Source organism: Microtus oregoni, unplaced genomic scaffold, assembly GCF_018167655.1.
Source record: "Microtus oregoni isolate MIOR12 unplaced genomic scaffold, Mior012 000007F_ref0000211, whole genome shotgun sequence".
NCBI classification, from domain to species: domain Eukaryota; kingdom Metazoa; phylum Chordata; class Mammalia; order Rodentia; family Cricetidae; genus Microtus; species Microtus oregoni.
In genome coordinates, this window is record NW_024543066.1 from 30,423,209 (window position 1) to 31,575,940 (window position 1,152,732).

Below are 1,152,732 nucleotides of genomic sequence, written 5' to 3' on the forward strand. Positions count from 1 at the left end.
TATCCACAATTCTTATTATTACCGCAACTATAATTCATGGTGATAGCTGATCTTGCTTGTGATTGTAACCTTTGTTTGCAATTGTTTGCTCTATCCCATCCTAGACCATTTCTCTGTCTTTTTCTATGTAGCTCACTGATTTCTTTATCTAAAAGCCAACATTTAATGAAACCAATTTCTCCTCTGTCATTATCATCAGTGTACTGTACTATGTTGTTAGTGAATCCACAACGAATATCAGAATATTTAAGAAGCTATAAAATGTGAGTCATTTTATCAGACTATTCCAGCCTAGAATTTTATCTTAAAGAAGAGATCAGTATTGTGCAATGACATTCGTGTATAAAGATGTCAGTTGTAGCATTATTTTAAAAGTCACAATGTTCTGAACTAAAACAAGAAAAATATAGTCTATATATAAACACAGTAACATATTAACAGTAAAGAGTATCTTAAAGGAATATTTTATTGCAGCACAAATGGAAGCAGCATATGTTAAATGAATGCTTTATGTATTCATCTATTCAAGCATATTTATTAGCACATGTAATTTGTCACACATAATTCAAGGCATGGTTTCACCAGACATAAACAAAGATGATACCCTTGCAAGGTTTATGTTTTCATGGAGAAAACATAATAAAATGACAAGCAAATAAATATGAAATACTAGATATTAATGATAAAAATAGAGGGATATGATTCAGGTGATATTTTTCAAGGATGAGCAGAGACACTAGAATCAGTCAACTGAGTATATGGGAAAATACACTTTAGATGAAGCAAATATTAAAGGCTGGATATTGAAAACTGCTCAGCCCTAAATGTTAGTTGGCATTTAAAATGAACAAATGAACGAAAGAATGAATTATTCAATTCCCCAAACCATGATCTTAGCCGTGTATATGTTTTATTGATTAGCTCTATAGAGTTATATCCTACTTTATAACTGAGTTCTGATCATTAACCAGGTAAAACATTAAGAATTCATAAAACAAAGAAAAATTCTGCTATTATGCCTCCACTTTTACATGAGAACCAAGAGCCAAGAAGATGGACTATGTTCTAAAGTCAAACACTCCAGGAATTAAACACAACCAAAAGGGCATTCCACATCCAATCTCAAGGAGCTTCCTGACTTTATATCACCAAAGATGAATGAGATGAGCATGGGTGGGTGGCAGCAGGAGTTAGACAGATTCACTGATAGGCAGACATGCAGACAATCGTGCAGTGGGTCGGTAGGTAAGAATTATGGTGAACTTTGACAGTGGCTTGATTCATCTTCCTCATTCTCCTGACCTGAGACAACAACCTAACACCTTTAGTGGACGACACTGTAGACTTTTTCTCTTAGCATTTCTGCTCACTGCTGATGTACTGGCTCTATGAATTCAAAGACATGTTTAAAAACAGCAGTTGTGGACAATTCAGCTATCCTTTCCTCAAAGGGAACAATGCTAAATTAGATGAAATAATTTAAAAACCTCCAACCCTCAAGGAAAGGTCTGGCCTAGGCTTGAACAATGCCATGCTGATTCTGTGTGCTTCATAAAGGGCCTTTGACTGTGTGTGTGTTTCCTCGTCCTAGCAAAAGCCTTCATCATGCACTTATTCTGATTACTTCTGTTTGCTTTGTTGGAGAGTTTCCCCACTGCTGCCTGTCAAGCTTGAGACTTTTCTTTAACTTGCAGAAAGAAAAATGAAACAGAGGAGGACCCCCAGATAGTAACACTTCTATTACAAAGAAATCAAAAGTATGATAGACACACACTACTCCTAGACAAAAATGGAATTTAAATACGTTTTATAAGTATATGTGTACATATACTTATCTGTTAACATAGGTCAGAGTTTAATATTCATAATTTAACAAAGGACTATAACATCAGATTTGATTTTAACCAAAATAACTACAATTTATATTGCAAGAAATCCCAGCAGCAGTTACTACTTACATTTAACTAGAACGTCCTTCAAAGAAAAATTACTCCAATTTTCCTGTCACTCCTTTGATTTAATCAGGGTTTAAAACAATATTTCTAAAGTTCACGTTTAGCCCCAAAATTTACCTGAAACTTCTCATTATTTGATGATAATTCTTTTTAATGCTAATCAGTCTACCTGAAAATTGCCAAGTTTTGTAGGGCTACATCAAGAGGAAACTCCCCAGGTTCTCAGGTAAGGCAGGAAGCTCGCCTGATTCACATTAGATGCTGGAAGCACACCAGATTCTCTGTGGATGCTGGTAGTTCACCTGATTGTCACCTGGTAGGACACTGTGTCAAGCAGAGCAGCGTCTGAAGTTACCATTCATTGCGTCCACTGTCTACTAAATTCTCCCCTACTCTTTGATCAAATTCTATGTTTTGCATTGAAATGACTCATTTTACTTGACAAAGTTTGACATTACTATGCAAGAAAAGAAGAAACATTTTTTTTAAATTTATTTATTTATTAAGGATTTCTGCCTCGTCCCCACAACCGCTTCCCATTTCCCTCCCCCTCCCCCCGATCAAGTCCCCCTCCCTCATCTGCTCGAAGAGCAATCAGGGTTCCCTGACCTGTGGGAAGCCCAAGGACTGCCCACCTCTATCCAGGTCTCGTAAGGTGAGCATCCAAACTGCCTAGGCTCCCACAAAGCCAGTACGTGCAGTAGGATCAAAAACCCACTGCAATTGTTCTTGAATTCTCAGTATTCCTCATTGTCCGCTATGTTCAGCTAGTCCGGATTTATCCCATGCTTTTTCAGACCTAGGCCAGCTGGCCTTGGTGAGATCCCAATAGAACATCCCCATTGTCTTAGTGTGTTGGTGCACCCCTTGTGGTCCTGAGTTCCAAGAAGAAACATTTTTAGTTAGAAATTAGTAAAGATAAAAAGACAGTTTCTGACCTGATCACTTTCAATTCATAGATGCTAAATTAAAAGAATCACAATATATGCCACATAAAGTTGTATAAGGATGCATATTCTTGAATGAAGAAACACTCTTAAGAAAGCATTTGTCTCACAGTCAATAAAAAGACATAGTGATTATCACACTTCCAGAGACCTAGTCTCATTTTGATTATTCATAAAGATTCTAGCCACTTTTTGTTAAAGTTATGCAAATCAATGAAGAAGTTAAGATTTAGTCACTAAGAATTTAGTCATGAATTTATATTTTTGAACACTTCTGTTCTTTTGTATATATGAACAAACATCAATGAAAGTTTCTATTCTAATTGAAGTGTTTGACATCATAATCATAACATGAAGTATTCATAAAGATGTGGTAACAGTGCAATTACCATTAAAAAGACCCCTTTCTTCAATTTAAATCCTAGAAGCTTAAGTGCTTTCTAATGTTACTATGTGCCCTGCATCAATCTCTATGAACCTACCGCACTGCCATTATTTTACTTTATTATTTTATGTATATGAATATTTTACCTTCATATATGTGTCCCTGCCCAGATATGGTAGATGTGTAGGTTCCAGGGAGGCCAGAAGAAGGTATCAAATCTTCAGGAAATGGAATTACAGATAGTTGTGAGCCACCATGTGGATGCTGGAAATTGAATCCAGGACCTTTGGGAGATCAGTCAGTGCTCTTAACCGCTGAGCCACCTCTTGTTATTTCTTAATTGAGGTAAACATATGAACATGCCTGACTAGTAACACTAACCAGTTGTACTGAAGAAAGCAAAACACCCCCTCACATGCATGCATGTTTATAATGTAGAAGATGTTAACATGGACAACAAAGACTTTAGTCAATTATTAAACTAAAGAAGTAAATAAAGAGAATAAAACAGGCTTAACCATGCAGGAAAAGAAAAGGAACAAATCTTAAAATAAGACATAATGCTGCACAAAACATCAGAATAAATTTAAAAAATATAAAAGACCACTTGGCTCAATGTTAATTCATGAAACTTGTGTTAAATATAAATGAAAGACACTAATAGCATGTAGTTTTATCAAGTCTTGAGGAATATAGACATTAATCCATTACTGTGGTGAATGTAGTCATATAACATTCATGGGAAAAGTTTGACCATCTCCTAAATGTTATAATTCACATGCATTTAGGCCAACAAATTCTGGGAGTAAAATACTTGTACATGAAGACTTAGGTTAATCAATACTGACCATCATATCAAGAGAACCAATTATATTATGCTAAAATACATTTGCTATACAAATGAAATGATACTGAGTACTATGAAATGGTATGTGACATGTAGTATTTAGTAAAAAGTCACATTGGAAAGCAAAAATGAAGTCAGTATTTACTGACAGAAAAATTAATGAGATTGTATGTCTTTGCATATAGATGTATATGCAGTTGTACTAACTTTCTAGATTTCTTCTAGAAAGATACCCAAGAAATCCATAACAGGGGTTATCATGCTGAAAAGTCATCAGGCAACAGAATGGCAGCTTGAAAAGTGACTCATACTGAAGAAGACACCAGAAAGTGGAAAGATCTCCCATGCTCTTGGGTAGGTAGAATTAATATAGTAAAAATAGCAATCATACCAAAAGCAATCTACAGATTCAATGCAATGCCCATCAAAATCGCAGCAAAATTTTTCACGAAGAATGGTACTCAACTCAAATGGAAAAGCAAAAAACCCAGGAGAACCAAATCAATCTTGTACAATAAAAGAATTTCTGGAGGCATCACAATCCCTGACTTCAAACTCTACTACAGAGCTACATACAGTACTGGAAACAGCCTGGTATTGTCATAAAAACAGATGGAAGCAAAAAAAAAAACCGGGCTATTAATCCGCACACTTTTGAACACCTGATTTTTGACAAAGAAGCAAAAAATATCAAATGGAAAAAAGAAAACATATTTAAACAAATGGTGCTGGCATAACTGGATATCAACATGTAGAAGAATGAAAATAGATCCATATCTATCACCATTCATGATACTTAAGTCCAAATGGATCAAAGACCTCAACATAAAGCCAGCCACAATGAACCTCATAGAAGAGAAAGTGGGAAGTATACTTGAACACATTGGCACCGGAGACCACTTTGTAAATATAAACTCAGTCGCACAAACACTGAGAGAAACAATTAAAAGTGGGACCTCCTGAAACTGAAAAACTTCTGTAAAGCAAAGGACATGATCAACAAGACAAAATGACAGCCTACAGAACGGGAAAAGATCTTCACCAACCCAACATCAAACAGAGGTCTGATCTCCAAAATATACAAAGAACTCAAGAAATTGGTCATCAAAAGAACAAATAATCCAATAAAAAAAAATCCAGTACAGACCTAAACAGAGAATTCTCAACAGAGGAATTTAAAATGGCTGAAAGACACTTAAGGAAACGCTCAAAATCTTTAGTCGTTAGAGAAATGCAAATCAAAAAACAACTCTGAGATTCCATCTTGCACCTGTAAGAATGGCCAAGATCAAAAATACTGATGACAACTTATGCTGGAGAGGTTGTGGGGTAAAGGGAACACTCCTGCATTGCTAGTGGGAGTGTAAGCTGGTATAGCCCCTTTGGATATCAGTGTGGCGATTTCTCAGAAAATTAAGAAACAACCTTCGTCAAGACCCAGTACTACTAATTTTGGGTATGTATCCAAAGGATGCTCAATTGTGCCACAAGGACATGTGCTCAACTATGTTCATAGCAGCACTGTTTATCATAGACAGAACTTGGAAACAACCTAAATGCCCCTCGACCAAAGAATGGATGAGAAAAATGTGTACTTCACCCTTGCCCTAAACTCTCCAGTCCAGGGCTGTGTTTCCCTTCTGCCAGCTTTCCAACTTCTCTGATTCCAGTACAACCCAGACGTCTTAGCTATACCAGTCTTGGTCTCTTGGTCTCTTGGTCTCTTGGCTCCAGGCTGGCTCCTCTCTTAGATATCTCTTGGTTCATTTTCTCCCCCTGTCTTCCTTTCTTGTTCTCTCCACAACCCTCCTCTCATAAACAGTTCAGTCTGGGCCCTTCCAGATGCTTCTGGCTGTGTGTTCAATGATATCTATAAACCGTCTCTTCCACCACCTTGGAGTAGTCATGTCCTTTTCTTTAAATTCAATTATACCTGGCTAGGAGTTGGATCTCAGTTAAATTGGAGAAAGATGTCTATAAACATTATACAAATGCAGCCGAAGAAGGCCACAAGAGTCCCCAACTCGATGAATGAATTAGTCCCTGGCATGAGGCAAATTGCTAGGGGCTGAAGCTCTGGCTGAGATGCTGATGGCATGGGCATACGCCGAATCACTGACATCAGGGAAGAGCAATTGTTCTCACGTCTCCCTCTCCCAGATCTGTGGAGATTATTTTAGGACTGGATATAGGAATTGATTTCAGGTTTTGAAAGTGACGTTGGACTTTTGAAGAACCTTTCCTAGCACATAAGTCTTTCTGTTTGACCTCTATCTTAAGTCCTTTTCTCTGTATTAACAATTGATGTACCCTTCAACTTTTTGTAGAATTATTTTTCAAACCCAAGGGCTAAAATGAAATCTCTTTTACGCAAAAGGAAAGAAAATCTTCTGTATAGAAAGTTTTCTTCCTCTCTATTTCTCTTCTAATATTCAGAATTTCCGGTTGTGTATATATGTTTCTACAGCTCTTTTGTAACTTTAGTTAGCCTTGTGACAGTGGTAACACCCACCTCTTCTAGAACATATGGCTTGCTACTTTTCCTGCACCTGCTTGCTGCATCCCTCAGTGAGGCTACAGCAGTGGGATGTGTCCTCCACTCTGTCACCTTGACACTCTGGTTGCTTTGGTTGAAAAACAAGAGTAGAAGCAGGGTTGGGAGAAAGGGTTTAGTGATTAAGAGCACTGGTTGTTCTTCCAAAAGACATCCCAGAACTCACATGGGAGTTTATCACTATTGCAGCTTTAGCAACAGGAGATACAATGACCCTTTCGGGTATCTACCTGCACTAGGGGCAAGTGGTACATAGATATAGATGCTGAAATGCACACATAAACACACACACACACATACACACACATACATACATACACATACACACACATACATACACACATATACACATACACACACATACATACATACACATACACACATAAACACACATATACACACACATACACACACATGCACACACTTATACATATATACACACATACACACCCATAATTTTTTATTTAAAAAATTTTTCCTGCTATGGTTCGTTGTCTGGGCTTAGTGGTTCAGTCTCTGAAGTTTAGATTATTAAATCCCAGGTTTATCATATCTAAGAAATTAAGCCTCAAGATTTCCTTTTTCAGGATAATCTACAATCCTGTCATTGTTTTTCTTGTTTGGCCTCTACATGAGTTCTCCATTGTCGAGACTTTAATACTCCCTTTTCAGTGATTACTGATGCTTTGTACTTTGTGGCATCCATGCCGCCGTTATTTACTCTCTAGCCAGCATGTTCAGCTCCTTCTTGTCTCCTTTCAAATCTTCTATTACTATGTCTCTATGGGCTTTTGAGTTCTCTGTTTCTAAGCGTATTAAAAACTTCTGGGAATAAAATATGTTGCCTAGCACTAAAGTATCTTAGTTACTGCCCACTCTTGTACCACCTTACCATGTAAAAGCCTACTTCTCAGGACTGTGAGGGTTTCAGCAGCTATTTCTCTTGATCTCAAAGCTATTTAAAAGGGTTGAGCATTTGTGAATGTTACTGACTTGTTTATCTCGATGCATTTGGATTTCTATAACAAAATGTCATCAGCCCAGTAGCTTACAACAGATATTTAGTTCTCTCAATAGGAAGGGATACAGAGTCAAAGATCAAAGGCACCTGTATATTTCCTATTTGAGAGGAATCAATTTTTTTGTTGTTTAAGATTGGCCTTTCTAACTATACTCATATAGATAGCATAAGGAGCAAAATAGCTTTTTGGAACACTAATCTCATGTATGAGAACCTTGACCTCATAACAAATGTACTAACTTAGCAAAGGCTCAGACTCTTACCATCACTTGATTAGTGACTAGTATCAGGATAGACATTTGTAGAATGGTAATGTTTTATCCCCAAACACGCAGATGGTTCAAGTAATGAATATCTGCTTATCTCCGTTATTTTAACAAATTGTAAAATTATTATATTCATGTACTCTACACTCTCAGTTCCCTATTTAATGATATAGGCCATTCTCTTGCTTTATCTTCTGATAATTAATTCAATTATAAAGTTTCTCAGCTGTATTTTCAATTTAAAATATATTCAGTTATAAAGTAATTTAATTACATATTGTTAAAAATATTCTCAAAACTCACTGTGCTAGGAAATGCCTGAGGAACTTGCCTACTTCAGGTACTGTTTTGTACTAGGTCTGGAACACAGCTTAACACTTAAACTTCCCATGCCGTTGTTGACCTTCTGGGTCACTGACCACACTAATGCTGTCATAAAACACAATTTTAATTGTTCATTATTTTTTCTGGAAGTGTCTCAGAAAGACAATAGTACATGGCTGCCAAAAAATAGGAGCAAGATATGAGAATTGGGACCCCTGTTCTAGTCTCCTAAAGATCTATTAACAACTAGAAGATTCTTCCAAGGAAATTTTTACTTCTGTACTCCTGTTCAAACTGCCCCTGACTGCTGATAGTGTGCGTGTGTATAGGGATGATCACTTGGGGAAAGCTGCAGACAATTAATGGCTTCTTAGGGATTTTTCCAGGGATATTCCACTTAGAGGTTGTACAATACAAAGTGGAACACACCTTCTAAAATTTTTGATACCTCCCTGAAACCTGTATGAAACCAAGTACTCAGTATGTGAAAAGATAGAACATATTTTCATGCAAATGACCAGAAATACGATGGTAATGTATTATATACTGAATAGAGGAAAGAACTAATGAAAGAAGAAGGGAGTGGTACACAATTATCAAAGGACCATAAGCATAATTCTTCCAGACTCTTACAGAATAAAAGAAAAATTGCTAAGCAAGTGAGACAATTCATTAGAACTTGAAATGGATAGTTATAAGGATGAGAACACAGTCTTGCAGAAGAGCACGGTGAAAATTCATATGGGAAATTATTATAGCTTTACTAGAGCTATGACATCAATACTGAAGAGAATACTGAAACTGTTTTAAATGAAAGAGTCAAATGAATACTAATTGCTAGAGAAAATTTTAGTATTTATTTCAGGTAAGAAATTTATTCATTCTATTTCCAGTCTCAGGAATTAGTCATGATTTCAGAAAGATTCTCTTACTTCTCCCTATATATAACATAATTATGAAAAAGTAATTTTACATACATTCCTTTTTCCTACTTCTTAAAATTCAACAAATCTAAAAAGCTCCCAAATTTTTTGCAAATTCTTAAATGTAATTAAAAAATAACATCATGTTGTGACTGATATGATCTCCTTTTACTACAAATTAATAATAATTATTGTGTTTATAACTAATTTATGTAGTTCATTTTAATAGGCTCCAGGTAAATTTCTGAGTGTTGTGAATAATATAGCAATAAACAAATAAATCTAAATATCTCTTTGGTCCACACTCTCAGTTTCATTTAGAAATATACCCAAGTAGTAGGTTAACTGAACTAGGTATAAAAGAAAGTATTTCATGATTTCATACATGGAGAACTTAAAATCATTGACCACATAAACTTGGAAATATAATTATGGTTGAGGGAGAGGACGAATATATCAATATGTGATTAAAAGAATACAATATGGGAGAATAATAGCTCTCTAGTGATATATGGCAGAGCAAAAAAATACGTGTGTGTGTACAAGTGCATGGTATGTGAAAGATATAGAAAGATATATGTATATATATTTTCTTCAACAATGTAAATATGGTAGATGATAATCCATGATTAAATAATAATTATATGAGGCAGAATAGTAGTACTCTGTGAGTTCCTCTGAGTCAGGGAGATTTAATCATTCCACAAGTATAATATATATATGTATATATATATATACATATATATTCAGTACACTGTGTTACATAAGATATAAAAACAGAAATATCTGTTCATTTTTATAAAAAATTCAAAATGTTAATAAATGCAATTCTATGCAGACATGGATACTAAGGCTTGAGAGGTGGGTCAATGGATTTTGGATTATTTTATTCTATATATTTAGTTTAAACATAACTACATAATTGCCACATCCCTCTACTCTGTCCAATCCTTCCCATGGACCCTCTTCTTTCTCTATCCTGAATTCATGGTGTATTTTTCTTAAGTTGTTATTGTTAAATGTGTGAAGTGTGTGTGTGTGTGTGTGTGTGTGTGTGTGTGTGTGTGGTTATAGGCATAAATTCAGCCTACTCAGACTGTCTAGTGCTATTTATATGTAGACGTTTTCAGAGCTAACCACTGGTATTTGATAACAACGAACGGTCACATCACCAGGCAGACTATTTCTCGCTTTCTCGATATTAACTACTTGCCTGTTGTGATGACTCTACGGTTTTCAATTTGAACAATCTATAATTAATTACAATTCAAGTGTCTGGGTATACTTTTGATGGATTTTCCTTTGTTAATATTTATTTACTTATTTTACATCCTGACAGAAGTTTCCCCTCTCCTGTCTCTCACAGGTCCTGCCCCCCACTTTCCATCTGATCCCCCACCCAATCCACTCCTCCTCTATTTCTATCCAGAAAAGGCAGATTTGCAATGAATATCAAGAAAACATGGCATATCAAGTTTCAGTAAGATTAAGCACCTCCCCTTGTTTTAAGGCTGGGCAGACAATGGCGTATGAGGAGTAGGGTCTGGAAAAAACAGCAAGAGTCAGAGATAGCCCGTCTCTCACTGTTAGGAGTCCCACAAGAAGACCACGCTACTACACTTGTGTAAAATATATGCAGAGTGCTTAGGTCAGTCCCATAAGGCTCTCTCGCTGTAGATTTTGACTCTGTGAGTTCCTCTGAGCCCAATTTAGTTGTTTCTCTGGGTTTTCTTGTGGTGGTGTTGACATTCCTTGTTTCCTACAATCCTCTGTCCCTCTCTTCAGTAGGATTCCCCAAAGTTGGTCTGACGTTTGGTTGTGGGTCTCTGCATCTGTCTTCATTAGTTTTTGGATGAAGTTGCTCTGATAACAAGTGGGCTAGGCACCAATCTCAGTGTATCCCGTAGGCAGGACAGACTGTAGATTGAAGATTATGTGGCTGGCTTGGTTTCCCAATCCTTCCACTGAAGTCTTAGGAGATGAGTGTTCAGACTTGTATCCTGTATTGCTAGGTGTTGGGAGCAGTGAGACCCCAGATCCTGAATTTCTTGCAATCCCGTCATCTGAGTGCCTACAGCTGCTCTGAGCATGAGACCTTCAGGAGTTCCTGACGGCAGGAGGGTGATTTCTGGTGGGTTTGGCTGGGGCGTGACTATCTCTATATAATCTGCCCCTGAACACAATAAAGGGGGCATTCTTGGGGAATTCAAGGATGACCCATGACGCTGTCACTCTCTCTGTGTGCGTCTGTGTATAGCCCCCTTCCCCTAAGCTCGCGAACTGGGTGCCAGCACACAGAGTGCAGACACCAGGGCGCGGTGCTCCGTAGCTAGGAGTCTGAGCTGGGTTGTTCTTATAGATTCCTGAGAGTTTCCATTACCTTTCAGGTTTCTACCTGACCCTGAAATGCTCCGCCTTTCCTGTCATCTCTTTCCATAATTCTCTCCTTTCCCCCATCTGAGCAGATGTTCCTGTCCTCGCCTGTCCCCAGTCCACCCACAAATATTTTTTTTCTATTTCTCCTTACCAGGAAGATCCAGTGCCCCCCTCCTTGAGTCCTCCTTGTTATCTACCTAAAGATCCAGCTATACCCCTCTTGGGTATATGTATATACCCAAAGCACACTTGCTCAGCTATGTTTATAGCAGCTTTATTCATAATAACAAAACCTGGTAACAACCTTGGTGTCCCTCATCTGAAGAATGGATAAAGAAAATGTGACACATTTACACAATGGAGTATTACATGGCTGTTAAAAACATTGACATCAAAAATTTGCAAGCAAATGAATGGAACTAGAAAAAAATCATCCTGAGTGAGGTAACCCAGACCCAGAAAGACAAACATGGTAAGTATTCACTTATAAGTGGGTATTAGATGTAAAGTAAAGGATAAGCATGCTAGAAATCCACAGAACATAGAGAGGGATTTTCTTTTTAATTAAAAAAAAAAAACCACCTCTACTCTGGGTCCATCTCTTGGTGGCAGTCTATATATGAGGCATGGAAGAAGGGAGTTCTTTGTTCTTTATTTGCTGGCTCTAGCACTTGCTGCCAAGTGCAGCCCTTCATTGGCAATAGAGCCTGTGTTTTCATCACTCTAGAAAGTACTAGAGACCAGCTGAGTCATTCCGCCTTGTGATCTGAACAACTAACTACTGGATTCTTGGACTTTACCTAGTTGGAGTCATAGTTATACTAGCTGGACTATAGTCTGAAAGACACTAGAACAAATAAATTCCACATTTATATGAGATATATATTATATTAATTATATATAATGAAAAGGAGCAAGCTGAGCAAAGAAAAATACAAAATGTACAGTTAAAGGAGAAAAAGTGTAATTTTTTTTGTTATTTGAAAGTCTGCCACCCAGCTCCGAAATGAATACAAGGAGACTTATTCTTACTTATGAATACCCAATTTTACCTTGGATGGTTTTTAGTCATTTTTTTCTTAATTTAAATTATCGCATCTATTTCTGTCTCTGAGCTTTTCCTTTATTCTAATATTCCTTTCTTTGCTTCTTACTCTGTGGCTGGGTGGCTAAGTGGTTAGGTGGCTGAGTGGCTGGGTGGCTAAGTGGTTAGGTGGCTGAGTGGCTGGGTGGCTCAGTGGCTAGACCCTGGAATCCTCTTTTCCTTTTCTTGCTCCCCTCTCTTCTTTTTATTCTTCTATTTATTTTCTCTGCCTGGAAGCCCCACCTATGCCTCTCCTGCCTAGCTATTAGCCATTTGTCTCTTTATTAGACCAGTTAGGTGTTTTAAACTGACAAAGTAATACAACTTCATAGAGTTAAAGAAATATGATATAAAAGAAAGCAACATATCTTTACATCATCAAACAAATATTCCACAGCATAAATGAAAGTAACACTTCAACTAATACTCCACAACAAGAAAATTGACACCAGGAAGAACAAAGGAGCTAAATCTTATGTTCAAGGAGATAAACAGAATAAAGGAAAGCCTGTCAGACATTAAAAGGAATAAAGGGAGTGGTGAGCTCAGGGCAATGTCCCTCTCAGCTAATCTTATCACTTGTGGTACATACCTTTGATTCCAGCGCGACAAGCCCTTGATTTGTAGCTAACTTCAAGGCCAGCCTGGTTTACTGAGAGAGTTCCAGGATAAAACTGTTTGAGCACTGAAGGAAACTATCAAAAATAGAATGCTGGTGAAGATAAAATTGAATGTGGTGGTCATGTTCCAGCCCAGCAAGAAGCAGAACTTGGCAGCTTGTCATGTGGTCCCGGCTGTAGATTCATGGGTTGACAGAATAAAAGCTGCTGAGGCAAGGTGTGTGGCAAGAGTTTCCCTGCATGGAGGCCCAGGAAGGCCATTGTGTGAAGCTGTACAGGTAAAGTCTGGATTGCCTTGGAAACACCAAGATGTTAGTGATGCCAGAGCCATGGGTTACTTGCCAAGGAAAACTGCTAACAGAGAGTGGAACCAGCCCAAGAGAAAGAAGTGTTGCAGTCAACAGTGTTGAAAGGAGTTGGCGATCAGGAGTGTTTTTTAAATTGATTTTATTGAGCTATACATTTTTCTCTGCTCCCCTCTCTGCCCCTCCCCTTCAACCCTCTCCAATAGTCCCCATGCTCCCAATTTACTCAGGAGATCTTGTCTTTTTCTACTTCCCATGTAAATTTAGATCCATGTTTGTCTCCCATAGAGTTCTCATTGTTGTCTAAGTTCTCTGGGATTGTGATTTTTGGGCTGGTTTTCTTAGCTTTATGTTTAAAAACCACTTATGAGTGAGTACTTATGATAATTGTTTTTCTGGGTATGGGTTACCTCACTCAATATTATGTTTTCTAGCCCCATTCATGTGCCTGCAAATTTCAAATGTGTCATTTTACGATGCTTTTCCTTTAGATTTTACAAGATATTCCAATTAAAGGATGCCCATGAATTTCAGGAGAGACTTTAGACTTTGGGCATTCGGAGAGGGTTGAGACTATAGTAGACTATGGGGACTTTTAAAGTTAGACTTAGCGCAGTCTTGCATTATGTTATGGTTATAGTCTGTGGGGCCAGAGATTTAAACGTGGTTTAAAGAAAACATAACCACTAAGTTCACAGGGAGTGGCACCATTAGAAAGTATAGCCTAGTTGAAGTAGGTGTGGCTTTGTTGTAAATGCGTGACTACAAAGTGGGCTTTGAGGTCTCTGATATTCCAGTCAGGCCCTTGTGGCAGTCTCTCCCTGTTGCCTATGAATCCAGATGTAGAAAACTCAGCTACCTCTTCCAGCATCAGGCATGACACTATGCATCCCATCATGATAATAATGGACTAAACCTCTAAACTTTATGAAAGCCCCAATTAAATGTTTTTCTTTATAAGAGTTGTCATGATCATGGTGTTTCTTCACAGCAATAGAAACCTTAACTACGACAATATTTCATTGCTAATTATCTTAACATTGATCATTTGATAAAAATAATGTTCTAGATTTCCTCATTTTAAACCTCTCATATATATGCATATGTGTGTGTGTGTGTGTGTGTGTATGTTTGAGCATACTCCTTATTCCTTATCAAACTTGGATCATTACTTTTATTTATCCATCAATAAGTCTTATGCAATAGTTATTCTAACATGTTCACTAAATAGTGATTTAATTCTTCCTAATTGAACAGATGACATTCAAATATAAGAAAGAATTTAGAGAGTTTCTTTTTAGTATTTTTATCACATTAGAAGAATATATTTCCATTTTTGATAGTCTATAGTCATTTCTACAATACAAACATTAAGTATAAATTGTCCTGTATTCAGCTAGTAAGGGTCATGTTAAACTTCTCACATGTCTTTTATTTAGACACAAATCTTTCCTTGCTCATTATTCTATTTTTTAGATGAATTAGGTTTCATTGTCTTATGTCTTTTTATAACTAACACATACACTAAAATTATATAATCTTCTCACCTTCCTAAATAGTCGCTAGATAAACACCATAGATATATCTATCATTTTAACCAAACTATTCCTTATAATAAAGTGCAAATATACATGTTTATGAGGCCGTATATGTTCTGTTGAGGAGGGCCACTCTTGTTCTGTGTAGGTAGGTGTTTTATGCCCGTAATAATAAATATGAATAGGTGATTTGAGATCTTCATTTATGTCTACATGATTATATATTCATGTTCTAATTCAATGCATGGCGATGAAAAATAATTATTCCCTTTTTATAGACCTAAAATTGGTTTTAATGTGTTCCTGTGTGAAGAAACAAAATCATGTTCCCATATCCTTAATAAGTAAAATCAGAGTTCCCATTGAGAATATTAGGAAGCCAGAGAGATTAATTTTGCTATATTTATTAAGAATGTATATTCTGCACATTTTAAACAGAATGGAGGGGATATTGAATTTAATAGAAAATATAATGGTTGGAGATATGAAGCAGAATAAAATAATGTAAAGTGACTGGGACATTAGATATTATAAGGACTATAGGAAATTATGAGGAAAATAGATATTATAATAAGCTAAGCTTATTGTACTCTGGTCTAATTTTAACCTTTTCAAAAGTCTGTATTTAAACACTTAAGGTAGAAATTTACCATGTATATAATATTTGTGCTACAATAGTCAAAACTGAACACATTCTTCAGCTCAAATTTTCAAACTATGCAACATTGTTTCTTAACTAGATATTTGCATTTTTTTAACCAAGGTTTAATTCATTAATCTAATGGACTGAGTTTTTTTCCCTCTCTCTCTCAGGCATATTGAATATAAATCTTAATATATGGCTGCTATTGTTATAAATCCAGATAAAATATTTAATTGATGCTTTATTAAAAATATTTATGAAAAATATGATTACTTAACTTTATATGAAATATTAATGCTTGTATTGAACTCTAAGATAATGCTGGTAAGATTCTGGCTTAGCACACATAATGTTAGTTTCAATCTCTAGCATGACAAAAAAAGGAAGGAAAAAAGATTATTCATTTGTTAAGCTCTTTCTCCTTGAAATTTTACAAGTTTTTTTTTTTTGCCAGCTCTTGGCAGAGTTTAGAATTTAGTCAATCAGTGCAAAAATTCTTCTGAGTTCTTGCAGAAATTCTGTTGTTTATTAACACAAGACCCATATGCTTTAAATACTAAATGTGAGAAGGGAAAATTATATCTCTCGATAATGTAAAAGTTGTCCTTGAGTCTCATTGGGGGGAATGCAGGACATAGTATTGAGTTTATTGACAATAGTACCATTTAAATGTAGTTTATATTATTATAAAGCTTTGATTCAGTAAAAATTTTGATTCATTATTTATGGACTTACAAGCTATTTATAAATAGATATAAAAGATTCAAAATTAAGAAACAAGTGACATGTATCCCATGCTATTTCATAGATGAAAGTAGAAGACTAGTGAAAAGAAGAAGATAAGCCAAAGTGGGGACTAGGGGGCCGGAGAGAGAATCTGAGGTGAAGTGAGAATAAAGTATAACAGAATACATGTCTGAAAATCTCACTGTAAAAAGAAGTTACTTGTATTTCAACAAAAAGTCATAACAGTTTTAGAAACCAAAGACTTGAAAAGAGTATTTAATAAAATGGAAATTTAGCCAGCCATTTATGATCTGAACAGTTCTAATCTTACCAGGCTTGCTGGGTATTTTTTCTGCAGTGTTAGAGTCATATGGTGACTATATATTAAAAAGACTGTCTTGCATGTCTTTGACTTCTTATTGAGTTCCTTAAGTGTGGAATGCTGCCTGTGAGCAAAAGGACCTACTCACGTTGTGCTCAATGCTTACATCGTTCTAATAAATTACATCTACAATTGAAATTTTAAAGAGTAATTTCTCCAGGCAGAAATGGCCTATATGGTCAGAACTGTTTTATATGTAAAATTAATGTCTGCTGGGTATCACAAGAAATAAAATATTATAAGATTGTTAGATGAAAAATAAAATAATAAACTAAACATTTGATCATGTCAAATTTGTAGACAGTGTGTGCTAACTTAGTATTAAAAATTGATATATTAGGCTGAGGAGGTGAGAGCATTAGAAGTTTTCTATGCCTTCTATGTTCCATCTGGAGATGGGTATTTCACACTTCTGTGCACTTTTTAAAAAGTATTATGTCATATTTTTTCAAGATACGGTGATGATGTTACACTCACCAATCCACACCAATATGGTTGCCTGAACCAAACCAACAAAGTGGATAACTGTCGATATTCCAGCACAGACGATAGAAAAGCTCGGAAGGCGTCACCCCTGGCTGATGAGCTATCACAGTCTATGACTTCCATGGGAGGGAGAATTGGTTTTCTTTATGGAGGTGCTACAGCAGGACTGAGCTCCCTTGTGCAATTGAGATGGTGGGCTACTTTTGGCACTGTGCCATGGTTGCATGAGTTTCCAGAGTTATATGAGTCACCCTGTTCCTTTCAAGCAGAAATGCTTCAAGTCAGGGGAACTAGTCACACAACATCATCTGATTAAAACAAACAGGCTTGGAGGTAGTCAGAGATCCATTCTGAGCATGGGAGTGAAAGAGTTCAAAGTATACTCTGTGATGTCATTGTGCTTTTTTTTTTTCTTGATAAGGTAGGTCTAGAGGTTCCAACTGCAAGCCCTGTCTGGGGTCAGTAGGTTTATTTCTGCCCGGTTCCAAGATTTTTCTGTGATGGTAGCTTGGAGCAGTGGCAGTTGGAGCAAGGGTGGGTTTGGCTCATGTCCTATGCAGTTTCAGAAATTTGTTCTCATGTACAGACATGGATTCATGTCTCAGTCCAGCAGCAGAACTCTAATGTGGCTGTTTCTTTGGATGCTGCCCCTTGCACCTTCTCTTACTTTTATTCTTCTGCTCTTCCAAATTTAATAAAGAAACTCTCCAACTAGATCGTTAGGATGGTTATGGCCAAATATGTGATCTTCCTGTACTTACAGAATAGATTGTGTCTAGTGGCTTTTGTCATTCCCCATTCTTGTCTTCAGTTCTATGGTAAATAACTTTCACTTTGTTGTCAACTAACAAAAAAACATATGAATTAGCTTGCAGAAAAAGATAGACCTATTGAAAACAGAAGTGCAGAGACTAGAGGCCTAGATACAGCTCCATGTTTCAGGAAAAAAAGCAGATGACAGACATACTGGGTTTTATTTTGAGGATTCTGAATTTAGGTTACAGAGTCACTTCCAGCTCCCTCCCTACAAGTATCCAAGGCTTGATCTCTCCTCTCAAGAAGGTAAAGGCCTAGCTGGAACTTTGGAACATTGGTTTATGCACCAAACACTCTGCTTTTTAGTCTCATTTTTTTTTATTAGTTCGGTGTGTGTATTCTAAATGGTTTATGAGTGAGGTAGGTATAAGAAAGATGTTGGCTTTGTTAATTTTCCTTCACTTCCAGAAGTCTTAAAAGAGGAATTTCTTTCTTTTGTCACATTCATTATACTACTGAAAGGGGAAGCTATCCTTTAGAATTTTAAAGCATTTACATTAGAATTAGTTGCTAGCCTACTCCATTCACAGACTTATGTCTTCCTGGTCTGGTTTTAAAGTTTCTGTTGCTTCCTTAGACAACATCCCATTGTATCATTTATTGTTATCATTATTGCTATTGTTATTATTAATTTTAACATAGCTGCATGGTGTATCAGTTGAGATATCTTAAGACCACATTCTCTTGAGAAAAGTCTTTTTTTAAATTTTCTTTTTATTTATTGAGAAAAGGAAAAAAACAAGTTTCTGCCTCCTCCCAGCCTTCCATTGCCCTCCCCCTCCTCCCACCCTTCTACCCTTCCCCTACTCCTCTCCCTCTCCAGTCCAAAGAGCAGTCAGGGTTCCCTGCCCTGTGGAAAGTCCATGGTCCTCCCCCCTCCGTCCATATCTAGGAAGGTGAACATCCAAACTGGCTAGGCTCCCACAAAGCCAGAACATTAAGTAGGATCAAAACCCATGCCATTGTCCTTGGCTTCTCATCAGCCCTCATTGTTCGCCATGTTCAGAGTCCGGTTTTATCCCATGCTTTTTCAGTCACAGTCCAGCTGGCCTTGGTGAGCTCCCAGTAGATCAGCCCAACTGTCTCAGTGGGTGGGTGCACCCCTAGTGGTCCTGACTTCCTTGCTCATCTTCTCCCTCCTTCTGCTCCTCATTGGGACCTTGGGAGCTCAGTCCAGTGCTCCAGTGTGGGTCTCTGTCTCTATCTCCATCCATTACCAGATGAAGGTTCTATATGCAAGATATTCGTCAGTATTGCTATAGGATAGGGTCATTTCAGGTTCCCTATCCTCAGCTGTCCAAGGAACTAACTGGGGACATCTCCTTGGGCTCCTGGGAGCCACTCTAGGTTCAGGTCTTTTGCCAACTCTAAGGTGGCTCCCTTAACTAAGAATTGTGCTTCCGCGCTCCCCTCTCCAACCTTCCCATGGGATGTACTCACTCATAATTGGTTTCTAGCCATAAATAAGGGTCACAGAGTCTACAATTGGTGAACCTAAAGAAGCTAAATAAGAAGGTGAACCCAAGGAAAAACATACAGTTATCCTCTTGGCTATGGGAAGTAGACAAAATTGCCGGGGAGAAAATTGGGGTCTTTGGGGTGGGGTGGGATGGGGGTAAGGGGAGATGGGGAGAGAAAAGGGAGAAGGGGAGGATGGGGGAACTTGGGGAAAAAGGAAGGTTGAGAAAAGCCTTTATCGTGAAAGGGGTACTTCATTTTTAGGAACTGTGGCTTCAGATAAAGAGATTCAACACCACCAACAAGGAATGGGCTTTAACAAGTCACCCCGAGTTTTACAATTATGCTAGAGAGACAGAATGTTTTAAATAACAATTAGTATTTTAGGCTTCCTTGCCTCAGCATAGCATGTTTTACTGGCTGTCATCTGATGTATCACTTCCTTTGTCATGACATGTTATAGGCAATATGTAAAGAACGAAAATAATAATATTCTGATGACTGATAGAATGGTAAACGATTGCAGAGGGGATAACAATATTTCATCAATTATGTTTTATAATGTCAAATTTGAAAATTATTTTAAATTAGAAAATATAATACTTGGATAATGACTGAAGGCTATCACTACAATCAAGTTTAAGAACGGTTAAAGAGAGATGCCATATGCACTTACATAATAACCCACCAATATTGTAGTTAAATCTTTCTTTTCATAGTTATTCTACTATGGGTTCTAGTTGGATGATAAATCAGCAAAGCTTAAAATTTATACTTGCTTTGAAAACAGTTTAATACTTACATTTGCTACTGAGAGTCTTCAAAGATGACCCTTTCAAAGGTAAAGAAGAACAAAATATATATTTAATAATTCTTTAAACTTCTCTATTCCCTTAACCTCTGGCCTACAATTTCACAACTAAAAAGTTAGTATGATGAAAAGACAAATCATCTCAGTGCAGTTAAGTAGGTCAGACTGAACCTATTATATAAAACATGGTGTGGCTGACATTTTCACAGCATCGTAGTACCCATGTCAAGGGATTTGGCTCTAGCGCTAAGCTTCAAAAGGGAAGAAAATTAATTTCCACTGGTATTGCTCTCAATCCAGGTATGCTCACATGGAAGAGAGAAGAGATTATGTAAAGAAGATGTAGAAATCAAGGGAAATAGAAAAAAATATTAGCTAATTGTCAGGATTCTTTTCAAGACTTTCTCATCCTAAATATGATGTTATCAAATGTATTTTAAAGGAAGCAAGAGAAGTGAAAACCAAAATGTTTATTTTTAAAATTAAGAGGAAATTATCATTAATAATATGGCTAAGGGGCGGGAGAGGTGGCTCAGCAGTTTAGAATACAGGTTGGTCTTTCAGATGACATGGGATTTGATTCCTAGCATATACTGATGGCGCACATCATCTGTAGCTCAAGTCCCAGGAAATCTGATACCCTCTTTGAGTCTCTACAGCCATTATAAACATAGTACACACATCCCTGTAATCAAAACGCCCTTATACATAAAGAAGATAATAAAGCTTTAAAGCTTAAAAATACTATAAAGATAACCTTAATATAGTTATGAAATCATAAATATTTTGTGAGTTTTTATACCCTGATCTTTGTCGAAACTGTGTTTCCTATTTGTGATGGTTATTCTTGGTTGTCCACTTGAAGTACATTTGGAATTATCTGAACTCAAGTGATTGGATACACCTTTGAGGAACTTTTTTCTTAATTAAGTCATTTGATATGAAAAGATCTACTTTTAATCTGGATCTTTTGAGGTGGAAAAAATCTACCTTTAATCTGGGTCACACCTTCTGCTTACAGTCAATATGAAGGGCATGGAAGACGAAGCTTGCTTGCTCTCTTTGCCTGTTTGATCTTGCTCTTTCTGGCACGCCCATTCAAAAACTGGCATTAGAGCATACTTTGGGATTTTGGCTTATACTGAAAAACAGTTGATAAACCCCACCTCATGAACTGAACTGGATTCTTGGACTTTCCAATGGTAGACAACCATTATTTGATTAGCTGGACCACAGTCTCTAAGTCATTTTAATAAACTCTCTCTGTGAATGTATTCATTCTACTAGTTCTGTCCCTCTAGAGAATCCTACTAATACACTAGTCTATTCAAAATTATATTACTTCCCTTTTTCATATTCAGAAAAAGAAAAAATATAGCATTATTTTAAAGGGTATTCATGGCTACTATTTTAATTATTTGACATTAATTTTAGTTTGACAGTACCTATATTATAAAATACAATATATGCTCATTTTTATTAGTACCTACATTATAATATACACTATATGATCATTTTATTAAGGAAAATAAACAGCAGCCAGTATGTTTTAACATAGTAGTAATCCTAATCCTTTAAATAAAAATCTAGAAAAATTAATGAATTCAAGATTAGCTTTGACCACAAGTGAATACCTGTTAAAAACTCATACACATGTATATGTGTATATACATATATATATATTATAAAATTATAGAACCATAAATATGAAAAGTTATATAAACTAATAAAAGTAAAATAAAGCTTATCCATACAATCAACTCTAAGAAGTTTTCAGAAATGTATGGATTTATCTAATAAACCACAAAACTATAGTTTAATAAAATAAAATATCATCAAGAGTTTTACAAAGAAATACAGAGAAATTATTCAATGTGCTCATATTAACCTTGCAATCTTGAACTATTTATTCTCCCCCTAAGACAAGGGGACAGTAGCACTATGTCTACCTAGAGACCTTTGAAATAATAGTAGGTATTTAAACAGGTTTTAACAAGTTAGAGATTGTTTTGTTAAAAGAAAACATCTATGCAGAAAACTTATGTAGTATAAACATGAACACAACAGTTCTGGCTTATTACACCCAGTTCCACATCCCTGAATAACATAGAGTAAGTTAGACCTTGTAGTTGGATATTGACCATGTCTCTTGAAAGTTCTAGAAGATTAAAAACTAAATGAGTTATTAACACTTCAATTTGATACTGAAAAATGATAATATTGATTTTTAAAAAATAAAATTGTAATGTATTTTTGATTTTTGAGACATTTCTATTGAAAATTTTCAGTTATGCTCCAACAGAGATTTTGAATAAATTTAGTATAATTAAACATTTAAACAAATTTGTATTTTGTGAAAAATTACTTATTACATAACAGTGAGAACATAAATATGTTTCACAACTTTGAAGATTTCACATATTCATTATTTTGTTTTTTTTTTTTTTTTGATCTTTCGAGACAGGGTTTCTCCGTAGCTTTTGGTTCCTGTCCTGGAACTAGCTCTTGTAGACCAGGCTGGCCTCGAACTCACAGAGATCCGCCTGCCTCTGCCTCCCGAGTGCTGGGATTAAAGGCGTGCGCCACCACCGCCCGGCTCACATATTCATTATTTTGTATATTTTGAAGGAAAATATTAAGCTATAATTCTAGGTGTACTTTTGGGAATGGTGAAGTAAACAAGTTTGATGTCAAAAAATGCAATAAACTTGTAATTCAGACGATTGATAACACACCTAATAAGCTTATGCAATGGGTTCATAAACATCATTAGTATCAGATAACAGCCAACAATAGTTTATAACTATTGTTGATATTTTTGATCTTAGTAATATAACGCCTTGGAATAAGAAACTTATAAGAATCCATATACGTAAAAGCAAAGGAGTGGGATCTATAAACAGAAAGGATAAAACAGAACTTGTGAACTTAGATGCATTCATATTCACTTGCTTCAAACATTAAAATTAAAAGTAGGAAACCATCTTAGTTTATCTCTTTAACATTATTCTGAGTAAACGTTTTACTTAATGTGTGAAAAATCACACTGAATTCTCAATATTTAAGTCAAAGGGTATAGGTTATTAAGAAAATGGTTGATCACACGAGGTTATGGATCTCATTGTATGAAACGATTAGCTCTACATAAAAACATCAGCATTAACAACAACTAAGTTGTTCTACCAATATAAATCACACCATTAAGTGCAGTCAACCATCAGCTACACAAGGTAATAGTCCCGACGGGATGGGTGCGACATATTTTTCTCTCCTGGAAGAATAATTAAATGCACATTTTCAGCTGCTTGAAGTTCCACTGTGGCATCTTAATTTAGGAAAACATCTTTGAAACAGGATAACTAAGGAAAAATATCTCTACAGTAAAACCAAAAGATCATAAATGAAAAATAGAAGGTCAAAATCATATACCACTTAAAAACCAGAGCTGTGTGATTACCTTACCTTCACACTAATTCTGGTAGTTTGTTGACTTGCATTAGGCATCCTTCACAAGTTCAACTGGCTCAGTGTGGTCTGGATACTATGAAAATGTCAAGTAAAGATCTAGGAGTTCCTATGTTTATATTTGTAACCAGAAGATGTACTAAGCTACGTGGACATGTAGCCTCTCATTAATTACCAGATTTTCTACTCGATCTTATATCTCAGGTTCCTCTTCTATGAAGTTTCCTTTTGCTTATGACATAGGAGCATATGAGGTAAGGAAGCATAGTCCAGAGGTCAGGAGATTTATTTGTCAAGGTTCCTGTCCCTCTCTTTGTGCCATGAGCCATAAAATGTGTATGAATAACAGACAAACCTAAAGACCTTTAGTAACCGTTTTTCCTGAGCAGAGATCAGACCTTGAACTTTATTAAGTTGTTCAGTTTGCATTCTTCCTTACTATGTCCGTCTAATACTGGGCTCTCTGTCCTCCAGAATTTGTTTCCAGACAAAGAAGTTTGTTCACGCCATCCTTTTTCTTCTTGAAATGATTATTTTTAAACTCATTCTAGAATTATTTCATTAAAGAGGAACTCATATATGAAACCTTGCATGAATAACAAGTGTTCAACTTGATGGTGTCCCACAAGTTGACCAAGGGAACCAACATCCAAAACAAAGCATCTCATTACCTAGCATCCCAGGGATTCCTTGTACCACAGCCTGTCTCTGTTTTCAAGGCTTAAAGTTCTCTTGCCTTCTAATGCCAAAGTTCCACTTTTTAAAATAAAATTTATTTATTATATATACAATATTCTGTCTGTGTGTATGTCTGCAGGCAAGAAGAGGGCACCAGACCTCATTAGAGATGGTTGTGAGCCACCATGTGGTTGCCGGGAATTGAACTCAGGACCTTTGGAAGAGCTGGCAATGCTCTTAACCACTGAGCCATCTCTCCCAAAAGTTCCACTGTTATTTTAGTTGAATTAAATGGAACCAAAGAGTGTATACTTTGTTAACTTTGACTCACTGTTGGCCCGAGGAAACCTTTTCTTATTCGTTCATCCCTTTTTTTTTTGCATAGTATTTCGTTATCCTTCCAATATATGTAAAAAGAAAAGATGATTCACTAGAAATCTAGAATTACTTCCGTTCTTTTGTTGATTGACAGTCACATACTTAGCAAACTCTTTGTTACTAAACAATTTCTTTCAAAATAACTTCTGCTGTCTATAGATCCAGATACTCATTCTGCTGACTGTACTAGGTATCACTTGGAGCAAGCTTCCCCTGAGCTGTAAACCCCATTTGCCCTATTTCATCATTGTCTCGTTTCCATGGGGTTGTTTTAAAATTTCCTCCCTGAAGCAAGTATTTATAGTCTCTACTTCTCACTTGAGTTAACTCAAAAATAGTTAAGTAGTAGGCGGAATCCATCATAGATTGGACCACCTCATTTATTACTTGATGCAGACTCTATATCCAGATTCCAATATAAGTGTCTTTGTCCTCCAATCAGCTTACTTATGCAACACCTCTCTTCTTTTGAAACACAGTTCAGTTTTTGTTTAAGGCACCGTAACCTACAATATGTGATCCGCTCTCCAATTTTTGCTTCCCTGATAACTACTGCAAAAAAAAAAATATTGTGGAGTTTATCACTTTAGTAAAGCAATTATTTTGAATATTTATTAAACTATCAAATTATAATTATAACCATCAAATTATAATCATAAGTACTTATGAGATATTTAATAGTCTTTCAGTGTTACTATTTAGACTTTCCCTTATTTTTTAACACTTCCTTTTTTATTTCCCCAAGTATTTACATCACACCTATGTCTTCTTATGTCTTTCCTCTTATCCACATATTTGTTCTATCTTTATCCATCTCCTGACTTCTCCCACAGTCTTCTAGATGGCAATGATTTTGTTATAAGTGCCTTCAAAGTCATTTCCTTCCAATGTGTGTCTCTGAAACCAGAGATTAACTTTCTAACTTTCTAACTGTTGGACTCCTCAGAAGGTGAAGAGTCACAGTCTCTTCTTTGCTAATTTTGCCTTCCCTGATTTTTATGGTGTAGCTTACTTGTTTTCCTAAAGAAGTTCCTGACTTTGTAAACAATCTAACCAAGAGAAGAAAAAAACCATATGTGGGAATAAAAGTGATATCTTGTCCCATCAACACACATAAGATCAGATAAAATTCTTTAACATTTTAAACTTATTGAACAATCATAAGGCCCTACATAGCAACAGTTCAGGAAAGTTAAGGGAATCTCTACCTAATGTATAGATCTGTCTTGCTTACTTTTCTATTGTTATGACCATGACCGAGACAACTTAGACAGAGACCCACATGGGAGCACCAGACAGAAATCTCAAGGTCCAAATCAGGAGCAGAAGGAGACGGAGCACGATCAAGGAACTCAGGACCACGAGGGGTGCACCCACACACTAAGACAATGGGGATGTTCTATTGGGATCTCACCAAGGCCAGCTGGCCTAGGTCTGAAAAAGCATGGGATAAATCCGGACTAGCTGAACATAGCGGACAATGAGGAATACTGAGAATTCAAGAACAATTGCAGTGGGTTTTTGATCCTACTGCACGTACTGGCTTTGTGGGAGCCTAGGCAGTTTGGATGCTCACCTTACGAGACCTGGATAGAGGTGGGCAGTCCTTGGGCTTCCCACAGGTCAGGGAACCCTGATTGCTCTTGGAGCAGATGAGGGAGGGGGACTTGATCGGGGGAGGGGGAGGGAAATGGGAAGCGGTTGTGGGGACAAGGCAGAAATCCTTAATAAATAAATAAATTTAAAAAAAATGTTTAACTTGGAACTTAAAATTTCATTGGGTTTGAGCCCACAATTGTATAGCAAATGCATGGTAGCTGGAATAGCTGAGAGATTATATTTTGACATACAAGAATGAGACAGATAGATAAAGAGACAACACCACTGGGGGTGACAAGCCTTTTGAAAACTCAAAGACCCCCACCTCCCCAGTGACACACCTTCAAATAAGGTCCCACTTCCTAGTCCTTTCTGAACAATCCCACTAACTGGGAATAAAGTATGCCAAGTGTAATGATTGTTGTGTCTCTTTAAGAGACAAGCCATCCCCCATCTGCTGAGGCAGGCTGATCTTCAGCTTCCTGCCTGAGCTCTCTCTCTTTCCCGTCTTTCTCTCTGAGAGGCAGCTTTGCTTCTGCCTCTCTCCCCACTTCTCCGCTTCCCTCCCTTCTCTCTCTCTCTCTCTCTCTCTCTCTCTCTCTCTCTCCCCCACCTCCCTTCTCCCTTTTTGCCTTCCCCCATAGCTCCCTGAATAAATATTTAACCTCATTTCTACGTGTTGTGTCTATCCATATCCCTGTCTTCTGCCCTCCCACATGTGTCTCCCTGCCTGGGACCAACCACTGCTCAGGGACAGGCAGCCATCTCTGCCTGGTACTGGCTGCTCCCAGGGCCTGCTGCCTGCCGCCACATGACCCACTACCACCATTTGTGGACCTACAGCATTTCTGCTGCCTACTGCCACTAGGGATCTTGCAGTATTTTTAAAAAATTATAACACCAAGTATATAAATATATGTATGAGCTTGTGGGAACATTCTCATTCAAACTATCACAGCATCATGCCAATCTGAAAAGTCATCTATGAAATAACAGATGATAAGACCAGAAGTTTTTACTGCTCTAGATGCAGCGAGACCTGGGAGAATTGAGCCAAAGAATGAGGCAGACTGGTCTCATGCAACAGCCAACTTTATTCAGAGCATCAGACAGTTTATTCTCTGAAGGTGAAGAAGGATTCACAAGAGTAAAGTGCACAACCAAAAGGGCAAGGTGCATATTATATATTTGTGCTACTAAAATATGTTCATTTGTGTTTTATTATAGACATATTATCATAATTAATATATGCATGACTTAATTTCACATGTGCCAGCCTTTGGAATCCCGTCTTCTCATTCACGAAATTTAGAGTTCCTGAACTTTTCTAAGTTCTTGAAGTAAAAACAGGCAGTTCTTAATTGATGGGAAGTACCTATTTGCCACTTTACAAATAGCTGTAATTTTTTAATTTATTTATTTAACATTTCTACCTTCTCCTATCCTCCCTGTCCTTCCCACTTCCCCAACTCTCTCTTCCCCCACTCCCACTTCCCCCCTCCCCCTCACTCTCCAGTCCTAAGAGAGTCAGGGTGCCCTGCCTTGTGGGAAATCCAAGCCACCCCCTCCATCCAGGTCTAGGAAGCTATGTACACCTTCCAGTACATGCAGTAGAATAAAATTCCAGTGTCATTATCATTGGTTTCTCAGTCCAGCTTCAAAGTCAGCAACATTCAGAGAGTCCAGTTTGATCACATGCTCGTTCAGTCCCAGTCCAGGTGGCCTTGGTGAGCTCCCATTATATCCGTCCCACCGTCTCTTAGGGTGGAAGCACCCCTCGTGGTCCTGACTTCCTTGCTCATGTTCTCCCTCCTTCTTCTCTTCATCTGGGCTTTGGGAGCTCAGTCCAGTGCTCCAATGTGGGTCTCTGTCTCAAAAAAAAAAAAAAAAGAGAGAGAGAGAAAGAGAGAAAGGACTCTCACAAACTATCCTCTGATCACCATATGCAGTAGCATGCTTGTGGATATGCACGTAAACACACACACACAATACATGTCTTCTAAAAGTTCTAAGATTCTCTAAGCCTTCTATCCCTTTGGTTATCATAAAAGCTTCCTGTAGACTATTAGTTTGCAGCTAAAAACCTAAAATATCACAGATGTCTTCATTTTAAACATAAAAATGAATGTGGTACAAAAATAAAAGGTCATTGTTGGATGTGCAAAATAAAAAGAAATCCTTTTAATTGGGGTTAACTTTCATTCAGAGTTTTATTCCATAACCGTAATGGCAGGAAGCATGGAAGCATATAGGCAGACACAGTGATGGAGAAGTAGCTGAGATCAGCAGGACGGAGGGAGGGAGGGAGGGAGAGAGGGAGGGAGAGAGAGAGAGAGAGAGAGAGAGAGAGAGAGAGAGAGAGAATGGGGAGGCTGGCTTGAACTTCTGAAACCTTAAAACCCACCCAAGTAACACACTTCCTCCAATAAGACCACATCTACTCCAAAAAGACACACCTCCTAATAGAGCCACTCCCTATGAGCCTATGGAGGCCATTACCATCCAAACCACCATGAAATGTATTTCACATTAGCCTTTCTTCCGCCGTCTACCTCAATTAAGTTTTTTCTCTCCTTTTTCATGGTCCTACGTTTATCTCTCTCACACACATACATGCATATGCATGCACATATACACAAACACACATTGGTAGATATTTAAATCTATATTCCACATACAATATAAAACACATATTTGTATCTCTTAGACTGGCTTATTTTACTGAACAAAAGTAGCTTCAGTTGCATCTATTTTTCTATAAATATCTAATTTTATTTTTGGCTCCAGCTGAAAAATTCCACTGTGCACAGGTACGATATTGTTTCTCTAGTCATCTATTAGTAGGCAATTAGGCAGGTTCAGAAAAAGGACCATTGTGAATCACGTGTCAATACAATAAACATGGATGCATTTGTACTTCTGTGGTGGTATGTCTTGGTGTCCTGAGGTACATAAATATATTAAAAGGTTAATTTTCACGTTAATGATTCAGGGTTCAAATATGTATGTAAATAAAAGATAGAATATATTTATTTGTATGTATTTTTTCTCTGTCTAGCATCCTTTTCTTTTCAAAATCATTTTGCAAAATGAGTATTTTAGAACTTCAAAAGGTTATTCAAAGACAGCTTGAAGATTGCTGGTGGAAGCTCAGGAAAAACTGACAGTTTTCTGTTTAAATGTGAGATCTTTGAAAGTATTGGAGTGAACTACTTTCTACCTCAATAAAGCTGTTGGAAATCCAACAAGCAGCAAACTAAAAGAATAAATTCAGGCTTCTAATTTACTTGGACAAATGGCAACAGGGAAAAATAAAATCATGGATTGCTCTAAATTTTGTTAGGCAAGTTAGCATTCTCATTAGCTAGGAACCTCCGTTTGAACCCCATTAGTACGTTCAAGCATCTGGCCGCGTCTTTATTTTTCAGAGTACTTACAGGGGGCAAAAACAAATTAAAATTCCATTGCTTTGAAGATAAAGGGCATTGAGAACTGAAATAGTTTATGTATATCTTGGTCCTATTTTTCCCACCCACATTCCTTCCAGACTCTTTCCACCTCCCTATCTACCCAACTTCACTTTCTAGCTCCCTTCCACATTCTCTCTACCTCCTTCAATCTCTCTTCCTTCTTTTCCCTCCCCACTCTGCATGACACGACAAAACAAAGAAACAAAAACCTGGTGGGAAAATATAAAAATAGAACAAAAAATGGGGGGAAAAGCCCATACAAACAAAACACAGAATCCATCTGGTTTGGGGCAACTACTCCCACGCATGGGACTTGCCCTAGATTGTGGTTGATATACTCATTGACACTCCACTGAAGAAAACTGACTTTCATTTTCCAGAGTATACTTGCTAATAACCTATTGCTCCAAGGTGGAATTTGTGTACACTTCCCTTTCTTTGTGCTGGGATTTTGTCTGGTTTGAATATGTGCAAGTTTTGAGAATATTGTAACAATCTTTAAATTCATATGTGCATGAGCCTCGCTGTGCCTGTAAGATGCTATTTCCATGGAGACAACCAATATGTCTGGTTCTTATCATTTTTCTACCTCCTCATCTTTATTGATCACCGAGCCTTGTAGAAAGTACAAGGTTTTATAAGATACTAAATTTAGGACTGAGTGCTCCAAAGTCTCTCACTCTTTGCATAATTTCCAGTTGTGTCTGTGTTAATTATTATTTAAAAAGCTTCTCTGATGAGGATTTATTGATGCACCCATCTATGTGTTTAGCAATATTTATTAGGAGTCATTTATGTTCCTTTAGCAGAACAACAGTAATAAGTTTTCACTTAGGACCCATGACCTATCTATGCAGTCTTAGGGTCTTAGCCACTATAGTACTACTAAGTATGTGTTTGTTCATAGAGTGAATGAAAATGAAAAACAACAGCAATAAAAAAGTGGTTGGTTACTTCCATAATATAGGTGTAACTACTGAACTAATATATCTTATAATCACTATTGAACTAATGTATCTTGCGGCTAGGTTTCTGGCATAGGTCACAGTTTTGAGATAGTATTGATGATTACTTTTTTTTCTGTAGCATTCAGAGTACTTTTCACCACTACAAAGACTAGTCAAAGGTGTGACTCTTCAGTTGGACACCAGCTCTACTTCTCCATGTCCAATGACATAATTAAGTTGTATCACTAACAATAGGTCTTTATCATCAGTTTCTGAAGAGTAAACATCAACCTTCCCAGTGGGCTCTGATGTTTAGGAGGTCCCTTATTCCAATGACTCAATATTAAGCAATAATATGCAGGTTGTCAGAGGTAGTTAGTAAAAAGCCAGAAAAATAAGCCAAACAGCTTACAATTAATATAAGCCTTTGTGTGTTTATTTGAGACTGAATGGCTGTGAGACTGGGGAGGAAAGAAACTTCTTCTATCTGCACAAGTTCAGATGTCATAGGCAAATGTCTCACTTAAGACAGATACCTGATTAATTCTAGCACACACTTGTGACTGGCCTTCTGTCACTGAATTTTAATAAACAGTCTTCTGCAAGTGACCAAGGAAGACAGTCATCTCAAGTACAATTTGATTTTCAGATTTGTACTAATAATAAAATAGCAGAAAATACTTGTCCAATATAATTAAATATCAACCTCGAGTCCAGTGATCTCAGATGTTAAATGTTTACTGTAGTCTTTATTGTATAAACCGAACATCTTAACTTACAATGCATTTGGAAATATAAAGGATCCAGAAAGGTCACAACAAAATTAAACAAGAATAAAAAAGAGGATTTAAAATTTCTAATTTCAATATTTATAATGGGAAATTGTATTTAAAGCAATGTTACATAGATGAATAATATTACATAGATAAATAAATTAAATTTTAAAGAAAATGACATTTTAAAAGAAGTTCATGACAGCTCAATCAGATATACTTGTATTCTTCAGAAAATGGTGGTAGGAAAAGTATATCTCTGCAAGCAAAAGAGTGTCACCAAATATCCTCTTCGTAAAATATGAAGTAGTTTCAGAGTATCCCAGAAACCTAAATGTCTGAAATCCTAAAACCCGAGATAGCATCATCAGTTACAAGTGATGTAAAAAAAAAAATGTGTAAATTGAACTTCATCAAACTTAAATCACTTGCATTTCAAATGACGTTTTCAAGTAAAAAGTCAATCAATAAAATATAGAAAATATTGCAAATCATAAAATAATACTATCTATATTAAGTGAACTGTTAAAATTCAATCACAAAAATAAAATTTAATTTAATTTATTTTTATTTATATTGTGTATATGAATGTTGCCACAAAATTGCAGGTTTTTGTGTGGGAATTACAAGTGTTTATAGGCTATCCAACTCATGTGCTCTGTCTTGAGCTCTGGTCGTCTGGCAAACAAGTGTTTTGAACTTCTATATCTCCAGATATATAATTCAGTTATTTTTTTAAAGCATGGAAACTTAAATAAGTAAGAAGTATAAGCATGTTAGGAAAGTATTTAAGATTTTAAATTTGTTATAATTAGTAATAAAGAAAATAACCTATGACATATCTGGAAAAATCAGCAGATGAGAAGTGTGAAATGGAGGAAAAGCTGCGAATGTCCAGAAAGGAGACAAGCATGACACTAAGGACTCACTCTTTTTACTGGACAAGATACAAAGACGTGGATAAGGACAGTGAATCAGAACAGGAGACAAACTGCTCAGTGAAACTGAAAAGTGACTGAATGTTTTGTGTGAAACCAGTAAGAATGTCTGTAGATTCAGAAAAAAAAAAAAACAAGATTGCAAGAAAATGATACAGCAATTTTATTCAAAACAAGACTTATCATATAATTATCTGTACTTATGTTACCTAATAATATAGCTTATGAAAAGTTAGCCTATGAACAGTTACAAATGACATTAAATCTTCAATTCTTTATTCTTCACTTGTTAAGATAAGATACAATTGTTAAAATAAGATGAAAAACTTTTCAATTGCTATGACTTCCATGGAAAGCAGGAATGCACATGGTGCATACTTGCAGGCAAGCACTCATATATTCAACATAAATATAAACCAGTCTTTTAAACAGTTAGCACTTATTAATATATAACTGATTTATCATTTATGAGTCTAAAAGTGTATTTTGATTTTTTGTTTTGTTTTTACAGTAGAAATCCCCAATACTGACTTTCATAGAAAGGAAAATTAATTGAAATTCTTACTGATTGGACCGTTTATCTGACTTGCCTCTGGGTGATTTATTTAAATATTTGGGAATCTGCCATTCTGTGATAGTTAGTAAGAGACAGAATTAACCTCTGGCATCAATAATCTAAAAGCAAACATTTGCTCATGTCAAATTTTGGTAACCTGCATGCACAGTACATCCTGAGATGGGCTATCAGCCTCTCACCTGGGTCTTAAATTTAGAATGAGCCAAAGAAATGGAAAGTGGAAAATTTGCTCTTAATGCGACATAAGTCAGCTCAGGTGATTGGGGTGTTAGCAATTATATCAAATATCTAGATGCATCTTCAAACTGATTCTGTAGTTTTACTATGCTTATTTTGATGTCTGTTGCATTTCAATCCTGGTTTTCCCAAAACAAAAGAACAAGAATATTGCTGCATTTTAAGTACTTAAAAGTCTTACTCCCTCTTGGCTCTGGTCTCTGATGCGGACTCAGTCAGTGGCAGGAGATGCAGTTTCAGTGTTCATACCACATAATTTCAGGTTTGTTTCTAGAATTATTTCAGAGAGCTTTGTTTAATTTACAACCATAAAACTGGTGGAGGATTGCTTTAGATCTTCAGGAAGTCCATTCCTTGTTAATAAGCTGTAGATATAAAGACAAGGCAATAAACCTGACCTATTAATATATCACATTAGGAGCTAAATCCTAGACATTGAGAACAAGATCAAAAATACAGATTCTTTCTATAGGAAAGATAATTATAAAAGAACAAATAGTTAGGTTGGTAAAATATATACTTCCTTCAAGACAGAAATAGTTGATTTTCTAAAAGAGAAATGAAAATCAAACCAGAAGTTAGAAATTTCACTGGAAATTATGAGAGATGGTAGAGGGAAGACACCGACATGTTGAAATATTAAATCACACATAGGGAAAAACACTACATATTTTACCAGAAATTTATACATTCCATATACCTTTGGAATATTCTATGGTGACAACATATCCAATACAAGATAGAGAAAGAAACAAATGAAATACTGTTTGAAAGAAGTATCGTTGAGAGTTCATATATGAGGAACTACAATTAAATAAAATCAATAAGATCAGAAAAAAGGATAAATTAAAACATTATTTTGAAAAAGTTAACCAATAAGATGTGATGACTAATCGATCCAAGTTGATGAAGGTGGTAATAATGTTCACATCAACATTAGTTTTAATATTTTAAAAACCTCAAAGAGAAGCAGGCAATTCTTCCAAGTATATGTTTGGGAGGTCCCAGTGATAGAGGCTGGAAGAAAATTTTTAAACGCTAATGCATCTCTTAATTGTTTCTATTATGAAAATACAAAGTTTTTCCTTGCATTCTCTCGTAGTCACTCAATTTTCCTAATGTTCATTAATAGACTATCAGTAAAAGAATAAGTGTGTGTTTCTATTTTACTAATGCACTTGCTTTCTTAGCAAATACCAGGTGCCTGTAACTCATAATTTGAGAATTGCTGCCTAATGCAATACAAATTCCTTTGAAATAGAGTAAGCAAGCTGCCACCTGAAAGCAAGTTAGACACCTTTCCACCTGGAACCAAACAATAATTTTAAAGCAAGGGAATAAAGTAACGCTTCTGATACTAAATGTATTAACACATTCTGTAGGAATTGATTCAACTTTCATAAGTTCCTGACACTTAGGAAATGTTATATTTGTTGTAAAAATCAAGTTCTTGTCATTCTCTGGGCTTTTGACCTGTTATTCAACACTAACTTCTTCAAGTCCTTGTTAGAATTACTTTGAATTCAGAAGCATCCAGGGGAAACTTTTCATATTTCCTTTGAATCTTCTCATATTTACACAAGATATTTTAATTTTGTAATGGTCTAGAACTATATATGACATTACCCCAGATAAGAATTCAAGTAAATTTGTCTTATTACATATTATCTTTATAATTATCAACTTATAGAATAACACAATGCAGGAAAATTGGTCACATTTGCAATGCCTCCAGTAAGTTAGATTTAATTAGTAAACTCCAAGGAACAGAGTACAGACAAAATATGTAATTATACAAGTTGAGAAAAACTGAATACTGAAAACTGTATACACCCATTAACATGCTTGGACATTAGCTCATTATACTGATAATTTTCACAGTTCAATACAATATTTCAGTTCAATAACATTTTCATAAGATTCATAATTCCAGTGTAGTCATGAGAAACAACTAAACTTGATTGGGGTCAGGCCTACCAAATATTTAGGCAACTACCCTTAAAAGTTTTTAGAGACACTTGAAGCAAGAAAAAAAACTCAAAACTTCAAAGAAAGCAAAACTAAAGGGATTTGATGATAAATGCAGCATAGTGATCTGGATAGAAACAAAAAAAATGTTATTAGTGGAAAAACTTGTAAAATAGGGACGTCTACAATTATTAATACTTTGCCAATGTTTGTGTCAGTTACCCTTTTTCATTGTGACATGTTATCTAAGAGAACACTTAAGGAAAATGAGACTTATTTTGCCCCATGTTTCTTTATATTTCAGTTTACGTTTGGCTGGTTCTATTGCTCTTATGCCCATGGTAAATCAGAAACATTATAGGAGAAGGGCATTGGAAAAAACAGATGCTCCTATTGTGGCATCCAGGTCACAGGGTGTCAAGAAAGAGGAAGAAGATTAAAACCTTCGAAAGTACATTTTTTTACCTTCTCCAACAGCCGAACCCCTTAATGCCCATTCAGTACATAGTCATCAATGAACTAAGACATTGGTGAAGTTTAATCTAATCAACTCACCATAATACCTCATGTGTAGAGAGAGATTTTAACACATGAGGCTTTTGATGGCACCTTGATATTAAATCATAGCATTCTACCCTTAACCTCTCTAAGATTCTTTTCCATCTTATAAAGGTGTTCAGTCCATCTTCAAGAGCACCCATAGACTTAACAATTATATAATTTCTCAAATTTTCAATTTTAAAGTGTCCTCTAAGACTAAAGTCAGGCTCTAAACTATTAGTCCCTATGGGAGAAGAGGAAATCACAGAATCCTAAAATTCAGTGGTGGTATATAACCCACATTCCCATTCTAAAAGAGGAAAACAGCAAGGAGGATATAGATCAAAGCAATACTTAACATCCAGCGAAGCAAATATTAATCATATAGGTCAATGTCTACCATCTGAATCATATGGTAGTATAATGTGATTTCTGAGATGTGCTGTGACATTGAAAATTGTAGTTCATGTGATCTCTCTTTTGGAACAGCACTGCTTGCCGGCCTGTGCATTCCTTGGCAAAAGCTGTATATTTCAAGAATCTTTTACTTCCTATGGTTTCCACATCAGCTTCATTTGCCATGATTTTATGCATTCGTCTTTTAGGAGATCCTCAAAGATTATGACACTATCACACATTGCTTTGAAACCTTGGTGAAAGCTTTGAAAGTAAGATGTCCATATCACTGTAGCAAGGAAACAGCCCAAGTAATGTGAAAAGATCCCAGAAAGAGTCTATCCCTCAAAGGTCTGTACTCAACGTGACCTATCTATCTAGTTAAGCTCTAATAAGTCACTCAGTATGAATTAATCAATAAATAAATTTATCGAAGAGAGTAGCATCCTCATGATAATCACATTAATCAGGAAATGAGGAAAATACATAGAAGAATCACAACCTAGACTAACGGGCAATAGGAGAAACAGAATCAGATCCCACTTCCTAGTTTTTGCTTGCAAAAAAAAGGCATGTTTGCTTTTGTGTTACTTAACAAATTATTAAACTGGTGAATATAATTCCATTTGATTATATTTGTCTACATCTAGCATGTTCTTTAAAACTCCCAAATGTAAAGTGTACAGGGTAAACAGTGTACTCTGTACACAACACTTTTTAGAGGCTCTGATGGGTGTCCAGAGACTATTGGAATTTAAGTTTTGTGTAGTATAAATAATAAAACCCAGACACAGATATTGGGGTTCAGGCTGAATCAGAAAAGCAAAGTAACCAAGCCACTGGAGAGTTCTTACCTCTACCAAACTCAGATAAAAAAAAGGGGGGGGGGGAGATCTTACTCAGGGTGACCATAGATTGCAATGCTCTCCACCAAACTTCAGACTGCAATGAACTCTTGTCTCCTCCTGCTTTATATACCTCTCACTCCACCCAGCCATATCACTCCTGTCTCCACCTCCCTAGTGCTAGGATTAAAGGTCTTTGACTCCCAAGTGTTGGGAATACATTTGTGTGAGTTCTGTTTCTCTTTGTAAAGAGATTGCATCCTTGAGTCCTGGGATTAAAGGTTTGTGCCAAATCATTAATAAAAGATAAAAACAAATATTCCTGTATGGAAATTGAATTATTTAGAAAGCACTAATATTTTCATTTCTAAGCAAATTAAAAAAATTGTATAATCATTTATATTGTTAGCAGAATTTGTACATGCTATTCTTCGTGATTTTAAACTAATTTCTACATTTGTGTGGTTTTATATCTTAATTTTTTCCTTTGTTGAAAATAGATTCTTTTCTCATACAATATATCCTGATTACATTTCCCCATCTTTACTCCTCCCAGTTCCTCTTCACCTTCCTTCCCCTCCAGATCCACTTCCTTTCCGTTTCTCACTAAGAACAGCTTTCTAACAGATAACAACTGAACATTACCATATTTTTATATTCTTCATTTTAAATCTGACAAATTGATACTTTCAATTATAGTCTGTTTTGAAAAGTATACGCTTTAGTGACAATTAAACGTCAGTTTGGTGAAGAAATTGATAAAAAATTTAACTTTATCAGTACACATCTACACTTGTACACTTGCCATTATACACATATAAGCAAGTTTTCTGAATCCTATGTTATTCTTCACACATGTTCATTTTCTTCTCATAGACAGAAATTACCACTGTGAGGATGAGTACAATTCTTCAGGAAAGAGCCACAGGTAGCAAAATGTGTCATATTACTTTGGATCTGTAGAATCACTTTCCTTAATAAGCAAAAACTGTAGTGACAACTTAAAAATTAAAAGCCTACAATGCCATCAAACTTAATGGAAGCTGGTGACAAATGTCGAGATGATACATATCAGATCAATACCAGTGAATCAGTGTTGAACATATGTTTGCATAAAGAACCAGTAACTTAGGATAAAACACTGTGGTAGCATGATGGATAGTTGGGACTGGGGATGTGTTGGAGGAGGTTGCTTGTTGGTTCCCAGCTGCTCAGCCCCCAAATAAACACACAGAAACTATATTAATTAAATTACTGCTTGGCTCACTGGCTCTAACTTCTTATTGGCTACCTCTTACAAATTAATTTATCCATTTCTAGCAATCTGTGTATCACCAAGTGGCTGTGGCTTACTGGCAAGATTCCAACCAGCGTCTGTCTCTGGTGGGGCTATATGACTTTTCTCTGACTCCACCTCCTTTCTTCCAGTATTCAGTTTAGGTTTTCCCACCTCCCTAAGTTCTACCTTGCTATAGACCAAGCCAGTTTCTTTGCTAATCAGTGATATTCACAGCATACAGAGGGGAATCCCACATTAAATCCCCTTTTATGTTTAAATGAAAAGGAATGCTTTTTCTTCAATATATTTAATTACATATAACAAAAGAGGTATCAAGTAAGAATTACAGTTACAATATTTATATCTATTCTATCTTTTATTATAACTAAGGAAAACTATAAATGTCCATTTTTCAACTCCATCAGACTCAGAAGGATAAAATATTACCTAATTAAACAGGAAGTGCATTATAAGCAACTTCCAAAACTCTAGAATTGACAGACACATCTCGCTGCCTGGATAGTTGCCCAATGTTCTTCTGTACCATTGGGGCATCCATCTTCAGCCTACAGGCCCATAGTATCCAGCAGACCTTTCCATGAAGCAGAAAATTTCAAAGTCAGTTCCACCTATATTGGCAGTTTGTCAATAACATTGTTCTGTATCCTGTAGAATGTCTATCAGGGTCTTTCATGAAGCAGGAACCCTGAAGGACGGTCTCACCTTTAGGTAAGTTCAGCAGTCATTTCCATGAGGGTCCTCCATGTCCAGTTCAGCAGTCTAGGCAAGAGCAGTTTCTTGCCCAAATGGCTAGCAAACTCCATAAGGAGCCTCTTCGATGCCCATTTTCTTCTTGAAGTAACTGGTCCTGCCATGAGCAGACATGTCTCTGTCATGAAAAGTCCCAACTTCCTAAAACATTTTAAATGCCATATTCTATAGTCTTTGAGAGATTTGAAGAATACTTACCTATCTGAAATAAATCTCTGTACATCTAGAAAATCTAACTAACCTGATTATAACCTTTACTATTATAGATGATTATCATTAGCCTATATTTCTTAATTATACATTACATTTTAAGTGAGCTGTACAAGCACAATATCTTAATCAAGATCAGAAATATACATATAACAAAATTGACCTTAAATTTGTATCAGTAAACCAAGATCCACACCAATGCAAAGTATCCATCTTTATAGCAAGGATGTATATGGGAAGATGCTAAGTATCAGATGGGAATGTAGAATGAAAAAGTCTACATATGTAGAAATAACTGTTCTCTCAATAGAGTGCAATGGGATGCAGGAGAAGAGCCTAAGTATACATGAGAAAGTTACAGCAAAGACCTAAATATGTGCATAAACAAGCACCATCCCAAACACCTTCTACAAACCTGGACTGTGAAAATGATTTTGTCATGGAACTTTTACTTTGAAAAATAGAATCTTGTCTTTCTTCTTTCATATGCATTTCTGAGAAAAATCAAATATCAAGGACCAGCTACTGCCATTTTATTCCAACCTCCATGAACCATGCAGTAAATTATTATAAGTCACAATCTTTGTTTGCAGAATCAATCTAATGATGAAGACAATGAATAGCAAAGAAAACAGATATTGGGGGCTAAACATATGCCTGAGAAAATAACAGACACTTACTAAATGCAATCTAGGCATAAGTTGCCATTTTGAATGTATCCCTTCCGTGCTAAGTTTGTTTCTTTCCAACATCCTTCTTCTGTGCACCTCCATAGGCTTAATTCCTTATATGAAGTGTCTCACTTCATTCTTTACATATTATAGCTCCCTTAAGTAACTACACACAAACCACACTAACTAGTTCTAAGGAATCTTTTTCAGACAACTTAATTTACCTTTTCTACCATGAACAAGCTTAACTAATGCTCTGTACTCTGAACTTTGTACAGACATCTTTGATGTCTGTTGGATGTTCCTGGGAAGTGGAAGTGTATACAATGCTGGTACATGTAGGGAAAGGGAAAATCAGTTTTCTCCAGTGGAATTTCACTGTAGATATCAACCACATGCCAGGGCAGGCCACATGCTCAGAAATAGTTGGTCAACACAAAACAGATTCCGTGTGGATACTGGGGTTGTTTTTTTGTCTCATTTTCTTTTGGTCTTTCTTTCTTTCTTTTCTTTCTTTCCTTCTGTCTTATTTGTTTGGTTGTTTGTTTTAATTTTTATTTTTGTATGTTTTGAGATGACAAAGAACATAAATTTGGATAAGTAGCATGAAGGGAAGTAACTGGGCAGAGTTATGAGAGAGAAAAACATGATCAAAATATACTATGTAAAAATTTTTAATATATTTAAAGATATAAAAATTAGAAAAGATACTCTTACAGGACTTCTTTGGGTTATCCTTGTAGGTTTATCATTATTAATTTTTTAATTCTGTAATTCACAAGTAGATCTGAGGTATGCACAACAGAAGCCCCCCCCCCCAAATCCCACATTAGTTAGACTTGTTCACAACTTAAAAAATATTTAAATCAAAAACAAACAAACAAGCAAACAAAAACTTAAGGTTCTGTAACAGACTCCTTGGAAGTAGTTAGTTTGATCTGTGTGTAGTTACTTAAGGGATCTATAATATGCAAAGATTAACTTCTTAGCTAGGGCTCATATCTCATATCCACTTCACCCTCTCAGTACTGGGAGCCTCTCTGGCTTACACCTACATAGGTTTTGTGCAATTTGCCACAACCTGTGAACTCTGTGAGTTCATCAGTCTTGGCGAGCCTAAAAGACACTGTTTCCATGAAGTCATTCTTCCCCTCTTGTGCTTTAACCGTTCTGGCTTCCCTTTCACGTAGATTCCTGAGCCTTGAGAGAAGAAGTTAGATGAAAACATCTCACTTAATACTGAGTGTCCCAAAGTCTCTCAAATATCTCTGTACTTTGTCTAGTTGCAACATTATCTTAATTACGACTTTTTCTACTTCATAAACATCTAATTAATTTTCTTGCTTACATATTCCAACATCCCACTATTTGGGCACATTAAATAAGTAATAAATTTATATAAGCATCACACACCTGTAGTATGTTTTTAATCAAACTTTGCTTCTTAGGGCAAGACATGAGAACCTTATTCAAGTAATTATCCAGTAGCCCCCTTCTAAAATCGACTTTAGTTGATGAGAAACTAGTGCCACCTTGCACTTCAATACAAAGATTAATGCCATTGTTGAAAATATCTTACTTATTGTCAGTTACAAGGTTTCATTAAAAATAGCCTTTTCGGTTTATAATAAAATTATGTGTTCTTCATTCTTCTTTGGATACAAATTGTTGCTTGTAAGCTTGTTTGTCGATTTATTTTTAACAGATTACTAGGGGAAGTTATAATAATTATTAAATTATTTAAGATCTGTGCTTTTCTAATTCTTATAACTAGTATCTTCATTAACATCTTTTTATTAATTTATTTTTTAAAAAAGAAAACAAATTATCTTCTTTCATTTTACATAACTATCCCATTCCCTCTTCCTATTCTCTCACCCTATCCCCCACTCAGAGAGGATAAGGGACATTGCTTTGGGGAGGGTTCAAAGCCCTCCCTACTATATCTGTAGTCAGATGGATGAATATCTTAAATGTCACCATAGAACCTTTATCCAGCAACTGATGGAAACAGAAGCAGAGACCAGCATTGGAGCACTGGACTGAGTTCCCAAAGTCCAGTTGAAGAGTGAGAGGAGTGAGAATATGAACAAAGAGGTTAAGACCATGATGGGGGCACTCACGGATACAGTTTACCTGAGCTGATGGGAGCTCACCAACTCCAGTCGGACAGGGAAGGAAACAGCACAGGTTCAAAGTAGTCCCTCTAATTGTGAGAGACAGTTGCATGGCAGTGGCACCAGTACTTATCCCTACTGCTTGTATGGACATTTAGGGAATCTATTCATTAACATCTTAAAGGGAATCCAGAATGAACTCAGTGTCCTCTAAATTGCTTTGCTTATTTCCTTTGAAAAACAAAGGCAGTCTATGCTTTTATAGCTTTACACTGAACCTATTGGCCTTATTTATTGGTTGTATAAATTTTCTATTAGAATATCTATTCTAATATTTTTTTTTAAAATCTGTTAGCCTTCTTTGTGTGTACTCATGGGTAAAAGAGTTACAAAAACACATTACTACATACATATTTCTTTTCTAATTAAAGCTCAAAATGAATTTTAAAACAAATGTGTGTGTGTGTGTATTACAGATTGCTTTAATTTTTATCTCTAAGAAAGCTCAATTTTACACATAAAACATTTGAAGGTTAGCAAATTTGTTTTGGGTCTATAAACATTTGTCAATAAGTGGTGTTAATTTCATCATGCATTTTCTCAAAACAATAATAGTATGTTTGAGTTTCAGAATACTAAACTATCTTTATGGGCATAAAAAAGAGTGTGTACAAAATGTTTTGACATTTAAAAATCCATGTGATAGCCTGAGTTAATTTATAAACTCTTGTTTAATAACAGAACTAAATAGTTTGCGTCTTCAGGATATAGAATTAGCAAAATATTTTCCTAGGTCACTTAGATGCTATGAAAATAAAAACTTCAATTTCTTCTAATTGCATGCACTTTATATTGCTTCCATGAATTTTAAAGCAGACTGGTTAACATATAATTATTTAAGTTATTCATTTTTAATACTATGGCAAAGTATGTAAGTCAGAAATAAAAGGAATCAGACAGTTCCATCTGGTCAAAAAATAACAATATAATTCTTGTGGTACTCATGACAGTGAGAGTTGGGTCTGTCTCTGACTTTTGTCGGCTTTGGAACCCTTTTGCTTTTACTGCGTTGCCTCATTCAGCCTTACTATGAGGGTAGATGCCCAGTCTTATAGAAACTTGTATACCATATTTGGTAGATATCCTTGGGAGGCCTGCCTCTTCTGAAGAGATAGGAGAAGGTACGGATGGAGTGCACTGGGTTGGGAGAAGGGAGGAGAAACTACAGTTGGGATGTGGTATATGAGAAAAGAATAAATTTACTAAAAATTAATTAAGAATGACAATATAAAAATAGAGGCCTTTGTTTCTGTGGCCTGCCTGCACCAAGCGGGGTAGGCGCTTTGTCTGCGGGCTGCCCAACCAGCACGGAGGCCTGATCTTTCGGCGCCAGGAGACCCAGCATTGGGGTGAGTTTCTGGCCCACGGCGCCAGCCTGGGACGGGGAGCTCGGGGGTTTCTTGGCCCCCTGTCCTGCTTGGGCTCTCTGCTGCCTCTTTCTTCCTGGCCCACCCAGCTTCCGTCCAGACCCCTCCACACTTCGCCCCCACTGCCCTCTTTTGGCGCGTAGCATCGCTCAGCGCAGCCTAACTGGGCGCTGGGTCCGAGTACCCGGGGCTCCCGGGCGGGCAGCAGTTCCTTTGTTTCTGTGGCCTGCCTGCACCAAGCGGGGTAGGCGCTTTGTCTGCGGGCTGCCCAACCAGCACGGAGGCCTGATCTTTCGGCGCCAGGAGACCCAGCATTGGGGTGAGTTTCTGGCCCACGGCGCCAGCCTGGGACGGGGAGCTCGGGGGTTTCTTGGCCCCCTGTCCTGCTTGGGCTCTCTGCAGGGCCTCTACTCCCCGGGTGCTGCCTCTTTCTTCCTGGCCCACCCAGCTTCCGTCCAGAGCCCTCCCCACTTCGCCCCCACTGCCCTCTTTTGGCGCGTGGCATCGCCCAGCCCAGCCTATCTGGGCGCTGAGTCCGAGTAGCCGGGGCTCCCGGGGGGCAGCAGTTCCTTTGTTTCTGTGGCCTGCCTGCACCAAGCGGGGTAGGCGCTTTGTCTGCGAGCTGCCCAACCAGCACGGAGGCCTGATCTTTCGGCGCCAGGAGACCCAGCATTGGGGAGTCCCAGCATTGGGAGAGCCAACATTGGGGAGAGACAGCGTTTGGTAGGCAAGGAGACCTAATCCGGTAAAAGAAGATCCATAGGGAGCATTTGGAAGAAGAGATGGGCCGACGTCAAGGCAAGAATTCGCCCAACAAGCTGAAAAGCAACATGAAGCTACCAGAAACAAGCGACCTCACAACGGGAGGACAAGAACCCCTTAATCAAGAGGAAGGAGAAAAGATTGACTTCATGAAAGTGATTGACACCCTTAAACAGCATGTAAAAAACGCCCTTATAGAAATGGATGAGAAATATAACAGAAAGTTTGAAGAATTGAATAAATCAGTGAATGATACCCTAGAAAACCAAGGAAAAACAATCAAACAGATAATGGAAACAGTTCAAGACCTGAAAACTGAAATGGAGGCAAAGAAGAAAACACAAACAGAGGGCCGTCTGGACATGGAAAATCTAGGTAAACGAATAGAGACTACAGAAACAAGCATAACCAGCAGAATACAAGAGATAGAAGAAAGACTCTCGGATTCTGAAGATACCATAGAGAAAATAAACACACTGATCAAAGAAAACAGCAAGTCCAACAAACTCTCATCACAAAACATTCAGGAAATATGGGACACAATAAAAAGACCAAACCTAAGAATAATAGGAGTAGAAGAAGGAGAAGAAGGGCAGCTCAATGGTCCAGAAAATCTATTTAATAAAATTATAGAAGAAAACTTTCCCAACCTAAGGAAAGATTTTCCTATGAAGGTGCAAGAAGCATACAGAACACCGAATAGGCTGGATCAAAAAAAAACATCCCCTCGCCATATAATTATCAAAACACAAAGCATACAAAATAAGGAAAGAATATTAAGAGCTGCAAAGGAAAAAGGCCAAATTACTTATAAAGGTAAACCTATCAGACTTACACCTGACTTCTCCATGGAAACCATGAAAGCCAGAAGGTCCTGGTTAGATGTACTGCAGAAACTGAGAGACCATGGGTGCAAGCCCAGATTACTATACCCAGCCAAGCTTTCATTCACTATAAATGGAGAAAATAAAATTTTCCAGGATAAAAACAAATTTAAACAATACGCAGCCACAAATCCAGCCTTACAGAAAGTAATTGAAGGAAAATCACTAACCAAGGAGTCCAACAATGACCACAATACCTCAGACATCTAGAGACCCTTCACCAACACAAAACAAAGAAGGGAAACTCACAAACTCTACGACAAAAAAAAAAAAAAAATGACCGGAGGTAACAACCACTGGTCATTAATATCACTTAATGTCAATGGACTCAACTCACCTATAAAAAGGCACAGGCTAAGAGATTGGATAAGAAAACAGGATCCAACATTCTGCTGTTTACAAGAAACACACCTCAACCACAAAGACAGGCACCTACTCAGAGTAAAGGGCTGGGAAAAGGCCTATCAAGCAAATGGTCCTAAGAAACAGGCAGGTGTGGCCATACTAATCTCTAACAAAGTTGACTTTAAACTTAAATCAATCAGAAGAGATGGAGAGGGGCATTTTATACTCATAACAGGAACAGTTCATCAGGATGAAGTCTCAATCCTGAACATCTATGCCCCTAATATAAAAGCACCCACGTATATAAAAGAAACATTGCTAAAATTCAAGGCAGCCATCAAACCGCACACACTAATAGTAGGAGACTTCAACACTCCTCTCTCACCAATGGACAGGTCAATCAGACAGGAACCTAACAGAGAAATAAGAGAATTAGTGGAGGTAATGAATCAAATGGACTTAACAGACATCTATAGAACATTCCATCCAAATAGGAAAGAATATACCTTCTTCTCTGCAGCTCATGGAACCTTCTCGAAAATCGACCACATAGTCGGTAACAAAGCAAACATCCACAGTTACAAAAAAATATTAGTAACCACCTGTGTCTTATCAGATCACCATGGATTAAAGTTAGAATTCAACAATAATGCTACCCCCAGAAAGCATACAAAGTCATGGAAACTGAACAGTCAACTATTGAACCATAGCTGGATTAAGGAAGAAATAAAGAAAGAAATTAAAGTCTTCCTGGAATTCAATGAAAATAAAGAAACAACATACTCAAACTTATGGGACACTATGAAAGCAGTCCTGAGAGGAAAGTTCATAGCACTAAGTGCCCACTTAAAGAAAACAGAGAAAGCTCACATTGGAGACTTAACAGCCCACCTGAAAGCTCTAGAAAAAAAAGAAGCAGACTCACCTAGGAGGAGTAGAAGACTGGAAATAATCAAAATGAGGGCTGAAATCAACAAAATAGAAACACAGAAAACAATACAAAAAATCAATGAAACAAAAAGCTGGTTCCTGGAGAAAATCAACAAGATTGACAAACCACTATCCAAGCTAATCAAACGGCAGAGAGAGAATTTGCAAATTAATAAGATCAGAAATGAAAAGGGGGACATAACCACAGACACAGAGGAAATTCAGAGAATCATTAGATCTTACTACAAAAGCCTATATGCCACAAAATTGGAAAATGTAAAGGAAATGGATACTTTTTTAGATAAATATCATATACCAAAGTTAAATCACGACCTGGTGAACAATCTAAATAGACCTGTTAGTCGCGAAGAATTAGAAGAGGTTATCAAAAACCTCCCTACCAAAAAAAGCCCAGGACCAGATGGTTTCAATGCGGAATTCTACCAGATCTTCCAAGAAGATCTAATACCTATACTCCTTAATGTATTCCACAAGATAGAAACAGAAGGGTCATTACCAAACTCCTTTTATGAAGCCACAATTACTCTGATACCAAAACCACTCAAAGACTCAACCAGGAAAGAGAACTACAGGCCAATCTCACTCATGAATATCGACGCAAAAATCCTCAACAAAATACTGGCAAATCGAATCCAAGAACACATCCGAAAAATTATCCATTATGATCAAGTAGGCTTCATTCCTGAGATGCAGGGCTGGTTCAACATACGAAAATCTATCAATGTAATCCAGCATATAAATAAACTGAAAGAAAAAAACCATATGATCATTTCATTAGATGCTGAAAAAGCATTTGACAAAATTCAACATCCATTTATGTTAAAAGTCTTGGAGAGATTAGGGATACAAGGGTCATACCTAAATATAATAAAAGCTATATACAGCAAGCCGACAGCTAACATCAAATTAAACGGAGAGAAACTCAAAGCCATCCCACTTAACTCAGGAACACGACAAGGCTGTCCACTCTCCCCATACCTCTTCAATATAGTGCTTGAAGTTCTAGCAATAGCAATAAGACAACATAATGGAATCAAGGGGATTCGAATTGGAAAGGAAGAAGTTAAACTTTCGTTATTTGCAGATGATATGATAGTGTACATAAGCGACCCCAAAAACTCCACCAAAGAACTCCTACAGCTGATAAACAGCTTTAGTAATGTGGCAGGATACAAGATCAACTCCAAAAAATCAGTCGCCCTCTTATACACAAAGGATATGGAAGCAGAGAGGGAAATCAGAGAAGCTTCACCATTCACAATAGCCAAAAACAGCATAAAATATCTTGGGGTACATCTAACCAAGGAAGTGAAAGATCTATTTGACAAGAACTTTAAGGCATTGAAGAAAGAAATAGAAGAGGATACCAAAAAATGGATGGACCTCCCTTGCTCTTGGATTGGGAGGATCAACATAGTAAAAATGGCAATTCTACCAAAGGCTATTTATAGATTCAATGCAATCCCCATCAAGATCCCATCAAAATTCTTCACAGATCTGGAGAGGACAATAATCAACTTTATATGGAAAAACAAAAAACCCAGGATAGCCAAAACAATCCTATACAATAAAGGATCTTCTGGAGGCATTACCATCCCTGACTTCAAACTCTATTACAGAGCTACAGTAATGAAAACAGTGTGGTACTGGCATAAAAACAGAGAAGTCGACCAATGGAATCGTATAGAAGACCCGAATTTTATCCCACAAACCTATGAACACCTGATTTTCGATAAAGGAGCTAAAAGTATAAAATGGAAGAAAGAAAGCATCTTCAACAAATGGTGCTGGCACAACTGGATGTCATCTTGTAGAAGAATGAAAATAGACCCTTATCTATCACCGTGCACAAAACTCAAGTCCAAATGGATTAAAGACCTCAATATCAGCCCGAACACACTGAACCTGATAGAAGAGAAAGTGGGAAGTACCCTACAGGAGCTGGGCACAGGAGATCGCTTCCTATGTATAACCCCAGAAGCACAGACATTAAGGGCAACATTGAATAAATGGGACCTACTTAAACTGAGAAGCTTCTGTAAAGCAAAGGACATAGTCAATAAGACACAAAGGCAACCTACTGATTGGGAGAAGATCTTCACCAACCCCACAACAGACAAAGGTCTGATCTCCAAAATATATAGAGAACTCAAGAAACTAGACTTTAAAATGCTAATTAACCCAATTAAAAAATGGGGCACTGAACTGAACAGAGAATTCTCAGCAGAGGAAGTTCAAATGGCCAAAAGACACTTAAAGTCGTGCTCAACTTCCTTAGCAATCAGGGAAATGCAAATCAAAACAACTTTGAGATATCATCTTACACCTGTCAGAATGGCTAAAGTCAAAAACACCAAGGATAACCTTTGCTGGAGAGGCTGTGGAGGAACGGGTACCCTCATCCATTGCTGGTGGGAATGCCATCTTGTGCAACCACTGTGGAAGTCAGTGTTTCGGTTTCTCAGGAAATTCGGGATCAACTTACCCCTGGACCCAGCAATACCACTCCTGGGAATATACCCAAGAGATGCTCTATCATATGACAAAAGCATTTGTTCAACTATGTTCATAGCAGTATTATTTGTAATAGCCAGAACCTGGAAACAACCTAGATGCCCTTCAATGGAAGAATGGATGAAGAAAGTATGGAATATATACACGCTAGAGTACTACGCTGCGGTAAAAAACAATGACTTCTCGAATTTTGCAGGCAAATGGATGGAAATAGAAAACACTATCCTGAGTGAGGTGTCCCAGACCCAAAAAGATGAACATGGGATGTACTCGCTCATAATTGGTTTCTAGCCATAAATTAGGGCCACGGAGTCTACAATAGGTGAACCTAAAGAAGCTAAGTAAGAAGGTGAACCCAAGGAAAAACATATAGTTATCCTCTTGGCTAAGGGAAGTAGACCCAATTGCCGGGGAGAAAATTAGGATTTTGGGGGTGGGGTGGGATGGGGGTAAGGGGAGATGGGGAGAGAAAAGGTAGAAGGGAAGGAGGGGGGACTTGGGGAATCAGGAGAATTGGGATAAAGGAAAGGTGGATAGGGGAGCACGGAACCACAATTCTTAGTTAAGGGAACCACTTTAGGGTGAGCAAGAGATTTGACCCTAGAGGGGCTCCCAAGTGCCCAACATGAGGTTCCCAGTTAGTTCCTTGGGTAGCTGAGGATTGGGAACCTGAAATGACCCTATCCGAGAGCAATACTGACGAATATCTTGCATATCATCATAGAACCTTCATCTGGTGATGGATGGAGACAGAGACAGAGACCCACACTGGAGCACTGGACTGAGCTCCCAAGGTCCCAATGAGGAGCAGAAGGAGGGAGAACATGAGCAAAGAAGTCGGGACCACGAGGCGTGCACCCACCCACTGAGACAGTGGAGCTGATCTACTGGGAGCTCACCAAGGCCAGCTGGACTGTGACTGAAAAAGTATGGGATAAAGCCAGACTCTCTGAACACGGCGAACAATGAGGGCTGATGAGACGCCAAGGACAATGGCACGGTGTTTTGATCCTACTTAATGTGCTGGCTTTGTGGAAGCCTAGCCAGTTTGGATGTTCACCTTCCTAGATATGGACGGAGGGGGGAGGACCTAGGACTTGCCACAGGGCAGGGAACCTGGACTGCTCTGTGGACTGGAGAGGGAGGGGGAGAGGAGTGGGGGGAGGGGTAGAAGGGTGGGAGGAGGGGGAGAAGGGTGGGAGGAGGGGGAGGGAGATGGGAGGCTGGGAGGAGGTGGAAACTTGTTTTTTGTTTATGTTTTTTTTTCTTCTTTTCTTAATAAAAAAATTATTAAAAAAAAAAAATATAAAAATAGAGTCTACAGATAACCAGTAAAATAAATCTCACAGTCTATTTGAATATTTTTTCTTCATTTTTTAAAATTTTTATAAATCAGTTTTCCCTTAATATGTACAACTACTTAAACAAGGACATCAAACAGAATTAATTTACAACATTGATTTCCAACACATCTCAGTAGCGTTCTAATCTAGCAAGAGAAATCTGTCAATATTTCTAAGTAATCTTTGGTAGACTGTAATAAGAGAAGCTACAAAAGTGGCTTTCAATATGATTTCATCTATATACATGAATTATAAATTAAAGTATATTCTATTTTATTTTAATGAAAATGCTAATATGTCATAAATAAATTATAAATGTATCTTTCATAATTTTATAATGCAAGTGTAATTTAGTTGTAGGCTTTCACTAAATATAAGAAAAAGTGAAACTAAGTAATAAAACAATAGAAAATTTTACATTGTTTGAAACTCTTCAAATGCTAAAATGCTTAAAATGCTAAGTAAGCACCAAAATTTAGTCATTCTTCTTCTCTTACTTCTACCAAAATTAAAACAATACTAGTAAGATAAGAATAATTTCCTATTCCTTCAGAATGACTAACAGATTGAAAGGGGAGGCATGTGCAATGGATATGAAGGATATAATGTCCATAGTACAAGAACTGTAGCTCAAGAGCGCATGACCACAATTACCAGGAGGATAGAAGCTCAGTCTGTGAGCAGCCCTTGGGGATCGAATTAATAGGCCTATTGCTGTTAGAAAGATTGGGTGCTAGAAGAGATCCCAAGCAATCTGGCTGTTTACATGATTGGAACAGTTTTTTAAAAACCCCAGAAATCAGAAGTGCTACATCTCCTGTGTAAATAAACAGATGAAATATCTAAACATTAAGCTTTATAGTTGAATGAATACACTGTAATTATAAGATAATTAAGCATTAAACCAAAGTCAATGTGATGTAAACCTACAGAAAGTAAATATTTCCGTAAGAATTCAAAGGTTTAGGTTATTCTCCTGACTGTACTAAAATCCTCAAGACTCCCTTATTAATTTATAGTCTCCAACACAAACAATGCCTGAATCCTTGTGGGGAAATATTTTTAATGAAGATAATGGTGACTAAAATATGTGTGAACATGTGAAGTAAAAGGTTGGCTAGTCATTGCCTGACATAGACCATTTCTTCTCCTGACTTTTATTCCAGCCATAACAATATGTCTAAGAAAACTTTCACACTAAAATTTAAAATCATTTAATGTATATCATAATAGATTCTCTCCTATGGATATATTATCAATATATTTTCCGTTTATATTAATGAAAAATGTTATATTTATCTGTACTATTGCTTGAAAGAGATTATCTCAAGGCTTCTCAGCTTAAAAGAAAAAGAATATGATTTTTGTACAAATCTTTGCTTATATTATACAGCATAGATACGCTCCTAACTTGAAATTTAAAAACATTCATTAGCATTTTCCTAAGCCAATAGAAGAACAACAAAATGCTCAGGTCTCTTAAATTTAACATGAAACAGTCAAGAGGAAAATAAAGTGATTCAAACTTATTTGGTCATTTTTAAATTAGACATTATAATGGGAATTTAGAGATGATCGAAGTTAGTTTATAATATGGAAAAATATTTAAAGCAATCGTTTAGAAGAAAATTGTATATTTTCTGTAAAATACAGACAGTATGGAAAGCATATGTGTATCCATAGACACATATAAACACCCAGACTCACAAACATATCCATGTACTGGCATACATATGCACATACAAATGCACAATACACAGATAAACTGATATGTCTTTGAGATGAATGAGATGTATCAAGATGCTTATGCATCCACAAGTAGGAAATGATCAGATATTAAAAAAAAATGAGAAAGAGCCAAGAATGAAAAGAGAATTCCTTTCAAAGATCATCACAAATTATTATTAATATTATAATAATAATTTGATATCTATTGAAAGCATTTAATATTTATAATTATATACATATATGGAACATAGAGTTACATAAATATAAATTCAAATAGATAAATTATTTATTATAATTATAATTATATAAGTTTAAATATCTATTTAATATTAAATATATGAATTGTGATTATTAACTTATAAATTAATACCATTTAAAACTTACAGTTTTAAATGATAGCATGATACAACTAATACAAGAAATGGTATCATTTAAAGGTGTAAGATTTTTTATACTAGTACACTTCATTTTCGTAAAGAGAGATCCCTGGTCCCTCATGAAGCATTGATTATTGGCCTACTGCTTGAATAATTATGTCATGTCAAGAATTTTAAAGCAGAATTAATAATACTAACACTGGGGATGTAATTGTGTATGAATTCAAAATTACACACACAATTGTACTTATTGATCAAATAGTAATTATTATTAATGGCATTAATTATGCTTTATAATGCTCCTCTTCCTTTCCTGAGTACTCCTATGGAATTTGTGACAGAGTAACAGATGTTTGTGTACACTGCGGTAACTCAGGAGACCAGGTTAAAAAGGTTAAAATTAGCTAGGCTGCTTTGGAAACCTGGTTATTGGGGTAAGAGGCAGTGTTTTGGTTGTGAACTCACCGAAGAATTTTAAAATAGACGAAATAAACAACAATGAGGAAAAGGTAAAATTTCTAGCAGTGAAAGCATTGGGATGAGAGCTTAAATAAATCATACTGGCTGGATAAACCGCATATTGACATTAGGAAATGAAGAGACTGAATTAGAACGGTAAAGGTAACCACGAATCGAGAGACAAAATGTCAGGCTGTTGCTGCATGGAAAAACAAATCTGACATCAACTGTTTGTAATCTCTAATTACTGGAGGACAGGGTGGCTGACAGTACAAACAGGTATTGCGCTGCAGGATTTCAGTGATGGGTGCTGAGAGACAACACCTGCAGACAACCTGAAAGCTTGAGCGGCACTGGGCCTTGAATGGTCAAAAAGAACTCCCCTGTCTCTGTCATGGCTTTGAGATAAAATTAATAAATGAAATTAGGCTCAACAGAACAACTGAGATTCTCGAATATATGCAAAGTTACAAAATTAAAGAATTTTAACAACAGTGTTAAGCATGAAATGATGGCAGCACCTGTCTTCATAATTCAGATTAAGCACAGCGTCTCTAGTAATTCTCATCAAGGCTTCAAACACTGAAGAGAAGAAAGCAAGCACATTTTCTGGTTGATATTTTTTTAGGAGTAATTTTTGTGACCACTTTTCATGTACATGGATAAAGTAAAGGTTTTACAATGACTTTTATAAAATATCCGCATGATATTTACGGTTTGGGCTTCCAGAATGACTTCATTTGATGTTAAAAGTAAAAAGAAATTAGTTCTAATGTGTAATACATCAAATTATAGAAATATGGAGCTGCCACTCTTGAAGTGTTTCATTAAGTATGTTCTTGCAATTGAAAAGTATATGCAGACAATAAGAATTCTAACACAGACATCCATGCCTATGCTAAATAAAGACAGATTTCTGTTTGCCTAAAAAAAGCTATGTATAATTGTGTCATATTTCAGTAAATATATTGCAGAAACTTTATTTTTCATGACTTTAGACTATAGTTTATATTTTGTATTTGGCCATTTGTTTCATGAGACAATTACACATAGTCCAGGTTGCCCTGGAACCATCCTTGAGTCTGAGAGTGACCTTGAATTCCTGATCCTCTTACAATGCCTCTCAAGTGTCGTGCTAACAGTACCATCATACTGGTTCTGTGCTTTGTAAAACATTATGATAATGTGGAAATAGGGGTCTCAAGGAACTACATTAAAGGTCAAAACCTGGGCTGGCAGATAATGTCAGTAGGTAAAGGTACTTAATGCCAAGTACAACAAACTAGATAGTAGATGAAGAAAATTAATGCCTAGAAGCTGTCCCTAACCTCTGGACACTTGTTTTGGTCTGTTCATACACACACGTATAAGCACACAACATAGATATGCGCACACATGCAGAGAGGGAGGAAGTGAGAGAGAGAGAGAGAGAGAGAGAGAGAGAGAGAGAGCAATTTTTTTTCTCTATACAGACATTTATATCTCTGTGGACATCTACACATACTGTGGACTGAAAGGCAATGGGAAAAAGTATTAGTGAAAACTTTTCTCCTCTTCAACTTTTAATAATTTTATTTTAATGTGAAAGTTCCAAAAATGGTAGAGACAGGAAGTTGCTGCACATACCCTACAGATAGTATGTAGTAGCTATGGCAATGAAGTATGGCTTATAAATAATTGATCATTAAATTTTAGTAACACAGCCCATCCAGGAAAGATAAGCTGAGATAACATTATGACAAGAAGTTTGTACTTTTGCTCTTACCAACATCAGTCTTCCCCTGCAGGCTTCTTTCCTCCTTCCCTTTAAGTCCCAAAGGAAGACAGCAAAGCAGCACCGGAGAGCAAACTTGACTTCATAACAGTTTTAAAAAGGGACTGAAAGTCACCAGCCCGCAAGCACCAAGAGAGTCCAATTAATCATTAGACAATTGGAATATTCTACTGCCTTCCATAATAGCCTCTCAATAGAGTAGCTCATTTGACAAAGCATCTTTCACTGACTCACTTAGACAGGCCTCCATTGAAGCACTAAGGATACCATGGAAGCTAATATACAACACCTACAATAGTACGGGCTAGTAGTGTAGCAAGACATATGTTTAATATACTGAGCCACGTAGTTTCAGAGAATAATAAAGTATCAAAAGCACAAGTTAAAGGAGTAGAAGAATGTTCATACTTCATGCCTCAGTGAGGAGATTAAGATAAAAATAAATTCCTGAGTGGAGCTCATGTTCTTAAACTTCTTAGAAGTATGGCAACATGTCTCCGGCGTGGTGAGGTAATGGCAGAGGGTACTAAATCAAAGAAAAAGGGGCAAGACTAGAAGATGTCTTTAGGGCTCAAAATAACCTTTAGTATTTTAAGTACCTGTTAAGATTCTGTTAGTGTTTGAGGGTTTCTATTACTGTGATAAAACATAATGACAACTAAGGAAGGAAATCATTTTTTTTTTCATCTTATACTTTGAGCGCCAGTCTATCACTAACGGGAAGCACTACTTACTATCTTGCCCCTGAATGGTTTGCTCAGCTTGCTCTCTTTACCATCAAATTACTAAGCCATCCCACATCAATCATTAATCAAGAAAATGTAATGAAGACTTGCCTACAGGCAACCTGATGGAGATATTTTCTCAGTTAAGATTCTCTCTTCCCAAATATGTTTAGGTTTTTGCTGATTGAACCAACCAGCACAGTTGCTCTTATTGTCCCCAAGGCCAGATACATGACACAAAATCAACTTATGAAAGGAAAGGTTTATTTTGTCTCACAGTTCAGAGGAATTCAGTCCATCAAGAGAAATCCTGGCCTTGGCATGAGCAGCTGATCCCACCAGGTTCTCATTTGGGAGGCAGAGATAGGAAAGGCTAGGATTCTGTTCAATTTCTCTAATTCAGTTTTTTATACAGTCTGTGTCCCAAGCCTGTGTGTTTGTGCTACTCAAATCTGAGAATGTCTTCCCTCCTTAGATAATGCTTTTGGGGATGAGAGATTCTCGTGTGTGTGTGTGTGTGTGTGTGTGTGTGTGTGTGTTTGTGTGTGTGTGTGTATGTGTGTATGTGTGTGTAAAATTGTGGCTCTCATAGACACTTAAACCTCAGGCCACTACACCAATTTTAGAGTTCTTTCTTTCAATGTCTCTTCAATAAAACTAAATAGTCATGTTCCATCAAGAGGAGCTTCCTTTAAATACACCAAAAAGTCCAAGTTGAGCTGGCAACTCGCCATCAGATAATATGCCAGCTGCCAAGCCTATACACCTGAGGTCAGTCTTTGCAACTCAGATGGTGGAAGGAAAAAACTAACTCCTACAAGTTGTTCTTTCATCCATTTCTACATGTGTCCAACATACTCACCCCCACACACACATATACCATGCACAAAAATAAATAACCCTGGAATCCCATCAGGACGGGTGAGTGTGTGCTACCCAGGGGCGGGCGGACTGTCCCGGAAGAGAGCACAAACCCCCTCCCCCAGCTCCTTCTTCAGGGCTGTCTTTCTTTAGCACGACCCAGCACCCCCAGCACCCCTCCCCAACCCTGCCCTGCTGTATGCTAGGACCAGTGCTCAACTACAGACTTAAGCTCCTAAACTAAGGCGACCCACCCAGAGCGGTGAGTGCCTGCCAGCCGGGCAGGCCTCAGGGTCCCCTGTAAGGGAGCCGGGCACCTTCAGCTCAGGCGCCAGGCTTCCTGCGCGCTCCTGGATACCACCACCCCCCCTGCTCCATTCATCCTGTTGGCCCTGGATCATTGGGCTACCGGCGGCCCTGTTTAGTTGCTGAGGAATCCCATCAGGACGGTTGCAGAGGAATCCCATCTGGACGGGAACGGTTCCTGCTTCTACACTGAAGAGATATACCCTGAGAGTCAATCACAGCAAAGTCTGGACCAAGAGACCAGGCCTCTCCTGGCTCCATTTGAAGGAAGAGATGGGAAGGCGCCAATACAAGAATTCCTCCAACAATCTGAAAGGCAACATGACACCACCAGAAACCAGGGATCCTGAAATAAGAAGAATGGTACACCCTACTCCTGAAGAAATAGAAGAAATCGACTCAAAAGTGAACTATATGAAAATAATAGAGGACCTTAAGCAGGAGGTGAAAAACTGCCATAAACAATTAGAGATTACAAACAAAAAGGTAGAGGAAATGAATAAATCGCTCAAAGACACGCAAGAAAACCAAGAGAAACAAGAAAAAGCAATCAAACAGGTTAGGGAAGCGGTTCAAGACATGAAGAATGAAATGGAAGCAATGAAGAAAGCACAAACCGAGGGAAGAATAGAGATGGAAAATCTGGGTAAACGAACAGGAATGACAGAAACAAGTACTAACAACAGATTACAAGAGATAGAAGAGAGAATATCAGACACTGAAGATACCATAGAAAAAATAAACACACTGATCAAAGAAAACAGCAAAACCAACAAATTCTCATCACAAAACATTCAGGAAATTTGGGACACAATAAAAAGACCAAACCTAAGAATAATTGGAGTAGAAGAAGGAGAAGAAGTGCAGCTCAATGGTACAGAAAATATACTTAATAAAATTATAGAAGAAAACTTTCCCAACCTGAAGAAAGAGGTACCTATGAAGGTTCAAGAAGCATACAGAACACCAAATAGGCTGGATCAAAAAAAAACATCCCCTCGCCATATAATAATCAAAACACAAAATACACAGAATAAGGAAAGAATATTAAGAGCCGCAAAGGAAAAAGGCCAAGTTACTTATAAAGGTAAACCTATCAGACTTACACCTGACTTCTCTATGGAAACCATGAAAGCCAGAAGGTACTGGATAGATGTACTGCAAAAACTAAGAGATCATGGATGCAAGCCCAGACTACTATATCCAGCCAAGCTTTCGTTCACTATAAATGGAGAAAACAAAATTTTCCAGGATAAAAACAAATTCAAACAATACGTAGCCACAAATCCAGCCTTACAGAAAATTATAGAAGGAAAATCACTAACCAAGGAGTCCAACAATGCCCACAATAACTCAGTCATCTAGAGACCTTTCACCAGCGCAACTCAAAGAAGGGAAACACACAAACCCTACTACTAAAAAAGTGACCGGAGTTAACAACCACTGGTCATTAATATCACTTAATGTCAATGGGCTCAACTCACCTATAAAAAGGCACAGGCTAAGAGATTGGATACGAAAACAGGATCCAACGTTCTGCTGTCTACAAGAAACACACCTCAACCACAAAGACAGGCACCTACTCAGAGTAAAGGGCTGGGAAAAGGCTTATAAAGCAAATGGTCCTAAGAAACAAGCAGGTGTGGCCATACTAATTTCTAACAAAGTTGACTTCAAACTTAAATCAATCAGAAGAGATGGAGAGGGGCATTTTATACTCATAACAGGAACAATTCATCAGGATGAAGTCTCAATCCTGAATATCTATGCCCCGAATATAAAAGCACCCACGTATGTAAAAAAAACATTACTAAAACTCAAGGCAGCCATCAAACCACACACACTAATAGTAGGAGACTTCAACACTCCTCTCTCACCAATGGACAGGTCAATCATACAGAAACCTAACAGAGAAATTAGAGAATTAATGGAGGTAATGAAGCAAATGGACTTAACAGACATCTATAGATTATTCCACCCGAAGAGGAAAGAATATACCTTCTTCTCTGCAGCTCATGGAACCTTCTCGAAAATTGACCACATACTCGGAAACAAAGCTAACTTACACAGTTACAAAAAAATATTAGTAACCACCTGTGTCTTATCAGATCACCATAGATTAAAGTTAGAATTCAACAACAATGCTACCCCCAGAAAGCCTACAAACTCATGGAAACTGAACAGTCAACTTCTGAACCATACCTGGATTAAGGAAGAAATAAAGAAAGAAATTAAAGTCTTCCTTGAATTCAATGAAAATAAAGAAACAACATACTCGAACTTATGGGACACTATGAAAGCAGTGCTAAGAGGAAAGTTCATCGCACTAAGTGCCCACTTAAAGAAAACAGAGAAAGCACATATTGAAGACTTAACAGCCCACCTGAAAGCTCTAGAAAAAAAAGAAGCAGACTCACCTAGGAGGAGTAGAAGATTGGAAATAATCAAACTGAGGGCTGAAATCAACAAAATAGAAACACAGAAAACAATCCAAAGAATCAATGAAACAAAAAGCTGGTTCCTGGAGAAAATCAACAAGATTGATAAACCCCTATCCAAACTAATCAAACGGCAGAGAGAGAATACGCAAATTAATAAGATCAGAAATGAAAAGGGGGACATAACCACAGACACAGAGGAAATTCAGAGAATCATCAGATCATATTACAAAAGCCTGTATAACACAAAACTGGAAAATGTAAAAGAAGTGGACACTTTTTTAGATAAATACCATATACCAAAGTTACACCAGGACCAGGTGAACAATCTAAACAGACCTGTTGGTCGCGAAGAATTAGAAGCTGTTATCAAAAACCTCCCTACCAAAAAAAGCCCAGGACCAGATGGTTTCAATGCGGAATTCTACCAGAACTTGCAAGAAGAGCTAATACCCATACTCCTTAATGTATTCCACAATATAGAAACAGAAGGGTCATTACCTAATTCCTTTTATGAAGCTACAGTTACTCTGATACCAAAACCACACAAAGACTCAACCAGGAAAGAGAATTACAGGCCAATCTCACTCATGAACATCGATGCAAAAATCCTCAACAAAATACTGGCAAACCGAATCCAAGAACACATTAGGAAAATTATCCATTATGATCAAGTAGGCTTCATTCCTGCGATGCAGGGCTGGTTCAACATACGAAAATCTATCAATGTAATCCAGCATATAAATAAACTGAAGGAACATAACCATATGATCATCTCATTAGATGCTGAAAAAGCATTCGATAAAATTCAACATCCATTTATGTTAAAAGTCTTGGAGAGATTAGGGATACAAGGGTCATACCTAAATATAATAAAAGCTATATACAGCAAGCCGACAGCTAACATCAAATTAAACGGAGAGAAACTCAAAGCCATCCCGCTTAACTCAGGAAGACGACAAGGATGTCCACTCTCTCCATACCTCTTCAATATAGTACTTGAAGTTCTAGCAATAGCAATAAGACAACATAATGGGATCAAGGGAATTCGAATTGGAAAGGAAGAAGTTAAACTTTCGTTATTCGCAGATGATATGATAGTGTACTTAAGCGACCCCCAAAACTCCATCAAAGAACTTTTACAGCTGATAAACAGCTTTAGTAATGTGGCAGGATACAAGATCAACTCCAAAAAATCAGTCGCCCTCTTATACACAAAGGATAGGGAAGCAGAGAGGGAAATCAGAGAAGCTTCACCATTCACGATAGCCACAAACAGCATTAAATATCTTGGGGTAAATCTAACCAAGGAAGTGAAAGATCTATTTGACAAGAACTTTAAGGCATTGAAGAAAGAAATTGAAGAGGATACCAAAAAATGGATGGATCTACCTTGCTCTTGGATTGGGAGGATCAACATAGTAAAAATGGCAATTCTACCTAAGGCAATTTATAGATTCAATGCAATCCCTATCAAGATCCCATCAAAATTCTTCACAGATCTGGAGAGGACAATAATCAACTTTATATGGAAAAACAAAAAACCCAGGATAGCCAAAACAATCCTATACAATAAAGGATCTTCTGGAGGCATTACCATCCCTGACTTCAAACTCTATTACAGAGCTACAGTAATGAAAACAGTGTGGTACTGGCATAAAAACAGAGAAGTCGACCAATGGAATCGTATAGAAGACCCGGATTTTAACCCACAAACCATTGAACACTTCATTTTTGATAAAGGAGCTAAAAGTATACAATGGAAGAAAGAAAGCATCTTCAACAAATGGTGCTGGCACAACTGGATGTCAACCTGTAGAAGAATGAAAATAGACCCACATCTTTCACCGTGCACAAAACTCAAGTCCAAATGGATTAAAGACCTCAATATCAGCCCGAACACACTGAATAGGATAGAAGAGAAAGTGGGAAATACCCTACAACAAATGGGCACAGGAGATCGCTTCCTATGTATAACCCCAGAAGCACAGACATTAAGAGCAACATTGAATAAATGGGACCTACTAAAACTGAGAAGCTTCTGCAAAGCAAAGGACACTGTCACTAAGACACAAAGGCAACCTACTGACTGGGAGAAGATCTTCACCAACCCCGCAACAGACAAAGGTCTGATCTCCAAAATATAGAGAGAACTCAAGAAACTAGACTTTAAAATGCTAATTAACCCAATTAAAAAATGGGGCACTGATCTGAACAGAGAATTCTCAACAGAAGAAGTTCAAATGGCCAAAAGACACTTAAGGTCATGCTCAACTTCCTTAGCAATCAGGGAAATGCAAATCAAAACAACTTTGAGATATCATCTTACACCTGTGAGAATGGCTAAAGTCAAAAACACCAACGATAACCTTTGCTGGAGAGGTTGTGGAGGAACGGGTACCCTCATCCATTGCTGGTGGGAATGCAATCTTGTGCAACCACTATGGAAGTCAGTGTTTCGGTTTCTTAGGAAATTCGGGATCAACCTACCCCTGGACCCAGCAATACCACTCTTGGGAATATACCCAAGAAATGCCCTATCATATGACAAAAGCATATGTTCAACTATGTTCATAGCAGTATTATTTGTAATAGCCAGAACCTGGAAACAACCTAGATGCCCTTCAATGGAAGAATGGATGAAGAAAGTATGGAATATCTACACATTAGAGTACTACTCAGCGGTAAAAAACAATGACTTCTCGAATTTTGCATGCAAATGGATGGAAATAGAAAACACTATCCTGAGTGAGGTATCCCAGACCCAAAAAGGTGAACATGGGATGTACTCACTCATAATTGGTTTCTAGCCATAAATAAGGGTCACGGAGTCTACAATAGGTGAATCTAAAGAAGCTAAGTAAGAAGGGGAACCCAAGGAAAAACATATAGTTATCCTCTTGGCTAAGGGAAGTAGACAAAATTGCCGGGGAGAAAATTGGGATCTTGGGGTGGGGTGGGTTGGGGGTAAGGGGAGATGGGGAGACAAAAGTTAGAAGGGAAGGAGTTCGGGCCTTGGGGAAAGCAGGAGGATTGGGATAAAGGAAGGTTGGACAGGGGAGCACGGAACCACAATTCTTAGTTAAGGGAACCACTTTAGGGTTGGCAAGAGACCTGACCCTAGAAGGGTTCCCAGGTGCCCAAGCTGAGGTCCCCAGTTAGTTCCTTTGGCAGTTGCGAATAGGGAACCTGAAATGACCTTATCCTATAGCAATACTGACGAATATCTTGCATATCATCATAGAACCTTCATCTGGTGATGGATGGAGATAGAGACAGAGACCCACACTGGAGCACTGGACTGAGCTCCCAAAGTTCCAATGAGGAGCAGAAGGAGGGAGAACATGAGCAAAGAAGTAGGGACCACGAGGGATGCACCCACCCACTGAGACAGTGGAGCTGATCTATTGAGAGCTCACCAAGACCAGCTGGACTGTGACTGAAAAAGCATGGGATAAAACTGGACTCTCTGAACATGGCGAACTATGAGGGCTGATGAGACGCAAAGGACAATGGCACGGGGGTTTGATCCTACGTAATGTGATGGCTTTGTGGGAGCCCAGCCAGTTTGGATGTTCACCTTCCTAGATATGGACGGAGGTGGGAGGTCCTAGGTCTTACCACAGGGCAGAAAACCCTGACTGCTCTTTGGACTGGAGAGGGAGGGGGAAAGGAGTGGGGGTAGGGGGAGAAGGGTGGGAGGAGGGGGCGTAGTGGGGGAGGAGGGGGAGGGAAATGGGAGGCTGGGAGGAGGTGGAAACTTGTTTTTTTTTCTCCTTTTCTCAATTAAAAAAAAAGTCACAGAACAAAAAATAAAATAAAATAAATAACCCTAATAAAATCTTATTTTAAATTTTCTAATAAAAAATCAAAGTATCATCACATTGGTTAGGGACATCATAAAGCCATGACAAGCCAAGGTATCATTAACAGGTTCAAGTTTATCACAAAACACAGACTAGGTATGAAAAGAACCAAGTATTTATTATTTAAAGTTTTAGAGGAGGGAAATCTGAGATTAAGGTGCCAGCATGGTCAGGTTCTTCATGATGACCTTCATTCTGGGTACTACCATGGTAGCCTACTCTATATCTTTCCACTTGGAAATTAATCATTTCTGTGTTCTGTCTGTATTCTTTAAGTGCATTAGTTACTATTCTGTAGCTGTGCTTGACTGTGGATCTCTGCAACTGGTTTCATTAGTTACTGGATGAAGCCTCTATGTTGAAAGTTAGGGTAGTCACCAATCTGATTACAGGGGAAGGCCAGTTCAGGCACCCTCTCCATTATTACTAGGAGTCATTATTTGTGGATTCCTGGGAATTTCACCATCACCAGGTTTCTCTATAAACCCCAAATGGCCCTTTCTATCAAGATATCTCTTTCCTGCTTGCCAACTCCTCCAGATGGACCATCTGAGTCCTTCAGGTTCTTATCTCCCATCCCTATCCTTTACCACCCCATCCCATGTTAACCTAGGAGATCTCATATATTTCCTCTTTTAAAGGATATCCATGCTTTCTTCTTAGGTTTTTCCTTCTTATCTAGCTTCCCCGGAACTGTGAATTGTAGTCTGCCTATCATTTGCTTTACATCTAGTATCCACTTATGAGTGAGCACATACTGCATTAGTCTTTCTGAGCCTGAGTTACCTCCCCAGGGTGAAATTTATCTAGGTACATCCATTAACCTGCAAATTTCATAATGTCATTGCTTTTTACAGCTGAGTAATAGTTCATTGCATAAATGTACAACATTTCCTTCATCCATTCATTGGTTGACAGGCATCTAAGTTATTTTCAGGTTCTGACTATTATGAATAATGCTGCTATGAACATAGATAGTTGTGCAAATGTTCTTATGGTGTGATTCAGTGTCATTTAGGTATATGCTCAAGAGTAATATCATTGAGTCTTTAGGCAGATTTTTTTTCACAATTTTTTGAAAAGTCACCATACTGATTTCCAAAGTGACCTTACAAGTTTGCACTCCCGCCAGCAGTGGAGAAGTGTCCCCCTTACTCCACACCCTCTCCAATGAAGCCAAAATTCTACAATGGAAAAAGAGAAAACATCTTCAACATATGGTCCTGGCATAACTAGATGTCAACTTGTAGAAAATTGCACATAGGTTCAGTTCTATCACCATGCACAAAAGTCCAAGTGGATCAAAGACCTTAACATAAATCCAGTGACACTGAACCTGGTAGAAAAGTGAGAAGTAGCCTTGAGTGTATTGACACAGGAGACCACTTCCTAAATATATCACCAGTAGTAGAGATACTGAGAGGAATAATTAATAAATTGGACCTCCTGAAACTGAGATGTTTCTGGAAGGCAAAGGATACAGTCATTAAGACAAAATGCCAGACTACAGAATTCGAAAAGATTTCCAACAACCCCATATCTGACAGAGGACTGAGCTCCAATGTAAATTAAGAACTCAGACAACTACATGACAAAATACCCAATAATCCAATTAAAAAGTATGGATCTAAACAGAGAAATCTCAGCAGAATAAACTCAAATGGCTGAAAGACATTTAAGGAATTCCTCAACATCGTCAGTCATCAGAAAAATGCAAATCAAAGTGACTCTGAGGTACCATCTTATACCTGTCAGAATGGCTAAGATCAAAAGTATTGAGGATGGTTTATTTCTTTTCTAGAAGGCCTGTACTTGATTTCCAGTAGCTATATGAAAGCACACAATTGTTTGTTACTCAAATTTTGGGGTATCTGAAACCTTCTTTTGGCCTCTATTGACACACAGAGTGCACAGACATCCATGAAGTAAAAGCTCAAACATCACATATCATAAAATATAATAATTATTTAAAGAGTAGTCTAAAAACAGAGAATATGACTTTTTGTCATGACTATATTTAGATGTAATAACTATATTAAATCATAGTGTATATAGTGTATATATATGATATATTTGTGTATAATACATAATATACTATTTATGATGTATCATTTATATCATTTTCTGTTTGATGAAAATTATGTACTGAAGGCCAAATATACTCATAAATGTAGAACTTGCATGTGTTTATATAACCATTAATATTAGTATCTTGAATTATTTCAAATATTAAAGTTAGTATTTCCTTTTAATTCTATATTGACAATAATTAATATAAAGGACATAAATACCATAATGAGGTAGCTTTTGTCAAATAAGCAGATACCTTTAAGCATATTCACTGAGTTCAAAAAGGAGGAATTTACAACAGATTCTTAGCAAACAGTTCAGCTAAGAAGGGAAAAAAAACTAGGCCAAATAAAAAAATTATTCTCATTGTTCCTACAACGCAGGATCAAATCTCTGGTGGGATTAAGGGGAAAGCTGAGTGTTTTACATTTTTCTTAGAGAAAAGAAAATGAAGTCATTTAAAATCCTTGGAAATACTGCCTAGTGTCTTAGCTCCCTGGGCATTCATTGGGATTACTTTATTGAGCTACATAAACTCTAAAAAGGAATTGAAAATGGCAGGCCCCACAGACCACCATATTGTAACAAAATACTTGCTCTTAAAATCCATTTTAAACTGAATCAAATAGATGTAGGCAGGTAACTCTGGCAAGATAGCATGACAGCGATTTAAACAACTTTCTTTTTGAATATTTAAATTTTAAATATAGTTAATTGATGGAATTTTTATATTTCACTTTAACAGACATGTTTATCTGGAAAGGAAAATTTCATCAAGGGGCTACATTAGGTAAGTTTAGGAAAGCACTTGTTCTACCTGAGGTGACCCAGTTAGCCATTCCCAGGATGTGCTAACCTAATACTAAAGAGGCTATTCAAAGTGCCAATTTGGAAAACAATTCAGAAGCAAAACATGAAAGAAAACCCGGCCTAGGACAAGAGCTTAGCCCTTTAATAAAGTGCTTAAAAGCAGGAGGACATGCACCTTACTCCCAGAACCCACATGAAAATGCTAGGTATAATGGTTTGTGCTCAGAGTCCCAGGACACAGGATAAGTCAGGCAAATCCACAGGGAAAGAGCCCAGGGCAAAGAGATAAAGGATACTTTTGCCTCAAAAACATGGTGATTGAGTTCTGAAGAATGATACTTGAGAATGATCACAGAGCGTCACGTACATTGCACACACATCTACACATATGTACAACCATTTGAATATGCATGCACATATATATATGCCCACATACAAACATAGACTAACTAAGTTTGAAAAGAAAAAGAAAGAAAGCAAACAAAAGCTTCCTGAAAAATCTTTCTATCATGTGCATTAATGTAATATCTTAGAAAATTTAAAAAAAATGCCAGCGAGCATGTACATACAAAGCAGAATTAGGAATTTAGTGCACCGACATGTTACAGCAGAGACTGCATATGGGAAAAGTCAATGTCAGGTGAAGTGATGTATATCTCACATGACTAGTAATTGCAGCCCTGTGTTTTCTTTAACCACACGAGCACATTTTATAGAGGAGGAGAAGGATGGATGCCTCTGTTCTTTGGAAATGAACAGGAAAGTTAATTCTTTGTGTCGGAGATGGAGAAAGTAGATGAAGATTGAGTTCTACTTTAAGTAATTCTTGCTTGTACTTTCCTTTATCTATACATAATTCCATAAAGCCCTTACACCTTTGAATATAATATGTAACCCAATCTAAGATGAATATCAAAATCCAAAGGGCATTTTGATCACAGCATCATTAACTATAAAAAATGTTGCTATAGGAGGACACATCGTCTAACTTTTATTGAAGTTCTAATGGTACACGATTATTCTACAAGGAATCTCTTGTAGATGGCAGACCTTTATGTTTAAGGTGTAAGAACAGGTGATGTATTTAAACATGGCCTCTCTTGAACTTTTGACCATTAATTTCAAGTTCCAAGTGCAAAGAACTTTAGAGTTGAGTCAAGTTTATTATAATAAAAGCTCCTCAAAGGAGAATCTTACTTAGGTAAGATTTAAGAAAACAGATTTATTAAGGTTTAAAGATCATTCTTTATTTAATAAATAATGTAATTAGTGATTAAGTAATTAATATCTCTGTATGTAATTTATTTCCCAGAATTTCTTTTACATGTAGATAACTAGCATGCAAAAGTGTTATCTTTTAGAAAACAAGGATGAAATGTGGCCAGCCATGACTTTAAGGTGACTTTTCCTGTTAATATTGCAGAGGTCCTAGTGGACTGTTTTCTCCTTCCCATTTATTACTATAATTAATAATAGTTGAAGTCTTCATACAGTATTTCTTCAGGGGAATTCAAAACATGATAGTATTGTTTATGCCTCTTTCAGGAGGCAAAAATATTTCTTCAATAACTTAAAATATTAATCATACACAACCTTGTCTTTTATTCAAGGACATTAGTATTAATCAGTGTAAAAGTCATGACTGTGACCAACTTTACTGCTAATATTGCACAAAATGACACCACATTTGCTAGCTGCATCCTTAGCACCTGAATAGAAATGCAGGGAACTCCAGGTATAGAACTAGTGTCATGATTTTGTGACACTGAAATCATTTTTCCTACTAAAAGGTGTGATTAAATGCTTGTCAAAAGTAATAAAATCTTTATCAAATACAAAAATCAATAAATTAAAACAGCTAGATTACTTTGGGTGATATTTCTGTTTAGCTCATCCATTTGCAATTACTTTTCTTTGATTTGGAATCAGATCCTAACAGAATAGATGATGTAGCTCAAAAGGCGCATTTCTTCTGTGTGTTCTGTTTCTAGGTAAATTAGAAAGAAAATCCTGGCAACACCCAAGGAAGTGTTAAAATAGTGCAGAGATGATGCTCCTTGTTTCCTTTACTATTCAAACTAATACTGACATTGCCTCAGTAGGGACACAATAGATTCAAATAACAACCAGAAAAAATACCATAGAAAAGTGTGGTGCCCACCTTTATGTTGCTAAATCCCAAAAAGTAGTGGGCAACCATAACTAGCACAATAAAAACAGACAAGTCGAAATGACTTTGCCTTCAACAACCTGCAAATGGCCCAACTATCTTTTCATTGCAATTTCTGAAGCTACAGAATTAAATAACAAATCCTTCCAGACAAGTATAGAAGATTAATGCTGCAGTGGCAATATCAAGCAATTTAAAATATTACAAGAGCTCTTCGAAGCAGTTTTAATTAGAGGGACTTAATGTTAACTGACATGGCAACACTATATAAGCAATATAAGTTAAAAATAGATATAGTGATTCAAAATAGGAACTCTTTGTATCTTGAGTACTGACAACAGTATTATTTTAAAAAGCAAATTTTATCCATAAACCCAAGGAAACAGTTATATTTCTGCATTCACCTTAATCTTTAAGATGTAAAATATGAGCATAATAACATATTTTATATAAAAATGGAGAGCCATGAAAGAGCAAAACACACCCCACAAAGCAAATTATAAAACAAGAAATAAATTCTAGTATCTCTCTCATGATCACAAAATTTGTAAAACACAGTATTTTCAAAGTACATTCTCTAGCAGGATAAAATTCTGATTTTTTTTTTTTTTACCACTGTTGTGAGCGATCTCTTGCTTCCCTCCCAGCGTCTTGTTTTGTTTGCAGAGATCAGAATCGTGTGTATTTCACACTGTATGATCAGAATTCAGGTCAACTCTGGTGTTTCATGATTTTCACAAGACAAAGAAAATGTTTCTGATTACATTGCCACAATATAATACAGGCAGCAGATGCACAATGCTGTCTTGTAACTAACATCCCCGTTCTTCGCATCAAGGGAATACGGCATGCACCCCTCCACACTCTTCAGTTTATCAGAAGACTTGTCCCTACAGTGACATTTGCAACTCTTGTAATAAAACTATGTGAAGAAAAATAATTAGGCTTTTTAAGATTTGAGGCATCTTGTAAACCTCATTGTACTTCTGAGATTGAATTTATTATCTTATCAATTTTCCTTATGATCCAAACAATATTGCTAAGGATGTTGAATTAATGGAAGTACATAGTATGTAAGTCTGCAGACTCCTCTCAAAGTAACTAATTATTTTGGAGTCAAACAATAAAGGATGCCAGGTTTATCTTAACTTGGCAATACTTTAAAACTTTTTCAGATGAGCACACTTGAAAATAGTGCTTTCAACTCGATCTTTCTTTTTAACATATAAGATTAAATGTAATTTCTGTCATACATTTCAGATGATAAATTCAACATCTAAAAATAAATGAAATCATTCATAAAAAAATCAAAAACTAAAAGCAATAACATAAGAAGTTGAATTATAAAATTGGGAACTGTACCTGCAGGCATGTTTTTTGTTTTTATACACTTGGAAATACAACTTTATATTTTTATCTCTAGGAAAGTTGCTTTAGAGGACATTCCATCCACTTTTTCCTTTTCTAGAGATAGATATGCGTAGAATTTGGGAGCAGTTTGAGTAGGGTCTAATATCTCACTCCTTATGTGATTAGAAATAATGCTCTTTCCTCTTGATTAAGTTTCTTATGTATTGTGTTCTGGTAGCTAAACTTTTCCCTTAATTTTCCTAGGTAATATTGACTTTCAGGTTGTAATAGTGGGTGATACGTGATACTGACCCCAGCTACCATCACTGGAAATTGTTTTTTTTTTTTTCCCCAGGAAGTATCCCTGGATGGTACTGATTTCAAGTGATCTCAGTTACTAGTCCTGAGTACACATGGTATCACTTGATTCTTTGTGGTATTGATTCCAGGGGGTATTACTGGGTGATGTGTCCTCCCAGATGACATCACTGCTTTCCCTCTCTGTGACATTGTTTGCTTATAGCTCTACACTGAGGGCTGGGGCTGTGTGTGATTCTCCATATCTAATCTAGTTTATCATTCATGTTATACTGTTCAATAGTAGGGACTCCGACCTGGTGCTGTAAACTTATCCAACGACCCATACATAACTGGTGAGGTCACAAAGCCATACTACTTTAACTTCCTTAAGCCAGCATCATTTCTAACTACATTCTAAAGTCTTATTCTTATGTTTATTGTGCTGTTTAGTTATTTAAACTTGACACAAACTAGAGGGGAGAAGGAACCTCAATTGAGGGTTGTGGAGACTCCATGGGTGTAGTTGCAGTGTCATATAGAGAAGATACTGTCTCCAAGAAAATGTCCTGGTTCTATGGCTCTAATAATCTTTTTATTCCTTCTTCCAAGATGTTCCCATGGATTTAGCTGTAGGGGTTGCCACTGTGCATGTACGAATGGGGCCAGGTATTACATAGTATATTGTCCTTTGCACTTTGGGCATTGATGGAGTTCTGTAATAATATCCATCTGCTATAGAAAGAACCAATTTTGATGAAGGGTAAAGGTTACACTTATTTGTGGGTGTTTTAGTTCCTATTTTGTTGCTGTGTAAAACTGACCTGTAAGAATGTCCATGGGACATTTTATTAACTAAAAATTGATTTGAGAGGGTGCACCCCCTATGGGCAACACTACCTCTGGGCAGGTAGGTCTTAGTTGTACAAGAAAATACATTGAACAGTGAAAAGCAAGTAAACAGTGTTCCTGTGTGGTCTCTGCTTTGGTTCTTGGCTATAGGTAACTGCCTTGAGTTCATCAAAGGTACAGATTCCTTTGATGGTCTGTAGACCACAAGTCAAATAGATTTTCTTCCCCAAATTACCTTTTGTCAGTGTTTCATCTCAGCAACAGAAAGCAACTACAACACCCACAAATGAGTGTAACTCTCACCCTTCATCAGAAATAGTTTTCCAACACCTGATAGACACTATTTTTAAAAATCCGTCAATGGTCAAATTGCAAAGAACTATGGAATGCCCAACCCAATTAGTACATGCCAAATGAAACCCCTACACCTAAAAGACAGGGAACAGCTCAGAAGGAATAGAAAGATAATAAGAGCTAAGAGCAAGAGAATCATGGCATCTGCTTGGAGATGGTATCTTCTCTATTGAAACTGAAACTACACCCATGAAATCTCAATAATGTTGTCACCTAAACAAAATTTAAATGATGAAATACTTTTTTTCTAAAATATGTCCTTTTGATTCATAAAATTTCCATAGTAGCTACTATATCATTTCCTTTCCCATCTCTGATTTTATTCCTATAGTTCCTCTATATCTTTTTGTTGTTGTTGTTGTTGTTTATTTGCCTAAAACATTCATCAGTTGTGATTATCTATTCAAATAAAATACTCTTCATTTCATTGATTCTTTGCATTGTTGTTTTGCTATAATTTCTTGTTCCTATTTCATCCCTCATTTTGATTATCTTTTTACCATCAACTCTGAGTTCTATTTGTTTGTTTTCTTCAAAGACTTCGGGTACATTATTAAACTATTAATATGAGAGCTCTAATTTTTTTGAGGTAGGCACTTATTGCTATGAACTATTTTCTTGTGAATACTTTCATTGTACCTCATAGATTTTAGTATGGTGTGTTTTCCTTTTCATTTAATTCTACACATTTTTCCCTTGATCCAATTTCCATTCAGTCATGTATTGCTTAGCTTTCATGTATTTGTGTACTTTCTAAAGTCTCTATTGCTGTTACTACTTAGCTTTATTTCTTTGTGGTCTGAAAGAATACTATTATTCTTTAAGAATAATATCAATAATAATAAATAGTATTAGGATATTATTTCACTTTCCCTAAAATTGTAGAGACATGCTTTGTGTCCTATTATGAATTTTGGAGAAAGTTATATGGTCTTCTGAGATGAAAATGTATTCCTTGCCTGAATGTAATGTTCTGGAAATGTCTGTTAGGTCCATTTGATTTATGACATCATTTAATTCAAGAGTTTATGCGGTTTTTGACAGGATGATCCGTTATATTTTGGAGAGTGGTACACTGAAGTCACCAACCATCATTATACTGAGGTCAATATATGTTTTTAGATCTAAAAGTGTTTGCTTTATAAAATTGGGTGATAGTGTCTTTGGTGAATAAATATCTATAATTATAATATCTTGTTAGTGAATTTTTTCATTAACGAACTTGAAACTATTGCTTCTTAATAGTTTATTTTGAAGTTTATTTTGTCAAAATATTAGAATAGCTATGCCTGCTTATTTCTTAGTTTCATTTGCTCTGGATACCTTTCTCCAACCTTTACCTGAAGAGGTATCTATCATTATCGTTTCGTGTGTTTCTTATAGGCAGTTTTAAGATGAATCGTATTTTCTAATCTATTCTATTCATCTGTTCATTTATCGGTGACTGTTAATAATTAGATTACTACTGAATAATGTTTATTAATTTCTGTTACTGTATTGTGATGTTGGATTATTAGGCCTCTTTAATTAATTGTTATGAAATTATTTATTCCTTGTGCCCTCTTGAGTGAGCACATTCAATCTCCTCTCAAGAGCAGAATATCCCTTCTAGCATTTTCACTAAGGCTGGCTTACTGGTCATAAATTGCTTAAATGTTTTATATCATAGAAAGCTTTTTTCTTCTTTTTTATGACTAATAGTTTTCTGAGTATAATAATCTAGTTTGGCATCTGTAGTCTTTTAGAATGTGTTGAACATCAGACAAAGCCTTCCTACATTTCAAAATCTTCATTTGAATATCAGGTATTATTGGGATGAGCATACCTTGCTTTACTGCATGGCCTTTTTTCTCTTTCTGCTCTCAATAGCCTTTCATGGTTTTGTACATTCAATGGTTTGCTTATTATGTGACATATAGACTTACACTTTTGGTCCTATTAATTTGGTGTTTTGTATTCTTCTTTTACCTTGATAGGTATCTCTTTCTAGATTTGGGGGATTTTCCTCTATGTTTCTGTTGAATACATTTTCTGTGCCTTTAACCTGGGAACATCCAGGGATTAAAAAAAGTAATGAATTATAATTTTTTGTGAGTATCTTGGTGAACCCTAAACAACTACAAAAAAATCAACAAAAAGACTTTTCATACCTGGTGCTGGGATTTTTGTTAGATAGTCTAAAACTCATAATGAAAGCATAGTCAGTCCAGATGGGAAATTTTCATTTTAACTAATATATTAATTAATCAATGTATTAATTACAACTAATATATATATATATGTTAAACATACATATGTATTGAAGGTTATTTGTGATACTTAATAGTATAATTACTTATGACTTTTTCAGACATCTTTCCAATTATCTTACTCCCCTCACCCTTTATAGGAATTTATCTCTTCACTCTGTAATTAAAGTCCTCCATTTTTCACATTTCCCATCCGATCACCTGCACCTTGTATTCCTTTGTCTACTTCCCCACCCCAAACTGTGCACCCATCAATCATCACTTTGTAAATTCCTGGTTTCTGCAGTCACTCCAAGTTATTTAGTCACATCTGAAGATTTACAGTAAAGAAAATCAGACGAGAGAGACCGTGTTAATTTGTCTTCCTGGGTACAGTTTACCTCACTCAAAATGATCTTTTCTAGTTCCATCCATTTACCTACAAATTTCATTTAAAACTAAATAGTTTTCCATAGAGCACGTGTATGGTGTTGTCATTATCCATTACAGAGTCACAGTAATAAAAACAATGTGGTACTGGTTGAAAACAGACATACAAACCATCAGAATAAAATAAAAACCCAAGCATGAGTAAACATAGCTGCAATTTAATATTGAACAAAGAAGCCAGAATCATAGACTGGAAAAAAGAAAGCATTTTCATCAAGACTTTCTGGGAAAACTTAATGTCCATGTGTAGAAGGATGTAGGTGGAGGCTGTTCATTTGCTTCAGGCTGCTCAGACCAGAAATAATTACATAAAAATGTATTAATTAAAACACTCCTTGGCCAATCACTTAAGTGTATGGTTAGCTAGCTCTTACATCTTAAGTAAACCCATTTTATTATTTTATATTTTACCACAAGGCTCATGGTTTACCAGTAAAGTTCTGGGATAAGACTGTTTCCTCTGGTGACTACATAGTGTGCCATTGACTCTGCCTACTCTCTCTCCTCTATCTGCTTGGAACTTCTGCCTTACCCTACTCTGTGCTGAAATAGACCCAAAGCAGCTTCTTTATTAACCAATGGTATTCACAGCATACAAGGGGAATCCTATATCAGAAGAATGAAGTAAGACTTGGATCTATAACTTTGTACCAAGTTTAAATGAATCAAAGAGCTAAATGTTAAACCTAAAACACTGAAACTGCTAGTAGAAAATACAGGCAATATCTACATAATATATACATAAGACAGAACTTTCTGAATAAAATACAAGACAAAGAATTGACTTCTGAGACCTCATAAAACTAAACGGTTTCTGCACACCTAAAAATAAGAAGCTCATAGAACTGAAAAAAAATTATTAGCTACACATCTGACAAAGAATAAATATACAGAATATATAAAAAACTCATAAATTAAAAATTAAAAAAAATCATTCAAAAATGGGCTTAAAATCTGAATAGAGTACTTAAAAGAAGAAATCAAAATGGCTAAGAAATACTCAGAATTGTTCAATGTTTCTAGCAAATAAGGAACTGAAAATTAAAACAACACAAAGATTAATAAATTCTGAGAATCTGCTACACTGCTTTCCAGAGTGGTTGCACAAGTTTGCATTCCCACCAGCAATGGATGAGTGTACCCCTTTCTCTGCAACCTCTCCAGCAAAGGCTATCATTGGTGTTTTTTATTTTAGCCATTCTGACAGGTGTAAGATGGTATCTTAAAGTTGTCTTGATTTGCATTTCCCTGATTGCTAAGGAAGTTGAGCATGACCTTAAGTGTCTTTTGGCCATTTGAACTTCTTCTGTTGAGAATTCTCTGTTCAGCTCAGTGCCCCATTTTATAATTAGGTTGATTAGCCTTTTACGGTCTAGTTTCTTGAGTTCTTTATATATTTTGGAGATCAGACCTTTGTCAGTTGCAGGGTTGGTGAAGATCTTCTCCCAGTATGTGGGTTGCCTTTGTGTCTTAGTGACAGTGTCCTTTGCTTTACAGAAGCTTCTCAGTCTCAGGAGGTCTCATTTATTCAATGAGGCCCTTAATGTCTGTGCTGCTGGGGTTATACGTAGGAAGTGGTCTGAATGTAACATTTGCTTATGGTTAGTGAAATTGCAAACTCTCAAAATCAGTGTGGAGAATTCTCAAACAGCTTAAAATAAATAGGCCATATGAGAGTACCACTGCTCAACATATGCCAAAAGGACTTGATGTCATCTTCTATAGATACTTGCTCAGTCATATTCAATTGCTGTTCTAATCCCAATAGCTAGGAAGTGGAAACAATGTAAAAGCTTTCTTAAAAATAATATAATACGAAAATCCTCTAAAGAAGCAAGAAAAGGAAAAAAAGAGAAAATTTTAAAACTGACAAGGAATTGACAAGCTTCCTCCTAGGTGTCTGCTATTGAAAAATGGCCATAGAATTTAGTTAGTCAGTTCAAGTCGGCTGGCTGAAATAAACATTGCTTGGGTGTCACTGTTCCTAGGGATTATAAATAAATCTCAATTCACCACAGCCAGGAAACCAGCTACAACCAAAGAATAGCTACCACCAAAGACCAACTTGCTAAGTCAGTGAGTTTTATTTGTGTTATTTGCAGGAGTGTGGGTGAAGGGCTACACACTGAAGAAGGAATGACTCACAGACAGCTGCATCACCACCGCCCACCTCAGCATGCGCTTTTTCAGCTCCTGAAAGCTGGACAGGTAAAGCAGACTGCCCATCTTGCAACCCAACAAACTGAGACTGTCTTCTTTCAGCCCACTTGGGAGATCTTAACCTCCTTCCAGTAGATCAGCTGATCTCAACTTCTTCAGGCAACTTCAACTGTTTGCTTCTTCCCAAAGGTTTTACTGTTCTTTAGTTCTGGGGAGCCTGGCAGCTCTGAAACATTTTTAATGAGATTGGATTGGCTGTGAGATTATCTCTCAGCAGTCTTTTCAACTTACATATACTTAGGAAGGGAGGGGTCAGTATTCGGGATTTCCCCGAAATATTTGAGTTGTTTACTTCCTGAACTTAATGAGCTTCCCTGAAGAATAGAATATTTCACAACCCTTTTGAATAGTGGTTCTCAACCTACTGCAACACTCTAAAACAGTTCCCCATGTTGTGAGGAAACCTCCAACCATAAAATTATTTCATTGCTACCTTATAACTACAATTCTGCTACTTCTATGAATTATAATGTAAAGATCAATGTTTTCTTGTAGTCTTTGTGGCTGACACACAGGTTGACAGCCACTTTTTAGAACACCCAGTAGTTTTATCTCCTTTTATGTTTTTAAAAAAATCTGCCTCCCAGTTTCTCATAAAATTGGAAATCAATGTACTTCAAGACTCAGTTATACCACTCTCAAGCATATACCAAAAGGATGCTCAATCACACCACAAGGATACTTGCTCAACTATGTTTATAGCAGCTTTATTCATAATAGCCAGAATCTGGAAATAACCTAGATACTCCTCAACCAAGAGAAGGATGGATAAATAGAATATATTGCAATTACCCAAGAGAGTATTATTTGGCTGTTAAAAATAATGATTTCAGGCAAATGGATGAAACTAGAAAATAAATCATCTTGAGTGAGGTAACCCAGACCCATAAAGACAAACATGGTATGTACTCATTCATAAGTGAATATTAGCTGTAATATAAAGAATGTTGCAATCCACAGACCCAGCCAGGCTAAGTAACAAGGAGGGTCCAAGGATGGGGAGGTACATGACTGTCTCTGGAAAGGAGAAATAGATCTTCTGGGTGGACAGGAGCAGGAGGAGAGGAGAATTTAAGGGAGCAGGTTGGGAGCAGTATAAAGGGCACAGTACTGAAAGAGAAGATTGGAAAGGGGGTTATTTGGGGATCGTGTAGAAACTGGTTGCAAGGGAAACCCCCATGAATTTACAAGGATGACCCAATAAACAACTCCTAGCAATAATGGATACATAACCTGAGCCAACCAAACCCTGTGATCAGATTGGTGACCAGCCCAATTGTTATCAGAGAGACTTCAGCCAATAATTGATTAAAACAGTTGAAAAGACCTATGCCAAAAATTAGCTGAGCTTTAGGAATCCTGATGAAGAAAGGGAGGAAGGACTGTAGGAGACAGAAAGGTCAAAGACATAAAAATAATAAAAGAAAAAAAGAAGAAAAAATGGAAACAACGGACATGGCTCATAGGAATTCTCAGAGTCTGAACATCCGGGGAACCTACGTGGGCCCAACCTAGTCCCTTTACATATATGTGACAGTTGTGTAGCTTGATCTACTTGTGGGATTACTAACAATGGGAGCAGGACCTGTCTCTAATGTTTTGGCTGACTCTTGGGAATCTATTCCCCATATTGGATTGCCTTGCCCAGTCTAATACAGTGGCTTAGTCTTACTGCAGATTGCTTTGCCATGCTTCGTTGGTACCCATAGGAGGTCTTCCACTTTCTGAACAGGAACAGAAAAGAAATGGATTGAGGAGAAGCACATAGGGGAGATGGGGAAGGAAATAAGAGGAGAAGAGAAAGGGGATATTTTGGTCGAGATGTAAAATATATAATAAATAAATTTAACTAATTGATTAACTATATCCCTGGGGCAGGCCAGCTCCACTGCCTGAATTGGGGAGCACCAGGTAGAGTGAGAGACCCTGTATCAATAAAGTGAAAAGCAATGGAGAAAAACACCAAGTATCAACTTCTGTCGTCCACAATATATGAACACAAGCATAGGTGCACATGTATGTTCATATGTGTGTACCTACACACATGCATGAACACAAATACACACACCCACACACATGAAGAAAAAAGCAGTCCTCCAAGGTAGAAGGTGGTCTTCTCAACTGTTACACAGGTGCATTGTTTCTTAATTCTCGGTCCCCAAGTAGCAGCATCTGAAAGTACAGATTTCTTTGCCCAAGATGGCCAGAGGTTTTCACACTCAGAAATAAGAGGACTGACAAAAAGGCGCATAAATGAGGGTCGCTGTTGCTCCAAATTATCCCGTGGAAGCTCTGGCAGTGGGAACTGTAAGTGGTTCTGCTGATCATTTGGCTATGGCTGCTCTGTTGTTCTCTTCCCAGGAGTTGAACTTAGTGCTCAGAGCCATGCAGAACATTTCTCTGTACCACAGTTCTGTTTGTCAATGCTCTTGGATCAGCTGTCCTTCCAAGACTTTCATGAATGACCCATGTGCTTTCCGTTTTCCCCCAAATACTGCTTTGCTCTTATTACCCTGAAACTCTGTTCGGGAATCTGTCACAGAAAAGAGGCTTCTACTCTAACTTTTTGAACCAACTCCAAATATGTATGTTTTAACTCAATATAGCAATTTTTAAATTTTCTTTTAAATATAGTCTGTACAATATTTGGACATGAAAACTCAATATTTTACATCAAGCTATTTATATTTTCCAATTTCCAAATCCTTGTTTTCAGAATTGCTCCATTTTTTTAAAATCTCAAATAGCATTCTTACAATAATATGTTAAATTACAATTTCTCTAGTGCCTCTCCTCAGAGGTAAAAAAGGTTAATTCCCATACAACCAAACACAGAAAAGGGAATTTTGGGGGATAAATTTAAATTTACATATGATCTCTCAATTCTGTCAATAACTGATACCAACTTCAAAAGATGATAGCTAAGTTTTCAGGTTGTAATAATATTTCGGATCTTGCAAATACATTACGCTTCTAATGTGTTTCAAATATCTCAGCTTCTTGAGGAAAGTGATAGTCTGTCAGCAGATTCAAAACTACGTACTCAAAATCAAGGGCCCCATTCCAGTATGCAATAAAACAAATGCCAGATCTCTTTTTCAGTAGTTTTTATTTGAGTTCAGAGACAGGAGGCTGTGGTAGATATGTCAACAAAAGAATTCTATGCAGTACAGTAAAACATAGAAGAAGCAGGTGTTTTAGTCAGAAATAAGTAGCTGAGAATGGAATTATAAATAAAGTGTGGCTTTTATTATCACTATACCTGCAAATTTAAATAAATAGTACCATTACTATCAGCGACATCTAAGAACACCATAGACTGCAATTTACTTGCAGAGAAAAAGGATAGCTTATATCAACACTGAAAGGAAAACACTGAGTTAAAAATGTAATAAAACTTTACTTATCACAATCAAATTAATCTAAAATATTTCTACTATAACAAAATTATAAGCCTGGTCATATATTATTTCTATTAAAAACAGGAGTCCAGTCAGATTGGCTCTGCATGCAATTTGTAATTCAGGTCTCTAAATTGAATCTTTATATTTTGTGATTACTCAAGCAGGTGTGTACTAAAGTGAGCAACAGTGTGCAGACTAATCAGCATCATAGCTTAAACTCATTTTACTGATGACCAAAGAGTTGATGTAATATTATAGTTTCTATAGTAAATTAAATTAACTAAAAGCAATAATTTCTAATATAAACAATTAAATTTAGTATTAAAATCAAGATATATTTTTCAATATTAATCTGCTATATTAGGGAAACAGACAAAATACCAACTCTTGTTAAATAAAAGACAAATCTTAACCATGGAAGTACACACACACACACTCGTACATACATAAAAAATATATAATGTTTTGTATACATGTACATATATGATTGAATATATAATTTAGGTCATGTTTATTTTTTCTATGCTTACAGTCACTTATGGTGAAATACATCAATCTAACATTTACAGAACAGAGAAAAATTTGTTAAAATGTAAAACTGCATACTTTAATTTTCCTAGAATCCTACTGATTAATCTCACAATTAAACCAGAGAAACTCTTCAAAGTACCTGAGGATCTGTAGGTAACCAGCATTTTATCAAATAACTATAGCAATAAAAAGAAATACAATACTAGTTGATTATCAAAGGCAGAGCAAAGACAAAAGAAGCTGATGTCTAAAAGACAATGAGACTATATAATTAAAACAACAAATACCCATTTTAAAAAAGAGCTGGATTTCAATTTCAAATAGGTCTGGTACTCAATATGATTTGGTGAACAATATACATGTAGACATAAAGAAATGTATATGGATTTTTTGACTGGTATGACATCTGGAAAATGGCAGAAATATTTTAGTTCAAAAAATAATGCCAAAAAAACACAGAAATTAAAGTAGACGAATCAGCATCAGAATTTTTGGAAATGTACCCTGAGCTTCACAGTAAACATAGGACTGTTAACTGGTAAACAACTCACTGGATTTTAGTTAAGTCTAACTTAAAGAGTTAAATCTAACTACAGCAGTACTTGTAGTTTTGGTCACTAGCTGGTCACTTCTCACTGTCTAGCATGGTGGCCAGCCCTCCTAATGCAGTTACTGTTCATCTTAGGGTATGTGATTTAACATTCACCTAACTGGATTTCAGAGAGAAAGAACAGTTATTTTTATGGTTGCTGTTTTTCTTCTTAAAATTGATGTTTTAATTAATAAATCTCCCCTGAGTAATGAATGGTATAAAACCCTAATAGTCTGAGCAGAAATGAAGATTCCAAAGTTTGTTACTCTGTATTACTTGTGTTCTCTACTTTAAATTTTATGTTCATTTAGTCTACCAATGCAGGCATCTTTGTACACATGCTTCCATTTGCAACTTGGTTCGCTTTCATGTTTTTAACTACTTTGATTTTAATGACTGCAGAATACATTTATTCACTCCAACCCTCATTCCAAAGCACACCACTAATCCAAAACCTCAGATTTACAATCACTTCAAATTTAACACAATCTATCCATTTGTCAATTGAACAAATAGCTACTTACTTCCTACACAGCAGGCATTATGCCAGGCGCCGAGAAGGTTGCTGATCAGTGTAGTAGAGACAGTTCCTGAAGTCCACAGCTGTTTGTCATCTTCTTTTCAAACTTTCTTCTGCTAAAATCTGTACTCAGGATCTTCATGTAAAATCTGAGAATTATGCTATCTTCTGTTTTTATCATATTTCACTTGCATTTTGGACAGATTGACTTCAGTTTGTTTTTTAAGGATTTCTTCGACTGCCTTGTCCATCTTGTCACTATTCATTCCTTTCCCATTCCTTTTGGTCTTTAACCACTACAGACTACCTCTGCACTTCCACTGCATCTTCTGAATGGATTTTATTACCCTTAATTTATTCTACTGTAAATCTGATTTATATGTTGTAGGACAATTTACTAATTTAACTAAAAGTTCAATCATATTCACATGAAAATTGATACCTTAAGTCCATCTTTTCTTCAGATGCTGAAGCTGGGCAGAGTACTTCAGGATTGACTGTAAACTTGCACTCAAGAAGCTAACAGAGGAAGTGGGCAGTAAACCTATAATCCTGTCAAGGTTCAAGCTGAAGATAAGAATCCTGTGTCTTAGGCCAATCAGGAAGATAAAATTAGTTTCAGGAGAACCTGAGCAACAAAGTAAGACTCATTTTTTTTCAAATAAATACACTAAATTAATTATAAAAATAAATATTTATAATTTTATTAACCTCTTTTAAAATGTTCCCGCACAAATGTGAATTTCTTAATTATATCTTTCCTATCTAAATTTTATAAATATTTTTACCCAGTGTAAATTGTATCCTTGCTCACTTTATCACTTAATATAATTCAAATCAGCTTACTTAATAATAACCAGTTTATCATAATTTGCAACATATTCTCTACTGGTTATGTGTTATGAGTAAATGAATCAATTTTTCTCTTTGATCATTGTTGAATCTCTAAAGTTTATATCAGTAGTTGGTATATGATAAACATTCAATATACATTTTATGAGTGAGTGATGTAAGAAAACTCTAATTAGGTCACAGTATTTTTAAAAATTTTTACGTAGGCTTGTGAGAGAGAAGAAAAAGAATATAAAAAGTAAAGTAAATGGTTTAAAAGAATAAAACAAAGTCTTTAAAGAGACAGTACAGACAGTAATAGATTAAAGGAATAAAGATAAAAATAAATATTAAACTTGTAGAAAAAGTAGTAAGCAAAGATAATAAACCACATATAGATGGACTATACAAAGAGAGTCTAGATTATGTATATATATTATTGTGTTTTCTTTCAATTTTTTGACTGTGAAGGAGCTAAGTTACCAACATATATACTTTAAAGATATATACTTTAAAGGGTTGGCAAGAGACTTGACTCTAGAGGGGTTCCCAGGTGTCCAAGGAGAAGTCCCCAGCTTGTTCCTTGGTCAGCAGAGGAGAGGGTGCCTGAACTGACCTTATCCCATAACCACACTGATGAATATCTTACATATCACCATAGAACCTTCATCTGGCAATGGATGGAGATAGAGACAGAGACCCACATTGGAGCACTGGACTAAGCTCCCAAGGTCCAAATGAGGAGCAGAAGGAGGGAGAACATGAGCAAGGAAGTCAGGACAACAAAGGGGTGCACCCACCCACTGAGACATTGGGGATGATCTAATGGGAGCTCACCAAGGCCAGCTGAACTGGGACTGATGGAGCATGTGATCAAACCGGACTCTGTGAACATGGCGGACAATGAGTGCTGACTGAGAAGCCAAGGAAAATGGCACTGGGTTTTGATCCTACTGCACGTACTGGCTTTGTGGGAGCCTAGTCTGTTTGGATGTTCACCTTCCTAGACTTGGATGAAGGGGGGAGGACCTTGAACTTCCCACAGGGCAGGGAACCTTGACTGCTCTTTGGGCAGGAGAGGGAGGGGGAGGGGAAGGGGAAGAGGAGGGATGGGGAAGGGAAATGGGAGGTGGAGAGGAGGTGGAAATTTTTAATAATAATAATAAGTTAAAAAAAGTAAGATAAACTTGCTTAATGATTGAACTTTACCCAGAACGTTCTATGTTCTGGCATTTCACATATTACACAAATGTGTATTATATAAATCCTATAGGAGAGTACATATCAAATGCCAGTTAGCAAGATAAATAAAATATAGCAAAATAACAAAACTGACAAAACAAATATGTAGAAAATTTTATTAATGTGACTGGTTCTTTTTAAAATATTCTTACGTTTATTTTAATTTTTAAGCTACAAGTCTTTATAAGGGTATATGCATGTGAACGCAGGTATCTATAGAGGCCAGAGATCTCTGACTGATCTAGAACTGTAATTATAGGTGTCTGTGAATCATAGAGTTTGAGTGCTAGGAATCAACCTTGGCTCCTCTGAAAGAACAGGACATGCTCTTGACTGATAAGCTGTCTTTCCAGTCCCAACTTAAAAACTACTACTTAAAAAAAATAATCTGTGAATATAAGTAGTACAACTATTTTGGACCAGATGCTCATAAGTATTAGAAAATCTACTAATTTAAGTTCAGGTTTTTGCTAGGGTAGTTGAAAAGTTTCAAGTTTAGTCTGATCACTCTTTCTTTTATTTTGACTGATTTTTTTTCAGTAGAAGTTCAAGTTTAAAGAACAATGGGATAAATGTCAACCAGAGGTGGAGAAAAGCAGGCTACATTAAAAAAGGGGAAGCTCTCATTGTCCCAAAAATATTATTAAAACCATTACTATAACGACATTCATTTGAGGAGTACTACAATGTAGAAATACAAGAAGGGGAATAAACTATCACTTCTCCACTGGAACCAATACTAATAATGGTCTTTCACTATAGGCACACAAGAATTAGTACATCTTCCTAAATTCTCAGGTTGATAGTCTGTTTATATCAAGATATTGTTAAAAGTGTCCTGCATTTCTCTCAGAGGAAAATATGTTTCTAAAAACACATATATTTGATTATTCCAATGCATCAAAGCATCAGGCATCTACCTACATAGAGTGCTGCAGGCCTAGTTGGCCCAATTTAACAATGGAAAAAACTCCCTCTCTGTGAATACCTTGTTATCAAAATAAGGCATTTTTCCCAGCAACAGAAAAGTAAGGAAAATTAACTCATTGTCTATACCATGTGGTTCAATACATGTCTCAAATAGAAAACAAAGCATAATAACATGCTATAAGACTATTTATTTCTGCCAGGCGGTGGTGGCGCATGCCTTTAATCCCAGCACTCGGGAGGCAGAGGCAGGCGGATCTCTGGGAGTTCGAGGCCAGCCTGGTCTACAAGAGCTAGTTCTGGGACAGGCACCAAAGCTACAGAGAAACCCTGTCTCAAAAAACAAACTAATTAATTAATTAATTAATTAAATTTATTTCTTTCCACAAGACTATGTTTTATGCACAGTAAAAAATGCACTCAAGTTGAAAATACTGAATTTATGTGACAGTTTGTGTATATGTGGAGTTACAGACAAAATTAGCTTGATAATAGAAACGAGGTCTGTTGCTTCATGTTTGTGAGGCATGTGCAGTTCTGAGTTTATTAACCTCTTTAATCTCAATTTCAGTTTTCCTTTCAAATGAGGACAATAAAAGACCCTGACCTAGGGACATGCAGGAGCGTAAGTAAATTGATGAGTATACAATTCTTAGATTAGGCATTTGGCAGCTGACAGCTATTGTGATTATTATATCTTTGTTCTGTTTTTAGCGGGAGAGGTCTTTCCAGTGACCTCAATTACTGAAACTTCATAACCACAAAATAAACTTGCCCTCAAAATATTAGCTTTCCAGATGCTTACAGAAGACAGAGCAAAGTTACCATTTACCTACAACCAAGGAAACATGCAGTTTTAGAAGAAGTTAATAAATGTCCTTACTTTATAAGGTGGCATGCTTTTTACTACTACGATTAAGTTATCAATCAGCCTGCATCTCATGGGTGGTATATACAAACTATTATTTATCTTTGCACGAATGTACAGAGTCACCCTGCATCTGTGTTTCTACGCAAAACGTAGTCAAATGCTGCTTGTCAAATGAGTCTCTCAGGCCAATGCATAGCCTGAAGGACTACAGTTTTGCACACTGCAGTAATTTAGAGTAAGACCCAATGACTTTGACTCAGAAGCTGGATTTAAGCAACACCTTAAGAATAATCTACTGTTTAAGATTGAGAGAACTGATTACCTTAGAACCAGGAGCCATCTAGCTAGGCAGTGGTGGAGCACACCTTTAATCTCAGCACTCGGGAGGCAAAGGTAGGCGGATCTTTGTGAACTCAAGGCCAGTCTGGTCTACAAGAGGATAGGCTCCAAAGTTAAAGAGAAACCTTGTCTCTAAAAACGAAAACAAAACAACAACAACAAAAAGAACCAGGAGCCATCAAAAGTAAGGGATTCTTAACTCAATATGCCATAACTCTCAGGTATGTGGCAGACATGGATAAGGGGATAATTAGATGCTGATTGTCAAGTTGTTCAAGCAACAGAAAGCTCCACTAGGACAGAGATGGGTATGGTGGCTAATGGTTTGAATTTTTATTGTCCTCATAGGACCATATGTTTGAATAATTCATCAGTAGTTATGGAGCTGTTTCAAAAGGTATAGGAAGTGTGGCCTTGTTGGAAGACATGTGCTATGGGGCAGGCTTTGAAATGTCAAAAGTTCATGCTGTTCCCAGTTAGCCAACCCTGACTCCTACTTTCAGATAAGAAAGTAAGTTTTCAGCTAGAGTTCTGGCATAATGCCTGACTGTCTACTGTCGTGTTCTCACCAGCAAAATGATCATAAACTATATCAATCCCAAATCTAGTGACCCAAATGGAGGAGGCTCTTTTATAAGTAGCCTTGGCCACAGTGTGTTATAGCAGTTATAGAAAGGTAACTAACATAGACAGGTACTTGTTTTATTCTCACCTGCTAGGAGCTGAGATCACCACCTGAAGAATACCACAAAGCCAGATAACTGCAGTTCTGAAAGGAACAAAAGATGACAAATTATGTCCATATATAGATTATATGATATTGCATATAAGAGATCAAAAAGTTTCAGCAGAAAGCTTCTAGGAACAGTTGACAGTTTCAGCAAAGTGACATAGTACAAAATCAACTAACCGAAATCAGTAACTTTTCTTACACACTGAGAAAGAGATCAACGACTTACATTTAGAGTATCACTAAAGACAATAAAATATCTTGAAATTAACCTGACCAGGATGGTTAAAGCCTCTACAATGAAAACTTCAATTCTCTGAAAAAGACGCTAGAAAATGGTGTTCACAGATCAGTAATATTACTATTGTGGCAAAAAGCCAGTAAGCTGCCCACAAAAGCCTTGATGTCAGCATGAAGCATAGAATTCCGAGAATAGCGAGAATGCTTAGCATGTGGGCGTCATGGACCTCTGACAGAAACTACTCTGCTAGCCCTGCCTTTCTGCTAGCCCCACCCGCCCAATGTGTGTCCTCTCTGGCAACATGGCTCAGGAACTTTATCCCTGTTGGACTTTGTTGCCTGTCACTTAATGCACACCCTGATACATGATAGGTGTTCCAATTATGGTTGTTGTATCTACAGATACATAAGTAGTGACGTCATTATGTTTCCTCGCCGATTTTTAACTTTTTCTTGTAACGTACAAAAAATAAAAATTTTGCCATAAAAAATGACCATTATACTTAAAGCAATTTACAGACTAAATGCAATGTCATTCAAAATACAAACAGCATTTTTTCCATAAAAATAAAAACATTATAAAAATCTTTATTGAGCTAGAAAGGACCTGGGTTGTTGAAGTCATGTGCCCCCCCCCCAAAAAAAACCACTAGAAGGCTTTCCTCTTCAGACTTCAAAATATATCATAAAGCTAAAGTAATAAAAAACATTGTACTGTCATGAACACAGACATATAGACCCATGAATGAAATATAAAATGCAAACATGAGTACTCATAATTACAGTCATCAGATAGTTAACAACATACACACTAGAGAAAAGAATGTTGTTATCAAATGGCGCTGGGAAAATTAGACCCATATCTATTACCCCATATAAAAATCATGTTCAAGTAGATCAAATACCTCAATTTGAAGATTGAAACACTAAAACTTAGAGAAGAAAACATAAACAGCATGGTACAAGATATAGTTGTATGAAAGGGCTTTTCAGATAGGACTCCATTTGCCAAGGAGTGAAGGCCAACAATTGACAACAAGGACCTCATGAAACTAAAGAGCTTCTATATAGTTTTAAAAAAGAGGGGGGCAGAAGAGAAAAGAAAGAAAAGAACAAACAGCAGTTGAGTGAAAAAGAACCTCTCAAAATAGAAAAGGATGCCAGATAGCACTGACAGAGGATCAATATCCAAAATATACACAAAAAAACTCAAAAACTGATTCAAGTAAACAAATGACCCAATTAAAAAATGTAAAAATGGACTATAGATCTAATCAGAGAGTTCCTAATAGAAAATGCAAAAATAGTTCAGAAATACCTCAAAATATGTTCATAATCCTAACTTTCAGAGTCAATCTTACCCCAGTTAGAATGGCCAGTGTCAGCAAAACAACTAGCTGTCAACTTGAGTCTTGAGGGCATGGGAGGGGGCCAAAGGAGGATAAGTAAGTGGGACTGAAGTAATAAAAGGGAGGACGGTAAAGAAAAAAAGCATGCAAAGTTTAAAAAAATTATTTGCACAAGTCATCTGACATGTGGTACACAATCATATTTCCCACCCACAGGAAGGCGAAGCAGGAAAACCAAGAGTTAAGTGTCATCTTTGGCCATTCCATGAGTTTGAGGCCAATTTGTACTACCTGGGACCTAAGAAACAAGAGAACAGTGAAAACTTGTTTATTTAAGTGCTACGATGTTTTCATGGATATAATTTGTAAATTATAAATTAAGTAAATTACAATGGGTTTCTTCACCCATGGAAAAAAATAAAAAATCAGGGTCTCAGTTTACTTCAGGCTAGTGTGGTACTCACTATGTAGCCCAGGCTACCTCAAATAACGACAACCCTCTTTCCTCAGCCACCTGAATGCCTTTTAAAATGTTAGTCAATAATTCATGATTTATATTTTAAAAGTTCACATATTTTGCTTGTCTTGTAGGTTACATCATATATTATAAATACTTAACACAGCTATGAATTCAATCTGTCTTTTTTAGTATTTTGTAACCTTCTAACTCATTTAGTATTTATACTTGATATATAGATATTTATTTATTTGTTTGTTTTTACTTTAAATATATGTGGGGGAACCTGGCCAGACTATATCCAACAAGCCACTTGAGGCCTGCAGAGAGGCTCTTGATTTATGCAGAAAGGAAGTCGCTCAACTGAGGAAAGCTCTGATCAGTACCTGACACCACTCCAGTACATGCACAGCTGAAATGGCGGGAAAAATGAGTCTCCAGGGTTGACTGATTCCCTCACGTGTCTCCATGTGACAGACACTTATTTTTAAAGGACCTAGAAATCACTCCATATACCTCACCATTTTATAACCCGTTCCCCCTTTTCTTCTACGTTTGGAAGATTGCTTTTGTTTGTCATGGGTTCAGTCAATGCAGAGGCTGGATACACAGAGAAGACTGGATATTTGGCAGAATTCTGTGAGCAGTGACATCTCGCTTCATGTAAAGGCTGTGATTCAGGCAGTATTAACTTGAGGATTAGATCTCCTTATTTCTGCTGACTGTAACCAAATCAGAAAGCATGACATGGACTCCAGGCATAGGCCTGGGTTGACAGCTGATCCTTCAATGGTGCTCTACAAACACAGTAATCCTTATTTGAAACTATCAGACAGTCTTATAAACTAACTTTGTACTCTGTTTTCTCTGGTAATCTTCATAATACTCCAGATTATGAAGATTATGGAGAGTGTAAAGAATGCCTATCAACCTACTTAACAGTTTTAGAAAAGTTTGAAGAAAGTGAACCACATTGAGCCCAGTTCTCTAGCAGTGGGGTCTAGACTGTTCTAGGAATTACTAGGCTCCAATGTGGTTTTTAAGGTGCCCCAGTGCACGGTATTATCCACCAGCAGGGACATTCCTGTGACATGCTCAACTGATGGCTGAAAGACAAGGTGGACAGATTGTCCCTGAAGGCAAGCAGACTCGCAGCCATGAATCTAGGAGTTGAGAGCACTGTGAGATTCAGTTCTTTGATGATAGCAGCACTGTTAGGAACTGGAGTTAGGAAATGGAGGAGAAGATGTGGATCATCTCCTCACCTGCATTGAAAACATGATGCTAGTCCCATCCTGTACATGGCAGTTACAAGAAGAGTTCAAGCTGGAGGGAGAACAGATGGCAGGGCTGTAAAATGATGACCCCAATTTGCCTGGAATCATGTTTGTCTGATATGAATGTGGTAATGATAATTCATGTAGTTTGATTGCAGATACAGAAGTGGGGGAAATCTACTTTGGATTTCTGAAAAAGTTAAATGAACTGGAATTTGACCTTACATCTAAAATGGGCTCAGAGTACAGCAGATTAAAGAGCTTCAATTACATAAATCCTATGCATGTATGTATGTATGATGTAGATATTTCAATGCTTGTAGAGATCACTGGAGTCCCCGTATGGTATATAAAGGAAGCTCAAGGCTTCTAGGAAACATGCCAAAAGTTACTCATAAGAGAATGCAAGTGTATGTTCTACAGATGCAGGCAGAAGAGGAATGGCTTGTGGAGCAGGCAGGTATATGGTAGACTCTGAAGGAGGCTTTATGCTATAGTTTTTCTCTAGTCCAAGCTTCACAAAAGGAAAAATATTTTAACTTAGCATCAGGCTCCCTGGAGTCCACAGAACACAGTATTTCAACAGAATGCAAAGTATGGGAGTAGTATGGCCTCTCACCTCATCAGACACTCACCACAGAGGTCTAGACTGGAAGCCTTTTTAAAATTCCTGAAAGTTTCCAGTGCTATAAGTAAGAACATCTCACTAAATATTGACCTGGTTAGGTAAAAACATCTGTCTAGGAATTCAGAGCACAACAGCCAAAAGGCTACCTGCCTTTTGCAGCAGCCAGTCAGAATTCCCACACCACAGACCATGAAACTGAGGTCAAGCAGAACAAGGTCCGACAGGCTGGGGATGACTACACAGGTAGAAGACCAGAGAATTGAAGATGAAGTTCAATGTTATGTTTGAGATGGTGCTAAGTCTTGTTTGGAGGTAGATAAGGTTGTATTGAAAATGTGAACTAGCTCTTTTGGCGCGTAGCATCGCCCAGCGCAGCCTATCTGGGCGCTGGGTCCGAGTACCCGGGGCTCCCGGGCGGGCAGCAGTTCCTTTGTTTCTGTGGCCTGCCTGCACCAAGCGGGGTAGGCGCTTTGTCTGCGGGCTGCCCAACCAGCACGGAGGCCTGATCTTTCGGCGCCAGGAGACCCAGCATTGGGGTGAGTTTCTGGCCCACGGCGCCAGCCTGGGACGGGGAGCTCGGGGGTTTCTTGGCCCCCTGTCCTGCTTGGGCTCTCTGCTGCCTCTTTCTTCCTGGCCCACCCAGCTTCCGTCCAGACCCCTCCCCACTTCGCCCCCACTGCCCTCTTTTGGCGCTTAGCATCGCCCAGCGCAGCCTATCTGGGCGCTGGGTCCGAGTACCCGGGGCTCCCGGGCGGGCAGCAGTTCCTTTGTTTCTGTGGCCTGCCTGCACCAAGCGGGGTAGGCGCTTTGTCTGCGGGCTGCCCAACCAGCACGGAGGCCTGATCTTTCGGCGCCAGGAGACCCAGCATTGGGGTGAGTTTCTGGCCCACGGCGCCAGCCTGGGACGGGGAGCTCGGGGGTTTCTTGGCCCCCTGTCCTGCTTGGGCTCTCTGCAGGGCCTCTACTCCCCGGGTGCTGCCTCTTTCTTCCTGGCCCACCCAGCTTCCGTCCAGAGCCCTCCCCACTTCGCCCCCACTGCCCTCTTTTGGCGCGTGGCATCGCCCAGCCCAGCCTATCTGGGCGCTGAGTCCGAGTAGCCGGGGCTCCCGGGGGGCAGCAGTTCCTTTGTTTCTGTGGCCTGCCTGCACCAAGCGGGGTAGGCGCTTTGTCTGCGAGCTGCCCAACCAGCACGGAGGCCTGATCTTTCGGCGCCAGGAGACCCAGCATTGGGGAGTCCCAGCATTGGGAGAGCCAACATTGGGGAGAGACAGCGTTTGGTAGGCAAGGAGACCTAATCCGGTAAAAGAAGATCCATAGGGAGCATTTGGAAGAAGAGATGGGCCGACGTCAAGGCAAGAATTCGCCCAACAAGCTGAAAAGCAACATGAAGCTACCAGAAACAAGCGACCTCACAACGGGAGGACAAGAACCCCTTAATCAAGAGGAAGGAGAAAAGATTGACTTCATGAAAGTGATTGACACCCTTAAACAGCATGTAAAAAACGCCCTTATAGAAATGGATGAGAAATATAACAGAAAGTTTGAAGAATTGAATAAATCAGTGAATGATACCCTAGAAAACCAAGGAAAAACAATCAAACAGATAATGGAAACAGTTCAAGACCTGAAAACTGAAATGGAGGCAAAGAAGAAAACACAAACAGAGGGCCGTCTGGACATGGAAAATCTAGGTAAACGAATAGAGACTACAGAAACAAGCATAACCAGCAGAATACAAGAGATAGAAGAAAGACTCTCGGATTCTGAAGATACCATAGAGAAAATAAACACACTGATCAAAGAAAACAGCAAGTCCAACAAACTCTCATCACAAAACATTCAGGAAATATGGGACACAATAAAAAGACCAAACCTAAGAATAATAGGAGTAGAAGAAGGAGAAGAAGGGCAGCTCAATGGTCCAGAAAATCTATTTAATAAAATTATAGAAGAAAACTTTCCCAACCTAAGGAAAGATTTTCCTATGAAGGTGCAAGAAGCATACAGAACACCGAATAGGCTGGATCAAAAAAAAACATCCCCTCGCCATATAATTATCAAAACACAAAGCATACAAAATAAGGAAAGAATATTAAGAGCTGCAAAGGAAAAAGGCCAAATTACTTATAAAGGTAAACCTATCAGACTTACACCTGATTTCTCCATGGAAACCATGAAAGCCAGAAGGTCCTGGTTAGATGTACTGCAGAAACTGAGAGACCATGGGTGCAAGCCCAGATTACTATACCCAGCCAAGCTTTCATTCACTATAAATGGAGAAAATAAAATTTTCCAGGATAAAAACAAATTTAAACAATACACAGCCACAAATCCAGCCTTACAGAAAGTAATTGAAGGAAAATCACTAACCAAGGAGTCCAACAATGACCACAATACCTCAGACATCTAGAGACCCTTCACCAACACAAAACAAAGAAGGGAAACTCACAAACTCTACGACTAAAAAAAAAAAATGACCGGAGTTAACAACCACTGGTCATTAATATCACTTAATGTCAATGGACTCAACTCACCTATAAAAAGGCACAGGCTAAGAGATTGGATAAGAAAACAGGATCCAACATTCTGCTGTTTACAAGAAACACACCTCAACCACAAAGACAGGCACCTACTCAGAGGATGGGCTGGGAAAAGGCCTATCAAGCAAATGGTCCTAAGAAACAGGCAGGTGTGGCCATACTAATCTCTAACAAAGTTGACTTTAAACTTAAATCAATCAGAAGAGATGGAGAGGGGCATTTTATACTCATAACAGGAACAGTTCATCAGGATGAAGTCTCAATCCTGAACATCTATGCCCCTAATATAAAAGCACCCACGTACATAAAAGAAACATTGCTAAAATTCAAGGCAGCCATCAAACCGCACACACTAATAGTAGGAGACTTCAACACTCCTCTCTCACCAATGGACAGGTCAATCAGACAGGAACCAAACAGAGAAATAAGAGAATTAGTGGAGGTAATGAATCAAATGGACTTAACAGACATCTATAGAACATTCCATCCAAATAGGAAAGAATATACCTTCTTCTCTGCAGCTCATGGAACCGTCTCGAAAATCGACCACATAGTCGGTAACAAAGCAAACATCCACAGTTACAAAAAAATATTAGTAACCACCTGTGTCTTATCAGATCACCATGGATTAAAGTTAGAATTCAACAATAATGCTACCCCCAGAAAGCATACAAAGTCATGGAAACTGAACAGTCAACTATTGAACCATAGCTGGATTAAGGAAGAAATAAAGAAAGAAATTAAAGTCTTCCTGGAATTCAATGAAAATAAAGAAACAACATACTCAAACTTATGGGACACTATGAAAGCAGTCCTAAGAGGAAAGTTCATAGCACTAAGTGCCCACTTAAAGAAAACAGAGAAAGCTCACATTGGAGACTTAACAGCCCACCTGAAAGCTCTAGAAAAAAAAGAAGCAGACTCACCTAGGAGGAGTAGAAGACTGGAAATAATCAAAATGAGGGCTGAAATCAACAAAATAGAAACACAGAAAACAATACAAAAAATCAATGAAACAAAAAGCTGGTTCCTGGAGAAAATCAACAAGATTGACAAACCACTATCCAAGCTAATCAAACGGCAGAGAGAGAATTTGCAAATTAATAAGATCAGAAATGAAAAGGGGGACATAACCACAGACACAGAGGAAATTCAGAGAATCATTAGATCTTACTACAAAAGCCTATATGCCACAAAATTGGAAAATGTAAAGGAAATGGATACTTTTTTAGATAAATATCATATACCAAAGTTAAATCACGACCTGGTGAACAATCTAAATAGACCTGTTAGTCGCGAAGAATTAGAAGAGGTTATCAAAAACCTCCCTACCAAAAAAAGCCCAGGACCAGATGGTTTCAATGCGGAATTCTACCAGATCTTCCAAGAAGATCTAATACCTATACTCCTTAATGTATTCCACAAGATAGAAACAGAAGGGTCATTACCAAACTCCTTTTATGAAGCCACAATTACTCTGATACCAAAACCACTCAAAGACTCAACCAGGAAAGAGAACTACAGGCCAATCTCACTCATGAATATCGACGCAAAAATCCTCAACAAAATACTGGCAAATCGAATCCAAGAACACATCCGAAAAATTATCCATTATGATCAAGTAGGCTTCATTCCTGAGATGCAGGGCTGGTTCAACATACGAAAATCTATCAATGTAATCCAGCATATAAATAAACTGAAAGAAAAAAACCATATGATCATTTCATTAGATGCTGAAAAAGCATTTGACAAAATTCAACATCCATTTATGTTAAAAGTCTTGGAGAGATTAGGGATACAAGGGTCATACCTAAATATAATAAAAGCTATATACAGCAAGCCGACAGCTAACATCAAATTAAACGGAGAGAAACTCAAAGCCATCCCACTTAACTCAGGAACACGACAAGGCTGTCCACTCTCCCCATACCTCTTCAATATAGTGCTTGAAGTTCTAGCAATAGCAATAAGACAACATAATGGAATCAAGGGGATTCGAATTGGAAAGGAAGAAGTTAAACTTTCGTTATTTGCAGATGATATGATAGTGTACATAAGCGACCCCAAAAACTCCACCAAAGAACTCCTACAGCTGATAAACAGCTTTAGTAATGTGGCAGGATACAAGATCAACTCCAAAAAATCAGTCGCCCTCTTATACACAAAGGATATGGAAGCAGAGAGGGAAATCAGAGAAGCTTCACCATTCACAATAGCCAAAAACAGCATAAAATATCTTGGGGTACATCTAACCAAGGAAGTGAAAGATCTATTTGACAAGAACTTTAAGGCATTGAAGAAAGAAATTGAAGAGGATACCAAAAAATGGATGGACCTCCCTTGCTCTTGGATTGGGAGGATCAACATAGTAAAAATGGCAATTCTACCAAAGGCTATTTATAGATTCAATGCAATCCCCATCAAGATCCCATCAAAATTCTTCACAGATCTGGAGAGGACAATAATCAACTTTATATGGAAAAACAAAAAACCCAGGATAGCCAAAACAATCCTATACAATAAAGGATCTTCTGGAGGCATTACCATCCCTGACTTCAAACTCTATTACAGAGCTACAGTAATGAAAACAGTGTGGTACTGGCATAAAAACAGAGAAGTCGACCAATGGAATCGTATAGAAGACCCGAATTTTATCCCACAAACCTATGAACACCTGATTTTCGATAAAGGAGCTAAAAGTATAAAATGGAAGAAAGAAAGCATCTTCAACAAATGGTGCTGGCACAACTGGATGTCATCTTGTAGAAGAATGAAAATAGACCCTTATCTATCACCGTGCACAAAACTCAAGTCCAAATGGATTAAAGACCTCAATATCAGCCCGAACACACTGAACCTGATAGAAGAGAAAGTGGGAAGTACCCTACAGGAGCTGGGCACAGGAGATCGCTTCCTATGTATAACCCCAGAAGCACAGACATTAAGGGCAACATTGAATAAATGGGACCTACTTAAACTGAGAAGCTTCTGTAAAGCAAAGGACATAGTCAATAAGACACAAAGGCAACCTACTGATTGGGAGAAGATCTTCACCAACCCCACAACAGACAAAGGTCTGATCTCCAAAATATATAGAGAACTCAAGAAACTAGACTTTAAAATGCTAATTAACCCAATTAAAAAATGGGGCACTGAACTGAACAGAGAATTCTCAGCAGAGGAAGTTCAAATGGCCAAAAGACACTTAAAGTCGTGCTCAACTTCCTTAGCAATCAGGGAAATGCAAATCAAAACAACTTTGAGATATCATCTTACACCTGTCAGAATGGCTAAAGTCAAAAACACCAAGGATAACCTTTGCTGGAGAGGCTGTGGAGGAACGGGTACCCTCATCCATTGCTGGTGGCAATGCCATCTTGTGCAACCACTGTGGAAGTCAGTGTTTCGGTTTCTCAGGAAATTCGGGATCAACTTACCCCTGGACCCATCAATACCACTCCTGGGAATATACCCAAGAGATGCTCTATCATATGACAAAAGCATTTGTTCAACTATGTTCATAGCAGTATTATTTGTAATAGCCAGAACCTGGAAACAACCTAGATGCCCTTCAATGGAAGAATGGATGAAGAAAGTATGGAATATATACACGCTAGAGTACTACGCTGCCGTAAAAAACAATGACTTCTCGAATTTTGCAGGCAAATGGATGGAAATAGAAAACACTATCCTGAGTGAGGTGTCCCAGACCCAAAAAGATGAACATGGGATGTACTCGCTCATAATTGGTTTCTAGCCATAAATTAGGGCCACGGAGTCTACAATAGGTGAACCTAAAGAAGCTAAGTAAGAAGGTGAACCCAAGGAAAAACATATAGTTATCCTCTTGGCTAAGGGAAGTAGACCCAATTGCCGGGGAGAAAATTAGGATTTTGGGGGTGGGGTGGGATGGGGGTAAGGGGAGATGGGGAGAGAAAAGGTAGAAGGGAAGGAGGGGGGACTTGGGGAATCAGGAGAATTGGGATAAAGGAAAGGTGGATAGGGGAGCACGGAACCACAATTCTTAGTTAAGGGAACCACTTTAGGGTGAGCAAGAGATTTGACCCTAGAGGGGCTCCCAAGTGCCCAACATGAGGTTCCCAGTTAGTTCCTTGGGTAGCTGAGGATTGGGAACCTGAAATGACCCTATCCGAGAGCAATACTGACGAATATCTTGCATATCATCATAGAACCTTCATCTGGTGATGGATGGAGACAGAGACAGAGACCCACACTGGAGCACTGGACTGAGCTCCCAAGGTCCCAATGAGGAGCAGAAGGAGGGAGAACATGAGCAAAGAATTCGGGACCACGAGGCGTGCACCCACCCACTGAGACAGTGGAGCTGATCTACTGGGAGCTCACCAAGGCCAGCTGGACTGTGACTGAAAAAGCATGGGATAAAGCCAGACTCTCTGAACATGGCGAACAATGAGGGCTGATGATACGCCAAGGACAATGGCACGGGGTTTTGATCCTACTTAATGTGCTGGCTTTGTGGAAGCCTAGCCAGTTTGGATGTTCACCTTCCTAGATATGGACGGAGGGGGGGAGGACCTAGGACTTGCCACAGGGCAGGGAACCTGGACTGCTCTGTGGACTGGAGAGGGAGGGGGAGAGGAGTGGGGGGAGGGGTAGAAGGGTGGGAGGAGGGGGAGAAGGGTGGGAGGAGGGGGAGGGAGATGGGAGGCTGGGAGGAGGTGGAAACTTGTTTTTTGTTTATGTTTTTTTTCTTCTTTTCTTAATAAAAAAATTATTAAAAAAAAAAAAAAAGAAAATGTGAACTATATACAACAAATAACGTGAGAGAAATTGCAGTTATTTGTGAAGTAGGACTTTTAAACAACTACTTGCCTGAAAATCAGGTTTTCTAGTAGGTCAATCGATTATTTTATGTGTAAGTAGAAAAACAAACAACCTACTTTTTCTAGTCTGGCAAACTGTGAGAATATTATTTCTCTGTGTTACCACAAAGACTTTTTTGTTGAGAGAACACTTGGCTTTCAAGTGCCTGCCACTGGAAACACTTGCTGTCTGTCTTCTGAGCAGAAGCACAGATGATTAGGTTGCACAGAATGACTGCTGGAAAAAGCATCTTATATCAGGACTCCCTTGATTCACCTGTGTATTCAGACTCCCTTCATGGGTATGATGCAGAGTCAAGTCTGGCAGACATATACACTGGTTGAAAACAAGGAATGGGTCTCAGTGAAACTGTGAGTGTCAGAAGCCATCTCCAGTTAAGTTTTACCTGGAGAGTAGGTCAGGCCTGTTTCAGATGGACATGCCAGGGCAACCAACAAGAACTGTCCTTTTCAAAAGTCTTTCCTGCATTTATACACACTTTATAAGCAAATTTAAAAACTTACCTGTAAAAGCAACTGCAAAATTTCTCCATACATCTATGTGTATTATTAAATGGTACAAAAGCTTTTAAACTGGGACCCAAGTACACTGTGCTTGGTGTTTTAAATTGCTGGGGTTATTTTGAATTACATTCCCTTTCCTCCCTCCAAAGTTACTCATATAGCCATCCTTGCTATTTTTCAAACTGATGTTTTTAAAAAAAAAATTGACAACCCTACCGAGTGATAATCCCTATGAACCACAATGACCAGCATGAAGCAATATTTCTAAGGTTGCAATATTGACATACATAACTTGACAGTAACCAACACTTCTCTGATTGGATGTAAGATTAGCCCAACAGAAGGAAATCATGCCAGGTTCAGGAAATCTAGTCAACAGTTCAGGGTTAGTAAAATTATGGATCTTAAAGGAGAACCTACAGCCATGGCTCATTTTGTTATTTATTTGTCTGTTTTTTTTATTTGAAACATTTTTGAAAGATGTCATTAAAGTCGAATGTCATTCTGCTATACAGCACTACTTAGTAAAGGCTGACAAGAACATGCCTGTGACCTGTGACACATCTTTCACTATAGTGACTGTATTTCACTTCAGGCCACACTTGGAAATGAAATTCAGAGAAGCTGCACCTCCCAGGTTGAGAATAAATTTGCAATCCCCACCTGTTTCTATTCCCCAATGCAGGGCATCACGTTTTGTCTTAACATGAAGCCCCTGTGCCTTTACAGTCCCCAAAAGGCAAACAGTGGAAAAATAAGAGGTCCTTGTATTTCATGCTAGCTTTATAGAATGTAGTATTGGAAGCATTAGTTGTTACTACATTAAGCCTGTAATTACATTGATTTGGTGTGACTTTTCAACATTTCTCACTTGTCAAATTTCACTTTCCCTTTTTATGTTATTGCGAGTGATTATTTGGCGCAATGGAGTATTGCAGATAATAAAGAGGAGGAGAAACTGTCCCCTTTAACAAGATTAATTTTTAACTGCCTTTCTGTAGTTGAAATTGTTAAATTGGTTTTCCTACAGCACAGTTTTATCCTTAGGATACTACTTGAATGAAGGATTAAATTGAAAATCTTGAAATTGTCTTTAAAACTGAAAGTCAGCAATATGAATTAATGATAAATGTGGGAAATTAAGACCTCGGAGAGCAACAATAACTGGAAAGGTTAGAAACCAAAAAGTCAACTCATTAAATCAAAACTCTTGTAGAAGTCATCACTAAAAGCCTACATCAAGCCGAAGAATACCAGGAATGAAAATAACGACTATGGAAACACTATGTTGTTGAGATATAAGTAATTTTGAAGATGCCAATCCACAGCATATAGAAACTCTGAGACATAATCTAGGGAGCAGACCCCAGTGAACTATGGGATAGGAGGAGAGAGAGAAAAACTAAAGGCGTGGGAATTCTATTTATGAAATTAGAAACAATCCCAGTTCTGGGCTGCTCAAAGGAGATCTAACTTGAATGGATATTTTGAACCCCAAATAGACATGACCAGAGAATAACTTCCACACTCTGCATGATTATCAAGTTCCCAAAACTAAATACTAAAGAAAAAATATTAGAGTTTAAAGGAAAAAAGCAATAACCTACATACAAAAGAAGACAAACAAGAACAAAAACATCATCATCAAAAAACCCTAAAATTCAGGAAATCATAGAATGATAGATTTCAAACCATGGGTGTAAATAACTGATTGCCAAGATTGCAATGTCATTGCTTAAAATTCCCTGAGAAATAAAATAATTTCAGGAGAAAAACAAACTATATCAATTTATGACCACAAATCTAGTGTTGTAAAAGGTAGTTTTGTAGACTCCTACACATCAAGAAAGGGCAAAGTCTCCATCAAGAAAATCATTGGAAAGAATTAATTTTGTGAGAGAAATAGTTGAATAAAGGTTAACTAGAAAATACTGATAATGTCTATCATAATAAATCAGCAAGTCCACCTCAATAATTACCCCAAATGGCAATGACCTTAATTGTACACGCTAAGAAAGCAGAATGGCTGATTGAGCTAAAAGATAATAAAAAATGCACAAGATGCAAGTATTTCTTGTCTACAATAAATGCACCTTAATGATGAATATACATCCAGGCTGAGTGTGAGCAGCAAGAACTCAAGGATCCAAGCAAATAGAAGCTAGGCCAAGAAAAGGTAGACATACTTATACCTGATAAAGTAAAACTCTAGCCACAGCTACACAATAGAGAGAAAGTCAGTGACCACACATTTCTAAAGGGAGAAAATCCATGAAGATGATATAAATATGGCAAATTAATGCAGAATAGGTCACTGTAGATCTGATATTATAAAAGAAATAGTAGTAGATTAGATTCCATATATAATATAGTAATAGTGGATTATTTCAAAACCCTATTCTCACCAATAAATCATCCACTTGATTCATGACAAAGTTGTCAAAATCAGACATTAGAAACTCCATTGCCTCTTTATCAAATGGTCCTGGGAAACTCAGATGTCTACATGTAAAAGAATCAACTGGATCCCTATCTATCATCCTGTAAAATAATCAATTCAATATTTTATCAAAAATCTCAACACAAGACAAGAAACTGAAATGACTAGAGGAAAATTTATAAGTGAAATACTTCAAGATCTAGACATAGGCAAGAGTGTTTCAAAACAGATCCCAATAACTCAGGAAATGTAATAACTGACAGAAGGTTTGCATTCTATTAAAAAGCTCTGGGCATCAAAGGGAAAAAGTATCAGAGGGAATAGACTGCACGAACAACAACAGAAAATGTTTGTTAACGATACATGTGAAAGGAATTAATATCCATATTCTAATACTGATTTAGAAATTAAATTATTGGTGGTGGTATTATATATTTTTTCTTTTTTAGTTTTTCAAGACAGTGTTTTGCTGTAGTTTTGGAGCCTGTCCTGGAACTAGCTCTTGTAGACCAGACTGGCTTCAAACTCACAGAGATCCACTTGCCTCTGCCTCCCAAGTGCTGGGATTAAAGGTGTGTGCCACCACTGCAAAGCTGGTACTATACTCTTTTGGGCTCTTTTAGGGACTCTGCCATCCAGCTCCCAAATAAATCACACACGGAGGTTTATTCTTAGTTGTGAATTTCTGGTCTTTGCTTGGTTTGTTTGTTTGCCAGTTTTTCTTAAATTATCCCATCTAATTTTGGCCTTGGAGTTTTTATCTTTCTCTGTTTCTGTATACATTTTCTTTCCTTCCTATTCCACGTCTGGCTGAATAGCTAGGTGGCTGAGTGGCTGGACCCTGAAGCCTGCCTCCTCCTCTCTCATTTCCAGCTTTTTTCTCTCCCAGATTTCTCCCCATATTTATCCTCTCTGCCTGCCAGCCCCTACCTTTTTCTTTCTCCTGCCTCAATATTGATCATTCAGCTCTTTATTAGATCATCAGGTGTTTTAGACAGGCACAGCAACACAGCTTCACATAGATAAACAATAGTAACACACCTTAAAGTAATATTCCCCAACATTAAACACCCAAACCAAACACATCATCTAGCTAATCAATAGACAATAAAGATAACCGATAGTTGTCAAAATATGAAGCAAAAATGAATATATATTTTTAAGAGTTCAACATTCTTTTACCATCAGGAAAGTGTGAATGATAACTGCATTTGGATTACATCTCACCCCAATCAGAATGGCTATTATCATGAATAAACAAAAGTAGACAAGCAAAATAAAACACCACATGCAAGAAGATTGGGATTAAAGGAACCCTATACCGTTCTGGTAGTTATGCAATCTGGTATAGCCACTATGCAAATCAGTATTGAGATTATACAAAGAATAAAATAGTCTTGCCATATGATGCAACTGTACCAGTCCCAAAGGAATCTTAGTCAGTGTATCACAGAAGTTCATGTTCCCAATACATCAGAAAGGAAAATGAACTAAATATATATGCACGGATGAATATGTAAAGAAAGTAGAAAATATGGTATATGTGTATTTGGAGTAGAGTGAAATAACTTATTTGAAGTAAAATTGTTGGAAAGGAAGGACTTAATATTAAGCACAATAGTGGAGACTTAGACAAAAACTGCATGGTATCTCTCACAAGTGGAGCTTATATTAAAACATAGGCTGTATATATTTCAAACACAGACAAATGATAGATAAATATAAATAGATGAAAGATAAATAGATGCACACACACACACACATACACACACACATATTGATATGGACAAAAGAGAACCAAATTACAGTGATATACGTGTAAGAAAATAAAAAGGAAAACACTTGTTTTGCAGGCTAATCAAAAGCAACACTTCAAAAGCTTATGTCCATTTTATTACAATTTCCATTTGCAAACTGTCTCAACATGCCATCTTGCAGGAGCCCAAGGGGTAATTTGAGCCAAGAAAAAAATGTTGTTAACAAATGTTGTAAATTCTAAAATGACCTATCAAAATTTTGGATCCCACTATGTTTTTATATTTAGTAAACATTTATTGAGAGACTTTTGTGGAATACAGATCAGTGACACAGTCCTCATGGGAAGCTAAAACATTAGGAAAAACAGAAAACTCTAAAAACAAATAATTTTTCTTTAGTTCTCTAAATTCAGTAAGATATTGAGAATGATGGAAAGTTCTTATGGTGGACTGAAGGAAAATGATCCCCAAAGAGAGTCACACTATTAGAAGGCCTTGTTTGAGTGGGTGGGGCCTTGTTGGAGGAAGTATGTCACTAGGTTGGCAGACCTTGAGGTCTCTTTTTCTCAAGATTCCCTCAGTGTGACAGTTATTCAATTTTCTGTTGCCTCTGATTCATAATGTAGGACTTTCAGCTCCGGCACCACATCTGCCAGTATGTTGTCATGTTCCCCGCCATGATGATATTTGACTGAACCTCTGAAACTGTAAGTGAGCCATCCCAATTAAATGTTTCCTTTATAAGTGTTGCCATAGTCATGGTGTCGCATCACAGCAATAAAAGCCCTAACCAGGACGGTTCTCTTCCACTTCACCAGTATTTTAAACCATGAAAGAAAAACCCTGTCAATTTTTAAAATTTTAGTTTATTTTTATTCCAAACACAATTATATCATTTTCCTGGTACTTCTCCTTCATGTAACCCCTCACATAGCCCTGATCTCTCAAATTCATGTTTTTTTATTTGAATGTTATTCATGTTTGTATTTTATTTATTTATTATAATCTTAGTAGTCCATTTAGTGTTGCTCTTTCCAAACCTAGAACTGATCACTTTAGGACTGAACACTTGGTGATGGATAACCACTTAAGTGGTCTATCACAGAAGAAGACTAATTCTCTCTCACACAGAAGCTATAAGTTGCCTGCAGTTCTTCATTTTAGTGTTTATCTTCGTTAGATTAATTCTACTCACCTTGGCATGTTAACTAGTGTCATTGTTCAGGTCTTTTTAAAGCTACTATATTGATAATACTTCACGGGGCAGCTTCCTGTTTTGTCTAGAAAGTACTATCTAAGACATCCTTGAGCTCTGATATTTCCCCTCTCTCTTCTGTGATGCTCCTTGAGCCTTAGGTGCTGTGATTGTATTGAAGATGTGTCTATTTTGACTGAGCATTCCATAGTCTTTGCATTTTGACCCATTCTAGCTTTTTTTTTTTCTTTTTTGGATTTTCGAGACAGGGTTTCTCCGTAGTTTTTGGTTCCTGTCATGGAACTAGCTCTTGTAGACCAGGCTGGCCTCAAACTCACAGAGATCCTCCTGCCTCTGCCTCCCAAGTGCTGGGATTAAATGTGTGCGCCACCACCGCCCAGCGACCCATTCTAGCTTTATGGAATGGCCCCTGTCTGCTGCAAAGGAAACGTCCTCGAGGAGGTGTAAGAGTTACACCTATCTGTGAGTATAAAGATGAGCAAAGAAACCATATTGAAAGGAAGAGGTTTAAACTGAGTTTAATAACTTAAAGTGATATGATTTAATGCTGTGCTTCATTTTATAATTTAGCAAAACATAGCTCTACCAAAATAAGCAACTGTTTAGCACCATTTTTATTTTCTCTCTCTTTAAGATTTTCATATAAGTAAAGTTTTGTGTTTATATAGCATATTATTCTTTCCTAATATTTAATTGTTACCTTATACTGTCATTTCTTTTCTTTAAAATATGCAATGAACTATGTATGGTGATATACACCCTTAGTCCCAGCACTTTAGTGGCAGAAACAGGTATATTCCCTGTGAGTACAAAGCCAGCCTGGTCTACATAGTAAGTTCCTGGCCAGCCAGAGTTACATAGTAAAATCCTGTGTCAACAATAACTAAACATATAATATGAATTTATGCAGTTTTGTTCATATTTTGAATGATTGAAGTAGATCAAATATGTTCAGGTGGTATACTTGCTATTTATAAAGTTAATCTACGATATTGTTTTATGCACCTTCCAAAAGTGTAGTAAAATTTTGGATCTATCAGCAAATTTGGCTGATTAATTAGATCAGAAAATTTATGACCTTGTTTCCTCTGGAAATGCCCTCATCCAAAGACATGCCTTTTTAATCTCCTAATATTTTTTTAAACCAATAGACATGACAATCTAAATTAATAATCACAAAAACTGCACAAACACAGTTACCTCACTGGGTAGTAGACAATGACTTTACTTACATCAATATATATTTTAAAACATGAGCTTATTTTGAAGGTTCTAATACAAAAACAACTGGCATAATATAATTCCCCATCGCCATTCTTATAACTTTTCTAGCCTGTCCTTGAGAAATCAACTACCTCCTATTATATTCACTTCTTTTATAAATTCTGGACTATTAAAAAACAGTCTCTGAACTGTTGTAACATCTGGAGCACCCACTTGAGTGTGGAACTGACCAGTAGCCTCAACTAATCCGTAATTGCAGTGAGTTTACATTTGCCACAGGTGACTCTCTTTTTTCATTTTTTATTCTTTTATTGAAAATAGATTTTTTCCCATACAATATATTCTGATTATCCTTTCACCTCTAACACCCATTTTTCCCACCTCCCCTCACCTCTGGATCCACTCCCTTTCTATCTCTCATTAGAAACAAAAAAAAAAACAACCCGTAAGAGAAAACAAGCAAACATGACCCCCCCCCCCAAAAAAAGAGGGGATGTATAATAAGATGAAGCAAAAACTGAAGGTTGTGAGAGCCAGAGAGTATGGAGGACTTCGGTGATATTTTGTTTGTGTTCATGCAAATAAAGCTTGTCTGGCGATCACAGTGTAGAGCTCCACACTGGCTAACCATAGAGGCCCGGTGGTGGTAACACCTATTTTAATCCCAGCACTGGGAAACAGAAAATGATAAGGCTAGGTGAAGAGAGGAGGAAGTGATGACACACAGGAGCTTGGCCCCTTCCAGCTGAGAAGTTGGTGAGGCAAGTCTTGCTTCTTTGTCTCTCTGATCTTTCAGCATTTACCTGGATAACTGACTCTTGGTTTTTATTATTAAGACCAATTAGAATTCGAACTATATCTGGTGTCTAACTTTAGGGCATGAATTCAGGGAAAACCCGCTTGTCTGTGGCTTTCCAGCCACCAACACAGACCGGAACTAAACATGGCCAGAGTTACTGCCCCACCCAGTTATGATTTCCTTTCTTCTTTTCACAAAGTCCTCTGAGTAGGTCTGAATTTTTCTGTTGCAGCCTCTCTGCAGCAAATTCCAGAGGAGTTAGCAACTTTTGAACTTTCCTCCTGCAGATGGCTGGCTCTTTGGTTTCTTTTCTCCAAGTGAGTTGGGGGCTTTCCCAAGACCCCTCTCTCAGATTGCTGCCAAACTAGGTAGCTGGGGCTTCTACTCTTCTATGCAACAGCAATAAACTTCGCATTTCACCATCACCTGAATTGTCATCGTTGGCATCGTTGGCAGGTGAGACAAGTGAGGATTCTTAAAGGGAGGAATTAGTTAAAAGCGAGTTTTTTTCCCCACATTAAAAAATGGAAAATGCTACTACGATGGAGAGTTAGGTCTTTGTATAATTACACAATACATGGTTTAAATTTGGTACAATTAAATGAAGGAACAATCAACGTAACTTTGATTGACATAATGTTAATTATTATTTTGATAATCTATTGTTGGTTTGATAATTTAGGGTGTAGGCTTTAAAAAGTTGGTTTATATGAGTGCCAAGATACAGGCCTTATAAAAAATTAATAAAATAGGTCATAGAGATATGCAGATTCAGACAGAGGAATTTAAAGGAGAACAAATCTCAGTATTGTATTATAAGGTTAGAGAGGAACAGCCTAAGGTTTTCAAACAACCAACTTAAATTTTTCCAATAACATTACAAGAATTGCCAATTGATAGGTCTCCCCAAGGCTATATAAGAGCTGAATAGACTCCTCTGGATTGTTAGATTTAAAAAGATTCAAGGAAGCGACAGTTTCAAATGGCACCAATTCACCTTTTGTGAAGCAGATGCTAAGCTCGTTGTCAACTTGTAAAAAATTTATCCCTCAATACTGGAAAGACTTGGTTACATTACTCTTGAAGCCTGGTCCTCAATTACAATGGTCAAAAAATGAGGTTAAGACCATTGAACATTGAAGTAGGGCTAGAGGTATGGAAATTTCCCAAGATGAACTTCTTGGAAAAAGAGATTATGATAATGTACAAAGGCAATCTCTATATAATGACCACACCCTGGCTTTATGCCATGCTACAGCTTTGATGCTTGAAACAGAATTGAAGAAGTAGAAAAAAAATTGAGTCATTTACTAAAGTTATACAGGTTGCATAAGAAGCTTTCACTGATGTCTTACAGAGATTGACTCACCAGTAAATAGAATGACATCAAATTCAGAAGCTAGACAGATAATAATTGAATCTCTGGCTTTTGAAAATGCTAGTGCACAATGCAAAAGTGTAATTCAGCCATTAAAGGCAAGATCAGCACCCTTGGAGAAATGGATACGAGATACAATCAATATTGTATCTCATGACCATAACGATGCTTGGGTATGAGAAGTAATTTCCAGAAGTTTGAAGAAAAATTGAAATGTCAAGTGTTTCAATTGCAATAAAGAAGGTCAGCTAAAAAGGGATTGCAAAGAGGGCATTTCCTAGAAACAATGTTTTTTCTAAGCATATCCAAACAGAATATTTCTACCTTCTGGATTATGCAGAAGATGTGGCAAAGGCAGGCATTGGACTAATGAATGTACATAAACAAGGGACAATCAAGGTAAACTTTTACTGTCAGGAAATGCCTTGAGGGGCTCTCGCAAGCCCCCAAGTCAAATCCAGTAAGTAATTTCCTGTCACCATGATGGAAACTCTTTTCCAGATCAATTTTAAAAACCTAATGCCTATTGTAAGAAACTATACTGCTCTAGATAATAGAACTTCTTTAGAAGATAAAACAAAAATTGAAAGAGAAACCATAAAGCACATATTATAGAGATTAGGACTGAGCAAGAGTGTCTGTTGATTAGAATAGGTGATAGTTCATCAAATAACATGACCATTCAAGCTAAACTAACTTATAAGGCTAATAAATACTTTCATTTGATCAGCTATAACTTGCCAAAAGAGAACCTCCCCAAAGTTAGAGTTGGAGCAGGGTTTTCTTTTTGTCTTTTTAGGAGAATAAAGGTACCCAGCTAAGGAATTTTAAGACCACTAGACAAACGAGACATCTGAAGGAAAAAAATAATCAAGAAAAAAATGTCCCAAGAAAAGTGGTAAATTGACTTATTGGTATATGACATTTCCACCAGGCTAAAATTTTATAAATCTCCACAAATGTTTGTTTCTGCTGTTCTCTACAGACATATAATGCAAATGGTCTTTTTGTAGCCCCAGTCCAATTAATAAGTAAAGCTGTCTTTGGAGTTGCAGTATGACTCTCCCCTTCTTTAAATCCAAGTAAAATTCAAAATCTCTGTCTCATGTCAGAAGAGCCACCTTATACAGCATAGAAGAAAAGACAAAATTAACAGACATTTTTTTTTTGCCACTGATCTCATAATCCTTTGGTTTTATGTTTACTCTTTAACAGCTTTTTTAAGTTATAAATATTATCTCAAAATTTATAATATTAATATATATCTTAAAACTTATTCATTATATTAATGGTCAGTCATATAGAGTGATACTAAGTCTAGAAAAATGTTTTACCTAACTTCCTGTACATGGTTTCAGTTTTGAGTCTATCGGGTTACTAGGAATTACATTTCTATACTCTGGATTTACATAACGAGTATGGTCCTTAAACCTCTTTGAGATCTGCTGCATATAATATTTAAAATGCTTTTGCTTTTGTAAAACAAACAAGCAAAAAAAAGAATAGCTAAAACAATTGTGTACAATAAAGGAACCTCTGGAGGCATCACATCCCTGACTTCAAATTCTACTATAGAGATATAGTACTAAAACCAACTTGGTATTGGCATAAAAATGGAAATATTGACAAATGGTATTGAATCAAAAGGCCCTGATATTAATCCACACACTTAGAAGACATGATCTTTGACAAAGAAGCCAAAATGGTACAATGAAACAGAAAAGTTACTTTAACAAATTGTGTTGGTATTACTGGATGTCAACATGTAGAAGAATTCAAATAGATTCATATATATTGCTATGCCCAAAACTCAAGCCCATGTGGATCAAGAACCTCAACATAATTCCAGTTAAATTGAACCTGTTAAAAAAAAAAAGTGAGAAGTAGCCTTGAAGGCTTTGCCACAGGAGACCACTTTCTAAATATAACACCAGTAGTACAGACAAAATGACAGCCTACAGAGTGGGAAAAGATCTTCAGAGGACTAATCTTGAAACTATATAAAGAACTCAAGAAACTAAACATCAAAATACAAAATAATCCAATTTAAAAATGGGGTAAACAGAATGGGGCAAAAGAATCTCAAATGGCCAAAAATCATTTAAGAAATCATTCAACATCCATAATTATCAGGGAAATTAAATGATGTCTAAAAATATTCTGGTATACATATAGGTCAGTGCCTAACCCAATTGTCTTCAGAGAGATATCATCTAGCAACTTATGGAAGCAGATGAAAAACCCACAACCAAAGAGTAGACAGAGCCAGGGGAATGCTGGTGAAGTTGGAGAGGATTAAAAGAGCCAGAGGACTCAAGGACACATGGAAAACATAGCCTACAGAATCAACTAAGAAGGACTTATAGGGGCTCAACCAGAGTAAAGTAACAGTCATGGACCCTGTATGGATCTGAGCTAAGTCTTCTGCATACACTTTATGGTTGTGTATCTTGGTGTTCTTATGGGACTCCTAGCATTGAGAGTGGGAGGGGGTTATCTCTGACTCTTTGACCTACTCTTGGGACCCTTTTCCTCCTACTTTGTTGCCTTGTATAGCTTTCAATGAGGCTTTGTGCCTACTCTTATTGTAATGTGTTAAGATATGTTTGATTGATATTCCTGAGAGGCCTTCTCTCTGCTTTTTAAGGGAAATAAAGGAAACATGGATGTGAGATAGATTTGGAGTGTCCATGGACTGGAATTTGAGTAAGGGGAACTGCAGCCAGGATACAACATATGAGAGAATAAAAAAAATGAAGAAATAATTTCCCCAAAGTTACAACTTTGGTAGCAAAATGTGAAGACAAATAAAAGGAAATAAGAAAGACACTGGGACTTTAATATAGATAACAACCAAAAGGCCTGGGAAAGAAATCAGAGAAACAACATCCTTCACAATAGCCAAAAATAGCATAAAATATCTCAGAGTAACTCTAACCAAATAAGTGAAAGACTTGTGTGACAAGAATTTTAAATCTTTGAAGAAAGAAATTGAAGAAGACACCAGAAAGTGGAAAGATCTCTCATACTCTTGGGTAAGCAGAATTAACATAGTAAAAATGACAATCTTACCAAAAGCAATCTACAGATTCAATCAATGCCTAGGAAAATCCTAGCAAATTTCTTCACAGACCTCGAAAGAATAGTACTCAACTTCATATGGAAAACAAAAACCCAGGATAGCCAAAACAATCCCGTACAATAAAAAAACTTCTGGAGGCATCACAATCCCTGACTTCAAACTCTACTACATGGTTTCAGTACTGAAAACAGCCTGGTATTGGCATAAGAACAGACAGGAGGACTAATGAAACCAAATAGAAGACCCAGATATTAATCCACACACCTTCAAACACATGATTTTGACAAAGAAGAAAAAAATATCAAATGGAAAAAAGAAAGCATATTTAACAAGTGGTGCTGGCATAACTGGATATCAACATGTAGAAGAATGAAAATAGACCCATATCTATCACCATGCACAAAACTCAAGTCCAAATGGATCAAAGTCCTCAACATAAAGCCAGCCACACTGAAACTTATAGAAGAGAAAGTGCACTTGAACACATTGGCACAGGAGACGACTTCCTAAATCTAACACCAGCAGCATAGACAACTGAGAGAGACAATTAATAAATTGGACCTCCTGAAAATGAAAAGCTTCTGTAAAGGAAAAAACATGGTCAACAAGACAAAACAACAACTTACATAGTGGGAAAATATCTTCACTAACCCCACAACAGACAAAGGTCTAATCTCCAAACTATACAAAGAACTCAAGAAATATCATCAAAAGAACAAATAATCCAATAAAAAATGAATAATAAACAGAGAACTCTCAACAAAGGATCTAAAATGATTGAAAGGCATTTAAGGAAATGTTCAACATCCTTAGTCATCAGAGAAATGCAAATCAAAACAACTGAGATTTCATTGTACACTTGTAAGAATGGTCAAGATCAAAAACACTGATGACAAATTTGCTGGAGAGGTTGCGAAGAAAAGGGAGCACTTCTGCATTGCTGGTGGGAATGCAAGCTGGTACAGCCCCTTTGGATGTCAGTGGGGAGAAAATTCTCAAAAAATTAGAAAACAACCTTCCTCAAGACCCAGTAATACTTTTGGGTATATATCCAAAGGATGCTCAATTGTGCCACAAGGACATGTGCTCAACTATTTCCATAGCATCTTTGTTTGTCATAGCCAGAATTTGGAAATAAGTTAAATGCCCCCCGACTGAAGAATGGATAAGGAAAATGTGGTAAATTTACACAGCAGAAAAAAAATAACGGCATTTTGAATTTTCAGAAAAATTGATGGAGCTAGAAAACATTATTTTGAGTGAGGTAACCCAGACACAGAAAGACAATTATCACATATACTCACTCATAGGTGGATTTTAAACATAAAGCAAAGAAAACCAGCCTACAAACCACAATCCCTGAAAACTTAGACAGCAATGAGGGCACTAAGAGAGACTTACATAGGTCTAATCTACTTGGGATTTAGAAAAAGACAAAATCTCCTTAGTAAATTGGGAACGTGGGGACCTTGGAGGAGATGGTACAAGGTTGAAGGGGGGAGGGGAAAGGCAGGAGGAGCAGAAACAAAATGTAGAGCTCAATAAAAATTAATAAAAAAGAAAAATAGTGTATCATTATAAAAATAGAAAAATGAAAGGAATATAAATGAATCCAGACAAAGGCAAACATGTATAGGCAATTTATTTTAACCAAATTTCAATATTCTTGAAAGAATTCTATATCCACAATCAAAAGTGTTTTTAATAAATAAATTCTGATGCAAAAGTTATATGCTAAAATGAGTTTGGAAAAGATTTTAGAATAACAGACAGCAAAATTCAGAGAACATCATTATTAATTTTGTCTTAAAACTAGTTTATTTCTTTTTGTTTTTGTTTTTGTTTTTTGAGACAGGGTTTCTCTGTAGCTTTGGTGCCTGTCCCGAAACTAACTCTTGTACACCAGGCTGGCCTCAAACTCACAGAGATCCACCTGCCTCTCCCTCCCGAGTGCTGGGATTAAAGGCGTGTGCCACCACCGCCTGGCTAGTTTCTTTCTTAAGGATACCTTGTGTTGAGACTAAAACAACAAGCATCAGATTATAAAAATTATTTTACAATTATATGTCTCATAAAGAACTAACAATGCCCATTGTCACACAGCCAATTATGTTTAAACTCTGTGAGTCATAAGAACAAATTATGTGAACATTTAGTCAAATAAAACCAAACCAAAAATAATAATTTGAAAAAATATAGCTTAAATCATTATTCATTTATAAGTAATATCAGAAGCATTATACACTAACTAGAATGAGAAAAGTGAAGAATTTTTTGGCATAGATACAGGACTATAAGTTTCGTGTATCTTTTTACAAAGATTTACTACTTCAAAAAGTTCATAAACTGATTTTCTGGTTTTCTTTGTTAAATTCTTTGCTTTCAGGGTTATTTTTTTTACTAACATTTATGTAAGTGTGAGGTATGATGTAACATTTTATGCATGAATACATTGAGTTATGATCACCTTGACATAATTACCATATCTGTCTCCTTACATTTATTTACAGTAAATACATTCAAAACTATTTTCTAACATTTAGGAGATCTGTGATGAATAATTGTATTCTTATTCTGCACCACAGCAACCAAATCGTCTTTCTCCCTACTGTTTCTAATATTGTACCCATTAACAACATCCCAGCCTTCTCTTTCCTGTTCTCCAAGGTTCCAAAAATGTAAGGTTTTAATCTATTTTCTAATATTCTACACATAACATTAACTTAATTGAATGTTGTTTATCCCTACAAAGAAACAAGTGTCACAATTCTAACAATTTTATAAAGCAGTAAAAACAATATACTCATGAAATAAGAATATTGTAATGTTCTCTTATTTTCTTTTCTTTATTCCATACCTCAGATACTATTAATGTCACTTTATTCATTCACTTCTATGCCCTCATAATTTTAATAAAGGCTGAATTTTTTATTTTAATTTTAGATTTTGTGTGAATGCACATGTGTGTAGCCTTGAAGATCAGATTTCCACACCATATATCCTTCTCCATTGCTCTCAATCTGTTGTACAAGGAGGGAGACGGCTGGTTCATTTCCGGCTACTCAGACCCGAAATAATCACTCAGAAAACTATATTATTTTCAACACTGTTTCATCAATAGCTTACATGTATTTCTGGGTTACTCTTACATCTTAAATTAGCCCATTTCTATTAGTTTATATTTTACCTTGAGGCTTGTGGTCTACTGGCAAATTTCCAAATGGCAGCTCACGACTTTCCTCTCAGGTGGCTGCATGTTGTCTCAATGACTCCACCTTCTTTCTCCCAGCATTCAGTTTAGTGTCCCCCCACAGAGCTAAATTCTGCCCTGCTCTGCTATAGGCTCAAAGCAGTTTCTTTTTTAACCAATGGTATTCAGAGCATACAGAAGGGAATCCCAAACTATCAATCTTATTAAGTAGGACAGAATCTCTCACCAAAAAAAAAGAGCTCACTAACTCATAAGTGACTGGGCTTGAGCCCCAGGTATCCTCCTGGCTCCACTTCTTTGGTGCTGGGATTACAGTTGCACATCATTATATTTAGCTTTTTCCAATAACTCTGATCACTTGGACTCAGATTGGCATATTTTATAGCAGGAGATTCACTGGCTAAGTCATCTTCCCAGCTCTCTAATCTTTTATGGATGGAAGAAATACTAGCATTATCAATTGTCTTCAGATTTTCAGAACACAATGCAAATTTATTTGTCTCTAAAATGTTTCCACTTTGCTGTTCTATTTAGTAAACTCTACCTTTCTACACTGTATTCCATGAAGACAGTATTAGTTTATGAGTAGTGTATGAAGCTGTATATGTACTTTTAATACAAATCAGTTTAGGCTTTTTATATTGCTTACTAATTATTGAGTGTTCCCATCAATTTTAGTTACAGTGCTAAAGGGTGCAACTTATTTTAAAGTTTAATGCTAAAATGGAGTAAATCTCTGTTAATGTGACTCTCAAATAATGGCTCTTTCGTGATTATACATGTCATCCCTGTATTCATTTTCCAGCTAATCTGAAAGAAAGAGAAAAGCATGTGGGTTCTTTGGATTGCTGCAACTTCTCACAATTAGTTTGTATTTGTTTGATATGAAAGCAGGTATGTAGGGAATAGTATACCAGTATACAGAGAACAAAGAGTGAAAACTCATGTCTCTTGGGATTTCTACTTGCCCTGAGTTTTACAAACATTAATAGAGAAAAAAAGGTAAGAAGCAGGGACTTATGTGAAGAACTAAGTACAAGGCACACAGCTCAAAACTCAATCATGTTTTCTTCAGTTTTTCAATGTGCATATGTATTTATTTGAAAGCAATAATAAAAACACAGCTACTGGAAGTTTAAAAATGTAATTTAAAGATGATTCTGAATTATGCTGGAAAATATAAAAAACAATTTTTTAATTTTTTCCTTTTTATTTATCTGTCTGTTACAGCCACTACCCTACCCTCCCACACACAATGTACACATCCACACACATTCACATAAATATATTTAGTAGATTTACTCTCTTGGCTAACAAGTCTGGAAATCTACATCTGTTTTACTGTCTGAATTAAAATGAAATTTTGATTGATCTAAGCAGCTGGGTGGCTTCATTAGTACTTCAGATAAAATAGTATATTTCATTGAAATATGCCAGGCTATTTTGAGTACTACTACTGATTCTCACAAAAATAACACGCAGATGTGATCAGAGTGATGGACCTGCCACATTGGTGTTCATTTCATGTGAATTTCAAAGCAGAGTACCAAACCACTTTTCATTTCGCATGTCTTATATTTTGGAGGAGCTAATAAACAGAAAACAAGACCAACTAATCATTCTTTTCCATAGTGTTTTATGTCTTCTAGACATCATAGAAAATGAGTTGTTTTATCATGGAAATGTACTGATATGAATAGTAATATATGTTTTATTGAAACCATGGAATCTATATAGCTACTTTATTATTTTAGTTAGACAGTCCCCTTAGGACATAAACACTAAAGAAGTGTGAGGAAAATAAAATTCCTTCTCTTTATTCACTCATGTTCTTTGGCTCCTAATGAATGATATGAGCATATCATGGAGGTCATTTTGCAGTTAAGTCAAGGGAAAATACAAGTATGAAATAAACCGTATACCTCATATATGTCACCTAATTTTGAATGCCTTGAAAAAAATTACATTAAGTATTGAGTGTCTTTTTCTTGCCAATATGAAATAGACACTTAGTGATTTCTGACTATTTAAAAACACCATAACAGAAGTTAGCAGGTAGTTGAATATATATACTTTTCCAATAACTATTTTTGACTGTATTTTTGCTTTAGGTAAATTCATCTTTGATGAATATAGTCAAAAAATAGTTCACAACTATTATAAAAATTAATAAAAAATTAAAAAATGTACCATTGTCTCATCTCTCAATATTCTGACAGTATATAAAGTTGTTGGTATATTAAAGTTATCATTGTTAGTAAAAGAAACATGAGAATGATAATGAGTTTCAAATATGAGAGTTTCATGACTCACACAATCTAAAGAATAGAAAAGAATTGGTACCTGAGCCTCAGGAAGCCAGTACACAGTGCAAAATTCTTTTCATGATCATGGATACATGGGTTATTTTATATATGCAAAACAATATTCAACCTTATAAATGAAGAATATCTTACCATCTGGGACAATATGGATAATTCTATAGGATACTATATTAAGGGGAAATCAGCCACATCATTTTAGTGGAATCACTTTGAGTTTTTCTTCATTTAATTTGATGTTAGTTGTAGGTTTGCTGTGTATTACTTTTATTATATTTAGATATGTTCTGTGTATCCCTATCTCCAAGATCTTTTTCATGAAAGGATGTTGGATTTTGTCAAAGGCTTTTTAATTGTCTAATGAGATGATCATATAATTTTTTTAGTTTATTTATATGGCGGATATTACATTGACAGTTTTTCATATGTTGAATCATCCCTGCATCACTGGGATGAAACCAGCTTGATCACAGTGAATGATTTTCTTTTATGTCTTCTTGAACTCGTTTTGTCAGTATTTTATTGAGTATTTTTGCATCAGTGTTTGGAATGGAGCTTGGTCTGTAATTTTCTTTTTTAGTTAAGTGGTCTGTAATTTTCTTTTTTAGTTAAGTCTTTGAGCAATTTGGCTATCAGGGTAATTTTGTTAGATATTAGGATAGCTGTACCCACTTGTTTCTTGATCCATTTTATTAGGAAACATTTTCCCAACCCTTTACTCTGAAGTAATGTCTGTCTTTGAAGTGGAAGTATGATTACTGTACACAGCAAAAGGATGTATCCTGTTTTCATATCCATTTGGCTAGCCTGTGTCTTCTTATAGGTGAACTGAGCACATTGATATGAAGAGATATTAATGACAAGTAATTGTTAGCTCCTGTTATTTTTCAGTGGTAATGTGTGTGTGTTTCCCTTCTTTGGGGTTTGCTGGTGGAAGTTATCTGATGCCTATGTTTTCGTGGGTACAGTTAACTTCAATGGATTGGAATTTTCCTTCTAGTACTTTCTGTAAGGCTTGCTTTGCAAATAGGTATTGTTTAAATCTGGTTTTATCATGGAATATTTTGCTTTCTCCATCGATGGTGATTGAAATCTTTGCTAGGTATAGTAGTCTTGACTTGCATCCATGGTCTTTTAGTGTCTGCAGCACATCTGCCCAGGACCTTCTGGCTTTCAGTTTCCATTGAGAAGTCAGGTCTAATTCTGATAGGTCTGCTTTTATATGTTATTTGGCCTTTTTCCTTTGCAGCTATTAATGTTCTTTCTTTACTCTTTATGTTTAGTGTTTTGATTATTACATGTCAATGAGACTTTTTGGGGGCCAGTCTATTTGGTGTTCTATAAGTTTCTTGTGCCCTCATAGACATATCCTTCTTTAGGTTGGGAAAGTTTTCTTCCATGATTTTGTTTAATATATTTTCTGCACCTTTGAGCTGGAGTTCTTCTCCTTCTTCTATCCCTATTACTCTTAGGCTTGGTCTTTTCATGGTGACCCAGATTTCCTGGATATTTTGTGTTAAGAATTTGTTGGCTTTAAGATTTTTGTTGACCAATGAATTTATTTTCTTTATTGTATTTCAACTCCTGAGATTCTCTCTTCCATCTCTTGTATTCTTTTGGTTATGCTTACATCTGTAGTTCCTGTTCATTGACCCACATTTTCTATTTCTAGAATTCCCTCAGTTTATGTCTTTTTTTATTGCCTGTATTTCAGACTTCAAGTCTTGAACTGTTTGAATTGTTTGCTTCACCTATTCAGTTGTTTTTTTTTTCTTGGCTTTCTTTAAGAGATTTATTGATTTTTTCCAATATTTTTGCTTGTCTTTTCCTCCATTTCTTTAAAGGAATTTTTTTTTGTTTCTTCTTGAAAGGTCTCTAACATCTTCAAAATGTTCATTTTCTTCTGCTTCTTCTGGGTTATGTTGTTCAGGTATTCCTGTCGTAGGATCAGTAGGTTCTGATGTTGCCATATCGCTTTTTAGGATATTGTTTGTATTCTTGTATTGCTGCCTACCCATCTCTTCCTCCAATTGGTGCAGGCAGTGCCTTAGCCTCTTGATCCAATCTATGCAGTCAGTGTCTGTGTCTCAGGGATATTCTCTTGGACCAATCATTTCTATTGCTGTCTGTGTCTCACGGAGCTGCTCTTGGTTCACTCTGTGCAGTCACTGTCCATGTTTCGGGGAGCCACTGAAGTCTCTATGGATGGGTGGGTTTAGGAGCAAAGTAGTTCTAATGTGGGGTTGTTGTAGCAGTTGGCTGGATAGTACAGCTGAGATGGCTCAGGGAAGGGGCTGGGGTTTTGCCCAGGGACCTATGGTCTAGAAACTGCGTTATCCTACTATGGTAGGTGGTCACTCACCTCATGGTCTGCTTTGTTTAGTCACAGTCTGTGTCTCAGAGAGCTGCTGTTACTGCAGGGGGATGGAATATATGCATTTTTTAAGTAACTGAAATTCACCTCAGAAACTGGTAGGTCATACTGCAATAAAACTGATAAGGGAAAACTAAAAATACTTGTGCTGATAGTCAGTGCAACTTGTTCCAGGATTATAAGTCGTTCCCTTCATGGTTAAAACTTCAGTACTCCATCATGTTGACATTTTCTCAAGTTTCTCAAAACTGGCCATCTCTTTGACCTCAAGCTGTGTGTCAAATAGCCTATTTAACCAAGTACTTTGCTCCTTTGTAATAAAAACTCATAACTCTCAGATCAGCTGACAAAGTACTCACCACCTCCTCTAACTCTGCATCCCTCACATTGACAGTTTTTCTCAAACACAAGTGACAAGTTATTCACTCTGACTTGAAAAGGAAATACATTTGCTCTTATGCCACCAAGAAGTCTGAATAACAGACTGGGCTATCACTAGCATCTAGAATGACCAAGTGCACACACAAGGCAAATCTTCTTATCCTGAAAGACTCTTTCAGCATCATCATACTTTTTAAAGTATTTGCAATTTAATTTAATTTATATTTTTGTGGAAAGACACTCTATGTAGCCAAAGATTGCCTTAAATGCATAATCTTATCACAGCTTTTCAGGCAATGGATTGCAAGATTGCCACCATGTCCAAGATTGCCACCATGTCCAGCTAATCTCATTTTTTTTAGCTTTTAAACATTTTAAAAATATGTTAACTATTATAGTTTTATGAGTGTCTTGCCTGCATGTATATTTTAGTATACCAGGAGACTGTGATACACACAGGGGTCAGAGGAGGGTGTCTGATTTCTTGAAGCTTCAGTAACAGGTGATTATGAGCAATCATATAGGTGCTGGGAATAAAATTCAGGTTTTCTGGAGAAAAAAGCAGAAAGTGTTCTTAACTTCTGGGCTGTCTCACCAGCCCTCTCATAGAAAAGAAAAAAGAACTATTTAAAAGGATTCAGATTAATTTATTTATTTTAGTGTGTATGAGTATTTTGTTTACATCTACACATATGCACAGTGACCTCTCCTGGTCCCTGCAAAAGATAGAACAGGGCTTGGATCCCTTAGGATACCATTATAGATGGTAATAACTACCACATAGATGCTGGAAATTGAACTAAGGTCTTTTGCAAGAATAATAACTCCTCTTTTGTTGCTGAAACAACTCTCCATCATTCAGCCCTTCACTGTTTATATGAAAAGTTTTCAGGGTTTGCTTGGTTGGGTTGGATTGATTGTTATTGTTCACCTCTGCTTCAAACTCTTTCTGCATTCCATGACATGGTTCCTGAATTTGCCAAATCTACATTCTCTGCCTTTACTAACCAGAAAAAGTTCATTTACGTCGTCCTCGGTACTAATTGCAGTTCTTACAGAAGAGCATCCTTGGCCTCAATTAGTTAATGAAGTTCACATAACATTGGATGACTCATTCTTCCATGTGACTCTGCTAATCAGCTTTGTATTCTACAACCTGAAGAACATATAGTGGGCAGTCTCTAGCCTCCCTATCATGAGATTCTATTGACTGTTTGTCCCATCATGCTTCCTTCACATAATTAATGTTATATGATATATGTTTTACCTGACAATATACAGAAAAGGGGTAAAATTTAGTTTATGAAATGATGTGTTCAGTGAAGACAGAAGGATTCTGTATTTTAACTTTCAATATAAAAATAACGTTGAGTCCTGATACCACCATAATTATCCCCTTTATTCTTTTTTCATTTCCCCAGCCATTTCTGTGAAAGATGCTGATACAGAGTATTTTGTGGAGTGATATTGTACAAAATTAAGCTGAAAATAAAATATTAAACTATTAGAATAATTTTACATAATTAAATAAATGCTCCATTACTTATATTAAATGACTATGGTAGTACTAATGTGAATGTACCTTTCTGAAAGTATAAAAATGTGTAATTTGATAGTCTCAACAAGTTTTTCTAAAATCTTGATAATGCTCTGATTTAACATCCTATTAACATAATTAATCTTTCTAAAGATTTGTTATAGATATATTTATGTCAGTTTTGGTGTTTGCGTTATTATTCAATTACTTGGAGGCATCTCTAAAAAAGCATAAAATGTCTAAAGCAAATAAAAAGAAATATATTTTAGCAGCAATGCCCATTTGGTATAACATGTATGTTATTTAATTTGAAATTTTAAATGTACAATATATATATTTCAATCAAAATGTTGTAGATCACACCAAAACTCAGTACTTGTAAGGCTGGTGTAGAGAGATCACCAGTTCAAAGCCAACCTAGGTTTTACAGTGACTTCCAGGTATCCTGAATACACACTGAGATCTAGACTCAAAAAATTTGGAGCTAGGCCGGGCAGTGGTGGCGCACGCCTTTAATCCCAGCACTCGGGAGGCAGAGGCAGGCAGATCTCTGTGAGTTCGAGACCAGCCTGGTCTACAAGAGCTAGTTCCAGGACAGGCTCCAAAACCACAGAGAAACCCTGTCTCGAAAAACCAAAACCAAAAAAAAAAAAAAAAATTGGAGCTGAAGTGATGTTTTTTTTTTCAACTAAATATATGTAAATTCACACTGTGGCTTGATTCCAGTTTAAAAGGAAAAATTTCCCACATCTATTCTTTCTAATTTTGATGTTAGGCTTGTGAACATTGGCATTTATACTCTTAAAATATTTTATTTTTAATAGTGTCTTCATGTGTGTGACTGCAAGTGCCCAGTGTTCTGGATGAGGGAATCAGAACCCTTGAAACTGCATTTGCAGCTCATTGTGAGGTGATGGCATGAAGTCTGTGTACCTAACTTGGGTCCTCTGCAAAAGCAATCTGCATTCTTAGCTACTGAACCATGCCTCCAGCTCCTTCGATTATAGATTCAAAACACACTGTTATCAATACATTCATTATTTTCAAGTCTTCATTCAATTTCATGACTGACCTTAGTATTTGTAAAACATTACATTATATTTAGGTCAATCAAAAACAGATATTTACCCTTGATATCTATTAACATAGTTTCCAATATTAAATATCAGCTTTTGTCCTTCAGATAAATCTTTACTGAACTTTAAAAACAGAATCCCGTCAAGGCTACAGAGAAGTAAGTGGATCTTCAATTATCAATATTCAGTATATAGATGGCAGTTTGCTAATAGATTGATATGACATATCTTGACTTTTCAATGTACATTATCCCATTATTTATTTGACATATATCCGTAAGTTGCTCCTCCCATAACCCATAAAAATTCTAAAATCAGGAGAGCACAACTCCCTTTAAATTGACTGAAAGCAGTGTTTCCAAGAGTGTCATTTGGGACAGACTGCCCAAATGCTCAAAGTTCACTAGTTCCTGTCAAATACAATGTGTAGTGGTATTTCACTTATATTTTAATAAAGTTTGCCTGAGGATCAGAAAAATAAAATAGACACACTGATCAGCCTTACAGTCCAGGAAACAATGACACCCATCTTTAATCCCAGTAGCCACATGATCTTGCCATAGAAACCAGTGGTGCACCCCCTTAAACCCAGAACTATAGAGGATTAAAAATGAAAGGAAATTGCCTTCAGTTTCAGACTCATTCTGAGACTCCTGGAGGCTGGATCATCATTTCAGACTGAGAAAGAGAGAAGAGCCAGTGGCTGACTGTTTTGCTTTTGGAATGAAATAAATTTTCTAAATTTGGTGGTAAATTTTTTTAACATTATCTTTAAGTGTTTATGGATAGTATTTTTGACATTTAGTTTTAAGTGTTATAGTTGCTCGGAGAATAATACTACTTAGAAATGGCAAAGTACGTGAAAATTCATGTACAGAATTAAATGCTGAGTGTTCTACAATACAGAGATTTAAACATAACTCCAGAGTGATTAGCTTTGGTGTTTTAATCAGAGAAAATTATAACTCTTTGATCTTCCAATAAGCATTAATTTGCGAGGAAATTTACATAGTCAAGTTGTGAAAATATTCTTTTGATCTTGGTAATGTAATGTGTGGACAAAATTTTGTTTTCTAATTACAACCAATTAGCTGCAAATAGTGGAAAAAATACAAAAGAACAGTAAGTTATGGGAATAATTTTTTCTCTATTACCTACAAGAAACTTGGAAGCAATGTAGTCTCATGGGGCATCCAAACCACACTTCAGAGCAGGCTCCATGCCCAACACTACATGGTCAGCACAGAATGAACTCAATGGTGTTTTTGGAAAAGGTTTTCTTCTCTACCATTTTGCATGGACAATTTTTACCCTACTGGTCTTTTTCATGTATGATTTCTAGTTTTATAATTTTAAGGGTTTTTTGTTATTAATATTTATATTTATTTATTATTTATGCTTTTTTATTTGCTTGCTCTTCTGTTTTATTCTAGCTTCTTTTTAATTCACCTGCCATTTTTCTAATGAAAGAGGGAAAGTAGGCAGGAAGTTGGAAAGGTGGGCAGCAAGGAAGATCTGAGAGATGATAGAGGGAAACTGTGATCAGAAAGAAAAAAAACCTGTGTTTTCAATTAAATAAAAGAATTTTGGAAGTAGATCTGTAGATGAACTATGGAAAGCTCAACCGAGCCATCAAGGATGAAAATATTTATCTTCGTGCTCTATCATCAAGGCTGATAGGCTTTCTCACTTACCTCATAACACAAGATGGATTCTGTAATTCTAGCATTAGAGGAGGACTTTGTATACCAGGGGAGGAAAAGCAACAACATTGAGCTGAGAGATATATCTTATAAGAGATCTGTCTTAAGAAGCAAGGAAAATGGCTCTTGAGAACTGGTACCCAAGCTTGATCTTCAGCCTCCACACACATGTACATACATGTGTAAAAACAATAGTGCAAACAGAGGCATCTGCATGCGTGTGCACGCACGCACACACACACACACACACGCACACATGTGCAAACAGTGAGATAAAAAAAGAAATTCCTCACAATTAAACTGACTGTGACTACCATTACTGAAAATTTCTTGTGAATTTCTCTTTTAATTCTTGAAAATTTTCGCTGCATCTCTTTCTCTCCTTTTCTCCTTGAAAAGAAAATAGTTTAGGACCCATTTCTTTGTGAGTCTGTGTGTATCACAATTTTAAACTATTAGTTTATTTTTCACTCAATAGTTTTAATAGCAAGAAATTGATCAAGAATCGGTTATATAATTTTGAAAAAACCCTGTAATTGACATATTGTAATAATATATGTATACACACACATACATGTTGAGTACAAGGTGACTTTTTTTCATTTAATTTATTTTTAAAACAGAAAAAGTACCTTTAATTTCATTTTACGCTCCAATCCCTGTTCCCACTTCCTTCCCTCCTCCTATTTCCTCCACCTTCCTCCCAAACCATCCACTCCTCAGAAAGGGTAAGGCACTTTGCTTTGGGGAAGGTCCAAGGCACTCCCTACTATATTTAGATAGTATATATAGATAGATATCTAGCAAGGTATCTACCCAAAGAGAATGGGTTCTCAAAAAGCCAATAGAGCAGCAGGGATAAATACTACTCTCATTACCAATGTCCCTTCAGTCTGCCCCAGCCATACAACTGTCACTCACTGTTATACAACTGTCAGAGGGCCTAGTTAAGCCCTATACTGGTTCCTTCCCTGTCCGACTGGAGTTGGTGAGCTCCCATTAGCTCAGGTAAACTTTTTCAGTGGGTGTCCCCGTCATGGACTTGATCTCTTTGTTCATATTCTCACCCCTCCCACTCTTCAGCTGGACTCTGGGAGCTCAGCCCAGTGCTCCGTTGTGGGTCTTTGCCTCTGTCTCCATCAGTTGCTGGATGAAGGTTCTATGGTGACATAGAAGATATCCATCAATCTGACTACAGATCAAGGCAAGTTCAGGCATCCTCTTCTCTATTGCTTACCTTATTGCTTAGGATCTTAGGTGAGCTCATCCTTGTAAATTTCTGGGAATTTCTCTAAGGTCATGTTTCTTGCTAGCCTAATATTGGTTACCTCAATCAAAATATCTCTTTCCTTGCTCTCATCTATCCTTCCTCCATCTTGATATCCAGTTCCCCCAAGTTCTCGTTCCCCCCTCATTTTCTTTTCTTCTCATCCCCTTCTGCCATCCCTTCTCCCTCCACTTTATGTTCCAAATTGGTCAGGAGATCTTATCTGTTACCCCTTTTCAGGTGGATCTCTATATGTTTTTCTTAGGGTTCACCATGTTACTTACCTAGGATCATGGACTCATTTTCCTTTATTTTACAGCTAGTATTCACTTAAGAGTGAATACATGCCATGTTCATCTTTTTGGGTCTGGGTTAACTCACTCAGGATAGTGTTTTCTACTTCCATCCATTTGCATGCAAATTTCAAGATGTCATTTTTTTTTTTTTTTTTTACCGCTGAATAGTACAGTACTGCATTGTGTAAATGTGCCACATTTTCTTTATCCATTCTTTGGTAGAGGTGCATCTAGGTTGTTTCCAGTTTCTGGCTATCACAAATAATGCTGCTATGAACATTTGCTAAACAAATGTCCTTGTAGTATGATTGAGCATCTTTTGAGCATATGTCCAAGAGTGGTATTGCTGGTTCCTGAGCCAGGTTGATTCCAAATTTTCTGAGAAACCACCATACTGATTTCCAAAGTGGTTGTAAAAGTTTGCATTCCCACCAGCAATGGAGGAGTGTTCCTCTTACTCTACATCCACCCCAGAGTAAGCTATCTTTGGTGATTTTGAACTTAACCATTCTGACAGGTGTAAGATGGTAATTGTTTTTATTTGAATTTTCCTGATGACTAAGGATCTTGAACATTTGCCTAAGTGTTTTGGGCCATTTGAGATTCTTCTATTGAGAATTCTCTGTTTAGTTTTGTACCCCATTTTTAAATTGGGTTATTTGGAATTCTGATGCCTAGTTTCTTTGTATATATATATATATATATATATATATATATATATATATATATATATATTGGAGATCAGTCCTCTGTCTGATGTGGGGTTGGTGAAGATCTTTTCCCATTCAGTAGTCTGTCTTTTTGTCTTAATGGCTGTGTCCTTTGCTTTACAGAAGCTTCTCAGTTTCAGGAGGTTCCATTTATTTATTGTTGCTCTCAGTGTCTGTACTACTGGTGTTATATTTAGGAAATGGTCTAAATATAACTACAAATATAACTCCTAAATATTATTTTCAAATTCCCTTTTCATGTATCATTTGGGAAATCATAATTGTCTCTGCTTAGAATCGTTATATTTTTTCATGTTAATATTAAAAATTAAGAAAATATTTCTGGCCTAGAGAGACATTTACCTATTAAAAGCACATATTGCTCATCCAACGAACCAGAATTCAATTACCAGAATACATGTTGGAGAACTTATAACTGCCTGTAACACATGGGTCATGGAATTTCATACTGTCTTCTGGATTTTTTGAATAATATACTTACGATCACATATACCCCCATATCTACATATTTAAAATAAAAAAAATAAATAATTTAAAAGAATATATAATAATGAACAATGTTTACAGATATGTTTGAATCTCTACTATTCTAAGTTTTCATTATTACTTATTATAATTTAGTGTTTGAAAATCCCACAAATGAATATGAGTTATAGCCCATGTATACCCTATTCCCTGCCCTCCAATTTCTTTCATATCCTTACTACTTTTCCTGTTAACTTCATTCTTTCTTTCTTTTTAAAACCCACTGAGTCAACTTAGTGTTGCCAGAATGAGGAAGGGTTTGCACATGGGTAGCTTATCAAGGACTGTACCTGAAGTAAAATAACTCCGTCTTTCCAGAAGTCATCAGGTGCCAAGTTCTCCTCGTCTAGTATAACATAGTGAACCCTTCTCCCATTCCTGCTGGAATTGAGACTGCCTTCATCTTATACTAATCTTGTGATGTAGTCATAGCCACAGTGATATCATGTGTACAACGGCCACCCCTTGTAGGGAAAACACTGCTTCCCATTAATCCTCAGATTTTACAATCCTCCTCCCTCTCTCTTCTTTAAAATTTCCTGAGATTTGGAGTTGTGCGCACTCCATAGTTTTTTACTCTTTGCGTATTCAATTGTGAATTTCTGTATTAAATATGACCTACTACAAAAGCAAACTAGTTTCACAAAGGTTAACAGTTTCACTAATCAATGAATATAAATTTATATTTATAATTTAAGTATATTTATTGCTATATGGTTATAATATATATTCATTTATTATGTTTTTGAATTTTACTAGTAATTCAAAGATTATCTAGGGACACACATGTATGTACAGTCTATATTTTCAAAGATAAATGGATTCTATGCTTCCTTTCCTAACTTTAAAAGTTTCATATTCATATTTTTTATCAGGGTCCCTAAAAGTCCAGCTTCTAGGGTACTCTTCTCAGGGTTTAATGAAAGGTCTCCACATTAAGCAAAGGGGGGGGGATATCTGAGGGTGAATAAGTCTACTCACAACACACAAACACACAATACACATACAGAGAGAGAGAGAGAGAGAGAGAGAGAGAGAGAGAGAGAGAGATCCATGGCTACAATGGTGGGAGTGACTAGTACACATCCGGTGAACTCCTTAATGTAGAAATGTAGTTAAGAAAAGAGTTAAATCATCAGGGAATTCTAGAAGTGAAGGGTAGTGTGTCGTGCTACATTTTTAGGTGGTGAGTAAGGAATTAAAGAGTTCACTTTTTGTGCACCGCTTTTTACCTCTCCCAGCGTGCATACAATTAGGTAACCAAACAACCTATGTAAACAGTAAGGGAGAAACCATGGCTCTTGATCAAATAGAACTTGTACCAGATGCTGCAATTTCTTTTGGCCTACAGGTCGGTATAGCATTCTTCAGAAGTATATAAGGATGCATATGGGTATGAACATTAAAGAGTTTGCTTGGACACTTTTGCTATTCTGAGTTTTGTCATATGCTTTTGCATCACAAACTAATTCTGAAATCATAAAAATGAGTGTTCTCTCTGATTCTATTTCAGTGAATTTATATATGATTGCTAAACATAAAACAGGCATGATAGCATATGCCTTTAATTCCAGCACTAATGCACGAATCTCTGAGTTCAAAGCAGGCCTGGTCTACACAGAGAGGTCTAAGACAGCTAGGGATACACAAACACACCCTATCTCTAAATTGATGAATGAATAAGTAAGTTGTTATTTTATTATTTTATTCTTAATGTTAAATTCTTTAATAAATTTGGCATAGTTTACCAATGAAACAATATGAAGTTTCTTGGTGAAAATAGTTCAAGTTTTCAATAAATGCAGATTCACAAAAAGTAGTAAAATTAGTAGAGACTCTATGTACCCCTTTTCTGGCTTCTACTAATTAATTAAATGCATAATTTAGTAATTATAAAAAATTAAATGACAAAGATGATATTTGCACAATTGGTGTATACAGTTATCCACTTTCTTATAACATACCTAACTCCATTTTAAACCATTAGAATGATTAAAGAATGAACAATTTTGTTGCCACAAAAATTCACCCATACTTCAATATAATTACATCCACTCATCATCCCTACCCCCTAGTAACCACTAATCTCTCTTCAACGTCTATAATTTTGTCATTTCAAGAATGCTATTATAAATTGAATTGTACCACATATGACCTTTCAAAATTAGCTTTTATTCTCACTCAGTGTAGGGCCTTGAAATGCATCCAAATTCTCGCATGTGTCAGCAATTGATTCAGTTTGTCATTGAGAAATATTGCATAGAATGGACTCAAACAAGGAAAGCCCTGTAATTTCCCCAGCTACATTCTGTAGTTAAATTCCAGGCACATTGTACAGAGTAGCATGTAAAATGAAGCTGGCATCTCATTGAACACTAGGTCCAAATACTGGGATCCAGCAATGCTGAGGCTGGAAGGATTGGAGCAGAGTACATCTGTCAAGCCTTGAATGAGTGATGTGTTCCTGGCTTAAAACTCCCCATGCAGGAAGAAATAAATAGACCCAAGTGACCCCAGGGCTCACATACTCCATAGTTATTCAGATTTGTATAGAACAGAGAGATCTTTTCATACAGGTAATTAAATAATAGTCTGTAACAGATAGTCGCTTAATAGTAAAACTAAATCAGAGCCAGAAAAAAATGGTTGATACAGTCTTGGGTTAGCAAGCAAATATTACTCTCAAACTTCAAAAATGTTGAATTGATTCTCAGACAGCATAAATGTATATCTGAGCAAATCTAAACTTATTTAAAGAAATTTAACAAGGACCATATTTTTTTCCACCAAAAAGTATGAACAATCAATATGTAACAAAGAATTGGGAAAATTTTTATCCACAATTAGAAGGGAAAACTATCAGAGGGACAAAAATAGCAGAAATAAGGTGGAAGAGATATATTTTTAGTCCAATTTTCATTCAACAATTAATGAGTATATAATCAGCATGGAAAATAGTAAGGAAGACTGTAAGAGACATGTGAGGTGTTGAAAACTGAAGGGAAACTGGGAATACAAGAACACTATCTACTCTAGAATCTGATAGCATCCATCAATGGAAGAATGGAAAGGGAAACTTGTATCCCGTCTGTGTAATTAAGACCAGATCCTGCCTTAATTATAAAGGAGCACCTGTAATTTGGCAAACATAGAAGACTAGACCAGAGAACATAAAAGTAAATCAAGAAATCCAGACAAAGGAAAAAAGTATTTGCAAGATCTCACACACACATGTCTCTCTCTCTCTCTCTCTCTCTCTCTCTCTCTCTGTGTGTGTGTGTGTGTGTGTGTGTGTGTGTGTGTGTGTGTGAGTGTGTGTGTGTGTGTGTGTGTGTGTGTGTGTGTGTGTGAAGACCAAATACATTAAGACAAAAAATATAAGTTGGTATCAGGGTCAATAAAAGAGGTATCAGTGGAAGAGACATTGGGGTAATTAATACACAAAGGATTATAAGTAGGTAAAGACTAATGACCTTATATGAGAGTTGTAGTTTCCAATAAACTACATGAATATTTTTTCAATGAATTAAATAGGATAGGATAGGAAAAAAAGAATATGATAGGGAAATAAGCAACTATTCTGAGTGATAGACCCATTAGTTCACTTCACTGCAGGAATTATTTATATGATATATAACCTATAGATATCACTCCTGTTATAACTAACAGGAACAATACTCCAAAATTGCTTATTATTATATAAAATCTAGGCATATTCTAAAATAACTGAATTCCAGCTATTAAAGGATAAACAACATGTTGTAGAAATTGTGTCTCTGTAATGATGGAAGAATAAAAATTGAATATCTGAAAGTGATATTTGACTTCCGATTGATTACACAGTACATGCAGTGAACAAAAGACATAGAAATAGTACTTGTAAAAATGAAGAGAACACAAAAAGGCATGGAACACTATTAAACAATATTACACATGAGTGATTTTAATACCAGAAAAAAAGTAGAGATAAAACACATGTATATAAATGGTGGGCTATAATGTTTCCCCAAATATGTTAACATTTATAAACTCAGGTAAGAACCCATCATGGATTCAATCTGGAAAATGGGAAGAAAATCCACATAGGTAGACTGTGGCAAATGTCTTTTTTTAAATATTTTCATGGTTTATTTAACTTTATTTTATGTGCATTGGTGTGAAGTGTCAGATTCCCTGGAACTGATCCTCAGACAGTTGTGAGCTGCCATGTGGGTGCTGGAAATTGAACCTGGGTCCTCTGGAAGAGCAGTCAGTGCTCTTAACCACTGAGCCATCTCTCCAGCCCCCTGTGGCAAATTTCTAAGGCCCAACTTTAAAGACATAAAAGATTAAAAGCATCAAAGACACTAAAGCATACGCAGAACAGAGGGACAACTCACAACCACCTATAGCTGTTATAGAATAATTTTAAAGTGTGTTGCTTTTGTTTATACTATGGAACATTTGTTTAATGATGTAAAGATGTGCTTGATCAAGTAGAATTCGCCTGCAGTCCAGAGGCTGAGTTATCAGCTAGCAGACAGGAAGTAGTAGGGAGGAGCCGGGTGGAGAAGAATTTATAAAGAGGGGTGAAAGAAAGCATGAGGACTTCTTGGGAGATGTGAAGAAGTGAGTTAGGTGAGCTGCTTGATAAGTCCCTTCTCTGGGAAGCAGGATTCCACCCCAACACTTGAATCTTGAATTCTTTACTAGTAGAGAGATTTAGATAAGTTCTCTCCATAGTTTTGAAATAGTCAAACAATGAAAAAGAAGAGGACAACAATTGGCACCCAATGTGGCATGCCCAAATATTCTGTGATGTTTTACTTTTTTGACTTTTGGGGGGCTGCCACCCAGCTCCCAAATAAATCACACATTGAGTCTTATTCTTAGTTACGTATGCCTGGCCTTAGCTTGACTTGATTTTTGCCAGCTTTTCTTAAATTATCCCAACTACCTTTTGTCTCTAGGCTATTATTGTTCTCTATTTCTGTATACCTTTCTTTGCTTCTCTGTGACTGGCTGAGTGGCTGAGTGGCTGGATGGCTGACCCCTGATACCCTCCTCATCTTGTTCTCTCATTGACTCCTTCTTGCTTGTTTCTCCTTCTATTTACACTCTCCACCTGCTAATTCTGCCCATCCTTGCTCATGCCTCACTATTGGCCATTCATCTCTTGATTAGGATCATCAGGTATTTTAGACTGGCACAGTGGCACAGCTTCACAGAGCTAAGCAAGTGCAACATAAACAAAAGTCACACACCTGAAATTAATATTCCCCAACATATAGCGCTATTTCTAATGGATCTGGCCTCTGTGTGCATCTGCACTCATGTGAACTTATGCACAGATATTCAATCATATACATAACTAAAAATATTAATGTAATAGATTTCTTTGAGAAGCACAATGAAGCCAGGCGGTGGTGGCACACACCTTTAATCCCAGCACTCGGGAGGCAGAGGCAGGTGGATCTCTGTGAGTTCGAGGCCAGCCTGGTCTACAAGAGCTAGTTCCAGGACAGGAACCAGAAAGCTACGGAGAAACCCTGTCTCGAAAATATAAAGAAAAGAAGCACAATGAAACCAAGGATTTTTTAAAATCAGAACATGCTTAGAATATTTATTGGTAGCAGATATAATTTGCGAAAAATTTAAAGTAAACATTTAAATAGAAGAAAATATATATGCAGTTATAGATATGTTAATTGTAGTCTATGGAAAGTAATAAAAATTGAAAATAATAGTAAATATATAGATAATTATGTTTCTTTAATTCAGATATATCTAAGATATAACTAGTTACTTTCAGAAGATAACAAGTCACTGTAAGGCTGTTTCACAAAGTAGACTGTGTGTGTGTGTGTGTGTGTGTGTGTGTGTGTCTTCACATGCACCCACATGCATATGTATGTGACAAATAGAGTATATTATTTAAAGTTCCTAGCAATTTCTATCAAGTGATATAATTTTGTTATTACTTAGAATGATCATAATAAAGAATAATCAAACTTTAAGAATGTAACAATAAATGATGGTTAGTTTTGATATTGTTATGGATGTAGCCTAATGTTAGAGTGTTTATGTAACATGCACAGGGTCCTCTAATACCAAGCTCCATAGGAAAAAAAAATAGTGCAAAACACAAAATCAGTTTAGCCAAAGAAGAAAAAAAAAAGGAAGCAGCAAATAATATCAGACATGGAAAAAATGGTACTTTTAGCTCTAATCATATCTATAATTGCAGTAAATTTAAGTGGTTTTATTAATGCACTTAGTAGATAGTGTGCAGCAAGCACTACACTTCAAATATTTAAATTAAGAGATGTTTCTCAAAGACAGTGAAAGCTCTCCAAGGAACAGTAATCGTAAGAAACCAGACTGGCTCAAGTCAGACTAAAATGCAGATACTCCCGTGCTACAGTAAAGCTTCCTAATGATACAGGATGTGGTTAGTAGAGAAGTCCTAACATTGTAAATGTGAGTGAATGAATTAACAAGGTTCCTCCACTGATAAAATATAAAAAGCACAAAAGAAAAAAATTGAGAACTATAGCATCATAGTAGATTTACTACTCTTCTGCGAGTTATTACTCAGGACATAGGCCTTATTTAAACCTTACCAACCAAAGGGGGAAAAGAAAAACCTATCAACCAGCTCAGCCTAAATGTCATTTAAAGAACACTTATGCTTCTGATGTGCATGCATCATTGGAATAATAAGCAATATTCTGAATAAACCATATGATGTGTTATGTTCTCTAATTGTCATGAGTTAAAAGCAGAAATCAGTACTCAGAATATATGTAGAAAGTGTAGGGGCAGGAAAGATGGCTCGCGGTGAAGAGCCCTGGTTGTTCTTCACAGGACTAGGAGTTGATTCCTAGAACCTGCATGGCAGCTAGCAAGGCTTCTAACCCAGTCCCAGGAAATATGACACCCTATTCATGCCTCTAATGGAAAGGCAGACATGCATACAAGCAAACACACACAAAAAACACACAACACACACACACACACACATATTTATAACAAATAAATCCTTTGTCAAGCAAAGAAAAATATACAAATATTCAGAATTTAAACAAGAAACCTGTAAATCATTCAAGAAATTTTAACACTATTTGACATAGATACAAAATGAAATAATTTGTGACTAAATACAATAGTTCTCAGTAAAACAAGGAAAATTGTAGCCATCAATATTTATATTTAAAAAGAGGTAAATTTTAACTATTTTGTCATTTCCTTGACAACCTAGGAAAAGAAAATCAAATGATACCAAATCTAAATGGGAAGGAAAACATATCAAAAATTGTAGAAGAAGTTAGTGCGATAGAGAAAATCAATCGAGAAAATTCAATGAAGCCAAAATTACCTGCAAGGCTTATCAAAATTAATCAGCTGCAAGACAGCCTTACCAAAATTAGAAAATTGTGTTCTCGGTTTTGTAGCCTAGATGACCAGAGGTCGTATGGAAGGTCATATTATTTTACAGAAATGGACAAGATATCTTAATAAGTCTCATTTTGCATTCAATACAGCACACTTACAAATGTAGTTTTAAAAACTAACTGTAATAAATACAACTTCATGCCATCACCAAGCAAATGGCAGAGGAACTGGAACTCTTAAACATTTTCACAGGGTGAGGCAATGTGTTAAGTGCTCATCTTGTCACTCTGAAAAAATTACTTGCCAAAAGCAACTTAGGGGAGAAATTTATCCAGATTCACAGGTTTAAGTTATGCCATGAAGAGAGAGGCTCATCCATAGGGACAGGAGTTTCTGTCAAGACTTGTTCACAACTTAGCAGATAGTAAAAGAGGTCCCCGACTGGATCCAGAAATGGATATCACCTTCAAATGAGCTGTTCCAAGATCCAGAGCTAGTAGCTAGGATGCAGTCTAAAAACAGCCTTTGAGAACAGACACATAAGCCGGACTGATTATTCAAACGACATAGCCCATCCACACCACAGAAAGCAGAAGCCTATGAAAACTGCTCATTCCGTGTATACGAAGAAAGAAAACTATTACAATTACTGTCTCCACCGGAGAGGCTGCTGAGTCCTCATAGTGCTGGGGGTTTCTTGAAGACTAATGCATCTTTATTACAGCCACCTTTGAGGAAACCCACTCTATAAACGATGAACAAACGTGCCGCTTGTTTCTTTTTCCCAGTGGAGACTTATGAGTTACATAATTTTGTATTGTGCAGTGTTTCTTGCAGATTTTCTATAAAGAGGAACTAAATAACGCCCAACTATTGCAGGAAAGAAAGAAAGGGGGAAGGAAAAGGAAAGAGGGGGTGACAAACATCAGAAAACTGGCAGTGACTCAGTTCTCCTCACAGAATGTTTAAGCACAATCTGGATGACATTTCTTCAGATTTGTCACTGAGGATGTGGAAGGGGACATGGAGGTTGTTTCCATAAACGGATGATTCAAGAGAACTCTGGAGAACATGACTGCCTAAAATCTAACCCCCGTTCTGTAGCTTATTTGGGGCTGTGTATCATCAAAATCTATTGAGACAAGACTTAAAAAAAGAGAAAAAAGAAAGATAAGATTATTTAGAGCAATCGAACATGTTAATGTTATGCATATGAGTCCAATTACAGGTAATAGTTTCTCTTTTACTAATGCATTCATATTTTACAAGAGTATCCATACACACAAAGAATTATTTTTTTTAATTTTCTGATGAAAATTTAAAAGTCCTTCTACAGAATTATAGTTTCCTGCAAAACCATCATCCTGTACCTTTCCCATGACAAAATGCATTTGCAGGTATTTTTTTCCTCTCACAATTTACATAACATTGAAATATTAAGATCTATATGAATTAAACTTTCACTACTGGTTGCATTAGGAGACAAAAGGTTGATTTAGTAAGAATCATGCTTATACACAAATCAAGACCTGAAAAACATTCCCAAAGAAACATATTTAGAATTACATGATATGGCAGCCATGACCAAAATCTGGGTAATTTTAATTATATTACTTTAATTATAGAAATACTAATGTGACTCTATTTCTCAAATGTATCCCATGTATTTTATGCAGTGACAATAAAGAAAGCATTAGATCTATCCTCTTAGCAAAACTTCAAGTGCACAATACAGTATGGCTAACTATGGGCACCCTAACTATAGCAAGCTATAGAATTACACATCTCATAAAACTAGAACTGTATCTAGAAGAGCAGATCCCCTCTGCCCCACATTTTGGCAACCAACATTCTTCACTTTGTTTGTCTTAGCTTGAGGTATTTTGATTAGTCATGAAAGAAAATTATAAAATAATTATCTATCCATGACCTAATCTACTTGGAAATTTTTTCTTCTATTCCATCTATGTTGTTACACATGGAATAATTTGGCATATATTTTAAGATTTATTTTTACTATTTTAAGTGGTGTGTGTGTGTGTGTGTGTGTGTGTGTGTGTGTGTGTGGTCATGTGTGTGTGTGTGAGAGATCATGTGCATGTGTGTGTGTATGCCCACAGAGTCCAGTAGAGGGTGCCAGATCCTGGAGCTGGAGTCATAGGTTGGTTCAAGACCTCTGATATGGATCCTGGGAACTGAACTCAGGTGCTCTGCTAGAGCAATATGAAATCGTAACTGCTGAACCATCTCTACAGTCTGAACCCTCCTCCTTGATTAAAGTCTGAATATCAATCAATACAATGGCAAGACTCCCATCCACATTGAGTTTGCGTCTGTATCTAGGTTGTTGCACCCAGTGATGCAGCACCTGCATCAGCTGAAATTTTTCTAGTCTTATCAACAGTGTAAATTAGCAGAGAGGTCTCTACATTCTCAGAAACATACCACCTTTCTCCCGTTCTCTCTGTCTCTTACACACATACATACACACATATACAAACACACACACACAAACACACACACACACCAATAAAGAAGAGATAGAGATTGGCTATCTTGAGTTTATTTCTGGTGCTGTGATGAACAGTGCTATCAAAAGCAACTTAGGAGAGAAAGGTGCTTTTTTTTCACCTTATATTCCTGGGACATAGTCCATCATTCAAAACCTCAAGCAGAAAGAGAGAAGGGAACACTGATTTACTGGCCTGCTCACTGGCTAAAACTCAGACTTCTTAATACAGCTGAAAGTCATCTGCCTAGGGATAGAGTGACCAACAGTGGCTTGGATCCTCCCATTTGAGTCATCATTCGAGACAGCCTTTCACAGACATGGCTACAGATGAACCTGCTGGGGAGCAATCTTCAGTTGAGGTTCCCTCTTGCCAAGTGTCTCTAAATAGCTTCAACAACAACAACAACGATCTAATCAGGACAGATCTAGATGTAGATAGGTAGATGATATAGCTATGGATAAAGGTGGTACAAGTACAGATATGTATATTAATGAGTATAGAGCCACCCTATCAAGTGTAAGATGATAGCTCATTTTTGTTTTATGTAAGATGTAAAACCATAACACTGGCATAGTAAGAAAATTTTATTACACAGTTACAGGCCCTGAATTATTTCTCAGATGTAACACAAAAGATGCAATCAGCAAAGAAAAATAAAAAATGTTGTACATTAAACTAAAAAGTTTTGCTAGCAGTGGAAACAATCAGCAGAGTGGTAACACAGCAGGCGCGATGGTGAAGGCATTTGCCAGCCACCACAGACGGTGATAAAGATAAATGTGTAAAGAGTGTTTGTCTCTAAAGTGAAAGTGACAGCTTAATTCCAAAATGATCAGAGAACCTGAAGGGTCATTTCTCCAAAAAGGGCATGACATGAGAGGGTTCTCATCATCTCAAAATAAAAAGAGCAACTTTCGAAATCCCCACCATTGAAATTAACTTCTGTAAATTAATTAGTGTTTTGCTGTAATTTTATATTACCTACCCAAAATCCATTACTTCTTCCTTTAAATAATAAGCATATATTCGTTATACAGAAGAGAGAAGTTATAAAACTCATTTTATATCCAATGTAAGGTAAGAAGTTGAAAGTATGTTACCATGAAAAATTATATATATACATATATATATATATATATGTATATATATAAATCTTATATATTATATTCTCAAATACAATATTGTTTCTTAAATATTTCTGGTTAATAAGATGAATATACAAACTTTGTAATGATGAAGTACATTTGGGTGTTTTTGTTTTTTGTCTAGTTGATACAATCTACAGACACCTGAGAAGAAAGAGACCCAATCAAGGCATTGTCCAGAAGATTGATTTGCAGCTAAATGTATAGGGAAATTGTCTTGATCATTGGTTGCTATGGGAGAGCCCACCCCACTGGGTGGTGACACCTCTGGGCAGGTGGTCCTGAATTGTAAAAGAAAGGTAAGTGATCCCATTCCAGGGAGCAAGTCACTTAGCACAGTTCACAGTTGCTATTTGAATTATTGCCTTGATTTCCTTCAGGGATGAACAGTGCCCTGCAGGTGTGAGACAAAATAAACTATTCCTTCCCAAGTTATTTATGATAATGCTATTTATCATAGCATCAAAAGTAATTAAATTAAGTATACCTATATTTGCCAATCATATATAAAATAGTTTTAAATTCATTTCTTAGATGAAACCACTCATAATTCCTTATTTTTGGCTGTTCTGAGATAGTATCCACAGCCTTGAGTACATTAGCAGCCATTCTACTATGGAGCTAGACCCCTAGTCTAAAATCATTTGAGATTTGTGTCCTTGAGCAAACTATTCTAACGTCATTGCCGGTAAAAATGCCTCTCAAGGAGGATAATATCTGGTTATTTTTATATTTTCATTATGTTTTCCTGGGAGGATACTAACAAGGTATTAAATTTATGTTCATTTTTGAAATTTGATTTGATAAAAAAGAGGAGAAAGACATCCATTGGTATAATGTAGTTTTCTATAATTTTGGAAATTACCAAAATGTAAAAGTATTAGAAATATTTCCCCAGTCCAGAGCTTGTCTTTCCCTCTTCGGAAAGTAAATATTAAAGTCAAGTGCTAGAGATCATGAGGGAAGCTTGCCAAATCCATTAAACAGCAATGCTGATAATTTAAAAAAATACTTTACTTTGACCACTAACCAATGATCATTTCCCCCTCCTTTCAGTTTTGTATTAGATGTGAAAATATTCCCATGTGTGGAAATATCTGACTTCCTTCTAATATTTATTTTAGCTGGAAAAGGCTACAGAAGTCGGGATCAAACTCACTCTGAGCTTCAAATGATCTATAAATTATTCTGTGACATAGTCATTTATTAAGTTCTGTCTAACTCTGATCAGTCTAACTGAACACACTGCTCTAACTACAGAAGCACTGGTCTATAACTGCATGAACCAAACACTCTACTTGGGTTATAGGTTTGCTGAAGCAACCGAGATAAGTTAAAAATTCAAGAGGCAGAATCATTTCAACATTGATCAACTTGGATAACAGCATTTTCGTATTTCTTTAGGAGGCACCTATATTTTCTCATACAAAGTAAGTCTGAGAAGTAGGAATATGAGAGATGAGTTATAGTGAGGAATTCACTGTAAGAATACACACTCGGAGTTCAAGATTTCCAGAAGAAACAAGACAGAAATATTATACAAAAGGTTGTCATTTGTGTGTTAAAAGAGGACAAATGGCGTATTAGTGACATTGGTCAATATATCAAACAGTGAAATCTTGAGTGCACCCACTGGAAGGAAAGGAAACTGTTCCATGGAGATATATAGGTCCCAGGCTCCTGTCTTCATTCAAACTTTTTGGCCACAGGTCTTCAAGCCTTTTTGATTCAGCCCATGGTTGAAGCAGCCAAATATTGCCAACAGAACCTCACATAATTAACTATGAAAATGCCACTGGAGTACTGTTACTGTATTCAGAAGAGATGAGAAAGTTTATGACAATATCGAATCATTTACATATTCTGATATTCAGCATCCTGGACATGAAGGGCATCTTGTAGGAATGTAAACCATTGTACAAATCATGCATCTTTTTACTATATAATTCAAGTTATTAGTAGCTTCAGTATTCACCATTGTTGAGCTAAATAATTTATATGTAATTATCACTCAAGCACTCTGAGTCTTCTTTTCTGAAAAACGTAATTTCATATTAAGGACTATTACACACACACACACACACACACACACTCTCTCTCTCTCTCTCGAACGTCACGTTTGAGGGAGTTTCTGTTTGTGAGTTTGGATTCACTGCAGCACCCGAATCATCACTTGGCTTCATTTGTATTTCTCACACTTATTTATCACTGGGTTTTGAATTAAAATCAACAGCAGCTATTGCTTTTATAATGGAGCATTGCTTCACATACCTTTATTTAACTAAATGTGAATTGACCTCAATCCTAAATCACGAAGAAAACGTGTAAGATTCTTGTGGGTGTTTTGGTCTTCCTGCAATCAGTGGTGGAAACTGGCTGTACTCTACTTGCAATATTTAATCAAGTATATAAAATTCTCCAAAATTGTATTTTCTGTTTCTGTAATTTCAGTATATTAAAATTTTCTGGAAAGAAAGTAGAGTATAAGGGCTCCTGTGTCAGGATTTTAGAATTTTCGTCTTTTAGTTATTAACCTTTGACTTGAGAACTTCTACTATGATGCAAATGATGTCAGGAGAAAGATCCCAAAGTGAAGGAAAATCACTTTCCAGTAGGGCCCCAAAAAAGTATCTATTGTGCAAAACTGACAAAAATAATGTTTGTTCAGCAAAAAAAAAAAAAAAAAAATGTCCTGGAGCATCATACATCAGTGGTGTGGAGAGTTCTTTTGTCTATGTGTTGCTTTTATTGGTTAATGAATAAAGAAGCTGCTTATAGCCAATGGCTTAACAGAATATAGCCAGGCTGGAAAAGATATAGAGAGAGTAGGTGAGTCAGGGAGAAGCCATGTAGCAGCCCTCAGGGACACACATGCATCAGAACCTTGCTGGTAAGCCACATAGCAATACACAGATTAATAGAAATGGATTAATTCAAAATGTAAGAGCTAGCCAAAATGAAGCTAGAGTTAATAGGCCAAGCAGTGATTTAATTAATATAGATTTAATTAATATAGTTGCTTTGTGGTTATTTTGGTTCTGGGCAGCCGGGAACAAACAAGCAGCCTCCCCCAGCATACAGGGTCAGACGCACAACCTGGAACTAAGTCCTGTTTGAATTTAGAACAGAGAAGAAGCCTCAAGAGATTGAGTTAAAGTCCTTTTGGATATTTTCCTTCTGTTTTCTTCACTTAAATGGCTTTATTTACCTTGTATTTGTCCATGGTTTAAAATTACCTTAGGAAGAAAAAAGTTTAACACAGAAAAATAATTGAAGTGCATAATATGAGCTAATGTGTAAAAATTCTAAATTATGCAAATATTTAGCTACATAATTGATATCTTCCTGACAAAAGAAATAAGGCTTCTCTATCTGGATAAAATATTTGTTCATCAACAATGTTTCTCTTCCATTTCTCCTTTCCTCTTGCTCCTTTGTTCTCTAGAGCACTAAAATGATATGTCAGAACTTTAGCAATAGTTCTTTTCTTACAAAGGAAAAGCATACATTTCAACTTTGTGAGAACAGCTACATACACCATCAGGAAAGGTAAGTTCTTTGGACATGAACAGATTCCAGCAAGCATATGCTTCCCTCAATAGCATTGCCCAGAAAGTCTGTTTCTGCAGCTAAAACAGGCTTGCCATTTAGAGCAGGTGGATTCAGCTATTGTTTTTAGACTTCCTCCCTTTAACACCTTTCAGGAATAAGAAATTAGATGTTGCCAATCTATCTTCCTTAGACAGTAGTTCCCATTCCTTTTTCAAGACCTCTAACCACATAGAGAAAACCTCTCAAGATGTGGTCATTTGTTAATAAACATCACATTTATTTCAACTCACATATAAGGAATTAAAAGAGCAAATAAAATAAGCAGTTGCTGTTCACAAACAAAAGAGTCTATTTATGGATATGTCATGACTTTCACGGCTACCTTAACATTGAGAAGAAATTTCCTTGAGAAAGATGTAGTGAAAAGATTGCAAAGAGTATAGATGTTGTTTCTTTGTTGATGTTTGGAGTATATAGTATATGTAAGTTTTCCTATCAATGATATTATGAGTAATCCATCCATAAGAGCATGCACCACTGCACTAATTTGAAGTTTTTAATTTCCCTCATAGATGTATAAAATCATTACCTCATCATAAGGACCAGGAATCCTCCCGTAAGGACCACAGCCCCTTCATTCTCTTGTGTAAGTCTCTCAACTCCTTTTCTGCACTGCCTTCATCTTTGACAATCTTCTGTCATTACCAGAAAATAAACTCCCAAAACCCTAGTGCTTGCGAAGTTGGTAATCTTGTTCCAATCTATTTTAAAAACCCATTTATTTGTCAGACTATAGCATACAAGTAAAGTCCATGTCAAAATTGAAGTTTATAAGCTTATTTCTTTAAAACTATATATGGGGTATGAGTGTGAGTATGTATATATGTGTATATTTATGAAGCACTATATCAAATCCTTTGTATGAGGGAAACCAAAAATAATTTCAGTAGGCAGAAAGCTTTTCATTTTTATTGTCTGCTCAAAAGTTAAACTTCAAATGTAGCTTGCTCTCTGGATCTTCAAACAAGCTCTTTGCAGTTTAGAAATGCTGAAATCTAGAGAATATAATAGTCTGTGTATTCTAAAACTTGAGGAAAATAAGTGCTTGGACAGGAATTATTTTTCTGTAAAGGACAAGGAATGTGTGTTCTGGACAAGGAATTTGTATTCTGGTAAGACAGAGATTGTATAACTGGGGTCATGGATTAGGGAGATATAAAGAATGCTAGGAGACTTGCAAAGGACAAGCAAGCCTGTGAGATACTGAAGGGCATGACACCAGGTAAAATGGAATATGGCTGTGATGGCAAAAAGGTCATATTGCTTTTGGAACATTCTAGAAATTGTTAACAAAGATTAAAAAAATAAAAATATAGCAGTGATAAGATCAAATACAGCAAGATTTTATTGACCTACAAAAGTAAAACAATTGCCTTTAAAATCCTGATCTAACTCAATATGAAATCATTATAACTCTACGAATATTATTTACATATGAATTAAGACATAAAATTGATAGAATTGAAAGCATTGTTTTCCATGATATTTTCTTCCCATATCATTTTAAAAGAAATTCTTAAATACTATTTAAGTGAATGAATTATATATAATGGTGCCACAACATTGATTTGTGTCACTGGAGATGCTAGGATACCTGTTCTCTCAGAACTTTGCAGTATAAAGTGGATATACTATATCTTATGGAAAGGGGGAAGGGCTAGATAGACTCAAAAGCTTCAGAGGCATCATGGATTTGCAGTACTCAGAGACCTCTATCATGTGCCAGGAGTCAGCCATGTTTGCATTTCCCTCTGTGTTACCTATTGCCTGTATGAAGCTAACTACAAGATTGGTGTTCAATAAGTATTTATTAAATAATAAGAGGATAAATTTAGTTACCTGAAATATGCTTGAATTTCCTAACATTGAGGATATTTCTCATGAATTTTTGAGGGAATGAGATTTTTTTTTCAAGTAGTTGCCTTCAATAGGTATTACTCAAAACTGTTTATCTCAATTTCAATTCCTATGAGCTTATGAATTAACCCCATTAACACTTTACCCATCTTTTTTCCCAACATTTCTCTTTTATCAAACCTATAAAGGCAAGTAGAGTAAATGACTCCACTCATTAATATCAATGGTTTTTACACACAACTCAGACTCTGTTGAATAAAATGCAGTCTCACTTTTCAATATTTTAATAAATTTTTCAATAAACAGACTCACTGTTGCTTAAATGTAAAATAAAATCTCTTAATATTTGATGACACAGTTATTAGTGTAAGGTCTTCCACACGTCTCTAAGAAATGTAACTCTGCAAATGTGGTTTATTGTACAAGGTTAAATAATATCCACCAAAACTCTCTATCTTTCCTGGAATTTTAGATTGTAAACCCCCTGGAGAAAAGGGGGATTATAGAGTCATTAACATATGGTCTCTCTGAAGAAGGGCGAGCCCTTAATCCATCCAATATGGCTATTATATTCCAAAAAAAGAGAAAAGGAAAGAAGATAAAATATGCATACAAAGAATACATTCATGTGTAAAAGGAAGTATTGGTCATGATTCCCTTATAAGCTAAGGAAGTGTAGGCTTGTCTGCAGCCAGCAGCTAGAAGGAAAGAGAAACAGCTCCTTGCCATTAGTCTTCCATGTTAACATGGCCCTGCAAACATCTGCATTTTGAACTGGTAGATTATAGAGTCAAACAAACAAAAAAATCCTGTAGTTTTTAGTCACCCAGTTGGTAATAGATACTATTTTGTAACCATGTGTTTTACAAAACTCTGACAACCATAATCACTCACTCACTGATAAGAGCATTAACATATGGTTTGTTATTAAATTAATGAAAACCTGGTTATTAAAAATATATGTGAATTTTTGTGACCTTACTAATTATTCAGCAATTCTCCATACAAAAATGTGTTTTCATTTTGAAGTTTGAACCAGACCAACTTTTTCTCATGCAATATAACTTACAAAATTTATTCATTTGAAAATATATAACAAGAATGATCCCAAAAGACCGTAAGTTTGAGAGTCATTCGTGTGACAAAGTAAGAATTGGAGGTAGGGGACATGTGGGGAGTTGAAGGGAGGACAAAGAAGGGGAAAGTGATGCACTTTTATATATGTGTCTGTATGTGTATTATAATTATCTATCTATATTATAGATAGATAATAGATATTATACATATATTACATCCTGACCACCGGTTTTCCTTCCTCTAGCCTTCCCAGTTCTTCCCTGACACCTTTGCTTTCTCTCAGATCTACTCTTTCTCCTTTTTCCTTCAGAAAAGAGCAGACCTCCCAGAGATATCTATCAAACATGGCATAACAAGTTGCAATAAGACTAGGCGCTAATTAAAAATTTCATTAAAAATTATAAGCGCTAGAACTCATAGTTATTTAAATTGATAAATATGAGGGTTTTGTGTTTAGATTACTTTGTTTCATACTTTTTAGGATTACCTTGAGAGCACCTTTCTTTTGTGTTGACAGCATAAATAAATGTCATACGTTGAATGTATATCTAGTACCAAACCACCTTTATCATATCACAATTATCTTTATATTATATTAATTTATATCAACCTATAAAATTTATAATTTTACTTTTTTGATGGCAATAAATATATAAGAAGTACAGGTCATAATATTAAGGTGCAAACACACACTGAATTGTTAAGAAATATCTACCTTGTCTGACAACCACAAAATCTGTCTTTTCTTTCTGGTGCATATTTCTGCTGAACAAAACACACTAATATTATAGCTCACTGTGGCCACTATTTAAGATACCATAAGAAGATTGAGTGTACTACTGGAAATGAAGTAAGAAGGTCTTTATACATTAAAATATTATCTTTTGAAGGAGATTATAGCATTGCCCCTAAAGGATCACCTATATAGGACTTTTGTAAAATATGTGATAAAATGTCTCACAATTAAATAGTTTCCCTTTGCTTGAGTCACCATCTGAGTTACCTCTTCTATAATAGCTATTATCTTTCAGCAGATAGGCTTAAACTCAATAATTTGTTCATTGGAAATAGTGGGAAAAAACGCCATTTAATAATTGTGAAGTGAACTTTTCCAGGTAAAATGTTTATAATTTCAAGAGAAATATATTCCTGTAGATTTGATTTCTAAGAACATTCTCAATGGTGTATGACTGCTTACTTCAACACCGGGGTATTAAGACTTAATTAGAGTATGGTCAGATTCTCTTTGCATTGTAGACTTATTTGATGAAATCCTAAACTTTATCAATATTGCATACTTTAGGAATTAAAGGAGATTTGACCATTTTTAAGAAGTTGGGATTCTTCCGAGGCAAAACTGGTGTTTAGAAGAAGCACATTTTTATACATTAGACTGTACCCAGTAATCTCAGACAGAGCAGACTTGCACAGTTCTCATTAGATTTCCTCCCTACCCCATGGACATTGTGATTCTCAAAGGTTAAACTGAATCACAAGCCCTAGCCTACAGAACTTCATCAGCTTCTGCTTCCTTGCTGTCATAACAGTGTCTCTCCTAACTAATTAGGTCTCTCTTGCGCATCCTATATTTAATTCATGGATAATATGCAGCCTTGACTTGGCAACTTACACTTCTTTCCTATAATCAAAGGAAATTTTCTCTCTCACTTCAGGCAGAGGAATTCTTGCTAGTCACTGAACAAAGGCCCCTGCACTTCTCTGGCCTCTGCATATCAACTTTTCATCTAGGGCTAAACACGTCATTGTTTTAGACTTTCTAAGCATTAGTGTGAATCTCTCACTCTGAACTTATCTCTCATTGGAATAATGGTACCCTTCTCCAATGTCTGGTTGCCAGGCCATCTCCAATGCAGATCCATCATGGGTTCTATTATACCCTAAATAAAAGCTGATGCTAGATTATATTGTGCCTTTACATCTAATTGTTGTTAGTGTTGATCATGTACCAACTCTAATGACCATATTATGAAGATGCTCAAAGAAAGAGGTTATAACAGAATTATTGTTTTGTTTATGACAAGATATTAATCTTGTTTCTAAGAAGGTATACTACAGCACTTCAAATATCTGTTTCATCAAGAACTTCTCAGTAATCTCTTGTTGCCTGGAGAAGGTGTCTGTCAGTATCAGAGTACTAGGAGCTAATGTGACTAAATCAAAGCATAAATCCTTGAATGTGTATACAGATGAAAAGTGCTAAAAATCACATAAAGTTTAAAGTAGATGACTATGTTAGATTTTCTTACTTAGTTTCCATAGATGCAGTGGACATGTGGTAATACAGTAGAAATTTTGAAAAAGAAACTTGAAGTCTAGATTATGGGCAAAATTGATGTCCACTTTTATAACATAGCCAACAAAGACAGTTACATGGAGACACTTTGGTACAAGAAAAGCTTTGACTTAAGATGCAGGTTTTGAGGAAGTTCCATAGGTTGGTGCTTCCTGTGCATTTGTAAGACTTTTGCTAGCTTCTTTGCCTCAGTCAAAATTGGTTTCACAGGAGGTGTGTGGCCATCTCAGTGCTGAAAAGAGAATAGCTAAGGACAAAGGAAACCAGGCAGAGGCTGACAAAATTTATCATTAAATATAGGCAGATATAAAAGAAGCCGCAAGCTCGAGGGCAAGGAATAAAGGTTAGAGCAGGTTATAAAACCGTTATTACTGGTTATGTCGAGTTTTAAATATTACAGGCCTTTCAGGTAAGTGCTGGCAGGCAAGCCCAACCTTTTGGCATTACGACATGATATTGTCATCAACAAAGTTCACACTTGAGAACTGTATTATGGAGTTATAAAAGAAAATTTGCCCAAAAGTCTCCTAAGGTTTTAAGTACATTTATGATTTTTGTGTTGGGTCATTTTAGTAGCTATTCTGGATCTCAGAGGGGCCTGCCGTCAGCAAGTTGCACACAACTGAAGGAAAGAGTGATATCCTGAATGGATTTCTGGAGAACAGAGTGGATTAGTAGCATAGTGTCATCAATACAACAGAGAGGAAGATTTCAGAGGGAAGGGAGAGGCAGCTTTGTCTCACAAATTACAGTGTTTTCATGGCATAAAGCACAAAGGCCAACTGCTGATTGACAAGCAAGAGGTCCCTGGTGGCCTTTCAAGTGCTGTTCATTCAGTATGTTATGGTGAGTCGGAAACCAGCTCTGAAAATCAAGAAAGGGAGAACAAAATCAAATTGACTTAGTCAATACTTAGAAGAAATTTTATATCTTGTGAAAATGTTTAAAGATTTTTAAAATATATGTTTAGGTTTGAGAAACTCAAGAAAATTAATTCTATTTTTCTAGTAATTAAAACATATTTATGAATATGTGTATCCTATCTAAAAGTAACTTAATAATATGGTCTATATGATAAATAGTATTATATTACAGTGCTTCCTAGATTTATTCCTAAATGCATATTCAGATAAGGTCAAAGAGAGACATATAAACATATGTACAAGAATATACTGGAAGTGGACAAATTGGAAACGGCTTTAAGAGCTGTGATACCATCACTGAATTATTTATGTGTGGACTTTAAAAACAAACTCAGAAAAATCGAGAATAGATTTGAGGTTACTGGAAGCAGTGTCACAGGAGAGGATTTTGAGACCTTGTTCAAAGAAACAAATATTGAGTTAGCAGGTTATACCAATTCTGATTATGTAGTCTATGATTATGATATAGTCTAGTGACTATGATTAATAATAAAGTATGTTTCAAAGTTGTTATAAGAATACATTCTATGTTTATACTATCTCCATAAAAACAAGTTTGTTAAAGGATGGACAGATCAATTTAGAATAATCTAATCATTACAGAGGGAGGGAGGAAGGGAGGGAGGGAGGGAGGGAGGGAGGGAGGGAGGAAGGGAAGGAAGGAAAGAGAGAGAACACATTACAATGTACCCAATAATACATACAGTTAAATTTGCCAAGTAGAATTACAAATAATGTTTTAAAAGTTGGAACCAGTTGATTTGGGAAACTATATCTTATGAAAATTAGAATTCCTAATAAGAACTATATGTTTAACCTATAAATGAAAATCAATGTGTATAAATTATGGCAATGGATCAACAACAGAGTGTCAAGTCGGTTAGGTGTGCATCTTTATTTGAAAGGATTAACTTGGATACAGCCTGGATTAAGGTTGGCAGGAAGGATGCATAAGTATGTTTGAGAACAGTTAAGGGGCACCAGCTGCTAGATATTTCCGGGAGGGGAATGCTGGTGGTAACAATAGGGAAGGGAAAACCAGTTTTAAAGCTTTTGAAAGCTAATAGAATTTCATGAAACGATGTAAATGAAATGGAGCTATTAATTATAGTTATTGCTTTGACTCTTAACAATAAAAAAACAATCAGCTAAATGTGATCGCTTACTACAATCATTACAACAAATATTCATACGCTTCCTTCTTTGTGTGTTTCTGCCTTGAATGCATAGACATTTTTACATACATGTGCGTGTGTTTGTGTTGGGGCACGTGCATGTGTGTGGAGGCCAGAGGTCAACATCAGATGTTTCTCCTGTCACTCTCTGCACACTGTGTTTTGGAAACAGTCTTTCACCAGGAATCTGGTTTCTGGTTTGGTTCATTAGGCAGCAAGTCTCAGGGAACTTTCTGGCCCTAAATTCCCAAAGCTGAGCCTCAGGCATTCACATCTGTTCTTGACTTTTTACATGGGTCCTGGATATATGAACTCAGACCGCTTGCTTGAGCACAAGCACTTTACTGGCTGAGTTATCTCCCTAGTCTCTTATACTTCCTTCTTTTTTTATTGATTTTTATTGAGCTCTACATTTTTCTCTACTCCCCTCCCTGGCACTCACCTTCCCTTCAGCCCTCGCCCATGGTCCCCATGCTTCCAATTTACTCAGGATATCTTGTCTTTTTTTACTACCCATGTAGAATAAATCTATGTAAGTCTCTCTTAGTGTCCTCATTTTTGTCCAAATTCTCTGGGATTGTGGTTTGTAGAATGGTTTTCTTTGCTTTATGTTTAAAAACCACTTATGAGTGAGTACATGTCTTTCTGTATCTCGGTTACCTCACTCAAAATAATGTTTCCTAGCTTCATCCATTTTCCTGCAAAATTCAAGATGTCATTATTTTTTTCTATGTAGTACTCCATTGTGTAAATGTACCACATTTTCTTATCCATTCTTCAGTCGAAGGGCATTTAGGTTAAGTATCCAGAAGCACCCTCAAGATTTCTGCAGCATTATTAGTAGCAGTATGATTTTAGGATCTCATCTTTCTTAACTGGTTATTTCTTCCAAACTTCCTTTAGAGACCTTGCCATATTCTCAATATAGCAGTAGCAGTAGTCAGCTTCCACATTCTAAGACCCTAATTGGCACACTCTTTCCGGATCAATACCTTTATAATTTTATACTGTGACCAAAAGTAAAATCATTTTAAAACCCAGATTGCAGCATAGAGCATATGCATGTTTTATATATAATTTAAACTAAAAATATGTAAGATAATGCCTAGCTTAACTGTATTCATATAGTATATGATATTTTGTTTCAATTTGAAAATATAGTTTAGTCCTTTCTGTTTTCTTATGGTTTACAAAGAGGTATTATCCATTATGTGAAATTACAGTTTGAGATGTTCTTACCCACTCCAGCAACTTCAATTTTATGTATATTAAACACATATTTGAATCCTTTGAATCCTTTATAAAAAGTATCTTCTCATGATCAGACACCACGAACTTTCCTATTTTATGGCTATTGTGCTGCAGGGAAGTGAGCCGCTTGTTGGTTCCTGGCTGCTTAGCCCCAAAATAATCATACAGAAACTGTATTAATTAAATCACTGCTTGGTCCATTAGCTCTAGCTTTTTATTGACTAACTCTTATATATTAATTTAACCCATTTCTATTAATCTGTGTATCGCCACCTGGCTGTGGCTTACCAGCAAAGTCTGGCATGCCTGACTCTAGCAGCAGCTCCATGGCATCTCTCTGACTTCGCCTACTTCCTCCCAGCATTCCATTTAGTTTTCCCTGCCTAGCTCTGTTCCTCTATAGCTCTGCTATAGGCCCAAAGCAGTTTTTTTATTCATTAATGGTAATCACAGCATACAGAGGGAAATCCCACATCACTACAGTAGAAGGGAGTACAGATCCTTCAAGTTCAAAATCATTGCATATCTTTCTAAACCTACCCCATTCCTAGGAGTTCCTACCTCAGCAAGTCAGTAGCATCCACACGTTGTGGAGAGAATGGGGAGTTTATATTTGTGGCATCTGACACACCCTTCTTAATATTTCACTGTTTGAATGTCCCATCTATTGTACCTTTTTGATATTTCCTAAATGAGTGCTCATCTTCAAACCTCTATTAATGGTGTCTTTTACCCCATAGCAACTTTTTAGACTACTTCAATGGATTCTTGAGCTTAAACCAAGCCCATGTTTTCATATACTACATCCCCATGAATTTTGAAAAATAAATATTCGAGATAATTTTTCATATTTAAAATACTGAATATGTTCATGAGCCTAGTAATGAAACTTCCTTTATATGAATGCCTTTCATTGTTACACTTAGCTTTTTCTCTCTTGATCAACACATTCCTCCCTGTCCCTTTGCCTTCAGATTCTCCTGTGAATGTGTGGATTCCACAGTGAGACTCATGTAACTACTCTTTCTTCACGATTCTCAAGTAACCATCACTCAGAATTGAGGAAACATATATGAAAACTTAGTCACTCCCATTGTACTAACAGGTTACTGCACAAAATCCAATTTCCAGCCTTCTTCTAACAGAGCTAAATATACTATTTATTGTCCATTATAAAACAACGCTTCTTCAGTGCACATAATCTTTATTGCAAGGGTCTTGTTTATCACAAAAAAACTAGGGCATGGCAGTCAGTGACTTTTACAATAGGAAAATATTCCCTCACATATCACAAAATGAATTATCAAGAAGTACTGAAACAGTGATATTTATGTCTAAGAAGCATATGAAATTAATTTTAACATTTTATTAACATGCTCATGACATATTATGACATATCAGAAGAGGAATCTAATTTTATACACCCCTTGACACAGAGCATGAGACTAATAAAGAAGTATATATGCACTAGCTTGGGAATAAGTACATTCACACACTTATGAATGTAGGAAACGTAGTGTTAAAATTATGCAAGACATGTTTTAAATGAAGCTATGACATAACAAAAAGTTACCATATGAGGTTAATTTGTAAAATGTGAAATGCATGAAAACATAAATAGTGATTATAGTAATCATGGCATGTTTTATCATGTTCTCCCCTTTGTTTAATATAGATTAGTGTGTTTTCTGTTATAGAATTTCTACTTAACTCTTGGTTTCCTATTATCTGCTGAAAAATCTCATTATAGTATATATTTCATTGGACATATTAAGCATTCAGGTCTTTTCTATCAGCTCCATTACCAGAATTCCCCATGGCTCTGTTTCAATTATCCACTCTTTGTTATGGCTTAAAATCACATTGTTATATTTCTTGACATGTCTGGTTAATTTTGATTGAGTGGCGAATATTGTATGAAAAAAAAATGGGGGAAAAACTTCAGACTTGTATAATGTTATTTTCCTCAAAAGAGAATTCACTTGGCATTTGTCTGACTCCTGGGAAACATAATTCTGGAAGAGCTGCGATCCAGCTTAGCTTGCTAAGATGATTTAAGGCTGGGATACAGTCCCTGTTAAGTCATTCCTACTCCTGGATAACCATTATTCTAAGAGAGCTCCCTTTCTATCCCAACACTCAAAGAGAATACTTGTGAGGATATGACATTCAGTAGTTGCTTAACTTCACTATCTTAGCTCTATGTGTTAATTGTTTCAGAATTTTCATTTCCTTCAAAACAGACAAAGTCTTCAGGGTAAAAGTCAGCCCTAGTGACACCTATGCTCCCGATTCTGGGTCTCTGTCTGTCCTATCTTAATCAAGTATTATTCAATTATTATTCTAATACTCTATGTCTTCATGTAAATGTTTCTACTTCGATATCAGGCCAGATCAAGCCCAAATCTGCATTTATTTCACCTTCTCATTTATTGTATGCCAGAAGATTCATCAGGCTGAGTTCAGCATTGCCATAAGCATGAATTTCTTGCGTTAATGTTGAAAAAAGTGATTGATGGGAAATCTACAGGAACTGAGTTGATCTTGTTTCCTCTATGATTCTTTATACTCATAAGGTGCTTTCTGGGAGAGATATATTTTACCTAATTGCCTACTTCTTGCTTTCTAATCTGTACAGGCTTGAAACCCAAACATTTTTTCTAAATTTGAATCTAAACAGAAAGTTGAAAAGCCTCATTCTGCTGGCAGTGAGAAATTAATACCTGGTGTTAGTTCTGTTTTCTCCATTACATTCCGTGGATTTAAGCAAGGCTTTGTTCTTTCTCCCAAGAAGATGTTAAAGATGAAACCTGTTATTATCAGACAAAAACTGGGTAGAATGAATGACCTCACCTTTGTATCAGGCACTCCACCACTCACATTATAGCCCTTTATTTTAACTTTAGACTCAGAATTTCTTTTCCTTGAGCTCTCCAGTGGTCATGATTAAACATTTCATAAAATTTATCCAGGGTTGTCCAATTTTTTATAACAGACACATTCACATTAGTTTACTGAGACATTGGTAGAATTTCGTTTTATTGAAATGTTATCTGAGCACTATTGCTTTTATAACAAAATGTATAGTAATAACTAAAATAAGCAGCTATGAAGATTCATCAAATATTTTGAGTCATGATAGTACTGAAGTTAATGAGTGTGTTCTCAGAAATGTACGAAGTCAAGAACTTGCCTGTGACCAATGTGTCCTTTAACTGAAAATTAGGTTGGGTAGAACATGCTTCATGTTGAATCTATACTGATCTCAGTATTACTGGATACAAACATACAGTGCATCTTGTTAGAGTTACCTGAGTTTAGTTCTTAAGACTGTGACTAGAAACCGTAGGAGCCTTTCTAGAATAGAGAAAGAGTAATCACCCCTTCCTCTGTGAGCACCCTCTGCTCTCTGTCTGCTCTTCTGTTTTGACCACACACTGAACCTGGAACGTCTTAGAGCTGCTTAAACACTTTAAGTGCTTCCTTCACCATAAAGTTAAGGCATCCAGAATTCAGGATTTAAAACCTCTGCAACTGAGTGAGCCTAAAGGGTGTAAGAAGTGCTCATTCTTCTGTACCTGCAATAAACTTCCGGATTAATAGAGACTGAGACTGTCAACTACGGTGTTTTCACAAACTCACTGTAGTAATAATAGAAATAAGAATTGCTTATCACTGCACAGTAATTGTTTTTACCCACAAAGAAAATCAGAATGTGTTGAGTTTTCGGTTTAAAACTGAAAAGTACTCTGATCCCACTCAGCCTAAAGTTATTATACATCAAAGAGGATTTACGTTTTGTCCGTGGACCAAATGTAAAACTCTCCTGCTTAATGGTGAATATATAAGCAACTTCCAGGCAACAGAGAGGAAAAAACATACCCTGAAATATGAAGAGAACTATCTGAAAGAAAATGACACAATTTTAATAAGTATTTTTGTAGGCAATGGGATAAATATTTGGGAAACTTATACTTTATACAGCTATAAGACAAACATATGATATTGTGTTCACTGCAAAACATGATTAAAGAATATTTCAAGATATATAAAAAAGACAGTTCAATGAATACAGAAAAGGAATGAAACAGCTAAAATGAGATTTAAGAATTAAGTTCTGAGCAAGTTTTCATTAAAAAGGAAATTGAAATGAATTAGCGGCGAAATGAGGAGCCTTCTAAGAATCTAAGAAAAAATAAAACTCAAGCAAGTGAAGAATTTTATTGCATAAATAATAAACATTTGTAATTACTTTAAAACCAAAAACCACCTCAGAAACACAAATACAGGGAGGAATATAAGATATGTTATTGAGCAGGGGCATATGGAGGGCTGACAAAGACCAAGCTACACTCTTTACTGCTCTTGAGGAGGTGGGACTGGGAGAATAGAGTCTAAAAATGAGGTGGACTAAAATATCAGACCATGGTCAACTTTATTCAGAGAATCAGACAGTTTATACTCTGAGGGTTAAGAGGAGTCACATGAGTAAAGTGTACAATCACAGCGACAAGCAGCATGAGGCAAAAACCACGTTTTCCCAGAGAGGCAAATAAACAAATAACAATAGACAGAGTAATGAATAATCTGGAACTCACTGCTATCTACTGTCCCTGGAAGGGGTACCAAAGCAACAGTCCAAGAACAATTCCATATTTTTGAATAAACTGAGGTCACAAGACTCTTGTCTGGTGTTTTTGAGTTTTCTAACAAACACCCAGAATTCTCATGTGGATTCATTCTTGAACTGTGTTCCATCACTACACTGTGTATATGCAAGAAATTTTCAAAGCTAAAAAAGTAAAAAAAAAAAAGTACACAAAGAAGAAGAACAAACTATGAATTATAGATTAGATTTTGCTGAGGAATGAGGAATAAATATAGCAAATGTAATAATCATTGGTACAATATAAGTAATATTTACTAATAATATAATAAATTGTTCCTGTCAGGGGGAATTCTTTTTCAGACTGCTCTGGCCACAATATTAAGAGAAATTACACTTAGCCTAGGCTTACATAGAAATAACTTCAGAATTTTTAAAAAACTTAAGCACACACTGCTTCTGTTTTTGAAGTAGATCAGTCAAAAGATCTCCATACTTCAGAAGCAGGAAGAACATACTGCATAGCAAGGGGCAAAGGAAACATTACTAGTTCTGTGTCTATGCACGTATGAGTCTCATTGTTTCCTGAGAACTTCAAGTTTCTCATGGGAATTTAGGAGACCGGGGTTCTCAGTACTCTTGAATACAAGCACATTAAGTGATGCTTGCCTTTATATGGCCATGAAGTGATGAACTCAACATTTTAAAACTAGCCAGATAATGCCGGGAACCGCACCTGAACCAGTGTGAAATAACATCCGAATTTGTTTTTAGATATCATAAAATATCTCAAATAGATGTTATAATCGACATATTAAAAAGGTAAATATTGATTAAAAGAAAAAAAACAAGGTCAATTTCCTCAGATTGAAAATTTAAAATACACCAACATGTATCACGGTTTGTTTGGGTCAGGACTTAAATAGCCTGACGCATACAATGGAAAAAAAAATGTAACATGAGTCACTATTTCCCATATAAAGAGTTCCAGGGCCTGGAGGATGCACTGGAAAATGTGCTTTTCAGTGTCTTAACATTATCTTTCCATGTTGACTTGACTCATTTATAATCCTCAGATGGTGACCAAGACGTGGGAAACTACAGTCGTACATTTTAAAATTCTAAGTCTGGAAGAAGTCACAAAAAATATCACCAATGACTGTATTTCTTTTTCCAAACCAATCGCTAGTCAGGTCTGTGGGATCACAAGTGCCCTCCTGTGGCAAGAAAAAAAAATTAAAATTAAAGTGCCAAACTAATGGCACCTGAAGGTGAAAGTCACATTCCAAAAAGAGAAAGACAAAGAAAAATCAATAAAGGATGTCTCTAATTATTGTTCACACTGGCAAAAAAATTATAAAAAGTCAAAATAAAAAGAAAATAAGCAACAAACATAAAGCATAAGCAAACATTTCAAAACTAACAAACTTTTGAATAAATCCTACCGGCATAATAAAATATTTATACTGGTTGGTGAAGGTTAAATATGTAAGGAAAACATGACGTTAACACATTTGTTAATATAAATTGAAATATTGCTCATGGAAAGCGAAAAGTTGCCATAATGACAATTATAATAAGTGAAGTAATAACACAAGAATTTTCTGTAACAAATCCTGTGAAAATATGAAGATCAGGAGAAAGTACATGAAATTAAAGAAATTTATATGTTTACACTTAATAGCCTAGCCAATAAGTTTCTTTTTAAATCCTTTTTAGTATACTTTCTGAAGTTGGTTATAAACTGAAACATATAGGTAAAGATTACTTTAAATTTCCAGAACATAAATTATAGTGGCTAGAATTACATATTAACAATACATTTTAAGTTAATGAATTCAAAATAGTTGAAAAAAATGCAAATATTTTTAAAATCCCCAACCTTTCATGTCTGTTTCTAGGATTTGCTCAGATGAAAACTAGGAAAATGGATACATTAAGTTAATGAGACCTGTGATATTTCGATTAATTGAAAGAACTTTTTATATTTAAACTTAATGACCAAGTCAATAAACAGGAACATGAAGAGATTATACTGAATTTAATAAAATTTACCTTAATCAACTTAATTGTGTGCTTTTAAGATCCTAATTCAAGTTTCATTCTATACCACATATTCACCACACAAAGTATTTCATCACAGCTCTTCAGAGGAGATTAATCTCACTAGAGGATACCAACCATACCTACCCAATGATACAGACAATAAAATTTGGCTAAAAGCCTGCACCCAATTTGACTTCACGCTAATTAGATTTTATACTAATTATTAAAATGTAGATGATGGGAAATTTTTTCATCTAAAGTCATCTTCAACTTTAACGTATTTCAATTAATCTTTTCTCTTCAATACTAACACTTTTTTTCACCCCTGAGATTCACTGAAAGTTCCTACATACAATTGGTTTTCCAAACGAACTTGGCAGAGCCTGTTACTAGAGGGCAGTGAAGGCTTGCTCTTGGCCAGGAGATCACCATAACAATTAGCCCTTGCAGTGCCATGTGCTTAGCTGCATGACACAACTTTCAGCTGTTTCCTGCCAACCACTGAAGCCTTTCTGCAAAATCAATTTGGTTTTAACATTTGCATTTTAAGCAAAACTCAATCATTTGAATCAGCTCAGTTAATAAATATCAACTAGCAAGACAATCACTGAAATTAGGATAAAAATGGGTTAAAGTGCTCTATTCTTTCCAAAGGATCGCTTCCCACATAAAACTGGCTGCTCAATTTATTTTAAGATTTCCATAAGTGATCTCAAAGAAGTTAAACCATTACCTCATCTAAGATGTCCTGAACATTTACTATAGAATTAGCAAAGGTTTAATATTTAGTTAGCCATTTCAAAGGCTCAATAGAATTATGGTACTCCAATGAATATATGTAAAAAAAAAAAAGAACGTTTTAGTTGCCTAGCAATTCTCAAAAAAAAAAAAAAAATAGATGAGACGCTTTGTATAGTGTTCAGACATTTTCGTTAAAGTATTCCTGCCGTGCAGCATATTAGGCCAGTGAGCCTTGTGAACAGGATTTTAAGAGTCGGGAGATGTGACTGTGTTTAAGATTCCTTTCTCCAGTCACTAGTTCATTGTCGGCAGCAGCTACAGAGCAGCGTGGTGTGTATTCAGAGACCGCCAGAAAGTTAGTTCTGCATGACTGCGTCAGAGCTGCAGCCCAGAGAATGCGGATCGCCTGCTTCCTTTAAGCAACTGTGTATTCTGTGTTGAGACCCCAATATCAGACAGTGTAACTGCTGCAAAATTATTGTCATGGAGAAACTAAGTTACCTGTAAAAAAGTGGCCCAGGCCGTACATACTATGTGAAGTTTCAATGAAATCTCCAAGCGCTTTTCTTCACTTCCTGTTGCCTTCCCAGGAGCTTAAAAGCTGTTGGTGCTTTGTTTAGTGTCGGCAAGTCTTCTCAACTACAGGAGGAGAGAAATACCATGTCAGGATTGCAACTGCAAGGAACGAATATAGCAATACCTAAATTTCAAATAATTATATAAAACCAAATCAAATGCTTTTGTTTCCATGATTTTCAAAAGAAAAAAAAAGTATGTTGTAAAGATTTTCACTAGTCCCAAATTAAATTAACATTTGTTTCATGTACTTAACCACTACCCCTTTGCTGGGCATAATCCATTCTCATCTCCTATACCCTAAACCATTTTTGATCATTTATTTAAAAAATAATAGAAACTCTTCCTATGCTCAACCCTATATATTAAGTATTATTTTGGTTCATGCTCTTGCACATATTTAAGATTGAGAAAAGATAACTTTTCTCATTACCATAACTATAGATAATGCATTCATACATAACCCTGAAACTAGCATCTTAGATATTTTGTATACTTCCTAAAGATAAAATAATGTGTCTATAATTTCAGAATATTTTATTTATATAACTATGCACAGGAACACATAAACTTACCTGAATATATAGGTTTAATTAAAACCTAATAATTTGTAAGTCAGTTCTAGGTATTTTAGGACCAGATTCCTCTTTTCATTTTTCAGGGTGCACCAAGCACACATATGCATGCACATACTCTATTATGTATGTGTGTATACTTGTTTGTATCACACATATCACACAAGTATATACACACATATGTATGCCCATACTTATATGTCTGTGTATACTGCATGCATCATACAAGTATGTAAGAATAAATTGTACTTGAGCATATTCCTGAAATTCCAACAAAATCTTTAGCTGTCAGTTTGAAACCTGGTAAATTAATATGAAAGTATAATCAATAAAGTAGCTCCAATTTTCTGTTCAAAAGAAACTTATTAAGCACATACGCTGTGGAAGAGACAATTGTTAATTCAGTGATGAGCACAGAAGTTGATGACCTTGTTCATATTTTGAAAGTTGTTTCCATAACAACATGAACAATATCAATTTATCTGTCAGTTAAAATATTTTTATCTGAAAAGACGTGGCAAACAAAGCAATTCATAAAAATGCTAGCAGCCTAGAGTACACTAGCATAATTTCTTCATCCTGATAAAATTCAAATTCATAAGAAATGATGAGCTTCCTAATGCAGGAAAATTAGATGTATACTTCTAAGATCCAGCGGCCTTTCGTCACACTGTCATGTTTATCTGTTTGAGTTTTCTAGAGCTAAAGACACTAAAGTAGCATAAGTTACTCAGTTATACTCCTTCTTGTAAATTCTTAGTACACAACTGTCTGATGTGGGAGGTCCTTCTGTCTATGTTTTGCTTTTATTAGTTAATGAATAAAGATACTGTCTTGGCCTATTGACAGGGCAGAACTTAGATAGGCTGTGGGGGGACTAAACTGTATGCTGGGAGAAAGAAGGAAGAAAGGAGAAGTCAGAGAGAAGCCATGTTGTCCCTGCCAGAGACAGATACTGGGAACTTTACTCAGTAAGCCACAGCCATGTGGTGATGCACAGATGAATGAAGAAGGATTAAATTAAGATGTAAGAGTTAGCAAATAAAGAGCTAGAGCTAATGGCTCAAGCAGTGTTTTAAATAATACAGTTTCTATGTGATTATTTGTGGGCTAAGCAGCCGGGAACTAACTAGTGGCCCTATTACAACAATTGTCTGTGCTCATGAAAGTCTTGGCACTTAGTCTCTACAATGTAAATTCATGTGAGTTTTCACTCATTATCCTACTTTGTCTTTGTTAGTAAAATCATGCTCCTGTGATAGGCTTATAACCCTTGAAGGAATTGCTGTAGTCTGGTCCAAAACTGTAGGAAAATACAGAACACATTTTACCTGTTATCTCTCAATGGTTGTAAGTGACACACATTTCCTTATTAAGAATTAACAGGCCTTAGGCTATTCTCGAGTTTTCACTCAGAGAAAGATAAGACTGGGAACTTAGCCCAGTGGTAGAGTGCTTATCTTGTATGTGTAAATTTAATCCCTATACAAGGCAAAAACAATAACAACAAATATTTAAAAACTACAATCTAACAATATAAGAAAATAAGGCCAATAAAACGAATCAGTTGGTAAATGCACTTAACACAAAGCCTAGTGACCCAAGTTGAAGTCCCAGAACCCACAGTAAAAGTTTATCTCTTGTGGTTCTTGCAAGTTGTCCCCTGACTTCCACACAGGTATTATGGCATGCAGTTACCCACAAAGAAAATAAAAAATGTATTAAAAAAATTTAAAAGAAAGTAAAGGTTTTGAAATATTACAGAGTAATAAAAAATAACTTTGTAGCCAAATAAATACTTTGACCATAAAGTTGCTCAAACCTGAATGCTGGATGGTCAAGAACAAATCAATGAATCTTTTATTTCTATGATTAATCACACAGAATATTGTAGCCATGATTGCATATAAAACACAAGAAATTATACTGACTAAACACTATGGAAATTGTTCCGTGTGTCTAAACACCTTCTAATGCATCAGCAAAGTAGTACTGTACTGTTTCTTCACTTAAGATAGCTATAAAATCAGGAAAGGTAAGCACTACTCTGAGTCACACCGCACACTCAGGCTTCATAAGCTACTATGTTCTGAATTATACAAAGACTTCAAGTTAGAGTTTTGGCTTTATTGTTCTTTCTGTTTCACTGAAAGCATGGAATAATCCATCATGAAATAATTGTCATATATTTTATTACCAAATATTTGACCTGTGAATGGTTTGGGAAGTTCTTTTGTGAGCTGTTAACAGAAAAAAAATATGTAAGGTAAATTATGCATTGCATATTTCCTCCATGTCCAGGGAAAATTGGAAGTTTTCTCTGAAGCTCCTCAACTTGGTAACTATAATTTAACCACATGTTCTCCACCAACTGCATTATTTTTAATTTTCTCAAATATTGATATTTTGTTTTTAACTATTTCCTAAAGACTACATAGGGTGTTATTTGTGATCTAAATAAAATTTCACTATCTCCCAAAGTAAATTAGCAAAAAAAAATGTATCTATCTAAAAACCACAGAGTAACAAAGAACAAACAAATTCTATATTTAATGGGCCTATAAGATCCAAAATGAGACCACAAGGCACAAAGTGTATTTGTTCTCAAAGTCATTTTTATTTTTCTTCCACATACTAACTTTCACAGAACTAAAAATTGCTGTGACATTGACTAATTAGAATAAGTGTTTTTTTAGAAGATCAGTAGGTAACAAAAAAAGACCCGAGTGATGAAGCCTAGAGTAGAAGAGGAAAAAAGAAAACAAAAGTTAGTAGTGGTGTCATGAACCATTGAAGAAAATGACCAGAGAATGAGTGAAAGAGAATGATTTAGGACTTTGAAAATGCATAAATTAATAGCAGAAACAACCAGGTTGTTTCTTTATTAGTGTCCCTCAAAAGTGGGAAGGAATCATGGGAACTTAAAGTTGTTTGAGGAACTTTTGTATAAAGTTTATATTTACTATCTGCTAATTATAACACCATCGAGGGAATGAGTAATTGAAATTTTTAGACAGAAATATGTTGAAAGTCAGCTACACAATAGTAATAACATTTTACTATGTGTAATAGTTGGAAAGAATGTGTTTTTAGCAGAGTAATATAGATTGGAATCTTGCTATTTATTTAATTCTTCTCAACCTAGATTTCTAATGTTAAAATTGAAATAATGGTGTTTACTTTGTAATGATGTTGTAGACTAAATGCTTAGAAAATTGCAGCACAGAAGAAAATTGACACTTGACTATAACTATTTCACAACTTTGTCAATAACTTTTCTTGTGCTAAAATTTTCTCTATCAAAACATAGATTCTGACTCATAGACATCTGCCCTGGTAATTTTGTGGGCAATCACCAATAATGGACCTGCACGGGAACAGTAAGGTGGGATGAAAGGAGCGGGGTCAAGTAGAACTCAGCCATTTTTAATCATTAGAAATCCATTCACTATTTCAGGACCAAATATACAGAACGATAGAGGATAATGTGGGGTTAGACAGTAATGGCAAGAAGGAGGATTAAGAAGAAGCTGAGCAAAATGCTGCTAAAAATCTGAGAAACCACAGTTGAATTGTAAAAATATGAAACCAAGTAATACGGTATCTCTAGCATTTGTTATTTTATTAATTATTTATTATTGTTGTTGTTGTTCAGAATTGACTTTTTTAAGATTTGCTTATTTTTGTTTTATGTGTAAAGGTGTTTTGCCTGTATGTGTGTCTGTGCATGATATAAAATGCAGTTCCTTTGGATTCCAGAAGAGGGTTTCAGACTCCCTGGAAATGGAGTTACAAATAATTGTTAACTACCGTACATGTGCTGGGAAACAGAACCAGGTCCTCTGAAAAATCAGTCAGTGCTTTTAGCCCCTTAACCACTGGATCATTTTTCCATCTCCTGTCTCATAGGTTTCATAGTTTCTACTGAGAATTCTGTTTTGCTACTGATACTGCTTTTATAGATGGGTTAGTTTTGTAACTTGCCATATTCAATATATTTTCTTTATTCTGTATATTTAGTAGTCTAATTATAAAAATATAATGGCTAAGGGACATTCCTATTTTAGAGATTCTGAATGTTTCCTTTATCTGTACTAACATCCCTTTACCTAAATTGGGGGACATTTGCTTCTGTGATTGTATTGGAAATGGTCTCACCTCTTTTCCTATCTAGGTACTGTTAGCTCATTCTTCAATAATATGCCAAGAAGTTGAAATACTTAGGTCCATCCCATCACCATTAATAATAACCTGTGGACCAGCCAGAGGGAGATGGCAAATTCTATACTTTCTGGCTATCGAAAAGGTCTCCATTATTCTCTTGTTTTCCTTCCCTTCCCTTCCCTCCCCTCCCCTCCCCTCCCCTCCCCTCCCCTCCCCTCCCCTTCCGTCCCCTCCCCTTCCCTTTCCTTTCGTCTTCAGTTGGATGGCTGACAGAATGGATGATGATACGATGTTACTAGCTTTTTGAAATGTTTGCCTTTACTTCCCCACCACGAGGGGGGCTGTAACTTGCAAGTGTGAACTAAATTATAGAAAACAAGCATGAGTAATCAGACAGCATCCTCCTCACCTTGACTATGCCTGCTTCCCCCAGGACAAAGAACACAGCCACAGAGAAGTAAGATAAAGGAATGCTTCTCTGAGCCAAGGTAAAGTCAGAGAATGTGGCCTACAGATTTGCTATCATCCAAACATTTCTTTCTTAATGACTGGCCCAACTACTGTCCCCTGAACACAGCTTTTCTGCCTTCTCAGCCTCCTCTGTACCGAGTCTCCCTAGATTTTGAAACATCAAACAGCTTTTAGCCTTTAAGCGCAAAAATGTCGTGTTTGGTCACCTTGAAGAACTGTGAACTATGGTTCAAAGTGGTAGCGTGGCATTTGTTAAGGATTATATAAGGCTGACCAACTGATAAGGACATCTGTGGTTGTAGAGAGTTAAAATACTATAGGTTTAAAGCCAAAATTTATTCTGAAATTTTTGACCCTCTAAAATAGCTTTTATTGCATACTTCTGTTTGTGAGCTAACATTCGTATGGTTATTATGTAAATCTTTTTCTGCTGACAAATCTAAAAAGGCCCAATACATTCGAAAAAAAATATCCTCTGAGAAATCAGATGCAATTGACATCCAGACAATATCCTTTTAGCATCAAAGTCCTGGATATTGTCAATAAAACCCCCACTTAGGGACTTCCTGCATCCTCCCTGATTCTCTTGGTTACTCTTGGTCCTCTGGTTCTCAATAGTTTATCTCATCCAACAGATTCATTTATAGGTAATCTTTACCAATAACTACTAACAGAAACAATAAAGAAAAATACTTGAGCCGGGCGGTGATGGCACACACATTTAATCCCAGCATTCGGGAGGCAGAGGCAGGCAGATCTATGTGAGTTCGAGGCCAGCCTGGTTTACAAAGGCTAGTTCCAGGCCATGCTCTAAAACTGCAATGAAACTGTTAAGACATTGTTGGTGGAGCCCCAGGGGACACTACAGCTTAACAACAGACCAATTTTTAAAGATACACTAACGTTTTTTTCCTACGCAGTTCTATGTCCCCACTCAACATGAGGCAATTCCAGGGAGACTGGTCTTCTGTCTTCAACAACCCTAACAAATTAGGGAGAAGAGTCTCTCAGGGGAAGTCAGTACAGGCTTGAATAGGGAATCCTTTAGCCCGCTGGGACTCTACCTGGATTGGGCTATGCACACACTCCTCTTCTAATACTGTACTTTGCAGCCTAAGAGCCTTGCTTGTAATACTGTGCATAAACATATGCATCCTAACAATGCACCTAGCAACCTGTTACTAGACCCCTGTCTGCATTAAGCAGCAAATGCATACCCTTCTCTGAACAACGACTGAATGTCTCCTTCCTTTAATGACCATCAAACTTAGAGTCTATTTAGTTGTACTCCACTTGCGTCCAAATATAAGAACTGGAAAACTAATATAGGCTAAATAGTACTTTGTCTCAAGCACAATAAGGCTAAATTGTTCCCCCATCGTGAACTTTTAAAGACAATCTCCTATTTACTATCCTAGAACATGTATCATGTAGCTTACATAGGATTAAAATCCTATAAATTATAAGAAGGGAAATGTACAATAGAGTAATGTTTATGCAACATAAGTCTGCCAATCAAAAAAGAAAACCAGGCAAACCCGGCCTCTATTAAAAAGGAAAAGTCCATCCTCCTTTTAGACTCCATAAAAGAAAGCCCTGGGGTCTTGTGTGCTTTTGTTCACGTGGCCCATTGTCAATCTTGGCAGTGTATTTATTTCTAAACATTAGCACTTTGCTTTGAATGAAGTTTCCCTGTTACTTTGAAGTTTGTGTGCTTTCTTTCCATCTTTGAACAAGGTGCCAAGAACTTGGGAACACACAACCATGACCAACAGAACAGACTGACAGAGAAAAAGTGGAGAGATAAATGTATATAGAAAAGAAAATAATAGTAATAAAAAGGATATTGTAATAAAAGGATTAGTGTAACTGAAGGGATAACTTCATAGAAAAACAGCTAAGAAAATATAATGAAAAGCCACAGAGCATTCCCAATTTGCAGGAGCTGTAGAGGACAAGACAGCATAACTGAAGAACCTCTGTTCTCTGGGAGAAATGAGTTAAAAAGGGAAATATAATAGGTCGGAGATGGGACAAGAACAGATCAGAATGGAGTTGGCAAGATAACTCAACAAGAATAATTATAAAGGAAAGATAGTTAGGTGGAATTGTAGTGTAGGAATGCCTTCTGACTTGTCTGGTGCGTTGCTTGGCTCCGTCTCAAATTGGAGTCTCCGGGAATGCTTTCCCAAGTACTCAGAAACCTATCTCTCACCTGGAGAATCTTATTCTCTTCTCTAGGCCCTGTTTGGGAGACAGTCTACAGATGCAATGCTTCACAGGTACAGATTCAGTTGCAGATGTTAGTTCTATTTCTGGGTGATCTTTCAAGTGCACGGCTACTGTTGATGGTCCCACCCTTCTGTGATCCTTCCATTCTGAGGACTTCTTGGAATCTGTTTTTATGTTCTCCTTAATGCTGCAGCATCTGTCAAATTTTCACCTCATTAATGACCCACTCAAGGACATTTTTCAGCAAGGCAACAGATTTCTTCCTTGTGAATTCCCATTGTGATCCAGTGTCATGGCTCTGAATTTCTCAAAAATTGAAGTATTTTTTTTCATAGGATGCAATGCCTGGCACCAACTCAACAGGGTTCTTTTCAAAAATTGACACCAATACTTGTTCCAACCAAGTGCCCAGGTGTCTCCTTCTACACTGTCCACTGGCTTTACTTATCTGGATTATCTCTCTTTACAGTCTTTCAAATAGCCCTTGCTGGGAGATGGAGAAACAGCTTAGCAGTTGAGAGCCCATGCTGCTCTTCAGTTGCCAGCCCCACATGCTGGCTCACACCTCCCTGGAACTCTGGTTTGAGGGGACCTGATACCTTCTTCTGACCTCACAGACCCTGCCCACAAGGAGGACACATACACACAAGCAGGAAAGCACTCAAACACATAAAATAAAAATAAATCCTTAACACAGGATATCCCTTACTGAAGTTGTCATACAGACTATCTGAGTCAGTCCCAGGTTCTGGATTTTGAAGTTTCCACTTCTATCTGTGAGCAAGGAGCACACTAAACCAAGCTGACCTCTCCAAAAAACATTGAATTTTCTCCCTTGCTTTGGAAGATGTTTTCATATTGTTATTAAACCTAGAAATATTTGAACAATACCTATCTCGTCTAGAAGCATTTTTTTTTTCTGTTTTTCTCAGATTATTCTTTGGAAATTCTGACAGCCCATGTCTGGTATCATTCACTAACTTTCTTTGACGTCAGAACTTCCGTGTGTTATTTTTTGCTTGTTTACTTATTTCTTTATAAGTTTCCAAATGTCTTGTCGTTCCAGGCTTTTCCTACGTTCCTGAAATTCACCATTCTCTTTGTTTTGACTTTCATAATTCTCCCTCTGTATTTTGTTGGGTTCATAGGTTCTTATGTTTCCAGAATTATTTTTCATTATCTCAGTTTTCTTACTCCATGCCTTTGAATTTCTCTGCTAAGATACTGATTACTTCTTTCACTGTGGTAACTTCTCTGTCCCAGGACTGGATTGATTTCCCTACTTCCTTCATCTGCTTGTTTGAGCTGTTTATGGTCAGTCATTAATCCTTTTTAAATATAGGACTCTAAAATCTTCCTCTGACATTTCATCTTGGTCATTATCTTTGGATTCCAGTTTGACGGAGTTAAAAGCTGGAGAGCTGTTGTAAAGGATTCTTGTTTTATATATGTGGCAGTTTCTTTTGGCATCTATAAAGACATATTTATTCTGATTTATTTCTTCCCCCCATTCTTTCACTCTTTTCCTTTGTTTATTTTCCATATATCCTCCTGAAGAGCTGTCTTCTCTTGGGTTTATGTCCAAACAGCTGCTTAGAGGGACGGTGGTTGAAGGCGGTTGTCTATTTTACCATGTTTTGAACAAAATTTAGGAGTGGCACTTAGGTACTCGGTAGGGGAAATTTAGCTTATCGGTCATTAGGGAGCTAAGATTATCAATGGATATATAATGAATTGAAGAAATAATAAAAACAAGGATGTAGGGATATAAAATTAAAATTAAAGGGGACCTATACATGCTAGGATACAAAAGGTGATGGAAATAAAAAAGTCTATTTCAAGTGTAGAAAAATAATATTTTAAATGAAGAGAATTAAAGTACAGTGCAGAAAAACTTTCTTGGGTATGAAATAAAAGTTTTAACACAACCTGACAAAGTAAAACTTGCAAATAATAACAACAAAACAATAACAACAATAATAAATAAAAACCAAGGAACAACATCAAATAGAAAGTACTATACCCCTGTTACTGGAACAATGTATTTTCTCCCTCCCTTGGGATGTCTTTTGTCTCAATACCCAAAGGTGTTCCTGGGGAGGTTAGTAGTCTCAGTAATTCAAAAGATTTAAGCTAATGCTCCATTCCAAATGAGAATAGTTCTGTGACCAAAGTCCAATTTTTTCCAGAATGTCCTCCTCTGAGGCACCCTCCATGCTCCTTATGGCCTCTTTGCTGTATGGTGAACGTCCTTGCCTAGGACTTTCTGTGACTAAGGATATGTTGAACCACACACACACACACACACCTGGAGTGTCCATATGCTGTATTATCTGGCGATGCCCAGGTTTGGAACACATCTCTATTGATCCCATGGGTTTTCATGTTTTGAATCTTATCCAGAAGTTTCTTTATCTCATTTTCACAAGGTGTGTAAAATCTTAAGTAGATTCATTAAGCCATGCAGAGTTTTAGCTGTTTATCATCATATTTTGAAAGTATTTTACTTACACCATCATATCATTATTGTCCCTTTGTCGAAAACTAATACCCTTTAATTTTTTGGGTACACTTTGAACTTTGTTCTACTCAAATGATGTAGCTGTCAATTATTTTGCCAATATCATACTATATTGAACACTGTAACTTGATATTACATTTCAAGTGAGGTAAAATTACTTCTCCAATTGTTCTTCTTTTTCAATATTGTCTGGTTATTCTGGTACTTTGACTCCTCATAGAAACTATAAAATGAATTCATTGATATCTAAAAATAAGTTGCTGTGGTTATCTGGGGCTCTGTGGTTTATACTTGCTCTATTCATCAAGTTTGAAAGAATGGACATCTCAGCATTACTGAGTCTTCTTATCCATGAAATCTGCTTATTGTTGCTCCACCATTTAGTTAGGCAATAATATTATCATAACTTTTGTTTATATTCTCATAGAGTGCATATAAATATTTTTGTTTTGTTTATAGCTAAGTTGATTTGTTAACATGAATGATACTGGGCTTTTAAGTTCAGCTGTTGCTTGTTTATTTTTGTTATATTAGAAAGTGTTTGACTTTTTGTATATTAAACTCCTATCTTTCTACCATAGCATTCATATATGTGTGTACATGAGTATACTATATATGTAGACATTTATCTATATATCTATTGGGGTTTTCTACAGATATGGTTGTTGTTTGTATACCATCCCAAATTTATATTGTAATATAAACTCAATGCAACAGTGTAAGGAACAGTGTCCTATTGAAGCAATTAGAGTCTTTTTGAAACAGCTGGGAAGGATTTACTTGATTTTTCTAATCTTCCATATCATGGATGATCTGGAGATACTGCAGCATTCGTTTCCTAAACAGGTGGAAGCCACAAGGTAGATGCTTAGAAGTAGAGACTTGGTCCTCACTACATGGCAACTTGCCACCATTTTAGCCTATGATTATCAGCCTCTAGACTCATTCAAAGTCTTTATCTGTTGTTTATAATTTTCTTAACATGGAATAGATTGCTATAACATCAGAAACATTGTATGTCTCAGTCATTGTTCTATTGCTCTGAAGAGATACCATGGCCAAGGCAAATCTTATAGAGGAAAATATTTAATGGGGGAATTATTTACTGTTTCAGAGGGCAGAGAACAGTAGCTAAGAGCTACTACATCCTGATCTGTAGGAAGAGAGAGACTGGGCTTGTCATGGGCTTTTGAAACCTCAAAGTGCACCCTCAGAGACACAGTTCTGCTAACAAGGCCACACTTATCCCAACAACGCCACATCTCCTAATCCTTCTCAAACAGTGTCACTTGCTTATGATTAAGCCTTCAAATATATGAGTATAGGAAGGTTATTATTACTCAAACCTCCACAAGGTATTGTAATATCTGCAAATAATTTCATTTATACATTTTAATCTACATATTTCCATATACATTCCCATAGCTCTTATTTCCTTTGCATTACATATGCCTTCCTGTAGACATTGAAAAGGAGTGATAAAATATAATGTATAATTTTTATTGTTAAACCATATAGGAATATTACAATTATAAGGTTTCTATTAGCGATACTATTTTCTAAGAATAAATATCATTTCCTAAGACATTTATTATAATAGAATATGGTGCTGAGAGAATACCACCACTGAATCAGACTAAAAAATGAGCTTTGTGTTCTAATAAGTTATTGATGCTGGAAATATTAGCATTCATATTTCTGTTTACCAGGCACTAGAGTGCACAAAGTACAAGAAAATGTTAAGATGTTAAATGAACTAAGGTAAGAGAACATATATGATAATGTATAAAAAATACAAGGGAGTCAGGATGTAAATACCTGCTTTAAAATTGAACTGATTACTTGTAAGAATTAGTAACTCATTATTTCTACAATAGCAAGTGTCATAAATAAGCAGATGTTGTTTCCATTCAAAAACAAATTTAAGCCCGGCAGTGGTGGTGCACGCCTTTAATCCCAGCACTGAAGAAGCAGAGGCAGGTGGATCTCTGTGAGTTTGAGATCAGACTGGTATACAAGAGCTAGTTCCAGGACAGGCTCCAAAGTAACACAGAAACCCTGTCTCGAAAAGAAAAAGAAAAAAAACCAAAAAACAAAAACAAAACAACAACAAAAAAAAAATTTAAGATGCTGGAGAGATTGTTCAGTGGGTAAGTGCACTTTGCTGCTCTTCTACAGGACCCAGTTTCAATTTCCAGTGCCCCTCATCCTTGGTGTATCACAAACAAGATGTAACTACTTTTCCAGGTACTCTGATGTCCCTTCTGGACTCTTTTAGCATCAGGCATGTACATGGAACTCACACAGACATGCAGAAAAAATATCCATACACAAAAAAATGAACAAAAATCACTGAGTACTAATACAACTTAAGACCCACCTTTACTCTATCTACTTTAGTGTGGGAAATAGACTCACAATTTCCCCTGATTTTTATTTTAGGTCTTAATCAAATAAGTCACTATATTTTTTTTATTTCTTGCAGTTTTGGACACATGATAAATAAGTACATTACTAAAAACCACCCTGAATGTCATTCTGTTAAGGAACTCTGAATCAAATAGTAAGTATCAGAGTCTATCTTAGGTTAAGTTGTCTATAAGACCCCAGATAGAAGTGGTTACCTTGTGATTTAGTTAAAACATATTATTAGCAGGAACCTCTAGCAGAGTAAGGACGTAGTTTCTAGTGAAGGCTAGACTCATCATGATCCCACAATGCTCCATAGAACTCAAGTGTTTTATAGAGTTTTTCTCAGCAACAGTTGGGCCTCTGCCTGGTGGCTGGTGATGCAGTTCCAGGAAGTCAAGATCGAGTTTAAGAAGAAGTTTAAGTAAATGGAAGCTTTAGAAGCATCCAGAGTTGGTTTCCAAGAGATCATCATAAATCTGGGTAACACAGCAATTGTTGTCAGTTACAAACCTCTGCCATTGGAATTCTTTCCTTGAATATTAAGGTGAAATCGTTGAAGATGCATTAGAAACAAGGAGGTCATGAGAAGCAGAAGCGGCCTCTATCTGTTGCCCCCAAGATTTTTTTCTTCCCAAATCTTATTTCTCACAAATCTAACTTAGCAACTTCTGTTAATCTTTTAATAAGTAAAGAGATAAGATACAATCTGTAGATTTTCTCTCAAATGTGGAGTGCTTTTCAGGTCTCTGCATCCAGCTCTAGATATTATATCTCTAAGAATATGGCTCTTATTCTTGGCTCTCCAAATGTTCCTGAAACAAAACTGGAAGAAGTACTGATCACACTTTATAAATGAGCGAGCCATAATCTAAGAAAAACAGACTAATGCCTATCACATTTTTCCCTTGATATTTTCAAAATTTGGACCCAAATCCAGTTCCTGATCCAGTGTCTTTCCACTCTGCTACAACCTCCAATTAAAAGAACACCTCAACTTTTGAAGCTTTTTCTGCTTAAAATATTCCAGCATATAACATATCAAAAGTACATCCTTCTAAGTACTTTATAAGATGAATTTTAATGACATAAATGAAACACTTAGAATCTGGAATATTTAAGAGCTACACATCACTTACTATGTCACCATGGACATTCCATGCTGATTTTCTCCTTTCTCCCTTGGAAACTGACATGTAATAAAAACACCTTGACTGTGAGGTTATGTGGTTTTATTTGACAGAGATTAAATGTGTACATATGATAAATATTATCAAGTATTTTTATTATTAGCATCTTCACACGGCAAGACAAAATGATACACAGTTGTTCCCAGATGCCCACTATATCTAAGTTTTAAATTTATCACTCAGAAGGTTTTAATATTCACAGATAGTAGGTTTCTAGACATAAATTTATGATTAGGAAATATCTTGTCCATCTTAATGCCTGAAAAAGTTCACTCTCCTTTCATTGCATAGAGTTTAATGTCACTTTGATGTCAGGTGTCCTACAGAGCCTCAAATTGTATGCACACTTCCTGAACGATCTGCCTCCTTTTTAATGGAAGTATGTCATTTACTACCTGAGTACCAAATTTTGTTAGTACTGTGATGCAGTGTTGGAAAAGAAAAATCTCTAAAACCAACTGTTTTCATTTCCCTGTGACCTCAATTAAAACTTTGAATAGAATTCACAAAAGTAGTTTGATCTATAAAATGTGGAAAAATATATGTTTTTCTTTCAAAGGAATAAGGAAAATTACATGGTTTTAAAATAGTATTTTCACAATGTGTGCCTAATGTAAGTTATTTTCACCCTGGACAGTGGTTAATTCGAGGATCTTTCAAGAAGTAGATTACAAAATGAACCAGCTATGTCTCTATAATATGCCTACCAGAAGCTCACGAGATGAGAGTAGTCACTCCAGCATTTGGAACAAGATTAATCATTCCACTATAAACACAGAATTCTCTTTAAACCTAAGCTAATGCCACCATACCTTGAGTTTTTATTTTACCAGACTGTCTTGATTTAAAAATGGTACCTAAAATAAATTACAGTATCTATCTGTGATGCACTTGGTAATAGAGTAAAACATTTCCCTAAACATGTAGTCTTTGGCACTTGAAATATCTGTAATTTTCCTTTTGTTGTTCTATTTATCTGAATTGGATCCAACAAGGAGTGGCTGTGTGGGCAGTAATGATGTAAAGGACAGGTTTATACTAAGTGTCTGCCATGTTAAATGTTTTTGTTTATTATTTAAACTCCAACATTACACATAATTCAAAAGAAAAGGAAATAGAAAAAAAGACAGAAGAGAAAGAAAGAGGAAGGGTATAAGGGGAAGGGAGAAGATGATATTCAGGAGATCTTAGTACCTTCAGCCACATCTTTCTGAAACCTGTAGTGCATATGCCTCCTCTAGAAGAAAATAGAAGAAAAACACTGCCCACACAGAAAGAGTCAAGTCTTTCAGTTTAGTTTGAGAACAGAATAAAAAACACATGCAAGGAGAAAATTTATATGAAATTTAATTTATATTTGAATACTAGTATATTTTCAAAAATTTCACATCAAAGTGTGAAATAGAACACAGTACACTAGGTCAAGCAGAAGATTCTCATTTCCTTCCAATTACTTCAAAATAGGCTCTACCTATAGTCAGAGAATTAGCTAATTATTCTGGTTCTCTAAAATGCCATAACCATGCAACTCTGAGTGCACTGACCTCACTGAAGTCCGAATGGATTCCTAATGAGGCCACTATCCTAGAATAAGTAGCTCCTAAATGTGTTGATTCCTTCACCATGACACACTTTAAGCATTCAAAATCCCGAGTGACCATTTTTAATTAATGTATAGTCCTAAACTATACAGCATTATATACATTAATTATTTCCATAAATCAAATACAAATTTTTCAAATGAGGTGGCAACTATTAAGTGATGATGACATGGAAATTTTTTAATTTAATATTTATAAGCCAAAAACTAAAAGAATATAATAGCATCTGATGTGCAGTTCATAAAACAAAGAGAGAGCCTGTGTGATCCTCTGTTATAAATATCGGCTATTGGCATTGTAAACAAGAAAATCATTAGTCTCCTTTCCTATTCTCTTTTATAAGTCTTCATTTAATGAGGAGGAAACCAGTCTTTTATTTATTAGTAAACATTAGATAGTCCTTTGGCGGCACCCTCTTTGCACAGGTAATAATAATTCCATTCATTCGTGCGTTAAAACGTTAAAGACATTTCACTTTTAGGTTCTCTTCCTACTTATGTAAGCAAACGGAACGTTTGCATTGATTGTATTACATGCTAATCCATACTGTATCATCCCCAAAACTACTGAAGGCCCACATTAGACTGGCCTCAGGTAACCTCTGAGTGGTACATACTCCAGTACATCAATTATGGATAATTACTTTCCATTTGTGATATATTAATTCATTTAAAAGAAGACAACAAACAAAATAACATTTTATTTGTGGTGCTAGAGATAGAACACCTAGGGCATTGTTTTTCCTTCATGTCTTTCGATTTTTACTCCATTTCAACCTCTCTGCATAGGGTACCTCTAGATTTTGACAGCTTGTGGTCTTGTTGAATGCACATTATTCTTTGGATATGTTTGCATTTTAGTTTTGTTAGAGCTAGGCTGGTTATAACTGATACTTTCTGGGAATTTTCTATCAGCTATGTTTAAGATGCAATGATGCCACAAGAACTGTGAGAATTTAATATTCTCATGTCTTGGCCACAAAGGTATTTCTCACTTATTTTGTCTTGTTAACTGTATTGCTAATATCATACAGGTGGGTTTTCAAAGCACCTCCCATCCTCATATGAATGATTCTATCTATCAAAAATAGGCATTCAGCTCTCTGAAAAGAACAGATAGGTGTAAAATGTTGGAAGGTGGCATTATAAAAAGCACAAGCGCAAGGTATAATAACTGAAAAGAGAATTCATTAACAGTGGAGAAAAAGAATTGATGACAATTATTTTTTAACAAAGTCATCTTCGAAAGTAAGCCTATTTTCATATTTTTGCCGATATATTTTCAAATAAACATAAAGGTAAAGACATTTTTCAATGAGTTCTGACAAGTATGAGCAAGTTCTGATTAAGAATTTTCTTGAGGGGAGCACGGAACCACAATTCTTAGTTAGGGAGCCACTTTAGGGTGGGCAAGAGACTTGACCCTAGAGGGGCTCCCAGGTGCCCAAGATGAGGTTCCCAGTTAGTTCCTTGGGCAGCTGAGGATAGGGAACCGGAAATGACCCTAGCCTAGAGCAATACTGACGAATATCTTGCATATCATCATAGAACCTTCATCTGGTGATGGATGGAGATAGAGACAGAGACCCACACTGGAGCACTGGACTGAGCTCCCAAGGTCCCAATGAGGAGCAGAAGGAGGGAGAACATGAGCAAAGAAGTCGGGACCACGAGGGGTGCGTCCACCCACTGAGACAGTGGAGCTGATCTACTGGGAGCTCACCAAGGCCAGCTGAACTGTGACTGAAAAAGCATGGGATAAAACTGGACTCTGAACAAGGCGAACAATGAGGGCTGATGAGACGCCAAAAACAATGGCACGGGGTTTTGATCCTACTCAATGTGCTGGCTTTGTGGGAGCCTAGCCAGTTTGGATGTTCACGTTCCTAGATATGGACGGAGGGGGGAGGACCTAGGACTTACCACAGGGCAGGGAACCCTTACTGCTCTTTGGACTGGAGAGGGAGGGGGAGAAGGGTGGGAGGAGGGGGAGAAGGGTGGGAGGAGGGGGAGGGAAATGGGAGGCTGGGAGGAGGTGGAAACTTGTTTTTTTTTTCTCCTTTTCTCAATAAAAAAAATTTTTTTTATTTTCCCACAGATCTTTTTAATATAAAACAAAGATAAAACACATCTCAATTCTGCAAACTGCCAGCATGTCTTGTTTCTACAAGATGCACACTAGACTGAAGACTACATAGCAAAAAGTCTGTAAGAGCATTTGGTTGGGAAAAATAGAAAAAGCAGATCTCCGGGGTGCCTGGGTGCAGCCGACCACTAGTGCAGTCCTTGTCTTTTCAGATCCTCGTATGTTTTCTTGTTCACAACATTTCCACTGGAGTCTTCATACTCTTCCTCAGTGTCGGGCTGCCATCGTTCTGAAGCCTTCTGCAGCTTCAGCTTGGCCCACAAGGAGACAGCATCCTCAATCTGTGTCACATTCGCGAAGTGGGCAGTGTTGGGGATACCCAAGCACCTCATGCCATGAGCATGACGTCATTCAGCAAAGTGCCGCTGGAAGGCCTTCGGTCCTCGGTAGGTGTAGTTCCCACAAATCTCACAGTTGTAGTTAATGTTCAGGCCATGAAGCTTATACAGCCAGTAGGGGATGGGTTTGCCGTCCCAGCCCAGGGGCAGGTTTTTGGGGTTGTAAATGATCTCATTCTCTTCATCTTCACTTTCACTCTCGCTGATCTGCTCCTCTTCCTCCTCCTCCCGCTCTTCTCCTGTCCTGGCTTGCTTGCGCTGGACATTTTCATGAGTGAGCTGTCGTTGTTCCCCAAGAATCTCCACGTACTCATAGATCGAGCTTCCAGGAAAGCAATGTCTTTGTTCCTCTCAGTGTCTCTTTTCGTGCCCTTTGATTTGGGGTTCTTGGCAAACAGAGAGGTGTCGAGAGCCTCTAGGGACTTCCCTTTGGTGCTGAACAGCCTCTGCGCTCGCTCCTCTAGGGTCCCGCCACATTTTAGGCCTAAAGCCAACAGTGCAGATTTCAATCTGTCCAGACCCAGAGAGGCTAACTCCTCCCAGGAGGAGAATGCAGAGAGATCAAGATGGGCTCCAGCATGGGTCAGGGCACTACTTGTCTCTTTCAGCCTTCCAGGAAAGGTACCATTATCCCACTTCTTCTCAAAGTCAGTCTGAATCATCCCAAAGAGCTCATTCTGGTCCTGAAGGGGCTTCACTCTATCTGTGTAATCTTGGAGGTACTCCAGCAGCATTTCCAGGTATCTCTTATACTCTGCGATCTTTCTTTCTTTAGGAATGTCAAACAATTGGTCAAAGATGGACAGGTATGTGATATAATCCAGCTTCTCAGACGCCTTCAGGTTAATGTACTTAAGGTAGCAGTCATGGAGATCAAGGTAGCGACCATATCCCTCTTCATCTGTGAACTCCACCAAGTTTTGTGCCTCTTCGCTTGGATTCTCTCGGGCCTTCAGGAGCTCCTCAAATTCCACTGACATTGGCACACAGATCTCATTTGGGTGCTTCCGATGAAATTCCTTTATCTGCTTGAGCCTATTATAGAATTCAGCAAACTCATTGGGTCCTGAAATAGCATTGAGTTCTTCTTTTTGCAGTCCATCTTTATCATCATACAAATCCCTCAGGTTCCCACTGACTTCCATGTATCTATCTTGCATGGCCCGAGTGCGGTGATCGGAATTGATCTGGTCCCGGAGCGTGGACTTCTTAGTGAGCATCTCTTTGGCCATGACATCCATGAGCCGTTCCTTCTCCTCCTGATAGCGCCGTTGCTGCTCCAGAATTGTTTCCATTTTCCCCTAGCCACGGCGCTTCAATTCAGACCACCAGCACAGGCAGAAGCCTAAAAAAAAAAATAATAATAATAATTTAAAAAAAAGTTTACAACCAAAACTTTCACAACTAAAAAAAAAGAAAAAAAAATTTTCTTGAAAGTAGGTTCATTATTACAGCGGGTGTGCTCCTTGGTATCAACACAGAATCAAACTCTCTGGGAGTTCTCTACACTAAGCCCCCATCACCATTATTTTCTGGAAAATGAATGTTGAGAAACTAATGATAATTTAGACCTTTCCTACGATAAATTTTTAAAGTGTGTCTCCTAGAACTGAAGGAAGATAAATCCTAAAGAAATACTAAGCATTATGTCTGAGTAATTTACAGGATAAGAAATAAAGTGTAAATATATGCTTACTTTTTAAAAGTAATACAAGACATATTTTGTCATATCAATTGTCAACAAGAAGTTTTAATTGATAATGACGGTAAAAATAAAGAAATAAGAAAGGACTGGTTTGTCTATATATATTCAACCAAAGGAATGAAGTGTGATAAATGAAATAAATGAATTAAAATATTTTTATTAAGGTTTTTTCTTAAAAGTTATTTAACTCTTATAAAACCACCTAATGGAGTGTCAGTGATTGTAACAATCACACTCCAAATAAGGCCCCATTCCCAGGAGTAATGACCCAAGGCAAAATGGACTCCGTGTTTTGTGTGTACTTTCTGTTTTATTCTGGCATTTTTGTCTTATTCATTTTTGTGTTTGTTTTTTTTATTTTTGCTTTTGTTGGTTTCTTTTAAATAGAGAAGGAACACTAAAAAGTTTATGAATAAATAGTAAAACTGGGAGATATGGAAGGAATTGGGAGAGGGGAAAGAATATGATTAAAATATTTTCTTAAATTTTTAACTCCTGACTGAATATGCTACTTTATCATTCACCTCCTATTATTTATCACATGAAAATAAGTCATGATCTTGTTTTTGTATGGCATATGGTTTGCAATTCTCTTAATTATTTTGTATTTCTTTTTCTAAATAAAAGAAATTTTTTCACCAACGAATATGTTACAATGGAATAATTTTGTTTAATTTTTTGTGCATGTGTTTTTGTGCCTGTATTTGTTTTCTTTAATATATTTAAAATTATTTATTAAAACAATCTTTTCTCATTTTACATGCCAATTCCAGTTCTCACTCCCTCCCCCTCTACTACTATTTCCACTTTCTCCCCACCCCAGCCCCTATCTACTCCTCAGAGAGGGTAAGGTGTGCCATGGGAAGTCAACAAAGTCTAGCACATCAATTTGAGGCAGGACCAAGACCCTCTTCACTATATCTAAGCTGAGCAAGATATCTGTCCAAAGAGAAGGGGCTCCAAAAAGCCAGGCCAAGGACTAGGGATGAATCCTAGTCCCTGTACTCGTGACTCTACAAACTGTCCCAGCCTTACAACTGTCACCCACATTCAGAGGGCATAGTTTGATACTATGTTGGTTCCCCTGCTGTCAGTCAGATGTCAGTGAGCTCCCATTAGCTCAGGTAAGCTGTTTCTGTAGGTATCCCCATCATGGCCTTGACCCCTTTGCTCATATGCTCACTCCTCCCTCTTTTGTCTGAACTTTGGGAGCTCAGTCCAGTGTTTCACTGTGAATCTCTGCATCTGCTTCCATCAGTTGCGGGATGAAGGTTCTATGACCACATTTAACGTACACACATAATAATCTATCTGATTATGGGAGAAGGCCAATTAGGCAACTTCTCCACTGTTGTTTAGAGTTTTAGCTGGCATCATCCTTGTGGATTCCTGAGGATTTTCTAGTGCCATCTTTTTTGCTAGCTCCATCATGGCTCCCTCAATCAAGATATCTCTTTCTGAAATTGTATATGTGCGCATCAGTTCAAGTGTCCACAGAGGCGTGAGGGTATTGGATCCCCTGGAGAGGGAGAAATGAGTGTTTCTGAGGTGCCTGACTTTGAGTTCTGGCAATCAAATCCTGGTCCTCTAGAAGCATAGCCCATGTTGTTAGCCTCTAAATCAGCGATTCTCAACTTTGACTTGAGACTCATTTAGGGTCACATATCTGGTATCCTGCTTTTCAGATACATACATTACAATTCTTAGCAGGAGCAAAATTACAGTTATGAAGTAGCAACAAAATATTTTTGTGGTCGGAGGCCACCCCAATATAAGGAACTGTATTAAAAAGGTCTCAGAATTCAGAAGGTTGAGAACCACTGTTGTTATAGTGCCAGACATGAATTCTCTCCTACTGTGTCTGCTTTTCAAGTCTAGTTAGTTATTATCCTTAAGTCTGTTGGTTATTCCTAACATATAAATGGCATTACTGCAGCATCAGGAATATCTTGCCATGTTGGTCATTGTGATTTATAGGCTTCACAGCTAGGTAGGACTATTGGTTTCTCTTCTCTCCTGGCAGTTTATATAGCACTTTCTGATTCTATGAGAATTAGTCTTTACTACTCCCAAACCAGTGGCAATGTATGTGTTGTCTTTAACAACAGGATCTCCCTTTCAAGTGGTTAGAAACAAGGTGAGGAGGGTGAATCAAGAGTGATAGGGGGCATTGATGATATTGTCAAATAATTAATAAAAACAACCTACTAATTGCCTATATTGTTGTGGGAGTGTATTTAGCTCCCTGACCAACAACTCGAAGGGAGGCTTCCCATGACTGAAATGGAGCATTAGATAACCTAGGACTATTGGAGGGAACCTTATCACTCTTATTAAATAATCCCATGATATAAAAAAGATTATAAAATAATGTGTTTAGCCATGCCTTTTCAAAGATCATTAACATCTATGACCATGCCACCCTGAACAAGCCTGACCTCATCAATCATCCTTAATGTTATTTACAACTGTTTCCTTCTTCTTTCTCTGTTTCACTACCCACCCCAGCTAAAGCCCTCCTCCATTGCCTCACAGTCGCTTCATAGCAAATGCATTCTATCATCACTCTCTTTAGTGATTGTTCTCCCAATCCCCATGGTCCCTTTCTAATCTCCTTGCTCCTCTGGTTATTTCAGACTATTTAATCTAATCTAAACATTTGGAACTAAGATCCACAAATGCAGGAGAGCATGCATGTTTGACTTTCGGGCCCTCGGTTACTTCAATTAGTGTAATATTTTCCAGTTCTACCCATTAACCTGAAAATTTCATGCTTTCATTCGTTTCTTTTTTTTTAATTTTTTCAAGTCAGTTTTTTATTTTTTTATTTTTGTTGTTACTTTACTTAATTGATTTCTCTGCTTCCCTTGTTACTGCTTTGTTTATGCTGCTCTTGGGATTAATTTACTTTAAAATTACTTTTTCTAGCTGGGCAGTATGGCGCATGCCTTTAATCCCAGCACAGGGGAGGTAGAGGCAGGCGGGTCTCTGTGAGTTCAAGGCCTGCCTGGTCTACAAGAGCTAGTTCCAGGACAGGCTCCAAAGCTACAGAGAAACCCTATCTTGAAAAACCCCCCCAAAAAAATTTTTTTTAGCTTCTACTTAGGTAGGTATGGAGGGTATGGGAAGATTTGGGGAAGGAGAAAAATTATCAGAATATATTATATGAGCACAAATTTCTTCTAAATGTTTTTCTATGTCTAAAGCTTAGGTAATTAATTTGAGATACTTTTGTATTTTTTAACAAAGTTTATCATAAAGTCTAACTTTTCATCAAGTATGGCTAACCCTAACCCTAACTCTAACCCCATACTTCTGATGCATTATATTTTATCACTCTATTATAAAGAAAGATAATCACTTCACGTGATAATTTCATTCTTCTCTTAATAGCTGAATAGAACTACAGTGTGTATATTACCTCATTCTCATTATACAGTCATTTTCTGCAAGACTTCTTGGTCGTTTCAGTTTTCTAGTATTATAAATAGAGCAATAAATCAACACACATTGCTGAACAACTATCTCTGTAGTAGGATACAGAGTCTTTTGTGTACACTACAAGTAGTAGTATAACAAGGCTGACAACCTGAATTCAATCTCCTGAACTCACATAAAGAAGCTGAGTGTTGTGATATGCATCTGTAATCACGGCAGTTCTACGGAAAGAGAGGAGGCAGAGACAGGAGAACTGCACGAAGCCTAAGAGAACATGCCACAAAAGGAGGTGAAAGGGGAGCACCAACTTCTTAAATGTTCTCCTCTGACCTCCACTTGCCTTCTGTGGCCTGTGTGTACCCATATTTATCCACACTCAATCAATTCAATCAGTTTATCAAACTTCATTGTTTTCTAGAATATTTTGCCCAATTATTTTGCTTCATCAAAAATCTCTTTGCATATTGGTCTCTATAGTCAAAAAACAGCAAATTATTTACGGAGAGTATCTGATTCAGGTGTAGATTTCTGTACCTACTATAGCATAAGAAATGTAACATAAGGCTTCATCTCCAAAATAATGCCAAAATTTCCATAACGGTTCTGTCACTAGTCATTTCTGTTATTCTGTCTAAATTATTTTAATATTTTAATCTATCTAGTGAGATTCATAGTATTTTTGTGTTATCTAGGTCTTTGATAATCAAGAACTTCATGATTTGTAAAGTATCTAATGCCTTAAGTAAGAGTTTATTTTGTGTTTCCTAAATGAATCAACAAATTAGTACATGACATAGTAAAAACAATTAACAAACATCGTTAGACAACCTAATGAAATTATACTCAAAATCAGATGTAAAAAGGGAAATATGATGAGTCAGAAGTGCAAAGGTTTTCTTTTTTACAAAATGAAAAAATAAAAATAAAAAGATACAAAAGAATCAGACTTTCCAGGCTGTGGCGGGGCATGCTTTTTATCCCAGCACTTGAGAGGCAGAAGCAGGTGGGTCTTTGTGAGTTCGAGGCCTTCCTGGTCTACAGGAGCTAGTTCCAGTACAGGCTCCAAAGCTGCAGAGAAACCCTGTCTTGAAAACCAAAACCAAAACCAAACAAGCAAACAAAAATAAAGACAAAAAGAATCAAAAAAATTTATTCTGAGCAATCCCATGCCTACAAATTGAATAAGCTAGGAGTAACTGAAAATTTCTAAACCTAAAATACAATAAAAAAGCATAAGAAAACATAAAATCTTCACAAGCATATAATGAATAAATAGATTAGATTTAACCAGTTATTCAAAAGAAATGAAAGCAGGAAAAGCCTGGAGAATCTGATGGCTTCATTGCTGAGTTCTACCTAGCATTCCAAGAATTATTCATAATACTTACCTTCTAAAATTTTGTTTAAACTGAAGCATAAAGTATGAAACTGACATTGACCTTATATTAAACCAAGAAAGATACAATAAGAGAAAATATTACAGGTCCTAATGACTATAAATAAAAAATACTCAAAATGCATGTTAATAAATCACATTAGAAGATAACATTCACCAGGACCAAGGGGAATTTACCCATGCTTGTAAGGGCAAGTCACTATACAAAGATCAAGGAAAACCATATGACCAATTCAATATATGAAGATAACTCATACGCACACGCACACACACACACACACACACACACACACACACACACACACACATTTCAGTTTAGTTTATTGTTTGTTTGGTTAGGGGATTTTATTTTGGGCAATTATTTTATTTTTTATTTTTACTTTTGCAAAGATTTAGAAGGTAAATATCATGAATAGCTTTTGAATGATCTGTAGAACTCAATGGGGGATGGAGGGGCTGTATCATTGACTCAGCAGTTAAGAGCATTGGCTGCTCTTGCATAGAACCTGAGTTCCACTCCCAGTACCCATGTAGCGGTGGTATGCAACCATCTCTACTCCAGTTCCAGGGAATCCAACACCCTTTTCTGACCTCTGTGGGCACCAGGGACGCACACATAGTACATAAACTCATTCAAACACATACACATAAAAATAAAACATATAAGAAAATATTTTTTAAAAACTGAACAGGAAAGTCATTGGGTCTGTGGGCTTTTCCTTTCTAGATTTTCTTCTTTTTCAATTAGCAATTCAATCTCCTTATTTATAATAGGCCAGTGAAAATGTATTTTTGATGCAATCCTATCCTTTTATTGTAAAACCTCTCAACAAATTAGGTGTAGAAAAAAATGAACCTAACAAAGACCATCAGTAGAGACAGTTAGCATCTTAACTGATGCTGACAATGATGTGTTCTGCCACTTTCATTCAACATAATACCAGAACTTTTAATAAGTGCAAATAGACAAAAGACAGAGGTAAACTATGGTGTAAACTTTTATTGTTCGAGGATGATATTATATCACACACACACACAGACACACACACACAAACACAAATACAAATACACATACACAATAATCTTATGTAAAGAAAAGTTTTCAAGAATTCATGCAAAGAAAATAACCACTAAAATGGGTTCATTTCGTAAAGTAGTAGTGGATGAAATCAGCATAAAATATCAAAAGTGTTTTATACATTAAAAATGAACTATATGAAAAAATAAGAAAATAATATTATTTGTCATAGGTCTAAAAAGAAATTGAAAATAATTGGAGGAAATTTAATCCTGAGAAAAGTTAACAGAAAACAATATTTAAAAGGAAAAAACTGAAAAGAACTTAACAAATGGACAAATAGTCCATGTTCACAGTTTAGAATAGTCATTACTAGCCGGGCCTCAGTGGTGCCCGCCTTTAATCTGAGCACTTGAAAGGCAGAGGCAAGCGGCTTTCTGTGAGTTTGAGGCCAACCAGGTCTACAAGTGCTAGTTCCAGGACAGGATCCAAAACTACAGTAAAACCCTATCTTGAAAAACAAAAAACAACAAAAAAAATAGTCATTACTGTTTATAAGTTAATATTATTTAAGTTGAAATACAGAAATAATTCATTCTTCATCAAAATATCATCATTCACTTAAAGAATAAACATACCTTGAAATTGCATTAGCATGAAAAGTTGCTAATTCCCAGAGAAATATTAAGAAAAAATAGCAAGCTCAGAGGTAGTAGTAGGTACTACAATGCTATAGTAATGAAAATCCATACAAGTCAACACAGACTAGAGAGCCCAGAAATAATTCTGCATTTTTATAAACAGCCAACTATTGATAATGTGTTCTTAAACATACATTAAACAAGAGCAAAATATCTTTTAAAAATGGTACAAGTCAAATTGAATGTATTCATGCAGAAGAACAAAATTCAAATTATCTCATGCTTTATAGGAACCAAAGATAAAAATGATTTAAATATTATATGCAAGACCTGAGAGTATGGAACTACTAAAAGAAAATTTAGGGTACAAACCCTAAAGTCTATGAACATTAAAATGTATAAATAAAATCTATTAGCTCAGACTACTTTTTTGATATGTCAAGAATTAAAAAGCTAAAGCAACAAACAGCGACAATAAAAAAAATTCCTATTTAAATAAAACTCTATTGTGTAAAATAAGACATTAGCAGAATAGGAGAAAAGTTGTATGAGAATATGTGGTGACTTAGGCTTGTAACCATTTTATCAGGAGACTAGCCAAGAGGATTCCTGCAAATGCAAATGTATTTGGACCACAGATTGAAGTTTCATCTCAAAACAAAAATTGAAAACAAAATGAAAAATATTTTAAACAGTACATTTAATAACGGGTTAATATATAAGATATGTAACAGGACAATACAATTCAATTACAAGAAAACAATCATATTGAAAATTAACGCAAGGATTGCATCGACAAGTCTCAAAGGAGACATTTATATGATCAATAAGCATAAGAAAATTATCAATGTCTCAAAGCACCAAAGAAATGCAAATTAGGTCACAGTGGGATGTGAACTCAGACCTATCAAATAGCTACTACAAAAATGTAAAAGGTATTCTGTTGACAGGGGTTTCTGTCCCACCTGGATCCTTTTTCAACAAGGCAGTAACATCTTGCTTGCTCTCTGTCTGGCTTTCTTCGAATCTGGGTGACAACTGCCAACTGAAACTTTCCTCTTCCCATCATTCTCATTGTCACACCTCTACTTCCTGCCTGGTAGCCATAGCCCTACCTATACTTCCTGCCAGGCTACTGGCCAGTCAGCATTTTATTAAAAATAATACAAGTGACAGGATAAAAGACCATTGTCCCACAGCAGTATTCACAGTTGTTGAAGAAACAATAAGGGAACTTGTAAGGACTATTTGTAAGGCTGTAAATTATTAAATTCCTCATGAAAAGCCGTGTAAAAAAAATCCTCAAAGATAAAAAGAGAAAACAAAAATTAAAAGAAGTAGAAAAAATGCTTTATAATCTATCAGGTACACTCACACACATGTACACATATACAAATGAATTGATATTAGCTTTTATACACATACAAATGAGTTGAAATTAGTCTTTTAAAAATAAATTTATTTTTCCATGTTCTTAACAGAATTATTCACAATAGCCAAAATATGGTGCAATCAAAGGATTCCTCTATGGGTAAATCAATAAAATATTTTGGATATAAACATAAATATTATTTGAGCATACAATAAGAAAACTCTTTAATTTGCAACAACATAAAAGAATCTGGAGGGCATTGTGTTATGTGTAATAGGTCAGGCCTAGAAAAATCAATGCTGCAGTAAATTATTTGTATGTGGAATCTCAGCAATGTTGAATTCATACAGACAGATAGTTCAATGGTGGTTAGCAGAGGGTAAAATTGGAATGGTAAGATGGAGAAATTAGAAACAGTGGATAAAGTACTCATAGCTTCAATTGGACATGAGATATAATTGAGGACCTTTTATTCACCTTGATAATTATAAAATTCTACTTTACTATATATTTCAAAATTGCTTTAAAAATGCAAGTAGTAAGGGAAGGACTTGAACATACTGCTATGAACACATACTCTCTCTAGCTTAGAACCCCACAAAATAATGATATTTGAATATCATTATTGTCCTGTGCCAGATTTTAAATACTAAGTACCTATTGCCTGAAAGGGGAATAAGAAACAGATTACTAGAGAACTAAGGAAATCCAGAACTGAACTCTCCAAAGCCAAAGTTAGGGTCTGAAAGATGGCTCAACAAATTCTAGCAGAAGAGCTTCATACAACCACCTGTAAATACAGTTTTGGGAAATCTGACACCCACTTCTGCCTCCGTGGGCATTACACTCTCACGCACAAACCCACACTCAGACACAAACATGCACATAATTTAAAGTAATTTTTTCAGCACAAGTTTTTTTAGCCTAGAATATACAGTTGCTATGCAACAAGTTCTTAACACAAGAAGACAAAAGACAGCTTGAAGGAATTCCTCCTGATGGTCTGTATTTTAGAACACATTGAGAACCAAAAATAGTGACTGTAATGGATTATTATACATTTAGTGTATGCCACAAAGTATGCATACATGGTTATCAAATATGTGTCTATGTGTAACTAAGTTATTAAAGATAACAAAACACAGTGGAATCTGCAAGGAAAATTGTTAAATGTAGAACATAGAGTGAGTAGGGAGTTGGAAAATCCTTTTATTTTATTATTTTTCATACAAGGCATTTTAATCATGTTTTCCCCTCCTCCTACTTCTCCAAAGTCATCCCCACCTCCCTACCTACCCAACTAAAAGAACAACAACAACAAAAAAATACCCACAGCAAAAGAATGAAAATCAAAATAAAATGCCTGAGCATTTGGGACTGGACAACTGATTGGTCTGCTCTTCCCTGAGGAGAGCCACCTCTCCCACTTCCAGTTCTGCTCGTTATCTGTTGTTCTTTGTGTAGAGTTGAGGCTTTGAGTTTTTTTCCCATGTAGTTTGTCATGTTCATTTGTGCTTTTCTTGTTTAACTCATGTTTAGGTGATCATGTTGCTAAAAACAAATCATGGGTATAGCTTCTAATGTTACTAGGAGACACAATCTCACAATAAACTCCCTGAACCTTGGGTGCAGGAGTGTGTTGTAGGGGTGTCACTGAAACTATGCCCCTCAACTCCACATATTGATAGGTTGAGGTTTTCTATAGTGCTTTTCTGTGTATTATAAAGCAAAGTTTCTTTGATGAGTGATAAAAATCTACACTTATCTGTGTGTATAAAGACAGATGTTTTTAGATTTTTATTAGGAATTGTGCTGGTTTAGTAAATTAATGACTGTAGATTGTCCTCCGTTAACCACGATTTCCCTAGAAATGATTAGTACCTACATTTCTAGTACTATGTATGGTATCCCTCTTGTTGATAACCATTGGTTACCACCAAGATATATGTGCCATTACTGCACCCTAAAGGTTATCATGCCATGCAAGTTGTTGATGTGGTGGTTCAAAGGCATCATGACTGAGTAGAACTGTTGGTTGAATTTCTTCTTTGTAAGTTTTTCTGGTGCCCTTTGGTACCATGAAAGAAATCCCTTGCGAAGGAGACATTCAGGTCAGTTTAAGCTCAGAGACCTCTGGGCTTTTTGTCTGAAGTTTATGGTGTCTTCAACAACAGAGACTTACCTTTCACCTCTGGCAGGCAATGATGGGCAATAGCAATGGGCTATATGTGGAAATCTTTCTAACAAGTCAAAAGAGGTATTATCCTGTCTGGTTTGAGGGGGTGGTTGTTAGGTGGTCTTTGGCTTTTAGAGAGAGCACCATTGGCCCTGAGGAGAAAAGTTCATTACAATTCAGATATATATATATATATATATATATATATATATATATTTAATATATAATATTTATTATAGGTAGAATTCTGTGTTTAGCAGTTTTCCCAGTGGGACCCTCTTCTGCTAGATGCAGCCTACTATTCCCTGCACAAATTGTTTCTTACTGAAAACATTTCTGTTTCTTTGGACCTTCCTGTGTTCTTGCATCTTTTTCTTCTAGACTTTTTATCAAAGTACTTTTCTGATTGGGTTAGTCCTATTCAGGATAATCCTTCTTATTATCTTAAATACAGATGATTGTACATAAAATTATGTCTGTTTCTTGCTTTATTACCAAGTCTAATGTATGAGTTGATATCATAATATCTGCAGGTAGTACAACATAGGCTATGGCAATATAAAATATACACGATAGTGAATAAAAATTAAACTTTGAAACTATTAGACGAACATAATGACAAACATTCCCTTTGTCCCAGTGTGAGGATAAATATCAAAAAAGAGGAGATTGCTTTGCTGTGGAAGCACATTCTGCTCCTTCAGCCAATAGCCTTTAAGACACCAGGCCACTAGGGTGTGGTCTCTTCTGCTTTAAAAAACAGCAGTAGCCCTGTGCTCGCTCTCTCTCTTACTTCCAGCTCCTGCTTCTGGCTGCTAGATTCTGTTCCTGGTCGCACCAAGGTTTGTTGTCTAGGACAGTGATATGTAAGTTTTTCGCCTTAAATAAATAACCCTTTTATTAATCATAATTCAAAACTGGTGTGGGATTGTTTTGTGGCTTACACCTTCATAGCTTGAATACAAATATGAAAATCTAGTTCTTACATTCAAAGTCATGCATTTTATTCATTGATCCAGCTCCACAACTCCAAGTACTGTTTTTAACAGCTGTCAGAAAGAGAAAATGGCATTAATACATTGATTTTTAGTTCTATCCTTTTCAACTATACTGCAATAAATTTATATTTTTAATTACCCAGTACTTTTGTTACTGCAGCCTTTTACGTTACTAATTTGCCTATGTTCATAAAAGGAAACATGGTTCATATAGGTCTCAGATTGCATCTTCCATCAACTCTTCCTTTCCCTAAAACTTGTTTGTTTTTCCCAAAACATAGTAAGAATATTTTATTCCAGGCTTTGATAATTAGTTTCCATATATAATGGAAAAAATTTTGTTTCAGATGTACAGCTGACTCAGGCCCTTGATATTTAGCTGCAGGTTTACTGTGCATGACCACACTGGTGTCTGTCTACTGGATTTAATGCAGCAAGACAGGGCATTTATGTGAGGCAAACAGTGTTCAGCTCACAAAGGTGCAGCAATGAACAATGGAAGCCAAGGAGTCATGGAAAGCTGGTTCTTTAATTCCTGGAAAGCTGTCCAGGGGATATTTGATTGCATTGTGTACAGTTTACACTACAACACAGATTTCATACCCCAAACCATTAGATGTTGGAGGTTATACCACAGGGAAACTTAATATGTAGGCATGGATATTTAGTTCTTAGAGCAACAGAAATTGACTAGACTTTACTCTTCCAATTAGTTTTACCTCATCTATAGGTGCTGTTTTTATTGTACAGTTGCTCTGAAAAGTACAAACAATAAGGCAGGGAAGGAAAATTAGGTAATTTAAAACTGCTAGAAAACAATCCCATACTCAGTAAAGAATTTTTTCTTTCATCTCTTCCTTTTTGCCGTCTCTCTGTGTAGGCAACTTTCTGCCTCTCCCTGCCCTTCTCTTTCCCACTCTCTCTTCCCTTCACATCTCTTTTCTTCCCATTCTCTTTATTTCAATAAACTCCACACTCAATGAATTTTTTTCCTTGTTTTCAAAGAATAGGAACTCTTCTTGATCATCTGTCTCACTCTCTTGCTCCATTTACTCCATCCATCCTCATTCCTATGGCTAGGTTCATTTTAAGCCATGAGACCCATCATTACATCAAATAAACACTTGCAGAGAAAGGAATTTTTTCTACATTGCTCAATGTGGTATCTTCAGGTCTGTGAATAATTCTTAGAGTATAGTGGGTGTTGAAATGGTGGTACCAAGTGAGAGAATATATGTTCTAAACAACAATAAAGAGCATGGGATGCTAATTTAGATTTTAAGCTATTTTAATTCTATCCTTCACTCCCAATCTGAAATTTCTGTTTTCAAAAAGTAATTGCATTTCATTTTATTAATGTATCTTTTATAATATATTGTAAATGTATGGTATAAAACAACTTGAAACATTCCTTTACTTTTCATCAGTGTGACAACTATGCCAAGACAATAAATGTACCATTTTTTACTTTATGCTAAATCACAATTTCGTGACAAATTAAGAGTCATATCAATGCTTGAAGGAATTAGAATGTGACAAAGCAAGGGGGTGACTGTAGCAACAATATAGTGTTAACAGCATATTTACTTCACCAAATATAGGTGCTACTTCAATTATCTTAGAAAGGACATTATTATCATTTGCATTTTTCAAAACAGAGAAAAACAGTTCTTTGGCAGATACAACAATGATGTGTTTTGTTCACAGCATAATGAAAATATCTCTAATGGCACTTATGATCTGAGCAGTCAAATAAAAAAAAATGTCAGAAGAGGAAGATTACAAAGTAAATCTTTGTGTTAGAGCTGTGCCACTGCCCACGGCAGGTGGTGAGAGGCTGAGTGATGCAGACATACTTGGGTCTCTTGCTGCATGATGAAGCAGAGACCCCGCATTCTTTCCCACTCTTTCCTCCAGCCCCTTGATTCTCAAGTCTGGGGTTTGAGAAAGCTGCATGTTTCAATAGAGAAAACAGCACAGATTGGCATGTGATATCCTTAGCCTACTGTCTATTCCTTAAAGATTTTTTTTCTTTTTTTTTTTATTGAGAAAAGGAAGAAAAAAAAACACATTTCCACCTCCTCCCAGCCTCCCATTTCCCTCCCCCTCCTCCCACCCTTCTCCCCCTCCTCCCACTCCTCTCCCCCTCCCTCTCTAGTCCAAAGAGCAGTCAGGGTTCCCTACCCTGTGGTAAGTCCTAGGTCCTCCCCCCTCTGTCCATATCTAGGAAGGTGAACATCCAAACTGGCTAGGCTCCCACAAAGCCAGCACATTGCGTAGGATCAAACCTTGTCTCGAAAAACCAAAAAAAAAAAAAAACAAAACAAAACAAAACCCCGTGCCATTGTCCTTGGCTTCTCATCAGCCCTCATTGTTCACCATGTTCAGAGAGTCCAGTTTTAACCCATGCTTTTTCAGTCACAGTCCACCTGGCCTTGGTGAGCTCCCAATAGATCAGCTCCACTGTCTCAGTGGGTGGGTGCACCCCTCGTGGTCCCGACTTCTTTGCTCATGTTCTCCCTCCTTCTGCTCCTCATTGGGACCTTGGGAGCTCAGTCCAGTGCTCCAGTGTGGGTCTCTGTCTCTATCTCCATCCATCACCAGATGAAGGTTCTATGATGATATGCAAGATATTCGTCAGTATTGCTATAGGCTAGGGTCATTTCCGGTTCCCTATCCTCAGCTGCCCAAGGAACTAATTTTGCATGCAAATGGATGGAAATAGAAAACACTATTCTGAGTGAGGTAACCCAGACCCAAAAAGATGAATATGGGATGTACTCACTCATAATTGTTTTCTAGCCATAAATAAGGGTCACGGAGTCTACAATTGATGATCCTAAAGAAGCTAAGTAAGAAGTTGAACCAAAGGAAAAACATATAGTTATCCTCTTGGCCATGGGAAGTAGACAAAATTGCCAGGGAGAAAATTGGGATCTTGGGGGTGGGGTGAGATGGGGGTAAGGGGAGATGGGGAGAGAAAAGGGAGAAGGGGAGGATGGGGGCAACTTGGGGAAAAAGGATGATTGGGATAAAGGAAAGTTGGATAGGGGAGCACGGAAGCACAATTCTTAGTTAAGGGAGCCACCTTAGGGTTGGTAAGAGACTTGAACCTAGAGTGGCTCCCAGGAGCCCAAGCCGAGGTCCCCAGTAAGTTCCTTAAAGATTTTAAGTAATAAAGTAGGTGTACATCTAAATGGACTCTGTAAACTAGTGTCAAATAAAAATATATATCATGAGGCTTTCTATTATTGGTAGGTTTGTTTGCTGATATGACACAGGAAGGAGATAACCTTAGATTTAAGTTCTGAATACTTAGATTTCCGCTTCAGTGATCTCGTATATACAATAGCGCATACGTATAAATTGGAATGTTAACCACACATATACTGCATCTTACATTGTGCATCTTTAAAAGATCTATGTTTTTAATTTTGTGGGCTTGAGTGTTTGCCTGCACGCATGGATGTTAACCATGTGTGTACACTGTCTGCAGAGGCTAAAAATGAAAGTTCCCTGGAATTGGAGTTACAGGTGATTGTGACCTTCTGTGAGGGTCCTGGGAACTGAACCCAGGTCTTCTGGGAGAGCAGCAAACATATCTTTCCAGCCCCATCCTACAGGCATTTCTAGTGAGAGTTGGCAAGGTTTCTGAGATGGATCCTATAGTAAATGTCTAGGACTCTGTGTGTTGTTAGGTCTCTGCCATAGACACAACTATACCTTCAAAGCTCTTTCACAGCTACAAAACATATATGTAAATGGTTGCAGATGCCATCCAATAAAGTTCTATTTATGCAAACAGATCACTGGTTAGATTTTTACCACAAAATCTAGTTTCCAATTCCTGACCTTAGAAAAGGAAGATAGCAATGTCGCTGCTGGCATTTTTACAGAACTGATGAAACTATCACTTACTTAGAAAGGAACACTCACATTATGAACTGCAACACTTTTACATGTTATTAATATTTGTAGAATCTTAGTTCTCACTACATGAGATCCCGTTATGTAAAAACACCATACGATGATCCTTTACTACCACAGAAAATGACTTTGTCTGTGCCCATGAGAACCTGTTTCTAAAGCTGTCCATAATACTGAAATACAGAACGTCAGACAATAAAAGCTGTCTTTAAGTGTCAAACATTAACGGTTGATCTATAAAGAGTATGTGACATAAATGCATCGCTGTATCTGATTTGGTTAATGAAAACTAATGAAAATGCAGGATTAAATCATAAATAGAAATAAGATTTATGGTACAAAATTAAGAATGTGAAATATGACACCCTTTTTCAGTGTGTTACCTTAAGGACATAGAATGTATTGAAATGGATTTACATCAAGAGAAGTAAGGGATGATGCTATCCATTTAAATAGATTTTAATTCATTTTAAATTATACTTGAAATGCAAAGCACATAAGACCACATTAAAGAGTCATTGTTGAGCAAGATGGAGTTAGGAAGCAGTTTCCCTGTCTGCCTTGTAAGGCTGAGCAAAGACAATGGCACTTCTGCTAGGAAACCTGGGAGAGCACGTTTTATGGACATCTCCGAGGAGCAATTAAACTAACTGAATTCAATTAAAAACTGGCCTGCAACAAAGAGGATATGAACTTCGTCAGGAGAATATAGCCATGTATTAAAAAAAAAAACTATACTTGAAAGCAAGACATGGAGATCTCTCTATGCTTCTTTCAGATGCCTTCGTGAGTGAGATCGTGTTATTGCCATAATAGTAAATCATTTTAATAAGCAAGGACCTTCAGAAGTTATCTCCAGGTCACTGCTTCAGAAGCTGAACTACAGAACTGAGTAAAGCTGTAGCCACATTATTTAGCTAGAAATGGCTTTTACACCTTAGTTGGGATTTCTTTTGCCTTGAAGAGATACCTTGACCATGGCAACAGTTTTTCTCTTTTTGGAATTTATTTATTTAACATCCCATGGCAGTTTCCACTCCGTCCTCTCCTCCCAGTCCCTCCCCTTATGCCCCTTTGTTTCCACCCCCTAACACATTCTTCCTCCATTTCTGTTTAGGAAAGGGCAGGTCTCCCATGTGTATCAACAAAATATGGCCTATCCAGTTGTAGTAAGACTAAGCACCTCCCCCTGTGTTATGGCTGAGCAAGGCAACTCCCGGTATGGGGAGTAGGGTTCCAAAAGACAGTAAAAGAATTGGAGACAACCCTTGTTCCCACTTGTTATGGGTCCCACTAGAGGACAAAGTTGCACAACTGTAACATATATGCAGAGGGTCTAGGTCAGTTCCATGTAGGCTCTCTAGTTATCAGCTCAGGTTCTCTGAGCTCCTATGAGGCCAGGTAAGTTAATTCTTTGAGTTTTCCTATGGTGTTCTTGGTCCTCTGGCTTCCACAATCCTTTCTCTCCCTCTTCTGCAGGATTCCCCTTGCTCCACCTAATGTTTGACTGTAGGTCTGCATCTGTTTCCATCAGGTGCTGGATGAAGTCTCTCTGATGACAATTAGGCTAGGCACCAACCTATGAGAATAGGACAATATCGTTAAGCATCATTACATTGACACTTTTATTTCCTCCGATCATGTTTGGTTCTATTCTAGGTCTCTAGATCATCTAGCCTATTGGTCGTGGTGTTCTAGGCAGTGTCAAGAGTTCGCTTACTCTCCTGGCATAGGTTTTAAGCTAGCTGGGTCTTTGCTTGACCACTGATTCAATCTCTAGAACACCCTCACCCCAGCACATTCCATATTCAGGACAGAATGTAGGTTGAAGCTTATGTGGCTGATTTGGCTTCTCACTCCCTCCACTTGAAGTCTTGCCTGGTTAAAGGAAATAACCAGTTCAGGCTTATATGTCTGCTTTTGCTAGGAGTCTTTGCTGAGCTCATCCTTGTGGATTCCTGAGAGATTCCCTTTCACCAGGTCTTTACCTAACCACCACAGCAACTCCTATAAAATAACACATTTAATTGTGATCATTCACATACAGTTCAGAGGTTCAGTCCATTATCATCATGTGGGACATGGAGATATGCAGGCAGGCATGGTACTGGCTACAACATGATATGATATACAGGCAACATGAAGTAGACTGAGTGTCACACTGAGGGAAGCTTGAACAAAAGAGACCTCAAAGCCTACCACAGCTCCTAATAGTGCCACTCCCTATGAGATTATGGAGTACAATTATATTCAAATTACCCTAAAACCACTCAAGTTACTCTTCTTTCTGATTGCCATTTAAGAGATGCTACATATATCTAAATCTTCTTACATGATACATACAAAATTATGTATACTTATTTCAGACATATATTTGAGAGAGAGAGAGAGAGAGAGAGAGAGAGAGAGAGAGAGAGAGAATAGCTAGCATTGGAAATTGAGCCCCAGACTTTAATGTTAGACAAAACCTCTGCTACTGAGTGACATGCTTGACCCATGACTGCTATTTCCTATCTTATTGATCTCTATATTAGCTTTGTCAGATATATTTGTAACATATACTTAATATATGTGTGCTATATAATATGCAACAGTAAGCTATGAAAATCATTCCCAAAGGACTAGCATTCTGTAATATGCACTTTGAACATGCATCATAAATTATCTGATTTGTTCATGAAAAGTTTCATTATTAAATTATAGTGTGAGAATCCAAAATCATGAAACGGAAGAGTCCTTCAAGTTTTTTGTTTATTTGTCTATTAAAGGAGATTAATGTTTTGATTTTAACATGATGAAACAATACTAAGAAGGACTCACTTTTAAAGTGGTTAATTATAAACTGCCTTTTATTTGTTTATAAAATAAGGTTCAAAACTTTCTTAAATAAGGATCATTTATTATAACTAATTCATACGTTTATTAAATAAACATTGCATATAGACAACTTATATTGGATTATTGTTAATTGCAACAGAAATAAGAGGTATTGTTTACTAACACATTACATGAAATCTACTAAACATTTAGAGGTTCCTTTCTTTTTTTTTGTTTTGTATTTGAGACAGGGTTTCTCTGTGTAGCTTTGAATCTTGTCCTGGAACTCATTCTGTAGACAACGCAGAACTCAAACTCACAGAGATCTGCCTGCCTCTGCCTCCTGAGTGCTGGGATTCAAGGCATGCACCACCACTGCCTGACCACTTGGAGTTTCATTTTTTAAATTTAGCATCACAATAACTTCATGGAGCAAATACAATAATTTTTCTATTTTATATTTACAGTATCTAAGTGGCTTTGCTAAAATATGGGCAACCAGCAAGATCAATACTTTTTACAACTAATGTCATAGCAAATATACAAAGACTATATTATTCTTCTAATTTTACTAATGAAGAGACTGAGGCTCAAGACAGGTAAGAAATAAGTGAGAGTACTATCAATTCAAATTAAGCCCAGTATTCTGATCACAAAACTTACTCTATTAGCCAATTCAATAGGCAAAATAGAATTACCAAAATCAATGCTAATGTTCATATAAATCTTGCAATTGAATATTTAAGTAATAATTCATCATAGAAGATGTACTTATATTAACTATACCAGGCACCAAAACATTTCTAAGAGAGGACACTTAGAAACATATATTAAAACAATTTTGAGATGAGGCTTCATAGTAGGGTACAAAAGATGCCCAAAATGCACTGTTGTGTTCATTGTTTATGAAGAGGGAAAGAAACTCAGAAGAGAACATGGAAAATTGAGCTAGCTTTTCAACCGAGGAATGTGACCGGTTCATAAAATAGCTGGTTTGTGAAATAACCACTTCCGGGTATGAAATTGACATCCTAAAGCATTCTTACTAAAGTTTTAGGAGGCAGAAGAGTCCTAGTGTCATAGTATCTACTTAGTCCCCATTTATTTACACAGTCAAGGTTTGGAATCAAACCTCCAACTAGTTTACTTAACAAATTTTCCTTAACATTGTGTGAGGGCCCACAGACGTGAGCCTGTTTCAGCTTGACTGGAAATTAGGAAGTTCGAGTTTATTTTTGCTCTTTCAGAGTTGTTGACAACAGGTGTGGCTATAAACTAGAGGTCCTGACCCAGGCTGTGGTTAATTAGTATTTTGGGTGGATCTGTTCCACCCAGACAAAAAGTCCGTGCATTCAAGTCTATTTCTTTTATCATGTCAATGAAGTCTGTAGTCCCCCTCCTCCACTTTAGGAGTGAAGTATATAAGCATGTGGAAAACAAATACAGATGAATTGAGGATTCAGTATTCACTGAATTTTTCTCCCAGTGTTGTTCTGTGTTTCTGCCTCTTATATCTCTCATATCTCTGTTCCTTTGCTTAATAATTCCAATCCTCATGCTCCTACCCTGGAATGTATAGATTTCATCGAGGCTGTTCTTCGACAACATTATAAAGCATTCTCATCACTAAAGGTTTTATGCATATAGGTTAAGTTTCACACACATAGGTTAAGTTTGAATGATCTTTTAATCTTATCCAACAAGTCCATATCTGATAAAAGTTCATAAGTGAGCAAATTAAAGAAAAGATCAATGTCTCAGTCTTACAAATTTCCAGCAAAAAAAAAAAAAACACCATGAGTTTGCTAATCAGAACCCATGTTAAAATAAAGGCAGACACATCCAGATGTTATGTACTTGTATCCACAATACCGTGGAGGCAGAAACAGGCAGATCCCAGGAGATCACTGGCAAGCCATCCTTACCTACTTGGTAAACTACAGGCCAATGAGAGAATCTGTCTCAAAAACCAAAATAGGGATAGATATGATGTAATCCTTTCGCTTCTACATATATGTGCACACATGTGCATGTGAACGTTCACACAGGAGCAGGCATACCCAAAAGATCAAAGTAAAACATTTCTATACAAATAAATATCACATATTTTTCTTTTATATGTGGAATCTAACTAACTTTGAAAATACATAAATTTGATATGAAAACCAAAGGAGACTGAGAGGAGAGGTACAATGGGAAAGAAAAAGGGAAGACAGGAGAAGGTGAATGGAATATGAACAAACTGCAGTGATATACATGAGGTTCCTTGATTTGTACACTTACCGAAAGATTTTTTTGTGAAGAAAGTAAAAAGTATCAAAAGTGACAATGAGATAACATAATAGTTTTATAGGTTTTATAAACCTTCAATTTTTTAAAATCTAAAACCTGTTTCTAATTTCCCATTCCAACAGGGATGAGTGAAAAGTACAAACTGGCGAGAGACCCTATTAGATTCTTACACTAAATTTGACACAAGATTTGAGTGTCAAATCAGTTATTATTATCTAACAGGGATCTAACTGTGAAATCCTCATTGAATTTCAATGGAATTTCTCAATGACATGAGCTCCTTGATCATTTGGTATAAGAATCTGATCTTTTGCTAAATGCTTATTTAGAGACTGAGAATACAAAAAAAAATGCCAATCTGCACAACGTATTACCTTCAAAATAATAAAAATATCACCCCTATAAAGCTTTGGGGAGATTTGTATAGGAGGGTGTTGAATGATTTTTAAGAATCAAAAGTCATGGAGGATCAGAGCAAAGCAATGTCTTCTGGACATGGTGAGGTCACTGTATGTATAAATTTACAGCACCTCTGAGTTGCCGGCAGAAGATCTGTACAAGATCAATCAGGTCAACGTTCTAACATGGAAAGGGGAGGAAATAAAGATCCTCCAACCATGCAGTGATGGACAGCAGGGGTTTCTGGGGAAGATGGAAACAGGTAATTTAAAGTGTGGACCCTTGTAGATTGACTATGCTCCAATGGAAGGCCTCATACCCATGAGTATATTGGCAAAATAATTGCGTCACTAAAAAAAAAAATGAAGTTGAGAATGTGTCAGGACATGAAGAATGGATCAGAGAGGAGTTAGGAGGGAATTGCAGAGGGAAATAAGATCAAATTGCATTGGGTTAAGTCCTCAAATAATTGATAAAATATTATATTTTAAAGTTCCCTTTGGTTCCTTCTCCTTTTTTTATTAAGGTAATTGATACATTCAACAATTTCCAGAAAATTAGAATGTTGGTGTTGTATTGGATTAGTTCAGTACACCTAGCAATTTCTTGCAAAGAACATAGCAATTTAGAAACTCCTAATAATGACCCCCAAACACCACTAAACACCTTTATACAACTTTAATTCCTAGTGTCATCTAGAGTTTAAACTCAAATTTTAATTCATGCAAACTTAGTTTCGAAGGCATATTACAATCTGCCTTTACTGCAAGCACAGAATAGAAACTTAATTTCCCAATTATTTGTACCTTATAATGGAAGCGCTCAATTTCCCCGACAGGCTCTGCTCTTTGAGGGGCTTTCAGTAGCATTACCTAGGAGATCCTCATCTTAGAATAAAATGTTACATTCAGTGCATCTTTCAATAAAATTTTTAGTCACACCAATAAAAATGTTTTGAAAATTATTTGAGTTAGCTTATATCTTGTATCTATGTTTTGCAAAACTTCTAAAAATTAAAATCAAATAATCAAATATATAAGGTGAACTTTATAGCTGGTCAAAGTTTTGAGAATAAAAAACTGTGAATGTTCAACCCTAAATCGAGCATCTATATGATGCTACAGGGAAGGTGAAAAAAGTAAAGGAGGAGAGAGTGTAGAAGGAAGGGGAGGACCCACTGTGGAACCCTGCCTTCTGGGCATGACATAGATATTGTAGTCATGAACTCACAGCAGCTGTGTTTATCTACATAAGACCGGAAAAGCATTAACCAAGCAAGAATTCTAGACTAGATGAAGGAAACCTAGCCTGAAGAGCCATTGGCAACTGGTAGTTGGTACGGGAGGGAGATTAAACTTTCTGTGGAAGTATGGCCACTCGTGTGTCCATGTTCTAACAGACAACCCCAACCAATGCACATGTGGACAGAACTGAATGTGCTTGGTCGATTATTAAAAAATGAGAGAGGATTTCTGTCCGGTGCTCCCGTGTGGGTCTCTGTCTCTGTCTCCTTTCATCGCCTGATGAAGGTTAATATTCCTGAGGATGCCTATGTGTTTGCCTTTGGATTCACCTTATTTAGCTTCTCTAGGAACATGAATTATAAGCTCAATGTCCTTTATTTATGGCTAGAAACCAAATATGAGTGAGTACATCCCATGTTCCTCTTTTTGGGTCTGGCTTACCTCACTCAGGATAGTGTTTTCTATCTCAAGGTCCAAATCAGGAGCAGAAGGAGACGGAACACGAGCAAGGAACTCAGGACCACGAGGGGTGCACCCACACACTAAGACAATGGGGATGTTCTATTGGGATCTCACCAAGGCCAGCTGGCCTAGGTCTGAAAAAGCATGGGATAAATCCGGACTAGCTGAACATAGCGGACAATGAGGAATACTGAGAATTCAAGAACAATTGCAGTGGGTTTTTGACCCTACTGCACGTACTGGCTTTGTGGGAGCCTAAGCAGTTTGAATGCTCACCTTACGAGACCTGGATAGAGGGGGGCAGTCCTTGGGCTTCCCACAGGTCAGGGAACCCTGATTGCTCTTCGAGCAGATGAGGGAGGGGGACTTGATTGGGGGAGGGGGAGGGAAATGGGAAGCGGTTGTGGGGACGAGGCAGAAATCCTTAATAAATAAATAAATTTAAAAAAAATGAGAGAGGAGGAGAAGAAGGAGAAGAGAAAATGAGATAAAGTTAAAAAGTGAACATGTGTGGAAGACCAGGGAATTGAAGGGTGAATATGGGAGGATTTATTATTGTAGTTTGCTGAATGCACATATGAAATTTCCAAAACTTCACACAGAGAAACACAGACACACGTAGAGGGAGGAAGAGGGTTGAACTATTTTCTTACATATAGAATTTTACATTTAATATGTATTGAATAGTTTATTATTTATGCTATTTTCATAAACAAAAACTAAAATTTAAGGATAACTACTAAAAGTTTTCCTGAATTGAAAACTAATTATTCATTACCTAACTTATTTAATAAGAATATCCAACACAAAGACAAAAAGTCAAATGTTGATTTCAGATGACACAAACAGCTAAACTTTCTATTTATTTATACACATGAATTGATTTATATTTTAGATATGACATAAAAATAACTCAGTTATAATGATACAAATAATATTTTTGAAAAGAGGCTAAATTTATTCATAACCAGTCAGACTCCAGAATTTATGCCACTTACAGTATTATATTAGAGAACCAAGTCAAATCATAAACCACATAGATGTCTGTGATCTGTATTGGGACTGTGTTGATGTCTGTGGTCTATACTTCTGCAAGAGAGCATAATGAGGTCCGTGGTCCCTGATGCCACCAGAGACCAGGTGCAGCGCCAGGGAAACATGTGCATACCCATGATGCTTGCTACCTCTGGCTGTTTTAGGCAAAGAAACATTTGTTGCAGTGTTATTGATGACTTTAGACTCGTAATTGAAAATGAGAGGCATTGAAGGCTTCTGCAATAACCTCTCTCCCACCCTGTAAAAAGAAGAAAATGAAATAGTCTAGACTGGAAGCCATTGAGGAGCGTTCTTAAAATTTGTGATAAAGGTGCTGAGGTGTAGCTCTCCAAAATCGCTGGCTTCTGGCGGTGAGATGAGAAAGGACTCAGTTATCTTTAAGCGTCTGGCCCACTGGGGGTTTGATGATGCAGAAATGAGCATCTGGACAACACACATTCTACTTGGTGTATATCTGAGGGTAGGAGGCAAATGTAGGATAGTGAACATGGAAGATATGGGAAGTGAGTGTGATTCAGATACATTATGTTGGAAGGAGAAAAAGGTAAGAAAAGCATGCATGAAATTCTCAAACAATAAACAAAGAAAGCTATTTAAAAAAAACCCTGCACTTATTTTAATGTTGTGAAGTTCTATTTCTAAACCTTTTCTCCTCCACATAAGTAAACTATTACTGTAATAGCTAAGCATTATTTCCAATGTTCTACTCCTTGTCTACTTTTCTCTAGAGAACAACTCTATGAATTACCACACACACACTATGCAGCATGCTTAGGTAGATCTATAGATACACTGCGGTTTCTCTATTGAACTTTTAGTCTATTAAAATCATCTAATTCTGATTCCAACAACATTGGAGCAAGGACATTTACTCTGTTAAGTATGGAACCTATTTTCTTTTGTCCTACAAAATGATTTGTTGAATATTTTTTCAGTTTTAAAAAGCATTTTCAAATGTTATATATTCTTTACTTTATTTTTAGAAATTCATACATGAATACTGAGCATCATTTCCATATGCCCATTTCCTCTCTGCAACTCACCCAGTATTCTCTCTGCTCTCTCACGAATTCATGACCTCTCCTTTATTTATTATTCTTATATAAATAGGTATACATACACAGACCATACACATACACATGTACAACGTGTATGCTCATATGTACGTATGTTTAGGCTTCGTAACTATAGAACTCATCCCTGTAGGAAATTTGTTTTTACTCAAAAGTCATTGATTGATTTTCTTAGAAATTTTATCTGAGGGTGGGTTTTGTGAGATTTCTCTCATCTCTCTTCCACATTGGCAGTTGGTATTCTCACAATGAAGGTCTTGTTAGTTGTATCCATATTATTCAGATTTCATGGGTATGAATTTACTGTCATGTTTATCTGATAGCAAGTGTCCTGGTCCCCTATTTTTTACAATCTTGGTTTTCATGTGTCTCTTTGTTTTTCCCACCAAACCCACTTACCCATCATTTACTGTTCCCCCATTTTTGTTTTATGTGTCCTTTTGCCATACACCCCTTCCTTAACATGTCTTGTTCATCCCTAATGATCTCTGATCCAGTTTCATAGGCTATATTCTCTTTTGCTTCTTTGCATATATACAAACATTAAAAATTAAAATCCATGTATTAGATAAGATTTGATTTTTATAATCTTTATGAATCTGGATCTCCTAAACTAATACAAATACAGCCTCATGTGTTTCCTGAAAATTTTTTAGTTTAATTTTATTTTCTGTTGAGTAAAATTACAATGAGCATATATACCACATTTTAATTATCCATTCATCTCCTGATGGACATCTAGGCAGATTTCATATCTTTGCCTTGTCCTTCTCTACCTTGCTAACACACACACACACACACACACACACACACACACATATATATATATATGTATATATATACTAGATTACATTTTTTTTTTTTGGATTTTTTCGAGACAGGGTTTCTCCGTAGCTTTTTGGTTCCTGTCCTGGAACTAGCTCTTGTAGACCAGGCTGGCCTCGAACTCACAGAGATCTGCCTGCCTCTGCCTCCCTAGTGCTGGGATTAAAGGCGTGCGCCACCCCTCCCGGCTAGATTACATTCTTAAAGTTTGCCACCAAGTTTATTCTCTTATTTGGCCACTTCCTTCACTTGAGGCTGACTACCAAGATCCAGCAATCAAAGTAGCAAAGTTCAAGCAATAAAAAGCTCCCTCTGGCTTGCTCACCTAATTAACATGCCCAATTAGAATTATACACCTCATCCTAACACTGGTTTCCCCTTGAACCTTTATAAACTGCCAATACCTATGAGTCACATCTGTCTTCTATCGAGAGGCAGTCATTTGTCCCTCTGGGACAAATAATCCCTGCCCCCTTGCCCTTGTTTCCTTCACCTTCTCCTTTGTCCTCTATCTCTTTTCATTGTCTCTTATTCCTGCCATCTTTTACTCTGGGGCAAATAAATTTGCTCTGTGCTGAGAACTTGGTCTTGGAGATCCTAAGACAATACTTTTTCTTTCAGAGAATGTGTTTCTGGAAAAAAAAGTTTAATAAACATTCTTCAAAGGAGACATTAATTTTTCTTTTTGTAGACAGGGATTCTCTGTGTAACAACCCTGGCTGTCCTAGAACTTGCTTGTAGACCAGACTGTCCTCAAACTCATAGAGATAAGCCTACCTCTGCCTCCCAAGTGCTGGGATTAAAGGCATGGACCACCACTGATGGAGGAAGGTCGTTGGCTAATAAAGGAACTGCCCTGGCCCATTTTATTGGTTAGGACATAGGTAGGTGGAGTAAACAGAACAGAACGCTGGGAGGAAGAGGAAGTGAGGTCAGACTCCACAGCTCTGCTCTCCGGAGCAGACGCCTCAGCAGAGATGCCATGCCCCGCTCCCGGGATGAAGCTCCGACCCAGGATGGACTAGGCTAGAATCTCCCCGGTAAGCGCACCTTGGGGTGCTACACACAGATGATTAGAAATGGGCTAAATTAATATGTGAGAATTAGCCTAGAAGAGATTGGGCCAAGCAGTGTTTAAAAGAATACAGTGTCCATGTAATTATTTCGGGGAATAAGCTAGCCGGGCAGGCGGCTGGGGTGTTGGGGACGCAGCCCCACCGCCGCCCTTATTACTTCATATGGCGCCCAATGTGGGGCACGAACCCACGACCCTGAGATTAAGAGTCTCATGCTCTACCGACTGAGCTAGATATGCCGACCATTACTACATATGGTGCCCAACGTGGACAACTGCTTCCACATAAAGCCTGAGACAGCTTGGGAAGTAATTCTAGAACAAAATGAAAGCATTGTGCCTGGTTTCTTGGTAGCAGTAATTTCTCGGTTCTGCTCTGCTTGCTAGAGGCAAGCAAGCGCCTCATATAAGAGAGGCTTCCTGACTCAGCTTTAGCTGCAAAGCCTGCAGCTCATTAAGAGGTCCTGCCACGAAACACTTAAATGGTGTTGACGAAAAGCTGAACGCATGCTTTTTGGTTTTCAGCCGTAGCAGGAAAAAAGCTGCGCCATTTAAAAATGCCGGCTTTCTGGGCTGTCCTGCCAGGGCAAACTCTGACCCTTTTATGCAGGCGGTTTGTGCGGTTTGCAAGCAAAGGCTGCTGAAGCTCGCTTGCTGGCTACAGCCAGTACCTCAGTCATGAGGCTGGAAAGCTAAGGAATGGGCTGGATCCAGCAGGCAAAGCCACGCCTTTATTCCTACTGATATTGCTTGGTAAATTAAAGACTCGTGTGGTCAGAAAAAGAGAGATATACAGTAAAGAGAGATTCAAAGACAAAGAAAATTTCTAAATGGTTTGAAGTGTGTTAAAAATATATGCAGACTAAAATTTAAAGTTCTTAAAGTAAAAAAAAAAAAAAAGGAAGAGAGTTGTTGTGTGTGGTAGCACACGCCTTTAATCCCAGTGCCTAGAAGGCAGGGACAAACAGATCTCTGTGAGTTCAAGGTGTAGTAGTGTACACCTTTAATCCCGAATGCCTGGGAGGCAGAGACGGGCGGATCTCTGAGAGTTCAAAGACAGCCTGATCTACAAAGTTACTTCAGGTCAAAGACACAGAGAACCTATCTCAAAAAGCAAAAAGTTAAAAGTAAAAATAAACAAAATAGAGGTTAAAATAAAACGAACAAAGATGGAAAATACACAGAGAATCTTGATACTGTATGCTATTACGCTCTCTTTGAATCGTTTGAATGCTGAGGAAGGAGCAACAGCTGCTAAAAGATATTTGTTTATAAATGCTGCTGAACTAATCCAACATAGACATTTTGAATTTGGATCTAAGGATATGATACTTTGGAAAGGAGTTTCTTATTTTGTTTTCACAGGGGATGAGACGCTGTTCATTTCTTCTATTCCGATTTGGTATGATGGACCACACCCTCCTGAAGGGTTGCAGTGAACATCTTCAGAAAATTGCTTTGCTCAACTGCCAACTGAGATGAAACTAGCACACAGGTTATACCATGAAAGACCTAATTAACGACGCCCCCATTCAGCAGGAAGCAGTTTGGAGAGAAAAAACTGCGCCCATGTTCCCAAATATGGTTTATAAACATCCTTTTACATTTAAAGGGGGATATGATATAGATATGAATAATTTGCATTAGTATAGATTTTGCTTTATTGATAGAGATTTAAGGTCAATTTTGTTATATATATAAGTGTTTCTGATTTTGATTAAGGTATTGTGATTGTGTAGTTCATTTAAATATGTACTGTATAATTAGGAAATATAGGTTGTTAATGGATAATCATCGATAATAGTAAAGCTTGTAGTCATGTTAGTTAGATTTTCTAGATATATAGAGATATATTTTAGATAGACATTCTTCATGTCTTTCAAAGATTACAGAACAGGACATTTAATGTTTTAATAACTGAGGACTTTTCATGACAATGAGACGCTCTGCTCCTGGCAGCATCAATGTACTTCAAGAAGAAGATGGGCATCGAAGAGGCACCTTATGGAGTTTGATAGCCATTTGGGCAAGAAACTGCTCTTGCCTGGACTATTGCATAAACTGGAAACAGAGAACCTGCAGAGAGAGGACTACTGAACTTGCCTAAAGGTGAGATGATCTTTCGGGGTTCCTGATTCATGAGAGAGTCTGCGAGACATTCTTCAGGACAAGCAGATAATGACTGCCTTTGGAATTTCCTGGTTGATGAAGGTGTCTGCTGGATACTATGGGCCTGAAGGCTGAAGATGGATGCCCCAACAGTACAAAAGAACTTTGGGTGACTGTCCAGGCAGCAAGATGTCTCTGTCATTTCTAGAGTTTTAAAAGTTGCTTTTTTCTTGTTTGCTTAGGTAGTATTGTATCTTTCTGGAGTCTTTGATGGAGTTAAGAATAGTTATAGTTATAGTTTTCCTTAGTTATGATAAAGATTATTGTTAAAGCTTTTTTTTTTTTGTTTAAACCGAAAAAGGGGAAATGATGGAGGAAGGTCATTGGCTAATAAAGGCACTGCCCTGGCCCATTTTATTGGTTAGAGGATAGGTGGGAGGAGAAAACAGGACAGAACGCTGGGAGGAAGAGGAAGTGAGGTCAGAGACTCCACAGCTCTCTTGGGAGCAGATGCCTGAGAGAGACGCCATGCCCCGCTCCCAGCATGAAGCTCTGACCCAGGATGGACATAGGCTAGAATCTCCCCGGTAAGCGCACCTTGGGGTGCTACATACAGATGATTAGAAATGGGCTAAATTAATATGTGAGAATTAGCCTAGAAGAGAATGGGCCAAGCAGTGATTAAAAGAATACAGTGTCTGTGTAATTATTTTGGGTAAAGCTAGCTGTAGGGGCGGCCGGGTGCTGGGGATGCAGCCCCGCCGTCCCTATTACTACACACCACATCCAGGAAACATTAAAATATTTATATTATTTTAATGGATAGCTTGTTTTTTTTTTTCCAGGAAGGTCAACTTTACTTAATGACTTTACTTAATTTCAATTAATGGCATTTCCTCTCTGAGTAGCAGGTTTAACCAATCAGAGCTCTTGGCAGTTACAAGAGGGTTAACCAGTTCTCTGTCTAGGCTCAATTAGCTCAGAGCCACCTGGGTGGCTTCATACCCCATAAAAGATCTACTGTTAGCATTTCTGAGGTAGTGGATATTGGGAAGATAAATAATACCACTGTTTTATCATGTAACAAGATATAATGACTTATGTTTTTGTTGAAGCAATCTAATATACTACAGGGTGATCGTATAAGTTATACCTTAGAATGCAATAGACATAAATATTTGAGGAGAAATTTTTTTGGAAAATCAGGGTAGAGTGAAACGGCCATCTAATTTTGGTTTCTCTTCACTCTACAAACACTTGACTGAGTAAAATTAGAGTAGTCACCACTGGCTTGTATCTCAGCTGCTTTATTTTTCTTTAGATTGATTTATTTTATTTTTTATGTTTCAGTGTTTTACCTAGATGTATATATGTGAAACAAATGAATGCCCGGTGTCCATTAATCTCAAAAGGTTTAGAATTCTCTGAAACTGGAGTTACAGATGGTTGTAAATGACCATGAGGTGCTGGGTAGAACCCAGGTCCTATGCAGGATAAACCAAGGCTCTTAATTATAGAGTTATTTTTCCACCTCCAGTTATTCTGTTTTAAAATTAGGAACTTGAGCCGAGTGGTGGTGGCACATGCCTTTAATCCTAGCACTTGGGAGCAGAGGCAGGTGGATCTCTGTGAGTTCGAGGCCAGCCTGGTCTTCAAGAGCTAGTTCCAGGACAGGCACCAGGGCTACAGAGAAACCCTGTCTCGGAAAAACAAAACAAAAAAAATAAATAAATAAAATTAGGAACTTGAAAGCCAGGCAATGATGGCACATGCCTTTAATCCCAGCACTCTGGAGGCAGAGGCTGGTAGATCTCTGTGAGTTTGAGGCCATCATTGTCTACTGAGTGAGTTCCAGGACAGGCTCCAAAGCAACAGAGAAACCCTTTCTTGTAAAACAAACAAAACAAAGCAAAAACAGAAAACAAACAAACAAACCAAAAGAACTTGAAATGCACTTCTTACCTGAGTTTAAACTCTTGAGAACCACTTGGAATCATGATAAAGGATACATCCAGACAATTAAAAAAAAATCAGAAAATCAATTGAACGTAGGCAGAGAAGAAAAACTAGAACAACTGTGGAACCTGAAGAAGAAAAGGAGCCCTTCAGCCTTTTGTCATCTGAGAAGCTGGAATTGCACAACAATTAGCAACTGTGTGAAGCTTTTCCCCCTTTCCAGGCAGTAAGCCAATCTTTTTCTAGAAATCCCACCAAGAACACCATTTATAGGGAAATACATAGAAAACTTTTCAGTCAGTCAGCTCTCTTGGACCACCAGACCACAAATAATGACACCGAGACTTATTATTAATTATGAAAGGGCAGCTTTATCTTAGGCTCGTTCTAAGTAGTTCTCACAATTTAAATTAAGCCATAAGTTTTAATCAACTTTCTTCCATGAAATCTGTTAACCTCATCTCTGTACTGTCCATCCTGCTTCCTCCACATCTAGCTGGTGATTCTGCCTTCCTTCCTCCCAGAGTTCTCTTTCTGCCCAGAAGCCCTGCCTATAGTCTCCTGCTTAGCTATTGGCCATTCAGCTTTTTATTCTATCAGTCACAACAATCCATCTTTATTCAGTATACAAATATCCTGAAACAGACAGATAATATAGCAAAACACATCTCCAGTTCTAATAGTTTTTAAATTGTATTTCCTCAGGTTATAAATCCACCCAAGGTATTTGTATAGCCATTTTATAATCTTACTTACCAGTAGAGAAAGGAAAAAAAAGGGGGGGGGGGAATTCCTTTGTAAATTTTTGAGATTTAATCAAGAGCCATCAAAATGGAATACAGGAATAATATCAAGACCCTTCATTATAATTCTCTGCTGAGAAATCACCCCTATACTAAGGTGTGTTTCTTAGTGTCTTCCTCTTAACCATAGTTCTCAAACTCTTTGTCAAAATATCTTCAATAAACCTTTATCTTTCATAGTAGCTATTCTTGAAATTCCTTCCTGTATTGAATCCTTGAATCTCAGTTTGTTTTGAGTCAAGATCCCAAAAAGGTGGAAGGCACTACTTTGGGTCCTGAGAATGACATTCTGTGCTGTACCTGTTCCACTCACTGCTTACAGGAGCAATTTAAAGGCTTTTTTTTTCTTTACTTAAAAAAAAAAAAATCTCAGCTTACTTTGCTGATAAATCAAAGTTAGAAAACTCAGGAATAAATCAATGCTTTTAGCTGTGAACATTTAAATTAAAATTTGCAGTTCTGAGACAAAGTATAATGGATAAAATCCAGATGAAATGAATGCTTGATTATAGCTAATATTAGAGCTTAATTTAGATGTTTTTCTAAGTCTATCAACTACATTTTTTAAAAAATTTCTTGAGACAGGGTTTCTCTGTGTAACTGCCATGTCTGTCCTGGAACTCAAAGCGATCTGCCTGCCCCTGCCCCTAAGAATTGGGATTAAAGTCATGAACCATCACTGTTCCATTCAATCAGTTAAATTTTTAAATATGTGTGTGTTGTTTGTTTTTTCTTGTGTTTTATTTGTTTGTTTGTTGTTTTCTGAGACCGGGTTTCTCTGTGTGCAGCCTTGGCTGTCCTAGAATTCACAAAGATCCACCAACCTCTACCTCCACCATCATTTAAGGCATTGGCCACTCTGCCTGACTTTGACTGTATCTCGAATTTACATGTTGTTACTTGCTTCGCTAGTCTGGCTGGCCAGTATCTTTCATAAATCTGCATGGTTTCGTTTGTAATGGGCTTACAAATGTCTGGCTTTCTACATGGGATCTGGGGATCCTAGATTAGGTTTCCATATTTGGATGACTAAGTAAATCTAAGCATTTTATTGAAAGATCCATTAACTATGCCCATTTTTTTTAAATTAAGATACAGTCTTGGTCTCATTTATCACAATCTGTGTTGGTGGAATTTTAAGTCCTTCCAGCCAACTCCCATGTAACTACACAGAGACTTATCATTAATTATAAATGGTCATCAGATAGCTTAGTCTTCTTAATAACTAGCTCTTACAACTTAAATTAGCCCATATTTTAATCTATGTACTACCACATTGTTCAGTACCTTTTTACAACACTACAGGTTCATCTTGCTTCTTTCTGGGTCTCCTGAGACTGCACCTTTCTTCCTCCTAGTGAGCTGTCTCTTTGTTTGCAAGTCCAGCCTAACTTCTTCCTGCTTAGCTATTGGCCATTTAGCTCTTTATTAAACCAATGAGAGCAACACATCTTTACAGTGTACAAAAAGACTGTTATGCATCAAGTCTGGTCTTATACTCAATGGTGTAGTCAAGGATGTTCTGGCAATTTGATCATCCAGCCATTTTTTCCAGTCTTCGTATACCATCATGTTAAATATATATGATGGTAGGAATCATGATGGTAGTATGATCCCTACATCCTCTGAAAGGAGAGAACAAACTTGTGAAAACTGTTCTCTGACCTCCATACATGTGCTGTTCTACACAAAAGCACACACAAGCTCCCCACCCCCACACACAATTAAAAAATGAAAATGTTTTGAATACATATGAGAAATATTACCAAGCAAATTGTCCTACAGTATTCTTGAAACTTCTAATAAAGTAATTTATTGCTTAATCAAAGATTAATGTGAGTGAAATAAATTATTGTGATAGAATTATATATAAATTATTGTCAAATAGACCAAGGCAATTAAAGAGTTGCAGTACTTGGAACATGAAAGGTAGACAAAATATTAAAGATGATAAAAGAAAAAAGCAAGGCTCCAAAAATATGTATTAAATAAAAACAAGAATTTCAAATTAGAACCACAAGAGTCCTGAAAGTTTCCTATTTCCATGGTGCAGAAGGCTTTTCGGTAATAGAAGAAAGAAAGAATGAGTATTACTTCAATTCCTCCTGAATACATGAGGGAATAATTTTTGATATTAAAAATATGAACCAACAATGACTATGAGTGAAATGCTAATCAATAAGTCACAAAAGAATCAAGATTCCCATTATTTACTTCATGTTAATCCTAACATCTATCGTGGCCCTTAAAAATGCATCAAACTTGAAGAGACTGAAAGAACTTGAAGAAATTGAATGTACTTAAGAAACTTTCTAATAATCTGAAAGATTTTCTGAACTAAGTGGGAGAGTATAGATGATAGATATTGTAATAATTTTAAAAGGACATATTTATCAAATCATAATTCAATAAATACAGAATTGGTATCTAAAATTATGGAATAAATATTCAATTGTGATTTGTGAATTTACAAAAAAATGAAATGAAGACTCCCCAAATCCAAAATATTATACTAAAATGCCACACTGTTATCCCCAAGTCACTGCTGTTAATATAGAAAAGAATTCAAGGTACCATGAAGTGAATACACTATTTTTTATTATGAATTTAATGTATTGTTTCATCATTCCGCACAAAAGGAAGTAAACACAAATTAGCTGATTAACAACATTCTGTCACAACTACATGGCTGGCTATTAGTGAACTCAAAGGAAAATGCTTACTGGGAACTGTCCAAAATGATTGGGTATATCAGACAATACTGCTGCCTTCTAGAAATTAGCATTCTAATTGAGAAAATGCCCTACTTTTGTTATTGTCGGAGTAGCAGAGCCTGATGCACTTAATGCTGGCCACTGATATGAGAAGCATATCCGATGTCCAGGCAGCATTGATTATGGCATACTACCACCATGAAATAACAAATCAAGGACTCACCATACCCCATACATTTTAGCCCTCCCTTCCATTGAGAAACATGATTAAATGAAGATGTAGAGGCCTGAAGTTCTTGCCCTTTCCCCAGTACTTGGATTCAAGAAAACTTATCGACTGACAAATAACTTCAAATGTACCAATTCTTAGACACAGCCTTTAAAATACAGACATACCTTTCCCCCTCGGTTTTGAATCCCTAACTGCTGGAAGACAGCCACAATAATGTTAGCAAACCAAGCATCCCCATGGACAGACCCAGATAAAGAAGTCCTAGCACATCTTGTGGTTTGGATCTTATTGATCCTCTAGAGAACAACCAGCACCAAGAGAAAGTTAGACAAGCAGCCATCCAGGACATAAACACCCAGATGTTGCAAGACAAGCCAGTCTATCAGCAAAACACTTCCTAATTTGAATATTTGAAATAAAAACAAAGGGCTGATAGGTTTTTTTTTCTTTTGATTTTGTTTGTTTTTAAGATTTTCTTTAATTTATTTTGTATATAGTATTCTGGCTGCATGTATGCCTACCTGCCAGAAGAAGGCAGCAGATCTCATTATAGATGATTGTGAGCATGGTTGCTTGGAATTAAACTCAGGACCTCTGGAAAAGCAGCCAGTGCTCTTAACCTCTGAGCTATCTCTCCAGACCCACGATTGATGTTTTAAGTCAGGGTATTGTCACACATACACACACACACACACACACACACACACACACACACATGCATGCACACACGCACGCACACATATAAAGAACTCACTTGTCCATGAAAGTAAGTTGATATTTTATGTTTTTATCATTTCAATACGAACCAGCAACAAGCCACAAATAAAAGTTTTGATTTATTGTATTTCTATGAGAAGTATAATTAAAAATTTCATTTGTTTCAAATTCTCCCATTTTCCTCCTTGGATATAACTTATTAGAGGTAAATTTATAAAGAATATTGAACAGTGGGTAAAAGGGCCTAGGCAAAATCTATGTCACTTGAAAGAAATAAAACAATGAAAAGGGAAATAATTAGTAATTAGGTTTGTGTTTGATGTGGCAAAGTTATGCTACCTGACTGCATTTGAGAGGCAACAAGAGAATAGATAGGAAAAAGTCTATAATTTAATTGATGGGGAAAGAGGAGTGGAGGAAGAAAGGTAAAGTGGTTGGGAGGGAAAGGGAGGCTGAGGGAGAGACGATAGATGATAGATAAATAGATGTTAATAGATAGATAGATAGTAGATAGATGATAGATTTTTTTTTTTTTTTTTTTTTTTTTTTGGTTTTTCGAGACAGGGTTTCTCTGTGGCTTTGTGGCCTGTCCTGGAATTAGCTCTGTAGACCAGGCTGGCCTCGAACTCACAGAGATCCGCCTACCTCTGCCTCCCGAGTGCTGGGATTAAAGGCGTGCGCCACCACCGCCCGGCTAGATGATAGATTTTTAAAGAACCAATTATATAAGTAATAATGGAGTATTTTTTGTTTATTTTGATTTCCTGCCTTCAGCATCATGAGTGAATAAACATTATTGAAGACACAATGTGCACAAGGACAATCAATAGCCCAGTGGCCTTTCCCATAGTACTTCGGTCACGGTCTTGTAGGACCAATATTAGGATTAGGGCATGCCTGAGCCCAATGTCCATTTTTACCACATTTGAAACACTGGTCTGGTGGTCCTTGAGCCCAGGAGGGTGAGGGAGCATCATGGGTAGGACAGTCATTCGCCTCAGCCGTTAGATAGCTGTGGTCAGCATTTGACATTTCTGTCTAAGGTTCTTATCATGCCGTCCATGGTACAACTTAAAAGCAAGCTCGAAGACTTCTGCCTTTCTCCAAATACTTAAGTTTAGACCTAATGTCAGGGAAGCTCTCAGAAAAGAAATGGGTCATGAGGAGCCGTTTGCCCTCTGTGGTCTCTGGATCTAAATTAGTATATTGCAAGAGAGCCTTTGTGAGGCGTATTAAGAATGCAGATGGATTTCCATTTGTATCCTGAACAACATCCAAGAGTTTATCAGAGTTCACTGGCTTGAGGGCAGTCTTTATGGAGATCCACCAAGAGGCAAGTTGTAAACCAGTCTCTAGCTAAAATACCACCTGAAGTGTTATAATAGCAGTGTGGATTCTGCTCAGGGACTTCCTCTCCTGCGGCGGACTTCTCGACCTGCGACGAAGATTGACCACCACATCAGGATTCCACTCAGATCAGGATTCCACTCAGATCACGCTTTTACTGGAGTGCCCTTGATTGATGGGGAGCATGGAACAAGAGGGTGGAAGACAAGGGACAGGGAGCGAAGGGGAGAGGCAGCAGGAAGCGAAGGGGCCAGGGGCACTTAGGCAGCCGCTTAAATAGGGAATTGGCACATGGGTCGCCCTGTGATTGGCTGCCACCAACAGCTGACACCAGACCGCATCGGGATAGGCTCAAGGATTCTCATCCACCGCGCAGCTCTCAAAGCCATAGCCAAATATGGAGTTTTTTATAACCAACAAGACAGGATGTCGGCGCCATCTTCTAATGGCGATCCTGTCTGGCTCACTACACTCTCCCCCAATGGTGTGTCCTGCATTAGTCTGGTGAACCTCATCTGCATGTACTCTGACCTGCTCCCAAATTTGCCTGCACTCCTCAGAAAGTAGGTTATTAGTTGGGATCATAAAAATATCATGAAAAGTGAGACTATAAGATTGGGTAATGTACTGGAATTGTTTTATGAAAGAGGTAGGATTAGATGTTTAAGAACCCAGTTTCCCTCTCGATGAGAGAGTTCTGAGAGCAAGAAATGGATGTGTACCTTGACCAGCACAACCATTTGTCACGGTTCAGTTCCTTAGCAACACGCAAGCAAGTGAGATGAGGGGTAAAAGTGGGTGCTAGAATTGGGAAGCTGCTGTGGCATGGCACCAAGAGGAGGAAGGATGGGGGGGAGGGGCTGATGGAGCAGTTGGTGTGGGTGGGGGAAGAACTGGAGAGATAGAAGTAGCTCTCTGTTGAGGTCAGAAAGATGGAGGTTCATTAGCAGGGCATAGAGCAGAAGCATGGTGTTCCTCTGGCTTAGATGGCATAGCCAGGAACATGTGCGTGGGAGAATAGCTCACAAGGACAGAGGGCTTAGAGCTTAGATAGAAAAAGGCTTGGATATAAGGACGCTCTTTCCATCTTCTTGTGTGCTGATAAAAGTTAGAAAGCTCCTGCAGAATATCAGGATCTAAAGTTCTAAAGTGCCGTTAGGCAGCCACTTTAAGTTATTATCTAAAGGATACTTAGGCCATTTCTTAGTACAAAGGCGAATAAGCTTGGGAATTTGTAAGTAAGGCATTAAGCTCTGAGGTTTTAGGGTCTCTAATAGACATCCCAGTGGGGGAGGTTGGACTGATAGTTTTTGAGGGTTTATTTCCTGTGGCTAAGAATGTGAGTAAGGCGAGGACCCAATGGTAATTAACCATGAGCATCTTATGGATAAAGTGAGGGTCGAGGGCTAGGTCAAATCAATTCAAGACCCATCAGTACAGGAACTGAGGACCGAATAAGACTGCTTCAAGCAGACCAAGAGAGGGCAACCGTCCGAGAAACAAGGACAAAATTCTGAGCAGCAAGAAGCCGAATCTTCGTCCTTAGCTGTGGGTAACAACCAGAGATGAATATCAGCCAACGGCTCAAATGTACCCTTGAAGGCCATGGCTGGGGGCATTCCCCCTCCTTCTCGGAACATCGGAGGATTGCCGGGACCTCAATGATCAAGTCCTTGTGTTCGGAGAAATAGTTATGGTGACCAGAAGGGGAAAAAAAAAAAAAACTCACCAATCTAAGTTGTTGGTGTGTGTAAAAGTCGGCGACCAGGTTGTTGTGTAGAAACCCTGTCCAGATCCTGGTCCCAGGAGAGGATGGGCGGGCGAGCTTAGGGAGTCTCAGCACCACTGAAGTTATTTATAAAAGGGTCACCCAAGCCTGGCGCCATGAGCGGTGGGGGTGGGGGTCCCATAAAGGGCAGTAGTGGGCCACCAGAGGCCTTGGAGGGTCCCCTTGGCGGATAGGAGACCCTGGTGGTGGAAAACAGACAGATACTCCATGCAGATAGAGTTAGGTTATAGAGCTTATTTAGTGGGTTACAGAAGGGGAAAAGGAAAAGGAGAAGGGAGGAAGGAGAAGGGAGGAAGGGGAGGGAGGGGGAGAAGAGAGAGAGGCAGAAGCTGCATCGCCAGAAGAAGAACAGACAGAAAGAGAGAAACACACAGGCCTGAGGAAGTTGGTGCAGGAAGACAGTGGAGCTTGCATGTCCAGCTTTTAAAGGCTGCCTAGTGCATGTGCAAGGGACTTATGTAGCTGTGTCATGCACAGATCACATGACCATGCCACATGTACATCATGTAAGGCTCGAGGGTCCTGCCTGGGTGGCTATGTAAGATGTCTGAGAACTTAATGTCACGTGTGTGGCCCTGGAACCTGCAAGTGCCAGAGCTTGGGGTGGCTAGACATTTTGTCAGAGTTCTGGGTGATGGAAATAATAACAATCAGGATTTAAAATTCCTAAGGTGTACTCAGGTTCATTCATAGTAATATTTGTCTAGCTTCCTCTTTGTTCACTTTAAGCTTTAACTATTTGGATAAACAAAGTTATATAAAAAACTGAACTATTTTCTAATGGAGTGTTTGATACCCCAAGAATGTCCTTTTCCCAGGACTAGGCAAAAGTCTCCATTCCTTTGGTTGGTTTAGCAAAGTTTCTACTTGTTAAAAAAAGAGTCATTATCTCTAAAGAGAAACTTGTGGCCCTTCCATTAACATAGGACTAATGCCTAGTCTTAAGGTCAATGCAAGCTTCTTCAACCCCTGATATCAAGCCACACCCTAGCTCACATTTAATCCTATGTACAACTATAGAGGATAAAAGGTGGTATTCTTTCTTCAATAATAGGCAGCCATCACTATTCACCCTCAGATCGGGGCAGTCTCCCTCCCCACCCCACAAACTCCACACATCCTCTTTGGGACTTGACCCTCACCAGAGCTGGATCTGGCAATATACCCAGTGAGATTTCATTGGGGGACAAAAATTCTTTTTTCCTTTGCAAACAGATGTCAATTTCAGATAGCTTGGTTACAGATAAGAGCCTATGTTCTTTTTCCCCTCTCAGCACCATGGCCATATCTGACATGAATCTGTTCAGCCCTGTGCCTGTTGCTGCAGTCACGGTGAGGTCATTTATGCATTGTTCTTGCAGTGTCTAGAATACACAGCTTCAATGGAGTCAGCCATCTTCTGTGACTTCCTACAGTCTCTCCATCTCCTCTTCAGCATAGCTCCCTAATCCCTCAAGGAAGGGATTTGAGAAAGGCATTCCATTAAGGACTGAGTGTTCTGGAATCTCTCTCTCCATCGTCCACTAGTGGGTCTCTATGTTAGTTCTCCTGTACTGCAAAAGGAAGCCACTTTTGTTTTCTGTTTATTTATTCTATGCGTCCTTTACATCATGTATCTTGATCCCATTTATTTCATTTACTCCTTTCAGACCCTCAGGTTCAGCTCTTCCACACCCATACCATTAGGGCCAGCTCTGTGGTGTTGCAGCTGGTGAGGTGAAGGGAAAGCCCTCCTGCTCTTATGACTCCAGCGACAACTCCACCTATCTCAGGTGTTGATGGCCCAGATGAGGATTGGAGAGGGTATCCTTCCTTCACCCACACTACCACATGTCTGATGAATATTGAGGACACTTCTCGTTTGCTCATAACACAGGGGCTAGGTCACCCTTCCCTTACCACCTGACAGTTCTACTGTGCTGCTTAGGTGAGCTACAGGGCCTGTTTCCTGAGTGCTGCAGGTAAGGGCAAGCATCAGAGCTCTCATCTGTTGTACGCAGTAAGGGGCAAGGGAATAAACGGAAGCTTTTTGTTGATGGCTGAGCAAAGCTTTGATGTGAGTTCCAGCCTAGTGTGACCACTCTATCATTTTACTCTTGGGTTGTACTTTTAATTTTGATATCAGAGTAATACTGGCACTGCTGGCAAGGACGAAGACAACTGGGCAAATGTGAACTCTGCTTGTGTTGACGTAAACTAGTTCAGAAACTGTGGATGTCAGTGCAGTGCGCTCTCAAAGTGAAATGACAACGACAGCAACACCCCACATGCACACCAGATACATCACTTCTGAGTATTCACCCAGAGTATTCAGGTCACCACATCACAGGGATTCCTGCACTTCAATGTTTCTCAACAATACTCTTCATATTAGCTAAATTGTGGGACCAACTGTGGTGTCCAATAACAAAGGAGTAGATAGAGAAAAAGGATTGTACATGAATAATGATATTGAGCAGCTATAAAGAAGAAAATACTGCCATTTGTAGGAAAATGGCTGCAACTGGGGATAATCATACTAAGGGAACTAGACCCATTCCAGAAAGACAAATAGATCAAATCATGTGTGCATGTGGGCCATGAGAGTAGAAGTAAACCTGTTAGGGAAATGAAAGTTAGCAGTGGGAGGGGTAGGGGCTTGAAAGTGGAGGCTGGGGTATATTGGAATGGTATGCTGAATATGCATTCTATATTCACACAGCAACATAGACCACAAATACAGTACCATCGACAGTTTCTATAGTTTATCATATGAGTGCACATGTGCGTGTGTGCATGTGCATGCGTGTTCAATCACAAATCATGGTACATATGTAGAGGTGGGTGGGAGGACTACTTTTGGGAGTCAGTTGTTCCCTTTTACTATGCAACTCTAGGGGTGAACTCCAGGCATCAGATTTGAGTGGAAGTGTTTTACCTGCTGAACTGTCTTGTTCATCCTAAAGGGTATCTTTATATTAAAAATTACATTGAATTATGATCAGAGACTGTATACTGACACTTTTATCCTATCAGAATGTGTTGCACGTATGGGCAGTGCATTAATTAGTGTTATAATAAATATATACCTTAAATATAAACTAAGCTAGTTTTCCTTTCACTGTGTTAAGCACATTGTTGGCAGTAGAGAAACATACACACAATCTAGACTACTAGCAATATTCTTCAGTCTCTCCACTTGCTTAGTTCTTGTCTATAATATCTGTGTGATTCTTGAGTGTGATGCTCTTGTAGCAGGAATTCTAATTGTTCTTAATAAAAAATATCTTGGAGACAGATATTAAGGGATGAAAGATGAAAGATCAGAGAAACATAGCAGCCAGCCCCTAGAGGGACCTTTTACCTTTTCTTCTTCCTCTTCCCAGAATTCTCCTCTTCTGGTAGCGCCACCAATACTTCCTTCCTGGCTGCTGGCCAGACAGCATTTAATTAAACCAGTATGAGTAACAATTATTACAGTGTATAAAAGTATTATCCCACAGCTGCGGGGATTAAAGGCATGTGATCATAAATGCTAGGATCACCTTTGTGTGAGCACTGTTTCTCTTTTAGACTGGAGCAATTTTGTGTAGCCCAGGGTGGCCTTCAACGAATATAGATTTATCTGTGTCTGTTTTCCAAGTGCTGGGATTAAGGTGTGTGCAACCACTGCCTGACCTCCAGAGGCTCTGTTTTGTACTCTGATCTTCAGGGAAGCTTCATTTGTTAAAATACAAACAAAATGCCATTACATGTTCTAACTAGTATTCTATAATTTCTTTCAAGGAAGAAAGAAAATTACAGCTTGACAAGATCCCTCCTCCCATGGATAAAAGCAGTAAGCGATTTCAGGGGAGGGGAGAGTTGCACTGGAGACCCCTGAACCCCCAGCACTGGATTACAGACAAGCAGTGTTCTTGAGGTATGCGCTTTGGGGGTAAGGCAGCTCTTTATGAGTTACCTCTTAGTCACACTTCTGTAAATCACTCAGTAACATACATCCACCTATGAGGCTAGACTTGATGGAGACTGCTATTTGTCCCTTCATTGGTGCCTTATCTGGGCAGAACAGCTATTTGTTCATATTCAGAGGTTAGCTTGAATAACAGGCACATTTTTTTACTTAGAAAATAATAGAAAAAATAGTAATCACTTATCCATTTCCTACTATAAGTATAGAAAGGCCACAGCTTCATGTCCCTAACCAGGTAAATAATTAATGTCAACTTCATTGTGAAAGCATCTTACTTCTAAAGACTTGAATTTGTATAGATCAAAGAAAATGTCATAACTGAAAGAACTTTAGGGCAAAGACTCCGTAACTGACAGAGGAATTTTGGGGTGCCTTACTCCACTGACAACTTTTATTCTGAGCTTTTAAAACCCCAAATTTCCAAATTAGTTTGCAAGATATCCATGAGACCACACATGTTTCCTGAATGCAATGAACAAAACTGTAGAAATTGACAGTCAACCACTCCCAAAGACCTAAACTTCTTGCCTATGTCACTATACTGGGGAACACGAATACAAGTGAGAAGTGAGATCAGTGGTCCCCTGGGCTGGTTGAGATGAGATCCAGTCAGACTCAACACTGGACTGCCAAGGCAAACAGGCAAACTTCTCTTGTTGCCTTACTGCCTCCCTCACTCCCTTTACTTTATACTGCTTTGGCCTGTGCTTTCTTTTCAGCAATATCTGAGGAGAAAATAACCGATTTATATTTATGTGGAGACTGAATCCAGTTTGGTTACTAAGATACTTTGATATTTAAGAAAAAATAACGAGGAGGAGAGGGTAAACTTGTCTCTGTGCTAGACATAACAAGTTTTAGCATAGCAATTCAAACATGATATTTTACCACTTTATGACTATTTAAACATTTGTTGATTTAGGTGCATGAGAAAATGATTTGAGTTCTGCCAGTGCCCACAGATATGAGGACTGTTTCACCTTGAGTGAAAGCTGTAGAGTTTGAGCTTATTCTTGCTCCCTCAAAGTTATTGATAACTGGTGTGGCTACAAACAAGAGATCCCAACGCAGGGTGTGGTTAATTAGTATTTTGAGTATAGAGGTGGATCTGCTCCATCTTGACCAAACAGAGAATTCAAGTCCAATCTGGCTCCTTCAAAGATATTGGCATGAGGTCTCAGGGGGTGACTGCCTGCAGAATACTTGATCTATTCCTTATATCATGTTAATAAAGTCTGTTGCCCCCCTCCTCCCCTTTTGGAGTGAAGTATACAAATAAATCCAGGAAAATTCAGTATTCACTGAATTTCCCTGATGTTCTGTGTTGTTGTCTTTCATTTCTCTCTTATCTCTGTTAATAATTCTAATTCTCATTCTCCTACCCTGGAATGTGTGAACACCATTGAGTCTGGACCTCGACAGAGTTCATATCTCAGGAGATTCTAGACAAAAGGAAGGAAACCTAGGAGGAGAAGACAGAGGAAGATGATTCATTTTCAAATCTTGTGTGTACATCAGCAAAGATGTCAATTACTGAAAAAAATAATGCATGGAATGAACAATAAAAAAACTTCCTACAATGTGTGCTTCTTTTAATCTTACTAAAAATGATAAGCGACAAAACTTGGAATGTGGCAATATAGTGTTACCTAAAATGCTATATGAGACATGACAAGGAAAAGCTTTTTGTAAAAATGGGGCTGGAGAGATGACTCAGGGTTAACTGCTTCTGTGAAGGACCCAGGCTTGGTTCCAAGAACCCACTTGGCAGCTGACAAACATCTGTAATTCCAGTTCCAGAGGAGCCAATGCCTCTTCTGACCTCTGAGCGCTCATGCATGCATGTTGTACACAGATATCCATGCAAATGCATATACATGTAAAGAAAAAAAAACACTCGAAAGCATTTTCTGAAATGGATATTCTTCATATTTGATGGGAATTATGCAGATGACACTGAATCATAAGCAATATTCCAGGAAGATAGGGTATTGTCAAATGCAGAAAGTTGAAAGTTAGCTAAGAAAAGGAAGTTTAAAAGTACTATACATAGAAACATTATTTCCCTGGAGTGATTAATAATACTGATCAATAATAGAAGGCACAATTGTGAAGACGTTCAACTTTAGATACCTTGGCCACTTTGAATGATGGTAATGCCATAAAATACCAGTCTAGATTTGGACAAGTTCACACTGATTTCTCAGCATGCCTTGTGAAGATCAACAAGGATATGGATAAAATATAGTTTTACTATTAATTTGATAGTTTTTGTGTAAATTACACTACTTGCCATGGATAAAAATCATAATGTACCCTTCCAAACATGCCAAAGTGAGACACATGTGTACATATCAAATATACATATTTGTACAGATAGACTAGGGAATAACATATGCATATAAAAACATATGCATGAATAGATGTACAAATGTAATGTGAAATATATAAAAAAATAAACATAGGGACACATGTGAACTAAGTAATGATAATCTGGTAATTATCATCTCAGGACACAGAGCCCAGCGTGCACACTGTCTTCCTTTTTACTGGTGAGTCAACGACAGCAAAGCTTTCCCACGGAACTCCATGCAGGCAGGAAACAAAATGATGTCTTCTTGGGCTGGCTTGGATGGTGTTGTCGGGGCCCGGAGGCCAGCTTCTCCTCACATAGTTCCACTTGTTATTCTTGATTATGACCCCCTGAGGACGTCAGATGAGCCCTGGGTTACTGTAGCTGTGTCTTGCTTGGCATATTTATCATCTACAAAATATCTGCTATAAATATACCTCAGCAGGATCATCATCAGGCCAGCTCGGTAGCCGGCAATTTATGAAGGTTATGGGAAAGAGTGTGAAGGGTGAAGCGCCTTATCGAGAGTGGCTTTCCTTTCTGACCCAGCCCTGCATCCTACTTGAATTAAAATGATCCCGGGAACAGTGCTCCTTTCCTTTGAGGATTAAGTCTTTTTAAATTGTCCCCCTAGGCTGTTATTCTTACTCCATGGTGCCATGACTTTGGGGATTTCTAAGAAACATCAAAATCACAGTGCTCAGTGATAAGTGAGAAGACACTGCTGTGTGAGAATTCTAACTAACCCCACATTATTATATGTGTTTATGGACAAACCATGCAAAGTATTTTTATTCTCCATTTTTATTACACACTTATTATGAATTTATTTATTTATTGCTCTGAATAAAATTACAGACTGACCCAAATGTCTTGCAAATATTATGGCTGTTATGCCCAAAGTTGAAATAAATGAAACATTTACCCTCTTTTGTACTGCAGAATAGTCTTTGTTTTTACAAGAAAATGTGTGCATTATACATACTATGTTTTGCATTTGATATATAAGACCCATTTTCTTTTCACATTCCCTTAAATGAATAAAAGCATTGTAATGAACTAAAAATGACACAAAACCAAAATGCCACCCAGGCTGCTCTCCCTGGTGATTTGTTCCTGGGAACATAGTTGAAGCCTGCTGGAGAGTGATTAACTGTTTCCCTTACAGGGTGTTCCTTCAATTCTTGTCCCAAAAGAGAAAGCCTCCAAAAGGGTCATTCTATTAATATGTACTACAATGTAAAGAGCCAAAGAACAAATTTTAATATTTCAAACAATTCTGGTGCATAAACGATCATCAGCACCTTCCCGTGTTCTCATGATAGTCCGCCCTGGAAAACTGTGTTCTTGGCTATGCAGTCGCTCCAGGGGAGAGGAACGAGAAGGAGAATAAAAAATGCAAATGAGAGAGTAGAGAGCAAATGACGGAAAATTGCTTCATTCAACTTCACCTGCCGCTCAGGCAACTCTCTCTGAGGAAGGCTCGCGGCTCAAAAGCATAGCCCATCACGTCTCCTCCCACCACATCACCACACTATCTAAACACTTGTTTTGCAAACCACCAGCCGCGGCTACAAGTAGAGACAAAACTAGAAGGCGAATGACTAGTTGCAGCCTGCTTCTGAAACCTATCAGATACTTCTTCAGACGTCTGTGCAGGAGGCAAAAATAAACAACACGTAAATGAAACGATGAAGGCGTCTAGAAATTTATCCTCTTTCCCCTCTTCTCTATGGACAACAGTAGCTTTTCCTCATTTCTTCCCATCACTTACCCAAACTTGCTACGAGGAGGGGAAACTTGACAAGGAATAAATGCATTAAGAAGGCAGAACGAATCAAAAGTTTAGAACCCGCACTATTGCCCCGTCGCCACGCAGAGAGAAGGGCAGGAAGCCTGACCTCGGTAGCCCGCACAGTGGTCCTGACAAAGACTGTTCCGAGCCTGAACAAATAAGATGCTAATTGCAGTCTGGCTCTGACGGAAAACAAAAACAAAAACACACAGAAAACAAAAGAACAACAAAAACCAACTATTGTCCCAGCCTCTAGCCAGAGACAAGTAGCCGCGGGAGGTGAGAGGTGGCCCCTCAGCTGCTGACTGGATCGAAGCTAAATCCCGGTGGTGACTGACAGCTCCCGCTGCGTCAAGTCCGCACTGAAAGGCCGAAAAAGAAGGACGGTCGAGTCCAGCGTTTACTTCCTACCCCTCCCGGTCGCCTTCTCGTCCTCCGCGCCCCCCCTTGCCTCTCCTCCTGGGGACTTTCTCCTAGAGTTGGTAGCCACCAGCCTCAGCGGTGGGAACTGAGGATGAGAAAACCTCCCAGACGAAGAAAAGACCGCTTTTCCGGACGTGCTCGGCTTTGGAGCAGCGGGGGCGCGGGCACGGCAGCGGCCCGGCAAAGCCCGCTCCCGCCCTCCTCGCTCCCGCGCCTGCTAGTCCTTGGGGAGGCGGGGGAAGGCCGAACTCCAGCCCCCCGCGGGGCAGCGCTCCGCCGGGGACGCGCGCACCCACGAGGACGCGCGTGCGGCGCGAGGGGGGGGGGGGTGTTGGTTGCCGGGGCGGCGGGTGCGCGCCGAGGAGCGCGCGGCCCCCATCGCGCGCGCAGCCCCAGGGAGAGCGAGCGCCGCGCGCCGGCGCGCACGCCCGACACACAGCTTTACTATATCGCGCCCTCGCGCGCCTCCCTCCTTGCCGGGCATTCACACAGCTTCTCGACGTCGCCAGCCCAGGATTTTTTTGCCTCAGCTCGTCAGCCGCGCTCGGTCTATCGGTACCTGGCAGGGAGGAGGGCCAGGGAGGAGGGCGCACCGAGCAGCCGGCTCCAGCTCCAGCCTCGCCACCGGCCGGGAGCACTCCTGTCAGCAGCCCGCCGCCCAGCCCGCAGCCTCAGCCGCCGCCGCCGGCGGCCACTTCTCAGCGCTTTTTTGGCTTCTTGGCCAATCCGTTTGTGGGGGGGAGGTGGGTTTGGGAAAACACATCTGCGCTCTTAATCCACTTCCATTTTTGTTATTTGTTTTTTGTTTTTTTATTTGTTGTTTCTGTCGAGACCCCCTTCTGGGGGCCTCTCCCCGGCTCTCCTTTGGAGGCTTCATTCACTTGGAGAAGGCGCAAGGCTCTGGCCACTGGGTACCCCCTTTTCTTATGTCCCCCCTCATTGCTTCTCGTATGCGTGCATTTTTTCCCCCAATAATAAATCCTGTTATTTGAAGCTGAGCCGGGGGAAAAATGGGCAACGGTGATTGGGACCGAAGGGGAGTCTCTCCGTCACTGTTGTTGGGACCTGTGCCTGTGTTGGTGTCTTAGACCAAAAGCCTCCCGGAGCTTTCGGAGTGGAAGGTAAGGAAGGGGGCTTCGGGGTCACCTCTGTCTTCTGGGGTCGCCCCGGAGAAGCTTGGAATCAGTTTTTGTGGGGAGGGAAGTCAAGGCTGTTGCTGGCGGATGGAGAGATTCTGAGCTTACTTAAACGCCGCAGTTGAAAAGTTAAGAGAAGTCTCTGGTTTTGAAGAGGTGAGCTGGGTGGGAAGGAATAGGGAGAGAGACCCAGAAAATCTAGCAACTCGTGCGTGATTGAGATAATTTTAGCGGTGGGGTGGGGGGTAGGTTAAAAGGAAGTTAGGATCCAGTAGGACTGGGTCTTCTAGTGGGGGAAAAAATCAGTGGAGTGATGGCGCCGTCTATGTTCGGCTAAACTAAAGTGTCACCCAGAAGATCAGTTTTGAAAATAGCTAAACTCAGTGCTGGTTTACCTCTCAGCAAGAGCCAAATAAATACAGCATTCTGGAGACCTCGGTGACCATCCCTTAGCCAACCCCTGGCCCGTTATTTTCCGTAGACAGACATACAGTTGTTTGAACAGGCCCTGCAGTGGGGGTGGGGGGGACAGTTCAATGATTCATATTTATTATTATTTGGAAGAAAATTCAAGACTTCCTCCACCAAGACTGATTAAAAATGAAGAGCTTTCTGTGAAGGGTGCCTGCTCAAGAGGGATGTGAAAGCAGCTCGTTCCCACTCTTTCTCATCACTGATAAGCACAGTATTGCAGACATGCATTGTCAAATAAATGGAAGCAGAAATATCGATTTTATAAGGAAAAGAACTACGACCTCCTTTTGAGTTCCTGATTATAAAATGAAGCCCCCTTTCATGGTTGGAATTCCTAATTTAGACACTTACTGTCACATTGGCTTTCAACGCCTACACTCTATCCTGAAGAACACTGCGCAGACCTGCATTGCCTGCGAAGTGCTACAGCACACACACACACACACACACACACACACACACACACGCTCTTACACACGCGGAGGAGACTGTTTCCAGTTTTTTCCTAAACACACATTTTGATCTCTAAAAGATCATTGCCTTTATTTTTCAACTGGAAAAGGCATTTCTCATTGTGCTGTGCGTTTGGAAGAGAAAACGCTGTTCTGGTAGTCCTGTCAGCTCCTGTGTTATTTTAGACTGCTGCTATATAGAAATTTACAGTTGGGGCTGTTTGGCCTCTGTCAAGACATACTATTTGAATAATGATCTATAAAATGCAGATATGTTCAGGGACTTTGGTCATTGGATTGGGAGTGCATGTGTTGGTGTGTTATGCAATGGCAAAGAAGGTTTTGTGCTTTGGCTCAAAGAGGACCAGACAGAGCAGGCATGGGAACTCTTTAACTGTCTAAATGTCTGTCTGAATAGCTCTTCTTATAGAACAGTGGAAAAGACTTCAGCCTAAAGCCTTTTAAAATTAACTTGACATCACTTTCATCAGTTCAGAGGCTGGGCAAAAAAAAAAAAGCACTGTCATTTATTCTGAGAAATAACTTTGTAAAGGTTAAAGCTGAAAAATATTCAAGTTATTTTGGGATAACAACTTACAGAGATAAATCTAATCGAGGATGCTTTGATAATGGATAAAAACAAACAAAAAAAGAAGAGCTCTGGAGCACTTGTTTGAAAGGCAGAAATCCAGTCATTGAGAGCAATAGGGGGAAAGCTACCAATTTTTATATCTATAATGTGTAAATCCCAATTCACAGGAGATAATGCTAGATAAGACAACCACAATTTAGAGAGAAAATTCAAAGACTGGAGGGAGCTCAGTGAGTGCAGTTCTGGGATCCCCCTCCGCACACACATCGCCTTTGGATACAGATACTAATACACTGATCCACTTTATGTATCCCAGGAGGGCATGCCATATGAAATGACTGCCTCAAATCTTGTCCTCAGTGGCGATGCTGAACATCAGGACTTTCCTGTGTCTGTCCATCTGTGCCCTTCCCAGACGCTGGCTTTACTGTCCTATGAGTCCCCACGAATGCCCATGTTTTTGCACGGGCATTTCTCATCAGTTCACATGGTGCTCCCTGCAAAGGCAAGTAGGGGCATTTGGGAGACAATGCTCCATCTGGAACCCATGATCGTTTGTGCCTTTAAAGCTGTGACTATAATTTATCGTGATTACTTTTCACATTAAAGAGTAAAGAAATGATGCCATGACAGCTGCTCCCGGATTATCAGATTAGATTCTGTGTGGTGGTGTTTACCGCAGGCGGAAGACGGAGGGAGAGGAAAAGGCTGGGGAACTTGAGACCAGTATCTCATCAATTAACATGTAGGTTACTCCAGGAAGCCAGTTGTCCCGCTTCACTTGGTAGATTGATAATGGATGTGCAGGAAACTCTGGTGGATGAATTAAGACATAACTATTAATAATCTATTAAATGTTATTTTTATATTGAAAGTGGAGAATCTGTTCATCGCCAGTAGCCACGTGAGGGCGCTGTTCGCACGGCAACTGGTAATTTCCCGGCGTTATAAAATAAAAATCACCTGCCCTTCTTTTAAAAAGGGCTTTTTACGGAAATCTTGAAAACAGCTGGCTGCAATATTGGATGGGTTTTGTTTTCTCAATGCCTGTGGTCTTCTGCTTGCTTTTCACTTCCGCTGCCATTTTTACAGGCCAAATGACATAGGATGAAGGCTGTTCGTAACCTGCTGATTTATATATTTTCCACCTATCTCCTGGTTATGTTTGGATTTAATGCTGCCCAAGACTTCTGGTGTTCAACTTTGGTGAAGGGAGTCATTTATGGATCCTATTCTGTAAGTGAAATGTTTCCCAAAAACTTTACAAACTGCACTTGGACGCTGGAAAATCCAGATCCAACCAAATATAGCATTTACCTGAAATTTTCCAAAAAAGACCTTAGCTGCTCTAACTTTTCCCTTCTGGCTTATCAGTTTGATCATTTTTCCCATGAAAAAATAAAGGATCTTTTGAGAAAGAACCATTCAATAATGCAACTCTGCAGTTCCAAGAATGCGTTTGTTTTTCTACAGTATGATAAAAATTTTATTCAGATACGTCGAGTATTTCCAACTGATTTTCCAGGATTACAGAAAAAGGGAGAAGAAGATCAGAAATCGTTTTTTGAGTTTTTGGTACTGAACAAGGTGAGCCCAAGCCAGTTTGGCTGCCATGTCTTATGCACTTGGTTGGAGAGTTGCTTAAAATCAGAAAATGGGAGAACAGAGTCTTGTGGAATCATGTACACAAAGTGCACCTGCCCTCAGCATTTGGGAGAGTGGGGAATTGATGACCAGTCGCTGGTTTTGTTGAATAACGTCGTGTTACCCCTGAATGAGCAGACGGAGGGCTGCCTGACTCAGGAGCTGCAAACTACTCAAGTCTGCAATCTGACCAGGGAGGCTAAAAGACCACCCAAAGAAGGTAAGTGCCCAGAGAAAGGGGGAAATGGGTGCTGGGGGTGGAGGGTGGGGAAAACTTTGCATAGAAGTAACCCTTGCTGAATCACTACTTCAGCCTAATTTATTCTGTCAGCTTTGAAGTAATTTGATTTGTGGTCTTCACTGTTGAAGGGTTCTGAAACTAGGTTTAGCCTTCATGACATTAGAGACAAGCGGAGGAGATGGGCAGCTCAGCAGAGTGCTCTGGAAGTCTGGGGAGAATGTTCAGGAGCAGAGAGATACAGAAATGAGCAGCCAGTTGTGTTAAGGGTTAATGAGGAAATATGTGCTTCTGTGCAGGCTAAGAATCCACACATGCTCCTAAGGGTAAATACATATACAAACTTCCTTCTGATCAAGTCCAGCAAATGTCCTCTTCCCTTCCTTTCACCTGTTCCTCACCCTCTCTCCTCTCCCTGTGACTTGAGGAAACACTCAACAGAAAGCCTCTGTGGACTCGGAGACTGCCTGTCTCTGAAGTCAAGAGGGACCATTTTCACCCAGGTCCTTGTTTTGTGGAAAGAATTTTGCACAATACATCCCTATGTGTGGTCTTTGGCCAGGCAAGAGAAACACACTGGAAGCCCCAGCTCCGTGGGTCTCCATCTCTGAAGTCTCCAGCAGAAAGGAGGAGGTGGTGGCAGTGAAGGCACAGACAGATTCTAAACCACCAAGTTGCTTCTTGCAAGTCGTTTCTCAATACTTCCTTGGTCCGTTGTTGATATGGTGATATGGAGAGAGAGAGAGAGAGAGAGAGAGAGAGAGAGAGAGAGAGAGAGAGAGGAATGAGCTAAGTGGTGGAAAACAAAAACAAAATAGTGCAACGGAAATGCAGAGGAAGAATCGCAAGTGTTCCTGTGGCTTGTAATGTTCACCCATCCTCAGTGGGGGAGCTAGCAGAAGCTTTAAGATTGTGGATTATTTTTTTAATAATGTAAGAAAGCATGGCATATCTTGAGAAAATGACTTTTGCTTGGAAGGTTAATGGCTATGCTCCATTCGTTAGAGGACAGAGCCAGTACATATTCTTTCTTGTCCCCCAGCCCTGCAACCAGTGAGTGTGTTGATTTCTTATGCAGGAAATGTTTTCTGATTGCCACAAAGATCCCAGTCTGTGGAAAGGGACAGCCAAGCTCCAGTCCCTCTTTCCTCTCCCTCCCCCAACAGAAGTTGTCTTTGTGGCCAATATAAAATTGACACGTTGTTGGAGAATTTTCTTTAATGGTAGCCAAGGCTTTGTAGGGAAGTGGAGCCAGCAAGGGGAAAGGGGAGGGGTAGAGAAGCCTCGACAGCTTGGTGCTGTTTCTCTGCTGGCTGCAATTTGGGGGATGGGAATTGTGGAAAAGCAAAGGCACAAGGCAGAAAAGCAAGTTAGAAAATGAGTGCAGGCTAATGGCAAGGAGAAAGGGCTGAAGCATTTTCAGATCTCCACAGGTCCGTGTCTCACTGACATCTGTGGCTGAAGAAAACAAAGTAGTTTTAAATTACAGGAGTTCTTTTCTCTAGTAAAAATAAAATCCCAGAGAAGCACTTACAACTGCAGGGATGGTATTTAACACCATTTAAAACTAATTAGTGTCCCCTAGAATAAGAACTACAGTACACACAGAAACTGGGATGCCACAAGCTCACTGAGAAAGCAGTGAGCATCAGAAACCGAGCTTTGTGTGTCTTCTTGGTGTTTAAATGGGAATTATAAATGCAGTTTTTCCGTTGTTCAAATTCGATCATCAACTTCAGCCCTGATCAGATTGAAAGCGGAGAATTTATCCAGGTCTGCAGCCTGTTCTCAAATGAAGGTGGCAAAAGAAAAGTTGGGAGCTCATTATGCATGGTTTTCAGGGCTGCTGCTGTTGGTCAGCATGGGATGTGGGCATTGCTGGGATGTGTAGAAGCCACAGTGCACATTTGATTTGCAGATGAGTGGGTTGGAGGCATTGTATCATAAAGCATGGGTAAAAGACTTATTTCATGTTGCTAATCAGCTGTAAAAATGAGAAGGAAATACTTGCAGAGGCAAATATGTGCTTATCTTGAAATTTTATAATGTGTATGACGCCAAAGTACCAAATTTATATAATAGGGGATTTTTTTAAAAGCTGTATCAATAAAAATTGCCCAACTATATTCTTTGTAGTCTAAATTTATGCTTTCTAATTGTCTGGGTGCCTGGAGTTAAAAATGTGAGGATAAGTAGTTCCCCTGATACATTGTAGTTGGTAATTTATAAATAATTCTTTAAAATATGTATGATAGCCTTCTTATTTCATCCAAAGAAGTTTTTTTTTTTGTTTAGGATGCATTGTAGAAAAAAAATATAAAAATTTAGACTCCTAATTTTTTACCATTTATGCAAAGTACATTAATTCTTAAATATTTTATGTAAGTGACATAAAATACTATGTTAGGAATGATTTATTCAATATTATTTCAAGTAAACCACATAACTGCAGCCAGAGGTTGAGGCTAATAATTACATACTGAACTGCTGCTCTTATTTAACTCAAGGGTTCTTCTAATTTTTAATATGAGGTTTTAAAAATTTCACCCACACATTGTTTGATGATCATGTTTTTTATGGAAGAAAATACTCATCTCTGCTGAAGGTCTTATGAGAATTAATACAGCATTATTCCCACCACAACTGTGGACTTGCAGTTCATTCATTGTATACCTAGTGACTACAGTCAGCCTTAGCAGGTCTACCTAGATTGTATCATACAAGTGGCACAGATTTGTCAGGGATTCTCCAAACAATAGACACAACTCCAGATGGTTTTGGCACAGTAGTGAGGTTCATGACCAAAGTATGACAATGGCTATTGTGATTATGCCCAATTTGGTTATGAGAATGGAGTTAGCACTGAGCAAAGAGTAGGCTCTCCACAGTGGATGTCTGCTGTAAGAAAGGATATTTTTTTTAAAAAAAATAAATATTATTCATCAAGGTGCAGAACTTATTACCCTTTCTTGTGATACCAACAATTGCAGACTACAACACCCAGCAAATTTCCTGCACTGGTGTTTCATTGAACATCTCATCTGAGTACACTCCAGAACATTCTAATTGAAAGTTGTATTTGACATAGTTGGAGGTGACATCTGCTCACAGAAAGTTAGCTATCAGTCACTCCTGCTTTTTTTTTTAAATGAGACTAATTTTAGAAAAGTGACTCTTTTTCAAAACAGTAATTTGACAGTTTAGACAGTATTTGGTTTCTAAGACCCTCTCTCTCTCTCTCTCTCTCTCTCTCTCTCTCTCTCTCTCTCTCTCTCACACACACACACACACACACACACACAACTTAACATTGGTATCCATTGGATTTTTGGATGGAATTCTGGGAAAAGACTGGCAACCATTCAGAAAACCATTTTCACGTTTTTAGTAATATGCTTTATTACAGAAGATGACTCTGAAGTATATAGTTAGGATAGACATTTTGGCATGAGATCGTATGTCAGTACTTTATTTAGAATGGCAATATTAAAACAGTTTGCACAGAAGAAGCCTACACCAGAATATCCAAGTCATATAAGAAGTCTTAAAGGAACCTTTGTGTGCTGCTGACATCAATGGCTCTGCTTATGTGAAGGGAAGCAGGATCCCTGTATAGATTCCAGGAAATCTGCACACACTCACCCATTTGTCTTTCTAGACTGGCTATGCTAATCCTGAATATTCCAGCTCCCAAGGGAAGAGTCACTGTGTGACTGGGTAAACTCTAGACTCTAACCCGTGTGTGTGTGTGTGTGTGTGTGTGTGTGTGTGTGTGTGTGTGTGTGTTTGCCCACATTTATAATTTTGAGGGATTTTTATCTCCAGTGCCTTTAATACTTCTCTTTTCTTATTTGCCTTTACATTACTTTTTCTCCTACTTTTCATCTTCCTTCTTATCCTCCTTGGATCATGAGTCTTTTGTGAATTATTGCTATCGCTGAACCTTCTTCAAAGAATATATAGCGCATCCATCTTTCCTTGAGGAAAAAGACCCTGAAGTTTGCCCCTTCTTTTGCTGAATCCCGCAGCACTTTGCAAATACTGTAGTTTTGTTCTAGCACTTAACTGTCTTGCTATGTGGTTCTTTTACCTATATTTTCTCCTTTGCCAGATTTTTAGTTGAGTAAAAAGACTGGAGTTTTGAAATTGTAGCCCAGTCTTAACATAATCTTTGTGTCTACCGGTTGAAATAAACATTAAGTAAACGAAAGAATAAAGTTCTGAAAAGGGAAGATGTTAATGTATTAATTGCAGTCAAAAATTACTGATGAATAATTTTGGAAAAGCAGTCACCTTTTACTTTCTCTTCTATGAGAAGATGAATACCATTTACAACCTTTCCAATTTCATTAATGCATTGCTGATGTCAGAGACGGATCTCTGAGGTCTTCTAAAAATGCTTTGAAAGAGCAAGTGGAATACCGCACTTAGTAGTATTATTTCACCATATTTGTTTGGACCTGTGAATGATAAGAATAGCTTGTTAAGTTTTACCATCTAGAAAATAGTGATAATAAAATTGGGACATTTCTCTGCGCATGTCTTCTACCCCTGGCACCACCGCTATAGTCATAGCATTTCCCAAACTTCCAAAAACAGTTTGAAGACAACACTTGAATAAAACAGAACGTTGATTTGTATTTTAACTCTAGATTAGGAACTATACATTTTGTAATAGCAGAATATTGCCAAACATGAAAAATGCTAGTCAAAAATTGCTGATTTCCCTGCTTTCAATTTTAGACATTTACCAATTTCGGAAGCGCTTCACATATGCAGTGTTTATGAAAGAAAATGCTTGCAATGTGGTTTTGGAAGCAACTGCTTTATAATATTGAGAGAGTTGGAAATTAAGTGAAGTGTGCCTGCATGTCATGCTTGCACACATAAGGCAAGTGGCTTGTGATTCAATAGGTCTTTGTGTCTGCTGCAGATAAATGTATTAAAATTATGTTTCTTCAAAAATTAAGGTAGGCGTTTTACTTCCCTGATACTTGAGCTCCACGCATCCTTTAATTCACTGCATTTCCCTTAAGGTATTATACTGTTAGTCATCTTTTGAGATTGTTATTTTGTGAAATACAGTTTCCTTTAGAATTAACCTGGTATATATTTCCTATAGAAGTCAACTGGCTCTTAAAGTAAAAATTAGTGTAATTAAAAAAATAAATTTTCCTGGGGTTTAAAGATAGCTCAGTCAGTAAAATATTTGCCACATAGGACCTGAATTAAATCCCAGAAACCGTAATAAAGCTAGGATTTTGGAGGTGTTATAAATCAAGAACTCGGGAAGTGGAGATCTAAGAATTTCTAGCCTTCTTGGTAAGATACATACCAATGAGCGATGCTGTATCAAAATAAATAAGTAAATAAAAAGATGGATAGCTGTCTTGATAACTATCACCTGATGTTGACCTCTGGCCTCCACATGAACATATACACATGTTCTTCCCCCAGTAATCATAATTCTCTCTCTCTCTATATATATATGTATATAAATATGTTTTTAAAAATAGCATGTGTTGGGCTTTCAGATTATGAATCCAAAAGATCATGAAACTATCTTTTGAGCTGTCCTTTGACACAAAAATGGTATCACTAATATATTTTAATTTCTTCTTACATTTGTAATACTTGGTAAATGCTATATTGAGTATAAAAATAAGTAGCGAGATTAATAATTTGATATTTTAGTTTCTATCAATATCCATGAAAAGTTCTCAGTTCAGTTTCCTAATGTAGTCACTTAATGTATTAGAGATTTATTTTCTTTATTTAAGATCTGATATACATTAAGATTCCTAGATGTGTCATTTCATTGAAGTGAAAGCAGTAGTTAGATGTACATGGAGTTGAGTTTGTAGAATGACTCAGGAACCTTTGACAAGTAAGTAAACTTGACTCTTTAATAAGCTGGGAATTACACCTGCGATAATGGAATTGTGTTCAATAAGATTGCTCCTATTGATACTTGGCACATTTGTCACGTTATGCTAGGATATTAACAAGCTTTATTAATTATTTTCTTCCCTCAAACTTCTCCTTTTGGTCGTTCAAAACAGTGTTGTTGTTTTCATTGAATTCCACATAGTGCAGAGATTTATGTTTGTTATAAAGTATTCTTCTAATGTGATTGACATATATTAATGCATTTTTATAATTGTGCGCAGTAATAAACATGATAATTGAGGTTCAACATAAAGGTAATAATAGCCAATGTGAAACTGAATCTTCCTATTGGTCCAGATGTTTTCATTGTTGACGCTGCCTTTTGTCTTTCAATTGTCCACAGAAAAGTCTGGACGACACTTTACTTTTTCTTCTTGGCAGGAGGATGGAGAATACAAACAAAGAAAAGAGACACCTGAGATGTTAGGCAGCCTGCAGCTGAGGCATCAGCTGCCATCTTGTTTTGTGTGTGTGTGTATGTGTGTGTGGGTGTAAAAGAAAATATCATTGTTTATAAACATTCTTTCCTTAATTTATTTATTGATGTGTACATATTTTTTTCAAGACCAGAAGTATACTATTTGGTTGTAATGTGTTGTGTGTGAAATTCTTTCTTTAGTGAATGTAACCCTGTAAGACAAAAACAGAAGCAAACAAACAAACCCGAACAAGCAAGGAACTCTGTTGGAATTTTTAAGAAATGTTTCTGTTATTTCTATGTAAATATGGTTGAAATTCTGAAGCAAAGCACAACTCAAATTAATGGTGTGAATTGCCATGTATCAAGTATAGTAGGGTAGTTACTCTCCTTTATGAAGAATGGTCCATCAACGTGTACAGCATGGAGTCTTTCAAACTTGCATTAGAAGGGAAATAATCTTTCATGGGGACACATTTTTTTATTAAGGTTTAAAAATCTGCCCATGTTAAAATTGGTCCTTATAGCTGCAGTGTTTTTGATTATCGAATAAAAGAGTTCTATTTTATATAACATCAGCATGGGATTATTATTTATCTGGTTGCTTATCCTACCTTTATATTTTTATTGTTATGCATCCATTTAAAAGATCCTCTTTTAATCACTGAGATTTTTGATATCACTTAAAAATCTTATTCTCTACATAAGGAATGGGTAATATTTTAGAATGTGATTTAATTATTTGAACTTGTCTGTGAATTTAATGAAGAACCATTCAACCTCATGAGTTTGTGTACATTTTGAATTATATGAATAAAAGCATCTTTAGATTTTTATACTGATGGAGGCATGACTAATACTTCAAATAGATCAACCCAGTGGTGGATGATTCATCTCAGCCTGGAAAGCTGTCCTTTGGATGTCTTTGCTTATAGGCAAACAAGCTATTTAAGTTAAATTGTTTCCAAGTATTTTAAACTCTGCTGCATTATACAAAATGAAGATTATATTTAGAGGTTTGCCTCACAAAGGAGTTCTCTCCAAATGCCAAAGGATTCACTTTCATATCTGTTTTAAATCACTTAGAAGAAAAGGATGGCTTGGTTGGCATTTCTTTCACTGGAGTATGACAATAGGTATCGAGCCCCCAGCTTCTTACATATTCAGATATTGTTCAGAAAATAAAGTGGATTATTTTGGTGTTCGTTTGAAGATTTTGAAATCTTTCTAAAGTAAAATTATAAAATGTTTTCTCAATAGTTCTGTTGATGGCTCCATTTATGTTGTGATCCAAGAGTTCAATCTTATCAGAGAATAACCCACCTTCCTAGTTATTAAAGACTGCTCATTTATCTTCAGTTAGTAAAGAAAGTTCTCCAAATAGCATGCACATAGAAAATATAACATTTAAAACCAGTGGAACAAATAGGAGTCTTTTCTTAGGACATAAGTGTTACCATTACCCTCCCCTCCCCCCCGCAACTTAGCACAAACTAGAGTCATCTGGAAAGAGGAAAGCACAACCGAGGAAATGTCTCCATCAGGTTGGCCAGTGTGGGCAGGTCTGTGGGTGGCATTTTCTTGGTTAATGATTTATATGTGAGGGCCCAGCCCATTGTGATGTTGCTACCACTGGACAGGTGGCCCTAGGTATGGAAGAAGAAAAGCTGAACAAGTCATAGGCAGCAAGCCCTTAAGAAATGTTCCTTATGGTGGTATGTCCCAGATTCCTGCTCAGGTCCTACCTTGACTTTCTTCAGGGATGAACTATTACCTGGAAGCGTGAGAAGAAATGTGCCCTTTCCTCCTCAAAGTTCCTTCTTCACAGTGTTTTATCACGGCAATATGAAAGAGAAACAGAACACTGTCATTTAGTTTTGTCTTTGAAATTACCTTATAAAACAGGAGGTAAACAGTGTTTGCATTATGAGAAAGGAAAGAACTGACTTGGTGACCTACTTCTAAGATAGAATATTTCCAGACTTCTTCTTAGATTGCAAGTTTCATTGGGAAGTGAAAATTGTTTGAAAAAAAATATAACCAACTTGTGCATAGAAATGACCTTAGAGTTCCAATGGGGCTGGATCACAATGTTTTAAATACATGTAGACATCAATAACAAAACAAAGAAAATTCGGACTCCAGCAGAGAAAAAGCTACAGGGGTGAAAAACCTTTTGAAAATTATTGTGAGTAAATGATAAAAGTGTCACAGAAAAGTTTACCCTTCTGAAATATTTCTCCTGATGATCCTTTTAAGGTGAATTTTTGCAAATAAACTGATAAACTTTGGGTGGGTAAAAATATTAATTTCTATACTTGCATGTCCATAACATAATACTTTAATTTGCATTACCCATTGGGAAGTTTAAATGCTGTTTGTAAAAAAAAAGAGTAAGGTGCATTAACATTTTATGTGTTAAAAGAATAGGGCCAATCCTCCCAATGAAAAAGCATGGCTTGTCGAGCTTTTCTGCAGGCATTGCTTATTTGGGCACTGGCAGTGTGAGGTGCAGCCTACTTAGACCAATATTGTGTGGTCTAAATATCAAACAAACACAACCATAATATAACTGAAAGGTACGAAATGTGTAGTAATTGGTAGTCTTAGTGGTTTCTCACAGTTGTGGAAACACTTGAATCTAAGTTTTGTATTTTCAAAATTAAAAGACTCTTTCACCATTGCCTGATTGAGAAAACCTTCACTTGAAAATATGCAATAGGAAGATTGCTTCAGTTGACCATAATCATTGTCAGAATATGCATCCAGTAACGTCTCTATAACGTGAAAGAGCCTGGTCCTGAAGGACCATTTGACATCCAGTCAGGAAATGAACAGAATAAACCTTCTGATAAGACTGCTGTTCATAATTCAGTGGTTTCATCCATTAGATTGCAGTTCTCTTCCCAAAGCAGATTCTTTATTAACCAATGGCATTCACAGCATACAGAGGGAAATTCCACCTCACTCTCCTCTTGAAGCTGGATAGTCACTGTCTCCTTCTTGGTTCAACTTGTTGCTAGTTATGGCTTTGTCATTGTCTGGCACAATCCTTGTCTTCCTTGATTCTCAAATTAACAGAGGGCAGGTGGTTGCTTCCTGCAGTTCTCCTAAACAGAAGGGGTATATACATAGCTATAAGTTATAAGTGGTTCCTTAGAGCCACTGAGGCTGATGGGAAACCCATGCTGAATTTTCATTTTTCCCTTCAATGTGCAAAAGGATTAATAAAATAATTAACCTTTTCTTTGGCACATTGATCATCCAGAGTGCATAGAGAAGTTGTAAATGTCTTCTAACTGCTGCTTTTTTTGAAAGTACAACTGTATAGTAACAATATGATTATTATTTTAACCTCGACATCTTGTATATATTCTTCTTAATCACTGCCCTTATCTTATGTTCTCTAAAATCTTTCTATATTCATCATCCAGTTTGTTGATTTTCTAGCTGACTATTATAGACATTTAAACATGAGCACTATTTTGTGTGTTTCTGTGGAAATGATGTGTGTGTACATATGAGAGAGGGCACAGCACGCTGTGGTGCATGTGTGGAGGTCAGGGGACAGCTTTCAGGGATTAGTATCCTTCTGCTGGTAATCGGGGTTAGAATGTAGGTAGTTATGCCTGTGCAGCCACAACCTTTTCCTGCTGACCACCTCACCTCAGCCATTAATTCTTTTTCATATGTGAAAAGGGACCTGAAAAGGAAAATAATTGTCTTTGTTTTTCTAAGTTTACCCATACAATTTTATGAGATTTTGTGAACTAGAATATACCAGATATTGGGAAAATATCTTTAAGTTGCCTACTCAAAATAATGGTGATATGGAAAGGAGGGCACCTTGGGAGGGACAAATCTGTTTACTTTATGTAATCTTTCCCTATTAATCTGGCAAGCTTTCAAAAACCTGCTAGCGCCCCACAGACTGAGGGATTTCAGTTTACTTTGGCTCTCCGGAGAGGTCAGCTTTCCTACAGATCCGTCAGCCTGTGGTCAGCCACTTTTGGCTGTCCTCAGTTTTTTGTAATTTCAAAGCCAATGGTTTAAGTAATGAAAAATGCCTAAGAAATGAATACAGTACAGTGTCCCTTTATTTTTTAATAATCTTTTATTTCAAGTATGTAATAAAATAGCTAGGGAGCAGCTTTTAAAACTGTAGCTTATGGTGTGTTAAAAATCTACTCACCTAAAATATGTGACTTTTTTTAATCCCTTTGTGGTTTTCTTGGAATTTTTTAATGACCATATGTTGGTGTTGAATTTCTTGTAAAGGGCATAAATGAATTCTAGGCATAATAAATAGTGCATGTGGTGGCCTCTGGTCTCCGTCATGAGACCACAGAAACCACAAAAACTGAGCAATGATATTATAGAGTAGGAGTTGATTCCGTAAGTGACTAAACTGATGAAGGCATGAGAAAGAAGGCAGATTTTTTGCAAGCATGCTCATCTTTACTCCTTAGCATTGGTAACATTAATTTTCTTTAAAGAAAAGTCGACACCTAAAATATTAAAGAAACAACCAAAAGAAGTTGTTAGTTTAAGCAGTTAGGAGGGCCTAGAGTCTTGCTCATCATCCCCTCCCATCTCCCTGTACTGATCACAGAAGCAAATGCATTTGAAAAGCTGCTGCAGCATCTTAGCCTGCTTATGAGAATTTGGGAAGGCTAGTACTATGTATTTCCTTCTGTAAAACTGTTTCCAATGTTGAATTGCCAAGAAAATGCAAGAACCACATTTTTTTTATTATGCTCAAGATAGGATAGAATCCATAATATTTGTCAAGGATCCTATGACCCACAAATCTGCTCTTAGCTCCCCTCCATATATGTGAGGATTATATATAATGTGTAGCTCCCCACACAATGTGTTACTCAGTTTTGTATGAGACTAGCATCTAGACTTGTGCCATCCTGCATCCCCTACTATATATCAGATGATGTTTAGACCCGCTGGAGAGTATGCCACCAACGTTCTGCCACCTAACCACCAAGTGCCATCTAGCCCAATTGGCCTTTATTGTCTGCTAGCAAGCCGCAGTCCACCAAGACATCTCAAGGTTTGCTTGTCCAAGCATTATGGGATAGAATCCATGGTAGGTTTATGTCAAAGGTGAGGTCACCTTTTACTGCTTCACTTTAGTCAAAGAAATCACCTCTCATCACCTACTTCTTGTATTTACCGTGTGACATTGCCTATAGAGCAGTGATTCCCAATTCATGGGTCGCAACCCTGTGGGCAACTGTCTATCCAGAGCTATTTACATTATGATTTATAATAGTAGTGAAATTATGGTTATGAAGTATCAGCAAAAATAATGTTGTGGTTGGGGTCACCATAACACAAGGAACTGTATTAAAATGTCACAGTAAAGCAGGTTGAGAGCCCCTGCTTTAGCATATGGATCCTGACAGTCTGGATTTGACGTAGGACACCCTGGCTCTCCATTTTTCTAGTTCTCTAGACTTTAGGCCTCTCCCCAGTTGACTTCCATCCATAAGCCCATCTGAAAACTTGCATTAATGTAACCATGTCTCTTGTTCACATATGAGTCTTCTGTGATAAGCTCATCTCAGACACATTTAACTCTCAGATTTAACTCTACTATTTATTATTATTGTTTGTGCATGCACAACCTCAATATGTGGGTGCACAAATATGTGTAAGGTATGCATGTGTAGGCCAGAGGTTGATCTAGGTATCTTCCTCAATTGCTCTTCCCCTTGTATATTGAAGGAATGTCTCTTGTTGCTCTGTTTGTGAGCTCACTAATTTGCATCGACTATTCTGTCATCTTACTCCAGGGAATCCCTGTTTCTGCCTGCAGAGGACTAGGATTGCAGGCACCGTCTGCTGTTCATGTCTGGCATGTACATCACTTCTAGGACGGGAACTCTGAGCTTCATGCTAAGTGTCAAGGATTTGATCAGATGATCTGTCTCCTCACCCATCAATAGTTTATTTAAAATCTATAATTATAAATAGATTACATTGTGGTAGGTACATTCTGATCTTTTCTATTATTTGAATAAAGTTTTAGTTAGTTGTAAATTATCAGTCCATCTGATATTTTTAGTTCTCTGATTACTCACAATGCATATCTCTGATTGAAGATATATTATTAAAGCAAAACCAAGAATGTTATTAATATTGGAATTCCATTGATATAAATGGATGATTGGGGTATCATTATTGTTCTCCTCCTCCCAATAACTCCAGGCATGGGCTGTTTGGGCATGTCATCGGAATCGCATTCATTTATCACTGTTTTTAAGTGGGATTATTTGAATAGCTCTAGCCAATCACTTGTGAGCAAAGGTAACACCACTAATTTCTTTGCTAGATTAAGGCTATGAAGTCTCTTATTTCTGGCATGTAAACTTGCATGTAGTGAAGGGGCTTTCATATCAGCCCAGGCTATTAGTGGGTAAGAAGAGACCTAACTTAGAACCTTGATCAATATGTGATGGCCAAGAAGCATGAGAAGATTGATTTTTGTGGCTTAGTATACAGGGTCTTCATGGAGCTTCAGTTTAACCTGCCCATTCTGATTCAGGTAAGAGCCAGCTGGAAAGGACTGTGCAATAATCATGGTGATTGTTCTCAATGGTGCTTTGACTTATTGTTGATGTGCTAAATAATTCCTGGTAGTTGTGTGATGACTATGATCTTGTACTGTATTTGAGGGGAAGGAATTCACTCCCACATGTATAATATTGTACTCTATTGTGCAGCTTTTATTTTGAAAGTTACTTGAGGTTTTCTGAGTCTTAGGAGTGAAATAAACAGAAGATATTGTTATCATCAGATGAGCCGTTATTGCTGCCTATGCAAGTAAAAACCAGTTATTCTAGGCTTGTAGTTTCAGGTGAACCTTGTCCTGTTCCCCGAACCTTTTCCTTTCTGCAGCTCTCATTTCCTCTACTGTGTTTTTTTCCTTCCTCTCTTTGCTCATTCTCATTTCTTTCCCTCTTTGTTTCCTCATTTTTCAATGAACACACAGTGTAGGACTTACAGATGTTGGTCCATCGATTAACCATTGTGGTAATTTACACAGAATCTTTTATTAATAAATGTTGATGGTTTTTGTAAACAAATATTTTCATAGAGGTTCCCAGGGAGTTTGTAATCACTTAGTAAGCACTGCTTCATTAATCTTAGCAATTTTCTTGTGAGGTTAATTATGTAGCGTTAATTAACCTCCCCTTTGAGTAGGTGGGGTTTTGTCAGGGACATATTCTTACCTCCTCTGAGAAGTGGGAGGGCAGGGGGAGGCTGGGGTGAACTTTAAACAAGCCTCTGGGTTGCTTACTAGGGAGGGAACAGCTCTCACTGTTCCTGGAGTGCTGTCAAACTCTCTTCTAAGGAAGTCCAGTGCTTCCTTTTCCTGGGTTTCAGATTCTCAAAACGTTTGGGTTATGCTATGCTCATTAATTATAAGAGGATCTAACAGGAGCTCACCAAGTCCAGCTGGACTGGGACTGAAAAAGCATGGGATAAAACCGGACTCTCTGAACATGGCGGACAATGAGGGCTGATGAGAAGCCAAGAACAATAGCACTGGGTTTTGATCCTAATGCATGTACTGGCTTTGTGGGAGCCTAGCCTGTTTGGATGCTCACCTTCCTAGACCTGGATGGAGGAGGGAGGACCTTGGACTTCCCACAGGGCAAGGAGCCCTGACTGCTCTTTCAACTGGAAAGGGAGGGGAAGGGGACTGGGGGTTGGGGAGTGGGGGAGGGGAGGGCAAAGGGAGGCAGGGAGGAGGCGGAAATTTTTAATAAAAAAAAAGAAAAAAAATAGAGGATCACTCTAGAGGTCAGAGGAGAGTATATAATCCATTGGACAACTGAGGAATTAAAAAAAAAAAGCAAATACATTCTACTTTCCCCCTTTCTGTTTGCTGAAGAAAATCCAGGAATGGAGCTAATTGCTACAATTTTGACGTGTGAGTGTGGCATGTAACACACACGTTTGCATATATAACTATGTAACATTCAATGATTAAGGCATTATACACATTTGTAGAGTAAGAAAAGCTCAATGTTTTCCAGTAGTTTGAGAATATCCTCTGTGAAATTGTACTTACTGACTTTTACTATAGTCTCCATTGGAGCATCGTGAAGCTACCAGCACACTGCCAGAAATGAAGCTAAAATTTAAAGTAGAAGGCTTAAAATTTTTGAAAATTCCAATAAAGTGAATAAACAATTAGTCTATGGATCTCCGTGATGATCAGAAATGATAGATTTGAGTATGTACTTAAAAATAATCCATTTGTTAAGTAGTTTCCTAAAATCTAAAGACCATTCTTTGTTTGCAATCACAGCAACCTACATGAGTAGTTCAGAAGAAGTCTCATACTATGTATGGAAAATTAGAGATTATCCAATTCCCTTTAACTATTGACTGTTCTGCAGGAAAATTTTATCTTCTAGAGACTGCAAATTCCACATCTTTACTTTCAGTTTTGCACTGCAGATCTTTCTTACCAACATGGGTTTTATTGGTAGAGCAAAATTTCTACAAGAGACATTTCATAGTGTTCAACGTCAAATTGCCCGGAATCAACTCCTGCTTCATCGTTTCTGGCCCTGTGCACTTCAGAATATTTCACATCTCTCTAAATTTCTGGGTGTCTTACTCTCGGTATTCACAGCAGGTAATTTTAGCGTAGAATTCGGGAGATTGAGCAAGGCAGTGCTGGATGCTTGACCATGTCCACATGGGAGTTTCTCAATGCCGGAACAATGCACTACAGGCTCAGTAAATGTTATCATTTGGTGATCCCAAAGCACTTTACTGGGCTAGAGATTTTGCTACACCAAATGAAATTTTGATCCCTAATAAAAAGTAATCCATTTATTTAACAGACCCAAGAGAATTTAAAGTGTTTCCTGGGGTGTTCAGTGTATGGTAATGTGTAGCCTGTATTCTTTATTTCCTCTGCAGCTGAGAAAACACTGAGTTATGTCGACATACCTGTTTTTCATTACTCCTCCTTTTAAAGACAAGCCATTCTCTTTATAGTGTCACTATTATTCTACTTTTAAAATGAATTAGTCAGTGATGTGTAATTAAATTACATTTGGCCATGAAAGCAACTTTATCTTCTGAGTACTTTTTCAGTAAGGGTGTCTGTCCAACTAGAATAGGCCACTCTGATAGTGTTTGATCTTAGTGGATTACCATTTTATTGGTTTGATCAAGTTAGAATCTCAGGACTCCTACATGTCCTAACATGAAGCCAACTGTCACTTCTGTCTCTGCGTTCCATCAATCTTGCTCTTTCTGAAGCGTCAATTTCCCTTGAAACATGTCTTATTTCTGCCTCTTCCTTAAAATTTGTTCCTAGACTTAATTAAGAAAGATAGTAATAAAATGTACCTGTGCATTTGATTTCCCAAGTGATCAACTTGTTTGCTTTCTATATAAAAACAAAACAAAACAAAAACTTAAATTTTGTATGATGTCAGAAGCACGCCAGCCAGAAACACATTTCCAGCTTCTTAATTCTCCTGGTTAGAAGCTGCGAATGAGGTCACACCTGTGACAGGATTGTAAGATAAGGAGACCATAATGCCCATAAAAGTAATTTTTGAAATTTAAATCAGTATCCAAAAATGTTGGTATGATTGTCAACATTGCCGACATAAACCTGTGTATTTAATTTCATATCTTTGGTTCACTGGTGTTCAGATTTTTAATACAATGGCTCTGCATTTTGATAATAAACATAAGTTTTTTATGTTTATTATCAAGTTTTCAATCTACTTGAGCCCCTTCAAAGATTTATGTGTTGTTAGGACAGTTTAGTTTCTTTATATCAATGTCAGGGGGTAAGAATTTTGACTTTAGATGGAAACATTTATGTGTGTGATTTCATCTTTCACTGGCTCTGTCTCTGGAAACCAGGGCAGCATGCTTCATGTTATTGCTGACTTTCTGTCCTTTCAAAACAGGGTCACATCTATGGACTTGCTTTTTCTTTTTGTTTTTAATGTAGTCTGTACAAGAAATAAACACAGTTAATGCATAGGTATTCAGGAGCAGCCAATTCTCCTAATATATTTTTTTAAGCAATGTGAAACTTAAGATTTCGGCTTCTCCCAGTGAGTGTTGCATGATGGCTTTGCTTTCTCATCTGTAGACAAAGATCAGAAAGTCATTTCATAACGAGCTTCCACTCTTACATCAACCAGACAAGTAGCTTAGAAATAAACATGTCTTCTCTTTCTTCTGGATTCCACACAAAACCGAGAGTACGGATTAGAGGACATTGATGACTCATCAAATTTTGTCTTTAGGAGTATAAAATGTGATGTTACAGAGATACATTGTCTAGAAGGCAAAGACTACATAATAAACACTCATCTCCGTGCCATATGAAGCAATTAAAATTATATGTGCCATTATTTAAGGAATGCCAATTATAGTCCAAACTTTATGTTTTGTGGATTTATGATTTAGAAATTAATCCTTAAAAGAGTATATATAAGAATCTGTTCTCTAAAGGACAAAAATGGAAGTATTTTAGAGAACTAATTTAATCTACTCACTCTACTCTTCTGGTTGGCTCACTTAATAAATTTAATAGGTAAACAGAACATCTGCCTAACTCTTCCTACCTTTGGAATGCTCAAGTTTTTAAAGAGTTTTAACAAACCTAATCACATCATAAACACCTTTTTTGAAGCTTGTAGTTTAATGTTTTTGAACACAAGTTGCAATATTAATAGGTGTATTTATATTCACAGTTTTTGAAAGACAAAATTGAAATGAACTATTCTGTTTTTTCTCAACCTACTGAAATCAAGTAATATCAACTTAGCATTTATTTTGGCTAAATAGATAGAAATTGGCGATACAGCTGACCTTTCCTGCAATAAATGTTTCTGTTTACCAGGCAGCAGTTGAGCAGTGGTTAGCACAGTAAATCTGTTAAGAGAAATTTCTTACTTGGGCCGGCTGTTGTTGACTGAGTTTTCTGTCCTGCCCAGTTCCTGCAGTCGTTAAGTCCCAAAGAAATAACACAGAGGTCTACATTAATCATAAACTGATTGGCCCATTAGCTCAGGCTTCTTATTAACCCTTATAACTTGCATTAGCCTATTACTCTTGTCTATCTATGCTAGCCACATGGCTTGGTTCCTTTTTTCAGTGAGGCAATCACATCTTGCTTCTTCTGTGTTGTGGGCTCACAACTGCAGAAAGAGCTTCCTTCTTCCCAAAATACTCCTGTTCTACTTGACCCACCTCTACTTCCTGTCTGGTTGTCCTGCCTAATCTTCCTGCCTGGCTACTGGACAATCAGCATTTATTTAAAACATAATTGACAGAATATAGACAATTGTCCTGCACTATGATGTTGTAAAGGCAATCTAAATGGAACAAAAGCCTAAGCCTGTTTACTTATACATTTTGCAACGTGTCAATGAATTCTTTCCTATGTCTGAGGCCCATGAGATATAATTATTGAGTTAACTTTTACTGTCCACATATGAAAACTGTGACACAGAGAGGGGGCAAAAGTGAATTCAAATATATGTTCTTAGTCCACCATTCTGTTGAGATAAATCCAATCTAGTACTAAGCCCCTGAAATTCTTTGTTGCTATGGGATGTTCAAAAGTGCAAGGAACTTTTATTCTAAGCCTTCTTGAGCGGCTTTGGCTGTCTAATACTTCTTCCAATATTTTTTTTCTTTTCTAATGTGTAGGTTATATTCCTCCTTAGTAATAAGGGTGAAAGTGATTAAATTTTGACCTGCTATTAGCATTTAGAGCTCATGAATAAGTTTTAGCCACTTATATGAATTTTAAAGACTTTATGTTTTTAATTAATGTAAATATCCACTCAGGTATAAATGCAGTCTATTTTTAATATTCTGTTCTAGAAAAACATGAATGTTTTATGTTACAGGAGCAAAGACTTTGCCGTTTAATTGCTTTGAACTTCTCTTAGCACCACATTAACACAACTAGGTGCTTAATCTGTTCTATAATTATAATTATGGAAGATCAAAATAAAATAGAATTACAATTACCTCTTGTATAAAGTAATGATTTTAAGTTGTTAATATGTCATTTATAGTCGACAAAGATATAGTTAAATTCAGCATCTTGTAATGGCAAAAGAAACAGGATATCTATAAAAAGAAACAGAGGTAAAAAGTTCATTCCTTAGCTGAGGGAATAGTTTATTTGATTTTTCTCTTTTAAATAATTTGTTAAGTTCCTTTTAAATTTCTCAGCTTTTGTTTGGCTGCGTGCTGAAATTGAATACTATCTTTTTGGATAGAAGAAGATAATTTTGGGTCATTCTTTATATCAATTTAGGAATGGTCTTAATTATAATAGCACTCAATTATTGGAAACGAATATGATCCAAGCTTTCTACCTTACGGCAATGATTCAGTGTGCTAGGGATATAAACGTTCAAGAGAAAGCAATCAAAATGAAGTTATTTTTCTTTATAGAAAGACAGCTATTTATTTGATTTTAAGATTTTAGAGGCCATTTGTAGATCTGTGTCAGGCAAAAACTAAAATTATTATTTGAAAAGTACATCAGAAAAAGTTTATCTTTTCACTTCATTAATTTTATGTCTTTGAATATATTTTCTATTTACATATGCTAAACACCATATTCTCCCAGAAGTGAAACTTATTTTGGTTGTAATTAAAATTTAATGTACTTTGTATTTTATCTGCATTAAAACACAACCACATATCTATGATAATATTTATTTGTGTATTTCATCATCAAAAACAATTATATTTAAATAAAATGAGAATTCTTATATTGTGCTAATTATATATAAATTTTTTAGGGGAATGATTAAAAATATTTCAACATTTGCAGAATTTAACGGATTAAGAAGAATTTAGAAAACTATTCCAAAGCAATTTGCTTGTTTTGAACATCTGGTTAACAGCTGGAGTAATGAAAGTCAACACAGCAATAACCATCTCTTACACTGATCCCTCACGCACACACAAGCTCTAGGAAGGATTAAATACTATTAAGTCTTGCTTTCTCTTTCCCAAGAGATTTCTTCCACTAAAGAAACGATTTTAGAATTCTTAAGCACATCAGCTAAAATATATGGGGATTATGAATAGTACTGATTAACCTCAGATTTCAGTCTGATATAAGTTCCAGGGAGAATACTGTCGTGGACAGGTGACATTGACATACTATATAATTATGACATACATACATAAGCTATCTCGGTAATTCAGTGAACACACTTAATGCCCAAATAATATTGTATCAATAATTCCCTATGAATGTAGCTGAATCTGTTTACTGAAATATCCAATTGGTAAAGCCTCAGCTCACCCTGCTAAGGTGTTTATTGGTTAGATTATAAATTTTGTGATGGATAAAATGTAAAATTATCTAAATTTTAACAGTTCACATATTTACTGTTTCATGTGAATTTATATTATATTGTCAATTATTGTTTTCATGTAGTGTGCTGATAAATTTGGGGTGCATTCAACTAAAAATGTTTAAGAGCCTTCCTCCTCAGTTTCCACAAAAACGTCTTAATTTGTATGCGCACTTACCCCTTGTATGGAACAGTAAAAACAGCTTATATGAATGAGCCATTTAATTTACTGGTTAGCCAAAGTCACCCAAAGCGGTATTCTTCCCTTTTAAATTGTGTTCCTACTATTGAAATTCTTCCCATTTAAACAGTATTTCTACTATAGAAATCTGTAGGCATTTTGTATGACTAAAAAGCCGTACTGAAAGATAAGCTTGAAATCCTTGTGATATTGACCCATGGTAATCTTTCTACCATGTGCCATCTCCACTGATGACGGAAAACAAGCACAGGCTGTCTTATAATTACACTTCTATACTAATTCCATTTTGTAAGTGTTTTTGAGGAGACAGGAATGAGACTGCAGAAGTTTAGCAGGAAGTTATTTTAGGTCAGAATGAGTCATAGAAGCAGTAGATAGAATATATGAACACAGTTTATGAAGTACAATGTTTGATAAGTAGCTGAAGGATCATGATTCTTGGTGCTTTCTTTCTTCCTAACCTAAGATTATTCTGTAACGAAATATGTATGTCTTCATGTAACAGGGGTACAGTTTTTGTTATGTACACAGTATATGAGTTCACCTTGACCTGGCTGCAGCCACTGTCCATAATATCTGTCATGATTACTCTGGGCTGGTTTTCCTGGAATAGTTTTTTGTTTTTTTAATGCTGTATACAATAAACCAAGAATGGTATATGGAACTTTGTGAGCAGACACTGGAGCTGTCCATATCAGAAATATGCTGCATGCCCTTTTAATATTAGTTTGAAATAAAACAGGTATTTTCTGGCCTGGATGTAGTCACTTTAGTCCTGACTACTATATAAGCTCTTTCCTTCCTGAACTCGCAGGTATGTGCTGGTCTAGCCCCACAGAACCATGTTCTTTCACCGAGTCTCCAATAAACACATTTGAATAGAAGTAGGAAGGAGGAGATGCTAGTTATAGTGAAAAGGGTAGAGGTTGCATGCAATATAAACAAGTTAAAATGTATAGCTCAATAAAATCAATAAAAAACAAATTAAAAGGTCTATGCTAGGTAGTAGGGATTTCAGTAAACACAGCAAACAGAGACTGTTTTCCTTTGTGTAATTTAAAAATTTTATGAGAAAAATGTCAGTCAAGTAAGGAGTTATGATAATAGAAAAATAAATATTTCTTTTTTTAAATGACAGTTTTCTAAGATGAAGAGAAAATTGAGTGAAACTTTGAGAATACTTCAGTGTAACCCTATAAGGTGAAGTCTGGGGTACTGAGAATTAAATAATGTTTGATGAGAAATTAAAAGCTATGGCTCTCAGCACTTCATGGTGATTTAAAACCACCTGTAATTCCAGATCTAGGGATTGAGCTTCTACTTCTAAACTCTACAGGTGTCAGATGTACGCATAGAGGACATGCATGCGTACACTAGGAACACTCATGCACACCCAATAAATAGACCTTAAAATTAATATGGCATTTATTTCTATGTAATTCACAGAGAGCCAAGAATGGCCAAAATATAAATCTATTTGGCCATTCAGTGTTTCATAAGCAATTTTTTCTATATTCATGAAGGTAAATGAAAGTGTTACTATCTCTATGCAGAAATGGCAAGTGTGTATATTTTAAAATGATATCCATAAATAATATTTTACTTAATAAATCCACATATTACAGGAACTCAGACCACAATGGACTGTCTATGAAAATTATCATTTAAAGACTTACTAAACAACTACTTTTCATGTAGACAGATCATCACATAGAATAATGAAAATGTTTTAGACTTTCTGTTATCTTTCCAGAACAGCTATAGGAGAATTGAAAATAGATAAGACCAATTCTTGATGTTTCTAGAAGTGATACTTTTTATATTATAGAAATATGGTTGCAAAGATATTCTGTTGCAAGGAGTTCTACTTGTTTGTTCCTGGCCGCCCGGCTAGCTTACACCCAAAATAACACACAGAAACTGTATTAGTTAAATTACTGATTGGTCCGTTAGCTCTAGCTTATTAATTGCCTAACTCTTACATCTTGATTCAACCCATTTCTAATAATCTGTATGTCACCACGATGCCGTGGATTACTGGGAAAAATTCAGCATGTCTGACCTGGCAGCTTCATGGTGGCGGTGGCTCTCTGCCTGCCTTCTTCCTCCCAGAATTCTGTTCTGTCTACTCTGCCCACCTATGGGCTGCCCTATCAAAAGACCAAGGCAGCTTTTTTATTCAACCAATGAAATCAACACAAATGCAGAAGGACCTCCTACAATGTAATAAGAATTTGTCAAATGGACAGTAACTTTCCTCTCAAGTTGTACTTCATCAACTTTGATGGTAACATTAGAAAAGATATAAAAGATATCATATTTGTCTATTTTTCTTATATTGTTTGCTTTTGCATTTTGGTTTGAGAACAGGATCTTGCTAGGAAGTCTGCCATAGCCTGCAACTCATTCTATAGGCCGTGCTGGCATCACACTTGTGATCATCTTGCCTCAGCCTCCAAAAAATCACCATAGTCTACACAATTCATTTCTCTGAGCGTTCATAAGTAGCTACAAAGAAGGCTAGAGGTTAGGAGTCTTTGAAGGCTCCTTATTTGTGTTTTTATTTTCATAAATTGCCTCATACTGCTAATTCCTTTAGATTTCAGAAATGCCTTTAAAGCAGGGGAAATATAAAGCCCACGGCAATTTGTGGTAGTGTACACTGTACCAAATGATAATGCCTTAAATTTTACCGGGACATCTACCATACAGAAAAGTTGAATTTTACTTTGTAGACAAGTTGTATTTTTATTCATTACTTAAATTTTACTACTGCAATTCATCGGTTCCATTTTTACTACCTTGTAATAGTGTTTCCTGATTTCTGAACGAAGTTTTCTCTGTTCAAAAACTATATGATTTACCAAATGTTCGCACACTAAATTATAAATTATAAATTAAATTATAAATGAGTTCCATTTCAGTACTTGAAATTAGTCCATGTATTTTATTAACTATTTTTGGAATTTTAAATTTGAGGGTAATAATATATAAAGTACTTTTTTACAGATCTGAGAAATCATCTTAGTGACTAATAAACAGTACAACTAAAAGTAATAAGTAAATAAATAAATTCATAAATGAATAAAAAAGTAAAATAAAATGAATTCATAAATTAATAGAAACATAGGTAATAAGTAAATGCATGAATTCATCTAAGTCATACAACTTATATTGTGTCTTTAAAAATGCTCATATTTACTAAAATGTGCCATTAGGATCTTCATTTATTCCACCCATCATGGGTTTGATTTTTAAATTGTTCTTCAGCAGACATTAATAGCTTTGAGTAAAAAGCAGTTTTAAAGAGCAGAAATTTTACACCTATCAATGAATAATTTCCTCTGGTTTCAGAAGTATTTATCAAAGACCGGGCAGACACATCAGCCCTGCACTGTCTCTTCTTTGTCTAGAAACTATTAGAGAAGAGAACCCCAGGAGTTCAAGTATTTTAGTGTAATAGAGACAGTGATCTTAGGGTAAAGTTAGTTAGTCACGTGTATTTGTACAGAGGAAATCATCTGCAGTGTAGTGATTTCCATGCAATTTAATATTCTCTAAAAGCATCTCAGTCAATAGAAAAATCACTATGTCAGCAAAGTTTGATTATGGAAATTCCATTCACAGGATAAAAGGATTAGTTTTAAGTGGAAAGAAATAACACAAGTGAAACTTATCTTTTAAGGGTAAGTGTTCTTTTGTCCTTTTATTTTTCCTAGTGTTCCTTAAAAGTGTAGAAGACAAAGAGTGATTTTAAGCACTGTTTTTGCAGCATCAGCATCACAATTCCTTAAGAGCCATCCCCCCTCAAAAAAAAAAAACATATTTAGGAAAAATAAAAAAAAATTAAGACATTTTTGATATTTGGGTTAAAATATTTATATGATGTGTTTTGTCACACTAGAAATTTACATATTGACATTGAACCCACCTCCACATATACTAAAGACACAGTAGTGCTGTTGAGATGACATAGTAAAGTGCTTGAAAGTCAAGGTGATATTCCTTGCTATTAGTCCCAGCTCTGCAGAGGTAAAGATGGGCAGAGCTCTGGGAGCTCATGGGACAGCTGACCTAGACTGTGACAGAGGACCCTGGACTCACTGGCCAAGCAGTCCTAATCTTCTTGGCTTGCTCTATCCAGTTAATAACACATTTTAAATCATTAATACTGAAGGTGGTAACACCTGAGAAATGATACCCAAGATCATCCTCTGGTCTCTACCTTTATGAACACAAATATGAGCCTCCATCTCTGGAGTAGGCCAATATTTGGGGAATTTTAGAAGGCAATTAGGTTTAGATATAACCCACAATAGTGTGATTAGTTGGCATTATCTTAGCAAGCTAGAGACCAGGGAGCTAACCGATTGTATTTCACTATTTTAAATTCAGTGGCAACCTGGGAGTCCACAGTATAGAAGTGGTCCTTCTCCATTACATGATGCTGCTGGTACCCTGATCTCAAACTCAAAGACCTCAGAACTGTGATAAAAATTTCTGTTCGGTATAAATTAGTCAGACTGTCAAGTCTGTTACAGCTACTTGAATGGACTCCCAAACACATTTATCATTCTCACGTTTACTTGCTGTTCTGGCTTAAATGAGGAAGTTGACAAGGAACTGTGTGTACTCAGGATTCAAAGGGCCTGAGACATGCCTTGAGGCATATAGAATATGTTCCTTTCTCTGTCCTGTTGTATAACTTTTAAATACTTGCTTTTAGTGCACCTCTTAATGTAGTATTAGTGAAATAAGATAACCTCCATAAATTATGCTTAATATTTTGAGTATAGTTGTGCATCATTATATTCATATAAACTAATTTTTATATTCTTTTAAGGTCTGTATATGGTTGTGAATTAATAATTATAATCATCATTGATCTCTAACTTCTCTGTACTCAATTTTAACAATACAATCTGGTCTATTAAAAGTTTATTTGACTTCAAAGGATCAAGGCGTCATGTTTAATACATTGTCATTTATTTTTTCACAAATGTATTTTAGCTAGAGTTTATTTATTTACTCATCTACTCTTGGTCTTAGTTAGGTAAGGCATGTTCTTTTTAGAATCTTAGCTTCTTTACACTGAAGTGTCTCAGAGAAAGGTTTTACACTTTTTACACTAAGGAAAAAATAGGCATGACTCTACCTTGAGAAAAGGAGAGTTTAAAATTCTCAATGTCTTTATTGAATTCCCTTTCTTTGCTACCCATTATAATTAGCTTGTGTGTGGTCACTTTGCATGTTTACATTAGATGTGTGCCTACTGGAGGAGCCCATGGCTTTGGTGTGGGATCTAGCTCCCTAATGTTGCTCCCAGCGCTGAAGTTGTCAGCACTCATGAGACAGTGACTCTTTGGTAGAACTTTTGAAAAAGCCGTTTTTATTAACAGGTCCTAATTCTGTCTCACTTTTAGAAGAATATCAGTAATTGTCATTTTCCTTGTTGTAGAAAAGAAGCTATTTCTGTTTTGTTGCCATCTAAATCAATTATATGTACCAAAGAATAGCATAATTTCACTCATACCCATGATTTTGCGGTGTATAAGGACAGTTTAAGAATCAAATAAATAGGGGTTGGAGAGATGGCTCAGTGGTTAAGAGCATTGCCTGGTCTTCCAAAGGTCCTGAGTTCAATTCCCAGAACCACATGGTGGCTCACAACCATCTGTAAAGAGGTCTGGTGCCCTCTTCTGGCCTGCAGACATGCACACAGACAGAATATTGTATGCATAATAAATAAATATATGTATCAAATAAATATTATTAATTTGATTAATATGAATATTGAAATGTTATCTTATATTTTCAATTATTATATTGGCTAATTTCATTTTAATTAATTTTTAAAAATATCAGTATCAAAATGTAGCATATGTTGAACCTCACAGGCATAATTGGAAGCTTATCTAAAAAATTCAACTTAGTGATGGTGACTTAAATGTTCTTGGAAGTGTGACAGCTAATAATCAACATAGTAATGTCATTTTAGAAAAAAAATCCTATGGAAAAATGTCATACTTATCAGTATGATTGTTTTTAATATTTTAAAATATGACATTGACCTAATACTGCTATTGTTTGGAAAATTGCAGCTACAAATGGGTAACTTTCTTAGATTATTTCATTGTCAAACTGCTCTATATGCAATGACAGGCCTCTACACAGAGCTGGAGCATTGCTTTAACTTTGTGTAGTAAAAGATGTAAAATTAAAATATGGAAAAACTAAATTTAGTTTATAGTTAAAAGCTAAAACCATGAAGTGACTGAGAAAATTTATTACTTAAAGAGAAGACTCTGATGAAGCTTTGAAGTGAGGATTTCCAATGGTGCAATGCAACTGAAGTGGATACATTGTACATTTAAGAAACATATCAAATCTCTGCTTTCATTTTCACAAAATTTAGATTTGAATAAGAATGTGCCAATTTCTGTATCTTCCTCTGCTTGGATGTTATATTCTCTGTTTAACCCAAATCAGCACTCATGAGACAATTTTCAGGGACCCTGGAATCTGAATTTTTATCCATTGAGCTCTGGAAAATAATATACTGCTTAGAATTATCATGTGTTCTAAATAAATATTTAAAATAATCCCATACCACAGTGTAGTAATGAATAGCAGAATCCCGTAATGACCTCTCTGTCATAGCACCGTGTTGCAGTGCTCCAATGAGCATTTGCAGTAACTGCAAGACCTTTTTATGGTCAGAGTCCCAGACGGCCTGTTATGGTGCCATGTCCTATTTGTCAAAATAAGTAATGAGACCAGCTGAGATTTAAGAGTGAAAGAAACAAGACTCTTAATGGAAAGTCCTGTAAAATATTATTGCTGTGTTTTCAATGAGTTATATCATAGATTTTTGTTTTAGCCAATAGTACAATGAACAAAAAAACCCAACATGCAGCTAGGACTGGACTTTTCAAAAAATAAAAGGTCAGAGAAGCCAGCTCCTGTAGTCCCAGTTGTCCTAATTCTGGTTATCCGTTCCTACTACACATGGTCCCAGAAACGTGTCCATCGTGAAAGAACTGTATATAGATAAGAAAAAGCAACTATTCATACCACATAATCTTGAAAAATTATTAGCAAGTATTGTTTTAAGCATGTAGCTCTATTCTAATAAATATGAAACTGTCAGCATCTTTTTATTTTAGAAATTGATATTATTTCTACAAATTTAAAACATATACTTTCAAGAGGCTAGGATAGATCACTCAGGAGTTCAGAATGCTGCTAGCTGCCCTCGCAGAGTGTCTGGCTGCTTTTGTAGTTTTCAGTACCCATCATTCGATTTCAGGGGTTCCAGTGGTTTCTGCAGGCTGCTGACAACACCTGCATCTACACCTGAACACATCTCCATGTCTACACATAGATATGACACACACAGAAAGACACACATGCATGCTGTTAAAAATAAAATCAATCCTTTAAAATGTAATTTTATATGCAAACGTGATAGTTTTAAAATGTAGGAATGATACCATTTTCACATATGGTCTGTTTCTAAGATAAAATTCCCTATAAATTCATTTACTTTGGAGTGTTGAGAGAGTCTCACTCTTTGGTTAGGTCTCATTATTGCCATACTTTAAATTAATACTTCCAAGATCATACATTTGCTTTTCCTTTTTTGATGTGATCTATCTAGCATAACTCTAGAGAATTGGATTTGACTATGGAAGATGGGGAATAAAGAAATAACAGACAGACAGAGAAACAGGAATAGCCAGAGTGTGATTTGCCACTTCTCTGTGGGTATGAGGTTAATGTAGTCCTGGATCCAGCCTTGCTCATGCCAACAGCAAAAGCACACATTCACAGAGATCTGCACTCACACAGGGCTTCCACAATTCTTACTACCATAACCTCTTTTCTTTTTGTCTCTCTGTCCCCACAGTGTAATGAACATTTACTTACTCCTAACTTCCCTTTTTAAATATGCTTTCTGAAGGAGACTATCTCTGAGTTCTCAAATGATCAGGTCTCTTTTTACAGTAAGAAAAGTCAATTATAAAACAAATTTTCTATACTGATTTTTATTTTCTCCTAAGTTCTGGTGAAAGGGGACAGATACATTGATTTTATGAAGGCAATATTTAGCAAAAAGATAGCAGTGAGAAAATATTGCATAAATACAGCTAGCTTAATGAGTAAGACTTTATATCCCCAGCTCTTTTAATATTCCTGTCTACATTTTCCCAGGGACACAAGCACCCTGACAGACAAAAAAGATAAGGGATGTCTGGGTTGAACTTGCCTTGTAATATGATTGGTGCCTGTGTGGTGTTGGTTGTGATGTTTAATATTATGTGTACATTTGGCTTTGCTGTGGGGTCCAAATTTTGGTCAAAGATAGTTTTTAGGTGTGATTGATACTTAGATAAATATTTTATAAAGAGTAGTATTCTTTGTAATCATTTGAAAGCCTTTGAAAAATGACATGTTTCCCAATGAAGTAAGATTTTGTATCTAGACTTCCTTTTTTGAAGATACATCAACTCTTTTCTGCTTGTACAGCTCAGAGGAGTGTTCTGCAGATCTGAAACCTGGCAACTATAGCCTCTTCCCAAAGTAAATTACCTCCCTTCTCCTGCTGGTCTCCATTTCTCTTCTCCAACTCATCCCACTTTTCATGCTACCTGTTGTTATGAACCCTGGCCAACTCAAATACTTACGGACTTAAGCTAACAAGTAAAAAAATCTCTACTTATTAATGTCTTAATTCTGAAATAAATCCAAGAAAGTATGTTTAGTTTTTCCTCATTGACCAGGAGAAACTCAGTCCCTGAGAAGATAAAGGTATAGTTCTGTAGAGTGTGAAACTATGCTGAGAACTCAGGCTTATCACCTACATATACCTGAAGTAACTCATTAGGAACCCATTATAACTGTCACTGGGATTTAATATCAGTGTTTTTGTTTTTGTTTTGTTTTGTTTGTTTGTTTTTGTGTGTATGGGGGGGATGTTTGCTTGTTTGTCTTTATTTCTGCTACTGTTGTGGACTGCAGGATGCTGAGTCTATTCTTAGTTCTGATTGATCTTCAAACCTTTATTTCTTCTTACCCAGCAATGATTTAGAGATTTTTTTTAGAGTTTATTTTCTTTCTTTCAAATTGATTGCCATCTTTTCATGGAGGGGAGAGAAAATCCTTGCTGTTGCATATTTTTATTGGGGCTTGCATTATTGGTTACTTTTCCCATTGCTGAAACAAAACACATGAGAAGAAGCAATTAAAGAGAGGGGTTTATTTTTTTCTCATTAAAGGGTGGGGGCATGATCAGCTGTGTTGGGAGGCGTGTGTCTGTAGTCAGGAAGCAGGGAGAGACTTTTTAGTCCAGGACCTCAGCCCACAGAATGTGTCTATTCACCTTAGTTAAACGTTTCTGGAAATGACCTCACAGATATACCACTGTGTCTTCTAGGTGGTTCCAAGTCCAGTCCACATTGACAAGGAAGACTAATCACCCTAGTTCTCCTAACATCTATTTTGTTCTCAACTCTCAGGCTGCCCAGTCTGCTACATACATATGTCTTTGAGTGGAAAAAAAATGCAAAAGTTGCCTAAACTACATTATCCTTAAGGCATGGAGATTTTTGAATAGTTGGACTCTTTATGTTATAAAAGATTATAAAAATAAGGGATAGCCTTTAATACCTAAAGTAAAGTTATTTCAAAATACCTTTAGTATTTAGAAAGTCCTTAGAAAGAGTTGGAAAGAGTTTCTCTGTTGTGAAAACTTGTGCTAGACAACATTTTCCTTAGTGTTTCTGAGAGTGTCTTACTTAGATAGAGGAAGACTTTCCTGACATTAATAATGTACTTTCTGTAATTGGTTTTGTTTGTAAAACCAATATTCTGTAGAATAGTCTGGGTGGGAATGTGAATTAGTTGGAATATAACATAGTCCTAAAAAGAGCTAAATATCTTTAAAATATAAAAATAAGACAGTAAAAATATTTTTGTTACCACAAATGCATAAAAATAGAAAATATTAAGTATAAAAATATGTTTGTATAAACATGTATAAACAAATACATCTGATTTAATGGGAAACTCACATGGATATTACATTTTTCTTTTAAAGAGACATCATATGGCAGCATAAACGGTTGAAAGAGTTAGAATGTAAATGGAGCTTGCAGGAGCTATGAACGGGAAATTATCTTGCAAAGAGAAAAATGGTTTTCTTAGAAGTTCTCAGAGCCTGAACTTGGAGAGGATGCAGAGCTTCAGAGTTCAGCTCTGATGACACTCTTCTTGAGAGCCGGTGCAGCCAGCAGGAGGGAAGGTGACTGCATTCATTTGATTCTGACATGAAGGAGTAGTTCAGATTATAATTTATTCAGAGCACCATAGCCAGTTAAATAAAAAGGCAAAATTTAAACCAAGTACTTGTGGCGGTAAATCACAAGGAATTTTCTGTGAGTTCATAGATAGGGCTGTGATGAGATATAAGACTGTGTTTAGAGTTAAAGTTGGGAGTATCTTGATTGTAGCTAACTGGTACATAATAGACCCTTCCTCTAATGTGCTTGTGAAGAGTGTTCTTCTCAGCAAAGGAAATTATTAACCAGCAAAGAGAGCTTATAGAACAGCAGAAGTGCAGTGGTAGTTATACATCAGATGGGAGTTCTATCCAGAATATATAAAATAATGACAAGTTACATTTCCAAACAATCTAATAAATCTGTTGGCAAATGAACTGAACAGTTCCCAACATAACATTGAACATTCTTAGTCACCAGTGAACGTAAATCAGAACTACATAGGTATTCTATCATACCCCAGTCATAATGCTGTATCAAGGAAACAACAAACACATACTAGTGAGGATGGGCAGCAGGGTACTTAAAGACTGGGTAGGAATTGAAATTGCTGAGTCATTATCGAAAACAGTGTACAGATTCATCAGGAAACTAACAAGAGAACATTGTGATTTCTAATTTGATTGTCAACTTGACTACATCTGGAATTGTTGAAGGAGCTGCGGGTTGCATTCCTGCCGCCCCAGCTGCTGGTCACCTGACTAGCTTATGCCCCGAAATAACAACACACAAATTGTATTCTTTTAAACACTGCTTGTCCCATTAGCTCTAGCCCTTACTGGCTAATTCTGATATCCCAATCAACCCATCTCTAATAAAAAGTGTAGCACTGGTCTTACTGGGAAAGATTCAGCATGTCTGAACGTTGGCTTGCTTCATCGTGTCTGCCTCAGAGAGCACGGCCTGACATCTGAGCTCACTTCCTCTTCCTCCCAGCATTCTGTTCTGTTTACTCCACCCACCTATGTTCTAACCCATCAGGGCTAAGCAGTTTCTTTATTAGCCAATGACCTTGCTCCATCATGGAATAAACTAAAACCCAAGAAGCTGGGCACACCTCAGAGGACAGTTTCTCAATGGACTCATTGGATGAGAGAAGACCAGCCCTAAATATGGGTAATTGAAGGTCAGAAGAACTATCTGAAATTTGGGCTGAGACTTCTGGTGTCAGCCTACATAAAAGGACATGGAAGACAGAGGCTTCTGCTTTTTCTCTGCTTGTCCTCACCTTTGCTGGCAAGCTCTTTTGTCTGGATGCTGAGGCATTCTTTAATGGTATTAGAAGTGCTTCTTTGGAATTCTAAAGTATAAAGAAAACAAATCTGGGTCTTCCAGCCTCAATATCTGAATAGATATCAGATTTGATGCACTAGCTAGAGCACATCCTATAAGCCACTATTAAATCCAACACATACACACACACACACACACACACACACACACACTACACTCAGTCATTCATTCTATTAGTTCTTATATCATCATATCATCCAGCAATACCATTCCTGGGTATATCTTACAATAACAGGATACTTATAACTATGCCAGCATTCTACTGAGATGCGGGCACATTCATCTTTATTGATGCGGTATCCATAACTGCTAAGACATGGAAAGAGCTTAGATGTTCTCTAACAGATGAGTAAAGGAAAGATGGTGTTTGATGCATGTATGTGTATGTATGAGTGTCTTTGTGTATATGTGTGTGTACACACAATGGAGGTTTGTTTACTCACAAAGAAGAATGAAAGTATACCATCTGCAGACAGATAATGAAATTGGATATCAATGTAAAGTAAAATTAAGCAAGGCACAGACAAGTATGCCATGCTACCTCTGAAATGTGGAGTTTAAATCTCTCTATATATCTGTGTATACCTATATATGTATTTATATGACATGAAGGTAGAACAGGAGCTACTTACGGACAGGGAGGTGGGAATAAAGTTATAGACAGTAGAATGTAATGGGAATTATTATGATGAAAGCCCAATGATAAATATGTATGAAGATGTCACAAATTAACCTATTATTTGGTACCCTAGAAGTACTAAAATACATTTGCAAGTACTGGAAGTTATATGTGAGTCTTAACTTGGATGCTGTTCAGTTGTGTGAAAGTGGTATTGCCAAGGGAAATTATTTCTTCTTTTGTCCCCAAGCTTAGAAAGGAAGAGGGAAGAAGAAATAACAAGTTGAAAGTATGTTCCTTAGCTGATATTGATACTCCTTCTACTCCTTTCTAGCTTTAACCTTGGTGTCCATCAATACACCAAAAGAAAAAAAGCAGGAAATAATAATTAACAATTAACTGCCACAAAATTAAGTTCATTCTTAATCAATTTTTAAATAAAGTGTGATGAAACTATTATGAAAAAGGGTTTTGATAAGTGAGAGACTAAAAGGGAAAGGAAAGAAATGTAACAGTGGAAATTACCATCCAAATACAGTATTTTGGGCTAGGAAGTATTAGGTGAGAAAATCAATTGACATCTTAATGAAGAAGGTAAACCATACATGATGATGAAGAGAAAGAGTTTACAGACAAGGTATGAGAATAATGAAAACACATGCAGGGACATGAACTTTCTGGGTAGTTTTCCTTATGTACCCTTCCTGTGAATGAGTTCCTAAGTGTTTGTGGAAGAAGACAGAAGAGAAGCAGGTTCTATAAGATGCCTGGCATAGAGTTCCCATCCAGTCTTAGCAAGGAAGCTACTCCCAATGTCTTCGTAATTTAGCACAGTCTCCATACTCAGGATAAGTCAAGTGATAGTTGATGAAATTGTACTTGATGGTTGTCCCTCAGGAAAGTCTATTCTCTCTCTCACTCCCTTTTCTTCTCTCTCTCCCTCCTTCCCTCCATTTGCTGAAAGTTTGTTATATTAGGTGGCGGGCTGCGTCCCGCCACCCGGCTAGATTTACACCTGAAATAATTACATGGAAACTGTATTCTTTTAAACACTGTGTGGCCCATTAGTTCCAGCCTCTTATTGGCTAGCTCTTACATATTGATCTAACCCATTTCTAATATCCCTGTAACACCACGAGGTGTCTTACCAGGGAAGATCTTAACCTGCTTCTGTGTCCTGTAGGAGAATCATGGCAACTCCTTGACTCGACTTCTTTCTCCCAGCATTCTGTTCTGTTTACTCCACCTACCTAATTATATGTCCTATTAAAGGGCCAAGGCAGTCTCTTTATTTAACCAATGAAATTAACACAAAACAGAAGATTCTTCCCCATCAAAAGTTGAACCCAGCATGTTAGGCTAACACTTTATTTATTCAAAGTATTTTGGCCTACATGGAGTTCTCCTTCAAAGGAAAGAGCAAATCCTATCACTCAGGAAGCTGAGGCAGAAGGAGGGCAAGTTCACAGCAGCCTGTATCAAGAATAATTAAACAAATACGCATAAAATCATTCTGCAATATTTTGTTTGTTTCTTAAGTGAAACCGTGTCACTGTGTGGAAGCTGTTACATTCCTTGAATGCTAATGCAGTTGAAGCCCCAATAAAGCTAATCCATGGCAAGAGGCTGGTGGTTAAGTATCTACCTATGCTGTGAATCTTTTTCCCGTTACATTTTTATGTACTTGCTTTGGTATACTAATATTTCTAGAGCCTTGTATTCTCAGACTGTAAAATCTGCCAAGACAGGGACAGTATCATATAATTTTTATGACTTGTGCAGCTTTGAGTATAGTGCCAAGTAAAATGTGTTTTTCAATGAATATATGTTGGATTGTTGATCGAGTGCTTGCATCATATAAAGAATCCTGTGGCATTTCCAGGTTATCAAGGCTTTCAAGTTAACCTGCACTTATTGAGAGTATATAGTCTCAATTAAAAAGATGTATGATTTCAGTGCATTGTGATTATTCCTATTTAAATTTGAAGGAAAAAAGGAATGGAAATTCCCTTAGAACCAACATTTTTAGAATGTTGCCATAATTACATTTTCCTACTTGGTTCTAGAAATCATAAACACATTCTCCTTTAAATACATCAATTTTCTTTGCTGGCAGTGTGAACACACTATTCATTAATTTAACAAGACAAGGACACTTAGGCTATTGGCATAGTTTGGTAATTTTATTTCAATGCTCGTTTTTCTTAGAAGACCCACAAAATATCAAAACAATAGAGAAAATACATAACCTTGGAGTCCCTTCTTTATGCTGCTCATTTGTTTCTTTCCTGCCTCATGAAAGATGAACTCTGCTCACTACAGGCACTTCTGATAACTCAGTTTCTGAATAGTGTTGTAGGTTTTTTTCTTCCTGTCAGGAGGAACTTTAGCAAGAGTCTTTTTATTGACATGTCATTACTTTCTTATTGCAGGATTTCTTTTTCCCCTGCAGCCTGAATGTTTCAACAAAACATTCAGAACTTATTGATATAAATAGAATCATAGGAACTTCTAGAACTTTCAGGTATTTGCAGAGGGTCTCTTGGTGGAGAGGATGAACTCTCAGTTAATGAAATCACCCTAGAAAATAGTTTCTCTCCTAATGCCAAAGAAAGTCAAATGAGAAACCAAAGCATCTTTCTTTTATTAAAGTATAAGAAAATAGAATCTATTTTGTGCATATGAACGTTTGCTTGTATGTGTGTTTGTGGATCATGTGCAAGCCTGATGCCTATGGATGTCTGGTCCCCTCACCTGTAGTTCTGATGCTTTTGAGCTGGAAGAACTGAGCCATCTCTCCACCCCCACCAAATGCCTTTCTAAAATTTGATGTCTTCACTTTGTCAACCAAACACATTTAGTTGTTTATAAAAAGGACTATCTTTAGAACAAAGATCATAACTTATATGTAACATTTTGAGTATCTCTCAGGGTTTCAAAATGTGACTAATTTCACAATGAGTTCTAGATTTTATATTGCTGTCAAGAGATTTAGAGTATTCAAAAGCACCAAGACAACAATTTCCCCATGTATTCACCTCCATAGCCCTTCTTATTAGCATTTATGATTGCTTTCATTTGAATTCTTGGTCTGCTCTGGGCCAAGAAGCTCTCATAAGCAGCAAATGAACCTACTTTCATTGGCAAAATGAGTTAAAAAATCATTTTTATAGACAAAACCTCCTGTGTTCCATCACAACTTCTACCTAGCCCTGCTGTGGAACAATGCTCGTGTGCACTGTAAAGGTATTTCACTCATATTGGTTTAATAAAATGCTGATTATGCAGTAGCCAGTCAGAAAGTATAGGTGGGGCAATCAGACTAGGAGATTTCTGGGAAGAGGAAAGACAGAGACGCAGTCACCAGCCAGACACAAAGGAAGAACAAACCATGTGATTAATCATAGATAAGAATTATGGGTTGATTTAAGTTGTAAGAGCTTGTTAGTAATAAGCCTGATCAATATGCCAATCAGTTTATAACCAATATAAACCTCTGTGTGTTTATTTGGAACTGAACAGCTGTGGGACCAGGGAGGACAGTAACTTTCATCTACATAACCCTACGAGTATAACCCATATGCCATTTTGTGGATGTCAGTAAGCCTCTGCCATTGTGATATTTGCTCTGGGACTTACAAAAGACAGATGTGTGAATTAAAAAAAACTAGATTTTAAAGTTGATTTTGTTTATGTTGATAGTGTAATCAGAGCAGCAGGGTGACATAAAAGGTCAAACTGAGGAGTGTGTCTAGGTCTTAGGGATTCCTTTTTGTGTAGGTAGTTTTGCATATGTTCTTTTCATGAGATACACACATTCATCAATTGTGATTGTTGATATGCAAGATTGTAAGTATCATCACCATTATAAAATTGTAACACTTCATTAATTCTGAGAGTCAGAATTAAATCTAGGATTTGCAAGTTAAAACAATAATACTAATGTTACTACTAAATGTCAGAAGAATATCATCATAATAAAACATTTCAGTGGAGTTATTACTTTGAGTTGTCTAATGACTTAACCTCACAGATGTTTTGATATTATGTACATGTATGCAAATATGGCTTTTCTTCATTTCATTTTTAATTGCTTATTTCAATTTAAAGATTTGAAAAGAATTTTACTCTCTACTAGTTCTCATTAAAATATTTATCTTGTGATTAATTTCTAGATGGCATTGCTTTTCTTGCATAAAATTAAATACTTGCTCATTAATATGAAATATAGCACTTTAGACTATGCATAGTGTGTTAGTTTTGGCCACGTTAACTCGTATTACAAGCTTTACAGTTTTAATGATTGAACACAATAGGATTTTACTGTTCATGAAACTAGTTCATTGAAGGTAATCTTGACTAGTGGATAACTTTCCTTTCTGGGATAATAGGATTCATACTCATTCCATGAATATCTTTATTTTTCAGGGCTGTAAGGTTCTGGGAATACACACAGAAAAAGGAGAGATGTATAGAGATGTGAATTTGCGTCTTGTAGACCAGAAATTCTTTGCCCACATTTTCACCTGCAAAATTATGTCACTGTCAACATGTAGACTATTTAGAACCATTGTACCTGGTTAAGAATCTGGTTTCTGGGATGTTATTTTTAAGGAAGGTCACAAATTGCTCAGGCAACATGTTGCTTCTCACAGGCAACCTTGCTTGTGATGCTTAATGCATTCTTCCATTGCAACTCAACTCTGTGCAAAGCAGAGTGACTTTGCTGAGCTTAGAGCATCATAGTTCTTTTCTTTTTTCAAGAGGGAAAGAAATAAACAAAATTCAACTTGAGTCATATGTTCACACGGGAAGCATTTTTCAAAGGAAATAAAGTTATTTCTCCTATAGAGGAAAACGTTTATCATTATAAATAAAACATTTAAAAATAGTACAGTAAGCATATCATGGTATCCTATGTCAGTAATCTTCATATTCAGAATGCTGAAGCAGGAGGGTTATCACATGCCCAAAGCCAGATTGCACTATATGTTAAGTTCTTGTCTTAAAAACACACAAGAAAACCAAAATAAGTAATAAAAGCTAAAACATTCCAGCAAAGTTTGAAAAATATGCTTCATGTATTGTTATTATTTAAATGTATTATTACCTTTATGATTTGAAATTGAAATGAAGGTCATTGAAATTTAACTTCCAAGGTGATGTCCCGAGGATGTAAAACCTCTGAGAATTGATTAGTGTATGGAAATGGGACCTATCAATGGCATTAGTTCCTAAAACAGATGCCATGTCCCTTCTGGTATACTTGGACACAGCTAGGCGGTGCTATCTGTGAACCAGAGGATATTATCGACTCTATATAAGCTGTGTCTTCAGTGTGAATCTTTACCTTAGAAGAGCAAGAAATGAGTTTCTATCATTTCTAAACTAGTCATTTTATTCTGTAGTATATAAAAGGGATACGCAATATCTCAAGTGACTATTAGATGAAGAAATAATTCAACCACAATAAAAAGAATTCCAATAAAATTAAACAGAAAAACAGGAAGCAGGAAGAAGGAAATAGTACAAATAAAGCCGTACAAACTAAATGGGGGAAGAGAACGAAAGAAGTCCACCGCAGACAAGTACAAAAAGGCAAGTTTTGCAGTGTGTACTAGAGGCTGGGTTCCCTTAAGCTCTTTGTCAATGAGCTTTAGAACACTGTGGACTCCTTCTAAAGGGTTGGAGAGCTCGTTAACCTTACAGAGGCTTTTCAACCCCTTTAATCCTAAAGCCTTTCAAGTCTCCTCTGAATAGAATAACTAGAGGAAGCCAACAGGATATGAATTAATTTTTAAACCTTGGGATCAGGAGCCAGGCTGCGTGGAGTCAGTTACAATTGGGTCACAGGTTCCCCCTTACTCTGAGGCGTACAATCAGGTATCAATTTATAATACTTTCCACGAATATTTTAGAATAACTGCAAAGGGAAAGAGGTATTAAGATACTTTTCCATCCTACTCGGTGAGTCGTTGCGGTTCTCCTTGTTTACCTCTAACAGCTAATGAGACGCTTATTAACTTGAAATTCCTACACGTGAATAGCACTTTTTCCATCCCGCTACTTTATTATCCAATAAAGATTAAGCCCTGCATAAGGTTATTGATATATATATATATATATATATATATATATATATATATATATATAGGTTTAGAAGGTAAACTATCTGAGTGACAAGGTTGGAAACATAATTAGGACATTTTCAAAAGTACAAATTACAAAATTAAGAATTCTTTTGATATCATGCATGAGTGTCTACATTATTCCTACCCACCCCATTCCCCACTTATAACTGCTTCCATCATGCTTCTGCAGCTATCTGACACATTCAGGACATGTGTGGATGCGCACGTGCGCACACACACACACACACACACACACACACATGTACACACATATACACATATTATTGAGTTTATTTGTGCTGCTTATTTGGGCATGTGTTTAGAAATGACCACTTGGGACTAGAGAACATATCAGGGGCCTTGTTTCTGGATAGCTTTCATTCTCCTTCTCCATGCACCTGTACATTGTCTGTAGCTCTTTGTGTCTGTCAAATTTCCTCCATTCATAATGACTTGTAGCATATATGGTCAATATGTAGTTTTTGCTTACCATGTTGCTGAGATTTCATAGTTGTGGTAGCCATGCCATGTGTAGGAGGCATTATCTCCCTGGTGTCCTGGGCCACTGGCGCTTTCTCTGAAGTTCCCTGAATCTGAGGTATAGGAATTGGATTGTAGAGGTACAGATTGTTGCTGGGCTCCTTACAGTCATTTATTTCCTGTAGTTTGATCAATTGTGTATTGTAGAGAGCCTACTACTAACATTTTTACCCGGTATGGTCTCTAAGTATATTTTACATACTGATCCTTAGACCACCAATTAAGTGTAGCTTTTACTCCTCACTAAAAGAGCTTCCATTTTACAATTGCTGTTTATTTCCTTTTATTTGAAAGAAAAACTCTCTCCAGTAATTTGCTACTGCTTTCAGCTATAAAAATAGCCTTTCCAATATAAATTAAAATGGAGCAAACTAAATTTAATTTATTTCTGTTAATGAAGCCAGATTTATAGAAACTTCAAACCTTTAGCATCTAGATATTTGGATTGTGGGGTGAAAAAGTTAATGAAGTTATGACAAATGCTGTCACAAAGATTCTTCCACTTATTATTATAAGGCATTTTCAGACTGAGCTTGCTCTAAATTATAACATACTAATAATCTTGTGGTGTTGTAGATTTTTATACGGATAAATGTTCTGAGCTCTACAGCACTCCTATTATCTGAATGTGATGTCATGTCTGATCAGGCCTGTTTAAAGAAAGCTTGAATGCTACAATTTTATATGATATGGTAGACATTAACTAATGTATCTGTAATACTTACAAAGTACTACATTGATCAATATACATTGCTATAACAAAATACCCAAGGCTGGTAATGAAGTGCTTCAATTTCAACGTATTATTAACCTTGCTGTTTTAGAGACCGTACGTCCAAATAACAGGGGACCAACTCTAAGAAGCCCTCCGTCAACATAAACAATGGTGTTGAAGGAGCTGCGGTGGGCTGCGTTCCCACCCAGCTCTGCATGGCTAGCTTTACCCGAAATAATTACACGGAAACTGTATTCTTTTAAACACCGCTTGGCCCATTTCTATCTCGCCTCTTCTAGGCTAGCTCTCGCACCTGGACTAGCCCATTTCTAATAATCTGCTGTAGCCCACGAGCTGGCTTACCAGGAAGATTCTATCCTACGTCCATCCTGGGTCGGAGCTGAATCGCATCTGTCTGGGAGAGCGGAGCATGGCGTCTCTGTCTGAGGCATCTTATCTCACTTCCTCTTCCTCCCAGCATTCTGTTCTGTTTACTCCACCCACCTACGTTCTAAGCTATGAGCCCAAGCAGTTTGTTTATTACTTAACCAATGAAATCAACAGATTGATATATGACACTCCCACATCACAATGGCCCTGCCAAATCTGCAATACATAGACCAGAGCACATGTCAAGGCAGAAAGCTGAACTTTTAGGAAGAGCAGGGTCACTTTTTTTTTTTAATGGCAATCTAGAGAAATGTAGCTAGTCTTCCAAGAGAACAGGGTTTCTACTTCTAAGGTGGGTAATCTAAGCATATCTCCCCAGATCTCACCTTGTATACTCCTTACCACCACTTACATTTCTACATGAAGGACCAAATATCCAACAAATGAAATGCTGGCGAACTAGTCACATCAAAACCACAGCATAGCCTGAAAATTGGGTATGATGCTCGTTAAGTATTTCTAAAGGGAAATCTCAGCTTTATCAAAGGTAACAAGATTTCCAAATTTCTGAGTGGATCTCAAGTTAGAACCAAGAACCCAGTGCACTAAAGATCTTAATTTTTTTATTGTACCTCTGAGACATAACCCCAGAGGAATGGTTATATGGCAAATTAATTAATTGTGGAACAAAAACTATGATAGTTTGAAAATGCTTATTATAAATTATATATTGATGAGTTTCATTGTTTTTGTTTGTTTGTTTGTTTTGTTATGAAGAGACACCATGACCACAGCAGATCTTGCAAAGAAAACATTTAATTAGGATGTCTCACTTACAGTTTTACAGGCTCAGTTAATTATCATCATGGTGGGGAGTATGATGGAGTGCAGGCAGACATGGTACTGAAGTAGTTGAGAATCCTGCACATCTTGCAGGCAACAGGAAGTCACCTGCCTGTCCCAGTGATTGAATGGTGAACAAAGAACTCAGAGCCTGTTCTAATGGGACACACTTCCTCTAATAAGGTCATGTTTCCTCATAGTGCCACTCCCTTTCGGGGCCCTTTTTTCAAACATTTGATTTAAAGCTTACCTTAGGAACATGTGTATTTACTGCATCTGATGTCACAACTGAATTACAGTGTTGTTTTGAGTAGAGAGTAGACACTAATAGGGCAAGTGGAGGCAAAAAAATAAAATACTAAGAAGCCTACGATACTCTGTTGTCATGTATTCATGTACATGAATCTATGATCTAAGAAGAGTTATTGTCCAAGTCAACACTGAGAAGTAAGCCCTTGTCAAAGCTATTGTGTGATAGTATGTTCGTACAAGCATCTAGGAAATTTTTCCAAACATCAATTGAGCTTTGTATGATGAAGTGCTTCAGGTATGTAATTGATACAGTCTCTTTTTATTTGAAGTTATTTTGTCTTAATTTGCTTTCCTCAACATAAGGGTGCATCCTGTTTGAAGGTGAAAAGTAAAGTAAGAAAATGTCACAGTAGTCTGAAAGTAAAAATCAAAAGAAAAAAATTTAATACCTAGAATACTTTAATTAATTTTTGTTTTGATAGATGTTTCTGTCAATCATGTAATTTTTGATATAAGTTAATTATCAGGAAAGAGAGTCAGCTTCATTACTCAGGCTATTATAATATGATTAGATTTCAGAACTGAGAGTTTTTATTTTTTTTTGATGCAATTATGGAGTTCCATAAATTTATCTCACTCTAAAATATAGCAAATATGTATACAGAACACTATAAATTTAATAAATAAATGAGGCCACATAAATAGTTAAATCAGTTGAACAAACACTGTCAAACAGTTGCCCATCCTAGTTAAATGAAGATAATTTGCATACTGCTAGAATCATGTAAGGAATGTTAATTTATTTGCATGTGAATTTTAAAATATTTATTAATAATTTTGTTATGTTCTGTGTATCCCCAAAGACAAACTATAGTATTAATAAAATGTGATGCTACAGCTTATTATATGCTGTTTTTGAAGTCAAATAATGGTAAATTAAATAATAATGTAGCATAAGAGTGATTTTTAGTACTTTTCTGATATTGCAAATTTGTATCATTTTTATATCATATTTTTATAAAGTTGATTTGAAAAATTCTATGAATTTAATTAAGCAAGTAGTTTAGAATGAAATTATATGATGAATGTAATCATTTTACCCCTTTATGTTTTATATGTGGTATGCATTCTACAATATGTATTGATTTGTGTTAAAAAAAAATCCAGACTGCTCCTCAGACTTGAGAGGGAAGGGGAATGGAGTGTGGGGAGGGGAAGAGGAGTGTGGGGAGGGGGAGGGAAATGAGAGGCGGGGAGGAGGCAGAAATTTTTTTCAACAAATAAATAAATAAATAAATAAAAATAAAATAAAATCCTGCTACTAATATCCACTGGGTCAAAGGGCTCAAAATTTAATCTGTGCTATGGAAGTTGGAGTTGTATCAATATTACACTTTGATTTCCCTTTGGTTTGAGATATAGGATCAGTGACGAGTTTGAAGCAAAGAGTGGCATTTCTTGACTTACATTTATACATTCCTGGAATAGATTTTTCATGAAGCCTTTAAGGCAATTCTCATCTGTGCATGTGACTCAACTAGGGGAAAGCAAAGGCAGTGGACTACATAGATTGACAATGGAGATCAACGGAAAAATGTTGAAGAGAGAGCGGGGACCCTTTGTTTGTCCTGGCTGCCTGGCTAGCTTATACCGAAAACAATCACACAGAAATTATATTAATTAAATTACTGCTTGGCCCATAAGTTCTAGCCTCTTATTGGCTAATTTTCACATCTTAATTTAACCCATTTATAATAATCTGTATGTCACCACCAGGTCGTGCCTTACCAGAAAAGATTCAGCATGTCTGACCTGGCAGATCCATGGCGGTTCTCCCTCTCTTCTTTCTTCCCAGCATTCAGTTTAGTCTACTCTGCATACCTAAGTGTTGCCCTATCAAAAGGCCAAGGCAGTTTCTTTATTCAAACAATGACAGCAACACATAGACAGGATAACCTCCTATACCAGGAAAAGGTGTTAGGGTGGACTCCTAGGAATGAGTGCACTTGAGTTATCAGTAAACTGGAGGGCACAGGTGCTGCCCAGGTCCATTGGAAGTGCAGTCAAGTACCCACTGTTCTGATGTGTTATCCCGAAAGTTTAAAGTTACGTTTGTATAGAGATTGTTAATCTGAGACACCATATTTCTCCCTTTGAATGCTGACTTGAAGGCTGCCTTTTTTTCCACCATGCTGTCTGGTAGTATTTGGAATGATCCATAATAATTTAGATATCTGCATATAAGGTTTGTCCTTCAGTTTTCTTTGTCACTCTGGAGTTAATCTATGCTTTCTCGCTGCTTATCTGTGTTGTTTGTTGATGTGTTTTCTAGCCATTTACATCTCAGTCTTTATTCCACTGTATTCTCTGTTAGAAAGTCAGTTAAAACAGGAAAAAAAATAGACACTGATTCATAGATTTTTATAATAATCTTCTTAGCCTAGAAGTAAAAGAGATATTTTTTTTAAATTGTAGGTTTTGGAGCTCTGACACTTATGAAATGCAGAAAATGGTTATTTCTTGAGATTTAATCTCACTTTTTATAATGGGGTCACCGAAATCTGAATAGAGATGTCTGGCCTAGTTTTAATTAGGCCTTCTCTTTTAATATATCCTTTATCAAGGGGACTTGATTTCCACTGGGAAAAAGTTGTGAGCAATATGATATAAATTGCAATTATGAGAAATTCTAAAGTTAATACAAGGGACATTTTCCAAAGAAATTTGAGTGTGGTTTTATGATGTGCTAGTTGCAGTGTGATTTTTTTTTTAATTTTTAATAAAACTGAAGCCAAGATCAGCATAGTAACTGAGCTTATGATAAAAATTCTTCCTTTTTAACTTATCATATATACATATATATCTGATCATTAAGAAGAAGACTATACTGCGGTATACTTAAAATATAGGAAATGTGGAACCAGGTGAATATTTAAACCAGCTCGCTAGAATCACAGGAAGGTAGAGGGACATACTAGAAACTCTTGTAGGATGAAAACACTTGAATTCAAGCTTGTACTTCTCTTTCTTCCTCAACCAATCCTAAACCTTGGCAGCACTCTCCTTCTTGTAATAACTCAGTAGACACTGAATCAAGCCATGCCATATGTAAATGTTTAACATCTTCAGCAGTTATGTTTCAGTAAAACTCATGGACGAAGCTCACCAAGACCTGATGGACAGTTTCCAATAAACTACTTCTGGGCTTTGAAGAAAAACAAGTTAAGGAAAGCCTAATCTTAAAAATTTTAATAAAATAGAAAAAAAGGAAAGACAGATATTCAAGGAATAAAATAATACATCAAAGGCTATAAATTATTATTCCAATTAAAATAAAAGTATGCATTGCATCTCTGAAACAAAAGCTGTTTTGTTTTTTTTCTTGAAGAATCAGGGAGGAAGGAAAATTTATTGGCAAATAAAATATGGGAGTTCAAGGAAAAGTTCAATATATGAAATTAAAGTAAGGGAATATAAAAGCAATGACAAACTCTGCAGTCCAACAGGCAAGGTTAAAAATGCAGTTGCTTTCTGCCTGTCTATCAGCAATCAAGCAGGGACACCTGAAAAATGCAAAGCTGACCACATCAGAGAGTAAATAAGCACCCTTGCAAATCCTGTGCTTTTCTATCTGATGCTCTGAGAGTAGGAGGAATGTGAGATTTGTCAGTAAAGTTAAAAAGGTAGAGATTCTGCTTCCCTGATCTTCTCTGTGGTTGGAAAATGAATCTCAAGGAGCACCTGCTCAGAATGATGTAGCAGTGAAACATTCAGGTGTCATCAAGAACTTGAGCAGGGTATGCTTGGGCTTCACATGGTGGTTTGGTTGACAGCAGGAAAAGTCTGGCTAGCTTCACTGTCGCCCATCAAGTGAATGTCAGTGAATACTACATTTTATGTTAGCAGAAGTTCAAACCCTGAAAAAGCTACAAGATCCAATTTGTAAGAGACTATCAAAAATAGGAAAGTAGAATAATCAGAAAATAGGATACATACCTATAAATAAGGATGGAAGGGCACAAGTAACCAAATGTGTCCTCAGTGCCCACAGAGTAAATTATGTGAGGGAGGAATCTGTGGGGCAGGCATTTCTAATTATTAATTCCTAAGATGTAAGACAGCCAAACAAACAACAACAACAGCAGTAACAACAAAAACACAAAGCTGTTAGCTCATAAACCACAAAACCAGCATAGCTGGGTCATCATTTCCTGCCACACTGTAAGCAAGCACTCAGTGAAACTTAAAATGAGTTTTCACCCAGTATTCTAATTCCATGTAAATAATTAATCTAGCTTGATGGCTGACTGAAGACTCTTTCTGATATAAAAAAAGCACAACAGTTTTTTTTCAAGTAGTTTTTCTCAGGAAGCAGGTAGGTGTTGAACAGGACAATGAAGTAGATATGAAGGAAGAGGAGGATATGAAGTCCAGGAATAAGTAGTCAGAAGAGGGAAGGATTTTGTAAAGTCACACATGGTAATATGTGAGGTGCTCAAACCAAAAATGTGCGGTCCAGAAACTTCTAGAATAATGGATGACTCCAAGAGCAATAAATAAAAAGCAGCATGGCTACCGGTGTGGTAAAGTCCACACTTGCCAAGTGGTATTCTAAATATATGGTTTTTTTTTTTTTCTGATTTTATGTAAGATAGAAACAAATCCAGAACAGCTCTGTCTATTTCTCATGCACCCATTTTCCTGTGGTTATTCCTTATGGATTTTCTTCATAATAGTGGATATCCTTAGGAGCCTGGGTACGTGCCTCCCTCCTCCCTGTCTCTATTTCTGTCACTCTGTCTCCTACTGCATCTCCCTTTCTCTCTATCTTTCTCTATTTGTATATTGTGTAATCTAGTAGACTGTGAGTCATTAGGGGTTAGAGACTTCATTTAAAAATCCATATATCTGCAGTGTCCAGGACATATATTAATTATGCTAGGTGTTAGCACATAACTATATTTTATAAAAATGTATTTTATAATGCCTTTCCATCTTTGATTGACTTTACAAAATATTTGGCTCTGAAACAGTTATAGCTCATTTTATATTCTTGAAGCAAATTATAATTTTAACTACTTAAATTTAGAGAAATTTATGTTACTTTGTTGGTTCAAAGGTGGCACGGTCAGTAGCTTTATGCATCACATGTAGATCACATATTTGAATTTATATATAAAAATTTCAACAGTAAATAGTGTGTTGCTTGAAATTTACTTATTTTTTTAACAATAATGATATTTTGTTTTGCTCAGACTCAATAAGCAAATGAAAAATGACTTTAATCTTTTTATTATATTGCAAATATGATAAGAGATTATGATTTTATCCCACGTTTTTGTTTAATTAGGTTGATTATTGAGCATTCAGTCAAACCTCAACGTCTATACAGAACAGGTAAAGTTATCAGGTGTTTAGTTTGATTTGTGATTTTATCTTTTTCCTCATATTGGAATATCTGTTGAGAAAAAGAGAGAACATGACACTTCCATCCACTCCAGATATCCCTGGCCCAAGGCCATGGTATTTCCTTTCCCTAAAGCCTATATATAATGAGGATTATTCATTTCATTGACTTTTTTGCAGTAATATATTCTAGTATACAACTGTGGAAGTACTCTTCTGAAATTTTTGCTTTGATTTTCAGTGTAGGGTTTGTCTTCACTTTCTCTCATATTATTTTCATTCAAAACAAAACTATAGCCTGAGTGTCACACAGAAATAACATATTACATATATATGTGGCTGTATTTAAATACTGTTAACTTTATTTTTTAGTCTTAAAATTATTTAGTCATTCTTTAGTTTTCAATATTTTGTTATTGACTTACTCACTGTGTATGTATTTATGTATGCATGAGGGAGAGAGGGAAGTACTTTAATTTAGTTGAGTAATCTCTAATTTTATTGTTATCGGGTCTGAGATTTTATTCAATTCTAAAGAGCCTATTAATGGAAGAGTGTCTAAGAATAGCTAAAAGAATGAAAATTTATTCAAGCCGTTAAGGACTGTTCTTTTCTGAAAGGAAACAGAGGAAGAGTGGATCTGAGGAGAGGGGAGGTGGGGGGGGGGGAGGAACTGGGAGGATAGAAGGGAAGGGAAACCACTGTTGGGATGTTGTATATGAGAGAAGAATAAATAAGTAAATAAATAAATAAATAAACAGTAAAGGTAAAATTCATAGTAATACTGGTGTTTATAGTAGTTAGCTTATTTCAGTCTTTAATAAACCTTTCTCCTAGTTTTTAATGCTTTATTCTAAAGAATTGATTTTTTTTTTTTGTTATTTCCCCAAAGAAAAGAGAAAGACAATTTACTTTTTTCCTATAACATGTGTTTTATTACTGCTCACAAGTTTTCTTTTTCCAGGACTCCTGCAGGTTTATGCTTTACAAATCCCAAGGTTCTGGCAAATTCTATTCTTCTAAGAAAAAGTTGGGGAAAGAGTGTGATGTGTTTATGAAGTGTATGTCACTCACTGAAGGAGCAATGACAGCTTTTCTGACCTTTTTTTTTATTTTAAGTTTTAAACTTTTATAAGCCTTGTGATTTTAATTCTCACAGAACTCATTTCTAGTTCGCATAGCTTGAAGTCTTTTTCTCCTCCACTGTTGAGTATGGTGACACATTCTTAGGCTAGACCCTTCATTCCACTATTTCCATGAGTTGATCAATATAAAGATCCCATGAACCTATTCTAATCTGAGAAAAACATGACGGATACACTCATGAATAAGGGCTGTTTATATATGGGGATGGTTTTGACTTCATATTGGACATATAAAATCCACACTGAATAAGTGGGCTCCAACTTTTACATACTATACCTGGCTGTAAAACTATGTCTGGTCTTTGAATTTTCACCCTATATAACTGTGCTGAATAGTTTATATCAATTTGGTATAAACTATTGTCACCTGGGAAGAAGGAACCTCAATTATGGAATTGTCTTCATATGATTGTCATGTGCACAAATCTTTATATAATGATTGATGTGGAAGAGCCCAGCCGACTTTGGGAAGTTCCACCACTGTAAGAATGGTCTTGTGTTGAACACCACTCCTGTGTTATAGGTCTTATAAGGAAACAAGCTGAGCAAGCCTGTAAGCCAGATTCCTCCATGGTCCCTGGTCCATTCCTGCTTTTAGATTCCTGCCTAGAACCTTGAGTTTCTGCTGTAACCTCCATTTTGTGAAGCAGAAGTACAATCAAATTAGCCCTTCCCTCCTCATGTTGCTTTTGGTCTGGTTTTATCACTGCTCAGAGATGATATCTAGGACAACAGTGTAGAGGCAAGGGACAAGTAGCTGATGTATATATGCACATTTTGGTAAAATTGAGTCCATAGTTAAATGTTGCTAGTTCCACAGAGACCTCAAGGACCTTAGAAAGTCCATTCAGGTAAAGCCCTGGGGCAAAGGATCATTGTATTTAGTGAAATGGTTGCCTGACCTCTAAAATTTCAAAGCAAATACATAACTACCATTTTAACTTACCACAAGATCAATTTGGAAGCTATTTTGAAGCCTGAATTTTTCCATTATATGATTTATGGTTGTATAATTGTTCTTTATGTGACAGTATCATGATGAATGGTTTCCCTCCAAGACAAAGTACATAAGGATTCTAACAGGAAGCTAATGATGCTCACACAGTTATCTTTTTAAGTGGAAGGAGGGACCCATTTACCAAGTTTAGGATGAACCATCTAGAGACAAAGTACTGTAGGGATCTCTCAGCTAAAAGAGTGTAGTAGTAGGAGCGACGGGGCTGCGTCCCCAGCACCCCGGCCGCCTGGCTAGCTTATGCCCCAAAATAACAACACACAAATTGTATTCATTTAAACACTGCTTGGCCCAATAGCTCTAGCCCTTACTGGCTAATTCTGATATCCCGATCGACCCATCTCTAATAAACTTATCTTACCGGGAAAGATTCAGCATGTCTGACCTGGAGGCTTGCTTCATCAGCCTCAGAGAGCAGAGCTATCTCGTCTGCCCGGGAAAGGGGAGCATGGCGTTTCTGAGCTCACTTCCTCTTCCTCCCAGCATTCTGTTCTGTTTACTCCACCCACCTATGTTCTAACCTATCAGGGCAAGCAGTTTCTTTATTTAATTAACCAATGACCTTCCTCCATCAAAAGAGCAAGGAGAGAACACTGTGGTATTGGCGCTCAGAGAAAACTAAGCGTTCTTAATGGACAAGAAAATTCAGCAGGGTAGCTATAGTCACAGCACTGAGCAGCCACCAAGTTCAATGGCTGTTCCTCATATTTACATAGGAGTATGGGGCTGTCTGCTGGAGCATGAGAGCTATATCAAGCCACACCCTCAAAAATAATGATAGTTTTCAACTTTAAAGAGTTCACATACACCCATAGCTCCTTGGTAATGAATGAGCTCTTGAGGGTTTCTTCCCTATCTATGGCAGAACTTTGGTTAAGTCTGAGAGTTCATGAATGCTATAACCATGTCATGTCCAGAAGAGAATATTTCCCATCACTTCTTCCTGTCCTCTGACTCTTACAATCTTTCTGTCACCTCTTTGGTGACACGACATTCTTGGTGGGATTGGGAGTATGGGATGTTGAGGTTTGATAAAACATGTCGCAGTTAGAGCTATATTCCATTATATAAATTGATTGAAATTTTGCAGTATTATAATTAAAAAAGAAAAATAGTAGTAACATAAGCTTAAGACCACAGCGTATCTAACTGTCTATTCCTGATGGAAACTTCCAGCTGGCTGTTGCCAGTAGCAAGCTGGGCAAGGGACTCGAGGTGTGGCCCAAGCATCAGAGGAAAGTAGAGCATTGCAGATAGAGGAGCTAGTGTGTGTGTGCTCAGGCAGATGTCACCAGTGCATTCTTTTAGTGGTTCCAAACATGATCTGTGGTGACTGTTGATCATTAGTAAAAAGCCAAGTCCACGTCTATGAATTTCTAAGATTATTTTATCCCCTTGCTCATAGCTAGACATCCATGGATAGAAGAATAAAGAAGCACAGTCATTTTCAAAAGTCCATGAGGTTTTTGCTATGAATATTTCTAGGCATACTGCACTATTGAGCATGCTTTGTGAAGTGTATATTTTATCAAGACTGCAGGAAGGATAGTTAGAGCACCAAATCTCTTATTAGCCAAAGAAAATCAGGAAGTCACTAAATAAATTACTTTTATTACAAATAAAAATTCACTCCCAACATTTGCAACCCTTTCTTGAGCATAGTGTCTTCCTGTTCTCCATATGCTTAGCATTCTCAGCTGTTACAGTTACATCTTCTGTATCAGGGTCATCCTATGAACCACTCTCTTCAGAAATTTAGACTTGTCCCTGACCATTGTGTCCCTGCTCATGGGTTTGAATGGGCGTGAAATGAAACTCTTCTCCAATTCCTTGGCTGATACTCAAGCACTGGCCTCACAGGAAGTGGGTGGGAGACAGCCTCTTCTTGCCTCCCACCTGCCTTTACGGAATGCGGTTTCCCAAGACCTGACTCTTCACAGAAATTACTTAGCAAGCTGCAGGAAGCACACTCCTGGACTCACTGCAACACAGTGTGCATCTGTTCTTGCAAAGTTAGACATATAGAGAACTTTTGTTAGTTTGTGCACTTCTGAATATAGCTCTTCCCAGAAGATTGTCAGCAACAGTACTGATTCTCTTTTGTGTGACATCAATGCTTGGAGAGATGGCTCAGTGGTTAGGAGCGCACACTGCTCTTCCAGAGGACTGGAGTTCAGCTTCCAGTACCCGCATCAGGGTGCTCATGACAGTCTATAACTCCAGCCTCAGAGGGCTCTCACTCATCTGGACCCCGTAGTCATCTGCAGAGTCATCTGCAGTCACATGCACATAAACACATGCACAGACATGTCAATAAACAATGTTAATGACAGTAATCTTCAAAACTAATAAGAAAAGTTTGCACTTCCAATCATTCAACAATTCTCAGTACTCCTGAGGTTGTAGAAAGTACAAACTTTTGACTTACAGCCATGATTTGATTTGGTTTACCAACTCTGTGACATGAGTCTAGTTTCCCTCATCCATGGAATATATTTGGAAGCAGTGCCTCCTATAAGGACTAGATGAAATTCTGTAAGTTTTACTTTTGACATCAAGCATTTGGTTGACAGCAGAAATATAGCAATTCTTTCATACTCTATGTATTTTATCACTTCATTTTATTTATTGCACAGAGAACCACACTAGTTTGAAATTTTCCAAAGGAAAAAGAGAGACCAAACAGTTTTAAGTGCTAATATTAATTTTGTAAATAACCAGAATGTGTTCTCAGATAGCCACATGCTTTAATGACAATGTCACACTCCTTGACACATAAACCACGATAAATGCCTTCTACTGATTTCATTTTGTTTTGACTATAGATTGTACACTAATGCAGGCTAAAATACTTCACCCATTTTAGTCTTCAGGCAGCCAATTGGCTATTTGAATTAATCACAGGAAATCTCAGTGTTCTGCAGAATACATAGCTTTTCCTTCACTGAACTGCAGTAGACATTGTGGTACATTTCTCATCCTGTTTCTTCTCTCCTCAGAAAATAGCCACTGATATTGTAAGAGTGCTTAGTCACACATCCACAGTTATGTAAGAGGCAAGAAACAGGGACCAGGCATTTATTTGGCTGTTAGAATATTCAGTGTCCGGGTTTTATCCCTCATAGGGAGATTTTGAAATTGATGGGGCTGTGTCTAACAGCACTGTGTACCTGATGTCTGGTCGTTTTTAATTCTAGGTATATTAGCCAACTTCTTACTTTGCTGACATGTATTTAAACTTACCAACCATCATGCGACCACCGAAATGTAACATATTTGAATGCATTGCCTCTTTAATTTCCACTCTTTTGCCCATCAGTATTTGAATTGATGGGAATCTTGAAAATACAGACCATTACTTAGTTTACGTTTTCATAACACAAAAGCACATTTTTAGAAAATGACCATCAGACCATAGATTGTTTTACTCTGTAGTAGTAACTACAATGGGTATCAATAGAGACATCTAATTGCTAATATAATAATATTATAATTGATGGTATTATAGTTAGTTTCAAAGTTTCAGTTACTATTTGTTCTCTTTCTAGGGTGAATATACCCTTAAGATTTAACTAAAAGGATCGTCCTAGCATCTATCCACACTTAAATGTGAGTTTAAGTTCAATTAAAAATTGCCATCCTGGTTGATTGTAAATTCCAAATATATATTATGCTTTTTTTTTCCTGGAGAGATCCTAAGGAATTCAATGAAAAACTCTAAATCATGTCTTAAGGAGTCAGCATCTTGCTGTCTTGCCCATTCTGGACCCAGACTACTTGGCACGAGCAGTCTTCTTGCCTCACCCCGCTGAGATGCTCAGGCTGTGAGAGCAGTCCTACTCCTCTGGCTAGAAGCTAAATGTTAATTCACAAAATAGTGCCAGTGCATAAATTATTGACCAGAGCTGCCATATGCATCCAGTGTATGTTATTGTGTAGATACAAATTAAGGTTTATATACAAATACTGTCTTAGATTATGTGCACTATTATACTACGTTATAATTATGAACTTCATATTTGTAACCAAAATTGATGTCAAATATGGTCACTAGAAAGTCTACCGAAGGATAATTTTTTAACATTGAAATAACTATGTCAGATCTTTCATTCTGTTTTGTAGCCCATTAACTTTGATGCCATTTAAAATAAGGTTTACATATGGGATAATACTCTGATTATTCCTAGTTAATTTTGTGTTTGAACAGCAACCATCTCCCTCTTTTGGCACATTGGAATTACACTGGGGATCTGAAATAAAGGGCAGCAGTACAGCAGGCTACTGTGCTGAGCAAACAAGAGCTGTTCACCCCAAAGTATGTCTCAGTTTTCATCTTGAACTCTTGCCATTTTAATTTTTCTTTTGTATTTCAGCATGAGGAAGAAAATTTAAATATTCCATATGTTATGCTCTCTCATATCTCGGTTTGGAAATAAAGTAAAATATCACAGGCTTTCCTAAAGGAATAGTATAGGCACCCCTCTGCCCAGGAAAGACATGATTGGCAGCAGTGCTCCTTACTGAAATGAAAGCAGCCAAGAAGCCTATGGATGCTTCATACTGGGAGTTTGAGACCAACATTGTCTACCAAAGGTTCATTGTCTCTGTTGTGTTCTGTTGCTGTAATTTTGAGATTGATTGAAATTTGAAACTCAATATCACTGTTTTTAAAAAGTTTGCCGTTTGATTCTCATTTCTATTTAGCAAGTTTGGGGAAATGATTTTTTTCCTGCAGCACGGGGGCTGTAAAGAGAAATGGAAGCACTAGCTATTAGTGTGGAGAGAGTTGCATCTCCGAGAAATGCCAACGGTGAAATAATGTGCTCACTAAGGCACATACAACCACATATTTTCTAGCAAAATGAACATATAACACCATCACTGGGACTTTTACCATTGTATTCAGCTTTATAGAAACAACTTAAAGAAACTCAGAAGCTAAATATTTATATTATTTAGTTCCAAAGCAATGATAAATGATTGAAGTGATAGGGGAAGTGATGGGGGAAGTGATTGAAGTCAAATTTTGAAAGAGCCTTCCTTTAGTAGGTTCAGCGTATTCTATTTTCATCTGCAGTCCATGTGATCTCAACTCTGGGTTTTAGACTTTACAAAATTACTTATAAAGCTGGATGTGAATAAACAGTTTAAAAAGCCATCTACCAAGGTGTGCTTTTAAATGAGTTCAGCTGACCTTGCCTTACCCTGACTGTGGTGCTCCTCACGTTTTTTAAAGCCATCACTATAACTTGGCAATTTTCTTAGATAAATCAATGTACTGGAACATGGTACAATACTTTCTTTTTTTTTCATAGCACTAATGGCTTATAAAGGATTTTAGTTACTTAAACTTAAGTATGCAAGATATATTTTATTTTGGACACCTTCTCTGTTATGTATATCAGTCTTGTTTTTCACACATATTTGTATTCGTGAGTTGCCAAAACAAAATTGTCATCCGAACTTATCATATCAGGGACTGGATGTTCTATACTAATTGACAAATTAGATGCACATTAATCACCAGGAACACATGGCGTCTACTCCCAAATTTGGAAAGCACTCAAAAGTGTCATTTGTGAATTGGGGATTGCTGACAAAATGGGCAGTTTTTCTTTGCAAAGGGCTGGATGCCAGGGCACTGGTGAACTGATGTCTTGAACCCTCTTTATAAGAGACAATAAAGATCATGAACGTCACTCCCTTTACCAATGTGGGCAATTAGACAAAGAACCATTTAGGATTAGCATTTCCCAGTGTAACAGAAACCAAGTAAGTTTCTTATATGTCTCCCCTCTCTGCTAAGATTTAGCCTATTTCTAGGGCCTGCGTGGTATCAAGGCATTGGCAGGGAAGTTGTTTGAGGAAATGTGTGAAGGAGACTAATCCATCCTGTTTTGAGGTCCTCTGCCTGCACATACACAGATGTCTGCTGAAATATTCACCATCCCATATGGCCCTGACTTATTTTTTGTATTGGTTGCTTCAGATGCATGCTGTGTTTCCCCATTTCGACCCATAAGGTCTGGTGCTCTTTCCATTTGCAACCTTGGAATTTTTTGTTGTTGTTGTTGTTGGTTTTAGTCCACAATATGCTGAAAAGGTAACGTGAACTTTCTGGAGTCCCTGCAACTGCTCCCATTCCACATTTCTTTATTTTGTCCCTTTCCTACCATCTCCTTGCTCATCGTATTAGAAGTTCATGTCTTTGGAGAAAGCTTCATTTTCTGTAAGTTTCATCTAACCTAAATAATGAAACTATGCCTTGGATTCCTGTTTTTGTCCCTCCATGGTTTCAAATAGTTGGGGAATAAAACATTTTATATTCTATTGTGTGAAGTCCTTCTTTGAAATTTTATAACCCTTATTGTAAAAAAATAACTTGCAAATAAATGAAAACATAGCACACCAAAGTTAACCAGACCCAATGAACGTCTATATAGTTTGAATTGGCATTCAGAATGGAAACTGTGAAGCTTCATGCTAAATTTTACACTGAGTTTTACACTAAAGGACTGAGGAGTCCAGTCTTTTAGTCAAGAAAATTGCCTTTTCCTTTTGTATTGTAGGAGGTCAACTTTAAACAAAGCTGGAAAGTTATAGTTTGCTTTTTTTGTGAGCACTTGCATTAGGAAACATTTGGGAACTCCAGATTTCATTGGTAATTATAGGACTTTTCATTCTCCTGCAAATTGATCCTATTGTGCAAATCTTTTAAAGAATAGGGCTTTCTGCTCTTCAGAGAATTATCACCTGTGCTGTTGAGTCAGATCAGAGAATAGAGAGACTCCAGGGGATCACAGAGAATCCTCAAAGGCTACTGTGAGGAACTGTGTGGGGTGGATCAATCCTGAAATGAAAATGTTCTGTCCTGATTATATGCTAAGAAATGTGACATCCCATATTTTTCCTTGCGAAATTTTATACTACTTTTGGTGACACGTTGTTTCTGCAATATCTTGAAGAGGAATTTCATAAATGACTGCTTTAATGTGTGTGGGCCTGTTTGTTCGTTTTACATTTCAGATGGACCTCTTAAATAAGCGATTTGAAAAGAAAGAGTATGTTTCTTTATGTTATGGATAGCTTGGTTGTGGTCTTTCTTACACATATCCTTGGTTTTCTTCGTCTGAATGGCAGGCAGATGGCTTTTTCTTCTGAGCAGTGTATCTTCTTTGCATTCTCTCTCTTGCTCTCTCTCTGCATGTATGTCTATTAAGACCATTATGACTACCATGAAGTATTGCCCTATACTGTTTGTCTTACAATATCTGTCAGTGTACTGAAATAAGCTTTTAACATGGCCTTGGGAGATGGTGTTCACTCTCTAGAAAGTAGCCTCAGTCTTGAGAACTGCATAGCACTGTTGTAGTGATGTGGAGATTGGGGAAGGAAAACTAAAACAAACAAGCATGGAAACAGACAACAGAATTCAAACAACTAAAAATAAAACAACAAAATAGAGCAAAAAAGTTTAGAGACACTGTAAAAGGCACAATAATCATGTAGGAATATGAAAGTTTTTTTAAAAGAAAACAAAGAGAAAAAACCACAAAGTCTTTTTAAATAATTTAAATCTCTCAGTTAAGAATTCTGTTGAGTTTTTCACATAAAAAGAAGTAATTTATTCATTAATAGGATTTTCTATTGTTCAATTTTATTTTATTTTATTTCTTTGGGTAAGTTACATTTTTCAAACTTTGTAGTTATTTCAGCTTCTATCACTAGATGTCTACCATGTGATTGACACAAATGTGTTTATCTCCTCCAGAGAGGCAGTAAAAACAAATTTAATAAGTTAAAAAGAATATGGCTATTGATAATGAGGCAAAAATACACTTGAAAAAGTGATTTTAGAAAAGCAAGCAAGCAGAAGAAGTCAAAATTTCAAATTATTCCTTGAGGAAGGCCATCTAAGTAAACAGTGATGTGTTTCCTGTAATATAGCCACAGCCTTTATCATAGTTAGAAAGGCACCTAAGGTACTATGTCAGACCTAACCACTTAAGTTTTCCAACAGGTGCATCAAAGCACAGGTATTATTTGAACAATGTTTCTTAGGTGATGCTGACTTAAACCTGCAGCTCATTTTATGTCCACATAGAAACCTCAAGCTCGTTCTAATTGTTCCCCAGAGAAAAATTAAATGATCATTAAGACATTGTTTCAAAAGCAAACAGTTATTTGTAGCAGTGGCATTTTCTTAATGCTCCTTATATTTTGAACATGAACTCTTCAAAGTCTAATTCTACAGAATTAATGAACATATGCATACTTCATAACTGCAATTAGGGAAACTTATTGTGCAAGTAAGCACTTTACAATTTGCAGATATGTCAGACCAGGGAGTCTGACCAGACTGGCATATCTATTTGTGGAAATTACTGTTATTGAGACAGAGAAAAAGACAGCTTTGTAAATGAGGAAAATCTGAAGAAATTAATCCAAAAGCTTTGTCCTAGAATTTTTCAGATATCAATATTTCAAAGAACTTCCATAAAATTAGACGAATTCTTGTGATGTAGTGATTTACTTCAAGTACTACTAAAAGGAGGAGTATGTAGCTTAGGTGACAAGAGTTTTAATATTTGGGAATGTCTTTGTTGAAATTAGAAATATTATCTTGAGTAGCTCATGGTGCTCAATTGACCATGTTCATTTCTGCCTAGACAGTACCATCCTTCAATATCTTAACTATTCCTTTTGAATAAAAAGAACTTTCTTACTGGAGTGCTCAAATCAGATTTGATGGTATTATTTTAACCAAATGAAGGATTGAAACCCCAGAACTATGAGAAATATAAAGAGGCAAAGCAAGTGAAGATGACAGGACTTTAGTGAAAACAGCTGCACAGGTCAATAGGGCATAGATGTCTGTTGTGATTGGCCACTCTATGGCACTCCTGCCCTATACTCAGCTTTAAACACTCTTCTAGGATATGGTGGTGCCCTGGACAAATAGGAGACAATAGAGTCCTCTTCACCGGGAGCTGTGGGGACAGTGATTCCAATAAAGGGTGGTCTTCAGCACTGATAAATGTGTGCTGCCTTCTATTCTCAAAGACATTCTTACCTTCACTGTGTGATTCCAGTTATTTCTTTACCATGGAGGACTGAGGATGTCTATGAACCATTTTTTATGGAACTTAACAAACTTAGGCACACATAAGCAAACAAAACAGGAACTAGAGGAGACAGAGAGGTAAACTAAATACGAAGAGAGCAGTGTTCCCCAGCTTTGTACAGAGTTATTTATCCATACAGTATCAAAAAGTGAATAGAGGTTTGGGGTAGAGGAAGAGAATATGCTACTGAACATGGAGACTGCCAGAAGATTCACGACTTAAGTGCTTGAGTCTCAGGAAGTTTTCATATATTTATTCCATTATAAAATCACCAATTACTTAATTTGTATTCCTTAAAGGCAAATGTTATTCACTATTTTATTTCATCTCTCTACTTACCTGTCTGTCTGTCTATCTCTCACTTATCTCTATCTATGTATCTATGTATGTATGTATCTATCTATCTATATCTATCTATCTATCTATCTATCATCTATCTATGTATCTATCTATGTATCTATTTATGTATCTATCTATCTGTCTATTATCTATGTTATAATCAATCAGAAGATGTGAAAAGTAAAATCTTTTCAATGTTGTAATCAGGAATCAATTTAGTGTTTGATAGTCATTAAGATGGGATTTGGAAATATAAAAGACCTGGTGTCATTCTCAACTCAAACTCCTGTCAGTGAAACAGTTTTAAAAAGTAATAGGCATTGTCTTTTTGTTTCTGTTCACTGTCAAGTAATTTCAGTGTAAGGAAACTACATACAAATACTTTATAAATAAGCTATCGATCTTTTAAGGAAGCTTTGATAACCTCCTTTGTAACTAAGGTATAGAGTTGGTAAAATTTATTCTAGGAACTCTATAAGGCATGTGAAAAGCTTAAATATTTCGGAGAATACTTAAAAGGCCGCTTGTTTGTTCCTGGCTGCTCACCTCTGAAATAACCACATAGAAGCTATATTAATTAAATCACTGCTTGGCCTATTAGCTCTAGCTTCTTATTGTCTAGCTCTTACACCTTAGTCATTTCTATTAATATGTGAATTGTCATGTGGCTGTGGCTTACTAGCAATTTTCCGTCTGATGTCTGTCTCTGGTGGGGCTACATGGCTTCTCCTGACTCTTTACTCTCTTTTTATACATATCTCTTCCAGCCTGGCTATATTTTGTTAAGCCATTAGCTGAAAGCAGCGTCTTTAATAACCAGAAAAAGCAACACCAATACAGAAAGGCTCCCTACACTACATAGGTACTGTGTAGATGAGAATAAGTATAATTCTAATTCTTAAGAACAGTTCAAAACGATTTGAGTAACTAATTCTAGGAAATTGCACCTAGAATCCTGCTATTTACCTTGGCTGCACTACAGTGTTGAAAGACACACGATATAAAAACCAAGTAATCAATTGTATTGCCTTAGTGTTTCACAGCCAGTGACTAAGACTGGTTCAGATAGAGTCTGTGCCTGGGCTCACGAGCAAATATGACTCTCTGCTAGTTGCTTCCACCGTTTCCAATATCAGACATCAGCTAATAGTCTAGCATTCTCCCTATCCGAATGGATAGCCATAGCTGGACTCAATACAGGGCTTCATGCTGTCCTTTCTCATTGATCAAAGTGGACACAGAAGATGAAAGAGCTTCCGCAACACAATAGAATTTAATCAGCCACAGGAAAAACAACAACAACCCTGTCTGTTTGTCCGTCTGCATTTTCTAACTACATGTAATTACTGTTACAGTTTCTCTACAGAACATATTAACAAATGTATTCTTAGTTTTTTTTAAATGTTTTATCATATCTTGGTTCATAAATTGTTTTGATTGACAACTTGAAAAACAATAGGACCAAAGCTGATACATTTTTCTCTGGTGCTTTGAAAGCTGTTTTAATTGGTTCTTCTCACTTCTCTGCCTCAAATTCTGAAATCAGAGTTTCCCCAAGACAAATGCTTCAGCCACGTGGCACCAGAAAACATCTTGTTTGTTGTACTTGTCTGTCATCTAATCGCTCTTTAAAGATAGAAATGGTGTTCATAAACATGTGAAGCTTTATTTTACATTTGTTGATTTTTATTTTGTTAGTTGACTTAGACTAGGAGAAACAAGGGAGGTTGTACAGGCACAACTACAATCTGGTTTGGCAGGACTGATAATTTGTTTCTGAGCCTGCATAATTTAAAGTTAAATAGTTTGGCAGCATTGACTCACATTATAAAACTATTTATGATTTTCTGATCTCATCAACTTCAGTGTTAGCAAGACATCCTGAAGGAGTTGGTCCTTCTGCCTTGGAAAGTGGAGCAAGAAGGGTGGTCAGAAGGGATCAGAGGCTTACACGACAGAGCGAGTGGCATAAAAAGGCCTTCCAAAAAGTAGACATGTCTAATAATCTCATCAATGAAGAGTGTTTGGAAATATGGAGAAAAGGTTAATAAACTAAGAACCAACAGAAAAGAATCAGTATTCATCTCGTGGTAATATATGTATCCAGTGTCTCTCTTTCTATCTATCTATCTATCTATCTATCTATCTATCTATCTATCTATCTACCATCTCTTGTATCTGTCTATCATCTATCAGCTATCTATCTATCTATCTATCTATCTATCTGCCAATCATCTGTCTGTCTATCTATCATCTATCTATCTATCTGTCTATCATCTGTCTATGTAATCTATCATCTATTAATTTCTCTATCATCTTTCTATCTACCTATCTGTTTATCAACTATTAGTCTATCATCTATCTATCTAATCTACCATCTATCAATTTCTCTATCTTTCTATCTACTTACCTGCCTATCATTTATCTGTCTGTCTGTTTATCCATCATCTATTTATTCTATCTATCTATCTATCTATCTATCTATCTATCTATCTATCATCTATCTATCATCATATATGTAGCTATCCAGTGATCATTCAGAATAGTTTGATTTTTTTGGTTGACCATACTTGTCTATAATATAAATGTCTATGTTTGCTGTTATTTCTTAAATATACTTTATGTATGGTTACAAGTTATACACCTTTCATGTTATTCTTCATAATTACAGTGTAGTAAATCTAGATCTATAATGCATTGGGAATACTTTTAATTGAGAATATTTAGAATACTAGAAAGTCATCAATATGAATTTATACAAAAAAGCATTAAAAGGTGGTTGATAACTGGTTTGAATGGTTAACAATGGATAGATATTAGTAAGTGAAAAATAAAATATTAATAGCAGATGAAGTGGATGGTATACCAATTTTCTATAAGACTGTTCTAATTACACTCTGGGTTAGAAGATTGCCATAATAAAATAGAAGGGAGAATATAATTTTTGGAGACCACAAATTAATTTTTATTAATCAAAGCAATAATTTTAAGGTATAAAATATATGTTTGGTAATCTTAAATTCATATTATGTAATAAAAAGTAATTAAAAGCAAACTCAAATATAATTTTAGCATTCTCACATGAAGTGCCATCATGGAAACTGAAGAACTACAACTTTGAAGTTTTGGTATATGATTTTATTCTGTAAAGGCCAGATTGGTACTTGAAATTTTAAAAATTAACACTCTACAGAAATTGATTATTGATTACTAATTTTCTAAATTTATGGCTATATAAGGAAACTTTATGGTTCCAATGTTTTAATTAATGTTTTTATAGAATGCTTGTTAACTAGAGTCACATAATTCATGAAGACTATTATGTTGATAATCATCATTGATTTACTGTACTGTTTATTTTATATTTTGGTTATCTTTAAGTTTTAGATAGGGCCTTTCAGGTAACCCAAGCTGTCCTTGAATTTGCTATTTAGCACAGGCTAACCTCAGATTTTTTTTTTATCTTTCCTCGTAATTGTCCTAAGTGCTATAATTGCAGCACTATCAAGCAAGGAAGATTTATTACTTTTAAGTATGCTAAAGAATAAAGCATATGAATGGAATGTCTTTTATATATAAAAGTCCCCAGTGACTAGTGATGACTCTTTAGTTCTTTGTATTTTACCAATGAATACCATTTTGTCATGAACATACTTGTATGTACATTTATTTTGAAGGTCATCTGACTTTATTATTAAATGTAAAAAAGTCCTGGACTATAGAGGAACGCATGGCATTATTGAAGCACAGAAGTTTGTCAACCATACTTGTTATGTCCCCATTGCTTCAAAAGTTTGGGTCTGTTTTTAGATTTGGGGCACTCAGAGAATAATGCCAACCTGATTATCATTCTCAAGTGAGCTTTCAAGGGTTCATTAAAAGTTGAGAAGGGAACAGCGTGCTCTAGGAAGCAGCTATTTTTAACAGCACCAAATTTGAATCCACCTACTTTAAAGCTTTCCATTGTTTTTAGAAAATATTTCTATAAATAACTTTTATTCTTTAAGTCCCTTGAGGTCACAGTTCACTGTCTCCTGTTGGAAAAAATTGACATTCTACCCTCTTCTTGAATTCATAAGAACCAAACAAGTCTGTTCAAAAGGCAGCACTGATTGAGAAACAGCACATGCAGGTTGGTCATGCAAGCAAATAAACAAAAACTCCAAAATGTTGAGTTCAGTTGGATCCCAGAAGTATGTATAATCTTGCTTTGATTTGATAAATTAGTGCTAAATGTTCATGTCATCAGAAAACACAACTTTAGGGCAAGAGCGTCCTTTTAAAAGAGAATGCTTAAAATCCCATTTAAAAATAAAACACTACCATGAGATGTATATTTTTTTAACTTTAAGTATAAAAGTAGACTTTGAAATACATAAAAATATTGTCAGTAATCAATCTTGTCACAAACAAGTAATATAAGGGTATCTATATAATGTTTCTTTATTTGTATAATGTTTTTTGGTAGTATTAATACACACTGACTATAATCAAAGATTTTTTTTTTAGAAATATTGAAAATATTTTAAGGAGCCAGCATTTAAGAAAAGTTGACACATGAGGATGTTGTTTTTGGAATATTTATTTTATCCCCTTCTTTGCTTCTCTCTGCTTGTCCAGCTATTTTTCACTCTTCAGTAATAGTTTAGTCATCTTATCTTCAAGGTGAACTTCCCAGAACTGGAAGACTGACTCAGATCATCACTTCTAATAGAGCTTTTTGCGGCACTTACTGCGATGTTCACATGTATTTGTTCTCCTGGAGAATTTCAACTAAAATTGTTCAAGGACTGGGATTTGCCTGATGCTTATCATTGCAGATTTTTATCCCTCTCCACAGAAGGTAAACACTGATAAATTAGGACCTTTGGCTTATATTCTGAAGCCTTTCCTTAATGGTCATTTTAGTTCATAGCAACATGTGAGGAATTTGAAAATGAAGTGAAGTTATGTAGGTGTCTCCTGAACTCATGTAGGTGTTGACAAGCTCTGGACATATGCTTCTTCCTAGTACTTTATCTGTCTTTGTAATGCTTTAAGAATCATTTAAGTAAATATTTTCGACACAATAATATTCAAATCATTTATGTGCATTTCGAAGGGATTTCAAATATACATAGTGCATTAGTATGAAAGCTATGCTCAGTGAAAAACAAATGAATTAATTTTCACTTTTGTGCAAATTATTTTCAATGAACATGCTCTGTTACATCATGTAATAAAATTAAGTAGTATCAGTATGTAATTTCTTGTATATCTGAGGGCCATCAAATAGTTAAACTTCTAAATTCTTGATAGATTGTTTACCATTAAATCAAATTCACCAATGCATTATAGCCAAATTAGTATAATTACTTGGTGTGGGGGGTCTCTTCAAACATCAAGACTGGTAGACTAATGATTCATGTGAGACAAGAAGGAAATCTGGTTCAGTACAACTCAGTAGCTGGTATTGGTTCAAACTTCTAGAGTCTGTCACTGGGCACTTTATTTTATGCGCATTCAAGTGCAGTAGTCCCTTTATGTGACACAATCCCGTGTGTATAATAAGGCATGATTGCATCAAAGTCTTTTCAAAGGGTATATCACTTATTCCATGAAGACAGGTTGTACAGATAGTCTACATGTATTGCTTTATGGGTTTAAGGAAGGATTTGGTATGGTTTTGGTCATATGGATAGCATAGATATCACCAGGTTGTTAGCCATATCCATTCCCAGCTTTTTTGGCAGAATACAGGTTCTTCAACTCTTCCTTTGATGAATCAACTTTAAGTGATCAGCATCCATGGTTTCCCTTGTGCTTATTTTCTGTAAGTGCAAGGACCTCTTTTCCCTACATTATAGTACACCATTTTTAATCTGTGGTAGCGTCAGGACTGTTCAGAGATTATTAGCTCTCTGGACTGTACTGGGCTCAGGACTCATGTGTATGTGTATTCATAAGAGATTTAAAATACATACAAAGAATTAGTATGAAAGTGATGCTCATTGAAAAGAAATGTCTTTATTTTCACTCTTTTACTAATTGTTATCATGGAACATGTTCAATGTGCGGTGTCCTAAGGTGAAGGGTTGCTATGCAGAAGGGTAGACAAGGTCATTTGGGTGAGCTTATCAAAGAGTATCACAGACAAATAACCCATGCCAATGAATGAGGAGGTTCTACAGAAGAGCAAACCAGAACCCAAGCACCATTGTATGTTGAGCAGTGCCAAAACAGTTTTAAAAAACCAGAAATGCTCTGATTTCTCTGAGGCACTATGGCAACTTCTGCACTTAGGACCTATGAAGTGGTCATGTAAGGTCTTTGCGTGCTTGTCCAGGAATCAATAAGCCCTTTGTAGGCAATTTTGACTACAAGGTTCCTTTCTCCATTAAAAATAAAACTTGTTTTGCAACAACTACATCATTACAATGAGGAATACAATACTAGATTGCTTTTATTTTCATCCCTTGTTTTTTATCAGAAGTAATCATATTTCCACAGGTTTCTGAATTATTATGCACCCTAGGCTGATACACAGTCTTGGTATGCATGCATTTCTGTTATCTGTGCTCTGGGGAGATGGTATCACTTGGGACAATTCTTAAAGGTTCAACTTGTGGACAGTTAAAAGCTGTAAAATGGACAGATGTCTGGAGTATGGCACAGTGTTAGAGTGACAGAAGAAAGTGTCAAAGTGCATCTACTAAGAGTCACAGCATGTAAAATATCCCCACTCCAAAAACTGTGATCGACACATAAGAACTATTTGGAACTGTTTCAAGTATATACAGCAAGAACAGGCTCAGGTGCAACCCTTGGTGCATATCCAATGTGAAACTTGATTTAATTTTAAAATAGATTAATCTTAGGAAAATTTTAAGGAGTAGTTCACACTAACACATGATATCTTATGAAATTCTCTATGTGTGTTTTTTAGAGGAGCTTTACTAATGTCGATGCCTATTTTAAATTTGTACTTGAGGCCATTAAAATAAAAAATAATAACATTGAAATCAGCAAAAAAAATCACTGTGCAATGTTCATTGGCACATAGACAGGTTCTTATGAAAGGAAATTAATTTTTCATGCACAAACACATTTGTTTAAAATGTAGGTTGCTCTACTTTAAAGCTCAATACTCTGGACATTTTGAACCCTTTGCTTCATTAACTGCATTCATTCTAAAATACCTTTCAATTTGAAACAGGAGATAATTGTAATACCTTGAAGTAAATGAGATGTTATTGCAATAATTAAATCCAAAATGAGATGCAGGTACTTTAGACCTGCCAGTGTTTCGGCTAGTTAATAACAAATAACATTTCCATTGGTCACAGTGATTTCTTTCCAGAACACTTTCTAGTGCAATAGAGAAGTGCATGCTGATCATATTCTAATATGTTTTACAAGAGGTAAAATGTGTCTAATTCTCCATCACACCATTTTAAATTAAGTCTACCAAAGCTTATAATGATTATATGACATGTTGATTTCCTCCCTTACACAAATCTATCAGATTTTAGAAAAAAATTACATAATAATATTACTACTTAAATAATAAGTGCTTGATTTTCAACTGATGAATTTATTATTGGAATTGGGACAGAGGTTCTTATTGGCTTTCCCAGACTTTAGAGTCTTTCAGTATTTAAAATGTGTCTGTGTTTCACAGAAAATATGGAGATATCACTATGCTTAGATGTATAGATGGTGCAGGAAAAGTTACAGAAGAAGGAGGTCTCCCTCCTTCATTTCTTCCTTCCTTTCTCCTAGAAGAAATATAATTTCCATTAAAAACACAGCCCGTATTAAAATGTTAAGATATGTTATTTGTATAAAGTTACATATGCAAAGGGAAGTTTCTGTTTATAGCAATGACCTAAATACAGTATTTCTTTTTTAAAAAAAGAATAAATAGCTTTTTCAATATAAATCATAATGTACTTAGATTTTTGAGAAACTGAAAAACATTGTGTTTTGTGTACCCCTCATTTTAACTGCCTCCCTCCTTTTTGGGATAAGGTTTTATGTTGACCAAACTAGGCAGGCACTTGTTTTACGGCCCTGCTGTCTTGGCATGTAGCATCTTTATGCTTCAGGTGTTGAGTAACTGAAATTCCAATATAGAATAGAACATCTTCTTGAGTCTCTCTTCAACAATAATGATAGTGGTAACTGTCTTGAACAATTATTACTTGGTAATGTGATGACTTGTGTTTTGAAATATAGCCACTCTTAATTCTCCCAGACATACAGAGGCTGCTCTTATTAGCTACATTTTATATATACACAACAAACCAAAATAGAAATACTAGGGGGTAAAATAATGAGTTGAAGATCAGTAGGTAGTCAACAGAATGCTTTTGAACCTAGTTGTCTAGTTCTTTTGCTCATGCAGCTAAACTTTTCAGCATCTGAGCACTGCAAGTTCATCAAGAAGGAGCTAGCACAAGAGGGTAATCAGAGACATCGGCATCGTCTTAGCATCTGGAATATAACCTTTAACTTGAATATTACCAAAAGGTACAGGGGAATCTCACTTCTTACTCTGATTTCTATGCAATGACATTAAATACTCTTTTTGTAGTTCTGTTGCTATATTAGGGCTTCACTTTCCTGCTGTTCCTCTGGCTTTCTGTGTTTCCCATAGACTCTGTTTGAAACTCTCTCTTTGAACTAGTGGTTTCAGTTCTTTTCGTGTTGACCTTGGTGTCTCATGATGACTAGTGTCCTCTTTTATTAGAGTTCATCAGGCTCCTTTCCTGGATGGAGTGTGTTTCGCTGGGCATTAAGAAGAACCTTGTTGATTGTGATTTCTGTCCTGCTCAGTACCGCGTTAGTTCAGTCCCAAATAAACACACAGTGGTCTATATTAATTATAAACAGGTTGGCCTAGTCACTCTGGCTACTTATTAATTTTTACATCTTAACCCATTATTCTTCTCTCTGTTAGCCACATGGCTTGGTACTTTTCATCAGGGAGGCATTCTCAACTTGCTTCCTCTCTTTCTGGTTGATGACTGCAGACAGAGCTTTCCTCTTCCCAGAATTCTGGTCTCCACCTCTACTTCCTGCCTGGTCGCCCCGCTTATACTTCCTGCCTGGATACTGGCCAATCAGCATTTTATTAAAATAATACAAATGACAGGATAAAAGACCATTGTCCTATGGCAGAACAAGCTTTTATTTCACAGATTCCTACTACACTGCTTTTGTCCCATCTCTATTTGAAGGAGACCCTACTGTCAACCTGTTATGGGGCCCTTCCAGGATCAGTTGGAAATGTTATCAATGTACCAGCCTACCGTTATATCCACCTGTACCCTGACCGCTGAAGTCATTCTTTTATAGGAAACACTGGTGACTCACAGGTATCCTAGGTACTACACAAGGTTCAGAATCTTAGAATTGGGTGTAGCTATTAGTTCATCTTTTCACATTATGTCTTTACTTTAGGCTTTACTGGGTGCGATTCAGGAAAAATCAAAGTTCCAGGTTTTTCATTCTCAAACCTGAGTGTATGACTCAGTTGTTTTGTATGCATATATCTACTTCTTCCTGATTTTCTCCCTCCATCTCTGTTTCTCTCTTCTTTTACTCTTCAAATAACACTGTGAAATTAACCCACGTAGGTCTCTTTATGTGTCTGTGTATTTTTTGGTTTTCTACTTAGGGCAGATATTTCCTTGCCAAGTCTCTGCATCGTCCCTCACAGAATGAGGACAATGGACACTATCTTTATCTTTGGGATCCTGCATATGTAACACAAGACCTTATTTCTTTTCTTCTATCAATAGTGTGACCTGCTTGTAGACTTCTTTTCTCTCTTTGACAGCCAACACTTTCTTTTTTCTTTCAGAAATATTCAGCAAATATTTGTAATTTATAATCCTGAATGGCACATTGCCCCTGATAAACATATAATCCTTTTTCAAAATAAGGACTTCTATTTTGTTGATAGGAAAGCAATTAGAATGGACAAAGTCTGCAAGTACTGATTATGAAAGTGCTCACAGTATGCCACTCTTAATTCAAAATGGAATGGAAGTGAGGTGTGCTTTCTAATAGTCCCTGAGACTGCCCTGACCTTAAGTTTCTCCATGCATGTTTCCTTGCCAGCATCTATTTGCTTTGTTTTATTTTTTAATCTGGGGCTTCAGCCAGCCCAGTAAAGCTAATGCCATTGTTTTTAGCCTCTGCAAAAGTGAGTTTGACTTGGCTGCTGGGTCTGGCGTTAGACCCTCTCTGTAGAAGTAATTGTCTATGGCGTTTCTCACTTTTGTAGACATTTTGACTCATTCTTTCAGGCTTAGGACTTCACAACCCGCGAAACTTACATATACAGAGTTGCTCCTCACAGGACACAAAATCCATGCTTCTTCCTTTTTAGTGAGATAAGGCCAACTGTCATAAATGTTTTCTGAGAGTAAAAAAATGTGTCTCTGGAGATATGTAACCTAATGAGATAGGATTGGAACGGGTTCCTTTCAGCAGCAGATATTTTTCTGGGGAGCCACAGTTTTAATATTTCTATATCTTAGAATATTCTCACTGTTCTGGCCTTGAAATATTATGGTGTGGAAACAAAAGATAACTTTAGGATAAATATTCTTAAAAAGTAGGAATTAAAGTTCCAACAATAATGACTTAGGGCAAAAATATTATTAATAAATTTATTGACTTCCAAAGTGCACTAAAATTTTTATGAAGCAGGAAGTTGAGCAGGAGCTTAATTTATGTGTGGAACATCACTTCGCAACTTATCCAAGTTCAACAGAGATAAAACTCCTCTCATAAATAAAGAGGCAGCGATTTGGGGTGACTATGAATGAGAAGGCAAAGGGCACAGCTATATTAGCAATTTTGGTCTTGATCTACACCACAGGCATTTCAATAGCTGCTATTTCAAATTCATTTAAAATCCACGTTTTGCATTTTAATAGCTTTTTTTAACACTAGAATGCAAATGTGAGTTTGCCTCTAGCATGCTCTATTCCTCTCTTGTCAGAATCACTAGAAATCCATATTTTTTCCTCTTTAGATTGCCCTTCCTTTTTCAGAAGTCAGGAGAAAGGGTGTGTGAGTGTGGTGAGAGGAAATGAAAAGGTTCTTGTGAACAGAGGCATGGGTAAGGAAGAGAGGGTAGAATCATGGGATGGGACACAAAAATGAGAGATACTGGTAATGATGGGAAACATGAAGGAAAGATATAGTAAGTTATCTCTTTGTATGTTGAAACCAGCTAAATAAAATTTGATTTTTCTACTTATTTGAATAAGAAATATTTTTATACTTAGAAGAAATTTGACTCCATAGGGAAAGTGTCTGCTATGTAATAACAAAGACGTGAAATAAATCCCCGGTACCCACAAAAAATCTGGGCACAATTGTGTGGACCTGTAATCTCAGCTGTGGGGAGGCAAAGGCACTAGGATCTTTTGGTCTAATGTCCTGCTGGCTGGCAAGTCTAGCCAAATTGATGTCCCTGAGGTTACCATGGGAGGCACATGTACACACATGTCTCTTTGGAGAAAACAGCTTTGCTTTGCCCACAAGGGCCCTAATATGATCTTTTCCCCACCACTTCCCAGACACAAGGAGGAATCTGACCTTGAACTGAAAGCTCAGGATGAATGAGCCAAAGTATATCTTTTTTTTTTTTTTTTTTTTTTTTTGTGATTGAAAGCTGACAAACCTAGGGATCGTCCCTACCTAGCAGTTAAGTAGTTTATCCTTTGGAGTGTGCCATGATTAACTTGGAAGGAAGGTTTCAGCGTCTAAGAAATCTTTTGAAATATTGGCAGCTTTATTGGAGAAGAGAATATTTTTAATAAATTCATTTTGTGATGTTAGAGATTTTGATCATATATCATATGTACTTAAATGCCTCTGTGACATTCAAAGCTGGCAGCAAAGCCTGCTTTCGATTACTAAGGATGACTTGTACCCAAATAGAGAAAGGTTATGCTTTACATCAGCATTTATTTTTGTTTTACATCTCAGCCTTTTGTTTCAAATCAAACTCGGATTTATTGTCTAATTGGGGATAGCATATGGCACGGACAACGATAACAAAATGACACTGGTGAGACAGGGATGCTGTGAGATAAATTGACTAGGCACTTTCCTGCAGCTTCCCACACTTAGGAACCAATCCCTGTGAGGGTTTGATTCCGAGTTTTAGCAATCACAGTCTTTTGCCTCTGGTGATGTGCTCCCAGCAGTCCGTGAACCTCATTGTCTAGAAGTGTCTTACTCTGCAGTTTTTTGTTTTGTGTTATAATTTTGGCTTTCTGGAATTAGTGATTTCTAGTTCTTAAAACAACAAAAGTTGCATGGAAGGGCTAAACTGAGGACTAAAAGGAAAGAAGTGGAGATTGCCTTATACTATTAGGAATCGTTGTTTTGTGTATTGGAAGAGAGGGGAAGGCCTGGCCTGGATACTTGGGGTTGATGAAGTTTCTGTGATCTAGTTGGTAGCAGCTCTCCAGATTGTTTTGCTGATTCCCCAGGTTTTGCCTCCATTATGTGGAAACCAAATAATTCCTGTACTGACCACTGCTACTTTTTTTTTTTTTTTTCGTTTTGTCCACACAGTTTTGGTTTATGAACATTTCTACCTCAGTGGTTTTGGTCAGACAATATACTGCTTTCTGAATGAGTAGGCATCTGACTATTGCCTCCACCTTAGTATCTTTCTTGCTTTGCGAACTGTATTTGCATTTGTTTTACCCTGCTTATTTTTATCGCAATTTTTTTTTCTGTTAACATGCTATCTTCTCTTTAGTTCTTTGTGATAACTTCCCATCTAGCATCTTTTCTTCTTTATCTATGGTTCTGTGTGTGTGCAGGAGCTCTTGCATGTTCAACCACACATCAGGATGCATGTGCATGTAGAGGCAAGAGAAAAATAATGTCAAGTGTCATTTCCTCACAATGACGTCTACTACCCAACTTTTTTCTCTTTTTCTTCCCTCCCTCCCTCCATCGCTCCCTTTCTCCCTCCCTTCCTCTCTCCTTTCTACCCTTTCTTTTCCCTCCCTCTCTCCCTCTCTCCCTCCCTCCCCTCCCTCCTTTCCTCTTTTCCTTCCTTCATCCATTCCTTTCTTTTACTATAAGGCTTCTTACTAGCCCGGAGCTATTTAAATAGACTAGACTGGCAGGCTGGCTAATGAGGATCAGGGATCCTTCTGTCTTTGCCTTGGAGCTTAGATTGCAGACACATTCTTTCACCCCTTGCTTTATATGTGGGTTCTGGAGATTGACTCTGACCCTGATGCTTGCCTAGCATCACTTTATTGACTATGCCATCTCTTCAGCCCCATCATCTTTGGATATGACACCCCAAAGATAAACTTCGGTCCTTTAGTCATTTGTTAACCCATCTTAATATCCAAGTTAATAATCTTTTAATCCTATGAATTTTAAATTAGTGCCTGTTGCCTTGGAATAATTTATCTGACAATTATACTTGTTAATAAATTTTATATGACATAAATATTATATTTATTGTCATATTTATATTATAAGCATTTAACTGCCATGATAACTGGATTACATATTAACACATCCTATAAATTTAAACATACTATTTTTACACTTAAGGAATATTAAATTAATTTTAACTAACTTAAGGTGGGAAAATAACACATTTAAAATATATATTTACTTTAAAATGAATACACTATGTATTCATACTTACAGAATTTAAATTGCTAATTAGTAATTATTGATTTACTTGCAAGTTTTTGTTTGAATTTCAGAATCAGGCTTGGATACAATCTTTTGAATGTTAAAAACATCAACGATGCATTATTTTCAAAATTTTTGTATCTATATAGGTTAATAACATAGGAAAAATTTTAATTCCAGAATGTGAAATCATAGAATGAACATATACAGAAAAACAAGTGAAAGGTTAATCATTCATAAATGTTCAGAAGACTATTGCATAAATAATATTTTTTATTCTGCTCAAATCACAAGTCTCTTCTGCTGGTATTTCCAAGTCTTATCACCATATGGTGACAGTTGGATCGATCAGGTATGCACTCACCACTCCCAGGATCATTTATTTATTTTACCTAATAGCCAACCTGGAAAGTAATTAAAAATACTGAGATAACCGAGAAACATTGATTGACCGAGTTACATGTACCCTACTAAAGTTGGCCCGTTGCAAAATTATGTTGAAGATTCTTTCAACAAAATTATGGACAATGAAAACAAAAAATAAAGGGTAGATTTTTATGACTTATAAGATGACAGATTTGTTAGAGAATAAATTATATAATTGACAATTTCCGGGGCCTGAGTCTTTTCTGAGGCAGGTACATGAACACTTTTATGATCTAAATGTGTCTTCATTTTAAAATAGCACACATTTAATGGATGGACTCTAAAAATCCATCTTTGTTATTTTTTTTTCTGAAAACTGCAGTTTTCCAATCTTTCGACAATAAGTTGTCAGTTAGCTTTTTCTTTTCTATAAAATAAGATTAATATGGTCTCTGTGACATTTGTGGTGTGAGGATAATCAGATGAGTTAATGCCTACCACGTGTTTTAACCAAGAGCTCTACTGTGCATGGGTAGCTATCTTTATCATCATTAAAGTTTGTCATTTAATAATTGCCTTTTATTTATGACAAAGCATAAATGACCTTGAGGCTATTTATTTCATGATAGAGGGCAGCTGGTTGGAATAAAGTATAATCTGATAGTAAAATAATTTGAAACGACTTTAATATAAAAACTGTTACAACTCTATGGGTTGAAATTGGCTCAGAGACATGAATGGATCACTGGGGAGTATAACAGTAGCTTCTATAAGCCTTTGCTTGAAGCTGTGCTGATCCTTCAGCAGACACCTGCTGTTTCTGTCACCCTGCTCCTGTGCCCTCCCCATTACGAGAGCTTATAGGAAGGAAGTATTGATGTTTATGAAGCATCAAGTATTAGGGAGATGTTTTCACTTTTCATTTTGCTCCTCAAAACATGTTTGTTTATTCAGCAGGCTATGTTATATCCTTTGACATAAATGAACACCTAATGATTTTAGAGTAGTAACTTCTATAAAGTCATATGGTATTTTTGTATCAGAGCCAAGGTTTCTACCTGTACAGCCATTCTCCCAGCAATCTACATGCTACTTCCTGTGAGTGCAACCTACATACTAATCATCTTATTTACACTGTCTCATCAATACTGTTCTATGTAAATTAAATACAGGAAGTTCAGGAGGATATGAATTTCTAGGCAATAGAATAGGAAACTAAACACTCAAATGTAAAATTTTTTTTTTTTTTGGTTTTTCGAGACAGGGTTTCTCTGTGGTTTTTAGAGCCTGTCCTGGAACTAACTCTGTAAACCAGGCTGGTCTCGAACTCACAGAGATCCGCCTGCCTCTGCCTCCCGAGTGCTGGGATTAAAGGCGTGCGCCACCACCGCCCGGCTTCAAATATAAAATTTTTTATATATAAAATCTGTACCTTATGTCTTCAGAAAACCTGGAGTTTATATATTCATCTATCTTCTCCCTTTATATGTTTGATTTTTACATAAAAAATTATACAATATATTTGAACATATTTCTCCTTTTCCAATGTCTCTCAGACCTTCCCCACCTCCCTACTTATGCAGCTGTAGTGAAATGGCGAGCAGGCTGCTTTTGGTCCCGCCTGGCTCCTGCACGGCTAGCTTTACACCTGAAATAACAACACACAAATTGTATTCATTTAAACACTGCCTGGCCCATTATATCTAGCCTCTTCTTGGCTAACACCCATATCTTGATTAACCCATTTCCAATAATCTGTGTAGCACCAACAGGTGGTGGCTTACTGGGAAGATTCTAACCTATGTCCATCTTGGGCTGGAGCTTCACGGCGACTGCCTCACTGCCTTCTTCCTCCCAGCATTCTGTTCTGTCTTCCCCGCCTACCTATGTTCTGACCTATCAGGGCAGGCAGTTTTCTTTATTAATTAACCAATGAAAGCAACAGATAGATAGAAGACCCACTTACATCACCCAGCCTTATGTTCTTTCCCTCTGTTAAATAAAATCCTAGAAAAACAAAAATCAAAATAGATAAACAATAAACCAATAAGACAGAAAAATGCAAACACAAAAAACCCACAAACAAAACAACATCAAAAATAAATGAAAAAATTCACACCTACCCAATAAAGCCATGGAGTTATGTTGGCCCTCTGGTCCCAGCCATGGGGCATGCCCTACAGTGTGGCTGATGTTTAGTGACACTCCTTTGGAGAAAACTGGTTTTCCTTTGCTAGCAGGGGTCAGGTACAGGTAACTTCGTGTTTAGGGGTGGGACTCCATGCTCACTTTTCCCTCTGAGTTCTGGGATCTTTCCTGAATTGAACCCATGCAGGAACTGTGTTTAGGGCCACCGTCTCTGTGATGCACACATATCAGTTCTGTTGTGCTGAAAGACACTGTTTCCTTAGAGCCAATTTCTTTCATTTTTTTCTTGTTCATTTATGTGTGCACACTGGTGTGAGTGCAATATATATATATATATGCATATATTGTACATGCATGACTAGATGGAGCATGTTTAATACTTATCGTATTTAGTTCATTTCCATGCCTTTATTAATGAAATAAAGTGGAAGATACAGAAGATCTTTTTCCCAGTCTTTTAGCTTTTACACTGATAGTTGAAAATAACTAATTTTGGAAGTATATACCTCACAGGAATTGGCAAACCATTAAATTGAGAACTGTCCCCTTGCTCCTTTGAATGCCTACCACTGTGCTCAGTAGTTAGAGCGACAACTGCTAAAATTTCTGCATCTGTCAGTCAGTCCTTTTAACTCTGACCAGAAACTTGCAGATGTGGGAGAAGTGTCTCAAGTGTCTGAATATAAGGAAAATAATTTACCACCTGTTCCAAAGAGATAACTGGCTTTGGAAATTATAAAGTCACTAGAGCCTATAACCATAAATATCGGTCACATTTTTTCTTTAGTATGGGAGCTACTAATTTGTTCGTGTCTTTAGCTCAATGAAGAGAACTAATGATAAGGCTAGCTTTCTCGATTTCTCATTAAGTGCTTATTTCTCACATTTATTTGCTTTGTGTTATACTTTGTATTTCCTGGAAAATGATTTAATGTTTATTTTTATGCACATGTATCATCGCATGGTAATGTTTTAAAAGAGTAACTGAGAGGGTCACTTTTGCTCATAACAGACACACAGTGCAAATACCTCCCAGTGTAGCCTCTACCATGAATAACATATGGCATATTCTGTGGTTTTGAATGTTTCCCATGGGTAGTATTTATGAAAGTCCCCATAACAATAGATGTATACAAAATTTAGAACATTCTACAAGTTCAGATTGACATTTTCAATTATAAATGATAACATTTCCAATTCACATTCCAGTCAATAAAACTTTTAACCTTAGCATGGTATTTTGTAGGATTTCATAACAAAGTATACTGTAGCCTAGAGAGTCTTAGATACCCTAACTTACTTTATAAGAAATCTTCTTGAGTATGGAAAATGAAGGGAATTTTACTGTAGATAAGCTTGTTGAGGTTGAAGCAGGCCTATTGGAATGCAGGCTATGTGAGATCTCCCGTACCAAGCTAAAACAGGGAGGCCCTGTTTTTCTTTCTTTCTTTGTTTTTATATTGAATTTGGTATTACAATGATTTGTTGTAATATCTGTATTTAACAAAAATTTAATAGTTAGTCTTAATGTTTCATTCTGACACTGAATTGATAAAGCCTGCTATGGTACATCCTGGATGTGTCGCAAGAAACAATAATGGACACTACACTAGAAAGATGATTTGATCAAAAATATGAGGATGGGAAAATAAATGAGAATAACTAAAGAAAATTCTCTCTTAGTACTGGAAAGCGGAGGGCCAAAAGTTAAAAATAACATCATAACTTTGAATATTATCCTTGGGTTATGATGAACTAGGCTGAGGTCTCTGAGAAAAGCTATCTTTCAAGGAGAAGCAACTGTTGACATTAAACTGTGACTTCCACACCTCTGGGGCTTTTTCCTTGAGGAAGAGTTAACATCAGACCATGCTCTTAACGTAATCCTAATTGTATTCAGCCTGTCTTAAATGGTTAGCCTGTTTTAATAGCTTGAGCTGTTCAGCCTGTCTTAATTTATTAGGGTAATGCAGTAGAGGTGTTTTGACTAACCATGTATGTCAGTGGTCCTCAAAGAAGAGTTAAACTCAGAACTAGGACGATTGCTCAAAATGGAGACTTTTAATTCAACTACAAAAGTATGGAATTGGACTTTCTGCAGATTATGGTACAAGAATCTACTTTAACAAATATCAGAGGTACTGAAGGTTTAGCCACGGATCACCTAGAAAAATACTGTTTTTTTTTTCTGTTTGTACTAAAAAAGACAGCCTAGTCTAAACTTAGAAAGTGTGACTGCCTCCTACTAATACATTTTCTGGTTTCTCTGTCAACTCCAGTTACAGTGATCTACTACCAACTCATTGAACAAGTCCTATGCTGTTAGCCTTTTTGTCTTTTCTTAGGTTGCTCCCTCTTGCTGAAATTCCTTCCCTCTGTGCTTACTGAGGTCATACTCATTTACCAATAGCCATTTCATATCTCACCCCTTCTGGGAAATCTCTGCCAGTTCATTCAGTCAAAAATCTGTCTCTCAACCTGTGTCTCCATAGAGTCTAAACATATTACAGCATTTATCACAGTGTACCTCTGTAGAATTCTTCACCTTGCATGAGAGTGCTTATCTATCAACCTGAGTAGGGATTGGGAAATTGCAGTCTCCAGGCAAAGTTCAGCCCACTGCCTGTTTTGTAAATGATGTCTTATGGGAACACATCCATGTCTATTCCATTACACATCATTTAAGGCAGCTTTTGCACTATGGCAGCAGAGTGAAGTAGTGATGACAGGAATGAATGGTTCACAGAGCATAAAATATTTTCTGTGTGCTTCTTTAGTTTGGCAAACTCTCCATGAAGGTAAAGGATGTTAGGTACCAATTATATATTAACTCTCTCGTGATTTATTTAAATTAATGGTGCGAGAATGAAGAAAGAATGGGGGAAATTTGTGTTTCTGAGATCTTGTTTGTTTTGTATTGCTTTTGTCATAGATGTTCATCCAGTACTCAGTGACTTCTGTGTTAAGGGAAAATGCTCAATGCTAGTACTGTCCAATGAAACATCTGCTTGGCCATGTGGAAACCTGTGACAAATATAGTTAAATAACTAAAGTTTATTTTAATTAATATCATTGATTAAACTATGATAGCTAATGACTGTCATATTGGACATGCAGATTCAGGAAATATAAGTAATTTACACTAGACAGAACAGCTTTGAATTTTGTTATGTCATAAAATATTTCTGATAGATTTCTGATGTTTTTATATTGTAAATAGTTATTCTTTGGGAAAAATTGATCTCTGTTTGTATCTTTGATAAGTGCCCTTAGAATTTACACACTGATTTAAAAGTTGCACTAAAATGTATCTAGCTACCTTTCTTATGTTGATATTATTCATTACTCTTCAGTATATAGGAACCACAAAAACGTAAATGAGATTTTTTGTGATATTTTTTCTAGTAAATTTTCATCCATTCATACACCAGTGAAGCCAGAACACAAGGGAAGGAACACACCTGTAGCCATAAACACTCATCCTGAAGTGGGATGTTCCCTTGAATATAAGACTTTGGATCCTAGATGGAGTACATAGCAAGACCTCACCTGGTGGGGAGGGGAGAGCATTGGAAAATAAAATTGGTAAAAGGTTACTTGAAATAACTAAAGATTCCTAGCATAAATTCTACCTGTGTGTATTTTTAAAGCTGACTGAGCATTGAGTACTAATAAAGACAGCAGTGAAGGGGAGGAGTTTAATTGAGAGGCCTGGTGGTCATATTACCTATGGTGTTTCCTTAATATATTTGTGTAGTTATCGTTGTTGTACCCATGGTCACTGTGTTGTGGCTAAACTCCACAGTATATATGAACATATTTGATAAGGTTATTATGGCTGTAGAAAAATATAAGTTTAAGGAATCAATTGAGAATTGATTGATAAATTGCACTAGCAGATCATTCTACATTTTAGTGTTTCTTCAATATCTAGGATTTGCTATGGTGTTCATGACACAGGACTTTTACTGTTATAGTTTTGTGTTTCAATGGATCATTGTGACTACTATGGGTAGAGTTGCCTTCATGTTATTTCCGTCTCTGATAACATATTATTGATGCTCAGAAAAGGCTCTGATTATTGTATCTGATACCATATTCTGCTATTTTACTAAATTTATGTGTAAATTATAATGTCATAGTAGAATCTTGAGGTTTTTTACATATAGCATACTATCATCTGAAACCAGAGATAATTTGATATTTTCCTTTCCTATTTTTTAGAAATAATCTATTTCCCATGTTTGTGAATTGGAAAAATGCATGTAAACTGTAAAATAATACACAACTTATCTACAAATGAAAGCCCTCTCCCAATAAAATACCAATAACATTATTCACAGAACAAAAAATTCCAAAATTTTAACAGAAAAGACTGAATAGTTAAAGCAATTTTGAAGAAAAGAAGATAGAGGCTGCCATAATTCCTGATTCCAGGGTATAATGTGGGATATAGTGAAGGATATAATGCAGGATATAGTACAGGATATGGTGCATGATATAATGCAGAATATAATACAGGATATAATGCAGAACCATAACTAACAACTACATGATTTTTATTTTCATATGACAGACCTGTACCAATGGAAAATTGTAGAGAATCCAGAAATAAGTCAACACAACTACAACCAACTGATTTCATTATCCAGCTTCTGGCAATGTGTACTATAGAAATGGCATGCTCTTAAAAATATGGTCCTGATAATTTTGCATATATAATTGTTATTTTATTCTTTTTACTCTTATGCTTTTTGGAGGTCTGCTACCTATCTCCCAAATAAATCACAAAGAGACTTATTATTGCTTATAAATGCCCAGCCTTAGTGTTTCTTGTTTCTAGTCAGCTTGTCTTATCTTACATTAACTCATCTACAATTTGCCTCTGGGCTTTTTCCTTCTCTTACCTCTGTATATCTTACTTTCATTCTTACTCCATGACTGACTGGCTGGTCCCTGACATCCTCTTCTCCTTGTTCCTTCCTTGCTCCTCTCTCTCTTCTCTCATTCCCCCTTCTCCAGATTTCTCCTTCTGTTTATACTCTCTGCTCACCAGCCCAGCCTCTCCTTTCTCCTGCTTCATTATTGGCTGTTCAGCTCTTTATTAGACCATCAGGTGTTTTAGACAGGCAAGCATCACAGCTTCATAAAGTTAAACAAATATAATGTAAACAAAAGTAACACATCTTTATATCATTAAACAAATTCTCTAGAGCATAAACAAATGTAACATATCTTAAAATAGTATATATTTTATATGTATGTATATAGTATACATACATACATATTATGGATCTTGACTATGTCTTGCACCCTGTATAGTAATTAATTCGAAATGGATCAAAGTTCTTAATGTAATGTATGAGCAAAACGTTTAAATAAAGGTCCCAAAACAAAAGACAAAGGAAACAAATGACGGAGAGAATATGCTATTAGTTGGAGTATGAATTTGTATACGACTGTTGAAACAGTATAGAATTTTTTTTTCCTAAACTGAAAGAAGTTCCCGCTGGTTCAGCTATAGAACTTCAGAGTAGTTATACATGGAAATGAAATAAACCTACAAAGACAATACCTACCTATTCATGATTATTGAAGCAGTTCTACATAACTAAGCAGTGGAACCAGAGTTGGGGTCCATCACCTAATGAGTGGGTAAAGAAAATATGACATGTATACTATGGAGTATTATTTAGCTGCCAAGAAGAATAATGTCCTGCCCTTTGAGGTAGAATAAGTGGGATTAGAGATGATGACTAGGTTAAGGAAAACAAGGTAGATGGCAGAATAAGTATCACCTGTTCTCTATGATGTGGAAACCAACAAAGAAGGCTTGAAATCGGAAGAGATCTTGCTATAAACTGCAGATTTGCAGAGGATGGAAAGCAATAAAAAGTCAGAAAGGCCAAGAGACCTGGTCAATGTATAATGTGTTCTTGTAGCATCGTACAGTGAATCCTAATAATTTATTAAATTCGTATGTGCTTTTAAAAGGCCTGTAGCCCTCTTGGCTGGCAGAGAAAATGGAGACCTAGATGGCTTATAATAAAATGCATTAGTCATTCTTGAAATTGATTTTTGTGGTTCTTAGGCTGATAAACTGAAATGTGAGAGAGAAGTAGGTCTTTTGGAACGAGATTTAAGGCAGCCCTAAATTCATATGCCAGGGATGAATGCAAAAGCCTCGTGGCCAGCACCAATCCTGTCTGGGGATTCCTTTTAAGATTTTGGGATTTTTTTCCCAAACTAACTGGACTTAAAACATTTCCTTGAATAACAATATTGAAGAATTAGGTGTTCTTTGAGATTTAAACCGGAAACCATTGCATCAGGAAGATTCATATGACCCAGCAAAGTTGCAGTAAGATTAACTGATTATGTCAATAATAATGCAATTTCTCAACTCAAGGCAGGAGGTGAGTGCTAAAAGTTTGAATCTATTAACATGTATAAAACCTGGTACATTTTTATGAAGAATCCAGTCCAAATATCAAATATAAAAGTAAATATGAGAGAGAAAAATACAAATGCCTTTGAGTCTAAGAATCAAACTGAAAGCACAGTAAAGGCTTGTCTATCCATAGTATGCTTATGTAGAGAGTGACACCCACCATACACACATACAGAGAGGAGGCGAAGGTGCTGTTTGCATTGCCTTGAAAGCTATGGTGAGTTTCCATGTAACTTGTAGCCATAGGATAGAGGTCCTTGTCTTTTGACTTACATAATATTTTAATATAATTCTTAGACATTTTCCTCTTCCAAATAGAGAGACATACCCTTAAATTATCATATCAATCAGTCTACAGAATGGGAAATGATCTTCACTAACCCCACATCAAACAGAGGTCTAATCTCCAAAATATACAAATAACTCAAGAAATTGGTCATCAAAAGAACAAATAATTCAATAAAAAAATGGAGTACAGACCTAAACAGAGAACTCTCAACAGAGGAATCTAACATGGCTGAAAGGCACACAAGGAAATGTTCAACATCCTTAGTCATCAGAGAAATGTAAATCAAAACAACTCTGAGATTCCATCTTACACCTATAAGAATAGCCAAGATCAAAAACACTGATGACACCTTATGCTGAAAAGGTTGTGGAGAAGAGCTTTATAGGAGTTTTAGAAATGCCTTACTGTTTAGTAATCCAAGCTATCACTCTCATAGATGGATTTATATGTGTGACTAATCTCTTGAGAGAGAATTGTGTGATCAATATCCTTAGATACGTAGGAATAGTACACATATTGTGAAATGATTGGACAGTCTAAGGTATTTCTGTAACATGAATGCATTATATATTTAAAAAGATATACTGGTGTTCCTCTCCTTGTTTATTGGAGAAGTAGAAGAATGTGGAGGTAAATCTAGACCTTGAAGGATATTAATGGATATACTATGAAACTCAGAACTTATCCTTCATACAACTTAGATTGCTAAATTTAGGGCAGTGACAATGATATGATCTTATTTTTTGCTTCAGAAGGAAAATTTCCAACATTAGTTCATATGATGGATTAGACAGAAGGAAAACTAGCTTGACAGAAATTAATTAAGAGGGTATGGCAATAATACAGATGCCAAAGAAACAAGCCAGATGGAGATGTAGTCAGGCACCACTGTCACCACAAATTGAAAGGATTGATGAACAATTTGATGTCAGAAGTGGGAAAATACAACAGGAACTGTAAGAGCATGTCACAATTTTAATGTGGGTAACATAAAGATTCTGGGGCCTATCAAGGACCTTTGAGAGTGAAGCTGTCTTTTTATTGCCTAACAGCATCTACGTGGAAAATGACCAGATCACTAGGGGGAAATTATAGTAGAAGAGGAGGATCTGAAAATTATTAACAGCAACAGGTGGTACTTCTGACTGGGAAACAGGCTGAGTCAATACTATCGCAAACAGAAAAGTGGGGGTGGTTGACAGAAGGTTAAGGGTAGGGGGTGTCTAGTAAAAGAAGCCAAGAGTTGGAAATTAAGTAATTACAGAATGGGCCCAGAGAATGTTGTTGTCGTACTGAGGACTGAAATGGACAGGTGGGACATAAATAATACTGTCAGATTTTATAGAGTATGTGAGAAAGAAACAGACCAGGAAAGAAAGCTTTAGGAAACAATAGGAAAACATTAATTTTATGTGACTGTTATGCTTTTTCCCCTTATAATTCTTGAGTATATTTAGGCTATCAGATAGTCTGATTTGTTAGTGCTTAAGTGTTGGAGAGTTACTGTTTCTTTTAGATTATAATTTGTAAAAAATTATTTGTCCAATCATTATATGCTGATAATTTTTTCCCTAATCTTTCATTATTGTGATCAGTTGAGTGATTTTTAAATATATATAAAGCTATATACAACTCCATAAAATAGAGGAAAAAGATATTCGAAAGAGCTATGTAGCTTAGCTTCTCAGGCTAGTCAGTTTGGAGTGGAGGAAAGTTGAACAAGAACATTAAATGCCTTACCCAATATGTGCACATAGTCAGTCGTAAAAGCAAAACTGGGTTCAGTCTCCTGGCTCCTGGTCTTGTACATTAAACATTCTGCCATGAGAAAGAACCTAGAGGTTGTTTCTAGGCAGAGAAAAGCGAATGAGCTGTGTCCTGGCAGAGATGTTCTGCATCATTTGCTGCCATCTGTCTTAAAGATCAGTCTGGACTTGAGCAATGGAGACAGTGTGCTGCATTGGGAGTGACCATGTGGAAAGAGCGGGGTTTGGTTACTTTATATGTGGAAAATGGAATACAGAAAGCCTTTATGAAAACGGGAATGTCCCAGAGATATGAAATTTGGGGGGGATTCATTTGATACCCTACTTTGCAAGATGCTGGACTTATATATTTTAGACCAGTTGTATTTAATGGCGTTGGAATATGATGCCAAGCATGGATTTTCAAGGTAAAAGGTTAGAAATTAAAGAGAACTTGGGACTCTATAACTTGAATTCTGACGTGAATTGCAGTACTACTAGTCTTTAGACATGTCATGCTTCAGTTTCCTTATTGATTTAAATCAATGTGTAAAACTGATTACATTTTAAGGACTTGTGAAGAATTCTTGGGCTAATTCCTCACCTATTTTGGATTCTTAATATATGGAGCTAGAAAGACTGAGATTTCTTTAGTCCTCTTATCTTGACTCTACATTGTGGCTTCTACAAGCATTTGGGTTTTTGAATTCTCATGTTTTGTTATTAATTCACTTTAATTATTTTTTTATTTATTCTTCATTAACATTATAGCCATTCGTTTAGTGGGGCTAGGATTGAAAGTGTTCATTGATTTTAAATATAGAAAAGTTCATAAAATTGTCCCAAATAAAAGTCAAGATCTCCTGAGTAAATTGGGAGCATGGGACCTTGGAAGAAGAGTTGAAGTGGGGAGGGGAGAGGCAGGGAGGGAAGCAGAGAAAAATGTAGAGCTCAATAAAAATGAAAAAAGGCACAGACAAATAGGAATTATTTCTAGGCTAATTATTTGTTACACATAAGGACTAGAAATAAAAATTACTGTTTTCTTTCACTTTATGTTTATGTTTATTACTTTAAAGAAACACTATGAGTTTTTTTTACTCACACTTTCTCTACTTAGTTAAGATTTTATTATCTATAGAATATAAAGACTGTACTTCCTACTAATATATGCTTTCCAAATGTCAAACAACAAACTACAAAATTAATTCTGAGAATGGTATGTGTGAATTTATCGAGGTTTCCAATTGACAGTAAGCGTTTCAGGGAGATCAAGTGATTGTCATCACAACTGAATGACATAAAACAGTTATCCCAAATGCATTTAATTCCATTACCAACAATTGCTGATGAATCTTTAATTTTAATAGATTTTGAAAATACATAAGCAATATTTGTTTGTCAGAGATAATGTAAGTTTATTCTGTTTTATTTTATTTAGGTATTTTTATTGGATAATATTTGATTTGATATTTCTGACTCTACTGTAAGAATGACATTTTAGTTGTAAGTTTCATACAAATGACATTTTAATGTTTTAACTCAATAATGAAATTCCAGACAGATTGACTATACTCTAAAAAATAAAATACTGACAAGTACACTTTGTGGGTATTTTAAGATTCATTTTATTTCCTTTGCATCTTACTAATGCATTTGCTGATGTTAGTTATTCACCAACGCCAGACTTTCACTATATATCCAGATGATATTTGACAATGTTATGGTACATATCCTGTATCTAGATTTATGTGTGCAAATAATATTCCTGGCAGTCAGCGAACATCTAGAAGCTCTCATCATTCAGTCTTGCAATATGGGATATGAAAGCAAATGAAACCACACCAAAAAAAAAAAAAACAAAAAACCATGCTTTGTAAATGGCATCATGATGAGTGATGCTTTTCTAGACATAGAGGTGTTCGGTCCTTACAAAGAATCTGTTTTTTTCACTGAATATTATATTTTAGAAATATCACATATTCATACATATAACACATAGTTCCGGGTTCCCAACACACGCACACACACATGCACACACACACACACACACACACATGCACACACACACACACACACACACACACACACTTTGTATTACATACTTATGTTATGGGTGAGGATATAAAACAAATGCAAATATATTGATAAATCTTACTGTTTTCACTTCATTATTTCTAGATAGAATCTTTTTGACAGAGAATATCATTTGCATTGTTTACAAAAATGGACATTGTAAAAACAGATTATGTGATCATCTAAAATTGTGCAGTCATCAATGAAAAGCAGAGCCATGTGTGAACAAAACATCTTGACTTCAGAGTTCTTTAACTTATGAGTAGATGCTATGCCTATTCCCTTTAAATGAGCAACCCACAATTCTGGAATAAGTTGCTTGTTAGGGTTTTTGTTTGCTTGTGTTGCTTTCTTTTGTTTCAGAGAGGTTCGGTATTTTTGCCTAATAACCTAAAATTTTATTAATTTTTAAGAATTTTATCTTTGCACACATTGTATTTTGATTATATTTATTCTATGCTCTTCTGAACTCCTAAGTCTACCTACACCTTCCATCCTCTCCCAACTTTATCCATAAATGTTCTCTCTTTTGCTTTATATACTACTTATTCTAGTTAGTGCTACCCATGTTTTAATGGGAATATGGGATCCAGAGGGCCATGTTTGACTACCAGGAGGACATAGAGAGTGAAAGAAAAGTAAAAAAAGCCGTGGGACAAAACATAGATGAATAGAAACAAGTTAAATTAAGTTAAGAGAGCTAGTGGGATAAACCTAATTAATAATAAATCTCCATGTCTTTATTTGGGAGCTGGTTGGTAGCCCAAAGAAAATTCCAACTACAGTGTTCTGTGCTATCTCATAGGGAGTTAAATACTCTGAAGCAGACAGCCTATGGTTATTGATGAAAGCCTGAGAAAGTTTCCTACATATTAAGTATGTGCAGACTTGGGGCCAAAGGCTCAGTTGTTGTGTGGTGTTGTAATGGTTGTTGCTCGTACAGTGACATTTTCAGAAAAGTTAACAGCAAGTTTGAGCGGAAGGAAGCACAGTAAGATAATGACTTTGTCCTTGGTTTATTGATTCTCCATTTAAAATACAAATTTTTCAATATCCTTACAGTACACATACCATTTCTGGTAGCCAAAAAAAAAAAATCTTATTATGGTAGAGCACTTGTCTCAGATCTAGGGATACAAAGATGAGTAAGAAAACCTACTGCCTTAAAGAACTTACAGCCTCAAAGCAATGGCTAATTGCATTCAAAGCAAATAGTTGCAGGAAATAAGACTGTTTTTTTCCATCTGTTTGCACAGTTATTTAAAATGCTTGAAAATGGGGCTGGTGCCTTATTTATCATTTAATTTCCAGAACATGGGCATATACATCTTTCCAAAAACTGGATCCAGTGATTAAATTCATATGTCTAGTTAAATGTATGATGAATCGAAAATTTAAATTTTAATTGATTCTTATCATTGAACAATTAATAATGTAGCTTCATGAAAGTCGTTTCCATTTTCTGAACTTCTGGCACTCTCATAAGAGCCTGATGAACCGTCACAAGAGGGAACAGAATCAATCCATTAAGAAGAGTAACATTTTATGGGTGTAAAATGTTTATTGATATCTGCAGTGTCAGAGCGAATCTCTCTGCCATAACGTCTCTTTCCTTTAGAAATTAGCATTTTAAACAGAATTATGACCCACATCCCTCAAATGTCCAGGATAGATGATGACACAGACAATATGAGTCAGAACAAATTAGGAATTGTGGGCACATTAATAGTGAAATGACCCACATGCAAGAAATTCGCAGGCAGTTGACTGTGAAACTATTCAATAACTTTAAATTATGTGCTCTTCTGTAATAGTTCCTCCCATTTTAGGTCTTGTTTTTGATCATCACCAGGTTCAGTAAATAAACATTTAGAACAAAAGACCAAAATCCAGAGTCAGGAAGGGGCCTCATTTCTGTCACTTAAGCCCTTGAGTGGTGAAGCTGAAGTGAAAATCTGAGGCTTATCTGAACAATACACATGCATCCACAGAGAGAGAGACACAGAGGCACACTCACGTGTATAAACATGTATATCAAATTATATTAATATATTATATTATATATGGCATACACATGTGCACCCTTTAAAAATGTCTTCTGGGCATCTCTGTTGCTTCTGTTAACACTCTCAGAAGGAAAGATGCTGCAGAAGTTATATCAGATAAACCTGGAACAATTTTTTGAGGTTATTGGTTCTGCCTTAGACTTTCTCACTCAGCAGGAGCAGAGTTTCCATTTTTCTGCACTTCTGGGGAATGCTGGTGATGCTGGTCTGGAGAGTCTTCTTGAGCGGTGTTGCTGGACACCTTCCTTATGAGAGTCCTTTACAAGACAGTCATAGTCACTGGGTGTTTTATTAAATTTCTCAAGAAAAAAATAGTGTTTCATAAGTTAGGGTATAAACACACAGTCTTGAAAGTGGCATCAAATTTATAGAAATATTTTTAAAACAAACTGAAGAGTTTGTGGCTGTTTCTTATGGAACTTTAAAATGAAGCAATGTTTAAGCTACATTGTATCAAAAAGCTGGAGAATAGCTATGAAGGGGACAAAGAGCCATGACATCCCCTTTCAGTCCCTTGGATGACGAATTAAACATCAATTTTCGAGTATTTCTTTCTTTTTGGAAACTACAAATTTTGGGATCCTGTTGTGTCAGCTCTCTGTCCCTAGACAGATGTAGGGATTTACGCTTGAGAATTAAACTCTGGCCCTTTTATCTTAGATAGCATTCATGTGGATGGAAGCACATATTTTTGCCAAACTAAAAGTTTCTTATGCTTTCGTATGGCCACTTCAATGCTTTAGAAACACCAGAGTCATCGACCAGGTCAGAAGGTGAAGAATCAGCATGTGGCACTTGGCAGTTCTTTCTCTTACTGTGATTTCTTTCTAGCATTGCACTTGTTTCGAATGGAAGAATACAAAAGAAACATCAAATCTCTTATTTATCCAGTTGAATGAATGTTTAAGATTAGCATATGAAGTAATGGTTTCATTCTGGTGTTTGCAAACATTGCATGTCCCTTTCAGCTTCCCCCTAGCATTGTCCAGCCAGTCTCACAAGTATTTCCTTAGCTTCCCCAAAAGATTACTTACCTGCTTAACTCTCATTGTCTTTTTATTTATTTTTTTCTTTCATGACTTAAACACACAAATAACACAAGAAACTTTACATCTAGGGTCTACATATGAGAGTAAGTCTACCATTTCTATCCGTGAGTATAGCCTGCTGTTTAGCTATTTAGATTTTACCCAGTGTGATTCCAATCCAGAAGGGAACAGATTATATATGGACTTTAAGAAATTTCCTGAACACTGCAAGCTGATTATAGAAAGAGTAGGGTGTGATTGCCAGATGACAGCCTGGAGCAAGTGAAGAAAGGGTAGCTTGGCTGTCTAATCAGCAGGTTTCAACACACATCAAGAAATGACAGAGAGATTCTGGGCTGTCGTTGCAACAGAACACTTGAAAGAATGGTAAGCTAAAGCTTAAATGTTTTAAGCAATTAGTATGGGGAGAAAAATCCAGATGTTACTCAACTAAAGAGATTAAATCTGCTTAAGATGTCAGAGGTCAATGTTTGAGCCTACTTGAAAGAATTGAGCTTCTGTTAGGAAGCCCAGAATTGAGTAAGTGTGGCTAACTGATATGTATGGATATCACACAGAGCTCATCCATGCTGTGAAAATGACCCATGCTGACATGAAGGTCCACGGAATTTTTAATTTTGTGAAAGTTGTGTCACTGAGTATGCTATTCCTAATTGAAAATCTTTGGGCTCTCATTACAAGTAAACCTTAAAAAGAAAATCTTGTTTCACTATGTTTATCTAGGTAAAAATCTAAATTGTTTGCTATTTTATATCCAGCCTATTAGTTCTCACTCCATCATCTAGACCTTCACCTTATCTCTCATGCCCACAGTCTGCTTTTTCTCTTGAATGGCTGTGCTTACCCCTCAGTCACTCCTCTCTATCTAAATAGATTGCCTGAGGATGTAGACTCACAAATATCCATGTAACCCTCACCACACACATGTGCACTTGTTTAGTAATTTTCTCTTTGTTGCTTACTACCACCAAAAAACAACAGAAACTTACTTAATGCTCTTTGTGGAATGGTAAGTCCATAAAATAAAGTAATATTTAAAATATTACACGAGTAAGTGAATAATTAAGCCAGATTCTAAGGTAAAGTTTAAATAAACTACACAATACAGATAAATGAATCTAAGAAATACTTGCTAAATATGCTTACCTAGTTTCCAAAAGACTGATCAATATCTCAAATAGGTAATATAGTTCACTTTTCTATGATTCAGAACAAAATAAAAATTTGGTGGAAACAGAATGACATTGAATTACAATTACACACTGTCTAAACATGTAATATACAGATGAAAATAGGAAACATCTTATTAAAATTAGAAATAAACATACTAATTTATTGAGAGATATTAGAAAATTTCAAGATCTTATGCTTTTTCCTTTATTAAATGAATTTATAACTATAGAGTTGCCTAATTAAATTAATTATAGACTTTGGAACATTTTAATATGCTTGCTATTTAGATTATACAAAATTATGAGGAAAGGCTTCTGACCTGGGTCACAAAAGGGCTGTCTTGTTACTATGCCTACTATGAACCTGTCATCTTTTTCTTAAGTTATTATATGGAATATAGTTTCTTTTTGAATAGGAACACATTAATATAAAGCTCTATTAGGGAAAAATTCCTGATTCATTTTCATACTAAAATAGGTGACTTTTTAGTTTTAGTGAAACGATTCCACATTAGAATGTCTTTGACTCTTCATGTTACAGCAGCCACTGAATTGTCTTAGAAAATGTTGCATTACCTTTTTTTGTTTTGAAGTTTGCATTATGTATAAAGAGCTATTTGGGTTTAAAAAGCTCATTGAAGTATTAGGATAAAATAGACTTATTTTCGTTAGTCCTTTAAAATTCAGCAGGAACCATTTTTTTGTCCTTTATAAATTGTTTTAATTTTTAAATGTCATATACTGTATTTACATCACTCCCCAATCCCTAAAATCCCTCCCATTCCTTTACTAAGCTCATTAACTCTAGTTAATGATCTTTTTTTAATATTTATAATTTGTACATATATAGAGATAAATATATGAGTGCACCCTGTTGATTCCATTAAATGTTGCTCATATAATCTGTTTTTATAGCGGATCACTGGTCTTGACTAACAAGTTAGGGGGCTCACCCCTGAGGAAGATTAATTCTCTTGTCAGTGGTCTATATTGCCTACAACTCTTTATTTAAGGATGGAGACACTTGAGATTTCCCCCATCCACCTTGGCATATCATCTGGTGCCATTGTTTCGGTTCCTGTTTAAGTTGCAATATTGCTGAAACCTCATGGGTTCACTTTCCTTTCTTGTCTATAAAAAGCAGACATCTTTTAATCTTATAATATTTCCTTTCTCTCTCCTGCGATATTCCTGAACCTTCTGTATTGGGGTTGTATTGTGGTTGTGTGTCTATTGTAACTGAACCCCAACAGTTAGTTGCTTTCTTCATTTTAATGAGTTGTCACTTTTTGTAACTGTGTCTTTCTGTGTGAAAAGTGAGTACTGAGAGTTACTTTTATTTGTGGATATATAGATGAATACTAAAAACAAAATTATTGTTTTTTTATTAGAATATAAAGAAATTAGAAAATTATTTCCCAATATTTATTATGTAAATAATAGTGAATAGTTCCATGAAAACATACATTTTTAAACTAGTAAAGTCGGATTATACTTACCTGAACGTGATGATGTCATTTTAGGGAAATATTTTTGCCATAGATTCACGAACTTACTGATTTAACTTAAATAAGTGTAGATTTCTCATTGTTGGGCCGAAGGGGTGGCGTGACTGAAATGGGAACGCTGAGAAAAGACCTCTCAATGTGTAGGTAAGAGAGAAGGGCTGGAGTCCTTAATAAGATTCCCAAATTGAAAGAGATGCTTTTAAGAATACCTGTGTAATTAGTGATGACCAAAGGCAAAGGAGACTTAATTTTGTGAGAGAATTAGGCTGGATATCAAGTAATAATTCCAGCCCATTAATGTACTACCTTCGAATTTACCTACAAAGCTAAAATAAGCAGGCTAATTAAAAATATTAGTGACATGTTTACAATGATTACATACTTTATGCTCCCTAGAATCTCATGAGGAAATTTACTCTTCTTAAGAATTCTAACAAATAATTGTCCTTCAATTATGAGCCGGTGCTCATCTTTCAGAGGAGTACGCATGTGTAATTTGTTACTTACTGAGGAATAAAAGATACTATTATTGGTTTGATAATTGTGCTATCTTATTTCTAATGGCAGAGTATATTTCATGTTTAGGTCATCTGTACACCTTTTCAATGATATTTGCTATTTCTCATATTAATCTCATTTTAAAATGGGGGAAATCATTACACAGTTCTTGTTCATTGGCTCCCTAGTTCTGGTAAAAGCTGAAATTAGTCCTTCAAGTCTCCAAACGTGGTGTTTCTTGTTCTCTATCCAATATGGGTGTTATTTGCAAGCACTAAATATCTTGCTGAGAGAAATGGATTGCAATTTTTAATATAGAAGTCAGAACATCCTTTCAAGAGAATGAATCCAGATCTATGGCCCAGCAGACTAAAGGAAGTGGGGTACACTGCTGCTCTAGCGAATGACAGCAGACAATACATGCACCTCAAATGTTAGGGAGAATCTGAGGAAATGGAGGAAGGCGTGGGTGGCTCCTGGGAGTGAAAAAAGAAAGAGATGTTAGGTGATGCACCCTGAGGAGTCAGCAGATGGCCAACACTTAATGATCACCCAGGATTCTGACTTTTCCCATAAATGGCATGGGGGATATTTGGAGCATTTCATATGTCCTCTTAGCTATTATGACCAAATATTTTTCAAGAAGCATCCTGAGTCTCTTTTGACTGACAGGTAAGAGGGCACAGTTAATGATTGGGAGGGCATGATGTTAGGGATGTGAGGTAGTAGTCGCAATGAGTTTGTAGTTTACAAGCAGAGAACAGACAGGAAGTGTGGCTGGAATATAAAATCTCGAGGGTCACCTTAGTGAGCAGCAAGGCTGTGTTTCACAGCCTTCTGAAACAGTACCACCAGTTGGAGACCAATGGCTCAAACACAACCGCTGCTGAGAGCAATTTTAAATGCAGACCATGGCATCTGTTTTACATCATGAATGGTTCGTCAATCCAAAATCATGGGGGAAGAGTAGAGATATGGATATATGGGTTAGAAAACAATTTCTGTCATACAAATAAAGTTACAGTGGGACGAGTGAAGTTACAAACTGGTGAGGAGAAGCTAATGGATATCTAGAGAAATTTGTTAGAGTCAGGCTATATTTCGAGAAGAATCACAGAATTTTGTGAATGATTATATATAAATATAATCATATTTTGTAAATGATTATATATAAAATATAATACAGGAAAGATGGATCAACATTGTCCTAAGGCACTACAAAATAAAGTTACTAAGTTGACAAAAACCATGAAAGAGATTTTGCTACAGGAGTTCTATGTTCACATGCATTTTAATAATCATATAAGTTCAAATAGATTAAGTATATCAATTTTGAATTTGGGAGAGACACTTCAATCTTCAATCACATATAAGAATTTGAAAGTCATAAGTAGCTACTTAAAATTATGGTCTTATCAAGACAATGATTATAAATACAAAGAGACTAATACTAGGGTTTTAGACTTCCCAACATAAAAGATGGGGGGTGGTCCAGAAAGATAGTTCAGTTGGTAGAAGTGCTTGCTATGCAAACGAGAGGACCTGTTGGAATCCTTAGAGACAACATAAAAGCTAGTGTATTAGAACAGTTGTTGCATTCCCAGCTATCCAAAATAGATCTGGGAGGAATACACAGAATAATCCTGGAAGCCCACTGTGTAGGTGGCTGTCATATCTGTCATTAAACAAACAAACAAATAATAAATAAATGGAAATGTTCTTCAAAAAAGATGTAGGGTGATGACCAATACTGGATATTGTCCTCTGTCCTTTACACATGTGGTATTCATACCTTCACTGAGTAATAAATGCTCACACATGAAAGCTCCTGATTACACACAGACATGGAAGACATGAAGAAAATACACTTTAGAAGGCATGTCAGATATTTAAAACCTAAGAACACGGTGGTGGCCGTTATGCCATGTATAGGGTAGAAAATGGGCAGAGTGAATAAACATTTACAGTTCTACTGTTGGTCAAGAAAAATGAGGGCAGATCTGTTATTTCTCGCTCATAAACAAAATGTTTACTGTCGAACTTGCCAAGAATGCCTCTGGGGTGGTTTTGAAGAGCAGAATTCTGAGTGACCTAGATAGATAGTAATTAAGGGTAAATAAGACAAGATGCATGAGAAGGAAGGAATGCAGATCGTTCTAGAAACTTGGCTGAAAAAAATGAACTGGATATTGACAAGCTACATATGGCCAAGTGAAATAATTTTTGAGATAAGCTTTAAGAATGCTGGTTGAACCCAGTTTCATGATGTAGCCAATGATAACCTTGAACTCCTGATTCTCCTCTTTCTACCAATGTAATGCTTTGCTTATAGGCTTGTGCCATCATGCCTTGGTTTTGTTCCAGAAAGTTTACCATGCTTTATGTTCTAAATAATTATTTGGAAACAGGTAAATTGAGTATACATTTTATTATTTCAAACAGTTTTTAGCTTTAAATAGATTTTGATCATAGTCTTCCCCTCCCCCAAGTTCTTCAAGATCCAGAGAATTAAGTTTGTTTCGAAGTAGTGGAAGGTAGTTCAGAGACAGTTGGGGAGTTTTCTTAAGAGATGAGTGTCGAGGGAGAATAGAGAAGTCAAGCCTATTGGTTCAGGAAGAATAGTGAATGCATAATATGAAGTTCTTTGACTTCTTTGTAGTTTGAGATAAACTGAAGCTGAGACTGAGTGAATGAAGTGTTGTCTATCTAGAAAAGGAAGATAAGTAAAGGATGAGAAAAATAACTCCTTCCTTAGCTCTTACCTGTTTGTTTTTAATCAATGGCACTAATTGTAAACCAAGGATGTTTGTGCATTTAAATTGTAAGTTAATTATCCATAGCCAACTAGCCATCCATGTAGTTCATTGTAGAGTGAATGCTACCACTAGTCATTTACTTTTATCGTTTCACCTATTTAGTTTAATTAACTTTCTATGATTTTGTTTAACTTTCCAGACTACTGTTGACAAAAGATTATAGCTTGTTAAAGGAGATGCTCATTTACCATTTTCAAGACCAGATTCGCAATTGTAGGTGTCATTGGGATGACAGTCACTAACCACTCAAAAGTTGGAGGTCTGTAAGAACCACCTGACATGTCTGTTGATTATGCTTGATTAAACCTAGGTAGTTTTCTCTGCATCTTCTGCTTCTGTTCATTAAAAAGTCCATCAAATAATAAAATCTCACAGTATATTTTGAGAGTAGAAGTGTGTTTTAGTAATACATATAGTGTGATATGTTTGATGAAGACATTCAGAGGTTTATAGTTTTGCTAATTCACAGTGATAAACAGAAAATGAATATCAATAATAATAGAAACAATTAATTTTGCATGTATTTATTTATTTGTATGAATACTTTGCCCACATGTATGTCTGTATCTCAAGGGTTCCCATGAAAGCCAGAAGAGGATATCAGAGCCTTTGGAACTGAAGTTACAGACCTTTTGTAGAAATGGGGTTGCTGGGACTTTGCATATACATCCAATTAAAAATAAATTTAAAAAAAATTCAGAAGCTTCATATACACATATATGGAACAATTTACCTCTCCTCCCCTAAAAAAATCAAAATCATAACAATATGTTTCCTATAGTAAGAATAGTCATTATCATGTGATTTACTGACTTCAATATCTTTGTAACTGACTTGGAGAAATTTACAAGATAAATTGCTTGTCATATTTCTCCCAGTATTATCGCAAATCATAGCTAATGAGAAGCCTCTTGGAAAATAGTTTTAAATTCTGCATACGTTGTGGATTCTCAAGGTTCTAATTAAGCAGAATGTTTGTATGCTTTATCTCAACATAAAGGATTCTGGATGGAGGTTTTCAACTTACCCAATGACAAGTGCTATACATTTTAAAGAAAGCTTGACACTTTTCCTACTACTTCTGGGACTTGACTCTGACAGAAAGGAGAGAAAAAAATAACAACACCAATTATACCAGTCATTCTGAAAAATAAAGTTCATTCTTTGAAAATTGGGTTGGTATACTTGAAAGTGCACCTGTTCAGAATTGCAAGATTAGAAATTGAGTTCTTGATTGTCTGCCTCACACCTCTACAAACTCGGGGAGCCACTGCATTGTGAATGAGAATAACAAATGCCAGTCGCATAGGTTGTCTATGAGCGTTAAGATAAAGGAGATGCGTCCATTGGTGCACATTACCTAGCAATCAACAAGCAACCACTTCAATTATTAAATATTCATAAAACAGTAATTGATGTTATGGTATACAATAGAGATGAAACAAACTCATGTAGGCGTCTAGTTGTTTATTCCTTTTTCTCAATAAAGAAAACAAAAATTATTGTGGAAATTAAAATGTTTTATGTTACATGACCAAATTGTAGGTGATTCTTTTAAGCCACTTTTACGGTTTCTTTTATTTTTCAAGTTTATATGTGGCAGACATATTGATTGATTGCATCTTATAAGCAGCTGCCTTTGTTCTCTCCTGTTTTCTGTTCTCTCATTTATGCAGAACATTTATGTTGTTATAGCTCAGGCAGTTTACAAGATATGTCTAATTATGTATTTTCCAGTTTAGCTAGTCTGAATTTTGTGAAGCCTCTTTTTTAAAATAAAGAATCATATGTTTTTTTGTTTTTTTTTTTTTTTTTAGTTCAGAAAACACTGCTACTATTAAGTAGCTAACTCTGTTATAGTCTTTCTGCTCCTTCTTTATGTGGAATTCTTGTTTCCTGAGAGTTTGGATGTCTGGAGTTCCCTCTCTCTCATTCCCCTCTCAGTTGTCTTTGAATCTCCTTATGAAGGTCTCAACAAATGACTGCGTTCACTTTCTGTAGCTTCTCTTAAGTCACGCGATATAGATTATCTCCTTGTTCATTTTTGGTAGAGATGCGAAACTATTATAAAGGAATACTGAGACCTATAAGTTAGTTTTTCTCTTATGGCGTACGTTCATGGTTTGAATAGTTTTGTTTAGCTGGTCTTGAAACTTCTAGTGCTGTATCTTCTGTTTTTTGTTGAGTGTCTGGTTTGTGAAAGAGTATGGCACGTGAGTTTATATGGATTCTCTTTTTACATTTATTTTTATTTTTTTTGTTATTAGTTCTTTGAGAATGTGATGCAATGTGTTTTAATGTCTTAACTTCTTTCCCATGTCCTTCTAGATTCACGTCTTCTTTCCTACCTACCATACAGCCATGCCTGGGTACTTGTGTGTGTTTGTGTGTGTGTGTGTCCTTGTACTTCCCATATATTATTGAATGTGTGGTTGATCCAACAGGGGAAGCACTCTTGATGAAAACTGACTTTTCCTCTCTCAGCAGCTCTCACCTTCATTAGCATATCCTTAGTCATGATACTTTGTGTCTAATTCCCCTTTCCATGTTAGAGATTGTGTCTGGTGGGAGGTTTAACAGGGCTTGTGAATGCTTTTACAACTTCTGTGAGTTCATGTATGCAACAGCCATGCTGTGTTCAGAGAACAGGGTCTCCATGTCATCATCCATGGCTTCTTGCCCTTACAATTCATCTGGCTCCCTTCTAAAATGAGCTCTGAGCCTTGTGAGGTGGGAATGTAGTGTAGATAGCCCACTTATGAATGAGCATTCCAGAGTCTCTTATTCCCTATACCTTCACTAGGTGCAGGTCTCAGTGTTAATTCCAATCTATTGCAAATAGAAGTTTCTGTTATGAGGGGTGAAGTATATATGGATCCATAATATAATGACAAATACTTAGGAATTAGTTTAATAGCTTCATACTCTTTTAATTTATTATCATCATCATAATAGCAGTTACTCCCCTGGAACCTGTGACAGAGCCACAGATTCTTAGGTCTGATAATATTACAGAGTATGAATTTTGTTTTATTGGGTGGACTTAAATCAGAAAATGGTTGGTTATTCCTTTGATGTTTTGGCTACTATTATACTGGTAGACATTTCTTACAATGATAGTACTTATTGTATCTCACAAATTTTACATCTGGCTAAGACCAAGGATTACTTTTTTTCTATAGTAGCATGGATAGCAACTTCAAGCACTATGACTGCTAACCAATAGATGATGGAGGAAGGTCATTGGCTAATAAAGGAACTGCCTTGGCCCATTTTATTGGTTGGAAGATAGGTGGGAGGAGTAGGCAGAACAGGACGCTGGGAGGAAGAGGAAGTGAGCTCAGTCTCGACAGCTCTCCTCTCTGGAGCAGATGCCTGAGAGAGACGCCATGCCCCGCTCCAGGCATGAAGCTCCGACCCAGGATGGACTAGGCTAGAATCTTTCCGGTAAGACCGGTTCTCACAGATTATTAGAGATGGGTTGATCGGGATGTGAGAATTAGCCTGTAAGTGCTAGAGCTAAAGGGCCAAGCAGTGCTTAAAAGAATACAGTGTCTGTGTAATTATTTTGGGTAAAGCTAGCCGTGGGGGCGGCCGGGTGCCGGGGACGCAGCCCCGCCGCCCCTAATACTACAAATAGAGATGTAGCTTCCAGGTGAGCAGCAGCTTGATTCTGTGACTCAAATATATGTTATATTCAGCAATAGGTTCTTATCATCAAGTTCTAAAGGGTAACAGATAACATTAGTAATAGCCCATAGTGTTTAAGACCTAGACTTCATTGGCCAACAGCTTTAAAAGTGATAACTCACTCTGGGCATTGAATTTTATATTTGTTAGCCCGTCTTCTCTAGCAGGCACATCTTTTCATTATAGGGTAACCGTATTTTAGCTACTTTATATATTTGTATGTATATATTTTAGGAAGTTTCTTAGCTTTCCATATGACGTTTCTCTTTTTTAAATTGGCTCTGGCAATTTTTGTTACTCTATACATGCTAGAGTATTCTCAAAGGATGGAATTCCTAAGACAATAAACCCTAAAAATCAAAGAAAAGCACAAACATGGAATGTAACTTCATTTAACAATGAATTAAATTATACTTTTTAAAATTTGTTTAATTTAGTAGTGAATTAAATATGCTTTACAAAGACCCTGATGACCAGAACTTTGCTGAAGAAATAGAAAGTAAGATGAGATTGCATTTTATATTAACAAGCTGTCATAAGAAAATCAAGACACGGTCTGCTTACAAATGACAAGTGAAAATAAATATTGAGAAAAATAACACCTTTTACAGGACTGTCTTCGATCATTTGAAATGTAAAGCCCTTCATATAGATATCTGAATGTATATTTGAGGATGATCATATAAACATGGAGAAATGATAGGTGGTTCCCAACTATAGATGGTATTTGCATGGTGAATGGTGTTTTTAAGGTGGCAATAGAAGAAGTGGGGTGGAAGGAGATAGCATAACTAAGTCTGAAGGGAAAGAAAAAACACATTTTATTTTATGTTATAGACTGATATCATTACTTGTTAATACTAAAAGCAGAACATTTGCGCTTCTTAAAAATAGAGAGGCAGGCCAAACAAAGAAGGTAAGGTGCTGGAAGTAGTCCTGCATGGCTCTAGTTCCACCATTCAGCAGGCAGAGAAATGTGGACTGCTATGATTTCAAGGACAGTCCGATCTAAATACACAGACTAGTCAAGTGAGACCATATCTCAAAGAGAAAGAAAGAAACCAACAAACAAAAATGATGCCTCATGCCCACTATTTTCTCTAAAGCCTCTTAGCATCCAAGAGGTGCTAATAATTTACCTGTCCATGAGCAAGTCAGTGAATAAAGGAAATGTGGTAGCCACACAATCTTATGTCGGCCAGCATTTGAAAGGAGGAAGTCTTGTTACTTTTTGCAGTCTCGATGAGCTTTAAGTATACTACACTAAGATAAAATTAATTTCCCAGATTATAAGTACTATATGATTACAGTCATATGAATTATTGTAAGTAGTCAAATGCACAGCAACAGAAAGCTGAATGGTAATCATCAGGGCATGGTATACAGGGAAAAGCAGATTCTGTTTAATGACTATGGAGTTTTCTATCTGTATCATAGAAAAGCTATGGAGATTTAATTCCAAGTAATATGAATATACTTAATATTCCTAATCCATACACTAAAATAAGTAATTTTGAATATATACATAAAGTATGGATATGTATGTTTATATAATTTGAATTTAAATGTACATTTTAGTTGTATCTAAATATATCTACATATCTAAGTATACATGTATCTATTCATGCAGGGTTGATGGATGCTCCCTAAGAGACTGCAACATTTTTGTGCCACGTTTATTCTATTTCCCATTAAATTACAGCATCCCCTTCCATGTCTTTGTACTTCCCATTATAATAATAACTCTTCTTTTTGAAAACACACTATAGAACAGGCTCTGCCATTCAATGAATAGGCATACCACCATTGCAATTAAACAACTATAAATTTTCTCATTCATATTCCTATGAGTAGAATTCTGGATCACAGATATTAATATTTACTTTTCTTCCCATTTTAAAATGTGAATCCTGCCGAATAAACCACCATAGAACTTAAGAATACCCTTTTTGGTACAGTCTGCTAAGTTGCAAAAAGTATCAGTCTCATTAACTTATTGATATACTTACAAATTATTATTGATGTAGTTTTATTTTATCATATTATTGAGATGAAAATATTTTCTTATCTTCACTAGCGACTTCAATTTTAATGTGAATTTTTGAAGATTTTATATGAAGACCAGACCAGTATTTTTTACTAGTAAGATAAGCAATTTATTTATTTTTATTTTATTATTATTGTTATTATTATTAAAAATTTTCACCTCCTCCCTTCCTCCTATTTACCTTCCTTCCCCCCCTCCCCCTTCCCCTCCCTCTCCAGTCATAAGAGCAGTCAGTTTCCCAGGTCCCCCCTCCTTCCCTTCTACCTTTTCTCTCCCCATCTCCCCTTACCCCCATCCCACCCCACCCCCAAGATCCCATTTTCTCCCCGGAAATTTGGTCTACTTCCCTTAGCCAAGAGGACAACTATATGTTTTTCCTTGGGTTCACCTTCTTACTTAGCTTCTTTAGGTTCACCTATTGTAGACTCCGTGGTCCTTATTTATGGCTAGAAACCAATTATGAGTGAGTACATCCCATATTCATCTTTTTGGGTCTGGGACACCTCACTCAGGATAGTGTTTTCTATTTCCATCCATTTGCATGCAAAATTCGAGAAGTCATTGTTTTTTACCGCAGCGTAGTACTCTAGCGTGTATATATTCCATACTTTCTTCATCCATTCTTCCATTGAAGGGCATGTAGGTTGTTTCCAGGTTCTGGCTATTACAAATAATACTGCTATGAACATAGTTGAACAAATGCTTTTGTCATTTGATAGAGCATCTCTTGGGTATATTCCCAAGAGTGGTATTGCTGGGTCCAGGGGTAAGTTGATCCCAAATTTCCTGAGAAACCGAAACACTGACTTCCACAGTGGTTGCACAAGATTGCATTCCCACCAGCAATGGATGAGGGTACCCGTTCCTCCACAGCCTCTCCAGCAAAGGTTATCCTTGGTGTTTTTGACTTTGGTGGATAGGGGAGCACGGAACCACAATTCTTAGTTAAGGGAGCCACTTTAGGGTGGGCAAGAGACTTGACCCTAGAGGGGCTCCCTAGTGCCCAAGATGAGGTTCCCAGTTAGTTCCTTGGGCAGCTGAGGATTGGGAACCTGAAATGACCCTATCCTAGAGCAATACTGACGAATATCTTGCATATCATCATAGAATCTTCATCTGGTGATGGATAGAGATAGAGACAGAGACCCACACAGGAGCACTGGACTGAGCTCCCAAGGTCCCAAGGAGGAGTAGAAGGAGGGAGAACATGAGCAAAGAATTCGGGACCACGAGGCGTGCATCCACCCACTGAGACAGTGGAGCTGATCTACGGGGAGCTCACCAAGGCCAGCTGGACTGTGACCGAAAAAGCATGGGATAAAACCGGACTCTCTGAACATGGCGAACAATGAGGGCTGATGAGACACCAAGGACAATGGCAGGGGGTTTTGATCCTACTTAATGTGCTGGCTTTGTGGGAGCCTAGCCAGTTCGGATGTTCACCTTCCTAGATATGGACGGAGGGGGGAGGACCTAGGACTTAACACAGGGCAGGGAACCAGGACTGCTCTGTGGACTGGAGAGGGAGGGGGAGAGGAATGGGGGGAGGGGGAGAAGGGTGGGAGGAGGGGGAGAAGGGTGGGAGGAGGGGGAGAAGGGTGGGAGGAGGGGAAGGGAAATGGGAGGCCAGGAGGAGGTGGAAACTTGTTTTTTATTTATGTTTTTTTTTTCTTCTTTTCGCAATAAAAAAAAAAAAGAGCAGTCAGGATTCCCTGCCCTTTGAGAAGCCTAAGGTCCTCCCCCCTCTATCCAGGTCTAGGAAGGTGAGCATCCAAACAGACTAGGCTCCCACAAAGCCAGTACATGGAGTAGGATCAAAACCCAGTGCCATTATCCTTGGCTTCTCAGTCAGCACTCATTGTGGTCCTGAACCTTAGAAATCACTCATCCCAACCTTTGCTACTATAAAAACCCAACCCCAAGTGCACTCGGGGCTCTCCGATTACTCAAATATGTTGGACACACTGAGAGTCTGAGTTCAAACTTGAGTAAGAATAAAGGTTCTTTGCTTTTATTATATGAAGACAAGTTTTTACAACCTTTCTGCATAGCCCTGTCTCCTCCTCTCCTACACCTCCCATGTTCTCTCTCAATTTCCTCTCAAATCTTTGACTTCTTTTCATATTAACAGTTTTTTACACACACAAACTTCACTCCACTTAGTGTTGCTTGTGTCTATGTGTTTAGTGCTGACCACTTGAGGTTGGATAACTCATCATGGTGTTCTCTGGCCAGAATACTTATTCTTCACCTCAGCAGCCGTTAACTGTCTGTAGCTCTTCATCTAGAGGTGGGGCATTGTGGTATATTGTAGTATTTCCTCTCTCTGAGGTGGCATGTCAACTGATGTTGTCATTATACAGGTCTTGTCTCTCTAACATATTACTGATAAATCACAGATGAAGCTTCCTTGTCATATAGAAGACACTATAAAGTGGTAGAAGTTTATGTCCTCTGGTTCTTAAAATCATGCTGCCCTCTCTTCTGTAATGTGTTCTACATGTAGATTTTATTCTACAGATATATGATTTGGGTAGGGTGTGACTCTGCTTCTTCCTCGGGTTTAGCTGCAGGTCTGCTAGGTGGAAGAAAGCCAAAGCTGGGAATAGGGTCTGAGGGCTGCGGATATGATGGACATAGTCCTCTGGGCTATGACTTGTGAATTAGCTCAACTTTACTCCAAGGTATCAGAAAAATATAGGATTTAGAAGCCTGGAGACAAACCCCAATTTGCATTAAGTGGAACATTTCCACGTAAGACTGGGTTGTTGGCAGTAGGGTCTTAAAGTAAAGCTCCTATAGTACAAGTCTTGGTTACCATAGGTGGAGCAAAATAAAAACTTCTGGCAAGAAACTGTGCCAAGGTCATGCTAGAGATATATCAAGAATCCAGACTTACAGTCAGCTTTCAGATAAAGGCAGCCTAGAGACATTCTCCAAATAAGAGCTGGTAGAGAGTCGGGAGTTTCCACCGGGAGTCCCTCATTTCGAGCTTTAGAGGGAACTGCCACGCCTTGATAGACTACAGCCTCTGGCCATCAAGGCCGCCAAACAGTCCAACACAAGCAGCCTGTTGTTCCTTTCATTTAGAACAGTTGTGGATTTCTCTAATAGCTTCCCTTTGAGACAAAGGAAGCAGCTTTGTAGAGGGCTGAGAGCTACTCTCGCTGTGGGAAACTCAGTAGTAAATGACTTGGCTTGTTTCTCAGCTTCAGAAAAAGAAATAAGTAGTGAATTCTATTATTCTGAGGGCCTCTTATTTATATCTTTACTAACTCTACTCCGTGTAGGTTTTTGTTGTTGTCCATTAACAATCATTTCTGTAATGTGTTTTAAAATAATTTCATTATATAAATGATATAATTTTTATATAATTAAATAAACTTGAGTTTGAAGTGCATGAGCTACAGTGTCATAGTTAGAATCCTATGTGTGTGTGTGTGTGTGTGTGTGTGTGTGTGTCTTACTAGAGCTTATATCTTTGTGCCCTGTGGCAGGGCAGGGATGTGTCTCAAAGACCCATTGACCTTGACTGTACATAGGTTGCTCTGCTCCATCACTCCCTTTGCTAGTAGAGCATTTTCTTGTTTATAAGCTTTCTCCTTTTCATATATATTTTTTCTATCGCATTTTTCATTTTCCAAAACAGTCACTTGATTTCTATACTAATTTCTGACCCTATAATTGTTAAAATGGCATTTTATTTTATTTTTAAAAGTTTGCAACAATTTGATTTCTACATCCTTTAATATTTCACCTGTGTTCTTTGTCCTCTTGGCAGTTTTCTTTCCCTTGCGCATTGTTGAATACACTCAGTTATTAGATTACTTTGTCTTTTGAATAGTCCCTATCAGTCATAAAAGCAGAATCCTTAGTGTCATCATGTAGCTTCCATAAGTCACTACTTCATTAAGACAACATGCATTTGCAATGTTTGATGCAAGAGACACTGAGTCCCTTGTAAAATAAGAAATAAAATTGAGTTCAGTGAATTACAAATAGTGGATGCAGGAAAGAGAGAGGCGAGGAAGACAGATGCTTAATTATAAAAGTATTTACTCTGAAGGAAGAAGAGAGATGAGAGGAGCTACTAGCCCATGTCTTTAATACCAGTCCTCAGTAAAGTAGGATTGCCATGAATTTGAGGCAAGTCTCTACCACGTACCCAATACCAGGTCAGCCAGTAGTTTCTAACAAATTCTTTCTAAAGAAAACAAAAGAAGAAGAGGGAGAAGAGGGGGACAAGAGCAGAAGGAAGAGAGGGTTGTGGAGAAATTGGAGGAGCCACTGAGAAATTTCTCTTTTAAGTTAGTTGGCAAGTTGGTAGAGTCTGAACATGTGGATCGAGCATTATTCTTGTGTGCGTTTGGCTTCTTTCGCATACTAGAGAGCAGTGAATCACCTCATTATGTACTGAAGCACTGCTAGTGAGTTCACCGACAAATCTTCATGCGGCATTTCTATGTGTAGAATTTGCCAGTGACTCACGAATGACGCTCTGTTGTTGTCGGAAATCTGCTGGCTTTCTTACTCATTATGGTTTGTCTGTCCACTTAAATATAAAGTAAGCATGCTCAAGTTCAAAGGTAACCTCCCGAGATTCAAAAACCCTGCATCCCATTTCCATAGATGTCAGGATAATTCATTTAAGTACTTAAATGGAATCGTTTCAGCCAAAAGAATTTGCAAATTTGGCACTAAACACAGTAGCGAAAGAGACTGACATAAAAGTGTGAAGAATAATTTATAGGAGATTTTGAAATCTAGAAATGTCAGTTATGAATTTTTTTGGAAACAGATTGTCCACAGCACTCAGGCTACTATTTGGCAAAAAAAAAAAAATATTTCTTAGCATTAGTGTTTTTTGGCAATATTACATGTAAGTTAGTACTGTTTTAAAATACTTAAAAGATTTCAAATAAGTTTAGCATTATTACGTTTCTCATGTCACCATGAATTTGTTTGGTATAGAATGTTTGAAAAAAACTACTATAAAATTTTGTAAGTCATCAAGGTTTAATTATTATGATTCCTCAATTTACCATGCCTTTAGCAGTAATCATAACACAGTTAGAGGCTACCTGAAAAAGAACCCTATGGCCTTTAACAAGAAGACCTGCGACTACTGATGAGTAAAACAAATAATGAGACATTGAGGGAAGCCTTCGCTAGTGGGGCATTAGGCAGCATATTGCAAACTAATGAAGACAGAGCTGTGTTGAGGACACTTTCAGAACAGTGGCTCGAAAAACAATGAGATATGAAATTGTTTCCAACAGCTGAAGAGGGGCATCTGTTTTTAGTTAGGGTTACAAAACTGCCCTGATGAAACACCATGACCGAGCAACTTGAGGAGGAAAGGGTTTATTCAGCCCACACTTCCACATCCCAGTTCATCATCAAAGGCAGTAAACAGGAACCCAAACAGGGCAGGAATTGGAGGCAGGAGCTGATGCAGAAGCCATGGAGGAGTGCTACTCACTAGCTTGCTCTTCATATCTTTCTCAGCCTGCTTTCATATAGAAGCTAGGACCACCAACCCAGGGAGGGCACTCGTAAGAGTGTACTGGGCTCTCTATCATCAATCACTAATTAAGAAAATACCCTACAGGTTTGGCTACAGTCAGATCTTCTGAAGATATTTTTCTCTTTTGAGGTGCCCTCATTCAGGTCACATTAGCTTGTGTCGAGATGTCATAGAACTAGATAGCACAGGCAGCTGAGAAGGAGTCAGATCACACTGTTCTTACTACCAATGCTGTCCGAAAATACACGTATGAGGACAACTCCAGTCTGTGCAGTACATGCAGACTCTATGAGAAAGGGATAAAAACTTGATCCTTATATGAGTATTCATTCATTGCTTACAATCCTGCCATTTTCACTGGTCAAGTTTGCCCTCTTAGTGAAGTATACATAATCAGACACCACTCCATTTAAGCATAGCTCCTTTCCATGTTCCTACATTGCGGTTATCTTCCTCAGTCCATATAAAACAAGCTTTCACAAATAAAATTTCATAGAAAAAGCAAGAAAAGTATTAACAAATACAACACTGTGGAAAATGATGGTCTCCTAACAAATTGTATCCACTGGAGCCTCTTACCATCAAATATTTAAATTTGAGTTTATACATAAGCAAGACATTGAAATAATTAAACAGACCAAACTGTCTGAAATGAGAAAGAGAATTAAGATGAAGGACACTCAGATATGAAATTGAGCTTTCATGATTAAATTCAAGAGGCAGTATTTTAAACTCTAGGTCCAAATCAAATACCCACAAGATAAATTTGATTAGTTACTTTATTGACAAAAATTGCTGTTTGTTGATAATTCTTGTGTCCACTTGTGAGACAGGAGAGAAATCAAAATCCAATTTCAAAGGGTCAAGCAGATATTAAATCATTAGCTTCAAAATGATTAAGGAACTGTTGATGAAAACTTATATTCATTGGTATCAATGATGGCATTTGATGTAGGAAGCAGATTTCTTATTGAAGTTCTGCTCATGCAAAAGGTTTCTATGGAATGGCATAACATATGTGACTCACAGTGATTAGTGAATTCTTATACAAAAAAATTAACAATGAAAATGAAGAGCTTTGTTTGCCACATAATAGTCAAATTTAGACACAGGTTCACCATTAGATGTCTTAAAAGTGTTTTGATAACATTGGACTTGATATAAACCTTAGGGAACATAAGCAAAAAAGAGAAATGGGTATAGTCATCTAAATCCTTGTATGTCAGGGGAAGCACACTCTCCAAAAATATCTAAGGCAGGGACAGAATACTAGATAGGTTATGTAGATATAAAACTTGGAATTTAGCTTTCTGTTAAATTATTCTTCTGCGAAGCTTAACAAAATAATGCTGATGTGAAAGGTATTTTGGGGAGTCATGATCTCTTCTCTTTACTTGAGAAGTAGAAACTACAAATATGCTTAACATTTATTTTATAATTATAACAGTATAAATGGCTCTGTCAGTAGATGGAGGTGAGTAATCCTGGAAAAAAGGAAACTTAAGAGACACTATAACAAGTAATGTTACTACCTGAAAACGAGATGTCAAAGTAAAGAAAAATATTTTCTCTTATTTCTATCTTTTCAAATGGAGAATATTGGGAGGAACTATTATGTCCATATGCTAGCATAGCAAGCCTGTTTTGAGGTCTGGGGTTGATTTTACTTGTAAATGCTTATTAGAATATTGGAGATATAGGCTTTGTAAACACAAAGCCATCTTAAAATTAAGCTTTAGAAATTATATCATATTTTATATAAGGGCTGTGTAATCAGGTAAGGGCTATATAAGTCATTGAAATATCAGCTGGAAGAAAATATCCAGAAGTTTCGATTCAGAAAGAAAGAGAAAGAAATAGTGTTGTATTTGAATATTGGAATCCCATATTTGGTAGCAGGTAAAAAAAAAAAACTGTTCTCAGAAACAAGACTTTAAAATTAAGCAGAGAAATGTGCAAATTCTTTTTTTATATTTATTTATTAAAAATTTCCACCTCCTCCCCTCCTCCTATTTCCCTCCCCCCCCTTCCTCTCCAGTCCTAAGAGCAGTCAGGGTTCCCTGCCCTGTGGGAAGTCCAAGGTCCTCCCCTCTCCATCCAGGTCTAGGAAGGTGAGCATCCAAACAGACTAGGCTTCCAAAAGCCAGTCCATGCAGGAGAATCAAAACCCAGTGCCATTGTCCTTGGCTTCTCAGTCAGCCCTCATTGTCAGCCACATTCAGAGAGTCCGGTTTGATCACATGCTCCTTCAGTACCAGTCCAGCTGGCCTTGGTGAGCTCCCATTAGATCAGTCCCATTGTCTCAGTGGGTGGACGCACCCCTCTCGGTCCTGACTTCCTTGTTCATGTTCTCCCTCCTTCTGCTCTTCATTTGGACCTTGGGAGCTCAGTCCAGTGCTCCAATGTGGGTCGCTGTCTCTATCTCCATCCATCACCAGATGAAGCTTCTATGGTGATATGCAAGATATTCATCAGTGTGACTATGGGATAAGGCCATTTCAGGCACCCTCTCCTCTGCTGCCCAAAGAACAAGCTGGGGACATCTCCTTGGACACCTGGGAACCCCTCTAGAGTCAAGTCTCTTTCCAACCCTAAAATGGCTTCCTTAAGTAAGATATCTACTTCCCTGCTCTCATATCCACCATTCCTCCATCTCAACCATCCCATTCCCCCAAGCTCTCCCTATCCTCCCCTTCTCCCTTCTCTCTCTCCATAACTCCTTACCCCTACCCCATCCCCACCCCCGTGCTCCCAACTTTTGCCTGGCAATATTGTCTACTTCCAATATCCAGGAGGATAAATGTATATTTTTCTTTGGGTTCACCTTCTTCTTTAGCTTCTCTAGGATCACGAATTATAGGCTCAATGTCCTTTATTTATGGCTAGAATCCACTTATGAGTGAGTACATACCATATTCATCTTTTTGGGTCTGACTTACTTCACTCAGGATAGTGTTTTAATATTTCCATCCATTTGCATGCAAAATTTTCAAGATTTCATTGTTTTTTACTGCTGAGTAAAACTATAAGGTGTATATGTGTCCACACCTTCTTTATCCATTCTTCTATTGAGGGGCACCTAGGTTGTTTCCGGGTTCTGGCTATTACAAATAGTGCTGCTATGAACATAGCTGAACAAATGCTTTTGTAGTATGATTGGGCATCTCTTGGGTATATTCCTAAGAGTGGAATTGCTGGGTCCTGGGGTAGGTTGTGTAATGCTTATTTGATCCACAAGTCTGTCATTGGTCTGGCAAGGTACTTTTATTTCCATATTAGAGTAAAAAAAATCGTCTCTGAACATCTATAGGAGGGACATTCTGAAGACTAGGAAGGTAGGGGACTGGAGTTTGAATGGAGTGCTAACTGGAAACTGAGAAGGAGAAAGGACAGCTACCCCTATGTCATGGCTATAGTGTCTTTCGTGCACGTATGATACACCTGCGGTTCTGCTTTGCCACTGCTTCTTCTAGCCTGAGAACTCGGAAACGGCTCATCAGGCCACTTTATGTTCTCTTCCCAGCATCTAACAGCACCTGATAAATGGTCAATAAAATTTAATTGAATATTGTCTTGGTTTCTAGTCTTATTGCTAGAGCAAATGCCTGAGAAAAGAACTTCAGGAAGGGAGGATTCTTTTGTCTCTTGGTTTTAGAGTACTTTACAGTATGCAGGAGAGGTCATGGCATTGGCTCGCACAGAATGGCACACACAGTAGCAAGTGATGGAGGGTGGACAAATGTATCAGTGCTTTCTCCTCAGAACTCTTTCTATCATGGCTGATGCCAGAAGATGCTGCCCACTTTGGGGGAGCATTGATACACCTCAGTTTATCTCCCCGGAAGTATCCTTACAGACCTGCTCAGATGGGTTTCGCTTAGTTGATACCAAGTCTCATCAACTTGAAATAAAAAATAACCATAACGATGCATAGTATCTACAAACTATTGCTCTGATAAACATAGAGAATAAGAAATATATCAAACAGAAAATAGGGTGGCAGTGCCCTAATAATTCATAAATCTACAACGAGATGAGATTCTCCACTTAATGGAAAACTGTTTATGAAGACTAAGGGGAGAGTGAGCTGGAAAACCCACCTTTGAGAGGTTAGGGATAATACAGATTGTCTCACAGAGAATGTAGAGAAGGAATCAGTATTTTAAATTGACATGAACTTTGTTCAGACAGATGATCAAAACGACCAGAACAAATGATACTTAAGAAGAGTTGAAAATCGCACTCTTGAAAAAAATATGGAGAATGTGGCTTTGATGCATGTGTGCCTATATATGACTGCTTGTGTTTGTCTTTGATCACAGCTTTAGACCCATAAGAGTGGAAAATATCTTCCCAAGGCTGTGGTGCTGCTACTAACCATAGACTTGAGAATTCAGTACAGGCTACAGGAGCAAGTAAATTTGACTTCTTTTGAGAGCTAAGTTGACTTTTGGGGAAGAGAATTGTGGTTTTGTTACTATTATCACATTTAAAGATATAAAAGAGGGGCTGGAGAGGGGGATCAGTAGGTAACATGCTGCTGTGCCAGCATCAGGACCTAAGTTTGCATTTCCAGCACTTCTATAAAAGACGGGTGTGGCCGCATGGTCTAAAACTCGGGCAGAGCTGGAGGAAAGGAGCTGGTAGAGACAGGCATATCCAAGAGCTCAAAGGCTATGCTGTCTAGTCAGGTGGTTAGCTCTGCATATACTGAAAAGACCCTGTCTCAAAAGGCACTATAGAGTATGATATATTACTATATCAATAAAAGAACCAGGTTTGTAGAATTGTAGATATGCTGCCATGTTTGAGGATAAGGGGCCAGAACCCTTAGCAGAAAGTGGTGATGAAGTCAGATAAGGAGGAGTTAGGAAGCATGCTGACTGATAGGAAGCAACATTAGGAATGAGTTTACAGCACACTAGATACTCTTTGGTTTAGTATGTTTCTTATTGAGAATTACACGGTGAGGTCAGCTGCTGAGGCTGAGGCTGATGTTGATCTGCAAGAAAGAACTGTTGAGAACAGTTTTTTCTGTTGAGGTGATCACTAAAATAAATAAGGATGGTGGAGGTCTGAGAGGAGAGGAGCCAGATGTCAACCCAGAGGAGCTGCCACCCCTGGTGTTCAAGAAAAGAAGGAAGCAATGTCCACAGCAGGGATCTGAAGGAGAAGGCAGGGAGGCTGAGTGTTTGACAGCAACAAGAAGAGCAGGGACCGAATGTGAGACACTTGTTTTGAAATAGTGCCCTTAAGACTCCATATTTTCTGATAAAGGGAATTTTTTCTTGTTGTCTAGTTTTGTGACAGTCTTCTAATGTAGACAGGGTTAGTTTATCTAGTTTTATGCGGTTGTTCTGCCTTCTCTTTTGTCTCAAAAACAAGGATCTATAAAGAACATAATTCTCAGGTAAAATAAAAAAATCCCTCTGCCTTCTCTAGGCTCTGTGGGCAAAAGCTTTTAGCAAACACTGATATATTTGTGTCTCTAAGCTTAGAGTTCTGATTAATGGGCATGCTACCGTATTTCCCCTTCCTTCACCTGCTGGCTGGCTCAGCTCTGGGAAATCTCTTCCGGTCAAATTAAGGGGAGAGGACAAAGTATAGTGCCCCAGGAGACAGCTGTATATAACTCCCATTTAAATGCCACCAATGAAAAAATTGCCTTGCTTTAATTTAAAGCATTTGGTTAAGGAGAGAGTTACTTTATAATTGAATAACCCTGCTTCCTTCCTATCTATCCCATGGGTATGAGAGTTAAGAACTAAAACAATCTAATAAGATAATATTTCAAGGGCATATAGTTCTTCCCTTTCCATACAAAGAGCACTTTAAATCGAATGGGAATTCTGCATGCACATGCAATATAGCAGTGCAGCAAGTAAGGCTTGGAGAAGAAGGTAATACGAAAATACATACACACAGAAAAACCAGAAAAGGCACAGGCTCCTTGTTTTCGAAATCCGTTTCATGGGACACCAATGGATTGTTTGCCTGTAGCACAGGTGCTCAGAGTACTGCAGGGTATAGTCAATCCCCCAAACTAACATCACTCAAAAACTACAAGGGGTTCCTGTGCTACACAGAGACCAGATGGGAGCTTGGAGCTGTTTGTTTTATCCTGTGGCTTCTAATGTTGGAAGATGTTGCTGCAAGGAACAGACACAGTTTAATTTCCAAGTTGTTGCTATTCTAATAGGTGCAGACAGGCTGCTTTGCGTGGAACATATTTTTATGTTCATGGAGTGATTAAAAGTGTCCCTCCTGGTGTGATAACAGACATTTAATCCCATAGTGTGCTCCATCCACTTATCAAATGCCATGCAGCATTCAGCCAAGCTCTCAGTGTCATCACCAGCTCTACTTGTCCTGTGGATGGTACAATTTCATGTCTCAAAATGCTGCTTCCGTTTTTTTCCAGTTCCTCAAACATTTTCACACTCTCCTACACTCCCGAATCCCGCTGCTCTGAGAAGTTAGGAGACTATTTGTGGAGAATGATATATGTCTGTTATTTATCTCTCCTGTCTGTTCTCTTATGGAAGTGCATGGGTCAGTTCTGAGCATAGCTTTTTTTGTTTTGTTGGTTGGTTGGTTTTTGGTTTTTGTTGGACTAAGTGCATGCACTGAACTCAGGTGCTGGTGGAATTGAGAGCATCATTTTTCTCGAATTCCCTTCACTTTCCTTTTCTCACCTTCAATTTTATAAAGATTATGTATCTACCACAATTCAGAGGGAAAACCTTGATTGATTTTTATGCTTGGTGTTCTTTGCTAGGCAGAACATCTGAACCGTGTCTGAACCCTGGAGAGATGGTCTTTGCTCCCGAACTTGGTTCAACTAACGTTTAGCTTAATTCATTCAGAGCCAAGTGGCTAACTTGAAAAGAAAACCGTTTTGCTCCTATATCCATCGCGTTGGCCAACTTGCCTACCGATGCTTTTAATAATGGCCAGTGTTGTATCTACAGTGCTAGGCCTCTTCATTCCCCATGCTCTCCTGAAAATTGCTTCAGAATCTTTTTTAGCTATTGTTTTATAAACCTAGAAGACATTTTAAGCTACTTATCATAATAAGCCTGCCAACAAACAATGAGTTTTGAAAAAGCATTAAGTTTTACTTTCCTCCCAGAAAGCAGTCCCTTGATTACCTGGAAAACACTTGGCAACTTACCATTTATCTTTCAACCAGCAATAATCTAGTTTCCATATTAACATTTATGGCAACTATTTTCCAGCATGACCATGGACTTCTACAATTACTGATTTTAGTGTTATTTCAGAGAACTTGTAATTTATGTTGTCTCTCCACTCAATATCACCATGCACTTCATTGGAGAATCTGTCTCCTTCCTGTTCAGTGATGGAAGCACTAGGTCTTGGTGTTTGACCTTGGCAGCCATGCAGACCTACCTTCCTATTCCGGTCTCCAAAAGTATGTGACCTCAGGAGAACTACTCAGTGCAATTAGGAGAAAATAATAGTCCTGGCAGAGTCACTGTCAAGATTAGAAACTGTGAATGCTTTGGTGAATGCTTTCTGTACAGGGGAGCATCTCACTGAACAGTTCAGTTGCTGTGTATGCAAGTTACTATTGTCCACACACTAAACTGCTACCACCATAATCCCTATTACCGCCACATCCCGTTAGGGAAATTGCTTCTCCCATCATGCTCTTGTCAACCTCACCATATTAATTTGATCAAATTTCGCTGTACCCCTGTTCATATTTTTAATTTCTCTATCAACTTCATCAGCTTCCGGTAAAATAGTAAACTACCCTCTAACAAACACAGCCATAAAAAAAAAAACGCCTCATTATACCACCTGCCCATGTAGACAGCTGCAATCCATTTCCTCCCAGTAGACCATCAGCATCATTCAGACACCCCGTCTTTATGACGAACGTAGCACTCCATCCACCCCATGCTTATGCTACCTTGGTCATTTGCCTGTGGAGAAAAATGCACTACGTACCTGCAGTCTTGTTGAATTATTAATACCGTGAAGTCATTTTACAGTCCTCATTTGAAAATGAATAATTATGTATTCCTCTCTCTGTGTTCATTCAGCATTTTTTATAACATCTTGGCATTTACACTGTTCTGCTTTGTAGCATAACAAATTGCTGCTCTGTCTGCTATCCTTCTAATCCTATCCGCAACCTTAATGTAAATACATTGGTTCATTCTTTCTTTTTTTATTGTACCTTTTGTACCTCAAAGATGCTTCCCGAGAAGGACAGTTTCATACACATGCATAAAAACACAAACCCAAAGGCTTTTAAACATAGTCAGTGTGTAGACTATGAAAGCCTGGACAATGAATGCTGTGGTCTTGACCAGTCTTCAAGAATCATTCCAGAAAATTCATCTGTAATAAAGGGTTGTACACCAAATATGTTCATCGACAATTCCTTTACCTGCTGAGAAGTGGATATTGAAGACCTTTGCTACTTAAACAGTGGTTTGTGATTTACTATCATAGAGAGAAGCCACATAAAGCTCTTCAAGTCAACATTTTTCCTATGTTAGAATCATCTTAAAGATAGCAAACTTAAAGTATTACTTCAAGGGCATTTGTATATTCCTATGAAGTTTATACTCATTTGAAAGGTAATTCATATATCATTCTCTAAAAAAATATTTCCTTCCCATTCACTATGTGTCTTATCTAATATTTTTGCCTCACTTGTGTGTACTAACACCGTTTCCCCTCTTTTATTTCCAATGTTTTAATTTAGAAAACCTAATTAGTGCGTGTGTGCATGCAAATGTGGGTGCGTGTGAAGGCTTGAGGAGGTCTCTGGAGAGACAGTCTTGCCCGTATACATTTACATGGCTCCTAGGGCTGGAATTTAGAGCATTGCACTTATATTCTTGGGAGCAAGCCCCTTACTCGGATGAACTCTGTAGTTTGCTTCTCATATTTTTAATGCCTTCATGATGTACACAACCTCAAGCCATTGCTTTCTTTATTATTCTAGAATTACTTTATATTCTAACATGGTCTAATGTTCCAAGAAGTGGTCTTATTATATGTGATGTGGTCTTATGATGTGTTTATATGAACTAACTATTTTCATTCTAAGCTATTTGCAGAAAATGTATTTGTTTATTAAAGAATTTATATTTAAGTTAAAAGTAAACATCGACTAACTTTTGTGGTAATAAAAATATTCTTAGTATTTAAAATAAATTCTCTCCTGGAAAAAAAAAACTATCCCTATTGGGAGATTAAAAATGGCATCTATAATAAAAACAAAAATACAAATATTTTATTAGCATTATTGTTTTTATAATAAAATGTAGCTGAGTCAATACCATGAATTTTTATTCAGTAACTAAAATAACATCTTCATTGTTTGAAATTATTTGCTTTTAAATTAGATTGAATATCATAGTATGCCTTTAGTTTCATTCAAATGAATGTATCCTTTACTTGGAAAATTATATTTAATTATATAATTCGGTCAGTGGACCCATTATTTTCTATTACATCTTGTTTTAAAACATTAGATAGGAGCACAAGCAAGAAAATGAGTATATATAAACATTATACAAGTTATATTATCCTGCTTATTATATAGAGTAATTTATTAATTTAAAACAAGAATAGCCATTTATATAACATGCACACACACACGCACACACACACACACACAGAGACAGAGAGAGAGTTTGTTTTCCCATAGGAGTGGTTGTTGTATGATTCAATAATGGAGATTAAATTCTGAGTAGATGGTTGAATAGATCTTTTCCTAAAAGAGAAGCTAAAATTCATTTAAAACTAATTAGAAATGTATAGAAGGCTCATTTTGCATGTTAAGCCTTATTAGAGTGAGATAAGTAATTCATAAAGAATCATAGCATTGCTCTGGACATGATCAAATGAAATGACACTACCAAGCCTTGTTTCCTAACAAATTGCAGAGCACAAAAACAAATCAAGGGAAAGTCTCAGGTCCAAGTCATCTTGCTTTTTGTCAGGGGAAGCGATACACAAAATGCCCACACAACTCTATTAAATAGTGGCTTCTGGCAAAGGTTTCCTGAAGTAGCAGCTGTCCATGCAGGTGGACCGCCTCCCTTTTAGTATCTGAGCTAGAGAAAAATCATGCCATTTGCCAGGATAAATTTACCCTCGGTGAAACATAACTGGGTATGAATCTTTTGTAGATTCAATGCCCAATTACTGAGCCTGCAATAGGACACCATAATAGCAGTATGTCCGGCTCTCTGAGTAAATCTGTCAGCTGCATTCGACTGCAATTTAGATTTATGGTATATAGTGGGAATTAAAGGAAAACAAATGCTATAATTTTTATTTTGCTAAACTTAGACTCTGTATCCTATATTAGCATCATTTTTAAACTGCCCTTTTAACTAAATAGCTTGGGTTATTTCCATGTTGGAAAACTTCAGTTCTTCTGACATCCCTTCCTGTTAACCTCCTCCAGTGGGAGTTCTCACTTCTCTTTGGTTGTCCTAGTAGACAGGACATCTGCTGATTTCTGTAAACAGTAGCATAATCCCTTTGCTCCCAGCTCAGCTCACATGCACTGAAGGCAGTGATGAGCAAATAAGAGAGACGGGAAGAAGATGGGAAAGGCAGACTGTGCTGACCTTAGTCTCAAGCAAGAGCACCTGGAAATGTATATTGATGTGAATGTCCTAATCCACTTTCTCTGCTTTCTTGTTTTGATCCTATTCAGGTTTTCAGTTAGTAATCTCAGTTGTGACTCAGGTAGTTGTTGTTGTTGTCGTTGTTTTAATCAAAATTCAGGCTCAATAGGGACTGATACTACTCAATGTTGCATGGTTCTTCTCAGATATCTTTGGCAGCCATGATCAGTTTTGCTGTGGTCCTTGGATGTTTCGGTTTCTTCTGTTTTATAATATAGGTGTTGATGTCACATTAAGGAATGAAAAAAGTGTGACTTCTTCTTTGAGTGGTTTGACCAAGTGTTAGCTGAAATTTGAATTTTCTACCTCTCTTTCTTTATCTTCCATCTGTTTAGTTTGTGGGTAGTGGCCTGTCTGTACTAATCTGCCACTGTTGTCTGTTTGTTGTTTCTTTGTGATCTCTCTGTCATATCTGTTCCTAACAAAGGACTTTGCTATGTATTTATTGATGAGCATGGGAAGTATACTATGAGAAAGTTTATAGAAATATTTAACAGACTTATACAAATGAAGTAGTTGGTTTGCTAACCCTAACTAAGCCAGAATAGCTCTTAAAATCACAGCTGTAATTGACCTATATCTAAAACATATTGTTTATAACATTTTTGAGATATTTGTTGCATAATATTTCTTTTAACCTCTCGGCTGCTTTCAACAAATGATTTCCACAGTGAATATTTTGATTCAGACACATGGAGGAATATGTCTTCTTATTGGAGCTATTCATTTAGCTGATTTCATTAGAATAACAAGGCATAGTAAGGTTTGCTACATTGTTCTCTTAAAGGCCTGTTAAATCTAGACAACTGAATGCAGAGTAGAAAAGCCTGTTCAATACATGTCTTTAGTGATCTCAAAGCCTATCCGTAACTTGGTGGACATTCAGTTTACCAGTACCTTTTGCTGAGTAGGCTGCCCCATCCCCAGTGCATGAAGTCATTTTCAATACCTCTGTTTAAAATCAGATGAAACTGTGTGAGTTTAGCTCTCAGTCTTCTATTATATTTTTGTGCTTCTACTGTGGTATATTTATCACTATGGCTTTGTAGTATAATTTAAGGTCAGGAAATGTTATTCCAATATCTTCTTTCTGTTTCGCATTAGCTCAGCTTTCCATGATCTTTTTGTTTCCGTATGAATTTTAGTTCTGCATTTCTAGTTTAATGAATATAACATTGGATTCTTGTGGAAATTTTAGTGAATCCATAGATTGCTTTTACTGGTACAGCCATTTTCACATTATTAATTCTGCCAGTACAGGAGCATGGGAAGTTTTTCCATTGTAAACATATTTAATTTTTTTCTTTGGCTTAAAATATTACTTATTCTTGCTTTAATTCTGCAAGGAAATAATATCTAATAAAATTGGAAAATTGAACTTAAAATTTGTAAGTAATTTGACTAAAAAATAATAACATAAAAATAAAAAATGAAATAACATAAAAATAATGTCAAATGGCATTACTAAAACAATACATTGTGTCAAGAATTGTTGTATATGATCAAATTATGACTGCACATTTGTCCTTTTATGTAATAATACAACTTCTTTTGAGAAAAGTCTATTAGGGTCATGCCTCTTTACAATTGGATTTTTTATTTACTTTGAGTCATTTGAGTTCTTAATATATTTTGTATACTCACTACTCATTAGATGTGTTGTTTACAAATATTTTTTCCCATTCTATAGGTTTTTAAATTATTGTTTTGTTTGCTTTGTAGATGTGTTTTATATAATCTTTTAAAGTTGTTTTTATTTTAATCATCTTTGAATTTGTGCTTATAGCAAATTATTTTCATTAGCCATCTTTATTGTAATTTTGTTATTAGTTTTTGAATTTCTATTTTTTATTTTTTACCCCTATATTTTTGTTGTTTATTGTTTCATTTTTAGCTAATTCCACTGGCAGATATGATTATTACTTTTCAATTTTTGTGTATAGTATTAAATCCTAGTTTAGCTAAATATTTCTATTTCCCTGGAGATACTGTGTGTAAGTTCATATATATATATATATATATATATATATATATATATATATATGTGTGTGTATATGTTTTTATTTCACAAATACTTACAAACACTATATGTAGAGGTATAAAACTGAATGGGGTTTGCCACTACTTTTTATATTTAGAATTACAGAACTTAAAGGAAACTTGTAACTTTAATATCAAGAAAGACATAGCATCTTTCCATTTATGTTTTTTCCTAGGGCTTCTTTATCAAGTGTGTTTTGAATACAGTTTTGTATTTATTTCATTTATTATTTCTTGATAGTTTTAATATGTAGTTTTTCTAAAATCACTAGTACTCTGACAGCTTCTTATTTGGAGTTTTAAAAACCTTTTTTTTTCTTTTTCTTTTTTTTACTTGTTGAATCTTCATCTCCTGAATAATTTGGGAGCATGGGGATTTTGGGGGAGGGTTGAAGGGGAGGAGAGGGACAGGGAGGGGAGCAGAGAAAAATGTAGGGCTCAATAAAAACCAATTAAAAAAGATACTGTACTTTCAAAGATACACTTAAAAATCCTTAAATAGAAACAGTCAGATAACATCCTTCTCTATATAAAAGTTAATAACTCATGGTCACATATAAAATATCATATTGCTAATCAGAAGGACAAAAAGAACTAGTGATACAGAAATGAAAACCCACAATTGTAATTTGCTGCTATGTAACCTAGGATTCCCATATTACATTCTCACAGCACAGCCCTTTTTTTGGACACATGACCATCATTTTTTTTATGTTAGGCAAAATAAATGTTCAATAGTTTTATCTTAAAAGAGTCTTGTGTTTAGATCCTTAATCACAAGTTTTTAGTGTGTAATTTGAGATACTATTCACCTATCAACTTACAGAGAAATAACTAGAGTATGCCAAGCCCATTTTTATGTTGTATGAGATAAAATAGTTAACATTACTTCCATAGTAGGAAATTTCAATTAAAAGTATCTAGGATAAAATGCATAGCTAATTTCTCTGTTTAAATAGTAGTTTTTTTCTGAATAAGAGAATCTTAGAACTAACTTAAATATTTATAGTATGTAGTAAAATCATGACAGTTGCACTTTATGCATTAATAGAGCTTAGATTTTCATAATTCAGAAGAGAAAGTAAATAAATTGGATAAGATTAACTCATACACTGTTTTTAATGTAAAGTGATATTGAATAAGAAAATATATGAAAATGCATTGTGAATGTATTTTAGAATAGTCTTTGTGTACCAAAATAGGGTGTGTGTGTGTGTGTCTAGATCTAGTTTGTTGAATGAAATTTTCAGAAAAAAAAAAGGATCAAATTATTTTCCGAAAAATTTAAAAAGAGCTAGAGGTCAATATGTACAAATATATTTCTAAACTTATCATGCTCAAAATGAAGGAAGTCTTAGACTCCTCATTGGGAGAGAATGTCCCAGATTTTTAATGACTTCCTGTTGAAATTAACGGGAGCTAAAATAAAAAGCCTGCCACGGCATATCTTCATGCTTTCAATACAGTATTTTGAGTTACCCTGGCTGTATTCATTTTCAACTGACAACCGCTGTCTTTTATTATCCTAATAGAATGAGAGCAAGAAATCTACATACTTTGTTTCTCCTGTTTTATATACAAACCTCAGTAATTGGGTTCTGAGACTTCATTCTCATTTTATCCCAGGGCTCTTATTGATTATTTGGCCAGGGAGACAGGACTCTGGAAGGAATACATTAAGGGAACAACAGCTCTGTCTGATAAGTGCTTGCCAAAATCACTGATGTTGTAATTTTGGTAATGTACATCTTTGTCTCCAGATAGAAGGCTGGCAGAATGCAGACTTCCTTCTCTTCGTGTTCTGCATTTTATGTTGCTTTTCTTCCTCTTAGTAGTGTCTGGAGAGGGGATGGGAGTAGGGCAGAGAAGAGAGACAGATGTGTGGTGGGGGAAAGGTACAGAGAGAAAGAGGCAAAGAGAGACAGAGCAACAGAAACAGAGTCAAGGAGTCAAATTAGAATAGTTTGGAAGCATCTTGTTTTTTTAGTGAGCAACATGTACTAACCTACTAATATGAGCAGATAAGAAGAAATGAAAATTTTCAGATATGGGGAACTAAAGTTCTGGGGGAAGACTTGTATTGAGCCCGTACATTAGAATCTCTCAGAATGAGCTTGACTTAGTGTGACAGGAGAGCCGACACTGCCCTACTGTCAGTGCTCCTGGCTGTACATTCTGGACATTCTTGATTCCTTAGTTTGTGACTTTGTGGAAACTCTCCTGTTCATGCAAATGCTTACTTGTATTTCTTACTAGACCCTCTGGTGTAGGCTAAATTTTATAAGTTGCCTTTTAGGATTGCTATAAATTCAGAGAGTTGGTATGGGTAGGGTAACTGTCATAAAACTAAAAGAAGGTCTTTAAATGTTGTCTTCTTCTTATTATACACACATAGATTTTAAAGATTACATGTATATGTAGATTACATTTCAATGTGAGAGATTTAAATGGATGCACTTGGTTATGTTACAAAACTGAATATTATCACAGCTATTTTAATGCCTTTATTCACTGAATACTTATTTTCTATTCCAAGGCATGTCTACATTGTCCTAGCTATGGAGAATGCAACAGTGGAAGAAAGAAAGTCTCCGTGTAGAGGGAGTTTTTATTTACCAAAATAGAGGCAAAGGATACACAAGCCATCAAGCAATTTGATATTATGTCATTTGAAATGGCATACAGAAATGTGCATAAGTATGAAGAGATAGCAGTTGATATGTTCTGGGCAAGCCAAATTAGAGTGGGCAAGGAAGGAATTCTCTATTTTTTCGTGGCACAGAAAAAAAATTACACAGCTCTAGGAGAAAAAGTGATTGCTTTCCAGACACAATTGTGATCAGGCCATATGGGATTTTGAGTGCTTAGTAAGACGTGGCCTTGGGGGCAGAGGCATGACATTAACAGCTCTGTTTATTGCTTGCTACTATTTATAGGCAAAAAACTGCTGTAGAGAGAGTTGTCCTTTAAGAATGGAATATTGCTGCATCAGCACTGTATAGGAGAAACTGGAGTGGGAAAGAATCCAAACTAGACAAAGCAGTTAGGGGACGTCGCTCTGCAGATGTGTAGGGAGATCGTAGTGCATATTGTGTGGAGCTCTGCAGAAACAAAGCTTAAAGACCCATTGAGGGCCTAGGGGTGGAAGGGGAAGGACTCGGCAGCGATGAAGGAGGGGAAGGCCAGGGGTGCTTCTGGAATTTAGCTCCCAAGTAAGTGAACGGTTGGTTAAGCTGTTAGGGAAGTGTTGATTATAGTTTCTCCTTCCTCTACTCCTCCCAGTTCCTCCCCCACCTCCCCTCCCCTCAGTATATACCATCTTTCTGTCTCTCATTAGAAAAGAACAGGTTTCTAAGAGATTACAACCAAATGTGACAAAATAAAATATAATAAAGCAAAACTATTATAATGAAGTTACGCATGGCAACTGTCCCATCTCACCTGTCCCCTCCTGCTCTAGGCTCTACTTAGCTTCAGTCCACCTGTAAGATCTATCCTATTTCTTTTTCTCTAGGGATCTATGAGTACCCCATAGACCCCACATGTTACCCAGCCTCTCTGGGTCTATGGATTATAATTTGATTATCGTTTACTTAATAGTTAATAGCCACTTATAAGTGAATGTGTACCATTTTGTCTCATATCTATTCTTTAATGAGATTTCATTGAACATTTGCTCAGTTTTAACCTTAGAAATCCCCCTTAAAATAAATAAAGGAAGAATGAAAGAGCATCAGAATTAATTCTTTTTCCCATCTGCATATAACTTAATAAAAAGTAGAGATAAAAACCACAAATAATTTAAATACTTTATTAGGCAATGTCATAGGGACTCCATGAGGCTAGAAATGAGAAATAACACTTAGTGCAGATTCAAAGGGACAGTGACAACTTCCTTGAAAAGTAATGTGTAAGAAGCATATGGGAGGGCGATCTAGAGTTAAATTAGTCTTATTAGGACATAGACAAGGAATGAAGTCCTGGATGTGACGTAGAGGAAGGAAGAAGTAGAGTGAAGCAGAAGAGAAAAAGTGAACATTGTCCATTTGTTACCAATGGAAGAGGTTGGATCTGGGCCTCATATTCAAGGAGTTAAATAAAGGCATACAGAGAACTGACAGGTAGCAGGGAGACTGGATTAAAAACAAAGTGATCATACAAATTAGGAAGAATACAGACCAATTCTTGGCATTTCTGGTTAAGAGCAAGTGAGAAAGGTATAATGGAGGAGCAGCAGCAGACAGACATAGAGTATGCAAGGCTCCAGAGTGTTGCGAGAGGCTCCTGTGGTAGCGTTCCTAGAAGGAGTTTCGTTGCTGAATGGTGTAGGAAGGACAGTTCTCTATTTTGATTGTGTGATTGTACAAGTCTTTGTTTAATGAACATGCCCCTTTCTCATGATTCTTCTAACTTTAATCATAGCAATTCCCAGTTATACATCTACTGCTTGCACTTACAGAAAAAAATGATATTTATGTTCATAAAATATAATGTTTTAGTTAAATATCACTTATTAAGAAACAATCCTTAAAATATGAAATATATCTTATAATATTATAGCCTCCTTAATATAATATCATGAAACATCAACTATAACAAAAATAGAATTCATAACAGTATAATATGAGTCAGAAGTAAAAGCATTTCTAGTTAAACAGAACCAAAAATACCTACCTATTCAGGGGGCTAAAGAGATAGAATAAAAGTGAAGACGCCTAGCTGCTTTTCCAGGAGACCAAGGTTCAATTCCCAGCACCCACATGATACCTTACAACCACCTGTACCTTAAGTCTCTGGGTTCCTAAGCCCTCATCTGTGGCACACTGCATGCACATGGTACATAGCCATGCATACAGATAAAACACTCTTATACATAAAATAAAAATAAAGGTTTAGAAGCATATAAAACACTGGTTTTCTCTTTTAAAGTACCAGCCCCTGATCAGAATCCTGCTCTGTCTTAAATGCCCTCATTCTGTAAGGTAGGAGGATGAGGAACACCCAAGAGGAAAATTCATTTTGGAAAAAGTGATTTTGAAGAGATCAGATAGGGCAGGGCGCATATAGGTCTGACATTCCTGAATATGCTCATGCCTGCGGCCTTCGGGTGGAAGGAGGGGCCTTCCCTGTCTGTCTTAAAGGAGATAAGCTGCATGAAATCCTCCCTCCGGTGTCTTTTCCAAGCTCTTGCTGAAAGAGTGGGAGACAGTTGACTTATCTCAGCACATTTCAGCTACATCCACACTTGCCTGTGGCTCCTAGTATCACGGAGGAATACTTCAAGAAGAAGGAAGGTCCAGGCATGTACTTGGGAATCTATACAATGCTCCCTTCTGGGGAGAATCACCATTGTCATTGTAACATATATCAGAGGACATAAGTGGGCTTCATACATTGCAGGTCATAGAAGATGGGCAGGGTTGGTAAGAGGTGCTTCGTGCAAGGAAAAAGAAGTAGGATTAACATATTTAATCCATTTCCCCAAACAAGTGACCTCCAGATATCTGGCCAGGAGAAATTTGATGTCATACTTCCTAAGAGGAGCTTGGAAAGCTTTCCAATTCGCTCCTGGATGCACACTGCTGGCATCCACTATGAGCTGGCTCAGAGATTTAAAAGCTAGCAGATAGCAGGTCTCCATTTTGTTCCTTGTATCTTTTATTTGGTGTAATCACAGAGGCTTTCCTGACCACCACTTCTGACTCCACCACAAGAAACTTCCTCTCTTCTCTGCCTCAACTCATTTTCAACACAGACACCTGAAAGAAATTTCTCTCCCTTACCTTGAGTGGGGGAAAAACCCAGATAATTTATTGTCAAGTCGTTTTCTTCATGCAGCATTGATTAAATACTGTATTACATTGAAATGTTTTTTATCATTCTTACAGATAAGAATTTGGGGAAATGGTATAAAATTGTCTCTCCATTAGCACGGCTGAGTTCTGTCTGTGTTTCAGTATGTAAAGAGTACTTACAAAGTCATAATCTAGACACTAAAATAGGACGGTCCCATATTAGCTTTGACTTGCTCCATGTCCCCCAGTTTACTGGCCATTTCATCTTTGTATTTTAAGTAGATATGAAAGTGAGGAGAAAGGAAGTAAGCATTTCCAGTTTCATTCACTGTGAAAAACTCTAGTGGGAAGCTTAGGACATAAAGACAAGATGTAAAAATAACTCCTTGCAACTGTATATATCTGATACATTCTTTAATCCTCTACCATAGACAACCTAGGAGGGGTTGCTTGACTTGATCTTAATACACAGGAAATTAATTCATCTATCTTGGGTACCTAAGAAATAGTGGGTAGCCTGATATCTGTGGCATGGATGCAATATGACCTCTACGATTTTATTTCAGTATTTGATTCAGCAATTTGAATGCATAATTTCATATGCATTTATTCAGAAATATGTGTACCCAGACTTCTTTCTTCTAAATGCAGACACCCACTCTTAATACTGGTGAGAGAAGCCTGTTAACTGACATTTGCATTTTCAGGATGGTATCGTGTGGGAGAGGGAACTGTCAATCATTTCTGCCAACATCACTCTCAGGGGGAGCTTAAATGAAGCTAGCTCTGCCCAATTAAAAGAAGCAATTATGAATAAAGAAATGTAAACAAATATAAGAAAAAATGATGTTACAGATTATAGAGCATAGGCAGAATGAAATTCTGTCATGTGTAAGATTTGCCTTTGTTTCTAAAGCTGTTAATCTTTGATTTCCTCTAAAGTCTTTGTGTGAAATAACCAAAAAGAAATCTTCAAGTTGTAATAAATAGCCGAACAAAATTCATTTTAGTGGAAAAATTAAAACGCTCTTTGCAGATCCTTAATTAGGTCACTTCTACATGGCCTTTGGGTTAAGAAAAGTATATAAAATATTATTACACTGTGACCCATTTAGCTATTTTATTATAGAAAGTCTTGCAAAACAGCCTAAATAAGACAGAATCTGTGATAACTTGAGGTCTGCTTTTGTGCTATATTGCAATATAAGTGATGTAAAATGTAAGTTTTTGATAAATTTCTACCTTCTCCCCACGAGATATCTTGAACCACGCACCATGCTCTTATGTATATATGTGCCTTTATCCTTGAAACTATAGGGATAGAGCATTTTACTACTGTCAACAAGCCTTGTGTTAAATTAGTTGACCCCAGGTCACATATACTATGGTTCAGTTAGCAAGTATCTTCAAACATTGGCATGTTGGTTATATATTCTAAATAGAAAGATATGCCTACCTTCAAGTTCTGGAAAGGTAAGGTGTGTGTGTGCGTGTTTTCTTTTTTTTTTTCATTTTCAAATAGTTTACCTACTCTCACATTACCATCTAAAATAATATTCTATTAGAAAGTCAAAACACAACCTTGCATTACCCAGTAGTGATAACTGGAAGACTTAGGTTGATTAAAAGCACGAGATCCAAGAACAAATGCCTGCGGACACAAGGAAAATGGTGGCAAATGGGGAAAATAAGAATAATAGTCTTTTTTTCTTAATTCTGGAAAAACAATAACCATGCCAAAGAGAATAAGAACAATGACTGTTTCTTTGAGAACTAAGAAATTCACTCCCAGTGAACTTATGTGATAGCATAACTGTGGAAAATATTTCTAGCTTTTTCTTAAAGGCTTTAAAGCTGATTCCCGACTGAGAAGAAAGGATGGTCCAAGGAAAAAACGGTTACATATCCTATAACCGAATTTGAAACATGCTGAACACCAAAAGCAAATGTACAAACAAGGAAGCCTCCAGGATTACAAAGAAAGAAAAACTAAACAAAAGAAAGAAACCCTAATCTATGCATGCTGTTAAACCAGCAATCCTTAACCCACAGCCATGATGCCATTGGTGTTTTTCAGAAGGCAAAAAACAAATGTGAAATCTACTATTCACGGCAATGCAACTGGCCTTTTAGGCAGTGATGGACATCATGTCAGACATCCTGAAGTAGATGCTATTTCATTAGCATCACTTACTGCCAGCAAATGACACAGGCTTGGAACAGAGCCAAGATACCGACATGAACGTTACAGTTAACACCATAGACTGTATTTCCCCAAGAACCAGGAGAAAAACTATCTAGTCTAGTACATGGAAAAGGCTGATAGGAGAGATAGATGGAAAATGTTCATATACTCCTTGTGGCTGAAAAACAAAACAACAAAAACAAAAACTAGACTTTAAATTGCTTTCTCACAAGACCTTTGCTCATGCTTCAGGCACAGGTCCACAGTCTCTGTTCTTTCTACCAGCAGAGCTTCATTGTGGCCTCATGTTCCAAATGTTAAAAAAAAGCAATCAAGCATTAATGTAACTTTCAATTACAAATTATAAAATCAATCTAGCTAATCTAATTTATATATGTATGCATGCATGCATTTTAAATTATGTCAATGTGGGGGGATATGTACATGTGAGTGCAGTTGCCCCTGGAGGCCAGAAGAGGGCATAGAATCCCTGGAGCTGCAGTCAAAGGCAATTATGCCCAACAGTTTGTGGGCACTAAATTCTGGTTTTCAACAAGAACAGTATACACTCTTAACTGTTAAGCCAAAACTCTATCTCTGAGAATTATATTTAGGCACAAACTCATGCATCATATTACTACAATCCAAAACTGAACACATTCTGTGTTTTACAGCTTTGTTTCCAATTTTTCCATAGCCTTGTAACAAAATAATAGGTTAGTCAGCACATATTTATAATTTTGCCAACCTTGATTGTTTTGTTTTGTTTTAATTTTGTGTAACACTTGCAATGAGTTCGTACAAAATGCCTACACTTTATTTCCTACTGAACCTACCTGCACACACACTTTTCAAATTTTTCTCTTTGCAAGGAAATTAAGGTTACACATTTTTATATTCAAAGTAGTACCGCCCTCCACCCACTCCACCTCCATATTTGCCCCTGTCTTGATGCAGGCCTGCCATCTGGTGGAAGCAGGAAGGCACTTCTGATTCGGACCTGTGATATTTCTAACTAAGATTCGCATAGAGCAATGCAGGGAACAGGAGCTCTGCTTCTTGTCTCAAATGAAAATAAACAAATCCTGAAAAAAGGAGATATTGGTAACAGTTATAGCAGCCTTTCCTCAGGACCTTCAAGGATTGCGATTTGGGGTTAATTGGAAGACACATAGCCCAAAAATGAGATCCCTCATTAATTAGTCGAAATTTAGAGATATATGTTTATATATGTTATATGAAAAATGTCTAGATTAAAGAATTAAGGAAGATCACAGTGGAAATAATGTGAGCAAAGACTTGGAACAATTGCCGTGTTTCCTTTTCTTCTTCTACATCTGCTAATCACTTAGTCTCTCTGAGTTCCTAGAATCCTGCCCTTGCACCATTGTCTACAGTAGCTAATAAGATCAAATGCTGCTCATATATGGTGCTACCTAGCTAAGGTGGAGGATCTGCACATCTGAAAGACTTAATATGTGCTCTGTTACGGTCCTGTTTTCTTCAGAATCCCTGTGACCATTGCCAGATACCTTAGGTGGGAGATCATAAGCTCCTATTAGAGGAGGTGGTCAGTAGTAATTTAATGTTGTTAATCATGAAGGGAACCAGCACGAATAATCAATTACAAAAATAGAGTAAAGTCTTCCTGAGCAGTGTGTGTGCCTCTGGCATTCCGTCTTTTAAGAAGAAAGCTTCTTATGTGCCAAGCGCTTTCATATCCACCCTGGTTAATCAAAGACTTCAAATAACGGATCCGATTATTATTAATATGGGGTACACCTGCAACTTCTCAGACTTCCAGACATCAGGTATGTGACAGACACTGCATGCTTGGATATTTTACTCCGGGGCGAGTAGATAAGAAGTGGAGAGGAGCAGTCTCTACTCATTTGAGCGGCTCCTGTGGAGCAGGACTAGCATTTTGAAGGCAGATAAAATCCCAGAAGAACATGAAGAGCAGCTTCCCTAAAATTATTCGCGTTTCTTTGAAAATGGCATCATTAAGGTTGAAACATTCTGTTTTATCAGAAGAAAATTCATGTATCCTTTTTAACTGGAGAAATACGAAAAAATTGCTACAAACCTTTTTTTTGTTTGTTTGTTTTTACTGTGAGTGCAGGGGTTGACACATTCTCCTGAGTATCTTAGGGTCATGGACAGTCAAGATGGAATCACTTTTTAAGTTAATCAAAGCCCATTACCAAAGAGCTTCATAGTTGGTAATTACAGTGCACTATTGGTCTAAATATTCCTTCTTTTTGTGAACAAGGATGAAGTTACTGAGCAGTGGCCATGCTCATGTTTGTCCCACAGGTCCATGTGACTTTGATAACTAAGTTGTGGCAGATTTAGTGGCTACTTTTCCTGCAACATTAATGAGATAACTATACATGAAGAATTAAAATCTCAGAAGCCCAATGGAAAAGCAAAACCAATGTGTACGGGGGGGGGATGGGAGGAGGGTTTCTAGTACATGCCTGGCATGTGCAAGGCCCTATATCTAATAGCCAAATTATACCATCAAAATTAGAGGAAGAAAGACCATCTCCAAAGTGGAAAATATTCCGAGAATTTCTTACAACATATCCAATACCTAATGCTGTAGGATTATCTTCTTGGTTATGTAACAAATTAACAATTATATTTCCAGTTTCATGTAGACAATCCAATTATGGCTGAGAATTTTGACTTCAGCTTTTGGGATTGATTCTCATATAATAAGCCTAGGCTTTTTTTAAATTTTAAAATAATTTTAGATTCACCAGAAGATACAAGAATAGGATAAAGTTCCTGTGTGTTCTTCCTCTAGCTTTGTTCAGTGTTAACATCTTATGTAACCTGAATGTTTTATCAAAATGATGATATTGAGATTGACGATCTGCTACTAGCTCCAGAATTATTGTGGCCTTTCCATTATGGATATTTTAAAAATATTATTTAGCATGGCTTTAATATTGCCTTAATTATTTTGTTGTGTAAATTGCATGTCCTAATTCACAACAAAAAAATCTACTTGAATTTAGGGTTCCTTAAACAATGACTTGCTCTCAGTTTTTCTGTTTGAATTTTTTTCCTTGTATTACTCTTAAATAAATGAATAATAAAACCTTCAATTGCTGCATTTCTGTAAAGTTTGCTGTGGTTTTCTTTATGTAAAATTTTGACATGAAGCAAAGTTCAAGGTGGAAGTTCATGTCTCCTGGTGGTTGTTTGTTTTCATTTAACGCATAATTCCATCATTTCTGTTAGTGTCATTTGGGTTATAAGCTCACATTTTCTTCTGTGCCCAAGTCAGGTATCTCTTATGTGTTATGCTCTTCCCATAAACCTACCATTAAGTTTCTGGCATTTCTGGACATCATTATCTTTTAGAACATTGGTGTCAGATATTGGTAAAAAAAAATGTGTTTCTTCATAATTGAAAATTAAAAATCTCAAAAATTGAATTTGTGTAACTCATGCTTTCAAAATCTTTTCATGGAGCTGGATATGGTGACACAAATCTGTAACCCAGGACTTTAAGGCAGTAGGATTCTGAGCTGGTGGAATATAGAGACTGTCTATATAACAGAGTTCAATGTTCTGCGTTTACATATCTATGAAAAATATGCTAGTTAGTTAGTTAGTTAGTTAAAAAGTTGATAGTGAGGAGAAAACACACACATATACACATGGACACAGACCTAGACACACACACACAGTGCACATAAGGACATTACACATATGTATTTGTATGTTTTTTTACTTTTTTAGAAAATTTATTAGATGTTTTTAAAATACCAATCCAAGTTCCCACTCCCTCCTCTCCCCCCATTCCCTCCACACACACCCCACCCCGCCCCCATCCAATCCTCAGAGAGGGTAAGGCACATTACTTTGTGGAAGGTCCCTGGGTAAGAGCCATTAAAACAGGACAGCAGTATCAGCCAGAGGAGGACTTGGTTTTTTAGTGTGGTTACTGGTGAATCATAGAGAGGCATGGGAAGAGTGTGTGAACAGGAACTTTTATAAGAAGAAAGCTTTAGTGAGATTGTTATAAGCCACAGTACACCCAGGGGATCCTTCCCATCCTAGACAGCTGTGAACTGCTCTGAAGTGCTGGGAAGAGTCCTAGGTAGATTTGCTTTAGAAGTCTGCCTGTGGAATATGGTGGCCACTACGTGACACATTTGCTGACCACATGATGATTGTTTGGAGCACTGCATAAATATCAGGGGAAGAATGGTCTTGTGTTTAAATGTCATGGTAGTGCAGTAGAAAGGCCCCCAGCACTATCTAACCTTTTACATCCTATCTTAACGTCTACATTACTAAAAAGTGTTGATCTTGATAAGTAGTTAGAGATATTTGAGAACAGGATTATAACACTTCATTAATTTGGTTCTAAATGAAAACTATAAATCAGGGTATACCTATATTTATAGTAAAATTTCATATAGAAAGATCCTTGAATAACTCTATTACTAGCACAGCTAGTTTTCCTACATGTGAAGATGAGCTATATGAGCAGTAGCAAATGGAAGCCACAAACGCAAGGCTGCTGAAAGGCAGAACTAAGACTCTAACCAGGCTTCCCTCATGGGTCAACTTGATCTGAGTCACATTAACTCCCCTACTGTATCATAGTTACGTTACATGTTTACTTGTAGAAATCAATCTTCTTTGTCTTTCCCATTCAATTTTTGTATATTGGATTTCTATTTATAACTACTTTTATGTCATTTGCAGTGATATATTTCCTTCTGGAAATAAAAATTTTAGTAGCAATCACCTATATCTCAGAATGCTACCTGTCAAATATATAAAGTTATTCATAAATTTAAAAGCTATTTAATATTGTTATATGCGCTTTTAACTTAGATTCACCTGCTTCCCATTGTATTGCAAAGGATTTTAAAAGCAAAAAATATATATTGGTCTGCTTCCTAACAGTTGAAAAATGATTTTCTTGCCTTTTTATTTTAATTTCTTGTAGGTACTCATTTATATTAAAATGGGGTAGCTTCATATCTGCAAAGCAGAAGGAATTATTGTTATTAAAATACTGCATTTCCCTTTTTGCTTTCTCTTTATTCATAGTTTAAAAGTGTTCATTTTGTTTATTTGAATGCTAAAAATTTCTGGGTCATTATAGCATACTATGATCAAATTAGCTTAGGTGAATGAAAGACAGTAATAGCTGAGCTTATTTCTAGGTAGTAAGTGAATGGGGATGAAGTTACAAAACTTCTAATTTGGGGTGGTAGAGGTAGTTTTGTGGTAAGGATGACTGCCTCTAGAAGCCTCCAATTCTCCTAGAACTTCATCAGTACTACATTCATAGCAACATAATATGTATTGTTAATAGGTTTGTATTATTATTGTTTATTCATAAAAATCTCATATACATGACAACCTATATCTGTACCTAATATAATGTTAGTAGTGTCTTCTTTAGGGTTTTTAGTGATCTTGCTTTAGGGTTTTATTCAGAAGGAGTTATCTTTTGTCAGCATTATGACTTTTAATGCAATAATCATTCATGTCTTTCCTTACTTGTATCTCTGTGCATATTCATATTGGATCATGATGATTTTCCTGGAGACTAGAATAATTGTTCCCAAATTTAAAAATTGTATGATTATTAGCGGAAACTGTCAACCTCAGAAAACCTAGAGTCACATGGGATACAGGCCTTTGGTCATGTCTGTGGGGATACTCTTGCTTGTTTTCATTGTGGGAAGATCCACCCACTGTGCCCAGTACCTTTTTCTGGCTGGGATCCCAGACTGTGTGAGTGGAGAATGAGTAGCTTCCTGAGTTTGAAAACAATGTCATCAGCTGTTTCAAGCTGAGACTTTTCCTCCATGATAGACTGTATTCTTTGGGCTGTGAACCATAATAAGTTCTCCCTTAAGTAACCTTTGTCAAATTACTCAATAATAGCAACTGGAAAAGATATCAAGAAAATAATTATAAGTTATATAAGTAAATACTATGTAAATGTAATGACTACATGCATATTGAATCTTGTTGGAGAAGTGAGGCTGCTTGGCTAACTTAGACCCAAAATAATCACACAGAAACTGTATTTATTAAATCACTGCTTGGGCCATTAGCTCTAACTTCTTATTGGCTAACTCTTACATCTTAATTTAACCCATTTCTATTAATCTATGTATCGCCAAATGGCTGTGGCTTACCTGCTAAAGTTCCAGCATCTGTCTCCAGCGGGGCCAAACGGCATCTCTCTGACTCTGCCCTTCTTTCTCCCAGCATTCAGCTTAGTCTTTCCTGCCAAGCTAAGTTCTGCCCTGCTATAAATCCAAAGCAGTTTCTTTATTCGTTAGTGTTAAACACAGCACACAGAAGGGACTCCCACATCAGAAACCTTGAAGAAAATTTATTGATCAAACAAACACATATTTTACTTTTTCAAAAGTTCTATTTTGATGGAAATTGATTGTTTAAGAAAATTCAGCTCTGGATCAAAATGCAATAGTTGGTGGTGTATAAACGTTAGATGTTTTCTAAAGTATAGACATGTACCTCACTTGTGAGTCTGTACTTTTGGATAACTAAATAAGGTTTAGTTTTAAGGATGATATTCTACCAAATTTTCCATATATTAAATAGTGTGTTCATATCTTCAGAGTCTGAAATTGTCTTCTGGAAGACAAATTAGCAATTGCACACAAGAGACTTTGATCACGACATTAGTTATTTTAAATTACATACTTAAAATCATTTTGTTTATAACAGGCAAGTTACAATTTAATTAATGTGTCAATAAAGAGCTCTTTTAGACCCAACTCAAGAAAATTATAATAAAGGTTTAAATAAGGTTTTAAACAAATGTGCATTATAGTTTTAAAACCTGGAAAGATGGATACAAAGTTGAATAAATGATGCAGAGGGTAGTGGTAGTGTAACTTCTAGCTTATCCAGAAGTAATCCTTGCTAAGAATTGGTGAAGAGATGAATATTACTTTCCTCCCTTTACCAACTCTAGGTCAACAGTCATGACTAGCAGATTTATACTATACTGTTCTTCTGCCTGGTAACATTAAGACTATTTCACTCCAAGACAAAGGATAGTGCATATATCTGTAAGGGATTGACTATGTCATAAAGATTTTAGAGTTGAATTACTTGTTAGGAACCCATCTGTGCCGAGCTATCTAGGAACATATATGCCATCAACTAAGAGCAGGGAGAGGATGCTTCTTCATTCAAAGTGGCCAGGTATAGTGTGTCTCTTTGCTGTAAATATATCACTTGGGTGATAAAACCAAGAGACACAGGAGTTCAAGGCCATCCTGTGCTGCATAACAAATTAGAGGCTGGTCTGCGGTGGAGGAGAGAGCAAAAGGAAGAAAATAAAATCAGAAGTGTCATATGGATGGACAACTTTGGCCTGCTCTAGGTGTCAGTGCTGTCACTGCCAGCCTTCCACAGGCTCTGTGTCTCTTGCTCACATGATCTGTAAACCCCCAGTGAGACTTTGCTTTTCCTTCTCTATGATCTACAAAGTGTTGGATGCCCTGTCATTCTGAAAGTCTCACTGCCTCACACTCGATTTCCTTCCTGTGGGTGTTTGTGTTCTTCTGAGACTCCACTTACTGTGCGCTATCAGCATGTCCTCTTGCTGTCAAGAGGCCTGCAATTTTACTGGTTTGCGGGGAAAATATTTCTTTTGGTGTTTCGAGTGTGAAAGGTATATAAACCTTTGCTGGGCAGCAGTGCTCCGTGGTGACTCTTTGTTCCAGTAAACAACCTCTAAGTCTGATCTCCAGCCATGTCTAGCTCAGGTGCATCACAGTTGAAATAGTCCTTCCTTTCTGTTCTCCATTTTTTTTCTTTGTCATAGGTTCTGCAAAACGTATTGCTCTAGAGGGAAGAGGAAAGAAAAAAAAAACATAACAGCAACAACAACAACAAAAAAAGCAAAAAACCAACCCAAAATCCACAAAGGAACAAAACAATAATCAGACTTCTCTGGCGTCCCTTGTTGAATGCCCTCTGCGTACCCATGCCTGTGTATCCATACCCGCCCTCTGCTTCCCATTGCACTGTTTTCTCTTAGCTAGGGACTTCCACCTGCCTTTTCCTCATCTTCAGTTTGTATACAAACAAGATCACTACCTGGAATGCTCCTTTCATCAAGTAGAAACCTGGCATGTGTAGTGTTTCGTTCAGATGTCTTAGCAAATGTCTAGGCGTATCCACGGAAAGTGCTCACATAATGAACAGACTCAGAAAACGAAACGGTCTTAATTAGAGTTACTATTGTGGTGATGAAACACCATGGCCAAAGCAACATGGGGAGGGAAGGGTTTATTTTACTCATTGTTCCATGTAACAGTTCATCATAAAAAGTAGTGAGGGCAGGAACCTGGAGGCAGGAGTGATGGAGCAGTGCAGCTTACTGGCTTGCTTGGCCTGCTTTCTTATAGAACCCAGGACCACTAGCCAAGAGATGGAACCACCTACAGTGAGCTGAACTCTATCACTGTTTAAGTAGATGCCTCATAGGCTTACCTTCAGCCCCATCTTAGGACGCATTTTCTCCACTGAGGCTCCTTCCTCTTTGATGACTCTAGCTTGGGTCAAGTTGACATAAAAGTAGCGAGGACAGATACACTTTTCCATAATTGATTATACCTTCAAAAATTACATTTGAAGCCATATTATTCTAGATAACAGCTCCTTTTTGCTGTGGTTTTTCATTCCTCATCATTGGGCATTATGCCTGGTACCTTTTCTGATTTTCTTCATGTCATAACGCTAAAACATTCAGGTTTTCTGATTTGTGCATGATCCCAAAAAAGACTGAAGCTAATGCGTTACATAGAGGAAGATATCACAGGTGTGTATGCAGCGGGTCCCCCGGAATATTTGCATATCGCAGGGTTACAGGGATGCCTTTGTTCCACTTGTGTGGACTCCTATCTGGATTTGTCTTGAAAATGTTCTGCCATTTTTACCAAATAAAACCAGTCTCTTCTTATATCAACTGAAATTTGAATTTAGGTCCTTTCATGTATTATGTGATCACCATACCACTATGGGCTATAAGGGCTATGCTTTTAGCCCATCTTTTGTATTTTCTTGTAAATTACATAGTATATGTATCCTGTCTGTCTGTCTGTCTGTCTGTCTCTCTCTCTCTCTCTCTCTCTCTCTCCCTCCCTCTCTCTCTCTCTCTCTCTCTCTCTCTCTCTCCTTTATATCTGTTAACTAATTAACAAATTAATATTTTACTATTCACAATTGTCTTAAAGGTCACAGTCACTATTTTAGATTTTTAGTTAGGAGAAATCATTTTATTTAGCAATTTATTTTGCAATCTTGTATATTTCATGTTTTAAATCTTGAATCTATATACCCTTAGTGAGTTATTTGCTGTCCTTACATCTATGACCCAGTGTACTTTTGCACTGTTGCCTACTGGTAATACACATAAATCTGTCTTATTAGAATTTTAAATGTTAATCATGTTGTACACAGTTCAGGGCTTAAATGGGAGATTCAGTATTTCAGCTCAAATATTCTTTTTATACATTTCACAAAATAACCAAAGCAATGTTGTGGGCTGTACATAAACTCACTTCTTAGGTATATGTGTGTTATGGAAGGTCGCTTGTTTGTTCCTAGCTGCTAAGCCCTGAAATAATCACAAAGAAATTGTATTAATTACAACACTGCTTGACCTATTAACTTATGTATATTCCTAGCTCACTCTTATCTTTTAAATTAACCAATTTCTATTATTTTATATTTTACCACAAGGCTCGTAGCCTACCAGAAAGGTTCCAGCATGAGTGTCTCTGGCAGCTGCCAGCAGCTCCATGGCTTCTCACTGACTCCACCCTTTTTCTCCCAGCATTAAATTTAGTTTTCCCTGCCTACCTCTATTGTCCAGGCCCAAGACAGTCCATTATTAATCAATAGTATTCACAGCATACAAAGGGGAATCCCACATCATATATGAGCAAATTTTGTGTATTCCTTAAATTTTAGAAGATACAGCCAGAATAAATATTGGAATCAAACTATATTCCCTTCAGGGAGAGCTATGTAATATTAGCCTCCCAATTTTTGAATACATTCACATATTTACATATATGCACTATATACATAAATAATTCATACTTATATGTTATAAATAATAGCTAAGAATGGGTCAGTAATAAATGTAAGATTTGTTAAAGATATAGAATCAAGTCAAAATGCGAGCCAGTTCATTATTCCTTAGTGAATGAGATGCAACCTGGTGAAGAAATCAATCCAATATGGCTGCAGCATATTGGACTCAAAGCACATACCATCTGGTGTGCTTATATTTTAATATACATAGCAACCCTAAAAGGAAGTTGTTACTTCTTTACAAGTAAGGTGAGTATTAAATAAGTGAAGTAATTTATTGAAGATATGGTAGTTAGCAAACCTACAGTTTGTCGTCTGTTTTGGTGGCTTTTTCCCTGTCTAGATTAGAAAGAAATTGAAGTTAGCATGGTGAGCTGAGCAGTGTGTATGTTTGGAACAGCACCTAGTACAAAGCTGAATGAATTTGAGGTTAGTGACTCATCTTACTGAAGAGGTTTTGTGCAAAATTTATATTGGAATTACATCACTGATATCTAGTTTGGTCTTGCCATGAGCACAAATGTAAACTGCTAATATAATTTAAAACTTTCCACCTTGGTAAGTCCTAAAAAGGCAGGGAGTTGAGCTTCCCACATCAGTGCATGCAGATGAGCCACTCTCTTCTTGATTGATGGGCCATGGTAATTCTAAAAATAATTCATGTGCTCTAATAACTTAACCCTTGTCATCATTTCATGATTCTGAGATTTTCTAAAATACTCAAGTACATAGATGGTTCCCAGTCAAGAGGCATTACATACAAGCCCCTGTGACAGTGGAAGTGAACATGTGTAGGGTTTAAAGTCTGTGTCCCTGAGCTTTCAGGAAGGTTCAGTGATTTTTACAAATATCTGCTTTCCCATGTTTGAGATACTGGAAACTCATCTTTTTAAACTATCAGCAGTATTCAGACTTGCTCATATCCTATATTTTCTTCAAAGAAGGCATCTAATAGCAGAAAATTAAAATTATCTGATAAATTATGAGTGAATAAAATTTTCCCAGAAAAAATATTTTTAAAATAGAAGAAAGTATTATATATATATATATATATATATATTTCTCAAATTTTAAGAAAATGAGATTTTATTTAAAAAAATTACCCAGATATCCAAGAAGCTAATGATTACCATGAAATGCAATGGAACAATTATAATTTTATCCTCTTAATAATCTAAGTCAAGGATATAATTTAAAAATGTAAAAAAATTGATTTTTATTGTCCTCTTAACTAGTCAGAGGTAGAATAGACATTTTACTGCTAATTAAAAAAAACGAATTTTTCTCAATCCAGTTTTAATCTTTAAAGTCTTAACATTTATGGGGAATCTAAAAGCTAAAATTATCAGAAGAGCTTGAAAAAGTTGCACTTAAATAAGATTAACTGTGAATGTTTGTGAGTGGGTTTGAAGTTGCCAGTGGACCTTGTGAATTAAAAGGCAAGTCTGTGTAAGAGAAAGTTTATGTACTTTATTGCATTTTCAATAGAGTCCAAAATTTTCCAACCTTTTCTCTCAACTGACTTGTTTTTTCTTTTTCTTTTTAATCAACTGCCTTGTTTTTACTCTCCCCCTCCTCTTTTTTTTTTTTTAAATGTCAGTAAGCTACTTTGGCTAATGATATCATGCTTATTGTATCTTACTAGCTTTGTTTAGAATTATCATATCCTGGTTCAGCTTCCATCTTCAGAAACCCTTCTGTTTTCATTGCCAAGAGAAATAACAAACCCACAAATAAAATCACTCAATCAAAAAGAGGAGGAAACACAGAATTTAAAGCTTTGATGTGATGTAAATTTGTAATTTTGAGTTCAAAATTATCGTTGCAAATTGGCCAGGCTCCATCAGCCTTTAGAATCTCAGCATTCTTTACCTTTAATAATCCCATTTCATAGTAAAGGCCTGCAGAGTATTAAATGACATGTATGTGTTTATGTATCTGTATGTGCGCACTATTTTGTACCTAGGCAGAGCTCTATATGGGTTTAAACATGTTCTGAGTTTTTCTTCTTACAGCATCCTTTTCCACATACTGTACTTCCTAGGATCTTCCTAGATATGTTTCTTCTAAAAGTTCTATTTTGAAGCCTTCCATTCTTTTGTTATGACCCTAAGACTGATATTCTAGAGTTACAAGTGTCCTCATTATTTTCATCAATTCTTTGAGATATTCATACGTTTTACTGCCAGACGCCTATAGTTATTATTTTACCTATCATTCCAGATGACTTCTCAGAATTTTCTCTCCTGGCTGAAGGTTTCCATCAAATATTTTCTGAATTTTGGTCATCAGGAAGTATTGTTTCCCCATTTTTGAAGTTCACTGAGTAGGTCTGTTTTGTCTTTTTGACAGTGCTGGTATTGTGACCTAAATTCAAAAAACCTATCACATGAAATGTTTGCTTCTATAACTTTGGATACAATCATTCCAGAGAATCTTTGTTCATTTATAGTAACATTGAAACAATTGTGTCTATATTTCATACAGAAAGAAAAGGTACTTTTTGTATACCATAGTGGAGCTATTTATGTATAATAACTTTAGCGCAAATAAACAAGAGAAGAGATTACAGCTAATGTATATTTATTTTTGTGTTAATCATTGTCCTTTGCAAAGTCAAGGAATAGACCTTCATCGGTCATAGTGAAACTACAAGAAAATTATATCCAAAGACAGGAAAAGTACATATTTCAGGTTTGTTTCAGGGAGAATTTATTTTTTTTGGCTAAAATAAGTTCTTCACTTGACAATCACTCAAGGCATGACTCACATGGGTAATCCGCAAGACAGCCCATATTTGCCATCCTACATCCATTCATTCCATATCCTCCTGTGCATCAAATGTCTAGCATGTGTTGAAAAGGGTGGAACAATATTCCGGCACAGACAGGAGGAGAATATATTAACGCTCGACTGTCTAGTGAGAGGAGCCACACACAGGAACAAATGAGCTGTGGGAAACACTGTACATGCGAATGAGAGCAGAGAGCCAAAAGATGAGGGGCGTGGGGACAGGGTTGGAGTTTGGAATTAGAAGACTATTGCCTTGCCGAGGTGCAATAGTTGGAAAAATGACCTGACAGTAGAGATAGTGAGTTCACCTGGAAATTAAGAATGTCTCCTGTGAAAAGAAATTCCATTATGTTTAAAAACTGTAAAGGGGTATCTAGCATGTGTGGAGCCTGGAGTGCAAGACCTAATATTGCCAAATAATGAGTAAATGAAAACAGCACAGGTGTCTTCGAAAGGAGCAGTTAGTGTCTATAGGTTGCTCATAGTGAAAGAGCATCCTGGGCAATGCCATTGGGTGAGGTGAAATGGATAAATTACTCGGAAATGTTGAAATAGCTTTTTCAGATCCTCTATTTGTGGATAAGGTTATTAAGTCAATCTTTGAGAGAAGCCATGGCAGGAGCTCAACTAGCAAAAAGCTCCCGAGTTCAAAATCACACATTTACACACACTTGAAAGGATGGAGAATACTACAGCAGTGTCGTATGGAAATATGGGAGGGAAAACTTCGCTTTGGAAACAGTTTTCACATTGCATTTGGGAAATGAGGACTGCACAGTATGAGATCTGTCCACATTTCAACCTTTGGTGAAAAATTAGAGAAGTAACAATCTACCATCCAGGAAATGAGAAAGTACTAAGAGAAAAAAAAGAAGATGGAGAAAAAAGAAGGCAGATCATGAAGTGGGAGAAAAGTCACAGCCTCAGAATGATATGTGGAACATAGAAAAAGGCCACTTTGAGAAGCAGTATTTATTGGAATAAGTGAATGAGACATTTCCATGTGATGTTCTGAAAGACAGTGTTCTCTCCAGAGTCATTTCTGTGGGAAGTGGTCATCATTAGCTTCAGCTGTCAACTTGATACAAACCTAGAGTCACCAGGGAAAAGGGACCTTCAGTTGCAGAAATGCTTCAATGAGATTGGTCTGTGGCTTTATCTGAGAGCCGGTCTTATTTGCTAACTGATGTAGAAGAGCTTCCTCTAGCACGAAGGTCTGGGCTATGTAAGCAAGTCAGTAAACAGAGTTCTTCCATGGTCCTGTTTAAGTCCCCGGCTTCAGGTTCCTGCGTTGATCCCCTACCTTGGCTTCTCTCAGAGATTGACTGGAGTAACCTGTGAGCCTCCACAAGTTGTTTTGGTTGTTGTTTGTTTTGTTTGGTGTTCTTTCCAGCAGTAGAAAAGCAAAGTGAGGCATGAGGAGAGAAGCTCAAGTTGGAAAAAGGAGGTGAGGGCAGTGACAGGAAATGAGTTTCAGGTTAGTTGGAGGTAGCATTATAGTGGCGAGGAATTGTAGCTGTGCCATTCAGAATGAGACAATGACAAGCTCTGAGGTCTGTCCTTAAACTTAAACCATCACCTAGTTGCTGAGGATAAGAAAATGATTCTGGAGGTACAAAAGGACCCAAGTACTTCTCTGGAAAGCTGGGTAACAGGTTAGGCAGAATACCATGGTGTCTTGAATTTGGGCCATATTGAGGACTTCATGGCGATGTGAGGAACTATAAAGGAGGAAGAAAGATAAGTTTGTGAAGGCTATGTTAAATTTGTGACTCCTGAACTGTTGCAAGGCAATAGCAGGTACAAAGGAAGATATACCCTCGGGAACTGGGAGAGGGTTCATGTTGGGAAATAAAATGTGGGGCTTATCGGCATATTGTGTACTGAGTCACCTGGGATGGGGGAGGATAGCAGATGGAGAAAGAGCGGAGAGCTGTTGAGACTGGAGGCAGACTGCAAAAGGTGGAAGGAGGAGGATACTGGCAAAGGAGCTGAGAAGAAAGGAGGCATGGGGACACTTGTGTCTCTTTCAGTAATGTAAACAGTAGTAGAGAGGTTATGAGAACTGTGGGTTGTTGTGGAAGGATGGGCACCAGTTAAACACTGGGTCATATCAGTTTTAAAAATTAACTGTCTTCTGCCTCTCAACGAACTAGTTCATACATTAAAAGTTGATAGCTGTACATACAGAATTGGTGTCCAAGATGACAGGGACAAATTGCTGTTTTGGGAGCACAGTGGAAAGTCTGTTTGAATGGGTAGGGAAGGCAAAGAGCTATGCATTCAAGTATTAGTATAAGAAAAAGCATGGCTTTGTGGGAGCCTAGGCAGTTTGGATGCTCACCTTACTAAACCTGGATGGAGGTGGGCAGTCCTTGGACTTCCCACAGGTCAGGGAACCCTGATTGCTCTTCGAGCTGATGAGGGAGAGGGATTTGATAGGGGAAGGGGGAGGAAAATGGGAGGCGTAGGCGGGGAGGAGGCAGAAATCCTTAATAAATAAATAAATTAAAAAAAGAAAAAAAGAAAAAAAAAAAGAAAAAGCATGGCTTTGACGACAGACTGGTTTGTATCCTCAGAAAAAAAGGAGAAGGATTCTGTGCAGATGAAATAATGTGCCGATTTTTTTGTTGTTGTTGTTGTGTTTTTTTTTTCTAATTCTTCACCTCTGTGTACAGACTTAGTTAAAATTTGTTTCAATTTTTAATAGTCTGTTCCCTATGTCTGTGAAGGAAAAAATGGCCACCACCCTTTGCCCCATGCTATTTCAAGGATCATCATAATACAGGTTACTCCTTAATGTGTTCTTATCAGAAACATCTATCTTCCCAACACAGTACCAGGCTTGATATAAGCTGTGACCATCATAGCGTTCAACCTCAGAATTAAATGGTTTCTCCTCTTTTCCTTTTAGATGTCTTAATGTTTCTTTAGCTTTTATATTCAGCAAATGTACTAGCGATTTTTTGACTTAAAACAAGTTAGGCTATCATCTGAGAAGAGGGAACTCCAACTGAGTAGATAACTCCATAAGATAGGTATATGCACAGGCTTATGATACATTTTCCTGATTAACAATGATGTAGCATGGCCCATCCAACTGTCGCTGGTAACACCCCTGGGCGGTTGATCCTGGGTTCTAGAGAAAACCCAAATGAGCAAACCATCTATAGACTCTGTTTCAATTTCAGTCTTCAAGCCCCTGCCTTCAGTTCCTGCCATGACTTCCCTTCATGACAGACTGTTCAGTTGATACAAACCCTTCTCTCTGAAGCTGCTTTTGGTCATACTGTTTTATCACAGCAATAGAAAGCAGACTAGGTCAGGGAACAACATTGTATTTTCCAGTCGTTCTTAAAAACTGAAAGGAAATGCGCAGAGTACATTATTGAGCATCTCCTAGTCTGTCTCGCTGGATTAGCGAATATAGCTATGTGGCAATATTCATGGCCAGAGAACAGGTTGAACTCTTTCTTGCATATTGAGGAGACTGAAAGCATTCAGTCACAAAACAAAATTTGCCCCTAAAAGAAACAGTATCTTAAAACTTAGGCAAGGAAAGGAAATAGTCTAACCCCTTTATTCTATCCTTAAGAAAGCAAAATCTTATATTTTCAAATACATCTAAGGACACCATCTTAGTCATTGTTGTATTATTGTGAAGAGACACCATGACCACAACAACTCTTAGAAAGGAAAGCATTTAACTGTGGCTGGCCTGTGGTTTCAGAAGTTTAGTTCATTACTTTCATGCCAGGGAGTATGGCACCACACAGGCAGCCTTGGTGCTGGAGTGTCATGAAAGCTCTACATACAGATCTACAGGAAGCAGTCAGAGATCATCACTGAGCCTGGCTCGAGCATTTGAAACCTCAAAGCCCTCTCCAGTGCCTGATCCCTTTCAAGTTGTGCCACTTCCTAATGACCTAGCATTAAAATGCATTAGTCTATGGGAGCCCATTCAGTTCATAACAGTCACAATGCTCACATTTGCAGAAACAGACATGGCCTTCAATCTTTTACATCTGAGATGATCAAGTCCCTTTTATAACATAGTACTGTGCATACTCATTGTACACACACACATGCACACACAAATGAGCACATGAGTGCCCATGCATGTGCACGCACACACACAGACACACATACACACACACACACCCAAAGCAAGAGTTTTTTTTAATAGTAAAATCATGTTTATTAGAAAGATAAATTATACTCCATACTTAGAAGTAAGAACTCAATCTACAATGGGGAGAAAATCATGGCACTATAGGAATATGTTGTGTTATAGGTAAAGAATAATAAATTTTACTTAGTCAAGGCATCTGTATTTCAAGTTTCAAGTTTATTTCCTCGTTATATCTGCTAAAAAATGGAGAACTTAGATATTGATATAAATAAAACATTAATATTTAATATCTAAAAGTAAATTTAGTATTTAGTAGATTAACTACTGATTCAAGTAGTTACTTTATTGAAATATATGATCAGTTTAATATAAATCTAAATGAACTAATCACTTGATTAAGGAATCAGCTTAACCAGAAGAACTCATGGCTGTGTGAATGAACTGTTAGAGCTTTTAGAACTGGCTTTTACATGTATGAGCATGATTTCATGTAAGTAGATAAATGCAGTCTCTATATCACTCTAATTTGGTTCCTACCATTGCTGTCAGAATTTTCTTTATAAAATAACCCTCAGAGTAATTCACTTGCCTTATTAAAAACCTCTGTGACTGTGTGCTGTTTTCCACAGAATGGATTTCAAACAACTTTATATGACAGCTATCCCATCTACTTCAGCTCGTCTTTCTGGAGGTGACACTGGCCCCTGCTCTCATTCTTCTCTCTGTCTATACTCTCACTCACCCCACCCCCTTGTTTCTAATATTCTTTTGTGTACTTGCTTTGAATAATCCCATCTTTATGGCTTGTTCTTCCTGTAGAACCATGTTGGAACAGCTTTTCTGTTGTTTTTCTCCTGCTTCTAAGACGTCTTCCCACATTCACATCACAGTGACTACTGTGAGCATCCCTCCAGCTTTCCCCTCTCTCACCAAACACAAACAAACAAATAAAAAGCATCATATTCTCCACCGCCCATTTGTTTTTCCACGTCCTGTCCTTAATTTGATAGAAAGCCTTGTCTTTATGTCTGGTATCTTTTCTACTGTTGGCTTACTATCTGTCCAGAATTCCCCCACCTTTATAAAAATTTCACCAAACCTCAGTTTCTTCCCCAGACTACTCGTGGCTCCATTCTTTTGATTTTTAGTTTATGAACCAATGTGTGGAGGGAACTGGTGGACACATCCTTGTGTTGTCTCTGTTGCTCACTTTTCTCTCGTGTGTGCTTTGTCTCGTTTTCCTGAATTGGCTCTCATGCTTTGCTTTAATCTTTTCTCTCTTCATTCTTTCCTTTTACCCACCATTACTGTCCCTAAATATCAGGTCTTCCCTGACATATGGATATGGATCTTTAAGGATGCCGTCCTTAAGGGTACAGACCCTCCAGAATCTCTTGCTGCTTTAATATCTCTCCTGTCTCTTGCTTAAAGTCTGACTGAACAACAGCTATGGTCTTCCTTCTTGCTATGAAATCTAGTAGGGGCTCTCCCTCCTAGTCATAGGAAACCTGCCTTTTCTGCAGCCTTTGTTGTAGCCACTTGAGAAGGCCTTGGAAGTAGCATGCCCATTATACCCCAGAGCTTTCAGAATACAGCGGCGGCACTCTGGATTGCCGTTTCACAGTTTGCAACTTTAGAAAGTCGTGCTTATCTGCAAATTATCTCCCCAGTATCTCCCCGCTGCGCCACTTGCTCTCCTTGGTTGTTACCTGGGTAATCAGCCGCCAGCTTTGTGTTGCTTTAAGGTCTTATGTGCCTTCAAGGGCTTTAGAATTGTCAAATATCACACTCTGAAATATTTTCTCAGATGCCTAAGGTTACAGGACTTTCTGCTGAGGTGAGTGTTTACAGAATCTAATCTCATAGTGCAGTGTAAGTAAACAGTAAGTATTGATGTGCTTTTCTTTATTTTATTTTTATTTTATGTGCACTTGTTTTGCCATGGGTGTCTGGTCCCCTGGAAATAAAATTCCAGGCTGTTGTGACCTGTCATATGGGTGTTGGAAATCAAACCTAGGTTCTCCAGAAGAGCAGTCCATGCTTTTAACCACTGAGCCATCTCTCCAGCCCTTTGATCTGCTTTTACCATCAAGTATTTTATTTATTTTCTTTCTTTGATGAGGAATTTCTATAATAGCTCTCTTTATCACTCGTTTCTATAAAATAAATTAACAAAACATTTTTCTGCAATTTCAATTAGTTTATAGTAATGAGTAAAGGTGCTGACTTTTGAAGAAAGGAAATTATGATTTTAAATTGATATTGCAAAGCATTATCATTCCACAGTATTTATATCCTATGTCTGATCATTCAGATTGGATTGCTGCACCTCTAGTTTTCCACATCATGTGACTTGTCATCTCTAATTTTCTCTGGATTCGCATGTTGTATTAAAAGGTGAAAAGTACAGTTGTTAAAAGCCATCGTATTGGAAGGAGCCTGAGCTCATATTCCAAAATCACTATGACATAAAATGTGAATGCTTCGCAGGATTTCATTCTTCCCGTACACGGAGTGCTCACCAGGAAGTCCATTTTTCTGCAGACTAAGTCGCCTGCGTTCACTTTATAGAGCTCCATCTCCCAGGTAGTGTAACTGAGGGATTCAGTAGACCCATTATGAATGCAAAGTCAGTTCTATTTTACCTTTGCCCTCCAAAGGTAGAAGATCAGAACATGTACACGCTTTCTGAACTGTGCAAAGGGTTTGTAGCAAACGTTTACCAACCAGAACCTGCTGTCTTGTTGTTAGGGTCCCTGTCTTCTGTGATTGAAAAGACACAATGTGGTATTCTTGAACAGTACAGATGTGTGCAAATAAATAAATAAGAGCATTGTTATTTGTAGGCTCATTACAGTCGCCTTCCGGGTCACGAAAATATTCATGATGCTTGAAAATCAATGTTTATGGTTTGATAGAATGGTGTCTACTAAATTTGAAATGTTTATGAATGTACTTTTATTGATTAAATTTATTCCTTGGTAATCCCATGCATTCTGATTATTCTTACTTCTCAACATCTCTCCCCCCTCCCCATCATCTCCCATCCTTTCTACGAGTTCTTTCCTATGTTTGTCTCTTTTTTATTTGTTTCATTACCCAATAAATTAAGCTGGAGCCATCTATGTGACTGTAGGTTCGGACAATCCCCTGGAGCATGGTAGTCTCAGCGTTAGGAACATACTGAAGACTTCATTCTATTCAAATTCACCCAGTCACCAAGGGGTCAGCACAGAGAAGGACCCAGTGAGTCGCTTCTCAGTCCATAATTGACTAGTGATAGGCCCAGCCTTGTGCAGTCCCAGAACAGTGGCTGCAATGCCCCAAATACACCATTTCACAGTCTGTCTCACTATCCTACAGGTCTTCCATTCTTTCTGGAAACTCTTGTGTGTCCCCTGACCCTTAGAAAAATTGGTATATAGGACTGACTGCTCAGTAATCATTTATTCTCACTATCTCGAACAGCTACAAGTCTTTGCATTTTTTATTTATTATCCATCATAGAGTCCTGCAGTGGGGACTCTACAGGCCCGTGCTGTTTTAATTTTTAATTTTCATTCTGTAGTTGGTAACTCACATAGTCAAAGCCATATTTCTAACTCTGTAGTCAATAGAGACCTAACCTATTTACCAGATGCGCAGAATTAATGACTAGGAGAACTCTCTGAGAATCTAATATTTACGTATTGGTTCTTTGCATGCACATACCCATTCAAAAATTATTTTGTAGGCAACATGCAATAGTATTAACATTTAATGTAGAGGAAAACAAATATTCCCATAGAACCATAACTGAGTAAATCACTAGTTTTCATTTTCCATCTTTCATTCCAGGTAATTGATAACACTCAGCTGGAATATCAACATACTCAAAACCTTGAATTCTGCATAGTCACCCATTTCCTGAAAATTTTCATGTTGTCAAACCCTTTTAAATTATTAATTTAATGGTATAACAGTCCATAGTTTGATATTCAAAATGTATGCTATGATATTAATTTTTTTAAATTTATTATAGAACTATAACTAACAAACAACCTACATTGCAAATAGGTATTTGTATTTTGACTTCCCTGAAAAAAAAAACAGCTAAATATTGTGGCAATTATTGACTACTTTAATTGGGTATCTCTATTTTCTATCTAAACAATTTAAATATAAAAACAAATTTATACACTAAAACACAATCATTTAATTCATAATAAAATATGAATTTTATAAGTAGAAATTGTATTATATTAAGACTATTTTTTAAAATAGATATTTCCTTATTATTCATATGGTATTTTCTTTATGGAGCATACCATAGTTTAAAATAATACTGGTTAATGCCCTTTAAGAATGACTCCAGCTAAGACTTCCAGCAATAGTGGAGAGGGTGCCTGAATTGGCCTTCCCCTGTAATCAGATTGGTGAATACCACACAGTCATCATGGAGCCTTCATCCAGTAATTGATGAAACCAGATGCAGAGATCCCCAGCCAAGCTCCAGATCAAGCTCTGGTAATCCAGTTGAAGAGAGGGAGAGGGAATAGGTGAGCAAGGGAGGTCAAGATCATGAAAGGGAAATCTACAAAGACATCTGAACCAAGTTTGGAGGAACTCATAAACTGAAGACCAACAGCTGTAGAGCCTCCATGGGCCTTAAATTGGCCCTCTGCATATGGGAGACAGTTGTGTAGCTTTGTTTGTCTGAGGGTCCCCTGGCGGTAAGACCAGAATCTATCCCTGGTGCATGAGCTAGCTTGTTGGAGCCCATTCCTTATGGTGAGATGCCATGTTCAGCCTTAATGCAGAGGGGAATGGCCTGATCTTGCCTTAACATAATGGGTCAGGCTTTGTTGACTCCGTATAGGAAGCCTTACCTTTTGGGAGGAGTTGATGGCAGCTGGGCTGGAGAGGGGGGGGCTCGAGGAAGTAGCAGGAAGGATAGAAGGGAGAACTGGGTTGTAATGTAAAGTGTAACACACACACACACACACACACACACACACACACACACACACAGATCCCAACACTGATTAGTTAGATTCCATTTTCTTCCCTCTCGACCAGTGGTTCTCAACTTGTGGGTTGTGACCCATTTGTGGGTCAAACAACCCTTTTACAGGACTTGCCTAAGATCATTGGAAAACACAGGTTTTACATTATGATTCATTATAGTAGCAAAATTATAGTTATGAAGTAGCAATGAAAAAATGTATGCCTGGGGGTCATCCCAACATGAGGGATTGTATTAAAATGTTGCAGCGTTAGGAAAATTGAGAACCATTGCTGTAGATCATAAATTGAAAAAAGAAAACCAAAACAATCTAGAGACAAGGTTAATGATGTCCAGACAGGAACACCCAGCTGTCAGTAATTTGTAAGCAGTTCTTTCAAATTAAGGATTTAAGATTTTTGTTTTTAATTGCATGATTGTGTGAGGGGTGGTATGGACACATAGTGCAAGAGCCTGCCTAAGCCAGGTTCACAGGGAGTTGAAATTACAGGTGGATTGTAAACTCCCAGCTTGGGTGCTAGGAACCAAACTGAGGGACTCTGAAAGAGCAGTAAGCACTCTCAACTACTGAACTATTTCTTCCATTTCCATATTGAGTATTTTTCAATTGTTTATATGTACTCCACTCAAATGAAAACTCAGATCTGTGAAGCTTTGTCTGTGGAAGCATAAGGGGGACAGCTCAGTCGATTAAACTGTTTGTTAATAGTTGCAAAAATATTATGACCTGAATATTATTGAACCATACATTATGTATTCTGAGTCCCCTTTGATTCTCCTCGGTGTAATAACCATCACAACAGTCTTTACAAAGCTCTAAAAAATTTTTTTTCACATCAATAATATTATTTTAAGGTCAGATGAATCTAATTTCCTTTTACTCTGAGAAAGATAAAGCCACATAAAATTGAATCAGATGCCCCGGATTCCTACATGGTTGTTTCTGATTGCATTTAGTGCCTTCAAAACTTTAGTCTAGAGAAAAGTGCTCACTGTGGCAGTATCATCCATCACCTTGTCATCTGGCTAGAGAGTAGACTTTGTGCTGCTGCTGCAGATAACAGTATTTGAACAGTCCGGACTTACAGAATTGTTCTCCAGTAAGAGAAAAACCTTCACTCTTCAAGGCCTTCCTTTTGCCACCTTTAACTTTTTATTTACTGTGTTTAAGGAAATTTTCAAATCTAGCCACCTTTAAATCTTTGCAGATCAAGTCACATTTTATCTAATAGAGTTAGACAGGGTTTGGGGCACATAACTGTATATGCTATAAGTGGATAAAATGGACATGCCAAATTAATTGTGTATTTCTTAATATCTAGAGGAATGTCTTCTAATCGAAGAATCATATTCAATGCATTTCTCAAGGGTAGAAACTTTCTTTTTTAGTTTTAACAATAAACACATATTTATTTTTGTAAAAAAAACCCTATGCATGCTAATGATTGGCATTTCAGCATCATAAAGCATAGGCCTTTCAAGAAAAAAAAATCTAACAAAAGGAACTCGTGGAGAATGCACTGGAATAAACACTAATGGGAGCTTTGTCTGTCCCTTGCTCTTAGAAATGACAAGAGTGAGGGGCATTAAGGTGCAGAAGAGTTTACTTAATTATTTTAACATTTCTTGAATGTTAATGTGATACTTAAATAAAAAAATAAGAATAGCATGTATAGATACAGTTTCTTAATAACTGAAACACTTGAATTTTATTCAAAATTTTCATACTAGAATATCCATATTAATTGAGACAAACACTGGAAATATAGTCTAAGTAAAAGATAAAAGTTGGTGTACATATCAACTTCCTTAAATTGTAGAGTCCATATATATTGGGTCATGTTTTAAATAAGACTTCTGAGATTATACTCTTCTTTATATAGTTTAAAAAACTTCTTATCTAGGGAAAAATATCATAAAAAGTAGCAGATGAATATAGCCCCATAGGTCACTTGCTAATTTCATATCTCCATCACTAAAATAATACTACAAGTACCAGTACCAAAATTATTAATTAATGAAAAATATATTTTTTTCATGAAGCTGATTTTGACATGTGCATTTAAAGCTGTGTTAACATTATTTTCTTCCTTTTTCCCCTTCAGTGTTTGAGGTTGAATTGTAACACAAGTAGATTATGCAAATCAAGACAGTTCTTTCCCAAAGCCCTGAAAATTTAATGTCAGAAAATACATATTTTAGCATACATTATTTCATGAAAAGTTCATTTTTATTTTTCTGCAAAAGTGCTGTAAGCTTTGGAGGAAATCTCATGGTCTCTGGTTAAGCCATATGCTTCAGAGCATTTAACTTCCTTGCAGTTACCCAAAGATGGTAATACATGGTTCCCCTGACATTGTATTACTCCTCTTTCCTTACTATTGCTGTGCTGACCCTGTTTATATGTGAACAAAAATGGGAAAATGTCCAGTTGGTCAATGGTCAAGAGCCACCTTGCTCCTGACCAATACTTTTCATGACTTCATTGATTAGTAGGTTTTGTCCAAGTCCTTAGAAGAGTCATAGTATGATTTTGTGTATAATTAAAAATATAGCAGTGTGCTTCTGAAAACAAACAGCCATCATTGTTACTAACATCACCCCAGTCAAATTTGGGAATCTTTACCTTGTTCTCTATCAGCAATAGAACCATCTTAGGCAGATTTTTCCTAACAGGATCTACCATGAAGCAGGTGCTTAGCCAAAACAGTTTAAATCAACTTTGAGACTCTGTGAACACATGATCTAATGGGAAAACCAACAGATCATTCTTAGGAATTAGTTTTGTCTTTTGAGAAGTGGTTTGAGGTAGGTTTCATTTTATGTTAGTTTTCCAAATATTGCACAATGCACATGAATGATAAGAAAAACACAGTATATGTAGTGATGAGATAAATAGTAATTGGACAGTTACATTAAAAGTACATCGAGTTGAAGAAAGGGCAATTTGAAAAATATTTAAAATTAAAATATAAAACATGTGTCAGAAAAAAGTAGGCAGATTGAAATAACAAGCAAATGAGTTCAAATGAAGTCATTTTAAAAGAACAGGATAATGGGTGCCATTTGATGCAGGCATCAAGCAAAAGAAAGCATGACAGCATATTTTCAACTTATATAAGTATTTAAAAGTAAGTTAATCAAATTATAGAAAAGCATGTTTTAAAAGCATGTCTTCTTTATGTATTTTTACTACGATATTTTCATCATTTTCTGAAAATAGCAATAGTATTGGTTCATTAATTTTGGTTTTATGCCACAAGATTTTTTCATTAAGTAAATTTGTTCACAGACAATTTCACGTAGGTGGTACTACCTGCACAGTTTCAGAGATTAACCTTACTAGGATGCTGACACACATTGACACATGGGAAAGCTGGGATCAGGTGGGTTGGACTCTTTTGGAGGAGAAGCCCCAGCACCCTGGAAGCCCAGAGTGTTTATTATATACAGTTAAAGGAAGAGGGAGTCGGGGTTATTACATACAGATGAACAAGGAAACATGTAGTAAGGAGGCCGCTTGTTGGTTCCAGCCACTTAGCCCCAATATAATCACACAAAAACTGTATTAATTAGATCACTGCTTTGCCCATTAGCTCAATCTTTTTATTGGCTAACTCTTACATATTAATTTAACCCATTTTTATTAATCCATGTATCATCACATGGCTGCGGCTTACCAACTAAACTTGTGGCATCTGATCTCCCCTGGGGCTACATGACTACTCTCTGACTCTGCCCACTTTCTCCCTGCATTCAGCCTAGCGTTCCCAGCCTGATTCTCTTCTGCCCTGCTAGAGGCTCAAAGCAGTTCTTTATTAATCAATGGTGATCATAGCATTCAGAGGGAAATCCCACATCAGAAATAGGGTTATAATATATGGATAGGAGGCAGTCTTTGTAGGAGCAGTCTATATAGGGAAACAGTCTTCAGATCATATACATCCTGGGGCGGGGGACTACAGAGGACATTTTCTGAACACACTGTGAATACTCTTTCTGGCCTGAGCCATTGGTCCTTGACATGGGCTTGATCAGGTCTGCAGCATACATTCACTCAGGATTTCACCTGCTCCCACTATGCATATACACAGTGCATTCTAAGTTCTATCACATCCCACCCTTTCCTACTTCACTAGCTACTACATACACAGACACACACACACACACACACACACACACACACACAGAGAGAGAGAGAGAGAGAGAGAGAGAGAGAGAGAGAGATACACACAGACACAGCACACACACACACACACACATTTTAAAAAAGAATAGTGAGTGTTCTATGGGCTTTTTAATTATATGATGTCGATTTAGTCTCTCATTTGAAAGAAATTATTTTTGGCACAAAAGCACATCAGAACGGGCAAGTCACTTTTCTAGATGCTCTGAGTGATGTGAGGTGTCTGAGATAGACAGATACACACAGAGAACTGTTGTTACCTTGATTTCATTTGAATATGTAATTGTGTCAGTGAATACTCTTAAGAAATTAGTGAGGTAGAAAAGTCACTTTTCGTTGTAGAAGAGAGGAAACTTTATAATATTAGAATTAGAAACACTTGATGCATGATTCTTTGGTGTTTGATGCTTAAATGAATGGAGACAGGAACGGAGATAGAAATAAAAACAGCAATTATTGTTTTATATCGTGGTTTTAAAGATCCTGTACAGAATGTTAGTTTAGACTCTTTTAAATGTCTCCCACAAGTCTTGGTGAAGACAGGGAGAAATCAGCTGCTAAGAACCTTCAATGTTATGCAAAACGAAGATATTGAAATTTGTCTTACTCTTTCAAATGTCTCCCACAAGTCATGGTGAAGACAGGGAGAAATCAGCTGCGGAGAACCTCCAATGTTATGCAAAACAAAGATATTGAAGTTTGTCTTATAGACAGTCATGATCAGATGGATAATAAAAACATTGACAATGTTGCATGTGCTTTAGCTTTACTTAATCTCCAGTCTAATTTCTTAGTTAATATATTTTTTAAAAAAATATTATGAATATGTATATTTTGCAGTGTAAATTTTTAATTGAGTGATTATATTGCTAATGATAACAGAATAACTGCGTTTTAACAGTATTCAACAAATGCTGGTAATATGCTGTTTAACTACATTGCTAACATGACCAATGCCCAGGGAAACAACGATACAATTAAATAGCCTCCACATGAAGGATTCTTTTCAGCATAGAAATCATCTAATAGATACGTCATTGCCAATGTTGCTCCCACAACGTGATAGGACAAGTTTGCTGTCAGGAGTCCTTAACAATAAAGTGGAGAATGAGGAGGATTGAGAGAGAGAGTACTGGCTGGGCTGTGAAAACACCTAAAATATGCTACATACAAATATGAGGCTTTCGGAGGTTTTGGAAATGAGCATAGTGACTCTAAATACTATGATGATGTCCGTCTGGGGACACCCGTGTGCTCTGCATTAGGCTGGGTTCATGAGTCTAAGGTAAATATGTGAGCCATTACAGTAAGAATTTAGCTTACCTTGCAAAATCTTTTGCTCAACTGCTGTGAGCAATCTAGAGTTAAGTCACAAGTTTAACTGCAATTTTTCATTTTGTGTTTATAGCACTAACACACTGTATACTGAATTTCTAGATGGGCCTGGTTGATTCCTGTGTAAGGTAACTAACTATACTACTCAATCAGTCACAAGGTAAGGTTGTTGAAGTAAACTGAAATCATGACTTAATTATGAAATAACTCGTCAACAGCACACAGTGTAATTTTCATGCAATTGGGTTTGTAGGAGACCCATCTTAGCAAAAGGAAATTTATTTTCTTAATATTGTTTTGCCAGTAATTACTGCCTTTGCTTTTAAAATTGATTTGATATTCATGAATACTTAAGTGTATTGCATGCGCATAGATATGTAGATTCTGTTAAATGGAGACACATGAAAACTCATCTGGAGTTGTGAAACTTAGCCAGGAAATAATTATTGGCTTTAAACACATTTTACATATATTACTTGGCCCCCAAATAAGATATGCTCAAGATGTAAAATCTTTAAAATAACTTGAACATTCACATTGCTCTATGTCTTATTTGTGATACTGTACTAATTTGGATGATATATGTTATGCTATATTTTGACACATTTCTAAATGTCATAATGCACATATTTCATATATTCCACATGATATATTTATTCACAAGACTTTACATTATTTTATACAGTGAGCAATATTAAGCTTTTAAGTTGAACATATTGCCATTCTTGGGGTAAAGAAATCTAAATCTGCATCTTCTCTACAGTAATCATGGTTCAATATGTCATATACCTTTACACAAAATGGGTTTCAAATAACATAATGGGAGACTTTCACCTTTTGTTATTACAATTTATCTAATAAGACTGAGAAAAAGAAGCTTTTATCCTAGTTTGTCCAAGGTGCCTTGGATTCAGCTTTTATCTTGGATACAAGTGTTTTTTGTTTGAAATTTTTTTTTAAATCTAAGTGTCTTGAATTAGCATTCCAAATAGTAAACAACAAGAGAGAAGGTATCTTACTACACCTTTGTCTTTTTTAAGTTTTCAGAAGTCAGAATGAAATCAAACAGTCTTATTCCTGAAGGCACAATGACGAAGTTAAAGATAAACCGAATGCAATGAACAAAAGTCTATTTGAGGATACAAAAATTAGCTGATGTAGGATGAGAGAAGCATTCATTGTTTTATGCATTTAAATTAATAAATAAGCTAGTTTTACTTCTAGTAACTAAGTTAAACACTCATTAATATATTGAAGCACATTGAATTGGAAATAGATCTAGAAATATTTAGCTTGGAAATATCCAGTGTTACTTGGAATAAAAATATGATTATTTATTTTCATTAAGATGATTAAGGATCTGTGCTGAGTTGTGACACAATTTAATCAGTTATTAGAAAATATAGCAGAGAATATTAATAACTAATTATGTAAAATTGATTTCTAATTGTTTCTACAGGAGCACTAAGATCATTTCTGCTGTATTAATGACAACCATATTCTGAAGGAAAGCTTTTTACTTCTTCTTTAATTACTTTGGTTTACAAATTCTTATTTAGGAAACAAATATACTATTTATCATTAGGTAGCTGTGACTACCAAACCTGATGTTCTATTGTATGGAAGTTTCTGTTGTCTTACTTTGCTTTAAAAATATTACTGACACCACATAAAATCACAGTGGGAAAAGGCAACCAAAACCAGACCCAATGCTAAATAAATATATGAGTTATGGATTTAGAAGTACTGTTTTATCCCCTATTATTATGTTACCCAATCCTCTTCAGACACAGGCAAAATCTGGAGGCACAGACTGCTTTAGAACCATCAATCTCCCTCTCTGGGAAACTTATCCTCTTCCTTCAGGGTCTGACTTTTGACCCTCCTGACACCCACTGCCCCAACAAAACCTAAGTTAGCTGGATCTCTTTCATGATTCCTTTTCCACTGTCATCTTGATTTGATAAAATTCATGTGATTCCCTCAAATACTATTGGAGAAATATGTGAAGAGATTTCCGGTCGTAAAGAGATCTGGACAGCACCTTCCCAAGATTTAACATCTGTGTATATGCATCTGTCCATGTCCATATGCACATATGTATTTTTATTCCATTCTTCTCTGCAAGACTGTAATACCTGAAATCAGCCATCTCTGTTAATTTACCTCGGTATTTGTCATAGGCTAATACCACCAGCACTGTATGCTTATCCATCGCTGGTATTTTGTAAAACTTTCCCAGAAAAATAAGAGAAAAACAGTATATATGTATATATTCAACAGTTTATTTCATAAATTTTGAGAGATTTAATAATGAAACGTATTTCACCTATTAATTTATCCTTGTACATAAGAAATTTAAGATACTGTATTTTATACATTTTCACATTAAAGTGGTAGTATGATTCTTTTAGATAATTTTTTTTTCCTTCTGAGTACTCTTTTCCAGTTGTTACCTCACCTTAAAGCATTGTGAGAATTCAGATCTAGACTATATACAGAGAAACTCATCAGTAACACCTGACACTCATGATAATTGCAAGGCTTAATAATATTATTTGCAAAAATCTAACATAGACCGTAAGATTCATAGGAGGTCATTAATAAATTGCATCTGTAGTTGTATTTCTTTCTTATTTTCAAACCAAGAATATTTGTATGTGGATTTGTAATTGTAAGCAATTGCAAACAGTGATGCGCTGTATACAGAAATGTGGCTTTAGTAGAACTCACAAGGAACAGAGTAAATAATTGCTTTTTCTTACACACCACCAGGTACTTGACCATTCCTATGACATAATCCGTGCTTCTAGTTTAAATGTTTGATGTTGTGATTAATGCCTATGATCTGAAAAAGTGAGAACTGCATCTCAGGTGAAGGAAGAAGAGAGAAGATATTAATTAGCTTTCTTTTTGAAATGATGGACATTGGAGAAGAGCCTAAACACAAAAATCCTTTTGCTGGTGTTTTTAGTGAGTCTGGTCTATGGTCACTTGCTCCTCTATGCTTGGTTCTTATTATGATGGGGTATTTGGTAGGAAGTTTTACCTCGTGGCAGAGAAAACAGAAATAGGCCATGCAGCCAGGGTAAAATGCAGCCTGGAAGCACAGGTCTCCAGTGACCTGCTTCTTCCTTCTAGGCCCAGTCTTAGTTTTCATAGCTTCCAAAACAAAGCCACAACCTGGGGACAAAGATTCGCCAGGAGTCTGTAAGTCTCAAGTCATAGCATTAGTGAATATGGTCAGGTCAATTACCATATATCCATCCATTTTTCTTATTTTTATTACCATATATTAATTATATGAAATATTGGGTTTTATTATGACATTTTCATACATGTATATAATGTATCCTTATCCTCCACATTTCTTTCTTATTCCACTTCTGCTGATCCCATCCATTATACCAACTAGTCTTTTTCTCATATGTTTTATTATTTTCTGCGTGCGTATGTGTTGACTTGATGAGTTTAATGTTTCTTATATGAGTGGATGATGGATTACTTATAAGATCGTGGACAACTTCCCAGTAGACATACCTTTGAAGAAAATATCTCCCTCACTGCTAGTAACTATCCATCCTCAAAGAGAGGCAGAACTTTACGAGTCCCAAGTTTCTCCATGATGGAATATTGATGGCCCTGTCTGGTGCAGCTCTTCGGAAGATAATTACAACGTCTGTGACTTCGGGAGGATTGGCGTGTCGTGTCTGGAAGCCAGCAATCCACAACACTCCTCCGCATCCTCTGGCTCTCACATTTCCCTGCCTCTTTTGCAATGTTCCCCAAGTCTTGATGCGAGTGATAGAGATGTGCCATTTAAGGCTGAGCCTTCAAACTTCCCTCTTTCTCAGAACTTTGAGCAGTCATGAGTTTCCATGGTAACATCTGGAAGGAGGAAGGAAGGAAGTGGGTGAGGAGGAGGAAGGAAGTGGAGTGGAGGAGGAGCAAGTTTTTTCTTTGACCTAAGCTCAGAGCAACAAATACAGGGAAGAAAGTTACTCCGTGTCTTTTAGCTAAGGCCACTTCCCTTCAGTTTGCTATACTACCAGGGTGGTTCACAAACCCACGTACTGTTGAAGAAATGAGAACGCCACACTGAATATGGGGTTCGCTGGGTGTGAATTCATCTTCTTCAGCTACACACTCCCCACACAGCTCAAGTGCAATGAGACAGTGTTGTAGTTCGAGCTTTAGACTCATACTTTTAATGTCACTGAAGCTTCATGTGAAATGCCAGTCCCCTTAGCATTTGCATTAATAAGGAAGAAAGAAACCCACAGTTGAAAGCATCCAGCAGCAAATCCTCTGGGCACCATTTTCTTCCTCTCACTTCCCAGTCCTCTCTCTACTTGCCTTGATGTGTGAAAGCATTCTTCAACTAAGGCAGCTCCTTGGATTGGTGGGACCTTTGATTTTCTAGTTCCTTTTTGAGTCCCTATTTACACAGCGTGAGATTCTTTTTCACAGAAAGAAGAGAACTTGCATTCTACCTTTGTCCTCAGAGCCATGCCTTCTTGGGCCCTCAAACATTTTATAAACCTATTATTTTTTCTCCCTCAGATGAAAGGTAGATTTAATTATTTATCAGTTGCACTTTTATCTAGTCCAGAATGAGGCTTCTAAGTTTTTCCCTCAGGCAAACAAACAGAAAACAAAGTTATTTTATTTTGCCAATAGAAAATTTGACATAGGGAAAATTTAAGGCCCAGAAAACCTCTTGATGTTTTACATAATCTCTCAGACTTTCTGTTTTTCAAGACTTTAAAGAAAAACCAACTCTCCGAGGAAAGCTAAATTTTAGAGAGAAGTACAGTATTTAAAGATTGACAAGCGCATGTTTTACTCTGCGAAGCATTTGAATAAAAAGAAACAACACACACGGCAGATGCTCCTTTATCTTGAAGATTCACAGCTGTCATCTGGTGCAGTGATGATCGTTAAATGAGTGGAATATTGTTTATCCCACGCAGAAAATTACCTAGTCTTTAGTGGATAGATAAGTCTCATTTCCCCCAACTTTATGGTCGGAAGCAAGAACATACCTATTTTTTAGGTCCTTACTTGCTAGTCCTTGAAGCCCTATTGCGTCCACCATCTTGGTGGTCTGTCTGTCATTCTTTCCACTGAAAGTAACTGGTTTCTTTTGAAATGGCTGTCTAACTCCTGGGTCACCTTTCTTCTCCTTCTAACTTAAATCTCTAACTCAATAACTTTGGTTCTCTTTATAACATGCTTGCACATCTTCCATTCCATGAATTGTTGTATATGATCTTTCATTTCTCTCCTGCCCCTTTGCTTTCACTATTAACCTGCTGTTCTGCTCCCATGTGTATCCTAACTGCATCCTCAAATGACCCTCAGCCATATAAACTCTCTGTCTTCCTGTGTTCACTCGTTACCATGAAACAAGTTTTCATTTGTACCTTTAGGGATCTGAACTCAAAACTCTATTTGATGCTGAGCCTGGGGATTTGCCCTTGGGAGGCACCAGTATAAACCACAAAGCATAAAATTCCTAAGCAAAACTTATTCTCCCATGGAAATTTACTTCTTCTCATTTTTCTTATCAGTAGATTTTGAGCTTTGAAAGTACACACACAAACACACACACACACACAAACCTTATTTACATGTTGTAGGAGAGCTGCTTGTTTGTTTCTCTACTACTTAGCCCCCAAAATAATCACACAGAAGCCATACTATTTAAATCACTGCTTGGCCCATTAGCTCTAACTTCTTATTGGCTAACTGTTACATCTTAATTTAACCCATCTCCATTAATCTGTGCATCACCACAAGGTCGTGGCCTACCAGCAAAGTTTCAGTACGTCTGTCTCCAGTGGCAGCTTCATGGCTTCTCCTAAACTCTGCCCTCTTTCTCCCAGCATTCAACATAGCTTTCTCTGCCTAGTTCTACTCTACCCTGTCACAGGCCCAAAACAGCTTCTTTGTTAACCAGTGGTATTCACAGCATACAGAGATGCATCCCACATCCTCATATACATTTACATATATATTTCTATAGGTCTGTCTGTACATTATGCATGTACTTGTGTGTGTCAAGGTACACATGTGGAAGACAAAGAACAACCTTGTGATTCAATTATCTCCTTTCACTGTGTTGTGTTCCATTGATGGAAATCAGGGTGTGAGACAAGAAGCAAGTACCTTGAGTTAACCTGCTGTACATTTTTCCACCCCAATGCACCTTTTAATTTAGTTTGTATCTTCTCATATTGTATAAAAAAGTGAAGATTTTTGTGTGACTCGAGCAGCTAAGAATGTTGAGAGCAGACAAGAACAGTTAGCAGTAAATTAGGATAGAATAGGCTGTCAGAACAGAGCAAAGCATGCCCTGTTGCCTTTCTAACTTTCTAGACAAAGAGGCACAGTCTCCAAATAGCCACACCCACAGCAGCCATTATAGTGAAGAACAGGAAGCAGTGTGGAGCTATCCAATCAGGCCCAGTCTGTCAGCCAAATACTTTCTCCGAATATCAACTGGTTAAGAAATATCTTTCCAGTCTCTTCAGCCACACATTTTGGACTCCAGTAAGAGTATGAAGTTCATGAAGTGGATAATTTTTGCCAAAATTAAATTAGTTTTTACATTCCCTATGCTTTAGGAACAAGTCATAGTGGGTTTTTTTTTTGTTTTTTTTTGTTTGTTTGTTTGTTTTGCAGTATTGGAGTGAAACCTGATATTTCTACTCTGTCACTAAGATACATGCAGTGTGAATTTAGTATAAATCTTAATAAAATTATAGATTGATACCACTAGTTCTGCAGCCCTTATATTATTATACTATAATATATTAGGTATTTGTTTATATATTTACATTTATCTGCCATTTAGTATAGAAACTGTAAATCTACATTTTACTTATTTTTTATTCTCATTGTATTAATTCAGTAGGTTTTACCCTCAGTATTTATTGAATTTAATGAATAATATTTATTTATGTCTATCTTAATGTGTTTACAACCTTGTAATACTCACTATTATTTTCATGATTTGAAAGGGCCTTCCTGTAGCCTCCTTGTATTATATTTTGCAGTGCATACTAGACCAGACAACTTATTATCTATTTTTACCAAAATATTATGTTTGAGGCCTTAATAGATGGTTAATGGGATAAAGTACTTGTAGTGTTAGCATACGTAACTGAGTTCAGATCATGGAACACATGTAAAAAGCTGAGCGTTGCTTCCAACGGGCCTATAACTGCAGCTCTGCAGAAGGCAGAGAAGGGTGGGTTGCTGAGATTTACAAATCACCAAACTAGTTCTAGTTTCAGTGAAGGATCTATTCTCAAAGGCATATGCCAAACAGTGATAGGGCAGGACACCCGAGGTCCTCCTCTGTCTCTACACATGTGCACGGCTATGTGCACCCGCATTCTCATGAACATAACACACACACAACACACACACACACACACACACACACACACACACACACAGAGGGTGAAGGGGGAGAGAGAGAGGACAAAGGAAGTTGTCAATTTTGATAATCTAGCTCTCTTATTTTAATTTTCCTTTAAAACTCTAGCATGTTGTTACAAATTAAAAGCGTTTGGAAAGGAATTGCTAATTTGAACAAATCTATTTTACAAAGAGATGAAATTGTTTTATTTCAACTCTTGTGGCATGGTTAATTAAGCAACTTACACTTATTTTATGTGAAATGAAATCACTTAATTCTCTGATGCAATTGGATACTTGAAGAATCTGACTATAACTCTATTTACCAAGGTCATTAGAGCAGCCCCAATTGCAGTCTCCCATACAGCAGCGCTTGGGAGGTCAGCAACGGCAATGTGGTCATGTTCTGACTCCCATTGCTTCATTCTTTATTTTCTCCTATTTCTACCACATGGCATAACTCAGTTTTTCCCTTTTTGATCATTCATCTATACAATATATTTTAATTATTTCTTTTATTTTTGAGATAATAATTATATCATTTCCTTTTAATTCATATTCTTTTTCTTCTCTCTTTGCTTACCATGTATTTTTAGGTAATATATTTTGATTCATATTTATTCTTTTCCCCTCTTTCCATATTCTCCTTACCTACCTGCCCACCTAAACTTACCCCATCTATCAAAAACCAAAACAGATTTCTCTCTATACTATGCTCTCCACATCACAGTGAGAAACTTAGAAGCCTGTTCTCTATCAGCAGCCTGACTGACAGGCCAAATAGGCCAGACAAGTGTCCCTGTGGACAGAGAACAAGCAGAACTTTCACAGATTATATTTATGAGCAGAATTGCAGGTGTCTGACCTTGCAAGAGATGCCCTTCAAAGATTTACGGCTAATTAGGGTGGTATTGCAGGTGTCTGTCCTTTTTATATCATAGTCCTTCAAGAGTTCAACAGCCCCTAACTGACTAACCATGCCCAGATATTATTAATCACGCTTAAGAAGTGGGAAATAATACATGTATCATTTGCATTTCCTTAGATCTCTCAATGGTTTTGTCTTCTCCCTTTGTAACCTATAGCAGCCTCTCTTTAAGAGACAGCTAGAACTTCCCCACAGTTGCAGCTGCGGCTAGCTACCAACTAGCTGAAAAGCCTTGCTACGTATCTTCAAAGAATGCCTGTGTCCCTGAGAAATTTTTTGTAGTTTTTATTACTAACAAGTTGCTAATGAATGTGTGTATTTGGGAATATGTAATGGCAGAATAAGTGGAATAAAAATATAGACATAGATGTAAGAATGTAGAAGAAATAGATTGAGAAGAAATAAGATAGAGAAGCAGAGGAAAAAGCACACAAAGAATGTAGAGTAATTAGAACAAGAATGGTTTGAAACAGAGTTTTGCAACAGAGAATTGGAGTTAGAATTGAGACAGAGAATTTGAGCAAAAAAATTATAAACAATTAGGACAGAATAATTGCGGTAGAGGCAGTAGAATAAAGAGAAAAAAATAAAGAGCACGTGAATAAAAAAAGAATGTGTGATAGATTTTTTGATAAAACCTTTAAGGCAGAACCTTGAAGGTTTTCAATAATAAATAATGAAAGAAAAAATGATGAAAGTCATAAAATGTAGTAAGCCATAAACAACAGAACAAATTTTTAAAAATAGAGTACAAACGCACACACACACATGCATACACACACAACGGAGACTATTTTGTTGACCACTGTTCTTGCACTTGGGACATACCATAATATTTGGTTGATATGTTCAGTGATACTCCATGGGGAAAGAAACAAGTCTTTCCCTCAGGAATTAATTACACATAGACTCTAGGATACTGGGTGTATATTCTCTTCCATGTTGGTATCGTGTCTGCCTTGGTTGGTGCTGTGAGGGTCTTGTGCTTGCTGCCACAATCACTATGAGTTCGTTCATGTGTGCCTCAGTCGGGCTGTATCTGGAAGATGCTGTTTTCTCCAGAGTCATTCCCTGCCTCTAGCTCTTACACTCTTTCTGCTTCCTCCTTTATTCAATACCTGCCTTGCAATGTGTTTGTGTATTTGCAGTACTGCTGACATACGATTAAAGATGACTTCAATTAAAGTTGTGTGTATTGAAGGCCAGTATTCCTAGTGCTTGCTTAGCAGGTTTTCTTATTGAAATTCAGAAACTGACTTTCAAGCTCCTTCTGATGTTTCTTTAAACTGTAAGATCTCACTCTGAGTGAAGAACTATCAAGATTTTTTTTTTTTAAAAAAAAGTTTATTGTGTAAAGTTTGCATTTTAGAGGCATGAAGTCTCTGTTTGGGCTGATGAGGAAGAGGGAGTTGATTGGGGGAGGGGGAGGGAAATGGGAGGCAGTGGCGGGGAGGAGGCAGAAATCTTAAATAAATAAATAATCCTGAAATGTCTTAAGAAGTAGAAATTGTCATCTAAGCATTTTATTAGGCACTTCATTATAGGATCAGGATAAAATGACTTCGGTCATCTAAGTTGGTGACACTTTGCGAAGCTGTGTTGCCTTCCAAGTCTTTTGGAAACATTTCATCTTTTTTATACCCCACTTAAAAAAAGCAAAAGGAAAGAAAGAAAAAGAAAGGAAGGAAGAAAGGAAGGAAGAAAGAAAGAAAGAAAGAAAGCAAGCAGTGTTCATTTAGGATAAGCAGGAAATATTTGCATCTGCTATTAGAAACTTAAATGTTTAAATAAACTTACAGCCCCCAAATTACAGTGATTCCCACTACTGATAAGTTATTTACTGTGGCAGAAGAGGTGTCCAGCCAGTGGGAAGCAGATATTGTACAATTGCACAGTGAAATTATGAATCCACTAAAATATGCCTGCTGCTGACTATAATGTTACTATAAAGGAAAGACCAGAAAATTCTCCAAAAAATGGCCTATTGGACCAAAACCCGTGCATAGGAAAAAAATTAAAGCTGTGTTACTGTGGAATTTTTTTGTACTTTTCTGTGATCTTGTTTTATTTCGAATTTAAAATGCTTTTGTGGCACAACTTAAACTTTTTTAAAAAATGAATTGGCATGTTGAGCAGATAGATTATCATTTATGTCCCACCTAGTCAGATAGGTAGATAGATACATATTTTTATGATTTATTTAAAAATTTTTCCAGGTGTCCCAAAGATATTGAAGACTATGAAAAGTCTTTCTTGGGTCATGTTTTACATATATCCAATATTCTCATAATCAAAAGAGAATATTCACACATATCCACATGTACATGAAGAATGATAATGAAATAAAATCTGCTGGAGATGTGAGATGACTCAGACCGTGAAGGCACTTTTCCTGGAAGCTGTACGATCTAGATTTAGATCTCCAGAACCCATGTGAACAGGTAAGGATAGAAATGACTGCATAGTTTTCCTCTGACGTCCACACGTGCACTGTGGCACATGTGTGCACACACATACTCACACACACACACACTCACACACATACAAACACTTACAGGTGCTCACATGCACTTACACTCCGTGGCATTCACACACACTCACAGCCTCAGGCACTCACTCACACACACACTCATATTCTCTCAGACACTCATACACACTCATATATTCACAGGCACTCACATGCACACTCACATACTCACAGGCATTTATACACACTCACACACTCACAGGCCCTCACATACACACACTCACACACTCACAGGCACTCACATACAGTCATTCACAGACTCACATACACACACCAATACTCACATACACACTCACACACTCACAGACCCTAGCATACATACATTCGCACACTCACATGCATAAACACACAATGTGTCACCATGCATACAGTACAATACTAAACAAATGAGTATCTTTAACTTCATAGATTGAATAACAGAATTTTACATGATCTGTGTTTATTCTACTCTTTTTAGGACCTGGCTATCCATTCTTTATAGTTTCCTGAGACTTTTTTGGCCACAAAATATTCTGTCTATATCCGGGTGGTGGTGGCGCACACCTTTAATCCCAGCACTCAGGAGGCAGAGGCAGGCGGATCTCTGGGAGTTCGAGGCCAGCCTGGTCTAGAAGAGCTAGTTGCAGGACAGACACCAAAGCTACAGAGAAACCCTGTCTCGAAAAACTAAAAAAAAAAAAAAAAAAAAAAAAAATTCTGTCTATTTATATTTTCAACAGTTATTTACTAAATGGACACCAGGTTCCAAATACAATACTAAAAACTGATACCCTTTGAGAGTTTCCATTCTGGAAGTGACGACAGTTAAAAGAAATAAGTTACGTACAGTGTAGAAAACTTACAGAAGGGTGTTAGAAGTGTCCCTAGGGACAGGAATTACAACTTAAAAGAGAATGCATAAAGACTTGACCTTGAAGAGAGAGCTGAAGTATGGAAGTAAGTGAGTAGGGAAGTTATGTGGAAGCTTAGGTGAACAAACGGTAAAACCAAATACTTGGAAGTATAGTCTTAAGGTAGGGAAGCACTGTGGACTGCACTTGACCAGTACGTGTTGGTTACAGCAAGAATGGGAGCAGGCAGACAGGAGAGATCTGCCCATTATTCTTTGTGGCTCTTGAAAACTTAGGATATTTTTTAGGAGGAAAGTAGTATCTGTCAGATAGAAGCTGAAAGAGATCGATCTGGCTGTTCCATTATAATCCACTGGAATTGTTAAAGAAAAAAAGAGGAAATACCCACCAGTGACAGCAATTCAAAAATACTGATGGTTTTCAGGAGCTATAGCAGTGAAGGGAAGCAGGGGACAAGTTCTGAAGGTGCATTCATGGCATAGCCTAAAGAATTTATTTGATTTAAATGTGTGAAGTGCCAGAAGTGGGTTGACAAGTGGTTACTTTTACCTAGTCCAGGTAATACTGTAATCTTAAGACTGGGGAGTCTGAGACAGAAATGTAATGAATTCGAGACCAGCCTAAGTGACATAATGAGACTCTGTCTCAAAGAATGAATGACCAATTGAGTGAGTGAACAAACAAAAGGAAAGAGGGTGGTAGGAGAGGGAAGGAGAGATAGAAGAAAGCGAAGCTGGAAAAAGGGAAAAGAGGAGCAAGGAGAAAGGGAGGGAAGGAGGGAAGGGAGAGAGAAGGAGGGAGTGGAGATGGACCGTATTGCTTAGCAACAACTGCTAGATTACATGTACTACAAACTGAGATGGAAATAAAGCATGAAAAGTATTTGCAGAAGAATTTTGGATATGTAAGGTTGGTGGTACTTATGAATCAGTCCTACTCAAGATTCAAATACAGTTCAGGCAGGGCTTGGTGGCTTGTGGGAGGCAGCAGTGAAAGATCTCTATGAGTTTGAAGACAGCCTGCTCTGCAAAGTGAATTCCAGGCTGGCCAGGGTGCATAGTGTTTCCTTGTCTCAAAAACAAACAAACGGAAAATCAAATTGTCAGCGGGCATAGTAGGCTAGCAGATGTCAAGTTGCCTGGCATCTTTAGGTAGTTTTTTGCTTTAAGCTTCAGTGTTGCAGTCACTATCCCACAATCATGAATGGAGAGAAGGTGGACTCTAATGACTGAGTCCTGAGGGGCTCTTGTGAGGCCCACAAGATGCCAGGTAAGCAGAAAGGCAGAGTGTAATTAAGCAGCCCATTAGATCAAGAGAGAATGAATCCCACAAGTTAGGGCATTGACGGAGTGACACTGGGTATGTGAGTGGTTGGATGCTCACCATGAACATAGTTGCAATTTGGAAGTGGGTTAAAAATAAAGCTAATTGGAGTGTTCTCAACAGAAAATGGGAGGAAATGAGGTGATTGTCTCTTTTTAGTAAGGTGCGGAATAGGAGCATAACTAGAGAAGCAATGACTGATAAAACAATTTTTCTTTCACAGTATGTAAGCATGTTCTTCCTCACGTGAGAAATCTAACCAATAATATATTTGTGTATGTAAACAAATATACATGTTGGTACATTATAACATGTAGAAAAGAGAGTAATAAAGGGAATTAGGCAGGACCAAATGCAGGTAATAAACACAAGCAATGAACAAGAATAGAAAGCTAATTGGTTTCCAGTTTTAACACTGTTGGGTTCTTCTCTTCTGGTGGTAGATTTTATAACAAAAGTATAAAATCCAATGTGAAACACCACAGCTTCTCTTCTGAATGGCTACTATAACCAAATAAAAGTTCAGTGAGTTTTATAGATTTTGTGTCTGGTAATTGTTTTATTTGTGATGTTTTTAATAACAAAGTTTAAAATAAAAAAGAAAGTAGAGGGAACAAAATGAGTTAGAAAAATTTAGATACAAGAAAAATAAGAATCATTTTTTTTTCCTGGAATACACATGCCAAAAAGTGAATGATGTTCATATGGGGCATTGACATCTGCTTACTTCCTAGCAAGTTTTAACATAAAAGAATGTTTGATGGTATAATCACAAATGTTTTCAGAAAGATTCTGAGTCTGAAAGGGTAATGTTATTGAAGCCCTGAAGGACCACTTTTCCTACGCCTTTCTTGTGAGAGTCTATTCATAGGACTTTTCATTTACTCAGTTCTTCCTAAACATACTCACCACAGTGCACTGGTTCATTCTATCTCATATGGAAAACACTCCACGGTTTATTTAGATCATGCTAATTTATTCCACAAATCCAATTTTATTTATTTATGTGCTCACTTGACTAACAATTGTCTTTATCATTGACCTTCAATCTCAAAAGGGTAGGACCAAGTTTCTTGGAATGTAAAAGACACAAAATATATGTGGAATAATGGTGACCAAAAGTGAGTTCTATTTTTCAGAAAGTATCTTAACTAAAAGGTTCTTACATACACTAAATTTATTGTTAAGTGGTAGAAAAATAAAGAATGCTCCTGCCATTGATTTTAGCTGCCCAAGTGAAATCATAATAGAGATCACATGAGTAAGCTAAATGTTATGAGAATAAGTGAGAAAGTAATATTGTACAGCAACACATTCTGGAATTCTTATCTCAAAAATAACAAACTGTAACCATGTAGAAAATGCTGTTGAAACATTTGAAACTAACCTTAAACTTTAGAACCTTTAGCCATGCTCCCGTAACACTGAACCAGCATTACCTCAAGTACTTATAGTTCTACTCACTGAAAGAAAATGTTCACTGGTTTCTGAAAGTATGTGTCCAGTAAAGCATGGTGATGCTGGTGTTGAAAGGTGCTGAGGGCTGTGGGAGAAGAAAGATGGAAATCGAAAGCAAAATAAATATGAATCAGTGACTCATGTGTCTTCACGTGTGTGAATAACCAATAAAGCATGAATTAAGCAGAGCAACTGACTAACATTTTACCAATGTTCAGAAATCAGGAAAAATAAAGTGTCGGGTAAAATCAAAGAGCTTAGGAGTCAAGTGAAATGCGCATATATGTCCTGAACATTGATTCTTGTGTGATCATTCACAGAGCTGTGCAAACTCTGAGCTCAGTAGAAGAACTGAGGGAGCACATGCTAGTATCTGTTTATATATGTCCACTGTATGCCTAACATCTATAAGACAGGAACATAAAGTATTACACAGGAGGTTGCTAAGTCTTCATTAATCCCGCTGTTAGATATCATACATATGTAACTTTGAGACCAGTATCATTATCTTGCTGTTGTCCCAACGCTTCCGAGTCTCCAATAGAATGGGTAACTTTTTGTAACTTAGCTGTTACACCCTTTTCACCCTTTCACTTAGCTCTTACAATCCCATGACTGTGATGTCAAAGCAGAATCACCCCCTAAATCTTTTTATCAAAAAGGAAGACTTCTTTTTTTAATGTAATGTCAGATGCATGAGGAAATTAATGTAGGCTAGACTATTGCATATCTCTTAAATCTTTAGTTTAAGCTTCCATTCCACATTGGTATTGATGAGGGGGTAATTTTAGTATTTTTCCACTTAGCGCATATCAGATTCACATTGTTAGGTAATGGAGAATTCATCATTTTTCAAAGACATGTTCATTTTGGAAAACTGTATAATGTGATGGGTTATGTGCTAGCTTAGTCTTTGACGTGTTGAATCAACGTGAGCAGATCAGTATTCCAAAGTGTTATGAGTAGCGACTTATTGTTAGATGATAATGTAATAAGTTACAAAACAAATATTAATTACTCATTATTAATTCAATAAAATTCTTACTCACCTGAGCCTTTTTTAATGACTATAAAACAAGACAAGTATTTTTGACATATTTTATAAGTTCATGTCTATATTCTTTCTGTGCTAACTGCTTTCAATAGAAATGTAGTCATAGATGTTCACTAAAAAGTCAATTTTTTCAGAATCATCTGTATCCATTTTCCTACATTCCTATTTAAATGATTATTGTGCACCAAATCTATTTTTTTCACTTTGGCTACAAGATAAAGTAATGTTCTTAATGGAATTTACTGGGTTTGGAAGCTGCAATAAAGTGATCCCCTGAAATGGGACTTAATAGTGAGTATTTGGAAACGAATAGCAATGTCTGTTGTTCAGAAGAAAAAAAAAGAGTTTCCCACATTATCAGTGACTTGAATCAAACATTCCTGAAGGGAAGCAGCAAATATCTCAAGTGTTATCAGTAAGACTTGTAAAATATGTGTTATCTAAATTTTCAGAGAAAATGATACTGATGAAGCTGATTAAATATTGTACCTTATGTTTCTAGGTCCATAATCAGAGTCACTTGATCGTCACTATTCACAAGTCTTATTTTTGACATTTTCAAGTCTATAACAGAATCATAACTGGAAATGTCTAATTCTTTATGGTCACACAGACAGTAAAATGCTAGATATGGAGGGAAAAGAAGAGAAATTCCAAGTAAGTGGATGTTCATACTCAGAATCAGAGTTTACCACTAGAAGGTCTTTTTCCTCTCTCGAACTCTCTCAGTCTGATAAATTGGTGTCTTCAAACAGCATTATGAACCTGACCCGTCTGCCCTAGCTCACTCGCTCTCATGATATTTGCTTTAGGAAAGTCAGCAATAATGCCTTTCACTTTATCTTATAATTAAATGGCCTGCTGAAGCCACAGGAAAAGCACAGAATACGAGTCATGAATACAGTGGGCAGAGAATACAGGAATGAACGCATTTAGTAGCTGAGGAGGAAATAGTGCTAAAAGGACAGGTAAAGATAGGTATCAGATCTTCTCAATAGTTCTATGAAGTGGCAATAAGTTATATACTAAAGAATAGGCAAAGTGTTGTTTGTTATTCTAACTTTATCCTGATTTGCATTCTCTACCCTAAATTATATTTCCACCCATCATGATTAGTATAACAAACACTGAAATGGCTGTTGAATTTTAACTTCTGTCATCAAGTCTTTTCATTCATACTATACTTAGGTGAACTATCCTGGCCATACTGTTTTTGTGATAATATTGCTAACAGTATAACAGGTAATGATTATGCATGAACTTCTCAGCTACATTTTTGTTAAATTACAGTGTTATGCTATTTAAATAAAATTGTGATGTGTCAGTTGCTAATATATACCTAAAAGCTTATATTCTGAATTCAAATTTTATGTTCAACCTTATGAGATTTAGCTATCCTCAAGAAAATCAATATAGAAAGTACTAAAGTTGTTGATATAAACAAAAGAAATATATTTAGAAATATTTTATAATTGGTATTTATCATTTTAATTTTTAAAAATATCTATTTTGTAAAGATGAATAAAGAGACTTTATTATATTTCAATTTACTTGAAGTGTTGTATCATTGTTGTTTTAGTAACAATACCATTTTGGGGGCTCGGCATGATGGCTCAGTAGGTTAAGTGCTGTGTCATAAGCCCATAAACCTGAATTCAGTTCTCTGAACCCAGGAACAGGTTGTAAAGGTAGAGAGAGCAAATTCACAAAGCTTTCCTCTGACCCCTTCATGCATGCTAGGGCATGAGTGTGTGCCCATTTTTAAACAAAATGTAAATATATAATTTTTCTGCCTTCTTTTAAATTATTAGGCTAGTCATTTATCTCTTCCACTAGAATCAATTTTTATGGTAGGAAAATTAATGATTTACAGACAGACATCTAAATTTCTCACACTGCTTGCTTTTAGATCCAAAATTCAAAAGTGGAGGCATGATAGATGTTTTCTCAAATATCATCTTAGTAAATATTCAAGAACATATGTCTGCTTTGACAAATACAATTTTCACCTGTTTAATTATAGTTTACATTTTGGTATTTTCAGTTTCTCAAATAATCTTATTTAACCTAATATCATTACAGTATTAGATAAGTTAGCAATTAATGCTTTGAATTTTAGATAAGGCATTTCCCTATCTCCTGACCATGAATTTACTTAAAGATAATAATTATAACGATATCTTAGAGTTTCTATTGCTGTGAAGAGACACCATGACCACAGCAACTCTTATAAAGGAAAATGTCTAATTGGGATGGCTCGCTTACAGTTCAGAGGTTTAGTCCAATGGACTGACCTGATGGAAAGCAAGGCAGCATGCAGGCAGACATGATGCTGTTGCTGAGAATCCTTGCATATTGATCCAAAGGTAACAGGAAGTGAACTGATATACTGAATGTTACTTGAGCATATGAGACCTCAAAGTCTGCCTCTACAGTAACACACTCCCTCGAATAAGGCCTTAGTCTTGCTAACAGAGCCACACCTCCTAATAGTGCCACTTCTTTTGGGTGGCAATTTTCTTCCATATTACTACAAATGATGATATATAAGATAGAGATCAGACTCTCCTGAATTAATGAACTGTCCCCACCAATATGCACTGGCTTGTTGACAAGTGTCTGCTCTGCACCCTTCTCTTGTTATTACTAGCAGCGTGGCCAAAAACATGATTGTGTATGCCTACTGCACAACTTCTAGGGAGCATGGTCTTAAAGAAAAGGTTATTTCAAAGGTTTACAGCTTTCTAAAAAAATATGATATTTGTTCTTATAGAAAATACATGTGTACAACCAGAAGCCCAAAGATACTCAAATGCATCTCACGATATCCTCATACATGCAACTTTTCATCCTGAATTGTTTAATGAAGCTACTTCACAATTGAATCATATTTACTGTATTAACAAAGAATATGAAAAAACAAGAAAGAATATATTTTACTGTGTATATGTAAATTGGCATCTGAGTAAGTATAAAATACTGCAGGGTTTTAAAATATAGTTGTTTACATAATTTTATTCTTGGTAATATGAATGCTCTTTTTTGTAAAGGTAACACTGTGCATCTAGTCAGCTTATGACTTTGTGAAGCCATAACCTTGAAACCTTATAAAAATTAAACTAAACTGTTAACACTATTGATATTATCAAGCAGTGAAAATAAGTGCTTTGCTTAATGTTTTACTAAGTGAGTATTCTTCCAGAATGAAGAAATCCTTGAAATCAGAGTCTCCATTGTCTTCATGTTTTATTGAAATCAATTCATCAATTAGCTAAATATAAGTTATTAAATAAAATTAATAAATTCTCTATTTATTTAAATCATGAAAAATTCCATTTCTTCAACAGCCAATGTAAAAATAAACATAACTTAAAATTGATTTAGCACTAATATTGCTAAGAGGACATTTGTATTTTGTTAAGCCCAAAAGAATGAAAGCAGTGGTTTTATCAGGACTTAAGAAATATGCAAAAATTAAAACAGCAATTTGTTTGATATGATAGCTAACTCAAAAGGAAAATGCTTTCTGTTAGGGAAAAGAGAAACTGTTTGGAGCTTGGCTTTGTCTGCTTAGCTTTCTGCAATGTCTTCCCCACCCTGTGCTTATATCCGCGTGTAGTTTTAAGGCATTTATAATGACTGAAAAATGCATGTGATATCTAGGAAAGCAACTTGTTTCTCATCAATATGATCATACTATAAAAAGAAAAATAGCAATTCTCTTTCTTGGTTGAGTCTTTGTGTGGTTTTGGTATCAGAGTGACTGTAGTTTCATAAAAGTAATTTGACAATGACTCTTCTGTTTCTATATTGTGAACTACATTAAGGAGTATAGGTATAAGCTCTTCTTGGAAGTTCTGGTAGAATTCCACATTGAAACCATCTGGTCCTGGGCTTTTTTTGGTAGGGAGGGTTTTGATGACATCTTCTAATTCTTCGCGACTCACAGGTCTATTTAGATTGTTCACCTGGTCCTGGTTTAACTTTGGTATATGGTATTTATCTAAAAATGTGTCCATTTCTTTTACATTTTCCAGTTTTGTGACATACAGACTTTTGTAGTAAGATCTAATGATTCTTTGAATTTCCTCTGTGTCTGTGGTTATGTCTCCCTTTTCATTTCTGATCTTATTAATTTGCATATTCTCTCTCTACCGTTTGATGAGATTGGATAGGGGTTTATCAATCTTGTTTATTTTCTCCAGGAACCAGCTTTTTGTTTCATTGATTCTTTGGATTGTTTTCTGTGTTTCTATTTTGTTGATTTCCACCCTCAGTTTGATTATTTCCAGTCTTCTACTCCTCCTAGGTGAGTCTGCTTCTTTTTTTTTTTTCTAGAGCTTTCAGGTGGGCTATTAAGTCTCCAATGTGAGCTTTCTCTGTTTTCTTTAGGTGGGCACTTAGTGCTATGAACTTTCCTCTCAGGACTGCTTTCATAGTGTCCCATAAGTTTGAGTAGGTTGTTTCTTTATTTTCATTGAATTCAAGGAAGACTTTGATTTCTTTCTTTATTTCTTCCTTGATCCAGGTGTGGTTCAGAAGTTGACTGTTCAGTTTCCATGAGTTTGTAGGCTTTATGGGGGTAGCATTGTTGTTGAATTCTAACTTTAATCCATGGTGGTCTGATAAGACGCATGAGGTTATGAATATTTTTTTGTAACTGTGGAAATTTGCTTTGTTACCTAGTATGTGGTCAATTTTCGAGAAGGTTCCATGAGCTGCAGAGAAGAAGGTATATTCTTTCCTATTTGGGTGGAATGTTCTATAGATGTCTGTTAAGTCCATTTGCTTCATTACCTCCATTAATTCTCTTATTTCTCTGTTAGGTCTCTGTCTTATTGACCTGTCCATTGGTGAGAGAGGAGTGTTGAAGTCTCCTACTATTAGTGTGTGCCGTTTGATGGCAGCCTTGAGTTTTAGTAATGTTTCTTTTACATACGTGGGTGCTTTTATATTAGGGGCATAGATATTCAGGATTGAGACTTCATCCTGATGAATTGTGGGAGCCTAGCCAGTTTGAATGTTCTCCTTCCTAGACCAGGATGGAGGGGGGAGGACTTTGGACTTTCCACAGGGCAGGGAACCCTGACTGCTCTTCAGACTGGAGAGGGAGAGGGAGAGGAGTGGGGGAGGGGGAGAGGAGTGGGGGGGAGGAGTGGGAGGCTTGGAGGAGGCGGAAATTTTTTTCTCAATAAAAAAATAAATAAAAAAAAAGAAAAATAGCAGGTGAACGTTGTCTATATTGTAAACTCTGAGATCCTCCTATTCAACTCTAAAAGATTTCCTATTTGCAAGTATATCATTGAAAGCCATATTTCATTGTCTCAGCATATGGGGATTCCCAATGCCCTGCACCTTTGGTTCTGAATATGAAGAGATCAGAGTGAAGGTGCGTACGAATGAACACAAAGTCAGTAAATAACCATTTATGAATAGCTGAGCTGACTTAAGGATACACAATGAAACAACTTACAATAACAACACGAAAGACCACTTCTTGTGATGTACCAGAAATCCAGAAGATTGCAGCCGAGTCACAATCTTCAATAACAGAAAGCTTCAGTGTGCTTCTCCTTAAAATTGCTAGTTAAGTTTTCTGAGTATATTCGTGGCTATCCATCTGTTCTGTGCAGATACAGCCAGGATGATTATATTTATTTGTGGCCACTAACTCCAATCTGATGAGTAAGTGGAAAGTATGAAGGTCATGCCTGAATTTAGCAAGGCATATGAAATACTGTCTACTAAATAAACAACAAAATTCAGCTGCAGATGTAGGTCAGTGGTAGGGCATTTGTCTAGCAAGTACAAGGCCCAAGTTCAATTCCAAGTACAAGAAGATATAAATAAAACTTTACTATTTAACATATTTATATATGGAATTTCAGCGCTAAAATATTTTGCAAACCCTACACAAGGACAATTTTGGGTAGAAAATTCAATAAGTTTTGTCTAACACAGAACACTTTAATTATAAAATGAGACAATGAAACTTTAAGGTAAAATGGCTGGCAATAGGTAGGTTAAAATGCTGTGTAAGGAAAATTTCTTGTGGGTAGGTCATGGCCAGCCTCAGTTAAGGCTGGGCAGTTTCCCTGGTTTCTTAACTCAGCTGGGATTTATATCATGGGAACATGTTCTAGTTATGTTTTTATTACTAAGAAAAAACACCAGGATCAAAGGGAATTTGTGGAGGAGTGGAGTTATTTCATGTGGCAGACTACAGTCTATCACCGAGATATGTCAGGGTAGATACTCAAGGCATGAAGGAAGAGATGGGGACTGAGACAGAAACCAGTGCTGCTTACTGCCTTGCTGTTTATGGCTTGCTCAAATTGCTTTTTTGTAGCAGTAGGACCAGTCCAGGCTGGCACTGCCCACTGTACGATGGACTCCCACATTAACCACTAATTAAGAAAAGAAAGGCAGAGGTCAGTTTGGTGGGGGCATTTCTTCAAGTGAGGTTCTCTTCTCAAATGACCCTAGCTTGTGTCAATTTGGCATAAGACCAATCAGCACAGAGTATATTAAATAGTTGATGTGTATTTCTCTATAATCAGAAAAAATATATGCACAGGATATATGTACTTCCTTATAAGAAGTTAGTTTGTTCAGTACTATTTATTTTATTTGCCAATGAGTGTGATTTTGGATGATGTTAAGGGACCAAAACCTATCTCAAACTCATATACAAGGAGTTGGATCCCATTGTCTTTTTTCATCTTTTTTCCCCGTATTTTTTATTTTTAATTTTTCTGTATAGCTCATTTAGTATTCTAAAAGTTCTCATTGGGGACTTCCCATAGATTTTAGATTTTCCTCTTTAGAAAGGTTACAACTTCTGTAATTATGTAGATGTTACGATGTCTCTTTAAAGCTATTGTCAGTTTTGTAGGAAAGATTTTTGTATGAGGTTTTTTATCTACTTTAGGTTTTCATGTTCTTTTTGTCTTAAAGAATTGCAGGTTTTTTTTCTTTTCCTGTTGGTTAGAATATTTATCATATTTTAGTGGAGATTTTTTCGTTGTACTGGCTTTTGATATTTTAAGAACAATGTTGGTGTGAACTGGTTGGGCATTAGTTTTTTGATGTTACATGTGTGCCTTCACTCTGGTAGGAGCCCATCTATGCCTGTGGTGAGAAGGTCTGATGGGCAGAGTGATTTTTTTGTGTATCACATTGTTGTAGATTGTTCTCTCTTTTAACTATACTGAAAGGACAGCTGCACAGGTGACTTTTGCTCCTCATGTTTTAAACTGAAAATGTATTATATTAGAAATGTCTTGGACAGATTTTCGCACCCAGAATAACTTGCTCATCTAACAAACGACTCAGGAATTTTTTACCTGGGACTTCATCTCTCTAAGCAAAAGACTCAAGTTTATCAATGAAGTGTTTCGAGAGTTACAAATTACAAAGGCTTCCCTCTGAGTCCTTTCCCTGGACTGTTTCCAGTGCTCATTGTTTTGGACAATATGTTCTTCTAGTTGTGTTTTTTTTATTTGTAGTCATTTTTGCATTTCATCTGAGATGGAGTTTTCTTTCCTGTGCTTGTTTTCTTCTTGCAGTTGTTGACACTTTTATTTTATTTATTTTATATAATCTCTGAATTATGCTTAAATATAAGTTAAGTTTCATTAAGTAAATGTCATTTTAATTTCAAGGGAGCTGTTACTAGTATTAATAATAATAACAACAATGTATGGAAAAGAATTTTCTTTTGTGGAGAATAACAATGTAATACCTATTATGTCCATGATCCTCCTCAGAATTTAAGAGTAACATCTCTAAGAAAGAAATTGGGAATTCAAGCATGAAACGATGGAGCATTAGACTTCAAAATTATTTCTCACTCAATTATTGAACTATTAAATACTCACTTCACTTCAAAAAGTAAATGTAACCTCTCTTAGGCAACTGGTAGTTTAGAGAAATTTAAAAGCTAGTGAGCTTTCTCATAGGGCAACTTGTACCTACCAGTCTAACTGCTGGCCCTCTCCTGGGTCCATCTTACTTAAACCCTTTGATAAATAAATGCATTTCTCTTTATTATTATATGTACCAAATCACCATGATCTATATAAGAAATAATAAAAAACCTTAAGCTTTATGTCTGTAATTAGCTTTCTATTATTAACCTTATCCCATGTGCAGGATATAATCAGCAGTCTTGGCATCCAAGGCTAATACTAACTATATCATGAGGGTTTTGAAAATATACTATTACTAGTAAACTTGAAAGAATAGAATAAATATGTGAACAATCAGCAGTAGTCAATAGTCTTAAATTGTAATTTACTAAATTATTACTAAATTCATTTTACACTCATCACTGCTAATAATATAATTGCTGTTTATACAATACTTTCATGCATTTACTCATAATGCATTAGAGTTAAGGTCTGGTTGCCATAAGGTAAAGGAGATGGAAGGAAAATTCTTGAAGTCCATGTACTTTAAAAGAAAAAGGATAACATGCCGAGTTATTGATAAATACTTTCATTTGCTCCTTTTGAAGGCATATGTAGGCTAGAAGCCAAGTCCTGTCATTCAGTGATAGTTTATGTCCCACCTGAAGAATTAGATACAGGCATGAAGACGGTCTGTCCAAGCGGGGATTAGATTCTTTCTCTTTGAAAAAGTGCATTGGTCCCTTACAGCGTTATTGTAGGGTTTCTTCCAGCCAAACTGCCCCTCAGAGGATTTCCAGTTCAGAATCCCCTCCCTTCCCAATCTTTCTTTGTGCAGAATGCCACAGTCAAAGGGTTTGATAGTGTTTTAAATAAATTTGTTGCAACCTCTGCCAAACCTTATCTTCAGATGAGCTGTGAAGAAGCTCATCAAGGTGAGTGTCCAAGCCCAGTTCGATAATCTTGCCTTGATTCTGCATTTTGATTGTTTTTAACCCAAGTCTCTACTTTTATGTGGTTAAAAAAAAACAAAAACAGAGGTCAAAACAGCATTAGTAAAGAAAACATGTACAAGGAAAATATTAGCCTAGAAAAATCTAGAGAAAGGACAGCAACTCTGCAGGCGGTGCCTGGAACCCGAGTCCTGTAGATAAGAGCTGTTTGTGGTCTCAGCTGTGACCCATTGACCCAGGCTCATTTCCCTTGTCTTCTTTATTTTTAAGTATCTTATTATTGTATATGTGTGAGTATCTTGCCTGTATCCATGTCTGTGCACCACTTGTGTGCCTGGAGGCTAGACGAAGAAATCAGATCCTCTTGTGCTGGAATTACAAACAGTCGTGAACCACCATGTGGGTGGCTGGAATCGAACCCAGGTCCTCTGGAAGAGCAGCCAGAGCTCTTCACCACTGAGCTATTCTTTCTTTTTTATTTTAATGGAAGAATTTTCATAGACAAATTGGGAGTACATCGTATATGCCTAGGTGAATATCAACACAGCTGCTTCCTCTCCCCTTGACGGGTGGGAGAATTTACTGTTTGCTATGGAACTAGAAAACTGAAATCTTGAGAGGACAGGTGGTGGCAATTCAACTTGTTTTCTTGAACCCACTCCAGGATTACAGGATATAGCAATGACAACGACAAAAACAAATGTCTCATGAGCTTACTTGAACTTACTTTATTTCTCCCTTTTCTCTTTTCATTCTTCAGTGACATCTTTTTCAAATTCTAGCAGCCACATAATAAAGGATAGTCATCACATATTTTCTATTCGTCAACTTTTTCTTATGAAATATAAATTATTGTATTCCAGTCAAATGATTTAACAGAAAGAATCATTTGAAGGTAGGAATCAGTATCCCAAATTTTGAGTTGGAGGTCTGATCTATTTGCTGGTTTGGTTTATACAGGTTACTTAGCTTTTCCTAAATTATTCATTGACCTGTAATGTGCATCTGCTCTTTTGGCTTGAGTGGCTGTATTAGTTCCTTTTCTGCTGAAGTGACAAAACACCATAGTCATGGCCACTTATAAAAAGAAGGGTTTATTTTTGGCTTGTGGTTCCAAAGGGATGAGTCAATTATCGTCTTGACGGAGAAGCATGGCTGCAGGCAGGCATGGCGCCTGCAGCAACAGCCTGGAGCTCACATCTCAAATATAAACAGAAAACAGAGAGAACTAAGAATGGCCTGAACCTTTGAACTCTCAAAACCTGTACCCAGTGACATACTTTCTTTACCAAGACCAAACTTTCTAATCCCCCCCAACAGTCACCATTTGGGGACCAAATGATTGAGATGATGAGCAGTGTCTCATTGAAATCACCATAGCCACCAACACAAGCTGACTCTTACTGTGTCTGTTTGAATTAATTTCCATTACCCACCTTATGTAGTCAAAGAATCTTTTGGAAGTGTTCTACAAAGGCACATGAACTATTAATCAAAGTTAACTGACTACAAGGACTAAACTACGTAGGCTAAGTATAGTGATGCATGCCAGTTATCCTAGTATTAGGATGCTGCTGCAGGCTGATTTTCTGCAAGTCTGAAGTCAGCTTGGCACTAATCACAGGACCCTGTATCAAACAAGCAAGAAACATGGAGCTCAACTAACTGTTTCCTAGAAATAAAAAAAAAAAAATTACATTTCCTTGAATGTGAGAGACATACATGCTTATTCTATCTCTCTCTCTTTTTACTGTAAGTAGTCATCAAGGGAATTCCAAATTAGAAATATTTCTGTATTCCTTGTTGCTATATAATGTAAAATTATAGCTTTGCTCTTTTATATTATAACGTAAGCAAAATAGTTTCTATTGTTTCCTCTTGGGGATTTCAATCCGCCCAATTTCTCCATAGAATTAGGTAACATTGTATTCTTTTGGACACTTTAAGCTTCAGCATAAGCAAGTGAAATCAAAAGAAGTAGGTGAACTATAGAAGGTAAGTCAGAAGTTATGTGTTGAGAATTATATTTGGGGAGAATGAGAGCATTAACGCAGGAGAAAGAAAGACATCAAGAAAGAAGAAACAGTGATATTAGAGCATGAGTAATTTAAGTCATGGAACTGAGAAATTATTCAAACACATAAGCACGTGAATAAGTCCTAAGTATAAGCTAGTGTTTGGTAACAATAACCTACAATTAAAAACACATTTATTTTATAAAAGTCAAAAGTGTATAAACTTTAAATATATAAGAATGGGTATTGTTTTTCATTACCTCAAGAAAAAGCAATAAGAGAAGATAAGAGGAAAACAATAAATCTTTCCTGCCAGTTATTCAGTCCAAGGCTCCATTTAATTTATCTTCCATCTTGATAATTAATATATACAAAAAAGGATTTTTGTATAAACTGCAATAATAGCAACACTGTTTCTAAAAAAATCAGAATTAAAATAATATTGTTATGAAGAAATGTTAAAGAATGAAAACTACGAAATTTAACTTTTCAAATTATGTCTTTAAAAATGGCTGTTAGAGCTAACGTGGGCTAATGAGAGCTCACCAACTCCAGCCAGACAGGGAAGGAACCAACACAGGACCAAACTAGGCCCTCTGAATGTGGGTGAAAGCTATATCGCTGGAGCAGACTGCGGGGCCACTGGCACTGGCACCAGGATTTATCGCTACTGCTTGTAATGGCTTTTTAGACCCATTATCTTTGGACGGGTACCTTGCTCAGCCTAGACATAGTAGTGAGGGCCTTGGACCTTCCCCAAAGCAATGTGCCTTACACTCTCTGAGGAGTGGATGGAGGGTGGGGGGAAGAGGAGGTGGAGGGAATAGAAGGAGGGGAGGGAGTGGCAACTGGGATTGGTATGTAAAATAAAAATAAAAATTTTTAAAAATAAAATTTAAAAAATGCAAAAAAAAGCCTGTTAGGGCTTAGGAAGTGGCCCAGTGAGGAAAGGACTTACTGTGCAAGGCTGATGAGCTGGGGTTAAAGCCCCATTGAAAAGCTGTATGTAACGGTCTAGGCACTGTAATATTGGCACCGCTGTACAACGGGATGAGCAGACATCCACAGCACAAGAGAAGCCCTGACTATAATAAGGTGGGCTGTAAAAGTGACTCCAGATGTTGTACACATGCTGTGTATGTGTCTATAGGAGAAGGTGTCTCCGCAAACACCAGACAACAGAGTGCTGTTCCGTATGAGGAAAAAGGAAATCTGGCTCAATGCGAATCGGTAGCCAGTGAGTCTGATGCCAGCTGTTCATTTTAGGAATACCTTAGCATAGCAAAAATTTGAAAAATAGTTTCTTGATGCTATTGAACTAATTTTAGTGTGTAAAACAAAGCTTAAGAATGCTTCCATCGAAACTTTACAAAGTACATATGAATGCTTCCATAAAGATATTTTCTATTGACTGAGCAACAATGTTCAACATAAGGCTTTAGGGAAAATGACTGAGATAAACACAGAAGTGTGGCTTGGTCCTACAGATAGCACGAAGACCACCTAGGCTGTTGTAATGTATGTGTGACATCTCACATAAGGATGGATTCTATTAATAGAGAAACAATACACAAGATAAAGGTCTAGGTAGGAAGAATCTTGGATAAACACAAACATCTGGAAGAGTCAGATGTGGCCTGGCCCTACATACAGCATGGGTTGCCAAGCTTTTAACTGTATCCATTCTCAGCCTTCTGGGTGGAAGACGGCTTAAATATATCTCTGCTTTTGCTTAAGAACCAGCTACAAGTTTGATTTTTGGTTTTTAGAATCTTACTCAGATCCATTAATATTTTTCCATGGAATTTCATATAATTCCAAAAAAAACATGTTTAGACTTTTCAATGTAGTGTATTATCATAATTTCTGAATCAGCAGAACAAAGAAACATTCAGACTGACGCTCAAAATCATATAACCAGCGTTTTTGTTTCACTTAATAAGACGTTTTTTCATTTTAAAAGCTAAAGATTATGTGTCATCACTCCTGTCTAAGCATAATAAATTTAAGGACCACTGCTTATTTACAGATAGGAAGCATCTCAAGATTGTATTGGTATTCTGTAAGTTTTCTACTGTTTTTTGAACACCGACAGTTCAAAGATGTTGTTGACTTTTGATGTATCTTCCCTGTTGGGGAAAAGGCCGTATCTGTCTGAAGTACATTCCGGGAAAGAAGAAGAGGCACAGATTTCTCCACCAGCGTGATTACTGAAAGCGAGATAAGTGCGGAGGCTTACAGCATGACTGGACTGTTAGAGTTGTTTGTCAAGGTTTTGCAAAAGCGTAACATTTGCTTTGATCTTCGGGTGAGAAATAGTCTTGAGTCATGCAAAAGGGCTGTAAGAAAAATTCAACGTCCTTGAACTAAATTTTCACCAGGGGAAACGAATCATATTTTTAAATGTCTTTAAAGATGCTCTGTAGGAAATTTACAGGGCAGGTCAAGGAATAGTCTGTTCTAACTTATATGCTTAAACCTGCAGTTTCAAAGTTCATTGACAATCTCCTCCTCTATCTAGAGTAGAGAAGAAACAGGGATGATTAGAAGAGCTACAGGTGCGTGAGCATTCAACACCTGAATCATCCAGAGCAAGCTTGTGAATGATCTTCAATTAGGGATCAGTGACAGAACCTGGGAATATTATCTCGTGGTTGAACATTTCCTTCTCATTCCTAAACAAAATAGATTTAGTTGTTCTAAAAATTAAAATAACAATGAAAATTTCATATGAAAACATAAATTTTCCCACTCCAAAGCAACTATTTTTTTCTTTTTTTTCGCAATGTTCTTTTTTTTATTTTATTTATTTATTTATTTTAAATTTATTTATTTATTAAGGATTTCTGCCTCGTCCCCGCAACCGCTTCCCATTTCCCTCCCCCTCCCCTGATCAAGTCCCCCTCCCTCATCTGCTGGAAGAGCAATCAGGGTTCCCTGACCTGTGGGAAGCCCAAGGACTGCCCACCTCTATCCAGGTCTCATAAGGTGAGCACCCAAACTGCCTAGGCTCCCACAAAGCCAGTACGTGCAGTAGGATCAAAAACCCACTGCGATTGTTCTTGAATTCTCAGTATTCCTCATTGTCCGCTATGTTCAAAGCAACTATTTTAACACTAGCTGAAGACCATCCATGCGTCTCTCACCACTACAATTCTACCCACCTCTTCCAAACCACAACAAGATCTTTGCATGTGTGGACAGGCGGGTGGATGTCTGAATATACAGGGTTGATTTATTTTGAGAATATCCGAATGTGTGTGCTGTTTTAGGAATACATGGACACTTCAGTTTAACTGGTGTTATTCAAAAGACAACAAAACTGCTCAATTAAAGGGGAAAGAGTGAAAGGGACAGGTGGGGGAGAAGATAGCAGGGGATGGGTGGAGAGACAGGTCAACAGAAGAAAGATGAGAACAGGGGAGTGGTTACTAGGGTGTTTTACGAAAGTCAGTTTTTCAGTTGCCTATTGACTCCCATGTTACACATACTAAGTCCTTCTCATGTGAATAATATTGGGCTCTATTTTTATATCGCTCATCTGTGGCATTTGCATTTCTTTTATTAGTAGTTCTCTGGATCTGGATTCAGGATGTGTCGCCATTCCATTCTTCCCACAGTGAACCCTGGGGTTCTCCATCTTTGTTTCATTTATCTTTTAACTGGTCGTATTTTATAATTAGTTAAATATTTTAATTTTTTTCTCAAAAAGGCACCCGGGCACTGAATTATTGTATTCATTGTTGTTGTTGTATTTGTTGAGAATGTGTCTATTATCATTAAGAATGAATGGTTTATCTATCTAGAATGATTATAGAAGTTTGATTCATTTTCCCATAGGTATATAACAGTTTCATTCTTTTTTCCTTTAAGAACTGGAGGTATATGATATTATTGTTTTATTTGGTGTTGCCAAGATCTTGCAAGTACTGGTATTCAGTAGGTTACATATATCATTAAATCATAGATTGACTGGAAACATGTCATGTCTTTTAAAGTGGGCATTCATTTCTTCATTTGGGACTATTGCAGGTTAAAATTCATTTCTTGCATTTGTAGAGTTTAGTTTTTGGACAGGACTTATCTCTTTGGTGTATTCTCTTCGTCTCATTTTCTTATCTAGAGTTTGCTTGTCTCTAATCCTTTTAATCCTTTTCATTAAAAAAAATTATAGCTCACTCTATAACTCCCCCAACATACTCTGCATCACTCATTTGATTTTCAGTCAATCAGTCTTGTTCCTAGTATCTCTAATTATGTAGTGCTATATAAAAGAGGATTGGATTCTTAATATTTATTCATATGTCTTTAATTTTAATTTTACATAGTTCTTTTACTTTGTATCTGAATTTGTTTTTCTATAATTCACGTTATTAATACACAATTTTGAGGTGCTAGTACTTGTAAGAAATTCTTTTGTTGCTCAATAATTTATTTGGAGCCTTGGCCTTCTTTTCTGTTTTCTTTCTGTCCTGTGAGGAGCTCTGTGAAATGTTTCTGTTTGCTCTAGAGAAACATGGATGGCAGGTTTGCTTTCATCCTGTGTATCTCAGACTAGCTGTCTTTCAAAGCTGTGGCTAGAGTGTGCCCTGTGTCTGTGTGTCTGTTTAATTTTTGTCTTCAGCCATGTGTCTTATTAGGTCTTTTTTATTTGGCTTCTGCATTCATTGATATTAAATGTATACCTTTGGGAAAACCTTTTACCTTTTTAGTTATTTCTGCTCATTTTATTTGGTGAAGATTATTCTGATAAAAACTTTTTGGACACATTAACCCTAATGGTTCTGTGTTGGTATTTGCGGTTCTGTATATACATTTTCAAATGATTGTCCACCAATAACACTCAAGTTTTAATGATTGTCAGGTTTCTGAGACACTTATGCCCGATTTATTGAATTAAAAAAATCTTTTATTTTTAAAATATCTCTCATAGTTAATTGTAGTACATGCTTGTAATCCTAGCTCTCAAGAGGCTGAGGCTGAAGGATCATGAATGATTGGTTCAGTGACAGCCTGGTCCATGAAAGGAGACCCTCAGTCATAAAGTAGCATGTTCATCATTAGTAATAGAAATATACTGAATTGCATTAGGATTATTTTTAAACCTATCTCTTAATTTTTCCTCCTCTCACTTCATGGAGATAAAATACTCTTGAAAACTTTTAGGACTGTAAGAAGGTACTACAGTGAACTCATTCATCTCTTGGAGACAATTCTTTTTCTATAATTGTCAGCTGTCAAAACCTTGACATTTGCATTTACTCAAAGAGCTGAGTTTTCTTCACTTTTGTGATGGCACATATACTATATTGGTGAATTATCTGTTTCGTCATTGGTCATTCTAATTAATTGCTATAGGTTTTTAAATCTTCGCCCTTTAATACAGTTGTTAATTTATCACATCCATGAGAAGTTAACATCTTTATCTCCTATTAGATGTGAAAAGTGTATCTTATGTGTGATGCATTAAAACTGTGTCTTAATTAGGAATGCTCATATTTCTCTAGTTATTTAGTTATAGCCCTGATAGTGCAAAGATCCTTTTTGTCATTTGTGTCTTTTACTCTTAGTAAATACCAAATAATTTTTTTAATTGTGAAAATTATATAATAATATGCCATATGTTGAATATTAGCAGAAATGAAACATTGTAATGAATATTTATTTAAAGTACTAAAATTTTTTCATAAAATTTGAGAAAAATATTATCAATACAAACACAATATTATGTCTACCATTCAGGATTATAAAACTTTAGCTGTTATCTGAGGGTCACAGAATCCATATATACTCAGCTTCTTTCAGGGTTAAATAGTAAGTTTTGCTCATATTATCCATTTTGATATAAAATTTTAAATCTTTAAATGTTGTAAGCCTATATGAACCTTTTTTGTTTTTAAAGTCACCAGCATAGTTTTTCATTTCATATAAATCTATAGCCTTCAGTGCTTCACACAGTATGAGCACAGACTGTCAAAGCTCATGTAATAATTTAGCTGGAAGTGAATTAACGTGTTCTGTGAGTCATGCTAAGTTATTTAGAATTTTGTCTGAAGTAATAAATGTTGGCCCTATGTATAGTATAATGGGTTACTTTTTTAAACTCTGTGGACCTTGTTACTTCTGTGTTTGGAATGTTAAACAGTAAACCATGTGGACTTTTCAGAAGCAAAATACATTTACTGACCAAGCCTGATGTCATAATCCCATACATGGAAAAATATCTAGAAATAATTGTATGTGTTCAGGATCCAAAAATTTCCTTCCAGGGAACCTTACTCATTAATGTTTATAATATACTCTTATCCACAGGCAAAGTTTTAAACTTTTATTTAATCATAGTAGGTCACAGCAGAACAAAATATGATGTATATTTGTATAACAATATCTGACAAAGAAATAATATTTTGGAGAAAAGCAATTAACATGTATCATAATTGAGTATAAATTTCATAACTTGTATTGTTTCCAAAAGGTTTTAAAGCCTGATATTTAATAACCATGGGCTTAAAATAAATGAATGCTCTCATTCATTTTTTGACAAATAATTTAAAATGTTTCCATTCTTTGATGATTATTAACTTCTTAAGTCAACTGAAACAGTTTTCATTAATGGAAATGGTATAAAATATTATTAAACTGAATGTCTGTGAGTAATAGGGAAGTGGCTAAAATCATAAATATATTTTGTGCATGTGGGAGGGATCTTTTATACCACATAGCCAAGGGTGTGCTTGACCTTCAGATGACATTTCCCATCTTAAGTGCTGGGGTTGTAGAAGGGTGTCACCACATCCAATTTAGCCAATGTTGGGTACCAAACCTAGGTCTTCATGTTCATAGGGGATGCAATTTTTCTGAGCCACATCTCAGCCCAAAGTCTTCAATATTTTTTTTAATATTTTGCTTTAAGCAGTCATAATGAACACCCTAAGCATATACATTTTCTTGAATTATACAGTTAGTACCTGCTCAGCTCTTTGTTAGCTTGGGGTCTACTTCAGTCATGCTTGAAAGTTAGGAGTAAATCTTGTATAAAGCCAGCCTAAAATTGTGCAATAATTATTGAAATCACAGAGAATGGTTTTTAAAATGATAATCTAAATTTAAGTAACGGTAAAGGTGGTGACAAACATGAAAGCTATGGCTTTATTCTTATTCTCTACTACCAAGGAGATTGATATCTCCAATCACGAATATGTAATAGGGAAATATTTTTTACACCCAGTTCATTGTAGAACTTATATTTTATAATTATGAGCCACCTACCCTTGTTCTAATCTCTGAACTCATTCTAAAGTGTTGACTTTCTTTTGATCCATCCCTGTGTCAGATTAAAGAAGTGACCGCCTGGAGCATATACTGATCATGTAAGGAACTCACCTTACTTTATTAAACAAAGAAATGGCCTATAGAGAAGACATTGCAGTGTTAACACTTGACACCTGTCAACTTTGAAATGTCAGTTTTTATCCACTGCATATCTTACTCTAAGCTCCCATTCCTTTCACCCTGAAGCTGGGGTACCTCTTTGTCCCTGTGGTATTAACAGGATACCTTTGTTCTTTGATGCCTTACTCCCTTTCTTTCAAAAACATATGAGCCCCTGATCATTCCCAGATTTCTCTTCATCTCTATCTGGATAGGATATTCTGTTAGGCATCTGTGGACTGCTCATTACTGCTCTAGCGTAACCTTAGCCTATAAACACACCTCTTATACTTTTCCATTTTGCTTCTTGCCCATACTTGTTTCTACCTAAGGAGTTAGGCCCAAAAAGGGCAGTTTTTGTATAAAGGAAACTGATTCCAAAATTATTCAAACACAAAAATATTCCCTTATGGCCACAAATCTACTCCTCCTTCTCTTTCTTCCTCCCTCCCTCCCTTCCTTCCTTCCTTCCTTCCTTCCTTCCTTCCTTCCTTCCTTCCCCTGTTCCTGCTTATTTTGATGTGGAATTTGTTTAATACTTGATTTGTGAATGTTAAGTTTTACTAATTTTTTTCCTTTGCTCTATGATTATAAACTAAAATTTCTTTCAACATCCACAGATTTGGTGATTGTACACCATGCTTCTGAAACAGTAAAACACATTTAAATACATGTAAATAACAAATGTACCCTCAAAATTGAAAGTTTCAAAAGTTGCATATCTACTGTCTACTGAGTTTGCTAGAATTATTTATGTTAAGTTTAGAATTAGTTTCAACACTTCAGAGGGAAAAATGAAGGAAAACCTATTGTAGATATAAGATGCTCTTACATGACACTTAGTTCATAAATACATGTTTATTGAATTATTCAGAGTACATTTTCATATTTAAATACTGTGGTGGTTGAACTGAGAATATCCCCCATAGGCTCATATGATAGACTTGTTTGTCCTTAGTTGGTGGAACCATTAGAAAGATTAGGAGATGTGGCCTTGTTGGAGAAAATTTGACTTTTGTGGAGGAAGTTTGCTGTTTGGGTGCAGACTTTGAAGTTCCAAAGCCCATGCCATTCCCAGATGGGGTTCTCTTTGGGTTCCCCTCTCTGCCTTATGGTTGTGGATCAGATGCAAGCTCTCAGTTAATGTCTCAGCGCCATGCCTGTCTATCTCCTGCTATGGTCTCTGCCATGACCACCATGGAGACTTCCTCAGATAAAATAAATTCCAATTAAACTATTCTTCTATGAGTTGCTTTGGTCATGTCTCATTATGGCAATAGAAAAGGCATTAAGCCAATTATTATGTGCTGCTATATCTACATATAGTTAAATATATATATACATATAGATTACTCTATATTTAGCTACAGTTAGCACTATCTTGTAAATGATATCTTAACAACTGTCCACTTGCTACTCTTCTTTCTGTATTCTTCTAAGCTAAAACAGTAGAACTTAACATCTTCCGCCTAGCTCATAATATCTAGAAAGGAGCCACCATCAGACTTGATTTGAAGCATCAAGTTAGAAACAAGGTATGCCATTTTCAAGCACAATTTTAAAGAAAGCAGTGTGGATTTTCCAGGCCTCACTCCAGCTAGGTGCTCAAAGCACTGTGTTTTACCATGAGTGGTAGATGATCATATCTTAAGGATAGTGCAGCTAAGACAACAGTCATTGGAATGGGGACAGAGTCAATAGCTTCTCTTTTCTTATTCTCACCATTATTTTTGTTTTATGCTATGTGTCTGCTAAGTGCTCAGATTTAGTAAAAGCAAATAGAATTAATGGTGCATCCTCAGCTCGGGGTACGCTCTCTGCTTGGGGTACCAGCAAGATCACACTCAGGAAACCAGCGGGAACTAAGGCTCTGAAAGTTCAACCATTACAGTTGTCAGAAAATTGGTACTTGTTATGAACAGAATAATTTAAATGACATTATTAATAAATCAATAGTACCTAATTTTAGCTGGTCTTCTTACATTCAAAGTCTATCTGAAAAACTTGAGTAATTTTAACCTTTTAAGGGCTTGAAAGAATGAAAGACTAATTCTTCTGTTCATCAGGATAAAGCTTGATCTGTGCTTCCCCTTTCTTTACTTCCTACGTATGTGTGCAAAACTAAAATTAAGTAATACTGAATAGAGATAAGTGCTTATTGGCTTATAGTATGGCCTAAGTTTGTGAATGAATTTTGAGTTAGTTATTAGGTTAAATGTAAGTTACCACTTCTTTCTAAGATTCTGCTCACCGTAACACCACCAGAAATAGTTTATTTACAGTATATGCAGTTATCTATGAAAATAATTACTGAAAGTCTGGTTTAGTAAAATTTTAATTTAAAGAATCATGGTCTCTTGTTTCTGAGCACAATGGCTGAAGGATCTAGAAAAGGAGGGAACTGTCTTTTCCTCTTTTGGCATTAATACTTTCTAGAAATATCTGGAATGATGGCCGTCTTGTGAAATATCTACTGTATAGTCTGAAGGGTACTGCAAGATTTTTCTCCTATTCATTCAAAATGTAGAGGCACAAGATCATTCTGGGCCATCTTGAACATTCAATATTGGAAGAATAACTTTGTCCTCATGTCAAAATGCTGTCATCTGTTATGCAGCACGAGTCTCCACCTTCAATTTCTGCATGGTTGTGGAGACTCATTTACCTCCTAGATCCAAGGCTCAGTATGTGACTGACTAGTCCTGCTCCACGCCATCTATCCTTTCTTCTTCCTCTTCCAAGTTATCCTTTTGTTCAAAGAAGTATGGATTAATCAATAAATTACCCATGAAGCTATCTTATTAAACAATAGAATGAGAATCTCCCTGCTAGTTTCCAGTGTGCTTAAGAGGAGAGTGTCCTATACCACAACATGTTCACCATGAATTATACTTGTGTGGTATCTCTGTTTTCATCCATATTTTACAAGGTGGTCATAAGAACAATTCTCTAGTCTTTGGCTCTTGAAAAGCTATCAGAGATGAATCTGCTGCAATTACATCTCACTTCTTAAGAGGAATTACTCTAACATTCTCTGTGTCAGAGATTGGAATAAATCCCAGTATACATTTTCTTACCTTTAGTAAGATATTCCTAGTGGAGAATCAATCATATACTTTCTTACACACAATATTATTCTTAAATCAAACACACAAAATTGGAATAAGCAGTTATATATTAGTTTTATAACATATATTAAAGGGTACATATTTATTTTCCCTTGCTCCTGAAATGAATGTTTTTACTGAGTCTAACACGCTGCTATTTATAGGAAGATCTTGTTTAGGGAATTGTTATAACCTTGATAACTATTATTATCTTTCTCTGAGATGTTTTGAATAAATATTATGATACATATTTTTATAATATTTCTGTGTAGGAATATGTCAGATGTGTAATGAGGTACAGCCTATAGTACTAGTATAATGTAGACTTCTGGGAAGGGTTATGACCATTGAACATTCTACATTCTGATTTATAGCTCTATAAACATACTCCAGGTAGTGCTATATATCTGTGTGAATGTGTGTGTACCTGCATGTTTTTTAACTTCACATAAAAATCATCTCTATAATTCTCTTTTACTCTTTTAATATTCTTTTATTAATAGCATCTCAAGACAAAGTAACCCTCATCTAGTAGATGACATGAAACCAATATATTTGACGTCAAAGATTGTCTTTTTCCACAGTCAGCTAGAAACCAAAGTACACATGAAGAAAATGATGATGAGATGCTTGCATTTTAATTCTTGCACATTTATCTTTGAAATTTTAAATTATATGCATCTTTTACTTGTTAATTCTATGATAATAACAAAGATTTCCCAATTCATAATCCTACAATAAATGTGAATGATCTGTAGTTGAGGTACATACTTCTTTAATATTTATAATTTACCCACAATTAAAACTAGAAAGATTATTTGGAGGTTTTCTAAAGTGGAAATTTTAAGGAATATCTATGTTTTACATATGAAAAAATGCATGCTTCAAATTTAGAGTGATAATTATGTCTGTGGGCACTTATACTTGCTAGACTGGAAAATCTGGAATAAAAAAGCTAAGAGTATTGAAAAATAGTTTAACCATTTAGGAAGCAAAAGAAAGATGAATGTAAAGCCTCACAAATGAGATTTATATACCCAAATCAATTTGATCATTTGTTTCATAAATCTAATCCAGTGCAGACTACAGCATTATAAAGACAGAGATAATAAGAAGGAGTCCCCTTATTTGCAGCTATAAATGCATTTCTACATACAAAAATGCATAAACTTTTGTTTTATTTCTTTACTTTTTTATAAGGGATACATAGAAATGCAGCTTCAAATAAAAAAAGGAAAATTGTTTTTCTGAAAGAAATTCATCCTCCTTCATATATTTATCTTTATAATTTTCAATGAGTTTCCTATGACCAAAGTCCATTGCATCATGTTCCCAGTTCTCCCATTTGCAATGGCATTTAAATATTCTACCATAAACTCATTATCATATTGTAGCAAGTGCTTGGATGAACCTTATAACATGCTGGTAACAGTCATCAACTTTTTTAATTGCCAGAATTTAACCACAGATACTTTGACACATTTAGTAAACATTTGGAAATTACAGGTAAGAGTCTTGTTGTCCCTGTCTTGAGAAATCATGATGGACTTGAACAAGAAGCTCCTGTAGCTTTGGATTGGGGCTCAGTTACCCAATGGCTGGGAAGGTGAGCATTTCTTCCAGGTTATCATAGCTCCCTTTCACCTGCTCATTTGCAAACAGTATGCTCCACTCACTAAACCTTTGTAACCTCTAAAAGTATTTGAGTTTTTAACTCTTGATTTAGTCCATCTTTTACAACTGAAAAAAAAAAAAACCACTAGTGGAGTAGCACACCCCTGATATCCCAGCACTAGGGATGTAGAAACAGGAGGATCAGAAGTTCGGTATCATCGTTAACTACATATCCAGTTCTAGGCCACCGTGGTCTACATGAGACCCTGTGTCAAAAGTGGAAGAGTTTGGGCTGCTGTTTACTGTTCTCTTCCAGTTTCTCCTGCTTAGTGTAGGCAGCATTCCTAAAGGACACGGTTATCAGAAATCAGTATGAGTTTATCTCTATAGAACCTGAGAAGAACCTTCATTCTTCAAAAATATTTGGTATCAAAGCCTGGTGCTTGAGAGGATAAAACCCACTCATAACTTCTGGAGGCTCAACTTTGATGTTGTGGAAAGTTACCCTTATTGTCCTAGCTGACCCTAGCTTGTCATGTGATCTACAGGGAATGGAAACTATTGTTCAAGAACAAAGCACCACTTCCTAGTCCAACCTTTACTTAATCCCTCCAGACCAACTAACACTTGTCACAGGGACTCAGAGAGAACATCTTGATGGCAAATAGGTAACAGTTGCTGACTGTAGGTTCACCAGCTGACCAGCCAACTTATTATGAAGGAGGAACAAATTGAAACTTGACTCTAACAATGCCTTAGTTTTGGCAGGAAATAGTAGAATCAAGGTATGTGCACAAAGCACCTTAGCAGCAACCTGCAGTTAGCATCTATTCTGTGAAGTTTAATTCCTTTTTTAACAAAGGATTTATTTATTTTTTTTTATTTTGCGTACCAACCACAGTTTCCCCCTCCCTTTTTTTCTCCTGCTTCTTCCTCCTTCCTCCCCCTTTCTCCTGTTCCCTGCCCATCCACTCCTCCTCTGCCTCTATTCACATGGGGTAAGGCCTCCTTACCCTTGGGAAGCTACAGAGCATGTCATATCAAGCTGAGGCAGGACCAAGGCCCTCCACACTGTCCCAAGGCTGAACAAGACATCCCACCATAAAGAGTAAGCTCCAAGGAGCCTGGCCATGCATCAACAAAGGGCCTGGTCCCACTGCGAGGGGCCCCATAAAAGACCATGGTACGCAACTGTCACTCAGATACATAGAGTCCAGGTCAGTCCCATGCTGGCTTCCCAGCTGTCCATCTGTGAGCTCCCACAAGATCAGGTCAGTTGTCTCTGTGGATTTCCCATCATGATCTTGACCCCACCCCTTGCTCATATAGTCTCTCCACCTTCTCAACTGGACTCGCAGTGAATCTCTGCATCTACTTTCATTCTTTTTTAAATATAAGGCATAAAAACAGAAAACAATAAAATAAACAAACAAAAACTGAAGTGTATAGGGAAGGGGCTGTTTTTTCATTCCCAGCCACCTAGAACCAAAATAATCACACAGAAACTATTTTAATTCAAACACTGATAGGCCTATTAGCTCGGCCTTCTTATTAACTATCTCTTAATATTTTAAATAGCGCATTCCTATTATTTTATATTTTACCATGAGGCTCATAGTTTAATGCTAAGGTTTTGGAGGCATCTTTCTCCTTCAGAGGCTAGATGGTGTATCTTTGACTCCTCTTGCTCTCTCTCTAGTCTCTGAATTTCTGCCTGACCTTACTCTATTAAGACATTGGCAGAAAGTAGCTTGTTTATTAACCAATGGCAATAAAACATATTCACAGCATACAGAGGGGAATCCCACATCAAAAATGAATCAAAATAACCATGGTAGATATCACCTTGACTCAAGTTCCTCATAACTTCCACGAACTGTTAATGTCCTACCTTCTAGCAGTGCCCCATGGTAGACTGGAAGAATAGAATAAACTTCATAAAGCTCTGCCTTTATACTATACAGTACCTTTTTCTTTGTTTGAGCCCAGACTTTACCCCCTCTAAGTTCAAAAACCCCCTCTACTTTAAGCTCAGAGAACTACTCTCTCCTCTAAAATCTGCAGAAATAAGAGATTTCCTGTGATATGTGTGCTTCTGTTGGATTCCAGCTTTTTACCACTGTGCGTGGATGGCATTGTTAAAGGACCTGATTACCTGAAAGAAATAAAAGAACAGTGCAATTGTTGTGAATAATTTACTCCTTTAAATAACAAAAATAGTCTTGGCCGGGAAAATTTTGATTTACACCTTCAGTTCTCAGGTAAAAGAATAAAACATTTCTTTATTCCATTCTTTTTGAATAATGCATAATTAGTATTAACATTTTAGAAATCAGGAAATAAATCACTGTCTGCAGAAAAGGTGAGGGCATGAGATGCATTCAACGTATTCTTTAACTTGGTCAGGTGCATTTAATGGACTCTTAGAATTATACTTTTCACAATCAAAAAAGGTTCTTTTGGGTGAGGTGGTTATAAATAATTTCACACTAAGGGAAAAAAACTCAATTTAATTTTCAAAAAGCATTCGCAGCATTAAAAATAAGCATTTTTCTTGTTAAGCTTGTTGTTAAAGAGTTGAACATTTGTATTCCCAAATGTCCCTATCCCACATACTAATTTGAAGTTGACATGACTCCCTGAACACCAGCTAGAGTGCTTTCTTCTCAAAGAAGGGCTTCCCACTTTACATAAATGGGAAGAATAATAGGTTACTTGTTCGTACAGGAGGCAATTATCTGGCAAAAGGAGCATAAACGTTCTTCATGTACAGGAGACATTGTGTTCAACAGACATATTTGAAGAACATTCCAACTATCAATTTATGGACTTTCATTGTCTTTTAGTAAATAAAGCTTCTTTTACCACCCTAAACATTTATTCGTTGTGGATAAATTACATAAGTTATGTAATCTCACTGTAACTTTCATATTCAGAAAATATAAATTTCCATATGTTCAAGGCCTAGACACCAAGAGACCAGGTAGAATGCATACCATAATTTTGTTCTGGAAACATTAATAAGGTATGGAAACATCAATAAGATATTTTAACTCCTGTTAGTTTTCATGAAATGCAAAATTATCTTTGAAGACAAATTCTTGATAGCTGGCATTTACTAACAAGATAAAAATGTTGTAATGTATTAGTCATCTGTTTCTATGTTCTGCCATGTAGAAGTTTTAAATAAAGAAATATATGAGAAACATATAAAATGTGAAAAGTAAAATTAGAAAGGTATTACCATTTGAAAAGAAGAAAAGGCTAAGATAATTACCTTCAAAGAAGGTAAGAGGAGAAAGATAAAATAGAGTGTACAATTTATTGAATTGAAAGTGTGAGAACCATTTTAATGTTCATCTTTCTTTAGTTACCTTAAGTAATAGAACTACTTTTCTCCCTAGGAGTTGCCAAAAATAAGGTCTTCGCCTATGAGCTCTTTATTGATTTTGTGATTTATTCTACCTAATCATGTGGATTAAGTGTTTATTTCTTGAAATAACATGCCCAAAGTTCAGTCACAACTGACTTTATGATGCGCGTGTTTATTTTCCCCTTTAAGTGTCTTTAAATGTGTTTTCGAATGGACATCTAGTACTTGGCTTCTCTGTGAGACACAGTAGCTCTGTATGATAGCACAGTTAGACAAGTACAAGAGTCTCATTTTGAATTGTTTCCATTGTATTCTTCCCTGGTCAAGACACATTTTTTTAAGAGCCACCTTAAAAGGAATTATAGATGAAGAATATGGGAAAAATACACATTTTTATTCTTGGCTGTTAGACTCACAGAAACACTAAGTCCCTGTAGACTGATCATTCTCCAGTTTTCATAATTCAAAGCTGTAATTACTGAAGAGAAGAAGAACCAATGTTGAAACTTACAGATTAATTTATGAATTTTGAATCTGCTAAAATTGTTAAAGTCCAGCAAGGATACTCTAAAATACCTACTACTGATACATAAGAGAATTAATTTTCCCTATTTGGTTTATCAGTGAAGAATCTGGATAAAAATAGTTTCTAAAGAGCAGATGAACATATTCTGGCTTTAGGCTTGGTTAATCTTTGTGAGACTGTTGCTTGGATTTCAGCCACATTTCATGTATTTTTCGCTCTGAAAGCTAATGAAAATCCCTTGAATGGAATGTCATTAATCCCTAGAGAAGAAAGAACTAGGGCAGTGCTTTGTATAACAGATGTGATTTCTATATGAGCCAGAGATAAAATAGGAGTCAGTGCATTAGGCATGGGATTAAAATAAGGAACACTGAACCCTGCAACTAAAGATGATGTTTGTTCAAAAGGAAACTGACTGATTAACCAGGGCCTGCCTGCCTTTCACTCTCCCATCACCCCTTTATCCCTCCCTCTTTCCTGGCCTCTCTCCTTTCTTCCTTCCCTCCCTTTTGCGTGTTTAAATGTATCCATGTGTGTACTTTTGAATAGGGGTACATAACTGCATGTTCATAAATGTCTGGGTCAACTCATTCCTTAGTAGTCACCTGCCAGTTTTTAGAGACAGGGTCTCTCGTTGGCATGGAGTTTGTCCATGAGCCTGGAGAGCTAGCCTAAAGTGAGCCCCAGACAGTCGCCTGTATCTGTCTCTTTAACACCGGAGTTAAATGTGCATGATGCCAAGAGGAAGGGAGGAGAGCAGAGGAAAATATAGAGCTCAAAAAATTAGTAAAAATAATATACAGGCTGCCAAAATTTTCTTTCTTTCTTTTTTTTTGTGAGTTCAAGCGATTGAATCCAGGTCCTTCTTCTTTTGTAGCAAATATTGCAGTGACACCCAAGCACCTCATAATTGTTAACAATTTTTTAAATAATAGCAATCAGATCCACTGTCATGGGTTGACTGTGGGCTCTGATAGTGAAAAACCAAATAAGATGTACAATATATATGTTCTTCATCACAGGAAAGAATATTGATAAAGTATTGGCTTATAGGGAGTGTATGAGAGGGAAACTAAAATAATGATAACTTCATTTACTAGGAATTGGTATTAAATATTCAAAATGCTTTTATTACATTTCCCTAATGGTAATTCAATGCATTTGAACTAGAGTTATATTTTATTAACAAATTAGCATATATTTTTTTTATTCTAAGTTAGTTAGTACAACTCAGAATACCCTAAATATTAAATGAAAACTCTAAAATTATATTGGAAGTTAAATAATAGAAATGTAATTGTTGAGTATTGAAGATGCCTGGGTAGATTTTGCAGTTTCCAATTTTTCCTAACTGAAGAAATTTGACATTCTAGAATACTAGCCATGTACATTTTTGTGGGACACTCTTTATAGTGTTGAACTTTCTTCCATGGAAAAGGCTTGAGATAATAAAAGCGATTATTTAAAATGTACTTTTGCTGAACAGAAAAAATATATAGAATTTCATATAAATATTAGTACTCTGTTTTTTAAAAACATGACCTTCTGGGAATAGCACAAATGCACTCATGATTTATTATTACATTTCCAATAACACTTCATTTCAAAGCTTGGCTTTCAGAACTATGAATTCATCATAAGTACATATTATGGATTTTGCATAATGAACTTCTGACTATTAAACACATTTACTTATTCTTGTCTTAAAGTGCATGTAGTTTTGGTAAAACCCAGGTCTCTTAATTAATTACACATAGAAATTTCTGTAGACTTCGAACTGATTTTAAATGAATCAATATACTTAGGCTCATATTTTGACAAATTTGAGAATGCTATTTATAAAGTTTTGTTAAGGCTGGAGGGATGGCTCAGCAGGTAAATTCCCCTGACATTCACTGGAGACCTGATTTCTGTCTCCAAAACTCATGTAAGGTAGAACTCACTCCAGTTAGTTGCTCTTTGACCTCCACATCCTCCCTGTGGGACACAAGCTCCCCCTCCAATCACACATAATAAAAGTAAATAAAAATTCTAAATTTATACCTTGAGAAAAACCAAGATATTTTAGGAAGACTACAGCTATATTAATAGTCTATATTTTTAATATCTAGAAAACTATGTTTTAGTCATAATTCCATGCATGAATTTAGATGTGTGGCATAACTGTTGGTTCCTTTGGTAGATCTTGCTAGTTTGTCTAATGATGCTGTCCAGAAATATGCTCTCATAAATTTTCAATCATGATATACAGAATAATATTTGTAACTCCATAAAAGACTGTAAATAGAGCTCACTGTATACTGATCAAAGTGAGCTGATGATGAACATTATGCTATGGACAGCAAAAGAAATTATAAATTGTGATGTGTTTCATCAAAATACATTGGGTTCATGGACAAAATTCTCCAGCCATAAAAAAATAGCCAAGCCTGGCTGCATGTCTTATGCTTCACATGAAAACATGTATGTTAATATAAAGGCTTCAAATTGGGATAGTGGGTATTGCGTGTTCCCTGAGAGCCTTGATAACAACCTTCCTCTCCCTCTCTGCTTTCATAAGACAGTTGATTCTTGGGTCCACGTTTTATCAGTAAATGCTTACATCACATGATGCATTTGATAGGGCTAAGTGGGTCAAGAAAATCATTATTCCATATTGTACATGTGGTTTTCCCTAGTTCAAGATATGGCACTAAAATCACAGGGAGCAGCAAATACATGTGACCAGTAAGACTCTGAATTTATCACATTGGAGCCCAGTTCTGAGAATGAAACCCAGGGCCTTGAATGTATCTGGCAGGCTCTACTCTTCAGCTGCATTCTCAGCCTTGAAACAGCCTAGTTTGCCTTACTGGACAGTCTTTTTGGCACGATTCAGATGCTTCACTTTTTTTTTTTGTTTTGCGCACACAATATTCAATGTGTCCAGCTGTATTATTATTCAAGTTTAAGAATAAAATAGTCATTTCTTACTCAGTAGAACGGTGAGTTCTGTGGCTAGGTTTTTCATATCAAATATTCTTGTATCTTAAATATAAATGATATCAATACAATTTAAGCACGTTAGATAAAAATAAAGAAATCATGACACTCCCACCCACCCACCCCCGTTTTAAGTAAATAATTTTGGTGTTAAAATGTCAAAGTTTTATGGGTCTGGTGACAAAGCTCAGCAATTGAACATACTTTCTACTCCTGTGAAGGACCAAAGAACAGTTTCCAACACTCAATTCATTTCTCACAGGTGCACAACTATCTATATCTTCTGTTCCAATATGGGACAGTGCCATCTACTGGTCTCTGAATGTACTCACATACGTGGGTCATCATCCACCACATATACATGCATGTGTACATATGCACATGTATGCATGCATGCACTGCGCACACGCACACATATAAAAATAAAGGAAAAGCTGAATTTTCCTGACAATATTTGTCAGAAGTTTTAATTTCCTAAGAACCCAACAGGGCACATATTAATGTGCCCTGTATTTGCCAAGTGAAACCACAATGCTGCTATTATCTAAACAGTATATAGCAAACTTTATGTTGTCTGTGTTTTCTATTGTATTCCATGCTTAAATCATAGAACTCCAAAGAAATTTCTAGAAGTTATTTATGGAAAAATAACTGACAGTATTTTATGACTATTTATATGAGTGTATAACTTAATAAGGAACTATCTGATCTTTTATTGTAAATGGATTATGGACTCACCAAATGTCTCTGGAGAATTCCAAGTAGGAGCTGACAGTCAGAGTGAAGGAATGGACATGGTCTCTGTTCTCCAGGGGATAAATACACCACTTAAATGACAAACTAAAATGATGTCATCAGAAATGTGATCCACTGCTTTGTGAAGGACACCTCCGCTGTACAGTCTTGCTGCAGTGTGAAGTCTTCCTTGGGGTCCCAAAAATGAACAGTTTCAGTTTATTGAGATGGCTCAGGATGATTAACAGAATCATTTTAACTACAGCCTTGTGTCGGGAACATAGAAAAAAAAAGCATTATTCTGCTCCTTTCTGGAAGAAGACAGTAGGCAATGCTTTCATACAAAATTTGAAATGAATACTAGAATGTAAATATATATAATCAAAGTAATGCGATTTTCAGACATTATCACTGGTTATCACTGGGCAGTTTTTTTTTCAAAGTAGAAACTCAGATCTATGCCTGAAATATATATTTTTCTTAACCAACGTGCTTTTGTTTTCTGTTATTGGTGTTAAGTATTGAGAAACCATTGAAAAATAGGCCTACTGTGTCTAGTTTTTTTTTTAAAATCAGTTTTGATTAAAGATCTCTTGTAGCCAGAGTTATCTTCAAACTCTGTGTTGTCGAGGTTGACCTTGAGCTCCCTGCCACACCCTCTCAAGTGCATTGTTTTTTAGTAGTTACTAAACATAGCTGAAAACGCTACTTGGGGTATAGAAAGATAGCTTAGTAGTAGGGTCTGGGTGCCCAACACTTACCTGGCACTTTATAACTGTGAAAAACTTCTGTTCTATATCATCTGGTTATATGGTATCTCTTTTAGGTAGGCATAGGAACCAGACATGCACATAGTAGACAGACATACATTCAAGCAAAATACACACATAATATAAAAGTAAGTAAATCTTTAAAATAATAATTAATCTATGAATTACGTTATGCTTTGCCTTTGTCTGGAAACAACAAATTTGTCTTGATTATAGGTGGGACTTAGAATTCCCCAAAATATTTATAAATTTAATATACTTATAGATTTAAACTGGTTTATCTATGTAACCATTACCCACTTTGTATCAAAATTAAACATATTATCTTGTACAGAAAATAGTGAACTGACAAAAATGAGGCTCCAGCAATCATATTAGAAAGTACAAACTTTAATATATTTATTATTGTAAGATGTGATAAAATTCCAAAAATTTTCATTACTTATTTTATTTTGCCTCTTTTATAAAGTATTTGAGGCTTCTATTTTCTTTGCTAAAGTAATTGACAAAATTATTACAAATTATTTGATTAGTCATACTTCTGTTTTCATCCATTATATCTTCTGGTATAAATTTACAGATAATCTAATATTTGGCTGTAATATGGTGATTCAATTTTTTAATATAAATATTTAAGTATTTTTTAAAAAATGTCACTGTTAGGCTGTTCTCAACTTTACCTTTAGGTGGCAGCATTTGAGAACAGTTTTAAAATGTTGCCACCATTAAGAAAAAGACTGCTTTTCAGACTTGAGAGGGAGGGGGAGAGGAGTGGGGGGAGAGGGAGAAGAGTAGGGGGGGAGAAGTGGGAGGCTGGGAGGAGGTGAAAATTGTTTTTTTCTCAATAAAACAAAAAGAAAGTTAAAAAAATAAAAAAAAATAAAATCCCCCCCCCCCAAAAAAAAATTTGCTCTATAACATTGATGATAAAATTGTGGAATGCTATGTTACTTCTTGCCAGCACAATTCTGTATGGCTGTCAGACTCATGTTTAACAACCATCTTTTTTACATGAAGGTTTAAATGAGTCAATGAATTCTGAAATAGTACACCAAACAATAAAAGTCTAATTTACACTAATAAAAAAAAAAGAAAAAGAAAAAGATGCTGAAAGTAATACCTGTTTTTGAAAGAAAGAATTTAAATGTATGATGTTTATATTTGTAGCCCATTCAATATCTCATCAATCTCTATCTTATGCTAATGACTTGAATGCTGTAACATACTTGCCTATTCACACAGTCTACTTGTGCCCATAAGAAACCAGCATTTTTGAAATGCCATTTTCAGGACACAGGGTATTTCCAAATGGGTTAAGTTCCCAGCTTAGCCCAGATATATTTTATTTGAGGTAATTAGACATATCTAAAAATTCCTTCTGAAGTATTGAAGATAAAATGACATCAGTTGTGTATTGTGAATTATTGATTTAAAAGCACTTTACATTTATGCATATGAGAAATCAAAAGGGAAACACAATTCAAACTAATTTTATATCAATTTATATCAATCCTTCTGGTTAATAATCCATCTTAGTTACGAAATAGGATAATCATCCCTGAAAAGCATTTTTGTAGATCCACTCAGTTTCATCTTTAACTCCAGCATTGCCTAATTCATCTAAAATTAGGATAAACCAATTTTACGTTAGTAGCTGAATTTCTAACCAGAATCAAGCTGTATGTCGGCCTTACCACAAACCATTAGCGTTCATGGAATTTGAGTGTCTAAGTTTCAAATAGGGTTATGTTAGCTTTTCCATGACTCTAATTCGTAATGTTATATGATTAACTTTTTATCAAATTAAACGCTAAATTACTTTATTTCACCCAGATTTATTTAGTATATTCAAGTAAATCTGGTGGGATAATTTTAAAAATATGAAATAGAGTGTTTCCTCTTTTATTGGCTTTTATTCTTATGCATTTTTAGAAAGCGTTCTAACACTTTTATCCCAATTTAAGATCGGGGGATTTTAAGTGCTTAATTTATTATATAAGATATACATCAAATACCCCGTAACCCAATTAAAGCTAATTTTAGATGCAGGTGAAAAGAAGACTAATGAACATATTTATTATGTACCTCTAAAACATTAGTTTATGGAAAATAGGGTAATTATAATGGCTCCTAATGGATTGTTGGAAATTTTGTTTAACAATCTTATTGTGCAATAATTTTTTTTTATTGAGAAAAGGAGAAAAAAAACAAGTTTCCACCTCCTCCCAGCCTCCCATTTCCCTCCCCCTCCACCCACCCTTCTCCCCCTCCTCCCACCCTTCTCCCCTTCCCCCACTCCTTTCCCCCTCCCTCTCCAGTCCAAAGAGCAGTCAGGGTTCTCTGCCCTGTGGTAAGTCCTAGGTCCTCCCCCCTCCGTCCATATCTAGGAAGGTGAACATCCAAACTGGCTAGGCTCCCACAAATGCCATTGTCCTTGGCATCTCATCAGCCTTCATTGTTCACCATGTTCAGAGAGTCCAGTTTTATCCCATGCTTTTTCAGTCACAGTCCAGCTGGCCTTGGTGAGCTCCCAGTAGATCAGCTCCACTGTCTCAGTGGGTGGGTGCACCCCTCGTGGTCCCGACTTCTTTGCTCATGTTCTCCCTCCTTCTGCTCCTCATTGGGACCTTGGGAGCTCAGTCCAGTGCTCCAGTGTGGATCTCTGTCTCTATCTCCATCCATCACCAGATGAAGGTTCTATGATGATATGCAAGATATTCGTCAGTATTGCTCTAGGATAGGGTCATTTCAGGTTCCCTATCCTCAGCTGCCCAAGGAACTAACTGGGGACCTCAGCTTGGGCACCTGGGAGCCCCTCTAGGGTCAAGTCTCTTGCCCACCCTAAAGTGGTTCCCTTAACTAAGAATTGTGGTTCCGTGCTCCCCTGTCCAACCTTCCTTTATCCCAGTCATCCTGTTTCCCCAAGTCCCCCCCTCCTTCCCTTCTACCTTTTCTCTCCCCATTTCCTTTTACCCCCATCCCACCCCACCCCCAAGATCCCAATTTTCTCCCCAGCAATTTTGTCTACTTCCCTTAGCCAAGAGAATAACTATAGGTTTTTCCTTGGGTTCACCTTCTTACCTAGCTTCTTTAGGTTCACCTATTGTAGACTCCGTGACCCTTATTTATGGCTAGAAACCAATTATGAGTGAGTACATCCCATGTTCATCTTTTTGGGTCTGGGATACCTCACTCAGGATAGTGTTTTCTATTTCCATCCATTTGCAATCAAAATTCTAGAAGTCATTGTTTTTTACTGCAGCGTAGTACTCTAATGTGTTTATATTCCATACTTTCTTCATCCATTTTTCCATTGAAGGGCATCTAGATTGTTTCCAGGTTCTGGCCATTACAAATAATACTGCTATGAACATAGTTGAACAAATGCTTTTGTCATATGATAGGGCATCTCTAGGGTATATTCCCAAGAGTGGTATTGCTGGGTCCAGGGGTAGGTTGATCCCGAATTTCCTGAGAAACCGAAACACTGACTTCCACAGTGGTTGCACAAGATTGCATTCCCACCAGCAATGGATGAGGGTACCCTTTCCTCCACAGCCTCTCCAGCAAAGGCTATCCTTGGTGTTTTTGACTTTTGCCATTCTGACAGGTGTAAGATGATATCTCAAAGTTGTTTTGATTTGCATTTCCCTGATTGCTAAGGAAGTTGAGCACGACCTTAAGTGTCTTTTGGCCATTTGAACTTCTTCTGCTGAGAAGTCTCTGTTCAGTTCAGTGCCCCATTTTTTAATTGGGTTAATTAACATTTTAAAGTCTAGTTTCTTGAGTTCTCTATATATTTTGGAGATCAGAACTTTGTCTGTTGCGGGGTTGGTGAAGATCTTCTCCCAGTCAGTAGGTTGCCTTTGTGTCTTAGTGACAGTGTTCTTTGCTTTACAGAAGCTTCTCAGTATTAGTAGGTCCCATTTATTCAATGTTGCCCTTAATGTCTGTGCTTCTGGGGTTATACATTGGAAGCGATCTCCAGTGCCCATCTGTTGTAGGGCATTTCCCACTTTCTCTTCTATCAGGTTCAGTGTGTTCAGGCTGATATTGAGGTCTTTAATCCATTTGGACTTGAGTTTTGTGCACGGTGATAGATATGAGTCTATTTTCATTCTTCTACAGGTTGACATCCAGTTGTGCCAGCACCATTTGTTGAAGATGCTCTCTTTCTTCCATTGTATACTTTTAGTTCCTTTATCGAAAATGAGGTGTTCATAGGTTTGTGCGTTAAAATCCGGGTCTTTTGTACGATTCCATTGGTCGACTTCTCTGTTTTTATGCCAGTACCACACTATTTTCATTACTGTAGCTCTGTAATAGAGTTTGAAGTCAGGGATGGTAATGCCTCCAGAAGATCCTTTATTGTATAGGATTGTTTTGGCTATCCTGGGTTTTTTGTTTTTCCATATAAAGTTGATTATTGTCCTCTCCAGATCTGTGAAGAATTTTGATTGGATCTTGATGGGGATTGCATTGAATCTATAAATTGCCTTTGGTAGAATTGCCATTTTTACTATGTTGATCCTCCCAATCCAAGAGCAAGGGAGGTCCATCCATTTTTTGGTATCCTCTTCAATTTCTTTCTTCAATGCCTTAAAGTTCTTGTCAAATAGATCTTTCACTTCCTTGGTTAGATTTACCCCAAGATATTTTATGCTGTTTGTGGTTATCATGAATGGTGAGGCTTCCCTGATTTCCCTCTCTGCTTCCATATCCTTTGTGTATAAGAGGGCGACTGATTTTTTGGAGTTGATCTTGTATCCTGCCACATTACTAAAGCTGTTTATCAGCTGTAAAAGTTGTTTTGTGGAGTTTTGGGGGTCGGTTATGTACACTATCATATCATCTGCAAATAATGAAAGTTTAACTTCTTCCTTTCCAATTCGAATCCCCTTGATTCCATTATGTTGTCTTATTGCTATTGCTAGAACTTCAAGCACTATATTGAAGAGGTATGGCGAGAGTGGACAGCCTTGTCATGTTCCTGAGTTAAGCGGGATGGCTTTGAGTTTCTCTCCGTTTAATTTAATGTTAGCTGTCGGCTTGCTGTATATAGCTTTTATTATATTTAGGTATGACCCTTGTATCCCTAATCTCTCCAAGACTTTTAACATAAATGGATGTTGAATTTTGTCAAATGCTTTTTCAGCATCTAATGAAATGATCATATGGTTTTTTTTCTTTCAGTTTATTTATATGCTGGATTACATTGATAGATTTTCATATGTTGAACCAGCCCTGCATCTCAGGAATGAAGCCTACTTGATCATAATGGATAATTTTTCAGATGTGTTCTTGGATTCGGTTTGCCAGTATTTTGTTGAGGATTTTTGCATCGATATTCATGAGTGAGATTGGCCTGTAATTCTCTTTCCTGGTTGAGTCTTTGTGTGGTTTTGGTATCAGAGTAACTGTAGCTTCATAACAGGAATTTGGTAATGATCCTTCTGTTTCTATATTGTGGAATACATTAAGGAGTATAGGTATTAGGTCTTCTTGGAAGTTCTGGTATAATTCCGCATTGAAACCATCTGGTCCTGGGCTTTTTTTGATAGGGAGGTTTTTGATAACAGCTTCTAATTCTTCGCGACTGAGAGGTCTGTTTAGATTGTTCACCTGGTCCTGGTTTAATTTTGGTAAATAGTATTTATCTAAAAAAGTGTCCATTTCTTTTACATTTTCCAGTTTTGTGGCATACAGGCTTTTGTAGTAAGATCTAATGACTCTCTGAATTTCCTCTGTGTCTGTGGTTATGTCCCCCTTTTCATTTCTGATCTTATTAATTTGCGTATTCTCTCTCTGCCATGCAATAATTTTTTAAAGGGTTGGAAATTTTATACATCAGGGCTTCATAAGTCAGGTGTTTGTTTCTATGATGGTTATATTAAGACTTGGAAAGTGTCTGAAGATATAAATATACAGACCAGATATACTACAAATTTGTGCGGTTAATGTGTCTGCAGTTCACAAGAAGACATCCTTCAAAAGTTGTGTCCTGACAGCAATTTTTTTGTCAGATTCTTTTATTCCTATGATTTGCTAAAATGGCTTTAGCATGAAGAAAATTAACCAACATTTACTGTAAAGTTCAGAGAGTAAAGTAGAATCACTAGAATCTAATGTTCAAATACTGCCAGGAATTGCACCCCAGGTCCCCCCTTCTGTACTCTCATTGCTTTTTGTTGCATTTATTCTCACTAAATCTGGAAGCTGGAGAGAAGGTTCAGCAATTAAGAGCACTTGCTGATCTTGGAGAGGATCTGAGTTGAGTTCCCAGCACCCATCTTGGGTTAGTCACATCACACTGCTTGTGACCCCATATCAGGGGGCCTGATGCCCTATTCTGCTCTTCCAAAGTACCTGCATTCATGTGCACATACCCACAACAAATAAAAAAGAAAGTAAATTAAGGAAGCTGCATTCATCTTTTGTCAACTTATAAAAAAGTACGTTCCTACTAACCCTGAGCAATCTCTTCCTAGTGTCGCAGTGACATTTCTAAAGAGGTCATTCATTATCTGGACCCAAAGTCACAGTGTCATCCCAGGACCTTATTGTCATGCTGAACTGACTCTTGTCTATGATTGGACAGAAGAAATTGCTTCTATGGAACACCCATCAGAGAACAGAATTAGGTTTAGCCTAATCCAGATGATAGGAACTAAGTAGAAATAGGTGTGATTTCCTAAAAGAAACTTTATGTTTATTCCATGGTTTATACCAAAAACACCAATGCATGTAAATATGAAAGAGCCAACACTAAGAGATATTCATGAAGTGCTGTTAAATATGGTGATAATTAAATTATACTGAAGGAGAAAATTAAAAATAAGATGCATGAATTAATTGTTCATAAACCTCATAATCCATAGGTAATAAAATCAGATATTAAGCATATTATATAAAATGCACATTTCTATGTACCTAAAACTTAGGTATATTTTCTCCTGCATTTAAAATAGTTTGATGGTCATGTGATTGCACCAATCAACTTTATATTAGCATAATGCAACCCAGGGAGAAACCTAGTGTAATATTTTAAAATATTTATCACTTACAATTTCTGTGCAAATATAATTTTTAAAAGGGAAATCATGGCAAAAGGGAATAATTTCCAAACTGAGATATTTTAAAGTAATGCAGTCGTAGAATGTTCAATTTCTCTCTGTATTTATTTTAATTATAATTGCCATGGAGCTGCAGAATTTGCTATAAAACCTAACCATGAAATGCAATTCCCCACTTAGTCAAACAGGAATAGAATATACTATCTTGTATAAAAATTTAAAAGTTCATAGCAATGCACAGTCACAGAAAAAATTCTTTAAAATTCAATGTTATTTATGTTAAGCAGATTTAAATTAAGATTCAGGACGTTCTTTAAAACATAAACCAATCACGATTTCTAAACTGTTATTTAGAAAAAAACGCTGGGATTAAGTGGCAGTCATTGATACGGAGGGAATGTGGAAAGAGGACAAAAAAATCAAAATGATGTGATTGTTCTCTTTTCTAACTAATCTAATGAGTTCTTTCTTGTTTTTATGAAACTTCCATGAATCTGCTATACTTTTATTAAACTTTTAAATTGAAGATTATATTTAATGCAATATATTTTGATCATGTTTCCCTATTCCACTATTCCTCGCAGGTTCTTCCCAATTCCCTACCCATCAATACTATGTTCTTTCTCTCTCTCTTAAAAACAACCTTAAAGAACTAAAACAAAAAGATGAAACACACACCAAAAAAGAGAGAGAGAGAGAGAGAGAGAATCAAAATAAACAACAAAAAGTAAAGACCAATAAAACAAAACAATTTGCCCAAACAGAAAACTGCAACCAAAGTCTACAAAAATATGAAAGCAGACAGAGACAGAGACCCAAATTGGAACACCGGACTGAAACCCCAAGGTCCAAATCAGGAGCAGAAGGAGAGAGAGCACGAGCAAGGAACTCAGGACCGCGAGGGGTGCACCCACACACTGAGACATTGGGGATGATCTATCGGGAACTCACCAAGGCCAGCTGGACTGGGTCTGAAAAAGCATGGAATAAAACCGGACTCGCTGAACATAGCAGACAATGAGGACTGCTGAGAACTCAAGAACAATGGCAATGGGTTTTTCATCCTACTGCATGTACGGGCTTTGTAGGAGCCTGGGCAGATTGGATGCTCACCTACTAGACCTGGAAGGAGGTGGGAGGTAGGTCCTTGGACTTCCCACAGGGCAGGGAACCTGGGACTGTTCTTCTGGCTGATGAGGGATGGGGACTTGATTGGGGGATGGGGAAGGATATGGGAGGCGGTGGAGGGGAGGAGGCAGAAATCTTAAATAAATAAATAAATAAATAAATACTAACATACATTGAGCACATCCTGGGAGAAAATATTGGAACATACATTTTACGTTTTAACTCATACATAGTAGCAGTGGTATGACATTGTCACTAGAGCTGTGTATTCAAAACCGCTCTAGACAAATGAGCCAAAAGTGGTCTTGAGGCTTTTCACTCCTTAGGGAGCACTTCTGCAAAGTGCAGTCAAAGTCAACATGCATCAATAGCCAGCTAGTCGACGTGAAATGAAAACTAATTTATATTTACTAGAATTATATCTGCTGTGAAGCTTTGATAGTGGAGTCTGGTGGCCGGAGTGGGGGTATAGTGGGGAACTACATAATGTGTAACTATAGGGATCTAAATTCAAGCCACCAGCACCCATGCAAACTGCCTGCTATTCCTGAGTACTGGAGCCTATTATCTCAACAGTAGAAGGCCTAGGCTGGCAGAGCCCAGGAACTCATTGGGCATCCTGCTTAGCCAAAAGGTGCACTCTGGTTCACCGGGAGACCCACCCCCATTTCAAAAAGGGGTAGAGAAGGAAACAAGATAAAAACAAAAACTTGATCATTGTAGCTAGATATGGCCAGGTTGTTTGAAAATTATTTATAATGGAGCCATACCACAAACTGGAGATTGGCCTAATATCCTAAAGATTGTTGTAACTAAATCCAGACTTTGGATCAGAGATAAACAGACTCACTGCCTAGGGAAGATGGAAGTACTTTGTAAGGAAGTGACTATTGTGTTTAATACAGTGTAACCCATCTTCTAGTAAGTCCTACAGCAAAAAAGACTGGCAACAAACTTGTATCAAAGCCTCTGATCCCCTAAACACATATGTATGCATTCTCTCTTTTAATAAGTGAGACCATATGCCATTCTCATGTATGTAAACAATCTTAGGCTGCCAAAATTTATGGTTCATTGAGTTTAAATGCTATGTTCTTCTCCTCCCCTTCCATAAATCCCTCCATATCTTATATTGTATCATTATTACTTTCTGTTTGCTATGGATCCTGTTACTCTTGAGGCAAGCACAAGTCTCCTAAGACATAGTATCCTGTAAATAAGTTCTGAATCAAAGCATGTTGACACAGGCTAATCTAAAAAGAAGATATGTATAAAAGCTTGCAATTGTAGCTTCATAGCTCAAGCTTGCAATTGTAGCTTCATAGCTCAAATAGACCATGGAATGTTTACACATTGAGCACATCCAGGGAGAAAATATTGGAAAAATAAGAAGAGTACTATTGTCTCTAAAAATAAAACAGTGCAGTAAAGAATCCATTTTTACCACTATCAGTTGCCTAACATGTTGTAGGCAGTGTTTTGACATTTTACTGTTCCTCATAGGAATATGTGTTTTATCTTTTTTCTTTAATTTTTTTTTTTCATTTTACTTACCAATCCCAGTTCCGGCTCCCTCGCCTTCTCTTGCCCTGCCCCCCACCTAACCCCATTCTTCTCCTATCCACTCCTCAGAAGGAGTAAGGCCTCCTTTGGGAAATCAACAAAGTTTGACATAACAAGCTGAGGGGAGACTAAGCCCCTTCCCGCTGTATCAAGGCTGAGAAAGAAGACTAAGAAAATACATGGCTTAAAATGTTGAGTGCCCTCTGTATTAATTATTTAATTTAATTATTTATTAATGAGACATTTAAAATGCATGTGGAAAATATTTTTTTGCATGTGTTTTAATTGATCATCTATTGGTTGGAGAGTAAAGACAGATAAATTTCATCAAAAGCAAATCTTGCAAATAAGGGCCAATATGGCGATAACTTGCGTCTTGAAGGTATTTGGGACAAATAGTTTTGAAGCTACCATTCCTTACAAGGTTTTTGATATTATTCTATATTTAGTATCAAGAAAACAATCTTGGAAATGAAGGAGTACACATCTCATTCCCTTCTCATCTTTTGTCAGTGATGAAGGTAACTGTTGTAGATTTGAGCCTTCAGTGTCTCTTTTCTCCCCTTTGGTTTCTTCTGTTCAAGGACAGACTGCAGAGCATGTGCTTTGTTATTTATCCTGTCTCCTTTCTGTAACCTTATTTCAGATCTCATCCCACCCTCTTCCATATCCTGTTACTTTGAGTTTCTTTCCATTTTTCTATTAAACAGCATGCTTTCATTTTTAAATTGTAGTCTACTGTAAACACTTCTGGATTATTGTATTCATTAAGGCTCTCTTTGCCATTTTGTCACCCTTTGGAAAAGCTTTCTTACTGCCCCAGTGACACATCCTCAAGGCACATCCCACAGCATCCTCTAGTACTTTCTACTAAAATTGTAATAATACTTCCTGTCAAACCCACAGCTCCTTTTAAGGCAAGCACTTTGCATTTTCCTTGCGTATCATAATGTTGGCACAAGGTGGATATATGTTGAATAGGTCAACTCTGTCCAGTTAATCAGACATTTCTTGAGTATGTTGGATATAAGGACATGGAGATGGGGGCTCCATCTCAGAAATGAGGGATCATGAAGTCTCAGAAATTTGTGCTTATTGGAATGCATTTTGGCTCTTGTTCCAGAGATATCTGTCTTTAAAAATGACCCTTTAATCATTGCTTTCTATAAATCCTTTATGATATCTTAATTAAATGTAATATAATTACCATACTTATCTGTTTCATATAAAGTCAAAAATATTTGATATGTTTAAACATTGTTATAATTTCAGTTTTTATTCTAGTTACATCTCGATTTTGTGTACACATGTCTGGGATCATACAATCTACTCTTCATTGATCCTATGAAATACCCAAATCCTCTTTCTGACACTGGTCTCCTCCTAGAAATGGATAATCTAAGCCCATTAGCAATTGTTAATGTTTTTATGGCTCTTAACTTTGATTTAGGTATGTTTCTTTTCTATTCATCTCATTTTTTTTTACTCTCTAACATTTTTTTGATTTGGAACATAATATAGACTATTTCTGTAGAAAATAATGGATAAATAATTGCTCTATGACCAAACGGAAAAAGACATTTGGATTATAGAGTTTCAAAATTTCACAAAATAGTCTTTTGAAGTAGTGATTCAATATTGGTAATGTATGTAGTTTGCATACAAATAATAGCTATTAAACTGTTGAGGATAGCATTTAAGCCACAGGATACTGAGTTACTCATTTCCTGTTGGCAGTTTTCCATGTAAATGTGCAATAATTCTCTGGATATGTAATCCTGTCTCATTTTCTTAAACAGTGCAGTGAAAACCTAACATTTGGGTATCACTAGTTTTGTTATTAACATGGAGATCATAAAAGATTCATAATCTCCCTTCACATCACATCCCCTCACCTTATTCTGTAAACATATCCTATCTATCTCTCCCTTTAAGTTGAACTTTGCTCTTTGAGTGATCTATCTTCTTCATCCTCTTCAGTGGCTTCAGGACTTTTCTTTTCCCTTATGGCATGTAAGACCTCAGTTTAGGTATTTAATAAAAAATATTTCAGGATGATCCCTGTGCACCAGTAATAGTTGTTTCTTCTTTACTCTTCTTTTCGAGAAGTGGTCCTTGCTATGTTTCTCAGGTTAGGAGGAAAGTCATGAGATCAACTGTTCCTCCCACCTCAGTTTCTCAAGCAACAAAGTACAGGCCTGCATCCCCATCTACAGCTACTGGTTTATTTTAAACAGACATGGAAACAACTAAAAATACCTTTTGCCATAATCTCCTATTAAAGTGGCCCTTAATAATAATTCTGTTAGGAAGATGAACTAATGTAGCATGGAGATCTTTCAGAAATCATTTCTATCACAGGATCTTTAAGTCTGAAATGAGAAAGTCTCAGATCAAGAAATTATTATGAAGATTGATTCATCTAAGTATTCTGTGAAACTGTTCTTAAAGAAAGGCACTGAAGAGGAATTAATTTCCTTAAGTATTTTATAGTTTGTAGTAATAGGAGCGGCGGGGCTGCTTCCCCAGCACCCCAGCCGCCTGCTAGCTTATGCCCCGAAATAACAACACACAAACTGTATTCTTTTAAACACTGCCTGGCCCATTAGTTTCAGCCTCTTAACCCATTTCTAATAATCTATGTAGCACCACGAGGTGTGTTTACCAGGAAAGATTTAGCATGTCTGACCTGGTGGCTGGCTGCAGAGAGCAGAGCTATCTTGTCTGCCCGGGAGAGGGGAGCATGGCATCTCTGAGCTCACTTCCTCTTCCTCCCAGCATTCTGTTCTGTTTACTCCACCCACCTATGTTCTAACCAATAAAATGGGCCAAGGCAGTTTCTTTATTTTTTAACCAATGACCTTCCTCTATCAATAGTTGACCATGTTATAGTGTTTATCTTTACTATTCTGTCTTTTGGGGAATGATTGAAAAAAAAAAGCCCCTTCTCAAACTACTAAAATTAAAAATAAATAGGTATCTTACCATCAGTGTTTTTGATATTCTTATTTATGTTATATATGGAGTGAAACACTGAAGCAAGATGACTTTAAAACTATATGAAACTAATTTATTACATTAAAATTCAATTGATGATGCTTGAATCAAACAAGAATTTCAGTATGCTCCCTTCATTATGATTCTGTCAATATGTGTCTGTGTAATGATATATTATATATTAAACAGGATTAGAAGAGCATTTGCCTGGAACTTGAAATACTGCACTTTGGTTTCTGTCTTAACTCTCACTGCATATGGGACCAAACTTCTCCCGACTTAAAATGAATTCCAGTTTTGATTTACAGAATTTTTATGGTCCACCTAATTCTAGAAACCATTGTTTTATTTTTAACATTAATATAATATTAACTATAATCTTTCATATATTTAATGATATTCATTATATATTTGTGAATTCTCCCTTTATGTTAGACACACTGATAGTTTCTTTACTCATAGGCTCAGTGTACAGGTAAAGACAGACATTACATAAGGACCCAAATGAATAGGAACTGGATAAGTGCTGAAAAACACATGGAGGATGTCTGGAAAATAATAATAACATTTTAGACTGAGAGTCAGTAGTCTATGTTACCTCTGAGAGTAAGAGTTTTACACTGAAACCTAAAGAGCAAGAAGAACAAACCCTGTGAAGAAATAAGCAAAGTCTAATGTTCCAGGACAAGGAAAGAATTTACAGAAGAACCCTGAGACACATCACCCAGGCATCCAGGATAAGGTGTGGAAAAGATTGTAGAAATTACACTCAAATGATATTAGATAAATACTGAGATCAATATAGTAGCTTTTATTATTAATACTAAGAAAATTTGTCGCAGCTGGGAGGAGGTGGGGAAGGATACAAAAAAGACAAAAGTTCCGACGTTTGAGATGTGTTGTAGATTTATTCTTTCATTAAAGCTGGGTCCTTAGGGAGATAGTATTAGACAAAATTCATGTGGGATTTTTAAATGTACTTTCACCATATTCATACTTCCATACCCTAAGTCGAAGATCACTACTGGAAAATCATTACCTAATATCAGAGTTGTAAGACAGGTGGAACGAAAGGACAAAAACATATGAAAAGAAAATTCACCCTAAAGGATTTAAATAACAGTGCAAGACAATGTAGAGGAACTGTACTAGGCAAGCCATGCATAATTGCCATAGATAATTGCTTAATCATTGTGCAGACTGACAGGCAAGAAGCTTGTGGCACTAAAAGAATTCTTACAAGTTTAATGTTCTGAAAGGATTTATACAAGCCCAAGTATTAGTGGAGGCTTATAGATGAGGTAATTGGAAGTTATTTTCACATGACTATAATTTGGTGGCAGAATTAAAAGATGTTTTAGACTCCAATCTTCAGATCTAGAGAGTTTTTCATTTTTAATTGACACACAAACATATTTGTGATTATATTATATATATAGTATATATATATATATATATATATATATATATATATAATCTGTGTTACATTGTGGTTTCAGTTGGCTTAGTTTGCTGATTAATAACCTACCTGGCAAATCCATCAAATCAAATTCTTAATAATTTTTTTGCTGTTTATATTTTAGTGTGCACCTAAGTAAGTATGTGTGCACGTATGTATGTAGGCCAAAGTTTGGCATCCTGGATCATCCTGTTTTTCTTTGTCTTGTGTTTTGAGGCAGGGTCTCTCACTGTAACTTGGTGACTGGCTATACTGGAAGGCTAGGGAGCTCCCGGACTCATCAGTCTCACCCATCTCTCCCTCAGAGGCACTGTTATGCCTGAGGTTTACACCTGTATTGCTTACTCTGAACAGTACACATTTTAACAGCTGGTCTGTGACCCCAGAATCTTATCATTTTTTGATGTGGTAAAAATGTTAAAAGTCTTGCTTATTGATTTTTAAAACATTCAGTGCATTACTATTTATTATATGCTAGGTGAAATAACCCTGCCCCAGAAAGATAAATGCTGTGATCTCATTTACATGTGGAATCTGAAAATTTGAACTTAGAAGCAGAGGGTCCAGAATAATTGTTGCTAGAATATGGGGTGGGGAGAAATATGAAACGGGCTGTTTTCAAATGTATAGGGTTTTATTAGGACGGACCTCTAATTTGAAAATTTATTGCAAGTGTTTCCAGGATACACTATATTGTTTAGAACAGACAAGCGACAGGATCAGATTGACAAAGCAAAGAGAGTGTAAAAACCTGAGCAGAGATGAGAGAGAAGAGATAGGCAAATGTAAAGTAGGAATACTGGCCTGAGGCAATAAAAGCATAGGATGATGGATATGAGCTTGGAAAGGAAAGGAGATTTAGAGAGATCAAATAAATGGGAAACCAAACAAAAACAAGAAATGACAGGATTAGAAAATTGTCATGTACATATATAAGAAAGAATGAGGTGTTCTACAAAAGCAGAAGTTTAAAACTCATAAATTCAGGAAAGGGTTTGTGACTATTTAATGAGTTGGAATGTTTGATGACTGTGACTCAGAAAATTGGTAACAACACTTCCCAATAAAATGCATAACTGGCCTGCTAACGAGAAGCATTGCCCATGCTGAGGCTTTACCCTCAGTTGCTTTCAGAATATTAACATTGCACATTCCAGACCTAACGACTTGGTTCTCCACTATTGTCTAATTATGATACTTTGTCTTGCTAGGACAGCTGATAAGTATTTTCTGGGCATTAGGTCCCCACCTCCCATTAAATATCCTGTTTATAGACCCAGAATTCAATACCCACTATTTAGGAGCCAAACTTCATTAGTGTAATTCTTCATGCATCTCCAGTCTAACAAATGCATGCTGGCAACAATGACCTGGACTATGCTGTCAAGTATTTCAGTACCTAGCAATTAAAAGTAGAACACTTATGAATTAGAAATAAAGAATTTCATTCATGGATGTGTGTGCACATATGTATGTTCCCTCTTTATTTTTATTTATTAATAACTTTCCACAATTGTAGTTAGACTGACTCATACTACATTTCCAAAATGTCATCTTATTGACAGGTAATTTTTAAAAATAAATATTTGAACAAATTCTATGCTAAAAAATCTAGATAATATAATTAACTATAATTAAAATCATCCATAATGTTAATTGTACATAACTAGTCACTACTGATATTTATCAAACATGCTCTTACCTTAAACCATAATCACATAAATAAAATATAAATTTTCTTACAGAAATACAATCTTCCATATGCTGAGAAGACTGATAGTTGATGCTATTCATGGCCTGCTAGTCACAGTGTGGTTTTTTTTTTTTTTGGATGGTATTTGAATAAGCAATTAGAGAAAAATACCATTCTTCATGTATGTTTAAGTAACTTTATTGTTTTCTTGATTCATAATATTTCTATCATTGATTAAAACTATTACATTTCCTGGTCCAGTTATGTTAGGTAAATATCCCTGATAGATAAAGACAACAGAGTCTATAGTAGTGAATTAAAGCCAGATTTTAAAAAAGGAAGACCCTGATATAAAAGTATGGATATTCTAATTAATATATTAAATGATTGTCTTCAAAGTTCCATTTGTATGTCAATACACTAGCTTATTGGTAATATTTATGAGAATAACTCCAAATTTTTGTACATAATTTCCAGTTTCATTATTGCACATATATTTTGGATATATACAACTAACCTTTCATATCAGGAAGTTCTACATGTGATGGGCTTAAGATAGAAAATATTGCCGGGCAGAGGTGGTGCACGCCTTTAATCCCAGCACTTGGGAGGCAGAGGCAGGTGGATCTCTGTGAGTTCGAGACCAGCCTACAAGAGCTAGCTCCAGGACAGGCTCCAAAGCTACAGAGAAACCCTGTCTCGAAAAACCAAAAAAAAAAAAAAAAAAAAAAAAAAAAAAAGAAAGAAAGAAAGAAAGAAAGAAAATATTAGGAAAACTTCTGTATTCAATATGTATGCAGCCCTTTTCTTCTCATTATTTCCTAAAGAGTAATAAATGCTCATCTAAAGACTTAAATTATTTTAGGTTGTACAATTAACATAGAGTATACAGCATTACACATAGATTAGGTATAAATACTATACCATTTTATTCAAGGAAATCAACATAAAAATACTTCATTTAGGCAGGAGGTGGTTACAAATCATCCTTCCAGACTGAGGCCTGATTGCATTTAGATGAAGATTGTAACTACTAATGAATATTGCTGTAAGACTCTAATTGTGACTTTTGTTTAATTATATAGTTCAAAATATTTTCAGAGATTTATATAAATAATAATACTTAAAATTTATTTTGCAAACAGTTTATGATTGATCTTCTAGAGACATTTTCTTCCTGATATGTCTCTTCTCATTAAGTTTAAAGACAAAAATCAAGATAGTACTTAGCTTTTCAGTTTATCAGTGTGTTTGTTCTTCATTTTGTATACCACCTATCAAGGGAACTGCGCTAAATGTCCAAAAACAAATTATGGTTTTTGTCATTCTCAGCATTAGTTTGGTCTACAGAATCTGAGAGTGAAATGTTGATAAAGGTTTGTTTTCGGGTAAGTAGTTTTTTAAGACATGATGTTCAATTTGTCCTTAGCAAATATGTTTGCCGTGACAAAATAGAACATTTTATGCAAACTCAAAATATATACCATGAAGAGAGGGAAGCTGAGATTTTTCATGCAGTAGAAATCACTATAAGTTTTGAGCAAGTAACACTTGTGATTGCCTTTAAATTATAGGTTTTATAAACGTTAGTATTATTATGTTTGGACTCTGAAACATCCTCCACAGGGTTATTTATTTAATCTTCCTTCACCTTCTTATGGCTCTATCTGAAGGATATGGAAGCTTTGGGAAAGGGATAGGAAGTAGATCACAAAGAATCAGCCTCTGAAGCTATGTCCATCTTGGTTCTGGCTGCCATCACTGCTACCAGGGCTGCATGTACTTCTTTCTTCTGCCGCTCTTATACACAGAGCTTCTTCCCTTCATTTCTTCATTGGCACATTGTGCTAAGAAGCCGGGGTCTATAAACTTATCCTCCCTAATGTTGTATTCAAGTATTTTTACAGTGATTGATATAAGAGTAATTAATACAGTCATAAATTAGACTGGCTAGTTTAGCAGGTAACAAAGAATGATAGAGTACAACCTGAAAGTGAAAGTGAAGGGGCCATGTTCCTGGAATTAAAACACCAACTCCAAAAGGAAAGAAAACGAAATTGGAAATGTGAGATTTCTATGACAGACTTGTAAAAGGCATGTAGCTGCAAGGTTTTTGGTCACAGTATTGGTGTAAGAATACTTTTCCAGTCAATCTTGTTTAGAATTACTTTTCCTGAAGGAGTTATAATACTAGTAAAAATCAATTAACCAATAACAGAAATAAAAGTATATGAAGCCTTATTAGGGTAGATTATATATGATTACGTGACCATTTGTAATTCCTGCCTGAATGAAATCAACAGGTTAAGATGACTTCCAGTCAGTGGGAAGGAGATTTGAGAAATCCTTACGAAGTGATACGGGAGTCAAGGGGCTTTCCTGGATACAGGGAAACAAAGTACTTATAAAACCTTCAGTTCCAACTGTTTTCCATTATAGGCCTGGGATGTTGAAACATGATTTGCTGAGAAACTGCATCCTCTGTAGAAGCAGCAGAGGTCCCGAAGGTGAAGCAGGCATGGGTGTGGTCAGAGAGTGGAGTCAGGAAGGTAATGAGTGAAGCCAAAGAAGAGAAAGTGGATAGAGGCCCTACAGCTGGACTCTGCCATTAGAAGGTGGAGACCAGAATAGCCAAGACCAGAAAGACATGGACAATGATGATTCAGAGCGGTACTGCACTGAAACTCTCCCTGCAACAGGGAAGTGTCCTGTATGAGCGGCGCATAGGGTGCCCAGCAACCACGTGTGAGAGGGTAAATACTGTATGCAGCTAAAACTGCTGGGTTGTTGGATGCAGCTATGCAGAATTTTCAAGCACTCCTGTCTCACTTCAATCAATTTTCCTCTTGTCCTTCAGTGAAATCCCTAAAATACAAATTAAAACATTCCTCTCCTTAAAACTCACTAGGGACATTTCCTGCTTTGTTAATAATTTCTATACAACTAATTCATGGTGCCAACGAAGCATCTCTGATCCCAGTGTTCCCAGGAAAGCCACAGCCACACCAATTCCTGAGTTTTCCACACAGGCTAGCATTTTCCTGGTGTAGGCCTTCCACCTGCCTCTTGCCTCCATCCATTTATTCATGCCTTCCATTTTTTCTATTCTTTCACATTTCCATTTTTTTAAAAAACATTGTATTTATTTATTTGATTTTTCGAAACAGGGTTTCCCCATGTAACAGCTCTGGAACTAGCTCTGTTCATCAGGCTGGTCTCAAACTCATAGAGATCGGCGGCCTCTGCCTCCTGAATTGGGATTAAAGGCATGCGCCACTACTGCCCGGCGTCACATCTCTATTAAAGTGTCACTCCTTAGCTCTTCCTTGAGTCTCTCCTCGAAATTAGCCATGACTCCACTGATAAACTTGACTCTCAAATTATTTTGTTGTTATATATTATAACGTTGCCTGTTTCTCTCTGCTCCTGCAAGAGCTCAGTGTTCCTTGCTTTTCGCATGCCTCTAGCTGCTTGTCTGTGGTATTTAACAGTTAGTTTGGACTGAGCATTCCTTACCTATCAGTCAAACTCTCTGACCCAAGTCATTAAAGAGAGATTGCAACAAATTAACTTGGCTGTTTTTAAAACAGCATTAAAAAAAAAAAACAGCTTAAGAGTACCTGGGGAACCTTTACAGATAGCAAATTGTAGCTTGGACACCCATTGTACAAAAAGGATAAAATAGCATTAATTAAAAGATGCTATTTTAATAACACTTATCAGGGAGGAAAGTCACATAACTTTTGTTGTTCATGAAATATCAAGTAAAAAGCCTTTGTCTTTTGTGGTCCCACTGGGGCTTACTGCTAACGTAAAGAAAGTTTGTCTACTGACTATTTCTGTAATAGCCGCATCAGATTTATTCTTTACATTTCTCTAAAGATAATTTTATTATATTGTGTGTGTGTGTGTGTGCAATGGTTCATGTGCATAATAATACATACATATGGAAAGCAATGTACTAGGAGAGTTCTGGGGTCAAAGTCAGGCTTTTTACCCACCAGGCCATCTATTTCACTAGCTTTAGCATTGTGTGAACCGTGGGAGCATGGGATAATATCACCTCAGGGCATTTTCTGGCATCTGTCATGCTGCAAGGTGAACACTACTGCCATTTACCTTGTGAAAAACAAAACAACATAAAAGCTATGGATTCTAGAGTGGCAGTTTCTTAGAGAAGGTGGCAAATAGCCTGTTATTTCATGAAATGGCAGGAGAAATAAAGACCAACTTATTCCCCCCCAAAAAATAGTTACTTACTGTCATTGTACGAGTCAATATAGCAGCTGGTAGGTTGAACTGTTTCCATTACTTAAATAAGCATAGGATATCTTAATAAATTTTATTGCACTGGGGATGATATCGACAGTGCAAGATTAAAGGTTGCTAAAATAAGATACTGTTTAAGGTATGTATTTTTTAAATTAAATATAAAAAATTTTATACACATGAAACACAGTTTTTAGCATTTGGGACAAAACTATATATCTTCTAGCAAAGGCAAATAGGAAATCTGTCTCCAAGACAACCAGGTTTTTTTTATTGTTTAGTTTGATTCTCCATATTCTATAACTACTGTGTGTGTGTGTGTGTATGAATTAAGGTGGAAAGAGAGAGAAGGAGAAAACAATATCAATGGCACCTGGGAAGAAATCCACCATACTCGAATCTGAGTAAGAGTGAAAGTGCCTTATTTCAAAACTACGAGTTTAACGATGTTAACTTGTTTTCAAGTTCTAGCTGAGGATTGAGTTGCATGTATATAATTATTCATGCCCATGCATACTATTTTATTTTATTTTTTAGGTTTTTCAAGACAGGGTTTCTCTGTAGTTTTGGAGCCTGTCCTGGAGCTAGCTCTTGTAGATCAGTTAGGCCACGGACTCACAGAAATCCACCTGCCTCTGCCTCCCAAGTGTTATAATTAAAGGTGTGTGCCCGTCCCATGTGTAGTCTTAATACCAAGATCCTGGGAAACAACAATGAATTTTAAAAAACCAATTCTCATCCAATCTCTACTTAAATTTGCATATGCCTTTTTTGATCCATTCTCTGTCCTTTATCCAGAGGTATAACTCCATAAATCCAATGGAAAAGCATAAGAGATCTTAAGAGGGCATAGGATGTATATGTGCCGATAACATAGGATTTAATTTTACATGATGTCATGATATAATAAAGCATATTAATATAAAAGACATCCTTTGAGAGCTCTTCTCAGGTTGTAAACAGCTTTCAGTGTGATGCCAGTGAATGTCTCTCTTTTAAAATTCCACTTCTTCTTTCTTCAGTTGCTCCATCAACTGAGTCAAGCATAACTTATTTCAGGATCAGTTGCATAACAGACGATGTTTATTGAAGTAGAGACTAATAAAACTTCCCAAGTAGGAACATAGGATTCCTATTAATACTCCTTGCTACAGAAATAATAAGGCATATTTTGCTTATTATTAGGTCTCCGAATAGTTATTTGGGTCCCATATTGCTGCTAAAAGTTTCTCAGCGAGACTTGTTGAATTTCCAGGATGTCTCTTCTAAAGAAAGACTCCCTCACCAAGTTGGTTACAGAGTCTTGCCTCTGATGTGTTGCTAGGATACGCTACCATAGGTAGGGAAAACTTGAGAAGATAAAAGACAGATGACTCCCAAATGGTGACAATTACAAAATAAGTCCCTAAATGACAGCAAGTGATCCCTTTATCTGCCTCCTTTGCCCAAAGGGGCATATTAGAGAGCAGATAATTACCTTATGAACTCATGTTGTATACACAGATGGATTGGTTAGTATAAAAAAATTGCATTAATGGCCTGTGAAATGCAGATGGAGTAATTATTTAGATAGCTCCATCAAAACACGAACTTGTTCTCATCTCAAAAATTCAAATGAGTCTAAGGAGCATGTGGCGTGCCCCAGTAATTTGAAATAAACATTTCACTTCAAGTTGTATGAGTTAAGATACAAGCTTAATTTGTTACTTCAAATAACTATTAATCCACTTGCTTTGTGAATTAACATATTTTTTTATTTCAGTGCTTGGTATGCATAATCAGACAGGATTTCATTTTCATTTTGTAATAACTAACTGACTGCTTGCTTTAAGTTATCAAAAAAGAATTATTGTTGAGAAAAAACTAAAATTAAAGTCCTTATGTTTTCAAAATCAAGATTAATTTTTTGGTAGCAAATAGTAGTAGCTAAAAAATGATATCCAGCATACCTTTTAAACACAAAGCCCCAAAATTCTATAAGGTCATTAAGATAATAATCTTTTTCCCAAGCACATTATGTTTGGCATAAACTTCTTTGTGGTTCAGCATCTCTGTGGCCCTGCTGTTCGATCTGCTGAGATAGGTTTTGCTCGGTTCAGTGTTGTGTAGATGATATTTCCAAATTAAAACTTTCAAAGAGGTCATGCTACTTGGAGTATGAGGTCTTTTGTTCTATGGATTTCTTTGATTTTATTTTTGTACATCTAGTAAGTGAATATTTAACATTCAGGGTTTAAAGCTTTACCATGTCTAAAGAGAGCTATTTTTTTTAAACTTGGGAAAGACTATGGAACTGGAATTGAACAGCTTTGTCCCTGCATTACTCCACAGATCTGCTTTCTCTGTGTGAGGGGGAAGAATATTAGTCACATTCTTTGAATGTGAAGACAGAAACTAAGCCTCTCTTATATAAAAACATTTCATAGTTTTGAACACAAGCATATAAAAGTTGTGGATTCTGAAATATGACAGTGATGAGCCACTGCTGTATTGCACCATGTGCCGCCTATTCGGAGCAGCATTTCAAGATGAATAAATCACTAGATAATTGATTAAAACACAAAATATTAAGATCCATCACATGTCACTAGAATCCGAATGCTCAGATCTGATACTTGGGAATTCACAATATGGAATTTGTCCTCTAAAGGATTATCCATTTGTCTTTTTATTTCAGATAAGATCTTGCTATTTTGCTCTAGAAAGTCTTGAGTCACAAAAATCCTCCTGCCTCCATCAAAATAAAAATGCTCTCAACATTTGGATAAATAAAAATGCTCTCAACATTTTTGCTTGTGGTATTACTTCAGAAATGGCACTTTTTGATAAGAATTCTGTTATCTATGATTGCAGAAATGAACCATAACACTCAGCCACATTCATGTATGTGTTCTTTAAAAACTTTTAAAACCTGTTCTCTACTACTTATTGGGGAAAAAGCCTTACAAAAGTATTAATTTGTAAATAAAATGTCTGACTTGTTACTTAAAACATAAGGGAGTTCATGTCTGGTACTGTAAATATAGTCAGAAACCAATGAGTAGAGAAGTTATAAAAATAAAATTTAAAAATATATATAAATAAATAAAATACATAAAATATGGACAGTGAACACCTGGTATTTTTAATAGAAGTTTAACTTGAGAAATTTAAAATGTAGATATAACAATATAACTCATCTAGCTTGCTGTCTTTTTTCTTGCTCTGTGTGTGTCTGTTTAAAAATAATTAAATGGTCAGCTTCCTTTAACAGTAATATACACATTTCAGTGACATCAGTCTGTGTCTTTGTAGGTGTGAGGGAGAAAGAGAGAATAAAAGAAATGAAACGGAGATGGGCATTGAATGGTTGATGTCATACTTGCAGTTTAAAGTTAAATTATGAAGACTACCACCTGATCTAATCATCAAAGAAAATGATGTCCCTATGCTGGGTTAGACCCTTCTCAATACATCACAATATCCTCAACATCCTTCTGGCTAGGAAAAGTAATTCCTAATAGATGGCTTGTGGGATTGAAGCCTATAAATATATAAACGAAAGGAAATTTTTATATTTAAAGATCAAAATACCCCCTTTGTATCTAAGCCACAGCAATAGCCACAACATGGACCATACTTAGAGGCTATAGAAACCATGTTGGAATTTAATCTTTAATCACATCAAAGAGGACAAGATGCATAGCAATAAGCTATATAACTGTTCTAACTTGATGGAGAATTAGTGCTATGAGAAACTAGACTTTGGTGAATGACTAGAAAAAAACAGCAGAAATGGACATAATTTTATATTCAACAACACTTCTGATTTAGTTTTTCTAATCCGAAAATGCATAGAAACACTTGCACTGGTCAATGTTCTCCAGGAGGTAAGGAAATAGGATGGGACAATAGAGATTGGAGGGGATTTCTTGTAGGAATACCCTTATGTGATACTGGAGGAAGAAAATTCTCATGATATGACATGGGAGTCTCATAATATGACATGGAAAAGCAGAAGAGCAGGTGATATGGAACTTTCTGAATTCCAATGGCTGAATTTTGGATGCTCTGGTCACGTTTAGATGACTCAAAACCAGAGCATCCAAGAGCTAGACAATGAGTGTCAGTTCTGAAAGACACACAAGGTCCCTTTCCTTCTTTTGGCCAAAAAACAAACAAAAAAAGAACCCATCCACTGCTAAGAATGATTCTTTGCCCTCTCTATCAGGGCAGATCTTCTTTGTTCATTTTGTTCATATAATGACACTGTCTTTGGGGAAATTCTTCAGTGAGATCGAAGCATATTCTATCAATTGAGCAAGCTTCATTGGAGTCAGTTGGCACTCAACCCCACTTTGTTATAGTGAAAGTCCTAAGAGCATGCTTTGAAGAAAAATGTATTTCTGGCAGTATTTAAAAATACAGCTTATAGTACAAAATAGGAGCAAGGAGAGGAATCAGTTACTAGGATAGGAAGAATATTTTCTAGTGTTTGGTGGCACAGCAAAGTATAATCAATGTTATATTTCCCATAAGAGAATAGATGGTTGTCAATACTTAGCTTAAAGAAGTTTTTTTTTTTTTTTTTTGGTTTTTTGAGACAGGGTTTCTCTGTGGCTTTGGAGCCTGTCCTGGAACTAGCTCTGTAGACCAGGCTGGTCTCGAACTCACAGAGATCCGCCTGCCTCTGCCTCCCGAGTGCTGGGATTAAAGGCGTGCGCAACCACCGCCCGGCTTAAAGAAGTTTTGAAAGTTTAAACTGGGGCGGCAGAAATGCTCAAAGATGTAAGAGCATTTGCAGCTCTGGTTTTGGTTGCTAGGACCCACATACTGGTACCCAATATCTGTAAATCAAGTTCTGGGGGTTTCAACACCCTCTTTGGGCTTCCAAAGGTACCGCACACACATAGTGTACCTAAATATATGGACAAAACACTCAGGTACATCCAATAAAAATAAATAAATCTGTTTTTCATTTAAAATTAAGGAGATATGTGTACCAATTTATGTAATTTTGTCATTATCCATTATATACATGAATAAGTATATTTTGTTCTCATCAGTATATTAATTATAATAGAAAAGCATTTAAAAATAGTATTAAGGGAAGTTAGAACACAAAAGGACATTAGTTGTATTCTAAGGAGACCTGAAAGACTTCACGTTAGCTAATCATGATTGGTAAATATTATAACAGTCATGTAAACCTTAGTTAGCTAGATTTTAAGTGACAACAGAGAATATTGTTGATGGGCCAAGAAAAACTCTCCCTCAATGGCAAAATATACATTTAACAAGAATAAGGTCCTTACCTCAAGCATGGCATCAAGAAACCTTTTTAAAAGAACATGATTGGGATAGTAATAGCAAGAAGGTCAGTGGGAAAAGTATGTGGGTAGACAACTCCAAATAGGAAGCGAACCTGGAGATTTTTGTATTACATTTGAAGGATCACCAATGAAATGAATAACACTGTACCTGGTTTTCTTTTAGGCCACCAACCAGCTCCCAAATCACGAAAGGGAAATTTATTAGTTGTAAATTCTCAGTCTTAGCTTAGCTCTTATTTTAATCTGTTTCTCTTTATCTACGTTATCCTTTGGGTCTTGTTACCTTTCATTCTTTCTGTATATTTTACTTTTCCTGCTGTCTCCAAGTCTGGCTGACAACTGCCTGACTTCGGCCCTAAGTGTGTCCCTCACTTACTCCCTGTTCTCTTCTTCCTCTTTTTTTTCTGTTCCTAGATTTTTCCTCCTACTTATTCTGTTTGCCTGACAGCCCTGACTATCCATTCTTTGCTTGGCTATTGGTCATGCAGCTTTTTCCTAGACAAATCATGTACATTAGGCAGACAAGGTGAAATAGCAACACATCTTTTCATAATTAAACAAATGCAACATAAACAAATGCAACACATCTTTACATAGGTAAAATAATATTCAGCATGACTCTAACACTGCAAGTAGTTATTAAAGGAGTAGATTGGGTGATCCATTCTGCTAAATTCAACCAGTTTCCTCTCTGTTATTTCCCAGTGAATTTATGAATAAAATAACTATTCTAACAATGAAACAAGATATACACGAGCTTAACAAAAGGAATTTTTACCCACCAATGATAATCTGCCCAGGATATTCTGTCCTGAAGACCTTTTTAAGAGCAAGAGAGAAAAATAGTGTGCCCATGATAAGGCTTTTTCCTACTGTTTTAGTAATAGAAGTGGTATTTGTTTTTACCAATATAGACAAAAATGCCTCCTAATTTATGCTGGTTTTGTGTACTTACAGAGCTACCTTATATTTTAAATACTATAACTCAAGAATGCATATCACACCAAACATGAAAACTCAACAAGATGGAATGGAGTAGAACACTGATTCTGCACTCTCAGGCTTGCATGCCTGGTATAAACTGCTTAGTCCTGCCACTGCCCAACACTGGATATTATACTGCATGTAATTACCTTGAGGTCCAACATCAAATTAAAATATGACTTTGGCTGAATTCCCATCACCTGTGGGAGTCCCTGCAAGTATCATGGTCAGGAGTGAAATGATCCTTGGAGTGGCAAGAATAAAACTTTGTTCAGTATGACTTTACTTAGCCAGTGATGGTTCAAACTTTTGGAATCTGACACCAGATCATTTATTTTACACATATTTGAGTGCAGCATAATTATGGAAAAAAATTTTCTGATGGCAATTAGCTAACATATCCTTGAGTATACAACAAGCTAAAGACATGTTTACTTTGAAACTCTTTACAATGTATTTATGACTTCTTCCATGAATATGAGTTCTGTTGACTTCTATAGAAACAACATTCAAGATAAGGAGATGACTAAGGTAAATATAACAGAATGCGGGCTTCAGGATTGGCCTGTCCCTAAGGTAACAGAAATTGCTTAGACTATGGTAATGTAGTAATGACATCTCTCATATGGAAGTGTATTGTGGACTGAGAAGCAATGCTTAAGACTTGGGCAGAGGTGGGAAGTCTGGAATAAACAAGCAATATTCTGGGGGTTTTGGGTGAAGCCTAGTCCTAGTGATAGCAGAAGATCACCAGGCTGAAAACTACATCTTTTCCCAGCATTCCAGGTGGGGTACACATCTCCTTTCTTTGAAGATAGAAACATTTGTGTTTAACTTCTTTCTGCTTTCCCTAGGGCTATTCTGTGAGTGCAAGGACCTCTTTTCCTGTACTTTCACTCATGCTTCATCATAAAGTTGGACCAAAAAAATTTTAAGTCAAATTATCCTATTTTGAGGCCCCACTTTGCTTGCCCTCGATTTCTGTTTGTAGATTTACCTTCCTTTTTCATAAGGCTTCTGTCATATCTGTTATTTTCCATTCGAATAATGTCTTAACCACTCTTATGATAGTACAGAAAATTGTCTCTTTTCACCAAGAAATTTACTCTCCATTAGACCTTTTAATGGGATTTTGCTATTTCTATGAACTCTACTTCTGTTCTCCAAGCCTGCCCAGTTGTGTGTACATGGATAATATTTTATCTAGTATTTCTTGCTTTAAAATTAGCGTGTTACAAGGTCCTACTCCTAGACAAAGGACTATTGCAACAAAGGAGTGCTAAGAAAGGGAGAATCATTGTTTACCAAATGATGAGTCCCACTAATTGATTATCCAGTATCAAGTTGTCAGTCCTGAAATTTGTGTGTGTGTGTGTGTGTGTGTGTGTGTGTGTGTGTGTGCATGGAGATGCAAGCAGCTAACTCATCAGGTGGTATTTAATATGTATATTATATGTTAAAGGGAGTGAGGGATGCAGGACATGGAAAAGATTGAGAGAGGGGAGAGAAGAGGAAGTGCAATTATAGTTTAGTTAAAAACTATATAATTTGTAGGGCTGGCTAAATTTTTGTTTGAGCTTCTACACTCAGGACAAATATGATAACTTGCTTTTTCCAGTACAGACTAGAAAATGGAGAATGTGATAAATAAAGTCAGAAAAAATCCACAGACTCCTCATAACCCGATATGCAACATGGGATACCACTTCCCTTGTCACAATCACCCTCACATAAAGCCGGGAGATATACAAAGTATGAATATGCACAGTTCAGAGAATACTTCCAATATTAGAACACTGGAAACCATGTCGGATAATACTTAGCAATTAACAAACAAGTAATTAGAAATGATGAAAATACTACTTTTATCATTACATATAGTAATACTTTATAATTTTAACAAATGCCAAGCAATGTGAATGTTATTCACATATTAAGTTTCAGGATATTTTGAACATAGTAATACTACCTATCTTATATATTGGCCATAGTTGATATTGCTAAAAAGACGCCTTGCTTTCAGTATATAAATTAATGTTAAGAACTTGTCCAATAATTGTCATGACTGAAAGTCTGAGTGGCTTCTTATTCACACATGATTATTGGCAGCAATTGGATCAACATCTAGAGTATGAGGATACACACAACATCTTACTGCATGCTTTTTTACCTTTACATTAAAAGATTTATCCAAGTAAATGAAAGTTGTTCACATTATGCACCTGATTCAAAAATGGGAGACATGGACATAATTTCTCAACTATCGTGTTCACTGAAGAGGGTGCCTATTTCCACACTGACAACTATAGCAGGAATGGAGGGTTTATTCCCTGCAACCTTTCTAGGCCAATCTATCAAGCCATCTGTGGTAATGTTCTTTCTGCTCAGGAAATGATTGTTAGCATATGGCAATGTCAAATGATTTTAATTTATCTTTCATTAAGCACAAAACAACATGTCATCTCTTCAGTAGACTGGAGATTGTTTGCTTTGTTCATTATGAGCCGGTACACAAAGGATATTATCTACTCATTTCCCCAGTGGTATGCCAAAAAAAAAAAAAAAAGAAAAGAAATTAGTTTCCCTTAAATATATGTAGAATAAGAGGTTCTGAAGAGTAACTTTACAGAGAAGAATTTACCTGTTCAGATTTCACCATTGAAGTTGTGTAATATTGAAAGAACAAAGTGTAGGGAAAATATTTCAAAGAAATAAGACCTTGAAGCAACTAACTCTATTTATTGTCTTGGTATAAAAGTGAAAGAAAATTCTGATTAGCCAGATACAAATATAACAATCATTTTCTCTTGGGGTGATAAGCGAGGACTTTCCCCCAAGTGATCTCTGTATCACCAGATTCTGCTGGACTCAGTGGTGTGGCTCTGCTGGGCCCTGTGACTAAAGGTGCTTTGAACTTGCTTCTTCTTAAGCTTCCAAGGCCATCTCTATACTAGCTACCCAGGCACCACTTCTCTAGGTTCCATCAAATTCCTTCTCATGTGAGAGGTGCAAACAAATAGTCTTCTAGACTATCTGATAAACTTGCATGTGTTTCTAGGCTCACTTGAAGTTGGACCCCTCCCAACATCTATTTCACTTCTCATTTGAAATAATCTAGGAAAAAGCCAGTGATGAAGGTTTACAACATTGGATATGCCAAAATTAAAGAAACACAAATAAGATTGTGTATTATTGTTTCTCTAAACCTCTTATAACTAACAGTCAACAAATAACTTTTTGAAATGAAAATTTCCCAAGAAAATCCCGATTACCACTTTTTCGATAGAAAATTCTACTTAGACCTAATGTTGAGTGAAAATATCCAGAGCTGCATACAAAAAGTTGGTCATACTGTCTATAACATGTATGGTGCCTTCAAGTTGCTCAGACTGGTGACTAAGCCATTTTTTATTTATTTCACCTGAAAATCTTGAATAAACAGAATTACCATTCAATGAATTAATAATTTACTGAGGAAAGCTAGCTTTCAGTAGCATGTATATAAGATGTATTTTGCCTAATTTCAGCCTGAAAGTTGAATATCAGATATGAATCATAATATTGAAAATGGACATTAAATACAGATAGGAAAAAATTCCAAAGTCTAGGATTGTTAGCAGGTAAAATTAATAAAGCTGGTGTAAACCTCCTGGGTTCAGTCTTGCCACCATAGATTGAAGACCACATCCTAGACAAGGTTTTGTTTGTCATATATATATGATGCTTATTTGCGCTGAAGAGTATTCTAATATTTAAATCGAAAACAGAGATATAGATGTTGTATGATGCTTCATAACGGTTAAAGTTTACATAATTCCAAGCCAGATGCTTCTGTGGACTGTTTGTGATGGCTGTAAAGGATGTTTGATTCTTCGCCAGTGCTGCGATGATGGCTTGTTGCTTGCTAAAACAGCATCACCCAGAAGCCTTCCAGAAGAGATTCCAATTCAACATGTCTGAATTAGAACCTAATATACAAACTGGAAATGTACACTAGGAGTTTCTTACTAAGATTTAAAGGCACAGGCTTGTAGTATGTATTTTCATCATTAGAATCTGATGAGCAGGGCAACAGCCAATGCAGGACCTCACCAGCAGATGTGGAGAGTGCCCCAGTCCTCTGTGAATATGTTGCTTGCTTTTTAGTGTCGTGATATCAGGAGAGCACATTATCTCTCCCAAAGCCTGTCTCCGCGCTGAGCAAGGACTGGTTGTGCCTAGATGCTCTCATCTCATACAACCACACATGCTGTTTCCTACTCAATGGCATCAGAAGGATAGAGCTTACGCATGAAAATAATCATCCTAAAATCATAGTCTAAGCTTTAGAGAGAGGCACAGGTCACTCCGTGTCCTGTGATAGAAGCAGTTAGTGCGCTGAATAAAGTCTGTGGAAGTGAACTGGGCCTCAGCGAGACCTTCATTCCTTTCAGTATCTTCACCAAAAAACTGAGTGAGTTGAGAAATAATCACATTCTTTCCAAAGCCAGAGGACTGTCCTAGGGATGAAAGAACCTTCGCATTGACGCTTAACAACCTCTCTCAGTCACAGTTCGCTAAAACTCACCCCTGAAATAATCACTTCCAAAGCCACCCCTGACTTTAAATAGCTTTCTAAATAGTAATCTGCCATTGCATTTATATAGTCTTATGACAGTGAGGGCATTAATAGACCTTTTATTGTAATATGCAAGCTTTTAAGAAATAGTAAATGCAGATTGTTTTTGAAAGTATCACCTTAACTGCTACATGAAGACATCTTTGCTATAAAGACTAAAAAGCCACCAGGTGGTGGGGGCACACGCCTTTGATATCAGCACTTGGGAGGCAGAGGAAGGTGGTTCTCTGTGAGTTCGAGGCCAGCCTGGTCTACAAGAGCTAGTTCCAGGACAGCTAGTGCTGTTATACAGAGAAGCCCTGTATAGAGAAAGTAAAAACAAAAACAACAACAAAAACTAGAAAAGACATACTACTACAAGAATGTGTTGACTCAGTGACATGCTTCTTCTATCTGGCTCCATGCCAGTAAGGTAGCCACTTAACAAGTGTATGTGAACACATACACACACACATGCATACATTAACACAGATACACACAGTTGTGTTGTATTGAGGTTCTGAAAGTAGTATGAACTTCTACTCAGTTGACATATGTCCTATAGAGATTTTTCCAATTCAATTCACATACACCTTCCTGTTATGTAATCCAAACAAAATATTCTGTACTTGGCTGTGTTGCAAAATATGTAATGACTGATAACTCACTTATAATTAGGTCATTTCCTTGAATATATGTCTAATCATGGATATCCAGACATTCTGATTTTATATATCTCCTATGATCTTTAGTTTCCATATTGAAATCGTTTCCAAGGCATCCTTGCCCTAAGCATTCAAACTAGCCAATTGAAACCCTGATAACTATCACTTTAGTGATTGGGCAATTAGAGTGTCATTGTTTCTTCCACAATATCAAATGAGGCATGTTTAAAAAATTCTTAGTGTCACATGAGAATTTAATTCTACAACATATTTAAAAGATGAATCACTAGTGCATCCAACTTTGGCTTTTAGTGTGATATTGATTGAAAAAAATTGCTCAGGGGTCTTGGGGCATGGCTTAGCCAGTATAGTGCCTTCTGTGCAAGCAGGGCACTCGAGTTCACATGGCCAGGAGCCATGTGACAGCTGTATGGAAGAGCACACCTTTGTTACTCCAGCACGGGTGTCCGGTGCCGTGGAGCTTATTGTTTAGCCTGCCTAACCTAATCCATGGACTTAAGTTTCAGTGAGTGGTTTTCTTAGAACATAAGATGCATAGCCAAGGCACTTATCCCTAGATTCAGAACTAGAATACAGTAATTGAAACGCTGGGAAAACACAGTGGCTCTTAAAGCAGCACAGATCAGCAAAGAGGGAATTTCCCTTCTGGACACTGTGTTTTCCCCCTCTTGTTTTGGTTCCACCTATTCAATCACAGACAGTTACTTCATTTTAAAAGACTTCAGGTGTTACACAGTGGGGATGCATGATGAGGTAAATTCCAATGGTGAGCATCAAAACTTGAGCGATAATAAAGTAAAATGATCCGGAAGACAAAGTGCAGAGTGTAACCTATTAGTCAATAAATCTTGAAGGGTTACCATATTGACAGTGGTTTCACAGACTCCTTGGTATTTATTTCTAGATTATATCAGGAGTGAAAGGTTAGAAAAGATAGGATAGGGAGAAGAGAGGAAGATGCTTGGTATGATTCTCTTCTACATGTGTAGGCGCATGCAACACATGTACATACACATGCATATACCCCCACACACAATAAAGAGAGAGAAGGGAGGAGGGAGAGAGAAGCGGGGAAGAAAGAATTTGTTTCGATAATTGTGGTTATCCCCAATGTCTTACATTTCATGGCTGATTCTGAAATAATCTTAAGTTTTACATTTGCATTGATATTCAAATAGTAGCTCTGAAACCATGTTGTGGCATATTAAATCATTATTCGTATAAAAAATTAATCATTTAGTTGTCTAATATAGGGTCTTTCAATTAAGCCTCAAGTTTTCATTGTTAGTGACATTTTCTTTTTTTTTTAAATGTGGATCACACGAACACAAGCTCTTTCCTGACAATCTTGTGTTAAAAATAATTAATAACTCCACTCTTTTAATAACAGAAAACATCTCCACTTACTGTCCATCAGGATTGAGAAAAATACCTAATTGTGAGCTGAACATTTCAAAAGCCACATACAGATTGATGTAGTTTGAAGCAGAATGTGATATTCTTTATTGTTGTAGCAATTACAACTGTAGCAGTCTTCCCTTTCTGCTTGGTTGGTCAAGCAGACTACCTGTGTCCTACTTGAGATTCTGCCTGCTTCAGGCTGATCCCAGACCTCCATCGCCAGCCTTGCCATCCACTAGGATCGTGTGGAAAGAGGCCCAGCCCCATGTTGTCTGGATTCACAGCAGTGTTTTGATTATCTACAAAATGTAAATGAGTTTTCCAAATTAGGTTAAAAAGTTTCCCAAATATTCCATTCTAATCTTCCCTCCAGCCATTGTCCCAGTTTGCTTCTTTCTCTTCACAAAGTTAGAGAGGGAAGCAAACTTGGAAATGGCTACATTTCATCAGCATCCGTGTGGACGCACAAATGTGATTCTCCTCACTGCAATGTCCTAGAAGTCTGTAGAACTACTGCTGTTTGAAGGATTCCTTTTCTAGTAAAAAAAAAAAAATGATATGTAGTATTTATCCAAAACTTTCAGGAGCACTAAATTATAAAGATATATAACATTATTTATGGCCTCAAAAAGAAGAATATTATGTTTTATTTGTTCCTAGTCATTTTTTTTTTCTGTGACCAAAACATAGAAGCAGTTCCTTAGCCCCTCAACCCTCTTGGAAAACAATTTCTTAAAATAATTTTATTATTACCAGTTACTGATTACTTATTGTCTGTTGGTCTAGAAAACTTCTGTAATGAATAATCATAAATATTGGACATGTTGCTATTATTTTAATCATGATCAAGAGAATGATTGACTAAGTTAAAATTAACATTTTTAAAGTTGCTACTGAAAAATCATCAACATGTTAAAGGGTTGGAAAATTTAAAATCTAGAATTTAGAAGCCTGGGATGAATGTGTTCTTCAAATTGTCCATATTTCTCTTAAAAAACCTTGCGTTTTTAAATTTTGCAAGTCTAAAAAATAAAACCAGCGCATGAATGTGCATGTAAGTGAAATAACAATTTTTATTGCGGTATCCCTCTACCAACTTTTATTCTTTTATACCAATGCCAGTGACAAGTGAGAGCTAAAGAAAGGTACCAGCCGTCTCAAGACTAGACGGAAGAAAATCCCGATGCTTCTCTCAGTTGTGAGTTGCGTTTAGAATGACCTTTTCATGGGAACTTTGTCCTCTGTGTCCTGATATCATGTATGGAACTGTCTCAGGGTAGGATCTAAGTGATTCTGATCATCCTATGTTAAGACAATCCGCTGCTGGAAGAATGGAGTAAGTGTCTGTAGCATCAGAGTGGGATCACAGGGCAGCATCAGGGGTCAAGACAGTGAGCCAGAGACCTGATCTGAGTTTGGAAATTACTAAATTCACTGGGACAGTTTGGGTACTGGTAAAAAATAAGTTTGGTATTTACCAAGGCTCTGAAGGAAGGTTTTGTGATTTAAAAAGCAAAAAGGCAGAGTTGCCAAGCCAGGGTTAACAGTGCTGCAGGAGCGATGTGAAAATGGATGGAGCGTTTGTTTGTAATCTGGGCACTTAACTTTACTGATTTCAGAAATGTTAGGAGGAAAAATTATCCAGGGTAGTAATTCCTTTTTTAGCTCATAATGTCTATTCATTTGCAAATTCGTTTCTGGGAAAGTTTGAATTTTGGCTTTTTGGAAAATGACTTTTTATTCTACACAAAGGTCATTCTAAAATGTCAACCATCATGTGGGAGTTGCTTGTGGTTTTTTTTTTTTCTTTTTTTTTTTATCTTAATGTCTGGAGGAATATTTTTCCGGGATTGTTTTGGAGATCAAACTAGTGTTTTGGGGTAATGGGAAATTCTTGTTCTTTGGAACCGTAGGCTTTGAGCAAAATATAGAGTACTGTTACAAAAAAAAATTAAATTCTTAATGTGATTCCATTGTGACATTTATTAAGTGATTAACAGATTGTCGACTGGAAGAGTTTAGTTCTTTCTCAGGCATTTACTAAGAGCAACTGAGTATTGCTACGGTAGTTACACTTTTTGTTAGAGTTTAAAAGCATTGGGCTCTCGAAGGACTCCAGAATTCTGTCTAAGTAACATGGATATAAGGAATTATAATATATCCTGTATGTCTGTTTATTTCTATGCTACTTCTGATATGAATCTAATGTATTTTAGCACTCACACTCCTGACTGTTTCCTTTTAAATGTGAATTTATCTTGTTCATCTTCAATAAAGATATCTCTGGGTGAGGGAAAAATTACAAAAGCATCTGGTTGGCCATGGTGGCAACAACGGGGAAGACGTAGTATAAACACCACTCAACAGCAAAGCATCTTAATATCACTTCACATTGGGAGGCTCTTAATTTAGAAAGGTCTCCTCCCCATGACAGATGAACAAAAACCTACAAAAACCAATAGAAGGAAACTACAGCTGAGATGAAAACTCTCTGAACAGACATTCTCCTAATTCTTTATTAATTATCCTTGGGTCTTTACATCATGGAAATGCCACACAGCTGTGCATCAGATGGAACCAATGCAAAATTTTAAGCTCTACAATATCTCAATAATCCAACTTCCTGTTGAGGACAGTGTGAGATTAACTATAGTTTGCATAGTGATTGGATATAATTTTTTTTTATTCTCAGACACAGCACATATTAATGTGTGATGATGGACAAGTCAAAAAAATCTATTTAAAAGCCATTGTTGCCATATATAAAATGGAAAATTATTAATATGAATTAATAAATATATAACACTAAAGTGCTGGATGTACCAGACTGGAAAGTATGCCAGTTATATAGCAGGATGAGCTCTTGTAAACAAACAAATCAAAAATAAACAAATGAACATTGCAACATAGCATTATGGTGTTTAGAGTGAACATACACTTTCATCATTTAATAACTCCAAATCAAGATATGTATTGTTATGAAAAAACACTTGTAAATTTATCAGTGAGGGCTTACAGAAGTCTATTGAGGTGGTAGAGAGAATACTGTGTAAGGTGATCCCTTTAATAAAATAAAACAAAGTACTTTAATCTTAAAAATGCATTAAAATGCAGAAGAATCAACAGATACAACCTAAAATGGATGATATCCAGAATGTGATGGAGGAAGGTCATTAGCTAATAAAGGAACTGCCCTGGCCCATTTTATTGGTTAGAGGATAGGTGGGAGGAGTAAACAGAACAAAATGCTGGGAGGAAGAGGAGGTGAGCTCAGAGACTCCACAGTTCTCTCGGGAGTAGACGCCTCAGAGAAAGACGCCATGCCCTGCTCCCGGGATGAAGCTCCGACCCAGGATGGACATAGGCTAGAATCTCCCCGGTAAGCGCACCTTGGGGTGCCATACACAGATGATTAGAAATGGGTTAAATTAATATGTGAGAATTAGCCTAGAAGAGAATGGGCCAAGCGGTGTTTAAAAGAATACAGTGTCCATGTAATTATTTCGGGGCATAAGCTAGCCGGGCGGGCGGCTGGGGGGCTGGGGATGCAGCCCCGCTGCCCTTATTACTACATATGGCGCCCACGTGGACAACTGCTTCCACATAAAGCCTGAGACAGCTTGGGAAGTAATTCTAGAACAAAATGAAAGCATTGTGCCTGGTTTCTTGATAGCAGCAATTTCTCGGTTCTGCTCTGCTTGCCAGAGGCAAGCAAGCACCTCATCTAAGAGAGGCTTCCTGACTCAGCTTTAACTGCAAAGCCTGCAGCTCATTAAGAGGTCCTGCCACGAAACACTTAAATGGTGTTGACGAAAAGCTGAACACATGCTTTTCGGTTTTCAGCAGCAGAAGGAAAAAACCTGTTGTTTAAAAATGCCGGCTTTCTGGGCCATCCTGCCAGGGCAAACTCTGACTGTTTAAGGCAGGAGGGCCGGCTACCAAGAGAGGACGTGAGTGTTGTCTGTTGTAGCTCACTTGCTGGCAGGGACCTTGAAATGCCATACAGTTGTTGCAGTAAACATGGCTACAGCCTGTATATCCGCCATGAGGCTGGAAAGCTAAGGAATGGACTGGATCTAGCTGGCAAAGCCACGCCTTTAATCCTACCCATATTGCTCAGTAATTTAAAGGCTCGTGTGGTCAGAAAAAGAGAGATATACAGTAAAGAGAGATTCAAAGACAAAGAAAAATTTTAAATGGTTTACAGTGTGTTAAAAATATATGCAGACTAAAATTTGAAGTTCTTAAAGTAAAAAACATAAAAAAAGGAAGAGAGTTGTTGTGTGTGGTAGCACACGCCTTCAATCCCAGTGTCTAGAAGGCAGAGACAAACAGATCTCTGTGAGTTCAAGGTGTAGTAGTGTACACCTTTAATCCCAATGCCTGGGAGGCAGAGACAGGCGGATCTCTGAGAGTTCAAAGACAGCCTGGTCTACAGAGTTACTTCAGGTCAAAGATACAGAGAACCTGTCTCAAAAAGCAAAAAGTTAAAAGTAAAAATAAACAAAATAAAGGTTAAAACAAAGCTGTACAAAGATGGAAAATACACAGAGAATCTTGATACTGTATGCTATTATGCTCTCTTTGAATTGTATGAATGCTGAGGAAGGAGCAACAGCTGCTAAAAGATATTTATTTATAAATGCTGCTGAACTAATCCGACATAGATATTTTGATGCCTTGACTTTGAAATTTGGATCTAAGGACATGATGCTTTGGAAAGGAGTTTCTTATATTGTTTTCACAGAGGATGAGACCCTGTTCATTTCTTCTATTCCGATTTGGTATGATGGACCACGCCCTCCTGAAGGGTTGGTGTGAACGCCTTCAAAAAATTGCTTCGCTCAACTGCCAACTGAGATGAAACTAGCACACAGGTTATACCATGAAAGACCTAATTAACGACGCCCCCATTCAGCAGGAAGCAGTTTGGAGAGAAAAAACTGCGCCCATGTTCCCAAATATGGTTTATAAACGTTCTTTTACATTTAAAGGGGGATATGATATAGATATGAATAATTTACATTAGTATAGATTTTGCTTTATTGATAGAGATTTACGGCCAATTTTGTTATATATATAAGTGTTTCTGATTTTGATTAAGGTATTGTGATTGTGTAGTTCATTTAAATATGTACTGTATAATTAAGAAATATAGGTTGTTAATGGATAATCATCGATAATAGTAAAGCTTGTAGTCATGTTGGTTAGATTTTCTAGATATATAGAGATATATTTTAGATAGACATTCTTCATGTCTTTCAAAGATTACAGAATAGGACATTTAATGTTTTAATAACTTAGGACTTTTCATGACAATGAGACACTCTGCTCCTGGCAGCACCAATGTACTTCAAGAGGAAGATGGGCATCGAAGAGGCTCGTTATGGAGTTTTGATAGCCATTCGGGCAAGAAACTGCTCTTGCCTGGACTACTGCATAAACTGGACACAGAGAACCCACAGAGAGAGAACTACTGAACTTGCCTAAGGTGAGATGATCTTTCGGGGTTCCTGATTCATGAAAGAGTCTGCGAGACATTCTGCAGGACACAAAAGACAGTGACTGAACTGACTTTGAATTTTCCTGCTTTATGGAAATGTCTGCTGGATACCACGGGCCTGAAGGCTGAAGATGGATGCCCCAACGGTACAGAGGAACTTTGGGTGACTGTCCAGGCAACGAGATGTCTCTGTCATTTCTAGAGTTTTCAAAGTTGCTTTTTTCTTGTTTGCTTAGGTAGTATTGTATCTTTCTGGAGTCTTTGATGGAGTTAAGAATAGTTAGTTATAGTTTTCCTTAGTTATGATAAAGATTATTGTAACTTTTACTTGATAACTGTTTTGTTATATGTAATTTTGCTATGTTAAAGTTAAACCTTTTTTTTTTTTGTTTAAACCGAAAAAGGGGAAATGATGGAGGAAGGTCATTAGCTAATAAAGGAACTGCCCTGGCCCATTTTATTGGTTAGAGGATAGGTGGGAGGAGTAAACAGAACAAAATGCTGGGAGGAAGAGGAGGTGAGCTCAGAGACTCCACAGTTCTCTCGGGAGTAGACGCCTCAGAGAAAGACGCCATGCCCTGCTCCCGGGATGAAGCTCCGACCCAGGATGGACATAGGCTAGAATCTCCCCGGTAAGCGCACCTTGGGGTGCCATACACAGATGATTAGAAATGGGTTAAATTAATATGTGAGAATTAGCCTAGAAGAGAATGGGCCAAGCGGTGTTTAAAAGAATACAGTGTCCATGTAATTATTTCGGGGCATAAGCTAGCCGGGCGGGCGGCTGGGGGGCTGGGGATGCAGCCCCGCTGCCCTTATTACTACAAGAATGTCCAGGGAGAAGGTGCAGCGGTTAAAACTGAGTGCTGCTCATGTAGAAACCAGAGCTTGGTCCCCAGCACCCACTTAAGGTCATGCCCAACACCTGTAACTCCACTCCAGGTCATCTGATGCTCTGGCTTCTTCTGGTACTAATCTCATGTACTCAAATTAACATACAGACACACGTGTACACATGATTTTTTAAGGTGAAATAAAATATTTTTAAAAAATACCAAGAACAGGAAAAGAAATGTAAACTAGGAAAAGAAATAAATTTAAAATTATTTTTAGAATGTAGAAGACCAAAAATGATATATAAAGGACAAACCAAATGACAGAGGGGTAGTGTGGAACCAGACGTTTGGGCTGCTGAGATGATTTCATTGTTAAAAAGTTTGTTTTCTTTTCTGGCAACCGCATGGCACATCACAGACACCTATACCTCCAGTTCTGGGAGATCTGATGCCCTCTTCTGGTCCCTGTGGTCAGCGGCACTCATGTGCAAATAACCACATATATGTACACATAATGAAGAATGAAATGTCATTTATCTCTTTAAAAAAAGAAAGAAACACATTTGAAAAACTAAAACTAAACTAATAGGAAGTAAGTATAGAACCAGTGCAATTTAAGGATTTCAGTAGAATAAATACAAATTTGGACGCTATAAAAGGAAACATCTGTTATGGAAGGGAGAGCTGAAGATTTCTTCTAGAATGAAGTGAGTATAATTAGGTGTTGCCATTGTTCAATAAAAATGATCTCTCCTTTATGACTATTTCTGTTTTTTTTTTCCTTTATGCTTCCAAAATATTTTAGTTCCCTGCATTATGTGTTACCGTGACAAACACAACTGACAAAATTTCTACTCTGGTGAACTTGAGAGTGTTGTATGTTGACGGTTACAACCGTAACAAAAAAAAAAAAAAAGGACTTCTAAAGAATTATAATTGGAACATCGAGGATGACAGAATACACAGTTTGTGTTTGGTAATCAGGGAGGGAAGGAGGTGAAGCTTCTAAATTAGATTCATAAGAAAGATTCAGCCATGTGATGATTATAAATTTTCTAATTAGGAAATCAATTAGCACAAGAGAAGTATGAGCCATACATTTTTAAGCAAGTGAACTAAGATTGTTGTGACTGGGGAGAGTTGGCATTGTGCTTGAAGCACTGAGAAGCCCTGTAGACAAGGTGACTGCAGAGCGACTTTATATAGTGTGTTTTACATTTCAAAGAAATCTGCCTGCCCGCTATGTGAAAAATGGACTTGAAGCAGAATAAATCGGCCTGGTAATGATAGAGGTAAGAAGTAGTGTTGTTGATGGGCTGTTAGGAGCCATAGCCCAAGTAATAGATTAGTGGGCATTGGTCTAGGGCCTTTCTAGTGGAAATGATGAGCCATTGACAAGTTTTGAACAGGTATGAAATGTAGAGGTGTCAGAAGTTTAAAGTTGGTAGAAAATGGAGTTGCCAAAAGGTAGTAATTTCAGCAACTCCAGGATTCAGAGATAAATCTTATGGATTATTATGATATTCATTATATGCTCTCTGCATAAGAATTTGCAGAGATCAAGAGCTCAATCCTTTCTATAACCAAATATTCTTTTTTTATGTTTCGCTGATAGAAAGTTCTCAGAGATTTAACTCATTTTTTAATTCTTGCCTAATAAACCGTGTAGTTTATTTCTAATCCTTCCATTGTAATTATATTTAATTTAGGTTAACTTTTGCCCAGCCAAATAGAATGAACTTTAATTATTAAGAACAATTAAGAATCTATTTGTATAGCACTAGGCTTTATAATTCAATACTTTGATTGTTTAATAATTTAAATTTGTTCTAGATTTCTTACCAGATTTTCTTGTCTATACTGCTTTAGTTTCTTGACTTACAAGATTATTTCTTTAGTCATTCTGGCACTGAACTACACTTTTTGAGCCAGTCCTTTCTCCTGATTTTCCCTCTTACTACTGAGTGCCTTTCTCCACACACACACACATTTTATTTATTAATATACCCAATAATAGAGATCACAGTCAAATGCTAAATAGTCTAGAAGTTCTGCATTTCATGCATTCATTTAAAAATGTAACCTGTTGAGCCTCAGTATAGCTGACATTTAATATTGCCTCTATGCTTTAGTCTTAAGCCGGCAAAACATGTGAAAATTCAATAAATTATCTTAAAACCAATATGTCCCATCTGTATTCAACCTTATGATTAGGAATAATGTACCCAATGTATACATTTGAAGAGAGATTATAAGTAACTGGAAAAATGACAGATTAAAAAAATATTGAGTTGTAACCCAAATGGAAACAGTTTCTCATTACCAAAACTAATTCTAATTATTTCTCTTACATCTTAATGGTAAAGCTCATTATAATTGAATAGTTAGAGTTAGTATCTCATGCATAATTTGGAACATTTGTTGACTTATTTCTAATCCTTCGGTTACATAACTAATTTCCAAACATGCAAAAATCATTACTATTTTACTGTCATGGTTAATGGACATTACCAATTTCATTGAGCAAGCTTTGCAGGAAAAGATCAAAGGTGAGCTTTGCAAGAAAGGTGTTGGATAGGGAAAGGCAGACAGTGCCAAAGGCCGATGGGATCAAGATGAACAAGATAGTTTCTAAGAGGTAACTCACTTTCTAGAGTTTTGTTTGTGGCTAGAAACCAATTATGAGTGAGTACATCCCATGTTCATCTTTTTGGGTCTGGGTTACCTCACTCAAGATAGTATTTTCTATTTCCATCCATTTGCATGCAAAATTTGAGAAGTCATTGTTTTTTACCGCTGAGTAGTACTCTAATGTGTATATATTCCACACTTTCTTCATCCATTCTTCCATTGAAGGACATCTAGGTTGTTTCCAGGTTCTGGCTATGACAAATAATGCTGCTATGAACATAGTTGAACAAATGCCCTTGTCATATGATCGGGCATCACTTGGGTATATTCCCAAGAGTGGTATTGCTGGGTCCAGGGGTAGGTTGATCCCGAATTTCTTGAGAAACCGAAACACTGCTTTCCAAAGTGGTTGCACAAGTTTGCATTCCCACCAGCAATGGATGAGGGAACCCCTTCCTCCACAACCTCTCCAGCAGAGGCTATCATTGGTGTTTTTGATTTTAGCCAGTCTGACAGGTGTAAGATGATATCTCAAAGTTGTTTGATTTGCATTTCCCTGATCGCTAAGGAGGTTGAGCATGACCTTAAGTGTCTTTTGGCCATTTGAACTTCTTCTGTTGAGAATTCTCTGTTCAGATCAGTGCCCCATTTTTTAATTGGGTTAATCAGCATTTTAAAGTCTAGTTTCTGGAGTTCTTTATATTTTTTGGAGATCAGACCTTTGTCTGTTGCGGGGTTGGTGAAGATCTTCTCCCAGTCAGTGGGTTGCCTTTTTGTCTTAGTGACAGTGTCCTTTGCTTTACAGAAGCTTCTCAGTTTCAGTAGGTCCCATTTATTCAATGTTGCCCTTAATGTCTGTGCTGCTGGGGTTATACATAGGAAGTGATCGCCTGTGCCCATCTGTTGTAGGGTACCTCCCAATTTCTCTTCTATCAGGTTCAGTGTGCTCGGACTGATATTGAGGTCTTTCCCCAGTTAGTTCCTGCGGCAGCTGAAGATAGGGAACCTGAAATGATCCTATCCTATAGCCATACTGGTGAATATTTTGCATATCACCATAGAACCTTCATCTGGCAATGGATGGAGATAGAGACAGAGACCCACACTGGAACACTGGACTGAGCTCCCAAAGTCCCAATGAGGAACAGAAGGAGGGAGAAGATGAGCAAGGAAGTCAGGATCAAGAGGGGTGCACCCACGGACGGAGACAGTAGGGCTGATCTATTGGGAGCTCACCAAGGCCAGCTGGACTGTGACTGAAAAAGCAGGGGATAAAACTGGACTCTCTGAATATGGCGGACAATGAGGGCTGCTGAGAAGCCAAGGACAATGGCACTGGGTTTTGATCCTACTACATGTTCTGGCTTTGTGGGAGCCTAGCCAGTTTGGATGTTCACCTTCCTAGACCAGGACGGAGGGGAGAGGACTTTGGACTTTCCACAGGGCAGGGAACCCTGACTGCTCTTCAGACTTGAGAGGGAGGGGGAGAGGAGTGGGAGGAGGGAGAGAGGAGTGGGGGGATGGGGAGAGGAGTGGGGGGAGGGGGGAGGAGTGGGAGGCTCAATAAAAAAGAAACACTCAAAAAAAAAAAGAGTTTTGTTTGAGGAGGAAAGTCTGAAATCGGATTGCTTGATGTAAGATACCAAATGTGGTATCTTAAGCCAATTCTTAACCACAATGGATCACAGATTCTCCATCCTTCTAAGGCAACCTTTAATGTCATAAATTTAAAGAAACACTTTGCGCTGTTCCTTAATTGGGAATGAGGAGTTCAAGTTCCTCTTAGTTATTGAAGATTCTTTTGGGGAATAGATATATACTCCTACCTGGCCACACTTCCCACTATGTAGGTATTCGATTTTCTATTGTTGCTTCGTATTTTGCCTCTGGAGTATTTCTCCTTACTGCTTCATGTCAGCCTCAACATGAAACCAATTCCCTTTCCTTTAATCTCCACTTTAAGTAGTTGTAATAATAAAGTACAAGGAGATGTTGTTCTCTCTCTCTCTCTCTCTCTCTCTCTCTCTTCCCTTCCTTTCTTCCTTCTTTCCTTTTTTTCCTCCTTTTTCAAAACAGTTTTTCTTTGTGTACTTTGGCTATTCTGGAGATGGCTCTGTAGATCCAGCTGGCCTCTAACTCATATCTGCCTTAATCTGCTTCCAGAATGCTAAGATTAAAGGCATGCACCTCCACAGATCACTTACTTTCTCAAGATTCCTTAACTTTATGCCCTTTCTCAGCTGTCAACATTAGCTCTATTTACTCTGAGTGACAGCCTCAGCTAGCTTATAATTGTTACTCTTCTATTAGGCAAGGAATCTTATTTCATGTCTTTGGCTGTTCCAGTGCCTTTCTATACACACAGGAATGGCCCATATGATGTTTTGATAAATCTGAGGTATTTCCTATACTATCTCTACTTGACTTATTTTTAACTTCGCTACTTATTTATTCATCAAATGTTTATTTTGGGACCTGAAAGTTTGTTAAGCAGAAATTTAAAACATACAACAGAAGCAGCTGTCCTAAGAGAAATAATTAGCTTGTTTTCATAAAGGCTAAGTTTGCATACAGAATATGCAAATAGTTAGCGTAGGTAGTTCAAAAGATAGTGGTGGGCCTATCAGTATTAAAGATAGTTGTGGACTTAAAAATAACATTTGGCTGTGTGGGGTGGAGTGGGATTTCTGAGTGAGGCAACGTTCAAGCAGAAGCTGGGGTAAGTACATTATATAGTGGAGGGAGTATCTAGGCAATGAAAGTCACAGAGGGCGAAATTGAAGAGGAAGAGAATTAAATCTGTCAGTTTTGCAAGAAAGGTGTGGGATAGGGAAAGGCAGAGTCAAAGGCCAATGGGATCAAGATGAACAAGATAGTTTCTAAGAGGTAACTCACTTTCAAGAGTTTTGTTTGAGGAAGAAAGTCTGAAGTCGCATTGCTTGATGTTATCGGGTGAGTGCGAAGTGAACTCAGGTGACTGTTTTCTATGATTAGAATGGTTCAGAGAATGAAACAGAAAGTGGAGATCTTCTTTGCTTTTATATGTATTCTTTAATAATCAGAAACCAGGAACTTTTTCTACAGAAAATTCTTAGTGAGTATTGTGGGGCTGGCATGAAGGTAGACTTGAGATATTCGGAAGCTCAACAACATAAAAGTAACAAAGAAATCTGAAAGTTATTTAAATAGGTGAGCATATTGCAGGCACACTGCTGAAGTGCTGGTGATGAATCCAAGGGACCATACATGGTGAATGAACATGAATGCCTGGCTATAATACTGGCATATTTCAAAACTCCATGGATAAAAGGAAAGATCCAAGGCCTTCAGGTTCTTTGAGGTTTTGCTCAACATGATGGAGGTACTAAACTCAATTCCCAACAATAATTTTTTAGAATGCTCTCAGCAAGAGAAATAGTTTCATTGGAAACTAATCAAGTTATAATTATCTTCAAAATTCAGTGGAGAAGAAAAAATAAAAATATTTTTTTTTGTTTCTAGACCTAATATTGAACTGGGATATCAAGATAGGTAGCCAACTAGATTAAGAAAAAAGAAATAAAGCCAGAAGACCTAATAGTTCAGTCTAAAGTATTAATAAATGGGATACAGATAGGATTTTGTGGATATAAATGGCATGCAGGTGTCTAGGCAGAGGAAGGGACAACACACTTCTCGTTTTGTTTATGGTATCATAGATACTGTATACAGATGTTGGTAAAGTCAAAATGTATTCTTTTGTGCATATCAAACAATAAATATTCAATATTTTGAACAACTAAATTAAGATTTCTATGAGAAAATATAATAAAAATTTATACCAATCTAAAAGAAATTGCAAGTACCCAAAAATAAATGTAGGAAAGCTTACTAAGGAGAAACTCGTGCATGATAAAAGTAGGTTTAACTTTTGTAATTTATGTAATAAATACAATCATTTTAAATTTCAAAAATAAAGAATATCGGGTATGTTTTAAAACATCCAACTATATATTTCTGTACAAAATCAAACGCACAGCCAAGAATTGGAAACACAGATACCGGAAGCAACAGTGCACGGATGACATAATAGTGTGGGGAGGAGTTGGAGTCAGCATGAAAGCACTAAGCCAGACAGGGTTTTTGAACATCTGTAAGCATCGAAAGCACCAAGAAGATGGCAATGCATGCCTTCCCCTTCTGTGCTACTTGTAGCTAAGCATAGCGGATGAATATTTGTAAGAGATTTGTGAAATTATCTATCAAATTCAAACAATGCTTCCTCACAGAAAACACTTCATGAAACATATTTTGGCAGCAAAATTCTTACATGTATCTTTTTTATTTTATTTTTTTTTATTTTTACTTAAAAATTTCTACCTCCTTCCCTCCTCCCACTTCCCTCCCCCTCCCCTTTTCCCCTCCCCCATCCGCTTCCCTCTCCCTCTCCAGTCCAAAGAGCAGTCTGGGTTCCCTGCCTTGTGAGAAGTCCAAGGTCCTTCCTCCTCCATCCAGGTCTAGGAAGGTGAGCATCCAAACAGACTAGGCTCCCATAAAGCCAGTACATGCAGTAGGATAAAACCCAGTGCCATTGTCCTTGGCTTCTCAGTCACCCCTCCTTGTCTGACACGTTCAAAGGTCGTACATGTATCTTTAATATATGTGTTAATATATATGCGTATAGAAACACACATATGATAAAGTTATAGATACACATACATCTACATATCAATAAATTTAAGATATTGTGTTTTGTCTGGAACTGGTATTGAACCCCTCATCAAGTAAGGTAGACACACTCTACCATCGATTTATTAGCTCCAGACTTCCTTTTTTTTTTATTTGGAGACAGCTTCACAACTTTGCCCCAGTTGGCTTTTAATTTCCTATCTGCCTTGCTCAATCTAAGAATACAGACTTGTTCTTATTTTTTGTTTGTTTGTTTGTTTGTTGTTTTACTTGAGATACGGTCTTTTTATATACTCCACCCAACCAGGTCTTAAACTCACTGTTCAGCTCAGGCCGACCTCAATTTGAAATTCTCTTGACCTAACATCCCAACAACTGAGATTACAAAGTTGTATCACTGTGCCCATCCACATTAAAATACATTTGTTGCTAAGTGTGGTTTCCAGAAATAAAATAATTAAATTACATAAAAGTAAGAAATGAGAAAAAAATGTTTTCTCATGAGATTAAGACTAAGTTAACACCTAAGAAGATCAAGTATATAAAAAGGAGAAATTTGAAACGTGAAGACATGAATATCATATCCATAATTTAAATATTTATTTAACAAATACATTAAATAAAATAGTTGAATCATTTACGTAAGGTCTAAATTGAGGCAATCTATAAACAAAAGCATTAAGTAAAAGTTACTAATCTGAATATGGATGGTAACTTACAATTAAGTTATGAAGGGCTACCATGTTAGTTAATATTTATATATTTATAAATCTTATATGTCTGACTAAGAGCAATTACAAAACCTCTTTCATACATATAAAATTATCTTTTTTATTTTCTGTCATATCTCCAGTATTGAGATTCTCATCTGTGATGTTGTGGACATATATTTCATGTTCATAAATTTCATCAATTCTCTAATACCACTGAAAAATATTTCTTTTCTTAAAAAACTTCATCCACTGTAGATGCTTATAAGAGCATGTTTGGTATATTTACTTCAATATGCACTAGAAAGTTTGGAGGTTTGCAGACAAGATAAACCTTACGTCATTACTTAGAAATGGATCAAGAAAACGCGATACATGATGTTTTGAGACAACCAGATAATATTATATGTACTAAAAAACAATCACATATGTAAAAGCATTTCTGTAAATCTGTATAACCTTCAATCAGGCATGGTCTAGTTTCCAGGCCTCTAGGTATGCTGAGGTGGTCACTCACAGACTGAATTCCACCCTGAGAATTCAGAACAAGTGTAATTTTAGAACATAAAGAGAATTTGGAGACAGTTTAGCCAGCACTTGCATTTGCACCAAGTTCAGGCATGATACTGTCAAATATGAGCTGCATTTCCTAGTTTCCCATTTCCTTTTCTCATCATCCACACTGTTTGTCACCATGCCAGGGAAAGTAGCCTTGACTTTTTCGGTAGGTTAGCTGCTGTTTTGGGAATGTGCAGCATTCTTACACAGCCACGTAGAACCTGGAATTCGCTAGCAATGCTACTCATTTATGGAGGTGAGCTTGACTGCATGTATACTGATGGTAAGAATATCTGATGTCTTAGAAAAATGCAAAGGTAAGAATATCTGATGTCTTAGAAAAATGCAAAGGTGGCTCACCACGTATCTTTATTTCTCCCTGAAAAGTAACCTACAAGGTTAAGGAAACACCGAGTTAGTGTCTGGTTATTTTAGAAATCAAAGACACTATGTTTCAGAGTATTTTTCATTAAGAAAGTCAGGCCTGGTGTCTATTTTAGTAAATGTATGTCATGTGTATATATAACTATTTTGCAGTAAGTGATAGAAACATGAGGGTAGTAATGAGATGTGGCCAGAACCACTTACTTGATCATTTCTATATACTCCAAAAATACATCTCTTCACCAATATATTCAGCAAGTTAAATGAATACATATATATCATGTTTTCTGTAAAGTACATGTATATGTATACACACACACACACACATATATGTACACACATATAACAGATAAAAACACTCTCTCATGCAAAATAATTTTATGAGTCATGAGAGTAAAAATTCATAATGGGGAAACCTACAGGGACAGCTGACCTGAGCTTGGGGAGCTCATGGATTCTGAGCATCAGCTATGGAGCTTTCATGGGACCGACCTAGTCCCTCTGCACGTGTGTAACACTTGCGTAGCTTGGTCTGTTTGTGGTGCTTCTAGCAGTAGGCTCAGGACCTGCCCGTGGTACTTGAGCTGTCTTGGGAATATATTCCCCACGTTGGTTTGGTTGCCTTGTCCAGACTTGACTCCGTGCGGAGGAACTTGATCCTGCCTCAACCAGATGTGTCAAGTTTTGTTGATGCCAGTAGGAGATCTGCCCCCTTTTGGATGGGAGACTGAGGAAGAGTAGATGGGAAAGGGGTCGATGGGAGATGGGTGGGGGGGTAGGGAGGGGAAACTGTGGCCAGTATATAAAATAAATGAAAAAAAATTATTAATGAAAAAGGAAAACACCCTCTCTCACCTTCAGAAAACAAAAGCAAACTTTGAGACTTGGCAACTCTAGGTACGAATATTTTCGATAAAAAAGAATGTATCTGATTTATTACCTAAAGCTTATATATTTACTTTTTGGTTAAACAACCATGTATATAATTAAATTTGGATAACATTTATTTTATTAATATTGTAAGAATAAGGCACAATATTTTATGAAATAATATCTCAATTATTTTTTGAACATTCCATTAAATAATTCCTTTAAATAATGTAATATCTTTGTAAAATAGCTTATAAAATTTCCAGTAAGCCTAAATGCAGTAACATTGCTTTAAATCAAATTATTCTGGGTGCTGTTAAATAATAAATGAAAAATAACTTGGCAAGTTTAAAAGTGTCATTTAATATGAGCTATAATTTAAAATTATAGAAGAATAACTCTATTAATTTTATTACAATTTCTTAAAAAAATATGTATTACCGTATTGCATATGAGGGTAAGCCCTATGAAAAACATCAAACTAAAAATTGCCTTGAAAGATGATGGACTTTATATGGAAAGTCTGAAATTCAAGGCATGGATCTTTGTCTTTTGCTTAAATTCCTTAAAATGTTTTACATTTTATTAGTAGCAGCATAATTTCACAGTCAGTTCCCAGTAAAGCAACAGATGTTTTTGTTTCTATTCACCTGGTTTCCCCTCCATTCTAATGTCCAGGAACACCTTTGAATGTCTCCTCTTAACTTTATGATCAATAGTCATTAACTTTTTCTTTGCCAGAACCTTAACATGTGATAGCTTCCAGTTTCCATAACTGGCTAGAGTAATGACTCAGTGGTCAAAACACTTACTGCTCTCCCAGAGCGTTAACTCGTGGTTCCCAGAACCTACATAGCAGCTACAACTGTCTGAAACTGCAGTCCCCTGGGATCCAAAACCCTCCTCTGGACTCTGCAGGCAATGCAGACACATGGTACACTTAAACACACACACACACACACACACACACACACACACACACACACACACACACTCATACAGACTGACTACAAATCAACTACTCTTCGAATTCCTGTATCCTCTAACCAAAGTCCCAGTATCCTCTAAGTTGAAAATCTGGCTTCTCCGATAACATCTGGCCCATTCACTTTTGTGCTTGTCTTGCTGGTTTGTTTCCACTGAAGCTTCCGGGACAAATTTCTGCCTGTCATTGTCATTTTCTTGTTGACACTTTTGAAAACTCTTCATACAGGACCTCTCTACATGTCAGAAACTGGGCCAGAAAGAACCCAATCTCTGTTCTAGCTTGGAAAAAGCAGAAAAAAAAATATCTAAGGACAGTTCAGTTTGCTTATATTTCAGGTTCTCTGAGATCTTGTCAGATCACATTAATATCAAAGTTTATTGAAATAAACATGCCCCAGAACATGTAAAACTCTTCTGTGAGCATGCTAGTCACACATACTTGATTATTTAATGCTTTATTCATGTGTAGAAGTATGTTAGCTACCTAATAAAGTAATTTATGTCAGAGTATTTTGCAATTAAAATTTTGTTTCACTAGTGTGAGAAAGAACATCTTTATCCCTATAATCAGTGATATAAATTTGGTAATAAAGCATAAAAATAATGTATAGCAAGAACAAACCATTGACATACTAAAATTTAATGAGTTTCTTGGGTTCCTAGCATTTTAAGAACATTTCTATTTTATTTACATGTTTTTCAAAATTTATCAATTTACTATGCAACTTTCGTTCTTGAGTTCTTTGAAAGTTGTCTTGTAGTCACTGATTCTGTCCTTTAGAAAACTAAACTATTTTGTAATCAATGGTAAATATTGTTAAGGTGTTTTTTGATCATCTAGCTAGTGTATATAATTGAAAAATTATAGTTTTTGATAATGCATGCCACTTTTAGAGACAATTTTGATTGTGAATACTTCAATCATTGCCTCTTTCTCCTGTCTTTTCATAAAACATTTGGATATATAAGTACTTAGCAGATGCTTATGAAGTGAGAATATGCAAATTTCAAGTCTGCATACATTTAAAAATTTAGAAAAATTAGGAAACCGCAGAAGTAAAAGAAAATATTCTAATAGTGGTAGTTTTAGTTTTTCTTTAGTGGCTATGTATTTTTCAACTTTATTATTCAGAAGAATGTCTTTACGTACAAAATCACTGTGCCATGTAATTCCAATTAATATGAAAATAAATGACAAATTCAATAATTATATACCAGCAAAAATGTAAACTTAGAATACATTAACTTTAATCAACTTTCTTCATAGAATATGTTGTTGCTTCTTAACAGAATTTGCTTATCTACACCATCTTATGTCAACCAAATGATGCACCTTTTTCATTAGCCAACTGCAATGTACTTGATATTCTCTCCTGTTAAATTTTGATAAATAAAATCTCATTTAAGTTTCCTAGTTGTGGTACTTAAAGTTATGTTATGGGTGGTGAATATGTTGTTCAGTAGTAAAGTTCAAGTTTATTCTTTGTTATATAGCATGTTCCAGGACAGCTAGGGGTACATGAGATCCGAGAGAGAGAGAGAGAGAGAGAGAGAGAGAGAGAGAGAGAGAGAGAATAAAAGTTTGTATGTGATAGAAAAAAATATTTGTATATTTATACAATATATAAATTTTATCTCTATGTAGATAAAATACAAATCTGGTGTGATTCTAGGCAAATCAGTATTTCAAGGAGACCAAGGAAATGCCATAGTATTTTGAAATGAAAGCGCTTTCTGGTGCTGTTGCTGAGGTTGAAATTAAGGGGGTCTTTGTTACAGACATTGCTGAAGGAGCAGACCTTCCCTTGGAGACAGTTTTGAGCAAGGGTATAGCTCCTCCTCCACTGGCAGTAGTGCAGTTCCAACAGTGTATCAACAGGGCCTTAGTCTTGGGTCTTTGTGAAAAGCAATAGCGACCTCTCACGGGTTAGTTGATGTCGATGGAAATGCATAGGGAAGTCTGTAAATTCTAAAGCTAGTCTGACATTAAATGACATTAAATGACAGTATTAATGCTTGTCCATATATTTAAAATAAACCCATTAGTAAAATATTGAGTAGATGTGCTTTAACTTTTTGATAAATTAAGTCCCATATTAGTGTCTTCCTCAACTTCCAAACAAAATTCCCGTTACTGGCAACTGGTGATCAAAAGTAAAGTCTAATGTCCATTTTCTTCCTAAGGATCTCATGCTTAATCAAGTCATAGGCCTAGACTTAAAGAAGATGACTTTCAAAAACCTTTCTTTCATGCATCTAACTTTCAGAAATGCCAGCTTTTATTAAGAAGCACAGTGAATGCCAGAGGGAAAACCCTTAAAGCTTGCTAGTCATCTTCAATCATCTTGGGCTTTCTACATGAACAGCTATTCGCTCACCACTTCATCATTGCCATCAACGCGAAGACAAGAAATAATTCGCTGTTTCCATACACCATGCACCATACGCACACTTATGCTGTACTTTTTCATTTGATTTCACAGCTTGCTTTCCATCGCTTTCACCAATGCAGAGCATCTTTTTATTTGGTTATTTTTCTTGTGTAACTAATGTAGTATATTATCTTTGCCAATGCAGATTGTATGACTAGGAATCAACCATTCATGAAGACTTTAAATTATCCAGAAATCATAATACTACAAACTACATCGACCACATGAGAGTACACTAGTAAAATAGTTTTGTCTCCTACAATTGAATGATCCAATTGGCCTTTATTTTCATTAGAAGATAATGCCATCATGAAGGAAATGAAAAGCAACATAAATGTTTCAAAAATAACCCATTATTTATGTTATATGGAACATATGTCATAAATCTTACCTTTTGTTAAAATTAGATGAAAAAGATTTATATTTTCTCACAGTTTGGAATGCAGATATTGTATAAAAACACTCTTGGTTAGATTGAAGCATATTTCATTTTCAATTTGATACTTTAGTCTTAATAGGCTTGGAATATGTTTCCATGCCACCATACTTCTCATTTGCCTTCTAAGAAAGGAAATCAGTGGTGTATCTTATATATACTATAGGTAATTTGTCTATTACAGGACCACATATTAATTGTCATTTTGTTTTCAGATATAGCACATTGATTGAGTACTTGCCCAATGTATATTAAGATGCTAGGTTTGATCTCCCCACAGAAAGAAAAATGCAATTCTCATCTTTAAAAACTTGCTAGTTAAATTTTATTGCCACAATAATCAGCAACTCCACTTTAAACTTTTGTTTGTGTATGATGTAATTAAATCTATAAATATTTGAAGGATATATTTTCTTAAATATTATAACCAAGGATATAGCATCAGCACTGACATTCATTAGGATATACTGTTCATCAATAAATATGGATGATCGGTGGTCACTAAATTTGGATACTGAAGTATTATTTTTATTGTAATTTTTTGATATATAGAAATGACTTGGCTAGGAAAATAAAATAATAGTCTAAATTCAGTTTTAAAAATCGGCATGTGACTTTTGCTTATGTTTGTGGAATTATTAGAAATTTAGTGTGATACTTTTTAACTTACCCCAGTAGTGAATTAACAATACCCATAATCTTAAGCATCATGATCATACTTTCCTTAATGTTGCAATATTTTTCCCCAGAAGATAGATTACAGGTTATTACCATGCTGCCACTGAGATTAAGAATGGTCTTCCATCAAATTGGTTCTGTTATTACTTTGTAACTTAAAAGTCATATATATGGGATAAACATTTTTTTTTCTTTCTTTACATTCTCATGCCAAAACTACCTTAGTGTGAGCATTAGGACCCCAGCAGTATTATGGAAAGATATACTCTGATATAAATATGGGAAATGATAAAAACTTGCAGAACATGCAAGTTGAATTAAAATTTTAAGGGGAAAGGTGGTGTGTAGTGTTAATATAAATTATCACTAATATTTGTTTGCTATTGAAGATACAGTGACATTTCAACTGCATAATAGTTTTAAGTATATAGTAGTGAAAAACTATAGTTAAAATTTTCTAAAGAGCAAATTTAAAGGTAATTAGATAGTTCTATGCTTAGTGAGAAATGATTCACACAGCACATAGTTTACACATGAATGAATAAAGGAATGATGGTAGGAATAGAAAAAATAGTGATTTTATTTTTTTCTAGCAAACTGATATTTTATAAATATTTCCATTTTCTATCCTTGAATATTATCCAAACTGACAAAAGAAGACATACATTTAGACTTCTCCAATATCTTCTCAAATATCAGGATGTAAATTCTTTAATGGAATATCTAGAAAGAATTTCTTAGAGTTGATTTTCCTGGGGTTATAACTGGATGATTTTGATTGAACAGACAACAACAAACCTTTTTTGTTACATAAAAGACAAGAGTTGGTAGAATTGCCCCTTACAAAATACAAGGCAAATAAGTTGTATTTTAGGAGAAGTATATTTAGAAATTGATGAGAAAAAAAAGCTGAAGTGTAAAACAACTTTTTGTCAAATTTTCATCCTCAACTTTTAACTCTTAAGTATCAAGAGACCAGTAACATTTTTAATGTAAGAGAAGGTCATTTTTGCTAGGAATTTTCTTTTACTAACAGAGTGTTAGGAATTAGAGCCATCTAGCATTCTACATGGTAGACTTGACTTTCACTGTATCACAGTAAGAGTTCAGTGAGCACAGCACAAACTCAGAGTTCTGAGGCTACAATCCATTTAAGCACACAAAGTTTTGTAAATGCACTGCACAGTAGCTGATCTATTGATTGAATAATTTCCATCTTCACACTTTCTTTCTAATTGTCTGTTAGGAACAGATAATATTTTTAACTTTATTAGTAATTTATTATAGAATAATTAAATAACAAAAACTTAGATGCTGTCATTTGAACAAAAAAATTTCAGAACACATAGCCTTACATGTGGTTAGAGAAAGTGTTCAATTGATTGATTCAGGCCAAGGAAGACTCAGAACTTCTGAAGCTACCCCTTGAGGCAAACCAAGGCTACCTCATCTGTGAATATAAAAACAATCCGTTTTCTGAATATTTCTCTCCGAAAATTAGAGTACATAGCTGTCCATTCCTTTTGAAGGTGCTGGAAACCTTGTTGGGGTGACAACCATTTAGCCAGAAGCAGCAGACACCCAGTCAGAATTCTTTGAGGAAGAACAATTAATAGTGTGGTTGCATTTTTTTCTTCTGATATGTGGCTTCAGAACATTATCAGAGAAGTGTACAATATATTCTGTTACTTGAGTTGACTTGTTATCGGATGTATCGTTGATTGACTGTTTTGATTGTTTCTTGAAAGCTGTTCATGATGCAAATTTTCTAGCTGATGTATAGAAAGTTTGGACATATTCCAAGCAGATCAGACTAGAAACGTTAGAACTGTGGATTTATCAGTAACTTCTAGGTCTGTGTAGGAACATATTGCATGGGTCAGGAATGTAATTTTTGAGAAATGTCTACACACAGGCTTTCATATACCTTTATTCTGTCTTTAGAATTTGGAATGATGGGAGATCACACAATTAAAAGTCAGCGACCTCGATCTGTCCATGAGAAAAGGGTCCCTCAGGAACAAGCTGATGCTGCTAAATTTATGGCACAAACTGGTAATACGTTAGTTACATTTTTCTATTTGTTGTTGTTAATTTACTGAAACCACTGCATGTTTCCATGATCCTTTGCTGCACATTTGTCAGTTTTCGAGCTGATTTTTTTTTTGAGCTATTTTTTTGTCACCAGTTAAAGTCCATAAATAAAGTAGCTATGAATGAAAAGTACACAAATAATGTGTAATACTTGCTTTGCTCTTGGTATAGGATGCTTTAGGATTTACGTATTATTAATTCCTTAAGTTAATTAGCCACTAAAATGGTTCATCACACTTTGAAAGGAAAGCAATAAAGTTACTTTTTTGAGAATTATTTGATTTGATGCTTTCATTAACTATAATTTAAATAGGACTAAGCTGATGAGATTCAAAGTAACCAAATTTGATACATTAAATATGCTTCCATATGTCATTTTATCTCTAAATATTGCTTGCTGCTAAAAGATATAGAAATTAGACTTTTTATAATTTAATATATGATTTGGAAATAAATTTGTTGCAGAAGATAAATAGTAAAAAGTTAACCATCTAATTAAATATCAACAAAACTGACTTTCTGGCTTATAAAATTCTTTAATCCTACATCAATCAAATTATTTCTTAACTTCCTACAAATTTGAGTGTGACTGAAAAGTGCGTTATTTGACATAATTTTTGAAATTCATAGATATACATGAATATATACACACAGAATTTATTCTTTAATAGTCTGTAGAGTTTGGGAAATTGCAGTGGGCCATAATTTGGCTGCTTGGAGTAAGAATTCTAGAGTTCTGGCCAGCAACATTGCCTGGGGCTCTCCCAGTTGGAGATCTTTAAAGCAGTGTTGCAAACCTGACCAACCTTTCATTGCTTCTCCTTTTCAAAACTTAAAACTAAGCTTATCTATGGTTTTACAAAATTTTATGCACTGGTTCTTGTTTGTTTTAGCATTAGTATGAAATCATGCTTATATAACCAGATCTGTGACATGCTATTCAGAGAATTTTAATGAAATTCTCCAAAAGAACGAATGTGTCCTTCAGTTCATGTGTTCTTTGTGATAGTATCTGTTTAGAACACTGTACATTAGCTTAATGCTTAGAAATTCAAATATTAATACAGAATTGGAGTCTGGGTAATAGATAAATGATATATTTTAATATATTAATTAAAGCTCAGCTTCTCATAACAGGATATGTAGAATTAATTCTATAAGCACACAGTTTAAATTTTAAAAATAATATATGATATAGCCAGACCCAGAAATGAGAACTTTTTTACAGGATTGCTTTTGGTGTACTTTATTTAAGAGGAGATTTATATTTTAACCAGTTACTTATTGAAGTCCAAAAATGTATTCTGTTCAAGTGAATTTCCAAATTCTGAAATGTGCTTTTGTCTGATACCGGGAGCAAAATAATTGAAGCAGTGAACAGAGATTCGGGGATTTCTACTCTCAATAGAGAGATAAAACGTGGACTGACCACTCAGTCCCGTAGGCATCCATCTCCCTGTGAGAACACATCTGCTGTCTGAGAAATGTGTCCTTCTTTTACACGAAAGACATAGCAAGATTGGTTTACGCTAATTCCTCAAACTTGTCAACAAGGGGAATGAAATGGAGAACCATAAGTTTAAATATCCAAGATCTAGTAGCTTTAGCTTGTGCATTTAGTATTATCCAATTTAATCCAAAGTTTTTTTTTAATTCCATTTAATAATGCTTGTTTACATTAAGACAATTTAAATTTTTAAGGAAAACATTTGACAAACTTAAATGTCATGAAATGTTGATTTGTAAAATTAGAAATTGGTAATCACATTTTTTACATTTATTTCTGATTTTCCAGTCATTGTTTTTCTGCACAATGTATATTCTTTCACTAACAAGTGCTTTGGTAAGTAGATGACATACTCATTAAATAAATCTGGGCCCAATGTTAAAAACACTTACACATATTTTTATCTTCTCAGAAAGACCATGCCTTAATAAAGTTCTAGGAATATTGGTTGATGTTTGAATTTATAAGAAATAGGATCATGAACTCATTTTAAACCAAACATTGAATACACAAATGTAGACATGTGTATTGTACGCACTTTAATATTAAATTAACATGCTGAACTAAGAAAGGAAAATTCGTTATAGTATTTTTAAGATTAATAATTGAAAGCAAGGCACTTGCATTACTAGAGAAGTTTTTAAATATTGTTTCTTTTGAAGTTAACATAGACTAATTAATAGAATTATCACACAATAACATTTTACAAAATAATGTTTTATTTATAGAACTTGTCTTGTTTCAAATCAAGGTAATAATATTGCATATACACAGTCGTGAAATTTTACTAACTATAATATGAGAACAAAAAATGATACAATGGAGGGAAGCTAAGTAATAAAATTGTAAAATGCCATAATATGCTATATCTGTCATGGAAAAAGAAAGCAAAAGCCATCATGCCTTATTTCTTCTCAAATAAGTGAACTGGCTTTAAAAACCAATACAATCAGTAAATATTTTCATTCTTACGAAAGCTTTTCTAGACCGAGTCAGGGTGAGTGAACACTTTTAAATAACATTCTTCTGAGGTAGCATTATTTTATCAGAATAACTAGAGGACTAGTGCTAATGCTAGTATCTGAGGCAAGTCTGAACACTAATTAGGCTACTATTAAAGTTTAAGGCTGGAGAAATGTCTCAGTGGTTAAGAACACTTACTGCTCTTGCAGTGGCCACATGGTAGGTTCCCATAATCTCCATGGTGTTTCACAACCAGGTTTTATCTCCAGTTCTAGAGGATCCAACACTCTCTTCTGGCCACTCTGGGAACTGTATGAACATAATACACATACATACATGGAGCTAAAACCTAACAAATACAGTAAAGTAGGATGAAAATCTAAGTTAGACAGACATCTGTGTGTATATATATATGTGTGTGTGTGTGTGTGTGTATACATATATAAGTGTATATATATGTATAGTTAATGAAAATAAAATAAGATATAAATATGTCTGTTTAAGGGATAAACCCAAGCTAAGGGCAATAAGCTAGAATAAGATAAATGTTAATGGTTCTTACTAGTCAGCATCATAGGCATAAAGTTAGTTTATAAACAGGTTTAGAAAAGTAACCATTTATTACATAAGGGAAACTGCCTGCATTAGGAATACATGAGATGTGATCTAAAATAGGAACATTACATTAAATGTGCTTCTAGTTTCATGGTTTTAACATGCTAGCAAATGTTATATTAATATCTTGATAATAATTTTAAATTCTCTATTGCACTTGATCGCACTCGATTTTCACAAGTAGATTTCGAGTTAGGTAAATTATTATAGAATTTCAAAATACAAATGAATTTTTCAAGGGCCCCCAGAGTCAATATGCAGCTGACTGCAAGGCTTTCCAGTTTCCATTCATGATTCATTTTAGGATAAAGCGCCTGCATATTCACTTCTAGAGAGCTGTCGACACGATGCTTGGCATGGTGACCAGATGAGTTTGTGCTGTCTCCAAAGAGACATATACTGAAAATGGTGCTGAGTTTATGCTTTACTATTTCAGTGCATCAAAAGATCTTTCTTTTAAAGCATAGTAACTATTTCTAGCATGCATCTATGTGCTTTGCCAGATAACCCTCACACCTTAGGAAAAAAGGAAGTAGCATAAAAATTGCAGTGAAAATGTCACTTGAAATAACACTTAATACAACAAGATCAAGCTGATGGTTAGACTATTATTTCAGTGGCAAATTTTGATTCAACATTTGAAATAAAATTTATTATTTATGCATTTATTTTTATTTAAATTTTCATCTGCAAAATGAGCTTTGAGGAAGGCTTCTCTGAGGAAGGAAGCATTTATGATTGACGCCTCATGACCCAGCCCACTGCTTCTCTTGCTCAGTGTCATGCAGAATCATTGCCGTAGAGCCAACTCAGGTTTCCAAATACGTGTATGAGGTTGTACTTTAAATTGGGCCTTGATACGAATTTATGGCTAAGTTTAATTTTTAAAATTGTCTATCATTACAATGCAAGAGAAAAAGAAAAACTGTGTTTGTGGAAAAGTAGAACTATTTTTTTCCTCATAACCTTTGTCATCTCGCTTCCAGAATTTACATTATTTTTACGTTTCTGGCTTGTAATTGATAACATAGAGCCGTAATAGTTATACTCAGTCTCATCACCAGCAGGTTGGCATGTCATTAAGTATACATTACTTTTTCCTAACTTTAAGCTTAATGTTTTCATTATTAAGTATGCTTATGTATGCATACACATATGCATAGATAGTTTTAACCATCATCCTATCATCCGACTCACCAAATGATGGCTTTTGTTTTGTTAAATAATAAATCAACGTAATAAAGCAAATTATGAGATATAACTTCAACCACCACAGACATCTAATTCGATAGTTATAAAATTAGCCATAGATCAATTTGTAAAGGTTAAAATATTGAAGTGATCAAGAGAGATCTATTATTGTACATCCAGTTGAAACTTCAGTTTCAGTATTGAAAATCCCAATTAATGTGAGCTGACATCCAAATTACCAGCATGTGGCCTTCTGATAGATAACCAGTTATCGATGAATTGTTATCTATGCCTCTGCATGCATAATGATAGATGAGCATAAGAACACCTTCTTCATGATCCTGCTAACAGAGTTTGAATAGAATAGTATTTCTCTGCAAACTAGTTGTTCTGAGCCCTCGTGAAAATAAGAAAGTGGATTATAGCAGAATATTAAATCAACATCTTCATCTAATAGGTTTTCTAGCAGTGGACTAACTCTTAACAGTAGATTTCTCACTGAAGATTGTCTGATGCAAACACATTCTTTACTCATTCAGCAGCAGCTAGTAAATCAGCTACTTCATTAGCATTTAATATACTCCTAAATCGTTGATTAACTCTCCAAAACAAGACAGACAAATGGATTGACATTTCTGTCCTTGGAATTATATTCCAAATGGTTATTCTGTACTGAACACATGATATGGAGCTATGTTGTTCCTTGTCCTGTATAAATAGTGATAGAAAGTTCTGAGAAACCCCTCCCTTGTAAAAAGTTTTGACAACACCATGCATGCTTAGCATAAACACACACTGCAGATATTACTGGATGGGAGTTTGATATAAATAAGTGGCAAAATTTCAAGTCAGGCTTTTAAATCCATTCTGGTCATGCTGCCAGAATAGGATTAGAAGTCTACTCCAGTGATTTTTTTTTAATTGATGTTTCCTGTCTCCTCATACATTGGTTTTAGATAATGAGAAAACTAGGCATAGTTTCAATGCTGTGCCAACCACTACAACCTTTATGAAAGCCAGCAGTAACTGGCTTCATAACAACTGATTTTGGAATAAATTTTAGTTCTATGTTCAGTTAATATAAATGATAGAGAAGCTTTCATTCACCTGAAGTTAAAAAGTCACTTCTTTAGGTCAGGGGTGAAAGGGGAGCAGAAGGATATTACAGATTACCAGAAAGTTAAGAGCTAGCATAGGGTGAAAGGGGAGGAAATCCATGTGGAGTAAATTATCAACTTGCTCACTCATTTTCAAGTCCACTGAGTCTTTAGCAATTGGAAGGGCATGCTACAATAAATAACTAGTCAAGAACAGACAAAAACATCCCGTCCAAAGCTTCAGAGTCTGAAGAGAAATACATTCTGCCCCTTAAGACGTCAAATACAGGGCCCTAGATAGGCTTGAAGAAAACATCAACAACTATCCTCAACAAAAACTATTGATTGCTTCATTCACAGTGTTGATAGTTCAATGGACTTTGCAAAGAATGGTTTTGTTAACAAGCTCATGAGAAGCAGGTTTTGTATCAGCATTGTATACATCCCTCTACATTCATGTTCCTATGAAATGTTTTGTACTTTTGTATATACTGTCATATATTTACATTGAAATTATTCATGCATGTCACACCGTTAGTTTGCGACAATGATTACAAGATGAATAATCAAGACAGTATTTCATGTTTATTTGTTGTCTTGCATGCAGGTGAATCTGGTGTGGAAGAGTGGTCCCAGTGGAGCACATGCTCAGTTACTTGTGGTCAAGGGTCGCAGGTGCGAACCAGAACTTGTGTATCACCTTACGGGACACACTGCAGCGGCCCATTAAGAGAATCAAGGGTTTGCAATAACACTGCCCTCTGTCCAGGTAGTGTTAGCAGCAACTACGACTATGGATGTTTTGAATTGTGTCATGCTACGCATTTGGAACAATTTGTTATTTTCATATGAACGGGGTATAGGCTTTTAAATTAGAGTCTCTAAGTGTAACTTTTCTCGACTGTGCTATTTTATTCTGTATGTGATCATTTTTGCCTTCAGAGCAGTTAGGATGTTAGATAAATCTCCCTAATGCAAATAAGATTGAAATGTTGTAGCAATTTCAAAGAGTATAAAAATTCAGTTATTTTTCTTGCATTTTTAGTTGTTAAAAAAAACTAACTGCATCTATGAGGAAATAAAATTTTCAAGCTTAGTAGAAATATGACATGTGATTGACGGCTTTTCAGTCATCAGTTGTCCTACCATTCAACTGACCCTATCAGAAAAAGAAATAATAATAAGTGTAGTAGGCTGAAGAATGGTCTTTTATTTCGCTTCATAAATAATCCTGAAATGGTTGTTCTCATCACATCCATTTACTGCTTTAAAACAAAGACAGGGGTCTGGTTAGGGTAAATGTATGTTACATCAAAATTGCGTTATTTCATGATGTGCATGGTCTTATTGTATTTTCACCCTCTCAAAGCAATGGGGACTTTGCTCAGTCAGTCCCAAGGCAGGTGTTGACGGTGTACCCAATCATTTGCTTACCAGGTGACTGCAAACTTCCTGACAGCAGCAGTTGAAGCGAGGCTCTCATAGACTTGCCATAAGCTTCCGAAAAGGAGATGTTCTAAAAGAAAGGCCTTAGCACTGTAGGCTTTGTAACCTCCAAGTTAAACATCTTTTAGGGCTCTCCATTGCAGAGATAACTGATTCTCAATTGATAAAAACAAGAGTGAGGGGCCTGGAAGAATGGTCAGGAATAATGCCAATTTCCAAGCAGAAAAGGCAAATGTAATCATATAGGAAATGTGGCATAGCTGTTGTTTGGTGGATATAAATCTTCAAATTTGCAGAATTTTACATGTCGGATCATCTTTTTGACTGCTGCATGAATATACTCAGCACTGCTGAACTCTAAATTTAAAATGGTTTCCATGGACAATTCTATGCTATGTAGGTTTTGATTTAAAAAACACATAAAGATCCCACATGATAGAGAAAAACAAGTAAGTAACAGGAGATAACAGGGATGATGCAATGAGGTGTGAAAACTCTTCGTATAAAACATAGAAAAGCCATAGAGGAGGACAAGGTTAAACAGACAGAAACTAAGGCTACGAGGAAAAGAAGGCACATTAATCAATGGAAGGACAATAATTGCCACTGAAAGAAAGTAGGAATCAGTTGAGAATGCATGATACAAGAAAGAACTGTAATGAAAAATAGTACAGATCAAAGGTGGACAATGTAAAGGAGTCATAAATTAGAAAGATGGCAGAAGACTTAAAGCAGAGATCATAGACCAAACATATTTCAATTACAAGAGCTGGGTGGGGAGAAAGGTAAGGGAGAAACAGTCTTGGAGCATCATACCGAAACCTTCAGATCCCAAGTGTAAACGTTGTGGATCCTTATTTGAGTAGAATAGAATGAGTTCTTCTGGGGGATACTTAACCATGATTCCTAACCACAGTATTTACATGATGATTTACAGGGTCAAGTTCCCTGCTCTCATCAATTAAAACAGTATCAACAGAGCATTGTGATACAATCGATATATAAATTTATAAATTTATCTTTTCAGGGTGTACCTAGTGTCAAGATCATTTGCACAGAACAAGGACAGTGTCTAATGACAAACATATTTCTAAGTGGGAATCTGATTGGTTTTCAATGTGATTTCCACCTTCCAAAGCTTACCTACTAGTCACCAGTTACACACACATGCAAGGTTCATATATGGTAGGTAGTCTTCATCTACCAGAGAGGGATGAGGGATGATTCGCCCGTCAATTGGGAAGTGAGCACATCCGTGGCAGAACTCAAATCTCCCCCACATGTGCTATTACTGAGTTCGCACTTCCTGTGTCTCATGCAAGCAAACTGAGTAATATGTTCTTGACAGCTCTTTTGATTACTATAAACTTTTACCCTTATCATGTGTAAGAATGTGAACAGTTTCGAAGCTCTTTTACCTTCATGCATATAAACTCTTTCTCTCTAAATTTTTGTTGTTATTGCTCACAAAGAAAAGTATATCATTGTTATACTCTAATGATTTGTTTGTTGAATTGATGATCAGTTTTATTTTTAATTTTAGGATTTATTATTTTAAAATATCAAATAAATACATAGTTATAGGAAATAGGAATTTATTTCATATCCTGTCTTTTTTTTAAATTTACCATATTGGTAAATATTATTTTTATTATGATATATCTTGAAAACAGTAAAAAATTAAGAGTAAATCTTGAGTGGTTTAAAATTTAAGAAGTATTTCCATCAATATGAACTTCTTTATAAAAACAAATCAATACATGACCTTGTCATTCTAGGGAATTCTAAATTTTGTGCCATTTTATTAATGGAAATGAGACAAGAAGAGGACACATTGACTATTAAATTAGCTCTTTTACAAAATGAGAGCATTTGAGCTTGCATTTATTTGTACCATGAAGGAAACTTGATAGTATGACAGGTGACTTACTTTTTATTAATTGACAAATTCTCTTTATTCAGATCCACTACCACATATACACACTAGACCTTTTGCAAGTTTCTTGCTCTGACCGTTCTTTTTAATTTGGAAGGTTTATTATTATTATCATTATTATTCAGAATATATGGATTATACTTAGATTGGGAAAGTTAAAGAGCAACTGTCAATTATCTAGTTACTGTCCCAGCTGAATTTCAGCTCTGCATTCCACTTCAGAGTTCTCAACGTCTGGTGATTGAACACCAGCATTTTGCACCTGATAAGTCTTTGTTTCAAGGGAGCCATACTGCTCTTTTGTGTGCTTACCAGCCTCCCTGGCTTCTACCCACTTAATGCCAGTAGCACTTCTTTTCCTTACAAGCTGATGCAAGCCAAACTGTCTGCGGATATCAGGAAACACTCATGTGGGTAGAATTACCACCAGCTGATAATCGCTGATCTGCACTGTCTGGAACTACATCTGTAGAAGTTACTATAGGTTACAGAATGATTTGGGATCTCTTTCTTAAGGAACGTCAGAGTTGTCATATTCATTTCTTTCTAGAGTAAAACTCTTACCCTTAAAATGATTATTTTATATATAATGCAATCGAAATCATATGAACATTTACAGATATTTATTCCAAACCCTGGTGATAATGCTTTGTGTATTCTATATATTTTATTTTCTCTTTTGCTTGTACAAAGTAGAAATATGGCAATATATCTGGTACCAAAGGACATGAAGAAAACTTAAAAAAAGAATGAAATTGATGTAAATTAAATGACTTTAATAATACTATTTTTCAAATTCACTAGATAATTTTCATGAAGTTTTGCATTTTACTGAAAAATAAAAGGTATTATATAACAATTTCACATTAAATTGAAAACTTGATCTTAACATAAATTTTATGAATAATCTTTTTAATATAAATCTTACATTGTCTAAATATGTGCTATAATATTTTGTCAGCTCAATAGTCTCTAAAAGTGACAAACTATTAATAATTTCTTGTTACATAAGAAATTAGCAACATAAATGAAGTGACTGAATCACAAAACCTGAACATATAACAATACAGACTATGAAAATGTCTATATAACATTGATTTTCTGATTCCAGTATCATGATTTAAATAAGCTGCTAAGATTCCTTGTCAGTTCTTGTGGTTCTCAAAGAAAAAATTGCCAATTTAGAAGTTTAATGTCTTCTAACATTGTGCTTTGTACTTTGAGTACTATAGTAATTTGACAAAAGATTATACAATGTATTGAACACTTTACATAGTGGAGAAGGTTCTCATTAGTTTGAAAAGTATGTCAACAAGAAATAAGCGCAAAAATTGAAAAAATATGACTAAAAATAAAATATATTTATATAAATTACTTGGAGAAATCTTATGACTGATGTTTACATAGATGTGTTGCACATATAAACATATTTTAAAAACTATATAACACTTGTGTGTACATCGCTGAATGGAAATATTAGATATTCTGTTATCAGTAGATACTAATTAGCTTTCATTTTTCTCAGATTTTATGAGGTAGGTGACAAAAATTAGCTTTCCCATCTTTCTGGTACTTTTTCTAAGTATTGTTTTTTTAAAAGCTTTTCCAGTGACTTCCACGCACTCAGTCAATGACTTTCAGTGCATTATACTCTAATTGCGCTGCTGTTTTCAACATTTGAACATATTTTCACAACTTTCTGCAGCAAGGCAACAACATAAACGGAAGAAAATGGTATACCTTAACATGAAAGTGTTATTTGGGGGAAATGTTTTTGAGATTTAGCCAGATTATTTCAATTACCATGCAAAATTGTGTGTTAATGTATACTTTGTGATGTTTATCTACTTACACTGTGGCATGATGAAACATTAACATAGTTTACAAAACTATATAACATTCTTTAAAGACCATAAAAGAGCAGATAGTAAGTACTTTAACCACAAAACTAATAACAGTCTGTGTTAATGCACTGGCTAATTACCTAGATTTCAGCTTTAAGCTAACATCATGAAGAAAATTCTAGAAATATTGCATTTGTTTAGAAGGTACATTTGCCACTTTCTATTGACTTGTGTGTACCTACCAGTTGGAGAAGAAAACTGAATCTGCTTCTGCCATTTTTTTTTTTTTTGTGGGTCTATACTCCCTACTCCCAGGAGTGACCCGAACAATTTGTGCTCAAGACAGTGTCAGAGTTCTAAGGCTCTGTGTCAAGACAGAAGGTTCTCAAGAGTACATTCTTCCTGGCCTCTCTGTACATGCTTTATGTGTAAGATAAATAAATACCCTAGAGCTAATAATTAAGATGAGAGCAGTAATTTGACATTCAGAAAGAGGATTTAATCCTTAAATCCAGAGAACTTCTGTAAACTGTACCAGTATTTCTTACACAGCCTTCAGTACTCACTCAGAAGAAACACTTAGTATTGTTTCCATTCAAGTTTAAATTATGGAAAATGGGATATTTGGAGCATTGGTATTTCCATGGTTACTTTAATTCTATTTTTCTATATTTTGGTTGTGTTGTTTTGGAACTATAATTAGGAATTTTTCAAGTTTCATCAAACTGTCAGAGGAGGGAGATAATCTTCTTGCCCTATGGATTTCAGAAACAGAGTGTGCCTACCTTGACCTGGGGAAGGGGAGGATGCTACCAGAGAAGATCCAGAGGTTCAAATAGCTTCCTACTCAAAAGATGATGAATTTACCTCCAAAATTTTAGATGAGAAAAATATTTTAAATGCTAGTTTAAAATATATTTTAAAATATATACAACCAATGTTCAGGGATACTATTTTTCTCATTTTCTAACACATGTTTCTGCAGCTTCATAGGTATTAGAATTAAATTGAAAATTAGCTATTTAAAATAAATTAACTTTGAAAGTTCAGTTCTGGTAAGATAAAATTAATTTTCCTTATGAAAGAAAGGGAATTTCCATTTAAAGATGTTAAAAAGGGAATAGTTTAAAATTTTTGATTCAACTGTAGAAGAAAAAGCACATCGAATTTTAGTATTTTAATAAATTTAGAAGTTAAATTTAAAAGTTAATGTCTGATTCGAGTTTTATGGAAAGTGAGTTTTCAAAATACCTTCATATCGTATTCATTGATATCTTTTCTTAATTATACAGAAAGAAGTCTGTGATTTTGAGTCTTTTCTTTATGGCTGAAGCTCCTTTGCTTTATTACAGTACATGGAGTTTGGGAGGAATGGTCACCTTGGAGCTTATGCTCGTTTACATGTGGCCGAGGCCAAAGAACACGAACCAGGTCATGCACACCCCCTCAGTATGGAGGGAGGCCCTGTGAAGGCCCGGAGACGCATCACAAGCCCTGTAATATTGCTCTCTGTCCAGGTAAGCATAGTTGGCACTTGTTGAAGCTTGCATTACTGTACTTCATGTATTGCACTTGGTGGACGTGCCATATGGAAAGCATGCAGCTCCTATCGAGCCTTGCTGAAAAAAATGTTTTCTCTAATTACTGTCCCTTTTGTGGATGAAACGGGGTCTTTTTCTTGGTTTCTGTGTTTGTAGCGATATACATCCTCTTGAGTGGTACCGACTTGAGTTCATCTTTTCTGAATTTCTTTAGGTGTATACACTATTGTTTTAAACTAAAGGCTTATTTGTACAGAGTTGTCCATTGTGAAGGATGACAAAAAGTTCTCAGGTCTTGGTTGTTACCTTCAGACATAGGAAGCAAAACTTGTTTTAGAATTGTTTCCCCTCATGTTGTTCTTTACAGCCATTCAGTCAAGGGAGGGAACGTGTCACTGACCACGTAAGAACAACGCTAATATTTTCTGAGAAACATAAGACAGTATAGATAATCTCCCGTTGAGTGTATTATTATCATCTTAACATCTTCCGTTTTCCTAGTACTCCAGTTTTACATCACCTAACATTGATAATTCTCCTCATTGTCCCAGAGCCTCCATAATATTATCAAATATTTATTTTCAATATTATTCAAACATCAAGCAAATAGTTAGTGCACCAAGAATAAGAAATTCTAATCTCTGGTTCCAGACGGTTCAAAATTTAGGGAATAATTTCATGTTCATCAATATTAAAATCCAGGAAGATATAGACAAAACTATGAATAACAAATAGCTAACAAAAATGTCAAAAGACAGTGTTTAAAACAAAGATTCCTCCTTTGATCTTTGGACGGCTTCTTGTTAGAACAGTTCATAAACGACTCTGTATGAAAACAGCGTGGTGGAACTCCTACTGGGACTTTTCTATAAGTGTATTTTCCAACACAAAGCCAGTTCCATCTATTCTCTTAATTATTCAAGTCAGTGTCCTTTGTTATAAGGCAATCCTTTAATGTTCTAGAAATTATATGACATGATGGAGACCACTAGAAGTCAGAGGAAAGTAGTGGTAAATGGATAGAAAATGTAATGTTACATGTATGAAATTTTCAAAGAAAGAATAGAAAATATTCTCTAAAAAGAAATAAGATTTTATGTACTTCTGTGTAAAATTTTATGAGTTCCATAAATTTTGGAAGTATGCACCTAAATAGTAATTCAATTATTAATACTAAGGCTCAAAAAGTCATAATTTGTTATTTGCAAATCACTTCCAGAAAATCCATGCATGATATCATTTGTTTTCCTTCCGTCTCTAGGTACATACCTCACACAGACACATGCCATTATCTGAACACTTCTCTCTTAAGTTTTCAAAGCTTTTCAGAGCTTTTTAGAAATATGGCCCACTTCTGTTTCCCTAAGTAAGCTGTATGGGTCTGATTTGTATATTTAAATTTATATGTTTTTTTTTCCTATTGTAATTTTCGTTATTGAGTTTGAGTATACCACAACAGATCAAAATCCTACCCTGTATCCCAATTTCCTTACTGTGAATTGGGATTCTTAGAGCTACGGCATTTCAAAATTTTCATTCTATATCAGAATTTTTTTCCCATATGATTTAAAAATATATAAGATCTATATGGTACAACCACTAGGGAATCTCCTTATAAATATTTGTTTTATAGCTAAACCCTGACACCGCCACTGACTACAAAGCCGTCATCATTACCAATGAGATGCAAGACTTTGTCCAAAAGAATACATACTCCATCTTTTCAAGAAATGATGAAGATTCACATATAAGTGTGTAAAATGTTGAAGGAAGTTCTCTAGTCTCAATAAAATGTTGCAGTTTAGTGGTTGTAAATTGAACCTAACCTTTCTTATATAATCGTGCTGTCTGGGATTTCTTCGACATTATCTTAGGAAATACTGACTTGATAGGAAGTGACCCACTAGGAAAGTATGGTTAGAACTACAGTATAGCGCCTTGGCCTGATTTGGAAAAAAAGTGCAAGGACAAAAAAAATAGTGAATGATGATTTTTTCAGTGAAAAATACAAGAAAAGGATTTTAGACCCTTTTTTAATTGATTTTTATTGAGCTTTACATTTTTCTCTGCTCCCCTCCCTGCCTTTCCCCTCCCCACTTCAACCCTCCCCCAAGGTCCCCATTCTCCCAATTTACTCAGGAGATCTTGTCTTTTTCTACTTCCCATGTAGATTAGATTTATGTAAGTCTCTCTCAGTGTCCTCATTGTTGTCTATGTTCTCTGGGATTGTTATTTTAAGAAATGTTACTCAACTTTATAAGATACTATAAGTGTGACATATAATGGTAATCAAATAATGAAATATTTTTCACTTATGTATTTTGGTAAACAACCACAAGCAGTTAATATTCCATCAGATTCTTTCCTGAGGCAAGGTCCAGTTTCTTTCACATCTTTTGGGACGGGAAAGCAATCTTCCTGCCATCTAAACAAAAAGGGAAGAAAGGAAAAAGTAGTTATGCCATCCCTGCTTTAGGTGTTAGTTGCTGTCTTAGTACCTTTCACTGCTGCTGTGGCAGAATACTATGACAAAAGCAACTTAAAGGACAAAGGGTAATTTTGGTTCCCAGTTCAAGGGCAGGAAGTCAAGGCACAAGGGATTTAAAGCATCTAGTCAATTGCATGGAGTCCAGAAGCAGAGTGGAGTCAATGAATGCTTGCCAGTTCTCGGGTTGCTTTTCTTCCTTTTATACAGTCTGATATCCCAGGACGAAAAAAATCATCCTGACAATAATTAAGGTGGGCCTTCCCACATCAATTAATGCAATCAGGTAATCCCGCAGAGGCCTACTCAAAAGCTAACCTTAATCTAAGTAATGATTTGCAGGTATGCTCTGAGGTTTGTCTCCCAGGTGATTGCAGATTCTGTCAGGCTGACAATTAACACCATCACCCTTGCTACATTAATATCTTGTCCGAGAACAGGGCTGCTGTTGATAGGAGATGTATAGATGCCTAGAGCAGCAGAAGGGATCAGCTTGTTCAGAGTTATTATGGAAAGCTGCGTGCATAGCCTTAGTGTTTTACTGTCTTTGTGGTCTATCTTTCTTGTCTAAACAAAGCTAGAACATAGTACAACTTACTTTGTTTGGGTTGCTGTTTTCTCTGAAATTTTAATTGTTGTAAGGAATTGAGTATTTAATCCATGGTGGTGCCCACCGATACCTTTGATTATATAGAATTTCTCTTCAATTTTCTTCTTATATAAGCAACTTGTTTCCTCCAACAAATTACTGTGTCTACATATTCCTTTTATATGTATATATATGTGTGTGTGCTTAATATATATGTGTGTATATGCATATATATAAATTTCTAAGTCTTGCTCCAATTTCAAGTGGTGATGGGATTTTGTACTTTCATAAGGACATATTTAATTGTATGAGTCTTTTTTATTCTTTTACTGTAATTCTTACTCTCTGAGACTTGTCAATGAGATCTTTTAGAGAGAATTAGGAAGGGCTAATTAAGGGATTTAGGCTTGTGTATTAAGTAATTTGGTGAGATTTTAATGCTGCTTTGGATTGGATGTTAGGATTATATATGATTGGATATATATATATATATATATATATATATATATATATATATATTAGGTAATGAAAAGGGAGGATTTTTCTCTAATTGGTAAAGAAGTACCAGTCATTCACGTTCATTGAGAAATGCATATTTTGTACTCTGGGTGGGTTATACTATTTTTATAATCTTGCCTTGTACATGGAATTAAACATATTTCACAGTAATGTTCTGTGAGTTGGGGAGCTCCAGGAGTGATAACACAGCCTATCTCCAAGCATAGGTGGGCTGTCAATAATGGTAGGATGTAACTATGTCAAATCCATCTTTGGATGGTCCTGTTATTTGAACTTCTCCAGTGGGCAAAAGCTTATTATTAGTGGTTTGGGCTTTTATTGACTTTAGCTACATAAATATGTCAGATATGATATACCTTCATTTATCTTGTATACTCAATATGAAAATGATAGAAGTCGATAGCCTCAAAATAAAATCACTGCCTTTGAAATTAAACAATTCTCATAAAATCTTAAATTTTTAACTCACAACCTCAATATTAATAGGCATATAATTTGATTTATTTATAATATTCCCCTATTAGCAATGGAGGATGAGAGAAACTAGTGGTTCAAAATTACCCTCATTTTGGTTTCTGCTTGGCATTTCTCAATCAGAAATATATTCATGTATGAAAGTATAAATAAAATAATAGATCAAGAGTAACAAACATGAGAGTGACAGATAGGAGACCAGATTACCTGAAGTATCTCTATATCAAAAATCTATCCCTAAATACATTAGGTATATTCTATATCATAAATATATCATATATATCTAAACACTCATGTATACACTATATAAAAACAAATTTAATTGTATGATTTAGTGGGAAACAAAATCATACAATTAAATATGGTGTGAAAGCCAGACCACCTTCAGCTCCAATTCTTAATTATTGATGTTTATTCATACAACTTATTATTGCCTTTACCATTCCTCATTTTTCAAATTTATAAATTGAGCCCAGCATCTATATGATAGGAATGATCTGATGAGTAGAAACACTAAAAAAAAGTATAAAATGAGGCAAAGTGGAAGATATTTTACAAGATTTGCATACGTATATTCCTTTAATATTAGGGTCTTTTGAAGGATATAAGTCAAATAAACCCAAGATGTAATATTTGAGCTCTGTAACCTTATCTTAGAGTCAAAGAGAATCTTCTTCCAGGCAACTACAAGTGAGTACCAAATATCTCTGCCTGTCTGTGGGCCTGAAGTGTCCTTCTGCTCTCCTGTTCCAGAGAAGCATCCCTGTGAAGCCAGACTCCCCACAGTGCAGAAGGTTCCCAGGTCTAGTTTCCAGGAACATCTGCATATTTTTACAAATCTTGCTAGAGAGCAAACTCTATACAAAGCATAGTCGCCCCAGAACAACCCTGTTTCAGTGTCCTGCTGACCTAATGTTTTGATCCTCAGCATTCCTGGGCGAGTAGCCTGCCTGTCCCTCTGCAGGGAGCCCTCCTGATGACCCAGTGAGTCAGGCAATGATAAGCACTTGTGTGCACTGGGTTCAAAGGTCTGCAGTTCCCTCTGCATGAGGATGTTACCATTTGACACTAATTGCTGCCCCATTAATAGCCTGTTTATTATTTAATTAATTTATATTCATTTCAATATTCTGGTCTCTTTTATGGTGATGAGGTTTGTTTTATACCATTTTGGGTTTTAACACTGTGCCAGTGATCTTTAAGTTCTTATAAAAATTTTTCTATCAGTTGTACACTATTTGTATAAGGGTTTTCATTTTATTACAGCTTTTTTTGTCATTTCAACTCCCTCCCTATCAGACTCACTCTCATATATATGCATCTCCAACTTCTAAAAATAATATTTTATTAGATTCTTCTTTTATTGTACTTCATTTTAAAATAGCAAATAGGAATCATAGAGTTTTTGTTTTTTTTTTTCTTTTTCTGCTCATTTCCAAGGCAAGAAGTCAGGCTTTTTTCAAACATTTGAGCCTTGTGTTATGAAAGGATCTTTCAGATTTCTGGATGACTCCTAACTGAATGCAAATCTGAGCTCCCTGGCTTTTCCATCATTAAATCAGACAGCTTTACAACCAGATGCCAGGATTCTTCTGCTCACAAGTGCTCTCTCTGTCCCATTTACTCATTCAGCAATATTCAAATAGGATCACTGCTGAAATAGTTTTGGTGTCCAAAATACATAAGACCTAATGACTGGGATGTGATCTGCGTTACCTATTCTTTGCCCTTAACTACTCTTGATCTAGATATGAAAATAGACAGAAAACAGCATCTACTAAGATAGTATATAAAATTTAAGAGGAGACAGTTATTATTTCTTCCAGATTGGCTTGGTTATGTCTGCCAGGATGAAGTCCCTATTGCATGCAAGTAGCTGAGATCTAACAATTCAGCCTTTGCCACTGTAATTCTTCTGGCCCTAGAAAATGGGCTAGTTTGTCCTATTGCTGAAGTGAAGTGTGGCTGTCTCCTGTGACTTTGGTGTGTAAGGAAGCTCATTGCATAGTGCTTACACTGATCTTCAGACTTTTCCTGTTTCAGAACAAAGCCTTATTGTTCTCTGTTCTTATTCACTGTTGTAGAATGACTCCTGAAGCAACAGGAGTTTTTAAATTGAAAGATAACATTTATTTAAAAAGTAAAATATTCAAACTAAAGTGCTTGTCATGAAATTGGAAGAACTTGAAAATGACTTTAAAAGAGATGACTCTGACCTGTGTGCATTTCCTAGAATAAATTATGAGGTCTTGTATTTTATGAGGGGAGAAGAGAGGAAAGCGTTATAACTTAAATAAAATAATCTTTATGATTGTCACTGACAGCACTGTAAAGCATATAAGAGTGTCTTACTAATATCTAAATGCAAACCAGTATCCATCAATACATATTTCTATGTCATTCCTTTCCCCTAATGTCCCTCAACCTCTCATAAAGAACCTCCCAGTTTTAAGATCAACACATTTAGTTTACATACACACACAAAGTCACCTGATAGGTGTCTTTTTTTGTGTCCGGTTTATTTTGCTTAACCTAATGATCTCCAGTGTGATTTGTGTCCATACCCCAGGATTTCAATTGCTTTACTTTAAGTCTCTTGTGGTTATACCACACTTGATTTGTCCATCCATAACTTGATAGACATTTTCCATTTCTTGGCTCCTGGCTCTTTTGGTGCTACTACAATAAACAAAAGATTACAGGTGATTCTTCAATTTTCAAATATTTCTATGGTCATATTCCAATTTTGTTTTTAGAGGAAAATCTGCATTTTCCATAATGGATGTACAAATTTGTACTCCCTCTGACAGAGTGTAAAGATACTCTTTCCTTACCATCATAAGAGCTGTTCTTAATGGGTGGAAAGGGTCTTTCATTGTAGTCTTGATCTGGTTTTGTCATACATTTGCCTTCTGTTGAAAAGTGTCTAACTAGAATTCTTGCTTTTTTTAACTTTGGTTTTTTGTCTTTTTAATATTTAAATGTTTTTCATTGTAGTTTTGATTTGGGCTTTTATTATTCTTTTTCCAAATACATGCTAGACATTTTTCTTCTGTTGAAAAGTGTCTAACTAGAATGCTTGTTTATTCTAAAATTTTAGTTAGTATTGTCTTTTCAATATTTAAGAAATTCTTTATATATTATGGATGCTAACTCCCTCTTATGTGTAGAATTTGCAAATATTGTTTTGGATTCAGTAGGTTGTTTTCCCTTTTATGATTGTTTATTTTATTGTGCAAAAGGATGTTCACCTTCCTAGATATGGACAGAGCGGGGAGGACCTAGGACTTACCACAGGGCAGGGAACCCTGACTGCTCTTTGGACTGGAGAGGGAGGGGGAGAGGAGTGGGGGAGGGGGAGAATGGTGGGAGGAGGGGGAGAAGGGTGGGAGGAGGGGGAGGGAAGTGGGAGGCTGGGAGGAGGTGGAAACTTGTTTTTTTTCTTCCTTTTTTCAATAATAAAAAAAAAATTCTGTAATTAAAAAAAATAAAAAAATAAAAATGTGAAAAAAAAACTTTGGTTTTATGTAATCTCACTTGTCAATGATTTGTTTGGTCTGATTTTTGTCCATATTCAGGTGAATCTCCCCTATGTTTTCTCCTAGTAGTTTCATGCTTTACATCTAACTTTTGATTCCACTTAAGTTGATTTCTGTAAATGGCAGAGTCTGATCTCATTCCTCTGTAAGTAGATACTCAGTTTCCCATTATTTCTTTTGGCAACTATTCTCTATAGATGTAGTTAGAAGCTCTTTGTAGATTCATGAATATACTTTAAGTTGTGTATGTGGTTCTTGACTAGCCTATATTTATACCAATATCATGCTGTTTTGATTATTGCACTCATGCAACACATTTTGTAAACATAGTTCAATGCTCCTGCTTGGTTCTTTTTTGTCAAAAGTTCTTTGGTTATCTGTGACTTTGATGGTCCATTGAAATGTTAAAATTTGCCTTTTCTTGTTTTGTGAAAACTGACATTGGGGTATCAGTTACTTGTCATAAAGGAAACTTTATGAAGGAGGAATTTATTTTGCCTCAAAGTTCATAGGTACAGTAGTATATCATAGTGGGAAATTCTTAGTGACAAGCTAGAATTGATTGCTCACAATGCATCCAGAGTCAGGAAACAAGGCAATTAGTGTTCTGCTTGCTTTCTTCTTTGTTTTCAGTCTAGAACCTATACTAATGGTTCTACATATAAGGTGGGTCTTCCCACCTGCCATAAGCTGCTATAGACAATTTCTCATAAGCACACCCAGATTTGTATTCCCATGGTGAATCTAAGTCTTACCAGCATGACTATCAAGATTAAGCATCACAGTTCCACCCCTTATTGATCTGACATTCAAATATATCTTTATAAAGCTAGAATCTCCCACGTTGAGTTCTTTAAAGAGTTCTCCTCCCTGGTGGCTAAGCATCCAAATATATGAATGAAGCTATGGTGGGGACACTCTATTTAAATTCATAAGAGATTTTAATAATTTTTCTCCTCTAATGCCTCATAATAATTTGAGAAAACTTAGTATTTCTTCAAATGCTTGGTAGAACCCAGCAGTGACATGTGGTTCTATTTTAATTTGGTTTGGTTTGGCTTGTTTGTTGTTGCTTTGTTTATTCATAAAAGATTTATTAATGATTCAGTCTCATTACTTTTTATTGGTATGCTTAGGTTCTCTATTTCTTCTGATTGTGTCTTGGTATGAAATATTTGATACTTATTTATCTGTTTCTCTGGGACAGGCAACAATGTGCTGTATATGGTTGTTCAGAGTATTCTTTAATTGTCCTTTTAATTTCTGAAACGATATTGTAGTGTCTCCCTTTGCAGCCCTGGTTTTATATATTTGAGCCTTGTTTCCACTTCGTCTGGCTTAAGTTTCCCTACTTTGTTTTTCTTTCAAAGAGCCAGGCCTTTATCTTGCTAATATTTTGTGTTGTTTTCCTTCCTTGCTTGTTTTGGTCTGTCATTTCATTCTGCCAAGATATCTATCATTTCCTTCCTGCTATTAAATAGTTTTTCTCCTTTGTTTACTGTTGTGAGCGGTAGTGTGATGCTATTTATTTCAGGAATTCATGCTTTACTTGGTTTGGAAGATGACTTACATAAGAGTTTCCTCTCCTTTCTGCTTTAGCTGTAACAAGCTTTGCTACATTGTGTCTCTGTTTTAAAATTGGAGAAATTTATATAATTTACATATTGATTCAACGTTTGACCCATTAATGCCTTTTCTTACTGATTTTGATTCCAATCTATTTCATTTGGTGTAGGTATGGCTACTCCTCCTTTCTTTGGACCTCACTGTATGGAATATCCTATTGTGTTTCTCACTTTTAATCTATGCAAAACTTTAGAGGTAAAGTGAGCTGATTGCAAACATGATCTTGGGAAATCATTTTGAAACTATAGAGACGCAATTTTTTAAATTCAATTTTTAAATTATTTTAGCTGTATGTGTGTACATGGACATATGAACGTGTGTGTGTGTGTGTGTGTGTGTGTGTGTGTGTGTGTGTATTTGTGTGTGCGTCCTCCTGGGGCTGGAATTGCAAGTGATAGTAAGCTGCATGACATAGATCCTGGGAACAGAACTAGGATCCTCTGCAAGCATAGCTAGCATTCTTCGCTGCTGCATCGTTTCTCCACCTGAGGCACAGTTTTAAACAAGGTTTAATTTAATGCAATAGCCTCTGGATGAACTTCTAATTCAATATCATAAACATGGAAATTTTCGTTTTGGAACTGTGTTCTCTCACTTGATTGTAAACCGGTCAAACAGCCCAATAAAGGAATCTTCCTTTTCCCTATGTGAGTTATTCAAAGCATCAGTCTGGTTCCTCGTTATTGTTTCTGTCAGCTCACCCTCCAGAGAACCTGCCCAGCCTCGCCCGTACTATAGAACCCCAATTCCTCTCACTTCCAGGGTTCTTGCCCTTGTGTAATCCATCTTTCACAAACAACAAACTATTTCAGTTTTAAATGTAAATTATTTCATGTGCCTATTTGCATATTCTCTCACAGCTACTTGTCTTCCTCGGTCTTTGGTGTCCTATGATCTCTGGCTCCCATACATCAGCTGACTCTCTCTTCTACACTTCCTGGTCTCACCATCCCCCTTTATGCCCTAACTTTCTTTCTGCTTTTTTAACCACAGGAGCTTTCAGTTACATACAGTCATTGCCTCCTTTTAGCGATGGGAATCAGCCATTCCTATCTCCCAAGGGACCTGACGGGATTCCCCATAGCGTTGTTTAAATCATCACTTTCTTTTCATGGCTCCAAGATGGAAGTCTTCCTCACCAATACACGTATACTTTTCATAAGATCATGAGAGCAGAGCTGGATCGGTCTTAGTCGACACAGCCCTCTGAAGGTCCAGGGCAACATCATTGACACCATAGCTTTTCTGGAACCCTTGAGTTAATAGTACGTAATGAGCTTCAACTTTTTTAAGTTTTTCCATCATCCTAACTTACCAGGGAGCAATTTTCATGACAGAATACCAAGATATGAATCAGAGTTCAGCAGAAATGGTTTTATAATAGAACAAGTCATCGAGATCTATTCAAATTTCTCAGGTTGCAATGACTCTGCAAGATTCATCTTAGCCATGTGACAAGCTCACAGAATTCATTGAACTGATTCTAGGGAAGGAGAGACATTGCCTGCCTGCTGCTTCTACCAGAGCAGGTCAAGTACAAAACCAGCATGGGTGTTGAAAGGGAATCAATCTCTTTACCACTTGTCTTCCCAGTTCAGATAGCAGAGTTTTTCATTTATTTTCTCTAGTACCAAGAAGAATGTTGTTTTTAGATCAATAGAGACCTCTATCTTAATAAATGACTTTTAGTTTTGAATATCCCAGCAGTTGCCCCTGAATGATAATGTACATTCTCTGTTTGGGATGCTTAAAAGTCAAAAAGAGAATTTAATTCCTACTTCCCAGAAACTTGTGATCCATTGTTTCCCATCCAGTAAAAATGAGACTGCCAGCTCCTAAAATGCTTAGGGGAAGAGGTTCTTAGTACATAGTAATCGATATTGTAAAATATCAGGACTTTATATGAAACCAAAATCAAACAACAATTGTTTTAATATGACGAGACCTTACTCTGGCACTGAGGAAATCCATGAGTGACTGTGGTGTAAGTGAACCGTTTCTCAGCCCTCACTTTTCTGCTTGTATAGTAATGGAGCCAACACACTAACAGGATGCACACTGGAATTTTGTAGTGGATTTTGTATTAATTTTTCTTTCTTATTTTTAATATACAGTAAGTTACTTTATCAAGTCAATTATTTCAGAATAATGCAACTGATATTCAATAAAATGACCTTCTAATTAATAGTACAAAATAAAACAAATAAAAGTCCAAGTGATTGATTTATCTTTAATTTCATTATTTTTTGTTATGGCTGATTAGGTAACCTAAATTAGTCAAATCTCAAATATGTTGTGTCTTATGAATTTTTTGACAGTGTTTAACCTCAAAATGTCCCTCGTTTCTAATATTAACTCATCCTCATTAAAAGCAAAATCTGGAATGAAAACTACATTCAGCCTGAATGTCAAAAACAGAGGATACATTGATAATTTATAATGTCTTATTGATTTACTAGAACTTTTGTTTTGTCTGGCAAGTGTGCTACATGGCCAGACAAGATTCTATCAGGTACTTTTAATAAAGCGAGACACTAAAATCACACGAATGGAATGATCAAATTGGCATTTTGTGGTTTTTAATCTCACACAAGGTTTATTAAGTACAGCCAGATATCTGTTCGACAGCCCTATTTAATAGCTACATATGAGGCTTGAAATTACCTACTCATTCTGTCAGACTCTGGTTTGCCTGGGAGGATTTTCACAGCAGTATTAGCTTCTAGTAGAACTTATGATTGATGGTAAATTCCTTTTCAGTCATAATCAAGCTCATTAAGAAGCATGCGGTAACATTGAAAAAAGTAGACCCCCCATCTACGAGTGCATTTGTAGCATTCATATGCTAATTTGTACATTTTCATCGGTTTTGGGTTTAATCCTCTGCAATGTTGTCTAGCAGTTGTCAGTGCTGTCTCCTTGTGTAAATGAGTCAAGTCACAGTGCCCTAGCAATTATCCTGTCTATGAAGAAGATCCTGTGAAAACCTGCAAATCTCATATAGCATGTAAAGATCATGCTTGCCTTTCACCTTTGGATTGTTTTCATGCATAATGTGATAATTTTTGAGGTAACTGGGCTTGGTACTTAAACTTTTCATTTCTCTCTTCATCACCAATCTCAGAATCATGTGATTGAATGACAAGTGAATGAAGCTCCAAAGATAGGTCAAATGCAGTCATCTGCATCCCAACCATCAGACGCCAGGTCTCTTTGACTTACCATATGTTTTCTCTGCTTTGTTTCCAGATCCTTCCCTTCATTTCTCTGAGCATCACCTCTTGACAACTTCCTGATTTTTCCAACTCTCTGTCATCCAGGCCTGACTCTCCCCTGTATCTTCCAAATTTATTTTCCAAATATTTCATTATCTCTGACCAGAACACTTCAAAGCGTTCTTACTTACCTGAGAACAGTGGTCCAAAATCTCAACCCATTGTCAGGGTCCAGCCTTGATGGTTCTTATGCTCCAGAGTAAGGATGTATGGATTAGAAATGTTAGGCAGAAAAATAAAGATACTAAAGAAAAGAGACACACAGGGAAGAGTCACAGGGCAACCCAGTGAATACCCAGGCAATAGCTTGGTGCTAATCACATGAAGTGTGGGTCTTCTCAACTTAACCAAATCTAGGCAATCCTTGTTCATGTTCAGATATTTGTTGCCATGATGATTCAAAATCATATCAGGTTGATAACAGCTATTAACCATCATAATAAAATGCATAAAATGAAGTAGAAACAAAAAGTGGGTAATAACCTATTGAGGAGTCTCATGACAAAAAAGGGGGTAATAACGTATTGGGAAGTAGTAATAGGATCTCACGCAGTGTGATCTTAATTACAAATATTCGGAAGCCTTGATTGAGATTGATTTATCTTTCAGGTTAGTGTTACCTTGTGCTCCCTCTATAGCTTTCCCCACTGGAGCATCTTATGCTGTCTCTCTTTCTGCTTTCGTAGTTGACGGACAGTGGCAGGAATGGAGTTCATGGAGCCACTGCTCGGTGACATGTTCCAATGGAACCCAGCAGAGGAGCCGGCAATGCACGGCAGCTGCTCACGGAGGCTCTGAGTGCAGAGGACCATGGGCAGAAAGCAGAGAGTGCTACAACCCCGAATGTACAGGTAAGGCCAATGGCTTTGTGCAAATGACAACTACAATTCATAAAACCTCAAAGCACCATGCCAGGCAGTCATAAAATGAAAGCTAATTATATATTCATATGTACAAAACCATTACATTCGTCTATTCTACGGTATACTGCAATAATAAAGTCTGAAAAATCTGGAGATTCTTAAATCGAATAATAGACAAGTTAATAAAGTTTAGCACTAGGCTTCCAGTTTCTAAAAGTAGGTTCCTTGTGCATCTGAAGTGTCATGCACACTTATGTAATTCTTCGCACCACAAAATGCACAGTGTTTGGCCAGTAAGTCCAATATTTGTACAAAGCTTATTCTTGACAGTAGATGAATAAAAATGGAAAGAATCTTAACACCCCCGGATTTACACATTTACTAAACCAGTGCATGCCGCGACTGCTGTTAAGCGAGACCTATTTCTTTCAGCCAATGGTCAGTGGAATCAATGGGGTCACTGGAGCGGATGTTCCAAGTCCTGTGATGGAGGCTGGGAGAGGAGAGTGAGGACGTGTCAGGGTGCAGCTTTAACAGGACAGCAGTGTGAAGGAACAGGGGAGGAAGTGAGACGGTGCAGTGAGCAGCGGTGCCCAGGTAAGATGGATCTCATGTGCATGTGGGGGGGGGGGTGTACGTGTGTGTGTGTGTGTGTGCGCCCACTTGCAGTAAGGAATGACACGTCTTTGATCTAAAGATTGATATTAATACCTGGCAATATACTTGTTTTAAAAATACTATATGACAACTTCTCCTGATATGTTAGAATAATCCTAATAGTTTTAATTTATTTATTGTAAAGTGACATTGAAATACAATGATAGTCAAAAAATAACCACAAAGAAGAATAATTGATTTGAGTATGATTTATATCATTATAATATTTTTCAACTATGTAATAAAATTTGCTTATTGAGAAGACAAAATGTTCTTAAACCTTACTACTTTTTTTAAGCATTAAGCAAATGAAATCAAAAGCTATTGTTTAAATTCATATACTTTCATTTTTATGACTGATTAATGTCTCCTTGATGACCTTAGAAATCTGTATTTACTCATTCTTGTCCAATTTTCAATCATAAAGTTATCACCATGGATAAAATATAAAATGTAATGGCTAATGAAAGTGGTTTGCATGTAAGCACAAACGATAACACAGGGCAGACACTGTCCAAACTTTATTCATTTCTCGCAAAGTCTCCTTTAGTAAACTAGATTCTTTCCTTAAAATAATTGTGACACACTGAGACACAGATAAGTCAAAATCATTATTTTAGGTTGATACTGTAGGCCAAACTAACGGAAACATACAAGACAGTGCTAAGTGAAATGAACTCAAAGAATGTGAGTGTCTGCTGGGTTTATCCCATTAGTGTATTGGTTTGGGATGATTGTCATTTGAAGGGATGTAGAATCACATTGGAGACAGATCTCTGGGCTGGGCATGTTTGTGAGAAGTCATCTAAATTAGGGTAACTGACTTCTGGTCTGGATAAAAGGGGAAAACAAAGCCAGGCCCAGTTCACCTCCCTCGGCTTCAGGACTGTGGTCGTGTCCATCTGTGACCAGCTGTCTTAAACTGTAACCATACTGTGCTCCAAAATAAACTCCTAATTGCTTTTGTCAGAGCATACTGCTCCAGCGACACGATTATTAGCTATGCAGAAGTTTGGAATAAAGAACTAGAGTCATTATCGCGATAAAACTAACCTTGCAGTTCTTAGGGTTTGGAACTGGTTAGTGGGAGAAATGCAGGATAGTTTTGAACTGTCAACGAGAAGAACCCTCAAAAGTGTAAACCTAACCTGAGCCTTTCTGTAGAGAATGTAGAAAGGAGAAGAAGGAGAGAAATGTGCACAGTAGAAGCCTGGCCCATAGGCTTCAGAGGTGAACATGGGCACCATCAAATTGGATGATATTCTGTATGGCTATATGGTCAGTGATCTGGCTGTATTTTATCCGTTGTCTGAGCACTTGAATAAGGAGCAATGTATTAGACAAAGTGTTTGTTGGAAGGAACATCAGACAGGATAGCTTTCAGGTTGGGCCAGTGCTCCTGCTTACTGCTCTCATTCAGGCCTACAGGGAGATAGCAAGAAGTAAAGGAGAGGACCAGTGGGTAAAAGTGCTTTCTATCCTTGAATTCTATATATGCATACGCATATACACAGCCACACAGAGGCATACACAGACATACACATACAATAATAATAATGACCATGATGAAAATTCAACTGAAGCCGGGAGATATAGCCAGAGTCATGCGCTTTGATGATGAGAAGTGTATGGACAAGTTTTAAACTTCTGGCAAGGAGAATGTAGACAACAACAGAAGATTCTGTCACTGGTGAAGAGATTAATGCCATGCAAGGGTGGCGTGACTGCGCGGGGACAGCATAGGTGCACTGAGTGCAAGAACTTACCCACCAAAGGCTCCTTCCAGGGGGAAGCACAGTTTCATTTGAATGAGAGAACCTAAAATGTTACGGAAAGGCTTCCTGCTTTTTGAGAGCAGCTGAATTGGGAAGTTTTCTTCGGAGTAAGCTCACAAAAGTGGATGTATATTTCAGAGGACTCAGGTCTCTGACTTGAGCTGGAAACCCAAACTTGGGAGTATCACTTTGAACTGACTGAGGAAATGGGAAAGATACAAGACCGGAGCAGTCACAGAGGCTTACACCGTGAATCCAGAGAGCTGGTAAACCCAGGCAGTGTGTCAATCTGATTACTTGCAAAGTGGTCCTGAGAGGCCACTTCATGAAACCCTGAAGGTAAAGTTTATGTTTTAGTGGAGCCCTCTGGTGGTCGGAGATGCCTGAACCGTGGGACATCCGGCAAAGAAGGCTATAGACAGCATGGATGCTAGGATTGCTGCAGGCAGCAGAGCTGGAAGGGCTGGGCTACTTAAGCTCCCAAGATTCCATCTGCTTCCATCTGAAGCCCCAGGTAGCAAACATGGAGTTGCAGGATTTATTGTCTGCGCTTTTGTGTTTGCCTGACCATTCCTTACTATCCCTCCACTTTCCATTTTGTCCTATGACTACTTCTTTGTGTTAGTTCACTTTAAAAGGATGTACTTTGGTAGTTTACGGGAGTTCACAATTATGTGTTGCCTTGGGTCTCCAATGACGCCTGGACTTGGTCATTTTGAACAGTATCAGGACTGTTTAAAACTCTGAGACCTTTGAAGTTAGGCTGAATGTATTCTGAATTATGAGATAGTCATTAGGCTATAATGACAGGAGCTGAGGTTATGTATAGAAAGAGGTGTGTTTCTGTGTCGAGGTGACAAAGGGTAGATTTGTGGTGACTTGTATCTGTCAACCTAACATCAGCCGGAAATCCCTGCTCATGTCTGGGAGAAATTTTCTTGAGTCGATTATTTGGGTTGCGATGATGCACTCTGTCTGCCTGCTCCAATAAAAAGAGGAGAAGACGTGGAGCACAGCCCCCAGTCCCTGCATGCTTCTTGACTGTGGATGTGATGTGACAGTTTCTTCTGACTGCTGCGGCCACGCCTGCCCCTCTGTGATGGACTGTACCAAGCTACAAATCTTCTGTTTTTTAAGGTACCTTTGCCTGGGCAGCGAGACAAGCAACTATGCAACAAGTTTCCTGTTCTTATTCTGGTCACAGAAACTGACCATCTCCACTTAAAAATATAAGTATTCTAAGAGTTACCCAGTAACCAAGATGCCATGTTTCTCTATAATTAAAATGTGAAAAGCATTTTCTCTCTTCAATGTTATTAATCATAGCATAAACTAGAGTCTTTTTTCTTATTATTACATTTACTTATATTATTGGAGTGAATACGGAGGCACACGTGAAAGTCAGGGGACAAGCTTGGGGAGCCAGTTCGCTCCTTCCTGCTTCTGGATACTGGGAGGTCATCAGGCAAAGACAGCAAATGCCTTTCACCCAGAGATCCATCTCTCTGGGCCAGAAACTGAGTTTCCTGTTTTGCAGTTTGTCAGCAGGTTTTCTTTTGGCATGAGATCTCAAATTAATTTTGCTAATTCTTCAGGCCATGTGAATTCAGAACGATAAGAGACAAATAGCACACAGAACTCTGCTGTGAAGGATGCCTAGGCAGATTAACAATGAAATCTCTGTACTGCATGAGAATTAACAGGCTTTAGACAAAAAGATTTGTTTTGCCAGAGGAGAAATTTCATTAGAACGGTAGAGCATGATGAAGCAAGACCTTCTTAATACTTGAAGGTACCTAAACCAGTTTTAACGCATGAAGCTGGTTAACTGTCCGCAACTGCATTTCATCTGCATAGGTAAGACAGAACAGCTGCAATCAGATTTACCGAGATTGCCACCTGCTGTTTGAAAAACATTTTACAGATCGGTTTGGAGAAAGGTTGCATATTTGACTCGTTGCGTTTATTTGTTGGGCTTCATGATTTAAGACAGGTCAGTAGATTACCTCATATGACTAAAAGCAATTTTATATGATGTTGTATTTTTTGGTCTTAGCATTTCATTTCTCTCTCTTCAGTAAGGAGATTGGAAACCACTGGCAATGTACTTACAGATCTATAGCTCCCTATTGAAACCTACTACTCAAGGCAGCTAAATGATTTTTAAGATTAGTGCTTTTACAGCGACGAAAATATTCTCATTTACAATACTGCTGTGTAATTTTTTTTGCTATAATTCAACCTGATACCTTGCACAACGTGCATTGTGCATTAAAATGTATACCCAACTACTAATTTAAAAACTTTGTGTCTCTGTTGAGGATAGGATTTTCAACATAATATTTGTTCTGTCTTTCCACTAACACCTCATATGCAGTCATTTTATCAAACAGTGATATTTATAAAGATTTATTTTACAATTTTACACAATAGAACTGACTTATACACTGAATTCTAAGTCTTAGAATGACACTAACCCTGATTTCCTCATCATGGTCACTATTATTTCTTTTGTGAATAGTGGTCCTAATCCCAGCCAAGATATTGTTTCATATCTACCCATTGACAAAACATACTGGGAAAGTGTTCATATCACCTTAACATTTCCTAAGACATTTTTCTGTTTGTCGGTTGCAAAGCTTCAGCAAGTATTTCTTTTAGAACAGTATTTTTCCCAGTATTATTTTTAATATTTTCATTCCTGATCTTTTTTGGGGGGGGGGTGGTCCTGGGAAGAACAAGTATTTATGTTAATGTTTCACTTAATTTGAATTCAAAAACAGATTAATTAACCATGCCCTGAAACCCTCTGTTGTCAAAAAGGAGATATATAACATATGTACATTTTTGTCTAGATAACTAATGGAAACTAAGCATTTAGATTTAATCAAATGCTACTACATTATCTACAAAACATATTTAAAAATGCCCATCAAGATTAGGGTTTCCTTTATGGGTTAATAGAGTAGGACAATGTTAAAACGGCATCATTGACTGCAACCCCACCCCAGTAAGATGTTTTCATAAGAAAGGAAAACCATAGAGGCCAAAAAGTAAGAGTGCTCCTGGTTGGGAAATAGAATCACTCCAGGGGAGATAATTAAGTGTCCCCATTTTTAAATTGGTCCAGCTCACCAAATAATGATTTCATTTATCTCGGTCTCATCGCGCATCCTCAGGCTCTGATGGGTAAATGGTGAGATGGTAATAACTTCACTGGCTTTGCCTTCTATTGCAGTGAGAAACATTCATTCACGTACCCCCCCCATTTTTCTTGGTTACTCTTCTGAAATCAAATATGACTGATGAACTGACTAGACGTAAGTTTTGGCTGCGTGCGAACCATCTTACTAACGTCCATTGTTCTGGAGTCACTAATCACTAACGTGGAACTTTCAGAAAGGCATATTCTTAATCCACAAATAAAGTTTCAAGTTTTCTTCTTGGGAAAACAATTGATTTGTCTGTCATGCTGATTTTAGCCTGCTGACTGACTGTGCTCAGGAACATGAAATGAAAATGGAGGTATTGGGAGCCAGGGACCAAGGGAGACCAGAAGCAACTGTGGTATTTTACTCAAGCTCTGCGTGCCAAAGGAGGGCAGCAGTCACCCTAGAAATGCAAAACAAGTCTTGGATGCTGCAATGTGTTTTTATATTAGCCTCATGCACACTGTCATATTGTAGATAAAAACACTGCTTGCCTGCCTTCCTCCCCTCTGTTTCCATCTATGAGATGTCACTTGGGTAGAGTAATTTCATTTTTGAATTTCTTTTCTTTCAAGTAAGACTGTGTCTGAAGAAAGGATTGAAGAAAGGACTTTACTCTTTGCTTGCATCTTTGCAGAGGACTCCGATCACAGTCGAAAGCATTGCTTTTAAACCTTTGATGGCCTTCAAATTCATGCCAACAGCTTGTTGAAGCATGAAGTCGAACTTGTTCAGCCCCCTACAGAACATCAAAGGCTCTCGTTCGGTAGAGCTTGCGTGGACTTGAGAATATATATTTTGATGGCAATAAGCTGATGATGATGATAATGGCTCCAGATCATCTTTCAGACTGCAGTGGCCTACTAAAGTTGAATAATCGTGATTAAATTGTGATTAAAAAGGAACACGGAAATGAAACGTAGTCCTTGACTTCAGCTCCATTGGTGAAAGTTGACATACTGCCCAGACTGCAGATTCCTCTCTAACTCATGCTTCTTCACAAATGAAAAGGGATACTGTCTGTAATGTATTTATAATACAAATGTAGACAAATTCATTTCCAAATTTTCTGGTGTTAGGTTTTTACAAAATAAGACCTCTCTTGGCCATCTTAAAGAGAAGTAAGGCTACTGATTTTTTTTTAATAGTAATGGAGCATTTATTGTCCAACTCTCAGCTTCCCAATCCTCATTTTTCCTGTTCCATAAAGAGAAAAAAAAAGGTCTTAATTATCATTCGATCAAGTCTTATATGAATATATAGTACCCGGAAACAGATCTAGATTCCTACTGCAGTTGGTACCCTGGTTAGCTTTTTGTCAACTTGACCCTATCTGGAGTTATCTAGGAAGAGAAGCTGCAATTGAGAAAATGCCTCTCTTGGATTGGTTATAGGAAAGTCTGGGAAGGCTTTTTCCTGATTGATAGTTGATGTGTGAGGACACAGAGCACTGTAAGTAAGCCAGTAAACAGTGTACCTCCAAGGTCTCCACTTCAGTCTCTGCCTCTGGGTCACTGCCCTAAGTTCCCTTCACGAGGGACTATTACTGGGAAGTGTTAATCAATAAACCCTTTCCCTCCATGGTGTCTTTATCATAACAACAGTAAGCAAGGACATTCCTCATGTGTCTCTTCCTGGGCTGTAGCATGTCTTCCGTGTTTCTCGTCTTCCACAGTGAGAAGTTACAGTATGCATATGCAGAATTTCCGTTCATGGTGTGACGGTGGGGGAGGTGCCCTGTCCAGCTGTTCTCACTTGTTTTCTCCTCAGGTGCCGGTTGGTAGACTAATAGGTTGATAATCATGTCCTCTAAAACTATATGCGTATATATTTTGTAGAGACAAGTGTATGAATCTTAGCAAGTTATGCTGTTATTAATGGTATGTGCCACTCTATGTAGAGGCTAGCTGTAGTCATTTTCATAAACCCATGTATGTCAGTTCATTGTGTTCCTTTCCTTATCCAAAGAGAAAACTCCTGGAACCATTTACAAGCTGCTATGAATTGTGCCCTTTTACTTCAAGCTGCTTCGAGGGCATCACAGAGCCCCAGGTCTGCAATTACAGGTTATCTTTATAACTTATCATCACCTATGCTGAAATCTAATGAGCTCCTCATAAGGTGAAAGCAATTGTTTTAAGTGAATGTATTTGGCTATAATAAATAACAGCAAATATTCTCACACCTGAGTGTTTACATAGCTATTCACCTAAAATCAGACACTGAGTTTAGTGTTGACAGTAGATGGCACTAGGTATTGACTCCTGTTTCTTCTTGTCAAACACTTCAGGTACAGTTTAAAGAGCAGAATTGTAAATTAGGTGTTGACGATAGCCTTTGGATGAAAGAGATTTTATTGCTTAATAAATAGCCAAAATAGTGTTGAGTCCTGCCCAAAGCACAAGTGTTTGATTGTTTTTACATAATCTACTCTGTAGTTCTGGGAACAAATTGGCTGAATTTTATGGGAGGAATAAAGGAAGAAGCACAGAGGGCCAAAGGACTCGGGGTTTAAATTGGGTAGCACTGCAAGTCCTTCACTCAAACCTGTTGCTATGGAGATAACTAGTATAATAATTCATCTTTGCAGATTGCTCATCAGAGAAGACTTTGGGAAAACTCTCAGAGGTTATTCCAGGGTAGAAACTTAAAAATCAATTTTGTCTAATCTTCTATTAGCCACCTTGTTTGATTTAGAAGTATTTGGCAACAACCTTAAATTGAGAAGAAAAGTAAAGAAACACATATTACTATTTTTTTTTACTTCTTTCCATCTTAAATATTACCATAGCAAAAGAAGTAAATTTTAGGACATATCTAACAATTATCTTCAAGCAGAGCATCGAAGGACACTTAAAATTTTTAATTAACGCATGCCGCTCTTTTATTTCCATGCTCACTGAAGCACCAACCTCTCATATTATGTTTGGTATTTCTCTTCCTTATTGGTTCCTTGCGTAGCCTGCTGTGAGTGCCCACAGCCTCAGTGCCCACTATTCTCTTTGCTGTTTCCTTCTTCTCACCAATAGCAAAGCCTTCAGGACACACCTGCCAGTCTACCATTTGTCTCGTGTCTCTCACAGATTCCCAGCATGCTTTGCCAACAGTGATCCACCAGGATCTATCACAGGAGAGCTTTTCTATCTGACAAGCAACTCCTTTGTGGCATTTGAGCAGCCACTTTCCTAAGGACAGATTCTCAGTCGTCTCTTTCTTTCCGAGGTGGCCCTGTGCACTCCCTTTGCCAACGCCTGTTTTTAGTACAGGAACATAAAAATAAAGTGAGGAATATGGAAACCAGGGAAGACTGACATTTTTTTTATTGGTGTCTTCACACCTAAAATGGAACCAACGTGGTATAGGGAATTGCTTCAATGAGATAAAACATTTTACTAAATATGATGATTAATAGCAGTTGATGAATTCTGTGTTCTTCCTATCAATCATATGACATCATCCTTTCTGAACAGGTTTGTCTCATTAGTATGGTCTGTTTATGGCCTTAGTCATATGACTCACTTAGTTTAAAAACCTTGCATAGGTTCTCATTACTTGCCAAATTTTGTACGTACCCTAACATTCTATATACCAATATTCATATCCCAATATCTCCAATAGCTTTGCAACAATACTTCTCTCTACTCAACTATAAATATGTACTATATATGTATAGATATATAAATATACATGTAATGAAATCACACTTGTACAGACTGTTTTCTGGAAGCAATGGTACATGTTCTTTCTTCACTATAGTTTTTATTACTGTCCATCTGGACCCTCTTAATATCTTTGCCTCCTTTACTCTGAACATTGCTATGGAAGCCTCTTGGTAGTCAGTCTATTGGTGAGTCTTCTCCTTTCCACCACCTTGTGAATGTATCATTTTCATTGAAACCTTATAAAGTTAGCCCATGCTCCCATTCTTATATCTTATTAATAGTCCATTTAATTGATTATATTAGCTTCAATTCTAACACATTTCATGTGTATGGTGTCTTTTCATCTGGACATCTCATACACTGTGCTGAGCCTTGCTGAGCATAATAGATTGCTAGATTTATATTTTATACCCTTAATGCCATAATGAAAGTAATGGTTACATTTTTATGTTATCATCTAAATAAACTAGGTGATGGTATTATAAACTATGATATTAATACCTACTTTATAATTTTTAAGTCTTTCTGGATTTTATTGTTATCTCTAAGACTAATTTGTTGAAGAACAGTTTTAAAACCAAATTTATAATTTTATTTTTCAGTTACGGTTTGTAGAATTATCTATCTTCCTTTATAAATAGATAATCGATAGATATCAGATAGAATACATAAATTTCCATACTAAGCTCTTCAGTTTCTCCAAATTGCAACCCTAATTGTTGTTTCTGGCCAGAGACTCTCAAGGCAACTCACAGTAACCTATCAGGCTGGCATTGGTCCAGTGAATTCAAATAATGTTCTTAAAGAACGGAATGCGCCTGTCATGAAGGAAGTGGTGCCAGTGGTCTAAATCTCAAGGAATCTTGTCCACTTACTCCACTGTGAAACCAAGCATTATTTTCCTACATGTACATTTGGCAACATAGTTATAGTTAACTGTTCTTAAAATCATATAATATGACAAACAAATCCAATATTCTTGGAAAATCTTGTGTGTGCTCTCTTAGAACTTACAGAATAGCTTGGAGCTATGCATGAACATATTAAAGTTTTCTCTCTGATTAAATTTGCTAAGGAATTAAAACTAAAGACCATTCATCTGGTAGACTGAAATACACAATTTGCTTTGGAACATATAATAAAATACTGTCCAGACACCATCCTGAACTGGTACAATACTGTACAGAGGCCAAACAGGCAATCTATAACTGCAAGCAAGTGAAGAGCTGAGGGGTTCTTTGCTTCAAGGCTCAAAAGTAATTTTTATTTATTTATTTATTTTGATTTTCGAGACAGGGTTTCTCCGCAGCTTTTGGTTCCTGTCCTGGAACTAGCTCTTGTAGACCAGGCTGGCCTTGAACTCGCAGAGATCCGCCTGCCTCTGCCTCCCGAGTGCTGGGATTAAAGGCGTGCGCCACCACTGCCCGGCTTTCAAAAGTAATTTTTAAAGATAAAAAATAGTTCATTACCAGAACAATAAAGTTTTTGGAGATGAAGTTAATACCCCTAAGCATGGCCTAACTCTTGAACTGACCATATAGGTCACTAGCTCTTTCCTGAGTAGCTTCAGGTTAGGTGCTTTTTTTTCACTTTTATTTCTTGTTTAAAATGAAGTTCTCTGAAAAATTAGCAAGAGATTTGATGAATTTAAGTACATAATTTACTTAGAAGAGGCAATCATGGAGATACGGACATAAAATTGAAGACAAATAAAGAAAATCTTCTAAAGAAGGCAGTGATGACAACAGGGATGGCGGTGTGTGCCTTTATTTGCACCGTTTCAGAGGTGAAGACAGAAAGAGTGGATGTTCCAAGTTTAGCTAGGCCACATAATCTGACCCTATTTGAAATGAGCAAACAAAATACGACATGGAATTTGATAAACTCCTTTCCTTCTAACCTGAGCAGAAGAATAAGTCCTTCAGGGGAGTAAGTTCCATGTGCGCAATCCAAGCTGGAAGCCCTCTGAGCTCAGCGACTAGCCTTTTTTCACCTTCTCCTCCTTCAGCACAAGGAATTCACAAAGTAACAATGATTCATAGTTCCCCAGCAAGAACAGTTTGAAATGTGGAGGTCATGAGTGGTGTGTGTGTTTTTCTTCTTTCTTCTGCATGCTAGCTTGGTAGTTTAGAATCAATTTCCTTTTAATGCTGAAATTCTAGCATATGAGGGGAAAACTAATTTTCTACATCAGATTGATTTAAGCCCTGTATAATTTCTGCTATTTTTAGGAGAAGGTAAATCAGTTTGAATAGACAGATTAACAGCTAATCACTAGGTAATTGCTACCTTGTTTTAAGGGAGTGTGGTAACTACATACCTGTACAGTTGTGTCTTACAAATGAATTTTTATCTTGGCAGTAAGGGTACCAAGCAGTGGATCTGGCAACTGATGTGCAGTTGGTATTGCAGTGTGTTGAGACATAAAAGTACAAGAGCGCTTCATATTGCTGGGGAAAAAAAAAACTTTTATTTTTTACTTAGGCCACTCTGGTAGTTTCTAATTTACAAGATGAACAGAGGTAGCATGAAACAGAAAGAAAAAACAAACAATCAAGCAAAAACAACAAAAAACAAAACAAAACTATGAACCACCACTTCAGCATTCCCTCCTAGGCATGGGCATGGTTTTCGGGCACCAACTAAAATTTTAAATAATTATTTTGAGATTATAATATAGTTAGATCGTTTTCTTCTCTTCTTTCCCTCCCTCCAAACCCTCCAATTTATGCCTCTTTACTTTCGTTCAAATCCATGGTCTCATTTCTTTAATTGCACACACACACACACACACACACACACACAAACACACACACACACCCTAGTCAGTATGTATAAAGTTACTTGTTTTAGTGTTTACTGGGCTGACCATTTGGTGTTATATAGCTCTTCCCTGGCTAAGACTGTCTCTCCCACTCTCCTTATCCCTTAGTTGCCTGTAGTTCTTTGTATGGAAATGAGGACCTTTGGGGTTCTCCTCCTTTCTCCATCCACATTAACATGTCTATCAGTGCTATCCTTTTTCAGCTCATGTTTATGCAGTCACTTTCCTGAGACTAATATTACCATCTAATATTTCTAGAAAACACAGTTTCACAGCAAACTTACCATTCCTCTGGTCTTATAATTTTTCTTCCCCCTCTTTCACTATGTTCCCTGAGGTGGGGACTTAGATTTGGGAGTAGTATTGTAGATGTGCCCTGTGGAACCGAGCTCAATAACCCTGCACTCTGTTTGGCTATGGTTTTGTGTAATAGTCTCTTTCTGTTGCAGCTCCTTTTGGATAACACTTGCACACACTCAGGTATCTCAAGTACAATTGCTGTCATCCTCTCCTCCCCAGGGCATTTTCTGTCACATACTGGAGCTCAGGATGTAGCACCATGGACAGTTTTCTTTGAAATCTGTCTTCATTTTGTAATTCTAAAGCATCCTTGACTTTTCCTTCTATTCAGCCATGGACTGAGCAGCCTCCATCCTAAGTAGATTTGGAACCCATCCACTTCCTATTACCACCCCCTGTGATTCTTGTTGTTGACCTCAGTTGCATGATGGAGATCACCCCAAGCCTCTTGGAGTAATTTCCTTCACTCTGTTCTTCAAACTTCAAATATAACACTTAAAATATAATAAATTCCCCGGGTTTAAAATAAATCCATCAAGACAGGTATATGAATCACTGTTCCATGATGACCTCATCCTTTATGTGTCCTCCTCCTGCATTCAGTGACCTCTACTCATACCTAACTTTTGACTCTGTCTACTCAGACACTGTCTTTGGATGCCCTAGTTAGCTTTAACTCTGAACTTGACACAGTCAAGAGTCCCGAGAGGCGGGAATCCCAAGCGAGGGATTACCGAGATCAGATTGGCTTGTGTGCGTGACTGCAAAGGAATTTTCTGATTGTAAATTGAAACAGGACAGATCAGCCCACTGAGGACGGCACCAAAGCTGCAGAGATGGTCTTGGGCTCTATAAGAAAGCTATCTATACATTTGCCGAGCATGTGAGCCAGCCAGCAAGCAGCGTTAGACCATGATTTATGTCCTGGAATTCTAGCTTGAGTTCCTACTCTGACTTCTCTCAGTGATGGCCTATGACCTGGAAGCATAAACCAAATAAATCCTTTCCTTCCCTAAGCTACTTTCTGTCAAGATATTTTATCCGGACTATAGAAAGGACACTAGAATACTGTCATATCCTATTCCTGGGTCTTCCAGTAAGTGGTTTGTTTGCTGAATGAATGAATTCCAGAAGTACCACTAAGGTGGGAAAATGATTTGATATTACAGTGTCTATGGCTCTTTAGATTTTGGTGTGAGCACAGATAGATATATTTCTTAATGGATTAAAATATAATCATCAAAGAATACCCAGTCATCTGTACTGAGAAATTAGTTTTGATATTATTAATAAACCTGGAAATGCTGGACTCTGCCCTATTACTTTTATATCAGTGATGGACTGGGTATCTGTCTCAGTAAATACAATTGATCCAAGACTTCAATTCACAGTGCAGCACAGCAGAACATCAGTGGGAGCAGGGGCTGTCTCTGGTGCATTGACTGGGTTCTTGGGCACTTACTCCTCATGCTGATTGCCTTGCCCAGCTTGAACACAGGGGGAGGTGTATGGTAGCTTGATGTGCCATGCTTTGCTGAGGCCTGCCCCTTTCTGAAAAATATGGAGGAGAGATGGATTGAGGGGGGTTGGAGAGGACGTAGAAGGAGGGAGTAGGAGGAGAGAAGAAAGGAGAGGCTGTGGTTGAGATGTTAAATCAAAACAAAACAGAACAGAAACCCTGTTGACCTCCCTTGGCTGAAAAACTGCTATTATTTTTTATTTGTTTGCTTTATCAGGGTATAGATTATTGCTAGGAAAGTCAGTAATTGAGTATTGTGGGTTCACCAAGAAATAGTATGCAAGTGACCATCTTTATCCTATTTAGGATATGTGCAAGTCACTGCAGGATGTCCTAGCCAGGAGTCCCAGGCTTTCAGTCAACTGTAGACCCTAAGTCAATCAATACCTGGCACCCTGGAAACCTTTAGACTACAATTAAATGTAATAGAGTAGCTAGCCTCTCTTTCTGCTTCTAAGTAAAATGAATATGGTCATACCATGTTCCACATCTAAATACACACATGCACGCATGCACACATGCACGTGCACACATATACACACAAGCATATCTATATTTTAATCAGTCACCATCAATATCTGTAATCTTAGAAACTCACACTATTGAAAATAGATCTAGGCAGAACAGACAAAAGAGTGAGTTAGAAAAAAATTAGCATAATAGAATGATTGACAAATGCTTTGGGAGATGGAAAAGCAGAGGTAAGGACGGGTATTTGAAGAAGTCATTCAGATGGTGAGATTTGAGTTAGGATTAGTGGTGGTGATATGATCCTTGCAGGGCGCGAGGACAAGGAGGAGGGATAGGTAAGGTAAGAGCAACATTGGATAAGCCCTGACATGAGAGCCTGACTGGAGTACTGGACAAGATCTCAGTCAGGAGGCCAATAGTGAGAATGGAGAGCATCGAAGTTAATCCCTGATGCCAAGGATTTTATCACAGCCCCCTTTAAACAGTAAATATTATATTCTCTTAAAAATGAGATATTCTGTTTTTATCTAAACAGTGTGTCTTTTAAAAATATTAAGTAGTGACACCTAGTTCCCATCTGATCGTTGCTATGGCTACCCAACTTGATTTTGAACATTAGTTTCTGATACAGACCCAAAAGTAAAACAATTGTCCCTCTTAGCCCACCATTGCCATCTAGTGGTCAGAATACGCAATGAGCACAAACTCTGACCACAGTGGCCAGCAGAGAAGAGCAGGGAAGGAATGTGTCTTTCCCACAATATTACTAAACAAAAAGGCATTCTGAGACCACGACAAGGACATGAAGTCTTTCACTGTACAAAATTTCTCTTGCATTGGTTTATATACAGTCAAAATCAGAAAATAGTAGACAGTATAGCAATAGATTTAGGAAATTTATTTCCAAGGTCTTCAGTGCAGCTGAAGAAAATTTGAAATGGAAAGCACTGAAAATAAGAGACATATGATGTCAAAAGTAAAAGCTAATAATTGACAACATAATGGAAAAGAACTTGGATGTGTAAATGGAACAAAAATATTCAAATGTAATAGTCATGTTAGATAAACTATAGTCAGAACCCTTAAAAATACACTAGTTATATATAGTATTTAATTATGCAATATACTCAAATCTTGTAGACTTTAACAGTTATTCTAACTTTCCATGTAAATGTATTCTATAATTATTGGTGGTTGTATTTAATAAATAAAGTAATTATCTATTAACAATGTTGTCCAAAAATGGTATCTATCTAAATCTGTACTAACAACATTAAATGAAACTTAAAACCCAGTCCTCAGACATAGCAACCATATTTCTGGTACTCCATAGTCAAATTTGGTTAGTAGCCACTGCACAAGACAGTGAAAATGAGGCGCACGTCTATCATCACATAAATTTCCAGGTGGATATTTTTGCTCAGTAAAAACAATTTAACAGATATAGTTTGGGTACCTACTGTATGGTAAGCACCTGTGCTGTTCATTATAACAGACAAAAAAAATAAATGAAGCAATTTTAGCATTCTAAAATGTACCGTCTTGGAGGTGGTACATGCACCGCTAAATGCCTTCAGTCCACTGTGAGAGATGCTAAATTGATATAGCCAGTGGCCAAGGCACTGAGAGGGGCTTTGTGGAAAAAGGAACACTTAGCCACAAAGGAAATATGTTTTATTTTAAGTGCAACACTTGTGCTTTTAAGAAAAGATTAAAGGAAAGTTAAACAAAAGCCAAGAGACCCGGAGCAGTCCTCATGATGCCAAGGAGGTGGAGTGGAAAAGTCACAAGAAGTGGCTGTAGGAGTCAGAGGGATTTCAAGCATACTGAGAATGTGGAGCAGGATGGAAGAGGGGAGGAAGCTTTAGAAAGATGATGCCCAAGTCAGATTTTAATAAAGATGCCTAGTGTTCTACACCCCTAGCTCCATCCTCTGAGGGAGAATACTGAGGGACAGATGATGCCAACAGGTCGCCTTTGAGATACCCAAGAACATCTAGTTGCTATCACAGCTCAGGTGGTATATTTAAACCAAGCTCAGGAAAGAAACCAGAGCTGGAGAAAAGAGATCCGCATGACTTTTTTCTCCTTTTATATGCTACCTATATTAACCTTGAATTCAAAATTGCCTATGCTCATCCATCAAAAAATGAAAGTGAGATTTACATTTACCAGAGAGATTATTTGAAGTAAGATATATAGAGGATAGAGAAGGATGAGTGGGGGATATTTGGATATGAACATTAATTCTCTAAGGCTAATGCACTGGAAAGTAAATTAGAGCCATTATAGATTAAAGTTGCCCTGGGCATCCTTTCATCATAGTGAGCACACTTACCTTGGTCCTGTCAGGCCCGCAGAGCCATGGGAGAGTGTCAAGCAGTGAGCTGGCATCTCTAGGCATAGTTCCTCAGCCCAGACAGCAGGAATCCTCCTTGAACTCTATGTCCTCTTCGCTGCACAAATCATTTAGTTACCTCCTGAGTTTGCTTTGTGGCTCCTATTGTTTCGCTCTGCAGTCCAGCCATCATTTCCTACAGTCATCATAACGCTTTTGCTTTAGCTTCCAGGAAGATCTTTGCCTCTAGTCTACATGAAAGCAAATTAATCTTAAGGTGGAAAACTTAATCGTATCATCCTCTGCCTGAATACTAGCACCCCCATAACCTACAGTGTTGCCCTGTCCTCTCACACCGGTGCCCAGCTTTTGTCCATCCTGTCATCCTTCATGTCCCATTGGCATTTACGGCGTTTGCATGCATCGCTTCCCCTTCCTGGAGTGGTCACAGTGACCATCTCGATCAAATGTGACTTCTTTCAGAAAGCCCCCAAACCCTTTTATATCCTTCAGATTTTAGATTAAAATGGGATTTTCTATTTACTGTATGAAATATTTTTTTTCCTAATTTGCAGTTCATTTTTCCTCAGCTGTCTCCCCTACACTAAAGAACCATGGAGCCGTCTGCTCTCCTTCTGCACTATTAGTTCTCTTTAGCACAGGCTAGACACAAATCCATGAGCTATGACAGAATGAGTCCTTCGATAAGTGGCCACAGTAGAGAGGAGGATTAAGGGTGGGGTAAGATGTACATATATTTTACCTAATGTTTTCGGTTATGGGGAAAAGTATGATATGTCATTAGCAGAGTTCATACAGGGAGAAGAAAGAAATAGTGACAAGGGTGGGGTGAGTCTTGAGTATCAGCAAATTGGCTTTGTTGTTGTTGTTATTGTTTGTTTTACTTTTGATAAGGGAATAAAAAGCAGATTCAGCTCTTTGATCTGCCATCAAGAGGGGCTGGAACTGGATGTGGTGGTACATGCCTTTAATAACAGCATTAGAAAAGCAGAGGCATACAGATCTTTGTAAGTTCAAAGTGATATATTTTTCCTTCCTGCTGGGGTGACCTCCTCTTAGGAGACAAAAAGTTGGGTCTCTGTGGCCAGCGTGTGGGAAATTTGTGGAGGCAGCAGGAGACAGATGCATGTGATTTTCATGAGTTGGGGGCCTAGACGAGGCAGCGATTAAAGTCTCACAGCTTGCTTCTGGGAATAAGGAGCTATGGCTACTTACCAGTTGTGGCTGCAGAAAGTGGTATCCCAGCTGTTAATTGAGCTCCATGGGGAAGGAAACGTGCAGAAAGGTTGTCCCACCTTACTTAAGTTTGACATTGTTGGGGTGAGTTATTTTGCTTCTTTGTGTGTATGATACACATTCATTCTATGTGTCCCTCCCATTCCCACGGCCAATTTAAGGATAAAAACCCATCTTTGAGTCCCAGGATGAACCCTGATTCTGTGTAACATGTCCCTGTGTAATAGGTGGTGTTTCTAAGGGGTCAGAAAAACATGGCTTTAATTCTGATGGGGTGAGGTCAGGATACCCTGGCTTGATGACTCTTTTTCCATTTAGTGACCCCATCTACATTTATTTTCTCATCTAGAGTTAACATGCAATAAATGGAGTGTTTGAATTCTGAAAAAAAAAACAGGTTTATTTGCCTCTTCAACTTTATTTTCCCATGTAGTATATTAGAATGGTGTGCAACTCTTATTCATAGTTGGGGAAATTAAATGGATCCAGGGATGTGAGATTCTAAATAAGGCTTATTTTAAAAGGCTACGATTGTTGCTAATTTTGAAATTATCTAAAGAGAGCTTTGCATTGATGATCATGCAGAAAGCATTCAGAAGATGGATCCAGGAAAACACCACAAGTAATCGGTGGATACCAGAGAAAAAATAGCTAAGATCCTGGAGAAAGGAATTCCCCGGAAAAGGAATAAATGCAAGTCTGCAGAGCTGCGGGAAAGTTCAGTGAGTTCAGACTGAGATAAGCCTGGTAGCACAACATTGATGGGATGAGGAAGATGCCATCCAGACATAGGTTAACGAAAGAAAAATCAGCCACCAAATCTTCCATGGTGCAAAGACCTCATAGAATGAAAACAATAGCCTTGTGCTTCGGTGAGAATCTAGAAAAATGCATATATACTATCTGAGAGGCAGAAGAATATCATGAATAACAAAGAAGCTATTGGGAAAGCCCAAGGAAACTGGGGATGCCTTAAGACTCTAGGATCCAAACTTTACTGAATCCTCCACCTTGTCTACCACCACAGGGGGACCTCTTCTTTTTAGCGGCGGTGCCTCATCGTAAAGGAAATAGAAGAGAGGTGACCTGTGCTGACAGGTGCAGTTCTGAAACATCACTCTTTGAAAAGAAAATACAGCCTAAGGAGCTAATGTGTGCAACTATATTCTTCATCAACTAAATACAGAAATGTGAAATAGGTTCATGAATTCTGAAGTAGAAAGTACAATGTTTGATGAATCTCACTATTTCATGATTTAAAATACAGACCTAGCAGGTTCTACTTATGTATTTATATATACATATATGCATGTAACAATAATTAATGGATAAAGAGACAAATTTGAAAAAAACAAGGAGAGGTATGAGATGGGAGGTGTGGATGGAGAAAAGGGATAGAAGAAAAGATGTAACTATATTATAATCTCAAAAAATAAAAGAAGTAATTGAAATAATATTTCATTTGTGGATATATTATTTTTATTTTTCTGTCCCTTTTTTCTTTTTTCGGTCTTTTTTGCTTTGTTTTTTTTTTTGTTGTTGTTGTTGTTTTTGTTTTTTGAGACAGGGTTTCTCTGAGTAACAGTCCTAGCTGTCCTGGAACTAGATTTGTAGATCAGGCTGGCCTCGAACTCATAGACATGCACCTGCCCCTGCCTCCCGAGTCCTGGACTTAAAGGTGTGCACCACCCTTGCCTGACTCTTTTCTGTTTCTTTGCTTTGTAAATAAATTGATATTTAAAAAGCAGTAAGGCATAAAGATCAAATCAACATGCTTACATAAAATCAACTATGACTACCATGGCTATTCCTGTATGAAGAAATAACATATATCTTGGGCTGTGGATATAGCTCAGTGGTAGAACAGTTGCCTAGTATTGCTAGACATGTGTGTGTGTGTGTGTGTGTGTGTGTGTGTGTGTGTGCTTGTGTGCATATGCATGTGAATATTTCTCAGTGCCATTAACAATGTCAAAACAACTGGTTTACTGGAAAATTAACATCTGTAGTTTCAATGAAGTTTGTAAGACTTTTTCACTAATGTTCTTAAATGTGTCCATTTATTTGAAAACCCCATTGACTCTTCAATTAAAACGTGTGTGTAAGAAGCTATAAAGAACCCGTGAGGGTTTAGAGACTGTTAAATGAGACCTTTATAAGCACATCTCTAACATGTCAGTAAATTCTATATGTACAGACAGGGAAGAACTCTGCATTTAGATGCGTTTGATGAACACGTTGTGCCAACATTTGAGAGCATAAACTCTGCTGACATTCATAAGTCTGCTTCTTCAATTCCAGCACCTTATGAAATATGCCCAGAGGATTATCTGATATCCATGGTGTGGAAAAGAACTCCTGCAGGAGACCTGGCATTCAATCAATGTCCACTGAATGCCACAGGTACAGTAAGAGGACCCATCCACCCCCAATAATGTTTATAGCCCTGAACTGCATGCTATGTTTGCTTAGTAAGTTGTGTCTCTGTCCTTGCTCTATAAATAAGTCTGTCCAATAAGCAGTTGATGAAGAGATTTTAGTAAAATGCTTTGTAAATGGAGTCAAAGAAGAGATTTCAAAAACGTTGCTGATGCATTTCTTCCTCACTATGACTCATGAATTACAAAAATATTCAAAAGAATTTCATGTGCATGTTTCCTAAAGCAAGAAAGAAAATGCATAAACCCAGCTTGTAGTCTGCCTCCCAATGCTATGCCTTCCAGTATCCTGCTATAAAGCTTCTCTCTGTTCTTTGTGACACGCAGGCACCACTAGCAGACGCTGCTCTCTCAGTCTTCATGGAGTGGCCTTCTGGGAACAGCCGAGCTTTGCAAGATGCATATCCAATGAGTACAGACACTTGCAGCATTCAGTAGGTGCAAAGCCAGCTTTAGTACTTGCTCTGTTTATTTTTTCCTAATGATCAGAATGTGAGAATTTAACCTTCTGTTGTATAATCAAATCAGTAAAAAAAAAAAAAAAAATCTCTGAAGAAATGCCCCAAGGAAAAAGGGATGTGATCGTAAACTGATTTCTGTGACTCTGAGCTAAATTGTTTTGTTCCTTGAGCTTGGGTTTTTATAGATCCTGGCAATTTAAGTGAAAATATTCCTTGTCTGAGGGGAGAAAGACCGGAGCCAAATCGTTCTCAGTTTCACATGTAAAATTTCAACAGTGTATCAGGATGGATTCAAGTCTTCATTAAATACTGCACTACTATTTTACAACCTGTACATCTGTTAATTAAATATCTTTTACTTTTCAGTAATTGGAGAATGACAAGGCTGTGTTACTTAGATACCCAATTTCTCATGCAGTTTAAAATATAGAGAACATGGTGGTTTGTTGCACCACAGAAACTTAATTAATCACAAAAGATTATATGGCAAAATTTTCTAAAATGGCCCTTTCCCCCAGATACCATTGAATTATTAACAGAATGTAATATTCCAAAATACTATTCACGTTCCTGTGTTTTAAATTCCAGAATCTTATGAAATATGCCCAAAGGATTTTCTGATGGTGATGGTGCAGAATATTTTTGAACACAGATAAATTTTGCTTGGTCTTGCTCAAGTGCAAGTCATTGCTGTATTCAGAGGCTGCTATCATTTCAGCCTGGCCGACATGAAGTCCTCCACATACAGGCAAGGTGAACACTGTGGAAAATAGAAAGGAAAAAAAAAAAAACCCAGGAAGCCAACACAGTGATGTTAAGAGCCCCCATGCTCTCCTGGGCTTATGTTTGCTTTTCATGTTCTCGCTGTCAATCAAAAACCACATAGTGAAAATTTTCTTGTGTATGAAATTAATAGCTTAGGCAATAACTGCACCAACTAAGTAAAATTGGTACTTATTCAGTTACCAGAAAAACAAAAGACTCATTTTAGAAAACCTAAAACCAAATGCAGTCACATATCAAATTGGAACTTATCATTAATGTAATTGATAATCATTTCAACACATATAGTCTTATTTCTTTCATTGTGTATACAAATGTGTGTTTATATGTATACACAAATGAATTATTGGCTATATGGGGCCTTATTTTATTATAAATATACATTCACATGTTACATAAATATGTACTAGAAAAATACAATTTTTTTTATATTTTCTACATAACCAGATGAATGTCCATTCTGTTGCTGATTTGTTATATAAAGGTATTAGATAGCATTTAGTGTAGAAATTTTTAAATGCAGATTGTGTGCATGTATATATAAAGCATCATATATGTATATGCATACACATATGCATTTATACATAATAGAAATATTATATATAGCTTAATTTTTCACATAAAATGTAAGGAATAATATGTAAGCTATCTTCTAATAAGATCTATCACTGATTCAGATTGCAGAATTATAAACTGATGTAACTTAGTAAAAGCAGTGTGAGCGAGAAAGATGCCATGCAACGGAGCTCAGGTGGAGAGGTTTTTTAATTGAGGGAAAGTGAAGGGGGAAAGGGAGAAGGGGAGAAAGAGAACTATGGGAGGCAGACAGGGCCCTTTTAAAGCAGAATGCAGGGAACATGCACAGGAGGGGCTCTTCATGGCTACAGATGAGCACGTAAACCCCAAGATCAGGCCAGTAAGATGCCTGAATACTGACATTAATAGCATAATTTTATGTGATTTTTTTGCCCCTAGTGTTAGATAGCCTACTTTAATCAAATTGGATTTTTTAAATTTCTTTTCATTTGTGTATCTTGGTTTTTATTTTATTTTGTTTTGTTTGGTTTGGTAATATTGAGGATTGTTCTCGGGGCATCCTATCTTTTAGGCAAATGTTTACCAAAGCACAATATCACCACCTTCTTTTCCTTTTCAACCCAAATATGTCTGTATACAATTTATACAATTCTTATTGTTGCAGTGAATAGAACAGTTGCAGGGATTAAATAAATGATAAGCCAATCCTTGCGATTTAGTTAAGAATAATTATCACTTTTCCATAGAAAGTTTTGCTCTCCGTATTTAACTTTTGAGTTGAACAAAGAATGAGTTTATGTTCTTGAGTACAGGTTGTCTAATAATGGAGGTAGACGCACTCTATGAAATAGAAGAAATAAAATTTCAAATTGTGAATCCTGTAAGAACTGCACATTTAAAAAGTTAATATCAGTTGTTGGGAATATGCCCCTGATAAGAGAATATCAACTGTGGGTACTCCCTTCCTAGTTAATATGGGATTAAAGGCTCGCGCCACCACCGCCCGGCTCAATCTGTGTTTTAAATGACACTTGTCTACAGTTATCTTCATCATGCAGAGTCTACTAAGGTTGCTGGAGATAGAAGACAAAACAAGTTCTCTAAAGAATCCCTCCTGTTGTGTCCCTAAGTCCAACTTTGAGAACCAAAGCTTAATAGTGCTTATGATATAAAACAATTGAGAGTCTCACAAACCATAATTACTTTAAAGATTGCATTCTTTCCTCTGAAAGAGTTTGTCACTTTCACATTTACTCTTTGATTATTTTATGCTGTTATATTCATAAAGCTAATTAAATTGTAATAAATTATTTATAATATACTGTGGGTTTATTTAAATTAGGCATATAGTTTCTAACCTTTCAATTTATACATTACAATATATGTTGCAAACACATGTAGATAGTGTATCCATATAATGGCTTCATAAATAAGTAAGCAAAGGCTAATTTTGAAAATAAATTTTATCATCTATAAATAATAACTGAGTATGTCTCAATTATATCAATATATTAATTATATACAAGTTATTATAGAGGAAATTGAGTCATTAATCAGTTTAAAATATAAAATTCCTGATCAATCATGCTGCACAATTTGTGTGAGTTATTAGAAGGTAAATGCCATGTTATTTTAGTTTACTTTCCCTAATGTGGAGTACAATGCTGAGAACAGATAATATAAATAGTGCAAGAATGTTTATTTTCTTATTTACAGCAATCTATTGGCAGTCAAAAAGTTCAGATCCAACCATTTCATTTGTGATTTTTAATCTTTTGAAAACAACACATATTACTGTACAGATGCAGCTTTTCTAGTCCAATAATTTGTATTAATATGGAGTAATTGTAGAAAAATCATCACATTGTGGACTTCTTTAGTCAATACAGATCAACTCCTGTGAAGTTTGCTTGTACACCCTATGAAATACAAAGTTAAACCCAATCATTAAAATGCTATTGTTTTCTTAAACTTAATTAACACACATACATACTCTGCTCTTTCTTTTATTAATCTCCCTTCTTTACAGTGAACATACATTCACACACATACATACATACAGAGAGACAGACAGACAGAAAGACACACACACACCTGAAGAAACAGGCATTATAGATGTCAGAAAAAAAAATGTTGCTGCAAAAGAGCATATCTTAAGCAAAGGGAATGGAAACACGCTTACCAAGGATTTTAACACGCTAACCAGGGGTTTTTCCTAAATTTGTCAGGCGGATAAGTCACTCCCTTTTCTGTGTAGAGACTGAACAATGGCATGAACGACTGGAAATGGCTGACAATATTATCCTGGTGAAAGGCCCTCTATACATAAATCAAAGTTATAGGTAAAAATTTTCTCTTTTAAAAGTCGGATCCTGAATTCTCTGCTCCTATACTTTACAATGTCCTGATACAAGCACACCAACTTTGAAGGAATGCTTTATCTGGTCATTGAAAGTTTGACATCCTGGCAAGAGATGCCAAAGAGTTTGAGTCTTGACGTAAGGATGTTTAAAGAGAGCTATAGAGCTAGAGATGAAAAGAGACAGATAAACCAAGACACGGGGCAAGGATATACAGAGAAAGAAATAAGATAGGTTTTGTTATTTTGCCCTCATGTTCTTTATCTACAGCTGAATTTTTCTCCATTGTCACAGCACAAGCATGCACACACACACACACACACACACACACACACACATGTGCACATGCGCCACAAATTTGCTAACCATTTCATTTAACAAATTTTAAGCACATTATCTAAGAGAATGTTAGTCTATGTTATTATTAGATCTTGATTAAGGGAAAGGAATTAGTATCAGCATTAGCTTATTGTGAATCAGAATTTAGTAAGGCAAATATATGCAAAATTATTGTTTCTATAATAAACTTGAAGAAGCCAAGGCAGGGTTAGCTGTTACAGAAAATAGCACAAGTATTTAATTTTCAAATATGAACTGAGTACTGCAGCATAAGAAACATTTATAAATATGTGTTATACAGAAGCTAGAAGATAGCAACTAGCAGAGGAAGCAGAGAGGAGGTGTCAGTAGTCTTGACCATGGCTGAGCATCATAATCGCATTGAATCAATAAGAGGTCACTCAAAGGCCCATTAAATGGAATTGATATTAATATCTACTATACATTCTGCTATTATGAACTATTACCAATACTAATTAACACATTGGTTGGCATCTATACTTTTATCCTCTCTTGCAGGAATGTGGATACTTGTGTTATAACTACTTAAGACCAAGCATTTCACTGCCTTTTCAGTAACATTGCCAAACTCTGAGAATTTGCCCAAGTCATGACTTCTAGAACTCAAATAATTATTTCAGTAATCAGCAATGTCAAAGAAAGCTAAAGAACATAAGTTCTTTTAAGACGGCCAGAAGCCTATTTATTTTACAAGAATTCATACAGTAAATTTTTTGGATTTAAGTTAAAGTATTTAAATCTTGGAACTGTTAATAATTAATATGTCAAATTTTATAACATCTTTGTGATCTCCTAATAAGTTTTCCATTATTTGATTTTTTTACTGTTCCAACAGAATATAAACTAATTAAGCTGTCAAAATTTTTCCATCCTGACAAAATAGTAAATATAATAAACTTTATATGTGTCTTAGTAAGTGTTCTATTGCTGTGAAAAGACACTACAACCATGGCAACATTTGGGGGGGGTATTCTATTTATTATTAATTAATTAATTTTAAAAATATTTTCAATTTTGTTTACCAATTCTAGTTCCTACTCCTTCCCCTCCTCCTGCTCCATTCACCTTACCCCCCACCCCACCTCCATCGACTCATCAGAGAGGATAAGGTTTCCATGGGGAGTCAACAAAGTCCAGCACATCACCCTAAGGCAGAACTAAGGCCCTTCTGCCTATATTTAAGCTGGGCAAGGAATTCCACCAAGGAGAATGGATTCCAAACATCCAGTTCAAGCAGTAGGGATAAATACTAGTTCCACTGCCAGTGACCCCACAGAGTACCCCAACCTTATAACTGCCATCTACATTCAGAGGGCCTAGTTTGTTTCTTTGCAGATTACCCTGCTGTCAGTCTGGAATCAGTGAGTTCCCACTAGCTCAGGTCAGCTGTTTCTGTAGGTATCAAAATCATGGTCTTAACCATTTTGCTCATATTATCGCTCCTTCCTCTCTTCAACTGGACTCTGGGAGCCCAGTCCAGTGCTTCACTGTGGATATCTGCTTCTATCAGTTACTGGATGAAGGATTTATGATGACTATTAAGGTAGTAATCAATCTGATTATAGGGCAAGACTAGTTTAGACACCCACTCCACTATTGCTTAGGGGTGTTATCTGGGGTCATGCTTGAGGATCCCTGGGATTTTTCTTAGTGCTGTTTCTCCAAGGCCACATCTTGACCATCCCATTCCTTTAAGTTCTCCTCCCCACTCCATTTCTTCCCTCCTCTTACCCTTTTGCTCTCCCTTTTCCTTGCCCCCATGCTCCCAATTTTCTCAGAAGATCTTGTCTATTTTCCCTTCCCAGGGGGAATCCATGTATGTCTCTCTTAGGGTTCTTCATGTTACCTAGCTTCTCTGATGTCATGGACTATAGACTGGTTATCCTTTGCTTTTTTTCTAATATCCACTTATAAGTAAACACATATAGTGTTTGTCTTTCTGGGTCTGGGTTACTCACTCAGGATGGTTTTTTTTTTTTCTAATTCCATCCATTTGCCTGCAAATTTCAAGATGTCATTTTTTTTCACCAGTGAATAATACTCCATTGCGTAAATGTAACACATTTTCCTTTTCCATTCTTTGGTTGAAGAGCATCTAGGTTGTGTCCAGGTTTTGGATATTACAAAGAATTCTGTTATGAACACAGTTGAGCAAATATCCTTGCAGTATGTGTGTGTATCCTTTGGGTATATGGTCAAGAGTGGTATTGTTGGGTATTTAGGTAAGTTGATTCCCAGTTTTCTGAGAAAACTCCATAATGAATCCAAAATGGCTCTACAAGTTTTCACTCCTACCAGCAATAAAGGAGTGTTCCCCTTACTTTACATCCTCACCAGCATAAGCTATCATTGGTGTTTTTGATCTTAGCCATTCTGACTGGTGTAAGATGGTATCTCAGGGTCATTTTGATTTTATTTCTCTGACGGCTAAGGATGTTGTGCAATTCCTCAACTGTCTTTTAGTCATTTGAGATTCTTCTGTTGAGAATTCTCTGTGCAAATTGTGCACAATTTTAATTGGATTATTTGGTATTTTGATGTCTAGTTCTTTGAGTTATTTATATTTGGAGGTCAGTCCTCTGTTAGATGTGGGTTTGATGAAATTCTTTTCCCATTAAGTAGGCTGCTCTTTTCTCTTATTGATTATGTCCTTTGCCTTGTAAAAATTCTTATAAAAGAAAGTGTTTAATTGGAGCTGGCTTGCAGTTTCAGAAGGCTAGTCCATTGACATAATGGTGGCGGAAAGCATGGTAACATCCAGGTCATCATGGTGTTGGAAGAGAGCTGAGACTACCACATCCTGATTCACAGGCAGCAGGAAGAGAAAGTCACTGAGCCTGTTTTGGGCTCTTTGAAACCTCACAGTCCATTTCTCATAGTGACACACTTCCTCTAACACTTCCTCCACACCTTCTAATCCTATCAAATAGTGCCACTTGGTGATAATCAAGCATTCATATTCATGAGCTATATGGATTCTTGAAAAACTAAATATTCTGTTTTATGGCAATTACAAATAAAACATAAAGAAATGGGAATAGCTGTGTTTCAGTAAAATTATACAAAAACATTCAATGAATTCAACTCAAACTGCAGGCTATAGTTTACTGACTCCGAGGATTTATATATATATATATATATATATATATATATATATATATATATATATATGAATACATAATTCCTTTGGAATTCTCCATTATAAAATAGGCAAACTATTTTTGTTTTTGTCTATTTCCTCATCTATTTTCTTTAGCATTTTAATCATACCTAATTTAGATTTTCTACCATCTAGTTTTAATATCTGAATAATTTGTGCCTGTCTTTCCCGCCCCCTCTTCCTTTTTCTTTTGTTACTAGTCAAATCTTCCAATCTCTTTGCATATCTAACAATGTTTATGGAGAGTCAGGAATTTCATCAATGGATGTGCCGTGTCTTCAGACCATGCTCTTTCTATTCAACAGAAAGCCTTCTATTCCTGTAATAGCTATCTTTGTTTTAAAGATAACTTCTTTCTTGAATCTTTGGGAATTTCACATCATGCCCACCAATTCTGCTTACCATATCCTCCCCTAACCCCTACAGCATCCCCCATAAGAAAATTTCAGAAAAATCAAACCAAATCAACACAAAGGAAGCAAACAAACAAAACTAAGAAAGAAAAAAATTCGCTTCTTCTTTCCTGCCTCTCCAACATTTCTTCCTTCCTTCTGGTGGCACTGGGAGTGGTGTGTCACATACTATACCCTTTAGTTCAGTCAGCTTTATTAGCAAATGTTCATTGAAATAAGTCACTGGTCTGGATCAAGGCCCCTGGTCTCTGGCACGCCATCATCACTGGATCTTCACCAGAACTCCTCTGGGAGATCAGATGGCCAACACAAATCATGGAGGTCCTATTGGTATTGTATGACCAGTCCCTTCATGAGCCCTAGCAGGTCTTAGATGGCATAGATGTTAGGATGGAGAAACCCAAGGCCCAGCTGTTGGCATGGGTGGTAGCTGAGCTGATCAATCTGGGCTACTTGGATCACCCACCTAGGGAGAGGTGGCAGAGCCAGCACTCCCATGCCAATGCCATCAGTTAGTTCTCCCTTGCCTATGGTGAGGGATGGGACAATCTAGCCTGAGTGCAGGGGCCAGTTCTCCTGATAAGGGTTGGAACCAGTTGTCTTGCTGCAGTATCCAGCAAGTGGTACGTATAGAATAGCTAGCTTTTTATCACTGTGATAGATTCTTGACAAAAAAGGAATTAATAATAAGACAAAATATTTTTGGGGGCTCACAATTTCAATAGTTTCATTCCGTGTATGGCTACTCTCTTTGATAGGACTATTCATTAGGCTGGACATCATAACAGAGGCAATGTGAAGTAGACTTGTTTACCTTCTAGAAATGCAGAAGCAGAGAATGGGACAGGAGAAAAGCCTAAAGCTCAAATACCTTTCAAAACATGATCCCACTGAACTGCTTCTCCCACCCTGGTTACATCTTTACCAAGTCCCAAAATTATTATTGAATTCTGAATCTGTCACTGATTTGGGATGTCCTTCTGTATATGTGTTGTTCTATTGGTTGATGAATAAAGCTGTTTCAGCCAATGGCTTAGCAGAGTAAAGTCAGGCAGGAAATCTGAACATGGATATAGAGAGAGTAGGTAGATGACACCATTTAGCTGCCAAATGAGAAAGACATCAGGCAACTGCTGAAGAAACAAGATATATAAAAAATGAGGTAAAGACACAGCCTCATGGCAATACATAGATCAATAGAAATGGGTTAATTTAAGATGTAAGAGTTAGTTAATAAGAAGCATGAGAAAACTGGCCAAAGAGTATTGTAATTAATATAGTTTCTGTGTGATTATTTGGGTCTGGGCAATGGGGAACAAAAGAGAAGTTTCTGCTTACATAATGACACCCACTGTGGGGCATAAACCCATGTCCCTGAGATAGAAAGAGTCTGATGCTCTACTGACTGGGGAGTCCATTGGAAAGAGAAGAGTCCCATAATCTAGTTACCTCTTAAATATTATATCCATCTGTTCTGGACTAAGCTCTACAACATGATCCTTTACAGGATACCTCATACTCTTTCCTTGCTTATTCAAATACATTCAAGGACTGTGTGTTCTCATTCCAATTAGGGATTGATCTTGGTTGGGCTTTTTTCATGCTTTAGTAATATTGTGCATTAGATAGAAAAGAACAGGGCTAGCCAATTTATGACACTACAGTGCTGCCTTCTGTGCTAAGAGAGCTTTGGTAGCCAGCTTAAAAGAAGCAAAGGTTCTCTTTAACTTACAGTTATCATCAGTAGTTGTTTGATTATTTAATTTCTGGCCTATGGCAAGATAGTACATTTTGTGGGAGAATGTAAAGGGTGGATTTCCCTATAGTGGCAATATACAGTCTCATAACAAACCTTCAAACCCATGCATGAGACCAATGATCTAGCTCTCCTGCACCTATATTCTTCTTCCTAATGTTTTCTCAGGCACCCAGTGGTGCTGTGTGCTATGAACCAGACCTTTAAACATGGATCTTTAACAGACACATCATGCTATCACAGAGTCTGCTTAATGCACATTTTTCCATTATTTCACTTAGAGGCTTTGAAGGGGCAGCATGTGTGTGGCTATCCTGTTGGATCTGAGCATAAAGGAAGCATATCTGTGACTTTCACTGCTTTCTCACTCAGTAATCCAGATTTCCTCCCAACCTCCCATCTGTCAACTGTCTTCAGGTGAAGACAGTGGCTACTCAAAGTTCTCTTACTGGGCATTGGTTTGAAGTACTGGAAAACATGAAGAAAATGATGATTCTGTACTTAAAAAAAAGACTTAATTGTATATGTGTATGTGTGTGTGCGCGCGCACGCGTGCATGTACACAAATATTAGAGAGCACATGAAGAGAAGAGAGAATAACATGGAGAAGTCCATTCTCTCTACGATGTAAATCTCTACTATCTCCTTCATGACATTGGGTTTGGGAGCAAGAAGCTTTACCCACTCATCCACATAACTGACCAACTTCTGTATTTTTAAAATGTTTGTCCTAACTCTACAGCATTTAGACACCATAACTTAGGATATCATATTCTGAGATGTCAAGTAGACATATAAATAACTTAACAGCAGTACCAAGTGAATGACTTTGATCATAAAAATATGATGTAATCATTAAATGAATTAAAAGATATATTTAGATTATTGTTTAATGTGAAGGAGTCTCATGTATAATTATATTTTTAAATGAAGCCATTCAGAGCAGTAAGAATCTTTAATATAACTTACCGATGGACTGTAGGAGTTACTGGTGAAATAATATATAAATATATGCTGTATCAAGTGTATCATTTGCAAAGAGAAGCTATAATAGACCTTTTTAAAGAATTGAGACAATGGAGGTAACTGTGGCTGGCAGTGGGTGGTATAAAATGGAAAGAATAAATTTAGTGCAGTAATATGCCCACTCTATAAACCATGACCAGCCTGCATTAATGCTCCCTTATAAAGACCAAAGATACTTTATTCAGTACTATCAAACACTCCAAAAATTTCATATACCATCCTGTTTCTTTTACTCTTAATCTTGCAATATGATATATAAGTGTCACAGCAACCTTTCTGCTTGTCCTTTGAAGGAAATATCTCTCAGTGTTGCAATGTCAACAGGAGTGATTACTGATATTATCATTTGAAATGAAATACTAAAATCATAAAAACATTTCTGACACCTAAATTAGAAAAATAAATAATTATTTCCCAGGGGAAATCATGTATTTTTTCCCTCATTACTTTATTTGAATAAAATTACATAAGAATATTCTTGTAGGTCTTGGCAGTTATAGGATCATTTACACATTATAGTCCAAAATTGTTACTGTTCAAATAATTAGAAATACCTCAAAATGTAGTAAATTTCTTAAAGTTCTATATTTCTTAAGTTGTTATTCAGGAGGAAGAAAAGATTTAATATCCTTTTAAGATGCAAGGAACTGGGATTGATATTTAAATAATTAAACTTTTTGGTAATGTTTAGTGAAAATGAGTTCTAAGATTTGAACTAACCATGATAATATCTAAGAGACAGGCTTGACTCAGACTGCTTTAAAACAAATCTTGGGACAATCGCTGCTAAGGAGCTCTGAAGTCCTGGTTCACAGCTAATCTGACTGGAGCCTTATTTCTACATAAAGAATTGCGGATGTCTGTGACATCTATAAGATTCATGCTAAAACTCAGATTTCTCCTGAAACATTTCTAGTCCTGTACTGGCCATATAGAACTACTTTGTAAATTGTATATTATTTTTCTTATATTTATTTTTAAAAGAGTGAAAGGAAAGAACTGTAAGTGTAGACATTTAAAATTTTTAAAATCTGAATTCCGAATTCCAAAGTTTTCAATTCTAAATCACATCAATTTTATGCCTTTAAATTATTAATCTTATTTTTATCTTTTGAATTTGTAATAAAATTGCACCATTTCCCCCTTCTGTTTCATTCTTCCAGATCCTCCCATATACCTCTCCTTGCTCTTTTTCAAAGTCATGACATCTTTTTAAATTAATTGTATTTTCTTATATACACACAAATACAAATATTATATATATATATATATATATTCCAAAATATATAAATACAAACTTCTAATTCTCTGCACTGTTACTTAAATGTATAAGTTTTCAGATCATTTCATATCAGATAACCAATTATTTTGTTCTTCTCTTGGGAAGACTTATTCTAAAAGGCAATTCTGTCATGCAAATGTTTTCCAATAGTTCATATTTTTATATTGAATAATCATCAAACTGCCACTTTTACTTTATTGCACACACAAAAAGGAAATAAAAGGAAATCTTTCTTTAGTTTCACTTCAGTTTAGCAGGCACATGGAACAAGAGATACCACTGTGTGACAGACGACATGAAAGAGATTACTGGGGCCTCAGAGATGACTGTGAACTACAAGCCCTTCAGGAGTTCAGAGTCTAGTGGAAAGATAATGCAGTAATATGACAATGATGTAAGATAGAACAAGATTACCTCCAGGAGGCATGAAAGTAGAGATCATGTCATGATTACACTTATCTGAATAGAGTTCGTGAAGCAGAAAAGAAATGTAATGATTTAACCAGAGGAATTGTCAGCAGCATGTAAAACTAGGGAAGACAGCGAATCAGGAGGCTAACACAAGATCCATGTTATTCCTTTGGAAGTCATAAATAGTTTGGGTAAGATGTCATTAGAAGAGTAACAGAAATATATAATCATAGGTTAGGCAAAGGCAAACTTCAGCGATCATACTGAATGACAGAAATTTATTTTCACAAACTGAAGTATAGCTGAACTAAAAAGAGAGAATCTGTACAAAAAAAGTGAAGGAAGGAAAAAAAATGAATGACAAAAATTTATTTTCACAAACTGAAGTATAGATGAGCTAAAAAAGAGAGAATCTGTACAAAAAAGTGAAGGAAGGGAGAAAAAAAACAAGGCCAAGTTACAGAGTTTAGTTTTGGGAGTATCAGGTTATACGTGAGCCCAGAGCACTTGCTGGAGGCTAAGATTCAAAGTCCCTCATGGGAATGCTTTCAGGACCACCTTCACAGAAGAAGAGGGGCCCTACCAGGGCTCCGGCAACAATCAGACACCCTGTTGCTACTCTGGCTTTCTAGATAAGAAAAACTATGTGAACTCAAGACCTAGGGCATTTCTGCGAACTGTGGGGGAGGGAGAAAAGAAATAACTCTGGAAACTGAAATTCCTAGCCCGAACGAAGGGCCAATAGAAATCACATGGTAGTCAGCATGAGTTGAACCAAGACCATCGAACTGCCCAAGGACTTCTCTGCTAGAGATAGATAGATAGATAGATAGATAGATAGATAGATAGATAGATAGAGATATACATCTGCAACAGGTCTACAAGATACTTTACAAACCATGGTTTGGGGCCCTGAAGGATGAGAACATTCCCCATGTTTACAATAATTATTCATTGTATTAGCTAAATCCTATGAATGGAAAACCAGCACATGTAGGAATCAGGAGAGTTTAAGATGCATATATGACAGAAAAGCTATTTGTCTGAAATAAGAGAAGAGAGGAGGAATAGAATATGGTTAAATAGTGGAAGAGAATGTTAAAGATTAAGCATAACATTTATTATTATGTAATCGAGCTTCTTGGTGCTGTGGCAAATGCCTGAAGAGGCATCACCAAGAAGGAAGATGCTCTTGGCTCACATTTCTCACCATGGTTGTCTGGTGCTACTATTACTGAGAGATGGACATCCTGATTCTGAGAGGGAACATGTGATGCAGCAAATCTTCTCACACTGGAGTAATAGAAAGTCAAGACATACAGACAGGAATGCGCCAGCAAAAATAAATTCCCCAAACACATCCCCACGGACATTTCTAAAACCACATTCCCTTGAACCCTACCTCCCTAAACTTCCAGTACCTCTCAAAATATCACCATGAGGTAGGAACCATCTTATTTTATACCAAGTCCAAATGGGTAACAGATGAAGAAACTATTGCTGAACTGGATGTTAAAAGACATAAAGTTCTGGACCAGTATACATTATCCAATCAGAGAGAAAAGAGGAACTGAAACGTGAATCCTGGTGAAGTACAAGCTATTAAATGTGCTTTCTCGGAATACTCTTTATGTTCTCTGTCAATGCTGTGCATAGTCTTCACCAGCATAAACTTATCACAAGGTAATTGCCCTGGGTACTTTTTAGCAACCATGTCCGGGAGGATGCTGATTACTGCCAGTTGTGAGAGCTAGAAAGATCTGAGCAACTGTTTGCTAAGAACTGGACTGAGCACAGCTCATTCGACATAAGCCTACTAAGTACCTGTCAGGTGGCAATGATGCCAATTTAATACTAATTCAGGCTAGATGTGTTGCTGATACAGACTGATTGAAAAGCTTACTTTCCTTGTTCTGATTAGATAGTCTATCAAGTGCATCCCATAACTGAAACTACTGCAAACATAAATCATGCCTGAATGTTTTCTTCTTAAAGATTCTAGTTAATTCTGTGAAGGGAAACACCCATAGATCTGTAAAATAATGTCTATCTCAGACACAGGCATAGACTGTGAAGTACTAGATTAAAGCAGTCGGAGCTCATTCAGAGTGGTAACTACTGCTGTTTCTGCTCCAGGAGAAGAGAAATCTAAGTCCTCTGACTCTGAATTGCACACGTCAGTACAAAACTGACCTCATGGCATTTCCAGGCTACATTCCATTTACTTCCTTCCAGAACTCTCTAAACCACCTCTACTGAGCCATACATTTTCTGCCTAGCTATTGTAGTATCTCTGGAAGTCAAGAGAATTCTTTGTTGCGTATTTCTGGTTTGTCTCAAGCTACCGATTCAAGTTTTAGCTGTTGACGATGTCTACAAGTAAGATGGGACAACACTTATGTTTACTCCAATGCTCTAACAATGATGAGAGCATAGATGGTGACTCACTCATTCATCCTTTAATTCACCCATTCGATATTTGAAGTCAATGATTATAATGTCAATGACAACATTATAACATAAACCAAATGAACAAAATCTGGCAGGTAAAGTTGAGTATATTGGACTGGGATAAGGTGATTGAGAAGGATAAGGAAGCCATTTTTGATAGAGCTTTCTGAGAAGGTGACCAAAAAGGCATAGTAGTTCAGACAGAAGGAGAAGCAAATGGGAAGGTACCACACCAAGGATGTAATTATCTCTCCTTGAGAGAAAGGAAAAGGTGTGTGACTAGACCACAGAACACAAGGGTAAAGATGCTGCAAGCCTTGAGTTCTCCCATGAGGAGCTCAGTTCATGGGATAGAAAGGGCCTTATTTATATAGTTTCTGCTGCGGATTATCTCGGGTTTATGTCAGTTCATTTGAATGAACCAAATGATTTTTAAAGCACTTTACTGCACAGTTTTTTTTTCTTCACATATTATATGAGAGGTAGGAAACCAATCCTCCTAGCAGTGACAAGATATGCATTTCAGAGCCTGGGCCATCTTGGCTTTGAAGTTCTTTTTCCTGCATTCCACTGCAGAGGTATAGTTAGTGCATGACAGCGGAATACGCTCTGATGGATCTCTGCTGTACTGTACGGTAAGATTATTGGGACAGGAAGATGGCCAACCGTGATGAATAGTCAATGTGGTAAGAATGGTAAATAGACAGGATGAGAGCAAGCACAAAGATGAAATCCCTTATGGTTTGTCTATTTAGAATGATAAGGAATAAATCTGAGTGTCTCGTAAGAGATAAAGGAAGAAAGAGAGAAAATACTATAGCACAGTAACAGGAAGTCATGGAACATGTGACCAAAACAGGAAATTGTAAAAAGTCCTCAGTAGTTCAGGAGAAGAGCATTAGTTCAGTCTGGCAGTGTGTCATTGTGGTATCCTGGTGATGAGCTCTTAGTCTGAGGCACAGTGTCTATATGATGGCTAAGTTCTCTCTCTCTCTCTCTCTCTCTCTCTCTCTCTCTCTCTCTCTCATACACACACACACACACACACACTGCATACTGAATGAGTGAAATTAATTTACAATTTTCAAAAATGCAGGATTTAGTAAAAATAACACCTTTTAAAATATAACTATACAAAAATTGTGCTTTTAGGAAATATCAAATGCACTTTGATAGCCATACTTAAAGGAACTGATGGCATATTTCTTTTTATATTAAGATTTTTTAATACAGTCTTTTCTCATTTTACATAGCTTTTCCCATTCATACTCCCTCCTCTCCTACTGCTTCCTCCACCATCCCCCCACCCCACCTCTCCTTCTACTCCTCAGAAAGAGTAAGGCTTCCCATGGGAAGTCAACAAAGTTTGACACTTCTCTTTGAGGCAAGACTAAGGCCCTACCTTCCCCCTCATATCTAGGCTGAGCAAGGTATTCCTCCAAAGAGAATGTGCTTCTAGATACTAGTCCAAGCACTAGGAATAAATCCACCCAGTGGTGCCACAAACTGTCCAAACCTCACAACTGTCCCCCACATTCAATGTGCCTAATTTGGTTATATGCAGGTTTGTCTGCTTTCAGTCCAGAGTCAGTGAGCTCTCACTAGCTCAGGTCAGCTGTTTCTGTGAGTATCCCCATCATGGTCTTGACCACTTTGCTCATATTATCTCTCCTCCCACTCTTGGACAGGTCTCATATAGCTCGGCCCAGTGCTTCGCTGTAGATCTCTGTATCTGCTTCCATCTGATTCTGGTTGAAGGTTCTATGATGACAATTAAGGAGTCATCAGTCTGATTAGAGGGCAAGGCCAATTTAGGTGTCCTATCCACTGTTGCTTACAGTCTTAGCTCGGGTCATCCTTGAAAATTCCTGGGATTTTCTCTAGTGGTTTCTCTATGGTTTTCGATAGCCCTTTAATGGCTCCCTCAATCAAGATATCTCTATTCTTTCTCTCACTCACTGTCCTTCCCCCTTCTTGAGTATCCCATTCCCTCATGTTCTCTTCTTTTCTCTCCTTCCCTTCCCCTTTCCACCTTCCCTCTCCATGCCCCTCCTAATTTTCTCAGGAGGTCTTGTCTGTTTCCCCATTCCAAGGGGATCCATGTATTTCTCTCTTAGGGTTCTCCTTGTTTCCTAGCTTCTCTGGGATCTTGGACTGTAGGCTGGATATCCTTTGTTTTACATCTAATATCCACTTATAAGTGACATCAAATTACCAAATAATACAATCAAAAAATGGGGTACAGAACTAAACAAATAATTCTCAACAGAAGAATCTCAATGGCCAAAAGACACTTAAGGAATTGCTCGAAATCCTTAGCATCAGGGAAATGCAAATCAAAACAACTCTGAGATATGATCTTATATCTGTCAGAATGACTAAGATCAAAAACACCTATGATAGCTTATGCTGGAGAGGATGTAGAGTAAGGGGAACACTCCTCCATTGCTGGTAGAAATGCAAACTATACAGCCACTTTGGAAATCAGTATGGTGGTTTCTTAGAAAATTGGGAATCAATCTACTTCAGGACCTAGCAATACCACTCTTGGGCGTATACCCAAAAGATACATACTCATACCACAATGACATTTGCCCAACTCTGTTCAAAGCAGCATTATCCATAATAGCCCAAACCTGGAAACATCCTAGATGCCCCTCAACTGAAGAATGGATAAAAAAATGTGGTACATTCACACAATGGAGTACTACTCAGAAGTTAAAAAAAGACAATGACATCTTAAAATTTGCATATAAATGGATGGAACTTTAAAAAAAGCATCCTCGATGATGTTACTCAGATCCAGATGACATATTTCTTAACTAAAAAGGAATAATCATAACTATTAAAATTTAATATTCTTTCTTGAATATTTCTCTGGTGCATGCTTTCTTGATTATTTTGTCATTTTAAAATCACTTTAATTACAGGTTAGGCATGGTGATGGTCAAGTTTAGCCTTCCTTAGGTATTTATTCTCTCTCCGTTTCATACCTTGTAATTCCTACAGTTTCTCTCTTCTTGTACTGTAAGATTAGCAACACATGAAAACTGACAGTCAAGTCTTGACCATCACACTAATTGAAATTATATATCTTGGAAAAACCTTATTGAGAGGATTTCATCTTATCTTTTTTATTTTTATTTGGTTATCATTTTCTTTATATAAAAACCCTAAAGTTGTCTAACTTTCTATTATGTTATAATAAGCCTTGATATTTACAGATTTTTCCTAAACTGAGATGTTAAGACTGTGACAAGTCTCTCTTCTTGAGTTTAAGTGTGGTCATTACATAACCTGGGCTTGCCTGGAACTCAGCATGTAACCCATGCTAGCCTTTACAATCCTGCCTCAACGTCATATTTGGTAGGATTTTAGGCATGTGATTTTCCTTGTTTCCCTTTTATCTGGAGTAATGTGATGTGCTTGGGATCAAATCTCGAACCTGACATTCTAGAGAAGTACTCTGCCAGTAAGATACTACTCCAGCTCCTTCTATGATGGTAAGGCAAATAACCAAAATTGACTTAGAAAACAATTATGAAGTTTTTATAATTTCTCTTCCCTCCTTCCCTCCCTCACTCCCTCTGTACTTTTGAGATATGGCTTCTCTGTATAGCTCTGGCTGTCCTGGAACTAGTTTTGTAGACTAGGCAGGACTCAAACTCACAGAGATCCACCTCCCTCTATTGGGATTAAAAGACTGCATCACCAGCACTTGACTTATAATTTATCATTTCTGATCTCATCCCTCTAAATAACTTCCCAGACTTGTTACATGTAAAAGTTTTTTTTATTTTTATACTTAAACTACATTTTCTCAATTTATTACACATTCTAGTCTTCAAGATTGTCAGTTCTGAGGAGATACACAATGTTCACATTAGCTTTTGCATACTGTACAGTTAATCTATTACACTGTGGGTTATATGAAATATACTGGTTTTTTAATTAATTAACTTATTTATTTATTTTACATTCTGATCACAGTTTCTATTAGCTGTAAAGTAAAGAATAACCATGCTATAATCCATAGCCTCAGAGAAGCTAGGGAGCAGCAAGGGGAACACTCAGATCTCCCTGGGAAGGAGGAATAGAAGAGATTTCTTAGGTGAACTGGAGGTAGATGGGAATGGGAACATGAAGGACCAGATAGGGGTAGTGTGGGAGAGAGAACTAAAAGAACCCACTGGAAAGGGACACCCTTTCAAGGGACCATTTCAAGGTCAGGTAGAATCATGGTACAAAGGAAACACCCAGGGATCTACAATGATAATACCAGCTAAGATGCCTAGCAAAATGAATACATAGCCTGATCCATGGCCACTTCCTGTGTCCAGGCAAGACTACCAGTGGAGGAATTATGACACCAACCCAACCACATAACTTTTGACCTATTGTCTGTCCGGACTATGGGACGTGCTGGCATAAGGGTGACCGAGATTCTGGCAGTGGCCAGCTAATATAGTTTACCTTTATTGCAGGGTGGTGGCCTCTTTATAGTATACTCAAAACAACATGTTTCCTCCTTCAATACAAACTAGAGAAATCAAAGGACCAAAGCAAGGGATTTTGACTCATACCTAGAATCACAGCTCTTGGCAGCTAGAGACAAGGGGGTCATAAATGACAGCCTTTGCTTGCTCATATAGTGAGACTTGGTCTTAATAAAAAGATCCAGCCTGAGACCCATTCATCGAGAATGATCCCAACCTATGATGCTGCCTAGAATGCTGGGACCCAGAGCCTGAATGGCCTAGACATGTAGGATAGAATTTCCTGTTCCTAAATCCTTCTAAGTATCACGCTTATTTTAAAGTTAACTGATATGCAGAGAAATAGTCATGAAGATTCTGATGTGTTTTCTGTTCTTTCGATCTTAACAGATTAAAGAGCACCTTGCAAAGGGGCAGCGGATGCTGGCAGGTGATGGAATGTCCCAGGTCACCAAGACACTGTTGGATTTGACGCAGAGGAAGAATTTCTATGCAGGTGATCTTCTAGTATCTGTGGAAATCCTCAGAAACGTGACAGATACATTTAAAAGGGCAAGTTACATCCCTGCATCAGATGGTGTCCAGGTAAGAGAGATAGAGCCTGAGAGACAAGATCGGTGTAATGTTTCCTCTCCCCCAGACGCCAGTATACTCACCTTGGAGGTAGCTGGAAGGAAGGAAAGTTCATTGCTTCTTCAAAACACCTTGACTGTGTGTAATGTGGACTCTGGCCGTGACCTCAATTCCCATAGAAACGCTACACTTCAGTATCCTCGCCATTAAAATGCTCACATTAAAGCTCAAGGAAAGACCAAATGAGCGTATGTGTGAAGTGCTTTGAGCCTGCGGATGAAAAGCATTATCGCAAATTCAAGGTGGTATCATGGATATTTTATTCCCACATTTAATATCACCATCTTGCCATAGGAGACTATTAAAAGTACATTAGGTATAATGAAAGCATATTAAGTATAGCATGCAAAGAAGGCATAGTGTAACATCTGTATGAGGACTTCTTATTTGAAACAGGGAGAGCATATTTAACATTGAGAACTCTTGCCTGATAGTGTAAGGCACATAGAGGATCATTTGAAATGGAAAAATAAGAAACTCAGTAGCTCTATGAAGCCTTTTGACCTTGTCATGGAAGACCTTAGAGCAACATCATTTACCTCCATAATATTGCTAAGTACTAACCCACTTGAGTGTTGCCTTGCCGTTAAAACAAAGCCCAGTGAAACAGCATAGGTAATGTAAGGTCATTGTGTACGTTTAGATTAAGTCCTTTTCTGCTGTAGACTAAAATGTACTCCTGCTCAGTTGATTTTTGCATTTCCAGCAAAATGCAACTCTGCTATCAAGAAAAACACTGAACTGTCAACGGAATCAATCATTAATGACACCAATGCTCTGATCTGTATCCAGGCGTGAATATTTCTAGGAAGATCCCATAGACAAATGAAAGCTGATGTGTGTAGGAATGATGCACACTGCATTCCATACCAGACCAGGAGTGTCTGACATCTTAATGGCAATAATAGAAAAGATGTTGGATAGAAAATTAAAATCATTTGAGCATCTTGAAGATATTACTTTTCTTGTAGAAATAGTCTAATCTTTTAATAAATTAAGTAAGCAACATACATATTTAACCCTACTCTTCTGAAAATTTTTATTAGCACTGTCATAAAAAGCTAGTATTTGAAGTCCTTGATATAATATACAATAAAATATATTCATAAAAGAAAAAACATAAGACATATACTTATAGAAAAACCACCATGCATAACACAACATTAAAGTCTCTAATTTGACAAAAATGCAAGGCTTGGAGGTTTTTAGTGCTAAAGTTCAAAAAACGTAAGACTGATGATTTGCATTAGAAACATGTTTTTATATCCTTCCTTCCTTTTTTATTTTTTTGATTTTTTGAGACAAGGTCTGACTGTGTAGCCCTGCTTGGCCAGGAAAATACTGTGTGAACCAGGCGACCAGGTGAACCTTGATTTCAGATGTCTGTGTGCCTCTGCCTCTCAAGTGCTAGGATGAAAGGTGTGTGCCAACAGATAATACCGGAAACACATTTTTATTGAGCTACTTGTTATAGACTTCAATCATCCAACACTTAATTTGACCAGTTGTCTGGGCATGAAATTAGTAGATTTGACTACTCACATAAAGTGATTTTCCTGGGTCATTTGGTGTAGTGTGAAACAGGATCCTTCATGGCTCATACCTCTGTTCACTGCTCAGCAGTGATGCAGAGTGCTAGGCACTTTGGTGTCTTCCTCCTTCCCTCACAAGCTGTGCCTCTCTGGTTTACTACTACCTGCCAAACCCTCCATCCTCTGCTAGAATTCTCCTCAGGCTCTCCCAATCGCAGTTCAAAAATCATACGCCACTTCAAATGCCAGATTAGCAATCACCTCAGTTATATCAGAAATTAATTTTGGTTCCTCGAATCATTCAGAAAATCTTACGCCTCTTTCATTCTGCTTTTAGTAATCTAATGTAAAGTCATCTGCACATACCCATATTTCATTGGAAACTTGGGCTAATGATTGTATTCAGTATCTCCTGCACTTTGTGTAAACTTCTACTTGCCCTGCATAAGATCTCCTTGAGCATTTTGGATGATATGGTATGAGACCCCAGGTTTAATATAGTGTCAACTGATTTTTCCCTGAAATACAAGTGATCATGTATTTCCCGCTCTTCATTATACAAATGCCACTTCCTAGTCAGTAACAGCATCATCTAGATTTCTTTCATCTTGCTTTGTTGTGGAATCTGCCTTATGAGACCTCTTGCAGTCTCCTTTTCGTCAGTAGCCACACTGGTATGCTAAGCCAGCCTCTAAGCATCCCCACCTAGTTATTTCTGTGGCCTCTTCCCTTTATTCTCCTTTACATCTTGGTTAATTTGTACCCATGTGGCACACTGTTCTCCTATTAGCTATCCTAGAACAGCTCTTGATATGTCAGCAGAACTTCCAGGCTACTTGAGTGACAGCCCTTTACCTTGGTGTCTAGTATGCTATGGATGATGTTCATTACCTCTGCTCCCATTCAGGCACAGCACCTTAGTCACCTTAGCCGCATTAGCCAGTTACTGCTTCCCAGATGTGCTGCATGTTCTTGATTCTGTGACATTGTTTCCTCTGCTTCCACACTGCCTTAGTCTGTCTTGACCTTACAAATTATTCTGAGTCCTGTGCCTCTCAGAAATCCACAGCATCTTCTCCCCTATGTCCCATTCCGTCTTTGCACTCAAATGAGACTCTTCTTGAGAAAAAAAAAATTGTTGGACCCTAGGAAAGCCTCAGCCCATGACCTAAAGTTAATTTTAGTGTAGGGTCTTGACTATAGAAGGAATTTAACAAATAATTCGTTTTAATTACAGCCAAACTAATAATCAAAGAATTGTCTTTTGATTGATTTCATCCCTTGCCTTCCCCACTAAAATTGGGAAATGACAGCCAAAGTTCAAAGGAAGATGAGGTAAAACTGTACACAAAGGTCCCATTCTTTTGAATATAGTTAGATGCAGAATATTTCATTTGAAATGGCTAGCAATGCTGACAGGAACAAAGAAGATCTGTTGAATGGGTTTGATGTGTTGACGAAAGAGTATCACAATCACCCATGACAGATTAATCTTGGCTTAAAATCTCTAAGGAAATTTGTGTTCATCTGAATTTCTAAATACCAAGAGGACCTTGTGTTCTTAGATTTTATGTTTACTTCTTTAATAATTATAGTTTATGATCTGAAAAATCCATAGTAAGAATTTAATGAAATTTTTATTTAATGAAAAATCCATAGGACTATTAACCTACCATTAAATATATAAACTATATAAATAATGGTTGTTGCCTTCGCCTTTCGGTTCATAGGAAACTTACTGCTTTTAATATAAGTAAGATATTTTCTCTCTGTACTTTTTGAAGTGTGTGTGTGCTGTCTGTGTGGGGAAGGGTGTTCTGCATGCATGCATGTATGCATGTCTGTGCATCAAGTGTGTGCTACATCTATTCAAATTGTATTAAAATTAACAAGCAATAAATTTAACCTTAAAGCAAGTACATTTCCCCTTTCAACACTGTCTCATGGGCAACTGTTGCATATTGATGTTTATCATCAAAATGTATATAATATCTATTCTTCAGTTTTAATGCCAGAAATTTGAAACACAAGAGAGAAGGATCAAAATATAACCAAATAAATATTTTATGTGATTATTAGTACTACAAACAAGACCTCATCAGCTCTTCAACAGGAGAATTTAATATGGTGTATGGCTGGCATACCCGGCCTCATCAACTGGTTTGTGGAAAAAATAAAGCTCCTCATAAATCATGTTGTTTTTATCTTTAGATATGACTCTTAAACTATGCTTTTTCTTGGGTGAGATGATACCAACTTTTAGACCATGACTGCTTTGCATCTTTCTAACAAAGAAGAGCTGTGGAATGTAACTATTCTATAATTTTTTTTGTTGTTTTTCACTTTAAATCCCTCTTTAATTAATGAGACATTGAAATTGAAAAATTTATGCTTATATGTTTTAGACTAAGATGATAAAGTAGTCTTTTATTCTGTGAGTCGATAGACCATCTTCCAGAAGCCTTTTTCTCTCAAGTCTATTCTTCTCCAAGTCTGTACTCTTGGTCATAACTCCCAGAATACAGTCAGTCCTTTATGTGGTAGATCCTTGCCAAAATGACACAGATTCTTCAAGGTTTGGCTCATGGATAATTTCTTCTCAAAGGTCTTCTCACCAACTTCTACCCATGAGAAGAATTTTTTACCATTTGGTCATTTGCAACCTTGTGAACACATTTTATGCAGCACTCACACATGACATTGTAGTGTTATGTCTGCCCTCAGGTATTACTTTTAATCTTATTGGGGATGAATATGTCTCTGGAGCTTTACTTAACACTTGAAGCATAGCAGACACTCAGATGTTTGTTAAAATAAAAAAAATGAATCAGGGCAATATTAATGTTTGGAGATTAATATGTTTCTCATTCACAAAATAAAATGGCACAAACAAATTCAGAGGCAGAAATGTCTTCATTACAATTTTTTGCCATTGAAACTTTTACGCCAAGTCTGATTCTATCTATAGAAGACTGAGCTTGTCCCCAAGTCCCCCTTACTCGGAAGTAAAGGTCTAACAAAGTGAATACTTGGAACAGGTATGTGTAAACTCTTCTTTGATTTCATCTATTATCAATCTCAGAATTCCAAGGCCCTTTCTTATGTTTCTGTTATATCATTTCTTCATCCATAACATGCAATATTAAGGTGTAAGACTATAGTTGATTTTCATTATTCTTAGAATTATATGTAACAATAGCAAGCACGGAACTGACACTGAATCACTGGTCCCTAGCCAAATGGGGATTAGGTTTCTTTGAGAATCTAGTCACAACATTTTCATGATTTGATCACACTAACATTGATTGTTGTGGCTTCCTGATGAAAGACACCCAGTTTAATTCATATTAGTGATACATGTATATTGGTATATGTAACACATGGCCTGCCTCTGTAAAGTACACTATATGCTCCTTGCTCTTCAGATCACTGGGGAGCCCTTTATCACACCATGCTGTGGCCATTTAAACAGTGAAACTCTCTCTCTCTCTCTCTCTCTCTCTCTCTCTCTCTCTCTCTGTCTGTGTGTGTGTGTGTGTGTGTGTAACATAGAATCACATAAACTATCCAAGGGGCACTTGTTCACAGCATGAGAGGTGAAACAAAGACTGAAGAGAGCATACCTATTTTAGACCCCAAATGGAAGCATGTGCTTCAGACAATCAAAATTGTACACATCTAGAAACATGTCAGTGATCAACCATGATAACACTGTTGATTTGTAGATTACAGCTCCATTTTATTAAGTAAATAAATTGACATAACATTTCAAGAGGTTATAAATAATTCAGATGGTCTCCGTCCTTTAGGATTGTTGTGACACTCAAAGTCAATCAGGCTAGATGCATGATTGACCACAAAATGGGTACGCCAAACTGTTTTTATTGTTAGTATTTTAATTTGCAGTACAAAGTTGAAGAGTGAGGCTTGCTCTCAGGGTGGTTACAATGTCAGTGGGAAAAATATGACCGACACTAGATTGTACACATGGATCTGAGATATTTAAGTACAGGATGTCCAAATTTTAAAAATTCTAGTCACATAGAGATCTGAACTCAGTAGTAAATAAAATATTCACGGGAGTATTAGGAATTGAGAAAAAACTTCAAGAAACAAGCCATGTACAGAAACACTCAACAAAGAATCATAGTGAGTGATCAAAGGCACAGCAGTGGTGTGAACATTGAAAGTCTAGACCAAGCTAGTTAGAAAGATCTCCTGAATTGAGAGCTTGGGGACCTTTGGGAGGGCTAAAGGGGAAGGGAGAGGCAGGGAGGGGAGCATCAAAAAATGTAGAGCTCAACAAAAATCAATAAAAAAGAAAATGATAAAAAAAGAAATGGTCTACATGCTGGACAATACAGTCCCTGAGGGCAGGAGGGTGAATGCAAAAAAGATTTTGTGTTATTAGAGTTTTTATGGTAAAAATCCAGTGCCTGTCAATACCTAATCAGCAAGTCACAACTGCCTAATGCCATATGCCAAGTAGAAAGAACAGTACATTGAAGAGGGAGGGAAGAGGCATTACAGGTCAAGATATACACATAGTTAAGCAAAACTGGTCAAGCTGTGGTCTTGCTTATCAATCTCCCATCACTGTCTTGGCTCCAGAATATCCCGCATAAGATGTCAGAGTTGTGTGATGCATCTTTCTGGCAGACAGATTCCTTCTCTGGATTCACCAGACCTTCAGCCCTTGTTTGCCCCAGTATGGGATTATTAAGGGAGTCTTAACACTGGGATCTGTTGATCCAGTAGTTTTATAGGCAAAGGCAAGGTTTAATTTTTGTTTGTGTAGCTCCTCTCCTGTCAGAAAAATTACATTTGCTCTTTACATTTGATTCTCTATCAACAAGATCCCTAAATATTACTGTTATTTTTAGAAAAAAATAGTTTGTCATAGTAGGTAACATGAATTAATAAAGAAAACAAGAGTGTTGAACTGACAGATCATCCCATGGGGAGACAAGGGAGACAGAGAAAAGAAAAGGAGGGGTTTTAAGGACAATGAATCACAAAGCAGAAGAAAGAAATCTTGAACGAAAGAAAATCTCATCCGAGTTTCTATTTGGTACATATTTTTCCCCTCAGACGGGTTTCTCTGTGTAGCCTTGGTAATCCTGTACTCACTATGTAGAACAGGCTGGCCTTAAACTCATAGAGACCCTCTTGCCTTTGCCTACTGAGGAGTGCATCACCACTGATTAGTTTGACATTTTTTTACTTACTTTTCGATTGTCATGACAAAATACCTTTACCAAGGCAACTTATAAAATAAAGCAGTTAATATGGGGGCTCACAGTTCCCAGAGTTTAGAGTCCATGGCCATCATGGCCACAGACAGGAAGGCATGGTGCTGGAATAGCAGCTGAGAGCTTACATCTTATCCACAAGTACAAGGCAAAAAGGGCTAACTGGGGATGGTGTGGGCCTTGGAAACCTCAAAGTCCAGCCCCAGGCCACACCTCCTCCAACAAAGCCATGCCTTCTAGTCCTTCCCAATCAGTTTTACCAACTCAAATAAATGAGCCTCTGGGGACTATTCTTATATAAAATACCATGAAGAAAGAAATTATTGAAAGTCTCTACCTACCATGATCTAACAGCAACTCAAATATGCCAGGATCATCGAATTTCCTCACAATCTTCAGGTCCTAAAAAACAAGTCTTGGTGACACTCGATATTTTCCAACTCATTTTTTCTTCTCTTTGGCTCATCCTAAGATGCAATTTACAGCAATATTTAATGAACTATCCAATTTTAAAGTAATATTCACTTTATTATCTTTATGACATGCTGATATTATCTTTAGCACAGTTCTTTCTCTAGTCTTTGACATGTCACTTGTGCTGAAGAAATTTACTTCTTAATTGTTGAGATTAACTAGGGGACTCGTACCTCAGGTTTTCAATGCCTTTATTAAATATAGATCATATTCTAAAGAAATTTATAATCTATTAATCAAGGAGATGTATTTAAAGGAGAGGTTCTGATTTAAATGAAATCAGACATCTTTCATTGTTCTCAGGCCTTGGTTCTTACTAGATGACTCATAGAGGAGAGAGTTTTATTCAAGTATGGGTTTGATGAAGTCTTGTTCATGCTTTAAAGGAATAGGAGGGACTAATTGCCTCACAGAAAGCCTTTCTTCTTTTTGAAAATTGGTAAGAACCTCAGCATTTTCTAAGAAGCAATGGATAGATGTCTGTGCAATGTTGATTCTCTTGTTTGGAGCTCTTCAATCTCCTCTAAATTCTTTGAATTATTGGCCAGGATCTTTCTCTATCTTTTCCTTTGGAGTTCCTTTCTGATCCTTGTTCACATACTAACCTGGCAAGAGAATAGGAAATGGGCAAAGGAAGAAGCAAGTACCACTGGACATCTGGGAACTTAGAGCACCATATGGAAAGAATGGGTTATGCCAGATAACTATGCAAAATGGAGAAAGAGGACTTGGCAAAACATTTTCTTTTATTGATTTTTATCGAGCTCTGTATTTTTTTCTGCTACCCTCTCTGCCTCTCCCCTCCTCTTCAACCCTCCCTCAAGGACCCCATGCTCCCAGTTTACTCAGGAGATCTGGTCTTTTTCTACTTCCCATATAGATTAGATCTATGTATGTCTCTCTTAGTGTCCTCATTGTTGTCTAAGTTCTCTGGGATTGTGATTTGTAGGCTGGTTTTCTTTGCTTTTATACTAGTCTCCACTCAGGTGGCCCTTTCTGCCTGGGTGCCGGGCCAGCTGGTACAAAAATGGCAGAAAAGGAGGACAATTTTTATAATACATTTCAAAGGTTAGCAAAGAAAGACTATTCTTTTTTTATAAGTTTACCTTATTTTTCTGTAATTTTTTATCTCTTCTGTTTCATGGACATGGAGAGCACTGATGAGCAATCATATACAGGGGAGGATCTCTGAAGAGAATAAGTACATTATCTCTTTAGGGGTGATAATTATTTCATCCATTGCCTTCCCTTGTCTTCTGATAAATCTTCTTCCGAAGGAGTAGTCTCCCGGTGATTAGTAACATTAACCCGCAAAGGACAAGACAACAGAATGTTCTAGTCCTTGGAGCCAATCAGAATGTCAAATCCCTACCCAAGATCTGAGGTTGATTATATATATTTGAACAGAAAGAAGTAGTTTAATCTTAAGGAGCCTCAATTGGGCCCTGAAACTTCTACCTTCTTATATGATAATTTCAATATTAGGGGGATGCTGTGGTCCTTTTCTTTCTGGTATTATGACACAAACCCATAGGAGAAAAGGCCAGAGGTGAGCCCAAGAGAGGGATCTATCCTGCATGACCTGCAAGTCTAATAACTACTGTCCCTCCTGTCTGAGAGGAGGAACAAACTCCCAAGGGCAAAGAGTACAGCAGTTAGGTAGGAAAGGAAAGACAGCACATGAATGTGAACCTACACATTGCAATCTATCTGCTAATTGATGCCGGGAAATTATTGAAATAATTTTATTAATTTATATTAATTTTATAAATAAATGAATTTCATTGTGAATTTTTATACATGCATACAAAATATAACATTTACCTTCTCATTTACATTTCTTTTCTCCTCTCTCTCTTGTCCCCTTTCTTTTCCAAATAGCCCTGTGTTAGTTTTATCTTAAAAAAAAAAACTATTCTAGATTTCATATGTGAAAGAAAACGTGAATTCTGTCTGTCCAAATGTGGCTTATTTTGCATAGTATAATGATCCATGATATAATTCACCTATTTAAGGTGTGTGTGTGTGTGTGTGTGTGTGTGTGTGTGTGTGTGTGTTATAGGATGTTTGTGGAGGTCAGTGGAAATTTGTAGGAATTGGTTCTCTCCTCTGTAAATCATATGGATCAAAGTTGGTCTTTCATGTGTTAGTGTCAAGTGTGTTTACTCTCTGAACTATCTTGCTATCTCAATTTCTTTGCCTTTTGTGTCTAAATAATAATTTAGGGTGATTTTTAAAAGTACAATAAAACATCATAATTTTATTCTTTCAGAATCTCCCATTTTTTTTAGCTAAAAGTTAAGGTAATATTGAGATTTGTGTGTTTACTATCATTTACTATCAAAATTTGGTTTTCTGTTTTTTTTTAATTACTATTGGATGCTGTATTTATTTGATAGGGCTAACAGAACAAATACTCCAGAAATGTATCTCAGATTTGAAGGTAGGAGTTGACCACAGACTTGGCTTCAAGGATTTCTTTGGCTTGTAAATGTCTGCTTTCGATCAGTATCTTTTAATGCTCCTTATTTTTTCTCTGCACATGTATCTTGGTATCTCTGTGTTATTACTTTTTTTTATAAGGATACCAGAGACCTACAGTAACCATGCTATTTTTCTTTAAACCCGAGTCCCTCATTGATCGAAATATTTCTAGATAATCTCACATATGATCATCAAGTGTTAGGACTTCAACATATAAATCAGAAGAAAAAAGTACAATTCAACCCAGATCAGGAAAATATGAAAACCTCTAAACACTGCTTTATTGAGAACTCTATGCCAGGCAGCTTGTCCTATGACAAGTTGTACAGTGGCTGGTAGAAAACCAGACATTTTCATACAATGCTGGTCCTCAAGCATCTTGCCATGTCTGTCCAAAATTGAGGGACCATTCTTCCCTTTGCTTTTCTTGGGATTTAGAAAGAGAAAGGGGATAATTGATAAAGTATGGCAAATGGTCCTTCAGCTTTGTTAAGCTTGCAGGCATTGGATGATAGATCTGAAACAGAAATTCAGATCAGTGAGAGAAAGCAAGATGTCATCTTTTTAAAGATTTTTAAAGGGAAGTATTGTTTCAAGAGGAATTAGGCCTAGTGAATGTGTGACATAAGCTACGTGCTAGAGTGGTTGAATGCAGTATACATGATTTATACCATGTGACAGGGCCCATTCTTTCTATGGGTAGGAAAATGGGACTTGCTTAATGGTGACTCACAGTATTAGGCAATAGTCAGGCTGTGTCTGACCCGTCAGTGGCTACAAACTTGGGTGTTTTCTTTCCTTGCTTGCAGCCTTCATTGTTTAGGTTCTGATTAACTCAGGAACATGAGTTTTCTAACATTTTCAGTCTTTATTGTTTATATAAAAGAAAGACATGAGATCAGAAGTCAGAGATATCAAAATCTCTGGTAGCTTCCTGTTAAATTGGAGCCCTTTGATGTTGGGAAATCTCCTCACTCTGTGGTGAGTAGTCAAGGGATCCTTTCGAGTCAGTGTTTGATACATGAATTTAAGAATACATTTACAGACAAGAAGGGACCATTGTTAAGTAGCAGAATTGAGGATGGAAAGGATATTGTTAGAGAAAGGAGTATCCACAAGACCCAAAGGTCTGCTTGTATTGGCTTTTGAATTTGTTGGACTTTTCCTAATTTGTTTAAATGAGTTTAAAAGAGCTAGACTCTTTATAAGATAGGTTCAAGACTATTGAAAAGAGGGTTGTCAAGATTAAAATTTACTTTGGTCGTACAGTTAGGTACCTTTAGACTCCCCACTGATGAAACAGATCTGCAGAGATCAGAAGACAAATGCCATCTTCACTGTGTACACAGAGCAGGGACTTGGTTAAATATGTGGACAGCAGTGTAATCCAGAGAAATAAATTTTGACTTGTAGCCAGTTTGTGACTAGGCCAAATTTTAGGTACTAGATCTACTGATTATTATTATAATTTTGTATGGCTCATACCTCGCCCCACCTAGTGAGAAGAAGCAGAAAAGTCGAAAAGATGTTTTGGGGAGGAATATCTATGATCACAAAAGAGAAAGATAAGGTGAACCCTGGCATAGCAGAGAATTAATCTATTCTAAAAGAATAAGCAAACCGGTATGCCTAAATCTAGTAATAGAAGGATGCACAGAGAAAAACTGTGACCCAGAACAGAGTCTTCTCAGAACATTCTGAGCAGTTTTCACTTCTGCTGTTCATGGCATGTCGTCTGAAGAGGTATTTCCGGTCTTTTAATGGTTCACAGAAGTATGTTGTCTGAGCCAAGATGCTGAACTCATTTTTTGAAGGTATTTTTATTAGTTGTTTGGCAGTTTTCATACAATGTGTTTTGATCATATTCATCTCTCATCCGCCAACTCTCCCGAGATTCCCTACTCCTTTCGCTACCCATCCAACTTTGTATCCTTTTCCTTTTTTAAGCCATCAAGATGAGTGTGTGCTGTCCATGAAATGTGGCTTTCTGTTGGAGTGAGTGTTGATTTACCAGGGGTTACACCCTTTGAGAAAACGCACCCTCCTCCCAGCAGCTAACTGTTGGCAATAACAGCTTCGTTACAGTTGGGAATACATACGCAAGCCTCGTCTTCAAGCTAGGCTTTTGGCTGGATTGAGCCTGCACAGCTCTTGTGCATGCTGTTACAACTGCTGTGAGTCCGTGTGTGCAGCTGCCCTATGATATCAAGAGCACAGTGAGTCATTGTCATTTACTGTCTCAGGCTCTTACAGTCTCTCTATCCTCTTCCTGCACTGATTCCTGAGCTTTGGGAGAAAAGAGTGCAGTGTCTGTATTACATTTAGAGGTGAGCATTCTGCAGTCACTTATTCTTGACTGCTGGGCTCTTTTGGCACAGGATGGCACAAGAATGTCACATCATATATGTGACTTATGCTGTGTTTACAGGTATCATTTTTTTCTCTAGGTAGAGGAGTGGTGTAACTGGAGGTTTCTCTCCTGCCTGCCACCTCCCAATAACCACTCTGAGGCTTAATATTAATTACAAATTGTTTGGTAAATGGCTTAGGCTTATTACTAACTAGCTTTTAAATCTTAAATTAACCCATCTCTTAATCTACACATTGCCAGGTGCTCTGTGGCTTACCAGTAATGCTCTGGCATCTTACACCTTTGGTGACTGCTGGCATCTCCCTGACTCTGCTGTTCTTCTCACTGTAACTTTATTTGGATTTCCTTCCTGTCTCTATTCTGCCTAACTATTGGCCAAATAATCTTCTTTTTTAGCCAATGATAATAAAATATATTCACAGCATAAAGAGAGACATCCCACATCAGAGTGGAGTTTGCTTAATGTGTGACCCCCATTGTTTGAATGTACTTATGCTTTCCTAAATCCCTAGTGCAACAAGGATTGACATGTGTTCTTACCCTCCTTGCAGCTCCCTCTACATATTGTCTGGTTACCTGGATGGTTTAGATTCTCTAAGTAGCCTTACTTAAGAAAGAGTGTTTCCATGTCTTGATTTTTTTAATTATTTTGTCTACACTGACTATTGACAGTTTTTCAAATTGGCTGTTCTGCCATGCTGCCAACAGGTGAATAATAAATATACTATAATTAGCCATGTAAGTGTCACTCACTTCCTTACTTTTCATTTTTAAATGAAGACTTGGAAAGCAGTACCAAGCATATGCCCTAAAGCCCCAATAATTCAATATCCTCTTCTTTCCCTGCATTTCATCCCATTTGCAGCATCTCAGAGGTCGACTTACTATGCTAACTCTTACCAGAGCCTTTGGTCCCAAACTTATCCCTAAGAGACTTGTAGCATCATCTAAACTCTGCTGATTGAAGCTATTAGGAACCTCTACAGGCTAAGTTGTCTTGCTTCATAGCAGAGAAAAAAACATAGTGAATCACAGTCAGTGTATCCCAGAGCAACACCCTTCTGCTGGTTAGAAAATGAGTCAGAGTTTCCGTGAGGATGCAACGAAAAGAAGGCTTGTTGTTTTCATCTAAACCAGCACATATTGGGAGAGGAATTTCAACAGTCTGCTCTCCAAGTATTCCAGGTCTGAGAATTTGATGTGGCCCAGCAGGGACAGCCAGGCCTGATATTGGAGACCTATGCCCACAACTATCAGGTCAGGTCATCCTGGAAGCTTTAGACCCTGGCACTAGGTACCCCACATCCTCAGATTAGCTCAGCTTTTTTCATGTGCTTAATTTCTTTCCATGAATCATATGGTCCATGTGCATTCAGCCCTAACACCCACTATAGGATGATTTGGATGATAGTCTCTGGTCTTTCTGAGTCCTTGCTAGCTTCTAATTACCCAAAGTCAGTAGATATCCTGCTTGGATAGATGTTCTGCATAAAACTCTAATGCACATTATGATTTATTGAGTCCAGTCAATTCTAAATTATTCAGGTTACTTGCCTGAGACAAAATGTACATACATAGTTCAGGCCACACTTGAGGGGTTGTCCACTTAAAAACAAATAATGTAAGAACATTCAAATTGATCCATACCATAATGTTGCCTGAGTTCAATTCCTTTTCTACATAATTTCTACACCAGGGGATCAAGAAGTAGTGTCACACATCACAGGGAATCAACAGAGCCTGCATTAGTCTATATTGTAGCTGTGTTCCTAGATGCGATGCATGTGCTCCACCATGAGCCACCAAGGTTGGAAAAAATGAATTCTATTGTACTGTATCTTCTGTTGCCTTTGGGTGTTTGCCTAGCTGAAGATCAGTCTGTGTGCCTTGACATTAATTTCACCCGTGGATCAGCTTCCAAATGTGTTTTATTCTATCACCTGTCACTCTTGCCTCTTGTCCTCCCTTACCTATCTCATTTACTATTCTTCCTAGTAGACTTAGCTCCAGGGTTTAACCTTGACTTTACCTATTCAGCTCTATTCTTGATATTCATATTCTTTATCCCAAAGGGCTCCTGTTTTCAACTATGACTAATTATTCATATCGCTTTTATCTCTTGAGATTTAGAATTAAGTCAATGTGTCTCCTGGGCCTCTTCACTTGGCTGCATTGTAGAATCTTAATGTTCAACCAGATCAAAATTAAGCTCTCTCTCTCTCTCTCTCTCTCTCCATTGCAGGTATTTCTCAGGCTGGCTACAGCATATGTAGTTTTATTCTAAACCTAGGTATTCTGAGCCAGAAACCAAAGATGAATGTTTGATTCTCTGCCTTCTCCCCTGTGCAATCTGTCATCGTGTGTTTCTGTGCACCAAGCTACTACCTTCTCTACCCTCAGCAATTGAAACTATTTTATGATAGCTGTTTTTACTTTCACTGCACTGTACTTGCTATGCTATGCAGCTTCCAAAAGCAGACTTATATTTTTAACTTGCAGATAACCATTGTGAGTTGATGACTCCACCTTACCTGACCCTTGACTTTTTCAATCTTTATGAATAGTATGGTCTACTCTATCCAGCCTATTCAAGACCAGCTTAGAAATATCATTTCTTTCTTTCTCTTTCTAAAAATTGCTTAGATGGATTTTATTCATGATATGTGTACTCTCTTTCTCTTCCCACTTATATTTAGGGGGCAAATTATCAATTTAAAAGTATCTCTTCGTCATGATGGTCTCAGGTTAGATATCATATAAAGATAAAGGTTTACTTCTTAACTAATAATCCCCCACCAAACACACTCTTTCTCTGTCTCTTCACACAAAGTTTCTCATGCCCTCCTATTTGTTCATCCCCTCCCTCTTACATTTTCTCTCTCCCTTTCCCTGTTCACACTCTCATTCTCCCCTACCTGTTCATCCCTCCCCACCCTTTCTCTTTTCCCCCCTGCCATTCATAGTTCAGGTCTCTCTATAATCTACTATATTTTAACCTCTCTTTGTCCATTTAGGCTGTTTCAGCAAAATAGGAAAGAAAATGAGCTTTTTTTTCCTTCTAATACATAGAAGCTTAGTCCAAGATGAGCCACAGGAAGTTCATTTGTCCTGTGGAGAATCTCTATCTTCCAATATGGCACATTATTATGACACCCTCCCAAAGGGAAGAATGTTATGCCCTCACATGGCCAAGGTGGCAGGCTAGGTAGCAATGTTCTGCCTAAAGCATCTGCTTTAAGTCTCTTAATATCTTTGAAACAGTAGGAGTCATGCTCAATCACCACCAAATGGTAGGATCTCAAAGTGCCCTTCCATCAGCAACATTGAAATCTTGTAATTTAATCCATTGTAATTACTAGTTGAACTAATTTTCTTTATTTATTTTTACTGCCGAGGATTGAAATAAGGGCTTTGGATAGCCTAGCTAAGCCCTTTCCCACTGTCTTATGCACCTGTCTTAGTTATGTTCTCATTGCTGGGATAAAATAACTCGACAAAAGCAAGAAAAGCTTTATCCTAGATCATAGTGCAGAGGTATATAATCCCTCATGGGAGGGGAAGCAGAAGAACAGTTAAGGAAGCTACGGTGTAGGGGCAGGAGACTCTTTAGTCATATTGCATCCCCACTCAGGAAGCAGAGCATGAAGAGGAGGCCTCAAGATCTATGCCCAGTGACCCACTTCATCCACTGAGATGCCAGTTTCCCAACCTTCCCAAATAGCACTGTCAACTGGAGACCAAGTATACAAACATTTTAACCCATAGTAGGCCTTTTACATTCAAACCACAACAACCCTAATTTTAAAGTAATCATTTCAAATTTACTTATTGATTTACTGACTCCATTCATGCACTGGATTTTAGGATGGATGAGTTCAGGACTCCACGTGTCTTGTTGATTCTTTCCTATCCCCAGGACACTAAAGGATATAGAAAAAAAGAAACCACTCTATATACCTTCTTGCAAAAGTAAATATACTTCCAATTATTTTCTCTTTCTTTTCTCACCTTTCCATTACTATATGCTTTCTTTCCTTTGCCTCCCCCCGCCCCCCGCCCAAAGCCACTGTGTTAGGCAGCAAAGCATATTTAATGATATCCTTATCTTCCATCTTCGGCCCCATACACTGTGATATCTGTGTTGTGCTTTTATAATTCTCTATATGCATTCCTTTCCTGAGAAAACATAACATATTCTCCAAATGCATCTGTAAGACAAAGAGTATTGTTGGTAGAGATGCATGGCAAGGTTCCCTGTGTTTGGCATAGGTGCTGTGTTGGAAGTTGTTGCTTCTTTTACTCTAAAGACCGTATTTAGACATCCTTGTCACCAGAATTTTTAGAGACAGAACAGGGGCCCTAGCAACTCTAATAAGCAAAGCTTGAGTACTTGTCCACGATAGATCAATTAAACAGAAAAACCAAGAAAACAAAAACATGAAAAGCACATAACACTATGCCTTTAATATGGCTGTATTAGGAAGAGGCACAAAGGGTTCCAGGAAACATCTTAAGTCTATCTCCAGTGCCCCGAAATGAGATCAATGTTTAAATGAAGAACTAAGGATACCACATCTGAGCAGTCCCAGGCAAGGTGTGGGTTCGCCATTGATTCGTCATTATCTGGATTTCAGCCTCAATTGTAAGGCAGTCAGCTATCTGAGATTTCTTTCAGGGAAACAAGTTCCCCTCTGGTTGCTACTCTTTCTTTTTTCCAGCATGAGATTCCTTTGGGAAATTCCCATTTCTTTCAGGATCCGGTGTTTCAGTAGTCTCATAATCAGATTGAGAGACACAGGTGTCTCTTTAGAATATCTCCATGTCTTCTAGGTTAGTTATAACATGAAGAACAGGAATCAGGCTTATAATCTGTATTTATTTATAAACAAGATGGTATAGTTTGGGGGAATGAATAAGACTCATACACCTGGATTATAGACAAACTACGGGGCAGAACAGCGAAAGGGAAAAGTGAGGAGAGCAGGAGTCTACATCACTCCCGGCTTTGCAGCTATCACCCAGTCTCTAGGTTGGCAATGAATGATTTATCCTACACTATTCATCTTTATAGTAATGATAACACCTTCTTCCTGGTCATTAAGCTTTCCTAGAGTTATTGCAACACTCCTGAACAAAGCCAACAAAATGTATCAGATCTTTACTTCTACATTACAGGGTCTTCTACTTTCGGGGTTATCTTTGCCCTTTGAAGTCTAAACATTTTGCTCCTGAGTTAAGATGGAGGGGGACATTTCCTGTGACTTGGGGACATCAAGTCCTTAGCCTAATCTACATTTCAATTTTCATACAACTAGAACCTTCAAGATTCTTTCATGAGTTACACAAATTGATGTATGGCCCATTAGAAATCTGCCAAGTAGAAGCCAATCAGAAGTACAGCAAGATTATAGATGTCTACCCACAAAATGAAATGTTCTTTTTGTTCTTTTTCTATTCTGGGACCTTGCCTTTGATCGCCACAGAGGTGTTTGTGTTTCTCTATCCATTATGCATTTAGTTTTCTGTCATCATACCAAGAAAGCACAGTCATACCTGTTTGACCTTTGTGTCCAACAGCCATTTGGCACAGCACCTCTAGCTAAACAGACCTCTGGGAATCACTACACTGTACAAAACCCATATTACCAGGTTTATTCTGTGAAAAGAGAGATAGCTATTGAAAACTTCCAAGCTGAAGTCAGTATTTAATTGGTCCTGTTTTTGCTGTTGCTGCAAGAGATGGAGATATTCAAAGGCGGTAGAGATGAGCTTGGAAGTCTTTACCAACATGGTAGCTATGCGTTCACCATAATGTAGTAGTAAATACGATTTATGTAGCAAATCATTAAAAAAAGATAATATGGAAGATATGTTATCATAAAAGGCATTATATTTAACAGGTTATATGCAATAGGAAGAGTGTTATAAATTACCTCCAAAATTCATTTAACTCTTCCAGGTGGCTTTTACAGATTAGAGAAATAAAGTAGAACAGGACCTTGTAATTAAAAGAAAACATTAAAAGGGGAATTTTAGTATATATCTGCTTCTTTAGTTTTTGTACCACTGAGACTCTGCCAAGACTTTAAGTTTTTGAAATAAGTCTAAGACATGGGATCAGTGTATTAAAGCATTAATGTTATCAGAGCCCACAGAAACCACACTAGCAGGATCAGCCCTATGCCAGCCCAGTTTAGAGCAGGATCCAGGCTTGACAGGACTACATAGCCAAACCTTGTTTCAATAAAGACACACACACACACGGACACACGGACACACAGACACAGACACAGGCATGCACACGGACCCTAAAGGAAAAGGCTGCTGTGTGATACATATCAGGGACAGACATACATGATCAAATTCATTAATCACCAAAAGAAGAATATCTCTAGGGTCCAAGGGCACTTAGTGAACACTGTGAAGGTAAAGAGTCTTCAGACTACTCAGGAGTCATTCAGGTGTCCAGAAACGTTACCAGTCTGCTCTTACAAACATTGTCTTGTTTGAGGTGTTACATTCTGTCAGCCTGTTCATGTATAACAAGTCACAGTGGATTAAAACATATAACCGAATTCAATACACATGTTTTTAAGTGCATTTGATACAACCAGGATTCTGACAACAGAGTTACTGTCAGTTCAGAAGACTGGTGTTGATTCTTATTTGCAAACCCAAGGCATTATGACTTTGTAACACCTTCCTTTACTTCTATGGGCAAATGTTAAGGATAAAGTGATGCACAAAAAAAAAAAAAGATTCACTCTGCCCAAAGGTGCCTTCCCCATGACTCCAGACAATGACTGAAGCTTCACTCATCTCACTGTGTCCTACATGGCCTGCATTAGTCAGAAAATGGCTGTTGATTATTCTGAAATACGATCAGCTATGAGATCACAAGGGAACTTTAATCTGAGCTGCCTTCCTACTCTGATTCAATAAAGGCCCATTTATTGTTCCTGAAAAATAATACAAAGTGTTTTCTCTAGTCTGTGCTGGCTTGGTTTAAGATTTGGATTAATAATTCATGCTTTTATGTTTGTCCCTTGGTTATTTTAAAAAAGAGAACACTGAATTCATTATTTTCATCAAGGAATTGTGTGTGTGTGCAGCGGCCTTCATGTATAGCAAAAAGTCACTGACCCACTCTCAGGAAAACATGCTTTGGGAAGTGTTTTTCCAGAAATGGAGATGCATTTGCACAAATTGCTTCCCTTTTTCTCTTGGCGTCTCTTGTTAGCAGCAGAATGCATTTCATATGATAGCTGGAGGGGTTAAGATACAGACCAAGGTCAAGGACCTCAACATAGCCATCTTGCATGCACAGGGATGAAACCTACAGCATTTGCTTCATTAGCTTCCTGTCCCCTCCTGAGTTAACCAGCCATAGGCAATTGGAGAACTCTGAAGGTTAATTCTTTCTGCCCATAGGTAGAGTTACAGCTCAGTAGACTAAGCCCTTAAAATGTTAACACTCCAAGCAAGAAATTTTAAGTGGTAAAAATGGCAGGTAGTACAGAGAGGTTAAACACGTTGAAAATGAGTTTAAAGCAGACTTACTACCTCCCCCTGTCCCCAGCAGCTGCATAAAATAGTCTAAAACTTTTACAGAGGTTATAACTCGAAACATGTTTCAGCCATGTGATTGCCAGGAACTGTTAAAATAAATAGCACAAATAGGGCAATTAAATATAGATACTAACAGCTTCAAACCACAGCAGAGGAGACGAAGCAGCCTTGTTTTTCCATCTAAAAACACCCAGGTGACGTTATTTGGAAGGAGAGCAAATGCTTGTTTTGAAAAGCTGTATATAGAAAAGACAAACAAAACTGACAAATTAATATCATTTTTGCCCACGGGGGAGTCCTGCCCTAAGCTAGTGAACGAGTCAGCGAGCTGAAATGTGCCTGTTGAATCCCCTACAGACCAGTTTAGATAGGATACAACGAAGGACACAGCCAATCAGCCGCTGTCTGGGTATCATGTCTCTGCTGGACACTGTAGGTCTCAGGTCAACCACTAAGAGGCACCCTTATCTCTTCTCCAGACTCCTGTATCTTGATGGCACAGCATACAGTGAGAACCCAGGCAAGTCTTTCTGGTGACATCTCACATAGGAAATCGTCAGTGGCTGGACTGAGTTGAGTGCAGTAGTCAGGGTGCTCACGGTCAATGAAAAGTGAACCTCAGAGTGAGCTCGTCTGCCTGGAAAGAGAAAACCAGACAGTCATGTGCATAATTATAGATGAAGATAAAAAAGTCTTTGTCCATTAGCACTGAGGGTACTGGTAAGGATTTGGAACTTCAAAAAGGGCATGTTTAGATTTATTACGCATTGTTACATGTGCTCTTTGCTAGAAATTTTGAATGCTCTTTGCTAGAAATTTTGAATGCTCTTTGCTAGAAATTTTGAATGTTTCTTTACTCCTTTCAATAGATAGTTGAAAAGCAAAAATAAAATTATCAGGAAGGACAGAATAAGAATTTCAAGTGAGGGGGCCCATCTAGTCAGGCTTGCCCATCATCATAGTCTTACTATGCTGTTATTAGAAACAATGAAATAGAGCCCCGGTTTGCAGTTCACAGGATATCTTGTGGTTGATGAGTACAAGCGACTTCTTTAAAGAAGGCAAATTCCATTTGAAAGGAATAATTGTATAATGATATTATGAGTATAATTTAGGTGACAGTGGAATAAATCGTTGTGAACAAAGAGTGTTTTACCTATTCTGGTTGCTTCTGGGATGCAGATGGGAAATATGTAGAGCCCTGAGAATCATGTTGCTCCAATGACTCCTTAAAGATCAAGAATGTGTCAGGATGTAGAGAAATGCTGCAGCTATTCATGCGATGTAACCTTTCCAAACAGGTGTTGTTGCAAAGCACACTCTCGCATACCAATCCTAAACTTTTTATCCAATTTAATTTTCAGAACTTCTTTCAAATAGTTAGCAACCTTCTAGATGAAGAAAACAAGGAGAAGTGGGAAGATGCCCAGCAGGTAAGGTTGAGATTGTCTTAGAATTTATGATGAAGTTGACTAGATGCATGAAATACATGAAAAGCCTATAGTTTGATTCTCCAAGAGTATAAAAGGATTTTAGAAATCATTATAAGTGAAAACACATTAATTTTACAGAAACCAATTCATGTTTTAAAATATCAGCCCATGGGAGGGTTTTTGTGTGAATATATGGGGAGGGGGAGAAGGATGTTTATGTAATTTGCAACTTCAGGGAACTAATATGTGACAGCTTTATACTTTAACACTAGACCTCTATCTGGTTTTAGATAATGGGAAAACAAGGCAACCTAATAGCATATATCTCAATAGAAGTGCTGTGCTAATTTACTAATGAGAAAAACAATTGCAAGGAATTCATGCTTCACAGAATCTGCCTCATATGTACAGATGTGAATTCTTGTTCAGAAAAGAGTTGTGAGCATCAACTCCCGTGCATAATCATGTTCAGAGTATACTTACTGCTATGCTTTGTCGATTGTCAGGCTTCTTTAGTGACTTAGGTCCTTCAAAATTGTCCTGTCCTGACATCTTGTCCTAACTGTAAGACTTATTTTCCTACAATGCAAAAGGTGCTTTCCAGGGGGACAGAGGGGAAGTATAGTTTTTAAATTATCATGGGAATGTGATATAACTGAGTATGAAATTGCTTTAAGTTTATCCTTGACTCTGATCAAAAAAAAATCCCAAGATTAAAGAACTCCAGAAAAACATAATGAGCATTTACTGAAGTTGATGTAAACTGTCCACATCCTTTCTCATTTCTAACCACATTTGAGGCCCTCAGAAATGAATCATGCCCCTTATTCCAGCTATGATCGAAAATCCACAAATAGCACAGCATGGTCAGCCTCATTACCAGGGACCAACGCTGTGCTTCTGCCCAATGCCAGAGGAATATCACCTTTTAGTTTAAAACCTTGGTCTGTCTTTTTCTGCTCCTTTGAATTATACACTTGGCCTTGGCCTTCGCCTAGAGGGCAGCATTGTTCCCTAACTGTAAGGAGGTGGTGTCTTCACACAGAATACAGCTGTTGTAGCGGAGCGTATCTTTCTAGAAAGCTATTAATTACGGGTATATTTAGAATGGATGTATGATTCTCTATTTAAAACCAGGCTGCAGTTCCTCACATGGTGTTCTTTAGCAGGAGGTCACAACTTGAGCAAGTAATGAATGGTATCATGCATTCTTATCAATGGAAAAATCATGAATCCATAATTTGTTTAGTTGTGATTTGAGATTGGTTCTCTTTTTTTTTAATACATTTTTCAATTCAAATGATCCTTAATGATGTTTTAAAATGATAGTGTGAAATTTTAAAGGATGCTATTTGTAGCTTTTACTGTGGTTATCATAATCACAGCCACATGGTAAACATGAGTGGCACAAAAGGTGACTTCTTAAAAAAGGGGGGGGGCAGGGTTAAAATCAACCAAAAGTTATCCTTCTGATCCCTCTTTATATTAGAGAAGTAGACTTAACAAAAGTAGACCTGCAAATAAATCTTTGCGTAAATGTAGAAAACTAAACAAGTAACTCTGTTATCAGAATCTTACAAACAACATGTACATTTCTGAAAAATACAGCCATCCAGAGCCCACTGGCTAGCCATCAATCCCAGTTAAAAAGATTTCCATGGTATTTAGATAAAATATTTTACTGAGGCCGGGCGGTGGTGGCGCACACCTTTAATCCCAGCACTCGGGAGGCAGAGGCAGGCGGATCTCTGGGAGTTCGAGGCCAGCCTGGTATACAAGAGCTAGTTCCGGGACAGACTCCAAAGCCACAGAGAAACCCTGTCTCAAAAAAACAAAAAACAACAAAACACACACACACACACACACACACAAACCTTACTGAAAATATAGCCTACCGAAATGAAAGAAGAATGTACTTTATAACAATGTACCACACACCCCATATACCCCTATACAAATACATACACACAGAGACGCACACATACATAGACATTGTGGCAGGTGTTAATGGTAGATTTAAGTGATGTAATTATTTTTTCTAAACTTTATATAAGGAAGTCCACTCTCATGTCTCTGTCTTAGGAGGGTGCAAACTGCATCCGGTTATCTAAATTCAGCTGGTGTCTCTTATGTAAACAACATTGTTCATCACCTGCTACCAATGACTGTTCTGCAGCGAGGAGAGAAGTGGCTTGTTTCACTAAAGTCCCTATCACCAGAAAACTGTGAAATACTTAGCATGAGGCCCTTATCAAAACAGCTTGCCAATTACATGCTCTATAATATTAGGAAAATAATATTTAAAACCTAGACCCTTGCCAACGTGAAAAGGCCCACAACCATGATGGAAGATAATGAAGAACCTAGTTCTGAACAAGCATGAAGTCAGAGGGCAGACAGATGACAAGCAGCCTCATAGACTGGAGCCCTGCATCCTTTAGAGTGGCACAAGGCACAGCACCACATTTGTGTCTTCAAGCTAAACAGTTGCGTGTCCTGCAATAGGGACTTTCACCGGCTTCTGTCATACACTCATCATCTTGGTAATTGTGCCATCTATCTTCTTTCTCATTGGCTTTCTCTAAAGGGAAATAAGCTTCTCTACCCTTCCAAATGCTATGCAATTTGGAACTGGAGACAATTTTGAAACTTGAAGCCCAAATTTATGTGGCCGTTGATTTAGGCCCTGTACTCTCAAAAGACACAAAGGGACAGAAGCACCAACTACCAACTTCCCTGATGTTTTCATTTTAAAGCGAGAAATTATTGGATCTCTAAGATGGCAGGAACTTTTCTTTTCAGTTTAGAAAGACTTGCCAGAGTTTCAAGGAGACTGTATGAGCCTTACTTACCATTACTAGTTTTCTAAAGCAAACACTTTAAGGAAGAGGAAGTAAAGGAAATGGAGATGCTGTGTTCAAGAGTGAAAGTTAAGCCTCTTGTTTTCATTTTGCCATCATCCCTCTGAGAAACAGAAAGTTCACACAGGGAAATAAACAGGACACAGTAGAATCAGGAAGCTTTTAAGCACATAGGAACGTCAGCCGTGACTGTCTAATGGGGATGATCGCTTCAGAATTCCCATTTAATTAATAACTGTATAGGTGAGAAAAAGACTGACCTCCTAAATATTTCTGATGCTAAATACTGCAGTTTTCTGTGGAATATGCGTATATATAGGTGGATAAATTAATTTCATATGCAGGCCGTGTTTGATTTATAGAAGAAACAGTCATAGCCCTTTGCAAAATACACATATAGATTTACAGGCTGTCCTGTTAATCCCCTTCCTAATCCACTTTGGGTGCCAGATGAAGATGGAAGTTACAAAATAAATCCACACTAGCTCAGACTTGCATATAATAAAGGACTATTCATTTAGGGGTAGACTCACAGATCATAGTCCTCTGCATGAGTAGGGCACAGGAACATAATCCAGAAGCAGGGAGGGAGGGAGGGAGGGAGGGAGGGAGAGAGAGAGAGAGAGAGAGAGAGAGAGAGAGAACGATTTACATCAACATTTATAGTATTATAAGAAGCCATGCCCATGGCCCATGTGGGCTGGTATCTTAAAGGCCACTGGCTAAAGGAATTCCTACAGCACCTCACAGCTTTTGCCTTATGCTATCCAGCAAATGAGGTCTCTTCCTCTCCCACTCGGGAATTTATAAAATAGAGTAACTGGAATTAGAAGCACATAATTTTCCCATTTAGATGCTACAGTGATGCAAATGCTTACACATGATACCAAGTATATATGTTCTTGGATGTCTTTGTTGTTACATACACTAAGAGCTTTTGCCAGGTTATGTATGGTTGAGAAAACCAGTCCTTTTGTGTGTGTGGTGCTGTTGGTGGGCACGCTCAATGCGTGGGCCTAAATTGACTTGCTATTAGGTAGATGCATAGGTAACTGGGTAGAAAGGTGTAAAACACGGGTACAGAAGCACATAGATGACAGATGAGAGAAAAGACAGATTCTGCCTCCATTACTATCAGACTTACATAATGACTTCAGCTACATTATTAGCCTCTTTGAGATTCTATTTTTAGCCTACAATAAGTATAAAACTCTCATAGGTTTGTTTCCTTCATGCATGCTTGTAAATTATTTATATTATAACTATGATTATAATCCTATAATTATTGCTATTGTTGTTCATATAATGACTAGTACAATTATTAGAAGTAAATATTTCTCACAAGGTATTGACTATCCAAGGATTTACTATTTTTAAATGTCTTCGTGATAGCAGTAATACTTGTATTTTCTTCTCATGTTCTCCATATAGATATTAAGCCAAAATCGCTAAATCCAATTTCAGTGTATTATTTTTAATCCAGGGGTTTTATTTAAAATAAAATGATGATATTCATGTGTAGACAATCTACTAGACATTTTAAGTTTCCTTGAGCTTCTGGATAGATTAATTAGTGTATCCTGTCACTTCCGAAGCTCTGGCCATGTGACATCTGGTATCAGAATCAACTATTAATTTAAAAGCTAGCAGATGATTCCAGTTGTAAACATTTCTCCAAATAAAGAAGAACTCAATGGTGTTTTCATTATGTAAGGATGTTTTGCTTTCTCGTTCTATATTTCTTTATGTGGACTTTTCATTTAGTATAACTTGCACTTATTTTTCCAGATTTATCCAGGCTCGATAGAGTTAATGCAGGTGATTGAAGATTTTATACACATTGTTGGATTGGGGATGATGGACTTTCAAAACTCATACCTAATGACTGGAAATGTAGGTAAGAAATAGTATTACTCGAAATCTTACTGAAATTAAATGCCAGAGTTTGCAGCACACATTTTCAAATATAATGTCTTTATTCAAGGCTTTAGGTGTATGTGGAGGAAGACATTGTGGAAATCCAATGGCTGTGTTTTAGGTAGACCAAGTCCCATGTATATTAAGGGTGTAGCTCCGTTGGAATACATATCATTACATAACTTTCCTTAGGGAAAGATGAGGAAACATCTGCTCACCCAAGGTAGGGCACTAACTGTAGGACAAAGCAATATTATGTCACCTAAATCCAACCTGGGTAATCAATATGTTTCCTATATCTACTTCTAAGAGCCTACAGAAGGGATTACTTATAAGAGCCTGGCTAATCCAAAGGCTGCTGCCTCATTGAATGACCTACCCCTGTGTAGATGACAATTTATAAAAGCACCTTGCCTAGTTTCCTATCCAAACTGCACACAATTCCACCCAAAGGTCTCCTCTCTCCCCAATGGTTTACTAATGAGCATAACCTGATGGCAAGGCTTTTGTGTCTTGTAACTTTCTCAGCTTCCTGAGCTTTGTAGCGGTTACATTAGCTACCTAAATCTTATGAGCTCCCTTGCTCGCTCCCTTCTCACCCTCCATGAGGGAATGTTTTAATGTGGCACAAATGCCTACTTGAAATTTCTTCCCCTGCATCTTACACTGCTTCTATCCCCTCCTCCTTGATGTTGCTTGAAATCTGAAGAAGGTGATTTCGATGTCTATCCATACTGGTATGCAACCAACATTCATCTCAATAACCATCATGGCCCATGGATACTGCTAGGAGTGAGATCTTCCCTCAGTGACCTCATGGCCGCTGTGAGTGACATTTCTCAACAATATAGTGCTTCTTTTTATAGACTCTTTCATTGTTGTTTTTACTGTTATTCTAATATGTCCCAGATTTGTAAAACACTCAGAGGTTAGCATTATATTCATGAAATGTTTTATAGAGTGTGGACAGGATTTCATATTGACTACTGTCATTTTAAACAAATGTGAATGGATTTGTGGATTTGGAAGGAAGAAAGTAAAAAAGAAATTCTAGATCCAGTGAAGTATCACTTATATTGACTGTTTTATTGTAAGAACAGTGTTAGACTTAGTGGTGTGGATGAGTTCACCATCCCATCTAGGCATCCATGATTCAAAGTCACTTTCCACTAACAAACCCTCAGCTTTATCACTCTGGGGCACAACTGTGTGGCTATGACATCTTTCTACCCATTATGGTCATGGTATGGATGGCTCATATTGCTTGACATACCTAAAGACTAAGGTGGAGAAAAGCTATGATCTAGGTTTTTCCTCCCATAGCTGGGCCTGTATTCTAGAGTCTGAGACACTCTAGGCATTGCATAATGGCTTCAAACTGTCCATCTGTCACTAATGACAGCTAAACTGTCCCTTGAAAACATTCATATTAAGTACACTTTTTATTTAGTTCAATAAAATCTTGTCACATTTATTTTTGAGTAACTTTGATAGGATCCATTGTCTGTTTCTCTTTTTATATCTTTACAAATTCCTTCATCTCCCCCTGAGTGCTTTTGTGCCTTATAAACTCAGCTTATATGTGAGAGTTTAAATCATCCAGATATGCTAGAGCCCTCATCGTGATATTTAGAAAAACGTGAAGCATCATGCAAGTCTCAAGGACACTGATGAAGTAATTTCTTTAGTCTCCTAAGATCACATTTCTATCAAACTAGGTGAGCTAGGCATCAACCCCCCCCCTGTAAAATGCACATTTTCCACACTAATTTTTTTTTCCTGTAATCATTCAGTCCCTACTACTTTTGGTGATCTCAGTTGGCAATAGCTAACTGTCCCTAATGGCTTTTATGAGCTTGTCTATCAGGGACTAATTTCCCCATACTGCCTTTGATTATTCAGCCTTTGTCTCAAGAAGGCATGAGTAGTTAGTTGAATTATTCAGTTTCTCTATTCCATGGCACTCTGACTGATCCCATCTGCAGCTATGTCTCACAACTATACGAGCCAAACTCTAAAACCATTCATTTCTTGTTCAAAAGCCTTTCACAACCCAAACAATTACCATGGTTCCTTATACTGAACTATTAGTAAGACCGACATCTGTGCATTAGATCATGAATTTTCCATTTCTGTATTAAAGGCCATAGTTAAGAAATATTTTCTATCATTTTTGTCTCCATCTCTATCTGAGTCTTTCCAAGGTTCTATGTTTAGAGAGACCACAAAGGACTTTTTAGTGCAGATGTAACTTCTACTTTTTTTCCTTACATATAGCTGGCTGCCGGAAACAGCAAGTCAACACTTCCATCTCATTCTCTGTTCTCGATATTTTTCCCTCTGAACCAGAGACTACTGCAGAAAATAGTGTCTCCATGTGCACTTCCCATTTGCACTACCTTCCTTGTGTATACAAGTTCTTTGTAGGCAGAAACATGAGCCCAAGTTACAAATGTTATCACCCAGAGAAAGTGCTGTGCAGTTGCTACCACAGCCTACTAATAATCCCATCTCCTGTGTGATATCTCCAAGGATTATGATATATTTTTTAGTTTATAGGTCATTTAGAGGATACCCCATTCTTCAAATGAAAACCACAATTCTACAAGATAGCACCAGGGACTCTCCACATTTCAGGATTCTCTACTCTCAGGTGGCTCAGTATATGCCAACTGAATGCAATTGCATAGCAAGGGGCACATACCTGTCACTAACAGCAAGGAGACATATACGTGATATCATATGGGACAAGGTAGCCATTTTGGAATTGTCCCCAAACATTTCAGTCCCAGGTACTGCTTTATCACCTAGTTTAGGAGCCATGAAACTGCTCTTCACAAAGTCATCTTTAATTCTGTGAAAATCTTGTTCAGACTGCAGTTGTGTTACGCAGCTTTTCCTGAAAACATGCAAGCAAATGTCTGTTGAACAGAGACAGGGCACCAATGACAGACTTAAAAAATATTCCATGGATGTACGGCTTTATGAACTACCGTGTTTACTGGGCTTACTTACAAGAACATGGGTGAGTGGTTATTTGGTTATTTAGAGGATCATCAAAGGCACCTGCATTACTGAAAAGCCCGTCACTTTGTGAATAAAACTCATGAAAGTTCCATTTCTGGTGTAGGAGGTCCTTCTGTCTATGTGTTGCTTTCATTGGTTAATAAAGGAACTGCTTTGGGTCTATAAAAGAACTGTGGGAGAAGTGAGCTGGGCGGAGAAAACTAAACAGAATGCTGGGAGGAAAAAAACAGAGTGAGAGAGATGCCATAGAGCTGCCAGAGACAGACACTGGGAATTTTACCTGGAAAGCCACTGCCACATGGTGGTACACAGATTAATAGAAATGAGTTAAATTAATATAAGATTTAGCCAATAAGAAGCTAGAGCTAATGGACCAAGCAGCGATTTAATTAATACAGTTTCTGTGTGGTTATTTTGGGGTTAAGGTAGCCGGGTGGCAGGGATGAACAAGCGGGCCCTCCTCCTACACATTTCTGGAACACTGCCGAACATAAAGGTGCTCCAGGGGAGAATATACCTACCTGCAGCAGTGCCCTATGCAGAGGCTTAACTTTCTGGATGTCCTGAGTCTTGTAAGGTTCTGAGCTTCTTTAGCCTTGTAGGTTTCGTTGGCATCTCGAGTCTTTTACCTAGTAGTGAATATTTCAGTAGAAATGAATCACACATTACATACTTATGAAGATACATATGCATACATACATGTTTCCCTCTTCAGACACTTGTTTTAGTGTTCATAGGCTATCGTGTGTTTCTTCACATGCTTTTGTAAAGCATGCTTATTTTTACATTTACCAAGCACTCCTTGCTATCTATCAAATATAATTTGTAATATTAGACATCAATAATTTGGGGAAAATGAAGCTTCATTATCATGTATGCATTGTTCTAGGCTATTGAGTTACAAAGTATCCTGAACATGTGTTATATTTTTATGGAACATTCCAGAATGTTTCTGGAGGACACGCTACTATGTCCCCATGGGTAGGCATGCTACTGTGGTGCTTTTTTTAAACACTTTCCAGGGCACAATGGATTGCTCAGATCCCTTTAGTAGATTATAAAATCATAAGCACACACAAAAGTTGCTGTTACTGTAGCATTTCATGAGAGTCTGTAGAGGAACAACCCACACAAACAGTGTTTCCTACTGAGCCAACAATAATTGTATTGTGCAAATGGCATATTTCTCTTTGCAGATGAAAATTGGTAAGGAACAAAGAAATTGTCTTCTTGACTATTACACAAATTGATTTCATGAAGATTTACAGTTTTATTATTTGCTTAAAGCTTCCTGTCTTAATTTTACTGTGATTAAGAAAGATTTTCTTTTATTCATCATGTTACAATTTTCTTCACATAAAGGCAATGGAGCTCTGGATAAATCAGGGTTATTATTATTACTAATCTCAACACTTGTCTGAGGTGTTTGAGGCCTGTCTGATATAAAGATGTTTCAAAGATAAAATAATAAAATATATCACCAGATCAATATCAGACAGGTTTGGGGAATGTATTTTAAAATTATATAGAGGAACCAAAACATATTTCAGAATCAAATATGTTTAAATTTTGGATTAACATATTTCAGAATAATAACATATCAAATTACCGATAGAATTATTATTATTAGCTGCAGAGTATTTTGTCCATAACTAAAACATCATAAATACTTATTGCTTACCTTCATTTTAACTATTGTTGTATGCTTGATTATTTTATATAACTCATTTGCAATTCACTATATTTGTCATCCTTTATACCACTAACCTCAATTGCCTTTAATCTCGCATAATAGTATGAATATTCAGCTGTTTTGAATTCTTATACAGTCTCATTATCCATAATCTAAAGCTTATATTCTATGAATAAAAATCCCAAACAATATCAGTGACTGACCACTGAAAAGAGATCTTACGTATCCCTGATTTGCCTCCAAGCACTGCCTAAGACCTTGGTATAGCTTGGTGGTTGAAACTGGGAACTATTCTGTACAAACAGGAATTCCCAAGGTTTGTCTACTAGCATCAATTTGCATAATTCAGTGATGGATAATTGCAGAATGTACTGGAATAATGGACCTGAGCTTAGAACCCATAATGTAACTGCCTCCTAAGATGTCACTTTTGAGAATGGTAGTCTTCCTTTTTCCATTTTATTTATTCTTATCTCATACAATATAGCCAGACTATAGTTTCCCCTCCCTTAATTCCCCTCTACTCACACACCACCTCTTTTTCTTTATAAAAGAGCAGGCCTCCCAGGGACATCAATCAAGCACAGCACAAACCCTCACATAAAGGCTGGACAATACAACCCAGTAGGGAAAAAAAAAGGATCCCAGAGCATGCCAAGGAATCAGAGCCCCACCCACTCCCACTGTCAAAAGTCCTCCCCAAACACCAAGCCAAGGGCTATAACATATATACATAGCACCTAGTACAGACCTATTCAGGCTCCACAATTGGCACTTCAATCTCTATTAGCTGCCCCCACTCACGATGAGCTTTGCTTAGCTGATTCTGCGGGCCATGCTCTCCCAGTATCCTCAATGCCTCTCATAATTCCTCTTCCTTACCCCCTGATAGTCTTAAAATAGTCTTAAGATTGAGGATAATAAGTTATGCTTAAGATTATAATTTTAATTCATCAAGTTAAGAAGGTCTGTGGTCCAATTAATTTTGTAGGGAAACTAATATATCTTCGAATAGTTTTCTTCCAAAACTGATTAAGTAAAAAGTTTCAACACATCTTTAATTAAAAAATATCTCCATGTGTATTACTTTCTAGTAAATGAAAATTTACTTTTTGCTAGAACTTGCATGAATAAGAGATTATAAGGAGAATGTGCAAGAATAGTCAGTTTTTCAAAAGATATATAATATCAATAAATTTAATATGGCATTTGGAAAAATAGTTCTCCAAAAAAGAGCTAAGCCAAATGTAGTAAACCTGGACTCCCCCTGAACCATGAAATCTTATGTGTCTAATCAACACTCATTTCATATGTATTTTTCACAGTAACTCCATGTATCATATTATATTTATTCACCTTGTCAAGATTAACATATTTATTTATTTTTGCTATGAAACAGTTCACAAATTTCTATGTCATCCTTGCTTGGGGGGCCATGATAATCTCTGCGTCATTCCAATTTCAATGTATGTGTCGTTGAAGCATTCACAAGACTAGTATAATTGTTTTAGTTTTATACTTAGAACTATGTTGACAGAGGTCTGTCCTGCCTGGTCCCACAGTCATTCAGCCCCAAAGAAACACACAGAAGCCTACATTAATTTTAACTGGTTGGCCTAATAGCTGAGGATTCTTCTTATCTTTACATTTTAAATTAACCCATAATTCTTGTATGTGTTACCCATGTAGCTTGATACCTTTTATCAGTGAGGCATTCTCAGCCTGCTTCTTCTATGTTTGGGTGACAACAGCAGACTGAGCCTTTCCTCTTCCCAGTATGCTCCTGTCCTGGTCAGCCCACCTATACTTCCTGCCGGATTACTGGCCAATCAGCACTTTATTAAACCAATACAAGTGACAAATCTTTCCAGAATACAAGACCATTGTCCCACAGTAGAACTAAATAGGCATTCATTGAGCTGAATCCAAAGGTCAGTAATGTGTTATTTGTTGTTAGCCAAGGAATTATGTTCAACTACAAAACAAAGTTATTGCAAAGCCTTTTGTTGATGTCACTAATACAAATGAATCGATTCAGATATTGTGATGCTCATCTGCCATCCCAGCAGTAAGAAATTGAAGCAAGAGAATTGTGAATTCTAGTACAGCCTTAACTCAGAGCAAGACAATGGCCCATAATTTACAAGGTAAACAGAGTTTTAGCCAGAAAGCAAATATGTTTGGAGAGTAAAAAGTAATTGCATAGGGAACTAGGGAGAGGACTCAGCAGTGTGAGTTGTTTTTCTAAAGGACCTGGGTTCAATTCCCCAGCCCCGCATGGCGGATCACAACTGTCTGTAACTCTAGTCCATTGGGATCTAATGACCTTTGTCAGTGACCAGCTACAACAAGGATACCACTTACCACAGAGGGGGCATGGGGATTAGAAAAATAAGTAAAGAGAATGAATATGTGAGTGAGCATAACAAAGAGAAGCATAGGATAGTCCTGGAAGGGCAGCTCAGCAAATCCCAAATGCTGAATTCTGACCTCTGAGTTGAGTACTGGGTCTGCCCTGTGTTTAATATTCCATACACTTTTATACCTCAATACAAAAATGAGGGAAGAAGGCAAAAGACTGTCTTAACATGATTCAAAGGACAACCAGAATAGTTACTTGCTTCAATCCTTTAACACATGAAGCCATTAATTCTTGAGACAAGAATTCTGTTGTTTAGGAAGTAAACCCACCTTAGGCCAAGTATCTTGAAGGCAGTCATTCTGTAGGTGAAACCTCCAAATTCAAAAGAAAAAACAGAAGTATGCTAGAATTCTCCAACCTTGGTCAGAGTGGAGAGGATAACACCTCTAGAGGTCATCTTGATGTCCAAAACACCAAGTAACTACACCCTAGGCCAGGGCGTGTAGCCATAGCTATTCTCTCTGACCATCAGACAGGTGAATAGAATTGTATCTTTGGGCCTCCACAGACCTTGGCTGGCTTCTATGGGTGCCAGACACACATATGAGCAGAGGTGTAAGTGCAGACGAAGATTCCATATATGATAAAATTTTAAATTATATAAATACATAACAATTATCATGCTTTTCACTTGTCACATGAACCAAATACTGGAAATACATGATTGAAAGGCTAAGGAACTATTTTTGGAGAAATGAACATTTGGTCATTTATGCTGGATTCTTTAAAAATTTGCTTGTTTTTTTAAGCCACTTAAGATGAAAGGAAGTGATTAGCAAGCAAATGGTTACATTTCCCACCATTGTTTTCTTTTTTTAAAAAATTTATTTATTTATTCAAGATTTCTGTCTCTTCCCCGCCACTGCCTCCCATTTCCCTCCCCCTCCTCAAATTGAGTCCCCCCTCCCCCTCAGCCCGAAAAGCAATCAGGGTTCCCAGTCCTGTGGGAAGTCCAAGGAACTCCCACCTCATCCAGGTCTAGTAAGTTGAGCATCCAAACTGCCTAGACTCCCACAAAGCCAGTGCGTGCAGTAGGATCAGAAACACATTGCCATTGTTCTTGAGTTCTCAGTAGTCCTCATTGTACGCTATGTTCAGAGAGTCCGGTTTTATCCCAGGCTTTTCCAGACCCAGGCCAGCTGGCCTTGGTGAGTTCCCAATAGAACATCCCCATTGTCTCAGTGTGTGGGTGCACCCCTCGCGGTCCTGAGTTCCTTGCTCGTGCTCTCTCTCCTTCTGCTCCTGATTTTGGACCTTGAGATTTCAGTCCAACTTCAAATGGCCAAAAGACACTTAAGATCATGCTCAGCTTCCTTAGCGATCAGGGAAATGCAAATCAAGACAACTTTAAGATACCATCTTACACCTGTGAGAATGGCTAAAAAAAAAAAAAAAACACCAATGATAGCCTTTGTTGGAGAGGTTGTGGAGAAAGGGGTACACTCATCCATTGCTGGTGGGAATGCAAACTTGTGCAACCACTTTGGAAAGCAGTATGGCGGTTTCTAGGGAAATTTGGGATCAACTTACCCCTGGACCCAGCAATACCACTCTTGGGAATATACCCAAGAGAGGCCTTATCATACAACAAAAGTATATGCTCTACGATGTTCATAGCAGCATTGTTTGTGATAGCCAGAACCTGGAAACAACCTAGATGCCCTTCAATGGAAGAATGGATGAAGAAAGTATGGAATATATACATATTAGAGTACTACTTCTTGAATTTTGCATGCAAATGGATGGAAATAGAAAACACTATCCTGAGTGAGGTAAGCCAGACCCAAAAAGAGGAACATGGGATGTACTCACTCATATTTGGTTTCTAGCCATAAACCAAGGACATTGAGCCTATAATTAGTGATCCTAGAGAAGCTAAATAAGGAGAACCCAAAGAAAAACATATAGGCATCCTCCTGAATATTAACCTTCAGCAAGCGATGAAAGGAGACAGAGACAGAGACCCACCATTGTTTTCTTATCAAAGATGATACGGAGGTAACTGGCTATCTTTAAAATATTTAGTTCTTTATTTATACCTCCAGCTTAAGAGGGTTAATGCCCCTTCTGGCCTATGTTGACATCCTCATGCATATGGTGCACAGCCATTCACTGTGAATTTTTCTCTTGTAGGAAGGATGCTATAGCAAAAAAAAAATAGAGGTGTAGCCATTGGGAAAGACTGCAAACATAATTAGTGTAAATCGAGGGGAAAAAAAAAAAGCTCTTAACTGCAGTCAATGCATGGCATAATGAAGAACTGAGTTTATAATAGTATGAATAAAAACTAAATGTAAGCATGGATTTCAGATTCTCTCTGAGTTTAGAATAGATGGAACCCCATAATTGATAGTGTTGTGGGAGGGAAGGAGGGATTAATGTTATATTAATCCTAACAACATTTGAACCCATCTCTCAAATATTGATATTTAGAAAAGGGCAATCCCCAAGTGGCAATCAAAATTGGGATCTTGAATTTTAGTGTAGAAGTCAAATCAATAAGCGTATATGGTGATCATCTCCATCTGACCATTATTTAACAGTTGAGTCTGTGTGCATGTTGACAGTGGTGAAGACAGCAGCGTGATACAAGGCAAAAGGAAAGTGAGGTAATGCCTACCCTGAAAATGATCAAGGCGTGTGTAAGAGAATGAATGCTTAGAAGTAGTTTGTATAAGAATTCCTTGAAAAAGAAAACAGTTGAGTCACTTTCTAGTCAACAACAGAATAAAGGATATTTTGAAAAAAGATGTCTATTAATATCTACTTCTAATAAAGCTTAGAGTTTAGAACTTTGTAAAGTATGTAATTGTTGATGGGATAATATGAACATTCTAAAGAAAAGTATAGACAGTGAGCAGAGCTTAAGTTTCCATGGCCTCGGTGGCTTCAGTGTACTTGTTTTCTCCCTGCCCCCTCTCTGTCCCACCACCCAGCTCCCAATAAATACATGAGCCTTATTCTTTCTCAAGAATGCCTAGCCAGAGCTTGGCTTGTTCCTCACCAGCTTTTGTAATGTAGATTATCTTGTTTCTCTTTAGCTATGTTTTGCCTCTGAGCTTTTCACCTTTCTTTATTCTATGTATCTTTCTTTTCTTCATACTTCCTAGCTAACTATATGGCTGGGTGTTGGTCCCTAGCCTCTTCTTATCCTCATTTTCTCAATCCTCCTTTTCCCCCTCTCTCTCTTCTTATAGATTTCTCGTCCTATTTATTCTTTCTGCATTCCAACCCTGCCTATTTCTCTCTTCTGCTTAGCTATTGGCCATTCAACACTTTACGAGACCAACCAGGTATTTTAGGCAGGCAAAGTAATACAGCTTTACAGGGTTAAACAAATGCAACATAAAAGAATATAATACATCTTTGTATCACTACAAATAATATTCCACAGCACAAACAAATGCCACCCATCTTAAACTAATATTCCACAACGCGTCAGTGGTCATATCCCTTAGAGTTTGAGTCAGCTGTCTGCAAGGATTTATTTTGCACAGATGTGTGCTGCTCCACCCACATACTACTGGCTCACAACAGTTCTCAGGAATTATTCAATGTTTACAATAGCAGACAAACAGGGAATGGTTTTTAGGCTGATAATATCTTCAAATACCGTATGTTAGAATTTTCAACTGTAAAAAATTTCAAATGTTATTCCTGAAATATAAGATTCTTGAGAATGTAGCTCCTTTTCTTCCCCAGCACACCAATAAAGTGGGTGTCTCGGATGCACTAAAGTGAGTGTATTTTTCCTTTGTGAAGTTAAGCATCACAGTTTATCTTGATTTAGAAGTATATACTACTGGGTTTCTTAGAATGATCATTGGTACTCGATATTTTTTTAATTGAATACAAATAAAGACATTCATTTACAGCATCTTCGTTTTTCCCCATGGTGTCTTTTTATCAGCATAAAATCTGTGTAATTTCTATAACTCACGGTGCACTTTAATAACTGCTTTGGTATCACATCTTGTCTTCAGTTGGGGAGCAACAGCATTTGAACCCGACGCTGTAGCTGTGGGCAAGTCCTAGCTTCTCCTGGGAGACTTATTTCCCTCCTCTCACTGCTTCAGGTTGTTCTTCACACATCCCCATCACTTGCTTCACTTCCTTTCTTAAAAAACAAGACACATGTTGACACCAAGTCCCCAAAATAGAGAAATTTGCATCTTTTTTTTAAATTTTGTATTACTGACGTCAGTTCAGTTAGCTAGACTAGGTGGTGAATGTGTAAGGTTCTCCCCCACCTTCTAGCCCTCTACAAGTCTTTAGAGAGACGCATGAAATAAATGAGTAATTTTCATTAAGTCAGAAAAAAATTAAAGTGCTTTTTTTTTTAATATAGTTTCATCATACACTTTCTATTGAGAAGATAGTTCCAATGTTTGGAAGAAAAGACTTGGGATGATATACAGCACTATGAATTCTTTGATAAGTTCTTTTTTTTCTTCATTTAAATCACACAATATTTACTGATCCACTTATTCCAAATGTCTGGGGGTAGAAATTGTGGCTAGTTTAATGGAAAAAGTCATTTCAACTTTTCTTGGCACAAGCAATACAAACAACCAGGGAGGGCCTTATGGATGGGCTCGTGTACACCTAGCTAAGATCTCCAATTTAAAGTGTGTCCCAGGACCTGTACAGGTGGTGGGTAATGATTCTCATGTTGAATTCACTTGATATTGTCTCCATCTCTCATTAAGGGCATGTCATGTTCTGTTTTCCATTCTAAGTCTTTGGCAGTGAATGAATCTGACAAAGCTCTTGCTCTTGTGGAATTGTGAAATTTCTGTTTCATATTAATAAGACACATGTCAAATAAATATCATCCAATATGCTCAATGGTTTTAATTGCTGTGAAGAGAAATAAAGCAATCTACCAGGTTTAGAAATATTGAGTGAAGACAGGGATTCCATTCCATGAAGGTCTGGAAAGGCATCTGACCAGTGATATTGGAAATGGCAGAAAAACCTTGAGTACTTGAACTGCCATTGCATGTGTAGACAAAACACTTCAAATAGAACAAAAGCAGTATGTAAAGACCATAGTGCACACAAGTGCTTTACACTGGAATAATGGGAGAACTCCAGAAATGTGGAGGTGACTGAAGGCTGTCAAAGATATGGCATGAAAGGAGATTTGGAAGACATTTGGCTGAAGATCTAAATTTGAGCAAAAAAAAAGGCATAATGTTATATGTTTAGTCTTTTACTAGATTGCTATGACTACAAAATGGAAAACAATAAACAATAATCTATATGAGATGTGAGCGATATAGCTGAGAGCAGGAGGAAGATGCAGGGGCTTGGGGTAGGTGATACTGGAAATGATAAGAAGTTATCATGAAAGTTGGTTGGATTGTGAATGAAAGAGGAAGTTCTTAGCAAAACAGGGTATTATGTCCACGGTAGCAATTATTGTATTTGCGAATGTAGGGAGATCATGGATGCTAATGTAGGGAGATTTCATGAGACTAGGTATTCAAGATAGTCTCAGAAAAAACAAGAGACACAAAATAAACATGCAGGGATATTTCCCTGTAGCATATCTAGGACAGTTAAAGTTAGAAATCTATCATGTGACTATTCAAGTGTCTCTAAAGTTTAGATTTTAGTGTGTGTGTGTGTGTGTGTGTGTGTTGACTTTTCTCATTTACTTATGAGTCCTTACTCTTACTGTCTATACTATGTGTTTTCAGGGTAACTTACCAATTTTACCCATGGAAGCCATCACTACCCTACACCATTATATCATTTAAATCCTTGGGCGAGAGCCAGAATGGAAATAGTCATTAACATGATTTCACAAAGCTGTGCCTCAGATTAGGCAGCCAGTCAAATGATATAAGCCATGTGTGATAACTGAAGGAAAGTTTTGAAAGTATTTTATCATTACCACACAAATATTTTATTTGTAACATTAGTATTGTCATAGTTAAAACTCTAGACCTCAACATAAAATATGATAACGTTGCATTATCAGTAGGTTTCTACTTTCTTCTAAGTAAATTAGGGTGAAAAGTAGTTGCATAAACATCCATCTCTCTCTAAACTGTCTTATTTACTTACATTCAAGGACACGATTATTCATCAGATCATTATTCAGTAACATTTTTGTCACTGAAGACATTTAAAGCATCTGAATAGGTATTTTCTTTTGTTTTAAATAACCCAAATCTCCCAAGCTTTTCTGTGTTATATCTGACATTATCCCAACTTCTAATCTGAACAAATTCTCTGCTGTGACTATTGTATATAATTATTTATGAATCTCTATTTAATAAGTTTTACCCCTTTTCTCATTTGTCTTTCCACTAAGAAATAATAGAAAGTTTCAGAATTTCTTTTTAGGGGTGCTTTAGGTCCACATCATTTGAGTAAACAATTTTAATGACAGCTTACAAAATGTCAGATAGAAACTATTGTTCAAATAAAAATCTATTTTCAAAAGTCCCATTTGGGTGTAGTGGATAGAAAATGTTTCTATTTACTCCTCATTCCTTATGCTTTTCCAACAAAAGTTTGGGTCCTAAATTTATGGTGTCCAGGTATTCATGGTGTTATTTGTCTTGAAAGCCTTGTGAGTGTGGAGGTCACTCACATGGTTCATCCTGTATCAATGATTGGCCTTCAGAAAGAATGATTTTTCCTTTTTCATCTTGGTAATTGAGAGTTAAAGATTTGTTTCATTATTTTGTACAGGCAGTCACCCTCTACGCCACTCTGTTTGTTAAGGACTTGGATTACGACTCTTGGGATACTGACACTATATTCTGCTTTGTATATCAATATTGAATTATTCCTGGCTTTTGTTCTCTTTTGTACTAACAGTCTTCATAAATGTGTATTCCATTAAAATCCTGTTTTCTCCCTAATTATACATATTAAAGAATAACTGTATTGTCCTTGTTATAAATATTTTATAACCTATCTTAGCCAAGGAAATGTTATGAACATGTTACTCACTCATTCTTCATTCCTAGAGTTACCATCCAGCAGAGAATGTGTTACTATAGGAACAATTCTTTGTCTCTACTGATTACTATTTTTTGTATTTATTTATTCTTTAATTTTTAATCTTGCAATTAAATTAATCATTATATACTAAAATTAACCAGATTTAAAATCTACACATCTCAGTGAACTTCTATTCTCTAAGAATAGTTGTCCTGAGTCTATGAAGCTTCACATTGGCTTTTGTACTTTATTGAATATATTTTTGTGCGCATATCCACACTGAGATAATCCTCTTGCTCTCTAAACCTAAGGATAACAAACCGCAGTTTCGAGCATTAACCATATAAATTACCTAATAATTTGCAAGCACTTTGAGAAACATATAGGGAAAGAAAATGAAAAGTTCCATATTTCCCACCAAAGACATGCACGCTTATGAAGGAAGAATGTGCAGCCCATAGGAAGCATTGCATGTAACAGAGATGGTGAAGGTGGACTTTATATTTAAGTGTTCAGGGCAATTATCATTTACTTGAGAACCAGAAACTCAAAATTAAATTTTCTTATTGAATATAGGAGAATTCTTGAATTTCTCAGGCATTGCCACATATACCTAGTGACAAATGTGTTCAATTCAGTTTATTTAGTACCTTTAATGAAGTTGTTGGTGAGTTTTAGTCATCTAGGGATCTGTGAAGAGGGACTTTGCAGGACTGAGTAGCTGCTTTGATCCTCATTCAGGAGACCTGTTAGCGCCGTCAGCCAGGGACAAGCTTTCTGACATGGGAGTGAAGAGCAGGGCCATCTGGGACATGGAATGGCTTTTTGTTTCCATGGAGAACTTCTAGCTTTTCCCGTGAAGGGTGCTTTCTTGTTGTTTAAGATAAATTCCTGTAAAATCTGATAGATTCACACTTGTGAGTATAAATGGAAAGATTAAACTCTAAAGCTTCCTGAAAGAAAGACTTGAGTTTTTAAAATGTTCTGGTCTCTTCTGATTTGTGCAATGTTGTAAGGATTTAGAGTTAGTAAAAGTGCCATATTGTATCCTTCTTTGCAATTTTGCTCTTCAACTAAAAGGGCTCAACTGTCTGTGCCTCTATTAAACTAATCCTGTTTCAGCTGTTTCTATGGCAATAATTGCTTATCTCTATGACAATAGTGTTCTGTCTCTGTAATGGTAGCCATGTAAAAACAGAGGCAACAAGTCTCTCTTAACAATTTATTTTCATTTTTTTTCCTGTTGTCATGGTCTTTCCTGATTTCAAAAACTCGAGTTTATTTGGCTATTCCAACAAATCTGTGCTGCCTTCGTCCTCTTCTCCAAATTCCCTTTACTCAGTAAGAGGCTTTGACCAGAAGTTTCAAACTGAAAAACAGTCTCAGAATAGAAATGAACACTCTGTCCATGGAGGTGGGGGATGCCCTTCTTGTATCTTTTCACAGATGTTGATCAAGAATAAGAGCACACTTCTGTAATCTCAGTACACCAGGCTTTGAAGTAAGGTGATTGAGAACTTGATGCCAGCCTGATCTACCATAGCAAGACCATGCCTGATTGAAAATTAATAATAAAAAAATCAATAAAATAGAATGTGCTGGCATTATAGCTTGACGTGTGGATGATAAAATTACATGACAAACAGACCTTCTACAAGTCAGTTCATCACTAAAGTTCTCTGATTATCCTCTCAAAATACAATCAAGTAAAATAACTTTCCTAAATTACTACTGTGATTCTGTGTTCTATATATTTGGTATCTGGCAAGTAATGGGGTCTTTATTTTGTAATACACAAACAGAGGCAGTTATGGGTTCTAATACTGACTTGATATGTAACTATGATGACAATATTCCGTTTCTTCTAACCTTAGTCTATTCCCCTAGAAAACTTTAAAGTTACTACTAAAATTTGCTACCCTTTGTATTGAAAAAAAATCTAAGCATTATGCTTGGTGCACACTTTACAATGAGGAAAAAGATGTTATCCTTCTAGGCCAGTATTATAACTACACAAAACAAGGTGCTGTGTAATTTAGGAACATCTACCACAGTTGCCTTCTGGAGTGTGACGATAATACGCTCGCATAAGGCCTTCAGTGGCAATTGGTGTCTCACAGAGAGAGTTTTCTTCTCCATGCATTTATTGGTCACAAGCCAAATTGCAGCTCCATTGATTTTTAGAAGGTACTTTTTCTTTCTAATTTAACTTTATAATATCTAAACATTCATCTGCCAAATTTTATTTTTTATTTTATACACTAATCAAATGGCCCTAGAGTCTGTGGGATTTATAAATGTTTTAGTGTCCCTGGTTCTTAAGGTCTCTTGTGAGGTTGGTTAAAAGTGTTGTGAGCTTTTATAGCTGACAAAAATTTTCCCCCAGCTCTGATTGGCTTCAGAGACAGGATGAGTTCAGGGGCTTTCTAGGTGATGACAGCAACTAAGATTTTCTGTAGGAAGAGTTTTAACTTTTGATTGTAAATTGTTTCTCATAATAATCATAATTTCTCTGTAAATCCTATGCCAGTACTACAAGGGCGGGAACTTTACTGTTAGTATTCACAGCTACATTCCCAGAACCCATAACTGTGCTTTGTATAGAATCAGTGAGCAGTTAGTGTTTGCTGAATATTGTTGTTATATCCAATTCTCCATGGTGGAAAACATATTCCTACCTATATGTCAATTGTTAGTTATAACATGAAGATATCCAACTTATATTTTCATATAAATTACAATACTTTCTTAATTAATAGTAATAAATAAATATAAATTTCAAGGTTCTAAATACAGACCTTGTCTTGTAACTTCCAAGATCATGTTGAGCCTTTAACCCTATCTAAATCCTCTGTACTCTTAATATGTCATTACTATTAGTATTAACATAATAGCAATTATTACTATTAATACTATTATCATTGTTAGTTTGGGATGTCTGAAGAGTTCTTAACTCTCATGTTTCTCCTATTCAAAAAGTCCTTTCTTTTTTTCATCTCTCTGTATTATTCCAATGCCTCTGGAACATAACTGGCCTTTGGTAGGCCCTGGGCCCACATGGGCAATTCCTTCCTCCTTAGCTTAGACCCATCTGCTAAGCCCATCTTAGACGGTCCTGTTCAGAGGGGCTTTTCATGATCTATTTTCTGTTGTCGACCTCATCTGTCACTTCCTCATGGTGGCAGTTATCACAATCTGAAATACTAAAAATTGTGGTTTTTTTCCTTAAAGGTTGGATTTATTCCTTAAACTAGACTTCAGCCCTTCAAGGAGAAAGACTTCATCCTTCCTGCTCAATCACTAAATTTCAGTGGTAGAGCAGTTCTTGAAATGCTCTGGGGTTTTGTGGAGGTTTGGGGGGATGCATGTATTCACAAATGAACGTTTAACACTCTAACACTGATGTCTGTACTCCTATTAAGATAGAGTACTCCCCGTGGTTACAGTTCCTCAGGGAATGTGTGACTATGGGGAAGATGACGATTACTGAGCCATAGCTCCTCAGAGGTCTTGGCTCAATTTTTTATAAGGTTTAATCAACCTCTTATTTCAAAGTAATAAAAGAGAGTGTGAGAAAATATTAATGCTTCATTTTTCAAGCCTCCTATTATTTTATACTTGGTTAATTATAATTGAATGCCCCCTTTTCTATAGAAGTTCTGTTCAGAATTTCACGAATTGGACAAAGAGAAGGACTTTAATCTTAAGTGTGTTCTAAATTCGTCTTTACTCCTTAAGTATACAGGCAAAAACTTCCCATCTCTTATCTTCTTTTGTATTCCTGATAGGATTAAAATTCTGAAATATCTGTGTAGAGAAAAACAGAAATTTGTAAGTGTGTTTTCTGAACAAGCACGGACATACGCGTCTTTATACTGAAAAGAAATTGGTGTAATCAGTGGGCATCTTCTCGACACTGTATTGTTTGTAACACAGGAAGAGCACAGTGGTCAGAAGGATTTGAAATGGCATGCAGTAAGCGGCAACACTAAGACGATTTTTGTTTCCTAACTTGTTAGAGAAAACAGTCATTTTATAACACATACTCTCCAAAATATGACTGACATGGTGTGGTTAAGCCATTTATTGTGTTGGCCAAAATAACTTTATTCATCAACAAATACAAGCAACTCGTATACAGAAGGACATCCCACATCACAGAGGATCCTTTAATTGAGAATGTGTAACCACAAGGAGATTCCTCATCTAAATTTTATACAGTGTCCATAGGGCTTGGGCATCTTACACTTTTCACTGGTGGAGGTGGCAATGGAAGTGATGGAGTTCACTGGTCCAAAGGATGTTCTGCCCGCTACTGCTGTTTTCATTAAAGTGGCAGCTGAGCATCTGTTTCTTTCTCAACATTCTAATCCCCACCTTTTGAGAAAGAAGTCAATGCTGGTGGGGAACCAAAGTGGGGACAATTCAAGTTTTATCTATGGAAATAATCTGAATGATTCCTACAGACCACTGTGGCAGAATTTTAAAATAGGATTTTTCATGGAGATGTCAGAACATAAAGACAGCTCAGAGAAAGGAAAGTACATATGCTACTTTTTAATCCATTATTTTCCATGGTATCTCGTTTTCATTTGATGGACATGCCAGTGTATTGTTGCCTCGGGCTGAATCTGTCCTTTGTTCTCAGTGAAAAGCAGAACAATGAAGCAGAGTACATTTGTTGTTAATATGCTAGAAGGAATCACACTGCACCAGGCAACACAAGGTTTGAATCCCCGTGATACCACTTATAACCATGGCATCAGAGCTTAAACAGAGTCTGATTTTCTCCTTCGCATAAAGGAAGGCCCGATAATCACAGTGAAGATACTGACAATGATAATGCCTCCTGAGTCAATTTGAATGTTAAATGAGATATCACATCAAGGTTTCTGGATAAGTGGTGTGTTAAAAACAGTGTCTTGTCCAGAAGAGAACTTTGACAAATTCTCAATGAATGAATTAAGGAATGAATGGAAGGTGTCTATGTTAGTGTCCTAACAACTGTCTATTAAGTGTCTGGAAAAGAGCTGTCCTTCTTTTCTTCCTAGGGTCTCAGTGTTTTACTAAGGATTCAGAATTGCTATAAAAAATACAAACCACAAAGTTTTCAACTGCTAAGTCCTCAAATCTTGCCTAGAAGTTCATGTCCATGGGTCTGTTCTCTATGAATACTCTAACAAACCCAAAAGGTATATCCTAGCATGTCCAGACAAAGCCCGCCTGCATACTCTCCTGAGGGTAACTCGGCAGATGAGTCCCTCACAGTCCTGAGCATTGTTTCCACAGGCAATTCCATTTTGATAACTGGATGATTTTCTAATATTGATGCACGAAAACACAGCTTGAAGGATCGTGAAAAGTGAGGCAAACTTCAAATATGTCTGAGACGCAACACAGAGCCACAATGGAGAAGACAGTTTAAAAAAAATAGCCTTTAAACAACATCTGTACTTCCTTATACATTTGGTCATCGCTACAAGGCTCCCTTGCCTGGATGCTTCCTCTGTTTATTGCACTGAGTGCTCTGGAATGAGACTCACTACACTGAGCACTTAGGATCATGTTTGAAGTAGAGTTTTTCACGGGCTCTTTGCTGCTTGGGGTCTTAGCTGCCTTGGAAACCCTAAGCTTGTCATTCATGATATTTAGTCTCTTTATTGAAGCAGTAAATTTTTAAGCTGGGTGATTTCCTAAACTCCCAAAAAGCAAAGAGGCAAAGTTGATTCCTTCTGGCAAAGTCAATCAGAAAGGAAGACAGAAAAAAAGAATGTAAGAAAATGAAAACCAAGAAAGAGATGTTATAGGTAAAATAAACAAGATAGAGTTCCTAAGACTCTTGCGCACATCCCTGGATGCTGCACTTCTGCACCACCCCTGGAACACTGCTTATTTACACTGCAGTTCCTGCCTGCATGTGTATGAAGGCGTTTACCATAAAACACTCAAGAAGAAATCCCTTGCCGGATCACTTAAAAAACACAAAAATAATGTAGCCAAAGTTAAATACTTTATTCCGACACATAACTAGCCATGTAGTAGCTTTCTTAAACTTAATTCCATGAAAATTGGCTCCCATAGTAATAGCCAACATGTCCATCGAAGCTCCTGTGATCTGGTGTAGTTCCCATGCCGTCATCTCTTAGCCCAGAGAGCTAGTTAGTGCTGGACCTATGCTACAGGAGTTGCTATTAAGGAACAGAATTTGTAAAATAAATGTGGAATTTGGAATTTGTCTTTATTGATACTTGTTGTTGCTTTTTATTTTTTTTTTATATAACTTGAGGCATTGTATCATGTTTCTCGAGTTAGTCTCTAACTTGCTATGTAGTCCAGGAAGACTTTGAATTCCGATCCTACCGTTTCCACCTACCTTATGCTGGAATGAGAAGGAAGAACCTCTACTCCCAGTTTATGTGTTGTGGGGGGATTATTCCAAGCATTTTGCATATGCTATGCAAACAACTGCAGACACTGAAATTTATCTTCCAAACTGGAACTTTTGAGATAGATAGTGACTTCTATTAATACCTACCACAAACTATAAATAGGTCTATGAAACTAAGAAATAATCAGAACCTGAGTCAAGGGCAAAAAGGGGTTCCAAGGGTAAAACAGGCAGGTAGATGGCTGCTTCTTTATTGGTCTCAGTTTGTCTATTTTGCTCATCCCTACAACCTTGATCCATGTACTTTTTCTCTCTTGCTCTCAATTGTTTTCTTTCCTCATGCCTTCTTTTTCTGTCTAATATTGGGGCTATTACATCAAATTTACTAACTCCAGTTTATATGTAGAACACACTCACAACAATGGTGAACAACAGAGTCTTTGTTCTCTTTCACTTCTACAAGGGCAAAGGGTAGAACTTTGTAATCTCCCAGATGAGTAAATTTTGCTTTGAAAAAGCAAAATGATCATGAAGGAAGAAATCCTATATACTTTTGGAATCATCTACAAAACTTCTCCGTGCTTCTGATGAGCAAAACTCTTAAAAGAAAGATAACTTTCTTCATCCATTCTTCCATTGAAGGGCATCTAGGTTGTTTCCAGATTCTGGCTATTACAAACTATGCTGCTATGAACACAGTTGAGCATATACTATTGATGTATGATAGGGAGTGAGGTAAGCCAGACCCAAAAAGAGGAAAATGAGATGTACTCACTCATATTTGGTTTCTAGCCATAAATAAAGGACATTGAGCCTATAATTTGTGATCCTAGAGAAGCTAAATAAGAAGGAGAACCCAAAGAAAAACATCTAGGCATCCTCCTGAATATTAACCTTCATCAGGCGATGAAAGGAGACAGAGACAGAGACCCACATTGGAGCACCAGACTGAAATCTCAAAGTCTAAATCAGGAGCAGAAGGAGAAAGAGCACGAACAAGGAACTCAGGACCGTGAGGGGTGCACCCACACACTGAGACAATGGGGATGTTCTATCGGGAACTCACCAAGGCCAGCTGGCCTGGGTCTGAAAAAGCCTGGAATAAAACCGGACTCGCTGAACATAGCGGACAATGAGGACTACTGAGAACTCAAGAACAATGGCAATGGGTTTTTGATCCTACTGCACGTACTGGCTTTGTGGGAGTCTAGGCAGTTTGGATGGAGGTGGGTGGTCCTTGGACTTCTGACAGGGCAGGGAACCCTGATTGCTCTTCGGGCTGACGAGGGAGGGGGACTTGATTGGGAGAGGGGAAGGGAAATGGGAGGCGGTGGCGGGGAGGAGGCAGAAATATTTAATAAATAAATTAAAAAAAAAAGAAAGAAAGAAAGATAACGAAAACCGAGACTCAGAGGGAGATGTGTTGGGGCAGGGGTACTGGGGAGCCCTGGAGGGAGCAAATGGAGGTGGAGATGATCAAGATATTGTAACATGTATAAAATCTGCCAAGAATAAATTTAATACTGTTTTAAAAAGTTAGGAATTGGTAAAAACATTTACACTGAACCAGGATCCTTTTAGAGTTTGACCAACAAAGGCACGATATTAAACTCAGTCTGGTGGCCTCACTCCATAGTTTACCATAACGAGTCACCTATTTTACTTCATAAGAAATTAAATCTAGTTTTATAATGACAGCACAGTCCTTTGAACTCAGGGCAATTCCTGGAGCATGGAATATCTCTCTTTATCCAGAGACACCATATCCTTTCACGTTCCATCTAAACTCTGTAAGCTTTAAAAGCTAATATTGAGGAAAGTCTTTCTAACTTCTAGGTGCTTATGATGACTGAATTCATCAGCCAATTACTATAGAAACACAGTATCTAGTATGCATGTGTACTTTGTTTCTGTCTCATTAGCCAAACCTATATGTTTACCAAGTGATAGTTTAATGAATTACTTTTTGGAGCTTACCTCCCTGGTAGTCATCCAATATGTGTTTCCCATTTGCTCAAAGACTAACTGGTTCCAGATTTATATAAGGGGTTTGAGCACTTAAACTCAGCAGAAAAGGGAAGGGTTTGGGGATTAGATTGATCCAAATGTCATACACAAGAACTTAAAAAGGGGGGAAAAAGACACCTTTGAGTTATTTTTGCGCTGTAGAAGGATGTTTTCTTATTAACTATTTAGGGCTCAGGAACAACCAGAATGTCAGCATTAAACACCCAACTTGGGGGGTTTAGGGTAAATATGTATAAATTAAAATACTTTATTGGTTTTTAAAACATATTAGTTTTAAACATTGTTAATTCAGAAACTAAAAACAGAACTCTATAACCTATTTAAATATCTTTTACAATGGTTTTATTAACCTTTTCATCATATTTTCAGAAAAAGTTAAGTGTAGTGAAGTGCTGCTCATGATAATTAGTTCAGTTTGACTGTATACACATATTAAAACATGATTTACTATCTAGATAAGATAGCTTCGCTTTATATTATAAAAATATATACACATGTTTGTAAACTGCATGCCTAAGTGTAATGAATCATTAGATTTTTGTTTCTGTACTCTTCATGAAGAAGACTATGACATTTAGACTTGGGCACCAATTAGTGAATTTGACCGCTTTTTATATTTCTTTTTTGTATACTGTATTAGGAAGTACAATCTAGTCTATGTCATCATAATTTAACCACTAGAATACCTCTAATGAAAGACTGTGTTGTGTGGGGCAAAATGCATGCCTATATCACTAAATCAACTTACCTGCTCACAAACATGGTATTAATCCAACATTTACTCAGCTTAACATGATTTCAAGTGCAGACAAAAAGCCTCCATTAGACATTACTTGGTGTTAATTTTTACTTTTATGTGAATGTTCATAGAAACAAAGAAATGATTAGATTTCAGGACCCAGACATTTACTTCATGTATAGTTTCCTTAATAATAGAAAATATGGGAAAGACAGCAGTCATGTCTTCTCATAAGCTTTTGGATCATGCTAGTGAAATATGTATTTCTCTATACTTCAAGGCAACTGAAGTTAGAGTCCAAGACTTTTAATGTAATTTTGAACATTAATAATTCAAGAGCCAAGGACAAATATTTTCCAACGTGTTGACTGTTTTTCTATACACAGCTGAAGTTTTGTGTCCTTGAACACATTTGAATGGGGTTATTTGTGGAAAGGAAAAGCATCTCGGTTTTAAAAATTAAAAAAGAAACTAAAATAATTATACTCGTTATTCAAAAAAGTGGCATTTAACATCCATAACTAATTTATGTCTTATCCAGTACCTTTTTTTTCCTTCAACATTTAGTTAGCAAATCCTTTTTAAGCTTAATATGTCAAATTGCAGGCCAAATGAAATTCCATCCTGTGCTGATAATGGATGTGTATAATAGCCACAAAGAGCTTTCATAAAGTATAATTTCACTGTGCACTGCCATAATACATAACCAATTTAATTTGAAACCAAGCCAGGGGTGCAGTAATATATTTATGCAACTAATATTGTTAAAAATCTTAATTTCATCCTCTCTTGTTTTAAATTACAAGTTCCTCTAGAATAAAATCCACTTAGGAAGCGCCTAATGGTTTTTACTTTAGTTGTCCACTTGTGCTAGCTTTTATAGTTTTCCCATCATCTTTCCACTTATATTTTCCATGGGACACTTGAAGCATTAATGGAGAACATGCGTAGGCCTACATAAAATTTTCAAATTATATTTCTTAATTGTAAAATGTATATACTTTATAGTGCTTATGTATTCATCATCTTAAACCTTATTATATACATTATTGTAAATATAGGTCCATGTACTGTAAATATAAATGTTACTATTACATAAAATAAATACACTTAGATTTCTAAAAAAATTATCACTTATAATTTTATCAACATGTATTGAAATATGTATTTCTAGGGGTTGAAGATAACTCAGTGGTGAAGACCACTGACTGCTCTTCCACAGGACCTGGGTTCAATTGTCAGCACCCGCCTGATGACTGACAGCCACCCATCACTACAGCTCTAGGAGATCCAGTGCCCCCTCCAGGCCTCTGCATACACTGTACCCACATGGTATCCAGATATACATGCAGGAAAACACCCCCACACATAAAATAAAAGTAAATAAATCAAAATTATTTTTTAAGCTTGTATTTCTAGTAGTAAAAACACAATTCCCAATATGAATATATATTTACATTTCTTGCAATTTTAGGGCAAAAGTCTTAAGGTTATATTGTGACCGATGTATCTGATATTTCTGTGTATGAAGTTGCCTTTGTAGTTGGTATCATTATTGGTACCATGGCGCACCACTTAGACTATGACAATGCTTTGTCTGAGTAATATGCATGTTTTATTGTCCATGTCTTTATGGGATCCGCCTAAGTCATAACCAGCTCTTTCTGACAATTACGTAAAGAAGACATGCTCTGAAGCCAAGCTAATTTAAATACTTCAGCCTACCAGATAGGTATGCTGAACTTTTAATGGAAATGCGGGCTTTGAAGAGTTGCCCTAGGGAACCTGTGTGAACAAGCAGTGTGGCTATGGCTGTTGTCACCTTAGGACACTCACAGCACCTTTGCCCATCATTGTATGATTCCAAATTAAAACCAAAGAAACCTAGTGGGAAATGAAAGCATCCCCACCCTGAAATAACAATGCTGTCCAATAAATACATGTGTTTTCATGCTCTGCTAACTGCACTTTACCTCAAAACTCAATTATGAGTATACTCAGAATTGATTTGATGAATTTGATTTCAGTGATATTAAGAGTAAGTTTTGTTGACAGTCTTCTTTCTTTTCCAAATAGTGGCTAGTATTCAGAAGCTTCCTGCAGCCTCTGTCCTAACAGACATCAACTTCCCGATGAAGGGTCGGAAAGGCATGGTGGACTGGGCAAGAAATTCAGAAGATCGAGTCGTTATCCCCAAAAGCATTTTTACTCCTGTGTCATCAAAAGGTAATGTGAGGAATAATATAAGCTATGAACTAAACATTTCTGACCAGGTCACTATGTAGATCATATATATCTTCATATATCACATAATATTGAATCTTTTATAAACATGTTTGTAAACTAATTTTATAAATGTAAGCACTTGTCCTTGGCCTCTAAATCAACAGATTTACTTACAGAAGGGATTTATTAAAGTGGGAAAATAGAACCACAAACTATTGACCTGAGCTTGGTGTGCTCATATTTCTCTACTAACAGTTTCAGGCCAAAATAAAGCACTTTAGCTTTAGATGTGGAAATGTGATTGCATTTTCTATTCCGTCACTGTTGTTTGTTTATGTCTCAACTTCAAATGCACTTTTATTTGCAGTTACTGTTTTGGCGAAAGTAACACATGTAAGGAAGGACTAACTTCTATTAATGTTTCAAGTGCCTTCTCATATTAGCTTCAAAAGAGGCGCTGTGGTCTTAATTCTCAGTTTGGTGATCCTGAACATACTCTTTTTATGATATATGACTATTTCCCCTAATATCATTGGGAATTGAAAAGCTTTTAATGGACTGGAAGAAGGTTCTAATCTTGGTTTTGTTAGAAAAAAAGATGGATACTGATTCAAAACCATCATAAACACTATTGTCTACAACTACGTGGGCAAGGTGATGGGGCTAACTTACTGTGGGCACGACTAAGACTGAATGAATTTCTGGCACATGTCTTTATCTTTGCCTTTGAACAAGTATTGAAATGAGCTAGTGATTAACAGATCAAAGTTTTTATGGTTGTGTTTTTCTGTGGTTTTACTAATAGTTTTTCACTTTATTCTTTCTAGAATTGGATGAGTCGTCTGTATTCGTTCTTGGAGCAGTCCTGTATAAAAACTTAGACCTCATTTTGCCCACTTTGAGGTAAGCTACAAAGGAATGAGCTGTTGTAATCTTTGTAATTTGTTTTAAATGTGATTATAGTTCATTCTCTGAAATAGTCAAGATAGCTTTACTAATACAAAGGGCTTCTCAAAGGAAATAGAAAAGAGCACTTTAATGAATAGGTTATTAGCATATTATGTATTTCAAAACAACTACCAAGACAATTTTGGTATCTGATTAAAGCCCCACTAGTCTTTTGTAACTAATCATGACTTGCCTGAAAATAAGAAAGTAAAGAATTAAAAAAAAAAAAAACCCTCACCACCCTCTAATAGAATGGGTCACTGTAAAATTCATCTGTCTTCTCCTTTTCTTTGTACTTAATGACACTTTTCTCTGTATTATAGGAAATTAGAGAATCATGGTAATGGGGAAATATGGTCTTGTTCTTCATTTGCACAAGATAGTTTGCTTAAAACTAAAATTTCAATTACAGCTACATTAAGAAAAAATGCTTCTCGATCAGAGACTATTTTTGGAAGAAATCCATCTATTTTTTATCTCAGATATTAAAAAAAGTTCAACTAATAATTCCACCAACATTCATCCCTGTGTTCTAGTGTCTCACCCACTTTATTAAATTGCACAGAGAATATCATTTGCATCTATTTGCATAGTGATCTTATTACTCAGGGTGACTTACTTCCTGACAGCACCTCATGCTCAAGGATGGAGACCAAGTTTTATTTTGGTTAACACAGCATACTTACTTTGAGCTCTCCCCGCATACCCTCATAAATAAAGCCTTATGTTTTTTGGGAGGATAACATATGAATAATTTGTACAGTTTTATCAGAAGCGTAGCAAACAGTCTAATAAATAAAAACAATTAGAGTTTAAGCCAGCCAAAAATGGCCTCCTAACATGATAGCGGACACAGGTTATTATTCTTTGCAGACATTCTATCTGCTCATTACTAACGTAGGTGGTGGGTCATGATTGATGTGTGGTCTCTCCCTCTCTCCCAACCACAGAGACCCTTCTCTGGATTGAATTTGGACTTGCTCATTTGGGTAGATTTGAGTTGGGTTGTGCTCTGTTAAAAAAAAAAATTATTTTGAAACTACTAAGTTTATTCTAAGCCTTTCAACTGGCTTTGTATCTATAGCTACAGTTTAAAAAAAAAAAAAAACCAAGGCCTATAAAGGTCAAAGAAAGCAATGTTTCTCAAGGTTTAAAGTGCCCAGAAAAAAAAAGTTAGATTCTTATTACCAAAGAGAGTTCATTTTATCACATTTATCACTGAAGAATTCTCATCTAGACACTAACAGGTGACTTGTTTTAAAAGCTTGAGCATTTTAAAAAGCTTCCAAAGTTTCTCTAGTCGCTCAGTAATTTACTTCATCTGCCTTCAGCTCAACTTTAAATAGAAACCCTTCACGGATGATGCTTTTACTCTTTGCTGCTGAGATCTATAGGGAATACAAAATAAATATCCAACATAAGAGACTGGAGGGATTAATTCCTTGATTGTTATGATCATTTCATTCCTAAAAAGGCCAACAGAGTTGCATGGTTAATCCTGTTCTTAATAATATAATTAAATATTATCTCACGTACAATGAGGAAGAGACATTGTTCCGTTTCAGAAATCAATATAGTCAAAAAAATTGGAAATTTGTCTAGGGATGTGCCATTTTTGCAAAAGAAAAAAATTATGGTTCAAATTTTGTTAACTTGTGGCAAAGACAGTTGTTTCTTATGATGTATAAATGGAGTCCATAAGTTATTAAGTGAATGGAACAGAGATTCATCTGGAAGGCTGGCTATCCTAACCTACTCGTGATCCAGATGGATTCATCTAGTCCCTGGGGCAAGTTTCTGTGCTTTTATATGTAAAATATGGGAGTTGTTTTAAAGTTTCTTTTCAACTTCAAGCATTCTTTATTGTAGGAGGTAACAATATTTTCTGTAGACTGAAGACCTTCGTTACCTTTGTGTAGAGTTTGAAGTAAATGAAAGTACAAAGTCACAGACAGATAGAAAAAGAGATAATGTGTTTTTTCTGCACAATTGATTGACTGTAGATTATAATAAAGACTGCATATTTAAAAATAACTGTGGTGGCGCACGCCTTTAATCCCAGCACTCGGGAGGCAGAGGCAGGCGGATCTCTGTGAGTTCGAGACCAGCCTGGTCTACAAGAGCTAGTCCCAGGACAGGCTCCAAAACCACAGAGAAACCCTGTCTCAAAAAACAAAAAAACAAACAAAAAAAAAACTGGAAGAAAGGATTTGGAATGTTCTCTTCACAAAGTATTTGTGTTTTTAAATGATCAATATGTCAATTATTCTGTTAGAACATTACATATGTAAACAATATTGAAACGTCTCCTGTTCCTCATAAATCCGTACAGTTATGTCGAGTAGAAGTGTTTAGATGCTAAGCATTACTTGTAGTTATCAGTAAGTGACTGTAGGAGACACTTTGTGTCAATCGTTATCCAGAAATGAAGTTCGTAGAAAGCTTGGGATGAGACATCTGCTTAAGTGCTCTTTGAATGGAAAAATGCTAGTGTTTAGTTTTCATTTTTAGTTATTTAATGTCTGAAATATATACACTAAGCACTCACAGTGCTGTTATTCCACGTTTGAAAATTTTTTTCAGATATGTAAAATGAACTGTTACAGTCTCAGAATTTTGTAATTTGGTATAATTATTTTCTAACAAAACTAGGAATTATGAAATATGGTGAGCTATAATGTTTCAAATAAACATCATTAAGAATGTTTCCTTCATCATAGAACATAGATTAAATTTGCATGTTCTTTTTAAATTATATAAATTTATATATAAAATTATATAAATATATAAATATATAAATTTATATATAAAATTATATAAATATATAAACTATATAAGTTTTTTTTCCCTTTTGCCTTCCTGTGCATGCCACTCTTCTTCTGTCTATGATTTTTGTTTTGCTGATGGGCTGTCTCCCTCTTTAAAATTGAGAAATTTCACAGCTAGTGAGATGGCTCAGCTGGAAGCAGTCCTGATGACCTGAGTGTGAACTGTGATGAGGAGAAGAGGAGGGACACCTGAAAACTGTCCTTTGACCTCTGCATAGATGCTGTGGCATGCGCGCTCTCTCTCTCTCTCTCTCTCTCTCTCTCTCTCTCTCTCTCACACACACACACACACACACACACACACGCACCCAAACACATACACACAATGAATAAAACCTTTTTTTCCACAACTAAAATTTAATATTGAGACAGTTTGAATGGTTCCTTCAAATAAAGGAAGTATGCTCCAATTGAGTCTGTATTATATAGGTGCTGGTTTCTGCACCCTACTCTTATCCATTTTTAAGACAATTTCTTTTAGCTAAAAGTTGTTAGACAACCTATATAGGTGTAGTGGTTCAGTACTATAATTCTATCTTACAACAGACAAGAGCAGGAGGATTGAGAGTTTGAAGACACTCTGGGCCACATAGCACAGCTCTGAGTCACAAAATACGCATGTTTCTTTTCTCTTGTGTGTCCCAGGAGAGGACTACAGGTGGGCAATCTTGGGTTGCCAAGCTGGTAACAGTCTGGGTTAGCATGACCAAGGCCTAGATTTTCCATTTCTTGCCCCCTTTCTGGGAGGATGGAAGGTTAAATCTGTCAACCTAGACTACAGGGTCAATTGAGGAGCTGAGAAGCTGTGCATAGTCCCTACTAACATCTAAAATTTCATGTCTATGGCCTGGCTAGCTCAGAAACTGCTGTAGAAAGTTTATATCATGCTGTTACGTTTTTTTAGAGGCCAAGTTGGCAATGCCAAGAAACTAAGAAATATTATTTCCTTGATGATGCCACTCTACTTCTAACAATTTATCTTAAGAAAACTATGTCTAAGAAAAAAGCAATAGTCTATCCAGCATACATCAAGCCACGGATTCTACAAAGAGTTGTAAACAATCATCCAAGTTTTTTGAGGAAACCATGACTCCTGAGTATGTGAAGAGTGGAAAGACGTAGGGAAATGAAAGCATGTATTTAATGCATTTTAATGTTTATATTAACATGAAACAAAAGGAGTCTAACTAGAATTTTATCAAATTCCTTTTTATTAAATTTTATTAATGTTATTTTATTACAGTTTTATTAAATTGCATTGCAGTATTAAAATGCTAAAAAATGGCTGGTGGATGTCTCAGCAGTTAAGATCACATGCCACTCTTTTCAGGACTGGAGACTGATTCCTGCACTGAAGCCTGGTGGCTCATAACTATCATAACTCAAGATCCGGGACTCTGTTGCTTTCTTTTGAAAATCTAAATTCTGTATCTGTTAGAAAACCAAACTTGAAATCAAGTCTATCACCTCACCCACTCCACCAAGACTACAACTTCCACAACTGAGTTTCTAATTTGTAACTTCTAAGCAAACCACCTATCATCTGATTTTAACTTAATTTGTGTTTGTAGAGTCACTTATTTTGTCATATTTTATGTGCATGGGTGTTTGGCATGCATGCGTGGCTGTGCACTATGTATGTGCATGTTGCCTGCAGAGGTTAGAAGGGGACTGTTAATGCACAGGAACTGGAGTTGTGAGCCACCACCTGGGAGCTTGAATTGAACCTTCTGCTAGAGCTCCCAGTGATTCTAACTGCTAATCATCTCTTCAGCCCAATTTATTTTTTTTTTTTTTTTGGTTTTTCAAGACAGAATTCCTATGTGCCACAGCCCTAGATGTCCTGGAACTAGCTCTTGTAGACCAGGCTGGCCTCAAACTCACAGAGATCTGCCTATCTCTGCCTCTCCAGTACTGGGATTAAAGGCATGTGTCACCACTGCCTGGCTTCCCTGGTTGTAATTTTTTTTTCTTGGTTGTAATTTAAAAGCAAATATATTTATCTTAACCTGATGAAGTCCTGTATGAAGACCAGTATGCCAAGTTTTCTGTTGTTTTTGGGTTTGTCCAAATTAGGGGTCTTAATTAAAGTCATTATAAAAGTCTTCATTTTTAAATGGACATGAATAGTAAGTGTAAAAATTAACAATGATTAGGAATTTTGAAAATTATCAATAAACAGCTAATGTTTTTTCATATTATTTTGGGCTATATTTTGCCTGTGTGATCTATTTTGCTGTTCCCTTCACCTGATTTTTGATTACACTACATTAAATTTTGTGGTAAAAAATATAACATGAAAATTTCCATCATAAATCTTTTAAATGTCTGACATTGTAGCTAACTATGTCCACCTGTGGTATAGCAGGGCTCTAGGTTTTCTATCTTGAAAAACTGAGGAACTGCTCTTTTAATCTACTTCAATTTAAGGATTGGAGTTGGCTTTTTAAAAAAATGTTCCAAGAATTTTCCAGTGTAGCCATCTAACCTTGAGATTTCACAGCTGATAATATTTAAAATTATCATTTTTAATTAAATCTTCTTACTAGTTTCATATTTTATGCAATATATTTTACATGTGCATTGTATACATATAGTATATATACATGAATAAATGTACATATAATATATTATTCCACATATTTGTGCATATATATTTCATTGTACTTATATAGATCTATAACCAAAGATCTTTGCCAATAATAATTTCTTCCTGATTTAGTCTTGAAAGACTACACATATCCAAGAACTGACCTATTTTGTACAGGGTATATTATTTGTTGGCACAAAAGGAATGGCTCATAGAAATTGTGATCTTCATTTCTTCTGCTGCCAGATGAAATATTTCCTCCTTCATTTCTGAATTTTATTACTAGAGACCATTTTTCTTCAAAATATATTCAGTTAAGAGATTGTAAGTTGTGTTGATATTATAGAATACATCTCTTAGTTTTGTTGATTTTTATATTTTCAGTTTTGGTTCCTATTGACATTTCCAAACATTCTCCCAGGTCTAAATTTGTGTGTTTTTTTAACTTGATGTCTTCCTTCTTTTATGTTTACTATTCTAAATTTACCTCTTAGTACTGTTCTTACTACATCTCCTAAGTTTGGTTTATGTTTTACTTTTATTTACCTTAAGGAATTTTCTAGTATCACTTGTGATTTCTTCCTTAACCACTAGTAGTTTGAGTGTGCATTAATTTCTTACATATTTGCATGTCTTGTTTTGCAGTTGATTTTCAGTTTAATGTTGGTATAACTTCAATCATTTCCATTTTATTATGACCAATTATATAGTCTCGTGGAGAATGCTCGTAGAGCATTCACAATAATCTGTGATTTTCTGAAGTCGCATTGAGTGTCCCATGCCTGTTAGGAAGGATTAATCACACTTTTGCTGTCTGTAGGAATAAGTTGACTCTCCTTTGAGTGAATACCAGTGAGAATCTCAAGGACAGGGAAGGACTTTATTACTTAGTCATGAAATCCATTTGGCTGTAAGATATGCTTTCTTAGCAATGTATACCACTGTGCAACTGGCCAGGAAGCATTAGGAGATCACAAAGCCTGACGTGGCACATCAGAAGCCAACTATTCACTTATGCAAATTATAATAAATTGATGGAATAAATTAAAGCCAACTTTGCACAATGTATACATTTTTAAAAAGGAGACACTGCATAATGTAATCTGCTCATTTTTTCTTTACTAGGCATCTTACTGTGATATTGACATTACAGTCTAAATAAACATAGTAAACATAGTAAAAAGATTATTTTCTTTTGAATGTGTTTTGAGCATAAACATCTACCAGACGTAATGAAAACAAAAATATGTGAATGTTAGTAGCCATTCTTTCTCTCCCTGGACTTCAGTCTTCTGGAAGGTCTGCTGGATGATAAAATCAACCTGTGCATATTCCTGTGTGATGCGTAGAGCAAATGGATAATCACACATATGAGACAGGTATGCCCGTAAGTGTAGCTTGACACCCACAATTTTTCAAATAAATTCAAATATGCTGTAATACCCACACTGTATCAAAGTTGTAACTCAGACACCCTTTCAGCAGACCATTCCCCAAGTTACAGAGGAACCTGACTCTGTACAAAGGTTATCATGGCCTTATTTGCCATGGCTCATCATCTGCATTCTCAAACACAAAGAGAATTCAGGAATATCTTGCCAAAAACATCAAACTCCTACATTAAATACCCATTTTTCAGTAGCTTAGTCGCTTACATAGATTGCAAATGATTCAAATACATCCCGATTGAAAAAAAAAAAAACTAACATAAATGTAAGGACCATCGTGCTTTGTGTTCTATCAGTAACGGGAAGAATTATTCTAAGCAGAACAAGAGTAAAAGAATTTGATGGATCCATCCGTACTTTATTTCCAAGAAACTAAATAAGTGCTCACACAGCTTAGGGCAAGCTCAGGCCTGAGAAACTTTCCTACGGGGATCATGCAGTGTTCTCTGGCAGTGAAGCACATGGTCCTCCAGAATCCATTCTAAGGTGTTCACTCACCTGATGCTCTGGCAGATTTCATTTTCCATTAATTCTCACCAGAACCCATGGTAACTTCTACCCACAAAGAAACCACCATTGGCAAAGGGAAGTCTTGAATTGTTATCACTTGGTTTTATAGCCTTTCAAACACAATTTGCCTTTAGTCAATATGTTCAATGAAACGGAATAATTAACCAGCTCTCCCTGCTTGCAATCACTTTTCTCAATAGGAAAATAAAATATACTAATTGTATGGTTTTGTTTTTGTTTTCTTTTTTCTTCCCATACTACTTTCTACCACACTGGATGCCTTCTTGGGTGTTTAAGATTTTTTCAGAATTCATTGTCTGCAATACTAAATGTATGATAAAAGGGTTAAAATCGTATCCTATATAGAGTATGCTCCTTCTCCCTCTGTTATAGAAGAGTCTAGCATTCACTGGTGGTGAAAATGTGCATCAAATAGCATAAATAGAAAAGTTACCTCCAAAGAGAATATTGGATGTTACTTCACCTTATCACAAGTCAAGAATTCCAACAATGCAGCCACTGCAGAAAACAGAGCGACTCATACATTTACAACATAAACAAGCAGTTCCCAGGGACTTGCCCAAGACATTAAAATATAGATCTACCGAAAGGATACATCACAATTATTCCTAATAGCCACCCATGAATTCACCTATAAATTCACCTATAAATGCTGAATTACCAAAAGTGACTTAAACTTAGCTTATTGAATTGTTGAATCCATAAATTATAGTATAGCTGACTTGTGATCTGAATTTCAAAAATGGACTTTGAATTGAGTCAAACACAAAAGTCTGTGTGCTATAATGGCAGAAAAGTGAGATTTACAGGAATAGCACATCTGTGCTTATTTAAGACCGTGGAAAAGTGGGATCATCTGCAAAGGAGTCAAGGACACGGCTAAGCGTCAGAAAGAGATGCTCTCGTTTAATAGATGGTAGCCTCACATGGTAAAATGCAGAGGCATTAAAGTCTATAGTTGAGATTGGGTGAAGTTGAAATGCTACCTTGGCAAACAAACAAATTTTTTAAAAAATGAACTCATAGAATTTGTCTGCTAGAAGAACACATGATTTATTTCAGACCATCAATGAGGAATGAATAGACTTATTTCTTCAAAATGTGAGAAACTACAGTTAAATTTTTAAGCTTATGAATAGTAGATGCTCTCTATAACATTTATGTGTTTTATATAAAGTATCTATATGATTTTCTCTTTTTGGTATTATTCCTGTTGTTTTGTTTTTTGAGACAGGGATTCTCTGTATAGCTCTGGTTGTCCTCAAACTCACAGAAATCTTCCTGCTTCTGCTGCCTGTGTGCTGGGATTAAAGGCATCTGTCACTATTGCCCAGCTGTTGATAATTTTCTAGTTATGTATATGAATAAATACAAAGTCTTTGAAAGTGAGTGTTACTTGGCAAGGTATTTCAGAAGAGATGTTTCTTAGAATTGAGAACATTGCATTAAAGTTCTGCAAGCTTTCTCTCTATATCACATAGTTTTTTTTTCCATCTTCATGCATTTGGGAGAAGTAAGCACACACACACACACACACACACACACACACACACACACACAAAGCTCACAAACTCAAAAAAACAACTGCCTCAGCAGCACTTGGCAAGAATATTTGGTCTCCTGAAGAATAATGCTGTGAGGTCTTCCTCAAGATAAATGAGTTATACTCAATCATAGGTTGCCTGATGGTTTCAACTTATTGTTTATTTTTGTTGTGAATAAACTGTACTTAAGTACTCAGAAGGTTGCCGGTATTGTTGTTTCTTTCCTCTTTTCTGCATATGAAAGGATTAAATGCCTTTAGTTTCCCCCAGAATTTCTAGTCTGAGAGAGCTTGTTCGTAAGAGTGCATTGACTGCATCTTTCTCTGAATAATTAGCCTGTGTCTATGCTTTTCCTGGGGATGCATTACTTAATGTCATCCCAACAGGTATGGAGTGGCATGAAAGAAAGTTTCCATCAATCATTTCTCTTTTTAATCATTATTATTCTGTTTCAGAAATTATACTGTCGTTAATTCTAAAATCATCGTGGTCACAATCAGGCCTGAACCCAAAACAACTGATTCATTTTTGGAGATAGAGCTAGCTCACTTGGCGAATGTAAGTATCATGTCATTGACATTGAGTTGCTTACAGAATTGCCCAAGAATGGGGTTAATAATAATTTATTTTAACAATAATACTAAGGCACATTTTTCTGTTTTTCTATAATCACAAATTAACTTATTCATTATGAACGTGTTTAAAAGCAGACAACCATGTAATTCTATGCTTTCATTCATGATAAAACTGACTTCAGTTTATCCAAGAGGATAATTAGTAAATTGTTCATGTTTCTGAGCATGCATGTTTACTGAATTCTTGTTATGTCTTGGGAGTCAGAATGCAAATAAGAATCTATCTTACTATGTAGTGGGGAAGTGATATGGATTTAAAATTCATTAGCAATAAAAACTATGAACAATTCCAAGGTGGGGAATTAACTTACAGAATATTATGTTTCAGTATTGAAGGTAATGAGACCGGCAATATGGCTTAGTGGTTAAGAGCACTACCTGGTCTTTCTAAGGATTTAGGTTTAATTCCCAGCATTGACAAGGCAGCTCACAATGTGGAACTCAAGTTCCAAGGTTCTGATGCCCTCTTCTGGTCATCTTGGCCTCAAGGATCCCATAAGATGTACAAGCATACATGCAGGCAAAACACCCATAAAGTAATTTTTTTTAATTGATCTAATATATAGGGTGGCATGTAAAAGTGCTAATACTTACAGTTTCAATTTTTTCACTCTTACACTTAGGTTGAGTAAGGAATTGTTCATCTTTTCTGGGTGCCCTAGCAGTCTGAATTAGGACTTCAAGCCAGCATGACCAGAGTCTTTGCCTAAATCAATCCAGCTGCAGCTGAGTGTTGCAACTGGGTCTTATTCAGCCTGGCATAGATGCAAAATTACTTCCTATCATGTCCACATTTAATTAAATAATTAAACAGTGAATTGATTATGGCAAGAAATGTAGTTCCTGTCAAGACCATCCTAATAATGCCATTCCCCCTCCTATATTAAAAAAGACCATACAGATTTGTATGGTATTATTTTGTTTTTATTTTATTGTTCCTTGCAATGTTTCTATGAAGGCGATTTTCCTAGTAAAGAAAACAGTGATTGAATTGTTTTCTCAAGTTCATGTAATTAGTGAAGAAGAGAGTTTACATCCACTCCCTTTGGGCTACAAAACTCAGATGTTTCTGCTATTGTGTAATTTCTAATTTCCCCCAGAAATCGGCCTTAGTTTTATAGAAAGAAATAATCATCTTTCCTGAGAACATTATCATAAGAGGCCGCAGGCTTCGGGACTGTTTAATGAAACTGCAAATCTTTCTGTAATGGCTTTCCAACATTGTAATTAATATTTAAACTATTAGATCTTTCCTACTTTCGATGGCATGTGACCAAGCTGAAGATTTATTCTTAGTATCCCCTTCTCTGCATTACTGAAAACAGGGAGAGACCCAGTGGCTTTTTAATAAGAAACTTATTTGTTCATGTGTTCTAACTTCCCTGAGATTTTGTCTGTTTTGTTTGTTCTTATCCTTTTGTGTAGACACACTGTATAGTTATAGGCAGTAAAGCATCAGAGATGTTATTTGCAGTGTAATTCTAAGACGACCAGATAAGCAGAGCAGCATTAGAAAATGTATTTTGCTTCTTATGCAAAAGATGCTAAAGAAATGTATTCTGGTGAATAGAAAAAGAACAATCACAAAAAAAATGTTTTAATGAAACAATCTTTATTGTTTACTTTTCTCAACTCTGAACAAGTACTCCACAAGACAACTTCAGCAAGGAATGATTTATTTTGCCTCTTGGGTTTAGAGGGTTTGGGCCCAAGTTGTATGACCCCAGGAGCTTGAGCAGAGTGGTGAGAGTTAGGGTCGAAGCTATTCTTCCCTTCTTGGTGGGCAGGAAGTTTTGAGAGAAGCTGGTTTCCATGTATAACCTTCAAAGGCACAGCCCCCTCAGACCTACCTCTTCCTACTAGATCTGTCCTTTGGAAGGGTCTGTATCATCCCACTGGCTGACTTAAGTGTTAATACATGAGCTTGTGAGGGACATTTCATATTAAAACCATAGCACACTCTTGTAACTTTACCAAGGTTTATTTAAATGAATGTGTTCTCCTCCTGCCCGTTCACACCACCTCCCAATTTACTCAGAAGATCTTACCTATTTCCCCTTCCCAGGGGCTCCCATGTATGTCTCTCTTAGGGTCCTGCTTGTTACCTAGCTTCTCATACCTAACTTATGAGTGAATGTATATCATGTCCGGATGGTTGAGTTGGGGGAAGGGACAGAGAGGAAGAGCAAGGAAAGAGATATCTTGATAGTGGGAGCCATTATAGGGTTAGGGAGAAATATGGTGCTAGGGAAACTCCCAGGAATTTACAAGGATGACCCCATATAAGAGTCTTAGCAATCACTGAGAGGGTGCCTTCCTCTGTAATCAGATTGATGACCACTCTAATTGTCATCATAGAACCTTTATCCAGTAATTTGTGGAAGCAGATGCAGAAATACACTCTGTCGAGCTTCCAGAGTCCAGTTGAAGAGGAGGAGAAGAAATTATATGAGCAAAGGAGTCAAGATCATGATGTGGAAATCCACAGAGACAGTTGACCCAAGCTAGTGGGAGCTCAATGACTTTGGACTAATAGCTAGGGAACCTGCATAGGACTGAACTAGGCCTTCTGCATGTGGGTGACATTTCTGTAACTTGGGCCATCTATGGGGACACTGGTATTGGAACCAGGATTTTTCCCTAGTGCAAGAACTTGCTCTTTGGAGCCCATTCTCATTGGAGGGATACCTTGCTAGCCTAGATACAAGGGGGAGGAGCTTGGTCCTGCCTCAGCTTGATATGCCAGACTTTTTTGACTCTCCATGGGAGGCCTAACCCTTTTTGAGGAGTAAATGGGTGGTTGGTATGTAAAATGAAAAAAAATTAAAAATTAAAATATATATATAAATAAAATGAACATGTTTGTTATATGAGTCAAAAATTTCTGCAAACATATTTTAGTTGGGTGTTTTTTAATAAAGTAGACCATATATAAAAATATTGTCTATATATGGGAAATAGATTCGATTATAAACAACTTTTATTATGCACCATCAAGATCCTATAGTGACATGAAAATCAACATAGAAATATTTCACTTAGAAATAATTCAGTGTATTTTAAAATATTTTAAGTAATTATGTTGATCGCATTCCACCCAAAAATTTTTCATTGAATAGATTCCAATTTCTGAAGGCAGTGTAACAAATATATAGCAAGCAATGAAAAATGAAATGAAGAAAGAATAGGAAGCTGAAGAGCTTACTAAACACAGGAGGGGCATGATTTGATGTCCTTCTGACCTTTAGTATTGATGAGTACATTTTCAAACATGACTCTGACTTGCACTTCTAGACTCGTGCTTCTGTGGGAAATTCTGTTTTGATAGGCCTTTGGGCTTATAGTTTTGAATTTTTAACTTTTATTGCATTTACATTTGTATTATCACCAAAATTTGATTTTGAAAAATATTTTATTCTTCACTGAAGAAAAGAGTATGTGACTGATTTACTGAATACCTTGATATTTATTGCCAGTCGTATACTAGCATCTCATATACTGATATTAGTTTTTTTTCCATTAAAGAGGTAAGAAATAGCCTATGTGAAACATTGAAATCTCAGTTAGAATATAACAAAATGAGTTTTAATGTGAACACTGAAGCAAATAAGCTAAGGCTTCTTAATAGACACACATCTGTATATTCACTGATTTTATCTTTGCAATTGAACTATTTTTAATATAAAAAACTACAGTGGCACATCTGTGTGTATATATATATATGTCTTATATATATGCACGGCTATTATATATATATATATATATATATATCGATTTTCATATAGCTATAGTATCTGCTGCACTGTTCTGTGCTGAGCAAAGAATAACAACATACACATGGGACGTGCTTCATGTGTCTTGTGAATAAAACAGAGAGATGGGAATTGCATGTTATAGTGAGTCTAGGGAAAAGCCTATTAACATTTATAAATGAAACTGCCCTTTTAAAAAGCTTTTTCACAAATAGCATTTATAGTATGTTAAACGTAATAGGGCCCTTGGGAACCCATAGGAACAGGAAATAGAATATGGAACCATGCCATTCCAAATGCTATTTAGCAAAGTAAATTGCCGCTCTAACTAGCAGAGTCACTAATGAGCGGTGCACTATTCACCGTTCACTTGCTCAGAGTTGAAGCTTCACTCCCACGAGCTATAAAGGAAAAGTTTCTGATGCTTAATGTTTAGACATAGCAATCCCTTGCTTTTAAGTATTATCAATATTGGTTTTCCCAGAAAGACATTTGTATTGCATATCACTGTTGATGTTAAGAATTAAACTTTTAAATATACAATTTTTTAATTCGATGAGATATATGTGAAGATAATCATTTTGTTGAAAATGAGATTTAAATAAGGACAGTAGCTTGAATCTATATATACACAAAAGTTCATAAACATACACTCACTCTGACTGTTTGTTGGATGATAATCTAGACCTACTGTGTCTTTCCAAGGTAGATGGCACCCTTGCATTTAAAAATAAGTTAGAAGACTAGAAAATAAAGGCACTGTAGCTATGTCATGTGTTTCAAATTTGCAAGTCTGAAAATTTACTGTTTTTCCAAATAAAATATAACTATGTAATTATTTCTGTTAGGATTGAAATATGCTTCTGAATCTTCCTGGTTTGCGATCTAATCTTTAAAAAGCAAAAAAAAAAAAAAAAAAAAAAAAACCCCGTGCCATTGTCCTTGGCTTCTCATCAGCCCTCATTGTTCGCCATGCTCAGAGAGTCCAGTTTTATCCCATGCTTTTTCAGTCACAGTCCAGCTGGCCTTGATGAGCTCCCAATAGATCAGCTCCACTGTCTCAGTGGGTGGGTGCACCCCTCGCGGTCCCGACTTCTTTGCTCATGTTCTCCCTCCTTCTGCTCCTCATTGGGACCTTGGGAGCTCAGTCCAGTGCTCCAGTGTGGGTCTCTGTCTCTATCTCCATCCACGGGGTTTTGAACCTACGTAATGTGCTGGCTTTGTGGGAGCCTAGTCAGTTTGGATGTTCACCTTCCTAGGAATGGACGGAGAGGGGAGGACCTAGGACTTACCACAGGGCAGGGAACCCTGACTGCTCTTTGGACTGGAGAGGGAGGGGGAGAGGAGTGGGGGGAGGGGGAGAAGGGTGGGAGGAGGGGGAGGGAAATGGGAGTCTGGGAGGAGGTGGAAACTTGTTTTTTTTTTCTCCTTTTCTCAATAAAAAAAATGGAAAAAAAACAGAAAACAATATAGATGCAGTGGCTGATCCAAAAAAAAAAAAATCAATACTATAGGTAGGATGCTACTGTTTCTGTTTATCAATGCTGAGAAGCAAATTATCAGAGTTATTTGGAGTTCCTGAAGTAGATATATATGTAAATTCTTATAGGAATATGGCTTGTATGTTTTACTTCCTTTACCATATTCGTGTATATAACACATCAGACTTACAAATGATAAAATTTGATATATTTCTATGAATGTAAATTGATCACAAACCATATTATTTATAAATTATAGAGGGAAACATGGTGTAAATGTTCAGTGCTTTCTTCCATTGATAAGCATAAGAAACAACAAAATAAAACCCCAGCATGCACTAGTAATTTCATGATTATCAAAGTTGATTAAGTGTTGAAAATCATTTCCCCATTGCAATATATGAATCCATGATTTTCACAAATGCCACTTTTTCAACTGTTTTTCCTTCCTAACTTTTGTCTATTTGGAAGAAATTTCTGATATTTTGCCTGATTAAAACTCTTGATGATTATTTTTTTTTTTGGAAAATCTTGAAATGCTAGCCAGACAAGGAGATAGATGCTCTGCCAATAGCTAAAAGCAAGATAAAAGTTGTTCCCTAATTACTTCTTTGACTTATAGTTTCTATTTCTCAACATGAGAAAGAGTCCTCCTCACATTTACTTCTTATCTACAATGTTTACTTATTATTATTTCATGAAAATATTTTAGAATAATTGTCCTATTTTTGAAGCAAGGATCAGCAATTTTTTTTTCTTGAAGTGACAGGTAGTAAATGGCAGGTAGTACATGGATGCCTAATTAGTTTTGTCACATGTATTCAGTTATGCTAGCATATTTTGAAAACAGCCACAGGAAATGCATAAATAAATATTTATATCTACATATATAAATAAAATATGTAAATAGATGTCTCTATCCTGATAAATTTTTATTTATAAAAATAGCTAGTAGGCCAGGTTGAGCTTCTGTGTGGGAAGCAGAATTAAGGCTGTATTGCATGAGTTCTAATTGGTCTTTTTAAGAAAAACCCAGAGCCAGATATAGGGGTAAATGCTAAAAGATCAGAGAGACAAAGGAGCAAGTCACAGCCAACTCTTACCTTGTTAACCTGTCAGCCAGAAAAGGGTAAAGCTTCTGTCTCCTCCCACCTTAGATGCCACTCTCTGCACAACCATAGGACTTCTGTCTGTCTGTACAGACCTCCAGACCTCTATGTTAACTAGTGACTAGCTCTGCCCTCTGATCTTCAGGCAAGCTTTATTTGTTAGAGCACAAACAAGATACCAACACAAGGACCTTTTAAAATTGCCAGCTCCTTCTCTCCTAGAGCCTGTAAATGTGTTCTATTACATGTCATATGAGACTTCAGTGTGATTGTATATCCAAACCCATGTCTTATGTATGTACATTTATAATATGTGTATGCTCAAAGTGAATGTTGTTAAGTGATTGAACATAGAGACTTTGCGATTAGGTAGTTGTCCCAGGTCTTCAGAATAGGTTGGGTTTAATTAAATGAGTTTAATTAAATTGGTTGTAAAGAACTTTTCCCAGATGTGGTCAAACAAAAACAATGTAAGAAGGCCTCAACTTGTCACTGCTATCACTGAAGGCAAAGAAAGCAGCCCAAAGTCCAGAAGTGGTCTCAGAACCTGATATCAACCCTTTGTTGCTAACTAACAAGTGGGACCTCAGTCCTACAACTGGAAGGAACTATAATGGACTCACCCAGGTTCTTTATAAAGGGATGCAGGCCTACCAACATTTTGATTTCGACCATGTAAAATTCTTAAGCAGAAATGTGTCCTGTTTTTTTTTTTTTTTTTTTTTTGACTCAAGTTAGAATTATCTGGGAAGAAAAACCTTGAATGAGGAAATGTCATCAAATAACGTCCAGGCAAGTTTGTAGTACATTTTCTTGATTAATGATTGATATTGTAGGGCCCAGTTAAATATGGTCTACGCCTGGGCAGGTGGTCTTGGATTGTGTGAGAAAGCAGGGTGAGCAAGCCATGCAGCAGGACAGTGAGCAGTGTTCTTCCATGACCCATGCTTCAGTTCTTGACTCTAAATTCCTACCTTTGCTTCCTGTTCTGACTTCCCTTCCAACCCCAACTTGTTTTTAGTCACAGTGTTTATCACAATAATAGTAACTAAATTAAAATAAAACCCAACTGACTTTTGATCTGTGGAAACTGTGACATTCTAAATCCATGTTGTTTTGAGCTGCTATATTTGTGGTAATGTGTTCGCAAAGCAGTCAAAAGTTAATAGAGCCTGCATTGGAGCACTAGTTGTAAGAGGAAGGTAATCTATACTCCACATTGAGAATATCATTCATAGTCAACTGGACTAAAGCACACCACTCTCTCCTATAAAAATCACTGTTTTCTAAAGGACATCTTTCCTTGACTCTCGTATTAGCCTGTAGGAACATCATTAAAGAAATCGTCAGACATGGAGAGTGGTTAAGGAAAGATGGTGAGGGGTAATGGAAACAATTGAAGGATGTCATGAGACAGTATCTCCTAGACAGCACGAGATGACATGCACAAACTGCTAATGAAGACATCCTGAAATCCGTACTTACGCTATGTTCCTGTAGCAAATTCGCTGAACTTCTCTGTGGGCAGAGGATAGACTGCCCTGCCGCTATGCAAATTACCTTCTTTGATGAAAAATGAAACCAGTGTTTCTCTGTGGCTATAAGGATAAGTATTTAGAATGAATTAGGAATTATACTGAATTTTAGAAAGTAATGGTAGTATATTTTCCTCTTGAGTTCTCTGACCTCTCCAGGCACAGGCTTATAGTATCAGACATGATTCCCCTGGGTGAAACTAAACTCAGCAACTCTTGCCTGTGTGTGAGTGTATGTTTCTTGCATGTGTATATTGTGTATTTGCGTGTGCTCTCGTGTGTGTTGTATTTGTATTTGTGTGTGCTTAATTTGTTTCTTGTTTTGCACTGAAGATTGAACAGAGGCTCTTACACATTAAGTATGTTCTCTACCAGGTTATTTTTACCTAAGGCCTTATTTTAAAATTAGAAAATGAAGAAAAGATAGTAGTATCTGTTGAGTATGCTCTCATTCACACTGAAGAACTTGGTATCTGTGGCATCACTAAATGTGATAGAAAGAATCACTCTAGAACATCTGACTCAGAGCACTAGGAATGTTAAAGTAGTTAAGATGAAGGCACTGTCCTTCTTTGTGTCCCTTCTTTGTGTCTTTAGCTATTTGTGTCCACATCTGTTTACTTGCATTGCTTCCACAGGCTAAGGCTGTTCTGATTCGAGAGGCGATGAAAAGTGCAAAAGTTAAGACATTCCTGATAGGCAATTTCCTGTGACGTCTACATCTTCCAACTATGAACCTTTGGAAGTCTGGATGATAACAGACCAGCCAGCTTGTTCCTGGGGAACACAACTCCCTATTTGCTGGTTCTTAGTCTCACAGATAAATAATAATAATAATAATTAAAACTTAAAATAAGTAAATAAAACACATTCAAAAAGAAGTTCTAATTCAGTTTTATTGTTGATTTGGAGAAGAGCAGCAAAGGAAGACTATTAATGCCAGAATCTGCAAGAGGAAGGGAAACAGACAGGAGGAAGAGGAAAAAGCCAGACATTTTGAGTTCCAGATAAATTTTGCAAACACTTCCATGTCGTTGAGGAGCTTAGAAGGGAATAGTATCAGAAGCACCAGGGCACTCAGGCTTGGGCTTTGACTAGTATCCAGAGGATCTGTAAAAAGCAAAAGGAGAAGTACTGCTTTTCAAGTTATAAGTTCCTCATAGCAGTGAGGATCTGCAGGCAGCTGCACTGAGAAAGGGCTCTCTTGTGTGTCCAAACCCACACTTCATGAGGAGAGAGTTATCCCTCCTCGCCATGCCTTCAGGAAAATCAGCTGTCTGCAAGGGTGCTCCCCTGACAGTTTATTGCAATCTTAAAATTTTGTGGGCTGTTTAGAATGCCATGTTCCCGACAGGACCAGACTATGAGTCATATCTCATTCATTAGACCAAAACTTGTACAACATAAATTTTGTTTGCTTGCTTGCTTTTTATTTTGATTTGGTTTCCAAGACAGGGTTTCTCCGTGTAGATCTAGCTGTCCTAGAACTCACTCTGTATATCAGTCTAACGTCGAACTCACAGATCCGCTTGCCTCTGCCTTCCCAGTACCCTTGCCTGATTGATGGATTTTAAAACTAAAGAAAATTTATATTTGTATATTATTCCTGCTTTACCAGTATGAGATCGCTTTCCCTTGACACCCTTGTTGAATTCAACAAAACCCTAGAACTTCTACCCTTTAAATGATATTTTAAATCTTTATATGGTCAGTTTTTATGATTCTTTCTTCCTTGCCCATGGCATTATGAAGTCTAAGATAAGCAATTATGAAACTTCCTCTTTCACAAATTGGTGTGTTATCATGGAAATGAAAGGAGGGCCCAATGCTCATTGTAAGGTCCGGTCATCCTCAGTGGCCTACAGCCCTGCTGGTTGTCTGACTAGCTACCTTCCAATACTGATTTTTATCTTTTCATATTTTTTAAGTGACAAATAATGTTGCCATATATTTATGGGTTACAAAGTGATGAATTAATACATGTATACTAAATAAAATCATTGTCATGCTAATTATCATATCTATCACTACCCCAAAGTTTCACTCAGACAGGAAAGATAAGCTTCAATGATGTATTACCCACTTGTTGCCACAGGGTACAACTTTTATGTCATTTGCACAGTGTGGGCTTTCTTTCTGATCTTTTACACACGTTCTACATGCAACTTTGTGATCACATAAATATGCCTTATTGGCATCTAAAACCTAAACCCCGATTTTACCTTTTACTAAAAGCCAAATACAGTGAGTCACAGGTTACCTGCAGACACTCCAGAATGCCTTGTGCACCTGAGCCAGTGTCCCCAGACAGGTCCAGCCAGCCTTGGTGCTTGGCTTGGTGGGGAGAAAATACGGTTTCTCCAACTGTTCTTTCTGCCAACAGATTACTTTTTCTCACCAACTAATTTTGTAGGCTTTTTGTAAGACTTCCCTGACCCTTTTCCCTGCCCTCATCTTCATCCCCAAGAGTTAGATGTATTTAAAATATTCCATTAGGGGGGAAAGAATCCAATTATGAGTACCAGTGTAGAACCACTTCACATATAAGAGGATGTCAAGTCCTCTGTACACAGAAAAGGGAAAGAGAAAATCGCCCAAATGGAACACATTGACCATGCTGACCATATGCCCCGCTGTTAAATAAATACATGCTTTGGTTGGTGTTGAGACAGAAGAGAAAGCTAAAAGAAAACAGGGAAGCCTCTTTAAGGTAGAGCGTAGAGTATCTGTAGTAGTTGTGAGGGCAGCTGGGGTTGACACACAGCTCTGTCCTGCTACCTCCACGGGTTGAAGTGTCACCTAAATCTCTGGGGACTTTCCTATGGGTAAATTAGAATCAGTGTCACAGACAGAAAAGATTTTCTCTTCCAGTGTAAGGGAGAGCTGAGGCTCAATAAAAATAGAAAGGTGTTTAGGGAAGGAATAAAGCGCACCCGAGAGCACGGGTGTGGGCACTCAAAAGAGTTGCTGTATATTAAAAACATTTTAAAGACTTAATTTTCTGGTGTGTGTGTGTAATGTGTGTGTGTGTGTGTATGTGTATAATGTGTGTGTGTATGTCTGTGTGGTGTGTATGTGTATAATGTGTGTGTGTATGTCTGTGTGGTGTGTATGTATATAATGTGTGTGTGTGTATGTATGTCTGTGTGGTGTGTATGTGTATAATGTATGTGTGTAATGTGTGAGTGTGTGTTTAGTGTGTGTATGTCTGTGTGTCTGTAATGTGGACAAGTGCCCACAGCAGCCGGAAGCAAGCTTTGGGTGTCCTGTAACAGTTTTGAGCTTCCTGATATGGGTGCTGGGAGCCAAACTCCTGTCCTAGGAGAGCCTTAAATTCTCTAAAAGCTGAACCATCTCCCCAGCCCTCTAAAGACATTCTTGACATAGATTTTAGTCGTGGAGGTTAGGAGACAGGCTCTCGGGGGAAGAACAAGACCCTTGTGTGAGTATGGGAGAATAGCGATCCAAATGTCCTCGTGTTGAGCCTATATAAGATTTTGGGAAACTGTTGGATTTCACTGTGTAATGGTTACCTAAACGACCCTCCATTTTTACACCACGAGTCACAGGGGTTACAGAAGGATTTTAGAATCTGTCTTTTTGTAAAAGAGGCTTCTGGTGAGGTTTTTAGTATATCTCAGTTTTACAGCTGAGAAAGGGGGAAAGGCCTTAAGCAAGTGTTAATTGTTCTGGAGTTTTCCACTCTCAGGGTCCCAGAGGCTTCAACCAGACTCCAACATGAGAAATTCCTTCCCGTTTCCAACGCTCCTATACTTTGGCCATTTTTCTGTCTTGTCTTGTAATTAGGAAATTTGAGCCATGTGCTCTTTTAAAATATGTAAAAGTGTGTAACCAAGAATTTTTAAATTGACTTGAATTGTACCATTTTGTTTGGAATCTATGGAGGCAGATTATTTGTTTGTTTTGATAAAAAATTGACAACAACAGTGCGTATTTTCTAAACTTTTTCAAATGTATGCAGTTTCAGTGCATTCAAATGTCAATTACATAGACAGCTTGGTAAATTAGTCTTTAGCCCATCTGTCCCATGTACCTGACAACTTTTGTTAGTTAATGAATTTAAAGCCAGCTTGTGTGGCTTCCTTCCCAGATTGCTTACAGTCTGCTAGTTCTTGCCATTACATTTTCTTCCTGCTTTCTGTAAGACTGGACTTTCTATTATTGATTTCCATAAGTTCCTCAAAACAGATCTTGTAGCACGGTCGATGTAACAGAAGTATCTGAAAATTATAGCCAATATTTTATAAGTTTTTTCTTGGAAGAGCCACTCAGCCTGTTTTGGATTCCTTCGTTGTTTTAAAGAGTTCATTTGTTGCTGCTCTTTCTTTCATACTTGCCCTTCTATTCCTTATGTAACTGAGTCCATCTAAGTATGATGATAACCATACCTGCTGTTCTGTGTACTTCCAAAGCTTCAAAAGTTCCGTTATTGATCATGGTGCCTAAGTCTACATACGCAGCGGTAACTACACTGCATGATCCATCCAGAGAAGCATTGGCCTGTTTTGTGCTGTCGGCTGGGATGGTACATTTCACACAAGTATTAATTCTCATTGGCTGATATTAATATTATTTTCATAAGGAGAGGAAGTGAGAGAAGCATGAAATAGAATCTAAGAGGTACAAGGATGGTAAAACTAGAGAATAAAACTGAGTATAGACCAAGTTGTGTAGTAAGACCACAAGATACATTCTTTCTTTACAACTTTATCTAAAGCATTGGGGCACTAAAAGCTAAAGGGGTAGCCGAGGCTTGATGATTAGGTTGCATTTGCTCTCTGATATTGTTTTCTCTTTTTTAACCTTCAATCAATATAAATAATTGAAAAATACCAAGCACTGAGGCTAGCAAGGTGGCTCAGCAGTTAAAAATACTGGTTGCTCTCCCAAAGGACCCAGGTTCTAGTACCAGAACCCAAATAGTGGCTCACAGTTGTTGGTAACAACTCCAGTTTCAGAGAATTCATTCTTGTCTTTGGCTTTTGCAGGCCTCAGACACATGCATGGTACACAAATATACATCCAGACACACCACTCATGTATACAACTTTAAAGAAATCAAGTATATAAGTATCCTGTGTCTAAAGAAAAGTTTGACTTAACTCATAGATTTCTAGAAGCAGTCAGGCAGTAGTGACACATGTCTTTAATCCCAGCACTTAGGAAACAGAAGCAGGTGGATCTCTGTGAATTAAAGGCCAGTCTGGTCTACAAGAACTAGTTCCAGGACAGGCTCCAAAGCTACAGAGAAACCCTGTCTCAAAAAAAGCAGAAAGAAGGAAAGAAAGAAAGAAAGAAAGAAAGAAAGAAAGAAGTTAAGGAAGGAAGGAAGGAAGGAAGATTTCTAGAAAGCAGATTCCTTACCTACACTTGTATTTAATATTCATGAAATGTGCACTTCCAAGTCCTCTTCTTCATTGTGATAAATCAAGGATAATGAGCTGCTGTGAATAAAATATTAGATAAATACAACAAAGCTATATAATATTTTAGCTATTTAATATTTATCAGAAAATAACAATAATCATGAATCCAAGAACAACCAGATAAGATCTGATAAAGACAGGAAAAAAATGTATGTGGGACACCATCGTATCCCCATCTCATGACTATGCAGATATACTTTTCGCTTAAAAGCCGGGTGAGGATCTATGCATTCCATAAAACCTCTTGCTATTAGCACAGACTATTAGTGTCATTCTTAGGAATCTCTGACTTGTGATATTTATATCTCTTTGCTTGTTATAGAAACATTCCATTTGTATGTTTCTTATTTACCTTCTATAGGGCTATGGCCATTCTTTTCCATAAAAGGGAGAATATTAATGATATAATAGATTCTGAAAACATAGTATTTGGATATGATTATTTGATGATAAGACACCTTGAATATGTTCTTTTGGTGGTAAAATTGTGTTATAAATATTAGAGTTATTCATATGTAGCTATTAAAATGTGTAATAAATAAGTGAGGTTAAGTTGATTTCATAAACTTTAATGGGACTGATTTTTATTTCTTTTTTTTTTCTGTTTTTTCGAGACAAGGTTTCTCTGTAGTTTTGGAGCCTGTCCTGGGACTAGCTCTTGTAGACCAGGCTGGTCTCGAACTCACAGAGATCCGCCTGCCTCTGCCTCCCAAGTGCTGGGATTAAAGGCGTGCGCCACCACCTCCCGGCAGCTGATTTTTATTTCTAATAAAATTCCAAAGTTGATCCAGTGAATATCTTTTGTCCCACCATGACTCCTTTCTAGACATTAAGGACATTCCTTTCAGCCCTGTAATTAGAGACTTGGGGTTCTAAAGACTGAATTATCCTTGCTTGTTTCCTAAGGAGCGTGTTTACATGAAAAAAAAGGAACAGAGCAGTCCATATTAGCTCTGTGCCTCTTAAACTGGGTTGGCCCGGTCACTGATTTCATCAATGACTTGGTAGGATGGGGATACAGTCATGTGTGCATCTTAACCCTATGATGATTCAAATCTTAGAAACGACAGTGAGTGTATAGGATACCCACGTCAGAATTTAAAGGTTCCCAATAGACTCTGTGTAAGAGGCAATGTGAGTAATAGCACTCCAGTTCAGGAAGACATTACCAGCTAGCTGATATAATCTTTAGTTTATATTATTATAAATATGTTTTCTAAATTGGAGAGGAAATAGCACCACTTTGCTCTGCACAGACTGGATGCAAGTGGATGATTTACCTAAGTGGACCTTTAAGATATGTCTCAGGAAGTATGTATCATGGAGAATAAGAGAAAATGAAGCCACAGGATATCTTTAATGGAATAGTAAAAACTCTTAGGGAGCATGATAGAATTTTTAGATATATAAATATTTTACATAAAGAATTGAGTTAGATATAAGGGGGTGAAAAGCCAATTATGAACAAACAGAAAGAAATCATTTGTCAATATCAGGACTCTTCAAAACAAATTACTTGGACTAACTGGGTGTAGAAAAACTATCATACAGGCCATGGTGGATATTTAATACAGCATTACTGAGATGCATAAAATCTAGCACCTCCTTTTCTTAGAGTTTCATTACATATGACCTCACTGAAATATGACCGGTTAATTAAAGTTCCATTGTTACTGGGCTCTGGAAATAGACATTTAGCAATTCTCTTGTTCTCTAGGAAAAGCCAATGAGATGACCTGGTAATGGGATGTGTACATGTGTAGTGTAGGGTGGGCCTTTTACTCTAGCATAACGTTGTAAATGCCTTGGTCTTCATAAATAATGTAATTGAGCAATTACAATCAGAGAAGTGAATGGGACATAGAAATCACCATAAAATGACCGTACAATATATGAAGCATTCAGGTTTTTTTTCAACATACTAAAAACCATTTATATTTGGAATAAAGATAATCGTTTTGATAAAATTTCACAAAACAAAATTTCCACATCTATGGGAAAGAAAATGTGAATTTCTTACAGGATGAAACGAAAACCCTTTAACGTATCTTTGACTACAAGATTATAAAGCCAACATTCAATGTGTATTTCAATAATTCAACAATTTTTATATGTTTACTCATGGTATATTTTGTTCTCTTTATTTTTAGGGCACTTTGAATCCCTATTGTGTGTTATGGGATGACTCAAAATCGTAAGTGACTGATGTTTTGTGATCTTACATAGGGATAAATACTCAAAGTACATTAAGTTTTCTTAGCTATCGGCTAGTGAATGGGACTATAACCCAGTGGGATGCAGGTTTTGCTCTGAAGATACCCTCCCTCGTCAGTCTCAGAGCAGCGTGATGGAAGTTTTTGTGATGATCATCAGTTACTTGTGCAGATAGGACTGTAGAATTTGTAAGCAAACGCTATGGGGATTTTTTTTACAGCTCTGAAATTTTAGAATTATTAAAACTCAAATGTTGTTTCGATACTGTGCCTTAGTAATTTATGTTATCATCATAGGAGAAAACAGCAATCTCTATGACTATTTAGCAAAAACATGCAAGACAAGGAGTCTGTTATCAGAATAATAAGAAAATTTTATGGATATTATGAAGAGTACTGTTATTAAATAGGGTGATTTTTAAAAAAAATTTATTCATATCTTTTATGGGTTCACGCAGACAAAAGAAAGTAATGGTACTAAATACACATGAGTGGTTCTTCCTTGTTTTCCTTTTGTTACCCTATAATTAATTGCAGCGTCTGGATAAGGTCGTCATCATTGCAATGATAACTCTGGCGTTTTGATGCGGAAAGACGAAAAAGACATAGTTAATTCTTAGACTCCTGTGTGTTCCAAACATTTTTTTTGCTTTGTTTTGTTTTGTTGAATGGAGGCCCAATAGATGCTAAATGAATCCGACAGATAATGTTGCCAGGTGTGTGTACTTGAACATTTTCTCAGTGTCGTTCACTCTAAATGTGATCTATCTCTAAGATTTTTATGATGTTACAGTCTATCACTTCAGAGTCTAAGGGGAAATGTTAGAATTTCAAGGATTATAATTATGTTCAGCTCTAGAATGCTTCATGAAATTTTTTAAATTAGTTTTTTTTTCATGAGGCCAAAGAAGTTAGTGATATTAATTATTTGTGGCATAATTTCTGATATCTTAGGGGTTGTCTTCTTGGAGCCCTAGTGCCTTAAGGAGAAACCAAACTCGTGCTGGTGATGCTTGAGTGCTCAGACACCTGCCTTTGGTGCTTTCATTTGGAAAACCGTCTTGAGAAATCTATGTTAGTAAGATTTTTCCCAAGCTTTGTTCTTTGAGAAATTGCTAGAGAAAATGTTGGTTGTGTACTCTAAGGAGCAACTTAGGATGCCAATTTGTGGCCAAGTGAAGGGTCAAAGGTTATAGCAGTCTAAATGTGTTCTACAAAAGAAAGATACAAGGAATTTTAATTTCCTTTTTGTTGCTATTTGTGCATGTCTGTGAGTAATACACAGTTTGATTTGATTCTTCTCCCCCCCTCGTCAACCTCCTCTCCTCTCCCTCCTCCTTCCCCTCCTCCTCCTTCTCCTCCTCCTCCTCCTCCTCCTCCTTCTCCTCCTTCTCCTCTTTTTCCTCCCACTTCTTTTCCTGGGTAGACTATACTTCTATATTGATGCCAAAAATGTAATAATTAAAGAAAAGTAAAACTCATTAGGATTGCTAATGTAGCACTCCAATATGACAAAAGCATCCCTGGGTGGATACCTTTTGTGAGATTTCTTTCAGAAAGCAGGTGTTAGTTTTAATTTATCAGGCTGTTGGTGTCTGAGGTCAGTGTTAACCTTAGAAAATCGATCACACTCAATTTTCTCAGCATCTGCTTGTGAGTTGACTCGTACCCATCTCCAAGAACATCAGTCGCTTGTCAAAATTAAGCTTGTGCATGGTACTTGAGGGGATGGTCGAAGAGGGTGGGGTATGTTTCCTTGCATCGTAAAACAAGTCATCTCAGGAGATCACTATAGCTTCCCTGAAGAATTTGTGAAAGAATCAAAAAGTTTCCCAGTGTGACAGAATTTTTACTGGAGTGTTTTCCTGGTAAAATCCTTTACTAGGTGAGTTTTCAACAGTGAAGAGCAAGGTATTCCTGCTCCTTCTGTTTACATCTATTCAGTTTTAATTGTACTTCTTGTTAGATTACAATGATCTTAGTGATTCGGTGATTAAATCTGAAGATAAATTTTCTAAGGAAAGTTAAGAGTGAATAGATAGTGATATGTTTTATATATGGGAGAGGGATGGCATAAAAAATTCATTATTTGTTTGTATGTGTCTTTGAGACACGATACCACTGTGTAGCCCTGGGTGCCCTGGAACTGGTTGTGTAGGTCAGGCTGTTCTGAAACTCACTGATATTCTCCTGCCTCTGTCTCCCAAGTGCAGGGATTGTTTGACCATGCCCGGCTTAATGATGATTTTATGATTATGTTAGTGAAGTTGAAATTATAAAATGTGTTTTAAATTTGGTTTATCAGATCTCCATCTTTTAAAATTTTTAAATTATTTTTAATTAAAAAACCAGTTCATAATTGTATGTCACTTGTGCAACTTTAAAACAAGCTGTTAGGGCCTGGAGAGATGGCTCAGCATTTAAGAGAACTGACTCTTCTTCCAAAGAACCCGGGTTCAATTCCTAGTATTCACATGGCAGCTCACAACTTTCTGTAGCCCCAGTTCCAAGGGGGTCTAACACCAATGCACATTAAAAGTAAAATTAAATAAATTTAAAAAATAAAGCTGCTAAGCTAAAAAGTCTCATTGACCTCACTTTGGGTCTCCATATCTACCCATTACCAAGGCAACCCCTGTTGTATATAATTTCTGATATCTATTAATTCATTAGTGTGAGTAAATGATATCTTTATGTAAGTGTTGTGCGATATAAAAACTATCTTTATATAAGTGTTACATTGTATCTAATACTTGAGAGCTCCAATTTTAAATTCAACTCTCTTGGAAGTGTTTATATATTGTTATTTCACTCAATCTCTCACACAGGCTACATAGTATAAACATCTCATAACATGCAATATTTTCTGTAGAAAGCCTTTTTCATTTTGGGCCACCAACCAGCTTCCAAACCATGACACGGAGATTATTATTAGTTATGAATAGTCTAACTTATCTCATTTTAATCTGTTCCTCTTTATCTATGATTTATATCAGGGCTTTTTACCTTTCTTTCTGTATGTCATACTTTCCTTCTTCTCCTATCTGTCTGGCTGATGACTGCCTGGTTTCTTGGGTGTGTCCCTCTCTTTCTTCTGCATTCTACTTTCTCTCTTCTTTCAAGCCTAGATTTCTCCTCCTACTTATTCTTTCTCTGCCCACCAGCCCAGCCAATTTCTGTACTACCTAGCTATTAGATGTTGAGCTTTTTATTTGACCAAACAGATGCCCTAGATAGGCAAGGTGAAACAAATGCAATACATTTTTACATAATTAAACAAATGCAATATAAACAAATGTTACACGCCTTTACATGCTAACAAAGGAAGTATAAACAAATGTAACACACCTTCACATAGGTAAAGTAATACTCCACAGCATAAACAAATGTAATACATCTTACATAGTTAAAAATTCCATAATTCTCCATTTGTTCCTCATTCCTATGGATGCAGGACTGTAGCCTCAGCTCTTTAGGAAGCTGGAGCAAGAGGATCACATGTTTTTTTTTATTTTTTATTTTTTTTCCTTTTTATTTATTTATTTATTATTTATTTATTTATTTATTAAGGATTTCTGCCTCCTTCCCACCACTGCCTCCCCATTTCCCTCCCCCTCCCCCGATCAAGTCCCCCTCCCTTGTCAGCCCAAAGAGGAATCAGGGTTCCCTGCCCTGTGGGGAGTCCAAGGACCACCCACCTCCATCCAGGTCTAGGAAGGTGAGCATCCAAACTGCCTAGGCTCCCACAAAGACATTGCCATTGTTCTTGAGTTCTCAGTAGTCCTCATTGTCCGCTACATTCAGCGAGTCCGGTTTTATCCCAGGCTTTTTCAGACCCAGGCCAGCTGGCCTTGGTGAGTTCCCAATAGAACATCCCCATTGTCTCAGTGTGTGGGTGCACCCCTCGCGGTCCTGAGTTCCTTGTTCGTGCTCTCTCTTCTTCTGCTCCTGATTTAGACCTTGAGATTTCAGTCTGTTGCTCCAATGTGGGTCTCTGTCTCTGTCTCCTTTCATCGCCTGATGAAGGTTAATATTCAGGAGGATGCCTAGATGTTTTTCTTTGTATTCACCTTCTTATTTAGCTTCTCTAGGATCACAAATTATAGGCTCAATGTCCTTTATTTATGGCTAGAAACCAAATATGAGTGAGTACATCCCATGTTCCTCTTTTTGGTTCTGGCTTACCTCACTCAGGATAGTGTTTTCTATTTCCGTCCATTTGAGGATCACAAGTTTAAGATGCTCCACCTCAGCAGCAGCATGAGCTGCCACTTGCGTTAATTGATCTTAGTCATTCTGACAGGTGTACGATGGAATCGCAAAGTAGTGTCGATTTCCATTTCCCTGATAGCTAAGGATGTTTATGTCTTTCTTAGCCATCTGAGATTCCTCTCCTGAGACTTCTCTGTTTAGATCTGTACCTATTTTAATTGAATTGTTTTGTTTTTTAATATGTAGTTTCTTGAGTCCTTTATATATCTTGGATATTAGACCTCTACCAGATGTGGAGTTGATGAAAAAATTGTTTCCCATTCCATAGGCTGCTATTTTTCCTTACTGAAGTTGTCCTGTGCCTTATAGAAGCCTTTTAGTTTCATGGGGTCCCATTTGTTGTTTATCTTAGTGCCTATGCTATAGATATTATTTTCAAAATATCTATTCTTGTGCCAGTGAGTTTAAGGCTATTCCCCACTTTCTCTTCTGTCCGATTCAGTGTATATGGGTTTATGTTGAGGTCTTTGATCCAAGTGGGCATGAGTTTTATGCAGGGTGATAAATATAGATATATTTGTATTCTTCTACATGTAGACATCAAGTTTGATCAGCACAATTTATTTAAGTTGCTTTCTTTATCCCAGTGTGTATTTCTGGCTTCTTTATCAAAACTCAGGTGTCCATAGTGTGTGGTTTTATGTCTATGTCTTCAGTTCCCTTGATCAATATACCTGATTTGTGACAATATCATACAGTTTTTTTTTATTACTATAGGTCTGTAGTACAACTTTAAATCATGAATGGTGATAGTGCCAGGAGTTCTTTTATTGCTCAGGATTGTTTTAGCTATCATGGGTTTATGATATGTTTAGCTTTACATTTTTCATTATGATGCTGAGAATTGTTCTTTAAAGGTCTGTAGAGAATTGTTTTGGGATTTTGAGAAGAATTGCAGTGAATCTATTGATTGGTTTTGGTTGGATGGTCATTTTTACTGTTAATCGTATAATCCATGAGCATAAGAGATCTTTCCATCTTCTAATATCATCTTCAATTTTGTTCTTTGAATACTTAAAGGTTTTTAAATACATGAATTTATTTATTTATTTTACGTCCCAGTCACAGTTCCTGCACCTTCCTTTACTTCCAGTCCTTTCCCGTGATGCCATCACTGTTCCCAATGTCATCAATTCATTCCTCCATTTCTGTTTATGAAACGACGGGTCTTCCATGAATATCAACAAACATAGCATATCAAGTTGTAGTAAGACCAAGTATCTCCCCATGTATTAAGGCTGAACAAGGCACCTAGTACGAGGAATAGCGTCCCAAGGTCAGTAAATCAGAGACAGTCCCTGCACCCACTGTTAGGAGTCCCATAGAAAGCCACGTTACACAACTGTAACACACAAGCAGAGTGTAGAAAGCCACGTTACACAACTGTAACACACAAGCAGAGTGCTGAGGTCAATCCCATACAAGCTCTGTGGTTGTTGGTTCAATTGCTGTGAGCCCCTATGAGCTCAGGTTACTTGAATCTGTGAGTTTTCTGGTATCCTTGACTCCTCTGGCTCCTACAATCCATTCCCCCCTCCCCCTTCTCTGCAGGAATCCCCAAACCCCACCTGTTGTTCTATTTTTGGCACAGTGGCTGTGCCTTACCTACTGCTCTTTCAGCCAGCAATTGCAACTCCACAATTATGGGTCAGGTTCTCTATCAGTGGTCTAACACATACATGGATATTAGCCTGGCAGGAATTCTGTCCCCGCAGGCACTGGTTGTTTCACTGATGCTAAAGATAGTTTTAACCAAATCTATATTATTCTATTTATGAATAAAACTTGAGATTCAAAGGCTGGAGAGAAAACCTGCTAGTTCAGTGAGGCTGTATAGCAACCTGTTACCCTCTATACTTGCTGGTATCTCTGAAAGACCCAAGCTTCTGCTTAGCCAAACCAGAAAAACCTGTATCACTTCAACCCCTACCCTACTACTTCCTGTGTCTTTCTGTCTCTCCTGCATGCCCTCTGACATTCTATGATTACTTTCTGTCAACTAACTGATAACAAAGCCTCCTGAACCATGGTTCAGACAGATGATTTTTTTAGTGGGTTCTTTCAGTATTTTTGAAATACTCAAAGATTAATAAGTGAAATTGGTCGTTAATTTTTATTTTGGTTAAGTCCTTATGTGGTTTGGGCATCAGGGTAACGGAGGCTTCACAAAATGATTGGGCAATATTTTTTTTGTTTCTATCTTGTGGAATAATTTGAGGAATATTGGTATTAACACTTCTTTGAAAGTCTGTTAGAATTCTGAGTTAAAACTGCCTGACCCTGGGCAGTTTTTGTATCTTTGTTTGTTTGGTTTGCTCATTCTGTTTGTTTGGTTTGGGTTTTTTATTTGTTTGCTTCTTTTTGTTTTTGTTTTTCGTTGAGAGACTTTTAATGAGTGCTTCTATTTCACTGGGGGTTACAGGTCTATTTAAATTGTTTACTTGATCTTTATTTGACTTTGGTAATGGGTATCTATCAACAAATTTGCCCATGTCTTAGATTTTCAAATTTGGTGGCATTCAGATTCTTTTTAAAGTATGACCTTGTGATTGTCAGGATTTCCTTGGTGTCTGTCATTATATCCCCCTTTGGTTTATGATTTTATTAATTTGGATATTTTCTCTCCATCTTTTAGTTAGTTTTGATAAGAATTTGTCTGTCTAGATTTTGTCAAAGAACTTTTTGTTTCTTTGATTCTTTATATGGTTCTCTTTGTTTCAATTTAATTGATTTCAGCCCTCAATTTGATATTTTCTTACCATCTACTTCTCTTGGGTGTGCTTACTTCTTTTTGTTTTAGAACTTTTAGGTGTACTGCTAAGTTGTTAGTTTTATTGAGATCCCTCCTTCTTTTTTTTAATGTAGGTACTTAGTGCTATGAACTTTCCTTTTAGCACTGCCTTCACAATTTCCCATAAGTTTGCGTATATTGTGTATTCATTTTTGAATCTATGATGTCTTTAATTTCTTTCTTTATTCCTATCTTGGCCCAGTAATCATTCAATAGACAGTTGTTCCGTTTCCATTAGTTTGCAAGCTTTCTTTGTTTCTGTTGTTGATATCCAGTTTTATTCTTATTTTTTAATTTATTTATTTTCATATTTTGTATATTGATGTTTTGCCATTAGTGTTGGGTACCCTAGAACTATAATTATAGACAGTTGTAAGCTGCCATGTGGATGCTGGGAATTGAACTTGGGTCCTCAGAAAGAGCAGTCAGTGCTCTTAACCAATGAACCATATCTTCCACCCCTCCCTCCATATCCAGTTTTAATCCATGGTCTGACAGGGTGTAGGGGTTTTTTCAATTTTCTTGTCTCTGTTTAGATTTGTTTTGTGTCTAAGTATGTGATCAGTTTTGGAGAAAGTTCCATGAGGTGCTGAGAAGGTATATTCTTTCGTGCTTGAGTGGAATATTCTGTAAATAAATGTTAGGTTCTTTTGGTTTGTAATTTTAGTTAACTTTGGTATTTCCCTGTTTAGTTCTTTTCTGGATGACCTGTCCATTAATGAGAGCAGAGTGTTGAAATCTCCCACTATCAGTGTGTGAGGGTCAATGTGTGAATGTGTGATTTAAGCTGTAGTAGTGTTTCTTTTTAGATGTGTGTGCTCTTTTGTTTGGAGGATAGTTATTAAGAATTGAAATGTCATATTGGTGGATTTTTTTTTCGTTGATAATATGTAGTATCCTTTCCCATCTCTTTTAATTAATTTTGGTTTGAAATCTATTTTGCTAGATATTAAAATGGCTACACCAGCTTCCATATTAGTTTCATTTTCTTGGAATATCGTTTGCCTACCTCTTTACCCTGAGATAATGGCTAGTTTTGATCTTGAAGTATGTTTCTTGTATGAAGCCAAAGGATGTTTTTGTATCCATTCTTTTAATGTGTCTTACTATTAGGGAATTGAGGTAACTGAATTTGAGAGATATCAATGAACAATGACTTTTGGTTCCTGTTATTTTGTTGTTGCTTCTTCTTGTTGTTGTTGATAGTGGATGTGTGTATGTGTGTCTGTGTATATGTGTCTTCGTTTCCCTTCCTTTTGTTTTGCTAGTGTGAGATTATTTTCTGTGTTTTCATGTGTGCAGTTAACCTCCCAGGGTTGGAGTTTTCCTTCTAGCAACTTCTGTAGGGCTATATTTGTGGGTAGATATTGTTTAAATTTGACTTTATCATGGAATAGCTTATCTTCTCCATTTATGCTGGGTATCTGTGGTCACTTACAGTCACAGCACATCTGTCCAAGACCTTCTGACTTTTAGAGTCTCTATTAAGCAATCAGGTATAATTCTAATAGATCTGCCTTTATATATTACTTTGGGTTTTTTTCTTTTGCAGCTTTTTATATTCTTTTTCTGTTCTGTATGTTTAATGTTTTGATTATTATGTGATACAGAAACTTTCTTTTCTAATCCAATCTCTATGGTGATTTGTAAGATTCTTGTACCTTTATAAGCACCTACTTCTTTAGGTTAGTAAAAATTTTTCCTATGATTTTGGTGAAATATATTCTGGGCCTTTGAGTAGGGAATATTCTCCTACTTCTGTTCCTGTTATGACCCTTCATACTGTTCAAAATTTCCTGAATGTTTTGTGCCAGTAATTTTTTAGATTTTAATTTTTATTTTATTTGGCCAGCGTATCCTTTTTTTCTATTGTAGTTCATCATTTGAAATTTTCTCCCTTCTATTATAGTTTATTGGTGACGCTTTCCTCTGTAGTTCCTGTAAGCATTCCTATTTTTTTTTCCTTAGGATTCCTTTAGTTTGTGATTTCTTTATTGCCTCTATTTCCATTTTCAGGGCTTTGAATGGTTTTACCTGTTTTCTTCAACTGTTTGTTTTTTCTTGGCTGTCTTTTAGGGGCTTATTCATTTCCTCCAATTATTTGTTTGCGTTTCCTTGCTTTCCTCTAGGAATCTATTCATTCCCTCAGTAAGGACCTCTATCATCTGAATACAGTTGGTTTTAACTTCTTTTTCCTGTTCTTTTACTATGATGAACATTCACGACTTGGTGTTGTAGGATCGCTGGCCTCTGGTATTGACATATTGCTCTGGCTGCTAATGATTTTGTTCCTATGCCTATGCCTCGGCATCGGGGTTTAGGATGATTATAGGTCTAGGTGCTGATTTCTGAGTTCATGTCGGTTGGTTGGGAGTTTTGTTCCTTAGTTTTTCTTTCCTCCCTGAATTTTCAGAGAATGTGTTGACTGAGTATTGCTTGTTTTACAAGCCTGCTCAGTAATGTGTTCATGGGGGATGCTTGCTGGTATTGGAGGCTGGGGGAAAGAGAGGCCAGGAGGAGGTGGTGTAGGGATCCACCAGAGGCATGGATGGGTGGAGGAAGCTGCCCCAGGTATTCTGCTGCAGTACTATAGATGACCCTGAGAACTGGGCTTGGGGTTATAGAAAGAGTAAGGGATGTCTGTGGACAGCCTACCTGGTCTTCTGGAAAGGCATGCCATTTTTTCCTACTTTTACAGTTAGTGAATTCATCACTTTTTGTCTTTCTTTAACACTGTAAGAAACAAGATTTATATTTTTTATACATTACAACTTTAATTCCTGCTGTACATGCATGTGACATTATACATCCAAAACATACTCATCATTTAGTTTTGTGCAAAGATGAAAGCTTTCTATGTCCTGTATATATTCTCTAATTAAGAAGTAATCTGATTCTGCTTTGATTTAACTGTCCAGAAATGTTTCTAACAGTTACTAGAAAGCAGAACAGATCACGCATCAGCCATTATATCTTGTTTCAATCTGATTTCTAAGATAACCTAGCAAATGGGTGATACCAAGTAGAGGCTCTTTAGTGTACTCAAACTAAACACTTGTAGTTTGGCAATTTGAAGCATATTTTGTTATTTCCTTGCCTCACTAACTATTCAAGAAGGTAGATGCTTCTTTTAAAATGCTTAAATGGGGTCTGGAGTGATGTCTTAGCAATTATGGGCACTTGTTCTTATAGAGGACCTGGATTCAGTTCTCAGCACCCATGTGGGGGCTCATGCTGGCCTACAATTCCAGTCCAGAAGATCTCGATGAAGACAGATATGATCATCAGAGCAAGTTCTAGGCCAGACCCTGTCTCCAAAAAGGAGGCAGGCCATACAAAATATTAATTTTTTTCAAGTTATAATGTTGAAGTTTCACTGGAAGAATAAACTAAACTAAAAGGAAAATATATTTTGTTTTTCTACCATACTATTCTTTTCTGATGGTGTGAAACAACAAAGATACACATTTTCTCATAATATCATGGTGCAAAATTTCTTTGCTTCTTTTTTGGTTTTCCTTGGAAAAGTTTTTTTTTTTTATTCTTAGAATGCTAACAAAAGATGTTTTAAATTACAACATAGATTTCTTTATACTATTACCCCTTAATGGCTAACTTCCCGAATAAATTTTCTTAAATTTGCTACTGTATAAATGAATCCCTTTTAACCTAACCCCTTTTAAAGTTTATTAAAGTGCCTGTAGTAGGGCAACCCATTGTGTCCATGAGCGTAGTTTCTTCGCCTCACATCCAAGTGAAGGGAAATGTTTCCATAGTTTATTTCTCCTGCCTTGACCCTCTATCATGAAGGCTTGAAAGCACCAGCCCGTGGTACGACTCATTACTGATTTCTGATTTCATGAATGAAGGTTTGCGAGGCTGTCCATCCCTCCTTGTTATCTGAGACTATTATGCTATATATAGCTGCAGAACTGAGTCACAGCAGAAATAACAGTGGCCACAAATAATACAATATGTAGTCTCTTTATATGTTAAACAAATTGCCCACACCTGCCCAAAACACTGCTTTCAAGTACTTTTCCTCTTTTGTCACACAGGAAGTATTGATTATAGTTCACATTAGGATAAATTAATGAAAATGTTTGCAAGGTTGTGTCAGCATAGGGTACCCAAGGGTAGAGAGAATCGATGTTTCATTACATTGGAAATCAGTCATTTTTTCGAATACAGCTTCCACCATAATCTGTCGCATCTTCGTCTAGAATTCTGAATGTTTTCTCTTGACCTCCTTGACTTATAACCTCTCTTTGATATTTCTGGTTAACATTATTTTGTGGTTGTTCCTCTGCAGTGATTTGGATAGTTTGAGTACAAGAGTTGAAATTAAATTTCAATTAAGACATAAGATGGCAGAAACAGCTATGACTACAGCTGTGGTATTCAGAGGATGGGCCTTTGTATATCATGAATAACAGATAAGAGCATCTCAGCAAGCTAGCTCCATGACTGCATGCTGGTGGAGAGCATGGTCAGAGGAGACAACTATGTGTGTCGTTTGTCATTTCTTGCCTTGTGGCACCTTGTGCCACTTCAGGACTGCGAGACCATCACCAGATGCAGACTCTTAACCTTGTTCTTCCCGAATAAATTTTTCTTGTTTATTGTGTTACCCAGCCTAAGATATAATGTTGTGATGGAAAAGAGCATGAAGTCTCTTTTCATTTAAGTGGAACATTCAGTCCACTAATTTTCTTTTCAGATTGGTCCAAACTATAAATCATTTACAAAGCTTATATGTAATTTTTTTGTTTTCTCAATTCTAAAAACTCTACTTGATGATTTTTTCATCTGCTCCATTGCTTTGTAGATCCCTATTTTTATGCAGGTATATTATTTTTTAATTATTTTATGTGCAGGGGTGTTTTTCTTGCACATATGTCTATGCACCATACCTGTGGAGGGTAGAGAGGGTATTTAAAGAGACTGGATTTATAAAATGTTTCTTAGGGGCTCTGAGATGTCCCCCAACACACTCTTTGGACAGAATTTAAAGTTTATGTTGCTAAAATATTAAGGGGCATATCATTAATAGCAATAACTTGGATTTGGCTGGAAGACAGGCTCCTGATAAACTTCATAAGTTAGTAATATCTGTAGTTTGATTTTTAAAAGATGAAAGATTTAAGTGACTTACACATTCTTATTGAATAATTTTAGAGATATATTTATTTGTTGCCATTTGAATGATTCAGGATAAAATTTTTCTTTACTTATATATCTTATAAACAATGGGTTAGACATTTCCCTTAATATTTATCCTTTCATTTCCTTGCTCTATTTTAAGGCTCAGAATTGTCTAATTGTACTATAGAAAAAAACGACTTTACAAGTTTGTGCCTTGAATTCTCAATAATCATACTTAATTAATGATTATCTTTAGACGTTATTGAAAAGGTGTTACTAGTTTATTATATTTTAATGAAATCCAAGGTTATATTGCCTTACTACTATATAGCCCACAGTTCTGATGTCTGAATGTCTAAACAAAATAGTCTTGTCTCTTGCAAAGCATCATGGCAGGTGACTTAACAGTAGCCAGAAAGAAGGGTGAGACACCAATGACCTAAGAACATTCCGCTAGACCCCAACCCTTAATAATCCTATCCTATTTGAGAGGAAGCTTCAACATGGTTCCTTGAGGACACATTCAAATAGTATCTAAACCACAGCAACAATATATGTGTGTTACACATCTTAGAATTTTGATGAATATTCTTTAATATAAGTAAAGTGTAGGTTGAAAGAACATTCATTAATATGAGAACAATATAAAATTATTCTCATTACGTGCTTAAAAATTAAGAGTTGTAGATCTAACTTTGAGGGTTTCTGAGGAAAAATAATAGTATTGCATGCAGTGGTAATGGTTTTGGTAGAAACTAAAGCCTACTGTTTAATCCTTTTCATTTGCTGATATAATGGGCACGAAGTAATTACACTTCAGGGTTATAAATCAAGTCACAATATTTTACAAATTACACTTGAAGTCAAGCTGAGTTGCTATCACAGAGGAGAATTAGCAAAGATTAAAACCCAAAGAAAACATTTAAAAATATATGAAAACACAGCCTATAAATAGAGAGTAATTTGGAAATCTATTCTTTAACATATATTGGTATCTCTAAGACAAAGTGCACATAAGGCTGTGAAATTAGTATAATACTTTATCCAAATAACTGTTTGGTGTGAACTTACAGTCTACAATTTCTTTTTCTTAATATTTTCATTAGAACCTTGTTTTGGTGAAAATCAGGAAAGTTTCATTGTCCTGAATTCCCTCAAGTGCCACAAAGCTGTCACTGTTCTTGGGTAGTGTGCTTAGTTTCCTATGCCAAGGAAGATAGGACAGTTTCTATTTCTTAACGCGGGTGGCACCATCTCCTGTCCTTAGTGATTGCAGTTATGATCAAGGGAGAAAGTTGTGTTTACTAGGTTTTAAGAAGTGTTATTTATAAACAGAGACAAGAACTTGAAACTTGAACCCAGGATTTCGGTTGGTTGGTTGGTTGGTTGGTTGTTTGGTTGGTTGTATGGTTGGTTGGTTAGTTGGTTGGTTGGTTGGTTGGTTGGTTGGTTGGTTTTTGGTTGGTTAGTTGGTTGGTTGGTCGATCATGGGGGAAGAGGAATTTAAAAACAGAAATAGTACTAAAACAATGATACATACACATATGTGTTTTCAACCATGTCAAGGAACACAGTCGTAGTCAACCAGGAGCTACAACATGAGAACACCTGTATGCTTAAAATATACATCCAAGAATTTTATTAACCCAACAAAATTCATAAAATAATTGGGCTCAATTATGAGAGCAATGCATTGCATATAGTGTAAGCCACTCTATTAGGCATATAGTCATAATAATAAAATGTACAATCTCAGAATTTACTCCAGCAAAATACTACTTACCAAAGTCTACAAACCGTCAGCTTCCTTCCTGGGAGTACATACATGAATGGATCCTCTGTAGTTTATAACTTGAATGTAGAATACAAATGGAAGAGAAGAAAGATAACTAGGCCATTTCAATATCTGCTGGCTACAAAGGGAGTCTCTCTTACTATGTTTTACTTCTAGTTATTTCAAAACTCAGAGCAAGATAGTCAAGACTTAGAAGGTATCGACTGGATGTTAACTTCATGACCATCTACTGAACGTGTAGAAATAAATTGCAAAGAGAGTATTTGGTTATCCTAACAGCTCTGATGTGCTGAATGGATGCTGGTGCTTGTGTTGGGACATCTGTATCTCCCAAATTTCCTATGTTGAAATGGTCTACAAGCAATAGAGTGGCATATGTTTGTCCTTTTGTCATGTAGGATGGTTAATTATCATAGTCAAATTGACAGAGGCATGGAAACAAGCCTCTGAGTGTGCCTTTAAGGTTTTCAGAAAGATTTAAAGGAGAAGGGAAGACCTACCCTGAATGTAGGTGACACTCTACTGTGGGCTGGGGTTCCAACCTGAAGTTAAAGGCGAAAGTGAGCTCAGCACTAAACATTCGTATCCCAGCTTGTTGAGGAATGAATGAAAGCCACGATGCTTTCTTACCATAAGGGATTTCTCTATCTGTTTTAAACCCACTAGCCAAATTAATTTTGTCTTCCTTTAAGTTACCTTTTTCAAATACTTTGCTACAGCATTGGCGGAAGCAATGAGTACCGGGTAGAAGGCATGGTGTGTGAGAAATAAGCAATCGCCAGACACTGAAAGCTCGCAGCTTAGACTTATCAACCTCTGGAGCTATTTGCAGTAAATTTCTGTTGTTTAAAAAGTATCCAGTCTATTGCAGCTGTGCAAAAGAATGGATATAGTGGGAAAATAAAGGAACTTTTGCATGCAAATGGAAAACAGGAAAATACTAGAAAATGATCTATAAGTGGATACGCTACATTGCTAATGAAAGAAATAGCAGGCCATTTTCCAGAAAGAAGCCAGAGGAATCATGCCTCTGTGCTATAGACAAGCCACCCTCTCCTCACCATAACTTTAATAAAAAGACAGTTATTGATAAATAAACCTATGTTAATAAATCGTTCAGCCTGACCTGAATTTTTCTTAAATGTTTGCTCTGCTTCAAATACTAAACACAAAAGAACTTATTTTTGAGAGTTCCATGAACTAAAATTTGTCTTGAAAACATTAGCTTTCTCTGGAAGGCCTGTCTTCATTCATGGATTTCTTTGGATCCCTTGCTTTGTGAACCCATTTCTGTTTTTCTAATGTATGGCACAGTGCCTGGACCAGAGAATTTAATAAATATTTACTGAATTAAAACAGAATGTAGTATTTAATAGTATATCAAATTTGCATAGCCTTCCCCTTCCCTATATTCATATAAGTGCTATACAAAATAAATGAACAAAGAGTACAAAGTATGATTTCAAAGTACATAGTTGTCTAGTTCAGATGTACGCTGTACCTACCGCTATGTTTTCTTGATAATTTAAATGTTCTTTCTATGTTCTTTCAAGAGAGAAACGTAAGTTGTTCTGCCACAGAAAATACAAAGTGATTCAGTGTTCACAGGACAAATTCATAATTCAGGGTCTTATTTTCACATTGCCTTACAGTAACACCTACGCCACCCAGAATAACAATGTGCTTAGCTGAGGCACCGCAAATTATTTCAATGTGAGAAGGAAATGATTTTCATAATTGCTGATAAGTTCTTAATTTGTTCTGCTAAATGGTTGATCAACTGCTGTTGGTGAAAGAAGCAACTCTTGTGCATTGATATGAAAGGCTTAGAAAAGGAGGCTTGCATTTGTCTTGAGACACAAAGGATAATAATTTAATTTTAAGGAAACAAATGATCAATTAGTGGAGGTTATTTGGTGATCTAAAGAGAACTGTCATATTGCTTTCTAGTTGTGAAGTCAGATTTTTGCAATGATGTGTGTAGAGAAAAATATATTTTAGGGAGCAGTGGGAGATTGAACGCATGCTTTGTCCATTCTAGGCACATGCCTTTCTCCTGAGCTGCAGCTTCCATGGCCCCAGACTAGCAATAGTATTTTTCAAATATTTATTGTTTGTTTCTTTGTGTGTGTTTGTTTATGTGAATATATGTGCATATATATATATATATATATATATATATATATATATATATATATATATGCGTGTGTGTGTGTGTGTGTGAATGTGCTTGTGTATGCTCAAAGAGGCCAGGAGAAGACGTTAGGTGTACTTTTCGAATACCTTCTATGTATTTCTTTGAAGCAAGATCTCTCCCTGAAACAAGTTCATGTGTTCTTGGCTAGGTTGGATACCAAAAAGACCAAGTGATCTTTCAATCTCCACCATCTTTCTCAGAGATGTGGTTACAGGTGTTTGCTGGGTTTGCAGCTTCTACATGCATGCTGGGATACAAACTCCAGTCCTAATGATTATACATCAATACTGAGCCATCTCTCCAGCCCTTACCAGAATTGAAATTATAATTAAATTAGTCAAAATATCTACAATATATAAGAGCATACAATGTCAATTTTTTCAGTATATTTCAAGTACACATCACTAATTATATATTAAAGGGTGTGTGTGTGTGTGTGTGTGTGTGTGTGTGTGTGTGTGTTGTGTGTCCTTTGGCTGTCAGTACTGAGATAAATAGGGGCAAACATACTGCTGTGTGTTCTTGAAAATTTAAATGTTCTTCCTATGTTCTTTCAAGAGAGAAGTGTAAGTTGTTTTGTCACAGTTTCTTAGACAAATGCTCTACCAATGAACTATGTGGCCAGCCATGAAGAAACTATTTGTTAAAAGAGTGAAATGAACATTTGCATTATTTTTGTTTTGTAGGATGGCTGGTTGATCGTATTTTTATTGTTGTTGTTTGTTTTGTTTTGTAGTTTCCATTCTCCAATCTGCTCTCTCCCTTTCAGATTACTTAGAGATACAACCTATTGTATATGCTTATGCTGTTAAGTAAACTGATAATTCACTTATGTCTCAACCTAAAATCACTGGAGAATAAAATACTTTTAGTAATGGAAATTCTAGAAAAAGGAATACTTCCTTTACAACCATTGTAAACCCTGCACATTAAATTGAGATATTTCCAGAATTTATTTAGCCTCCATGTATCTGTGTCATGAAACCAGCCTAGAAGACTCGATGTCACTGGCTTTGCCCTCTCTGTCTCCCCACCACATAGCAACACCTTTTGTTATTACAGGTTGTTAGCAGTACTACTTGCTTCTTCTTACTGGATGCCAGTAGCAGCCTCCCCACCCCCGCTGCCCAGCTACCTTGGGCATTATCATAAAAAATGACTTCAAATATTGAAAATTCACCTCTCTATTGAAAGGAACAAAATCATCCCTTGTTGAGAACAACTGAAAATAGAACTTATTTGAAAAATGAATTTTGGGGGACCCAACTAAAATCTGCTGACTTACCTATAGAATAGGATCTGTAAATATTGTGGTTTGTTGTTTTTAAAGTTAGATTTTTCAAAATATATCTAAAACACTATATTTTGAAATTATTATTCAACAGAACTCACAGTTGTTAACTTTTAAAATTCTGCTACTTAGATGAAAAATAAAGTAGCCAAATATGCAAACCTAATTTATTTCAAAGCCCTTTTTGTTTCTACGGGTCATTCAGTACTGTGTCCCAAGCAACTGCATAGATTGTCCACGAAATCAAAGCTGTATGGGTAATCCTAATGTTATACCTGGCATAAACCCTTGTCTTGTTGAGATTTGACTAAAATGGTATCCTGTGCTTATTAACAAGGTGGGGATTGATTGAAGATCAAGTGATTTTTTTTCTATATTAGCGAAATAAATTAGGCCAGCAAGACAGCTCAGCCAGTGAAGGGTTTGTCGCATGAGAAACTGATAACCTTTGTTTGATCCCCAGAATCCAGGTAATGGTAGAATGAAAGAGCCAGCTCCACAGCTTTGCCCTCTGACCTCTACACCCACACACCATTTACATACAGTATAATAATATGACACCTAAAACTTTAATAAACCAATAAACAGCAACCACAGCAGTGAGGGTGTAAGAGTCATTTATTCATTCACTAAGTAATTTAATCTTCACTGCTGACTAATGCGTTCACAACTTCATTTATTTGACCATAATTCCTTGGGTATCAACACTGCACTAACACCTTATTGACTACTGGTAGAACACAGTGAACAAGGTAGCAGATATGTAATAAAGAGGTTAAAAGTAGATATGTAACCACAAAATCAAATGAAGTCTGTGTTCTCATTAGCAAGAGGCTATAACTTAGCCAACCAGCTCTAGAAGTTTAATTAGCAACTTATCTATTCAGCAAAGGAAATAGGAAGCTGTCTAGAAAATGTAATTTACTGTGTAATGTGTGCACTGATCATAGTTAACACCATAGGAGAAATTAACAATGTTATAAACATATTTCCTATATTCTTACTATTAAGGGAAAGAAACTTTTGGAATTTAATTAAATCAATGTAATATTTCAATTTTAGACATACAAAGATATTAAAATGTAGAGTCCCATGTCTTGCATTAATTTGAAATAAAATTATTATGATAAAGTTTGGAATATTTCTGTGTAAGACTAGAACATATTTTAAAAAATAATTTGGAGAATACTCAACTCTCACAGAAACATGGCATGCTTCTTTCTCATTGTGTGGGTCTTGCCTCCTTGCTTTTCCTACTCACTAACAAAGAGCTTCTAAAAAGTAAAGAAACTTCCTCAAACCCCAGTAATTTTGAGCCATCATCTCAGAGCTAAGTCCACTGACCCATTCCTTACATTCGTTCTCATGGTCAATGGCAGAGTCTTGAAGTACAAAAAATATCCAGTACTCTCATGCCTCAACCCTTGTTTCTCTTTTCTGGAAAGTAAGAAACAGCAGGGCCCCAATCCTGTCTGCTTGTTGAGTGGTTTACTTTCAATAATGGTAGGAAGAGTGGATGAAACAGATTAAGATAGCAGATAAGGTTCCAAGCTCCTACAGACATCCAGGGTAGACAGTGAAAGGAGCAGACAGTAGTGGTGGGATAGAGGTGTGGACCAATTAGAAAGGGACCTATGACCTAGAACAAATAAAATTTGCTAACTAGCTAAACAAAAGATTATGATAATTCTGAGGGTAGTCCAGGAATTTTTCAACAAACGATCAATGTACATTCATCACTTTGCAAAGGAAATTCTGCTTCCTTACACACAAAAATTAATGTACGTCATACACTTAGAAATTGTTTAAATCATTGAAGACTTAGTTTCTTTTTTCCAAAACTATTCTCTTACAAATTGCCACTGTGTTAACAAAGGTGCTGGTGGTGATGTTTATTATACCCAACTGCTTTCTATTTTAGCACAGACGATAGAATAACTAGCCTAATTAAAATGACCATTTAGCTATCCAGTTTTACATTGCAATGGCATCTAAAAGGTGAAAGACTGAATTATTCATTCAGTGTTGGAAAGCACTGATCATTGTGTCTTTAACATTGTAGTTACCCAAATTTTGTTTCCATTAATTTTTAATACATTTTTATATATTATAAAAAGCATCAAGGTAGACTCTCTCTAGTAACCATAATATTGAAGGACAATAACATTATTGATTTTTTGTATTTATTCATTGGATACAGTCTATATATGGAGCTATGGCTGGCTCAAATTTATAAGTATCTTCAGCCTTCGAAATACAGCGATTATAGGCAAGTACCACCATAATCACGCAGACTAAAGGGTTTTGATGTATTTATTTATACAAAAGGTTTTAAAAAGTCTAATTCCCCTGTCAAACTTCATGGTAGGAAAAAAATCTTAAGACCTTGCTATTTTTGGAGGTCAGCTGTATGTAAAACTGAACACTTATTTAAATCATCTAGAAATGCAAGTGTTGGCGCACTTTGAAGAGGACTTAAAATAACATAAAACATAGGTGTATTTAACTTAAGCTAACAACGAGAAAAAAGCTATGGATCTATTAGAAGACATCAAATAGTCTTTCTACCTTAGGAGCCTGTCAAGTGCTCAAAAGTGTAATACCCTCTTGGATGCATATTCCTTTCTCCTAATTATTACAAATCAAAACTAATAAGCCTACTGGCTTTAAATCAAAGTTATTTATTGGATGCTTTTGATTGTGATATCTAGTAAATCTCCAGATTGTTCTGATATTGAAAAAGAAATCAGACTAAGGGCAAGAATATTGAATTAGGAGTGGATTGTGTTGAATTGTTCTTGGAAATTCTTATTATTTTAAACAGAAGCAAAAATTAGAACATTGACTCATGGCAAACTTTCAGTGAAGAATCACAAACTAGATCTCATAAACCAAGAGTATCCTACACTCTGACCAATAGCAATGTAACTGGACCATTTGACTGGCAGTGACTCATACATCAAAAAGTAGGTATAATTTGCCTAAAGTCACGACCAACATATTTGGTCAAAATATTAAATATTAGTATGAAAGATAGGGAGCATTGGTCAGTGAACATTAAAGTTCAAGGTAAAGCTGGGCAGTGGTGGCACATGCCTATAATCCCAGAACTTGGGTGGCAGAGGCAGACAGATATCTGTGAGTTCAAGACCAGCCTGATCTACAAAACAAGTGCCAGGACAGGCTCCAAAGCTACTGAGAAACCATGTTTCAAAAAAACAAGAATGAAATAAAGGAAGGAAAGAAGAACGGGAGGGAGAGAGGGAGGGAGGAGGGAGGGAGGGAGGGAGGAAGGAAGGAAGGAAGGAAGGAAGGAAGGAAGTTCAAGCACAGATCCAGATTAGCAATAAGAGGTTTTGGTTTGCCTTGTTGCTTCGGTTTTGTTGTAACATTCTTTTTTATTATTTTTTATGTGTATGAATGTTTTTTGTATGTGCATGTAATTGTAGTGCACATAGAGGCCAGAAAAGGGCATTGAATGCCCTGGGGCTATAGTAATGGGCAGTTGTGAGTAGCCATGTGGGTGCTTGGAACCAAACTTGGGTCCTCAGAAAGAGGAACAAGTGCTCTTAACCACTGGGCCATCTCTCCAGCCTTTTATTTTTATATATTCTTTTTTTAAAGATAATATATTTTAGTAATTTTCAGCCCCCATTACCCTCTCTTATGCCATTCCCACTCCTGCTGAACCTCTTGTTTTTCTCAACAACCCCACCACCCTCCCCACTGTCATGTCTTTTTTGTTTTGAATTTGGTGGCCCCCTAAGTTTAATTAGGGTAACTTTTATGAGCATAGGTGTTCCTGGAACATAGAAAAGTCACCAGTGACTATACCACTGGAGAAAATTATTTCCCTTCCCCCAGAAACCATTAAGTCGAATAGTTCTCTGGATAGGGTGAAGTCTCAGGAGTCTCTCCCAGTGCAGAATGGGATGTTGACAAGTCACACTTAATGCGAATCTTTCTTAGATTATAAACCTTTTACCTCTTATACTTCCTGTCTCGCACAAACCATCCATGTCCTACTGTGTTTTCTCACTCTGGACAGAATAATGCAGCGATGTATGTGCTGTGAGGCTTTACAGTCTCCCTTCCCAGGTCAACTGTGGGTTCAGGAAAAGCTTGAAGTATAAAATGATGTTTCTCTGGTGTTTTCCCTCCTTGTGAGTCCTAGCGCACAGGGTATCTAGACTAGATTACTTGATATAAAGCTTATTCACCCCAATGAATACTTTTGAGCAAGAAACTACTATTATCCAGAAACATCTGTGTCTGTCGCTTTCTGATCCACTTTCCTATGATACTCTATATTTCCCAAGATACTCTATATTTTCTTCTTGTATTTTCTATTTCAAGGCTTCTTCATGACTCTATCGCCATGAGCCTATGATTAATCTGAGGATGCTCTCCTGAAGGGTAGTCCCAGGTCAGCTTTGTGAACCGAAATAATTTTCTTTTAACTAACATATGGTGCCAAAACCCAGGGTTTGTGCGGGTAACCACTACTGCTGTGAGTACAACAGCCACATCCCGTCCAGAAGACAATGTTTTAGAGCACTCCTCCCCAAACTCTGGCTCTTATGCTTTTTCTGATTCCACTTCTATGGTGTTCTCAGAGCATCTTGAGTGCAGTAATATTGATGTTTTAATAGCTTTGTGTGGGGAAGAAAAGATCGTGCTTTGGAATATCTTTATGTGTTTGTTCACAAGTTCTAGCAATATGAAAGGCATTTGTTTACCTCTAAGTAATCAGGAAGTAGTTTTTGAAACAAGGCAGAGATGGCTATTGAAATTTATTGTTCCAATATCATGGGATAGCACAATGTAAGCAGAAACACACACATTAATTCATACACCTTGCTTGCTTGGACTGTTTATTGAATATTGTGGGTTTTTTTTCCTTTCTGTGTTTTAAGGTTATTTCTCTGCTAATAATGTATAAGTATGAAGGACATATCAATAATGAGCAAAAGTCTAATGAAGGAACAGAGACCTAGAACACCCTTAAAGGCAATTAAAAGCAAGCATTTGTATCCATTGTTTCTCTTTGGAGTTTTCTATGGCTTCTGTTGCCTTTCTTTGGTTGAAATTTCCTTTACTTCCTAGAACTTTAAAATAATACAATTGGAGTATTCTTAATATAGCAAAATTTTAGCCTTCATAACTTTTTTGTATAAATTGTTATAGTCAATAGTTTAATCTTTAATTTAGCTTTTTTTCTATCATGATGTATAGTGTAAGGATGTAAAACCAACCCAAGTCTCAAAGCTGTGAGATCTTGCTTTAATTGAAGGCAATTGCATTCTGCCTGTGGGAGAACATTTCTTGCCTTCCCTTGCTTATCTTATTAAACATATCATCTATGTTATCTGCATTTTCCCTGAGAGTACAAAAAAACATTTGCAGTTATCCCTTTTGACACCATTAAAATATTTCTAAATAAAAAGTCTCTAAATACTACCTCTTCCACAACCCTATTTTATAGTCTCTAAGCTCTAAGATTTACTTAAAATCTTTTCTCTGAGTCAAGCCAATGTAATTCTTTTCTGTAGTCAGTACTGAATATTTTTCTCTATCAAAATCTTTTCACTTTATACTTGGATGACCCTGTGACCCTGTTGGTCAGTTTTACACTTTTCCAGTCTCCCCTGAACACATACGAACACATACGTCCAGTCTCAGCCTCACTATAGTGTATAGCAATACCTTTCTGACCTCAATAAGTGCCTCAATCAATCTCAGAGAACAGTGGAGCACCCAGAGGTTTTGCTCTTCTGTGTTTCAACTGCATGACATACTGTGTTTCAAGAGAAATGTGGGATAAATCTCAAGGTCTCTCAGGAATGCAAATGGAATTTGCATTGAGTCTTTGAAAAAAAAGTGAAATCACATTTTCTCTGTGAGTTAGCTATTTAAAGTCTTGCTTTGTATAAAGACTAGGAGTTGACCCTGGGGTCCTCTAACATTAAACCAAAAGGGGGGCATGTGGAAACCAAATTCACTTTAAAGCAATAGCTCATAATGAGAATCAAATATTAAATTCTGTTTAATTTTTATCTTTGAGATGTTCAATAATGTTCAATAATGGGTCATGTTGATGTCTCTTACCATGTTATGAGATTAGAATATCTGTGACTAAAATTAAGCTGTACATAATGGCCAGCTTAATAAGAACACTGCATTATTTCTGGTTGAAATGCTTCAACTGGATGATGATATTACTGAGTCAAACCATTTCCTGAGAAGGAAGTGTTTTTCTTTAGTAACTACTGCAGGATACAGAAACTAATCATTTGCTTAAAATGCATTGTATTTTCATTGGTCTGTGGTGATTATAGCTTTCCTAGATTTGTTCTGAGAAGCATTTCCTGCATGTCAGTGTGGCATGTCTAACAAATCAACTCTATGTTCTTGAGTCAAATTTGCTCTATATGTTCAATATGTGCAGTGGTTTCAATAATCCTACATTTCACAATTATGGCCAATACTGATCCCATCATAAGCTTTTCTTAAGGATGCATTTTGGAGCCAGCTGTACCATTATGAAATTCAAATATTGGAAAACTTCGAACACACCAAGTACATTGAAAACACTTTCTAGGTGCTTTTTTGTTTTTTATTTATTACTATAAGTTCTCTATGTGTAGTATCTTAGTCTCTCTCTCTCTCTCTCTCTCTCTCTCTCTCTCTCTCTCTCTCTGTGTGTGTGTGTGTGTGTGTGTGTGTTTGTGTGTGTGGTATCTGTACGTGGTATTTGTATATGTGTGGTATCTGTGTGTGTGTGTGTGTGTGTGTGTGTTTGCCCATACACATAGAGACCAAAGGCTGATGTTAAAAAGTCTTTACCTCATTTTTGAGACTGAGTTTCTCACAACACTGGTGCTCATCAATTGGCTGTACTGCCTGGCCAGCCAGTCCCTTAGGTCCACCTGGCCCTTCTCCCTGAGTACTAGGCTTACAGGTGCATGCACTCACACTGCACTTTTCCATCAGTGTTTGGATCCAAACTCAGCTACCCATACATGTGCAGTTAGTGCTCTTTACGCATATATCCATCTCTTTAGGCCCCTATTTATGTTTTTTTAACTTTTTTTAAATTTATTTATTTATTAAAGATTTCTGTCTCTTCCCCGCCACCGCCTCCCATTTCCCTCCCCCTCCCCCAATTAAGCCCCCCCCCCCAGCCCGAAAAGCAATCAGGGTTCCCTGTCCTGTGGGAAGTCCAAGGAACCCCCACCTCCATCCAGGTCTAGTAAGTTGAGCATCCAAACTGCCTAGGCTCCCACAAAGCCAGTGCGTGCAGTAGGATCAAAATCCATTGCCATTGTTCTTGAGTTCTCAGTAGTCCTCATTGTCTGCTATGTTCAGAGAGTCCGGTTTTATCCCAGGCTTTTCCAGACCCAGGCCAGCTGGTCTTGGTGAGTTCCCAGTAGAACATCCCCATTGTCTCAGTGTGTGGGTGCACCCCTCGCGGTCCTGAGTTCCTTCTATATATGTTTTAAGTAAGCACATCAATTGTGGGTTCAATTATGGCATTTCATACTTGCAAATCATTATACCTTCTGATTATTCATCTTCTCCCCCAAGGCGATTCTCACCCTTTATTGCTAGTTCCCTTCTCCCTACAAAAATCCTCTCTCTCATGTCCTATGTATTCTCATGCTATTCCTGCTATTGTAAGCTTCTTTTAGTATTTCCAGGTCCCACACACATATACATGTATATGTGCATTTAAATCAATGTTCCACATATGAAAAAAAAAACTTAAGTTATTTGTCCTTCTGATTCTAGATCATTTTGCTTAGCATGTGGTTTCTAGTTCTGTTTTCCTGAAAATGTGATTTTGCTTTTCTCTATGACTGAATAAAATTTATTGTGCATCATATTCCTTTATCTGCTCATTTGTTGGATGAACGTTTAAGCTGGGTTCTTTTGCTACCAGTTATAAAGAGTATAAAAATAATAGACATACAAATACTTCTTTTAATTTAAAGTCTTTATGTAGGGGCTGGAGAGATGACTCAATGGTAAGATCTCATAATGTTCTTATATAGGTCCTGAGTCCCAGAACCCATGTCAGGATGCTCACTACAGTCTGTAACCCCAGTTCCAGGGGATTCTAGAGCCTTAGTGGGCATCAACACACACATGAACATGCAAAAACTCATACCCACACTAAATACACATAGTTAAAATATATTTAATAAATCATTAAAAAATAAAGTTCTTCAGGTATAAATTCAGAAATTGTATAGAAGGGTTAAGTAGGCATTTTATTTTATTATTTTGAAGAATCTTTACACTGTCTTCCTTGGTGACTATAGTAGACTTCCTTCCTACCCACAGTAAGGGTTCTCTTTCCTCCATATTCTTGCCAGTGTTTGCTGCCCTTTGCTGTTTTAATGATAATCATTCTGAGGAAAGTGAGCCAGAACCTCAAAACAGTTTTTTATTGATACATTTTTAACACTTTTTGAGGCTAGAATATAATTCCAACATTCCCTTCTTCCTTTTCCTTCCTCCAATCCTCTTATATACACATCCCTTTTCTCTGCCAAACTCACGGCCTCTTTTTTCACTAATTGTATTGCATGTGTATATGTATATACATATATATTTCTAAATATAACCTGTCCAGTTTTGTGTTGCTTATATGTGTGTTTTCAGGCCTGAGTGTTTTGCACTGGACAACCAATTTGTATGTTCTTCCCTGATGACCATTCCTTCCTTTCCCTTCTTTCCTTAATTGCCTATATATAAGAGCTGAAGCCTTGTGAGCTTTTCACTGTCTACTTTGGTTAGTGTTGACCTTGTCCAGCATGTGTTTGGGCTGTTATGTTTGGGAGACTTTATGGGTGTAGCTTCTGATATTACTAAGAGAAATAATCTCACAGAAAACTCTCTGATCCTCTGGATCTTATACTCTCTCTACCCTATCTTCTATAATGTTCCCTGAGCCTTAGGTGTGAAATTGCTTTGCAGATGTTGAAAAAGTTTTTTTTTTTTATGTGTGGAATTGCTTTCTAAATGTCGAAACTGTTTTTACCTGCATTTACTGATAACTAGTGATGCTAAAATTTTTCAACTATATATTGGCCATTTGTATTTATTTCTTCTTTTGAGAATTATCTGTTTGCTTTAATGGTCTATCTGCTGATTGGATGTTAGATGATTTGTGGAGGATAAGTTTTATAGGTCTTTAAACATTCTAGGTGTTCCCTGTCAGATGTATAGTTAACAAAGATTTTACTTTCCCATTCTTCTGGCTTTTTCTTTATACTGATAGAAACAAAAACACCCTTTTCTATGGATGAATAATTATACTCTTCTCTCAGCTAACAAATATACCCCCAGTTAAGAACCCACAAAGTAGATACACATCCTTATTTTAAACATATATTATCTCTTGTATTTGAAACTGCCAAACTTTTAAACATAGGCATTCACAAACAAAAATCAAAATATCAAACTATATACATTGTCATTTATTATAAATGGTTACAATCTATATGAAAAGAAAATTCAGAAATAAACTAGCATTAAAATGGGTTAGTATATATATATATAGCTGAATTTAGACAGTTGAACTAAAAACAGCTTGTGTTATGTCCTGTTGTATATACCAGGAAATAATTTCGGATTTCACTAAACCCTAAACTTTGTTGTCCCAGTTGTTTTCTGATACTTTGTTTCCCATGTGACTCCTCCTGTCTCTATCACTACCTGGCTCATTCATCCAAGCACAGTGTGGTGTGTGTGTGTGTGTGTGTGTGTGTGTGTGTGTGTGTGTGAAAAAGAATGCAGATTATCTGAGTTTACCCTTTTAAATTCATCATAATTAAAGGAAATGACAAGCTGCTAATTCCTAGGAATCTATGAAGACATTAAAATAATGTGCTAAAAATGAAATCATATTACATATATAAATTAGTACTTTCCATGTATTAACTTGGAACATCATGAGTTTTTAACATGAATATCAGCTTCTTATTTTCCTAGTAAAATCTAAAATAATATAGCATTTTATGAAAGAAAGGTATATTCCACATGAAATTTCTTTTAAAAATTCCACGAAAAGTTATGTTTCATTTAGCTTTGAAAAAAGTCATAAATTTTTATTTAGCTTTTTAATTTCAGTTCAATTCATAGAAAAAAATTAAGACAGGTTCTCACTATGTAGCTATCCTGGAACTCATTCTGTATATCAGGCTGGCTTCAAACTCACAGCTGTTCTCCCTGTTTCTGTCTTGCAATGTTCAGATTAAATACATGTGCAAACCATGCCCAGCCTCACCGAATTTTTTTCAATACAAACTACTAGTATTTCTGAGAAATGTTAGATGACAATCCTGTAGTTAATTTAAATAACTACTACTGTAAAATGATAATGTGTGCAGTTTGGATACCAACATCAAATATTTTTAAATGAGTCAGTTATTTTTGACATTTGTCAATGTTTGTAAGCACTTGGGGATGTTTTATTAACGTAGGGGTGCACTTGGAATCTACTGTACATAGGCTATTCACACAGCCCCACAATCTACAATGCGTAGGACAGTCGTGTAACAAAAAGCATATGGTTCAATATGTTCTTATTGATAAGATGATCTAAGGAACTTGTGAGACCTAATAGACAAACCAAATAAGACAGTAACAGGTGTTTCTTTTTCTGATTGATCCTAAATTTCTCTGCATTCAGATTCTAGTAAAATTTCCTTGTGTCCTATGCTTATCTGTCTGTGTTTCAGAGATTTCTGCTGTGTTACTGTGCATTGCAGAAAGACCCCTTTTGCATATGCATCGGTGCTAAGGTCTTTGCAATAAAACCTTCTGCAGACTGCCCTAGGGAGGTTGTGTTCATTGCCAGCATGTCTATAAAATGATAGCATTACTTGCTCCTCACTCTGCTGTACTTCCTCCCACTAAGTATTCATTAAGGAATTACTTCAAAATATCAGCCCTGAATACATTTAGATTGTCCAAATGGGGGTCTGAAATGAAAACAGATTTCCATCATTCCCACATAACAGAAGTGCGGTCTTCATGTCAGAAGCAAAGATGGTACGTGGCTTTAGGAGATGATTCTTTTTAACCAGCCCTTACTCAGGAGCACGTAGCCAGGCTTACTGGCATCATGAACATATATGCATGTATATAAGAAACACAACTTTTTCAATGTTTGCTTCTTTACCTGCATTTTTTGTTTCTTACATAAATATCCTAAATGCAAGGTAGAAAAGAATAGAATAATTACAGCCACTGAAAGTAACATCAATGTTATGATTCATGTCAAATTTGTATGTTTACTCAAAGAAGGGAATAGTATTTTCTATAGGAAAACAGTCTCACTAGAGTTATTTTGGTGTTTGCGGGATGCATACCATCCCAGGACCGTGTGTGAGTGAATATGTGTGTGGTGTGTGTGTGTGTGTGAATGCACACATGCATGTGTGTTCATGTGTGCATGCGAGTATGAGTGCATGTGAGTGTATGACTATGTGTTTATGTCAGTGACTGAGTATGTGTGTGTAAGTGAGTGTGTATGAGTGTGTGTGTGTGCATGCATGTATGTGTGTGCATATGTGTGTGTGTGCCAGTGTGTGAGAGAGACTTTTATTGTACTATAGCATTCCTTGTAACTTTTGAGGACATCTATATTTTGAAAATATATTTGCAAGTAATCTTGTGTTCATTTACACTTTTTAAAAGATCAGTCTTCTTGAGTTTTTTTCCCGCTTGTTTTTTTTTTTTTCTGTTTTAAAGTCCTGTTATGTCATTGGCTGTCCTTGAACTTACTAGGTAGAAAACCAAAGCCAGCCTCCTGATCTAACTTCTATTGATTATTCTTTCTACTAGCTAAGACTATAGATATCTTGATTTGAAATTTAGATTGAGTATTATTCTTTACACTCTGAAATACAGATATTAATCTCTATTCACCTGGACAGTTATAAACAGAAAACAAAACAACAACCACAACAAAATACAACAAAACGAAAACCACCAGTGTGTTCCTATCAATAGGATGTTGATAAAGAAAGCAGTATCATGGAAATAAATCTAAAAACTTCCTTGCACTCTAATGTTCAGTAACCTGCAACAATCATGTGTCTCTTTTGTTTATGTTCATACTGAGAAATGCATCCAACTAGGCACAGTGCCTGTCCACTGTCTTAGGTTCAGAATGATAAAAAAAAAGAGGTAGTCATGCTCTCAGCTCTGGGAGTCCGGCGTAAAAGAGGAAAACTGCTTATATGCACTAATATTTCATTTGGGTTTTTTCCTCTAGAAGGGAAAATTTTCTTTCTCTCTTCTGTTTTTTATGGTATGAGAACTAAAACTAAGCCGTCCCATTTTATAGTGAAAACTGGCAAGTCTTCACTTCCGTGAAACAACTGACTGTCCTGCCTTAAATGCTTTTTGGCTGTCTGGGCAATGGGAACATAGTGTCCTTAATCATACTCCAAGTTCTCATTTCACAGGCAGCCGGGTCTTACTGTTCTAATTGCTAGAAATTTCCTTCAAATACTTTACATTTATATAGTAACTTTGAAAAGAGAGCTACTTTTAATTTTTTGTTATGTAAAGGCATTTGAATTCAGTATTCATAGAAAAGTATAGATTTAACTTAAAAAAAGAAGAAGGGAGGATAGAGGGAAAAGAGAAAGGGGCAGGCCTAAGCACCCTCTGTAGCCGTAATAAGCATTCCTAGACATCTGGTGACTGGTGATGATATTATGATTCTCAAGGTCCTAAATATAGTATGTCCTAAGTATCAAAATGAAATTTCATTCTCCATCGTGTGTCTCAGGCAAAGGGCCCATCATATGACCACATTTCCGTAGTTTCCACAGAGTCTAACAGTGCCCTGGCCCCAAACAATTGAATTCTTTTCAGGGTGAAGACAAATGAAACCAAAAACTCTTCTGGTAAAGAGTAGATTATAGGTAAGTAGGGAATAACAATTAAATTTTTTTCAAAGTTAAAACACAACCAAAAACTCTTTAAATTAAGAGCAGATTGTTGGTAAGGAAGGGGATAATGTATATGATGATGTCATGCCTTGTCTTTAAAGGCTTATAAGGGAATGAAATGAAATTTCATCTAGACCTTTTTCTAAAAACAATGTATTTATTTGGTTATATTTGGAAGATTATCTGGAGAACTGTAACAGCATGTAAATAAATTAGCTACAATATTAAATATTTGTACTACTTGAGAGTAGGCAAAAGAATGCAGGTGTTCAAGTTGAATTGGCACAGGACTAACAAGCTGAAAGGCTCTTGAATTTTCTTTTTATTTAGGTTGTTCCTCAACATTTATTCTTTTATTAAAGTTTATTAAGACTTATTTAGTGTGTGCATGTGAGAGAGAGAGAGAGAGAGAGAGAGAGAGAGAGAGAGAGAGAGATTGTGTGTGTATCCGAGTCAAGATCAGCAGATTATTTGGTGGAATCTGTTGTCTCCTTCCTCTGTGTAGATTCTGGAGTCAAACTCAGGTGTTAGCTTGTTTTTTATTATTGCAATTAAACCCATGACCAAAAAGAAACTTTGAGAGGAAAGGGTTAATTTGGCTTACACATCCTGATGGCAAGCCTGGTGGCAAGATCTTTGCCCACTGAATCAGATCCTTGACCATTGATGTTCATCTTTTTTTAACAAATGAAAGCATTATTTTCCAAACTAGGCAAGGGACTTTTATATGATACTGCATGTGTGTAAGTGACTAGTCTGAATGGTTTTATGTAGTACAAAACAAAGCACCGAGACTTATAAGTTTACCCAAAATTACTAAGCTAGGGAGAGGAGGTGGGGATTTGAACACAATGTACTGCAGCGTGCATACTGGAGTGTCTCCTGATATATCAGATGCCATTTAAGTGAGAATTCACATGCTCGGCCAGTTGGAAGTCTTCACATTGGGATCGTTCTTATTTCTCGTAGTGATTCCAAGCAGCTGAAAAGCACTTTCCCTGAATTTTATAAACAAGACTGAGCAGATCAGTGCTAGGACACTAAGCTTTCCAGTGTTGAACAAACATGTATATCTTTGTTCGTTGTCAATATTTCTCATTTACATCTAAAGCTGTCTTTAAAAACTGTCTATAATGTGTTTCATTCTTTATGAAGCCACTATTAAAATGCAGGAATTAAGGGCTCAGAGGCATGTAATTGAGGCCAGAGACCCTGGGCCAGCCAGGAGCCAAGCCATTCGTGTCACAGGGGTATGGAGTGATGTTAAGGTATGGATCAGTGAGCAGCAAGGCTGCAGCGTAGGGCTGGTGGGTCTCAAATGGAAAATAGAGCTGCCGCAATGTTATACTGATTGCCTAGCAGAAAAGAGTCTAACCGGTGCCACATCTGATTTATGGAACAGATTGGGGTTGTAATGAAAGTCCAGGTATAGCTGACCTCATTCAAAGGAAGCCACAACCCTTTCTGATAGACTTCATGTATGGAATCATGAATAAATTAACATGATGGACCTTTCTGTGATATCCTGGAGGTCATTTTCGTTGGCTTTATCACGATTCTCCACCACTCTTTTACTTCATCTTCCCTACTGTAGCTTTTGTTTCAGAATGAAGTTCTGCTCTATGTATATTTATTCTCATGCTAAAAATTCAGAGAGAAATAAATATGTTTGAAATGGGTTCATTTCATGGTGTTCTTGAGATGAAAATCTTAAAATGCTCAGATGTCTTAAACTACTTCAAAATAGTCTGAGCTCAACATGGAGGATAGCTTAACCCTTGTTGCTGAATGAACATAGGACCTTCAGATGTATTGAACTAAAGAAAGTATAAAAGGTTTTGGTGTACTTTCTTTTTTTTAGGTTAAAAATATGATATATAACTATACAATGGTTGTAGTATTGCCACAAATGATATATAGGGAAACCATTAACTTTTATTAAGCAAAGTAAGTATTGAAAAGTGCTTTATTAATATAGCACACTGCCTACATTGACCAAGTTATTTTTATAGAATTCATTATGCATCTCATAACTAAAGAATATGAAACTTATGTCTCAATAATCACGTTTTTAATATATTTGTTGAAAAAAAGGAGGTTTCAATTTTACATGAACTTTTGGATATTTGCTCATTATAATAAATTCCTGGCTTTAATCTGCTTTTGAAAAATCTCTGTATCATCTCATATAGTTAGAGGACATTCGACCATCTTACTTGTGGCTTCCATCAATATCACCATTTTGTAGGCAAAGTGAAAGTTCAGAGCATGGGTCACTGGGTGTCTCTGCTTGCATCTAGTCTTACAAATGCACTCTTGGGAGCTAAAGAGATGGATTGGTTGTTAAAGCACATACTACTTGTACAGAGGATCTGAGATCTGTTCTGAGCACTCATATGGAGCAGCTTATAATCACCTATGCCCCCAGTTCCATGGAATTGGACAGCTTTTTCTGCTCTCTGAGAGCACTTTTCACATCCAGTTCCATATCATAATTAAAAATAAAATCATTTTTGAAAGCTCTCTAGTCCACCTATATATTGACATAATCAGAAAAAAATATATTATGTCAGAGCCTTAAGTTTGAGAATTATCAGATAGCGACAGTGGAGACCTTGTAGACAAATTCTGTAGCAGTCAGGTTGTGTCTCTCAGTGCTTTTCTAACTGATATTTAACTTTATACTATTATTCCCAATACTGTATAACAACTCTTCTGAAGCTGGGATTTTTGTCATGTCATTCAGACTGGTCTTAAACTTGCAATTCTCTTGCCTCAGATCCCCAGTGCTGAATTCACAAGCATGCATCACCGCTAGCCTACAATTTATTTTGTGCCATGGTTTCCTGAAACTTCAGGCTTTATTTTGGTAAAAGATGGAGTTTAAAGTCTGCTTGTTAAAGGGACATTTGGAGCTTTGCATCTTTCTCATGAAAAAGCACATACATAAAGAACAACACAGAAATGTATGACATGTGTTTCAGTAAAATCTTCCTCTTTTGCCTAGTGATTTAATATACCATTCCTGTGTCTTCTTAATTCCTGGAAATTCTTTTCTATTAATGTTTAAAAATAATTTTCATTTATTGTTGGTGACATTGTTATTACAATATATTAAATATTTGCAAATAAATGGCATTCATTGTGATACGTCCATGTGTAAACACATCACTTATTAGCTATGTTCATTCACCCCTCTTTCACGATCAGTCTGCACACAGATCCAATCTACTCTCATCAACTTTCTTGTGGCTAATGTAATTATGTTCTTCTTTAGGGCTAAACAATATTGGATTTCATGTGTACAACATATTTCTTTATTTGTGTTTTGGCAGGCATCTAGGTTAATTCTTTTGTGTTTAGTGCTTTGATAAACACGGGGATGCAGGCGTCTGCCTTACAGACTTTGTCCCCTTTGTTTGTACCATTCCTGTGGTACACCTGAGAAACACCTCCTTGACCTGCTGCTTCTCTTTCTAGTGTCTCTAAGTCTCCGTGATTATTTTCCACTGTGGTGGTTTTACATCCCCGCGGTGTGAGAGTTGCTTTTTCTCCACATTCTAGCCAGCATTTATTTATTCTTGGTAAGAGCCATTGTCACTGGGGTGAGATGTAATCTCATTATAACTTAATTTATATTTCCACAAAAGCTTGTGATACTACAAATATTTTCATATTTTAATAACCAATTGCCTTTATTTTATAAGTTTCTATTTATATCATTTGTCTATTCTAAAAATTGAATTTTTGTTTGTTAATTTTCTGAGTCTTTTATAAATGAATAACTGGTCAACATTTCTCTCCCATCTGTAGGTTTCATTATCATTCTGTTCTTTTCTCTGCTATACATAAATGTTTAGTTAGACATCATAATCCTCTTTGCTCATTTTTCTTTTGTCCCTTATACTTTTGGAGTCCCATCCAGAAAAGCATTATGTTTACCCCTAGGCTTTCTCTTTCAAAACTTAGGCTCTTTATTAGATTCATCTGGCCAAATCCTGTTTGTGCCCCTACTGAGATCATCATATGATTTTGCCCATCTTTCACCAAGCCCTTCATATTATGTTTACTGACTTGTGTATAGTTGATCCATTCCGGTAAGCCTGGAATGAAACCAACTTGATTATAGTCTTGAGTTTTTCTGGGAGAGCCATTGAATTTTATTCAATAGGATTTTCTTGAGGATTTTGCATCTACATTAATCAGGAAATCTATTATTTTCTTTTTTGTTAAGCTATTGTCAGATTTGGTAATAGGTTACTGCTGGCCTTATGAAAAATTTTTTTTTTGTTTTCTCTCTCTCTCTTTCTGTTCAACTCTGGAATTCTTTGAGAACTGTGGGGTTGTTTCGATGAGTATTTCAGGAGAGTTTAAGGAGTGCTGGTGCCAGGTATTTAAATGTTTGAAAGCCATCAGAAAATAAGTTCAGGGTTGTGCTTTCATTTGTTGGGAGATGGATTGATACTGTTTTTTGCCTAACTATTTGTTCTGCACAAGTTTTTGTATTTTTCTTTGATGGAATGGTTGGTTACTTGCATTCAGAAATCTGTGTATTTCTTCTAGAAATTCTGGTGTTGATATATGGATTTTCAGAATATTTACCAATATTCAAAATTTCTGTTCTATCAGTTATAATATCTCCTTTAACCTGTGATTTTTGTCCATAAGTGTCTTCTCTCTTTTTTGTTCACTCTAAGGATTTACCAATTTCTTCTGTTTTCCTATCTTCTGTTTTCACTGTACCTTTGTTTAACTATTTACATTTGCTGTCTTCGTCACATTTTACCTTCTGCTAATTTGGATTTTGAATTGTTCTTTCTTTTCTGATGTCTATGGCCCATCATTAAGATGGTTCCTTTTATTTTTAAAACTATGCTTAGAGGAGTCACTCATCGCCTATAACCCCCCTTTAGTACTGCTTTTTTTTTGATATATCCAACAGGTTTTGATGTATTTATTTCCATTTTTATTTATTTTAAGAATTTTTTAAACTTTTCTGCTAACTTCCATAGTTATAAACTGTTGTCCCCAAAAGGCAGAAACATGTATAAATAATTCATGTAGTTTTTCCTGTTTTTTTTATTTCTAGTTTCTCTCACTATGATCAAAAAAATATCAGATACCATTTCAATATTTTTGAGTTTGATTAGAGTTATTTTTAGTCATGTTTGTGCTCTATTAGAAAGAAAGTTCCATACATCGATCAAATATTTCTAAAGATGGTAGATGGAATGTTTGCATGGCTGTTATGTCCATATGGTCTATGGCACAGATTAACTGATTTTTTTTTATTGATTTTTCTCATTTATTGGTAAACGTAAAATTTTAATCGCCCCTTCCACACACACACACTGCTTGTGACTTGGACTCTATGTCCCAGGCACAGTAACTTTTGTTTTAAAAAGTGAGTGGTCAGTTACTGAGCACATATGCATTTTTGACTGCTATATCTTGATTATATATTTATGCTTTAAGCATTCTGTAGTAGCGTTGCTTATCCATATTTCTATTTTTATTCTTAAGTGTCTTTTATCATGTTAAACCTATCCCTGATGGCCTAATTGTTTGTTCTCGTCTTTAGTTTTTACTACTTTACTGCAGAAGTGCTTTTCTTGAAGGCAGGGGAAGCTGATTTGTAAACCTGTGCTTTCAAACTAGTGTTAACAGTATTTAAAATTAGCTGGGTGGTGGTGCATACCTTTAATCCCAGCACTCAGAAGGTAGAAGCAGGCAGATCTCTGTGAGTTCAAGGCCAGCCTGGTCTACACGAGCTAATTCCAGGACAGGGAGGACTGTTACACAGGGAAACCCTGTCTCAAAAAACAAAACAAAACAAAAAAGGTATTTAAAATGATTAATGAGAGCTGTGGGTTTGTGTCAGCTGTGTTATTAATTTTCTCCTAGTTCTTGGGAATTTTATATGCTCATATCTAACTCTCCTACTTCTGTGGTTTGATAGTGTACACTAGGTTGATAATGTTGGCTTCTTTTCTATTTCTCCCTCTTGCATTCCTCTGGGGCCTATACTTTACCTTGGATCACGGCAGCAGTTAACTTTGATTCTCGTCTGAGTATAGGGCTGAGAGATAGCTTGTACGGATGGCCTGGTGCTCATGAATTTTCACATTTATTATCTTAGAATAACTTCTCCAGTTCCTCAGGACAGCATGGCTACGTAAAATAATCTTGTTTTAGAATTACTCTCTTTTTAGAGTTGAAATATGTCATTCATTTTCTCTTCCTAAACTTCTGCTCAGAAATCTGCTGTTAACCTAACAGGTTTGATGGGAAATTTTGATGGGTTATTGTTGTTACTGTACTGTTTTTCAAGACAGGGATTTTTCGGTGTAACTCTGCTGTCCTGGAACTCTGTCTGTAGACCAGGCTGGCGTCAAACTCACAGAGATCCCCCTGCCTCTGCCTCCGGAGTGCAGGCATTAAAGGCATTCAGCAGCACCCAACTTTGATTTAGTACTTTTCTTACCTGTGTTTCTCTAGACGACGAGAACTGAAAGTGGGAGCTTTCTGCCATTATTTCATGGTAAGTGTGTTTTGTTTTGTTTTCGGTTTGGTTATTTGGTTTTTCAAGACAGGGTTTCTGAGTAGCTATACAGTCAGTCCTGGAACTCACTTTGTAGACCAGGCTTACCTTGAATTCATAGAGATCCTCCTGCCTCTGTTTCCTGAGTGCTGGGATTAAAGGTGTGTGCCACCACCACCTCACTGTTTGTTTTTTATGACTTCTCAATAATCTTGAAGACTCTCTTCAGTCTTTATTGTTTCTTTTCTGCTAAAGTCATATTTCCAAACACCTAAATTCAGTCTCTGAGATTTCATATCATCTAATTTCCTGTGGAGGTAGTCAATCAAAATATGCACCCGGCTTCCACTGCTCTCCATTCCTTGTATTTGAGATGGATTCTTTCTCATGCCTTCTGTCTTCTACGGCAGTCTAAATTAAGAAAAGTAGATTCCATCAAGGTCACCCATACTATAGCTCCTTGGAAGTATTCCAAGTGAATTTCTTTTCCGAAGCCCGATGACTGTGAAGATTTTAGATTTCTTACCTTTTAGAATATATGCTGGAAATAGTTGTGAAATGCTCTCTTTGCATGTATTGTCACTGTGTGCACTGTCCATTTCCTGGGACTCTCTCTTTGGACCTTACCTCTGTGCCAGAGAGATCCCACTCAGCTGTAGAGTCCAGGCATCAAATCCTGAAATATTATTTCCCTTGCCATTCTGCTGTCACAGGTCTCTGTGTATCAGTGATTCTGACTTCCTACTGTTCCATTTTCCTTGGGTACTTATGTTAATACACAGCTACACCCTGTTGCTTTGTTCTTCTTGATGCAGTATCAGGAAAGTGCTGGGTGCCTCAGCCATTTTATGCCTCTCAGAGGATCTATATATTTTTGAATCATATGCAGATTGTTGTACAAATTTTAATCTCAATAAATCACATAGGTTACCAGCCATGTCCCACGTTGATTCCTTTAAAATAATAGTAAAATTAAAAGAGCTTAGATACACCAAGACACATGGCTACTATGAGCATCTTGGTCCATAATACATTTAACAGATTGTAAAGGATCATGGTCTTTTATCTGGGCAACTTCTAACACTGTTTCGTAGTTTCCAAAGGGTCACTGGTTTCCTTGCCGATAAAGCCCTCAAAGTACCTGTGCAGTGTCAGGGCTACAGATAGAATCACTTGAGTTTCCGGGATCCATGGAAACGGAGCTGAGATCAATTCAATTGTAAACAACTTATTTGCAATCTGACACAATAAAATATGTGTCAATATATGTCTGTTGTTTTACTGTTTCACCTTCTGTCCATTTTTATTCAATGGGTATTTTCTTATTTTTGGGAAATATAGAATAACACAACCAATATATGAATTGTTTAGCAATTTGGTATCATTTAGAAAGTGATCATGCTTTTCACAGTGCAGCTAATGTCAAATGACTTAAAAATTGTCCCTTACATATAAGAAGTTGAAGGGCAGTCCTTTCAAATAAAAGCAGTAAGCAATTAATGAGGAGGTGCACAATGGATATGATGTGTGGTCAGCAAGCTTGTATTTCGTACATTCGCATATGCAACAAATGTTCAGGTGGTTTTTTTTCTTTTAACTTTGAAAACAATTGTAATCTGATTCCAGACCCTAGTCCCTCCACATCTTTATTCTAGCCTACAAAGGACACAGGAAATCAATGGGGAACATGAGTGTTTCCACTGATACCCACCTCACTAACTACCATGAATGTTCACCATCATCTCTGCTGCTTCTTTTCCTCTTGTTTGAAAGGAGACACTTCCAACATGCCTGTCTTGCTCTCTTCTGCTGGTGATATAATGGAGTACCCTTCAGTCATACATGGTCCTCTGCCGCATTCCTATTTCTCAGGAATCTCTCTACTCACAGGCCCAAGCTTATATAGTTCATCTCTTCATTAGTTCCTTCTCCCTACTCCCTTGGTCCTGACCCTATTTGTCTATTCTAGCAGTTTTCCTCTAGGAGTTTAAGTTTTATAAGAGAAAAGTCAACGAATACTAAAAATAACCCCATGGTGAGGTTATATATTTTGTCTCCCTCTTATGGATGAAAACCTAAGGGTGGGTTGGGTTGAATAGTATACCCAAGGGCAAATGGCTACTCAGACCATGGCAGTTTTCAACAATCCAGCAAATGAGTGTTCTGGTTATCTTGGTAAACACAGAGGAATCAAATGCTTCAGGACCCTTAGAAGAAAAAACGTTCACACTATTTTGCATTTGTGGCAAATAGCCACACCTATCCAGCTGCCCATTACTAAAGGCAAGAGGAACGTCGGTACAAGTAGCAGGACAGATCTTGTTGGGCATTGGGTTTCTACTACTTTGTGCTTTTATGGGTCTTATTTCTGCTATCCCTGCAAATGCTGAAAACGCACTAAGATACATTTATATGTCCTCCATCAACCTGTAAAAGAAAGTAACTCACCCTTTGAAGGAAGCAGAATTTTCTGCCCTCCAGCCAATCCATCTCATTTGCCATCTCTGGTCAGAGCCATTTGTTCACTACAGGAATTCAGTGGGTTCAGCAGTTTTCTGGAGACTAGATTCAGGTTCTGTGATTACAAAGGCAGAAAAGGCACATACGTCAAGGGATTTCAATTGTGAAGGATTGTATGGCTGGGGCAATGCTCCTCTGTGTAATTTCTAATGTAGAGCTGAACGCTGTGCTGTTTCTCTGTAAGAGACGAGCAGAATGTCTAACTAGCCAAAGGTAGACAACATCCCGGTATCATACACTCAGAGGCTTCTGCTAGGGCTCACTGCAGGAGCACACATATGCAGCCTAGTACTGTCCTACTAGTAAAAGTCAAAACAGGAGGAACTTGTTCCCGTCTCAGTGCTAGGTTTAAACAATAACCTGGCTAAATTTTCCAAATCTCAAAACCTAGTATTACTTCATCAGAGATTTGCATGCTATTATTACACATAAATCTCTCTAATAATTATCTTCCCCAAAGAATTTCTAAATAAATCTATGATGGCATTTCTAAGTAGCAAAACAATAGGGATTGACTACTCTTTGTTAAGCTTCTGTATGAAAATTGCATGGTGTATATAAAGGCATTTCATCATAATTAGTCTTTTTCTAATACAAAAATTTAAATATATTTCTCTGTAGGTACACTAACAAAGGATTCAAAAACCTACTTTTCATAAAACTGAAGATTTTCTTCTAGTTCACTCAATGTTTATGCAAAGATTACTTTCAAATGCATGCCATTTTAATATGTATTATTAAATGTACCCTCACAATAAATAAAAATCATGATTTAGTAACTAGTTTTTCATCATCTTATTGGAAATACTGTTAAGATATGGAGAATGAGTTTTTCTTCTCATATCTCTTTTTTTGACAGTAGGCTTCTTCTTATGAGAAATTATCCAGAGTGGATGGATGCCCAGCAATCATAGAATATGATGTTTATGATGTACACAATGGAAAAAGTATTAGATAGACAGCAGAAACACGGGATAAGAAGTGGAATGGAAGTAATTTCTAATACCACTTCCATTTGTAACAACCCTCTGACTTGTGGATAAGGAAGCTGACATTGTGGACTTGGATAAGACAAAACTAAAATACTGTGTCTTAAACATGTCACTTCTTCCAGTTCATTGTGTGTACCTTTGTTTGCACACATGTGTAAATGTAATGGCAATTGTGATATTAACTCAATAGTGAGGAATAAGCTGTTAAGAAATAGAAGACTGGAGTAGAGTTCCTATTTTAGTTAGGGAAATCCACAATGCTGTTTTTTTTTTTTTAAGAAATGAAATCAGGCTGAGGTTTGCATGGTAAGTGGGATACCCCTTCTCCCCAACCAGGGAGAGTTCTGAATATATACTGTGAGGACCGCGGCAGGAAGAGGTTTGAGACATGCACGGAGCTGAAAAGCCAATGGTGTGCTCGAGAAAGAGGTGGGATACTGGTGTTCTCAACTAGAAAACTTGAAAAGTGAACATTAGCCCCACTGTCTCAGTGGGTGGGTGCACCCCTCGTGGTCCTGACTTCCTTGCTCATCTTCTCCCTCCTTCCGCTCCTCATTGGGATCTTGGGAGCTCAGTCCAGTGCTCCAGTGTGGGTCTCTGTCTCTATCTCCATCCATCACCAGATGAAGGTTCTATGGTGATATGCAAGATATTCGTCAGTATTGCTATAGGATAGGGTCGTTTCAGGTTCCCTATCCTCATCTGCCCAAGGAACTAACTGGGCTCATTGCCTTGGGGTCCTGGGAGCCACTCTAGGTTCAAGTCTCTTGCCAACCCTAAGGTGGCTCCCTTAACTAAGAACCGTGCTTCCATGCTCCCCCATCCAACCTTCCTTCATCCCAATCCTCCCCCTTTCCCAAGCTCCCCCCCATTCTCCCCCTCTCCCCCCTCTCTCCCCATCTCCCCTTACTCCCAACCCAACCCACCCCCAAGATCCCACTTTTCTCCCCGGCAATTTTGTCTACTTCCCATAGGCAAGAGGATAACTATATATTTTTCCTTGGGTTCACCTTCTTATTTAGCTTCTTTAGGTTCACCAATTGTAGACACCGTGACACTTATTTATGTCTAGTAACCAATTGTGAGTGAGTACATCCCATGTTCATCTTTTTGGGTTACCTCACTCAGGATAGTGTTTTCTATTTCCATCCATTTGCATGCAAAATTCGAGAAGTTGTTGTTTTATACCGCAGCGTAGTACTCTACTGTGTATATATTCCACACTTTCTTCATCCATTCTTCCTTTGAAGGACATCTAGGTTGTTTCCAGGATCTGGCTATTATTGGGAGCTCACCGAGGCCAGCTGGACTATGACTGAAAAAGCATGGGATAAAACCGGACTCTCTGAACAAGGCGAACAATGAGGGCTGATGAGAAGCCAAGAACAATGGCACGGGGTTTTGATCCTACTTCATGTTTTGGCTTTGTGGGAGCCTAGCCAGTTTGGATGATCACCTTCCTAGACATGGTCGGAGGGGGGAGGACCGTGGACTTTCCACAGGGCAGGGAACCCTGACTGCTCTTTGGACTGGAGAGGGAGGGGGAGAGAGTGGGGGGGAATAAGGGTGGGAGGAGGGGGAGGGAAATGGTAGGCTGGGAGGAGGGGGAAACTTTTTTTCCTTTTCTCAATAAAAAAATAAAATTAAATTAAAAAAAGAAAAGTGAACATTAATTTTATTTTATTTTTTTGAACATTAATTTTAAATATTTAAACTTTAAAAATGAATGGGGTAGTGTATAGAAGGGTGCAACCCTAGATAGGGAAAAAAAGTAGCATAAACTGGAATTCACACCAACCTCTACCAAAATGTTAATTATTCATATCAAAGAGTTAGTCCTTTTCTTTCCTGAGTGCAGTGGGAGACTACAGAAGGATTTTCCATCTATAGGATATTCTGTGGCTTATATTTTAATGAGAACTTTTTTAGCCCTGTAAGATTCTGATTTGATAATTTTTTTAAAGATTTATTTATTATGTATACAGTATTCTACCAACATTTATGCCTGCATGCCAGAAGAGGGCACCAGATCTCATTATAAATTGTTGGGAGCCACCATTGTGGTTGCTGGGAATTGAACTCTCTGGAAGAACAACCAGTGCTGTTAACCTCTGAGCCATCTCTCCAGTCCCTGGTCATATATATATATATATATATATATATATATATATATATATATATTTAATTTAAGTAAATTAAAGTAAATTAAAGAAAATTGATGTCATATTTGGCCAATGTGCTTTTTCAAAAATGATAGTTCCACTAATGAAATAAATAAAAAAAATTCATGAATGTGTTTTGTATTTCAAAGAGATATGTTACGTTTCCTGAGACACACTTCTTTGGACATGCTTTCAAATTCAGGTATTCAGGGGCAAAGAGCAATGTATCATCAGTGTTACCAACTAATCCCAGGTCCCCATTTCTTTGTCCGTGCGTACCTAAACATGTGGAGCTACTAATCTTTAAAGAACTCAACAGAGAAAAGAAATTTCAATGAGTCATATTTTCTGGTTTGGAAATAAAGTGTACCGCCAAAAGATGCATGTGTTTGCAGTATTTTCCCCAACTGGAGGCAGTATTGAGAAGTGAGATGTGTCAATAAACCTACAACAATAGTCGACAATAGATTGATTTTTTGGTGAGCAGGGTTTAGTTGGAGAGAGTGGGTTGTTCGGTGACACCTGTCTGATGGGACTGACGCCTCGGACCCTTCCTCTGTCTCTGTTGGCTCCCCGGATACCATGCAACAGTAAGAACATACAACATCCCCATTGTCAGGGGGTTTTATCTGAACTAACACCAAAAGCCTTGGACCCAGCCTCTTGGACTGTGAAATTTCCAAAACCATGAACCAAAATAAATCATTCCTCTTTCAAATTCATTGTTTTTCATGTATTTTAGCACAGCAATGAAGAATGAAGAACTGTTGAATATACCATGATGCAGACAATACACCATAATACAGAAAGCAAACTATGGGTTTTAATTCTTATTTAAGTAACGAATAAGGTAGATATTATTAACCCTATTTTATGTAGAAAAGTATCAGTCTTTGTGGTATGTAGATGACTTGTGTAATTATGTCACTAGTAAATAAAATACTGAAGTAGGTCTCCAGGATTCTGATGGAAGGACCCCAATTTCTACTCTTCTAACCTGAGATAGCAAGTCAATAGCTACTCTGAGTTGTTCTGGTGCAGTCCTGAGAGTAGAAAAGAAATAAATAAATGCTTTTGGCAACTCTAGTTACAGCAGGTCTAGTTCTGTTCCCATTTCTCCCTTCTGTTCTTTTACTAAAAAGAACTCATAGTTAAAACTTGTCAAATTACAGATTTTTTCTCTTTTATGGTACATTTTATTTTTTTTAATTTTTGCCTTTATTTTTATTAGTATATATTTATTATGCACAATGGTTTCATTGTGGTGGTATTTGCATGCGTGTATATAATGTATTTTCACAACCTGAATCCTGCTATCCTTTCTTGTGTCCCTTCCCCCTCCCACCCTACTCCTATTGATCCACTCTTTCTTCTCACTAGTCTGCTCTTTTCCCTTCTTACCCTTTGTCTTGCTTAGTTTTGATTTGATTTGCTTTGACTACCCACTGAGTTTCTTTAGTGTTGCTCAGACGATCATGATTGGGGAGCTGGTTACAAAGTCAAGGACATCTTACAATTACCCCATTGAAGAAAATGTTTCTCCCCTCCCCCAGCAAATGCTTACTATGAATTTATTTCTACAATGAGTAAGTAGTCACATAAGAAATACTTTACCTGTACCATATCTTGTTCTTACCCTTTGTTATTTTTCTCCAAAGTGGCAAAAAAAATAAGTTATTTGTAAAAATAATAGAAGTTTAAAACATCCTAGTCTAATTTGTGCTACCTTAACAGAATACCACACACAATTTATTATGATCTGAAATTTAAAATCCATAGATTCTGAAGGTGCTGCATCTATTAAGGGCCTCTAGCTGTGTCAGCTCATGATGGACAGCAAATGCAGAGAGAACAGGAAAGGGTTCTGTGGGGTTTGTTTCCACTCTTAGTCTCTCAAACTCACATCCATACTAACCATCACAGTTCATCCATGAGAATCCATAGCCTGGCTACCTCTTAGAGATCTGTCCTCTCCTCCTTATTGAATTAGTGATGGTGTTTCCAGAAAATTGCTAGATGTGGCCACTCCTACCCACAGTCTTGGCACTCAAGAGGCAGAGGCTACTTGTTCATGGTACCTGGTTTTGTGAGACTGGCTTAATTTGCTTATGTGATTAAGTCCAATTTTATCTATTTTATAGCAAATAGCACACCTACATTTTTCTTCATGGCTTAAAAATATTCCACTGTGTATCAATATCAGTTTTTTCTTTTCATATTCCTCTATTACTTAGCTGTTGTGAAAAGTTCTGGAAAACATTAATGTGCACTGTGATGTTGATTCTTTGGGGTAAAATGGCAGGAACAGTATAGCTGAGCCATTAGGCAGACCTGTTTTCAGGTGGTTTTTGTTGTTGTTTCTTTCATCTCCATACTGATTTCCATAAAGGTTGGACTGATTTACAGCATTTACTGTTGCTTTCTACTTTTTTTTTAGGTTTATTTTTATTTGTGTGTGTGTGTGTATGTGGTTCTGTACAAATGACTGCAGGTGCCCTTTCAGGTCAGAAGCCCAAGATTTCATGAAATTAGACTTATAGAAGATTGTGAGATGTTTCCCATGAGTGCGTAAACCAAACTCAGTTCTTCTTCAAGAGCAATATGGGCTTTTAACCATCTCAACTTCCCAATTATTATTTTCTTAATGATTGAAATGCTGATTGGAATGATGTTGAATCTCAATGTAGTTTGTTTTAATTTTCATTTCTCTAATGACTAGTGGGGTTATTTTTTCATATTTATTGGTTATTTATATTTCATCGTTTGAAAGAACATATTATCTATGCTTTTTATGTTTTCTCATTTTTGTATTATTTGTATATTCTCGGTATTAATCTTGTTGTCTCTATAACTAGCAAATATTTTCCTCCACTCTGCTGACTACCTCTTTACTGGATTAACTGACCCCTTTTCTGGTGATGATATCAATATCATGAGTTCCCATGTTTTAGATTTTTCCTGAGTTATTGGAATCCTATTTAGAAAATCTTTTTCTACATCTATTTTTTTGTTGTTGTTTTCTTATTACTGTTTTTTCTGCTAATAGTGTCAGAGTTTCAGGTACCACATTTATGTCTCTGATCTACTTAGAGTTGATTTATACACATGACATGAGGGATAATGTAGTTTCCCACTTTTACATATGAATACTCATTTTTCCTAATATTGTTTGCTAAAAAGGCTATCTTGTCTGAAATGTTTATCTTTAATTTTTATTTTAAAAAGTTATATGAGTGTAGCTTGATGTGATTATATGTTGATATTCTTTTATTGCTTTAATTTACTTATCTGAACCTACGCCAGCACTGTTGTTCTTTTGTTATAATGGTTCTGTAACATAGCTTAAAATCAAGTGTGGAGATAGGCCCAACTTTATTTATTTCTGATTAGGATGACTTTGGATATCCAGGTTAGTTTGTATTTTCACATGAATTTTAAGATTTTTTTTCAATTTCTGTGAAAAAATGCTACCAGAAATTTAATAATTATATTGACTACATGGGTTGCTTTTAGCTATAGTATTATTTCCGAGTATTCATTCTTCCGATCCGTGAACACATGAGGTACTCTGTCCACTTTAATCTCTTTCTTTCAGTTACAGTCAAAGGTTTTGGTCATCATGGTGATGATGGTAGAGATGGTGGAGGTGGTGGTGAAGGTGGTGGTGGAGTTGGTGTTGGTAGTGGTAGTGGAGGTGGTGGTGATGGTGGTGGAGGTGGTGATGATGGTGGTGGTGGTGGAGGTGGTGGTGGTGGAGGTGGTGGTGATGATGGTGGAGGTGGTGGTGATGGTGGTGGAGGTGGTGGTGATGATGGTGGTGGTGGTGGTGGAGGTGGTGGTGATGATGGTGGTGGTGGTGGAGGTAGTGGTGGTGGAGGTGGTGGTGATGATGGTGATGGTGGTAGTGGAGGTGGGGAGTGGTACTGGGGGAGGTGATGGGAAGAGGTGGTGGTAGTGGTGGATGGTGGTGTACACGTGCATACATGTTTGTTTGGTTTGTAGTAATTACAAATGGGGATCTTTTTCTGATTTTTTTCTCATCATTTTTGCTATTCATTCTGATTAGTGTTTACACTGGTTGTATTTTGTCACTTTGACACAACAATTCCTCTGAGAAGGAATCTTAGTTGAGAAAATGTCTCTATAATACTGGTCTGTGGACAAGTCTGTGGGGCATTTTCTTGATTAATGACTGGTGTAGGAGGGCACAGTCCACTATAAGTGATTTCAACCCTGAACTGGTGATCTTGTATTCTATAAGAAAGCAGGATGACCAAGCCATGAGGAACAAATCAGTAAGCAGCACTCCTCTGTGGCTTCTGTATCAACCCCTGGGTTCCAGTCCTCATTTCTCTCAGTGATTGGTTGCGACCTGAGAGTTATAAGCTGAAATAAACCCTTTCTTCCCAAAGTTGCCTTTGGATATGTTTTATCACAGCAATAGAAACCCCAACTAAGATAGTGTAAATTGTTAAGTTGACAGGACTTATAACCACCTAGGTAAGAACCATTCAGGCACAACGAGGGATTTTGTGGGTAGGACCACTTTTGGACATGACTATGGAGTATTACTATTTTTTTAGGTGTCACAACCCACTGTAGGTACCACCAATTCCTTGATAGGGATTCTTAATTAAGAGAGTCTTCCAACAGACAGGGCCAATCTTAGGTAGACAATATCTCACTGCGCCCTTCTTTTCAGGAGATCCCAAACAAGTCAACAATTAAAGCTAGTCATCAAAAGCTCCCTGGCTTGTCACCTTGACACACAAACATACCACTTTACACCATAAACTATTCTTTCCACCAACCTCATAAACTACAATTCACCTTTAAAAGCTCAAAGTCTCTTTAAAGAAGAGGCTAATATATAACTATATGATGGCATAGACTAGCATTCTTATTATGTAAATGGAAAAACAGATCATCACAAGAAACAATCAGATCCAAACAAACCCATATCGGGACAATTATCAAATCCTATAGCTTCATGCCCAACTCTGCTTCTCACCTTCTAGGTTCAAAAAGCTTAAGTAGCCCCACCCATCCAAGTCAGCCACCTGCAGCACACACAGCTTCTACCTTGGGCTGAGGCTGGCCCCATGCCATAACTGCACTCTCCTTGGCTGATGTCCCTTGGCTGTAGCATCCGCAGTACCCCAGAGTCTCCGTTCCAGTTGAGGCTTCACCTCCACAGTTTTATGTAATTGTTTCTTGGGGCCTCCAGACAGGGACTCCTACTTTGCCACACACTGTTAGGCCTCAGGTTCTTTCTAGGACCACCTCTATCATGAATCTTTCATACCTTGAGAACCAGAACATAGAGTCAAGGCTTACATTGCCAAGTTCTTCTGCTATTCCAGCCTCCCTGGACCACAGATACATAAGCTTCAGTGTACTGATGTCAAGGAGACATTTCCTTATTGTGCCAATGAGCCACAGGAAGTTTCACTTCAGTGGTGCTGATGTCTTTGATAATTGCAGCTCACCTTCAGTCCTAGCCTTATCACCACCCATAGAGTCTTAACCAAAAGTATCACATGAATAGCAACATCCCTGCATAGGATTAAAAGAAAAAAAAACCCTCTGTTCTTCTAAAGTGTCATAAGTCAGGCCTTGATTGTGCACACATCTCTCTGTATCCTTGTTTTCCAAGGTTTCACTAAAACAGTTCATTAAACTCTGCTTCCAGCATTCAGTGACTTTTCTGACCCAAGGTCCCTAATTCTTCTACAACCACTAACAGTCCACAGGCCACGTGTCATGAAAAGCACATATTCAGTTTTATCAGAGTCACAACCCCACTTCCTTAGCACCAATTTCTGTCATTGCTTCCTTTTTGTTCTATGAATTAAAAAATACCTAACGAAAAGAAACAACAGCAAAACAACAGCAAAAAGATGTCTTTCAGCTCACAGTTCCATTTTACAAACCATCATTGTGGGGAAGTTGAGGCAGGAATTTCAAGTGGTTTGTCGTGTGTGTGTGTGTGTGTGTGTGTGTGTGTGTGATTCTAGATTTTCTTATTTAAATCTTGATTTCTTTGATGATTCACTTCTTATTTAAATACCTACCATATTGATGGCCTTACTAAATTTTTAATTTTCAACCTTTCTGTTTGTCTCTTTTTAAAAGTGTTTTTATCTTCTCATCGGACTATACTTTCATGTCTTGTATTCATTTTCTTATTCCATTCATCTGTTTGTCTTCTCTTGGAATTCGGTCATGCATTTGTATTCTCTTTTTTATCTTCATTTCACTTTCTTTTTAAAAGCAGTTCTATCTGCTCATTGAACAACATGCCCGTGTTTTGTATTCATACCTTTATTTCATTCATCTGTGTTTGCCTTCTCATGGAATTCATTCAGGCATTTGTATCCTCTTTGCTATCTTTGAAATATTTATTTATCATTCTTTATACCTTTGCATCTGAGATTTTGTCTAATTCATTCTCATTGGAGGAAATTAATTTACAGAAGTCATGTAGCTTGGATCTGCCATGTTTCTGTGTCTTTGTATTTATACATTAGCATTTATAGTCAGATCATTTGGGTTTTTTATCCCTCATGTTCTCTCCATGAATATATTTGCAACACTCACAGAGGACTGAGTTCTGGGTTGTAGTAGAGTTGGACTGAGGTATCTTTTTCCTCAAGTAGACTGATGTTTGAGAAACAGGACAGAAATACCTGAGAGTAGAATACTGTTTGCTAAGACATTCTCTGTCAAAGAGTAGAGCCACTGTGAAAATACAGGAATAACCAAGTTAGAAACTATCACTTCTTAAGTCTCAATTGTTTTGTGAATGAAAGGAATGGAATACTAAGAAGTGCTGGGTACAGTAATGCATTTGTTTCTCTGGACACGAGTTGAAAACAGAGCACAGGAAGACTAATGATTAGTATGGAGTTAATAGAGAACGAGTAGAGGAAGGAAGAGGAAGTACAAAGAGAAAGATAGAGGTGAACTGGGGGAAGATGAGGTCGTTAGTCTAAAGTTTGAATCAAAAGAGAGTAGTAAGAAAATGGGATCAGATATTTAAAACAACCTGCGCTGTCTGGAGACTGAGGCATGGCTATTTTGCAAACTGGGCTGATCTGTGTTCTCTGGGAGATCCTATCCAAAGGAAAATTATAAAGAGAAGAAACAAAGAGAAAAAAAGATAAAAGAGAAAGAGGTATTAAGAAAGAAGAGGGCAGTGTCGGCCTGAGGTTATGTTTTGCCTGGAAAGATGTGAGCAAACATCTATTTAACCCAGCAAAGGCACCAACAACAAACCTAAGAAAGCATTCCATCAGGTCTAGATTAGTGAGCAGGTTAGTTTATTGGTGTTATTAGAGAAGGACAGGCATTCTGCTCTTGTTCTCCTTAAACATCTGCACTGGGAGTTCAGAGGTGATTTTCTGTGGTCTCTATCTTAAGTGTAGCTGTTGTCAATTTTGTCCCTGGGAGGAGGAGAGTTGCTTCAACCTCCCAGTCTCTCTGGGTAGACTCTGAATTTCTTCTTTGTAATGCTCTATTTCATGTTGCTATCAAACTGGGTGGTTATTAGTCACCAGTACTTCTTCTGAGAGGCTGTTATTCAACTTTATCCAGTTTATTTCCTGTAAATTCTAGCTGACCATACCTGCATGTCAACTGGCATCTTCCTTAATCTAACACTAATTTTACATTGTTTATTATACAAAATATCAAAGATATCAGAGAGGATTTCATTTTTATTTAGATTTAATGAAGTATTTTGATAAAAAGATTTTTGTTTAATTAACAAATGGAATATCCTTATACAGAAACATTAGAATTAATTAAATTAAAACATCCCAATTAATCACACTGAAAATCACTTAGAGACCTTTTGAAATCAACAGGGGTTGAATTATATCAAGAGGTGTTTTGCTATATAGAGTAAGTTCTGTTTCCTCTGGGAATAATAGCTCAACTGTCAGGGAAAGCACTTAGCCCACTGCACCAAGTTATTTGCTTTTGGATTTGGCCTCAATGTGTATATTAACCGACTTTACTCTTAACCACGTAATTTGCTTGAGGGTAGGCACATGACATTACTAGGATCATTCAAACCACAACTCACCACTTTTTCCAGAACAGCAAATCTCCTTTTGCGAGGTCATGAATAGCCCAGCATTTCATCCTAGTGACTGCTTACAGGTGCCTTGTAACGTTGAGAAAGCAGCACTGGGATGAAACTGGATAATGTTGAAGCCCGGAGTAGAAGCAGAAGAAAAATACATCCTTGGTGATGGTATAAAGCAACTGACCCCAGTCTAGTTGTTATAGTTAGGGTTTCTCTTGCTGGGACAAAACACCATGGTGAAAAGCAACCTGGAGAGGAGAGTGTTTTGTACAGCCTATGATTCTTAGCCTACACTTCAGCACTCAGGAAGTCAGGGCAGGAACTGAAGGCAGGTGCCTGGAGGCAGGAACGGAAGCAGAGACCGTAGAAGAATATGGCTTGCCTGCTTGCTTGTGCTCTCATAGCTTGCTCAATTGACTTTCTTATAGCATCCAGGGTCACTACCTAGGGTTAGCACCTCCCACAGTTGACTGGGCCCTGCTATGTCAATCATGAATCAAGAAAATGATCCCACAGACTTATCCCTGGGCCAGTTTGGTGGGAGCATTCTCTCAAATGAGGTTCCCTCTTCTGAGACTAGCTGGTGTCAAGTTGACAAAAACTAGCCAGCACACTAGTTCATCAACTGAATGGCCACAGGTGTTTGTCTGGTTTAGTCACTTCGAATTTAGTTTTCTGGAACATGGTTCCAAGGTACTTCTAACTGAAGTAATGAACTATTTTTGGTGAAAATTCCGTCTCACCTCAGTCATGTAAAAAGCATGAGAAATTAGGAACTAAACAATGGAGCATGCATGGGCCGATAGCTGTTTAAAAAAAGAAAAGAGAACAAAGAAAGAAAGAAACTCTCCAGGATAGTCTGCACAGAAAAGGAATTATTTACAAGTGTGATGGCGTATTTGGCATGTGTCAGGATGTGGATCACTTTCAATGGATGTGGACAATCATGTAGAGTTACACTAATTTGGAATCCTTGCAAAGATCCAAATGACTTGAAGGCAGGAAATGCTGATGACAAGTGGACCCTGTGGTTTCTTTAGAGGACAGATACAGACATTGTTGCAAGCAAAGATAAAAATTCAGAAGCTCAACAAGGAAGTTTGGTGTCCCTTCTTCACCTCCCTCTTCTGGCCAGCAGTCTAGTGACAATAGCCAGCCCTGGTTCCCATGAGAACACTTGAACCCTCTTCTCCTATATCTTGCAGCCCCTTTGCCATCTTTTATTTGACTTCCAATTCTGGTCCATCCTTTTCCAACCTTTGGAAGGAAAAAAAAGGGAGAAAACCCACTTTTCTTGACAAAATATTATCTGACAATTTGTTTCCTATAATGTCCTATTTTCCACAATTTAGTCAAAATCATATGACTTTCCTGGATGCAACTTCCTCAAAGTTGAGGCAGCTAATGTCTGTGTAGAGTTCTCTATTGTCCTTATGGTCCAGAGGTGTGACAGTGGAGAAAATCTCGGATGTTTCACAAAGATATTTCTCCAGGTCCTTTTAAAAGTGTTCTCTATCTATCATCTATCTTCTATTTACCTACTTTGTATCTACCTATATATGGGCACATACGTATCCCTCTCTAGTTATTTCCTATAGGAATTCTAATTCTCAAGTGATATGACAAATTAATAGCTCAATTTCTAAAATATGAAACTAAATAAAATTATAGCTAGTAACTATAATATAATGTATAAATTTCAGTTAATTTGTAGTTTTCAGTAAGAAGGAAAGAAATTTTATTTTCATTTTCATTTCATTTATTTCAAAAGAATTGTATTCATATAAAATGACTAAACATATTAGTATGTTTTTTGAAAAAAAAATTGAAGGTCTATTTATTTTTATTTTATATATCTGCATGTTATGCTTCTGGGAAATTATTTATTCAAAGTTTTTTTCGTTAGGATCAGGGGGAATAATTTTTATCTTTATGGCTTTTCCTAATAATGTTTTGTAGTATCCAATAATTGAATGACTATTACTTTAGGTGTGATTTAAATGCACAGTGGTGACATGGAAGTCACCTACAAGCTGAGGTAAAAGAAGGGGGTCTCTGTTAAGTATACTAGGACACAGGTTTGCATTGCCTCATTTCCTGGATTCCAGAGTCTAAGTCTTGGAAGTTTCTCATAGCAAAGACAGTGACTATTACAAGTAAAATCATTCTGGAAGAAAAAAGGAAAACACACCAGTCACCTCCTGTTGGGTTCCATAATTTTTTATATTAGATCACTGCACCTTTATTACCATTTGTCCCAGTTTAATACCCTCCTTGTTTTAAATTTTCCACTTCTGACAACTCTTCCGTTAGTGAAGATAAAACTGTTCTTTTTTTTTTTTTTCTGACTTGAATCCGTGCTAATTACATCAAGTTTAAGAGAAAGGGAGGCAGGGAGACAAAGAAATTCTGAGAAGCAATGAGGCTGGTGGGATAGCTCATTGGTTAAGGAAGAATATTTCTCTTGAAGATGATCCCTACCAGCATCTCACTGTTTCATGTCTCACAACCTCTTGGAGCCATAGCTCCATAGGAGATGGTACCCTCTTCTGGATGCTGTGGGGATCTGCACTGAAGGGCACATAGCCACACAGAATCTTTCTCTCTCTCTGTGAATCTCTCTATGTGTGTCTCTCTCTCCCTCCTTCCCTCTCTCCTTCTCTCCTTCCTCCCCCCACTCTGTCACACATACATAAATGTAAATACAACTAATCTTTTAATAAATAGAAGTACAGAGGAGAGATTTGTCTTGAAAAAAAACCGATTTGCATGATTTTGGAACTGGCAACGGTAAACTCTGTAACCCATGGAGCTAATGTTTGATAGTGCAGTCCTGAGTCAAAATCGGTAGGTCATGCCCACATGTGACAAATCAGAATGGATTCTCTGTAGAGTCCTGAAGCAGATTCCTTCGTCACCAGGAGCCCTCAGTTTTTACATGGAAAAGCTTTAGTTGGCTTGATGAGGCTCATCTGTTGGATGCCGGGCAATTTACTTTTCCTTAAGTGAGCTGATTGTAAATACCAACCCCTTCTACAGGAACATGAAAACTGATCAAAGAGCTGAGCATCATAGTCTAGCCAGACCAAGACATAATTAGCCACACTAGGCTTCCAGAAAACACCTCTCACATATATGCTTTTCTCCTGGACTTGTTGGAATGCAATGGCAGAGAAGCCTAATGGAATTAAGGAAATTGTATTTAGGTTCGGTGTAGGTTTTGAGAAGATTATACATGAACGAGATTTTTTTTTCAAGACCTAGATTGAAGTGAAAGTCATGAATAAAAATAATAAAACTTTCTTTGATGATTTGCAGGTTAGCTGTCAGAGAAATTTGGAAAAAAAAAAAGACAATGGATTATGGATGCCTATGCCTATAGGTTGTAGTAAAAACTGAAGGCATTTTCTTGCCCCAGGTGGGATTAAGGAGGTAGAATTTTTGGAAGATGAAATATTCATCCACTACTATGCCTTCTTTGGGGTTAGCACTGCGAGGGGGAAATGAAGGTGCATGGTTTTCAGAAAGGAGCTTTTATTAACCAGCTGATTGTCCTTGGGTAGGTGGCTCATTGCCTGGGGGTGGAGCCTTGTAAAAGCACGGTACCAAAATGCTTGCTGAGCTTGCTAATGTCCACCGATGCACATGTTTTGCTAGTGCTTCAGTGCCATGGCTGCCTAGACTTCAGAACTTAAAGCCCAAGGGATGCTTCCTCTACTTTCAACTAGTTATTTTTCTTGTGAATTAAAATTAGGAGAAAATTATTACCTATATCTGTAATCAAACCATCCATCAACAACATTACAGCATGTTTTAATGTTTTAATGACAGTTCTAACTCGGTGTGAATGTGAGTGTGAATTTGATTTTGGATATTGGTAGAATATAGCTACAAAAATGGGTAAGAGTTTGTATAATCCTTTATACTATCCCTTTCATCTATTGCATCAATAGAGTTCCTTCTCAATTTACATCCTATAGATGTTTTTAGGGCTGGATAAAATTCCAATATCTTAACATTCTCAATAGTAGTGTAATTCACTAATAAAATAGAAAGTTATTCTTCTAAAATACACATTCCTGAAATTCTGTAGCTCTCAGGACACCCTTCTTTAAACAGGCAGTATAGAAAGAAATCCATTAGCACACCCTAAATCATTGTCCTCTAATAAGAATCGAATTACGTCAAGCACAATTCTTGGAGGCAGTAGGTAATACTTTAGGAGTAAACATTAGTTTAAAATTTCATTATCTCAAGTTCAGAAACAAGAGTGATGAATCAAGGACAATTCATCTTTAAATTTTTCATTATCTTTTGCTCGGAGGCAGCAGGCTCCGCAGCCAAGACAAATTTCCAGTGCCCTCTAACTATTGTCTTGTCATCTCGTGTCTGAGTATGATGTGTTTTATTGAATTAGATTAAAATTAAGTCTGGAAGCTTATTATGCAATGGTCTCTGAAGAACACATGTTCCCCCACCGATGCCTGCTTTATGAATTGCTAATACCCACAGTGCAGAGCTGCTTTATTCATTTCTAGAATGACTATCTCAAAACATGTAAAGATAACATGTATTATCTAATTGTAACAACCAATTTCGCTTCCCTGTTTTTTTTAAATTCTTCTATCAATATATGCATTTCCAAAGTCATAAAGATAACTTCGTAATTAACAGTTTTAAGTCTGTAGGCTATATGATACAGCAATAGGCAGGAGCTCCTAGAGGTATTTGGCTATATTATTAATTACACTGAGGAAGCAAATAGATCCCAGTATCACTATTTGAAACATACAGTGATTATCAAACAACGTTGTTTCTTTCTTGGAGACCAGAGCATCTCCACCTAACTTACACATTGCATTGTTGACTGAAGATGAGTCCTGGGGTTTTGCACTGATCACAATCAGCATGCCAAGAATCAACCTACTCTAGCAAATTGAATATGCAATATTAAACATGATATTGGATCAACTAGGATGAACCTAAAGGAGAGACTCCCAAATCTTCAGCAAGGAACGTGGTCAGCTATCTACACAACCAATACTTCTGTTCCAATGAAAAAGCCACCAGCAAAAACACAAAGTTTCAGAGGAATATTCCAGGGATGTTATTCACCAAGCAAGCAGAAGTGGCACCCTGCTGCTCCTCATATTTACCTCATTTCAGCTCTACATTCAGACTTCAGGTAGGCAAATGTGGGAGCCATGTTCAGGTGCCTTAGTTGCCAGAATCCCTGGCTCATAACACATTTTGGGATCTTAATTTCTGAAGTAAAAGGGGTCATAAAAACCACAAGATTGGGTTAATGTTAAGGATATTAAATCACAGCCTAAATGTGCCCAATATTAGATTGATACTAGAAACTCATAGACAGCCAACTGCTTTGTCAAAAATTGTTCCTCCTCATAGAAAGCATAGACTTCATTTAAATAAGAATATGTTACTATGTAAGGTCTTAAAACATACTGCTTAATAATTAAGAGAAAAATTTACATTTTGATATATATTAATAAAATTGCTTCCTGATACCAATATTCCAATTCTTTTCTTTGAAATGCAGAGTATATGATAATTGTGCATTAAAAGAGTTTGACACACCTTTAATTCCAGCACTCACTCGACAGATAGAAGCAGGTGGATTCTGTTAGTTTTAAGCAAATCTGGTCTACAGAATGAGTTCCAGAACAGCCAAGCTGTTACACAGAGAAACCTTGTCTCAAAAAATGAAAAAAAAATAGACATGATTAAGATATAATTTTACTTCACTCACCAAAATATTAGGTACTTGACAAATACTGGTTAATTATAGATAATACAAAACTTTATTATTACTAGCGCTGTAAGTTCACATACCAATATATAAATATCCTTCTCCCAGTTGAAGAAAATTTCTGACTTACGCAGATGTCAGAAATAATTGATATTTTATTTTAAATACCTATCTTAGCTAGAAATTACTCACAGAGAAAGTGTGGAGTGAATGATTCTAAGAATGATCATTAACATGACACATTGCTGTATGATGAAGTGTTAGGTTGATGTGAAATGTTATCCATATATTCAATGATCTTTTACTCATGCTTAGTATGTAAGAGATTCATAGGAGAACTCGGAGTAGTCCAGTGACCAAAGCAATTGTCCTTATCCTCTTGGAACATTTATTTAATGTGTGTAGATGATAAACAAGAAGTTTTGTAAGTTACCGAGAAATGCTGGCAGGTAACAAGTACTTTAAAACAAATAGTGGTTGAAAAAATGGCCCACTGATTAAGAAAGTTTGTTGCTGTCATAGATGACCAGATTTGGTTCCCAATACCCACGTAGTAAAGTTCACTACTGCTTGTGACTCCAGCTACAGGGAATTCCTGCCTCTCTTCTGGCCTCCAAGAGCATCCACATGCATGCAGACCTGTACACATACAGACAAAAACACACAGAAATAGATAAAAGTAAAATTAATCTTTTGATTTAAAATTGAGAAAAAAGTGGAGCAAAATGATATGGTAAGGATTGCAGAGGGTTCTGTTCAACATAATTCTTGCTGGTAAAGCGTTTGAACACAGACCTGAAGAAAATTGGAAAGTATACATGAGGCATTATTTGGAGAAAGAGACTTCCAGGCATTAGACTTGGAAGAGCAAGAGGCTGTATGGCTTGGTGCAGTAAGCATAAGGAGCAGCTCAACTTGAGTTGAAATAACAGCCTCTGTAGGCTATGCAAGAGTCACCTGGGAAATTGTAGCAATCAATCCTTGACCTATTCAATGAGAAAGCAGTTGTGGAACCTAGCATTTGGTACTCTAACCAGATTTAGATTTTGCCCTGCATGCGACAAGATTATTTCTATGAGTCTTCATTTCTCTAACTTTAAAGAGTGGGTAGTTGAGATGAAGATTAGGACTGACATCCACCGTGCATCTCAGATACCAAATAAATACTAGGAATAAGAAACAGCAGGCGGTGGATCGTGGTAGGAAAAACAATTTTCCTCTGTTTTTATGAAATTTTAAAGAAATTGTAACAATTCCATGGGAAGAAGTAGGGTTTTTGTTTGAGCTGGTTAGACCTATAAAGCACAAGTAATAGGGAGATGTTTCTCCAGCAGCATGCTGGTGGTTCTCCTTGGCATGAACCAGGATCCTGGTTGCTTAAGTATAAGTATAATCATTTCTTCACTGCCATATACAAAGAATAGTATGTATTTTTTATCACAACATACAAAATTATATTTCAATACTAGTTTGTTTCCCCAAGTTTAAGCCCTTATCATTTTATATCTGTTTAAATGTGGCTTATAATCTGGGATTTTATTTCTTACTTCACAAAGTACATTCTAATGTCTGTGATTTTTATAGATGTCTGCAGATAAGCTAAAAATAATGTGGGACACAGAACCATTTCCCTAGGAAAACTCATTATCCTTTCATTCTGTTACACGAGAAGATATTCAAGCTGGGTAAATCTACATCGTGAGGAAGCAATGGTTTGGGCATTAGAGGGCTTATTTTACAGAAAATATTCTAAAGTACAAAGTCACAGATAAAGCCTCTTGTCGGCTGTGTGTGTGTATTTCTTAGTTTATGATGTATTGTCTGTAATTCAATAATAAATGCTGAGAGCAGGGGGAGAAATAGTCTTACCCAGAGAAGATTACAACAATTGGTAATCTAATACCAAATGGTCAGCTCTGAAAACAAACATATAAGTAACATTTATACAGACCGAGCAGGTCATATATAGGGATTTATTTGTATATACAATTTATATGTATTCTTAGCAACAAGTAGTGGAAAGGGGGATATGAATTTGAAAGAGAGCAAGAAGTGTATGGGGTGGTTTGGAGGGAAGAAAAGAAAGAGGAGAATGATGTAGTTATATTATAATCTCGAAGACAAAAGAATTCATGAAAATAATAAGTCTTTAAAAATAATGTTTGCTGCATATTAGTATAGGTCATTCTTCATTTCGTTACTTTGGAAGCTTGTGTTCCTACTTGTGAAATCATGAAGACATTGCTCAGCCTTCATTCAGGAATTATATCCTAAGTACCTGGAGTGTGTCTGGCATGTCTCTGAATCCTAGCTTTATAGTGGTGAACTAAACAGACACATACACCAGCTCTCCTTTTAGTTACACAAGCAGGAAGACAGTAAGCAAGATCAGTCATATGCCACACTTATAATTGTGATGTGGAAAGATAAATAAGAGAGAATAATAGTGATAGGGAAATAAGAGGAAGGCAGGCTCACAGGGTACCCAAGGAAGACATCACCGAGAAGGTGACACTGAGTGTGGACTTAATGGAAGGAAGGGAGTGAAGCAGGTAGATGCTAAGGGAAGGAAGTCCCTTCAAGATGGCTTTACTATAGAGATGTGGAGTTGGAGCTGCAGGGTAGCCTTTGTGCCCAGAGAGTGGAAGTACCGAACTGAAGAGACGAGAATGCTAAGATGCAGGCTAGATAACTTCTTGCAGGCGATTGTAAATTTTTGATGAATAAAGCAGGACCCAGTAGACAAAACTTACACAGCATGGATCTGCTACAAAGACCCTTTCCTTTCACATTCATTCACACTTGATTTACAACTACCTTGTGATGAACTTCAAGGGTTAATATCATCTCCACAATAAGTTCTGTGACATCATTGGTACCAGTCACACAGATTACATGAGACTTGGGACTTTGATGTAGCATCATAAATAGCCTTTCAATTTTCTTTAATGTTTGATATTTCACATTATTTTTACATGTTTCTCAGAGAATTTACCAAGTGAGTGTCTTTTTTCTTTTTTCCAGAAGTTGTCACATAAAATAAGAATTCCGACCTGTCTTCTTCTCAGTGACCATTCCTCCTATTATTGATTTTATCATTTCAAAAAATCTTACTATAGCTACATCCATAAAAGATTCTGATGTTCTTTTCATGTTTCCATGTCTTTAATATTTCCTTTTATAATTCCATGTAGTAAGCCTTAACTATACTAGAGAGGACAAAAGCTAAGGTGTATGTCCAACCTTGAGCTGATTCTTTCCTTTCTGCACGTCTGTTATTTTTCCTCTAAACAAGGATAACAATAATACCTACAGTGTATGAATATTATAGAGTAGAATTATGACTGATTAATATTTGCAACTTACTTTTAGATGTCTTGAGTGGTACAAGAATGTTTATTTCATTCAATGTTCAAAGATTTTTTTTCAATATTAGCTCCACCTTTACTACATTGCAGCCTTATTTTCATGATGAGATGCTTTCATATCTTATGAGGGGAAAAATATTTCTTTTTTTCTTAAATTAATTATTTCTCTTCCCTTTTGAGCCTGCCATTCCATTTCCATTTCCTGGAATTATTTTTATTTTTGTCATAAATTTTCTTCAAGAGCTTAGAGATACTTGCTTGAAACAGAAGAAATTAATAGGAAAGAATGTGAGTTCATAGTATCTACACAGCCGGCAAGAAGAATAGTGTGTGTGTGGTACACATCTTTTTCTCATCCATAACATCTTCTGTGGCAAGCTGCTATCTGTAGTTCTATTGCACCTGGGAGACAGGCTTTCTCCTGCAATTCGTGCTCAAGAAACATCCAAGCAGGTCAAACTAATGCTGGCCAAATGAGCTTCTTAGACAATATTATCTTTCTCTACCTGTATCATACATCTACAACATTTTTGGCAATCTAGTCATCTCGAAACAGATCAGAACTTTTCTTTTGGGTATTTCTAAGCTTCAATAAAACCATTTTGTTTGCATCTCCTAATGTCTGAATGTATGTGTCCCTACACCCTAAATTCATATGTTAGAATCCTAATACCCAAGTGACACTTCTAAGAGTTAGTGATACCTTTGGGAAGGAATGAATTATTGCCCTTGAGAGGTCGGTGCCTTCATATAAGATATCTTAGAGAATACCAATGCCTCTTACAGTCTGAAGTTATAGATAAAAGGTGCTATTTACAAACTGTCCACCAGATATTTTAGTACTTCATCTTGTATTTCATTAGCCTCCAGCTTTACGTGAAAGAAATTTCTGTTGTCATTAAACCACTAGACTATTGTTTTGTTGCGTCAATGCAAACAGTTTAAGACAGTAAGCTAAAGAGGATCAAGCACCTGCCTGGCCCAACAATTTAACTTCTTTAACTAATCTGTGATTTCTCTAGTGCTTCTAAAAAGCAATACTGCTTACCTCCAACTTTGAAGGCATGTTGATCTTCTCTGATTTCTGTTTTAGTCTATTTCCATCTATATCTGCTTTTCAAGAGCTACTGCTTGGCCCTTCAGGTCTGTTTTTAAGAACTGATTTATAACATTTTGGTGAATTAAGGAAAACAGCCAGAGCAATGAAAAGTTTGTATCTGCCAACCGTTTGGGCCATAGTTGAGTTCATGACTCTGATTTGTGGCTCCTGTGTTTTGGCTCTGGTTAGTCATTCAGAATATGAACTGCATATGTCTGCGGTCTAAAGTAAGAGTTTCTAACACAGACAAGTGCATAATATCAGAAAATTGCCTCAGTGTCTTACTCCAGGTTCTCCAGAAAGACAAACAAAGTGAGAAATTCACAGAGATAAAGATATGGTAAATAGATGATAGGTGTGTATGTAGACACCAGACACATGCATACATGACACATAGGTAGATGATAGAGGGACAGAGAGATACATACATATACACATAGAGATACTATATGCATGTACATGTAAGAAAGGATTTATTTGAGCAAAAGCTTACAGAATTATGGAAGCTGAGCATTCCCATGAAAATTACAAAAATAGAGGAGTTGTTTTTTTTTTTTTTAAAAAAAAGTCTGAGTCTACGTCTGAAGACTTTACAGTCATCTAAGGTGATAGTAAAATCCCTGATACCGCATGCCCGAGAACCTAGGAGGCCTCTAGAATAAGGTCCTGATTCCAAATTTGAGAGTATAGATTTCTCATGTTCCAGATCAGTCAAAGATGATCAGTTACATTCTAAAGTGGAAGGAGGAAGACTTCACATTTACTCTGCATTTGTATTATTTGTCCCTGCCTTTATTGGATGGTACTCACCCAAATCAGATGATGCTGTATCATCTTTGTTCATCCCACTGACTCAAATGGCAGGGGCAGGAAACTCTGACACACATTTCCACAAATGATGCTCACTGCCAGTTCCCTGCAGAATCCTCTAATCCAATCAGGTTAAAGCATAAACCATCATACTTCTCTTCCTTTACAGCTTCTCCCTTTTGACTCTAAACTAAAGGTGCTGAATTACTGCAGTTGGGACCTCCACACTTAAAAGAAGAGGGCCACATTAAAAATGTAGCCACTGTTAGTCAATAAATGAATGACTTAATACTGTTAATTAGAACTTCTCCCATAAGCCAAGCTTTCTTCTTTAGTTAAACATGACACAGAATTGCTTTCCTTGTATTTGGTGCTAGGGATTTAAAATTGAAGGGAAGGAGACAGAGTTAGAGGGTTTAGTGAAAAGAGGAAATGCCTGAGAACAACAGGTGTGAAAAATGTGAGAAAAATTAAATTCTCATTACTATTTATGGGGATAGATTGTGGGTATGTTTCTTTGTCACCTCTCAATATTTCAATTTACAAAAAAATATTATTCAAACACTGTCTAGAATTTGCCTAAATGCAGGTCATCTTAATGCCTACAACAACATAAAATAATCATATGGATGAAGGAGCAATAAAAATGAATGGCAAATGGCTAAAAATTACCCTTCCCTTTGCAGAAGGCCATAGGGACATACAGCAGATGACAAGTAGTATTCAGCTAGCCAAGCTACCAGATGAGTGATTTCTGTTGGGGAGCCCCACCTGGTAAAATCCATGGAGAAATGTAGAAATCAGCTGCTCCTGTCTGTAATTTCTCTCATGAACCACTTCATTTCTTCTTTAAGAATAGCTTTGAGTGCATTCCCACTGCTTGTGTGTTTAGCTCAATAAAATATTCCATCTACTGGGCACACATACAGCTGTGACTATAAATTGATCTGATTTAAGGAATGTCTTAGTCAATTGGGAAGGGAAAGAATATGGAAGGCGTTCACCTTTTCAGGCTCTGGTGCTAGGACAGGAAGTAAGATGTGTGAAAGTTTCTTCATGGGGAAAGAAGGAGACATTTTTTAATAGAAGAGAAATAATGGTAATACTTGAATATGAACATGTATTTATTTAGGGGGCACAATGGCTTTCCATCTGAAATTGGTTGGGAAACAGTAGGTCTCCAGTAGATGTATAAGGTAGAACAGAATATGGTTTTTACACTAAAAATAAGTATTAAATGAAACTGAGACTGTATTAAATAAGAGTAAGAGTAAATAATATAAGAAATATATGAGCTGGGCAGTGGTGGCGCATGCCTTTAATCCGAGCACTCGGGAGGCAGAGGCAAGTGGCTCTCTGTGAGTTCAAGGCCAACCTGGTCTACAAGAGCTAGTTCCAGGACAGGCTCCAAAGCTACAGAGAAAGCCTGTCACGAAAAACCGAAAAACAAAAACAACAACAACAAAAACCAACGAAATATATGAGGACTTTCATATCAAACCAGAGCTTTGTATTTAATGCATAATTTTTGAGCCGTTAATACTATATTAGCGTGTGTTACATGAAGACACTTTACAGATGCTTTCTAATTAAGTGTTTTATTGATAGTTAGTTAAATAGTAATTTCTTTCAATTCTTTTTTTTCTTTTAAACGATTTTTTTTATTGAGAAAAGGAGAAAAAAAAAACAAGTTTCCACCTCCTCCCAGCCTCCCATTTCCCTCCCCCTCCTCCCCCCCTACGCCCCCTCCTCCCACCCTTCTCCCCCTACCCCCACTCCTTTCCCCCTCCCTCTCCAGTCCAAAGAGCAGTCAGGGTTTTCTGCCCTGTGGTAAGACCTAGGACCTCCCCCCTCCGTCCATATCTAGGAAGGTGAACATCCAAACTGGCTGGGCTCCCACAAAGCCATCACATTACGTAGGATCAGACCCCTGTGCCATTGTCCTTTGCGTCTCATCAGCCCTCATAGTTTGCCATGTTCAGAGAGTCCAGTTTTATCCCATGCTTTTTCAGTCACAGTCCAGCTGGTCTTGGTGAGCTCTCAATAGATCAGCTCCACTGTCTCAGTGGGTGGGTGCATCCCTCGTGGTCCCGACTTCTTTGCTCATGTTCTCCCTCCTTCTGCTCCTCATTGGGACTCAATTCTAAGAGATAATTTATCCAAGTGTGTCTCCATCTTGGATTAAATTTATGGGCTTTCTGCTCACAAATATCTCTACAACTTCTAACACCTAGATAGATATATTCACACAGACTAGTTAAATATCACTCACAGTTAATCTCAACCATCAAATCCATAACTGTAAAAACCAAAAAAGAGAGCGGGGATGTACCTCAGTGGGAGAGCACATGTTTAGCAGGCACAAGGCAAAGCAAATAACCGAGCACTCACCACCATCACCCATAACAAAAAACATTTAGAAAATTTTCATTATCATTATGAGCCACCAAGTTCATTTTATTTATTATCACACTTATTTGATCTTCCAAATCAGGATATGGGCCATTACCTATGGATTAATTTCATATAGGATATGCTTACATCAATAGTATTTTCACAGGAATATACTTGAAACAAATCAAATTTCACTTTTTTTTTTTATTTTTTGAGACAGGGTCTCTCTAACTCCGGGTGGCCTGGAAGTTATTATGTAGTACAGGCTGGCCTCAAACTCATAGAAATCTGTCTGCCTCCCTCGTACTGGAATTGATGATGGGTATTATGATGAGCACCCCACCAAACTTTTCTCTCCTGCCTTTATGTTTGTGTGTTATTGAAGATGGTTGTCTTGGTTACATTTCTTCTACTGGTGTGAAGAGACACCATAACCAAGTCAGTTTATAAAGGAAAAACATTTAATTGGGGTTTGCTTACAGTTTCAAAGGGTTAGTCTGTGATCACATGGCAGGAAGCATGGTAGCAAGCTTGTACAACGCTGGACCAGTATCTGAGAGCTTACACATTGGAGGTAGAGAGAATGAGATGGTTCTGGTGTGGGCATTTGAAACTGTAAAGGCCACTCTGATGACACATCTCCAACAAGGCTCAACCTCCTAAACCTTCCTCCAAATAGTTCTACTAACAAGGGAGCAAGTGTGCAAACATGAACCTATGGGGCTATTTGTATTCAAACCACTACAGTGGTATTCTTTTTATTTTAATTTTTGCTATTTCTAATTTTACATCTCCGTGACTGCCGGTGAGAACGGTGGAGTTGGGTACCCAGGAGCTACACCTGTGGTGGTTGTAAGCTGTCTGACCTGAGTGCCTGGAGAGAAATTCGGGTCCTCTGAAAGAGCAGTATCTTCCTTTAACATGGAGCTGTCTCTTTATCCCTGAAGATGGTATGCTTAAGCTACAATCGCAAACGTGGATTCTTTAGTCGTCTGTTATATGAAAAACGGCGTGCCCTGTACTCTATGCAAATAGCCCTTTGTTTCAAAGCTTCCCATTTGTCTCTGTTGTGGCAGTGTCTGAGCTGTGTCCTGTCTTTATATGTCTGCTTTTGATCTCTGACTCCTGTTAAATCTGATCATTGTATGCAGGGCAATCTGACCCATATACTATACAAATTGCTTTTAAGATATGAAGCCTCAAGATCAGATAATGTTGAAATCTGCCACAACAATTTCTCTGTGCTCTCTGTTCCACAGAGTGTAATTACCTCTCTTATAAATTATATAAGGTCTCGATGACTATGTTGCTTTTAAAACTTTATGAAAGGAAAAAAATGCTTTCTTAAATTTTAGGAGGATGATGCTTTTAATTTTAGAAATTAAATACTGATATCCACTACTAAATGGTCACTTTCTGCCAAAAATGTGTGTGTGTGTGTGTGTGTGTTATCTAAAGAAAATGACTGGTGACCCCATTCTTTCACTTATTTATGGGTTGTGGTTTTACACTACTGAACACAAGTAGAATCTGCCCTTCTGGCAAGCTTCCCAAACTATCTGAAAATAATTCAATTAGTGAAACTGACCCTTTATTTAGCTAGTGAATGAGGATATGGTAGTATGGTTATTTTCCTAGATTTAAAACTGCAAATTCAGCTTCTAGTACAGTTTCTGTTCATAATTGAGAGGCTAGGGAAAAAAACTATTTGGTCTTTCTATGTCTTACTTTTCTCTGTTATAAAATGAATATGTACTATTTATTCATCAAATGTATATAGAAATAAATGTACAACAAAAGCACTACTGGGTCATAGCATTATAAACATATGGCCTTTTCCTCTTTTTTTTGTAACTAGAGGAATGTTCTTTTATTCTAAAATAGGAAAAACCTTCACTTACTTGCTGTGGGAGCTCCTTCCGCTCCTTCAGCCAATAGCCTTTAAGATACCAGCCCAGTCGGGTGTGGTCTCTTAAAAAACAGTTTTTAAAGCAAAAGAGACCATGCCCAAGTGGGCTGGTATCTTAAAGACTATTGGCTGAAGGAGCGGAAGGAGCTCCCACAGCATTTACTTACAATCCCCAAGTGTGTGTGTGTGTGTGTGTGTAAACATGTGGCTGTTGGTGCACTTGCCTTAGATTACATGTATGAAGAACAGAAGTTCATGTCTGGTGTTTCCCTCTATTGACTTCACATTCGTTTCAGAGACAGGGCTGGTGAGCTGGCTCTGTGAGTAAAGCACTTGCCCAGCAAGCCTGATGACCAGAGTTCAAACCCTGGAACACACGAAAACTAGGTAGGACAGAACTAAGTCTATGAAGTTGTGTTCTGATTAGTGTTGTAGCATGTGTGAAACAAACCACACAGGTAAAACATACACACATGCACACACACATGTACATACTTAAAAATAAAAATGTTTGAAGGGACATAAGTCACATCGAGACTGGCCTATAGATTCCCTGGATCACCTTACATCTGCAACACTGTGGTGACAGGTATACAGCACAGTGTCAAGGCTTGAGACTGTAGGTCACCAAATCATCTTGTATCTGCCTAACCTAAACCTGGTCACAGGCTTACAGCATCGTGCCAAGGCTTCACTTGGGTACTAGAGATCCAGGGTGGGCTCTCCTTGATTACTGAACTGCCATCTTCTTTGTATTTTTTTCAAAAGATTTTTGATATTAAGGACACCATGATATCAAGACAAGAACCAGCTTTTCAATCTGTAAGCCTTAAAATGTGTGTCAGCTGCCTGCTATGGTGGCCTGACTCTTAGTGTGAAGTAAACCCACAGATTAGACCTCCTGGTGTGGCATCTAGATGCAGATGCCTTCAAAATTCTCCTTTAGCCCCATGTTGTAGATCTTCCAGGATAAGAAGGATAGGGCCTGAACTTTAAAGAGTCGGCATCAGATTCCATGCAAACAATTTATCTGTTTTAATAACAGCCCCAGTCACACTCTTGAAAGTAAGAAACTGAATTCACTCTGTGTGTGGTCTCTACAAAGTTAAAATGAATTCTTCTCTTACTTAAGACTTTTTTTTTTTTTTTCTGAGACGGGCTCTCAATAGGCAAAGCAGATTAGCCTTCAGTTTGCTAGTGTGTAGCCCATGCTGGCCTCGATTTGTTATTTTCCCCTTCAACTTACCAAATGTTGGGATTCATCTCCCAAATCCTGGCTTTACAGGAACACCTCACCATGCTGAGCAACATACTCCTAATGGTCACTGCCACCTCGCTGTTTATTAAAAAGATGATCTAAGAGCCGTCACTTTATTTGAAAGCCAAACTGATTTCTGGATTTTTAACCACATTGATTTTACTTTGAAAATTTCATATCCAAAGCCAATATGACAAAAATCTAAAGCTTAATTCATTTATTAAAATTTAAGGCAAAAGTTTAATACAAAAGGGCACTCAGCAAATCTGGTGGTTCATGATTTAAAGATAATTACTCCTTAAGAATAATTCAGATAATTTAAAATGTTCCTTTTCTGATATTGATGTATGGTGATTATAAGAGCAGTTTATTCCTGATTCTGTGTTTTGCCTTTGGTAAATCACACAGATATACACCAGCTAACACTGCAAAGTGAAAAAAACTTCAGAAATCATTGATCCCAGGCTTGAAGCCAAGCAATCTATTTTTAGTACTCTCTCAACAAAGAATACAATAAACATGTAAATGGAATGGTGCTACTTTGGCCTAAGATCATTTTTTAAAGTATAAATTTGGCGTTGTTTAAATTGGCTTTCAGATGGTCTTTAGACAACTTGGATACTTTAGGAGGGTCCTCATATCTTAGTTTCACGTTAATTCTAATACCCACATTTCTTGAAGCTCTACAATACCTGTCTTTGATTAAAATCTAAGGATCGACGTAATATATGTTCCATGCCAGGGTGCTGAATTAGCACTCTGTCAATTGGGTCTCGCTATGCCTTCTTGCAACTGATAACCGGTTCTTTTCAGGTTGTGAATCTTGTCTTCCAGGCTCTGCTTAGAGTAGGTGATTCAACTTCCTGGAACACCACTAGACTACAAATTACTTATGAATCCAGAGGTGTGTTTTCTGGCTTTTGTGTTCACCATCAGAACTTCACTGGGTAGGCATACAATGGTGTCTAATTCATAAGTGAGTGACGCTGAAAGGGAAAAGAAAAGTTGCTTGACTAGATCTATATTATAACAAAAATTTGAACCAGGGCAGCTCTTGAAATATGTCTCCTGCTGTCTACGAACTTGAGGAGGGCAGGGATTCAGCGTATGTATCATGAATCAAACATGTTTCCATGGAAACTGATACTTCTTGAAACAGTAGGTAATGTACGTGAGATTAAAACAGAGAAGAGAAAGAGTTTAATAAAGAAGTTGGGAGGTAGCATCAGAAAGAGACAAAGGATTAACAAATGACACAGGAAAACAAATAGCCCAGGTGATGGCATTGCTGGTCAATAAAGCAGTTAGAAAGAACTTGAGACAGAGCCCCAGGTGCAAAGGAGATTAAATAGAAATATCCTTTGAAGCTCTATTGATGAACTGCGGATAGTCTGACACATTGAAAATAGAAAATTTCTAAATTTCTTTCTTTAAAAGGTTCCATGCCACAGGTAGCTGCTAATGTTCCAGGCTGGATTTGCTAATCTCCTAGCTTCTCAGTGGTAGCCTCAGCTCATATCCAACACCCAGGAAGTCACTTCACTGGGCTTCAGCTGCTGGTGTTGCCACTGGTCAGCGAGTCCTTCTGTTGTACAAAACAGAAAGAGAAGCCTGCTCCTCCAGGCCTTCTCTTTGGTGCAGAACACCCCCGGCCCTCTCCTAGAGCAGCTTTCTTAACTTTTCTGGGCCATTTTCTGTCAGGTCTTATAGCATCTGGTTCGTTGCGAAGCGATCGGAATTCCCTTGCTTTAGTTCATAAGCAGCAGGGATGTAAAAACTTGGATGCCTAAGATTGCAATCGTAGATCCGGTGACTGGTGAGAACCTGCTGCAAGCATTTACGTCTGACTTGGCATGGGAAAAAGGAGGACGAGTTTGTGGGCAACCTTTATAAAGGCACTAATCACACTCCAGAGGTCACTGTCACACATTATTCTCTGCAGAAATTCCACCTCCTGAATGAACACATTATATGTTAGAATTTCTACATGGGATATTTTGAAGATACAGCTATGCAGACCATAGAATCTTTTTCTCTTACTTAGCAGGTCGTCTTCTCTAGATCACTGTGCCTAATTTGTAGGCCGCTCCTTTCCACATGAGATTTGGGTGACCACATACTTGACATAACTATTTTTTCTGGAAGTGAGAGGTTACTCTTCTGAATTAAGTAGACCTGGGCACCCCACCCCCACACATGTGTACAGACAGACAGGCACCTCCCACACACATATACATGCATGCGTGCACACACGCGCACACACACACACACCTTTACTACTCTGCCAGGACTGTCTCCTTCTTTTAGATTTGCTGTTTTCTTTCCCTTGCTTTCCTTTGCTCTGATTCTGGGGATTGAATTTTGAGCCTTTTTTGTGCATGTTAAGCAAGGTGTTGTAATGTTGAGATTTAACACTTTCTTTATTGGTGGCTCCTTTTAGGCCAACAATGGTCTGGAGTTTTGGCCCTCCATTACTGAATTGCACTTCGGCCCTATTTAAATGTATGAATTTTTTTTTCTTTCTGCACTTAGATGCACTTTTGATTTTAGATGATCTGTGTACTTAATTAGTTTATTTATTTCAAATTGTAAATGTAACAAAGTCTACTGTAAACCAGTATTCTGACCCTTTCCTGCACACTTGTTAGATGTCTTCCTGTCCTCTTCATTTTCCCACTATTATTTTATAACACTATTTTAATTTTTAATCCTTACTTTCGTTGGTTTTTGTTTTTTTTTTTTTTTTTGGTTTTTTTCGAGACAGGCTTTCTCTGTAGTTTTGGAGGCTGTCCTGGAACTAGCTTTTGTAGACCAAGCTGGTCTCGAACTCACAGAGATCTGCCTGCCTCTGCCTCCCAAGTGCTGGGATTAAAGGCGTGTGCCACCACCGCCCGGCTCTTACTTTTGTTTTTAAATGTTATATATATGAACATTATTAATATATTCTCATTTGCTCATTTTTCTTTTCATATTTCATTCCTGCCTATAATTCAATTTTCTATTGCTTGAGATCCATTTTTACTCATTCTTTTTCGTAGAAAACCCTACAAGAAGCTTCTCCTAGTTTTTCTCCAAATACATTTTTATTCAGTGTTCACTATTGAATGTTGTAGGACGTAGGACTTTGTGTTAGAGCTCTCCAATTTTTGATGGCATTTTTAATGAAAATAAAATCTCCAGATGAAAATTAGGCACTATTAAAACAGAATGATGTTTGAAAAGAAGCCATGAATCTCAAATGTTGGAAGAAAGCCATTAATTATTTTGAAATTAAAGTCTAATATAAATTCATTTGAAATTAGGAAAAAGAAGTGTTTAACTCAATACCTTTCAGCCTAAGATATTTAATTAGAAATCATGGAATTATTATAGAGGTCAAATAGTAGACCACTGAAAGCTAATATTGAAAATCACCTTTAATTAAAATTGGAGGGTGATATGACAGTGAATACTCTCATTATGTGTAGAACCAAAGAGAAGAAAATGTTTTTTAAGTTTGGACACAAGTCTAGCATAATAGTCTAAATAATAATAACTATTATTATTTCTAGAATTAAATGCATGACATTACTTTAAATTGGAAAGCTCACAGTTTTAGAGTAAGAATGTCCAAGATTGGAATTGTTTCCGGGAGTTTTGGCTAAGGTCAAGTAAAGGTCCTAAATTGGACATCCTTTTCCCAATTAGTCTCAGTGAGGGTCTCACAGTGGTGTTAGGAATTTGTAGGGATCCAGGAATTCAGAAGTGTGCTCAGCATGTACTCTTTCTACAGTAGTTCCCTCACAGAAGCCAGCTATGTCCGTTCAGAAGTACATCAGCCTCTTCTGAGGGCAACCCCTCCAAGGCACTAGCCGCCTTTCTTGAGACTGCACCTCAGCCAGCACACTGGGGATGAACCTTCTAGCACATGACTCTTGGATGGACACAGACCACTTGCAAACCATAGCCAAGTCTCCGGTATGTAAGTCCAGTGTCCATGCACCTGTTCACGGAGTCAGCAGAAGGATTTATATGGACTATATGAAAATTGTTACTCTTAAATATACATTAAACTTTTGCCATGCTACAGTCTACTATATTCCTATCGTTTATTCTATCCCCGTGTATGATTTTTACCACTAACTCAACATCCCTTCCCTGGGGCCTCAAGTTGTTCCACCTTCTCCTGACACATCTTCTTCACCACTGTCGCTTCTGCGAATTTTAGAACCCAGTTTCTACTGGACATTACGCACTTATTGTTGTATCAACTGCTGTGAGGGGTATTATTTTGCCACTTGTACTATGAGAACATGCCTAGCATTTTTTTATTTCTCTTTAACCACAAGGAACTTCACTTGTTATTTCACACAACACAGATGACCCTCAGTGTGTAGTAAAAGCTAAGCAGTTTCGAAAGCGGGGATAAGGCAAGGGTAATTTCTGTCCTAACTTAGTGAGATCATCTGTGAGGGGACACACATACAGATCCAAAATAGTTTGGGATCGATTTTAAAATAATATGTAAATGTACAGACAAAAGAATAATCTACGCTGGCTAGTTAGGCTTCAAAGGAATTTGAAGAGCAACATCTCTGTAAACTACAGGATCCAGAGAAGGTTGACTAGGTTTTAGTAAACATTTTTTCTAAGATTAAATGTTGCTTTGCAAAACACCCTGTGTATAGTGTCATTTTTCTTCTCTTCTGAAGATTGTGTGTTCACATAGATATTAAAACAATAGAAAGCTTTCTATAATAATAATAAAAATAATAATTATTATAATATAAAATTCCAAATAAGTAATGTCTCTGATTGTGTTAAGAAATGATTCTTATAGATCATTTTAAACTTTTTATTTTCTTTTTTCATCTGGAAGTAGCCTAACATATGTAAATACTAATTGGAAAAAAAAATCGTGATCATACTTGATTGGTTAAGAATTTTGATGCATTAAAACAAGCTCTAAATTGTGTTTTTAGATTTTTAACTGGTGACATTGATACCAAATAAGTTTCATGAAAATACAATCTGTAGGCTAGTTCTAACAAATAAATTGTAGTTATCTTTTTAAAAGCTTCTTTTAATTTAACCAATGCATTGTCATTTTAATCAAAAAAGGCTTTTCATAAATTAATTTCTGTGTATTAATTTGTAAATACAGACAAAATGACATATTTTTCATACCTTTTTAAAATTTTCTTGTCTTGGCTCAAAGAACTTGGCACATTAAAGTATATTAATTACTAGGAATTTAAAGTTTCTTGTGACTAAATGATGACAAAGCAGCAATTTCAACTCTAACTTAAAAAATTCAGAAATATATATATTTTTTGCATCATGGTTATTCTTATAGTTTGTATAATAATGGCCCGACAGGTTCATATATTACAATGCCTAGTCATAAGGGAGTGACATTATATGAGAAGGAGTAGGAATGTAGCCTTGTTGGAGGAAGTGTGTCACAGTGGGTGAGCATTAAGGTTTCAAAGCCCATGCTGGACACAGTTCTCTCTCTTCCTGTATTCTGTGGATAGGATGTAGCTCTCAGGATGTTACTTCAGTGAAAAGGGAGAGTGGGGGGCGTGGGGAGCGGCATGCTTCCTGCTGTGATGATAATGAACTAAACCTCTGAAATCTTAAGCAAACTCTCAGTTAAATACTTCCTTTTTGAATAGTTGCCTTCATGATTTTGTCTCTTCATAGAAAAATAAACAATAACTAAACTTAAATTACCGAAAAGTCTATTTGAGAGTAAAAGTTCCATAATAGACAAAAAAGAGACTATGGGGACAATTAGGGCAATAGAAAAAGTGCCAAGTGTTAAATCTAGAAACGTCATAATAGGTTAGACTTTAGCAATAAATAGGAAGAAAAACAAAGTTTTCCTTCTACAAGATATCCCATGTATAGTTGAATGAAATGCAAGGAAATACACTGAAGCACAACTTTGATTTTGTCATCAATGAAGAAAAAAGACAATGACAGTGACTGAAAAATCAGTAATACATGGTGTCACTTTCCTAGTATGTTCTTTAGCAAGGGTTTTAGAAATATTATGAATATATTCAATTATGAATATGAAATATGCACAGATATATGTGTGTCAAAATTGAGTTCAAAACATAACTCCTCTCTCAGTTGTCTTTTTGTATATAAAATAACACCTTTTTCCAACAGAAAATATTTTTATTCTTACTATTTATCTTTGTTAGGATTTTTTATTTCTGTGAAGAGAGACCATGGCCATGGCCTTTCTTATATAGGAAACCATTTAATTGGGGCTGGCTTACAGTTTCAGAGGATTAGTCCATTACCATCATGGCAGGAAGCATGGCAGCATCTAGGCATACATGGTGCTAGAGAAGGAGCTGAGAGTTAGATCCACAGGAAGAGACTGTGCCTCTAGATCTAGCTTGAGCTTCTGATACCCCAAAGCCCACCCCCAGTGATGCACTTCCTATAATAAAGCCACACCTACTCTAACAAGGCCATGCCTCCTTTGAGCCAATAGGACTATTTTATTCAAACCACCAGATCATCTGACTAATGTAACAATGCTTCATTTTTCTCTTTCTTCTGTCTTATTGTAAGTTCTCTTTATGCCTTGAATGAGAAAGCAAAGCTGATGGATAGGTGTAGTCACTTCAAACTCCATTCTGCATTTGGTGTGGCTTCTTAATCATTTCCCCTTTTATTTACACAGACTTATTTTGCTTTCAAGCTGCATTTTTTCCTTTTCCAGTAAGTTATATTTTAATACATGTTCAACAACTTCCTTCCTTTGTTATTGGTTCACCATGTTACATGACTTGCCAAGGATATATTTCCCGTGGTTGGTTAGGTGTTAAGGTTGACTGCTTTATTCTGTAATAGATTAGAAGCAAGCACACATACAAATCAGTCTTAGTAGCTTTAAGTCATTTCTGAAACTACGATACTGAGTATATTAATAACAAATGGCAATATCTATTAAAAATAACCTCAGTATAAACTGATTCAAATGAAATGAGTATCTTTCTCTTTCTTTAAAAATAGAGCAGGTAGGTAAGAGGCTGATAGGATAATATGCCTCCAGATTGCATTGAGCATCCAGGCTGATGGACACATTGGCAATATTACTGACAGCACTCCAGCTTGCTCTCTGGTCAGATGCACTGAAGTAATAGAAAGTAAGACACCAAAGCAAATATGGAAGGTTAATTGGCATGGGCCCAGATGAGACAACCATTACTTCCATGTACTTATTATCAAAAGTGTCAAGTGACCATACGGCACTTCAAGGGAGAATCTGGAAAACTTCATCAACTTGGAGAAAAATGCAGAATACCTTGCAATCTACCACACCTAGTTTTCATAACAGCATAGACTCAAAACTGGGAAAAGTGGAGTAAGAAGTCATGCCCTCTATTCAAGTCCATGGTGACCTAGGTAATCCTCCAGTATATCCATTTGTACCAATTTCCAAGATTGTTTGGGAGCTCAGCATTGCTGTGTCATAGTTCTGACAGGTTACTGCCTTTATTCTTCACAGACGACTGGCGAACTTACTCAGTGGCAGCCAATATTTAAGTATTCACCCAAAATTAGAGTGAGATTTAAAACAAACTTTAATAAGCTTTATTCAGTGGCAAGTTACTCAAGGTTTTCATAAGTTTTCTCCTTGGAGGCGGAAGCTGGCTCACTATCAGGTTTCTGGTGGTTAAAATGAGTTATCAGATACAATGAGTGCTTTTTTATTGGAGGTGCTATTTTTTTCTTCCCTGAATTTCAAATTAATGAGATTTATAATATAAAGTTTCTAAAATGCTGTTTAACAAATTATTATAAGAAATAAGAATGTTTCACTGTAGAGCTGGTATTAATACTGAAAGGGAGAACTATATGAAGAAACTCACATCATAATTCAAGTGACTAAGGAAAGCAAAGGTTACAAGAGGAAAAATATTAATGTGAGAAAATTGCTTTATACTCATCAGAAGACACTAGAGGGAAAGATTGCTCGACTCAAAAATTAACTAGTATATAGCTGGAGTCAGAGCAGCAGACCTTATTCCCTAGTTTACTCTAATTCCAAGAGTTTCCATTTGAAGACACTCAATACAAATCAAGTACAAGGCTGTAAAATAGACCTTTTCACCAGTCCTGCCATTCTTCAATATGCCTGGTAGTTTGTACTTAAAAATATTTTTCATACCATATATTCTGATCATATGTGTCCTCTCTGCCAGCTCTTCCCAGCTTCTTCCCATTTCCCTGCCCACTCAACTCCATGCCCTTTCTTGCCCTCTGTGTTTAAAACACAAACTTATAAAGCAAATGTGTAAGAGTCAAAGAGGACTAACACAAAGACCCACAATTGAACAATGTGTAGAAAATGAGAGATTTTGGAGCACTCGGTCCTAAATGGATTGTCTTCATTGAACCTTCTCTTCTGGGTTCGAGGACTCATGTGGAAGAGGAGGCGAAAAGATAGTAAGAGACAGAGGGCATGGATTAATCCAGACAGAACCCTCTCAACCAGCAGGGCTACAAATGAATTCACAGACATGGTGTTCACTGTACATGAACAGTACAGGTTCAAGCCAGAAGGGATCAGCGCTGAGACAGGGAAAAGGCCACGGGCTCCAATCTCTGACAAGAGGTTATCTGTAATTGGAAGCACTTTGCAAAGGGAATGAGTCTTTACCAATGGACTCTCTCTGAGTACATTCACCACATACTTCGGGCTTTGCTCATGCCCAGAGGTAGATGGCTAACAAAATGAATTCTGGAATATTTTTGTAGACATTTTCTCATATTGATTTGTTTGGGCGTTTCTGTGAATTATTGGTCTTTTGCTTGTTATTTTGTTTTCCAATTTTGTGAAGTGTTTGTATGTTTGTGTGTATTGGGTTGTGTGTGATTTTTTTTTGCCATGCCTTTTATGTTTGTCAGAATTTCTCATAACTCCCTCCCTCTGCCTCTCACTCTATGGGATATTTGATTGTGCATAGTGGGGCAGAACTTCCCTAAGTCAGGGCTACCTAAAGGGCTCCCTTTCAGCCTGTTCCTGTGTGCTGACCCCTATTCCCTCATCACTCCCCACCATCAACACTCATCTGCCCTGGGGGTACTCCCACAGAAAGAATCTGTAAACACTCAAATGGCAGTACACAAATGGAACCAGTTGATGTGAGTACTGCTCCATTAGCTCTGTCAGTAGGAAAGAATGCCTGCCAATGCAGGTATTTCAATCATACTTCATTGGGGAACTATTTTATTGTGTGTATATCCTCATTGTTAGGACCGTATATCATCTTGATACATCTGCATTGTATATGAAGAAATGACTTTATTGTTAGATTCCCAATGAAAGAGAGTAATTTATGAATTATGTAGAAATGAGAAGAAAAAGAGATACTAATAAGTTCCTATTTGACTCTTAAATCTTACTGGCCTTTCTAAGTATTTTATGTTACTAAATTAGCCCTCTTAGAAAAGCCTTATGGATTTTTCAGCCCTTAGGTTTTTAAGTTACGTGAGTTGCAGAAACTTCCCCACTTGTAAGTAGGGAATGAGTTCAGAGCACAGATTTGAGATCATCTTCGATAGAGCCGTTACTAGCTGGAGTATCAGCTATATAGAAATGAGGCTTCTCGACCTCAAGGTTATCTAATTGCTTAGTAGTGCGGCATAGACAAGAGGAGCCAGTTTTCTTGTGTGCATCCCAAACTGCCCCCTGTAAAAGAAACCCAGTGATTCATCACATCTGCCATTGTACAACACGCTCTCTTTCAAAACTTGCCCATTCAGCATCTTGGCCTCTCAGGTGCAAGCATAGCAGCCTGGAAAATTTGGAAAGAATTGAAACTAAGTAACAACATACTAATTGGTGTGCGAAAGCCTTAAATTTATTTGCTGAGACCAAGACCCTGATAATAAATAGGTCAGTTCCTAAGAACTTTAGCTGGATTCTGCCTTCATTTAGAGCATAGGAAAAAACAAACAGAAAATGCAGGCTCACTTGATCATGTCCTAGGTTAGGATATGTGCACACTTGAACAAAGGTACCCACTGAGAAATCACCCTTCAGTGTACCCGGTGAGATATATCAAGGGCATCGCTGTTCATTTGTCTTGCTTGTCATGGGCGAGGGAAGTACCTAGCACAACTCAACTCAAGACCATTCAGTGTGTCACTTGGGATTTTAGGAAGGTGCCTAACCATCATTTCACCATCACTGTGAAATATTCTGGGCACAACCAATAACTTCCTTGTGGGCACTCTATCCTTCTTTTAATCAAAAGCATGCATTTGTGGGCAGTTGGTCAGGCCTTAGATTGTCTTCTACAGATGTATTGAGACCAAGTTATGAGCCTACATAGGGAAGATACCTCATGTTCTAACTTAATTAGCTTCAATCCTTAACCAAGTAAACTAATTGACCATAGTTGTCTTTTCCAAGAAGCCTTGCCTGCAGCAATCACATACAGCAGTAGAGAAAAGACTGGTGCCCTTGGATTATGCAAATCACAGAGGGCCATCATAGGCCACAGTCAATTTCTAAGGCCATTCTAAATTAACCTCCAAAGGGGGGGGGGGAAGAGGTATGAGGACAGATCGATTTAACTACTTGAAATTTTCCTTGTGGAACATGCTCTGATTAATGACACTCAATAAATAGAATTCCTGCCGAAATCAAGATCAAAGTATAGTGTTGGAAAATTTAATTTCTTTTAACATTTTGTTAATGATTGGTCTTCGTCCAGTCACTGATGCCGAACCCATCAATACTGATATTATGTCTCCTTGAAGCTGAAATATCCCTGGCAGGATTTTATGAACCTTTAAGTCAGTATGTAAAATGGAATTAGGATTCAGTCGCTAGTCACCCTGCTTCTTGCTAGCTGCTCATGCACAATTTCCAACTGCTTCAGACTTTGGTTGTTTTCCTGGGGTGCTGCATTTGCAAGTCCTTGCAGCTTTGTAGCATTTCCTCATGTACCAGGCACTATGGGAAGTAGCTTTTGCTCCTCCTAGAAAGCTGCAGAATTACCTGTGGCTTCTTCATTGTGTTAGATGCTTATGTGGACATTTTCTGGACACCCTTAAGAAATAACATTCCCCCAGCACACACACCCTGATTCATTCTTGCTTCCCAAACCATTTTCCTTAGTATTTACTGCCCAAACCCTGTGTGTATTTCTTATTCATCCTACTTATTAATTTCCCCTTGCTACTACAAAAGGTGTGTGTGTATTTCTTTTTTTATTTATATTTATTAAAGATTTCTGCCTCCTCCCCGCCACCGCCTCCCATTTCCCTCCCCCTCCCCCAGTCAAGTCCCCCTCCCTCGTCAGTCAAAAGAGCAATCAGGGTTCCCTGCCCTGTGGCAAGTCCAAGGACCACCCACCTCCATCCAGGTCTAGTAAGGTGAGCATCCAAACTGCCTAGGCTCCCCCAAAGCCAGTGTGTGCAGTAGGATAAAAACCCATTGCCAATGTTCTTGAGTTCTCAGTAGTCCTCATTGTCCACTATGTTCAGCAAGTCCGGTTTTATCCCATGCTTTTTCAGACCCAGGCCAGCTGGCCTTGGTGAGTTCCCGATAGATCATCCCCATTGTCTCAGTGTGTGGGTGCACCCCTCACGGTCCTGAGTTCCTTGCTTGTGCTCTCTCTCCTTCTGCTCCTGATTTGGACCTTGAGATTTCAGTTCTGAGCTGAACAGAGAATTCTCAACAGAAGAAGTTCAAGTGTGTGTGTATTTCTATGTTTATACAAATATCATCCCAGCCTACAAGAAGGAAAACCTGCGTCCTTCAATATGACCTTCGAAGTTCTTTATGCTCTGTCCCACATGATTTTCCTCTTCACTGTTTCATCTAAAACAGTGCCTGTCATAAAGTCAGTGCTTATGAGATGTTTCTTTAGATACATGAAATTCATGTCTCTTAACACCCCTTTCTAGGGACTCTTCTCCACATATTTTTAATACTGTAAAGAGTATGCCTATTATATTATTCTAAAATGCGCAACAACAGCTTATAATGTACTTTATTTTTGCTTTTTAAACAAAAATCTTTTGTGATAAGGAAAGGATAATCTTATTTATTTCAAGCTTAAAATCTGATTTTTATGTTTCTGAAATTCACAAGTTATTCTATAATGATTCCCTCAAAACTGATGACTCTTGAGGAGCCATTGCTTCTTGTAGCTTCCACGGCATCCATCGACAAATCTTGAAAAGATAGTGTTTAAATTCATGTCTCAAATGTAACGCTCCTTAATGCAAATCAAGTATGAATTTATTAGAAACCATTAGTGGGATAAATGTTCCCCTATTATGTAAATCTGCGCCTTTAATCTGAAATGTGGAAAGCGAATTGCTTGGTAGAATATCTAATCTGCAATTCTGTAATTAGGAGAGCAGGTGCTTAATCACAGGTGCTGTCAATTTCTTGCCCCTCATCTCAGGAACACAAATAGCTAATTCTATGCCTCCCAAGTCAGCCACAAGGCAGTTGTGTTGGGAATACCATTTTTAAGTCCACCAGCATGGTTAGTGCCTGAAGACATGACAGAAGTAGGCATGTGGTTTTGTTTTCTAAATATCAAATTGGCGCGTCACAGCAATGTATATTATACGTGTGTATGTGTGTGAAGGTGTGCATACACATGGGTGTTTGTGTGTGTGTGTCTGTGTGTGGCATTTGTATGCACTTACTTTTCTTGAGGTGGGAGGTCTTTTGAAATAGGGTCTTACTCTGTAGTCCTACATAGCTGATTTTGAAACTCGCTGTACTGCCTACACCAGTCTCAAAATCTGAGGCCATCCTTCCATTCTAGCCTTCTTTGTGCGGGATGCCAGGCTTGAGCCATGCTGGGTTTTATTCTTGTGTAAAATGTTACCAACAATGTTAGGCTGAGTGTCTAAAAGCTAGTGTAATAGGCAGAGGAATTACGATTTTCTACAACTTTCAGTACAGTATTGTAGCAGCATAACAAAGAAATATAAATGACCTTGTTTTATAGCAAGGCACTACAAACTGATACTAAATTGAGATATAGTATTACAGATAAAATGTATGCAGATATAATGACTCATGTTAATCAAAAAAAAAAAGATCCTTTGTATCACGATGGTTAAGTGGTTAACTAGGAGATCTAGAATGGCAAGTGGATGCTCTGTTCAGCATCTTACTTGTTTTCTATCAACCACATCACAGTGTTAAGGAAAAGATTATAAAATGTGCTCAAGAGTTGAGCTTGGAGTCATAGTCAATATCATAGAATGATATAAGTGAATTCTGCAGGAGGGATTCTCCAAGATACAAAGTGTTTGATTGATTTTGTTAGAAATATTTACTTTTCATTTTACATAGCAACCCCAGTTCTTCCCCCTCACTCCCCTTCTCCCACCTCCTTCCCCTTCACATCCCTCTATCCACTCCTCAAACGGGGTAAGGCTTCTGTGAGGAGTCAACAAGTCTGGCACACCAACATGAGATAGGGCCAAGCCCCCCTGCAATGTATCAAGACTGAGCAAGGTATCCCACCTGGGATATGTCCTGATGCCACTGCCAGCCCTCCCCTACCTGTGCCCCCAGATCAAGTTATATAACTGTCACCCACATTCAGAGGGTATAATTCAGTTCCATGCAGGTTTCCCAGCTCTCTGTCCATAGTCTGTGAGCTTTTTTGTTCATATGATCCCTCCTCTCTCTCTTCAACTGAACTCCAGGAGCTCAGCCCAGTGCTTGGCTGTAGATCACTAAATCTGCTTCCGTCAGTTTCTGGATGGTAGGTTCTATACTGACAATTAGGGTAGGCACTAGTCTGATTAAAGTGGAAGACCCTTTCAGACACCCTCTCCACTATTGCTAAGAGTCTTAGCTGGTGTCATGGTTGTGGATTCTTGAGAATTTCTCAAACACCAGGTTTCTTCCTGACCCCATAGTGGCTCCCTCTATCAAGATATGTCTTTCATTGCTCTCCCTCTCTGTCCCTCCCCCAACTCTTTCTTCTTGATCACTAATGTTCCCATCCCCCAACCCTCCTTTCTATACCCCTCCCACTTTACCCAGCAGATCTTAACTGTTTTCCTCCCTAGGACTCTTCATGTGTGTCTCTCTTGGGGTTCTCCTTTCAACCTAGCTTCTGTGGATTTGTGGACTGTAGCCTGGTTATTCTTTGCTTTACATCTAATATCAACTTATGAGTGAATACATACCATGATTGTCTTTCTGGGTCTGGGTTACCTTATGTAGGATAGTTTTTTTTTCTAGTTCCATCCATTTGCCTGCAAATTTCAAGATGTCATTGTTCTTTACCACTGAGCAATACTTCTTTGTATAAATGTACCACATTACCTTTATACATTCCTAGGTCGTATTCTTCGGGCATCTAGGTTGCACATGACAGCTTATGCTGGAAAGGACGTGGAGTAAGAGGATCACTCCTCCATTGCTGGTGGAAGTACAAACTTGTTCAGCCACTTTGGAAGTCAATATGGGGGTTTCTCAGAAAATTGGGAGTCAATCTACCACAAGACCTAATAATACTACTCTTAGGACTATACCCAAAAGATACACAATAATCCCACAAGGACATTTGCTCGACTATGTTCATAGAAGCATTATTTGTAATAGCCAGGACCTGGAAACAACCTAAATATTTTATTTAAGATGGAAAATGAAGGAGTAGTGGATCTGGGAAGAAGGGAAGGGGGCACTGGGAGGAGTGAAGTGAGGGAAAACTGCAGAGGTATATGTTGTATGAGAGAATAAAAATAGATACAGAAAACTTGTAGTGGAGAGATGACTCAGTAGTTAATAGTTCTAACAGTTTTCACAGGGAACCCAAGCATGGTTCCCAGCACCCATGTAGGGAAGCTCATGATCACCAGTAACTACAGCTCCAGGAGATCACACATATTCTTCTGATATCCACAGGCACTGAATTTAAATCTACACCACACAACCCACCCCCATACACACATACCCACAATGAAAATTAAAACATCTAAAAAAATAGAGGAAATTATATAAAGACAGATTTTTTCAGTTCTCAAGTCTGTGTCAAAGATAGGATATATTTAAGAAAGACAGCATACTGTGGGACTTCAGAAGCTAACCCATGTTGAAAAATAGCAAACAACAAAGTTTTCTTTAAGAACACCTGCTTCTAATTATATGACTGACATTTAGAGAATTGTACTAGGTTTCTGAAATCTAATAACTCTAAATATTTTGAATGATAGACAAACAAATGAACTAACACAGGGGAAGGGAAGTTAGTGAAGGAAGAAAACCTCAGACACATAGAATAATGAATGAGTTGAGAGTAAGAAGATGATAATAACCAGGGGTTGATTTCTTGACTCTAAAAGATTGTTGTCATCTTTGAAAGAAAAAGAAAGTTGTTTAATCAAGGTATAAAATCATGGGTTTGTTCTAAAGAAGAGTTGAAGTTGATAGAAACTAATGTTGGGACCATATATGAATATGAGACATTTTGAATGATGTATCAGATAAATGTCATTTGACTTATCTCAGAACAGCCCACCTCTTCCCACCAGAAGGGTCAATACTACAATTTGGAAAGAATAACAAAATACTTTATAGTCATAATAGTAAAAATGGGTCTTGTATAATTTGAGTTAAACAAAATGAACTATGGTGCTGTATTCATGAACCTGATTACTAGAGACAAACATCCAAAAATCTCCCAACATTGACTTTCCTGGATCATAGTCATATTGAATATATACACCTCTTTGGACCATGGTTTGCACTTGCCTGTTGTCTCTGTTATAGTTCAATGTCAAGATTTGAGGGTAACTTAGACTTCCTATGTTGATGATGAGAAACTTGCACTGATAATCAGCAATTGCAGTAGGCAACATTACATGCCCCCTGTTCTTTGGCTCCCACATGTACCATTTTTTCTACCCAAAGACTTTCAGTGGTTTCTTATAAACTCAGACTCATTAAATTAAGTATAGATGGGTTCTTTAACATGATTTGTGTGACCTCCAGGATCTACCCCATCTCCTTCCCCAGCTCTTTCCCTTTCACCTCTGTCTGGTCATCCCAGTAGCTGCCCTCTTGTGATTCTCCTAACATCATACTGATTCATAACATCATTCCTCATGTTCCCCTTGCCAAAAATAGCTTTATCCACACACATCATCTCTTCTCTTTGTCCACTTCTGGTCACAACTCCACTTCTTACCTTATATTTCTGGAACATCCTTTTTCTACCACACACAGGACATGGTAATGGCAATTGTATTACTGAAAGTTCCCTATAGAGCACAGTATTAAAAATCAAGTACGCGCCCAATTGATTTCCTATGCCGAGTACCATGCCTCACTCACAGTAGATATCCATCATGTGTTAGTCTAAACCACACATATAACCCAATCTGTATAGAATCCCATCCATCTGCCCAAGCAGGTATTGGCTTTTACATTGTTTACCACAGTCTATGCTATTTTCTAAGATAATAGAGTCTTGAAAGTAGAGGATGATTAGCTTAAAAGTTTTTAAATTGAAGTAGCTTTGACAACTTAAAAGAGATAAACTCAACATAGAATATTGAAAATGCATTTTGCTGACATCTGGTTATTTAAGTAGCTGTGAAATGCTTAATAGACTTTACAAGTATTCTAAAATTCAAAACCTGATTCATTATATTAAAGTTGCGAGTTAAATCTCAGACAGCTAATAACCTAATATGAGAAATTGCCTCATGTGGAAGGAGATGTCCAACATATATAATAAGAAGAGAGAAAGGAATAAACTGGGTGCCTGATACCTTGTTGATGCTGGCTTCTCAGACATATCTTCCTTCCAGGACACTGTCTACATTAACTGTGAAACAAGGCAAACATCTATATTCTGATCTAGGCTGCTAGCAGGTTTTTGTTTGTTTCCATCTTCCAAATTGGAAATAATAACCCACAATATTCTGTTTGCTTCATGGGAAAACAAAGAAAAAGAATTCAGAGCATTATGCCTCTAGATGCCTCAGCAAATACCTTTTGTTCTTTATCAAGATATATGACAAATTGTAGACACTAGCAAATTTAAGCCAACAGTAATTTCAAGGGATTGTTTGAGGCTGGGATCTACTGAATCATTCTTAGAGCAGCCAACTCCCCCAACCAATTCCAATCAGTTATCCACACTCTTCCAACACTGAAGCTAACAAAGATGCAAGGCACGGAACTCTGTCATAAGGGATACTCATTTGTAGTCCAATCTGCTTCTACAAACACATACATTTCAACTGCAGTTAGAAGAAGATGGTAACAATTCCAGACAATGAAGAAATCTGCCTGGGTTTTTTTGTCATCGTTGCTCTGTTTTGTTTTCTTCTTCATTAGGAAGCTTCCAGTCAGAGAAATGTAATAGTAATTATTTTAATATTATTATTTCAATAATATCTCAAGAAAATTAGTCCCTGTTACTGAAGTAGTTTCTACATATGCTCTCCTGTTTCTTGTAGGAGTTTAATGAAAGTCATAAAATAAACATGAAACAAATTATAATTATAGCAGTATCTCTGTTTTATATATCCTTATTCATTTAATTTAAAAATATTTGCTTGATGGGCTGAAGATGTAGATAAATGATATTGTACTTGCCTGGTGCTTTAAGTCCTGAATATAATAATAATAATAATAATAATAATAATAATAATAACAACCTATTCTTAATTTCTCTCCAAAATATTAATATTGTCTTTTATAGTAATGAGAAGATCTGTTTCAATATAGACCACTGCTCTAGGTGCAATCTATACATTGATAATACATTGGCATAATTATTAACAAGGTAATTTTAGGAAATGAAAACAAGAGGAGAGTATGATAAGAAATGATTTTGTCAGCATAGCAGCTGAGAGGGCTAGAAGTTAGACTGCCTATCAGGAAAGGCCACTGTGAAGACCATTCAGTAAGTCTGGGTGATGGCCTAGAATGCTGTAAGGGTCTGGATAAGAGTGTGTGCCCCTGCACATGCAGCAGGACAGTGGCTCCAGACTATACTGCCTTTGCTCATCAATGAATGTAGAGATGCTCTGGGGTGGCTGGGACATGTTAGGTGAGGAAAGCATCATTTGAATTAGGCAGGATTTTTAGGTCATGGTAGGACATTTGGATCGTTTCCAAATACACTGAGAAGGAACATGGGGCTTTTTTTGCTAATGGACCTGGAAGACTTATTGGTTTAATTTTTTAAATGGTCTCACCAATTACTGTGTGAAGACTGGATTGCAACGTCATCTAAATAAATAAAAAAAAAGGGACTGGAGATGTAGTTCAGTTGGTAGAATGCTTGCCTACTGTGGTCCACAAATCCTGGGTTCCATTTCCAGCACTGCTCAACCTAGGTGTAGTGGTACACACCTGTAATTCTATCGCTTGGGAGGCTCACAAATTCAAAGTTACTAAACTAAGCTCGGGGAAACTGAGAAAAAAAAAAAAAGCTGAATCAAGCCACAACATTACCAATCTTTCACTCTCTTAGAGGACCAGCCTTGTAGGGGGCTTAACTTTACAATTCAGACAAGATACCTCATTTCTTTTTGTCACAGAAAAAGAGAGCCAGCAGGGAGGATCCGGCATCCACTCTACATGCAAATGAGCTATTTTTCAGATTCTCTTCCCATCCCAGGCTGTGGAACTAGGCTCAAGTTACTTGTCCTTGTTGAGTCTCAGGCTTCTCATCTATAAACAGTCCTGATAATAAAGTAACTTGTGGCCGGGTTGAAATGAAGACTCCATGAGCAAATAAATATCCACAATGCACAAAAATTGTGCCTGGTAAGCTCTGAGACATAGGAAAACTAAAAGAATCAACTAGCAGTACAAAGTTGCAGCAAATGTCTTGCTTACCCTGTTCTGAAGACCTGGATAAAATAGACGTGCTGGGAGTTTGTGCTAGGAACACTTGAGATAGCATTCAGAGTATCAAGAAGCATGAGCTATGCACAGCCTATTTCCAGGAAGTAGCTTGATGTTCCTGGAAGCACCTCTATTAGCTCCCTACCCAAACCATTTCCTTTCCTTTTCAAAAAAATAAAAAGTTCATGTCTCAAAACAGAAACCCCAAGAAGTATAGAGCAACTTGTATGTGTGGTACAAGGAAGAGATAGATTTGGATCAATTACTTCTCCGATCTGAAAATAAGAGGAAGTACTCATGCTATTTCCTTTCCCATTTCTGAATTTTGACATTAGTATAAGATGGTTGGATAGGTGGCAGCCAACTCTGTTCATGAAGAAAAGCCCATGTCTATTTTAGACTCCTACAACTTTTAACTATTGTTATATCACCCACAATCTCCATCATGGGGAAGAGTTCTAACTGTGAATTCTAAAGGGAATGCTATGTGCCTTCGGACAGGTGTTTTTTTTCCGTTTCAGTAGAATCATTCTGATTGATGCAATCTCCCCACCTATCTCAACTCTTAATTAGATCCGTCTAGTGCAGAGCTCCTGCTTTAAAAAAGATATAAATCCTAGCAGGCTTTGTGCTGGTGTTCTTACTCAGTTCTTGCCTCTGTAACTCCTCCCTGCCATATTGTATAGAACTTGGACTTAGGGATTTTAGTTTTTAATTTATTTCCTTTCTGCCTCACACCTAGGCAACACCTGCTGAAGTTCCTTAAGCACCAAATGAACTTGATTAATGCTTATTGAGTTGTATAGTCAATAGCTTTGGGTAATTGCATCTTCCTTCCCTCGTCTCTTATAGCGGTGACTCCATAGAACCTGCCGTGATTAAACTGAGATTGAGATAACATGTATTGCATTAAAGTATTAATTTCTTCACTCTCCACTGATGTTCAATTCCTTTTTAAGAAAAAGAAGACATTTCAAAATGAGGCTTGAGCAGTCTTGGAATCAATATGAATAGATGTATCGCTCTAATTGAAAGACGTTCTGCTGAGACTTATGATCCACTGGAGTTAAATACAGCCTCATAAAAATGGGGAAAGAAAAATAAAACTTATTTTGAATTTAAATTATTGATAAACTTGATTACTGCTACTCCTGAGACTATCTGGGGGGAAGGGTGTTCCTACACCATGTCTCTTGGTCCTGAAGAAACTTTCTCCATGAAGTTCTTTCCATTTTCTTGCCCTCATCTCTTCCTCCTATATTTCAAAGTGAACCTAAGAGCACTTTGCAGAGGAAGCTTGTCTTCCTGCAGCTTCAAGGAGAAAAACACAGTGATGCACACGTAATATCATTTGATTATAACAATTTTTCAATCTTTTTGAAGATCTGAATAAGGCAGAATTGAACTAATTCTACAGTTTTCTTATGGCGTTCATCATCTTCTTTTATTTCTCCAGGATTTTAGTTCCCTCCTCTTTGTCTTCCTGTTATTCTCAAGAGCCTGAACACTGAGAAAGTATGACTCTTATCTAATGTGAGTCCTTTGTATTCCTAGATAGAATGAAATGTAGAAATTGTAAGTAACTGGGTCTCAGCTAACTCTAACGCATTCCCTCTCCATGTCCCTGAAATTCTTCCCAGACATTTTCTGGCTTATTTTAAATTTACATTTCCAAAAAGTCTTTCATGATTAACTAAGATTTAAAGATCCACAAGGAAAACGTGTGACCTTCCTTTCTGTCCCATCCCTATTGTAAGTGTGGCTATCCTGCTCAAATAGGGAAAATAATTGACTTGCATATCTTATTTTCTTACCCAAGTAATAGTCGATAATAGTTTATCCAAACAACATGGTTCCAAACCCTGTTACATGTATACAAAGTGCATAAAATATAAAACCAAATGTCAGTGCATTCTACTTCGCATTTCAGGTTGGAGAGAGGAGTGGCTACACAGACAATCGGGACTGGTTGTTTGCCAGACACACAGTAAATATTTAGTGAGTGTTTAAGAGGGGAAACTGAGTGAGAAAAGCTTTTGTTCATGGATTTTCATGCTTTATCTATAATAATCCTTTTAAAGATTTCACAGAATCTCACATACTTAAATATTATGAGTAAACTAATGCTTTCTACATTTTTTTAATGCTTACAATAGTTTCTCCTCAGAATGTAAGTGCATCTGATTTTCCATTTGGACATCCCTTCTTAGATATACTATTCCTTAAAAACTTAGCATTTGGTACCTAAATTGCGGAACTCTTCTAGCCACAGAAAAGCCTATGGCTTACACATTCTTCCACCTTTCAGTAAAAACGATTTCATCTTTTATTGCTCAGGCTAAAGACAATGACTTACTTTTCTATGATTACCCAAGTGACAACATTCTTTCTCTGCTATCAGTTTTGCCCATAATGTATCCAGAATTTAATCATCGGTTTTCACTTCTGTCCCATCATTGTGGTCCAAGATTCCATGATAAGTTGTGTATTGGAATAGGTTTGTAAGTGTACTTACTAATTGATCTTATTGTCTCCACCATTTCCATACATTGACTTCCCAAGGGATCAGCCAAAATTATCTATTGAGGTTGAAATTAGATAATGCTGTACAGTCTGTTCTCCATCCTCCCATGATCCCCATTTCATACACAGAAACTCCTCATCCCTTCTAATAGTTTAGAAGAACTTCAAAATTCTACCTTGCTCTTTTGCTTTCTCTGCCCCCTTTTGCTATCTGGCCTTTAACTAACTCTACTTAAGCTACACAGGCCCTCTTGATGCTCTTTGAACTTTTAGTACACTTTCACCAGGAGTTTACACTTGCTGTTATCTGCTCGTGGCATTCTATCCATGCCACAAGATGCCTTTGCACTAATTTTGTCTTTTTAGTATTAGAAACTCCATTTATCAACATCAGTTTTTCTCTAATCTTTGGCCATTTTTAGTGCTATTTTTTTTTCTTCTAGAACAATCATTTGTGCTTCTTATTAGCTGTTAGATTACTTTGTTCTACTGTAACAAAATTTCTGAGATTGGGTAGTTTTATGAACAGGTTTTTGTTTCTTCTAATCTGGAAGATGGAATTTCCAACGTTTAATAAACAGGTATAAACGAAAGATGGGGCCTTCTTGTTGGTTGTCCCTGGATGAAAGATGACAACCATGTCCGAGGGGAAAATGGGGCCAAATGCATTCATGCCTTCAAAAAGCAAATCCATTGTCATGTTAAGAAAACCACTTCCAAGATAATGACATTAATCCATTCATGAATGAGAGTTCTCATGATCTAATCCTTTTGAAAGTGCTACTTCTCAAGACTACCACATTGGGGACTAAGTTTTCAATAGAACAATTTTGGCAACAGATCAAGCTATGTGAGCCTGCTTCTTTTATCCCTAGAATATAAACTATGTCTCTTCTGTGTTCATTCTCCTAATGCTAAGTTTGCACTTTCTGGAAAATTTCCTGGGATGTATAATGAATATTTCCTAAATGAATGATGAATATATATGCACTGTGGCATAATGGCATTATGTTTGAACCTACTTTTGTGGAAGAGGTCTTCAGAAATGAAGGGCCAGAAGCAACTAAAAGAACTGTGATCTGGGAGACAGTGTTGTTTTTTTAGTTTAAAATGCCCAGTTCAAGATAAGGCTTATGTCAAGTCTTGCTTCCCCAGGTAGCAGTCGTATGCTCTCAGGTAAACTGTTTAATCTCTCTGAAACTTATATCTTCGGCTGAAAGTCAACATAATAACAGCACAAATCTTGTAAGTGTTGGTTAGGACATTATCATATTACATAGAAAGTGCTTATAATAAAACCTGGTGTGTAATGTGAAGCAACTCTCATTACTTTCATTAATAAATGAAGTACTCATAATTAATGTAATTTTGGGAGCTAATAAGATACTCAGTGGCTATTAGACTATCTTCAGCTATATACAAAGCTTAATAAACTGAGTATAACATAAAATTCCTAAAAATGACTAACAAAGGATTAAGCAAAGGTTTTTGTTTGTTTTAGTTCGGTTTGGTTGGGACAAATTGATATGGCATTTGCCTTTATTTTTGGTTTTTGATTTTGTTTTTGGTCCAAGCATGGTATTGTATTTGTCTATATTACTTGTGCATAGTGATGAGTTTTGTCAAAACAGTTTCTTTCAATAATTGCTTGTACTCAGACCACATTCGCTCATCATACCGGTAGTTCTATTCCTGCCCCTTCTCTTGACCACTCCTGCTCATCTTCAGCCTTCCCCTAGTCTCCTCCACTCTTACTGCTCTCACCTGTTGCTACTCTGTGGATTTTGAAGCTATCATTGAAAGGGCCTTGTAGGCTGAGCTACAGATTTTAGAGTTCATCCTGTAAATGAATAGTTCTCAAACCTGAGAGGTACCAGAATGTTCCAGGAGACTGGTTAAAACGGGAGTTACTAATGTCAGCTCCCTGAGGTTCTGGTGTGGTGAATGAGAAACAGATTTTCAGAATTCATACATCTAAAGCATCTCAGATGTGTTACTTATTAGCAGCTATTTAACAAATCATCTCAAAATTTAATGACTTAAGAAAGCAAAAGTTGGTGATCTCACAGGCTTTTGAATCAAATCTTAGTGCAGATTGTAGTCATGACTTCTGCTTGGGTTCTGGTCTCCTCTGAAGCTTAGGAGGAAAGACGTCTACCTCAAGATCACTTGTGAGGTTACTGACAGGGTGGGATTCTCTGTAATGGTTAGCTTCAGTTCCTTGCAGATTGGAGACTAACGAACTTATATCTGTTACCAGGTAGCCCATCCGTAGAGTAAGCCACAGTATAGCAGCTGGTTTCCTTCAGAGTAAGCAAGTAAGCAAATGTGGCTGCTCCATTCTGGCTGAAGGAAAGGACCTCTGATCTCTAGCTCACATTCAATGGAGTGGAGAGGATTGGATGAGGGTGGCCGGGATGCTAGTGTAAGATTAAGAACAGTAATCTGAAACCTATTGCTGTGTTTATTTCTAAGCACCTGGGTAAAATAGATGGATCTAGCATATAAAATTGATAATGCAATGGATGCCAGCTAGGAAGGAAGCTATTGCAGACCTCTGATTGATAACTTTCATATCTAGGTAATTAATATTCATTTATATTTATAAAATCGGTACACTCTTCAAAAAGATTTTAACCATTGAATCTCCAAATTTTCATTTACGTCTCAACTAAGAATAAGATTACATTTTGTTTATTGGTTAATTGGTTGACTGATTTACTTGTGTGTTTACTTTGGGTATGGGGTATATGTATGTGGAGGTATGTACCATGGTACCAGAATCAGTTCTTCCTTTGACTTTGTGAGTCCTACGGATGGAGCTCTGATAATCAGGTCTGCCAATCTATGCCTTCACCTTCTGAGCCCAGGAATGAAATGTTGAAGCTAACTCCTAGGTTATGTAAAAAAAAAACCCATGGAGCAAAATCCCATTAAAGAATTTATTACACTCTTGCCCATTTATTATTAAGCTCATATGAAAATAAAAATAGCCTGCAGCATAGAGTACTAGGAGAGATATTTTGGGCTTAGAAGGAACTGCATTACAAGTTGTAGGCAACTGATGGCTATAAATATGTAAGTATGAACATTCAGTACTCTCTCTTTTTCTCTCCCTTTCCTTCTCCCACACCTTTTTCCCCTTTCTCTCTTTATCTGTACTTTAGACTACCCAGTAAATTAATAAGTTACCCCCAAACTGTTAAACTTGCCAGGGAGGATTAACATAACAAGCAGAACACATTTCATGGAATAAGGTGCAGGTGATTTTACTTCTGAACCAGAACCCACAGGCGTGATTTATAGCTGCAGCTCCAGTGCTGGTAAGATTTTGGAGCAAGAGATGTGCCGTGAGTTCAAAGCCAGCTTGGGTGGCATACTAAGTTCAGAGCCAGCCGGGATTCTGCAGTGAGAATTCATCTCAAAAATCCAAAGAATTTCTGAGGACAAGCAGAAGCGATTTATTGTAGAAGCATAAGGAATTGCAAAACATCAGCATGATGCGGTCTCAGTTTTAAGCAGTTGTTTTCACAGAGAACTACGTGGTATGCTCTATCTGTCAAAAGCTTGTCAGTCTCGTGGAGACGGTAACGTAAAGCTGTCTTCTTAGCTGAGAAGGGCGGGTAGTGGCTTGACCGAAGTGCCCTTCCCACCCTTTCTCTGGTAGCTGGTGACATCTTGTTCCAACACCAGGTTTAATAATTCTTTGCTGCTGTACCAGGAGGCACTTTAGCTTTTTCCCCAAGTGGGGATTCTCTTCCTTTGGCCTGCTGATTTGTCTGAAGTCAATTCACTGGCCTCAACCTGTTCTTACCTCCCGGGTATTGATTTTGGCTGACATTTAGTTCAACGTGTTATCAATTCTCTTAATCATCTCAAAGATAGAGAAGGGGGGAAAGATGCCCTAACTATTACCCATCAGGGCCATGACAGCTCCAGGTCATCTGTTCCCCAGACAGCAACTGAAGTGAAAATAACTCTTTTCTTTATCATGACCTCAGCTCTAGCCATGACAATGAAAAAGCTACCTCATACACTCAGAAGTCTATCAAATGCCCGGCTCCCACTTTAATCAAGAAGCCTTATTTCTATTGAAACCAGGAATCCTGCCCTTCTTTTACCGCCGTGGGATAAATGATGCAGGCTTAGGAAAGGACAAGTAGTTATAATTTTGAAAAGGATAAATACTATTTACAAGATGAGCAAGCAAAGCCAGGCAAACCATATGGGGAAAAAAAAATAAAAAACCGTTAAGTCAGAGTAAAGCAACATTTTCAGCCCGACTTTACAAATGCTAATCTGTTCAGCTAGAGAATTACAGGTCTAGCGAACTGCCTTGAGAAGCCATTAAGCTCAGATGAAATGTAGCAGGAGTCTGGGACCAGTCAACAAGAAGACTTCAGGCTAGACTAAGGAGCTGATGGAAATGTAAATATTTTCTGCCTCTTCCTTCAAAAATAAATGAGCAAACAAATAAAAATCTCCCAAGTTCGGCCCTGCTAACTTTAAAATGATTAAGCAGCCGGTATTTCATCTTGCTTTGTGATACCACGGAGAAAGTTCATAGGGCATTTGCAAAGTGGAGTCTGTAAGTCCCTGTCTTAGGCTGCCATCTTTGGAGGCCCCGCCCCTGTGTCCACCAAAACCTTGACCACTCCCCTAGTCTATTTAAACTGCTCCCCTGACCCGCCCAGTGGTCACATTTGTTGGCTTCCGGGTTTTCCTCTGGGCCACCAGAGAGCGCAGAAATCCCATTAAACCTGGATATTCTTTAATTTGGCTTGTTGTTATTTGGCTTGATTGGGATTTTTGTGTCTGCAAAGAGCTCGTTTTAGGAATATTCTAAATAGATTCTACTTCTAAACTCAGTATAATTGTGTTCAACTAGATCGCCTTCAGGCATCCACATAATGGAACCATTTCTAGTGCCCACCATGGCTTCCTCTGAAATTCCAAGGGATTATTTCTAAGTATTTAATGAGACATCTCGCAGGTACAGTCATGTGATTCTGTAGTGTTCGCCAACCACTCTTAAAATCGAGAGGTCTCAGGAGGCAGGATTTGTCCAGTGCCGCTTTGTGTCCTCAGCCCTTTTCCTAAGGTAGAAAAGAATCCCATCTCTCACATGACGATTGACTTGGGCATCTCTGAGTTTATCAGTTCCAATTAAGAGAACTGTGACTCCTTTATCCTTATTGCCCCTGAGCCTAGTAGAGTGCCCAGCACCTGAAAAACCAGAGTTCTCCTCTGAATGAAACAGGAAGGAAGATCAAGGCAGAGTAGGACAGATCAATTTAGCATTCATATTTTGTCTTATCAAGGAGAAGAAAAGCATCACAAAGGGCTGAACAGAAGTGTGAAGGGGAGGAAAGGGCTAGAGAAATGATGCAGAGATTAAGAGCACTGGCTGTTTTTCCAGAGGTCCTGAGTTCAATTCCCAGCAACCACATGTTGGCTCACAAACATCTCTAATGAGATCTGGTACCCTCTTCTGACACGCAAGGATACATGGAGACAGAACACTGAATACATAATAAAATAATCTTATATTAAAAAAAAGATTTAAAAAGTGTCAAGGATTAGAGGTCAACAGATGCCATCACTTTCCCAAACACTGAGGTAGTTCCCAGAAGAACCTGAAGGAAGGCAGCTATTACTTTCCTACTTGTAAACTCTAGGTTAAATATGATTCTTCCTTGACAGGAGACAAGCACAGCAGCAGTCTAGATGCCTGTACAGGCATATTCATTATCAAGAAAGAGAAGTATTCAGACATCATAGAAGATGCTTTAGTTACCTATTGCCATGACAGAAACACTATGACCAAGGCAATTTGCAAAAGAAAAAGGATTCAATTTGGAATCATCTAATTTGGGCTCATTTAATTTGGCATTCCAGGGGGTTAGAGTCCATTACCATCATGGTGGCAGGCAGGCAGGCTTGGCACTGGACCGGTAAGTGAGAGCTGAAATCTTGATCTATAAGCAGGAGGCAGCAAGAGTTAACTAGGGATAGTGTGAGCATTTGAAACCTCAAAATCCACTCCCAGTGGCTCAACCTTCTCCATCAAGGCCATACTTTCAAGTCTTTCTCAAAGAATTCCACCAAACAGAAAACAAATATCAAATATATGAGCTTCTGGGGGCCATTTTCATTCAAACTATCACAAAAGGGGGGGAGTAGGATATTCCATTAGATAGGCATGAACTGAATACTTTTCTATAGGACAGCTAAGAAGGCAGAAAGGTAAGACATAGTCCCTGAAATCCAGAAGTATTAATTTAAGGAAAGACATAGCACTTATATAATTACAATTAAATTAGTAATCTCTCGTTGAGTCTGCTCTTAGTCTCACAGATCTGTGAGGACTGCTATTCCTAGTAGCTGTCGTCAAGCCTAGCAGAGGATACTCATTCCACAGGTCCTCGGAAAATGAGGAAGTCATTCTACCCCTGGCATAAAGTCTCCTATACTTTGCCTCCTCCCTCAAGTCCTTATTCTGTCTGAACTGTTTGCAAAGGCTTCTCCTTACTCCCCACAAGTTCTCTCACACTTCCACCAAAGAGATATTATAAGGCATGATCCCATTTAAAATCCTCATTTTCATCCAGAAGACCTGAGGGTAGTTGTCCATTCTGAGACACCGACGCTTTGTAAAACCTGGTGAAAACTGAAACCCTTCACTGATTACACCCTTCTGCACTTCAGAGTTCGAACTTCATTCCTAGGTATTGCTGAGTGTTAGATGGCCAGTTCCAAAACCCAGTCACGGTCTAGCAGCCCGACCTCAAGAACCTCAGGGCCAAAGAAATCTAAACCTTTAAATGCAGAATGATGTCACGTCTCCATCATCTTCTGGTCCTCTCTCTTCTGCAGCATCCGCTTCTTGACCTTCAAACTATGCACAGGAGAGATACTGTTAGGGAGACTTTTCAAACTACATCATGTTCTTCCATACCCATGTAGCTTTCTCAAGTTGGTTTTCTTATCTTGAAACCCCAAGTTCTTGATGGATCTTAATCACCCTTCTAAATTAAGCCCACATTCTCCCTTTTGTTGTAAAATTGTGCTTATCCCCTTTGCCTGTTTCTGGATCTTTCATATACCTTTGGGGTTGCTCTTTCTTTTCCTTACATTTTAAACAACATGATTTTTTTATTCTAAAGAATAGATATCATTATATTTCTTTTATAGATAACAAAGCTGAAGTACAGGACTTTTTATTAACATGCTAGAACTTTATCGGAAAAGAGTTGTTTTGGTTTGTTTTTATAAATTGAAGTGTAGTTAGAAATACCAGAATACTGATGAAACAGTGCAACTATTTCAGAACATTGGCATCTCCAGTTGTGTCTGGCACGTGTACTATACCATCATTTGAATTCGCTGCATTTTAGGCAAACAGGCTCCCCACTGCATTGCTAAGAAGAGAAGAATAAGACCCTCCTAGTCAATCCCCTATCACAAGGAAATCCAGCTGTGCTGTCTCTGTATAGAGGGATGCTAGGATCACTTCTTAGATAAGTTTATGTAGGAGAGGATGATGGTAGCAAGAACTCAGCAGACATTTACCTTAAAGAATGGATGTGCTATGGTATAGGGATGCTATCTGAGGAAGATCTGAACACATGATACTCTATAACGTTGCAATATAGGAGATGCTCACAGTGAGCAGACCCTTGTAATCATGTAGTTTCAGTATGTGCTTATAGATTTGAATAAAGGTGTGTCTTGTGGTCATCACAGTACAATGGGACTGAAAACTTAATTTTCCAGCAAATGATAGTGTTTCTCTGTGCTGTTCACATTTATAGGCACCGATGGACATAGCAATAAGTGAGATAAAACAAAGATGATACTGTCAATAGACATTAAATACTATATTTTCATCTTCTCCACCATTATTTATATTTCCCAGTATTCGATATGAAAATAACCGCATTATTACACTTACAATGACTACAGGAAACCATCTTTAGGGAGAATTATGGATGCTTAGTCATTGTTTGAGCTCTGCCTTTCTCTTCACTTGGTTTTCTTTTTTAAACCTGCTTTATATTTAATAATTTTTTGTTTTGCAATATGTGTTCTAACAACTGAACTTGGTTCATTCTTTAGGTTGTGTGTGTGTGTGTGTGTGTGTGTGTGTATTTCTTACTGCCCCCTGCATTTTTATTTTGAAAAACAACAAAAGCCTACTAAAAATAACAAGAGCCTTTTTATTCTTACAATGAACCCTGTAAGTCATTAATAAGAACTTCATTTCTCCACATACATAAATGAGTATTTTCAACATATATTGAAGCAATTTTTCTAAATAATCAAAATACTGTCAATGAGGAAAGGAGATTTACAATGATATATTGAAGCCACCTAGTCACAGAAACACACCATCCAAGGTTTGGAGGAAGTGTCCCAATAGTTCCATTTTGAAAGAACATAACCCAAGCTCTCATCAGCTGTTCTGTTTTTGCTGCCTCCTTTAATAAAGCCAGCTCCTTGGTATTTTCCTGTTTTCATAACTGGATAGTTTTGCCAAATTCACATACAGAATGTCCCTAAATCTGCTTTATCAAATGTTTCCTTTTCATTAGATTGAATTTGTGCTTTTATGGGAACTCACAGTTATGATTTCATGTTCTTATCTCCTGGGAAGAGATAGTATATCCTTTCATTTTGTCCCATCCCTAGTGATGTTGACTTTATTTCTTTTCTTTTCCTTTAAAAAAAGGCATTCACTGATGCATACAGCCTTAAAAACAGACATAAATTTATCGTGCACCCTGTGATGTCTCAATACATGTACACATTGTGTAATGTTTAAATCAAGTTAAACAAATTTCCTCATACACTTATCTTTTCTTCATTGTAGAAATAATCAAAATCCTTTCTTCTTGCTTTCTGAGATATCCTGTGCAGCTGTTGTCTGAAGACAGTCTTCTGTGCCATAGTGCACAGAGCTTTTTACTCCCAACTAGAACTTGTGAGCAGTTCTCTACAGATGTTCTTTTACTTTGTGTGTGTGGTGTGTGTGTGTGTGTGTGTGTGTGTGTGTGTGTGTTTATGGAGAGAGAGAGAGAGAGAGAGAGAGAGAGAGAGAGAGAGAGAGAAATCGTAAAGTTACTCATCTGTCCATGCCTCCCTTGTTTCAATTACCATACTCTGCACTTCTAAATATGTTGTAAATGACAGAAGGCCGTAGGGAAGTTCAAGTGTGGTTGTTATTATTGTGGTTTGAGAAGTCTATGCCCTGTGGCCTGCGATGTCTGTTCTAGTTTATATTCTAACTGATCATGTGCAAGGGCTCTCTTCACCTCCACACCCTGATTAGTACTGTAACCTTAAGTCTTTTGAATAAAGCTCAATCCTACTGCGATAAACTGTTTTTCCATTATGCTTTTGATTTTCGTTTTCCTAATGATTAGTGATGTGGAAAATTTTAAATGAACCTGTTGACATAGTCTTCTTTTTAAAAATTTCTTTATCTGTTGTCCACTTTTTTAAATTTTAGGGTTTTGTGTTTTGCTCTTGAGTTCTTAAAAATTCCTTTCAGTACTTTGGATCAGAACCTTTTGTCAGATGTGATTCATCGAACTCGGATCTTGATTTGATGCTATTCTGTTTTCTTATATTGTATATCTTATACGTTGTGCTGCAGTTTACTCAAATCTTAATATTAGGAGAATATCAAGCCTTATTTCTTTCTCGCTGAGTTTTTGAGTACCTCATTGATCACTCAGAAGCTGTGTATAGAGGTCAACTTGAACAGAAGTATTTCAGTACATTTTTGAAAATGACAAATGGATCATTGTGTCTGGAGAGCCAAAGCAAATTTCTGAAGATCAGTGTGAAGATTATGAACTTTATTCTGTATTTGGTTAGAAGTTATTGAAACTTTTAGGACATGAAGTGATATAATTAGTATACATTTTTAGAAATGAGATATTTCCAAAGAAAACCTCAGGTTTGCAAAAGATAAGCTCTTTCCCTAAGCCTGATCATCCTGATTTGTACAATATAATTTTGATTAGCTGAATTTAGGGACTTGAGTTTTGCTGGAGTTTTCTTTCTCTCACATCAATTATAAATAATATCTTTTTGAATGGAATGATAATAATTTCTCAGATGTATTTAGAAGTATAGGAAGAAAAGGGGCATAGGCCACTTTCTTGACAACCCAGAAAAATCCTGGACCTTGAATTTTCTCTACAGCAAGATACAGAAGCCATACCACAGAAATGGATGGTCAGAATCTAAGCTAACCTAATACAGGTCATACTTGATGGGACTGGGAACAGAGGAGCTAAACTGATGATCTAGAACTAGACTGAGAAGAAGAAGACTACCTTTTACAGGAGACTCAATGGGTTGCCCACAGCCATTAGCTTCTCCAATATCCCTACAAACAGAGAAATAGCTAGAAAGGGAATTGGCTTGGTAGAAGCTGCAAAGTGAGGTGCAATGCCCACATCACTCATATGAAAAGTTTTTACATCTTTGGGATGTGAGGACAGATTTGAGGGTCACACTTCAGGAATCATCTTTCAGAACATAAGAGAAATGTATACATTATCTGCTTTGAACTACACGGACCTCCTGCAGAATTGAGTATACAATAAATGACGAGTGAGCATTGTTTAATCAGTGTTAAAGCAGTTTGTGAAGTAGACAAGGACAAGGTAAATAAGTTCAATTTTATGAGTTAGAAAGCAGTTTTAGGCTACTGGGATTGTAGTTACCTAATAATTACACATGAAATTAAGAGCAGAATTTTAGAATAGGACAACAAATCTATGAAGAAGTAAGAAATGGAGCTTCATGACAAATTCACAAAGAAGCAGGCTAATTACCCTGATACCAGCCTCATCGTGAGGAGGATGAAGAGCCAATGGTTACTTTAAATATCTGTACATGTTAGCATATTCGTGAATATGAATAATCTCAGATATTGGAGGAAGAGCCAGGAAGATCACAAATTTGAGGTATGCATAGGTTATATAGCGAGTTGAAAATGGGTCAGGACACTTTTCCAATCAATCAATTAATGAAAAGTGTTCTGTAAACAACTAGTGATTTACAAATAAGTCCCCCCCCCAAAAAAATCACAAAAGGGATTTTCCTTGCCATAGAATTGTATCTTTTTATTATTTAGTCTACCTCACTTATTAAGGCTCATGCAACATAATTATTTCAATGCTTAATTTCAGTGTAAATCAAATCAGGGATGATTGCACACATCTTTAATCCCAGTACTCAGAGGAGGATAGGTCCTGTGCATTCAAGGCCAGCATGATCAATATAGTGATTTCCAGGACAACCAGGGCTACACAGAGTAACCATGTTTTTGTTTTGTTTTTGGTGTTTTTGCTTTGTTTTGTTTGGGTTTGGTTTTTTGAGATAGGGTTTCTCAAGGCTTTGGAGCTGGAGCCTGTCCTGGAACTAGCTCTTGTGGACCAGGTTGGCCTTGAACTCACAGAGATCCACCTGCCTCTGCCTCCAGAGTTCTGGATTAAAGGCTTGTGCCACCACTGCCTGGCTTTGTTTTTTTTAAATGTTTAACAAGTTTTTAAATGTTTAAACAAATGTTTAAAATTTTGCAAAATCTCTTTCTGTGAAATTTCTCTAAGTAATGTAACAGAATTATTTGTATCCAATATGAGAAATGATTGACCAATAGTTCCTGGAAATTTATGCAAGACAGAACTGAGTTTCTCTATAACCATCCTGCCTAGGAACAAATAGACCCTTAAAAGGAGTGAGTGATGATGGGAGGAAATGAAATCACCATGATGGAGGTGCTGGGTAACAGGTATCTGCTTATTATACATCTACATTATGTAATCTTGCTCTGGTTGCTAGAAATAGAGTTTATTGTAAAGCATATAGGCCTCAGATAGCAAATATATAGACTTTCATGGCCTATGTGCATACTCAACATAGTCAAATTTCCTTCCTTGCTTGTATTAGCTACTTTTCCAATGCTGTAACAACATGGCCTAACAAAAGCAACTTTAGGAAGAAAGTTTTTATTTCTACCCACTGAACAAGGGCATAGTCAGTCATGACTACAAAGTCCTGGAGTTAGTAGTCTGAAGTGACTACTAACATTGTGTTTATAATCAGGAAGCAGTAAGGGATAAATGCTTGTGTTCAGCTCACTTTCTGCTTTTCCTACAGTCTGGAATCCAAGCCCAGGGAATGGGGCCACCCACAGTGGACAGGTCTTCTCACTTCACTTAACCTGATCAAGGTTAAACCACCACAAGCATATCCAGAGTCTTGTCAGCTGATTCCAGATCTCATCAACTTGGCAACTGAAATTAGCTATCACATTGTTCTTACTTTCTTTGCCTACTTTGCTTGTTTACATCTTTCTGTATTGTTGTTTTTGTTTTACATCACTGTTTACATACATCTTTTTTACATCATTTATGTTATATATCAATGCTATTAGCCATCCCATAACATATTAGTTATGGTTAGATAAAATAGATATTATGGACTTTTCCAAGTGTACAATAAAATCAGTTGATGGTTCTTACCTTAAAGGTAAGCATGAACTCCAGAACAAAGAATCAAATGCTCTATAATTACTGGTTTGCAATTTAAGTGCTGGTAGAGATTCAAGCTTTATAAATATCGCAACTCGTCAACTTTTTCCTGGCAAGGATGGCCAGGTAGATGACGGTGGACAGCTTGACCTTGGATTTCACTCTCACAATCCTCTGTTCACTACTAACAGCCTTCAGGTACTTAAACAGCAAAGTTCAGGCAAGCTGGAAACTGCAGAAGATGCTCTAGTACACTCTTTTTTTTTTAAATTTTTTTTATTTTTATTTATTTATTTTTTTATTGTAAAGAAAAAAATTTCCGCCTCCTCCCAGCCTCCCATTTCCCTCCCCTCCTCCCGCTCCTCTCCCCTCCCCCCACTTTACTCCTCCTCCCTCTCCAGTCCGAAGAGCACTCAGGGTTCCCTGCCCCGTGGAAAATCCAAGATCCTCCCCCCTCCATCCAGGTCTAGGAAGGTGAACATCCAAACTGGCTAGGCTCCCACAAAGCTAGAACATGAAGTAGGATCAAAACCCCGTGCCATTGTCCTTGGCTTCTCATCAGCCCTCATTGTCCGCCATGTTCAGAGAGTCCGGTTTTATCCCTTGCTTTTTCAGTCACAGACCACCTGGCCTTGGTGAGCTCCCAATAGATCAGCCCCACTGTCTTAGTGGGTGGGTGCACTCTTCGTGGTCCTGACTTCCTTGCTCATGTTCTCCCTCCTTCTACTCCTCATTGGGACCTTGGGAGCTCAGTCTGGTGCTCCAGTGTGGGTCTCTGTCTCTATTTCCATCCATCACCAGATGAAGGTTCTATGGTGATATGCAATATATTCATCAGTATGGCTATAGGATAGGGTCATTTCAGGTTCCCTATCCTCAGCTACCCAAGAAACTAACTGGGGACATCGCCCGGGGCACCTGGGGGCCACTCTAGGTTCGAGACTCTTGCCAACCCTAAGGTGGCTCCCTTAACTAAAATATGTGCTTCCGTGCTTCCCTATCCAACCCTCCTATATCCCAATCATCCCGTTTCCCCAAGTTCCCCCCAACCTCCCCTTCTCACTTTTCTCTCCCCCTCTCCCCTTACCCCCATCCCGCCCCGCCCCCCATGATCCCAGTTTTTTGCCCGGCAATCTTGTCTACTTTCCATAGCCAGGAGGATAACTATATGTTTCTCTTTGGGTTCACCTTCTTATTTAGCTTCTTTAGGATCACAAATTACAGACTCAGTGACCTTTATTTATGGCTAGAAACCAATTATGAGTGAGTACATCCCATGTCCATCTTTTTGGGTCTGGGTTACCTCACTCAGGATAGTCTAGTACACTCTTGGACCATAATAACGCTACTAGGAAGTTAGTTTAAGAGGTCCTTTCGGGTCTTTGTAGGCACTGCTGATTCAAATCACCATTAAGAGGGGAGATTGACCCTTAGAAAAAGTTTGGAATGGATTTTCTTTACCCTTGCTCTTGCAGGATCCCAGAATGTTTAAATGTCGGGAACATTCTATTAGTATTTTAGATTGAATTGCTTTGAGATACTTAAAAGTCATTTTCCAAATTTTTATAGCAGGGCCTAGTACAAGACTTCCCTTTTAAACCATTCCAACGCAAGTGAATGTTGAAAATAGGAATTTGCTAAAAGGACCCCAGATCTGTGCTATTTACATGGTGCAGATTCTCAACAGCTTGCTTTTGGCATTCATGACAAGTCTTTTTTTCTTTTACTTCACACCACACAAATAGTATTTCATCCCTTTCAAAAGACCTCTGGGCAACCTTCTCTTTCTCAGCCTTCCTGTCTGAATTCTGCGTGAATAGATCTGTCTGTTTCTTTGGTTTCGCACTACAGTACTATATATTATCTTATACTGGTATTTGTTTAACTGGTATTTGTTGAACTAAGAGGTTCAGGGAAGATAGAAAGATCCAGAAGCGTAATTTCTGCCCAATAAAGACATTATGAGGTCAATCAGGCTGTTCAAAGCACACAAACTCTTCTCTGCAATATAAAGCAAAGGTTGTTCCCTGCCATAAAAGTATACAGGTAAAGTTGTGATGTTTGTAGTCGAGCATGGGAAATGGTGGCTTCCTATTGGGAACAAATCATCGTAAGAGACGGGAGCAAAACCTTGAAAGGTGAGACTGGATGAGCGACTCAGGCATGGAGTTAGGGGATGGCAGTCGCCAGCAGTTCCATTTTACTTAAAAGTAGAGGAAGTCTAAGTGGAATGTGCGCTTGATTATAAACAAGGGTGATCAATAACCTCTCTGCCGGAGCTATCCAGCTGAGCTCTAATGGGAGTAACTGACGTCACTTGTGAGCTTCCAGTCACCCTTGGAAGAAGAAAAAAGAAAAGTAAGAAATTTTACTCTCGCAACATATTTCATTAAGACCAATAAATTGTTATTATGGCACGTAATCATTTTAAAAGCTATTAAAGAGTTGTGTACAACTTCTTTTCATAATAAATATTTGGACACCCATGTGGGCTTTATACCGACAACAAATCTCATTTCCAAATAACTACCTTTCAAATGTTCAATGGCGAGCCATGACAGCGACTTTCACAGAGACAGTGTAGTTCTTGTCTCAGTTTCAGTAAATGAGTATAACTCACAGGTGAATGAACGGATGAATATTAATAAACACAATTAGTTAGAAGTGACATTCTTTTTAATCATGTATATATTTTGTGTGACTCGAATTCAGAAATAAGTTGTGTCCCCAAATGAGCTGTAGTTTCTCGGGCTGCCAAACAAAGTTTTGATACATCCTTTCCACAGTTCCCTTTTAGAGAATAGTGGTTATTTCTGGTTCTGTAAATGTACATGTGATTTAGCCAAGGGTTGATGAAGTGAGTGTTTCCTGGGTTCATTTGCTGATTCTGACATGGACTAGCTTAGAGGAGCCTTTTTCTAAGGTGTATAGGGGACACAGCTTCCCATCTCTAATAAGAGACCAACCTGGGAAACTCTCTCTGTCATTCTCTAGATGTAAACAAAGCACTATTAAGCAGCTATGTTGCAACTACTTGCAGAGGAAGCCTGAAAGTACACAAATAAAAGGAGATACATGATGAGGACAATAAACTTCACAACATATGAAACCCTGTATCCTGTGGAAGACACTGTAATCCATTTTCCATTTTCCTCTTCCTGGGAAGTAAAGCAGGCTGAATTCCGACACATGATTTTACCTCTCCAAGTCCCCTTTTCAGAGATGTGTGGTTATATGATTAATTCCTTTCAGTGAGATGCAGGGAGAAGGTAACATCTAGCTTGCCAGATGTCTCATCCATCATGACTAAAGCTGTAACAGCTGTCTCAGCCATGTTGTGACCTTGAAATTGAAGGGTGTACAATGAGGAGAAAGGGACAGAAAGAGTTGAGCCTGTGTCCTTAGCAAGATCTTGGGATCTCCTGCTGTGTTTAAACACCTATCTCCAGATATTTGCACGAAAGAGATACAAACATCTGTCTTTCCATGACCATGGATATTTGGAGTCATAATGTTATAATGCAGCGTTCTGGTAGAATAGTGACCAATGTACACAGATGCCCAAATATAGCTCATCACAGAGATAATAAGTAAGAAAGCAGAAAGGAGTTTTGTTGTTTTGTAGAAAAAGAGACAGGGCTACCTTGTAAAGTTGTGTAGCCAGGACAATGCTCCACAAGAAACAGACACTCATGCTATGGTCTTCAGGACAGCCAGAAGAAACCTTTGAGCGGAGGGTCTGGCCCAATAGCACCAGGCTCTGAGAACAGTCAGACCAAAGGCCAGAGGGAATGCCAGTGTTTCTGGGACACAGTAAAGACAGAAGACAGGAAATAAAGAAGCACAATTGATAAGTATGTCCTTGATCAGATAGAACTCTCTGGAATAGAAGATGCATTTGAGCTATTTTTTACAGAACTTGGATGCCAATGAATAATTAATTTAATTAAAATAAGGCCTGCTTTGTTTATTCATTTTTGTAACAAATTATATTTTTCAGGTCACTTAGTGAACAAGATAGGCATAAGGAGACTATTTGTAGTCTGCAAAGCACACAAGAATGCTAGGCTGAACTTGGAGCAACGGAAATGAAGATGGGCACATTTATTTCTAGAAAAGTAAAGCATTGGATAAAAGGGAGGGATATTACAATGGTTAATTATCCATGTGCATTGATCTTTTTAAATCTGATAGTAAGTCATTGTCATGCTTTGTCCTTGCTCTTCAGAGAGCATGACCCACAGGGAGTGGGAAGAAGGATAGGTTAAATAATGGCAGATGGCTGAGAAAGGTTCAGAGAATGGGGCAGTGGATGAGAATTACCAGGACTCCTAGGGGTCAGCCTGAGGACAACAAACAAAGCAACCGGTGAGGAGAGCTTGCAGATAGGGTTTTATGATGAGGGTGGAGGAGGCCTAGGCAAAAAGTGATGGAGGAAACACAAGATGATAGTTCACGCCAAATATCCATCCAAACATTTCTTATAGAAAATATATCAAGTATATATACATATATACACATAATTATATATCACATACATAATATATATTATATATATATATATATTAGAGAATCCAGTTAGAAGATGCAGCTCTCAGAGAAGTGTAGAGATGAATCTTCTGCCAGTTACTGATAAATGTTTGTCATTATTTTAAATGAAATCATCCATTTATTTTACTGACATTTTATCCATTACCTATACTTTTGATTCCAGAATTCCTGTTTTTTTTTAAAAAAAGAAATATTTTCCAGTTGAAAAAAACTGAACTAATAATTACACTTTTTATTTATTTTTAATCTCTGAAGGTACTATGTATGGACTATGACAATACCACTGATGCTGAAATTCACCAAATTCAAAAGAACCGTAATTCTATTACTAAATGGTTACATTCTCTTCGAAGCCTTTTTGTTTTGTTTTGTTTGTTTCCTTTTGGTGTGGTGGCACACACCTTTAATCTTAGCACTCAGGAGGGAAAGGCAGTTGGATCTCTGTGACTTTAAGAGAGCCTAATCTACATATTAAATTCCAGAACCCTTTCTCCAAAGACAAAATAATAATTTCTCTTTCAAGCCTTTCAATAGTTTATACAACTGAAATGACACCCTTTTTTAAAGTTTGATTCATTGCTTCATTTCATTTCATATTTGTTATCAGATGGACATAATGCCATGGTTTTAAAACACTTTTGTTAAAATAATCTTGATAAAATACATTTCATGAGATTGTTGTACTTCAATTTTAGTCAATATTGTCATTTCATGACCATGGAATAGTTTGCTTATCACTTCAGAAATTGTAGCTACTTAAGTTCTTTTAAATGTTTCAGTCTAGTAAACAACATCGAGGTAAGCATCTTTGTGTAAAAGTGTCCGTGGAGGTATACCTTTGTGTCAACAAAGCCTAGTTTTCTTGGCTTAGACTACCAAAGCAGAATTTTCAGAGGAACATACAGGCTCTGCCAGCACATTTTTGAATTACCCTTGACTCTACATTCTTTTCCAGAGTTTGTCTAATAGATAATTCAAAAAATTCCATTTTCTGTCTTAGTTTTCATATCAGGCCCATGTCTCCCTTTCCAATGATACTCAGGATCTGAAATGTAGGGCTGAGGAGATAAGATGTAGGGCTAAGAGGTTTTGATGCTCTTGCAGAGGACCCTAGTTCAGTTCACAGCCCTACATTCATATTCACAGAGCCATGTACAGAAATATGTAGAAATGTATATACTTTAGATACACATAGATTTTGTATACATGCATATATGTATACACAAAATTAAAAGTAATAAAAATAAGTCTTTTCCAAAAGGCACAAATTGATTGTGAGCATAATCCCCGCGGTAATGTCCCCTGGAAACGTCCTAATGTCTCATCCAAACTCAAGTCAATTCTGCATCTTCTACCACCACCAGATCTCCTCATCTCAAGTTTGTCTTTAAGGTTCCTTCTCTGCTCAGACTTCCCAGCTAAAGGAAGACAGTTCAGCCTAACAATCACACAGTTGTCCATGGCAGCTTTTTTCAGAATTCCTATTTATATCCTGCATCCAGCCTATACAAAATAAATAAATAAATAAATAAATAAATAAATAAATAAATAAAATCCGGCCTATTAGGCTTCACTTGTGTCAAAACATTGGAAGAACCTGAGATTCAGCCTTCCGTGTGTGCAGACTATTAAGCTGGCCTGTTGTTGTCCCATGCACACTGAAGCTGTACTGAAAGAGACTGGATCAGAGGCGCAGGGAGGCTCATATCTCACTGCAGACACAGGAGCTACAGTCTCAGCACTGTTTAAGCCAGCTCTTCAAACTGCACTTCACACCGGGGACATGAAAAGTGCCTGGTGATTCTGGTGCTCAAAGTGGGCTGTGTTATCAGTGACGACTGCAGCGCTAGGGTACAGGGATATTTTTTAACTGGACTCAGAAGATTCATGTTCTTTCATCCGGAAGACAGATGTTATCTGCCTTGCGAACACAGTCCAGGAAAAGTGATGAACAGTGAGTGCCCTGCTCCTGAGCTGTGCCGAAGCATGATATGCTCATTGAGAATTTTTCTTCCAACAGCACCCAGATTCTTCTGCCAGAATGGCATCTTCTTATGTTTTGTTTCCATCAATAGATATCTGTCCATGAAGTTCATCTAAAATAATTTGGTTGGAAATTGCCTTTCTGTAGCCAGAAATGAATTCTCCCTCATATGAATGCCCATAGCACTGCCTTTATCTCCCTCCCTTTACTGTACCCATTTTGTTGCATTTTGCCAGCCTTTTAGTGAGGTAAATTGTTTAAAGCCAACTAAAATGATAATTTCTCACATAAAGATAATCTTACTTAATTTTGTTTCCCTTACTCAACAAATTATATAAAATTCATTTTTTTTTCTAATAAGACTTCCAGGGTATAGGCTGCTTACAGAAATTGACTTGCCAGATAACTTCAACAATGTGGGAAGAAACGAATTGGTCATAAAGACTGAAAATGGAGTGTTAACACGCACAGTAATGTGCACAGGTAGGAAAGCGTCCTAAAGAAACACATATAAAAGTCACACATTAAGAGGAACTACGTATGACAGAGGAGAAAGTTTTCCAGAAGTTGAAAACTGAGAGAGTGGGGAAGCAAGTTTTGAGTGGAAAGTTGATACAGAGGCAGAATTCCAGGCACGGAAGCAGGCATTTAAAAAGAGCCTGGCGTGGTGGTGCACACATTTAATCAGCATGGAGAAAGCAGGGGCATCAACAATTGTGTGAATTCAAAGCCAGCATGGTCTACATAATGAGTTTCATGGGAGCCAGAGTTACACAGTCAGACCCTGTCTCCAATAGAAAAAAAAAAAAAAACACAAAATAACAACAGACCCTGGAGTTACTTTAAATTCTGAGCTGCTGAAATGTTACCATTTTGTTTATATAATGGCATAATCTTTTAAATGTATGTTTCTTTAAATGTTATCAGTTTTATATGTAAGGTTATTTTAGTGATTATCCCAGTCTTCGGCATGCTTTTCTGCTCTTCCTTTTGACCCAAGACTCTTGCTTTATCTGTCGATCATTTTCCTTTATTATCCTCATTAGCAATATTATTCCCACTTTAGCAGAAGCACCCTAAGTTGGAGGATTCTTAAGTATCCTCCACTCCATTCAACAAAAAGAGCCTCTGTAATTAACAACTGACTCGTCATGAAAAAGGCCCTAATTTGTAATATTTCCCAGTTCTCCTGATGTGAATATCCATACCCATACTATGGCCAGCTCCAAACTCTGAACTTAAGGCTACAGAATGCAGAATATCAGAAAGTTGTGCTCAGCATGGGATGAAATGCTAACTAAACCTCAATAAATCTTGTTTGTCTTTTTTAAACTACTTTCTTGCAAAACTTTGAAAGACATTCTGGGCTGTTGTATTCAAGTTTCATATTATTGTCGTAAGAATGGTACCCTCTACCCATGTACCACAGGTTAATAACAACTAAACAATTTGTAGGACAAGTTAGCTTTCTCTTTATTTTGGAGGTGCCGCGTTATTTTTATGTTTTTGTGTATTACTCTAAGTGTATGCCTTTCATTTTGCCATTGTTTGGCTAAATTTCAGATTACTTAGTGTGTTTTGAATTGCCGTATTATAAAAGCCTCTTGAGTTGATTTCCAATTGAACGAGTTCAGCTGAAACAGAAAAGCTGCAAGTACTCAGAGTTTTATGCCCTGTACTGCACATGCTGATTTGGTTTATCGTGATACTTTTTTTTTCTGTTCTAAGTGCCTCTCTTTATAAATAGTAAAGTCTTGGAACTTAAAAAGTAGAGTGTTTCACATCTTTAAGAAGCCTCCAATCTATCCAATTTCAATCTGTGACGGACTCCAATAACTTTTAAGAGCTGAATTCTATAGACACAGACTTAGTTCTCCTGTACATGTTAAACACTACAAGCTCATCAAGAGGCATGCAGGGATTATTGAGTCTACATTTTTATTATTCAGCAATTAAGTATGATATGTGTAAAGAAACAAAGTAGATCCATATTTTATTCTCCTTGTGAAATTACAGTTAAAAATTTTAATATTTCTAAGATACATATATATATATATATCAGAGTTTTCTAAAACACCATAGATTTGGAAAGAAATGAATGAAAATCAACTTGCCATGAATACATAAACTCATTTTTAAGGAAGAAAACTCTTACAAAGATACCATGCTTACAAAGATGTCTATACTTCATTGATCTAACAATGTAAACAAATCTTGGCCCTGATCTTCCCTGCATTCTATGTTATATGAAAATTAAATGTTACAATAGTTTTATTTTAATTGAATTAAAAATAAGTTCTTAGTTGCATAACAACTCTAAATATGTTATAATGTGTCGACAACATAGGGGACAAACCTTTATCAATCCTCATAACTTAAACCAGGTGGTGGTGGCACACACCTTGAATCCCAGAAGGGGAATCTCTATGAGTTCAAGGCCAGTCTAGTCTATAAGAGCTAATTTTAAGACAGGCTCCAAAGCTTCAGAAAGAAACCCTGCCTTGAAAAAAATCCTCATAACTCAAGCAGGAGTGGAGGCTCCTGATCTTACCTTTATATTTTTCTCTCTAGCAATAATAATAATAATCAGTTTCGTGGTTCCACCATTGCTAACTGTGCAATGTCATGACGGTAATTAGTGGTTCTCTGATGGTCCCTCTATTACAAGGAAGTAAGTCCCCATCTGCTGAACTGGAGCACCATTTCCATCATTTGGCATGTGCTGCTGTGAGAACCTGACAGATTGTTGGCAGTGTGCCTATTCTCATGTAACTTGAAGCAAAAAGAAAAAAAAAATGTATCTGCAGTCACCCCCCCCCAAAAAAATGAAAAAACATTTTCTTTCTGGATACCACTACTGTGACCACTAACTCTTCCAAAAGAGGAACAAAGTAAGAATAATTTAAAGTAAAATACTGCCAGAATACATCTAGAGCTTGTTTGCATGTATTATTCATACCTGGGATTTTCTGTTAAACAAAAATTAGTGCCCTCAGATATGTGCAACATGCACAAGCAATAGTGTGTGCATCTTCATTGAAGTTGCAAGCTGCCTTGACTCTGCTGACTTAACTAAGTAAAGACTTTGGACTTTATTTTCACTTTCAAAAGATTTTAGCTTCCTCAGATTCTTTATAAATGCAGAAATATACGTGGCTCTCTTTGTAAAAGATAAAAGATGCTTTTCATATCAACTAAGATGAAAATTAGGAAATTTTTCATACTCGGTGGAAGACACTGAAAATGAAAATGCTTTGATAGTTATCTGTATTACCCATAATCCGTGGTTTTAAATGGAGTATGCTTGTTGAATAGAAAGTAATGTTTTAAACATTATTTTAAAATTGCTTAAGAATTTATGTTTTTAAATATCTGACTTGAACTGACTTAAATTATATTATTCAAAGTCAATGAAAGAAATTAAGGCTGTCTGTAAAAATAAACTTGCAGAGAGAAATGGGCATTATATGCTGATATGATAAGATTTGCCACAGTGTTTGCATACGTGTGTGTGTGTGTGTGTGTGTGTGTGTGTGTCTATGTTCATGTCTGTGTAAGTACCCATGGAAGCTAGAAGAGGGCATTGGATGCCTGGGACTAGAGTTACAGGTGGTTCTGTGCCGCCATATGTGGGTGCCCCTGGAAACTGAGCTCTGATCCTCTACAGGAGCTACCAGTGCTCTTAATTATCTCTTCAGCCTAATGATTCTTTGTTTTTTACTCATTTTAAATTCAACATTATGTAAGTTCTTTTCAGATTTTCTAGGCTAAGATGAATCTTTGAATTGCTTCTTTAAAAAAAAAGCTAACTTGTATATGAAAAAACAGGAGAAATAAATATCGTTTCACTTGTTTTGGGAAAAAAACTTTAATGAAAATTCAGAATCTAGTAGTTTCTGTGTATGGATTACTTGCTCTATTATTGTTGAAATAAAGGCAACCTGCCAGGAACAAAGAACAATGGAGCACAAAAATTCATCTTGCAGTTTTACAGATGTTTATACGTGGACATATTGCTTTAACATATTGACTGACTCTCCTTGCCCGTGGGGCTGGTGGGAGAACTTGTCAGCCCTCACGAATCCTTCATGAAAGGAAAACTACTGCTACCATAATGCTAGATCCAGGACCATTTTCACAGAGAACAGAGTGCCGCTCATCCCTACACAGACAAGCACACTTCTCTTAGGCCTGCTGCATTCCTTTTGTCTTCCACCGTCCACACTGCAGGCCCTCTGAATAGTGAACTGCTTTCTGAACCCTTAAAAGTCCACATTCATCCTCATCACTTCTTTTACAAGGGACACATGTTGATCTTATTTCAAGTTTCCGTATGTAGATCTCAATCCCTGTAATGGAAGGAAATACAATGTGTATGCACCTTATCTTTCAAAGGCAGGCCTTTCTTATCATTGACTTTTACATTGTGAAGCATACAAGATGACTCCTGTACCCGCTGAGAAGCAAATTAGCATATTGTGAATTCCCAAATGTTAACTGACAGCCTTATACAAGTATCGGATGCCAAATGTCTTTTGGATTTGTGTTTCCAATGAAGTATCTGTGGGTTAAGTCTATGTCTATGCTTTGGTTATGAACAATAACTCAGCAGGCAAAAAAATTCAAAGTGACCCAATGGAGTAAAAGAAAGACATGTAAAGTTCTAGATTTAAAACCCTGGGGGTGGGGTAGAAGTGATAGAAATGGGACACACACGAGAGAGAGAGAGAGAGAGAGAGAGAGAGAGAGAGAGAGAACCAGTTCTCAGAGAGGCAGAAGAAACTGAGTGTCCTAGCGGGCATTCAAATAACTTGTTAAATACGTTATCAAATGAAAGAGCGAAATCAATCCTCATTTACCTTGCGACACTTTACTGTCTAAATGGAATTTAAAATTTTATCTTTGTTGTTGGGCACAGCTTTACTAAAAGATGTCATTTAGGGTTTTACAACCTATCTTTAAACGTGTCAATACTCATGTAAAATTAGGTTCTGTCTACTGCTTGGATCTTTACTCCCATGTATGCATCTGATTTGGCTCTTCAATATTTAGTTTGAGCTATGGGGCAACAACTAGGATGCTAAATGCTATAACTGAAATGCAGTTACTTCTCATCTGTTACCTCCTTTGGTTTCTAAAAATGAAAGGATCTCAAGATCAGTTAATATTGTTTGTCTGTGTATGTGAGGGTTATGGATAAGTAAGTGAGACTGAGAGAGAATACAATCAATTTTGCTTTTAAAAATATGATAAGAAAGCAATTTTTGAAGGAAATGGCTTATTGAAGCCTTGTATTATATCAGTTGGTATTGGTGGAGGCAGAGACATGCAGATCTCTGTGAGTTCGAAGACAGAGTGGTCCACACAGTGAGTTTCAGGACAGCCAGGGCTACACAGACTAAACAGTGCCTCAAAAATAATAATAATAATAAAGAAGAAGAAGAAGAAAAAGAAGAAGAAAGAATTTGAGCACAAACATTAAAATGTTTATTAATAGTATGAAATTTGAATACTAAAGGAAGATAGGTAAGAATTTTGCAATCATGAGGTTTGAATGAAGAATACTTTTGTTTGCATGAAGTGTCTACTGATGTATTAAAATTCTAACAAGTCATCTTCATAATGATAATAATCTGACAGGATTAATAGCCAATAGCCCACATTACACCGGATCTTTATGAAATGATAGTTTCATTGAAAATGAAATTATGTGACTCATGATATTCAAACAAAGACAGTGTTGTACCTTCCATGATAATGTCATTTCCCACTATTCATGTTGTGGCTTATCATCATCTTTGAAGATTTACTTGGTAAATGTGTTTCTTGGAGCTCAGCCAACTAAAAAGCAAAATGCGAATCAGCTACTTCTGTTTCAGCACAGTTTGGAGAAAGATGTTTTCGATGTAGACATTCATACAGGGTCTTTCAGGAGCTCAGCTCTCTAAGACGCTTCCTAGCTTCTGACAGAGAAGGCTCTTGAGATGGGAGGCAGGGTGGTGAGAAGGGGAAACAGCAGATAGAGATAACACAGGAGGTAGACATCAGCTTCTGACCTGTTCTGGTTTCCCACATAGTCCTGAAATCGCCTAGTATGCTGGAGGACCCAGAGGGTCTCAAAGCCTTTTAGTTTTAGCTCATTCATAAGCTAAGTTATTATGGAGGTTGCCCAGCTATGAGTATGTGATTGGTTGATGTAAGTGTCTGATTACTTTCAGAAAATGTATACATATATACATTTTAAGGATAGTTCCTTGTACTTCTAACATAGCTGTTATGTAATTATTTTTATATTTTGTTTAGTTAGAACTTGAGAGTAAAAAAAAACCCATGAACTCTTTGATATTTGTATAATGAAAGATAAAATTTAAATTTAATTGGAAAGAAGTATCCCCATGTTCTTTCTCCACAGATGCAGTCTGTGATATTATATCCTTTGAGTTTCTTCTGGAACACCGTGTTTCTTTGAGTTTCTCCTGGAACTTCCAAAGGGTTTTGAAATGGAAGCAAAAGTACATTTGACTATTTGGAGACACTGCATGAATGTCAGAAACTACAAACTTCATTAGCAATCTCTTTTCTGTGGTAGAATCAGAAAAGAAGCTGGGACGATCATCAGAATATGCTGGGGCACTGTGAGTTGGTGGCTTCATATAGGAATTAGTGCTAGCTCATCTTCAACTCGATGTTGTCATTTAGACCAGCACTTCTTATGGAGAACATGCCTACCACAGTCTGTCCTCAGTGGTATTATTCCCTATTAAAGGCTTTACATCAGCAGTGAAAGATTCTAGGATTCAACACCAACACAACTCAAGAAGATGAGTATAGGTCTGTTGTTTTGACTGTGTGAGGTGTTCTGTGGAGCTGTAGTCAGAGTCTGCACACACTAATAATACTCCTTCATTCTTGTGGAAAATAATTCTCTTTGATAAAGAAAAAAAACCAACATCTAACTCAATATGACTGTCCTTAGAGGTTCTCTCAGAATTATAAGCGGGAACATCTATTATAATTTGGGTCAATTTTCTCTACAATGAGTCAGCAATTGACCTGAGACTGTTCATCCAAAAATTCAGCTGTCTTTTCTTTATAAGATACATAGAGTATGCTGAATTTAATTAACTAATTATAATGTAATTTTATTGTAGAAAAGAAAAATATTTTGTAGACCCTAACCATAAAGTCTCATACGTGTGTGTGTGTGTGTGTGTGTGTGTGTGTGTGTGTGTGTGTGTGTTGTTGTTGTTGAATTTACGGGATGCTTAATTCCATCTGATCCTTAATCTGATCCATCAGCAAGTATTCTTACTCATTAGAAGAGACACCAGCCAGGCAGTGGTAGTGCACGCCTGTAATTCCAGAACTCGGGAGGCAGAGGCAGGCAGAGCTCTGAGTCTGAGGCCAGTCTAGTCTGTAGAGCAAGTGCCAGGACAGATAGGGCTACTCAGAGAAACCTTGTCTTGAGAAAACAAAACAGCAAAAGAAAAAAAAAAAGCTGAGAGAGCAGCCTCCTACTCTTACAAACTGACTTAAGAACGCACAGCATTGTTGAACTTTAGGCTGGATCCATGGCTTCTCACTCTTGTTTTGATGTCTTTCTTTTTCATATTGCATTGTGGTTTCTACTTAAAGTCAATCACGAAGCGAACTTTAAATAATCTGAGGTTTGGTTTTCTTCACATATAAAGGAATTTATTTCCAGGTGGATGGCTAAGAAGCCATAGCCTTTATCTAAAACCCATACAAATCATGGGGATCATCAACCAATTGATTTTTTTCCATTGGCAAACATTGAAACAGTTATATTGGATTGGCTTTTCCAATTAGCATTAGTGTTAAAAAAAGAAAAGTAATCGCTGGTTATGCAGTGTGCTTGCATCACAGATGCTTTGGCATGTTTTTGAAATAATTACTTCCTGCTTTGATTATCTTGTTGTTGAACATAGGTCTGACAGAGGAAATCTGGGTGTTGGGGACACATTGGAAATACACTTTAGTTGACTGCACAGCCTACTATATGCCAGGGAGCTTACTGTGTGCTGTAGTTGTGACAGTGTCCTGGCTATAACAGAAATACAAATGAAGTAAAGATAGTGAGAGGACAGAAAAAAAAAAGCAAAAACAAAAATGGAGAAAGCTGTGAAGAAACCATTTTCATATGCTGAGTGCTGTGATTGGATTGATTAGTAATAATAATTTGGAAAGGAGGGTAGCAGCCTTATGGGTAGCTATGAGTTAATGCTTCTGTGTCCACATCAATTTAGGGAAGTAAAAGCTAGAATAAACAGAGTGTAGGAAGAACAATTTTTCAGGCACTCTCCTGGTGGCCTAAGAATACTTAGCCATAATCCTTACCCTCATAAATTTTAGGCTATAGTTTTCTCTCACTAATATTATAAACCAGTAATGACTAAAACTTTGGATCTTTGGGAGATTTGTTTCTTACTGCTATTACTGTAAAACTGGGCTATTGATATCTTTGGATGTCTATATAAATCTTCTATGAGATCTTGCTTCCATCTTCCTTATTTCGAATTCAGTTATAGGATTGAAACACTGCCCTAGCAATTGTAGGCAAGCACCCCATCGCTAAGCTACACCACCTTACATCTAAGCAACCAAAAGCATCCATGCACAAGAGGGATTTTTGCCATATATATTCATCATATGTTTTCACTCTGCAACATTTTGTTTCCACTTTGCTTAGCACTACTGAGAAGAATATTATTACCCAGTGTATTTTTTCCCAGAACATAAACATATACAGGGGCCATGAATTTGATAGGTAGTCATCAGCTTGGCTTTCAATATGATGAGACCCAAGGCATCAAGATGAGTTACCCTTCACTTGATTTCTCTCTGCCTTTCAGACAAGGCATTGACTTGCTCTCTAAAACCCAGTGGAGAACTCTTACTTTCAGATAGCCCATACCTGTGTTCATTCCCGTTTCCTCGCACTCCAGTTTTACCTGCCATGTTTATCCGGGTCTCTTTAGGACTCCGTATTCCATCTATCAGCTCCCTTTTTGCTCCCAGAGTTTAGGGAAGTGTGATTAGAAGGAATGGGATGGCTAGAGGGCAGGCGCCTTCTAGCCAGAAAAACACAACTGAGGATGCACAGCACAAATGAAGAGAACATTGTTCCCTTACTTGAAGCATTAGAAACCTAGGCAGGTGGGAAATAGAAAGCAGAACCAAGACAAAGGGAAGCAGCTACGGCTTTGGTTACTCTGCAACCAAAGCTGTTTGTGTCCCATTTTACAGTTGTGTCCATTCAAATACTTTTTTTTTAATATAATGTTTTCTTTTAGTTTTTCTCACCCTTTTCACTTCTCTCTGTAAATCTTCAAAGTAACACACTCCGGCTCATATCTGCTCTCTTATTTCTGTATTGATTTGAGAGGGGGGTGATATAGACTCCTAAAGGAAAAGAAATGTGGGTTCGTGTTTTAAAGATCTATTTTATTTTTCATTAGGTGTACATGAAGAGAGGCGCAAGTGAAATATGAGCATGGGATGTGGGTGCTCACAGAGTTGAGAAGTGTCTGGTAAATGTCCTAGAGCTGGGGTTATAGGTAGTTGTGAGCCACCCAGTTTGGGTACTGAACTTAGGTCTTCTACAAGTCCTTATGCACTCTTAAATGCTAAATCTTCTCTCCCACCATCATTTTAATTATTTGAATGTTGTAAGCCATATGATGGGACTATGACTCTTACCCAAAGTAAAATTGCACAGAACACAGCATTGCAAAACCTGATGTGACTACGTATAGGGTGATGCTTCCTGCTCCTAGTATGACATTATTGACCACTTTCCTCCCACCAGGATGTTTTTATACAGTTGGGGCTATGTTGGCTAAGTTACATGCTTTTTTGGGAGGCAAGAAACACTGTTGCTGGATATTCTGACTAGAGTATTTTTAGGTTTTCCAGAACTATGACTTTCTTAATGCTTTTCTAGTTTGGCAGCTTAAGACAAAGAAGGAAATACTCCATATTCCATTCTTGCTACCATAAGGTTCTTGATCATGTGAAAATGAGCCTGGACGTGAGTCATATTGGCTTCTAGAGGTGACCCTACCATTTATATTACAAATATGATGATAAATCACTTGACCTCTTAACTTCACTAAAAGGATTTTAGTGCTCAAAAGGCCTGGGTCGAGCTGTAAGATGGTTGGCTTATGTAGCCCTCAGGAGCTAGTATTATCTCTCACTTCAGTAGAGCAGAGTATAATTGTACTACAAAATCATGACATTTTAATGTGCTGCTACATGTAAAGTGTCTGGTATATGTAACATGCTGACATGTTAGCTGCTAACATTTTACGTTTACTTTGTGGACAAATGGCTAGAGAAGGATGTGTGTTTGTAGAAAGGTGGAGCCAGCAGAAACACTGATCACACTATCTAGAACAGCAATGACGATGGAAAAGACACCCTAGGGGCTGAGGGAGAAGCCTCCTCACCTCCTCTGGGATCTTTGTAGAAAGCCTCAGACTCGAAACATTTCTGTGACCCAAGTTTCACTGGCGGCAATACTTCAAAATTCTAAAATAATAGGCACCCCTTCCCTCCTGACACTGAAGACACCATCTTTTCAGAGTGTGAAACAATTTAGCTGAATTAGTTTTACAATTAGTTTTGCACTCTTCTTCCCACGCCTTCTTATTGAGTCCTCTGAGGGAGATTATTGATTTTACATTTTGAAGGAATTAATACAGGGAGGTTTTATGTGTACAAGGCCAGACCAAACAGAGTGCTGACGCTTTTCATTGGCCCCGTCATTTTCTTTCTGTGACACCACCTTTCTAGATACCATTTTCAGCTTAACTTCTGGCTGTTTGTTTTTTTCTCTCTTACAAATGTCATAGCAAGGTCCGATTTATCTTTTGAAGTTTGTGTTTCAGAAACAAAGTCTGATTTAGAAGAAATGCTGAATGTTCTGAGAGAAGATGTAGATTGCCTAGAGAATATCAAATTACTTCCAAATAGAAGTTTCCATTTATCTTCTGACGTCTGTGATGTAATGCACAGGTGCAAAAAAAAAAAAAAACAAAAAAAAAAACAAAAAAAAACAACCCACAAACCTTTGCTTGATAAGTGTCTCCCTTCCCAATTTCATGTGGATCAGTCCTGATGAGAGTTCCACGTAGTAATTTCTCCATCACATCAGTCTCCGTAAAGAATCCAACCAGTCAGTCTTCCTCTGTGGTTACATTTTGAGGCCCTGGGTTCACACTTCAGTTGATGAATTTTAGGGAAGCACAATTCGGTCCATATCGCTTGTCTAATGGGAGAATGGAGCTCTCTGGTTCATGTGTTTTGTTTTGATTTAATGAGACAATCCCCTAGTTTATCCCAAAGGGTGATCATCTAATGAGAGGAGGGGCAGCATCAAGGGCTCAGGATTTGGGGTTGGACAGATATGAACTGAATCATTACTGAGGACAAGTTACTTCACCTCTGAAAGCTGCAATGTATTATCTGCAACAGGAAGATGCTACTACTCTTCCGAGTGTTGTGAGGACTAGAAATAATTATCCTTAGCACTCTGTCACCCACCTCTGTACGTGTTGCGTGGGTGTCTAATAGTTCTGATTACATTGTTAATACTAACAGTATAGATACTTCATATCCCTTGAGTGCAAGAGAGGAAATAGAGGTGGAAAGTCCTGCTGGTGTTTTCCAGTATAAATTGAAATTTTAATGATCAGTTTAATATTCTTAGCTTTTTAATATATTTTTATTGATATTTATTGAACTCTACATTTTTCTCTGTTCCCCTCTCTGCCTCTCGCCTCCCCACTTCAATCCTCCCCAAGGTCCCCATGCTCCCAATTTACTCAGGAGATCTTGTCTTTTTCTACTTTCTACTTCTCATGTAAATTAGATCTATGTAAGTCTCTCTTAGTGTCCCCATTGTTGTCTAAGTTCTCTGGGATTGTGGTTTGTAGGCTGGCTTTCTTTGCTTTATGTTTAAAAACAACCTATGAGTACATGTAATAATTGTCTTTCTGTGTCTGGGTTACCTCATTCAATATATTTAATAATGGTATTCAGCTAGTTTATTTACCACTTTTTTTTAATTATGTAGTTTTTCTGTTTGTTTCTTTTTGGTTTTTGAGACAGGGTTTCACTGTGTATCTTTGGAGCCTGTCTTGGAACTCTCTCTGTAGACCAAGCTGGCTTTGAACTCACAGAGATGTGTCTGCCTCTGCCTTTGCCTCCCAATTACTGGGATTAAAGGCATGTGCCACCACCACCAAATTCAGATTTATATGTTTTACATGTGGTATGTGCTTATAATGTTACATATTGTAATGCACTGTGTAATGAACTAATGTATGGGCCTAACTTTTTTAAAAGTGCCTCGTGGTCATTGTTTAAAAGACTGCACTGCTTCTCTTTAACAATTTTTTTTTTGCTGGATTTTTACTTGCTTACTTAAATGAGAAACTATGATAAGATACTGACTCATTATCATACTTCAGAATAAGAAAATGTTTGCTACAGTCACTTATGTCCTTGAGAATGCTAATTCAAGGAAACAGGATAAACACAGTACATCAAATGCTCCACAGACCGTGCACTGACATATTCAATTCTGAAGTTCCACTCACCTGTTCAAAACTTGGGGTTCCCAGGTCCCTCAGTCATCTAGCCCATATTCCACAGCTGAGACACAGGGAGTTAGGAGCCGTGTGTTATTTAATATCTTTACATTAACACTATGGACAAGTGCAGGTGTTTCACTGATGTGGGTAGAATGCCAAATAAAGGTAATAAAACTAAACAATATAGAAGACAGGAATAAGAGAGTTTAGCAGCCTGGCTCATTCCCGGGATCTTTTGAGGGACAGTTCATCTGCAAGTGGTTTGTCCACTTTCTGCTCACCCATCCGCTCTGTCTTCCCTTAGTTCAGACTTCTCTCTTTTGATACCCAATCTAACTCTTCTCTAGCGATTTGTCTACTTATGCCATTGATTCATTTGCATTTATAAGAATAATCATAATCTCATCAAAGCAGTTATGCTTTATGCTTCTGCTATCCTTAAGCTGCTGAAGGATAGCATTCAGTATATTAACTCATTGCCACTGAGGCAATAAATAATAAATAAACAAAGGCTACAAAGGTAGCTTTTATTAGCCTTCTATGCTGGACTATAAAAAGGATTTTGTCAGGTTTTTGTTTATAATTTTATCACAGAGTGGAGCCTGGGAAACACGAGGCACCCAAGATTGGCAGGATCAGTAAGCCATTTACTATTCAGGATGCTGGTGGAGAATGAAGTAAGCGTCTGAGAATGGGAGAAATTAAGTTATTATGGCTAGACAGCAGCAACTCCACTGTGCTAAAGCAGGAATAAGCCCAGCACATTAAATGAGAAGAAGGCAATAGGAGAGCCCAAGGGAAAGTTGTAAGAAACAACCCTGGAGTAATTAACTGAGGATAAACCCTGTCCTGCTTTATAGTCATACAATAGAAGTGGTGGCTTTTATCTAAATCCACTAAGAATCTACTGAATGAATGAGTGAATGAATAAGAAAACAGATGATGTACAAATGAGATCGTGTGTACATGTGCGTGTGAAATTTATATCACTTTATATCATTTGTATAGCCTAATTGCACCATTGATCAAAACTCAAAGGAAATCAGATCATTTAACATGAGTCAAACTGACCAAGGCATGGACTTATTGGAGCAAATCATGAGCCTCCCAAAGCATGTGACGAAATGCTTTGATCGATTCTGCCAGAGCAGATGAAGTTGGCGTTGGAGGGAAAGGGCAGATATGCCAGAGAGGATGCTCTTTGGAACACCTGGGTGTGTCAATCAAAGCCTCTCAAGTCTGAATCTCTAACCCCTTCATTTTTCTCTTTATTGCTCACCTGGCGTCTAGGAGAACTCCCGACATTGCTGTTTAGAAGAAAGCAATTTCTTAGTAGAGCAACTGCATTCTGAGTATTTTATTGTTTAGCTCATCCACCCAGGCTCCAGAGTTACAGCTACTTGTGAATCGAAATGGATGACCTTGTAAAGTTACATTATCATTGTCTAGTTCTTAGGTTCTTGGAGTGGAATGGATAACAAAAATTTTTATAACATGGCTATGAGAATACAATGAGACAATTCATTTATAGCACTTCAACTTCCTGGTATGGAAAATGGCTCAAGAAACACAAGTTTCTCCCCATCATATCCAGGAAAAGGATAACACTTTCCTGGCACTGCATCTTAAAATTATTGTTTCTACAGGCTTCTAAAAGTCTAGTTTTGGTCATCCTTTTTGTAGAAGAACAGTTTATTCTATTCTCATACTAGAAACTCAGGTGAAACATTCTTCTCCTAGAAGGTGGGAACACTCTCAGAAACAAGAGCATGTTGCCTGGGATAAATGTGGATTGTAGAAAGGTCTTGAGAAGATGCAGGCTTGCGCTGTTGCTTAGCTACCTGCTCTATTGAGGACTCTTTGGGGATTGCTTGAACTCTATTGTTTATGTCCTTCACTAAAAAAATAAAAATTGTCATCATGGTTGTCATCAGCATCATCTTACTAGATTTTACAAAAATTATAAGTGGTTATGTGTTTGAGTCTCTCAAGAAACCATAGAGACATTATAATACAATCTGATGGAAGAAGAGAAGCATCATTAATGGTTCTGGCATTTTCTTTCTGAACAAGAAGTGAAACATTTCTCTGTTCAGGTAGTTAGAACTTGATGCTGATTTTCTAGTTTATGCACATTTTCAACAGAAGTAGATTTAATTTGAAAGATCAGAAAGGCATATTGGGTCTGCTATGTTCTGGTGTGAGGCATTGATTTATACAACGTCTTTCAAAACTGAAATGCTGTAGCCAAATAGGTAGAGCATTTCCTTCATTTTATGAGAGCAGTTACTTTGGTCGTAGTAACTTGAAGAAAATCTCTAGATACCCTATGCTTGACATTAGTTTGGCAAGCATATAGCACAGATGTGGTGGAGAGAACATTAAGGCTAATTTTATAACATCAATCTGTTGTCATCGGTCTACAAATGAAATTAAACCCACATTGACAGATAAAATTAGGAAAGGGAGACATGTGGACCGGGAAGGACAGAGACCTGTGGTTTTCAACCCTGGTGACACTAAGATGCGAGCTTGGAAGACAGACTAAGCCACATTTCCATTCCACTAAGGCTTATGACTGAAGGTTTAATATTTCTGCTCAAACTGAAAAGTAAGCATCTACACAAAACAAGTGGGCTGATGACCTTCTGGAAGCTTTGGCATCTTGGGCAAGGCTCCTTCACTGTGTTTCTTCTGTGGTTTTAAGAGTTGGGAAGTCTACAAGTAAGTGCTATGGGAAAGCGGGGAGAGTCAACTCCTAGTTCCTCCAAGGGAAGTTTTACAAGCATGGAGAGATAGAAAGGAGAAATGTCAGGAGAGCTTCTCAAAGTTATTGTGAGAACCCATTGTGTTTGGAGTTTCTGGCGGACATTTTCTGAGTTTCTTGAGTGGTTATAGATATGAAAAAAAGTGATAAGTGCATATGCTTTGCAGCTCTAACTCAAGAGCCTGTATCATCTTCTGCTTTGTTCCCTCCTGCAGCCATGCCTCATACGCACCCCCGTCACATTCTCTAGGTTCTTTAGAAACCTCAACCTGGATTGTTTCCCTTTTAACCAATGGCACAGTCACAACACAGCATGACCCGCATCGCTCCCTTGCCATAAGGACTTCTCTTGCTGCTGTGGATGCATTCCATTTCTGAAAAACTCCATGGCAAAGTCTTCAAGAGATGGCTAGCATGGGCTGCTCTTTCAGTTGCTCTCTGTATTTTCCTTTGCTTCTTTATGTTTCGGTGGTCGAACACTTAAACCCCACACTAGCTCAGAATCGAGAAATAGATACTCATTTATTATGGGTAAACTCACAAATCAGAATCCTCCGCTTGGCCGGTTGAATCACGCGATCCAAAAAAGCAGCCAGCAGTATGGAGCAAGGGGAATGAGAGAGAAGGGCCACAAGCAGGTTTGGCTTCCCCGCAAATAGTATAAGAGCCCATGCCCCAGTAGGCGGGTAAATACAAGCTGTCATACTTCCTACAGTGTCTTTATATTCTTTTTTTTGGGGGGGGGGGCGAGGTAGTCTAAACTTTTTATTTATCTAAAACTGTTTCCACTTTTCCTCATCTTTTCTTTGGAATGGTTTTTCCACTCCGCTTTGCTATTCCTCACCTACCTCTTACACTCACGTGCACATGCATGCGCGCGCGCGCACACACACAGACGCCTTACAAATCCCACTCTCCTTTCTACTATTTGAGATCTTGTTTAGTACACCACAGAGTTTTACTGAGGTTATGTGTCTAATCTTTAGTTGTAGAAAACTAACTAACTACAAAAGCCTGGTGGGCTCACCAGTGGGAACACAACTAGACACTGATCTTCCTCTGTCTGAGAGGAAGATGATTACCAACAGATAGATCATTAGTATGTGGTTTCCCCTTCCATAGCTTCTGTGTGTCAAGTGTTGATATACACAGCTGCCAGTCTATACAGCTGCTATGAGTTTGTGGTTGCTATGGCTATCCCTTCCAACATTTCATCTATCAAAAACTCGGGAGGCAGAGGCAGGCAGATCTCTGTGAGTTCGAGACCAGCCTGGTCTACAAGAGCTAGTTCAAGGACAGGCTTCAAAACCACAGAGAAACCCTGTCTCGAAAAACCAAACAAAAAAAAAAAAACTCTATTGTTTAAAATTGCACAAATACTGTATCCAGAAGTATATCAGTTTTGTCACTAATCAAACGTAATATTAAGGAAAACACTGAGCCTTCTTTTACCATTCTTTCTTGGAAATGACGTTCAGACTGTGCCCACAGAAGTACACTATCTCTCCTTCCTACGCTGTTCGGCCAGTGTGATTTTCAGTCACCCACGAGCATTCCAAACCACGAAGAATTGAACTTACACTTGAAATTATAGTGTTTCTGTTAAATATTAATCTTCCCATGGAGCCATGGTTTAGTTACAAATATTGAAACAGCAATAAGCAAATTGCCTCTTGAAATTAATATTTTATGTTTTTAATGTGGTTTTTTATGTTAACAATAATTCTGAGATTGAGACAGCACCTAATTGAGAAGTTATTCATGATACCCATAAAAGATTTTGTTAGCTTCTATCTTTTCTCTACTGAAATGGAGTCTATCTTTTTTTGTTAAATCTAGTCACTTATCCAGTTGCATTACCTCGTTTACCTTAAATTCAACACCAATCTAATCTTTATCTCCAACTCCATCTATTAAAGCAGTGCATAATAGACTTTTCCTACTCTTGCTCAAAACCATCTGCTAATTTATACTCAAAGAGTTAATAGGCATTTGCCTAGGTAGAACAGAATATATTGTTCTATAGATGTAAGATAATCTAGCATAGTAAGAATTAAATTACTATTTGAAACTAAGTCACCAACTGGTCTTTCAAGGTTGAGTATAGGTAGTTGAATTTGTATAAACACCATATATGTATGTATGTATATTTTCAATTACTGAATTAAGAAAAGCTAGGTACGATAACACAAGGCATTTCACTGAGAGTAGCTACTGACTTCAGCATCCCTGGTTGAAAGAAGTGATGAATTCCACAGAAGCCTGAAGAGTTGCCAGAAGACCATCCCTGGTCGAGCATGCAGTAGGTATTCAAATGCTTTCACGGAACGTTAGAGTTACACAACCTTCAAAAGTCATAACCAAGCAATAAATTAGTCTTCCCAGATGCTCGCACATGATCATAACAGCAAGTAGTGTATGAAAATGACCAACATAAAGGGTAGTTTTGTGGCAGTTGCATAGAGATCATGATCACTGATGAACAGAGTACTGAGGTCCTAGAAGAGTGCAGAGTACAATAATAATAACCAAAGAAAAGAGGTTATCAGTGTGACAGGTGACATGGGGATGGTATCTGGGAGGGATCAGAGGGAGGAAAGGGTGGAAATGATATAATTCTACCTCAATTAAAAATATTTTTTTAAAAAAATAAGTATTTGTAACACAAAAAAAAGGACTGTGAAGTTAGAGCTAAGTGATGCTCACAGGTTTAAAAAGTTAGCTCTAATCTGGAGTGCAGGGGCTGCTGCTCATCTGACCATCATTATCATGGTTTTATTACTGTGCAGCTGCATCTTGTTGTCTTGTTAACTAACAGCAACATGGTGGTTTCTCTAGAGATTTTGCTGATAGGAGGAGAAAATAATCCCCCATCTCTTATTCTTCTTCTTCCATTCCTCCCTTTTCTTTACCCATTTTTAGTTATGTATCTGGAATTATTGAACTCATGACAAAATCTCAAGGGATTTTGAGAGAAAAATAAATACTTGTCCTGGAAATGTAGCCACCTACACTCCATAACTAAGTCGTTCCTGCCCCGCTCTCCAGCAGCAATACTTTGTACTCCTTGACATGCAAATTAATTCTCTGCAACACGTATTCTCTTTGCTAAATCTTTCTTGCAACTTACACACATATTGATGTTGTCATGTGTAACCCACACAAACGGGCACCATATGCCATCCCAACAACCTGGAAATACCTTTAATAAAATATATTGGTTGCAGTTTCATGCTTTAGTTTCCTCCTGTTTAACACCAAATTTTATCTGAGGAGAATTCTAGTAATACTTCTGTTCAGGTGCCCGATAGTCTGCTCTGTGTAATGTACATATTTGTCTCATACTCCAATGCAATATTTTCACCTTAAAATGTTTTCTGTCATTCTTTTTTCCTGAGACAGGGCTTCTTTTTGTAGCCTAGGCTGTCCTGGAACTCGCTCTGTAAACCAGGCTCGTCTAGAGCTCAGAGGTCCAACTGACTCTGTCTCTTGAGAGCTGGAATTAAAGGTGTGACCTCCCACCTCCCAGCCTCTGTTACCATTTGATAATCAATCATTCTGATCATAGAAACAGACCCAACCTTTTTTTTTAACACTCTCAGAACTCAACATTTGAACAAATCCATTTTTAGACAAATGATATTTACCAACGGACAACTGAGCAGTGCCACACAGAGACTACGCACTAGCTTCTACATTAACCTAACGTGTGAACCCTCTCGGAGATGTGGTATTGTTCCATCCTGCATGTTCTGTGTAGATATGAAAACCCAGTGCCATTCGAATTATCAGTCCCTAGAGTATCTCCACTGAATTTTGTACTTTTGCTTGTTGTGTGCACCACATGTTTTGTGCCAGTAATGAAATGATTAATTCTTAATTTGAAAAAAAAATCTGAAGTATTTTCGATAGATCTGGACAATCTATACAACACTCAGCCATATATGTACTGGTATGATAATTGGATGTCTTGTGTTCCTTTTGCTTCTGAATTTGTTATTTTAAGCATAGTGAGAGTTGGGTTCACAAAATCCATCTGTTCAGTTAATTTTTTTTCTAGTTGATATTTTTGCTTGCGACAAAGCATTTTATCTGAAACTCAACCTGCCTCCTAAGCACCACCATCAGTTACTTTTACTTTAGTGACTCTTAACCTGTCTGTCCTCAAGCTACCATGACTGTAGAGCCAGGAAACTGCATGGAGTTGTCACTATTTCTTTTATGACTCCAGTGCAAGAAAAAGAGTTAATTAATACCTATCAAGAAATAGTCTGGAATGTATATGTTATGGTATTTTCATTTCTAAAAAGATCATGGTATGCCACTTCATACAGGACTAATGTGATACTTAGCAAACACAGTGGAATAATGTGGAATTCATTTTAAGTTGAAAATATGTTTTATGTTTTCTTCATGTAAAACACCACTAGAGTAAATACTAAATATAATATATACTAAATATATTTAATACTAAATACTAAACATATTTTTAAACATCTCTAAAACCTAAGAATAAACAAGCCTAGATTTCTTTCCTGTCCTCTACAAAGATATTAGAAATGAAGAGTGCCAAGGCTACTCTGAAGGGACAGACATTCCATGCTTGGAGTTCTTATGGACAGTAAATCTGAGCTACGTTAGTCTCATATGGCAGAAGCAGAGCCTACCACCAATATTCTACCTGCTTCTCTATAATAAAAGATCTTTTATTTCCAGCTGAGACCATAGCTTCATAATTAAAAGTAATAATATTACCATGCCTCCCTTTAATCTAAATCTAGTTAGTCAATGATGCAAGTAGCAATGATATTTGGTACTTTGGGGAAATAGTCTCAAGTTAAGGGAGAAAACCATCTTTGTATTTATTTTTCTATGCTTCTGAAAGAAAGGAAGTTGGGCAATTGGGAACTGGATCCGTCCTCCTGGGGTTTGAATCAGAGGTCATGCAGGATAGAGCAATAAATGATAAAGGGGACTGTGCTCCTGACATAGTGAAATACCATACCAGCCCTAGGTTACATTCCTTGCATATTTATATGGAAAAATAATTTTGAGGACTTCTGCCAAACCTAAACTTGTAAATCTTTAATGTTTTTGAGGGCATATAAGTGCCAAGCCTTGCCTAAGCATTTTTACCTGCGTTATATTCTTTGACTCTGCTACCGCAGCTCAGTGAAGTAGGCAGAATCATAAAAGATGTAAAACTAGGCTTAAGGAGGCCTACTTGACCAGTGGAAGTCCTGGGCCTTTTCTGCCATGAACTATTCACTTACTGTGTTCTCATTTCTGTGACAGTAGGGACTTACTGATCTACAGTGTCACCTGCTTCTCTTGTGAGTGTTTGGGCAGTAACCTTCATTAATATGATGCCTTAGGATAGCCTGGAACAGTATCTGTTCAGTACGTGGTAGATAACTGCAAACTCATCCATCTTTAACCACTAATTCACATGACTATTCATTATTTCATCCTTTACTCTCAATCGTGTGTAGATTATTACCATGCTACCCATATCTGGCATTCATAACCCCTTCTTTTTATGGTATAACTGTTTGGACATTGCATAATCTAGCAAATATATCGAGAGAAAGAGAAACAAACTCAATACTTTAATTATTCTTCATAGTGAACTTTTTTATTCTTAAATACAAAATAAGGTTAATATCTTCTTACCTCTATAAATCCTGATGTAAAAGGACAATTACTTTCCTGTATGATTATAATGACTGTGCAGGAATGAAAGTTACTGTAACCTCACTTTGAATATGACAGTATTTGAAAATCTTCAGCTCACTCTCATTGCTGATTTGCTCATAAAATGTGCTTTGTGAAGACCTTTTCCAGTAGTGCTTTTTAATTAGTTTTGCTGAATTAGTGAAAAATAATCACAGGGAGCAACATTTTAAAAATTAAAGTGGAGGCACTAAAATGGGAGAAACAGCAGACCTTATATTTAAGAGTTATTCAGACTATTCTGTGTCCCTATTAGAGCACTGAATTTTTCTAAAGATGACCAAACAAAAGAGTTAATTTACATTTTAAGAAAATCATTTTAAGGTCAAAGATGGTTTTCTATTTTGTTTTTTCAACTAACTTTTACTTAAAAAGAAAAAAAAAGTTTAAAAAAAAGGACCCCCTAATAGAAATTACATATGTTCCTTTTTTGTTGTTTCTTTATCATAAGAACATTCATAAAGTCATATTCCTCGGGTGCTTGGACCCTTCCTTGATTGGGAAGGCAGAGTATTTGAAATATTTAATTGACCAATTATTCCTCTTTCAAATTGTACCACAGACAATGAGACGAGTGGTTTGGTAAGAAACCTAATGTGCTACAAAAGAAGACTATGTAGGTTGATCGAGAAGGTTGATTGAGGGTCTTTGCATGTCACATTCATCAGCAATCAAAACAAGCTTCTCATTTTAGAACTTTTCCTTGACCTGTGAGCCTGAGATACTTCTCTGCAGCAGCAGAAAGGTGGCTGGAAGGAGGCAGCAAATATGATTTTAGTTTTAAATTTATTGTGTAATAAAGGAGAAAGCTGTTGTCTTGGGGAGCAAAGTTAAGGTATAGCTCGACAAAAGCATTCCCCGGGTGGGAGGAGAGAGGCAGAAACACTTCCTTCTTCAGTGGTAAGGTACCCATGTTCCTGTAAATATTCCTAATTAAACACATTACATCATGAAAACAAAAACAAACAAGGTCCAAACAGAAAGAAAGTCATTGAGAAGAGAAAGATTAGTGAGAATAGGCTGGGGACAATATAGGATAATAGAGGATAAAATGGTCTAAATACAGTATATATGAAAATATAATGAATCTCTCTTACACATAGTTAGCATATTCTGATAGAAATATATAAAAATTGTTCCTAATTTGGAACAAAGTTTTAATTTAGCCCACTAATTTAATGAAGCTATGTGAGCACATGACATTGATGAAAGTTATATTTCATAGTGAAGTCAGTTTGTGTGTGTAATGACTGAAAACATTTAGTATAAAATAAAAGTGCATGCCCATGACAAAACTCAGATAACTGCTTACATGATACTCACCCTTTGCACCTCAAAAAGCTTTGAAATGAACATGATTTTCTTATATATATATATATATATATATATATATATAAATTTTAGAAACAAGAAAATCTTATAAATATGTTCACATATATACTAATGTCATCTTTGTTCAGCTCATACTTAGGCAGTGATGTTGGTGAGACTTTATGGATATATCTTCTTACATACCTATTAGAGACAATCTTACATAAAAATCCCTGATTCTGCTTATTCAATCTCTCTGCCCCTTCTTCAGCAATGTTTCTTGAGACTCAAGTGGAGGAGTGTTTTGTAGGTGTATCCACTGGGACTGAACTTCTCAACACTGCATTTGATTTTTTTATTGATATTTGTGATTTTTTTTATAGTGGTCTCTATTTGTTACCAAAAGAGGTGATGGAAGATGAGGACTACATTTATCTATGGTTGTAGGAACAAATGTTTATAGATTGTTGTTTGGGATTATGTTTATATATTAAAGTAGTGGATGTAGGTTCTTCTTCAATATCTGTGACTTCACTAGCACTGATTAGTTTTCTTGGTTTCCAGTTTCAGCAATGGTTTCCCTCTTGTTAAGCTGGTCTTAAGCTGAATTAGAGAGGTGATGGTTACCACCTTGGTGTGTGTGCCACTACTGTCCCCTTAGGGTTGTCATGCCATGCTGGGGATTGACGTGGCTCATAGGCATCAAAGCTTGGTAGAACTGTTGGTTGCCTTTCTTCTTTGGAAGATTATATGGCACCTTCTGGTACCATGAAAGTTAGTCCCCAGGAAGGAGGCATTTAGATCAGTCCCAGTACAAGGCCCTCTGGGACCTGCTTTTAAAGTGTGTGGTATCTTCAGCAATAGGGTCTTATCTTCCACCTCTGGCATCCTCCAAGGGCAACAACAATAGACTATACATTTGGGGAGTCTTTTGGACAACTCTATCCAACAATTCAAAAAGGGCTTCTCATGTTTGGTATTGGGGTTTTTGATTCTTGGTCTTTGGTTCTTAGTAGGAGCATTGCTATTATAAGAAAATTGTTATTATAAGGAAATCTTATAAAGATGCTAATTAATGTAAACTTAACTCTTGTGTTGTATTTATATTACGATACATGTATTGCCTTGGTTTCCAGGAAGCTTTATTTCAAAATCACAGATGTAAGCAGGAGGCAAGGCTAAGCATTGCTTCAGCAAATCTTGACTGCAATCACAGATATATGATTCAGAACTATTGTTATGGGATTTCCGTGTGTGTGTGTGTGTGTGTGTGTGTGTGTGTAAACACATCACACATGTATGGGCGCACATACAGTATATACACATACATGTAGAGTTCAGACGCTGATATCAAATGTCTTCTTCATTTGTTCTTCTCCATATATATATATATATATATATATATATATATATTTTTTTTGAGAAAGTCTTTCACCGAATCTAGAGCTCAGTGACTGGCTAGACTGAAGAAATGGTCAACAGGCTCCTGTCTCTTGTCTTTTTCTTTATATCACTAGGATTACAGATATGTGCTACTATGCCTGGCTTTTTCCACAAATGCGGGGGATGCTACCTCAGGTTCTCATGCTTATATGATCATCCTCTGAAGGCGTAAGTCACAAACAATGCCACACCAATTCAGGGTTATGATTATTAGGGTGGTATTTATTTAAAGGGGAAAAAACTTACAGATCACTGTCCCAGGCAACAGCCCTCTTCGCAACCAGGAAAGGAGTCTAGTCGCAGGCGGAGCAGGAAGTGAAGAGAGAGAGAGAAGAGGGAAGTGGCCGCTTTTTTAAAGGGAGAGAAACCACGCCCCAGTGGGCTGGTACCTCAGCGGTGATAGGCTGGAGGAGTGGGAGGACCTCCCGCAACACCTCCCCCTTTTGTTTAAATAAGAGAGTTCTAAACCTACTATGAAATTATATACAATAAGTACAAATATCCTATTCTAACTAGCTTAGGTCTTGTATAATAAATAACTTGGCCAAGTCATGAGAGAAAGTAACTACATTTATATAGTCTTCAACCCCATCGAAGATCTGAGAAGGGAAATAATGTTACCTGGGTAATTAGGAAGTTCAGTAGAACAACTTCCAAAACATGCAACAAATTACAGAGACAACTAGCTACCTGGGCAATCACCCAAAGTCACATTAGCAGCGTTGAAGCAACCAACTTTGGCTAAGGCCTAACATAACTGACATACCATTTTCTAAGGCAAGCAACTTTTCAAAACTATCTTACCCTGTCTTGGCAGGATATGACAGTCCTGTTTTATCCATTGATGCATGCTCTGTATCTTTGTCAGTTGTTGAGGTATGGGCATTTCTTTGCCCAAACGCCAGTTCTGCCAAAAAGAAAGGCTCCAGGTGGAGTGTCTTTGGTGCTCAACATTCTCTCGGGAATAGAGTGGTGTTGCCAGGAGCAATTGTGTCTCACTACCACAAAACTCTGAGTTAGATTAAAGGCCATTTTCTACAGCTCTTTGAAGAAGTTGAAGATTATCTATCTATACTGAGTATAATCTCTATATATCTAAAGAACCTGATTAGTCTATTATAAATGACAAACTTAGATGACTATTAGTCTATATAATTCTCAATATCTATCTAACTTAAAGACTAAGACAATAAACGACTGTGAAACAAATGAGGACAATGACCTCCAAATATAAACAATGTACAAATATACATTGCAGTAGGCAAATATATATCAATACACAATCATTATATAAGTATCTTAATCAGAGGTAGAAATGTACACTGCAATATGGTAAATATATACAATATATATATATATCAATACAATATATGTCAATACATAAAAAAATGTTTTAAACAGAGGTAGAAACATGCATGCGTACAATAGTCAATATAATTTAACTTTGTATCAATATACAAGAATCTATACCAATGTATTTGTCTAAAAACAGTAACTCACAATTACAAATCTATTATCCCATCATCCCTCTTTTTTTTTTTTTTTTTTTTTTTTCAAAATGATCCCTGAGCGTATAAAATTTCTCCCCCAACCCTCAATCGTGTACTAATTATAATCAACCCCTAAATGATGTCCCTAAACCCAAGGGCAAGTTTTACTGGGAAAGGGGATGTCGTCCTCTAGAATTACTTCCAGCTGTCATGGGGGCGACGTTCTTTCTGGGGGATCCTGTGAAAGTGAAATGATGGTTAAATTTCAAGATCAATGTCTTTTAAAATTGCCAATAGTCTCTGAGTATTTTGTGCAGGTCTGGCCAAAATGTTGTATAAGATGTGCACCATTTCAGCTAACCAAGTTGGAACTGTCTTGTGCAGCTGGTACCAAAAGCAGGTCTTGTAGTAGCGCTATCAGTATCATGACGTCATATCAACCAGGTGGAGTTGTTGTTATGGGGCCCCATCTTCTTCCTGGAAACTTCAAATGTCACTTCAGGAAAAACTCATTGTTCATTATGAAAAACTTAAACATTAATCATATAGACATATATAAACATATATATATATATATTCAATGAAAGACATGATAGGTATATTCAATGAAAAGTATGATAGATATGAAGAAAAGCAAAGATGTTTTCTAAACTCATATTTCTTTCTGTCCCATATCATGGCTCTTGACATGAGACAGAAACTCCAGAAACTCTGGGTTTTTCTCTTACTAACAGGCTTGGAATTGGAGAGGGACTGAGCCAAAGTCCAACTTCAAAACCAGCTTTATAAAAATTTAGAAATATGGTTTAATATTACTTACACAATCCATTCAGTTGTCTTCATATTTCCTATTGGGCAGGTATTTTTCCATTTGTCAGTATCCAAACATCCAGGGTCCCTTGAATTTCTCAAAGATGAGTGTTTTCCTGTGGAGATAAGAACAGAACCCTGCCCCCATTCTATATGTTTTTCTTACCACCTGTATGAATATCATCGTTGTGGATGAGTTGTCATTTCTCCTTTCCAAGAGGTTTCTCCTCTTCAAATCGAAACTTTATTAATTTTGATGGTATCCACAATTTTTCTTCTCCTGTGGAAACAAGAGCAAAACCCCTTCCCCAACGTAGCACATCTCCTGGCTTCCACTGAGAGGTCAGCAGATCTTTGAAATAAATCGGTTGATTTAGTTCAGCAGACTTTTCCATTATCCAATGTCTTTCTGCTGCTGTCGTTCCTTTCTCATTAGCGTTAAGAAAATTCAAGGTTAATAAAGCATTATGTAATCTATTTCTGGGGGTATTTTCAGTCCCTTTCTGTTTGTTCAGCATATCCTTTATAGTACGATTTGATCTTTCTATAACTGCCTGACCTGTAGGATTATTTGGTATACCTGTAATGTGTTTTATATTATAATAATCAAAAAAGCGTTTCATTTTCTTAGATACATATGCTGGACCATTATCTGTCTTTATTTGCGCAGGTATACCCATGATGGCCATAACTTCCAATAAATGTGTGATTACTGAATCAGCCTTTTCTGAGCTCAGGGCAGTAGCCCATTGAAAACCTGAATACGTGTCTATGGTGTGGTGTACATATTTTAATTTACCAAATTCCATAAAGTGGAACACATCCATCTGCCAGATTTCATTTCTCTTAGTACCCTTTGGGTTACTCCCTGCAGGCAACGGTGTTTGATTATAGAAAGAACAAGTAGGGCATCTCTTTATAATGTCCTTAGCTTGTTGCCAAGTAATGGAAAATTCTTTCTTTAGGCCTTTACTATTGACATGATGCTTCTTATGAAATTCCGAGGCCTACAACACACTTCCAATCAATAATTGATCAATCTCAGCATTGCCTTGGGCTAGAGGACCAGGCAGACCTGTATGGGACCGGATGTGTGTTATGTACATCGGACAAAGCCTGTTCCTGATTATGTCTTGTACCTGGATAAACAATGAAGTCAACTCTGTGTCATCTGGTATAAATTCAGCGGTTTCAATATGCAAGATAACTCTTTCTGCATATTGTGAATCTGTAACTATATTAAGAGGTTCTTTAAAATCCCTTAGCACCATAAGAATGGCATATAATTCTGCCTTCTGGACAGAATTATAAGGGCTTTGTTCCACCTTACTCAATTCATCTGACTTGTAACCTGCTTTCCCTGATTTATTTGCATCAGTATAGAACGTACGGGCTCCAGTTATTGGAGCATCACGTACAATTCTAGGAAGAATCCAAGAAGTTCTTTTTATGAGATTAAGTCTATCACTTTTGGGATAGTTGCTATTAATTTCTCCCAAAAAGTTAGCACAAGCTCTTTGCCACGGTTCATTGTCTTCCCATAACTTTTTTATTTCTTCAGTAGTAAAAGGCACTATAATTTCTGCTGGGTCTATACCTGCTAGTTGACGAAGTCTCAGCTTACCTTTTATAATTAATTCAGAGACCTTTTCCACATAAGTTTTTAATTTTTTACTTGGTTTATTAGGTATAAATATCCACTCTAAAATAATATCTTCCCTCTGCATTAGAATCCCTGTAGGAGAAATTCTGGAAGGCAATATGACTAGGATGCAGCTAAGATTTGGGTTCACCCTATCCACATGTGCCTCCTGTAATTTTTCCTCAATCATTGTCAGTTCCTTTTCTGCTTCAGCTGTCAGTTCTCTTGGACTATTCAAATCTTTATCACCATCTAAGGTTTTGTTTAAATGAACTATTAGATCAGGTGTTATCCCAACAGCTGGTCGTAGACTGGAAATGTCTCCTAACAATCTTTGGAAGTCATTAAGAGTCTTTAACCGGTCTCTCCTAATTTGTGCCTTTTGCGTTTTAATTTTCTCTAACCCTATTCTGTAACCTAGGTAATTAATAGAATTTCCTCTTTGAATCTTTTCAGGGGCAATTTGTAATCCCCACCTAGGCAAGACTTTCTTTACTTCTTCAAACATCCTTTCTAAAGTATCTTTATTTGAATCAGATAATAAGATGTCATCCATGTAATGATAAATGATGGACTTGGGGAATTGTTTACGAATTATTTCCAATGGCTTACTTACAAAATATTGGCACAGTGTAGGACTATTGAGCATACCCTGTGGGAGGACAGTCCACTGATATCTCCTATTAGGCTGAGAATTATTATAAGTAGGCACTGTGAAGGCAAATTTTTCTCAATCCTTTTCTTGTAACGGTATAGTGAAAAAACAATCTTTCAAATCAATAACTATAAGAGGCCATCCTTTTGGTAACAGAGAAGGCAAAGGAATTCCAGATTGTAGTGGGCCCATAGGTTGAATTACTTTGTTGACAGCTCTTAGATCTGTCACCATTCTCCATTTACAAGATTTCTTTTTTACAACAAACACAGGAGAATTCCAAGGGCTGGTTGATTCTTCAATATGGTGAGCATCTAGTTGCTCTTGCACCAGCTGTTCCAATGCCTGTAGTTTATCTTCAGCTAGAGGCCATTGTTTGGTCCATATTGGCTTCTCAGTTAGCCATTTTAAAGGTAGGGCCGTTGGTACCTCTAAAGGTTTGGTATTTGCTGTATGTTCTTGTACAGCCTGAATGGCTGGTGACCTTTTCCCATAATACCTCATCATATCCTTCCCAGAATTATGAGTTCCTGGAAATACAGGAATGTTAATCTGGGTATTCCATTGCTGTAGCAGGTCACGGCCCCATAAATTTATGGCAATATTGGCTATATATGGCCTTAGTCTTCCTATTTGCCCTTCGGGCCCTATGCATTCAACCCATGTGCTTTGTTTTACACGAGATAGGGTTCCAATTCCCAGGAATTGAACATCTACCTCTTGAAGAGGCCAATTCGGATGCCAAGATTCTGGGGTAATGATACTTACATCCGCACCTGTGTCTAATAAGCCTTCAATAAAAGTGCCATTTATACAGACTCTTAGCTTTGGTCTTTGATCATTAATAGAAGTCTGCCAAAATATACGTTTACTCTGTCCTATTGGGTTTTTTGACTCATCCTCCACACGTAATTCTTCATTTAGACCAGTATTACTTTTTACAGCAGAAATTGGAGCTTTTAATTTTCTTGGTGAGGCACGTTCTCCACTGTGACTGGGAATGACTGGGCCACTGTTGGCTTGGGGGCCTGCGAGAGGCCCCCCAAGGAGTTTCCCGATGATATCGGATTGCCCCGTCTGTCTGTTGTTGACCTACATTCGTTGGACCAATGCCTGCCTTTACCGCATCTCCTACATATCCCTGAAGGCCGAGGTCTCCTATTTTTGTCATTCCCAGAAGAGATATTATTCCTAGAAATTCTTTGCCTGCAATTCCTTTGCAAATGTCCTAATTTACCACAATTAAAACACCTGGCAGTTTGATGTCTCCTCATTGCTTTGGAAATTGCTTCTCCTACCCAAGATTCATCATTATAGCTAAACGTCTCAACATTCATCGTATGCTGAATCCATTCATCCATAGGTGCTGATCTAGACTTTAAAGGCCCAATTATCTTTTTGCATTCTATGTTTGCATTCTCAAAAGCTAGAGATTCAAGAAGTATTCGTCTAGCTTCTGGGTCTGTTACCCCTATGTCCAGAGCCTTAATTAATCTTTGCAAAAAGTCAATAAAGGGTTCTCTCTGTCCCTGCCTAATTCTGGTATATGATTCAACCCTTTTTGCTGGATCTTGTATCCTATTCCAAGCATTTAAAGCTGCTTGGTGACATAGACACAGTACTTCATCGTCATAAAGAGCTTGGACCTGTGGATCAGCATATTCTCCTGCACCAAGAATTTGATCTTGGGAAACCTCAATACCTTTTGCTCTTCCTTGCTGTTCCATATGTTTGGATTCTTCTCTGAAATAAATTGCAAACATCAAGGAAGGTCCATTATCTAAAACTGCAGACACTAACTGATGGAAATCATGGGGAGTAGCTCTAGCATTAGAAGCCCAAGTCCTTATCATTTCCTTTACATATGCATTGTGCAAGCCAAAATTAACAACAGCTTGCTTAATTTCTTTCAGATCATTCATTGCTATTGGCGTCCATCTAGCTTCTCTGACTCCCTTTGAGCCTTTAGAAGTTGATGCTTTTTCAGAATTAAGTATAGGGTATGTCGCTAGAACCCTGGGTAAGCCAGTTCTAATAGCTGGTGGAGGCCTTGTATCCTGTCCTTGTGCCTCCTTACTCTGTTCACCAGCTGCAATAATTTCCCCAATCTTTTCAAATCTTTTTATCATTGTCTCTCTTAAATCCTGAATCTCCTGACCTGTATATATTTCCAGTGATTTCACTGAGGTATCAATTTTTTGGTCCCCATTCTGCACCTGTGATTCCAAAGCTTTAATTTTTTCCTTCAAAGATAACATGTCCTCCTTAAACTTTTCTTGTATATCATGTAGATTCCCATCTTGGAGGTACATTCTGTCTGTTACCTTATCAAAACTTTGTGATAAAGTCTGAACGTCAAATTCAACAGCCTGAACCCTTTCAGGTAACTTTCTAATACCCTTGGATATGGAATCAATTTTGTCTGTCATAGTATCCACTTGTTCAGATAACCTCTGATTTTCAATAATTTTAATCCTGTCAATTAGTTGTTCATTATTAGTTCGTAAAGATTCTATCATTCTTAGGAGTGCCATATTCTTCTGTTCATTATTAGTACGTAAAGATTCAATCGTTCTTAGGAGTGCCATATTCTTCCTTAATGATAGAATATGGAAAAGAAAACTGAAGGCTAGTAACAAGCAAATTAAGGTATCCCCATAATCATATAAACCTTGTATGATGTAATTCATTGTATTAGTAAATATAAATTTACTAATCCATTGTATTAGTGAAAACAAAGCAGTAAAATTTGCGTTAGAAACAAAAACTGCAATATTACCTATTATCCAGCAGGTGGCGCTGTTGCAGAGTCGCGGTGAAAACATGGTCCTGTTTCAGTGCCTTAGTAGATGTTAAAAACTGGAAAATTCAAGTTTCTCATCAAAATAAATCTAATTAAATCAATTCCTGAGACGGAACAAGTCACCCTGGGGGGTTGCAGCTTTCAGCAACCACGTGCTCTGGTTCCTGCCACTTAAGAGCTGTACTTGCAAGGGAGATTTAAAAATGACTCAGAAAAGAGCAAACCACGCGGCCAGAGACTACGCGGGCCTGTGGAGTTTAAATCCACGTGGGGAGTCCAAGGCCGCTGGCGGCTGAGGAAGGGGAGGGCTCCCGCCAAGCCGAACTAGAGCCCGCCAAGCCCGCGGCCGCCAAGCTGAACTTGCGCCCGCCAAGTCCGCAGCCGCCAAGCCGAACTTGGGGCCGCCAAGCCAAACTTGGGGCCGCCAAGCCGAACTCGGGGCTGCGAGTGGGGAAAGGAGAGGTTCTAAAACCAAACGTTGGGCGCCAAAATGAAGGCGTAAGTCACAAACAATGCCACACCAATTCGGGGTTATGATTATTAGGGTGGTATTTATTTAAAGGGGAAAAAACTTACAGATCACTGTCCCAGGCAACAGCCCTCTTCGCAACCAGGAAAGGAGTCTAGTCGCAGACGGAGCAGGAAGTGAAGAGAGAGAGAGAAGAGGGAAGTGGCCGCTTTTTTAAAGGGAGAGAAACCACGCCCCAGTGGGCTGGTACCTCAGCGGTGATAGGCTGGAGGAGTGGGAGGACCTCCCGCAACAATCCTCAGCCTCATTTTTCTTTCTTTTGAAGTTAATCTTTGCCATGTATTGATAGAAATTGCTACATGGTGTATTTTATAACTCTGTTATATGGTCCTGAGCAGTTCATAATATTTAGAGAGCTGTTTATTGATAGTTGTCATATTTCCTGTATAATCATTGCATTTATTACAAGGATAATTTAGATCTTATCTCTAGCAGGAGGATAGTAAAATGAGTTTTGCCTGTGTATTCCTGACTTCATCCTCACATGCCTGCTTTTTGACATCTGTATTTGTTTGCTTGTTTTTCTGTTAATGGAATGATCTGACTGCACAGCCCAGGCAGCCTGAACTCACTATATGGAGCAGGTTCATCACATACTCAGAGAGTCACAGGCCTCTGTCATCTAAGTTCTAGGATTAAAGGTAGCATTATATTTATATTGTATTGTTTATTTGTAAGTGCCACCTTAAATCTTTCTTTTTTAATTTTTGAGATTATAATTACACCTTTCCCTTCCTTTCTCTCCCTACAAACCCCTCCTTGTTCTCTTTGGAATTCATGTCTGCTGTTTTCATTAATTGTTATTACTTCCTGGGTTAAAGTGTCATCCTAGCCCCTGGCACCCCTATACCCAAAGAGTCTGGAATGTTTGGGTTAAGGCTTCACCTTAGCCCCTGGAACCCATATACCCAAAGAGTCTGGGATGTTTGTTTCATTGGAAGTGTCACCCCATGTCGTCAGGGTTTCTGTCCTGCCCAGTTCCCACAGTCGTTAAGTCCCATAGTGAGCATAGGTTTCTAAAACTGTTCCTTAAAATACTATGTATTTCTTTGGTGTCTTTTATGATAGTCCTCTGTTCATTTCTGAGTCTGTTAATGTGGGTCCTTTTTTTCATTCTTTTGGTTAGTTGAGTAAAGTGTTGTGTTTTCATTTTTATTTCATTTCAGGAAATATTTTATTTCTTTCTTGATTTCTGCTTTGATCCATTTATCATTCAGGCTCAATCTGCACGAGTTTGTGTATTTACTAGAGATTTGTTTACTGTCAATTTTGTGATTTATTGCATTGTAGTCAGATAGAATACAAGGAGTGATTTCAATCTTTTTGATAGTGAAGATTTGTTTTGTGTCCTAGAACATGGTCTATTTTAGAAAAGTTTCTGTGTGCTGCCAAGTAGAATGTGTATTCTTTGGTGTTTGGATGAAATATTCAGTAGGTATCTGTTAATCCGATTTGATGTATGATGTCAATTAGTTCTGTTGTTTCTCTATTTTTTTTTTGTTCCTATGACTTGTCTATTGTTTAATGTGGGTATTCAGTCCAGCTGCTATTGATGGATTGTTGTTAATCTGGGTCTGTAAATCCAGGAGTAAATTTTTAAACAAATAAGACTCCCTAGGGTTTGGTGTAATATGTTTAGGATGGTAATGTCTTCTTGGTAAACTTCTCCCTTGATTAGAATGAAGCCTCACTCTTTATCTCTTTTGATTTGTTTTAGTTTGAAGTTGATTTGGCCACATATTAGAATAGCAAGACTGCTTTCTACCTGGTCCTATTTGATTAGAATACTTTCAATCATCATTTTAGTCTAAGGCAGTGTCTGTCTTTGAAAGTAAGATATATTTCTTGTAGACAACAGATAGATGGATTCTATTTTTTTTAATCTGCCTGTGTTTTTGATTGGAAAATTGGGGGCATTGATTGTTAAAGTTAAATGTGTGTTAATTGTATTCATTATGTTGTTGATTTTTTAATGTTGTTTTGTTTTCAGTGATATTTTATGGCTTAATAATTATGGCTTCATATTTTCTTTCTCAATTTAATTTAATTATTTTTTTAAATTTTACATTTTGACCTTAGTTCTCCTTCCCATCCCCTCTTCCCACCCATTTCCTCCCATCCAGCCCCCTCGCTACCATTCACTCCTCCCAATGAGTAAAAGATCCCATGAGGAGTCAACAAAGTCTGGCACATTAATTTGGGGCGGGACCAAGCCCTAGCCTCCTGCATTAAGACTGACCATGGCATCCCACTATAGGGAATGGGTTCCAAAAAGCTAGTTCATGCACCATGGGTAGATTCTGGTCCTACTGCCAGAGGCCCCTCAGATAGCCCAAGCTTCACCACTGTCTCCCACATAGAGATGACCCATTTTGGTCCCATGGAGGCTCCACAGCTGTCAGTCTAGAGTTCATGAGTTCCCACGAGCTTGATTCAGCTGTCTGTAGATTTCTTCAAAGTGATGTTGAACTCCCTTGCTCATATATTCCCTCCTACCTCTCTTCAATTGGATTCCCACAACTTGGCCTGATGTTTGGGTGTGTATCTCTGCATCTGTTTCCATTAGTTACTGTATGGCCCTATGAGGACAGCTGGAGTAGTCACCAACCTGATCACAGGGGAAGGCCAGTTTGGGCTTCCTTTCAACTACTTCTTCCCACAGTCTCTCTGTTACGCTCATTGCCTTCTTCAGTTTTTTGTATTTTCTTTAGATTTAGTTGATTGGATATATATTTTTTACACTGCTTATATCAAGGAATGTTTTTGGTTTTTTTTTCAATAATGGCATGTTTTTTCTGACTATAATACTCTAGCTTAGCCATCATAGTCCTTTAGGACTTGGGATGCATGGATCCACGTTCTTCTAGCTTTCAAAAGTTTCCATTAAGGAATCAGTTGTTATTCTGATGGGTTTTCTTTATATGTGGCTTGTATTTTTGTTTTTGTTTTCTACCTTTCATTGCTCTTTCTTGGTTATGTATACTTAGTGTTTTAATAATGGCATGCTGTGGCAATTCTTTTGTGTTCTGTGTGCTTCCTGTATCTGTACAGGTGTGTGGAAAATATATGAGTAAAAAGGTCAGGGGAATTCACCAGCCTAGACCCTGAAAGAGGATGTGGGAAGCTGGGCACTAACTGGAATGTTTGGAAGCGGTGCCATTAATCTTCCTATTACCAAGAATATGAATCCAGAATAGAGGATAGATCAATAAGTAAATCAATAACAAAGTATCCCACTCTTTGTTGCTTTAATATTTTTTGTTTTTGTTTTGGGATTTTATATTTGTCTGTTATTTTTTCATTCATTCAATGAACATATATTCACTACTAAAGATGCTTAAAGCTATATATTGTGGTTGTGAGTAGACTGCTATAAGACTCTGGTATTAAAAACTTGAAAATTGAGTGGTAGAGAAGAGACATTCAACAATTAACCCCTATGCCATAAATTCTCTCCTATAAATGAATACATATAAAAAATATTGTGAAAGCACAAAAAGCCCTGGGCAATGCTATGCTTCTATTATCACAAGAAATTTTACAGAAGAGAGGGTCTGTAACCTGGGCTGGGAAGGAATTCTTACACCATGCCCTGGGAGGAAAGATGTAAGAAAGAAAAGGCATTTGGATGTGAATGTATTTGCTGGGCATGAAAGCTCTCTCTATGCTCAAGTTGTCATTTGAGAGAGGTATAACAACATGACATCAGCTTAGTTATAAATTACTATATGAGGGACCAATGCAGATAACTCAGCAGACCTTCAGTATTGTAGTCTTTGATGCTTGACTAGGTTAAGAGTTAAAGCATCCTGTGCCTCTGCTGATTCAGACATACTTCATTTTTCTATGGAAAGGAGACACCATTATATTGAGAGAGCAATATTTAAGCACTAAATCATTTCAATGGAAGGAAATTATGGCAAAGATGAACCAAAAAATGACCAAACAATACATTGCTGACCTCTCTCTCTCTACATTCATACATCTATCTATCTATATCTCAAGGCTCCAAATCTGCTTCAGTTTAAGACTAATCACTGGTGAAAGGAGTGGTATGGTAGGGTTTTGGGGCAATGACATTGAAGCATGTCAGATGTCAAGAAGAAATTAAAAGGTTTCTTATTACCATAAGAGGTTCAGATATACCATCTTGATTTTTAAAGTGCTACCATGCTCCTCAAAAGATACTTACTAATTACTGATAGAAAAAGTGAAGAAACTTACTAAATCTAATATTAACCAAATAATCAAAGCTATTATCACCAGAAATATGAGTAATATAGATCATGTGCTTACTGATATATTGTACTAAAAAAAAATTGATTCTATGCTATTCCTGCTGAAAATGCATAGCCTCAAACTGTTATTGAGAAATACACTGAAACCTAGATAAACATTCTACAATGTAAGAGGCCAGTTCTCCTCAAACTTATCAATGTTATGAAGACAAAGAATTTGAACTTTCTCTGACTGGAGAGTAAGTACATAAATACAAGTAAAAACAGACAGCAGCTGCACACATGCCTCAAATTCCTGCACAAATGAGAAGCAGAGCAGGAAGATCACTGCAGGGTCAAGGTCTGTGTGATGTCGATACTGGGTTACAGGTAAATCAGAACTATGAGACATTGCCTTAACAATAAAAACAAAACAAAGCAAAAGACAAGTACATGCTATGTAAAATCCCAGAATGGATCCCAGATGATACAACAGGACATGAATATACAGTTACACTTAGAACAAGTTTAGAGATATGTTAGCAATATATATTAATATTAAATCTATAATTTAGACCAATTGTATGGATGTTATGTCAGATTATAACATATGAAAATCTGGGTCAAATGTGTCCAGGAATTCTATATACTGTGCAAATGTCTGTTGTTCAGATTATTAAAATAAAAATGTTTATAAGGAAAGGATATATCTTCTAGACCCTCTGCCATTCTTTATTTTCTAGTTCTGCCTTTAAAAACAGAAAAGGACAGCAGAAGAAACTGGACCAAATGCACAATATGTACTTCAAATATATTCTGCTTTAAAACAAATGCCCATTGTTTCAGGACCTATGCACTTTCTTTTTAGGTAAAATATGAACTAAATTCAATTTTTTTCTCTCTCAAATTAAGAGTCGTAAGATTGACAGGACATAATATAGCCTGCCTCTCCATTTCCTGAAGAGTTAGGGATAAAATAAGACATTCCCAAGCCCTTTAGTCTGATGCCACCATCCTGTCAATATTCCTACAGATGATTTCTAGGCTTCTTCCTATAATAAAAACAAAATTTTCTGATTTCTTGCTAGAATGAAGAAGTATCCAAATATCTAGTTATCATTCACATATTGAAATAAATTTCTTAGGTTTTGATAATCCTTAGAAGGATGTGGATAACCCCTTTAATTCTTTCCCACAGTTGACTCAGATGGTGAGAATTTATTCAAGTCTTTCGAATTGATTTATCTACTTGAACTTCTTCTGATGAGAATTTCATAATCTAAATAGTGTTTGTTTCAGCTAGAATATTTTTATGAAGCTACTAAAACTGACAAATACTTTAAATATTTTAATGGCGTCGATGGCAGAGTATCTTTTCATCTCCCTAAAATGCCTATTAAATGTCTGACAATAGAAATTTACTAAGAAGGTGAAGCCCCAACCTAGAGACACTTTTATGTCTAATCAGAACTACATCCCATCTCCAAAGTCTAGTGCCTAGGGTCATTTGCAATGGAATACCTACGATTAGAGAGAACAGGTTCTCAAGGGTTGAGTTAGGATCAGGTATTCCACAGAGAAGTTAAATAATAATAAAGGCTTCATGCATTAACTTAAAAAACTAACAAACAAACAAACAACAACAATAAAAATATATGTCCCCCACAGGGCTTTGCTGGGGCTACAGGAGAGTTCTTCTGATCCAAGAAAAGGGGCAGTGTGGACATAAATAAGACAGAACAACTTTCTCAGTACAGTACCTTTAAGTAAACCCAAGACAGGAAGTCCATCTTCAGAGATCCCTGGGCAGATCTGAGAAGATGAAGAACTTTGGGATAAAGAGCCCCAAATCAAACTCATACCACAAACACAAAAAATGAGTTTCTCTCTTCACTTGATATTTACAATTACTTTTGTTATTTTCTTTCTTTCTCTTTTTTTATAATTACATCTAATTTTTTTAATTAATTAATTTATTTATTTATTAAAGATTTCTGTCTCTTCCCCGCCACCGCCTCCCATTTCCCTCTCCCTCCCTCATCAGCCCAAAGAGCAATCAGGGTTCCCTGCCCTGTGGGAAGTCCAAGGACCACCCACCTCCATCCAGGTCTAGTAAGGTGAGCATCCAAACTGCCTAGGCTCCCACAAAGCCAGTACGTGCAGTAGCATCAAAAACCCATTGCCATTGTTCTTGAGTCACTCATATTTGGTTTCTCTTTTTTTTAAGTTATAAACTGATTGGCCTAGTAGCTCAGACTTCTTATTAACTCTTATAACTTATATCAGCCCATTATTCTTGTCTGTGTTAGACATGTGGCTTGGTACCTGATTTGGCGAGGCAGTCACATCTTGCTTCTTCTGTGGCTGGGTCACAATGCAGACTCATTTTTGTTATTTTTAAGATTTATTGAAATTTATATTTATGAATATTTTGTCTGCCTGCATGTATGTGTACCACATGCATGCCATATGGCGAGAAGAGGGCATCGGATCCCCTGGAACTGGAGTTACAGATGTTTATAAGACACAGTATTCAGTGGTAAGAACAGAGTTAAAGCCTCTGCAAGAGCAATAAATGCTCTTAACTGCCGAGCCATGTCTCTAGCCCCATAGTATTTTCAGTTCCAAGGAGACTACTGTGACACTTTTCATGTCTTTATGATACATCTTATAACAGAGAAGCATGAGGTGCGGGCCTAAAGCTGATTATGAGGAAAGAGTCCACCCTCAATGACCTTCAGCTCTGCTAATTTCTAACTCCTCACCTGACACAGGGACTGAAAAAGAATTGTTTTAAAGCGTGAAGAGAGAGACAACACAGTAATAGAGTGCAAAACGCAGTGGAGCCTCTGCTTCTCTCGCCCTTATCTCTGAATGTTGCAGTCATAAACTGGCCATCGCTCTGTAGCATGACTGGTAAGGGAACCACCATGCTGCAGAAGGATGCCGCACTCTGTTCAAGGGGGCCTGGCCCAGGAAGAGTGAGCATGAAATGACCCAGTAGATCAAAGGCTACTGTACGTCCCAATGTGGGTACAGCTGGGACCTGATTTGCTTGAAAGACACAGTACCGGATGAAAGATGTGTTACCATGTGTTACCATGTTCCCTCCTTTGAGCTGTTGCTTGCATTCATTTCCATTCCGGTCAGGTTTGGCTGTTGTGCTTCTATCTCTCCATCCTTGGCTCCTTCCTAAGCATACATGAGTTAACACTGAGGCCAGAAAGAATTAATATAACTTAGAGATATAGCTACTTCCCACTAATTTCTGTACAGGTTTGGTTGTTGTTGGAAACTGTTCATTCGTTTCCTGGCCATCCAGACCCAAATAATCACACAACACTGTTCAGCCAATGACTCGGGTGTATTTCTAACTTGCTCTTACATCTTAAATTAACCCATTTCTATTGATCTGTGTATCACCACAAGGCTGTAGCTTTTCAGTAAGATTCCAGCATCTTTCTCCTTTGTCAGCTGCATGGTCTCTCCTTGATTCATCCTACTCCCTCTCTTTATCTCTGTTTAAATTTTCTGCCTGGCTATATTCTGCCTTGCTATAGGCCAAAGCAGCTTCTTTGTTAACCAAGGGTAATAAAAACATATTCACAGTATACAGAGGGGAATCCCACATCATTTGTCTCTTTAGAAAAGAAACTGGTTTGGAACAGGTGAGATGGAGTTTGTCACAGAAAGCTCATGTTTAAGTAACACCCTCTAGTATCCAAGAAAGAAGGTCTTGAATGAATACTTCTGCACACAGCATTAATGACTGTGGTGAATATCTGCAATCCTTATTTCCATCTGAAAGACAGATAAAGAGCAACCCGATCTTACAGCTCTAAAGGAAGTAGGCTTTGTGATATTAATACAAAACCTTTTGTTCAACATTTCCGTAACTGTACATATAGCTGAATATGTGGAACCCATTAGTGTCAAGACTAATTCTGCTAGCAAAGAAGTAACTCATATTTTAACTAGCAGTACAAATATAGGCTCCATTAGCAACTTTTGGCCATCTCTAATGCTTCTTTTACACTGGGATTTTAGATAAGCCACAGCCCCTAGAAGATTATGTCCTGGTTTAGATGTATAAAGCAGAATTCTGTTCATCTGTACTTTGTCTCTCTAGAAAGAAGGAAAAAAAGAAGACAAGCTGAGCAATTATGAATAGCAGTCTTTTTTTAACTTGCCACATTAGATAGAAAAGAGACATTAATTCTCAAGATATGAATAAATAAATACCATAAGATGTTTGCACTTGCTATTGGTTCAAAGACAGAGGATCTCAAAAAGCCAATTCTTCCTCTCTTGTGCTTGACTTTCTGTAGATCCTCTGTCTGTTTTTATAGAAGACTTTGTTCTGCAAATCTGGTAGCAAAAGGAGCCTAATTAGGTAGCAAGAAATCTGGAAGGGAAGGGAAGTCACTGTCACCAGACTAAACTTGAGCTAAGGCGAATCTGTGTCATCACACAGAGTGGAATACATGAATCTTTTCCCAAAGCTGCACTTAGTTCATCAAATAAGATCACCATCACAATGAGGACACTAAGAGAGATTTACATAGATCTAATCTACTAATCTACAAGGGAAGTAGAAAAAGACAAGATCTCCTGAGTGAATGGGGACCTTGAGGGTTGAAGCAGGGAGGGAAGAGATAAGGAGGGGAGCAGAGAAAAATGTAGAGCTCCATAAAAATCAATTTAAAAAAAGATCACCATCACACGGACATGCTCTAGGCCTCGACCGCTTTTCTCTCACGTGCTAGGTGGTACAAAAGCCACTTTGGTTATGTGACACTATTTGTATTTAGTTTTGCATAGCTGTGGCCAAAATACCCGAAAGAACGGCACAGAGGGAGAACAACTTACTTGGGCTCACAGTTTTCGAGGTTTCATTGTCTCCATTTAATCTGGGCTGTGATGAGGTCGAGCATCACGACAGCAGAAGCATGTGGCAGAGGCAGATAGGAAGGAGAAGAGGGCTGCTTTCAGAACCTATCCCCTCTAACTCTCTCCAGGGAAGCCAGCCTCTTAAAATTTCCAGTAATCCCCAAAATAGCACCACAAGAACCAAGCATTTCAGCACATGAGCCAGTGGGGGCCACTTCACACTGAAACAGGAATATTACTGCTTCAGGATATTTTGTCTCTCAATGCCATTTCCATCTGAGTCTGTCCCAGAAAAACGACCACAGTTAAACTCTAAGCCATCATTTAACAGCCTCATTTAGAGATGTTTGAACACAGGTAATTTGTTTTCGGCTTGACACTGCAGAGTTGAAAGTCTGCTATTAGCAAAGTCAGTTTTATGTTCCACTGTGAAACGAAACCATTTTCACACCAGTCTTCCCAAAATGCATCCTCAATAGAAAAATCTCTGTTTTTATGGAGTTGTCTCTGAATCATTGAGAGTTAGCTACAGAGCAGGCTGTTCGTATTTGAGAACGTTATGTTGTCATCTGCTTCTCTGTGGGGAACTTGGAGTCCCCTTCTCAACATAAAGTCTGTATCTGTAACAGATACCATATGACAACTATTCATAAAATCAGCTAACTAACTATGCAGGCATTTCTACATGCTAACAGAAAGCCAGAACTGGAGGACACCGGAACATAACCAGTCGGCAGCTCTGAGAGTATTATGTAACTCACAGGTAAATGTGCATAGTGTCCTTGGTTTTATGACTGAATCAGTAAGCAAAAATAAAGTAGTGGTTGAGCTGCTTCAGTACCTGTGTGGATTTATTAATGCCCGTGTCTCAAGCAAGAAGGTAGATACTTGTAGTTAGTATAGCAAAAGTTGTATTTTATTATGTTTTATTATGCTGAGGGTCATCGCATAAGGGTAACACTCTAAACTCCTATCTCCCCGAGGCTGATTACCTATGTGAGCTGAAGGTCAGGTCCAGGATCAAACAGAATTCTCCAATTCGAGGGTCAGGATCTACGAGGAGACTCTCCAGCACCCGGGCACATCAAGGGGGCTGGTGTCTCTCTAAAAATCCAAAGCAGAGCATTGCTCTTTGTCTCTGCTCATATGCCGTCCAGTAGGTGAGTGTCGTGGGGTCTAGGACTGTGTCTGGTTGACTTGAGTGAGTGATGTCCCTGGGTTCTGATTATCAGGTGCAGGCTTGGGTGTAGTGGGGTTCCTGACAAAGCTGTTTTTATAAACCTCAAAGGCCTTATTTATTTATTTATTTATTTATTTATTACTATTCTCATTACATTCCACATCTTATTCAGTGAAACTCAAGTTAGACTTTCTTGTCAGTGGGAAAATATGTCAAAATTTTTGCTTCTCCACTTTTTATCTGATGACAATAAATCCTGTGCTACATATTGTGTGTTATGCCCAGATCGCCGGTACCCTCAAAAGACCGAATCCCATACGTATAAGCAAAGAGCAGACTCTATTCATATTCGAACTTGGGCTCTCCTTGTGTCCAAGGCATTGGCATGATCAGAGAGTCTTGAGCTCAGTTGGGGTGGGTTATTTTTTTTTTTAATCATAGCAAAAGTTGGGGTGAGGGTTTTCTAAGGTTCAAGACCCCTGATTAGCTGACACCTGTCTAGGAGCGTCTTGGTGAAAGGCGATGGTTATGTGCTGGGCTAAGGAACATCTATCTATAAGAATTGGAAAGTTAGGGATTTCCTTTGGAAATGTTTGGTATTTTCCCCTTGGCTGCTGATTGGCCCATTCCTGGGTGGTGCTTGGGTGCTTCCAGTGTATGGTCTTTCCTGGAGTGAGGTGTTACCTTAGGGTAAACTGAAACTCAGGCCTACTTTCTGGTTGGTCTATCTTGAGTCTGTCATGGCAGAAGTATAGCCAAGTGTGAACCAAGCTGCTCTGGTGTGCATTTAGTAACGGACCTAGAATGGTGGGAAGGGAAGCATGAGAACAGGATCAGGCCACGTTTTATAACAGTGGAACTGTATCACTTATGACAGGGAAGACTTTTTCATTAGAAGCCTTAATTTTAAAATGCTTAAAAATTTTCCCATAGGAGTTTTCTTCTTGACAGTGTACCCCTGTCTGTCTGTTTTGCCTAGTAATGAAGATTGGTGTTTGATACTATTAAAGTGGCTTTCTATACATTGTTGCTTTGTTCTTAAATACTTTATTTATTTCTGAAGGCTCCAAAGAAATAGGTTTGTTGTTGTCATTGTTGGTTATTTTTTTTTTTAATGTATACGAGTGCTCTATCTGTATGTATGGCGTTATTCCAGAAGAGATCAGATCCTACTACAGATGGTTGTGAGCTACTTGTGCTTGCTGGGAATTGAACTCAGGATCTCTGGAAGAGCAACCAGTGCTCTTAATCTCTGAGCCAATTCTCCAGCACCATGAAACACTTTTATTTTTAATGACCTGAAGAAATTTAGCACGTTCGGAATATTATGCAAAATTTAATTTCAAATAATTAAATTACAAGCATTATCCAATGCTTTCTCTGTGAATTGCTTTGTTTCCCAAATAGTAGTTAGCCCACTGCACCTTACAAGTGAGAACTCAGAATTACTTGATCACTTACAGAATATTAGCCACTCCTGAATTGTCAGTGTTGTGGTTGCAGGGTCTGCAAATGATAAAAGAGAAACCGGAGCTGAAAAGTGACATTAGATTCTCCTTTGACACACTCAACCACAAAAGAACCTCCTTTACAATGGAACAGGCAGGAAGCCACTGAAACTGTGGCCTGGGTGATCACATTTAAAATCTCATAGAAGGAATCCCCTTGTTTTCTGAGCTCAAAACATTGAGATCCACTCAAGGGACAAAGACGATTAAGAGCCCAAACACAAAAGGCTTTGACTGCTCATTAAAATGTTAATTACACCATTGAAGTTTCAGTACTGTCCTTGAACCACGAGTTTTCACTATCTGCCTTATTTAGGAACTGAAGGACCAGCCTGCTGGCAAGAATCAGGAAGAGAAACAGCAGGGCAGTAAAGAGACCAGGACACCTTATACTGCAATGTGTATTTCTTTAGACTTTTTGAAAAATGGCTTTCTGTACTTTTTTCCATGTGTCACCAGAACACTGGTCACAATCCTATAATTTCTAAGCAGATTATAGATTATTTTTTTTGAGTTTTCCTAATAGGTGCTTAGTGAAGTTAAGATGTGTACTTGACTTTCCAGTCTTTAAAAATCTCAATTCCTAGCATACAAAAAAAGACAGTAAAGCATTTATTTTTTTTTCCAGAAAAGAAGGTGAAAGTCCATACTCTTTAATTTATGAAAGTATTTTAGGACATTTAAATTGGTGTGTAAAAAAAAAAAAGCTTCATTTCACTTACCAGTAAGTTTATTAAAGCATTTTTGCTCTTTCAATTTTTCCATCAAATTTGACAAATCACCTTGCATTGAATTTAGAAAATAAAAGCCGTGCTATATAAGCCTCTTAACAGTTCTCCTGCCTCTTCATTACTCTTTTCTGCATACACTCTTACCAGTTATGAAATTAGACATCGGTTTCCATGCCCTCTGAGCGTTACTTTGTGGTCAAGTGACCCTTTAGTCAAGAGTTGATAATTGGCAAGTCAAGTCACTCAATGGTTAGATGGGTAGGTAGGGCATTTTATAAACTCCTGGGGACTCCAATCTGTCCACAGAAGCTGTTTCTCTACAATTTCTTTTAACATCTGTTCTGGCTAGTCTTATGTCAGCTTGACACAAGCTAGAGTCATCCGAAAGCTGGGTTGGGAGTTTGGGGGGCAGTGTCAATTTAGAAAAGGCATCCATTAAATCTGATTTTAAGGCATTTTCTTAATGATTGATCAGGAAGAGCTCAGCCCATTGTGGGTGCTGCCATCCCTCGACTAGTGATCCTGGGTTCCATTAAAGGCAGGCTGAGCAAGCCATGAGGAGTAAGCCAGTAAGCATCACCCCTCCACGTTCTCTGCATCAGCTTCTGGCTCCAGATTCCTGCCAATCTGAGTTTCTGTGCTGACTTTCTTTCATGATGAACTGTGATGTGGCAATGTAAGCAAAATAAATTCTTTCTTCCCCAAGTTGTTTTGGTCATAGTGTTTCATTGTAGCATCCTAACCCTAAGACATCTTACTGTTTAGAGGGAGTAGGCAAACTATGGACTCTCCACAAGAGATCTATCTTCAAGTTTCCCCAAAGTCAGAAGTTTATAAGATTCAATATTTCATGAAAGATTATGTGTAACTTTTGGTAGTCATACTTCTTGGGTTATTATTTTAAATGCACATTTCCAAACTTTGAATGAAAGGTTATCATTGGTAGTCTATTGGTAATGGTAGGGTCTGAGGGTGGGAAGATTACATCCTTTGCGTTTCATGCCAGGATATGACATAGATTCTTTCCCCTGGTGGCATATAATTTTTCTTTTGATATTACGCTGACTGCCCATGACTTAAGACATCATTTAGCTGTTGACTATGTAGTTATAGGGTCCCAAACAGATTTGCTAACTCAAGATTCTGTTTCTCCTCTTGGCATATCTATAATAACTCAAAAAACTCAGATAAAGTCAGCTCTTTTTCTTCATAGATGGCATTAATTACTAATTTCTCTTAAGTGCCAGTGCTTTACCCTAGACTCTAATATTGCCAGAGATATTTGTGTTTATTACAGGGTGTCATGTATGTCACTCTGTCTGTATATAGCCTATGATGACCTTAAACCTGTAATTCTCCTCCACCTTTTGAATCCTAGGATCACAGACATACTCTGCTGTAAGCAATGGTAGAAATCAAACCAGGTCTTTCTGCATGCTGGGTACACTACCATATGAGCTACATCTCCAACTCTCCCCGGAGAATTCTGATACATAATTCCTGCTGCCTGATACTCAAACATAGTGTCCTTGCCAATAACATTGTGTTGTTATAGTATGGTGATGTGTTGTATTTTTATTAAGAACTTTATTTTCTTAAGATTTTGTTTTGTTCTATACAGAGAGATGTTTGGTTGGTTGATTTTTTTTGTTTTGTTTTGTTTTTGAAATAAGACTTTATACTAGGGTTGAAGCTGCCTAGAACTCAATATTTATACCAGGCTGGCCTCAAACTATGGCTTTCCTCCTTCCTTAGGCTCTCATGCTTTGATTACAGGCAGTAGCCATCAGACCCAGCTCATTTTCATTATTCTTTATAATGCTTGACTCATAGAACTTGTAAATAAATAATTGGCAACGATAGATATCTTGTTGAGTTTCTTGATTACAAATACCTCTAAAATAAGCATAATCTGCAAGTGTCTAATTGATAACAGGGACAATGAGTCCAGGTTAGACAGGGACGTAACCTAGGTGGCAGCACTCTAGTGGCGCAGATGGAATTAGAAAATGAGTTTCTTAATGTCATAGTTGCAGTGGGGTTGTTTTGTTTTGTTTTGTTTTGTTGTTTTATTTTCCAATACAAGGTTTCTCTGTATAGTACTGACCATCCTGGAACTCACTGTGTAGACTAGGCTGACCAAACTCCATGAGCTTCTGCCCTTCAAGTGCTGAGAATAAACGTGTGTGCCACCACTGTGGGGCCCACAGTCATGGCTTTAAAAACAACAGATAAAGGCTTTATGCAGAAGAAGAACATTTATTCTCTTGTACAGGATGCTACAGCAGAGATGAAAGTGAGGAAGTGCTTTTGAAAATGACCACAAGCAAATCCAAGTGTGATTTAAATTAGAAGGAAAAAGTGAGAATTGTCTTTGGCATTTGCTGAAGCCGTCATTACAACTTTTCATTAGGTGGTTGAACTTATCTCTATTATGTAATAAGTAAAAACCGTTTACCTTCTGGCTTCTTTGAATGAGCTTTTTTCACTTTGAACACTGCAATGCTGGGGTATTGATTAGTTTTTCAAAGAATTCAATACTTGCAAAGGAGGGATATTAGGATTAATATAAAATTAATGTGCTAGCTTTAGATACATGGTTGTGAAGCACTCAATTTGGGTGGCCAATTACTTTCTTAGTTAACATTTTACTGGGATATTTAGACCTCACTTTGTTTTATTTTTGTGTTCATGAATAGTAATATCTGTCCAGCTCCATTCATTTCTCTTCCCTCTCCATTAATACCCGGGTTCCTAAAAGGGACGTAACAGCGTGAGCACAGACACATCTCTCTAACACTTGGGACCCCTACTCGGAGTCCAAAGAATACTGCTGTATGCAAATTGTCATTTCAACTAAGTAAAGGTCCAATGAACATTTGTTTACATTTATCTTTGTAGGCAATAATTGGTCATATTTTTTTAAGTATAATTATCTCAAGATCTAAAATCCTCAATTCTTTTTAAAGTAATTCTGAGAGTACAACTGCATTTTCATGGTCCTCTCAGAACCATATGTAAATATGACAAGGGATTCAAGGCTGTAGCCTTAATTAGCCCTTTAGTTCCTTGTTGTAGCAACAAAATGTTTAGCATAGAACTCCTTTTCCAGATCTGTGTAAGTGCTAGAGGCATGTGCACATGTATGCAGTGACCACGAGGTTTCTGATGTACTTTCTTAGTGATTCCTTTGAATTTGTTGTTATGAAGTCTTAGCTCATGGAAGACTGTTGAGCGCCATCCATATAACTTTTGCTGCTTTGTTAAAATGCTTCCGAACCGTGTTTGATAATTAAGGTTTAACACTGTGTTGAGCTAGAGCTGCGAGGACCTGTGAGGAAAGGAACAGCTTTTGTTGTCTCTTTCCAAGACATGTAGCATGATTTTTATGAGACATGGCTGGCCCTACTTATGCATCTAGGCTGATATCATCTGTTTTACCAGGCATTTTTTTGCTCCATATTCAAAATAACAGATATATTTTAAAGATCTGTTTGCCTTTCACAATGAATGGATAGAGAGTATTTGTGTAACTATAGAAAAAGATCATTTTCTGATGGTGTGCCATCATTTATCACTAAAAATAAGTCTTAATTTTAACTAAACTATTATTGCATCACTTTTGCATATCAACACTACTGTAGTATAAAAGAAAATATCCACACACTGCAAAATGACAACAGTTGAGAAGAAAAAATACCCAGTTTAATATTGGAATACTCATATCCATAATCCACAAAAAAGACAGGTACCTTTTAAGAGATATTTTCGTATTTTTGTTTAAGCTCTCTTGTGAGGGAGCAATTTGGTTTAAGTCATAAAATTCCTTAAGAAAAAATTTATTTTCTACAAATGTACACTATTATCCAGGCATTCGCCTTATTGTGTCATCTTCCTTTCCCCCCCTTTTTTTTTTTGAGTTTCAAGAGTTTCTGGTGATAATGATAGTATAGTTACTCGAGATACACAGAAAAGTCTAAAGAGTATAAAGAAGCAAAGAATAATACTTGTAACTTAGTACCCAGAAGCAAGCAGTATAGTCTTTGCAAATTTATGTCCACTCCTTTTTCTGTGTATATTAGAATTGGGATTAATCCTCTATAAAAAAGGCATGTGAAGTAAAAGCCATTAGGATGAGGAAATGAGTGAGCTGATATTAAATTAGAAGGACCTTGGATGCACTTTGTTTTTATTTTACAATGGTCTACTCAAGTCCAGGGCTGGCTTTTTGTCCGGATTATTAAGTAGTGGGAGAAAACAGCATATGTTTAAATGTGCTCTATTTTATTTCAATAATTCTGCGTTCTCAGGGCTATGCATCTCAGCTGTTGCAAATTATGTCAGGCTAAAAATTGGTTACCAGCCCAGATAAACAGCTTTTTTGAGGGAAATAAATCCAAATAGAGTGAATTGTTTTGTGATTTTGAGATTAGCTAACACTCAATGTCCAAAGCATTTTATAACGCTTTGAAAATAAATAAAATAATTTATCGCCTGTCCCTGCCTACACTCAACACTCAAGAACAACTCTGAAAGTCTTGCTTGCTCTTACTATGTATAGAAATAAAATATATTTTGTTGCTCATTAGACTTGCCATTCAAAATTTAGTTAGAAGAAACCTACTAACATTTTCAATGTCATTAAAATTTCTATTTCCAAATGATTTTGTTTCTTTGTTTTTATCCATGGTCCAAAGTGTGCCTTATAAAATGAGCATTACAAAAGTTTTAGAAATCTCTGAAAAAAGTGATAGTGGCATAATGAAACTTTCATATTAGATTTTTTACTATCTTATTGAAGAAAAAAACTGATGTCCTTCCCATTCTAGTTTCTATAAAAATAACTTTTCCTCTCTCTTTTATAGCATCATCACTGTCATTATGACTAAAGATCCATTTGGAAAGTTCTTTCTCTTCCTCTCTGCATCCTGTTTTTATTTCTTGGTGACTGTTTAGTCTACACCATGAGATGTTAGGCTACTGATACCTTTTTCTGGTGGCTTAAGTGAGAATATGCCCTCAATAGGCTCGGGTGTTTTAACACATGGTCTCCAGTTGGCATCTCTGAGTGGGGAAGTTAAGGGAGGTGTAGCCTTGCTACAGGAAGTGCACCATCAGGACAGGATTTGAGGGTGTAAATCCTCATCTCTCTTCCAATTCGCTCTCGGCTTGGACTTGCAGTTGAGGATGTGATATTTCTAAGCTTCCTACTGCTGCTGCCTTGCCTGCCCCTTGCTGTCATGTCTGCTTGTGATGATGGACTCTTACTCCTCTGGAATCTAAAGGCCAAATAAACTCTACCGTGGGCTGTCTCTGGCTATGGTGTTTTCTGAGAGCAATAGGAAAGTGAACAAGACACCACCATAAGTAAAGGCTTCTTTCACAAGGATTTCGTTTTGGGTTACCTGACTTGTATGTGGTCTTTTTCCTTTTGTTGCTGAAGTTTCTATATCACACAGGTCTTTCTGTAACTTCTGACAATTTAATTTCCATCTGACCTCTCTACTAAACTCTCAGTAGCCTCCTCTGAGCTCACCATGATCATTCTCAACTCCGTCTATAATTTAACCTTTGGCCAATCACTTGTTTATGAAACCCTGCCATACATTTTTTTTCTACAGGGTTTTAGGTTGCAATATTCTTTTCCCCTTTTGGACTATTCTCCCTGTGTTTCTAACTTTGGCTGTGCTATCTCAATGTGTCTACCCCATACTGACAGAACAGAGGAGGGGGAACTGATGGGGAGCCCACAGCCTTGGCTTCCAATCCTGGCAGAGTCGGATATCATCTGGATGTCCTTAGGAAAGTCACAATCCCTTGACTTCATTTATTTCTTTTCAAGACAAGACAATAGCACCAAAGATAGGCAGTACAGGCCTCATGTAGGCATATTAACTAGGCTGAGAGATTCAAGCAACTTTTAACTCTAAACTCTGCTGTCTCTCATGTCCTCTTATCCTAGATGGAGGCAGAGGCTCAATTTATCTCCATTTTTCCTATGGGGAAAACAGCATGTTTTTCCCAAAGCTTTGAGATGGAGTGGGCTCCATCTCTGAGCTCACTATGTTGTTCTCAAATGTGTGGACTCAAATGATCCTCCATCTGCAGCCTTTCATGTAGCTGAAACAGTCATCACCAGCATCTCTTCACACCATGTACCATTTAGGTTAAGAATTATTTATTTGTATTTATTTATGCTTTTTTTTAGATAAGGTTTTCTCTATGTATCTATAAGGTAGCCCTAACTGTCCTGGAATTCACTCTATAGACCAGGCTAGCCTTGAACTCTAAATTCCTCCTGTCTCTGCTTCCTGAGTGCTGGGATTAAAGGTGTGTTCTATCACTGGTGTGCACTCACAGACTGAAGCAGCAAGCACAGGGCCTACATGGGTCTACACCAGGTTCTCTGAGTATATATTATAGCTATTAGCTTAGTATTTTTATAAGACTCCTGACTTAAGAATGAGTGGGTCCCTGACTCTTGTGCCTGCTTGTGGGACTCTTTTCCTCTTATTTGGTTGCTGTGTCCAACTTTAAAGTGATAGTTTTTGCTTCATTTTATTATAATTTATTTTGTCATGTTTGGTTGTTATCTCTCAAAAACCTGTTTCAAAAGAGGGACAGAAAGGAAGGATCAGGTGGGAAGAGGAGGTGAGAAGGAACTGGGAGAAAGGGAGAGAGGGGATAATTTTAATCAAGATATATTATATGAGAAAAGATCTATTTTCAATAACAGAAACAAGATTTCTTTTCTTTTTTTTTTTTTCTTTTTTTTTTTTTTTCGAGACAAGTCTCTTTGTGTATCTGTGGTTATCCTGAAAATCACTTTGTAGACCAGGCTGACTTCAGTCTCATAGAGATCCACCTACCTCTGCCTCCCAAGTGCTGGGATTAAAGGTGTGTGCTACGACCACCAGGCTAAGAAAAAAGATTTTTAAAAAATATGTTTTAAGTTTCCTCTAGAGTACCTAATACTGAGTATTAGTACCCAACAAAATGTTAGCTGTTATTTGCATTAATTGGATTATTATTATTATTTGCTTATTGCATAATTACTTATGACAGGTAGCATATTTTAACCTTTAATTATTAATAAATCATGGTGAAGCACTCATACATATTTATAACCTATCTTCCTGAATGCTCTGCCCACACTCCTTTCTACTCTTATTATTTTGAATTTAAAACAGTAACAGAAAGTATGTTCCTGGCAATAAGACTGGTGCCACCATTCTTGTAAGTGATGCCAGACTATCTCGAGAGTGACGTAGTCTTGGTTTTAATGTGCATTTTATGACAAAAGGGCAGGGACAACACACCTACAAGAAATTCTCTATGGAGCTTTCAAGTGCCAAGAGACAAAGTGGAGCTGTAGCACCCCTCACTCACAGCCTACCACCTGGGGAGTAAATATTTGTTTAATGAATCATGTAAGAAAGACCATCTATGTAAGGTCAAAATCTGTACTAGATAGTCACTCCACAAATACCCATTAAGCAGCTTCCATGTGCATGCCAATGGCCATTTTAGAATCAGAATACAGAAATGAACATAAAATTTATATTCTAGTAGCAAAGACAACCAAAGCTGGATTTGAACATTAAATTTAAAATATTATAAATTTGGTTCCAAATCATTACAATGAAGCAAATATTTTAGTAAAAGTACACAAAGGTTCTTAGTTTCCTAGTGCATATAAAAGTTGTACTTATATTATACTGTAATTGATACTATGCAATAGCATTATATCTTAACATTGCTTTAGTGCAAATGATCCTAATGGTCATCTGAGTTGTTGGAAAAATGATACCAACTGCAGTGCTTGACACAGGGTTCAATTTGTGAATATGTGTTGTTATCTGTGAAGCTCTGTATGAGTTATATTCAAATGAAAATCATTGAATCAGATGAGATGTGTGCAATGGGCAACATAGATCAGAGTAAGAGCAATGAGAATCTCAAAAAGACTGGGTGCTTTTCCCAGTGTTATAGAACAAGTTACTTTGAGTATAATTGGCTTATGACAGCTCTGCTTATCAGAATTCTCTGGTTCAAGTATTGGATTGAGCTTGGCATACCTGATGTGATACACAAGGCTCCATCTTTCAGGTCATCATGGGGATACATGATTTAATATAGCTTCACTCATACGCCTGCTAGATAGTGGCAGTCTCTCATCCTCAGTGAGGCTAGCCTGGGCTATTTAACATCACAGTATCAGTTCAAGACCATCACAATAGAAACTGTAAACCCTCTTGAGGCATGGTGTCAGAAGTCACACAATGCTTCCGATACAGTGCAATCAGGGTCACAAGTTAGACCTATTTAAGAGATGAAGGGATAAACTCCACCTCTTGATGGGAAGGGTTAAATGGAATTTGTACATTTTTTTCTTACCACCTGTGGATGGAGAGTTATTATCTCACACTGTCCAGTCATTGACCATGGCTCATATAGGATGAGATGAAGGCAGCTATTTTCCCACTTGTAGGGAGCAGTATATTTACAACTGAAAAGTACATTCTGAACTGAGGGAATAGCCAGCACAGCATGCCAACATGAGCCAACAAGGGGCTCATTGTAGTTGGAAAAGACATGCGAAAGTGAATGTTTAAGAGATGGTAGTAGAGAGACAGTTGGGTACAAAACAGTACAGGGGTTGTAGAGCACTGTAAAGACTTGGCATTTTACTGTGAGCTGGAGGTGGGCAATGAAAAATTAAAAAGACTAAAGAATTGACAGATTTTTTTAATGAGTGATATAATTTGACACTAGAATATTTATGGCCTCCCTGGGTTGGACTTGAGAGAGGAGGCAAAAATGGAAACAATAAACCCGGCAGCAAATTGAGTCAAGCAAGAGATGGTGGTGATTTAGACATTGAGGGCAGACCCGACAGCATTTTCTGCAATAATTTGTTGACTTAATAATGCAAAGAACATATTCTAGGATTACTGGTCGTCATCCCTAACAGGCTTTCAGTTTTCTTTTAAAAATTACATTTATTTATTTTTCTGTGTCTTCTCCCTCATCAAGCACTTGAAAATGATGCTATAAACATGTATTGATGTGGGTCTTTCTACTGGAATGAACATAATTAAGAAAGAAACGTTGAATCTTTCGGAGATTATCATTAAATGATGACTGAAGCCAGAGGCAAATAGATGAGTTTATTTAGAGCCCCTGGTTACTCCTCAAATGATCTGTCTGCTTGGTTCTGGAGGACAGCAAGTGGACTAGAGCTAAAATAGTGTACCTGGAAGAAAAAGCTTCCCTAAAACTGCCAAAAAAAAAAAAGTCATTAAGTTGATGGAACATTTTTTTCATTAAGTCTCCACTAAATGTTAAGCAACGAATCAGAGATTCAAAAAAAAGATAAAGAGCTCAAAAGGCACCAAGAATTCTAATGTGGCATTGCAAGGGTTAACCTCATACATAAGGAACACGAGATGAATTTATCAGGAAATATGGCTGTGCTGAGTAGAAATGTTAACGATCAGCAAAGCACTCAACATTCTTGAAACGAAGTAATGTATATTTTAATTATTTTTTTTCTGTGTGTGCGCACAAACATGTAGGTCAGAAGACAACTTGTGAAAGTCAGTTATCTCCCACCACATGGGAGACATGGGTCAAGCTCAGACCTTCAGGCATGGTATCAAACACCCTTACCAGTTGATCTAGCTTGTTGGTCCCCAGTTTCTCGGTGATTAATTATAAACCTGCTTTATAGAATGAAAAGGTCACTGTTAATTCCAGTGTTAATTCTACTATCTTCTTCGTGGTTCCCAAATTCCTGGTGGTTGAAAGAAATCACTCAATAAGCAAAATATTTCATGTTAATGCTACACTTTTTAGAGTTATCGGTATGTGTATATATATGTATATGCATATACATACACATATATAAAAATATAGGTATATCATATCTTTAGATCTGACTTTTATAACATCATAGACATGTCATAGGGTATCTTTATTATGTATTGTTTTAAAACACATTAGAAACTGGGTCTGGTACTTTGTACCATAATCTTAGCACTCAGTAGGATAAAATTGGACAAATCCTGTGACTTTCTATACAATAAAAATAATATTTAAAAAGAAAATCAGGCTGGGCGGTGGTGGAGCACACCTTTAATCCCAGCACTCGGGAGGCAGAGGTAGGCGGATCTCTGGGAGTTTGAGGCCAGCCTGGTCTACAAGAGCTAGTTCCAGGACAGGCACCAAAGCTACAGAGAAACCCTGTCTCGGAAAAAAAAAAAAAAAGAAAGAAAGAAAATCAGTAGTGGGGCCAGAGATATGACTCAGCAGTTAAGAGCACCTGTTGCTCTTCCAGAACACCCATTTCCCAGAACCTAAGAAGATGCTTTGAAATCACTTGAATTCCGGTTCTGCCTCCAGTAGATCCAATATGTTTGGCCTCCGTGGGAATTTGCACTCATGTGCAAATACTCATGTGCAAACACACACACCTATACATATTTTAAAATAATAAAAATTTAAATACATTCTAAAAGTCCCTAGCCTCAGAATAAGAGAAAAAGCTTGGCTTTTTACTCTGACTTAAAACAATTGTCCTAAGTTCACTGCTTCATTTTCCTTCTCCATGAAACTAAGTGTCATAAAAAGACCAGTGATGTTGAGCAGTCAACTTCAAGACCCACCCACTGCCAATTTTTGAAGCTCTCTGTGTGATGTGAATGAATAACAAGGGTTAAAAAACAATGCATTAAATGATCACTTAGGTAACAGCAAAACTCTGGCTTTATAAATTGTGTAGCCATAGTATCAACGGCTACAGATAGTAAAGTCTCAGCATCTACAGGGTTCCAAAATGCAGAAACTGTAATCAAAGACTTTCTACTCAAAATTAAGAACAGTTTCTCATCTGAACTCTCTAAACCTGTATATCATAAGCAACTTAAAACGAGAACCACTTATACATAATTATTTGAGTGCAATATATGTTTAAAAAAATAATGTCAATTACTTAAGCCTTAGAAACAAATCATTAGCAAGTGGATTTCTTCAGAAGACATTCTGCTGGGAGAAAGCTGCTCACTGTTAGCTGTCATCTGCTCAAATTTTTCTTTTTTCTACGTGACGCTGGGTAAAGAAGGTATAACTCTTCTTGTGAGGGATATATAATCAGAAACCCTATATTAAAAGTTACTGTTGTAATTTTTAATTTTTAAGTAAGTGGGCTCAATAAACTAAGTGGTAATAAACTTTCTAAATCTTAATCCATCATATTAAAGACAGCTTATTGAGATATATGAGAAAGGATGGCTGAACCGTAGAAGAATAAAGTGGAACATCTACTTGTACTGATTTTTGTTAAGATTAAATCCACAATATCCTGAAACAGTTTTGAAACATTTTACTACAAATTTTGCTAGTTTTTTTTAAAGCTAAACAATTTTTTATAACAATCAGCTGTTAACTTCTCCTTCAATTTCAATGTGTAATTTTAAGCAATAGAGGATATATACAAATGCTATATTTTTTAAAGAATAAATTTTAAAATTACAACCAGCACTGTGATCCAAAAATCATCCATGTAGATGCTTAGAAAGTTGGATAAAGGCCTCGAATAAATATTAAGTCATAAAGTAAACACAATTAGAGTCCTTATTCTTACATTCTATTTCATTTTCAGTGCACTTTTAAATCCTTGGTGCAGAAAAATGTTCTCCTTCTTTTAGCCAGCCTAGTAATAGCAAGAGAGACATGTGCAGGTGACAGCTAATAGCTAACACTGATGAATGTAGGTGTAGCCAACAAAGAATCTACTGGTTGTGTGGAATTTCTGCAAGCGTAGCTGTGTTTAAAGACTATTTGAAAAAAAATTACATAATGTACAGAAAGACATTATGAAAGGGAACTGTATAATTTTCAGTAGAATGTGGATACCTATATCATCCTTGCATCTACTTCTGACTTTATGGTTCTGTTATTCAATTATATCTTTACATTGCACACATATTTCAGTGTCTGATGTTTCCCATATGAATGACAACCTAAGCTTCACATTTAAAAAGAAAATCACAGTCACACCTTTTCTTGCATCATTAAAATTATGACAGAGGAATAATAGTGTGATGGTCAGAACAGTGAAGATGTCTAAAAACATGTCCTATACAGCACAGGACAACAATTTCCCTTCTCATTAGCTCAACCACCTATCAGTTTGTTTTACAGTATACCCCTGAAATCAATCAGAAATGTGGGCTGTGCTTTCAAAGAACTCTAGACAGTGAAAGTAAGACTTGGAAAGTTTGAAAATACACGTAATACATACCAGAGGTTTTATAATAATGGTTAGGGATAGGCTAATAATTGAAAAACAACCAAAATTTTATGGGGTTGGAGATGTAGGTCAGTTACTCATGTTTATAGAGCATGAACAAAGCCCTGAGTTTAGTCACCAGCACTATATAAACTGGACATGATGGCCCATGCCTGTAATCCCAGCACCCAGCAAGCAGAGTCAGATATATCAGAAGTTTTCATGGTCATCCTCAGCTGTATTTGGAGCTTGAGGCCAGCTTGATCCAGGTGGGATCCTGGCCCCTTAAATAAAGGAGTTCTCAGTCATAAAATTGCAAGGCGTTTTATGAAATGCTATATACTTTAGCATCAGAATGACATCCCTCTTTTGTGATTCAACTTTTAATAGTAACCAGATGTAGAACTTGACAGCTCCTCTCTCACCTTTTCAGATCATCTCTCCTACCACTTGCTCCAAATTCTGCTGTCTTCCTGCAGGATTTAGTACATTGTGTTTTGTATTTTATTTGAAACCAGGAAAAGCATGTTAAACCATATTTAGTATTGCATACATTATTGTGCATAAGATAAAATCATTACAGGGGTGCTACTTTAGAGAAGGGCCAAGAGAGATAAAGTCTCAAGAGGATACACCTGAAAAGGGCATGGGGCATGTTGAGGAGGAGCACAGGGAAGAGTCAAGGACTGTCACTTAGGAATCAGTTAGTTACCTCTGCCTAGGGCTAGTGAAGGTCGGCCATGCAATCACTGTACAGAGTAAAGCAAATGGACACATTTTTCTAAAGATGTCTTGTAAATTTTACATGATCTTTGGAGACTAGCAACTTTGTAATGAATCCACACTTTGCATTTGACAGTCAGAGTACAATAATGTTAATTTCTTTAGTAATGAACTCTCATTATATGTACATAAATATGTAACTTTGTCTCTTGGAGGTCTTGGTTGCAGTAAAGTTCTTTTCCTTTAAGATATTGGATTCATTTCTTGGACATAAATTCATCATGTGGAAGTCATAAGTTCTAGGCTCCATCTTGAGAGGACAGTTATTTCATTGAATTCAACCTGCCTTCCAGAGCTAATAACACAGTTGTAGCATTTTAAAACATGTCAGCTTCTTAAGGGTATCTTCTTCTTTAAACTTTGACCAGTTGAAATAAATGGTTTTCATTTTGGCCTTGATTTATTGTTGCACACACACACTCACATCACACACACACACACACACACACTCACAGTAAGAGAATGCAGCTAATGAAATAATTTGTTTACTACATGCCTATGATTATTTAGAATTATACTTTGAAACAGTTATACTAGAAGTAAAACTACATTTAGTTTTAAATTTTAATTTGGCATAGAGAGATATCATGGAAGATATACAAAAATTTGAAGTGACCAACATTCTGAAAATTTCTATTAAAATTGGTCATAATTGTTACCTAATGGTTCCCAAATATAGTCTATTCCTTCTTGATATCAATCCGTGAATATCAAAAAAGGCATCACTATAGACACCAAAAAGGAACAGTGTAAACTATACTCTGTAGCTTAAGTGGGACATCTAAGTGACAGAGAGAAACCATCACTGATCTCAAACACACTATCTGTGCACTTAACCCAGTGGCCTCAGGCATTAAGAAATGTAAAAGGCAAAACCAACAATACCTAGAAACTAACACTAAGCCATGTGGTTGTTTATTTTCCCCCTTCAAGTTTTGGAGTCATTTTTAACACAAATAGTAACTTGACTTAAATTCTAAATACACTCATACATACAGGTTTCCTAGCTGGAGAGTTTCCATGCCTGGGGGAGGGGAGGTGACAATTGGTGCATTCTATCCAGCGCACGTGTAATGTTAATAAAGTTGATTGGTTGAGCCTTGAAGCTCGCCCCCACACACACTTTTTCTCTCTTTCTATAGAGTAGTTCAGCAGGGGGTGACAGGGCTCTCCCCCGTCGCCACCAGCTCTACTAACAAGACGTAGGTTGATACCATTTTTATTGTTCTGCTGGGGTGGGAAAGAAACCATATGCTTTAGCATTTTAAATGGCTACACCAAAGAGAAAATTGAACCAGGCCCCCTCCCCCATCCTGCTGGACTTTGGGGTGGGTTTATTCTAAATATTCAGTGGACTTGATTTTAGCTGAATGTCTCTCCTCCTGGACAAAGAGTCTTGAGGGGAAGAAATATTAAGGGCTTTAGAGGAGCATTGGACTAAGTGAAATGTGGAGTGGGAAGCTTACATCTGAAACCCACCCCTCCCCTGGATACCAGGCAAAGGCAGTGAGAGTCGGAACCAGCTGATGCCTCTTCCCGTTTCCAGGGTGAAATTTTCACAGCAGCTAATTCTAAAGGGAAAAAAAATCCCTTTCCAGCAGCGGAGAAGATCCTATCACCCAACCCAAGCAATGTAACCTTTTAGGCAGGCTTTTTAGAGAAATCCGCCTTTTAAAAGACAGCATTCACGGTCCAAACCACGGGCCTGGAATCAGAGCTGGGATGAAAATATGAAAAGCCTCTTTACACTCTGAGTGTTTGAAACGATCCGATGAACATAGCAAGTGTCTGCCAACGCTCAGCGGCTACTGGTGCCGCTGCTGCCGCCGCCGTTCCTCTCAGAGGGCTGGACAGAGCTAGTCCTGATTTCAGCACCTCCGGCGCTGGACAGCTCCCTGCACGCCGCACCACCGCCTGCTTGCTTTTTTCCCACTCTCGCTTAGCATTACTGGAGATGCATCTAAATTACGTCCTGTTCAACAACAAGTAGATTTTTTTTTTCCTGTACGGGAATTACAGTAGGCGATTCTCTCAATTAAACTGCATTTTCTTCTTTACGGACTTGGCTGTCAGGCGTATTTATCCCGATCTCCCCTCCACCCCCTTTGCAGGAACGAGTCTTTGGGAACGTGGTCCACCCAGGGATGTAAAACTGTGCTTACCGATGCATCCCATACGAAATGCTTATGTGATCGGCTCTCTACCTTCGCCATTTTGGCTCAGCAACCTAGAGAAATAGTAAGTAACAAAGGGAAAACACGGCTTTAATGCAAAGGCAGGGACATTGTGGCTAGTGTTTCTCCAGGGAACTGCATTTCAAAGGGGGAAATAGAAAATTGTTGCAGGGTGGCAAAATCGGGTTCTTCTCCTCAGCTACAGTAGCTTGGGGGAATGAATTCTAGTTGGTGTGCGATAACTAAATTCTACTCAATTCTATGTCTTATAACTTGGTATTTCTGCAGTATAGTATTGAAGATGTACTCTGATATCACTAATATTCTGCAAACTTCCATATAAAAATAATTGCCAACTCAACGTTTATTTTAAAGCTGGAGGGCTGTTCTGGGAGAATTTGTGACAATGCTGTTAGGAGTAGAAGGAAGACCCCAGACACTACAGCTGAACACATTGCATATCTGCATTGGACATTTTCAGTACAGGTTTTCTGAGGGTGTCCTTGGATACATGTGTATTTTTAAATCAAATTAAGTTTTCATGGAGACGTGGTTGTTTAGAACTGTAAAAGCATTCCTTAAAAGCATGTAGATTTTTGCAAAAGGAAAAAAAGATAGTTTCTGAAAGAGAGAGCTGTACAGAACCGTCCAAAAGAAAAATGTTTTACCAAATGTATTTTGACAAAATTTTACAGAAAATTGAAATAATAACAAATAAATGTTCTGATAAAAAATGATTCCTGCCTAAATTTGGCCTAGACATCACTCCTTTTACTCGTTTTAATGATTCATATACCTAATAATTTGATACAGATTTTGTGGCACACTTAGTGTATTGCTTCAAACTTCTAATATAAAAATTTATGAAAAACAGCTGACTGCATTAGTTATGGTCATGTTACTGTCTAAGAAAAGAAGCCATTTGGATCATTGGATGTTTGTACTATGTATATAACAGATTTTAAAAGCTATAAGCTTATTTTTCAAGGTCATGGTTTTAGGGACTAATACTGGCACTATGGAAATTATCTCCACATACTTTGTTCATAAGAAAAATATCTGTGAAGATCCTAAGTATAGCATTCCATTTTCTTCTTATTCTTGGAAGCCAAGCAAGTAAAATTTAATGTGGGAATACTTGACTCAGAACAAAGTTGTAAAAAGTCAGAAAGTTTCAGTTTTTCAGTAACTGTGTACCATCGCATCATGATTTGTAAATAGGAGTAGCAAGGCAAATCGTACCAAGAATCATATGGTGAAATGATTAACCTGTACTTAGTTGGGGTGAGGGGCACAGCAAAAACCTGCTGCTTCCAATTTCACTCAAAGGAAATTTCACCTGTGAATGATGATTCAGTTGTAGTTTGGGGTCCTTGAGAAAACTTTAAGCAATTGGGCTGTAATCAAACATTTTAAACTCCGAAGACTTCATTACTTCACAGTGTGAGAGAAAGGTGAGCTAGACTTAGTCATTTTGGAGCTTGAGGATGTGTGAACCGAGTGTTCTGTGGTTAATTATCTGGTAACCATAACAACTATTTATGCTATTCTTGAGTGATAGCTTAGTTTCTCCGAGTTTAGAATTTGTTTTTATTCATGTCAAATTTCTCTTTCTTTTCTTTTTCCCCCTTAACTTACAGGTCATGGAATCTTCTGGGACCCCTTCAGTAACTCTCATAGTAGGCAGTGGCCTCTCCTGCCTAGCCTTGATCACCTTGGCAGTTGTCTATGCAGCGCTATGGAGGTATGTAATGAATGAATAGACTTGAGATGGAGAACTTGGTTTCCGTGTGTTAAAGTCTTCGTCACATATTGAAAGCAGCATTTTTTTGTAACAGAATTAGAACTTCTGTAATTGAACTGGAACACAGGAACCATATTAGCTCACTTTATTCCCTTTATTTGTCTGTGGTAAGAATAGATAAATGGAACACACATGCCTACTTTTCTTCTAGCTGATATAATGGTAGATTTCAACAAGTTCCTCACATGTAAGCACAACTCTCATATGTTTCAAGTTCCTTCTCTGTGATATATTGTTTATATCCGTTGCTGTTTGTACAGTCAAAGTTTTCTCTGCAGGAATAGGATGTCAAGTTCTTGAGTGCCAGACATGATTTCAGTATGTCCTGCACAATGAGTAAAGACTGCTCTGATGTTAAAAGCATTAAGAAAATACCAGTGTTCTCCACAAAAGGTCACATACTTTAGTGTTTGGTGTGAGTCAGATTTTGAGCAAGTTTGATGAAAGGATATCATAGAAATAGGAAAGGGAATTATTGGGAAATTTTCTCTCATATTTTAAATTGCATCTATTTCATAGTCTGTTGAAATTTAATATTTTTTCTGGGTAATTGCTAGGTAATTGTTTAGGATGCTAGTAAGAATTGGGCCTATGAGGTTTGGTGTGTCTACTCAGGTATTGACAACGTATATGTATGTACCATAGGACCAAACTTTTAAATGGATTTTATAATTTTAACAGTTAAAGGCGTTATTACCATTGTCATTGTTAAGGTGGTCTAGAATGCAGTATTACATTAGTATGCAGATAATTATCTATTGTTTCCTGACTATTTGATATATTTAAAATTGCAAAAGTTGATGTGCCTACCTCAAAGCCTTTTATGTTTTCTTAGGGTTTTATACAATCATTTGAAAAATTAAAAATCAATTACTATTTAATAAGGGATATTTATTTAGATTAATATTGATATTTAAACAAAACATTTCTGTCTACTGTGGCTTTCACTCTCTTCAAAGGAAGAATTAATTGTGAAAGATATTTAAATAGTCAAAGACATTAGGATTTTTTTATGTCTTGTGAAAAAATAAAGTGTGTATACATTCAAGCCTGGGTACATAACAGAAGTTCTTCATCACTGCAATATTATGGTACAGCAGAGAAACACTGACATAATGGTGAAAAAGGAAATTTGAAAGGTGCCTGCTATTGGGATGACATTGTTAATAACAGAATTGTATGTCCAAAACTCAATCAGGCTGTTGTGCTGTAAAAACATACTGACAGGCTTGAAGAATCCAACTTCCCATGAGTGAAGGACAATGCCCTTTTTAAAAACATGAAGCAATTGGCTAATATTAGGTAATCATAATAACATTATAATTCTTACCCCCACTGGAGTCTAGAAGTAAATTCAGTTTTCAGCAGTTTCTGTTTATGTGTCAATTCTACCTTCTGTCATGCCCCTCCCCCTCTCTCTCTTCTCTCTCTCTCTCTCTCTCTCTCTCACACACACACACACACACACACACACACACACACACACACATGAATGGCCAAAATCAGTATATGATGTATTTGTTGATTGATCTGAATTTTTCTAAAATTCAGAAAAGACAGAACAGTCTCTTACTACAATGAAATTCTAGGAATTTCTGAAAATCATCAAAATCTAGACTGATGTTGAGAATTACAGAAAAGAGTACCAAGCAACCGCACAAATCTGGATTCCTAAGGCTTAAGTGGTCATCACTTCATCGTCTATCCATTGGAGAATTGAAATAATAATTACTTCTTGAAAGAAGTGTGAAGATTCATGAGTTTCTCAATGGATCTTGGAGCAAGATCCATTCAAAGTGCTTCATAAACACCAACAAGTACATAGTCCCTAAAACATTTTGATTCAGCTGAAAGAGTGCTGGGAATCTTCCTGCCTTTTTCTCTAATAAAAATATTTAGGGTTAATTTTTTTCTAGTGTTTTCTAAAATGAAATTACTTTATAGTTGATATGCTGGTTTGAAACTTGGAGTTGCCCCCATGTAGTGCTTTCCAGATGTTCCTTAACAACTAAGAAGGCTGAAAGTGTGGCTCAGTGGCGGTGCCTGCCTTGCATTTGTGATCCACTTGATTTCAGTTCTCGGAGATTTCACTTTCTTTGCCATTAACACTTTTGGTTATCATGATTATGTTGATAATGTAACAATAATAATACATTAAGCTGTTTTCTCTTTGTCTAGCCATACAACTAGCTAAAATACACTGTTACATCAAAAGGCAATCCAACTTGTTCTCTCGGTCAACTTATTGACACAATTTTCACAAATTCACAAATTTTCTTTAAAATATAAAATGTCATATGAGAGCATGGAAAGTAGTAACAATTCTTAACAGAATTTAAGGCAATAATATGCCTCAGTATTATTAAGAAAAGGAAGCATCTCAATAGCATTTGGGGCAGCCAGTTGGCCTTTTATATTTCCCCAGTCTGGGTTTAGTTTTGTTCTGTTTATAAACAGAAAATGTCACTGAAATCCTTTTGATGGTGTCAAGATGTGTGTTTGTATCGTCATGGAAGCCATTAACATCAGAAAAGATTTATAGCCTTCATCCACAAAAAAAAAAAAAATAAAGAACAAAAGAATATTTGTTGCTACCTTTAGCAGCCCGGTGTATGATTTGTCATGTTTAGATATTCAAAATGCAGGAACAATGGACAACAACTCTTGAAACCCATTTTGTGCTATCAACCTAGATTAGTCCAATTTGTGAAGAAAATTTCCCTTACATTATGAAACCTAATTTTTGTGTTTTGGTGGTTTGTTTTTGTTTTTTTTGTTTTGTTTTGTTTTGTATTGTTTTTGTTCTTTTCATGACAGGGTTTCTTTGTAGCTTTGGAGCCTGTCCTGGAACTCGCTCTGTAGACCAGGCTGGTCTGAAACTCACAGAGATCGGTTTGTCTCTGTCTCCCAAGGGTCGGGATTAAAGGTGTGCGCCATCACCTCCTGGCTTGGTGTTGCTTATACTTTGCTTTAGTTTCCTTAGTGTGTGACTGCTGCCTACACACTCTTGAAAAATAAAGTGAGAAAATGGAAAGAACGTTGTGAGATTATAACTTTCATGAAGTTCCTCTAGATCTTTGGTTTCTCCATCTATCATTGCATAGAAAATCCTATGCCAGCTATGGAATGAGGTCCCCTGTTATAATACAAATATAACAGACCGAGACACACATCATGTACAAGGTTCTTTTACAGTATTGGTACTTAGTGGCAATCCCAGGGTAGAGTTAAGCAAAATAACTGCTGCCCTTTGATGGTAAACAGCTGGTAGAACCTTTGATTCTGAACAGCTTTTGCTATTACTTTCATTCTTAGTGCACTTTTAAATCATATAGCAGATATATTATATATATATATATATATATATCTATATATATATCTTCCTAAGTGTAAAATATAGATGTCACCAAGAGTATTCTAGTCTAATGGTAAATGATCGCTTGAGATCATTTTTATATATAAAGACTTCTGCTACTTCTTTTTCTTCAAAGAGACACTCAAGGACATAAGGAACAGCCTAGCTACATAAAAATGCTTGAGTAGCTGCTGATGTCCATGGCTTCACAAAAGTAATGCATCCTTCTAGTATATAGGAGAGTTGCTTCAAAATCTGGGTGGGGTTTTACTGTTGGGCCTCAGTGTTTCTCTTGGTTGATATAGATATTATAAATATGTATGTGCATATGTAAGAAAGTGATTATAATGGTTAATGTAATTCGAAGAAATTACTTTTACTAGGACAAAAGAAAGCATTGTTCTCTGAATGTACAAGTTAGGTTCTCTCAATTATGACATCACAGAAAAAATAAGTCTAAAGGTTTCTTGACATGCCATGTACTCTAAAATTGGGTACCTAAGGAAAATATATATTAAAAATGGTTTTTCATATCTTTAAGTGAAACCTGGGGTCAGATTCCTTCTTTGAGTTAATTCCACTAATTACATGACATAAAATTTGTCATGTTTCTTTCTCTCTCTGACCAGGTACATCCGCTCTGAGAGGTCCATAATTCTAATTAACTTCTGCCTGTCTATCATCTCATCCAATATTCTCATACTCGTTGGACAGACCCAGACGCACAATAAGGTATGATTGCTAATGCTTCTGCTTCTATGTGTGCATTAGTTTCAGCATATAGTTGGTTACTGATTTGTCTAAGTATTTATTCCAAGTAACTATTGAAATACGTGATTTTAATTATTCCTTTAGTTTCTGAATAAATGAATAGCTAAATACAGCCTATTACAGTCAACAATCAATCTTTGGTTGGCTTACAATTATTTAGTGCTGTAGACTGTATCATACTCAGAAAATGTGTTTAACGTGACATCAAAGCTGTAAGTCTTGAAAGCACCGAGACACCAACAACCAATATTTTTTATTTATTGTCCCAATTGTGTAGCATTCAAATTGAATTCAACATAATGTCTGTGTTTAGGTCTAATTTATTTGCATACCAATTACTAAAATGACTGTATCAATGAATTATAATCATAGCATCACTGAAAATCTACCTTCAAAATGGTGAATATACAGTAATCACAGAGTCTACAACTATGTCTAGACCTTTGGGAAATTTTCTTTGCTGAAAGCATTGTGATACCTAAGCAAAATCGTAGCTATTTAAGCATATAACTACTTTTTGTCAGAGTGGACCTATATGTCCTAGCTTTGGGAATTGATGAATGTATATTGGTTGAATGTCCTTATTGTCTTCCATATGACTATCTTTAATGAACTATTCTGCAGGAAACCCAGCCTCAAGTTAATTTACCCAGGCCTCATTGTCTTAGAAGTAATTAAAACAAATCTTATTGCAAACACCAAAACCAATGGTTAAAGTTAAACACTCCAATACTTCTTTTTAGAAGCTTTTTAAATAGATACATATAACACATGTATAAAGACTATGTCTGGTTACCCTGCTAACTTACAACCCTAAGATTCATAATTCCCACCCAAGGAATCTATTCTGAGTCTAAATAGGGCCATGGAGGTATACTTTTCTCCTTGAACCACATTGCTCCAGACCAGAAAAACCCAAGGGTAAGCCGCTAATCCTTAAGACAAACCAAAACAACAACGTGTTAGCCTAGAAAATAAAAACTAGTTCTATGTTCTTGAGTTTTTAATATGTTTCTTGTTTCTTTTTCTTCACAAAGAGATAAAAGAATAGGAAACTTATTAAAAGCTAGTACATGGCCTTGTTAGGAATAAGTAATGTAACTTCTTAGAAGAAATCGATAAGAGAATGGAAATCAGAGAGACAGAAAGGAAGACCAGCAGTGAACAAGAGACCAATTAGAATAGGAAGGAAGGAAGAAGACACAAAAGTACCTGAGTTGAAAAGATGAAGCTGGACATATGTGTCAGATGAGAAGGAAAGGATTGTTGGAAGAAGTGAAGGTGAAGGAAGCAGAGAGAAAGAAGAGGTGGTGTGAACTCTGTTACCATGCTTTTCTCCTGTTTGCCTCCTCCCTGTGTGCTGGGCTGCAGATCCTCTTTGCTCACTTAGTCCCTAGTCTCAGTTCCTTAATTGACTGTTTTTGAACTTCCCCATGCAAAAGAAGAGTCCAGGAACCAGGAAAAACAAATCAAGCCAGAATCTGTTTGAGACTGAGCCCACTTTGAAGGTTTCCATATAAAATGCTTACTACCCATTACTTTTTACATCCTAAATTCTAGGGTTCTGCCTCTCATTGCACTGTGGAGAACATCTATGTTCAGTAGGATATATGCTTTTAAAAACTATTTCATATGATGTAACAAGAAATTACTAGTGCAACTAGTAGAATAGATCTTTCTATAATGTTTATTAAGAAATTTATTGTTAAGATTCTGACCTACATCTTGCCTCACCTACAGAAATACAAATCTAACCACATCCATAACTTACATTTTTACTGACTAAATTTTTAAAAGTGAAAATGAACAATTGAAATCATTGAAAGATGTTATATTTAACTCACTATAACTATTTAACAGTGTAATTAATATAAAATTATTAATAGAATATTTTGTCACCTCAAGTCTTCATAATCTGGAGTATATTTTAAGACTTAAATTGCCTCTCGTTTAAACTAGCTACATCTCTATTTTTCAATGGTAACACATGGCTAATGACAACCATATTGTGATTGTGTAGATCTAAATGTTAGCAATATCCAGAAGCTAGAATGTTCAAAAATAAATGAACAAAATATTCTCTTTACATGTCCATTTTAGCCTTTTCAAGGTTTTTGTGTCCTCATTTTAAAAATAGTATCTTTTCTTGGTGCTTTCAAATATTTTGAATGTCAGAGGCAAGATAAGACAAGCCTTGCTTTCCTTTTCATTTCTGATTGTGAGAAATGGCTGGTGTGTGCTTATTAAAAACTAAAGAAAAGTTTTCTATGGTATGGTTTCTCCCCGGGAAACTAGCTACAGAATAGGTTTCATGTGGTGTTGGAACCATAGTGGGCTTGTTCCAGATTGACTATGCTAATTTTTGCTGCTAGTTATTGATGCTTGTGGGGAGGAGTGGCTAGTAGGTGGTGATGATCATGTGGTTTTTCTCTTATTCTACATTAATTTTGTGTTATTGGTTCTGCACTGATGTTCTTACATTAACAGCTTAGGGCTATTAATATTAGAATTATAAGGAGATTAAAAATTGAAAAAAATGAAATTTTATTCTAAATCATTCTAAACAATATCAGATTTCCTAGGGGGAACAATTATGTATCTGATACATTTTTTGAGTCTAATTAAATTGAACATACTTGATTTTATATGTGTTTAGGTTATGTGACGTTGTTACCATACAACACGGCAAAAAAAATGTGTATTTTTCATATAAATATAATCTATATAAACTCAAAGGAAGGAAAATTTAAAAATAGTGACTAGTAGCCAAATGTGTCTTATTTGTTTTGGGGTTATCTGTAGGACTTCTTTGCTACTATAGATGATTTGTAATTGGTCTGATTCCTATGTTTGACTTTTCTGATAAGTTTTGACTAGGACTTAAATATTCCCCATTTAAAAAAAAATAAAAGGAAACGTAGGAGAAAGAATCTTGATGAGCAAATTATCTGGTACTACTATCTTGTCTACTTTGTGTGAAAACTGGCATTTCCTGCTGCTGTCCAGCATCGTGCTGAAGGGTTGAAGTGTAGTTTCTCCCGACTCTCTGTTGAAATATAATTGACCTGATTAGCACGCTGTGCTCTCTGCTTGCTTTTGAATTGGAGTAGAAACAATCCAAAATAATCCACTGTTTAAAATATGAGTACACTCAATATTTAAACTATAGATTCAACAGCTGGCAGTAAAATAAGGAACCAAAGGCACAATCTTATCTCCTCTTAAAACGCTGTTGTAAAATTTAATTATAACTTGCTTCATTGTATTTTGAGCTTTTCTCATAAAGTATCTTGGCCCTTTGATCTCTTTATACATTCAAAAACCTCAGCCAGGATATTCATGTTTCACTCAAATTGACTGTCCATGAGTTTATATCATAAAAAGGCCTGTGTAATTCTGTAGTTTTTATAGATTATTTTTTATGTTGTTTGTTATTTTGCAGTAAGCAATGAATGTTTCAGATACAGATAAACTCAGAAAATAGTTTACTTGTTCACCAAAGTTCCCCCAAATATTTTTGTTTTGTTGCAAAAGTGTGTGATGTGCTTCATCATTCCAAAGATTCCACAGAACTCAAGAGAATGAAGCAAAGTTGGACAAAATTATTTTTTTTGACTACCATGGTAGTTAAGTAATGATAAACAAACAAGAAGTTGAGTGTATTTGAAGATAGCTCAGGGTTTTCATCTTAACCTTACTACTGAGTTAAAATGAAATATCACACACCCAGAGTGAGTAGAACAATCCTTGTTAACAAATTATGAACAAAACTTGTTCTGGAGACTCAGGCAGAATGCAGGTCTTTTATATTTTGATACTTTGCCCATGACCTGTATGGAAATATTCTCTGAAATTAGCATAGCACATTCTATAACAGAATTCTGTGGCCTTTAGTCACCAAGACTCAATCAGAAAAATACCTTATCCAATGGCTAGTACAGAATGATTGGGCATAAACTTGTGACCCTTTCTCTAACAGGTTCAGGATGCATGTCTCAGTGGAAAATTAAATATTATTCATTCAAAGGATATAAATAAACAGAACATGGTGGCTCACACCTTTAATTCCAGCACTCAGGAGGCAGAAGGAAAGGGAATTGCTGTGAGTTAGAGGCCAGCCAGTTGTATTTAGTGAGCTCCAAGACAGCCACGGATTCTTAGATCTTGTCTCAAAAACAAACAAACAAGCAAAAATCAAATGGAAGAAATGACTAACAGTATTTAGTCAACCCATGTATAATGAATTATCCGTATTTTCATGAAAGGAAATTCATCACTGTACAACAGTTAACCAAATGCTAATCTCTCAGTTGAGGCCAAACTTTTGCATTGTGTTAGATAGTGAGTTTTATGTTAATTATGTGCAGATAAAACTAGGTAAGAAGGACATGGAGCTGCCTTCTTTGAAGTGTGGACTTTCTGAAACAATACCAGTTGATCCTTATGACTTGCACATTGGTGGACCCCTACATGATTAAAGATTAAACTAACTAGTATTGCATCATATGAAAAATACCAAAGTATGATCAAATAACATTAAGCCATTCTATCCAGCGCAAAAGATTAAAGTTTCAAAAAATACTCAAAAATGAGGGGAACTAACTTTAGTCTTAGAAGACTAGTATTCAATCAAAAGTCACCATCAACTGGGAAATAGAAACAGCTAAACTATTTGCTATGCATGATTTTCTCAATATTTAGACAGTTTGATCTCATGGGTTTTTATACTATATAGAATTGGATTGTATAATTGGCTATGTATTTCAACTAAAAAAACTGTAAAAGGTACAAAGGATGTCTGCCTTAGAGCACTTTTAAAAAATCACATACTCCACAAAGTTGCTTCTCTTTGTTTGTTTTGGTTTTCTAAACTGAAATGTGACTTAGCCTTGTCTTTAGCAAGCAACTTGGGCCATCTCTCCAGTCCACTTGACACGTTTTAATTCTGTAGTTTTTAAAGGGACATTTAATAAGGATGGACCTAATTAGAAGATTATAGGCAAGGGAAGATGTTTTTCTTTGATCCGATTTGAACCTTTTAAAAATGAAATTCTGCAGCATTTGGATATCTTAAATTGTGTCAAGCCCTCTTTCTGCTTCTGCTAATTTGCCTAAGACATTCTTTGCCCATAGACAAAGCTTAGTCACACACTCACTTAGACGCCAGCTTCAGAGAAGGCATGTGAATATGCTTCTCTCAGCTTCCATTCTGTACCCAACCAAGGCCACAAAACCAGAATTCCTGCCTTGAAGTTCCATTTTTCTGCATCCTGTACTGGGAGGGATCAGTCTCTCGCTCAGCGGCTGATGGTTAAGAATGTCTTGAGAAGAAAAGTCTTAATATCCTAAATGTTCCACTTCTAGTTCCATGACCTGAAACACAATACACAGACCGACATGTTAGCTTCTTGTCAAGGCTACCTAAGACAGTCCTGTGTTGTTTTGAACCCAGAGTCCAGTGCTTGGTAAGCATTCCTTGGATGTCTGCTGTGATCATAGTGGTGACAATGCTGGGTTCCTGTAGTGATCATCATCTTATTCTGCTTACTTTTGAGCCCAGATTTCCTCTTGCACAATTTCCTACTCTGTATTAGCATCACTGTTTGGGTCCTCATTCCAACTCAACACAGTTTTTAAAGGAATGTCTTTTTTGCAGTCTCTAACCAGTTTTATATGCCAGAACTTTGGGAATTACCCTTAATATCTTTACCGACCCCATACAAGACCAGTATGTCATCTCCCTAAGCCTGCTGAACTCTCAGTTCTCAAACTCAGTCCTGTCTCTGTCAGGAACAATTGCTGCATCTAGCATCATTAAACCCAATTTGTTCTGCAGCTCAACTGACAAACTAGAATTCAAATCTGATATATGCACATATGTATTGTCTATGCAAGTTATTTTTCAAATTGTGAACACATGAAAGGACTGGAGCATGTTTTAATCATCTTTGTATTCACTACTTTTTCTTCATTAATGTACTTGGATTCAGAAATAAATTTTACTTAAGAGTACTACAACTTAGAAAACTGGGGAAAACATTGATCTTAAACATTCTAGTGATGCCCCATCCTCATTCTATTTTATTGGGTTTTATTTCATCACACCTGCAACACCACACTGCTTGTGTGCTGTCAGGGTTTCTGTCCTGCCCAGTTCCCACAATCCTTAAGTCCCAAAGAAATTACACAGAGGTCTACATTTGCTATAAACTGATTGGCCCATTAGCTCATACTTCTTGTTAACTCTTATGTCTTATATTAGCCCATTATTCTTATCTATGCTAGCCATATGGCTTGGCACCTTATTCAGTGAGGCAATCACATCTTGCTTCTTCTGTGGGTGGGACAGGACTGCAGAGGAATGGGCTTCCCTCTTCCCAGAATTCTGTTCTCATTGACCTGCCTCTACTTCCTATCTGGTTGTCCTGCCTGTACTTCCGGCCTAGCTACTGACCAATCAGCATTTATTTTAAATATAATTGACAGAATATAGACAATTGTCCCACACCACTTGTGGCTCATCAAAGTCAATTGATGACTTCTTGCTCCATGCAGTACTTCATCCCAGAACATTGTTCCTCTATCTCAATGCCATCTATTGCTCCAAAAGACCTGATCTAGCTCATGTGCATGTATACTGTGTATATTCCTACACTTGGATCCATGTTTATCAGTGCTTACCAACCATCTTGTGCAGTCTTACCTGTTTCCAGCCTCACTATACACCTCTGGGGTTAATACTTCATTAGACCCATCCTTAAATCCATTGCTATTATATAGTCCGGGTATTGTCAGCATGACAGATGTTTATTAAATGACTGACTTGTGATGGTAAATCTTAAATGCCAACTTGAATGGATTGAAAATACCTAAGAGGTTAGGTATTAGTTAAGATTACCTCTCATTGTGTCTTAAGTACATTCCCAAAGATTAGGAGATTATAAGAGCTTTGACTTAGTCTTTAAATTAATTGATTTGTTTAAACTTTGACTAGACTTTTGTAAAGTATTGAAACTGTGAAATGTGGGCATGAAATGAGGGAAATGGGTCACCGGGGTTTTATGTTGGGGACAGTACCCATTGTGTTAATTTGATGCTCCCCTCCTGTCCTGCCTGGAAGCTAACAGCCTCATTATGTGTACCTGCTGCCAGGATATCCTGTGTCAGAACAAGGACTGTGGATTGAAACCTCTAAAACCAGGGGTCTTTCCCCTTTAACAATTCTATGTCAGATATTTTGTCATATGGTACTAAGAGAGAAAATGCATATGTGAACACAAAATGATAAATACAAAAATACAATAGTATATTAAATAATAGATACAAATAATGAATTTACATAAACATACCACTTGGGTCTATGGAGTCAGTAGCTACAGTTAGTTTTATGAAGGATTAGCATTTCCTACTCTGGACAGTATCTGAGATAATTTGATAAAGATGTGTTTTCTTAGGACTTGTTTTCTCCAAACTCAAATGGATAGGCAGAAAGCTGTGACAGAAATATAGTTCCTAGGTTTTAGTCAAGGAGACCCTAACAAAAAAAGAGACCTAACAAAAATGGACCTTTTCCTTGAGAACTCATGAATCATGTTTATAACCTTTCAAAGTGTAGCTATTTCAAATTCTTTTCCTGTAACACAACTCCTGCCAATAATTTCCCAAATGTGTCTTTATTATCTCTCAGATATATAGGAATCTAATGGCTGAAGCAAAAGCCTCTTATTTAGATTTATTAAAATGTAATTTGTTGATTGGCTATGTAAAAGGATTTAAATATAACTCATCTGAGTCTACTTTGAGGTATTCTGCCTTCTCTTCTGGGATTCTTAGGAATTCCTTGAAACTTTGATCAAACTAGAGAAACGAATGGTTAGTTCAATTCTTAACTTCCCCAGTACCTGGCATTGAAGAACTGTTTTGTCCTTCAGTGGGATTTCAGAGACTTTTTTTTTAGTCCACTGTGACCACAAACAATAAAATAAAATAAAATAAAATAAAAATAAATGCCAAACTTTCTTTAGAAAATTTCAGAGACCATGAGAATACAAGAAGAAGATGGGTTCAAGACAAGCAAAGGCGATGGATGCAAGTAGAATTGTTTGAAAGACAGGAGTTACTAAAATGGTTGAGATGTCACAAATGAACTCACTGAGAGAGAAGAAAGCCAGTTTGGATGTTCAGTGACTGTTCCTAATTCCAACATCAAAACTAAGAGAAATTGCCCAAAAGGGAGCACTCATTCAGCAGATGTTAGGGCAGTGCGAGGACAGCAGCTGAGAATGTCAGGTGTACCCCGATTACGACCTGTCCATTGGTCCTCAGGGAGTGGTGCAGTGCAGAAACCTCTTGCCTTAAGCAATCCCTGCTCTCTCTCTTTCTCTTTTAACCCCCACTGTAGACCTGGTCCTCTAAACCTCTCCTTTGGATTACCACAGCCAATTTGTGGTCTGCTCCTTACCTCTTATTTGAGGCAGTTTGTCTTCCATTTCTCCATGAGAATGTTGTTACATTTATTGAAAAACAGGCGTTTGATTTTGGTCGTCCCATGCTTAAGCTCTTTGGTGGTCTAACAGGATCATGAGAAGACCTTTGTGTTTTGAACACCATCACACTCAGGACTGTTTCTGAGATGTCAGTAGGCTTTGTGGAGAATGAGAAAAGGTAGTCCTCGAGGCTGCCAAGGTTCCCAGCAGGATCAATGACATGACAGCAAGAAGTGAATTTCGAGGCTAGCCCATGTCACAGGAACCACCGTCACCCTAGCTTTATTTTCCTTTGCTTGACCTTCGTCTACCACACCGTAGGCATGCCATGGCGGAGCTGTCTTGCTACTACTGCCCCTTCAACGCGCCATGAAATCTGTACCTTCCCTCTGCTTTTAGAGTCGTCACCTTCTTTTCTAACATCATTTGCTGATAAACACTGGCCATTCTGAGTCTCAAAGCTGCCCTTTTCTAGACTTTAAAACTCCCAAGAATAGTATTATTTTATAGATGACATGAAATGAATAATGTCACATGAATGGATGAACTTAGGGCTCCGTCAATGAGGCATAAAATAAAAAAATGGAAGCCACTTCTACAATGGAAGCCCTGTTTGGAAAAAAACTGCAGCCCAGTTATGTTTTGATGATGTTGCTGTTATCCTGTGATGAGATGAAGGAGTTGAGGGAAGCTCTGAAGACTTAGCAGATACTTTAAAGAACATATGTTGCTGGTGGATGTTTGAGTTAAAGCAGGTTTTTTATCTGAAATAGAAATGAGAACTTGAGAGGCTCTCTGAGAATCTTACAAAGAGGGTGAAAATTATGTTTTTCTCCGATGTAATCAACAAAATCAGTAAAAATAATAAGTGTTTATATGATTTTTAACTTTTTTCTAGGTACATGATATGAACTGGTCGGAAGTTTAGCTAATATTAACAAAGATCTGTTGAAGTATAACTGCCTAGTAGAATCCCTAATATACTCTAAAATACTGGTTAACTAAATAAAGTCACAGGAAGCAGACATGAGTACAAAGCAACTGGAAGGTCCCTGGAAGTAACAGGCACAATAAAGGCTGTTTTCCCTTGTAGTGTTGGAGACTGAACCCAGGCTAGGGAAGCACTCTCCCACTGTCCCCAGTCCTTATAATAGAGTTCTCAGTGAGCCAATATGCTGTTGAGGTTTTCCCTAAATATCTCTTAGAGACTGAAATGTGAACAGTAGGACAGTAAGCAACCTTTTCATACATAGTTCAAACTTACATGCAAGATTGGCAGACTGGAGGGTACTGGGCGACTTTTGAACATCCCAGGTCTTGCTGGCTTTTGCACTGAACTCTACTGAAGCAGCTCACTTAAGACACTACACAAAGGAAGGAGTATGGACAGGTTTGATCTGGAGTTGTTGTTTGCCAACCTTAAGCAACTTGAATTTTCGAAAATCAGTGGACATGCAAGCAGAAGAACTTCTGTGTAAGTCAAGGCTAGCCTATATTTAGGCTGATGCTTTTATGTAAAAGAAAAAAAAATGACCTCAAGTTCTGAAATACCTACTTAAGAGTTAGCCCACGAAGCCTGCAGAACTGGAACAGGGAACCAATGACAATATAAGAAAAGGCTTCTGCAGAGATGAAAAGGGTGCAAACCACTTTGAATTCTTTTTTTTTTTTAAAAAAGAGCAATACCTGAACACAGAATTCCTTCACTTGTAGTGACTATAGGTTGTCAGTATATTAAATACAAAAGCTTGAATCAAATCACTCAGAACCAAATAGGGCATTTTTTAAGTTACAGAAGCTGAAAGTACTTAACAAATGCCCAATACGCGAGACAACAAAGCTTGCTTTCTTTGAAGAAGAAAAACTTCCTAAAGTGGAGCAGGAAACATTAAGTCTTTTATTAGAGGAAGTCTCTTGGCTGACAATTTAAGCAGAAATGTAATATCAGAAACAAAAGGGAGATTTCTGCAGAGCACTGTTAATCTGTATGTTGTTCTCCCCACAGTCGCCCCATCTATGGCTCAAGCCCTCCTTTCAATATTATTATATATTTTCTCCTTCTTGGATATTATTATGTATATTAGATCACAAACAGCAAGCCTAAGGACTTATAATCAGGAAGGAAACTATAATGAGGAAGAAAACTAGATGCATTTGAATGTGAAGATTAAAGTCAGGTTTTGAACTTTTGGGATGGCAAGTCGGTTCGTTTTTGAATGTCATTCCTTGACATGGGATTGAGCTAAAACCAGTTCTTAACCAGGAAGTTGAATATGTATGAAATTCAAAAAAATGAGTACATTGCAATATGTATACTTATTCTAGGCTGGTAGGTTGAATCAAAAGTTAAGGATTTATGTAAAGAGGAAGTGATTAGTGTTGACATTGGAAATGTAAATAGAAATATAACTCATTAATATTCAAGATGTCCCTGTGCTATGTCAGGCTAGAAGAGGCTTCAATGTTTAGTGTATGTCTTTAGTAGATGGCGCATCTGTATACATACATAAATAGAGCCACAGAAGTTTCAAATGAATGTGATTTGTATTTCTTTATATTCCCACTAGCAATTAGATTCTATTTGTATTTTAAAAAGATCTTTCCTAATGGATAAGAATGGTGTTCATTGCTTTTGCAACATACAAATTCCTTCTTCTCTTTACTCATATAGATTTTTATTTATGTTTGATTTTGTTGTGGTGATTGGGAACAAGAGTGAATATATCACTGTTTAGACTGCTATGGGACAAATTTCCCAACCTGTGAAAGAAAGCTAGAAAATGAATCCCTTATGCCTAAGGGATCCTTTATTTGAATGAAAGATATGTTTGTACTAGTGAGTGATTGCCACTTAACAAATTCCCTGAAACCTAGTGACTTCCAAAAGTGATATTCTCTTTCCTGTTTCCGGGAGTCAGGAACATGGGACTGATGTAGCTGGGCGGCCCTGGACCAGGGTCTCTGATAACATTGCAATGCTAGGCCATCAGCGATCTGAGGGTTGGTTAGGAATGCAAGGATGACAGAATGACAGGCTCCGGGTGAAATGAGACCTTCCCTGAGAGTTTTCCCAGTGACCAGCTCTTCCACTTTGAACTCTTCCAAGTAGCTGTTCTGTGCAATTTGTCCAGTTACTTAACTCCTCACCACAACCAGCCTTGGCAGACTTTTAGCATTGTAAATCAGATCATGATGTGTGTCTGTTTGAAACCCTCAGAATAAACGGAGCTTCATTGCACTCAGAATGAAATTCAAAGCCTGTAACACTGCCCTCCAGCTCTCACATGTCTTGGCTTCCACATTCTCCCACCTCGTTACCTCATGTGCCCTTCTCTCTTCTTTCACACTATTCCCGCCATACCAACTGTCAAATGCAGCGGTGGGCATCTGATCACCAGTGTGGGCCATGCTTCTGATTTGAACTTACTAAGGGCAATGATAAGAAGTCTCTTTCAAAACTTGCCCATCTGTTAGCACTCTGCCTGGCACACAGCTCTTTTTTCCACTCCCTGACTTTCACACACACGTGCTTTCTTTGCCATAAGCCATCTTCCATTCTTAGGCTAGCCTGTTTCACTTACCAGTGTCTTGAAGACGAAATGCAGTGCTCTCAGAAAAGCTATTCTGGAAAACTCGGTTCATCCTAACCAAACCACAATAATGATTTTTCCATTACCCTAAGAATCAGGCTTTTTTCATATTCTTAGTTATTTAACTGATATTGGCAGTCTTGTTTAATATTTTAAAAAGTAAATAAATACCCCTTGTGTGGCGAATTCTGTAATTCATACACCTGTCATCTAACAGTTGCTGGCTTTGACTTAAGAACATGTGTGGTTCACACTATTGGTGAATTATTACGTGTTATTATCAGCTACAGCTTCTGTGTTGTAGACTAGCTCTCTGGGACCTATTCAACGTGTAACTGAAAGTTTATGCTATTTTAATGGGGGTAAAACTCAAGTGAAATGTCTGTGAATAAATACCATGGGTTTTGACCAGCATCTACTATAGAACCACGACTCCAGTCGATATGTGGGGCGTTCCCACACCCTACAAGGTCCATCTGTCTTACACTTGCCTCCTTTCAGTCACTCCCCACCAGTACTGATTTCAGTCTTCATATATTAGCTTTGTCCAGTCCATCATTTCCTGTCATTGGAATCCTAAGTGACTATTGTTTCTGTTCTGACTCTTTTTTGACTAACATTCTTTTAGAGATGTAATCGTATCACTGTTATCAGTTCTCAGTTCTTCTGTGTTCACAAGAATTATCACATTGTGCTACAGCAGCAGGTTCGGCATCCATATCTAACTGATAGGCATTTAGAATAGTTATCCTTTTAATTTTTTATTCAGCATTTCATATATGTGCATTGTGTTTTGAACAAGTAATCTCCCATTCCCTTCTCCCCAGGCTCCCCACTACCCCTTCCCTCAAAACTTCATTTGCTTCTTTTAACCCACTATATCTTTTGTTACTATCAATGAAGCCATTTAAAATTATTATAAAAGTCTAAATATGGATATATGCTCTTATTTTTTTTTAATTCTCAGAAATGACAATTTAAAGAAAGACTGGAGTGTGTTTAACTTGAAATTAACAGACACGGTTTCACACCATGGCCACACCATTCAGTCCCCTTTCCAGAAAAGTCTCGCCATCTCCATATTTATGTCATTGTCAACATTTTAATTCCACTTCCTCAGTAGCTGGTGAGGTTTGTCACCTTGCTGCAAACTCTCGGGCCACTCTACATTCTTGGTTGTGATTTTTGTTCAAGTGTTTCCTCAGATTATTTTTTTTTAAGATATTGTGTGTCCTCGGCCATGAAAAAAAAAATTTGTAGAAGCCAGAAGTCAAGATCAGGAGTCTTCCCCTATTACTGTCCTACTTAATTTTTTGAGACGAGGTGTCTTCCCTAATCTGGAGTTTATTATTTCAGTCAGACATTTCATTCAGACTGGATGGTGGGTCATCAATGCCCAGGAATCTGCCTGCCCCCACCCACCAAGTACAGAGCTTTCAGATACCACAGCAAAACCCAGCTTTCCCCCATGGGAACTAGTGATTCAAACCTGGTTCCTCATAGTCACGTGATATAACTTTACTCACTGGAACCTCCAAGCTTCTCTCCTTGGTTTTTTTTTTTTTTTTTTGTTGTTGTTGTTGTGTTGTTTTGTTTTGTTTTTGTTTTCCTCTTGAATTGTTTGAATAAAACATTTTTGGGGGGAGAGGAGACAAAGACAGAGAGAGTCATTGATTCTGTGTCAAAGTGAGAGGCCCAGAAAGAAGAGGGCAGGACACCTTTAATGAAAGAGAGAGGGGTAGGGAGGGGTGAGTAGGCCAGAGGACAGACAGCTTTTGAGAACTTATAAATTTTATAACTCTGTACATTTTCTTTTTGGATTTATATTTTGTGACCTCTCTATAAGAGATCATTTTACTCCTCCATATCATAAAATACATATCAATATTATTTTCAAAAGTACTTATCAATATTATAAACCTTCTTTTGAATCTTAGCCTTTATATAGATTTAGAATTCAACATCAGAATAGGTTTTTGGATTTTGAATATGGTGGAAAGTAGGGTTTTGGGTCATTCTCTTTCATGTGGGCTTCCAATTTTACCAATCTAAGATGTTGGAAAGATCTTCCTTTTCCATTGAATTGTTTGATCCCTTTGTGAAAATCAAATGCCTATGTGTGTGAGTCTTTTTCTGGAACCTTTATTTTGTTGACCTATATACATTTCATTCCTATGCCAACAGTAAGGGTTTTTGTTACTACGGCTGTATATTTTCTAGAAATCAGAGTTTTAGTCTACCGACTTCATTCATCTTTTTCCATCTAGATGTGTCTGATCTAGGCCCGTTGGGTATTATAATAAAATTTAAAATAAACTTGCCATTTTCTAAAAATCTTCCTTCGATTTCGTGGGCATTGTATTCAATCTTCAAGTTACACTAAGGAGTTGATATTTGTCTTCAGTTCCTGCTGTTATTCATCTATAGAGAGTGTATATGAAATGACTATACAAGAGTCACTAACTGGTTATGATCAGTTAGAAAAACACTTGAGAATAAGATGCACCATGCCTCGCATTTGGAGTATCTGCTACTGTTTCCTATAGAGCAGATGAATAGTTGAAGTAGAATCAGGAGTCCCTGGAGGGACAATTTTCTGCTCTAGGGAAAGTTCTCTGATAAAAATAAAGGTTTCCCTTTTCTTGTCCTTAAATGCTTTGATCTTTTTTTGATGCTGTACATGATTTCTTGTTAAGTATATTTTCTTTTCCAAGTAGAACACTTGCTTTCCAGAATACTCTACAATTCCATTGCATCAACACACCCAATGCAATTACGAATTAGGTTCATTTGCTTCAAGGGTCTTGAGCTTATTCATTACCAGCTAAGGGACAGCCTATCTCTCAGATCAAATGATCGTAAGTGCCTTTTCTCGTTAGCATGTGAAACGCATATTCTTTCATTCTAGACAGAGAAGGAATGTGTGTACAAAGCTAAGAATAAGCTTTCAGGCTGCCAGAGATGCATGTCTCCCATGGAATCAAAATCATTCCCAAATTTAAAAAAACAATGTCCAAAAAGCTGAAGGACAAGAATTTAAGCTGAGCAAACATTCTTCCGCTCCCCCCAGTAACTGCTAAGTTTTAAAGCCCACTAGTGAATATGCAATCTTGAAACTATTGATGTTTAAGGCTTTTCTTTTCTAAAAAAATGAAAGTATGGGAGATATTCACTATTCAATCATTTCTAAGCTGCTCATCAACCAAATGTCTGAAAACAGATGCTCACTTGCTTATTAATACAAAGATAAGGGTGTTAAACAAAGACATTCACCTATGTGCTGTTAATAGAACCCACTCCTTTATACTAATGACATAATAGCAGGTGCTCCTTGTTTTCTTTTTCAAGCAGTGGAGAACTCCTGTAGGCTATGGACTGTGCTTTACTTCTAAATAGCATTCCAGTTTTGCCCATGAAGATGTTTTGGTGATATGGAAGCATGAGTATATGGATAATTGTATCTGTGTTATCTTTTTTAGCTTTATATACTGTCAAGAAACTTGATTTATTTTCTTTGAACATTAACTCCTATGCTATAAATCTTATACTCATGTCACAGATAAGTCTTCTTGAATGTCCTTCCTTATTCAATTAAAAATGATTTATTTTTGTAATGTATCTGTGTTCCATCCTGCACCTGCTGTAACTTTCTCATTTGGTCTCATTATTTATTGTTTTTGTTTTTGTTTTTTTTGTTTGTTTGTTTTTAAAAAAAATACTATTTTATATTTCTTTACCCCAAACACCCACATTAAATTTTTTTATGTCATTTTGAGTAAACAAAACACTACATACCTATTTCCACAGCTAGAAAGTGATGATAAGCTTAACTGAAAATGAAATGCATTGAGAAAAAGTTCCTTATTTTCCATCTTATTTGCTGATTATATTCAGGATTTTCTTGACTGGTTTGCATCAGTGTCTGAAAGGGAGATAGTCTGGATTTTGTGAGAGCAGTAGATTTTCTAGATATATTCTCCTGTGGACATTTGTTTGTAGTTTCTTTTGATGATGATAGAATTAAGCTATGCACATCAAGGAAAAACTAGATTCTTCAGAGTCCCCCGCAGGGAGCTCATGACAGTAGCCTTAATGCTTGTTGGCAGACCAACCTATTTGTAGAAACATGGTTGCTGTTCTATACTAGTGATGGCTGGAATGTGCTTGTACACCTACCCCACTATCAGGAGAAGGATAATTGCAAAGCTTCTGAAGTTCATTTATTAGAAAAGAGGAGAATTTGAATGAAATCTCTACAGCAAACAACACAAGGAAGAAAATACTTAAGCTCCATTTTTTAAAAATCAAACGGTATTCACAGAAAAGGATTTAAGGAGTGCAACTCTTTTGCCAGTAAAGGGGAGTTCTTAGAAAAGTAAAGAAGTCTCTGTGGATTAAGGGTAACTACTAAGGTACAAAAGGGAAAGCGATACAGAGAGAGAGGGGCCCATCCTCCAGCTTTCAAACTCATCCTGCATCGGTATTACTTATTCTCGGAAATGAAGAGAAGCGTAAAGAAATGCCAGGTAGAGGTCCTTCTTCACAGAATCTTGACAAAGACTTGCCAGTGGGTACCTACACAGATACAGAGGTGATTACCTGAATGATTAAAGGCAGTAAAGTTATTCTAATCAGAAAAACAAAAAATATGGTGTCATTAAAGACATCAGTTACCTTTATGTATCAAATATGTCAGGACTAATACTGTATTTCTAAAGACTGTGTGCTGTACCCTCTAGGAGAATTGGTTCAGGGACAAACATTCCCACAAGGAGACTAATTAAGGGAAGTGTATTCAAGAAGCAGGGTTCATAAATATGGGATGATACTCACACATAGTGTTTCTACTAAGAGTAGAGGGAATTGGATAGTGGGGAGCACCTGGAGGATTTCTGCCCCCCTTCTTCACGCTCTCACAGCCCACTGTGCCCCTGGGGTTGAGAGGAATAGATTGAAGCTGCTCTGTAGGAGGCTGTGATGAGGATCCCAGTTCAGAACCACTGTGACTGAAGCTTGCCACAGAAATGGAAAAGTGGATTTTAAAAGAAGAAGAAGAAGAAGAAGAAGAAGAAGAAGAAGAAGAAGAAGAAGAAGAAGCATGTCTGTCTGTGCCTCTCCTGGGTAGGTGTGTTCATGTGATCCTTTACTTGCCTCTGCTTCCCTGTATGTCAAGTAAGGATAAAAATGCACCGCAACAATGGTTGAAAGATTATTAAACTCTTTGACCTTCCATTAAAAAAAAAAGAAAGAGAAAAAAAGCACAAGATATTAAGGGAAAGGAACTCAGTAAAGCCAAAAATAACATATTGTTTCAAATTTGCTTAATAAGAAAGTGAGTCAGAGCAGTATAAATTGATGCAAACTCGCAGTTTCAGGCAGGAGAGATTCAACAAAAGCTGAGCTTCCAGCGGGCTAATTTCAAATAACATGTAGCTTCGAAGTCACCGGTGGTGATGAGCCGCCCTAAAGACTAATTTTTGTTAATGCTCAATTTATATTCCTTCCGTGCTTTACTGCTGGGTCTGTATTCAAGTTAGTTGATGGCCGTAGCCTTATATTTCTAAATGAGACTGTTGTATACGTCCCTTTGTCACCTTCCATTCCAACAATGTTTAAGTAGAAATCGGGTGCCGTTCTATACACATAATCCTGAAAGACACTCATGTAACAGACCTGGATAGCTCAGATCATAAGAAGATAGATTAATAACTGGATCCATTAAAGTGGCTAGGTTGCCCTTGTGAGTTACAATAAAGCGTATGCTCCAAACTACAAAATTTTTCTTAGCAAAGAGAGAGGAGCCAATCGGAGTTTTAGGTGTAGTTATGTTTAACTCAAGTTCACAGGATGGAAAACATCTTTCACACAGATATGCTTTGCAGAAAATGTTTTTATTATACAATATTGTATGTCTGCTTCTGCACATATGTGTATGAGGTGAAAAACCTCATTTGCAGTTTTTATTAGTCATTCTCTATATTTTGTTGGAAGATAGGATAGGAATATTAATAGTCAGATTTTAAAAATTTAATATTTTTTTTTTACCATTTGATGCCTAGTAGATGCGACTGAATACACAATGACACCAGGGAACACCGGTTTTTGTCTGCTTTGCTGTAATGAATGTAGGTACTTGTATAACTTCACCAAGCTTAAAGGACAACAATTCAGACACACAGAAGTACTCGGCCTGTTCCGAGTGTCAGTGAGCACTGCCTGCAGAGTGCCTTCCCTCACTGAGACAGGCCTTAAGTGAGGCTCCATCCACTAGTGTTAGCACTTCTTCATAGTCATGAATTCTGACTCAACTTGTTATAGCAAAAACGAGAGCCTGTCCCCAAGTCAAAGAGACTTGGGCAAGTCTTCTTGCCTGCTGCACACCTCTTTCTTAGCGGTAAAATGGAATAGCTGTGGATCGACTTGCCGGAGGCTAGGTGGCAGAGGTGGATGTGAGGAGCCCTTGAATGGAAACCATCTTGATAGCATTATCACACTACAATCCTAAGATCTTACCCACAGAAAAACGAAGTTTCTTTTTTCAGTTTTTAATAAGTATTCTATGCCAGATTCTGTTTTTATTAATAATTTTCAGAGTTCCGTGCCCTCATAGTTAGAAAGTAAACATCTGAATTGCCACTGCGTTTTGCAGTAATTTAGCAATGATACATTAATGCAGTAAAGATGGAATCGTCTTGTTGATTATGCATCCATAGCAGTCGGATAGGTATTTAGGGACATTATCTCCCTGCAAATGGACTCCATCTACCCTCAGTCTCTTATACGAAGATACTTCCTAATGGAAATTTTCAATGACTATATTGAAAAACAGAATTCTGTCTAAAGTCATAGCAGTTCACTTGCTTGTGGGTGTTTTTGCATCATCTCCAATTCTTTTACAATAGCCTTTGTGTTTGAGTAATTATAGGCACTTGCACCACTGAATAGAAAATTATCATAAAAATATTTTACAAGGGGAAAAACTGGTAGCAAGGCCAATCTATAGCTGTGGCCTTTCCTAATGAGTGTTGCTGAACAACTTGCATGGTTTTTCTAAGAAAAATGTATCCAGCTGTTAGAATTGATAAAATTTCAGAAATGCCATGAGTTCAGCTAACAAAAGATTTGTAGGTTTTCTCAGCAAAATAATAATAAACTGTGATGTGTTCTTTTAGAATCAAAGTTCATCTAGAATGAAGTGTGATCATACGCAACAAATTCAAAACAGGCAAGACCTCCAACATACTCCAGAATTGCTGGATGTTATAAGAATTGTAACAAAATATGCTAATTTCGATACATCTAATTTTCTGTTTTGAAAATTGCTGAGTCTCAGCAAAACCATCTGAAAGATTTACTTTTAAAGAGCCACATAAAATAAGAAAGGCTTGAATGAATAAACATATTTGTAGTTGAATCTATGTCTCAAGATAGAATTACTTCTAAGCCACGGTATACACTGATATATAACATTTGGACATGTGTCATAAATCATTGCTTTGCGTCACACAAGGATTGATTTCAACCATATGTATTGAAAATGAAAGCAAAAAAAATATTTTTGCACTTTTGAGAAAAGGAAAATTCTGTGACATATGTTCAAATATGATCAGAATTAAAAGAAGTAAAGGTTAGTTGAAAATTCCATATGCACTTAGGCACTTATGTTTTAATATTAGAATAAGTTTAAGATATGTAGTGTTCTGTGAAAAGATGGAAGTCTAGCCCATAGTTGGAGAGCGTTTATCTGTGATATTATCTGTGACATTTACACTGTCAGCTCACCTTGACTTCAGTGCACTTTTTGTGTCCTGTGAAAAAATAAATCTTTCTGCCAAATTAATATATTATAAAAGAAAAAAATACACATTTCTTATCCTTAAGCCAAGTACACTTTGGATGAGGTGTGAGATATAATAGCTTATCAAATTCTCCTTCATAACCGAGGGTATTGTATTTTGAGGATCACAGTGGTACATTAAGACTGTTAAAAAAACTATTAATTCTTTGTCTGCTCATTCTTAAATACTTACATTATGACATTCTTTTTCGAGAGAGCTTTAATTTTTGACATATTTGACTACAAGTCACTTAGAGGAAAAGGTAAGCATACCTGAAAGCAAATGAAGGGCAAATAGTTTTAAGAAATAGTTTCTATTCTTATTTTTCATTTTCCATTAGATTTTTTATTAATAATATTGGTTCTCGACAAGCACAAAGTACTTTCTCACCTACTTATTAGTACCAGAGGCAAGACATATATATCACTTTCAGTTGTTCTATTAAAAAATAACGTACCGTTTACCAACAATTTCTCAAATACTCTTACCAACCTGCTATAAAAATTCCAACAATTGACCTTTAAACATAGCAGTGTGTCCGAGAGTTTATTTTATACACAGCATTTTCTAAATGTAAGGGTTAGGCATATTTCCTAACCGAGCCACTCCGCCGATGGAAAATAATCCCAATCAAGCCAAATCAGACCAGATTAAATGATATCCAGGTTTAATTACACACCTGTACTCCTGGGTGGTCCCGACAGGAACGGGAAGCTGCGAATGTGACCACTGGAGAGGAAAAGGGGAAACCATGTGTTTATTTTCTGGGGAGCAGTTTAAATAGCCTGTGGGAGTGGTCTTGACCTTTCCTAAGGAGTGGTCAAGGTTTGTCGGGCTACTTTGACCCTTCCTGGGACCCGTCAAGGTTCGAGGGGCACTGGGGAGGGACCTCCAAAGATGAAGGCTGAGGCTGGGAAATATACACCAAAGGAGAGTAGTTGGGACCTGGCTGCCTAGAAAGGTTTAAGGAGTATCATAATTCTGACAGTTGATAGGAAAACAAAGTGATTAGATAGATGTTAATTGTAGATATAATTTATCTTTATTTGTGAAGTAGCTCTCCAAAGGTAATGAAAAACAGTACACAGGAACATTACTTTGCTGTGACGTTTTTAAGGTTTACTTTCTTTTTGAGAGAGGGATGAACTGCTCTGTCTGTATACTAGCTTAAGCAGAGCCATTGCTTACTCGGTGAATTTTTAATATTAGCACTGACACACACCAGGGATACAAATGCTCATTCTTAATTATATTCCCAATTTCATGTATATAATTGGACATGGCCCAGAAAATTTTCTCTCAAGTTGGCCTCCCAAAAATCACGATGATGGTACAGGAGATTTTTGCCAGAGGGACCTAACTGTCTTTGCAGACATTTCCACCCAAGACGTGATGACTCCGGAGTGAATCATAGCTTCTCCCAAGCCCAGTTCATGTCCTATCAGCATGATGTTATGATCACAGTAACTCTGGAAGACCCAGCAATCTAATGGAGATACATATCGTCTTTGCCCCATGTGCAAGTTTTGTCTCATTATGATTAGAACTCCAGACTAGCTGGGCAATGGTGGTACTAGGGAGGCAGAGGCAGGCAGATCTCTGACTTTGTAGAATAGTGTGGTCTACAGAGTGAGTTCCAGGACAGTCAACGCAACACAGAAACACTGTCTCAAAAAAACAACCCTTCCCCCTGCCAAAAAGAATCCAGACTCAGTTTTTTAAAGTGACCCCAAATTTCTAAGCCTATTTTAAGTGTTGGTGATCAGTGTCTAATTTTGATGTATTTGAGGAGGCTTCACTAGAGAAATGAGACAAGGGGAATGCTGAGGTAGACCAGGAGAGCTCTCCCAGGGATTCATAAGGAGTTAGAAGAAGGCTGCTGATTCACGTCTTTCAAACGCCTTGTATTACAAATAAGGAAACTAAAACATAAAGGGTTGACCATAGGAAATATCAGCATCACAAGTGGAAGAGAGAAACAGCTTCCTCCAGCTGTAAGATGCACTTGATGACGGCTAACATTGACTTATCATCTGGGAAGGTTTAAAGTCCCTGCACAAGCATCCTGAAATCTCATGGCAGGCATTCTGTGACAGGAAGCCAGGCCATGTACTCATCTGCTGGTGAGGCATCTGTCAGCATCATTACGCAGCTAGTCTCCATTTCTTACCAAAGGAGGACACCTAGATCTGAAAATATGTAAGTATACTAAGACAAAGCTATAGCCAATTAAGATTTCTTGGAGAAAAGCCAGTTTACAAAGTGAGGCAGAATCACCTTAGGATGTTTGCTTCTCTTGAAGTACAAAAGAAAAGTACAACTAGGGTACCTCTGACCCACAGAACAAGATTTATATTAGAAGCCCATGCTCCCCAAGCCCAGCAAAGATCTTCATGTGCTGAAGCCATCGGTGTGATTGTTTTACCTTGAACCTCCAGTCATTCTCTGTTCTTTTGTACCTTATCCTTGTTAGGCTAAAGATTTCTTCATAGCTGTCTCTTTCATGCTTCTCAACAGGTGCTTTGTAGCCTTTCCTATCTTGGGTAGTAACTAAAGTCCTTTCTCCAAAGCCACATGTTATCTGTTTATTCTGCTAGAACTCAGGCCTTAATCCTCATGCTACATCTCCTCGCAAATGCTCACTCCCTACACTCTCCAGCCTGTCCTGTAGACTCTGTTCCAAGACAACAGTAATGAATCCAATGGTCAGAAGAGGTATTTTCCACAATTAAAAACTAATGTCTTTATGTAAGATTGGTATAATGGCACACTGCTTTAGTCTTATCACTGGCGAGACAGACGCAGCAGATCTCTGTCAGATCAAGGCCAGTCTGGTCTACACAGGAAATTTCAGGACAGCTAGAGCTACATAGGGAGACCTTAAGTTAAAAACAAAATAAAAAGTGCTTTTATATAACTACCAGAAAAAAAAGAACATTGTTCCTAAACTAGATACCTGACAATACTCTCCATTTCTGTTCATTTTTAAAAATTTTATTCTATTTATTTTATAATCCAAAGAGAAATAAACTATATCAATTTTTTTCTTTTCTTTTTACTTTTTAAATTTGTTTTTGATCCACTGATTATAACTGAGGTTGTTTTCATGAACACAAGTGTGGAGTTATTTACTATAGATATGCCACTGAGGAAAATGACAGCCCCTCCCCAGGGAACCCATTAAGTACACCTAGCTCCTCAGGAGCAGTGCACCAAGAGTACCCCACTCATGATAAGATGGCAACAGGTCTAATCTTGTACAGGCTGTGTTCTGTCAGCCACAGCTACATTGACTTCATGATTGCCATGACCCTGTCATCTAAGATACAGAGTGTCATAGCACTCTGCCCTTTCCTTTGACATCTACAGTCTTTCCTGTCCTTCTAAGATGTTCCCTGAGCTTTGAAGGAAGTGACATACATATCCTGTAGGACCAAACATTATAGTTAGTTACTCCACATTTTCAGCAGTGGTGAGTCTCTGTATTAACTCTCCCCCTATCCTGACACACACACACACACACACACACACACACACATATACACACACACATACACACACACAATATAAACTCTCTGATGATGATTGATAGCAGAAATACTCTAATAAAAGGATGCATATTTAGAAGACAGCTTAATATCGTGTCCATTAGGTAAAATAGCATTAAGCTCTCTCCTAGGGCCTATGACTTCTCTAGCCACAGGGCCTTGGCCAAGTTTACAGTACCAGGCATGAGTTCTCTCCTATATGGAAGACTTAAATCCAATCAGAAGGCAGACAGTAACCAAAACAATATTCAGGACACTGTTTTAGTTGTAGGCATACAGTGTTAAACAGTTCATTATTGTAGCTCATGGGATGCACATTTGGATAGGACCATTGATGACTCTTCTTCCCAAGCAGCTTTCTTAGTACTTCATGGCACCATGAGAGTTGGCCAGCAGGGTGGAAACTTCTGGCTAGGATGCAGCTTGATTTTCCAATGTCCTGCACTCAAATATTTGTTTAAAACTATTTATTTTTATTTTATGTATATAGGTGTTTGCCTGTATGTATAAATGTGCCTGATGCCTGCACAAGGCAGAGGGAGAGTCAGTTCCCTAGAACTGAAGTTACAGACAATTGTGAGCCTCTCTGTGTGTGTTACAAACTCAGCCTGGGGTCTTATGCAAGGGCAGAAAATTCTGTTAACCACTGGACAATCTTATCTCCTTCATTTGTTTGTTTGTTTGTTTGTTGTTTAATAGACTAACAGAATACTAGGTTTCCATAAGAATTTTTCATAATCCTTAGTTTTGGTTAACCCTTTCTATCCTCCCCTCTTCCTTAATGACCCTCCCCCAACCCTTCTCTTAGCTCTTACCCCACCTAAACTTTTCTAGCTCTCCTTTTGATAGGACTGTGGACGACACAGCCTCTGTGGAAATCAGTGTGGTTTTTTTTTTCAAAGATCTGCAAATAAATCTGCTGTCTTTCCTGGATGTACTATATATACTGCTCCTGGGCATATACCTCAACCACTCTGAATTTTGCTGTATCCATGTTCATTGCTGCTCTATTCAGGATAGTCAAAAAATGCAGACAGTCTACATGTCCATCAGCTGAGATGTCAAAAATGAAATTGTGGTACATGCACACAATGGAATTTTATTGAGATGTAGAGAAATATGAAATTTTCAGGAAAACGAATGGAGCTGGAAAAATAATTATACCAAGTGAGGTAATCCAGCCACAAAAATTACAAAATGCAACCTATACTTTTTAATGCAGATCCTAGCTTCACGTACTGTGTTTAAACTGAAGTGTTTGTAAAGACCAGGATGCTTAGGAATGGGCACTTTAGGGATGAATTAATGGAAGGATGATAGCAGGGCACATTTGTGTATTTTATTAATGAATGAAGTTTCTGGAAAGTCTGAATCATTGCCCAGGAAGCACGGTCCCACTGGTTTTCTCTTGGTCAGATCACTATCCAAAATATAATTGCCTGCACTCGCCACATTTCCTTCTCTTGAATCTCTCACCGGAGTTCAGATGATACAGCCTTTTGCCAGCAACAAACTGAAACGTTATCTTATGTAGTAGTTCTCGGCCTTGTTCTGGCAAGACTTCCCATGACTGGAAGCCCCAGGATTGCTAGTGAAGCTGACTGGGTTAGATTTTCCTTGAGGGAACCTGGAGGAACTAAGATGGAAAAGCTCTCACAAATAACACTGAATCACTTAACAAAACGGGTTAGTTATTTAATTCTTATTGTTATTAGTGGCATTGCACAGACTGGTGGGTTTCATCTTGACATTTCATTCAAGTAGATCATAAACTGTGACTATGTTCATCCCATTACGCTCTGCTGCCTCTGTCCTCTCTCTCTCCATGTCCTGTTGCTCACCTTTCTGCAGGATGCTTTATAATCTGTGGTTCAACCTAGGGAGACTCAGCTGCCTATACAACAAAATTTAAATATCTCTTCGTTAACACCATCTCTCTTCCATTAATCTTCAGATTATACCCCATCCACAAAAACTCGGTGTTTTTTTTCTTTGTTTGTTTGGTTAATTTGGTTTTTCAAAACAATGTTTCTTTGTGTAGCCCTGGCTGTCCTGGAACATGCTTTGCAGACCTGGCTGGCCTCGAATGCAGAGATCCACCTGCCTCTGCCTCCAGAGTGCTGAGTGCTGGGTTCTAGGATTAAAAGTATATGCCACCAAGTCCAGCTTCACAAAAACTCTTCCATGGCCTGACTTTTCATAAGAGGAATAGATATAGATATAGATATATAGATATAGATATAGATAGATATATGTGTGTGTGTTCATTATATTATAATGTGTCTTTATTATGAAGGTACCTTTAAGAGCAATCTGATCTAGGCAAAGCCTTACCAAATTATACATCCTAAATGAAAGAAACAACTCTGATCCAATCTTGAATAAGTCCAGACTCCCATTCCTCTACCCTAGTACTTGGATAATTTAAAAATAGAAATTGTTGCTGGTCGCTTTGTTTCTACTTTGTTATATTCCCCAAATGCTGTCTCCCCATGTGTCCTGAAAAACGTTTCCATTTGCTCACCCCAATTCTGTGGTGTGCTGACACCAGCCAGCCAGCCTCCCAGCTGGTAACGGCCCACTCATCTGCAGAAGTCAGATCATGCCTTCAAGGCAGGCATAGTTTGTTGTTTCTTTTTTTTTCCAGTCTCTGCTCCATTTTGTGCCCATTATGCACATGCAGAATAACTGAAAGGAAATTACAGAAATGGGTCAAACTATTTGAACTACTTCAGAAAACATGAAAGATAAGAAAATTAAGAAATGTTGATAACAGCTTTCTTAGAGTGTTTTTGTAAATACTGCTTTATTTTCTTATTGAAAGAACAATTTTTCTATCAAATTTTGTTATTTTGTTGAATGACTCATTTTAATAATTTCAAAAAAATCTAAAATTTTCAAACATGTTGTGTTTGCTTGTTTTTTTATTAAAAGAGAAATTCCGAGTTTTCCGATGAGTTGTGTGATTTGTGATATGAAGGAAGACAAGCTCAGAGTCTCTGGAGGCATTAGAGTTGCATATGTATGTAAACATGCCATCCTTGTGGCTCAGTACACATTTTTTATGGCTAAAAATCTCACTCAAATGTCTCATCTTAGCTTGTAAAGGATTTCTTACAAGAACAGTTTGCAGTTGTCCAACTGGGGAAAGGCAGTTGCTACCAAGCCTGATGACCTGAGGTCAGTACCTAAAACCTACACGGTTCGAGGAAGGAATCATCTCTGCAAGTTGTACCCTGAATTCACGATGCCCACCGTGGCTCATGCACAATCATTCTTGCACACACACACACATGTAAAATGAAATTTAAAATTCGTTAGGTTACTAATTTTAGTAATATGCCAAATATCTTCCATATTGGACTCTTCTTTATAAAAATCTATTATTGTTATTGTTGTTATTATTACTATTATTATTTGTGTGTTTGTGCACATATCTGTGTTTGAATACTGTCATGCATTTGCCACATGGGGTGTGTAGAGATCAGAGAACAATTTTGGGGAGTTGGTTTTCTTCTCCCTCCATGGAACCTGCAGAATCAAACTCAGGTCTTCAGGTTTCCATAGCACAGTGCTTTTACTTGCTGAGTTCTTTCAAGAGCTCTGAGCTTTTTGAAGGCCACATTCCAATGTGTACATACAAATACATAATACACATAAATAGGCAGTGTATCTCGATATATCAAATGAAACATTCATTTTATATAGAACATATCTGGGCTCAAAATATTGCCATAGTCGAGTAAACTTTGTTTAAAGTTGCACTGAAAATTGATTTTAGTTGCATTTAATTTCCAATGAAATGCAAATTCAGCACTTTGTCACTAGGCTTGGAATTCACATCAACCTGACATTACTCTCTCACATTTTCTGTCTAACTCCTTGCAGTAAAACCATTGCCTTGTCCCCGTCAGTCAGTTTGCCAATTGTGGAACTTTAATTGTGGCTTCGAAAATTGGAGCATGAAAAGTTTAATGATACTTTTATATTGGCTATTTCATTATAAACATAAATTTTAAGGGCCGGGCAGTGGTGGAACTTGTCTTTAATTCAGCACTAGGAGGCAGATCTTTGTGATATCAAGACTAGGCTGGTCTACAGAATTAGTTCCAGTACAGCCTGGGCTACACATAGAAACCCTGTCTTGAAAAACAAACAAAAATTACAAATATATAAATTTTGATTCGCTATAGCTGTGCATATTACTGACAGCCTCAAAGCAGTCATAAATGTACAGTGCATTTATTTATGTACAAAACAATTTCAAAATTATCTACATTCAGTATTTGTTAAAAATTCAGATTTCGGGGTTTCTTTTTCTTTTTACTAGTGCCAGAAAGCAAAGAGAATATTCTTAAGAGCTATGTCCTGTGGGGTTGTGTTATTTATTTATTTTTTGACTTTATAATCTTGTTAAAATCGTGATGTGGTATCCAAGGTTTGAACCATATTGTGAGTACTTCAAGATTTCTCATGTCCACTTCCCAGTGCTCTGTAATGTGTGATTGTAATTTTAAAATCCTCTTTCTAATGGTGTCAAGCATTATCATTGAACCAAGACTCTGAAGAAGCTTCTTTGGGCATGGGAAAGAGGTCATGCCTGGCAATTACACTGAGTAGTCATGACATCGTCTCCAGTTGCATTTACTGCAGCTCCTGTTAGATTTCTGTCTGAGCAATCACTGCTTTGACGGGATGACCCCGCTAACGTTTGAAGGCAGCCAGAGGGATGGTTTGCTTTCAGACTCCTAGGCTTCTCCAGGACCTATACACAAGTATTGACATATCCTGGCTCAGGGGAAGGAGGGAGTCCAGGCCCTTCATTCCTCTGGCTTTGAATGTTCTTGCTCTCAGCATGGAAGAGATCGTTTGGATAGAAACTTCATATCGATTTTCGGAGCAATCAATAAAGCGATTTAACTTTCCTCTTCTCTCATGCATGATCAGTCTTTGTTCATTAGAGAAAAGCATCCTTTCACCTTGACTTTATCACGGCCTTTTTTTGTTATCCAGTCCTGAAACAGGCTTGCTGGAAATCAGGGCAGAGTCTGTTATAGTGAGAGCGCTTCACAGAGGAAAACTGGCAGCCCAGGATTGGCTCTAAGCTGCCATTGCTCGTGGTGCTATCTCTCACAGAATAGGTGAGCTCTACCTACAGAGGTTCTGTCCAATGGTTGTTTTGCACATGCAAGCTCAACTATCCAGTATCCTACTCCTATTAGTGGTACCATCCTCACCCTAAGTGTGACTGTTACTCCCATCACATATGAGCACTTCTTCAAGGTCCTAAGCATTGTGTCTCTCATCTCAGTCATCTACAAACAAATCCAGATTGGTTTTTTTCTAAGTATCGAAACTACAAATATTAAATGTCTTGCCCTAGGTCGCATAGTCAATACAAAGTAGAACCAAGTGTTGAATTTAGGCTTGTAGCTCCAGAGCCAAGATTTTAGCCACAACACATAGACATGATTATTTAGGATGAAGTCTGAAGACAGCATTCATCAAATACTGGTGTTCCCTGAGATTTCATCATAGAACATAAAATATTGAAATTCTGGATCATTTAAAAAGTCTTTCAATGTAAAAAAAAGGTCATCTTAAATGAAAGATCCTTTTGCAGTTGAGGTAAGCTACTATGTGTGTTTTGTTAGTTTACATTAGTAGCAGTGCATTCAAGGTTAGTTACATTTCAAGTGTCTCTCCTTATTCAGAGTTGCAATTACATAAATATGCAATCTAGCCAAAAATGTTTGCAGTCCTTTACTTGGAATTAAGCCTTGATAGTTCTGTAAGAGTCAGTTCTAGCCCTAAATCATTTCTATTTCAAATCTAGAGATATCATGACTGCCTTTCACTGGCCCCAAATGATCATCAGGCATCTCATATGATTTTATAGGTACGCCTAAGAGGAGGGACAAGTAGTAAACTTGATATGACTGTAAAGCTTTGACTCAGTTACATATTATGTTCTTGGCATTTTAGCTTTATCAAATAGAATTTTCTATAGTGTCACATTATAATTTACTGTTCTGTACAATTCTTCTTTCATCAAATATTAAAGACATTTATAATGTTAGTTATTATACATGTTATACTATTGAAGATTTGAAGACGATTTTGATAATTTAGGGGCACTTTTCTATAGTATGAAGACAAAAAGCGCGTTTTTCCTTGCTTCTCCTTGCTCTGCTGCTCTAGTCACACACTCAACTGCACCGGCTTTTGCAGCCATTGATGGACTTACACTTAACGAGCATGCTCACTCCGCGATGGCTGACATTTTGCTATGAGACTTCCAGCAGTGAATTCTTGTCAAAAGTGGGTTTTCAGATCACTAGGCTTTCAATGATTAGGGCTTTTGGTCCAGAATGTCAAGCACATTCATCAGTTAAATGAATTAATTGCAAATCAGCAAAGTTTTGGTAACAAGAAGAAAGTCTGTCAGAGAGAAAAGGCTGGGATGTGGAACATTCCCTCTGCTTGCTGGGAGCCTCAGCTTCCACTTGCCAGGACTTCTCAAATGAACTTTACAAGGCTGTTTAAGAGTCGACTTGTGGGTGTAATCTAAATGGATTATCGTTAGTATAACAATAACATGTATTGATCTATAAGACTTCAGTATTAAGAAAAAAAACAAGGCTGATATTATCTTGAAAGACTACATACATAGTCAAATTGACTTTTAAAGAAAACCACAGTGATTATATATACTTTACTGAGAATAAAATTAAAAAACAAATTCAAATTCAAATCCATTGAGTCTAGCAAAGAATAAATCTTTTTAAGGAACAGTTTGAACCTTGGGTAAAAATCGTATTGAAAATAACAATGATGAAAGAAGCGAGAATTAATCTCAAATTCTATTCACTACCCCATAAATGGGTTTAAAAAAAACACACATTTTAACTGCAAATTAATTTGCTTTAATTTGCAAAGTTGATGATAAGCAAATTTAAATTTGTTTTCCTATTTTGTTTTCCTATTCTTATCATTTATGAACCTAAGAACACTTTAAAAGGAAAAAAAAATTTTAGAGGAAAAAGTCATTTTTCCCCCAGGAAAACCAATATGCTGGTGACAGAATGACCTTCTCTTCTTTGTTTATTGTTGTTCTTAGGTTGAGGAGTGGGTCTTTTGTCTGAATTCATGTCTCTGGACCACATAAGAAGGCCAGAAAGAGGGATTGTAATTACAGACAATTATAAAAGGCCATGTGTGTGCTCGGCCTCAAACCCGGGTCCAACAGAAGAGCAGCGAGCACCCTTAGTCACTAAGTCACCTCTCAGCCCCATATGCATCCGTTTTAGATTAGTTGACAGAATTGCGCTTCAAAGAATCAAATTTCATAAAGGGATATATAATCTTTCTTACACTGAAAAAGCCTTGAATTGTTAATGAAAGAATGCTCCAAGACTGTTCTATAAAAATAAATATCTAAACATAGATGGGAATACCTGTGAGAATATATCAATGTGAAGAAAGCTAGGCAATGATGAGAATGATGGCCGGTGGCCACTGCATGTTGAGAAAGTTAAGGGATCGTTTAGAAGCTAGTGAAATAAGGGAGAAACAGACATTTTCAAGACCCCATCTGTCATGCTGGGTGACTAGGACACAAGAATATGTTAAATATGTGAGTTACTTGGTGATTTAAAAAGGAGAGCCATGTACACATTAGTGAAAAAGGTCTTCCAAAAGTCATGGATTACAATCAGTCTAATAACTTATCAAAATTAAGAAAAAAATTAATTGTAAATGCATTCATTCAGTGGCCTTTTTTGCTTATAAATAGTATTTCAGGTATTTTTTAATTAGCAAGAAAGCAACTAAGTTTCTTTAATTGCAAAGCATTTTTTCTGAATATGTATTTTCTATTTAAAGCTAAAACATTATTCATACAAAATATTATCTAACCAGTTTCAAGTAAAAAATGTAAACATTTTGAACTGGAAAAAAGGAGGAAAAAGTAGAATGGTGTTTTTTTTCCATTATACATATCTCCGTTATCTTGTATCTCCCTTTTACCTGTTGTATTTCTAAACACATACACACACTCACACATGCACACACACACACACACACACAACACACAACACACACACACACACACACACAGCACATACATGCACTTCTAAAACCAGGAAGAAATAATAAAATTTGGCTTTGCTGGGTTCAGTCTTTTAAAATATGAGCATCAATTACAGTACAGCAATTTACAAATTGGAGTCTTTCATAATCACAGTGAATACATTCCATATTGCTTTTCATATCACACATCTTTTAAGTAAAAGAAAAAGTAGCTCAATAAAAATGTCAAAAGCATTAAGAATTAAGAGTATCAAAAAAGTAAAAACATGTAAAAATTTAGAAGCAAACATGCATATGCATGCCACACATGCACAAATCATACACACAAGTGCACGCACACACACACACACACACATGCACACATGCTCATAAACACACACACACACAGGCTAGTAAGTAGAAATAGGAGAGTTTGGTTTAAATGACTGCAGGATTATCCATCTGACTTTGAAATGTGTTCTGAGATTTGTAGATCCTTTTTCTCTGCCTCCCTCCTCACTAGGTCCTACCGGGAGAGAGACAACCAGGTCTCATTCTCCACTCTGTTGAAGATAACCAGGTGGCAGAGGAGAGTAATGGTGTGGTTACTGTCCTGCTCAAGACAGGAGGGAGAATCTAACTCGACACAATAAAATAAGAATGGAGAGGAAGAGTTAGGGACAGTTCTGGGATGGGAAGGAATAGGAAAAGGAGCCCATATAGAAACTGAAATTTGCTGACGTAAGAAAAATGTGATGAGGTAGCCAGTAGAGCAGTTCCAACCTTAGTCTGAAGATCATAGAGAGGGGGCCTGGGATAGGGTGGAGGTGGGCCCAGAATCTCACCATAATGATGAAGAACAGGCATTAGAGTTTAGAAAAGGTTGGCTTTAGTGTGAGGAATAAATCTGAAAGAGAACCGGCAGTTAAGAATCAAGATGAGCATCAGACAGGGCACATGGGTAAGAAATGGTGCCCTCTCAGGCAGAGCGACTGTGAGGGAACTCATTTGAGGTAGCAGAAATGAAGCAGAGATTCCAGTATCTCTACTGAAGTAGGAGCCAGATCCACAAGACATAACTTTTGGATTATTTCAGAATGCCATAGGATCCCTTTTATTTTATTTTATTTTATTTTATTTTATTATTTTATATCTATCTTATTTTCATTTTAAACTACATGTTCTCCCTTGGAAATTGACTTCTCTGAGCATTGGGTCTAGCTAGATTCTGCTAATGATCATTTGCTGTTAGGCCAAGGTATGCAAATTCCATTTATCATGTTCAGTTCTGTATCAGACAAACATGACTACCGAGAGTAATACATTTACTGACCACATATATCATGTTTTTTTTTTAAAAAAAGACAAACTCCCTTCAGTTTAGATAAATGGCAATTTTTTTTTCATTCTGCGTAAGTGGTATTTATTATAGGTCTGAAAATCGTTTCTGTTGAGTCTTTGTAGTACTCGAGCATCATAAAGCTCACATCAGTATTAATCCTGATGGATAAGAAAGAACAAAGCAACGGGGTGGGGGTCACGCACTCTAAAAATTAAACGCACTTAACTCTTGTGGCTTGGATCATTTTCTCTGTACATCCATTCGGTGGTGTTTACAGGATGAACACTTGGAAATAATGTGGTAGCTTTCAAGTTCCTTTGTGTGATTCCCTGAAATGACTGTGCTGCAGGGAGAAAAGACAACCTTCTGGGGCTGGGGAAAGTTCACAGAGGTTTCAGGTGAGCTGTGTTCTGCTGCTGATGGGAGGGAGGACCTGCTGGTCTTTGAGCTTTGTCTGGGTTTCCACCATATGGACTCCGAACAATGCACAACAGGAGTAAATTTGCTCCAGTCACCAGCTGCCTGAGATACACATGATGCTTCAATCAGAGTAAAAATAGACACCTCTGGAAGGTGAGAATGGGTGGGATGGAGGGGTGGTCCTGGATTCTTTACAGAAAGCGAGTCAAGGTGCGACTACAGATATCGAGGATCAACGTGTCACTATCTAAACACAAAAGGAGCTGAAGTGAACATTTTGAGCAAAACGAGGTCAAGGAGATGAAAAGATTTCCAGATACCGAAATGGTCACAATTCCAGGTTATAGTTGAAAAGGTCTAAGAAGGAAGAAAAAGAAATCGATGTTTGTTATGCCAGCACACAAACTTTTCACCTCTGGGGAAACGCTCTGGATTCAATGTCAAACCAATTTTGTGAGATTTACCCTTCAATCAGTAGGTCATAAACAACAAAACATTTTTACCTGACTTGCAGGGTTCATGTCTGGAAACAAAACCTTCAGAGTTCATTACAGAGACATTGGTAGTGGGAACATGGGAGATTGCATGTTCAGACAAAAATGGTGATCTCTCATATAATTCTCTCTCTTTCCCTCTTTCTCTTTCCATCTCTTCTTCCCTCTCTCTCCTTCCCTCTATTTCTCCCTCTTTCTTATTCACTCCCTCCCTTTCTCCCATCTATCTCTCTCTGCTCTATTTCACCTTTGTCTTCTGCGTTTCAGTAGAAAGTTCAGTGTAGTTGGCTAGGAAGGTTGAAACAAAACCCCAAAAGAGCCCATCAGATACCACTGGCATCTGTCAAGACTTTCTTGTATTTTCTGTGCTGTATGCTTCTTCTTGAAGGAGGGAGGCTCTGGACAGAGCAGCAATAAAGCATCACTGGGATGTTTGGCAAAAAAAAAAAAAATTGAAGCTAAATCTTACAAATATACTGATGTTCTGCCTGTGTGCCCCAACTTACCTCATGCATTCTTAGCATTCTTTGTTGCTGGACCTTGTTATTAACTATCACACAATCCCCATAGGATTTGATAAATAAGTAGTTTTCTTTCTAGGGAAAGATGGGATGAAAATATCAAAGGGAGAGCTTGAGATGTCATGACTGTATTAAGAGTGATCATCCCATGCCTTTGGTGTCTTGTCCCTGTCCATGATGCAGGATGTCAAGAACATCATAAGCTGATGAAACCTGCCTGTTTCTAGAATCATACAGACCCACCACACTGAATTGGATCCAAAAAATCTGATTCCTCATGTGGCATAGAAAAAGTGCTTAAGAGCTCTCATTTTCATTACTTTATAGTGTGTTACATATTTACTTAACTGAAATTTCTGTAAGAAGAAAATTTGTCTACTTTTTATTTAAAATAAACTAAAAAGAAAAGTAAGTGCTGTAGCTTTAACAATTTTTAGTCCTCATTGTCTTGGAGATTCCCAACTGTAGCCTCAAAAATTCATTATTTTAGAGATGCAGAAACTCAGATTAATTATAGATAATTATAATTTATTATTATTCCTCCTTTCATAAAGGCACAAACTATATATTATATAATCATACCAACACAAGAAATATTCAGAAAATCTTTTCTGATCAAATATAAAAAATTATCTGTTACTGAATTTTAAATGTATCTTTTGGTTAAAGAGGACCCCTATGGTAAAAAATATAAATAAAAATTATACGTTGAATAATGCCTGAGAATAGATACAGCTTTAAACACTTCAATGAGCTTGCAGTTCTTTTCTAAGTACAAAAGATTTACAAAAATACTTATTTGGGGTGTCTTCTGAGTATTTTGAAGTTAATGGAATGATTTTTGCTTGAGTTTCTAGGGCCAGTTCTCTCTGAAAGGAAGGAAAATCCATCAAAATAAGAAAAGCATCACATTCAAATATGTGTGCTGTGGGATTCGTTATCACATCACTGAAGTCAACAGAAGCCCAGCCATTCTCTTGCTCTTTGATCATTGCATCCTCATGATAATTAAGCATCCATCACATTTTCTGCATTAAATAATGACATTTCCCTTCACTTTTCTGTATTATACACGCTGGCTTTCTCATAAGGAAACAGTGTGGGAAGGTTGTGGATGGATGTGACAATGAACTGCTTGAATGATAAAGAGGTTTGTCCTAGAATTGCACGGTGCCCCCTGTTTGGCTAAAGGGAATGAACACCAGTAGGAGAAAGAAACTGAGATCATTTGACCACATTCACAAGTGATACCAAATGTCTAGACATCAACGAACTGCTGGACCGAAAGGAAGAGATCAGAGCAAGCAATCTCATGAAGTCAGGCTGACACACCAGTGTGTGTTTGGAGAGAATATCCCAAAAACACCCTTTCAAGTTAAAACCATTCCAAATCCAAGTCAATCTAGAGTAAATGCATGCCCTGGGATGGATGCGGAGGGAGGAATTCTCTGCCAAAGAAAAATGTTCAAACATAGTTTCACCAATAATTAATGTGTGAATGTGTGTGTGTTGTACATAACATTATACATACATTATATATAATATATACATGATAGCATACATATACACACTATATACATAACATAATAATACATTATATATTATATAATGCATTATGGATATATATATATATGTGTGTATATATGGAAGGGTTTCTTGTTCAAACCTTTCCTTTTTCAGGCCCCATGAAGAGGCTTTCTGACGTTGTTTCATGAGCTACGTTTGGAGGATTTGGAGCAGGGGAGTTCTGAGTGAATAAATGCCCAGGCTACAGATGGTAGGAAATTAGCCCAGCTCACTGCCTCCCCCCCCCCCAGTAGCTCATCAGCCTAAGAATTTTGTGTCTTGTAAAAAAAAAAAAATCATTACAACAGTTCACACTCTGATTTCATCCGTGCATTTCCAAACTGAGTATTGGCACTTGTGCTATACCAGTTACCAACATTCCTCTCATAAGCACCCTAGCCTGTGACTCTATGTTCCACCCGTTTTCAGCAGAAATACCAATTTGACACACTGGTAAACACAGAATGCCAGCAGATTGCATAGTCTTCATGGAGCCGGCACAGCTCAGGGATGTGCTATAGATCTGAGGAGTCAGCACTTCCATTGGACTTCACAGGGCTCTGCAGCTGTCAGCTCCTAAATCGCCACAGTGCCAGCCTTCAGGAAGCTTTGTTTTTAGAATCAACCCTACCAAGGATTTGCATGGAATTAGTGCTCCCCTTACCTCCAACTGTGTGTGTGTGTGTGTGTGTGTGTGTGTGTGTGTGTGTGTGTACTCATGATCAAGGGCACACATGGAGGTCACATGATAACTTTATGTATTACCCATAGCTTCTCACTTTCTTTAAAACATGGCCTCACTTTGTTCACTGCTGAATGTGGATGCCAGCAAGCTGCCCTAGAATTGCCAGGGATTCTCCAGGGTCTGCCTCCCATCTCACCAGAGGAGCACCAGGATTACAGATGTACATGCCTGGCTTTTGCATACATTCTGGGTATCCGAATTCAGGTCTACGCACTGGGTAGCAAGCACTTTACCCATGGAGCCATTTCTGCCACCCCAGCCCCATTCATTTTTCTGGGATGGGATAAATGCTGTTAAAGAACGCAAGTCCAGGAGTACAGTGCCTGACTCTGAAATTTATGCTGACACCCGGAGGGTTACTCAGTTCCTCTAGCTGTAGTTTCAAGTCCATAAAATGCAGGGGAAGATATTGGTACTCATGTCATAGTCTTATTGTAAGCATCCCGTGACAAAATACAAGAGGCATACTTCCAAAATTATCTGGCATGTTATTAAGGGATTAATAGTGTCAACTGTGGTTGTTCCCACTGTTTCACTACTGTGTCACACAGCAAGAAGGATGTTCGATGCCATCACTGGAGGCATTTGTGCTTGCTCAAGCTGATCAGCCTTACACGAAGTATTTTATTTTCTTATTACCTTGTTATGGAGCTGTGTTAAGGGAAGGGCAGATGTTCCTTTAAAGGAAACAGTTTTGAGATATGAAACTCACAAGTTTACTTTCAGTATTCTAATGTTATTGCACTCTGTGACATACTGTTCTTAGCATTTTTATACAACACGGCACCCTGGAAAAGCAATTTTAATCTGCTCTCATGATAAAGACATGCATACCTTTGGATGGGTTGCTTTTTGGGGAAGGCAAGAAACACTTTGCTATAACTGTTTCCTCATTTCATCAAAATACTAAAAGAAGATTAAACATCAGAGGTTTTAATTAACTGAGTCTTGATCAATTCATGTATTAGTGGTGAATTAATTCAGTGTAACAACTGAGGTATTAGAATTCCCCTATTATCTCACAAATGACTCCCCCGCAATTGTTTGATACTTTGTCCCTCTCTTCATCTCACTCAGTTTTTAATGAATAGCACTGATAGTTATTCACAAGCACATTATAACAAATTTCACATTAACTCTTCTACATATCACTCTTTTGGGGTTCCATCGTGACAGTCAAGTTTACTGACCATCAGTGAGCGTCTATCCAGTCACAGTACACAGTAAAAAAAAAAAAAAACAATTTTTTTCCCAGTGAAAATGTCAATTCAATGTGCACATCTCTGTGCCTTCAATTTCCTACCCCATCCAACATGGCTTAGTTGCATCCTTTGTAAACTGGCAGCAGAAAGATTGTCTGTTTTAGAAGGTTACATCGAGACTAAAGATAATAAAGATTATAAAATAACTAACAGTTCCTGTCATAGCTAAAAGTGTTGCCTTTATTTTAACTGACTGATATTACATTTAGATATGATCTAGAAAGAGCAACAGAGAGTACTTGAAAAGAAAATTAAACCTTTGTTTACATGTTTTTATCAATCGCTTTCCCAGAGGAATAACAAGAATTCTATTCCAAGTATTCTCTTCTTGTTTATTTCTTCTGCAGTACTTCACATGGTACTTCCATGTGTGTGTATTCACCTATGTATAAATGTGCATATATATGGATATATAGCTATCCACATGCATATGATGCTTTTGACATAGTGGTTCACATACATGATGAAGACTCCATCAGATTATGTTGCCTAATGATATCATAGCCTTTTTAGTTGGTGTAAGTACATTCCAGAATATGTATACAGCAATGATATTTATTAACAATACATTTCTCAGAACTGTTCTCTCATTGAACCCATCTATGCTGTTATAGAGGGGCTAGGTTCTATGAGTCGCCTTTAAAAGTACCTAGCACATGGCTAAGAATGTGGTAATAGGTGTTAGCTATTATTATAACTGTTCATTTTTCTTGTTGTTCTATACAAAGAACAATTTTCTACATTTTGGAGATACTTGTACTTGCTCATGCTAAATCTTTTGCATAAGGTCACTTTTTTCCTTATTGTTTTTTTCTTATAAAGTTATTTAATTACTAACAAAGTCTTACTTATATTTAAAAATTGACATTGTCTAGTTCATGTGTATCAGATATTATATAATCGCATACATTTGCATAAATAACTACACTTCATGTTTTAGAAAAAATTCTAACACCACCAGTTTTAAGGTTAATACTGACTCTCTTGACTGGTTCAACTGAATGTAGACAATGTTTGGCTGGGGGTCAAAGCCCCCTCCTCTGGACCGGTCACACCTACTCTCCTTATATAGAGAGTTCAACTCTTTTAAGAAAACATTCTTAGTTTTTTCACATCCTAGACACTATAGTAGGAGGTACAGGGAAGTCTGAAGAAAGACTTGTTCATTTGCATTACACTGAAGCTGCCTGGGACTTCCTATCTTCTTACACTACGTAGCCAGGCCTCCCTCTTCACATCTTGTTGTTTTAGGGAAACCCTCCAAGGAGAAAAGGATCTAGTACAGAAAGCCTCCTATAGCGTTCAGCTGCTACAGCCACAGGCCTCCCACAGCTGAGAGGTGTCACTGCTAGTGTCTCCTGGCTGGGCTCCAAGGTGACCTGCAGGAGATGAATTCCCCAAAGAAGAGGTGTCAGACAGAGCCCGGAGGGGATGGCAAACCCCAGAGACTTTTACAAATGCGTATCTTGAATTTTGTGTTTGCTCAGAATCCTAGTCTATGCAAGAGAATCCAAGAATTCATTGTAACAGAAATCTATCTAGTCAGGCAGCCTGTGGCTCCCAATGAAAAATCCACAAACAACTCAATATTGTTGATTATGAACTGTAAAAGTTTTTCCTGGCATCATAGGGAGAGTGACCTGTCTTTGCAGTTCCCAGCTCTATTATGGAATCTAGCCTATAATCCTGAGAGGTGTTATATTATGGTTAAAATCAAGACCTGGTCCCTGTAAGTGCCAAGTTGTGAATCCAGACTCTATGGTTTCTTATCTATGTGATGCTGGGCACATTTTCAACTTTCCTGTCTCTAGATAATTGGAATGCTACCACAACTCAGTCTACCTTGTCTTGGGTTGTAAAGACTGAATAAACTACCATGCAGGAAGTGCATAGAATGGCTGGTACTACCACAACTTTGCCTTCATTTCTAGGAGAGGGGAACAGTTTTGAGTCAGTCTTTCCATTTCCATTCCTAGGCGCGGAACAAGGCTTAACACATACTGTGGGTACTGAGCCTAGTTCTCAAAACTCCAATGACTCTGAAAAAATACTCCAGGGTGGACATCAATGGCAGATAGATAGATAGATAGATAGGGAGAGAAAGAGAGAGAGAGAGTAAACATACACAAGAAACATGAAAAAGAAACAAAAATCCCTCCACTTGTAACAGTAAACAGAATCTCCATGGGACTGCTTTTCTATCAAATGGAAATGTCCTAGTGACCAATCTTTCAAAATCCCCTTCTGAAATGCAGCAGCCTGCCAATTAATTAGTAGGAACGCTTAGTCAAAAGGACAATGGTACCTGGAGAACTGAGCGGTTCAGTCAGCCTCGCAGTATTTAATTAAGCCACAGACCATGGAACAACTTTGTCTGGTAATTTAGAGCATACATCTGCACTGGAGCGTGTTTTCTGATCCGGGTCTTCTGCAGAGGCCCCTTTCTGCCTGTCATACGTGTTCAGAAATAGATAAACAGGCAACATTCTCTGATCACACTGTGGGTACAACAGGGACAGACTCCCCGGTTCTCATCCATTGGTGGTGGGGATTTGGAAACCGTCCGTCTTCATAGGCAAATACACGCAGAGCAAGAGGAGATTTGCTCACTTTCCAGGAAACTGGCAGGAGAACCAAGTGGTGTGAGAGAACCTGCAGCAAACTGGAACCAAAGCCAAATACTTTGCTGCATAGAGAGCTGCACCCCGGTGCAGCTCAATTTCCTCTCTCAGTAAAAGCCCAGGGCTTCTGGCTCCAGGAGGTGGGAGAGCTTAGGTTCTCAGCCTCTCTGCACCTGCTGCCCCTCACCCTGCAGAGCTATAGGTTCAGCCAGTATGAGTTTTCAATGGTACTGGCAAAGCCACTGTAATTTGAGTGTAGCGCATCCTGCCAAGATCCAGGATTGGAAAAGTGAGGCCATGCTAAATGACTCATTTTAGGAGAATCCACTCTTTTAGACAAATGAAAAAGCCTTACCCGTTGTTGGGTGCCAATTGAAACTGCATAATGGCTAGTTGTGGCAAGGAATAAAATCAAACGTATTTAATTTAGCATGATATAGCGTATCTCTGAAGGAAGAGAGGAAGCTCCTTGGTGACCAGGCTAAGCCAGCTTCCTTTAGAATTTAATGTCATTCTGATTTGGCCGTGGTAATGAGAATGGTACAAAATAAAACATAAGACAGGACAACTCCCTATAGACTGCGGTTAGCTCAGGAGGCTCACACAGAGAAAGGGGTGGGGGTAGGGAGTTCCCATTCTGTTCTCCCCAAAGAGCTCTCTTGTGTTCTTGAGTTTAGGATGGGAAACTGTGCCGCTCCAGTCCCTTGGGGTGGGGGTGGGGGTCTTGCTTCTGCCTCCCACCCAGTTTTCTCAGGAGAAATGGATCCAGATGAAACACATTTGGCAAAAGGAATGAAAATCAGGATTTTAGCATCTGAATTTAAAAGCTGTTTACATGGAAACCCACCCACTGTTTGGAAAAAAGCAGAAAGATCTTGAAGTTTATTCCTGGAACCAAATGAGGAGATGGCTTTGTGAGATTAACAGAATGCTAAAAAACAAAATAGAGATAGGAGAAAAATTGCCTCAAAAATATAACCAAAGGTTTATAAATTGGGGGAAAGAGATACAATTCAATGTAGTGTCTTGAAATTATTAATATATGTTTATTGTATATAATTATATAATATACAAAGCTATACAATTATAAAATAAGTACTTTATTATTCATGAATATAATATTAATGTATTAATTAAATATAGTCTATTATAATATACAAATTAGTTATTAGGTATTAATGTATGCTAATTTAATGTATTAAATGCATTGAAGAACCTGAACTACGTTTATAAAAAGTGAATTGAAATGTACTTTGGCTAGTCTAGATAAGCAGTGATTTGTCAGAATTTGACATTAAAATATGTACTGTAACTTTAAAATGTATTTAGAAAGCTCACATCAAAATAATAAAAAACTCATTCTGTTTTACAGAGTATATGTCAGAGAGGTAGAAAATGAATTAAAAGATTATAATGGACTAGTTATTTACTGAGTGACCATAAATGGCCTAGTGGTAAATGTGAGTGTATAGCACAGGAGCAGAACAAGTAAGGTGAGCACATCCAAGCTTGTCTCTCACTATGCTAGATATCATCTAGAAGAGAAACACAAACATCAACCTAGGAGAATTCTTCCTCTTAAGAGGCTTCAAATATAAAAAAAAAAATGTCATCTTATGAGTCAACGCTTTTCAAGAGAGAGTTGGAGGCAGAACTCAGTGGTAGAGAGCTTTCCTAGCATGCTTGAGACCCAGCACTACCTAAAGTTAAAAAAAAACAAAGTACTCAGGAGGTAATGGCTTTGCTATCAAACCTGACCACCACAGTTCCACCCCTGGAACTCACATGGTAGAAGGAGAGTACAGACTCAGGCCAGTGGCTCTTGGAGCTCCACATGTGGGCTGTGGCACACATACCACCCCCAACACACACACACACACACACACACACACACACACACACACACACTACACATAAAATGGGCAAATGTAATATTTAAAAACCTACTATAGAGCATTAAATTAAGCTTATTATTTTATCAGTCTATAACAGTGTTACGGCTCAGATTGCATGTGCATGTTTTAAGCACGAGATAGAGGATAAAACCAGATTAAGGACATCGATTTAGCATCAGAATGAGCTGGAGAATAATAGACTAATGGGGGTGGGGTACACAGAGGATGGCAAAGACTCAAAGCAAACAGCTGGAAGGAGGTGGAGGTGGGGGACAAGGTAATAGGGGAGCCGCTGAGTTGTTGCACCAAGATCAGTATGTCCAAAGTGAAATAAAGAAAGATGAACCCGGGAAATAATTGGAAACTTATGCTCTGGGAAACTGCCAGTGGGGCTGGGAGACATATTAAAAGAAATTCATTTTCACTTCTGTTTTGTAACAGGGTGGCGACACACAAAATATTTTTCAGGAAGAGATTATTAAACTGTGATGAAAATCAGATAAGACTGATAAACCAAGGGTTACCCCCAGAGAACCACCAGGCCCAGTGGGGGCCCCAGAAAGTTCCACCCCTGTCTTTCAGGGCTAAGAGGGAGCATCTGCCTGCAGCTAGCTGGTGGTGTGGCTGCTGCTTTGTTTTGAGAGCAGAAGACCTTTCAGAGACACTGGGCCTGGCTTTGGGTTCCAGGTGGTGGCACCTGTGTTTAGATTGTGATTCTGTGAAGTTTGACAAAGTGACTTGACCTTTTTACACCTCGGTCTTGTCTTGGGAAGAAAAGGTCACGCATCGGTTGACATGTTAAAAAGTCAGTCAAGCCAGGAGCTGTGATTAGGCATAGAGTCATGAACAAGTGGTGTTCATGAGTATTTTTTTCTGTGAACCGGCCTGCATTTTGCTCCATGTCGGACACACTCATGGAGATTCACAGAACACCTAGGGGAAGTCTCAGTAAGCCATTAGCGCTACTACATCCTCAAAGTGCGTTTAGGTATACTGACAAGCTGTGTGTGCATTTGCCCCATCTCCAAAACCAAAGCCGCATGAGGCAGTTACTATGCTCTGCAAGCTCTTCCCTGAACAACCGTGACTCATAGGCTGCTAATGCTTGTCTCACAAGATGCCTCTGCCTTACCCCAAATTGCTTTTGCTTCTAAGCTTTGTAATGGATGAAGAAGCCCCAGTGACCATTGTTCTTAAGATTTATGCTCTTATAGTAGTCAGAGGTGGGAGAGAATTGATCATCTGTTGCCTTCCGCCTTACGTGGCAGGGCCAGCTGGCTGTGGAACCCTAAGCCTTTCTCTGGTGATCCCCAGCTCACACCCACGGTCATCTCTTCCCGCTGGCACGCTGCCTTTCTGTGTACACTTTACAGAGTCGTCATATTTCCCCCCTCTACGTTTCTAGTCCAGCTTCCCTGGCAAGAACAATAACTGATCCTGGCTGTGTTCTTGGTAAAGGTCAGAAAATAGAATTCTAACAGCTCACTTGATCCTATTGACAACCAGAGTCAGGATCCCTGCACCAAACTTGAAAGGGATACAAAGTCGGAATGAATGAGACCTGACAGGCATTGTATGAAATTGGACAAGGAGTGTTGGAAATGCCTTTCTAACATCTGTCTGTTTACCTGGATTCTTCTCACAGGAATGAAAACGTGAGTGGGAGCAGGCCTTCATATTTATTAACACCGTGTGTTTCGCCCTCAACAATAACCTGAGTCTGAGCTGGTTCATGTGAACCTTGACACTTAATTCGACCACTGACTAAAAAAAAAAAAATCCTCCTCAAGTGCCTGGTCCCTAGGATAAAAGCCTTTTGTTTTTCTTGTTTGATTGAATGGAAAGGCTAACAACATAGAAGAAAAAAACAATAATATTAAAATGGGCATTATGGTAAGTCCAGAAATCCAGCAGAGGGAATCAAGAAGCCTAAGATAAGAAACTTCGGAAATAAAGTTCAGTTTCTAACATAAATTTGGCAAGAAAATTCAGAGGAAAAAAAAGCTTTAAGAGTATAGCTATTCATTGAAAATGAAAAAAAAATGATTAAAGTTAACACAGAAAGCCATACAACACCTTTGGGGCATAATAAGATGTTCCGAGAAAGCTTCCGAATTTATAGGTTCTTACTTTTGAGTTTGTTTGCCCAAGAGGTAGAAAGGTTTAAATAAACCATAAAGATTGATGTGTGATACCAGCTATCTTACCAGGATGCTGAGGAGGAGAACTGTGTAGAAGGACGCAGAGGCCGTGCTCGGCATCGTTAGCAAGTGAGCAAAAGCTAACCTTCAAATAGAGGCCTCAATAAATTCATCTGTAGTCTTGTCTCCTCAGTTCTTTCTGCACAAACATGGTTCATTAAACAGGCATGCAGATGCCTCTGGGTCCAAACCCCCTTACACCTGTTTCCGATAGTAGTCATCTTGAAATAGTCTTTTCATTGTAACAGCCTCTGCCCACTCAAAACCATCTTGCAGGCTTCCGTCCATATTTTTGAGATTTCTGTATGATCTCTCCATACTCTACCTCCATCTGGCTTTAGTTCTGCCTTCCCGGAGCAGAACTTGAGTCTGGTGTCCTCACACCGTTGTCTGCAGGAGAGTGCCAGCCTCTACCACCAGTGTAGCATTTACCTAGGCAAGGCTTAACCTGTTTGAATGCTTCCTTGATTAAAGAAGCAAGATTCACACCTCCCCTTCTCAGTGTGGTGCCCACCCAAATCTTGTCCCAAAGCTGCCCTTCCGGTTACAGTGGGCCACTCTTCTAAAAGGCAGTCTGCCAAATAACTGAAAGTCATCTGGAAAGAAACTGTGTCCTGAGACTCACACTGGTTATGTTTGTTGGTGTTTATCAGTTGCAGATAACTTTCATAAATACATCCATCCCTGAACTTCCAAACTCTGTGTTCCCATGTCTCTCGGACATTGGCATAATCACTGGCTCTCTCTCCTGACTTGACTCTTGTCCCTGCGTCTATATTCCTCTTTCCGACTTCCCATCCTGTTTCCTCCCACGTTATTCTGGAGCCTCTTGCTTCTCACCCTCCAGGGATTACTTCTGGTAGCATTGGGGGAGCCCTACTGTTCAAAGGAGACACTCTTCACCTGTCCTTTCTTAATCGTCATACCACCAGTGTTTGAGGAGTGTGCCAGACATCCCAGGTGCACTGAGTCAGGATTGGCAGCCCGGACTTGAATGAGCTACAGATCAGATACAAGCTCAACAGAACACCTGCCAAAACATGGTTCTGGATTCAAGTGGTGAATGCAGCCGTTACCACCATAAATATTAGACCAACTGGAGAGAAACTATGTTGGAGTCTTTTAAAAATGGAAACCTGAATTTAAAAACAAAAACAAGTGCTTTGAAAAGTCATTGTATCTACGTCTATCAGATTCCATTTAGCTCCTCAATCAAGGGCAGTCAACTGTAAGGAAAGGGAATGAATCTTGTAGCTGAAAAGAATTAAAATTCCCATAAAATCTTCACATCTTATTGAGAGTTAAATTTCCATATAATACCCATGCTGCTAAATATGTAATTGCAGTGGCCACCATGTTAGTCTTTCTGATGAGATTAAGGCTATCATGACTCACACATTGCTGATTCTCTTTAATAATTATCAGACTCATTGACACACAAGGCCCTGCAGCATCTAATGAAGAGTTCTGTCTGAACAGCTATGCTAAGTCTGTAACTCTAAGAAAATTGCATTCAGTTCACACACTCTTTGCATCATGTGATTAATACTAATCCAAATGAAAAGTAAAAACAGTGTGAAGACTGAAGATCTTTGAGTTTGTGCCTGTGAGTCACATGTGTGTGGACATGTTTGCCTCCCCTCTTCAGCACTGTGCAGCTTCCGTGTGTATTTCTGAAGCCACTCTGTGGCAACACTTTAACACTTTACAGAACGGAGAATGGCTGCTGCGTGAAAAAGGTGGAAACCTCTTTCGGTCTCCAAATGCTTTGAGATTTATGTATGGGCTTAAGGCTTGGAAGACCTTTCATATGTGACTTGCATCATAAAAATAAATTATAATCAAGGAAGAACTTACTCCAGGAAGATAGACTAGGTATGTAATTCACTTAGTGTAATCCTGGCATGCAGGAAGCTCTGCACTCCATCCCAGGACCTGATAAACGGCTGTGGTAATGCATGCTTTGCTTTGAATTCAGAACGCAGAATGGGCAAGCAGAAGAATCAGACGTTCAAGGTCATCCTCAGCTACCTAACAAGTCTGAGGCCGTCCTGAACCACATGAGACCCTGTCTCAAATGAACTATCACAGCAAGAAAAGAAAAAAAAAAAATCAAACTGAATCTCTTATGTAGTAGGCACCACGCCAGATGTCTTGCCCAATACTGATTTGTTGAAATTCCACCATGTATTGTAGATAATATAACTGGTTTCCAAGAAATGGAGGCTCTTTGAAGGCCAGTGTCACAAGTGGTCGAGCTAAGAGTTAAAGGCAGGTGCCCTGGAATCCATAGCTCATGCTCTTTGTAATTACACACACCTTCTGAATACAAATTTACTTCAGTTTCTCTTCTCATAATGTCAGACCAAATTGGCCCTGTAGATGAAAGTGGCTTGGATGACTGCCTGAATTTCCACTTAAATCTTCTAGAGTTGAGAATTTCTAGTCAATATGTGGTATCCTCGGTATTCTCAGTGATCACAATTCTTGTTTTCTATTGCTCACTAAAGGTTGCTTTAAATTTCATGCCCTTACAAAGAGTAGAGATTTGAATTCTCACCGTGTTCTATTATTTTGGGTGGCTGAATTTTGCAGAAGCCCAAGACTTGGTTGCTGACAGTGCCTTTTATATTGCAATTGAAACAGCTTTCTTTTCGTTGAGTTGCTTGCTTTTCTGTTGTCTAGCAACTGGACTGAAATTTCATTCTGATTGTTTTGCTTTGTTACGTCTTGAAAAGCTGGTTTAAGCTTCAACAATCTAATGGCTGTACTTGCATTTTTGCCCCCGCCCCACCCAAGAGAGCTGTTAGTATAAACACTGATACACTTTGGGATACATGTCCGGTTTTATTGTTCCCAATTAGTTGTTTGTATGTTTGTATGAGACAGGGATTCGAGTAGGACAGGCTCCCCTCTCACTCCCTACATAGCTCCGAAAGGACTTGACTCCTATCATCCTACGTTCACTCCCTCAGTGCTAGGATTACAGGCTTGTGCCACCAAAACCAGAATTCATCTTTAACTGAAGACTTACGTTATACAAAGATTTTGTAGTTAATAATTAAGCCTATGTATAAAGATATGGCCGTAAGAAGGCTCAGTGAAGAAAAACACTTGCCTGAAAAGCCTGACAAACTGCTTCTGACCCCTAGGGTTCACAGTGGAAGGAGAGAACTGACCTCTGCAAGTGTTCTCTCCTCTAGCTTCCGCACATGCATGAATCCTAGTATGTGTACACCTCTTATAGACACAAATATGTGTGTATGTGTGTGTGCATGCTGTGCATGTACAGCTACAGAGTAATAATAATAAATATGTTTTAGAAAAATAAAGAAATGGTAAGAGCCCAAGCCTGAGGACCTGTGTTCCATCTCAGCTCATAAAATTTGAGCATGGGACTGCACTTGTAATCCCAGCACTGAGGAGGCAGAGATGTGAACCTAGGGTTCACTCGGCGACCAGCCTTGCCTAATTGCCAAACACTGGACTGAGAGACTCTGCCTCAAAACAACCAGGTGGATAGCTGCTGAAGAAATGTCACTTGGCATCACCACCTGGCACGTCCCACTCAAACCTGTGCAGCTGCGCTCACATGCACAGACATGTGCATCTCAAAAGAAAGGAAAAAGAATAGAAGACAAAACTACTTTCTAGACTGAGTTTTCTTTATGTGTGGAGATGACTGTCACTGTTAACAAAGCTGGTTGTCCGCCACAGCAACAGAGTTGTCAATCACAGTCTATACTCTCCTCTGTGTGACATTTCATGCCTGCGTGAAGCCCCTCGGTGAATCATCTCTATCTTCTATCGGTACCCTTATCTGTTTTTAAAATAAAAATATAGTTAGCAAATGAAATAATACAGTATTGGGGAGGAGAAGCTGACACTTACTAATTAAAGTGAAGTAATAAGGGCAGCGGGGCTGCGTTCCCAGCACCCCGGCCGCTTGCTCGGCTAGCTTATGCCCCGAAATAACAACACACAAACTGTATTCATTTAATCACTGCTTGGCCCATTCTCTTCTAGGCTAATTCTCACATATTAATTTAGCCCATTTCTAATCATCTGTGTATGGCACCCCAAGGTGCGCTTACTGGGGAGATTCTAGCCTAGTCCATCCTGGGTCGGAGCTTCATCGCGTGTGTCTGCCAGGGAGCAGGGCATGGCGTCTCTGCTGAGGCGTCTGCTCCGGAGAGCAGAGCTGTGGAGTCTCTGAGCTCACTTCCTCTTCCTCCCAGCATTTTGTTCTGTTTACTCCTCCCACCTATCCTCTAACCAATAAAATGGGCCAGGGCAGTGCCTTTATTAGCCAATGACCTTCCTCCATCATTAAAGGACATTTTGGACATGACCTCCTGAGGTAGAGTCAACTTATCCTCATGAAAGAGTGACACCGATACCATGAACTGTAAACCAGTCATATGGTGTGTGTTAAAGGGGATTTTGATATGCATCTTTCCACATTATAACGCTGAGGTAGGGGCCTGAATTTTAAAGACAACCCTAAACCGTGCATTTAGTAGAACTCTGATATGAGTGGAAAGGCTCTATGACCCCCCCATCCTTTCGGTGTTGGTCCCCACATTTGAGGCCGCCATATCTCCAATTCTCTAATTATACAGTCCCATTTGTGCCTCTCCCACACACCTGCCTGTCCCTGGCACCAAAGCCGGCTTTGGCTGGGTCCCCTTGGAAATGACAAATTAGGACCAAGGTTTTTGATCTTTGGCAAAGGAATGTGTACCTTTCAGCTCCCATAAACATCAATTGCCACACAGTTCCACCTCTGCTGCAGACAGATACCTAAGCAACCTGAGCCAGGAGAGCGGTCTCTCTCTTTGCTGTCTGCAGTGATACTTCAGTGATATCCCTCACAGGCCTACTGTACTGTATCTCGCTGGTCTTTTGCTGTGGAACATATCTCCCATTGGATCAGTGTGTGGCCACCCTCGGAAGCAGTGCCAGGTTCAGCACTGAAGAATCACTTCTGAACCGTTCCTAGGCAGCGTCTCAGCTGAGAGGGCAGGGTCTGTTCAAAAGCCACAGGCAATGGAAGCTCTGCTTTTGAGTGGCTATGGATACACATACATCTCAAGATGAGAACTGCCCCAGGTCTGGCCATGAATAAACAATTTCAGTTCAAATTGCTAAGGAAAGAAGAGGGCAGGGAAGGATTGAGATATCTTTCATTAAAATAAGTGGATGTTATAGGCCCCGAAACTCTTGACAGTAACTGGCCATTGAAAATAGAAAACAGAATCCTGAAGCAGCCGGCAATAGGATCTATGCTTTGCAGCTAATAATAGCAAGGTTAATTACAGAAGGGAGTTTCAGAAACAGAAAGCACTAATCTCAATGAGCGGAAGTTGCTGCACTGGTGGTTAAAAACTAATTAGTAACAGGGTCTTATCGCAGAGAAGTTAACTATAACCCTTTATGGACCGAGGTTAGCGATGGGAGAGGTGCAGGTTGTTTGTGATTGCAATGCTAGTTTGTCTGCTACTGTTGTGATAAACGATAGCTGCTTGTCACTCCAAGTCAAATTCTAAGTCCTTAATTGTGTTTGTCAATGTACGGCTAACCCTCTTTACATTCCGAATCTGTCATACTCGACGGTCATACAATTCTAATATCTGTATTATTCTCTGACAAGCATTAAACAGTAAGATAAAAAAAAATGAACATGTCAAGCCAAAATGAAAATAAATTTCATAAGTGTCTAAGTGAGCCATAGATAATGATTTGATAACCACATGAGTCTACCATATTTGATATCACAGGCAGAAGCTCCCTTTATAATTTCCATTTGCTTGACTGGGGATTAGTAAGGGGGGGCCTCCTTCAGGTGAGTCTCAGAACCACACAAATACTAACTTGTACATTATTGTAGTGGTTTTGCCTTCATCTTTACTAATTATTCCCTGATCATCTTCTATATGATAGGCATAGGGTATAACGTGCTAAATGAACTACTTTTATTGCCCTGTATAAAAGAGAACTCAGGACAAATGGGGTTTACACTGAAGACACAATGACCACTTCTGAGCAGCACAGCTTGGATGTGAAGTAGAAGCATGCTCTGCTCTGCTCCTCTCTCCAACTGTCCTGTCCTTTAAAAAATTGAATCCCAACTTCATTTATCCCATCCACATTAAGTAACTGTATTTATTTTGTTGCTCAGTATTGAATGATTCAGAAATTGTTTGTTCATTGACCTGAACCTGGTTTAGAAAAACTGCTGGGTCTCACTTAAGTCATGGCTTCTTCAATGAAGAAAATGTATGTTGTAGCCGCTCTCATGGTAAAGGACGAGGTTCCAGACACACCACCTTCACACACAGTGCTTTGGTGTCATATACAATAGTTTATGCTGGAGGGATTTGAGAAATGGCAGCATCGAAGGGATACCTGGCCTTCCACTCTGCCTTACTTCCCTTAAACAGGACATATGACCGGGCAGTGTCTCCTGGATCTCTTCTGAAGGAGGTCCTAAGACTAATGTGAGGGGCTTCCTTTCTTCACTCAGATGAAGAGAGCATTTCTATCTGAAGATGGAGGGCCTGAAATCTGAACAATAGGCCTGCTAAGTTTCCCCCAGATTATTAGCATTGGCTCAAACCTCTGTGCCCTGCCACACTTCACCACAACTGCCTGTTCTTGACCAAATCTACCACAAAAATACATAGTTTAGGTATTTCTTGGGGATCATATTTTATCATGAAGGCTTCCATATCATGTGATATTTACATTAATACAAACATGACATTTGCCTCTTTAGTCCATGTTTTGTTTTAGAATCCTTAATCATGATCCCAAAGAAAAATCACTTTTGTTTCCCAATATAAATATTTTCTATAAATAATTTATAAATTATTAGGTTATTGAGTCCCTATAAATTGTCTACTAAATCACCTCCATTTTCCTTTTATTTAAGAAACACCTGACATTCTAATATATATATATGAATACATATATGTATATACACATATATGTTGGTATATGTATATATGTGTATATACACACACACAAATATATATGTTTGTGTATATATATGTGTGTGTATGTGTGTGTGTACATATATCATCAGTCTGGCTAACTAACACTAATTACTTCTTATGTTATAATTTTTCTGTATTGTGAATTCTTAAATCTACTTTTACCTGTTGTGAGAAGGCTGCTAGTTAGTCCCGGGTTGCTTAGCCCTGAAATAATCACACAGAAACTGTGTTATTTAAGTCACTGCTTGGTCTATTAGCTCTAGCTTCTTATTTGCTAACTCTTACATCTTAATTTAACTCTTCTCCATTAATCTGTGCATCACCATGAGGTTGTTGCCTACCAGCAAAGTTTCAGCATGCCTGTCTCTTGCAGCTGCTCCATGGTATCTCCCTGACTATGCCTCTATTCTCCCAGCATTCACTTAGTTTTCCCTGCCTAGATAAGTTCTGCCTGGCTATAGGTTCAAAACATTTTTTTTACTCATTAATGGTAACCACAGCATACAGAGGGAAATCCCACATCACCTCTGCTTTTCTGTTTAAATAAAAAAGGAAGGTTTCAACTTTAACATAGTAAAATTACATATAACAAAACATTTATCAAGCAAGAATTACAGTTACAATATTTATATCTACTTTATCTCTTATCATAACTAAGGAAAACTATATTATTAATATCTAGTCTTCAACTTTATCAAAGACTTCAGAAGGATATAATATTACCTAACTAAACAGAAGGTGCATTGTAAGCAACTTCCAAACTGTAGAATTGACAGAGACTTCTGGCTACCTGGATAGTCACCAAAGTTCTTTTGTACCATTGGGGCATCCATCTTCAGCCTACAGGCCCATAGTATTCAGCAAACTTTTCCATGAAGCAGGAACTTTCAAATACAGTTCTGCCTGTATTAGCAGTTTGTCAGTCATTTTCTTCTGTGTCCTTCAGAATGTCTGGAAGACTCTTTTTGTTCTTTCATGAAGCAGGAACCCAAAGGGCAGTGGTCTCATCTTTAGGCAAGTTCAGCAGTCATTTCTCTGTAGATCCTACATGACCAGTTCATCAAGCAGTCCAGGCAAGAACAGTTTCTTGCCCAAATGTCTAACCAACTCCATAAGAAGCCTCTTCAAAACCCATCTTCTTGTTGAAGTAATTGGTGCTGCCAGGAGCAGATGTGTCTCATTGCCATGATAAGTCCTAAATTCTTAAACATTTTAAATGCCATATTCTGTAGTCTTTGAAAGGTTTAAAGAATGCCTATCTTTCTGAAATACATCTTTGTACATCTAGAAAATCTAACATGACTACAAGATTGACTATTATAGATGACTGTTGATCAACCTATGTTTCTTAATTATACATTACATTTTGAAATGAGCTTCACAAACACAATACCTTAATCAAGAGCAGAAATATACATATAACAACATTGACCTTAAATTTGTATCAATAAACCAAGATCCATATCAATTCAAATTTCTATAGCATATCCCCCTTTAAATGTAAACAAACATTTAGAAATAATATTTGGGAATATGGGCATAGTTCTTCTCCAAATTGCTTCTTGCTTTTTATTAGGCAAAGTAATTTTTGAGGGGTGTTTGAGGAGACCTTTCAGGGAGTCTTTGTCTATCAAACCACATAAGCCTGAAATGAGTCCACAAGTTCTCATCCTCCATGAAAACAAAAGAAGAACCTCTTTTCCAAAGCAACATATCCTTAGACCCATATTTTGAAATCAGTTTACCTTTAAAGTAATATATATATATATATATATACACACACACACACACACACACACACACACACACACACACTATATATATATATATATATATATATATTAGCTTAGCAGTCCCTGGTATCAAACATTTCTCTTTAGTCAAAAAATTCAAAGAAAACGCAATAGTATACATAATTCAGACTCTCTGTGTATAGTCTATCATTACATGGCTTAATATTTTTTACTTCTTTTAATCTATGACTGTCTCTACTCTGTGTCTTTAAAGACTTTGTTTTATATCTTTAAAACCATTTACTTCTTTTCATAACTCTCTATACTCTTTTTCTGCTCTCTCCCAAGCTTACATACATTTTTAAAACATACTGTGTCTCATTTAGGTCTTTTTCATCTGAATCTGTGCTATTGTGTCTCTGTAATTCTTCATTTTCCAGGAGCCTGTCTCAAAAACTTAAGCTGCACCATTGTTAGGGGAAATACAGAACTTCCTGCTTGCCCTACCCAGCGCAACATGGTGAAGTCCCTTTACTACCTCTGCAAGCTGTTGCTTGGCCCATTATTTAGCCGGTTTCAAAACAAAATATGTTCTTATTGAATACAGTCAACTTACTCTTCTTGTCTAACCAAAGTGTTTGTATCCTTTATATAAAGTCTTGCCTCCAGATTCTGATAGCACTACCCTACTCTTCACTTTTTATGTGATAATGCTTTTATATTCTAAAATAATGAGGCAATGAGGTATTTGTCTTTCTGTACCTGGTTTATTTCACTTAGCATTGTGTCCTCCAAGTCTATTCATAGATTCATTATTTTTTTAAGGCCAAGTAAGTGTCACAGTAAGTATAAGCTTCACAGTTACTTTATTCACTCATCCATTGGTTGACGGTGCCTCAAGTTCATTTTGTGGTATTACAACATAGTACCAAGACTGGTAATTTATTATAACTAAAAATTTTACTGCTTCATGACACTCAAAAATAGGAAGTCTAATATCAAGATACCAGCCTCTCATATGTCATCCCATGGTCCCATGGTAGTAGATGCTAGATAATTAAGACAGCACTCGCGTGAGTAAAAGTGAGGCCAGACTCCCTTAACCCACATGGTACAGTGCTTGATCTATCCATTCTGCCTATCTGGACCAATTGCTTTCTATTAGGATCCACCCTTCAGTGCTGTTGCTTTGGGTATTAGATTTCTAACACATACCTATGGAGGACACAGTCAAAGAATATAGATACTTAGATTGATTCTGTAACTCGGGTCATGTAATAATGCTACACTGTACCTGAAATAGTAACTGTCTTTTAGACATACAGATCATGTCTTTGAATATATGCCCTGTGGTAAGATTACAGGATAATATGGGTGCTCTATTTTTAATTTCTCACAGAGCCTCCATACAGGCTTCCACTACCTACAGCTACATTAGCTCCAACATTTATCTATCATCTCTGTCACAATAGCCATCCTAATAGGTGTGAGATAACAACTCATTGTGGTTTTAACTTGCATTTCCTTGGTGATTTGGGAATGTTGAACATTTTTGGTTTCATATTCCTCTTGGGCTTTTGTAAGTCTTCTTTATAGAAATGTCTATTCAGGCATCTTGCCTACTTTATAATTGGATTATTTGTTTTCTTACTGATTAGGTGTTTGTGTTCCCTCAGAGAACATATAAGCCAGATCAAGGAGCCCTCAGCAGAGTGCTTTTATTTGTAGTATGTAGCATCTTTAGTATCTTCGTGCTTTTGCTCTGTGCTGCTTTCTCTGCTGTGCTTCATTCAGATTATAGGAAACTCCACCTTTGTTAAGTTCTGTTGCTTTTTTCTTCCTGGGCGGTAACATCAGTGTGATGCAATGGCGGAAAGTGGATGGTGAGAAGAGGTGGTGTGTGTGAAGTCAGGGCAGACCGAATCTCTACTTTGTGATTCTGCCTCCTTTTGGACTTCCTCCATTGTTTATTTCCTAACTGGGAGTCTCCATGAGTCTATTTGCCATTGGATAGGCCCGGATTCTGGGCTTGGGCTCTCTTGTACCAATGTGTGCAAGTCCCTGGGGAAGAGAACATACATAAGCTCAATATGGAAAAAGCGCTAGACAAAAGCATAGTGTATTTTTTTTTCTGTTTTGACAAATATCTTCAAAATGCTATATATTTTAAAAACCAGTGGCTTGGGAATCCACAGAATAAACAACAGCTTTCTCTTACTCATTAGATGAGGGGGTGGGATTCGGTTGCTCACCCTACTATTTGTCCTGCCAGACTCCACTGTCTAGGAACTTGAAAAATTCCACAAATGGGTTATAATATACATTTTTCTCCATGCCAGGACTTGGAAGACCATGCACCTGACCTCTCTTGTCTTTCCCACCTGTAAACAGATGCCTCCTCGGTTGCTCTGGGGAGGGCCAAGACAGGTCTAGGGAAAGGTATGTTCATTTTATGGCCCTAGACTCTTCAAGCTGGGGCAGGAGCATGGTCTGGAAAGTAATAGAAGCAGCTGTGTGTGTATGCTCTCCTGACACAGTTTCTTAGGCAGGGAAAGAACGTGGCAGTCAAGAGAAGAGGTCTTCTAAAGTGCTGATCCAGGGCACTGGTTTCAGAGTACCACCGATTTTGAAGGTCTGTGGCATGGTGCGGAGTATCTTTCTGATTTGGCTCTATCACTGCCCAGTGTATCTCTTCAGCTTTTCACCGACCTGTTCAACCAAGTCCCTTAAATTCTGCTCTTGAAACAACCAGAGACCTTTCTGCTTTCCCTGGCTATATTCTGATTAATGTAGATTGATTAAAGATCTAAAATACAGACTGTAGTAATATTTTCTAGCCTGTTAGTTGGTTTCATCTAAGCTAAAGAGAATAATCTGCATTACAACGATAGACTCCGAGGAATAAAATGTTTCCTGACAATTTAAATCCTTTCCTAACACATGGGCATTTCAGAAGTCATTCTCCAAAAGGCATTGTATATTTAGCTGGACCTAAATTTGCATATGGAGTTACAAGGTAAATAGGACAGAAGGAGAAAATAGAAGTGGGATATTTCAGCATTCCAGGCAGAGGAGCAAGAAAGTGATAGTGATTCAACTAAATGATGTGCCAGGCCCAATATAGATAGAGCCTTGGATGGCAAGCTGCAGCCTTTGGGTCCTCTACAATCCGCTCCAACACTTCCCACACTGGATCCCTTTCACGTGTCATTCTACTAGGGCAGTGCACTGCTAGCTCTTAAAATAAACCTTACACATATGGCTCTTATATAATGAACACAAAAGCCTGTGCCGTGAGGCTGGAAATATTCACGTTGGGTCTCTGGTTAAAGCTCGAGGAGAGATCCTGCCTGGGTTATGTAACAATTCAGTTCCTAGGTTAGATTTGATTGTTTGCTTTTTCCTAGAAGGCACAAGAATTTGATGTACACCAGACTTTTGTGCCTTGACATTTTCTGCTAAGAAACAATGTCTCGTGGTTTAAGGAACATGTTCCATGATTTCAGGAACAAAACCCCTAAACTCTATGTTTATGTCATAACGTGGTCTCACCCTTTCTAATTCATCTCTGCTAACACTGTTGCTATGAGAAAAATCACGGATCTGTTTGGCTTTGTTCTGCCACTTCGGTTTCTAAGCTACGAATTCTCCCACTGCAGCAAGTCTGCTCTGGCAGATGTAGCAGACGCTGCTGAGTGTTGGCAGGGGAAAGAAAGGGAAAGTACTCTATTGCCTGATGTTACTAAAATCCGAAGCCAATTTTCAATTATCCATGTCAGTAAATGCAAGGATCTTTTAAATCCAGATCTCATCTATAAATTATAATGCAAGAAGAGAAACAAAACAGTGGGATTTCGTTTGACCGGATAGTTACTGTCTTTTCCCTGTATTTTTTTTTTTTTAGTTAAAATTTCTAAGGTAGAAAAACAGATGAAGCCTTATTAAAGTCAGCACTGTGGCTGCTGGACCTAGACTGAGGAACTTGGCCATCACTTTTTTTGTTTAAGGAAATGGGTATCACCTGACTCTCATAGTTTCTAAATTGAAGTTACTTTCCTGGGTAATAGAGCACGAGCAGACAGAGAACATGTTTTCCAACAGAGGGTCAGGCCCTTGGAATGTGGAGGAGAGCAGTCAGCGTCCTTCACAGACTGGGCAAAAGATCTGTCACGCTACCTAGGAAAAATAATGCCCAGAACCTCTCCAGTTGAGGAAAGGGGAAGTGAAAGCCACTAGAGATGTTATCAATCATACAGCTGTATCCTAGGAACAGAAGCATCACGCATGAACAACAGGCAGGGAACCTTGTTTCTCTTGACTCTCACCCGTGAGCTATTAAAGATATTTAATAATCCATCTTTACTTTCCGGAGTGGCTTGAATATTCTTGATGCACTCAAGAAAGAAAAGCTAGGGAAGCTAGAAGAAAGATAGAAGAAAAAGACATGACTAACCACAGTGCAGTCAAGAGTTGGCTCTCTCATTGTCTTCAGTAGTTTATTCTCATCGAACTGTTATTATCCCCATTATTTATTCTTTTGAGACATGAGGATATTATTATTCATAGCATATGCCTACGAATGAGTAAATCTTGTTAACATCTTGGGGGAATTAGGAGAGATTATATCCATGCTGGTAACCTAGTAATACCATGATGGCAGGTGCAGGATGGTTTGTATCCCTTGCCAGTCGATCTGAGTAGCTCTCTTATCTCCTTTGCTTGAATTGGCATTTAAGAAACTGTTATGTCAGCTACCCACATTGAACATGGAACCCTTCCTTATAAAATTCAGGTTAGCCAAGATGGCAGATACCCAAAGAGACATAGGGTTATTGTTAGCAGCTGTCCTAAGTAGAGCTTCAGTGCACATGACTAGGGATTGAAGAACCCCTGGTAGTTTTAGTGAACACCTCATGCGAACGGGCATTTCCTAGTCTTGCTTTATCACGAGCGAGACACGCGGCAGTGTTTCTCGTGTATCCTTTGTTACCCACTTAATTTCATTTTTGCTTATTTTTCTCGCTGATCTTCATCTCCCAGCTGTATATTCTGAGACGTGGTAACATTTTTTCACATGTTAATCTGAATTTATTTCTTCCTTGGAAATAATTAGAACCCTCCACATGTCAAAAATTTTGGGACAGAGTGCTGTTCAGCTTGAGTCGTGTTCCAGCACAGGAGGCGATAAAAGCCCATTATCTGAAAACTGCTCCGCGTGAAGGAGATATTTGTGTTCTCACTTGAGTTCTTTGGAAACAGATGGCCACTTTCCCCATAATAAAAATAATCCCCCTCACTTTATAGCCTTCTATTGGAGGATATGTTCACTTGAGCTGTGCCACATTGCCATCATTCCTATTCCTGTCAGGGAGACAGAGAGCGTAGTAAGGGATTTCATGGCGTCTTCAGCAGGAAAGTCCAAACCAACCTCTGTAGTAGCCATCACCTTCAAAACACCACCTGGATCCTTAGAGGACACAACAGGATGAAGATTGGCTCATTTATTGTCATTGTTCTGTGTGAAAATTTATTGCTGCTTTTTATGAAATATATTAAAGTGAATGTCGACAAGATAGAATCAAACCTGACATCATAGTCATGTTTTCTTGCCATGTGTGGGCAGGCTTTCATCTTTCTCACACGTTCGCTCATTGATAAATGTGGCATGCTTGATGTAGGACTTCAGTAATAGTGGAATGTGGGGTTGTGTGACCAACTGTAGATCCTAGGAGCTCTGTCAGTATGGTAAGAGTGGAAGCCCTGAGTTTAAATTCCAGTAGAGCTAGTGTACTAATAAATAATGTCAGTTATATATATAATGCATAAACTATATATTTTATGTATCATATTTAAGTTATATACATCACAATGTAGTTTTATGAGTGTATGTATCAGCTCAGTAAGTGCTAAGCAAATAAAAACATGAGAAGAAAATAGATTTTAGAAGGTGACTTGAACCATAAATTTGAACCAAGAAGGCCATCTGTTGATATGTTGGTTGGTTTTCTTCATTGCTGTGGCAAAATATCCTATTAAACAATTTAATAAGAAGTATTTATTTTTTCCTTGGGATTTTCGAAGTATGAGTTCCTGGTCAATTGACTTCATTGTTTGGACCTGAGGCAAGCAAGAACATGTTAGTAGAAAAGGCATGCTGAACCAAGGCTACTTGTAGCAGGGTAGTCAGGAAACAGACGAGAAAGAAACTCCCAGTAACCTATTCCCTCCCAATAGGGATTACCTCAAGTAACCCATTTCCTTCTGTTATGCATCACATCTTAGCTTCCACCACCTTCCAATAATGCCCTGAAATTATGGGTTTGTCAATGGATTTACCCACTGATGTCATCAGAACCTTGCTGATCCAATGATTTTCCACAGCCCCATACATGACAACCAAGCATTTATTAAGCACATGAGCCTTTGGGGTCTTTTTGTTGTTGTTTTCTTGTTTGTTTATTTTTGTTGTTGTTTTTAAATCTATCTATCTATCTGTCTATCTATCTATCTATCTCTCTATCTATTGTAGTAATATGGGGCGGCAGGGCTGCGTCCCCCACACCCGGCCGCCCACATGGCTAGCTTATGCCCCAAAATAATTACACAGACACTGTATTCTTTTAAGCACTGCTTGGCCCTTTAGCTCTAGCACTTACAGGCTAATTCTCACATCCCGATCAACCCATCTCTAATAATCTGTGAGAACCGGTCTTACCGGGAAGATTCTAGCCTAGTCCATCCTGGGTCGGAGCTTCATGCCGGGAGCGGGGCATGGCGTCTCTGCTGAGGCGTCTGCTCCCGAGAGAAGAGCTGTGGAGTCTCTGACCTCACTTCCTCTTCCTCCCAGCATTTTGTTCTGTTTACTCCTCCCACCTATCCTCTAACCAATAAAATGGGCCAGGGCAGTGCCTTTATTAGCCAATGACCTTCCTCCATCAATCTATAATTTTATATCCCAGCCACAGTTTCCCCTTCCTCCTCTCCTCTCCTCCCAGTCCCTCCTCCCCACCTGCCCACCTCCAGTATACTCCTCCATTTCTGTTTAGGAAAAGGGAGATCTCCCATGAGTATCAAGTTATCAAAACATGGCGTATCAAGTTAGAGTAAAACTAAGCACTTCCCCCTGTATTAAGGCTGGGCAAGGCAACCCAGTATGAGGAGTAAGGTCCCTTGGGGTCATTTTATAAATGAGCTGTAACTATTGGTAATTTGGAGCTCTTTTGGAATGAAAGAAGTGAAAATAAATCAATAATGAAGTATGTCTGTCCTTTAACTCAAAATAGAAAATTAAGTTTTGTTTGTTCTGTTTATTTTTATTTTTTTTTTTTTTTTATTTTTTATTTTTTATTTTAATTTATTTATTTATTAAGAATTTCTGCCTCGTCCCCACAACCGCTTCCCATTTCCCTCCCCCTCCCCCGATCAAGTCCCCCCCCCCCTCATCTGCTCGAAGAGCAATCAGGGTTCCCTGACCTGTGGGAAGCCCAAGGACTGCCCACCTCTATCCAGGTCTCCTAAGGTGAGCATTCAAACTGCCTAGGCTCCCACAAAGCCAGTACGTGCAGTAGGATCAAAAACCCACCGCAATTGTTCTTGAGTTCTCAGTATTCCTCATTGTCCGCTATGTTCAGCTAGTCTGGATTTATCCCATGCTTTTTCAGACCTAGGCCAGCTGGCCTTGGTGAGATCCCAATAGAACATCCCCATTGTCTTAGTGTGTGGGTGCACCCCTCGTGGTCCTGAGTTCCTTGCTCGTGCTCCGTCTCCTTCTGCTCCTGATTTGGACCTTGAGATTTCTGTCCGGTGCTCCCGTGTGGGTCTCTGTCTCTGTCTCCTTTCATCGCCTGATGAAGGTTAATATTCCTGAGGATGCCTATGTGTTTGTCTTTGGATTCACCTTATTTAGCTTCTCTAGGAACATGAATTATAGGCTCAATGTCCTTTATTTATGGCTAGAAACCAAATATGAGTGAGTACATCCCATGTTCCTCTTTTTGGGTCTGGCTTACCTCACTCAGGATAGTGTTTTCTATTTCCATCCATTTGTATGCAAAATTCAAGAAGTCCTTGTTTTTTACTGCTGAGTAATACTCTAATATGTATATATTCCATACTTTCTTCATCCATTCTTCCGTTGAAGGGCATCTAGGTTGTTTCCAGGTTCTGGCTATTACAAACAATGCTGCCATGAACATAGTTGAGCATATACTTTTGTTGTATGATAGGGCCTCTCTTGGGTATATTCCCAAGAGTGGTATTGCTGGGTCCAGGGGTAGGTTGATCCCGAATTTCCTGAGAAACCGAAAACACTGCTTTCCAGAGTGGTTGCACAAGTTTGCATTCCCACCAGCAATGGGTGAGTGTACCCCTTTCTCCACAACCTCTCCAGCAAAGGCTATCATTGGTGTTTTTGATTTTAGCCATTCTGACAGGTGTAAGGTGGTATCTTAAAGTTGTCTTGATTTGCATTTCCCTGATCGCTAAGGAAGTTGAGCATGACCTTAAGTGTCTTTTGGCCATTTGAAGTTCTTCTGTTGAGAATTCTCTGTTCAGATCAGTGCCCCATTTTATAATTGGGTTGATTAGCCTTTTACGGTCTAGTTTCTTGAGTTCTTTATATATTTTGGAGATCAAACCTTTGTCAGTTGCAGGGTTGGTGAAGATCTTCTCCCAGTCAGTGGGTTGTCTTTTTGTCTTAGTGACAGTGTCCTTTGCTTTACAGAAGCTTCTCAGCCTCAGGAAGTCCCATTTATTCAATGATGCCCTTAGTGTCTGTGCTGCTGGGGTTATACATAGGAAGTGGTCTCCTGTGCCCATGTGCTGTAGAGTACTTCCCACTTTCTCTTCTATCAGGTTCAGTGTGTTCGGACTGATATTGAGGTCTTTAATCCATTTGGATTTGAGTTTTGTGCATGGTGATAGATATGGATCTATTTTCATTCTTCTACAGATTGACATCCAGTTTTGCCAGCACCATTTGTTGAAGATGCTCTCTTTTTTCCATTGTATACTTTTAGCTCCTTTATCGAAGATCAGGTGTTCATAGGTTTGTGGGTTAATGTCAGGGTCTTCTATTCGATTCCATTGGTCGACTTCTCTGTTTTTATGCCAATACCAAGCTGTTTTCAATACTGTAGCTCTGTAATAGAGTTTGAAGTCAGGGATGGTAATGCCTCCAGACAATCCTTTATTGTATAAGATTGTTTTGGCTATCCTGGGTTTTTTGTTTTTCCATATAAAGTTGATTATTGTCTTCTCCAGATCTGTGAAGAATTTTGATGGGATTTTGATGGGGATTGCATTGAATCTATAGATTGCTTTTGGTAGAATTGCCATTTTTACTATGTTGGTCCTCCCAATCCAAGAGCAAGGGAGGTCTTTCCATTTTCTGGTGTCTTCTTCAATTTCTTTCTTCAAAGACTTATAGTTCTTGTCAAGTAGATCTTTCACTTCCTTGGTCAGGGTTACCCCAAGGTATTTTATGCTATTTGTGGCTATCGTGAAAGGTGATGCTTCTCTGATTTCCCTCTCTGCTTCCTTATCCTTGGTGTATAGGAAGGCAACTGATTTTTTGGAGTTGATCTTGTATCCTGCCACGTTACTAAAGCTGTTTATCAGCTGTAGGAGTTCTTTGGTAGAATTTTTGGGGTCGCTTATGTACACTATCATATCATCTGCAAATAACGAAAGCTTAACTTCTTCCTTTCCAATACGAATCCCCTTGATCTCCTTATGTTGTCTTATTGCTATTGCTAGAATTTCAAGCACTATATTGAAGAGGTATGGCGAGAGTGGACATCCTTGTCGTGTTCCTGATTTTAGTGGGATGGCTTTGAGTTTTTCTCCGTTCAATTTAATGTTAGCTGTTGGCTTGCTGTAAATAGCTTTTATTATATTTAGGTAGGACCCTTGTATCCCTATTCTCTCCAAGACCTTTATCATAAAGGGGTGTTGAATTTTGTCGAATGCTTTTTCCGCATCTAGTGAAATGATCATATGGTTTTTTTCTTTCAGTTTATTTATATGGTGGATTACATTGATAGATTTGCGTATGTTGAACCAGCCCTGCATCTCTGGGATGAAGCCTACTTGATCATAATGGATAATTTTTCTTATGTGTTCTTGGATTCGGTTTGCCATTATTTTATTGAAGATTTTTGCGTCGATGTTCATGAGTGAGATCGGTCTGTAATTCTCTTTCTTGGTTGGGTCTTTTTGTGGTTTTGGTATCAGGGTAACTGTAGCTTCATAAAAGGAATTTGGCAATGACTCTTCTGATTCTATATTGTGAAATACCTTAAGGAGTATAGGTATTAATTCTTCTTGGAAGTTCTGGTAGAATTCTGCATTGAAACCATCTGGTCCTGGGCTTTTTTTCGAAGGGAGGTTTTTGATAACCATTTCTAATTCTTCGCGAGAAACCGGTCTATTTAGATCATTCACCTGGTCTTGGTTTAGCTTTGGTATATGATACTTATTTAAAAAAATGTCCATTTCTTTTGTATTTTCCAGTTTTGTGGCATACAGGCTTTTGTAGTAAGATCTAATGATTCTCTGAATTTCCTCTGTGTCTGTGGTTATGTCCCCCTTTTCATTTCTGATCTTATTTATTTGCGTGTTCTCTCTCTGTCGTTTAATTAGTTTGGATAGGGGTTTGTCGATCTTGTTGATTTTCTCCAAGAACCAGCTTTTTGTTTCATTGATTCTTTGGACTGTTTTCTGTGTTTCTATTTTGTTGATTTCAGCCCTCAGTTTTATTATTTCCAGTCTTCTACTTCTCCTGGGCGCGTCTGCTTCTTTTTTTTCTAGAGCTTTCAGGTGTGTTTTTAAGTCCCCAATGTATGCATTCTCCGTTTTCTTTAAGTGGGCACTTAGTGCTATGAACTTTCCTCTTAGCACTGCTTTCATTGTGTCCCATAGGTTTGAGTATGTTGTCCCTTTATTTTCATTAAATTCAAGGAAGACTTTAATTTCTTTCTTGATTTCTTCCTTGACCCAGGCGTGGTTCAGTAGTTGACTGTTCAGTTTCCATGAGTTTGTCGGTTTTTGGGGGGCAGCGTGGTTGTTGCCTTCTAACTTTAATCCGTGATGATCTGATAAGACACAGGTGGACACTGAGATTTTTTTGTATCTGTGGAGGTTTCCTTTGTTTCCGAGTATGTGGTCAATTTTTGAGAAGGTTCCATGAGCTGCAGAGAAGAAGGTATATTCTTTCCTATTTGGGTGGAATGTTCTATAGATGTCTGTTAAGTCCATTTGCTTCATTACCTCCAATAATTCTCTTAATTCTCTATTAGGTTTCTGTCTGATTGACCTGTCCCTTGGAGAGAGAGGTGTGTTGAAGTCTCCTACTACTAGTGTGTGTGGTTTGATGTCTGCCTTGAGTTCTAGTAATATTTCTTTTACATAAGTAGGTGCTTTTATATTGGGGGCGTATATATTCAGGATTGAGACGTCCTCCTGATGAATTGTTCCTGTTATGAGTATAAAGTGACCGTCTCGGTCTCTTCTGATTGATTTTAGTTTGAAGTCAGTTTTGTTAGAAATTAGTATGGCCACACCTGCTTTTTTCTTAGGACCATTTGCTTGAAACACCTTTTCCCAACCCTTTACTCTGAGTAGGTGCCTGTCTTTGTGGTTGAGATGTGTTTCTTGCAAACAGCAGAATGTTGGATCCTGTTTTCGTATCCAATCTTTTAGCCTGTGCCTTTTTATAGGTGAATTGAGCCCATTAATATTAAGTGATATTAATGACCAGTGGTTGTTTACTCCGGTTATTCTTATTGCTTTTGGTAGTAGAGATTGTGTGTCTCCTTTCTTTGAGATGTGCTCGTGAAGGGCCATTAGATGCCTGGGTTATTGTAGGCAGTGTTGGCAGTGGTGGATTCCTTGGGTTGCGATTTTCCTTCTATTACTTTCTGTAGGGCTGGATTTGTGGCTACGTATTGTTTAAATTTGTTCTTATCCTGGAATGTCTTGTTTTCTCCGTTGATAGTGAACGATAGCTTGGCTGGGTATAGTAGTTTGGGTTTGCATCCATGGTCTCTTAGCTTCTGCAGAACCTCTATCCAGGACCTTCTGGCTTTCATAGTTTCCATCGAGAAGTCAGGTGTAAGTCTGATCGGTTTACCTTTATAAGTTACTTGCCCTTTTTCTTTTGCAGCTCTTAATATTCTTTCTTTAACCTGTATATTTTGTGTTTTGATTATTATATGGCGAGGAGATGTTTTTCTTTGATCCAGTCTGTTTGGTGTTCTGTATGCTTCTTGAATATTTAAATGAATTTCTTTCTTTAAGTTGGGAAAGTTTTCTTCCATAATTTTGTTGAAAATATTTTCTGAGCCTTTGAGCTGTGACTCTTCTCCTTCTTCTATTCCTATTATTCTTAGGTTTGGTTTTTTTATTGTGTCCCATAGTTCCTGAATGTTTTGTGTTGAGAATTTGTTGGCTTTGCTGTTTTCTTTGATCTGTTCGTTTATTTTCTCTATGGTGTCCTCAGCATCTGAGAGTCTTTCTTCTAGCTCTTGGATTCTATTGATTATGCTTGTTTCTGTAGACTCAGCTCGTTGGCCTAGATTTTCCATATCCAGCTGGTCCTCAGTTTGTATTTTCTTCTTTGCCTTCATTTCAGTTTTCAATTCTTGAACTGTTTCCATTACCTGTTTGATGGTTTTTTCTTGGTTTCCCAGGGTATCATGTACGTATTTACTCATTTCTTCAAACTTTTTGTTGTACTTCTCATCCATTTCTATAAGGGCATTTTTTACATGTTGTTTAAGGGACTCTATTATCTTCATAAAGTCGATTTTTTCCACTTCTTCTGTGTTAGGTTGTTCAAATACTTCTGTTGTAAGATCATTGGGTTCTGATGTTTTCATGTTGTTTTTCGGATTATTGGGTGAGTTCTTGCCTTGGCGCCTGCCCATCTCCTCCTATTGATCCTATCCAATGGATCCTTTAGAAACCGGATCAGGTTTCCCTGCTGGCCAAGGGCTCCGCTTACAAAATGCCCTCACTCTCTTTTGTGGTTCCTGCTGCAGGCCAAGAACCCTCTCACCCCTCCGAAGGATCTTCAGGACAGGACCAGGCTCCCCTTGTGCCAGTGACCTGGCCAACCAAAGGCCTACCTCTTTGATTCAATTGTAGTAGGGCGATCTGCTCTCCTTATTGCAGCCTGTCCCAGCTGCTTGGGTCTGGCCACCGCTCAGCCGCGTCTGGCGCCGCCGCCGTGCTGCCGCCGCCGCTGCGCCGCGTCTGGCGCCGCCGCCGCTGCGCCTCTGTGCGTCTGGCGCCGCCGCCGCTGCGCCTCTGTGCGTCTGGCGCCGCCGCCGCTGCGCCTCTTGTTCTGTTTATTTTTAAACAAGAAAATTGCACTCAAAATTGCTGGCTCTCAAATGATATTATTCTAAGTAGCATTTTGCCATTAGTTTGGCTCCTATTATAACAAGAATTAAAAGATCTCAGTCTTCCAAGAGGGGAGCTCATAGGTTGAATTCATATTCTACCACCTACTGAATGTCTTTACTTTATGCTTGTCCTCTGGAGAACATGTTCTTGTATAATTCAGGAATTACTGTGGGAGTCATTACACCCTTGTTAAAAAATGACAAGGAAGACTTCTCTTTTCTGTAGGGGGAGAGAGAGACTATTGCAATGGGAGTGGGAGATTGGACACAACTTTTCTGAAACCAAACACTGGAGGGTTTTTGAAGACTGAAGAGAGAAAAGGGAATCCTTGCAGAAGAGAGAGGTCAGCATGAATGGCCTTCTGCATTTGCTAATTATGAGACCAGCCCTCGGAGACTTCGAGCTATGGCACCAGGTTGATGAAGGCCTGCAGGTCCTTGAGGAGGATGTGCCTGGTCTGTGGGAGAGTGACATTTCAAAGGGGCACAAGTAGAGTTTACAGTTGCAAATTTTCTAAAATCATACACTGGAAGTAAAGGGAAGTTTAGGAAGTAAAGGCTATCAGGATGTTACCTATGGAAAGCTAGTCCATTTGAAAGGAGAATGAAGACTCAGGTCATCCTCTTTTGCTGTGTACTGTGTTACCTCACACTCAACATTCACATCTTACACTGAGCGTCTATTGAACTGAGGACATATTGCCCAGTCTCTTTGGGTTTCATCTCTAATTGCAAATTCCCCCTCCTTTTCCCTCTATTTTTAATTTATCTTCTCAACACCCTGTTTGAAATCTCACATATGGCTGGCTTATTTCTAAAGAGCCTTTTGTGTCAGAAAGGGTTGGGAAAAGTGGCTTTTATTACTAAGAGTCTGTGATTTTTGTGTAGACATAAAGTACGACTGACATTAGCTCAATGGCAGCCTTGTCATATGAATCATAGCTTGCCCCGAAAGATGTTTCCATTGACCTCAGAGTGCTTTCTAGGACGCAACGCCTCCACTCAGTGGATCGTGCCCCACTCTAAAGTGGGCACGTATTACACTATCTACTCTCGACCTTTGGTTTTTCTCCCTTTAACAATCTCATCCCAGCAGAAGCTTCAACCAAACCAAACACTTCAAGAAAGTGAGATTATAAATGGCTTCCTAATTTCCAAGTTAAACATTTTCACAGGTCATTATTTGTGAAGGGAAAGTAATACAACTTAAACTTTTGGCTATAGATGTAAATTTCCCCCTGAAATCAGTAATTAATTATGGAAAGTCTGTTAACTTGCTTTCGAATGAAAAAAATGTGAGGTCATATACACAAGAGCAGAGGAAGTGCCTGAATCTTGGAATTTAAAGCCTGATCTAAAAAATTTGCCTTTGAAGGTTTTTTTTTTTTTTTTTTTGGTTTGGTTTAGTTTTGGTTTGTTGTTGCTATTCTTGTTTGTTTTTTGATTTTTTTGTTTTGTTTTGTTTGATTTTTCTAGACAAGGTTTCTCTGTGTAGCCCTGGGTGCTCTAGAATTTGCTTTGTAGACCAGGCTGTCCTCTTACTCACAGTGATCTATCCTCTTCTGCCTCCAGAGCATTGGGATTAATGGTGTGTGCCACCACTGACTTTTGCCACCACTGCCAGGTCCTCCAAAGGTTCTTTTAAACCCTGTAGCATGAATCTCGTAGACTCTTTTCCTATAGTAACAGTAGAGTACAAATAGAACTTCTGTATGGAAGTAGGTGTCCCAGATGCTGCGATGCTGTCCTCTCTGTCTTACATTGCTTTGGAATCCTACATTAGTCATAGGTAGCAATCAGCTGTTTCCTTAGCACTAGCTTTTTTCAGTCTTTGCATGTCAAAGGTCTGTGTTCAGTTGTTTCTTCTACTGCATTATTTGCCCATATTAGATGCAGACATTAAGAGTAGAAAACTTAGAATTAAGTTCTCAGTTTCCACTTTGACATGTAATACCTTTGGAGACCTGATATTTTTTTATTATTTCCATTGTATATGTGCCTAGATTGAGGGAAGTTGTTCCTATAAACTTTGTGTTTTGCAAGTGTGTGTTCAGTTTCCTGTTTTCTAAGTTGTTTTCCAAACAGAAAATTCTACATAATGACATGTATGGTCTTCCTGTGTGTTATGGGAAAATGTGTGAATCTGTAATGTCCAAATATTTAAGGTGTGGTTTGTAGTTAAATTAGATCATGGGCTGACTAGTTCTTTGGGACTGAGGCTGACTGTCAGCGTGGCCCATAACTTTTGTAAAGGTATGAAGTAACACACTGTAACAGAGCCTCACCTTTCTCATTGCAATAAAAAAATGATAGTGCTTTCTAGAAGAATTATTGTAGAGACTAGAAGCAATGCAGATAAAAATCTTCTCACAGTGTTCGGCATGTAGCCCTAAGTCTAAACAAAACACGAAAACTCAAGGAAGATGGCTATCAAAATTGAAATTCCTACATTATACTAATCCTATATATACTTGATCACAAGACAAAGGAACATCATTTAATACTTCCTGTTCCTAGTCACTGGGTGGTCAGATAATGACAGTACCATGAAGATTATTTTAATAATTAATATTTTCACAAAATTCTCTTTTCTAGTTAATACAGATTGTTAGCTAACAGAACAAGATATTTTCTTGTTAGGATATTTTGAGATCCTGTCTCATTTATTGAAAATTAGCTGAAGTTGTGCTCCAAGGATAAGCTCTTGAAGTACTATAAGTAGGAGCTTTTTCTAGAACCAAGATGAAGATTTATACTTTTCTGTATACAGATTTCTTCACAGTTGCTCTGAGATCAATTAAAATGTGTGTGCCACGTCACAAAAGAGAGATATGAATTCTTTGTAAACAAGTTAAAAGATGCTCAGCATTAATAATAATCAAGAAAGCACACATTAATACATAAAGGAGTCAAGGATACCCACCCCCTGAATGTCTGAGATTAATGGAACTGCCCACATCCTGTGTTGTTCAAGATGGGAAACCACCGAAATACAAAGATAATAGGATTGTAAAATGTTCCTGTAGTCAAGGGTGAAAACTGCCAGACTCTTGAAAAGTTATGCATGCACCTACCACGGAACCTAGCTGGACTAGTTACTTTTCTCCTGGTGACAAGATACCTGAGAAACAAAAGGCTTTTATGGCTCACAGTTTGAGGGCACAGTTCATCATTGTGGGGAAACCATTATTTCAGGAGTGTGAGGCAACTGTGAAGACCAAGTCCACAGGTGGGAAGCAGAAAGATGAATGCTCCTGCCCAGCTCACTCGAGCCCTCCTAATCGGTTCTGGGTGCCAGACTGTGAGATGATGTTGCTCACGCTCACAGTGATTCTTTCCTCTTCAGGAAGAAACTTTTGGAAACACACTCACACGTACCCACACATATTTTTCTGTGATTACTCTATAGCTAAAGTCTAACCTAGTCATTCTAGTAACTTCAAGCTTAAATGTGTAGCCAAGAGAAATAAAAGCCTGTGTTCACACAAAGACTTATATACAAACACCCATTGCATCAATGTCACTAAACGGAATAAAAATAAAAACTTTCTCTTGCTGTAGTTTAACCAAGACTGTTCCCAAATTTAAATGCTCCACTTTTCTCTCGGCCTTCCTTCTGTCTGTAGTTTGTGGCCTGTGGTCTGTCTGTATTGACAGTCTGTTGTGTATGTTGGATCTGTCTGTCTTTGACACCTGTCTGTTGTGTCTGTCCCTAACGAAAAGGCTTTGCTCTGCATTGTTGAATAGTGACAAAAATGAGGTATAGGAAGGAGTGAGGACTTTGTCACAGAATTTTAAACAGAGTTTTACAAGGAAAGAAGTTACTTTACTGACACAACTCACCCAGAACAGCACTCAGCACTCCACCCGCGGCTTCCAATATTTATGAGATATTTATGTTTTTAAGGCTGCTTTCATCATGTTGGCTGCTTTCGGCAAATGATCACCATAACACACACACACACACACACACACACACACACATACATACATACACACACACACAGACACACACTATTCTGGGTCAGGAGCATGGAGGAGTATATAATTTAATATTAAACTTTATACTTACCTTAAGTTTATAAAAACTGATTACATGGAAAATCCAGTATATAGTCCAGCTGCTTTCATTGGTTTCTTTATTGTAGGTCAAACTTAAGCAGGCTCAGTACATAGTAGGACAGAAGGTAAGTGCACAGCCTTAATGATCCCAAGGGATATTATTAACTTGGCTGCAAGGTCTGGCAAAAGTTTCGTCTTGAACTTCAAAAGCAAGAGATATTTTCAGGAAAACAGAAACATATCATAGCATTCCATAATATTCCCTTTATGATGTCTCAAAACTGGACACAGTTCATCAACAGATGAGTGTATATACTAGGTTTATATGATTTGTACTATACAGAGAAGAAAGCAGAAAGAAACTCTGAGGTTTGTTCTAAGCAATAAAAATAAAATAAAAAGAAACCTGAAGAAAATGGCTACCTACTACACAACTTTGTTTCCATAAAGTATCTATAAAAAATAAATTTGTATAGGAACTGGACTAGGGATGATCTGAAGCTGGGTCTAGCAGTTTGTTAAAAAGTAATATAAAGGAAGCATTTCTATCAATGTTGTATATCTTGATTATGGAGACTCTTGACTGAATGAATTGACTCACTAAGCACTGATTTTTGTTGTATTTAAATGATCTCAAAAGATAATTAATCTTAAAAATATAAATAAATAGTAGGCAACAAACTCAAAAAATATTATGTTAGTCTGTTAGAGACTGTGATTAGAGTTGGGGGGAAAAAACAAATAGCCAATGTAAGGAACAAACTTACACCATTGCCAAATTTGTGCAATTCTAGTTTAACTGCTGACAAGGTCTGACTTCTCAACACTGGTATTTCCTTTAACACAGACTTTTTTTCTAGTCTCTAAGCCCTGATAGCTATTGATTATGAGTACATATTGTATTGATATACAAGTTGCTAGACTGCTGTGGGTGTTCTTTTATGACACAGAAATACAAAATATGACAAGGAATTGTCCATTGCCATCATGACATTATCTAAACAAACTCAACCATGCATGGATATACTGTTGTTCCAAATGTACCATCTTTCTAAATCAATGTCATGGACAGCATTATTTGGTATGCTCCAGTCTCTACGGTCTGTCCTGCCTGTTGCTTCTCACTCCTAGCTTGAGAAAGTTGAGAGCCTGGGTACCAGGCACAGCAATACAGAGATAAATGGCTTCAGTACTGAGTTTTAAGAAACTTTCTCTGTGGCCACTATGAAGATGGATCAACAGTTAAAGTCATTGTAGCACTTGCACGAGCACATGCATCAGCACCAATGTGTATGCCAGGTGGCCACAGGTGCACACCTGGGAGACCGAGGCAGGGATCCCAAGGGCAAGCTAGGTAGTTAGTCTAATCAAGCTGATGAGCTCTGGGTTTGGCTGGGAGAGCCTACTAAATGAATAAAATAGATAAGCAATAGAGGGTGATACCCAGCATCAAACTTCGGCCTCCATGTGCATGTCCACACACATGCACACGCATACAAAAATATTTGTGCATACATGAACACTACACACACATGCACACACACACACACACACACAGAGAGAGAGAGAGAGAGAGAGAAAGAGAGAGAGATAGAGAGAGAGAGAGAGAGAGAGAGAGAGAGAAAATAAAAGAAGAAATGAATCTTGCCTCATGGATCTGAGCCCAGTTCCTCCAGCAACTATACAAAAATCCAAAAGTTTCCATTCATCCCGTAGTTTACACATAGTCAATCATTCAGATTCCACCGAAGAATTTTTGTTTCTGAACATAGGTCAGCCTCTCTGGTCCATTCTGAGATGACAGTGGCGAGCAGTAACAGCAGTCATGTATCAAGCGAAAGATCCATCTTGTGTCCTTCCATCTTAAGGACCAGTGTGGTAGGGAATGTATGAGATGTGATGCAGTGATTCATTGAACAGTGGAATTTTCTAATGGTGCTCACAGGGAGCCACAAGCTAGTGAATCGTGGGAGGACTTGTCCCAGATTTCGGAGGTTAAGATTTCCCAAAATATTCCATTGAGTTTGTTGCTATTTGCCTTGAGGCCGGAACTGCTCACAGCTGACAGGTTGCATGGCAACTCATAACTCACAAGCCTGCTACTTCCTTCTTTTCTTGTTTTCTGTGTTTTGGGTTAAAATACTGTAGTAGATAGAGTTCTTAAAAACAACAGTTCTTTTTCGCTGTTGAGTTTTCTACCATCTCCCTTAAGTTCATCTAGTTTCAAGTTAGAGTATTAAATACAGGGTGTTATGTCCCCACTATTGGCTTCTTTCGTTTTCATCACGTGCTGTGTTTGATTTAAAAAAATCTATCCTCATATTATTATCATCTATAAAATTATGGTAGTAAAGATCTAAACCCATTTTGAGCTGACTAAAATATGTATCGTAATTGAATTTCTCATGGGTTTCAGAATTACACTTATGCCAAGCACTACATTTTAAACACAGCTAAGAGGTTTCCAATTTGGGCAATCTACATTAAATAAGTCGAGTTTTTAAAAAAGTGAAACATCATAATCTCTGGCTTATAAGGAATTTGTATATTGTCTCATTCCGAGTTTCTGCAGCCTCCTCTTTGAGTAACAGGTGAGGGAGGTTAGAATATAAGCATTTCTTCTATGTGACTCTTCTTAGCCTTTCTCTGACCCTTTCAAAATATCTGCCTGAACAAGATTTGTCTTGATTCACCTCTGGTCGAACTTCTCTTCTCTGCATCTTGTCTGGGTTTTGTGGTTATCACAAGGAGCAGAAATGTGTTGTTTCCCCCATGAGTGTCTTTGTACTGTATTTGAGATGGGTCGTAACAATGCCAGGATTGCGGTGTAGTTCTTTGGATTTGTTGGAGTGGCCTAGGTGGGCTAATTGTCCAGTAGGAGCTTAAAGGAACAAGTCAGAGGGCATGGCTGGTACAGCAGCTACTTCTACAGCCTTGACTACCCACTCTGAAATAGTGGGTGGATTTGTTCAGATTAAAGTAGGAATTCAATTTTGATATAGAAGAGGAAATTCTAATGGATACATTGAACCAAGGATAATCTGAGGGCTTAGAAATTTTCTGTTGGATGGCACTATTCCTAGGAGAACATGAACAAATGTCTACTCACTCCAAATAGGGCATCGATGATTAAGTGGCAATACTACACATGTCCAAACTGATAAACTAATGAGCTTATTGGAGTTCACTCACTGAAGGTGAGTGAGGGGTAACTTGCAGGAGCAGAAATGACTTAAGGGCCACTGCATTAAAGAAAGCCCTGTCCCACTCTGGGTGCATGGCTAACAAAAGCAGGAAGCACAGAGCACACTGCACAGCTCACAGGCAGCTCTGCATGCTGGAGAGCACCTTCAGGCAACTCATCGGAGCTCTGCCCATTCCAAGCAACAGAAACGATCGGAGACTGTCTTTCAGTATCTACAGTGCTAGGTAAGCATGGAGACAGAGGGAGCTAGTGCATCTAGTAAGTTTCAAAGATGCCTTGCTGCTTCTGAGTTGTTCACTGTCTAATTCTTAAGAGGTGTCCCTTTAGAATATCCTAAGTCTTAAAAGGCTTCCCTCTGGGATGGACCATATCAACTCAGAGGATATTTTTATGCAACATCTTTTCTAAAAATGTGTTTCTTCTATTGTTTGAGATAATATAATTATAATCATTTCCCCCTTTCATCCCTTTAAATCCTCCCATGTAACCTCTTTTTCAAATTTATACATGCCTGTGCATGCACACACACATGGATATAATGTGTGTATACATAATACGCACATACATACATATATATACATACATACATGCATACTACAACATGCATAAATATAACCTGCTCAGTCTATGCAATATTACTTTTAGTGTAAGTTTTCAGGGCATCTATAAAGACTCTACAGCATGGCTGCCCAATATGAACTGAATAAGACAAGAATCATAGACATGTTAGTATGGATAGGGAAATCCCGGAAAGCCTTAACCCTATACAAAGTATTGCAGGCAACTTCAGAATGTTGAGATCAATGTCTTTTTAAATTTTTAAATATTTTGATTTTTACACGAATATTCTTCCTTTACATATTTACACTACTCTCTCTCTCCTGCCTCAAACTCCTCCCTCTCTTCCTCCAACTGCCCCATGATTCCTGAGCTCTTCCCTATTTATTACACCCCCCCCACACACACACACCCTGCTGAATCCATTTAATATTGCTTGTATGTATATGTGTCTAGGACTGCCTACTTAGGATTGGATAACCTATTAATGGATTCGTCCCCGAAGAAAATTGATCATCCCCCCTCAGCACCTATTAACCACCTGTAGTTCTTCATCTAGGGGTGAGGCCTTGTGGACATCCACCTATACCTATTGGCCTGTTGGCTAAGGTGGTCCTTAGTCAGGACTTCTATAGGGAATCATATTATTCAGGCTTCATAGGTATAACATACCTGTTATGTCTGAAAGATACTGTCTCATAGGAGGCATCCTGGTTCGCTGACGTGTACAGTTTTTCTGCCACCTCTTCTGCAGTGGTATTTTTTAGCCTACGTAGAGGGGTTGTGCTATAGAAGTACCAGCTGTGGCTCTGTAGTAGCTTCCATCTATTATGAAAGAAAACTTATTTGGTAGGATTTATGACCTCTCTAACATTGACTAGATGATTAAGTTTCCAGTACCAGGCTTAAGTTCCCTCTTATTCAGGGGGCCTTAAGTCCGATTAGGCAGCTATCGACCAAACCCAAGATATACTATTTTACCATCTGGGATGTATTTCCAGACCAGTTGTTATGGTGGTCCATAGACTTTGCCACTAAGTAGAACCATTGCTTACTTTCTTCCCTTGACACCAATATTGTGAGAACAAGTCACGAGTCAGTAACAGAGGCACCCAAGTCATAACAGCTCAATTCCTTAAGTCCCGTGTCTTAAGTGTGTTGTGTCATCAACAATGGGGTACCCTTTCAAGTTCTGGGGGTAACCAGGAGCAATGGCAGCAGCCTACATTGTTTTATGGGCCTCTTGTTCTCCTCTGAACAATGGCGAGGAAGCAGCTTTCCCTTACATGTCCTGGGATATTTGTTAGATGGGTTGTGGCTCCTGGAGAAAGTATTGTCACCCAGTGTCATGTAATCCTATTTAAATTACTTATCTATATATGTATATAAACACATATTAATGTATATTTTAATTGCGTTTATAAAATAATATTTCCCTGTAATTTCCCCATGATCCTTACTGTTATTTATCTCTCCATCTTTCTTCTCCTTCTTTGTTACTTTCCCTCCCCTGCCCATGTGAAACCATCATTTTCCTTTTCCCTTCTTCATACCACCCGTGTCCTCCTTACCCCATCTCTAGAGTTCCTTCCATCTTCCTCTCCCCATAGTTCCTTTCTAGTTCTGTGGTTTCTGAAGTTACATTAGGTGATATAGTGAAATCTAAGGATTTGGAGTTGGGACACCATGAGGTCTTTGTCTTTATGTGTCTGGGTTACCTTTCTAAGTATAATATTTTTCAGATCCACATATTTACTTTGAAATGCAGGTATCTGGGAGGCATTGAGAACCAAGACAGAAATCTTTATTAGTGTGAAGCTCTAGATGTCTGGGATTTGCTCTGGCCCTAATTATTATCTAGATAATAAGATAATGCCTAGTTCACCGATACCCACTGGGGCCACACCTTTACAGAGAAGCAAGTGAGAGCTGGGACAGAACAACGGAGGTGAGTTTGAGTCCTGGCTCTCATGATGCAGTGTGACTTTGAAAGAGTTACTCAGGTTTAGTGAGGCTATTTTACGCAGCCATAAAATTAGTCATAGGAATTATACTACTATCTTATAGAACATAGGGATCCAATGAGATCGTCTGTATTAAACTACTATGTGAAATAACCACAGTTCACAAATACCATTAATTGGTTGGGGAATTGAAGGGAAATTTTGTAGAAATGAGTAAGATATGGCTCTGAGTTTATTAAATTAAATATCAATATTTGGCTTAATTTTAGAGTGTCACACATGATTCTACTGTTTTTTCGTTGATCCAAAGATTGCATTTACTCAAGCATCATAAACAGTATTTTATTAACTCAGGACAAAATAATAAATGTTTGTTTTGTATTTATTGATACCAAGTATAACATTTAGATTTACTCTTGAGTTATATGGAAACAAGGACAGAAATGGCATTTTTTTAAAAAAATAAAAAGTAAATTTGTTTTTCTCTCATAATATAGGTGTGATGAGAAGGAATGAATAAATTCCTTCTGATTTTTATTCTGGGGCCTGGGCAACTGCTCTGGATCCAGCTCTCATATATGTGTTCTATCTGATAACACAGCAGAAAATGGAACAGAGAAGGCTATGTCTTGCAGTCAGCATATGCTTCTGTGTATCTTCTTTATCAAGACTCTAATCCTGTGACCTTAACCTAAGTAAAGGGTGGAAAATTCAATTCTCATTACAGGGACTCGTGTGCTTTTAAGATTCTATCATGAGAACAGAGAGAGAACAAATATTGGGAGAAACAGTCCTCTCTACAACAGAGATGAGAGACCGCTGCTCCAGCATCTGTAGGCAATCACATGTCTATTCTGACCAGAATCCTCTTTGAAGTTATTGACGGCAGAGTTGATTTCCTGACTATTACACACATGCCAGATACTATACTGGACATAAAAAGGAAACAGACACCCTTTCTCCTTAGAAGCTGTAATCAATGAAATCATGATAAAAATAAGAATTTCAAAGTGAGAGGCTGATGATACAAAAGAAAATAATTTCATATCAGTGTAGGGAGGGAAAACAAGAAGTGTGGGATGTGTGATCCAGTCAGTATTTGCTGCAGGCGTGCATCGAATGCCACCCTAGGAACTCAGGAAAACATATTTTCATCTGACAGGAAAGTGTTCATTCACAAACAAGAAGAGGCTTCATGCCTTGAGAAGTTGGAATCAAGAGCCAAATGTCAATAACAATCTAATTTCTCTTAGAAATACATACTGTTGTATATAAGATTGAGTTGAGTGAGACAGATAAGGAGGCACTGGGTATTTTTCGTGTCCTATTAGCTTGCTTTGAAAGGATTCAATTATTTATACAGATTTGGGTTCCTTGGACTAGGCGGACACTGTAGAGAGGCACTCTTTCCGTGGGAGTCTGGTCTCTTCTGTCTTCCCTTCTCTAACGTCTGCCCTGACCATGTCTCTCCTCAGAAGACAGAGATGTACGGGAATGAACAGAGTTGGAGGTGGGGTGAGAGGAACAGTTTTCACCCACTCTGAGCGAAGAGAATGAAATTACAGCTCTCCAGAGAAGACGGGGAACACATTTTCCCTTTGGCTCCACCCCTCTCCTCCCTCTTCCCTTCAGCCAGGGCTTGGAAAGCTTTCTTCTCCCTGCTCTGCTTTTGTGCTTGAAAGTAAAAATGGAGGGAGTTTCTCAGCTCATCCGCCCAGCTTTAAACAGTATAATTTAAAGCTGTGATATAAAAATAAAGGGCTATGCTTAAAATATTTTGTAAGATCTATTTTTGACCAAATGGTCTTGGCTTTGGCTTCTTTTCTCTTATTGACACTTCTTCCTGTTCTGGCTTCAGATCAGCTTACTAGGCCATCAGAGGCAATGGTGTTAATAAGAAAGCTCTGTGTCTAGCCACAGACATCAGCCAGCTGTCACTGTCCCTAAACAAGGGAGAAGTGAGTGGATGGTAACCTCTTGACTTCTCATGCTCTGGAAGTAATATAAGCCGATTGGCTGCCTCCTTCCTTCTCTTCAGTCAACCTTTTTGCTAATCCCTTTAGGCTCCAGATTGAGCAGTCAGTCAGTTGTAGTGACAAAATTTTGGTGTGTTCTGTATGGATAAAGGAAATTGAGTAATGTGAAACAATTATTTTATGGAACATATCTCCAGGAATATAAATTCAAAATTAAAAGTGTCTTCATCCTCCTGACCTCACTTATCTGAGCTGAGCACCTGTGTTGTAATTGTTGGCAAGTGTTTTTATATTTACACAGTTTTATGTGCTTATATTCTTAAATAAATCACTCATAAGCTATTTAATTTAATATTCTCTGAGACTGGATATGCAATACGTATTTTGACCCTGAATATCCTAACAGCAAAAAATCTCTTAAGACATGCTAACAATACCAGATGTTGGTGGCACACGCCTCTAATCCCAGCACTTGGGAGACAGAGGCAAACAGATGTCTGTGAGTTCCAAGTTAGCCTGGTCTGTAGAATGAGTTCCAGGACAGTCTCCAAAGCTACATAGAGAAACCCTGTCTCAAAAACAAACAAAAAATCAAACAAGCAAACAAAAGAAAAGACATGGTAACAAGAATATCTAGAGATTTTCTGGAGCAAGATATTCTTTCCCATTAAATGGATACCCTTTCAAAGATGCCTGGACCCCTTACTTGTAAAAACAATATTCTTAAGATGGGCGTAGTGGTGCATGCCTTTTTTCCCCAGTACTTAGTTACATACTGAATCCCTGTCTCAAAACCATCAAGTGAATAAGTAAACAAGGAGGGAAATTTCCAAACAGGAGAAGAACAAATCAATATTTCTCTGCCTGCACAGAGAAGACTGGAACCTGTGGTCCTATGCCCTGAGTCATTTATCCAATGGTAATGAGCTGGTGCAAACATGTCCACTGAGCATCTGTTGAGAGCAAGATGCAGGGATCCCATCAAGGCACGCCCAGATTAGAAGCTCCACTTCACTCCTGCTGACAGAGGCTGAACCATTGGGGGTGGGGGATGGCTTGGTGTGGCCTTCTTTGAGAGAGCGAGAGATAGTCTCAGGTAGGGTTGTGGGAATGAAGAGACCATGGATTTAATGGGTCACTATTAGATAATTGAATAGGAACTGATAATTGATTAAATGTGAACACATTTCAAAGCTGGCATCTCGTTAGTGATAATAGGGTTCTTTCACTGCTACCAATTACAAAAGAAGGAGCAGGGTAAAGAGGGGGAGCGAGGAGGTCATTTTTATACGGATAGGACTTGAACTATTTGGACTGCTCAGAGGTGGCTAAATAGGAATGTGGACGATAGTCACAAATGGAAGGAACAATCTCAGATTGTTTCTATGGAAACAGTTTCTCTCCATTGATCTCCACACTCAAGATCCCCGACAAAGCCTGATAGTGGCACGTAGCATAATTCAATTGGTCAGCTGGTTAGCAACAGGGATTTCCTCCCACACGCGCCGAGAGTGCCAAAGCAGAGTCAGCTGAAGTCTGTTTCTTGCCTGCACACTGCCAAGCACAAGATTACTATAAGGTTCCTTTTTTTTTTTCATGGCTTTCATTGTCCCAGAATTCTTCCGAATATTAGTTATTCACTTATATTTTCATAGCAGGTTCTGAAAGGAAGTCCATCCATTTAAATGGCATTTTAAATGAACATAAGAAAGCCAAGGCAAATGTTTCTTTTCTATTATTTTTTTCGAGGGAGTAACTTTAAGAATTGAGTCCAGGCAAGATGCTTTAAGGAAACTGGGCATGGTAGCTATTATTACTATTACTGAGATTCTGCCAACCTCTTAGAAGGCAGCTGTGAGACTCTGGATACCTAGTGGAAGATCAAACATTTGGCATCTTCTGTTGCCAAGAAGCAGTCTCTATCGAAACTGCTGATTCTGAACCCTGGATGCCCATTAGGATCACCTGGGAGCCTTACAAATTCTGTTGCTTACGCTGAACCCACTCAGATGCCAGCAACACTAACGCACTCATTTTATTTTAGAGACCCTGGTGATAAGAGTGTACAGCGAGGTCAAAAGATTACTAGTTTGCTACTAAAACGTAGGATCTTCTCTCCCCCCTCAAAATAAAAACATACTTTCATTTTATGTTCCAACAGGACCCCTGAGAAAACATGATAAACAGTATATATGTCTTCTAGACAGAAAAATGTTTTCTCCTTTACAATAAGTCACCCAAGAAGCATTCCCAAAGCCTACATATCACAGCAACCTTGCTGCCATTTTGTTAGCTATGTGCGCTAAACGCTGAAAGCAATTCTAAATGCTTTAAAAAATAATCCTTTACATTTCTTTGTTGTGTGTGTAAGTGTGTGTGTGTGCATGCGCACATGCGCGCTGTGGCACATCTGTGAAGGTTATGTGAGTATTTCAGCCTCCTCTTAAGCGTTGATACCTGATCCCTGAAGGGTGAGGTTTACTGAAGACGTTCCATTTAGGACTTACATGTTCTAAAGTCTCTGACTCTCTGCACACTGTCCAATTGTGGGTCTCTGTATCAGCACCCACCTACTGCCACAAGAAGCCCCTGGTGATGACTGAGGGACACTGAGCTATGGGTATAACTATAGCAGGCTTTTTCTTTTGGGCCACCAACCAGCTCCCAAATCATGACTTGGAGACTTATTCTTAGTTATGTATGCTCAGCCTTAGCTTATGCCTTTCCCACTAGCTCTTATAACTTAAACAAACCTGTTTCTTTTCATCTACATTTTGCTTTGGTGCTTCTTACCTCTCTTACATTGTTTGTCCTACTCCATGTCTAACTGGCTGACTGACTGGGCATCTCTCTCCCTTTCTTCCTTATTCTCTCCTCTCTCATTCTTTCTTTTGAGCCAATATTTCTCCTCCTTCCTTATCTCAGTGATATAAAGCTCTACTCCTAGCTATTAGCCATTCAGCTTTTTATTAGACCAATCAGGTGCCTTAAGCAGGCAAGGTGAAACAGCAACACATCTTCACATAGTTAAACAAACGCAGCATAAACAAGTGTAACACACCTTTACATAGTTAATGTAACATTCCATTCTGCGATATAAACAAATTTAACACATTTTACATAGTTAAAGTAATATCCCACAACAAATACCATTAGGAGTTCTATTACTATATTCTTTTAACAGGAAAAGTATTTGGTTCAGAAAGAAACTTTTTTCTGTTTATTTTGAGATTGTAATTTTTTAATAACATGTCTCCCTTCTTTTTTCTCTTCTAACCTTCTCATACACTTCTCTTTTGTTCCTTTAAATTCAAGGCCTCCTTTTTCATTGATTGTTATTATATGTATATATATATTTACATGTACTTTGTATCCATTTGGCACTGGATAACCAATATGTGTGCTCTTCCCTGGGAAGGACCACCTCTCCTGTTCCCAGCTTTGCTAAGTTACCTGTGCTTCTTTGTGTAGGGTTGAGGCCTCATGGATTTCCCACATCTAGAGTGGCATGTCTGTTGTTACCATCCTTGTTCAGCTCATGAAAAAGCAACTTCTATTTGCATCATTATCTCTGGTGATATGGATAGTGTTTATAAATTGTGAGGGAGTATCTGAGTTAGGGTATGAGCCCACTAACAAATGATTTGTCTACAGACACAGAATTGAGGGCAAATCAACTCCCAGGTATATCTTAGAGCTTATAAGACACTTTGAAGATTTTAAATTATTAATTTTTATTTAAACTGTGGCATTATTTAGCAATTAACCTTCATTTCATCTTAAGTAAGGATGCCATTTTTACAAACCAGCAAACAACAGGATATAATGTGGTACCTGATATGTTTGATACAAGTGTCTGGGCCAAAAGATATATTTCAAAAAATTAGATTTTTCCCATTGTTCGTTATAATCTTTTCAAGGTCTTCAAATTATGAGCATGTTTTCTTTGAGATACATATTTTTGACATCTATGGAGCATGTTTTTTTACCTCTGTTCACACTTATCTGGCTTCTATTTTTTCATAGTACTGCCTTATTTGAATATGAAATTACAGGAACTAGCAAATAAGATATTAAAGATGCTAATAATTAACACTGCTTTTACAATTCATTCACCCAGTTACTTTGTGTTATATTTAACTCTCTCTTCAACTTTATGCATTTAGAGTTTGTCTTCTGGCAGCGATCTTGATGATACAGAAAATAATGTCCTTCAAATTTCACAATCAAAGTGGTGGGAGATCTTATGCTGTTTCTCCTTATAACTCTCCACCATTGCTCATTTATATTTGTTTTTGTTTTGTTGTTTAGACAAAGTTTCACAAGGTAGCCCAGGCTGATTATGAACTCAAGAACCTATTGCCTTTGCCCTTAACTCTTCAACTGGCACTTAATGGTGAACAAAAGTTCACAAGAAGGAACTCATCATATCTCTTCCGCTAATGTCCCACATTATTACAAAGAGGAAGTAGAAGGCACAGGCTAAGTATTTGGGTCAAGGAGAATTATTGTTAAATGCCTATAAATGATATTACGCTCAGTGTGTTTACAAGCTATAGCAATTATGGAATACAAGAAATTAGATAACATGACATTAACATTCAAGTTTCTCTTTGGAATCTTTATGTAATAGTTCCACTTAATTTTATGCATTGATGGACATTTTTCACATTGACTTTTATGAATTATGTTATTATGAGTAGGTGATCTCTCTGGGTGACCTCAAAGGACATTTGTTGGTGACATCTATAAAACCAAAAAAATTACACATGAAAACGGTACATTTATCTGCTTTATTTCATGATTATGTAGATGATAATCATTTCTATAATGATTCACATTTTATAGTCATTGTATGTGAAAAACATTTTGGAGTGACTTCAAGAGCTATGATGTACCAGGGAAAGTCAACGTAAGCAAAGTCAAGAGTTTTTCAGTGTACAGGGTAATACATGTTAGTAAAAATAACTAAGCATCTTCAGCTATTTCATTTCTCAGAGCTCCACTACCTCCTGTGTAAGATACTCCCATTTTATTGTTGCTGCAAAATCAGTGTTGAAGATGGAATAGGTATCTGACAAGTTAGTTTTCCCATCATTCTTTAGGAGGTAGTCAAATATCTTCTGTTTGTTTTAACAGTGAAAAATTCATGGAGTTGACTAAACTCCTAATGTAATGTAATTATTAGCAAACTCATATTTATTGTATATATTACCCTTGATTAAAGCTCCTTTTATTCATTATCTTATTTATCCTCAACATAATTCATTTTTAGATTAGAGAACTACCATCTTCTGAATAATGTAAATCCACATTTATTAGGAGCAAACTTTAAAAAAAACTGCCTTCAAACGTGCTATGATGATTATTAAGGATGTCTCTCTTCTCATGCTGTCAAGTAATTGCCTGTATTCCAAGATTACAATGCTCGTGTCCTATATGTGTGAATATCAAGACAAATGTCATTTTAATTAAATTTTTGTTTAAAAATCAGTAGTTTAATAATGAAATCAGATAAATAAGTAAATAATTTGATTCACACACTAAAATGTACAATGTATACCATAAGTGTGCTCTGTAGATGCTACCACTTTTTTCAGAATTTCAAACATTATGGTGAAAAGCTTCATCCCAGTATTCTGTTTCTTTCTTTATACTTTAGCAAAACCAAGCTTCTCTAACTTTATATTTCATGAAGTTTTTGCATCTTGTGTCTCTCTTTAAAAGGTTCATTTTTTTTTATTTTTAAAGTATCTACAAGCCAAATGTATAGCATTGCTTAATTTCTTTTAGGCATTTAAGAGGTAAGGATGGGAAAAGCATAGTAGTGTTCATTATATTAGAGTCTTGGAAATCTTGTCAAATAAAAAGCACTAAAAAATATATTTCACACAAAAAACTCTGGAACTCTATAATATTTTTCTAAGGAAAACTAAACAATAACTAAGGTTTGAAAAGCATTGTTAAAATAGATTTCTCAATAGATCGAATAAGAAATGAAAGTGCAAGCTTGCCTGCGTTCCCAGTACTCAGAAGGCAAAAACTAATTAAGTGAATTCCTGTTTCAAAAAATTAACTAATAAGAAAGAAAGGAAAAACACGAGTAAGCAACATTAGAAATGAAATGGTTTAAGTTGTAAAAAAAAGAATTGTATAAAATCATATTCATTTTTATTGATTTCATGAGATATACATTTTTCTCTGCTCTCCTCCCTGCCTCTCCCCTCCCCTTCAAGCCTCTCCCATGGTCTCCATGCTCCCAATTTACTCAGGATATTTTGTCTTTTTCTAGTACCCATGAAGATTAGATCCATGTATGTCTCTCTTAGGGTTCTCATTGTTGTCTATGTTCTCTGGGATTATGATTTGTAGGCTGGGTTTTTTTGATTTATGTTTAAAAACTGCTTATGAGTGAGTACATATGATAATTGTCTTTCTGGGTCTGGGTTACCTCACTCAATCTGATGTTTTCTAGCTCCATCCATTTGCCTTCAAATTTCAAGATGTCATTCTTTTTCTCTGCTGTGTAGTACTCCATTATGTAAATGTACCACATTTTTCTTATCCATTTTCGGTCAAGGGGCATTTAGGTTGTTTCCAGGTTCTAGCTATGACAAAGCTGCTATGAACATAGTTGAGCACATGTCCTTGTGGTACAATTAAGCATCCTTTGGATATATAACAAAAAGTGGTATTGCTGGGTCTTGAGGAAGGTTATTTCCTAATTTTCTGTGAAATCATCATACAGCTATTCAAGGGGGCTGTACCAGCTTGCAATCCCACCAGCAATGGAGGAGTGTTACCTTTACCCCACATCCTCTCCAGCATAAGTTGTCAGCAGTGTTTTTGATCTTGCCCATTCTTACCAGTGACCATTCTTGGTCAGTGTAAGATGGAATCTCAGAGTAGTTTTGATTTGCATTTCTCTGATGACTAAGGATGTTGAACATTTCCTTAAGTGTCTTTCAGCCATTTTAGATTCCTCTGTTGAGAGCTCTCTGTTTAGGTCTGTACTCCATTTTTTAAATTTGGTTGTTTGTTCTTTTGATGACCAATTTCTTGACCTCTTTGTGTATTTTGGAGATCAGACCTTTGTCTGATGTGGGGTTGGTGAAGATATTTTCCTATTCTGTGTGCTGTCATTTTGTCTTGTTGATCGTGTTTTTTGCTTTACAGAAGCTTTTCAGTTTCAGAAGGTCCCATTTATTGATTGTTTATCTCGGTGTCTGTGCTATTGGGGTTATATTTAGGAAGTGGTCTCCTGTGCCAATGTTTTCAAGTGTACTTCCCACTTTCTCTTCTATGAGATTCAGTGTGACTGGCTTTATGTTGAGGTCTTTGATCCATTTGGACTTGAGTTTTGCGCATGGTGATAGATATGGGTCTATTTTTCATTCTTCTACATGTTGCTATCCAGTTATGCCGGCAGCATTTGTTAAATATGCTTTCTTTTATTCCATTTGATATTTTTTGCTACTTTGTCAAAAATCAGGTACTCAAAAGTGTGTGGATTATTATCTGGGTCTTTGATTCGGTTCCATCTGTCCTCCTGTCTGTTCTTATGTCAATACCAGGCTGTTTTCAGTACTGTAGCTCTATAGTAAAGTTTGAAGTCAGGGATTGTGATGCCTCCAGAAATTCTTTTATTGTACAGGATTGTTTTGGCTATATGGCTTTTTGCTTTTTCATATGAAGTTGAGAACTATTCTTTTGAAGTTTGTGAAGAATTTTGCTCGGATTTTGATGGCATTGCATTAAATCTGTAGATTGCTTTTCATAAGATTACCATTTTTACCTAATAGAATTGTTAATTCTACCTACCCAAGAACATGGTAGATCTTTTCATTTTTTGGTGTCTTCTTCAATTTCTTTCTTCAAAGATTTAAAGTTCTTGTCAAACAAGAGTTACTCCAAGATATTTTATGTTATTTGTGGCTATTGTGAAGGATGATGTTTCTCTGATTTCTTTTTCAGTCTATTTATCATAAGTGTAAAGGAGAGCTAATGATTTTTGAGTTTATCTTTTATTTTGCTACATTACTGAAAGTGTTTATGAGTTATAGAAGTTCCTTGGTAAAATTTTTGGGGTTGCTTATGCAAACTATCATATCATCAGCAAATAGAGTTTGACTTCTTTTCCAATTTGTATCCCTTTGATCTCCTTTTGTTATCGTATTGCTCTAGCTAGAACCTCAAGAACTATATTGAATAGATATGGAGAGAGTGGACAACTTTGTCTTGTTTTTGATTTCAGTGGGATCACTGTGAGTTTTTCTCCATTTAGTTTGATGTTGGCTGCTGGCTTGCTGTATATTGCCTTAATTATGTTTAGGTATGTTCCCTGTATCCCTGCTCTCTCCAAGACCTTTATCATAAAGAGATGTTGTATTTGTTGATGTTGTATTTTCAGCATCTAATGGTTTTTATTTATCAATTTGTTTATATGGAAGATTGTGTTGACAAATTTTCATATGTTGAACCATCCCTGAATCTCTGGAATAAAGCCAACTTGATCATGGTGGATAATGGTTCTGATGTGTTCTTGGATTCTATTTGCCAGTATTTTATTTAGTATTTTTGCATTAATGTTCATGAGTGAGATTTGTCTGTAATTTGTCTCTTTCTTAGTAATGTCTTTCTGTGGTTTGTGTATCAAGGTAATTGTAGCCTCATAAAAAGGGTTTAGCAATGTTCCATTTGTTTCTATTGTGTGAAGCAATTTGAAGAGTATTGGTATTAATTATTCTTTGAAAATCTTGTAGAATTCTGAGCTGAAACCATCTGGTCCTGGGCTTTTTTTTTTTGTTTGGGAGACTTTTGATGACTTTGTATTTCTTTAGCAGTTACAGATATTTAATTTTCTTATCTGGTCTTGATTTAATTTTGGTAAATGGTATTTATCCAGAAAGTTTTCCATTTCCCTTATGTTGTCCAATTTTATAGAGTACAAATTTTTGAAATATGACCTGATGATTCTCTGTATTTCCTCTGTGTCTGTTGTTATGTCCCCCTTTCCATTTCTGATATAAAATTATATTCTAACAGATTGAAATACACATGACATGGATAACTCCCATGGAAAACACAATTTCCTGAAACTAACTCAACAGCAATTAAGTCAATTGTCGAGATCTTTAATTAGATGCCTTACAGTATTCCAGAACTTTTAAGATACAGAAACACTTAAAGAACATTTTTTTAAAAAACTGTAGTTTTATGTAAGATCATAGAGGCTCAAGGTTTTAATAATTCCATTTATTAGCTCTGGGAATCAGGATTTCTTTGGAAGCAAAATTGAAGGAGATTCCAGGCATCAGGAAGGGACAAGTCACAAAGAACTTGATGTGTATCTTAACTTATCAAGAAATTTGACCACTATTGAAGTTTAAAGCTATTGTGATTTATGCTATTTTTAAAAACATTTTCCCATGTATCAGAATTTTGGTTTTTTTTTCCTTTTTCCTTACCTTTAATTGAATGTAATGATGTCTCTTACTTTTATTTTTCTTTTGTTAACTACTAAATATATTGTTAATACTTTATAATGACTATCTTAATTTATCATAGTGATCATAAATGTTCAAATATATCTGTCATATATCACTCAGTATCTCCAACATGCCAGAAGGGGAAAACAGAGGTTTGGCATGTTCTTATTTTTCTCTGTTTCCTTGTAGCCCTCATGTCTATTCCCTTTTGACCCTCACTGCTATTATTTTTGAATTCTGTATCTAGAAAGCTGTATTTTTAAGATTATATGAAATATATTAAATAAAATTTTATTTAGATTCAATATATTTTATTGCTTTTGTTTGCTATCTTTTACTGATCCCATTCTCTCCTCTTGAAGTCATTATTGGTGGTTTATATTGCCTAGAAATTCTTTCAGAGAGAACCTTAAAATAATGAACTTCAAAGTCCCTTTCAATTCTAAAAATATATCTCTGCCTGTCACTTGGATAATAGTTTGCCTAGGTGTAGACTTCTAACTTCAAAGTTCTCTTTCATTAGAACAAGGACACTTTTTCACTGTCTTCTTGGATCCTGGGTGGCTCACAAGAAATTTAATATCCCTCTGATTCTTACTCCTTTGTAAGTTATCATTATTTAAATTCTGAACACTTTTAAATTTTAGTCTCATTCCAGATGTTAACAATTTCACAGCAGTGTATTTAGGAATGTGTGTTTGTTGGTGTGTGTATGTGTGCCTTTCCTGTTTAATCTACCCCGTAGCCAAGATTGCATTCAGTTCTGAAAAATTCTTCCATGATAGTCCCTAAATGCTGTTCTTTCTTTCCATTTCTTTATTGCTCTGTTCAAGAAGTACTACTGTACCGATGTTAGGCCTTCCTTGACATTTACATATTTTCATCCTTTATCTTCTTTCTGTGGTGTTCTTATCCAGATACCCAGCACAGGGCTGGAATACCAACCTGCAGTGTGATTTATCTAGGTTTTGTTTTGTTTTTTGTTTTTTTTTTTTTTTTTGTAATTTAGGATTACTCGCAGCTTCTGGTTCATTAGAAGTAATATGTTTACCTCAGTTGCCTTCAGAAAACATTTTCTACTTTTCCTAAGAATTGGGGGTAAAGGCTACACATCAAGAAAATAGCAGCATAAAAAATTAATTTACTAAATTAAATCTGCTTTTGACTTTTGTGATAGAATAGTTCTCATCATCCGTGACAGTTCAAGAGTAGAGCCTAATTTGACAAGGCCAGCAAAACAAATGTCAGTGACGAACTGAGGAGCTAGTGAGTCACAAATCTGGAATTGTGATGTATGAGGACCCACCTATCATGGGAGTTGAGAGCCAACTGAGAGGGGTACAAAGAGAGGGCTTTGTGGCCGAAGTCACTGAGGTGGGTCAGGTGATCGCAATGGTTGAAAAGGTGCCAGCATAGGAATCTGAAAGAGGTGCTTAGAGTTTGAGGTTTAACAGGGGGAAATGTCTCATCCTGGTGAGACCTTAGAGAGTATTTGATCTGCAGGGTTACTGATGTCAAGTGTGGAGAGTATGGGGAAAAGAGATTAAAGAATTTGAATTTTTGCACATCAGAATAATGGTGCTTGTGGGAACTGATAGCATTTATGGAAAATAATAGTGGTCACTTGAAAATTGTTCTTTAAAAAGTTGTCATTTAGAAGTTATGCTACTACACCTTGGCAAATATAACCCGTGAACAACAGTAACAACAACCAATGTGTGCTTTGTACGATTCTTAAAATCCCTGGAACAGACAGCTTTCCTCCCCAGTGACACAGGCCCATTCGCACTGATTCTTAAAGTCTTTGAAAAAAGTCAGGACCCCAAGAAACCAGTTATCAATTAGGCCGTTCAAGACATCACATCTCTTCCCTGAGACGGAAATATAGGTCAGGATGCCATCCTCTGATCAGTGCTAGAGCCCTGCATTTCTTGATTCTTGTTTTATACTTCATTGACTATGAGGGAGGAGGCCATCTCTAGTGCCTTCAAGCCTGCTAATGTCTAATTAGTGGCCTAACGTCTTTGTCTATTTTTAATTTCTGGAATGGATGACCGACGAAGAAAGAAATTGTTTCTGTTGCTGGTTCTGCTTTATGAGGAGTTGTATTACAACAAGATATACACAAAGAAGTCGTACCAATAGGGAAATAAGTAGCAGCTTTTACTAAAATGAAGCTGCTGTTCGTTTGTAGACAAGGCATTGCTAATGGCCCACGCATTTAGGATGATTAGATTGCATGAAGACAAATATCTATGAACTCATAGCTGTGTACTGCCAGTGACTCAATTAGCTCTTCAAAATTACTTGATTAAGACAGGCAGGGCAATGCAGTAGCATCAAATGCAGCTACTAAATACTTTACATTGCAACCTACCTTGGCTCTAGACTATTGGCTGAACCTTCTGTTGTATTTCACTGTTATAACGGGTATCACATGCATATAAAAGCAAAGTGTTTTTTCTTTCTTGTGAAAAGCTGTTAAGCTTTCCAGTATAATCTTCACATCAACACAGATGAAACAAAAAAGAAGAATCCCTGGTTAAATAAGAGAGATAAAGAATGGAACTAAAACCATTATACATCGTGTCTGCCTCTTAAACTAAAGAAAGTGCCATTTCCATAATTTTATCTTTAAAAAATCAACTAAAGCAGTAATTTTAATTTTCCTTGAGTTTAAGTGCATAGTGTGGGTTCTCCTCATTAAAGAAACTGAGAACATAAATAGAATTAGGACACGTATTTTTGTGCTGCCCATATTGTATACAGTATAGAGACCAGAGCCGGTAAGGGTTCTAGTTTCTGTAAATAGTTTCGCTTTTATTCAAAGCAAAAATTCCATCAGAACTTAACCTCTTCAAGTGGAAAGTAGTCACAGAACCCTGTAATCATAGAACTCAAGAGGCTGAGGCAGGAGGATGACAAGCTAAAGGCCGTGTGGACTACAGAGTAGGATTGTCTGTGAACAAAGGAAGGATAGGGATAGGGAAGGGAAAGTCCGGTCCTCTGAATCATAGGTCCCTGCCCAGGTTGAGCATGCGCTTCCTTCTGTCTCCACAGAGCATCTGCACGACCACCACTGCATTCTTGCATTTTTTCTTCCTGGCTTCATTCTGTTGGGTTTTGACAGAAGCGTGGCAGTCATATATGGCTGTAACTGGAAAAATCAGGACACGCCTTATACGGAAACGCTTTCTGTGCCTTGGATGGGGTAAGCATATACTTTTCATGTTTTGCTCATGTGACAGTGGGAGAGACATCAGAAAATAGTAAAAAGTGATTGTGGCCACATTACTAAGGTATCTAACTTGAAACATGAAGTGCAAAAACGTGAGAGAAGAAGCCCTTTTGTAAACGTCCGTGGGGTCATTTGGAACTTTATAATGGGATAATTATCAAAGATTTTAGCTAATAAACATTCAGTGTACTACATTGTGTATCTTGAGACCTGAGCTACCTAAAGTTAGAAAGACAATGTGTTCCCTGCTGATATTTTCTGAAATCACAAAATGCTTTGAATTGCTTGGGCACCCAAATCAGGATGTCCACAGGACATATAGAAAACCCTAGAAATTCTCTATGTGTTCTATTCCAAAAAAAAAAAAAAAAAAAAAAGCACAGGGGAGGAGGAAGGAACCATCAGAGAGGCAAGGAAACTTTACATGTAGGTAAGGGGTTTCTCAAAAGTAGAAATGTACAATTGCTGCCATACTAGGAATTAATTAATCCACTGCCCATAATTATTGGGGAACATTTCCAATTGCTTCATGGCATAGACATCTCAACGATCAGTGATTTCATGGGACCAGTTTGAATGAAAGCATAATTAATTTTTAAAAATCTAGTTTTAGAAAAAAAGACAGGGTTTTTCATGTCTGTATTTGAGTTTTAAAATCCCCACCCTGAGACCACTCACATGAGTACACACATAGACATACACATACGCACACATACATGTGTGCACATTCGCTCACATCCTGCCGCTGTTATAGCAGACAATGAGAACAGGGTGTTCTAAACAATCTGGGCAATTCTGAACGAGTGAACTTATTCCAAGACTAGAATAATTCATCCTGAAACACACGATCAAAACCACTTAACAGTTATCTGCCAGCATTCAGCACAGGTGTATTCATATTTAGTTGATGTATTAGGACTCTTTTTAGAAGCAAATGGAAAGGTAGAGAATACGTTCTACTTGGAGTTTGGTAAGATTTTTATCTAGATTCCATGACAAAGACCTTCTTAAATGATGGCAGTTCTGAACCAAGGTTCATTTTGGTTGTGAATTAGGACCATAGATCGAAGGAAGAAACGGCAAGTACAGGAAGCTCTTTCTTAAAGAATGATTTCCTTGCCAGTAACCAAGAGCTTCTTTATCTAATATTGCTACTAAAGATCTTGAAGAAAGGGATTGAAAAGTTGCAAAGTTACAGGTAATATCAATATTCTCTGTACGGCAAAGAAGTTGTGTAGAATATCAGTGAAGAGAAACGCGCCAAAATCAATTTAGTAAACAAAGGAAGTCCAATTTATATGAAATAAAGATTACTAACTCCTTAGGTATTGTTAGGGTATACATGTGTGCTTGATTGCTTCTAATGAACTCCATCATTCAATCACAATATTCAGTCAGCAGATAACATGCAGGGTGAGGGTGAGGCAGAGGAAGGAGACGAAGAGTTTCATACTCATAATTTATATTGTGAGTGTAAACGTGGTGACGTTGGCATGCCTCCCACAGTTCTGTGTTTAAAGCTGGTGAATTTATACACTCTTAGCAGAGTAGACTCCCAGGAGAAAGGAAATAGCAAGAAGAATGGGGAGACAGGCAGAAGGGTGAACCAAGAGGATGATCAACTGGGGGATTTCATTTTAACTGAAAGAGTAAACATGTTCGGCTTAGAAATACTGCATGTCCAAATATGTGTATATATGTAGTAAGGAAGTCTTAGGGTTAGAGCTGGTTTAGATTTTCAGGTAACTGCGTTCTCTGTTCGTACATCGTTACTGTTATAAGTAAACTGAAAAGAAATTATTAAGTGGGAAAATTATTTTGGGGCTCTTATTATAAGTTAAACTTGAAATGGATCAATATGTGGCCAGCTGAATATTCCACTCTTATGCCAGGCCATCACACCAGGGCATCCAGTTTTCTGCCTTTCTGGTTAATTTTTAACTATAAATTTCCTTTATAATGATGTAAACCCCTAGGGAAAAAATAACTTAAAAGATATACTAAATCTGTGTTATTACTTCCCTTTAAAAGCATGTCAAATGCAGTGGTAACCTAGCAACACCAGGGCAGTGCACTAAGTTAAAATCCCACCTGCCTCTTGTAGTCTCACACTTGAAAGTTTGCAATACAAACATCCATTGCGAGGTGACTCTTCCAACAGAAGTTGCTGCGGTCTGAGTATCTAAAGTCTGCCCAGGCCTGTCCTGGGCAAGTGTGCACAAGTGACTGTAGCTGAAGATGAAATGTCACCTGAATATGCAATGTCGCCTTGCTGTTTTGCAGGACTGCCAGCTTTAGTAGTAGCCACATCTGTAGGCTTCACCAGGACGAAGGGATACGGCACGGATCACTAGTAAGTCCATCCATAATGCTAACCATGGTGATAAGTAAGCAAGTTACCAAACAGGTTTTATTTGTCTTGCCTCCTAATGCCATTCACTTTGTCACGGAGTCATTAGCAATGCTAGAAGGTGACTTCTATGCGTAAAAGTTAAGAAAGTGATGCAACTATTAAGAATCCTCATTCCTGTTTCCAATTCTTCCTAAGACCAAAATATTTTCCTTTAAAGATACATCAACATGTACTGTACACTCCAAAACTTAAATACTCTCTGTTAGAATTGGTAAAAACTTGATGTTATTTTTCTATTATTGTGTTTTAGGATGTGACTCTTTTCTCAGTTACAGACATCACTGATGTCTATTATCACTAGCTATTATTAATGCAGGTTTTGTTGTTACGTGGTGGTGTTATGCTGCAATTGATTGGTCAGGAGACAGATTCTATAGTAGAAGATGCCTAGACTGTGGAAGAAATTAGAAAGGGGTGTGATGTCCACCATATGCCTGTGATGCTCAGAAAGTCCAAGAAACAATTTATGGTGTAACGTTTCTAATTTGAAGCAATACACTTTCATAGTTTATGATGCCAGTTTTCATATCGAGGATGTAGTTGAGAAATGGAGAGTGTACATATTACTGAATAAATAAACGTTACAACGTGACATTCTGTAATTGTTTCCAGGTGTAAATTAGGAATTACTAGTAATTAAGCCACGTGTTGAACTCACCAAATTAAGAGCATAGAAAAGGGCATCACTTCACCTGCCCATCCCACACAAAGACTCCTTCTTAGAGCTGGGGAAACTCCTCATTTGGGGAGTCTTGATTTTCTTTCATTCAGTCAATATCACTGAAAGAAAATGCTGTGTTTATTTAAGGACTACTATAACATAATTGGTTTGTTATTACTTTTTCTATTGAAGTAACTGTTTAGGTATAAATCAAAGATTTATAAAACATCTTACTAGTGTTTATGGGTCCCACTTTCAAGTTTATAAAATTCAAAAGCATGCCAAGCCATGTGTTATCTTTAAACAAATATACATATGTTTGTCAATGTTTTTGTATGTATATATCGCTACTAGATTAAAGTTTTAATTAAGCTATAACTTAGAGAGTCACATTTATTCTCTTAAATGTATCATTTTCTTTGGTTTTTGGCAAATGCATGATTTATGGAACTACACCCTCAATAATAATAGAGCAGATCATTGTTAGAAGAGGCACAGTGCAGTCACCACTACAGATTGTAAGTTTTGAAGGCAGCTCACTGGCTGCATGGACTGATTGGTGAAAGGGACAAATAGCAGAAAATAGTTGTGTGAGTACGGGCCTGGGTCCACACCAGCCGTGAGATACAGCCCCTCACTGTCTCCTCAGCTCTGCCCGGACTGTGGGCAACTGCACATGCTCCATCTGCAAACTCCCAGTTCTGTGCCCTCTGACCTCTTCGTTTCCTTTTGATTCAGAGCATGAACATCCCCCCCACCACGCCCCCGAAAATTCCACAGCGCTGTCCATGCAAACCTGCATCTCTTGGTGACATTAGTTAATGGGAGAAACACAGTTGCACTCATTCTAATTCACAAACTTATTCCAGAGAATGTTCATGGTAGTCTGGGAAACAGTAAAATTAAAGGAAAAAAGAAAACACACACACACACACACACAAACACACACATGCAAATATGAGTTATCTATTTCCTTCCTCGATATCTTTTAAGACACTTTCTCCCAGTATCTCAGTAGCCTGAAGGAAGATTTTGTAAACACGCTGTTACAATTCTGAAGTCCCTCGGAAAAAGTCAGCCAAGGAGGTAAAGCAATATTTGTTGGGATAATCTCTTTGCAAGAAATAAAAGTAGAAATTGTGTTATACGAATATTTGTCTAAAATATTTTAACTGCCTCAAGATAAAGCCCAGTAGTGAGGGGTAGATAGTGTTTCCTCCTCATGAAATGCTGTAATCCTACTTTTTTTATGGCTTCTAAATATTAAGCTACAAATTTTTGAAATGCGCCAACACTGCAAGGTCAAATCCTAACCGATGCTGCTTGCACCACAGTCCAGTGGCCTGATGCTTATCACTGATTTTTGTTAGTTTTCTCTAATGCTATTTTTAGCTGCTGGCTGTCGCTTGAAGGAGGACTGCTCTACGCCTTCGTTGGACCTGCAGCCGCTGTTGTCCTGGTAAACTCTGAAACTCACTTGATGGATTAGCAAAGCAGAAAGATTACAGGGGCTCATTTAGAGTGGGAAGTTTGATAAAGCGTTTGGTGGAAATTTTAAAGTCCAACTACTTACTACATCAATTTTAATATCAATTGCTTTCTATCTTATATTACCCTAAAATATTCATATTTAAGTATTGGAGGTTATTAAACTTGGGAGAGTGGAATTCCTCCTACAGTGATTCCAGATATGTGAAGAAGCTCAAGTGAATTTCAATAAATCCTTCCTCTATAATATATAAAATCCCATCCTTTATATCATTAAACCTCTATCTTATCTTGTATAATGTATTTATATATGAATAGGGAAATTAATCAAGACTGCCATTTCCAAATATCTTTACCTATCATTTATCCATCTATATGTATACATACATACCTGTCAGTTTCACAAACTCAGTGATAGAAACATTTTAGAATGGATATGTCATTGTTCCACAGTCGATCCTGCATATTCTAGTATGTTCAGTAGCATCCTTCCCTTTGCCTACCACTACTCCAGATATTTTTGGTGGGTCAATATTATTCCAACTTAAAAACCACCAGTAGCTGTTAACTACAAAGACTTTAATCATTTTCTTTTTAGAATAACAAAATAGTTTCCCAATTTTAAAAATTATAAGATGTAAAATTTTCTACTCTCTTTCCATTGTCTCTCTCCTGCTCGACCTCCGTCCCCCTCCTTCTCTCATCACTCATCATTCTGACGAAAATGAAGGAGGAAAAAAAGATATATTAAATACAAAGACACATATCACTGTTCAATTAGGCTATCTGCGAGATAATTACCTTTCAGTTCTTTGAATGGCTCATTCAATAACTTGGACACTGGAAACCTCTTTCTTAGTAACACTATTTTAGGCTTCTTCTCTTAAAGAGCCTTCATTCTTCAAAGCTATAACAGGGAACAAAAATTGCCCATGGTTTACAAGAAAGAAACAATACCAAACCACAACACTGAAGACATGAGTGTTACAGACAAGCATAGGGAACTTGAAACGACTGGGAACACTTTTGTTTGTTGTGTTGGATTTTTAATCAAATTATTTGAGTTATTTTCCTAAGCTGCTGGGTTAACATACATATAATCCTATAATGAAGGAATAGCCAGTATGTATACAATTGAAACACCAATATGATGGATCTCTACTGGTCATAAATTCTCTCATGTTTTAAGTTGTTAATTAATAGAATCCCTAGAACTTATATTTTCTCTTAGTTCAAGTAAAATGAAGTACAAGGTACATTCTTCTGATGAGTGGTATATTGCTCTGACACTAAGAGTGACGTCTCCTAAATCACTTATTAACAGAAAGGTTTGGGATCTTTCTCATACCAGCAAGTGGACAGATTTCAGCCTTCTATCAGCAGAACATTTTCTTACTGATTTCACGTCATTAGTATTATACAAAAGGCCATGTAAGGAGTCTTTGAAAGAAGTTGAAAAGATGCATTCAGGAGAGTGTATTTTAAGACCTAACGGCAGTCTCCATCCTCTGAAGGAATCTGGAGATTGAATAGGCTTTCCCTTCCTAGAAAAGAGTGTATCAGAAAGTCCCCAAACCTGGGAGAAAGCAGCCACAACACAGCTGCAGAGACTAGCTAGCCATTCTGTGTTCTCTGCTAGTGGAAAATCCTCAGTCCCTTCACCTGCCTAGACTCAGCCCAGCCCCTTGCTTGGATATTTAAAATGCTTTGGCTTTAAAGAATGGAATAAAACTCATTTAGTCCATTGTTTTATGCAGTTTCCCTAGAAAGACTAAGACCAGATTGAAGGGGGGTTGGTGCCTTTTGAAAGCTAGGCAATCGAAGGTTAATTTTGCCACGTTAAACTGCAAACCATGGAAATGAGATGGCATTTGGTGGACTCTAAATATTACCGGCATGCACCATTGTTCAGATGCTCATTACACCTTTAAGAAGTCATTCACATCACTCCTTAGAGTCCTGCCCTCTGTAAGGGGTTAAGGCTTGTTTACTGGAGAAACAGCGTCCTGATCCCCTTCAGTATCATTGAAAGGTCAACTTTGTTTCTATTTGACAGGTCAACATGGTGATTGGCATTTTGGTATTTAATAAACTTGTTTCCAGAGATGGAATCCTAGATAAAAAGCTCAAACACAGAGCCGGGTAAGCTGCCATTGGTGGATATTGAAGGTTCTTTACAAGTAAATCCCATAGTCCAGGTCCGGGTTGTCACCTATGTGGGTCTGGGCCTTAAACTCTGCTCTTGATGTGCTAATGTTTCTGTAGATTCTGCCATTTCAGGGTTCTCTGATATTGTGTATTAAATATAAGCAATAAATCAGACCGTTGAGAAGATATGGAGTATGCACATTCCTTGTCCATCTATTAAGATCTAACACTATGTCTTGATAATTGTCCTGAGATAAGGGATTTCAAAACCCAAATCTTTACTCACACTGGATCCCCAAACATCTAAATTGAATGAAAAAAAGTGATTTATTTGTTTGTTCTTTCCTCTCTAGCTAATTGTGTAGACCAGAAAAACAAAACAAAATAAAACATTTCATATAAAATGGATACTTATCAAGCATTGTTCTTGTCACAGATTTAAAATTTGCTAGAACAGTTATTTGTAATTTTCATTTACCATCTACAATATCTATAAAAGCAGATGCCCCATTTTTACTGTTATTGCAATATCAAACAACACCTCCTGTGTAGATTTATCGAAGCATTTTAGATTACAGCGATAACCCATTCTAAGGATTTGTAGATATCTGAGTGAGATATTGATGCTGTTGATTTTCTCATGGATCTTTTCTGTCAAAAAAGGGGACAACTGCCTTTAATCCCAGCACTTGGGAGGCAGAGGCAGGCGGATCTCTGTGAGTTCGAGGCCAGCCTGGTCTACAAGAGCTAGTTCCAGGACAGGAACCAAAAACTACGGAGAAACCCTGCCTCGAAAGATCAAAAAAAAAGGGGGGGGGACAACTTTTTTCTTTCTATTAAAAAGTACCTTCATTCAAGGCATATTCTTATAATTGTTTGTTTTAAATATTTTATGATTTTTTTATCGATCATAATATGTGATCACTTACTGGTGATGAATTAAAAATCTTTCTGTCCTTATAATTTATGAGATGATTATAAAGTAAGAGCTTAGACAGTTCTTTTCCCTAGTAAAAAACTAAATTTAACAGCTTTCAATAATAATAATAATAATAAAAACCTCAATATTGCTCACATAAAACCCTAGTAGTAGAATCAAAGAAGGGTCTGTCCTGGCACAGGGGAACTTTTCAAATTACACACTGTTTTTCATTACAGATTAGTTTCTAAACTTTCCCAACTTGATGTTGACACTGACTTTTCTATTCCATTTGACATGAGCTTTTCACAGATTTACCCTTGTTAGCTTACCACCTGTAGCTGGAATAGAGTAACCATTTCTTCTGCTCATTGGACTAAGTCCTGCATAGAAAATGTTGAGTCTGATACCAGTGGCATCAACAACTCCTAAAGCAGGTAGTCGAAGTCATAACTCTTTAGTGCGATCGCTGTACATGTGTCTTGAGGCACGTTACTTCATCTTTCCTATGCCCTGTCTCCTCATCCAGTAAACAGGAAGATTGCTTTTGCCTCATTAGATACATGAAGTAATGTGCATAATGTTTTCAAAAGAACATTAGCAAATGACAGGCCTTACCCAATAAACAGTGAATCTTATGATGAATGGAATGAGCAATAAAACATGAGCAATGTACCTGACCATGACCTCATCATCCAAGACACTGAGGTCAGAAAGGGAGATGAGCTCAACAGAGTGCTGAGGATTCCTCAAACTCGTGGCCAGTGTTTCTCTTCTCCCTTCATTGTTTAGTGCATCATGTCAAGCTTGGTTTACATTTGGCAATGATAATTATAATTGAAAACCCCTAATTTTAAAAGCATTCTTAGAATTCATATAAATTTCCCTGATTCGGTGCCTTCCTCTTCACATGGGGACTTCTACAAAGATACTCAAGTCTTTCTACAGGTAGACTTATGATCACTGTCCCCAGCACAGGAGAGCTAACGAGGTAACGACCAAGCTTCAACATTTGTCAAACACAAATTCTAAGGTAGACCCAGTAGATATAGATTCAGATTTGTTCTCTAATCTGAAGTGTGAATAAAGGAAACTTCAAAAAAATACGATGAATGTGTGAAGTTACTTTTAGTCTTCAGAGAAGCAGTGACGAGCATAATAAAGACATCAAAGAGGAACTTAATCAGATGCACTGAGAAGGCAATGAACATGGTTTATGCTGACTGGCTTAATAATTGATTTCACTAATTGTCAAGTTGGCTATTTCAGGTTGGCTGGATATATACATAAAGAGAAGTGTATTTTATGAAACTAGACTATATTATTTAAAGTAAAATATAGGGCCTAATTATTCATTCTTCCATTTTTTTCTATTTCTGCATTTGTTGTCTTTCTTATACTTTATAATCACTTCTAAGAACTTTCTAAGTTTTGTCCTTAATAAATATTTATAAAGGGATGAATGAATAAATGTTTAATAAATAATAAAACAAGCCTGAAAAGCTGTGTAACATTTTAACCATATTAAACGTTTTCTAATACATAAAATAACCAATGGTGAGTTATTGAAAATAACAGTATATATTATATAAAAAAAGTGGGAATGATTAAAAACAATATAAATTATAATGTATATTTTTGGAATATCAAAACAAAAATTATATTTTCTCAATTTCTTTTCAATGGTGTTTTCTTGTAGAATGTATTAAACTGCTCTGTTATATCTACTTGAAATCAAGGAAGTTAGCTCACCACACCCTTAACACATTCTGTGAACTTTCTTCGAATGGAGGAGAGAATACTTTTTTTCAAGGGAATATGTTAGATACTAAAAATAAATAGTTAACTAACTTTTCCTAAAAATAATAGAATGAGTTGAGAAGGGCCAAGCGCAGTGGACTCCAAGTCTATGGTAATGATAGAGCAGACAGAACAACATGGGGAGAGTGGGGTAGCAGCCCACATCTTGTGCCCTGATGGTAATGTATTTATCAGACAATATGGACAAGTCAACTTTGTGTCTCATCATCGCTTAGGCTTATAACTTTATGAGTGTATAATTCTCTTGATAACAAAAAAACGCTTATTTTACATTGGTAGGAACTCAATTTAGAATCTAGTATATGTTTTCCACGGTTCATTAGTTTATGTACAGATCACATAAACTATAGAAAAATACATTTTTCTTGGTGTTTCACTCTACTCCATTCCTGTCATTTGTATGCCAAAGCTGCCCAACTTGTTTACTGTAAGGGAAGAATGTGTAGGCCTTTTAGACCACTGCAAGTCTCAAAGAAAGATGAAGTACTTTGAACCCTGCTTCAAATTTATCAGAAAATTTCATACTTAAATCAGGTTTTTAGGATTAAGACATTTGTATCTTGGGTGATTACATTATTATTATTATTATTATTATTATTATTATTATTATTCTCATCATCAGCATCATCATTCTTATTATTACATAATCTTTGGTTTTTCAATCTTGCCTCGGAGCCTGGGGGAAGGTACTCTTAAACTGAGAAATATCTAGTATGTTTTGTGAAAAGAAAAGTAAATGATGACTACATGCCTTTTGAATAATAATGTGTTTAAGCTTAACAAGAAAGAGACTCAGGTGTATTTTTGGCAGTTGTGTTCTTGTCTACTTGTTTGTCATAATCATCTATGACATTTTAAAAAGGACATCTGTCTGGGTCCTCTGATTAGAAGGTTCGAGAGGAGATAAGAGAGATTTATGCAGTCAACGAGAGCAAACTCAACCGGGTGCTACTTTGGAAACAAAACTCAACAAGGTCATAGAACTACTCATAGGGGAAAACACACACCACACTTCGAGTTTGTGCACATGTGTGGTTGGCATAAAGACCCTGCTTAGTTAGATCCAGAAAGTGGATGATTTACAGCCTCAGTGCAAACCCTTATTTGGTTGTTTTTATCCTCATGAGATCTGCCAATCAATCTGATAGACTTCAGGTTTTCTTATCCCACATGAGAGCCATTTACACCTGAGTGTACTCCCTGAATAGAAATCAAGCCTTCCATCATCTCCCACTTACTATACACAATAACACAGCTCCACTCTATCATGAATGTAAAGACTTACATGGCAAACACATAGGAGACGTTAACTCCGCGTGGGCATGGAGCGCAGAAGTTAGCCACAGGAAAGTTTTGAATTTTGATTCAGTTTGTTTCTTATTGGGTTTTCTAGGAGGTTTATGTACTAATAAACCCATAATGTTTCAGGGAACAATTTTGCAAGGGAAATGCTTGCAAAATGTTTTCTATTTAGTCTCATTCTGCTTCCATAAAGTAATAGATAAGATCTACATATTTTGAATCTGAATTCTTGGCCCCACATAGATCATTAAGTGTTGTATGTTTTAATCTCTTACTTTGAACTTAATTACTGTTATAAATATGTCTTATGCTCTTTTATTATTATGTAATCTTTCATTCTATCAGTCTCTGTATTCAGATCATCCTATAATTTGAACAAGCATTGATGAGTAAGAATCTGGAGAGTTAGAAACTTCATCTCTCACATTCAAAGTCTTTACATATATATCATATATATACATATATGTATGATACATATTTTACTTTCTTAGATCTCCTGCCATAATATTAATATTTCTGGAAGTCTTCCTAACATTTGAAACTTCTTCATATGACAATGAAAATCTTTGAGTCTTGGAGTCCTCACATGTTCGTTTACCATGGGTCTGAATAAAGAGTTATTACTGTATGTGGGTACAAGCACATGCATGCGTTTAAATCAATGTATTAGCCAATTGTATTTTATAGACACAGGGCCATGTGTAATGTAAGTGATAGAAACATACTTTGCATGCTCCAAGAGCCCACAGCGTTAAAATGTGAATGTTGCAGGAAGAATACATGGTTTAACTGCATCTGTAAAGTGATCTAGAATATTCATCCTTGATAAGTATACCTTTTCTGCATGAAATAGTATTTAAAAAATAACCTGCAGCTGCAACTTTTCTGGTGACAATTCAATATTTTTGTTCTTTTTGTGGGTGTTCTGTTTGTTTGCAGTCAGATGAGTGAGCCTCATAGCGGTTTGACGCTCAAATGTGCCAAGTGTGGAGTAGTTTCTACAACAGCTTTGTCAGCCACCACCGCCAGTAACGCCATGTTAGTCCCAATCATTTACATCTTCTTGTTAAAAAGTTTACATGTGCATGTGAGAAAATGCTATGATGGAAAAAAAATGTGTTTGCTAATACTTGAGTATTTATAATTGGGCAACTACCTTTATAACTATTGCGGGATAGTCTATAAAAGATAATTCCAAATCTCAAGTGTTATTTGTTTAGTGGTTTCCAAGTTAATAGTCTTGGTGCCACACACAAGAATGCTTTTTGGGAGAGTGAAGGGGGGTTTGGTTATGGCCTAGAGCGTGGCATGCAACTACGTAATATTGCTCTCTTTTCTCTTTCCACAGGGCCTCCCTCTGGAGCTCCTGCGTAGTGCTGCCCCTTCTGGCTCTGACATGGATGTCTGCAGTTCTGGCCATGACAGACAAACGTTCCATATTGTTCCAAATCCTTTTTGCTGTGTTTGATTCATTACAAGGCTTCGTGATAGTCATGGTCCATTGCATTCTTCGGAGAGAGGTGAGGAATTGATTTCTGTTGTGAAAGAGATAAGTAAACGTGGGAACCTGCGTCTTAATTAACCAGGGGGATCTTGGATTGCAATCCTGCTCTTCAGACTAAGTTGATCTTCTCCACTCACTGTTGCTTAAGATTCAAAGGCGGAAAGAAACTCTAAGGAAGAAGTCAGGAGACTTGGACACTCATAAAGTGACAGGGTGAAATACATGTGGTTTGTACAAGGGGAACGCATCCAGAGGTGCCAAGAACCAGGAACAGATTCAAGCCAGATGAAAAAACTAGGCATGCTGGAGAAACTTGAGGGAGAAAGGGTAAAGGGGGCATGCCTTAAATGCACTGTTCATAGACATCATACCCTGCTATTTCTTCCCTGTCTCCTGATATAGCTACTACATATAGCATATCCCTGGTCCTATTATTAACTAATGTTACTTTCCATGCAAACTGCATTTGAAAGTTTCCGAAAGATAAATGATCTTCATTTGGATGTATTTAGCAACAACTACAAAACCTTCACATACTAAGGCACTCCAGGCAGTCAGTGTCCTTGGGAGCTACAGGCCTGCAACCCCAGCACTTGTCTGGGTCACAGTTTCAGTTACTTTTCGGAAAAGGAAGCCTTCTCTGGATTAGAAACCCTGACAGGTACCAAGCATCGCTAAGACAGCGAGAGACAGCAGACTTGTGTGGTTTAGGGCCAAAATATTGTTTTCCTACCAGTGTGAAAATTATCCAGGGTGCTTGCAAGCACCGACACAGTGTTGACAAGGTTTATGAGTCATCTCAGTGTTTACTCTGGGGACGAGTAGGGTCTCAAGAACAAGCTGACACCATGCCATGTGTGTGATTTTGAGACCGGTCGACTGTCAGTCCACGTTAGCGAGTGTGCTTGAGTAACTTGTGTTGTACACATCACAGAGTGCCCGTGCTTCTAAGCACACACCCCTTCGTTTTACAGCGATGTGTGAAGGGAACGAAAGGCCTCTACCTGATTTATTAGGTGGGAAGAGCCGTATTTCTGCCTTATTTCAGGAAGGCGCAGATGTCAGCAGTAAACTCACAGGTGTATTCTAAGAATATTCTATGACGAGAAGCCATGAAAACAGATGAGGTGTGACTTCTTCATCTTGCAAGGGAGGGATATTTCACAACTTCAACGTCTAAAGTAGCGTACAACTGTCAGACCTTGTTCACCAACTTCTACCTAAAATATCACTTCTAAAATCTCCCAAATATCGAGCTCTTTATAGAGCTAAGTAATGACAGTTAAAAAGCAATTGAATGCAAATGTAGATTATATTCTTTTCCAACTATGACTATAGTGCACATCTCTTTTACTCACGTTCCTCTAACGTTTTTAAGTAACAGAATTCTTCTAAATTAATAGGCACAGAGCCATTTCAGTTGACAATTAAGGATGGACTCTAGCAGGCTTTAAACAAGGTACAAGACATATCTGCATGCAATGTTCAGAAGAAATGAATACCCCAGTTATGAAAGCATAGACAAGCATTCTACCTTTAGATGAATTCTCTCTTTTCTCTTAAAGGCATGATGTCGAGTAGCCTACAGTAATCTCAGACTTACTGTGTAAATTTTATCTGTGCTAGGGCCTAAACTCAGGACTTTGTGCATATTAGGCAAGCTCTCTACCCACTAAGCCACATGCCCAACTCATGTCTCATTTTTAGACATTGCTAGTCTTTCCTCAAAATAAACAGAATTTTAAATGACAGATATGATGGCTTATTATCAAATCTCTGCTGCTTACAGGGAGAAAAATATTTGGCAGAAAAATTCTTGATACCAATCAGAACTTTTCAGTACTTTCTAATTAGAGGAGTAGCTGTCAAAAACATGATTTAAGTGCAATTAAGTCAAACCATGTAACAAGTGCTTCTACTAAATAAGAAATCTGTAAATACGTGTTTTCCCTATTAGCAGGAGCAAAAGCATGGTCATTTTCTCTGATATTTTTCAGTGGATAATTCAAAATGAGTAACTGTATTATTGACAAATTCACAGTGAATTATTATAACATTCTTTAGTTTTAACACTAAAATGAACATATTCTTTTTTTTTATTTTTCACTGAATCATATAAACACTCTGTAACCCTGATAAAAAATCCATACACTTCCGTTAAGGGCAAGTGATCCTCAGAATTCCTATAGAAATTTTGTTACTAAAGAGCTAAGGTTTTTACATTTATAATTTAAACCATTTTATACATGATATGGGCTGCATCACAGCAAGCTTCTTTGAAGGCAATGGGTCTTTCTAATCTGCACATGTATCTCCTGACATTGGCAGTAGACTTGTCTCATATTGTGACCTTATTTCCCTAACACTGAATGTAGAATAAGAGAAAAAACACCCTTTTCCCATAGCCTCAGTGCCCCCTCTCAGTACTGTTTCCAGAAAAGTACACCAAAGCAAATAGAACAATGTTTGTGAAATACGGAGTTGTAATGTGTGGCTTTTAAGTACTTAATTTGTAATTCTTAGCTGATAATCCACAAGAGGCCTAAGAATACAGTTTTTGTCTTTATTGCTTTTTTCATCATTTTATTCTCTGCTATTTTCTTCAGAGTAATTTCAAAGGGTCTGGGTGCATACATATTCTTATTCCTCTCCTTTTTCTTCTTTTTTTGATTCTCTTTAATTGTTGCTATTTTTATGAATATTGACTTGCCCATTCGTTGTGGAAGAGAAATACAGTCTTGTCCTTCCAGGAGGGATGAACAATTGCAATGGTGACATTTAGGGTACATAATGCAGAGAGTGTATTTTGGTTGTGATTTTACTTTTGATGGGATCAATGTTAAAGGAAAAATGTGAGAAGAAGGGAGAGATAATTGCACTGGCACTGACCCCTGAACTTCTCTGTGTTTGCATGGATGCAGTATATGTTAATATACCAGTGTGCTGTCCATGGAACCAAAGCAGGGCTTCTGGTGTCCTCTGCCATTCTCTGCCTTATTTCATTGAGACAGACTTTCCCACTAAACCCAAAAGTCTGCCTTTGGCTGACTGGTCAGTGAGGTCTAAGTAGGGCTCCTCCTTTCTGCCTCCACCTCTACCCCAAGGGCCAGGGTTATAGATTTAGCACTATGCTGGTTCTTTTATACACACACGGGGGATTCAAATTCAGATTCTCCTGCTTGCAAGGCAGGAGAATTTACCCATTGAGCCATCTGCCCAAACCTCTTCTTTATTTCGATAAAAAGAAAATTGAATATCTAAATATCTGTTCCTGATCTTTAAACCTGACAAACTTAGTATTTGAATACCATTTTTTTCTTACACTATAGTTTCTTCTTCTACAAGAACTTTGTCCTTTTTGATTGTTTTAGCAAGTGTTTCTAAGGGTAAAAAAAAAGACAAAACCAAAAAAGAGAAAAATAGTTTTAAAATATTCAGGCATCTGATTTATCAAAATACATTACACCTAATCTAGGCAGTAATATGTGTTCTAGACAATCAGATTGAATCTTGTAATACAAGTATAGATGTTTCCTGTATTTGGTGATTAGAATTCATTTGGATCGAACAGATAAGAACACATACTATTTACTATTCTCCTCATTGCTATGGAAATGAAACTACACAAGACTTAGGAAACCTTTGGAATAGTTCCTGTTGCTAGGAAACCACTTTTTTGGTCCCTGCACATTCTTCTCATCTCTGGCTCTAGCTGTGCCAGGCTCTGAGACAATCTTGCAGCTTGATGTCAGAGGGGGAAAATAACAAGACTGTGATACCAAATCATCTAAAATAAAGCCCTCACTAAATAGAAAGGGGGTGTTTAAAATTTACACATTAAAATGGATGATCTTGTTGTGTCCCTGTGCAAGCATCCTAGGGCTGGTTGACGACATTAGTATCAGGGCTAAGATCCTCTTCTCTCTCTCCCGGGCTCTGGCATGAAGGCAGATTGCACCAGATGAGACCTCAAATATTCATCCAAACCTGTGAAGCAATTCTGAAGGAAAACCATTAAAATAAACATGAATTGTGTTCCCTCCTTCTCCCTCCCTCTCTCCGTCCCTGCATCCCTCCCTCTCTTCCTTCCTCCCTCCCTGCATCATATCACAATTCCAGTTAGAGCATCTGATGGTCCTGATGACAGCTACTTACTCCAACTTGTACCTGAAAAGCCATGACTGTGTTTTATAGAGTTAGTAAGTGGCCCAATGTGGGGAGGATCAGGGTTTGATTGTAACATTTTGCCCAGAAGACAGATACATCGCACATGGATTAAGAGACAGTCAACTCATTTACTAACACCGTCATACTTTTCAGACTGAATTTGAAATTCCAAAAGAAAATCACCTAAAGATTCTATTGTTTTGCTCTGTTTCTAGTAAAATAAAATATGTGCCTTGAAGCAGGAGAATGACAAGAGGCGACAAAATAAGCCTCGGTTGGACACGGCCCAGCAGAGGACGGCATGCTGTTGGTCTTTACATTTCCCCAGAAGCCAAAAGTCTCACCTCACTCCACATCCTGTTTGTTAGACAAGGAGTGTAGATCTTACTGCTTCTAAATTAGGCTTCCCCGGGTTCTCATTGTTCCACTTACATAGTCAACATCTGCATCTTTCTGAATCTTCAGACATATGCCCATGCAGAAGCCTAAGAGGTTAACAGATGTGTGACATCTGATGGAAGACATGACTTCAGACACAGGGAACTTAAAACCCAACTTGTTATACTGGTGTGCCTACCAGGGAGCACCCAACTGTGATTTATGGCTGCTCTAAATTCTTCCAGTCACGTCTTCCTCCCAGATGCCCCCTACTCTGGGGAGCAGCATCGTGATGCTGCCTACAGTGAGCAGAGACCTGACACTGGCAGGGTGACAAGCGGCTCCCACTTCCCTCTCCTCTCATACCCACAAGAGCTCACCTTCTAGCTCTGTGATTTTGGTGTGGTGCATGTGTCTTGACAAAAGGAGTAAAAGGAAAACATATCTGGTTATTCCTTTTTTTCCAAATGTCCTTTTGTTTTGGTTCATTCCTTGGCTTAAAGTAGTCCAGGCTTTGTTCAGTAAATTTGAAAGGCTCGAAATAGAATGACGTTCAGGAATGAGGACTTCTGAAGCAAGAAACATGGCTCCGTCTTCAGCTATTGTCACCTATGGCAATAATGTCAAGCGCCGCCCTTGCAGGCTCGAAGCGTGAGCTTGCTCTTCTGTGCAGCCTCGGTGCACGCCTGTCTGTCTCAAAGGCTATGGCACCAGGCTAGAATGAAATGTCTCCTGGGAAGGTGCGAGGCGTGGTGTCTAGCGAAGAATTCTTTCCCCTCACATTTGCACATGAAAGGAACACAGCTACATTTCCAGACCGCGTGTTTGAAAGACGGTCTAAAGAAGTCTCAGTGTCCCCCAAAGAGGGCTACAAAAAACGGATTTGAAGGTCAAAAGCACGGACGTTTGAGATAGCAAGTGGTAGATCCCTCAGCATTGGGGGATCCCAATGAAGCTCCACCAGTTCTTGAATCTGAGAGTGCACCCTGAACCCTTCATGGCATAGCAAAGGACAAACCTTCCTGTCTTTTTTTTTTCTTTCACTAGGAGAAAAGTCAAGCAATATTTTTTAAATGTCAAGTCATTCATGCTCCTTATGTCAATTGCCGTAATATTTATGAAACTGAGATTTATTCATTCATTTAATGATTAAATATAAAATACATTATGGTGAAAAAAAACTCTGTGCCATTTGTTCAAGTCTGAAACAATAGATGTGATTGTAGACTCAAGACTTAAGATGACGCGGAGCGTGTAAGACAGCCCTCTCCCCAGAAATCATAACAAACGAATACAAGGGAAAAAAATGTGTGTCATCCTGACTTAAAATGATCTTGTGATTTCACAAACATTCACAAAGAGTAGCTTGAAGTAAGACTTTCTCATAGTTTAGGGGAGAAGACTTGCGGTCTGAGCAGTTCAGCAGCTAGCTAAATCCAGAACCCATTTCAGACTGTGAAACTCTTCTCTGGGAGGCTTCGCGGATTTGTAACACTGCCAAGGGTTCTGGGTGCCCCTATCCTGCAAACCTCGAAATCTGGCATGGACTTTGCACAGTGACTCTCTGCCAGCTGCCTCGGGAGTGAGGACCAATTGAGAAGCTCTTGGCTTGCTGCTGCTGCTGCCGCTGCTGCTGCTGCTGCTGCTGCTGCCTCTGCTGTGGCTGTGAGAAAACCAAAATGTCTCTCCTCATGAGGGAGAGACAGGAGTTAGACATTCCCCTGGAAGCTACTTTGAACTCAGATATCATCCAAAAAAACGTGTGCATTGAGAAAGACTGTGTCTCTAGACATTTTTAAAAGCCCCCTAGCTGCTTTGAAACTTAGTCGAGACATCACTGATATCAACTGCTGTTTTCTTAAAGATACCGCCTTCTGTCCTTACCTTTATCTCCCTCCAGACCATCAGGGATCCTTAAAGTACTCTAAATATTTTAAAGGCAGTGGCATATCTGTCCCTTGCTACTCCCTCTTACTTTTAGCTCCATCTGATCATCATTTAGAATGACAGACCTATTTCAGAATGGTTCAAAGAGAAGACATTTTATAATCTAGATATGAAGTGTGGCATAATTAATGTTAAATATTTCATGGTTCCCCCACAGATTCATTTAAAAATCGAGTTTACCAGGCTTCAGAAAAGTTTTGATAATAGTTTTAAATAGAACTATTAACTAAAGTAAAGAATTAGTTCTTCATAAATCGTAAATAAAGAACAGTTGCTGCTCATCATTGTAAATGTAACCTTGGTATAGGAGATTCAGGGGAACTTTAATCGTACGATGGCATACAATAATCGATCTATTTTCGCTTTTTGTTTTTTATTTTTATGTTTGTCTACCACTTGAATTTTAGCCAATTCCAGCTTTTTATTGGTATAATTCACATTAATTACCCAGGGACCAAACTCTTTGTGTGCCTGCTAGAACATTCAGTTACTACAGTGCTTGCATGTGCCTCTATCTTTTCTTAGACACTCTTTTCCCATCAGCCCCTCTGGGGTAAGAAGATTCGCCCTGTGCATCTTGTCTCATCGCTTCCTCCCATGCTGTTGAGCAAATATTTAATGCCAATTCACCATGATAGTCTCAGTGTATTTTCAGATTTAAAGAAAAAAATCAAATAAAGCATTTGGAATCAAATGAAATTTCCCTGGAAATCCTTATGCATGAGAGTTGTGCACTAAAACTGTCTTAGAATCTAATTCTTAAATTATGACACCTGTAAGAACCTTAAAATGGCCTTAACATAGTGGAAGATGTGTGTGCTTTTCCGTCTTCTCTCTCATATTGATAAAATAAAGCTGATGTCATTCTCCAATGTAAATGTGCCCTTTGTAATAGCCCACTGTTACACCTGGAAGTTTTGCAGTAAAAAGTATTGATTTTGTGTGTGTGTAAGTATATGTTTTGAAAAAGATATTTCTTTTTTATCTCTTTCAATCAACAAGACAATGACTTGGAAGAGAAATTTACAGAATTTGCTTTTTCATGTTTTTAAATGTCAGCTGTAAAATACTTGACAACGTTTTGGCCATAGCTTTGAAATAAAAAATACCTTTAGCAAGGGTCAGAGAAATTAATGCTTAATATTGCAACTGTCGGTGCAAGCACACAACTCTCATCCTTTCTAAGGAGGGAAATTAGTTATTCTAGAGCTAAATATATGAGGGACCAGGGCCCAGGAACACATATTTAGGTCAATCAAAATTCCATGTCCCAACATGCTGACACTTTGATGCAGTTATTGTAACAGAACAAAGATAGGCATCCATCAAACCACCTCTCAGCTACATCAAGAGAAACAAGAGACAGTGAAAGCAGGACAGGGAGCTTTGGATACAGTTTGCATGGCAGCTTTCATTCCTACCACAGTGTTTCATATTTTATATAGGCTGGTATTTTGAAGTCGATTTGAAGGGAATCTTCATGTGACAAACCCCCAAGAGGCAATGTTCCTAACATATTCTTTATTTTTCTTTATTAAATGTACTTTAACAGTAGCCTTGCGGTAGAAACAGAATTTACCATGAACCTGTTTTTCTAACAATGTTTTATAGGACTTTTAAAAGGAAAACACTCTTACATTGTGTGTTCCCATCTTCAGACTTTAGAATCACAGAAAAATAATGGCACCCAGGCAAACACTAAAGTCATTACCAATTTTCTATCTTTAATGTATTATTTTATAACCTACAATGATATCTTGATCTAAAAAGGCATCTCTGGAAAACACTGATGATGAAATAGGTTTTTGCTCTATCCTGGGTATGTCTGCCTCAGCGTGAGAGGCTCAGTGATTCAGTCCTGTTTTATGTAATCTTCGGGAAAAAAAATTGGAGTAGATCTTGGCGCAGCCGGACTCTTAATTGATGTGTTGGACCAAAGAAATGTTATTAGGGAACTGATGGTTCTTTTGGAGGAATCTGAGATTGGCAATGTTAGCACTGTAGAATGGAAGATGTCAGAAGACACCTGCTCTCAGTTCAACTTCACTGAAGTTAGCTACCCCACCAGACAGAGAACCCTAGGTCGAGAGGAGATGCATGTTCAGGTCTCTATAGGACTGACAGAGCAGACTTGTGACAGTGACTACTGAGGTCCACATTTCAGACCCAAATCAACAAATTAGTGGGCTCAGGTTTTGATCCACTATGTTCTGTTTTGTCCTCTTTGCTTCCTGGCCAACGTATATGTTCTACACATCTCGCATCAAAACTGAGACAGGATGTTATATTGCTGTGCTTTTCCAAAGAGAAGATCCACAAATGACTATCCTGTAGTCTATAATAGTGACTCAACATAGGGAAAACAGAACAGCAGCTCTGCTTTTAATAACAGAAAAACAGAGTATAGTAGATGAGAAGGAGAATATCAAACACATGGAGTTAGACAAACAAAGGATTAAAAAAATGAATGACCTGGCTGTTGATTTGTGATAAGTCACCATCTGTGAACATATTCATCAACAACCTGGGAGGAGCCCAAGGGACCACAGGAAGTGGGATGTGCATCCTGTTGCTGAGGTGTTGCTTTTGTTCCACAACCAGTGATGTTCCCCTTTCAGCTCTTTGTCTCTGCTGAGATTTTTTTGTTATAACAACAATTAATGTAACATCCTTGGGAACCTCTTGTGAGATGTTTACGCTGCATCCGGGACCTGGTGGGATGTCAAGGGAGTCTGACTGAGCTCAAGAGATTTGATCTTTCCCAAGTCAATCAACCAGAAGTCAAGAGATTGTTTTATATTGGTCTGTTGTTTCCTGTTTTTGTGTCTGGGGACATAGACACGAATAGAGAAAAGGAATAGTCTTCACACAAGTTTCTTATGTGAGACAGAAAAGGAAAAATCATAAATCAATTCTAGCCAAGAGATCATTGCGTGATTTTATTTTTCGTAGTGTTCAAATCTGTTATGTACCTTACACAATAACAATATCTCCCGCACACACAAACACACAACAATATGCACATGGTTTATAACAATAGAAGAAAAACCCATCATACAATAGGAGTGAAAAGGATTAACTCAGAAATAGCTATCATGCTCTTTCATGAGTTCCAACACTTAACTTGGTAGACGATGACAAGTGTCCAATACACTGGCCAGTGACCCTAGCCAAGTACCCCTATATTTGGATCAAGAAGTAAGCAATGTCATGCATGGTAGTGCTGCTCATAATCACAGCCACAGCACCAGGGAGACAAATGCAAGTAGATCTCTGTGCACTTCTCTCTAGAATCCCAGCCTGATCTACATAACTAGTTCCAGGCCAGCCAGGAAACAAGATGAGGCTTATACTGTACAAATAAAGATAGAGTTTTCTCATAACGGATGGGCAATATGGACAGTATCTAGTTATTATTGAGGAAAAAAATAAAATCGATGTGTTTTTCCTATTCACAGGTACAAGATGCATTTAGATGCCGGTTGAGAAACTGTCAGGATCCGATCAATGCTGATTCTTCAAGTTCTTTTCCTAATGGACACGCTCAAATCATGGTGAGCTTCTATTTTCCTTCTGGATGATAATTAAGTCATGGTTTCTTAGGGAAAAATATATGTATGTATATATAACAAATTCCTTATTAATAAAATAGAATAAAATCAGAATTTGCTTTTAATTCATTAAGACTAAAACCTTGTGAGCTGGAGAGATGAGTTAATGATTAAAATATTTTCTACCTTTGCAGAGGTCTGGAGTTCAGTTTCCAGCACCCACATCTACAGCTCATGAGTACCTGCTCCAAGGGATTTGATTCCCTCTTCTGACCTCCATTTATTCCTACAAGCATGGAGACACACACACACACACCACATAAATACATAAATCATAAAATAAATACTTTTTACTTCAACATCCAGTAAATGTTATTTCTGGATTGCCTTTGAATCAAAGGTCTGCTGTTGACTCTCTTGTGGGTTACATTGGTGTCCTATACAACAGTGAAGAGTATTTTCACCTTGTCTAGAATCCAATTCAAAATAATGATTTTTACACATGAGCACTATGGACTTTACCCTTTTTTTCTCAGTGTGTGTTATGGTCTTTTTCTTTCTATCTATTAATTTTTGAGAATTTAATAAAACAAATTTTGATCATTTCCCCTCTCCTACTCATACTTAATTGAAGATTATAGAATAATTAGAGGAGCTGCAACTCCAAGCAGTTAAATATGCATCTTTAAAGGTGACCACAGATAATGGTGGTTCACCTATACAGCCCAAAGAAAGCACCATGAAACTAAAACAGAGAAAAGGCACCCCTCCAGTGACGGGTCCATCCTGAGCATAAGCTCAGTGTTCTGTTGGAGTGAAGGCTATTATAGATATAAACACTTCGGCAAATTTTAGAAATGAGATAAAATTGCTGTCACCAAAACAGAAGTGGAAGTTGGGAGTGGTGCATGCCTGGAATGCCTGCACTGTGAGGGAGGCTGAGGTAAGAGGATCCCCAGGTCAAGGCCACTCTAGTCATCATGGCGCGATTCTGTCTCTAAACAAGACAATCAACCAACCAACAACATCAACAGAACTGAGACTGAATCGGAATGAGCTTTCTGCAGCATAACTGTTCTCTTATTGTATGGAACATAAAAAACATGGCTAAGCAATATGTTAGCAGCTAAAAGATGAGGAACAAAATCAGTTCCTTACAAAAACCAGATAGCCATAAAAATCTGTTTAATATACTGACACTGGGCGGTTACAGCAGGTAATGGCATTTGTTGTGCAAACCTGGTGACCTGAATTTGATCTCCAGGACCCACTTCAACTTAGGAGAAAACCGCAGCCACAAAGTTTCCCTCTGACCCCCACATGTGTGCTTCAGCATGTGAGCATGTTTATCTACACATAGCAATAATAACGATAATGATGATGATAATAATAAGAGTGGTAGCAGCAGTGATAAAAATTTAAAAACTAATATTTAAAAAAAGGAATCTAGTTGAAAAACTTGCTTACAACAGGCTCATTTGATTTTACCATAAAAATAAGCTGATTTGTTTAAAATATGAATTTTGGAGAAAGAGGTACCAATATCCAGAAGATTCTAGGCCAGAGGAATAGATGTTTAGCCCTCATCTTTAATCTCTGCAGTTGAGAGCCGTTGGTTACAGCAGAGAAAATACAATTCGATAGCAGTATAAGCATTACCATAAGTGTATTAGAGAATATTGTATCACAGGTTGATGGGAAACATCCTTTAGCCAATGGCCTTTGAGAGGCTGCAGGTAACACACTAAAACTAGAAGCATAAAATACAACAACCAAAGTCAGTTATTTAAGGGTACCTTCTGGTTGCTTTATTCAAGTTAGGCTATTGCCTTAAAATTTATGGAAGTACTGGAGAGTGAACCAAGGCTTTGTGTGGCCTGTGCAGGCTCAGCCACTGAGTTATAGTCCCAACTTTTTTTTTTTAATTTTGAGACAAGATCTCATGTAACTTAGGCTAGCCTCACCATGAAGCCAAGGATGATCTAGAACTTACGATTCTCCTTCCTTCAGCATCCCAAGTGATAGATTACAGAGACGTGCCACCACTCACACTTTTATTAATATGCGGGGTTTGAAGCCAGGGCCTCAGCCATGCCAGGCAAATCCTCTACCAACTGAGCTACATCCCTATTTCCACCCCTTTAAACTTCTAGACCAAGCATGGTCTCACCGACCTTGACCTCATTCTCTGGCTTAGATAGGCTTTGAACATGTAATCTTTCTACTTCATCTTCCTAAGTAGCTAGAATTACCACTGGAACCACCATTTCCAGCTAAAATTCTGTCATATTATATGGGGTATTATGTTACCATATCAAAACTATTCCATTTTCCATGGGTTTTTGTCTCTAGGAAATTCTGATTATTCCTTGAGAATCTACTTTTGCACAAAAACAATAAACTAATGCTAGCTAGCTATAAATCTATAATATTCAGAGAATTTTAATATTAAAAAATTTGACATCTTCATTAAATGATGATTCTGTGCCTTATTTCTTGTTACAGACAGACTTTGAAAAGGATGTAGACATTGCTTGTCGATCAGGTAAGAAGACTTTGATCTTTTAAATATAATCTATAGGAATATGAAATCATTTTGTGGATTTTGATGTTTTAAAAATAGCTATGCTTTATGCATCATACTTGGGTGAGTGAATAGTGGCATCTTTCAGTGGGAATCACTGTGCCATTGGGGATCTATAGAAAGAGGAGAGAGGTAGAGAACTGGGAAGTGAGGAATAGACTATTGAGAGCACCATACCAGCAGAAACTACTAGATATGTCATAAACCTCCAGGCTCGTGAATAAGAGCACTTGTAAGGCAACTCACTATAGCTGCCTTGTTTATCATATAGAGAATATCAATCACTAAACTGGTAAACTACTAGTGTGTGTGTGTGTGTGTGTGTGTGTGTACTGGTAGCTGTCCTCTAATCATTGGCTAATTTTTCACTAGAGAAGAGGGCTTTTAATTTTTTTTAAAAAAATATTTATTTTCTATTTTGGATGTTTTTTAGTAGCTGGGAAATTGTCTTCCAAAGCGCATCAAAATGTACCACCTTTTTCCTTGGATTTGTTGTTCTCTGTGCTATCGTTACTCACATTGAAAGTGGATATATACCTGAGTACCCGAATATTTGAAATCAATTATCGTTTAATTCAATCTGAGTGCTTTTTGCTTTCAGATTTAACAGTCAAGTGTCATCATTCATTTCTAATAGCATCTTCCAAGGCCTGGTGCCGAAAATAGCCCCCAATTTGTCAATAAATTTAAATTATAGTGTGCACATATATGCATACCCTTGCAGCTCTCATCAAGTTAGCTATTTACTTGTATTAATGTGGTGTGCATTCACATCTGATTTATGCTTCAGTACAAGCATCATCTTCTCATCTAAAAGCCCTACCGTGTTTTATAGGTGCTGTCAAGGATTCTCCTAAGATTATGTAAAAAGCTATGTTTCTGGTATGTTTTTGTAGAAAAGCAAACAGCCTGTATTTATCCCTGTACACTGTCATCTTAACTTCCTTCAGGAGGGCATCTATTTCAGATGGTGTAGCCAGTGAACGTTTGATAGAGTACCTTCTACGTCTCCCTCCAAACTGTCTACAAAGGAGTTAAATGTCACGACAGCTATTACAGAACCTGCTCTTTTGGGAAAGGCACCCACTTCCTACCTTCCAGACTCCCTTATGGGTTGTTTTCAGATTCAACTCAGAGCATTAAAATCTATGCAAATGTCACATCATATTTCTTGCCATAATCACAGTCACATGGGAAACTAATCTGTATTCTTGGATTCAATCAAAACATTCTGAGTGAGGTATGGTCACCGCAGTCGTAAGCTACCAGCTATGATTTGAAACTGTGAGGGTAGTAGGAATTGTCCTTTCCTATAGAAAACAAATCTTATCCATCTTTTATGATCTCTAAAATTCACACGCCATGGCACAAGTTTCCCCGTGTGTAGAATACAATATGGCTGTGTCAGAGGCTTGAACTTATTTCAATGATTAGTTATCTATTTAATTCCTAATCATCCACCCTCAGTTTAGCTTCCTTACCTCTCTTTGTCTACTCCTTAGAGTTCTTGACAGAGGGAAGAATGAGAACAGACACTTTTGTTTTTTTCCTTACCAGCTACTCATATCAAACCACTGTTTGACAAAATGTGGTACCCAAACAAGCAGTGTATTGCCCGATGCTTGCCAGAAATTCAGTTTGAAAGACCTACCTAGACCTTCTAGACTAGAAACTGTGGGCCTGGGTCACACTAGCCAGGGTCTTAGAAGACATTCAAGTCACTCAGATGCATTGCGAGTGCTGAAAAATTTCGTCACAGAACCTCTGCCCAGAGCTGCTGCTTCGAACCCTTCAGCATGCACAATGTTGTCTGATGATAGATTATTCCTTTTTCCCTGTCTGCACTGCAGTCTGGGTTAAGCCTTTCCAATGCAGAATAGTACCACTGTGTTATTATGAAACAAGTTGCAGTTTGTTTATTCTCTGTTTTCATTTTTTGGCCAATACCCTCTTAAGTTGAGCTCATCCTCATCTTCCCTCAGAATTTTTCTAGAGATTTCTGCATATGTTGACTGCACTAAATTTTAAAGTCTCAGTTCTGGGCTCCTAGAAATCACATCATAAAGCTTAATATTTTCTTATTTTTATACATAAAAATGTAAAATATAAAAAATCTACAACCATATTGTGTATTCATTAAAAGTTATATATGAATAATTAGCATGATGTTACATATAGGAAACAAAGAGACGGAAGTACAAGGACAGATACAGCATCTCTAAAGAGAGCAGGTACTGTCTGAGTGATTCATGCTTTGGAATACTTAAAAGGGTTCATTTCCTCATTTCTTCATAGTAGCAAAAGATTCTCAAGAATCTGGTTTTCAACTTCTATGCTATTTCATAATTATTATTCTGTTAAAAACTTGGACAATAATAGGCAAAATTCTGAAAGTTTTTATGCTTTCAGAAACAAATGTTCTCTACTTAGCTATACATGATGAAATTTTCTACTATGTTGCTATGCTTTGTGGTAATTCTACACCAGTTTCATTTTGAGACAGTCTCACTATGTAGCTCTGGCTGTCCTGAATTCACTATGTAGACCAGGCTGGCCTGGAATTCACAGAGATGTGTCTGTTTCTGCCTCCAAAGTGCTAGAATTAAAAGAGTGTACCACCACACTCAGCCCTCAAGAATCTGTCTTAATGATCAAAGCTTCTAGAAAACTTTAGAAGAAAGGCCTACATGAATGTAACTAAAACCTACATTTTTATGGAAATGTTTTGAAGTGGACTGATGGAGAAATCTTCTCTGGCAGTATATCCTTTGCTTGAAAATTAATGCAGTGTTTTTTTTTTTCATGGAAAGACATTTGTACTTTTTGAAAGCCAGTTAATCAGTTTTCAGATATGCTTTATCTATAGTCTGCTCACGCTCTATGGCAGCATCAGAGAATCAATAACAATCAATAATCAATATCAGATAAATAACAGAATCAATAAAAATTCAGTAACTTGGATTAGGAAGAAACAAGTACAAACGATTTGTTAAAAGATTATTTTTCTTTTGCTTCATTAAGAGAGTGTTTAGTAGGAAGATAAATAATAGCATATAACGATAAAAAGAAATGCTCTCTTTTTATTAACTGCTATGGTCAAATTTGCAGTGCTCCATAAGGATATCGGTCCTTGCCGAGCAGCAACAATAACAGGAACACTCTCCAGGATCTCTCTAAACGACGACGAGGAAGAAAAGGGAACGAACCCTGAAGGGCTGAGCTATTCAACATTGCCTGGGAACGTCATTTCCAAAGTCATCATCCAGCAGCCCACAGGCCTGCACATGCCCATGAGTATGAATGAGCTGAGCAGTCAGTGTCTGAAGAAAGAGAACAATGAACTGCGGAGAACTGTGTACTTATGCACGGATGACAATTTAAGAGGGGCTGATATGGACATAGTCCACCCTCAAGAGAGAATGATGGAAAGTGACTATATTGTGATGCCTCGAAGCTCTGTAAATACTCAGCCAACAATGAAAGAGGAAAGCAAGATGAATATTGGCATGGAAACCTTGCCGCATGAAAGGCTATTGCACTACAAAGTGAATCCTGAATTCAGTATGAATCCCCCTGTCATGGACCAGTTCAATATGAACTTAGATCAGCATCTTGCACCCCAGGAACATATGCAGAGTTTACCCTTTGAGCCTCGCACGGCTGTGAAGAATTTCATGGCCTCCGAGTTGGATGATAACACAGGACTGTCAAGAAGCGAAACTGGATCTACGATATCCATGAGTTCTCTAGAGGTGAGTCATAGAGATTAACCTGTTCCTTGGTATTTGAAGTGCATACAGGCCAATTCACATAATGTCAGTGATAGGACGATCCATGCCAGGTTTGGTGGGGTTTCTGATATGCGCATATTAAGATTCTTGACATAAAGGTTTTATAGTGGTACATTTAAACCTCCTGGTTCAAGATGTTATTAAAAAGTAGAGTCCAATGTGTTTAAAATTATACTAATCAGTCCTAATTCTCTCACCATGGGACTTAAGTGGAACCTAAAGAAAATACAGCAGACCCTCCTGAGGTTTCACTGAACTGATGGAAGGCATTTTCAGATATAAAATAATAACTGGGTGCTCTGGCAAATTCAAAGCTAAACTAAATCCTTTCCTATAAGACAATCTGTTAATATGAAATTGAACATTTCTGTGAGTGGTGCCATCACATTGATTATAAGCATTATTTATATCAGATCAATATTATTATTCAGAATGAATATTTTGTTTTATTCCTATAGAATGTTGACTATTTTAAGTGTTAGTCTTTAACTATTGAGTATTCCAAGCATATATTCTTTTTTATTTAACTTTTTTTTATTGAGAAAAGAAAAAAAAAAACAAATTTCCTCCTCCTCCCAGCCTCCCATTTCCCTCCCCCTCCTCCCTCCATTCTCCCCCTCCCCCCACTCCTCTCCCCCTCCCTCTCCAGCCCAAAGAGCAGTCAGATTTCCCTGCCCTGTGGTAAGTCCTAGGTCCTCCCCCCTCCGTGCATTTCTAGGAAGGTGAACATCCAAACTGGCTAGGCTCCCACAAAGCCAGCACATTACATAGGTTCAAAACCCCGTGCCATTGTCCTTGGGTTCTCATCAGCCCTCATTGTTCGCCATGCTCAGAGAGTCCAGTTTTATCCCATGCTTTTTCAGTCACAGTTCAGCTGGCCTTGGTGAGCTCCCAATAGATCAGCTCCACTGTTTCAGTGGGTGGGTGCTCCCCTCGTGGTCCCGACTTCTTTGCTCATGTTCTCCCTCCTTCTGTTCCTCATCGGGACCCATATCTATCACCATGCACAAAACTCAAGTCCAAACGGATTAAAGACCTCACTATCAGTCAGAACACAGTGAACCTGATAGAAGAGAAAGTGGGAAGTACCCTACAGGAGATGGGCACAGGAGATCGCTTCTTATGTGTAACCCCAACAGCACAGACTTTAAGGGCAACATTGAATAAATGGGACCTACTAAAACTGAGAAGCTTCTGTAAAGCAAAGGACACTGTCACCAAGACAAATAGGCAACCTACTGACTGGGAGAAGATCTTCACCAACCCCGCAACAGACAAAGGTCTGATCTCCAAAATATATAGAGAACTCAGGAAACTAGACTTTAAAATGCTAATTAACCCAATTAAAAAATGGGGCACTGAACTGAACAGAGAATTCTCAGCAGAGGAAGTTCAAATGGCCAAAAGACACTTAAGGTCATGCTCAACCTCCTTAGCAATCAGGGAAATGCAAATCAAAACAACTTTGAGATATCATCTTACACCTGTCAGAATAGCTAAAATAAAAAACTCCAATGATAGCCTTTGCTGGAGAGGCTGTGGAGGAAGGGGAACACTCATCCATTGCTGGTGGGAATGCAATCTTGTGCAACCACTTTGGAAATCGGTGTTTCGGTTTCTCAGGAAATTCGGGATCAACTTACCCCTGGACCCAGCAATACCACTCCTGGGAATATACCCAAGAGATGCCCTATCACATGACAAGAGCATTTGTTCAACTATGTTCATAGCAGTATTATTTGTAATAGCCAGAACCTGGAAACAACCTAGATGCCCTTCAATGGAAGAATGGATGAAGAAAGTGTGGAATATCTACACATTAGAGTACTATGCTGCGTTAAAAAACAATGACTTCTCAAATTTTGCATGCAAATGGATGGAAATAGAAAACACTATCCTGAGTGAGGTATCCCAGACCCAAAAAGATGAACATGGGATGTACTCACTCATAATTGGTTTCTAGCCATAAACAAGGGTCACGGAGTCTACACTTGGTGATCCCAAAGAAGCTAAGTAAGAAGGTGAACCAAAGGAAAAGCATATAGTTGCCCTCTTGGCTATGGGAAGTAGACAAAATTGCCGGGGAGAAAATTGAGATCTTGGGGGTGGGGTGGGATGGGGGTAAGGGGAGATGGGGAGAGAGGGGGGAGAGGGGGAGAATGGGGGGAGCTTGGGGAAGGGGGAGGATTGGGATGAAGGAAGGTTGGATGGGGGAGCACGGAAGCACGGTTCTTGGTTAAGGGAGCCACCTTAGGGTTGGCAAGAGACTTGAACCTAGAGTGGCTCCCAGATACCCAAGCCGAGGTCCCCAGTTAGTTCCTTGGGCAGCTGAGGATGGGGAACCTGAAATGACCCAATCCTAGAGCAATACTGACGAATATCTTGCATATCATCATAGAACCTTCATCTGGTGATGGATGGAGACAGAGACCCACACTGGAGCACTGGACTGAGCTCCCAAGCATATATTCTTATGTGTGTTTGTTTGTTTTGTTTTTCAAGAATGGGCTTCGCTGTAGCTTTGGAGCCTGTCCTGGAACTAGCTCTTGTAGACCAGGATGGCCTTGAACTCACAGAGATCTGCCTGCCTCTGCCTCACGAGTGCTGGGATGAAACATGCCCATATGCCACCACCGCCCGGCTCAAAGTATACATTCTAAGCATACTAAGTAAGATTCAGGACTAAGAGTCAGACAAGGACCTTTGCCCTACAGAAGGCCATCAGCAGTAAAAATGTATACTACCCTCATCTTCTTTTCTTCCCAATGAAGTAGGGGGTTACTAACAATTATCGTTAATTCATACTGTTTTAGAATTATGCAAGCAGGCTTCACAGAATCAGATATCTGATTTTCTAATAACATATCCCATTACCCTGCTACTAATTTGTACATGTCCTACATCTTGAAGTCTTGCTATAAACCGCTGCTAAGATAGTCTATATAAAAAACCAACATGTATTCTTATTTATTATATATGTATATATAATAACCAATTGTTTTAATGTATATTATTGTATTAGTCATTATTTAGAGGAAAATCACTGTAATTGGTTGCATGGCCTTTCAATCAGAATTATTCTGATAATGTATGTTCTAAGATGCAGAGGTCCCCAAAGGCTAGTTGCTCTTCTAGATTCCCCAAAGCAATGCTCAGTCTAAATTAAAATAGAACATGAAATGTAGATAGTTCTAGTTTTTTCAAGTAGAACAAGAAAACTCTAGACCAAAACTAGACTATAAAGAAAGTCTTAAGTTCTGGATTAACCTCAATTAGAAGACAGTTTCAGCATAAATCCATGTTTTGGATTGTTCTCAAATCAAAGATGTAGATAGATACAGCAAACCTAATCCTATTCTAGAGTAGCTGTCATGTCCCTGGATGAAAGCATCCATTTTTTTAAACTAGTAGGCTTGCTACTGTTACCCCAATCATAACCTTATATCACAGATAGTACTTTGTCTACTATAATAATGCCTACATAAGCATAAGCTACAAAATGTTCATGCAAAACTGCAAAGTCTTCTAAGGGGTTTGAATAAGAGTATATCTAAGGATATAACATGAAAACTAATCAGAACAATGTGGTAATTTTCTTCTGTACAATGACTATTTTTAAAGTCTTTGAAGAAATTTGAATGGAATTGCACTAAAATAATTTAGGTTTTGTGAAATGTTTTACATTTCACATCTAAAACCCAACTGAGGTTGATGTTATGCAGGTTTGGTGTACCTGAGCATTGAGTGTATTTTCTGAGTATTGTAACTTTTTTTCAAATTTCTGTAATCTTATTTCTAAGCAAAATATTGGATATATACACATATATATGACAAAAGATTCACATTTCAAAGACTTAGTGATCACAAAGATTGTATTTTACAAAGGAAGGAAATTAAGTTCTTCGTTTAATAGTAACCACTTAGGTGACCTTTTAGGAAACAACTTAAAGAGAGTATATACATAACAAAGTGAATACTAAAAATTACCATTTTAATAGAATTTTTCATTAGCAAGTCCTCAAATCATCTTAGAACAGAATTAATTAATCCTCACAACACTTAAATAAGTTGTTCTAATCTCGAAAGCAAAAGCATCTGCTCAAGGAGACAAAGCAAGCATCTAAGAAATAAAGCTATCAAGTCTTTGGCCCATCCAAATGAAATAAGAGGTTAAATATGTGGGAACATGCAACCTGGGAGGCTTGTGCAGCAATGACAAGCTGTTGCATGATCTATTCATAGACATAATGTAAAGTTGTGACATTAGCTCAGGAGTTTGCCTCCAAAAGAGGTGACAAGAAGAACAAGAAGGGCAAATGCTGCTAATGGATAGCACAGAATTCAGTAGTCATCAGAAAACAGCATGCAAGAAAATACACAAGTTGAGGGAGGAAAAAGAAGAAAGCCAAAGGGACCCGAGTGGGTGAGTGGGTGGAAGCATTTATTCAAGTAAGCAAGAAGCAACAAAGAGAGGAGGAGGCTCCAACTGTTGCTGCACCGTCAGAAAAGGCTCCAGCTTCCAAGGGAGTTTGTTCTCCTAACCCCCAATTACTGGGTGTAAATGTTAAAGACATTCATGGAGTTCCTTGGCACAAAAGTGTATCCACATTTTGTCCATGCCCATTATTACATTGTGCCTTTGTTTCTGTTACACGGTATTGCCCTAACTGTGGTCACTCCCAGGATGATCCATTAAGCAATTCTGAAAATTCTTAGAATTTGAGTTTATAAAAGTATGTAAAACTAGCAATATTAAGTTTTCATAAGTGATATAGCCCAAGTGATCATAACTACATCACTTAAGGCGAAGATAAAATTGTCTTCAGCACTGGAAATATTCACCTTCGGGTAACTACATATGTTGAGTACATGATGTATGCATGCATAAGGAAGGACAAAGAAAGATAAACAGTGACAAGGGTGGATCATGAGCCTAAGCACTAGTTTAAATTTTAGAATGTAGTTCTTTTGATTGATTGTCCAAAAATTATAAGTGCATTATTATTTATAAAAAGACAAGTCAGTTCTGGAAATGACAAAACTTCTACACCCATGAATCCACAGCAGCTGTGATAGCCCACACAAGACATACACAAGATCAAAGCTGTCAACGTGTTACCATGGGGGTCTCATTAGCCATGAGCTTTAGCTGAGGCGATAGCAACAGTCGATGACATCTAAGGGAGCTCAAGGAGTCAGTTTTCTTTGAGGATATGCCCCCTCATGAGTTGACTCTGCTCCAGTGGATGGTCCCACACTTGTGAGTATATGAGTAGCATAAATTGGCCTCAGTAGGTGGGAGGTCCTTGGACTCCCCACAGGGCAGGGAACCCTGACTGCTCTTAGGGCTGATGAGAGAGGGGGAGTTGATTGGGGGAGGGGAAGGAATATGGGAGGCGGTGGTGGGTAAGAGACAGAAATCTTTAATAAATAAATAAATTAATAAAAAAGAAAGAAAGAAAGAAAGAAAGAAAAGAAGCTGGATGGGAAGCTGAAGAGAGAGGATCTAGGAAGTGTTAGGGAGAGAAGTAGAGCGTGAATAAGATATAAATACATTTGAGAGACTTCTCAAAGAGTAAAAGTTTACATTTTTGTTTGTTTTTATTTTTTTTACTTTTATTGAGCTCTACATTTTTCTCTGCTTCCCTCCCTGCCTCTCCCTTCCCCTTCAACTCTCTCCCATGTTCCTCATGCTCCCAATTTACTCAGGAATCTTGTCTTTTTCTAATTCCCATGTAGATTAACTAGATCTATGTAAGTCTCTCTTAGGGTCCGACCTCATTGTTGTCTAGGTTCTCTGAGATTGTGATTTGTGGGCTGGTTTTCTTTGCTTTATGTTTAAAACTAGTTATGAATGAGTACATGTGATAATTGTCTTTCTGGGTTACCTTACTCAATCTGATGTTTTCTGGCTCCATCCATTTTCCTGAAAAATTCAAGATGTTGTTATTTTTTTCTGCTGTGTACTACTCCACTGTGTAAATGTACCATATTTTCCTTATCCATTTTCAGTTGAACATCCTTAGTTGTTCCCACAGTCTCTCCAGCATAGGTTGTCATCAGTGTTTTTGATCTTGGCCATTCTTACAGGTATAAGATGTTGTTTTGATTTGCATTTCCTTGATGACTAAGGATGTTGAACATTTCCTTAAGTGTCTTTTAGCCATTTTAGATTCTTTTGTTGAGAGTTCTCTGTTTAGGTCTGTGCTCCATTTTTTATTGGATTATTTGTTTTTTAGAAGATCAATTTCTTGAGTTCCTTGTATATTTTGGAGATCAGACCACTGTCTGATGTGGGATTGGTGAAGATCTTTTCCCATTCTGTAGGCTATCATTTTGTCTTGTTGATTGTGGGTTTTTTTGCTTTTCAGAAGCTTTTCAGTATTAGGAGGTCCCATTTATTAATTCTTTCTCTCGTGTCTGTGCTGCTGGAGTTATACTTAGGAAGTGGTCTCCTGTGTCAATGCATTCAAGTGTACTTCCCACTTTCTCTTCTGTGAAGTTCAGTGTGGCTGGCTTCATGTTGAGGTCTTTGATCCATTTGGACTTGAGTTTTGTGCATCATGATAGATATGGATCTATTTTCATTCCTCTACATGTTGATATTCAGTAATAAAAATGGAAAAAAGAAAGCATATTATAAAAAGATTACATTTTTTAAAGGAAGGTCAGCACAATTTCTGGATTTGTAGTGCTTCCTATTGGTTTATTTTTCTGAAATTTTATATACACTTTTTTTGCCAGTTAATGTTGGCCAGCATTTGCTCTCAGTCTGAAACACAGACAATTTAGTGAACAGCTTATGACTGAACATGTCCCACATCTGTTTGGTCATGACCCATTCTTTCCCCTTTTCCTTCATCGCTCAGGGTTAGTACAGGATCGTTTGTCGCTGATTTCTTGCTGGATTCAGCCAGCATGAATCCCTGGCCAGAGCCTGGGTTTGAGGGGGATGTGAATATGGAGGAGAGCTCTACTCTGTTCCTGCTTTTGACATTAGTTGGTGCCATAGCTTCCAAATACTTTCTGCTTTTGTCAGGTGCCCGAATCCTGGGATAGAGTCCCACTGTCATCTTACTTTGCCCATCCATCTTAGAGGTCTGTTGGCTTCTTCTGCTAATCCATCGGTCACCTCACGGTTCCCTTTGTGGCTTCTCAGCTTCCTTAGCACTTGAGTTTTTTTTTTTTAATTTATTTATTTATTTGTTTGTTTTTATTTAAAAAAAAAATTCCGCCTTTTCCCAGCCTCCCATTTCCTTCCCCCTCCTCCCATTCCTCTCCCCCTCCCCACACTCCTCTTCCCCCTCCCTCTCCAGTCCGAAGAGCAGTCAGGGTTCCCTGCCCTGTGGAAAGTCCAAGGTCCTCCCCGCTCCATCCAGGTCTAGGAAGGTGAGCATCCAAACTGGCTAGGCTCCCACAAAGCCAAAATATGAAGTAGGATCAAAACCCAGTTCCATTGTCCTTGGCTTCTGAGTCAGCCCTCATTGTCCGCCATGTTCAGAGATTTCAGTTTTATCCCATGCTTTTTCAGTCACAGTCCAGCTGGCCTTGGTGAGCTCCCAAGTGATCAGCCCCACTGTCTCAGTGGGTGAGTGCACCCCTCGCGGTCCTGACGTCCTTGCTCATGTTCTCCCTCCTTCTGCTCCTCATTTGGACCTCTGTCTCTATCTCCATCCTTTGACAGATGAAGGTTCTATGGTGATATGCAAGATTTTTATCAGTATGGCTATAGGATAGGGTCATTTCACGTTCCCTATCCTCAGCTGCCCAAGGAACTAACTGAGGACATCGCTCTGGGCACCTGGGAGCCCCTCTAGGTTCAAGTCTCTTGCCAACCCTAAAATGGCTCCCTTAATTAAGATATATACTTCCCTGCTCCCATATCCACCCTTCCTTTATCCCAACCATCCCGTTTCCCCAAGTTCTCCCCCTCCTCCCCTTCTCACTTTTCTCTCCCCATCTCCCCTTAACCCCATCCCACCCCACCCCCAAGATCCCAATTTTTTGCCCGGCAGTCTTGTCTACTTCCCATATCCAGGAGGATAACTATATGTTTTTCTTGAGTTCTTAAGGAATGTGACCTAACATTTCACTCTCTTGTCACCTTGCCTTGGTACCACTTATCTGCAAGACATTTACATAACAGAGAAAGTTAATGTAGTACAGTATAGCATTATGTTGTTACCTACGGAAAGTTTTGCTACTCCAGCCAATCTGACTGCTTCTGTTCCTAAGAATATCTATCTGGATAAGATCTCAGATAAGTCTCACTGCAAATGACTGGGATGAGATACCATTCTAGGCTTTGCCCCTGGATACAGAATACAGAGCACTCAACAGAATGGTTATCAGAAGTAAAATATTTTAGTGAGAATGTCACTTCATGGTGGCTGTCACACCACCTCATGGCTGGTGTGAGGATCAAATTACATGAAAGCCTTCTGAAGATTATAAGGAGCACTTCAGATGTGAGGCAGTATTATAATTATGTCATCAGTGTCCCACTCTGAGTGTCTGTAAAGAAGCTTGAACACTATTAAGTCGATATTCAGGAATTTACACAGACTGTGATATGGTCTCACTTGGGAACCAGGAGGTACTGTCTCAAACAGAAACCATATAAAACTCACCATGCGCAGAAACCATGGTTCATTTTTATATATATATATTTTTTCTCGTGTAGATCTGGTAAAAGGAAAAATTTCCCATTTTTATTGCTTTGTTTTTGCTCCCGGGTTAGAGAATCTTATCTTTTATGCAGGCATACAAACAAAATTAGCGTGAATAAAAGCCATTTCAGAAAATTAATTATTCCCAGACTTCATTGCCGCAGCTATTTCTAATGGATTTGTTATCAAAGCTTTCTTCCTGTGAGTGAGTCCATTGCTCACCCTGTAATAGAAACTTTTAATAGCGTTCATATTGCCATTCATTAGTCAATGGGATTCATTACTTGCTGTGAATCGTCTAGTGTCTTGTCCAGTTTAATTTTCAGTGACACAAAAGAATGACATAGCTCCCCCGAGAAATTATTTATCATTTTACAAGAGTCTCACGTGGAGGCTTCTCTAGGCGCACATGCACTAAGCAGCCCGCTTAGCCAGAGACCATGACACATTTTGTTCAACTTTTAAAGGATCTTAAAGAATGTCTCCCTTCTATCAGTAAAAGGTATGCTTTCCCAATCAATTGTTCTGACTCTTTCCGTTGCCAGTCTACTCTGTGTGTAGGTCACTTGGTTATCCAGATCCTTCTTTAAGACAGTAACAATAAAACAAAGGTCACATGAGTTTAAGTTCTGGGGCTGTCATATTACACTCCTTCAATCACTCGTCAAGAATTTGGCAGCCACAAGCTGTTGTGACATATCCTCTTCCAAATGCTAAGGCTACACGGCTGATTAAATAGGACTAACGAGGCAAGCATGTAGGTGGCAAAAGAGGGGACAGACACGTAGGTACATTTCAGAGATCAAATACACAACCCACGAGTGGATTTAATATGGACGATGAGGGATATGAGTATAGGAGGGACAGTTCTGAGACTTTGTCTTGGTTGACTAGTTATTAGTATTATCTGTGATAAGAACGACCATGTAAAAAAGGATATTTGTCTATTGGAAGGTAGTATTAAAACCTAAGGGGTAAGCCATGTTATCCAGGAGAGCATACAGGACGGAACAGATCTCAGAAGCTCCACATTTAGAAAGACCAGGCATAGGAAACAGCCAGCAAAAGGCGATTTCAAAAGGAGCCATAGTAACTGAAAGAAGAAAACAAAAGGGGGAAAGAAAAAGCCGAGAGCTGATGAGAGCTTTAATGAAAAAGTGATTAACTTTCTCCAGCTTCTGAGAGTCCAGGGAGATGAGGGTGGAAAATTGACCTTGCTGTTTGTCCAAATGGAGCTCATTAAAGGCCTTTGACAAGAATTTTAATGGAGTGTTAAAAGCATAACGCAGTTGGGATGAGTTCTGAGTGGAGGACTGCAAAAAAGGAAACTGCATCCGAAAGAAGGATGGGGTTTAAGTTCCCTGGAAATGTAGGCTTTGTAGGCAGGGAGACTCGTATCTTCACCAAAATTTATCGTCACGTCGGCTTGCTTTAATTTTACATGTAATTTTTTTAGTTATCAAATTATTTTTAAAAACTATCGTGTGGCTGGAATACTTAGTTGATTCTCTTTGTTTAGATGTATGGTCAGAGCTGAGGGCATGTGTCAGTTAGAAAAGCGCTTGTGTTGTGATCATGACGACTCCATTTCAGTCCCTGGCACCCACCTGAAAAAAAAAAAAAAGCCAGGCACAGCGTCACATGTTTATAACCCCAACACTGGGAAGACAGAAAACAAACAAACAAACAGAGGATGGACAGTACCTGAGCGACACCTGAGGTCTTCTAGCCCCCACACACATGCGGACACACACAGGAACATGAGTACACACATGTGAATAGACATACAGACACAGTCAATATTTCCAGCCACTCTCATGCCTTACAGTGGCATTCTGCAGGGCTCAGAGGAACATTGGAGTAAGCATGGAGGTGAATCACAGTCTCAGCAAACTTCAGCCTCGAAAGACTTTCCCAAACATTGCATGTATATGCACACGGAGTAGACACACACAAATACAAAATGGGTTGGTATTTTTCTGGTTTCCCCCTTGGACTGCCCATGTGTCAGGGCTTGATACATAGATAACTGAACTTTTCAGCAGCAAGTGTCACATCTGTTTCTTGTTGTAGCATTGCTCATAATTGGTCTAGTAGAACGGTATCACATATTTTTTTTTATTTTGGTTTGATTTTACCCTAACACGGTGTGACTTTTGCTCAGTTCCAGAACAGTAAGCAAAATACCCGAGACATCTTGTTGGTCAACTCTTATTCTGCATATCTGAGCTAGGGAGACCTCACATGGAAAACACTGGATTTATAATCAGACCTCAGTTTTCAGCACTGTTCACTTGATTGCCTTCTGGGTCAAACTACTGGTTCTCAGTTACACTCATTCATAAAATAACACTATTTTCCGACAGTTCCACAGAGTGGTTATCATGTTCAAATGTGAAATCACTTTATAAGAGGCACAAGGTTGAAGCACTCAGTCTCGTAGGGAAGTGAATAGCCATACACCCCTTTTTTCCCTTTGAACTTAAAACACCTGACACATTTCCCATACTAGCTGATCTTTAAACCTCCCTGATTGATTTAGTAACCATTCCCACCACCCCACCGGGTTTTGATTAAAATCTGTGTGATTCATTTGCTCATGCCTTCATCTAATCTTGGAGACTGCCAGACTTGCTATGCCCTTTGTTTGGCTCTAATTTTAATGAAATTGAATAGGAGAAAAGAGAGAAGGAGAGTGCCGTTTGTAGGAACATCTGTTTCCCTTTCCCTGTGGCATGTAGACACAGGCGGCCTTGGGATTCTAGGCTGGAATCTGGTGCTGGGTTCTTTAGGTTCCCGTCGTTCCCTCTACTTCCTACAGCATGGAGCCTTTTGCAGCATGTGTGCACCGAAATCTCCAGTTCCTAGGCAGCAGTGCCTTGTGATCCGAAACAAATGCGGCAACATATGGCCGTTTTCACCTTTGGCAGCAGAGAGGCCCTCGGAGCAAGCCGCAGAAGGCTCTCTCCTTCTTGCTGGCTGAACCTCTTTTGAAAGATTCCACCGGTTCATTTTCAGAAGGAATGTGAAGCTCGTGACTAATGTTTCATAATAACTGCTTTTAACTAAATGTTTTCATGCTTAGATTTTCTGTATTATAAAGAGTTTTGCTTAACACATATTTATTAAAGAAAAAAAGTGCCTTGCTGAATCACAGTGCTGGGAAGAGCCAGCGTCCCTAGGAGCCAAGAACGGAAGCCCTGACACGCGGTCTAGCAGACTGCCGCAAAGGGCAGTGCAGAGCCAGATCTGTTTAGAGATGTTCTCACACCCCTTCCTCTCCCAAGGATGTCACCAGCATGAAGGCAGCATGCTGATGGAGACCGGGAGGAAATGAGAGAGCATCGTGTTTGAGTTTCCATTTCAATAAGGCGTGTCCCTTCCTGCCCTCTCCCCGGTATTCTTCATAGTGGATTCCCCGCGCTCAGCAGCTCCACCCCAATGAGAACGGTCCCTGTTTCCTCCTTTAGCCCTTCTGTCTGCCGACACGTGCTCCTGAGGATAGGCTGCACAGGAGGGTCTGGTTTTCTAATGACAATTAGAGTGCTAGCTGCAGAAAATCGCGTCTCACGAGTCCTTTTCTTGTCTTTCCTAGCGAGCAACAGTCATAATAGCAACTAGAGCTGCCGTGAATCCGCAGGGGGCCGGAAGCCTGAGAAGCTAGTGACTTTAAGGTTATGGGGATTGAGCTGGGAGTAGGAAAACAAAACAAAATGGAACCTGCCCAAAGGGTTTGCATGTCTCCCTTATGTTTCTTCCCCACCCCCTTCAAGGAGAGGCGGAGAGTCCACTTAAAGAAAAAGCACGGCAGAGATTTGCTTTGTTCTCTAAAAATGCAGGGATCTTTTTAGACATTTACAGGCCTCTCCCTCTACACCTCATCCATTTTAAGAATTGGTGGCTCCCTGGAGCAGATGCTAAAAATACTGCCCCCATATTAATAATCACGAAAGCCACATCCTCACAGGGGCCTGCTTTCATCCTGTTTTAATCACATTTCCTGATTTTATCAAGCCCACTGCCTAATTGCTTTATCTCATCAATGCCCGCGTATCTGTAACTAGATTTTGGATGTTGTTTAACAGATTTAGAGTCAGAGAGAAACACTGTGAGACAGGGTGTTAGGGTGTGGAATAGCGGTGGTTTGACGAAATAGGATTTAAAAAATATATATATTGTCTGGCTCTTAAGAACTAGCAACAAGAAGGACTAGGAGAGGAGATGATCTCATTCTGAGAAATTTGTACAAGACTGACATTAGGAACTTCAGAACTTAGACAGGCAGGCAGACAGAGTTTGCTTGACATGAGAGTGAGGTCTCGGCACCCCAGAAGCTGAGGCAAGATAAACCCTAAGTGCCGAGAACAGCCTGAGCAACATTGCAAGAGCCTGTTTAAAAAAATAAGCTGGCTATCAGTTGGTGGGAGGTGTCAACGTTCCTAGATTATTTTTCTGATACAACTTCTAATCCTCCATGCCTGCAAAGTGGTTTTTGCTAAAACTAGCATCTCTTTCAAGACTGAAGGCAGATGGAATGTTCCCAAGAAGCATCTTTCCTAACTGACAACTGATGTCAGAACTCACGGTGGAAAATGTCTGTGTTTCTCTAGCCTTCAATTTTTCAAGGAAGTTCGGGGTGACAAAAACATGTAGATGGAAAATTTCGGAATCAGAAAAATAATCTTAATGAAATGGCATAAGGTGAAGAGCAAGTGCGATTGTTTTCATAGAATGTAATGACTTCTATTGGTTTAACTGACTAAACATAACTTTGTTGCTTTTCTCCTTCTTCTAAAAACAGAGAAGAAAATCGCGGTATTCCGACCTTGACTTTGAGGTAAGTCCCCATGAATTGCTTTATAATTTTAATTATTTAACTCAAGATTGATTTGTAAGCACTCAAAAGCAGCACCGTTTGTAGCTCTGTGGATATAGTATTGCCATTGTGTAATCATTATTTCAGGAAGTCAGGGCTCTAAAATTAGGATGCTTCCTCTCTACATGGCTGGAAGTAAATGGTTTAGACTTCTAGTTACTCCTCTAAGGACATTTTCTAGACAAGTAAAGGTCTACTTTATAATAGGTAAAAGTAGATAACTTATAGTTAGAAGTTAAATGGTCAAACCTGTTCATTGTGAAATAGGAATGCCAATTTCCTGGGGTTTTGTTTGTTTGTTTTCTTTTTTAACATAAGCCATTTTGGTCCAGTGTGACTTCAATGCCCACCTGTGGAAATCCCAAGGGAATGCTTTGGCTGGCGAGCAAAGCTTAGTCTGAGACTGGCCTATATTGTGCTGTGATTCCTGTCCTGAGATTATCTGTGGTACATTCAAACTCTGTTTCTCCCAGTAGCTCGTTTATTCAATGTATGCCTGTGTTTAGTAGATGTCTTTTCACAGATATAAACAAGATGGAGATTTTCATTTTCCAATTTGCATTGAATTTATATTGATGCCGTGATAGTGATGTTGGAAGTCACTAAAATGATGCTGTCTATGCAGCCTGTGCTCAGCACAAAATTAATGATGTTTAAGTATCACATAAATGCACTTATGCATCTTGATAATTGGATGTGATTCATAGCTCGCTGACATAATTGGGTATAATATATGATAAATTTCTCCAGCCATATTCCTACCATTGTGACGCATACACAGAACTCAATATTTTAACTGATATCTCCAAAATTATAGGTGCCTCCTGGAATATGGAAACTTTTGATTCAATCTTTTCATTTGTGTGAGTAGGTGTTGTGTTTCTATAGCGTACAGCACACATCAATGTGTGCCTTAGCGGTTGTATCTGACACGATGGTGAAGGATGGTGCCCCAGGAAAATGATTTTGTTTGTAGTAACTCGGGGTGTATGCCACAAAATAATGATAAAGAATCTAGCTTCAATGCTTAAATCACAAATATCTAGGCAGCTCTAGCATAGTCACCAAGCACAAAATCTGTATTTCACTGAAACCTAAAATTTTAAAAAAATGTACCAAATGCATAAGAAAAAAAATCAAGAAAAATATTTATCAGTCTCCACATTTGAGTCTTTGTGTCCTTTATGGGAAAAATACTGTGTTAGTCCTCTAAGTAACAAAGGAATAAAGAAGCAAACTGTATCTGTTTGCATATGGCTTGTATATGTTGTGTACAGCATCACCTTTCTTGTGGCTACATAAATTTGTGTGTGTGTGTGTGTGTGTGTGTGTGTGTGTGTAGTCCTGAAAGTAATAATCCGTTATGTTATTCCAAAAGAGTGAGCTCACTAGAACTCCATGACAAGAAACAGTAAAAACCTAGATCTACCATCAAGCCTAACTACAGCCAACAAGTTAGGTAATAGCAAAACCAAACATGGAGATGAAATCCTAGCACTCGGGAGGTGAATCTTTGTAAGATCAAGGCCAATTTGAACCACATAGAAATTTCCAGGCCAGCCAGGGTTATATGGTCTGAACAAAACTGGAAACAAATTAAACCACACTGTGTTACTGAGAACGTTAGGAGAAAATTGCTCTTTTTTCCTTCTATTCTCTATGGCAACCGCTAGCAAGCAGATGCTATGCCTAGTATTCCAAACATAGAACCGTAGTGTTAGCAAAGATATCTGCAGCATAGAACTGTGCCATTTCCTCACCCCTTTGACTACTATCATCATCGCATGGTTACTGCAGGAGGTGAAGCTTGGGGCGGAGGATACTCAGACATCACTTTTCCCTTATTGATCATTCGCTGTTACATGAGGATTTCTCCAAAAAAATTTAAAACAGACCTACAGCATGAGCCAGCTACACCACTCCTAGGCATACATCCAAAGCCCTCCTTGTCCCATGTTTAATGTCACATTGTTCATATTATCAAGGAAATGGATATAGACTCTATATCCATCCACACAGGAATGGAAATGGGGTGCATACACAAAATGGAATTTCTTAATAAAATTAAGTCATAAGGAGGAATGAAATTCGGAATAAAATGGATGGATCTGGAAAATATTACATTAGGTGAGGTGACTCAGGAAGAGTTTTTTTAAAGAAAAATTGCATGTCTCCTATATGCACATTTTAACTTTTAATACTTTTATGCATGTAAATAAGGGGGTGTGATGGTATAGACGACGACACTAAATAGAGGACCACAATAGGGGAGATTAAATGTCACACGGAGACACATGGCATAGGAAAGCAGGCAGATACACAGGGGGAAGGAGATCAGGAGTAAAATGAGGGAGGAAAGCAAACACAAATTTTGATTGAAAACATCATGCTGAGATCTAATGGTTGTATGAAGATAAAAATAATAACTTCTGAAAATTGTTGGCTACTCTAGGTGGAAAAAATTTTTTTTTTCAGACTGACAGCCTCCAGGATAATACTGCATTCCTGAACTAATAACCCAAAAGGCAGACGAGCTATAAAATAGAGAAAGACTTGCTCTCTGGGAAGTATACAGAAAATACGATAACGCTATTTCTATGTTATGCGACATATTTCTTGGTTTGTATTCCACCTTCAGCAGGGATCCTGATATACACTGAACACTCATTATGTTTCTTTGTGGAATGAGTGAATGAATGATTTAAATTCCAGCTGATTTTCAATGGTGTTTGCTTTAACAAAAAGCTTTTGAATGAAACGTGAGTTAAGGCAAAGACTAGTATACTAAGCAAGTACGGAGGCAGCACTTCAGAAGTTTCCTCTCTGAATTGCACAGATGGGCATATCAAACATAACCCCAGGATAGGAAGGGCAGGTTGAAACTCCAGAGGGAAGAGACTGCAGGGAGATTGGCTAAAGTGTGGCACGTTCACAAAACAATAGCCAGAATTCTCTTAAACAAAGGTCAATGGAAAAGAAATAAACAGGGTAACTTAAAATGTTACACCTCCAAAAGAAGTTCTTACCTAACATGCTGCTAAGCCTGTCTGACTAAACTTTGTTTAGCATTTTTATTTGTTTACTAGTACGGAGTAACTTGTTACCATCTGGCAAATAATTTAAAGGTGACTTTGTTGGTAATATTCTGAATAGATTGATAGGGTAAAACAAGAAGATGGAAATATCAGTTAAAATGGCTAACCTAGGAAGGGAGTGATGAACTGACCGTGACGGGTGGAACCTGTGAAGTCTGGCCAATAACTGAATGGGGTATGGAAAGGCAGGACAAAGATGCCTACATTATGGGCTTGCATTTTTATATGTGTGGGGAACAGAACCAAGGAAGAGAATAGACATCTGGTTAGGATGAGTTCCAGTGTGACGTTGGCGTGGAGGTGCCTAAGGTGATTCTCAGAATCAAGCAGCTAAAGTTGGTATTATTGGAGGAGACAAAGCTCAAGGAATTCCTAGAAACACAATCACAAATAACTTCAATGACTCTGTAATGCGTAATAGTACCTGTTCCAAGTTAAAAATAGAGAGAGATTTTTTAAAAAACCTTCTCTTCCAAAAACACAATCAGAAACCATGTTTCATTCCTCCACTTGAATAATGTATTCTTTAAAATATCTTAGGATGTTTCTCTGAAGGTTCAGAGAAACCCCACAGAGCCACCAAATCCATGAATTTCATCAATGGTCATGAGCAGGGAGTGAGGGCAGAATGAGATGTTGGATAATGGAGCCATTCTTCACAGGGCTTGACTTTTATTGGAAGAATTAGGGGCATGTTAGAGAGAGTCATTTAGAATAATTTGATATCATTAGAAACAAGGCTAAGCTATAACATGTAGCTTATATTAATTTCTAAATATATAAGGCATATTATTTCAAAAAACGTCTCGTTCAAAACAGGTTCCTTCCTGCTTTGTCCCTGACCCCCTACAGCAGGTACAATCCATTAAGCAATCAGGGCGTATTTTTTAGGACACATTTGGAGGGCAAGCAATTTGAGCAATTTAATCCTAGACTGTATCCATCTCTTCCATATGATTAAATTTAAACTGTTTCAAAATCATGCACTTACAACCAAGAATACTCTTGAGGGGCAATGACAAAATGTATAACTTGTTCGGTTTTCTTATATATTCCCTATGTACAGTTTATATGAAAACCAAAGTATGTTTTTGTCCAAATCATCACATATTTGGACATAATATGTGGGCATAATTCCAGGATGCAGCTTCCATCTTGTGAATGTATTGATACTCTGACCTGGTAATGGACCATAAATCACCATCCTCTAGCAACAGGCTTAACCCCTTCAACCTGCACCTTTTTTAAAAGTCAATATGAGTATTGGCATTCTCTAAAGATCATTTTCCAAAGGCCACTCTCACGAGAGTGAATGTACAGAGCACTAATGAACAAAGCTACAGATGGATACGGACAATGGCAATATAGGGCTATAAAATTCGAAGGCTGGAAATGGTGACTCGCCGAACATGTTTCTAGTTCGTGTGAACACAGGTTCTCCAGCCCTGTGCTCTAAGGTGAACTAAGAGTGTCTGGCATCTCCTAACAATTCCCATCAGGGTTAAGAACCCATACATACCAGTACATCTTTTTATATTTGAGGCTTTTTCTCTGTAGTTCAAACACAGCTCTGTGATTCACACTTCTGAATTGGAAAGCGAAAATCACCAGTTCATCGCAAAGCCACTGTCAGCTCCTCAAAACCACTTACGGAGGGGGTGGAAATGCCTAACAGGATGAGAAGGAGAAGACAGGGCTGCTGCCTAGAGTCATTAGCACAAGTGCTTCTTGGGGCTCAGCACCCATGGCTCACAAGCACCTGGAGCTCCAGTTCTGGGGAGTGGGGGGAGTCAATGCTTCTGACCTCAGCAGGTACCTGTAGTCATACACACATACCCTCACGCAGACACACATATGTTTACACAATATGAAAATAATTTTAAAAATTTTAAAGTAAATATTCCTTCCAATAGAGAATTGTCTTTAATGGGAGGAGATGATAAAATTTATAGTAGTTTTCCATGATGCAGGGATCGCCCTTGCTGATGTGCCCATGTCATCCCATTGATTTCATTCATCCAGCGAACATTCACTAAGCGGCTATTGACTGCCAGACAGTGTGTTCCATGTCAAGGATGCATAGAGGAAGAGATCGCCCGCTAGGAGGTGTCCTGAGGGAGAACCATGAGAGCCCACTTTAGAAACATCATTGCAGCACTGCAAAATAGTTTCAGCTACTCGATATCTGGAGAGGTAGGGCCTGCTATGGATGATGCAGAAACCCTCCTAGTTCTCTCTTCTCCCATCTGAACAGAGCATAATTTAAGATCCTCAGCAGTCTCTAGCAGGATGCTTTCTGAATCTCTGGAATACATCTAAGATAGCAACATGCACTTATCTCTTGCAATAGCAAACTGCCTTCTTCAGCTTCAGCAGCCTAGCCAATGAAGTAGAGGTCACGGCTGCTGCCTCCCAGAGTTACTGTGAGGCATTAGGAAGACAATACTGGCTGCCTCCTCATAGGTAGCTCCTGTCTATGTGGTCACGTGTCATGTGTTCTACATCCTTTGTAAAATCTTCATGATAGCCCTAGCAGGTAAGCCTCATTGCTGAAGCTGCAACCACAGTGAGACCGGGATTCCTGTTTCAGGCCATGAAACTTGAAATTGATGGAATTTTCACAGGTCTAGAGCTATCAGACTTGGCATAGTCTAAGAACTTAAAGGGTCTTCAAGAATTCTTAAGATATAGTATGTGTTTAAGACATCAGGTGGCCTTATAATCTCACTTTTAAAAAATTTCCAAGTTATTACGAGTGCGCTCGTCAACACATCGCTATTTCTCTAATATCAATTATTAACAGGTTCCAAAGGGTGCAATTATTTTGTTATAAAAGTTTCTGACACTCAGAGAGGCCTTATTGTTGTTGCTGTTGTTTGTTGTTGCTGTTTTTGTTAAATGTTTTTAATAAAAAATGAAAAAGAAATAAAGAATTAAGCTGCTTGGGAGAGCATATACATGTGGTTAGACTGGCGGTCATCTTGGACAGAGGTTCATGAATCTTTCAAAACAATGTTAAATGATATTAATCTGAGTGGAAAAGAATATTACTATGCACTGATTTTTTTATTGCAAAACACTCCTATAGTATTTGCAGTGAAATATGATGAAAGCAACTCAATTCTGAAGATACTGCCAAACACTGTATATTTTTGTGCTTTTACATAGAAAGTACATGTTAAATATATGTTAGAGTTTTACCCTCATTTTAAGATTTTCAAAATATGAAGTATAAATTGAGTTTTTCATAGAAGTTGGTTGCTTTGGGAAACAGGATATTTAAGTCACAAAAGAAAGAAAGAACTAAACAAATCCTTAGGTTAGCCACGATCTGGGAAAAGCCATTGAAATGGACCGATAAATTGTATAAGCATGAAAAAAAATCGACCAAGGTGTCTAAGATCACCAAAAGTATAAATGCTACAAATGAAAAGTTTCTGAAGCAGGAAAAGGGAAGAAACTCTTAACATTTTGTAAAAGCTGAAAGTGTAGCTTTCGAAAGTTTCCAGTCCAGAGCATCACTGGAAAGAAATTTTTCAACATCCTCTCGTAAAGCTGGCATTCTTATTGAAGGAACCTCTCTCATTCACAATGAAGGTAGGAAGATGTACTGAGACAGTGAAAAAGAAGGAATGATGTAGGGAAAGCCAAGCTGAGCCTGGGTCAGAGATGGGAGCTGTTTACTGCAGCTGTAATTGATACCTCTTCCAGAATGTAGGCTATTATTGCCATGGTGTTTCTGGCAGTGCCATGGTGGCCATTTCAATTCAGAATGATCATCTGGCAAGAGAATATATTTGCAACTAATTTTTGCAAGTAGGAAAGGCTCTATATTTCAGCATCCAAATTGTCATTTCCCTCCCTATTTATTGCAGGGTATTTTAGCTTTATTATTAGAATACCTCTCATGGAACTATGTGAAATATTCAAAATGATCTCTGTTTATATAGCATTGGCAGCCACCATAACTTTATATTTTTCATTGTATATTTTTAGTATGTCCAACCAATCTAAGTTTTTAAAATAAAACCCATCAAATTCAGAATCAAGTGCTGCTCATTCAAACAGACCATATCCATAAAACCTCCAATCTGGTAAGGTATCAAGTTTCCCAGTGAGACGCTTGACATAGACTTTGCTTTTCAAACAAAGGTATTCTATTGCAAGAATCATGACAAGACTTTGAATAAGACACAAACACACACAAAAAGATTTCTGTTAGAAAGATATGGACTCATTTAGCTCTCGGCCAGGGAAGAGTAGCAAATTTGATTGCTAGCAACATGAGACTAGAAAACTCACACGAAACACAGTAAAATCAGCTCACAAGGTAAAGGATAAACGAAGCCACCTGAAAAACACAGTCATCAAATGCCTGTAGCAAAAATGCTGTGCCTTTGGTGTCAGGAGCTTCAGTACAATGCATTGCTTGTCTTTGAAGAGGGATGGTTTCACCAAGGAGAAGAGATTCAAGAGCATGGGTGGATGTTGAGCTAGAAATCAGAATTCTCAAAACAGAGTGTGAGAGAGGGGAAAATATAGACAATCAGAACCATAATTAATTATTTTTAACTTAAATACGAACTTGTAAATATTTGGAGATTGTCTTATCTGTATTTCCCATAGTTCCTCCCTAATTTGTATAGCATCCTCATGTATTTAATCACAGCTACAAATTTCCACTTATTGGGATTACAATGCCATTAATTCTGGTGTTCTCATTAGACTTTGACCAAATAGAAGGCAGTAATTTAGCCTTATTTTTTTTCATCATTGTTACTCTAGCATTTAGCACACTGTGAGGCATTCATCAGAATGCATTAAAGGGTGCAGTAAAATCTTTTGAGGGAAGTGATGTTAGTATGGCGTCACTCCTACACAGAAGAAAATGACTGCGAAGAAATGTTCATTACTATGAAAATGTGGCTGTTTTTTGAAGCGTTCTCTGTGTCCCAGGGCTGTAATTCAATGAGTGTCTTAGGACCTGGTACTTCATAGAACTATTATTTGCCTACTGAGCACAGGATACGCGGAATTACCTTGCCAGCTACGTGGTCCTCAGAATCCCTTCACTGAGTTGCTTATGCAAATCGTCACTCTCATAAATCTCCATCAGCCATCACTAGCCAAATTATGTTTGCCTGGTGCTTCTCTCTGAACCCCACAAGCCTGTTTTCGTGTACTCTCTTTGAGACGGATGGGAAGTTAATGGCACGGTAATTGCTTGCTATGTTTCACGTTCCATCATGAGTCATGCTGCCGTGTTCTCATCCTCAACCACCTGATTCTTCAACAGCCAAGTCCTAGAGCTCCAGCAGCAAGATGGAAATTGGTTATTGCATGTCTTAAAATGGCAGGATTCTCTCACATGAGTGTAAGGCAGCGGGAAAACAAAAGACCCTAGCCCAACAGTGAAGTTACCTAGGTCCTACTCCCGAGGTTAGGAAACCAAAGTCGGCAGAGGGGGTGGAATTTTGTAATAAGATTCAGTTTAACTTTCCATTTGTCCTTCTCCCTGTTTGTCCCCTCTGTAAGCATCTTTTTTAGGGGAAAAAACAAACAATAACAACAACAACAACAAAAAAAACCCTAAGAGTTGCCAATCTTACCCCAAAAGATGTATTTATTTTCTCAACAAATCCTTACAGCTGAAAATGTTTGCTAGCTAAGACAGTGAGCCAAAAGTTAAAATCAGAGCCCAGACATAAGACCTAACAGCCTCCTTAAAACCACACAAGCAAATGGTGTTCAGATGTTTAGGTTTTAAAATGCTGTGGACTCTTAAACACAACTTAAGAGTCATTCAAAATGACCAAGATGCTGATTCGTAACTTTTGAAAATCAACATCACCGCAGAACAGCACCTGTAAATACAGAGAATTTATTCTCTGACTTTAATGTTTAAATGTTTTGTAATAGGAAAATATTCAAATACCCCAAGATCATTTTTGCTTACAAGCCCATTGTTGGGTTATAATGAAGTTGAAAGAAAGGCATGTAACTGTACCTGGGATTTTAATAGCTCATCGGCCACACAATGTGTGCTCCGAACCGTGACTGCTAAGATTCTGCACCATCTGGTAAACAAGTATATGAAACCTATGGGCCAGATTTCCCTTTTGCAAAGCTCAGCGGTTATTCGCATGGAGAGTGCACGGTCTTAGATTGCACACATCTTTCGGGCGCTTCAGAGCTACGAGTCAGCATTAACAGCGGGGCCTGGGATGATGCTCCCCTTTAGTGCAGCAAGCTATGTTTGCACTGTTTATAAAAGTAAGACATAAAGATGTAATATTTCCCAGGACAAACATCAAGAACTCGTGAGCTTCACAAAGTCCAAATTTTTAACATTTTAAAATTACTGCAACAATTTTTTGCAGACCAGACTTCACTTTTAAGGGATAAAAATCTTACACAAGAATGATGACTATGTCTTAATGCACCCATGAGAAGGAGAAACTTATATTTTTTTGTAATCTTGTGAGAGGAAAGAAAAAGCCCTTCTTTCTCAGAAAAAAATAGGAATAGGAAAAAATGTGGGACATGTTATTTGCATAGGTGGTGTCTTTGGGGACTCCTGTCTCCTGCCTGGTTTAGCTTCCCTTAGTACAAGACAGCTTTTAAGAACATGTGAGTCACATTAGGAATGCAAGCCGCCCTGTTCTCTCTTGCAGAAGGTCATGCACACGAGGAAGAGACATATGGAGTTGTTTCAGGAACTCAATCAGAAGTTTCAGACTTTGGACAGATTTCGGGACATACCAAATACAAGCAGTATGGTGAGTATATTCTGCATCCACAGCCACACGTGAGGCCAGCTGTGCCCCTTACCCTCCAGGACAGCTATAAAACAAACAAACAAAACCAACAAACAAACAAAAAAAAACCCTAGTGTACATAGGAAAATTAATAAGCCCAAAATGCACTTGGGAAGTGACCAGGAGACTTAGAAGGAATGACAAGAATCTTCAGGTGTTTGGTTCTAATTTCAAAGATTCTCCCTAATAAGCTTTAATTAGGATTAGTTATATGTAAAAGACAGGTCAGTTTCATATGGCCATTTTCCCACCAATTAAAATTCAGTTAATTCAAATCGCCAAATTGTTTGCTAAATTTTCCCATTGTTATTCTAATGCCTGCCATTTTAAGGCCACAAAACATAATACTGGTCTAAAAAAGAAATTTGTTTAGGGATGAGAGTTTTGGATCAACGCCAATATCAGGAACTTGGGTTGTTGGTTGTAACCATTTCCTTCTCATTCATTCATACCACTGCCATCTTAGAGGACTCCATAAAATTAACTCTATGCTGTGACTCAGCACACGGCACAGTCATCGCTTCAGAGAAGGCTTCATTCTCACCGGTAAGTGGACTGTGCCAGGACTCTAGAAATTCCATCTACTTGAAAGCACAGCCATGAACTACCTGAGCTTGAGCAAGTCTTGCACGTCTTTGCTCCTAAGGCTTCCTCTACTTACGTGGGACACAGAAAGTAGCAATGGATGGTATGATTTTGCTTTAGTTCTTGCAACATCCCGAAAGCAAGAGTGAGGGCATTGAGGTGGACAAGCTCTGCTGCCTCCCACAAGCTCTTCAGCTCACATGTGGTGCTCCTTACCCAGGCAATGCAGCCCATGGGTAGCTCTTTTCCAAACGGGAATAAATAAATGATCGATGTACAGATGGATGCAGGTAGATGATGATATATAGAGATGGATGATAGATAGATGGATAGATAGATAGATAGATAGATAGATAGATGAGAGATAGATAGATAGATAGATGATAGATAATGATAGAGGTTCATAGATAGATGAAAGGTATAATGTATATTACTTTACCTATATTATTTCCAATCTCTATATATGAATAGCATGGTGTTTGATCATCTTCTATGATTCCTCCACATGCATCTTATGAGTCTTAGTCTGCCCAACTAGCTAATGAAATCAGTGTATAAAAAACTAAAGGAAGAAACACACGTATATCCTCATAAGTTTCCCTCATTTCTTTCAGTACTTATACATTCCTGGTCACGGTAAGTTACTGGTAAATGGCAAGTATGAGTTTATTTCCCAGCAATAATAACTCAGTCAATTTTTAACAGCTCTGACACAATGCCAGACATATAGAAGACATGTATACTATTGCATGTTTTGCAATTCTTTTCTACTCCTCCATTTTGAAATCTTCAACTTTCAGCTAGCAGCAAGGGAAAGTGAACACCACTGAGATTAGACTAAACACATTAGCTGCTCATTTCGGAATATTGAAAGCTAACAAGAAAATAAAATGAATAAACATCGAAACATCATTTTTTTTAAAGTAGAGGTTGTGTTTACAAGTCTGGAAGGCTTATGCAACAGCTACAGCTGACTGACTGCTATAATATGATTGTAATTTCCCCTTGTTGTGTAAATTACGACAACAACTGGTCTGGGTATTAAATCATTAATGGCACAAATGTCTGTGTCTCAGTTTCCTAACAACCAAAATAGCCTGCTAATTACACCACATCTCTGCAATAGGGCACCTTTTCCAGAAGAGATTTATAAATATTTACCATCTGGGAGCGGGGAAGGATACAGTCGTTATTGCTGCTTGACTATTGTCCCAAATATCCAAGAATAGAAAAAGAAGATCCTTTATTCAGCCCTGCTTAATAACAAACACGCAATTGAGTTCATTATCCTTAATTCAGTCACATAATTTGTAGGGATACATTGCTAATGAAAAACTGCCTAATTGGAAAGTGAATGACATTGTCAGGAAATCTCAGTTTTTCTGTCTTGAGGCTGCTGTTGTACAACAGCTGCCCACCCCTGCTAATGATGGCCATTACGCAGAACTCTAACAGGTGGGACCAAAAGGACACCAAAATATAATTTAGTCCATTTTCTCACTTCTAGGCAGGAAGGTATATACAACACCCAACAATGCAGTGGGTGGCTCTAGATGATCCCAAGATGAAACTCTTCTACCCTGACTGGTTGCACAATTTAGTCAAGATCCTCTTTCCTTCAAGCAGCTTCTAAGGATTCCTGACCATTTAGAAGAGTCATCCTCTCTTTTGCATTGTCTCCAAACGAGAGTAGGTTGGCCAATGAAGGAAGCAAAGAAAGGATGACAGTAATGGAGAAGGAACAAACTAGAAAAGAGAGATGGAGGAACTTAAACCTCCTGGACCTTTAGGCCATTCCTGGCTCCATCGACTGTTGGGAGTGTTCAAGGAGCCTGCCATGCTTGGATGCTTGTGAATTCTCTTGATCACTTAGCACTGCTCTTACTGATGTGTCCCGACACCAAGTTAACATGTTTGGGAGCTCTGTGTATGTTGGTTTACAGTGGTACTGTAATTACTAGGCTTTAACACTCCCTTTAACTCCCTGCTCCTCCTGCACTTGAACTCAGAAGACAAACAACAGTATAAACTCAGGAACTTTTACAGGTCGCATCATTTCATATCATTATAGTCAGGCCTCCATTGAAGCCTCTCCCAGACTATGTAGCTATCTCTCTCTGTCTCTCTCTCTCTCTCTCTCTCTCCCTCCCTCCCTCCCTCCCTCCCTCTCTCTCTCTCTCTCTGTAGAATTAAATGATCCCTTTCAGCTATTTCACAGTTTAACAATCACTTGAGGCATGGAGTATATGAGGCCCTTTCTCTTAGGAGAGTTTATACACTACCCCCATTGCCAGACCCACCATACAGGAAGATGAGCTGCTTGTGGGCACTGACCCTGGCCACTGGCCACTAGCTCACTGCCTCCTTGTACCAGGTCTGTTTGCTTCGGCTGCTGAGTGTGCAACAATTCCACAAGGAAGGACAGGTAGGTAACTTCTGGTTGAAGGGACTACTACATATTGATAAATGAGGATGAGACAGGGTCAAGCCGGCAGTGACTCAGGATAATAACAGAAGTGAGTAAGAAAGCCAATTTATAAATTAATACTGAACTTCATGGAAATTCAGTTGATCATATGCTGAGAAATACCATTATGCAATTGGTATCTAGATATTTTGCCAATAATTCAACTTGGTGACTTTAGTTTATGTGCATATTTTTTAAATGGGGAAGGGGGGCCCATCTGTTCCAAACTTAACAGCAAATGAACCAGCATTTTGAATAACTGTCAGAGTTGGGCTAAACTGGATTTTCCATTGCAGTAAAGAGTTCCAGAAACCCCTTTTAAACACTGCTCCTGTCTAAAATAGATGGGCTCACTCTGGACCTGCTGCAGTAGAATCCATAGGGATGACCCTTTCCGTTGATGCTTGGTGGTTCAGGTGACCCACAGCACGTCCAGGCTTTCTGCCTATAAAGTAAATTCCAAGTTGAGGAATTTGGCATGCGAAGATCCTCCTTCTCTGGTTTCTCTTCATCATCTGCATGTTTTGTTTCAGCTGCTTTTTTTTCATGCCAACTAGAATGAATAAAAATGACAATTACCATAGCTTGCCATCTCAGCATTCTGAATTTTGATACTCTGTACCACCACGCAGTCTTAATCACACGCGTGTCCTTAGCCAGTCCTGCCTTCCTGTGCCATCTTAAAAGCCACTTCTCCTCACAAACAGAAGCCATCCCTTTTATCATCCATATTACTTTTACTGGAACACAGATGTGAAATGAACAAGGTGGGTGGGGATAAAACAAGATCGTAGAAGGAGGAATTATGATCAACATACATTATTTGCTTTGCAGAACCCTTTCTCTGTGAAATTATAGTCATGAACTCAATGTAACTTTCATTTGAGTATAATCACCTTCTGTAATAAATATACTTAATAAATAATAAGTACAGATTTAATTCCTCACTGACACTTGAAAACTGTTTTCAAAAAAAGAAGGTTTGATTCACATATGACCTTACATCTTTGCCAAGGACTACAAAGCCTAACTCTGTTAAGCAAGTATTCAAATATTAGGGTTTAGGTAGAATGAATACATTGCTCAAGGCCACTTCATATTGCAGTAGGGAATTGATATGTGGACCTGTATGTATCAGGCCTTGAATCCTGGGCTCCCAAGTGGACCATTGTGTGTTTCCAGGTGGAATTTATTATTTCCTCCTTTGGACCTAATATAAAAGCCAGGAAAAGCAGTCAATACAGGGTATTGGTTGAAGGGAACAGAACGAGAAGGAAAGGAGGCGTGACATTTTTAGTATGTAAAGCTGAATAATCTCCTTCACCTTTCCTAAGAGTTCATTTCTCATTGGGTCTTTATTATTAGTTGTTTGTCTTTGATTTCCTCATAATAAGACTATTTCCTAAAACCTCTAATGTACTCAGAATTTTAGGATTTAATTTATAGATATCAGTATTTCTATAGGCAATGTCTCTTGTACGTAACTTGATATGAGATTTGAAGTACTGAGTGGAACCAATATAAAAACCAAGTAACAAATCTGTGCTCCCCTTAGTAATTGATTATAACAAATTGGAGACCAGATCTGGGGAGGAGGATAAGACATGTGACAAGTAAATTATTTTACTGTAAGCCCAGAGTGAGAACAAAGTTTCGAAGAATCTTAATAATACTGGAGAATGAATTCAAGGGCTAATAGAAGATAAAAAGAGCTGAGGAAAGGAACTGTGTATAAGGGAATGATTTAGTGAAGCCAAGGTCAGTTGTTTCTCATGAATAATGATAAATTTAAATGAACTCTGTATCCAATTAAAACCTGGATTAGTGTAAAAATGACAGCCCTCACTTGACATCTCCTCTTGCAACAATAAATAAATTCAACTTTAATCAGTGCTCTACTTAATTTGGTGTCCTTCAGGTTAACTGCTGGTTGTTTCCGTGCTTGGGTTGAATTTTCTTCTAAGGAGTGTTCTGTCATGATTTCCATCTTGTTCACTGATGATATTCAGCTAACTCTGTACCATTCAAACTGCCCCTCTTACAGAAATATTTAAATGGCATTGATTTAAACTAAATCAAATTCATGAGTGAATCTTTGATTATCAGGTATTTATTTGGTTATTTGCTGCAGGAGTCGGTTCACGAACTTACTAAGCTACACAAGATGGCAGTTGAACAGGCATCCACACTAAAACACACTGAGGACCAGAGGCTAGACGCATGTTCAAATGCCTCTCCCTCCATATTTCTGGATACATTTACCATACAACTCTCATCTTTAAAAGGAAGAATGATGGGTATATCATCCAATCACAGAGAGTATCACGGAGAATCAGCATCCAAAAACCACAAAGCAAGAAAATATAACAACACATGAGTTTCAAATATGCTAATTTCTTGAAGGAAAGAACGACTTCATTTTTTTTCAGTAAATGACGACTAGGTTTAGCATTAAATAGGATGTCCTGAGAACTATATGCAGATCTGTTTCCTTCACTAAAATTTCTGCCACAGTCTTCAGATTTTCTACATTTGTTCTTACCAGTAACTTCACTCTCCTTCATCTTTCTTTGAGCAGTCATAATGACATTGAGATATATCATCTGCTTTGCCTTCCACGTTACTATTCACATCTTTCAATGCCTTAAATTTATGTGATAACTTAGGAGCGTATTCTTTGCTTTGTCCTGTCAGAGAAAATTTAAACTGAAACTACAGTTTGCCCCTCCCCTCAATTGTTGACCATCGCGGAATCCTGTAAACTACAATAATTACTAATCAAATTAACAGCTTTGTTCTTCTCCTCTACAGGAGAACCCTGCAGCAAACAAGAACCCATGGGACACTTTCAAGGCCCCCAGCGAATACCCACATTACACCACAATCAATGTCTTAGACTCGGAGGCAAAGGATGCTCTGGAGCTGAGGCCTGCGGAGTGGGAGAAATGTCTGAATTTGCCTCTGGACGTGCAAGAGGGTGACTTTCAAACCGAAGTGTAACACAATCAAAGCGCACTGAGGTGGAGACACAATCAGATACACTGACCCTGAGACTTGGGAAGCCTGACATTTCCACCAGGACAGTGTGACTCCTCTCTGTCAGGACCTTCCTGTGCCCACATCAGTGTTTCCGTATGGTAATTTCTCACTGGTCAGGCTAGTGGAGAGACGGCCAAGTGTACAGTTCTCACCACCCCGTGTTGTAAGTACCCGTGGAATGGATTTGTAAGGCAATCTTTATAGATAAACCTCAAGCAACGATTCATGTTGTAACAGCTTCATGTGGTTTAGTTTTCAGAAAACTTCACCATGAAGCACAATGTATATATTTATGCAGTTTTTAAAGTTTATAACAGTCTGTTTGGCCATTACTACACTTTTTACTTTATAATATAAAAGCAAAAGTTTTTGTCATTAAATGAATGTTTGTTGAGCTACATTCTTCATTGCTTTAAATGCAATAAAGTAATAATCTCACTTTTATATGAATAATATATTTCACATCTTTATTATTGCAGTTTTCTCTAGAAGGCTCTGAGTAGCTTTCTCTGCTGCAGCTGTGTATAAAATATTTAAAATGTTGTATGGTGTAAATAAACTTTTGTCTACATATCAGTTTTTTAGTGCATTTTATTTTGGATTTGTTGAACAGAAATTTACATATTTATAAAGTTTTCCTTTTCAATACCGACACTGAAAATGTATTCAGAGTTTTAACAGCATACCATTATCACTCCTTTGAGCCTAGTGATTTCTCAGTGTAATAATAGGTTTGCATAGTGTTTCTGTATCTCCTACTTAAACGCCCTTTGGAACAATGTACCGTGTAAAAGGGACTTGTCAGGAATCCGCAACCATCATCGTCTTCATAACATTACGTTCTTTTCTGTCTTGTGGCAAAATGATGGGTGGCAGAAAACAGTAGTTTACTAAACAGAAAATGATCCAGGGAAAACGTGTGAGGCGATTCAGTTTGCTGCATGTTCCACAGAAAACTATTTCTATGGGAGCTCTTTATAACATAAACATCAATGAACTTATTCAGGACCTTAAATGTCTGCTCTGCATACACGGAAGAGAATAGATGCAATTGAAAGTAAGGAGCCCGAGATGAGCCCGCCGCAAGAGGAGTTCCCAGTGCCCTCTCTCATAGAGATGGCTCTTGCTTGCTCAGACACATGTTCAAGAAAGGCCAAGAAAGAATCCAGCATTGCCAGGGCCTTTGAGTGGCTGGACAGTGTGTAACTTGCAGTCCAAAGCATTGCAGGTAATGTCCTAGAATGCTTAATTTGATTAGCTTTTATTTAAACCTGAGCTGTGTGGTCTGTCATGGGACTCACGTAAGTCAGTTCCTTCTCCTGGAAACCTTGGCCACCTTGAGGGACCCTGGGGGACCCTGGCACTCAAGTTGAGAGGAAGAGACAGCGGTGATTCTGTCTTCAAGTGCACCTCCCGGCTGGAGCCCTAACTGCACAGCTCAGGCAGAACCCCTGTCCCATGCTGAAAATGTTCTCAGTGTCAAGGTGTTAAAAGTATATTTTTAACAAGATTTTAAAGATTGAAGTGGTATCATTATGCAAAAAGGAGTATAACATAATATTTTTCAATAAATTAAGTGCTAATTATGATATAATTGTATAGTCCTATTGAATTTATAAGATGACTTTTTTGGTGAGAAGGAATATTCGATAAAGCACTCCCCTTCTCTGACTCTCTCTTCTTCCTTTTATCCCACCCTATATGTCTTTCTCTGACATATGCACACACATGTCTTTTTGTGTGTGTGTACACACATTAAAACCCATAGTTCTCTGCTTCATCTCAGAAGACTATAGCTATGAATGAAGACTGCATAGAAAGTCACTCACTCCCATTTGTAGAACTTCAGGGTTTTTGAAAAAAATTGCATTAGCTGTTTCAAAATATGAATTCAATAAGTTTAAAAATATGTAAATTCAACACATTAGATTAATATTTCTTTTAAATAGTTACTGTCCTGAATAAATCCTTGCATTTCTAGCAAGCCAATATTTCTTGGCTGTTAATCAGAAATTGCTCACTGAAATATTTGGGGCTGGAATTTTGGGTTGGCTAGGAGGTATGCCAAGTGATCGGCATGGGTCATTTTTCTGTTTTTTTTTTCTTTTTAATCTATATTTTAAGAACACAGGTTGAAAACTACTTATGAATCCTCAGTTCAGGAAACCTCATTCTAGTCTTTTCCTTTTCAGTTCTGTCCCACTCTCTCACACACCCGTGTGTGCACACGCAAACACATCTTCAAGACTGAGTGGCAGCTGTCTCCTTAGCTGGAAACAACTATCTAATCTTGGGCAGTTCCTTTCCAGCTGATTGTACTCAGAACCTTCCAGGGTCTTTGCGCCCTTGCACTAGACGTCTTTGCTATGTCCACATGTCAAAATTTCACTTCTACGTCATGTGAAACATGAACTTCCTCTTGATGAAGTTTCCCATGATTTTCTGAGCTACAATTAATTTCCCCTGTGAACTCTTAGAACGCTGTCTCTGTACTTCTTCTAGGGCTCTCAGACCTTCTATCTTGTTACGTTTTCTGATATCCCCTGGTAGACTGTAAGTGCCTAAAGGGCAGATTTCATGTCGGATCCATTTTGTATTTCTTAAGGGACCTAGCACAATAAATTTCACACAATAAATGTTTGTTAAATTATCCGTGGCATTTATTTTAGTATTTCTTACAGCCAAGCTCATCAAGTCACCCATCGAGAAGTATTAAGCAATTGTGATGGATTTGCTACTATCCTAGGCAGCTAGCATTCTGGAAGATCTTTTTTATGTAGCTGAGAATTTATTGGAAATATCAGATGCTCATGCAAAATAAGTAATATTATTTAGCATTAATACGTGCTTATTACCATGCACCATCTCTTTTTGTTCCTAGTAAGAGCATGTGAATCAACAAATGACTATCCTATGGCTCAGCAGTAAAGAGCACTTTGCTGTTCTTTCAGAGGACCCAAGTTCATTTCTCAGCACTCACGTGGCTCATGACTACCAATAACTGCCTTTGGGGGGACTGGATGCCTCTGGCCTCCATGGGTTACACACACACACACACATGCACATACCTACACATACACCTACATACATATACCTACACACACATACCTACACACCCATATATACCTACAAGCACACATCTGTGTATCTACACACACATGGATGCATTGATTATCATTAAGAAAGAGAGAGGCCAAGAGCCCTCCTGAAGCTCACCATAAATAAATGACATCCCCAGTATGACAGCTGAAGTCTCCTGGCTGCCATACGGAAGCCATTTCCCTGGCACAAAATGCCACTTTGCCCATTCAGATGATGACTGGAAATGTTCTGTGGGAATATTTTCAGATAAGAAACAGAGGCTTTGGAATGGAAACACGCCAGCTACCATAGAGTAGGAGAACAGGAGCTACCATAGCAGAAATGGATAGCCTCTTTAGAGTGGCAGGCAACCCTGAGTGGATCTGCCTGTCTATCCTAGGCGTGGTTTTACTTGTACTTAATCTAGGTATAGATGATATTCCAATGGTTTTCTTATCACTGATTCATGAGCAACACGAGGTCGATGAGGTAAACTACGTGAACTTCTTTCAAGTCCATCTGTAAAAACCACCAGTAAAAAGTCAGTTATTAAACCCATGGTTCAGGAAGTTTAGTGTGCAGATTTAAAATCATCCTCATCCTCATCCCCTCCCCACTCCGCCACAAATAATGTCATTGGGCTCTAGTTTTCCACGGTTCATGTCAGCATCCACTAATGAAGTTCTACAGATTTCTCATAGTTCAGGGAAGTTACAAAACTAATGTGTCTCTAGTATTGCAGTCTACACAAAGGTTTCCATGGTGACAAAACCATCTTGTCCCTGATATCCTTCTACATTTAGATTTGTAGCTATGATAAGTACAGTGCCACAGTAAATAGATTTTGGGACCAGGAAAATTAGAACATACAAATGGACAAAAAAATAATTAGCTTGGAAATCGATGAGAATGGCAATCATTTTCATGTATCAAGCAACAAAAGCAGAGTTAGAGACAGAGATTCATTTGAAAATATTGCAATGGGAGCAAGGGCATTATTGCAAAGTGAACAAGACAAGCATATCAGAGATCAGGACGAAAGCATTTTCTTTGTGGCTGCCAAGCAAAGGAGAATAAAAAGCCAATTGTTGGAAGAAGCAAGTTGGGGAAGTCTCCCTTGTTATGGGGAGTCAACTCTAAGAAGTTTTTTTTTTTGTCTCCCAGGGTTTGATTACATATATTTTTTAAAAAATTATTTAAACTCAAAGATAACTCAAAGATCAGAGCCTGAAGAACGCAAGCTGCCTAACTAAAGTTTGATTAAATTATCCAAATAGTTTGTTCAGATTGGTAGCCTGGACAGATGGTTCAATTTCTGAAACGAAGAGAAGAAATTGGGAAGGTCTGTGTCTAGTTTCCTTATGGAACTTGGAAACAAGGGGTTCATCCACAGGCTCCCCTAAGAACTGCAGGGAAGGAGAGATTTTTGTAATAAGTAGTTTCTGGCATACACATGGGCTAGGCGATTTCCTGATGCTCTTTTCCAAATGCATCGTAATAGTCTGGCTCCAATATATGAATGCTCAATGCAGGGTGCTATAAAACTGAAGAGAGATAGATGGTTCTATGGAGTACAGATTTGATGGGTACTTCCAGAGGCATGATTCCAGGTGTCAAGAATCAGTGAGATCAAGATGATTTCAGTCAAAAGAAGAAGGATATAGACTGGTCAGGACAAAACTGGCTTCATCCCAGCCGAAATGCATCAGCTTTCTCATTCACTAATATCACAGTCACTCCTGGGGCCTCCGTCCCACTGCAAAACTCTTAGTTTTCAAATGTGTATGTATTTTTAGTGTTCTAGAGATCAAGAACGAAAGATCCACTTGGGGTGCCTTCAGACAATCGGTACAGTTGTGCCTGACTATGCATACCATAATGCCAAGATTAATCCATACACATAGACTCAGATAAAGTTGAAAATGGTCACAGGTAGAAATTAAGCCTGCTGAAATGTTTTCAAAATTGCCAGGGTTCACCTAACTGTGATTAAGAGAAAGCATTGTCTTAGAAAAAAAAAAAAATAAGCCTGACTCTTTAGCAGAACTCAATCCAAAGTGACAATCGTAAATACAACAAGCGAAAGGACAGCACCTACTTTTGTTTTTAAAAAGTATTCGCTTTCATTTTTATGTGTATGTGTATTTTGCCTGCATTTTTGGCAGTGTACCACATGCATGCAGGTCCCTCAGGGGCCAGAGGAAGACAGAGATTCCCTGAAACCAGAGTAACAGATGGTTTGGGATACCTTGTGGGTGCTGGGAATCTAACCCCAGTCTTCTTAAAGATCAGCGAGTGCTTTTAAAAACTGAGGCACCTTGTCAGCCCCAACAGATGCTGTTATTCTGAGCTTGTCAAACATCTCTTGACCTAGACTCCTGCTCATTTCTGTAGTATGGCATGCTGTTTTAGACATGTTGAAAAGGTGCAACTCTGGTTTTTAAGTGAGTCTTTAAAATGTCAGTAAGACCTTATATCTAGGGACAAAGCCAAAGTCACAGTGGGAGCAATATTGCAAAAAGAGTCTAAGAATCAGTCTGAGTTGAAACAAAGGACTGGAAAGTTTTCTAAAAGCAGGGAGGTAGGAATAAATGTGTCTACTAATATCTCAAGCAATAAAAAGTCCCTTGTATTTTTATGTCAAGATATACAAAGCTTAAACTCACAGCCAGGCTCACACAGAATGAGGTTGCTGCCTCCCATGGAATTACCAGGTGGACACATGTTCTTCCTTGAATATTACATTTCAAAGGGATGGCTCCCACGTCCCTGAGAAAATGCCTCCGGCAGGTAAAACTGGCATGAATCTGCTTTAAAATTTTATATCCCAGAGAGGCAGATAAAGAATTTACAAGTTTTCTAAAGGAAAGGCAATAAGAAAAGTAAGATCAGAGGAACAGTGAGGGAAGAGACTTGTCTAAAGTTTAGTCAAGTTGGGGAGAACGTTCTTGGTACAATTCAACTCGTAGAGCAGTACCAGAAAAGGATGGTAGACTGAAGGGCCTTGTCATGAACTTAGCAGTACAGAAAAGTCACCTCAAAACAGCCAGAATATCTGCAATTCTTCACTTTCCATAAGAACAGAAGTTGCTGTGTCAAAACAGATCTCCTCCTAGAGACCACCCACGCAGCACACGAAGACTCTCGAACTATTATTATAATATTGATTCAATCTGCCTCCAAATGGCCCAGACACAGTAGAAGGGCAGACCTCCCACAAAAGAAAAGAGGCCCAGTTGATGATCAAAGGTCAGTATTTCAGTGCCCATGCTTTTATTTTGCCATCTCAGAATTGTACCCATTTTCAAAAAAAAATAATAATATTTGAACTAGTAGCTGTTTCTTCCCCCTACACTTTGAAAGTCTAGAGTTATGTTTTGAAGGTCATGAGACATTTTAAATACATACTGGAATAAAATATCATCCCCAAAATAATAAACTTGTGTTCTATTCTGAACTGGAGAGGTGAGCGGCTTATAAAGAAATATACATTAATTTATTCAATACATTTATTTCAAACCTGTGACAGGCATTCCACATCTTTAAGAGCTAGAGATTCAACTATGAACAAGAAAACATCTCTATTTTCAAGGGACTTGGCATCATTGAGAGCAAAGTGAATTTTAATAACATAATTGAACTTCATAGGAAAGAGGAAAGGACACTCTAAGAACACTGGAAAATGTCCAGATACATATAAATAAAAAATACAAAGAAGGATAATCAAGGTGACAGAGCTACACCAGCCCTAAAATGTCTACCTTGAGGTCCTAGACTCTGTCTTGGGGTTGTGCCTGTGCCATGTGATGGCTCTGAGCTCCAAGCAACCAGTGCAAATATAGAAATGGCAATTAGCTGTGCAGTTCACAGTGTCTCCAAGATCAATGCCAGCATGTCTTCTGTGAGACAAAGGATCGGGAGGAGCTTGCTAAGAACTGCCATGCTCCATTATGTGTCAATAGCAGCATTACACCTTCCTGACTTCTACAGAGGTATCTTTATGTTTTTTTCTTATGCCACAGGGTGGTCTGTAACTTACTCATCAGCAGGAGTAGACCATAAATGCGGTGTTTCTGTAAACAGTCTAGACATAACTTCCCCGGTATATTTAAAGGTGAGATTAACAATTAAGTTGGTAGACCCTGAGGAAAACAGGTTATTCTCCATAATGTCATGGGCCTCATCAGATCAGTTAAAGACCCTAAGAGGAAAAGATTGATTTCCCTTAGACACAGGAGACTCTGCATCCTAGCCACCTCAACCCTAAAGCTGTGGCATCAGCTCGTTCTTGAGTTTCCGGCTGCTAGGTTGCCCTGTAGTTACTGGGCTTGCCAGTCCCCACAATCACTTGCTTTAATTCTTAAAAGTAAATCTCTCTCTTTTCATGTAGACATATATTTTCTTACACCTATGGAGAATCCTGACTGATCCAACTAAACACATGAATCACAATTAGAAACATTTTCAATCCAAATTACACACGCACAAGAATAGAGCCTTTCAATAATCTAGATAGAAAACAAAGCAAACAAACAAAAGGAGAGTATGTCTTTCTTTCCACGTGGGGAATTCATTCACGTTCAGGAACTCTCAACACCAAGCCTCTGGCAAGAATTCCTCCTTGCAAGGGATTATGATGTGTGTACAACTATCCACTTAATAAAAATTAACCTAATAGCACATCATCTCACTAATTTTACTTTGCAAAGACAGAACCGAAGTGACTAACTTCTCCAATATGGAACAGGTGATAGGGGAGGAGCAAAGACTCGTCATCAATTAAGATAAATCAGCCAGAAGACAATTACAGAAGCATGGGAGGAAAATAACCGAGAACATCCTCAAAAGTCAAGTTTGAGTTTGGTTCAACCTAAGAACACAAGGGATAGAAATCCCAAAGTTCTCTATTAAATACAAAAAGGACAGCATTTATGTATAGTATTATCATATATTCAAAAGAAGTTTGTTTTTAAGGTCAGTATTCAAGATACATTTAATCTTTTAAATGCACAGGCATTGCTGGGGATGGAACCTAAGACCTTTGACATGTCTAGGCAAGCATTCCAAAACTGAACTATATCCCAACCCAGCATATAGCTTTTAAGTGATTCTACTTTTCACTGGTATATACAGGATAAGCTTCCTGCCCAACACAATTCAGGGTAATTACTATTAGTTTCTCAATTAGATAAGTATGGCATAAAAATTGTGAGTTTAGTGTTATGTTCGTGATGATGACTCTATCGGCAGATGAGAGTTCTGTTCTACTCATTTTATTTCATGGCCATAAAATCATGTCATAAAGAGAAAAGAATACTCCAGGAGGTGACTCACATCTGTCTGTTCTGTAAACTGGGGAGGAGGATAGCATAGCCAGTCCTTCAAGAAATCATAGCAAATTGTTAATATAGAGAGTAGCCGGGAGAGTTTGGATTTATCCCACAGTGAATCATCTAGTATTTCCTCAGAACATTATGGAAAACTTCAATTTGGAGTATAATTCAGACAACTTACATGCAAGTCAAGTGATCATAAATACAAGGCACATGCTGTCTTGAGGAATGTTTTTATTTACTTGGGGATTTGTTTCTCCTTGCAGAATTGCTATTAAAGTGGGGGCGGGGAGAACGTGAAAGCAATCAAAAAAAGATGAGCTGTGTGTGTTCCTGCTCTCAGTACAGCTGTGGTACTTTTTTGCCATTCTGGGGCCCGAAGCAAGGACCTTGGTCATCCTCAGCAGGCGCTCCACCACTGAGCCGCATCCCCAATCTCTGCCACACCTCGTCAATGTAGTGACTAACAACTACTAGTTCTAACTCTTTTATAAAGAATAAAGTGTCGTTTCTCAAAATAAAATCTGCATCAATAACTTGCTTCAGTATTAGCTCAGGGAAAGAGGAATTCTGGAGGGAGACATGTCAAATGTGCTGGGTGCATTGGCAGATAAAGCTTTGCATCTTCTATAACAGCATAATCCTGTCGCCATTTGCGTTCTATAAACAGCATAAGGTGAATGAGTTTAGGTCTATTTCTATATGAATGCTGACTGCCTGCTGTCTTTAATGACACAGCTAAGTGTTTGCCCAGTGAGTTCCGGGCTGGAGCCTGACAAGGTTTTTCCGAGACTGCCCTACTTCATTTTCTCCTTCGCTGGAACACGGGGAAATTGCGCACCGGAGGCAGCTGGCAGCACCCTTCTGTAGCAATCCCCTCCTCTCAGCAACCCAGAGGTCAGAAAAGCAGAATAAGGGAAGCAGGGCCACATCTGCCCTTAGCATCTAGTCATCTCAAGACTCATCAGAAAGATTCTGCTATTAGACTTTTCTGAAAACAGAAATATTCTCAGGGACCTCCTCAGCTTCCACTATGAGCTCGTTGTGCCAGGAAATAGCCTTTGCTTTTGTTTTAGGATCTCGGGGCATGATGAGCTTTTTAGGCAACTGTTCATTTTCCTCTATTTTTCAAAGTTCTGGAGAAGCTGCCTCCAGACAGATAAATTGTATCAGATGTCTCTTCTGATGAGCAGTGTTTGACGGAGCATTTCGTGCATAGTCTCATCCCTGGACTGTCATCAGATGGCTGAAATCTAGTCACACTTCCCGCCATGGAGCGAGGCAAACATTAAGCCAGCCATTTGTCATGTTTTGGATTGAGACTCTAAACACTATTGTGGGCTCTCTACATTGCTCACCTGCGCACTCGCTTGCCAGGAAGCTTATGAGTCGGCTACCTTAGAGAGGAAGAGAGCGAGGTGCATAAGAAACTGCTCTGGCCACTCAGAGGAGCGGTACTTGTGATGGAGCACCAGCCTTGGAGTGTTTCTCACTGCAGAGAAGCATAAGGAAGGGGAAGCCAAACAAACCTCTAGCCTGCCAGGCTTGGCGGAGAGCCAGAGAGCCCTTCGTAGAAATCCATTCTGGTCCTCTTCAACAGGGACCAGGCACTGGTTATTAGCACTGATTGTTTTAACTGAGTTGCAAAATATTTACCTGAAGAAAAAGTTTTAGGCTCTCGAAATACACAAACGTTAAGTAGTGTGTGGTATTTCTCGGGGCAGATCCCAAATCCTCAGATCCTAGAGATCAGTTCACATCATTTCTTCTAAAAGATAATCCAACGAAGCAAGCATGGCCGTTCTCCGTAGTCAGACTGCACACATATTTCTCAGGAACTCAAGCAGAGACCCTCCCTGTTTATGCAACATGTTTCTGGGGCATCACAGAGCTGAGGTAGCACATCTTTCCGTTGAGATCGACATTATGACAACCATGTATTTATAAGCAGGATGCTAGCCCTCGCTTACCATTCCAAAGGCTTTGCTTCAGCGCAGCTGTGCAGAGACCTTCCTGGCCCTATTTTAATTGGTATCATTAACTTCCTATTTTTCAGCCCTATCATTGTAGAGTTTCCAGAATTTATTGGACACTCAGAAAAATCTCTCAATGTTATTTCCTCATCAGGAGAAATTCTCCTGCTTTCTTTGTGCATCCAAAGGAAACTCATAAGCACCTATCTAGCTGTATAAAATATTCCTGTGTATTCTATATGCTTGTAAGGCCCCAGGTCAAACAATGGGTAGTCTAGATATATTTGAGTTTGACTATGAAGAGAATTGAACAGTCTACTCCATTTCTTGTTCATAGCCTAAGATTCAAAATACAAAGATTATTTAGAAATGGATCCTTTTTTATGTCCCAAATAATGTTTACATAATTCTACATATTAGAAGTCTTTATGCTAACAAGATTATTTTAAAGCATGATGAAAGATAATGTTTCAAAATATAAGTTAAATAATAAAATCAATTTACCACTCTGCTTGGTAATCAGTGCTTTTGTTTTTATTTTCAGCAACAAACTCAACAAATCTGGTCATTATGTTTAGGGATCAATGGCTGAGGAACTAGACAGAGAAAGAAAGGCAGAAAGAATGAAAAGGAGGACGGAGAGAAAAGAAGAATGAGAAAGAATTGACAGCTGAGTTGAGAGACGCACAGAGGTATATATTATAGAAAGCAATTTGGAGACAAAACAACTGTGTGCTTCTTTCCTAGTCAAAAGCAAGGAAGACTCCTGGGGACCACAAAGCATCAACACTGTGGAGAAAACCTGTGCGAAAAAGAAAAATCAGTAGGCGCTGTAGTGCAACTGAATGGCAAGGCATGGTAAACCTTTGAAGGGGAAGAAAAGTACAGGTGATGGAGATGGAGAGAGTCACCAGCAGGAATAGTGAACCAAGGGGTGCCTTCAAAGACTGGCCTCAGGGCTGTTCCAGCTGTGTGCCAGTTGTTATGGTCAGAAGGAATGAAGCTGCCTCTTTTTCTAACTCAGAATTTGCATCTATGTCTCTAGAGTAAATTGCTTCTCTAAGCTATAGTGTCCTAGTTAGGGTTCCTATTGCGGTGATGAAACACCGTGACCGAAAAGCAAGTTGGAGACAAAAGAGTTTATCTGGCTTACATTTTTATATTGCTGTTCATTGCTGAAGGAGGTCAGGAAAGGAACTCAAACACGGTAGGATCTTAGACACAAGATCTGATGCAGAAGCCATGAAGGGGTGCTGTTCACTGGCTGGCTTCCCATGGCTTATTCAGCCTGCTTTCTTCTAGAACCCAGGAGCACCAGCTTAGGGATAGCACCACCCACAATGCGTTGGGTCCTCCCCCATCCATCAATAATCGAGAAAATGCCTTACAGCTGGATCTCAGGGGGGCATTTCCTCAACTGAAGTTCCTTCCTCTCTGATGACTCTAGCTTGTGTCAAGTTGACACACAAAACCAGCCAGTATGTATGATATAGCATAATAGCAAAAATATTATTGCACCACAGAAATATTATGAATGTCTGGAGAAAATCATGCCATTTTTCAAGCTGCTTGAGGTACATTTCTATATATTGTTAAAACAGCAATCAAGATTAAGCACACAATCATTCAGACTCATTTCTTGACTCCTTGTAAAAACAAGCCCTTTCTTCCTAGTGGGTTGAAGAGACAATTGTTCTGATTAGTTACGTATGAGGAATTAAAAGAATCTGTCAGACAGAAATATGTGTGGCAGCGAAGAAAAGGAGAGAGAAATAGAGACCATGGGCCTATTTCTGCTTCCTAGGCAGCCCGGCAGATCAATGAAGCACAAAATGTTGAATCTGTGGTCTCCCGAGAGTCTAAATTCAAGTCTACAATTCTGAGACTTCTAAAATTAATACATAGCGTGATTCATTTGATCAGAAAAATATCCAAAGGTAACATTGAGGACATTTGCATCGATGAAGATGGAGTGTGGCTGTATTCCCATAGATAAAGTTACTAATCACTAAGTCTGATGGGACGCTGTAGTAATGCCAGCCCTGGTTAAGAGCAATGTACATAGTTCTATGCTTCCTTCCTAAGGGGAGACATTCACCATGGCGTGTACCTCATCTTGCTCTTGGGTACAATTGCTTAGAGCATTATTTTTCCTTCACTTGGTAAATGTTTCTTTTTAATGATACAGTGGATTTTTTTTATTACTTTTTAATACTTTGGAATACTTCAAAACTCTCTCGAAAGAAGAGAAGAGAATATTTTGTACAGTAGTCATTGTAAGCCACCATATTACAGGAACCATTATTATTAGCATGCATCACTAGGTCGCATAATCTATCAAAGATGTCTAGAATTTCCTCTTTCTCCTGTAAGAAGAGAAAGCATTAAAAACAAGCTAACTGATCATTCCCAGCAGCAACAACACATCTCTTTTTCTGAAGAAGGAGGAGTCAGAGGAGAAGGAGAAAGAAGGAGAGGGCCGAGAAGGGTAGGGGAGAGGGAAAAGGGGAAGAGGGTGAAGAAGAAAAACAAAACCAAACAAAGACTATTTTCCCTACTTGGCTAAAGTAACAAAAGCAACATTTTCAGACATTTCTTGATATAACCAGAAAGACCAAAAGGGCAGATAAGGGGGTTAATGGGTAAAAGAAAAACAATAAAATAAGTAAATAAATAAAATAAAATAAAAATTGAGAAGCAAGCAAGCAACCTGTTGCTACCAATAGGGTGACAGTCCCAGTGAGGTGGCATCATCACCTTGTCCATAAGAGATTTCTACTTTCACTTCAGGCCAGATCAGTTCTCTAATATGAAATTATAGCGTTCAAGATACATTAATTGTGTGTTGGTCATTTGTTAATTTCTGCCTGGGGTACTTGAATCCTTGCCCCCTCTTTTGAAGAACTATCAGGTTCAATGTCAAACAGCGACAGTTTGACATTGTGCTCAGTCTCCTTTGCCTGCCACACCACCTCTGGGAACATTCTAGAACTATTTCCCCAGGGCAATGACAAACACAAAGTTCCCTTCACACAGTGGACTATTTGCAGCCCTTGTTACAATTGTGTCTGCTTTTTAGCCACAAAGTTTGATCTGGGGTTGCCAAAAGAAACACAAGGCCTCAGTCTTTTGGAGAAAGCACGTACTGGCTTTGTGGGAGCCTAGGCAGTTTGGATGCTCACCTTACGAGACCTGGGTAGAGGTGGGCAGTCCTTGGGCTTCCCACAGGTCAGGGAACCCTGATTGCTCTTCGAGCAGATGAGGGAGGGGGACTTGATCGGGGGAGGGGGAGGGAAATGGGAAGCAGTTGTGGGGACGAGGCAGAAATCCTTAATAAATAAATAAATTAAAAAAAAGAATTATTGTGAACCAAGGACCACAAACAATCTTACAGAGCAGCCAATGTTCTTTAGGATGATGTGAAAAGACAGAATGAATATTTTCGAGATCTGGTATGATCTATAAAATGACTTCAACATGTTTTAATAGTTCAATAATAAAATCCCAAATAACCATTTAAAAAAAAAAAGAACAACAACAACAACAAAAAATCACTTGCCTGGGCGTATTTGAAAATTCAGCTATAGGTAAACATACTGGACCTTGATCTAGTGAAGAATCACAAAGAATCTTAGACCCTCACTGTCTGTCTTTCCTATAGGAAAAGCCCATGCTGAAATTTCACAAGGTTGCCTAACCACATGATAATAAATATCACCGAAATTGCTTCAACATCTCTCTGCCATCCATGTCAAAAGAGAAAAGGCACAGCGTGTACTGTCCGTATTCTAAGACGTTTTGGGGCACTTGGAGAATTTCAGATAATAGAATTTTTCTTTTTTTTTTTTAACCTAAGTTATGCTTACATCACAGACAAGCATTTGAATTATCTGAGCCATTAAAACACAACTGGGCACTCTGCCCTTCCTGTCACCGGAGGTAAGTAGGCATGGCTGCAATCAAGCGCCCAGCCAAGTGCTAAGAAAGATGTGCTCTTGGAGCCTGCTTCTCCGATTGTTTTGCATCAAATGTCTGAAATCCGAGCTTTGTGGGAATTGCTGTACCACTGTTTTATGATCAGCGTAGCCACACACTTAATTCTCCCGTTTTCTAAAGAAAAATAAATGTTTTCAGTTGAAGTTCAAAATGGGAGTTGCAAAACTAATTCTGGAACAAAACTTTCCCTAGCACATTTACTACCTCCCTTCATGATCACTCACATCCTTAAAAAAAATTAAAATAAAGCAAGAAAGAAAACATGCTGACAGGAAAATTGCTTCTGAATTATCATGTACCCCAGACAGGAAGATATTTAAGAAAACAGTAAAAGAATAATTAAAGGTTAAAAAAAAAAGTTTCCAGCAAACTGATTTAAACTTTTGTTCCACTTCGGCGGTAGGGCCAACACGGAAAGCTTAAGCCACAGGAAGTAGAGGCCCACAGAACACCGGAAGCTGTGTTTTCTGGATCACAACAGGATCACGCCATGGCTACCCTTCCATAAGCCATGCTCGCTACGTTCAGAATGCTCAGGCTCTTGTTGTCACTGTTAATTTATGTCAGGACCTTGAGTTGTGGCCAGGGCTGTCCTCACATGGGCAGTCTCTGGGATCACCCAGAGTGCAGCCCCAATCAGAGTTTGAAAATGATCTCAACGCTCTTCTCATCGTGTTAGAAGGAGCATGAGGTATTCAGAGACTGCCACGGTATTTTAACAAGAAGCGTGTGCACTGTCTCTTGCATTGTTTGTGAAATGAAAAGGGAAGGTATTTAAGTGTGGAGATTTAATACAAGTGATCATTTTTGCCGATACATTAATGCAGTTTATCTGTGAACCTTTGAGTTATGTTTTGATTTTTTTCCTCCTAAGAGTGTCTAGAAGTAATTACAGCATCGTGACTTTTACCACCGAGTCTTACATTGTTAGTGGGCAAATACCAATAGCATGGAAAATACATACACTGTCTTGGCATGGTGATAGAGCAGTGTTCATTCCGAGCCTCCACCAGGATCTGGGGGACCCTTGGGGCGCAGGCACCACAACCTGAGAACCACTAAGTTAGTAAGATCACCCTGTATCAAGTGATAAAGGAAAAAGAGACAGTACTGATCAAATTTTATTAGCATCTGCCTCATTAAGATATTGGTATAATCGATGGTAATTTAAGTAAATGAAATTATAATACAACTTTTGGAAAATGAAAAAAGACAGATCATATGCTGATGCTTCTGTATGACAGACTAGGCTCTCCTTAAATGAGGAGAAATAAGCCGCCAGACTTAAGACAAGCTCAGCAAAGGGCAATTACACTTGGTGCTGCAAACCTAGTCATCTGTATACCTAGTGAGGCAATGAATCTAAGAGAAGCTACTGCTGTCACTTTCATAAACCACTGTCATTTCTAACTTTGTTCTAAATATGTGTCCATGTATCCTTATACCCACAGGTAAGTGTAGATCACACCCCTCATGAAAAAAAGAAACAACTTCCTTTTCCATCAGGTAGAGATTCACAACTGATCAAAATACATAGATCAACTGATTGTGGGCTGCCCGGACCTGTGATATAACATAACCCCTACACCCAAGGCTTAGGAGACATTACAAAAGAGAGAGCAGAAAGACTGGAAGAACCAGAGGAAGTCTGCTGTGTGATTCTGTCTTCTCCATGAGAAATCAAAAAATGTGTTCACCTAAACAAAACTTGCACAATGACAACACCAATTGACATGCCGATGTGTTTGGGAGAACGCTCACAGCGTCTACCACCTGAATGAAGAGATAGAGGTAATTATGGATGCCTGAGAAAGGGACGGAGATTTAACCTTCCCCAGAAGTGAGCCTACGAACTGGTTACCCAATGCCAAATGGTCAGGTCTAAAACTATGTACATATGAACAACATTAAATGGACTCAGCATGCTGTATTTATATATTTATTCATATATTATGTAACATTAATAATTTTTTTAAAGGCAGTGAAGTTGAAAGGGAACAGGGGGACAGAAAAGGGGATAAAGGGGGGAAAATACTTTTTGAATAAAAGCCAGATCTAGAGATGATGTAAATATAGTACATACATATGAAATAAAAAATAAATTTAAAAAATAAGAAACTACCTAAAATATAAAACTAAAAGGAGATATGCATCATTTGTCCATAAGTATGATAAAACCCCAATGAAACTCTACAGGAATGAAGAAGAGTGTTGACTTTCATTGCCTTACGTAAATCATGCCTCCTACCTGTCTGTTGGTCTCTTTCATCTCCTTTGCCTGACTCTGCTCTAGCTATACTGGTTTCCATGGACATGGTAGGCATCACTCCATGCTTAGTCTGTTAGGCTGGACCACATCTAGCAAGTTCACCATACCCTTGAGCCTTGCTCAGTGACACTCATCTGAGCACCTGTTGTGTGTGCACCTCTTTACCATGCTCAGGGTCCTTCTCCTTTGGCGCTGTTTGTTCCATATGGCTTCCACTACAATCAAGCACACTATATAACCTCTTGATTGGTGGAGTTTTCTGTATTCTCTGTTCTTACCCTCTTTGAGAAAATAGAAATCCCCCGAATGCAGGGGTTTTTAATCTATTTTATTACTGATGTATTCCATGCAGCTAGAATAATGCTTGATATGTATAAGATTCTCAGAAAATACCTTTTGAATATTAGTTTGCATGCATAATAGGAAAGAGTGACAAAAAAACAGCTAAGGTTGCTATTTCTATTTCTCATGAGAGGCCCTGGAGAACTATTTGAATTTTCATCTTGTGCATTTATTATCTGAATAAGAACAATAGACAAATTTATAAAAAAAGAGAGAAATTAAAATTTCAGAATTAGTAGGAAATATAAATTTGGGAATTGGGAGAGAAAGAATGAGAGGAAGGGAGGTAGGACAGGAACTGAGGAAGAAGCAAAAGGAGTTAGGTAACTCCATTGAGAATGGGGCAGGAAGAGGTGAAAGGTCATGACAGGAGAAGCCTGATGGAGGCCCCACAAGAGAACAGGGTGGAGTCTACAACAAGGCTCTGGCTCTTATGACTGTTTTTAGAATTAGGCTTATTGATATACATATAAAGCTATGGGATAATCCTTTTTCTATACACTGAAGATGTGCTGCAATCTTAATAAGGATCTGATTGGCCAATAGCTAGGCAAAAAGAGGTTAGGCAGGAGACCCAAACTAAGAGGACATCATCAAGAAGAAGGTGGAGTGATGGGAGTTGCCAGGAGATGCAAAGGAAGCAGGAGATGAATATGCCATGCTGAAAAAAGGTATTGCCATGTAGTAGAGCATAGATAAGAAATATGGATTGAGATGTAAGAGCTTGTTAGTAATAAGCATAAGCTCTGTTGTAGTAGGAGCGGCGGGGCTGCGTCCCTCGCACCCCGGCCGCCTGGCTAGCTTATGCCCCGAAATAACAACACACAAATTGTATTCTTTTAAACACTGCTTGGCCTCTTATTGGCTAGCTCTTACATATCGATCTAACCCATTTCTAATATCCCTGTAACATCACGAGGTGTCTTACCAGGGAAGATCTTAACCTGCGTCTGTGTCCGGTAGGAGAATCATGGTGAATCCTTGACTCAGCTTCTTTCTCTCAGCATTCTGTTCTGTTTACTCTGCCTACCTAATTTTTTGTCCTATCAGAGGCCAAGCAGTTTCTTTATTACTTAACCAATGAAATTAACACAAGCCAGAAGACTCTCCCCCATCATATCAGCCCAAAATTTATAATTAATAAGGATCTATGTGGCTATTTGGGAGCTGACTGGCATGACAGAAAACACTGCTTACATATAAAAATACATTTCTTTCTCTTGCCAGTAACTTTTACTTAGAGCAGAATTGGTTTCTCTGTTTCTCGATCTTCTGGAACACTTGGCATCAGCAGCCAGAGGGAAATTCTGCAGTGAAGTCAGACTCATCCTGCCCCAGCCTGTTTGGGTAACTCATTGGCTCAGTTCAGTACCAGTTCTGCCACCAGAAACATCAGCGACTCCTCATCCATGGGTTCAGAATCAATGATGGCAGGACACTGACACTGGCAGGAAAAAGTGATACTGCCCTGTTCTGCCTGGGTCTCCAAAGCCCCAGCTAAGCAGGAACCCAGACTTCCCTGGTTTACTGCTGCAGCCCAACTGGCTGGTTTGCTTCCGCAGCTGTGTACTGGGCAGCAGGTGAGGAACAGGGTTCACACTGAAGAGTGAGGGTTTGGTAACAGGAGTAGCAGTAGGAGAGGAGAGCCTACTGTAGGAGATGGTAATGCAGAGAATCTAATGTGAACCTCTAGGTTTTGGCTTCATTTGAGCTGACCCCAGTGGATTGCAGGATGGCCACTGCTGGAGATCTTTAACTCCAAGATTACAGGAGGCCAGAGATCATTGTCTGCTTGGTATCCCCCTTTACAGAGATGATACCACTCTTGATATCAAGTGCCGGCCGGCCTCAACATAGTTGGCATTTCAGAGCCTGGGAAGAAGTCAGACAACTTGGTAAGAGTTGATGGAGCTGCCTGGAGATGATGATCCTGGCAAAACTGGTGCCTGGAAGAAAGGGAAGCTCATGGGGCTGTCGAGGCATGGACCAAACTCTACAAATTTATAATATATATAATTTGATGAATTTGTGCACATGCGTATCTAAGAAAATGTCACTACAATCAAGAAGAGAAGCAGATATCTATATGCCTCTTTTTCTTGTTAAGGTCAGAAAGACCATTTAGAAAGAAACCCATTGCGTTAAATCCACTGTGGTAAGTGCACAATAAGTTACTGTTGAGCATCATCTCCTACAGCAGATCTCTAGAACTTATTCATCTTGCATAACTGAAGTTCTCTACCCACTGGAGACTTTGTAAGAGCTTGGAAATAGAACTTTTATGGATGAGGATATACACACACAGGGCACATGACTTCACAAACAAAGCACACACTTGATTTTGCTCAGCCCGTGTAATCCTCATAGAAAAAAACTTGAACTTGTAGCAGCTCTCATGGGTTGAATCCTGGAGGGAATCAATGATAACTGAACTAATCCTCCCAACCATTTGCAAGCTCTGGGTATGAGCTGCCAGCACCTTTATCCAGAAAGATGACAATTCTCTCCTGCAACCAAAGCTCAACGCAATAGATGGCAAGGCAATGTGACAATGACAGCTATCAAAGCCATACCTGGTTCATTACAAGGAAGCAGCCTCTAAAAATGAGAAGAAAAGGACCAGTACCATGGGGAGGAAATGCACAGGAAGTCCAGACTAAATACCTCTCTGCTGTCACTCGTTTCCCTGTGCAAACAGAAGGGAAAGAGTTTAAGGGAAGAAAACAAAAAGGATTACAGCTGATGCAACCAAGGGACACAGAAAAATGGAGGAGCCTTGGTAATGAGGCTTAGGACAAATCTGTACCATCAACTTCCTGTGGACAAATCAAAGGCAACACAGACAAATATGGATACAAATACAAAGTCTACCCCAAACCTATATACATAATTATCCAGGAGTATCACTTGTAAAACATCTATTCCAGTTGTTAATACATCTATACATTCAATAAATGGTCATTGAACGCCTCTGGTGTACTACAAGCTTTGCTGAGAACTATAGCACAGTGGTAGATGAAAATAATATGGTTCCAAACCTTATAGAGCATGGGGTATTGAGGAGACTGCAGTTACCCATGAATTCATGAAGCAAAAGAGTTCCGCAGACAAGAGAAGGGATAAGACACAGTGCCGTGAGAAATTATCAGCAGAGAATTTGACTTGTTTGCAAATTAAAGTTCATCTCCACAGACAGCAGTGAATGAGCAGTGGTCTGAAGATGGATACATTAGTCTAGTACAAAGGCCCTGTGACTGGACAAACAGAAAGTATGGCTCATCTGAAGAGGACCAAGTACTGAAGAACACAGGAGAGTTGCGGAGGAGTTTGCAGCTCTGTACAATGAAGAATTACAATCATAGGCCAGATTGTAAAATGTCTTTATTCTAGGAAACAGTGGAGGAATTTTGAACTATTTAAACTGGAGAGTTTTGGTCTACCTTTTGACATCATTATGTTTTAAACATGAGAAGACTAGACCAGGTAAGACTATATGGGAAAGACAAGTCAGAATGTGACATAGTAATAAAAGTCGACCATCTCTTTAGAGAATATGATCCATGTAGGAAGACGAGTTCAGATTAAAGTGTTACTTGAGTGGCTAAATTACCTGTAATGATGGTTGGCTGGCTAAATGGTGAGAAAAAAAGGAAGCTGTGAAAATGACTACAGTGTCTAAATTTGGCATTCATATGGATGGTGGAAGTATTTGTTGCATGAACAACACTTTAAGTGCTAAGATTAAAGGTAGAATAAGGAATTGCAGAACATGAGTTTTTTTGGGGGGGTGTCAGATGGGTATTTTTGGAATATGTAGACTAGGAGATGATTAAGAATGTACTCAACAGAAGATATTGATGAGTATGTGTGTCTCAGGAAGTCTTGCTTTAGCGAGTATCTACTCATGAGTGGTAGTCACCGAACCTGAATGTCATCTAGAGATCAGAGTTAGAGATAATGTGGGAACTGTGGCTTCTACCGTACAATAAGGAAATCAAGTGAAGGGCACCAGAATTCACTCAAAGATCAATCAGCCAAAAGGAGAAGAATGACAGCCCAGGAGGATGCCAGCCGCACCATCTAATGTGGTGGTTTCATTGCAAAGGGAAGAAAACGCTTAGCCTGCTTTCCCAGGATTGGTCTGGTCATAAGAAGTAAAATCGGCAGAGTGATTTGAAAAGTAGCTCTTGTCTAATGGTTTATTCTCAAAGCTTAACCAAATACAATAGGAATGCAGTACCTATCAGAGTCAGTAAGTCATAAATAGCAAAACCAAGACCAAGTAGCACTCAGCAACCTCCAATATCCTTCACTTCCATGAAACAAAGACGAGCTGTACTAAGAGAAGTCAGTTCAAGACTAAAAATATACACTCAAGGTCAATAGAGCAAGGCTATTTAAGATCAATTATAAATAAATAACATATCTGAAAGTAGAATGTGGATTCCAGAACAATGAGAAGTCAAAGATAACTTTTCTCCTACCAGAAATCCATTCTTTTTTCTTTCTCAGATAAAGCTCATTAAACTCAAAGAACCTCTGGAGAGATGCCTCAGAGCCTCCTGGGATGTTTGAGATGCCACCAGAGATCTTTCTACAAGTGGACCCCATTCACATGTGAAGACAGAAATGGTATCTAGATTGTTCCATTGCTTTGGTTGGTTTTTAGCATATGAATCTTGACCTTAAAGTTCCACTTGATGTATAACCCATGAGGAATTACAGCAGAGATAAAATACCACTGAACTTTAAGGGTGAGGCAGTGTAATGGGAATCAAAGAGTAAGGTCAAAAGAGGGTCCTACATTAAATGGATTAAATGCACTCTATTTTTGAGAAAAATTAATGAACTTTAAAGCATTCTGTTTAATACTAGTGCATCAAATAATTTTCATATTATATATACCCTTTTGATTTCCATAAAATTTAACCCTATTTCATTTTTTTTCCTCCAGTATAATCTATTTCATAGTACAGAATTAAGAGGGTTTCTAGGACTAGGAAGAAAATTCAGAATTTAGATTTCAGAGCAGAGGTGAGAAGATGGGGACAGATCATCAAATCCCTTTAAACGCAGGCAAACCCGGGAGAGCAGGTGCTTAGAAATATCAAGAGACAGTGGAAAAGAATTCAGAATCTCTGTGTAGTCAGTGAAGATAACAGAGCCTGGGAAATGGGCCAGGTGTGAGACGGGCAAATGTCCCAGGAATTATAGAAGCTATAAAACAGTGAGTTAGCATTCATTTTCATGAGAATTCTCACCTAGATGAGTCAATGAACAGCTTATGAGCAATTTAAGGAAAAAGGTCTTTTAAAGAAGGGACTTAGGGGCCAAAGCGGACTGCTGCAATTCCTTCTTGTCCTCTTGCCATTTTCTCTTTCCCTCAGGTCCTTGATCTTGCCAGATTGTCACCTCTCTCTCAGCTGATTGTACATTTTCCTCACTTGAATATCTTATTAAAAGTTTAAGTGCAATTATTCAAGGACAGACAACAAAAAAAAATGGCAAAAAAATCTCACAGATAGAAGTGATAGTAAAATATTTTAACATAGTTTATTCAGGAAGCAGTATAGTATGCACACTGTAGGCCTGTGGGAGTCACCGTTTCCAGCTGGACACCATTAGGAAGTTAATCTGCCTATGAGGAGTCGAGGGAATAATTTTCAATTCTTAACTCAATGTTCCTCAGCTTTTCTTTCTTCCATCCCCACGAACTAAATTCGGAGCACATGTTGGGGGTTAAATTATAGAGGAAGAAAGAGCAATCATATGGAAAAGAATCATGAAGTAACAGCTAAAAACACGTATTAAGTATAACACATTTAGAATAAAGGTCTCTGAATGCCATCCTAATGGCTCTGTGCTAAAACTGAAATTTGATCAATTATGTATGAATTTATGAACGGTACCTTCTGGAATAGGAACAGTAAAAGCCATAAAGGAAAGAAATAATTATCATTATCACATTTGATTGAAGAACTTCACCTGCTTCATAACAAAAAAAAATCTCCATGTAGAGATTGGTGAGCACCTGAGATCATTTTATTAAGACTTCGCCCGACTAGATTGAGTCAAGTGTATTACCCGTCATTGCCTAGGGTGTGCAGCTATTTCAGTTCCTTCTTCTATTGTCCTCTTAAGATCCCAAGGAAAACCCCAGGTAGTGTTGTTACCTGGAGAAAGCAGAACCTCCCCCCTTATAGTTGCGGTTAAAACTCTATTAGCCAGAAAGAGTAACCCAGGCAAGCTGTACAGCGTCCGAATGCTGGCTTCCTAACCTGATCCCAGCATATGCTGGTGACTGTCACACCACTGACAAACAGACTGTTCACTAGTCTGAATCTTTGATAGCCTTTTCACCTGCCTGTTCCACACTGCTATCACAAACTCATACAGAGCAGGATGGAAGACCTTGTCTTCCCAAGTATCTTTATCTACCTTAGTCACTGGTGCCATGATCTCCATCCATTCTTCCTAATGAAGCTCAGTGCCTGAAGTTACCCAGTATCTGTCTGCTCGCCTCCTGCCATTTCCATCAACCACGAGTCCTACTGGTACCTCCTCTAAAAGTCCCATCAATCAGTCAGTTCCATTACCTTCATTCCCTCTGCTGCTGCCCTAGTTCCATCTTCTTTCTATCGCTGTCTGAGGTTATCTATCTAAAATAAAAACCTAATTATTTCACAGCCATACTTTAAGAAACCTTCTTGAGTTTCTCTCTGCCAGTCTCTAATAAAACTTTCAAAACCCTTTAGAATTGAATTCTGCTTTTTCCAGCCTTACGTCTCTCTCCCTCTCTCTGACTCTCTCCATCCGTATCTTTAGGGAAAAACAGATGCACACACACACACACACACACACACACACACACACACTTTATACTAATCACTAAGTCTACAAAGTAAGAAATAATAATAACACATAGGGCTTTCCCTCTGGATGTAGAATTGTGTCTTTATAAGCACCACTGACACAGTAACAATGCTACTGTATGTCAATCTCAGCTCAAATTCCATCACCTTTGAGTATCTTTTCTGATTCTGTAGTAGTTTGAATGTAACTAACCCCATAATCTCATGAGGAGTGGCACTATTAGAAGATGTGGCTTTTTAAAAAATTGGATTGAGTATGGCCTTGTTAGAGGAAGTGTGTCACAGTGTGGGCAGACTTTGAGGTCTCCTATGCTCAAGATACCACCCAGTGTCTCAGTCTATTTCCTGTTGTCTACAAAATGTAGAGCTCTCAGTATTACTCCCGCACCACGTCTTCCTGCAATGCTGCCATGCTCTCCACCATGGTAAAGGAAACCTCTGAAACTGTAAACAAGCCTCCTCACTTAAATGTTTCCTTTATAAGAGTTGCTGTGGTCGTTGTGTCTCTTCACAGAAATAGAAACCCTGACAGATTCCCAAAGGCCAAAGCAACAATTGTCACTTTTGTATTTTTATAACCTGACTACAGTAATGTCTTAATTTTTATTTTATGTGATGCCTGTAAAATACAAATACTATCCAAATAGAATCAGAACTACAAGGGATAAATACAGAACTAAGACTAGGATATTTGTTTATGGTATTACTGTCTAGGCACAGCACTCTAGAAATACCACCCAGAGGGCAAATAGCAGTATGGATGAAAGGAAAAAATTGGTTTCCATTGGCTTGGAGTTTTGCCTTGTATTTTATCTGATTTAGTTGTCAGGAGCTATGAGCGATACAGCAGGTGATAACTAGTGTTCAACAGGCCAACCTACCAGATAAGTGATTCTCTGATAGGGATCCTCACCTCGAAAGGCCATGGAGTTATTGACTGTAGAAACCAGTTGCTCCCACCTGTAATTTCTCTCATAAATCACTTTGTCTCTTCACTAAGAATAGCTTTGGATGTTTCCCCACTGATCATGTGTTAATCTCATGAAAATATTCCATTTACTGAGCACATGTATCTGTGGATGGTCAAGAAAATGACTTTTCATTTAGCTATATAGTTTTAGTATGTAGAATATACACTAGGACATGCTTCATAACTAGGTCTATTTGTCCCATGAGGACTGTAGACACATAAAATCCTGCTTTGTTCCTTTTTAATCAAACTAATATCAAAAATTAGCAATTTCCTTTCAGTCTAATATAAGCAGCACATAATTACCTATTTTTTTTAACCTCAGAAAAACTTTAAACTAAACTAAAGGTTTTTTGTAAATAGATTATAAGTTGGAAACCGTACAGCTATGTACAAGTTCAGAGTTGCAGATGTCCAACTATGGACACTATGGAAAGCGTGCCAATGCTCTGCTTGTCAGTCTACTGAAAGAGACCTATGCCTCAAAGGTGTCATTGGGCACTGTGCTCCCCCACCCAGTCTGTTCATGCTCTTGCTCTAATGGAATTGGGACATTGTGTTGTCATGGCAATAGCTCAGCTTTCAAATCAATTTTCTAAGTAATTTTGACCTGTAATAATTTATTATTACTTCAAGGCTCTTAGAGAAGAGTTTTTAGAATAGAAGAAGAAAAGCTAGAAGAAACAAGGAGAAGTAATACATACTTGTGTATGGATGTTACTTTACTTCTTTTGGCCAATGGTTTAGCAGAGTAAAGAAGAAAGAAGAGTTAGAAGAAAATCTGAACAGAGATATACAGAGAGAGAGAGAAAGTAGGTGGAGTCAAAAAAGACACTATATAGCTGCCAAAGGAGATAGATACCAGATCCTTACCAGTAAGCCACATCCTCATGCTGATACACAGGTTAATAGAAATGGGTTAATTTAAGATGTAAGGGTTAGTTAATAAGAAGCCTGAGCAAATAGGCCAAACAGTGCTATAAGTGAAATCATTTCTGTGTGATTATTTGGGTCTGGCAGGCTGGGACTAAAAGATCAGTCTCTGCTTACAAAATGGCACGCCAATGTGGGATGACTACATCCACATATAAACGGAGAGAGCTTTGGAAGGAATTCAGAAACAAAAAAACAGAAGCACAGCTTCTTGATAGCCACATTTTTTCAGATAGATTCTGTTTGCTGGCAGCAAGCAGAGGTGCAGCTCCTTTAAGAGAAGTCTTTCTAACTCGGCGTTAGCAGCAAAAAAATATTGCATGACTTTTTAAAGATTCAGCTTCCTGGTTCATGTTGGCAGAATGAACTCTGGTTCTTTAATGAAGTCAAGCACTTAAATAGGGTGTGTGAGCAGCATGTTACAAATTACTTAATGGCATCATAGACTCCACTGCATCCCTGGAGCTGGGGTAGTGTGCATGGCTCACAGACACAGTGAACTTGCCTCTGACATTTTGGAATGGGCAGAACAAACAGGCAGGATCATGAGTTGATGCTAGCCATGCCTGTTAGCATTTTTTTAAAAAGGCACTCCTGGTCAGAAAATGATACACAATAAAGAGAGATGTGCATTAAAGACAGATTCAGACAAAAATTAACCTCTGAATGAGTCACAGTGTGTTTAAAAATATATGTAGACTTGGGGGAGAGAGGAAAAAAGAGTATAAACAGTTATAAAAAGAAGTAAATCATTTTAAAGAGTCAGTAAACATAGAAGAGTACAGACAGTCATAGATTAAAGGAATAAAGAAAAATAAGCCACATAAAGATGAAAATGCACAGAGAGTCTAGATTATGCATATTATTGTATTTTTATTAAATTTTTTGACTGCAGAGAGACATTTGTTTCTGGAGGTTGTTAAGTTAAACAAACACAAAAGTATCTTAACTTAAAATTTGGGCCTAAGGATATATTGCTTTGGAAAAGAGGTTCTGCTTTGTTTTCCACAGAAGATGAGAACTGTGGATTCCTTTTAAGCTAATGTGGTTTGATGGAACAAAATCCCTCGAAAGTTTTCTGTGAACCCTAAAAATACTTCACCCAATAAAAAAGAAAAGAAAAGCAGGAAGAAGATTGGAGAAAACAACACCCAAATTTCCAAAATAATTGTTTATAAATGTTTATTTTCATTTTCAAAGGAGTGGTTATAAATGGTTAATGGAAATAAGGGGGATCTAATATAGAAATGAATACTTGGTATGAATCTTGGTCTGTTGATACAAATTTAAAGTCAATTTTGTTACACTGTGTATATGTAGCTCTGCTCTTATTTAAGACATTCTGTTTGTGCAGCTTATTTAAAAGTATAATGTATAATAAAGAAATGATATTATTTAGATAATATTATATCTTTCTGGGGTCTTTGCTGGAGTTCAAGACAGATAGTTACAGTTTTCCCTAGTTATGATAAAAGATAAATTAGATATGAAACCTTAGACTCACAAAGAAATATTGTAACTACAATTTTGCTTGATACCTGTTTTGTTAAATGTAATATTACTATGTTAAAGGTAAAAACTCCTTTTTAATTAGAAAAAGGGGAGATGATGTAGGATGTCCTCCTGTATATGTGTTGTTTTTTTATTGGATTATGAATAAAGCTGTTTTGGTCAATGGCATAGCAGAGTAAAGCCAGGTGGAAAATCTGAACAGAGATATATATAGAGAGTGAGTAGGCAGAGTCAAAGAGATACCATGCAGTTACCAAAAGAGACAGACACTGGATACCTATCAGTAAGTCACAGCCTCAAGGTGATACACAGATTAATAGAAATGAGTTAATTTAAGGTGTAGGAATTACTTAATAAGAAGAGTGAGCTGATAGGCCAAGCAGTGTTGTAATTAATATAGTTTCTGTGTGATTATTCGGGTCTGGGCAGCCAGGAACAAAAGAACAGTCTCTGCTTACAGAGAAATTGGAAATAGGACAGGAGAATTAGGATAGAAGCAGAACAATAAAGAAATTACAAGAGTTACCTTTTCATTGGTTAAAACCACATTCCTAGGGTAAGAATTTAGGGAGCTAGCTCAGCCAGTAACTCCACAGCCTTACCAGGTGGGGCTGTCTATCAGATAATCACTCATCTAATAGGTCAGCCTGTTGAACACTAGTGATAACCTGCTGTGTCTCACATGACCCCTGAAATCTAGTAGTTTATACGCTGTTTTGATAATGACAGAAAACATACACAATGCAATGCTCAGAATAATGTGAAAATGGTCTTTTTGTTGTTGTTCAAGAGACTACATTAAGACAGGCATTATGGAAATAATGAAAGCTATTTAATAATGTGCATAAATTGGGTTCACTTGCTTTCTATGGCTAATATGGACTAAAATAGTGAGAAATGACCTACATGAACTGTCATTTTATGCTCATATCAATACTATTATTATTCTCATTTTACAGATTATAAAACTGAGGCATTCTGTTTAGACTGTGGCACATAGATAGCAATGAAGGATCTAATATTTGACTCTGAGGTCGAATAATTGTTAAGCAAAATAACCAGCATGAGCCTGAGGTAGTATGTGAAAATGATACACCAGACTATATTCAATGGACATATAGAGTGTCTGTTAAAAGAGGTAATTTTCAGTTATATTTACTTTTCATTATATAATATGTTGAGTTCCTTTACAGAGCCATATTCCCCTTTTCACAATTTAAAAATACATTTTAATTGAAATAGAATTAAATCACTTCTCCCTCCTTCTCTTCACCTCCTCACAAGTATCCTCTCTCCAGTCCTTCTCATACTTCATCACTCTTGAGTTGATAGTTTCTTTATCTCTGATTATTATTCTTACATACACATATATGTATATATGTGTGCATATGTGTGCATGATGTATAAATACAACCTGCTGAGTCTGTTTTTGTACATATTATTTTAGGGCTGACTACTATGAACTGGACAACAAATAAGGGGAATATTCTTAGAAAACCAGACATGGTGTCCAGAGGATGGCAATGAGGAATACACAGGTCTTGGAATACAGAATTTTGATGGAAAGATGGAAGAATAGAATATGATTATTCTATGCTTTACTAATAAAAAGAAAAATCAACACAAAATATTCAGGCTTTCTTAATCCAACCAGATGGAAGAGACAAGGGGACATGTGGTAGAGTATCAGGGGACGGGAACACAGAAGAACAAAGTATATTGGCACATATGTATGAAGATGCCATGATGACACCTCTCACTTTGTGACCTAACCTAAAAACCAATGCCAAATATTTTTAAGAACTTTTACACAGCCTCTGCACTCATGTAAAGGAGAAAGAGGCCTAAAACAAGTAGGGAAAGATGCCTGAGGGAGAAAAACAAGCACCAGCAACAAATCTTGCATCATTTCAGTAAGGAATTAGAAGGCTGAGTGGACCCCTTCCTCAAAGGTGATGTATTTGTTCATTATGGACCTTGTGCACTTTCTGAAGAGGTCACCTGTTACGCCTCCCATGCATTCTCACAACATCTACTCTAAAGCTCCCCTTTTAAAAAGCTCTTAGTAACCCGAAACCAGCCCTCCTTGGTACTCTTAGAAATAAAAAATAATTCTTTGCATTGTCTCCTTTGGGAACGGTAGTAGGAAACCATCACACAGTTAATCTAGTCTTTCCACTGCCAACTTCCTAGAGGAGTCTTATTTTTATCTAACAAACATGTAGTACCGCATCCCTGAAGAAGGGGTATCAGGTGGAAACGACCAATCGAAACAGACAAGCCCATCATACAACCCACAGAATGCTTATTCAACATGGTCTTTTATAGATGTTCTGTGCACATGAGGTAATAAAAAGCAATAACTCTACTTCCCTGACATTTGTTTCATTATTTCATTGAAGGATGAAATAAACTTAATAGGAGATAATTACATTACTGGCTTTGGGGCTTTAAAAAAAAATGAGAGATCAGTATTACATTTGTGTGTTCTTAATCCCTTGCTCTTCTCAGGACTTTTCAAAAGATAATTGCTTGTAATTCTGAAAGTTCATGAGTTAATTTGCTTAAGACCCTAGAAACACACCTAGGACAGGAAGAAGATCTAGGAACACCAAGTGTAATAGTTTTCTTAATAGGATTATTAGAGATTCAATGATTAAAAATATGTTTTTCCAAAATGGAAGAAAAGAAATTAAGTTCATATATGTATATATGCAGAAAACGTAAGTGAAACAATATTTTATAAATTATTGCTGCTAAATAGCATCTGCTTTACCATTCATTAAAACATAGAAGTACACATGTTTGGGTTTTTAAATACTATGTTGTACTTGTAAATTGAAGGTGTAGGAATGGTTTGCCTGTATGAACAAAAATACACCATGTACATATAGTGTCTACTGAGCCCAAAAGAGAACATCAGGTCTCCTGGAACTGGAATTACAGCCATCATATGGGTGCTGGCAACTGAACCTAAGTCCTCTGTAAGTATAGCCAGTACTCAAAACTGCTGAACCATCTCTCCAACACCATGTTTGCTCTGATTTTGGGGGGGGGAAAAAAAGGTCTTATAGAAAATGACAAAAATAATTCACCTTCTATTCCATTTACTTTGTACTTTAAACTCATATTTTCTAAAAGTAACTACTATAGAAAACCTGCAATGTGTATGTGCTTAGAGCTTTTAGTGACACAGTGGTTTTCTTTACATAATCTTACGCTGTTTTGACCTATTTAATATGATGTAGATGCATACGAGTATATACACATATGTATTGTATATGTCACATATACCTTGTATTCTATTTTATAGCACCTGATGACTTGAATAGAAAACGCACCCCCCCCACACACACACACACACTTCAAACTCCCCTGTGGAGTGCTTAGCCCATGTCTGGCAGCACTATTTTGGGAGGTGAAGTCAAACTGGAGAAAATGGGTAATGCTGAGTGTCTTATTGTCAGTTACATATTGCCCCAAGTCCCTTCTCCCTCTGCTTCCTGTCCCCCCCAAACACCCATGCAAACCCTAATGACTCCAGCAGATGCAATCACGAGCTGAATCCCTAAATTAATCTTTTCTTCTTTCAAATTGTTTCCCTCAGGTATCGCTACAATGATGAAAAATTCACTGATACATGGCTATAGAAAAATACACGGCACCAGTACCCTATTAGTGGAAAATTAGGTTACCAGGTTTCTGCTCTCATAATTAATATTTATGGAATATTCTTAAAAGTATGTTTCTGGATATAGGGAACCTATTTTAAGACAAATTTCTATTAGTATAATTGCTGGATCAAAGGGCACATGTATTTTTAAAACTGTAACATGTACTTCATATTCATGAAGATGAAAATATTAATTTCCAGATGAAACATACACTAAAGTATTAATTTGATATTATTTAAAATAAAGTCGTAGTTATAAGTAATAATTTGCTTTTGAAATATGGAGGATCTTAAGATGACTCACTTCATTTTCCCAAAAACAAAGGATATTACAACTCTTTGCTTGGATATGTCACAAAATTTGTCACAAATACTAGGATTTAAAAAGCACTTTAAGGGGATACATTTTGAATGGTGCTTCCTGTTGGCATGTTTGAAAGCTCTAGAGAATAAGGAATAACATGGAGAAATGTTATTTCGTGAAAGTTAATTACCTGGATCATTAAAAAAAAATCTCATTGCCAGTGTCTAAAAGCCTGCCGTTCCCCATCAAAGTGCCGCGATTCAGGGGAATTGGAGCGTGACACACAACCACATCTCCATACAGAAGAATGAGCAGAGCGTGGGGCTCCACCTGTGTAGACATTCAGGAAGCATTTCACGCTCATTATATTTTAAGGTAAAATTTTTTGGACATGCCTACTTACTCATGCATGAGGTATGACTTAGAGCCAAACTAAATTGTACCCCAACCCAAAATGGGGAGCCAAAGCCCATAGTAATTTTATTTTGTATTTTATTCTGCTCATATATTAGTTTTTCTACTTGCTCCATCCTCTAGGGCCTTTTCCATCCTCATTTAATTAATACAAGAAATTCAGTTAGAAAACTTTCTGACTACATATCTATATATTTAAAGACAATCTGGATGGTAGATTGATAGATTCGACAAATTTTATATTTAATCACATACATCTTCATTTGGGAGCTTTGGTCTCACTGTCAGAACTGCTAAATAGCACGTTACAGGCAACCAGTGATGGCTCCCTTGTCAATCTCAGTGGGCATGAGCAGTCGCTGGAGCTTGCAGTATCAGTTGCTAGGCAACCTGTTCATCTGCTGAGCCTGGTATTTCAATTCAGCAGCAGTAAACGTCTGTTATGTTGCGGCCATTTGAAACTACTTTCATTACATAATATCAACCAGTGTAATAAAGGAGTTCAAATGTTTAGGGGTGTGAGAGGGCTGAGGAAAATCAGCGCAGCTGTGGCGACAAGATAACGTCAAATTAGGCGTTTTCAATATGAGAAAGCATAGAATGATGGCATATTTAACACTCAGTCCTTCATAACATATCTCTGAAAAAGCACCCTGCCAGGCTATTTACTTGATGGTATCAAATAAAGTCTTGTTACCATTTCAAAAGTTTCTAACTGACATGGGCACGAATGCAAAACAGAAATGGCCCAGAGAAGGGAAAAATATTAATATTGTGGATCAAATAAACAAGAAGAGTGTATCCAGCCAAATTCTGTTCAAAGAATAATTCTGAAGAACAGATTTCCACAGAACTACATTTCAGGGAGGAATGCAGAAACTAAGCCATTCTTCCCAGTTGCCAATTTTGCTAAAACATATCTTCCAAAGAAATTGCCACACGTCCATGCTGTGCACTGGAACTGACTTCAAACAGTCCGTTCTTTACCCTTGGATTTATTTTAGCACAAGTGCCTGATCATTTCAGTAAGACAACCCAAAGGCAGGTTTTATTTACTTATCCACTTTGTTTCCCGGTTTTTCCTACTTATAAAACAGAGCTTGTCTTAAGCCATTTGGCTGCAATAGCGAAAGAATCATAAATTGTATGGCTTATTAACAACACAAGTGTATTTCTTGCCATTGGAAAGTCCGAGGATTCCAAATGCTATTTGGAATTCCACAACTCTCATGAGGGCTCACTCCTCTTCGACAGAGCCTACTGAGTGTCCCCACTTGGTTAAAGACATAGACAAGAGCCTCAGCCTCCTTTCACCAGATGTCTATTCTAGTGAGAACATTTATGGTCCCATCACTTCCCCAAACCCCATTTCTTAATATTACTAAATCAGAAATTAGTTAGGGGGTGGGCACAAATATCCAGACCATAGGGAACATGTTCTAATTACAATGAATAAAGTGTAGTTTGATGATAACAAGACAATCTAAGTAGAATATAGTTTTCAATAACAAAAAGCCAGAAGTAACAAGGTCTTCAATAACACGAATAGGTTTTTATTCTTTTGTTAACTCTAGGAGGAATCCATTCTTGTTTTTATATTGCCACCTTCAATTTTCAGTTTGTCTCTCACGGTTCTCGGATGGCCATCGGAACTCAGTGGCAGTCAGTCAGAAGCTAGAAGGACACACATCCACTCTCCTTTCTGGCTACTTCAGGATGCTGCACTCAGACTTCCACTCACATCCTATTGGTCAGAGCTGGAGCCCACGGAACTGCAAAGGAAGCTCGCAGATGAGGTTGGCAGCAGGAAGAGTATATTCTGTCCAGCAAAACTCTAGGGAGCTGTGACCGAGGAAGAGTAAAGGAATGGAGATTGGTAGCTAGCTGTTTCCGGCATAAGAAACAAAATCACTGCTCAGCAGTGTTGTATGGAAGTGATAAAACGATTTTGATTGCAGAGATGAATGTCTTGTACATGTTTGTAACAACACCCCTGGAATGAAGTAAGAATGAGAGGATGGAGACATCTGCACACACACGTTCAGTCTTTTCTGCCTATTCTTTTCCAGCAATGATCTAGTATCCTGCAGAAACTCAGCCTAGAGATTAAAAGCTCTTTTGAGGTAATAGATATATATTCTATTATTTCATTCTGGTGATGGTCTCATCTTCATGCAAATATGCCAAAACTTAATGAACTGTATGTTTCAAATATTTGTGGCCTACTGGATCCATCAGTGATCTAACTTAAGACTTGTTAAAAGGAGGTACGTGGAATATGACCAAAATTGCATGCAGGTGATTGTCACAAGGAAGAAGCTGTCAGGGGGGGTCAAGCTGAGTGAACCCAAGACAATGCTGTCATCAGGAAAGTTCCTCAAGAAAAGTCAAAAGGATGAGCTTTTTCGGGACCACAGTATAAAATACATGGATTGTTCCAGTGGAGGACTTGAACTCGAAATGGAACCATGGGATATTTGACAAAAACTGGATTCAGAGTTACCTGATGCATTCAGGCAAGGGACATGGTAATTATCATTAATCAACAGTCTTTGCTGGGAGCAGGAGCAAAAGATATAAACTCAGCTAAATATGAAAATACAAAAAAAAAAAAAATGGTCCTGGAGAGATGACTCAGCAGTTAAGAACACTGGTTGCTCTTCCTGAGAACTCTAGTTCAGTTCCCAGCACCCACATGGCAGCTCACAACTGTCTATAATGCCAAGATCTACACCCTCACATAGACATACATGCAGGCAAAACACCAATGTGCTTAAAAATAAAAATAAATATAAAAATATTATATAAAAAAGCATTTTTTTTGGAAAAGAAATACAATCTAGAAAAGGTAGCTGACAAGCAAATTCTTCCAGTTCAGCTTCTCCATGTTTCTGAAAATTTACCACTGAATTGTTGAAGCACATTTGTTGGATATTCTGCGGAAGTCCAGAATGGGTAAAAATGTGACCGAAGCTTGTTTTTGTTCGCCGTGAGCAGGGAGTTTCACTGTCGTGCATATCATCTGGAGTTGATTTCTTATCTTCAGTTTAGAATACCAAATCAAGTAGGCTTGGCCTCTGCTTATCTCCGGTATCCCCTCCCTTCAATGACTTTGTAACTTAAATAGAAGAACACAGATTGAAGAGTAGTGGAGCAGGCATACATTTGAAAATTAAATAAAATGAAAGCTGACATCTTCTTCCTGGTGCCAGGAGTATGTGGAGATTTTATGTTGGAGGATGGTTCTAAATCTACCAAGGAAAGGTATCCTGTTTTATGTTTCCTATCAGTGTGTCTCATGGCTTATCTTTCATCCTCTCTCAGATCTGGAGTATGATGTGCTATCTTGCGTGATCTGTCCAGAGAACATTAAATCTTTTAAACTACAATTCTGTCTTCTTCTGAAAGGGTATAAAGATGTTGCCACGAATGAAAGGGGGTATCTTGGGGTTGACATTCTTTCATTCAGTCAGGTGTTGAACTTGAAGCCCCTTTCTTTTTCTCACAAAGTGAACATGTGTGCTTCTGCAGTATGGCAGAGGTAAGCTGAACATCAGGAGAACATCTAAATGAAAACAGTGGAAATACTCCTACATCATTCCACCTGATCTTTAATGAGTCCAAGACTCCATAACATTAATTATGTAAGTCAAGTCATATGAAAGAGATGATTCATAATTTTAATTATTTATTTCTCCTTATTCTTAGTACACTTTCCATGGAACCAGATTTTCTTTTCTAAACTGTAAAATCTAGATCACACTCTGAACGAACACGTTCACAGGTTGCTGCACAAGCACAAGAGCCTGAGTGTGGATCCCTAACATACATCTCAAAAGCAGAGGGCAGTGGCACTTGTCTGAAATCCAGTACTTGCAGGATAAGACAGGACAATCCCTGGGACTGACCGGCCACCTTAGAAACTAGTGAGCTCCAGAAAGTCCCTGTCTTAAACAAACAAACAAACAAGCAAATAGCTAGCAAGCAAGTGAAGAAGATATAAATTGTCTAACTGGGCTGCTCACATACACAGGAAGTACATGCAACACACATGAGGACACACACGATAAACAAAGAAACAAACAAATAAATACAAGTTTCTAAACCTATTATAAACCATCACCTGCATGGTAGTATATAATGTCTGTGCAACCTCTTCATTGAGCACTTCATTTGCATGTGAATCAGCAATGCCTATTAAAACAGCTGGTCTTGCACAGTAGTATTCCCTGCTGGGTAAAAGGATGCTCACATCCTGATAGCACTAAGCTAAGAAACGCAGTTGGGCTATAAAGTCATGACTACGCTTCTGTAAGGAGACAGATATGATGTTCGAAGGTACATTTCCCTGGTTCTCATTCCTCTGGCTGGATACAGAACCGACAAGATCTTCCTCCTCTGGTTATCCATGTTGCTATTAGAAACTCATGTACCCCCGAAACAAGCACATTTGTAAAGATGCAGCAATCCCTGCCCACCTCTATTAAAATCTCATCTTCATTCCCAAGCGTTTTCATCAGAGTTAACTATAACAAGAACTAATAGCATAAAATTCCAATGTTTGAACATCACCATTAGTAAGATGTACTTTTCCAAGAAACTGGTATGGTCATCTAAATTTGAAATCAGAACCAATTCCCACTCTCTCCCTCATCTGTGGCTGTTATCTTTCTCTAAACAGCTGGGCATTCATAGAAAGAATAATGCCTACAGCTGCTATCTTTCAAGTTCTACACACTTGAATGTGCTTTGTGTTGATTAATTGGGAGGTTTTCTTTACAAGATGATTGTTTTTCAAGTGCTTGCTAACCTATAGGAAGATGCTGTCATAGTGCAAACTGGGAAGTGAGCACTCATTCCCCTGTCTCAGTCTCCCTTGGGTGTTATTGATAGTTAATTTTAATAGGGGCTGTTTTAAAGAAAGCTTTTCCGTTTCAAATTAAGTAAGCTAAAATAAAATTAAGAATGATGTTTTAGGAGCATGTTAGAGGCATTGTCATGGAATCAAAGATGCCTGCATGACATAATGCAAAGAAGAGGATACATGAAATAAAATTTTACAGAACTCTAGGAAAGAGAGGCTATAAAGTAGTTCCCAAAATACAGACCATACATACCAACTCTTTGTCTCAGCAAGGCCAGCATCCTCTACTTACTGACCCACCTAATTTATAAACATTTCATTTATTCAACAGAGAACCATTGTATCATGAACTATATAAGTTACTGGGGCTTCAATAGGGAACATAGAAAATACGGATTTCTAAGTTAGGCTTGTAACTTCCAGAAATCCAGTAGGAAAGGCAAATAAATTTTATGGAGAAAAGTAGACAGAAAAAGCCTGAACAAGCATGATATATATAATCTGATATTTATGTATGTGTATATGTTAATCAACCAAAGGCTTACTAAATGCAAGCTTATCCCCAAGTTTCCCTTGCTTTCTGCTTGCCTCTATAACTTACATGCATATATTACTTTTGAATCATATGGTAGCTATTCCTTAAAGCACACAGATCATGTCTCATTCAATGACAATACTACCAGAGTTCAACCAAGGTTAAATAATGATAAATAATAACAATGTATTCAGAAACATTAATCGACCAGACAAATACTTGTCAACCGAAATGATTTTGTATTTTATTACACAGGCTAATAAAAATGCCATTTGCGAAGCATTACCTACTATATCATAGAGATTAGAAGCCAAAAGGCCTTTATAAATCAGATCATCTTGCAGCACTCATCTGAGTTGTAGCTTAGGGAATGTCACAGTGTTGCTCAATTACCCAACAGAGGTGCTAGAAGGAGACCACACACAAGCCACTCCTAACTTACAGGCCTCCCAGGACACAGAATTTAAATATGTCTTTTCATAGTGTTTGGAGGTAATAAAGCAAGAAAGACTGGCCTTTTTTTTTTTAAGAAATAATTTATTTTTTCCTCATAGGATGTGGGTCAAGGACACTGTCGAAATATCAAGTTTTCCCTGCTGACAGTTTTTGTCTAGAGGTATCTATGTGCTTGAGAAGCTAAAATGTCTTTTGTATCTCCAGAGTCAATGAGGTTTTTCAGGAGCTCAAGGCCCTCGCTAGGAACAGAGGAACAAAATACAAGTTTAAGGACAGAAGTCCCCAATAGAGAATCTTCACACAAGCAGACTGGGCAGGCAGATACAGGATGTGAAGAAAAAGGCTGGTGTGGTAGGTAGCCATATAGGCTGATGTGATGGTGGCTATGTGAGCCAGCGTCATTCTCTCTTATAACAACAAGAAAGATGTCTATGCAACTCGTTTACTAAAAGCTGTGAGCGGACTTCAATGTATTTGCAAAATGGGCATTCAGGTGTATGGTGGCTATGCTGATGGTCAGTCTGACAGAATCTAAAATCACCTAGGAAACAAGCCACTGGCAAAGCCTATAAGGGATCATCTTGATTAGGTTCGCTGAAGCAGGAAAATCTACCTCAGAAGTAGAACCCATTCTCTGGACTTTATCCCCAGGCTGACTAAATGGTAAGAAGTGATCTGAGCACAAGCAATCATCGTTCCTCACTTCCTCAGAAAAGATGCAAGGTGACCAGCCAGCTTTCTCCTCTTGCCCCTCAGACCCTGAGTCAAAACTAATCTTACCTCCCTTGAGTTACTTCTTGTCCAGTGTTTGGTCAAAGCACTGAAAAAAGTAACTAAACTAAGATGTAAGAACCTAATCATAGGCTCTTGCTCCAGGAAACATACTGCATGTTGCTATATCATCAAAAGAAACTCCACTTATTTTCTCGTCATTGGGTTCTCGTTTTAACACCCAGTTGACTGTTACCATCTTAACTCCAGCTAACCCACACTCCTCTAGTCCACTCTGCTTTGCCTTTGGCAGAAACCATGAGCCTTTCCAATAGCTAATTTACTGCAACAACAAGATCCTTTTCCATCAGAAAGAAGTAGCTTATAATCAATGTGGAGACGTGGCTCGTCCCCCCTCCCTGGGTTCCATCGCTTATTGAACTAACACTGAGGATCTCTTTCCAGATGGGAGGCAATTTGATGAACAAAATAAAACGTGTCAGCGCGGCTCACTCATTACTGTTTGATGAGACCAGCTCATAGTCTCTGCAAATTACAAAGATGAGACCTTAAATAATAATTGGAAATGTGTGTGTGTGTGTGTGTGTGTGTGTGTGTTTAGGAAAAAAAACTAGAAATTCAGATCTGAGCATATATGATTTAGCTCAATACTGGTGTCTTCTTTTCCTTTTCAAGAGGAGACAATGCATAGTGCAATGTATGAAACCCTCACTGTCCCATAGGGTTCATCCCACACTGTCTCTATAAGAATGATGCTTCTCATCGAATGGGAAATTTTCATTTGCAGTATCTTTCTTGAGTTAAAATTGATTGGAAAATCAAAGCAAGATGTGGTATAAGTATGAGTGAGGCAAGGCAATTTACATTTATAGAATCTGGGCTATTGTCTACTGGTATAGTACTTGTTTAATATGTTCCAATGTTATTATGTAGCCATTGGCTAAGGACTATGAAGAGAAGAATGGGATTGGATCCAGGGACAAGAAAGTCATCAAGACATCAGGAACAAGATGTCTTTGATCATTTACAGGTTAAGGGAGGGTTGTTGGCTGCATGCTGGGGTCCACATAAAGCAAGGCCACAGGAAGTGGGGCAGACCTGGCTGCATCCTGAGTATGGAAGTCAAGCTGTAGACACTGTCATATCGCCATACTTATTGTTGAAAAGGGTCATTATTCCACAATTACACAACAAAGGACAATACTGGTTGTCTATTTTTAGAAGAAATAGCTGATGCCTTTCACTGTTAATTGCAAAAAAAAAAAAATTCCTCAAGTATTTTATTTTAGGAGCAAATTCTTCCATTCATTTCTTAGTCTAGTGTGTCAGAAACCCTACTAGCATGGCCTTTCATTTTTCTTAATCCATAAGACACTCATCTGATTTGACAGACTTAGCAAGAGTCAGAGAGTTATAGAGTGTTCCAGAACACAAATAATCCCAAATCCAAATAATATAACTTCATCATGTTGGCTTATGTGATTCAATATTATTTAATATATTTAAACATGGTCTTTTAGCTGTGAATAAGATAAGTGAAGATTATGATAAAATGATTTGACATGGATCCACTTAATTGCCATAAAGTCAGACTTTCTTTTTTTTTTTAATTTATTTATTTATTAAGGATTTCTGCCTCGTCCCCACAACCGCTTCCCATTTCCCTCCCCCTCCCCCGATCAAGTCCCCCCCCTCATCTGCTCGAAGAGCAATCAGGGTTCCCTCTATTTAAAAAAACTAAAAGGCTTCTCATCGAATTGCCAGTGAGCATATGTTATGTGGTGCACTGCACGCTAACTGGGTGGCTTCCTACTTTGCTAGTGGTTATGAAAGCATATTGAGTTTCAAATCAGGCATTCATCATTACATTGATTTTTTTCTCTTCCATCTATGTCATATTCATTTTACATTATTCAAATATAAAATCAAGTGTTTAATGCTAACAACCCAGTCTATTAGAGACCTAAAATTTTGCTTGCCATCATAAATATTAATTAACTTTGAATCCTGATTCGCTATCTCAATCCTAAGCTTGGCAAGAGGAGGCTCATGTGTAAGAATGAAATTCTTAAAGTACGAAGAGAGTGTTTAGTCTTCAAAGGCAAATTAAAAGTATGAATTTTATTAATTAATCTAAGTAATTATAGCAATTCTATTTTTGAAAATTTCAACCTACTCGATGTCCAAGAGTTAGTCCCTTATTAAATTTTAACTTTGGCATTTTCTATTTATATTTTATGGTAGAGTAAATGATTAAATAATATAATATCAGCCAGACCAAAGCTTTTATAAAAATAGAGGAAAGAAAATGTTTAGGTTTATGAAAAACATGCAAAACATCATAGCTATAATTTCAAATCTATTTTCATTAAAAATCAAAAACTATCCCAAAAGAAACCAGAGAGTGTAACTAGCATTTGTTGAATTCTGCGTTATTCACCCGAGTCCCACGACACAAGCAAAGCAAAGGACTACACATCTTTCATCTTGACCTAAGTATTTGAATAAAAATAATTGTGAGGAGTTGGAGAGATTGCTCAGTAGTAAAAAAGCAATAGCGCTTACTGCTCTTGCAGTGGCCTGAAATTTTCTTCCTAGTGTCTATTTCTGTTGGCTCACAATGGCCAATAACTCCCGTTACAATGGATCTGAAGCCCTCTTCTGGCCTCCATGGACACCCCCACACATGCATATCTGAGTGTGAGAACACACACATACACACAATTATAAATAAGGTAGCTTTTAAAATTAAGTGGTAATTTTATTTCCCATCTATGAAGAGTTAGTAAACATATGGTTGCCATGGGTTTAGTTCCCTACACCAAAATAATAAAATAATAACATTAATGATCAAATTAAATAAAACAACCATCAAATAAATAGAATGAAAGGAATTTAATTTATCCCAATTTTAGCCCAGTATTAATTTCAGTTAACCATATTGAATTCGCTGGGGTCTGAGAGGGATAATTTTAATTAGCTGTTCCAAGGAAAGGGACGATGGCTGTGGAGAGATATCTGCATGATTCACTCAAGCCATTGTCTCAGCGCACAGCAGCCAGGGACACAGGAATAATTGTTCTGCTCTCAGAGCAATGATTTAAGAAATTATTCGCATTAGCTGAATAGAATGCTGCCTTAAAAGGCATAGAAGTGTCAAATAGAGAACAAATTTGGTCTTAGGTTTCCTTAGCTAGAAATGATTGGTGCTCTCTTAAGTGGGGAAAGTGCAGTTACAATGGGAACATGCACTAACTACCAGACCTGGGGCAGTCCATTCCACAGAAAGGCTTTTCCTTTCTATTGTTCTAAAGCAGAGTTGGGGTTTTAAAAATATTTATTCTTAAAAGTCAATTTTAATACGGATATTTAAGCAGGAGAGTTTGAGGAGCAAGGAGAGGAGAGGAGAGCAGACATCATGAGTCAGTAGAGTTTGTTCTACAGGAAACATAGACATGGCTGCACAAACCCACAGGTAGGAAAGCTGGTGAAGGAAAGAGGGTTGGAGGTGTCCAGATAGGGCAACTGGTTATAGAGTGCTTTACCCTGAGGTCAGTCAACCTTTCCTTAGAAGAGCTCTTCAGGGAGGAAATGTATGCTGGCTCAGGCTGAGATGGCTCAAAGTTCATGGTTTGGATAAGAAGAGAGTTTACCTAAAACATTAGCAAGTCTGATTAATGGACTTTATTCTCCAGGAGATGGCTCAGAATAAAAGCATTTAGCTGATTTATGTGAGACAAAGAATGGGGACATTAGGGACCTTTGGCTTTCTCAGAGGGGAAAGAGGGAGGTGTGTTTGAACCTGTCCTGTTGAGATGCGTGGTGCTCCGCAGTAACCTTTTCCTCGAAACACAAAGTGAAAAGCCATTACTGTTATTTAGCTCACAAGGCTGTGGGAAGGCTTAACATTGTTAGGGTACTCTGGAATCAATCAGTATTACCCCATTCTATAATAAATAGGAGGAAATAAAACTTTTGTAAAAGCTCCTGCAGTAGGAGCCAAAGATTCCCCTGAGATTCTCACCCCTCCGTGTTTGCACTCTGCATAATTCCCTCCCCTTGAGTGTTATCAGGAGAGGAAATATGACGGGATACCATGTGCATGGCTATGTCACTTTATGTGGGTGTCAAGGGAAAATAGTCACTCTGATTTAAAGAAGGTAAAGAATGTATTCTGAGGCAGGTGGTGGTAGCACACACCTTTAATCCCAGCACTTGGGAGGCAGAGGTAGGCCAATCTCTGTGAGTTTGAGGCCAGCCTGGTCTACAAGAGCTAGTTCCAGGACAGGCTCCAAAGCTACAGAGAAACCCTGTCTTGAAAAAACTAAAATAATAATAATAATAATGAGTGTATTCTGAGACAGTATGATTGTCCATTGCTCAATACAAGGCTTCAGGTTTTCAGAATGGCATGTTCCCCATGGAAAGTATTACAGCACCTTCTGAAGTCACCAAAACAATCATTATGTTTACAAAGTACAGGAAGAGTCATTGACTAGAAGGACATTGTAAGGCAGGCAAATTATTTCTATGGAATTTAGATAATGTCTTTATATGATTAGGAAAAATCTCTTCTGTGAGATTCAGATGTTATCTCATCTTAGCTTTAGGGTTGGAAGAGGCTGAAGTTTTGTGATGTTCTGCAAATATTCCAATCGTTTTAACCTAGGAGCCAGGCAAACATTAAATCATATATAAAGGCTGATGCTTAGGGGCTATTAAAAGGTGCTAAAGAGAGATTGAGGTAGATGATTCCAAAGGGAAGGGTTTGCTGCAGAGCACACCAACATAATAAGTATCTAAGTTCATGTACATACATGTAATCCCAGTGTGAGGGACACAGAGACAGGAGGATCTCTAAGAGACCAATCAGTCAGGCCAAAGCAATAAGATCCAGGTTCCAAACGACAAACTGTCTCCAAAATATGAAGTGGAGAAATGATTTTTCAGAAGACAATGTTGACCTCTGGCTTCTCCATACATGTGTACATGCATTCCACCTCCCAAAATACACACAGACAGGCTAAATGCATCAACTGTAATTTTATCTTCATTAGTCACATGCTAATAATGAGTTAAGAAGCAACATTTCTCTTTGAATGGCAAGACTTACAACTTCATCTCTTCTAATTTTCTTTTCATTTTTCTCATGAATACTGTGGTGGTTTGGATGAGAATGGCTCTCATGGGCTCTCAGCTACTATGCCAGCACTCTGCCTCCTTGCCTCATACCTTGCTTCTTGCCACGATGGGCAAGAACTAACTCTCCAAAACTGTGAGCAAGCCCCAAGTAAATGCTTTCTTCTCAAAGTTGCCTTGGTCTTGACTTTCTTCATGGCAATAAAACAATAGCTAAGACACATACTAATCAGACTGGCTGTTCCTTCTATTTCTGATAGACAGCTAGAAACTTTGGGCTTTTTATTTGTCAAAGCTCTTTAGAATCAGAAAGACGGAGAGGTAACAAGCTAATTTTGACTCTGCCATGTTTCTATCTCTGGCAAATCACTGTTTCCTCATCACCAAGACAAAATAGTCTTCAGACTGTTGAAGACAGATGAGGACTCTTTAGGGAAGTTCAGTGGACACAGGGAAAAACTTTGAAGACATGATTGAGGCTGGGAATCTGTTAACTACTTGCCAGCAGAAGGGAAGAGTCCTTTCTACTAGTCATATTCTAACATAAATAGCACACTGAGCAGATCACTAGCCACCTCTGTCTGCAGAGGAAGAAGCACAATGGAGCCCTCCATCCAGGGTTGTGGAGACAAAGAGTACAAGCTGAAGATTGGGTGCCAAAGAACTCTGCTTCCCGAGGAGTCAGTGACTTGGTGGGCTATGTCTGGTATCACTAAACCTCAACTGCGTGAATTCCAGACAGAATCTTATTACATTGCTTCTCCAGTCTTTAAACAAGTGAGAAACATTTTAAGCACTCTTGATTATGAGGTTACCAAATATGGGACTTGAGGGAATTAGCCGGGTGGGACACAGCTGGCTGAGTAAGTAATCTTCAAAAACCTTTTTGAGGAGAGAAAACATGACTCAGTGAGTAAAGTATTTGCTATGCAAGCATAAAAACTGGAGGTCAAATCCTAAGTGCCCACATAAAACCTGGGCAGTTGTCACAGGCTGCCTATAAACCCAGAAATAAACATGGCTCTGGCCGGTACCTCCACCATGAGGCTGGAATCTCAGAAAGCTAAAGAATGGGATGGATTCAGCCATCAAAGCCACGGCTTTAATCCTAGCCATATTGCTTAGCAAATTAAAGACTCATGTGGTCAGAAAAAGAGAGATATACAGTAAAGAGAGATTCAAAGACAAAAAAAAAACCTCTAAATGTTTTACAGTGTGTTAAAAAATATGTGCAGGATTGGGAGAGAAAAGAAAAAGATTAAAGTCTTTAAAATAAAAAAGAAAGAGAGTAGTTGGGTATGATGGCACACACCTTTAATCCCAATATTTGGGAGGCAGAGGCAGACAGATCTCTGTGAGCTCAAGGTGTGGTGGCAGAAAAGGGATCTCTAGAGAATGATGACTGGCTAGGCTAACCAATTCAGTGAGCTCTGGTTTCAGGTGAGAGACTTTGCCTCTGTATAAAAGGGGAAAAGAGATTGAAAAAGACCCTAGACATCAACCATGGGGACATTTGCAAGCAAACAGTGCATACTTGAGCATGCATGTTCATGCTCTCCCCCCCCCCCCTTCCTTCCCACATACCCCACACAAGCATCTTTCCTCTCTCAAACTAAGCTATACATCTCTAGGAAAATTATGATTTTTTTTCTCTCTCTGCCTCTCTCCTCTTTTTGTAAATTGGAAACAAATTACTCCTCTCTCATGGGGGTCTAAGAAATGCATATTGATGCGGACTGTAAGAGGACACTGGAAGAGACTCACAGGCTGCTGAGATAAGACTCACCATCCCAACTAATTTATTTAAATCACAATCAAGCCATCAAAATAAAATGTGTACTTGTAACATTCCCACCTTTTTTTTTTTTTTTTTGTATTTTAGAGACAGGGTTTCTCTGTGTAACAGCCCCCTAGCAGTTCTGAAACTAGCTCTTGTAGACCAGGCTGGCCTCGAACTCACAGAGATCTGCCTGCCTCTGCCTCCTGAGTGCTGGGATTTAATGCCTGCACCACCACCACCAACTGGCTCATTCCCACCTTTTTGATATAATTTTCTTTCTACAGGAGAAACAAAGTTGGGACTAAACTTTTTAAATAAGCCTCCCCATTAAACACACTTCCAGTGCGTGGAGCATACTTTGGTGAAATCAAACCTGCCATAAACTCACCCTAATATACACCTAATAAACCTCTGTATTTACTCAGCTGTGTGTTTAGAGCACCAAGACGGTTTGCATTAGATTGGTGTCTCTGGTGTCTTTTGTGCTTTTATATATGCCTAGTTTTGCTGTAACTTCTTATGCCATTTCATTGCTATCCCTTGGGAGGCCTGCTCTCTTTTTTAAAGGAAAATGAAGGAGAAATAGATCTCAGGGAGAGGGGACGTAGGGAATATACTGGGAAAAGTGGATGGAGAGAAAACTGTGGAAGGGATATAATATATGAGAGAAGACTAAATAAAAATGCATTTAACAGAAAAATATTCTAATACGGTTGAAAATGAATACTTACATTTGTAGGGGAAGGAAGAAGTAAGAAAGTCTCTTTCTAGGTGCCTATCAATAGTCTAACTGATATCAGCTGCTGATTGCTATTAAACAAGAAACATCTTAAGAGAAATAAAGAGGAGCTAGAGAGATGACTCAGGCCTTCTGTTCATTGGCTCCTCTTCCAGGACCCAGGGTTGATTCTTAGCACAGCAGCTCCAAACTATCTGTAACTCCAGATTCAAGGGGGATCTGATGTCATTTTCGGGCTTTCATGGGCATAAGGCATGAATGTGGCATACAGGCACACATGCAGACCAAACAGTCATACGCAAAAAAATAAATGTAAATAAATCTCAACAACTGAAGGAATAAAAAAGTTCAGCTTTTTTTCTTGGCGTATCCCCCAAACACACACACACACACACACACACACACACACACACACACACACATCACCTGCACACATGTATCCCTACACATAAACACAACACACACATGTACACCACACACATGAAAATTTAAATGCCAGTTATTACATGTCTCAACGTTCTGCAGTGATGTTGCCTGCTCTACTATATAGTTCTGGATTATGTTTTTTTTTCCTTCAAATTTCAGTAGAAGTTTTAATTCCAGTGCAAGTATAAGTAAAAAGATCTTAGAGCATTCAAAGATTCACTCTTGAGGCCATTTTACTAATTAGGATGATAAATTTTACTTTTTTGTAAAAGGAAGGTATCCTTTGTGTCAAGGCAGTAACAAAACAAAGCTTGCTCTGCAATGAGAAAAGAATATAAAACTGGATTTAAATGGGTTTGATTGACTTGGCCATCAGGACAAAGTAGATATAATTGCCCTTATAATTATAATTTTGAATGATTTAAGAGGACAAAAAAAAACAATAAAATGTGAAGGAGATATTTTCCCAAGCAGACTAAGGAGGAGGAATACTTTTTATTTCTGTTTCATTTGCTAACAGGGCTCTCTTCCAGCAGTGGGCCTTGGAGAGCCTTCTCTAATGAATTTGTAGATTCTGATGTGTTTTTCATTGGCTTTATTAGCTTCGCTGTTTAATCAAAACGTACATGTCCATTTTATACCCCCAATGAACACAGATGCTTTGGCATTGATGTACACTTTTAGAAAGTTCTTTGGCTCCTGCATTTTGGTTTAAATAACATCTACTGTTCACTGATTCTTGTCGGTCACTTGGACAAAAAAAACTCTCCAGTTGAAACCATTATCACTGAAGTGTTGGCTCATAATTTATCAGAGGACTTAAAAGATGCAAAAGAGAGTTTCAAGCTTAGAAGTGATCAGAATCATATGAGCAAGAGGGAGGCAGGAAGCAAGGAGCTCATTCACATGGCTTTTCTGTTTTCAGCATGGAAGCCAGCTCATAATGGAAACCTCCTTCAGGGCTTCACTTGAGAGTACTCATTGTTTGGTACTTACCGTCTATATTGAGGATGAACAGCCATTGAGTCCACTGTGGTCAGAAAAGGGGAACCCTGTGCTATTTCACACTTCATAAGAATTCCATTGCCTTCATTATCACATATTGTATGCATGTGTGATGTAGCATATGATAGTCTAGAAACAGAGATCTCAATCCAGGCACTCTGTTGTAATAATTTCTTGCTACAAATGATATCTCTGTGTAGGCAGGCATAATAATTTACTGGGCTGGCAAGGTCCTGACAAGTTAATATGCCCATGTTTGTTGTTTTTGTAGGTACCATTAGTTATTATATAATTTCAGAATATCCACATAAGTGAGCTTCAGATTAAACCCTCCTAGAAATGGTCGTCTTTTCTTTGTTTGATGTCTTTTTTATTGAAGCACTTCTTTGATTTCTACTTACCTGTGTTTTATCATCCTTGCCGCTGTAAACTAATGCTCCTAGCTCATTTTTCAACTGTTGCATTAATTTGGTGTTTCCTTCTTATTCAGATTCCTAATATATATGCTAATTATGATCATATCTAACAGTAATTGCTGAGGCTCCCTACAAGTTCCTTTCTTCTTCCAACTGGACCGACTCACATTTATCATCAGGGTTTAGTTTGTCAGCCGGATTGCTATAGTCCCAACTGCTCAAGCTTGCTAAGCTCCACTTGGGAAATCAATACAGTTCCTAAGCTAGGCTATCTATTATCTTGGCAAACGTCAGCCACAGAGCCATTTCCTGTTTGTTTACAAATGTGATTCTATTGGCAAATAGAAAACACTGCAGATAAATTATAGTGATTCTTAATCCTTTTTCATTAATGCAATCTCTTACTGTTTCTATCCATAAAGACATTTTCTATAATCATTTTTTCTACAATAAATTAACGTATTTACTTATCTTTCATGGTTCTATAAAAACTCTACATTTTGTGTTATTCTTGCTTTTAATAATTACCAAGATTGATTTACAAAATATGTTAAAAACACAGGCCCAATCTCCCCACTTTATTTTACTATTCTTGTGCATTCTTGTTATTTTCCTAACAGCTATTTTGACAAATGATCTTATGCTCTAAAATCATTTTTAAAATCTTTTTTTCTACCAATTGACTCAATGAGCACAAACCTTTACTTTTTAAAAGTTCTCATACTCAGGAGATAATCTTGATTCTGCTTATTATAAAATTTCCTTTCTTCAAATTTCATGTTAGCCATCCAGATGATGGATTAATTTTTTAACTACATTTTTATTTTTTTTCCAGCAGTATGTTAGTTTTCTAATACTGTAGCAAAAATATTTGAATAATAAAATTAAAGAAAGACAGGCTTATCTTGGATGCCAGTTTTGAAAGCTTTAGTCTATGATTAGTTGGTCCCACTGCCTTGTGCCTTTTTCAAGACGGCACATTGGAGTAGGATATATTCTGGAACAAGGTGCTCGCTTGATGGCAGCTGTGAAATGAAGGGGCACAAAAAGTAAGAAATGGCTCCCACAACCCACTTTGAGGGGATGATGAACCTGTCTTGAACCAGGGTTAGTGTAGCTCTTCAGTTCAGCAGAGAAGTTAAGTTACTCTACATCGTAAATGATTAATGCAGAAAGCCACAACTGGCCAAAGGGTTGAGAGTAACTTTGGAGTGTTCAGTCACAAATGGTACCTCTTTATCTCAGGGCTCAGAAATCATTTTGGAAGAGGGATCTGGGAAATTGGAAAACCCAGAGGTCAGGGACAACCAAAGCAAAACACTGCTTTTTAAATGCAACAAGACTGCTGTGCTCACAAATTCACAGAACCTATTGCTGCCTGTACAAGACCAACACATGACCAAGACCCTCACATGACCAAGCCAGTGAAGCATCCAGCATGGAGTGCAAGGGACTCATGAGCCCTGACCTGTAACTGAACGCCGGGAACAATTGATGACTTCTAAGGGAGGTGAGCCAGTTTATTTTAATAAGGGTGTGGCACTTGGTAGGATGATCTCACTCCTGTAGATGACACCACACCATAGTATATGGGAATCACAAATTAAAATCTGTGAGTTACTGAGGAAAAAAAAAAGACACAAAATTGAGGAGAGTAAGGAGGTAGGGTTTGGGGTGTGAATGGCTCTGAGAGGACTTAGTGGGAAGATTTGGGGTGAATATCATCAAAATACATGTATGAAATTCTAAAAAAAAACACCACTTGCCTCTTTAGCCCTACCTCTAATTGTTTCTGCTACATCATAACTGAGTTATGGGCCACGGACCAAGCGCTCAATCCATGGATCTATGGGTAGCACTAATCTAAAAGGGAACAGGGATGATATACAAACTGTGTTTCACTGTGACCCAAAGGAAGCGTGAAAGGTAGGAGAAAGTTTTAGTTTAATCCCTGTCAGTACAGTTCTTGGCCTGCTGAAATCAGAACATCTCCCCATTTCTTGAGATAAAACTGCTTTACCGTTTTCCCCAAAACTTTTCCCTTTCTCTTACGAAGTAGGACCCTACTTAGTCTTAACAACAAAAAAATCAGAAGTCAAATACTTGAAGATCAGAGAATTGGGAGCAGCTACCAGTTGCTTCCTACCTGTCTCTGTTCCTGCATCACAAGGGCAGCGATTCGCTCCCTGTCCCACCTCATCACTTCCTCTTCGACCTCCAGAGCACTGGGGTTAAAGGCTTGAGCCACCACTGCCTGGAATCTATAGTTAACTAGTGCCTAGCTCCACCTTCTGATCTCCAGACAAGCTTTATTTGTCAGAACACGAATAAAACATCACGCAACACTCTCAGATTAGTTAAGACAAATAAATCTACTGACAATCCACTCTGCGTGTAAATTTGGATCTGCATTCTTATCAACTGTGTTTTGTTTCCACCATGTGATGTATTGTCCAAAGCCATAACTACAGATAGAGCCACTGTGGGCAAGATTTTATAAACCATTCCATTATTAAGGATTCTAATATTTAAACCCAAATGGGCTAATATGCATTTTTCCCATTTTCTATTTTCTTTCTATATTTCAAAGCAACAATAAGAGATTTTAATGTTTTGATTTTTTCTAACGGCCACAGAACAAACACAGATTCCCTATTTGTTATTATGATTGCTTGTAGGATTTCGGGGCACACAAGTATATAATGTTCCTGCATTACTGGGCAATGTAAGAACTCCCTGTAACAGTCATTTGAAGTTCTTAAACACCAGTAGCTCAAAGTGTCCTGTGGTTATCTAGTGGAGACTTGTTTCCATACTAAAGAGAAGTAAAAGAATTATTCATTAGTTGGGGTTTGAGTTATGTTGTCCCTATGGGGTTTCAATTATAATACTATGCAATAAAAAAGTATATTCCCAAAGTCCCTTCTCTCACAGGAAGCTTAATCTAAATGTTGTGCGGGTTCTCATTTTCCTCCTTCCTCCCATGAACTCAAGTAGCCCACACTTAGAGTAACAAAGTTGTGTATTGTTCTCACATGACTGCAGATGTGTACATCACCCAGGAAACCAGAGATGCAATTTTAAAAGGCATTCTCCAGGGCTCAACAATCTATTCCGGGCTCCAGCGGCTCCCAAGGGCTGAACTGCACCAACAGCTCTGTGTACACGCTTAAGTCCAACCCCAATTGTGCCGGGACTGGAGGAGCTGGGGCCAATTTGAGGGGTGAAAGGAGTTCAGAGGGAGGTGATGGAACCTTGTTGTCAAATTTCCCAGAGCTAGTCTAAATTAAACTTGCCACTCAAAGTACAAGCACAGGTCGTCTCCCCTTGTTCCCAGCCTCACAATGGCTTGAAAGAGCAAGTGATTGCCAAAGGGACAGAGTGACTAGAACAGAACACCAAGTCCCCATCCCACTGCACTTTATTCCTAGGAGTGCTATTTGAAACCCCAAATGCATTTTCTCCTATGTTCAGTGCTAAGAGTCATGGACAGAGCAGCCCACAGAAACCTATTTAGCCCGAGAACAGCTCTACTGGGGTGCTACTCACAACCCGACAGTAACTCTTCATTTTCTGAGAGATTATTTATTCAGAACGTGAACAACAAAGGGCTGAGCAGAACACTGGAAGGACCTAAAAAGATCTTCAGAAAATGGCTTTAATTTTTTTTTCATCTGATTAAAAAGTCAGATAAAAAAATAGAAACACGGCTTGTAATTCTAGCACCCTAGATAGCTCTGTCATAGGAAATGCGTACTGAGACTTATCCTTATGTAAGCATGCACATCTGCATGAATGTGGGGAATATTATTTCTTCACAAGAATGCAATATCTTCACCCATATAAGAAACTTATTGTTTCTCAACGTATTACACAAAAGTTATGGGAGGAATATATAGATCTATTTTAAATTGTAATTGTTCATTATATAAAGAAAATATAACAAGTAAACAGGTTTGGTTGTGAGTATTGCTATGGTCAGAATGGGTGTACTCCTCACCTCCAACCCCGTGTTCATATACTGAAACCTTAACCCCCAAAATGGATTGCATCAAGTGGTGAAAGCAGGCACTTGGTAAACACTTATACAAGCCTAAAGATCAAAGTTTGGATTCCCAGGACATAGGTAAATGACACATGGAGGTGACATACTATCTGTACTCATAGGGCTCTGGAGGCAGATCCAGGACACTTTACTGCACTCGTCCCCATTGTACCTACCCCCAAGCTAGACCAGCCAAATTAGCAAGCCTGTGGTTCAAGTGAAAGACTGCCTCACAATATAAGGTGGAGTTTTCAATGCCCAGCCTCGGGCCTCCTCACAAATGCATGCATGCATGCAACAGTGCCCACAAGCCACCTACATAGAAAGGTAAAGATTTGGGTTAGGGAGAGAGATGGCTCAGCTGGTAAAATGCTTTCTGAATAATCATGACAACCTGCGTTTGGATCCCTAGAGTCCACATAAGAAAACAGGCTTAGCAGTCCGGAGACAGCTCAGTGGGTAAGACCTTTCTGTGCGAGTATGAGGATCGGAGTTCAAATCCTCGTTCTAGAATTTGCTTTGTGCACTTCGGTGGTGACTCACAACTGATTAAAGGGCGGAGAAAAGCATCTGAGGTGTGCTGAACTGTAAATGTGACATCCACGTCAGACCCCTTCTCCTCGAGGCTCAGGAGAGGGAGGAGAAAGATTGCAAAAGCCAGGGGAGGGAGGACCGGATGGCAACAGTGTCTTTATAATAACCTTATGGATGATTCGTTTTAGAGTATTTGGGCTGCTGTTATTTTGAAGTATTTGTTTTCCTTTTACCTGTAACTAAACCTGGTCTAACACTTTGGCAGCGTGGAGGTGAGATTTCAGGACTTTGCTGAAGTATGGCCCTAAGCTACCACTGTCAAATTTTGTAGAAATACTCATTTGTTTTCCCAGTACCTTAACACTGGAAGGGACCAAGCCCTTTGCTGTATTCCCAGCGTCCAGGCAACTGCTAACATTTCCAGGCAGCTTTTATTGGCCCCTCAGCAGCTCCCTGCCCCAATCCTCCATGGGTCATCAATCCTTTTCTTGTTCCACTCCAGTGTCATCTCCAAGCTTGACAAGATGTTGAGCGGTTTGTGCTCAGAATTTGGAGCTCCCCCTAGTGTTTTGTGCTTTCCTGGAATTCAGCCACTCTGTTCCAAACCACATGGCCTCATTTGAGGGCACAGAAGCAAGGAAAATGCAGTCTTCCAGCCAGGTACTATGTATTCATTCAGCTAACTGGAGATGGATCAGCATAGTCTTAGTTACACTTCAACATACTTCTCTAGAACGTTAAAAAACAAACATTGTTTACTGATACTTATTTCTTAAATGAGAGATACTATTTATTTTCTTCCCATGTTAAAATTTTTGTTGAAATTAATGTAAAAACCTAGCTCATAGTTTTATTCTTAAAGATTAAAAAACAATGCATTTAGATAAAACATATTTGAGACAAGATCTCCCCGTGTAACCCAAGTTGAGTTCCAGCTCCCAGTGCGCCTTCCTCACCCTTGAAAGAATTTCCCAGCATGCCAAGCTTCTAGTACCATTGATTCAATTTTATTTCTGGATGGTGGGGATCTTCTGCTCTAATCAATTTTATTGAAGTAACTTTTCAATATAAATGAAGTTCCATTGATTATAGAGCACACTTCCTCATGTCTAATTATATATATTATATATATTATATATATATATTATATTCTTCTTTGTGTAATAAAAGCAAGAGAAGCAAGCTAATAAAAATACTGTGGGTTGGTTGCAGCTTGTGAGAAAATGTCTGTATTGCTGCCACAAAGAAGGTTTCGTCAAGAGATACAGTGTTTCTTTCATAGCTATTGACAGCCATTTGGTCTTTAGTATTAAGTTCAAGTTTTGTTTGAGATTCTCAGTCATCATCTGGTATATAGAACCGGGCCTTAAACCTCAGCTATTACTATTATAACACTAAATATTTATGTATGAAAGGGACACTATATAAAGGAAAACAACATGCTGTTGGCAGTTTTTATAGCAAATGTTCTTTGAGCTGGGATTATTGCTTCTCAGCTGCCAAAGGCAGCTCCCTAATGCAGGGTTCCTTTCCATTCCCCTGCCATTATAACTTTCCTTGTCCTTCTGTCCTACCGCAAGTTCTTTCATGGCCTTGCAAAGCTTTCAGTTTGGGGGAAGCAAGTGGAAAGTAAATCAAAAAAATCTAATTATAGCTGTGGTGAGTTCAACAAGGCGAAAGTGGAGGGAACAGTTAAAACATTTCAGCATATGTGACTCAGTTTAGGGTCAGCATGTTTCTCTGGGGATCCGATAACTAAGCTGAGGGGGGGAAAGGTGAAGAGCTCTACTGTAGAGTGGACGTGGAGATCTGGCCATATGAGTGGAGTTCAGTAAGTAAGTGGGGTACAAGATCTAGAGCAAACAGGGCAGGTGGAGTGCCACCTTAAAGGTATCACGTCCTTTTAAGGGCAAATGAAACCAGAGGAGAATTTTGAAGAGAAAATGACTCCCCCAGCTTTGTATTTTTCTGAAGTCCTGAAAAGTAGAATTATGGCCTTCCCTGCGACTCTTCTCTGCTTCCAGTCATTCTTATTATGAGCTAAGCTGCAATGTCTACTCATGCCCCAGCAGCATTTTCTGAAACACGCAATTCATTGTGCTCTGTTTTCCTTAGTCTGTCTGACCTGCTCCATACTGTATCTTGGAAACACGTGGCTTACTCCCAACACACTTTCCTGTTTTCTAGCTGCTATTGAACTTTTTCCCTTTTCTTGAAAATAGACTTATATATCCTAATTAAGGTTTCCCCTCTCTCTATTCCTTCTAGCTCCCTGACACCTTCCCTCCCATCAGGATCCAATCTCTTTCTGTCTCTTCTTAGAAAACAAGCATGCTTCTACGGGGTAATAATATAATTAAATAAGATAAGATAAAACACAAGCTATACCTCTGGATTGGACAAAATAAACAATCAGAAGGAAAAGAGCCCAAGAAAAGGCACAAGAAAAGAAACTCACTTGTTCGCACAGTCAGGAATCACGTAAAAACCTTAAACTGGAAGTCATAATATTTATGCAAAGAACCTGTAGGACAAAGGAGAGAGGATAAAATTTTAATTAAAATTAAATTAAAAATTAAAAAATAAGATACAATTTAAAAACAACAAAAAAGGAAGAGCCCTGACATGACCCTATAAAACACCCTCCGAAGATGCTATTGAGTTCCTTTTCTGCTGACCTCCACTGCTGGGCATGCAGTCTGCCTTTAAGAGGAGTTTGCTTCCCCAGTGAGTCTCACTTGGAGGAACCACAATTTTTATTTTTAAATGGTTATCAGTTGGAGATTGTTTCTGGGTCACGGATGGAGACATCTGTCCATTTCAGTGTTGGAGAGAGACATCTGTCCATTTTTTCTTTTAGCTGTAGAACCCCAAAGAGTGCAGCACTATGCAGACCCTGTTCACGCTACCTCTGTCTCTGTGACTTTATATTCGAGTTGATCATCTTGATTAAGAGGTCTTTGTTTCCTTGCCCTCCAACCTCTCTGTCTTTCCACCGCCTCTTCTTTGGGGTTCTCTGAGCCCTAGATGAGGATTTGATGAAGGCATTCCCTTTAGGCTGAGTGCTCCCAGGTCTCTCACTCTAGGTAATGTCTGGCTGTGGGTCTCTGTATTTGTCCCCACGTGATGCAGGAGGGAGCTTTTCTGATAGTGGCTGAGCTGTGAGTATAGCAGAATGACATTAGGAGTCATTTTACTACTAGGCTTTTTAAAAAAAAAAAACAAAACAGTAATATTTGGTTTTGGTTTTGGTTTTACCGTAGGTCCTTGAGCAATCTAGTCTCAGGTTCTCGGTCACTAAAGCAATATCAAGTATAGGTTCCATCTGTGGAGTGGGCCTTCAATCAAATTAGGTTTTGATTGGTTACCTCCACAAGCTTTGTGCCCACAGAATACCTTACAGCCAGGTCACCAATGATCCATATCAAAGAGTTTGTGGCTCAGTTGGTATTTACATCTCTTTGATAACATGTAGAATACATTCCAGTACCAAGGGTGAAGTCTCTATGTACCCACCAGCTTGATTTCTCCATGTCCAATGAGTTGGGTAGGTGTCTCAGCAACGGGGCCTTGCCCTCGGTTTGTGGAGAGCAACTGTGGTAGTTTGAATGTGATTGGTCCCATAATCTCATAGGGAGTGACACTATAAGGAGATACGGCTTTGTTGGAGTGGATATGACATATTTAGAGGAAGTATGTCACTGTGGGGGCAGATTTTGAGGTTTCTTATAATATTCAGGATACCACCCAGGGTCTCAGTGGACTTCCTCTTGCCTGCAAGATGTAGGACTCTCGGCTACTTCTCCAGCAACGCATCTGCCTGCATGCTGCCATGCTACCACCATGATGATAATGGACTGAACCTCTGAAACTGTAAGTGAGCCCCCTTAATTAAACGTTTTCCTTGTAAGAGTTGCCGTGATCATAGTGTTTCTTCACAGCAATAGAAACCCTAAGACAGCAACCTATGAGACTTTTCCCTTTTATAAGCCCCTACACTCTTTTACTGAGATGAGAAATGTGCCTAAACATATCATATTCATGCTTCCTTGTTGAGATGAAACAATTTGCCTACAGATATTTGTATATATAATTTGGTAGTTTTGGGGAACTGGCCCGGCAGCTGAGCACTCTGGCAGCTGGACCCAAGTTTCATTCCCACCATCCACATCAGACAACCCATTCCTGTCCAGTTCTAGGAAGCTTTTCTGACACTTATGGGCACTTACATATATGTGAACACATACTCGAAATGACACTCATATCCAAACACATTTTTTTATAGAAATCTGGCTCCAACACAGCCTGCCAAGTCGTGAATTTGAAAGGATGGGGTTTCTGGGAAATTAACCTCACAAATATAGTTTCACTACATAAAATAACAACAAACACTTGTTCACAATAGGGCAAATGACTTTGCTGTGAACGTATTAGAAAAAATCTTCAGTGTTTATGAATGGGAGAAATCATGCCACAGCTACACAAAGCAACAGTACACAGCTGTGAGAACAGAAGGGAAACCCTCCACATACTGATATAGAAAGTACTCTAGGGTCAAATTGCAAGATGGAATGCATTATAAAACAAAAAAAAAAAAACCAGAGCAACGCAAGTGGACAAATGAAGAAAGGGCGGTCCTGTGACTAATAGGTCAACCTTTTGAAACGTATTAATATCACAGACCGCTAGCTTCCACCAACTAGGAAGGCTAATAGTGTCCTGGGACCCCAGCCCAGGTTGTAGCAGTGATGTCCTTCCTTGCTTTAAGTCACCTGTGCCATCTTCTCACCAATGTATTTGAAACATTCCTTAATTTATGACTTATTTTGGTCTGATACTGTAAAAAAAATCATAAAATGAAGGCGGAATTACATAATTATATTATAATCTTAAAATTAAAAAATAGTAGAAGAAAAATTTCATCAGACTGTTACCATGTTGGTACATGGAATTTGACATGACCTGAATCTATGTTTCCAGGATATGGTCACTTATATTTGGCTCTAGAATGAATTTGAACTGAGAGCTGTGTTTTTCCTGTGTACAGGGAATTCAACTCATCCATTTTAGCATTATTCTATTTTTAATCATATTAAAGCATTATTCACACAAAGCACCCATTATTATCGAAACAGCATAAAAATTAAAGGAATGAGCTAGAAGTTCTTGATTCTTTCCTTAATCACTAAAATCTATCTTTTCAGTGAAGGAATCAGTAGACTATTCACTTCCAGCTTGTTTAGGTTTTGAGCAGAAAATTGGCTTTGAAGTCAGAGTTTCTAAAAATTCCCTTGAGGTTTTCCCTGTGCTAGCTTTTTATTAAAGTCACTTTGCCTGCCGCTGCTTGCACCACTCTCTTCCCATCTCAGAAAAGCAGCAAGGTAAGAAAAAAGGGAAATCAGAGGGCTCGGTCGATAAAGCCTAACAAGGCCACCAATTCCTAACTCCATGTTTCCTAACAAAGACAGTTAATGTGTTTTATTGTCACCTCTGCCAGCTTTCACATATCACAATGAACTTTATAAACCTTCACACACACACACACACACACACACATACTCTTTATAAACAACCTTCTCTGGATAGCACAGTGAAATACTGAGATATAAGCTATTGGTTGGTTCCAAACGGAATAAATTAAAGGAATATTGATCCTAAAATAGAGTATAGTAAATAATTGAAGATTTTGCTCACACTACCACTGGAATTGTTAGAAGTTTTGTCTTCATAATGGTCTCCCAAGCAAGCACTTTAACAGTGAAGCCCATTAGCTCTTTATGAGACCAACTTTGTCGAGTTATCGACAGGTTTCTTTAAGCACAGATCTCTTTCTGGTGTCTGATTACTCGCACTGGCACAGTGATAAGCACACACACACACACACACACACCATATTATACCAACACTTATTTAAAGCAACGCTGAACACCTGCCTCCAAGACGAATGCAGGTGCAAGAGAGACACCATTTCTCCCTGCCTCTTATTCTCGCATTATGCACACACTTGTCTGCAGTCAAAAATAGAGTATTCACGGGAGAAATGGTAGGGCATGGTTGCTCCATTACAAATTGCCTCGCACATCAACCCACATCAACACTTTTCTTTGTTGACATTCAAGTTGAGAATTGTCTTCTTTGTATAAAAAAACTTTCAGAAGATGCTGTTTTAAACAAAATAAATTGGAACGTATTAGACTCCCCAAGCAGAAAGAGTTACAGCATATGCAATTGGAACACCTGCTGATTTAGGTCACTTAGTTCTTAGTGAAGTTGGTGGAAAGATATCAGTGCCTACAAGACGTGGGCGTGAATTTGCAACATGGATCTAAAGAAAGACATTATTTTTCAGGATGGCCTTTGCAATACAATGGTTGGTTGTGTCACCCTTCCCTCTCCTCAAATTTGCATGCTGAAAGCCTGATCCCCAAAGGAGAGGAGACATCCTTTGGAGGCCAGTATTAGAGAGGTCATTATGTCATGAGTCATAACATTCATATGGGAGAGTGCTGCCATTGTGGGGAAGACCTAGAGAGTACTCTAGACCTTTTACCACCATGTAAGGATACAAGGCATTTGCTGTGTACAAACTAGAAGAAGGTTTGAACCAGAACACCATGATACAGAAACCCTGATCTTAGATGCCTAGCCTCTGCTCTGTGAGAAGTCATTCTGCTTATAAGCTACCCAGTCTTCAGCATTTTGTTCTAAAGGCTTGACCTGACTGAATTAATAGTTTTATCCTTTTAAAGAGTTTATCTAAGGTTATAAATGAAGGAAGTAAAGTGAAACTCTCTGAAGTGTCTGAAATACAACAGCTTGGTAAATTCATAGACTCCAAATCAAAACTGGACTCTGAATTTGCTGCTTACATTCTATGATCATAGATATTCCATGTCTCTTACCCAATTTTCTCAAGTCTCTTATCCAATTTTCTCACCCAATATAAATAGCATTGCAATCTACATCACAGAACTAGTATCATGTATATAAACATTTGAATTGTTTGAAAAGAATACATTATTATGTCATTTTGGAATTTTACTTCATATAAATAAATTACAGCCTTATTTCAAAATGTCAGACACCACGTTTGGAAAAACCTAACATTCAGCTCTTTGTTCAAAAATGCTTGCTGGTATCCACAAAACGCCTGCATAATATATAACATTCCATAATTTGGAATTATGTAGATAGAAGTAAAACGCACTGAATTCCACACTTTCTGGTTTACCCTAACATCTCAGACTCTAAGCAACAAAGGGCATCCATGCATCTGTCCAACCCCCCTACTGCCGAGGAAAATAGCAGAAGTAGGATCAGCATCATTACCTCTGTCGGGATCTGGTTGCTCTAAGACCAGGTTCTCTCAATCCATGCAGACTAAATGGAGCTGTCCTCCTCTGTTCAGTTGTTCTTCATAGCTTTAATTTGATTTTCTGGTTCTGTTCGCAGCCATAATCAGTGCCTACCTCAAGCCCCAGGTGTTCCTTTGGGCTCTGTCCTACTTTTTACTCCCCTCCCCCCCCACATTGCTGTGGTAAAAAATATCATGGCAAAACATAAGTTTGGGGAGAAAAAGCTTACATTAGCTCACAAGTCGAGATTACGACCCATCCCTTTCGGGTAGTCACGGAGGTAGAAGATAGAGATGGCTGGTCACATCACCTTCTCAGTCAAGAGCAGACACAGAACGAATTCACATGTGCTTAGTGCTCAGCTAGCTTCTCCCACTCATGTAATTCGGGGCTCCAAATCAGGGAATAATGGTACCAACCATTGTCTTGGTCTCCCCACATCAACAGAGGCAGTCATGAAAACCTCCCAAACACATGGCCAAGGCCAAAATTACAGAGCTAGACCCCACTGAGACTCTCCAGTGACACTAGGTTATGTTGAATTGACAATTTACCACTTGAGGCTCTGCTATCTTACCTAGAATTTGCTGTTGTCTTCTTCAAAATAAAATGTAGATTCAATTCTCACTACCAGCCTCCCCTACTTTCCATCTGATTGTGTCCAGGTACTGAATGGAGTCCTAATTGGTCCTTAATTAATCTTGAAATGTTATAACATTACCACTTCCCTATTAGTCATTAATTAATCCATTAATCACCTCAAATTAATTTTCAATTGTTGGTCTCACTGATAAAATTAAGTCAATTAAAACAGAGCTTTCAGGCCCCCAACTGTATGTGCATACTGCTTCCTTGCTTGCTACTAAAGATCAATTACCCATGAGCCCATCTAAGCCCCACCCCATCTATGTGAGCACGGGAGTCTAATCCTTCTTCCCTACTTAAGGCCATCATTCAGTTCTCTCCACTCCGCCCTACATCATCGCAGAGTTTATCTACTAATTAAGTATATTAGAATGGATGGCTATTTCTTGCATAGTTAATAAACCCGTTCTTTCCCTCTGTCTGCTGCCATTTAGCTCTGCTACATTGATTTTGTATTGAAAGCAAAAAAAAAAGTGTCACTGCTATATATTCAACAATTCTTATTTCATTGCTCTGACATCAGATACAGGGTTTGAGTTTACACACACACGCACACACACACACACACAACCAATTCAGTTCTCCCACACAAATCCATCCATATTGGCCCAATTCAATTTGAACATCATCTACCTGAAGATAACACTAGGTCCGACATGTTAAAGGATCATACATACAAGATTGCATTCTACTTTAGACATGAAATTCTAACAGTAGAGTGCACTAGATTACTAGTTAGTTACTAAAGGACAAGACCCAGGAGCACCAAGTTGCAAAAGAATCACACAGGACAACGTACAAGGATGGCTTACTGAGCATTCACGGTCCTTCCTAGGCCACTATCTCTACTGACTTTTGCTAGTTCAACAATCTGGAAGCTCTCCGAACCCAGTAAGAACTTTTATGAAATCTTCGTCTAATAGGAAAGATCATTTCTTAACTCAGGCTCCAGATTCTCTCATCTTCCTGGAGGACTGGGGAAGGGCTGAAAACTATGAATTTCTAATCATGGTTTGTTCTTTCTGATAAGCAAATGTCACCTAGAATCCCAACAAATGTCACTTCATTAAAACAAAAGAGACTCCCATTGCACAGGAAATTTTGGAGGGATGAGAGTCTCTGTGCCAGGAAGCAGGAATGAAAACCAATACATAAATCTTAGTATAAATCTCATTGTCACATTTTCCTAGAGAAAAGTGCCTTGAAAGCATCATTTACATTCAGAATCAACTGTTCTCCAAATCACTTCTCAATTTTTTGGCTGAGATTAATCACAAATGCCCTTTTGCTGGCTCTCTTAAACCCATTCCTCTGTATATTTTATGCTCAACTTTATAATAATAACTATTCTTAACTAGGTCACCTATCATATCTACCTAGCCAATTATCATTTCCCTATCCCCATCTTCTTTGAATTATGGGAAGCATCTGACACAGGGAAGCATATCATGATAAATTTTGCAGCGTTCTTGATCCGGTGGGAGAGTCACCTCTTGACTTCAGCATTCAGTTCATGAAACTGTCTGGATCAGCTCTAAAGTGTATCCAGGGCCTGACCATACTCGCCCTCTCCACTGCTAACATTCAGCTAGAATTTCCACTCCTTTCTGAACTGCTGTGTTGATACGCTATGTCACATTATAACCTTTTTTAGTAAGCCATCCCTTTAAAAGTTAAGACAGATGATGTACCTGTATTAAAGTCACCTTGAGGCTTTCCAGGTACAAGGACTTGGGGGATGTTGCTTTTTTTTTTTTTTTTTCCTGGAGACATTCCTGTCATTGCTCATGTCTAACTCCAAGTTCCTAAGTGTCTGTTGGGAGATATTTAAACCCATGCCGAAGCCCAGCTGTAAGGGAGTGATGACGTATACTGCATAGCTAGCCAGCTTCCGTAATATGGGAAGGTCAAAAAGAGGGGGGGAGCTGAATGACACTAAGCCAGACAATCCGTATGATATTCAAAGAAGTGCAATAACTGTAGTGTAGTGGGGAGAATTGGTTCTAGAAATTAACCAGAACTTACTCTGAATGATTATGCGACAAGAGAGAGACTACCATTGAATTTTTTTTTAAAAAATCAATAAAGTAGCATGCAGATTCTGTAAGCAAAAAAAAATACATTTTACTTTGCTGTTTTTAATGGATACCTGTTAAAGGAGAAAGGTTTTAGACTTCAGGTATAACATCTACAAAGAATTTCATATAGCTAATGTAAAATTTCCAGAATGCTATACCACAACAAGTAAAATAGACTATCCCATATACACAGCAATTTAGTAATTATACATAATAATTTAAACAATATATTGGATAAATCTTTTGGAAACTTCAACAGTGGGACGTTATATATAAGATGTTCTTTATAAACATACACATTCATGTAACTGTAAACTCAGAAATAATGTATAAAATTTTACTTTGAAAATCAAATGGAATTTCAAAAACTCTCTCAATGAAAGCAGGTTTCTGTGCTTACACCAGGGTAGGTATGTGACAAAGATATTTAAAATTACCAGCTATTTTAAATGCCATACACACAGCCACAGACAATTTCGAAGAACTTGATACTTCTACTCACAAGACTATGTTCATGCTGCTTCAAATTCTACGGTACGAAAACATACGCAATGAAAGTGAGAAGCCTGCCTATTTTTTTTTTTTTTTTTTTTTTTTGGATTTTTCGAGACAGGGTTTCTCCATGGCTTTTGGTTCCTGTCCTGGAACTAGCTCTTCTAGACCAGGCTGGCCTCGAACTCACAGAGATCCGCCTGTCTCTGCCTCCCGAGTGCTGGGATTAAAGGCATGCACCACCACCGCCCGGCTAAGCCTGCCTATTTTTTTCTGAATCATTTGTCCACAGAAGTGTTAATGGATCCAAGAGTACTCCTTTCTGCTGCCTCTGTTCCCAACCCCAACACTGGTCCTCTCGGGATCGCATCACTGCTGGGACCAGCCACACAGTCACTAGATCATTTCCAGGATGCTGTGCGCTTCCCTTGGAAACAGGTTTGCTGCTCAACCCAATATTATCCCCATCCTCACATTCTAAACTAACATTATTCACAATACTTAACTCCACATTATTTCAAATATTCTTTTGGCGAACAAAAGATGGTATAATTTTGCTATTCTCTTTATATATATTATACATAAATTACAATGGAGAAAAAGGCAACTCGATTTTTACTTTGGTTTTAGTGTTGATTTCTAGTGCTGTGACAAACTATTCTGGTGAAAGCAGTTTAAAGAAGAAAATTTATTTGGCTCACTACTATGGGACACATCCATCCTTGAGGCGAGGTCGAGGTGACAAGAACCTGGGCAGCTAGTCCCACTGCATCCACATTCAAGGACAGAGAGAAATGAATTGGTGCTTGAACGCTAGTGCACAGATTCTTCTCCCTCCCTTTCTTCAACCCCCAGTTACCTACTTCCTCGAAGACCCCGCTTCCTGATAGCACATTTGTTTATGGCTGTGCTATTAGGACCTCCCAGCCCTACCAACTCTGGACCAAATCTTCAATAATAAGTCTTGGGTGGGTTGAAGTTTCTGGCAAGTGTTGGCCTTCTCGACATGAGGGTTAGGGACTTTAACAAGTGGGCAGATATAAGTTCATGTAAATAAAACTTTAACATATTTTACTTTTAAACAGTCTTACAGTTTTAGGCAAAGATGTGTATTAAGCTGGCATAACACCAAGTAGTAATTTGATTACATTAATTACATACATAAGAGCACAAACTATTCATATTGTCTCTTCGTAACAATGTAAATATTCTTTTTCTGAATGGGAGGAATGGAGACACAGCAAAGGATGGAGGAAGTCAAAGCAAGATCAAAACATCGAAGGCCAAAGATTAAATAAATAACTCTGTCTCTGGCATCTACTGAATGTGGTAATATCAACTGAAGTCCAAAGGCCTTGGGCAGTCCCACGCCTATGGCTTTATCAGTTGTAGTCTAAAGAGCATGAAGTGTTCTGCTGCGCACTGCGTTCCAGTCTGTGCTCTATGTGCTAGGCCCCAGTTTGGGAGCTTCGGGCAAGGCCTTGGAGGTTGATAATACAGACTCAGAGACAGATGGACCTCCCAACACTGGTTCAGAAAACCCCTCCTTTAATTAACACCATGTAGGCTTAAATACAATGCAGTCAATGGCGAACAGGTGAAAATCCCATCCTCTGATCCTCTAAGCTAGGCACAGCTTCTAGTAACTTCAATTAGAAGGTTCTAGGAGGGAAAAGCAGCTGAAAGCCAGGACTCAATTAGTCCCAACAGTGTTCCTTAACAGAAACCCACATTTCAGAGATATGTAGACTATAATACACATGACTGTTATTCTAATTCCTAGCAGAAACCTAGTGAGCATAGTCTTTACTTCATGCATTCCTATCAGCATCCAGGTCTAAGTTCATGGAAACTACCCATCAGTTTTCTCTTGTAGCATTCTAGGGTTCCTTTGCTAAATCTCTTACTTTTTACAGGTTGCTGTTCAAAACCAACTCCAAAGACTTCTGGATCACGTGATCGGGTAGTTCCACAATGATTCTACATTCTTGTACCAGTGCTCTGTGAGTTTTAGCTTTTCAATTTCTGTGACATGATATTAGAAAGAAAAACATTAAAGGCGAAAATATTTGCTTCGGATCACAGTTCTTTGTACATCAATTTCCTCTGAATAGAAGAGCTGTGTCCAGAAAAAAAGTCATTAAGACCCAATAAGTTCTAAAGAGAAGTTTATTAAGGCTCAGGATTAGGGGCGAGAAAGTATGCAGCCCAGAGAACTGTAGTTCTGATAGCGTGAACTGTAGAGGAACTTCACAAAGGCCTGTAACTTTAGCTCCAGACAATCCAACATGTCTTCTGGCCTCCAGAGGACACCTTCACCTTTGACTTTCAGTAATCAAGAAAGATAATAAATTTTATTTTCCATCTAAGCCATTGATTTTTGGAGTGTTTTCAAAATAGCAGCAGACAGCTCATATAGAGACAATTTAGGCAAAAAAAAATATTATAAATAATTTCCTGGCAATTTAAGAGACAGAGCTCTGTTTGCCAATTAAGCATTCATGTTTGGGGAAGCATTTTATTCACTTTCTAAGCACTGTACTTTTCACAAAGAACATAAGCTCCAAGGATATCACCTGGCATGCAAGGAAAAAAAATTAAGAACCTGATGATATAACTCATAGAAGCCGGCAATTAACATCCCAGACGCTAATACATAACCATTCTTCTCTAGAGGAGACACACTGTCAGAGAAGTGGATCTTCAGAAGGCTGTCAAAGTTTGACTAGGATCAGCCTTCTCTGACGATGAATATGATGCCGATGCTTTGAAACTCTGCAAGCCCCTAGGAATGAAAAGAACTTTTCAAAAGATGAAGAGAATGAATCTCATCCTCTGCAAGGTCCTTTACATAACAGCACTCGCCTCGCTCTTTCTCCTCCTATTTCCAATGAAGACATAACAATGGAGGCCGGTGATAGCCTAGATCATTCATTGCCATCATCCGAACACTTCATTTTTCTGTTGGCTTCAACCTTCTTCCTCACAGCTTACCTTGTGTCCTATAGAAGTAGGCATCTTGAATGTTTTCCTACATTCCCAACCACTTTGGAAGGTCTTCTCTGGGCCAGGACAGTTGTTTCAAATGGTAGCTATTTTGAGAAAGAGAAATCACGGGTACAGAGGAATTATGTGCAAAACCAATTTTAAATCACTTAGTATTGACTACTTTGGCTTTAAGTATAATTAGTTTTCTTTATTTAAAAAAAATCTACTTAATTGAGACACTGTAAATTTTACATTGTTTAAAATGGAGAAGAGAACTCAAAGTTTCATATATTTTATTTATAAAAATAAGATGTTCAACTGCCATTGTCAGCTCCCACATACAAAGACCTTGTCTGGACAAAGTCACCCAATGTTTATAAGAAAAACACAGACCAGATGGAAAATAAGTTATTTCTGTGACTTCATCAAAGAATTAACATCACAGTATAACCCTGAAATCTGAACAGATGAGCACAGGGACTTTTAGAGAACACAAGCCTATTGGAGAGAATGCCCTGGGAGCTGGTAGCTGGTAGAAACATGCATGTCATGTCTTGAATTACTAGAGGCTTGACCACTTAGAGTGAGAACACCTGATATACTAGTAATAGGGTGGATGGCCATCACCAGTCTATAGTAAGACCCTAATAACTACAACCACATTTATCAGTATAGATTTCCCTATCTATCTATCTATCTATCTATCTTCTATTCTTGTCTCTCACTCACTCTCTATTCTCTCTCTTCAAGCCCTACCTCTCTGCATGGTTGTGTGTGTATATACAAAAGATTATGTGCAGGTGTGCATATACTTGTGTATGCATGTACATGTGTGTGGAGGCCATACATTGACATCAGATCCTCGGTCTCTTATCATTTTATTTATTTATTTTGAGACATGTTTTCTGACTGAACCTGGAGCTCACCAATTTGGCTAGGTTTGTTGGCCAGTGGACTCTAGGGATCATCCCCTCTTTGACTTCGCAACAGTGAGATCATGATCTCTTCACCTTGCTTAGCTAGTACATGGTTGCTGGGGAGCTAAACAAACCCTCAAGTTTGTACAGCACTTTACTGGCTAAGCCCTGTCTCTGACCCAGTGTAGATGTATCTTACAAGCATCACCTATTAGTCCAGGTAATATGACTCCTACTGAGAGCAGGTAGTACTGAAGGAGAATAGGAAAAGGGTTCAGGACAGGATTCTGGTTCTTGGTCTACATGCTGGTAAAGTCAGCTTATGAAATCTATTGAGATATACACTATGGCATTTAAACTGAAGTTTAGAGAATGACAAGACTCACCCACAGCAACAATGTCCATAGCCAGGTCTTTGAGTTATAAGTGGGTGAGAAGAGGTTTCAGGATGTTTTCAAACTTGATGTTGGGACACAGGATTCTTCCCCAGCTAATTCTGAAGAAACGTCTGAAGAAACTGGCAAATCAATGTGACAAACTGCAGAGAGAAGCAATGAGATGAGGACAAATCATAATGGGATTACAAAGCAAGAAGGAAAAGCAATGAGAAAACTACAAAGTTTGGGAATAACATGTCACCTGTTACCATTCTAGCTTTTTATCCTTGCTTATCACAAGACAACCTCATACAGAGGTTTGATGAAAGAAACAAGAGATGCCTCCCTATTTTAGTGAGGTGTGTGTGTGTGTGTCTGTGTGTCTGTGTGTATGTGTGTGCTTAAAAAAATTCAAGAATAAACCTGACTTCTGTTGCTTTATGATCAGCTAGAGACCACAGCCAAAACTATAAGCTCAGTAGACACTGCCCCTTCAAAAGTAGTTCCTGAGACAGCTACACATAGGACCTGTGTTGAAGTGAGCCTCTACATTTAGGACTACCAAACATTAAAACATTGTTTATTGCTATGTAAATTATTAATGAGATGCTACCAAATGATCACCAACACATATATATATATATATATATATATATATATATATATATATATATATATATACAGGCACTTTTAGCTGTGTGAAGCTACTATTTAGGCATGCTGCCATCTTCAGCTAAGAAATATTAAGAGAGAAGTACAGGGTGTGGTGGCTCACACTTGTAATCCTAACAGTCCAGAGACTGAGACAGCAAGACCGCTCTGGGCTACTGAATGATTTCTAGGCTGGGTTCCAGGCTAGCCTAGACTAGACAGAGGCCCTATCTCAAAAATTTAGTAAAAACAAACAAATGATTAACTGTGTAGTTGAGTTCTGCTTTGGGACTTCTGCTTTCGTAGGGGCAATCTAATCTTTTATGGAGTAGAACAGGGCCAGGAAAAAAAGAAAGGCCTTGTTTTACATGTCAGAAAGAAGTTCAGGGATGATTAGATCTCAAGAGAAGTTGAAGTTGGTCCAGTCTCTTTGCTTCTTTCAGTAACCATCCCAGAGCTCCCAATAAGGGTTGGCAGTCAGTGCCGTAAACTTTCCCACAACATGTTAAATGGATCTTTGAATATACGATACCTGAGATCTAAAATAAAAAGAAATACAGGAAAAATAACTAGAGATACGGGAGCTGATAGATACAGGAAAGAATAGGATAGAACCAGAGGGTGATAGAATACATCTGACTATGATAAAAACCATGGTCTTGGAGCACGTCTAACCCAAACTGCTGTGAGAGGAAAACAGAGCATCTCTCTGCTGGCTTTCCACTGATCATGGCTTCTTATTACTGGAAGTAGCAGTAAAGCCTTCTTTAATCCCCGGCTCGCCAGCAGCTTATGTATCTTCTTTGCATGGAGCTCTCATTACTTTGCAGTCTCTCCTCTTCACACGCATTCCTGAAGAAGCAGTGCGCAGAGAATATAAATGATCTATGGCTAATAGTGGATTTTTTAGCACTTTGGGGATAATTAGCCCTTATGAACTCTATGATGATTATCATAGAAATATAAACAGTGGATTTACTTTAGCACAGCCTTCCTTATCTTTAACAGATTACCTCTAATCAATAATTATCAGTCTGACGAATGGGTAAACTTCCCGCTTTCCCATGAAGGTATAAGCGAAATATTAAAGGAGAGACACAATTAAGCAAACATCCATGATACAGTAAAAGTTCTGATAGATGTTACAGGCATGATGGGTGGACAAAGGAGATGGGAAGGACCAAGGGCAGATTGCGGTAATGACACAGGAAAGCAACAACCTAGGCTTCTCAAGGGAGTATGACTGCAGGAAGAACACCCGAGGCCTCCATCGAAAATAATTAACATCTCGACCTCCCAATGATCTAGCTGACCAATTCCTTGCCAAACTGCTTTCCATTTCTGACATGTCCCAGTCACAGCTCACCAACACATTTCTCCACCCCAAACTGACAAAGTCAAATGCAGGAGCCCTTGCCAGATGTTTGCCACCAGAGCTCTGTTCCCTTAGGCAGCAGTGGCATACAGCTAGCTCTCAACATGTGTGTGGAACAGATTAATGAGAAGAAGTTGTCGATCTCCCGGAGCAGTCATATTTCCATAGCCCATAAGCGCCACAATCAAACATATGCAAAGCATCTTCAAATGGAGATACAGGTAAGGAAGTTTTTATAGATGGCAATGTTAATTTGAACTCACACTGAGAGACATATAAAAGGAAGGATGTGCAAGTAAGAGTTGAGACATATGTTTCTACTTGCTTAAATAAGGTAAATATTCTACATATCTACGGGAGAGGCCATTATACGAGGGAGGCTTTGTGGCAAGAATCGCAATACAGTAGATTCTCTGTTCTAGACAAGTGTTTTATGGAATTTACATTGCTCAAATCATCACTTCCTTCTCTCTTCAATTATAGAAATACTTAATAAACCATGGCCATAGATATGTAATCCAGGGTCAAGCAGATCTGTCCATATGTCTAGTTAAATTGGCTCAGCTCTGGCTCAAATACATGGAATTTAAACATTCGCTGTTATGGGGTAAATCCATCATGATTCTCACTTGCCACAGGAACAAACTAAGACTGACAGGTAATAAACAGATAATAACAAAGTGGGAAGAAGGTAGGGTAACCCAACCTGAGAGGCTGAACACTGACCTGTATACAACAAAGACAAGTCAAATGAGAAGACAGAGTACCCCAACCTGAGAGGCTGAACACTGACCCATATACAACAGAGACAAGTCAAGTGAGAAGATAGAGTAACCCAACCTCCTGAGAGGCTGCACACTAACCCGTATACAACGGTGACAAATCAAACCCCACAGGGACCTGTGGAGACAAAACCACATAGAAGGGAGGATGGCAACCTCAAGCCAACTTTGTTTTAACCATTTTAAAGCAACATGGGTTCTCTGAAACTTCTGCCTGAATGCAGACTGCCCCATACAATAGAAAGAAAGTGGGTCTCGACTGGTTAACAGAGAATCATTTGGTACAGAGCCCACTGTTTCAATGTAGAGTTCTTGAAATCTGGCGTAGGGGTGGTCACCAAAAGTCCATTGAAACAGTGAATATCAACTAAAGAAATGGCTGTTCCTTTCATGGCATGTGCCAATGTAGTCCCATTTAAAATAATGTATGACAAGGAACAAAAGACACTATCCAGTCAGCAAATAAAAGTTATGAAAGGAGGTTATGCATTTGTTCCTGTTGGAGATCGTCTTGTAATGTTGCTCAAATAACTGGCTTTTTACTAAATTTCGGTTATCAGCTGTTTCATAAAAGTGGACATGAAACTCAGAAATCAGGGTTGACCGAAGGGGTTAAATGAGATGACATATTTTGGGTGCTTTTTACAGTGTCTACATAGCATACACACCCTGTAAGCAGCATCATGCCAAATGTGTGCAAACCATGACAGTGATGTGTAACAGTAACATCAGTGGCTTGCACAGTCCAGGAGCAAGTGATCCTACCAAATGAGGAGAATGGTCCCTCAGATGAGTGCCTCCTCTGATGATGGTGACTGCATTGATCGTGTTGTCAATAGTCATGTGCATCCTAAAACAAACAAAAACAGGCCCTACTGATTAGAGGAACAGAGCCCAGAGACCATGGTGCTGAAGAATCACGGGAGTCATTGGCAATGCAAAGAAGAGAGAGAATAAAGGGATGCACAGAAGAAAATAGTCAATCACCAAATCAAAGTTAAGGCATCTTATAATGGAAACCCTCATTGCCATGGAAAAAAGGATGGGATGATGATTGCCATTAACTCTTATAGTGGGATAATTATGGCATCTCGGGCCATTGTTTGGGGAGAAGCATAATTAGTGCCTTAGTACCTAGCTGTCATCGTACTGATGTAGGGAGAAGCCAACAGCAGTAAAGTCAAATGCCTTTCCTTTTCCCAGGAACTCCAGTGCATCTCAAAGGCCTGAGAAGATAAATCTGAGCAGTTTTAGAATCAACAGAAAACTTTCCTGGCAGAGAAAAAAATGTGGGTAATGACAGTTTCTTAGGGCCTCCACTGCCATTCAAGTTCTCCTTAGAGAATGGCAATTTTACATTTAAAAATGTCTGATGGCAGGGAGACCACACAGGAGTAGCAGCATCAAGGGAGCCCTCTGTACTTTATGTTCGCTTTTGCCACAGTAACTACTCTGAAAAATAACTCTAAAACTATTTGGAAAAGTAAAATCTATTTTAAGATAGTGTTGCAGTTTGAATAAGAGTGCCCATAGGCTCATAGGTATGGAAGCTTGGTCATCAGGGAGAGGCACTATTTGAGAGGGATTAAGGGGTATGGCCTTTTTGGAAGAAGTATGTCACAAGGGTAGGCTGAGAGGGAGGTGGGCTTTGGGGTTTCAAAAGCCCAAGCCAGTCCCAATGTCTCTCTCTTCCTGCTGCCTGCAGATCTGAAGGCAACTCGTCCTCCAAATTTCAACTGCTAATTCAGTACCATGGCAGCATGGTACTGCATCCTCCCTGCCATGATGAGAATAGAATAAATATCTGAAGCTATAAGCCAGCCCCAATTAAATGGTTTCCTTTATAAGAGTTGCTGTAGCCATGGTTTCTCTTCACAGCAATAGAACACTGACTAAAACAGATAGGACCAGTGAAAACTTATATTAAAGGGGGATAGATATTCAGATATTATTTTATTGGGGACTACACAAAGAAAGATTATTTATTTGATCACTAGAGTTAGTTTTTCCTGGTGATCACAGCAGAGAACCAAACCGGAGCTAAAATTGTCTCACTAACCGCAACTTATTTGGCTTTCTCAATCACTCCGTAGCATTTCCAAAGAAGCTCAAGCTTCTTTCTCTTATAGAAGATCATAAAGATTTCTTTAGAATGTTGTAACTAGGCAAAGCATGTCCATCTTCTCGTAGCATGCCAACAAGGATCAGCCTTTGTCTATCAGGAAAACTGCATCTTTTATTCTGGATCTTGACCTTTGTGTATACATATATGTATGAATGTGTGTGTGTGTGTGTGTGTGTGTGTGTGTGTGTGTATGGCTGTTTCAAAAGTGATAGTTTTGCATAAGGATTCTTAAAAAAATCTGCACCTTAGTGGCATGGCTACCCCAAATGCAAATCTGAAAGGAAGAATTCCCTGGCAGTTCATAGAACTCTCATGACCTTGCATATCCATAATTTATGCATTTAAAAGTATTGTTTTCTGGTGTTTGCAACTTTTCCTTTGAAGTCTATTGTTATAGATTTCCCCACCTACTTTGGCAAACTTTTTACACTATGCCTCAAACTCTCAAAAATAGTGTTGGCAAAGGATTTCACATTATGTCATGCCATCTCATATCTCAAAGACAGTATTGTCATTAATTACGTCATAATGACCTATGCACCTATATTAAAAAGCCACTGAAAAGACTCTCTATGTTCTCTGGAAGGAATATGAGAGCTCGGATAGTCAAAACGTTAAATTCTTTGTCAAGATTCATAAGCTCAACCTATGTCTTCATTCATCCGCCTCATTTCCTTTCTGATCTACATGCCAAATTTTTGATTCTTTCAGATAACAACATTTTACCTTGTATCTGAGTAAGTAAAAACTGGATTAAGATACAAGCTTCATGAGCTTTTCCAGCTCCTCTGGGATAATTTCAGCATGGAAGCATTATAGAAAGTGATCCTCAACACTCGGAGTTCTGAATAGCAACTAAGATCTAAGGGTGCATATCTCCTTCTAACTAAGGTCCATAGAAGTAAATGAAGTGGTCGTTTTTATGTCTACTTGGTAGATTACTTTGTCTAATATTATTCTGGAGGTTTCTATTAGGGAGTTATTTTTACTGTGAGATTAATATTCCTATTAGTTTATTTAAATGGGGCAGATTGACTTTCACAATGTGCCTTATCTAATGAGTGAAAGATTTTAGTGGAAGAAATATTGTACTTTTTTGAGCAAGAAGGAATTCTTTCAGCAGTCAGTCTTCAGACGTGAATGAAGCATGACCTTTTCTCTGGGTCTCTGGTCTGGTAACTTTTTCAACAGATTTCAAACTTGCTGCTGTCATCATATCAGCCAATTTTTAAAAGTACCTCTCTCATATACTGTATAGTGACGTGTCTTGTTGCTGTGCCAAAATACCTAACAAGAAGAAATTTACATGATTTTCTAAGCCATTCAATACAACAGCTGGTATTCACTAAGGCTTCCTATGCAATAAACCTCATAAACTCCATAAAAAAAAGAAGAAATTTAAATGAAGGATTATATCACCTGGACCTGTAAGTCAAAATAGGTGATAGTTCAAGTCTCTTGCCAACCCTAAGGTGGCTCCCTTAACTAAGATTTGTGCTTCCGTGCTCCCCTATCCAACCTTCCTTTATCCCAATCATCCTTTTTCCCCAAGTTCCCCCCATCCTCCCCTTCTCCCTTTTCTCTCCCCATCTCCCCTTACCCCCATCCCACCCCACCCCCAAGATCCCAATTTTCTCCCCTGCAATTTTGTCTACTTCCCATAGCCAAGAGGATAACTATATGTTTTTCCTTGGGTTCACCTTCGTACTTAGCTTCTTTAGGTTCACCAATTGTAGACTCTGTGACCTTATTTATGGCTAGAAACCAATTATGAGTGAGTACATCCCATGTTCATCTTTTTGGGTCTGGGTTACCTCACTCAGTATAGTGTTTTCTATTTCCATCCATTTGCATGCAAAATTCGAGAAGTCATTGTTTTTTACCGCAGTGTAGTACTCTAATGTGTATATATTCCACACTTTCTTCATCCATTCTTCCATTGAAGGGCATCTAGGTTGTTTCCAGGTTCTGGCTAGAACCTAGAGTGGCTCCCAGGAGCCCAAGGCAATGTCCCCAGTTAGTTCCTTGGGCAACTGAGGATAAGGAACCTGAAATGACCCTACCCTATAGCAATACTGACGAATATCTTGCATATCACCATAGAACCTTCGTCTGGTGATGGATGGAGATAGAGACAGAGACCCACACTGGAGCACTGGACTGAACTCCCAAGGTCCCATTGGGGAGCAGAAAGAGGGAGAACATGAGCAAAGAAGTCGGGACCACGAGGGGTGCACCCACCCACTGAGACAGTGGGGCTGATCTATTGGGAGCTCACCAAGGACAGCTGGACTGTGATTGAAAAAGCATGGGACAAAACCGGACTCTCTGAACATGGTGAACAATGAGGGCTGATGAGAAGCCAAGGACAATGGCACGGGGTTTTGATCCTACTTAATGTGCTGGCTTTGTGGGAGCCTAGCCAGTTTGGATGTTCACCTTCCTAGATATGGACGGAGGGGGGAGGACCTTGGACTTTCCACAGGGCAGGGAACCCTGACTGCTCTTTGGACTGGAGAGGGAGGGGGAGAGGAGTAGGGGGAGGGGAAGAAGGGTGGGAGGAGGAGAAAAAGGGTGGGAGGAGGGGGAGGGAAATGGGAGGCTGGGAGGAGGCGGAAACTTGTTTTTTTTTCCTTTTCTCAATAAAAAAAAATAGGTGATAGTTATCATGACTAGGATGATATGGCAGAAGAAACTGGAGGTGACAAGTCACGTTGTGTCCATCCAGGAAACAGAAAGTTTCCTCCATTTCTTCCTTTTATTCAGTCCAGGAACCCAACTCATGGAATGATGCTGCCCTCAGTCACAGTGGATCTTCCCAACTAATTTAGGTAATCTCTAAAGGACTTCCCAGAGGCTTGTCTCCTAGGTAATTCTAGATCCTGTCAAGCTGAGTATAATATCCATAATATCTATCTATCTATCTATCTATCTATCTATCTATCTATCTATCATCTATCTATCATCTATCTATCTATCTCTCATCTATCTATCTATCATATATCTATCTATCAATCTATTATTGATCCAAATAAAAGTAGTATTAGGGTATAATAAAGAAATAAAAGTATATTCCTTTTTAAAAGTATGGTATTAGAATGAAGACTTTTTGGCAAGGGATGGATTACATTGAATAAAGTATAATACGTGAATTTAAATTGGAATAGATGTTATGTTTATAGCACCATGGCATCAAGTATTTAAAAAATTTGCAGTTTCTTAAAGAATGTGAATCTTAACCTTGCAGCATTAATTTTAAGAGTTAGTATAAATTCCCAATATCAATTTCAAATAATGAATTACCTGGATTCAGGATGGGAATTCCATGACAACACCATTCAAAAGCCCTAGTAAAACTGGAACTGAACTTGAAGCTTCCTCCCTCTTGGCTGGATTCATGATGCCAGACACTATTAAGCAAGGTATGGGAGGGGGAAGGAATTTATGAACTGACTCAGCTATGTTGAACATTATAAAGTATAATACCAACCTTCCAAGTAAGTATGCCTACTTGTGTGATGGTTGTTCAATGGTTACAAGGGTAACAAACTGCCTTTTTATTGAATTTAAAGCCCTCTCCTTTGGACAGAATTCATAACCTGGTATCATAAACCTAGGTAAAAAGCATATGGCTGGAGACATCGTGGTGCTTAACTAAACTGACATAATGTTAAGCTGCCTTCTAAACATCTATGTTTATGCACATCGAGAAATGCTGCTACTCTAAACCTGAATCAGAAAAGCTTATCTTAGCAGTGAATAGTGGTAAGTCTAAAGACTTGAGGTACTGAGAGTAGGTGACAGTGAGTGATCAGCCCTAAATAAGACATTTGTACCAACCTCTCCAAGGGCCAGGGGACATTGTAGATAAAGAAGCAGAAAGAATACAAGCCAAAAGGCAGAGAGGAGAGCAGCAAAACGTCATTTTCTGGACATGCCACAGTTATAAACACAATAATATGGTTGCCTGAATGGACCTGCACAAGAATGGCCCTGTTATTAGTCATTCATGGATGAGGGAAGTGACTTTTGGGTTCTACACTTCCGTGATGAAGTGTTGACTACTGATGGATTCTGGGAGTAGAGGAGTCATTGCCTTATTTGTGTAGCCAATAGTGAGACTTCCAGCAAGACTCCAAAGCTATGGTCACACAGTTGGTCTTGGTTAAACATAGTGGGTCATAACACAAAGCCAAAAGATATCAATGTGAAAAGGACTTCTTGGGAAGAAATGGAGTTTTGACAAGAATAGAGATAAAAGAGGGTGAAGGTACGCATAGCAAATTAAATGAAAATTATATAATAATAAATAATATAAATATGAAATATAAAAACAAACATGAAATTATCAAAAAATAACTAAAAATAAATCCAAGTAACACAAATATTAAAAAAGACATAGTAAGAGACTCCTTTGAAGGTCAGAGATAGAGCACTTGAATTAGATTCCAAAGTAACAAAAAAAATCCACAATCAGAAAATGAAGCCCTAGAATAGTGACCCAGACATACTAGATACCTACAGTGTGACTTACCTACATTGTAAACCAAGTACAGATCTAGATTAAAGAAGTGGTGTGGTATGTCCTAGTGAAAAATGATTATGTAATGCCATTACTCTCTGTGTTGCTAAGATGGCAAAAGTCATATAATTCCATTTTCACTAACCTGAGTAGCTTGGCTCAAGCAGGGATACAAGAAGACCAGCCTGGACCTCAACTTCTTAAACTGTGAGCTGTGAACCTATATAGAGTTACTGAATATTGATATAACAATAAAAACATAGCAATGGTAGAATGAGTCTAGGTGTGCAATGACTAAGAATTAATTTTAAACCATACAAGTAATAAAGCTGAGAAAATTCTTGTGTTGTTTGCTTGTGCTACATCCTGCCTTCAGTGAACCTTGGTTCTGAACATGCAAGTGCCTGTTGCATTATGTCAAACCTATGAATATTGTATGAAACCCTTCTACCAGATTTCAGACTACTACTGTGTGTCCATACAAAGCTTTCTGCTTTTATAGAACTGTAATGGCTTGATTATGGAAACAAACAATATTTTCCTACTACCATTCTTCAATGTGTAAATAACAAATTCTATGTTTTTGGACCATATTGTATTAGAACGTACCACTTTAAAAATTGCCAGTTTGATTGCTTACTTGAATTTTATATTTTAAAATGGTGGACAACTTTTAACCTGAGGTAAATACAGCCTGGCCAGCAATATCTTGTAAAGGGAGAACGCTTGTTTTTTTTTTTTTTTTCCTGCTGCCCAGACTGAAATAATCACACAGAAACTATATTAATTACAACACTGCTTGGCCAATGGCTTAGTCATATTCCCAACTAGCTTTTATATCTTAAATTAACTCACTTCTATTAATCTATGTATCACCTTGAGGCTGTGGCCAACCAGTAAGTTTCTAGCATCTTTCTTCTTTGGCACTTACATGGCTTCTCCTGACTCTGCCTTCTTTCTCTCAACATTCAGTTTAGTTTTCCCACCTAGCTCTATTCTGCCCTGCCATAGGCCAAAGTATCTGCCTTATTAACCAATGGTAATGAAACATATTCACAGCATCCAGAGAGGAATCCCATATCAATATCTGAAATGGCCCTAGACATGTCTGTCATTTTAGTGTGTATCTATGTGGCATTCTGAAAGGTGGTGATTATAAAATAAAAATACTGATCAATGCTTTTTTCTAGTCGCTAAATTAATTTTCTTGTTGTGTCCTTAGTGGACTTCATTAAACGTAAATTGGTAGCATTCTTCCCATCTAGATGTTACAGAACAGTTTGGGAAGCTGGAGTCAAGCTCTTCTTGAGGTTTACCTCCAATATAAATCCTTTTTACTGAAAGGTGCACAGGAGCCTGGGCAAACCATAACCAGAAATAAGGCATAGGGCTGGAAATAAAGCCCTGAAGATGCTACACACTTTGTAGACTCAAGTATACTTCCAAGATTTAAATATTTTTGTAAAAATAAACACACCCATCACATTTATATGTAAGTTTGTTTTGTTTGTAATAAATAGCAAATCACACTAATATTGAAGTATTGAATTAAAATAGTCTTATATGTTTTGTTATTGGTATGTGTTTGATTAATAAACCTGTTTTGTGTATCTGGGGTCATGTAAAAATGTATTGGGTGAAAGAGGCTATGCATGGATAACATTTAAGATACCCTGGAGTAGACAACCCTAAGGAGATGCTGAAGAAATTGTCCACTAGGATAACACTGGGATCAGGGCTGGAAGGGAAGAGCACAGGTGGTATTTTTGCCTCAACCTTAGTGTTAGCAAGAGTGTCAACTGTATATTTACCTCACTTAGCAGGAGTTCTGTGCTATAGGGAGTAGATGTTTCTTCACTGAAGATGATAAAAGTGAAATCATCAGTAAAACTATATTAGTATATATGTCTAATAATTGAAATAACTAATCTTCAGACACAAACAGAAGCTTCTGGATTATAATTTGTATTATTGGGTCTGCTTCTTTCCTACGAGTTTTTTTTATCTTTACCCATTTCCATGTGATTAGTTGTATCTTCCTGTGGGTGGATATTTCCTGACCCACTTTTAATCATATAGTTTTAATGAGTAGTTATGAGAGAATGTGCTGTACATTGTTATTGCTCAAGGTTTAATGTACTTAAAAATTACTTAACAGTCCTGTTAAAATGAAGATTTGTGTTTGACAGGGCTCAGTTGGGGCTTTAGATGTTATATTCCTCCTAAGCTCCCATGCCCTTTTGAAGGTGCTGGGCATCAGGCCAAACTCTGAGTGACAAGAATTTTTGTTAGAGGTGCACCTTAAACAGCATCAGACTCCAGTGCTTCTTAAACTGTTGCACAGTATAAAGACAGAAGAAGCTACCAATTTATCATTAATGAAAAAAGGTAAAGTCGCAATAAGAAAATAAAATTTTAGAGACTGGGAAGAAAAAGAGGTGTCTGGTTTTCTTGCATTTATTTGCTTGTTATCCTTTGCTACTAGGTCATTGAGATTATAAATCTCAACCACCCCATTATCCTAAATCCTGGACAAAGAACTATATGAGGCAGAACTATAGCCCTCAACAGGAAATAAACCTAAAATACATATGTATGAGGATTATTTGTTACTATAACAAGGCTATCTATCTATCAAGATCCATGTGTGAATAGTCTCCTGCATGACATTCCAAAATAATGAATAATGAACATCTCTAGAAATCTAGGATTTGGATTTGTGAATTCTGGCTTACACTATTGATAAAGATGATCATCTCTGTGTCAACCAACCATAGCCTCCAGCTTGAATAGTCCTTATGGATCAACAGGCCCCAAATTAGTCACATGCTGACTGACATTTCTCTTTTCAAGCCTGCGTTCAGTTGATGAGTTTGGGTATTGGAAATTTGCTTCACAGTTCAAACAGATATGCTCTAGTGAAGAGGAACCCTAAGTAGCACATAACACTGCCAAAGTGTCATAGGAAAGGGGCCTGGATTAGTCTGGAACAGTTCCTCACTGACCACGAATTGATTTGTCTGCCAATTCCTAAAGGTTAAGGGTGGAAGACATTAAATGAATCAACCAAGGAAGAAGAGGATAAAAAGGACTGTATACCAAATCAGGTGTTTGCAAAGCACTTAAGAGAAAGGATTTAACACGCTCCTGCTACATCCAGAAGATAAGAGATGAAGGATGCTCTAATTTACTACACTGTCATAAATATTCCATCACATGTGTGCATCTGAAGAAAATGGAGACTTCAGGTCAGAAGTGAGCAGTTTCCCAATACTGTGAAAATCATAAACATTTATCATCTTTCAGGGACAAGCAATTTCAGTGGCAGTTGAGGTGGTGACCACAGGACTTTACAGTTCCCAAAAGGTTTAGAAGTAATTATCTTGAGTAAAAGGGAAAATTCCATTTTAAAAAGAAAAGGAAATTAAACTTTCCTCAGGAAAGCTTGACAGGAAACCCCACAATTCCGAAGTAGCTGACAAACGTACTTATGGGATGATGATTTTGGCAGGATAGAGGAAGACCTGGATGTTGCCAACTCCATAGTCCAACCAATGAATTAATCCTGTTTTATCTTAATTAAACTTATTGCTAAGACTATCACTATGTGTAGCTTTTCTTTCTCTATAATATTCTCAGGAGAAGAAAAATGTAAGACAGCAATATCCATTAAATTGATTTCTGGGGAAAATGTGTTAAATTGCAACCCAAATTGGATATTTTCCTTGGACTTATTCCTTGGATCTTAGAGTTAATTTATAAATTTGTTGGAGCAATAGTAATGCATTTTTAATAAAAATGAATTCTTGTGTGAAGTCCATAGACAAAACCCAATGATTTCATATTTATAATATTAATATTCAGTTCATCTCATCCATGAAATTTAGGCAACTATCATTTATTAGACACATGTGAAATTCCCCCATCACCACTAAAATGTGTCATTAATGTATATCACTGTTCTACACTGAAAATATTGCAATTTTGAATACAGTAAGTATATATCTTTCTGAATTGTAATATAATCAAATGATTATAGACTATATATTATAGAATCTGAAAAATTATCCTCTTGTCATTGAAATATGATGATTTACACTTTAAAAGCTCTAAAAGATCATTTTGCAAATGTTTTTGTATATTGTTAAATTTCCTCATTGAATTGTTTTTCATTTTGCAATGAACATAACCATATGCATGCTTTTAATGAGCAATTCATTTACATGGGTAGATATATTACTCACTTCATCGGAAATGAACTCCATATTTCAAGAGAAAAGCTAAATATATTTCATGTGTCAAACCATATACTGAGAATGTCTATGGATACTTAGCAATCATTCACAGCCATGTAACGTTTTTTAAAGAAGTAAAAAATCAAATATACAACAGGACAATGTGGCTAAAATAGGTAAAACCCTCAAGTTCAAGTGCATACTTTATTTTAAAGATGAATGTCAGTCTGGAGGCTCAACAGTTAGCACTGCTCTTGCAGAGAACCTGAGTTCATTTTCTTGCATATTGGATTACAAGGGCCTGTAAGTTCAGCCCTGAGGGATCTGATGCTCACTTCTGGCTTCTGACCTCTTTGAACTCCTACAGGGACACACACACACACACACACACACACACACACACACACACACCCCAGTAAATAGTTAAAGATTAAAACCATAACTCTAAACTTTATTTGTTGTTTTACCGCTTTGCTTGCCTTTTCTTTCTTTACTTAATTTTTATTGTTTTTTCACTTATTAATGCTTGTAAAGACAACTAGGTATATGGTAGCTTTACTGGAAAACAAATCTGAGAAAAATTTAGAATCTGAGTTTTCTAAACATTCTAGATAATGGTCCACTATTTGACTTTTAGCTAAGGTTCACACCAACACAATACTTTAGTTGGCGAACATTACTATTCCATAAAAAAAACATAACATTTATTTACTTCTCTAGAGAGCCACAAATTTTAATTAATTCTTTGAAAGAGCTTTTGACCTCCTTGAAAGTGCGCTAGCCTTTATAATAATGATCTCTATTTTCGGTTTGGTCATATTTTCAAAATCACCTTTAGAATGACTTCCATGGCAGATATTGCAGTAAAATGTAAAGTAAATTAAAATTAAATAAGACTACTCATTTTTAATGCCCATTTGCATTACACTGCTCATAAGGAAAGCAGGCCTTGTGACCTTCAACAAAGGCATAACAGATTCTCAGAATTCCATCCATTTGAAATGAGGCTACCGCCTCGGAGTTTCTTTTTTGTATTATTCTCTATGACTCAGATTTTCTCACCCCCAAATCAATAACAGAAACGACTGCATTCCAAGGTCTTCCTATATTCAGACATCCATCACTGATTAAAGGTCTGTAGTAATTAGGGCAGTGGGGCTGTGTCCCCAGCACCCCAGCCGTCTGCCTGGCTAGCTCAGTCGGTAGAGCATGAGACTCTTAATCTCAGGGTCGTGGGTTCGAGCCCCACGTTGGGCGCCATATGAAGTAATAAGGGTGGCGGCGGGGCTGCGCCCCCAGCACCCCGGCCGCCTGCCCGGCTAGCTTATGCCCCGAAATAATTACACGGACACTGTATTCTTTTAATCACTGCTTGGCCCATTCTCTTCTACGCTAATTCTCACATATTAATTTATCCCATTTCTAATCATCTGTGTGTAGCACCCCAAGGTGCGCTTACTGGGAAGATTCTAGCCTATGTCCATCCTGGGTCGGACCTTCATCGCGTGTGTCTGCCAGGGAGCAGGGCATGACATCTCTGCTGAGGTGTCTGCTCCCGAGAGAGCTGTGGAGTCTCTGAGCTCACTTCCTCTTCCTCCCAGCATTTTGTTCTGTTTACTCCTCCCACCTATCCTCTAACCAATAAAATGGGCCAGGGCAGTGCCTTTATTAGCCAATGACCTTCCTCCATCAAAGGTCCATCATGAATTTTACTCTGTACTGCAAATATTTCTGCTTCTTTATAAGAATTTAAAAACAGGGATGTTTGAAAGAGGAGAGGGAAGTATTATTTTCTATTTATCTAATACACATATATTTTATGCTGGAAGAAGTTTTGCTACTTGAGGTGATAATGCTCCCCCTAAGAGCCATAGACTAGCAAAAGTGACAGTGACCATGCCAGCATGGGAACCTTCCTGCTGAGATTTGTCAGGGGAGTTGAAGAGAATGCCAAAGTAATACAGGTCTGTTGCCTTTGACTGCCTCCGGGACTTAAAGGTAATGCCTACTGATGAAGACACTCTGTACTTTGGACACAGGACTTTCAGGAATAGAACTGCAACTGACCTGGAACCTTCCTCGTTGAGCATCAGCTTCATGGTATCTGGAGGCAATATGTAAGCTTCCATGGGAGAAAACAGGTAGCAGGCCTCCCCAACTGTGTAACCAATGTATCAAAACAATGATCATCATAGCAACATACCTACAGGAATACCTTGGCATTTATACCTTAAAGGCAACCAGCAGCTATCTAATTGGACTTAAGACCGACAAAGTAGGAGAGAATTCATGCCTGGTACTGTAAACTTAACCAACTACCCATTGCTAATGAGGTCATAGACACTAGAGGAAAACCTACTGTGGTTACTTTCCCAAAACAGTATCCTTTCGAACTCTGTTTTAAATATTCACCCACAGATAAGTGTAGCTCTTACCCTCATCAAGAAATATTATTTTTGAAGCAGACAGGGATCATTACAGAAAGACATAGCTGGTCCCAATGCAGAGAGCAAGGTACTGTGGGGGTGCCCAACCCAGTTGTTATATATACAGTCAAACTCCTACGCCAAAAACTCAGTGGAAAGATCGTAAGAGCCACAGAACCAGGACATCTGCTATCTGACAGTATCTTTGATATGTGACAGGGTAACTGCACCCATGAAATCTCAACAATATGGTCACCTCAACCACACCTGTCCAATGTCAACATTGCTTGGGGGAAAATATCCACAATGCTCCATACCCAAATGAAGAGTGTCTTAATTGGTTTCTATTACCACATAAAAAGTTCTGATCAAAACTAACTTGGAGAAGAAAGGGTTTATTTACATGTTCCGAGTTCCAACCACAGTCCATCATGACAGGAAGACAGAGCAGGAACTCAGTATAGGAACCCTGAGGAAGGAAACTGAAGTGGAGGCCGTGGAGAAACACTGATTTCTGCCTTTTTCTCTATGGTTTTTGTTCACTTGCTCTGTTGTTTCACCCAGACCCATCTGCCCGGGACTAGCACTGCTTCCAGTGGGATGGGCCCTGTACTGGACAGTTTTATACTAATTTGACACAATTTAAAGTCATTTGAGGTGAGACGACCTAAATTAAGAAAATGCTTCCATAAGATCAGGTTGTAGGTAAACCTGTAAAGCATTTTCTTAATTAGTGATTGATTGGGGGAGGGCCCAACCCATTATGGGTGATGCCTTCCCTGGCTGGTGGTGCTGGGGTCTATAAAAAAGCAGGCTGAACAAAGCATGGAAGCAAGCCAGTAAGCAGCACCCCTCCATGGCCTCTGCATCAGCTCCTGCCTCCAGGTTCCTGCCCTCTTTGAGTTCCTGCCCTGACTTCATTCGAATAATGAACAGTGACATGAAAGTGTAAGCCAAATAAACCCTTTCCTCTTTTTTTTTTTTTGAGGGTTTTTTTTTATTGCGAAAAGAAGAAAAAAAAACATAAACAAAAAACAAGTTTCCACCTCCTCCCAGCCTCCCATTTCCCTTCCCCTCCTCCCATCCTTCTCCCCCTCCTCCCACCCTTCTCCCCCTCCTCCCACCCTTCTCTCCCTCCCCCCACTCCTCTCCCCCTCCCTCTCCAGTCCACAGAGCAGTCCGGGTTCCCTGCCCTGTGTTAAGTCCTAGGTCCTCCCCCCTCCGTCCATATCTAGGAAGGTGAACATCCAAACTGGCTAGGCTCCCACAAAGCCAGCACATTAAGTAGGATCAAAACCCCCTGCCATTGTCCTTGGTGTCTCATCAGCCCTCATTGTTCGCCATGTTCAGAGAGTCCGGTTTTATCCCATGCTTTTTCGGTTCCTCTTGACCCTGCTTCCTGGTCATGATGTTTGATTATAGCAATGGAAACCCTAAGACAAGCCCTGACACATCAATCATTCATTCACAAAAATGTCCACACAGACTTGCCTATAGGCAAGCTGGTGTAAGTAATTTCTCAATTTAAGTTCTCTCTTCCCAAGTGACTGTAGCTTACGTCAAGTTGATAAAATATTAAGCTATGTAAGCAATTACAGACAATTAATGGTCATTTAGAGGGAAAGAATCAGTCTTCTGCAAGGATCAACCCCCTAATAAGTTATCCAACCCCAAATGGTCAGTCCTAACAAATGCACAAACACACAGCATGAAATAGACTCAGCAGACTGGATATATTTATTATTTATATGTGTGTACATATATACTTATATACATATACATATATATCCATACATATAGGCCACAATAATTAAAAGAGGAGATCATGAAGTTGAGAAGGAGTTGGGAAACATGAATAAATGCAGGTGGAGGGGCTGGAAATTATCTAAATAGTACTCATATACAAACTTATTTTTAAAGTTGAAAATATCAAAAGAGAATCTGAACAAATTTATTTTCCCAAAAATTAATTATATAAGCATTAATTTGGAGTTCATGTCTAAAAATAACATAACTAGAAGAATTTTTTCTGATATTATACCTTCCTCATCTTTCCACCTCCAATAATTTTCTGTTTCATCCTCAAATCTGTTTCATATCTTATTGCCCTAAATTGCTCTCTCCTTATCTCTTCCTGAAGATTAGAAAGCAGCACAACAAACTAACATTACAAATGAATTATGCTTGCCGATTTAATTCTAAATACACACATTTATATAAATGACATTAAGAACTGTTAGTAAAACAATTTTACTGCTTATTTCATGCAGAAAATGTCTCCAATTTATTATTTCAAATCTCTAAACTACATGCCTACACATTGCATCGTACTCTCTTCTAAGTGATATCAATTAATTATATTAAATGTACAGAAAAATTAAAATCATAGCAAAGGAGGAATGTACTCCCTCCAAACCCAGACTTTAATTTTCTTCTCCTCTAATCTTACAAAATTACTAATTCCTTTTCCTCCACGAAGCAACAGCCTGCCCCCATGAAGTTGTTACATGTCTTCCGCATCTACATTTCCATAAACAACACGGAGTGGAAGTTGCCAGGCACTAGCCTGTGTGTAATATCCAATCATGGGCTCGGCTCTTTCTTACGGGTTAAAATAGTTTTTATGATTATTTTAACAGTTAGAACCATGAAGAAGAATATGTGAACCAGCAACAATAGATGGCCTGGAAGATCTTCTTTTTTTTTTTTCCCCCTTTTCAATAAAATCATCTCATGCTTAAAACTGAGTATTAATATGCTTTTTAAATTTTATCTAGATCATAGAATATTAAAGAAGCTTTCGAAGCTGTTTCCTCTCCCTCCCTCACCCCGCTCGATATTGCAATTCAGGATGTAATGAATGTTACCTACAGTCCTAGTTTTCCCTGCAGACTGTTGCCCAGCTAAAATGCCAACTAAAGGATCACCATGTGCTTGTCACACTCTTACTGATAGCCTCTAGGCCGTGTCCAATGTTTAGTCATTAAGAACACGACCTGGCTAGGCACCCTCATTCCTGGAGCATTTAGCGCCAAATCACCTCCGCTATGTCTAGGGGCTGCAGTGCTAACAATGAGGCATGGACATCAGCCAGGCCAGCTGCTGTTTGAAACAGATGTGCTCCCTGCGCTCTTGCCAGCAGTGTGTGACTATTCTCAATAGCATCTTTGGCGATACCAGATGCAATCACTCCTGTCGAATTTCTACCATCGGAATCCCCTTGCTAAGTTGCTTGCGCTTTTTCTGATTGCCATCCTACAAGTAATCGATTTTAGTGACTCTCAGCTCCAAATTGATCCTTTTTGTCCTCTGTGCTACTAGAGCAGGATATGTCTTTGAATAGTGAGCTCTGTTGCTAATCAAGGCCACTGAGGAGTATAAAGCCCGGCCACGCAAAGGCTTCTCTTTCCAGTTCATCATGTTTTTATTGCTTTTCTAAGCCAACACAATAGTCAGTTACTGATGTTTATGAGGCCTAATAGCACACACACGTTAGTGACCTATATGTCCAGTGCCACACCACCCTGTGCTTGACTTGCACGTGTAGTCCGACCCCCACATCCCCTCTGGCAGCTTGTTTACCTAGTGCCTCTCTGCACCCATGCACCTGTCCCTGCTCATATCTTCTGCATTAGGGACAGAAAGAGACAGAGCATTCTGAATTCATAATTCCCTTCCTCATTTTCTCTTCACCTAGAACAGTGGCTGTTTTCTATGTTTGCTGCTTCTACAAATTCTCTTTATGTTCTTTTAGTATTTAACCTAATTTTACTAGTTATTCTGTATTCAAATTGCCCCATCCAAATAATTGATAGCATAATGCCTTCTCAGTAGTTCCTAACTGGAAAAAGTACTGAAGTTGAACATATTATCATGTGTATTGGTTATTCAGCTTCTTAGAATCACAGGCAATTAGGTAAGTGGAGGAGTGGACAAACTATGGGTGGATAAATGGATGTGCATGCTGCTTTTCTGGGCGTATAGACAGCTTATGTAATTCCCATATTAATCTTTTACCTTCACTAAATCAGTCATTTATCTTTGCACTTCAGGTCTTTGGCCATAGAGAAATGGATCAATATTTTCACTTATGATTTGAGTATTTTATGTCCTATTTAATAAACCCTTCATTGCTTGATTGAGTCCCTGCTCAGTCACCAGATGTGAGTTCCCCTTTACCCCAACTGGCCATTGCATACTGGCAGTCCCACAATTCAGAAGAGCTGAGGATCAGGGTCTGGGGTGGAGGTGAATCCAACAAGTATGAACTACCTGGGAGACTGTTTCAGGCTAGCTTACGTGGTTGGAGTCGATGGGGAGGGGAGGAAGAGGTCAAGAGAGGGAATGATAGTGGGTAGGGAGTAAGGGGGGCTGGGACTCTATACATCAGATTAGCTGTGGTTTCTGAGAAGCCATTTGGGGAGGTGGGGGACAACAGAAGTTTGACTGACTTTCTCATTGCCTTTGACTTGATGGAGTTGAGTATACCCAGACCTGACTTAGGAAGAGAGCAGCCCCACATCTGGTGTCATAAAGATCCCCCTTTAATTGTTTCACCTAAGCTACAATTGTGTTTTGTTTTTTTAAAAAGTCTGCCTGAAATTTTGTGTAAAGAATGTACAGATTGGGACTATTGTTTTACTTTTTCCATTTATATAATGATTTGCTCACACCACATTTTTTAAACACAGAGTCTCCTTTAGAGGTCTTTTCTGCCTGAATCTGTCCTGTTGTGTATCTGAACTCCTTTTCTGACAAGAAACATTTGAAAATGGTAGGCAGTGTGGTCGCAGCAGTCACGGATGCTGCCTCCACCTCTCTTGGCCTTTCCGTATGACAAAGTTATGTTCTTCACCTCTAAGAGCCGTGCTCACTGTCCCAGCTGCAGGGATGCAGCGGGTCTATGTTGCCATTCATTGTACAAGTTGTAGCACTCTGCTCACAAGCCCATTTAAGTAGGACCTCCTGAAGGAGGCAGAGCCATTTCTGCCACCAGCACAAACCAGGAAATTGCTTCTTAAAGGATCCTCAGCTTTTGCTGCTAATGCTAAGTCAGGAAGCCTTCTCTTAAAAGAGCATCATCTGTGCTTGCCACGAGCAAACAGAGTCTACCTGAAAATGTATGACAACCCAGAAGCTGTGCTTGGCTCTCATTTGTGTGGATCTAAAGGCACTGTTTTTTTTTTATTTAAGATTTTTTAGGTCTTACGTTTTTCCAAGCCCCAGACAGTGGGTGCTATTTTGTAAGCAGAGACTGTTTGTTTTTATTTAGACAGAAAACAGGAGATGATGTGGGATTCCCATCTGTATGTTGTGAATATGTTTTATTACCATTGGTAAATAAAGAATCTGCTTCAGCCTAGGCAGGAAAACTAAACTGAATTCAGGGAGAAAGAAGGCAGGGTCAAAGAGATACCATGTAGCTACCAAAGGAAACAGATGGTAGAACCTTACCTGTAGGCCACAGTCTCATGGTGACACATAGAATAATAGAAATGGGTTAATTTATTTTTTTTTTTTTTTTTTTTTTTCTTTTTTTTTTATTTTTTATTTTAATTTATTTATTTATTAAGAATTTCTGCCTCGTCCCCACAACCGCTTCCCATTTCCCTCCCCCTCCCCCGATCAAGTCCCCCCCCCCATCTGCTCGAAGAGCAATCAGGGTTCCCTGACCTGTGGGAAGCCCAAGGACTGCCCACCTCTATCCAGGTCTCCTAAGGTGAGCATTCAAACTGCCTAGGCTCCCACAAAGCCAGTACGTGAAGTAGGATCAAAAACCCACTGCAATTGTTCTTGAGTTCTCAGTATTCCTCATTGTCCGCTATGTTCAGCTAGTCTGGATTTATCCCATGCTTTTTCAGACCTAGGCCAGCTGGCCTTGGTGAGATCCCAATAGAACATCCCCATTGTCTTAGTGTGTGGGTGCACCCCTCGTGGTCCTGAGTTCCTTGCTCGTGCTCCGTCTCCTTCTGCTCCTGATTTGGACCTTGAGATTTCTGTCCGGTGCTCCCGTGTGGGTCTCTGTCTCCTTTCATCGCCTGATGAAGGTTAATATTCCTGAGGATGCCTATGTGTTTGTCTTTGGATTCACCTTATTTAGCTTCTCTAGGAACATGAATTATAGGCTCAATGTCCTTTATTTATGGCTAGAAACCAAATATGAGTGAGTACATCCCATGTTCCTCTTTTTGGGTCTGGCTTACCTCACTCAGGATAGTGTTTTCTATTTCCATCGAAATGGGTTAATTTAAGTTGTAAATGTTAGCTAATAAGAACCCTGAGCTAATAGGCCAAAAACAGAGTTGTAATTAATGTAGTTTATGTGTGATTATTTGGGTCTGGGCAGCCAGGAAACCAACAAGCAGTTTCTACTTATATTGTCACATGTGCAAAAGTACATAGACCAGAGGAGTGTGTCAAATCCACTGGGTCTGGAGTCAAGAGGAATTCTAAGCCACCAAACATGGGTGCTGGGAATAGCCCCTGGTCCTCTTGAAGCCAGTGAGCCAGCTCTCCAATCTCAACACTGTTGATTTTTGTGAGTACTTTTTGCTGTCAGCCAATTTGTCTATCTCATGTATAAGTTCAAATATGCAGTATCCCTTGAATTTTCTATGTAGCCACAGCATGTAACACTTTTCCTTCTGCTATATTTCGCATATAATTCTGCAAAATTCCTAAAGATCAAGGTAGTCAGTAGCATTGCATCCTGTAATATCCATGCTTAAAACTAGTCTAAAAAACAAGTTTAGCAGTGTTGAGAACCCTCATGTCAAAGCAAATGAAAGAAAACGTCCTCTTGTGCCTGAGTCCTAGGACCCCCAAGAAGACCACCACAGAACCACACTTCTGAATGCAAGAGCAAGGTTTGTTTATTAAGTATGGGCTAGCACAGGTCCTCTGCCTCACAGTCTGACATAGCAGATGGAGGGAGAAGGACCCTGTCTATTTTTGTAAGGGGTATGTAAAGACAAGAACCACAAGACAGTATTAAGGTTACAATCTCAAAATACAGAATTACTTATCCTATATCACAATTGGCTAAAGATTAGGTAAAGCTCAGCTGTTAGCTCCTGATAGGCTATTATTAACTAAGGGGCACAGCAACAGCCCCCCTGGTTACATCCTCCAGACATCTGCTGACCCTTTGCTAACCTCAAGAGCTGTTTGAAATATTACCCAGCTGATAGGGGAAGTTGAATGGTCAACATTCTACGTATAACTACGGGTGAGGGAATGGGCTGCAGTCACCAACTTTGTGTCTTCATTAACTAATACTTCCTCTAAAGAGGAGTCCCATGGCCTTTAGCTTTGGCTGTGAGCTAGGGGGTCGGCCTTCAGCTTATCCTGGGGCCTGGGGTGTAGTTCAAGGTTCCAAAAGGGCCCAGCAGAGAAATGAAATATTTTCCAGCCTTTCACATGTATACATACAGACACAGAAACACAAAGACATATACATACATACATACATATACATACATACATACATACACACACACATACAGTAATGTGGCAGAGTTTTCCTAGGGAAACACAACACAGATGTCTTGTCACCCCAGAAATAGAGCCCTGGACAAATCAAAGTAGCAAGTGCCTAAATATTGAATTGGTGAAATGAGGTATTTTTGATTGGAGTGACTAACCGAAGTATGGGTGTGGGGTTGCTCACAAGGAGCAGGGATGGGTCAAAAACACCTGCATCACCAGAAAACCCATCCCGACATGAGTGATGAGTCCTGGCATCATTTTCTGCCATTTGGCTGGTAGAATCTCCACCAGCTGGAACTGTATACTACATTGTATGCTGCTGGTAGGGTCCCTCAAGAACGGTTGGAGCATTTTTCTTCTCAGACAAGAGAACTTTTGTTTACTTCCTGTTTACCACCTGAGACTCACCAGCTTCCCCTCCTTCCTGGGGCTACTGTTTGAATTTGGAGAGACTGTTGCAAGTTGGAAGAATATGCCATTCACCACATACACACAAAGTATGTAAACACTTATAAACTTCAACACAACACATACACTAACAGAATTAGTCCAAAACAATAAATAATAATTATTACTACATTGTGAAATTCTTAGTAATTTTGTTTTCTTGTCTGCATATGTTTTCAAGTCTCTAAAATTCCCAGATTAAGCCTTTACTAACTACCAAATAGTTATAAAGATGAATATGAACATTTCTTGTAAGAGCTAAAGGAGAAAGGCCTATTAAAGAGAGGTAGCACACAGTTGTTATGCTTTCCATATATGTCTTTGTAGCACATTCTGAACAAAGCCCCAGCTCCATGTCGATTCATGCTGTTTTGCATAAAGTACATCTGTGAAAATAAAAACAGGAGTAGGAAGTCTCCCTGATGCTGCAGCTTTGTTTATGCTGTCAGTTCACCTGATATCAGGGAGAGCTTTCCCACCCTGCACAGCCTGAAGTAACTGATGTCAGGCTCCGGCTCCGCCTGTGCACACTCATTACCTGAGCTCAAAACAGTGCGTTCCATGAGGAAAAAACACGGCCTTATTAAGCAAAGTAGCATCATGGAAAAGCAATCATTCTTTCTGATTTTTCCTGAGAGGCTATCTTAATAACTCACTCATAGCAGTCATCTCCCAGAAGACATCCAGTTCACAGAGGAGTGCTGTTAAACAATATGAATCTGGTACCAACAGCACGGGATGGATGTTTCCAGCCGCGAATATCTACATTTATTAAGCGTCCATATAAGGCAAAGTTCTCGCTACTAATTCATAAAGAGTATTCTACAGTATTGTTTAAATAATTATAGGGTATTGCTATATAAACGCATGACAATTTAGCAAATAACCTGTTAGTAAATGTATTGGAATGGCCATTATAAATAATTAAAATCATTTCAGTATAAAAAAATTTCAAAATAAAATTAAATTATTTTTGCTGTTCTTCCTCCATGTGCAGCCTGTGACCCAGAAGCTATCTGTCATCCTAACAAACAAAACCACGTGAAAGCTAATTGGCAAACTCAGACTTTGATTTGTGAGACCAAAGATTTATGAGCAATAATGAACAATTAGCATTTTAGGCAAATACCATTTTAACATCACCAGACTGTAATCCTCTAGTGAAGGTGGGGGATCTATTTTATTACTTCCAGCATGAAATTAAACAAGAATTTTCTATAGATAATTACACTGAAATCTTCCTCAAAATAGAGCTTTTTATGGCCATTGACACTCCACATAGTCATGTGCACACACATACAAACACACACACACACACACACACACACACACATGCACACACAAACACACGCACACACACACACACACACACACACACACACAGACATACACACATGCACATAAGTATCCAGGGAGGATCTACCAGCTCATGCAACTTGGACTCAAAACCATCTACATATTCTCTTCCATTTATTATTCTGTAATCATTGTAAACAGCCAGTTGTTTGCATTGATTTGATGGTAAAATACAAAATGATATATTAAGGTCAAATACAAATTTGTTCCATCTACTGCAAAGCAAAACTAATAACACTACCAGAAAATTTACCAAATTTGGCACTCGATGAACCCTGGCCTTGTGCATTAGTGCACGAAGATTGAAGTAATTTATATCATTAACTAGTTCTTGTAAATTTGCTGCCTTTTATTTTTTAAATAATTGGTGAAAATTTGCCAAGGAAAAGGAATGGAGGAAAATGCAAGAAAAAGCAATGATCTGAGTTGCTTACTAGTTTCCTGGTTTGGAAAAATTTTGTTTTCTAGAATAGAAATGTATTTCGGTCTCTCAAAGATGTTAGGACAGGGATTCATGCAGGTCAATCACCACAGTGTAACAAATAAATCTCAAAATTCAATAGCTTAAAACAATAAAATTTAGTATTTTGTAATTTGGATGGGTCAGGAAACCAGAGGCAGTTTGTCTGTATCCTCTCCTCAGGGACTCTTATGGGAGACAGTCAAGAATTGACAATCTGCATTCGTCTCAGAGTACCTGGGGAAAATCCGCCTCCAAGTTCATGCACAGCCCTGGTTGTCAGACTAAGAACTGCTTTCTCCTGGACATTACAGGTCTGCACTTTATTCCTTGACAGCTTGACCTCTCTCGCTTGCTGCATCAAAGTAAGAAAACCAACTATTCCTAACGAAGAATTTGGAGCACTCTCTTTAGCTGGTTTGGTTTGCAAATTCAGCAATGAAAATGTTTGCGTGTGTGATTTGTTCTGCTTTTGTTTCTCAGGTAGTTGTGTCTACTTTGAATTGGGGGGTGTCTCCAAGTTTCAGAGGATTTCTGTGCTCTGGGATGTACAGGGTCTCACCTCAGGTCAAGTTCACTAAATAGGAAAAGCTCAAGTACGTGAGAGGGAAATGGCACCAGGGAATTATATTAATATGCTACATGGCTTTTGATTTGAACTGTGAAATCTCCTTTAAACTCCCCCAAATGATTCTAACTCATAGCTGTGTTGGGAACTCCTGATTTTCAGATTAGGTTTGTGACTATTGAAGCCACTGCACTCAAATCAGACCCAATAGGGTGAGTGGCAGTGGGTAAGCCATTACATTAAATCTCAATTCTCTCCTGTCAAAAATTAAGATATTTTATGTGATCTATACATTTGTTGATAGAAGCTAATATAAAAGAAATACTTGCCTCTATGTCCTAAACATTACAAATACCGGTATAGGTAAGATATGGCAATGATTATAACGATATAGTTGAGTGTAAGAGATAAAGAAATATTTGCCTCCAATGGTTCTATTCAAAGCATAATGTGTAATATTTCCTGCCAGATTCCCCCAGGATTAGCTTTAGAATATATCCTTGGGTCATTTTTAAGTTGTATGTTATACTGCTTTAGAGTTATTGAAATACTACATAAATAAAAGGGCTTGTAAAATTTTTTCAGTCAGTCACCTGAGACTATTTTAGATGTGGAAGACACATAGGACCCCAACCTAGAGCAATCCAAATTCTAACGCAGTGGCTCTCCACCTGGGGGTCGCACCACCTGTGAGGGTTGAACATTCACAGGGGTCACCTAAGACCATCAGAATACACAGATATTTGCAACACAGTTCACAACAGTAGCAAAATTACAGTTATGAAGTAGAAACAAAAATAATTTTCTGGTTCAGGAGTTAGCAGAACATGAAGGACTGTATTAAAGTGTTGCAGTATTAGGAAGGTTGAGAATCACTGGTCTAATCTATAAAACAGAAAAACAAACAAGCAACCATTATAAGATGATAAATATATTTCCTCTTACCGTCCAAATTCTGAGCCAAATAAACTGAGTATCTCATAGGCCAAAACATGAGTCAGACAGATTTGTGTTGGAAGATATAGTTTATGTAGGTGAGCAAGTGAATTTCTAGTCCTGAATATAGGAGGTCAACAAGCAGACACCGGGTGACATCCACACAGCTTTCTATACTGGTTCTCAAACTGGCAGACCCTGTCTATGCAGCCAGATAATGGAGTCTGCTCCAGCTCCACAGAGACAGGAGGTCAGAGAGCGCAGCACACACTCCAGGTTCTGTGGACTCGCCTGCTCATGTGGCAGGAACCAGCAAGTCACTGGCCCTAGTACTAAATGCGGCCTGTCATGTTTTAATACAGAACATTGTTAAGAATTGTTTTTATAATCTTTTGAAGGCTGAAGAAAATATTTTGTGATATATCCATGTTGCATAAATTGAAATTCCAGGGTCCGTAAGTAACGTTAGGTAGAAACACAGCCATACTGATTTCTTTACCCCATTGTTTCTATTTTTTTTCTTCGTACTACTAGTGACAGAGGGAGAGCTGTGCTTGCGACTGCTTGGTTGAAAAGTGTAGAATATTTGCTGTCTGCGTGTTTACAAGACAAGTTTGCCAACCTCTTACATAAAGGGAAAACCTGGCTTGAGGAAATGCCTTTCTCCATCGCGACCTTTGGCTGGAGGCAGATCCTCCCCGTGTTTCTATCACGGATACAGAACCACTGTTGTCTCAGTGCTCACCAGCCTCTCAACACTCAGCACTTTGTACAGCTCCCCCTTCCTACATCCCAATCAAAACTAGTCAAGCAGTTCCTAACATTCCTTAACTCTTCTCATCCAGCCAACCACTTTTTGTCTTCTGCTTATCTTTTCTTTAAAATGTCCCTGGCATCATCTTTCCATTTTCCCCCATACTTCACACCAGGATCCTTGAAAGGTTTCCAAATAGACTTCCTATTTCTGGTATTCCCAGAGTCTTTTAAGTTGAAAATAACTTGAGAGCATCTCTGCTCAATCCCATCATTAGCAAAATTAGGCGACTGTCAGCCTGTGAGGCAAAATAACTTCAGAAATTTGCAAGTCTAATTTGTGATGGACCAGGTCTGAGTCCCTTATCAGGAGTGGCTACTTCTCCCTGTTCATGTAGCTTTATTAGGAAATCTTAATGCCTCCCACTGATCACATCAAATTCATAATACAGGCCAATGATCAAAGTTTATTCTGTACCGACGTTTTGTCAATAAAGTTTTACTGGAAGACAGCTGTGGTTATTTGCTAGCTTATTGTCTGTGGCTTCTTTATCACTACAAGGACAAAACTGAGTAGCTACTTCAGAGCCAGTATTGTGCTGATATCTTGTTTGTACTCTAACAAATACAACTTTCCTGAAGATCAGGGGGCAGGGCTAGCCACTAGTTAACCCTAGAGGTCTGGAGGTCTGTACAGACAGGAAGGGATATGACTGGGCAGAGAGAGGACTATAAGGCCGGAGGAGACAGGAGATCAACCCTTTTTTCAGCTGAGGAGCTAGCGAGCTAGCAAGGTAGAAGTTAGCTGTGACTTGCTCCTTTCTCTCTCTGATCTTTTAGGGTTTGCCCTGATATCTAGGTCTGGGTTTTTATTATTAAGACCAATTAGAACTTGTGCAACACAATATGGTTCACAAAATTTAATGTTTGCTATCAAGCCCTTCATGGAAGACATTTGCTGATCCCTGATTCAAAGAACTCTACTGTATTCCTAGTCACTTTCTGTGGCACTACTGACTAGCTGTTTCAATGTTCACGGTTACCTTCTGTATTAACAAAGTCACCATGTTTTTAAAAGTATGGAGTCTGAATTGAAGGTTATGTCTCTCATGTGAATTTGAATTTTTGGGGACCAATATAATCAATGAGATATGAGTATATTTGTATACCTGACTTCCAGCAGCACCCTTAAAGCATATTCCCTCTTCCCACTACTAGTGTCTATTCCTGACCGGAATAATGGTAAGAAACTAGCGAAGGCATCTCGCATGTAAATGACCTCATGCATAGCTATAGCCTATATAGCAGAGCAAAAGTTGGACAAGTCATGGCAGAAATCCAAACCCTCCACTTTGTGAAACTATAATAAATTTGTAGGAGCATCGAGTGCAGAGGCACGAACAAGCCATGCCCTGAAGTTAGAGCCAGTGCTTGTGGGTACCCTTCTCATGGTAAGACATAGGGCTTCATTACGTTGCTAAGTACCTTCATATAAACATGTTTAATGTGTACCCACCATCAGAGGTGCTTGAAAACCTATCTTCTTTTACATGGTACACCTGAGGCAGACATTGATTAGTAAATCAGGGCTCCTGCCTGGTGATATTTTGACCCAATAACATGTAGATTTGTGTTGCTAAAATAAGACAGAGTAGCTGCGGTGCTTTTCACCCTCTTCCTGTTTCTCTTCTTCTCTCTCCCCACTATACATATCTGATACTGTGAGCTAAAGTTCTCCAAGAGAAGCCCTACCTGGCACTGAACTTTCTACAAAGGCTGAGTGGCTGATTAGAATGTTAGTGATGTTAGTGTGGCAGATGAGGAGCCAAATTATCCCAGACTATCTTTAGTTTCCTTAATAACAGCTACTCCTTGCCCAGCTCTGTTCTTGACATGCACAGTAACAGACCACTGGCTCCCAGTTCCCACCAACCCAAACTCTAAGAATGTCCTAAGGCAGTATCCAAAGCCTACACAGGAGATTCTCTCGCTTTGGCAAAGCCTATGCACCTGGTGTTCCCACTAGTGTGCTTGGGGAAATGTGTTGATGGGTGACTTCCTTTGCTCTGTTGGAATAAACACTTGGTGAAACTGTTACCACACTGGAACATGAAGTCTGAGATGACCTAGGTTTGTCGTCTTTGGTGTGGTCCCTGTCACTCACATTTGCCTCCAGAATGAATGCTCTCTTACCCCCTCTGGAGATAAGAGCTGTGCATGTACATTGTCAATGTTTAACCCTGGCGCACTTCTTTCAATGCGTCTTTATTGATCCAGCAGAATTAATACACCTAAGAGAAAGACAGACTAATTACTGTGCATATAAAGAAAAAAAGCTGGAAAGAGTTCATTCCCTACCATCACTGTACCACCATACCTCTGGGGTTCTCCATGGAAACGCAATTCCACATTTAATCAGTCTCTGTTAATTAGGATCATTCTGTCACTTGCATTTAATCTTAAGTGACACACTTCCCAATAATTTTTCTTCTAGACAAGCCAGCTTCTTTATAGCTTGCAGCACGGGCTATGCTCACTCGCCTCCTACATTGCTTTGCCTGTGCAGCTAGGTTCACGCTGTACTACCCACCCTTCCCTTGTCTGCTTGGCTACACTTCGATAATCTTCAAAGGAGCTCAAATTTTCCTCCAGCCTGGCACATTTTGCTCGTCTTTGCATAATTAGAATCAATTGGCACGTGCGTGGCTAGCTGATATTGGAATATTTATTGCATTACATCCGCTGGGTCATGTGATTCCATCCTTTACAACCAATAAAAATGTACTTTAAGAGTTAGTAATTTCAGCCGGGCCATGGTGGCGCATGCCTTTAATCCCAGCACTCGGGAGGCAGAGGCAGGCAGATCTCTGTGAGTTCAAGGCCAGCCTGGTCTACAAGAGCTAGTTCCAGGACAGGAACCAAAAAAGCTACGGAGAAACCCTGTCTCGAAAATCAAAAAAAAAAAAAAGAGTTAGTAATTTCTTACATTGTAACTTTACTTCAAAAGTACCCATATTAGAGGCAACTGCAAAGTATCTGTGAAACTTAGTTGAATGAGTTAGCCAAACAAGCATGAGCTCACAGGTTTGCAGGAATTGCACTCAGAAACATCTTCTAACACTTGAATTATGATGTGCAAATCCAAAAAAAAGAAAAAAAAAAGAAAAAGGTCTGTCTCGGGAGGAGTCATCAAGCTCCATATGACAGGAATTCAGGCAAGGTTCATGTGAGCCACATAAAGCCATCAGGAGGCACTGCACGTTTCCATAGATACAAGAGATTGGACGCGCGTGCCCTGCTCTCTTCTTATTTGCCCTTGCATTTCTGAAGAAGCATCCACAGCTAGAAAAACGATGGAAATTTGTTTCCCATTGGAGAACTCCTGTGTCGACAACCAAGGTGATATGATATTTGATTTCTGGTGAGGGTCTCTCTCTGCTTTCAAGATGGCGCCATCCTGAGAGGAAGCTGTTACGCCAAGTGGTGGAAAGCAGAAAGATACAAGAGTATGCCATCCTCTTCAGTTCTTTTTTCTTTTTTAATTAAATGGTAATCACCTTTATGGGTGGAGCTCTTAAAACTAAATCACCCCACCTTCTTGGGTCTTGTGTACCTCAGGATGGCCTTGAACTTAAGATGTACACTAGGATAACCTTGCACTTCTGATCCTCTTGGTTCATGAAGTACTGTGAATCTAACCTAAGGCTTCCTGCAAACTAAGCAAGCCCTCCACCAACTAAGCTCTATCCCCTGGCCTTGAACGTCTCTTAATAATATCCTACTGGGTATTAGGGTCCCTGCCTGAATTTTAGAGAAAACATAACCTATGTGTAATTCCACATTCGGTGTCTTCCTTTATTATTTATGACATGCTTCCTGAGTCTAGAAACCGCACATCCATGTCATCTCCTAACAGAGTATTAGATATATATATATATATATATATATATATATATATATATATATTTAAAGCGACAAAGAAAAAGCTAATGAGATTCCTGTTTGTATTTGTCCTATGGAGCAAACATAAAGGTGCTGGCTTGTCAGGAACTCGCATGTCAGAGTCCCAACGTTTCGTGCACTAACTTTCAGGCGGCATGTCCCCTGCGGAGCTACACCACTTATTTATCTATAAGATATAAGTCTGTTTGTATAAGCCCAGCCTGCAGCTTCTAAATAGTGATGTGTAGTCTGTCTGCTTCCATTAGCTTACGGCGGGGCTCCTAGAGCAGTGCTACAAATGAATTGATTTCAGTGTCAGCTGAAAGCCTACCTAGAAACAAGTGCCAGGCGTGGCTGAAGAGAAAACGAAGTTAGAGGCATATGGGAACTGATATTTGTTCCTTTGAGCCTGTGAAGGTTGTTTGCTCCCAATTCTTCGTACTTAACCATCTGAGATGGCAGTGAGGACAGCCCTCCCCAGCCTGCATCCCCGGGGAAGGCAGGCAGTTGTCTATCTGCGGAGAGATGTGAGATCATGAAGGAACAAAAACTTGTCAGATGGCTCAGGAACAGAGCAGCTCTCAAGACTTTCTGTTTGTTTAAGTAAAATAGTTCCTGCCCATATTCCCCCAAACCTTATTCCTCCACTGTTTCTGAACATTTTGTTCATTGTCCTGATTTTTTTTTTGTCAGTTGCTATCGGTTTTGTGACATCCTTATCAGAAGACATGTTCTTTCTCAAAAAAGAATATACCACGAAGTGAAGTCTGTCTGTAGGTTCTAGAAGTACCTTCCTCCCTCCTTTGCCTCATGCCCTGGGCTAGCCCTGCCTACTGTGAAGAAAGCCATGGCCTGCAGAAGCCTCTTTTTATTCCCTTTATGCTCTTGGAGAAAGCCTCCTGAGTTCAGGAACACTTGCCGTGACCCTCCACCAAAACACTTGGGCGTAATTGTGGAGCCCACCTTACACATTCTAACTCAATGTTGTGATGTTATATTACAGTTTCTAGAAAACTACTTTTAAAAATAATTGTTTGAGATTATATTGCTATTCCCCCTTCCTTTTCCTCCTTCCAAACTCTCCTATATATTCCTTTGCTCTCTTTCAAATTCATGGCCTTTTTTGTGTTTCATTATTGTTGTGTGTGTGCATTCATGTGTGTGTGTGTGTGTGTGTGTGCGCGCGCGCACGCACGCGCACATTCCTAAATACAACCTGCTCAGTCTGTATAATGTCCTAGTATGTATACTTTGGGGCTGACCATTTGGTATTGGATATCAGTTGGTGCGCTCTTTTTAGGGAAGACTGTGTCTTCCGCTGTCAGCATTCCTTAGTGGCCTGTAGTTCTTTGTGTGAGCTTGAGTTCTGGTGAGTTCCCCTCTTCATGTTGGCATGTCAATTATTGCCATCCTTATTCAGATCACCTTTAGGCAGCCATGTTGGCGAGACATTATAGGTTGAGCTTCTGACATTTCTAGAAGACATGATCTCCCTGTTCCCCTGGTTCTTAAAAACTTAAAATAAATTTTAAAAAAATTCTTCCAAATGTTTCTGCAGTACACCCAGGTTTGGGAGCTCTGACTTAAAATCTAACTATTCAAGCTGTTCTCTATTTCCCTAACTTACCCTGAAGCTACTCCTAGAGATATTAACCTAACATACTTATGAAAATGAGATCGAAAACCACAATGCTAGTAACTCATAAACAAACAAATAAGCAAAGCCCAGTCCATTGAAATATGTCTTGAAAATGGAATTTGAATTCTGCCAGCGTAGTAAGCAGATGTGTTGTTGCAGACATTCCTCTGTACTGCCCACCAGATCATGGGGGTTGAGATTTCAACTTGACATTGGTCTTTAAATTAGTTTTTAAATGGGTTCTGATCCCTGATTCTGCAGGAAAAAAAAATTTTTAAATAAAAATTTTGCTTTTTCCAGGAAAGGAAATAGAGATCTTCAGGTCAGAAAAGGCTCTTGGGCTGCAAGAAAAGCAGACAGAGAACTCACAGGATGTTTCAATGTCTCTAGGAGAGAATACTTCCAGGAAATGGCTGAGGCTTGAGTGAGAACAGAACATCCAAGAATTTCCAAATAGACTCCACTGATCAGCCCTCCATTATTCTTGCCTTCATCCTCTGCATGGTCTCCATTTAGACTCAGGCTAGTTCACGGAAAGCCGAGGGCAGTGTGGTACGTCTGCTAGCGATGACTGGCGGCAGTAATTAATCCAGCTTCCTGAATAGCATTTGGATCCTCGGGGGCTGATAAAAATATGAATTTCTTAGCACCTGCAGGTAGACTAGAAAGCCTACAAAAGATGTTTTCAAGATCTCTTGGTAGGTGGGCGACGCTGTTTGCCAGCAGGGCTCTGTCCGAAGAACAGATGGTCTATGAGAAGTGTCTTGCACACAATAGGATCGTGTGCAGATATGTGAAACAAGATGAAAGTGTATGGGAATATCTTGATAAAGCAATATAAGTTAATAAATAGCAAAAAGAGAATAAAAGGGATAAGGTGTTCAGTAAAAGGATTTAAGATGCAAGATGAACTGAAATCACGGATAAAATTATTCATAAAAGATTTGGAGCCCTTCACAGATACAAATCCTCTATAACTCCGTCTACCAAATAGTAATATATCCACAATTTATTCTACAAAATCGGAATAGTGTCAGCTTACATCACCTTGAAATGAAAATAAAAAAGGGACTTGCAAGTAATTCCTATATACAATAAAATTAAATTTCACATAATAATTATCAGGAAATATAGTTTTGTAGTTGTATAACCTGAGGACATTCCTCTCTAAGGTTAGATTGAAAAGAAGGTTTTTATTGTATGTATAAAGGAGAGTACAGCCAGAAGCACCTGGAAGAGTCCAGAGCATGATGGAGGAGGGTCAAATGCCTATTGGTTAATAAAGAAACTGCCTTGGCCCTTTTGATAGGACAGCAGCTTAGATAGGCAGAGTAGACAGAACAGAATGCTGGGAGAAAGAAGCCGAGTCAGGCAGTAGCCATGATTCTCCCACCTGACACAGACGCAGGTTAAGATCTTTCCTGGTAAGCCCCACCTCATGGTGCTACACAGATGATTAAATATGGGTTAAAGCAAGATGTGAGAATTAGCCAAGAAGAGGCTGAAAATAATGGGCCAGGCAGTGTTTAAAAGAATACAGTTTCCATGTAATTATTTCGGGTAAAGCTAGCTGGGCAGGAACACAGCCCACTGCTCCCACCATCTACAAGAGCAGAGAGAGAAAGTGGTGGAATGGCCAGCATACTGAACCAGGTCATGAGAGAGAGAGAGAGAGAGAGAGAGAGAGAGAGAGAGAGCACATGCATGACTGAAGTGGCAGGGTTTTACAGGTGTGGGAGCCTGGGAGAAGGAAAACCTTTGGACTGGAGAAGTTTAGGGTACTGAGAGAGTACTGAGTGAGCCTGGAGGCCAGCATGTGCTTTGGTATGCTAATACCAAATATACTATATAATACTTCAAAAATCCTCCAAAATAATGCCAAAAATGAGCATTTTTGATATGTAACTTTACTTTCTGAAAAGTAAGTTGCATAGATTATACAGCTAAGGAATGACAAAGTTAGACTGGAAGTGGAAGTAAGGATTCTGAGAAAAGGAGCCTTTTTATCTCCCCTTGGTTTCTAGTTTAGATGCTTAGGCCTGGACTGCCACAGCCACAAGACAGAGCAGCACCATGCTGCCTTTCGCGTCTGAGCATGCATGCCATCCCAATATGACTTTGGCCCCCACATATCTCTCCACAGAAGCTAGTCTCTCATTCTGATTTCTAGATTCTCACTGGGTCAAGATCCCAAGCCTTTTCTGTAATGTTCTTTGCTTATATCATATAATATAGGCATATTAGTTGATGATATATGAATGCATAAACCTTTTAAATTGATGTGGGATGTCCTTCTGTATATGTGTTGCTTTAATGGTTGATGAATAAAACTGATTAGGCAAATGGCTCAGCAGAGTAAAGCCAGGCAGGAAATCTGAACAGCATGCTCACGTGCACAAGAGAGAGAGAGAGAGAGAGAGAGAGAGAGAGAGAGAGAGAAGGCAGGGTCATAGCTGCTGAAGGAGAAAGACGCTGTAATGCCAGAATCTTACATGGAGGCCACAGACTTGTGGTGATACACAGATTAATGAAAATGGGTTGATTTAAGATGCCAGAGTTAGTTAATAAAAAGCCGAGCCAATGTTCCAAACAGTGTTTCAATTAATAAAAATTCAATAGCTAGTTCCAGGACAGGCTCCAAAGCCACAGAGAAACCCTGTCTCAAAAAAAAAATAAATAAAAATAAAAAAAAAATAAAAATTATTTGGGTATGAGTGATCGGAACTAAAGAACAGTCTCCGTTTACAAAATGGTGCTCAATGTGGCCATTCTGTAAGGTATAATTCACAATGATTGTCGAAGGAGAGAGACACCATGTATCTGCCCAAGAAGCAAGATGGAGGTAACAAACCACAAGCTTCATGGTAAAATATAAAATAATAGAAATGGGGTAATTTAAGATGTAAGAGCTAGCTAGGAATATGCCTAAGCTACTGGCCAAGCAGTGCTTTAATTAATAGTTTTTGTGTGATTATTTTGATCTGGGTGGCCTGGAAATGAACAAACAATCTTCATTTATAAAAAATATTTTACATTTATAGGTAGCATAAAATGAGATTAAATTAAAACTACTTTCAGTACAATTATTTTAAAACTTTTCTATACCCTCAATGCAGTATGACCACTCAATGCAGTATGATAAAAATATGTGACTTTATTTATTTACTGTGATTTTATATTTTATTTAACATCTTTCTAGGTTCAGTTTATGTTAATGTATCTGTGAGATTCTTTAGATTTACTTTTTAAATTGTGTATGCATCTGTGTATGTGCACAGGTGAGGATGGGTACCTGCAGAAGCTAGAAAGAGGGCCCCAATCTCATGGCAATAGAGGTACAGACAATTGTGACTTGTCCTACATGGGTGTTGGGAACTGAACTCTGGGACTTTGTAAGAAAAGTGGGTGCTCTCAGCCTTCTCAGTTACCCCTCCAGCACAGACATAAGCCACATTGTCTGGCTTAAGTGATGAATCTTCTCTACCCATGACATTTATCAGAACAAATGTTCAGTCAGTATATGTAGATTTCTCTTGCTTTGAATCAGCTGATGGTGGGAGCTTATTAAATACTGGTACTCACATTTTGACAAGTGTGCTTAAATATCACTTATAAGACAAAGTATTTTAAACAGTAGATTTCCTGTTCCCAATTTTCTTAAATTTTGTGCATGACTGTCAACAGAAGACTACTGTTAAACAGGGAAACAATCTCCACACGTCAGGTTCTACTCTAGTCAGTCTGTGACGCAAAAGGCAGCTGCTTTCTGTCCCTTTGCCACCATCGTGAAGTTTGTGCACAGGTAACTGAATCTACATGAACCCCTATCAGAATTGAGCGTGCACTACAGCTTTTACCATGTAGCATGACTCACAGAGTGCCTGCCGGAAGTGGCTTGAATACATTCTGGGAGTACATATATATGTTTCCACTATAGATATTTTGAACTATAGTCTCCATGGTAATACTCATTAGCGCTGCTGTTGATTTTCTAGGTATGTGTAACTTAAAACTAACAATAAAATCCTGAAGTCCACCTATACCCCAATAGCATCGCTGTGTGGCAGAGCCCTGGTGAGAGATCACTGTCAGTCTGTCCTGGGTTTGGAACAAATCTGGTTGCAAGAAAAGTCACTACTTAATGAAACACAATGGGGTACAAAATTACAAGAAGGAGCCATGGTCTATACCTAAATGACACTTAGCAAAGGTTAGTTGCTTAAATTAGGATACTGTGACCTCACAGTAAGTGAAGGCCCACACAATGTCCAGCTTCACCCAGCTGCCCAACAATGACTCCAAAGACTCATCTAACACAGAATGGCTCCACTTCTTTCCTGCTGAAACTCAAGTTCAGCCATTCTTGTTCCTCTCTTAAATATTGGAAAGAAAAAAAAATGTTACTGTGTGTTCTACAAACGCAACTTGCCTGTGGGAGCAGAGAGCTCCTGTTTTCAAAGTCCATTCTACTTAAACTCTCAGAATGACACACTTGAATAGCATTTATCAGAGACGTCAGTACATTGTACACTGTAGAACATTTTACGGAAACGCCCATATAAATGTGGTCCTTGACCTTTGGCAACTTTCTTTGTGGATATAAGACCTTCTTAGAATTTTAAGAAGAAAAAGAAATTTTTTACGGCTGCCTATTACTGCGTGTTATTCCTTGTCACGAATCATACTGACTGTGTCATGATAACCTGATGAAGTAGGCACAATTATTATCTTCATCTTACAAATGAAGAAACTGAAATTCAGAAGTAAAATGATGGGCTGGAGATTAGAAAACTAATGATAAATAACGCAGAAAAGCCCACATAAGAGCGCAAGAGACTATATTCGCTATATTGTGTACCAACTTAGACAGCTATGGTATGATTGCTTTAAAATATAAATTTTTCACATACAAAAACATTTTGAAATTATATATAACATAAGTGTGTTAGACATTATACTTAAAGAAATATCATATACAGTTAGAAATTAATTGTGAACATAAAAAATTAGAATTTTATATGTAATGCAGAAAGTTAAAAAGAGAAACACCATCAAATTGAAGTAAATATGAAGTTGACTAATTGCATTTGATCAGTCAGACTGAAGCAAAATTTTGTAAATCAGTACTCAATAAATACTATTATTTTTTATTTAATATTACTATTGCAAATAATTGTATGTAGTTTAAGGGGTAATTGAAATATAGGGAGAGTGGGTAATGAATTACTCTAATGATTAAAATGTTCTTTATTTGAAATCCCAACCTGGGATCTAAATACAGCTTCTCTTTCTGAAAACACAAAAGCAGGCCTCTAGAAGTTAACCAGGTCTGCTTTTCCTTACTCCAAATGTGTAAAAGGTAAAGTCAATTCTCACTCTTCAATAAGAGACACGTGGGCATGATGATGTGGGTTGTCAGTGTGGGAGACCCTGGCTTTCAATGCTCTGCCCCCCTATTCATTTTATGAAATTAAAATTTGGGATAAAGTCACTTAGTAATACATCAAAAGTCTAGCTAGTGCTCACCAGCCATCTCCCCATGGGTTTATGCTGACCATCTTTCTGCTGATGAACCATAGTCATCCTTCAGAGCTGTTGGCATTAATGGCGAAGACCCACAGGAACATAGGTGCCAGCTCTCTTGGGGTTAAAACGTTATCTGATGGAGTCAATGATATCTTGACCAACACTCTTCAGGACAGGAAACTAGCTGAACCAAATGAGCTCAACTTTTTCCAATTGTAACAAAAATTTGTTTCCTGTTCTCTAGGAAGCACAATGATATTTTTCCTTTGCTTTTATTGAAAATAGATTTTTTTTCTCACATAATATATCATGATTATTCTTTTCCCTCCCTTTACTCCTCCCAGTTCCTCCCCACCTCCCCTCCCATGCAGATCCACTCCCTTTCTGTCCCTTATTAGTAAACAAACAGGCTTATAAGGGATAACAGAAACTAAATGTAATATTATTACTAATGATATTCTGCTATATACATAGATTGGTGCCTAGCCCAATTGTCAGCAGAGAGGTTTTCATCCAGCCACTGAGGGAAAAAGAGGCAGAGATCCACAGCCAAACATTAGGCAGAGCTCAGGGAATCCTGCAGGAAAGGGAGAGGGGGGAATTATAGGAGTCAGAGGGGTTAAGGGCATCATAAGAAAACCCACTGACTCAACTAAGCTATGCTCATAGGAGCTTGCAGAGACTGAACAGACAACCAGGGAGCTTATATAGGACTGATATAGGCCTCTGCATATGTGTGACAGTTGTAAAGCTTGATCTTCTTGTGGGGCTGCTGACAGTGTGAAAGGAGGCTGTCTCTGACTCTTTTGCCTGCTTTTAACACCCTTTTCCTTCTATGGGATTGCCTCTTCCATCCTTAATATGAGGGAAGGGACCTAGTCTTATTGCAACCTGATATACCATGTTTGGTTGATATCTCTGGGGGTTCTGCCCTTTTCTGATGGGAAAAGGAGGCAGAGTGGATTAGGGGGAGAAGAAATGTAGGGGAAGCAACTGGGAAGAGAGGAGAGAGGAGAAAGTGCAGCCAGAATGTTAATACATGAGATAATAAATAAATTAATTTGAAAAAAATCACAACAACCTAACAACACAGTGGAATTGCATAAAACAAACAGGAAAGATCTCAAGAGAAGGGTTCACACACTCAGGAATCCCATAAAAACATTAAAATACACACACACACACACACACACACACACACACAAACACACACAGGACCTGTGCAGACCTAATTCAGGCTGCCTCAGTTACTTTGAATTAATAAAGGCTCATGCTGATCCAGACAGGGCCTTGTTTTCTTAGTGTCCTCCATCTCCTGATTCTTGTACCCTTTTTGCCTCTTCTTCAAGGTTCTATGAGCCCTGAATGGAAGGATTTGATTTAAACATCCCTTTTAGGGCTGTATGTTCCAAGGTCTCTCACTCTTTACACGTCTGTCTGTGGGTTTCTGTATTTGTTCCCATCTGCTGCAGGGGGAAGCTTTTCTAATGATGACTGAGCAAAGAACCGATCTATGAGGATAGCAGAATGCCATTAATAGATTTTTATTAATACTTCAAAAATAGTATTTGGCTTTACCCAAGGTCCCTGAACTAACTAGTCTCAATTTTTTAGTGAACCAAGCAGTGTCCAGTGTGGATTCCACCTCATGGAGTGGATCATAGGTTAAATCAGGCATTGATTGGCTGCTCCTACAAGTGTTGTGCCAACATTGCCCTAGCATATCTTTCAGGCAGGACACCACTATAGATAAAACAGTTCCTGGCTGGGTTGGTGTTTGTTTCTCTTTTGGTAGTATGCAGAGTACCTTCATTTACCAAAGATGCTAGAATGTAGGTACCAGTTCTACTTCTCCATGTTCAATAAATTGTGTAGGTGTTGTCCTTAGCAATGGGACCCCACTGTCTACTTATGGAGAACAACCTATATTATTGACAACAGTTTGGGTTGTTTGGGAACTTCCATGGTAACCCTTTGGCCAACAACTCAATTAGATGAACCCAGTCTTAGGACAGAAAGTTGTATTTGGTGGCAAGAGATGATCAGTAGGGGCTCTGTTGCCTCTACCATTTGGCAATTTCATTTAGATTTTATATATATCTATATATAAATTTCCTACTATATTAAGCTTCCATGGTAACCCTCAAATGGTCTTTAATTTTAGCTGTCTGTCTCTGAATTTCCTCCATCAAATTCCTCTACCTATAGGCCCATATTGTCTGGCAGAATTTTCAATGAATCAGGAAATTTGAAAGACTGCCCCACCTATATTGACAGTTTGTCAGTTATGTTTCTCTGTTTTCTGCAGAATATCTGGCAGTTTCTTCTGTGACCCAGGAATCTAAAGGACTATCCTACCTTGTCTTGGCAAAGTTTAGTAGTCATTTTTCTTTAGGACCTGTATGTCCAGTTTATACAGCATACTGCTAAGCAATTCAGGCAAAAGTAGCTTCTTACCCAAATAACCAGATTTAGCTGCACAAGGATGCCCTTTATCTTAGGGTTTAGGTACTACAGGAGGACCACAATTTCTTCATTGCAGTTAACTGGGTCACAGAGAAGGCCTTTGTCTTCATCTTCCCTCTTTGGTGCGGGAGAATTGTCTGTATTCTGTCAATCATGTTTTAAATAAATGCTGATTGACCAGGCAGGAAGTATAAGTGGGTCAACCAGACAGGAAGTAGAGGCTGGACGACAAGAACAGGAGTGTTCTGGGAAGTAGGAAGCTCCCTCCGCAGTTCTTCCCAGATCACTGAAGAAGCAAGATGTGACCTGCCTCGCTGAGAAAGGTACCAAGCCATGTGGCTAACATAGATAAAAATAATGGGTTAATATAAGCTACAAGAACTAATAAGAAGCCTGAACTAATGGGCTAATCAATTTATAACCTAATGTAGACTCTGTGTGATTTTTTTCTGGGACTAAAGGGCTGGGGGACGGGGCGGGACAGAAACTCTGAGCCTGGCCCTCATGTTACACCTCTTTCATCCTTCTTTGCCCCCTATTGTTTCTTCCACCCCTCTTTATTTTTTTCCTTGACTGGATCAGGTACTGGGATGTCCAAGAGAGCCTTTAGAATATTCAAGTTGACTTTATTGAGAGCTGACTCCTTTTAGAATGCATCCAACGTAGAGATTTTCCTAGAGAAATAGCATTCAATCAGGGTCTCTATCTGGCTACACAGGTCTTCAAGAAACACATCTACCTAAATTTAGGCTTCAGGCTGGACCCTGGGGTTTTTCTTCAGTTGGCTTCCCAAACATAGTAAGGATATAGTTGCCCACCAAAAAGGAAAAAAAAGAAAGCAAAAAAGAAAAACGAGAAAACAAAGAGAAAAAGAGAAAGAAAGGGAAAAAAGCAAATAAATGTAAGAATAGCAAAGACATATTTATACATCTTAAAATTGCTTCATACTCATTAAATCTCCCAAGACATTGATTCAGTCTGATGAGTCCAATAAGAAATAAACACAAAAAGCATTTTTTTAAGTGTAGGAAGGAACCGGGGAAGCAAGGAGCACTAAGAGCAAACAAAAGAATGAAAGCAGTCCCACTGGTGACCCCCTTGAGAAAAGATAAAAAGACTAATGTTTCTTCACTCTCTGGAGGAGGGCTTCACACTGAAGTTAAGCACAACAGTGAAAGTCACGATGATTTAAGTCCCTAGAAAATTTAAGACTGTATTTTATTTCTGATGAATAAAGATTGTTTTTAACATGCTTTATATAAAATTAATTCTATTCCAAGTCTGGTGTGTGTGTGCATGTGTGTGCACATGTGTGTGTGTGATAAATAGATTATAGTAGTCTAGTCACTGTGGGTTATGCACTTAGTTGTATAATTCAGTAGTATATCTATGTAGAATTCAGTCTCCTGGCCTTTAGGATAACTGAAATTGAACTTTTCCAAAGCCATGAACTCATTCTTTGTCACTCTCTTCTTCATAAATAAGACACTGTGTTCACAAACTTAAATTTTCCACCTAGCAAACAATTCTTGTGATGATTTGATAGCAACAGTTGTCACAATGCCATCAATTTTACCTGCTCTCTTCTGGCCTCCATAAGATCATTTCTTTTTACATAGGAATGTACTAAGGAATAATTACTTAGCATCATTATAATATAAATGTAGAAAGATTACTTCAAAATGTTCATTATGATGTTTATTATTATGGTCAGAAAGCAGGAGAATGACAGAATGATTCCTAGAGGCGACATAATGATGATGTTCTTATCCAACTGTGAAAAGAATGAAGACAAAATGCAAACTAAGGCAAAAACAAAACAGACACAAACAACAAAACTTTCTCTAGATGCTGCAGCAGAAGCAAAAAAAAAAAAAAGTAAATGCAAAATTAATGATGGCTTAGCCTTTAATGTTGCAAATTCCTAATTGGATTTTCTCCCCTTTTGCCAGGCAGAACATAATCTTTGAAACTCATTAAGGTTTCTGTCATCACGTGTACCCATAAATGCTATTGAAATGAAATTCAAGCAAGAAATATCCATTCTACAGTAAAACCCCAAACCTGTAGAATCTCAGCCATCAGTGACAGCAGAGCTAACTTTTTAGCAAAAATGCATTTGCTTTTATCTTTTGGTATAGAGATTATTACCAGAAAAGGCCTTCAGACTAATTTCTCCTGGAATATTCACATTACAACCTTGGTGGGTTATGACTTTGATGTCCTTACCTCAGACACTGTTTTTCTCATCTTGACACAACTAGGAGTTATCCGTTGTTGCAAGGAGCAGATTGTTCATCCTGGTCACCCAACTGGAATAACCACACAGAAACTATATTAATTAAAACACTGCTTGACCCATTATCTCTAGCTTTTTATTGGCTAACTCTTACATCTTAATTTAACCCATTTCTATTAATCTGTATATCACCACAAGGTCATGGCCTACCAGCAAAATTTTAGCACGTCTATCTCCAGTGGTTCCATGGTATTTCCCCGACTCTGTCTTTCTTTTTCCCAGCATTCAATTCAGTCCTCCCTGCCTACATAAATTCCTCCCTACCAACAGGCCAAGGCAGTTTCTTTATTCATGAATGGTAATTGCAGCACACAGAGGGGACTCCCATATCACCTACCCTTTTTTGTTTAAATAAAAAGGAAGGTCTTAACTTTAACATAGTAAAATTACATATAACAAAACAGATATCAAATAGGAATTACAGTTACAGTATTTATATTTATTTTATCTTTTATCATAGCTAAAGAAAACTACAACTAAACATTTTCAACTCCATCAAAGACTCCAAAAGGACGATATTACTTAAGTAAACAGGAAGTGCATTGCAAGCAACTTCCAAAATTTTACAATTGACAGAGATACCTCACTACCTGGACAGTCACCCAAAGTTTTTTTATACCATTGGGGCATCCATCTTTAGCCTACAGGCCCATAGTATTTAGCAGACTTTGCCACAAAGCAGAAAATTTTAAAGACAATTTTGCCTATATTGGCAGTTTGCCAGTCTTTTTTTTTTTTTCCCTGTAGAATGTCTCACAGACTCTTTATGAAGCAGGAACCCCAAAGGACCATCTTACCTTTAGTCAAGTTTAGCGGTCATTTCTCTGGGGTTCCTGCATGTCCAGTTAAACAGTCCAGGCAAGAGCAGTTTCTTGCCCAGATGGATAAGGAGCCTCTTCAATGCTGCTTAGCTATTACTTCTTACAGTGTTTTGCTACATTGGGGCTCTCACAACAGGTCAAGACCAACAATGGCCCCTGATTTATAAGTAAACACTAAAAGAATTCTTCCAGAGATGGGATATATCCCATATCACTGGGATCCCATACAACCTTCAGGGTCAAGCGATTGTCAAAGGACATCATCAATATCTCAAAGAGGTCCTTATAAAACAAAAAGGGGGAGAAGTCTCCCCCTATCTACAACTGCAAAAGGCATTATTAACCATCAATATTTTAAATTTTCAAAAATCAGATGAACAAAATAGATTCCAGAAACATTGGGGATCACTACCAACGAGGCCCTGCCCCTGCCTAATGGTTAGGTGGAAGGAGCCCACATCTCTTGTTGACACAGGCCAATAAGGATGTATCTTCCCAAACAGAGGGGAAATGCCTACGTGGATACCTGCTCATAACCTAAAATTTCTCCCCTCCCCTCAGTACAATGGGGAAGATCCAGATGACCAATAAAGAAAGAAAGAGATTATGGTAGACAAGCCTTAAAATCAAACACAAAAAAAGAAAAATCATCACTGCCCAAAGGAGAATGTCCCTTGAGGAAAGTGTTGCCTGATTATCTATTTCAGATGGCCCTCTAGGTGGTAATCAAGTTAATTCTTCTCACAGGGACTGAGGTCCAGGCAGCAAGCCCCTACCAACCACAAAATGTGATGTGGATCTTGTCAAGCACTGGTACTGGAGGGATCCTAAACCAGATTTCTCAGATGACAACACCCTGGACATAGTGGCCTGACCTGATGTTTGACCTCTGCAATTTGTCATGTGGGAGCTGAAACGTGAGAGACTGGATTCCGGGGATCGAAAGGAAACCTGAATGCAGAGGTGCTCTGGGATGTACCCTACCCCAGGCATCTTACCCTAATGAGCCTGGGCGTTCTCATGTCCTTAGGAGAAATGCCCTCCTGCAGGCATCTTTTATGTGTGCCCAGGAAGCAACCAAACTGCCTCTGTTATTAGAAACTGTGGGGGGTGGGGAGACAATGGTGGGAGGAGCTCCTGTTTACTGTTGTTTTTCCTGGGGCTGTAAGAAGACTGGGACCGGATATTGGATCCCAGGTACCCCTATCCTGGAACCCCCATATGGAAGTTGTATTCAATTTACTTGTAACCCTCTGGTATTAATGTTTACAGATCAGGGGAATAAAAAGGACCTATCCTCGTTATTTGGGAAGATGTGGGGATTAAGGCTATACCAAAAAAAGCATGATCATGGCCTTATACTCATGCTTTGAATGGAGATACTTCCTGGGGATCCACCTTGGATGCAGGGGCCTGCTTCTAAGCTAATGCCCATGGGGACATGTCTGTATATAACTCAACTTTACATACCTCAACCCCTCCGCCAAAGTATCCTTCACCCAGCCATCTAGAGATGTAGGGGTATTAGAAGCCTCACCTTATTTTATGGCTTTAAACATTACCCACCCTGAAGCCACTGAGGTCTATTGGCTTTGCTTACAGCCACTACTTCTCTGAAGCCTTTGGGGTAAATGGCTTTTATGAGATACTAGATAAAGCTGATATTTGTAGATGGGGAAACCCTGAAATGGGTGGGGGGATGTTGGGACTGACTATCCCCTTTGGCAGATGTCAAATGCAACTTGTGTCTTGTACACCAGACACCCTCTTCTTATTCTCATGTGTGATGTGGCTGATGGGTCTATAGCTTCATGGAGGATGCCCAAAGATCACGGGTATTTTTGGATCTGCCAAGAGACGGGGGTTACTCCTGCCTGTCTGATCCATTGATCATTCAGCACAACGATACTTGCCTGCTTGCATTAATTTTCTGTCACATGATTTACCACATGCAAGAAGAATCCCTGGCCCGAAGGCATAAGAGAGAGCCCCTAATGGTTCTGGCTGTCACCACATTGATGGGGCTAGGGGTGGTGGGGACTGCTCTTGGCACCTCATCCCTGGTGATTTTACAAGAAATGGAAATAATTGGCTCGCAATTGACAGTGACCTTGGAAAAGACAGAGACTGCAGTATGTTATTTACAAAAGTCTTTGGATTCCTTAGAAAGGGTAACCTTATAAAATAGGAGAAGCTTGGACTTGCTGTTTACAAAACAGGGAGGAATTTGCAGGGCACTTGGGGAAGAATGTTGCTTCTATACAAACCATTCTGGGATAGTTACAAGAGCCCTAGATGAGTTAAGAAAATATATTGATTCATTTAAGTCAAGAACCCCCTATGAGACCTGGTTTAATTGGTCCCCATGGCTTACCACACTTATTTCTTCCCTAATTGGGCCGATGGTTATTTGTTTACTGATCTGTCTTTTTGGCTCATGCATTCTCTAAAGGCTGAAACAAGCATTCCAAAAACAGATAGAGCAGGTACATGGCCCTTTGAGTACATTATGATAGGCTTGATACATCTCACCACATGGATGAACTCTCAATTTGAGAGTATCTAAACCAAAACTCCAGATAGGGGTGTCCCTGACCCATACTCTCTCCCCGGTGGGCTATTCCGGCTTAATGACCAGGGTAGGGGGTGGGATATAAAAGAAAAAAGGGAAAGATGTTGGGCCAAAATTATCTCGGGACCTGTACCTTGAGACCTGTAGGGCAGAGAAAAGCCAGGCTTGAGTTTGAAGGATAATCTCAAAGCTACCGAGTGGGGATGAAACAGTGAAATCTAGGTAGATGCCGCTCCAGCCAGAGGGAGGGCTTGGCTGTCTCTCATTGGCTGGAGGTACCCCCACATTAGATGAAGTTATTTGACTTATATAAGCTGACGCTCACAGTAATAAACTGAGTTCCTGCTTTGACTTAACTCCCTATCACATCTGATTGTCTTGCATCATGAGGCTGCGGATCTGATTGTCCTGCATTGTGGAGCCACAGAATCGGTGGATAGCGCACACACTTTTCCCTGGGGAATAAGGCTAAGGAGGCCTGGCACTTGTGACCACAGCTGCATCTCATCCTTGATGGTTTCTCCACTCCCCTTGCTGAGGACAGTGTCTGCTTTCCTAAGATGATCGAAACAAACTTTATCCCATGTACCTTCTTTATTCTCACGGATGACATCGCCAAGTTTCTCAACCCAGAACTGCCTTTTATTCTTTCTTCTCTCAACATTCTTCGAATCCATCTCCTAATCTTGTCAATTCTACTACAAACCTATCTTGATTCCATTACCTTTTCTTCGTCATAACTGCCACTGCTATAAGAAAACACACTCTTATCCTTTCCTACATAATCATATCTACCTACGGTCCTGCCTCCTCTGCAGTAGCCCTTTTCAATAACAACAGCTAAAACATCCTAGTAAAAAATGTAAATCTTTCCGACCCTGCTTCTACTAAAAACACTCCACTTATGTCCCATATTGCATGGAATAAAATAAAAAAATTCAAATACAGTCTCTTAGGTATCACAACCCTTCTAGTTGAGCCTTTTTGGGGCCTATCTGGTCTCCCTTAACCTCAGCAAGCACTAAGATGTAGCAGGCTATCTTCTGGGTCATCAGCCAGCTCCCAAATCATGCCACAAAGGCATATTATTAGTTATGAATTCTCAGCCGTATCTTATGCTTGTCCCAGTAACTCTTATAACTTAATTTAATCTGTTTCTCTTCATCTATGTTTTGCTTGGGGGCTTTTTACATTTCTTTCATTCTGTATGTCCTACTCCATGTCTGTCTGGCTGGTGACTGTCTAGATAGCTAGTCTTAGGGGTCTCCCTCTCTTTCTGTCCTTGTGTCTAGGTTCCTTCTCCTACTTATTCTCTCTGTCTGCTGGCCCTGCCTATTCCTCTACTGCTTAGATATTGGTTGTTCAGCTTTTTATTAGACTAATCAGGTGCCCTAGGCTGGCAAAGCAACACACCTTTGCATCATTAAACAAATGTAACACATCTTTACATCAATAAACAAATACAGCATAACTAATTGTAGCACATCTTTGCCTATTTAAAGTAATATTTCACAACACCAAGGCCATTGTGTCCTTCAAATCCTAAGATTCTTCCTTCTGACCAGAATACACTCTGAGCAATAACTGCTTGGACTCCATATGTTATGTCAAGTATTGTCTTCCTGAAAAAGCTGATGATGTCATCATTCTGTCTAAAGTAGTTCTCACCACTTCCTACATTTCCATTGCAGCCATACTGCCCTCTATCCACCTCCATCCTCCGCCCCATTGCATCTGGCATAAACTGCAGGACACATACTTGTTTCCTTATATTTTGAAATCCTTAATCCTTCCCCAACTAAAGAAAAACTCAGGATCAGAATCGTCACCACTTTGTTCAGCATTGTAAACACAGTGGACATTCATCTGTGAAGTTTGCGTATTCTCATTGCACTTGATGCAGAAAGTTGCTCATCCAAGGAGAAATTAACAAGAAGGTAAGGAGGTCCACTGGCAGACTTTCTGCTGTGTTGAATGCTCGCCATATGCTAAGTCCCCTACTTTTTCTCTTTTCTGTATTTTCTTTCTGCACAAATAATTATTATTCCTTGCTGCAAAAATAATTAATTTTCCTCGTTGAATGTTTAGTGGTATTTCCCTACATTGTCAGTCAGTTTGGGTCTCACTCCCTCTAGCTGGTTTAACTGTATCATCTCCATCAATTTCCCACCTGCTTCTCACATACTGATGAGAAATACCTTTCATCTTCCCTTCTGCCTCTCTGCTTCTATGGGTTTTTTACAGGACAGTGTACGCTATTTCAAAAGCTAGGAACAAGCGACTGTCTGCCATCTGTTAAGTCCTCATTCCTCCTTCATTAAAAAGCTTTCTTAAATGTAAGCTTGTTTTAGAAAAAGTGTGAGATTGGAAAGAAATGAGATACCACACATTTAGATTCATGTGTCTGACAATGTTCTGCATGGCTTCCTGGGTTCACTTAATAAGGAAAATAAAAAAAAAAAGCTTAAGTAGCAAAAGCAAAAATCGTAACTTTTACATATCTTAAATACATGTAACCAAGTTTAAGAAATATATACATCCATTTTATTTGTCAGATGTTCCAGTGTGACAAAACGATGAGAATCCAGAAGGTTCTATCCCCTTTTATGCAATACACAACACACTACACATTCATGTGGTATGCATGCATTACATGTTCAAAATGTACTAATACAAACACTGTACAGAAAATGGACAGATTATATACGATTTGAAAAGAATGCTATAAATAACAACTAGATAACTCTGACTTATATAAAAGATATCTCTTTAAAGTAAAACCAAGAGAGCCAAAAATAACTGTCTTCTTGGTCTAAGACTGAAAGAATCAGAAATACCCAATATAATTGTTGTCTTTTCTCCTGGTTTACAATGAATCTTATATTCTTACCTTGCTGGAAAACTTTAATTTGTTATTATATTTAAGTAAAGATGGCAACAGTAAGTATATGATTCTTTCAGTCTTAGACCAAGCATACACAAGTTATGGAAATTTCTGGCTGAACACAAAGATAACATTCTTTTTAAGTTGGAAATGATAAAAGACTATGAATTTATTATATATTAGCATGAGTTTCTCTCAAAACTCATTTTTAAAGAAATTAATCAAATGAAATTAGGCCATGGGTGCCTTCTTCCATAGGCATAATCTCAGTTTACGTATTTAAGGAGCAATGAGGGAAATTTTTAAGGATGATGAAAATGGCATGGCAGGATATGATGATAACAAAGACTAGGATGAGGGATAAAGTTCTTTAGTCTTCAGAAATGAAGTATGGAGTGACAACCATCTTTCTTAAAATAGAAACTTTTATGAAAGGGTTCTATCCAGATTTTTTGGTGCTGTGATGATGATATAAAGAGAAAGATGAATTTAAATTATTATCTAAAAGAGAATTAAACAAGAGGTAAGGGAGGTGTGTTGGACCAGATTATAACACTCAAAAGGAACATCCATAGAGATCAGTTCCATTTTCGTTCTCAGAACTGTAGAATATGATGCCGGAGAATCTAGTTGAAGTTGCTTCCGTGTCAAAGAAAAGCATTCAAACAGTTTGCACTAAGTGGCATCGTGTGACTTTGTATTCCTGGATTCTTATTTATGTGAATCTTTAAAATATATTTTTAGTTAATTCTTTGAAATTTCATGTACATATATCATGTGTTTTGAGCATACCTCATTACCCCTTCCAATTACTCCCAGGACCCAAAAATACATCTGCCTTTCAATTTTCCTTCTCCTCCTCCTCCCTCCTCCTCCTCCTCCTCCTCCTCCTCCTCCTCCTTCTCTTCTTCTTCTTCTTCTTCTTCTTCTTCTTCTTCTTCTTCTTCTTCTTCTTCATGTTTTTTATAGATTATTTGGAAATTTCATATAATGCACCCATTCCATTCATTTCCCAGTCCACTCAGTCCACCCAGTCCACCCCACACTTATGACCTTCCCCAAAAACAAAAGAAGAAAAAGAAAACCCAAGTCCAGTTTGTGTTGCCTGTATACTTACTGGAGCATGGTCAAATGTCCATTGACCAGTCCCCTAAAGAGAACTGATTCCTTACCTCCACTCCCAGTAGAAGCTATCAACTGTGAAAAGCTGCACTTCTGCATCCTTATCACAATTTTTTAGTTTTTTTTCCAATTGCTTCCTGTCTAGACTCTTCCTTTGGGGGAGGGTTTGGGGAAGAGGGAAAAAGGTTGTCACGAAAACCTTCTATGTCTGTCATTCTCAACTATGAGTCTGCAGTCATACATAGCACTGCAAAAGAAGCTTCCTTGTCTTTTGCAGTCAGCAATGCCATAGATCATGAGTTCCATGTGGTTTCTGGCTACAGCATGGACCACAGTGTCTCCATATTTAGTTTTGCAATTATTCTCTACACATCTGGCTTTGATCTGTTATCTTCCCTTCCAATTTTGTGAGTCTACTTTTAAAAAGCATCTTCCTATGAACCTGCCTTTCTCTACTATTTCTGGGTATACTCTGAGCTTTGCAGATTCCTCTGCCATAACCTCATATCTTCTCAGAGCTTCCATGGGTCTTTCAGGCTCCTCTGAGTCACTCAGAAGTGGTGGGTGATGGTTTCATTCACAGCCTTGCTTCAAGTTTTCATTCTTTTGGCTAAAACTTCTTCCTGGATCTGGTTCTGCAGCCTGTGTTTGTGGGATGTCCTTCTGCATATGTGTTGCTTTTATTGGTTAATTAATAATGAAGTTGTCTTGGCCTGTAATAGGGCAGAGTAAAGCCAGGTGGGAGCAGGGGGGAACTAAACTGAATGCTGGGAGAGAGAAAGAAGGCAGAGGCAAGGAGAAGCCATGTAGCCCCACCAGAGACAGATGCCAGATGCCGGACAGAACCCGGTAAGTCACAGCCATGTGGTGATACACAGATTAATAGAAATGGGTTGACCACAGATATAAGAGCTAGCTAGCAATATGCTTAAGTGATTGACCAAGCAGTAATTTAAACAATATAGCTTCTGTGTGATTATTTCAAGTCTGGGCAGCCAGGAACAAACAAGCAGTCTCCTATAACAACCCTGGCTTCTCCTCCTGCTCCAGAGGCTTGTAGATGGAGTAGATGCTGGGGTGTAACTACTCACTGCACTGAATCTGGGCCCAGATGACAGTGGAATTGGTCAGTCCACCCTTGTGAGGCAGGTCCTTAGGGTGGCTGTCTGTATGCCATATGTTCTTTTTAAATTGTTATTATTTTTAACCTACTGAGTCTAATTAGTCTTGTAGATGTGGCAGTCATCCACTAAGGCCTGGGCAGCCTACCAGTAGCCATCTGTCCCAAAGGAAAATAAGTCTCCATTCCTCCATAGCCATCAACTTCCAATAGCTCCCTAGCTAGAGATGAGGCCTACTGTGGAATAATCTTTCTGTAACAAAGAGCAACAGCTTGTATTGTTTTGGTAGCCTCTCATGCCTTTCCGACCAATAGCTATAGGATGAGAACCTATGTGTAGGAGGACAGAGCAACTTGTTGGTTCACGGACACTTAGTCCCAAAATAATCACACAGAAACTGTATTAATTAAATCACTGCTTGGCCCATTAGCTCTAACTTCTTTTTATTATTATTATTATTTATTTATTTATTAAAGATTTCTCTCTCCTCCCCGCCACCGTCTCCCATTTCCTTCCCCCTCCCCCAATCAACTCCCCCTCTCTCGTCAGCCCGAAGTAGCTCTAACTTCTTATTGGCTAACTCTTACATATATATTTAACCCATCTCCATTACTCTGTGTATTGCCACGTGGCAGTGACTTACAAAGTAATGTTCCAGCATCTGTCTCGGGCCAGGCTGCATGGCTTCTCTCTGACGCTGCCTCCTTTCTCAAAGAAGTCTGTTTAATTTTACCTACCTAAGTTCTGCCCTACCAACAAGCCAAGGCAGTGTCTTTATTCACCAATGGTATTTGTAACATATAAAGGGAAATTCCACATCACCTATGTCTGGCAATGAAATCTTCATTTAATGGCCCATACCTTCTAGGAGGAACATTATTCTCCATATAGTGACACTGTTCAAACTCCTTTTATTAAAAAATTGCATTTTAAGTTACATTACAAACTAGTGGGTTCCATAAAGCTTTGTCATACTTCCTTAATTTGAACTTACTCCCTTCTAAACCCTTTCTTCCCTGCATCCCCTCTCTCTATTTCCCATCTCCTGTCCTCATACCTGATTAGATTTTCAGTGATTCTTAAAATTTTTAATAGTAATTTTGTATTTTAATAGTGCATGGGATGCACTATTTTCAGAAATGACTAATTATTATCAGCACGATGCTGTAGAGAAAAGGATGTGATGCCAAGGTCAATATGAGGATAGGTAACCTTCTTTACAATTGTAGATAATTTGAAGGTCATCACATCTCTTTTTTAGTATCATGTTCTGCATAGTTCTGAAGGTCACTTCTGACACTGCACTCCGAAGGCAGGTGTTGGGAGCAGCTGTCACTAAATTTAAACTCCAGAAAAATTTAAATACAAAGAACTTCATGAATTAGATATGCCACAAATATTGTATGTTGAGAAATTGTCCTCATTAGACACAGGCGTCCCCATTACCAGCCTTAGTTCCACTCAAGAGTTATAGGGTCATGGATATAAACGTCACTATCATCTGTAGGATTCTGACACTTTTCCCTTTATATAAAGTGCATACTGGCTTGGCTTCATTCTGACATTTGCCTTTTTCTGCAATGGGAGCCCAAATAATATCTGTCATAGCAACAAGAAGTCCTAGGACTTGACCTTTAGTTTCCACAGGAAGACGATTATGCTATTACAGTACTCTGGGGAAAAAAAACAAAACAAAACAATAGTATACTTAGAAACTAATAAGTCTCTCAGTCACAAGGAGCATGTTTGAGGCAAAGGCATTGTAGCAGTCAGTTTTCCACGACAGTGACAAAATGGGAGACCCAGAAGAGGGAAGTCTTCAGCCAATCACCTCCCTTTCTCCAATGACGACCCGCCTCTAAGAGTTTAATTATCTCTCAATAGTACCACCTGCAGGCAACTGAGCCACAAATATGTGAACCCTGGGGGATGCTATAGCAGTCACAGTTTTTAGAGAACTATAAGACGCGCTTATAAATGCTATCTATGATAAATAGTAAAACTATGTCAATTTACCAAATATCTTACCTCTTTAAATACCCCACAATCATCACAGGATAAGGAAAATAAGTGGACATGCATTTTGCTTGTGTCAAGAGCTTTGTTGGGTAAATCACTTAGCAAACAAATCTCCTTGCTTAGTCAAGAATGTCTCACAAGTATAAGTGAGAACAGGGGACCAGGGGAGTCTAACAGCTCTATATACAGTTTCATGCAAGCTTCCTGTCTCCTACCCACCCTTACCCCCACCATCAAATACATATAGTTTCACCCATTGACAAATACTGTTGATTAATCAGGCAACAATTAGCAATGTCTTTCTCACATGTCAGTTACTTGGAAAAACGCTCTTTTTTTCTGTTTGTATGAATTTGCTATGACTGTCATAAAAACAATCACACACACACACACACACACACACACACACCTAGTGGCTTAAACAACAGAAATATATTATCATAGACTCCAGAAATCCAAAAGTCTGAGGTCTAGATTTGGCAGGGTTTGTTCTTTCTAGAGGCTGGGAAGAGAACTATTCCAAGCCTCTTTCCCAGCCATCTTCACCATTTTTGACGTGAAGACCCTGATCCTCAGCCCTCATGCCACACAGCATTTTCCTGTGTCTTTGTCCCTATTTCAAATGTTCTCCTAATTTTAAGAATATGGCCATACTGGTCTAGGGCCAATTCTGTCAACTTCATCTCTATTTAATTTCTTGGAAAGACCTTAACTCCAAATAAAGTCATATTTGGAAGTACTGGCCACTACAAGTTCAACATGTGCATTTAAAAGAGAGATTTATGGGGGACAGGAGTAAGGATGAAAAAGGCTAATGATCAACTCTGAGTATGATGACATCTTAAACAGGACCCTACCTGCTTTATACAAATTATCTCTTACTTCAGGCGTGACCAGTTTGTGATTTATTTCCTCCATGATTGACCAAATCATATTATCTTTTTCCAAATAGAAGCAAATGCATGTGCTCTCTCCTTGATCTTCCCTGAGATAGATAGATAGATAGATAGATAGATAGATAGATAGATAGATAGATAGAGAAATTGGAGTGTTCTCTGGCTCCTTCGGCTACCTCCTGATTCTCTGACTAACAAACAGTGCTCTCAGCAAAGAAACTGCCACACCCACTAAATTCCTAGTCCCAGACCTGTGTCAGAAAAGAAGCATCAATTTTTACCAAAGAATTGCTACTCTGTTCTCCGAAGTCATCATTAGATTTAACAATTACCTTCCTTGGAAGGACAGGTAATAGTTTATCGTCATCCTGGTCCCAGCAGAATCATTGTTAAGAACAATCATCTATCTAGAACATTAGATTCTTCATCGAGTCCAACTCTTAAATAGTTTGCATTATCCTAATTCTATGTGTGAACTTTTCTTTAATAAGATGTCTAGTATTCATCAAAGTGGTTCAATCCTATAATTCTGATAATATTGTAGGTTAGTGGATGTGTATGTATGTATGTATGTACGTACATAAATAGAAACAACACTTAACAATAGCACTAAACCAAAGCTAACATGTAGAGGGAGGTAACAAAGATGGCAACTTATTTCTGTGTTATAAGGAAGAAATATAGCTTCAATAAAGCACGAGCGTACAATAGTGAAAGCTAGAATCTAATGTCTACAAACCAAATAGTTTAAGTTTATTTCTCTTTTCTTCCCCCTTTTTCCTCCTTTATAATGCCTCTTCCTCTCATTACTTTAATTTTCGTTGTCTTCACATAAGAATGTAACTCCTTTGTGGCCTCTGATGAATCAATCATGATCCAGTGGGTGGCACGCATGAAGTTCTCAAAGAATTAATGAAAATATCATATTTTTAGAAGAATATAGCAATCTGAGTGGAGAGGCTTTGCCTTGCATTGTTCGTTGCATAGCATCTAATGCCTAGAACTGTCACTGCTAACACACTCGTCATGGAAGCAATGAAAAGAACGCTTGAAAGAACAGCAAATTTGAAAGAACAGAAGCCAAAAGATTTTTCTTTTCAAAGATTACAAATGGTTCTACTATCCAAAGCCAGCCACTGTCAGTATTGAATGGGATCCTTTTCTTTTTCTCTCATGTGTGCGCCCATGGAGGGGTGAGGAGACACTGGGGATTGCATCCAAGATTTATGCTACAAATAAAGCCTTCCTATGGTGACCTATGACCTACATACCCCCAATCTTTTTTTTTTTTTTTTTTTTTTTTTTTTTTTTTGGTTTTTCGAGGCAGGGTTTCTATGTGGTTTTGGAGCCTGTCCTGGAACTAGCTCTTGTAGACCAGACTGGTCTCAAACTCACAGAGATCCGCCTGCCTCTGCCTCCCAAGTGCTGGGATTAAAGGCTTGCGCCACCACCGCCCGGCGACCCTCTATCTTTTTAACTGTGTGTTGTTGTTGTTGTAGCTGTGATCTGGACTGTTTTGTTGTTTCATTTTATTTGTTTTGAGGGAGAGATTCCGAAGATAAGTTTTAAATTCCTCAAACTGGCCTTGAATTTAACCTGTAGTCCAAGTAGGCCTTTACCTTTCAAGTAGCTAGGATTACAGGTGTGCTCGATCACATCTGGCCAGGATCCTTTTCTCCACAGATACATAACACATGTTCTTCAATACACCCATAATTCTCTTCAAAAACAGTAGTATAAATTACAATGTGCTATTGTTATACCCGTATTACGTGGAACCCCCAAAGACCATCACAGGGCTGGCATCTGACACAAAACTGGGGTTTATTGTTTACCCGTTAGCTAAGTGGAACTATAATCCAACACACTGACAAGCGGGTGGGGGAAAGCGACCCCAAGGCTTCAGGGTGAGGGGATTTTAAAGGAGAAACTGCAAACAGGGTGGCACAAGCCTTGGCATTCCGGGATTTGGTAAAAGTACAAAACTTTGAATTCGTTGATTGGGGTATAGGGGAATTTCAAAACAGCCATTAATCAGATACCTACAAGGACTTTTGAAGCAAGCAGATGTAAACAGATGTTGCTTGGATACCCTGATGGGTCACTTTGATCATTGTCTGCAGTTTCTTGGGAATGTTTATGACTTTGCTGGGCTGCATTCACACACACACACCCCTCCCCCCCGCCTAGTTAGGTCCTGTCTAAAATGGGGTTCTTTCTCAAAATGGAGTTTGCTCTGCTCCTTTGCTATGACTGAACAAAATGTTATGGAAGAGAAAATATAAGTAATGAGTTCTATCTGACAGGGTTAGGGAGTGTAACCCTAGGGAATAAAAGCTGAGTTTAAAATATGACCAAAATTTGATAGATAGTTATATGAAATATCAAAGGAAATTTCAAATTACGATGCTATATACTGTTTACTCTTATTAAGAACCAATACAATTAAACATGAGTGTCATTTTAAAGTAGGGGGTGTCAAAGGCTATAATACCCATTCCAATCTGTGACACATTGGCTCTCTTCTACCGTGGAGTATAGACTAACATCAAGTAAGTCTCTGGAAGTCATGCAAAAGCCAGACATGACTGTGAATGGATGTTGGAAGATACCAAGAGCTCACATGCCAACCAGTCTAACCAAAATGGCAAGTTTCAGGTTTAGAGAGAAAGCGTGTCTCAGAAACTAAAGTAGAGAGTGATAGAAGACACTTGCTATGTTCTTCTGCCACACACACACACACACACACACACACACACACAGAGCGGTGGGTTAAAAACTTCTGATTTTCTACCCAATTCATTGTTAGGTTGTCTGGTTACCCTGCTTTATTATCAGCTTTTTTTTTCTTTTTGAAAGTTTAAAAACACAAAACTACATGATTTTTCTTATATGTTTGGTTGCTTAGCACTCTATGAGTCAACAAGAAATCTTTCATGAAAATTGAGGAAGAAAGGTTTTCAAAACACAAAATAGATCATCAATAATGATCTCTCTTAGGAAATTATGACATTACAGTGACTATCTCTTTAAAGGAATTCCACATACATATGAAATGCCTATATGTCCTTGCCATTGTTTAGATTGTATTCTGTGCCTTCATGTGACTGTTCACACAGGAGCACTCCGACGCCAGACTACAAATGGGGTCGGCTGAATGTGTTCTATTTTGGTGCATCAGGAGGAGGCAGCAATGTCCCAGTTTTGTCAATTCCGTTTTTCTGTTTTGCAGGTCACACACCAGTCCTTCAGTTCGTGAAGTTTCTCGCTATTTCTGGGATAAAAGCTTCTCTTGCCTGTAGAGCACTTCAACCATGTCAAGTCTGGTAGGAGGGAGCGGAGGGGGCCAATGCCTCTGCTGGATGTCATGAGCGAGACGGTGTGAAACTGACAAGCTTGAAGACGCAAGGGAAATATCCCAATTAAAGATCAGTGGAAAAGCAAAGGCCAGCAACACTAACTATGTGTGTGTGTGAAAAGGAAAGAGCTTCCGTGTGGCCAGTGTCACAGAAGAAAGGGCAAAGAGGTTCAAAGGGGGCTTCTAGACACTAAGGAGGAGGTGGACGGCAGGATAGCATAAGAGATTACAAGTCCTTGAAATGCACTTGAAGCACTCCACCAATGAAAGACACTGGAGTATTTAGATAGGAAGTAAGGGGAGACATTTTTTTTTCTGGTTTTATGAGACAGGGTTTCTCAGCCCTAACTGTCCTTGTAGATGGTCTCAAACTCACAGAAACCCACCTCCCTCTGCCTCCCGAGTGCTGGGATTAAAGAGGAGACTTCTTATCGAAACAGTATTTCCATTTTCCAATATTCAATAGCCTGTTCGAGTTATTATACTTCACCCACACCCACAATGCCTTTCTTCCCCTCCTTCCTCCTTCACAAGCATCTCTTTATCCTTCCTAATTATTACAATAATGTAAGAAACTGGTGAAAAAGTTCAATCTAATAATGTAGACACTGCAGATGACAAGTGGCCCACAGGAAGATTTAGGAAAAACAGCAGTAGTGACCAAGGCCCCTGCACTGAAATGATGTAAATGCATAGGACATCTTAGGAACGCAAAGCCACAAGCAGTAGCCCTAGGTGTCTTCTTGAATTGGACAAATGATTGTATTAGTCACGATTCCCTAGAGGAAAAGAATACACAGATGAACATATAGATACACAGAATTGTTTAGTTTCTGCTAAAGTAGTAGCAACAGCTGAATCATACCCAAGAAGTTGAGCACTTTAGTCCTTGAGGATGGATCGTTCAGAAGTCTCCAAATGGCTCTCAAACCCTGAAAGGTTCCTGGAAAGCTGCTGGCCCCTTAGTCCGTATGGAGGTTTAGAAACACTGGTCCTGATGTCAGTGAAAGATTCGGCAGGAGCAACAACAGAGTAAATCAATGCCACAGCAAGGGGCAAGGCCAAATGAGCAAAAGACAAGAGATCTTCCTTCTGCCATACTAAAGGGTGTTTGGCCTTTTAATACTCCTTTTTATTTTTCTACATGGTATGGCGACCGGAATCTCAGGCCACAGTTTACACCTGCTGCACAGAAGGTGGTCACCTAGCCTGCCGCCATCCCTAACAAAGGGTCAGGATGTTCTTCTGCTTCTTCTTTGTAATTTGGATGATGCCTGAACAGAGACGTTAATTCGGCCTACATGAGAGAGCAGGAACATAGAAAAGACATGACAGAGCAGGCATAGGGAGATGTGTGGACATGACCACAGCCATTTACCTGGTTACCTAGGGAACAGAATGCTAATGAATTTCCCTTTCAGTTTATGTTTTGATATATAAGACAATTTGGAGAATAAACGGGGAGGATTTTCAGAATGTAAACTCAGGATTTCATGAGGGATCCCTAAAAATTTCCCTCCCGATAAAGCCATGTGGGTGTGTCTTTATTCCCATGCCTCCCCTCTGGTCCAGAAAAATAATTTAGGGTCCGGGCTGGCACTAGACCCCAACACATATCCCCCCAAACATTCAGCATTCTACTTCATAGATACCTGTTCAGTCATGTTTGTTGCCTTTCTATTTGTAAATAAAAATAGGTAGGATGTGAAAATAGCCTATTGTCCTTCAGCTGATGAGTGGATAATGATAATGTGGCACATATACACAATGGAATTCTATTCACTTTAAGAAAAAAATAGATCATGAGATTCCCAGGTAAATGAATGGAACTAGAACATAGTATACTCGGTGATACAATGCAGAACCAGAGAGACAAAATGACATATGTCATCTATTTGTGTTTCTTAGATCCTAGTGTTTAGATGTGAGTATATGTGCTAAACTAACCACAGAAACAAGAAAGAATAGAATAACTTGGTGTAGCGGGAATCTAGAGTGGAGAATGAGAGGACATAGAGTCTATAAAGGGATGGAACATGTAGATCCCCTCTCCCATCTATGCTCAAGTGCTTACTGGATAGGTCTCATGTAGGTAACTGCAGCAGGTATGAGTTCCGGTTTTACATTTCTACCTCCTTGTCTGAAATGTTCTGTGAGTCTTTGTGATGCTAAGGGTATTGAGAAAGACGTCCCATTTAGAGTTGAGCAATCATACTAGATAAAAATCCTGCTGCTTTGTGCACAATTGTTTGTCTTTACATATAACTCTGAGACTGTAAGTTTCGTCAAAAGGCAGTTCTTCAAACTATCTTGCATATGCAATGTCCTTAAATGAGCACTGGTAGAAGTTTATACATAGCATTTCCTTATATAGTCCATGACATATACCTTGTTGATAAATTGCAGACAAGTTTTCTATGTTCATTTTGATGTTTGTCCTGTGAGTCTAAAGGCAATGTGATGGTTGCTTTTCATGTCAGCTTGGACTTTTCATGTCAAATTATGCAAAAACAGAGGAAGGAAGAAATAAAAAAGGAAGAGGAGGAGGAAGAGTACATGAGGTTGGGAGGGAGTCATGTTGGAATGGTTGGAGAAAGAGAGGAAAGCAGAGATGGATAGATCATTTTATACATGTATAAAATTATGAAAAATATAGATTTTGTATGTGAAGCAACATTGGGAGACACTCAGGAGAGCTCACAAAGAGAGAATCCCAAGGCTTACACAAAAATTTCATAAACAGGGCTAGAGAGATGTTCCTGCAACTTACTTCTCCTATACCCACAGTGGGAGACTCACAACCATCTGCATCTCCAGTTCCAGGGAACTGAGCACTCTCTTCTGGCTTGTGTGAATGGTGGACATGCACACAGTGCACCTGCATGAACCCAGGCACTCACACATGCACACAAAATAAATAAATATTATTATTTTAACAAACACATTTGCAGTGGTATTGTTCTAAACACAGTTTTAAAAACCAACAGTAAGTTAATGTTTGTATTGCATTCTTATCTAAGAATCTAAAATAAAACAATACATAATCATGTTTCTATGAGATGAACCACACCTATAAACATGTATATGTAAAAGTCAAGTATAAGTATAGTCTACCAATATATATGCCTATAAACACACACACATATATGTGTGTAAATATCAAGTATAAGTAGGATATATATCTTTATGTGCATGTGTATATACACACATATGACCCATGAATACATTTACTCACATACTCAAGACTCAGGGCACTTTTATCTTAATAAATATTCAGTATATTATATTATAACTAAAAGATTAAAGTCATCATTATTTAATGATCATTCATAAATGTTGGACTCAATAGAGTCCAATATCACAAAATTAAACTTAATCATCTTTTTAAAATAACAAAATGTCAACTAAGAATATTTTATCCATATTAGTAAGCAATAAATATAAGTTGAAACACACAATGGAATTACATATTTCATCCAGAAGTTGGTAGAAATGTTCAAATTTAATAGTCAATGTTATTGAGGAGTGTAGGAAAGAGATGCTTATCCATTGTGGGCATCTAACACCATAGGAGCTGCGACCAGCGACCTTAAAATACGTCTAGCTCTCAATCCAAAATTTCATTCTTCATCTCGTGCCACCCAAATTAGCCACTGAGTGTGGTGAATTTGCATGTATAATCATATTATTTTCAATACTTACTGTAAAAGCAAAATCCTAGAAGCAATACAAATATTCAAATTAGAAACTTATTAATTATCTAATAACAGAACATATGAAAGACCATTCCACTGTCTAAGATACTACCAGGGATAATGAGCTAATAATGTATTCATTTTCTTCTTAGAGCTCTTGATTTTCAAATTTCCTAAAATTATTTTTTAATGAGTTTAACTTTCTCATTAAGTTAAATGTTATTTTTATAAAATATCACGGCAAAAAATGAAAAAATTTGAGCATGAATAAAGTTCAGCGAAGCAGTTCTAAGAGGAGAGATTTCATGGATTAAAAAAAAAATGCTTTGAGCTCACAGCAGGAATAGCAGAGTAGACATGAAATAGAACGTCTGATTTTTTAAGCCATATGCATCTGCCACCCTTCATATACTTGCTCAGTAAGGCAGAAAGTCATCAAGTGTTTCTTATTTTTCCTTACAATATTCTCTTCGGTGTGGTGAGCAATAAACATCACAACTGTTGTCAAGAACACCATATAACTGTGCACCAAAAAAATCAGTTTTTAGATAAGCAGAGAGAGACACTCTGCTTTGGCTTCAGCATCTGTAATGACAGCACAAATTATATGTGTAATCATTTTTGATACACACATAAATACCTGAAAAGGGGATTTTTTTTCCTTTTTTTTAAAGTCTTTGACATTAAATGCTAGACCCAGAAAACATTTCTAATGACCAAGACAAGGAAAGAAGTTAACTTACATGCCTTATGACTGTAAAGTTCACCAGTCAGCCACCTTCACCTAGAACAGAAGGGATCAAGTTCCCACCATGATAGCTATGACAATGATGGCCTTCTTCTGACTCTACTACTTTAGTCTCCAGATGGCCTGCCTCGTGGCTTGGTCACAATCAGAACTCAAAAGCTTAATTTCTAACTCTTGGTTCTCTTACGCTCACTCCTCAATATCACACAGTAGATTCAGAGAGTAAGTATGAGCTATGGCCCAACCCATGATCCAACAGAGAATTTTGAGTGGACTAACAAAATTCAAAAGAAATGATTCTAGCGAGCAGCTTGAAATGTCTATATTATACATGAAAAATTATAAACAGTAAGTGCCAAGTGAAGAACCAAAAAAAAAAAGATTCTTGCAGCAGACATAAAAGACAAAATATTCGTAGTACTGCAAAAGCTCTTACATACCAAAATGAACAAAAAGCAAAAAAATTTAAAATGGCCAAAATATAATCACAGACTCTTCAAATAAAACTAAATGCAATGTTAAAGCATATCGAAGGAAAAGAAATTTACTTGTAGTCAAGTAAATGCAGACTCCATATTTTACCTCATAGATTTGCAATAAAAAGTTGGATAGTATTTTGTACCAGGCACAGTGTGCCACTCATTATTGATAACTGTATGAGTTGATTAAAAAATAACGAAGCCAAATGAAACCCAACATGATCTAGCACTTACACTTTTGGGAATAACCCAGTTGCAGTTTGACAAAGTACTCTTTCCACTCGATATTGTTTTTAGTAAAAAAAAAAAAAAAAAGACTGGAAACAAACTGAATACTCATTACCAATAGACTGTTTAATAAATGATACATACAACCGAGGTATATCACGAAATATATTGAAGGACTAGGGCATTTCCACGCTGATAAAGATAATTTCTGTCTGGTAATCGTTAACCTTCGAGACAGTGGCAGAACTGTAGATACTTGGCTTAGAGCTGTTTGTGTAACGTGCGTATGTTTCTGCCAGCATGTACTCTCCAGAAATGGCTTCACGAGGCAACCTACTGGTGGCAACAATCGCTAAATTTTACAGACTACTTACAACAGATGGGACATTATACTAACTGGTTTATTTATAATATTTTCTCACCTAAACCCGTGGTTCTCAACCTTCTAATGATATGACATTTTCCTACGGTGCCTCACGTTGTGGTGACCTCAACTGTGAAATTATTTTCATTGTCATTGTCATTTCACTGTAATTCTGCTACTATTGTGAATTGTAGTGTAAAAATCTGTATTTTCTGATGGTCCTAGGTGACCCTTCTGAAAGGGTCGCAAAGGGGTCACAACCCACAACCCACTACTGACCCAAACAATGAAATGCTTGAGACATTTTTATATCCAGGTAAAGAATAAGGAATCGGAGGCATGGAGACGGTAAACTATCTACCTACATTAATATAGTTCATAATTATAAGCTATAATTCAGACACAATGAAGCTGTCTCCAGAGCTGGTGTTTTGGTCATGAAGTCCTTTGCTTTTGAAGCAGAAATTCAGAAATCAGAGCTAGGAGGATAATCACTTCCCACTAAATTCTTTGGACTTTTGTCATATACTAATTTTTCAAAACTTGGAAGTAAAATGATTCAAAATATCACACAAACTTTAAAACAAAACTATAAAAAAGGAGGAAAATTCTCTCAAAAATTTGAAGCTGTCTAATGAAGGACTAGCCCCAGCAGATGGTAAAGGCAGCTATAAAGACAGGACAAACTAAACAATAAAGAACTAACAGAAGGAGGTGCAGGAGATGGTTCCATTGGCAAACTGCTTATCACACAAGCGTGGGAACCTGGGTTCAGTCCACAACAGCACATAAATAGGTCACATTCTCCAGCATTTACCTGGAATCCTGGAGTCCCAGCGCATGGAGCCAGCCAGTGTACCTGAATCAGTTGCTCTGGCTTCACTGAGAGACACTCCTTCAAAGAATAAGATAGAGAAACAATTAGTAAAGACACCTGGCATTGACTGCTGCCCTCCCCTGGAGCATGAGCACACACACATACAGAGAGAGAGAGAGAGAGAGAGAGAGAGAGAGAGAGAGAGAGAGAGAGAGAGAGAATATAGTACCAGCAGAAATCAAAGTGGGGAGAAAAATCAACTTAAAAAACAATTCTAGATCTTTCGGCGCCAGGAGACCCAGCATTGGGGTGAGTTTCTGGCCCACGGCGCCAGCCTGGGACGGGGAGCTCGGGGGTTTCTTGGCCCCCTGTCCTGCTTGGGCTCTCTGCAGGGCCTCTACTCCCCGGGTGCTGCCTCTTTCTTCCTGGCCCACCCAGCTTCTGTCCAGAGCCCTCCCCACTTCACCCCCACTGCCCTCTTTTGGCGCGTGGCATCGCCCAGCCCAGCCTATCTGGGCGCTGGGTCCGAGTACCCTGGGCTCCCGGGCGGGCAGCAGTTCCTTTGTTTCTGGGGCCTGCCTGCACCAAGCGGGGTAGGCGCTTTGTCTGCGAGCTGCCCAACCAGCACGGAGGCCTGATCTTTCGGCGCCAGGAGACCCAGCATTGGGAGAGCCAACATTGGGGAGAGACAGCATTTGGTAGGCAAGGAGACCTGATCCGGTAAAAGAAGATCCATAGGGAGCATTTGGAAGAAGAGATGGGCCGACGTCAAGGCAAGAATTCGCCCAACAAGCTGAAAAGCAACATGAAGCTACCAGAAACAAGCGACCTCACAACGGGAGGACAAGAACCCCTTAATCAAGAGGAAGGAGAAAAGATTGACTTCATGAAAGTGATTGACACCCTTAAACAGCATGTAAAAAACGCCCTTATAGAAATGGATGAGAAATATAACAGAAAGTTTGAAGAATTGAATAAATCAGTGAATGATACCCTAGAAAACCAAGGAAAAACAATCAAACAGATAATGGAAACAGTTCAAGACCTGAAAACTGAAATGGAGGCAAAGAAGAAAACACAAACAGAGGGCCGGCTGGACATGGAAAATCTAGGTAAACGAATAGAGACTACAGAAACAAGCATAACCAGCAGAATACAAGAGATAGAAGAAAGACTCTCGGATTCTGAAGATACCATAGAGAAAATAAACACACTGATCAAAGAAAACAGCAAGTCCAACAAACTCTCATCACAAAACATTCAGGAAATATGGGACACAATAAAAAGACCAAACCTAAGAATAATAGGAGTAGAAGAAGGAGAAGGGCAGCTCAATGGTCCAGAAAATATATTTAATAAAATTATAGAAGAAAACTTTCCCAACCTAAAGAAAGATTTTCCTATGAAGGTGCAAGAAGCATACAGAACACCGAATAGGCTGGATCAAAAAAAAACATCCCCTCGCCATATAATTATCAAAACACAAATCATACAGAATAAGGAAAGAATATTAAGAGCTGCAAAGGAAAAAGGCCAAATTACTTATAAAGGTAAACCTATCAGACTTACACCTGACTTCTCCATGGAAACCATGAAAGCCAGAAGGTCCTGGATAGATGTACTGCAGAAACTGAGAGACCATGGGTGCAAGCCCAGATTACTATACCCAGCCAAGCTTTCATTCACTATAAATGGAGAAAATAAAATTTTCCAGGATAAAAACAAATTTAAACAATACGCAGCCACAAATCCAGCCTTACAGAAAGTAATTGAAGGAAAATCACTAACCAAGGAGTCCAACAATGACCACAAAAACTCAGACATCTAGAGACCCTTCACCAACACAAAACAAAGAAGGGAAACACACAAACTCTACGACTAAAAAAAAATGACTGGAGTTAACAACCACTGGTCATTAATATCACTTAATGTCAATGGACTCAACTCACCTATAAAAAGGCACAGGCTAAGAGATTGGATAAGAAAACAGGATCCAACATTCTGCTGTTTACAAGAAACACACCTCAACCAGAAAGACAGGCACCTACTCAGAGTAAAGGGCTGGGAAAAGGCCTATCAAGCAAATGGACCTAAGAAACAGGCAGGTGTGGACATACTAATCTCTAACAAAGTTGACTTTAAACTTAAATCAATCAGAAGAGATGGAGAGGGGCATTTTATACTCATAACAGGAACAGTTCATCAGGATGAAGTCTCAATCCTGAACATCTATGCCCCTAATATAAAAGCACCCACGTACATAAAAGAAACATTGCTAAAATTCAAGGCAGCCATCAAACCGCACACACTAATAGTAGGAGACTTCAACACTCCTCTCTCACCAATGGACAGGTCAATCAGACAGAAACCTAACAGAGAAATAAGAGAATTAATGGAGGTAATGAATCAAATGGACTTAACAGACATCTATAGAACATTCCATCCAAATAGGAAAGAATATACCTTCTTCTCTGCAGCTCATGGAACCTTCTCGAAAATCGACCACATAGTCGGTAACAAAGCAAACATCCACAGTTACAAAAAAATATTAGTAACCACCTGTGTCTTATCAGATCACCATGGATTAAAGTTAGAATTCAACAATAATGCTACCCCCAGAAAGCATACAAAGTCATGGAAACTGAACAGTCAACTATTGAACCATACCTGGATTAAGGAAGAAATAAAGAAAGAAATTAAAGTCTTTCTGGAATTCAATGAAAATAAAGAAACAACATACTCAAACTTATGGGACACTATGAAAGCAGTCCTAAGAGGAAAGTTCATAGCACTAAGTGCCCACTTAAAGAAAACAGAGAAAGCTCACATTGGAGACTTAACAGCCCACCTGAAAGCTCTAGAAAAAAAAGAAGCAGACTCACCTAGGAGGAGTAGAAGACTGGAAATAATCAAATTGAGGGCTGAAATCAACAAAATAGAAACACAGAAAACAATACAAAAAATCAATGAAACAAAAAGCTGGTTCCTGGAGAAAATCAACAAGATTGACAAACCACTATCCAAGCTAATCAAACGGCAGAGAGAGAATTTGCAAATTAATAAGATCAGAAATGAAAAGGGGGACATAACCACAGACACAGAGGAAATTCAGAGAATCATTAGATCTTACTACAAAAGCCTATATGCCACAAAATTGGAAAATGTAAAGGAAATGGATAATTTTTTAGATAAATATCATATACCAAAGTTAAATCAGGACCTGGTGAACAATCTAAATAGACCTGTTAGTCGCGAAGAATTAGAAGAGGTTATCAAAAACCTCCCTACCAAAAAAAAGCCCAGGACCAGATGGTTTCAATGCGGAATTCTACCAGATCTTCCAAGAAGATCTAATACCTATACTCCTTAATGTATTCCACAAGATAGAAACAGAAGGGTCATTACCAAACTCCTTTTATGAAGCCACAATTACTCTGATACCAAAACCACTCAAAGACTCAACCAGGAAAGAGAACTACAGGCCAATCTCACTCATGAATATCGACGCAAAAATCCTCAACAAAATACTGGCAAATCGAATCCAAGAACACATCCGAAAAATTATCCATTATGATCAAGTAGGCTTCATTCCTGAGATGGAGGGCTGGTTCAACATACGAAAATCTATCAATGTAATCCAGCATATAAATAAACTGAAAGAAAAAAACCATATGATCATTTCATTAGATGCTGAAAAAGCATTTGACAAAATTCAACATCCATTTATGTTAAAAGTCTTGGAGAGATTAGGGATACAAGGGTCATACCTAAATATAATAAAAGCTATATACAGCAAGCCAACAGCTAACATCAAATTAAATGGAGAGAACCTCAAAGCCATCCCACTTAACTCAGGAACACGACAAGGCTGTCCACTCTCGCCATACCTCTTCAATATAGTGCTTGAAGTTCTAGCAATAGCAATAAGACAACATAATGGATCAAGGGGATTCGAATTGGAAAGGAAGAAGTTAAACTTTCGTTATTTGCAGATGATATGATAGTGTACATAAGCGACCCCAAAAACTCCACCAAAGAACTTTTACAGCTGATAAACAGCTTTAGTAATGTGGCAGGATACAAGATCAACTCCAAAAAATCTGTCGCCCTCTTATACACAAAGGATATGGAAGCAGAGAGGGAAATCAGAGAAGCTTTACCTTGCACGATAGCCAAAAACAGCATAAAATATCTTGGGGTACATCTAACCAAGGAAGTGAAAGATCTATTTGACAAGAACTTTAAGGAACTGAAGAAAGAAATTGAAGAGGATACCAAAAAATGGATCCTTGCTCTTGGATTGGGAGGATCAACATAGTAAAAATGGCAATTCTACCAAAGGCAATTTATAGATTCAATGCAATCCCCATCAAGATCCCATCAAAATTCTTCACAGATCTGGAGAGGACAATAATCAACTTTATATGGAAAAACAAAAAACCCAGGATAGCCAAAATAATCCTATACAATAAAGGATCTTCTGGAGGCATTACCATCCCTGACTTCAAACTCTATTACAGAGCTACAGTAATGAAAACAGTGTGGTACTGGCATAAAAACAGAGAAGTCGACCAATGGAATCGTATAGAAGACCCGGATTTTATCCCACAAACCTATGAACACCTCATTTTTGATAAAGGAGCTAAAAGTATACAATGGAAGAAAGAAAGCATCTTCAACAAATGGTACTGGCACAACTGGATGTCATCCTGTAGAAGAATGAAAATAGACCCTTATCTATCACCGTGCACAAAACTCAAGTCCAAATGGATTAAAGACCTCAATATCAGCCCGAACACACTGAACCTGATAGAAGAGAAAGTGGGAAGTACCCTACAAGAGATGGGCACAGGAGATCGCTTCCTATGTATAACCCCAGAAGCACAGACATTAAGGGCAACATTGAATAAATGGGACCTACTTAAACTGAGAAGCTTCTGTAAAGCAAAGGACATAGTCACTAAGACACAAAGGCAACCTACTGACTGGGAGATGATCTTCACCAACCCCACAACAGACAAAGGTCTGATCTCCAAAATATATAAAGAACTCAAGAAACTAGACTTTAAAATGCTAATTAACCCAATTAAAAAATGGGGCACTGAACTGAACAGAGAATTCTCAGCAGAGGAAGTTCAAATGGCCAAAAGACACTTAAAGTCGTGCTCAACTTCCTTAGCAATCAGGGAAATGCAAATCAAAACAACTTTGAGATATCATCTTACACCTCTCAGAATGGCTAAAGTCAAAAACACCAAGGATAACCTTTGCTGGAGAGGCTGTGGAGGAACGGGTACCCTCATCCATTGCTGGTGGGAATGCAATCTTGTACAACCACTGTGGAAGTCAGTGTTTCGGTTTCTCAGGAAATTCGGGATCAACTTACCCCTGGACCCAGCAATACCACTCCTGGGAATATACCCAAGTGATGCTCTATCATATGACAAAAGCATTTGTTCAACTATGTTCATAGCAGTATTATTTGTAATAGCCAGAACCTGGAAACAACCTAGATGCCCTTCAATGGAAGAATGGATGAAGAAAGTATGGAATATATACACGCTAGAGTACTACGCTGCGGTAAAAAACAATGACTTCTCGAATTTTGCATGCAAATGGATGGAAATAGAAAACACTATCCTGAGTGAGGTGTCCCAGACCCAAAAAGATGAACATGGGATGTACTCGCTCATAATTGGTTTCTAGCCATAAATAAGGGCCACGGAATCTACAATAGGTGAACCTAAAGAAGCTAAGTAAGAAGGTGAACCCAAGGAAAAACATATAGTTATCCCCTTGGCTAAGGGAAGTAGACCAAATTGCCGGGGAGAAAATTAGGATCTTGGGGGTGGGGTGGGATGGGGGTAAGGGGAGATGGGGAGAGAAAAGGTAGAAGGGAAGGAGGGGGGACTTGGGGAATCAGGAGAATTGGGATAAAGGAAAGGTGGATAGGGGAGCACGGAACCACAATTCTTAGTTAAGGAAACCACTTCAGGGTGAGCAAGAGATTTGACCCTAGAGGGGCTCCCAAGTGCCCAACATGAGGTTCCCAGTTAGTTCCTTGGGCAGCTGAGGATTGGGAACCTGAAATGACCCTATCCTAGAGCAATACTGACGAATATCTTGCATATCATCATAGAACCTTCATCTGGTGATGGATAGAGATAGAGACAGAGACCCACGCATGAGCACTGGACTGAACTCCCAAGGTCCCAATGAGGAGCAGAAGGAGGGAGAACATGAACAAAGAAGTCGGGACCACGAGGGGTGCGTCCACCCACTGAGACAGTGGAGCTGATCTACTGGGAGCTCACCAAGGCCAGCTGGACTGTGACCGAAAAAGCATGGGATAAAACCGGACTCTCTGAACATGGCGAACAATGAGGGCTGATGAGACGCCAAGGACAATGGCACGGGGTTTTGATCCTACTTAATGTGCTGGCTTTGTGGAAGCCTAGCCAGTTTGGATGTTCACCTTCCTAGATATGGACAGAGGGGGGAGGACCTAGGACTTACCACAGGGCAGGGAACCCGGACTGCTCTGTGGACTGGAGAGGGAGGGGGAGAGGAGTGGGGGGAGGGGAAGAAGGGTGGGAGGAGGGGGAGAAGGGTGGGAGGAGGGGGAGGGAAATGGGAGGCTGGGAGGAGGTGGAAACTTGTTTTTTGTTTATGTTTTTTTTTTCTTCTTTTCTTAATAAAAAAATTATAAAAAAAAAAGATATACTACTGAAAAAAAAAAACAATTCTAGAAAACTAAGCCCATAACACAGGACATTGAAATCTTGACAATATAGGAAAGCCATCCAATTCATGTGACTGCATACAACTGACTAAATATTTGAAAATGCACTCTTTTGAGATGTCAAATATCATGTACAAAATGGTCTGCAAGCTACATAACAACATGTCAAAGTGAAGCAGGAAAATCAAGAAATACAATGGAGGACCAGCCACCTTCCAAACAAAGCACACTTGAAGAAATCATCTTGGAGGCCAGAATCATTTTGCCACCTTCAATTTTTTTGAAATGTCATATTTAATATATAATAAGCAGGGGCTAAGGAATGGCTCAGAGACTAAAGTATTTTCCAGAGTACAGATCTACAGAACCTGTGTTTTAAAAGTTAAGTAGATGATGGGAATTTGAGAGGACTGAGGAGAAACTGAAAGGAGCTGGAGGGAGGAGAGAAGGGGATGGAAATTATGTAAACATAGGCCTTGTGTATTAAATTCTCAGCAACAGAAAGCACAGGATATCTGAATGTGGCCTGACTATGCCAACACACAGGAAACAGAAACAGGGTATCCCTGAAGCAAGCTGGCTAGGCTGACTAAGAAAACAGTGAAGTCAAGGCTGAGAGAAAATCCTCGCCTCAATATAGGAGGTAGAGCAAATCAAGAAAGACACCCGATGCCAGCTTCAGGCCCCCACAATCTTAGATATGTAAATGTTTATGCAATGACACATGTGGACATGCATGCCCACATAAACACACACATTAAGAAAAATTAAAGATGCATAACAGATGCAAATACCAGACCATGAGCTGGGGATGATTTTTCCTAACAAATATAATAAGGACTTATTCGCATTATATAGACAGCGCAATTAAAAATCAGGAAATAAAACACCATGGTGTTAAAATGGAACAGGATCAAAGGAAATGAACTGACCAAAGAAGAAAGCACAAATTACACACAACTCATTTAATTCTATCTTTGATGTAGATTTTAGTATTTCCCTAACTTACAGGTGGAAACTGACAGCCAGAAAGATTAAATAATTTGTCCAATGAGATATGAAAAAAAAAACCTCATTTCACCCCAATGGTTCTGCTTTAAAAGAACAAAATGAAACAAAACACATATCTACTCTGAAGACATTTCTATCTATCTCTATACTGCTCCTCCACTTATCTTGGGGTTATGTCCAGATGAACCCTTTGCAAACTGAAAAAAAAATGAAATCCAAAATTACCTTTATTAAACGTGGTCTCCTAAAGGCCCCATGGTTATAAGAAAGCACTAGGCTATCATCACTCACCCTGGTGATGAAGCAGCCCCTGGAGGTACAGGGCCTTGTCTTGCTGCTAGCCAGCCCTACACACACACACACACACACATACACGTATGCACGCACATGGACACAAATGCACACACACACAAACACACACACCCCTTATGCACACACACACACACACACACACACACACAAATGCACGCACACACACTCATGTACACACACACCACTCACACACTGCCTTACATCCCATTGGCCAGAAAAGCATCCAACTGTAGAACTGAACCTATGATTGTAGCTGCGCCCACTTCACTTACACACCATCTTAAAGACCAATCATTATAATTTAAGCCCTGTAACTTGGTCACTAGGCATGCAGATATGTCACTGTAAAGACAAGTTTGAAGAAACTTTTATTTCTTGAAAGTAAGTGATGAATTCTTGTGGGAGTTTCTGAAGTAACTATACCTAACTGATTCAGGGGACATCCTTAGAACTTTTCCTGGTGAGATAATATAATATCCAGGTAAGAGTTTGCTCGGGGTGAGGAACAGGATAAACAAATCTTTATAAATGCATTTCTGGTTATATTATTTCTATATTCTATCTATGTAGCAACTTACTAGAAAGCCAGAGGCTAACTAGTAATAACCCACCAAAGAATTCTTAATCTACACAAATACAATTAACCATGCATTATTACCAAGAAACAGAAGTTATATAAAAAAAAACCAGTAATTTCTATCTTGAAATTTTCATCTGCTTGAATTATTTAGGATAGGTTTATAATCGAGACCATGCTGATGCTTGTGGTCCATGCTGCAGCCATTGGCCAAGTTGATGTTTGTGGCCTGGGTTATCACCTAAAGTCACGTGGATGTCTGTGGTCTGGACTCTGCCTGAAGTCATGTTGATGTCTGTGGACCAGGCTGACACTGGGGACCATACTGGCATCAGTGGCCCAGAATGCCACCGGAGACCATGTTGAGGCCCAAGGCTCATGCTGATGCAGGAGGTCAGGTGGATGTCCACGGTCTATGCTTCACAAGACACCCTGCATAAGTCCATCAAAGGGACAGGAAGCTTCTTCTGCAGTGGCATCAATGACGGCAGACTCAGTTCAGAAAGAGAGACATAGACGGCTTCTGTGACAACCCACACCCTCCCCTCAAAAAGTATCAACCTACAAAGGAAGCCATTGAAGAGAACTCTTAAAGGTTGTGATAAAGATGCTGAAATGTAACTCTCCACAATAGATGGCTACTCTTCGGGGTGGGGTGAGGAAAGACTCACTTTTCTTTAAGGGGCTGGCCACCTATAGTTTGATCATGCTCTGATGAGTATATAAACAATACAAATTGGACCTTTTTAAAAAAAATTTTTTTATGGGTGCAAGGTGGAGACCACAAGGGTGAGGGATTAAAACTTGGAGGACTGGGAAGTAAGGGTGATCAGGGTATGTTATGTGAAATTCCCAAATAATCAGTAAAAATATTACGCTAAAAATATGTGCTTATTTATTTATTGACACGCACAGTAAAACCAAGGCTAGCAATTTATTGATTACATAGAGTATTAGATCTGGCACCTTCAAAATACAGGGGTCTTTTATTCCAACTACCTTCTTAAAGGAATAACGTACCTCCAAGACTCGCGACTCACAACTGTACATCGTTTTCTTTACCCAGATTATCTCTCCCATGTTAACAATAACTACAAGACCAGAACAATTGCTCCATCGCTCTGGAGCTGCTGCACGCAATTGTCCCGCTGCTGGAAGTGATTTTCTCCTTTCTCATTTTGCACATGCCTGCCGTATTGTAGGTCCTACATACATGTTGATTTATTAAAATGTAATTTTTAAATAAAATAGCTTAATTGCTAAATGAAAGCCTAAGGATATTGCTGCCTACAAGTTACCATCTATATTCTGAGGTAATCAGCTCCCTTGCTTTATTACCGAAACTGACCAAAATAACTGACTGCTAGATGCAAGAAGAAATGCCAACATGGGTCAGAGGTTATCTCTGAAGCGATTTATAAACCCTTGCCAAATCCAGGATCTGTTTCAGCGTTAAGATATCTGTTACTCTGAAAATGGCCTCTCCCCTCCCATCTTCCCTCCCTTGTTTTCTTCCTAGCCACCGGTTCCTTCAGTTCAGAGTCTTAGGCATTCTCAACAACAGTGGCCTTTCCCTACAATTGTTTTTTCCTGGATCCTCATGCTGTGATGATATATTTTACATTGCAAAATTCATAGAAAGTATTAGAACAGACACCAGGATCATTGTCTGTAAGAGAGAAAGATTAGCAATGAGAGGGTGGAAAGGAAGGAATTCTGGGGGTTAAATTGCTTAAGCACATCCATTGTCACTCAGGCCCATTTGTTTTTCTCCTCTCCCATAAGTGGGAGAGGAGGAAAACAAGGGGGTATCAGCTGCCCAAATTTAATTACCACAATTATCACTGCTGCTAAGTGGCGTGACTTCAAATATCCCCTCACGAAGCAGATGGCAAGCAAGTTGATCAGCAGAAAACTGACACTTCTTTATAACACTCATACAATGAATTAGATATCATAGAGTTGAACCTAAAAATTTATGCTGATTTCATCCCACAGTTACACATCTGGCAACAAAACTTTGCACATATAGACTGTTAATAGTGCCCCCACTTAGTCCATTTAAGCACACACCCTGGACATACACTATGAACAAATATGCTAACATTTATGTCTCTAGAACAAATATGCTAACCCAACACACAGGAAACAATGCTTTCTAAATCAGAATAGAAAGTCATGTGAAGATTAATTTTATTCTGGGTACTGAAAACTTCAAAGAAAATAAGGAAAATATAAATTGTTGGAGATGTGTGCATGTTTTAGTTATTGAGTGGGTATGGATATCCACACTGATTAGAAGTCACAAAGCTGTTTTCTTTCCTAATGTCTTCAGCAGATTACAGCCCAAGTATTCTTTACAGATCAGTGGGGTCCAGTACTTTTAGAAATCAGCACGCTGCACCTGGCTTTTTCATCCCTTTCATAAATATAAAATGTGCCATACGTATTCATAGCGATGTCTTTGGTGAGGGGTGGGCAATAGCAAAGATTTAACCCTACGAATACACTGGACAACACAGACCAGTCTGTTTCAGAGGCACCACTGAGCGTGACAGAACCTGAGTCACTGGGGACTTTTATTTCCCTAGTGCATGATTTGTTGTTTGAGGTCTGGAACATTTGTAGAAACACAAGTGATCATACTGTATGTAAAATAATAAAGCAGATATGGCTGATCGCTGGCAATGTGCCAAATGTATTTGGTCTAAATAACAAGGATCAAATGTCACGTTGAGAAATCATCAACTTCCAAGTCTCGTGTATTTTAGCAATAATCAAGGCTAACAGCTTCAGCCCAGTGCTACATTCTCCTAGTGGAGGCTGTTCAAGAGACTCTCATTCTTAATGTGTTAAAGTTTGCGATAAAAGAACAAATAAAGCAAAATAAAGTCTCTATGTGTGTATACATATATATGTTCTCCCTATATATGTGTGGGTATACATGTACATGTGTGTATAGATGCATATATTACATACACATATAGAGAGAGGGGGCAAAAAAGGGAAGGAGAGAGGGTGAGGCAGGGAGAGAAGGAAGAAAGGTAGGGAGGAAGAAAGAAGAAAAGAAATAAGAGATAATGATTGCCCTTGAAAAAAGTAACTTTCTTATTGTGTAGAATGAATAAAGTAAATGTACTTTCTTCTTAGAAAAAAAAGAAATTTTCATATTTTAGTATAGACTTCTGAAAAAATTCAAACTGTCTGAAAGTAGTGGGAAAAATAGATTTTGTCACCCCTCAGCCACCTTCCTTTGCCAAAGGTGTTAGTTTCCTGTGTTTCACAACAGATATTTTTTTTTTTTTTTTTTTTTGGTTTTTCGAGATAGGGTTTCTCTGTGGTTTTGGACCCTGTCCTGGAACTAGCTCTTGTAGACCAGGCTGGTATCGAACTCACAGAGATCCGCCTGCCTCTGCCTCACAACAGATATTTTAAACGTAAGTAAACAAATACATGTGGTGTTGTAATAGGAGCGGCGGGGCTGCGTCCCCAGCACCCCAGCCGCCTGGCTAGCTTATGCCCCGAAATAACAACACACAAATTGTATTCATTTAAACACTGCTTGGCCCTGTAGCTCAAGCCCTTACTGGCTAATTCTGATATCCGGATCAACCCATCTCTAATAACCGGGAAAGATTCAGCATGTCTAACCTGGCGGCTTGCTTCATCGCATGTGTCTGCCCAGGAGAGAGGAGCATGGCGTCTGTGCTCCAGAGAGCAGAGCTGTCGAGTCTGAGCTCACTTCCTCTTCCTCCCAGCATTCTGTTCTGTTTACTCCTCCCACCTATGTTTTAACCTATGAGGCCAAGCAGTTTCTTTATTATAATTAACCAATGACCTTCCTCCATCAATGTGGGGCTTACCAAATGAACTTTAGATGGCTTGTTTATCTTAGAGATTGGTTGGCACCGGCGCATAAGGAAGAGCTCTCAGCACAGTGTAAGAGAGTACATGTAGTTGTCAGTACCCACTTTGAGGAATGCTAGCTTCTTCCACATCTGTAGGATGGTAAAGAAACAAAGCACTGTACAAGGCTTTGATTAGATCCTAAACCATATAATCTTTTAATAAATTGGTTGAAAGAGCAAAGAGTCACATTTTCATGCTTGAAACTGTCTTATCTGATATTTTTACTCCGTACAATCTATCCCACCTCTAATCGCCAAGTGTTAACAGGAGGCTCTTACTGAATGTTAATTAAGGGTGATGTGAAGTATTGAGTTTCATTAAAAAGGCAGTGATGTTACCAGTAATCAGAATATTGCCTTCCATTTGAGGAGATCTTTGACTTTAATTAGCAAACTCCCTTTTGCATTTCTTTATATTTTCAGGGTGAGGCAGATGGGGTAAACCGTATTAATTTTAGTTTTGTGACACCAGTTTTGACTGCCCTTCCCCATTTCTCATTCTTCCAGCATCAATATTCAGGGCTTAACCCTTAATTCCCATGACTCAGCATAGTTTAGAGACCTTTGCTGATCGAAATGGTCCAACCAAGGAATGCACAGGAAGGGTCCCAGGGGCTTACAAAAGTGCCTAAAGAACAAGGCTTTGTAAACAGAACTGGATCCAGCTGGAAGGTGAAGAGAAAGCAGAACATCTGAATGCAATCACGCTTGGGCTCATTCAACACTGTAGCCTGTGACGACACCTAGCACCACGCACCCATGAATCCCCGCTATCCCGCAACAGAAGTTACCAATCATCCCTATCCAAGATGCACTCCAGGATGCAATCTTGCACACTCTCCTTTAACTAAATCAATATAGCTAAACAAGCAATAATTCCACTGTGCACGGCACTCCACTATCATATATTCTACTCCTTTCTTAAACACCGGTTGCAACCCATCGAATTGATCTCCAGGCCTAAAATGGGTCAGGACGTACAGTTAGAAAACACTGCTCATGGGGAGATTGATTTGGAGCACAGTACAGTTACTAACAAGAAAGTGAGACTCACTCTCAGAGGAAGACTTCTGTGGGGGAGGAAAGGACCTAAAAGACCATTCTGCATTTGGAAACGGGAAGAATATAAAGAACGGGATTGGAAACACGTGCAGACGTCTTTTATCAGCAGAATGAAGACAGTACGACCCCAAGTAAAACGGCACCCAAGATCAGTCTGTACAGGTCCCCAGTGAGCACTGATGCACTATAAACAGTGGCTCTTGTGACGGAAGGAAGGAAGGCAAAAAGGAAGGAGGAAGAAGAGGAAAGAATGGAAGGAACAAGGGAGGGACAAGAGAGGGAAGCGGAAGTAGAGGGAGGGCAGCGTTTAAAACCTAAACTAGCAGTTCGAATCCAACATGAAGGCTTTGACAAAACCCCCGCTGATCTCTGAGGCAACCCTGGCTCTCTCTTGCCCTTTTCAGCTTTGCTAAACTACCTCCTTTCCCCACCGTTTCTTACACTGCAGACCCGTTGTCTGACACAAGCTGTCAACGGGCAAAGAATTGCAGAATTAAAAGAGTCATTTTGCGGGCACCAGCTGCCTCCAGACACGTTCACCTGGATTCTAGATGAAATTCTTGTTGCACTACATGACAAGGAATAAATCTAAACTCAGTCTTGAGGATACGCGGCAGGGCTCACCATGTTCCTAACCTGGCTCTCAGCCTTGTGATCTGTCTGGGATTAGGTGACATTCCTTTCAGACCGGCTCTTGCTCTCATCACGTGGGGGCTCTATCTCTCTTCTAGGAACAGCAAGCCTTTCTGCAAGGTTCCAGCCTTGGCATTTATCCCTCCACAGTTCTATAGTTAGGAGAGAAGTTGAAATATTTCATTTCCGTGATTATGCCTCCACCTTCAAATTACTCTGAGGAAATGTCAAAGCCAAAAGAAATATCTTGGAGAATGTGACTGAATTAAAATGGTGCAGAAAAAAGTGGCCTGTCTTAATGAAATTACCCAGGACAGCTACCGTGGCAGCTTAGTCTGCCTACCTCAAAGAACACATTTCCTTACTGGCTCTCTTCCTCGGGGAATAATCTAACCCTCTTTGCAATCCGAATGTCCAAAACTGTCCAGGAAAGGCCACAGGGAGTTTCCATGCTGATTAGCCATGCCCTTCGTAACAGGTGTGGCCTCACTCTCTTCGCCAGAGAGTAAAAGCCCAACACTCTACTTCTATGTTCAGCCACATTGTAACAGGCCCCAGCCCATAGCACAACTGACGCCATGATGGAAGTGTCATTCAGTCCTTGGAACCCAGCACACAGGCAACAACACCCTGCCCCATCAAAGTCCATAGTAGTGGAAAAGTCCCCAAGTGCACTAACTTTTCTCTTTGGTTTCTGTAGTTCTTACGTCTAACATTTTTGCTAAATCAGGTGTGGATTTTGTGCTTAAAAAGTTCACCCTGAGAAAGGTTCAGGGCGGCACTCTAGTCAAGATCCCCAGTCTACCTACCAGCCAACTAATAAAGGCATTCTGCTGGCTTGAACCCATATCTGAGTAGTCTTCTCTGATGGATACCTCACAAGAACATTTATAACAAGTGCACACAAAATAAGTGACTATTTGAACCCCTGTTACATGTCAGTAAGAGAGAGCAAATATAACTCCAACAGTTATGGAGTTAGAGCTAAAGAATTTCTCAGCAGGTTGGTGGTGAGAATTTGCACATTCTGAAAGCGGTCGTTTCCTGGATTCACTGGATCTGCAGAGGAAATGTGAAACATGGTGTACAAGCATATTTGGCATTCGCAGGTGACAATCAGACTCTTGGAAGCCTAATTATAGCAGAATGGATTAACCACGAAGAGCTGGAACCTAAATTCAGTAGATGAAGGGCTACATTGACATCATGGTGAAGGCTGAAGAGTTGGCCATCATACATTATCAAACACAAAACTGAACCATGTCTGGGGTTGAAGAAAACATTAGATGGATGGGAGCTATGTTTTATGCTTTAAAAGAAAAGGGATTAAAAACAAACTGCTTCTAAATATTTATGACATTATTATAAGAGGGAATTTTTATTGTTATTTTATTTTATTGCTATATATTGTACTGGGTTTTTTTTTTCCTTGTTTGAGACAAAAATCTCACTGTTTAACCCTGGCTGGCCTGTGATTTACTATGTAGACCAGACTGGCTTTGAACTCTTTTGAGATCCACCTGCCTCTGCCTCCTGAGTGCTAGAATTAATGGTATGTGCTACTATGCTCATTAAGAACAATATTTATTTGTATGTGTGTGTGTCCTGAAAAGGAAGTTAACAAAAATCAAGGATTTGTAAGAATGCCCACAAGCTTAATGGCAAAATAAAAGAACAAATAATAAATTAAATAAAGAATTAAAATAAATAAATAAGTAAGCTGTAGTTACAAGCCGTTGTGAGCCAGTAACCAAAATCACACCTTTGCTGAGCTATCTCTCCACCCCTGTAGTTCTTGTTTTGTTTTGTTTTTAGGAAGAAATATAAGTGGCCAATAGATTGATTAAAAAAAGAAAAAAATCACCATCACTTATCACCATGGAAATGTACATCGAAAAAAAGACAACGAGAAACTTTGTCAATTCAGCAAGATGAGCTACTGTTTAAAAAAAAAAGGTAAAGGGCAAGCAAATGCCAACGAGAATGTGAGAAAAGGGAACTTTAGAACAGTATTGATGGGAAATTAGTGCCCTTGTTCCAGGAAAAAAGTAAGCAGTTCCCTCAAAAACTAAAAAACAGAACTGCGACAGCATCCAACAGTTCCACTCCTGGGGACGTAGCCAAAGGAATCAGTGTATCAAAGAGACATCTGCACTGCCATGGTGACTGCAACACTGTCCACAACAGCCAAGAAATGGGAACGTTCATTCACTTTCCGTCATCTTGAACGAATAATAGAAAACCATGGGGTACATATACAAAATGAAATAATAACCACAAAAATAAAAATAAAACCCTGTCATTTGCAAAAACAGACACGAAAACGGAGATGATTTCATGAAATCAAATAAGCCGGGCCCATAAAAACAAGTGCCCCTTGATCTTACACGTTGAATATAAGAAGGTTAATGTCATAGAAGTTGAAACTAGAAATGTAGTTAGTTACCAGATGTGGAGAAGATCAGGGAAGGGAGCTGAGGAGCAGTGATCGATGGACACAAGTTACAGTTAAGAATTGAAGTCCTGATGTACTTTGCGACATAGCAGGGGTCTATAAATGATAGTTAGTTTTTAATAGTAAATACTAAATAGTAAATACTAAAAGTAGAATAGGGGGATTTATTCAGTATGCCTACTCTGAGAAGAGACACAAAGAGATGCAATGCCCCTCAGTCTATATTTGGGGTACCAACCCAAGACTGTAAGTTATCTAACAACTGCTTCACGGCAGCTCTCCCCTCTTTAATAGATGCTGAGAGGCACCCTGCATTGTCTGTGTTGTGTGTCTCTAATCCGCAGATTTGCTGGTCCATATCTCACCCCTTCCCTGTCTCCACCCTGGAGATCAGAACACCTGGCTGCGGTTCTTCCTATATACTTTCCCTGTCCTGTTTAGAACAGATTCTCACTTCTGCCACAGGGGCTCAGATCCTCTTCAGAACCTGTCATGGTATTATGACCCTCTGTCTCTGCCCAGGAGATTACTAACTGCAGTGAGTCTCCACTCTCCAGCAATCCACAGTTCTCTACAGCTCCCTCCGCATTCAATACCTGACACTAACCTGAAGGGGAGATTTAAATACAAGTGGAGAGAGGTGAAGACATGAGCCATCCATGCAAGATGACTCCCTGCCCTCTGTTTTTTCACTAAGCCTCACCTACAAGGTCATTTTACAAGAGGTCAATCTTTCTCCTGGAGACAAGACCCTACTCTGGCTTCCCTCAGGCATGCAACATTTTCTTCCTCTTGCAGCAGGTTCCTAGGGAATTTCTACTTTCTCAGACTCCATGGCTTCAATAGTCTGATGGCCATAGAGATGAGCATGTTTGTTCCTGCCAGGCGGGCCAGGAAAACTCCTTGTTCATTGTCTTAACACTCATTTTGAAGTGATATATGCCTGCATCAAACATAAGCAAAATTTACATGGGATCCAAGGTTAGAGACATTCAGTAGAGTCAGGTTACCAGATGTTGGAACTAAGTGGGGCCACTGTAATGGATTAGTAAAATGCTGCAGGTTCCCTACTGGCTGCAGCAGGCAGGAGTCCCAAGAGCAGCCAGACCCAAGCAGGGATGGCACATGAGAACACAGGGAGAGACACACAGATGGTCATGCCACAAGACCATGCCGCAGGTCTCGGAAGGTAGCTGGTCCCAGGGAGGGAGCCACACAGTGGGTGAGAGACAGAGACATAGATAGGAATACCATGCAGAGTGAGGTTGAATATTTATTTAGTGGGTAATGGAAGGGAAGGGGAGAAGGGCAGAGAGAGAGAGAAACAGAGCAGGGAAGGGGAGAAGTGGGGAGAGACAGAAGCTGCCTCTTTGAGAGGGAGATGGAAAAGGAAGAGACTGGCTGGAAGGTGAAGAACAGTTTGCCTTGGTAGATGGGGGAGAGAGTGGGCATGGCTTGTCTCTTAAAGGGACAGGACAGATCATTACAGCCACAATGAAAGAAACCACCACTCTAAGCCGGGCGGGCGATGGTGGCACACGCCTTTAATCCCAGCACTCTGGAGGCAGAGGCAGGCGGATCTCTGTGAGTTCAAGGCCAGCCTGGTCTACAAGAGCTAGTTCCAGGACAGGCACCAAAAACTTCAGAGAAACCCTGTCTCAAAAATCCAAAAAAAAAAAAAAAAAAAAAAAAAAAAAAAAAAAAAAAAAAAAAAAAACACCACCACTCTAAAGTGCCTGAGCAAGGCAAACTTGTTTCATTGATCAAGAGTGTGAGCTCTGAAGAATAAACGGAAGTCAGGAAGTACACTTAGTCTTTCTTCTAACTCTAGTACTAACTGTCTTTTCCCTATTGGCTGGGGTCTGAGCTCTTGTTGGATTGGCTAGTCCTAAAAAGAATTAGCACATAGGAAAAGAAAGAGGGTGAAGAAGAAAAGGGGTCACAACTCCAGGCCATCAAATTCTGGGAACTCAGCAGGGAGGCTTTGTGCTAACAAAGGGAGTTTGGTTATAACATTTGTATAAAAGTCTTACTAAGTGTGAGATCAAAAGCTTTGAATTCATTGTCCTAAACCACAAGTTTGATAGTATTTGATAGAAAGACTTAGTTTAGATTTTTGACACAGGTCATAAGAACTTTTCTGCATAACCTCTGGCTCTAGCTACTTCTGGAAGAGCTAGCCCAGCCACTTGATCTCATTTCTTTGAGACGGAGACTTTGCTAAGAGGCTTAGATTGATCTTTGTTGCCAGAGGCCACTCATTCATTCCTGACCACTAAGGCTCAAAATAATCACTCAGAAACTATACTATTTCTAATACAGTTTGGCCAATAGCTTAAGCATATTGCTAGCTAGCTCTTATGTTCTAAACTAACCCATCTCCATTAATCTGTGTATTGCTACATGGCTGTGGCTTACTGAAAAGGGTCCAGTGCATCTGTCTCCTGTGGGCAGCTACATTGCTTCTCTCTGGCTCTGCCTCCTCTCTATATATACCTTTTTCAGCCTGTCTTCACTCTGATAAGTCATTGGCTGAAAGCAGCTTCTTTATTAGTCAATGGCAATAAAACATATTCACAGTATGGGTCATCTTTCACATCAGGCCTCTGTTCCAGGTTCTTAAACTAGGATCTAGGCAAGTGCTACCAAAACCAGAGGGACTCCATTTCAATTTTGACAATTTCCCTCTTGTCTCTCAACACTGTTCTTTGATAATGCTAACCATCTGGTTACCATCAGATGATTTGTTCTCTACTGTCCCTCATCAGTAGCATCAGATTTATCCTTATCATCTGATTTAATCTCTTGTTCATATCAGCAACAGATAGCAAGGATTTAACAGTCCCTGGAGATTGCTCACCAGCCAGTCTAGCCTGCATGGTGAGCTTCAGGTCAGTGAGAAGTATTGTTTCAAAAAGCAAGGTACATGTTACCTGAGGCTAGTGCCTATGTAGGGCCCAGCCATGGTAGACTCAATAGAGACCAGCCAGTCAAAGAGTAGGCCCGAGTTTCACTTTACCCTAAGACAATACCTGATTCCAGGAAAGTACACAAACTGAGGCCACCCAGGAATAAACAATCCATGGGGAAAATATCTATTATTCCAAAGAAAATACCTACCATTCCAACCATTATAGATAGGATCACCAGATGTCTCTTAGCCCAGAACATACCCAGCCCCTTTCACCAAGATACCGCTAGACAAATGTCAGTCAGTCATGACTAAACCTTAGAAACCCCCTCACCCCAACCTCTGTTATGATAAAAACCCTACCCAACTGGGCTTGTAGCTCTTTGACCTCACCACTATGTCAGATGGACAGAGGGTCCAAGATCAAGCTTGAATAAAGGCTTTTACAAACAATTTTGGACTCCATGGTGGTTTGGGGGGGACCCAGGGATCTGGGCATAACACCAAAGATGTCCTCTAGCTTCCAGATACATATGCAAACACAGGCTCACACAAACACACACACACACAAACATACACACACGCACAGCCCACACATACCACACAAACACACTATAAAGGTTTTACTATTTGAGAATATTTTATATGCAAATATTTTAATTATTTCAATTGTTCTTGTGAAAAAAAATTTAAATTGATGACAGCTAGCCCACCAAGAGCCAGTATATTATAAATCTCCCCTACTTTGTAAAACTTTTATGTAAGTATTATAGTCTCCCCCACCTACTAAAACTTTTGCTAATACAAATACCCCAGCTGCATTCCCAAAACTTGATGCACTGATGTGACAGACCTTTTGTCTCTTTCCTTCATTTTCTTTGTGCTTACTCTTTTAAAATTAGCCAATTGCTAAACACAGTGAAGTCAGGCCCTAGGCAAGGGGGTGGGGACATAATCACCACCTGTGTTGGATTGAAAACTAAGTGACCTTCCTGCCCCAGTGTGCTTGCTAACCCTGCTTAGATCAGAGCGTGTTCTTCTAGCAGGAAGAAATTACCTTGCCAAGTTACTTTTTCATTGCTCATGTGTTTCTTTGTGTGGCAGCAAAAATATTTGTTCCCAACACCCTCAAACTAATGCTTTGTAATGATTATCAATTGAAATCTTCATTAAATTTCATAGTGTGATTTGCATGTTTATTCAGTTTAACAGCTAAATAGGATAGAAAGGGTAAACACTTTTCAATAAAAGAATGCAATTTTCACCAATTAAAACTGAAGAAATTTAGTGAGAATCATACAAACAATACCAAGTAAGCTATCATAGGAAAATGTTAATATAAATCAGAATTTAGCACTACCAGAAGACTTGGGAATCTGTAGCAAAAGATTAGCTTACCAATAATACTGAAATATGATGTGGCTCTCTTTTTTCTTACTTTATACTCATCTGTAATGATCTGATCTGTCTCTTTAAGACACAAACCATGCCCACTCCCTTCCCCTTCCATTGAGGCAGACAGTTCTTCTTCCTCTTCCATCTCCCTCTCAAAGAGACAGCTTCTGTCTCTCCTTTCTCTCTTTCTTTCTCTCTTCTCTCCCCCTCTTTCTTCTCTTCTTCTTCTTCCCCTTCCACTAAATAAATATCCAACCTCACTCTACATGGTATGCCTATCCATGTCTCTGTCTTTTGCCCACTACTGCCTCTGGCTCCCTGCTGGGGACCAGCTGCCTTTGGAGACCTGCAGTGAGGTCTTGTGTGCTGCCCCTGCCTGGGACTGGCTGCTCTGGGGTCTGCTGCCTGCCCCCACTCGGTGACCTGTGGCATGGTCTCATGGTCTCATGGCCTGCTGCCCACTGCAGCCACTTGGGATCCACAGCATTTTTTATTAATACATTTCATCATTTACCTACTCTCATCAAAAATACAAGAGAGATGGATTAAGGCATTAACAATAATAAATGAATAATCAAGAAAATAAACTATACTCAGATGAAAGGGTGCACACTTGTAACCCTACCACTCTGAAGACAAAGGGAAGAATATACTTAAGTCTGTGGTCAATCTTTTCTACACAAGATCAGGTCTCAGCATGAACGATGGAGAGGCTCCCGAAGTCCCATTCCTAACCCAGAAGTCATTGGACATTGATGGTGATGTGAGGGAAAGTTGGTTTTCCTCAAGGATGTGGAGTTGAGAAGCTTCCTATGCCCCAGTAGATGGTCTTACACCCATGGATATACAAGCAGCACTAAGTGGATTTAGTGAGGTTTTTTTATGTTTGTTTGTTTGGGTTTTTTTGTTTGTTTGTTTTGTTTTTGTTTTTCAAGACAGGGTTTCTCTGTAGCTTTGGAGCCTTACTGGAGCTAGCTTTTGTAGACCAGGCTGGTCTCGAACTCACAGAGATCCACCTGCCTCTGCCTCCTGAGTGCTGGGATTAAGGCATGCGCCACCACCACCCAGCTAGTGAGGTTTAAATAAAAAGCACGTTTGAGATCAAAGAGTGGTGGAGAGGCAAGGATGGAGGGGGGAAGGAATGTGGGGTGTATATGTTTTTAAGAACACGTTATATGTATGTACATAATTCACACTGTCTGTAACTCCAAGTCCAGAGGATCCAACATCCTCACACAGGCATACATATGGGTCAAACATCAACACAAATAAAATAAAAATAAAGAAATCATTTTAAAATTTTTATAGACTTAATGACAAAATGATTAAAGCTTATATATCAAAGGCATAAATTAAATGAGTACAGTTTCTGTGTAATTATTTCAAAGTTAAGCTAGCCAGGCAGCGGGATGCGGCCCACTCCTCCATACTAAAGAGTGACGTCCAATGTGGGGCTGCCCTATCTAAGGCCAAGGCAGCTTCTTTATTCAACCAATGAAAATAGCACATAGAAAGAAGAACCTCCTACACCAAGGAAGAAATTCAGAGATGCTTGTCTCCACTGAGGTAGATGTAGGTCTCTGACTAGTGGAAGATCGTGTCTCACTGGTAACTAGCAGCAAATTGACCCAGGAGGCATGATGTGCCAAGTTCTCCCAGCTTCCTCAGCTCACGTCCTAGCAGAAACTACATCTGAGAGCCAGTCTCTGCGACCCTTGACTCTTCATTGAATGAGTCAATTGAACCAAACATGCTTCTTCGCTAGCATTTGAGTCCAAGTTACCCAGCCCTTTCCTGCCCTCAACTACAATCTCATTTAAAACTCAGGTAATCAAGCTGCATGGCTGTAAGAAATATCCTTGGAATAAACCATTCCAGTGTGTAATTCCCAAACGCCCTTCATCCATCTTCCTTCCTTCCTCCCTCCCTCCCTTCCTTCTTTCCTTCCTATTCTTTCTCTATTCAGGCTTCAATAACAAGATTTGGTGGTCTGCTTATAAATAATTTTTAAAAACAATTCTGACAGCAGAAAAGATCAGAATCAAGGCACCAGCAGATGTAATAACTGGACAGGGCCTTCTTTTTTAGTTCAAAGAAGGCAGCTACCAATTGTGTCCTCACATGGCAGAAATACAGGAACCCTCTGTTATGTCTCTTTACAAGGACATTATCACAATTGGGAGAAATCTACCCTCCTGGCCTCACAACTTCCCAAAGACACATATTCTAGTGTCAACATCTCCAAAATTAAGTTTTAAAATATGAGCTTGGGAAGTTATTTTGGAGATTTAATGTCCAACTCAATAGGTTCTGCACAGCTATACCCTACTGTTCAGAAACCATAATTGTCACACTCCATGAGTACCTCCTTCTCTCACTTACTCTACCCTAGCACAATAACTGGCCTTCAACTTCATAAACAATCATGTTTCTCTATCGCTACATAAACAAAAACCTTAACTATACTGCAATGGTGGAGAGGTTTCTGGAGTCTGTAGTTAAAGCATTTACTACTCTTTTAGAGGGTGTATGTTTCCAAAGGACTTGAGTTCAATTCCTAATAGCCACACCAGGTGACTCACAATCAATCATAACTCCAGATCCATGTGGTATGTTCTTTTCTTCTGGCTTCTGGAGGTACTTAAACACAGCACATGCACACACACATACACACATAAATTCAAAAATATACTTTAAAGCTAAGGAAATGAGATCGGGGGTTCTGTGCATCTATTATGTGGCTGTAAATGGAAGTAACAGTGTGGTCTGAGGGTAATGTCCACAATGGTAGTTCACCTCTGTCGGTAGCAATGGTGGTTTAACACAACAGTAGCAGCTGATCTTGGTTAGGCCGGCTACACAGTACTGCCCTGAATGTGTTCCTGACACTCCAGCCAGGATTCTATTTTTCTGTCCTTCTGATGACACAGTCCTTCAAACCTTTCTAACTGAAAATGATTAGAGGAAATGCTCCCGAGCCCATAACCAAGGTTCTATAGTGTCTACTATGTGATGACTTTCTGTTAAAAAGAAAAAAAAAACTATTTAGATAAGGGTTGGAAATTTTCATGGGCTAAGACCAGTGGAACACAATGAATATGAATGGTCAAAAAAGGCCTTTATAAAATTTCAGCTATGAAATGCCCCCTTTCTCAACACGAAATTACCCACTGTCAAGCTGGAGGCCATTGTGCTCAACTCTGAAGACATAAACACACACAGCGCTTACTCTGATTGCAGCCTTAAACATCAGACAATCGTGAAACCATAAGAATAACTGTCCATCAACTGCATTATCTCATTTTGTCTTCAGTCAACCTAGAGGGCAAATGATGTTTTCATTTCTATAGTAAGCTTATGCTTCACGAGATTTAGAGAGCTAACAGCAGCTAGTAAGCTGAACGTTGTTCAGAATGGCATTAAAACTCAACATCTGACGACAGATCCGGACAGAATAGAACAATCTGTAGGTATTCACTCTGTCAACAGTGCTTGACACCCACTCTGTTAGGGATCCTGAGAGTAGTTCAGTTCAGAAAGATAGATAGATAGATAGATAGATAGATAGATAGATAGATAGATAGATAGATAGATAATAAAATTTGAGATATGAAGTCATGGCAGGTGACTAGAGACAGATATGAGACTTGATAGAAGTTAAAGACAACCTGACATTCCACAAACACACATGGGATTTAGTGGAATCAATGGTGTCCACTGAGTTCCTCTGAGTTCCAGGCTGTCTGCTTGAGCTGAAGAGAGATAACCAATTGCCAGGGCTTGCCCTCTTCACTCTCTGCCATGGTATCAAGACCAAACCTCAAAAGATTTGTGCAAGTAGGGGCAGAACAGAAGAGTAAGTTTTTGGATGGGGGACATTGGAAGGTCAGGGTTACTTCAAAGGAGAAACGATGGAGCCTTAAAGAATGAGTAAAATTTTATAACGAGTTCTTAGACCAGTCTGCCCCCTTGTATCCTATTTGGATTTCTCATCACAACTCTAAATTTTAGGGATTTCTTAAGGTTCTGATTCTATGAATACAATTTAGGCAATGTGAAGGTAAATACTGCTAAATAAATCTTCCAAAGCTGGAAAATCAAATGTACATATTTCTCATATTGCTCCAGGATTTATAAAAATTATTTATTACACATGGTCTCTTTCTTTAAGCTTTAAGTATTTGTGTTTGCATCTCTATACCTATGTACATGTGCACACAATATAAATATAAGTTAACATAATCATATATATATATGCACATAAATGATCACCTGAGCTTCAGCACTTTGCAAAAATCTTGCATTAGTAAATGGAACTAAATATTGGATCACATAACTGTCAACCCATCCCTCCCATCTCCTATGGCATCAGTACCTCCATCCAGCGCAGCCAGTGGTTGTTCCTACCCTCTCCTGCCTTCACTCCTCTCCAGTCTCCTTTACTGAACTGAGTCCTGATAGCAAATGATCACAGAAAGCCCATGTCTCTGAAGCCAGAGTGACAGGTGAGTTTCAACTTCCTCACATTCGCAGATATAACTTAATATTTCCTTGGGAAAATGTTGAAGGTGTTTTTCAATGAGTATGCGCCAACATTATATCATAACCTTGTAGGAAAGAATGTAGTGGGATTTTCCCTCTTTCTTCATGGATAATGAAACCAGGCAGAAAAATTATGCAGGAGGTCAAGAAACTGGACATGGAAACCATGTCTCCAAACCTTGGTTTTGATTTCTTCTTTATGGTTAATTCTTTTGTTTTGGTTTTGTTTGTTTGCTTTTGTGGCATATGTTTTATTATAAATAAGTCATGTGTCAGCCATTTGAATGACAGTGTCAATGACGGGATTCCAGCTTTGAGGCAAACCTGAAATGTTGGAAAGTTTTACATGCTGCCATTAGTTTGTGTGCTTAGCTTGAAAAACATTTTGAGGAGCTCAGTAATGGCAAAGCACTGAGTCTTATGCTGGGTAAAGAATGGTTGAGAAGAATCGTATTTTGTTCACTGAAATCATGCTCTATTTGACAGGCATATGCTGTTAAATATATTTTCCCCTTTATCATTGTACGCATGAATGACATTAGAACTAGGAAAAAGTATAATTATGAGTATTTTTTTCTATTCTAAACTTTTGTGCTAAGGTAAAGGAATAGTAGGTTTTTGTTAGCTTCAAAAAACCCCATTTCTGTGCTTGCTCATAAAATTATGATGATTCTTTGAAAATATTTCATAAGGTCTTACTTAATTGTTTTTATGACAGCAATAAAGTGTTCCTCAGACATCTGGCCCATCTTGCATTAGTGAGTCATATTCTTACGCTAGGACAAGCCATTTGATGTCCCTCCATTATGGCACTTCTGGGTAAATGATGACTATATAATTCTATAGGTAGACTTGATCTGGAAAAGGTCCAAAAATGACACAGATTATAGAACAGCTTGGTAATGTCAAAAAGTTTTGCTGCAGAGGTCAACAGCCCAGGACTGACAGAAAAATGCACTACGGTTTATCTACTATTCTTAGCTCCAGTGAAGGACAGTTGGGAAAGTCTTAAAGTGTGTAACCATCACTCCAGAGTACATCAAAGAAGGCGACTGAAACAACATACATGTACTGTCTCACTTTTCAGGAGCCTGTGTATTAAAGATAAACACAGGGTTGGTTCCTCTGAGAACAATGAAGACCTCTTCAACAGTCTGCTGAGCCTGCAATCAGAAGACTCAGGATAATCATAATAATTAAATAATATTCAAACCTAGTATTTAAGCAGGAATGGAGAGAATAAAACATTAGCAAAAAGAAGAGACAGATAACCATCTTTAATTTTCTTTGACTTGATCTTAGCTTACTAGTGAAATCTTGAGTGTTCAAATAAAATAAGTTAGAAAATAATTTAAATCTGGCATCTCCCAACTCTACACTTTCTGTGGACTTGAGGGTAGGTAAACCAGTTCCTCTTAGGCTAAATTTCCTCCTGTGTTGGTTAGTTTTGGTTAATTTGACACAAACTGGTGTCACCTGAGAAGAGAGAAACTCAAGCGAGAAAAATATATCCTTATGATTGGCCTTTGAGCAAGCTTCATGGGCATATTTTTAAAAAAATTAATAATTGCTATAGGAGGGCCCAGCCCATTGTAGAGAGTACTAACCCTGCACACATGGTTCTAAGGTGCATAAGAAGTAAGTCAGTAAGCATCTTTCCTTCAAGGTCTCTGAGTTTTTTTCCTGAATTCCTTCAAAGATGGACTGTGGCAAGCAGAAGTGGAAGGCAAATAAACCCTTTCCTCTCCAGGCTGTTTTCAGTCATGGTGTTTCTTACAACAACGGAAAGCAAACTAAGACGCCTCCCTTGCTTGTCGCATCATCAGATAAAAGGTGAACAATATTAATGTTTATGTAACGATGCTATAAGAATAAAATTCACTAATTTCTAGGAACTACTTTGTGAGGTATATCCCCCAATGCAAATGTGACTTGTTACAATTACCACTGAACATCTAAACCTGATTCAGAAAAGACAAGTGTTCTCAATTATCATTATTTCTTTCAGTAAAATATATATTTGTGAATATAGATTATAATAGGAAAGCCCATGTTACAACTGTACCATGGTTATTAAACAGGTACCATAATAAAATCAGAGTCTAAAATAAAATATTTTTTTATTTTTAAATACACTGGCATTTTGCCTGCATCCATGTTTGTGTGAAGGTGTTGGCCCTCCTGAAACTGGAGTTACAGACAGTTATGTGGGTAGTGGGAACTGAACCCAGGTCCTCTGGAAGAGCAGCCAACTACTTCATGCTCTTAACTACTTCAGCCCCCAAATAAGCATTTTTTAAAAGTACAACAAATTCCGGTAAAAGAGATTTAAAACAGAGAAAAGTCTAAAATAATCACCTCAAACTAAGCAAGTAGATCTAGTCCTGAGAAAGAAAAAGATGAAGCCATTTTCAGCCCTCAGGAAAATCACCAGTTGTCACACTGGAGGATGCTAGCATAACTGTGACCACACGCATGTGGCCAGGCACCTCCCATGCTCCTCTAGGCACCAGCCCTTTTCTCAGCTATCACTGTTCACATTTATTCCTGCCCTAATAGTCTGCATCCTAAAAACTATTATGTTTATGTACTTAAGCACTTACATAACATAAATTATGTGCAAAGGATCGTTCTATATTCCTTAATATTAACTTGAAATGATAATCCATCTTCATAACACCCCTATAAAATTGGAACTGCCATTATCTTTATTTACAGAAAAATGTAACTATAGTTATTTGTTTCTGAATCTTTATCTTCTTAAACTGTAACTTTCTTTGGAACAGAAGTTTCCGGATGCAATATTAACATTATCAAAATCTTTGTCTCCCTTTAAAATGGAGTATTCTTTTTCCACATGGTTTTTTTCTGTTCAGGGCTTCAACAATTTACATCAAGAAAGGATTTGAAACACAGTTGCTCGCGGCTTTATCCTCTCGCAGATGACAAAACACAGTCAGCCTCACTTTACAGACATCTTTGAAGTGCACACAGATTACCCTCGGATAAAATGCACGCTGATTAGCGGTGACATCGTGATGTTCTAAATAGTGTCAGTCTTAATGAAGGAAAGTTCTTTCTCCACAAAACAAAAGGCACCAAGTAGTCTCCTTTTTGCTCACATGTCTCTTGAACAGCGTTCATCTTTTCTGTACTCTAACAGATCATTCAGTTCAAGGTCTGTTGATTTTATTCTTACCTCCATTTAATAAATCTGATTAGAATCCGTCTTTCTTGTACTTTTAGCAGGAAAAGCACGCTCTTGACTTATTTTCTCACATTTTATTATTTTGGCAAAAAATATCAAATTTATCTCCATTTTGCTACGTCAAGGTCGGGTTAAAATTTTAGAAAAATATTCCAAAGTGGTCGATTGTTCTGCCCTCGTCTCCCACTGTCAGATCTTCAATTAGCCCTACTTGTGATCCTAACTAATAAACTACGCCTGGTTTATTCTGAAAGCTCATGGGTGCTGGTGACTGACAGCAAAGGCCAAGAGCTGGACTGAATGTACCCACTCATGCAAAAAGGTATTTCCCAGAAAAGTCTCTCTAAACCTAAATTTTGTCTTGGGTTTTAATCTTTCAAGTTTCAGGTATGTATCTAATATCTAAAATTCATATAAAGATATCATTAATATAAACAGCAGCAAAGAAATATTAGTATAGGCTGGCACATATGGTAGCTGAAACCAGAATACTTTTGTTTTATTTCAATTTTGAGACAAAGTCTTACTTTCTATGTAGCTCAGGCTCTCTTGGAACTTACTGTGTAGACCAAGCAGTCCTTGAGCTCGCAAAGATCTGTCTGCTTCTGCCTCTCAAGTGCTGGGTTCAAAGGTATACTTCCCCATGCCAAGCTTAGACCAGAATACTTTTTAAAAAGATTATTTCTATTTTTAATTGGGGCTGTGTGTGCAGATGAACGAACCTGCCTGCAAAGGCCAGAAGAGGCCATTGGATCCTCTGGAGCTGGAGTTGCAGGCACGGTTAGCTCTCTCACACTGGTGTGGAGAACCAAATGCCCGTCCTCTGCAAAAGCTGTTTGGAAACTTAACTGCTGAAGTGTCTGTCTACTCCTAGAGCAGAACATTTTGGGGAGCTAATCCAATTGTTAGTCTTTGTTACTGTAATTATTCAGCCAAAAATAAGGCTGCACTTCCGGGTTCTAGAAGGACACACGTGTAGACAAGCCCTCAGGCAGAAGTGCCTGAATGTGAAAGGACCCCACGTGACCCACATGCGTGGTTACATCCACGTGTGACTCAGCTAAACCCTTGCGCACGTGTGTGAACCCGTCATCTGCATATGATATGGCCACATCAACCCCCTGTGTGCATGCACTAGGCAGGTTTTAAAAGCTGGATGCGCCATCCTCCCCCAGATAAGAGTCAAGTTATAATTAAAGTTGCCTTAGAGAAGGCTTGCTTGTATTATTATGATAACAAGGTAAAATTGTGCTTTTTATCCTAATTCTGAGGAAACTGAAACCTGGGAAGTTGAGCAAATTGGCCATAAACTTAGGCAGAGCCAGTATTAAATCCTTGGAAATCTATTCCAACAACTGATACCGTAATTGATAATTCTGAATTGAAATCTTATCTCTCACATAGGACCTTTTTGGAAAATCTATCTCTAAACCTCATATAAATTATCTGTACTAGTCCTTAATAAACAACTTATGCTGTGTATTTATGTTAGTTATGTAGTCGTGCTTCACAAATTATCTCAAAAAATAAGATAATAAGCATTAGCATTGCTCAGTCTCAAAGGGCTAAGAATCTACAGGTAGGTGAGCTGGGTGGCTCTGCCTCATTCCTCATACTGCCATGCAGTACCCTGAAGACTTGATAGAGGCCAGGGGGTGTGTCCTCAGAAAAGACTGTTGAGTCTTTGCTGGGATTCCTTCTCCTGGGACTTCATAAGTGGCAAGGCAGTGATTTAAAATACAGTAAGCCAGGAGCCATGTGGCGTGTGTGTGTGTGTGTGTGTGTGTGTGTGTGTGTGTGTGTAGTGTTTTATGGTTTTTCTTCTTTCTTTCTCCCTCCCTTCCTCTTTCTTTCTTTCTTTGAGAATTCTGCCAATTCTCAGTTTAAGCGCCATAATATCTGTTTTGCCCAAGTCAACTCACATGAGCTGCTATTACAACCCAATCTCAAGAAACAGAAGAGGGCTCGACCCTCTAAAAAGAGACTCAAAGCATTTTAGACATCTTTTAAAATCATCTGCAATATATAGTTTAATTCATTTCGAGAGATTTCTGGCTTCACTGGCAAACTATCAAAAAAATTAATTTTATCTTTAATTATCAAGACTGTTCTATTTATTTACGGCATCTCATTTTAAGATAGGGGAAAAATCTGACCTATGTCATCTCTTCTGATTGTTACCTAGACATTACGCCATTACAATGGTGTAATGTACCGAGAAATGTTGAGCTAATAAAGGATGGGCACTGACTAGCCATTCTGTGTCACCGTGCCCCCATCTGCAGCCAAAGTTCATTACATTCCCTCTCCTCTCCTGAATCATGTTAACAAATAGACAAAGTTTGTTTCAGACTCAAATGGCTAGCCCTTCTCTTTGGGTTAGTAGGTACCTTTTCCATAGGCTCTGGCCTACAATGCCCCAACCAGGGGTGCTCAGTAGGTAGTCTTATATTTTAACTGTTTCATTCAGTTATATTTTAACTGATAGGACTGACCACTCAGTCTAAGAAAAATGTTCTCAGCTCTGGTGCTGCCTACACTTGGTACTGGATATGAAGCACCATCCTGCCCACTGTAACAGTTGGCAGCATGCCTGCCCTCTATCGTGAGATACTAACAACACTTCTCAGTAAATAAAAATGTCTCTAGTTATTGCCAGGTGTGACCCACTGGACTAAGCTATTGTGATTAAAATCAGATATTTTTCATGTCACATTTTAGGGTATCTATGAGAAGTTCTCTTCTCTCATGTAGTACTGGCTGTCACAGAACCCACTATGTCAACCAGAGTGGCCTCAAACTTACAGAGACTGACATGCCTCTGCCTCTGCTTTCTGAGTTGCTGAGATTAAAGGCATGAGACATCACACCCAACTCATTCTTTATCTCTTATGTTAACTTCACTGAGTAGTAATCACGTACCTATCTTTTCACTAAACATCTTATCAAAATATTAAAATTCACTGGCTTTGTATAACAAAGACATGCAATTTATTCCATTATGTTTCCCTGACACATAGAGACGCTGAAGCAGAATTGCATAAAGTCTAGGTTTCAGAGCTCTCAAGAGCACACACACACACACACACACACACACACACACTTAAGCTTTGCTTTTCTTCTACTGGTATTCCTCACTTCCTTCCTCAGTGATTCCTCCTGAGCACCAAACGCTTACAAAGGGTCACAGACTTTCATAAGTACATCTCACTTTCCATCAGGGGAACCAATAAATAAGTAAAATCTGGAAGAAAAGAAAGATGCTGTGAACAGGGCTGAGCCAGGTAGCCCTTTATTGACAAGGTCAAGTGAGAATGGAGAAGGTTGGGACTAGAGAGGTTCAAAGTAGGATGGTGCCATGGGGGAAGAGGAGAAAAGAAGCATTTCTGCAAGGAAGACAACAGATACATTTAAAAGACAGCTCAGATTTTAGCAGAAACTTGACCCATGGCCTTGCTTGAAATTAGGAAAGCATCTAAAAAAAAAAACGGTTGTCATCATAAAAATGTAAGAAAATGTAATGCATTCAATACTACATAAATAATTGCTTAGTACCCACTTTTGTGTCCAGTGACGTCCTAAGCACACATACATACCGAGGCCCCTTGACCTTTCCCAAAAGCCTCCAGTAGCTGTTTACTGACTTCCTTGCTTTGTTGAATAAGGTCTTTTTTACTTGACCCCACTCAACCATCTCAGTCCAGCCTTCTCGTTTGAGGTACAGTATTTTGCTAATGATATTTCCTTGAAATGTCTTTCCTACCGTTCAGCCTTGATTTTCTCTAACTGCTTTTGTGCTAGCTAGTTTTAAGACAAATTGACCCAATCTAAAGTCACCAGAGAGGAGGGAGCCTCCATAAGATCAGGCTATAATCAGCCCTGTAGGATATTTTCTTAATTAGTGACTGATGTGGGAGTGCCCAGTCCATTGTAGGTGGTGCCATCCCTGGGCTGGTGAACCTTATTTCTTAAGAGAGCAGGCTGGGCAAGCCTTGAGGAGCAAGCCAGTAAGCAGCACTCCTCCATGGCCTCTGCATCAGCTCCTGCCTCCAGGTCCCTTGTCTGTTTGAGTTTCTATCCCGACTTCTTTCAGTGTGGAGGTGTAAGCCAAATAAATCCTTTTTTTCCCAACTTGCTTTTGGTTCCAGTGTTTCATGACAACAATAGAAACAGGACAACCCTCTTCCCAGCATCTCCTCTGTCAAGGATGTATCATCTTTCAAGGCCCAGATGTAAAATATTTCCTGCTCTAAAGCTCAGTTTCTAGCTCCAGTTAATAACCACTCACAGAGACCTCTTTAACATTCTTCGAATCTCTTAGAGCAAGCTTCTGACTAGTAAATCCCTTCAGAAGGAGAAAGTTTTATTCACCTTTGCCTTGTCTTTGAGAACTCTGAAAATTACTCTTGGTTGTCCACTTGACTACTCCTGGAAGCAACCAAAACCCAAGTGGCTTGCTACACCTGTGACGATTTTTTTTTCTTAATTAAATCATTTGAAGTGGAAAGATCAACTTTTGATCCCAGTCTTTTGAGGTTGGGAAGGTACACCTTTAATCCAGATCTTTTGATGTGAGAAGACCCACTTTTAATCCGGGCCACACCTTCTGTGGAAGAAGGAAGCTTGCTTTTTCTTTGCCTGTTTGCTGTCATTCTCACCGGCTTGTCCATTCCTTCACTGGTATTAGAGTCTACTTTAGGATTCTGGCATACACTGCACACCAGCAGAGACATCCAGTCTTATGGACTGAACAACTAGTGGATTCGTGGACCATCCATTGGGTAAACAGCCATTGTTAGACTAGCTGGACCACAGCCTGTAAGTCGTTCTAGCATATACCTTCTATATTCGTATATTTTTATATATAATCATATATATTAATTCTATTGATTCTTCTTTTCTAGAGAATCCTAAAACAAAGACCATATGTGCTTAGTAAACATTTATTGAATTAAATTAGAAATTGGATTTTCTTTAAAATTTTAAAGATTAAGCAAAACCTAAGCCAGCATAACCATTTCCACTTTCTGAGTATGCTGCCAAATATCTTAATAACTTTGGCATCTGAAGAACTTTATTTCATTTCTGAAGTGCTTTATAAATATTCTCTAATTAACCCTCCAATGGCTCTGGGCCGGTATATTGAGTGACTCTGGGCCCCGTGGACCATCATCCTTATGAAGGTGTGAAGCTGGACATTTTCCAGAGCACAGGCAAAGAAGGAACCTAGCAGGTTCCAAGTGCAGCAGCTTGTCAGTCCTTCCGAGGGGCTGTGGCAGTGGGGATTAACACTCAGAAAGCACAAACCTTCCTTTCTCCTTTTTCTTTGTTACCAACCACATTTTTATTTTGACTTTTAAATGTTAATTTTTATAAATTCTAGAAAACAATTCAAGTCCTCTGGAGCCAATCTCTTTTTGTAAAAATGTCCAAAGCAAAAATATAAATTTGTGTATGTGGCTGTGTTCAGAGGGCAAGACAAAAATTAGTTAAATATACTAGAAGGCGTCTTTCAGATACAGGCAACTCTAAGCCAAATCATTATGGAAACATATAGGTTTGGTGGATAAGTATGTTCAAAAGTCACTTGTAACACAAGCATCATGAAGCTGGCTCTCTGTCACAACATGCATTTTATACGCAAAATGAGGTTCCACACAATTGTTTTATAATTGTATCCTCTAGCCAAATTACACAGAACCATATATAGAAAGTTATACGTAAGAGTTTTCCCCTCACATTTACTACTCTGAAATATCATAGAATTGTGTCTAATTTAATTTAGTCCAACATGTTACAGAATTTATTTTAGCACCAACAACATGGTAAGCACCACACTAATATGTTTTTGATTTTTTTTTGTTTGTTTTGGTTTGGTTTTGGTTTTGGTTTTTCAAGACAGGGTTTCTCTGTGTTATAGCCCTGGCTGTTCTGGAGCTGCTCTGTAGAGCAGGCTGGCCTTGAACTCACAGAGATACACCTGCCTCTCCCTCCTGAGTACTGGGATTAAAGAAGTGTGTTACCACCACCAAGCACACCGTAACAATATCAAGCATCTGTAAAAGCATATCTTGTGCTGTAGTTAAGCACATATAATAGTATTCCTAAAATATTCTAAGCAGATTGACTACAAAGACATTGTTATCAATGTATGTCTTGATTTCATGCACACTGAAGCACTTAATGTTTAAATTACATAGTATGTGAACACATTTTCTCATTTAAGCAATGTTAAACTCAGAAGATATGACCCACGGTTCAAATAAGAGTACAGTACCGATTTCTTTTATTAAGGGACAGTCTAAGAGGATGTCTGAAAGTCCCAGGAAAACTGGCGAACCATCATAAATGTAGCACATGAATACACAGAACAAAGGGGTGATTCGTAGCCTGGGTAAGACCCACAGAGAATTCACCACGCTACTCAAAACCGTATACAGGGGCTGGAGAGATGGCTCAGAGGTTAAGAGCACTGGCTGCTCTCCAAGGTCATGAGTTCAATTCCCAGCAACCACATGGTGGCTCATCCCTAATAAGATCTGGTGCTTTCTTCTGGCATGGAGATGTACATTCAGGAGGAACACTGTATACATAATAAATAAATAAATCATTAAAAAAAAAGCATACAGCCTTAAACTTTTCAGTTATTCCTGGAATGTTCACTTAGTATTTTCAGACCGCAGGTGACCGGAGTAATTTGAAAACAAGAAAATTAACCCACAAATAAGGGGGGCTATTTTCTATATTAACTTGTTCCAGTGAGAGAATTAAGTTCTCCCTTCAAAACTGCTGTGGCAAATACACGACCACTGATCCATTTCCTCTGCCCAGCAGTGTGTATTTTGGATGAGACTGGGGGTGTTGAAGGTGTATCGCCATACACGAGTGCAAGCTCTTGGAACGATATAAGAAAGACAACATGTCGTCTCTGTGGCCGTCCTCCCAAAAACATATATCTTTGATCTAGCAATCAAATCTCTATGAAGAGAGACGTGCTATAGTCCAATTGATTAGGATTCTTCACAACTTTCAAGATCATTCCAAACAAAGGCTGTCACCACCACAGGTTGGCTAAAGAGACACGACAATTATGGCTAATCGCTTAGATAAAAACCTGGAACAGAAAAGGGGCATTAGATGAAAAATAGGAAACACCAGTAACACATGGGTTCATTAATATTAATGTATCAATATTGGCTCATCAATTGCAGCAATGGACCATGCGAGTGTAGAGCATTAGTAACATAGGGAAGTGGGTGAGGGATACATAGAAAATGTTTGCTTCTTTTGCCCCACACCCCCAAAAGTTCTAAAATAAAAGCTCAGTTTAAAATAATTTGTGCTAAAGAACAAGAGCCGACACCTATATCCAGGAAAGAACCCGTGCATTGACTATGTAGAGACAGAGGGACGGGCTGGAGAGGTGGCTCAGCACTTTAAGAGTACTTGCTGCTCCTACAGAAGACTGAAGTTACAATCCTAGGACCCATGCCAAGTGGCCCAGAGCAGCTGTGACTGGAGCACCAAGGTCTCTGGTCTCTCCAGGCACTGCGCTCCCATGCACTTTCCATGCATACACATACAAATACGCATAAATTTAAAAAATAACAAATGTTTATTTTAAAAAGAATGAATTTGTATCAGAATGTATGTTCCAAAACAACATGCCAATGGGGAACTATAAACACTTTAATTAAAAAAAAAAAAATTTCAAAAGAGAAATTGTCAATGACCAGGTAGAGAGAATGGTGATTAGCATCATCCACTTATCAAGAGAGAACAAACTAAAACTATAAGAAACTGTACCACTTCCACCCTGATGACCACGGCTTTAAAATCTTAACAGTGCTAAATCCTGGTGTGAAGACAGGAAGTCGTAACATTGATGCTGGGATGGGGTATTGGTGAAACTGTCCTGTAAAACTATTGTCTATTAAAATAAATTGCTTACATCCTGAGTGCCACAGTATTAATCATAAGGATCCCAAATCTAAATAACCACACTCTAAATCCCACCAACAAAAAAGTGGATAATAATCTGCACGTGCACATAGTGGGATATTAAACAATAACAAAGAGACATGCAGTTATCACATATAAACAATATAGGTGTATCTCAGAGAAATCAACGAAGGAGCCAAGCATACAAGGGTCCTACCATACTCTTAGTCAGAAGACAGGCCTGAGCTATGGATCTGAGGGATAAGAATTCACAGCCCGTTTCTTGGTTTTGCGGACTGCCAATCGATTGTAGAGCCCAAGCCCCGGCCTTCATTGTAAACACTTCCATTTTCAAAGTATGACAGTTCTGAAGTCAAAGACAGTATTTCTTAACTGGTGACTATGGACTGTCAGCTGTCTTCTAAGGAAATGGGATATTTGTTGGATATGCAGCAACCAAGAAACATATAGCTGTGTCGTGGTGTCTGTGTCTCCAGCTGGGCAAAAATGCCTTATTGCTGTTAGCATCCTTCAGGCTATAGATAGGCTATTACTATCTTTTTTAACTAAGGACCAGGAAATGGTCTTCCCAGTGTGTACTAATGAATAGTCTATATCCTCACACCTCAACTTCATTATAATATTTGCATTGTGGTGTTGGCCTTCCCTCCCCCTCTCTGAGCTTCTCTAGAGGATTATGGGAAGAAATACTTTAAAAGGGAGACCCTGACAGCCATAAATTGGGAGGGAGAAAAAGGGTCACTTTCCCTTATGACTATGTCCTTTGCCTCATAAATATTTATAAAAACATCCATTCCAATCACCAAACTGCCAAAACACAATCTTTATGGAGTCATAGAGAAAATACGAGTCTTAGATATCTGATATTAAAGAGTTGCTGTTTATTTGTAATGCTAATCTTAGTGGCTCCATTCTAAATGGGCAGCCCTTGTGCTTTGCTTAATACAAAGTTTTATTATTTAACTTTAAAGTTATGCATAAAAGTAAATAGTCGAAATGATAATCAGATCTATTTTATGTCCTTGATTTTTCAGGTCAGTACACCAAGTAGTGGATAGTATTACAGCCTTTCCGTTATGGTTCATTCATCATTCTTCTCCCTTCAGTCCTTCAGTCTCTGGAACTTCTCCTGCTGTCCCCTTAGTTTCCAAGAAGCCCCTCTAGGAACTGTTGTTGATGAGGAAGGAGGAAAGACCTGTGAGGAGGCAGTTTGAGGCTGTTAGAACTGGGACTGGCATGTGAAGCTCTGTGTCTTGCACTTCACAACTAGTTCTGTCTTGGTCAGAACCAAGAAACGCCCTGCTTCTATCAGCAGCTCTGGACCAGCTAGCGAGCAAACAGCAAAAATGATAAAGGGCCCTGATTTGTGTTCTTGTTGTTGTTTTTCCTCTCTGTGCCAGTTACTTTTAGTCAACTTGTCACAACATAGAGCTACCTGGTGCCCTACTTAGGGTTTCTATTGCTGGGATGGAACGCCAGGACCAAAAGCAACTTGGGGATGAAAGGGTTTATTTGTTCACGGTTCCATGTAACGGTTCATCATCAAAGGTAGTGAGGGCAGGAACCTGGAGGCAAGAACTCATGCAGAGGTCATGGAGGGTGTTGCTGACTGGCTTGCTTGGTCAGTTAGCTTTCTTAAAGAACCCAGAACCACCAATCCAAGGGTAGGGCCACTCAGAGTGGACTGGGCCCTTCCCCATTGATAAATCATTAATAAAAACTCTTCATAGTGGGATCTTACGAAGGTATTTTCTCAGTTGAGGATCTCTCTTCTCTGATGACTCTAGCTTGTATCAAGTTGACTTAAAACTAGCCAGTACTCCTGGGAAAAAGGAACCTCAACAGAGGGATTGCCTCCATTGGATTGGACTACAGGCCGACGATTGATGTAGAAGGTCTCAGTCCCTTAGGGTAGTGCCACCCTTTGGTAGGTGGCCACGTTTCATAAAAGTAAGCTAGTTGAGCGAGACTTCAGGAGCAAACTGGTAGATAGCGTTCCTCCACAATTCCTATCTCTGTTTCTGGTTTGAGTTCTTGTCCTTGTCTTCCCTCAATGATGAGCTGTAAGCAGGACATGTAAGCCAAATAAACCTATCTTCCCCCAAGATGTGTTGCTTCATGATGTTTATCACAGCTGTGGTACCAAACTGGGGCACTCTCCTTTCCTGCAGCAGCTTAAGGAGCACAGCTTTGCGGAAGCTCTGAGAGACTGGATGCTCCATTGGTCCTAGAACGTGTCCCTCCAACTCCAGTCTTGACACCTGGGTGGAGAGGCACATGAACACCCTGAAGGTGACACCTCGACTTAGCAGCTCACACCTACCCTGTGCCTCAGCCCAGTGAAGCCATATTCACTCCCAGGTAGGGATCTCCCAGGTAGGGATCTCCCAGGTAGGGATCTTTCAGGTAGGGATCTCCCAGCAACAGGGCCATTCTTCCTGTTACCTTCCTCCTGGACTCTCACCTATAATGAAGTGCTTTCCTGAAACTTACTTCTCCACTGTCAGTGAAAGTCATTCTTGGAGCTCATGAGACAAAGTACCTGAAGATACTGGCCAGGATGGCATTGGGGATTGTTTATTGTTCAAGACCCTAGCTCCCGGATTTATGTGCACCTGGAGTTATGCGCACCTCAAGAAAGTCTCCATCATTCTCAAAGAGCACTGGCAATTTCAACACATACTTCATTACACTTTCTTTTCTCCACTTTAGCCTCTCTTAAGAAAGTTACCCTTCCTTGTGGTCTTATTGTTCACTTTGCTGTTCTACACACACACATACACACACACACACACACACACACACACACACATTTAAATCTAGATTATGCATGTTATAGACAATATAAAGCATTTGTCACTCTGAGTCTGCCTTATTTAAAAATCTCCAGAGAGATCATCTTAAGAAAATGTTTCTTTAAAAAATATCCGCCATGTCCTATTTTCTTTATCTGTTTATCTGTTATGTCATCTGAGATGGTTCCACTTCTTGGCTATGATGAGCAGTAAAACAATAAACAATGAACATAAGCAAGTACCTATGCGGCAACTCAACTTAGAGTACTCTGAGTATAGCCAGAATCGGAATTTTTTTTTTTTTTTTTTGGATTTTTGAGACAGGGTTTCTCTGTAGCTTTTTGGTTCCTGTCCTGGAACTAGCTCTTGTAGACCAATCTAGCCTCGAACTCACAGAGATCCGCCTGCCTCTGCCTCCCAAGTGCTGGGATTAAAGGCGTGTGCCACCACCACCGAGCAGAATCGGAATTTTTAAAGCATATGTTAGTTCTATTTCCAGGTTTTGCAGGCTTCCCACACTTATGTCTTTCTTTATAGGCTGCACCCTCTTACATGTCCACCACTGGTGTTTACGGGTGCTGTTTCCCCACACTCTCTACCAAAATTATTGCTACTTCTTTTCTTTCCTTCTTTTCTTTTATTTGTTTGTTTGTGTGGTTTCTGAGACAGGGTTTATCAGTGTAGCCTTGGCTGTCCTGCAACTTTCTCTGTAGACCAGGCTGCCTTTGAATTCACAGAGATCTTCCTGCCTCTGCCTCCCGAGTACTGAAATTAAAGGTGTGGACCACCACCTTCCAGCTACTTATTTTCTTGATGAGATGCATTTTGACTGGGGTAAGGTAGATACAAAGAAGTTCTTTCTCAAATATATAGTGCCCACTGGAAGTTCTTTTGACAACTGAACAATTGGTTGATTGTATGATTGAAGTATATTTTGGTTGTGTGTTCAATTTTATTTCTATATTTATTTGTTTTATGTCTGGGTGTTTATCTGCCTGTGTGTCTGTGTACCAGGTATGTGCCTGGTTCCCAAAGAAGCCAAAGGGTGGTATTGGATATCCTGCAGATGGAGTTACAGGGGATTGGGTCATGGGAACCAAATCTGGCTCCTCTGCAAGAGCAGCCAGTGCTCTCTTCACCACTGAGCCATCTCTGCAGCCCTAAGTATTTTTTTTCCTTTATATATTGTAGATATGAACACTCTGTTGTATCTCTGGCAAGTATTTTTTCCTACTCTGTAAATGACCTCTTCATTTGAGTGGTCATGTACTTTGCTCTGCAAATTCTAATTCATTTGTCAGTTCTTGGGATAATTCTCTGTTCTATTGGAATATTTTTCAGTAAGTTCTTATTTGTGTATATGTCATTAAGTATTTCCCCTATGTTTTCCTCTGGGTATTTCAAAGTTTGATGTCTTACATTAAGTTCTTCAGTCCATTTGTAGTTGATTTTTGTGACAGAAGGGTACCCTCCTCTGTCTGATATCAATCTCTATCATCCTCTACAGACACAACTCCCCCTTTTTTAGATGCCTCAAAATTTGGAGCAGTAAAATGAATCATCCTCTCTAACAATTTGCTTACGGCATTTAATTTTACATATCTATCTATATATATATATATATATATATATATTTAAAAGCCTGCCAATGCAAGATACCACTGTGGTAAAATTCACTTTACACTTACCCAGGAGCAGCTCATAGCCTGCACTTCACTAAATCCACAGGAATAATTCGCCCAAGGAGTTAATTGCCATCCAATTCATTGCTTTTCATATCATCTAAGCTGCTGAAGCAACTAGTTACCTGAAAAAGTATGTATTTTTTTTTTTTTTTTGGAATGCTTGTCAAATTTAATTCGGTTGAGTTCTAAGGCCGAATTAGCAAGCATTTTTCTATTTCTTATGCCTGAAGAGTCACAGGGATATCTGCTACGTTTGACTGTGGTGTGCGAGAGTAACCCTTCTCTCAGCAGCAGTGCCGTCTCTCAAAGGACACCTCTGTCGAAGCTGCTGTTGAGCATAACAGCTGTCGACAGCTAATTGCCTGGTAGCATACCTAGTTTTCTTACATCGCAGCCATTGATTTGAGCTTTGGGCTGGTGTTTGATGTGTTTTATCAAGGGCATAGCCATTTTAAGAGGAGGCTCTTTTAATGCAAAAATCGATGTCTCTTCCTTTGGCTTTCTTCACCAATTTGATAGGAATAAATTTGGCTGTCCTAACACTGAGAGAGGAATGCTGGAGGGCTCAGAAGTTATATTCGTGTGCTATGTCTAAATATAAATATAAAGGCTGAGAACACAATTCACTAGGAGATCAGTTGTCTGGCACCGGTGAGTATCTGAACTCCAGCCTTAGCAGCGTAAAAACCATTGATATTCAAGTCCTGTCTTCTGACTTCTCGTTAATTTGCATTATTTAAGCAAATATCAAATAAATATATAACACCCAGTGAATCTGAACACCAAATAAATAATAACAATATTTTCAGTATAAGTATGTACTGTGGATATTAAGGGTATTTTATGCATATAAAGAGCTTATGCAACATTCACCTATAAATGCTAAAGCACTTGTTGTTTACCTGATATTCAAATTTAATCTTGTATCATGTATTTTGTTTGATATCTTAACCCTTCCCTACATCAACACTAGAAACACAACTTCTGGCACTCACAAGTATATGAGACATTGTACATCATTTTAGTTATTACTGGGCTGACAGGACTGTTGTCTCAAGGGTACCAGGTTGATAGTCAGCCAGCTATACAGAATGCTTCAGAATTGAATTTCAAGAGCAAGTCTTCAGCTGAAAAGCAAAACCATCATCCACACAGCATCTCAGTCAACGTGACCATAGATTCACTTGGAGAGAGAGTTGTCCTCTTAGCTGGAGTACTTGACATTCTGCACAAAGAGTGTCAGTAACTTTCCCCTCAGTGACTTGGGGGCAGCCACAACCTTGCAGAAGAAATCAAAGTAATCTTTACTAAAGAATTGCTTCTCAAACTTTAAACACATGCAAATTACCTTGGGATCTTGTTAAAATGCAGATTCTGCTTAGGGGGAATGAATTCTGCATTTCAAACAAGGTTTCAGGTAATTCTCAACTATACTCCACTCTGAGGAGCAAGGGACTAGAGCAGCTCTTTTCAGTCTGGGAGTCGCAACCCCCTGGAGGGTCGAGCACCCCTTTCACAGGGGTCGCCTGAGACCATCTGAAAACAGAGATATTTACATTATGATTCATAAGAGTAGCAAAATTACAGTTAGGAAGTAGCAACAGAAATGGTTGGGGGACACCACAATCTGGGGAACTGTATTAAAGGGTCACAGCGTTTGGAAGGCTGCAAACCACTGGGCTAGACTAGAAGAACCTAGGTAAGAGATGCTGGGCAAACTGTGACACCAAGGAAAACTACCCCATGGTAATAACTTGAGTCTCGAGGATGCTCAGAATCAGGTAAGTGACCTGTGCTCAAAGCCAGGAATATAGTCAGAATTTCATTAACGAATGATTGAGGATGTATGAGAACCAGCCCTAATTGTATATATCTGTTGCCTGACACAGGTAAGTAACACAAATACATGATCATCTCTTGAGTCACAAAATTAGGGTTTGCAAAAAAATATCTTAAAAACAAACCAATCCATAAGGTTCTCTGGCTCTGGGCTAGAGCTGTTGACTTAGGATGTATATGCCTACCTGGCCTGGGATAGATTTCAGGACAGCACAGGAACCTCTTGACATCATGTGAAACTGGATGCAAATGATGCAGTACTGATAATTGAAATATTTAACAAGCATATGGCTCAGGGGTAATTCTGACTGAAAGGTATGTCTGGCCAGCTCAGAGAGTGACTAGCCTGTAAGCCATCCTGTGTGTGTCCCAGTTAAGCGTCAGAACCTCCTGTTTCCAAGGCTGCTTTACCTTCCAGTCACCTCCTGAAGAAATCAGTGATCCACACAAAGGCCGGAGCCCCAGCTGTCAGTGGATTGGAGCCGGCCATGGAAAGTAGCACACTTCAGAAACAGAGCCCTCTACGTGATGGATGAGAGTTATTATTATGTGGTTATCACCATGTATTTTTCAAAATTGCTTTCCCTGAGTTAAATTAGAGTTAAATTGTAAGGTTTCACTGAGGATTAACAAGAAAGAGTCTCGTGAAATTAGCTATTACGAGTTTTTTGAAGCCCACACATACTTTACTTCATTGTGAGGCCTACCCAACAGAGTTCCAGATCCAGACTGTAAGTCAGCTCAAGGGATGTCTAGACTTGAAAGTTTTTTGTTTTTTTTTTTAAATCTCTTGTTACCATTTGCAGGTTTGAAGGTTGTTTTACGATATGATTAAAGGGAATTCTTTTCATTTCTCACCCCCAACTCTTCTAACTTTGTAGAGAACTCAAGTATGGCTGCCAGAGAGAGAAATATTCAAGTCAAGAGTGGAAGCCTGAAGAAGAAGAAGAAAAGGGGAGATGAGAATTTGCTCCCACAACTAAAAAGAGACAAAATCATCATCATCATCATCATCATCATCATCATCATCCTAGCCATCTTTTGAGAAGTAAGTCAAGAGCCACCATAATAGTGTAACTACCTAATGCTAATTTACTGCGGCTCTCCCTGGAGGAGGCCGTACCCACATGCGTATATGCATATCTAACTTTCTATGATCACCTGTTGGAGAAGCCCACACCCATGCACACTGCTATATCTTACTTCCTTTCTCCAATGACTCTAAGCTTGTCTTATCTTCAATAAGATCTCCAACTCAGTCTAGTCCCATGGGCTATGTCTATTTCCTTACCAAAGGCAGGAATCCTGGTTTGGCCTGAATTAAGTCCCTAGAAGTTTGGAGCAACTCCTGAGGCTGCTGTGTGATCATTCAGAACTGTGTCTCATTCCCCTCATTGCTGATGACTGAACCTTTATAGAAACAGAGAGGAAGGGATGGAGATGGGGGATGGGGGGCATCACTCCGGTCTCACGTCCTCACTGGGCACCCTGCAAATATGTACAGAACTCTAAGAGCACAGCAAGGAGAACTCACCAGATCACCCCGGAAAGGGAACACCCAACTCCCAGGGCTCAGGTCCAGTCTGCTCAAGGTGGAGTTTTGTTCACCTTTTTGGCCAAAGGTTGTGAGTGCTGGGATTTCTTCCTTGATCTTTTGTTTTGTTTTGTTTTTCCCAGAAACTCCCAGACCTGCCTCTTTTTTTCTCTAATAAACCAATGAAAAGAAACAAAAGCTGATGAAACAGACAAACAAAGCACTCACCTCAGTGCTGCAGGGTAACCTAGTCAACCTTTAAATTAAAAAACTTGAGTTTCCAATCCTCTGCCTCTGAGGGTTCTGCAGGCAGCCTGTCTCCCTGCTGATAGGAGCAACTCAGGAACTTTATTTTAAGAAAGAAGGGTCTGGAACAAAAAGCAGCAAGGAATACAGGCAAAACACAGCTGAGCATGAAAGAAAGCAGAGGTGAAGGGAGGAAAATAGCTGCATTACCTGTGGAGGCTTAGAAAAGCCAGCATTGAAGGGAGATGCCAGTTTGGGGTATTTGTCCCTAAATAACAGATGCCAGCTTGACAGCAATTTTTCCGTAACAATCTTTCGATGAGAGATTTTCTATGTTTGATTATAAAGGACTGGTAATACATGGTAGGTGCTCAATGAATTGTAAAAAACAAACTGTAAAAAAAAAATAGGGCAATAAACAAAAAATTGGAAGATGTACTGATCACATTTGCAAATAGTCTTTAAACTCAGAAGAATGGAACTAATAATAGCCAATAATATCTTTTTATATAAAGAAATCTCATTAAGCCATATTGGACACAGTCAAACTTATTTTAGTACAATTTAGCTCATAAATCAAAGGTTGAACTGATCTAGAAGGTGATTCAAAATTCATAATTAAAGTGATCTGGCCAGTTACTACATAGACAGAATAATCTTTCTATTACTTTGTAGCTAAAATAAATCCTTAGCCCTGCTTCTCCAACTTCTCCCTAGTGCAATCACTAAGTTCTAGTGTTTCTTTCATTTTTTATTTTTTGTCTTTTCATGTTCTTTTTTTAAAAAGGTTTATCTTATTATTCTCATTTATGTATGTATATGTGTGCATGCATGTGTGTGTGCATACACCTATAAGCCAGAAGAGGATGTTGGTTTCCCTAGCGCTGGAGTTACTGGCAGTGGTGAACTCCCTGACATGGTACTAGGAGACAAACTCTTGTCATCTACGAACCACTGAGCCCCCTTGTTATAGCTTCTTGCTTTGTTTTTATCTAACTGTCTCTTCTTAGAATATAAAACAGCTTCAATCTGAGGAGAAAAACACATACAACATTACCCCAGGATATGAGATATACATCATGAAGTTCCTTTGAGTCCGTGCCAGTATCAAATGCCAGGTGATATGCTAGTTCCTAAAACGGCACTGTCAACAAAGATAGGCCTAAATCAATTGAAAGCAGATGGCTAGAGGGGGGATTTTGTGATGGAAAGATAAAACAAAGCACCCCCCCCCAGAAAAGCTATTACAGAGGCCAGCATCCCCCTCCCCAGAAAAAGTGTCACTGAGACCAGCATTTTCATTTTCTCTGGGTTTCGGATTCATCCGAAGTGGCCGGGTTAAGGTTCAATGGTTCCCAAGTACATCTTTGTGGTACTAAAGTAAGGCTTACGCTTAAACAGGGGGAGAAGCATGAAGCGTGCTTTCCTGCTGGAGCGATCCCATCTGTCACTGACAGCACCTGTTACTCCAGTTATCAGAACTGTGTGGAATCTCTCCTATGTTGTAATAAGAGCTGCAGGGCTGCGTCCCCAGCACCCGGCCGCCCACATGGGTAGCTCTAGCTTATGCCCCGAAATAATTACATGGAAACTGTATTCTTTTAAACACCACTTGGCCCATTATATCTAGCCTTTTCTCGACTAACTCTCGCACCTGGACTAGCCCATTTCTAATAATTTATGCAGCCCACGAGCTGGCTTACCAGGAATGATCTTAACCTGCGTGGCCTGGAGTGGGAGAATCATGGCAACTCCTCAACTCAGCTTCTTTCTCCCAGCATTCTGTTCTGTTTACTCCACCCACCTATGTTTTAACCTATGAGGGCCAAGCAGTTTCTTTATTGCTTAACCAATGAAATCAACAGATTGATATATGACACTCCCACGTCACTCCTAGAAGGCAATTTATTCCTGTGGCTGGCATTAAGACGTTAGTCCTTCTCTTCTCCCAGTATCAGATTCCTGGAGAAACTTTTTTCAAGGGTTTGTTGACAAAAAGTTCCCTACTTTAAGATACAGGACCTTCTGCCCAGAGAGTTGCAATCGCACTGAGAAGTACTACAGATGACACGGTGTCTTAGTGAAAGCTCACAGGTACCTTTAGAACACAGAAGATCCTGAGGATAGCTTCATTTATGAATCTTACACTAGGTGAGGCTCCTGCTAAGCTCCCTTAATTATTTTACTTGATTCCTGAGAATAATTCAATGATAGGACAATGTCCGTTGTTCAGATTGGGAAGCTGAGGTTTAGGAAAGCCAAGCAAATGGCTTAGGAGTCACAGTCATTAAACTGGTGTGAAATTGTTCCTTTTAATTATCAGTAAAATATGATGGTTGATGCTGGTTGTCAAATTGACCACACCTGGAATCAACTAATATCCAGGATGCTGGGCACTCCTAAGAAGGATGCCTTAATCAGATTATGTAAAGCGGGCTGTAGTGGCCTGAAGAACCACCCTGAATCTGGACCACACATTCCAGATAAAAGGACCCAAAAGAAGGGAGTTTTGCTTTGTGCCTGCTTGCCCTCACTCCCAATAGCAAGTTTCTCTGATATTAGAACAAACTTCTCTAGGATTCCACCATAGATCAAACACTAGCAGCTCTCCAAGAGTCCCCCAGGGCCAGATTGGAACTGCTCAGACATGCAGCCTTGGGGACTGAAAAATTACCAGATTCTCAGCCTTTTCGATATGACATAATTATCATTGAACTCCTGGGACTATACCATATCTTGTAAGTGTACACACACACACACACACACACATGCACACACACATGCACACGTGCACACATGCATATATAATGCAAGGATACGTATGCATAAACACATATATAACTATCATTTCTGTTCCTTTAGGTAACCTTGACTAATACACCAGTTAAAGCAAGGAACAAACAGGTTTTGAAAACGCTGCCTAAGGAAAGTTGGCTTTTGAAACCCACATCCACTCAGCCCTGTTTCTGTGCCGACTCGTCCTTCCAAACAGGAGGCAGCAGCATTAGTCTGATCTCATGGTGCAAGGACAACTACTTCAACCCTTCAAAGCTCTGTTTGCAAATGTCATAGCGATGTCACTTGCAATGTTCTCCTCTGGTATCACAGTGTCTATTTGACAGCTTCCTACTAATTTTATCAAGGCAGATCACTTGGATGCACCCTGGTTCAGCAATCAAAATAGCACGGTGCACTGAATGGACCCATGCTCGCATTTTTCTAGAAGACAGAACACATAACCCCCCCCCCTTGTTGGGCATGGCCAGATTCTGTGTGTGAAGAGGAAAATTAATGAATTCTTTCCTGATCGGCGAAGGATAGAAAGTCCAAGTGAGGCGACCAAAATCCATTCTTTAATTTGCAGCCAAGTAATTAGACAGCAGCGAAACGCATCCTGAGTCCCTTGTAGAAAACCCAACAAACAACCAGAGAGCGAACGAGCCTGCAATTATCTCAAGACAGTGGAAGTGTGTGTATATGCTAATGACATGATAGAAAATAAATCCCTTATCAAAAGAATGTCTAACAGCCAAGAAAAGTCCACGGCATCCCTATGATAAAAAGAGATAAAAAAAATATAGTTCTCTTAAAAGTGTCAGTTTCTAAAAGCTGCTGCTCATCACACAGGAAAACCTGGAGCTGGAGACTATTCAGCTTTTAATCCCCATGTTCTTCCTTGTTCAGACTGATCATAATACTGTGCTATTGTAGAAATGTAGTTCTTTGAGGCTTGAAGAATATTAAAACTTGAGTGTCAAACATCTCATTAAACTGGACAGTTTTACTTGCCTCCAGACAACAGAAGAACTTAAAATTGGAACCTGATATTTTTATTACAAAACCATGGTTCTATATTTGAATATAAAGTAATAAATATATGTGTGTTTTATGCATTTTGGTATAAAATTTTCTCTGATAGTATTTTATACACTGTAATTATATAGAATTACACGTACTTACTGTTTGCATAATCATAAATTTTAAAAAGAAACGGGAGTCAAATTGTAGGCTGACATTTTAAAATATGTGTTAAGTATAAATTGCAAGTCGGGCAGCATCCACTTTTGTATTTACTGAGCTGTGATCTTTGTATTGGAGGCTGGAAATGCATTCCTGTGTCATTAAAGAAAATCCCAAACACATTGTCAGCTCCTTACTATGATAAATATGATGTATATTTATACTAACATTTCTTTTCTATTTCTAGCTTTATTAAGATTTCCTATTCTGTTCAACTTCAGATATGGTTAAGTCCTTGAATAAATTAACATTCAATTCTACTCTTTCAGAAACAAGCCCTTTTGATTTTTGATAATTGCATTCTAATTACCTTGGTTTTGTTCTAACTCTTGACTCCAAGACTATTACTTGACTCTGTTTCCTCTATCTGACCTTCTGCTTTCATTTCACATGGCCCCTCAGATAAGTGAGCACATGAATGTTGGTTTCTGCTGTGTATTGGTTTGAATGAAAATGGCCCAAGATAGGTGCAAATGTTTGCATTCTTAGTCGCTAGTTGTTGAACAGTTGAGAAAGAAATATGAGGTGTGGGAGTAGGTGTGTCCTTGTGGGAGGAGGTGCATCACTGGGGGTGGGCTCTGAGATTTCAAAAGCCCATACCAGGTCCAGTGTATCTGTCTCTGGCCCCCCTCTCTCCACTGCCTGAGGATCAGGATGCAGATCTTTCAGCTAATGCTCCAATGCCATGCCTATCTTCTCCCCACCAAGATGATCATGGGCTCGCCCTCTGAAACCCATAAGCAAGCCCCCAATGAAATGCTTTCTTTTATAAGAGTTGCCTTCATCATCTTGTCTCTGTCATACCAATAGAAGAATTAGTAAGACATGTTGTTATTCTCCTGGCTTTTTTTTTTTTTCAGTAGTGAGGGGCAGACCCAGCTCTCTACTGTCCTCTTCAGCAGGCTCAAAAGGTCCCTACATCTTTGAGGAACCTTGACTCAATCCCATCCAGGATTCATGGCTTTGATGCAGAAAAGGACTTCAGACCTAGCCAGCTGGATGCAAAGCTGGAGATTTGATTAAAGATTATTTCCTGTAGGCTTTAAGTGAGGGTTTGGAGATGGAGAGATGTGCACAGAGAACGAAGACATGTCCAAGTGAGTTTCCCAGGGGAAGGTAAGAGCTAAGTTTGAGTATGAGCTCCCCAAAGTAGAGCCACTACCAGTCTTACTTAGATTTAGCCATATATACCATCTAGGTAGCTTATAAATTATAGTTCAAAAGACTGCTATCATGGCTACTCTTATTTTTCAACTTCCCTAGATCTAGAATTGACTAAAATACAAAAAATGGAAGTCACATAGGAGCACCAGACAGAAATCTCAAGGTCCAAATCAGGATCAGAAGGAGAGAGGGCACGAGCAAGGAACTCAGGACCGTAAGGGGTGCACCCACACACTGAGACAATGGGAATGTTCTATTGGGAACTCACCAAGGCCAGCTGGCCTGGGTCTGAAAAAGCATGGGATAAAACTGGACTCGCTGAACATAGCGGACAATTAGGACTACTGAGAACTCAAGAACAATGGCAATGGGTTTCTGATCCTACTGCACATACTGGCTTTGTAGGAGCCTAGGCAGTTTGGATGCTCACCTTACTAGAACTGGATGGAGGTGGGGGTTCCTTGGACTTCCCACAGGGCAGGGAACCCTGATTGCTCTTCGGGCTGAGGAGGGAGGGGGACTTGATTGGGGGAGGGGGAGGGAAATGGGAGGCGGTGGCGGGGAAGAGACAGAAATCTTTAATAAATAAATTAATTAATTAAAAAAATAAATAAATTCATACATGAAAAAAAAGGAAGTCACATCTGTGAGGGAATTTTGCTTAATTTGAAGTAGGAGGATCCCCTTCAAAATCAGATTTTTGAGGTAGGAAGACATACCTTTAATCCAGATCTTTTGAGGTGGTAAGACCCTCCCTTAATCTGGTCCATACCTACAGCCAGAAGACTATATAAAGATATAAAAGAAGGAAGCTTTTGCTCTTTGCCTGCTTGCTCTCGCCTTGCTGGCAAGTGCATTCCTTTACTGGCATTAGAGTCTACTTCTTTGGGATTCCAGTACCTAATGAAGACCAGCTTAGACATCAAGCCTAATGGACTAAGTAACTTCTGGATTCTTGGACTTTCTGTTCACAGCCAGCCATTGTTGGATTGGCTGGACCACAGTCTGTAGGTCATTCTAATAAATCCCTTTAGATAAGATATACATAGATAGATTGATTGATAGATTAAAAATGTATTCTATAAGTTCTGTTATTTTAGAGAACCTTAATTAATAGAGTGCTAATAAAATAAATTTTCTTACCTTTTTTCTCTCTTTTGATGAAATTATAGGGTGACTCTACAATTGCTTTGGATGAAATTATAATCTGATAAAAATAAAACCATGTGCCACCAGGAATGCTCAAATGAGGGGGGATGGTACATGCCCTTTCTCTATGAATGGTATTTCTGATGAGATTCCTAGAAATTTTCAGCTTTATAGCTTGAAATGAAGCACGGCTTTAAGGAGTCATTACTTGTTCTAGAATTCTTGCTTCTTTACTGACAAGAGGCTTCAGCTGGATTCCTGAGTGAGAAGCTCCTCTATACTCGCATATTCCCAATAATCCCCATCTCTTCAGGTGTAAATATTTTTATTGTTTGAAAAAGCAAAAGAGATCCTTTACATAAATTAGCAATCATTCTATAATACTGGTATCCAACGTACCATCTGTTGCTGCTGGATTTTGGTCTGCTATTCTTTGAATTCATCAGTTGCTTCTTCAAGGTGGGCTTACACACATCTACATTCTCTCAGCAACAATTCTCTGGAGTCATCTTTAATTTATATTCACGGGGGACTTTGTTTTATAATTACATTATCGATCTCTAGAACAGCATTCTACAATGTTCCTAGATTAAGAGAAAGCTAATAAGTATAGTGCTAGACCTGACTAGTAGATGTTAGCAAACCAGAGGTAGAAATAACAAGAAAAGCCACTTCCATTTGCCAGTGGGGGATGGGAAAAAATATTTGGGTGGATCATTGAGGTCCCTGCTACTTTCTAATTGTTGATGTAATAAAAGATTTTGAAGATGAATTCTGCGGGACTACGTATTAATAGAAATGATGCATTGTTCCACTTAGTTTAGCGTGGATAAGCTTCTCACTCCAACCCCGACGTCCTGCACACACATGTTATTTCTCATAGCTTTTGAGATCAGATTAGAAAGTCATTCAAGTAAAAAAGAGGCCTATCATGAGAACTAATACTTGCTGAGGATTTAGTATCTGACAGGTACACTTCTTAATTTTCACACCTGTGAATCTATTTTAGATTTTTAAATCCCCAGAACAAAGCTTTCTGATTTCATTTCACCTGTGAAGCAATTGATACAGTCAGTTACACAACTGATACATAAAGAAACCAACATTGGACAGCTTCAGTACCCAGGCTTTTAATCAGCACGTTCTGCTTCTCTGGATTTGTCCAGGAAAACACACGCACACACACACACATATACACACAGACCAAAATACAGACAGACACATAAACACACAGACAGACAAACACAAAGAAAGATACACAAACATATGGAAAGGCACACAAACACACATACAGACAATACGCACAAACAGACACACACACAAACACACAACTAGATGGATTTACAAATAGGTGGAACCTTCGTTTGAGTTAGAAGCACAATGATCTCAACTAAAAACAAGTCCCAAAACTCTCTGACTTTTGGCTTCCTTGGACCTCCATAATGGTCAGGTCCCGGTGACCATGTTTCCTTTGTGACGTCCTTCCTCATTGTAACTCCTCATGTGTTTGTTGGTCTCCGAGGCACCATCACCCTTGTTGCTTCTCTTCCATGCTGCTCACGCCACTGGGAAGTGTCTGGTGATGGTTGACGTGGATCACCAATTTGACAGGATCTAGAATCAAACCCTTGCTACATCTGAGAGCTGGTTTCTAGATGGAGTCGACTGAGGTGGGTGCATCTATTTATTGAGCTGGAGATCTGGACTGAATAGAAAGTAGAAAGTGCTATGGGCACCAGCATTCTTCTCTCTCTGCTTCCTGACTGCAGACGCAGTGTGACCAGCCACCTCACACACCTGCTGCTCTGTCTTCCCTGCCATGATGGGTTGCAGAATCTAAACTGTGAGCTGACACCCCTTCTTAAACTGCTTCCGATTGGGTATTTCATTTCAGCAATGAAGAAAGTAGTTAATACAAGTTTTGTAATTAATTGCTCCCAGCAGTTACACAGTCAAATACGGGTATTTTTGGTTAAATGGACTGCTACATGCCTTCCCCTCCTCCCCGACCCTCTCCAGTATCTTCAGAATGTCAGAATCATTAATATATGTCAATAAATAGAGTGTAGAGTGAGGCATGACAAGAAGGTTTGAAATGTCCCCATTATTTTCATTTGCTTATTCGAAATACATTTTCTGAGCACTTATGACTAGCTAGGCACTGTGCTGTGTGCTGAGGGTACAGTCATAATAACCATGACCAAATAGGACCTTACTAGCATGCCACTGACATTTCAGGGGACAGAGCAACAAGTAATCAACAAGCCTTGTAATTTGATAACTACTATGACGAAAATAAGTAGACTAGTGATACAGGAGGCAACTGAAGGCTGAGGGAATGCTCGTTCAGCATGATGCTCAACAGAGCTTGCTCTGAAGTGCTAGGTGATGTGGGGAGATGAAAATGCAGATCATTCCATGCAAAAGCAATGAATACCGACCACAAAGAATGGCAGCACCTTTTGGTGAAAGGAAAGAAAATGAATGTGGCATATGTATGACAAGGGATGAGGAGAAAGACGTAGATAGGAAAAAATAAAGCTTTCTAATTCTTTAGAAACTGGTCACTCTTTGACTCCAAGAAAATTTAAAATCTGTGCAGTACTAATTTTGGTCAGGATAAATGCAAAGAAATCTGTCTGAAAAGAGTCCGCTAAGGGGAACAATCAAGAAATAAGGAGGGCTCAAAGCAGGAAGAATCGATGATTTTTCTAAAGGTAGCATAAGGCCTTGTTTCTGGTATGTTGTATCGTAGAGCCAGTAATGAACTTTTATGAGATTAAGAGCAATAGCTTTTTTTTTTCTTTCTAAGAATAGCACTCCATGATCCTTGGAGTTTCATATGGGACTTGGTCATCTGGCAGTCAGAAATAGCCCCTTAAGTCATGTTTCCCAAGTAATCATCTCTTTACATTTTGAATCCCGTATGGGTGGGACTCCATACTTCAGATAGAAGCTATTTTAGGGGGCTAGGGAGATAAATCAGCTGACAAAGTGCTTGCCATGAAAGCATAAGGACCTTGGTCCAAGACCCCGACCCATATTATACAAAGTAAAAAAAAAAATAAAGGTAGGTGAAGCAACCCATGTTGGTGAGCCCAGGACTTCAGAGGCTGAAACGTGAGGATCCCTGGCATTCTTCAGCAGCAAATCCAGTTGAATCAATGACAGCTAGTTCACTGGGAGACCTGGTCTTGAAAGAAAAAACTAAAATGTAGGACAATCAAACCAGTTACCTGGCATTGTTCCCCTCCACACCTGCATACTTTCATTTATGCCTTCTTGCATACCCATGAGACACATGAATCCACTCTGTGTTTTTCTGTGTCTGCTCCTGAATACACATTTGCAATCCTGTTCTAATTTAATACTTCAGTTGTGAACCCACTTCTCCTTACTCAAACTTAGCTTGGGAAGACCCAGAAATGGAGGTTATTCTACATACTGACCATACTGCATACTACATGCCGAAAGAGTTGGATTTATGCCTGAAACTCTAGTGCAGCCAACAAGGACATGGCTGAACCTCAATATTAGAGTCAAAGCCTGATGAGCTGGGAAGGGAAATAGAAACAGCAAAAGTGAAGTCTTCTTCGGTTGAAGGGCTTGTGGACATAAGCTGATTTGTGTTCATTTGTTGACATTTTTAGAATTCGGGAGGACTTGTCCCGGTGGTCAATGTCAACACTTCTGGGCAGTGAGCAAATCTGCAGATGACTGGAGTACATTTAGAGGATTGGGATGTTTTATTTCTCAAGGGTCCTCTCCAAATCACACAGACATGTCTTTCGCCCATCTCTGCAAACATCCGAGCACAGCTGATAAATGTTAATTCGGTTCCATGTTAATTCAGCATCCTTCAACCTGCCAAGACTTTCTGATAGGAATTCTTTTTTATGCCCTGTGCCATTTGCTTGACTTCCATTTCTTATTTGCAAATTTTAATTTTTTTACCTTTATTTATCCCCAAAGAGGGATGAACAACATCCAGTAGTGCTAAATAAATAAGTATATAATAAAACCTGAGCACACGTTTGCAAAGGTGCCAATACCGGAAGCCTCCATAAGGAAACTTCACTTCTGTGGGCAAAGTGGGTTTTAGCTTCACATCAAGGTTGCATTCAAACCCCTGAGACAAATCTCCCCAGTTAACTGTGAATCTACAAATTCCTCAATTCCGTAGAGAGGTCTTATCCCGATTCTGCTGTTCTCACTGCTCTCCGTGAGTACAGGAGCTTCTCTGTACCTCCCAGATGCTCATCTTTGCCGTGACACCCATCAGGTTTCTGTGAGGCCTGTGTGCTTGGGCCTCGGCAGTGATTCACATGCAGATCTCCACTGAGGTCGAGATAGGGGCACCTCTGACAGACACCATTGTTAGTGAGCAATCCAACACTGGCTTCATCCGAATCCTGATATGTCTTGCTTTATCTCTTGGCTCTCCATAGCTCTGTTTCCCATTTCCCTTCACTTTTTTTCCTATCACATCTTTAACTGATCTACTCAGAAATCCTTTTATGCTCCTCACATCAGTGACATTTCTAGGTGACCTCCTTCATACACTTAGCAGTCTATACAGCTTAGCAGTCTCGGTGAATCTGTACTTCCCTATGGAAATATATCTCCAGATGAAGGAGTTAAGAAATATAAACTGGATCTGAGTTTTTAACTACTGAAGTGTTTGAAGGTGCAAAGGTCTTGATAAAGTTAGAATTATTTTGTTTTAAAATTACCTCTAAATTTACTTCCTTTTTTCATCAATGAGGTAAACCTAACAAAAATATAAGCAATAAGGATGCCCGTTTGAGATGGTCGGGGAGGTGGCTCAGTAGGTCAAATGGTTGCTATGCAAGCATAAGTAAGGGTCTGAGTTCATATCCTTGGGATCTATGTACAAGTTAGTTGTGGAGGCGTGTCCCTGCAAGCCTAGGTCTGGGCTTGTTGAGTCCTGGGAGTTTATTGTCTAGTCAGACTAGTCGAAATAGGAAGTTTCAGGGTCAAGGATAGACCCTGGCTTGATGATGATGATGATGATGATGATGATGATGATGATGATGATGATGATGAAGATGAGGTAGAGGGACAGGGATATGGCTCAATGGGTAAAAATGTTCCCTAAGCAACTGTGAGACCTGAATTCAGATCCCTGAAGCCCATGTAAAAAGCCAAACGTGATCGTATCTATCTGCAATCTTAGCATTCCTAGAGCCAAGATGGGAGACATAGAAGAATCCTCTGGAAACTAGCTGGCCAGGCTGAGTGCCAAGCAGAGTGGCAGGAACAAGAGCGGCCTTCCTTAAATCAAGTAGGAGGCAAAAACTGTCTCCCCTGACCACACACAATCACACCATGGCACACATTCACACACACACACACACACACACACACACACACACACACACACCAGTTTGAATTATTTTTAGCCAGGACAGTTTGTCAGCAAAATAAACAGGGACCAAAGAAAACAGGAAAACCAAATTGGGTTTCAGAAGAAGGGGAGGGATGTTTTTCTTCCCTTGTCTAGTTGGCTAAACTACGTGTTTGTAAGTAGTATTTATTTCTTTGTGAAGAATCACCTTGTAGCATCGGAGAGGACATCAATACGAGCTAATGAAGTTAATGAAGGTCTGTGGATGAGAACATACAACTGTGATTAACTTAGTTGCTCCCCCCCCCCATCTCTAAACTAAACACTTCTAAAACAAAGTGGTTTAAATGAAGCAAATGGCTATTTCTCTGGTCTTTCCAGACACATTTAATAAAATGAACGCAAATCCATTTTTAAGAGCTGTCAGCCAGTGGGTATTTTGCAGACAGAGTGATGTTTTACTCCTAGAAACTTGAGAACATCCACTGAGGAAGAATCAGTTTCCAAAACAAGTCAACCTGCATCATTCGAAGAGGGTAGTTAGAGTATAGAGTTCCAAAGAACAACAATAAAAACTCCTTGGAAATCACAGGGCATTTGTTGTCCCCGAGGAACGTGTCTCTACGTCACTGAAGTAGTTTGGTGATCTAAAGAATAGGGAACAAAAGGATCGTTGCTGCCGGGATCAGTCTCCTTTCTAAAATCACATTTATTAATGAGTTTAGATATCGGCCATAGCAGCACCAGACTTCTCAGAAGCATATTCATGAGCAAGAAACAAAAACTCTAGAGTTTCATTTTAGTTACTGTCTTAAATGAGCATATGTGACCTTGAACAGAGGACACAAACACCATTTTCAACAGAACCACAAAACTCCTTAGATTAAATTCAAGGGACGGCAAATAAACAGAAAACAGTAATCTGGGTGTAAACACCTTCCTCCCACTAGCGTTTTGTCCACACTAAAGTAGAACAAAACTGCAGGAGCTCAGAGATAAACATTACCCCAAAGTATGTTTGTTGCAAAATGATTTTATGAAGAAGATAAAACCTATTCTCAAGGAGATAGAAAGTGGATGGGATATCTATTAAATAGGATAAATAAAACAAGTCCAGGGAAAAATAAAAATAAGATGGAATCCGTAGTAACTCAATTGAGGTTGCTGTTGGGAGCAGCTACAGAAGGGACCCAGAGTGCAGAGGGAAGTGTAAGAGCCTGGAAGGGATTGCTAGGAAGCACGCCACTGCGCTGCCTTGAGGTGTTCAAGAACAGGTAATGGGATCCAAACACAGTAACATAACAATTAGGTTTAGGAATTATTGTGGATCAGCTGGACCAAGAGTAAGCACAAATTTGAATTCTCTACTTCTTCTGTGACTTCTAGTGAGTACCAATTCTCTACTTCTACTTCTGTGACTTCTATCTGACCCTAACAAAGCATTTTTCTCTGTATTTATTGAACAACACAGGAAATATGGCATGGGAAATAGATGAGGACTTAATTACAGAATTTTCTTAATAGAGTTTTACAAGAGAAGAAGTTACTTTACTGACTCCAGCAGACCCTTAAAAAGTCCTTAAAATCTCAATAGGTAATAATCTACCTACATCCACATGTTCATTACTATATTTATGGGATGTGTGTCTTAAGGTTGCTTTACACAGCAAATGCTTACATCCACATACATTATCCTGGGTCAGGGCATGGAAGAATACGTAACTGAAGATTAAAGCTACACATTTAATTTCTGTTGTGAAAGTTGATAGCATGAGATATCCAGTGCACAGCAAAGTTGGTTGCATTGTTCCCTTAGTGGCACGTTAAACCTGAGCAAGCTGAGCACACAGGACATGAGGCTAAGTGCATGGTTGTAAGCTATCTCAGGGTTTATCATCAACTTGACTGCAAGGTCCAGTGGAAGGTCAGTCTCTTTGGGGTCAAGAGATGTTTTCAGAAAAATGCATCCCTGTGGCGTTTCAGAGAATTTGTACAGTTTAACTTTTCAGATGAGTATGATGTCTACAAAAACACTCATGAATGTATATGTGTATATATGTACACTTACATATATAACATATATATGTGTGTAAATTTAGTAGGAAATGTTTAAAAAAATAAGAAAATTAACTATTCTAAAGGATTTTTAAATCCTGGAGCCTGGAGTTCCAGGACAGTAAGACCATGAATGTAGCTTCTTGTCAGCAAGCTTTAAAATGAAACATTCTAATGTAAAACAATCCAAAATAATCTAATTTGATATTTACATGCTGAGGAGTGATGATATGGTTTAGGATTAGGGTTACCGTTATATTTCTAAAAGAGCAGAAAACTTGGTATGGACAGTAAAAAACACTGTTACCCATTATCATACATAAGTCCTGAAGTGAATGGGAGCTAATCTGTTCCAGGCCGTGTTGTCAATGTATGATGTCTTGGCATGCACAGTACAAAGTACAGTTGTGTGTTCTGTGCTCAGAACCATAACTGCAGTAAAGTCAGGTCAGAACCAGTAACAATGGGCCAGGAAGTATTCCAGATTCTTAGGCCTTTGACGTTGAATTAGTCACTGGTCACTGGGTGTTCAAGAAGGCCATTGTGTCACGCCAGATTAAACAATGACCCCTTCCCACGCATCCAGTTCTGCAGCCCGGGATCCTAGAACACTCTTTGTGAGTTGCAAGTAGAGCATCTCATCTAGTCTTACAGTTGACGGCCACCGGGCTGGCTATAGGGACCAGTGGTCATTCTTCCTAGCTAGAATGGCAACTGATGGCTGCTCATTCTGCTCCGCTCAAGCACGAAAGAAGTCAGGGTTTTCACAAACAAGTTAAAAGCAAGGATCCTTTAAAGTATAAAAGATTTATATAAACACTGTCAAAGGATTAGAAAATATTAACACGCAGCTTTGACTTACGATTTAGAAAACAAATATGTACAGGCAATAAGTAGACTGATTTAAAGCAATAACAAGCACACTTTAAAAAGTTATCCACTGTTCTTCAGTGGCCGTGTCCCACTTCCTCGTGTTTCCTTAGTCCCTAAGGCCATCTGAATACAAGCAGTTTATAGTTTATAAATAATGTCAAAAACTTAATCAAATCTGCTTTTCAAAAGCACCCCTTTCATCTGAGCATTCAATCCTATATTCCCATTTTAGCAAGATATGGAGTCAACATTTTTAAAAGCAAAATATCTCTGGTTAAAAAGTTAAAAGAGGCAGTGGAGAAAATATGCCCTCCTTTCCCAGAAAGTTGCTATGGGGGAAAAAGAAATCTGCTTAAAAGTTTAAGATAGACCTGAGAGGCACATTTAACATCGAACTCACTGCATTGCCCTTACAGAGCCTGAGACCTGCCTGTGTTCGTACTTCGTTCACGTCAAACTTCTTAAGGCTGTACTCAGTCTGGTTGGTACGGTGAAGTTTGATATTTCCGTGGCATTTCTCACTTTAAATGTCTTCAACCTTTTTAAACTTTCATACGTGGAGATCTGGGGGAAGGTTTTGTTATTAAAAGCTAAAGCGAGAGAGATGAATTACATACTATGTCTTCTGTAGTCTTGAGGTTTCCTGAGTTTGGGTCCCAGACCTGCTACCCAGTAGGCTCTCGGGAAGGAGTGGTACTTCCGGGCTGTCAGACCGACCTTTCTTTTGGCACGCCCTCCGCCCTCCCTCTTTTGTTTGTGCTTTTGGGCCTGCTTTTGTTTTCCAGATGAGCAGGATTTTCTCTTTTGTGATTATCTTCCCTTTCAATTTGTCTATTGATTTTTGTTTGTTAGTTTGCTTGCGTTTTGAGAGGCTGTTTCTCTGAGTGCCGCAGCTATGCTGGAACTCACCTCTGAGCAGGCTGACCTTCAACTCTGAAGAACTGCCTTCCAAGTGCTGGGATTAAAGGCAGCGCCACCGTAGCCCAGCTGTAAATGTTTTGAGATGTGTAGCCCGGGATGCCTTTAAATTGGTGATTCTGAGGATGACTTCAACTTTTGGTTCCCCTGCTGAGTTCTGAGGCTACAGGCATATATCAGCCCATCTATTTTTTATGGTGTTGGAAATTGATCCCAGAGCCTCATACATGTTAGGCAAGCACTCTAACAATTGAGCTACAACTCCAGTTCCTATCTAAATTTTAAATTGCTTATCATACATATATAATTATGCATGTAATTTAATGATTATTATATTAGAAGTTAGTTTGATTATGTGATTATATGATAAATATATTACAATCACTTAAATTTATACACATTTTCTTTAGAAAGTCTATTTTGTACCCTAATTTGTCTCTGAGGTTTATTTTAATGTATTTGTGTTCCCACTTCCTTATCAAAGAGAATCCACTATTCTACATGATCAATTTGGCCATCCTTACATCTTTAGAATGAGATTTTTGAAGCCCAGAGAGTGGAAGACAATCTTTGCCAACTCTACATTTGATACAGGATTAGTAGCCAAAATATTTAAAACTCAAAAAAAGCAGAGTCAACAAAACAAGAGGCCCAATTGAAAAATGGGCTATGAACAGTTAGTTCTCAAAAAAAGACACAAACATGGCTAAGAAATATTTCAGAATGTGTTCAACAACCTTAGCAATTAGGGAAATGCAAATTAACTCTACTTTGGGATTCATCTTGCCCTAGTCAGATCGCCTCAGGTCAAGAAAATGACTGACCATGAATGAGGTGTGGTTTCGGGAAAGGGGAACCCTCACTCACTGCTGGGTAGATTGTAACTGGTACAGTCATTGTAGAAAGTAGCATGGAGAATACTAAAATGTTTTTTTTTTTTTTTCTCAAAGGCTCCTTTAGCTGTCTTCTAATTTCCCCGCACCTCCTCAATTTCTAGTTAAAGAACAATACTGTTCTTTCAGGATCAGAGTGTCCTGAGGTCTTTCTCTGTCATCATCTGCAGACTACCGATTGTTGTGAGCCATGGCTGGATGAACTGGCAGGCACCTCTGTGGAAGGGAGATTCCTAATAACCATGGAGAGAACTTTTCACGTTTGACTTTTGATGGCTTTTCATCTGTTATAAATACAAGTTTTTCCATGGTTTTCAAATATCTCCTCTCAGTAATCTGGACTTTTCATTCTATCTACAACTTTTAAGTGGTAGAACTTCTCATATTTGATGAAATGTAATTTATATAACTCTGTTCCTTTATGTTTTATGTTGCAAGTATAAAAGAGGCTACCCAAATGTTTCCCAAAAGTTTTCACTAAATTTTCTTCTAAATTTATTAGTTGTTTTGGTTTTCTGTTGTTATTTTACTTTGTTTGTTTGGGGGTTGTTCTCTCTCTCTCTCTCTCTCTCTCTCTCTCTTTCTCTCTCTCCTCTCTTCTTCTTCCTCTTTCTCAACCTCCTCGCCTTCTTCTTTTCTTTCTTTTCTTGCTTGTTGATTGAGACAGTCTCTCTTGTAGGCCAGGTTGGCCTCAAACTCCTTATGCAGCAGAAGCCCATTGTGAACTCCTGATCCTTTATCTTCCAAAGTTGTGATACTGGTGCTGGTATTGCAGGCATGCACCACATCCCACTCAATGTCTAGGTTTAAGGTCATCTATGACCCATCTCATATTAAATGCTGTGTATGGAATTGCTCCAGCAGTGTTTGAAGAAAAGACTATCTTTAGCCAACAAGTTGCATTTGTAACCATATAAAACCAGCTGTTCATTGATGCTTGAATAGATTCTGCCATTTACTTTCTTTGGAAGTATCATTTTATCTCAATGTCAATATTATGTGCTTTGGGATAGTTTATAGTATCTTGGAAAAGGTACAATAAGTTGTAAAGATTTTTACCTTTTTCCACTTGTTTTGCTGGAGGGTGGAGAGCCAGGGTTTTAACACTGTTGACCCAGCTGGTCTCGAGCCTGGCTCAAACTCAAATGATCCTCCCTCTGAGCCTTCTGAGTACTGGGATTACAGTTGAGCAACAATGTACCCATTTCCATGACCATTTAAAAATACTTTAGAAGGTAGGCATGCCATTAATGCCAACTCTTGGGAGGCTGAGGCAGGTGGATCTCTGAGTCTGAGACCAGCCTGACCTACATGGCAAGTTGTAGGCTAGCTAGAGCGAAATAGTGACAAATTCTGTCAAAAAAAAAATGCATTGAGATTTTGATGAGATTTTCCAGAATCTGCATATTAATCTGGGGGATACGTTACATCTTAAGATACAGAGCCTTTGATTCATGAATGTCTTTTTATTTACTTAGGAGCTTTCCCAACAATGTTTTACAGTTTTCTAAGTCTGGAATACATTTGTCACCTTAAATCTTAATACTAAGGGAAATTATATTATTTAAATTCTGGCAGCACATTACTTGTATATAAAAGTGCAACTGGTATTTTATATCATCCTTAAACTATTTGACCTTATTTAATTCATCTTTTCAAGAATTTTCTTCATAGATCTTGCTGCAAAGCCAGTTTTTCTTTTCTATTTCAATATACATGCCTTTAATTTCTTCTGATTGCTTTTGAAGCTTTCCCTTTGAAGTATGTTTTCAAGATCACAAATGTTTGAAAGGGAGGGAATTTCTCCCCACAAATTTGGGCACTTTCCTTAAGAAGTGCACCTTCTAGTGTAAAATCTCCCTCTCTGTTTGTAGATACTTTGGCAGCTCCTTCTGTCCTTTGATACCTCAGTATAGTAAGAAATTCCTTGCTTGAGATTTAATGGTCTTGTTCCCTGCAGGCTGGAGGGGCCCATTGAGAAATAGTTGTTTAAAAGTGGGTTTTACTCAGTGTACTTCTTTACTTTCAAAGCTGAATTCCTTCAGGTTTTCCCTTGCTTTTGATTACTCTCCAGTGCTGTTCTTGTTCTTCTTCGTCTTTAAACTTTTAAACTTTATTTAGTATCTGTCATTGTTAAACTTAGGAAGGAGGCAATTCTCCATGATGCTACTAAACATTTAATGACATAGTTTGCCTCAAAAAATCTTCCCAAGCGCGTTTGAAAGAGTCCTGAAATGTACCACTTCCTGCTCCAATGCGTCACGAACAATATGGCTTTTATTTTGATCCAAGTCTCTATTTTGGTAGTATGGATGGGGCGATGGCAGGCTAACTTGTTATCTTGAAAGTCCAGTAAAGCTTAGATCTTCCACAGTCTGGACAATAAGCTGGTCCTTGTGCCTTTACTCCATTAGACCAAATTCTGAGCCAGTTTTATTTATTTATTTTTGTACTGAATATAATATTCCATGATGTGATGATATGTTAACACATTTAACACAACATTTTCATATTAATGGACTTTCCCTTTGTCTTAGTTTTCCTTGCTATCTCTATCTCCCACTGCCACTTTGAATAATATATATATTTGCTTTGTCAAAATTCCATTCTATTTGAGCATATGTATTTTTTTAGCTACTGTGATTGCCAGAAACATGATTTTTTTTTTATGTTGCAATTCCATTGTCGGTGTCTTGACTGTATTTATTATCTTTTACCACAGGGATATTTTAGTGTTTGTAGAGCCAATTAAATATGACTGTGCAGGTTTAAAGGTGACTATTTCTAGCCCTAATAAAATTAAACATAACCAAAGTAACTCTAAGTGCCACAGATGATACTTTGATAAGGCACCCTTGTCCTTCAGCTTCTTGTTGGACATTAATAGGAGGCCGGCAGGTACTCCAGACGCCAAGCATCAGAGAACTGCAGTCTTCTCTCTGCTCCTAGAGATGGGGTGGTAGTGATAAGGGCAGTGGTAACAGAAGATCCACACTGTGCAATTCACAGTCTTCATGTCTTCACTGACCCTGTGCCCTTGGACCTTCTGACACTGTGCATCCAACTTCTTCTACATTAAATATTCTCTGTTGAGATGAGGAGTGTATGGCTTGCTCTATCACCCTTCTACACAATTATTTAACCTTCAGGGTATGGTGGTTGAGTAAAAATGAGCTCCATAGGCTAATCTATTTGAATACTTAGTCATCAGGGACTGACACCACTCAGAAAGATTAAGAGGTGTGACATTGTTGGAGGAAGGGGTGTCACTGGGAGTGGGCTGTGAGGTTTAAAGAACCCAAGCCAGATCCAGTAGGTGGTTCTGTCTCTCTGCAAGGATCTGGATGTAGAACTCTCACTACCTCTCCAGCACCATGCCTGCATGCTTGCTATGCATTCTCCATGCTGATAATAACCTCTGAAACTCTAAGCCAGCCCTAAATAAACGCTTTCTTTTATAAGAGTTGCTGTGGTCATGGTTTCTCCTTACTGCAATAGAACACTGAGTAAAACAAAGAGTTAAATTTTAAAATATATTCTTTAAACAATAGTTTATGTTTATCTTCTCTTAGGTATTGCTATATGATTTATTTTTCTATACATTGAAATCTTTGATATATATGAAATTGGGTTGAAATCATGGTATAAGACAAAATTTTATTCAAAATGAATATTCTGTTAGAGTAGTAATCATTTCCTAACTACCTCACCCTATGCTCTTTAAGTCAGAATATTAAATTGTATTGTGAATTACTATATACTAAGATATGTATGATTAACTTCTGAAATCTGACCAATTTTCAATTTTCTTCTGGACTCCCCACCATGAGAAAACAAATACACATGTTTAGTATTGAACAATCTTGGTATATATCAATGATAGATTATGTTTTCTTCTTTCTACAAAGGAAAACATTTAATTTGGGGGCTTGCTTACACTTTCAGTGGGTAAGCACATAAAGATCACGGTAGGGAGTGTGGAAACAGGCAGGCAGACAGGCAGGCACTGGAGAAGTAGCGGAGTCTTTCATATCATCCACAAACACAGTGCAGAGTGTGTTGAGGGGGTAACTGACAATAACAGGAGCTTTTCCAATTTACAGTGTTCATACTTTTAGAACATCCTGTTATAGCTTTCTTTATGTCTGTATTATACAATGTTCAGTTCAGCATTAATATCTTCCTAACATAATTTTTACTAAAACCATTCAAGAGTCTTTCATCAAACTTTAAAAAGCATAGGGCATGTTATCAGAGTCTGTTGTCAACCACTATCCCAGTACAACTCAAGGAACTTTCTCTCGTGTCAGTATAATCATTTCCCTTTACCTGCATTTCTACACTTCTGCCTCTCTTTCTCCCCTACTGGCCCCATAACAACTATTCTAACTCTCAGTTTCTGCTCGATCGTCATTTCTAGATTCCACATATGGATAAAGTCATGTGGTGGCTGTCTTCCTGTGCCATTCATGTTGCTGCAAATAATAGGATTCCATTACTGTTTTCCCCTTTTAACAATGTAATTATATTCTGTTATGTGTATTGTGATGGCTTAAAGCCATTTAACAGTTGGTAGACACTTAATTGTTTCCAGGACTTGGTTATTAAGAATAGTGCGTTAAATAAATGTGAGCCTGTGGTGGCTGTTGCATTGAAGCGGTGTTTCATATCTTTTCAGGTGGATTTTCGGGAGTGGTATTGCTAGGTCATAGGGCAATTGTATTTTTAATCTCTCAGGAAGTTGCACATTGTTTTTCACAGTGTGTGCACACTGATATTTTTTCTGCCACAGTGGGCAGAGCTTCCCACATCTCACATCCTCACCAATGCTTGTTTCTTCTTACCTTATTTCTTCCTGAAAGTAGCTAGTACAACAGGTGTTATCCCAATGAAGTTTTGGCTTGCATTTCCTTGGTGATTATCTTGACACCTTTTGATATGTATTTGCTATTTATATATGTTCTTTTAAAAAATGCCTACTTGGGTATATTATCCATTTTTATCAAGTTATAATTTTCTTTTGTTATTGATGCTTCAGACTTCCTTATATGTATATATCTTGGTTGTGTCAGATTTTGTAGTCATAAATATTTTCTTGTTTCTTTTAGCTGCCTCTTCACTTTGATTAATATCTCTTTTGATAACCAGAAGCTTTTTATTTGATGCATTTATCTATTTTTGTTTCTGTTTCTTTGGGTTTTATAAAAGAAAGACCTGGCCATTCCAATGCAATGAAGCAATTCTCTAGAGTTTTCTTCTAGTAGTTTCAGCTATTATATTTTAAGACTTTCATCTATTTTGTTTTTGTAAGTTGGGAGAGATCAGCACTGTTTTGTTCTTTTGCATATGACTATCCAGTTTACCCCCATGAAACTTATCAAAAATACCATACTCTTCCCAGAGCACTTTTGTCAAAAATCAGCCGGCTGTGGGGGTGTAAGTTGGCATCTAGGCTCTCTTAAACGTACCAGTCATCTCTGTCTGTCCTTGTGCTGTACTGTAATAGTGTAGTGCGTTTGAAGGGAGGTATGGCCATCCCTCATCCTTAGCTATTTTTGGTCAACATGATTCTTTTGAGGTTCAATACAATTTGAGGTATCATTTTCTAGTTATATAGAGAACATTATTAGTATTATGATTGGGATTCTGTTGACTCTAGGGAGTGCTCTGGATATTGTAGCCACTTCAACAGTATTTATTCTCCCAACCCATGAACACATGTTGTTACTCTATTTTTGTTTTACTGTGTAATTTTCAGTATCTGTCATAAATGTTTTAAAATTTCCTTTATAGAGACTTTTTCCCCTTTGACTAAATTATTAATAGGTATTTTATTATTTTTAATAACTAGAAATGAAAATCCTTTTGATTTCTATTTTGGGTAATTCACTATACATATATAGAAATTTTATTAGATTCTGTATGTTAGTCTTATATCCTGAGATATTCAGTTTTTAGCTTATGATAATCCATTTCTTAAATTTTGGTGAAATAGTGAGGCCTGTCAATATGTAATATTATATCACCTGCCAACAGTGACAATCTGACTTATTTGTAATTTTGATGTTCTCTAGTTCTTTCTCTTGCCCAGTTCCTGTAAGAGACTCAGTACCGTGTTCATTCATCTGCTGAAATTGTTGTTTTGTTCCAGATCTTAGTGAAAAGGCTTTTAGGTTTTTTTTCCTGTTCAATAAAATATTGATCATTGACTTATTACCGATAGCCTTTACTATGTTGAGATATTTATTCTATTTCTAATTTACTGAGCAATTTTATAATGGATGTTGAATTTTTGTCAAATATGATCATATAATTTTTGTTGTTTATAACTTTGACTTTGTGTAGTGTATTGCACTTATTAACTTTTATGTGTGGAATACTCCTAGCATTTCTGGGATTAATCCAACTTTAATCAAGGTGATTAGTCTTTTTAATGTGCTTTTGAATTCACTTTTTCATTGAGGAGTTTTGCCATGTATATTAATTAAGGAGATTTGTCTTCTCCCCTTTTGTTGTGCTTTTGCTATCAAAGTGTCATAGGATTTCCATTGCTGTGGTAAAAGTACAAGACCAAAAGAAACTAGGGGAGACCAGGCTGCTCCATTTGGCCTACATTTCTCAGATCACAGCCCATTGTGGGAAACCAGTTCAGAAACCTGGAGGCAGGAACTGAAGCAGAAGGGGAAGGATGCTTATGGCCTGCTCAGTTTGCTTTCTTCTTTACAACAGGACCACCTCCATAGGGTGGCACTGACCAATAGTAGTCTGGATCTCCCCACATGAATCGTTAACTAGGAAAATAGTCCACAGATTTGCCTGCTGGCCAACCCTTTTTTCTGAGAAAACCATTTATTCAATTGCAAATCAGAATTTTTATTTAAATTTAAACATTGCCTTTAATAACATGAACTTTTAAAAATCAAGGAATTCCCTCAAATTCCTTTAGCCCCCTTTTTTTTCCCTAGATTTTCAGAATAGATAATTTCTTTGGTTCAGGACTTAAAACCATTAAACAGTCCCTCTTTAGACAGGATTCAACACAACATGAGTAACAGAGAAGCAGGATTCTTGGCTAAAGTGTGGTCTCCATTTTCTTTCACAATGCCTACTAATTCCAGATTTTTGTGGGATATTTGTTCTTATAGGGTATTTTATTTTTTTAACAGTTGAAGAGTAGGGGATACACATTAGTTCCATTTTGATTTCTTACTATACATTAAGACAGTACAATGGTGAATACAACATGTACCTACCTCATTGAATACAAATAAGTTGGGCTGGTGACTAAATAAAGCCTTAATACATGCTGATTATGTTCATGCTACTGGAAGGTACTCTGTATAATATCAGAGGAGAAGCGAAAAACTACAAACCCTGCAATCTACCACAGTGATCTGCCTGAATAATATGCTAATGCAACATTGGCACAAACATGCTGGGAGCAACCAATCACTTTTTAACTGGATTTAAGGTTGACCCCACAAGATGGAGGCCATGCCTCACACTACTTGGTAGTTAAGAACCTGAGACTCAGCAGATCATGGGCCTAAGAGAAAACCAAACACAATTGTTCTACTTAAGAAACACTGCAGCACATCCCATGTTCGGACTAGCTGAACATCGCGGACAATGAGGACTACTGAGAACTCAAGAACAATCGCAGTGGGTTTTTGATCCTACTGCACGTACTGGCTTTGGGGGAGCCAAGGCAGTTTGGATGCTCACCTTAGGAGACCTGGATAGAGGTGGGCGGTCCTTGGGCTTCCCACAGGTCAGGGAACCCTGATTGCTCTTCGAGCAGATGAGGGAGGGGGACTTGATCGGGGAAGGGGGAGGGAAATGGGAAGCGGTTGGGGGGAGGAGGCAGAAATCCTGAATAAATAAATAAATTAAAAAAAAAGAAACACTGCAGCAAAATGATTCCCAAAGACACTGTCACACCTATAAATCTGTGTCTAACACAAGCATCATCAGAGAAAGCTTCCCTTGCAATAGATAGGAACCAACACAGAGAACCACAACTGGATAATATGCAAAGAGTGAGAGACCCTAGAACACCCAGGCCTAAATGGGACATCTTTATCAAACCTCTTCTCTCAGGGAGAGAACCAGACTAAGGACACTGGGGAACAGAGCAATGGAGTCAGAGGGGTTGCCAGGGAGACATGGAGAGGAAACAAGAGGTACAAGATGAAAGGGGGGCAATATCACGTAGCAGAATGGAGATTAATAGAAATGGGCTAATTTAAATTGTAAAAGCTAGTTAGTAATAAGCTGAGCACATATAATTAATATAAGACTCAGTGTCAGTTATTTGGGAACTGGTAATAGGAAAGAAAAGTACTCCTACAAATGGTACCGACATGGGGTGCCAGGTAAAGTGTTTACCTAATAATTCATTATCAATAAAAAAAATCATGAGTCAGATATCAGGGTAAGAACCTGAATGATCAGAGAAGAAACAGAGATGCCACCAATGACCTCCCATCTTTTCCATTTCTCCATCCAAGAGCCTGAGGTCCTCTTTCAGCCTTGCCTTACTAATTCCTGTCACCGATCTGTCGTCAGTCCTCCAAAACCCCTATGGTTAAGCTTGGTCAGCTAAAGGTGAGCTCCACCCTCTGATTTAAAGCAAGCTTTATTGTCAGAATGTGGTCAAAATATCACACAACGTAGATTCCCATCCTCAATAGTAGATGGCTATCATAAGACAAACTTTTGTTTGTAGACCTTTTATCTCATAATGCTTTTTTGGGAATTTCTTTCATCTTACTGGTCTCTTTTTTTATATTTTGTTTTCCAGTTTTGTGGATTTATGTGTGCATGTGTGTCTATGTTTGTGTTTTCTCCTTTTTTCTATGCTCTTTTTTTTTAAAGATTTATTTATTTATTATGTATTCAGTGTTCTGCCTGCATGTATCCCTGCAGGACAGAAGAGAGCACCGAATCTCATTACAGATGTTTGTGAGCACATGTGGTTGCTGGGAATTGCTTTGGAAGGGCAGGCAAAGCTCTTAACCATTGAGCCATCTTTCCATCTATTTTCATTGTGATTTGCTTGTTTATTTTCTTTATCTGTTTGTTTTCCAGATAGAGAGCAAAAGAAAAAGGGGTGGGGGAGAAAGAGGGAGAGAGAGAGAGGGAGAGAGAAGGAAAGGGCTTGGAGTTGGGTAGGTGGGAGGTAGAGGGAGCTCAGAGGAGCTGGGATACAGGAAATTATGATAAAATATATCACATGAAAAAATTTTTCTTTATTATCAACAACAAAGATAGGACAATAGATCTTCAAATAAATTGCTTGAAAGTGGAAACAGATGACTTATACTAGAACACAAAATATAAATGTGTATATATATACATGTATATATATATGTATATATATGCATATATAGTCTGACAACCTCCTTTACATTGATATACTTGAGTTTTCGTTCATAGGATATGACTATTTCCCCCAGATAAAGGAACTGAAGGTTCAGAAGCTCAGTTGTGGTCACTGTACCTCCCATTGCCCTGCTACAGACCAATCTTATGGAGGTATTTTCTAAATTGATTGTTTCTTCCTAGATATGTCTAGGATAGATATGTATTATCAACATATAAGGTAAAGCTGTTTAGAAATTTTCTTTATTTTCTTAAATATTTGACAAGAATTGTGGCAGCTCTTTAAATGTTTGGTAGAATTCAATAGTGAAACCATCTGGTTGTGGGCTTTTCTTTGATGGAGACTCCATGATTAAGTTTAGTTACTTATCATTGTTCAGTCCGGGAGTTCTTTTTTGTTCATAATTTAG

The 1,152,732-nt window shown here is 37.7% G+C and overlaps 2 protein-coding genes and 1 non-coding gene across 4 annotated transcripts; 1 reads left to right on the forward strand and 2 right to left on the reverse strand.

Moving 5' to 3' along the window:
• Positions 1-173,634: 173,634 nt before the first annotated feature.
• Positions 173,635-175,247, reverse strand: LOC121450876 (splicing factor 3A subunit 3-like). Its single transcript, XM_041656231.1, is given in 2 exon segments — positions 173,635-174,228; positions 174,231-175,247. Coding segments are annotated over 2 exon segments (1,503 nt in total). The 5' UTR covers positions 175,204-175,247; the 3' UTR covers positions 173,635-173,698.
• A 47,195-nt stretch (positions 175,248-222,442) lies between these two features.
• Adgrb3 (adhesion G protein-coupled receptor B3) lies at positions 222,443-951,988 on the forward strand. 2 transcript variants are annotated; one of them, XM_041655381.1, is made up of 31 exons: positions 222,452-223,133; positions 225,759-226,530; positions 482,870-482,980; positions 489,000-489,161; positions 494,971-495,135; positions 508,353-508,517; positions 508,962-509,126; positions 528,843-528,944; positions 529,307-529,413; positions 548,866-549,060; positions 570,155-570,223; positions 574,873-574,981; positions 600,338-600,487; positions 601,315-601,390; positions 610,832-610,934; positions 626,486-626,529; positions 793,924-794,050; positions 795,627-795,730; positions 799,775-799,877; positions 890,966-891,116; positions 893,427-893,496; positions 895,610-895,676; positions 897,762-897,847; positions 902,835-902,933; positions 903,244-903,415; positions 913,350-913,445; positions 915,948-915,987; positions 919,135-919,778; positions 933,288-933,323; positions 943,132-943,236; positions 949,139-951,988. In XM_041655381.1, the coding sequence occupies exons 2-31, from the start codon at positions 225,774-225,776 to the stop codon at positions 949,325-949,327; spliced, it is 4,569 nt and encodes a 1,522-aa protein (XP_041511315.1). In that variant the 5' UTR covers positions 222,452-223,133; positions 225,759-225,773; the 3' UTR covers positions 949,328-951,988. The 2 variants fall into 2 exon arrangements, with proteins under 2 accessions (XP_041511316.1, XP_041511315.1); XM_041655382.1 differs by lacking the exon at positions 943,132-943,236 and having other exon boundaries at positions 222,443-223,133.
• Positions 689,329-689,430, reverse strand: LOC121451139. Its single transcript, XR_005974672.1, has one exon. It is a non-coding gene; the product is annotated as a small nucleolar RNA SNORD22 (small nucleolar RNA).
• Positions 951,989-1,152,732: the final 200,744 nt, after the last annotated feature.

What these genes read in the sequence shown, in the direction of transcription:
- Adgrb3 (XM_041655381.1), top strand. Translation starts at nt 225,774, where the DNA reads ATGAAGGCTGTTCGTAACCTGCTGATTTATATATTTTCCACCTATCTC. An exon ending in CAGTGAGCAGCGGTGCCCAG is followed by an intron (nt 509,127 to 528,842) that starts GTAAGATGGATC and finishes CTTCAATTCCAG; the next exon opens with CACCTTATGAAATATGCCCA. An exon ending in AAGCTCAAACACAGAGCCGG is followed by an intron (nt 897,848 to 902,834) that starts GTAAGCTGCCAT and finishes GTTTGTTTGCAG; the next exon opens with TCAGATGAGTGAGCCTCATA.